Source organism: Dendrobates tinctorius, unplaced genomic scaffold (assembly GCF_039654945.1).
Source record: "Dendrobates tinctorius isolate UK_male_01 unplaced genomic scaffold, ASM3965494v1 ptg000015l, whole genome shotgun sequence".
NCBI lineage: Eukaryota > Metazoa > Chordata > Amphibia > Anura > Dendrobatidae > Dendrobates > Dendrobates tinctorius.
The window spans coordinates 57,680,987-58,834,419 of NW_027361683.1; the positions used below are offsets into that span (position 1 = coordinate 57,680,987).

A 1,153,433-nucleotide genomic window follows, 5' to 3' on the forward strand; every position below is an offset into this window, starting at 1 on the left:
TACCTAAGGCTCGATTGTTCAATTTGTCTGGGCCTAAGCGCTAAGCCATGAAGCTGAGAGCCTCCGCAAAGGGCATATCAAGCCTTCTGTGTCACCTGTGGCAGCAAGGTTCTTCTTTGTGAAGAAAAAAGATGGTGGTTTGCGGCCGTGCCTCGACTTTCGGGAACTGAACAAGATAACGGTTAGGAACTCTTACCCGCTTCCCCTCATCCCAGACTTATGTAACCAGTTAGCTGGGGCCCAATGGTTCTCCAAGTTAGATCTGCAGGGGGCCTACAATCTGATAAGTGTTCGGGAAGGGGACGAGTGGAAAACGGCATTCCTCAAATCAGAAGGACTCTTTGAGAACCTGGTAATGCTGTTTGGGTTAACTAATGCACCCGTTATTTTCCAAAATTTCATCAATGTTGTGTTTTCTGATCTGATAGGCCGTTTTGTTATTATTTATTTGGATGACATTTTGGTGTATTCCCCGGACAGTCAATCTCACTTGCAACATCTAAAGACAGTTCTCCAGAGACTCAGGGAGAACCAATTGTTCGCTAAATTGGAAAAATGTTAGTTTTTTGTACAGGAGCTGTCTTTTTTGGGGTTGATTGTGTCCTGTGAGGGGTTTCGTATGGATCCTAAGAAGGTGCTGGCGATCGCTGACTGGGTTCAGCCTCGAGATCTCAAGGGGCTCCAGCGTTTCTTAGGATTTGTGAAGCATTACCGGAGATTCATTAAAGGTTTCTCACAAGTGGTTAGACCACTCACGGATCTTACCCAGAAGGGCGCTGATGTAAAAAATTGGTCTGTACTCGCTAAGGAATCCTTCTCAGCGATTAAGAAATGTTTCATGTCTGCCCCGCTGTTGGTACAACCTGACCTGTCCAAACCATTCATTGTGGAGGAGGATGCTTCTGAAGTGGGGGTGGGGGCTGTGCTGTCCCAGGGTCCGGCCACCCTTACCAATTTCAAACCCAGTGCCTTCTTCTCCAAGAAGTTTTCTTCAGCTAAGAAAAAATATGATGTAGGCAATAGGGATCTTCTTGCGGTCAAGCTGGCGTTTGAGGAATGGAGGCACTTTTTGGAAGGGGCGGCTCACCCTATCACGGTTGTCACGGATCACAAAAATTTGGCATACTTTGAATCTGCTAAGAGGCTTACTCCTAGACAAGCCCGTTGGTCACTTTTTTTTTTTCACGATTTCAGTTCTCCATTACTTTTCGACCGGGGTCCAAAAATGTTAAAGCGGATGCCCTGTCCAGAAGTTTTGATCCAGTGTCTCCCCCTGAGCCGCCGTCCTCCATTCTTCCCCCAGGGATGGTAGTGGCGGGGTCTCAACTGAGTTGGAACAAGAAATTCTAAGGGCTCAGGCCCTAGCTCCGGCAACCAGGCCAGGGGATAAACTGTTTCTTCCAGATTAATTGCGGCCTAGACTTCTGCAGGAGTTTCATGAGTCTAGGCTGAGTGCTCATCCAGGTATCACGGCCACTAGAGAGGCAGTAGCCAGGGGTTTTTGGTGGCCTTCATTAAGGTCCGATGTCAAGGAATTTGTTTCTGCTTGTGGCATGTGTGCCCGTTCCAAAAGCTCGCATAACCGACCAGCTGGGGAACTCATACCTTTACCGGTTCCTGATAGGACACGGACTCATCTTTCCATAGATTTTATTACCGGCCTTCCACCTTCCAGGGGCAATACCGTGATCTGGGTGGTGGTGGATAGGTTTTCTAAACAGGTCCATTTCATTTCCTTGGCAGCATTACCTTCAGCAGAAACATTGTCAAGGTTGTTTGTGTAGCATGTGGTCCGATTGCATGGGGTACTGTTATGAATGGGTCACGAGGAGAAAAAAAACAAAACAAGCTAAGCCACAGAAAACCAGAGAAGTTGGTAACTATGCAGATTCCTGATCTTACCACACAACTAGCAGTAGCCGTGGAGCGTGCCTACGATGTTCCTAGACGCCTCGTCACGGCCGGAGAACTACATAAGCCTAAAGCAAGAAAAGGGAAAACTAACTGCCCCAGAGCAGACCCCAAAGGAATAGACAGCCCCCACACATGTATTGACGGTGAAACAAGATGACGGCACAAACACAGGCAGGAAAATAGGCTGAGCAAACGATGGGGCCCAAACTAACTAGACAGGAAAGGAAAGGCAAGTCACTGTCTGCAACCTGCAAAAAACCCTACATAAATAATGTCCAACACTTCTGATAGCAAAATTAACCCTGAAGTAACTAGACTTCTCACACTATATCAGCACTCTGGAAATTCTGAGACAGAGCAAAAAGAGACCGAACTAGTAAGGGACAAAAAGCTAATTGGTAAAATACTGATAAATAAGAGTGGAAATTCAGCTCAGCCCCCAGCTGGGGCTGGCAGACCACACAAAAAACTGAATAGACCAACAAAATCAAGTGTGAACATTAGCAGAAAAACTTTGCTTTAGATGACTGGAACAGAGCTGAAAACCAAGAGCTGACAAGCTATAAGGAATCACCAGCAACTGAATAGGGCGTTGTCTGTCTTAAATCCAATCTGAGAATCCCGAGATCCAATCATCATCCCCATCCTCAGGTGGCAGATCTCCACCGATCAAACCAGCCGCACCACCTCCCGATACCACCAGAGGGAGTTCAGAAGGGGAACCCGAGAATGAACTCACAACAGTACCCCCCTTGAGGGGTCACCGAACCCTCATCCACGCCACCAGGCCGATCAGGATTGGCCCGGTGAAAAGCACGAACCAATCTATTGGCATGAAGATCGGAGGCAGAGACCCAAGAATTATCCTCCTGACCATAACCCTTCCTTTTGACCAAATACTGGAGTTTCCGTCTAACCAAACGAGAATCCAATATTTTCTCTACCTCATATTCCACATTGCCTTCGACCAACACAGGGTCAGGAGGTGCCGCCATAGGAACCACTGGCTCAACAAACCCCTTCAACAGAGACTTGTGAAATACGTTATTGATCTTGAACGTAACTGGAAGAGCCAATCGAAATGAAACAGGATTAAGAATTACCAAAATCTTATAAGGACCAAAAAATCTTGGCTTAAATTTAGGAGATGCAACCTTCATAGGAATATTCTTAGACGACAACCAAACCATATCACCCACTTTAAACCGGGGACCAATGGTCCTATGCCGGTTGGAAAATCGCTGGGCCTTTTCCTGAGAGAGTGACAACTTATCCACCACTTGGTTCCATATCTGCTGCATTCTCTCAACCACAGTGTCCACACCTGGGCAGGACAAAGATTCCACTTGCCCTGAAGAGAATCGAGGATGAAACCCAAAATTACAGAAAAAGGGTGACATCAAAGTGGCAGAGCTAGCTCTATTGTTCAGTGCGAATTCGGCCAAGGGCAAAAATGAGACCCAATCATCCTGATCAGCAGATATAAAACATCTCAAATAAGACTCCAAGGTCTGGTTTGTTCTCTGTCTGTCCATTGGTCTGGGGATGAAACGCGGAGGAGGATAACAATTCCTAGATTGGAACAAAAGGCTTTCCAGAATCTGGAAACAAACTGGACTCTTCTGTAGGACACAATATTCTCAGGAATCCCATGTAACCGAACCACCTGTTGTAAAAACAAGGGCACCAACTCAGCGGAAGATGGCAACTTTGGGAGTGGTACAAGATGGACCACCTTCAAAAATCTATCACAAATCACCCAGATAACAGTCATTCTCTGAGAGACAGGAAGATCAGAAAAAAAATCCATTGAGATATGGGTCCATGGCCTCTTGGGCACCGGCAAGGGCATCAGCAACCCACTAGAACGAGAACAGGGTTTAGACCGAGAACAAGTCCCATAGGACTGCACAAAATTCCTGACGTCACGAGATTAGGCAGGCCAACAAAAGGACCGACTCACCAAATCTCTGATACCAAAAATACCTGGATGACCAGCCAATGCGGAGCAATGAATTTCAGACATCACTCTCTTTCTCCACTGGTCAGGAACATACAATTTTCCCATAGGGCAACGCTCAGGTTTATCCTCCTGAAATTCCTCCAAGGCGCGTCTCAAATTGGGCGAAATGGCAGAAAGAACTACCCCCCTCACCTAGGATAGTAGTAGGCTCGGTCACACTAAGAGAATCGGCAAAGAAACTCCTAGAAAGGGCGTCTGCCTTATCATTCTTAGTGCCCGGAAGAAAAGAGACCACAAAATTAAAACGCATGAAAAACAAGGCCCATCTAGCCTGTCTAGGATTCAAGCGTTTGGCCGACTCCAGATAAATCAAATTCTTGTGATCGGTGAGGACCACAATTTGATGTCTAGCTCTCTCCAACCAATGTCTCCACTCCTCAAATGCCCACTTCATGGCCAACAATTCCCGATTCCCCACGTCATAGTTGCGTTCAGATGGGGAGAACTTTCGAGAAAAGAAGGCACAGGGATTCATCTTAGAAGTCACAGGATCTTTTGGGGACAAAACAACTCCAGCACCAATCTCAGAAGCATCTACCTCCACCTGAAATGGAAGTGAGAAATCTCAAGATGGAAGAGGCCAGGAGCCATTTGGTGAGCTGCATTTCTTGCTACATGTTCACAGACTTACCAGTGGAAAAGCCAAACTTCACATGCCACAAATGCAAGCTTGTGTCCCTGTTGGAGGAAAAGTTGCAAAATCTCGAAGAGAGGTTAGCTACGTTGAAGATCATTAAGGAAGGTGAAGAGTTCTTGGACAGAGCAGAATTATCTCTTCATGTTACAGAAAGAGAAGAAATTCGAAGTGCACCTGAAGAAACAGAGGAATGGAGACATGTGACCCAGAGAAGCAGGAGGATCAGGAGGCAGTCAGCACCCATACTGCTCAGGAACCAGTACCAGGCTCTCACGCAGGAAAACGATGAAGAAATACATCAGGATAAGACTTTGCCAACAAACAGCAACCTTGTACGCCTTCAGAGTCCTCCTGGATGGAGAAAGAAAAATGTTGTGAAGAAGAAACGGAGAGTGGTGGTCATGGGGGATTCCCTGTTGAGAGGAACAGAGGCCGATATCTGCAGACCGGATATAACTTCAAGAGAAATGTGCTGTCTTCCAGGTGCAAAAATTAAAGATGTGTCTGACAGGATATCAGGACTCTTCAGACCTACAGATGACTACCCATTCCTGCTACTACATGTGGGGACAAATGACACCGCAAGAAACGACCTGGAAACCATCTGCAGAGACTTTGAAGACTTAGGCAAGAAAGTGAAAGAACTGGGAGCGCAGGTGGTCTTCTCTTCCATCCTCCCAGTGGATGGCCATGGAACAAGGAGGTGGAATAAGATTCTGCAGGTGAACAACTGGCTACGTCGATGGTGCCGTCAGCAACGATTTGGATTTCTGGATCACGGAGTGAACTACTTATACGATGGACTACTTGCTAGAGATGGGGTGCACCTTACGAAGACTGGAAAGCAGGTATTTGGAAGTCGCCTTGCTACACTTGTAAGGAGAGCTTTAAACTAGAACAACATGGGAAGGGAAGAAAAAGACCAGAAAAAGCCATACACCTGACAAATGAGAACTCTGCTATTAGAAGTGGAAAGGAAGAACAAAGACGAAAGAATCTAATTAATAAAAATATTGGAGAAAGAGAAACCAATCACAAACTAAAATGTTTCTATACTAATGCACAAAGCATGGGCAACAAACAAGGAGAATTGGAACTACTAACACAGGAAAAGAAATATGATGTCATTGGAATCACTGAAACTTGGTGGGACAATACACATGATTGGAATACAAGACTAGAAGGATACAACTTATTTGCAAGAAACAGACTTGATAAACGAGGAAGGGGTGTCGCATTGTATGTTAGAAACGCGTATATCTGCACAGAGATTGAAGCTTCAGAGATTGGGAGTTCTGTGGAAACTGTTTGGGTAAGAATACAAGGACAGAGCAATGGAAAGGACACCATTGTAGGCATTTACTACAGGCCGCCTGTGCAAGCTGAAGATATGGATGAACTCTTTATGCATCAAATGGCGAAGTTCTCCAAAAAATATGACATAGTTGTCATGGGAGATTTCAACTATCCAGACATTTGTTGGGAATCTCTCTCAGGCAAAACTAACAGGTCAAGGAAATTCTTATCCTCTCTTGCTGACAACTTTATCTTCCAAAAGGTAAGGGAGAAAACAAGGGGAACTGCTACCTTGGATCTAATCCTTATAAACAGGGAGGAAATGGTTGAGGAGGTAAAAGTGGCTGGGACCCTAGGAGGCAGCGACCATGCTATTTTAGAATTTTGGATAACTAGAGGCGGAAGACCTGTGAAGACTCAGACGTCAAGGTTAGATTTCAGAAAGGCAGATTTTAAGAGATTCAGAAAGAGAATTGGAGGGATCCAATGGCTGGATATCCTTAAAGACAAAAATGTCCAAGAAGGATGGGATATCTTGAAAAATGAAATTCTCAAAGCACAGTTGTTAACAATTCCGAAAAGAGGGAAGAATAGGAAGCATTTAAGGAAACCAGGATGGATGAACACAGAACTTAAGCACATGCTAAAAAGGAAGAAAAAAATGTTTATAAAATGGAAAGAGGGAGGCATATCTAAAGAAGAATATAATCCTGTCTGCAGAACCTGCAGGGCACAAATCAGATTATCTAAAGCTGAAAATGAATTGAGGCTTGCAAGAGATGTCAAAAGCAATAATAAAGGATTTTGGGGATATGTCAAAAGTAAAAGAAAAGTCAAAGATGCTATAGGATTTTTACAGGATGAAAATGATGAAATGGTAAGACAGGATGTTGAGAAGGCCGAACTTTTAAATTCCTATTTTGCATCTGTTTTCTCTCAGAAAGGAAATGTAACATCAACTGTTATTCACTGTCCTATTAAGGGAATAGAAGAATCAAGGATATCTATAAACAGAAAGATAGTGACGAAACACTTAGCTAACCTAAATGAATTCAAGTCTCCAGGTCCAGATGAATTACACCCCAGAGTACTGAAGGAGATAGCAGAAGAAATTTTTGAACCCCTCTCCATAATCTTTGAAAATTCTTGGAGAACAGGAGAAGTGCCAGAAGACTGGAGAAGAGCAAATGTTGTTCCTATCTTCAAAAAGGGGAAGAAGGTGGACCCAGGCAACTATAGGCCGGTGAGTCTGACTTCTATACCAGGAAAGATCTTTGAACGAATTATTAAACTGTCATGATCACGTGTGTCAGGACGCAGATGATGTCGCAAGGCGAACCCATAACACACGTGACCCTGGATACACCGCCTCCAGTGGGGCGAATTTAAATAATAAAGCGTGCAGGTGGATACGCCGCCTCCACCTGGCGGATTTAGGTATTACACGCCATGCATACATATATCTGGAAACACCGCCTCCAGTAAGGCGCATTTAAATAATAAGGGGGGAAACCTGGGTAACTTTAACAATAGTGGGCCCTGCGATAGGGAGTGGGGAAATGGAGACCTCCTGCACTCCCCTGGGCCAGTGTCCCTACACTCCTCACATTCCCTAAACAGGCTCCGCACCTGTCGCCCCGCACGCGTACCTTAACGCCCTTGCTCGCCCTGAGCCTAAACCCTCACTAGGGAATAGGTCGGTGCGGAGACTAATCCCACCACTGCACTAACAACACACATGAGGAAAGAGACAATACAGGGGAAACACCACTTATCTTTGCTCTGTTGCGTGCGCTCCTAGCTACAGAGCCCACCACCTGTGTGCATCTTCTCCTCCACCCTGATCCATCACCATAACTGGATCCATCACCATCGTGCAGCCTGGGAGCAGAGTCCATCACCACTTGCAGCAGTCCAGTACACAGGGTCCCAAGATGAGTCCAGCCTCTGCCAAGAATCCAAGCATGCTCGAGTCCAGTTCTCAGCAACCAAGTAGAGCATGCTGAGTGCAACTCTCTTCCTAGTCGCCACTCCTCTAAGCCATGCCTGCACTTCCCGCCGACACCATAAACTGCGACTCCACCAAGCCATGCCAGTCCTTCCTGCAGACACCATTAGCTGGCACTCATTCTCTCTGGCTGACTGCGCAGGACTCCTATCCCGCTCCATCCTTCCACCAGGCTCTCCAACAACTCAGCAAGAAATATCACCAGCAGTGAGTGAACACCCTGAGCACACCTTTATAGGGAGTCACACCTGATTCCTAATTAAGTGCAACCTAACCTAAACCTAAGGTGTGATACCGCTAACCACCACCGGGGACAGTCAAAACACCTTTGAACTTAACCAAAGTAAAAAAAGTTCACTTTGTGCTTTTAATACCGCCAGATCCAACACTGGATCATGACAGTACCCCCTCCTTAATGAGGGGCCTCTGGACCCTCAAGACCACCCCTCATTAGGGAAACACCTACAGCGGGGATGCCCAGACCCTGAGTTCACCCCACCATTCCCTGACACTTCAGGTTTATGACAAACACCGCTGATATTGGCAATATATGTTCCTTTTGGAGGCACCACTCATCTCCACAGCGCCGACCTGGGGAACGAGTTAATGTATGTGTAGGTTTGCTCAGAGCTGATCAGACTCCACAACAAATTTCCACAAGATGTTTTTTGGTGGCATCCATACATGCTAGTTCACACACAGGTCCGGACCTGAACGTTTATTGCACACATTCGTTTGTCATAAATTTGGTGAACTCACTCTGGACTCAACAGAGGCGTCCCCCTGTGTCACCACACTCACACCCCCACTATTCACCAAGGGACACCACCCTCCAACCCTTTCACCATGAGGACTGCGCCTCCTAGGGTTGGTTAATGGCGAGGGTAGAGATTTGTCCCTACTCCCCCGCAGCACACCTGCTGCACACACCAGGAGGAGAAGGGGACGGGAAATGGAGGAAATATACACTCACTGTCCGCCTCCACACGGCCAGGAGGGGCGGCTTCTACGGTGGTATTTGAAGATTTGGCGTAAACCCCGCGGACTCTACACCAGTCTGCTCATCACTGGAACGCACCCCTTCACCTCGGGGAACACCAAGCAGCTCCGTGGGGCACCATTACTCCCACCTGCCTGGGTACGCCCACGTGCATGAGCAAGTCCCGCTCCCCAGCAGCGACTCCAGGGGCTTTTGCCAGACCCGCCATTTGCCAAAGCCGCCATTTTGATTTCCTGGTTACCGGAGCAGAGGCCCCAGACCGTGATAACTACTGCTGCAGCGGCTCTAAAACCATGCCGCTCCCCACTCACCTCAGTGAGGCACGGCAGCAATTACTAACAGGTCTACACATGGCCAAGGCTCACCAGAAAAAAAAAACTGTAGGGCCTGTGATAATGTCATGATCACGTGTGTCTGGACGCAGATGTTTCCGCAAGGCGAACCCATAACACACGTGACCCTGGATACACCGCCTCCAGTGGGGCGCATTTAAATAATAAAGGGGGAACCTGGGAAACATTAACAGTGGTGGGCCCTGCGATAGGGAAAAGGGAATTGGAGACCTCCTGAGCTCCCCTGAGCCAGTGTCCCTGCACTCCTGACATTTCTAATGCCGGTTTCGCACCGGGCGCCGCACGCGTACCTCAACGCCCTAGCTCGCCCTGACCCTAAACCCTCACTAGGGAATAGGTCGGTGCGGAAACTAATCCCACCACTGCACTAATAACACACATGAGGAAAGAGACAATACAGGGGAAACACCACTTATCTTTGCTCTGTTGCGTGCGCTCCTAGCAACAGAGCCCACCACCTGTGTGCATCTTCTCCTCCACCCTGATCCATCACCATAACTGGATCCATCACCATCGTGCAGCCTGGGAGCAGAGTCCATCACCACTTGCAGCAGTCCAGTACACAGAGTCCCAAGATGAGTCCAGCCTCTGCCAAGAATCCAAGCATGCTCGAGTCCAGTTCTCAGCAACCAAGTAGAGCATGCTGAGTGCAACTCTCTTCCTAGTCGCCACTCCTCTAAGCCATGCCCGCACTTCCCGCCGACACCATAAACTGCGACTCCACCAAGCCATGCCAGTCCTTCCTGCAGACACCATTAGCTGGCACTCATTCTCTCTGGCTGACTGCGCAGGACTCCTATCCCGCTCCATCCTTCCACCAGGCTCTCCAACAACTCAGCAAGAAATATCACCAGCAGTGAGTGAACACCCTGAGCACACCTTTATAGGGAGTCACACCTGATTCCTAATTAAGTGCAACCTAACCTAAACCTAAGGTGCGATACCACTAACCACCACCGGGGACAGTCAAAACACCTTTGAACTTAACCAAAGTAAAAAAAGTTCACTTTGTGCTTTTAATACCGCCAGATCCAACACTGGATCATGACATAAACAACATGTATGTCAATACCTGGATAAGAATGAAGTGATTAAACAGAGTCAGCATGGGTTTGTAACTAATAAGTCATGTCAGACTAATTTAATTTCCTTCTATGACGGTATTACGGATTGGGTGGATCAAGGAAATGCTGTAGATATAGTATATCTTGACTTCAGCAAAGCATTTGACAAAGTCTCTCATACAATCCTTATTGAAAAAATGACTAAGTATGGAATGGACAAGGCAACTGTTAGGTGGATTCATAACTGGCTTAGTGATCGGACCCAAAGAGTGGTCGTAAATGGCTGCACATCCAGTTGGAAGAATGTCTCAAGTGGGGTACCACAGGGCTCTGTCCTGGGCCCTGTATTGTTCAACATCTTTATCAACGATTTAGATGAAGGAATTGAGGGTAAACTGATTAAATTTGCTGATGACACAAAGCTAGGAGGGATAGCTAATACTAGAGAAGAGAGAGAGGATTCAAAAAGATTTAAATAAACTGGAGAAGTGGGCAGCAACTAACAGAATGGTTTTTAACAGGGAGAAATGCAAAGTACTACATCTGGGCAATAAAAATGAAAAAAGCATATATAGAATGGGAGGAATAGGGCTAAGTGACAGCACATGTGAAAAAGACTTGGGTATACTAATAGATCACAGACTGAATATGAGTCAACAGTGTGATGCAGCAGCAAAAAAGGCAAATGCAATTCTAGGATGTATTAACAGAAGCATACAGTCTAGATCACGTGAAGTCATTATTTTCCCTCTACTCCTCTTTGGTCAGACCTCATCTGGAATATTGTGTCCAGTTTTGGGCACCACATTTTAAAAAAGACATCAACAAACTGGAGCAAGTTCAGAAAAGAGCGACCAGAATGGTGACCGGTCTGCAAACCCTGTCTTATGAGGAAAGGTTGCAGGATTTGGGAATGTTTAGTTTGCAAAAGAGAAGACTGAGAGGAGACTTAATAGCTGTCTACAAATATCTAAAGGGCTGTCACATTGTAGAAGGATCAACTTTATTCTCATTTGCACAAGGAAAGACTAGAAGCAATGGGATGAAACTGAATGGGAGGAGACACAGATTAGATATTAGAAAAAACTTTTTGACAGTTAGAGTGATCAATGAGTGGAACAGGCTGCCACGAGAAGTGGTGAGACTTCAATGGAAGTCTTCAAACAGAGGCTGGACAGACATCTGACAGGGATGATTTAGCGAATCCTGCTTTGAGCAGGGGGTTGGACCAGATGGCCCAGGAGGTCCCTTCCAACTCTACGATTCTATGATTCTATGAGACATCAGGTTGCCGTAAAACTGGAGCTGAAGTAAATCTCTGCTTAAGCTCCTGAAATGCTGAGATAGCCTCAGGAGACCAGTTCAGCACATCAGTGCCCTTCTTGGTTAGATCAGTCAGTGGTTTGACAATACCAGAAAAATTACCTATAAATTTACGATAGAAATTAGCAAAACCCAAAAACTTCTGGAGGGCCTTCAAAGAAGTAGGCTGAACCCAATCATAAATGGCCTGTACCTTGGCCGGGTTCATTTCAATAGTCGATGGAGATAAGAAATCCCAAAAATGAAATTCTCTGTACACCAAAGAGGCATTTCGATCCCTTAACAAACAGGGAATTCTCCCTCAAAATCCGGAACACAGTCCGGACGTTTTCCACATGAGAATCCCAATCACTAGAAAAGATCAAAATATCATCCAGATAGATGATCAAAAACTTATCCACAAAGTCAAGGAAAATATCGTTCATAAAGGACTGGAAGACAGAAGGGGCATTAGTGAGCCCAAAAGGTATCACCAGGTACTCAAAATGTCCCTCCGGAGTATTAAACACCGTCTTCCATTCATCCCCGTGCTTGATGCGAATAAGATTATACGCCCCCTGAGGTCAAGCTAGTAAACCAGCAGGCACTCAACTCTGGAGAATAAATCAGACATCAGAGGTAACTGGTACTGATATTTAACCGTCATCTTGTTAAGGGAACGATAATAAATACACTGTCTTAATGAACCATCTTTCTTGGCCACCAAAAAAAACCCAGCACCTAAACGTGACGAGGATGGTCTAATATGACCCTTCACGGTAATGCATTTAGAGGAAAGCATTTACAGTCGAAGGCATGGTGAAAGAACTTTCGAAAAAATATGGTCCGCCTGGATGGCGGTGATATGATTGCTAAGACTCTCAAGTATACGCGGCATAAGGAGTATTGGGGGAGGGGGGAGGGGGGGATGGCTTTGATTGTATTACTACAAGATATGTGAATTGTTACATGTATATTGATATCCACTGTTTATTGTTTAAAATCTTTTGAAACCTAAATAAAAATAACTGGTTTAAAAAAAATATGACCCTTCACCAATGACTCCCTAATATAGGATCGCATAGCATCATGTTCGGGTACAGATAAGTTGAAAAGCTGACCCTTTGGAAATTTACACCCAGGCATCAACTCAATTGCACAGTCATAACTCCTATGAGGAGGCAAAGACGCAGACTTGCTCTCAATACATCAGAAAAATCGGCTAGATAATCAGGAATATCATGAGACTGAGGAGAGGTGGAGAAAACAGGAGCGTCCCTAAGAACACAATGGCAACCCCAACTCACCACAGACCCAGATTTCCAATCCAAAACTGGATTATGAGTTTGCAACCAAGGAAAACCCAGAACAATAGTATCATGCAAATTATGAAAACCAGAAATTTACAATTTTCTTGGTGGTCTGGGGCAACCCGCATCGTCACCTGGGTCCAAAACTGAGGTTTATTCTCCGCCAAAGGAGTAGCATCAATACCCCTCAAAGGAATAGGTGTCCGCAGAAGCGTCATGGAAAAACCACAACGTTTAGCAAAGTCCAAATCCATTAGATTCAATGCTGCTCCTGAATCCACAAAAGCTTTCGTGGAAAATGTGGATAAGGAGCAGATCAGAGTAATTGCCCAAAGAAACTTAGGTTGTATACTGCCCACAGCAAATGTGTGTGCAAAACATTTCTCTCGTTTTGGACAGACAGAAATAGTATGAGAGACGTCTCCACAGAAAAAACACAGCTTATTACGCCTTGTAAACTCCTGACGTTGCGCCCTAGACAAAACTCTATCACATTGCATAGGTTCAAATATTTGTCCAAAAGGTGGCAGCGCCTCTCGTGTAGTTTTGCGTTCACGTAAACACCGATCAATTTGAATGGCTAATGACATAGAATTGTCAAGACCAGAGGGAACAGGAAATCCCACCATAGTATCTTTTACGGTTTCTGACAAACCCTTCCGAAAGAGAGCTGCCAAGGCACTATCATTCCATGTAGTAAGGACGGCCCACTTTTGGAATTTTTGACAGTATAACTCTGCAAAATCCTGACCCTGGTTCAATGCCAATAGGGCTTTCTCAGCTTGATCAATAGCATTAGGTTCATCATACAACAACCCCAAGGCTTGAAAAAAATGCATCCACATTAGTCAGAATAGGATCTTCAGGTGTCAAAGAAAACGCCCAATCCTGGGGATCGCCGCGCAGCAAAGAGATGACAATTTTAACCTGCTGCGCAGAGTTCCCCGATGAATTAGGCTTCAAGGCAAGAAATAATTTACAATTATTCTTAAAATTCAAAAATTTAGACCGATCCCCAAAAGACACATCAGGAGTAGGGATATTTGGTTCAGCAGCATGTGAATGAGCGAGATAGGCGGAAATTCCCCGCACTTCAGTAGTGAGCTGCTCCACATGATCAGACAATTGCTTAATCTCTATTAAGAAAAAAAAAAAATAAAAAATCCTCCTACGGCCCGAGAAAGAGGAAAAAATATACATAAAAAAAAAATTCTGACACTTTTTTTCTTTTTACAATTCTTTCCTGCTTTTGAGTACCCTAGAATCTGCTGTATGGCTGGTGATTCTGTTATGAATGGGTCACCGAGGAGAAAAAATAAACAAAACAAGCTAAGCCACAGAAAACCAGAGAAGTTGGTAACTATGCAGATTGCAGATCCCTGATCTTACCACACAACTAGCAGTAGCCCTGGAGCGTGCCTACGATGGTCCTAGACGCCTCGTCACGGCCGGAGGACTACATAAGCCTAAAGCAAGAAAAGGGAAAACTAACTGCCCCAGAGCAGACCCCAAAGGAATAGACAGCCCCCACACATGTATTGACGGTGAAACAAGATGAAGGCACAAACACAGGCAGGAAAATAGGCTGAGCAAACGATGGGGCCCAAACTAACTAGACAGGAAAGGAAAGGCAAGTCACTGTCTGCAACCTGCAAAAAACCCTACATAAATAATGTCCAACACTTCTGATAGCAAAATTAACCCTGAAGTCACTAGACTTCTCCCACTATGGAATATTCTGAGACAGAGCAAAAAGAGACTGAACTAGTAAGGGACAAAAAGCCAATTGGCAAAATACTGATAAATGAGAGTGGAAATTCAGCTCAGCCACCCGCCGGGGCTGGCAGACCACACAAAAAACTGAATAGACCAACAAAATCAAGTGTGAACATTAGCAGACAAACTTAGCTTTAGATGACTGGAACAGAGCTGAAAACCAAGAGCTGACAAGCCAGAAGGAATCACCAGCAACTGAATAGGGCGTTGGCTGTCTTAAATCCAATCTGAGAATCCCGAGATCCAATCATCATCCCCATCCTGAGGTGGCAGATCTCCACCGATCAAACCAGCCGCACCACCTCCCGACACCACCAGAGGGAGTTCAGAAGGGGAACCCGAGAATGAACTCACAACAGGGTACCCCTGAATGTTGTGTCTGACAGAGGTGTGCAGTTTGTGGCCAAATTTTGGAGGGCGTTCTGTATGAAATTGGGCATCTCACTCTCCTTCTCGTTGGCATATCACCCGGAGAGTAATGGTCAGACAGAATGCATCAATCAATCCTTGGAACAAATTCTCAGGTGTCTGACCTCCGCCAGACAGGAGGACTGGTGTGATGCGTTACAGTTGGCTGAATTCGCTTTTAACAACCGGGTGAGTCAGTCCACCAACATGTCCCCATTCCTGATTAACTATGGGTTTAATCCGCATTTTGGGGAGTTTTCTTGGGTGGATTCAGGTTGTCCAGGGGCAGAGGGGTCCGTTCAACGGTTAAAAAACCTCTGGGCTGAAGTCCGGCGTAATATCTCTCGGGCCCAGGGGAGATACAAATATTTTGCTGACAAAAAGAGAGCCTCGGGAGACATGTTTCAGGTGGGAGAGAAGGTTTGGCTTTCCACACGTAACATCAACGTAAAGGTACCATCAGCTAAGTTGGGACCAAAGTTCATTGGTCCGTACGAGATTATGGAGATAGTCAACCCAGTGGCAGATAGGTTGCGTCTCCCTGCCTCCTTAAAAATATCCAATGTGTTCCATAAATCTCTGTTGAAACCCGCAGGATCTGTCAGAGAACTGTGAGTCTGTTGTTCCTCCAGTGCTGGTGGAGGGTCAATTGGAGTATGAGGTCGGACATATTGTGGACTCTCGGCGGGTGCACCGTTCTTTGCAGTACCTGGTCCACTGGAAGGGATATGGACCAGAGGAGCGCTCATGGGTCCCTGCTCGCTCGGTACATGCAGATCGCCTGGTTCGGGCTTTCCATGCCAAGTACCCGGGGAAGCCTGGGGGTCCAGAGGCCCCCCGTTGAGAGGGGGGTACTATCATGATCCCAGTGCAGGTTTTTGAGCTGCACATCTGGGGTTCATGTCTGGAGCTCGGTGCAGGTTTTGACCTGCACACCTGGGGTTAATGATTGTGGCCTCTTTCTGGTTCTGGGAGAGCTTCTTAAACCCCTGGGAAGCTTCAATCCCTGCCAGTTATACTTTTGCCTTTGGCCTAGTGTGCTGACCCCTGTGTGCCTGTTTGTTGCTATAGCTTGTTTATATGGTTCTGACCCGGTTCTGATTCCCGTTGTGAGTTTGCCTGTTGATTTTGTACTGCGTTATTATCTCTGTGTATGACTCATTGCCTGTGACCTGACTACTCTCTGCTCGCCCCTCTTGTACCTTTGCAGCTGTGTGTGACTCATTGGCCACGTCTTGACTATTCTCCCTGTCTATGCCCCCTGGTAACTTTGTCTCGCAGTTACCCTGCTAGGAGTTATCTTGCAGCTCCTAGCTCTGTGAAGTTTAGGCCACGCCCCTAGCAGTCATGTGCTTCAGGTCCTGCGGTTCTGAAGTACGCATCTACTCGGCTGCTGCCCGCTCCACAGGTATCTTTGAGCACTGTTCGCTTTACTCAGGACACGCGCACTGGCTCAGTGAGCAAGTTCAGTGCGGTGTTCCTGACAATAGGGTATTTAGTTAACATGTTCTTTATTTATAAAAAGCCATCCCACCACTTCATGGTGATGTAATTGGGACAGTCCTAACTCTAATATTAAAAACCTTACCGCTTTGTCCTGTGACTTGCATGTGGATAAGGACTGAGAAGGATTAGGCCTGAATAGTGGACACACAGGAATGGGAAACCACATCAATAAAGGTTTTTAATATTAGTTAGGACTGTCCCAATCAGGGCTGCCACTAGGAATTTCGGGGCCCCATACTGGCCACCCAGCCCCGCCTCCACCCCTCAAACTGTCCACAGTCCCACCGCTCTCTTGGAAAAACTCCACTTCTCACCCATCACACATTAACAGTTCCCATCACCAGATCAAACATATAGCCGGCAGGTTTTGCTTTGGACAAAAGGTTTTTTTAAGCCGCCACCATAATAGGGTAGACACTTTTGGCCGGGCTCTACTCTACTGAAACCTATTAAATATTTGTTAAAATATGCAATACACTTTAGGTATATTTTTATTTATTTTTCAATTTTTAAAATGACCAATATCACATACTAGGAACAAATACCGCTACATCATGTCCAGGCCACATATTACTACCACATAGTGACCTATAATACCACATACAAGGAACAAATACCGCCACACCATGCCCAGACCACATATTACTACCATAGTGACCAAATAATATCACATACAAGGAACAAATACCACCGCACCATGACCAGACCACATATTACCACCACAAAGTGACCAAATAATAGCATACACAAGGGACAAATACCGCCGCACCATGCCCAGACCACATATTACCACCACATGGTGACTGAATACTACAATACTGATCATTAATAAAAAAAACATAACATCATCATAAGCGGCATTATACACAGGAGATCTGTATTTAGTATGCAGTGTCTGTGTACAGGTAATATAGTGATCAATGACATTATACACAGGAGCTCTGTATATAGTATACAGTGTATAGTGTCAGTGTACAGGTAACACACTAACTCACCAGTGACGTCTCTAGGTGAAATCCTTCATCCTTGCTTTTCATTCATCCAGCACAGTTCGCCATCACGTCTTCCAGCCAGGGCTCGTCTCTGCAGGAAATAACAGTTATCTAGAGCTCCGCTTGCAGAACACATTACTTATTTTTCCCAACTTCAGCATTACACCACATGAAGAAAAAAAGGTGACAGTATCACTCTGCACAGTAACAGAACCGCCCCCCCCCATTTAAAACAGTATCCTCAAAAAATTAAATACATCACTGCAGTAATAATATCCCTTAATTAGCCCCTATGGTAATAATATCCCCCATCCTGACACCCATGTGTCTCATTCCTGGCTTTAGCCATATGCTCTCCCAACCCGCCCTCATGAGTATCCATTCTGCCCCATATGATCTCCATCATATCCATCCTGCCCCATGATCTTGTGCGATCTGTCTCCAATCATGCCCCGTATCTCCATTCTGCCCCCATGTAAAGCATTCTGCCCCAGCATTCGGCCCCCATGTCCAGCATTCGGCCCCCATGTCACCCGGATCACCGCTGTCAAAAAAAAAAAGTTCTCCTTACCTGGCAGCGCTCAAGCGGCGGGCGAGGCTCAGTCCCTCCACGCTGCAGAGCGCTCTAGCCGGCGACTGACACGGACGTCAGACGCCGGCGAGGTGCGCGCTGTGGCTGACATCAGCTGCCAGCCTCCGATTGGCTGGCAGCTGTTAACTATTGACGTGCGGGCGGCCGGGCCTGCATGTCAATAGCGCTTAGCTGCCCCCCGCAGCGCCGCTAGCCAGGGCAGAGGAGACCGGGCCCGATACGGGCCCCCTCTGCCCGCCGGGCCCCATACGCCAGTCAGGGCAGTAATTCCCTGATGGTGGCCCTGGTCTCAATTAGGGTCACTGTGAAATGGTAGGATGGCTTTTGCATTTTTTTTTTTTTTTAAATCAAACGTGTTAACTAAGTACCTTATATTTTCATGCATTATTGCTATTTACTACAGGGTATTCAATCATTTTTTATGTCCCCCCATATAAAGTACTACCACTACCTGTATGTCGCCAGATACAGCATTCTAGAATGCTTTATATATAGTTCGACCACTACCTGTATACCCTTTTTATACAGCATTTTATAAAGAACCACCACTTTCTGAATGCGCTTATATATACAACATTCTAGAATGCCAATCTGCATAGCTTTGTTTTTTGTTTTTTTTATTAGACTTGCCTGCAGGGCAGTCCCATTGAATGGGCTTCGCTAGTCTTAATCCGGTGCCTCCTCCTCTTCTATCACTGTCCTTCTTTCTTTGAGTCGATTATGCGTCCTAAGTCCATCCACACAGTGTCTTCCATCGCGCTCCGATGCAGGCTCACTTCTCTCTGCGCTTTGCAATTCTTCACTTTGTGATCGGCAGGGCAGAGACGTGTTCCTGCACAGAAGCGTGATGGGGGAGGTTGTGTGGATGATGTAGGACGCATCATCCACGGGAAGGAGGACTGTGCTGGAAGAACAGTGACAAACATAATACCAGACCGCCCCGTAGGTGAGTATAAGATGTTGTTCACATTTGCCTCAGACCACACGTGATGACGTTACTAGACTGTACCCGCCAGGCATCAGACCACATGTGAGAACATTCCTATGTTGTGCCTGCCATGCCTCAAAGTGGCACAGAAAGCTAAGTAGAAAGTTGGTCATTGTATTTTACGTCACTACTTGTGTGGGATCATTACCGTTACCGTATATACAGGAGATGTGGTGGTACATACTTCATATAAACATCTCTGTGGCCCGGTACTGTACAGTGATGTGAAATACTTTTTGCCCACCCCTCCTAATTTTTTACTCTCTTGCATGTTTGTCATACTTAAATGTTTCAGAGTAACAAACAAATTAAAATATTTCACAAAGATAGCACAAGTACACACAAAATTCAGTTTGTAAATGAAGGTCTTTATTATTAATGGGGAAGAAAATACAGGGCCCTGTGTGAAAGTTATTGCCCCCTACTTTTTTTTAACTGTGGTTTGTCACATCTTTGAAAAGCAAAGTTCAGTTTCCCTAGCCCCACCCAGGCCTGATTACTGCCACACCTATCCTCAATCAAAAATCACTTAAATAGGACCTGCCTGACAAAGTGAAGTTGACAAAAAGATCCTCAAAAGGTAGACATCATGCTGCGATCCGAAGAAATGCATGAACAAATGTAAAGTAAATTTAAATGGAAAGTAATTCAGATCTATCAGTCTCGAAAAGGTTATAAAGCCATTTCTAAAGCTTTGATATTCTAGTGAACCACAGTGAGATCCATTATCCACAAATGGAGAAAACATGGTACAGTGGTGGAACTTCCCAGGAGTGGTCATTAAAATTAAAAAATACTGGGGGGGGGGGATGAAAAGGTTATTGAAATTGGCATTTTTTTAAAGTTTATTTTATATGAAAAAAATATTTTCTTCAACTGTAAAATATAGGAACAGAGATACATTGCTATGTACAATGTATCTCTGTACCTATATCTTCTTCTTCTGAAATCACAACCCGCAATACAGCTCACTATTAACAAATACAAAATAAATTAACAGAACGACAGCGCTAGCGCGACAGACTACTCAGCAGCAAAATATTAGGACAATTACCACCAAATTAATCCAAATAAATAAATAATGTATAAACAATTCAATATTTGCACTCAGAGTTGTGTCTGTATAAAGGCTATACTCCACTCAGAGAAGATATTAAAAGTTCAAAACAAAACAAATGAACGTTAAGAGTCAGGAACCACCCCCTGGTTAAATATTTGCACTCAGAATTAGGTCAGTATAAAAACTATACTCCACTCAGAGGAGACATAAAAGGTCCAAGGCAAGGCAGGTGAACACCAAGAGTCCGGAACTGCCCCATGATTAAATATTTGCACTCAAAATTAAGTCTGTATAAAAACTATATTCCACTCAGAGAAAAAGGTTCAGGGCAATGCAGGTGAACATTAAGAGTCAAAAACCGCCCCCTTGACTCTTTCACGGAGAGATATAATGTAGAGGGGTGAATTCCAAACCTGCATTCACATGCAACATATAGAGGATTCACCTGCCTTGCCTTGGACCTTTTATGTCTCCTCTGAGTGGAGTATAGTTTTTATACTGACCTAATTCTGAGTGCAAATATTTAACCAGGGGGTGGTTCCTGACTCTTAACGTTCATTTGTTTTGTTTTGAACTTTTAATATCTTCTCTGAGTGGAGTATAGCCTTTATACAGACACAACTCTGAGCGCAAATATTCAATTGTTTATACACTATTAACAAATGTTGCAATATTTTTTCAGTGTGAACGATAGATCACTGATAGAGCTGTTACCTGTGGGTGTTATTTTTCATGATTTTAATGTTTTGAATAATATGAATGATAACACCAAAACTTTTTGGTGGTCAGAGTGGTCAGCTTTACCATCTGAGAAAATAACCTTATCCATAACTACCACAAGTGACTTCAATCTGTCATTGATTGATATTAGAGGAGGCAATACACGGTATAAAAAATGTGGTATGTAAACTTTTGATCAGGGTCATTTGGATGTTTTGGGTTGTCATTATAATCAAAAAAGAGAAAACAGTAGTATGACAATAAATGGCTTCACCCAACCACTGACCATGAGTGGAGAAAAAGTTTTGGTGTTATCATTCATATTCTCTGAAAAAAGGCCAAGAAAGCAATAATTCTGCCGGGGCATGTAAACTTTTGAGCACAACTGTATACCTGACAGGGGCCCATACATTATGATATCACTAATATATAAAATATATACCTGACAGGAGCCCATACAGCCTGTATCTATAATAATATATACCTGACAGGAGCGATGCAGTCTGTATCTACAATAATATATACCTGACAGGAGCCCGTACAGTCTATATCTACAATAACATATACATGACAGGAGCCCATACAGTCTATATATCTACAATAATATATACCTGACAGGAGCGATGCAGTCTATATCTACAATAATATATCCCTGACAGGAGCCCGTACAGTCTGTATCTACAATATTATGTACCTGACAGGAGCCCATACAGCCTGTATCTACAATAATATATACCTGACAGGAGCGATACAGTCTATATTGTGAGGTAGCGCTGTCATTCAAGGTTGGGGGCACACTTGCTTGGCAGCCACACAATCAGATCCAGCTTGGGTTTTCATAAGCCATAACAGTCCATGAGGTTTATTTGTCATCATAAACTACAGCAATATAAACAGCATCACAGGATAGCGTCCATTATACAGGCTATTCAGCCTCATCCTTATCTCACCCACGGTCAGGGTTCCCACATGGCTGTTTCTCCAGGCTACAGACATCCACTCACTCCTCAGGGACTCTCAGACACTGGCCGCCATTACACACACAGCCGCACCACAGGCTGTTAGCGAGGAGATCCTTCTCCTCACGGGGCCTTCCAAACTGGACCAATCGGGTCCCAGCATTCAACTCCATGTGACCTACCCTAGCCACATTATATGGTCTATAGCCAAGCCCACCGGGTCACGTGACTATGACCTCATCACAGGTCCTTCACACACTCACATAGCCTTTTAATACAGGCATTTTCAGACACACCCCTGGGTGGGTTTGTAGGTAACCAGAACCCGCCCATCTCTCTAGTTACCTGAAGACTTCTCTCATACTTATAACCAACACCTCAGCAATGATATTGCTGATCACACATACACAAGTCTCCATCTCAAAGCCACCCACTTTGAGATACATAACTATCCTTCAGGATTCTGCCACTCATCCGTTCTCTTGGGACATCCACACAGCGCCCCCTTGTGGACACAGTGGTCATTACACCACAATATTTACAATAATATATACCTGACAGGAGCCCGTACAGTCTGTATCTACAATAATATATACCTGACAGGAGCCCATACAGTCTATATCTACAATAATATATACCTGACAGGAGCCCATACAGTCTATATCTACAATAATATATACCTGACAGGAGCCCATACAGCCTGTATCTACAATAATATATACCTGACAGGAGCGATACAGTCTATATCTACAATAATATATACCTGACAGGAGCCCATACAGTCAATATCTACAATAATATATACCTGACAGGAGCCCATACAGTCTATATCTACAATAATATATACCTGACAGGAGCCCGTACAGCCTGTATCTACAATAATATATACCTGACAGGAGCGATAGTCTATATCTACAATAATATATACCTGACAGGAGCCCATACAGTCTATATCTACAATAATATATACCTGACAGTAGCGATACAGTCAATTCAATGAAGCTTTATTGGAAGGACTAAATACACATTAGTTTTGCCAAAGCACGTGTCCAAAAGGGAATAGGGATAGGGACTGTAGGAATGTTGGGTAGGGGCTGTAGGAAAGGTGGATGGGGCAGATCCAGGATGGGGCTATAGAAGTCTATATTCAAATTCAAAGAAGCTTTAATGGCAGGAATAAATACACAATAGTTTTGCCAAGGAAGTGCACAAAAGGGAATAGGGATAGGGACTGTAGGGATGTTGGGTAGGGGCTGTAGGAAAGGTGGATGGGGGCAGATCCAGTATGGGGGCTATAGAAGTCCATGGCATAGGGAAGGTGGATGGGGCTATAGAAGTCCATGGCATAGGGAAGGTGGATGGGGGGGATGGGGCTATAGAAGTCCATGGCATAGGGAAGGTGGATGGGGGCAGATCCATGGTGGGGGCCATAGAAGTCCATGGCATATCATAGTTCTCTTTCTCGCAGTCTATGACATTCGCTCACATATTGCGCTGCTATCTCCACTGCTCTCTCTTCTTCCCCCAGCAGGATATATGTTTTCTCTTCCTCCTTCATGGTGATGAAATCTGGGAAGAGATGTGAGAGTCTCCTGAAGTGTACCTCACTGCTGAGTATTTGGGGCAGTGTAGCAGGAAGTGGGTCTCATCCTCCAGGGCCTCCTGGTCACAGTGTTGGCAGTCTTTCCTCCCTGGGCTTGTAGCTCTGCCTGTGTCGGCCGGATTCGATGGCCAGACTGTGGGCACTGAGTCTATACCGGCTCAGGATCTTGCGGTCTCTGGGGTCCAGGAGTTTCTCCAGGTATGGTGCCAGTCTGTATTCTCTCTGTAGACTCCGGTACATGGTCAGTTTCTGTGAGCTGATGATATCGTTCTTCCAGTCACTGACATACCTCTCCTGGCCTTCGTCTACCATCTTCCTGATTCCGGCTTTTGTCAGGTTGTTGTGATTGGTGTTCTGGTCAGGTTGGGTTTGGGTGGGCTGTTTCGAGGATCCTGGTATTTCTGTCTATATCTACAATAATATATACCTAAAAAAATGAATAGGTAGAAGACATAATAATGTGGAGGCCAGATAGTCAATGACTAAACGGCCATAAAGTATGATCAATAATATATATTGTATATCATGATCCACATATTAGGACTAACCAATGTAGGGAACACTGCACATTTAATAGAAACTACCCAAAGAGAAAAAGCAGTCAGAATTCCATAGAAACCAAATTTTATTAAATAATGTTAAAAATTATAAGGACATACTGTGCATGGTAGGGGAAAGACAGAAATATAACAGCATCATGGTCAAAAAAGGGGACCAGCCACACTGCAAACATCGCACCAGGAAATGAACGTATTAAGGTGAACAGATAGACAATAATCGGACAGGAAAATAATGGCAACCATTGTTATGGCAAGGAGTGTACAAAGGCATCACCACATAGCCAAAGGATAATATCCTTTCAGATGACAAACTTCCCTGCCCGTAAAGAACACATAACATACATAACTGATGCTATGTAAAGCATCAGGGATAGAGACAAAAGGTAATATTCCTATACCTGGAAGCAGTGGTGGCAGTGGGGTCGGTCCAGTCCCCGACGCGCGTTTCGGAGCCAAAGGACTCCTTCCTCAGGGGGCTTTACATAGCATCAGTTATGTATGTTATGTGTTCTTTACGGGCAGGGAAGTTTGTCATCTGAAAGGATATTATCCTTTGGCTATGTGGTGATGCCTTTGTACACTCCTTGCCATAACAATGGTTGCCATTCTTTTCCTGTCCGATTATTGTCTATCTGTTCACCTTAATACGTTCATTTCCTGGTGCGATGTTTGCAGTGTGGCTGGTCCCCTTTTTTGACCATGATGCTGTTATATTTCTGTCTTTCCCCTACCATGCACAGTATGTCCTTATAATTTTTAACATTATTTAATAAAATTTGGTTTTTATGGAATTCTGACTGCTTTTTCTCTTTGGGTAATAATATATACCTGACAGGAGCCTGTACAGTCTATATCTACAATAATATTTACCTGACAGGAGCCCATACAGTCTATATCTACAATAATATATACCTGACAGGAGCCCATACAGTCTATCTACAATAATATATACCTGACAGGAGACCGTACAGTCTGTATCTACAATAATATATACCTGACAGGAGACAGTATAGTCTAGTGTCTTCACCAGTGAGCCGGCTAGACTGTATGGGCTGCAGTTTGGACCTGGAAGGAGCCTATATATTCTGCTGGCTTTAATAATTTATACCTTGAAGGAGCACATACATTCCAGTGTCATGTATGGGCTGCAGTCAGGGCCAGGCAGCAGCCCATAATAAAGTCTGCTATCTTCAAGAATATATACCTGGAAGGAGCACCTAGAGTCTAGCATCTTCAGTAGTGAGCCGGCTAGACTGACCGGACTCAAGTTAGTCTGCAGTTAGCTATTAGTTATTAGTTAGCTATTCGATTTTAGTTATTAGTTAGCTATTCGATTTTCATGTATGATGAATTATTCATGTACTCAAATTGACCAGCTCAATGTCCTGAGTAATATCTGCCAAAAAATGATCAACTCTATGTGTAGTTCAGAAGTTATTCACGTAAATCGCTAATGTCGCGAATAAACAAACGCACTCAATCGTACATAAGATTAATTTGAAAAGAGGTACCCTGGACCACTAGTACTCAAAATGACCAGCTCAATGTCCTGAATAATATTTGCCAAAAAAAGGATCAACTCTATGTGTAGTTCAGAAGTTATTCACGTAAATCGCTAATGTCGCGAATAAACAAATGCACTCAATCGTACATAAGATTAATTTTAAAAGAGGTACCCTGGACCACTAGTACTCAAAATGACCAGCTCAATGTCCTGAATAATGTTTGCCAAAAAAATTATCAACTCTATGTGTAGTTCAGAAGTTATTCACGTAAATCGTTAATGTCGCGAATAAACAAACGCACTTAATCGTACATAAGATTAATTTGAAAACAGGTACCCTGGACCACTAGTACTCAAAATGACCAGCTCAATGTCCTGAATAATGTTTGCCAAAAAATGATCAACTCTATGTGTAGTTCAGAAGTTATTCACGTAAATCGCTAATGTCGCGAATAAACAAACGCACTCAATCGTACATAAGATTAATTTGAAAAGAGGTACCCTGGACCACTAGTACTCAAAATGACCAGCTCAACGTCCTGAATAATGTTTGCCAAAAAAATGATCAACTCTTTGTGTAGTTCAGAAGTTATTCACGTAAATCGCTAATGTCGGGAATAAACAAACGCACTCAATCGAATTGCATTTCATAGATATTACAAGGACTGGTAGCAACAAAAATTTATATCTAATTATCATAGTTTACTAAAACCATACTACTAAATCAACAACCTTGATCAGGTACATAAAACTTAATAATCCACATATTTAGAAATTATTGTCAGTGACATGAATATAATAAGCATTTATAATATGTAAACTTTCTAATATTATTATCAATTAATTTAATTTCACATAATTTGTGCCTATAATACATAGAGTATGAATATCTATTTGATGCACGACTTCCTTGCACACTAGTTGACAAGATGATACTTGTCAACAATATTTATACATACACTCTAGCAGTTTCGTATGAAGACAAAAAATTTATAGCAAGGCCTCCAACATCTAACCTTTTTGAGATATCAAAACAAAAACATTAAAAAAATTTACATTAAGCAAGTAAATTTTTAATTAAAATGTTGAGACTGATCTCATCATTAACTTTTATTCTTAAACATATTAGATATTTTATATACCCAAATATAAATATAGCTTTCAAACAGGACAAGCACAAAAACACTGAAATTCAGACTTGAGGTTACAGTGTAAGTTAACACAAATCCTTACCATGGACAGATGACGTTAACAGACAATCCTCCAAGTAGGGCCACTCGATGGAATACTTCAATGGCTTCCAAGTGAGTGTATCACTTCAGAACAGAACTGTGATGACATGGACTCTTTCAATGTCTAGCATGGGTTGAGTTTCTTAAAATTTGGTCACACATGGAGGTATTCTGTTTATTACCATGTGATAAGCCCCTCATTGTTTCTACAAGACTCTAAAGGGCCTGTCACACTAAGCGATATCGCTAGCAATATCGCTAGCAATATCGCTAGAAATATCGCTATAACTTGTGACGTTATAGCGATATTGCTAGCGATATCGCTGTGTCTGATACTTACCAACGACCGTCTCCCCCGCTGGTTATCGCTGATCGTGCGAGAACATCCTGGACCGTTTCTCGTCGTCAGCTTCCTGCAGCGCTTCCTGTGGAGAGACGAGCGTGAACGCGGGCGGGAGGACGCAGGATCGCCTAGTGTGACAGGTAAGTAGCGACCCCCGTCCCCAGCGATGTCGCTGGTGAGATCTGCCTGTGTGGCAGCTCACTAGCGACCACTTAGCGATGTACCAGCGATCCTGGCCGCGTCATATCGCTGGTCGGGATCGCTGGTACATCGCTAAGTGTGACAGTACCTTAAGGAGTCTAGGTTTACAGTTACTGTTGACTCATGTAATTACCTTTGCCAGTGAAGGTCACAGACTCAGACAAATCAATTATGCTAACCTTTCATTGCATTGCTCCATTCTATGTAAATTAGCTGACTCTTCCTCATCTCTGTTAAGGCCCCGTCTCACCAAGCGATCTCGGTAGCGAGATCGCTGCTGAGTTACAACTTTTGTGACGTAACAGCGATCTCACCAGCAAGATCGCTATGTGTGACAGCGATCAGCGAGCGGCCCCCCCTGCCGGTATCGCTGATCGCTGGAAGAAACCTCTGGACATTTCTTTGGTCGCTGGTCTCCCGCTGGCCAGCACACATCGCTGCGTGTGACAGGCGGGAGACCAGCGATCAGGTGTAAAAAATAATAAAAAAAATTAAAAATATAGTTATTCTCACCTTCCGATGTCCTGTTCAGCCATCCTTCCTCTCTCCACGCTCCGGTCCCAGTGATCCTTTGCACGAATGACCGCGAGACTTTGTTATCCCTCGAGACCGTGACATCTCGTGGTCATTCGTACAAAGGATCACTGGGACCGGAGAGTGGAGAGAGGCAGGATGGCTGAACGGGACGTCGGAAGGTGAGAATAACTATATTTTTTAATTTGATTCTATTTTTTACAGCGATGGCAAGCGATGCCGGGCGCTCGGCATCGCTGTGCTGATCGCTGGTGAAGCTGTCTGTGTGACAGCTCACCAGCGATCACATAGCGACTTACTAGCGATCCTGACACCTTGATATCGGTGTCGGGATCGCTGGTAAGTCGCTTAGTGTGACGGGGCCATTAGACACCATTACTACTATGTAGAGTTGAGCGACTTTTGGTTTTTTAGGGTCGAGTTTCGTTTCATGCAAAATCGGCTGACTATAGGGAAAAGTCGGGAGTCCGACCGAAACATGAAACCCAATGTAAGTCAATGGGGAATTAAAGTTGGCAGTGAGAGGAGGACAGGAAACACATCTACAGTGCCCATTTGAATGCCAAAAGCATCAATTCTTATTACTTAAGCTTGTCAACCTTAATTTACTTCATAATACTAGTTACGCACTGAAAAATGGGGGTTATTTGGCTACAGTTGTGGGGGGGGTAGGGCTGGCTCCAGGTTTTCGTGGGCCCAGGGCCAAAGAGCGCCCCTTTAACACATACCACAACTCATGATGCTCCGATACGGCAGAGAAATAGCAGTATAGTACAATGAAAAATACTTCACTTCTTACATCTCATGACTGATATCCATTTTAAATTCTCCAATACCTGCAAAAACGGACAGTATATAACTCCATACAGTATTATGGCTAGCGCTTAGTGCGCTATACAGAGTAATGAGGCCCATATATTTCTCCATATGGAATCATTGATCCCATATAATGTTTCAAACCGTATATGATGAGCTCCACATAATGCTATAGTATATGTTTGTCCCAATGGATGAAGCTCCACTGTCTTATGGGCCCAAATAATGCTCCATATATAATGGGCCCCATTTCTACTGCTCTAGTGTCTAACGGGCCCTGTAAATGCTGCTCCAGTGTCTGATGTCCACCTTTGGAATGCTCCAGTGTATGGTGGGCCCCATATATCATTCACCAGAGTATAGTGCTCCCCAAAAATTGCTGTCCCAACATTGAAAACAATTACATAAGTCTCCTTGCTAGGGAATCCCTGCACTACTCTGAACTCCTTGTCGTCCCCATCTTCCATCTCACTGCACTTGGCTGTTTAGGCCCTCCCACCGGCAGAGACACTTTTGCGTACTATGCGGTGCCCTGTGCCAGTGCCATCGCCCATGAGTATGCCCCCCCACCTGCTCAAGGAACCTGCACTTTCATCTGCACCTTCCTCTTTGTCACCGTGTAAGGTGGTATAGTATGTGGGAAGAGGAACCTGAGTTTCCTCTGGGTCTGATTCTGGTAGTGTAGAATGCGAGGGGAATGTAGTGGTCTGCGTCAATGTACCAGCAGCATCATCCAGCAGTGGCTGGGCCTCAGTGCACTTGTGGCGTCCCCAAGAGTACGGTCGCCACTGTGGCATTACCTTCCTCCTAGGGAGTGTGTTGTCAAGCTTGGGAGCAACGAAGGATCTCTCTAGCAGTGAAACCAACACACAACACATTTCCCACTCCAGGCTAGCAGGGAGACCTCTGAACCTGACTGCTGAGGAGCTGCTCTCTGTGGTCGGGAGGAGGTAAGTTAGGGCACTCTGTGCAGGGAAGGGGAAGTGTGTGGACGTGAGAAGGGGACCTGGGGGATGAGCAGAGTTAAGGCTCACTCCTAGCTGGAGCGCATGGTCCCGATTCCGGTCTCCGAGTTTGTAGGAACACTGACGTTCCTGCAGCAGACACCGGGGGAAGTAGCAGCTATAAATGCTCTGTACCCAACTAAGGCTCGGAGGCCCCAGCATCGACGTGTGGGAGCCAGAAGGAAAAGGCTACAGCTGTCTGCCTTACAAGTAAAGTCTGAGGAACATCTGTTAGACAGGAGGCGCTTCATTGAACCACGGTCCTGTGAGTGCTTCCCCCACAAGCGCTAGAAAGGAGACGTTGAGGAAGGTACATGTTGGCAGAGTGTTGGAAGGGAGCTTTCCATTTTGGTCCCGGAGGTTCGCTGAGGTCCTGACCCGGAGGACACAGCACGGAGGCAGGCATCTGTGTAACCTGCAGACTGTGAGTAAAGCTTTGGAACTGCACGCTCTGGTGTCCTACAGTTATTCCAGCACCGCTACATCTGGGTACCAGCACCTACACCGCCTGTGCCTTTCCCCCATCACTACATCTACACTTCCCTGGGACTCCAGCTCCACCTGTGGGGAGCTTCACCATCTTTGCTGCACAACACCATCAGTCCCAGAGGATCTGCACGCAGCGTCGGCCTAACATCTATGTTGCCGAACACCACAGGTGGCGTCAAACTATCTATATAAACTCCTTACCATTATACCACGCCATTTATATGGGTGCCCAGGGCCACCGTCCGGGTCACCGCTGCTGTGACACATCTCACTGACACCGGCCCGGTACCGAGTATCCCACAGCCCTGGGAGGGCGACCCATATGCCGACTGCTAATCGGGCAGCGGTATTCCCACGAACCTCCAAACAGCGTCCATAAAGGCAAAGTTTTTGGTTTCCGGGGGCAGTATGATTGCAAAGCTGAACCTTAAAGGAATGTCCAAAAGGTCACCACCAGGAGTGGAGCCTGTGGCTTAATTGGACTCCACCCGGGAAACCACAACCATGCCACCTAAAGAAAAGATGCACACTTTGAAAGCTTTGTCGATTCTGTGTGTGGTGTGGTATGTGTGTTTGTAGTTGTGCTAGCGATTTCTCAGCTTTATTCCGTTAGCAACCGAGACTCCGGCATGCCCCCGCAGTACGCGTCAAGTTACTAGAGGGATAAGCGAGGCTCCGGCACGTGAGATCGAGCAATAACAGGTATAGCATTCCCGTACATGTCCAGGGCTGCATGCACGCTACACTGAAAGGACCAGCTTTTGTCACTTACAGGTGCAGATAACCTGCTGAACTCCGTTAGTGATGGGGATCTGGGATTCAGATTATTCCCCGCGAACGATGATTTCCCAGTAAGTTCGTGTCAACCGCAATTCCGGAGTTAGGCCTAACCGTCATTCCTGAAAAAATTACGTGTCCAAACCACAGGTGCTGTAGCTTGCTTAACAGCTCGGCAGCTGTTCTCAGGCCCAGTATGGATTCAACAACATAGTAGAAAGTTGATAAAGGGTACAGTTTCACCGGATAACACGTATATATGTAGCCTAGTTTACACATTAAAAATATATGTCTATAGATCAGGAGGCAGACTCAGATGTTCTCAGGCCCAGTATGGATTTGACCAGATTGTACAAAGTTGAGAAAGGGTACTTTATCACTGGATAGCAGGTATATATAGCATAGTTTAAACATGTAAAATCGCCGTGTTCTCAGTACGGATTACACAGCAATCTAAAAAGTGGAAAAAAGGAAATGCATTTGAGGCGTACACAACTATATACTTTTGGTGTTATTTTTAAATCTTCAGATATATTTCTGTCTCAGTAATACAGTCCAGCCTCTCCGCAATGGGAAATGAGATGCATACAATTACTGACATAAAGGCTAGTGATTGCAGAAATCTAGGAATTACTATTCACGGGAAAAACTTCCACCACAATTCTCATAGGCGATGCTGACCCTCAATTAATTTGTGTGTTGAGACAGTGAAAACATTTTTTTGTGAATAAAGTCTTGCTGTATCGCACTTCCGTTGATTCCATCACTGTTACTCATCTCAATCAAATTTTTATCACAGGGAGCGATGTAAACATGGTGCTCACTGGCTATCATGATCTGTCACGTAACTTTGGAGTGCAAAAGACAGAAGCCACAGGCGATTCTATTTGATTGGCATGAGAGGCCACATTTTAAAATGTGCGCCGGAATGTCACACGTTTGTGAGTAGGAAAACTGAAAGCTGATGATAAACCACCACTGCATGTCATTGTGAGTCGACGTCCATAAGAAATGGAAGCCATTGATCATCTGGAGCTAGAGCCCGGCCAGCAGGACAGGGCATAGCTACATCTTAACCATCATCTTTCAGTTCAATCAATTTGTAGTGGCACTCCCAGTGAAGGATTTGACAGCCCAGACTACACAGCGGAGGAGCAGGGAGAGGTAAACATTGCAAATGCTGGGGCCCTGCCCAAGCAAGGGGGGCACACTCGTGGGCGTCAGTACTGGCACTGGGCCCCTCATAGTACGGCGGTGTGTCTGACGGCGGGTGTGCACCACCACCGACAGAGACACTTGATTGCACTATGAGGGACCCTGTGCCAGTGCCCGCGCCCAAGAGTCGGCCTACCCACCTGTCCAGGGCAACGGCACTCACACGGTTTCGTGCGCTAGGTGGTGACCCCGGCCATGGGGGGGGCAGCCCAGTTAGGGCGGTTTACAAAGTGGCATATGTTGATGTGGGACATTCAGCTGCTGCAAAAGGCGAAATAGGTCAAGTTCGCGGAATAGGAGGAGGACCAAAGCAGGCCATTTTTCTGGCAACCTATGTGTCATCAAGGGAAGGTGGCACAAAATCCTTGGAAACCCATGCATGCTTCATTTTAATGAAGGTTAGATCATCCACATTTTGGGTTGACAGACGGGTCCTTTTTTCTGTCAGGATTGATCCAGCTGCACTGAAGACTCTTTCCGATAGCACACTTGCAGCTGGGCAAGCGAGCTCCTGTAAGGCATATTGTGCCAATTCGGGCCAGGTGTCCAGTTTAGCGGCCCAATAGTCAAAGGGGAATGACCTGTGCGAGAGAACATCGATATGGGAGGAAAAGTAGTTTGTAACCATAGTTGACAACTGCTGTCTCCTGTCACTTTCCATCGATGCAGTATTACCAGTTGTGTGAGCGGTACTTGAAAAATCAGTCCACAACATTGTCATGAAACCCCTGTCTCCAACGCCACTTCTGCTGTGTGCACCACGAACACCTCTGCCAAGCTGCCCCCGGCCCGTACGGCTCGTGTGAGAACCATCACCGCTGCTGTGTGCTGGGAATGCCTCAACCAACCGGTTTACCAGAGTTGCTTGTTTATTAGCCAATATTAGGTCAAGGTTCTTGAGTGGCATGATGTTTTGTAATTTGCCTTTATAGCGTGGATCCAGGATGCTGGCCAACCAGTAGTCCTCATCGTTCATCATTTTGGCAATGCGGGGGTCCCTTTTAAGGATCTGCAAGGCATAATCTGACATGTGGGCCAATGTTCCCGGTGTCAATGATGCACTGCGAGTGCTGGTTGGAGGAGCACTTTCTGGCAAATCCACATCCCTCCAGTCACGCACAAACCCTGTACCAGACCTTGCCACGCCAACATTTTCACTTGCCCCACGAGATGCATCCTCCTCCCCTAAGTAATCATCCCCATCATCATCCTCCTCCTCCTCTTCTTCCTCCACCTGGTCCAGGAGAGGTCCCTGAGCAGACAATGGCTGAATGTCATCAAGGATTCCCTCCTCCTCTTCCTCCTCGTCAACATTGGCTGCAGACGCCTGCTCCTTAAGGTGCGTCAAAGTCTGCATGAGCAGACGCATAAGTGGGATGCTCATGCTTAGGATGGCGTCGTCTGCGCTTACCAGCCGTGTGCATTCCTCAAAACACTGAAGAGCTTTACAGAGGTCTTTCAGCTTCGACCACTGCACACCTGTCAACTCCATGTCTGCTCTCAAAGTGCTTGGCTGTGTATCCTCCCACAAATGCATTATGGCCTGCCTCTGTTCGCACAGCCGCTCAACCATGTGCAGAGTTCCACCTTGTTGCAATGTCGATAATGAGGCGGTGGTTGGGAAGGTGGAGCAATCGCTGCAGCTTCTGCATACGAATGGAGTGTACAGGCGACCGGAGGATGTGCGCGCACAGTCTTCACACCTTCTGGAGCAGGGCTTTTAACTCCGGATAATTGTTGAGGAAGCACTGCACCACCAGGTTCAAGGTGTGAGCCAAGCAAGGTATGTGGCTGAGTTTTGAAAGGGCTATGGCTGCCACAAAATTACGGCCGTTATCACTAACTACCTTGCCTGCCTCAAGATGTATACTGCCCAGCCATGACTCAGTTTGTCGCTGAAAGTACTCGGCCAGCACCTCCGCGGTGTGTCTGTCGCCCAAACACATCATCTGCAACACAGCCTGCTGACGCTTTCCACTAGCTGCTCGATAGGGGGACACCTCGTTTGCAACAGTGGCAGCTGCAGATGGAGTGCTCGTACGACTGAGCTCTGTGGATGAGCTTTCGCTTCTGGAGGAGGAGGAGGAGGAGGGTCGAACGCCGACAGACAACTGTTTCCTATACCATGGGCTAGGCAGCACTGTCCCACCACCGCTGTCCCCTGTGGACCCTGCATCCACCACATATACCCAGTGCACAGTGATGGACACGTAACGGCCCTGGCCATGCATCTGTTGTGAGGTGCACCTTTCCACTCACTGACTGCTTGAGTGCATGGACAATGCGGTCTTTCACATGATGGTGGAGGGCTGGGATGGCTTTGCGCGAGAAGAAGTGGCGACTGGGTAGGTCATAGCGTGGTACTGCATAGGCCACGTGTTCGCGGAAAGCTGCGCTTTCCACCAACCGATAGGGCATCATCTCTAACGAGATTAGTTTGGCAATGTGGGCGTTCAAACCCAGTGTACGCGGATGAGAGACTGAGTACTTTCTTGACCTACTCATAGTCTCTGGGAGGGTGAGTTGGACTTGAAAGCTGCATATGGTGGAACTAGCGGTAGACAGGGCGGACTGAGAGAGGGTTGATGATGGTGATGAAGTTGGTGTTCTTTCTGATGGCCTAGATTCAGTCTTTCGTTGATATAACAGTGGGATTCCCTGACTGCTTTGGCCTTGCAACGACACAACATTTGCTGCTGTGCTAACCGGTGGGCTTACAGTGGGGGAAACAATGTAGCGTTGCTGACTACCTTCTTTGTGATCAGTTGCATATGTGGTACTTGAGGTTTGGTGTTGTGTCCACGCTTGCCAGTGCATGCTGGTTAAATGTCTAAGCATGCAACTGGTATTCAAATTTTTCAGATTTTTCCCTTGGCTAAAGGTCTTTGCGCACTTCTTACAGATAACCTTGGCCTGATCATGAGGATTTTGTTCAAAAAAGTGCCACACTGCACTCTTCCTACTTTGGAAGACATTTTTCGGCCTAGCACGCTGTGCTATTTTGACCGTCTGGACAAGCTGTCCAGCAACTCTTTTGATTTTTGGAACCTGTCTTTGGAGTGCTCCGGACCTGACAGATAACAGCTGTTGCAATGTCGATGTCTGCTGTGGATGCTCCTCCTCCTCATCTGAGCTATTGGAAGCAGCACCCTCTTCCCCCAATGGATGCCAATCTGGGTCAATAACTGGGTCATCCATCACCTCCTCTTCAATATCATGTGCACCTTCCTGTGTGTCACCGTGTATGGTGGTATAGTATGCGGGAAGGGGCACCTGAGTCTCATCAGGGTCAGAATCTGGCTCATTACACTGCGAGGACAATGTAGTGCTCTGAGTGAATGTACCAGCAGAATCATCTATCAGTGGCTGTGCATCAGTGCACTCCATGTCAGATTCATCTTGGCCTGGGTAATTCACCATTTCACTTGATAACCCAGGCATGGTATGTGAAAACAGCTCCATGGAGTAATCAGTTGTATGGCCTGCGTCATCCTTCAATCTTGGTTGGGGTGAAGGACACAAGGAAAGGTGTGGTTCATGAACATGAGCCTCCAATGACGACTCAGTGCTTTTATTTTTTACAACTTCAGAAGAGGAGGCGATAGAGATGAAGGATGAGTCAGCAATGTAAGCCAAAACTTTTTCCTGAAGCTCTGGCTTTAAAAGCGGTTTGCCAACTCCTAGAAAACTAAGCCTTCGAGGCCTTGTGGAGCCAGACAATGACGCAGGCTCAACACCTCCTGCATTCAGTCCTATTTTGCTTTTGCCGCTACCATCAGATCCACCACCAACACCATCATTACCAGCTGGCAACCCCCGCCCAATTCCACGACCTCTTCCACCAGCCTTCCTCATTTTTGGCAAAAATGTACACAAAATCCCACAAACTATATAGTAATGTAAAACAAGGTACAAGGTGTATATAGGACAGGGGAGATGTAGAATTTCTGAACACACTTGTGGACACTGTTGGATTGTGTGAGGCCCAGTGAATATCACACCGCTATGTCACAGGCAGAAATTGGCTAGTGTATGACAAACTACAAGGTGTATATAGAATTGGGCAGAATAGGAATCTCCCTAGAGTGTAGGTCTGTAAGAATGGAACATGTCCTCGACTTATTCTTACAGAGTCACACACAGCTTCACTGTGGCCGTGATAACAGCCATTACACGGTACTGAGAGAGGAGCGTGCACGTACACCGCTGTCCGGTGTCCGTAAAATTGTCAAGCTCCGTGTTTTTTAAGTATACGGACTGACACACGCTGTCTCTCTATAGTTTTAAATGTGATCAAACAGCAAATATACTTAACTGTTTGAAAACCAGACAAAACTAGAAGGTGGAGGTCTGTAAGAACGGAACATGTCCTCGACTTATTCTTACAGAGTCACACACAGATAGCTTCACTGTGGCCGTGATAACAGCCGTTACACGGTACTGTGTGAGGAGTGTACACCGCTGTATGGTGTGAAAAAATGCACGCTCAGTACCTCACCAAGACAAGAAAAAAAAATTTGGATTGCTTTTAAAAAAGCAGTTTGCAGAGCAGTGGGAAAACAGCAATGCAGCTATCAGGAAGCCTTATAAGCCTAACAACCAACACAGCTGATCCAGCAAAATATAGCCTCCACTTGCACTGCACACACAGTGACTGGTGTGTTGTACAGGCAAAATCGTTAGCAGCAGAATCAGTTTTTGGTATCTTCTTCCCTACCTAACGCTCTCCCTACAGAATCAGCAGCAGCAGCAGCTCTCCCTATTCTGAGATCAGCATGAGTAACATGGTGGTCGGCGTGCACGCCCTTTTATACCCCCTGTGATGCCCCCCAAAGCAAGTCAATCACTTGCATGCCCTTCTCAAAGATGGTGGTGACCCCTGCCTATGTCATCACGTTGCCCACAGTGTCCGTGGATCCTGATTGGCTGAAAAAGGGCGGAAAACAAACTTTTGAAACGCGACTTTGGCGCTAAAGTCGCTGAGCTCATGGCCGACCTCACCCTAGGGTCGGGTTTTGTTTCATGAAACCCGACTTTACCAAAAGTCGGCGACTTTTGAAATTTTTTGACCCGTTTCGCTCAACTCTACTACTATGGATATTATGTATGCGGCTTGGAATCTAGCCAATCTAGCACACTCTTATTCCACCAATCATGAAGCCCCAAGGGTCTGAATTGAGAGCTCAGGGGTATAGAAGGAGGACTGTCCAGTGACCAAGTCTCTCATGCTGCATGGTACCAATTTTGGATCTGCGGATCCGATTGGCAGGCCATAACCCCACATGGATTATAAGACTACATGGACTTCAGCATCGAATGCAAGGATTCGGCTGAGATATCAAAGACTACATAAGGATGGTATCCAGCTTGGGACAATCCAGTCACCTGACTACAGAGTTTGCGGTAGTCAGTCAGCTTCCCAAATCTGGCATTATTCCTTTCTCGGTGGGTGCACCCCGAAAGCGGGGTGCTGCTGGCTTGGAGTAAGTAGTCCTGGAAGCTCTGAGGAACGGATATTATAATCCCTGGTGAGCCAGTGGAAGGGTGATAAACTGTTTGCTGTTACAATTTGTGTTTTGCTGGTTGTGTGATATATGCCATTAATTGTTTGGGGATCCAAGAAAGTCCTAATATTGTGATTCACTCACCCTGTGTTGTCTTGAGTAGTGTGCCACCCACTGTTAAGGAGGTCGGGCGTTCAGTTGAGATGAGCCATGGTCCATGCTGTCTTTGCAAAGGCGGCTGGGCAAGCGGACGAAAGCACCCTCTGACCCCCGTGTCTACACAAGAACCACTATGTAAAGTTAAAAAAAAGGTTAATAATGACGTTACAATTACATATAAATAATTTGATGACATAAAACTTTATTAAGTGTAATTTCACACACAAACTTAGCATCTGTTCAACAACTCTTGAATTAAACATAGATTAGTGGGTTAAGCCCTTATGGAAACTTCAAGTAAGTTGTGATAGCAAACAGTGAGGTACCTATAAAATGTTTCACATGTGGAGTTAGCATATTTTGTATAATTCTTCAACTATACATAGAGTTGTGAATTTTTTGGGCAAAATTGGTTAGATTGAGTGCGTTTGATTATTCGCGACATAAGCGATTTACGTGAATAACTTCCGAACTACACATAGAGTTGATCATTTTTTTGTCAAACATTACTCAGGACATTGAGCTGGTCATTTTGAGTACTAGTGGTCCAGGGTACCTCTTTTCAAATTGAACTTATGTACGATTGAGTGCATTTGTTTATTCGCGACATTAGCGATTTACGTGAATAACTTCTGAACTACACATAGAGTTGATCATTTTTTTGGCAAATATTATTCAGGACGTTAAGCTGGTCATTTTGAGTACTAGTGGTCCAGGGTACCTCTTTTCAAATTAATCTTATGTACGATTGAGTGTGTTTGTTTATTCGCGACATTAGCGATTTACGTGAATAACTTCTGAACTACACATAGAGTTGATCATTTTTTGGCAAACTTTATTCAGGTCATTGAGCTGGTCATTTTGAGTACTAGTGGTCCAGGGTACCTCTTTTCAAATTAATCTTATGTACGATTGAGTGCATTTGTTTATTCGTGACATTAGCGATTTACGTGAATAACTTCTGAACTACACATAGAGTTGATCATTTTTTTGGCAAACATTATTCAGGACATTGAGCTGGTCATTTTGAGTACTAGTGGTCCAGGGTACCTCTTTTCAAATTGATCTTATGTACGATTGAGTGCGTTTGTTTATTCGCGACATTAGCGGTTTACGTGAATAACTTCTGAACTACACATAGAGTTGATCAATTTTTTGGCAAACATTATTCAGGACATTGAGCTGGTCATTTTGAGTACTAGTGGTCCAGGGTACCTCTTTTCAAATTAAACTTATGTACGATTGAGTGCATTTGTTTCTTCGCGACATAAGCGATTTACGTGAATAACTTCTGAACTACACATAGAGTTGATCATTTTTTTGGCAAATATTATTCAGGACGTTGAGCTGGTCATTTTGAGTACTAGTGGTCCTGGGTATCTCTTTTCAAATTAAACTTATGTACGATTGAGTGCGTTTGATTATTCGCGACATTAGCGATTTACGTGAATAACTTCTGAACTACACAGAGTTGATCAGTTTTTTGGCAAACATTATTCAGGACATTGAGCTGGTCATTTTGAGTACATGAATAATTCATCATACATGAAAATGAAAATCGAATAGCTAACTAATAACTAATAGCTAACTACAGACTAACTTGAGTCCGGTCAGCTGTATGGGCTGCATCAGGACCAGGAAGGAGCCCATACAGTCTAGGCTCAGCCGCAGCACTTTGGACTGAGCGGACATGTGCTGCCGGATACTGACCGTGGGAACCTCAGCCGTCACCCTGCGATTATGGAAACTCCCGGGCCACTGCCGACCTCCCGCCGGAAGCCTGGTCGCCTAGTTACTGGCTGCAAACAACATGGCGGCGCAGTGTGTGCAGTATGAGCACTCAGCTGACCACATTAGGGAGAGCTCGGAGGAATAAGACCCTCGGCGTCCGCTCCGATCCAGGGGATGTCCAGATGGCCCAGGGCGGGCCCACACCGGAGATCTCGGGGTCTCCCCGTAAGACAATGCCTGGAGCGGCCACAGCCGGGTAGGCCCAACTTAGCGACACTTCTTCCCTTTCACACTCGCTGGTATCTTCCTAGTGCCGGTCAACAGTGTTGCTTTCTTTTCTTCTAGGAGGAGAGCTGCCCCTTTTAAAGATAATGCTGCATACCTGGGTAAGTGTCAGACAGCCATAGCCCCTGTATTGCAGGAGCATTCCTCCTCCATTGCAGTGTGAGAAGAATGTTACATATTCAGGTCGGTAGGGGGCAGGCCCGATACACTGTGGCAGGGGGCCCATACACTGTGGCAGGGGCTGATGCACTGTGGGCAGGGGCCCATACACTGTGGCAGGGGCCGATGCACTGTGGGCAGGGGCCCATACACTGTGGCAGGGGCCGATGCACTGTGGGCAGGGGCCCATATATTGTGCCAGGGGGCCCATACACTGTGGCAGGTGGCAGGCGCCGATACACTATGGCAGAGGGCAGGCACAGATACTCTATGGCAGGGGCCGATGCACTATGAAAGGGGGCAGGGGCCAATACACTGTGGAAGTGGGCAGGGGCCGATATACTGTGGCAGGCGCCCATACACTGTGGCAGGGGACCAATACACTATGGCAGGGGGCAGGCGCCGATACAATGTGGAAGTGGGCAAGGAGCAGGCACTGATGCACTATGGCAGGGGCTGATGCACTATGACAGGAGCCGATATACTATGTTAGGGGGCAGGGGGATACACTATGGCAAGGGCCAGTGCACTATGGTAGGGGGCAGGGGCCAATACACTATGACAGGCGCCGATACACTATGTTAGGGGGCAAAGGGGTCGATACACTGGGGCAGGGACTGATGCACTATGGCAGGGGGCAGGGACTGATGCACTATGGCAGGGGTCAGGGGCTCATGCACTATGGCAGGGGTCAGGGGCTCATGCACTATGGCAGGGGTCAGGGGCTCATGCACTATGGCAGGGGTCAGGGGCTCATGCACTATGGCAGGGGTCAGGGGCTCATGCACTATGGCAGTGGGCAGTGTTATGAATGGGTCACCGAGGAGAAAAAACCAAAACAAGCTAAGCCACAAAAAACCAGAGAAGTTGGTAACTATGCAGATTGCAGATCCCTGATCTTACCACACAACTAGCAGTAGCCGTGGAGCGTGCCTACGATGTTCCTAGACGCCTCGTCATGGCCGGAGGACTACATAAGCCTAAAGCAAGAAAAGGGAAAACTAACTGCCCCAGAGCAGACCCCAAAGGAATAGATAGCCCCCACACATGTATTGACAGTGAAACAAGATGAAGGCACAAACACAGGCAGGAAAATAGGCTGAGCAAATGATGGGGCCCAAACTAACTAGACAGGAAAGGAAAGGCAAGTCACTGTCTGCAACCTGCAAAAAACCTTACAAAAGTAATGTCCAACACTTCTGATAGCAAAATTAACCCTGAAGTCACTAGACTTCTCATGATATCAGCACTCTGCAATATTCTGAGACAGAGCAAAAAGAGACCGAATTAGTAAGGGACAAAAAGCCAATTGGCAAACTACTGATAAATAAGAGTGGAAATTCAGCTCAGCCCCCAGCCGGGGCTGGCAGACCTCACAAAAAACTGAATAGACCAACAAAATCAAGTGTGAACATTAGCAGAAAAACTTAGCTTTAGATGACTGGAACAGAGCTGAAAACCAAGAGCTGACAAGCCAGAAGGAATCACCAGCAACTGAATAGGGCGTCGGCTGTCTTAAATCCAATCTGAGAATCCTGAGCTCCAATCGTCATCCTCATTCTCAGGTGGCAGATCTCCACCGATCAAACCAGCCGCACCATCTCCCGAACCAGAGAATGAACTGACAACAGGGCAGGCACTGATACACTATGGCAGGGGCCAGGCGCAGATACACTGTGGCAGGGGCCCAATACACTGTGGCAAAGGGACGATACACTGTGGCAGGCGGCAGGGTCCCAATACACTGTGGCAGAGGGACGATACACTGTGGCAGGCGACAGGGGCCGATACACTGTGGCAGAGGGACAATACACTGTGGCAGGGGGCAGGCGCCGACACACTGTGGCATGGGCCGATGCACTATGAAAGGGGGCAGGGGCCAATGCATTGTGGCAGGGGCCGATGCACTATGTCAGGGGGCAGGGTGCCGACACTATGGCAGGAGCTGTTACACTATGTTAGAGGGCGGGGGCCGATACACTGTGGCAGGGGACAGGGGCCGACACACTGTGGCAGGTGCCTATACACTGTGGCAGGGGGCCAATACACTGTGGCAGGGGGCAGGCGCTGATGCACTATGACAGGGGCCGATACACTGTGTCAGGGGGCAGGGTGCCAATACACTATGGCAGGAGCCGTTACACTATGGCAGAGTGCAGGCACTGATACACTATGGCAGGGGCCGATACACTATGTTAGGGGGCAGGGGCCAATACACTATGGCAGAGGGCAGGCACTAATGCATTATGGCAGGGGGCAGACGCTGATGACTATGGCAGGGGGCAGGGGTTGATGCACCATGGCAAGGGGCAGGCACCGATACACTATGGCAGGGGCCAAAATACTATGTTAGGGGGCAGGCACCGATACACTATGGCCGAGGGCAGGCACTGATGCACTATGGAAGGAGGCAGGTGCTGATACAGTATGGCAGGGGGCATGGCGCCGATACACTATGGCCGGGGGCAGGCGCCGATACACTATGGCCGGGGGCAGGCGCCGATACACTATCGCCGGGGGCAGGCGCCGATACACTATGGCCGGGGGCAGGCGCCGATACACTGGCCGGGGGCAGGCGCCGATACACTGGCCGGGGGGCAGGCGCCGATACACTATGGCCGAGGGCAGGCACTGATGCACTATGGCAGGGGCTGATGCACTATGGAAGGGGGCAGGGGCCGATGCACTATGGCAGGGGCCGATGCACTATGGCAGGGGGCAGGGGCCGATGCCCTATGGCAGGAGTCGAAGCCCTATGACAGGGGCCGATGCACTATGGCAGGGGGCAGGGGCTGATGCACTATGGCAGGGGCTGAAGCCCTATGGCAGGGGGCAGGGGCTGATGCACTATGGCAAAGGGCAATTGGAATCACTGCTTGTTGCATAGCCATCTAATCATCAGGCAAGAGAGCTGCGTTATATAATAAATCATAATAGAAAATACATCCCATCGTGCTCTCTGTACATTAAAGGGGTCTTACAATGGAAACAAATAATCCGTGGATAGGTGACAATTCACTGATCAGACAGGGTCAGGTGAGACCCACACCGATCTGCAGAACAGAAAAATGTTATATCCCCCACCCGATAATTGTTATCCTTTTGTACAACAGAGAGGGAGCTAAAATGTCTAATTGCTGCTGCATTCATTCTCTATGGGGCTGCTGGGAAAAGCCAATTGCGGGGTAAGAAAGGAGCAGAAAGTGCTCCTCCTGCCGATTGGTGCGAGTCACAGCACTTAAGGCCCTTTTACATTTAGCGATGCAGCAGCGATCCAACCAGCGATCCGACCCGGTCAGGATCGCTGGTGCATCGCTAAATGATCGCTAGTGAGCTTTCATACAGAAAGATCTCACAGCGATGCAGCAGCGACGCAGCGCACGATACTTACCATTCACACACAGCGATCCTGCGTCCTCCCGCCCGCCTCCACGCGTCGCTGGACGTCACAGCAGGAAGTCTCAGCAGGAAGCGCCCGACGAGAAATGGAGCCGGACATTCTCGCGCGATGAGCAGCGGGGGAGCCGGTCGCTGGTAAGTATCACACATAGCGATATCGCTAGCAATATCGCTATAACGTCACAAAACCAGTGACGTTTTAGCGATATTGCTAGCGATATTGCTTAGTGTAAAACCCCCTTTAGACTCATCTATAACTTATCAGCTATCCAATGGATGGGTGATAAAGGGGGTTGTCCAGTGAAAACCAGTTAAGATGTGATTTTTGCCACTGCAGTAGGACATGGCATTCTGTGCTCCTGTCTCCCCATTTTATGTGTATGCACTAGAAAGGGAATATTATTTATGGAAAATCGTAACACCGTCATAAGGTGTGTTTTAAATGGTTTGTGGATTCTGCAAGGAAGAAAGACTTGTAGTTCTAAATATGTTGACAGAAATGTCACCACATTACCAAGTCTTATAAGGCCACATTCACACATCTGCATTTCTCATCTGTGTGCAGTGCACTGACTTTTAGGTTTTAATATAACCACTCATTCTTCTGTTTTGTGTTTCAATTGATACATATGGGTGGGCCATTTATATGGATACACTTAAAATGGGAATGGTTGGTGATATCAACTTCCTGTTTGTGGCACATTAGTATATGGGAGGGGGGAAACTTTTCAAGATGGGTGGTGACCATGGTGGCCATTTTGAGGTTGGCCATTTTGGATCCAACTTAATTTTTTTCAATGGGAAGAGGGTCATGTGACACATCAAACTTATTGAGAATGTCACAACAAAAACAATGGTGTGCTTGGTTTTAACATAACTTTATTCTTTGATGAGTTATTTACAAGTTTATGGCCACTTATAAAATGTGTTCAAAGTGCTGTCCATTGTGTTGGATTGTCAATGCAACCCTCTTCTCCCACTCTTGACACACTGATAGATTATGTTTCAAAAAAACTTTTTTTTAAAAATTGTATGGGCTCCCATGTAATTTTCATAACCAGCAGAGGGATACCCAGAAAAAAATTGACATGGAGTCCCCCTATAAAATCGAACCAGCAAAGGCTAGGCAGACAGCTGCAAGCTTATAATAGCCTGGGAAGGATCCATGGATATTGGCACCCCCCCAGGCGAAAAACATCAGCTCTCAGCTGGCCCAGAAATGGCGCATCTTTACAATGCATATCAGTAGGAAAGCTCAAAGATGCCCGGACCTTACAGGCCTTCATTTTGCATTAAAGGGAACCTGTCACCAGTTTTTCTGTTGGCAAATGCTGCATCTTTTATCTGCTGGTGTTATACATTCTGGAACACACGGTCAGCATGTAACAAACTCTCCTACATCCATGACTTTTTCCTTTCAAATTACTTTAACCTTCTGGCTCTTACTGAAACCTGGATCCAGCAGTTGGACACCGCCGCCGCTGCTGCTCTCTCATATGGTAGCCTACATTATTCTCATACCCCGAGACATGACAACAGATCAGGTGGAGGTGTTGCTCTGCTCCTTTCATCAAAATGTACTTTTCTGGTCATTGCCCAAGTACCCTCCCTTATGTTCCCTTCTTTTGAGGTCCATACCGTCAGACTCTACCAGCCCTTTTCCCTACGAGTGGTGGTTGTGTATCGTCCTCCGGGCTCCTCCTGTCAGTTCCTGGATAACTTTGCCATGTGGCTTCCAAGCTTTCTATCCTTAGACATGATGGGGACTCTCATTATGGGAGACTTAACATTCTCATTGGTGATCCTGTCTCCGCATCTGCCTTCCACATTTTATTACCAACTTCCTCCTTCTGCCTTTCACAACTTAATTCTCCTACACATGAAGACGGAAATACGCTGAACCTTACTAACTCCTCCCATGATGTCCTTTCGTTTCTGAGAAAGAAACGTGTTGAGGGATTCTTTTGTTATGGGTTACATCAGTTTAGAGCCACACTTGGGTACTGCCCTTGTTAGGGCGGGATTAATTGCAGAGGGCACGACAGGGAAGATAAGTCAAACATACTGGTCCAAAACATCTATAAAGTCCCTCTGAATACGACAACACTTTAAGGCTCAAATAGCTGAGATCGACATATTTTTTTGCACCTTTCTATGCACTGTGACTGTCACGAAATACAACGACCCAATGGGGGTCGGTCAGTGGCAATAACACACAATGGTCACCACCTGCATCAGCAAACTCACCTCACAATACAATTACACCAGCGGCCACTGGGGGGAAAGCTGATGTTAACCCCCGATGGCCTGAAAGGAAAAAAGTTTTAATGTGAAAATGCAGATCTGCCACAGATCCAAAAATGGATCGTGACAGTACCCCTCCTTCAATGAGGGGCCTCTGGACCCTCAACACCGCACCTCACCAGAAAACAACCTACAATGAGGACGCCTCGATCCACGAGAGTTCACCTCGGCAGTCACCTGACCCTCAGGTTTATGGCAAACGTGGAGCAATGGAGGTGACAACTTATGTTCCGGAGGCGCCACAAATCTCCAGAGCACCGACCTGGGGAATGAGTTGTGTACGGGCATTACTGGGGGTGACTCCAGCTGGTAAGTCCCTGGGCTGAGAATGGCCGATCACCTGAGAACTCCAGACCCCAGCAAGCACAATTCCACCGGATGTTTTTGATGGACACCCATACGTACTCCTTCACACACAGGTCCGGACCTGGACATTTATTGCCACGCACACGTTTGCCACAAGATAGTGAACTCTTCACAGAACCGACAACAGAGGCGACCCCTTGTGTCGTCATCTTCACACCCCCACCATGCTCAGAAGGAACCACCACCTTCCTCTGACCCTTCCTCCTACGAGGACTCCGACACTCAGGGTTAGCATGTGGTGAGGATTGTGACTTGCCCCTACTCCCTGGCAGCACCTCTGCTACCCCCACTGGAGAAGAATAAGATGGTTGTAGAATGACGGCAGAGACAGTAGCCCCTGGGCAACAGCCCTCACACAACTGATCCCAGCTGACTACTTCCCTAGACTGCCAATCTATGACCGGGTTGTGTCTTTTCAACCAAGGGAGGCCTAAAACGATAGGTGATGGCATTCCCCCCCAAGACGTAGCGTGACAGGGACTGTTTATGATGAGTCCCTATATGCAGATGTATATCATCCACGACTTGGGTCAACCTCCCCTGGCTAAGTGGGACAGAGTCAATGGCCTGAATTCTTATGGGTTCGGCTAGTGTCCTACACCTCAGGCCATGGGTCTGGACAAAGTGGGCATCCACCAGATTGATACCTGCTCCACTGTCCCCAAGCACCGGTATACCCTGGGTTACATCGCCAACCACCACTTCTGCTTACAATGCACACTGAGGGGAAAAATGGAGGAAATATACACTTCTTGGTCGCCTCTCTCCACACGACCAGGGGGACGCGGTTTCTTAGGTGGTACAGATGTTTTGGCGTGAGCTGGGCAGACACCGATAAAATGACCAGTCTGCCCACAGTAAAATCATGCCCCCACACCACGACAAACCGCAGGCGACACCGTTTGGGAACTAACTCCTCCCACCTGCATGGTTTCGTCCGTCAGCACTGGTGTGTCCTCCCTAGTAAGGACTACAGGGGGCAAACTCATCCACTGACCGTAGAGATGGTGAATCGGCCAGCAGGGAGAACGCCCAGGATTGGGGATCACCCTTAAGAAGGGATATGATGAATCCCACCCGTTGTTCCTCACTCCCTGATGAACGAGGGCGGAGCCTGAAGTACAACTTGCAGACCTCCTGAAAAAACAAAAATTTATCTCTGCCACCAGAAAACCTGTCTGAGAGAGATATCTTGGGTTCTGGTTGAGCCTGCACCTGAGCTGAGGCCCTGAACCCCACCAACTGCTACAGCTGCTGCACCACCTCACCACGCAGCATCCTACACTCCTCAGTGAGGGTCTGAAGCAGTTGGACAAAAAACTGCATTTGGGCCATGGCTCACCAGAAAAAAAAAATGTGAGGGTTGGTTATAATGTCACGAAATGACTGGCCCTGTGCGACACGACCAGCAATCGGTCGGTCACCAAACAGCAAACAAACAAGGGAACACCGAGGACACAATTACAACTGTGGGCCCTACGTTAGGGAACGGGGAAATGGACACCTCCTGCACTCTCCTGATGCTGTACCCTGGGCTATCCTGACATCCCTATACAGCTTCTTTTTAACCGTTGCCGAGCAGGATACCTTAGCCCTCACTTGCCCTGCACCTATCCCTGAGTAGGGAATTGGCAAGTGCGGACACTGGTCCCACCGCTGCATTAATACTACACCAAGGGAAGAAATAACAAATGAAGTAAGACAAACAACACTTAGCTTTCTCTGCTGCAATGCACCGCACAGCAGAGTAGGCATCACATCAGCATTTAGCTGAAGCACCACTGCACCAGAAAGCTCCTGTCTTCAGCACAGTTGGTATCCATAAAGACCTGTATAACCAACAGTCAGCTGATGCACCAGGTAACCTGTTAAAGGAAGGTGAGAGTGTTCAGCACCTGCATCAGCAAACTCACCTAGCAATGCGATTACACCAGTGGCCACTGGGGTGAAAAACTGATGTTTACCCCCGATGGCCTGAAAGGAAAAAAGTTTTAATGTGAGAATGCAGATCTGCCACAGATCCAAAAATGAATCGTGACACTGAGTCTGTCCCTGCACTCCCCTAACATCCTAACTGGGTCCCCCCCCACCGCCATCAGGAACCTTGTCCCTGGCTGTAGAAGCTGAAATCCAGACTCCAGAAATAGCAGACACCATAGATATGCAACTGCAAGGCTGGTCTCCATGGAGAATCTCTATCACCAACAGTAAGCTGACCATTTAAAGGATGATGGAAATGGTCACCACCCACATCAGTTGACCCAGCCACTCTGCAGTTACAGCAGATTTCCAGCAAGGGAAAACTGACATTAACCCCCCACTGGTCCTGAAAGGGAAAAAGCTACATTTAAAACAGAGTGGAACCATTGCTGGCACAAATTCAAAAATGGATCATGACAGTACCCCCCTTTAATTGAGGAGCCTCTGGACCCTCAACACCGGACCTCACCGGAAATAACGTACAATGAGGATGCCTCGATCCACTAGAGTTCACATCTGCAGTCACCTAATCCTCAGGTTTGCAGCAAACGCAGCCCAGTGAAGATGGCAATAATGTAGTCTCTGGAGGTGCCACAAATCTCCAGAGCGCCGACCTGTGGAATACATTGTGAATGTGCATTACTGGGGGGAAACTCAAGCTGGAAAGTCCCCGGGCTGAGAATGGCCGACACCCAATATGGCCTGTTCACCCTAGAACTCTAGGTCCCAGAAGCATACTTCCACTTGATATTTTTGGTGGACATCTGTGACGCAAATCACTATGGTAAATAATAGTCCCAGAAAGTGCAGAAGAAAAAGCTGCAATGACAGATAATAAAAATATATATTACTGGAAGTAAAGGGAGGTCAAACAAGCTGAGGTCAGGTCCAGGAAATGGTGCAGGACGACAAAGGCAAGTCAGAAACGAAATCCAATACACGAGCTGAGGTCAGAAAAGCCAGAGAGACAAAATAGTTTACAGGGAGCAGGCACAAGAGAAGTCAGGTCACAAGCAAAGGGTCTGAGTCCGGGAAGAGAATCAAGTCAAGCAGGGTCAGGCACAGAGTGCAGAGGTATCAATGTTACACAAACAACAGCATGTGCACGAGTGACACAGAGTGAAGGAGTTAGCATGCTTAAGTGGAAGACTAATCAAGGAAAGTGAACATAGCTGATGCAGCACAAACCCATCACAAACCCAGCACAACCCCTACACAAAGTAACATCAGACTGAAACAGAGTGGAAATCGTGACAACACCCACACGTATTCATTCACACTCAGGTCCGGACCTGAGCGTTTATTTCCACGCATGCGTTTGCCAGAGGATGGTGAACTCTTTAAGGAACCGACAGCAGATGCGTCCCCCAGTGTCGCCAAACTCTTACCTTCACTACATACAGAGGGAACCACCACCCTCCCCTGACCCCTCCTCCTAAGAGAACTCCGAGACTCATGGTTTACTTGTGGTGAGGGTTGAGTCTTGCCCCAACTCCCTGGCAGGACCTCTGCTGCCCCCACTGGCAGGAAGATGTTCGTCTGTAAATCTTGACCGTAGTGATGATTTATTAAGCTTCATTGAAGAGAAGAACTGTTCATCATCCCCACGAATGAAAACAGCACAGTATGAAGTATCTGTTACACCGGTGCTCTCGTCAAGCATTATGGAAAATGCTTCAAAACTTTGCGCTGCTGTAATCAGTTGCTGATGAACGTCACTAGCAGATTCAGTGATTCTACTAGCAACAGTATTTGCCGACAAGCTTATACCTTCGAACAGTTTCTTTTTGTCCGGACAAAGAATTTCACTTGCTTTTATAAAACAGTCTTAATGAACTGACCCTCAATGTCGTGAATGTTTTGCTATCATGTTACTGAGTACAGAACTGGCTTTCACAAAAGCTTCACTTGACTTGTTAACACTTGAGAAGAAGTTTCGCTGTTTTTTTAAGAGATGATTTCAGCTGCTGAAACTTTTCCTTACTGTTTGCTAGACAGTGCTTCATACTGTTCTCCATGCTGCGTCATGTAATGTCGACACACATTGTAGTCCTTAAGCACTGCGACAAACTGAAAACAAATCAGACACTGGGCTCTCTGTCCAACCTCCGTGACAAAATATAAGTTTTCACACTTTTCCTGAAATATTCGTTTTTCATCAGCAATCTTGCGCTTTTTTGATGACGTTGCCATTTATTATTTTAAACAGGTCCTCTGTATTGCAAAATATGTCTGTTAGCAACTCTGTCCTGCTCCTATAGAAATGCATCATAATCTGCGGGTGTATGCGCTGACGGGACCATGGACTATAATTGGGCCGTCAGATCGAACATGTGCTAAAACCGATCGTGACCGTTGAAATGGGTTGTCAGCTGTAATGTACAGCTTATCTCAGCGGATGATAGTGTCGGCTCTGCATGTGAGGCCTCTTTCACACGTCAGCGTCTCCTGTACGTGTAGTGTCAGTTTTCTCACATACCGAATGGGTCTATGCACATGTCAGCGTGTTTTCATGGACCGTATGTCCTTGTGCAAAACACTGAGACATGTCCGTTTTAACACGGACGCGGCCCGCAACACATGCTGCACACGGAGAACAGTTCACACTGTCCTTCATGTTCACGGCTGGCGGCCGGGAAGAAGAGCTACTGTAAGCGCTGTTCCTGGCGGCTGGTGCTGACCGCGGCTGACATTCTGCTTTCCTGCTCTGCCGGCAACAGCAAGCAGGAGAGTAGAATGAATGAAAACCCGACATGGGGTCTCCCTCTGTTTATGAACCAACCAGACGAAACTTACAGCTGGAGGCTGCAGTCGTCAGCTTCAGCAAGGTTGGTTCTCAAGAATAGAGGGGTCTCCACACTGTTTTTTAATTATTTAAATAAATAACGTCACCGCTCATCACTAAATAATAAAGAAAACTTGGCACTCAACTTCTAGAATTTTTTTTGGATTTTTTTAATGCAGCCAAAAAAAAATAGACGTTTCGGCCTCACTGGCCTTCATCAGTAACTATAAGTGAAAAAAATATATACAGCATATAATTGACAATGAAAATTACAGCAAAAACATAAATAAAATGAAGTATATTCAGGATTGGGCAATCTAGAATAACAAAGTAATATCTAGACATAAGGTCATGTCAGAATTGAACAGATTCGCTTAATGTGGCATGAAACTACCGTTACATTGCACAAAAAAAAAGAAAAAAGACATACCAGACTGCAGTATAGTAGTTAATCGCATTCAGTGTGATAGTAGAAGTGACACCATAATCTATAAAGGTTAATAAGCCGAGGTAAGGACACCAGACTAAATATACATAAATTGGAGGGCATAGTGAAAAAGATGAAAAAGGAGGCCTACCACTTTAAATGTGCCTGGTCATGCACTAGGCGTTGGGCATGGAGCCTGAATCAAAAGTGAGGGCAGTGAGAGTTTGTGTTCCACATGCATTCCAGCAGCCATATTGGAACCCAATAATGAATAAGAGGAGGATTTCCTATATTCAAAGTGAGGTCTGGGAGGCAGAATGTGTTCCAGCGGCCATCTTAGAAGTGCAGAAGTATTCTGAGGCTCATTACAGCGATCCATTAGAGTAGGATAGGTGGTGGCTACTATTCACTATTCAGTGTGGAGAATGGTGATAAATGAAGAGGAGAGTAAGAGGACAAGGCTCCAAACGGAACAGCTAGTCAATATAGGCGGCTCTGAAAAATTATAAGAGACAATTAGTAATCGGCATGCAATAGAATAATATCAGGAAAATATGCAAAATCAGGATAACACTTTATATGGAAAACAGGTAATTAACAGTATGCATTAGACAAATGCTAGTAAATCATAATCGCGGTTTAATCTTCGTGGTATTAAGGTACCCAACGTGTGAATCCAATACGCTTCAAGCATTTTGAGGATTTTTATGCTGTCACCCCCTCTCCTAGGTGGTGCTACCTGTTCAATTACCTGGAAACGAAGTTGGGAAATTTTGTGATTATGGGTAATGAAGTGATAAGGAATGGGTAACAAGTTTCTGCATCTGATTATAGACTTGTGCTTAGAAATTCGATCTTTCACAGGTTGGGTGGTTTCACCTACATAAGCAAGTCCACATGGACATTTGATCAAATAAACAACATGTGAGGTATCGCAGGTTGAGAAATCCTGATTTTGAAGGTTTTGCCTGAGTGTGGGTGGTGAATTACGTCACCCTTAATAACATTACTACATTGGTTGCAGTTGAGGCATGGGAAGGTACCAGATTTTGGTTTATGTAAGAACCGTTGGGTAGATGGAGTGAAATTCCTGTGTATGTCCACTTTAACCAATTTATCCCGTAAGTTGGCCGCCCTTGTAAAACAAGGGAAAAAAGGTTGGTTAAATTCAGCAATATCTGGGTGCGCCTCTTTGAGTAAATGCAAATGTTGACGGATGGAACGGTGTAGTTTGTATGCAAAGGGGTGATAAGTATGTACAAATGGTATACGTTTACTGGAAGTATTATGAGTTCTGGGGGTGTCTTGGTTGGATTTGGTCAATACATGCTCAGGATAGCCCCTCTCACTGAATTTGATACGCATTTCACTGAGACGTGTTGATTGTAAAGTTTCATCTGTTACAATCCTTTTGATCATCTGGAATTGTGATCTAGGGATTGAATTTTTCATAGCAGGTGAATGTAGACTATTACACAAGAAAACACAAAATGACAAATTTGCAAAAATACTCTGCAGTAAAAAAATGACAGTAATCAGCAAGTGCTGTATAACGAATACAGGGTATTTAGTCGATACGTTTTTTTGTAAAAAATGTATACCAAGCCGTTTCACCACGTCACGGTAACCCTTCACGAAGCAGTCCCTATCTAATGTATTTAAAACCTGAACATGTGAACAGTGTCTAAGTGAACAGGATACAGACAAGCGCCTCCTAGCATATGGGCTTGTGGTGTAAGACGGCTCATTTATGTGCATGTCACACAGGAGAGGGGTGGGGTCTCCCAAACCATGCTGAGCAAGGAAAAAACGGATTAAAAACATGTGACATGCACAAGTGTGAACAAGTCGGTCAGACAATGCTCACACCACCCAATGGCTGAAACACAAGAAAACACAAAATGGTGAAGCGGCTTGGTATACATTTTTTGCAAAAAACGTATCGACTAAATACCCTGTATTCGTTATACAGCACTTGCTGATTACTGTCATGTTTTTTACTGCAGAGTATTTTTGCAAATTTGTCATTTTGTGTTTTCTTTCTTTCTGACCGACTTGTTCACACTTGTGCATGTCACATATGTTTTTAGGATGTAGACTATTGTAGTGGAGCAGACTGTTGCGGTCAGTTTTTTTAGTGCATAGATCCATGCTAAGATGACCATTGTCATCCTTAATGACCAATGTATCCAAAAAACTGATCTGATTGCGGTCATATGTGACTGTAAAACTAAGACCGGGCCATGAGGAATTAAGAAGGGTGAGAAAATCGCTCAATAATAATAATAATAATAAATTTTATTTTTATAGCGCCGACATATTCCGCAGCACTTTACATTTCAGAGGGGATTTGTACAGACAATGGACATTACAGCATAACAATAATCACATACAGTAGATTATAACAAATACCAAGAGGAGTGAGGGCCCTGCTCGCAAGCTTACAGTCTATGAGGAAAGAGGGAGACACGAAAGGTGGGTGGTAACAGTTGCTCTGATTGTATGGACCAGCCATAATGTTAAGTGTGTAACAGTACAGACACAGAGGGCTAATGGATGCATAAAGCATGTGGGAACATGATGCTGGGAACCTGGTTATGGTAAAACTTTTGGCTCTGCCACACAGGGATAGGTTAGGTTAATGTGTTGAGGCGATAGGCCAGTCTGAATAAATGCGTTTTCAGGACACACTTAAAATTGTGGGGATTGGGGACTAATCGTATTGACCTGGGAAGTGCATTCCAAAGAATTGGCGCGGCACGTGTAAAGTCTTGGAGATGGGAGTGGGAGGTTCTGACTATTGAGGATACTAACCTCAGGTCATCAGCAGAACGGAGGGCGCGGGTAGGGTGGTATACTGAAACAAGGGAGGAGATGTAGGGTGGTGCTGAGCCATGGAGGGCTTTGTGGGTGAGGGTAATAAGTTTATACTGAATTCTGGAGTGGATGGGTAGCCAGTGTAATGACTGGCACAAGGTAGAGGCATCGGTGTAACGATTGGTGAGGAATATGATCCTGGCTGCAGCATTCAAGACAGATTGGAGAGGGGAGAGTTTGGTAAGAGGGAGACCGATTAGAAGAGAGTTACAATAGTCGAGACGAGAATGAATAAGAGAAACAGTAAGAGTTTTTGCAGAGTCAAAAGTAAGAAAAGGTCGAATTCTAGAAATGTTTTTGAGGTGCAGATGACAAGAGCGAGCCAGTGATCGAATGTGGGGGGCAAAGGAAAGCTCGGAATCAAGTATGACCCCAAGACAGCGGGCATGTTGCTGGGGAGTAATAGTGGAACCACACACGGAAATGGCAATGTCGGGTGTAGGTACATTAGTAGCGGGAGGAAACACCAGGAGTTCAGTCTTTGACAGGTTCAGTTTCAGATATAGTGAGGACATGATATTAGACACAGCGTTTAGACAATCGCCAGTGTTTTCTAGAAAGGCTGGCGTGATGTCAGGAGAAGAAGCGTATAATTGGGTGTCATCAGCATAGAGATGGTACTGGAAACCAAATCTACTGATTGTTTGACCAATAGGGGCAGTGTACAAGGAGAAGAGGAGGGGGCCTAGAACCGATCCTTGAGGAACCCCAACAGTAAGGGGAAGGTGAGAGGAGGAGGAACCGGCAAAAGAAACAGTAAAGGAGCGGTCGGAGAGATAGGAGGAGAACCAGGAGAGAACGGTGTCCTTGAGGCCAATGGAATGGAGCATAGTGAGGAGGAGCTGATGATCCACAGTGTCGAATGCTGCAGAGAGATCCAAGAGAATTAGCATGGAGTAATGACCATTTGATTTAGCTGTTAGCAGATCATTAGAGACTTTAGTGAGGGAAGTTTCAGTGGAGTGTAAAGAGCGAAAACCGGATTGGAGAGGGTCGAGAAGAGAGTTTTCTGAGAGATAGCGGATAAGACGGGAGTGGACCAGGCGTTCCAGGAGTTTAGAGATGAAGGGAAGATTAGAGACAGGTCTATAGTTAGCGGCACAGTTTTGGTCGAGGGATGGTTTTTTAAGTAGTGGATGTATGATGGCATGCTTAAATGAGGAGGGAAAAATACCAGAAGAGAGAGAGAGGTTAAAAATTTTAGTTAGGTGAGGGGTGACAGCAGGGGAAAGGGACTGGAGGAGATGTGACGGAAATGGGTCACTGGTGCAAGTAGTTGGGCGAGAAGATGCAAGGAGCCTGCTTACTTCTTCTTCTGTGACTGGTTCAAAATCAGAGAGTGAGTTAGATGCAGTGGGGGAGGGAGGACAGTGCATGGTATGAGGGGATTTGGAGATAATTTCCTGTCGGATCTGGTTAATTTTTTCTTTGAAGTAATTGGCCAGATCGTCAGCTCGGAGCTCCGTGGTTGGGGCCTGTACTCTTGGATTGAGTAGAGAATGAAAAGTGTCAAAGAGACGTTTCGGGTTATTGGACAGTGAGGTGATAAGGGTGTTGAAATAGGTTTGTTTGGAGAGGTGAAGGGCAGTGTTGTATGTTCTAAGCATAAACTTAAAATGGATGAAATCTTCGTGTAGATTGGATTTTCTCCACAGACGTTCGGCGCACCTGGAGCACCGCTGCAGGAAACGTGTTTGCACCGTGTGCCAGGGTTGTCGCCGTCTGTGTCGTGGTGTTCTATTTATAGGGGGTGCAAATTCATCCAGGGCACTTTGAAGTGTTTCATTGTAATGCTTCAATGCAGAATCAGGACATGAGAGGGAGGAGATAGGGGCCAATGAAGACTGCAAGTTCTTCAGAAGTTTCTGGGTGTTAATGGCCTGTATGTTTCTATAAGTCTGGACAGTGGGGGTGACCTGAGCAGCCTGGCAGTTCTTTATATAGAATGAAAGAAGATTGTGGTCAGAGAGCGGGAGAGGGGAGTTTGCAAAATCATCCACTGCATAAAGCCGAGAGAAGACCAAGTCGAGGGAGTTTCCGTCTTCATGCGTTGGAGAATTAGTAAGCTGCGAAAGGCCAAATGAGGAGGTTAGAGATAAAAGGTGAGTAGCAGATGGGGAGAGGGGAAGAGCAATGGGGATGTTGAAATCTCCCATGATGAGGGTAGGGATGTCACAGGAGAGAAAATGTGGAAGCCAAGTGGCAAAATGATCCAGGAACTGATGGGAGGGGCCGGGAGGACGATACACCACCGCCACTCGCATGGAGAAGGGGGTGTAGAGTCTGACGGCATGGACCTCAAAAGAAGGGAAGACAAGTGAGGGTACTTGAGGGATAACCTGAAAGGTACATTTTGGTGATAGGAGCAGACCAATGCCTCCACCAGCTCTATTGTCTGATCTTGGGGTATGAGAGAAGTGTAGCCCCCCGTATGAAAGAGCAGCAGCAGCGGTAGTGTCTGACTGCTGGATCCAGGTTTCAGTAAGAGCCAGGAGGTTAAGAGAATTAGAAAGGAAGAAGTCATGAATGAAGGAGAGTTTGTTACACACTGAGCGAGAATTCCAAAGTGCACAATTAAGAGAGACAGATGGCATGCAGGGAATATTAATAAGATTAGAGGGGTTTCTGAGTGTAGCAGTGGGGGGGTTTTACTTTCTATAACATGGGGGACCAGGGTTGGGAGCAATGTCTCCTGCAACTAGGAGAAGGAGGATAGAAAGAGTGAGCAGATGGTTAAGTGATTTGTGAGAGCGTCTCTGGTGTTGAATGGTGGGACTGCCTGGATCTGTGCAATTTAACAATGTGAAAAGAGCATGAGTGCTATACATAGGAGAGGAAAGAAGCGAGGGGCCAATATGGATGGAGTGTGGAGAGTTAATGCCAGGGCGGTGGATGTGTGTGAATGCAGCGGCAAGGATATAAATTACACAAATGCATATGGTATATATTTGTTGTACTCCAAATGTACAGGGAGTAGATGTATATAAATGTCTTACCTGTCTCCTGCCCTGTTTAACTGCCATGTTATAACTGCCAGAAGTACTTTGATACATGTACTTAGATTACATGTGCATAAATGCCACCCCTGCATAAATGCTCCCCCTAGCTAGGTCTGAATATATAGGAGGTTAAGGCTAAGTTTTTTTTTTTTTTTTTTTGTTCTTTTTTTGGCTCTCTCTGCTCGTTAATCAATCACACTAAATTGAGACACCAGGACCCAATAAAATGTTGTGGTCAAATAAACACATGTCCAGCACTACATGGATCATAAAGCACTTTGAAAAGTTTCTTGACCTCACAACATAAGGGGACAAGCAGAGTAAGTTGAAAAAAACTATATACCAGATATAAGCTTGCAGAGTTGAAAACACATAGATAGCATTCAGGATTAACTGCTTGCTGACATTGAATGGAGACACAGGAGTGGATTCAGAGCAGAGATTGGAAAAGCTGGTTACCAGATATAAGCTTGCAGAGTTGAAAACACATAGATAGCATTCAGGATTAACTGCTTGCTGACATTGAATGGAGACACAGGAGTGGATTCAGAGCAGAGATTGGAAAAGCTGGTTACCAGATATAAGCTTGCAGAGTTGAAAACACATAGATAGCATTCAGGATTAACTGCTTGCTGACATTGAATGGAGACACAGGAGTGGATTCAGAGCAGAGATTGGAAAAGCTGGTTACCTGTATGAAGAGAATAGAGATGCGTGTCACATTCATCCATGTTATAACTGCCAGAAGTACTTTGATACATGTACTTAGATTACATGTGCATAAATGCCACCCCTGCATAAATGCTCCCCCTAGCTAGGTCTGAATATATAGGAGGTTAAGGCTAAGTTTTTTTTTTTTTTTTTTTTTTGTTCTTTTTTTGGCTCTCTCTGCTCGTTAATCAATCACACTAAATTGAGACACCAGGACCCAATAAAATGTTGTGGTCAAATAAACACATGTCCAGCACTACATGGATCATAAAGCACTTTGAAAAGTTTCTTGACCTCACAACATAAGGGGACAAGCAGAGTAAGTTGAAAAAAACTATATACCAGATATAAGCTTGCAGAGTTGAAAACACATAGATAGCATTCAGGATTAACTGCTTGCTGACATTGAATGGAGACACAGGAGTGGATTCAGAGCAGAGATTGGAAAAGCTGGTTACCAGATATAAGCTTGCAGAGTTGAAAACACATAGATAGCATTCAGGATTAACTGCTTGCTGACATTGAATGGAGACACAGGAGTGGATTCAGAGCAGAGATTGGAAAAGCTGGTTACCAGATATAAGCTTGCAGAGTTGAAAACACATAGATAGCATTCAGGATTAACTGCTTGCTGACATTGAATGGAGACACAGGAGTGGATTCAGAGCAGAGATTGGAAAAGCTGGTTACCTGTATGAAGAGAATAGAGATGCGTGTCACATTCATCCATGTTATAACTGCCAGAAGTACTTTGATACATGTACTTAGATTACATGTGCATAAATGCCACCCCTGCATGCTCAAGGAATCAGCTGAGCCCCCCCCATATGCAAAAAATATCATCAATATAACGTTTTCAGATAAGAACATTCTCTAGAAAGAGTATTCTTGTAGATGATAGTGGCCTCAAAATCGGCCATATAGCAATTTGCATACGGGGGGGGGCTACATTCGAGCCCATTGCTGTGCCACATTGCTGTAGAAAAAAATCTGTTTTCAAACACAAAAAAATTAGAAGTGAGGACCAAGGTTAAAAGGTCAATACAGAGGTTGGTATGTTCAATGGGCATATCAGATGTTAAAAGGAGTTTCCTGTTAGAGTCAATACCCTCTTTATGAGGAATAGAAGTATAGAGGTCCTTGACATCAAATGATACTAGGTAGGATGCCCTGGGAATAGGACCTAGATGTTTAATAGCTTCAAGAAAAGCTCCAGTGTCAAGTAAGATGGTGTTAGCTGAATCAAAGGTGTGAGCATCTTCTCAAGAAAAATGGATAGTGGTGATAAAATGGATTGTGTTGAGGCGACGATTGGTCTCCCTGGTGGTTGTTCCAAATTATTATGAATTTTGGGTAAAATATAGAAGACCAGAACAATGGGATGGCTATTGGTTAAGAATTAACAGGTCTTGCTATCTAAAACACCCAAAAGTGATTACTTAGATAAGATATCAGAGATGCTTGGCGGACAGTGGAAGTGGGATCTCTCTAGAGTTCAGCATACACTGAGGTATCACTAAGTTGCCGATTTATTTCAGAGACATAATAGGTAGTGTCCATGACTAAAATTGCTCCCCGTTTGTCAGCCGGTTTGATAGTCAGGGTCTGATCCTCCTGTAAGGAGCGTAAAGCCTGTCTATCAACTGCTGAGAGATTAGGGGGGTAATGTAGATGGCCCAGGTCAATGACTTTACATAAACTCATAAAAGAATTATTAATGAAGCCAATAAAGGTTTCCAGGGCATGAGAGCCATGTGGTGGCCTAAAATGGCTCTTGTTTTTGAGGCCTAAGCTTGCTGCTGTCAGAAGAAGGTTATCTGAAACTGATGTGTTAGGACCACTGAGGGGGGGACGGGTTTTGAAAAATGAACTTTGAGTCTGAGAAGGCGATAAAATCTCTGTAGATCCATCTCAAGGTCAAAGGTCCTACAACGATAGGAGGGGCAATAAGAGAGACCTTTCTGTAAAATATTACATTCTGCAATGCCCAAGGTTTTTGATGCAATATTTACCACCAGTGGCCAGGTACCTGGGATCGTGTCATACGAGATTGGTTCATGTTTCTGTCTGTGTCCATGTCTGCGTCTTGTCCTCTTCTTCGGGGCTGGCGTCTTCTCTGTCCTAAAAAAACGGGAAGTGGATGGCAAGTCTCGTTTCTCTTGTTCCGAACCAGAGGAGGTGAGGTCGGTAGAAGATCTGAAGCCGGGTCTGGTAAAAGGCTGACGAGAGGCAAATTTGTCGCGCCATCAGTAAACTCTATCCAACTCGTAATCTTCGGTGTCTCTAATGAATTTAAACCTTTTCTTTTGTTCGGTCTCCCTTTTATGTTGATCGATTTTGGTCTGGATTTGAGACTTGAGAGCATTCAGTTTTTCTAAGGAACTCGCTGCTGAGAGCTGAGACTCTATATTTTGGATCTGTTCCGTGCTGGACTGGATGGCTTTATGCAGGTGCTCTATAGTCAGAGTGATCAAATCAAAAGAGCATTTGTTTAATATTTGTTCAAACTTGGAACAGTACTCAGATGAATCACCAAAGAGGGTGGGGCGTAGCGGGACTCTAAGTCCCCTAGGAATTCTTTTTCCTTTAAGGTATTCAGTTAAGGTTGCACAATGTAATTCTATATTTACATGATGGCGCAGTTCGCGTTCCAAATCTCGCCCACGAGTTTCTTTTGGAGGTGCCTTCAGAAACTCACTAGAAACGGTAGTTTGTGCAATAACATTGGAGGTTTCCTCTGCGTTTATAAGAAAATGTGAGAGAGGATATGACCTGAAGAAGTGTGCTATACGTAAGGGCAATACGAGTAAAGGAAAAACACTGTATGCACAACTTCAGAAGGTGGGAGCAGCTGTGTTAGCAGTGCTCCGCCTGTAAACGTATTAACCCCCCCCGAGATGGATTTATGTGTGGTGCACTGCGGGCCGCAGATGCCTGCCTCAGGGGCCGCATGCGGCCCACGGGCTGTGTGTTTGAGACCTCTGCATTAGATTATGGGCCAGGACAAAGCGAGAATCCACCAAATTGACTCCCACTCCACTATCCACAAGCACCGCTCCAGTCTCAGTTACCCTGCCAACCACCACTTCAGCAGGAATGGTACACTGAGACGTAAAGAAGAAGGAAATATACACACCTTGGTTACCTCCACCCACACGACCAGGGGGACGCAGCATTTGAGATGGTGGACATACTTTGACGCGAGCTGGGCAGACATTGATGTAATGACCCGTAAGACCACAGTAGAAAGATGCCCCGTCCCATGGCGAACTGCAGGTAACCCAGTTTGAGAAGAGACGCCTCCCACCTGCATAGAGTTCATCCTTCTTCACCAGTGTGTCCTCCCCAGAAAGAACAATAGGGGGCAAATTCGGTACATGTCACTCCCTTAGGCTTCTATCCACCCAGATAGCAAGGGCCAAGGCGGCTTCCAATGACACAGGAGTAGCAAATTTCACCAGAGTATCCTATAGTCTGGCTGAGAGACCCTGACAGAATTGACTCTTAAGAGCAGGGTCATTCCACTGTGTGTCGGTGGCCCATCTCCTAAACTCTGAGCAGTACTCCTCAGCCAGGCGGCCCCACTTTTTCATCTTACGAGTCTAGACTCGAGTCAGTGAGACGCCATCAGGATCCCCATACACAAGCGCCAATGCCGCAAAAGATTCATCCACCAACGCAAAGAAGGTGAATCGGTTGGCAGGGAGAAGGCCCAGGACTTGGGATCACCCTTGAGAAGGGAGACTATAATCCCCACACGCTGTTCCTCACTCCCTGAAGAACGAGGGTGGAGCCTGGAATATAACTTACAGGCCTCCTTAAAAAACAAAAATTTATCTCTCCCTCCAGAGAACCTGTCAGGGAGAGGTATCTTGGGTTCCGATTGAGCCTACACATAAGCTGAGACCCAGAACCCCGACAACTGCTGAAGCTGCTGCACCACCTGACACCGCAGCTCCTTAACCTCATCAGTGAGGGTCTGGATCAGCTGAGCAAAAGCCTGTGCTTGAGCCATCGGTTCACGGGAAAATAGTATCGGTTGGTGATAATGTCACGAAATACAACGACCCAATGGGGGGATCGGACAGCGGACAGCACAATAAACCCAAAACAGGATGGTAAAGGGGAGAGGAAGGCCCTACCGATAGGGAAAGAGGGATGGTAACCTCCTGCACAACCTGAGCCTGTCCCTTCACTCCCCTAACGCCCTAAGTGGGTCCTCCCCCCATCGCCGTTAGGAACCTTTGTCACTTTGCACTGCCCTGACTATTGCACTGGCCGGCAAGGGCGCTAGCATCACCACTGTAAATAGTACAACACAGTGAACCGTGACTAACATGAGTCAGACAAGGAAAAAACATTAGCTTCCATACTCTGCTGCCAAGCTACACACCGCAGCTGACACAAAAGCTGGACTCCAAACTCCAGAAACCGCAGACACCAGGGAGCTGCAACTGCAAGGCTGATCTCCATAGAGAAACTCTATCATCAACAGTCAGCTGATGCATCAGGTAGCCAACCATTTAAAGGATGGTGGGAGTGGTCACCACCCAATCAGTTGTCTCAGCAACTCTGCAGTTACAGCAGATTGTCAGCGAAGGAAAACTGACATTAACCCGCGCTGGTCCTGAAAGGGAAAAAGCTACATTTAAAACAGAGTGGAACCAGAGCTGCCACAAATCCAAAAATGGATCATAACAGTGACACTTTCTCTTCGCCTGCTTTACCCTATCTTGTTACAAATTATTAAAGTGGCCCAACTTGAGGTGGCCCTTGCTTCTCAGGTTGTGGTGTTTTATATCTTTGTGATTTATTTGTCAGGTTCCCTGTGATTTCCCCCACCTGGGTACTAATTTTAGTCAAAGTGTGAACCTAGAGCCCATCTTGTTATACTTACCAGGGTTTGTTTTAGTGGCATTATATTAGTAAAAGTTATTTTTTAAATGAATCCATGCGGTATAACACGGATATTCATAAAAAGAGAGCCTGCAGCACAGAGCAGGTGATTTAACTATATTGTCCATTACTCCCCATCAACATACCACTGTTTTGGAGTCATATTTGATTCAGCTCTTTGCTTCTCTCCCCACATCCGATCACTTGCCCACTCGTGTCACCTACACCTCAAAAACATCTCTAGGATTCAACTTTTTCTTGCCTTTGATTCAGCAAAAACTCTTACTGTTGCTCTTAATAATTCTCGTCTGGACCATTGCAACTCTCTACTGATCGGTCTCCCTCTTACCAAACTTTTCCCTCTCCAATACGTCCTGAATGCAGCAGCCCGGATCATATTTTTTTTCCTACTGCTACAACAATGCCTCTACCCTTTGCCACTGGTTGCCCATCCTATACAGAATCCAGTATAAACTTATCACTCTCACCCACAAAGTGCTCCATTGTTCAGCACCACCATACATCTCCTCCCTGGTCTCAGTCTGCCACCCTCTCCGTGCCCACCATTCTGCTATTGACTTAAAACTAAAATCCTCAATAATCCGAACCTCCCACTAGCATCTCCAAGACTTCTCGAGTGCTGCGCCAATCCTTTGTAATGCACTACCCAGGACAATGCAACTAATTCCCAATACCCACAGTTTTTAGTGTGGCATAAAAGTGCATTTCTCTAGACTGGCCTATCACCTCATCATCTCACTTATCTAACTATCCCTGTTTTGCCCATACAAAATATTCTTCAATATCATGACCCTCACAGCATCTGTTCACACACCCTCCACTCACTTAATAGCCCAAAGTGCCTGTACTGTATACGTACTGGGTGGTGAGCAGTTACTGCAGCATTATGTACATACCCTATTCAGTATATTATGCCTCTATCATACAATCTAAGCACATTTTACCACCTCCCTTTCGTGTCTGGTGTTAGCTCATTTTCCCTCTGGTTGGAAGTACTAGCAGTCGGCTAGTGTCTTCTTGGAGTAGTCTTGAAGGACTGCTGGCGGGATATCTCGATGGTCTTTTCAAGCTAAGTGTATCTCCTCATTTGTCCCCCATCTCGGTTTTTAGTTGTAGTGGGGGCTAACTAGCTTATTACCCCGTCCCTTCCCTATCCAGGGCCTTCCTTTTGGAAGTGCATTGAGCAGCAAGGTGGTGTGCTGGTAAAAGGGGAAAAAAAAAAAACTCTTTTAAATCTTCTTCCTGAGCGAGTGTGAACGAGCTGAGTGTGACCTGAGCGTAAGTGTGTGACTTGAAATTCAGTGAAGAGGTATTTGGAAAACCTTTAACAAATACCTGTGTGAGTTGCTGAATTGTAAGTTGCTGAGTGCTTTCTACCTGTTCAATTTTTGCGGGGCTTTGGGGGCTTGTTTAACCTATATTTTCTCTCTTCAGGGTTAATCTCTTATTTTACTATCTGTGTTTTTAAGGGTAAACTATATTGCATTTAAATCTTGAGGTGTAACTATATTCACAAGGGGTTAATTAAGGGTGGGAGTTCATACAGTAATTAAGGGTTTATAAGGGGCAGCTGGTTGGGGCTCAACTCCTTTTGGAAGTGCATTGAGCAGCAAGGTGGTATGCTGGTAAAAGGGGAAAAAAAAAAAACTCTTTTAAATCTTCTTCCTGAGCGAGTGTGAACGAGCTGAGTGTGACCTGAGTGTAAGTGCGAACTGTGGTAAGTGTGTGACTTGAAATTCAGTGACTTTAGATTCAAGGAGTTTCCAAGGGAGGTCTTACTGAATTGCTGTTATATTAATACTTTTTTTTTTTTTTTTTAATTTATTTTTGCTTATCTTATTGTCTGGTGCAATCCCCATTAGGATGTGCTCCACTATTGCCAATGCCATCCAGTGCACGTCTTGCCGCATGTATGAAATCCTTGAACAGCCGGTCGTGGGTGCATACTGCTGTGCGAGATGTGAGCACGTTGTGCATTTGGAAGCCCAGATACTGGATCTAAATGTGCAGCTGGCAACACTGAGATCCATAGACAATATGGAAAGGAGTCTTCTGCTCACTGAGCAGACGCTCAATGGGATAGATGAGGGGGGGGGATGCTAGGTTGGAGCTGCAGGACAATGAAGCAGCTAGCTGGGTGACAGTTAGAAGGCAGGGTAGAGGGAAAAGCACCAGGGAGGCTAGTCCTGATCTGGCACACCGCAATAAGTTTGCTAAGTTGGCAGATGAGGGGAGTGTTAGTGCAGGAGTAGCACTGCTGCAGCAAGGCATGTCCTCTGAAAGCCGGAGGAGTGTCTGCTCCAGTAAGGGGGGAAATAGGAGAGCAGGGCAGGCCAGACAGGTTCTGGTAGTGGGAGACTCAATTATTAGGGGAACAGATAGGGCAATCTGTCACAAAGACAGGGATCGTCGAACGGTGTGCTGCCTACCTGGCGCTCGAGTCCGACACATCACTGATCGGGTTGACAGATTACTGGGAGGGGCTGGAGAGAATCCAGCGGTCATGGTGCACATTGGCACAAATGACAAAGTTAGAGGTAGGTGGAAGGTCCTTAAAGATGATTTCAGGGAATTAGGCTGTAAGCTTAAAGCAAGGACCTCCAAGGTGGTATTTTCGGAAATACTTCCTGTACCACGTGCCACACCAGAGAGGCAATGGGAGATTAGGGAGGTTAATAAGTGGCTCAGGAATTGGTGTAGGAAGGAGGGGGTTTGGGTTCCTGCAGAACTGGGCCGACTTCTCAGTTGGCTACAGGTTCTACGCTAGGGACGGGCTGCACCTCAATGGGGAGGGTGCCGCTGTGCTGGGGGAGAAAATGGCTAGAAGGTTGGAGGAGTGTTTAAACTAGGGACGGGGGGGGAGGGTATTCCTTTTATAGGAGGGGAAGACAGTGCAGATAGAGACCTGGGCACAAATAATGACATTGGGGGTGGAGGTGGCATGGGGGGTGGGGTTAGAACAGTTAATAATTTAAGAAAGAATAGAGGTACAGAGAGATACATAAAGTGCATGTATACTAATGCCAGAAGTCTCGCCAACAAAATGGAGGAATTGGAGTTAATGTTGTTGGAACATAATTATGACATGGTGGGGATATCTGAGACATGGCTGGATGAGAGCCATGACTGGGCTGTTAATTTACAGGGCTATAGTCTGTTCAGAAATGACCGAACAAATAAGCGAGGGGGAGGCGTGTGTTTATATGTAAAATCATCCTTAAAACCCATCCTTCGTGATAATATATATGAATCTAATGAAAATGTAGAGTCCCTGTGGGTAGAGATAAGGGGAGGGGGGAAAAATAATAAATTACTGATAGGGGCTTGTTATAAATCTCCAAAAATAATGGAAGCTACAGAGAATATCCTCATAAAGCAAATAGATGAAGCAGCGACTCAAGGAGAAGTCATTATTATGGGGGACTTCAACTACCCTGAAATACATTGGGGAACCGAAACCTGCAGTTCCAGCAAGGGTAATAGGTTTCTGACAACGATGAGAGACAATTGCCTTTCACAACTGGTTCAGGACCCAACAAGAGGGGGGGCACTGCTAGACCTAATATTAACCAACAGGCCAGACCGCATATCAAATGTAAGGGTTGAGGGTCACTTGGGTAATAGTGATCACAAATTAATAAGTTTTCATGTATCCTTTAATAAGATGTGTAGTAGAGGGGTTACAAGGACACTAAACTTCAGGAAGGCAAATTTCCAACGGATGAGAGATGATCTTGGTGCAATTAACTGGGACGATATCCTGAGACATAAAAATACACAAAGAAAATGGGAGACATTTATTAGCATCCTGAATAGGACCTGTGCACAATATATACCGTATGGGAATAAACATGCGAGAAATAGGAGGAAACCACTATGGCTAAATAGAGCTGTAAGGGGTGCAATAAGAGATAAAAATAAAGCATTTAGAGAATTAAAGCAAGTAGGTAGTGATGAGGCATTAAATAAATACAGAAGATTAAATAAATTCTGTAAAAAGCAAATCAAGACAGCAAAGATTGAGACAGAGAGACTCATTGCCAGAGAAAGTAAAAATAATCCCAAAATATTCTTTAACTACATAAATAGTAGGAAGCTAAAAAATGATAGTGTTGGTCCCCTTAAAAATAGTCTGGGTGAAATGGTGGATGAGGAAAAAGCCAATATGCTAAATAACTTTTTTTCAACAGTATTTACACAAGAAAATCCCATGACGGATAGCATGATCAGGGATAAAAATTCTCCATTAAATGTCACCTACTTAACCCAGCAGGAAGTACGGCGGCGTCTACAAATCACTAAAATTGACAAATCCCCGGGCCCGGATGGGATACACCCCCGAGTACTGCAGGAATTAAGCACAGTCATAGATAGACCACTATTTTTAATCTTTAAAGATTCCATAATAACAGGGTCTGTACCACAGGACTGGCGTATAGCAAATGTGGTGCCAATATTCAAAAAGGGGACAAAAACTGAACTTGGAAATTATAGGCCAGTAAGTTTAACCTCAACTGTGGGTAAAATCCTGGAGGGTTTTCTAAGAGATACTATACTGGAGTATCTGGAGAAGAATAACCTTATGACCCAATATCAACATGGGTTTACAAGAGACCGTTCCTGTCAGACTAATCTGATAAGCTTTTATGAAGAGGTAAGTTCCGGACTGGACCAAGGGAATGCAGTGGACGTGGTGTACATGGACTTTTCAAAAGCTTTTGATAAGGTGCCACACAAAAGGTTGATACATAAAATGAGAACAATGGGGATAGGGGAAAATATGTGTAGGTGGGTTAAGAGCTGGCTCAGGGATAGGAAACAAAGGGTGGTTATTAATGGAGCACACTCGGACTGGGTCACGGTTAGCAGTGGGGTACCACAGGGGTCAGTTTTGGGCCCGCTTCTTTTTAACATATTTATTAATGACCTTGTAGGGGGCATAGAGAGTAGAATTTCAATATTTGCAGATGACACTAAACTCTGCAGGGTAATTAATACAGAGGAGGACAATTTTATATTACAGGAGGATTTATGTAAACTAGAAGCTTGGGCTGATAAATGGCAAATGAGCTTTAATGGGGATAAATGTAAGGTCATGCACTTGGGTAGAACGAACAAGTTGTATAATTATGTGCTTAATTGTAAAACACTGGGCAAAACAGTCACTGAAAAAGACCTGGGTGTATGGGTGGACGACAAACTCACATTTAGTGGCCAGAGTCAAGCAGCTGCTGCAAAGGCAAATAAAATAATGGGATGCATTAAAAGAGGCATAGATGCTCATGAGGAGAACATAATTTTACCTCTATATAAGTCACTAGTGCGACCACACTTAGAATACTGTGTACAGTTCTGGTCTCCGGTGTATAAGAAAGACATAGCTGAACTGGAGCGGGTGCAGAGAAGAGCGACCAAGGTTATTAGGGAACTAGGGGGTCTGCAATACCAAGACAGGTTATTACACTTGGGGTTATTTAGTTTGGAGAATCGAAGGCTTAGGGGTGATCTTATTACAATGTATAAATATATGTGGGGACAATACAAAGACCTTTCTAATGATCTTTTTACTCTTAGACCTGTGACGGGGACAAGGGGGCATCCGCTACGTCTGGAGGAAAGAAGGTTTAAGCATACTCACAGACGCGGATTCTTTACTGTAAGAGCAGTGAGACTATGGAACTCTCTGCCATAAGATGTTGTAATGAGTGATTCACTACTAAAATTTAAGAAGGGACTGGATGCCTTTCTTGAAAAGTATAATATTACAGGGTATATACACTAGTCTCCTTAATATTGCGTTGATCCAGGGAGCTAGTCTGATTGCCGTATGTGGAGTCGGAAGGAATTTTTTTCCCCAATGTGAAGCTTACTGTTGCCACATGGGTTATTTTTGCCTTCCTCTGGATCAACATGTTAGGGCAAGTTAGGATAGGATATGGGTTGAACTAGATGGACTTAAAGTCTCCCTTCAACCTTAATAACTATGTTACTATGTTACTATGTTATAGTTAGGGTCAGGCAGGGATTAGGTTACTGCTCGGCGATTGGTGAGGAACTTAATTAGGGACGTTTAGGGCAGACAGGTTGTTGTTAGATCTGCCTAGAGTTCTCCACTTCCCCCTTCCCTAGTGTTTGGGGTTCCCCCTCCCACTCCCCTTTGTGCACCTTGCTTCTCCCTCACCCAGCATGATAGCTCTTTCCTTTTAATATCTGTATTGTGCTATTCTCTGATTGATTTAGATGACACGTCCTGTGTCATCCACATACCGCAACAAATTCCCACCTGCGCAGTAGCATCACCGGCCCAAGCAAGTGCACTTTGCTCTCCTTTACTGCGGGCAGTGCAAAGTACATGCCATTTTCAGGCACATAACATTTTTTATCACTTTCTATTCCAATTTTTGGGAGGCCAAATGAACTAAAACAAGGAATTCAGAAATTGTGTTTTGCTTTTTTTTTCTTTATGTCATTGAATGTGTGGTACAATTGATAAGACAGAATTATTCTTCAGGTTAGTATGATTGCAATGATACCACATTTACGGTATATCATTATTTTTTTTTGTGTTTTGTTGCTTTTACGCAAGAAAAAATATTTTGTAGAAAAAAAAATTGTTTTTGCATCGTCGTTATGTTCTATTGCTTTTTTATTTCTCTGCCAGAGCTGTATGGTGGCTTTTTTTTTTTTTTTTCTTTTTTTTGTAGTACAAGATGAAGTTCTCAGTGATCACCAATGTCGTGTAGGGGTTAAAGCTTAATATTTTATAGTTTTGTTGTTTTTTTATTTTAAATGCATAAAGCTTGTCTTGTGGCTGAAAGCCTGACCAAAGCAAACCCAGGGAAAAATGTGTAATATAAAAGAACTTGTCACTTGTCAATTATTAGGGGAACTCATAGGTCAATCTGTCACAAAGACAGGGATCGTCGAACGGTGTGCTGCCTACCTGGCGCTTGAGACCAACACATCGCTGATCGGGTTGACAGATTACTGGGAGGGGCTGGTGAGGATCCAGCGGTCATGGTGCACATTGGCACAAATGACAAAGTTAGAGGTAGGTGGAAGGTCCTTAAAGATGATTTCAGGGAATTAGGCTGTAAGTTTAAAGCAAGGACCTTCAAGGTGGTATTTTCGGAAATACTTCCTGTACCACGTGCCACGCCAGAGAGGCAACGGGAGATTAGGGAGGTTAATAAGTGGCTCAGGAATTGGTGTAGGAAGGAGTGGTTGGGGTTCCTGCAGAACTGGGCCGACTTCTCAGGTTCTACGCTAGGGACGGGCTGCACCTCAATGGGGAGGGTGCAGCTGTGCTGGGGGAGAAAATGGCTAGAAGGTTGGAGGAGTGTTTAAACTAGGGACGGGGGGGAGGGTATTCCTTTTATAGGAGGGGAAGACAGTGCAGATAGAGACCTGGGCACAAATAATGACATTGGGAGTGGGGTGGCATGGGGGATGGGGATAGAACAGTTAATAATTTAAGAAAGAATAGAGGTACAGAGAGATACATAAAGTGCATGTATACTAATGCCAACAAAATGGAGGAATTGGAGTTAATGTTGTTGGAACATAATTATGACATGGTGGGGATATCTGAGACATGGCTGGACGAGAGTCATGACTGGGCGGTTAATTTACAGGGCTATAGTCTGTTCAGAAATGACCGTACAAATAAACGAGGGGGAGGCGTGTGTTTATATGTAAAATCATCCTTAAAACCCATCCTTCGTGATAATATATATGAATCTAATGAAAATGTTGAGTCCCTGTGGGTAGAGATAAGGGGAGGGGGGAAAAATAATAAATTACTGATAGGGGTTTGTTATAAGTCTCCAAAAATAATTGAAGCCACAGAGAATATCCTCATAAAGCAAATAGATGAAGCAGCGACTCAAGGAGAAGTCATTATAATGTTGGACTTCAACTACCCTGAAATACATTGGGGAACCGAAACCTGCAGTTCCAGCAAAGGTAATAGGTTTTTGACAACTATGAGAGACAATTACATTTCACAACTGGTCCAGGACCCAACAAAAGGGGGGGACACTGCTACACCTAATATTAACCAACAGGCCAGACCGCATATCAAATGTAAGGGTTGGGGGTCACTTGGGTAATAGTGATCACAAGTTAATAAGTTTTCATGTATCCTTTAATAAGATGTGTAGTAGAGGGGTTACATGTAGAGTTGAGCGAAACGGGTCTAAAAAATTCAAAAGTCGCCGACTTTCACCAAAGTCGGGTTTCATGAAACGAAACCCGACCTTAGCGTGAGGTCGGCCACGAGGTCGGCGACTTTAGCGCCAAAGTCGCGTTTCAAAAGATGCTTTAGCGCCCTTTTTAAGCCAATCAGGAAGAACGGACACTGTGGGCAACGTGATGACATAGGCAGCGGTCACCACCATCTTGGAGAAGGGCATGCAAGTGATTGGCTTGCTTTGTGTGGCGTCACAGGGATTATAAAAGGGCGGGGACGCCGACCGCCATGTTACTCATGCTGATCTCAGAATAAGGAGAGCTGCTGCAGCTGCTGATTCTGTAGGGAGAGCGTTGGGAAGGCAAAAAGAAAAAAAAAAACTTTCTGCTGCTAGCACTTTTCACTGTAGTTACTGTGCAGTGAAAGGTGAAGATTTTTGCTTTTGTGCAGCAGCGCTGGTGGTGATTAGCCTGCCTTTTAAGGCTAGCTGCATTGCTGTGTGCACACTGGTGTTCAAACTGCTTTTTTAAAAACAATCCAAATTGTATTGTTTTGTCCTTGTGAGGTAGTAAGCGTTCATTTTTTCACACACCGTACAGCGGTGTACGCTCCTCACACAGTACCGTGTAACGGCTGTTATCACGGCCAAATTGAAGCTATCTAAGTGTGTGACTCTGTAAGGAAAAGTCGAGGAGTTTGTCCGTTCTTACAGACCTACACTGTTGTGAGTTCATTTTCCCCTTCACCGTCGATGTCTGATGAACTCCCTCTTCTGGTGAAGGAAGGTAGTGAGGCTGATTACCAAACACCTGATCTTGTAGATGATGACTGGGTAACAGGAACTTCTGACTGGATATAAGGCAGCCGATGCCCTTCTGAGTCGCTGGTGATTTCTCTGCTGGATTCTTGGAGACCAGTCTGATTCCTGCTTCCCAAAGATAAGTTTTGCTCTGCTATTGAACTTATTAGATTTGTTTTGTTTACCTTGTTTTTTGGAGTTCAGCCATCCCCGGTCGGGGGTGTGCTGAGTTCCATTTTTGTCTCTGATCAGTTTGTCTCTTTGCCCTGTCTTCAGAATTTACCTGAGTGCTGATATAGTCTTTTTGAAGTCCTAGCGACTTCAGGGCCTGTTTTTCCTATCAGACGGTTGGGACATTTTTTGGTAGGGTTTTTTACGGATTGCAGACAGCAGCTTTTCTATCCTGTCCTTTTTAGTTAGCTTGGGCCCCATCGTTTGCTCAACCTATCTTTCTCTCTGTGTTAGTGTTTTCATCTTGCTTCACCGTCATTATTTGTTGGGGGATGCCTATTGCTTTGGGGTCTGCTCTGGGGCAGTTTAGATTTCCCCTTTCTTTCTTTAGGCCTATGTATTTCTCCGGCTGTGATCGAGGGGTCTAGGGCATCGTAGAAACCCCCCACGGCTACTGTTAGTTGTTGTGGATAGGATCAGGGGTCTGCAATCCGATAGCTACCAACCTCTCCGGTTTTATGGACTTAGCTTGTATTTTTGTTTTTTCCTCCTTCAGTGACTCATTCATAACACTACACCTTATAGTTTTGTCCGTTTTTTTCAAACAGTTTAGTATATTTGCTGTTTGGTTACATTCAAAACTAGAGAGAGACAGCGTGTGTCAGTCCGTATACAAAAACACAGAGCTTGACAATTTTACATACACCGTACAACGGTGTACGTGCACGCTCCTCTCTCAGTACCGTGTAACGGCTGTTATCACGGCCAAATTGAAGCTAAGTGTGTGACGCTGTAAGGAAAAGCCGAGGAGTTTGTCCGTTCTTACAGACCTACACTCTAGGGCAGTGGTCCCCAACCTTTTTTGCACCAGGGACCGGTTTCCAGCAAGACCATTCTTCCATGGCCCGGCAGGGCGGGGATGGAGGTGTGGCAGGGGTGGGGCTTTGGTCATAAGGGGGCGGGGCTATTGACGCGGTTGTAGTGTAGCAGTGCATACTTATAATTAAATAACATTTATAATGTGACTCAACTCACCATAGGTTTTGAATGAGTGCTCCATCACCCCCTTCTCCCCATCATTGCCTTCACCCCATCACTCCCTTCTCCCCATCATTGCCTTCACCCCATCACTGCTGTCTCCCCATCATTGCCTTCACCCCATCACTGCTGTCTCCCCATCATTGCCTTCACCCCATCACTGCTGTCTCCCCATCATTGCCTTCACCCCATCACTGCTGTCTCCCCATCATTGCCTTCACCCCATCACTCCCTTCTTCCCATCATTGCCTTCACCCCATCACTGCTGTCTCCCCATCATTGCCTTCACCCCATCACTGCTGTCTCCCCATCATTGCCTTCACCCCATCACTGCTGTCTCCCCATCATTGCCTTCACCCCATCACTGCTGTCTCCCCATCATTGCCTTCACCCCATCACTGCTGTCTCCCCATCATTGCCTTCACCCCATCACTGCTGTCTCCCCATCATTGCCTTCACCCCATCACTGCTGTCTCCCCATCATTGCCTTCACCCCATCACTGCTGTCTCTCCATCATTGCCTTCACCCCATCACTGCTGTCTCTCCATCATTGCCTTCACCCCATCACTGCTGTCTCCCCATCATTGCCTTCACCCCATCACTGCTGTCTCTCCATCATTGCCTTCACCCCATCACTGCTGTCTCCCCATCATTGCCTTCACCCCATCACTGCTGTCTCTCCATCACGGCCTTCTCCCATTACCCCCTCATGGCCTTCTCTCCCCATCACGGTCTCCTCATGTCCCCATCTCCTCCAGGGCCAGGCTCCACCTACACAAACACTGACAAACACACACACACACACACACACACACACACACACACACGTACACACACAGACAGACACATACACACACACACATTATACATACACACAGACACCACCTCTCTCCTCTCACCTGTCCGCAGCATCGCCCGCGCTTCCTCGCTCTGACACAGCAGCGGCGCGCTCCTCTCTGTCAGTCAGAGACAGGAAGCGCGGGCGGCGGGCAGGAAGCTGGACGGGTCCTTGCAGCTCCGCTCCTGTTATTCCCTCTTGCAGGCAGCAGAGCTGCTTGGATCGCTCCCTGGCCCCCGCTACTCCACTGACTGCCCCTAGCTCCCCTTGTGTCCGCGGACCGACAAGGGCACTGCAGCGGCCCGGTGCTGGGCCGCGGACCTGCGGTTGGGGACCCCTGCTCTAGGTAGATTCCAATTCTGCCCAATTCTATATACACCTTGTAGTTTGTCATACACTAGGCAATTTCTGCCGGTCACATTGCAGTGTTATAGACACAGGGCCTGACAGAATCCAACTGTGTCCTGAAGTGTAGAGAGATTCCAATTCTCCACAGTCCTCTATCCACCTTTCTTACAACATCCAGAATCTGCCTGTCACATTGCGGTGTAAAATAAACAGGGCCTGACAGAATCCAACTGTGTCCTGAAGTCTACAGAGATTCCAATTCTCCACAGTCCTCTATCCACCTTTATTACACTATCCAGAATCTGCCTGTCACATTGCGGTGTAAAATAAACAGGGCCTGACAGAATCCAACTGTGTCCTGAAGTCTACAGAGATTCCAATTCTCCCCACTACTATATACACCTTGTACCTTGTTTTACAGTACCATATAGTTGGTGGTTTTTTGGGTACATTTTCCCCAAAAATGAGGAAGTGTGGTGGAAGAGTCCGTGGAAGTGGGTGGAGGTTGGCAGCTGGTAATGATGGTGTTGGTGGTGGATCTGCTGGTAGTGGCAAAAGCAAAATAGCACCTAATGCAGGAGGTGTTGAGCCTGCGTCATCGTCTGGCTCCACAAGGCCTCGAAATCTCCCTTTTCTGGGAGTAGGTAAACCGCTTTTAAAGCCGGAGCTTCAAGAACAAGTTTTGGCTTACATTGCTGACTCAGCCTCCAGCTCTATCGCCTCCTCTTCTGAAGTTTTAAAAAATAAAAGCACTGAGTCATCATTGGAGGCTCATGTTCATGAACCACACCTTTCCTTGTGTCCTTCACCCCAACTAAAATTGAAGGATGCGGCAGGCCACACTACAGATTACTCCATGGAGCTGTTTTCACATACCATGCCTGGGTTATCAAGTCAAATCGTGAATTACCCAGGCAAAGATGAAACTGACATGGAGTGTACTGATGCACAGCCACTGATAGATGATTCTGCTGGTACATTCACTCAGAGCACTACATTGTCCTCGCAGTGTACTGAGCCAGAATCTGACCCAGGTGAAACTCCGGTGCCCCTTCCCACATACTATACCACCATACACGGTGACACAGAGGAAGGTGCACATGACATTGAAGAGGAGGTGATGGATGACCCAGTTGTTGACCCAGATTGGCATCCAATGGGGGTAGAGGGTGCCGCTGCCAATAGCTCAGAAGAGGAAGAGGAGCATCCACAGCGGGCATCGACATTGCAACAGCTGTTACCTGGCAGGCCTGGAGCAGTCCAAAAGCGGGTTACAAAAACCAAAAGAGTTCCAGGACAGCTTGGCCAGATGGTCTAAATAGCACAGCGTGCAAGGCCTCAAAATGTCTTCCATAGTAGGAAGAGTTCAGTGTGGCACTTTTTTGAACAAAATCCTAATGAACAGGCAAAGGTTATCTGTAAGAAGTGCGCATAGACCTTTAGCCGAGGGAAAAATCTGAGAAATTTGAATACCAGTTGCATGCTAAGACATTTAACCACCATGCACTTGCAAGCGTGGGCGGACTACCAAAACTCATGTACCACATGTGCTACTGCTCCCAAAGAAGGTAATCAGCAACGCTACATTGTTTCCCCCACTGTAAGTCCACCGGTTAGCACACCACCAGCAGCAAATGTTGAGTTGTCGTCGCAAGGGCAAATCAGTCAGGGAATCACACTGTTATTGCAACGAAAGACTGAATCTAGGCCATCAGAAAGAACACCAACTCCATCACCATCATCAACCCTGTCTCAGTCCGCCATGTCCACCGCTAGTTCCACCATATGCAGCTCTCAAGTCCAGCTCACCCTACCAGAGACTATGAGTAGGACAAGAAAGTACTCATCCGCGTACACTGGGTTTGAACGCCCACATTGCCAAACTAATCTCGTTAGAGATGTTGCCCTATCGGTTGGTTGAAAGCGCAGCTTTCCGCGAACTCATGGCCTACGCAGTACCACGCTATGATCTACCCAGTCGCCACTTCTTTTCTCGCAAAGTCATCCCAGCCCTCCACCTTCAAGTGAAAGACCGCATTGTCCATGCACTCAAGCAATCAGTGAGTGGAAAGGTGCACCTCACAACTGATGCATGGTCCAGTAGGCATGGCCAGGGCCGTTACGTGTCCATCACTGCACATTAGGTTAATGTGGTGGATGCAGGGTCCACAGGGGACAGCTGTGATGGCACAGTGCTGCCTAGCCCACGGTATAGGAAACAGTTGGCTGTAGGCGTTCGACCCTCCTCCTCCTCCAGAAGCGAAAGCTCGTCCACAGAGCGCAGTCGCATGAGCACTGCATCCGCAGCTGACAGTGGTGCACACGATGTGTCCCACTATCGATCAGCTAGTGGAAAGCGTCAGCAGACTGTGTTGCAGATGATGTGTTTGGGTGACAGGCACACCGCGGAGGTACTGGCCGACTACTTTCAGCGACAAACTGAGTCATGGCTGGGCAGTCTACATCTTGAGGCAGGCAAGGTAGATAGTAACATACATAGTAACATAGTTATTAAGGTTGAAGGGAGACTTTAAGTCCATCTAGTTCAACCCATATCCTATCCTAACTTGCCCTAACATGTTGATCCAGAGAAAGGCAAAAAAAACCCATGTGGCAACAGTAAGCTTCACACTGGGGGAAAAAATTCCTTCCCGACTCCACATACGGCAATCAGACTAGCTCCCTGGATCAACACAATATTAATGAAACTAGTGTATATACCCTGTAATATTATACTTTCCAAGAAAGGCATCCAGTCCCTTCTTAAATTTTGGTAGGGAATCACTCATTACAACATCATATGGCAGAGAGTTCCATAGTCTCACTGCTCTTACAGTAAAGAATCCGCGTCTGTGAGTATGCTTAAACCTTCTTTCCTCCAGACGTAGAGGATGCCCCCTTGTCCCCGTCACAGGTCTAAGAGTAAAAAGATCATTAGAAAAGTCTTGGTATTGTCCCCGCATATATTTATACATTGTAATAAGATCACCCCTAAGCCTTTGATTCTCCAAACTACATAACCCCAAGTGTAATAACCTGTCTTGGTATTGCAGACCCCCTAGTTCCCTAATAACCTTGGTCGCTCTTCTCTGCACCCGCTCCAGTTCAGCTATGTCTTTCTTATACACCGGAGACCAGAACTGTACACAGTATTCTAAGTGTGGTCGCACTAGTGACTTATATAGAGGTAAAATTATGTTCTCCTCATGAGCATCTATGCCTCTTTTAATGCATCCCATTATTTTATTTGCCTTTGCAGCAGCTGCCTGACACTGGCCGCTAAATGTGAGCTTGTCATCCACCCATACACCCAGGTCTTTTTCAGTGACTGTTTTGCCCAGTGTTTTACAATTAAGCACATAATTATATATCTTGTTCGTTCTACCCAAGTGCATGACCTTACATTTATCCCCATTAAAGCTCATTTGCCATTTATCAGCCCAAGCTTCTAGTTTACATAAATCCTCCTGTAATATAAAATTGTCCTCCTCTGTATTGATTACCCTGCAGAGTTTAGTGTCATCTGCAAATATTGATATTCTACTCTCTATGCCCCCTACAAGGTCATTAATAAATATGTTAAAAAGAAGCGGGCCCAAAACTGACCCCTGTGGTACCCCACTGCTAACTGTGACCCAGTCCGAGTGTGCTCCATTAATAACCACCCTTTGTTTCCTATCCCTGAGCCAGCTCTTAACCCACCTACACATTTTCCACTATCCCTATTGTTCTCATTTTATGTATCAACCTTTTGTGTGGCACCGTATCAAAAGCTTTTGAAAAGTCCATGTACACCACGTCCACTGCATTCCCTTGGTCCAGTCCGGAACTTACCTCTTCATAAAAGCTTATCAGATTAGTCTGACAGGAACGGTCCCTTGTAAACCCATGTTGATATTGGGTCATAAGGTTATTCTTCTCCAGATACTCCAGAATAGTATCTCTTAGAAAACCCTCCAGGATTTTACCCACAGTTGAGGTTAAACTTACTGGCCTATAATTTCCAAGTTCAGTTTTTGTCCCCTTTTTGAATATTGGGACCACATTTGCTATACGCCAGTCCTGTGGTACAGACCCTGTTATTATGGAATCTTTAAAGATTAAAAATAATGGTCTATCTATGACTGTGCTTAATTCCTGCAGTACTCTGGGATGTATCCCATCCGGGCCCGGGGATTTGTCAATTTTAGTGATTTTTAGACGCCACTGTACTTTCTGCTGGGTTAAGCAGGTGACATTTAATGGAGAATTTTTATCCCTGATCACGTTATCCGTCATGGGATTTTCTTGTGTAAATACTGTTGAAAAAAAGTCATTTAGCATATTGGCTTTTTCCTCATCCTCATCCACCATTTCACCCAGACTATTTATAACGACCGGAATTTTGTGGCAGCCATAGCCCTTTCAAAACTCAGACACATACCTTGCTTGGCTCACACCTTGAACCTGGTGGTGCAGTTCTTCCTCACTAATTATCCGGAGTTAACAGGCCTGCTCCATAAGGTTCGAAGACTGTGCTCGCACATCCGCCGGTCAAGGGTACATTCCAGTCGTATGCAGAAGCTGCAGCGATTGCTCCACCTTCCCAAGCACCGCCTAATTATTGACGTTGCAACAAGGTGGAACTCCACCCTGCACATGGTTGAGCAGCTGTGCGAACAGAGGCAGGTTGTAATGCATTTGTGGGAGGATACACGGGCAGGCACTTTGAGGGCAGACATGGAGTTGACAAGTGTGCAGTGGTCGAAGCTGAAAGACCTCTGTAAAGTCCTTCAATGTTTTGAGGAATGCACACGGCTGGTAAGCGCAGACGATGCCATCATAAGCATGAGCATCCCACTTATGCGTCTGCTCCTGCAAACTTTGACGCACATCAAGGAGCAGGCGTCTGCAACCGAGGATGATGATGATGAGGAGGGAAGCCTTGATGACAGTCAGCCATTGTCTGTTCAGGGAACTGTCGTGGACGAGGTGGAGGAAGAAGAGGAGGAGGAGGATGATCATGGGGATGATTATTTAGGGGACGAGGATGCTTCTCGTGGGGCAAGAGAAAATGTTGGCGTGGCAAGGTCTGGTACTGGGTTTGTGCGTGACTGGAGGGATGTGGATTTGCCTGAAAGTGCTCCTCCACCCAGCACTCGCAGTGCATCATTGACGCCGGGAACATTGGCCCACATGTCAGATTATGCCTTGCAGATCCTAAAAAGGGACCCCCGCATTGACAAAATGATGAACGATGATGACTACTGGTTGGCCAGCATCCTGGATCCACGCTATAAAGGCAAATTCCAAAACATCATGCCACAGGAGAACCTTGACCTAATATTGGCTAACAAACAAGCAACTCTGGTAAACCGGTTGGTTGAGGCATTCCCAGCACACAGCAGCGGTGATGGTTGTCACACGAGCCGTAGGGGCCGGGGGCAACTTGGAAGAGGTGTTGGTGGTGCACACATCAGAAGTGGCGTTGGAGACAGGGGTTTCATGACCATGTTGTGGACTGATTTTTCAAGTCCCGCTCACACGACTGGTAATACAGCAACAATTGAAAGTGGCAGGAGACAGCACTTGTCAACTATGGTTACAAACTACTTTTCCTCCCATATCGATGTTCTCCCTCACAAGTCATTCCCATTTGACTATTGGACAGCTAAACTGGACACCTGGCCTGAATTGGCACAATATGCCTTACAGGAGCTCGCTTGCCCAGCTGCAAGTGTGCTATCGGAAAGAGTCTTCAGTGCTGCTGGATCAATCCTGACAGAAAAAAGGACCCGTCTGTCAACCCAAAATATGGATGATCTAACCTTCATTAAAATGAACCATGCATGGGTTTCCAATGATTTTGTCACACCTTACCCTGATGACACATAGGTTGACAGAAAAATGGCTTTCTTTGGTCCGCCTCTTCCTTGGACTTGACCAATTTCGCCTTTAGCAGCAGGTGAATGTCCCACATCAACATATGCCATTTTGTAAACCTCCCTAACTGGGCTGCCTCCTCCCCCCCATGGCCGGGGTCACCACCTAGCGCACGCAACCGTGCGAGTGCCGTTGCCCTGGACAGGTGGGTGGGCCGACTCTTGGGCGTGGGCACTGGCACAGGGTCCCTCATAGTACAATCAAGTGTCTCTGACGGTGGGGGTGCACACCCGCCGTCAGACTCACCGCCGTACTTAGAGGGGCCCAGTAACAGTACCGACGCCCACGAGTGGGCCCCCCTTGCTTGGGCAGGGCCCCAGCATTTGCAATGTTTACCTCTCCCTGCTCCTCCGCTGTGCAGTCTGGGCTGTCAAATCCTTCACTGGGACTGCCAGTACAAATTTGGTGAACTGATAGAAGATGATGGTTAAGACGTAGCTATGCCCTGTCCCGTTGGCCGGGATCTAGCTTCAGATGATCAATGGCTTCCATTTCTTAAGGACGTCGACTCACAATGAGATGCAGTGGTGGTTTCTCATCAGCTTTCACAGTTTTCCTACCCACAGACGTGTGACATTCCAGCGCACATTTTTAAATGTGCCCTCTCATGCCAATCCAAATGAATCGCCTACGGCCTGTGGCTTCTGTGTTTTGCACTCCAAAGTTACGTGACAGAGCATGATAGGCAGTGAGCACCATGTTTACAACTCTCCCTGTGATCAAAATTATATGGATATGAGTAATGGCGATGGGATCAACGGTACTGCGATACAGCAACACTTTCTTCACAAAGAAAGGTTTTCGCTGTCTCCACACACTAATTAATTGAGGGTCTGCATCGCCTCTGAGAATTGTGACGGAAGTTTATCCCGTGAATAGGAATTCCTAGATTTCTGCAATAACTAAAATTTGTCAGTAATTGTATGCATCTCATTTCCTATTGCGGAGAAGAGTCTGGACTGTCTTACTGAGACAGAAATACCACCAAAAGTGTATACTGGTGTACGCTTCAAATACATTTCCTTTTTTCTACTTTTTAGATTGTTGTCTAATCCATACTGAGAACAATGAGATTTTAAATATTTAAACTATGCTATATATATCTGCTATCCAGTGATAATGTACCCTTTCTCAACTTTGTACAAGCTGGTCAAATCCATACTGGGCCTGAGACCGTCTGAGCCTGCCTCCTGATGTATAGACATAGGTTTTTAATGTGTAAACTATGCTATACATACCTGTAATCCGGTGATACGTTACCCTTTCTCACCTTTGTCCAATCACGTCTAATCCATACTGGGCCTGAGACCGTCTGAGCCTGCCTCCTGATATATAGACATAGGTTTTTAATGTGTAAACTATGCTACATATATACGTGTTACCAGGTGAAACTGTACCCTTTATCAACTTTCTAGAATCTTGTCGAATCCATACTGGGCCTGAGAACGGCTGCCGAGCTGTTAAAGCAAGCTACAGCAACTGTGGTTTGGACACGTAATTTTTTTGCATTTTTTTCAGGAATGCCGGTTAGGCCTAATTCAGGAATTGCGGTTGACCTGCACTTACTGGGAAATCATAGTTCGCGGGGAATAATTGGAATCACAGATCCCCATCACTAACGGTGTTCTGCTGGTTATCTGCACCTGTAAGCGACAAAAGCTGGTCCTTTCAGTGTAGCGCGCATGCTGCCCCGGACATGTAACACCATGATAGACCATGATAGTGCCAGAGCCTCGCGTATCCCTCTAGTAAGCTTGACGCGTACTGCAGGGGCATCCTGGAGTCTCGTTCGTTAACGGAATAAAGCTGACAAATTGCTAGCACAACTACAAACGGACATACCACACCACACACACAATCGACAAAGCTTTCAATATGTGCATCTTTTCTTGAGGTGGCATGGTTGTGGTTTCCCGGGTGGAGTACAATTAAGCCGCAGGCTCCACTCCTGGTGGTGCCCTTTTGGACATTCCTTTAAGGTTCAGCTTTGCAATCTTACTGCCCCCGGAAAGCAAACACTTTGCCTTCATGGACGCTGTTTGGAGGTTCGTGGGAATAACGCCGCCCGATGGCCAGGTGGCATAATTTATTGGTGGGAAGTCCGACGGAATATGATCGTGTTCGATTTCAGAATTTTTTTTTTTTGGTATTTTACATTTTTATTCCAGCCTTTCTTGACTTCATAAGGGAATAACAAGCCTATATCTGTGTCTCCTCCACCTCCTCCTTTTACTCCTCCACCTCTTTTCTAAATGTAGTTGCCCTTTTCCATATGTAATTTTTGTCTTCTGAGCATTTTCTCTGCTTTGGGACACCTTTTAAGGTGTTTTGTAATTGTTTTCTATGTGTTTGCCTGCCATTGTTTTCAATGGGGTAGGACGAACATTCGGCGAACTTGCCTCCTGTGTGACGAACCAAAACACTAGCGTGGTGGCTCAACACTATTCCTGATATATAGACGTACATTGTTAATGTTTAAACTATGCTATATATACCTGCTATCTGATGATACTGTACACTTTGTCTACTTTTTATATTCTTGTCTAATCCATACTGAGCCTGTGAGCGTCTGTGTGACTGATGGAATACATATAGAGATTGACAATTATCCTTTGACTGAATAGAGCTGTACATTTCTGATACAGTGCCATATATCTGATGTTATTTTGTGTCTATTTTGTGCAAAATTTTGAAGTTTGGTGGAAGAGGCCGCGGACGTGGGCGCAGGGGGGGCCAGCTGGTGATGATGGTGGTGGTGCATCTGCTGGTAGTGGCAAAAGCACAATAGCAGCTAAGGCAGGAGGTGTTGAGCCTGCGTCATGGTCTGGCTCCGGAATGCCTGGAATGATACCTTTTCTGGGAGTAGATTAACCGCTTTTAAAGGCGGAGCATGAGGAACTGGTTTTGGCTTACATTGCCGAAACAGACTCCATCAAATATGCCCGCCTCTTCTGAAGTTTCAAAAAATGCAAGCACTGAGTGGTCAAGTGCTGGCTCCTGGTCAGGAAGAACCCCTTTCCTTGTGTCCTGCACCCCCACCCAAACTGAATGAGGCAGCAGGCCACACTTCACATTAGTCCATGTAGCTCTTTCTATCATACCATGCCTTGGTTATCAAGTCAAATCGTGAATTCCCCAGTCCATGATGAATCTGACATGGAGTGTGGGTGGCCAGCCAGGGCAGTGGGGTTAATCGGTACCGGGCCGGTGTCTCACAGGGATGTGTCACGGTGGTGGCCCGTTCCGTGGCCCTGGGCGTCCATGCAAAGGGGTGAATTACGTTTATAGGTGAATGATACGTGACGCCACCTCTGGTTTCTGATTAGATTGACCAGCGCTGCAGTGTCGCTTCTGTGGGACAGATGTTGTGGTGCAGCTAAGATGTAGAAGACCTGCACAGGTAGGGCCGTAGTCGCAGGGCAGATGAAAGAGTTGGGAGATGGTGTGCAGTGCAGGATGTAGCTGAGCCGTGCGCCAGGCGCAGGAGAAAGATGACTGACACAGTCGTGCAGTTCCTTTACCTGTACTTGGTAGGTGCTGTCCAGGACCCAGAGTACAGATGGAGAAGGAGTTGGTCAGCCTGTAAGCCAGTTTGGATTTCTCTCACTGCAGATAGGTAGTGTGGCCTCCGTTCTAGCGCTTATCTGAGGTACTCGCAGTGCTGAGTTCAATGAAGTTCCCCCTGTTGACTCTCTTTTGGAACTTTCTCGTATGGCTGGCAGCCATAGCCTTTTCCTTCTGGCTCACACACGTCGATGCTGGGGCCTCCGAGCCTCAGTTGGGTACAGAGCATTTACAGCTGCTACTTCCTTCGGATTCTGCTGCAGGAACGTCAGTGTCCCTACAAACTCGGAGACCGGAATCCAGACCATGCGCTCCTGCTAGGAGTGAGCCTTAACTCTGCTCATCCTCCAGCTCCCCTTCTCACGTCCACACACTTCCCCTTCCCTGCACAGAATGGCCTAACTTACCTCCTCCCGACCACAGAGAGCAGCTCCTCATTAGTCATGTTCAGAGGTCTCCCTGCTGGCGTGGAGTGGGAAATGTGTAACGTGTTGGTTTAACTGCTAGAGAGATCCTTCGTTGCTCCCAAGCAGGACATCACACTCCCTAGGAGGAAGGTAATGCCACTGTGGCGACTGTACTCCTGGGGACGCCACAAATGCACTGATGCCCAGCCACTGCTAGATGATTCTGCTGGTACATTGACCCAGACCACTACATTCCCCTCACACTCTACACAGGCAGAATCTGACCCAGAGGAAACTCAGGTTCCCCTTCCCGCATACTATACCACCTTACACGGTGACAAAGAGGAAGGTGCAGATGAAAGTGCAGGTTCCTTGAGCTGGTGGGGGGGGGCATACTCATGGGTGACGGCACTGGCACAGGACCCCTCATAGTACGCAAAATTGTCTCTGCCCCCACCCGCCGTCAGACACACCGCCACACACCGCCGAACTATTTGAGGGGCCCTGTACCACTGCTGTCGCCAACGAGTGGGTCCCCCCTGCTTGCTCAGGATCACAGCACTTGCAAAGTTGAAATACTTACCTCACCCTGCTCCACCGCCATGACGTCTTCCGCGTTTCCTGACAGTGATAGTCTGAAAGAGCAATGACATTACGTCTGTATGCCCTCTGCCTAAACAGCCAAGTGCAGTGAGATAAACGATGGGGATGACGAGGAGTCCAAACTAGTACAGGGATTCCATAGCGATGAGACTTATTTGATTGTTTTCAATGTTGGGACAGCAATTTTTGGGGAGCACTATACTCTGGAGAATGATATATGGGGCCCACCATACACTGGAGCATTCCAAAGGTGGACATCAGACACTGGAGCAGCACTTACAGGGCACATTATACACTAGAGCATTAGAAATGGGGCCCATTATGTATGGAGCATTATTTGGGCCCATAAAACAGTGGAGCTTCATCCATGGGGACCAGCATATACTGCAGCATTATGTGGAGCTCATCATATACTGTTTCAAACATTATATGGGACAAATGATTCTATATGGAGAAATATATGGGCCTCATTACTCTGTATAGCGCACTATGCGATGGCCATAATACTGTATGGAGTAATATACTGTCCGTTTTTGGAGCTATTAAAAATGGATATCAGTCATGAGATTTAAAAAGTGAAGTATTTTTCATTGTACTATGCTGCTATTTCTCTGCGGTATTGGAGCATCATGAGTTGTGGTATGTGTTAAAGGGGAGCTCTTTGGCCCAGGGCACATGAAAACCTGGAGCCAGCCCTACACCCACACAAATTTAGCCTAATAACCCCCATTTTTCAGTGCATAACTAGTATTATGAAGTAAGTTAAAGTTGAAAAGCTTCAGTAATCAGAATTGATGTTTTTGGCATTCAAAAGGGCACTGTAGGTGTGTTCCTGTCCTCCACTCCCTGCCGACTTTGCTTCCCCATTGACTTGCATTGGGTTTCGCGTTTCGGTCGGCCTTCGACTTTTCACGATAATCGGCCGATTTCGTTCGACCGGACTTTTGCGAAAGTCGGGTTTCATGAAACCCGACTCTACCCGAAAAAAGGCAGAGTCGCTCATCTCTATTAATGACCTTGTAGGACGCATAGAGAGTAGAATTTCAATATTTGCAGATCACACTAAACTCTGCAGGGTAATCAATACAGAGGAGGACAATTTTATATTACAGGAGGATTTATGTAAACTAGAAGCTTGGGCTGATAAATGGCAAATGAGCTTTAATGGGGATAAATGTAAGGTCATGCATTTGGGTAGAACGAACAAGATGTATAATTATGTGCTTAATTGTAAAACACTAGGCAAAACTGTCACTGAAAAGGACCTGGGTGTATGGGTTGATGACAAACTCACATTTAGTGGCCAGTGTCAGGCAGCTGCTGCAAAGGCAAATAAAATAATGGGATGCATTAAAAGAGGCATAGATGCTCATGAGGAGAACATCATTTTACCTCTATATAAGTCACTAGTGCGACCACACTTAGAATACTGCATACAGTTCTGGTCTGCGGTGTATAAGAAAGACATAGCTGAACTGGAGCGGGTGCAGAGAAGAGCGACCAAGGTTATTAGGGAACTAGGGGGTCTGCAATACCAAGACAGGTTATTACACTTGGGGTTATTTAGTTTGGAGAATCGAAGGCTTAGGGGTGATCTTATTACAATTTATAAATATGTGCGGGGACAGTACAAAGACCTTTCTAATGATCTTTTTACTCTTAGACCTGCCCCAAGGGGGCATCCTCTACGTCTGGAGGAAAGAAGGTTTAAGCAAACTCACAGACGCGGATTCTTTACTGTAAGAGCAGTGAGACTATGGAACTCTCTGCCATATGATGTTGTAATGAGTGATTCCTTACTAAAATTTAAGAAGGGACTGGATGCCTTTCTTGAAAAGTATAATATTAGAGGGTATATACACTAGTTTCCTTAATATTGCGTTGATCTAGGGAGCTAGTCTGATTGCCGTATGTGGCGTCGGGAAGGAATTTTTTTCCCCAATGTGAAGCTTACTGTTTGCACATGGGTTTTTTTTGCCTTCCTCTGGATCAACATGTTAGGGCAGGTTAGGACAGGATATGGGTTGAACTAGATGGACTTAAAGTCTCCCTTCAACCTTAATAACTATGTTACTATGTTACTTGTGTATATAAATATATATATAGATATTGTAAGAAAACAGAAGGTGAGGTCCTGGATTTCAGATATGTGTCACCGAGGTGTTTACCTCAGTAATGTGTAAATCTGTATCAGTAAGTTACTTAGAGGGTTAATTTGACTGGATTTTGGGTCCAGGATTTACAAGCAACCAAAAGAGTCTAGGTGAAAAAGGTTGCTCCCATTCCATACCAGGCACTTACACGCCTAATAACAGCAACTGGGTTAGCTCAGCAGAGTGGAGTTGTGCTGGGGCTCAACGGAGGTGTTTGGTGAATGCGTAGGCTAATTTCACATTTGCGTCTTTGTGCGCATCTCATCGTGCGCAAGTAGAAACGCATGCAAAAATGCATCATGCGTTTTTGCATTCGTTTGCGTTTTTTATGTGCATTCGTTCTCTAGGTGTTAAACCAGTGTCTACACATGTTTACTCGTAAAACGCATGTGTACGCAAACAACAGGTTGCGTCTGGCGCGTCTAGACACACACCTTGAAAAACACATGCTCACGAAAACGCAGACGAACGCTTGCAAACGCAAGACCATGCATACGTCATGTTAAAACATAGGTACGCATGATGCATGCGCACGATGCGCTGCGCAAAAAAGCGCTAATGTGAAACCAGCCTTAGAACAGCATCGGGGCCCCTGCACAAGCCCCCTTCTTCACCCTGCAGAAATGCCGGCTTGTTCACATATTCATCCGCTTCTAATAATGTCCCCAGCCTATGGATGAGACCTTGTTTTTAACCCCTTTACTCCCAAGGGTGGTTTGCATGTTAATGACGGGCCAATTTTTACAATTTTGACCACTGTCCCTTTATGAGGTAATAACTCTGGAACGCTTCCATGGATCCTGGTGTTCTGACATTGTTTTTCTCGTGACATATTGTACTTCATGTTAGTGGTAAAATTTCATTCATATAACTTGCGTTTATTTGTGAAAAAAATGGAAATTTGGCGAAAATATCGCAATTTTCCAACTTTGAATTTTTATGCCCTCAAATCACAGAGATATGGCACACAAAAAACTTAATAAATAACATTTCCCATATGTTTACTTTACATCAGCACAATTTTGGAACCAAATGGTTTTTTTTTTCTTAGGAAGTTATAAGGGTCAAAATTTGACCAGCGATTTCTCATTTTTACAACACCATTTTTTTTTTTTTTTTTAGGGACCACATCACATTTGAAGTCACTTTGAGGGGTCTATATGATAGAAAATACCCAAAAGTGACATCATTCTAAAAGCTGCACCCCTGACAGTACTCAAAACCACATTCAAGAAGTTTATTAACCCTTCAGGTGCTTCTCAGGAATTTTTTGAATGTTTTAAAAAAATGAACATTTATCTTTTTTTTTTCACAAAAAATTACTTCAGGTCCAATTTTTTTTTATTTTACAAAGGGTAACAGGAGAAATTGAACTGCAAAAGTTATTGTGCAATTTGTCCTGAGTACGCTGATACCCCATATGTGGGGGGGCACTGTTTCGGCGCATGGCAGAACTCCGAATGGAAGGAGCCGTTTGACTTTTTCAGCGCAAAATTGGCTGGAAACGAGATCGGACGCCATGTCACATTTGGAGAGCCCCTGATGTGCCTAAACAGTGGAAACCCCCCACAAGTGACCACATTTTGGAAACTAGACTCCCCAAGGAACTTATCTAGATATGTAGTGAGAACTTTGAACCCCCAAGGGCTTCACAGAAGTTTATAACGTACAGCCATACAATTAAAAAAATCACATTTTTTTCCACAAAAATGATCTTTTCACCCCCAATTTTTATTTTCCCAAAGGAAACAGGACCCCAAAAGTTACTGTCCAATTTGTCCTGAGTATGCTGATACCCCATATGTGGGATAAACCACTGTTTGGACACATGGCAGAGCTCGGAAGGGAATGAGCACTGTTTGACTTTTTCAACACAGAATTGACTTGACGCCATATCGCATTTGGAGAGCCCCTGATGTGCCTAAACAGTGGAAACCCCCCACAAATGACCCCATTTTGGAAACTAGACCCGCTAAGAAACTTATCTAGATATGTGGTGAGCACTTTCAACCCCCAAGTGCTTCACAGAAGTTTATAACGTAGAGCCATAAAAATAAAAAAAAATATTTTTTCCACAAAAATGATATTTTTGCCCCCAATTTTTATTTTCCCAAGGGTAACAGGAGAAATTGTAAGATGTTGTGCAGTTTGCTCTGAGTACGCAGAGCATGGAAGGGAAGGAGCACCGTTTGACTTTTTTTCAACGTAGAATTGGCTGGAATTGAGATCAGACGCCATGTTGCGTTTGGAGAGCCCCTGATGTGCCCAATTCTAACTCCAACCCTAACCCAACACACCCCTTACCCTAATCTCAGCCCTAACCCTAGCCCTAATGGGAAAATGGAAATAAATACTTTTTTTAAAATTTTATTATTTTTCCCTAACTACTGGGGTGATTAAAGGGGGGTTTGATTTACTATATATGTCGGGTTTTTATGTTTGGCAGCTGTCACACGCTAAAAGACGCTTTTTATTGTAAAAATGGTTTTTGCATCACCACATTTTGAGAGCTATAATTTTTTCATATTTTGACCCACAGAGTCATGTGAGGTCTTATGTTTTGCAGGACGAGTTGACTTTTTTATTGATACCATTTTCGGGCACGTGACTTTTTTTTAACGCTTTTTATTCCAATTTTTGGGATGCAGAATGAACAAAAAACAGCATTTCCTGAATTTCTTTATACCGTTCCACGTGTGGTAAAACTGATGCAGCGGTTTTATTGTTTGGGTCAGTACGATTAAAGCGATACCTCATTTATATAATTTTTTTGGTTTTGGCACTTTTATACAATAAAAACTATTTTATATAAAAATAATTATTTTTGCATCGCTTTATTCTGCGAGCTATAACTTTTTTATTTTTTTGCTGATGATGTATTGCGGCTCGTTTTTTGCGGGACAAGATGCCGTTTTCAGCGGTACCATGTTTATTTATATCTGTCTTTTTGATCGCGTGATATTGCACTTTTTGTTTGGCGGTATGATGATAATGCATTGTTTTTTGCCTTTTTTTATGGGGTTCACTAAAGGGGTTAACTAGTGGGCGTTTTATAGGGTGGGTCGTTACGGACGCCGCAATACTAAATATGTGTATTTTTTTGTTTTTTTATTTACAAAAAAAAAGAATTTATTAGGGATTTTTTTATTTGTTTAAGGTCTAAGAGGTAAGGTTTCTCCTTGCGAAGAGTGACATGCCAGCTCGGGCTTGTCAAGGTAAGGAGGCTTATTCGCCGTGCAATGCTCCTCTGGGAAAATAATATGCAAATTGCCTCTTCAGAGAGAAAGAGGACTTTTACTCTACAGCGCCACCTATTGGTAGTAGCGATCCTACAAGTCACAATCAACCCTTTAACGAGTCTTGTAATATGACTTAGGATACAAGCCAAATCAGAATCTCAATTTGCAGACACGGTGTTTCGAGCTATTGGCTCTCGTCAGTGCAAAGTATTAGATCTGATTTGGCTAGGTGAGAGGCTCTGGACTAAGGTCTAAGAGATAAGGTTTCTCCTTGCGGAGAGTGACATGCCAGCTCGGGCTTGTCAAGGTAAGGAGGCTTATTCGCCGTGCAATGCTCCTCTGGGAAAATAATATGCAAATTGCCTCTTCAGAGAGAAAGAGGACTTTTACTCTACAGCGCCACCTATTGGTAGTAGCGATCCTACAAGTCACAATCAACCCTTTAACGAGTCTTGTAATATGACTTAGGATACAAGCCAAATCAGAATCTCAATTTGCAGACACGGTGTTTCGAGCTATTGGCTCTCGTCAGTGCAAAGTATGAGATCTGATTTGGCTAGGTGAGAGGCTCTGGACTAAGGTCTAAGAGGTAATTTGTTTATTTGTTGTTTATTTGTTTAGGATTTTTAAAAAAAATATTTTTACACATGATTTTTTTTTTCTTTAACTTTATTATATTGTCCCAGTGTGGGACATAACTATATATTGTCACCGTTCTTACAGGCACTGCAGGAGGCTTTCTCAGTGCCTGCTCTCAGCAGGCACTGAGAAAGCCGCCTCCCTGCAAGACCCCGAAGGCCCTCGCGGCCATATTGGATCCGGGGCACATCGCGCTGTTCTGAGGGGCTCAGGAAAGCACGCAGGGGGCCCCCTCCCTGCGCGATTCTTCCCTGTGCCCTCGGTACACTGCGAACATGTTTGATCGCAGTCTGCCAGGGGTTAATGTGCCGGGGGGCAGTCCGTGACTGCCTTGGCACATAGTGCCAGGTGTCAGCTGTGATAATCAGCAGACACCCGGCCGCACTCAGCGGCGCTCACCCGGTGAGCGCCGCTGATCGCGTTAGACGTACTATTCCGTCCATGGGACTTAAGTCCCAGGTCACATGGACAGAATACTACTTCCAATGTAAGGAAGGGGTTAAGGCACCTTTCCAAATGGGAGGTGCATTAGCAACTTCAGTATTCAGTGTGTTACCTGCTTACAAGTTGTAAGGTCCCTGTACCTGTTTTCTCTGTATCTGATCCTGTCCGTACCTAATCCTGCTTGCTGTCACGGATTGTTAATTTTTCCCAGAGCTGTATATACAGTATATAAAATGGAGACCACTTTCAAATGTTCAGTTTGTCTGATTTTTCTCTTTATAGGTATATTTTTGAGTAAAATGTAAATAGTTCTTTTAGTCTACAAACTTCTGACAACATGTCTCCGAATTTCCAAGCAATAAATTTTGTTTTGTTTTTTTCTGAAAAGCTCAAAATTAAAGAAAAAAAGTGCAAAGAAAACAAGTTCATAATCATTTAGAAGCAACACTACTAATGTTTTAACTCAGGAAGAGTTCAGAAATCAATATTTTGTGGAAAACCATGATTTTTAATCACATCTTTCATGCGTCTTGGCGTGCTTGCCACCAGTCTTTCACACTGCTTCTGGTGCAAAAATTTAAGCAGTTCTTCTTTGTCTGTTGGCTTGTGACTATCCATCATCCTCTTGATTACAATCCGGAAGTTTTCAATAGGGTTCAGGTCTGGAGAATGGGCTGCCAATGACAAGGTGATGTGGTGATCTCTTAATTTTTGCCAGAGCTGTATGACCCAGAAACCTTTGTTTTCACTTTCAGTTCCAGATAGGAACTTGCAGCTGTCTGGCGCCCCCCTTAACCTCAGGTCAGTCAGGGAACTGCACCTAGGAAAAGTAATTGCTGGAGAGGCTAACGGGCACTCTGCAGTGAGGGCGGTGTGTATATCACCAGTTCCAGGCTGGAAATACACACAGAAACCTCCGATCCATCACTGCCAGGGTTCACCGATATCACCAGGATGCTATGCTGCCACCAGTTCCTCATTTGATTCCTTGTTTGATACTAAAGCTTATATCGCGCTTTGGCACGGTGTACGTGTCAGTTCGATCATAGAGCAAGGAAAACTAGTAAATATATAAATTTACTCCATAAAACATAGGCAGTGTTTACAAAAGTACAAAAGATATTAGAAAAGGAGACAAATGCAGTATATACAGACAGCTATAAAATAAAAGGGATTAAAATATGAAACTTGCTACATCTCAGTCTCTGTTATGACGTGTTGATGAGGGGAGGGGAATTCCCAAAGAAAAAATTCAGTCCATAGCATGGATGTTCGCTGTTGTCCCCAGGTCTGAACACCCTACAAAATGGTTGTTCCTGTTTTATAGTTTTCCCATAAACTTAGTTTTCCCATAAACATAATCCTGCCTTGCTGACCTCACTTGGTGGGCTGTGTTAGAGGATGTAAGCCCCTTTTGGAAAGTTATTAAAAATTTCTACTTGCCATATCTATGGATGGGGGATCACAGAGTGATGACAGGTGCATTATATTTTCTCTTACAGAATTATCTTTCTTTTGACCAAATATGCCATGTCTATGGGCTACTGGGGCACAGAAACAGTTTCTCTGGTTTCTGAGGACCCTGGAAGCTGCAAAACACTGCTGTGTGTAGCTTTAATTATACTGATTCTGGAAATATATTTTTCCTTTCTCTATGATTATTGTGGGCTAATAAATTCAACCTGGAATAGACAAAGGAGATTTTGCTGAAAAAAAATGCTTTAACTGACCAGATGCAGTAACAGTGACCATTTGCTGAGGGTAGGAGGGGAGTGGATAGAATTTCACAGAAGCAGAGCGAATGGGAGGATTGCTTGTGAGTTCGTGTGAAGCTCAGTGTTACACTGCACAAACCAAATGGGGGTTAGGCAGCAGGAGCCCTGTATGTGTAATAGGGCAATATGAAATACTTCATATTTTCCTGACAACTGCCTTCTCTTAACATGATCAATTTTACTCTGCATGTACCTGATCCTGCCTACCCTGTCTGAACTGGTTCCTGTCCATCCTGCTGTTTTCTGCATCCAAGTCCATCCTACATCTTTGAAGTCCAGTACCTGATCCACTTAGTACTCACCTATAATGTCTTTACCCTCACCAGTCCAGTCTGAGCCTGAACCTGTGATCCTGTACAAGAGGCCGTTCCATGTTCCAGGCTAACCCTATCTGTTCCTGTACCTCTTCTGTCTACCAGCCAAATGTCTTCCTGTGTTCCAGTCCCCAAGCGGTCCTGCTTCCTGCCCCTTTGGAGTTCAGCTGCCACGGCTCCTGGATCTGTCCTGGAGTAGCCCCTGGCATCCACCTGGGTTCAAGTCTAACCACACCATCAGGGGTTCTAGTGGAGAACCAGAAAGATCATTGAGACAAGATCTTAACTTAATGGCAGACTCTTAACAGATGTGTGAATGCTCTGATATCATCCTCTGCATTCACTCCGGTCCAAGCTGTGGTAACCTAGTCAGCGGCCATTCAGTCTGCAAGTCGTGCTTCAAGTCCTAGACTCAGTCTGTCTGCTTCACCTCGTTTTGACGGAGATCCGAAGCAATGCTGAGGTTTCATCAATCAGTACTCACTGCACTTTGAAATGCTGGCCCACCAGTTCCCCTCCGATCTTGCGACTGTTGCCTTTCTAATGTTCCGTCTTGGAAGAGAGGCTCTGGCCTGGTTCAACCCCTTTTGGGGAAAAAGGAGATGCAATAATCTCAGATCTGCAGGTCTTCCTGGAGGTGTTCAGTAAGGTATTTGATGATCGAGGCCGAGTTACCTCTGCTGTCTCATCTCCACAGACTACGCCAGGCCAAATTGTCTGTAGCCCAGTAGGCTCTCCGATTCCGCAGCCTGGCTTCAGAACTTGGCTGGAACAACGAGGTACTGGTAGCTGACTAAAAAGCGTCTTTTAGTGTGTGACAGCAGCCAAACATAAAAACCCGATATACAGTTAGGTCCATATATATTTGGACAGAGACAACATTTTTCTAATTTTGGTCCTAGACATTACCACAATGAATTTTAAACAAAACAATTCAGATGCAGTTGAAGTTCAGACTTTCAGCTTTCATTTGAGGGTATCCACATTAAAATTGGATGAAGGGTTTTGGAGTTTTAGCTCCTTAACATGTGCCACCATCATAGAATCATAGAATCATAGAGTTGGAAGGGACCTCCTGGGCCATCTGGTCCAACCCCCTGCTCAAAGCAGGATTCGCTAAATCATCCCAGTCAGATGTCTGTCCAGCCTCTGTTTGAAGACTTCCATTGAAGGAGAACTCACCACTTCTCGTGGCAGCCTGTTCCACTCATTGATCACTCTAACTGTCAAAAAGTTTTTTCTAATATCTAATCTGTGTCTCTTCCCATTCAGTTTCATCCCATTGCTTCTAGTCTTTCCTTGTGCAAATGAGAATAAAGTTGATCCTTCTACAATGTGACAGCCCATGTTTTTAAAGGAACCAAAAGTAATTGGACAATTGACTCCAAGGCTATTTCATGGACAGGTGTGGGAAATCCCTTCATTATGTCATTTTCAATTAAGCAGATAAAAGGCCTGGAGTTGATTTGAGGTGTGGTGCTTGCATTTGGAAGGTTTTGCTGTGAAGGAACCATGCGGTCAAAGGAGCTCTCCATGCAGGTGAAACAAGCCATCCTTAAGCTGCAAAAACAGAAAAAACCCATCCGAGAAATTGCTACAACATTTGGAGTGGCAAAATCTACAGTTTGGTACATCCTGAGAAAGAAAGCAAGCACTGGTTAACTCATCAATGCAAAAAGACCTGGATGCTCACGGAAGACAACAGTGGTGGATGATCACAGAATAATCTTCATGGTGAAGAGAAACCCCTTCACAACAGCCAACCAAGTGAGCAACACTCTCCAGGAGGTAGGCGTATCAATATACAAATCTATCATAAAGAGAAGACTGCATGAAAGTAATTACAGAGGGTTCACTGCATGGTGCAAGCCACTCATAGGCATCAAGAATCAAAATGCTAGACTGGACTTTGCTTAAATACATCTAAAAAACCAAGCACCGTTCTGGAAAAACATTCTTTGGACAGATGAAACCAAGATCAACCTCTACCAGAATGATGGAAAGAGAAAAGTATGGCAAAGGCGTGGTACAGGTCATGATCCAAAGCATACCACATCATCTGTAAAACACGGCGGAGGCAGTGTGATGGCTTGGGCATGCATGGCTGCCAGTGGCTCTGGGTCTCTAGTGTTTATTAATGATGTGACACAGGACAGAAGCAGCCAAATGAATTCTGAGGTATTCAGAGCCATACTGTGTGCTCAGATCCAGCCAAATGCTGCCAATCTGATTGGTCGTTTCATACTACAGATGGACAATGACCAAAAACATAAAGCCAAAGCAACCCAGGAGTTTATTAAAGCAAAGAAGTGGAATATTCTTGAATGGCCAAGTCAGTTACCTGATCTCAACCCAATTGAGCATGCATTTCACTTGTTAAAGACTAAACTTCAGACAGAAAGGCCCACAGTGAAGGTCTGGCATAGCATCAAAAAGGAGGAAACACTGCGTCTGCTGATGTCCATGAGTTCAGGACTTCAGGCAGTCATTGCCAACAAAGGGTTTTCAACCAAGTACTAAAAATGAACATTTTATTTACAATTATTTAATCTGTCCAATTACTTTTGGGTCCCTTTAAAAACAGGGTGGCACATGTTAAGGAGTTGAATCTCCTAAACCCTTCATCCAATTTTAATGTGGATACCCTCAAATGAAAGCTAAAAGTCTGAACTTCAACTGCATCTGAATTGTTTTGTTTAAAATTCATTGTGGTAATGTCTAGAACCAAAATTAGAAAAATGTTGTCTCTGTCCAAATATATATGGACCTAACTGTAAGTCTGGTATCGCTGTAAAAACACCGAACCGAAGTCGACTAATCACTTACACGGCATAAAAAATTAATAAAACCAATAAATGGTGAGCAATTGCACTAGGGCATCCGTGTAAATCCCTGAAATATGTGTTTCTTATGGAAACCCCAGTGGAAGATTCACTATAATAAGGCAGATGGAGTCACTGTGGACGCCATAGGACCTGTGATCAAGACAGCGCGGCAAACACTGTTTCTGATCTATGGTAAAATTATTGGTGGGATCACTTCTCGAACAGTGAGGAAAAAATCTCAGCAGTGAGTTAACCGGGAGAAATTTCTCGCTGTGAACTCACCGCTGTACCGTGAAACTTTTTCTCATTGTGCTAGTGGTGATCACCGTAGTTCAGGGGCCGGCTCGCTGCAGCTCATTTTTCCTTGTTCCTCAGCATGAACGGTCGCATGATGCCACCGTTCATGCTGAAGAGCACAGCTCACAAAGATGGATTACGGCTTGGGACACTATAGATTCCAACCATCCCTCCAGCCATCTCTCATCAATCCATCCAGCCAGTCCTCCATCCATCCCTCATCCATAAGTCCAGCCATCTTTCCTCCTTCCAGCCATCCCCTCCGTCCAGCCCTCATTCGTCCCTACATCCATCCATCCCTCATCCAGCCATTCCTCCATCCATCCCTCATCCAGCCATTCCTCCATCCATCCCTCATCAATCCATGCCTCATTCATCCCTCATTCAGCCATTCATCCCTCATCAATCCATCCAGCTATCCATCCAGCCAGACCTTCATCCATCCCTCATCCAGCTATCCCTCCATCCATTCATCCCTAATACCTCCATTCCTCTATCCATCCCTCATCCTGCTATCCCTCATCCATCCATGCCTCATCCATCCATCCATCTCTCATCCATCCATCTCTCATCCATCCATCTCTCCTCCATCCATCTCTCCTCCATCCATCTCTCCTCCATCCATCACTCATCCATCCATCACTCATCCTGCTATCCATCACTCATCTTGCTATCCAACTCTCATCTGTCCATCCATCCCTCCCTCATCCGTCCATCCCTCCCTCATCCCTCCAGCCATGCCCTCATCCGTCCAGCCATGCCCCTCATCCATCCAGCCATGCCTCTCATCCGTCCAGCCATGCCCCTCATCCGTCGAGCCATGCCCCTCATCCGTCGAGCCATGCCCCTCATCCGTCGAGCCATGCCCCTCATCCGTCGAGCCATGTCCCTCATCCGTCGAGCCATGTCCCTCATCCGTCGAGCCATGTCCCTCATCCGTCGAGCCATGTCCCTCATCCGTCGAGCCATGTCCATCATCCGTCGAGCAATGTCGACCATCAGTCGAGCCATGTCCCTCATCCGTCGAGCCATGTCCCTCATCCGTCGAGCCATGTCCCTCATCCGTCGAGCCATGTCCCTCATCCGTCGAGCCATGTCCCTCATCCGTCGAGCCATGTCCCTCATCCGTCGAGCCATGTCCCTCATCCGTCGAGCCATGCCCCTCATCCGTCGAGCCATGCCCCTCATCCGTCGCGCCATGCCCCTCATCCGTCGAGCCATGCCCCTCATCCGTCGAGCCATGCCCCTCATCCGTCCAGCCATCCATCGCTCAATCATCCATCCCTCAACCATCCATCCATCCATCCCTCATCCAGCCATCCTTCCAACCCATTCAGCCTCAGTGACCGACGGTAATCTCGATGACGCCACCGCTAGTCACTGATGCTGCGCTCGCAGCAGCTGATTCTCCCAGTGGTTCTCAGCCTAGACGGTCACATTTTGGCACCGTCCAAGTTGAAAACTGTTTATCCCCAGACATGCAGACATGGATTACGGTGTGAGACAGAATGGTTTTTTTTATGTTGTTTTATTAGATGAGACCATGGCTTTAACCCCTTAATGACCACCAATATGTCTTTTTACTGACTTGCGATAGGAGACTAGCATCCGCCAATGGGTGACAATCCAGCAGCTGCTGTACACTATAGCTTACAACTTGCTTCATTAGCCACTATCAGTGTTAGCACCGATTATGGTTGTTTAACCCTTTAATTACTGCTGTCAATAGTGACTACGGCATCTAGATGGTTAACAGAGTATGGGGGCTTCCTCTTTAACCCCTATGGCACCCCTTGATCGTGTGGTACTGGTGTTTGCTATGGCAGTTCACGGCCAAATAATGGTCTTCGAGTCTGCCGGCTATAGTGATCTGTTCAGAGGTTATCAAAATTTTGGTGGTAAAAATAAACTTTTTCATTCCTGTCATGCCACTTTGCATTAATTCCTGAACTACCTGAAACCAATTTTGAATATGTTGAGAAGTGCAGATTTTAAAATGGTGTCATTTTTGGGGATTTCAAAACTGAATAGGTCCCTAAAAAATACATTTTGTAAATTTCCTTGAAAGAAAATTAAAAATTACTGCTACATATTTAAACCTTCTAAAACTAAAATGACATTTTACAAATGGTGCTGATGTAAAGCAAACATGAGGTAAATGTATTTTATTATTGTTTTTATGTGGTATGATTATCTGTTTTAAAGTTAAGATTATCTGTATTCAAAGTTTGAAAATTGCAACTCTTGTGAAATTTGTCAAATTTATGCTATTTTTACAAATAATTGCAAAACATATCAACCTAAATTTACCATTTTCCTAAAGTATTTTGTGTCACGAAATAACAGTCTCAAAATCAATGGGATATGCTGAAGCATTCCAGAGTTATTACTACAAAAAATTGACACGTCAGATCTTTTTTTAAAAAAATGGCTCTGTCTCTAAGGGGTTAATGGAATGGGCATTAGGTGAGAATAACTGTGTTTGTTATTTTTATATAACAAACACAGTTTGTTTTTATTTCAAATAAAGAACTTTATTCTGGCTGTGTCTTTATTTACCATACAACTATAGCATTAGTAATGGATAGGTGTCTAATAGACGCTTCTCCGTTACTAAGCCGTGGGCTTAATTTCACCAGACAATACAAAGGTGACATCAACCCCACAAATATGAACCCCACTTGCCACCGCTACAGGGCAAGTGAGAAGAGCCGGGCAAAGTGCCAGAATTGGCGCATCTAATAGATGTGTCTTTTCTGGGCAGCTGCGGGCTGCTATTTTTAGGTTGGGACGGGCAATATCCATGGCTTCTTACCATCTTGAGAATACCAGCCCCCAGCTGTCTGCTGTAGCGAGGCTGGTTGTCAAAAGGGGGGACCCCATGCCTTTTTAAAAAAAATTATTTATTTAATTAAAAATACGGCGTAAGGACCCTTCTCTTCTTCATAACCAGCGTTGCTCGAGTTGAAAGCTGAGGGTTGCAGCTCAAAGCTGTTTGTTTTGCCTGGCTGGTTATCAAAAATACAGGGGAAACTACGCTGTTTTTCTTTTATTTATTTAGAGTGCTGGCTGAAAAATACTCCCATCAGCCTCCATCTACTCTTTCTGTTATTAGCAGCAGCAGGCGATGTCTTATGAGAACATTAGTCCCATCAGCCTATGCCAGTGACTGGAGGTAAACTTTTTACCTCCGATCACAGCTCCGGATGTCATGATCTCAGTGCGAGTTTGACTCGCACATGTGGGGTTAATGTCGAACCAGTGCTGATAACTGGCACTTCTGAGGATAAAGGTTATGATCCCAGTGCAGGCTTACCTGCACACTTGGGGCTCATTATTGTGGCCTCTCCCTGGTTCTGGGAAGGCTTCTTATGGCCTCAGGAAGCTCCTATCCCCGTCATTTATACTTTCGCTCTTGGCAGAGTGTGTTAAACCCTGAGTGTGTTTGTGCTATGTTCTTGTTTGCCTGATAACTTGGTGTACGACTCGGCCTGTTCTCTGGATACTGCTTGTTGGATTCTGCTTGGTACCTTCTATGTCTGTTTGGCTTTGACCACTGCCTGTCCCCCACTATCCGTTCTGTCTCATCCCTGGTACTTTACTATTATATCTGTGTATGACCCGGTTTGTCTGACTTTGAGTATTCCTGTATTGTATTTTGGCTATCTCTGGCAGAAGGATGCTAAGCCCTGCCCCCTTGCAGTCACATGACCGTAGGTCCTTCACTGCTCACTTACTTCAGCTTCTCCAGGTCCTGTTTGCCTGAACTATCCGGCCGTGTCTGACCCCGGGCCCCTCTGCAGTGTGGGTGAGTCCTTGCTCAGTGATGACTGCACACCGACCCTAACTGGACTGTGACACTGGAAACTGTTGCTGTCTGACCAGCAGTAATAATCTTATCGCCGATCAGATGCAGTGTTTGTCGTGCTGTCATGCACATATGACAGCACGACAAACACTCGGTGTTCGGGGGGGCCAAACCCAAACTGTAACACGGACTTCCTGGTAAAGTGATTGTCCGGTGTCCATGCCTGAACATTACGTGTTCGGTAGAGACACCGAACTTTACTGTTTGGGTTTGCCCATCTCTATTTGTATTACTTTTAGAAAAAAAAAGTTAGGGTGGGGGTGAGCTGCAGGAAACCCCCACAAGTGTTTTGTTTTATGGCGTGCTAATTGCATGATAAATTACATGTCAGGTTGTGGGAGGCCAATAGTTCAGTCAGGAAGAATGACTAGAATACCCAAGAACTTATTGTGAGAATCTTGTGAAAGGCTACCCGAAATATTTGACCCTAAATGCAAAATTTAAAGGCTATGCTACCAAACAATAACCACAGGTAGGTACCGTAATCTGCTGAGCCACTGTGAATGTGATGAAAGAAATAAAAGCTAACATAAATACTGTAATTGCCTCTAGCATTATTCAGACAATTCATGTCTGTTATACATAAGTAAAATATTGTTATACAATTCATTACATAGTGAAAATACAATATAAGTAAAAATATCAAGTACAGTAGTACAATGTAAAATTCATATAAAGTGTTTTATGCCTTAAGTGTTCATAACCAGTATTATGTGAACATCTTGATTGGAGCTTTGACTCACCTAATAATAATTACACTCACAGTATTCAGAAGATTGTTACAGCGCTGTCCTCGGTGTCCCATATTCTCTACTGCGCATGTCTGCTATAGTACGCACATATTTTTGTAACCAGGCTCTCTCAAAGGTCAGTTTGTCTCATTGCAATCGTGCATGCGTGCCTACATTCATCGGAATCACCGATGCTATCTTGAGATTGGGAATCCACATTCTCTTCAATATTGGCATGCATCCTATAGCTTCTGATGCCGCCGATGCCATATTGCAAATTGGAAAATGTACTGGCATTTCTCTTCCTATGTCCCTTTTTTCCACACATCTGAAAAAGAGGGAACCATGGTCACTTCACATTTCCTTTCATCAAAACCCACATTACTAATTTATGGGTTTTCCCATTTCTAGGTACTTCCATGTATAGTGTATCGGGTAGACAGAGACCTTCCCCGTCTTATAAACAAGGACATAGAGAGGGGAACAAAAGTATTTGATTCATTGCCGATTTTGCAAGTTTTTACACTTACAAATACTGGAGAGGTCTGTAATTTTTATTGTAGGTTGTTAGCACCACGCTGGAGTCCTGCTCTGACAGTCAGGGTCCCCAGCTTGTCTCTTCACTCACCCGTGCTGCAGTCAGTTCTTCCCTTCCCCATGCTCTGCATGCTTCCAGCCGGTCCTCTAGTCATATCCTTAGGGCATGCGAGCATGCACTCCCGCCCTCTTAAAGGGTCAGCGCGTGCACTTGCTCTTTCCTCCCCAGCCAGTATCTGTGGGATATTATGTATATATCGCTTCCTCCCCACTGGGGAGGTGCCTGAGCAACCTTCCTGTTTTTGTAGTCTGAGTTGTGTAAGGTTGCATACCAGTCCCCGCTGCACTCAACTGCAGATCCTGCCTGCTGTACTCTGATGCCGATCCTGCCTGCTGCATTCTGATGCAGATCCTGCCTGCTGCACTCTAATGCAGACTCTGCCTGCTGCATTCTGATGCAGACCCTGCTTGCTGCACTCTGATATAAACCCGGTCTGCTGCACTCAGGTGTGAACTCTGCTGCGCTCTGATGCGAACTGTCTGCTGCCTTCTAATACAAACCCTGCCAGCCGCTCCCTCCAGTTTGTCCTCTGGGTCCAGCTGCTGCATGTCCATTGGTCTGTCCTCGAGTGGCACCTGGCGTTCATCAGGAGCCAAGTCTAACCTCACCATCAGAGGCTCCAGTGAACAGTCAGGAGTTAGCTTAATCATGCCCCTCCAGGCTCTCCACGGTCCGTGGCACAGTGATTCCACAAACCACGTCCGTGACAGTTTGCTTATGCTATGGATCCTGTTGGACCCCGGATCCTGCCTGTTTGGACCATGTGCCAGGAGCTTTGCCGACAGAAAGACGCACAGGAAGTGTGTCCGTACAGTTGCAGTCTTTAACCACTAAGTTGAAGGCCTTAAACATCCCTCCAGAGTCCCAGCATGTTGAAGCAGCCTTGTCTTCTTCAGAGACTTCCCAGTCAGTTTGCTTAGTTCGAGATCCAGATTCCCGACTGGCAGCCCCACCACATTTTGATGGCAATCCGAAGCTCTGCTGCGGGTTCATCCAATCAGTGCCGGCTACATTTTGAACTTCCTGTTGTTCCTTATGTCGCACCTTGGATGCGAGGCCCTGGCGTGGTTGAACCCATTATGGGAGAGAGAGGATCCCATCATCTCCAATTTGCCAGTATTTTTGGAAGCTTTTCGCAAAGTGTTTGATGAACCCAGGTGAACCACCTCAGCAGCTTCAGCTCTTTATTTATTTTTTTTCCAAGGACCTCCTTTTCCTTTGCCCTTCTTTTATCAAGGACTCATCAGAACCCATGCAGTTCGACCACCTTGCCCTTGCTAGACAGCGACTGAGGGATCGTCACGCTAAAGGCCAGTGCCTGTATTGTGGAGTTATGGGTCACTCCATTCAAGTATGCCCGGTGAGACCAGAGAAGCTCCAGTATCTAGGGGCGGTAGGAGAGGCTTCCCTAGACAGAAAGGACATCTCCCTACCCCTGACCCTTAATGTGGCCATGACAACCGGTGAATCCCAGGTTGTTGAGTCGGCGTATTTGGCTTCTGGGGCAGACAGATATTTTATCCTCCAGGCTGTAGTGGATCGGTTCCAAATTCCAGTTCATCCATTCAAGAACCCCCTGTCAATAACATCTGTCAATGGGAGAACTCTTCGGAAGACGGTTCGTCTGGCTACTGAGCTGATTGAAGTCCGTATTGGGATGCTTCATAATGAGAAATTTGCCTTCTATGTTCTTTCCCACGTCTCACACCTTTCTCTTAGGCCTACTATGGCTATGACAGCACAAACCTGTGTTGGACTGGAGAATTGGAGAGGTGCTCCGCTGGGGACATTCCTGTCATGAGAAGTGTCTGACTCCAGTATGGTCGATTAAGGCCCCATCTTGTCTAGCATCGTTGCCCTGTTTGCCGTCTCCCTATTGGTCCTTTGCCAGTGTTTTTGATTAGTAGGAAGCATAGACTTTGCCGCCCCACAGGCCGTATGACTGCCATATCGACTTGATTCCCAGATCTACACCCCCTATAGGCCGAATCTGCCCTCTATCCCCAGCTGAGACTCAAGCTATGGCGGACTACATTCAGGATAGTTTGGCCAGGGCGTTCATTCAGAAATCCTCCTCTCCTTCTGGGGCGGGGTTTTTCTTTGTTAAGAAGGATGGATCACTCCGACCCAGTATTTACTATCGAGGTCTCAACCAGATCACGGTGAAGAATTAATGTCCTATCCCAATGATTCCTGCATTGTTCCACTGATTTAAGAGGTGTCAGGATTTTCACCAAATTAGACTTAGGAGGCGACTACAATCTAATCCGTATTCGTCAAGGAGACTAATGGAAGACTGCTTTTAACACCAGGGACAGACATTATGCGCCGGCAGTTTTTCAGGAATTCGTCAATGACAACTTCCGGGACCTGCTTTATTCCTGCGTAGTTGTGTATCTAGATGATATTTTGGTATTTTCCTCGGATCTGGCCTCCAACAGACGAGCAGTTTGGCAGGTTCTTCAGCGTTTGAGGGAGAAACGCCTAAGAGCCAAGTAAGAGAAATGCATTTTCGAACAGTCCTGTCTTCCCTTCTTGGGTTACATTATCTCGGATACCAGACTTAGGATGGATCCTGAGAAAGTTTCTTCAATTCTTAAATGGCCGCTGCCCATGGGGGTCAAAGCTATTTAGCGATTTCTTGGCTTTGCTAATTACTATCGGCAATTCATTACTCACTTCTCCATGTTGACCTCCCCTATCTCTACTATGACCAAAAAGGAAGCCGATCCGAAGAACTGATCGAGGCTGAAGAGGCCTTCCGCTCTCTTAAACGGTCCTTCCAGAAGTCCTCCTCGGGTCGCCGCATGTCCTGCCGTTTCTTTTCTAATGCCTTCTCCGCACCTGAGCTTAACTACTTTTTCGGGAACCGAGAGTTACTTGCCAATAAGATGGCTCTGGAGGAGTGCTGTTATCTGCTGGAGGGCGCAGTCTATCCATTAGTCATCTGCACCGACCATAAGAACCTGATGTATCTCCAGTCCGCCCAGAGACTTAATCCACGCCAAGCTAGGTAGTCTTTGTTTTTTGCCCACTTTAACTTTCTTTTACATTTCAGGTCCGCTGACAAGAATGTCAGAGCAGATGCCCTCTCTTGCTCTTTTCTATCCGAGGATCAAGAGAAGGATCCAGAATTTATCAGTGAACCGTCTAAGATGGTCACTGTCGCTCCAGTCAGTCTGTCACAAATTCCTCCTGAGATTCAAGGAGGGAATTTTTATGGATTAAACATGTGCTACCAGACCATCAGAGTGATGGTCTGGTAGCGCACGTTTAATCCATAAAAATTCCGTCCTTGAATCTGAAGATTTATGGCCACGGCGTGGTCATTTGGATGTGCAGCAAGCTGACCTTGTTCCTTTATGCCTGTTACTCTCCTGCAGAGGGTGAGTATAAATCATTGATTTATATCTTTGTTTTCTCTGGTAAGACCCTATTGCGCTCTTTTTCTTTCAGTTGCTACTACAAATTCCTCCTGGGAAGACCCTTGTGGCTGGATCTGAGAAGGAGCGAGTTTGGTCATGGGGCCACTCGTCCAAGGTGGCTGGTCACGCGGGATAAAGGAAGACTCTACAGTTGATTTTTCGCCACTACTGTTGGACATCCATGAGGAGAGAGATCTATGCTTACGTGGCTGCCTGTCCGATTTGTGCCCTCAAAAGTCCCCAGACGAATTCCTGCCAGTTCTTTCCTGCCTTTAACCGTACCATCTGGTCCATGGCATAGCTATGGACTTCATTATGGATTTGCCAGTATCCAAGGTTTTCACCGTCATCTGGGTAGTCATGGATCGCTTCTCAAAAATGATGCACTTTACCCCATTGTCTGCTCTTCCGTCTGCTCCTGGACTGGCTGACAGCTTCATCAAGCATATTTTCTGCCTGCACGGATTTCCTCGTCACATTGTGTCCATTCGAGGTTCGCAGTTCACTTCCAGCTTCTGGCGAGCTCTCTGTAAGCATCTGGATATCGCCTTGGATTTCTCTTCTGCCTATCACGCTCAGTCCAGTGGACAAGTAGAACATATCAACCAGGTCCAGGGCAATTAACCGCAACACTTCGTCAATGCCCACCATAATGATTAGGTGATGTTGCTTCCCTAGACTGAGTTCTCGTATAACAATCACGATGGTGAAGCCTCGGGAGAATCTACATTCTACGTTGTATTCAGTTGGCAACCCGAGGTTTCCCTCCCAGGGATGTTTCCTTCTGATGTCCCTGTGGCAGATGTCCTCTCCAAGGATATTGTGGGAGGACACCAAAGCCACTTTAGAAACCTCCGCCCGTATGAAGAGATATGCAGACAAAAGGTTTCTGGGTTCTCTGTGCTTCCATCCTGGTGACAAGGTATGGCTTTCGTCCACGTACATCCGGCTGAAGGTCCATTCTTAGAAGTTGGATCCTCTTTTTATCGGGTCTTTCGAGGTGTTGAAGTGGATCAACGAGGTCTCCTATAAATTGAAGCTACCTCCTTCTTTACAGATTCCGAATTCCTTCCATATATCTCTACTGAAGCCGTCATGCTGAGTCCCTTCTTCAAGGATCCCACTACCATACCCATGCCAACAGCCTCGGATGATGTTTTTGAAGTGAACATCTTGGCCATGAAGAGGGTGAGAGACAATACCTTCTTCCTCATTGACTGGAAGGGATTTGGTCCTGAAGAGAGATCCAGGGAGCCGAAGGAGAATATTCACACTCTGATTCTCCTCTAGAAATTACTCGATGACCTGAAGAGGAGGGGGCGTAAAGGGGGGTACAGTTAGCACCACGCCGGAGTCCTGCTCTGACAGGCAGGGTCCCCGACGTGTCTCTTCACTCACCTGTGCTTCAGTCAGTTCTTCCCTTCCCAATGCTCTGCATGCTTCCAGCCAATCCTCTAGAAATTTCCTTAGGCCACAAGCGCATTCCTGCCCTCTTAAAGGGTCAGCACGTGCACTTGCTATTTCCTCCCTAGCCAATAGCTGTGGGACATTATGTATATAATGCTTCCTCCCCACTGGGGAGGTGCCTGAGCAACATTCCTGTTTTGTAGTCTAAGTTGTGTAAGGTTGCATACCAGTCCCCACTTCACTCTAATTCAAATCCTGCCTGATGCACTCTAATGCAGACCCTGCCTGCTGCACTCTGATGCAATCACTGCCTGCTGCACTCTGATACAAGCCTGGTCCGCTGCCCTCAGGTGCGAACTCTGCTGCGCTCTGATGAAAACTGTTTGCTGCATTCTAATACAAACCCTGCCAACCGCTCCCTCTAGTCTATCCTCTGGAGCCAGCTGCTGCACGTCCATTGTTCTGTCCTCGAGTGGCACCTGGCTTTCATCAGCAGCAAAGTCTAACCTCACCATCAGAGGCTCTAGTGAACTGTCAGGTGTTCGCTTAGTCATGCCCCTCCAGGCTATCCACGGTCCGTAGCACAGTGGTTCCACAAACCACGTCCGTGACATTGGTACACTTCAACTGTGAGACAGAATCTAAAAATTAAAATCCAGAAAATCACATTGTTTGATTTTTACATAACTAATTTGCATTTAATTGCATAAAACAACTATTTGATACAATTGAAAAACAGAACTTAATATTTGGTACAGAAACCTTTGTTTGCAATTCCAGAGGTCAGACATTTCCTGTAGTTCTTGACCAAGTTTGCACACACTGCTGATTTTGGCCCACTCCGCCATACAGATCTTCTACAGATCTTTCAGGTTTCGGGGGTGTCGCAGGGCAACATTGAGTTTCAGCTCCCTCCAAAGATTTTTTTATTGGGTTCATGTCTGGAGACTGGCTAGGCCACTCCAGGACCTTGAAATGCTTCTTCCGGAGCCACTCTCTAGATTTCCTGGCTTTGTGTTTCAGGTCATTGTCATGCTGGAAGATCCAGCCACGACCCATCTGCAATGCTCTTACTGACGAAAAGCCGTTGTTAGCCAAAATCTTTCAATACCTGACCTCATCCATCCTCCCTTCAATACGGTGCATTCGTCCTGTCCCCTTTGCAGAAAAGCACCCTCAAATTATGGTGTCTCCCCCCACCATGCTTCACAGTTGGGACAGTGTTCTTGGAGTTGTACTCATCCTTCTTCTTCCTCCAAACACGGTGAGTGGAGTTGATACCAAAAAGTTCTACTTTGGTCTCCTCTGACCACATGACCTTCTCCCATGTCATTTCTGGATCATCCAGATGGTCATTGGCAAATTTCAAACGGGCCTGGACTTGTGCTGTCGTGAGCAGTGGGACCTTGCATGCCCTGAAGGATTTTAATCTATGATGGCCTTTTGTTACTAACAGTAATGTTTGAGACTGTGGTCCCAGCTCTCTTCAGGTCATTGACCAGGTCCTCCCTTCTAGTTCTGGGCTGATTCTTGACCTTTCTAAGATTCTTCCTTACCCCATGAGGCAAGATCTTGCATGGAGCCCAAGACAGAGGAAGACTGACAGTCATCTTGTGTTTCTTCCATATTCTAATAATTGTGCCAACAGTTGCTGCCTTCTCACCAAACTGTTTGCCTACTGTCCTGTAGCCCATCCCAGCCTAGTGCAGGTCGAAAATTTTGCCCCTTGTATCAACAGAAAGCTGTTTAGTCTTGCCCAGAGGTTGGAGTGTGATTGATTGTGTGGACCGGCGTCTTTGTACTCTTTACCTGTATAAAATAGGTGCATGAGTATGAGGGCTTCCTACATGAAGAAAAACAAACAGGTTTGTGAGAGCCAGAATTCTTTCTGCTTGGTAGGTGATTAAGTACTTATTTCATGCAATAAAATTTCAATTAGTTATGTAAAAATCATACAATGTGACCTTGTGTTGTTTTTTTCTTAAATTTTTCTCTCTCAGGTGAAGTGTACCAAAAATTTACAGACCCCTCCATGCTTTGTAGGTGGGAAAATCGGCAGTGTGTATCAAATATTTATTTTCTACATTTTAAGTACCGTAGTTAAAAAAATGTTTTATTTCTTTGTTTTTTAATGACTTTTAAAAATATTGCATGTGAGTGCAGGTTAACCCTTTAAAGGCCAGAAAATAAAAATATAGGAAAACATTTAAAAAAAAACAACTTTCTATATGTATACAGCTCTGGCAAAAAGTAAGAGACCACTGCACAGTTTTATAAAAATCAGATTCTCTACATGTCTGACAGCCATTCCATTCCAGTGTCAGTTGAATTCCATTCAGAGTACACCTCATTCTATTTAATGTGCTTCTGATTAGGTGATCACCTGAACCAAATCTTGTTTAACAAAGGAGAGTATAAAAAAATGCTGCTGTGGTTGTAGCAACTCTGCTGGCATCACTGCATGGCCTCCCATTCCCCACTCACCAACTTGCTCACTGCTCCAGGCCATGCTGTGATTTCTGTATACTGCCAGCTCCATGCTCTGTCCCTCTTATCTCCTGTCTGCTGTGTTCATGTTTCCTGACTGTGTATAGGGGTGGTGGTGCCTGAACTCTCTGCTTCTTATGGAGTTAGGGTGCACCTGGCTAATGTGTCCCTGACCAATTACCTAGAGCCCTCTACTATTTAGGGCTGCCCCACCCACTGAACCTTGCCTGAGCAATGTCTAAACTCAGTATCTTGCTACTGAGCCTGCCAGTTCCTCTCCTGTTTATCTCCTTCTCTGGAGGTTTTTTCCCTTGCCTTGCTTGGTACTCTCTCTCTGCCCTCCAGGAGGCAGAATATCCTGGTCTCTGTGCGTGTCCTAGCCCTGTTTCTGTACTTAGCCTAGTACTTCTCTGTCCTCCCTCCAGGAGACAGAATATCCTGGTCCCGGTGCCATTACTACTTGTCTTGTCTTGGTCCAGCCTTGCTTTGTATCTGTCTCCTTAGTCCTATACCTTGTCTCACTCCTTTGCCTTGTCTGAACTCTATCTTACCTCTGTCTGTCAGTCTCCTTGTATGTGGTTCCTTTCCCTGCTGTGTCTTTCCTGGTGTCCTCCCTGTCTGCTTGTGCTCTGTACTCTAGCAGTTCCGCTCTGTTCTGCCTGTGCTCCGCTTCTGCTGCTGCAGAACCTCTTGCAGCTGCACAGCAAGGTCTGTGGAGAGCCACAGACCTTGTGGTTGAGCTTTGCTCCGCTCCTGCTGCAGAACCTCTTCCTGCAGCTCCTCTCCACATACCTACGGTTCCGCTCTGCTCTCCTTCTCTGTGGCACCAGCTGCTGCAGAACCTCTTGCTGCACTCCTCCTGCGGCTCCGCCTACTCCGCATTACTGCGGCTCTGCTTACTCCGCACTCCTGCCTGTATCCATACCTGCATCTCTTGTGTGAACAGGCCCAAAACCTGTTCCTTCACATTCCACTCCTTCCTGCCTGTATCCATACCTGCATCTCTTGTGTGAACAGGTCCAAAACCTGTTCCTTCATATTCCACTCCTTCCTGCCTGTATCCATACCTGCATCTCTTGTGTGAACAGGTCCAAAACCTGTTCCTTCATATTCCACTCCTTCATGCCTGTATCAGTACCGGCACCCGCTGTGTGAACAGGTCTCTTCCTGTTCCTTCATATACCACTCCTGCCTGCTTTGTGTCTATCCTGTTATGAATGGGTCACCGTGGAGGATAGCAGGCCAGGCTAAGCCACAGAAAACCAGAGAGGTTGGTAACTAATCGGATGCAGACCCCTGATCCTGTCCTTACAACCAGCAGTAACCGTGGAGCGTACCTACGATGATCCTAGACGCCTCGGCACAGACAGAGCTAACTAAGCCTAAAGCAAGAAAGCTGAAATCTAAACTGCCACGTAGCAGACCTCCAAAGGGATAGATAGCCCCCAAACATATATTGTCGGTGAGACAAGATGAAAATACAAACGCAGGCAGAAAAATAGACTGAGCAAAGGATGTGGCCCTCACTGACTAGACAGGACAGGAAAGGAAAGACACTGTCTGCAATCACGCAAATAACCCTGAAAAAGGTCCAACACGTCTGATGCACAAAAACACTGAAGTCGCACGACTTCACCCCCACTATATCAGCACTCTGGTATATTCTGAAAGCAAAGCAAAAAGAGACCAATATAAAAGGGGACAAAACAAACTGGCACATGCAGTAACATATGGGCGGTGATTCAGCACAGCCCCAGCCAGAGCTAGCTGACCCGCACAAAGCAGAGATAAACAAAACCAGATCAAATGCAAATGGAATAGCAAATGAACCACTTAGCTGAACATGCAGGGAAAAAGCAGGAGACATCAGACCTCAGGAGGCACAGGAAGAAAATCACCAGCAGGGATAGTGGGAGTCAGCTGTCTTAAATCCCAATTAGAAACCCCAGATCTCCAATCGTCTTCCTCATTATCAGGTGGCAAGCCTCTGTCAATCAGATCAGCTCCACTGCCTCCAGTAACCACCAGAGGGAGCCCAGAAAGAGAACTCTCAATTTGACCAGCTCCACTATCTTTAGTAATCACCAGAGGGAAGCCAGAGAGAGAATTAACAACAGTGAGGAGGGGTCACCGAACAGTCATCCACGCCACCAGGCCGGTCAGGATGGGCCCGGTGTAAAAGCACGAACCAATCTTTCGGCATGAATGTCAGAAGCAGAGACCCAAGAATTATCCTCCTGGCCATAACCCTTCCATTTGACCAGGTACTGGAGTCTCCATCTAGCCAAACGAGAATCCAATATTTTCTCTACCTCATACGCCAAATTATCTATAACCAATACAGGGTCAGGAGGCACCGCCATGGGAACTACTGGCTCTACAAACCTCTTCAACAAGGATTTATGGAACACGTTATGAATCTTAAACGTAACTGGAAGAGCCAAACGGAAAGAAACGGGATTAAGGTTTTCCAAAATCTTATAAGGTCCAATGAATCTTGGCTTGAATTTTGGAGATGCAACTGTTACACCCACAGGGCGTGAAGATGTATAGTGGACACACTAGACAACTGATGGTGCAGTGGTAGCTGTATACCCGATACACAAGAGACAGGAGAAGAGCATCAAATAAACTAAAGATGTTTATTAAATAAAGCAAACAAATGGACAAGGTGCCTGAGGGAAGAACCCTCTGGACCACGACACAGAACCACGTAGTGGAGCACCGGGCAAGGTGTACCCCTATACAGGAGATGTACATGTCATCCCCTGAGGAAGAGGTTTTTAACTTCGAAACGCGTTGGGTAATAAATGTATTAAGTACACAACTTGTAAGGAGTGATGGTCTGGCAGCGCACGCTTAATCCATAAAAATTCCTTCTTTGAATCTGAAGATTTTATGGCCACGGCGTGGTCATTTGGATGTGCAGCAGGCTGACCTTGTTCCTTTATGTCTGATACTCTCCTGCATAGGGTGAGTATAACTAATTGTTTTACATTCTTTTTTTCTCGGGTAAGACCCTATTGCGCTCTCTTTCTTTCAGTTTCCACTAGAATATTGCAATGGCATTCAGAACGCAGAGCAAAGCAGAGTGTGGCCTGAGTAGGAGGAAGCGATCCCTCAGAATGAACACATTGTTCAGGCAACTCCCTCTTGAGGGAGGATGCCTTTTATGCACAGAGCATCACAGCACAGACAGCCCTAATAGACAACAGGTGCCCTGCTGTTTTAAGTATGTGCAGGAAGCGGGGCGCGCCTCCTAAGCGCATAACCAGGAGACCTGCCAAGAGGATGCAAGTTCTTAGCAGAGAAAGGAGCCGCTGATTGTCTGGAGCCACGGACAGGGTGAGTAGTAGCAGTGGAGCTGCGAGATAGGCGCCGGTCTCCCTGCGCAGCAGAGACCATGCCTGCGGCTGAGGGCATGACAGCAACCTTCATAGGAATATTCTTTGAAGACAACCAAACCATATCACCCACTTTAAACTGGGGACCAATGGTCCTATGCCGGTTGGAAAACCGTTGGGATTTTTCCTGAGAGTGGGACAACTTATCCACCACTTGGTCCCAAATCTGCTGCATTCTCTCTACCACAGAGTCCACACTTGGGCAGGCCGAAGATTCCACCTGCCCTGAAGAAAATTGAGGATGAAACCCAAAGTTACAGAAAAAGGGCGACATCAAAGTGGCAGAACTAGCCCTATTGTTTAGTGCAAATTTGGCCAAGGGAAAAAATGAGACCCAATCATCCTGATCAGCAGATAAGAAGCATCTCAAATAGGATTCCAAAGTCTGTTTTGTTCTCTCAGTCTGCCCATTGGTCTGAGGATGAAATGCAGAGGAGAAAGATAACTGAATTCCCAGTTTGGAACAAAAAGCTCTCCAAAATCAGGAAACAACCTGGACTCCTCTGTCCGACGCAATGTTCTCAGGAATCCCGTGCAACCGAACCACCTTTTGTAAAAACAAGGGCACCAACTCAGAAGATAGCAACTTTGGGAGTGGTACAAGATGGACCATCTTAGAAAATCTATCGCAGATCACCCAGATAACAGTCATTCTCTGAGAGACAGGAAGATCAGAAATAAAATCCATTGAGATATGGGTCCATGGCCTCCTGGGCACCGGCAGGGGCATCAACAACCCACTAGAACGAGAACAGGGCTTGGACCGAGAACAAGTCCCGCAGGACTGCACAAAATTCCTGACATCACGCGATAAGGCAGGCCACCAAATAGACCGACTCACCAAATCTCTGGTACCAAAAATACCTGGATGACCAGCCAACGCGGAGCAATAAATTTCAGACAGACATTACTCTTTTCCTCCACTGGTCAGGGACATGCAATTTTCCCATAGGGCAACGTTCAGGTTTGTCCTCCTGAAATTCCTCCAGGGCACGTCTCAAATCGGGTGAGATAGCGGAAAGAACTACACCCTCATTTAGAATGGTAGTAGACTTGGTCACATCAAGAGAATCCGCAAAGAAACTCCTAGAAAGGGCGTCCGCCTTAACATTCCTAGTGCCCGGAAGAAAATAGACCACAAAATTAAAACGCGTGAAAAACAAGGCCCACCTAGCCTGTCTAGGATTCAAGCATTTGGCTGATTCAAGATAAATCAAATTCTTGTGGTCGGTGAGGAACACAACTTGATGTCTAGCTCCCTCCAACCAATGTCTCCACTCTTCAAATGCCCATTTCATGGCCAACAATTCCCGATTTCCCACGTCATAATTACGTTCAGATGGGGAGAATTTTCGAGAAAAGAAGGCACAGGGATTCATCTTAGCAGTCACCGGATCTCTTTGGGACAAAACGGCTCCTGCACCAATCTCAGAAGCATCTACCTCCACCTGAAATGGGAGTGAGGCATCAGGTTGCCGTAGAATCGGAGCACAGGTGAATCTCCGCTTAAGCTCCTGAAATGCCAAAACTGCCTCTGGAGATCAATTCACCACATCAGCGCCCTTTTTGGTCACATCAGTCAGTGGTTTAACAATACCAGAAAAATTACTTATACATTTACGGTAGAAATTAGCAAAACCCAAAAACTTCTGGAGAGCCTTCAAAGAAGTGGGTTGAACCCAATCATAAATGGCCTGTAGCTTGGCAGGGTCCATTTCAATAGTCGAAGGGGACAAAATGAATCCCAAAAATGAAATCCTCTGTGCACCAAAGAGGCACTTCAATCCCTTAACATACAGAGAATTTTCCCTCAAAATCCAGAACACAGTCCGAAAATGTTCCACATGAGAATCCCACTGGAAAAGATCAAAATATCCGGATGGGGCGTGGCCTGGATACCTAGGATGCCAGTTGCATGAGCTGAATGCTCTTTCCCTGAGACCCTGCAAAGCGACAATTTCAGCGCCTTTCCTGCATATTTATCAATTCACCCGGCTGCCCGAATCCTCACTGATCACTGGCAAGATGACAAGGGGTAAGAGAAATCTCAAAAGCCAAAGCAAATTGGAGATTTTCTTCAACAGGGATACCAGGCAAGATGGGCCCTCAGTAAGCAGACTGTCCTGCTCTTCGTGAGAGTCCCCCTCTCCACTGCCCCTGAGCCCAGCAAAGACCACCGCAGCGGTGCAGGATGAGGCAACACCCACCTCACCTTATCTCTGGGGTTCGGGTCCATCACCAGGATCTAGATTTTTCCCACTTGCGGAGGGACACAAGGGAAATGTAGTTCCAGCAGGCCGGTGGATGGATATGAAGCAATGCACACCACCTCTGCACTCCCAGAATAACAAGAGAGATTTTGCAGAGAAAGGGGATTCTGGAGGGGACAATTGTAAATCTCTTGCAGTATTACAGCAACTTCCTACAACCGATCTCCCTGCTTCAGGAACTTTAATTAAAGATATGCTGATGGCTTTTAGCACCGCAATGCTAAAGGACTTTAATGTTAACACCTGTTACATCTCACATTCAGGAGGTGGAGGAGAGAGTGTCCCATGTGGAGGACAAAATGGGAGAATTTGCATCTTCCCATAACAACCTTATTGACTCTCACAATGACATGGCAGAAGACATAGAAGCCATATATAATAAACTTGTGGACTTGGAATATCGTAACTGCAGGAACAACCTGAAATTAAGGGGTGTACCAGAAACCACCACACCCTCTGAGCTGAGGGGTTATGTGCAAGATTTAATCCAAGCGGTGGTCCCCTCCTGTTCACCATATGAACTAATTATTGATGGAGCGCACAGAGTATCTCGCCCAAGCCACTTGCCAGACACTGTTCCGAGGGATATTGTTGCACGCATTAATTGCTATCATATTAAAGAGGAACTTCTGCCTTATTCCAGAAAGTAAGGATCTCTACCTTCACCTTTCCACCAAATCAAAATTTATGCTGATCTCTTCAGCAGAGACACTGCGCTTCCGCAGACTAAAGGTACTGTCACACTTAGCGATGCACCAGCGATCCCGACCCGGTCAGGATCGCTGGTGCATAGCTAAGTGGTCGCTAGTGAGCTGCCACACAGGCAAATCTCACCAGCAACATCGCAGGGGTCGGGGGTCGCTACTTACATGTCAGACGAGGCGATCCTGACGTCCTCCCGCCCGCGTCAACGCGTCGCTCGTCTCCACAGCAGGAAGCTGACGACGAGAAACGGTCCAGGACGTTCTCGCGCGATCAGCGATAACAAGCGGGGAAGCGGTCGGAGGTAAGTGTCAGACATAGCGATATCGCTAGCAATATCGCTATAACGTCACAAAAACCAGTGATGTTATAGCAATATTGCTAGCGATATCGCTTAGTGTGACAGGCCCTTAATGAATCCCGTCACTGCAGATCTCAGAGATTCTCAGGTGGCATACAGGTGGGGGTACCCCAAGAAATTGCTCATTAACAACAAAGGATTGTGGCATACTGTCTCTTCATATGAAAGAGGAAGAGATTTGCTTCGTACCTGGGATATACAAGTGCAGGAACAACCTCGGAAACAAAGAGAGCCGCCTGTAAGGGCAGAGGAGACATGGCAGAATGTCCTCCCAAAAAGAAACAGGCGCTGAAGATATAATCATTATATTTTACTATCTTTTAACAAGGGTGGCATCCTGACTGGTTGGTGCGGACAGTGATATACCCACCCCCCGCGGATTTCCTACTCCAGCGTTTTGTGGACCGAAGTGCAGTCCTCGGTCTGTTTCATGACTTTACTTCTGATTTTATTAGTTTGCATTGTGTTTGTTTTTTGTTTTTTGCTATCCTTTTGCATACCTGTGGTTTATTCGGGTCCAGCATTTTCCCGCTTCGCAGGGAATTCTGACAGGTGTAATGGGCAACCCATTAGTCATACTAGCATCTGTATGTTTACAATATGGTTGTTACAATATGCTCACTTAATGTTAGAGGCCTAAACAGCCCTCATAAAAGATCTTATATGTGGAAAGAGGCGGTCGCAGCTAAATGTGAGGTGTTTTGTGCCCAGGAGTCGCACTTATTGGAGAAAGACTCCCACAGACTGTCTCATTGGCTCTTTCCATATGTGGTCCAATCTAATTTCTCAAAAAAAAAGAGAGGGGTGATGTTAGCTATCAAGAGGTCTGTTGATTTCTCCTCGACTTATCTAGAACTTGACCCTGCAGGTCGATTCGATACCTCATACAAGAGGGCACCATAAGTAATGTTTTATATACTATAGCCGTCATTTATGCTCCAAACCAAGCGCAGACTAGATTTATCAAAAAATTATTAACTAGAATCAATAAGGTTAAACAGGGCCATGTAATCATATGTGGGGATTTTAATTGTGTTTTTGATAATTCTCTGGACTCACCCCAACCTCCAGGGGGCCGCCTGTTCTCCCCCCCCTTAGCCTTTCGGGAGGACCTATATGACATATGGGAGGGTTCTTCATGCATGTGAGAAGGACTATACCTACTTTTCACAGGTACCGTATATACTCGAGTATAAGCCGACCCGAGTATAAGCCGACCCCCCCCCCCTAATTTTGGCACAAAAAACTGGGAAAACTTATTGACTCGTGTATAAGCCGAGGGTGCACAGTGAGTGGCCTCAGTTGTCTACACAGTATGTGGCCCCAGTTATGATGCACAGTGAGTGGCCCCAGTTATGCTGCACAGTGAGTGGCCCCTGATAATGCTGCACAGTGAGTGGCCCCAGTTATGCTGCACAGTGAGTGGCCCCAGTTATGCTGCACAGTGAGTGGTCCCAGTTATGCTGCACAGTGAGTGGCCCCAGTTATGCTGCACAGTGAGTGGCCCCAGTTATGCTGCACAGTGAGTGGCACAGTTATGCTGCACAGTGAGTGGCCCCAGTTATGCTGCACAGTGAGTGGTCCCAGTTATGCTGCATAGTGAGTGGCCCCAGTTATGCTGCACAGTGAGTGGCCCCAGTTATGCTGCACAGTGAGCGGCCCCAGTTATGCTGCACAGTGAGCGGCCCCAGTTATGCTGCACAGTGAGCGGCCCCAGTTATGCTGCACAGTGAGCGGCCCCTGTTATGCTGCACAGTGAGCGGCCCCTGTTATGCTGCACAGTGAGCGGCCCCTGTTATGCTGCACAGTGAGTGGTCCCAGCTATGCTGCATAGTGAGTGGCCCCAGTTATGCTGCACAGTGAGTGGCCCCAGTTATGCTGCACAGTGAGTGGCCCCAGTTATGCTGCACAGTGAGTGGCTCCAGTTATGCTGCACAGTGAGTGGCCCCAGTTATGCTGCACAGTGAGTGGCCCCAGTTATGCTGCACAGTGAGTGGCCCCTGTTATGCTGCACAGTGAGTGGCCCCAGTTATGCTGCACAGTGAGTGGCCCCAGTTATGCTGCACAGTGAGTGGCCCCTGTTATGCTGCACAGTGAGTGGCCCCTGTTATGCTGCACAGTGAGTGGCCCCAGTTATGCTGCACAGTGAGTGGCCCCTGTTATGCTGCACAGTGAGTGGCCCCTGTTATGCTGCACAATGAGTGGCCCCTGTTATGCTGCACAGTGAGTGGCCCCAGTTATGCTGCACAGTGAGTGGCCCCAGTTATGCTGCACAGTGAGTGGCCCCAGTTATGCTGCACAGTGAGTGGCCCCTGTTATGCTGCACAATGAGTGGCCCCTGTTATGCTGCACAGTGAGTGGCCCCAGTTATGCTGCACAGTGAGTGGCCCCAGTTATGCTGCACAGTGAGCGGCCCCTGTTATGCTGCACAGTGAGCGGCCCCTGTTATGCTGCACAGTGAGCGGCCCCTGTTATGCTGCACAGTGAGTGGTCCCAGCTATGCTGCATAGTGAGTGGCCCCAGTTATGCTGCACAGTGAGTGGCCCCAGTTATGCTGCACAGTGAGTGGCCCCAGTTATGCTGCACAGTGAGTGGCTCCAGTTATGCTGCACAGTGAGTGGCCCCAGTTATGCTGCACAGTGAGTGGCCCCAGTTATGCTGCACAGTGAGTGGCCCCTGTTATGCTGCACAGTGAGTGGCCCCAGTTATGCTGCACAGTGAGTGGCCCCAGTTATGCTGCACAGTGAGTGGCCCCTGTTATGCTGCACAGTGAGTGGCCCCTGTTATGCTGCACAGTGAGTGGCCCCAGTTATGCTGCACAGTGAGTGGCCCCTGTTATGCTGCACAGTGAGTGGCCCCTGTTATGCTGCACAATGAGTGGCCCCTGTTATGCTGCACAGTGAGTGGCCCCAGTTATGCTGCACAGTGAGTGGCCCCAGTTATGCTGCACAGTGAGTGGCCCCAGTTATGCTGCACAGTGAGTGGCCCCTGTTATGCTGCACAGTGAGCGGCCCCTGTTATGCTGCACAGTGAGCGGCCCCAGTTATGCTGCACAGTGAGCGGCCCCAGTTATGCTGCACAGTGAGCGGCCCCTGTTATGCTGCACAGTGAGTGGCCCCTGTTATGCTGCACAGTGAGTGGCCCCTGTTATGCTGCACAGTGAGTGGCCCCTGTTATGCTGCACAGTGAGTGGCCCCTGTTATGCTGCACAGTCCTGGCGCTTGTCTCTCTGCAGCTCCCCTGCTTGTTCCATGTTTGTCGGCGCTGCTCTCTTCCTGGTTCAGCGGTCACGTGGCACCCGCTCATTAAATATGTGCATATTTAATGAGCGGGTGCCATTTGACAGCTGAAGCAGGAAGAGAGCAGCGCCGACAACATGTAACAAGCAGGGGAGCTGAAGAGAAGGGTGAGTATGATCTGACACCCCCGCTCCCCCTTCCCCGGCCGACCCCCGGTATATGACTCGTGTATAAGCCGAGAAGGGGACTTTCAGCCCCAAAAAATGGGCTGAAAATCTCGGCTTATACACGAGTATATACGGTACATCACTCCTACTCCTGGATAGACCTATTCTTGGTTAGCAGGTCTCTCCTTAATATTGTCAACTCATCAGAAATAGGTAGAATAACTTGGTCGGATCACGCCCCCATAAAGATGTCTAGTCAGGAAGAATCTGAGTGCCCCCTTTAATCCCTGTGGAAGATGACCCCCTTTATTCTTAAAAAAAAAAAAAAAAACAGTGGCACAAACAAAAGTAGCTCTTAACCCCTTCACGACCTATAACGCCTACGTAGGCGTCATGAAAAGCAGTGCCCAAACGACCTATGACACCTACGTAGGCGTCTTGCTATAAATAGCCCCCCTGCGGGTCGGGTGACCGGGGTCACTGAAAGGTCACCCGACCCGCACACAAAGGACCCTTCAGAGTTAACACCTGGGGGTGTGGCTTAGCCCCCACGTGCCTACGATCGCTCTGATTGGCTGTTAAAAGTGAAACTGCCAATCAGAGTGATTGTAATATTTCACCAATGAAAATTGGTGAAATATTACAATCCAGCCATGGCCGATGCTGAAATAGCATCGGACATGGCTGGACACCGAGACCCGACCCCCCCCCCACACCGACTGACGGCACCGATCGGCTGCCGCCACCTTCTGACGGCACCGATCGGCAGCCGCCGTCATGATCTGCCCCCCCGCCTTCCCTCCGCCCTCCCAGCCCTCCGATCATCCCCTCTCACCCTCCGATCACCCCCTCACCCTCCTTTGTGCCTCCGATCTCCCGCTATCCGTCCCGGTGTCCTGCCGTCCAGCGTCCTGGGCGCCGCCATCTTGCAAGATGGCGGGCGCATGCGCAGTGCGCCGAATCGAATCTGCAACGCTGCAGATTCATTCATTTATTTTGATCACTATGATAAACTTTCATAGTGATCAAAATAAATAAAAAGTAAATCACCGCCCCCCTTATCACCCCCATAGGTAGGGACAAATAATAAAATATTTTTTTTTTTTTTCCATTAGTTGGTTAGGTCCAGGGCTAGGGTTAGGGCTAGGGTTAGGGTTAGGGTTGGACTAAGGGTTAGGGTTGGACTAGGGGTTAGGGTTGGACTAGGGGTTAGGGTTGGACTAGGGGTTAGGGTTGGACTAGGGGTTAGGGTTGGACTAGGGGTTAGGGTTGGACTAAGGTTAGGGTTGGACTAAGGGTTAGGGTTGGACTAAGGGTTAGGGTTGGACTAAGGGTTAGGGTTGAATTTAGGGTTAGGGTTGAATTTAGGGTTAGGGTTGGAATTGGGATTAGGGTTGGGGTTGGGATTACGGTTAGGGTTAGAGTTGGGATTTCGTTAGGGCTGTGTTGGGATTAGGGTTGTGGTTAGGGTTATGATTAGGGTTGGGATTAGGGTTAGGGGTGTGTTGGCGTTAGGGTTGGAGATAGAATTGAGGGGTTTCCACTGTTTAGGCACATCAGGGGCTCTCCAAACGCGACATGGAGCCACCATTTATTCCAGCCAATTTTGCGTTCAAAAAGTCAAAAGGTGCTCCCTCCATTTCGAGCCCCGACGTGTGCCCAAACAGTGGTGTACCCCCACTTATGGGGTATCAGGGTACTCAGGAAAAATTGCACAACAACTTTGGGGGTCTAATTTCTCCTGTTACCCTTGGGAAAATAAAAAAATGGGGGCTAAAATAATTATTTTTGTGGAAAAAAAAGATTTTTTATTTTCACGGTTCTGCGTTATAAACTTCTGTGAAGCACTTGGGGGTTCAACGTGCTCACCACACATCTAGATAAGTTCCTTGGGGGGTCTAGTTTCCAAAATGGGGTCACTTGTGGGGGGTTTCCACTGTTTAGGTACATCAGGGGCTCTGCAAACGTAACATGACGCCCACAGACCATTCCATCAAGTCGGCATTTCAAAGCGTCACTACTTCCCTTCCGAGCCCCAACGTGTGCCCAAACAGTGGTCCCCCCCCATATATGGGGTACCAGCGTACTCAGGATAAACTGGACAACAACTTTTGGGGTCCAATTTATCCTGTTACCCTTGTGAAAATAAAAAATAGTGGGCTAAAAATCACTTTTTGAGGAAAAAAAAATATTTTTTTATTTTCACAGCTCTGCGTTATAAACTTCTGTGAAGCACTTGGGGGTTCAAAGTGCTGACCTCACATCTAGATTAGTTCCTTAGGTGATATAGTTTCCAAAATGGGGTCATTTGTGGGGGGTTTCCACTGTTTAGGTACATCAGGGGCTCTGCAAACATAACATGACGCCCACAGACCATTCCATCAAGTCGGCATTTCAAAACGTCACTACTTCCCTTCTGAGCCCCAACGTGTGCCCAAACAGTGGTCCCCCCCACATATGTGGTACCAGCGTACTCAGGACAAGCTGGACAACAACTTTTGGGGTCCAATTTATCCTGTTACCTTTGTGAAAATAAAAAATAGCAGGCTAAAAATTTATTTTTTGAGGGAAAAAAATATTTTTATTTTAACGACTCTGCGTTATAAACTTCTGTGTAGCACCTGGGGGTTCAAAGTGCTCACTATGCATCTAGATAAGTTTCTTAGGGGGTCTAGTTTCCAAAATGGGGTTATTTGTGGGGGAGCTCCAAAGTTTACGCACACAGGGGCTCTGCAAACACAACATGGTGTCCGCTAACGATTGGAGCTAATTTTCCATTCAAAAAGTCAAATGACGCTCCTTCCCTTCTGAGTCATGCCGTGCGCTCAAACAGTGGTTTTCCCCCACATATGGGGTACCAGTGTACTCAGGACAAACTGGACAACAACTTTTGGGGTCCAATTTATCCTGTTACCCTTGGGAAAATAAAAAATAGCGGGCTAAAAAATCATTTTTGAGGAAAAAAAATTATTTTTTTATTTTCACTGCTCTGCGTTATAAACTTCTGTGAAGCACTTGGGGGTTCAAAGTGCTCACCACACATCTAGATAAGTTCCTTCGGGGGTCTAGTTTCCAAAATGGGGTCACTTGTGGGGGAGCTCCAATGTTTAGGCACACAGGGGCTCTCCAAATGCGACATGGTGTCCGCTAACGATTGGAGCTAATTTTCCAATCAAAATGTCACATGGCGCTCCTTCCCTTCCGGGCCTTGCGGTGCGCCCAAACAGTGGTTCATGACCACATATGAGATATTGATGTACTCAGGAGAAATTGCCCAACAAATTTTAGGATCCATTTTATCCTGTTGCCCATGTGAAAATGAAAAAACTGAGGCCAAATAAAATTTTTGTGAAAAAAAAAAAGTACTTTTTTTTTTTTTACAGATCAATTTGTGAAGCACCTGGGGGTTCAAAGTGCATACTATGCATCTAGATAAGTTCCTTGGAGGGTCTAGTTTCCAAAATGGGCTCACTTGTGGGGGAGCTCCAATGTTTAGGCACACAGGTACTCTTAAAACAAGACATGGCAACCGCTAAACATTCAAGCATATTTTACATTCAAAAAGTAAAATGGCGCTCCTTGCCTTCTGAGCCCTGCCGTGCGCCCAAACAGTGGTTTATGACCACATATGAGGTATCAGTGTACTCAGGAGAAATTGCCCAACAAATTTTAGGATACATTTTATCCTGTTACCCATGTGAAAATGAAAAAACTGATGCTAAAATAAAATTTTGGTTGGAAAAATTAAAATGTCAATTTTTTCATTCCATGTTGCTTTAGTTCCTGTGAAGCACCTGAAGGGTTAATAATCTTCTTGAATGTAGTTTTGAGTAGCTTGAGGGGTGCAGTTTTTAGAATGGTGACACTTTTGGGTATTTTCTGCCATATAGACCCCTCAAAGTGACTTCAAATGTGAGGTGGTCCCTAAAAAAAAATGGTTTTGTAAATTTTGTTGTAAAAATGAGAAATTGCTGGTCAACTTTTAACCCTTATAACTTCCTAACGAAAAAAAATGTTGTTTCCAAAATTGTGCTGATGTAAAGTAGACATGTGGGAAATGTTATTTACTAACTATTTTGTGTCACATAACTCTCTGGTTTAACAGAATAAAAATTTGAAAATTGCAAAATTTTCAAAATTTTCGCCAAATTTCCATTTTTTTCACAAATAAACGCAAAAATTATCGACCTAAATATACCACTATCATGAAGCCCAATATGTCACGAAAAAACAATCTCGGAATCGCTAGGATGCGTTGAAGCGTTCGTGAGTTATTACCTCATAAAGGGACATTGGTCAGAATTGCAAAAAATGGCCAGGTCATTAAGGTCAAAATAGGCTGGGTCATGAAGGGGTTAAAGAATACTTTGAGCTCAATGCGTACCCGGTCACTAATTACTTCCATGTATGGAATGGCCATAAAGCATTTATCAGGGGCCACTTTATTAAAATAAGCCATGTTCTTAAAAAGCAAAGAGAAAAACGCTTATCAGACCTTACAGCATCGATCAGTTCACTGGAATACATGAATAAAAGAGCCCTATCCTCTGCCCAAATGTGTAAACTACGTGATCTCCGATTGGAACTGCGGGAATTACTCTTACACAATTATGAAAAAAATCTTATGATCACCAAAGCCCATTACTACTCCCAAAATAATAAAGCAGGTAAACTGCTAGCATCCAGAGTGAAAATTAAAACTTCTATAACTAAGATCCCCTTTTTGAGGAACTTATCTCCCGATTCTAAGATATACACTCCTCGGGAATTCACCAATAAATTTAAGGATTACTATGCTTCTTTGTATAACTTAGATCCAAGAGCAGACCTCCTTGGCCCATCAGCCCCTGATACAAATCTGTTTTTGTCAAGCATTAATCTCCCAACTCTTGCACCAGACCAGTTAGAAATCTTAAATGCACCTTTGACGGAGACTGAATTGACCAAAGTGATTAACTCTCTCCCAGAGGCGATGGCCCCAGGCCCGGACGGTCTTACAAACTTGTACTATAAAGCTTGCCAGGAGACCTTAGTCCCACACTTATGCAAAACCCTACAATTAGCAGCAAATGAAGGGAGCTTCCCAAAAGAAATGCTGACAGCTACTGTGATCACACTCCCAAAACAGAGAAAGCCACCGGAGGTGCCCCAAAACTTCCGTCCGATTTCATTGTTAAACACTGATGTCAAAATTTATGCTTAGTGTATTGCTCTGAGATTGGCGCCTATCATTCTTTCCCTTATTAACCCAGACCAGGCTAATTTTGTGCAAGGGCAGACTGCAGCTGACAACACCAGGAAAGTAATTGATTTGATAGATGTAATAAATAGAAGGGGAACACCAGCGGTGATAGTGGCCTTAGACGCCGAGAAGGCATTCGGCCGAGTGAGATGGTCGTTTGTATTCTCGGTTCTGGAGCGTATGGGGTTTGGGGGTCGGGTGCTGACTGCTATTAAAGATCTGTAGTCTTCTCCGTCGGCCAGGGTTTTGTGAATGAGACTGTCATGATCCAGTGTTGGATCTGGCGGTATTAAAAGCACAAAGTGAACTTTTTTTACTTTGGTTAAGTTCAAAGGTGTTTTGACTGTCCCCGGTGGTGGTTAGTGGTATTGCACCTTAGGTTAGGTTGCACTTAATTATGGTTCAGGTGTGACACTCTATAAATGGGTCTCAGGGTGTTCACTCACTGCTGGTGATATTTCTTGCGGAGTTGTTGGAGAGCCTGGTGGAATGATGGAGCTGGATAGGAGTCCTGCGCAGTCAGCCAGAGAGAACGAGTGCCAGCTAATGGTGTCTGCAGGAAGGACTGGCATGGCCTGGTGGAGTCGCAGTTTATGGTGTCGGCGGGAAGTGCGGGCATGGCTTAGAGGAGTGGCGACTTGGAAGAGAGTTGCACTCAGCATGTTCGACTTGGTTGCTGAGAACTGGACTCGAGCATGCTTGGATTCTTGGCAGAGGCTGGACTCCTCTTGGGACTCTGTGTACTGGACTGCTGCAAGTGGTGATGGACTCGGCTCCCAGGCTGCATGATGGTGATGGATCCGGTTATGGTGATGGATCAGGGTGGAGGAGAAGATGCACACAGGTGGTGGGCTCTGTTGCTAGGAGCGTACGCAACAGAGCAAAGATAAGTGGTGTTCCCCCTGTATTGTCTCTTTCCTCATGTGTGTTATTAGTGCAGTGGTGGGATTAGTCTCCGCACCGACCCATTCCCTAGTGAGGGTTTAGTTATAGAAGGATAGGGAAAATGAAGGGAGGTCAGCTCACCAGTCTCAGTTGCAATTCATAATCCTCCTGCGCACGGAGTCACCTTGATCAGGGGCGTTGACTGAAGCAAAATAAAGAATGGAATCTCCAGCGCTGGACTTCAGTTAAAAATTCATCATTTATTATAAGTTCTTAAAATCGGACAGAAAAAAAAGTATGAAATAAGGACATACAGGCAAATGGGGTCTCTGGTGGTCTCCAACCAACGCGTTTCGACCTAGAGGGTCTTACTCATGGTGAGAAACCTTACTTCTTAGACCCTAGTCCAGAGCCTCTCACCTTGCCAAATCAGATCTCATACTTTGCACTGACGAGAGCCAACAGCTCGAAACACCGTGTCTGCAAATTGAGATTCTGATTTGGCTTGTATCCTAAGTCATACTACAAGACTCGTTAAAGGGTTGATTGTGACTTGTAGGATCGCTACTACCAATAGGTGGCGCTGTAGAGTAAAAGTCCTCTTTCTTTCTGAAGAGGCAATTTGCATATTATTTTCCCAGAGGAGCATTGCACGGCGAATAAGTCTCCTTACCTTGACAAGCCACAGCTGGCATGTCACTCTCCGCAAGGAGAAACCTTACTTCTTAGACCCTAGTCCAGAGCCTCTCACCTTGCCAAATCAGATCTCATACTTTGCACTGACGAGAGCCAACAGCTCGAAACACCGTGTCTGCAAATTGAGATTCTGATTTGGCTTGTATCCTAAGTCATACTACAAGACTCGTTAAAGGGTTGATTGTGACTTGTAGGATCGCTACTACCAATAGGTGGCGCTGTAGAGTAAAAGTCCTCTTTCTTTCTGAAGAGGCAATTTGCATATTATTTTCCCAGAGGAGCATTGCACGGCGAATAAGTCTCCTTACCTTGACAAGCCACAGCTGGCATGTCACTCTCCGCAAGGAGAAACCTTACTTCTTAGACCCTAGTCCAGAGCCTCTCACCTTGCCAAATCAGATCTCATACTTTGCACTGACGAGAGCCAACAGCTCGAAACACCGTGTCTGCAAATTGAGATTCTGATTTGGCTTGTATCCTAAGTCATATTACAAGACTCGTTAAAGGGTTGATTGTGACTTGTAGGATCGCTACTACCAATAGGTGGCGCTGTAGAGTAAAAGTCCTCTTTCTTTCTGAAGAGGCAATTTGCATATTATTTTCCCAGAGGAGCATTGCACGGCGAATAAGTCTCCTTACCTTGACAAGCCACAGCTGGCATGTCACTCTCCGCAAGGAGAAACCTTACTTCTTAGACCCTAGTCCAGAGCCTCTCACCTTGCCAAATCAGATCTCATACTTTGCACTGACGAGAGGCAACAGCTCGAAATACCGTGTCTGCAAATTGAGATTCTGATTTGGCTTGTATCCTAAGTCATACTACAAGACTCGTTAAAGGGTTGATTGTGACTTGTAGGATCGCTACTACCAATAGGTGGCGCTGTAGAGTAAAAGTCCTCTTTCTTTCTGAAGAGGCAATTTGCATATTATTTTCCCAGAGGAGCATTGCACGGCGAATAAGTCTCCTTACCTTGACAAGCCACAGCTGGCATGTCACTCTCCGCAAGGAGAAACCTTACTTCTTAGACCCTAGTACAGAGCCTCTCACCTTGCCAAATCAGATCTCATACTTTGCACTGACGAGAGCCAACAGCTCGAAACACCGTGTCTGCAAATTGAGATTCTGATTTGGCTTGTATCCTAAGTCATACTACAAGACTCATTAAAGGGTTGATTGTGACTTGTAGGATCGCTACTACCAATAGGTGGCGCTGTAGAGTAAAAGTCCTCTTTCTTTCTGAAGAGGCAATTTGCATATAATAAATGATGAATTTTTAACTGAAGTCCAGCGCTGGAGATTCCATTCTTTATTTTGCTAGTGAGGGTTTAGGGTCAGGGCGAGCAAGGGGTTAAGGTTCGCGTGCAGCGACAGGTTCGGAGCCTGTATAGGGAATGTTAGGAGTGCAGGGACACTGGCTCAGGGGAGCTTAGGAGGTCTCCATGTCCCCATTCCCTACCGCAGGGCCCACCATTGTTAAAGTTACCCAGGTTCCCCCCTTATTATTTAAATTCGCCGTACTGGAGGCGGTGTTTCCAGAAATGTATATGTTAACGTGTAATTCCTAAATTCGCCAGGTGGAGGCGGTGTATCCACCTGCACGTTCTATTATTTAAATTCGCCCCACTGGAGGCGGTGTATCCAGGATCACGTGTGTTATGGGTTCGCCTTGCGGTATCATCTGCGACCAGACACACGTGATCTTGACAGATACCATGTCAGAGACATTCCCCATTACAAATGGCACTAGGCAGGGGTGTCCTCTCTCCCCCCTAGTGTTCATTTTAGCTTTAGAACCACTTGCCCAAGCAATCAGACAAAGTCTAGATATCTGGGGCATAGAGGTGGGGAAACAATCTCATTGCATCACGTTGTATGCTGATGATGTGATATTGACGTTAGCACGCCCCCTGGAGTCTTTGCCAGCAGCTCTAGAGATTATTGAAGAATTTGGCCTCCTATCTTACTACAAAATTAAGGTACTGTCACACTTAGCGATGTACCAGCGATCCCGACCAGCGATATGACGCGGTCAGGATCGCTGGTACATCGTTAAGTGGTCGCTAGTGAGCTGCCACACAGGCAGATCTCACCAGCGACATCGCTGGGGACGGGGGTCGCTACTTACCTGTCAGACGAGGCGATCCTGCATCCACCTGCCCGGCTCCACGTGTCGCTCGTCGTCACAGCAGGAAGCGCCGCAGGAAACAGTCCTGAACGTTCTCGCGCGATCAGCGATAACCAGCGGGGGAGCGGGTTGTAGGTAAGTATCAGACACAGCGATATCGCTAGCAATATCGCTATAACGTCACAAGTTATAGCGATATTGCTAGCGATATCGCTTAGTGTGACAGTACCTTTAATGAGAATAAATCTCAAATTCTACCCTTACCATACCATTACCGCAGTTGAAACGCCTTAAGGCCATTATGAGGATGGACTGGCAGATGGAGCAAATTTCATACCTGGGAACGTTGGTAACATCATCCTCCACTAATTTGTACAAAGCCAATTACCTCCCCCTACTAGCAGATATTGAGAATGAGATGAGCAGACTCCAGAAATTTGAACTCTCCTGGGTGAGTCGTATTGCACTGTTTAAGATGTTATTACTGCCCCAAATGTTATATTTATTTCGCATGGTGCCGATATCACCTCCGAAGGTGTTTTTTCAACGTTCTCATAAGCTTCTGAACGCCTTCATCTGGGGAGGAAAGCAGCCTCGGTTGTCGAGACATTTGTTGCAACGTGCAAAGCCAGAGGGGGGGGTGGGACGCCCTAATGTGAACGATTACTATATAGCAACTCAACTCAGCCGGTTGAAGAACTGGTGGAATCGCAACCCCCCCACCAAGTAGGTGGTCCCAAATAGAGGCACATTTTGCACCCTCACACGATCTCAGGGAGGTGCTATGGGCAGCTCTGGTTGACCCACGGAACCTGGGGGGTCCTCCTTTCACTGACTAAGCACTCCCTGTCTAATTGGCTTCAGGTTCACTCCTCCACCTAGACACACATCCCTGCATTGCATCTCGAGGCACCTTTAGAACTTCTGGAGGTGTTATCAGAGGACCTTGACCTGTACCATTGGAAGATAGGCAGGATCACGGTATTAAGCGATATAGTTGCCCAGTTGAAAAACAGGTTTGGCTTGACCTTTAAAGACAATTTCTCATATCTCTGGGTACAATACATTTTAAAGAAATATCTAAACTTCCCATATAGGGTTAATAGTGATATTATTAGGACCCTCTCATCTTCCTCATCCCTAGATATGGGCTTGAGACCCCTTTATGATTCATTGGGACATAAGAGCAGATTTGTAAAATCTATACGCTTTATATCTTGGGAAAAAGACCTCGGTAAAGCCATACCTGACAAGGACTGGTTAAGAGCAATTAAATTGGCAGGACGGACGTTTAGATGTGCGTCCCACTTTGAATCACACTTGAAGCTGATACTCTGCTGGTATTTTACTCCCGTGAAGCTCCATTCCATGTTTCCCAACACCTCTCACCTATGTTGGCGAAACTGTAATCAGGTGGGGTCCTTATATCCTATATTTTGGGATTGTCCACTTATAACTTCTTTGTCGGATCATGCCTTTAGACTTATTTCACTTGTAGTGGGACACATCGTCGGCGCTCCTTCTCTTAAACATACATGCATTCCCCCCGTGCTCTAGAGTGGTAACGGCTCATATTGTGTTAACGACAAGACTCCTATTAGCTAAACCGTGGAAAAAAGATGTTATTCCTAAGAAAGAGGCCATAGCTCAAGCGGTTAATACCACGTTTATTTTTGAAAAAATGCTAGCCCACAAAAATAACGCCTTACAGAAGTTCACCAGGGATTGGCAGGCTTGGGAAGCCACACAGTTAGCGAGTCACAGTTGAACCAGTCAAATAAAGGTTGGGGAGGGCCCTGGGTGGGAGAGGGTTAAGATCGGAGCTCTTTGTTTATACTGCAATGGTTGCATAATTACACATTTATGTTACTTTGACCTGTGTTGTACATTTGTGATAATGTTGTATTATAGTATTTTCAATATAAACGAATTTAAAAGAAAAAAAATATCCAGATAAATGATCAAAAACTTATCCACAAAGTCCTGGAAAATATCGTTCATAAAAGACTGGAAGACAGAAGGAGCATAGGTGAGCCAAAAAGGCATCAGCAGGTACTCAAAATGTCCCTCTGGAGTATTAAACACAGTCTTCCATTCATCCCCGTGCTTGATGCGAATAAGATTTACGCCCCCCCCGAGGTCAAGCTTGGTAAACCAAGAGGCACTTTTTTTTTAATCGTTTTTATTGAAAATACTATAATACAACATTATCACAAATGTACAACACAGGTCAAAGTAACATAAATGTGTAATTATGTAACCATTGCAGTATAAACAAAGAGCTCCGGTCTTAACCCTCTCCCACTCAGGGCCCTCACCCCAACCTTTATTTGACTGGTTCAACTGTGACTCGCTAACTGTGTGGCTTCCCAAGCCTGCCAATCCCTGGTGAACTTCTGTAAGGCGTTATTTTTGTGGGCTAGCATTTTTTCAAAAATAAACATGGTATTAACTGCTTGAGCTATGGCAAGAGGCACTTTTAACTCTGGAAAATAAATCAGAAATCAGGGGTAACGGATACTGATATTTAACAGTGATTTTGTTAAGGGAATGATAGTCAATACATGGCCTTAATGAACCATCTTTCTTGGCCACAAAAAAAACAGCACCTAAAGGTGAAGAGGATGGTCTAATGGGACCCTTCTTCAACGACTCCTTGATATAAGATCGCACAGCATTATGTTTGGGTACCGATAAGTTGAAAAGCCGACCCTTGGGAAATTTACACCCGGGCATTAACTAAATTGCACAGTCATAACTCCTATGAGGAGGCAAAGACGCAGACTTACTCTCACTGAAAACATCAGAAAAATCAGCCAAATAGTCAGGAATATCATGAGACTGGGGAGAGGTGGAGAAAACAGTAGTGTCGCTAAGAACACATTGACAACCCCAACTCGCCACAGACACAGATTTCCAATCTAAAACAGGATTATGAGTTTGCAGCCAAGGGAAACCCAGAACAATAGTATCATGCAAATTGTGCAACACCAAAAATTTACAATTTTCTTGGTGGTCCGTGGCGACCCGCATTATCACCTGGGTCCAAAACTGGGGTTTATTCTCCGCCAAAGGGGTAGCATCAATATCCCTCAAAGGGATAGGAGTCCGCAGGGGTATCATGGGAAAGCCACAACGTTTAGCAAAGTCCAAATCCATCAGATTCAAAGCTGCTCCTGAATCAACAAAAGCCTTAGCGGAAAATGTAGACAAGGAGCAGATCAGGGTAATCGCTAAAAGGAACTTAGGCTGTACACTGCCCACCGCAAATGTGTGAGCAAAACGCTTTTCTCATTTAGGGCAGACAGCAATAGTATGAGAGGCGTCCCCGCAGAAAAAACACAACTTATTACACCTTCTAAATTCCTGACGTTGCGCCCTAGACAAAACCCTATCACATTGCATGGGTTCAGAAGTTCGTTCGAAAGGCGGCAATGCCTCTTGTGTAGTTTTACGTTCATGTAAACGCAGATCAATTTGAATGGCCAATGACATAGAGTCGTCAAGACCAGAGGGAACAGGAAATCCCACCATAACATCTTTTACGGTTTCTGCCAAACCCTTCCGAAAGTGAGCTGCTAGGGCATCGTCATTTCATTTAGTAAGGTCCACCCACTTTCGGAATTTTTGACAATATAACTCTGCAGAATCCTGACCCTAGTTCAATGTCAATAAAGTTTTCTCAGCTTGATCAATAGCATTAGGTTCATCATACAACAGCCCCAAGGCTTGAAAAACGCGTCCACATTAGCCAGAATAGGATCTCCGGGTGTCAAAGAAAAGGCCCAATCCTGGGGATCGCCACGTATCAGGGAGATGACAATTTTAACCTGCTGCACAGAGCTCCCCGATGAGTTAGGTTTCAAAGCAAAAGATAATTTACAATTATTCTTAAAATTCAAAAATTTAGACCGATCCCCAGAAAACATCAGGAGTAGGGATGATTGAGCGAGATAGGCAGAAACTCCCTGCACTTCAGCAGTGAGCTGCTCAACACGATCAGACAATTGCTTAGTCTCCATTTAGACAAAAAATACCCTCCTACAGCCCTAGAAAAAGAGGAAAAAATATATGAAAAAAAAAAATTCTGACTTTTTTTTTTTTTAATTTTTTCCTTCTTTAGAGTACCCTAGAGTCTACAGTTAGGCTGGTGATTCTGTTATGAATGTGTCACCGAGGAGGATAGCATGCCAGGCTAAGCCACAGAAAACAAGAGAGGTTGGTAACTAAGCGGATGCAGACCCCTGATCCTGTCCACACAACTAGCAGTAGCCATGGAGCGTACCTACGATGATCTTAGACGCCTCGGCACAGCCGGAGAGCTAACTAAGCCAAAGCAAGAAAGGGGAAATCTAAACTGCCCCGGAGCAGACCCCAAAAGAATAGATAGCCCCCAAACATATATTGTCGGTGAGACAAGATGAAAATACAAACGCAGGCAGAAAAATAGACTGAGCAAACGATGGGGCCCACACTGACTAGACAGGACAGGAAAGGAAAGACACTGTCTGCAATCACGCAAAAAACCCTGCTAAAGGTCCAACACGTCTGATGCACAAAAACACTGAAGTCGCACGACTTCGCCCCCACTATATCAGCACTCTGGTTTATTCTGAAAGCAAAAAGAGACCGATATAAAAGGGGACAAAACAAACTGGCACGTGCAGTAACATATGGGCGGTGATTCAGCACAGCCCCAGCCGGAGCTAGCTGACCCGCACAAAGCAGAGATAAACAAAACCAGATCAAATGCAAATAGAATAGCAAATGAACCACTTAGCTGAACATGCAGGGAAAGAGCAGGAGACATCAGACCTCAGGAGGCACAGGAAGAAAATCACCAGCAGGGATAGAGGGAGTCAACTGTCTTAAATCCCAATCAGAAACCCCAGATCACCAATCGTCTTCCTCATTATCAGGTGGCAAGCCTCTGTCAATCAGATCAGCTCCACTACCTCCAGTAACCACCAGAGGGAGCCCAGAAAGAGAACTCTCAATCTGACCAGCTCCACTATCTTCAGTAATCACCAGAGGGAAGCCAGATAGAGAATTCACAACACTCTCCTCTGTCTGCCTGCCTTGTGTCTCTCCTGTGCCAGCCTGCCCTGTGTCTCAAGCCGCGTTCGCTTGTCAGTGTCTCGAAGCCATGCCAGCCTGCCCTTTGTCTCAAGCTGTGCCAGCCTGCCCTGTGTCTCAAGCCGTGCCTGCCCTATCTCAGCCGTGCCTGCCTGGGTACCAGCCATGCCTACCTGCCTGCCTGTCAGTCGCACCTGTCCAAGTGCCTTGTCCCCGAGTGGGATCAACAGCCACAGCCAGACCCCACCCTGGAGTGGCACCCGGTAACTACCTGCCGCACAAGCCTGACCTCACCATCAGAGGCTCCAGCGAAGACCAAGGTAGCTGTTGTACTCACGCCCCTTCCAGGGTAGTCTGGTGTGTGGCACAGTGGGGCCACAACCCCCCGACTCGTGCCAATCAGCCAAGGAAGGGGTTAAGGCACCTTTCCAAATGGGAGGTACATTAGCAACTTCAGTATTCAGTGTGTTACCTGCTTACAAGTTGTAAGGTCCCTGTACCTGTGTTCTCTGTATCTGATCCTGTCCGTACCTAATCCTGCTTGCTGTCACAGATTGTTAATTTTTCCCAGAGCTGTATATACAGTATATAAAATGGAGACCACTTTCAAATGTTCAGTTTGTCTAATGTTTCTCTTTATAGCTATATTTTTGAGTAAAATGTAAATAGTTCTTTTAGTCTACAAACTTCTGACAACATGTCTCCGAATTTCCAAGCAATAAATTTTGTATTTTTTTTCTGAAAAGGAAAAATGGTCAAAATAAAAAAAAACAGTACATTCAGACCTCAAATAATACAAAGAAAACAAGTTCATAATCATTTAGAAACAACAATACTAATGTTTTAACTCATGAGCAGTTCAGAAATCAATATTTTGTGGAATGACCATGATTTTTAATCACAGCTTTCATGCGTCCTTGGCATGCTTTCCACCAGTCTTTCACACTGCTTCTGGCACAAATATGTAAGCAGTTCTTCTTTGTTCAATGGTTTGTGACTATCCATCATCCTCTTGATTACATTCCAGAGGTTTTCAATGGGGTTCACGTCTGGAGAATGGGCTGCCATGACAGGGTTCTCATGTGCGGTCTCTTAATTTTTGCCAGATATATATATATATATATATATATATATATATATATATATATATATACAGTGGGGAAAAAAGGGATTTAGTCAGTCAGCAATAGTGCAAGTTCCACCACTTAAAAAGATGAGAGGCGTCTGTAATTTACATCATAGGTAGACCTCAACTATGGGAGACAAACTGAGAAAAAAAAATCCAGAAAATCACATTGTCTGGTTTTTTTTCATTTTATTTGCATATTATGGTGGAAAATAAGTATTTGGTCAGAAACAAGCAATCAAGATTTCTGGCTCTCACAGACCTGTAACTTCTTCTTTAAGAGTCTCCTCTTTCCTCCACTCATTACCTGTAGTAATGGCACCTGTTTAAACTTGTTATCAGTATAAAAAGACACCTGTGCACACCCTCAAACAGTCTGACTCCAAACTCATAGAATCATAGAATCATAGAATCGTAGAGTTGGAAGGGACCTCCTGGGCCATCTGGTCCAACCCCCTGCTCAAAGCAGGATTCGCTAAATCATCCCAGTTAGATGTCTGTCCAGCCTCTGTTTGAAGACTTCCATTGAAGGAGAACTCACCACTTCTCGTGGCAGCCTGTTCCACTCATTGATCACTCTAACTGTCAAAAAGTTTTTTCTAATATCTAATCTGTGTCTCCTCCCATTCAGCTTCATCCCATTGCTTCTAGTCTTTCCTTGTGCAAATGAGAATAAAGTTGATCCTTCTACAATGTGACAGCCCTTTAGATATTTGTAGACAGCTATTAAGTCTCCTCTCAGTCTTCTCTTTTGCAAACTAAACATTCCCAAATCCTGCAACCTTTCCTCATAAGACAGGGTTTGCAGACCGGTCACCATTCTGGTCGCTCTTTTCTGAACTTGCTCCAGTTTGTTGATGTCTTTTTTAAAATGTGGTGCCCAAAATTGGACACAATATTCCAGATGAGGTCTGACCAAAGAGGAGTAGAGGGAAATAATTACTTCACGTGATCTAGACTGTATGCTTCTGTTAATACATCCTAGAATTGCATTTGCCTTTTTTGCTGCTGCATCACACTGTTGACTCATATTCAGTCTGTGATCTATTAGTATACCCAAGTCTTTTTCACATGTGCTGTCACTTAGCCCTATTCCTCCCATTCTATATATGCTTTTTTCATTTTTATTTTTTCATTTTTATTTTTTCATTTTTTCATTTTTATTGCCCACTATGGTGAAGACCAAAGAGCTGTCAAAGGACACCAGAAACAAAATTGTAGCCCTGCACCAGGCTGGGAAGACTGAATCTGCAATAGCCAACCAGCTTGGAGTGAAGAAATCAACTGTGGGAGCAATAATTAGAAAATGGAAGACATACAAGACCACTGATAATCTCCCTCGATCTGGTGCTCCACGCAAAATCCCACCCCGTGGGGTCAGAATGATCACAAGAACGGTGAGCAAAAATCCCAGAACCACGCGGGGGGACCTAGTGAATGAACTGCAGAGAGCTGGGACCAATGTAACAAGGCCTACCATAAGTAACACACTACGCCACCATGGACTCAGATCCTGCAGTGCCAGACGTGTCCCACTGCTTAAGCCTGTACATGTCCGGGCCCGTCTGAAGTTTGCTAGAGAGCATTTGGATGATCCAGAGGAGTTTTGGGAGAATGTCCTATGGTCTGATGAAACCAAACTGGAACTGTTTGGTAGAAACACAACTTGTCGTGTTTGGAGGAAAAAGAATACTGAGTTGCATCCATCAAACACCATACCTACTGTAAAGCATGGTGGTGGAAACATCATGCTTTGGGGCTGTTTCTCTGCAAAGGGGCCAGGACGACTGATCCGGGTACATGAAAGAATGAATGGGGCCATGTATCGTGAGATTTTGAGTGCAAACCTCCTTCCATCAGCAAGGGCATTGAAGATGAAACGTGGCTGGGTCTTTCAACATGACAATGATCCAAAGCACACCGCCAGGGCAACGAAGGAGTGGCTTCGTAAGAAGCATTTCAAGGTCCTGAAGTGGCCTAGCCAGTCTGCAGATCTCAACCCTATAGAAAACCTTTGGAGGGAGTTGAAAGTCCGTGTTGCCAAGCGAAAAGCCAAAAACATCACTGCTCTAGAGGAGATCTGCATGGAGGAATGGGCCAACATACCAACAACAGTGTGTGGCAACCTTGTGAAGACTTACAGAAAACGTTTGACCTCTGTCATTGCCAACAAAGGATATATCACAAAGTATTGAGATGAAATTTTGTTCTGACCAAATACTTATTTTCCACCATAATATGCAAATAAAATGAAAAAAAAAACAGACAATGTGATTTTCTGGATTTTTTTTTCTCAGTTTGTCTCCCATAGTTGAGGTCTACCTATGATGTAAATTACAGACGCCTCTCATCTTTTTAAGTGGTGGAACTTGCACTATTGCTGACTGACTAAATACTTTTTTTCCCCACTGTATATATATACACACACACTCAGATGTACATTACATTCTTTCATATTTTCTTTTTGTCAGTTGCAAGTCTTCCATCCGGCAACAGTTTTTCTCAAAAGAAGACACACTACGCCCTTGGGAAGGAACAAGGTGGTATATCTACAGTTATAGATCTCTATGCTTTGTAAGATTTGGTTATGTGGCTGATCTATTGACAAGAGTTGCAATTTGTTGCAGGTTTAAGTGATTTTGATCTACTAAGTAGCACTGTGAGAAGAGTGAGTGAGTTGGAGAACAGAGTGAAGCTACAAGTACGGGAAATCCAACTGAAGGTTTGATGTGCTCAGTCTTCTATAACCTTACCTGCCAAAACAGAGTCATTAGGAGGAGCGGGACAATTTTTTAAAATTTTTTTTAAAGGGAACCTGTCTGGTGATGCATGCGGCCCAAACCATCGGCAGTGTGTATCAGCCACTGGCTGTATGATCACAACCATGTATGTTTGTCTCTGAAACGCTAGTATGTCTTAGAGAAGAGCTTAATTTTAATAGCTGCCAGGGACAGAGATGCTGACAGTCACAGGTTAATCTCTGCCTGCTCACTTACACATGCAGGCAGAGATTTGTTAGCCACTGTCGGCAGGCAGAGTGAAGCAGACGGGCATGCCAGTACAACTAGTGCACAGTGTGGCTCACTCCAGGGCGGCTACTAAAAGTATGCATGGCTGGGATACTACCACCATGGTTTGGGCAGCATGAATCAGCTGACAGGTTCCCTTTAAAGTCTCTTTTCTTTTTTGTTTTGTGGTATTCATTGTTGGTTTGTTTTTTGCATTAAATTCTTCAAACTATCACAGAAAATTCATCTATTTTGCACAAAGTCAAAAATCACAATCATTTTTAGCTTTAATCTTTTGTGTGACTTTTTAGCACCAAAAAAGTCACGTTTTTCGTAAAATTGCACCAAAATAACTGATGTACATAAAATCTCTCAAGGCTAGAGTACCAGTTTAACTGGTGTTTGAAAAGTTGCAATTGATGGATCAGCCGAAAACATCTGGAAACTCCAAATTCTGTAAGCAATGGTGAACATAAGAATAAATAAGCAAATTGAAGGAATAATTAGGCACTAGAAAAACATGAAAACTAGACAAAGAAGAGCTCAAATATGATAATAACCACACAAATCCCACTGACCCGGGTCTTGGGGATAAAAACCAAATACCCAGTGCACATACCATGCCACTTTTACTAAAAACAACATTTTCTTTAGACATTTCTAAAAAACAAACATAATTAAAAAGCAAGAATGCCTAAAAATATAGGTATTCCTTACTAAAAAATGACAAGAAATAGTATAACCAACCAATCACATTATGTGACCACCTTCATATGTTCTGTTAGGGCTGGCGGAACGCACCAAATTATAAAATAATAGTAGGTGCATTCGCAGCCCGGGGTCCACCGTGCAGAGGTGGTACACTGCTGCTAAGTAATGGCGGAAGAATTAAGCGGTGTGAAACCAGTCACACATGGGTTACGTCACCCAATGTGAACAGGGCGAACTCTGTTACTGCACAGAGCCGCACCACCGCTGAAAGTAGATGCTGGAGCCTGTTAACTCACAGAGCTCGGCCAAAACAGCGCACAGTGTACGGCCACAGAACTCTACCCCAAGGACACGGGGTTAGAGTCCTTGTAGGCCCACTGAATGCGCGGAGTCGCTGCCGCGAGCGCTGCTATAGACGCTGGCTATGGAGCACGTGCACTGAGGCGTGCCGAGTCCCTGGTGAGGCCAGATGCCTGACTCAATTCAGCCCTACCTACACCTAAGCCTGGGCACTAGCAGGCTAGGCTGCACAACACATGCGTACCAAGGGTAGGGGTTTCTTAATGAGATATTCACCAGAGACATTCATACGTGCATACATCACTCACTCCACATAGTCTGTAAATACAGTCTATACTAGCGCATGGGCGAGCGGCCATGCAAACCTTTTATAGTGACGAGTGTCCCGGACCTTCCTGGCTTCTTGGATGGGCCAATCTGAACACGAGCAGGACCTGAGCACGTGACCCTCGATCTCCAATGGGAGATCACTCCACGGGCATGCTCAGTGGCCCGACATGAGGACTTAGTCCCTGGAGAATCTTGCTGCTGAGCAGCATGCATTGTCATAGCTGTGCCAGAGGTGGCAGCAGCAAGCAAACCCACGGAGTTGGCCTGGGCAGAGCGCCGGGACCGACGAATCTGCTGAGCAGGCTCCACTGCGGCCGAAGAATGGGAGACCGCTGGGTGCAAGGCTCTGGATTCCTGCTGTGCAGTGGCAGGAACCCGACGCCTAACATTACCCCCCCCTCCTAGGGCCCCCTCCCCTCTGAGCCTCACTACGCTCAAACGCCGCAATGAGGAGCGGAGCGTGGATGTTCTCCACTGGCTCTCAGGTCCGAGCCTCTGGACCATGACCCTTCCAATCCACCAAATAAAACTTTTTGACCTGCATCACATTGCATCCCACGATGGCATTGACCTCAAACTCGTCCGAAGACAAGTCTGATGTCCCGGCAGATGACTCAGAGAAGCGGGACAGGTGAACAGGCTTAAGGAGGGACACGTGGAATGTATTAGAGATAGCCAAGTGTGGTGGAAGGGCCAGACAGTAGACCACAGAGCTGATCTGCTCAAGGACCTTGAAGGGGCCAATGTAGCGCGGTGCGAACTTAGCGGACTCTACCCGCAGCCTGATGTTTCGGGCGGAGAGCCACACCAAGTCGCCAGGGGCAAAAGTCAGAGCAGGGCGCCGGTGTGCATCAGCGGAGGTCCTCATTCTCTCCTTGGAAGCCCGGATAGCATCCTGGGTGCGATCCCAAATGTCGCGTGCCTCCACCGCCCAGTCTGCCACCCTGGAGTCGGTGGATGACATGGGCACAGGGAAGCGCGGACGCTGGCCGTAATTTAGGAGGAATGGGGTCTGACTGGTGGAGTCGGCCACAGCATTGTTCAAAGCGAACTCTGCCCACGGCAGCAAGGATGCCCAGTCGTCCTGCCTGTCCGAGACAAAATGTCAGATATGTGATCAGGGTCTGGTTGGCTCTCTACCAACCCGTTCGTCTCGGGATGATAGGCTGAGGAGAGATTCAGCTCAATGCTGAGCAGGGAGCAAAGCTCTCTCCAAACCCGGGATGCAAACTGAGGACCCCGGTCACTGACAATCTTGTCCAGCATGCCATGCAGGTGGAAAACGTGCTTAATGAACAACACTGCCAGGCCCCGCGCGGAAGGTAACCGGGAGAGAGGTACCAGGTGCACCATCTTAGAGAAATGGTCAGTGACAACCCAAATGACCGTGCTGCCACTGGACTTGGGTAGCCCCACCACAAAATCCATATCGACCATCTCCCAGGGCCTGTCCGCTACTGGCAGAGGAAAAAGAAGCCCAGCGGGCCGCTGCCGAGAGGACCTATTCTGGGCGCAAGAGACACACACCTGAATATAGTCCCTGACGTCTCGGGCCATATGCGGCCACCAGTACATCCTCGCCAGAAGCTCAGAGGTACGTTTTATCCTGAAATGTCCACCCACCCTGGACGAATGAGCCCAAGAGAGGACCTCCGGTCGCAGACGGGCAGGGACAAATATCTTGCCCGGAGGTACTGATTCAAGGGCAACCAGAGCCACAGTCCTCAGGCTCCCGGATGGGACGATCAGCCGAGGCTCCTCCTCCTCTTCCTCCGATGACACCACCGAGCGGGAGAGAGCATCGGCCCGGATGTTCTTCTCCCCGGAGAGAAAATGGAGGGTGAAGTGGAACCTGGAAAAGAACAAAGACCATCTGGCCTGGCGAGAATTTAGCCGCTGGGTTGTTTGTAAATACACCAAGTTTTTGTGGTCGGTGAACACCTGGAAAGAATGGCGAGCCCCCTCCAGGAGGTGTCTGCACTCCGAGAAGGCCAACTTCATCACTAGCAACTCCCTGTCCCCGATGGCATAATTCTTCTCCACTGGTGTGAAGGTCTTGGAGAAAAAGAAGCATGGGTGCTTCCGACCTTGCGTGTCCTTCTGAAACAGGACCGCTCCAGCACCGACGGAAAAGGCATCCACTTCCAGAATGAAGGGCTTATCTACATCGGGGAGATGTAGAATGGGAGCGCTAGCGAAATGGGACTTAATGGAGGAGAAGGCCTTGGAGACCGGTTCCGACCACAACTTGGGGTTTGCACCCTTCTTGGTGAGGGCTACCAAGGGTGCTACCAAAGTCGAGAAGTGGGGGATGAATTGGCGATAGTAATTTATGAACCCCATAAAGCGCTGCACCGCTTTGAGAGAATGAGGTTCCTGCCAATATATCACCGCCTGTAGCTTGGCAGGATCCATGGCCAACCCCCGGACGGAGATGATATAGCCCAGGAAAGGCAAGGACTCCTGCTCAAACACACACTTCTCCAACTTGGCATAGAGGGAGTTTGCCCGCAGGCGATCGAAAACTTTGCAAACATCTCTCCGGTGGGAGTCAATATCTGGTGAGTAGATGAGAATATCATCCAGATAGACTACAACCGAGATGGTAAGCATATCTCGGAAGATATTGTTCACAAAGTCTTGGAAGACGGCCGGGGCATTACAGAGGCCGAAGGGCATCACCAGGTATTCATAGTGCCCATCCCTGGTGTTAAATGCCGTCTTCCATTCATCCCCATCACGGATGCGAATCAGGTTGTAAGTCCCCCGCAGATCAAGTTTGGTAAACACTCTCACTCCCCGTAGCCTATCAAACAGCTCTGATATCAGGGGCAGAGGATACTTATTCTTAACGGTGATGGCGTTAAGACCCCTGTAATCAATGACAGACCACAAGGCTGAAACAGTATAACATCATATATTACATGTGGGTGCAGATGAAAAGAAAACCAACACAATCGGCCCATGGAAAATCAGTGTAGGACACACTGTAATCAATAAGAAGCAGCAAAAGGAAATCAGTGCATAGATGTCCAAGGTATGATAAAATCACAAATCTTTATTAGATAACACAGGTAGAAAAGCACAAACAATGACAAACAAAGGGTGACACAAGCAGAAGCAGAGCAAAGGGGTATACAGTGTCAAAAACCTCCCTCTGACCCTTATCGTGAGTAAATACCTGGTGGTAAAGATTTTTAAGTATCCAAGTATAAACCCCCAGTATATAACAGGCAGACCAGTGAAAAGCAGTAAGGGGTAAAGTCCCCAGCTGGACAGCCATATAATCAGGGGTGAGGTTACAAAGACACAAAAGCAAGGTAAACATACCAGGAGGGGAGAGACACTGAATCCCAAGCTCAGCTGTCCCCGACGTACGTTTCGGAAATGATCTTCCTTCCTCAGGGAGCGTGTCAATAGGTTGTTAATTGCGGTTTAAATAGGGGAAGTAAAAACAAGCACCAATCATGAGGGGTGACGCTGACCAATCCCCCCTCATCCCCCATCGCTACCTGGGCTGGCGCTGATCAGCACGGGGCCCCATGACGTCAGACACCAGACCACAGGCAGACGGGGGCGGGACAGGAAGCGTGTCCACCCACACATGTACAGGAACAGGAAAGACGGCCGCGGCCATCTTGGATATGGGCAAAAGGCAGGAAAACTGCCAGAACTGTGAAGGGGAATAGTGAGCGTCCCTGAAAGGACCTTACAAGATAGAAGCGGGCTGAATAGCGCTACAACTAATGAAGTACCCTAATATAACAATGTAGTAATGCATCACCAATGGTATACAAATTAATTAATATATAGGGGAGCGCAAATAGGGCATTAACAAGAAATGGAAATGTAAACTAAGTGTATAAATTACACCTGGGCAGCAAGAATAATCGATAAGATGAGAGGCAGAGCACATAATATTACAGAGTTAATAACAATAACCAGTGTTCAGTGCCCATACCTATCATATATAATCAAATACATGATTTTAAATACATAAAGCCGCACAAAAGCTGTATACGTGTCGATATATACATCAGTATACACATCCATAATATTGAGCCATAAAATACACCTACATATTGATACAGCGACGTCATTAGTCCAGCATTCATAATAATAAGGCTGGTTTCACATTTGCGTTTTTTAGCGCTGGAAAAAAACGCATACGTGCGCATGCGATTTTTCCCCTATATTTAACATGGGTGCGCATACCTGCGCGCTGGCATGCGCACGTATGCGATTTTCATGCGCTGCGTTTTTTTGGGGTGTGCGTTGGTATTTTCCAGACGCAGCATGTTGCATTTTTTGGCCCTGAAAAAAGCGCATGCGCACGTATGCGCACGTTTTGCGCTAAAAATGGCCATTATAGCCTATGGATGCGCATACGTGCACACTGGCATGCGCATGTATGCTTTTTTTTAGCGCTGCGTTTTTTTGGTGGTGTCCACTTGTTGTCCTAGTTATAATCTTCTAAAGTCAAAAAAAAAAAGTCTATATAAAGGAGGTGCCTGCCAAAACTCTGCCACTACTACACTGACAGATTGAAGAGCAGACAGTCAACCAAGAACCCATTATATCAGCGAAGAATGTGAGTATATTACATTATATGCCTGTCCTTTTAAATTATGTATGTACTAATGATTTTTATTATTTTTACATGCAGTATGTCTTCAGAATCCAAGTATTCCCCATCGCGGCAGGAATTGGCGCAAGCAGACCGTGAGGTGATTATTTTCGTGCATCTGGTAAGTATATCTGCTGCTTCTCCAAATCTCTTACGTTTTTTCAACTTTTTTAAGACATCGTCATCATCATCTGCGGACGGGACTAGTGAGGGCGAAGAGCAGGAGCAGCGAAGCCAAGTCCCGGTGGTGATACGGAATGTAAGTATCAAATGATTTGTAATGTTCTTTATTTTTTATCTTCTATTTTTACTCTTTCTTATGTTTCTTTTTTTGTAACTTTTTATTCAATTTAAATTTGATTATTCTAATGAATGTGTTTTGTCTAGGTTCCACAACGGGATGAAGACGTCTACCTGGATAATGAGCAGCTCATCAGCCTGGTCCAGGAGCGTTCGCCGTTGTGGGACAGCCGTAACCGGCTGCACAAGGACATTGTGGTGACCCGGCGGCTATGGATGAGGTGGCCGCAGCGTTGATGGATGGCTGGGAAAGCGCCACAGCATCCTCCAAAAAGGCGTTTAGTGAGTATTTCCCTGCTCTGTATTGTGCCGCAGTGACTGTTGTCCTTGACGTCACTGTTGGGTTTCGTGCTAGGTGTATTCTAGCAGGAAACCCAACAGTGTCATCGGGGTCTACAGTGACTGCTTTGAGTATTGTATTGCTACATTGTGCCGCAGTGACTGTTGTCCTTGACGGCACTGTTGGGTTTCGTGCTAGGCATATTCTAGCAGGAAACCCAACAGTGTCATCGGGGTCTACAGTGACTGCTTTGAGTATTGTATTGCTACATTGTGCCGCAGTGACTGTTGTCCTTGACGTCACTGTTGGGTTTCGTGCTAGGTGTATTCTAGCAGGAAACCCAACAGTGTCATCGGGGTCTACAGTGACTGCTTTGAGTATTGTATTGCTACATTGTGCCGCAGTGACTGTTGTCCTTGACGTCACTGTTGGGTTTCGTGCTAGGCGTATTCTAGCAGGAAACCCAACAGTGTCATCGGGGTCTACAGTGACTGCTTTGAGTATTGTATTGCTACATTGTGCCGCAGTGACTGTTGTCCTTGACGGCACTGTTGGGTTTCGTGCTAGGTGTATTCTAGCAGGAAACCCAACAGTGTCATCGGGGTCTACAGTGACTGCTTTGAGTATTGTATTGCTACATTGTGCCGCAGTGACTGTTGTCCTTGACGGCACTGTTGGGTTTCGTGCTAGGTGTATTCTAGCAGGAAACCCAACAGTGTCATCGGGGTCTACAGTGACTGCTTTGAGTATTGTATTGCTACATTGTGCCGCAGTGACTGTTGTCCTTGACGGCACTGTTGGGTTTCGTGCTAGGCATACTCTAGCAGGAAACCCAACAGTGTCATCGGGGTCTACAGTGACTGCTTTGAGTATTGTATTGCTACATTGTGCCGCAGTGACTGTTGTCCTTGACGGCACTGTTTTTTTTTTATCAACAGTGGACAAAGTCCGAACACGTTTGCGTTCGATCAAGGACCGCTTCAACAGTGATGTTCGTGCTGAGGGCCAGGTTCGCAGTGGATCTGCGTCAAGGACCAGAACTAGATACCGTCACTATCACGCGTTGCAGTTCCTAAGACCGGTCCTTGCCACGAGATCGTAAGTATTATAAATTTTGGGTATTTATTTTTATTAATCTGTGTTTTTCTAATCCACAGCTGATGCTTCTTGTAAAGGCATGGTAGTAATGATTTTCCTTTCTTCCACAGCACCTGGAGCAGCACCCTGCAACCTGGCCCTGGAGCGGTCCTTCCTCGGACGTCCTCTGACCCGTCCCAGCCATCCGACAGCCAGGAAGCACCTTGCAGGTCAACCACACACACAGCTGGTGACCAGGAAGCTGGGCCATCAGGTGTTCCCCTGTCCCAGGTCTCTGCCACTGGTTATGCGGGCACTACCCGCCAGCGGCAGAGGGCCTTGGACAGGAATGTCTTGCCCGAGTTTATGCATTTGAGCGAGACATTTAATTCCAGCCTCAAGTCACTGTCCGACAGAGTTGAAAGCGGTTTTGCACTCATGGAACGTGGTTTTAACCACTTTGAACACCGCTTCAATTCTGTAGAACAGCGCCTTGACCGTCTGGAGGCCGACCTCAACAGACCAGCACACCATTTTTTTAGTAAGATTGAAAAGGGCATGGCGGAACACCTTAGTCCTGAGCAACAGCTGAATGTGCTGCAGGCCTGCAACAATGCTTTCTTGCAGGCTATGCAGCATAATCGGTACGGTCAGCAGTCAGTGGTGTCCTTTCCACCTGTGCCACCATTGACTCGCTTCACCTCACTACCGACTTGTGCTGCATACCACTGCACGGACACCTCTATTCAAAGCCAGGACACCCACCGTTACACCACCACAAGTCTGAGTGCAGCTGGTCACTTCACCGACACCACCATGGCAAGCGCTGCTCCTGTCTGGAGCACCACCGCCACTCCCATGCATGCGTGGAGCTCAGCCACCACTAGGCAAACATGGAACAGCCCTGCCGCTACAACAACATGTAGTAGCCCTGCCACCACCACTCTGCAAACCTGGACCATCACTGCCGCCACCAGTCCTCCTGCAAGGACGAGCACTGCCAACGAAGAGCAGCAGCAGCAGCCACCTCAGCAGCAGCAGCCACCTCAGCAGCAGCCACCGCAGCAGCAGCCACCTCAGCAGCAGCAGCAGCCACCTCAGCAGCAGCAGCAACCATCTCAGCAGCAGCAACCACCTCAGCAGCAGCCACCTCAGCAGCAGCCGCCACCTCAGCAGCAGCCGCCACCTCAGCAGCAGCAGCCGCCACCTCAGCAGCAGCCGCCACCTCAGCAGCAGCAGCCGCCACCTCAGCAGCAGCAGCAGCCATACCAGCAGACGGGGGACCTACATTCAATATTTGCCCCTAGTTCAAGGCGAAATCTATCAAGGCGGGCATTGGGCCAAAGTCGGTCCAGGCACACAAGCCTACGGCGACATGCCATTACAACTAATGTACCTGAACAGATTTCCTCTCCTCCAAGTGTTCCTAGTTTAATTCCCTTAACTGGACTACCTTCCCCCACAAGTTTTGTTGCCCCTTCCCCTCAAACACCGTCTTCAACTGCAAGTGTTGCATATTCCCTGCACACCCCCAAATTGAAACCATCTGGCCCCAAACGCCGGAAAAAATAATTTTTTGGTTTATTTTTGTGATAAAAAATAAATTTACATTTGTGGTTCACCATTACTAAGTTTCATTAATGTTGTTTGCGCCGCTCACACACACTGATGGGTAAATACATGTTAAAAACCAACCCAAGGCCTAGTATAGTCATATGTGAAATAACACGGACTAGTATAGTCATACCAAGGCCTAGTGTAATAACTCGAGTTTTACCAACTTGGATCTGGTTTCATGAAAAACAAACTGTTGAAACGTGTCTTAAAAATAAGTTTCTTTCTAGTTTCACCAGTTTGTTTTTTGTGAAACAAGATGCTAGTTGTTAAAAATCGAGTTATTACAGTAGGCCTTGGTATGACTATACTAGGCCGTGGTATTTCACATATTACTATACTACTAGCCCCAAGGCCTACTATACTCATATTTGAAATACCACGGCCTAGTATAGTCATTACAAGGCCTAGTGTAATAACTCTAGTTTCACCAACTAGAATCTGGTTTCATGAAAAACAAACTGTTGAAACTTGTCAAGTTTCACCAGTTTGTTTTTCGTGAAACAAGATCCTAGTTGGTAAAATTCGAGTAGGCCTTGGTATGACTATACTAGGCCGTGGTATTTCACATATTACTATACTACTAGCCCCAAGGCCTACTATACTCATATTTGAAATACCACGGCCTAGTATAGTCATTCCAAGGCCTAGTGTAATAACTCTAGTTTTACCAACTAGAATCTGGTTTCATGAAAAACAAACTGTTGAAACTTGTCAAGTTTCACCCGTTTGTTTTTCGGGAAACAAGATCCTAGTTGGCAAAAATCGAGTAGGCCTTGTTATGACTATACTAGGCCGTGGTATTTCACATATGACTATACTAGTAGGCCCAAGGCCTACTATACTCATATTTGAAATACCACGGCCTAGTATAGTCATTCCAAGGCCTAGTGTAATAACTTGTAAGTTGGAATGGAGCAGATTACATTCATCCACTCAATGCTGACTTGTATTCCCCATGGACTTTCATTGGGGTTGGGTTTTGAGGGTTGTGTTTTGAGAAAATCACATACTTTGTTTTCAACTAGTTGCACAATTTTCTCTTGAAAAAAAATGGTTTCCTGATTCATGGCCTGCAGCTTTGCTCGTTCCAATATATTTCACGCAGACTAGCAATGCTGCATTTTAACTCATATGTGTATTTACCTGCCCAGGTGTGTGAACATCAAAAAATTCAGTTATACATGGGAAGTTTTTTATTTAATTGGAGTTTAAAAAATATAGTGCACTCAGTAATGGTATCAAATAAGGTTTTTTATTACCATAAACAAACAAAAACATTACACCATTTCATCTTGCCAGTGCACCCGTCCTACATCAGAAATAAAGTAGGCCGCAAATTGGTCCCTCATTTGGCCAACTTCAACGGATGACCTGAGAGTGTGCTGAGTGAATTCAGGCAATGGGTTAGGAGCATCATCGTCCAGTTCAAAGGTCGGGTGCTCTTTAGCCATCACAAAGTTATGTAGAACCACACAGGCCTTCACCACCTCATCGACTGTTTCAAGTTTAAGATTAATGGCCGTGCCCAGAATTCGCCATCTGGAAACAAGAATCCCAAAAGCACACTCGACAGTTCTTCTGGCCCTGGTCAGCCTGTAATTAAATATTTTTTTGGTGTGGTCCAAGTCCCGGCTGGAGTAGGGTTTCAGTAAGTTTCCGCACATTTGAAAAGCCTCATCGCCAACCATTACAAAGGGCAGTGGCGGAGCTTCGGTGTGAGGAAGAGGCTGTGGCATAGGGAAATTAAATTGGTTGCCATACAACCTCCGGCCCATGTCTGAGTTTTTAAAAGCCTGTGAGTCATTACCACGGCCAAATGCTCCACTGCTACAAACATACATCCGGCATCCGCAATCGCAATGAGTACTATTGAAAAGTACTTTTTGTAATTATAGTACTCAGATCCCGTTCTTTGGGGTTTGATGATCCGTATGTGTTTCCCATCAACAGCTCCCAAACAGTTGGGAAAATTGCATACTGTCCAGAATTTGTCAGCAATTTCCATCCACTTTTCAGCGGTGGGCAGGGGCATAAATTCTGGGCAAAGAACATTCCAGAGAGCCCGGCAGGTGTCAGCAACAATTCCAGACAAGGTAGAGATTCCAATACGGTACTGGAAGTGTAGTGAAGATAGGGTTTCTCCAGTTGCCAGGAATCTGTGAACAGACAAAGAAGTCAAATTAATATTTATGTATATTATTTAAAAAAACTATAAAATAAAATATTAGTACATTCACGAAAACTAATTACCCAAGGTTTTGAATACTAAATTTAAAAAAAAACCATCAGACCGCACCCCTTGGTTTTTAAAACATACCGTAATGTCACCAGTAGCCGTTCCTCAGGAGGAATCGCACGACGGAGCTGTGTGTCCTGTCTCCGGATGGATTGTTGGACACGAGCAAGCAAATCCATGAAACTTTCGTGGGACATCCTGATATAATCTGTAAATTTCTCCGGGTTTGCCTGTAGCTCGCTGTAGAGGGTGTGGTATGCCCCACGGCTCTCCCGGAGTTCAACAATCGGATGTATCCACATACGCCGCCGTCTTCGCTGCCTCTCTCTCTTCCTTTGTTCATGGCAAGCAACTGCATACGCCTGAGCCATCGCGATGTCCAAATCCAAGTTGAAGTGAAAACTCTTCCAGCGCAGATCCATGGTCACGAGAAGAATCAAGCAAATGTGAAGAATACTGTAGACAGGGTCTATATATATTAACATACCACACCCACAATGAAGTCCCATTGGTCTTGTGTGTTGTTGAATGGTTGTTTTTTCTTTTTTGTGGGGTTTTTCCAAAATCTGTAAAAAACGCAAACGCACAAAAAACGCATACAAACGCGCAAAAACGATGCGTTTTTTTCCTGCATGCGCATAAAAATGCTTGAAAAAAACGCAGCGTTTGTATGCATTTGTATGCGTTTTTTTAATGCGTTTTTTTGCGGGAAAAACGCGCTGCAAAAAAAAGCAAGTGTGAAACTAGCCTAAGATGGAGAAAAAAGAAAAAAGAAAAAACGCCAAATTCTCCATTCAGAGTGTGCCATAGAGTAAACTGGCACATAAATACAGAGGCATTATTAGTCCAGCATTCATAGTATTGCGATGAGGGAAAAATAAGGCCTTGAAACCGCCATATTCTCCATACAACAATGGAGGAGTAGATGTATCTTCATCTTCCCAAGTAGGATATCCATCCAACCCAACAAGGAAAGACACAAGAAAACCATCAGACAGGTGCCTGCAATTAAAACTGAAATAAAAACAAATGTTAAAACCAAAGACACAAAGAGTCACCCAACTGGCAGCAGCAAAAAAGGGGATAGAGAGGATAATCATAAAAATGGAGCAAATGACAGACACTCATTAAGACCCCTCGGATGAACCGTTTGCAACTTCCAGATCCACCTGGTTTCCAATTGACCCAGCCTTTTAGATAGGCCCCCACCTCTGATATCTATTCTCAGAGCCTCGATGCCACGCACTTTAAATAAAGATGCGTCACATTTATGATGATCTTTGAAGTGCTTGGGAATAGTTCTCAGGGTGGAGTCATCCATGTGGTCCCGTGCCGCCTGGATCCCCAACACATGCTCCCGCACACAGACCTTTAGTTGGCGTGTTGTAAGGTCAACATAAATAAGATCACACGGACAGGTGGCGTAATAAATTACGTATCTTGTCGTGCATGTGATTCGTTGTTTAATGGTGAAAGTTTGATCACCATCCGAGTTGGTGAAATCATTGCATTGCAATATGTTGGGGCAGGCAACACAGTGACCACATAGAGAACAAACAGCCCTGAGAGTAAAGGAGTCCAGGAATGAGGGTCTAAGACCACCAGAATAGTGACTAGAGACCAAATGGTCTCTTAAATTTTTTGCCCGTCGAAATGCCAAAGACGGTTTTTCGGTGGTGAATTTGTTAATGACTGGGTCAATCCGGAGTATAGGCCAGGCCTTTTGTAAAGCCGTCCGAACGGCATTAGATCTGGAGTTTTAAGTGGTAATGAACCTCACAACCTGCCGATCCCTAGACTCAGTAGATGACCCCATTTTATACAGTAAATCTTGTCTAGAAGTATGTTTGGCACGATTAAAGGCTCGCTTCAGTGATCTACAGCTGTATCCACGATCTAAGAAGCGTTGACGGAGCTCATTGGCACGATGGAAGAAAGTTTCATCCGTCGAACAAATACGACGTAATCGTAAAAATTGTCCAACTGGGACAGATTTAATAATATGTTCTGGATGAGATGACATGGCGTGAAGTAAGGAGTTGGTAGCCGTAGTCTTTCTGAAGATGTCCGTCTGTAAAAACCCGGCAGGGTCCCTCCTAACAGTAACATCTAGAAAATCCAAAGCCTCTGAACTATACTTAAATGTTAAATGTTAAATGGGTGTTACGGTCATTGCTGTTCAAAGTGGTCATCAACCGCTCAAGGTCGACGGGCGTGCCCTGCCAGATGAAGAAGACATCATCAATGTACCGCGTCCAAAAGGGGATGCGGCCCATTGACGAAACCTCATCTGACAGAAAGAGGTCCCTCTCCCACAGCCCCAGGAATAGGCCCGCATAGGAAGGCGCGAAGGCCGCTCCCATTGCGGTACCCTGGAGCAGCAGGTAGAAGGACCCCGTGGACACAAAGAAATTGTGTGTGAGAGTGAACTCTAATAGCTCCAGCAGAAGGTCCCTTAGGCCTAATGATAGGCCAGATGTATTCAGAAAAAATCTCACGGCTCTCAATCCGTCAGTATGTTTGATGTTAGTATAAAGGGACTCTACATCTGCTGAAACTAAAAGAGTATCACTCTCAAGGCAAAGCCCGTCGACCCTGCGCAGAAGATTCCCAGTGTCACGGAGGAAGGAAGGAAGGCTGGATACAAGAGGTTGCAGATGGTAATCTATCCATTTATTAACATTCTCCAGGAAATTGCCCCGTCCAGATACAATCGGTCGTCCGGGTGGTACGGAGGCATTCTTATGTATCTTAGGGAGTAAGTATAACGTAGGGATCGCAGGTTCAGATACCAATAATGCCGAACATAGCGGCTTAGTGATAATGCCGTCCTGCAGAGATCTTTTTAATATAGTTTCCAACTGAGATGAATAGGCCGAGAGGGGGTTATACGTCAACTTCCTGTAACAGGATTTGTTGTTTAACTGACGAAATGCCTCCCTCTCGTACATCTCAGTTGGCCACAGGACGACATTACCACCCTTATCAGCCGGTTTGATAAGAACACCTGGCAGTTTTTGTAAATATCCCAAACGCTGTCTTTCCTCCCTATTAAGGTTATCTCCAGCAATAAAGCTGGGAATTTTGTACAGTTCATCCATAACCACCCGGACGAACATATCAATATTGGCACACGAAGATAACGCAGGAAACTTAGTTGATCGTGGGCGAATTGAAGGAGGGATCTTACCTCCATCAGGGCAATTTTCCAAGGAGAGTTCCTCAAGTATCCTCAAAGTCTCCTGTTCCTCCTCTGTGGAAAACAATGTAGAAGCATCATTAGAATCAAAGTACCTTTTGAACAGCAACGACCTAGCAAAAAGATGTACATCCTTAATAGTCCCAAAAAGGTCAAAGTGAGAGGCTGGACTGAAGGAGAGACCCCTGCCGAGGAGACACAGATCGGCATCGGAGAGACTTAGCTCACTTAAGTTAATCACCTTATTGTCACGCTTGGGATGGATCACGTTTCTTCTATACGGATGGAATGTATGATCGCGTAGTAAATGTTAAATGGACCGTAACATCCATTTAACATTTACGTATAGTTCAGAGGCTTTGGATTTTCTAGATGTTACTGTTAGGAGGGACCCTGCCGGGTTTTTACAGACGGACATCTTCAGAAAGACTACGGCTACCAACTCCTTACTTCACGCCACGTCATCTCATCCAGAACATATTATTAAATCTGTCCCAGTTGGACAATTTTTACGATTACGTCGTATTTGTTCGACGGATGAAACTTTCTTCCATCGTGCCAATGAGCTCCGTCAACGCTTCTTAGATCGTGGATACAGCCGTAGATCACTGAAGCGAGCCTTTAATCGTGCCAAACATACTTCTAGACAAGATTTACTGTATAAAATGGGGTCATCTACTGAGTCTAGGGATCGGCAGGTTGTGAGGTTCGTTACGACTTACAACTCCAAATCTAATGCCGTTCGGACGGCTTTACAAAAGGCTTGGCCTATACTCCGGATTGACCCAGTCATTAACAAATTCACCACCGAAAAACCATCTTTGGCATTTCGACGGACAAAAAATTTAAGAGACCATTTGGTCTCTAGTCACTATTCTGGTGGTCTTAGACCCTCATTCCTGGACTCCTTTACTCTCAGGGCTGTTTGTTCTCCATGTGGTCACTGTGTTGCCTGCCCCAACATATTGCAATGCAATGATTTCACCAACTCGGATGGTGATCAAACTTTCACCATTAAACAACGAATCACATGCACGACAAGATACGTAATTTATTACGCCACCTGTCCGTGTGATCTTATTTATGTTGGCCTTACAACACGCCAACTAAAGGTCCGTGTGCGGGAGCATGTGTTGGGGATCCAGGCGGCACGGGACCACATGGATGACTCCACCCTGAGAACTATTCCAAAGCACTTCAAAGATCATCATAAATGTGACGCATCTTTATTTAAAGTGCGTGGCATCGAGGCTCTGAGAATAGATATCAGAGGTGGGGGCCTATCTAAAAGGCTGGGTCAATTGGAAACCAGGTGGATCTGGAAGTTGCAAACGGTTCATCCGAGGGGTCTTAATGAGAGTCTGTCATTTGCTCCATTTTTATGATTATCCTCTCTATCCCCTTTTTTGCTGCTGCCAGTTGGGTGACTCTTTGTGTCTTTGGTTTTAACATTTGTTTTTATTTCAGTTTTAATTGCAGGCACCTGTCTGATGGTTTTCTTGTGTCTTTCCTTGTTGGGTTGGATGGATATCCTACTTGGGAAGATGAAGATACATCTACTCCTCCATTGTTGTATGGAGAATATGGCGGTTTCAAGGCCTCATTTTTCCCTCATCGCAATGCTATGAATGCTGGACTAATAATGCCTCTGTATTTATGTGCCAGTTTACTCTATGGCACACTCTGAATGGAGAATTTGGCGTTTTTTTTTTTTTTTTCTTTTCTCCATCTCATTATTATGAATGCTGGACTAATGACGTCGCTGTATCAATATGTAGGTGTATTTTATGGCTCAATATTATGGATGTGTATACTGATGTATATATCGACACGTATACAGCTTTTGTGCGGCTTTATGTATTTAAAATCATGTATTTGATTATATATGATAGGTATGGGCACTGAACACTGGTTATTGTTATTAACTCTGTAATATTATGTGCTCTGCCTCTCATCGATTATTCTTGCTGCCCAGGTGTAATTTATACACTTAGTTTACATTTCCATTTCTTGATAATGCCCTATTTGCGCTCCCCTATATATTAATTAATTTGTATACCATTGGTGATGCATTACTACATTGTTATATTAGGGTACTTCATTAGTTGTAGCGCTATTCAGCCCGCTTCTATCTTGTAAGGTCTTTTCAGGGACGCTCACTATTCCCCTTCACAGTTCTGGCAGTTTTCCTGCCTTTTGCCCATATCCAAGATGGCCGCGGCCGTCTTTCCTGTTCCTGTACATGTGTGGGTGGACACGCTTCCTGTCCCGCCCCCGTCTGCTGTGGTCTGGTGTCTGACGTCATGGGGCCCCGTGCTGATCAGCGCCAGCCCAGGCAGCGATGGGGGATGTGGGGGGATTGGTCAGCGTCACCCCTCATGATTGGTGCTTGTTTTTACTTCCCCTATTTAAACCGCAATTAACAACCTATTGACACGCTCCCTGAGGAAGGAAGATCATTTCCGAAACGTACGTCGGGGACAGCTGAGCTTGGGATTCAGTCTCTCTCCCCTCTCCCCTCCTGGTATGTTTACCTTGCTTTTGTGTCTTTGTAACCTCACCCCTGATTATATGGCTGTCCAGCTGGGGACTTTACCCCTTACTGCTTTTCACTGGTCTGCCTGTTATATACTGGGGGTTTATACTTGGATACTTAAAAATCTTTACCACCAGGTGTTTACTCACGATAAGGGTCAGAGGGAGGTTTTTGACACTGTATACCCCTTTGCTCTGCTTCTGCTTGTGTCACCCTTTGGTTGTCATTGTTTGTGCTTTTCTACCTGTGTTATCTAATAAAGATTTGTGATTTTATCATACCTTGGACATCTATGCACTGATTTCCTTTTGCTGCTTCTAATCAATGCAAGGACGTAGTTCCCCACTCTTCTTCTGGACGAAGAAGAATCCCGCCCCCGCTGGTGACACTGACTTCCTAATGAATCCTCTTGCCAGATTCTCCCTGATGTATTGAGACATGGCCTCTGTCTCCGGGAGAGATAGGGGATAGAATCGACCCGGGGGAGGCTCAGCACCAGGCAAGAGGTCAATAGGACAGTCATAGGGGCGATGCGGTGGAAGGGTCTCCGCCGCCTTTTTGGAGAACACGTCCGCTTATTGTCGATAGTGTTTGGGGAGCGAGGAGAGATCTGCGGGAACCTCGGTGGAGGCAACCTAAACGCACTCCCTCAGACATCTACCCTCACATGATTTACTCCACCCAATAATCCTCCCTGAAGACCACTCTATATGGGGGGAGTGGTACCGCAACCAGGGGACCCCTAGAACTACCTGGTCAATACCCTCGGGCATGACGAGGAGGGGATATCGACTCCTGATGAGATGGAGCCACTGAGAGTAACAAGAGGGCGGTCTGGTGGGTTATCTGTGAGGGTAGAGTGGCGCCGTTTTCCACTCTGACGGTGACTGGTGTAGACACCATAACCAGAGGTATAGCGTGCCATTGAGCGAAGGCTGATGACATAAAATTGCCCTCTGCCCCGGAATCCACGCAAACCTCCACCGCCAGAGTGGAAGAATCAACCTCAAGTGTCCCCTTAAAAGACAGCTTGGAGGAAAACGCCGCTGATTCTAGTGCGCCGCCTCCTACGGCCACTAGGTGCGAGCGTTCTCCCAGCTGCTGTGGGCACCGGTTGGCAAGGTGACCGGACTGCCGGCAAACATGACAGCTCACAGGAGCTCGAGCGGACCGGGGCCTGGATCCCTCACGGGAAGCTCGGACGCCCGATCGGAAGATTCCAGAGGTTTAGCAAAGCTAGTTGCCAACCTAAACCTCTGCCTACACTGGGCCCGCTCCAACCTTCGCTCGGCGAAGCGAAGATCAATATGAGTGGAGACAGTGATAAGCTCCTCCAGTGTAGCGGGAATCTCCCTGGTGGCCAGAGCGTCCTTCACATGGCCAGCCAAACCTCCAGAATGCCGGAATGAGGACCTTATCTGGCCACTCTAACCCAGAGGCCAGCGTCCGGAACTGGATGGCAAAGTGGCTGACCATGGACGAGCCCTGGGATAATGCCAGCAGCCGGAGCGCGGTGTCATGGGTGACTCGTGGCCCCAGGAAGACCTGCTTCAGAGTGTCCAAGAACCGCGAGACACTCTGACCACATGATAACCACGCTCCCACAGCGGTGTGGCCCACTCCAAAGCCCTGCCCAACAAGAGGGAAATAATAAATCCCACTTTAGCCCGCTCAGAGGGGAATCGTGCGGCCAGCAGCTCCAGCTGTATAGAGCACTGGCTTATGAAACCCCTACAAGAAGCACTATCACCCGAGAACTTCTCGGGCAGCGGGAGGCGGGACAAAGTGGGGCAGGGATGGCTGTGGTCACACGGGAGACAGCCTCTGTGGCTGCCTGAACAGCAACCGCAGTAACATCCGCAGCTGAGACTGAACGCTCGAGAGCTTCCAACCTGCCCTGCAGCTGCCGGATGTACTGCAGCAGTCGCTGTTCATCCGCCATTACTAGCCAGACCCTGGCGCTAGTATAATGTTAGGGCTGGCGGAACGCACCAAATTATAAAATAATAGTAGGTGCGTTCGCAGCCTGGGGTCCACCGTGCAGAGGCGGTACACTGCTGCTAAGTAATGGCGGAAGAATTAAGCGGTGTGAAACCAGTCACACATGGGTTACGTCACCCAATGTGAACAGGGCGAACTCTGTTACTGCACAGAGCCGCACCACCGCTGAAAGTAGATGCCGGAGCCTGTTACCTCATAGAGCTCGGTCAAAACAGCGCACAGTGTACGGCCACAGAACTCTACCCCAAGGACACGGGGTTAGAGTCCTATGCCCACTGAACTCGTGGTGTCGTTGCTGCGAGCGCCGGTATAGACGCTGGCTATGGAGCGTGCGCACTGAGGCGTGCCGAGTCCCTGGTGAGGCCAGATGCCTGACTCAACCTTAGCCCTACCTACACCTAAGCCTGGGCGCTAGCAGGCTAGGCTGCACAACACATGCGAACCAAGGGTAAGGGTTTCTTAATGAGTCATTCACCAGAGACATTCATACGTGCATACATCACTCACTCCACATAATCTGTAAATACAGTCTATACTAGCGCATGGGCGAGCGGCCATGCGAACCTTTTATAGCGACGGGAGTCCGGAACCTTCCTGGCTTCTCGGATGGGCCAAACCGAACACGAGCAGGACCTGAGCACATGACCCTCGATCTCCAATGGGAGATCACTCCACGGGCATGCTCAGTGGCCCGACATGAGGACTTAGTCCCTGGAGAATCTTGCTGCTGAGCAGCATGCATTGTCATAGCTGTGCCAGAGGTGGCAGCAGCAAGCAAACCCACGGAGTTGGCCTGGCCAGAGCGCCGGGACCGACGAATCTGCTGAGCAGGCTCCACTGCGGCCGAAGAAGAATGGGAGACCACTGGGTGCAAGGCTCTGGATTCCTGCTGTGCAGTGGCAGGAACCCAACGCCTAACAGTTCTATACTGATTGGTTATACTATTTCTTGTCATTTTTTAGTAAGTGATACCTACATTTTATATGGGTCTCTTACCCAGTATTAATAGTAGCATGGTATTTGCACTGGGTTCTTATCCCCAAACCCATGACCTGGGTCAGTGGGATTGTGTGGCTGTTATTGAATGGGTGCACCTCTACTATTTAACATCGGTTGATTTAAGGAATATTGATGACCTCAAATACAATAATGAATCGAGCCCTATTTTCCTGAATATGTGACTCAAGGACACATAGCTTGGTTTTTGCACTTACGAAGATATCTGTGACCTGTTGACAAACCGTTTTCCATTTTCGACATTGATTGTAAATGGTACAGAAGGTTTGTACACCTTTACCAATTCCAAGTTGATCACATGGGTGTAGTCAACCTCTATATGGCCGATATAGAGGCAGGATATAGTATTCTTCGGAAGATACAGCTTCATCAGCACATTTGTTTTGGGATTGCTGTAGATGTAACCATCGTTGCTTACCTAATGAATTTGAAGGTGTTGGCCAAACTGATTTGTAAAACCACTGGACATAGGAGTTTGATACAACTTGCATTAATGTGAAGTGACTCATATTTTAGGATCAAGCGATTTCGGCCTTGGAACAGAAGATTAAGAAATTACAAACACGGGGGACAGGTGAGATATTTGTTTATTCATATCTATAAATAGGGGTGACTGATGAGGTTATTGACTAGTCTTTTGATGATAGACCATCCAGAAGGGAAAAATCAAGTGCAAGACCTTGAGAAAAAATGCCAGGAACTGCAGAAGAAAGTAGATGAGATGGAGGTATGTCTATCACTGTTCCTCTAGCCCAGTGTTTCCCAAACTCCAGTCCACAAGGCCTGCAACAGATCATGTTTTCAGGATTTCCTTAGTTTTCACAGGTGATGGAATTATTAGTAAGGCACCAGAAACTGCCACAACTTCTCTCCTTTGTGCAGTGCTAAGGAAATCCTGAAAACATATGATGTGTTGGGGGCCGTGAAGACAGGGTTTGGGAAAGACTCTTCTAGCTTTAAAGCATTGGGTTTTTTTTTTGTGTAGAATCCAATAGACATTGTTCAAAGAAAAACAACTTATTATATTTATAAAGGACCTTTCACCAATTTTTTTCTGTTGAGCTAGACAGACAATGTAATAGCATTACGCTGCAGAGTGGAAAAAAATGTTTTAAGTTGCATACCTTTTGCCTCTCTGTTGTGGAGATATTAGCAATCAAAGTCCTTGGCACCTAATCAGTTTACTTTTAAGTGCAAGTAGATGTTATTATATAGTTTTCACTGAGGTGTGTACTTCTTTTCCCATTATGATGATGACCAATCATACGCAGGCAGCAACACACTAGAGAAAAAACACTTCCCCACCATAGCTTAGACCATTGGGGTCTACGTGGCAGCAGCTTCTCCCCTCCCCTGTGCCAAAGGTGTATTTAGGTTTTCTGACACCCGGGGAAAGAATTCAGTTTGGTACCCCCACCCCACCCCCAAGCATATATGCAATTTGAAAAAGTGAGCGAGGCATTAATAAAAGCTAGTCACGTGACCGTAAGTATGAAAATCACATATGAGTGAAGTTGCAAGGAGGTAGACTGCTGGAACCAGCAATCAGAGCTGAATTCTGACAGTGAGTGTATAACACGCTGTTTGGATTGGAATGCTACAGGGCTTTATTTTATAATTATATGACTTGTCCAGGTTTGAGATGAAAGTCTGCAGTCGCTCTGTGTCTGCAGGATTCTGAATTTTCACAGCAAGGGAGAATCCTAAAAGTGTGCAGTGCATGCACACTTTTAGGATTCTCACTTGCCAGTGGCCTGAGTGGACGGTCTAGTCAGCACAGGTATGCGATTTGTATACTTCTGGCCACATTCCAACTAGGCATAATTGGCCTCCCTCAATTCCCTTTCATTGAGTGAGGCCACACATGTCTAGTCGCCACATGCCCAAATGTATGCAAATTGCCGGCATGAGAGAATTCTGACAGAGTGAAGTGCGCACCGTGAGAATTCAGAAGTCTGCAGTCACATAGAATGACTATAGACTCGTGGATAACTACTTTTTTTGCTCCTAACATAAATAAAAAGTATGAAAATTAGTCAGTATCACAAGAAAAATTACATCCAGGTATCTTATAGATGATGTTGTCTTTGGAGTCGTTCTCTTTCTTTTTATCTTCATCTTGTCTAGACGCCATGATGAGTTTTCTCATCCACCGCTCGTCTCTGCATACTTCCATCTTCTCCGGTCTTCAGCAGCACATCCCTACACAATGCCCTTAAAAATAGTAGTGTCAATATAATGCTCCTGATTAAAAATATTTGCCCTACACTGAGCCACTTAATAAATGATTTCCCCTCACTATATTCCGTGCACAAAATATGACCCACACACTTTCCCTCTTATGGTATATGCCCTCAACACTACCCTCAACTTTCCATACTGGGCCCCCTCAACACACTGTCCTCCCACTCTGTGCCCCCTCCCTATAGGGCTCAGTTTCTATACTGTACCCTGTTGTCACACTCCCCACTTCTGACTGTGGCCTTAAATTGTTCCCCTATGCTATACTCCCCCACACTACTCAGTCTTTATTCTGTGCCCACTCACACTTTTCTCGCCAATACTGTCACCTCACACTATTTCCCTCAATAGTCTAGTCACACAGTTCCCCCTCCCTCGTCATACTGTCTCCTCTCCTATCACCCTGTTGTCTCCTCATATATTTATCCCCTCACTCTCCATACTGCATTCTCACCCATCCCCATGACTCCTCATACTGTGTTCACACACATACTATTACCATTGCTCCACATACTGTGTCCACATACATTTTTCCCCATTCTACTCGTACTGTGTCCACACCCATCCCCAAACTCTCTCTTCATGCTGTCTCCGCATACATTACCCCTTTGTTCTCCATGCTGCATTCGCACCCATCCTCCCGATTCTTTCTACATTAATCCCCACATTCACCATACTGTGCCGGGAACCACCTCTCACTTGTACCCCCCCCTCGTTCCTCATACTGTGTCCGCACCCCCACCACCCCCAACATATTGTGCCCTCACTCATCCCCCCCATAGTGTTTCCTCAGACACCCACCTTTCACTCGTATATTCCCTCCGTTCCTCATACTGTGTCCAGACCTACCCCCCACTCAACATACTCCCCACAGAGTAAATTTGCCTGCCCACAGAGTAAATCTCTGCCCATAGAGTAAATCTCTGCCCACAGAGTAAATCTCTGCCCACAGAGTAAATCTCCCCTCTCACAGAGTAAATCTCCCCTCTCACAGAGTAAATCTCCCCTCTCACAGAGGAAATCTCCCCTCTCACAGAGGAAATCTCCCCTCTCACAGAGGAAATTTCCCCTCCCACAGACTAAATCTCCCACCTCCACATAGGAAATCTCTCCCCCACAGATGAAATCTCCCCTCGTTACACTGAATCTTTGGTGTCTTCAACTCCGCTGGAGCATTTACCACCGATGTGCTTTGCACGCTATCGATTGACGCCAGCAGCGTGATCATGCTGCTGACGTCTCCCTGACCCAGTTGTCAGATTGTCAATTATACTGGAGTGCAATTGATCAATGGGAACCGGTGCACCTCACTGTCTCTGAGCCAGGTGTCAGCTTGACAGCTGGCCTAGAGAACGTCCGACTCCCAGTCTGAGGGCAGCAAAATGCAAACACCGGGGGTGATGCCTCGGATCGCTGCATTAGGCGCTCTACGGTGCGCCCCTGCCGGCTGCGCCCAGGGGCCGGCTCACCCTAGATATGCCTCTGCTCTGTGCTCCTGGTAAATCTCCAGTCAGCCACTTAGTTTGCACCAGAGGGGAAGGGGCTTCTGCTCCCCATTCGTAGGTCAGGGGCCACCTGAGCACACAAAGTAAAGACTGCACTGAGAATACTAGCACTGTATTATCTGTATAAAAAGAATATAAAGAAGCAATAGTAAACAGCAAGTGCTAGTAAAAAGATGATAAAAAACAGGGTATTTGGTTGATACGTTTTTTGCAAAAAATGTATACTAAGCTGCTCTCTACCAAACGTCAAGGTAACACATATCAGAGCAGTCTCTAACTGATGTATTTAAAAACCTGGTCATGTGTATAGTACCTATATGAGCAGGATTCAGACAGGTAATGTCCAATGTGGACACGCTGCAGAGGACGACCTTTATGTGCATGGCCGAAAAGGGAGGGGTGGAAAACCTCCATAATCATGCAAAACAAGAAACCAATTAAATACAAACACATGGGCCATGCACACAGTGAACAAGTCTGTAGGACCGTGTTCACACCACCAAAAGACTGAAACATAAAAAAGCACAGTAAAACAAACGTATAAAAATACTTTTTTTAATGTTTCAGTCTTTTGCGGGTGTTGACACTGTCCTACAGACTTGTTCACTGTGTGCATGGCCCATGTGTTTGCACTGTATTATCTGTGCAGTCTCCATGGGTAGAAGTGCAGAAGAAACTGCAATGATGTCATCAGGGTCACATGACTACCGTCCTTCTCTCAGTCTAAATAAGTCTTCACCAGCAGCACTTCATAATACACCTCAAATTCTGCAGAACCTCATTATATCCTGTAACCAAGAGTTTACTACAAAATGATGTCACTGAATGAATGTTGGCTCATATACCCCCTACCATCAGTGCACGCTGTGCTGCTCTTACTTTCTACCAATCACTTTTATGCCAATCACTGAATAGACTTTAACCCCTTTGTGTTATGGCTATTTTTCTTTTTTTGTTTTTCCTCTTTTTCCAAGACCCATAACCTTTTTATTTGCTATTGACATAACCATACTAGGTCTTTTTTTTGCTGGACAAGTTGTACTTTTAAATTACACGTTTCATTTTAGTATATGATATACTGGAAAGCGTGAAAAAAATCCAAGTGTGCAGAAATAGAAACTGCCGTTTCAGTGTTTAATTTACATGGTTTATTATAAAAATGACCTGGCAATCTGATTCTTCAGGTTAGTACAATCATGTGGATACCAAACATGTACTGTTTTTGTTTGTTTTTTTAAAAAGGTTGTGAATAAATACAAAAATAAAAAAAAAATTAAATTGCTTGTTTCACCATATTTTGAGGTCTGTAACGTTTTTCATTTTTTGTCCATGAAGCTGTGTGAGAGCTTGTTTTTTGCACCCTTAGCTGCGGTCCTTATTGATACCATTTTGTGGTGCATACAGTGATTTGATTGCCTCTAAAATCTGATTTTTTTTTTTTGTCATTACAGAGTTTTGTAGATCACAATAATTAATTTCATGTTTTGATAGAACATTCTTTTACTACCTTAACAATGCCACACGTAATTTTTTTTAATGGGGGAAAAGATTGATTATTTGAGCTTCTATTTGTTTTTTTTTCACTTTTTGAAAAACATTTCATTTTCACCTCTCATTGTATTGACTCTTAGTGGACTTGAACCTACTGTCGTCTGATCGGTTGTATTATATATACCACTGTGTATAGCACAAATCGCAGTCTCTTATGAACACCAATCAGAAGCTCGCATTCACAGGAGAATCGTTGTGACAAGCATGACCCCTGCTCATCATGGCAACCCATAGAACATAGCACATAGAATGATTTGCCCCCACCTGCCGGTTCACTGTAAATGTCGCTATCAGAGATTGACAGCAACAGTTAACAGCTGTGGGTGGAGCTCTGCTCCACGCGCCACTGTTAGTGGCAGAGGATGGCTTAGCTTGTGAGCCCACATCAAAATCAGGTAATCACAATAACACGTAACTGTACGCCCTGTTGCGGAAAGAGCTTAATATCCACCAATGTCACAATTCTGATCTTTTCATCTCCAGTTAATGGCTCCACAAATTCTGTGTAATGTACAGGAAGGGCTTATTTAGACCGCACACTCAGGCTGGCAGAAGGACTTATGGACATCATGACAAGTCCTTCTGCACTTCTACCATGGAGACCTCATAGACAATGCAGTGCTAGTGTTATCAGTGCAGTCTGCGCTTTATGTATTCAGGTGGTACCTGTCCCAGAAGGACGGTGCAGACTAAGAGTGCTTTCACAATGTGTTTTGCCACCCGTGTCTGCCTCCAGTAGGCATGTATGCCTCAAATTTATGCAAGTCAGAATCCCGTTTTGTGAAGGGGTCGGACATAATCCCCGACGGGATCAACGAACAAGTGGCAAAACGCAATGTGAAAGCACCCTGAGGAGCTGGTTGGAGATTTACCAGGAGAACAAGGGAAGGGGAGAAGTCGGCGGCTACACCTCATTGCTCTAAGCTATGGGGGTTGTGATCTTTCCTTTGAGTGTTGCTGCCTATGATTGGTCAGCATCACTGTAAATATGCAAAAATCTCTCTAAATAATTTGTCTATTGTTATACAGTAAATTGACAAGACCATCTATTGCTGTCTCTGTTGCTCTGAGTGTGTGAGACTTGTGCTATGAGAGGGGAGAGAGGGCTGTAGGTGGAAGGTAGCTAATTTATCAGAGTTCTACACCAGGAAGAGCCTGTACGTTAAGCACAGTCAAATCGTTTGGAATCCTTTACTTAAAACGTATCTCTAAACCATTTTCATTAGCAATATTGCTTGTAATGGCAGAACGACCCATTGTCAGTGAAGTCTTACACAGTAGGCTTCATTTTTACCACCATACAATTGTATTCAATTTTACAGCACTAGCGATGAAAATCTAGAAGACAGTATTATACAATGCAAAATTGAAGTGATTTTTAAAATGGTTTTGCATACAGCCTCCTGTATGATAGTTTTTATGTGTAACTGGAGATACACTTTAAAGGGGTTATCCAAGACTAACAGACAGGTGATTGCTACCTACCTGCCTGTTGTGTCAGGCGTCGATCTCTGCTGGCATAAAATGATCACTGACCGCTCCTGCCAGTCGATTCAGCGGCTTCAGTAACATTACCAGAGCAGCGGCCTTTCTTCTGCTCTGCTCTGCTGATGAGGCATGACTGCCAATGTCATGCTGATTGACAGCTGTCTCCTGGCAGCCTAAGTGTGGAAGCAGGCTGTCCATCACCATGATATCGACAGTTGCACGCTGTTGTAGACAGAGCAGCCAAGATGAACTCCCCTGGCTCACTCTCCACATTTGATCCCATCACAGAAGAAGAAGTCTCCAGACTCCTCTCTTCTTCTCGTCCGACTACATGCACTACCGACCCCATTCCCTCACATCTCCTTCAGTCTCTCTCTCCAGTCGTCACAACCCACCTAACTACAATCTTTAATCTCTCCCTCTCCTCGGGCGTTTTCCCATCCTCCTTCAAACACGCCATCGTTACTCCATTACTAAAGAAACCTGCTCTCGACCCATCCTGCACAAACAACTACAGAGCAGTCTCCAATCTCCCCTTCATCTCTAAACTTTTGGAACGCCTAGTTTACTCCCGCCTTACCCGTTACCTCTCCATTCACTCCCTTCTAGACCCTTCACAGTCCGGCTTCCGCCCCCTACATTCGACTGAAACTGCACTCATCAAAGTGACCAATGACATTCTGACAGCAAAACGTAACGGTGACCACTCTCTGCTCATTCTTCTTGGCCTATCTGCAGCTTTCGATACTGTTGACCACCATCTCCTACTCTCTAGGCTCCAGTCACTAGGCATTAAGGACACTGCATTCTCCTGGTTCTCTTCCTATCTCTCTGACCGCTCCTTCAGTGTTTTGTTCTCTGGCTCCACGTCATCTCCTCTTCCTCTTGCTGTCGGGGTACCTCAGGGCTCAGTCCTTGGCCCCCTTCTTTTCTCTCTCTACACGGCCCCAATTGGACAGACCATCAGCAGATTTGGCTTTCAGTACCATCTTTATGCTGATGATTCACTAGTAGGATTTTTTATGGATTAAAACGTGCGCTGCCAGACCATCATTCCTCACAAGTTGTGTGCTTAATAAATTTATTTCCCAACGCGTTTCGAGGTCATAAAAACCTCTTCCTCAGGGGATGACATGACATCTAGTGAATCAGAAGATTTATGGCCACAGCGTGGTCATTTGGATGTGCAGCAAGCTGACCGTGTTCTTTATGCCTGTTACTCTCCTATATACGGTGAGTATATTTTATTGTTTGAAATCTTGGTTTTCTCAGATAAGACCCTATTGCGCTTTTTTCCTTGCAGTTTCAATTAATCTTTATGCTGATGACACACAACTATACATGTCTTCCCCCGACCTTACCCCCGCTGTACTACAGAACGCCAGTGACTGTCTGTCCGCAGTCTCCAATATCATGTCCGCTCTCTATCTGAAACTCAACCTCTCCAAAACTGAACTTCTTCTGCTCCCGCCGTCTACTAACCTCCCTAAATCTGACATTTCCTTCTCCGTGGGTGGTACCACAATAACACCCCGGCAGCAGGTGCGCTGTCTGGGTGTTATGTTTGACACCAATCTCTCCTTTACATCCCATATACAATCCCTTGCCCGCTCCTGCCGCTTACACCTAAAGAACATCTCTAGAATCCGCCCTTTTCTCACTATGGAAACAACAAAAACCCTCACTGTTGCATTGATCCACTCTCGCCTGGATTACTGCAACGCTCTATTAATTGGCCTCCCCGTCACTCGACTATCCCCTCTCCAGTCCATACTCAATGCAGCAGCCAGGATCGTCCATCTGGGTAATCGGTACTCGGACGCGTCCGTTCTTCGCCAGTCCTTACATTGGCTGCCCATTCATTATAGGATCCAATTCAAAGTACTTGTTCTCACCCACAAAGCTCTCCACAGTGCGGCACCCCCTTACATCTCTTCTCTCATTTCTGTCTATCGGCCTAGCCGATCGCTGCGCTCTGCAAACGACTTTCGACTAACTTCTGCACTAATCCGTACCTCCCACTCCCGACTCCAAGACTTCTCCCGTTCTGCTCCTATCCTCTGGAATGCTCTACCCCAAGAAATCAGGACTATCCACAATTTGCATAGTTTTAGGCGCTCCCTCAAAACACACCTGTTCAGAGCGGCCTATCACATTCACTAATCAAAGTCATTCTCTGTGTAAGTGTGCGTGCGTAGCCCATTCACTATCTCCATCCATCCTTCACTCCTGCAAGATGGCTGGACCTTCATTGTAAATACACCATTGTAAATACACACCTGTACTCTGTATCTCCCTCACCTCATTGTAGATTGTACGCTCTCACGAGCAGGGTCGTCTTATTTCGTCTTATTTTGCTTTAATTATTGTATTGTTAGCGTTGTTACTTATGACTTGTGTTTTGAAACTGTTAAACTGTAAAGCGCTGCGGAATATGTTGGCGCTATATAAATAAAGATTATTATTATTATTATTACATGGAGCAATTAAATCTCTAAAAGGAGCGGTTGGTGACCACTCTAAACGAAAACAGGCAGTCACTTAGGCTAGTTTCTCACTAGCGTTCAGGAGGGCTGCGGATGGCAGCCTACTTCCTGCTTCCTTATTCCGTGAAGCTCTGCCCACGGTACGCCTACTGCCGCATGCGTCCAGCGTTTCCCTGCGTACCTATCTTTAACACTAGGTACGCAAAATTTTGCGTTTCCGTGAGGTCGCTGCACACATCAAATCGCCGCATCGCCGCATACAACGCATGTCCCTGCGTACCCAATGTTAAAGATAGGTACGCAGGGAAATGCTGGAAGGCATGCGGCAGTAGGCAGAGCTTTACGGAAGAAGGAAGGAGAAAGTAGGCTGCCATCCGCAGCCCTCCTGAACACTAGTGTGAAACTAGCCTTACCAACTACTTGCCTGTAACTATTTAAGCCCATATTATTTAAAGTCCTGGACAAACTCTTTAATATTCTCTCTGTACCTGTGCTGATTGTGCTGGCTCTTTCTAGTGTGGAGTTTACAACAGTTTGCTTCTTTTCCTTCCATCTCACAACATGAGATTATACGGAAGGAACGCTATATTGCCAGAAATGATGTGTGGCCAGAGACCAGTAATACTTAGGTTAGACACATTTCTGAATGCATGAATTTAAATACACATTTCCAGTTGCATTAAAATTGTTTTTTTTTTTTTTTTTTACAATTGTGATGCAGTGACTGGTGTTACAGGTGAGGATCACTGTATGTTCCCCCAGGATGCGCACGGAGGCGTATTGAGGCCATGAAAGTGCATTGCAGTCACAGGCGTAGCTGTGGTTGCAGTGCAGTCTAAAATGAGTGTAGGTCTTTGTGATGGTGGGATAAGGAATGTGGGTATTATTTTGCTTGTATTAATATTTTACTGATTTTCATGGTGTTCTCTTGTACGATGAGTTTTTATTTGCTAATTGATGAATGGCTGTTGTTGGCATCTACATAGTAACATAGTTATTAAGGTTGAATGAAGAAGTTAAGTCCATCTTGTTCAACCCATAGCCTAATATGTTGATCCGGAGGAAGACAAAAAAAACCCATGTAGCAAACAGTGAGCTCCACATTGGGGAAAAAAATTCCTTCCCGATTCCACATACGGCAAATAGACTAGTTCCCTGGATCAAAGCAATATCAAGAAATCTAGTATATATACCCTGTAACATTATATTTTTCAAGAAAGGCATCCAATATCAAGAAATCTAGTATATATACCCTGTAACATTATATTTTTCAAGAAAGGCATCCAGTCTCCACTTAAATTTTAGTAGGGAATCATTCATTACAATATCATATGGCAGAGAGTTCCATAGTCTCACTGCTCTTACAGTAAAGAATCCGCGACTGTGATTATGATTAAACCTTCTTTCCTGAGTGCTTCCGGGCAGTTGTACGGTTGGTTTGTGTTTTGTACAGAGCTCAGAGATGGAAGCTGCCTTAAGAATGACTTTCCCGGGGGGCGTGGCTTAGCCGTGATGGAGTGAAGACGCTGCTTCCTAGTGATCCGGGGACAGGGAGAATATACTTCACTTTAACTCACCCATGGGATCCATGTGTGCTTCCAGAAGAAGGAGAACCAGTTCCAGCAGCACTCTGGTCCCTTCCCACCACAAAGAAACAGCCCTGACTCTCAGGATACAGAGCGGTATGCCGAAGGGGAAGCCAGCAACCGCAACAGCAATGGCGTCCAGCACTTTGAGACCACGAGGAATGCCGGAGGAGACACCGGTGGGGAGTCAGGGAAGGAGTGTTCGGGTCTCATCGGGGTAGGGTGACTCACCCCCCACCGAAGCAAAGATACAGTGCACATCAGAAATGCAGCGGACCAGGGAGATAAAGCTGGTGGAGGTTGCCAGGGAGAGACTCAGGCACAAGGCAATGCCACAGTAAATGTTTATAAAATGGAAAGAGGGAGGCATATCTAAAGAAGAATATAATGCTGTCTGCAGAACCTGCAGGGCACAAATCAGATTATCTAAAGCTGAAAATGAACTGAGGCTTGCAAGAGATGTCAAAAGCAATAATAAAGGATTTTGGGGATATGTCAAAAGTAAAAGAAAAGTCAAAGATGCTATAGGATTTTTACAGGATGAAAATGATGAAATGGTAAGACAGGATGTTGAGAAGGCTGAACTTTTAGATTCCTATTTTGCATCTGTTTTCTCTCAGAAAGGAAATGCAACATCAACTGTTATTCACTGTCCTATTAAGGGAATAGAAGAATCCAGGATATCTATAAACAGAAAGATAGTGAGGAAACACTTAGCTAACCTAAATGAATTCAAGTCTCCAGGTCCAGATGAATTACACCCCAGAGTACTGAAGGAGATAGCAGAAGAAATTTTTGAACCCCTCTCCATAATCTTTGAAAATTCTTGGAGAACAGGAGAAGTGCCAGAAGACTGGAGAAGAGCAAATGTTGTTCCTATCTTCAAAAAGGGGAAGAAGGTGGACCCAGGCAACTATAGGCCGGTGAGTCTGACTTCTATACCAGGAAAGATCTTTGAACAAATTATTAAACAACATGTATGTCAATACCTGGATAAGAATGAAGTGATTAAACAGAGTCAGCATGGGTTTCTAACTAATAAGTCATGTCAGACTAACTTAATTTCCTTCTATGACGGTATCACTGATTGGGTGGATCAAGGAAATGCTGTAGATATAGTATATCTTGACTTCAGCAAAGCATTTGACAAAGTCTCTCATACAATCCTTATTGAAAAAATGACTAAGTATGGAATGGACAAGGCAACTGTTAGGTGGATTCATAACTGGCTTAGTGATCGGACCCAAAGAGTGGTCGTAAATGGCTGCACATCCAGTTGGAAGAATGTCTCAAGTGGGGTACCACAGGGCTCTGTCCTGGGCCCTGTATTGTTCAACATCTTTATCAACGATTTAGATGAAGGAATTGAGGGTAAACTGATTAAATTTGCTGATGACACAAAGCTAGGAGGGATAGCTAATACTAGAGAAGAGAGAGAGAGGATTCAAAAAGATTTAAATGAACTGGAGAAGTGGGCAGCAACTAACAGAATGGTTTTTAACAGGGAGAAATGCAAAGTACTACATCTGGGCAATAAAAATGAAAAAAGCATATATAGAATGGGAGGAATAGGGCTAAGTGACAGCACATGTGAAAAAGACTTGGGTATACTAATAGATCACAGACTGAATATGAGTCAACAGTGTGATGCAGCAGCAAAAAAGGCAAATGCAATTCTAGGATGTATTAACAGAAGCATACAGTCTAGATCACGTGAAGTCATTATTTCCCTCTACTCCTCTTTGGTCAGACCTCATCTGGAATATTGTGTCCAGTTTTGGGCACCACATTTTAAAAAAGACATCAACAAACTGGAGCAAGTTCAGAAAAGAGCGACCAGAATGGTGACCGGTCTGCAAACCCTGTCTTATGAGGAAAGGTTGCAGGATTTGGGAATGTTTAGTTTGCAAAAGAGAAGACTGAGAGGAGACTTAATAGCTGTCTACAAATATCTAAAGGGCTGTCACTTTGTAGAAGGATCAACTTTATTCTCATTTGCACAAGGAAAGACTAGAAGCAATGGGATGAAACTGAATGGGAAGAGACACAGATTAGATATTAGAAAAAACTTTTTGACAGTTAGAGTGATCAATGAGTGGAACAGGCTGCCACGAGAAGTGGTGAGTTCTCCTTCAATGGAAGTCTTCAAACAGAGGCTGGACAGACATCTGACTGGGATGATTTAGCGAATCCTGCTTTGAGCAGGGGGTTGGACCAGATGGCCCAGGAGGTCCCTTCCAACTCTACGATTCTATGATTCTATGATTCTAGTACACTGCAGCCCTGTCCATGCAGTCTCCCAGTCTGACTTCCACAGCCTGCAGGAGCTGATTAAAGCTCTTCCTACTAAAGCAGACCTAGACTCCCTGATAGCAAGGAGAGAAGCTTCTCAGGAAAAGGCAGTTTCAGCTCTTAGAAGTGATATGGACACACTATACTCTCGCATGGCCTCAGTGGAGGAGGCTGCGGCATCACTATCTGAGAGGCTGTCTTCTCTGGAACAGGAGCTCTCATCATCACAAGCTCATATGCAGGACATGATGCTGTTACTGGATGAACAGGAGAATCGTGGTCGACGCAATAACGTGCGCCTCAAAGGTATACCTGAGAACGTGGATACCTTATCTCAAAAAGTCATGGCCATCTTTAACCAAATTATGCAAAGAGCGCCAGAGACTACTTTTGTCTTTGACAGGATACATAGAGTCACACGTCAGGGGTCACCTTCCAGCTCGAACCCCAGCGATGTTCTGTGCAGAATGCACTACTCAGAGAAGGAGAGTATCATACGTGAAGTTTGGACATCTGGGCCGGTCTCCCTAGAGGGAGTGGAGATCCGTTTGTTTCCGGATATTTCAGCTCGCACCTTGTTTATGAGACGTCTGCTTCGGACACTACTGCAAAAGGTCAAGGAATCTGGGGCCACGTACTGGTGGGGCCACCCATTCCATCTAATTGTACGGAGAGAGGACTCTGTCTTCACCCTTAAACACCCAGATGAGCTCAAGGATTTGTTCAAATTTTTGGATACATCACCATTTCCTGTACCAAATTGGCTACAAGTTGAGCGTCCTCAGCCGCTACCTGAGAGGGAGAATAGGGGCAGACGTTCTTCCCATATGGAGGAAAAGGAGAAGGCTGATTTTGCGATGAGTTCCACTCCCTCTGAGGCTCCCATCTGACACTCTGCTGCAAATGTTGTATGGCTATTATGAGGTTTCCTCCCTCCTGTCTGATGAGGTAGACTTGGAGGGAATTATTGGGACCCTGTCCCATGGGGCTGCGGCTTATATGCTTTTGTTCATCTAAAATGCCTGAGTTTAATATATCCATGTGTAAACTTATCTTTGTCCCCCCTCCCTCCTCCCCCCTGTTCTGACTGATAGAATTGAATACTCTGTAATCTGGAAGAAACCTGAGGTTATATTTCCCGAGTTGGGGTTGGGTTCTTGTAGGTGAATTGTATCTTATTTTGCTCAGTTAATGTATGTTCTAATGTCCTTTGTCCATCGGGGCACTGCCTCACGGTTTTCTGTGTCCCCAAAGTACTTGCAAGTCCAATTTGGATTTGCTAGTGTCATGATCTCAGTGCGGGTTTGACTCGCACACGTGGGGTTAATGTCTGGAACCAGTGCTGATGACTGGCATTTCTGGGGTTAAAGGTTGTGATCCCGGTGCAGGCTTACCTGCACACCTGGGGCTGTGATTGTGGCCTCTCCCTGGTTCTGGGAGAGGCTTCTTATAGCCTCAGGACGCTCCCTTCCCTGTCAGTTATACTCTTGCCCTTGGCATAGTGTGGTTACCCCTGAGTGTGTTTTTGCTGTGTTCTGGTTGCTTGATAATCTGTGTATGACTCGGTCTGTTCTCTGGATATTGCTTTGGATTCTGCTTGGTAACTTCTATGTCTGTTTGGTTTTGACTGCTGCTTGGCCCTGACTATCCGCTCTGTCTCATCCTTGGTACGTTACGGCTATCTCTGTGTATGAACCCCGTTTTGCCTGACTCTGAGTAATTCTGTATAGTGTCTTTCCATCTCACTAAGCAAGACACTAAGCCCCGCCCCCTTGCAGTCACATGACCGTAGGTCCCGTGTCTGCTTGCTAAACTTCAGCATCCACAGGTCCTGTGCATCGGTACTTTCTGGCTGTACCTGACCCCGGTACCCCTACAGTGCGGGTGAGTCCCTGCTCAGCGGAGGCTGCACACCGGCGCTGACAGGATCTTGACACTCAGGACACACGTACTGGCTCAGTGAGCAAGTACAGTGCGGTGTTCCTGACATTATAACTGACCATTAAGTTTTTGGTTTTTTTTTTTCTCTGCTGAGAAATATGGATCCCATACAATCTCTTGCTGAGCAAATGAAAAATCTGAGTCATATGTTTCAGGGTTTATCTCTGGAGCAGCAAGCTCTGGCTCGTTCTCAGCAGCAGGTTTCTGAGACAGTGCGAGGGGCTTTAGCTGCTGGGTCTCTGGGGGGTGGGGCGAGTGATGTTGTTTTGGTGTCCCCTGATCCACCTGTTAAACTGCCTGATTTTTTTTCTGGGAACAAAAAGGAGTTCAGGGTCTTCATGGAGGGGTGCAAACTCTTCTTTAGTTTGAGGCCACGTTCCTCTGGGAACGAAAGTCGGAAGGTAGGGGTCATTATGTCTCTGTTAAGAGGGTCCCCACAAGCTTGGGCTTTCTCCCTTCCTCCCACTGCCCCTGAGAGAGTGTCTGTGAATGCGTTTTTTGAGGCCCTCAGGCACATATATGATGAGCCGGACCGAGTGTGATTGGCAGAGGACATGGTGATGAGTGTCTGTCAGGGGAAACACTCGGCTGAGTGGTTTTGCACAGAATTCCGCCGCTGGGCCGCAGAGGTCTCTTGGGACGACGCCGCACTCCGAGGACTCTTTCGCAGAGGCTTGTCCGAGCGGTTACAGGATGCCTTGGCATTACATCCCCCACCTAACTCTCTCGAGGACCCCATGACCCAGGCCGTCCGGATGGACCGCAGGCTGCGGGCCGGGGGGGTGATGCAGGTGGAGACTCCATTGTTCCCTAGTGGAAAAGAGACTGTTTTTGTACCCATGGACGTAGGGGCTCTCTCCCTGAAGGAAAAGGAGAGACAACGCCGAGAGAAAAGCAGTTATGCTTCTACTGTGGTAAAACGGGACATTGGAAAAGGGAGTGTCCTGATTGTCCATCCTCAACCCGGTCGACGGGAAACGACTAGGTCTGGGTAGTCAGCTGGGAGACTACTCAGACCCTCAGGTACCCTTTTCCTTGTTTTCTAAGGTGTTGCTTCATGTGGAACTGTTAGTGGACGATTGTTGTTTTCCCTCTACAGCTTTCGTGTACTGCGGATCATCCATCAATCTCATTGACTCCCAATTGGTCACACGCTGTAAGACAGTTAGACTTAAGGTTCCGATCAAAGTGGTGGCCATTGACTCCTCCCCCCTCACTTAAGAGGGAATTCTCTTTATGTCTGACTTGTTTTCACTCAAAGTGGGCGCTACCCATGTGGAAAAATTAAGTTGTTTGGTTCTGGACAATCTACCAGCAGGATTGGTGTTGGGCATGCCCTGGTTACAACGCCATAACCCAGTCATTAACTGGAAAACGGGGGAGATTGTTCAGTGGGGGTTTAATGATTCGATGTTATGTGATAAGTCTGCACTATTGGTTGAACCTGTTAAATCTGTATCTGTGTCATCTGTCGAGCTGGAAGGTATTCCGGAGTACCTGAAAGAATTCGAAGATGTGTTCTCTGAAAGCGAGGCCGAGACGTTGCCGCCACATAGACCCTTTGACTGCGCTGTTATGAATGAGTCACCGTAGGAGGCAAAAACAGAAATAAGAAATAGGGGGGGAAGCCAGCACTGCTTAAGGTTAGAACGCATAAATTGGAGTGCATATGCACATAATATCTAGCTGTATTCAAAAATGAGATATTTGGCAAAAAAAATTGATCAATTCAATTGAGCCACCCCGCCTCGCCAAGGCAATCTCATGTGGGGGGTCCTACTCTACATTTTTAATAAATACTGTGCCATTACGGCCTCCTAAATACATTAAGAGCATGACCACATCAAGTGCAATCGGGGTGACTCAATTGAATTGATCAATTTTTTTGCCAAAAAGTCCAGAAAACCAGAGAAGTTGGCAGCTATCGGATTGCAGACCTCTGAACCTATTAACAAAAACTAGCAGTAGCCGTGGGGGGTTCCTACGGTGCCCTAGACCCCTCGATCACAGCCGGAGAACTAAATAGCCTAAAGACAGAAAGGGAAATCTAAACTGCCCCAGAGCAGACCCCAAAGCAATAGGCAGCCCCCAACATATAATGACGGTGAAGCAAGATGAAAAAACACACAGATAGAAAGATAGGCTGAGCAAATGATGGGGCCCAAGCTAACTAAATAGGACAGGATAGAAAAGCTGCTGTCTGCAATCCGCCAAAATCCTATCAAAACAAGAGCCAACAGACTGATAGGGAAAAAAGCCCTGAAGACGCTAGGCTTCAAAAAGACTATATCAGTACTCAGGTATTTTCTGAAGACAGAACAAAAAGGAATTCAGCTCACCCCAGAAGGGAATGGCAGAAATCCAGAAAAACAAGGCAAAACAAAACCAAAACACAAATGCAAAAAGCAGAGCAGAAAACTTAGCTTTAGAGGAGCAGGAATCAGACTGGTCTCCTAGAATCCCTTCAGAGAAATCACCCGCAAGGCAGAAGGGCGTCGGCTGCCTTATATCCAGTCACCCAGTCATCATTCTTCTCAGGTGCTTGGTAATCAGCCTCACTACCTTCCTTCACCAGAAGAGGGAGTTCATCAGACCTCAATGGTGAAGGGGAAAATGAACTCACAACACTGCGCTATCGAGTTAGTCCCGGGGGCTAAATTGCCTAAAGCCCGTCTGTTTAATTTATCTGGCCCTGAGCGCTTGGCCATAAAAGATTACATTGCTGAGAGTCTTCGCAAAGGACACATACGTCCCTCAGTCTCACCTGTGGCAGCAGGGTTTTTTTTGTTAAGAAAAAAGATGGTTGTTTACGTCCCTGCCTCGATTTTCATGAGCTGAACAAGATTACTGTACGAAATACGTACCCCCTTCCGTTGATTCCCGACTTGTGTAACCAACTTTCAGGGGCAAAATGGTTCTCCAAACTGGATCTTCGGGAGGCATATAATTTGATAAGCGTCTGGGAGGGGGATGAATGGAAAACCGCGTTCCTCACGACCAAGGGACTGTTTGAAAATTTAGTCATGCCGTTTGGTCTTACCAATGCCCCAGCCATATTTCAGAATTTCATCAACGTGGTATTCTCGGATCTCATTGGTCGTTTTGTTGTCATTTACTTAGACGAAATACTCACACGACAGTCAATCTCATCTGAATCATGTACGAACCGTTCTCCAAAGACTGAGGGAAAATCATCTGTATGCCCAATTGGAGAAATGTGTGTTTTTTGTTCAAGAATTGTCTTTTTTTGGGATTGTGTCCTGTGAGGGTTTTCGCATGGACCCCAAGAAGGTCCAGGCCATTGCGGATTGGGTGCAACCCCGAGACCTTAAGGGTCTTCAGCGCTTCTTGGGGTTCGCCAATTATTACCGCAAATTTATTCGGGGGTTTTCACAGGTGGTCAAACCACTCACAGATCTTACTTGTAAAGGTGCGGATGTGAGAAACTGGTCCTCGCTCGCAAAAGAGGCCTTTGCGACCCTGAAAAGAAGCTTTATGTCTGCTCCTGTGTTAGTACAGCCAGATCCGTCCAAACCATTCATCGTGGAAGTGGACGCCTCTGAGGTGGGGGTGGGGGCGGTGTTGTCCCAAGGGCCTGCCACTCTAACCAACCTCAGGCCATGTGCTTTCTTTTCCAAGAAGTTCTCTGCTGCGGAAAGAAATTACGACGTTGGCAATAGAGAGCTTCTGGCGGTCAAATTGGCGTTTGAAGAATGGAGGCACTTTTTGGAGGGGGCCAGTCACCCGGTTACGGTGATCACGGATCACAAAAATTTGTCATACATTGAGTCTGCTAAAAGACTAACGCCCAGACAGGCCCGTTGGTCACTTTTTTTTTCCCGTTTTAGTTTACGATTACATTTCGTCCAGGGTCTAAGAATGTGAAGGCTGACGCCTTATCGCGCAGTTTTCAGCCGATGTCGCCCCCTGAGCCACCGTCCTCCATTCTTCACCCTGGGGTTGTGATAGCAGAGGTCTCATCTGAATTGGAACCGGAGATTCAGGGGGCCCAGTCGCGGGCCCCGGCTGCCAAGCCGGAGGGGAAGTTGTTTGTCCCAGAGCAACTTCGCCTGAAACTCTTGCAGGAGTTCCATGAATCCAAGCTGAGTGCTCACCCTGGTATTTCAGCCACACGTCTGGCGGTGGCTAGGATCTTTTGGTGGCCTACCCTTGGTTCGGACATAAAAAAATTCATTGCTGGCTGTGGGGTCTGCGCTCGTTCTAAAAGCTCTCATAGCCGGCCGGCAGGGGAGCTGATGCCCTTGGCAGTGCCCGAAAGACCATGGACTCGCTTATCCATGGATTTTGTTACCAATCTCCCTCCATCTAAGGGAAATACAGTGGTATGGGTAGTGGTGGACAGGTTTTCTAAGCAGGCTCATTTTGTACCCCTGTCCGCACTACCGTCAGCTGAGACGTTGTCCAGGTTGTTTGTGCAGCATGTGATCCGGTTGCATGGGGTACCCCTGAATGTGGTGTCTGATCGTGGTGTGCAGTTTGTGGCTAAGTTTTGGCGTGCTTTCTGCAAAAAATTAGGGATGTCTCTGTCCTTTTCGTCTGCATACCATCCTGAGAGCAATGGTCAGACGGAGCGCACTAACCAGTCCCTGGAACAGATCCTCAGGTGTCTAACCTCTGCTAGACAGAATGGTGCGATGCACTGTCGTTGGCTGAATTTGCCTTCAATAGTCGGGTGAGTCAATCCACGGGTATGACTCCTTTTTTGATCAATTATGGGTTCAGTCCTCATTTTGGTGAGTTTTCTCGTCTGGACTCAGGGTGTCCCGGGGCTGAGGGCTCTGTTCAGCGATTACAGAATACGTGGGCAGAAGTTCAGCGGAGTATATCTAGGTCTCAGGGCAGGTATAAGTTTTTCGCGGACAGGAAACGAACACTAGGGCCCACGTTTCAGGTTGGAGACAAGGTTTGGCTCTCCACTCGAAACATTAAGTTGAAGGTTCCTTCAGCCAAGTTGGGGCCCAAATTCATTGGCCCATACAAGATTGTGGAAAAAATCCAGTGGCGTATAGGCTGTGCCTTCCACCCTCTTTCAAGATCCCTAACGTCTTCTACAAATCTCTACTGAAACCTTTTGAAGCAGTCCGGGGAGACTCCGAGTCTGCTGCTTCTCCTGTTTTGGTCGAGGGGCAGGTGGAGTGCGAGGTTGGTCATATCGTAGATTCCAGGTTGGTATGGCGGTCGGTACAGTACTTGGTTCATTGGAAGGGGTATGGACCGGAAGACAGGTCCTGGGTACCGGCCCGGTTAATGCATGCTGATCGCCTGGTGCGGGCTTTCCATGCTAAGTACCCGGGCAAGCCTGGGGGTCCAGAGGCCCCCCGTTGAGAGGGGGGTACTGTCATGATCTCAGTGCGGGTTTGACTCGCACACATGGGGTTAATATCTGGAACCAGTGCTGATGACTGGCATTTCTGGGGTTAAAGGTTGTGATCCCGGTGCAGGCTTACCTGCACACCTGGGGCTGTGATTGTGGCCTCTCCCTGGTTCTGGGAGAGGCTTCTTATAGCCTCAGGACGCTCCCTTCCCTGTCAGTTATACTCTTGCCCTTGGCATAGTGTGGTTATCCCTGAGTGTGTTTTTGCTGTGTTCTGGTTGCTTGATAATCTCTGTATGACTCGGTCTGTTCTCTGGATATTGCTTTGGATTCTGCTTGGTACCTTCTATGTCTGTTTGGTTTTGACTGCTGCTTGGCCCTGACTATCCGCTCTGTCTCATCCTTGGTACGTTACGGCTATCTCTGTGTATGAACCCCGTTTTGCCTGACTCTGAGTAATTCTGTATAGTGTCTTTCCATCTCACTAAGCAGGACACTAAGCTCCGCCCCCTTGCAGTCACATGACCGTAGGTCCCATGTCTGCTTGCTAAACTTCAGCATCCACAGGTCCTGTGCATCGGTACTTTCTGGCTGTACCTGACCCTGGTACCCCTACAGTGCGGGTGAGTCCCTGCTCAGCGGAGGCTGCACGCCGGCGCTGACAGGATCCTGACACTCAGGACACACGCACTGGCTCAGTGAGCAAGTACAGTGCGGTGTTCCTGACAGCTTTGACCTCGTCTTGCTCGTGGTGCGGAGAGCTCACCAGTACTACTGGTGGAGGAACTTTCCTCTATTCTTCTTTTTAGCACCTCGCATTAACTACCTTCTTTCCCTATTTTTGTATTTTTCTTTTTCCCCTATCTATTCCCTTCTTACCTCCACACCTCCTCCCACTTTCCCATTCCCCCCATACACACACGGGGAACCACAGCCTGCTTTCACTATGTCTCATGCCATCCTGATGGAGGTAAAGTGTGGCTCACTTAATGTAAAGGGATTGCATAGTTTAGGCAAAAGAGCCATTCTGACGATTTTTTGGAGAAATTCCCATATCCAAATCGCTTCCTTGCGAGAAACACATACCAGACCAGCCAAGCCAGTCAAGATATCTTCTCATTGGTTCCCAGAGGAGGAGCTGTTCTCCTGACTCAAAATCTAGAGGGACGAGTATCCTGACTTCCCGGACTCTCCCATGGGAGTTTAAGGATTTTCGCACAGATAACATGGGTAGAATGATGTTGGTAAAGGGGAAAATAGCTTCCCACATCTTTTCTCTTGCCTCTGTATATCTACCTAATGTCAGACTGGTCTCTGCACTGGCGGGTCTCTTGGATTCTGTTGCTGAGTTCTCGGAGGGTACTCTGGTCCAGGGGGGCAACCTCAATATCGCAATTGACCCATCTGTAGACACATCTTCTGGAGCTTAGTCTCATTCCCTAGCAGCACTACGTAGACTTAGAAGGACATTACATGATCACAAACTTATCGACACTTGGAGACTACTACACCCCTCGGACAGGGACTTCTCTTTTTATTCATCAGTCCATGACTCTTATTCTAGACTAGACTATTTCTTCATACACCACAAAGATATCTCTAAGATGCAGGAGACTGACGTAGACTCCATTACTTTCTTGGACCATGTGCTCTGTTCTTTCGTGCTTGCCCTGCCCTCCTCGGCCTCCCATCAATAACAGTGGAGACTAAACTCCTCTCTCCTTGATGATCCTGTGATTGCTCAGGAGATTTTCCAGACCTTGAGAGAATTTTTTGAACTTAACAAACCTGCTGATACTTCTTCAAACACTGTCTGGGAGGCTCATAAATGCGTGATCAGAGGAGTATTGATAAATCATGGGGCGAGGCGAAAGAGGGAGAGGGAGGCCGATCTTGATTCCCTTCTGACCCAATTAAAAATACTGGAGACAAGCCATAAAACTTCCCCTACAAGAAGCAGCAAAAATTGCACTCATTAAGGTGCGAGACGATTTGCGTAACCTTGTTAATAAAAAGGCCAAGGGAATTCTAGCCCGCTGTAGGCGACACTAGTACGAACATGGGAACAAATGTAGCAAGTCCCTCGCAAAAGCATTAAGACAGCAAAGAGCTAGATCTTACATTCCAGAAATATTCTCCACCGCCCATGCTAAACGTGTCCAATCCTCCCATGACATTGCAAAAGCCTTTCAGACATTTTATGCGTCCCTTTACAATTCAGATAATAAAAGTCCTGCCATCGCCTCGCTCCGTTTTCATTGCCATGTAAAGGAATATATTACGAAGGCTGGTTTACCAAGGCTGATCCCCAGTGACATTTTGATGCTGGAGGAACCCATAACAGAACAAGAAGTGCGCTCGTCTATTTCTGCCTCTAAAATGGGTAAGGCACCAGGTCCCAACTGCTTCCCGGTCCGTTACTACAAAAAATTCAGAAATTTACTAACCCCGGGAATGTTAGCCTCCTTTAGTTATAGTGCTTTGAAGAAAGCACTATATTGTAATCCGAACGCTGCTAACTTATTATAGTGCTTTGAAAAAAGCACTATATTGTAATTCGAACGTTGCTAACTTATTCTTTTTCTTCTTATTATTATTCCGTTGATTTCCGCAATTAATGCGGCCCGAACCGCTACACGCACAGACTCCGTTGGGGTGTCGTTTCGAAGCCAGCGTCCACGAGTGGTGTGCTAAGTATTTTTCGTATCGATCGTATTTGTAGTTTTTGCGCAATTTGCGTTTGAAAAAGCATTTTCCCGTCATTGGAATGCATTGTCTCAAAGCATTTCAATGGGAAAATTTTGCCATAGGGAAAACATGGGGCAGTCGTGAGGTGGCAGTTAAGCTCATTGATATGCACAGGCACACCCAGTTACTATGCCAACGCCTACGAACTTTACATGACCCCGCCAGGACACAGTTTCTGCCAGAGAATATCAGCTCTTAAAGCGAAACCCAAAGCACAAATGCAAATCTAGCTTCATCACATGACGCATGCCCCTGAGAGAGAATGTGCGCCAAAGTGGATTTAGAAGCCCAGTGCGCCAAACTGGCTCTTAAAGGGCCGGCGCACCAAAATGAGTCTTAAAGGGCCGGCGCGCCAAATCGAGAGCTGAGTGACCAAAGGCTCCAAATTGGAGGCTGATTGACCCCACCCTCCAAATCGGAGCCTGAGCCACCCTGGCCTCCAAATCGGAGGCTGATCGACCCTGGCCTCCAAATCGGACCCAGAGTGGCCCCGCCCACCAAATCGGACCCAGAGGGGCCCCGCCCACCAAATCGGACCCAGAGGGGCCCCGTCCACCAAATTGGACCCAGAGGGGCCCCGTCCACCAAATTGGACCCAGAGGGGCCCCGCCCACCAAATTGGACCCAGTCGGGCCCCGCCCACCAAATCAGACCCTGAGGGGCTCACTAAATGGAACTCTGAGGGGGCCCCACCCACAAAATCGGACCCTGAGGCCAAAGTGGCCCCTGAGAGGCACCCACAGCTAAAACGGATCCTGAGTTGAAAGTCTTGCAGGGGCAGCAGGCAAGTCTCTCTTAAAGGGGCAGCCCAGGCACCATTTCAAACCACTATCTGTACTTCCTTCAGGAAATACACATCTAGTTCTTATTATTCAGTTGATTTCCGCAATTAATGCGGCCCGAACCGCTACACGCTCAGACTCCGTTGAGGTGTCGTTTCGAAGCCAGCGTCCACGAGAGGTGTGCTAAGTATTTTTCGTGTTGATCGGATTTGTAGTTTTTGCGCAATTTGCGTTTGAAAATTTTTTTGCCCGTCATAGGAATGTATTGGCTCAATGCTTTTCAATGGGAAACTTAAAACGTGCCCTGAGGCGATTGAAATGGCAGTTAAGCTCATTGATATGCGCAGGCAGACCCAGTTACTATGCCAACGCCTACGAATGTCACATGACGCCCCCAGGACACAGATTCTGCCACATAATATCAGCTGTTAAAGCGAAACCCACAGCACAAATGCAAATCTAGCTTCTTCACATGACGCATGCCCCTGAGAGAGAATGTGCGCCAAAGTGGATTTAGAAGCCCAATGAGCCACCCTGGCTCTTAAAGGGCTGGCGCACCAAAATGAGTCTTAAAGCGCGCCAAATCGAAAGCTGAGTGACTCCAGGCTCCAAATCGGAGGCTGATCGACCCCGGCCTCCAAATCGGAGGCTGATCGACCCCGGCCTCCAAATCGGAGGCTCATCGACCCCGGCCTCCAAATCGGAGGCTGAGCCACCCCGGCCTCCAAATCGGAGGCTGATCGACCCCGGCCTCCAAATCGGAGGCTGATCGACCCCGGCCTCCAAATCGGAGGCTGATCGACCCCGGCCTCCAAATCGGAGGCTGATCGACCCCGGCCTCCAAATCGGAGGCTGATCGACCCCGGCCTCCAAATCGGAGGCTGAGCCACCCCGGCCTCCAAATCGGAGGCTGATCGACCCCGGCCTCCAAATCTTACCCAGAGTGGCCCCGCCCACCAAATCGGACCCTGTGGGGCCCCGCCCACCAAATCGGACCCTGAGGGGCCCTAACCACAAAATCGGAACCTGAGGAGCCCCGGCCACAAAATCGGACCCTGAGGGGCCCCACTCACAAAATCGGACCCTGAGGGGCCCCACCCACAAAATCGGACCCTGAGGGGCCACACCCACAAAATCGGACCCTGAGGGGCCACACCCACAAAATCGGAGCCTGAGGGATCCCGGCCAACAATTCAAGCCCTGAGGAGCCCAGGCCAAGGAATCAGATCCTGAGGGGCCCCACCCACCAAATCAGACCCTGAGGCCAAAGTGGTCCCTGAGAGGCACTCACAGTTAAAACGAATCCTGAGTTGAAAGTCTTGCAGGGACAGCAGGCAAGTCTCTCTTAAAGGGGCAGCCCGGGCACCATTTCAAACCACTATCTGTACTTCCTTCAGGAAATACACATCTAGTTACAGTGGTTTGAAAAAACCACTATATTGTAATCCGAACGCTGCTAACTTATTCTTCTTCTTATTATTATTAAGTTGATTTCTGCAATTAATACGGCCCGAACCGCTACACGCACAGACTCCGTTGAGGTGTCGTTTCGAAGCCAGCGTCCATGAGAGGTGTGCTAAGTATTTTTTGTGTCGATCGGATTTGTAGTTTTTGCGCAATTTGCGTTTGAAAATTTTTTTTCCCGTCATTGGAATGCACTGTCTCCAATGCATTTGAATGGGGAAATGGCAAAACGTGCCCTGAGGCGATTGAAATGGCAGTTGAGCTCATTGATATGCGCAGGCAGACCCAGTTACTATGCCAACGCCTACGAACGTCACATGACATCCCAAGGACAGAGCTTCTGCCACATAATATCAGCTCTTAAAGTGAAACCCACAGCACAAATGCAAATCTAGCTTCATCACATGACACATGCCCCTGAGAGAGAATGTCCGCCAAAGATGATTTAGAAGAAGCCCAGTCAGCCAAACTAGCTCTTAAAGGGCCAACGCGCCAAAGTGATTGTTAAAGGGCCGGCGCACCGAAATGAGTCTTAAAGGGCCGGCGCGCCAAATCGAAAGCTGAGTGACCCCGGCCTCCAAATCGGAGGCTGAGCGACCCCGGCCTCCAAATCGGAGGCTGAACCACCCCAGCCACCAAATCGGACCCAGAGTGGCCCCGCCCACCAAATCGGACCCAGAGTGGCCCCGCCCACCAAATTGGGCCCTAAGGGGCCCCACCCACAAAATCGGACCCTGAGGGGCCCCACCCACAAAATCAGACCCTGAGGGGATCCGGTCACAAAATCAGACCCTGAGGGGCCCCGGCCACAACATCGGACCCTGAGGGGCCCCACTCACAAAATCAGACCCTGAGGGGCCCCACCCACAAAATCAGACCCTGAGGGGCCCCACCCACAAAATCGGACCCTGAGGGGCCCCGCCCACCAAATCGGACCCTGAGGGGCCCCGGCCACAAAATCGGGCCCACAGGGGCCCCAACCGCAAAATCGGACCCTGAGAGGCACCGGCTACAAAATCGGACCCTGAGGGGCCCCGGACACAAAATCGGACCCTGAGGGGCCCCGGCCACAAAATCGGACCCTATGGGGCCCAACCCACAAAATCAGACAGTGTCCCCGCCCACCAAATTGGACCCTGAAGGGCCCCATCCACCAAATCGGACCCAAAGTGGCACCGCCCACCAAATCAGACCCAGAGTGGCCCCGCCCGCCAAATTGGACCCTGAGGGGACCCGCCCACCAAATTGGACCCTGAGGGGCCCCGCCCACCAAATTGGACCCTGAGGGGCCCCGCCCACCAAATCGGACCCTGAGGGGCCCCGCCCACTAAATCGGATTCTGAAAGGCCCCAACCACAAAATCGGACCCTGAGGGTCCCCGCTGACCAAATTGAACTTTGAGGGGCCCCGCCCACCAAATCGAACCCCGAGGGATCCCGCCCACCAAATCGAACCCCAAGGGATCCCGCCCACCAAATCGGACCCCGAGGGTCCCCGCCAACCAAATCGGACCCTGAGGGGCCCCGCCCACCAAATCAGACTCTGAGGGGCCCCGCCCACCAAATCAGACTCTGAGGGGCCCCGCCCACCAAATCAGACCCTGAGGGGCCCAGCTCACCAAATCGGACCCAGAGTGGCCCCGCCCACCAAATTGGACCCAGAGTGGCCCCGCCCACCAAATCAGACCCAGAGTGGCCCCGCCCACCAAATTGTACCCTGAGGGGCCCAACCCACAAAATCGGACCCAGAGGGGCCCCGGTCACAAAATCGGACCCTGAGGGGCCCCACCCACAAAATCAGACCCTGAGGGACCCCAGCCACAAAATCAGACCCTGAGGGACCCCAGCCACAAAATAAGACCCTGAGGGGCCCCAGCCACAAAATCGGACCCTGAGGGGCCCCACCCACAAAATCGGACCCTGAGGGGCCCCGCCCACCAAATTAGACCCTGAGGGGCCCCACCCTCAAAATCGGTCCCTGAGGGGCCCCGGCCAAAAATCGGACCCTAAGGGGCCCCACCCGCAAAATCGGACCCTGAGGGGCCCCGGCCACAAAATCGGACCCTGAGGGGCCCCAACCGCAAAATCGGACCCTGAGGGGATCCACCCGCAAAATCGGACCCTGAGGGGCCCCGGACACAAAATCGGACCCTGAGGGGCCCAAACCACAAAATCAGACTCAGTGTCCCCACCCACCAAATTGGACCCTGAAGGGCCCCATCCACCAAATCGGACCCAAAGTGGCACCGCCCACCAAATCAGACCCAGAGTGGCCCCGCCCGCCAAATCAGACCCAGAGTGGCCCCGCCCGCCAAATTGGACCCTGAGTGGCCCCGCCCGCCAAATTGGACCCTGAGGGGCCCCGCCCACCAAATTGGACCCTGAGGGGCCCCGCCCACCAAATCGGACCCTGAGGGGCCCCGCCCACCAAATTGGACCCTGAGGGGCCCCGCCCACCAAATCGGACCCTGAGGGGCCCCGCCCACTAAATCGGATTCTGAAAGGCCCCAACCACAAAATCGGACCCTGAGGGTCCCCGCTGACCAAATTGAACTTTGAGGGGCCCCGCCCACCAAATCGAACCCCGAGGGATCCCGCCCACCAAATCGGACCCCGAGGGTCCCCGCCAACCAAATCAGACCCTGAGGGGCCCCGCCCACCAAATCAGACTCTGATAGATCCCGCCCACCAAATCAGACCCTGAGGGGCCCAGCTCACCAAATCGGACCCAGAGTGGCCCCGCCCACCAAATTGGACCCAGAGTGGCCCCGCCCACCAAATTGGACCCAGAGTGGCCCCGCCCACCAAATCAGACCCAGAGTGGCCCCGCCCACCAAATTGTACCCTGAGGGGCCCAACCCACAAAATCGGACCCTGAGGGGATCCGGCCACAACATCGGACCCTGAGGGGCCCCACTCACAAAATCGGACCCTGAGGGGCCCTACCCACAAAATCGGACCCTGAGGGGCCCCGGACACAAAATCGGACCCTAAGGGGCCCCGGCCACAAAATCGGACCCTGAGGGGCCCAACCCACAAAATCAGACCCAGAGGGGCCCCGCCCACCAAATTAGACCCTGAGGGGCCCCACCCACAAAATCAGACTCTGAGGGGCCCCAGCCACAAAATCGGACTCTGAGGGGCCCCAGCCACAAAATCAGACCCTGAGGGGCCCCAACCACCAAATCAGACCCTGAGGGGCCCCGTCCACCAAATCGGACCCTGAGGAGCCCCACCCACCAAATCAGACCCTGAGAAGCCCCGCCCACCAAATTGTACCCTGAGGGGCCCAACCCACAAAATCGGACCCTGAGGGGATCCGGCCACAACATCGGACCCTGAGGGGCCCCACTCACAAAATCGGACCCTGAGGGGCCCTACCCACAAAATCGGACCCTGAGGGGCCCCGGACACAAAATCGGACCCTAAGGGGCCCCGGCCACAAAATCGGACCCTGAGGGGCCCAACCCACAAAATCAGACCCAGAGGGGCCCCACCCACAAAATCGGACCCTGAGGGGCCACACCCACAAAATCGGACCCTGAGGGGCCACACCCACAAAATCGGAGCCTGAGGGATCCCGGCCAACAATTCAAGCCCTGAGGAGCCCAGGCCAAGGAATCAGATCCTGAGGGGCCCCACCCACCAAATCAGACCCTGAGGCCAAAGTGGTCCCTGAGAGGCACTCACAGTTAAAACGAATCCTGAGTTGAAAGTCTTGCAGGGACAGCAGGCAAGTCTCTCTTAAAGGGGCAGCCCGGGCACCATTTCAAACCACTATCTGTACTTCCTTCAGGAAATACACATCTAGTTACAGTGGTTTGAAAAAACCACTATATTGTAATCCGAACGCTGCTAACTTATTCTTCTTCTTATTATTATTAAGTTGATTTCTGCAATTAATACGGCCCGAACCGCTACACGCACAGACTCCGTTGAGGTGTCGTTTCGAAGCCAGCGTCCATGAGAGGTGTGCTAAGTATTTTTTGTGTCGATCGGATTTGTAGTTTTTGCGCAATTTGCGTTTGAAAATTTTTTTTCCCGTCATTGGAATGCACTGTCTCCAATGCATTTGAATGGGGAAATGGCAAAACGTGCCCTGAGGCGATTGAAATGGCAGTTGAGCTCATTGATATGCGCAGGCAGACCCAGTTACTATGCCAACGCCTACGAACGTCACATGACATCCCAAGGACAGAGCTTCTGCCACATAATATCAGCTCTTAAAGTGAAACCCACAGCACAAATGCAAATCTAGCTTCATCACATGACACATGCCCCTGAGAGAGAATGTCCGCCAAAGATGATTTAGAAGAAGCCCAGTCAGCCAAACTAGCTCTTAAAGGGCCAACGCGCCAAAGTGATTGTTAAAGGGCCGGCGCACCGAAATGAGTCTTAAAGGGCCGGCGCGCCAAATCGAAAGCTGAGTGACCCCGGCCTCCAAATCGGAGGCTGAGCGACCCCGGCCTCCAAATCGGAGGCTGAACCACCCCAGCCACCAAATCGGACCCAGAGTGGCCCCGCCCACCAAATCGGACCCAGAGTGGCCCCGCCCACCAAATTGGGCCCTAAGGGGCCCCACCCACAAAATCGGACCCTGAGGGGCCCCACCCACAAAATCAGACCCTGAGGGGATCCGGTCACAAAATCAGACCCTGAGGGGCCCCGGCCACAACATCGGACCCTGAGGGGCCCCACTCACAAAATCAGACCCTGAGGGGCCCCACCCACAAAATCAGACCCTGAGGGGCCCCACCCACAAAATCGGACCCTGAGGGGCCCCGCCCACCAAATCGGACCCTGAGGGGCCCCGGCCACAAAATCGGGCCCACAGGGGCCCCAACCGCAAAATCGGACCCTGAGAGGCACCGGCTACAAAATCGGACCCTGAGGGGCCCCGGACACAAAATCGGACCCTGAGGGGCCCCGGCCACAAAATCGGACCCTATGGGGCCCAACCCACAAAATCAGACAGTGTCCCCGCCCACCAAATTGGACCCTGAAGGGCCCCATCCACCAAATCGGACCCAAAGTGGCACCGCCCACCAAATCAGACCCAGAGTGGCCCCGCCCGCCAAATTGGACCCTGAGGGGACCCGCCCACCAAATTGGACCCTGAGGGGCCCCGCCCACCAAATTAGACCCTGAGGGGCCCCGCCCACCAAATCGGACCCTGAGGGGCCCCGCCCACTAAATCGGATTCTGAAAGGCCCCAACCACAAAATCGGACCCTGAGGGTCCCCGCTGACCAAATTGAACTTTGAGGGGCCCCGCCCACCAAATCGAACCCCGAGGGATCCCGCCCACCAAATCGAACCCCAAGGGATCCCGCCCACCAAATCGGACCCCGAGGGTCCCCGCCAACCAAATCGGACCCTGAGGGGCCCCGCCCACCAAATCAGACTCTGAGGGGCCCCGCCCACCAAATCAGACTCTGAGGGGCCCCGCCCACCAAATCAGACCCTGAGGGGCCCAGCTCACCAAATCGGACCCAGAGTGGCCCCGCCCACCAAATTGGACCCAGAGTGGCCCCGCCCACCAAATCAGACCCAGAGTGGCCCCGCCCACCAAATTGTACCCTGAGGGGCCCAACCCACAAAATCGGACCCAGAGGGGCCCCGGTCACAAAATCGGACCCTGAGGGGCCCCACCCACAAAATCAGACCCTGAGGGACCCCAGCCACAAAATCAGACCCTGAGGGACCCCAGCCACAAAATCAGACCCTGAGGGGCCCCAGCCACAAAATCGGACCCTGAGGGGCCCCACCCACAAAATCGGACCCTGAGGGGCCCCGCCCACCAAATTAGACCCTGAGGGGCCCCACCCTCAAAATCGGTCCCTGAGGGGCCCCGGCCAAAAATCGGACCCTAAGGGGCCCCACCCGCAAAATCGGACCCTGAGGGGCCCCGGCCACAAAATCGGACCCTGAGGGGCCCCAACCGCAAAATCGGACCCTGAGGGGATCCACCCGCAAAATCGGACCCTGAGGGGCCCCGGCCCCAAAAATTGGACCCTGAGGGGCCCCGGACACAAAATCGGACCCTGAGGGGCCCAAACCACAAAATCAGACTCAGTGTCCCCACCCACCAAATTGGACCCTGAAGGGCCCCATCCACCAAATCGGACCCAAAGTGGCACCGCCCACCAAATCAGACCCAGAGTGGCCCCGCCCGCCAAATCAGACCCAGAGTGGCCCCGCCCGCCAAATTGGACCCTGAGTGGCCCCGCCCGCCAAATTGGACCCTGAGGGGCCCCGCCCACCAAATTGGACCCTGAGGGGCCCCGCCCACCAAATTGGACCATGAGGGGCCCCGCCCACCAAATTGGACCCTGAGGGGCCCCGCCCACCAAATCGGACCCTGAGGGGCCCCGCCCACTAAATCGGATTCTGAAAGGCCCCAACCACAAAATCGGACCCTGAGGGTCCCCGCTGACCAAATTGAACTTTGAGGGGCCCCGCCCACCAAATCGAACCCCGAGGGATCCCGCCCACCAAATCGGACCCCGAGGGTCCCCGCCAACCAAATCGGACCCTGAGGGGCCCCGCCCACCAAATCAGACTCTGATAGATCCCGCCCACCAAATCAGACCCTGAGGGGCCCAGCTCACCAAATCGGACCCAGAGTGGCCCCGCCCACCAAATTGGACCCAGAGTGGCCCCGCCCACCAAATTGGACCCAGAGTGGCCCCGCCCACCAAATCAGACCCAGAGTGGCCCCGCCCACCAAATTGTACCCTGAGGGGCCCAACCCACAAAATCGGACCCTGAGGGGATCCGGCCACAACATCGGACCCTGAGGGGCCCAACCCACAAAATCAGACCCAGAGGGGCCCCGCCCACCAAATTAGACCCTGAGGGGCCCTACCCACAAAATCGGACCCTGAGGGGCCCCGGACACAAAATCGGACCCTAAGGGGCCCCGGCCACAAAATCGGACCCTGAGGGGCCCAACCCACAAAATCAGACCCAGAGGGGCCCCGCCCACCAAATTAGACCCTGAGGGGCCCCACCCACAAAATCAGACTCTGAGGGGCCCCAGCCACAAAATCGGACTCTGAGGGGCCCCAGCCACAAAATCAGAGCCTGAGGGGCCCCAACCACCAAATCAGACCCTGAGGGGCCCCGTCCACCAAATCGGACCCTGAGGAGCCCCACCCACCAAATCAGACCCTGAGAAGCCCCGCCCACCAAATCGGACCCAGAGTGACCCCGCCCACCAAATCGGACCCTGAAGGGCCCCGCCCATCAAATCGGACCCAAAGTGGCCCCGCCCATCAAATCGGACCCTGAGGGGCCCCGCCCACCAAATCGGAACCTGAGGAGCCCCGCCCACCAAATCGGACCCAGATTGACCCCGCCCACCAAATCGGACCCTGAAGGGCCCCGCCCACCAAATCAGACCCAGATTGACCCCGCCCACCAAATCGGACCCAGAGGGTCCCCGCCCACCAAATCGGACCCTGAGGGGCCCCGCCCACCAAATCAGACCCAGGGGGCCCCGCCCACCAAGTCAGATCATGAGGGGCCCCACCCACCAAATCGGACCATGAGGGGCACCGTCCACTAAATCGGACCCAGAGTGGCCCCGCCCACCAAAATGGACCCAGGGGGCTCCACTCACAAAATCGGACCCTGAGGGGCCCTACCCACAAAATCGGACCCCGAGGGGCCCCAACCACAAAATCGGACCCTGATGGGCCCCAACCACAAAATCGGACCCTGAGGGGCCCCGGCCACAAAATCGGACCCTGAGGGGCCCCGGCCACAAAATCGGACCCTGAGGGGCCCCGGCCACAAAATCGGACCCTGAGGGACCCCACCTACAAAATTGAACCCTGAGGGACCCCACCTACAAAATTGAACCCTGAGGGGCCCCAACCACAAAATCGGACCCTGAGGGGCCCCACCCACAAAATCGGACCCTGAGGGGCCCCACCCACAAAATTGGACTCTGAGGGGCCCCACCCACAAAATCGGACCCTGAGGGGCCCCACCCACAAATCCAGACCCTGAGGGGACCCGGCCACAAAATCGGACCCTGAGGGGCCCTGCCCACCAAATCGGACCCTGAGGGGCCCCGCCCACTAAATCAGATTCTGAAATGCCCCAACCACAAAATCGGACCCTGAGGGGCCCCGCTGACCAAATTGAACTCTGAGGGGCCCCGCCCACCAAATCGGACCCAGAGTGGCCCCACCCACAAAATCGGACCCTGAGGGGCCCCGCTGACCAAATTGAACTCTGAGGGGCCCCAACCACAAAATCGGACCCTGAGGAGCCCTTCCACAAAATCGGGCCCTGAAGGGCCCCACCCACAAAATTGGACCCCGAGGGGCCCCGGCCACAAAATCAGACCCTGCGGGGCCCCACTCACAAAATCGGACCCTTAGGGGCCCACCCACAAAATCGGACCCAGAGGGGCCACACCCACAAAATCAGACCATGAGGGGCCACAACCACAAAATCGGACCCTGAGGGGCCACACCCACAAAATCGGACCCTGAGGGGCCACACCCACAAAATCGGACCCTGAGGTGCCACACCCACAAAATAGGAGCCTGAGGGATCCCGGACAACAAATCAGACCCTGAGGCCAAAGTGGCCCCTGAGAGGCACATACAGTTAAAACGGATCCTGAGTTAAAAGTCTTGCAGGGGCAGCTCGGGCACCATTTCAAACCACTATCTGTACTTCCTTCAGGAAATACACATCTAGTTATAGTGGTTTGAAAAAACCACTATATTGTAATCCGAACGCTGCTAACTTATTCTTCTTATTATTATTATTAAGTTGATTTCCGCAATTAATGCGGCCCGAACCGCTACACGCACAGACTCCGTTGAGGTGTCGTTTCGAAGCCAGCGTCCATGAGAGGTGTGCTAAGTATTTTTCGTGTCGATCGGATTTGTAGTTTTTGCGCAATTTGTGTTTGAAAATTTTTTTTCCCGTCATTGGAATGCACTGTCTCCAATGCTTTTCAATAGGAAATGGCAAAACATGCCCTGAGGCGATTGAAATGGCAGTTGAGCTCATTGATATGCGCAGGCAGACCCAGTTACTATGCCAACGCCTACGAACTTCACCTGAACCCCAGCACAGAGCCTCTGCCACATAATATCAGCTCTTAAAGCGAAACTCACAGCACAAATGCAAATCTAGCTTCATCACATGACACATGCCCCTGAGAGAGAATGTGTGCGCCAAAGTGGATTTAAAAGAAGCCCAGTGAGCCAAACTAGCTCTTAAAGGGCCAACGCGCCAAAGTGATTGTTAAAGGGCCAGCGCACCCAAATGAGTCTTAAAGGGCCGACACACCAAATCGGAGACTGAGCCACCCCGGCCTCCAAATCGGACGCTGAGCCACCCCGGCCTCCAAATCGGACGCTGAGCCACCCCGGCCTCCAAATCGGAGGCTGATCCACCCCGGTCTCCAAATCGGAGGCTGATCCACCCCGGCCTCCAAATCAGGCTGATCCACCCCGGCCTCCAAATCGGAGGCTGAGCCACCCCGGCCTCCAAATCGGAGGCTGAGCCACCCCGGCCTCCAAATCGGAGACTGAGCCACCCCGGCCTCCAAATCGGAGGCTGAGCCACCCCGGCCTCCAAATCGGAGGCTGAGCCACCCCGGCCTCCAAATCGGAGGCTGAGCCACCCCGGCCTCCAAATCGGAGGCTGAGCCACCCCGGCCTCCAAATCGGAGGCTGAGCCACCCCGGCCTCCAAATCGGAGGCTGAGCCACCCCGACCTCCAAATCGGAGGCTGAGCCACCCCGGCCTCCAAATCGGAGGCTGATCGACCCCGACATCCAAATCGGAGGCTGAGCCACCCCGTCCTCCAAATCGGAGGCTGAGCCACCCCGGCCTCCAAATCGGAGGCTGAGCCACCCCGGCCTCCAAATCGGAGGCTGAGCCACCCCGGCCTCCAAATCGGGGGCTGAGCGACCCCGGCCTCCAAATCGGAGGCTGAGCCACCCCGGCCTCCAAATCGGAGGCTGAGCCACCCCGGCCTCCAAATCGGAGGCTGAGCCACCCCGGCCTCCAAATCGGAGGCTGAGCCACACCGGCCTCCAAATCGGAGGCTGATCCACCCCGGCCTCCAAATCGGAGGTTGAGCCACCCCGGCCTCCAAATCGGAGGCTGAGCCACCCCGGCCTCCAAATCGGAGGCTGAGCCACCGCGGCCTCCAAATCGGAGACTGAGCCACCCCGGCCTCCAAATCGGACGCTGAGCCACCCCGGCCTCCAAATCGGACGCTGAGCCACCCCGGCCTCCAAATCGGAGGCTGATCCACCCCGGCCTCCAAATCGGAGGCTGATCCACCCCGGCCTCCAAATCGGAGGCTGATCCACCCCGGCCTCCAAATCGGAGGTTGAGCCACCCCGGCCTCCAAATCGGAGGCTGAGCCACCCCAGCCTCCAAATCGGAGGCTGAGCCACCCCGGCCTCCAAATCGGAGGCTGAGCCACCTCGGCCTCCAAATCGGAGACTGAGCCACCCCGGCCTCCAAATCGGAGGCTGAGCCACCTCGGCCTCCAAATCGGAGGCTGAGCCACCCCGGCATCCAAATCGGACGCTGAGCCACCCCGGCCTCCAAATCGGAGGCTGAGCCACCCCGGCCTCCAAATCGGTGGCTGAGCCACCCCGGCCTCCAAATCGGAGGCTGAGCCACCCCGGCCTCCAGATCGGAGGCTGAGCCACCCCGGCCTCCAGATCGGAGGCTGAGCCACCCCGGCCTCCAGATCGGAGGCTGAGCCACCCCGGCCTTCAAATCGGAGGCTGAGCCACCCCGGCCTCCAAATCGGAGGCTGAGCCACCCCGGCCTCCAAATCGGAGGCTGAGCCACCCCGGCCTCCAAATCGGAGGCTGATCCACCCCGGCCTCCAAATCGGAAGCTGAGCCAACCCGGCCTCCAAATCGGAAGCTGAGCCAACCCGGCCTCCAAATCGGAGGCTGAGCCACCCCGGCCTCCAAATCGGAACCTGAGCCACCCCGGCCTCCAAATCGGAGGCTGATCCACCCCGGCCTCCAAATCGGAGGTTGAGCCACCCCGGCCTCCAAATCGGAGGCTGAGCCACCCCGGCCTCCAAATCGGAGGCTGAGCCACCTCGGCCTCCAAATCGGAGGCTGAGCCACCCCGGCCTCCAAATCGGAGGCTGAGCCACCTCGGCCTCCAAATCGGAGGCTGAGCCACCCCGGCCTCCAAATCGGACGCTGAGCCACCCCGGCCTCCAAATCGGAGGCTGATCCACCCCGGCCTCCAAATCGGAGGCTGATCCACCCCGGCCTCCAAATCGGAGGCTGATCCACCCCGGCCTCCAAATCGGAGGCTGATCCACCCCGGCCTCCAAATCGGAGGTTGAGCCACCCCGGCCTCCAAATCGGAGGCTGAGCCACCCCGGCCTCCAAATCGGAGGCTGAGCCACCTCGGCCTCCAAATCGGAGACTGAGCCACCCCGGCCTCCAAATCGGAGGCTGAGCCACCTCGGCCTCCAAATCGGAGGCTGAGCCACCCCGGCCTCCAAATCGGAGGCTGATCCACCCCGGCCTCCAAATCGGAGGCTGATCCACCCCGGCCTCCAAATCGGAGGCTGATCCACCCCGGCCTCCAAGTCGGAGGCTGATCCACCCCGGCCTCCAAGTCGGAGGCTGATCGACCCAGGCCTCCAAATCGGAGGCTGATCGACCAAGGCCTCCAAATCGGAGGCTGAGCCACCCCGGCCTCCAAATAGGAGGCTGAGCCACCCCGGCCTCCAAATAGGAGGCTGAGCCACCCCGGCCTCCAAATAGGAGGCTGAGCCACCCCGGCCTCCAAATCGGAGGCTGAGCCACCCCGGCCTCCAAATCGGAGGCTGAGCCACCCCGGCCTCCAAATCGGAGGCTGAGCCACCCCGGCCTCCAAATCGGAGGCTGAGCCACCCCGGCCTTCAAATCGGAGGCTGAGCCACCCCGGCCTCCAAATCGGAGGCTGAGCCACCCCGGCCTTCAAATCGGAGGCTGAGCCACCCCGGCCTCCAAATCGGAGGCTGAGCCACCCCGGCCTCCAAATCGGAGGCTGAGCCACCCCGGCCTCCAAATCGGAGGCTGAGCCACCCCGGCCTCCAAATCGGAGGCTGAGCCACCCCGGCCTCCAAATCGGAGGCTGAGCCACCCCTGCCTCCAAATCGGACGCTGAGCCACCCCGGCCTCCAAATCGGAGGCTGATCCACCCCGGCCTCCAAATCGGAGGCTGAGCCACCCCGGCCTCCAAATCGGAACCTGAGCCACCCCGGCCTCCAAATCGGAACCTGAGCCACCCCGGCCTCCAAATCGGAGGCTGAGCCACCCCGGCCTCCAAATCGGAGGCTGAGCCACCTCGGCCTCCAAGTCGGAGGCTGAGCCACCCCGGCCTCCAAATCGGAGGCTGAGCCACCCCGGCCTCCAAATCGGAGGCTGAGCCACCCGGCCTCCAAATCGGAAGCTCATCGACCCCGGCCTCCAAATCGGAGGCTCTTGACCTCGGCCTCCAAATCGGAGGCTCTTTGACCTCGGCCTCCAAATCGGAAGCTCAACGACCCCGGCCTCCAAATTGGCTGAGCCACCCCGGCCTCCAAATCGGAGGCTGAGCCACCCCGGCCTCCAAATCGGAGGCTGAGCCACCCCGGCCTCCAAATCGGAGGCTGAGCCACCCGGCCTCCAAATCGGAAGCTCATCGACCCCGGCCTCCAAATCGGAGGCTCTTGACCTCGGCCTCCAAATCGGAGGCTCTTTGGCCCCACCCACCAAATCGGACCCTGTGGGGCCCCCGCTCACCAAATCGGACCCTGAGGCCCCGCCCACCAAATTGGACCCAGAGTGGTTCCGCCCACCAAATTGGACCCAGAGTGGCCCCGCCCACTAAATTGGACCCAGAGTGGTCCCGCCCACTAAATTGGACCCAGAGGGGCTCCGCCCACAAAATCAGTCCCAGAGGGGCCCCTGCCACAAAATCAGACCCTGAGGGGCCGCGGCCACAAAATTGGACCCTGATAGCCCCCACACACAAAATCGGACCCTGAGGGGCCCCAACCACAAAATCGGACCCTGAGGGGACCCAACCACAAAATCGGACCCTGAGAGGTCCCGCCCACCAAATTGGACCCAGAGTGGTCCCGCCCACCAAATTGGACTCAGAGGGGCCCCACCCACAAAATCGGACCCAGAGGGGCCCCTGCCACAAAATCGGACCCTGAGGGGCCGCGGCCACAAAATCAGGCCCTGAGGGGCCGCGCCACAAAATCGGACCCTGAGGGGCACCAACCACAAAATCGGACCCTGAGGGGACCCAACCACAAAATCGGACCCTGAGGGGCCCCTGACACAAAATCGGACCCTGAGGGGCCCCGGCCACAAAATCGGACCCTGAGGGGCCCCACCCACAAAATCAGGCCCTGAGGGGCCCCACCCACAAAATCAGACCCTGAAGCCAAAGTGGCCCCTGAGATGCACCCACAGTTAAATCGTATCCTGAGTTGAAAGTCTTGCAGGGGCAGCAGGCAAGTCTCTCTTAAAGGGGCAGCCCGGGCACCATTTCAAACCACTATCTGTACTTCCTTCAGGAAATACACATCTAGTTATAGTGGTTTGAAAAAACCACTATATTGTAATCCGAACGCTGCTAACTTATTCTTCTTCTTCTTCTTCTTCTTATTATTAAGTTGATTTCCGCAATTAATACAGCCCGAACCGCTACACGCACAGACTCCGTTGAGGTGTCGTTTCGAAGCCAGCGTCCATGAGAGGTGTGCTAAGTATTTTTCGTGTCGATCGGATTTGTAGTTTTTGCGCAATTTGCGTTTGAAAATTTTTTTTCCCGTCATTGGAATGCACTGTCTCAATGCATTTGAATGGGGAAATGTTGCTATAGACAAAACATGCCCTGAGGCGATTGAAATGGCAGTTGAGCTCATTGATATGCGCAGGCAGACCCAGTTACTATGCCAACGCCTACGAACGTCACATGACCTCTCCAACACAGAGCTTCTGCCATATAATATCAGCTCTTAAAGCAAAACCCACAGAACAAATGCAAATCTAGCTTCATCACATGACGTATGCCCCTGAGAGAGAATGTGCGCCAAAGTGTATTTAGAAGCCCAGTGAGTCACCCTGGCTCTTAAAAGGCCGACGCGCCAAAGTGATTCTTAAAGAGCCGGCGCACTAAAATGAGTCTTAAAGGGCCGGCGCGCCAAATCGAAAGCTGAGTGACCCAAGGCTCCAAATCGGAGGCTGATAGACCCTGGCCTACAAAAAGGAGGCTGAGCCACCCTGGCATCCAAATTGGACCCAGGGTGGCCCCGCCCACCAAATCGGACCCAGAGTGGCCCAGCCCACCAAATCAGACCCAGAGTGGCCCCACCCACCAAATTGGACCCTGAGGGGCCGCACCCACAAAATCGGACCCTGAGGGGCCCCGGCCACAAAATCGGACCCTGAGGGGCCCCACCCACAAAATCGGACCCTGAGGGGATCCGGCCACAAAATCAGACCCTGAGGGGCCCCGGCCACAACATCGGACCCTGAGGGGCCCCACTCACAAAATCGGACCCTGAGGGGCCCCACCCACAAAATCGGACCCTGAGGGGCCCCGCCCACCAAATTAGACCCTGAGGGGCCCCACCCTCAAAATCAGACCCTGAGGGGCCACAGCCACAAAATCAGACCCTGAGGGTCCCCAGCCACAAAATCGGACCCTGAGGGGCCCCACCCACAAAATCGGACCATAAGGGGCCCCACCCACAAATCCAGACCCTGAGGGGCCCCAGCCACAAAATCGGACCCTGAGGGGCCCCAACCACAAAATCGAACCCTGAGGGGCCCCACCCACAAAATCAGACCCTGAGGGACCCCAGCCACAAAATCAGACCCTGAGGGGCCCCAGCCACAAAATCGGACCCTGAGGGGCCCCACCCACAAAATCGGACCCTGAGGGGCCCCGCCCACCAAATTAGACCCTGAGGGGCCCCACCCTCAAAATCGGTCCCTGAGGGGCCCCGGCCACAAAATCGGACCCTGAGGGGCCCCGGCCAAAAAATCGGACCCTGAGGGGCCCCAACCACAAAATCGGACCCTGAGGGGCCCCAACCACAAAATCGGACCCTGAGAGACCCCGGCCACAAAATCTTACCCAGAAGGGCCCCACCCACAAAATTGGACCCTGAGGGGCCCCGCCCACAAAATCGGACCCTGAGGGGCCCCGCCCTCAAAATCGGACCCTGAGAGGCCCCGCCCACCAAATCGGACCCTGAGGGGCCCCGCCAACCAAATCGGACTTGGAGGGGCCCCACCCACAAAATCGGACCCTGAGGGCCCCCAACCACAAAATCGGACCCTAAGAGGCCCCGGCCACAAAATCGGACCCTGAGAGACCCCGGCCACAAAATCGAACCCAGAGGGGCCCCGCCCACAAAATCGGACCCTCAGGGGCCCCGCCCTCAAAATCGGACCCTGAGGGGCCCCGCCCTCAAAATCGGACCCTGAGGGGCCCCGCCTACCAAATCGGACCCTGAGGGGCCCCGCCAACCAAATCGGACTCTGAGGGGCCCCACCCACAAAATCGGACCCTGAGGGGCCCCACCCTCAAAATCGGACCCTGAGGTGCCCCGCCCTCAAAATCGGACCCTGAGGGGCCCCGCCTACCAAATCGGACCCTGAGGGGCCCCGCCAACCAAATCGGACTCTGAGGGGCCCCACCCTCAAAATCGGACCCTGAGGGGCCCAACCAACAAAATCGGACCCTGAGCGGCCCCAGCCACAAAATCGGGCCCTGAGGGGCCCCGGCCACAAAATCGGACCCTGAGGGGCCCCGGCCACAAAATCGGACCCTGAGGGGCCCAGACCACAAAATCGGACCCTGAGGGGTCCCGGCCACAAAATCGGACCCTGAGGGGTGCCACCCACAAAATCAGACCCTGAGGGGCCCCTGCCATAAAATCAGACCCTGAGGGGCCCCGGCCATAAAATCGGACCCTGAGGGGCCCCACCCACAAAATCGTACCCTGAGGGGCCCCACCCACAAAATCAGCCATGAGGGGCCCCACCCACAAAATCGGACCCTGAGGAGCCCCACCCACAAAATCGGACCCTGAGGGGACCCACCCACAAAATCGGACCCTGAGGGGCCCCACCCACAAAATTGGACCCTGAGGAATCCCGGCCACTAATTCAAATCCTTATTAGCCCAGGCCACCGAATCGGATCCTGAGGGGCCCCACCCACCAAATCAGACCCTGAGGCCAAAGTGGCCCCTGAGAGGCACCCACATTTAAAACAGATCCTGAGTTGAAAGTCTTGCAGCCCGGGCACCATTTCAAACCACTATCTGTACTTCCTTCAGGAAATACACATCTAGTATTAATGTTGTAATCCGAAAGTTGCTAACTTATTCTTTTTATTCAGTTGATTTCCGCAATTAATGCGGCCAGAACCGCTATATGCACAGACTCCGTTGAGGTGTCGTTTCGAAGCCAGCGTCCACGAGAGGTGTGCTAAGTAATTTTCGTTTCGATCGGATTTGTAGTTTTTGTGCAATTTGCGTTAGAAAATGTATTTTACAGTCATTGGAAAGTATTGTCTCAATGCTTTTCAATGGGGAAATTTTGTCATAGAGAAAACATGCCCTGAGGCGATTCAAATGGCAGTTAAGCTGATTGATATGTGCAGGCAGACCCAGTTACTATGCCAACGCCTGCGAACTTTACATGACTCCCCCAGGACACAGTTTCTGGCAGATAATATCAGCTCTTAAAGCGAAACCCACAGCACAAATGCAAATCTAGCTTCATCACATGACACATGCCCCTGAGAGAGAATGTACGCCAAAGTGGATTTAGAAGCCCAGTGCGCCAAACTAGCTCTTAAACGGCCGACGCGCCTAAGTGATTCTTAAAGGGCCGGCGCACCAAAATGAGCCTTAAAAGGCCGGGGCGCCAAATCGAAAACTGAGTGACCCCAGGCTCCAAATCGGAGGCTGATCCACCCTGGCCTACAAATCGGAGGCTGAGCCACCCTGGCCTCCAAATCGGACCCAGAGTGGCCCCACTCACCAAATCGGACCCAGAGTGGCCCCGCCCACCAAATCGGATCCTGAGGGGCCCCGCCCACCAAATCAGATCCAGAATGGCCCTGCCCACCAAATCGGACCCTGAAAGTCCCCGCCCACCAAATTAGACCCAGAGTGGCCCCGCCCACCAAATCGGATCCTGAGGGGCCCCGCCCACTAAATCAGACCCTGAGGGGACCCGCCCACCAAATCGGACCCTGAGGGGCCCCGCCCACCAAATCGGGCCCTAAGGGGCCCCGGCCACAAAATCGGACCCTGAGGGGTCCCAACCACAAAATCGGACCCTGAGGGGCCCCACCCACAAAATCAGATGCTGAGGGGCCACACCCACAAAATCGGACCCTGAGGGGCCCCACCCACCAAATCGGACCCTGAGGGGCCCCGCCCACCAAATCAGACCCAGATTTGCCCCGCCCGCCAAATCGGACCCTGATGGGCCCTGCTCACCAAATCAGACCCTGAGAGGCCCCACCCACCAATTCGGACCCTGAGGGACCCTGCCCACCAATTGGACTCTGAGAGATCCCGCCCACCAAATCAGACCCTGAGGGGCCCCGCTCACCAAATCGGACCCTGAGGGGCCCCGCTCACCAAATCGGACCCTGAGGGGCCCCGCTCAGCAAATCGGACCCTGAGGGGCCCCGCTCACCAAATAGGACCCTGAGCGGCCCCGCCCACCAAATCGGATTCTGAAAGGCCCCAACCACAAAATCGGACCCTGAGGGGCCCCGGACACAAAATCGGACCCTGAGGGGCCCCACCGACAAAATCGAACTCAGAGTGGCCTAGCTCACCAAATCGGACCCTGAGGGGCCCCAACCACAAAATCGAACCCAGAGTGGCCCAGCTCACCAAATCAGACCCTGAGGGGCCCCACCCACAAAATTAGACCCTGAGGGGCACCGACCACAAAATCGGACCCTGAGGGACCCCGCCCACCAATTGGACTCTGAGAGATCCCGCCCACCAAATCAGACCCTGAGGGGCCCCGCTCACCAAATCGGACCCTGAGGGGCCCCACTCACCAAATCGGACCCTGAGGGGCCCCACTCAGCAAATCGGACCCTGAGGGGCCCTGCTCACCAAATTGAACTCTGAGGGGCCCCGCTCACAAAATCGGACCCTGAGCGGCCCCGCCCATCAAATCAGATTCTGAAAGGCCCCAACCAAAAAATCGGACCCTGAGGGGCCCCGGACACAAAATCGGACCCTGAGGGGCCCCACCGACAAAATCGAACCCAGAGTGGCCTAGCTCACCAAATCGGACCCTGAGGGGCCCCAACCACAAAATCGAACCCAGAGTGGCCCCGCCCACGAAATCAGACCCAGAATGGACCACGCCCACCAAATCGGACCCTAAGGGACCCCGCCCACCAAATCAGACCCTGAGGGGCCCCACTGACCAAATCGTACCCTGAGGTGCCCCGCTCACCAAATTGAACTCTGAGGGGCCCCGCTCACCAAATAGGACCCTGAGAGGCCTCGCCCACCAAATCGGACCCTGAGGGGCCCCACTGACCAAATCGGACCCTGAGGTCCAAATTGAACTCTGAGGGGCCCCGCTCACCAAAGAGGACCCTGTGAGGCCCCGTCCACCAAATCGGACCCTGAGGGGCCCCGCCCACCAAATTGGATTCTGAAGGGCCCCAACCACAAAATCGGACCCTGAGGGGCCCCGGACACAAAATCGGGACCCTGAGGGGCCTCACCCACAAAATCAGACCCTGAGGGGCCCCAACCACAAAGTCAGACCCTGAGGAGCCCCGCCCACCAAATCGGACCCTGAGGGGCCCCGCCCACCAAATCGGACCCTGAGGGGCCCCGTCAACAAAATCGGACCCTGAGGGGCCCCACCCACCAAATCGGACCCTGAGGGGCCCCACCCACCAAATCGGACCCTGAGGGGCCCCGGCCACAAAATTTGACCCTGAGGGTCCCCGGCCACAAAATCAGACCCTGAGGGGCCCCGGCCACCAAATCGGACCCTGAGGGGCCCCGGCCACCAAATCAGACCCTGAGAGGCCCCGCCCACCAAATCGGACCCTGAGGGGCCCTACTGACCAAATCGGACCCTGAGGTGCCCCGCTCACCAAATTGAACTCTGAGGGGCCCCGCTCACCAAATAGGACCCTGAGAGGCCCCGCCCACCAAATTGGACCCTGAGGGGCCCCACCCACCAAATCGGATTCTGAGGGGCCCCACCCACAAAATTAGACCCAGAATGGACCCCGCCCACCAAATCAGACCCAGAATGGACCCCGCCCACCAAATCGGACCCTGAGGGGCCCCGCCTACAAAATTGGACCCTGAGGGGCCCCGCCCACCAAATCAGACCCAGAATGGACCCCACCCACCAAATCGGACCCTAAGGGGCCCCGCCCACCAAATCAGACCCTGAGGGGCCCCACTGACCAAATCGGACCCTGAGGTGCCCCGCTCACCAAATTGAACTCTGAGGGGCCCCACTCACCAAATAGGACCCTGAGAGGCCCCACCCACCAAATCGGACCCTGAGGGGCCCCACTGACCAAATCGGACCCTGAGGTGCCCCGCTGACCAAATTGAACTCTGAGGGGCCCTGCTCTCCAAATAGGACCCTGAGAGGCCCCGCCAACCAAATCGGACCCTGAGGGGCCCCGCCCACCAAATCGGATTCTGAAGGGCCCCAACCACAAAATCGGACCCTGAGGGGCCCGGACACAAAATCGGACCCTGAGGGGCCCCACCCTCAAAATCAGACCCTGAGGGGCCCCAACCACAAAGTCAGACCCTGAGGAGCCCCACCCACCAAATCGGACCCTGAGTGGCCCCGCCCACCAAATTGGACCCTGAGGGGCCCCGGAAAGAAAGTCGGACCCTGAGGGGCCCCACCCACCAAATCGGACCCTGAGGGGCCCCACCCACCAAATCGAACCCTGAGGGGCCCCGGCCACAAAATTTGACCCTGAGGGGCCCCGGCCACCAAATCAGACCCTGAGGGGCCCCGGCCACCAAATCAGACCCTGAGGGGCCCCGGCCATCAAATCGGACCCTGAGGGGCCCCACTCACCAAGTCGGACCCTGAGGCCAAGGTGGCCCGAGAGGCACCCACAGTTAAAACAGATCCTGAGTTGAAAGTCTTTCAGGGGCAGCAGGCAAGTCTCTCTTAAAGGGGCAGCCCGGGCACCATTTCAAACCACTATCTGTACTTCCTTCAGGAAATACACATCTAGTTATAGTGGTTTGAAAAAACCACTATATTGTAATCCGAACGCTGCTAACTTATTCTTCTTCTTATTATTATTATTAAGTTGATTTCCGCAATTAATACAGCCCGAACCGCTACACGCACAGACGCCGTTGAGGTGTTGTTTCGAAGCCAGCGTCCACGAGAGGTGTGCTAAGTATTTTTCGTGTCGATCGGATTTGTAGTTTTTGCGCAATTTGCATTTGAAAATTTTTTTTCCCGTCATTGGAATGCACTGGCTCCAATGCTTTTCAATGGGTAATGGCAAAACGTGCCCTGAGGCGATTGAAATGGCAGTTGAGCTCATTGATATGCGCAGGCAGACCCAGTTACTATGCCAACGCCTACGAACGTCACATGACATCCCAAGGACAGAGATTCTGCCACATAATATCAGCTCTTAAAGTGAAACCCACAGCACAAATGCAAATCTAGCTTCATCACATGACACATGCCCCTGAGATAGAATGTGCGACAAAGTGGATTTAGAAACCCAGTGAGCCACCCTGGCTCTTAAAGGGCCGACGTGCCACAGTGATTCTTAAAGGGCCAGCGCACCGAAATGAGTCTTAAAGGGCCGGCGCGCCAAATCGAAAGCTGAGTGACCCCGGCCTCCAAATCGGAGGCTGAGCCACCCCGGCCTCCAAATCGGAGGCTGAACCACCCCGGCCTCCAAATCGGAGGTTGAGCCACCCTGGCCTCCAAATCGGACCCAGTGTGGCCCCGCTCAAAAAATCAGACCCAGAGTAGCACAGCCCACCAAATCGGATCCTGAGGGGCCCCGCCCACCAAATCAGACTCCGAGTGGCCCCGCCCACCAAATCGGACCCTGAGGAGCCCCACCCACCAAATCAGACCCTGAGAAGCCCCGCCCACCAAATCGGACCCAGAGTGACCCCGCCCACCAAATCGAACCCTGAAGGGCCCCGCCGATCAAATCGGACCCAGAGTGGCCCCGCCTACCAAATCGGACCCAGAGGGGCCCCGCCCATCAAATCGGACCCTGAGGGGCCCCGCCCACCAAATCGGAACCTGAGGGGCCCCTCCCACCAAATCGGAACCTGAGGAGCCCCGCCCACCAAATCGGACCCAGATTGACCCCGCCCACCAAATCGGACCCCGAGGAGCCCCGCCCACCAAATCGGACCCATATTGACCCCGCCCACCAAATCAGACCCTGAAGGGCCCCGCCCACCAAATCAGACCCAGAGGTGCCCCGCCCACCAAATCGGACCCTGAAGGGCCCCTCCCACCAAATCGGACCCAGAGGGGCCCCGCCCACCAAATCTGTCCCAGGGGGGGCCCCGCCCACCAAATCGGACCATGAGGGGCCCCGCCCACCAAATCAGACCATGAGGGGCACCGCCCACTAAATCGGACCATGAGGGGCACCGCCCACCAAAATGGACCCAGGGGGCTCAACCCACAAAATCAGACCCTAAGGGGCCCCACCCACAAAATCGGACCCTGAGTGGGCCCGGCCACAAAATCAGACCCTGAGGGGCCCCAACCACAAAATCGGACCCTGAGAGACCCCGGCCACAAAATCGAACCTAGAGGGGCCCCAGTCACAAAATCAGACCCTAAGGGGCCCAGGTCACGAAATCGTACCCTGAGGGGCTCCACCCACAAAATCAGACCCTGAGGGGCCCCACCCACCAAATTAGACCCTGAGGGGCCCCACCCTTAAAATCAGACCTTGAGGGGCCCCAGCCACAAAATCAGACCCTGAGGGGCCCCAGCCACAAAATCGGACTCTGAGGGGCCCCACCCACAAAATCGGACCCTGAGGGGCCCCACCCACAAATCCAGACCCTGAGGGGACCCGGCCACAAAATCGGACCCTGAGGGGACCCGGCCACAAAATCGGACCCTGAGAGACCCCGGCCACAAAATCGGACCCTGAGGGGCCCCAACCACAAAATCAGACCCTGAGGGACCCCAGCCACAAAATCAGAACCTGAGGGGCCCCAACCACAAAATCAGAACCTGAGGGGCCCCACCCACAAAATCAGACCATGAGGGACCCCACCCACAAAATTGACCCTGAGGGGCCCCGCCCACCAAATTAGACCCTGAGGGGCCCCACCCTCAAAATCGGTCGCTGAGGGGCCCCACCCACAAAATCGGACCCTGAGAGACCCCGGCCACAAAATCGAACCCAGAGGGGCCTCAGTCACAAAATCAGACCCTAAGGGGCCCCGGCCACAAAATTGGACCCTGAGGGGCCTCACCCACAAAATCAGACCCTGAGGGGCCCCAGTCACAAAATCGGACCCTGAGGGGCCCCACCCACAAAATCAGACCCTGAGGGACCCCAGTCACAAAATCGGACCCTGAGGGGCCCCACCCACAAAATCAGACCCTGAGGGACCCCAGCCACAAAATCAGAACCTGAGGGGCCCCAACCACAAAATCAGACCCTGAGGGACCCCAGCCACAAAATCGGACCCTGAGGGGCCCCACCCACAAAATCAGACCCTGTGGGGCCCCAGTCACAAAATCGGACCCTGATGGGCCCCAGCCACAAAATCAGACCCTGAGGGGCCCCAGCCACAAAATCGGACCCTGAGGGGCCCCACCCACAAAATCAGACCCTGAGGGGCCCCACCCACAAAATCGGACCCTGAGGGGCCCCGCCCACCAAATTAGACCCTGAGGGGCCCCACCCTCAAAATCAGACCCTGAGGGGCCACAGCCACAAAATCAGACCATGAGGGTCCCCAGCCACAAAATCGGACCCTGAGGGGCCCCACCCACAAAATCTGACCCGGATGGGCCCCACCCACAAATCCAGACCCTGAGGGGCCCCAGCCACAAAATCGGACCCTGAGAGACCCCGGCCACAAAATCGGACCCTGAGGGGCCCCAACCACAAAATCAGACCCAGAGGGGCCCCGGTCACAAAATCGGACCCTGAGGGGCCCCACCCAAAAAATCAGACCCTGAGGGACCCCAGCCACAAAATCAGACCCTGAGGGGCCCCAGCCACAAAATCGGACCCTGAGGGGCCCCAGCCACAAAATCGGACCCTGAGGGGCCCCACCCACAAAATCGGACCCTGAGGGGCCCCGCCCACCAAATTAGACCCTGAGGGGCCCCACCCTCAAAATCGGTCCCTGAGGGGCCCCGGCCAAAAATCGGACCCTGAGGGGCCCCACCCGCAAAATCGGACCCTAAGGGGCCCCGGCCACAAAATCGGACCCTGAGGGGCCCCATCCGCAAAATCGGACCCTGAGGGGCCCCACCCGCAAAATCGGACCCTGAGGGGCCCCACCCGCAAAATCGGACCCTGAGGGGCCCCACCCGCAAAATCGGACCCTGAGGGGATCCACCCGCAAAATCGGACCCTGAGGGGCCCCACCCACAAAATCGGACCCTGAGGGGCCCCGCCCACCAAATTAGACCCTGAGGGGCCCCACCCTCAAAATCGGTCCCTGAGGGGCCCCGGCCAAAAATCGGACCCTAAGGGTCCCCACCCGCAAAATCGGACCCTAAGGGGCCCCGGCCACAAAATCGGACCCTGAGGGGCCCCAACCGCAAAATCGGACCCTGAGGGGATCCACCCGCAAAATCGGACCCTGAGGGGCCCCGGCCCCAAAAATCGGACCCTGAGGGGCCCCGGACACAAAATCGGACCCTGAGGGGCCCAACCCACAAAATCAGACTCAGTGTCCCCACCCACCAAATTGGACCCTGAAGGGCCCCATCCACCAAATCGGACCCAAAGTGGCACCGCCCACCAAATCAGACCCAGAGTGGCCCCGCCCGCCAAATCAGACCCAGAGTGGCCCCGCCCGCCAAATCAGACCCAGAGTGGCCCCGCCCGCCAAATTGGACCCTGAGTGGCCCCGCCCACCAAATTGGACCCTGAGGGGCCCCGCCCACCAAATTGGACCCTGAGGGGCCCCACCCACCAAATTGGACCCTGAGGGGCCCCGCCCACCAAATTGGACCCTGAGGGGCCCCGCCCACCAAATTGGACCCTGAGGGGCCCCGCCCACCAAATTGGACCCTGAGGGGCCCCGCCCACCAAATCGGACCCTGAGGGGCCCCGCCCACTAAATCGGATTCTGAAAGGCCCCAACCACAAAATCGGACCCTGAGGGTCCCCGCTGACCAAATTGAACTTTGAGGGGCCCCACCCACCAAATCGAACCCCGAGGGATCCCGCCCACCAAATCGGACCCCGAGGGTCCCCGCCAACCAAATCGGACCCTGAGGGGCCCCGCCCACCAAATCAGACTCTGATAGATCCCGCCCACCAAATCAGACCCTGAGGGGCCCAGCTCACCAAATTGGACCCAGAGTGGCCCCGCCCACCAAATTGGACCCAGAGTGGCCCCGCCCACCAAATTGGACCCAGAGTGGCCCCACCCACCAAATCAGACCCAGAGTGGCCCCGCCCACCAAATTGTACCCTGAGGGGCCCCACCCACAAAATCGGACCCTAAGGGGCCCCACCCACAAAATTGGACCCTGAGGGGCCCCGACCACAAAATTGGACCCTGAGGGTCCCCACCCACAAAATCGGACCCTGAGAGGATCCGGCCACAACATCGGACCCTGAGGGGCCCCACTCACAAAATCGGACCCTGAGGGGCCCTACCCACAAAATCGGACGCTGAGGGGCCCTACCCACAAAATCGGACCCTGAGCGGCCCCAACCACAAAATCGGACCCTGACGGGCCCCGGCCGCAAAATCGGACCATGACGGGCCCCGGCCACAAAATCGGACCCTGAGGGACCCCACCTACAAAATTGAGCCCTGAGGGGCCCCAACCACAAAATCGGATCCTGAGGGGCCCCACCCACAAAATCGGACCCTCAGGGGCCCCGGCCACAAAATCGGACCCTGAGGGACCCCGGCCACAAAATCAGATCCTGAGGGGCCCCAACCACAAAATCGGACCCTGAGAGGCTCCGGCTGCAAAATCGGACCCTGAGGGGCCCCATCCACAAAATCGGACCCTGAGAGGCACCGGCCACAAAATCGGACCCTGAGGGGCCCCGGACACAAAATCGGACCCTAAGGGGCCCCGGCCACAAAATCGGACCCTGAGGGGCCCAACCCACAAAATCAGACCCAGAGGGGCCCCGCCCACCAAATTAGACCCTGAGGGGCCCCACCCACAAAATCAGACTCTGAGGGGCCCCAGCCACAAAATCGGACTCTGAGGGGGCCCAGCCACAAAATCAGACCCTGAGGGGCCCCAACCACCAAATCAGACCCTGAGGGGCCCCGTCCACCAAATCGGACCCTGAGGAGCCCCACCCACCAAATCAGACCCTGAGAAGCCCCGCCCACCAAATCGGACCCAGAGTGACCCCGCCCACCAAATCGGACCCTGAAGGGCCCCGCCCATCAAATCGGACCCAAAGTGGCCCCGCCCATCAAATCGGACCCTGAGGGGCCCCGCCCACCAAATCGTAACCTGAGGAGCCCCGCCCACCAAATTGGACCCAGATTGACCCCGCCCACCAAATCGGACCCTGAAGGGCCCCGCCCACCAAATCGGACCCAGATTGACCCCGCCCACCAAATCGGACCCAGAGGGTCCCCGCCCACCAAATCGGACCCTGAGGGGCCCCGCCCACCAAATCAGACCCAGGGGGCCCCGCCCACCAAGTCAGATCATGAGGGGCCCCGCCCACCAAATCGGACCATGAGGGGCACCGTCCACTAAATCGGACCCAGAGTGGCCCCGCCCACCAAAATGGACCCAGGGGGCTCCACTCACAAAATCGGACCCTGAGGGGCCCTACCCACAAAATCGGACCCCGAGGGGCCCCAACCACAAAATCGGACCCTGATGGGCCCCAACCACAAAATCGGACCCTGAGGGGCCCCGGCCACAAAATCGGACCCTGAGGGGCCCCGGCCACAAAATCGGACCCTGAGGGGCCCCGGCCACAAAATCGGACCCTGAGGGACCCCACCTACAAAATTGAACCCTGAGGGACCCCACCTACAAAATTGAACCCTGAGGGGCCCCAACCACAAAATCGGATCCTGAGGGGCCCCACCCACAAAATCGGACCCTGAGGGGCCCCACCCACAAAATTGGACTCTGAGGGGCCCCACCCACAAAATCGGACCCTGAGGGGCCCCACCCACAAATCCAGACCCTGAGGGGACCCGGCCACAAAATCGGACCCTGAGGGGCCCTGCCCACCAAATCGGACCCTGAGGGGCCCCGCCCACTAAATCGGATTCTGAAATGCCCCAACCACAAAATCGGACCCTGAGGGGCCCCGCTGACCAAATTGAACTCTGAGGGGCCCCGCCCACCAAATCGGACCCAGAGTGGCCCGCCTACCAAATCAGACCTAGAGTGGCCCCGCTCACTAAATAGGACCCAGAGGGGCCCCACCTACCAAATCGGACTCTGAGGGGCCCCACCCACCAAATCAGACCCTGAGGGGCCCCGTTCACTAAATCGGACCCTGAGGGGCCCCGCTCACCAAATCGGACCCTGAGGGGCCCCACCCACAAAATCGGACCCTGAGGGGCCCCAGCCACAAAATTGGACCCTGAGGGGCCCCACCCACAAAATTGGACCCTGAGGGGCCCCGGCCACAAGATTGGACCCTGAGGGGCCCCACCCACCAAATCGGACCCTGAGGGGCCCCACCCACAAAATCGGGCCCCGAGGGCCCCACCCACAAAATCGGACCCTGAGGCCAAACTGGCCCCTGAGAGGCACTCACAGTTAAAACGGATCCTGAGTTGAAAGTCTTGCAGGGGCAGCAGGCAAGTCTCTCTTAACAGGGCAGTCCGGGCACCATTTCAAACCACTATCTGTACTTCCTTCAGGAAATACACATCTAGTATTAATGTTGTAATCCGAACGCTGCTAACTTTTTCTTTTTATTCAGTTGATTTCCGCAATTAATGCGGCCCGAACCGCTACACGCACAGACTCCGTTGAGGTGTTGTTTCGAAGCCAGCATCCACAAGAGGTGTGCTAAGTATTTTTCGTGTCGATCGGATTTGTAGTTTTTGCGCAATTTGCGTTTTAAAATTTTTTTTCCCGTCATTGGAATGCATGTCTCAATGCTTTTCAATGGGCAACTTAAAAAGTGCCCTGAGGCAATTCAAATGGCAGTAAAGCTCATTGATATGCGCAGGCACACCCATTTACTATGCCAACGCGTACGAACATCACATGACGCCCCCAGGACAGAGTTTCTGGCAGAAAATTTCAGCTCTTAAAGCGAAACCCACAGCATAAGTGCAAATCTAGCTTCATCACATGACGCATGCCCCTGAGAGAGAATGTGCGCCAAAGTGGATTTAGAAGCCCAGTGAGCCACCCTGTCTCTAAAACGGCCGACGCGGCAAAGTGATTCTTAAAGGGCCAGCGCGCCAAATCGAAAACTGAGTAACCCCAGGCTCCAAATCGGAGGCTTAGCCACCCCGGCCTCCAAATCGGAGGCTGATCGACCCTGGCCTCCAAATCGAACCCAGCGTGGCCCCGCTCAAGAAATCGGACCCAGAGGGGCTCCGCTCACCAAATCAGACCCTGAGTGGCCCCGCCCAGCAAATCGGACCCAGAGTAGCCCCGCCCACCAAATCGGCCCCGAGGGGCCCAGCCCACCAAATCGGCCCCCGAGTGGCCCCGCCCACCAAACCAGCCCCCGAGTGGCCCCGCCCACCATACCGGACCCCAAGTGGCCCCACCCACCATATTGGGCCCCGAGTGGCCCCACCTACCAAATCGGCTTCCGAGTGGCCCCGCCCACCAAATCAACCCCCGAGTGGCCCAGCCCACCAAATTGACCCCCAAGTGGCCCCGCCCACCAAATCAGCCCCCCGAGTGGCCCGCCCACCAAATCGGCCCCGAGTGGCCCCGCCCACCAAATTGGACCCAGAGTGGTCCCACCCACCAAAACGGACCCAGAGTGGTCACGCCCACCAAATTGGACCCAGAGGGGCTCCGCCCACAAAATCAGACCTTAAGGGGCCCCACCCACAAAATCGGACCCTGAAGGGCCCCGACCACAAAATCAGACCCTGAGGGGCCCCAACAAAATCAGACCCTGAGGGGCCTCGGCCACAAAATCGGACCCTGATGGGCCCCAGTCACAAAATCGGACCCTGAGGGGCCCCGGCCACAAAATCGGACCATGAGGGGCTCCAACCACAAAATCGGACCCTGAGGGGCCCCACCCACAAAATCGGACCCTGAGGGGCCCCGGCCAGAAAATCAGACCCTGAGGGGCCCCGCCTACCAAATCAGACCCAGAGTGTCCCCACCCACAAAATCGGAACCTGAGGGGCCCCAACCACAAAATCGGACCCTGAGGAGCCCTTCCACAAAATCTGGCCCTGAAGGGCCCCACCCACAAAATTGGACCCCGAGGGGCCCCGGCCACAAAATCGGACCCTGCGGGGCCCCACTCACAAAATCGGACCCTTAGGGGCCCACCCACAAAATCGGACCCAGAGGGGCCACACCCACAAAATCAGACCATGAGGGGCCACAACCACAAAATCGGACCCTGAGGGGCCACACCCACAAAATCGGACCCTGAGGGGCCACACCCACAAAATCGGACCCTGAGGTGCCACACCCACAAAATAGGAGCCTGAGGGATCCCGGACAACAAATCAGACCCTGAGGCCAAAGTGGCCCCTGAGAGGCACATACAGTTAAAACGGATCCTGAGTTAAAAGTCTTGCAGGGGCAGCTCGGGCACCATTTCAAACCACTATCTGTACTTCCTTCAGGAAATACACATCTAGTATTAATGTTGTAATCCGAACGCTGCTAACTTATTCTTATTTTTCAGTTGATTTCCGCAATTAATGCGGCCCGAACCGCTACACGCACAGACTCCGTTGAGGTGTCGTTTCAAAGCCAGCGTCCACGAGAGGTGTGCTAAGTATTTTTCGTGTCGATCGGATTTGTAGTTTTTGCACAATTTGCATTTGAAATTTTTTTTTCCTGTCATTGGAATGCACTGTCTCAATGCATTTGAATGGGAAATTTAAAACGTGCCCTGAGGCGATTGAAATGTCAGTAAAGCTCATTGATATGCGCAGGCACACCCTGTTACTAAGCCAACGCCTACGAACGTCACATGACGCCCCCAGGACAGAGCTTCTGCCACATAATATCAGCTCTTAAAGCGAAACCCACAGCACAAATGCAAATCTAGCTTCATCACATGACACATGCCCCTGAGAATGTACGCCAAAGTGTGCCCCCGCCCACCAAATTGGACCCTGTGCGACCCCGCCCACCAAATCGGATGCTGAGCGGCCCCGCCCACCAAATCGGATTCTGAAAGGCCCCACCCACAAAATCGGACCCTGAGGGGCCCCACCCACAAAATCGGACCCTGAGGGGCCCCAAACAAAATCGAACCCAGAGTGGTCCAGCCCACCAAATCGGACCCTGAGGGGCCCCACCCACAAAATCGTTCCCTGAGGGGCCCCACCCACAAAATCGGACCCTGAGGGGCCCCACCCACAAAATCAGACCCTGAGGGGCCCCACCCACCAAATCGGACCCTGAGGGGCACCTCTCACCAAATCGGACCCTGAGGGGCCCCGCCCACCAAATCAGATTCTGAGTGGCCCCGCCCACCAAATCAGACCCTGAGGGGCCCAACCACAAAATCGGACCCTGAGGGGACCCAACCACAAAATCGGACCCTGAGGGGCCCCTGACACAAAATCGGACCCTGAGGGGCCCCGGCCACAAAATCGGACCCTGAGGGGCCCCGGCCACAAAATTGGACCCTGAGGGGCCCAATCCACAAAATCGGACCCTGAGGGGCCCTGCCCACCAAATTGGACCCTGAGGGGCCCCGCCCACCAAATCGGACCCTGAGAGGCCCCACCCACAAAATCGGACCCTGACGGGCCCCGGCCACAAAATCGGACCCTGAGGGGCCCCACCCACAAAATTGGACCCTGAGGGGTTCCGGCCACAAAAATCGGATCCTGAGTGGCCCGGCCACAAAATAAGACCCTGAGGGGCCCCAGCCACAAAATCGGACCTTGAAGGGCCCCACCCACCAAATCAGACCCTGAGGGGCCCCGGCCACCAAATCGGACCCTGAGGGGCCCCGGCCACCAAATCGGACCCTGAGTGGCCCCGGCCACAAAATCGGACCCTGAGGGGCCCCACCCACAAAATCAGGCCCTGAGGGGCCCCACCCACAAAATCTGACCCTGGAGCCAAAGTGGCCCCTGAGAGGCACCCACAGTTAAATCGTATCCTGAGTTGAAAGTCTTGCAGGGGCAGCAGGCAAGTCTCTCTTAAAGGGGCAGCCCGGGCACCATTTCAAACCACTATCTGTACTTCCTTCAGGAAATACACATCTAGTATTAATGTTGTAATCCGAACGCTGCTAACTTATTCTTATTTTTCAGTTGATTTCCGCAATTAATGCGGCCCGAACCGCTACACGCACAGACTCCGTTGAGGTGTCGTTTCAAAGCCAGCGTCCACGAGAGGTGTGCTAAGTATTTTTCGTGTCGATCGGATTTGTAGTTTTTGCGCAATTTGCGTTTGAAATTTTTTTTTCCTGTCATTGGAATGCACTGTCTCAATGCATTTGAATGGGAAATTTAAAACGTGCCCTGAGGCGATTGAAATGTCAGTAAAGCTCATTGATATGCGCAGGCACACCCTGTTACTAAGCCAACGCCTACGAACGTCACATGACGCCCCCAGGACAGAGCTTCTGCCACATAATATCAGCTCTTAAAGCGAAACCCACAGCACAAATGCAAATCTAGCTTCATCACATGACACATGCCTCTGAGAGAGAATGTGCGCCAAAGTGTGCCCCCCGCCCACCAAATCGGACCCTGAGGGGCCCCGCCCACCAAATCGGACCCTGAGGGGCCCCGCCCACCAAATCGGACCCTGAGGGGCCCCGCCCACCAAATCGGACCTTGAGGGGCCCCGCCCACCAAATCAGACTCTGAGAGATCATGCCCACCAAATCAGACCCTGAGGGGCCCCGCTCACCAAATCGGACCCTGAGGGGCCCTGCTCACCAAATTGAACTCTGAGGGGCCCGGCTCACCAAATCTGACCCTGAGCGGCCCCGCCCACCAAATCGGATTCTGAAAGGCCCCAACCACAAAATCGGACCCTGAGGGGCCCGGGACACAGTATCGGACCCTGAGGGGCCCAACCCATAAAATCGGACCCTGAGGGACCCCAACCACAAAATCGAACCCAGAGTGGCCCAGCCCACCAAATCGGACCCTGAGGGGCCCCACCCACAAAATCGGACCCTGAGGGGTTCCGGCCACAAAATCGGACCCTGAGGGGCCCCAGCCACAAAATCTGACCCTGAGGGTCCCCAACCACCAAATCGTACCCTGAGGGGCCCCAGCCACAAAATCTGACCCTGAGGGTCCCCAACCACCAAATCAGCCACTGAGGGGCCCCGCCCACCAAATCGGACCCTGAGGGACCCCACCCACCAAATCGGACCCTAAGGTGCCCCGGCCACAAAATCGGACCCTGAGGGGACCCACCCACAAAATCGGGCCCTGAGGCCAAAGTGGCCCCTGAGAGGCACCCACAGTTAAAACGGATCCTGAGTTGAAAGTCTTGCAGGGGCAGCAGGAAAGTCTCTCTTAAAGGGGCAGCCCGGGCACCATTTCAAACCACTATCTGTACTTCCTTCAGGAAATACACATCTAGTTATAGTGGTTTGAAAAAACCACTATATTGTAATCCGAACGCTGCTAACTTATTCTTCTTCTTCTTATTATTATTAAGTTGATTTCCGCAATTAATGCGGCCCGAACCGCTACACGCACAGACTCTGTTGAGGTGTCGTTTCGAAGCCAGCGTCCATGAGAGGTGTGCTAAGTATTTTTCGTGTCGATCGGATTTGTAGTTTTTGCGCAATTTGCGTTTGAAAATTTTTTTTCCCGTCATTGGAATGCACTGTCTCCAATGCTTTTCAATAGGAAATGGCAAAACGTGCCCTGAGGCGATTGAAATGACAGTTGAGCTCATTGATATGCGCAGGCAGACAAAGTTACTATGCCAACGCCTACGAACTTCACTTGAACCCCAGCACAGAGCCTCTGCCACATAATATCAGCTCTTAAAGCGAAACCCACAGCACAAATGCAAATCTAGCTTCATCACATGACACATGCCCCTGAGAGAGAATGTGTGCGCCAAAGTGGATTTAAAAGAAGCCCAGTCAGCCAAACTAGCTCTTAAAGGGCCAACGCGCCAAAGTGATTGTTAAAGGGCCAGCGCACCCAAATGAGTCTTAAAGGGCCGACACACCAAATCGGAGACTGAGCCACCCCGGCCTCCAAATCGGACAATGAGCCACCCCGGCCTCCAAATCGGACAATGAGCCACCCCGGCCTCCAAATCGGAGGCTGATCCACCCCGGCCTCCAAATCGGAGCCTGATCCACCCCGGCCTCCAAATCGGAGGCTGATCGACCCAGGCCTCCAAATCAGAGGCTGAGCCACCCCGGCCTCCAAATCGGAGGCTAAGCCACCCCGGCCTCCAAATAGGAGGATGAGCCACCCTGGCCTCCAAATCGGAGGCTGAGCCACCACGGCCTCCAAATCGGAGGCTGATCGACCCCGGCCTCCAAATCGGAGGCTGAGCCACCCCGGCCTCCAAATCGGAGGCTGATCCACCCCGGCCTCCAAATCGGAGGCTGACCCACCCCGGCTTCCAAATCGGAGGCTGATCCACCCGGCCTCCAAATCAGAGGCTGAGCCACCCCGGCCTCCAAATCAGAGGCTGAGCCACCCCGGCCTCCAAATCGGAGGCTGATCGACCTCGGCCTCCAAATCGGAGGCTGAGCCACCCCGGCCTCCAAATCGGAGGCTGAGCCACCCTGGCCTCCAAATAGGAGGCTGAGCCACCCTGGCCTCCAAATCGGAGGCTGAGCCACCCTGGCCTCCAAATCGGAGGCTGAGCCACCCTGGCCTCCAAATAGGAGGCTGAGCCACCCTGGCCTCCAAATCGGAGGCTGAGCCACCCCGGCCTCCAAATCGGAGGCTGATCCACCCCGGCCTCAAAATCGGAGGCTGATCCACCCCGGCCTCCAAATCGGAGGCTCATCGACCCCGGTCTCCAAATCGGAAGCTCATCGACCCTGGCCTCCAAATCAGAGGCTCTTTGACCTCGGCCTCCAAATCGGAAGCTCAACGACCCCGGCCTCCAAATTGGAGGCTGAGCGACCCCAGCCTCCAAATCTTACCCAGAGTGGCCCCGCCCACCAAATCGGACCCTGAGGGGCCCCGCCCACCAAATCGGACCCTGAGAGGCCCCGCCCACCAAATCGGACCCAGAGTGGTCCCGCCCACCAAATTGGACCCTGCGGGGCCCCGCCCACCAAATCGGACCCTGAGAGGCCCCACCCACAAAATCGGACCCTGACGGGCCCCGGCCACAAAATCGGATCTGAGGGGCCCCACCCACAAAATTGGACCCTGAGGGGTTCCGGCCACAAAAATCGGATCCTGATTGGCCCCGGCCACAAAATCGGACCCTGAGGGGCCCCAGCCACAAAATCGGACCTTGAGGGGCCCCACCCACCAAATCAGACCCTGAGGGGCCCCGGCCACCAAATCGGACCCTGAGGGGCCCCGGCCACCAAATCGGACCGAGTGGCCCCGGCCACAAAATCGGACACTGAGGGGCCCCACCCACAAAATCGGACCCTGAGGGGCCCCACCCAAAAAATCAGGCCCTGAGGGGCCCCACCCACAAAATCAGACCATGAGGCCAAAGTGGCCCCTGAGAGGCACCCACAGTTAAATCGTATCCTGAGTTGAAAGTCTTGAAGGGGCAGCAGGCAAGTCTCTCTTAAAGGGGCAGCCCAGGCACCATTTCAAACCACTATCTGTACTTCCTTCAGGAAATACACATCTAGTATTAATGTTGTAATCCGAACGCTGCTAACTTTTTCTTTTTATTCAGTTGATTTCCGCAATTAATGCGGCCCGAACTGCTACACGCACAGACTCCGTTGAGGTGTTGTTTCGAAGCCAGCGTCCACGAGAGGTGTGCTAAGTATTTTTCGTGTCGATCGGATTTGTAGTTTTTGCGCAATTTGCGTTTGAAATTTTTTTTTCCCGTCATTGGAATGCATGTCTCAATGCTTTTCAATGGGCAACTTAAAACGTGCCCTGAGGCAATTCAAATGGCAGTAAAGCTCATTGATATGCGCAGGCACACCCATTTACTATGCCAACGCGTACGAACATCACATGACTCCCCTAGGACACAGTTTCTGGCAGATAATATCAGCTCTTAAAGCGAAACCCACAGCACAAATGCAAATCTAGCCTCATCATATGAAGCATGCCCCTGAGAGAGAATGTGCGCCAAAGTGGATTTAGAAGAAGCCCAGTGAGCCAAACTAGCTCTTAAAGGGCCGACGTGATTCTTAAATGGCCAGCGCGCCAAATCGAAAACTGAGTGACCCCAGGCTCCAAATCGGAGGCTTAGCCAACCCGGCCTCCAAATTGGAGGCTGATCAACCCTGGCCTCCAAATCGGACCCAGCGTGGCCCCGCTCAAGAAATCGGACCCAGAGTGGCCCCGCCCAGCAAATCGGACCCAGAGTAGCCTCGCCCACCAAATCGGCCCCCGAGGGGCCCCGCCCACCAAATCGGCCCCCGAGTGGCCCCTCCCACCAAATCGCCCCCCGCCCACCAAATCGGCCCCCGAGTGGCCCCGCCCACCAAATCTACCCGAGTGGCCCCGCCCACCAAATCGGGCCCCGAGTGGCCCCGCCCACCATATCGGGCCCCGAGTGGCCCCACCCACAATATCGGGCCCCGAGTGGCCCCACCCACCAAATCGGACCCTGAGGGGCCCCGCTGACCAAATTGAACTCTGAGGGGCCCCGCCCACCAAATCGGACCCAGAGTGGCCCCGCCCACCAAATCAGACCTAGAGTGGCCCCGCTCACCAAATAGGACCTCGAGGGGCCCCACCCACCAAATCGGACCCCGAGGGGCCCCGCCCACCAATTTGGACCCCGAGGGATCCCGCACACCAAATCGGATCCGAGGGTCCCGGCCATCCAAATTGGACCCAGAGTGGCCCCGCCCACCAAATCGGACCCAGAGTGGCCTCGCCCACCAAATCAGACCCAGAGTGGCCCCACCCACCAAATTGGACCCTGAGGGGCCCCACCCACAAAATCGGACCCTAAGGGGCCCCACCCACAAAATCGGACCCTGAGGGGCCCCGGCCACAAAATCAGACCCTGAGGGGCCCCACCCACAAAATCGGACCCTGAGGGGCTCCGGCCACAAAATCAGACCCTGAGGGGCCTCGGCCACAACATCGGACCCTGAGGGGCCACACTCACAAAATCGGACCCTGAGGGGCCCCAACCACAAAATCGGACCCTGAGGGGCCCCGGCCACAAAATCGGACCCTGAGGGGCCCCGGCCACAAAATCGGACCCTGAGGGGCCCCGGCCACAAAATCGGACCCTGAGGGGCCCCGGCCACAAAATCGGACTCTGAGGGACCCCGGCCACAAAATCAGATCCTGAGGGGCCCCAACCACAAAATCGGACCCTGAGAGGCTCTGGCCACAAAATCGGACCCTGAGAGGCACCGGCAACAAAATCGGACCCTGAGGGGCCCGGACACAAAATCGGATCCTGAGGGGCCCCGGCCACAAAATCGGACCTGAGGGGCCCAACCCACAAAATCAGACGCAGTGTCCCCGCCCACCAAATTGGACCCTGAAGGGCCCCGTCCACCAAATTGGACCCAGAGTGGCCCCGCCCACCAAATCGGACCCTGAGGGGCCCCGCCCACCAAATCAGACCCTGAGGGGCCCCACCCACTAAATCGGATTCTGAAAGGCCCCAACCACAAAATCGGACCCTGAGGGGCCCCAACCACAAAATCGGACCCTGAGGGGCCCCGCCCACCAAATCGGACCCCGAGGGTCCCGGCCAACCAAATTGGACCCTGAGGGGCCCCGCCCACCAAATCGGACTCTGATAGATCCCGCCCACCAAATCAGACCCTGAGGGGCCCCACCCACTAAATCGGATTCTGAAAGGCCCCAACCACCAAATCGGACCCCGATGGGCCCCACCCACCAAATCGGACCCCGAGGGGCCCCGCCCACCAAATCGGACCCCGAGGGATCCCATCCACCAAATCGGACCCCGAGGGTCCCGGCCAACCAAATTGGACCCTGAGGGGCCCCGCCCACCAAATCGGACTCTGATAGATCCCGCCCACCAAATCAGACCCTGAGGGTCCCCGCTCACCAAATCGGATCCTGAGGGGCCCTGCTCACCAAATCAGACCCTGAGAGGTCCCACCCACCAAATCGGACCGAGGGGCCCCACCCACCAAATCGGACCCCGAGGGGCCCCGGCCACAAAATCGGACCCTGAGGGGCCCCACCCACCAAATCGGACCCCGAGGGGCCCCGGCCACAAAATCGGACCCTGAGGGGCCCCGGCCACAAAATCGGACCCTGAGGGGCCCAACCCACAAAATCGGACCCTGAGGGGCCCAACCCACAAAAACGGACCCTGAGGGGCCCCACCCACAAAATCGGACCCTGAGGGGCGCCACTCACAATATCTGACCCTGAGGGGCCACACCCACAAAATCGGACCCTGAGGGGCCACACCCACAAAATAGAAGCCTGAGGGATCCCGGCCAACAATTCAAGCCCTGAGGAGCCCAGGCCAAGGAATCAGATCCTGAGGAGCCCCACCCACCAAATCAGACCCTGAGGCCAAAGTGGCCCCCGAGTGGCCCCCACAGTTAAAACGGATCCTGAGTTGAAAGTCTTGCAGGGGCAGCAGGCAAGTCTCTCTTAAAGGGGCAGCCGGGTACCATTTCAAACCACTATTTGTACTTCCTTCAGGAAATACACATCTAGTATTATTATTACTATTCAGCTGATTTCCGCAATTAATACGACCCGAACCACTACACGCACAGACTCTATTGAGGTGTCGTTTCGAAGCCAGCGTCCACGAGAGGTGTGCTAAGTATTTGTCGTGTCAATCGAATTTGTAGTTTTTGCGCAATTTGCGTTTGAAAAAACATTTTCCTGTCATTGGAATGCATTGTCTCAATGCATTTAAACGGGAAAATGTTGCCATAGGGAAAACATGGGGCAGTCGTGAGGTGGCCGTTATGCTCATTGATATGCGTAGGCCAGGTCCGGCGTCAGCACCCGGGCAAGTGCTGGGGCCCTGGCGAGATGGGAGGGCCCACTCACGCTGTCTGGGATACCCACTGGCCGCCGCCACGCCCCCATGTACTGACCCCATCCTGCGCCCTCCACGAGGGACCCACGCAGTGACGCAGCCCCTTAGGCTGAGTGCAGACGACTTTTTGGCCCTGCGGATTTTTCCGCACAGAATGGAAGAAATCCGCAGGTCAAATGACCTGCATTTTACCTGCGGATTTCTTCCTTTTTTCCTGCGGTTTTAGTGCGGTTTCCCCCCTGCGGATTTGGTGACAGGGGAGATGGAAAACCACACAAAAGAAGTAACATGCTGCGGATTTTGTACCGCAGGAAAGCCGCGCGGAAAAATCTGCAGCGTCTGCACAGCGGTTTTTTTTTTCATTGATTTTAAGGCTACTGTACATCACAAAGCGGATATGCAACGTTTCTGCGCGGTAAAATCCGCTGCGGATCCGCTGCAAATCTGCATCGTGTGCACATAGCCTTACTGCCAGCAATGATCATCGCTTCCTTCGGCTGTAATTTTGTGTGCGGTGTCGGCACAGGGCCTGTGATGAGGTCACAGGAGGGGAGGAGTCAGGGGTCACATGATCAGGGTGGCTGCAGGACTCTGCTGTGCTGGTCGCTTGTCATTATGGTGCTAGTCTGGATGGATGAGGTAACGTTTATGTGTGGGACAGTGGGGTCAGGAGGGGTTTTACAAGGTGAATGTAGCAGTGCCGTGTGTGTACTTGTGTGGGGTCAGGAGGGGTTTTACAAGGTGGATGTAGCAGAGCCGTGTGTGTACTTGTGTGGGGTCAGGAGGGGTTTTACATGGTGGATGTAGCAGTGCCGTGTGTGTACTTGTGTGGGGTCAGGAGGGGTTTTACAAGGTGGATGTAGCAGAGCCGTGTGTGTACTTGTGTGGGGTCAGGGAGGGGTTTACAAGGTGGATGTAGCAGAGCCGTGTGTGTACTTGTGTGGGTCAGGAGGTGTTTTACAAGGTGGATGTAGGAACGCCGTGTGTGTACTTGTGTGGGGTCAGGAGGGGTTTTACAAGGTGGATGTAGCAGAGCCGTGTGTGTACTTGTGTGGGTCAGGAGGTGTTTTACAAGGTGGATGTAGCAGAGCCATGTGTGTACTTGTGTGGGTCAGGAGGTGTTTTACAAGGTGGATGTAGCAGAGCCGTGTGTGTACTTGTGTGGGGTCAGGAGGGATTTACAAGGTGGATGCAGCAGAGCCGTGTGTGTACTTATGTGGGGTCAGGAGGGGTTTACAAGGTGGATGTAGCAGTGCAGTGTGTGTACTTGTGTGGGGTCAGGAGGGGTTTACAAGGTGGATGTAGCAGAGCTGTGTGTGTACTTGTGTGGGGTCAGGAGGGGTTTTACAAGGTGGATGTAGTAGAACCGTGTGTGTACTTCGGTGGGGTCAGGAGGGGTTTACAAGGTGGATGTAGCAGAGCCGTGTGTGTACTTGTGTGGGGTCAGGAAGGGTTTTACAAGGTGGATGTAGCAGAGCCGTGTGTGTTCTTGGGTGGGGTCAGGAGGGGTTTACACGGGGTACGAAGCAGAGCTGTGTGTGTACGAGGTGTACGGAGCTGAGCCGTGTGTGTACGAGATGTATGGAACGGAGCCCTGAGTGTACGAGGTGTACGGAGCTGAGCCGTGTGTTTATAGAGCGGAGCAGAGCCGGGGGTGTACTGAGTGAAGCCGTGTGTGTACGAGGCATACAAAGCGGAGCTGTACGTGTACGAGGTGTATGGTGGGGAGCATTCATACCTCCCGAGTCCCAACCGTCCCGTATCCAGTGAGACAGTCCTGATTTTGAGAGAGAGACTGCCCCAGCCGGGAGCATACTTTCCCCGCGGGACACAGGAGTACACAGCGGAGCCCCAAGGAGCAATTTAAAACTTGCACGTAACGTTCTACCGGAAGTGACGTGCTGGAAGCTGACCGGAAATTAGGTAATTTCAGTAGGAGACTGTGACGGAACCATGGAGGCACTTCAGGGAATGCTTCAGATCCATCACTGTGTCCTCCTCTGACAGAGCGGACAGCGGGATCGCCTTGGAATCGGGGATGTCGGCCATGTGAGCGGATCATGATATGTCCTGCACCAGGAGGCTCAGGTGGGCATTACAGTGGGAGCTGGGGTGCTATGGCATCTTTATAGAATTTTTCTTTCTCTGTTTCTTTCTCTCTAATCTTTTTTTTCTCTCTCTCTGTTCTCTTCCTTTCTTTCTTTCTGTCCTTTCTCTCTCTCTCTGGCCCCGCCCACCAAATCGGCCCCCGAGTGGCCCCCACAGTTAAAATGGATCCTGAGTTGAAAGTCTTGCAGGGGCAGCAGGCAAGTCTCTCTTAAAGGGGCAGCCCGGGCTCCATTTCAAAGCACTATCTGTACTTCCTTCAGGAAATACACATCTAGTTATAGTAGTTTAAAAAAACCACTATATTGTAATCCGAACGCTGCTAACTTATTCTTCTTCTTATTATTCAGTTGATTTCCTCAATTAATGCGGCCCGAACCGCTACACGCACAGACTCCGTTGAGGTGTCGTTTCGAAGCCAGCGTCCACAAGAGGTGTGCTAAGTATTTTTCGTTGCATTTGAATAAACATTTTCCTCAATGCATTTCAATGGGAAAATGTTGCCATAGGGAAAACATGCCCTGACGCGATTCAAATGGCAGTTAAGCTCATTGATATGCGCAGGCACACCTAGTTACTATGCCAACGCCTACAAAATTTTCATGACCCCTCCAGGACAGAGTTTCTGGCAGATAATATCAGCTCAAATGCAAATCACATGATGCATGCCCCTGAGAGAGAATGTGCGCCAACGTGGATTTAGAAGCCCAGTGCGCCAAACTGGCTCTTAAACGGCCGACGCGCCTAAGTGATTCTTAAAGGGCCGGCGCACCAAAATGAGTCTTAAAGGGCCGGCGCGCCAAATCGAAAGCTGAGTGACCCCGGGCTCCAAATTGGAGGCTGAGCTACCCCGCCCACCAAATCGGACCCAGAGTGGCCCCGCCCACCAAATCGGACCCAGAGTGGCCCCGCCAAATCGGACCCAGAGTGGCCCCGCCCGCCAAATCGGACCCAGAGTGGCCCCGCCCGCCAAATCGGACCCAGAGTGGCCCCGCCCGCCAAATCGGACCCAGAGTGGCCCCGCCCGCCAAATCGGACCCAGAGTGGCCCCGCCCGCCAAATCGGACCCAGAGTGGCCCCGACCGCCAAATCGGACCCAGAGTGGCCCCGACCGCCAAATCGGACCCAGAGTGGCCCCGACCGCCAAATCGGACCCTGAGGGGCCCCACAGGCCAAAGTGGCCCCTGAGAGGCACCCACAGTTAAAACGGATCCTGAGTTGAGAAGTCTTGCAGGCGCAGCAGGCAAGTCTCTCTTAAAGGGGCAGCCCGGGCACCATTTCAAAGCACTATCTGTACTTCCTTTAGGAAATACACATCTAGTTATTATTCAGTTGATTTCCGCAATTAATGCATCCCGAACCGCTACACGCACAGACTCCGTTGAGGCGTCGTTTCGAAGCCAGTGTCCATGAGTGGTGTGCTAAGTATTTTTTGTGACGATCGGATTTGTAGTTTTTGCTCAATTTGCGTTTGAAAAAACATTTTCCTGTCATTGGAATGCATTATCTCAATGCATTTCAATGGGAAAATTTTGCCATAGGGAAAACATGGGGCAGTCGTGAGGTGGCAGTTAAGCTCATTGATATGCGCAGGCACACCCAGTTACTATGCCAACGCCTACGAACTTTACATGACCCCTCCAGGAGTTTCTGCCAGATAATGTCAGCTCTTAAAGTGAAACCCAAAACACAAATCTGATCGACCCTGGCCTACAAATCGGAGGCTGAGCCACCCAGGCCTCCAAATCAGACCCTGAGGGGCCCCGCCCGCCAAATCGGACCCTGAGGGGCCCCGCCCGCCAAATCGGACCCTGAGGGGCCCCGCCCGCCAAATTGGACCCTGAGAGGCCCCGCCCACCAAATTGGACCCTGAAGGGCCCCGCCCACCAAATTGGACCCTGAGGGGCCCCGCCCACCAAATTGGACCCAGAGGGGCTCCGCCCATAAAATCAGACCCTAAGGAGCCCCACCCACAAAATCGGACCCAGAGGGGCTCTGCCCACAAAATCAGACCCTGTGGAGCCCCACCCACAAAATCGGACCCTGAGGGGCCCCGGCCACAAAATCGGACCCTGAGGGATCCCGTCCACCAATTCAAGCCCAGAGGAGCCCAGGCCACCGAATCAGAACCTGAGGGGCCCCACCCACCAAATCAGACCCTGAGGGGCCCCACAGGCCAAAGTGGCAGCTGAGAGGCACCCGCAGTTAAAACGGATACTGAATTGAAAGGCTTGCAGGGGCAGCAGGCAAGACCCTGAGTGGCCCTGCCCACCAAATTGGTCTATGTGGGGCCCCGCCCACTAAATCGGACCCTGAGGGGCCCTGCCCACCAAATGTGACCCAGAGTGGCCCCGCTCAGCAAATCGGACCCTGAGAGACCCCGCCCACCAAATTGGACCCTGAGGGGCCCCGCCCACCAAATTGGACCCAGAGTGACCCCGCCCACCAAATTGGACTCTGAGGGGCCCGCCCACCAAATCGTACCCTGAGGGGCCCCGCCCACCAAATCGGACCGAGAGTGGTCCCGCCCACCAAATCGGACTGAGGGGCCCTGCCCACCAAACCGGACCATGAGGGGCCTCGCCCACCAAACCGGACCCTGAGGGGCCTCGCCCACCAAATCTGACCCAGAGGGGCCCCCCACCAAATTGGACCCAGTTGGGCTCCGCCCACAAAATCGGACCCTGAGGGGCCCCGGCCACAAAATCGGACCTTGAGGGATCCCGTCCACCAATTCAAGCCCTGAGGAGCCCAGGCCACCGAATCAGAACCTGAGGAGCCCCACCCACCAAATCAGACCCTGAGGGGCCCCACAGGCCAAAGTGGCAGCTGAGAGGCACCCGCAGTTAAAACGGATACTGAATTGAAAGTCTTGCAGGGGCAGCAGGCAAGTCTCTCTTAAAGGGGCAGCCCAGGCACCATTTCAAAGCACTATCTGTACTTCCTTCAGGAAATACACATCTAGTTCAGTGTTTAAAAATAACCCCCCACATCCAGATTCTCTGAGAGCCCATATTGCGGTGATACATAAAGAAGGGAAAGACCTGACCCAGTGTGCTAGCTTCCGCCCCATTTCCCTGTTAAATGTTGATGTAAAACTCTTTGCCAAGATCCTTGCATCTAGACTTGCTCCCCTTTTCTCGGGAATCGTTCAGCCGGACCAAGCTAGATTTATGCCAGGCCGAGACGCCAGAGATAATACTATTAAGTCTATTAACTTAATTCATCATGTTAAATCCCGGAATGTCCCATCCATTCTTTTATCCACCGCTGACGAGAAGGCATTTGATAGGGTCAATTTGGTTTTCATGGAAAAGACCCTCATTCTCCTGGGTCTGGGAACAAGGATGCTCCAGTGGATCCTGTCTCTATATTCAGTCCCTTCCGCCAGGGTCCGGGTGAGCGATGCACTTTCAGGTCCGTTTTATATTTATTATGGCACAAGACAGGGATGCCCTTTGTCCCCCTCATTTTCATCCTCACCCTTGAACCCTTTCTTAGGCTACTTTCACACTTGCGTTTTTTGAGCTGCGCACCGTGCGCAGTGCAAACATTTGTTTGCGTTTTTTTGCGGTTTTGGGCATGTTTTTTTAAAAAAACTGCATGCTTTTATTGCGCATACGTGCGCATTACCATGCGCACGTATGCACACCCATAGACTATAATGGGTATTTGGGTGAAAAAAAACACATTGCGTGCGCATGCGTTTTTTTGGTACAAGTCGGACGCACAAAAAATGCAGCAAGATGCATTTTGTGCGCCCGAGCGCACACTACAAAAGAACGCATGCGCATACAAACGCGTACAAACGCATATGCATGCGCACCCATGTAAAATATAGGGAAAAAAAGCATGCATTTTTTTCCGCAAAAAACGCAAGTGTGAAACCAGCCTCATGTACTTCAAAACACTTATAAAGTAGCAGCCTACGCTGATGACCTTCTTTTCTTCGTTACCTCACCTAAGATCTCCCTGCCTAACCTACAGAACATATGCCCAGTTGTCTAATTTCAAAATTAATTTTTCAAAATCCGAGGCGCTTAACATTAATTCTTCCCCGCAACTTGTGAGATCTTTACAGAAGTCCTTCAGTTTCAAATGGGCTACCCGACATCTGAAACATTTAGGAGTAAGACTATCTTCAGACATCAATTCTCTATATCGATGGAACTTCCCTAGCCTTTTAACATCTCTTCAAGCAGACTGTGATGGATATCCTTCACCTGGTTTGGCAGATGCCAAATTTTTAAGATGAACATATTACCGAGGGTCCTGTATATTCTACAGGCTCTCCCCATCAAAATCCCTGCTAACATTTTTAGAAAATTATGGTCCATTCAAGTCTCGTTTATATGGAGAACAAAATCTGCTAGACTAAAGAGGGAGGTTCTCTGCAGAGCTAAGAGGTTGGGGGATGTGGGACTTCCGGACCTAAAAATGTATCATTTGGCAGGCCACCTAGCTAGAATGATAGACTGGTGCAGAAATGGTCACAATAAGGCCTGGGTTCAAATAGAACAAAGTGTTTGCCCAACCCCATTAAGGACCTTCCCATGGGTTTTACTTTCGGCCCCAGAGCAAATCAAATCCCATCCAACTATTGGAACCACTTTAAAATACTGCAATACAGCACTGGTCCGTTTACATTTACTCCCAGAGTCTTCTCTCACTCCAGTGTTGTCATCCTAAATTTGTCCCTAGCCGCTCAAACTCTGTGGATAGACTCGGGGATGGATAGAGTAGAAAACTGGGGAGAGGGTAGCCTCCTGGCCTCCTCTGAGTGACCTTATCGCCAAAACAGATCCAGTACCCCTGGGCAGTTGGAGGTGTTTGCAACTTACCTACTTTTTCAGCAGCCTTTCCCATAAGTTCATTTAGATGACCCAAAACACAATTTGAGCTTTTATGTAATAGCCTGGTCCCAATCAAACACAGCTTAGCTAAAACCTACTCTATGTTGATGGACCTCTGGAGCGAGCCGCACCCTTCTTTCCTTGCGCACTGGGAGAGAGATTTAAATACCGTATATAGTCGTGTATAAGCCAACCCGTGTATAAGCCACCCCCCTAATTTTGTCACAAAAAACTGGGAAAACTTATTGACTCGCGTATAAGCCTAGGGTGGAAAATGCCAAAGCTACTGCCCTTATAATGCTGCACAGCGAGCGGCCCCTTACAATGATGCACAGTTATTAGTGGCCCCTTATAATGCTGCACAGTGAGCAGCCCCTTACAATGATGCACAGTTATTAGTGGCCCCTTATAATGCTGCACAATGAACGGCCCCTTACAATGATGCACAGTTATTGGTGGCCCCTTATAATGCTGCTGCCGCCGCTGCCTTAATTAAAAAAAAAAAACCTATATACTTACCTCGTCCCTGCTGCTGCAGCTGCTGCTCCTCAGCATTGCCGGCTCTGCACAGTGACTGTTCAGGCAGAGGGCGCCTGCTAACTACGCCATGGTGCCCTCTGACCTGAAGGTCACTGCCAGAGGAAGCAAGACAGCAGAACGACGGCGCAGCGGTGAAATGAGGGACATGTGAATATGGCTCCCTCCGCTATACTCACCTCTCCTAGCATGTCTCTTGCAGCCCCGTGCTTATTCCATCTTCTCAGCGCTGTTCTTCCTGCTTTCAGCTGTCACGTGGTGCAGCTCATTACATATGCGCATATGTAATGAACCGCTCATTACATATGCACATATGTAATGAGCTGCACCACGTGACCGCTGAAAGCAGGAAGAACAGCGCCAAGAAGATGGAATAAGCACAGGGGGCTGTAAGAGACATGCTAGGAGAGGTGAGTATGATCTCCTACACCCCCGCCCGGCCGACCCCCGGTATATGACTCGCGTATAAGCCGAGAGGGGGACTTTCAGCCCCAAAAAATGGGCTGGATATCTTGGCTTATACGCAAGTATATACGGTATTTCTTTTATGGATGATCAGAGAACTCGAATTTTTACCCTTGTACACTGTGCCTCGATTAGCTCTTGGTTCCATGAGGCTGGCTATAAGATTTTGTCCAGATTGTACAGAGTGTCCTCGAGGTTGCACATCATATTTCCGGAAATTGACACCAGCTGCTGGAGTTGTGGAAGGGCAGAGGGCACGATTTTTCATATTTTCTGGTAATGTAACGTATTGCAATCATTTTGGACAGGGGTGTGGGAAATTATTTGTCAGGTTACAGGTTGTTCCGAAAAATTGACTCCGGCTCTGATACTACTCCAATATAATGAAATCCCTCTCCGGATCTATAAATCCTCTTTGTTGAAATTTTTGATCATGGCAGTGAGGGCTTGCATCCTGGAGAGATGGAAGAGGTCCTCTTCTCCCACCATAACTCAGTGGATCGCAAAAGTCAATGAAATTATGTATATGGAGGACCTCACCTCATCCATATATGAATCATATCCAAAGTTTTGGGCCACTTGGCTTGGATGGATGGATTTTCGAAGCTCTAGAGAGTATTGTAATCTAATGCTGGAGGCAAACCCCTCTGAAGTTAACTGAAAACATCAGGCTGAGTGGTGGACTTGGTCGGGTGGGTACTCTTTTCCTTACCTTCTCGTTTTTTCCTTCCCTCCCTCACCGTCTCTTTTTTTTTTTTTTGCCTCTCGGCACCGTTACTTCTTTCCCCCCACTCTCTTTTTTTGCTTTAACTGCTTTCCCTCTTCTTCCTCTGTTCTGTCTTTTATTTCCTATACTGTTTGTTAAAAGTTAAAAAATGGAAGACCCTCCGAATCGGGTCATTGACCTCTACTACCGGGTCCCCGGATGTTAAGGACTCGTGGACGATTGCCCTGGTCGGGAGATAAGTTGTATTGTTTGTATTCGTCTACTTGTCTGGTTTCAATTATTATGTTAACCTGGATTCTATTGAGTCTTTAACCCCTTTACACCCAAGGGTGGTTTGCACGTTCATGACCTGGCCAATTTTTACAATTCTGACCACTGTCCCTTTATGAGGTAATGACTCTGAAACGTTTCCATGGATTCCGGTGATTCTGACAATGTTTTCTCGTGACATATTGTACTTCATGGTAGTAGTAAAATTTCATTGATATAACTTGCGTTTATTTGTGAAAAAAACGGAAATTTGGCGAAAATGTTGAAAATTTCGCAATTTTCCAACTTTGAATTTTTATGTCCTTAAATCACAGAGATATGGCACACAAAACCTTAATAAATAACATTTCACATATGTTTACTTTACATCAGCACAATTTTAGAACCAAAATTTTTTTTGTTAGGAAGTTATAAGGGTTAAAAGTTAACCAGTGATTTCTCATTTTTGCAACACCATTTTATTTTTACAGACCAAATCACATTTAAAGTCACTTTGAGGAGTCTATATGATAGAAAATACCCAAAAGTGACACCATTCTAAAAACTGCACCTCTCAAGGTGCTGAAAACCACATTCAAGAAGTTTATTAACCCTTCAGGTGCTTCACAGGAATTTTTTGAATGTTTAAAAAAAATGAACATTTAACTTTTTTTCATAAAAAAATTACTTCAGGTCCATTTTTATTTATTTTACCAAGGGTAACAGGAGAAATTGGACTGCAAAAGTTATTATGCAATTTGTCCTGAGTATGCTGATACCTGATATGTGGGGGGGAACCACTGTTTCGGTGCATGGCAGAGCTCAGAAGGGAAGGAGCGGCGTTTGACTTTTTCAATGCAAAATTGGCTGGAATTCAGATTGGACGCCATGTCACGTTTGGAGAGCCCCTGATGTGCCTAAACAGTGGAACCCCCCCACAAGTGACCCCATTTTGGAAACTAGACCCCCCCAAGGAACTTATCTAGATAGTGGTGAGAACTTTGAACCGCCCAGGGCTTCACAGAAGTTTATAACGTACAGTCGTAAAATTAAAAAATCAAATTTTTTCCACAAAAATCTTTTCACCCCTAATTTTTATTTTCCCAAGGGTAACAGGACCCCAAAAGTTATTGTGAAATTTGTCCTGAGTACGCGGATACCCAACATGTGGGGGTAAACCACTGTTTGGGCGCATGGCAGAGCTCGGAAGGGAAGCAGCGCCATTTGACTTTTTTAGCTGGAATTGGGATCGGACGCCATGCCGCGTTTGGAAAGCCCCTGATGTGCCTAAACAGTGGAAATCCCCCACAATTTACACCATTTTGGAAACTAGACCCCCCAAGGAACTTATCTAGATGTGTGGTGAGCACTTTGAACCCCCCCAGTGCTTCACAGAAGTTTATAACACCCGGGCGTGAAAATAAAAAAATTATAATTTTTCCACAAACATGATCTTTTAGTCCCCAATTTTTTATTTTCCCAAGGGTACCAGGAGAAATTGGACCCCAAAAGTTGTCCAATTTTTCCTGAGTATGCTGATACCCCATATGTGGGAGAAAACTACTGTATGGGCACACGTCGGGGCTCGGAAGCGAAGTAGTGATGTTTTGGAATGCAGACTTTGATGGAATGGTCTGCCGGTGTCATGTCACGTTTGGAAAGCCTTGGATGTGCCTAAACTGTTGAAACCCCCCACAAGTGACCCCATTTTGGAAACTAGACCCCCCACGGAACTTATCTAGATGTGTTGTGAACACTTTGAACCCCCAAGTGCTTCACAGAAGTTTATAACACCCGGGCGCGAAAATAAAAAAATCATATTTTTTTTTCCACAAAAATGATATTTTTGCCCCCATTTTTTTATTTTCCTAAGGGTAACAGGAGAAATTGGACCCCAAAAGTTATTTTGCAATTTGTTCTGAGTAGGCTGAGTAGGCGCATGGCAGAGCTTGGAAGGAAAGGAGCACCATTTGACTCTTTCAACGCAGAATTGGCTGGAATTGAGATCAGACGCCATGTTGCGTTTGGAAAGCACCTGATGTACCCAAACAGTGGACACCCCCCAATTCTAACTCCAACCCTAACCTCAACACACCCCTAACCCTAGCCGTAACCCTAACCCTAATGGGAAAATGGAAATAAATACATTTTTTTTAATTTTTTTATTTTTCCCTAACTAAGGGGGTGATAAAGGGATGTTTGATTTACCATTTATAGAGGGTTTTTATGTTTGGCAGCTGTCGCACGCTAAAAGATGCTTTTCATTGTAAAATTAGTTTTTGCGTCCCAACATTTTGAGAGCTTTAATTTTTCCATATTTTGACCCACCGAGTCATGTGAGGTCTTATTTTTTGCGGGACAAGTTGACGTTTTTATTGGTACCATTTACAGGTACGTGACATTTTTTGATCGCTTTTTATTGCGATTTTTGGGACGCAGAATGAACAAAAACCAGCATTTCATGAATTTCTTTTGGGGGGTGCATTTACACCGTTCCGCATGCGGTAAAATTGATAAAGCGCTTTTATTCTTTTGGTCAGTACAATTACAGCGATACCTCATTTATGTCATTTTTTAATGTTTTGGCACTTTTATGCAATGAAAACCATTTTATAAAAAAATAATTATTTTTGCATCGCTTTATTCTGTGAGCTATAACGTTTTTATTTTTTTGCTGATGAGGCTGTATGGCGGTTCATTTTTTGCGGGACAAGATGACGTTTTCAGCGGTACCATGGTTATTTATAGCCGTCTTTTTGATCGCGCGTTATTGCACTTTTTGTTCAGCGGTATGATAATAAAGCATTATTTTTTGCTTTGTTTTTTATTTTTATTTTTTTAAGAGGTTCGCTAAAGGGGTTAACTAATGGGACAGTTTTATAAGGCGGGCCGTTACGGACGCGGCGATACTAAATATGTGTACTTTTATTGTTTTGTTTTTTTTTTCATTTCCAAAAAATGAATTTATTAGGGAATTTTTTTTCTAAATTATTTTTACACTTTTTTTTTTTAACTTTATTACATTGTCCCGGGGGGGACATCACTGTCATGTGTCAGATCGCTGATCTGACACGTCACACAGCGCTGTGACAGATCAGCGATCTGACACAGGCACTGCAGCAGGCTTCCTCATGCCTGCGCTCTGCAGGCATGAGGAAGCTGCCTCCCTGCAGTCCCCCGAAGGCCCCCGTGGCCATATTGGATCCGGGGACATGCAGGAAAGGAGGCCCCCGCAGCAGCGCTGCACATCTCGCTGTTTCGGGGGTTGCAGGGAAGCACGGAGGGAGCCCCCTCCCTGCCGATGCTTCCCTAAACCCCCCGGTACCCTGCGATCGCGTTTGATCGCAGTGTGCCAGGGTTTAACGTGCCGGGGGTCCGTGACCACCCCTGACACATAGTGCCGGGTGTCAGCTGTGATAATCAGCTGACACCCGGCCGCGATCAGCGGCACACCCCCGTGAGCGCCGCTGATCGCGATGACGTACTATCCTGTCCCCGGTCATAGCGGCCCGAGTCCCGTGGACAGGATAGCACGTCAGATGTCAGGGAGGGGTTAAATAAAGAATTATAAAAAAAAACAAAAACCCTTTCCTCCAGATGTAGAGGATGCCGCCTTGTCCCTTTACTCATAGATCTGAGGGTCTATGAGTGAAAAGGTCATGAGAAAGGTCTTTGTACTGTCCCCTTATATATTTATACATTAAAATAAGATCACCCCTTAGCCTTCGTTTTTCCAAACTAAATAATCCCAAGTGTAATAACCTGTCTTGGTATTGCAGACCCTACAAGTTCCCTAATAACCTTTGTCGCTCTTCTCTGCACCTGCTCTAGTTCAGCTATGTCTTATACATCGGAAACCAGAACTGTACACAGTATTCTAAGTGTGGTCGAACTAGTGACTTGTATAGAGGTAAAATTATGTTCTCCTCATGAGCATCTATGCCTCTTTTAATGCATTCCATTATTTTATTTGCCTTTGTAGCAGCGGCCTGACATTGGCCACTAAATATGAGTTTGTTGTCCACTCATACACCCAGGTCTTTTTCAGTGACCGTTTTGCCCAGTGTTTTACAATTAAGCACATAATTATACATCTTGTTTGTTCTACCCAAGTGCATGACCTTACATTTATCCCCATTAAAGTTCATTTGCTATTTATCAGCCCAAGCTTCTAGTTTACATAAATCTTCCTGTAATATTTAATTGTCCTGTGTATTGATTACCCTGCAGAGTTTAGTGTCATCTGAAAATATTGAGCTCCTACTCTCAATGCCCCCTACAAGGTCATTAATAAATATGTTAAAAAGACGCGGGCCCAATACTGACCCCTGTGGTACTCCACTACTAACCGTGACCCAGTCCAAGTTTGCTCCATTAATAACCACCCTTTGCTTCCTATCCCTGAGCCAGCTCTTAACCCACTTACACATATTTTCCCCTATCCCCATTGTTCTCATTTTATGTATCAACCTTTTGTGTGGCACCGTATCAAAAGCTTTTGAAAAGTCCATGTACACCACGTCCACTGCATTTCCTTGGTCCAGTCCGGAACTTAACTCTTCATAAAAGCTCATCAGATTAATCTGACAGGAACGGTCCCTCGTAAACCCATGTTGATATTGGGTCATGAGGTTATTCTTCTTCAGATACTCCAGTATAGTATCTGTTAGAAAACCCTCCAGGATTTTACCCACAGTTGAGGTTAAGCTCACTGGCCTATAATTTCCAAGTTCAGTTTTTGTCACCTTTTTGAATATTGGCACCACAATTTGGTATATACCAGTCCTGTGGTACAGACCCTGTTATTATGGAATCTTTAAAGATTCAAAATAATGGTCTATCTATGACTGTACTTAATTCCTGCAGTACTCGGGATGTATCCCATCTGGGCCCAGGGTTTTGTCAATTTTAGTGATTTTTAGATGCCGCCGTACTTCCTGCTGGGTTAAGCAGGTGACTTTTAATGGAGAATTTTTGATATCACTGATCATGTTATCCGTCATGGGATTTTCTTGTGTAAATACTGTTGAAAAAAAGTCATTTAGCATATTGGCTTTTTCCTCACCCTCATCCACCATTTCCCCAGACTATTTTTAAGGGGACCGACACTATCATTTTTTAGTTTCTTACTATTTATGTATTTAAATAATATTTTGGGATTATTTTTACTTTCTCTGGAAATGAGTCTCTCTGTCTCAATCTTTGCTGCCTTGATTTGCGTTTTACAGAAGTCATTTAATCTTCTGTATTTATTTAATTCCTCATCACTACCTACTTGCTTTAATTCTCTATATGCTTTCTTTTTGTCACTTATTGCGCCCCTTACAGCTCTATTTAACCATAGGGGTTTCCTCCTATTTCTAGCATGTTTATTCCCATATGGTATATATTGCGCACAGGTCCTATACAGGATGCTAATAAACGTCTCCCATTTTCTTTGTGTATTTTTATGTCTCAGGATATCGTCCCAGTTTATTGCACTAAGATCATCTCTCATCTGTTCGACTTTTGCCTTCCTGAAGTTTAGTGTCCTTATTAAGGGATACATGAAAACTTATTATTTTGTGATCACTTACACAAGTGACCGCCAACCCATATATTCGATATACGGCCTGGCCTGTTGGTTAATATTAGGTCTAGCCCCCCCCCTCTTGTTGGGTCCTGAACCAGTTGTGAAAGGTAATTGTCTCATAGTTGTCAAAAACCTATTACCTTTGCTGGAACCTCAGGTTTCGGTTTCCCAAAGTATTTCAGGGTAGTTGAAGTCCCCCATAATAATGACTTCTCCTTGAGTCGCAGCTTCATCTATTTGCTTTATGAGGATATTCTCCGTTGCTTCCATTATTTTTGGAGACTTATAACAAACCCCTATCAGTAATTTATTATTTTTCCCCCTCCCCTTATCTCCACCCACAGGAACTCTACGTTTTCATTAGATTCACATATATTATCACACAGTATGGGTTTTAAGGATGATTTTACATATAAACACACCCCCCCTCGCTTATTTGTACAGTCATTTCTGAACAGACTATAGCCCTGTAAATTAACAGCCCAGTCATGGCTCTCGTCCAGCCATGTCTCAGATATCCCCACCATGTCATAATTATGCTCCTACAAAATTAATTCTAATTCCTCCATTTTGTTGGGGAGGCTTCTGGCATTAGTATACATGCACTTTATGTATCTCTCTGTACCTCTATTCTTTCTGACATTATTAACTGTTCTATCCCCACCCCCCAATTTCATTATTTGTGCCCAGGTCTCTATCTGCACTGTCTTCCCCTTCTATCTATAAAATGAATACCCTCCCCCCCAGTCCCTAGTTTAAACACTCCTCCAACCTTCTAGCCATTTTCTCCCCCAGCACAGCTGCACCTTCCCCATAGAGGTGCAGCCTGTCCCTAGCGTAGAACCTGTTGCCAACTGAGAAGTCGGTCCAGTTCTCCAGGAACCCAAACCCCTCCTTTCTACACCAGTTCTTGAGCCACTTATTAACCTCCCTAATCTCCCGTTGCCTCTCTGGCGTGGCACGTGGTACAGGCATTATTTCAGAAAATACCACCTTGGAGGTCCTTGCTTTAAGCTTGCTGCCTAATTCCCTGAAATCATCTTTAATGACCTTCCACCTACCTCTAACTTTGTCATTTGTGCCAATGTGCACCATGACCGCTGGATCCTCACCAGCCCCTCCCAGTAATCTGTCAACCCGATCAGCGATGTGTCGGACTCGAGCGCCAGGTAGGCAGCACACTGTTCGACGATCCCTGTCTTTGTGACAGATTGCCCTGTTCCCCTAATAATTGAGTCCCCCACTACCAGCACCTGTCTGGCCTGCCCTGCTCTCCTATAACCCCCCTTAATGAAGTAGACACTCCTCCGCCTGTCAGAGGACATGCCTTGCTGCAGCAGTGCTACTCCTGCACTGACACTCCCCTCATCTGCCAATTTAGCAAACTTATTGGGGTGTGCCAGATCAGGACTAGCCTCCCTGGCGCCATTCTCTCTATCCCACCTTCTGTTACCCATATAGCTGCCTCACTGTCCTGCAGCTCCATACTGCCATCCTCCCCATCTATCCCATTGAGCGTCTGCTCAGTGAGCAGAAGACTCCTTTCCATATTGTCTATGGATCTCAGTGTTGCCAGCTGCACATTTAGATCCAGTATCTGGACTTCCAAATGCACAACGTGCTCACATCTCGCACAGCAGTATGCACCCTCGACCAGCTGTTCAAGGATTGCATACATGTGGCAAGATGTACACTGGATGGCATTACCAATAGTGGAGCACATTCCTAATGGGGATTGCACCAGACAGAAAGATAAGTAAAAATAAAAAGTATTAATAAAATATAACAGCAATTCACTAATACCTCCTTTGGAAAATCCCTCAATCCAAAGTCACAAGTCACACACTTACCACAACTTTGCTGTGTCACTGCCTCATCACTGCATAGTGTGCTACCGCTGCACTACACAATATATACATTTTAGCCCCAGGAAAATCTTTTGAATTAAAGATTTATCTTTTTGTCTTTTTACACTCAGCAATTTCTTAGTGATTATGGACTTATTTGGGTCGGAGACGATAGTTCATCCAAAGCTTCTGAACAGGAGACCCTTGATAGCAGTGCAGGTGACTAATGTCAATGATCTCTTGTAACTTACAAATTCTGGAACACAATAAGTTGGTAAATAAAATATTCACATTTAAAAATATTTTTTTGTGTAAATGCACAGGACCTTCTTCCTACACGTTACAACCAGATTTTGATCTGGTCCTTGAGAATCTGCGAGACTTGAATCTCCTGGGAGGAGAAGGTGTATCACATATAGAGTATAAAGAGGGGGCAGCACGTCTGAGGCTTCCTGAGCCTGTACCACTCACTTTATGTAAAAATGGAATCATCATGTTCCAAGGGCCATTTCGCTCCTACCAAGAGCCATCAACACAGGTACAAGAATGCAAGGCAAGTTAAATAAAAACCCAAAAAAGAGACCACCTGTCTAACAAGTGCTGATGATTTTTTATATTGCAGCAATGTCTGAGAGATATCATGGATGGATACTTTCCTTCAGAATTACAAACACGCTTTCCTGATGGAGTTACTTTTCAGGTAAATAAGTGTGAATTATTTCCAAAATTACCTTTTCCTTAGATTTTAAAGAGGTTGTTGAAGGATTTTTTTTAAAAGATATTCATAGAGAGAAAAAATGTTAAAATAACAAATTACAGTACTTGCGTATGAAATCTATGCTCTGCTTTGGTCTCTGTGGGTCCTTTAGTAATTACATCATGTCTATCATTCACATGACTGCAGCCACTGGTTCATTAATGACCTTTGCTTGTATATGCACATCACCGCTGAGGCTAGTAATTGGTTGCAACAGGAGCGTAAATGATAGATGTGATTGCTGCAGGATTAGCAAAGACCATTGATGAGGTAGGAAATTGAGTAGGTGAGCTAGGCAGATTTCAGATCTTCATGAAACATGCATGGACTGGCTGCAGGTCTCCTCACCTGACAGCCTCATATATTCTTATGAGGCTATTAAGTTCAGGACGCTGGTCCCGCAGCCAGTGTGTGACTTCTTTGGATATATGAATTCTTCCTAATAGGTTTTAGTTTTTTTTTTATACATTTCCTGTCCTTAGCCTTAAAAATTCAAAACAATCAATTTAAGCAAATTATTGTTCAAAAGCAAGATTTTTTCAGACGTATCTTGTTCAAGATACAGCTCACTACTTGCAACAGCTATTGTGTTATACTGTACATATGCAATATTTACTATTCTTTGCTTTCTACCGAGTTCCATTTCTAATGCCAGTGGTGTATATTGTGTTGTCAATAATAAACAAAATTCTCTATAATAGCAATATGGAGAGTGTATCTGATTAACAAAATCCCAATTACTCCTTAGACAGCTATAGTGGTGTTTCAGATGTAGTGCAGCCAGAAATGTTGTGTAATTTGTATATTTTAGATGCTTTTTACCTTTCCTGTGCAGATGCTGTATATACTGTATCTATTTAGAAATACATACCGTAGACAGAACTTTGGGTAAAACATCCATCAACTCAGACTAATATAAACTTATCCCAAATGGCCCTGTAATTTATAAGTTAGGTATGGTAACCGGTGATAGGTGGTTATAAACAAATATATAAAGAGTTAAGAATTCCACCATGTCTAGACCCAAAGAGCATTCTTTCTGGTGTTCTTATTGAGTGCTATCATTGCAATAAGGTATCTTTATACACTGGACGAGATGATACCCCAGGAGTAGGAATGGTTGCCTCTAGTGTCCCCTCACCCCAACACGAATTTTGCCGCCAGCTTCTTCTGGGGGCATTTTGGGGTAAGCTAGGAAATGTTTGAACCAACGCGAGACCCTACAGGAGAAAAGCTTTGTTTTTTGTTACTAAATATTTACAAATGCACAGGGAATCCAAATATCTCAGACAAACATCAGATCATCCTGTAGATACTAGTGATCAATAAGTGGTTTTTGCACATAGATTTTCAATCTCCCTGATACTGCTAATTCTGTCAATAATGAATGGCTGATCATGTTGAATAGTTTGCAGTTGGCTGTATTTGCTGCTCTGTTTGGTCATGTTTTGGGTTTCTACCTAAATAAAACTGTTAGTGCCATAGTGAATAAAAAATCTATATGAAAAAATATGCTGCAAATAATGAGTAGGTCATAACTATACTATATAAAGTACTCTGCATTTTACACCAGTGCCCACATCATCAACACTAGCATACAAAATGCCAGCCTTGATGAATTGGACCTTAGATTTTAGACCAATATCAGTATCTTGACCGTTGGTCTGATTTGGCTATTTACACATAGATGTATTCTTAGAATAGTAGTAGTTTATACTGATTCCCATTTTTCATCATCTTGACATCTTGACTCTATTCCCTTTGAGAAATGGGGAGAAGTGAGGTTAGATAGGGAACAGCGATGGGTGAAGATGACGTTTAGTGTATGCGTATTTGAGTGGTTGTGGAGGACAATTGTACAGTTAGGTCCATGTATTTGGACAGAGACAACATTTTTTTTAATTTTAGTTCTAGACATTACCACAATGAATTTTAAACAAAACAATTCAGATGCAGTTGAAGTTCTGACTTTCAGCTTTCATTTGAGGGTATCCACATTAAAATTGGATGAAGGGTTTAGGAGTTTCAGCTCCTTAACATGTGCCACCCTGTTTTTAAAGGGACCAAAAGTAATTGGACAATTGACTCCAAGGCAATTTCATGGACAGGTGTGTGCAATCCCTTCATTATGTCATTCTCAATTAAGCAGATAAAAGGCCTGGAGTTGATTTGAGGTGTGGTGTTTGCATTTGGAAGGTTTTGTTGTTAAGGAAACCTGTGGTCAAAGGAGCTCTCCATGCAGGTGAAACAAGCCATCCTTAAGCTTCAAAAACAGAAAAAACCCATCCGAGAAATTGCTACAACATTAAGAGTGGCAAAATCTACAGTTTGGTACATCCTGAGAAAGAAAGAAAGCACTGGTGAACTCATCAATGCAAAAAGACCTGGGCGCCCATGGAAGACAACAGTGGTGGATGATCGCAGAATAGTCTCCATGGTGAAGAGAAACCCCTTCATAACAGCCAACCAAGTGAACAACACTCTCCAGGAGGTAGGCGTATCAATATACAAATTTACCATAAAGAGAAGACTGCATGAAAGTAAATACAGAGGGTTCACTGCATGGTGCAAGCCACACATAAGCAGCAAGAATAAAAAGGCTCGACTTGACTTTGCTAAAAAAAAATCTAAAAAGCCAGCACAGTTCTGGAAGAACATTCTTTGGACAGATGAAACCAAGATCATCCTCTACCAGAATGATGGAAAGAGAAAAGTATGGCGAAGGCGTGGTACAGCTCATGATCCAAAGCATATCACGTCATCTGTAAAACACAGCGGAGGCAGTGTGATGGCTTGGGCATGCATGGCTGCCAGTGGCACTGGGTCACTAGTGTTTATTGATGATGTGACACAGGACAGAAGCAGCCGAATGAATTCTGAGGTATTCAGAGCCATACTGTTTGCTCAGATCCAGCCAAATGCAGCCAAACTGATTGGTCGCGTCACTTCATACTACAGATGGACAATGACCCAAAACATAAAGCCAAAGCAACCCAGGAGTTTATTAAAGCAAAAAAGTGGAATATTCTTGAATGGCCAAGTCAGTCACCTGATCTCAACCCAATTGAGCATTTCACTTGTTAAAGACTAAACTTCAGACAGAAAGGCCCAAAAACAAACAGCAACTGAAAACCACCGCAGTGAAGGCCTGGCAGAGCATCAAAAAGGAAGAAACACAGCGTATGGTGATGTCCATGAGTTCAAGACTTCAGGCAGTCATTGTCAACAAAGGGTTTTCAACCAAGTACTAGAAATGAAAATTTTATTTACAATTATTTAATCTGTTCAATTGCTTTTGGTCCCTTTAAAAACAGGGTGGCACATGTTAAGGAGCTGAAACGCCTAAACCCTTCATCCAGTTTTAATGTGGATACCCTCAAATAAAAGCTGAAAGTCTGAACTTCAACTGCATCTGAATTGTTTTGTTTAAAATTCATTGTGGTAATGTCTAGAATCAAAATTAGAAAAATGTTGTCTCTGTCCAAATATATATGGACCTAACTGTATAAGACCGAAGGATGAAGAAAGTGACGAGGATGGATGCTGCTGACTTGTGGTTGTCATTGGGGATATTGAAATCGCTCATGATGACAGTGAGAATGTCAGCACAAAGAAAGTGTAGAAGCCAGGTGGAGAAGTGGTAGAGGCAGTGCCCAGTGGTTGGTATATAACAGCCACTTGTAGGACAGAGGACATGTGGACATGAACACAGTGCAATTCAAAAGAAGCGAATCAAGGGAGGGTAGAGGTGGGATTGGGTTGGAGATGCAGTTATTCGACAGGAGAAGGCCAACTCATCAACCGTGATTATTGCCAGGACGAGGAGTGTGGGTGAAGTAAAGGCCACCATAACGAAGGGCAGCAGGGGAGGCTGTGTTAGAGGATGTCAGCCATGTTTCTGTGAGGCTCAGAAAAGATAGATTACTCTCTGAATGAGCACTACACCCCTCAGCCTCAGGTGTTTTTATTTACAGCAGGACCCTACCTTCCCATATAAATGTAGGCTTTAGGCCTCTTTCACACTTCCGTTTTTGACAATCAGTCAAAATCCGCCAGGTTTTGAAAAAAACGGATCCGCAATTTTTTTTTGCGGATCCGTTTTTTTCCCCATTGAGTTGCATTACTGGCGGATCTTGACTGATGGTCATCCGTTGGATCCGTTTTTGTGAGGATCCGCCACATTTTTTTCATCCGCCGGCATGCCTGGACGGACCCTACAACGTTTTTTTTGTGGTTGGATCCGCATTTTCCAGTGCGCATGCCCAGAGAAAGGAAGTCAGGGAGAAAATTAACCCTGAAATCCTTTCTGGCGGTGGAAAAAAAAAATATCTCTCTCTCTCTCTCTATCTCTTTTCCTTCCTTCCTTCCCAGCCAGCGGTTCCTTTAAATTTCCTCATTCTGCGGATCCGTCAAAAAACGGATCCTGTGGCATCCGTTCACATCAGTTAGGAACGGATCCGCTTGTCCGCCTTTTTGGCGGATTTTAACTGACACAAAAGACTGAAGTGTGAAAGAGGCCTTAGCCCAATAGAGGATTCACATTAGGCAGGTTCTCAGCAATGAGAATCGCCTTATCGTGGCTGCTGGATACACATAAATTGCCCAATTTATGCGCTAAGCATTCTCAATTTTTCATATTTTCTATTCAAATTTCATATATTTAATGTTTGCATGCTATATAGCACTACAGAGTGCAACTTTATTTGGTTTGGTTTATTGGTTATATATGGTGTTTGCTACTTTTAGTAAGCTTCTGTTTGGATGTGCCGCTCAGTCTTTTGATATTGCCATCCTGTCTGAGCCATTGCTCTGTGTGGGTGTGACCATAGCAGCCTGCTTACTATTCATACCCCCACAATAACAAGCTTTTCAGTCACTAACTGAAAGCATGAGCAGATTCATGATAGACACGTTTGTCTTGATCTGTTATTGTGGATGTCTCCATCAGATGTTCAGCTCATATGCTGGATAACCTAAAAATATGTTGTGTCCGGAATTGATAATTGCTGAAGCTCAGACAACTATTGTGTTTCAGATAAAGACAAACGTGTTTATTATGAATCCGTTTACTACTCATACTGACCACTTCATAGATGTGGCTACATCACAGTGAGGGGTCCTAAAGCAAATGGAAGGAAGACAATGTCAGCTATTCATTCCATGGCCAGAATTAAAAATTCCTAATGAAGTCATGCTCCCGTGTTCAATATGTGGGTGACACATTATTTTTTGGTTAGAGAGGTTGATGGGATTTTTAGTAGCTGGGGATTGATAGGCAGTATAAATAATAGAAGACATTAGCTATGGAGGACCACAGTGATGAGAAGCATTGAGAGAGAAGAGGTGGGAGAGTGCATAGCTTGTTTTTTGTTTTTTTAGAACAAGGGATCTAAGGTTTAGGAGCAGCTTTATAGATTAGGTAGGAGAATAAGGGAATGAGAAATAATTATTTGCTAGTAGGTTGTTGTGGTTTGGGGGTCGCAAAGGATAGTAAGGACTAGGGGAGTAGTAAGTGTGTGGGCATACGTAAGCATGGGGAAAGGGTGCAGTTGTGGAATAATACTTAAAAAAGGAGGTGCAGCACCAAGCTGGGAGGATGGAAGGATCTCCTTCAGTATAGTTTCTTTCTTTACCTACTCTTATACCGTATATACTTACGTATAAGCCAAGATTTTCAGCCCATTTTTTGGGCTGAAAGTACCCCTCTCGGTTTATACGCAAGTCATATATTGGGGGTGGGCGGGGGAGGGGGAACGGGGGTGTCAGAGACCATACTCACCCCTCCTGGCACGTCTCTGCAGCCCCTGCTTCTCCCTCGGTTGTCGTCTTCCTGCGTTCAGTGGTCACGTGGTACCGCTCATTAAACTCATGAATATGCGCATATTCATGAGTTTAATGAGCGGTACCACGTGACCACTGAACGCAGGAAGAAGGCGACCAACGGAGAAGCAGGGGTTGCAGAGAAGACCATGCGCCAGGAGGTGGGCGAGTATGACGGGGCAGAGCAATATTCACGTGTCCCGTTCCATTGCCGTGCACTGCTGTGTCTCCATGTCCTCCTGCTGTGACGTTCAGCAGACGGCGCGCTGACGTAGTCAGTGCGCACCCTCTGCTGAACGTCCCTGCAGAGACTCGGGAGTCGGAGCGGTGGACGGCGATGGAACGGGGACCAGTAAATATCGCCCGTGCTGGGGGCTCAGGACACCGGTACCTGGCCCCCAGCGACGGAGAGGTATGTAACTTATTTTGTTTTCTAATTGCAGCAGCAGCAAATAAGGGGTATTTATGGAGCATCTTATGGGGCAGCATTAACCCTTGTGCAGCAGCATATTATGGGGGGTATTTGTGGAGCATCTTATGGGGCAGCATTAACCCTTGTGCAGCAGCATATTATGGGGGTATTTATGGAGCATCTTATGGGGCAGCTTTAATCCTTGTGCAGCAGAATATTATGAGGGGAATTTATGAAGCATCTTACGGGGCAGCATTAACCCTTGTGCAGCTGCATATGGGAGTATTTATGGAGCATCTTCTTTGGCCAGCATTAACCCTTGTGCAGCAGCATATGGGGGGTTTTCATCTATGGAGCATCTTCTTGGACCACCATTAATCCTCGGCTTATACATGAGACAATAAGTTTTCCCAGTTTTTTGTGGCAAAATTAGGGGGGGTCAGCTTATACACCAGTATATATGGTTATTTACCTTTTTCCCTTCACCCATGACAGCACCACCTGAGAGAGGGATCCGCCCCGCCAGGACAGGAACCTACTGAGACATAAGGGGCGGCACCTCTCCCCCGCTTCAGTTGGGTTCCTGTCCTGGAAGGAATCGCACTGTGGCGGTGCCTGTCATGGGCGAAGAGAAAGATAAAGACCCAGGCCCGTCCCGGCGCGGGAAGAACAGGTAGCATACCTGTAGCGCCGGCCGTCGGGTCCTGGAAGCACAGTCCCCGGGGTCCCTGGGGCTCTGGGTTCGTGCGGGCGTGGATGGGATCCCGGTGGCTCCGGGAAACCCCCACCGCACCGCCCTCCCCTCGCGCACGCCGCATCTCGATCCCCGTGGTAGGGGAGAGACGCTGGCGTCTTCCGGCCGCTGACGTCAGCGGCGCTTGGAATGCTGGGTGCGCCGGCTGACGTCAGCAGAAGGCGACGGTGTAATGGCGCCGAGTGCGACGCCGGCCGGCTTTCTGAAGCGCTGGGCCGGCGGTCGCAGGGGGGAGGGGAGGAAGACGCTCACCAGGCGGAGGCATGCAATTTAAAAGGAGGAAGACAGCTGTAGATCGGCGGTGCAAAATGGAGTCCGAGCAGGAACGTTCAGCATCCCTGCCTCCCTCACAGCCCTCTGGCAGAAAGCATGGAAGCCATTCAAGCAGCAGTCGCCCCAGCCGCAGGTCGGGGCACTCCTCAAGGTCCAAACAGCGCGGGTCAGGTGCTCCGACGCAGCCTCCAAGTCCGGTACCCTTGATTACGGGTGGTGAGTGATCTTCGTGAATGTTAGCAGTATATTAATAGGGGTTTTCTATTGTATGCTTCACCCTGTAGGAAAGGCCCAGAAAAGCGGGAAGCAAGAAGAACAATAGGGATTGTGCTATATGTAAATCTCCCCTAGCAAGAGACTGGCAAAAAGATCTCTGTGCTTCGTGCATTCAGCGGACTATGGCAGAGGAAGCGCCTAGTTTCGCAGCCAATCTAATATCTGCCCTCAGGTCAGAAATGGAAGGCTCAATTAAGTCCTTACTGAAAAAAGGGAAAAAAAGCAGGAAGGATTTCCCTAGTTCCCCCTCAGATTCCGCGTCAGTATCATCTCAGGCGGAAAAATCATCCTCCTCAGACTCCTCAGATAGTGACACAGGGGGTAAGCCATGTTTCCCTGTAGAAGATACAGATGCCCTCCTAAAGGCCATTAGAACCACAATGGGCCTACAGGAAGAAAGGGCGGCTAAAACCCTAGAGGACGTCATGTTTGGGGGGCTTCAGGAGAGGAAAAAACGAACCTTTACAGTAAACGCGAAAATCCAGGCGCTTATTGAGAAAGAGTGGAAAAAGCCTGAAAAATCGGGGGCCCTTCCATCTGCCTCTAAGAGACGATACCCCTTTGAATACAAGGATACAGAGATATGGGACCAAGTCCCAAAAATAGATGCAGCGGTGTCCAGGTCTTCCAAAAGGTCGGCCCTGCCCTTGGAAGACGCAGGGGTTCTTAGAGACCCGCTGGACAAAAAAGCGGACTCATATTTGAGGCACGCATGGGAAGCGACAGCAGGAGGTCTAAAGCCGGCGATAGCGGGCACCTGCACGGCACGCTCCCTCATGATCTGGCTGCAGCAGTTAGAAGAGAAGCTGGCGTCAAGGGTCCCAAGAGAGAAGATCTTATCAGACATGTATCTCTTGCACGGGGCAGCGGCTTTTTTGGCAGATACCTCGGCTGACTCTATGCGATTGACAGCCAGAGCAGCGTCACTATCAAATGCTGCTAGACGCGCGTTATGGCTTAAGGGCTGTCCGGGTGACCTTCAGTCCAAGGCCAAATTGTGCTCTCTCCCCTGCGATGGTCGATTCCTGTTCGGCAAGAACTTGGACGATATTCTGGAGAAAGCAGGCGACAAGAAAAAAGGCTTCCCCAGATTCCCTATGGATCAGAGGAGACAGCCCTTTCGGAGGGGGAGATTCAATAGAGGGCGTCCTCCCGCTGACAGAAGAAGATGGGAGGATAAAAGGAAGAAAGAATCAGGGTTTATGTTTGGTGGAGGCACCTCCACCTCAAAAAAGTCACCACAATGACGCCGGTATTCCAGTAGGAGGGAGATTGGCACTCTTTTTCCAGGCCTGGGAAAAGATCTCCTCCAATACCTGGATTCTGAGCATCCTAAAAGAAGGCCTGAAAATCCCCTTTATTCGTCAGCCAAAACCCGTGGTCGTCATCACACCTATCAGGAAGATGACCGAAGAACAACTGGCCTTAGAAACAGAAATCCTGAGCCTGATAGACAAGCGGGTACTGTCCGAGGTGCCACGCTTACAGGAAGGAAAGGGGTTTTATTCACCCCTTTTTCTAATAAAAAAACCGGATCAGTCGTTCAGGACAATCATAAATCTCAGACGTCTCAATCTATGGATAAGGAACCCGACCTTCAAGATGGAATCAGTAACTACGGTAGTGAAGCTGCTACATCAAGATTGCTTCATGGCCGTAGTCGATTTAAAGGATGCGTATTATCACATCCCTATCCATCCAGATTACCAGAAATACCTGAGGGTAGCGCTTTATATTCAAGGCACACTAAGGCACTTTCAGTTCAGGGCTCTTCCGTTTGGCATATCCATAGCCACGAGGGTCTTCACCAAGGTCATAGCGGAAGTGACAGCTTTTCTCCGGATTCACGATACTGTCATAATACCATACCTGGACGATTTTCTTATAGTGGGCAGTTCAGAGGACCACTGTACAGCACAGTTGACTCAGGTGATCAACACCTTGCAAGAGTTAGGGTGGATAGTCATTTTCAAAAAATCAAAATTACAACCCCTAAAGAAACAGACCTTCCTAGGATTTATACTGGACTCAGAAAGGCAAGAGTGTCTGCTCCCAGAGTCCAAGATAGAGAAGGTGCGAAATCTGGCCTTGGCGGGCCGGAACCAACCATGTATGACATTAAGAAAAGCAATGTCCCTACTAGGTACCCTAACATCCTGTATTCCGGCGGTCAGGTGGGCTCAGTTTCACACCCGGCAACTCCAGGGGGAGATACTAAGAGCACAAAGATCGCTAAGAGGGCGTTTGGAAGGAAAGCTGGAGCTTTCCTTGAAAACCAGAGACTCTCTCAACTGGTGGTTGAACGAGACAAATCTAACCTTAGGAATACCATGGGACAGACAGGCGACAGATATAATTTTAGCAGATGCAAGCTCCTCGGGGTGGGGGGCACACCTAAGGGGCCTCATAGGTCAGGGTTCCTGGACACCTCAAGAAAGGAAGGCATCCTCCAACCTGAGAGAACTGTGGGCAGTGGGCAAGGCCCTAAGCCACTTCATTCCGCTACTCCAGGGTCAAGATGTACGCATCATGTCAGACAACAAGTTAGCAGTGGCATAATCAACCACCAAGGAGGGACAAGATCACACTCCTTAATGGAAGCAGCAACAGACATTCTGAGCAGTGCAGAGGAACACCTACACTCCGTGACAGCCCTACACATAAAAGGGGCAGAAAACATAGAGGCAGATTTCCTGAGTCGCAATACCCTGAGGCAAGGAGAATGGGCGCTAAACCAGTCCATCTTTCAAAACATAATTCAGCTTTGGGGGGAACCGGTGATAGACCTCTTTGCAAACAAGCACAACAGGCAAACAGAAAGGTTCTGCTCTCTAAACCCGAGGGAAAATCCATGGGCAGTGGACTCGTTACACATCCAGTGGAACTTCAGACTGGCTTACGCGTTCCCCCCAGTAGCTCTGATCCCAACTGTGGTAAGAAAAATCAGAAACTATCAAGCCAGGGTAATTCTAATAGCTCCATTTTGGCCAAAAAGGCCCTGGTTCGCTCTGCTACGGAAGATGTCCCTCTCCGATCCATGGGTTCTGCCAGAAATCCCGGACCTACTAGCTCAGGGTCCAATATTGCACACTCAGGTCAAAGGATTCCATCTGACGGCGTGGAATTTGAAAGGTCGCTTTTAATGGATAGGGGGTTCTCCCCTGGGCCGGTGGCCTGCTAAAAAGCAGGAAACCGGTGACTACTAACATCTACGGCAGAACATGGGATAAGTTCCTACAGTTCTTGGGTAAGCCGTTAGGAAAAGAACCCCCGATTAGTACCATCCTAGAGTTCTTACAATCTGGGTTTCGCAGATGGGGTTAGCAGTAAACACACTTAAGGTTCAGGTGTCGGCACTAGGGGCGCTCTACAATTGCAAACTGGCATCAGATAGGTGGATAGCCAGATTTATTAAATCCTGCCATAGAGCTAGGCCTATTCCAATACCCAGAATAGCCCCCTGGGATTTAAACCTGGTGTTAGAAGCCCTTACAAAAGATCCGTATGAGCCATTACATCAGCTACCCCTAAAGTTTTTGACCCTAAAAACGATCCTGTTAGTAGCCCTCACATCAGCCCGCAGGATAAGCGACTTACAGGCTCTCTCAGTAAATCCTCCTTATACGCAAGTCTTTCAGGATAGGGTAGTGTTAAGAACAGACCCCAGTTATCTGCCCAAGGTAGTATCAGATTTCCATCGGGGTCAGGAAATTGTCCTTCCATCCTTTTGCGAAAATCCAAAAAATCTGGGGGAGGAAAAATTCCATAGTCTGGATGTTAAAAGAGCTCTCGTAGAATATATATCTGCCACTAGCCAGTGGAGGAGGTCACAGTCCCTATTTGTAGCTTTTCAGGGTGCCAGGAAAGGCTATGGGGTTTCAAAAGGGACTATTGCTAGATGGATTAGGGAAGCCATTAGTGTAGCCTATTCAGCTAGTGGTATCCCGATTCCTGACGGCATCAAGACTCATTCCACCAGAGCCGTGGCGACCTCCTGGGCTGAAAAGGCAGAGGTATCAATCGAACAGATTTGTAAGGCCGCTACCTGGGCCTCACCTTCAACCTTCTTTAAGCACTATAGATTAAATCTATCCTCCTCTGCTGACTTAACCTTTGGTAGAAGGGTGCTGCAAGCGGTGGTCCCTCCCTAAGGTGTTTCGAAGTCTCCAAAAATCTCTCAGGTGGTGCTGTCATGGGTGAAGGGAAAACCACCATGGTTACTTACCGGTAGCCGGTTTTTCCGGAACCCATGACAGCACCCGTACATTCCCCCCCTTTTTCACTGTATGGGTGTGCACAATTAGTAGGGTGTTTTGAGTGATTGTGGTGTTGGATTAAACATGTAACTAACTGGGAAGTCCTCTCAATGCTCTGTAACCCAACTGAAGCGGGGGAGAGGTGCCGCCCCTTATGTCTCAGTAGGTTCCTGTCCTGGCGGGGCGGATCCCTCTCTCAGGTGGTGCTGTCATGGGTTCCGGAAAAACCGGCTACCGGTAAGTAACCATGGTGGTATCCAATTATTTATTTTTACTTATTACTTTATACTCCCCCCCCCCCCCCTCTTTTTTTCTTTTCTACTAATATCTCTTTATTCATTTGTTACCGGTAATTCTTTGTTTATTCTCCCTTTCTTGGTTTGTACATGGTAATGGTAGAAGGTGGTACATTTATTTTGTCTACCTATGGTTAAGAATACAAGTAAAAATACACTGGAGCCTAAAGTGGACATTTTCTGGTTATTTCCATTTTGAACTATATTGAGCAGCTGATGCACAATTGTTCTGTCTTTTTTTCTTTTTTTTCTTTTATGCTTATGTGTTTTTAATATTAAAGGGAATCTGTCAGCAGTTTTTTCCTATGTATTCTGACAGCAGCATGATGTAGGGACAAAGAACCTGATTCCAGCAATGTGTTATTTACACTACAGGATTATCACATGTGCATTTAACTGTACTTGAAGTAGCTGCTCTCATAGACCTTCATTTTTATACAGTCATGGCCAAAAGTGTTTGAACAACTCAAAAAAAAAAAAAAAAAAAAAGCAGAAAAAAGGCAAATTGGGACATAATTTCACACAAAACCCAAAAATGGGTTGGACAAAATTATTGGCACCCTCAACTTAATATTTGGTTGCACACCATTTGGAATAAATAATTGCAATTAATCTCTTCTTGGAAATTTGAAGACCACTGTTTTTTTGCAAACTGCTCCAGGTCTCTCATATTTGAAGGTGCCTTCTCCCAACAGCAATTTAAGATCTCTCCATAAGCGTTCAATGGGTTTAGATCCAGACTTATTGCTGGCTACTTCAGAACTCTCCACCCATGACCTAGAACGCAAACCCTACTTTCTGACACTGGGACTACATGGCAACCCAAAATCCTTTGGTAATCTTCAGATTGCATAATGCCTTGCATACAGTGAAGGCACCAAGTGATATAGGCAGCAAAACATCCCCAAAACATCATTGAACCTTCACCATATTTGACTGTTAGATACTGTGTTCTTTTCTTTCCAGGCCTCATTCCGTTTTCCCTTTGCAATCTACCAAAAAGCTCTATCTTGGTCTCATCTGTCCACAAAACTATTTTCCATTTTGGCAAACTGCAGTCTAGCTTTTCTATGTCTCTGTGTTAGCAGTGGGGTCCTCCTGTGTCTCCTGCTGTAGAGTTTCATTTCATTCACAGATAGACCAATAGTTTGCACTGACACTGATGCACCCTGAGCCTTTCTTTGGATCTTAATTGGGGCAGCTTATTCACCATCAGTACTATCCTGCGTTGCAACGTTTCATCAATTTTTCTCTGCCATCCACGTCCAGGGAGATTAGCTACAATGGCATAGGTTGTAAACCTCTTGATTATGTTGCGCACCATGGACAAAAGAACATCAAGATCTCTGGAGATGGACTTGTAACCTTGAGATTGTTGATATTATTCAACAATTTTGGTTTTCAAGTCCTCAGACAGTTTTTTTCTCCTGTATCTGTTTTCCACATACAAACACATAATGCAAAGATTGAGTCAACTTCTCCCCTTTTTATCTGGTTTCAGGTGTGATTTTCATATTGCCCACACCTGTTACTTGCCACAGGTGAGTTTGAATGAGCATCACATGCTTGAAACAAAGTTGTTTATCTGCAATTTTGGAAAGGTGCCAACAATTTTGTCCAGCCCATATGGGGGTTTTGTGTGAAATTATGTCCAGTTTGCTTTTTTTTCTCTGTTTCTTTGTGTTGTTCCAATGCAAAAAAAGGAAATAAACGTGTATAACAAAACATATGTAATGACAATAATTTTCTGCGAGAAATACTTCATTTTCTGGAACAATTTGTAGTTTGCCATCACTTTCGGTCATGCCTGTAGGAATTATATCCCCATAAAGCTATGTGATTAGCTTAAACTATCAATTTGGGATGACAGACTCCCTTTGAGAACTTCCTTCAGTGTTAAAAAAACAGAAGTCCTGAAAGCGATGATATGATCCCAACAGAGCCCTAATCTCAACATAATCTAGTCTGTGTGAGATTATATGAAGAATACAGAAGGATCAGTACAAACCTACATCCACAGAGATCGGTGATTAGCTCTCCAAGATGTTTGAAGCAACCTCCCTGCCGAGTTCCTTAAAAAATTGTGTATAAGTTTACCTAGAAATATTAATGCAACTTTGAAAGCAAAGAGTGCAAAGAATGGTCACTTCAAATATGAATTAGGTTTAGATTTCTCTTTTATTCATTCACTTAGCATTTTGTTAATTAATAAACAAAACTATTAACAATTCTATTTTGGAAAGTATTTTTATGTTGTGGCATTTTTTTCACACCTGACTAAAACTGTTGTACATTATTGTATATCCAACTTATTCCATATGCCCACAGCTGTTTAAGTATTGCTATGGTGCGCAATGTAGTGTGCCATCTTACAATGCTCTTACTCCACAATATCTTTATTTCTTTTAAGGAATTAAATGTGAAAAGTTCAATCTCACGATCATGTCCCAACAGTATCAAGGAATTTAGATTAAATAGCCCACCTGTTTTGCCATTGGCGTTTGCTATATATATAGTGCCTTGAGAAAGTATTCGGCCACCTGAAACTTTTCAACCCTTTCCCAATATCATGCTTCAAACATAAAGATACCAAATGTAAATTTTTGGTGAAGAATCAGCATGTGGGACACAATTGTGAAGTTGAATGAAATGTATTGGTTATTTTAAATTTTTGTGGAAATTCAAAAACTGAAAAGTGGGGCGTGCAATATTATTTGGCCCCTTTACTTTCAGTGCAGAAAACTCACTCCAGAAGTTCATTGTGGATCTCTGAATGATCCAATGTTGTCCTAAATGACTAATGATGATAAATATAATCCACATGTGTGTAATCAAGTCTCCGTATAAATGCACCTGCTCTGTGATAGTCTCAGGGTTCTGTTTGATGCACAGAGAGCATCATGAAGATCAAGGAACACAACAGGCAGGTCCATGATACTGTTGTGGAGAAGTTTAAAGCCGGATTTCGATACAAAATGATTTCCAAAACTTTAAACATCCCAAGGAGCACTGTGCAAGCGATCATATTGAAATGGAAGGAGTATCATACCACTGCAAATCTAACAAGACCCGGCCGTCTCTCTAAACTTTCATCTCAAACAAGGAGAAGACTGATCAGAGATGCAGCTAGGAGGCCCATGATCACTCTGGATGAACTGCAGAGATCTACAGCTGAGGTGGGACAGTCTGTCTATAGGACAACAATCAGTCATACACTACACAAATCTGGCCTTTATGGAAGAGTGGCAAGAAGAAAGCCATTTCTCAAAGATAGCCATAAAAAGTTTAGTTTAAAGTCTGCAGCAAGCCACCTGGGGGAGACACCAAACATGTGGAAGAAGGTGCTCTGGTCAGGTGAAACCAAAATTGAACTTTTTGGCAACAATGCCAAATGATATGTTTGGCGTAAAGGCAACACAGCTCATCACCTTGAACACACCATCCCCACTGTCAAACATGGTGGTGGCAGCATCATGGTTTGGGCCTGCTTTTCTTCAGCAGGGACAGGGACTGTTAGTTAAAATTGATGGGAAGATGGATGGAGCCAAATACAGGACCATTCTTGAAGAAAACCTGTTGGAGTCTGCAAAAGACTTTTGTCTTCCAATAAGAAAATGATCCCAAACATAAAGCAAAATCTACAATGGAATGGTTAAAAAATAAATGTATCCAGGTGTTAGAATGGCCAAGTCAATGTCCACACCTGAATCCAGTCGAGAATCTGTGGAAAGAGCTGAAAACTGCTGTTCACAAACAATCTCCATCAAACCTCACTGAGCTCGAGCTGTTTGCCAAGGAAGAATGGGCAAGAATTTCAGTCTCTCGATGTACAAAACTGATAGAGACATACCCCAAGCGACTTGCAGCTGTAATCGCAGCAAAAGGTGCTGAAACAAAATATTAAGTTAAAGGGGCCGAATAATATCGCACTTCCCACTTTTCAGTTTTTGAATTTCCATGAAAATGTAAAATCTAATATATAAAGCTCAATGTGTGTGTGTGTATTGTGGTGTAATAACCACTGTGTCCGCTAGGGGGCGCTGTGTGGAGGTCCCAGGAGAAGGGATGAATGGCAGAGTGTTGAGTGGCCGTTATGTATCTCAAAGTGGGTGGCTTTGAGATGGAGACTTATGTATGTGTGATCAGCAAGGACATTGCTGAGGTGCTGCATTAATATGTGAGGGAGAAGTCTCCAGGTAACTAGAGAGTTGGGGGGGCCTGGTTGCCTACAAACCCACCCAGGGGGTGTGTTTAAAGCACGGTTGTAAAGACTGTGAGAATGCCTGGAGGACTCGTGATGAGGTCAGAGTCATGTGACCCAGTGGGTGTGGCTATGAACGATATAATGTGGCCGGGGTGAGTCACAAGGGGTGAATGCAGGGACCTGGTTGGTCCAGAGTGGAATGTCCCTTGAGGAGAGTTGTCTCCTGGTTAATAGCCTGTTGAGTGGCTGTGTGTAATGGCTGCCAGCGTCTGAGAGTCCCAGAGGAGAGAGTGGATGTCTGTAGCGTGGAGCAACAGCCATGAGGAAACCCTGACGTGGGTGAGATAATGATGAGGCTGAAGAGCCTGTGTATGCTGGACATTGCTAACAGGGAAACTCTGTAATGGACGCTATGCTGGTGAAATGAACTGTCTGTTGCTGTGATGGTTTATGCTGCATAATAAACTGCATGGACTGCTATGTTTTGTTGGAAAACCTGTGCCGGATGTGATTTGTTCGCTGCCTAGCGAGAATCCCCTAACTAAATGACAGCGCTACCTCACATTTGGTGGAGAATGCGGGCATTGTTGTAGCCTTGTTGCTGGGAGCGACAGAAGAGGACTGCAAAGTCGGTTGCTAAGGGCAACGGTTTCCAAAGGCGTATGTTGCAGTGCTGCAACGCTGAGCCAGGAAGGCTGACGGTTGGGGAAGCCACTGCCCGGCTGTGGTTCTGGAACCGTGGGGCAGCCTAGTGAGTAAGGCACTGTCTGGATCGGTGAGCCCAGTGCGGCCGTTTCCCCAGGAGAAAGAGACTGGTGTTTGCTAGGATACCTCTGCGGTAGAGGGGTCCGAGAACCTGCGCGGCCTGCAGGTGACGGTCGTGAAAACCGTGTTGTACTGACCGGGGTCAGTGAGAAAGAGACTGTGGATTGCTGTAGGGTGCCTCTGCGGATAAAAGGTAAACGAGGACCTGTGTGGCCGACACAGGTAACGGACTGGTGTTCATGTGGTACTGACCTGGGTCAGTGGGAAAGGCTGTGTTCCTGGAGGGTTCAGTGAGCAAGGTCCTGGAGGGTCAGTGTTGGGAGGATCCCTGGAGCACATGGTATGACCTTGGACCTGGTGAGGCGTGAGTGTTGGGCAGTCTCAGGTGGAGACGGATGTCCTGAAGAGCACCCGCTGAGCCCCTGAACCTGGTGAGGCAGGTGTGTTGGGAAACCCTGGGAGGAGGGTCGGCTCCCTGAATAGCACCCGGTGCGCCCTGTGTGTTGGATGGTCTCAGGCGGAGACGGTACGTCCTGAATAGCACACAGACAGGACACGTGAGTTTTTGTGTGGTGTTTTTTTTTTTTCTTCTTTTCTCAACTCAGCCTGCGGTGGCTCAGTGTGAGTCAAGAAGGTGACATGCGGCTTCCGGTAACTCTGCAGGGTTATGAAGGTGACAAGCGGCTTCCGGTGGATCGGCGGGTCCTCGAAGACGGCGCAGCAGGTGCTCCAGGGACACCAGCCGCTGTGTGTGTGTGTGAACAGCAGCCGGTGGTGTTGGTGATGGGTGACAGCAGGAGCTATGGTGGTGCCAACAAGGACTTGTGTGGTATCGTTAAGACATAAACTGTGTTGTGTGAACTGTGGTCTGAGAAGACCGGTATAACGGACATGGGGAGATCCCGAAAGGGGGTTGAGTTCCAGAAGGGGGAGGTGACCCAAATCAGGGTGGTAACCCAAAAAGGGGTGGAGTCCCGGGAGGGGGCGGCAACCCAAAGTGGGGTGGTGGTCCATAAAGGGGCCAAGTTTGAAGGAGTGACAGCACTGGGTGACTCAGTGGGTATATCTAGAGTACCGCAGTGTGTGTATGTCTTGGTCAGAATGTGGGATATCCTTTCCGGATAGTAATGATGGACCGCAGGTCTGTTCCGTGATGCTGTACCAGGAAGGAGTACCTGGTAAGCTGGACTCAAAGAGTCAGGTGACTCTGACAGGAACTCCGCTCGTTTTATCTCTGACCGAGAAAAACGTCAGAGTTCGCTGCGTCCACGGGGTCATTGTGAATTATAAGGTGGACAGAGTCCTGATTGAGATGACAAAGGGGGAGTGCCAAGGTGGTAGTATGCCACCACGCTTAGTGCATACCTTTGAGAGGCGCCGGGACTTTGTCATATTTGATGATGTGGGGCAGGAGGGTAGAGACGTTTCTACTGTGGGGTTAGCAGACACCGAGACGCTGACGCCCCCTAACATGAACAGGCCAGACGTAGGGGCAACCGGAGAAAGAATGGCGCCGGACGAATTTACTGACCTGATGTCATGTGAAGGGTAGCACAGTATGAATGAGAAGGGTGTGGTAAACAAAAAGAGCAGAGCTGACACACGGATAGAGAGTGCCTTGGGAGTTCACCGTACGGTGTGGTGTGACTGTGACGTATTGTTGCCAGTAGCCACCACTAGGACAGAATCTAGTGTTGTGCTGACTGAAACTCGTGACAGGACTGATGGTAACCTGATCGAGAAGATAACGGAAGTAGAAACACGGTCAGAGGGTAACGGGGGCTCGACTGACGTGACTAACCATGGGGTACCCTTTGACAATATAATTAAAGAAATAATGGTGCAACACATGCTGGCCAAAAGAGAACAAGAGCAGGACATACAGTTAATAAAAGAGGCAGTGAAGGAACATCTCGAACGAGAAAGAGTGATGAGACAAACGGCCGAGCACAGAGTGGAGGCGCTTGAGAAACAAGTCCTGAAGCTCAGAGGTCACCTGTCAACGTGGCACAGCGGGAACAACACCTTAAAAGAGGATGTGGAAGGGCTTGAGAAAGAAGTCTTGGAGCTCAGAGGTCACCTGTCAATGTGGAAAAATGTGAACAAGACCCTTAGGGAAGAGATGGAAGAACTCAGGAGTAGTAAAAGGTCTTCTGCGGGAGAAGAGCTTGGACGGAGATGTAGAGCAGCCGGGTCTGAGTGACAACAAGATGGAACTGCCGGTACCCAGCTTAACAGAGGGTAGTGAAGAGATGAGATCTCCTGAAGTTGGTGAACAAAGAACTGAAGAAGACAGTCACCCGGTCGGGTCAACTGTAGTGAGGGAAGTGTCCGTGGTAAAGCCAGAGCCTCCTGGCCAGGAAGAGAGCAAGGCCACGACCTTCAAGTTGGTGATTGACATACCAGAAGACATGCAAGAAGCCTGTGCTGAGGAAGGTGTGCATGAGGCTTTCAAAGAGGCGGTCAAAGCATGTAAGGTGCACTGGGCACCTGAGCCTCGGCAGTTGGTGATAGTATCAGCCTGAGAAGATACATCAAACCAAGTTGCTGTCTTGAAAGAGATGCATTTGCAGTGTCTCCACGCCAAACAGTTGGTCAGGCAAAGTAATGTGAAAGCTGCTCGACGCCTAGAGTTAGCAAAGGAGGCTATGGATCGGCAGGGTGTGGTTCCGGTACCCAAAGCTCTGATTGGAAGAATCATTGGAAGATCCGGGAAGGTAATGCAAGACCTTGTGAATATCTCCGGTGTGGTGAGGGTGAGGATCCCTCCTGATGATGAAGACCAGATATACAGTGAAGTGGGTAGGATTCCCATCATGGTGGTTGGTTCCGTGGAGAGCCTGAGAGACTTTCGAATGTTCATGGAGTATCGAATGGGGTACCTGCAAGAGACTGAGCAGTTGAGGCTGGACCGCCGGCGAATTAATAAAGAAGTACGGAATACCAGGTGGCGGCCGCCTCCAACCCAACAAGATGTAAGGACCCGAAGGGTTCCACCAGGAAGTGACAGGGCAGGTGGCCGAAGAATGTCAGTGAGTGGCAGTTCGACTGGCCGTACGAGGCTGAGAGACGTTAGTTCCTTTGAGACGCTGAGTGGGTCAGACTCAGGCCAGACAGTAGACTCAAGTAAGACGGATGACCGTACCAACCGGGGGAGCTGGTCGGGGAACGGAACAAATAGAGAGACGAAGGTGGTGACTAGACAGTGTCTGATGACGCAGACAGACTGTAGCTGGAGGGTCAAAGATCAGGACTGATATTCTGACCGCTGGGGCAGGGGGGGCCAAACGTAGAGAGGAGACCGTATGACAGATGGAAAAGGTTCTCTCGACCTGTGGGGCAAGGTGTAATGAGTGCCCGGTCTCGAGAACCTGATGTAATGTTGTGTGTTCAACCCCACAAGTTTGAACAGAGGGGGGAGGTATGTGGTGTAGTAACCACTGTGTCTGCTAGGGGGCGCTGTGTGGAGGTCCCAGGAGAAGGGATGAATGGCAGAGTGTTGAGTGGCCGTTATGTATCTCAAAGTGGGTGGCTTTGAGATGGAGACTTATGTATGTGTGATCAGCAAGGACATTGCTGAGGTGCTGCGTTAATATGTGAGGGAGAAGTCTCCAGGTAACTAGAGAGTTGGGGGGGCCTGGTTGCCTACAAACCCACCCAGGGGGTGTGTTTAAAACACGGTTGTAAAGAGTGTGAAAATGCCTGGAGGACCTGTGATGAGGTCAGAGTCATGTGACCCAGTGGGCGTGGCTATGAACGATATAATGTTGCCGGGGTGAGTCACAAGGGGTGAATGCAGGGACCTGTGTAACATCAGCGGCCGTGCCCGCCCCTGCGTCTTCTGCGGCGGCACCGGCTTCCTCTCCTTACCGACATTCCCTCCGCAGAGCGCACTCTCACCCAGCCTCCAGCTCTGCGGCGTCCCTGCGCTCCTTCCTTAGGCTGCAGGCGGGCGCGCGCCAGCGCTTCTTCTGCCGGCGGTGGGCGACGCTGAGGGCGGTGCTCGCTTACCCACTTCCTGACCCTAGGGTATTTCAGGCGTCCGCTCTGTAGAGAGGACGCCTGATGATTGTGTGCTAATCCACGTGTTGTTCTGGCCGCTATAGTGTAGCTATAGTTTCTCCGTTTGTGTTTCTCTCGTTTTCTCCCTGTCAGCCTCCGTCTTGTCCTGCCTCTTCTCTCTCCTCGCTCTCCTGGTTCCCTGGTGCACTTCCCTCCTGCCCATCCGTTCCCATATCTTCTCCTGAGTGCTCCACGTCTGCATTCCCTTTGCTCCTGTGGCAAATCCTGCTGCCACTTCTAGTTGCTGCTGCCTGGTTTCCTCCTCATCCTATAACCCGGCTCAGGTACGCCGATCTCTGTCCAGTGTCCCTGGCCCTCCTCTGCTCCTCCTTCTCCTTGAGCCGTCCCTCTTTGTACCGGCTGTCGAGGTTATGTCCTCTGCGGTTTTGCCCCTAACGATCCCTGTATAGTAACATAGTAACATAGTAACATAGTAATTAAGGTTGAAGGGAGACTTAAGTCCATCTAGTTCAACCCATATCCTATCCTAACTTGCCCTAACATGTTGATCCAGAGGAAGGCAAAAAAAACCCATGTGGCAACAGTAAGCTTCACATTGGGGAAAAAAATTCCTTCCCGACTCCACATACGGCAATCAGACTAGCTCCCTGGATCAACGCAATATTAAGGAGACTAGTGTATATACCCTGTAATATTATACTTTTCAAGAAAGGCATCCAGTCCCTTCTTAAATTTTAGTAGTGAATCACTCATTACAACATCACATGGCAGAGAGTTCCATAGTCTCACTGCTCTTACAGTAAAGAATCCGCGTCTGTGAGTATGCTTAAACCTTCTTTCCTCCAGACGTAGAGGATGCCCCCTTGTCCCCGTCACAGGTCTAAGAGTAAAAAGATCATTAGAAAGGTCTTTGTATTGTCCCCACATATATTTATACATTGTAATAAGATCACCCCTTAGCCTTCGATTCTCCAAACTAAATAACCCCAAGTGTAATAACCTGTCTTGGTATTGCAGACCCCCTAGTTCCCTAATAACCTTGGTCGCTCTTCTCTGCACCCGCTCCAGTTCAGCTATGTCTTTCTTATACACCGGAGACCAGAACTGTACACAGTATTCTAAGTGTGGTCGCACTAGTGACTTATATAGAGGTAAAATTATGTTCTCCTCATGAGCATCTATGCCTCTTTTAATGCATCCCATTATTTTATTTGCCTTTGCAGCAGCTGCTTGACTCTGGCCACTAAATGTGAGTTTGTCGTCCACCCATACACCCAGGTCTTTTTCAGTGACTGTTTTGCCCAGTGTTTTACAATTAAGCACATAATTATACAACTTGTTCGTTCTACCCAAGTGCATGACCTTACATTTATCCCCATTAAAGCTCATTTGCCATTTATCAGCCCAAGCTTCTAGTTTACATAAATCCTCCTGTAATATAAAATTGTCCTCCTCTGTATTAATTACCCTGCAGAGTTTAGTGTCATCTGCAAATATTGAAATTCTACTCTCTATGCCCCCTACAAGGTCATTAATAAATATGTTAAAAAGAAGCGGGCCCAAAACTGACCCCTGTGGTACCCCACTGCTAACCGTGACCCAGTCCGAGTGTGCTCCATTAATAACCACCCTTTGTTTCCTATCCCTGAGCCAGCTCTTAACCCACCTACACATATTTTCCCCTATCCCCATTGTTCTCATTTTATGTATCAACCTTTTGTGTGGCACCGTATCAAAAGCTTTTGAAAAGTCCATGTACACCACGTCCACTGCATTCCCTTGGTCCAGTCCGGAACTTACCTCTTCATAAAAGCTTATCAGATTAGTCTGACAGGAACGGTCTCTTGTAAACCCATGTTGATATTGGGTCATAAGGTTATTCTTCTCCAGATACTCCAGTATAGTATCTCTTAGAAAACCCTCCAGGATTTTACCCACAGTTGAGGTTAAACTTACAGGCCTATAATTTCCAAGTTCAGTTTTTGTCCCCTTTTTGAATATTGGCACCACATTTGCTATACGCCAGTCCTGTGGCACAGACCCTGTTATTATGGAATCTTTAAAGATTAAAAATAGTGGTCTATCAATGACTGTGCTTAATTCCTGCAGTACTCGGGGGTGTATCCCATCCGGGCCCGGGGATTTGTCAATTTTAGTGATTTGTAGACGCCGCCGTACTTCCTGCTGGGTTAAGCAGGTGACATTTAATGGAGAATTTTTATCCCTGATCATGTTATCCATCATGGGATTTTCTTGTGTAAATACTGTTGAAAAAAAGTCATTTAGCATATTGGCTTTTTCCTCATCCTCATCCACCATTTCACCCAGACTATTTTTAAGGGGACCAACACTATCATTTTTTAGCTTCTTACTATTTATGTAGTTAAAGAATATTTTGGGATTATTTTTACTTTCTCTGGCAATGAGTCTCTCTGTCTCAATCTTTGCTGTCTTGATTTGCTTTTTACAGAATTTATTTAATCTTCTGTATTTATTTAATGCCTCATCACTACCTACTTGCTTTAATTCTCTAAATGCTTTATTTTTATCTCTTATTGCGCCCCTTACAGCTCTATTTAGCCATAGTGGTTTCCTCCTATTTCTCGCATGTTTATTCCCATACGGTATATATTGTGCACAGATCCTATTCAGGATGCTAATAAACGTCTCCCATTTTCTTTGTGTATTTTTATGTCTCAGGATATCGTCCCAGTTAATTGCACCAAGATCATCTCTCATCCGTTGGAAATTTGCCTTCCTGAAGTTTAGTGTCCTTGTAACCCCTCTACTACACATCTTATTAAAGGATACATGAAAACTTATTAATTTGTGATCACTATTACCCAAGTGACCCCCAACCCTTACATTTGATATGCGGTCTGGCCTGTTGGATAATATTAGGTCTAGCAGTGCCCCCCCTCTTGTTGGGTCCTGAACCAGTTGTGAAAGGTAATGGTCTCTCATAGTAGTCAAAAACCTATTACCTTTGCTGGAACTGCAGGTTTCGGTTCCCCAATGTATTTCAGGGTAGTTGAAGTCCCCCATAATAATGACTTCTCCTTGAGTCGCTGCTTCATCTATTTGCTTTATGAGGATATTCTCTGTAGCTTCCATTATGTTTGGAGATTTATAACAAACCCCTATCAGTAATTTATTATTTTTCCCCCCTCCCCTTATCTCTACCCACAGGGACTCTACATTTTCATTAGATTCATATATATTATCACGAAGGATGGGTTTTAAGGATGATTTTACATATAAACATACGCCTCCCCCTCGCTTATTTGTACGGTCATTTCTGAACAGACTATAGCCCTGTAAATTAACTGCCCAGTCATGGCTCTCATCCAGCCATGTCTCAGATATCCCCACCATGTCATAATTATGTTCCAACAACATTAACTCCAATTCCTCCATTTTGTTGGCGAGACTTCTGGCATTAGTATACATGCACTTTATGTATCTCTCTGTACCTCTATTCTTTCTTAAATTATTAACTGTTCTAACCCCACCCCCCATGCCACCCCCACCCCCAATGTCATTATTTGTGACCAGGTCTCTATCTGCACTGTCTTCCCCTCCTATAAAAGGAATACCCTCCCCCCCGTCCCTAGTTTAAACACTCCTCCAACCTTCTAGCCATTTTCTCCCCCAGCACAGCTGCACCCTCCCCATTGAGGTGCAGCCCGTCCCTAGCGTAGAACCTGTAGCCAACTGAGAAGTCGGCCCAGTTCTGCAGGAACCCAAACCCCTCCTTCCTACACCAATTCCTGAGCCACTTATTAACCTCCCTATTCTCCCGTTGCCTCTCTGGCGTGGCACGTGGTACAGGAAGTATTTCCGAAAATACCACCTTGGAGGTCCTTGCTTTAAGCTTACAGCCTAATTCCCTGAAATCATCTTTAAGGACCTTCCACCTACCTCTAACTTTGTCATTTGTGCCAATGTGCACCATGACCGCTGGATCCTCACCAGCCCCTCCCAGTAATCTGTCAACCCGATCAGCGATGTGTCGGACTCGAGCGCCAGGTAGGCAGCACACCGTTCGACGATCCCTGTCTTTGTGACAGATTGCCCTATCTGTTCCCCTAATAATTGAGTCTCCCACTACCAGAACCTGTCTGGCCTGCCCTGCTCTCCTATTTCCCCCCTTACTGGAGAAGACACTCCTCCGGCTTTCAGAGGACATGCCTTGCTGCAGCAGTGCTACTCCTGCACTAACACACCCCTCATCTGCCAACTTTGCAAACTTATTGGGGTGTGCCAGATCAGGACTAGCCTCCCTGGTGCTCTTCCCTCTACCCCGCCTTCTAACTGTCACCCAGCTAGCTGCTTCATTGTCCTGCAGCTCCAACCTAGCATCCCCCCCCTCATCTATCCCATTGAGCGTCTGCTCAGTGAGCAGAAGACTCCTTTCCATATTGTCTATGGATCTCAGTGTTGCCAGCTGCACATTTAGATCCAGTATCTGGGCTTCCAAATGCACAACGTGCTCACATCTTGCACAGCAGTATGCACCCTCGACCGGCTGTTCATGGACTGCATACATGCGGCAAGACGTGCACTGGATGGCATTGGCAATAGTGGAGCACATCCTAATGGGGATTGCACCAGACAATAAGATAAGCAAAAATAAATAAAAAAAAAAAAAAGTATTACTATAACAGCAATTCAGTAAGACCTCCCTTGGAAACTCTCTGAATCTAAAGTCACTGAATTTCAAGTCACACACTTACCACAGTTCGCACTTACACTCAGGTCACACTCAGCTCGTTCACACTCGCTCAGGAAGAAGATTTAAAAGATTTTTTTTTTTTTTTTTTTTTTCCCCTTTCAACAGCACACCACCTTGCTGCTCAATGCACTTCCAAAAGGAGTTGAGCCCCAACCAGCTGCCCCTTATAAACCCTTAATTACTGTATGAACTCCCACCCTTAATTAACCCCTTGTGAATATAATTAACCCCTTGTGAATATAAGGGGTTAGGTATAGGAGTCGGTCATCACCTGGCGCGCTCGACCCAGGGGCTCCAGATCCGCGACCCAGAGGGTCCGCTCTCGGACGTTGTCCATTCCCTGAACGTCACAGTATCATCAGGCCATGGACCCTGCCGGTACCGCGGCTGCCACGCAGAAGGAACTGCTTTTCTTGCGTGAAAATCAGACCCAGATAATGTCCTTCATGAAGTCCATGGACACCCGGTTATGCGCTCTGCAGACCTCTGACCCAGGGCATGCTCCCCTCCTAGTCAGTCTTCAGCAGGAGCTCACGCAGTAGCGCGACGCACAGTCTCACATTTTGGGTTATATGGCGTCCGTTGATGATCGACTGCTTGCCTTGCAGTCCTCGGCGGCCGCCTCTACCGCACCCAGGGACGCAGTTTCGTCTCCGCCACCCCGCCTGGGAAAGCCTCCTCGGTATATCGGAGATCCTAAGCTATGTCGGGGTTTCTTAAATCAGTGCAGACTGCACTTTGAGCTTTTGCCTCAACAATACCCCACTGATCGCGCCAAGGTGGCGTTCATTGTGTCCCATCTATAGTGGGAAGCTCTGGCCTGGGTTAATCCTTTATGGGAGAGGGATGACCCTATCGTGTCTAGTATCCAGAACTTTCTGGAGACGTTTTGCAAAGTGTTCGACGAACCCGGACGCTTAGCGTCTACCACAGAGGTTCTCTTTAATCTCCGCCAGGGGTCCCTTACTGTGGGTCAGTACGCCATCCGCTTTCGGACATTGTCGTCGGAACTTGGATGGAATAATGAGGCACTTGTAGGTGCCTTCTGGAGAGGCCTCTCAGGGAAAATCAAGGACGAGCTTGCCGGACGAGATACCCCAACCACTCTGGAGGATCTCATTTCCCTGACTACTCGTATAGACCTGCGGTTCTTGGAGCGCGCTCGAGAGTCGGTCAGGGAGCGCAGGCCCTTTAGACTGTATCAAGCGCCCATTCCGCGCTCCTCTGCTTCCTCTACTAGTGTCGCTCCCGAACCCATGCAGGAAGATCGGATCAGGCTGTCCGAGCAGCGACGCAGGGAGAGGATGACGAACGGGCCCTGCCTGTACTGCGGTGGAGCTAATCACTTTGTGCGCACCTGTCCTGAGAGACCGGGAAACGCCTCCACCTAGGTCAGGTAAGAGAGGTCTCCCTAGGTGATCATAATTCCTCTCTTTCCCTTACCCTTTCAGCTTTAATTATTGCAGGTCGGGAGCGCAGATCTGTGGAGGCGTATGTGGACTCGGGTGCAGCTGGTAATTTCATCCGGCAAGAAGAGGTGGATAAACTCCAGATCCCGGTGGTCATCTTAAAAGACCCGCGTGCAATCGCCTCCGTTGATGGAAAACCTCTTCCCGAGCTCGTCACCATGGTTACGGCCGAAGTAGACTTACAGATTGGAGCGCTTCATCTTGAGAGAATAGCCTTCTACGTCCTGCCTAAATTGTCCCACGCTGTTCTCCTCGGATTACCCTGGCTTAGGCTGCACGAGCCAGTTATCGACTGGCGCTCAGGGGAGATCCTGCTTTGGGGTCATTCCTGTCATGCACGTTGTCTGCGGTCCATCCTCCATCCTCATTCCCTGCCTATGCCAGCCAATCTTCCGGGCCTTCCCGCACCGTACTTCGCGTACGCCGACATTTTTAGCAAAAAAGAAGCGGATTCTCTGCCTCCGCATCGGACCTATGACTGTCCTATCAACCTGATTCCGGAGCCACCCCTCCCAGAGGGAGAACGTAACCTCTGTCCCCAGCAGAGACCACGGCTATGACTGAATACATACAGGAGAACTTGGCCAAGGGTTTCATTCGGAAGTCCTCGTCCCCAGCAGACGCAGGCTTTTTCTTTGTTCGGAAGAAAGACGGATCACTTCGACCATGTATCAACTACCAGGGCCTGAATAATCACGGTTAAGAATCGATACCTGCTTCCGCTTATCCTGGAACTCTTCGACCGGCTGAGAGGGGCTCGGATCTTCACGAAGCTGGATCTGCGGGGAGCCTATAACTTGATCCGGATCCGCGCTGGGGACGAGTGGAAGACGGCCTTCAATACCCGTGATGGTCATTATGAGTATTTAGTCATGCCGTTTGGTCTCTGCAATGCTCCAGCTGTATTCCAGGAATTCGTTAACGAGGTGTTTCGGGATCTTCTGTACTCATGCGTAGTAGTGTACTTAGATGATATTCTCAGCTTTTCACCAGACCTAACCTCTCATCGGAGAAGCGTGCGCATGGTCCTGCATCGTCTTCGGGAGAATCACCTCTACGCCAAAACTGAAAAGTGTCTCTTTGAGCAGACCTCGCTACCCTTCTTGGGGTATATAATCACAGATTCCGGTCTGAAGATGGATCCTGAGAAACTCTCTGCGGTACTCAAGTGGCCCCGTCCTGTCGGTATAAAAGCCATCCAGCGTTTCCTCGGATTCGCGAATTACTACCGACAGTTTGTGCCGCATTTTTCCACTGTGACCAAGCCCATCACGGTCCTGACCCGTAAGGGAACTAAGTCAAACAGCTGGTCTCCCGAGACTGAAGACGCTTTCCTGGCCCTGAAACGCTCCTTTGCATCTGCACCGGTCTTACAGCGGCCGGTGGTCAGTAGGCCTTTTGTTCTAGAAGTGGACGCTTCCTCCACTGGAGCGGGGGCGGTCCTTTCCCAGCAGGTTTAATCAGGACGACTGGTTCCTTGCGGGTTCTTTTCCAAATCCTTTTCGCCAGCGGAGTGCAATTACTCCATTGGAGACCGAGAGTTACTGGCCATTAAGATGGCTCTAGAGGAATGGCGGTACTTGCTCGAAGGGGCTGTGCACCCCTTTACTATCTTCACGGATCACAAGAATTTGGCCTATCTGCAGTCCGCTGAGAGATTCAATTCCAGACAGGCCAGATGGGCCTTGTATTTTTCTCGGTTTGATTTCAAGCTTCACTTCCGCCCCGGCAATAAGAACATCAAAGCGGATGCACTCTCCAGGTCTTTACAGTCGCCTGTAGAGGATGAGGATCCATCATATATTATCGAGCCTGCCAAAGTGATCACCGTGGCTCCTGTGAATTTTTCTACTCCTCCACCAGGCAAGACCTTCGTTCCTCAGAATAAACGTCCGGAGGTGTTGCGCTGGGGGCATTCCTCCAAGGTTGCTGGGCACGTTGGAACCAAGAAGACCCTTTCACTTCTCTCCCGTTATTATTGGTGGGCCACCCTTCGCCAAGACGTAGTGGATTATGTTGCCTCTTGCACCACCTGTGCTCAGAACAAGGTCCCAAGGACCCTGCCCTCCGGCCTTCTCCACCCGTTACCTGTTCCGGAGGCTCCTTGGCAGCAAATTGCGATGAATTTCATAACCGACTTACCCCGCCCAGCTGGTTGCACTACCATCTTAGTCATAGCGGATCGCTTCTCAAAGATGGCTCATTTCATCCCCTTGCCCGGACTGCCGTCAGCTCCGAAGTTGGCCGAGATCTTCATCCACCAGATCTTCAGGCTACATAGCCTCCCTCTACGGATTGTGTCTGATCGTGGAGTCCAATTTACTTCTCGCTTTTGGAGGGCCCTCTGTCGGCTTATGGGCACATCCCTCGACTTCTCCTCCGCTTATCATCCACAGACCAACGGGCAAGTGGAGCGGATTAATCAGGTTCTGACAACCTACCTGCGTCACTTTTCCAACGCCCATCAGGACAATTGGGTCTCACTTCTACCTTGGACAGAATTCGCCCATAATAACCATCCCTGCGAATCAACCACCAAATCACCGTTCTTTGTGGTCTCAGGTCAGAATCCGGGTGTTCCGCTGCCCTTTATCGCATCATCAGGAGTTCCCGCTGCTGATGCTCTCGCCATAGAATTTTCAGAGATTTGGAAGGAGACTAGAGTGGCCCTCGTGAATGCCAGTGCCCGAATTAAAAAACATGCAGACAAGAGACGGAGGGACCTTCCTCCATACCATCCTGGCGACAAGGTCTGGCTTTCGACCAAGCACATCCGCTTGAAAGTTCCTTCCTATAAGTTAAGTCCCCGGTACCTCGGTCCCTTCGAAGTGCTGAGACGAATCAATGAGGTGGTTTATAAACGGAGATTGCCGGCTTCACTCCGGGTCCCTAACGCCTTTCATGTCTCGCGCCTGAAACCTGTAGTTCTGAATCGGTTCCAACCTGTCTCCATTGCCCCTCCTTCACCTATTGGGTCGGATGACATCTTTGAAATAAAGGACATTTTGGCCATGAAGAGTCAGGGGGAGGACTCTCTTTCTTATTGATTGGAAGGGATTTGGCCCTGAAGAGAGGTCCTGGGAGCCTCGAGAAAATGTTAATGCCCCCCTAATACTGAAAAAATTTCTGGCCAATCTCACAAAGGGGGGATGTAAGGAGGGGGGTACTGTAACATCAGTGGCCGTGCCCGCCCCTGCGTCTTCTGCGGCGGAACCGGCTGCCTCTCCTTACCGGCATTCCCTCCGCAGCGCGCACTCTCACCCAGCCTCCAGCTCTGCAGCTTCCCTGCGCTCCTTTCTTAGGCCGCGGGCACGCGCCAGCACTTCCTCTTCTGCCGGCGGTGGGCGTCGCTGAGGGCGGTGCTCTCTTTCCCACTTCCTGACCCTAGGGTATTTCAGGCGTCCGCTCTGTAGAGAGGACGCCTGATGATTGTGTGCTTATCCACGTGTTGTTCTGGCCGCTATAGTGTAGCTATAGTTTCTCCGTTTGTGTTTCCCTCGTTTTCTCCCTGTCAGCCTCCGTCTTGTCCTGCCTCTTCCCTCTCCTCGCTCTCCTGGTTCCCTGGTGCACTTCCCTCCTGCCCATCTGTTCCCATATCATCTCCTGGGTGCTCCACGTCTGCATTCCCTTTGCTCCTGTGGCTACTCCTGCTGCCCCTTCTAGTTGCTGCTGCCTGGTTTCCTCCTCATCCTATTACCCGGCTCAGGTACACCGATCTCTGTCCAGTGTCCCTGGCCCTCCTCTGCTCCTCCTTGTCCTTGAGCCGTCCCTCTTGGTACCGGCTGTCGCGGTTCTGTCCTCTGCAGTTTTGCCCCTAACGATACCTGTATAGGGGTCGGTCATCACCTGGCGCGCTGGACCCAGGGGCTCCAGATCCGTGACCCAGAGGGTCCACTCTCGGACATTGTCCATTCCCTGAACGTCACACCTGGTTGGTCCAGAGCGGAAGGTCCCGTGAGGAGAGTTGTCTCCTGACTAACAGCCTGTGGAGTGGCTGTGTGTAATGGCTGCCAGCATCTGAGAGTCCCAGGGGATAGAGTGGATGTCTGCAGCGTGGAGCAACAGCCATGAGGAAACCCTGACGTGGGTGAGAATGATGAGGCTGAAGAACATGTGTATGCTGGACATTGCTAACAGAGGGAAACTCTGTAATGGACGCTATTCTGGTGAAATGAACTGTCTGTTGCTGTGATGGTTTATGCTGCATAATAAACCGCATGGACTGCTATGTTTTGTTGGAAAACCTGTGCTGGATGTGATTTGTTCGCTGCCTAGCGAGAATCCCGTAACTAAATGACAGCGCTACCTCACAGTATGTATGTATGTGTGTATGTCCGGGATTGGCATCTGCACCGTCGCAGCTACCGCCACAAACTTTTGCACAGTCACACGTCTGGACCCCGAGAGCGTCATAGGCTATGTTGTGAGGTGAAATTTTAACCCCGCGCATTCCAATTCACCAAACAATTTTGCCCCTAGGTACATAATGGGGAAAAAGCGTATGTATGTGTGTATGTCCGGGATTGGCATCTGCACCGTCGCAGCTACAGCCACAAAATTTTGCACAGTCACATGTCTGGACCCCGAGAGCGTCATAGGCTATGTTGTGAGGTGAAATTTTAACCCTGCGCATTCCAATTCACCAAACAATTTGGCCTAGTATTCTTATAATTTCTATGGTGTTATCCTTCTGTAAAGCTGGAAATAACACAATTTATTACCGTGCCAACACAGACCACCCTCTGACACAGACTGCAGGGGGAGCCCAGTATCACACAGGATAGGATTAGATACACGGCTCAGCAGTCAGTATCACACAGGATAGGATTAGATACACAGCTCAGCAGTCAGTATGAGACAGGATAGGAATAGATACACGGCTCAGCAGACAGTATCACACAGGATAGGATTAGATACACAGCTCTGCGCAGAGTATCACATAGAATAGTATTAGATACAAGGCTTAGCAGACAGTATCACACAGAATAGGATTAGATACACTGCTCAGCAGTCAGTATCACGCAGTATAGGACTAGATACACGGCTCAGCAGTCAGTATCACATAGGATAGGATTAGATACATGGCTGAGCAGTCAGTAACACATGATAGGATTAGGTACATGACTCAGCAGTCAGTAACACACAGGATAGGGTTAGGTACATGGCTCAGCAGTCAGTATCACACAGGATAGGGTTAGATACACGGCTCAGCAGACAGTATCACACAGGCTAGGATTAGATATACTGTTCAGCAGTCAGTATCACACAGGATAGGATTAGATACACGGCTCAACAGTCAGCATTACACAGGAGAGGATTAGACACATGGCTCAGCAGTCAGTATCACACAGGATGGGAATAGATATACGGCTCAGCACACAGTATCACACATAATAGTATTAGATACACGGCTCAGAAGACAGTATCACACAGAATAGGATTAGATACACGTCTCTGCAGTCAGTATCACATTGGATAGGATTAGATACACGGCTGAGCAGTCAGTAACATACGTGATAAAATTAGGTACACGGCTCAGCAGTCAGTATCACACAGGATAGGGTTAGATACATGGTTCAGCAGACGGTATCACACAGGATAGGTTTAGGTACACTGCTCAGCAGTCAGTATCACACAGGATAGGATTAGATACATGTCTGAGCAGTCAGTAACACACGATAGGATTAGATACACAGCTCAGCAGAAAGTATCACACAGGAGAGGATTAGGTACACAGCTCAGCAGACATTATCACACAGGATAGGGTTAGATACACAGCTCAGAAACAGGATGTGCCAAAGGAGAGGACATTTTCATGCCAAGAATTCCACTCATTCAATCTGATTTGTATTTTGATTTTAAACGCCTCCAGTTAACAGTTCAACTGCTATTTGCAATGTCCATTAACAATGCTCAGAGACAGTCCTTGAAAGTAGTAGGAATCGATTTGCAATCTCCATGCTTTTCTCATGGTCAACTTTACGTGGTCTGTTCAAGATTTGGAATTGCCAAATATCTGTTCATCTTTGCACCAAAGGGAAAAACCAAAAATCTTGAATGAGTAGAAAATAAAATACTATCAATATTTAGGTAATCATTTAGTTAATTTGTGTTGCAAATCTGTAGTGTTGAATATATGATGTCAAATACTTTTATGTGCAATATAATCATTATAATTTATTATAACTAACCACAGTTGGTTATTATGCCCAGGCAATGCCGGGCTCTTCAGCTAGTAGTAACCAATAAATATCGTTCAACTTCACAATTGTGTCCCACTTGTTGTTGATTCTTCACCAAAAATTTACATTTGGTATCTTTATGTTTGGAGTATGATACGTAGGAAACGGTTGAAAAGTTCCAGGGGGCCGAATACTTTCGCAAGGCACTGTATATGTTGTAAAGGGAGTGGTCAATAGTACGTGACTAGTTGAGCACCTGATTCTTCACTGGAGCCCATGATGGTGGGGTAAGGCTTGTCTCTCGATGGACAGCAAGTGCCACTCCAAGACAGACGTTGGACATGCCCCCCAAGGAACCTGTAGCTGGCCAGCCCAGTAGGAGAGTACAGCTGGTACTGGCAGGCAGAGTGGGAACACAGAAATCACAGATGCTGTTGTGTATGGCTATGGCTAGTTTGCAGATAGGTATAGGCTGGTATGGCTGGATTACAGAAAGGCAAAGGCAAGTACACGCTGTTATATGGATGGTCTCGGCCAGTGCACACTTGTATATAGATGGCCACTGGTGTGTGCAGGCTGGTATGCGGACATGACTGATATACAGGCAGGTGGGCAAGGCTGAAATACAGAAGCAAAAGGCAAGTACAGGCAGACAGGTACTGGACTGGTAGACTGTCTGGCAGATACTGGGGAGCTGACAACTAGCAAGCGTGCAGGAGACGTAACTACACATTCGGGTTGAGGTGCCTTAAATAATAAATGTCTCAGCCACTGGCTGGGGACACTTTAGGATGGTGAACATGGTCCCTTTAAGAATGAGGGAACCCATGTGCACCCTGAGGACAGTGCCAGGGGACCGGCAGCAGCCAGGGAAGGATGAAGCACAGGACAGGTGCCGCTGCGGTCAGCATCTTGGCATCCCTGCCTGGGTCGGAGAGGTGTGTGCAGGGACGCCAACGCTACATACAGAGGGGGGAAATAATTATTTGATCCCTTGATGATTTTTTAAGTTTGCCCGCTGACAGACATGACCAGTCTATAATTTTAAGGGTAGGTTAGTTTTAACATTGAGAGATAGAACATCAAAAATAAAATCCAGAAAATCACATATAAATTACCATATATACTCGTATATAAGCCGACCCGAGTATAAGCCAACCCACCTAATTTTGCCACAAAAAACTGGGAAAACTTATTGACTCGCGTATAAGCCTAGGGTGGAAAATGCAGCAGCTATTGGTAAATTTCAAAAATAAAAATAGATACGAATAAAAGTAAAATTAATTGAGACATCAGTAGGTTAAATGTTTTTGAATATCCATATTGAATCAGGAGCCCCATATAATGCTCTATACAGTTCATGATGGCCACATAAGATGCTCCATTATAGGTCCCATATAATGCTGCACAAAGGTTAATAATGGCCCCATAAGATGCTCCATAGAATAATATGCCTCATATGCTGCTCCACAAAGGTTATGGCCCCATAAGATACTCCATAGAATAATATGCCCCATAAAATGCTCCATAGATTATGCCCCATAAGATGCTCCATAAGTTATGCCCCATTAGATGCTCCATGCATTATGCCCCCATAAGATACTCCATACATTATGCCCCCATAGGCTGCCCCATAAGATGCTCCATAGATTATGCCCCCATATGCTGCTGCTGCAAAAAAAAATGACATACTCACATCTCATCGCTGGGGGCCAAGTGCCGGTGACCTGAGCAGGCGAGGACACTGGCGCGCTATGGGGGACAGGTGCCGGTGTCACCGCTGGCTCAGGCCCCCGACACTGGTGATATTCACCTGTCCCTGGTCCACCGCTGTGGCCGCTCTGTCTTCCAGGTCCCTCTGTCAGTGACTGTTCAGGCAGAGGGCGCGGCACGCAGACTACATCACCACACCCTCTGACCTGAACATCACAGCCAGAGGACACGGAGGGCATAACGGTAGCGGTGGACCGGGGACAGGTGAATGTCGCATATACTCAAAAAAATGGGCTGAAAATTTCGGCTTATACACGAGTATATACGGTATGTACTGTAAATTTATTTCCATTTTGCAGTGAGAATTAATAATAATCTTTGTTTTTATATAGTGCTAACATATTCCACAGCGCTTTACAGTTTGCACACTTTTGCATTGCTGTCCCCAATGGGGCTCACAATCTAAATTCCCTCTCAGTATTGGAATGTGGGAGGAAACCGGAGTACCCGGAAGAAACCCACGCAAACACGGGGAGAACATACAAACTCCTTGCAGATGTTGTCTTTAGTGGGATTTGAACCCAGGACCCCAGTGCTGCAAGGTTGCAGTGCTAACCACTGAGCAACCGTGCTGCCCTATTAGGTATTTGATCCCCTACCAGCCATTAAGAGTTCGGGCTCCTACAGACCAGTTATATTTTCCTAATCAACTTGTTACCTGCATTAAAGACAGCTGTCTTGTATAGTCACCTTTATAAAAGGCTCCTGTCCACAGACTCAATTAATCAGTCAGACTCTAGCCTCTACAACATGGGCAAGACCAAAGGGCTTCATAAGGATGTCAGGGACAACATCGTAGACCTGCACAAAGCTGGAATGGGCTACAAAACCATAAGTAAGATGCTGGATGAGGAGACAACCTTTGTTGCAATAGTAAGAAAATGGAAGAAATACAAAATGACTGTCATTTGACATTGATCTGTCTGCACCATGCAAAATCTAACCTCGTGCGGTATCCTTGATCATGAGGAAGGTGAGAGATCAGTCTAAAACTACACGGGGGAAACTTGTTAATGATCTCAAGGCAGCTGGGTCCACAGTCACCAAGAAAACCATTGGTAACACATTACACCGTAAAGGTTTAAAATACTGCAGTGCCCGCAAGGTCCACCTGCTCAAGAGGGCACATGTGCAGGCCTGTCTGAAGTTTGCCAATGAACACCTGGATGATTCTGTGAGGGATTGGGAGAAGGTGCTATGGTCATATGAGACAAAAATTGACGTCTTTGGCATAAACTCAACTTGTCGTATTTGGAGGAAGAGAAATGCTGCCTATGACCCAAAAAACACCGTCCCCCACTGTCAAAAATTATGTTTTGGGGATGTTTCTCTGCTAAGGGCACAGGACTACTTCACCACATCAATGAGAGAATGGATGAAGCCATGTACCATAAAATCCTGAGTGAAACCGCCTTCCCTCCGCCAGGACATTAAAAATGGGTCGTGGCTGGGTCTTCCAGCAAGACAATGACCCAAAACATACAGCCAAGGCAACAAAGGAGTAGCTCAAAAAGAAGCACATTAAGGTCATGGAGTGGCCTAGCCAGTCTCCAGACCTTAATCCCATAGAAAACTTATGGAGGAGGAGGAAGCAGGGCTGTGGAGTCGGTAAGCCACAGTTGCGACTCCGACTCCTGGATTTTATCAGACTCCGACTCCGGCTCCGACTCCGACTCCTTCATAAATGGCCAATTCATAACAACAAATTTACTGTTGTAAAATATTAAACATCGTGCTTATTCAGTTTCTCACCATCATATAAGTAATCAGACCACTTAGAGCAAAAACTACATTTATTAGAATACAATTAGAATATAGCAAATAACTTTTATAAACTTTTCTAAACTGTAAGTAAATATGCAATAAACACTTTTATGCAGGTAATAAGAAGAAATCTATAAATTTGTCCTCAGAAAAAGTATTGCCTCTGTCAGATCCTCCTTCATGGATGCCCTCAAATCTGATCTAATTATTTTGAGAGCAGAGAACAACCTCTCTACACTAACTTGTGTTGGTGGCAAAGCAGTAACCACTCGGGCAACATCTCTGACAATGTCAGGATACAGAGGAATCGCTTGTTGCACTGTTATTTTTGATGAACGGTCAAATTTCTCAATTTCTTTTAGTGCACATGAAAAATTCTGCTGAAATGTACTGGCTGTGTTCCTTGATGGGGATGACTCTTCTTCTATGCGGGAACGCTTTGCACGGTCCTTGTGATCCAAATATTTTTCGAAATTAAATTCTTCATCAGTTGATGATGAGGGTGAAGATGTGGCAGGACGACCAAATTCTTCTTGTTCCTCTTGACTGTTCTGCAACCCTTTCATCCTTACTGCTATTTCAAACAGAGCTTCTTTTCCTTTACTTAGCTGTTGATCATCTAGAAGAATCCGATGCATTGGGTCTACATAAACAGCTGCCAAAAGAATGTTATTTTGTAATAGTAGCTTCTCTCCGTTTCATTGATGTAGCAATGCCACTTGCAATTAACCCTCCTCTTTGGGACAGGCGAAACATCAGGTTCTTCCACTCCTTTAAGAAAATACCTGGAGTTAAGTCCTCTGCTTGTAATTTTTTAGTCACTGTAAATGGGTGCTCTAGCAATTTTTCCAGCTCAGTCACCTGATTCCACTGACTTTCATTTAGCGTCAGTTGAGGGTTAGCCATGTCTACAAGAAAGGTTTTCAGTTCAACCAAGCGCTGAATCATTAAGTAAGTACTGCCCCATCGTGTGGCTTGATCAATAATTGCCCCTTTTCCAGCATGTCTCTTCAAAATTGAGTCAACTTTAGGGGTTCTGGCAACAGTAGCCAATTTTCTCACTTTGCCAATCAGTGCAGCAGCATGTCCTTCTTGCAGACTGTCTCTTATAGCCAGCTGTAGCGTATGCACAACACAGCGCATGTGATGAATGAAAGAACATATTGACACAGTTTCAACAAGATCATCTAAACTATCATGTTGCTGTTCATCTGAAGCAACTTCAGTTTGCTCCTCAGTTACAATACTGTGTTCCTCTATTTCAAACATTTCTGTGTCTGTGGACCCAGAATGTTCTTCTAGCTGCTGGTCACCATCATTACTCTCATTCATTAGCTTAATAGTACTTATCATATTTGAAGCATTGTCAGTTACGACAGAAAGAACTTGCTCTTTTTTAAGTTCATAGTCTTGCAGAACCTTTTCCACCAAGACCTGGAGAAACTCACTGGTGTGATGAGCTTTGGTGTCTTTTACTGCCAATGTCTTGGTAACTATTTCATTTTTGTCACAAACAAATCGGACATTGATGGCAAAATAGTTCACTCTGTGATGTGTGCAGGCATCCATTTTAAGAAACAGAAAGCGTCCCTTGAGAGTTTTTTTAAGTTCTTCCTTTTGTTTAAAAGCTTCTTCGATTACTAATTTTCTAATACTCTCTCTCTCCAGAGAAACACCAAGCTTGCGGGCCATTTCCCCATTCAGACACATAAAAGCTGGTCGTGAAAATAATGAAATAGGCACACTATCCTTTACAACAAGCTCTATGATCTGTTTTTTAAATGTATCTACTGTCATTGTCACAGTAACTTTGTCACTGACAAAATATCTTGCAACTGATGGCTGCAAAGTTCTCTGCTCCTTTGTTTGGCTGGAAGAGCTGGGCACTGGTTCATTGGTTTGGATGCAGTCTTTCTCATCCACTACTTTCAGTACTTCTGGATGAAAGCGCTGTAAATGTCTCTTTAGATTAGAAGCTCTGGTAGGAGCATTTTTATCTTTGCCTGAATATGCACTCATCTTGGCTTCACAGCATTTGTTTTCGTCTGGATCATTTGTCATACACTGACAGACATAATGTTTTCTATCTTGAGTGATGGTGAAATGTTCAGATACAGCTGATTTAATGTGATGCTTCTTTGACATTCTCAGGTTTTTAATTCTGCATTCACAATCCAAATGACAATTGTTTTTCCTAAAAACAATTGTACAAAATTATTGCCAGGTCGTACAACTGATATAGTGGTCAGTAATACTGTTATTATTCCTCATGTACTCACAGTTAACTGATGCAAAGTTTGTTGAAAGGATAATACTTCTTACAGTCTTCCTCTTCTGAGTAGCAGGCAGCTGTGAGATGCTTGGAAGACGCACACCTAGTATGATCTAGTCTAGAGGAGGAGCTTTACTACTAAGAATTTGCAACACATTTTCACTTTCAGTTTCATACATTGTAAGTAGGGGGGTTGGGGCAGCATGAGGTTAACCAAGTATAAGATTAGATAAGGGCAGTGGAGAACAGTGACACACAAGAAGTAAGAAATGTCTCTATCTCCAGCAGAACTGCTTATCACTGTTGTTCATAGTTTGATAGAACATATATATTTGAGTAACATTTATAAAATTCATATGAAAGTTCAATTATGAAATATTAATACATTTTTTTTAAAGCTGGAAATGTACCGACTCCGACTCCAACCAAAACTAACTCCGACTCCACGACTCCGACTCCACAGCCCTGGGAGGAAGTTGAAACTCTGAGTTGCCAAGCAACACCCTCAATATCTTAATGATTTAGAGATGATCTGCAAAGAGGAGTGGATCACAATTCCTCCTGACATGTGCACAAACCTCATCATCAACTACAAAAAAATGTCTGACTGCTCTGCTTGCCAAAAAGGGTTTTGCCACCAAGTATTAACCCCTTCACCCAGAAGCCTGTTTTCACCTTCCTGACCAGGCCAGTTTTTTGCAATTCTGATCACTGTCACTGAGGTCATAACTCTGGAACTCCTCAACGGATCCCTGTGATTCTGAGACTGTTTTCTTGTGACACATTGTACTTTATGATAGTGGTAAAATTTAATTGATGTGACTTGTGTTTATTTGTGAAAAAAATGAAAATTTGGCGAAATTTTTATGCCCTTAAATCAGAGAGTCCTATCACAGAAAATAGATAATAAATAACATTTCCCACATGTCTACTTTACATCAGCACAATTTTGGAAACATAATTTTTTTTATTAGGAAGTTATGAGAGTTAAAAGTTGGACAGAGATTTCTCAATTTTACAACAAAATTTGCAAAACCATTTTTTCAGGGACCACCTCACACTTGAAGTGATTTTGAGGGGCTTATATGACAGAAAATACCCAAAAATTACACCATTCTAAAAACTGCACTCCTCAAGGTACTCAAAACTAAATTCAAGAAGTTTATTAACCCTTCAAGTGCTTCACAGGATTTTTTGGAATGTGGAAGGAAAAAATAAACATTTACTTTTCTTTCACAAAAATTTTCCTTTAGACCTAATTTCTTTTACTTTCGCAAAGGTAACAGGAGAAAATGGACCATACATTTTGTTGTGCAATTTCTCCTGAGCAAGCTGATAACCCCATATGTTGGGGAAATCTACTGTTTGGGCACACAGTAGGGCTTGGAATGGAAGGAGCGCCATTTGACTTTTTTAAATGCAAAATTTGTTGAAATAATTAGCGGATGCCATGTGGCGTTTGAAGAGCCCCTGATATGCCTAAACAGTGGAAACCCCCCAACAAATGACACCATTTTGGATGTAGACCCTTTCTGGAACTTGAGCACCTTGAACCCACAGGTGCGTCACAGAAGTTTATAGCGTAGAGTAACACCAGAAATTGCTCTTTATAATTTGTTGAGCGATTTTTCCTGAGTACGTCGATACCCCATATGTGGGGGAATACTACTGTTTGGGCGCACGGCTGAGCTTGGAAGGGAAGGAACGCCATTTGACTTTTTGAATGCAAAATTTGATGGAATAATTAGCGGACACTAGGTCACGTTTGAAGAGCCCCTGATGTGCCTAAACAGTGGAAACCCCCAACAAATTTTGGATCTAGACCCATTTGGGACCTTATTTAGATGTGTTTTGAGCACCTTGAACCCCCAGGTGCTTCACAGAAGTTTATAAAGTTAAGCTGTGAAAATTAAAAAAAAAATTTTTTACCAAAAAAAATCATTTTAACTAAAAACTTTGTATGTTCACAAGGGCAAAAGGAGAAAATGGACCCCAAACTTTGTTGTGCAATTAATCCTGCATTCACAGATACCTCATATGTGATTGAAAACTACTTTTGAGTCACAGTACAAAGCTCAGAAGGGAAGTAGCACCATATTACAGTGCAGATTTTGCTGCACTTGTTTAAGGGTGCCATGTTACATTAACAGAGCCTTTGAGGTGCCAGAACCCCCCCATAAGTGACCCTATTTTATCAATTAACCCCTTCACGACCAATGACGCCACATAGGCGTCATGAAAGTCGGTGCCAATCTGACCAGTGACGCCTATGTGGCATCATGACTTTAAAGCCCCCCATGCGGGTCGGGTGACCGGGGTCACTAAAAGGTCACCCGACCCGCAGATACAGGGGGCTTTGTTCTTCACCACAGGGGGTGTGGCTTCGCCCCCACGTGGCTACGATCGCTCTGATTGGCTGTTAAAAGTGAAACAGCCAATCAGAGCGATAGTAATATTTCATCAATGAAAATTGATGAAATATTACAATCTAGCCATGGCCGATGCTGCAGTAGCATCGGACATGGCTGGAGATCGTGATCCGACCCCCCCACCGGTTAACGGGGGAGATCTGCTCCCGCCACTGAATGACAGCGGCGATGTGCCGCCGCTGTCATTATCTGCTCCCCCCGCCATCCCTCCGCTCCCCCCACCTTCCAATTACCCCCCTCCCACCCCCCGGTACTTACCGAGTGCCGCTGTGGCTCCCGGTGTCCCACGGTCCCGGACCATGGGCACCGCCATCTTGGAAAATGGCGGGCGCATGCGCAGTGTGCCCGCCGGCTGCAGATTCATTCATTCATTTTGATCAATGTGATAAACTCTCACAGTGATCAAAATAGAATGAAAAGTAAATAAACCCCCCCTTTTCACCCCCATAGGCAGGATCAAGTAATAAAAAAAAGAAATTATTTTTATTTTTCCGTTAGGGTTAAGGTTGGAAATAGGGCTAGGGTTAGGGTTGGAGTTAGGCTTAGGGTGGAATTAGGGTTAGAGTGGAATTAGGGTCAGGGTTAGAATTAGGGTTAGCATTAAAACTAGGTTTAGGTTTGGAATTAGGGTTAGGGTTGGAATTAGGGTTGGAGTTAAGGTTAGGGATAGGGTTAGGGGTGTGTTGGGGTTAGGTTATGGTTAAGGTTGGGATTAGGGATGTGTTGAGGTTAGCGCTGTCGTTAGGAGTGTTTTGGGGTTAGGGTTGGAGTTAGAATTGCGGGGTTTTCACTGTTTAAGCACATCAGGGGGTCTCCAAACGTGACATGGTGCAACCATTGATTCCAGCCAATTTTGCGTTCGAAAAGTCAAACGGTGCTCCCTCCCTGCCAAGCCCCGACGTGTGCCCAAACAGTGGTTTACCCCAACATATGGGGTATCAGCGTACTCAGGAAAAATTGCACAACAACATTGGTGGTCTAATTTCTCCTGTTACCCTTGGGAAAATAAAAAATTGGGGGCTAAAAAATTATTTTTGTGGGAAAAAAATGATTTTTTTATTTTCACGTCTCTGCGTTATAAACTTCTGTGAAGCTCTAGTGGGTTCAAAGTGCTCACCAGACATCTAGATAAGTTCCTTGGAAGGTCTTGTTTCCAAAATGGGGTCACTTGTGGGGGTTTCTACTGTTTAGGCACATCAGGGGCTCTGCAAACGTAACGACGACCGCAGACCTTTCCATCATAGTCTGCATTTCAAAACGTCACTACTTCCATTCTGAGCCCTTACGTGTGCCCAAACAATGGTTCTCCCCTCATATATGGGGTACCAGCGTACTCAGGACAAACTGGACAACAACTTTTGGGGTCAAATTTCTCCTGTTACCCTTGTGAAAATAAAAATTTGCGAGCTAAAAAATCATTTTTTGAGGGAAAAAAATGATTTTTTATTTTCACAGCTTTGCGTTATAAACTTCTGTGAAGCACTTGGGGGTTCAAAGTGCTCACTACACATCTAGATAAGTTCCTTGGGGTGTCTAGTTTCCAAAATGGGGTCACTTGTGGGGAGGTTCCATAGTTTAGGTACACCAGGGGCTCTGCAAATGTAACATGACGCCTGCAGACCATTCCATCAAAGTCAGCATTTCATATTGTCACTACTTCCCTTCCGAGCCCCGACGTGTGCCCAAACAGTGGTCCCCCCCCACATATGGGGTACCAGCGTACTCAGGACAAACTGGACAACAACTTTTGGGGTCCAGTTTCTCCTGGTACCCTTGTGAAAATAAAAAATTGTGCACTAAAAAATAATTTTTTGAGGAAAAAAATAGTTTTTATTGTCATGGCACTGCGTTATAAACTTTTGTGAAGCACTTGGGGGTTCAAAGTGCTCACTATGCATCTAGATAAGTTCCTTAGGGGGTCTAGTTTCCAAAATGGGGTCATTTGTGGGGGTGCTCCAATGTTTAGGCACACGGGCTCTCCAAACACGACATGCTGTCCGATAGCGATTGGAGCTAATTTTCCATTCGAAAAGTCAAATAGTGCTCCTTCCCTTCCGGACCCTGCCGTGCACCCAAGCAGTGCTTTATGACCACATATGAGGTATCTCTGTGCACTCAGGAGAAATTTTAGCATCCATTTTATCCTGTTGCCCATGTGAAAATGAAAAAACTGAGGCTAAAAGAAAATTTTTGTAAAAAAAAAAAGTTTTTTTTTACGGATCAGTTTGTGAAGCACCTGGGGGTTCAAAGTGATCACTATGCATGTAGATAAGTTCCTTGGGGGGTTTAATTTCCAAAATGGGGTCACTTGTGGGGGAGCTCCAATGTTTAGGCACACAGGGGCTCTCCAAACGCGACATGGCAACCGCTAAATATTCCAGCAGGTTTTCCATTCAAAAAGTCAAATGGCGTCCCTTCTGAGCCCTGCCATGCACCCAAACAGTGGTTTATGACCACATATGAGGTATCTGTGTACTCAGGAGAAATTGCCCAACAAATTTTAGGATCCATTTTATCCTGTTGCCCATGTGAAAATGAAAAAATTGATGCTAAAAGAAAATTTTTGTTGGAAAAATTAAAATGTCCATTTTTTCTTTCCACGTTGCTTTAGTGCCTGTGAAGCACCTGAATGGTTAATAATCTTCTTGAATGTAGTTTTGAGTAGCTTGAGGGGTGCAGCTTTTAGAATGGCATCACTTTGGGGTATTTTCTGCCATATAGACCCCTCAAAGTGACTTCAAATGTGAGGTGGTCCCTAAAAAAAATGGTTTTGTAAATTTGGTTGTAAAAATGAGCAATGACTGGTCAACTTTTAACCCTTATAACTTCCTAACAAAAAAAAGTTTTGTTTCCAAAATTGTGCTGATATAAGGTACACATGTGGGAAATGTTATTTAGTAACCACTTTGTGTCACATAAGGCCGGTTTCACATTAGCGCATTTTATGCGCACGCACGGCCGGGGGTAGCTCCGCCCCCGATCCGGCTCTCTGCCCGGCGTGCCCGCCCCTTCCTTGTAGCGCCGCCTCCTAGCGGACGGCGGCGCCTGCGATCGGCGCACCTTATCTTTAGCATAGGGTGCGCCGATCGTGCGCAGGCCATGCGCTAGTTGCGCTTTGACCTGCGCTGCGCACTTTTGACGGTGCGCCGTGCGCGCCAAAATCCGAAAAGTTTGGCACGAGATCTGAAGCTGCGCATGCGCCGTCCCCGGACCTGCGGCCATCTTGCCGGCGTCCATGCTCCCGGAGGCCACTGCAACATGGCGGCGCCCAGCAAGGGGTGTGCGGGGGCCTCCGGGCTGCGAAGAAACGCCGGCGGAGCCGCCGCCCCTGCACCGGAGCACAGCCCGCTGCCACCACCGCACCGCACCGCCCGCTGCCACCACCGCAGAGCCCCCCTGCCACAGCTGCCCCTGCACAGCTGCCCCTGCCACAGCTGCCCCTGCCCCAGCACAGCTGCCCCTGCCTCTGCTGCCCCTGCCACAGCTGCCCCTGCCCCAGCACAGCTGCCCCTGCACAGCTGCCCCTGCCACAGCTGCCCCTGCCCCAGCAGCCCCTGCCACAGCTGCCCCAGCACAGCTGCCCCTGCCACAGCTGCCCCTGCCCCAGCACAGCTGCCCCTGCCCCAGCCCAGCTGCCCCTGCCACAGCTGCCCCTGCCCCAGCACAGCTGCCCCTGCACAGCTGCCCCTGCCACAGCTGCCCCTGCCCCAGCACAGCTGCCCCTGCCACAGCTGCCCATGCCCCAGCACAGCTGCCCCTACCCCAGCACAGCTGCCCCAGCACAGCCCACCCGCCCCAGCGCAGCTGCCACAGCACAGAGCCGCCGCCACCGCACGAGCCTGGACCACTGAATGATCCCTGTGACTACTTCTCCACCTGTGCCGGATCCCTTCCCAGGTAAGCTGAATTCGGACTGTAAGACGGACCCCCATTTGACACATTATTATTTTTTTCCCTATTTTCCTTCTGAAAATAAGGGTACGTCTTATGGTCCGGTGCGTCTTATAGTCCGAAAAATACGGTAATTAATAAAAATATTGGAGAAAGAGAAACCAATAACAAACAAATGTTTCTATACTAATGCACAAAGCATGGGCAACAAACAAGGAGAATTGGAACTACTAACACAGGAAAAGAAATATGATGTCATTGGAATCACTGAAACTTGGTGGGACAATACACATGATTGGAATACAAGACTAGAAGGATACAACTTATTTGCAAGAAACAGACTTGATAAACGAGGAGAAGGTGTCGCATTGTATGTTAGAAACGCGTATATCTGCACAGAGATTGAAGCTTCAGAGACTGGGAGTTCTGTGGAAACTTTGCGTAAGAATACAAGGGCAGAACAATGGAAAGGACACCATTGTAGGCATTTACTACAGGCCGCCTGTGCAAGCTGAAGATATGGATGAACTCTTTATGCATCAAATGGCCAAGTTCTCCAAAAAATATGACATAGTTTTCATGGGTGATTTCAACTATCCAGACATTTGTTGGGAATCTCTCTCAGGCAAAACTAACAGGTCAAGGAAATTCTTATCCTCTCTTGCTGACAACTTTATCTTCCAAAAGGTAGGGGAGAAAACAAGGGGAACTGCTACCTTGGATCTAATCCTTATAAACAGGGAGGAAATGGTTGAGGAGGTAAAAGTGGCTGAGACCCTAGGAGGTAGCGACCATGCTATTTTAGAATTTTGGATAACTAGAGGAGGAAGACCTGTGAAGACTCAGATGTCAAGGTTAGATTTCAGAAAGGCAGATTTTAAGGGATTCAGAAAGGGAATTGGAGGGATCCAATGGCTGGATATCCTTAAAGACAAAAATGTCCAGGAAGGATGGGAAATCTTGAAAAATGAAATTCTCAAAGCACAATTGTTAACAATTCCGAAAAGAGGGAAGAATAGGAAGCATTTAAGGAAGCCAGGATGGATGAACACAGAACTTAAGCACATGCTAAATAGGAAGAAAAAAATGTTTATAAAATGGAAAGCGGGAGGCATATCTAAAGAAGAATATAATGCTGTCTGCAGAACCTGCAGGGCACAAATCAGATTACTAAAGCTGACAATGAATTGAGGCTTGCAAGAGATGTCAAAAGCAATAATAAAGGATTTTGGGGATATGTCAAAAGTAAAAGAAAAGTCAAAGATGCTATAGGATTTTTACAGGATGAAAATGATGAAATGGTAAGACAGGATGTTGAGAAGGCCGAACTTTTAAATTCCTATTTTGCATCTGTTTTCTCTCAGAAAGGAAATGTAACATCAACTGTTCTTCACTGTCCTATTAAGGGAATAGAAGAATCCAGGATATCTATAAACAGAAATATAGTGAGGAAACACTTAGCTAACCTAAATGAATTCAAGTCTCCAGGTCCAGATGAATTACACCCCAGAGTACTGAAGGAGATAGCAGAAGAAATTTTTGAATCCCTCTCCATAATCTTTGAAAATTCTTGGAGAACAGGAGAAGTCCCAGAAGACTGGAGAAGAGCAAATGTTGTTCCTATCTTCAAAAAGGGGAAGAAGGTGGACCCAGGCAACTATAGGCCGGTGAGTCTGACTTCTATACCAGGAAAGATCTTTGAACAAATAATTAAACAACATGTATGTCAGTACCTGGATAAGAATGAAGTGATTAAACAGAGTCAGCATGGGTTTGTAACTAATAAGTCATGTCAGACTAACTTAATTTCCTTCTATGACGGAATCACTGATTGGCTCGATCAAGGAAATGCTGTAGATATAGTATATCTTGACTTCAGCAAAGCATTTGACAAAGTATCTCATACCATTCTTATTGAAAAAATGACTAAGTATGGAATGGACAAGGCAACTGTTAGGTGGATTCATAACTGGCTTAGTGATCGGACCCAAAGAGTGGTCGTAAATGGCTGCACATCCAGTTGGAAGAATGTCTCAAGTGGGGTACCACAGGGCTCTGTCCTGGGCCCTGTATTGTTCATCATCTTTATCAACGATTTAGATGAAGGAATTGAGGGTAAACTGATTAAATTTGCTGATGACACAAAGCTAGGAAGGATAGCTAATACTAGAGAAGAGAGAGAGAGGATTCAAAAAGATATAAATAAACTGGAGAAGTGGGCAGCAACTAACAGAATGGTTTTTAACAGGGAAAAATGCAAAGTACTACATCTGGGCAATAAAAATGAAAAAAGCATATACAGAATGGGAGGAATAGGGCTAAGCAACAGCACATGTGAAAAAGACTTGGGTATACTAATAGATCACAGACTGAATATGAGTCAACAGTGTGATGCAGCAGCATAAAAGGCAAATGCAATTCTAGGATGTATTAACAGAAGCATACAGTCTAGATCACGTGAAGTCATTATTTCCCTCTACTCCTCTTTGGTCAGACCTCATCTGGAATATTGTGTCCAGTTTTGGGATTACATTTTAAAAAAGACATCAACAAACTGGAGCAAGTTCAGAAAAGAGCGACCAGAATGGTGACCGGTCTGCAAACCCTGTCTTATGAGGAAAGGTTGCAGGATTTGGGAATGTTTAGTTTGCAAAAGAGAAGACTGAGAGGAGACTTAATAGCTGTCTACAAATATCTAAAGGGCTGTCACATTGTAGAAGGATCAACTTTATTCTCATTTGCACAAGGAAAGACTAGAAGCAATGGGATGAAACTGAATGGGAGGAGACACAGATTAGATAATAGAAAAAACTTTTTGACAGAGTGATCAATGAGTGGAACAAGCTGCCATGAGAAGTGGTGAGTTCTCCTTCAATGGAATTCTTCAAACAGAGGCTGGACAGACATCTGACTGGGATGATTTAGCGAATCCTGCTTTGAGCAGGGGGTTGGACCAGATGGCCCAGGAGGTCCCTTCCAACTCTACGATTCTATGATTCTAAATTCTGATTCTTGACTTGAATTGTAGATGGTCAAAGTTCTTTCTTCTTCAGATGGCCTGTATTATAGCTGAATGGCCATTTTCTTCAAGGAGATATATACTAAACTCTAGTCACTAAACTGATCTAATTAACTCCTGTGGAACTAGTATATAAAAAATTCCCTTTTGTTATAAGGAGCTTAATAGATAATAAAAAGCATATATGTAATACCTCAAATTATCAAGGAATCAATTATCAATATAGCCATACCCAAAATTAATACAGCCAAGATACACAGGTAAAAAAGCAGAGCAGTATACCACAGACCAGCATGTCCATATACAATTACTTAAAATCCAAAAACCCCAGTGCATAGATTACATAAAATGCTACAAGCCACACAGTATATATACAAATTGCTGCACCCAATCGTGCAACTTATGACACAAACAGTTGGATATCTTTACAGATTGCAATGACCAATATATAAATCAATAGAACTTCCTATCAGATTCAGATGACACACACTCAGTCTGTATAGCAAATGGCCAAAAATCCTTCATGTTAAATGATTGAAAACAGCCAAAATCTGGCCAATAAAACTCCAAATAGAAAAACATCTCCACAGTGCCTCCATCTGCCTCATTATAGGGAATTTTCTGCCAGGGGTTCTGTTTGAATCACATATTTCAGAGTTTTAGGCTATGTGCCCACATTGCAGAAATGCTGTGGAAATGTCCGCCGCATTTCCTCAACTCCCTGCTGCGAGTAAAATGCATGCGGAATTCGCATGCGTTTTCCTACAAAACACAAGCGTTTTGCAGGCATTTTTAGCTTGCAGAATGCTTGCGCTTTTCCAAGCGATTTGAAGCATCGCTTGGAAACGTGATTGACAAGTTGGTCACACTTGTCAAGCATAGTGTTTGACAAGTGTGACTAACTTTTTACTATTGATGCTGCATAGGCAGCATCAATAGTAAAAGAGAGAATGTTAAAAATAATTAAAAAAAATAAAAAATTTGGTATTCTGACGGCCCCCGATGTCCTCAGCGGTGCTCCCAGTACTTTCCGTTCCCAGGGATGCTTTGCGCAAAGGACTTTTGTGACATCATGGTCACATGACCGCTACATCATCTCAGGTGATTCGCGCAATGCATCCCTGGGAACGGAAGATGCTGTCAGCGTGGCTGAGAGGCGGGAGGATTCCGGGAGCCGACAGGTATTTTTTATTTTAATTCTATTTTTTAGAGGATTATGGTACCCAGGCATGGAGGAGAGTATCCTCTCCTCCAGACCTAGGGTACCATCTGCACATGAAGCGCTCACTTCACGCATGGTGGGCATAGCCACATGCGTAAATCGCCGTGATTCCGCAGAAATAATGGACATGCTGTGGATTTTACCGCTATGCGATTCCGCAGCGGAAAAATCAATTGCATAGGCACAGCAACTGCGGAATCCCATAGGATTGCATGGGAATGCATTTTTAAAGCACTTTTTAAGCGTTTCTGCAGTGGCGGAAATGCTTAAAAAACGCAACATGGACACACAGCCTTACAAGAAAACCCTGGTGTAGGCACTCAGCGCAGAGCGCAGGATAAATGTGTGCCAAACCTTACTGCAGTCTTTGGGAGTGTGATAAAACACTCCGGGATGGCCTTTGCTGGGGTCAAAGGTCACGTGCGTTCAGCATGAAACTCAGGCGCACAGCCATGTTCCGGGTATAACTGACACTGGGTCAGGTTTATTAAAGGGGAAAGCAATGCATAAAGGAAAAAAAACATAAAACAAATCCTTGCCTGTCCGGCACTAACTAAACAAGGTACAACCTAACTACCAACTGGCTGGCTTCTCCCGTTCAGCTAAACCACAGTTACCATGGGCACTGCTTTCATTCACGTGTGTCTCTCACACAGACAGGCTCTCTGTGTCCCCAGGCTGAGACACTCATACAACCACTTGGCATCCTTTTATATCCGCCTCCCATAATTCATTAGTAACCAGGTGAGATACTGACCAGACTAGGCCACATAGGAAAGGTATCTGGGCGAGATATACCTGCCCTCATCCACTATTCCCACATGATTCTCACAGGAGGCAGAATAAGAAAATCAACAGCATGTGAAGAATTGGTTTTATTCATTTTTACGCTGTTTCTCGTGTGGTATAAGTGATAAGGCGACTTTATTCTTCAGGTCGGTGCGATTATAGTGATACCAGATTTAAATCGGGTTTTTATGTTTGGCTGCTGTCACACTAAAAGACGCTTTTTATTGCGAAAACTAGGTTTTGTGTCACCATATTTTGAGAGCTATAATTTTTCCATATTTCCGCCAACAGAGTCATGTGAGGGCTTGTTTTTTGCTGGATTAGCTGTTGTTTCTGTTGGTACAATTTTCGGGCACATGACATTTTTTGATCGCTTTCCATTCTGATTTTGGGAGACGAAATGAACAAAAATCAGCAATTCAGGAATTGCTTTTTTTTCCTTTATACCGTTCCGTGTGTGGTAAAATTGGTAAGGCAGCTTTATTCTTCAGGTCAGTATGATTACAGTTATACCTCATTTATTTATATTTTTGTGTGTTTTGGCGCTTTTACATAATAAAAACTATTTTATAGAAAAAATAATTTTTGCATCGCTTTTTTCTGAGAGCTGTAACTTTTTTATTTTTCTGCTGTTGGGGCTGTGTGGACGCTTGTTTTTTGCGAGACAGGATGACGTTTTCAGCGGTACCATATTTATTTACATCCGTCTTTTTAATCACGTTTCATTGCACTTTTTGTTCAGCGGCATGATGATAAAGCATTGTTTTTTGCCTTGTTTTTTATTTATTTTTTTACGGTGTTCACTGAAGGGGTTAACTAGTGGGACAGCGGGCCGTTACAGACGCTGCAATACCAAATATGTATACTTTTATTGCTTGTTTTTTTATTTACATAAATAAACGTATTGGAAAAATATTTTTTTTCTTTATTTAGGAATTTTTAAAAAAATAATTTTACACTATTTTTTTTAATTTTTTTTTATACTTTTTTACATTGTCCCAGTATGGGACATTACTATATAGCATCAGATCGCTGATCTGATACTCTGCACTGCAGAGCATTAGATCAGCGATCTGACAGGCAGGTAAGGAGGCATGCCAGCACCTGCTCTCAGCAAGCGTTCACAATCCCCCTTCCAGGACCCCGGAGGACCCTGCGGCCATCTTTGAGACGGTGGTTCTCCTTGAAGACCATCAGGACAAAGCGATCGTATCGTGTTGTCCTGACGGAAGCACGCAGGTAGCCCCCTCCTTGCGCGATGCTTCTCTGTGCTGCTGTTACTACTGACAGCGGCATCAGAGGGGTTAAGTTCCCATGATCGGTGCTGATCGCGCGTGAGGCCGCGCGATCAGTGTGCCGTACTAGTACTGCTGTTTGCAGGAACGCATTTCCCACAGAGCTTAAATCTTGTTTGCCAGAGGGATCAAACACTTATTTCTCACTGCAAAATTCAACTAAATTTATATAATTTATATAATGTGATTTTATGTTTTTTTTTTATATTATATTTCTCAATGTTAAAATTAGCCTACCCTTAAAATTATAGACTGTTCATGTCTTTGTCAGTGGGCAAACTTACAAAATCTGCAAGGGATCAAATAATTATTTCCCCCACTGTATGTTTTATTCTCTATAATGTCTAGACAGTGGATGTTTCTCATATTTCCTTTTGAAAATTGTGCAGAATAAAGGTTGAATAAGCAGTGTTTTTGGACACCTTTCAGTCGTTCAATCCTTTCACACTACACAGTTATTGTGAATGGATTGATCAATAGGATTAGGATCTGACAGATTATTCATCAGTGTAAATAGACCTTTACTCTTAAGTCACGTTTTCTTCTGTCCACATATTGCTTTTTACATGGAGTTTTTATACAATAAGTGACTCCTTTAGTGCAATAATTTACATGGTCATTGATGACTCAATGTATATCCTCCATTACATAATGTATTACCTTAACTCCTTAACTTCCAGTGACGGGCATCGTCCGTCATGGCAGGATGTCAGTTCCCGCATCATTACAGACTATGCCAGTTATGCATTTAAACTGTCACTGCGTGTAAATGTAATAAAATGCAGGTACTGAGGATGTCGCCATGGATCCGAGACAGACCAAGAGTTAAAGATCATTTTGAGGGACTTTACTCTCCATGCAGGGAGAAGCAGTGGGGGGTTGTATGTGACAGAATAAACAGTAAAACAGCAACATAGACTAAAGAAAGCTATTAAACAGTTATGAAGCGTTGAAACAGTTAAACTGGGATTATTGTAACTTATCAGTCCGGGGAAAGCTTGATTGAAGTGTCTCTTTCTCCCACGTTGGCACCAACAACAGCAGCACTTGCAGTCTCTGTAGTCTCTCCTCTGGATGAAGCTGAAACCTCAGGAGTTAAAGCAAGGAGCAGGGAGATTCTGCGGTACTGAGTCTCCCCTGCTCTGATTCTCTATATGATATCCCGGCTGTCTTTCCACAAGAACGATATGGTGCTCACTGGGAAATCTTTCTGCCTCACTCAGAGGCAGGGGCGGACACTGACAGCTTGGGGCCCCTGTGCAAGAAATGTGTCTGGGCCCCCCTCCCTGCCCGCTACGTTTCTTATGAGGAGAGCAATCTGGCAATGAGACCCCTGGAGCCTCAGGCTCCGAGAAACAAGGCAGATTGCCCTCATTATTACTGCCCTACAAGCAGGGGCGTACATTGCAATCACAAGGCCCAATAGCAAAAGTTATATTTGGGCCCCCACACATCTAAAAAATTTATTTATTTATATTTTTTCACTGGGATGGATATATATATATATATATACTGTGTGTGTGTAATACATAAATATATATATCCGTTATCATGCAGTTCTGCTGGCTCCAGCGCAGTCAGTCTTGCAGTCAGGTGACAACTAGTGTCCGCTATGTCAGTGACTAGAACACTGCAGACATGGTTGACACTTTAGTTGGCACATGACAGAAAGTGTGCAGAGTGACTCCTCGTGGGAGAGCCCAACAATGTATATATTACATTTTATGCCTGGTTCCTGTATCATCTGGTTTCTGCTCTATTCATTGTCTATGGAACTGATGGAAATAGCCGAGCACAGTGCTCAGCAGCTCTATAGATAATGAATAGAGCTGGGGGCCCAGTAGTTGAATCCCCAGTAATCAGCAAGTTATCCATGATCTGCTGGATCACACATACATCATGCATACATATACCGTACATACACACACACACACATACCGTACTTGCATACATATATACACACCATATATACACACATATACAGTACATGCATACACAAACATACACATAACATACATACACCATACATACCCACAGATAAACACTTATATACAGTACATGCATACACAGAGATATATCGTACATACACACATATACTATAGATACATACACACACCATACATACACACAGATACACATACATATACCGTATATGCTTACACAGACATACACATAACATACATACACCATACATACACACAAACACATATATACAGTACATACATACACATACAATACATATACCACACATACATATACACAGATATATCATACATACACACATATACATACCATAGATACATACACTGTACATAACTATACCGTATATACACACACACACTTTATATACACATAGTATACACATACATACACATGTAACGTACGTACACAGACACTTATACAAACACTAGATTAAGGCCCGATGCTATCGCATCGGGAGGATAGTGATGTAGCGTTGTCCATGTGTTGTGCGGCACTGTGAGCAGCACACCTTGAGAAGGAGATGTGGTGAACAGCCATCCCGCCTATCTCTTTAGCTGTTCACAAAAACCCAGTCCTGTTAAAAGAGGAAATTACATATCTCAGCAGAAAATATGATGCTGGACCTTGACATCCGGGTTCATATCACCAAATGAAAGAATTTTGATGATACACATCTCCCCTCTTATACTTAATGTTTGTTACATTTACACATAATTCTCAATATTACTGTATCACACCTATGTTTTTATGTGGATAGGATATTTACATAGTGAGCCTCAAGAGGGACAGTATTACTGATGTACAGTTGTGGCCAAAAGTATTGACACCCCTGCAATTCTGTCAGATAATACTCAGTTTCTTCCTGAAAATGATTGCAAACACAAATTCTTTGGTATTATTATCTTCATTTAATTTGTCTTAAATGAAAAAACACAAAAGAGAATGAAGCAAAAAGCAAAACATTGATCATTTCACACAAAACTCCAAAAATGGGCCAGACAAAAGTATTGACACCCTCAGCCTAATACTTGGTTGCACAACCTTTAGCCAAAATAACTGCGACCAACCGCTTCCTGTAACCATCAATGAGTTTCTTACAATGCTCTGCTGGAATTTTAGACCATTCTTCTTTGGCAAACTGCTCCAGGTCCCTGATATTTGAAGGGTGCCTTCTCCAAACTGCCATTTTTAGATCTCTCCACAGGTGTTATATGGGATTCAGGTCTGGACTCATTGCTGGCCACCTTAGAAGTCTCCAGTGCTTTCTCTCAAACCATTTTCTAGTGCTTTTTGAAGTGTGTTTTGGGTCATTGTCCTGCTGGAAGACCCATGACCTCTGAGGGAGACCCAGCTTTCTCACACTGAGCCCTACATTATGCTGCAAAATTTGTTGGTAGTCTTCAGACTTCATATACCATGCACACGGTCAAGCAGTCCAGTGCCAGAGGCAGCAAAGCAACCCCAAAACATCAGGGAACCTCCGCCATGTTTGACTGTAGGGACTGTGTTCTTTTCTTTGAATGCCTCTTTTTTTCTCCTGTAAACTCTATGTTGATGCCTTTGCCCCAAAAGCTCTACTTTTGTCTCATCTGACCAGAGAACATTCTTCCAAAACGTTTTAGGCTTTTTCAGGTAAGTTTTGGCAAACTCCAGCCTGGCTTTTTTATGTCTCGGGGTAAGAAGTGTGGTCTTCCTGGGTCTCCTACCATACAGTCCCTTTTAATTCAGACGCTGACGGATAGTACGGGTTGACACTGTTGTACCCTTGGACTGCAGGGCAGCTTGAACTTGTTTGCATGTTAGTCGAGGTTCTTTATCCAACATCCGCACAATCTTGCGTTGAAATCTCTTGTCAATTTTTCTTTTCCGTCCACATCTAGGGAGGTTAGCCACAGTGCCATGGGCTTTAAACTTCTTGATGACACTGCGCATGGTAGACACAGGAACATTCAGGTCTTTGGAGATGGACTTGTAGCCTTGAGATTGCTCATGCTTCCTCACAATTTGGTTTCTCAAGTCCTCAGACAGTTCTTTGGTCTTCTTTCTTTTCTCCATGCTTAATGTGGTACACACAAGGACACAGGACAGAGGTTGAGTCAACTTTAATGCATGTCAGCTGGCTGCAAGTGTGATTTAGTTATTGCCAACACCTGTTAGGTGCCACAGGTAAGTTACAGGTGCTGTTAATTACACAAATTAGAGAAGCATCACATGATTTTTCGAACAGTGCCAATACTTTTGTCTACCCTCTTTTTTATGTTTGGTGTGGAATTATATCCAATTTGGCTTTAGGACAATTCTTTTTGTGTTTTTTCATTTAAGACAAATTAAATGAAGATAATAATACCAAAGAATTTGTGTTTGCAATCATTTTCAGGAAGAAACTGAGTATTATCTGACAGAATTGCAGGGGTGTCAATGCTTTTGGCCACAACTGTATGTAAAGTGCTATTGAAATAATAGTACTCTATAAATAACTAAAAATTTAATTATTATTACCCAAGTTATGTAGGTATGTGTTAGCTATGTAGTTGAAATCTACGTATGTGTGCCTTAAATTTTTTTTGTTTTTGTATTTTTATTTTTTTTAATCTATATATACCTATACGTATGTATGTTTCTATGGTTTTAAATGTGTCTATGACATATATGTGAAAGAGATAATTAGTGTATGATATCTATCTGCTTAGAATATCTATATATATATAACATATATCAAGCTATGTATAGAAGTCTTAGAAGTCTATTATCTATATCTATTTAGAATGTAACTATCATTTATATATCTATATATCCATTCCAGGACCAACTTAAATAGTTTAAAGTAAGACATTTTTGTAAATGACATTTCTAGTGAAGATTTTTGGGCTATTAGGTAGCAATTGTCCTTGAAGTGGTGTATCCACCACTTTGACCCTAACGTTGCTGCGTTGCTTTACTCAGGAGAATGCAACATACAATTGTCCATGGGCAAATACAGGTTCGGGCAAAAAAATGCCAACTCGATTGAAGGTCTGTCCTTGGGATTTGTTAATGGTCATAGCAAAAGCAGGTTTTAGAGGAAACTGTCGATGTTTTAATTTAAAAGGTAACCCAGTTTCTGAAGGACACAAATCGATGCGTGGAATAAATACAATGTCTCCTTCAGCTGAGCCAGTAATCACTTTAGCCTGTATGATGTTGCAGAGTAAGGCAGTGACAATGAGGCGAGTGCCATTGCAGAGACCTTTCTTGGTGTTTAGGTTTCTTAATAGCATCACAATGGTGCCAATTTTAAGTTTTAAGAGATGTGATGGCATTCCTGATGGTGTCAGAGAGTTTAAAAATTCAACTGGGTAGTTTTCACATTCCTCTGCCTCATCAGCATCGACAGAATCATCTCTTATATATACAGTATAATCACCACTGATGCGATCCATTACTTTACAGTTCAGAAAATCTACGTCATCATTTTTTGGACATAGTATAGCATGTGATTCAGCAGTGTTGTGGCTTTGTTTGTCATTAACATCAATGCAAATATGGTCTCCAAAGATCTCGGTTACTATAGAGCCAGTGCAAAGCATGTCTGGAGGAATTTCAATGACATCCTCTCCAAGGTTATGTTCATTAGACAGCTCACCATTTCCAAGTTTAAGCAACCAAGTGCTGTTGTCATGATCCAAGGTGGATCTGACAGTTTAAATGCACAAAGTGAACTTTTTTTCCTTTGGCTTTGTGCCAAAGTGGGTTGATTGCCCCCCGGTGGCCATTAGAATTATTACACGTGGTGTCCTTCATTCTAAGTTGCCCGGTGGTGGTGAGTGGTATCGCACCTTAGTTTTAGGGTTAATGTGCACGCTGTGACATCGGCGGTCGTGCCCGCCGATGCCCCATCAGCGGCGGCAGCTGCCACAGCCTCTCCTCACCTGCGCGCCACCGTCCGTGCGCGCGCCTGTCCTGCCTTCCCTCCTGCTGCACTTACCGGCCTTAGGTTGCGGGCGCGCGCCCGTCCGTCCTCGGCGTCTGGCCGTGGGCGGCGCTGAGGGACCGGGCTTGAGGAGCTCTTCTGGGCGCTAAGGTACTTCAGGCGTCCTCCCTAGGAGGAGGGCGCCTGGTGATTGTGTGGATCTCCCGCACCGTTCTGGCCTCACTCCTATTTCCTTGTGATACTTCTTGGTGCTCGTCGCAGCATCTATTCTGTGTTGTGTCCGTCCCTCTTCCTAGCCTCGTTTCCCCTGGTCCGTTCTGTCCTCCCTGTCTGTCCCTGCCTGCTGGTATTCTTTCCCCGGTCTGTTCCCTGTCCTTCTGCTCTCCCTGACTACTCCAGTCCTGACACTGTTGCTTAATTCCCCTAAGGTTTCCTCGTCTGTCCGTCTCCCCACGGGCTTTTCTGCTGGGTTCCTCCCTCCTCTGATACTCCCACCTAGGTACTCTTGTCTTAGTCCGTAGTTCCTTGTCCTGCCTCGAGCCTGGCTTCTCCCTGAGCCGTCCCTCTTGGTACCGGCTGTCTCGGTTCTGACCCCTGTGGTCTTGCCCCTAACGATCCCTGTATAGGGATTGGTCATCACCTGGCGTGCTCGGCCCAGGGGCTCCGGATCCGTGACCCAGAGGGTCCACTCTCGGACGTAGTTTGCTCCTGAGCGTCACAGTATCACCAGGCCATGGACCCCGCCGGTGCCGCGGCCGCTACGCAGAAGGAACTGCTTTTTTTACGTGAGAACCAGACCCGGATAATGTCCTTCATAAAATCGATGGACACCCGGCTCTCCGCCCTACAGACCTCTGACCCAGGGCATGCTCCCCTCTTAGCCAGTCTCCAGCAGGAGCTCGCGCAGCAGCGCGATGCTCAGTCCCACATCCTGGGGTACATGGCCTCCGTTGATGATCGACTGCTTGCTCTGCAGTCCTCTGCGGCCGCTTCAGCCCTTCCTCGGGACGCAGTTTCATCTCCGCCTCCCCGCCTGGGAAAGCCTCCCAGGTATAGCGGGGATCCTAAGCTATGTCGGGGTTTTCTAAATCAGTGCAGGTTGCACTTTGAGCTGGTGCCGCAGCAGTATCCCACTGACCGCGCCAAGGTGGCGTTCATAGTGTCCCATCTTGAGGGCGAGGCTCTGGCTTGGGTAAATCCTTTGTGGGAGAGGGATGACCCGGTAGTTTCCAGTATCCAGAAGTTTCTGGAAGTATTCCGCAAGGTGTTTGATGAGCCTGGTCGCTTGGTGTCCACTACTGAGGCTCTTTTAAATCTCTGCCAGGGCTCCCTTACTGTAGAACAATACGCCATCCGCTTTCGGACCCTGTCTTCGGAGCTGGGCTGGAATAACGAGGCTCTTGTGGGTGCCTTTTGGAGGGGTCTCTCAAGTAAGATCAAGGACGAGCTGGCCGGGCGAGACACTCCCACAAACCTGGAAGATTTCATTTCCCTGGCCACCTGTTGTGAGTTCATTTTCCCCTTCACTACTGAGGCCCGATGAACTCCCTCTTCTGGTAAGGAAAGGTAGTGAGCCTGATTATCAGGCACCTGAGCCTAATGATGACTGGCTGAGTGGAGTTACGGACTGGATATAAGGCTGCCGACGCCCTCCTGCCCTGCGGGTGATTTCTCTGTGGGATCCTTGGAGACCAGTCTGAATTCCTGCTCTTCTAAAGATAAGTTTTTCTGCGCTGCTTTTTGCATTTGTGCTTTGACCTTGTTTGCTTTGTTTTTCTGGATTTCTGCCATTCCCTGCTGGGGTGAGCTGAATTGCTTTAGCTCTGTCTTCTGAAAATACCGGAGTGCTGATATAGTTTTTGAAGCCTAGCTGCTTCAGTGTCTTTTTCCATAGCTGTTGGCTTATGTCTTTGATAGGGTTTTTGGCAGATTGCAGACAGCAACCGTCCTTTCCTGTCCTGTTTAGTTTAGCTTGGGCCCCATCGTTTGCTCAGCCTATCTTTCTATCTGTGTGAGTGTTTTTTCATCTTGCTTCACCGTCATTATATGTTGGGGGCTGCCTTTTACTTTGGGGTCTGCTCTGGGGCAGTTTAGATTTCCTTTTCTGTCTTTAGGCTATTTAGCTCTCCGACTGTGATCGAGGGGTCTAGGGCACCGTAGGAACCCCCCACGGCTACTGCTAGTTGTGTTGATAGGTTCAGGGGTCTGTAATCTGATAGTTGCCAACTTCTCTGGTTTTCTGGACGTAGCTTCTATTTTTGTGTCTGCCTCCTACGGTGACTCATTCATAACAGAATCACCCGCCATACCGCAGATCCTAGGGTACTCAATAGCAGGAAAGAATTGTAAAAAAAAAAGTGTGTATATTTTTTCCTCTATATCTCTGAGGCCGTAGGGGGAATTTTTTTTTCTCTCAATGGAGATAAAGCAATTGTCTGATCGTGTGGAGCAGCTCGCTGCGGAAGTGCGGGGAATTTCCGCCTACCTTGCTCATTCACATGCTGCTGAACCAAAGATTCCTACACCTGATGTATTTTTTGGGGATCGGTCTAAATTTTTGAATTTCAAAAATAATTGTAAATTATTTTTTGCCTTGAAACCTAACTCGTCAGGGAGCTCCGCGCAGCAGGTTAAAATTGTCATCTCTTTGCTGCGTGGCGATCCCCAGGATTGGGCGTTTTCTTTGAAACCAGATGATCCTATTCTGACTAATGTGAACGCATTTTTTCAAGCCTTGGGGTTGCAGAAGCCGTAAAAGATACTATGGTGGGATTTCCTGTTCCCTCTGGTCTTGACGATTCTATGTCATTAGCCATTCAGGTTGATCGGCGTTTGCGCGAACGCAAAACTGCACGAGAGGTGTTGCCACCTGTTGAACAAATGTCTGAACCTATGCAATGTGATAGAGTTTTGTCCAGAGAGCAGCGTCAGGAGTTCAGAAGGCATAATAAGTTGTGTTTTTTCTGTGGAGATGCCTCGCATATTATTTCTGTCTGTCCTAAACGAGAGAAACGCTTTGCACACACGTTTTCTGTTGGTGGTGTTCAACCTAAGTTTCTTTTGGCTATTACTCTGATCTGCTCCCTGTCCACATTTTCCGCCAAGGCTTTTGTGGATTCGGGAGCAGCCCTAAACCTAATGGACTTGGATTTTGCTAAACGTTGTGGATTTCCGATGACACCTCTGCAGACGCCTATCCCTTTGAGGGGGATTGATGCTACTCCTTTGGCTAAAAATAAACCTCAGTTTTGGACCCAGGTGGTAATGCGCCCCAGACCATCAAGAAAATTGCAGATTTTTGGTGTTGCATAATCTGCATGATACCATTGTACTGGGGTTTCCCTGGTTACAAATTCATAATCCAGTTTTGGATTGGAAATCTGTGTCTGTGGTGAGTTGGGGTTGTCGGTGTGCCTTTAGTGAGGCTCCGGTGTTTTTCACCTCTCCTCAGTCGCATGATGTTCCTGATTATTTGGCGGACTTTTATGATGTATTTAGTGAGAATGAGTCTGCGTCTCTGCCTCCTCATAGGAGTTATGACTGTGCAATTGAACTGAGCCCGGGGTGTAAATTTCCCAAGGGTCGGCTCTTCAATTTATCTGTACCCGAGCACGAGGCTATGCGATCCTATATTAAGGAGGCGTTGGAGAAGGGTCATATTAGACCATCCTCGTCACCCTTAGGTGCCGTTTTTTTTTTTGTAGCCAAAAAGGATGGATCATTAAGACCTTGTATTGATTATCGTGCCCTCAACAAAATTACTGTTAAATATCAGTATCCGTTACCCCTGATTTCGGATCTATTCTCTAGAGTTAAAGGTGCTTGCTGGTTTACCAAGCTTGACCTCAGGGGGGCGTATAATCTTATTCGCATTAAGCAGGGGGATGAATGGAAGACGGCGTTTAATACTCCGAAGGGACATTTTGAGTACCTGGTGATGCCTTTTGGGCTCACTAATGCCCCTTCTGTCTTCCAGTGCTTCATGAACGATATTTTCCGAGATTTTGTTGATAAATTTTTGATTATCTATCTGGATGATATTTTGATATTCTCCAAGGATTGGGATTCTCATGTGGAACATATACGGACTGTGTTCCGGATCTTGAGGGAGAATTCCCTGTATGTCAAAGGATCTAAATGCCTTTTTGGAGTACAGAGGATTTTGTGTTTGGGATTTATTTTGTCTCCGTCAACTATTGAAATGGACCCGGCCAAGGTACAGGCCATTTACGATTGGGTTCAGCCCACTTCTTTGAAGACTCTCCAGAAGTTTTTGGGTTTTGCTAATTTTTATCGGAAATTTATAGCAAAATGTTCTAGTATTGCCAAGCCATTGACTGATTTGACTAAGAAGGGTGCTGATGTGTTAAATTGGTCTCCGGAGGCTGTTTCTTCCTTTCAGGAGCTGAAGCGAAGATTTACCTCCGCCCCGGTTTTGCGGCAACCTGATGTCTCACTTCCGTTCCAGGTAGAGGTGGATGCTTCTGAGATTGGTGCAGGAGCTGTTTTGTCCCAAAAGGATCCTGTAACATCTAAAATGAATCCCTGTGCTTTCTTTTCCCGAAAGTTCTCTCCATCTGAACGTAACTATGATGTGGGGAATCGGGAACTGTTAGCCATGAAATGGGCATTTGAGGAGTGGAGACATTGGTTGGAGGGAGCTAAGCATCAAGTCGTGGTCCTCACTGACCACAAGAATTTGATTTACCTAGAGTCGGCTAAGCGCTTGAACCCTAGACAGGCTAGGTGGGCCTTGTTTTTTACACGTTTTGATTTTGTGGTTTCTTTTCTTCCTGGAACTAAGAATGTCAAGGCTGATGTCCTCTCTAGGAGCTTCTTTGCTGATTCTCCTGTGGTGACCAAGCCTGCTACCATCTTAGGCGAAGGGGTAGTTCTTTCTGGCATCTCGCCCGATTTGAGACGTGCTCTGGAAGAGTTCCAGGAGGACAAACCTGAGCGTTGCCCCAGTGGAAAGTTGTATGTTCCTGACCAGTGGAAGAAGAGAGTGATGTCTGAAGTTCATTGCTCTGCTTTGGCTGGTCATCCAGGTATTTTTGGTACTAGAGATCTTATGAGTCGGTCCTTTTGGTGGCCCTCCTTGTCTCGTGATGTCAGGAATTTTGTGCAGTCCTGTGGGACGTGCTCCCGGTCTAAATCGTGTTCTCGCTCTAGTGGGTTGTTGATGCCTTTGCCTGTCCCCAAGAGGCCATGGACCCATATTTCAATGGATTTCATCTCTGATATGCCTGTCTCTCAAAGGATGATTGTTATTTGGGTGATTTGTGATAGGTTCTCTAAGATGGTTCATCTTGTACCACTCCCTAAGTTGCGTCTTCCTCTGAGTTGGTGCCCCTGTTTTTTCAACAGGTGGTTCGCTTGCACGGGATTCCTGAGAACATTGTATCTGACAGAGGAGTTCAGTTTGTGTCTAGATTTTGGAGAACTTTCTGTTCCAAGCTGGGAATTCAGTTGTCCTTCTCCTCTGCTTTTCACCCTCAGACCAATGGGCAGACAGAGAGAACAAACCAGACCTTGGAGTCATATTTGAGATGCTTTATTTCCACTGATCAGGATGATTGGGTTTCATTTTTGCCCTTGGCCGAATTTGCTTTAAATAATAGAGCTAGTTCTGCCACTTTGATGTCACCTTTTTTTTGTATCTTTGGGTTTCATCCTCGATTCTCTTCAGGGCAGGTGGAGCCCTCTGCCTGCCCAGGTGTTGACACTGTGGTGGAGAGAATGCACCGGATCTGGGACCAAGCGGTAGATAAGTTATCTCTCTCCCAGGAAAAGGCCCAGCGGTTTTCCAACTGACATAGGACCATTGGTCCTCAGTTTAAAGTTGGTGATATGGTGTGGTTAACATCAAAAAATATTGCTATGAAGGTGGCTTCTCCTAAGTTTAAGCCTAGATTTATTGGACCTTACAAGATTTTGGAGATTATTAATCCGGTCTCTTTTCGTTTGGCTCTTCCTGTCACATTTAAAATCCATAATGTGTTTCATAAGTCCTTGTTGAAGAGGTTTGTTGAACCTGTTGTTCCGGGGGTGGTACCTCCAGACCCTGTATTGGTTGAAGGTAACATGGAATATGAGGTAGAGAAAGTACTGGATTCTCGTCTGGCGAGACGGAGACTCCAGTATTTGGTTAAGTGGAAGGGTTATAGTCAGGAGGATAATTCCTGGGTCTCTGCCTCTGATATTCATGCCAAAAGATTGGTGCGTGCCTTCCATCGGGCTCACCCTGATCTCCCTGGTGGCGTGGTTGAGGGTTCGGTGACCCCTCCTCAAGGGGGGAGGTACTGTTGTGAGTTCATTTTCCCCTTCACTACTGAGGCCCGATGAACTCCCTCTTCTGGTAAGGAAAGGTAGTGAGCCTGATTATCAGGCACCTGAGCCTAATGATGATGACTGGCTGAGTGGAGTTACGGACTGGATATAAGGCTGCCGACGCCCTCCTGCCCTGCGGGTGATTTCTCTGTGGGATCCTTGGAGACCAGTCTGAATTCCTGCTCTTCTAAAGATAAGTTTTTCTGCGTTCCTTTTTGCATTTGTGCTTTGACCTTGTTTGCTTTGTTTTTCTGGATTTCTGCCATTCCCTGCTGGGGTGAGCTGAATTCCTTTAGCTCTGTCTTCTGAAAATACCGGAGTGCTGATATAGTTTTTGAAGCCTAGCTGCTTCAGTGTCTTTTTCCATATCACCTGTTGGCTTATGTCTTTGATAGGGTTTTTGGCAGATTGCAGACAGCAACCGTCCTTTCCTGTCCTGTTTAGTTTAGCTTGGGCCCCATCGTTTGCTCAGCCTATCTTTCTATCTGTGTGAGTGTTTTTTCATCTTGCTTCACCGTCATTATATGTTGGGGGCTGCCTTTTACTTTGGGGTCTGCTCTGGGGCAGTTTAGATTTCCTTTTCTGTCTTTAGGCTATTTAGCTCTCCGGCTGTGATCGAGGGGTCTAGGGCACCGTAGGAACTCCCCACGGCTACTGCTAGTTGTGTTGATAGGTTCAGGGGTCTGCAATCTGATAGTTGCCAACTTCTCTGGTTTTCTGGACGTAGCTTCTATTTTTGTGTCTGCCTCCTACGGTGACTCATTCATAACAGCCACCCATATACACTCACTGGCCACTTTATTAGGTACACCTGTCCAACTGTGTGTTAAGACTTAATTTCTAATCTGCCAATCACATGGCGGCAACTCAGTGCATTTAGGCATGTAGACATGGTCAAGACAATCTCCTGCAGTTCAAACCGAGCATCAGTATGGGGAAGAAAGGTGATTTGAGTGCCTTTGAACGTGGCATGATTGTTGGTGCCAGAAGGGCTGGTCTGAGTATTTCAGAAACTGCTGATCTACTGGGATTTTCACGCACAACCATCTCTAGGGTTTACAGAGAATGGTCCAAAAAAGAAAAAAAATCCAGTGAGCGGCAGTTCTGTGGCCGGAAATGCCTTGTTGATGCCAGAGGTCAGAGGAGAATGGGCAGACTGGTTCGAGCTGATAGAAAGGCAACAGTGACTCAAATTGCCACCCGTTACAACCAAGGTAGGCAGAAGAGCATCTCTGAATGCACAGTGCGTCGAACTTTGAGGCAGATGGGCTACAGCAGCAGAAGACCACACCGGGTACCACTCCTCTCAGCTAAGAACAGGAAACTGAGGCTACAATTTGCACAAGCTCATCGAAATTGGACAGTAGAAGATTGGAAAAACGTTGCCTGGTCTGATGAGTCTCGATTTCTGCTGCGACATTCGGATGGTAGGGTCAGAATTTGGCGTAAACAACATGAAAGCATGGATCCATCCTACCTTGTATCAACGGTTCAGGCTGGTGGTGGTGGTGTCATGGTGTGGGGAATTTTTTCTTGGCACTCTTTGGGCCCCTTGGTACCAATTGAGCATCGTTGCAACGCCACAGCCTACCTGAGTATTGTTGCTGACCATGTCCATCCCTTTATGACCACAATGTACCCAACATCTGATGGCTACTTTCAGCAGGATAATGCGCCATGTCATAAAGCTCGAATCATCTCAGATTGGTTTCTTGAACATGACAATGAGTTCACTGTACTCAAATGGCCTCCTCAGTCACCAGATCTCAATCCAATAGAGCATCTTTGGGATGTGGTGGAACGGGAGATTCGCATCAGGGATGTGCAGCCGACAAATCTGCGCCAACTGTGTGATGCCATCATGTCAATATGGTCCAAAATCTCTGAGGAATGCTTCCAGCACCTTGTTGAATCTCTGCCACGAAGAATTGAGGCAGTTCTGAAGGCAAAAGGGGGTCCAACCCGTTACTAGCATGGTGTACCTAATAAAGTGGCCAGTGAGTGTAGATCTGCGGTTTTTGGAACGCGCTCGAGAGTCGGCTATGGAGAAAAGACCCTTCAGGCTGTATCAGGCTCCTATTCCGCGTTCCTCTGCATCCCCTATTAGCACCACTCCCAAGCCCATGCAGATAGATCGTATCAGGCTGTCAGAGCAGCGACGCAGGGAGAGGATGACTAATTGTCTCTGTCTGTACTGCGGTGGAGCCAACCACTTCGTGCATACCTGTCCTGAGAAACCGGGAAACGCCTCCACCTAGGTCAGGTAAGAGAGGACCTCCTAGGTGATCATAATTCCTATCTGCCCTTTACCCTTTCAGCTTTGATTATTGCAGGTCGGGGGCGTAGATCTGAGGAGGCGTATGTGGACTCGGGCGCAGCCGGTAATTTCATTCGTCAAGAAGAGGTTGATGAACTCCAGATCCCGGTGGTCACCCTAAGAGACCCGTGTGCGATTACCTCCGTCGATGGCAAACCTCTACCCGAGCTCGTCACCACTGTCACCGCCGAAGTAGTTCTTCAAATTGGGGCACTCCACCGCAAGAAAATAGCCTTTTACGTCCTGCCTCGATTGTCCCATGCTGTTCTCCTAGGATTGCCCTGGCTCAGACGGCACGAGCCAGATGTCAAGTGGCGTTCAGGAGAGATTTTGCGTTGGGGTTACTCCTGTCAAGAACGCTGTTTGCAGGCCCTAGTTCGCCCCAGCTCCCTGTCTAGGCCTGTCGATCTTCCGGGCCTTCCCGCACTCTACCACGCATCGTAGATGTTTTCAGCAAGAAGGAAGCGGATTCCTTGTCGCCGCACCGGTCCTACGACCTGATCCCCGGAGCCTCCCCTCCCAGAGGGAGAACATATCCTCTGTCCCCAGCAGAGACCACGGCTATGACAGAATACATACAGGAAAACCTGACCAAGGGGTTCATCCTGAAATCCTCATCCCCTGCAGGCGCAGGTTTTTTCTTTGTCCGGAAGAAAGACGGTTCACTATGACCATGCATTGACTACCGGGGTCTGAACAACATCACCGTCAAGAATCGGTATCCGCTCCCGCTGATTCCAGAACTCTTCGACCGGTTGAGAGGGGCTCGGATCTTCACAAAGTTGGATCTGCGGGGAGCCTACAATCTGATCCGGATCCGCGCCGGGGATGAGTGGAAGACGGCCTTCAATACCCGTGATGGGCATTATGAGTATCTAGTCATGCCGTTCGGTCTCTGCAATGCTCCGGCAGTATTTCAGGAATTTGTTAACGAGGTGTTCAGAGATCTACTCTATTCCTGCGTGGTGGTGTATTTATTCTCATCTTCTCGCACGATCTCTCCTCCCATCGGAGAAGCGTACGCATGGTCCTACATCGCCTTCGAGAGAATCATCTGTACGCCAAAATTGAAAAGTGTCTCTTTGAGCAAACGTCGTTACCCTTCTTGGGTTATATCATCACTGGATCCAGAGAAACTCTCTGCAGTACTCAAATGGCCTCGGCCCGTGGGCGTAAAGGCCATCCAGCGTTTCCTTGGATTCGCTAACTATTACCGACAATTTGTGCCTCATTTTTCTACAGTAACCAAGCCCATCACGGCCCTGACCCGAAAGGGACTAGGGCAAACAGCTGGTCTCCCGAAGCTGAGGATGCCTTCCTTGCTCTGAAACGCTCTTTTGCAACAGCCCCAATCTTACATCGCCCAGTAGCCAGTAGGCCCTTTGTCCTAGAGGTGGATGCCTCCTCCACCGGAACCGGGGCTGTTCTTTCCCAGCAGGCTCCATCCGGACGTCTGGTTCCCTGCGGGTATTTTTCTAAGTCCTTTTCACCTGCCGAGTGCAATTACTCCATTGGAGACCGAGAATTGCTAGCCATTAAGATGGCCCTGTTGGAGTGGTGATACCTGCTTGAAGGGGCAGTACATCCCTTTACTATCTTAACGGACCATAAGAATTTGGCCTATCTGCAGTCCGCTCAAAGACTCAATTCCAGACAGGCCAGATGGGCTCTGTATTTTTCTCGTTTTGATTTTAAGCTCCACTTCCGGCCTGGCAATAAGAACATCAAAGCGGATGCACTTTCCATGTCTTTGCAGTCACCGGAGGGAGATGAGGACCCCTCGTATATTATCGAGCCTGCTAAAGTTATCACCGTGGCTCCGGTGAGTTTCTCTTCGCCGCCGCCAGGCAAAACCTTCGTTCCCCAGAACAAGCGTTCGGAGGTGCTACACTGGGGGCATTCCTCCAAGGTCACAGGGCATGTTGGGACTAAGAAGACTCTTTTACTTCTATCCCGTTACTACTGTTGGCCCTCCCTTCGCCAAGACGTGATGGACTATGTAGCCTCTTGCACGACCTGTGCTCAGAACAAGGTTGCTAGGACCCTGCCTTCCGGTCTACTTCTTCCGTTACCTGTTCCGGAAGCTCCTTGGCAGCAAATCGCCATGGATTTCGTGACTGATTTGCCCCGCTCAGCTGGATGTACTACCATCTTAGTCGTGGCAGATCGCTTCTCTAAGATGGCTCATTTCATTCCTTTGCCTGGACTGCCGTCCGCCCCGAGGTTGGCCGAGATCTTCATCCACCAGATCTTCAGGCTGCATGGCCTTCCTCAGCGGATCGTGTCTGACCGGGGGGGTCCAGTTTACCTCTCGATTCTGGAGGGCTCTCTGTCGGCTTATGGGCACGTCTCTCGACTTCTCCTCGGCGTATCATCCTCAGACCAACGAGCAGGTGGAGTGGATTAATCAAGTTTTGACAGCCTTCTTACGTCACTTTTCCAACGCCCATCAGGACAATTGGGTCTCTCTTCTACCTTGAGCAGAATTCGCGCATAATAGTCATTCCAGCTAATCTACCACCAAGTCGCCGTTCCTTGTGGTAACAGGACAAAATCCTGGTATTCCGCTGCCCTATTCCACTTCGTCAGGAGTTCCTGAAGCAGATACTTGTGCCAAGGAGTTTTCGCAAATCTGGAGGGAGCCAGGGAGGCGCTCGAGAAGGCCAGTAACCGAATTAAGAAACATGCGGACAAGAGACTGAAGGATCTTCCCCCATAGCATCCTGGCGGCAAAGTCTGGCTTTCGACTAAGCATATCCGCCTGAAAGTTCCGTCTTACAAGTTAAGTCCCCGATACATCGGACCTTTTGAAGTGCTTAGATGCATTAATGAGGTGGCTTATAAACTGAGGTTGCCTGCTTCGCTCCGGGTCCCTAACGCCTTCCATGTCTCGCTCCTGAAACCTGTGGTTCTCAATCAGTTCCAACCAGCTTCCATTTCCCCTCCTTCGCCAAGGGGTTCGGATGACGTTTTTGAAGTAAAGGACATTTTGGCCATGAAAAAAGTCATGGGAAAAACTTTTTTTCTTATCGATTTGGAGGGGTTTTGGTCCCGAGGAGAGGTCCTGGGAGCCTCGAGAGAATGTCAATGCTCCTCTTATTCTGAAAAAATTTCTGGCCAATCTCAGAAGGGGAGGGTGTAAGGAAGGGGATACTGTGACATCGGTGGTCATGCCCGCCGATGCTTCATCAGCGGCGGCAGCCGCTGCAGTCTCTCCTCACCTGCGCGCCACCGTCCGTGTGCGCCTGTCCTGCCTTCCCTCCTGCTGCACGCACCGGCCTTAGGTTGCAGGTGCGCGCCCGTCCGTCCTCGGCGTCTGGCCGTGGGCGGCGCTGAGGGGCCGGGCTTGAGGAGCTCTTCCGGGTGCTAAGGTACTTCAGGCGTCCTCCCTAGGAGGAGGGCGCCTGGTGATTGTGTGGATCTCCCGCACCGTTCTGGCTGCACTCCTATTTCCTTGTGCTTCTTCTTGGTGCTCGTCCCAGCATCTATTCTGTGTTGTGTCCGTCCCTCTTCCTAGCCTCGTTTCCCCTGGTCCGTTCTGTCCTCCCTGTCTGTCCCTGCCTGCTGGTATTCTTTCCCCGGTCTCTTCCCTGTCCTCCTGCTCTCCCTGTCTACTCCAGTCCGGACACTCTTGCTTAACTTCCCCTAAGGTTTCCTCGTCTGTCCGTCTCCCCGCTGTTCCTCGCCCCGTCACCCACGGGCTTTTCTGCTGGGTTCCTCCCTCCTCTGATACTCCCACCTAGGTACTCTTGTCTTAGTCCGAAGTTCCTTGTCCTGCCTCGTGCCTGGCTTCTCCTTGAGCTGTCCCTCTTGATACCGGCTGTCTTGGTTCTGACCCCTGTGGTCTTGCCCCTAACAATCCCGGTATAGGGGTTGGTCATCACCTGGCGTGCTCGGCCCAGGGGCTCCGGATCCGCGACCCAGAGGGTCCACTCTCGGACGTAGTTTGCTCCTGAGCGTCACACACGCAATTACAAATCAGGTGTTAGGCTCTATAAATGGGGCTAGGTGGATTCAGTCACTGTTGGTGATATTGTGTGTTAGTCATTCACAAGGAAGCCTGGGTGAATGAAGGAGCTGAACATGAGTCCTACGCAGCCCAGCCAGAGGGGACGAGTGGCAGCTAGGTGCTTTGCAAGAAGAGCTGGCATGGCGTGGTGGAGTCACAGTTTATGGTGTTGGCAGGAAGTGCGTGCATGGCTTGGTTGAGTGACGACTATGGAGAGAGTTGCACTCAGCATGCAGGACTTGGTTGCTGAGAGCTGGACTTCTTGGGCAGGAGCTGAACTCATCTTTGGGAATTTGTTACTGGACAGCTGCAACTGGTGGTGGACTCTGCTCCAAGGCTGCACTATGGTGAAGGATCCAGTTATGGTGATGGATCCGGGTGGAGGAGAAGATGCATACAGGTGGTGGGCTCTGTTGCTAGGAGCGTACGCAACAGAGCAAAGCTAAGTGGTGTTTCCCCTGTTTTGTCATCTTTCCTCATGTGTGTTTTAGTGCAGTGGTGGGATTAGTTTCCGCACTGACCAATTCCCTAGTGAGGGTTTAGGTCAGGATGAGCTAGGGTTTTTAGGTTCCTGTTGCGCGCCCGGTGCGGAATCGGCATAGGGAATGTTAGGAGTGCAGGGACACTGGCTCAGGGGAGCTCAGGAGGTTTCCACTTCCCTATTCCCTATCGCAGGGCCCACTGTTATGAGCTCATTTTCTGCTCCACCAGCTGGGAGTTCTCCTTCCATTCTCCCTCTGGTGGTGACAGGAGGTAGTGATGTTGGTTTAATTGGCAATGGTCTGCCACCTGACGAGGAGGATAATGATTGGATCTCTGGAGTATCAGACTGGATATAAGACAGCTGACGCCCTATCCAGTTGCTGGTGATTCAGTCTGCTTCTCAGGTCTTGGACTTCAGCTCTGCTCCAGTCTTCTCAAGTTAAGTTTGTTTTTGCTAATGTTCACACTTGCTCTTGTTGGTCAACTCAGTTTTTTTGTGGTCAGCCAGCCCGGCTGTGCTGTGCTGAACTTCTACTCTTATTTATCTGTATTTGCCAATTTGCCTTTTTGTCCTTTATTAGATTGGCCTCTTTTTTGCTCTGTCTCAGAATTTTTCAGAGTGCTGATATAGTGGGAGAAGTCTAGTGACTTCAGGGTTAATTTTGTTATCAGAAGAGTTGGACATTATTTTGGGTAGGGTTTTTTGGCAGATTGCAGACAGTATCTTTCCTTTCCTGTCCTTTCAAGTTAGTTTGGCCCCATCGTTTGCTCAGCCTATATTTCTGCCTTTGTTTGTGTTTTCATCTTGCTTCACCGTCAATACATGTGGGGGGCTGTCTTTCCTTTGGGGTCTGCTCTGGGGGAGTTAGTTTTCCTCTTTTCTTACTTTAGGCTTATTTAGCTCTCCGGTTGTGACGAGGCGTCCAGGACCATCGTAGGCACGCTCCACGACTGCTGCTAGTTGTGTGTTAAGATCAGGGATCTACAATCTGCATAGTTACCAACCTCTCTGGTTTTCTGAGACTTAGCATGTGTTGCTTTTTTTCTTCTCAGTGACCCACCATTGTTAATGTTTCCCAGGTTTTCCTTATTGTTTAAATTCGCCTTACTGGAGGCGGGGTTTCCAGACTTGTATATACGTGTAATGTCTAAATTCGCCAGTTGGAGGCGGTGTATCCAGCTGCACGTGTTTATTATTTAAATTCACCCCACTGGAGGCGGTGTATCCAGGGTCACGTGCGTCACATGGGTTCGCCTTGCGGTACTCGCTGCGTCCAGACACGCATGACCGTGACATTATCACCAACCTTACATTTTTTTTTCTGGTGATCTTTGGCCATGTGGAGACCGCTGAGTAATTTCTGCCGGGCCTCACTGAGGTGAGTGGGGAGTGGCAAGGTGTTTTAGAGCCGCTGCAGCAGCAGTTATCAGGGTCTGGGGCCTCTGCTCAGGCAACCAGGAAATCAAAATGGCGGCTTTGGCAAATTGCGGGTCTGGCAAAAGCCCCTTGAGTCGCTGCTGGGGAGCGGGACTTGTTCATACAGGTGGACGTAACCAGACAGGTGGGTGGAGTCGGTGATCCCCATGGTGCTGTCTGGGGTTCCCCGAGGTGAAGGGGTACGTCCCTGTAGTGAGCAGACTGGTGATAGTCCGCGGGGCCCACGCCTAATCTTCAGTATCACCGAAGAAGCCGCCCCCTCCTGGTCGTGTGGAGGAAGGCGACCAGCGAGTGTATTTTTCCTCCATGTTCCTGCGGCTTTGGTAAAAGCCCCCTGGAGTCGCTGCTGGGGAGCAGGACTTGTTCATACAGGCGGACGTAACCAGACAGGTGGGTGGAGTTGGTGATCCCCATGGTGCTGTCTGGGGTTCCCAGAGGTGAAGGGGTACGTCACTGTAGTGAGCAGACTGGTGTTACAGTCCGTGGGGCTTACGCCAAATATTCAAATACCACCGAATCCGCCCCTCCTGGTCGTGTGGAGGCGACCAGCGAATGTATATTTCCTCCATATTCCGGTCCCTTCTCCTCCAGGTGTGAGCAGCAGGTGTGCTGCGGGGGAGTGGGGACAAATCTCAACCCTCGCCATTAACCAACCCTGGGAGGCGCAGACCTCATGGTGATAGGGTTGGAGGGTGGTGTCCCTTGGTAAATAGCGGGGGTGTGAGTGTGACAGCAGGGGGACGCCTCTGTTGTCGAGTCCAGAATGAGTTCACCAAAATATGACAAACGAATGTGTAGCAATAAACGTTCAGGTCCGGACCTGTGGGTGAACAAGCATGTATGGGTGGCCACCAAAAAACATCTTGTGGAAGTGTGTTGTGGAGTCTGATCAGCTCCTAGCAAACATACACATACATAAACTCATTTCCCAGGTCTTCGCTGTGGAGATAAGTGGTGCCTCCAAAACGAACATGTATTGCCAATACCAGCGGTGCGTTTGTCATTAACCTGAAGTGTCAGGTACTGGTGGGGTGAACTCAGGATCTGGGCGTCACCGCTGTAGGTGTTTCCCTAATGAGGTGTGGTCTTGAGGGTCCAGAAGCCCCTCATTAAGGAGAGGGTACTGTCATGATCCAAGGTGTATCTGACAGTTTAAATGCACAAAGTGAACTTTTTTTTCCTTTGACTTGGTGCCAAAGTGGGTTGATTGCCCCCGGTGGCCATTAGAATTATTACACGTGGTGTCGTTCATTCTAAGTTGCCCGGTGGTGGTGAGTGGTATCGCACCTTAGTTTTAGGGTTACTGTGCACGCAATTGCAAATCAGGTGTTAGGCTCTAAAAGGGAGCCAGGTGGGTTCAATCACTGTTGGTGATATTGTGTGTTAGTCATTCACAAGGAAGCCTGGGTGAATGAAGGAGCTGAACATGAGTCCTGCGCAGCCCAGCCAGAGGGGACGAGTGGCACCTAGGTGTTCTGCAAGAAGGGCTGGCATGGCGTGGTGGAGTCACAGTTTATGGTGTTGGCAGGAAGTGCTTGCATGGCTTGGTGGAGTGACGACTATGGAGAGAGTTGCACTCAGCATGCGGGACTTGGTTGCTGAGAGCTGGACTCAAGCATGCTGGACTTCTTGGGCAGGAGCTGAACTCATCTTTGGGACTCTGTTACTGGACAGCTGCAACTGGTGGTGGACTCTGCTCCAAGGCTGCACTATGGTGAAGGATCCAGTTATGGTGATGGATCCGGGTAGAGGAGAAGATGCATACAGGTGGTGGGCTCTGTTGCTAGGAGCGTACGCAACAGAGCAAAGCTAAGTGGTGTTTCCCCTGTTTTGTCTTCTTTCCTCATGTGTGTTTTAGTGCAGTGGTGGGATTAGTTTCCGCATCGAACAATTCCCTAGTGAGAGTTTAGGTCAGGACGAGCTAGGGTTTTTAGGTTCCTGTTGCGCGCCCGGTGCGGAACCGGCATAGGGAACGTTAGGAGTGCAGGGACACTGGCTTGGGGGAGCTAAGGAGATCTCCACTTCCCTATTCCCTATCGCAGGGCCCACCATTGTTAATGTTTCCCAGGTTTCCCTTATTGTTTAAATTCGTCTTACTGGAGGCGGGGTTTCCAGACTTGTATATACATGTAATGTCTAAATTCGCCAGTTGGAGGTGGTGTATCCAGCTGCACGTGTTTAATATTTAAATTCGCCCCACTGGAGGCGGTGTATCCGGGGTCACGTGCGTCACATGGGTTCGCCTTGCGGTACTCGCTGCATCCAGACACACGTGACCGTGACAGCTGTATTCAGGATCGGTGGAGCGCATGTTGTTGATTAGCGGTAGTCTGGTAAAATGTTGCCAATGTCGTGAATATTTAATTGAAGGAATCTACAATGTCTGTTCTTGTTCCATGAGCGATGACTGGAAGACATTGTCTGAAGTCTCCTCTTGTTCCATGAGCGATGACTGGAAGACATTGTCTGAAGTCTCCTCCAAGAACAATAACTTTACCTCCAAACGGTGTTTTATTTTTTTCAGCAACATTTGTTGTCATGATGTCACGTAGAAGTCTATCTATCACATTCAGTGCATGTTTTTGGACCATAGTGCACTCATCATTAATAAAAAGTTTTGTACTCTGTAAATGTTTTCCTGCATTTGTATAGTTTTTAAACCTGGAAACGGATGTTTCGTTGATCGGAATAGGTATGCCATATAGAGAGTGGATTGTTCTGCCTCCATGTATAAAGTTAGATGCTATTTCTTTAGTCGCTGCAGGTGAGACAGTTTCTCCTTGACCTCTTAAATGATGTGTAAGTAGATGGTATAGGTAGGTCTTTCCACTGCCACCAGGTCCATCAAGAAAAAAGCACTTTGGTGTTAAACTGCTATTTTGTAAAGCTTCAGTAATGACATCATAGGCAAAAAGTTGCTCCTGATTAAGAGTTTCTTTCATCTCTGCAGCTTTTTTAACTCATAATCCTTATCATATTGTTTAAGGAGGTGTTTAATATTTTTTGCTGGGCGTGGTAAATTGAAATCAGCAAAAGTTTTTCCATGGACTATGAGGACATCTTGGATATCTTTCATAGCATGTCCTTCACAATCGATACACTCTTCAGTGTCGCTGTGGTATGTATGACAGTAGTCTTGTAAAAAATGGTCCTTAAATTCATTCCACAATTCAAGTGGAGTACTGGGGTGGGCCAAAAATACAGATATAAGCAAACATGTCTCTAAGTTGGGAATGCATGTTAAGAATGCAAGCATCTCTTAAAGTATGTCTCCAGATGCTATCATCGAATAATAATCCGAGTGCTAACGCAGCATCCTTAAAGGCTTCATGCATAACTCCATTGACTGTTTTAATGCTGTCAAAACTGGTAGCAGCTTTTACATGCAGTAACAACAAACGTAAATAATAGCGTTCTTGGTCTTTCACACTAACTGTATACATTCTTCCAATAACTGTGAGACACCCTCGTTTTCTTTGTTCCCATGTGCCTTATTTCCAAACGTAGTGTTCTGGAATTTCACGGTAGAAATAGTTATGTGCATTGTGGTCGATCTTATTAAGGTTGAAATACGCATAAGTGTAGAATTGGAATTGAGCTTTTGATGGATGTTGTCTGCAGAGTCATTCTCATGAAAATAGAGTGGTTGAGAATTAGGCAGATGTACGGCTAGGCGAATGATGGCATGAGATTGTTTATGCATAGGAAAAGCAAATATCCGCCACGCAGCCTCAGGTGCACTAACATATCTGGTATCCGTAAATTGGTGTGTTTGATCATGTTGGATGTTATTTTGGGAAATTTCAAGGTTGGCTTTGTTATGTCCTTTGTAAACGTATTTAAATAAATATTTTACACTTTGAATGGAAGCACATATTTCTACATTAATATGGCACTTGTATTTGGTGAGTAAAAATGGGTTATATGGAACTACCCATGAATTGTCAATTGTCTTAGAATGGTGTTCATATGTTTTACCAATGGGTCTGCGGTAAGTGGGATAGCCGTCCTTTTCTTTGATGGTATATGGTTGGTATTGTTTAGGGAAACCTTTGCTACACTTTCCAAGATCCATACAGGGAGAATTAGGATTGTGTTCTCCACAGGGACCATGAATCATGTGTTAAAGAACAATGTTATGGAGCTGAGGGTACATTGTTTCATCAGGTATTTCAGCCCAGACTATATTGTCTGTGTCCGCCTCAGTCCGTAATTTAGACAGACTGTCAAGAATAATTAAAATGAGCGTGTGGGAGACCACGCTTCTGAAATTTAATGACATGGACCATTGCGGTGACGTTTCCAAATAATCCACTGCTAATGTCTTTTAAGAGGGATTCCAATTTAATTTTAAAGACGCGTGCAACCAAGTCTGGTCTGTGTTCAACACGCTGCCACGGTTCTAAATGTGTAGTAATCTCACACCACTTAGGATTACATGTCATGGTGATAAATAGATCTGGTCGACCATACTTCGTAACAATAGCCATAGCATCATGGTAGCGCTGCTGCATGTCTCTTGGACTGCCTTCAAAAGAAGATGGTAAAATGACAGTTTTTCCAATAGGGATGCCCTTTTGAATCGATTTTTTGAGTAGATGTTCTTGAAGGAGGCAGTAATCCTCCACTTTTAAATCTTTTTGGTGGTTGCGGATGTAATGTAGGCGATTAGCTTCGATTTTGACAAAAGCATCTACTAAATATTCCTGTGTTAGCTTACCACCATTGAGGAGTGGATTAAAGTAATTTCTGACAGATAACATATAGCAATAGTATTGGAGTTGTGTGATCCTCCGCGGACTTTTGCCTTGTTGTTTGAGTCCATCATGCCATCCTTGGTCTCCATAAGGGAAAAATATTGGATAGAGGAGGGCATCCAAATTGCTATGGAGATTGCTAATTTGTTGTGTTTTTGGAGCTAAAGGGTTGTGGGGATCAGGTTTTAAATGAATTAATATGTCTCTATTGAAAGGTGGCTCACCATTGTCATTTTGAAACACGACTGCTACTTCACTGACAGTGGGATTATTGTAGCGTCGAGGGTCTTGAGTACGATCTTAATAGCCATAGTGATGTTTGGCATGACAGTTCCGTTTTGTAGAGATTTAATTTTTTCTTGTTCTTCCACATCACGTAACATTTGATAAGCTGCCACAAAAGGATTAATAGTTTGGATTTGAAGGGCAATAATGTTCATCAATGTAGGATGACATTTTTGATTTTCTTTACATTGTAAGCGCTGTTCGTTTGCGGTAGCAGTATCAAGAATGTAAAGTTGGGCAAAGACGTGTTGTTTGTAATCTGAGGGATGTAGTGTTCCAGTTCTATGATAGATCTGGCCATGTATGCGGAAATAGTATGGGCCATATCCAGGAGGTGGTGAAATATTTGCACCCATGGAGGCAAAAGCAAAGGAACTGTTAATACTTCGAATATTATCCATGAAATTTTTGCTAAATTCACTTTGCCCTTTCAGCAAACGTGTAAAGACATCAGGATATTGTAGTATGGGTACATGGACTTTACCCTTCTGACAGCAGAGTGTAAAGTTGTTATCAGAAGGTATCTCTGCTACAAAATGCAAAACTTGGCAATGCTCACATACATGGGTCATGTCACCACAGCTGTGTTCAGTAATACTATTTTCATCATTCGTGAAAATGTGAGGTTGTAGTAGAACTGCATGTCCAAACGGGGGGTTGCGCCTAGTTTTGAGACCAACGTATATTTGTCTTGGTTGCACTTTCTGCGGGCTAACTGCTGCAGCTTGTAAATGAAGAAACTGTGCGTCGGTATTGACTAATGGTGGTATTGATAGGGCGATTGCTGATTAGTTATGTCAGTGAACGGCATATAGGATGAAGTGTGGTAGTAACTTGTTCCACATGCTGATGTGGAAGCATCCTGTTGTGAGTCTACTAATAATGATGAGGAAGAAGCCATCTGTTGTCGGCGTTGACGGCGTGCAGAGGCTTCTTCAGCCAATCTAATGGATTTAGAGTTAGGGGATTCGTGTGTGAGACAACGGCGTTTATAAGCCTTAATCTTGTCAAGGCGATGCCGTTTTTCCTCAGGAGTCTCATTAGTATGGCGTTGTTTTTGACGTAGTGCTAAAGCGGCTTTCCTTTCACTGGCATTGCCATACTGTGCGTCGGTATTGACTAATGGTGGTATTGATAGGGCAGAAACAGATTGCTGATTAGTTATGTCAGTGAACGGCGTATAGGATGAAGTGTGGTAGTAACTTGTTCCACATGCTGATGTGGAAGCATCCTGTTGTGAGTCTACTAATAATGATGAGGAAGAAGCCGTCTATTGTCGGCGGTGACGGCGTGCAGAGGCTTCTTCAGCCAATCTAATGGATTTAGAGTTAGGGGATTCGTGTGTGAGACGATGGAGTTTATAAGCCTTAATCTTGTCAAGGCGATGCTGTTTTTCCTCAGGAATCTCATTAGCACAGCGTTGTTTTTGACGTAGTGCTAAAGCTGCTTTCCTTTCACTGGCATTGGCATGCTTTTTGGTATGACTCATGTTGGCACAGGTAAAGGAGTCTATTTGGCAGTTATCTGGCAGTGAAGAAGGCACCCTGGAGTATTGTAGTGTAAACAGATACTTATAGTACTTATAGTCTTCTCATAGAAGTGGGGTACAGCAAAACAGGGCATATAAATGGCGTGAGATAAATGACTTATTAACTGGTGTAATTATGCAGAAGACTTATACTGGGGTCCGCCTGTAGTTATGCTTAACATTTGAAGAAACTGGTGTCCTCCTAGTCGAGGCAAAATTGGCCCTGTAATTGCCCAGCAGTAGTTATGAAGTGGTAGAGGCAAATTGGCCCTGTAATTGCCCAGCAGTAGTTATGAAGTGGTAGAGGCAAATTGACCCTGTAATTAGACACCGGCAGTGAACAGGCAGAGGAGCAAGGCAACACATCTGCACAGCAAGTCGGCGTGAGGTAAATGACGAACTTCCGCGGGATCCAAGATGGCGTCAGCAAAATCTCGTGAGATTTCACCGACGCCATCTTGAGTATCGCGGGATTTCGCCGATCCAAGATGGCGTCGCCGCAAGAACATGTCGCTGGCGTGGACAACTTCTGGATCCAGGATGGCGCCGGCGGAAGAAGATGTCGGGGATCGTGTCGATGCCGACGGCGATCGTGGAGCAGCGGCGATGACGGTGTGAGTATGAGAGACGAAGTGAGAGAAAGGGTCGTATTTGGAGTGAAAGAGGGGGGGACGTGAGTGGAGATGGTGAAAGGTGAGAAGAGTGTGTGTTGAGGAGGTGTGTGTATTGAGGAGGAGTGTGTGTTGAGGGTTAACATGGCAAGAGGTGTGTGGTGACGGCTGGCATGGTGAGGAAGGTGTGTGTTAGGAAGGTATATGGTGTCGGGGAGTGTGCGGGGGGGCAGAAGAGGCACAGTGCTACCGCCAAAGGCAGCTTCTGTCTGGATGTGACGTCACCAAGTTACAACCGGACAGAAGCTGCATTACAACCGGACGGAAGCTGCTTAGCGCATTTATTATTAAAGATATATTATCTACATATACATACACATATACTATACATACATGCATATAGACATACACCATATATAGATACACACATATACCGTACATACACAGATACACACACATATACTGTACATACCTATACCGCACATACACACACACTTATATACACATACATACACATATGCATGCACACACTTCTAAACACATATAGTATACATATATCTACACATATACCATACATACACATGTTGTGGAAATTTGATTGATATATATATCTCTGTGTGTGCTGCGGCCTGTCCTAATTAGAACAGAGTGTCATTGAGCGCTCAACGGAAAAGAAGACGCTAACCACCTTGTTAGCGGCAACTCATTCCAGCAGGACTCTGCCAATTTTATTGCACATACATGGTTTTATCATTTTGTACAGAAAGGAGTGATTACTCAATTAACATAAGGCTGAACTTCTTATCTTATTGGCTATTTGAGTTAATGAACATATATGGCAGTGTCCGACATGAGGGTGATTTAGCAATATAATGTACGGCACCCATTGTTCTGCAATGTCAGCAAAACTCTGATATCGGCTGGTGCATCTGGTCCAACTTCCTCTTTCCCATGTCTGGAAGATATATCACAAGACAATGAATGTTAGTTCTCCAGACTGGCTCATGGGGTTGGTTAGGTCATCTTTCAACAACTGAATATAAAGTTCAAGATAGCTATGAATATATATCTATAACTGCATATGAGTACATGAGTATATAGCATGCAAGTGAGATCTATATGGATTACATATATATATTTCCATCACACACACTTACATACATGCACATAGACATAGACATACACTATATATATATACACACTGTGGTGTAGTGACCACTGCGTCCGCTAGGGGGCGCTGTGTGGGTGTCCCAGGATGGACGGATAGCCTTGTCCAGAGTGGTAACAGGAGCAGGGTGCTGGAGGATCGTTATGTATCTAAAGGTGGGTGGCCTTGGGATGGAGGCCTTATTGTGTGCTGATCAGCAGAGCTGATCTTTCATTCCAATGTGTCATGGAGAAGCCTTCAGATGATTGATGAGACGGGCGGGATCAAACATCTACAAATCCACCCAGGGTTGTGTCTAGAACGCCATACTAAAGAATGTATGAATGCTTGTAGGACCTGTGATGAAGTCATGGCCATGTGACCCGGTAGGCGTGGCTACGGCCCATATAAGGTGGCCAGGGTAGGTCACAATTGATAGGGACCCGGTTGGTCCGTTGCGGAAGGTCCCACTGGGAGATGGGGCTTCCTGCCTGACAGCACGTGAATGCTGTGAGTGATGGCTGCAAGCGTCTGATAGTTCCCTGGAGGGAATGAACGTCTGCAGTGAGCTGAAGCAGCCATGAAGTAAACCCTGACTGGGTGAGATATCTTATACACTTCATGGATAAAATCACTTGCTCAGATATGTGCAGCTAGAATCAAAATACAATCACTTAGTAGCATTGTAAGGCTGGAGCAAAGAGATATATGTAAAATAGGACAATATTGAGAAAGTCGCACTAGAAACTGGATATAGAGAAAAAACAAACGACCAAAAATCTCACAGAAGAATATAATAATACAAAATATAATTTATTGAACAATCAATACGACCAGAGCATGTGAAAAACACAGTGACATGGGAAATCCAAGTCTGCTTGTGCATGCAGAAAACACCAAAGGACACACATGTAACGGGAGGGGGAAAAGTATAAAGCACATATGTAGTGCCTGTCAGCAAAGATAAATATAATTATACTTGCTCGTAGCAAAATTGCACATACCCCACTAAGCCTCATAGAGTCCACATCACCAGACATGTATCCATAATGGATAGCAAAATATGATGAGAATGTAAAGGGTTAAAGTCATACCTGGTAAGGATAAGAGGCAACCCGCCTGGTGTGTGTCCCCCCCCGACGCACGTTTCGGCGTGAAATGTCTTTCTCAAGGGGTGGTGGGAAAGGGGAAGTGAAGAGATTAAAAACGCTATGTCCACCAATCATGTGACTCATATGACCAATCAGAGCCGCACAATAACGGCTATGTGATTAGGGATCCCGGTTACCATAGAGATGCACATATGCCTCAGTGTATCCACGTCATGGCCAGGCCGCCTCAGATGACGCATATGCCACCGTGGCAACCGAGGACGCCAGGCGGCGTCGGCGTCAGCTGACCAGCGACGTCACAGAAGGCGTGACTAATCGCCAGATCAACAAAGACGCCGCCGGGCGCTGCGGAAGCAACAGGGCGCATGCGTGCCGGCGGTCGGCATGAGATGGCGTGATGGATAATGCTGGCTCAAAAACGGGGAAACAGTTATTAGCAATGGATACTGAGTACATTGTCCGTTAGATGTATATATGCAAATGCCACTTAGTTTGTATAGACTGACAAAATAGCCATATATCAAAAGATAAGAATACGTGATCAGTGATATTAACAATACATCATGCAAGATGATAATACACATGCGGCACTCGCAGCAAAATGATCATAATGCTATTCAAGATGATAATATTAATTTCAATAGAATAAGATGGGATAAACACAGTTATAACTAAATGTACATGTATGCACAAAATTAATGATGAATCATGGAATAATATATACACAATTATTAAGGAATATATGTAAAGAAAAATACAATTACTTCAATAATAGATGCCATTATTTGCCACCGTAGACATAATTGATGATTCATCATTAATTTTGTGCATACATGTACATTTAGTTATAACTGTGTTTATCCCATCTTATTCTATTGAAATTAATATTATCATCTTGAATAGCATTATGATCATTTTGCTGCGAGTGCCGCATGTATATTATCATCTTGCATGATTTATTGTTAATATCACTGATCACGTATCCTTATCTTTTGATATATGGCTATTTTGTCAGTCTATACAAACTAAGTGGCATTTGCATATATACATCTAACGGACAATGTACTCAGTATCCATTGCTAATAACTGTTTCCCCGTTTTTGAGCCAGCATTATCCATCATGCCATCTCATGCCGACCGCCAGCACGCATGCGCCCTGTTACTTCCGCGGCGCCCGGCGGCTCTCGGCGTCTTTGTTGATCTGGCGATTAGTCACGCCTTCTGTGATGTCGCTGGTCAGCTGATGCCAACGTCGCCTGGCGTCCTCGGTTGCCACGGTGGCATATGCATCATCTGAGGCGGCCTGGCCATGACGTGGATACACTGAGGCATATGTGCATCTCTATGGTAACCGGGATTCCTAATCACATAGCCGTTATTGTGCGGCTCTGATTGGTCATATGAGTCACATGATTGGCATACTTGCCTGTGATTGGTGGACATAGCGTTTTTAATCTCTTCACTTCCCCTTTCCCACCACCCCTTGAGAAAGGCATTTCATGCCGAAACGCGCATCGGGGGGGACACACACCAGGCGGGTTGCCTCTTATCCTTACCAGGTATGACTTTAACACTTTACATTCTCATCATATTTTGCTATCCATTATGGATACATGTCTGGTGATGTGGACTCTATGAGGCTTATTGGGGTATGTGCAATTTTGCTACGAGCAAGTATAATTATATTTATCTTTGCTGACAGGCACTACATATGTGCTTTATACTTTTCTTTTCCCCCTCCCGTTACATGTGTGTCCTTTGGTGTTTTCTGCATGCACAAGCAGACTTGGATTTCCCATGTCACTGTGTTTTTCACATGCTCTGGTCGTATTGATTGTTCAATAAATTATATTTTGTATTATTATATTCTTCTGTGAGATTTTTGGTCGTTTGTTTTTTCTCTATATCCGGGGTGAGATATCTGTGAGGCTGAAGAGCCTGAGTACTGGACATTGCGTAACCTGTGTGACCACAGGCAACATAAAGTTCATATAATCAGCATAGCGTTCATGACAGAGCTTCCCTCTGTTAACAGAGGGAAGCTCTGTCATGAACGCTATGCTGATTATATGAACTTTATGTTGCTGCTATGGGTTTATGATGCCTGGATAAACCGCATGGATTGTTATTGTTTTATGGAAAACCTGTGCCGGACATGATTATTTGGCTGACAAGCGAGTGTTCCCAACCCTGAATGACAGCGCTACCTTACAATTGGTGGAGAATGCTATGGGCAATGTTGTAGCCTTGTTGCGAGGGGCAACGGAAGAGGACTGCAAAATTCGGTTGCTAAGGGCAACGGTTTCCAAAGGCACATGGTGCAGTGCTGGCAACGCTGAGCCAGGAGGGCTGACGGTCGTGAAAACCGTGTGATGTGCTGACCGGGGTCAGAGAAAGAGACTGTGGATTGCTATAGGGTGCCTCTGTGGAGAAGAGGTATCCGAGGACCTGTGTGGCCGACACAGGTAACGGACAGGTGTTCGTGTTGTACTGACCTGGGTCAGTGAGAGAGACTGTGTACCTGGAGGGTCAGTGTAGGGAGGTTCTAGGAGAAGAGTCGGATCCCTGAAGCACGTGTTATGACCTTGGACCTGGTGAGGCGTGAGTGTTGGGCAGTCTCAGGTGGAGACGGATGTCCTGAAGAGCACCCGCTGAGCCCCTGGACCTGGTGAGGCCGGTGTGTTGGGAGACCCTGGGAGGAGGGTCGGCTCCCTGAATAGCACCCGGTGCGCCCTGTGTGTTGGACGGTCTCAGAAGGAGACGGGCGTCCTGAATAGCACACAGACAGGACACGTGAGTTTGTGGTTGCATGTGTGTTTTTTTTTCTCTCTCTAAAGTTAGCTTGCTGTGGCTCAGGAGAGTCAAGATGGTGACAAGCGGCTTGCTGTAACTCGGCGGGGTTACGAAGGTGGCAAGCAGCTTGCTGTAACTCGGCGTGGTTACGAAGGGGACAAGCGGCTTCCTGTAACTTGGCGGGGTTACGAAGGGGACACCAGCAGCAGTGTGTGAACAGCAGCCGGAGGTGTCGGAGATCGGTGACAGCAGAAGCTGTGGTGGTGCCAGCAAGAACTTGTGTGGTATCGTACTTAAAGGGCCAGTACGGGCCTAAGAGACATAAATTGTGTTGTGTGAACTGTGGTCTAAGAAGACCTGTAGAACGGACATGGGAAAATCCCGAAAGGGGGCGGTGGCCCAAATCGGGGTGGAGTCCCAGAGGGGGGAGGTGACCCAAATCGGGGTGGTAACCCAAAAAGGGGGTGGAGTCCCAGAGGGGGCGGTGACCCAAATGGGGTGGTAACCCATAAAGGGGTGGAGTCCCAGGGGGGCGACCCAAATCGGGGTGGTTCAGGAAATGGCAGCACTGGTTGCCTCAGTGGGTATGTCTGGGGAACCGCAGTGTGTGTGTATGACTTTTGAAGAATCGGGGACAGTCTTTCTGGATAATGACTGGCCGCAGGTGTGTACCGTGATGTTGCACCGAGGAGGAGTCTCTGGACATTTGGACTCAAAAGAGTCAGGTGACTCTGACAGGAACGCCTCTCGTTTTCTCTCTGACCGAGAAAAACGTCAGGATTCGCTGTAAACATGGGGTCACAGTGGACTATGCAGTAGACAGAGTAATGTTTGAGAAGACCAAAGGTGGTGAGTGCCAAGGGGGCGGGATACCACCTGACCTTAGTGTATGCCTTAGAGAGGGGCCGGGATTTTATTGTGTTTGATGATGTATGGCAGGAGGTTGGAGACGTTTCTACTGTTGGGCTAACAGATATTGAGGCGGTGAAGGCTCCTGACCTGGACAGGTCAGAGGTTGATGTGACCGAAAGAAGGGGTACGTCTGCCCAACGGACGGATCTGACGTTTCGTGACAGGACTGATGGTGACCTGATTGATAAGACGGCTGAAGTATTCACACGGTTAATGGGTAACTGGAAGGATGACTCGGCAGGTCGGGGTAACTCAGAATCTGGGGGTGACTGTGCCTCTGAGAGAGAAAGGGAGCACAGAATAGAAGAGCTAGAGAAGGAAGTCTCTGAGCTCAAAGGTCACCTGTCCACCTGGCAAAGTGTGAACAAGACCCTTAGGGAAGAGATGTTAGAAAAGAGGCGCTTAGAGTCTCGCATTGCTTAGCTTGAAGAAGAAGTGGAGGAAGAACAAGGCAACATTGAATTAGCCAATGACAGGCTGAGAAAGGCCACACTTCAGGTTGACCAGATGAATACTGATTTGAATGCAGAACGTAGTAATGCTCAGAAGAACGAGAATGCCCGTCAGCAATTAGATTGCCAGAATAAGGAGTTAAAGGCAAAGGTTGCACAACTGGAGGAACAGCTGGAGGCTGAAATTAAAGAGCGACAATCTGCAAGCAAACAAGTATGTCGTGCGGAGAAAAAAAATGAAGGATGTACTAATGCAAATGAATGATGAAAGGCGTAATTCTGAGCAGTACAAAGGCCTGGCGGAGAAAAATAATGTTCGGCTGAAACAGCTAAAGTGCCAGGTGGAAGAAGCAGAGACAGAGGCTCAACGTGCCAATACGTTGTACCGTAGATTACAGCGTGAACTGGAGGATGCTACAGAGACAACAGATGCAATGAATCGTGAGGTTAATGCACTGAAAAACAAACTTAAACGTGGTGAGGTACCATTTGTTACAAGACACATAGATAGAGAAAGGATGGTGACTAAACAGGGTCTGATGGCGCAGACAGACTGTGACTGGACGGCCAAAGATCAAGGCCAATATTCTGACCGCTGGGGACGGGGGAGGCCTAATGTAGGGATAAGGCCATATGACAGACAAAACAGATGGAGACGGTTCTCTCGACCTGTGGGGCAAGGTGACATGGGTGCCCGGTCTCGAGGTCCCTGGGTGATGTCGTGTGTTCAAACCCACAAGTTTGAACAGAGGGGGGAGGTATGTGGTGTAGTGACCACTGTGTCGGCTAAGGGGCGCTGTGTGGGTGTCCCAGGATGGACGGATAGCCTTGTCCAGAGTGGTAACAGGAGCAAGGTGCTGGAGGATCGTTATGTATCTCAAGGTGGGTGGCCTTGGGATGGAGGCTTGATTGTGTGCTGATCAACAGAGCTGATCTTTCGTTCCAATGTGTCAGGGAGAAGCCTTCAGATGATTGATGAGACGGGCAGGATCAATCATCTACAAATCCACCCAGGGTTGTGTCTAGAACGCCATACTAAAGAATGTATGAATGCTTGTAGGACCTGTGATGAGGTCATAGCCATGTGACCCGGTGAGCGTGGCTACGGACCATATAAGGTGGCCAGGGTAGGTCACATGAGTGAATGCAGGGACCCGGTTGGTCCGTTGCGGAAGGTCCCGCTGGGAGATGGGGCTTCCTGCCTGACAGCACGTGAATGCTGTGAGTGATGGCTGCAGGCGTCTGATAGTTCCCTGGAGGGAATGAACGTCTGCAGTGAGCTGAAGCAGCCATGAGGTAAACCCTGACGGGGTGAGATATCTGTGAGGCTGAAGAGCCTGAATACTGGACATTGCATAACCTGTGTGACCAAAGGTTTAACAAGAGGGAAGCTCTGTCATGAACTCTATGCTGATTATATGAACTTTATGTTGCTGCTGTGGGTTTATGATGCCTGAATAAACCGCATGGATTGTTGTTTTATGGAAAACCCATGTCGGACGTGATTATTTGGCTGCCAAGCGAGTGTCCCCAACCCTGAATGACAGCGCTGCCTTACAACACATACAGTATACCGTGCATATGCGGACACACATATACTGTACATACTGTGAGGTAGCGCTGTCATTCAAGTTGGGGATACTCGCTTGCAGCCACAAAAACCAGATCCGGCACAGGTTTTCATAAAGCATAACACAGTCCATGCAGTTTATTCCTCCTTCATAAATCCATAGAAGCAACATAAACAGCATTACAGCATAGCGTCCATTATAGCTTCACTCTGATTAAGCCTTGTATCACACAGGTTACTCCATGTCCATACTCAGGCTCTTCAGCCTCATCATTATCTAACCCACGTCAGGGTTTCCTCATGGCTGTTGCTCCACGCTGCAGACATCCACTCTCTCCTCTGGGACTCTCAGACACTGGCATCCATTACACACAGCCACTCCACAGGCTGTTAGCCAGGAGATGGTTCTCCTAGCAGGACCTTCCACACTGGACTAACCAGGTCCCTGCATTCACCCCATGTGACCTACCCTGGCCACATTATATGGTCCATAGCCACGCCCACCGGGTCACATGACTCTTTGAGTCCAGCCTACCAGAGACTCCTTCCCGGTGCAGCATTACGGTACACACCTGTGGCCCATCATTATCCGGAAAATACATGCCGCACTCCTCAAAAGACATACACACACACACTGCGGTTCCCCAGACATACCCACTGAGGCAACCAGTGCTGCCATTTCCTGAACCATCCCAATTTGGGTCACCGCCCCCTCCCGGGACTCCACCCCTTTTAACCCTTTTTGGGTTACCACCCCAATTTGGGTCACCGCCCCCCTCTGAGACTCCACTTCTTTTTGGGTTACCACTCCAATTTGGGTCACCGCCCCCTTCCGGGACTCCACCCCCTTTTGGGCTACCACCCCGATTTGGGCCACCGCCCCCTTTCGGGATTTCCCCATGTCCGTTATACCGGTCTTCTCAGACCACAGTTCACACAACACAGTTTGTCTCTTTTACGATACCACACAAGTCCTTGTTGGCACCACCACAGCTCCTGCTGTCACCGATCACCGACACCACCGGCTGCTGTTCACACACAGCGGCTGGTGTCCTCTTCGTAACCCCGCCGAGTTACAGGAAGCCGCTTGTCCCCTTCGTAACCGCGCCGAGTTACAGGAAGCCGCTTGTCACCTTCTTGACTCCCACTGAGCCACTGCAGGCTGAGTTGAGAAAAGAAGGAAAAAAAAACACCACACGAAAAAAACTCACGTGTCCTGTCTGTGTGCTATTCAGAACGTACCATCTCCGCCTGAGACCGTCCAACACACAGGGTGCACCGGGTGCTATTCAGGGAGCCGACCCTCCTCCCTGGGTTTCCCAACACACCGGCCTCACCAGGTCCAGGGGCTTAGCGGATGCTCTTCAGGACATCCATCTCCTCCTGAGACTGCCCAACACTCACGCCTCACCAGGTCCAAGGTCATACCACGTGCTCCAGGGATCCGATTCTTCTCCTAGAACCTCCCAACACTGACCCTCCAGGACCTTACACACTGAACCCTCCAGGAACACAGTCTTTCCCACTGACCCAGGTCAGTACAACAAGCACACCTGTCCGTTACCTGTGTTGGCCACACAGGTCCTCGGATACCTCTTCTCCACAGAGGCACCCTATCAATCACCAGTCTCTTTCTCACTGACCCTGGTCTGTACAACACAGTTTTCACGACCGTCACCTGCTGGCCGCGCAGGTTCTCGGACCCCTCTACCGCAGAGGTATCCTATAAGTCTCTTTCTCATGGGGAAGCGGCCTCACTGGGCTCACCGAACTGGACAGTGCCTTGCTCACTAGGCCGCCCCACGGTTCCAGAACCACAACCGGGCAGTGGCTTCCCCAACCGTCAGCCCTCCTGGCTCAGTGTTGCCCTTAGCAACCGACTTTGCAGTCCTCTTCCGTTGCTCCCAGCAGCAAGGCAACAATAATGCCTGCATTCTCCACCAATTGTGAGGTAGCGCTGTCATTCAAGTAGGGGATACGTGCTTGCAGCCACAAAAACTAGATCCAGCACAGGTTTTCATAAAGCATAACAGTCCATGCGGTTTATTCCTCCTTCATAAACCCATAGAAGCAACATAAACAGCATTACAGCATAGCATCCATTATAGCTTCACTCTCGTTAAGCCTTATATCACACAGGTTACTCAATGTCCATACTCATGCTCTTCAGCCTCATCATTATCTCACCCACGTCAGGGCTGTTGCTCCACGCTGCAGACATCCACTCTCTCCTCTGGGACTCTCAGACACTGGCATCCATTACACACAGCCACTCCACAGGCTGTTAGCCAGGAGATGCTTCTCCTAGCGGGACCTTCCACACTGGACGAACCAGGTCCCTGCCTTCTACCCATGAGACCTACCCTTTCTGCATTATATGGTCCATAGCCACGCCCACCGGGTCACATGACTATGACCTCATCACAGGTCCTTCAGCCACTCACATATACACTTTACAATAGCGTTAATAAACACACCCCCTGTGTGGGTTTGGAGATAACTAGTTCCTGACACATTGAACCAGCACCTCAGCAGTATCACTGCTGATTAACACACACATAAATCTCCATCTCAAGGCCACCCACCTTGAGATAAATAATGGTCATTCCGTATTTCGCCATTCATCCACTCTTCTGGGACATCTGTTATGAATGGGTCACCGAGGAGAAAAAAGCAAAACAAGCTAAGTCACAGAAAACCAGAGAGGTTGGTAACTATGCAGATCCCTGATCCTACCACACAACTAGCAGCAGCCGTGGAGCGTACCTATGTTGTTCCTAGACGCTTCGTCACAGCCGGAGGACTAAATAAACCTCAAGCATGAAAAGGGGAAAACTAACTGCCCCAGAGCAGACCCCAAAGGAATAGATAGCCCCCACACATGTATTAACGGTGAATCAAGATGAAAGCACAAACACAGGCAGGAAAATAGGCTGAGCAAACGATGGGGCCCAAACTAACTAGACAGGAAAGGAAAGGAATGACACTGTCTGCAACCTGCAAAAAACCCTACAAAAATAATGTCCAACACTTCTGATAGCAAAATTAACCCTGAAGTCACTAGACTTCTCCCACTATATCAGCACTCTGAAATATTCTGAGACAGAGCAAAAAGAGGCCAAACTAGTAAGGGACAAAAAGCAAATTGGCAAAATACTGATAAATAAAAGTGGAAATTCAGCACAGCCCCCAGCCGGGGCTGGCTGACCACACAAAAAACTGAATAGACCAACAAAATCAAGTGTGAACATTAGCAGAAAAACTTAGCTTTAGATGACTGGAACAGAGCTGACAAGCCAGAAGGAATCACCAGCAACTGAATAGGGCGTCGGCTGTCTTAAATCCAATCTGAGACTCCTGAGGTCCAATCGTCATCCTCATTCTCAGGTGGCAGGTCTCCACCTGAGATCAAATCAGCCTCACTACCTCCTGTTACCACCAGAGGGAGTTTGGAAGGAGAACTCACAACTGGTGAACCAGAGAATGAACTCACAACAGTACCCCCCCCTTGAGGAGGGGTCACCGAAGCCTCATCCACGCCACCAGGCCGATCAGAATGGGCCCAGTGAAAAGCACAAACCAATCTATTGGCATGAATATCAGAGGCAGAGACCCAAGAATTATCCTCCTGACCATAACCCTTCCATTTGACCAAATAATGGAGTATCCGTCTAACCAAACGAGAATCCAATATTTTCTCTACCTCATATTCCACATTGCCTTCAACCAACACAGGGTCAGGAGGTGCTGCCATAGGAACCACTGGCTCAACAAACCTCTTCAACAGAGATTTGTGAAATACGTTATGGATCTTGAACGTAACTGGAAGAGCCAATTGAAACGAAACAGGATTAAGAATTTCCAAAATCTTATAAGGACCAATAAATCTTGGCTTAAATTTAGGAGATGCAACCTTCATGGGAATATTCTTAGACGACAACCAAACCATATCACCCACCTTAAACCAGGGACCAATGGTCCTATGCCGGTTGGAAAATCGCTGGGCCTTTTCCTGAGAGAGTGACAACTTATCCACCACTTGGTCCCATATCTGCTGCATTCTCTTAACCACAGTGTCCACACCTGGGCAGGACGAAGATTTCACTTGCCCTGAAGAGAATCGAGGATGAAACCCAAAATTACAGAAAAAGGGTGACATCAAAGTGGCAGAACTAGCTCTATTGTTCAGTGCGAATTCAGCCAAGGGCAAAAATGAGACCCAATCATCCTGATCAGCAGATATAAAACATCTCAAATAAGACTCCAAGGTCTGGTTTGTTCTCTCAGTCTGTCCATTGGTCTGGGGATGAAACGCGGAGGAGAAGGATAACTGAATTCCCAGATTGGAACAAAAGGCTTTCCAGAATCTGGAAACAAACTGGACTCATCTGTCGGACACAATGTTCTCAGGAATCCCATGTAACCGAACCACCTGTTGTAAAAACAAGGGCACCAACTCAGCGGAAGATGGCAACTTTGGGAGTGGTACAAGATAGATTTTCGAAGATGGTCTATCACAAATCACCCAGATAAGTCATTCTCTGAGAGACAGGAAGATCAGAAATAAAATCCATTGAGATATGGGTCCATGGCCTCTTGGGCACCGGCAAGGGCATCAGCAACCCACTAGAACGAGAACAGGGTTTAGAATGAGAACAAGTCCCACAGGACTGAACAAAATTCCTGACGTCAAGAGATAAGACAGGCCACCAAAAGGACCGACTCACCAAATCTCTGGTACCAAAAATACCTGGATGACCAGCCAATGCCGAGCAATGAATTTCAGACATCACTCTCTTTCTCCACTGGTTAGGAACATACAATTTTCCCATAGGGCAATGCTCAGGTTTATCCTCCTGAAATTCCTCCAGGGCGAGTCTCAAATTGGGCGAAATGGCAGAAAGAACTACCCCTTCACCTAGGATGGTGGTAGGCTCGGTCACACTAAGAGAATCGGCAAAGAAACTCCTAGAAAGGGCGTCTGCCTTAACATTCTTAGTGCCCGGAAGAAAAGAGACCACAAAATTAAAACGCATGAAAAACAATGCCCATCTAGCCTGTCTAGGATTCAAGCGTTTGGCCGACTCCAGATAAAGCAAATTCTTGTGATCGGTGAGGACCACAACTTGATGTCTAGCTCTCTCCAACCAATGTCTCCACTCCTCAAATGCCCACTTCATGGCCAACAATTCCTGATTCCCCACGTCATACTTGCGTTCAGATGGGGAGAACTTTCGAGAAAAGAAGGCACAGGGATTCATCTTAGAAGTCACAGGGTCTTTTTGGGACAAAACAGCTCCAGCACCAATCTCAGAAGCATCTACCTCCACCTGAAATGGAAGTGAGACATCAGGTTGCCGTAAAACTGGAGCTGAAGTAAATCTCTGCTTAAGCTCCTGAAATGCTGAGATAGCCTCAGGAGACCAATTCAGCACATCAGTGCCCTTCTTGGTCAGATCAGTCAGTGGTTTGACAATACCAGAAAAATTACCTATAAATTTACGATAAAATTAGTAAAACCCAAAAACTTCTGGAGGGCCTTCAAAGAAGTAGGCTGAACCCAATCATAAATGGCCTGTACCTTGGCTGGGTCCATTTCAATAGTCGATGGAGATAAGATAAATCCCAAAAATGAAATCCTCTGTACACCAAAAAGGCATTTCGATCCCTTAACAAACAGGGAATTCTCCCTCAAAACCGGAACACAGTCCGGACGTGTTCCACATGAGAATCCCAATCACTAGAAAAGATCAAAATATCATCCAGATAGATGATCAAAAACTTATCCACAAAGTCATGGAAAATATCATTCATAAAGGACTGGAAGACAGAAGGGGCATTAGTGAGCCCAAAAGGCATCACCAGGTACTCAAAATGTCCCTCCGGAGTATTAAACGCCGTCTTCCATTCATCCCCATGCTTGATGCTAATAAGATTATACGCCCCCCTGAGGTCAAGCTTAGTAAACCAGCAGGCACTCTTAACTCTGGAGAATAAATCAGACATCAGAGGTAACGGGTACTGATATTTAACCGTCATCTTGTTAAGGGAAGGATAATCAATACACGGTCTTAATGAACCATCTTTTTTGGCCACAAAAAAAACCCAGCACCTAAAGGTGACGAGGATGGTCTAATATGACCCTTCTCCAATGACTCCTTAATATAGGATTGCATAGCATCATGTTCGGGAGCTGATAAGTTGAAAAGCCGACCCTTGGGAAATTTACACCCAGGCATCAACTCAATTGCACAGTCATAACTCCTATGAGGAGGCAAAGATGCAGACTTACTCTCACTAAATACATCAGAAAAATCGGCTAGATAATCAGGAATATCATGAGACTGAGGAGAGGTGGAGAAAACAGGAGCGTCCCTAAGAACACACTGACAACCCCAACTCAGCATAGACCCAGATTTCCAATCCAAAACTGGATTGAGTTTGCAACCAAGGAAAACCCAGAGCCATAGTATCATGCAAATTATGCAGCACCAAAAATTTACAATTTTCTTGGTGGTCTGGGCAACTCGCATTGTCACCTGGGTCCAAAACTGAGGTTTATTCTCCGCCAAAGGAGTAGCATCAATACCCCTCAAAGGAATAGGTGTCCGCAGAGGCCTCATGGAAAAACCACAATGTTTAGCAAAGTCCAAATCCATCAGATTCAACGCTGCTCCTGAATCCACAAAAGCCTTCGTTGAAAACGTGGATAAGGAGCAGATCAGAGTAATTGCTAAAAGAAACTTAGGTTGTACACTGCCCACAGCAAATGTGTGTGCAAAATGTCTCTGTCGTTTAGGGCAGACAGAAATAATATGAGAGATGTCTCCACAGAAAAAACACCGCTTATTACGCCTTCTAAACTCCTGACGTTGCACCCTAGACAAAACCCCATCACATTGCATAGGTTCAGACGTTTGTTCAAAAGGTGGCAGCACCTCCCGTGTAGTTTTACGTTCACGTAAACGCCGATCAACTTGAATGGCTAATGACATAGTATCATCCAGACCAGAGGGAATAGGAAATCCCACCATAACATTTTTTACGGTCTCTGATAAACCCTTCCGAAAGAGAGCTGCCAATGCACTATCATTCCATGTAGTAAGGACCGCCCACTTTCGGAATTTTTGACAGTATAACTCTGCAGAATCCTGACCCTGGTTTAATGCCAACAGGGTTCTCTCAGCTTGATCAACAGCATTAGGTTCATCATACAACAACCCCAAGGCTTGAAAAAATGCATCCACATTAGTCAGAATAGGATCCTGGGGATCGCCGCGCAGCAAGGAGAAGACAATTTTAACCTGCTGCACAGAGCTCCCCGATGAGTTAGGCTTCAACGCCACAAATAATTTACAATTATTCTTAAAATTCAGAAATTTAGACCGATCCCCAGAAAACACATCAGGAGTAGGGATCTTAGGTTCAGCAGCATGTGACTGAATGAGGTAGGTGGAAATTCCCTGCACTTCAGCAGCAAGCTGCTCCACACGATCAGACAATTGCTTAATCTCCATTAGGAAAAGAGGAAAAATACAATTCTCCTACGGCCCCAGAGAAAAAGAGGAAAAAATATTAAAAAAAAATTCTGACACTTTTTTTTTTTTAAACAACTTTTTCCTGCTTTTGAGTACCGTAGAATCTGCGGTATGGCTGGTGATTCTGTTATGAATGGGTCACCGAGGAGAAAAAAGCAAAACAAGCTAAGTCACAGAAAACCATAGAGGTTGGTAACTGTGAAAACCTCAAAAAGAGGAAAAAAATCCTCCAAAAAAATTCAGTTACAAACCAGACAGGCCCAAATGCATCTGCACTAATCCAGGGTGCAGCGGATCCAAGTAAAATGGCAACTGCACAGGTGCATAAATACCAAATGAAACAGCCAGCCTACAATCAGGGATTGGCCGTGTGGTACACCAGTGCAGAAAAAATAATCCGCATGTGGCAGTGTTTACACAGGGAATGCAGGGCTTCTGGCTCACAACCTCTTAGTAACACCATATAGGGGGGCTGCCCAGTGCCAACTAGAATGCATCCCGTGTGAACAGAGGCCACAAGTTTGCAGAACCATTTGGGCCCAACTGCACCCTGGAAAAAGTATAAAAAGTGCACAAAAAAATATCAATATATGTAAGGTATTGGTTTATATTAAGGCCTTAATACGGAAGCTGACAAACTGCGTCAAAGTTCCTTACACTTGTCAGTCCCTACTCTAACGTGAAAACCTCAAAAAGAGGAAAAAAAAATCCTCCAAAAACTTCATTTACAAACCAGACAGGCCCAAATGCATCTGCACTAATCCAGGGTGCAGCGGACCCAAGTAAAATGGTAACTGCACAGGTGCATAAATACCAAATGAAACAGCCAGCCTACAATCAGGGATTGGCCTTGTGGTACACCAGTGCAGAAAAAATAAACCGCATGTGGCAGTGTTCACACAGGGAATGCAGGGCTTGTGGCTCACAACCTCTTAGGAACACCATATACGGGGGCTGCCCAGTGCCAACTAGAATGCATCCCGTGTGAACAGAGGCCACAAGTTTGCAGAACCATTTGGGCCCAACTGCACCCTGGAAAAAATATAAAAAGTGCGCAAAAAACATATTAATATATGTAAGGTATTGGTTAATAGTAAGGCCTTAATACGGAAGCTGACAAACTGCGTCAAAGTTCCTTACACTTGTCAGTCCCTACTCTGACATGAAAACCTCAAAAAGAGGAAAAAAAATCCTCCAAAAAATTCAGTTACAAACCAGACAGGCCCAAATGCATCTGCACTAATCCAGGGTGCAGCGGACCCTAGTAAAATGGCAACTGCACAGGTGCATAAATACCAAATGAATCAGCCAGCCTACAATCAGGGATTGGCCGTGTGGTACACCAGTGCAGAAAAAATGATCCGCATGTGGCAGTGTTCACACAGGGAATGCAGGCTGCATAATCTGCCGCTATGGGCAGTATGCTCAGGGGCCCCCTTCCACCTCTGGGCCCCGGTGCATTGCAGCGGCTGAACCGCCCATGCTCAGGGGCTCCTGCCTGTCACCGAGGTCACTGGGACTGCTCGTTCTGGTCACTGTCTCTGCAATATCAAGGGGGAAGGTCTCCTCTTGTCACGGAGGCTACCAAGTCCACGTACTCACATACAGCGTTCGCTGTGCTTTGTCCCATAGTCCCAGTCCTGTGACCGTGAGTTCTCTCTCTCTGGGAGCGCGGTGCTGCAGCCTGCTCTCTGTCTGGCGCACTCTGCTCTGACTCTGGCGCATGCTGCTTTCGTGCCCTCAGCCTGCACAGCTTCCGGTCCACCGCCCCTTCTCTTCCCTCACTGCCCCACAGTCACATTGTGCACTCCGTCCAGGCCAGAAAGTCTTCCCCCCCCGGCAACCCTGCTGTTCAACTAGGTGTTTCCGGACATGGAGCAGGGGAGCTAACCTCCTTTGGGCTCTTTTTTTTTCTTCCCCCTCTTACATAAACACGCAGTGACAGTTCAGTGCCGACAGCTGTCATAGACAGCTGACAAGCACGGCAAGAGGTGCTGGGACCCATGCCGTCGGTCCCCGCACCCAGAGCGCTGTGATTGGTTAGTCAATCTGACTGACTGATCACAGCATGAGCGAGCAGGAGATGCTGAATTTTCAGCAGCTCCTACCCGATCAGTGCAGGAGCTCAGGGCTGCAGGTGGCTGAGCTTCCTGAACTTGCAGCCAGGAGCGGCGTCCGTGCCACCCCTGGCTAACCCCCTGATTGCTGTAATCGAGCGCAATCGCAGCGTTCGAGGTGGGGAGGCAGGGAGTTGGGGGCTCCCTCTGCCTCAGATCGGCATCCCCGAGATGGAAAGCCTCTGAAACCATGGTAACAGCATGGTCTCAGAAGCTTTCTCCATAGGCATAATACATTGCAATCCTGGAGCATTGCAATGTACTATACCTGCAAATCAATGTAAAAAAGTGAAAGTCCCATAAAGGGACAAGGTATAAAAAAAACATTTTTAAAAAAATTAAAAAATAATAAAACAAATCCCCTAAAAAATACACATTTTTATGTTAAAAAAAATCTAAACAAAAAAATATACATGTTTGGTATCGCCGCGTCCTTAAAAATACCATCTATAAATGTGTCACTCTAGTTAACCCCTTCAGTGAACGCCGTAAAAAAAGTAGCAAATTATACTTTTTCCAAGCGGTATCATCAATTCATGAATTGCTGGATTTTGTTCATTCTGCCTCCACAAAAATCGGAATAGAAAGCGATCAAAAAACGTTATGTGCCTGAAAATGGTACCAATAAAAACATCAGGTCAGCTCGTCCCACAAAAACAAGCCCGCACATGACTGTCAGCCAAAATAAAGAAAAATCATAGCTCTCAAAATACGGGGATGCAAAAACTTCTTACAAAAAAAAGCGTCTTAGTGTGTGATAGAAGCTAAAATGAAAAAAGGCTATAAATCTGGTATAGATGCAATCGCACCGACCAGAGGAATAAAGTCGCCAAATCACTAATACCGCACAAGGACAAAATGCACAACAACTTTTGGGGTCCTATTTCTCCTGTTACCCCTGTGAAAATAAAAATTTGGGGGCAAAAAGATAATTTTTGTGGAAAAAAATATGATTTTTTTTATTTTCATGGCTCTACGTTATAAACTTCTGTGAAGCACTTGGGGGCCTAGATTCCAAAATGGGGTCACTTGTGGGGGGTTTCCACTGTTTAGGCACATCAGGGGCTCTCCAAACGCGACATGGCGTCCAGGGCTGTGGAGTCGGAGTCGTGGAGTCGGAGTTAGTTTTGGTTGGAGTCGGAGTCGGTAGAAATGTACCGACTCCGACTCCAGCTTTAAAAAAAATGTATTAATATTTCATAATTGAACTTTCATATGAATTTTATAAATGTTACTCAAATATATATGTTCTATCAAACTATGAACAACAGTGATAAGCAGTTCTGCTGGAGATAGAGACATTTCTTACTTCTTGTGTGTCACTGTTCTCCACTGCCCTTATCTAATCTTATACTTGGTTAACCTCATGCTGCCCCAACCCCCCTACTTACAATGTATGAAACTGAAAGTGAAAATGTGTTGCAAATTCTTAGTAGTAAAGCTCCTCCTCTAGACTAGATCATACTAGGTGTGCGTCTTCCAAGAATCTCACAGCTGCCTGCTACTCAGAAGAGGAAGACTGTAAGAAGTATTATCCTTTCAACAAACTTTGCATCAGTTAACTGTGCGTACATGAGGAATAATAACAGTATTACTGACCACTATATCAGTTGTACGACCTGGCAATAATTTTGTACAATTGTTTTTAGGAAAAACAGTTGTCATTTGGATTGTGAATGCAGAATTAAAAACCTGAGAATGTCAAAGAAGCATCACATTAAATCAGCTGTATTTGAACATTTCACCATCACTCAAGATAGAAAACATTATGTCTGTCAGTGTATGACAAATGATCCAGACGAAAACAAATGCTGTGAAGCCAAGATGAGTGCATATTCAGGCAAAGGTAAAAATTCTCCTACCAGAGCTTCTAATCTAAAGAGACATTTACAGCGCTTTCATCCAGAAGTACTGAAAGCAGTGGATGAGAAAGACTGCATCCAAACCAATGAACCAGTGCCCAGCTCTTCCAGCCAAACAAAGGAGCAGAGAACTTTGCAGCCATCAGTTGCAAGATATTTTGTCAGTGACAAAGTTACTGTGACAATGACAGTAGATACATTTAAAAAACAGATCATAGAGCTTGTTGTAAAGGATAGTGTGCCTATTTCATTATTTTCACGACCAGCTTTTATGTGTCTGAATGGGGAAATGGCCCGCAAGCTTGGTGTTTCTCTGGAGAGAGAGAGTATTACAAAATTAGCAATCGAAGAAGCTTTTAAACAAAAGGAAGAACTTAAAAAAACTCTCAAGGGACACTTTCTGTTTCTTAAAATGGATGCCTGCACACGTCACAGAGTGAACTATTTTGCCATCAATGTCCGATTTGTTTGTGACAAAAATGAAATAGTTACCAAGACATTGGCAGTAAAAGACACCAAAGCTCATCACACCAGTGAGTTTCTCCAGGTCTTGGTGGAAAAGGTTCTGCAAGACTATGAACTTAAAAAAGAGCAAGTTCTTTCTGTCGTAACTGACAATGCTTCAAATATGATAAGTACTATTAAGCTAATGAATGAGAGTAATGATGGTGACCAGCAGCTAGAACATTCTGGGTCCACAGACACAGAAATGTTTGAAATAGAGGAACACAGTATTGTAACTGAGGAGCAAACTGAAGTTGCTTCAGATGAACAGCAACATGATAGTTTAGATGATCTTGTTGAAACTGTGTCAATATGTTCTTTCATTCATCACATGCACTGTGTTGTGCATACGCTACAGCTGGCTATAAGAGACAGTCTGCAAGAAGGACATGCTGCTGCACTGATTGGCAAGGTGAGAAAATTGGCTACTGTTGCCAGAACCCCTAAAGTTGACTCAATTTTGAAGAGACGTGCTGGAAAAGGGGCAATTATTGATCAAGCCACACGATGGGGCAGTACTTACTTAATGATTCAGCGCTTGGTTGAACTGAAAACCTTTCTTGTAGACATGGCTAACCCTCAACTGACGCTAAATGAAAGTCAGTGGAATCAGGTGACTGAGCTGGAAAAATTGCTAGAGCACCCATTTACAGTGACTAAAAAATTACAAGCAGAGGACTTAACTCCAGGTATTTTCTTAAAGGAGTGGAAGAACCTGATGTTTCGCCTGTCCCAAAGAGGAGGGTTAATTGCAAGTGGCATTGCTACATCAATGAAACGGAGAGAGGAGCTACTATTACAAAATAACATTCTTTTTGCAGCTGTTTATGTAGACCCAATGCATCGGATTCTTCTAGATGATCAACAGCTAAGTAAAGGAAAAGAAGCTCTGTTTGAAATAGCAGTAAGGATGAAAGGGTTGCAGAACAGTCAGGAGGAACAAGAAGAATTTGGTCGTCCTGCCAAATCTTCACCCTCATCATCAACTGATGAAGAATTTAATTTCGAAAAATATTTGGATCACAAGGACCGTGCAAAGCGTTCCCGCATAGAAGAAGAGTCATCCCCATCAAGGAACACAGCCAGTACATTTCAGCAGAATTTTTCATGTGCACTAAAAGAAATTGAGAAATTTGACCGTTCATCAAAAATAACAGTGCAACAAGCGATTCCTCTGTATCCTGACATTGTCAGAGATGTTGCCCGAGTGGTTACTGCTTTGCCACCAACACAAGTTAGTGTAGAGAGGTTGTTCTCTGCTCTCAAAATAATTAGATCAGATTTGAGGGCATCCATGAAGGAGGATCTGACAGAGGCAATACTTTTTCTGAGGACAAATTTATAGATTTCTTCTTATTAACTGCATAAAAGTGTTTATTGCATATTTACTTACAGTTTAGAAAAGTTTATAAAAGTTATTTGCTATATTCTAATTGTATTCTAATAAATGTAGTTTTTGCTCTAAGTGGTCTGATTACTTATATGATGGTGAGAAACTGAATAAGCACGATGTTTAATATTTTACAACAGTAAATTTGTTGTTATGAATTGGCCATTTATGAAGGAGCCGGAGTCGGAGCCTGATAAAATCCAGGAGTCGGAGTCGCAACTCTGGCTTACCGACTCCACAGCCCTGATGGCGTCCGATCTCCATTCCAGCCAATTTGACATTCAAAATCTCAAATGATGCTCCTTCCCTTCTGAGCACTGCCGTGCGCCTAAAGATTGGTCTTTCTCCACACATGGGGTATCTGTGTACTCAGGAGAAATTGCACAACAAATATTGTGAAACCCTTGACAAAATTAAAAAAATTGTGTCCGAAGAAAAATTTGGGGGGAAAAAAGTTAAATGTTCATTTTTTCCTCCCACATTGCTTCAATTCTCGTGAAGTACCTAAAGGGTTAATAAACTTCTTGAATGTGGTTTTGAACACCATGAGGGGTGCAGTTTTTAGAATGGTGTCACTTTTGGGTATTTTCTGTTATATTGACCCCTCCCAAACTCATTTCAAATGTGAGGTGGTCCATAAAAAAAAATTGTTTTGTAAATTTTGTTGGAAAAATGAGAAATCACTGGTCAACTTTTAACCCTTATAACTTCCTAAGAAAAAAAAAATTTTGGTTTCAAAATTGTGCTAATGTAAAGCAGACATGTGGAAAATGTTATTATTAGTATTTTTTTGTGACATACAGTACCTTGCGAAAGTATTCGGCCCCCTGGAACTTTTCAACCTTTTCCCACATATCATGCTATGATCAGACCATGTCCCTGCACAGTCAGGCTTAGGCACGGCCATTACAAAGTACACAGCAGGGGCACATTTAGGGTATGTGCACACGATCAGGAATGGCTCAGGATTTGACGCAGTTGAAATCTGCACCAAATCTGCATCTGAGGTCACTGGCAGGTTACCTGTGTTTTTAATGCGTTTTAATGCGTTTTTTATGTGTTTTGCTTGTTTTTTTTTTGTCACTTGAAATAAAGCTAATTGAAAGTTGGCTTCTGGGAAGGTGAAAAAAATGATTTCCTGTTTGCAGATATCATGGGTTATGTTCCCACGTTCAGTAAACGCTGCGGGTTGGATGCTGCGTATATCCGCAATGTCCATCCTGCGGCATCCGGCTGTTACAGCATAGTGGATGGGATTTCAAGACTGAGGGGCGAAATATTAACCATGTATAAGTATATAAGTGGACAATACAAATATCTCTCTGAGGATCTGTTTATACCAAGGAAGGTGACGGTCACAAGGAGGCATTCTCTGCATCTGGAGGAGAAAACGTTTTTTCACCAACTTAGAAGAGGATACTTTACAGTTAGGGCAGTAAGAATCTGTAATTCCTTGCCTGAGGAGGTGATGATGGTGAACTCAGTCGAGGGGTTCAAGATAGGCCTGGATGTCTTCCTGGAGTGTAACAATATTGTATCTTACAGTTATTAGGTTCTTTAGAAGGACTTATATCTGGGGATTTATTCTGACGGAATATAGGCTGAACTGTATGGACGAATGTCTTTTTTCGGCCTTACAAATTATGTTACTATGCGTGTACCGATGCCCGCAGCTCATCCGCAGAGACGGACATGTGGCACGTCTTTCCAGACCGCAGCATGTCAACTTATGTAGTGGAGACGCTCCGTCACCGCTGCGTAAATTACCCATACTCTTTCATTAGATGCGGTAAAATAGCATTATCTTCCTAATCACATGCGTATAAAGTGTGGGAACGCAGCTTACTATGCATGTGTACTTATTTACATAATGGTGAATCTTTTTACACAGCCAGAAGAACATGACACAGGAAGTGGAGGAAAGCACAGAGAGAGGTCCCCTCCTTTTTAATAAATAAATAATTTTAACCCCTTCACTACCAAGGGTGGTTTGCACTTTAACTCCCGGGCCAATTTTTACCATTCTGACCACTGTCCCTTTATGAGGTAATAACTCTGGAACGCTTCCATGGATCCCGGTAATTCTGACAATGTTTTCTCGTGACATATTGTACTTCATGTTAATGGTAAAATTTCATTCATATAACTTGCGTTTATTTGTGAAAAAAATGGAAATTTCATTCATATAACTTGCGTTTATTTGTGAAAAAAATGGAAATTTGGGGAAAATTTTGAAAATTTCGCAATTTTCCAACTTTGAATTTTTATGCTCTTAAATCACAGAGATATGGCACTCAAAAAACTTTAATAGATAACATTTTCCACATGTTTACTTTACATCAGCACAATTTGGGAACCAAAATTTTTTTTGTTAGGAAGTTATAAGGGTTAAAATTTGACCAGCGATTTCTCATTTTTACAACACCATTTTATTTTTAGTGACCACATCACATTTGAAGCCACTTTGAGGGGTCTATTTGATAGAAAATACCCAAAAGTGACACCATTCTAAAAACTGCACCCCTCAAGGTGCTCCAAACCACATTCAAGAAGTTTATTAACCCTTCAGGTGCTTCACAGGAATTTTTTGAATGTTAAAAAAAAATGAACATTTAACTTTTTTCACAAAAAAAATTACTTCAGGTTCAATTTTTTTATTTTACCAAAGGTAACAGGAGAAATTGGACTTCAAAAGTTATTGTGCAATTTGTCCTGAGTACGCTGATACTTGATATGTTGGGGGAACCACTGTTTGGGCGCATGGCAGAGCTCGGAAGGGAAGGTGCGCCGTTTGACTTTTTCACTGCAAAATTGACTGGAATTCAGATTGGATGCCATGCCACGTTTGGAGAACCCCTGATGTGCCTAAACAGTGGAAACCCCCCAGAAGTGACCCCATTTTGGAAACTAGACCTCCCAAGGAACTTATCTAGATATGTGGTGGGCACTTTGAACCCCCAAGGGCTTCACAGAAGTTTATAACGTACAGCCGTACAATTAAAAAAATATTTTTTCCACAAAAATGATCTTTTCACCCCCAATTTTTAATTTCCCAAGAGTAAAAGGCCCCCAAAAGTTATTGTGCAATTTGTCCTGAGTACGCTGATACCCCATATATGGGGGTAAACCGCTATTTGGGCACATGGCAGAGCTCGGAAGGGAAGCAGCGCCATTTAACTTTTTTGGCTGGAATTGAGATAGGACGCCATGTCGCGTTTGGAAAGCCCCTGATGTGCCAAAACAGTGGAAATCCCCCAATTCTAACTCCAAACCTAACCCTAGCCCTAACCCTAGCCCTGACCCTAACCCTAGCCCTAATGAGAAAATGGAAATAAATGAAAAAATGTTTATTTTATTATTTTTCCCTAACTAAGGGGGTGATAACGGGGGATTTGATTTACTATTTATGGCGGGTTTTTATTTTTGGCAGCAGTCATACGCTAAAAGACACTTTTTATTGTAAAAATAGTTTATGCATCACCACATTTTGAGAGCTATAATTTTTCCATATTTTGACCCACCGAGTCATGTGAGGTCTTATTTTTTGCTGGACAAGTTGACGTTTTTATTGGTACAATTTTCGGGCACGTGACATTTTTTGATCGCTTTTTATTCCGATTTTTGGGACGCAGAATGAACAAAAACCAGCGCTTCATGAATTTCTTTTGGGGGGTGCATTTACACCGTTCTGCGTGCGGTAAAATTGATAAAGCGGTTTTATTCTTCGGGTCAGTACGGTTACAGCGATACCTCATTTATGTCATTTTTCTATGTTGTGGCGGTTTTATGCAATGAAAACAATTTCTATATAAAAAATTCTTTTTGCATCGCTTTTTTCTGCGAGCTATAACTTTTTTATTTTTTTACTGATGACACTGTGTTGTGGCTCTTTTTTGCGGGACAAGATGACGTTTTCAGCGGTGCCATGGATATTTATATGCGTCTTTTTGATCGTGCGTTATTGCACTTTTTGTTCGGCGGTATGATAATAAATCATTATTTTTTGCTTCGCATTTATTTTTTAAGGGGCTTGCTAAAGGGGTTAACTAATGGGACAGTTTTATTTTTTTAATTATTTTTACACTTTTTTTTTTTAACTTTATTATAATGTCCCATGGGGACATCACTGTCCTGTGACAGATCGCTGATCTATCACATCACAGATCGCTGTGACAGATCAGCGATCTGTGACGGCACTGCTGCAGGCTTCCTCATGCCTGCGCTCTGCGGGCAGTGAGGAAGCCAGCTCCCTGCAGGCCCTCAAAGGTCCCCATCGCCATATTGGATCCAGGGACCTGCAGAGAAGGCGACCCCCGCAGCGGCGCTGCACATCGCGCTGCTGTGGGGGTCGCAGAGAAGCACGGAGGGAGCCCCCTCCGTGCCGATGCTTCCTTTAATCCCCGGTACACCGCGATCCTGTTTGATCGCGGTGTGCCAGGGGTTAACGTGTCGGAGGCGGTCCGTGACTGCCCCTGACACATTGTGCCGGGTGTCAGCTGTGATAATCAGCTGACACCCGGCCGCGATCAGCGGCGCTCCCCCCGTGAGCGCCGCTGATCGCATTAGATGTACTATTCCATCCTTGGGACTTAGGTCCCAGGTCACATGGACGGAATAGTACGTCCAATGTAGGAAAGGGATTAAAAAATGGCGTGGGGTCCCCTTATATATGTTAACCAGCCAGAGTGAAGCAGACTACTGGGGCTGGTATTTCAGGATGGTAAGGATCCAATATCCATGAACCTTACCAACCTGATAATACCAGGCTGCAGCAGTCTGATTACCCTGGATGGCTAGCAAAAATAGTGGGATCCCCTCCAAAAAAAAAATAGCATGGGGGGTCTTCCTATAATTGTTAACCAGCCACTATAAAGCAGACTACTGGGGCTGGTATTTCAGGTTGGTAAGGAGACAATATCCATGAACCTTACCAGTCTGATAATACCAGGCCGCAGCAGTCTGCTTACCTTGGATGGTTAGCCAAAATAGTGGGATCCCCTCCAAAAAAATAGCGTGGAGTCCCCCTATTTTTGTTAACCAGCCAAGAAAAAAGCAGACAGCTGCGGCCTGGTATTCTCAGGCTGGTGAGGCCCATGGATTTTGGCCCTCACTAGCCTAAAAATAGCAGCCCGCAGCTGCCCCACAATTGGCTCATCAAAAGATATACCAATTGTGGCACTTTACCCGTCTCTTCCCACTTGCCCTGTAGAGGTGGCAAGTGGGGTTCATATTTGTGGGGTTGATGTCACCTTTGTATTGTCAGGTGACATCAAGCCCACGGCTTAATGGAGAATCGTCTGTAAGACACCTATCTATTACTAATCCTATAGTTATATGGTAATTAAACAAACAGAATCTTGGGCTGATAAATGGCAAATGAGCTTTAATGGGGATAAATGTAAGGTCATGCACTTGGGCAGAAGAATTAAGATGTATAATTATGGGCTTAATTGTCAAACACTGGGCAAAACCGTCACTGAAAAAGACCTGGGTATATTGGTGGTCGACAAACTCACATTTTGTGGCCAGTGTCAGGCAGCTGCTGCATAGGCAAAAAAAATAATGGGATGCATTAAAAGAGGCATAAATGCTCATGAGGAGAACATAATTTTACCTCTATACAAGTCAATAGTGCGACCACACTTAGGATACTGTGTACAGTTCTGGTCTCCGGTGTATAAGAAAGACATAGCTGAACTGTAACACCCGCAGAGAAGAGCGACCAAGGTTTTTAGATAACTGGGGGATCTGCAATTCCAAGACACGTTATTACACTTGGGGTTATTTAGCTTGGAAAAACGAAGGCTTAGCATTGATTTTATTACAATGTATAAATATATGAGGGGACAGTACAAAGACCTTTCTAATGATCTTTTTACTCTTACACTGCATTCTAAATTATTATGCAAATTGGATTTAAGTGTCATAAAGATGTAATTTTTTGTTTTTCAAATACACTCATAGATGGTATTGTGTATCAGGGCTCTTTGGATCACTGAAATCAATCTCAAACGCCTGTGATAATTAGTTTACCAGGTGAGCTCAATTAAAGGAAAACTACTTAAGAAAGATGTTCCATATTATTAAGCAGGGCACAGGTTTCAAGGAATTTAGGAAAGAAAAAGGATCTCTCTGCTGCTGAAAAGCATCAAATAGTGCAATGCCTTGGTCAAGGGATAAAAACATTAGATATTTCCCAAAAACTTAATAATAATAATATAATAATCTTTATTTTTATATAGCGCTAACATATTCCGCAGCGCTTTACAGTTTTGCACACATTATCATCACTGTCTTGATCATCGTACTGTTAAGAGATTTGTGGTTGATTCTGAGCACAGACATGTTTGTGCTGATAAAGGCAGAATGAGGAAGGTTTCGGCCAGGCAAGTTCATCGGATTAAGAGAGTGGCTGCTAAAAAGCCATTACAAACCAGCAAACAGATATTTAAAGCTGCTGGTGCCTCTGGAGTCCCTCGAACCTCAAGGTGTAGGATCCTTCAAAGGCTTGCTGTGGTGCATAAATCTACTATTCGGCCACCCCTAAACAGTGTTCACAAGCAGAAATGGTTGCAGTGGGCCCAGACATACATGAAAACTAATTTTCAAACAGTCTTGTTTACTGATGAGTGTCGAGCAACCCTGGATGGTCCAGATGGATGGAGTAGTGGATGGTTGGTGGATGGCCACTATGTCCCAACAAGGCTGTAACGTCAGCAAGGAGGTGGAGGAGTCATGTTTTGGGCTGGAATCATGGGGAAACAGCTGGTAGGGCTCTTTAAGGTCCTTGAAGGTGTGAAAATGACCTCTGCAAAGTATATAGAGTTTCTGACTGAGAACTTTGTTCCATGGTATAAAAAGCAGAAACGTGCCTTCAGGAGCAAAGTCATCTTCATGCATGACAACGCACCATCTCATGCTGCAAAGAATACCTATGAGTCATTGACTGCTATGGGCATAAAAGGAGATAAACTCATGGTGTGGCCACCATCTTCCCCTGACCTCAACCCTATAGAGAACCTTTGGAGTATCATCAAGCAAAAGATCTATAAGGGTGGGAGGCAGTTCACATCAGCAGCTCTGGGAGGCTATTCTGACTTTATGCAAAGAAATACAAGCAGAAACTCTCCAAAAACTCACAATTTCAATGGATGCAAGAATTATGAAGGTGATATCAAAGAAGGGTTCCTATGTTAACATGTAACTTGGCCTGTTAGGATGTTTTGGAGTTAAATAGCTTTTTTGTTCAGTGAATGTGACCTCCTAATGCTGCAAATTCCAGAAATGAGCATTTTCAGTTCTTTAAAACATATCAAATGTTTAGAAATTCTACTGTGCCTGATAATTTGGAACAGTGCAATTTGAGTTTTTATTCATTTTGGAGATTATACTGTTATCATTGGCAGGTTTCTTCAATAAAATTTGTTGTATACTCTAACCGGTGATGACTTTTATTAGACTGACTGTCATTTGTACCGACTATTTAGGAAAATCGGAGAAAAATATCACATAATAATTTGGAACACGGTGTAGACCTATAACCGATACAAGGGGCATCCTCTACGTCTGGAGGAAAGATGGTTTAAGTATAATCACAGACGCAGATTCTTTGCTGTAAGAGCAGTGAGACTGTGGAATGCTCTGCCGTATGATGTTGTAATGAGTGATTCCCTACTAAAATGTAAGAAGGGACTGGATACCTTTCTTGAAAAGTATAATATTACAGGTTATATACACTAGTTTCCTTGATATTGCGTTGATCCAGGGAGCTAGTCTGATTGCCGTATGTGGAGTCGGGAAGGAATTTTTTTCCACAATGTGAAGCTTACTGATTGCCACATGTGTTTTTTTTGCCTTCCTCTGGATCAACATGTTAGGGCAGGTTAGGATATGGGTTGAACTAGATGGACTTAGTCTTCCTTCAACCTTAATTACTATGTTACTGATTCTCTCGATCTCCTGTAAGAGAATTGAAATAAAAAAGCAACAATATCCTTAACTATCCGCTGAGAAGATATACATACTGTCCCACGACGAGTCCAGCTTTGCTACATCTGGATTCCTTTGGCTAAACAGTGGCATTATGCCACCACTCAGCCTGACATCCAGACACAGCGGAGCTGGAAGCTGATGATTAATTGTGGAGATAACGTGGTCCCCGGCGGTCACGTGCGCTGCAGTTCTCACAATCAGCTGATAGAACTTGGCAAGTGACCAGAGAGACTCCGACCCTGATGGTCACATGCACGGCAGTTCTCGCGGTCAGCTTAGCTCATTGCAAGAACTGAAGTGGACGTGAACTTCCGGCTGTGGCACAAGGTACACCTTTATTTAAATTAGTTCACATGCATAGTAGGCTGCATTCCCGCACTTAATACGCATGTGACTATAAAAATAATGTGGTTTTACCGAATCTAATTAAATCCTATGGGAAATTACGCTGCGGAGACTGAGCATCTCCGCAACATAAATGGACATGCTGCGGTCTGGAAAGACTCGTCACATGTCCATTTACGCAGGGATACCGCGGGAGTCTCTGCACATATAGTGGACATGAGATTTCTTGAAATCCCATCCACTATGCTGTAACATCTCAGCACAGGAACATTATATTAAACACATCCAATTGTGGAAATTATTATTCCAAGATCTATTAATTAAAATGTACTTCACAGATGATTTGAATAAAAGGAAAATTTGTTTAGAATTAAAAGTTACAATGAACAGAGATAGATAATGTAAGGCTACGTTCCCATGATCCGGAAATAGCAGCGTTTTTTGCTGCTTCCAAAGCTCTGCCTTCTATTGAACGCAGGTGAATCCACACGTGTTCACTGAATCATGCGGATTTGCCGTATTCAATACATTTTTAATTATGTAATTTCAGAAATTGTCATGCTGCGGTCCTGAAGGATGAGCCACATGTCTGTCTTTGTGGGTGATCTGCAGGTGACTATGCACGCATAGTGGACATGAGATTTCTAGAAATCCCATCCATTAGGCTGTAGCATCTGGCCGCTGCGGATTTGATGCTGCATAAATACACAGCATCACCTACCCTAAGACATAAATTGCTTATATGGGACAGCTATGGATATGAGATATCTTTCTGACATGTTGAAAAAGGTTGCAGTATTTAATACAGAAGTATGGTTCACAGCCATGAAGTTTCCACACATGCTCAGACCGAATACTCGAATACTTCAACAATTCAAGTGGAAACATAACAATTAGTCAGTCTTGGTTTCATTTAGCTGAAGCAAAACATGATTTTATAAAGCTGTTGCATACTTGAAATATCACAAGTAATATGACCTATCAATAAATTATGCATTATAATAGCTATATTCTGTTCCAATATTTTTTATTAATTTTAAAATTTTTATGAAGGAGTATATAGGGTACAGAACAAGAGCAAGGGGATTAGGGTAGGGAGAACAAATCCCTGTAAAGACAGGGATATCCCCACAAAATGGGGAAATAGACAGGCAAACATACAAACTATACATAAATGCAGTAGTTCCAAAGCAAAATATTATCTAATATCAATAATACACAAATCAATTGTTGCTTAAATACAAACCTGTAGGAAGAAAAAGGTTAAAAGACAATGACAAATGCAAAGATCATTATACTTATATAATAGCTGTAAGAAAAATCAGTACACATATTGTGCTATAAAGTTTGCACAATTGTGATAGCTTAAAAAAACAAAAACAAAAGATCAATGCACTTATTATGCTCCTAATACTTCAAAAAAAAAAAATGAAGTACCCAAGTAAGTTATAAAAAATATGAAAGCCTGTCCTGTCCGGAACATACTGTGATGTCCCTAAGACTGAATGGAGGCCAAAAAAATTGGTTTAATCAAAAACTGTGAAGTGGAAATATTTCTTCAGACCGTTTTATATATAATCTAGATTACTAAACGACAAATGAATCAGAATTGAAATTCGGTTCCTTACAAAAAAAAAAAAAAAAATCTAAAAGGATGGAAAAAATTTCTTTTAAGCCATTTGATATAAAAAAGAGTAACTAACAACAGTTAAATAGTTCCTTCAGCCGAGACGAAAATCTGATTTCAAAGTGGAAGAAGGTCCAGGAGAAGCCTTGGAGGACATTATTCCAATGCATTCAAGAAAGTCATTCCCCTCATCTGGGGTAGAGATAGGAACCAATCTCGATGCATATTTCACCTGAAGAGTGGAGGATTGAGTCCAGGTGTAAGGAATCTCTGCGCGTCAAGGTTCACCAGTAGTATGCGAAAATGCTTTCCTTTTCTGTATAGTGTCCTTTGAAAGATCCTTGAGGAAAATCAGATGTCTATATTTTGAAGACAGGAATCTTGGATCTTTGGAGATACTCAGCAAAGTGTTTCTCAGCCAATTGGGGTAAAAAGATACTATAGTGTCTCTTGCTAAATCATGAGGGAGAGCGGACGGCCTGTGAATCCTAAAAACCTTTTCAATCAGAGACTTCCCATTGATGTCAGGGAACAAAAGAGAGACCATTGACAATATGTAGCCCTTCAGTTGGGGAGCCTGTATTGACTCAGGAATCTCTCTGATCTTCACATTATTTTTTCTTCTAAAGTCTTCAAAATTGGCCATATTAATTTTGAGAGAAGTAATGTCTTTTTGTAATTTATCCAGGGAATCTGAAAAGGCAGGAAGGATCTGCGGCTGACTTGCGTCTAAAATCTTGTGATTGCTAAGAGATTCGGGTATTTTTTGGTCTTTTGTGGCGTTACCGTAATCCTTTGTAGAATTCGGGTAGGAGTCGTCAGTTAAACACATCAGGGTATCTTTGCAGAGGTCTTTCACAAAAACTTCAGATGCTTTAGACTTATTTTGTACCTTAAACGGATTTCCCTGAAGGGTAGGAGTCCCCATAGAGGCATTCAGCGAGTCCAAAAAAGCTTTGCACAAACTGACCATAAAAACTTCAGTAGGGTAGTCTTCCGAGGCGGGTATGGCATCTAGTAATAATGTATTTGTCTTACTTTTAGTTCCCCCCTCTGAAGAAGAGCTTGATGATAGAGGTTCATCCGATGCCTGATCACTGAGAGAATCGCTCCCAAGTTCATCATATAAATCATCCTCCACAATAAATCCCTCCGAACAAAAACTGTCAAAATCGTTTGACAAGCCATTTTTATCTGAGTGTCCCATTCGATCTCCTTTGTTATCTTTATCATTATAGGATGACCCAAAAGACTGCAGACCACCATCATTATACAGATGATTAGCACCTTTCATCCATGATCCCTCTACGTTGTTCTGGTGCACTTCCCCTTTAAATTTAGGGATAAGAGTAGAGGGACTGGGAAACAAGCATCCATTAGTAACCCCTGTATGAATATTATGTTCATATAACTCTTTACTCCCATTATTCAGCCTGAGTCCAGTAGCATGTTCCCCAGCATCAAGAGGGAATTGTAGGTCTGTGGGTGCAGGGATATGACCCTGCAAAACTGCAGATATAGGGATAACTCACTGCTCATCGCTCCATTTAAGCTTCAGTTGCTGCTTTTGAACCCGGTCCCCTCCACTACAGACTGACCTGATATAAACTCTGGTGCCTCAGAACACAGAACCCTTCCTGCAGCTCTCTGCCTTGTGGATGTAGAGGTCTCAGCAGGCAGACATGTTGCCGATATGACTAAATCACCACCAGATCTCCTCTTCTGCGTCTCATCATCCATTCCTGCCTCAGCCTCCTGACGCCTCCTCACAACGCTGGTATTTGGCACCGGGGCCGTGACAGGAGCCGGCTTCACCTCCCTACTGCTGCCAGGTCCTCACCGGGTATCTCCAGCCGCATCTGCCCTCTCTTAGCAACCGGTCCCGCCACTGCTCCTTCACACTTCTTCAGAGTTTTGGACGCTGTTACAGGAGCCACGGCAGGCGCCGGTCTCACCTCCACAGATGGCCCATGAATCGCTGAAGCTGCTGTCAAAGGGTCCTCACCGCCTCTTTCCATCGGCATCAGCTGTGTCCCAGCATCCTGACCTTGTGTAATCTGCAGCAATCTTCTTATTTTCCATTCCAGGCATATTGTTTTAGCTTTTAGTCCAAAAAAGTCCACTTCAGTATGCTTTTGGCCTCTTATTTAGGGGAAGTTGCAGGAGCTCCTAAGAAGCACATCTGCTCCCTTCCCCTGCAAACCACGCTTCTATAATAGCTATATTCATTATTTTCTTTATCATAACAATAATTTGTCTATTCACTTATGGTGTTGGAGAACATTCCAATGTTTTTTTATTATATAATCAACCCATTCACCACCTTGGAATTTTCCTTTTTTGTGTTTTCGTTTTTTGCTCCTCTTCTTCCCAGAGCCATGCCTTTTTTATTTTTTCATCAATATGGCCAGGTGAGGGCTTGTTTTTTCCTGGACAAGTTTTTTTGAACGACACCATTGATTTTACCATATCGTGTACTGGAAAAAATACCAAGTGCGGTGAAATTGTAAAAAAAAGTGCAGTTCCACAATTTGTTTTTTTTGGAGTGTTTTTTTTGCCATGTTCACTAAATATTCACTAAATGCTAAAACTGACCTGCCATTATGATTCTCCAGGTCATTGCGAGTTTGTAGATACCAAACATGTCTAGGTTCTTTTTTATTTAAGTGGTAAAAAAAAGCCTAGTTACTTACCGGTTAACGGTATTTTTCGCAGTCCATGACAGCACCACCTGAGAGAGGGGATCCGCCCTTCAGGAACAGGAAACCTACAGACACAAAAGGGTGGCACCTCTCCCACGCATCAGTTGGATTACAGAGCACAAGAGGACCTCAAAGGTTAATGGCATGATTTATGTACAATACTATTACTACTTAACTATTCATTACCAGTGGACGTATAAGAGGAAGAAGTGCACACCCAAACTTAACGAAAAAAGGCGGGAATTTAAGGGTGCTGTCATGGACTCTGAAAAATACCGTTAACCGGTAAGTAACCAGACTTTATTCAATCGTCCATGACAGCACCAACTGAGAGAATTACAGAGAGTAATAACTACTTAGAGAGGGACTACAGCCTGCAGCACCCTTACTCCAAAGAAGAGGTCTGTGGAAGCACCCAGGTCTAGCCTATAATGACTATAAAAGGTGCTCGGAGAGGACCAAGTAGCCGCCTTACATATTTGGTCAATGGAGACTTCCTATCTTTCGGTCCACGAGGTCGCCATGGCTCTGGTGGAATGCGCCTTCAGCTTCCCAGCTGCCGATCTGCCTTTTGAGGTGTATGCTAGTGAAATAGCCTCTCTAATCCACCTGGCTAGTGTGCTTTTTGATACTCTAAGACCCTTCCTAGCACCTTGATGGGAGACAAACAAGGTTTTATCCTTCTTCCAGGGATCAGTAACTGCCAGGTATTTTAGGAGACCTCTCCTAACATCTAGGGTGTGTAGTTTCTTTACCTTCTCATTAACTGGATTAGGGAGGAAGGATGGAAGGACTATTTCCTGCATCCTATGAAAACTAGAAACCACCTTAGGTAAGTATGCTGGATCGGGCCTAAGTATTACCCTATCGTCTCTGAATTGTATGTAAGGAGGAAGCCTGGATAACGCCTGGATGTCACTTACTGTACGAGCTGACGTTAGTGCTACCAGGAAGGCTACTTTGAGGGACAGGTTTTTTATGGAGGCTGATGAGATAGGTTCAAATGGAGCCTCTGTCATAGCCGTGAGGACTAGGTTCAAGTCCCACTTCATGAACCTATCCTTTACTACTGGTCTGGATCTACTTGCCGCCTTAATGTGCCTACTGACCCAGTAATTACCAGCCATCTTGCAGCTAAAAAGGGCCTCCAAGGCTGATACTTGTACTTTAAGGGTACTGGTGGAAAGCCCCATGTCCAGACCTTTTTGTAGGATTTAAACTATTGGTGTCCAGCAACTGCCTCTGAGTTTTGAAGGAATCTTTTCCAGATTCTAATGTAAATTTTGGTTGTAATGATTTTTCTACTTTTTTTTTTTACTTCAATAAATTTTTATTGCATATTTTCAAAGAAGAAAACATAAGTAACAACACCCCCAACGTAGGGGTTTAAACAAGAGAAACATAAGCATAAATGCGCATACTCATAGATTGACATAATGTATAAAACAGAAAACATATCTACACTTGCATAAAAAAAATCATGAAAAGATATATATCTTCATTGCAAAGGGGCAGACCTCTGACTAAGTAACCACGGTTCCCGTATTCGCTCAACCTTTTTCTTGGTAACTGACGAGTGCGCCAGAGTTTGTTCATATTGACAATGCATATTAATTTTGTCCACCACTTCTCTCATGGTGGGAAGAGAGATGCCCTTCCATTTAGCAGCAAAGGTGAGACTATACCCCTGATATTTAAAGGAAAATCAGTTGTCCCTATATGCAACAGTCCCATTGATGGTGTCAAGTTAACCTGAATCCCAATCACCTCCCTTAATAACATATTTATAGTATTCCAAAAACTGATCGCCACCAGACAGGACCACCACATGTGGCTCAACGATCCCAAACCACCGCAACCTCTCCAGCAAGCTGAAGTCTGGTTTGGCCCATAATGTACCAGTTCTCTTGCACACCTATACCACCCAAGATGAATCTTCTTTAACTGTTCTAGGTGACCAATACAAGATGACACTCTACATATTTCTCTTAAACTATCCCTCTATTCCTGTGGATCCCACGTTGTTCCCAATTCCTCCTCCCATTTTAGCATATATGATAATTTAGCATCCACCTCTGGATCATTTAATACTCTATAGAGGATTAAAACACCTCTGGGGCCCGATTCAGGTCCTAGGAGGAATCCCATGGCTTTGTGATTCACAGGGGGTTTAAGGAAGAGGGAGTCTGGCATAGTTTGGAGCAGATGTCTGATCTGTAGGTATAGGAATAGGTTTAGCGTGCACTCGGTCTTATTATGAACGAGGTGCTGGTGTAACGGACCTGGTGGTCCCAATATAGAGTAATTATATAATTCACCGCACACTCTTGTGGATTATCATGCCAAATATTTTAAATTTTATTAACACACAATCTGGGAGCGTAACAGAATAATGCAATGGAAGCGATATATAGAACGTTTCGGCTCCACCGGAGCCTTTATCACACAATCGCTTAATCCAGTGGCATACAAGAGAAGGGTATAGAGAAGAGGGATGAAAATCCCTGTGGTGTCACAGAGACTAGTCATATGCTAAAATCCTTATAAAAGTGCCGGATCACCATCAATGGCTAGTGGGGACCTGCAGGGGTTGCTGTCTAAAGCGGCTGTCTAAAGCCACTTTAGACAGCAACCCCTGCAGGTCCCCACTAGCCATTGATGGTGATCCGGCACCTTTATAAGGATTTTAGCATATGACTAGTCTCTGTGACACCACAGGGATTTTCATCCCTCTTCTCTATACCCTTCTCTTGTATGGCACTGGATTAAGCGATTGTGTGATAAAGGCTCCGGTGGAGCCGAAACGTTCTATATATCGCTTCCATTGCATTATTCTGTTACGCTCCCAGATTGTGTGTTAATAAAATTTAAACTATTTGGCATCATAATCCACAAGAGTGTGCGGTGAATTATATAATTACTTGATCTGTAGGTATAGGTAAAAAAGATGCCTAATACTAGGGAATTTGGAACAGAGTTGATCGAATGGGATGACAAAAGAGCCATCTATCAGGTCCTGGAGGGATTCAACTCCTGCAGTGGACCAGCGTTCTAAGTTAATAAAGGGGATATGCGTTTCCAAAGTTTTTAAAGAAATATTTGTTAAAGGAATATTTAGAAGGCTTGAAGCAAATTTCCTCCAATAACATATTGCTGTTGATGCGGTAGGTAGACACGGGGTGTAGTTATTAAATTTAATAGCTTCCATTTCCAACGTAAGCCGCGTTGAGTTCAATTTAGAATAAAATGACTCAATCTGAAGCCAATTATGTGTCTTATCCAATAACCACTAGTCTCTAATACCCGTTAATACCGCCGCTTTATGATAAGCATGTAAGTTAGGGGCACCCATCCCCCCAAATTCATAAGGATAATATAGTAACCTACCAGCCACTCTTGGTTTTTTATATGCCCAAATGAAATCATTAGCTATTTTTTGAAGGAATTTAATTATCCTAAGAGGAATCTGGACAGGGATGCAATGAAAATAATATAAAACCTTGGGAAGTACCAACATCTTATAAATGTTAATCCTTGCTATTCATGACATAGTAGCTGTACATAATTCGTCCAGACTCCTCCTAGATTCTTGTATCAATTTTGAGAAATTCCTTTCCACCAATTGTGTAGAATTAGTGAGGACTATGCCTAAATATGGGAGTTCATCACTCACCCACTTAAAGGGATACTCCCGCTCCAAACATTCCTGAATTGTGGGTGGAACCAATACAGGAAAGACCAAAGACTTAGCAGCATTTAGTTTATAATATGAGACATTAGCAAACTCCTCCAAAGCAAGGATAATAGCATGGAAGGAGGACTCTACATTAGTACAAGAGATAATCACATCATCTGCGTATAGTCCAATTTTGTGAGACACCTCTAATACCTGCTATATCCTGGGCACTCATTTTTTCTGCCAAAGGTTCCATGCACAAGGCAAAAATAATAGGAGACAATGGGCAGCCTTGACATGTACCATTCGATATACAAAACGACTCTGAAAGGAACCCTGATGATAAAACTTAGGCAGAGGGATTTGAGCACATAGCACATATCGCCGAGTAAATGGGGCCTGTCAGACCAAATTTTCGTAGAACACTTTTGAGATACCCCCAGTGCACCCTGTCAAAAGCATTTTCAGCATCTAGGGACAGGAATGCACTGTAGACCCCACTCAATTCCGCTATCCCGATTAAATTTATCATCCTGCGTGTTCCGTCCTTCGCTTCCTGACCTGCTACAAATCCTACTTGATCAGATGAAACCAAGGAGGGGATCACATGATGTAATCTAATTGCAAGCATTTTAGAAAAAATTTTAACATCGCAGTTTAAGAGTGCAATGGGCCTAAAATTACTAGGACATATTGGAGGTTTCTCCGGTTTAGGCAGAGTAGTAATAGTGGTCTCTAGATTTGTGACAGATACAGATTCTGAATTCTGCCATGAATTAAATATACGAAGGAGGTAGGGAGTCAAATATTGATGAAATTGGCAATAGTACTCATTTGCTAACCCATCTGGGCCAGGGGCTTTATGATATTTTGTAAGTTTGATGTTGTTCCGAATTTCCTCCTCTGTAAATGGGGTATTTAGTATGTTCAGTTGTTCCTGTGATATTTGGGGTAAGTTTATAGATTGTAGATATCTATCAATATTAGCTTGGGAGGGCTGCGGAGTTGTGGGATCAGTCACTAGATTATAGAGATGTTTATAGTAATTAGCAAAAACCTTTACTATTTCTAATGGATTTCTGATACATTTCCCTTGTTGATCTACCAAATGGTCAATTCTAGCTCGTCCCTCTTTTTTTTAACTCTACGGGTTAACAGCGCCCCAGCTCTATCTCCTGTTGCATAATAATTACTTTTAAGTTTCTTAAGATTATATTCATATAGCGACAACAGGTTTTCTCGTAGTTTGAATCGGATATTATAGATTTCATCAGACAGAGCCGGTGTGATCGCTGTTTTGTTTAAAGACTCTAATTGTTGAAGCCGGGCTAACAAAGTTACCCTGCTGGATTCCCTTTTACGCTTCAGATAGGAAGCTTGTTGCAGAAAGATGCCTCTAATTACGGCTTTATGAGCCAACCACAAGGACTCGTCTGTGACTTCTCCATTGTCGTTCGACTGGAAGTAATGTTGGAGCTCTCTGCCACCTTGCTTTGTAACAATAAGGATGTATTTAACTGCCACCTAGCAGAAGGATTAGACTGATGACGTAGAGTTAGTCTCAGGAATATTGGGGCGTGGTCCGACCACATAATCAATCCAATATCCGCTGACCTGCATCTATTTAGAGTCGTATTGTCAACCAAGAAATAATCTATTCTACTATATGTCCGGTGACGGGAGGAGTAGAATGTATAGTCACTCTCCGAAGCATGGGAATATCTCCAATAATCATGGTGACGATATTCCTACACTACTACTTTCAGGTCCCTCCTAGAATGGGTTAATTTACTAGAGCTGTCCATCTCTCTATCTATAGGGGCATTGAAGCCTCCACATATAATCTTTTCTCCTATAGCCAATTCAGTCATTTTCTGAAACATATTGTGAGCAAACGTGCATTGGGCTTCATTAGGGGCATACACCACCAGCGTATGTAGTTCACCATTGAGGGAGCAGACTAGGATTAAAAATCTGCCCATAGGATCCGCATACATCTCTATATTTCTAAATGCCACAATGTTTTGTTTTTTTTAATTCGTTTTTATTGAAAATACTGTAATACAACATTATCAGAAATGTACAACACAGGTCAAAGTAACATAAATGTGTTATTATGCAACCATTGCAGTATAAACAAAGAGCTCTGGTCTTAACCCTCTCCCACCCAGGGCCCTCCCCCAACCTTTATTTGACTGGTTCAACTGTGACTCGCTAACTGATGCCACAGTGTTTTTAATCAATATGCAGACTCCTGCCTTTTTACTTGCATTATTAGCGAAAAATGTATGATGGTGGAGTCTACTATTATCAGCTTCCAATAAATGCGTTTCTTGCAAACATATGACGTCAGCACGTGATTTTTTAACTTCCCTCCATAACATGGAACGTTTCATAGGTGAATTGAGGCCTCGAACATTCAAGGCCATAAACTCTCTATACTCATGTCTAAATAACAAACTTCCTATTGATGCAGCAGGCCCCAGCACACCAAGCCCCTCCACCATAACAGCTAATTAGGTCCCCAGCATAAATATAAAACCATAAGTTATATATCCTTATGAAATGAACAGAGATGCAAGTGTCAATTATCACATTGGAATGCACAATAGTAAAAAAAAAAAAGAAGAGTCATAAAAAAGGAAAGAATAGAAAAAACAGCAGTACTCAAAACATAATCCAAACAATTGGATGCACAAAAAAATGCACATCCTCAAGTACCATCCAAAGAATGCAGAAACATGACTGCAATGGGGTTGGTGAGCTCTTCTAACTCTACAGAGATCCTCAACAGAGTTGCCCACAGTCACAGGTTGCTAGGAACAGTGAGGACAGAATAAAAGCCCGAGCAATCTTCCACCAGCTCCAGCAGACGGACCTTTCCAGGCTTCCACCTTATATTTGAGACCATTCTGAGTTTTCCCCCCTAGGCGCTTGTTGCTGTGCAAAAGGAATATTCCAATCCTTAAGTCTGTCTTCAGCTTGTTTAGTGGTATGACAAGCAATTATTCTCCCCTCATGCATAATCAGCAGTTTCACTGGGTTAAAGCCCCATCTATATTTGGTGCCCACATCTCGCAGAGCTTTACATACATGTGCGTATTCACACCTCTTGGCCAGAGTCACTGCAGATAAGTCCTGGAAAACTTGTAGTGATTGCATCTCCTGGGGCAGAGTTGAATTTTACCTCATTCTTTGCATGAATACATCCTTGGTGGTAAAAAAGTGTATTCTTGCCAGTGTGTCTCTAGGCAGATCTTGATCTACGTGTTTTGGTTTGGGGGTTCTATGGACCCTATCAACCATTAAGTCTTTAATGGACATTTCAGGGAGAACAGCCTTTAAAAAGTTATGCAGGAAAGCAGGCAAATCCTTATCCAAGACCTCCTCAGGGATCCCTCTCACCCGAACATTATTCTTGCATGATCTATCCTCCAAGTCGTATGTTTTATCACTGACATGAGCCAATTCTTCCTTTAAGGCTTCATTTTCATCGACTAGTGCATTGAAAGAAGTGGCATATTCAGCCATTTTAATCTCTAAATGAGAGGTGCGCTCTCCCAGAGCTGAGAGTTCTCCTTTCAGCTCTCTAAGCATATCATGCATGTCCTCTTGCATATCCTTCCTAGTGAGCGGAGCAGAGTGTTGTTGATGAATCTCCTCTCTGCCTGCACCCCTTCCAGGGCCCCCAGAGGAGCATGGGGAGCCTGAAGGGGATGCAGGCACCATTTTACCTGTTGCTTTGGTGGACTTCTCCCTTGCAAAGAAGTTGGGCAATCTCGGTGGGGATCCCTTCTTCTGTGATCTGCCGCGTGTCATCATGTGCCTGGGTGTTTGCAGTAGCTGCAGGCGAGTAGTTGGAGGAAGCTGGGTGCTGAGTTGAGCCGGGATGAGCTGCTAAAAGTCCTGGGCTGCAGGAGCTCTGTAACTATGCAGCTGCCACTAGTGATGTGTCGTTCATGAACGATCCGATTCAAAGAGCCGGCTCCCTGCTGTGAACGAAATGAGCCGGCTCTACAGTGTGAACGAGCCGTTTTTTTTTTCCTGGCGCCTCAGCAGCTTATCAGACCCAGCTTACTGAAGCCTGACTGTGACTCATCTGAGGGAGGAGCAGTCAGGAGAGGACTGTGAATAAATGCAGGGGAGTTAACTCTTCAGTCCCAAATATACACTGCCAGTTCCTCCATGGCATATATGGCATGGAGGGACTCAGCACATGTCATCATCATCATCTGCAATGATCTGTGCGTTACCTTTAGTCCCGAATAAAGATCTACTTTACTGGCCCCTCATCCATGGCATATACATACAGTATATAGTATGTGTAGGAGGAGAGACTCAGCACATTGTTTGGTATATCATCTTCTCATAGTGTTAGGCCAGGTTCACATTGCGTTAATGGCCTTGTGTTCAACGGGATCATTACATAGCAAGCGGCTATGTAACGGACGCGTTAACGCACCCATTGGCCGTAATGCTACTAACGCATCCAAACGGATGCCAAAATCAGCATGATGCGTTACTTCACGACGCACCCCCGACTGCTGCAGACCGCGTTCAAGGGTACGTCATGAAGTAACACATCATGCCGATTTTGGATGCCTTAGTATCATTGCGGCCATAGGGTGCGTTAACGCATCTGCTACATAGTGTTAGTGCTGTTATGTAACGGATCCCGTGGAACGCAGGGCCAGGAGGATTCAGGACAACACTACAGGGAGGAGGATAGACGACATCAATTGTTGCTGCTAAGGGCTCATACTCACTTGCGAGAGACTCGCGTGATTCTCGTCTGAGCTAAGCCACAGAAAACCAGAGTGGTTGGTAACTATGCAGATTGCAGATCCCTGATCTTACCACACAACTAGCAGTAGCCGTGGAGCGTGCCTACGATGAACCTAGACGTCTCGTCACGGCTGGAGGACTACATAAGCCTAAAGCAAGAAAAGGGAAAACTAACTGCCCCAGAGCAGACCCCAAAGGAATAGATAGCCCCCACACATGTATTGACGGTGAAACAAGATGAAGGCACAAACACAGGCAGGAAAATAGGCTGAGCAAATGATGGGGCCCAAACTAACTAGACAGGAAAGGAAAGGGAAGACACTATCTGCAACCTGCAAAAAACCCTACAAAAATAAAGTCCAACACTTCTGATAGCAAAATTAACCCTGAAGTCACTGGACTTCTCCCACTATATCAGCACTCTGAAATATTCTGAGACAGAGCAAAAAGAGACCAAACTAGTAAGGGACAAAAAGCCAATTGGCAAAATACTGCTAAATAAGAGTGGAAATTCAGCTCAGCCCCCAGCCGGGGCTGTCAAAGCACACAAAAAACTGAATAGACCAACAAAATCAAGTGTGAACATTAGCAGAAAAACTTAGCTTTAGATGACTGGAACAGAGCTGAAAACCAAGAGCTGACAAGCCAGAAGGAATCACCATCAACTGAATAGGGCGTCGGCTGTCTTAAATCCAATCTGAGAATCCTGAGATCCAATCGTCATCCTCATTCTCAGGTGGCAGATCTCCACCGATCAAACCAGCCGCACCACCTCCCATCACCACCAGAGGAAGTCCAGAAGGGGAACTCACAACTGGTGAACCAGAGAATGAACTCACAACAGGGGCCCTTACTTTTGAAATCGGGCAGGAGGCTACCATGTTAGTGGATTTCTGTCTGCTGTATGAAGGATGCAGAAATAGGGAGCAAGCTATCAAACTAGCAGAGTCTGATAAGTATGTTTGTGTTTTAAGCTGTAATAGCAGGGGGGACTGAATGTGTGTTGACTGGTGTAAAGCAGCATGGACAACTGCGGCCCGAGACTATAGGTATAAGCCTTATGGCTACAGAGATTTAAAAGCCAGATTTTCCATTAGGAGAGAGTAGACCTACCCTTACACAAATAAGAATAATTGTAATCAGCTACTGATAACTTTAATAAACTCTAAGATGAGGGGCCAAAAGTTATAAGAGATGGGCAGCACGGTGGTTCAGTGGATAGCACTGCAGCCTTGCAGCACTGTAGTCCTGGGTTCAAATCCCACCAAGGACAACAACTGCAAGGAGTTTGTATGTTCTCCCCGTGTTTGTGTGGGTTTCCTCCGGGTACTCCGGTTTCCTCCCACATGGGGGCAGAGATGACAATGTGTGTGCAAAACTGTAAAGCGCTGTGGAATATGTTAGCGCTATACAAAAATAAAGATTATTATATAACAGAAACAGACCCAATACGACATTTCAACATAGAAGTTCAGAATAATACCAAACCAAGACCCAAGGAAGATATGCCAGAAAAGAACCATAACAGAGTCCATAGTTAGATTGTCTATCCTAACTTATGAAGATAAACTAACTGTAGAGACAGGCTGTGAGGAGAAGTATGAATGGTTAGAATGGCTTACATATACTGCAAAAAGCTTAAAAAAAAATAAGTTATATAGTAAAACTTATGTTCCCTCAGAAAGGGAGGGAAAATGTAAACTGTTATCATTTTTATTATCCCCACTTGAGAAACTGGACATCCCACCCCATGTGATTGTTTTTCCTGGCAACTTGCCCTGTCCTGGATTGCCTCATACCTTTCTGACCGCATATTCAGCGTTTCCCACTCCCACACTACCTCCTCATCCCACCCTCTATCTGTTGGAGTCCCCCAAGGCTCTGTCCTGGGGGGCCCCTACTTTTTTCCAACTATACTCTTGGCCTAGGACAACTCAAAGTCCCATGGCTTCCAGCACCAGCTGTATGCAGATGACACTCAGATCTACCTCTCTGGCCCAGATGTCACCTCTCTGCTGTCCAGAATCCCGGAGTGTCTATCAGCCATATCAGCCTCCTTTTTCACCTCTCGCTTCCTAAAACTCAATGTAGACAAAACTGAACTCATTATGTTTCCTCCATCTCACGTATCTTCCCTACCCGATCTATCTATTATGGTAAACGGCATCACGCTCTCTCCCGCACCGGAAATCCACTGTCTCGGAGTAACTCTCGAATCTGCTCTGTCCTTCAAACCACACGTCCAAACTCTTACCACCACCTGTCGCTTCCAACTCAAAAATATTTCCAGAATCTGTCCTCCTCAGCCCTCAATCTACTAAAACTCTTGTACATGCCCTCATTATCTCCCGCCTTGACTACTACAACACTCTCCTCTGTGGCCTCCCTGCTAACTCTCTTGCACCACTCCAGTCTGTCCTCATCTCTGCTGCCCGACTAATCCACCTCTCTCCTCGCTACTCCTCTGTCTCTCCCCTCTGCAAATCCCTCCACTGGCTCCCAATTCACCAACACATCCAGTTCAAACTATTAACACTGACCTACAAAGCCATCCACAACCTATCCCCTCCCTATATCTCTAAACTAATCTCCCAATATCTTCCCTCACGTAATCTTCGATCCTCCCAAGACCTCCTACTCTCCTCCGCACTTATTCGTTCCTCACACAACCGCCTCCAAGATTTCTCCCGAATATCCCCTATCCTCTGGAATTCCATGCCTCAACACATCCGATTATCCACCATCCTCGGATCCTTCAAACAGAACCTGAAAACCCATCTTTTCAGGAAAGCTTACAGCCTGCAATAACCATTCTGCCGCCTCACCACCGCCCGAGCCACCGCCTCAAAACCATCAGAGCTGCTGCACCCCCGACCTTCTGTCTCTTCCCCACTATCCCATAGAATGTAAGTCAGCAAGGACAAGGTCCTCTCCTCTCTGTACCAGTCTGTCATTGTAAATTTGTTTACTGTTAATGATATCTATAACTTTGTATTTAACCCCCCTTCTCATGTACAGCAGCATGGAATTAATGGCGCTATGTAAATAATAATAACTATACTTGTATTAGTCTTCCTGAGCATGGGTACGACTTTGGAGAGCTCCAAGGCGACTCTTGTAGAGAACGGATCATTGTCTCCCCCAGGGACAAGTACTCAGCCATATGGTCAAACCAGACTACCCTGAGAGCTGATATATGGTGGTTATGTGGTGATAAAAGGATTAGAGCCAGACTACCACATGGTTCCTGAGGGGATTGTGCGGTGGTCCAGCTAATCATGCCATTCCACCTGTTGTCAACAGGGATATGGCCAAAGGTACGAAGTGGGAAGAGAAAGAAGCGTGAAACTCCGCAACAATCCTTCCATTCTTGTTGCTACACAGATGACATTGGAGTGCCCAACGAATACAAGGCTAGGAACCAGGTAGCAGCTGGGTGGGAACCCATAATTTGGTGGGTAACTATAAAAAAGAATATAGATTGGACAAATTACTATAAATAGCAGATTTGTTTTTCTAATAGCCGAAAAGGGAGGTGTATATAAAATGTTTGGAGGATTTTGTTGCACCTTTATCCCTAATACAGATCCTGACTGAAGTATCTCCAAAGCTCTTGATGGACTGACTGCCCTGTCTAATGAATTAGCTGAGAATTCTGGATATGATTTAGTTCCTGGATTGAGGGATAGTTTGGGAAATGGTCCAGATTATTCACTTCTGCATTGATATCTCTTACCATCATGGCCAGTGTGCTAATCGTCTGTGGATGCTGTGCTATTCTAGGCATTAGAGCAATGTTCAAAGACTGACTCTGCCAAAACAAAAGCTATGTATCAAGGAATGGAGACTATGGAATCCAATGAAAGAATGAAAATTTTGGGACTTATTAACTATACTAAGCGTAAAACTCTCCCTCTAGATTATATGAAGATCTTCTGTGAAATCTGTCAAAAAGAAATCTGTTCCCAATGTGTACAGATAAATGATTTATTTACAAGATGAGGGAATGTTATAATAATTGTGATAAAGTTCTTTCTTTTGTGTGTGTATATATATATATATATATATATATACATATATATATATATATATACATATATATATATATATATATATATATATATACATACACATATATATATATATATATATATATATATATATATATATATACTAGCTGAAGAGCCCGGCGTTGCCTGGGCATAGTAACCAACTGTGGTTAGTTATAACAAATTATAATGATTATATTGCACATAAAAATATTTCACATCATATATTCAACACTACAGATTTGCAACACAAATTAACTAAACGATTACCCAAGTATTGATAGTATTTTATTTTCAACTCATTCAAGATTTTTGGTTTTTCATTTCGGTGCAAAGATGAACAGATTTTTGGCAGTTCCAACTCTTGAACAGACCACGTAAAGTTGACCATGAGAGAAGCATGGAGATTGCAAATCGATCCCTACTACTTTCAAGGACTGTCCCTGAGCATTGTTAATGGACACTGCAAATAGCAGTTGAACTGGAAACTGGAGGCGTTTAAAATCAAAAAAACAAATCAGATGGAATGAGTGGAATTCTTGGAATGAAAATGTCCTCTCCTTTGGCACATCCTGTTTCTGAGCTGTGTATCTAACTCTGTCCTGTGTGATAATGTCTGCTGAGCTGTGTACCTAATCCTCTCCTGTGTGATACTTTCTGCTGAGCTGTGTATCTAATCCTATCCTGTGTGATACTGACTGCTGAGCCATGTGTCTAATCCTCACCTGTATTATACTGACTGCTGAACAGTGTATCTAATCCTCTCCTGTGTGATACTGACTGCTGAGCTGTGTATCTAATCCTATCCTGTGTGATACTGACTGCTGAGCTGTGTATCTAATACTATTCTGTGTGATACTGTGTGCTGAGCTGTGTATCTAATCCTATCCTATGTGATACTGTCTGCTGAGCCGTGTATCTAATCCTATCCTGTGTGATACTGGGCTCCCCCTGCAGTCTGTGGAGGAGGGTGGTCTGTGCAAGCCCCGCTGCTCATTATGATGTCATAATGGTTGACTATGGGATGGAGGATGTGTGATGGGTATATGGGCACTGGACTATGGGATGGAGGATATGTATGACGGGTATATGGGCACGGGACTATGGGAAGGAGGATGTGTGATTGGTATATGGGCAATGGACGATGGGATGGAGGATATGTATGATCGGTATATGGGCATGGGACTATGGGATGGCGGATATGTATGATAGAATCATAGAGTCGTAGAGTTGGAAGGGACCTCCTGGGCCATCTGGTCCAACCCCCTGCTCAAAGCAGGATTCGCTAAATCATCCCAGTCAGATGTCTGTCCAGCCTCTGTTTGAAGACTTCCATTGAAGGAGAACTCACGACATCTTGTGGCAGCTTGTTCTACTCATTGATCACTCTAACTGTCAAAAAGTTTTTTCTAATATCTAATCTGTGTCTCCTCCCATTCAGTTTCATCCCATTGCTTCTAGTCTTTCCTTGTGCAAATGAGAATAAAGTTGATCCCTCTACAATGTGACAGCCCTTTAGATATTTGTAGACAGCTATTAAGTCTCCTCTCAGTCTTCTCTTTTGCAAACTAAACATTCCCAAATCCTGCAACCTTTCCTCATAAGACAGGGTTTGCAGACCGGTCACCATTCTGGTCGCTCTTTTCTGAACTTGCTCCAGTTTGTTGATGTCTTTTTTAAAATGTGGTGCCCAAAACTCGACACAATATTCCAGATGAAGTCTGACCAAAGAGGAGTAGAGGGAAATAATGACTTCACATGATCTAGACTGTATGCTTCTGTTAATACATCCTAGAATTGCATTTGCCTTTTTTGCTGCTGCATCACACTGTTGACTCATATTCAGTCTGTGATCTATTAGTATACCCAAGTCTTTTTCACATGTGCTGTTGCTTAGCCCTATTCCTCCCATTCTGTATATGCTTTCTTCATTTTTATTGCCCAGATGTAGTACTTTGCATTTTTCCCTGTTAAAAACCATTCTGTTAGTTGCTGCCCACTTCTCCAGTTTATTTATATCTTTTTGAATCCTCTCTCTCTTCTCTAGTATTAGCTATTCCTCCTAGCTTTGTGTCATCAGCAAATTTAATCAGTTTACCCTCAATTCCTTCATCTAAATCATTGATAAAGATGTTGAACAATACAGGGCCCAGGACAGAGCCCTGTGGTACCCCACTTGAGACATTCTTCCAACTGGATGTGCAGCCATTTACGACCACTCTTTGGGTCCGATCACTAAGCCAGTTTTGAATCCACCTAACAGTTGCCTTGTCCATTCCATACTTAGTCATTTTTTCAATATATGGGTATATGGGCACGGGACTATGGGATGGAGGATATGTATGATGGGTATATGGGCATGGGAAAATGAGATGAAGGATGTGTGATGGGTATATGGGTACTCGACTATGGGATGGCGAATATGTATGATGGGTATATGGGCATGGGACTATGGGATGGAGGATGTGTGATGGGTATATGGGCATTGTACTATGGGATGGAGGATGTGTGATGGGTATATGGGCATGGGACTATGGGATGGAGGATGTGTGATGGGTATATGGGCACTCGACTATGGGATGGAGGATGTGTGATGGGTATATATGGGCACTCGACTATGGGATGGAGGATTTGTAGGATGGGTGTATGGGCACGGGCCTAAGGGATCGCGGATATGTATGATGGGTATATGGGCACGGGACTATGGGATGGAGGATAATTATAGTTTGTTATAACTAACCACAGTTAGTTACTATGCCCGGGCAGTGCCGGGCTCTTCAGCTAGTTATATATATATTGTGATGAGGTCATAGCCATGTGGGCGTGGCTACGGACCATATAAGGTGGCCAGGGTAGGTCACATGTAGTGAATGCAGGGACCCGATTGGACCATATGGAAGGTCTCCTGCAAAGAGATGTCTGTCTTCCTAGCACGTGTGGACGCTGTGTTTAATGGCTGCAAGTGCCTGAGTGTTCCCAGGGAGAGGGAATGAATGTCTGCAGCATGCAGAAGCAGCCATGAGGTAAAACCCTAACAGGGATATAACTGTGGCTGAAAAGCCTGCATATTGGACATTGCTAACAGAGTGAAGCTCTGTCATGGACGCTATGCTGTTTATATGAACTTTATGTTGCTGGTCATGGTTTATGATGCTTAATAAACCGCAAGGACTATTATGATCTTATGGAAACCCGTACCGGATCTGATTTATTCGCTGCCAAGCGAGTGTCCCCCAACCTGAATGACAGCGCTACCTCACAAAATATATATATATATATATATATATATATATATATATATTTGCATGTATGACATTTCTGTACCTAGACTTAGAAACTCTTCTCAGCTGACGTATTGTGAAGACATGGATGTAATTTTTATGAACACTTAGTCTGCTTTATTGGCTTACGTACAAATAAAGTGTCAACCCTTTTTCTTCTCTGGTAACGTAGATAAGGGAAGCTGACAGGCAAACATATTCCAACATATGTACTATTTTGCAAACTTTGTATTTTGAACGCCCTTCTGTTGTTCTATTTAAACTCAAAGAATCTGTATTGGAGTGACTGCTCACATCTGGTGCGGGAGTCATTCTCTCTCCATGCCGGCATGATCAATAAAGAACAAATCATATTACTTATTCAGGTCTGAACGATTTCTAATTGGAAGACTAAAACTCCACTGACAGACACGCCATTTAATTTAAAAAAAAAATATTTTTCCTATTTTCCTCCCCAAAATTTGGGATTTGTCTTATGGTCCAGAGCGTCTAACAGTCCACAAAATATGGTAATAAAATATTGTGACGTGGTGAGGAAACACACAAAGTTTCCTTTTTAATGTGCAGGTGGGTTTATTGGTGCTTCAGAAACTATGCCACAAGCAAAGGAAAATAAATAGCCTTTCAGTTCAGGCAAAACAAAGAAAACAGTTCCAACAAAGTCAGTTTAGAGACAGTCCAGGACACACAGGATGGACAGCATCCAGCATACAGGCTCAGTCTGGAGCCCTCACACAGGAGGGTTTCTTATCTCCAAACACAGGCCATGGGTCAAAACAAACAGACTCCAAAACTCCATTTTATCATGTGACCCAACACTAGAGGAGAGGTATGTGTCCAGTCAGACTCGCTTATCCCTCAGGCTGCCTGTAAACCTGGCCCAGATGCAGAAAACAAGCCTCTTAGTACTACAGTATTTCAAAATAATAGAAGCTCAACATGACTAACCAGATTAACGACTGACATGTGATAATATAATTTATAAAAAAAATTAACAATTTACCAGTTGGTCAAAAGATTCTGAGAAAACCAACAGACTCGGCATTCACGATCTGCATGTTTCTGAGTCTGTGTATTAGAACAATTAATTGAAAGGGAGTTTGTTCAAAATAATAGTGTGGAGTTCAATTAGTGAGGTCAATCATTCTGTAAACAAACAGTTGTGAATCAGGTTGCCCTTATTTAACCCCTTTACCCCCAAGGGTGGTTTGCACGTTAATGACCAGGCCAATTTTTACAATTCTGACCACTGTTCCTTTATGAGGCAATAACTCTGGAATGCTTCCATGGATCCCGGTGATTCTGCCACTATTTTCTTGTGACATATTGTACTTCATGTGGTAAAATTTCATTGATATAACTTGCGTTTGTCAAAAAAAAGAAATTTGGCGAAAATTTTGAAAATTTCCAAACTTTGAATTTTTATGCCCTTAAATCACAGAGATATGGCACACAAAAAACTTAATAAGTAACATTTCCCAAATGTTTACTTTACATTGGCACAATTTTGGAACCAAAATTTTTTTTTGTTAGGAAGTTATAAGGGTTAAAAGTTGACCAGCGATTTCTCATTTTTACAACACCATTTTGTTTTTAGGGACCACATCACATTTGAAGTCACTTTGAGGGGTCTATATGATAGAAAATACCCAAAAGTGATACCATTCTAAAAACTGCACCCCTGACGGTACTCAAAACCACATTCAAGAAGTTTATTAACCCTTCAGGTACTTCACAGGAATGTTTTGAATGTTTAAAAAAAATGAACATTTAACTTTTTTCACAAAAAAATTACTTCAGATCCAATTTTTTTTATTTTACCAAGTGTAACAGGAAAAATTGGACTGCAAAGGTTATTGTGCAATTTGTCCTGAGTACGCCGATACCTGATATGTGGGGGAAACCATTGTTTCGGCACATGGTAGAGCTCAGAAGGGAAGGAGCGCAGTTTGACTTTTTCAATGCAAAATTGCCTGGAATTGAGATTGGACGCCATGTCACGTTTGGAGAGCCCCTGATGTGCCTAAACAGTGGAAACCCCCCACAAGTGACCCCTTTTTGGAACCTAGACCCCTTAAGGAACTTATCTAGATATGCGGTGAGAACTTTCAATCCCCCAAAGGCTTCACAGAAGTTTATAATGTACAGCCGTACAATTAAAAAATTAAAAAATTAAAAAAGTCAGCCCCTCTGCCAGCTCCGGAACACTGCGATTCTGGGTTAAAGAGCCTGGAGTGGTTCGTGACCGTCCAGGCACTTAGTGATGGGTGTCCGCTGTGAGAATCAGCTGACACCCGGCCGCGATCAGCCACGTTCCCCCTGTGAGCATGGCTGATCGCACATGATGTACTATCCCGTCCATAGGCATTAAGTCCCAGGACACATGGACTGGTTAGTACGTCAAATGTCAGAAAGGGGATAAAAAAAGAAATTCTGAAATATCACATGATCATAAGTATTCAGACCCTTTGTTCAGACACCCATATTTATGTCACATGCTGTCCATTTCCTTGTGATCCTCCTTGAGATGGAGTCCAGCTGTGTTTATTTTCACTGATAGGACTTGATTTGTAAAGGCACACACCTGCCCATATAAGACCTCACAGCTCACAGTTCATGTCAGACCAAATGAGAATAGTGAGGTCAAAGGAACTGGCCAAGGAGCTCAGAGATAGAATTGTGGCAAGACACAGATCTTGCCAAGGTTACAAAATAATTTCTGCAGTACTCAAGGTTCCAAAGAGCAGAGTGGCCTCCATAATCCTTAAATGGAAGAAGTTTGGGAATACCAGAACTCTTCCTAGACCTGACCGTCCAGCCAAACTGAGCAATCGTGGGAAAAGAGCCTTGGTGAGAGAGGTAAAGAAGAACCCCAAGATCACTGTGGCTGAGCTCCACAGATGCAGGAGGGAGTTGGGAGAAAGTTCCACAAAATCAACTATCACTGCAGCCCTCCACCAGTCGAGCCTTTGCGGTAGAGTGGCCCGACAGAAGCCTTTCCTCAGTGCAAAAACATGCAAAACACAAGCCGTGGAGACTCCATCACATGTTTCTCAACGCAAGCAATGACTAGCCAGGTCTTTCCCCGGGAAGGAGCAACCACGGGAAGGGCAGTCTCCAATGAAGGAAACCACCTATGCCAAAACATGGTATCCATCCACAGACAGCTGTTTCTTTTTTTTTTTTTTTTTAAACATTCAGGTTAGTTATAAACAACTCAATATAAGTTCATCAACTTAAATGTCGTTGTTTCAACTCTCATCATCATGGTTCATATTTATTTTAGTATAACAAACCAAGGGTATACACAAAAGACATCCTGAACATCAATAAACATCACTAAAATTCACTGATATTTGATCAGGTGCTGCCATTTTTTAAATTTCCAGACACCCTCGGCATCAGAACCACCGCCGCCTTCGCTGCCTAATTTATAAATGAAGTATAATCTAGAAAGGATCAGCCTGACACACTTATTCACAGATACATGCTTCTCTTTGAAAATTCCTAAATTCCTCACATCCCACAAACTCTGCATCACACAAGTCATAATTAACCATAGGATTCTATTTTTCACACAACCACATGCACCAATTCCAAACATCGCAACACGCCAGTCAATAAAACTCACACCTGCTAACTCCTTACACAACCCACCTACACACTTCCACACACTGCACGCGTAATCACAGTCCCACATAGTATGCCACACAGTCTCACATCCACCACATCCTTCCCTTGGGCACACATCAGTTCTGGTCAGACCTCCTCTCTTCTGAACCTGTCGCACAGGCAAAATATTGTGCAAGGACATCCATACAATATCCCTTTGTCTATTAGACATCCCGTGCGTTCCCAAACTCTTCCATGCAACCGAAAATTCATTCCCTCTCAACCCCACAATATTACATTCCACGTCATTCTTACGTATTATTTTCATCACATTCTTAGCCATTCTAAAATCATTCATCGGTACACTCAGCAAATCATGCTTCCTCACAAACTTCTCAATCACCTCATACCAGACCGGACACTTGAAAGCAACAGGCACTCTAGAATCCCTCTTTCTCCAACATAAGCCATATAACATCCAACCAGCAGAATAACTTGCCATATACGCTCCCTTATTTCCTTTATTCAGCAAAATAACAACAGTTTTGATATACTGAAGCCCCAGAAAAATCTCAATGTTTGGAAAGGCCATGCCACCATCATGGTGACATGCATTGAAAAGACTCTCTCTCTTAAGTTTCTCTATTTTACTGCTCCAGAAAAAAGTAAAAACTAACTTTTCCACTCTTTTTATTTTCCTACATGATGGTGGAAAAACTGTTGCAATAAAAAGCAAAATCGGAAGAATCACTGCTTTTATGACCAAAATCTTACCACTCAAGGTCAAGTCTCTCAGTCGCCAAAAATTTAACTTACGCTCTATGTGCAATCCACACTGCTCCCAGCTCTCCTTACCTTCCAAGTCCTTTTTAAATAATACTCCCAGCACTTTGATAGCACCCTCCTCACACTTTACCTCCTCCATTCTAACCCTGTCATCCCCAAAACATTTAAATCTACATTTATTCCAATTCACTCTAAAGCCAGATGCACCACAGAAAAACTCCAGAAGCAACTTAACCCTACTCATAGACGCAACACTTTCACTCACAGCCACAACATCATCCATATAACCAAGAACTTTCACATGCTTCCCACCACTCCCAGGGTACCAACAAACCTCGCATCATTTTATCATGTCTCACCAAGCACAACAGAGGTTCATTCACACATACAAACAAGACAGGGGACATGGGACACCCCTGCCTTACACCAGACTTAATATTCACTTTCTCACTCAACCACCCATTAACAAGAAACTGACTTGACACACAATCATACAAAGACATTATCCCATTCACAAATTTTTGAGGAAATCCCATTCTATCTAGAACTTTAAACAAAAACACATGCGAGACCCTATCAAACGCTTTCTCAAAATCAATTGACAGAACCATACACTTCCGTTTCCTTCCCATGCAGTCTCAAATCAAATCCCTTAATAACAATAAGTTATCACTCATACTTCTTCCAGGCACAGCACACACTTGATCCTCATCCACAATACTACCAATCACCTCACGCATACAATTCGCCAACAATTTGCTATAGATTTTGTAATCTGCGTTCAACAATGTTATAGGTCTCCAATTCTCTAAACACTTTCTCTCACCTTTCTTATGCACAAGCACAACCACCCCCTCTTTCATTGATTCACACAATTTACCACTCTCCCACATATACTTACATATCTCAGTCAAATCAGCACCCAGAAAATCCCACGCCTTCACATAGAATTCTACCGGCAATCTGTCTTTACCTGGTGTTTTATTCTTTTTAGCACTCTTCATCACATTTTCTACTTCTTCCATAATTGCGTCCTCATTCAAAATATCACATTCTCCACTATCCAACTTGTTCTCTAACCCATTCAGCACTTCTGAAGCAAGACCAGAATCAATCCATTTTTTATCATATAACTTGCTATAGAACCTATTCACCTCCTTTATCACATTCTCACCTGACACACACAAACCATTCCTATCCAGGATTTTATCCATATCAACCTTTCTCCCATTCATTTTCTTAAAAAAGAACCTCATGCACTTTTCATCTTTCTCAAGATGTTCTATTTTGGTACGATAGATGATTTATTTTCCTTTTTCATCCATAACACTCTTTAATTCACTCTTTGTCTCAGCCAGCAGATCAGACACATCCATGCCACTTTCTCCACACTTCCTTAACCAGTCTAAGCGTCTGTTTAAATCATTAAATCTACTCCAATAAATAGCAGCTTTTTTATAGCCCCACTTTTTGAAGAATTTTTGCAACACACCTTAACCCAGTCCCACCATTCCAGTACACACGCAAAATCCCTCTTACATACTCTCCACTCTTTATACTTTATTTTTAATTCATTCATCACATCCTCATCTTCTAACAATCTTACATTCAGCTTCCAAACCCCACCCCCATACACACGGTCATCAATCGCACTAAACACACCTCTCAAACACTCATGATCAGAAAAAGGTACAGCATTTTGTTCAAAATTCATACACAACATATTTTTGGAAAACAACATTTTTTTCTATCCTGGATGCAATACCACCCCTATCAGTATGGTACGTTAGCGGTGGTGGTATGCCAAATTTCAGAGCAGCAGCATCTAGAAGGGAAAAATCAGAAATAAGATTGGATAACTTTTTACCAGTTATGTCACAATTCCCTTCAGTGGTGCAATTAAAGTCTCCAACTAAAACTGTAGGCATTTTGCCTGGAAGAAACAAACTTAATTTTTCCAAAAGAGCCAGACGCTCCTTTTTCCTGTTGTGTCCTGATGGACAGTACACATTAATAATTCTAGCCCGCCACCCCCTATAGCTAACATGTGCAATTATACATCTACCCACCTCTACCACCGTGTAGCTATCTAAACTAATCTCCCTGTTACCCATTAATATCCCTACACCATCATTCCTATTAACACATGAGCCAGACCATACATGCTGTCCGTAAGGCCAGTCCTTATCGCTTGGAGCGTCCACAATCCCACATTCCTGAAGACAAAAGATGTGAGCATTCATCTGTTTAATATAATCTAGAATGATTGCCCTCCTGAATTTGGATCTAATTTGCCTGACATTCAGGGACGCAATGCCCCAACCAGCTTGGGGAGCCATAACATGACTGTGTTATTTACATGACGACAAACACGCCACTTCCTCTTCAGCCGTTTTCGTCTTCCATCTGGAACTGCAACTCCTTGAATCTGTTTACGTCTGCGGGAATGCCTAAAAAAGCATTGGTGTCAGGAGAGAAGACATTCTGAGGGTAACTACGTTCACTCACCGGACTTATACCAACTTCACCAGGGTCTGCCCAATCCGTTCTGGGCTTCTTACAGGAATTTCCAGGCTCCTTATCCTCAGAGGACCTCGCAAGAGTGAAGTCACCGTGATCACAACTGGCAAACTCCTCAGTAGCAAACCAAGATACACTGGGGGTATTGCCAAGAGTTCTCTCCAACTCCCCCTCCCCACAGACATCAGACTGATGAGGGAGCTCACATTCAACATCAGTACCTTCCAAAACTGCCACCTCTGGGCTGGGAGACTCCGTTTGGGGCAGGGCCTCCTCATGTGCATCCATGATTTCAGGTTCCTCAATAAGTTCCGAGTCTGAAACCTGTGGAATGTCAACAACAGCAGCAGGGGGTGCAGCTGCCCCACCTGAGACCTCAGCGTAAGACCTAGGACTGATCCTGGCCTTACAGTCCTGATACTTATGGCCCTCCTCACCACAAGCATTACACATAACAGGGTTTGTGCAGTCTTTTGCCATATGGCCAGAAGCATTGCAATTCCTGCAAGTTGGCATCTCCTTGCAACTATCCTGGGTATGCCCGAAATTTTTACACCTCCTGCAATACATCGGGGCATCTGGAAAGAACAAAAAAACAGTATTTTTCCCAATTCTAGGCAAGCCGCCATAGAAGATAGCACCAGTACATACCGGACTTTCTCTCCTAAACTCCTGCAGGCATATTATATCGGACTTCCGAATCTTCAGGATGTCATAAAACACCATGTTGACCAAATATCCCAGGGAAAAATGCAACTTTTTATCTTCAGCGTTGTCAATCCTGAATCCATTTTTGACCCGGCTATCACCGGTCCCAGAGAATTGAAGTCGGACTCCCATCGTCCACAACTCCAAGGGTCTCCTGCCCGAAACCTCCTGGCTATCTCCCAAAAGCAGCGACCGGCTTAAGCCACCGAAGTGGCGATGCCGGAAGGCCAAGAGACAGCACTCAAGGTATTCAGGAAACTCCGCACCTCATCAGTGTGGAGTAGGAAACTGGCCAGTAGGGGCAATGCCTAGTAGAAGACTGTGAAAAATGAGGATGAATGAAATGGAGATCAACATCCAACACTGCAGAGACACCATCACATGTTTCTCAATGCAGTGATTCTAGAGCAATGCCCCCATCCCTTAAGGGAAATATGTAAAAACATGCAAAACACAAGCCACGGAGACACCATCACATGTTTCTCAACGCAAGCAATGACTAGCCAGGTCTTTCCCCGGGAAGGAGCAACTACGGGAAGGGCAGTCTCCAATGAAGGAAACCACCTATGCCAAAATATGGTATCTGTTGTGAGCTCATTTTCTGGTTCACCTTTGGTGTCCGATGAACTCCCTCTGCTGGTGAAAGGAGGTGGTGAAGCTGATTTGGATGGGAGAGACCTGCCACCTGAACAGGTGGATTGCGATTGTTAAAAAAAAAAAAAAGTGTCAGAATTTTTTTTTTTGTATGTGTATTTTTTCCTCTTTTTCTCTGGGGCCGTAGGAGGAATTTTTTCTTAATGGAGATTAAGCAATTGTCTGATCGTGTGGAGCAGCTCACTGCTGAAGTGTGGGGAATTTCCGCCTATCTTGCTCATTCACATGCTTCTGAACCAAAGATCCCTACTCCTGATGTGTTTTTTGGGGATCGGTCTAAATTTTTGAATTTTAAGAATAATTGTAAATTATTTCTTGCCTTGAAGCCTAACTCATCGGGGAGCTCTGCGCAGCAGGTTAAAATTGTCATCTCTTTGCTGCACGGTGATCCCCAGGATTGGGCGTTTTCTTTGACACCTGATGATCTTATTCTAACTAATGTGGACGGATTTTTTCAAGCCTTGGGGTTGTTGTATGATGAACCTAATGCTATTGATCAAGCTGAAAAAGCCCTGTTGGCATTGAGCCAGGGTCAGGATTCTGCAGAGTTGTACTGTCAAAAATTCTGAAAGTGGGCGGTCCTTACTACTTGGAATGATGGTGCCTTGGCAGCTCTCTTTTGGAAGGGTTTGTCAGAAACCGTAAAAGATACTATGGTGGGATTTCCTGTTCCCTCTGGTCTTGACGATTCTATGTCATTAGCCATTCAGGCTGATCGGCGTTTACGTGAACTTAAAATTACACGAGAAATGCTGCCACCTGTTGAACAAATGTCTGAACCTATGCAATGTGATAGAGTTTTGTCTAGGGCACAACGTCAGAAGTTTAGAAGGCGTAATAAGCTGTGTTTTTTCTGTGGAGATGCCTCTCATATTATTTCTGTCTGCCCTAAACGAGAGAAACGTTTTGCACACACATTTGCTGTAGGTGGTGTACAACCTAAGTTTCTTCTGGCAATTTCTCTGATCTGCTCCCTGTCCACATTTTCCGTTAAGGCTTTTGTGGATTCAGGAGCGGCTCTGAACCTGATGGACTTGGATTTTGCTAAACGTTGTGGTTTTCCTATGACACCTCTGCGGACGCCTATTCCTTTGAGGGGTATTGATGCTACTCCTTTGGCTAAGAATAAACCTCAGTTTTGGACCCAGGTAGTAATGCGGGTCGCCCCAGACCATCAAGAAAATTGCAGATTTTTGGTGTTGCATAATTTGCATGATACCATTGTTCTGGGGTTTCCCTGGTTGCAAATCCATAATCCAGTTTTGGATTGGAAATCTGTGTCTATGGTGAGTTGGGGTTGTCGGTGTGCTCTTAGTGACGCTCCTGTTTTCTCCACTTCTCCCCAGTCACATGATGTTCCTGACTATTTGGCTGATTTTTATGATGTATTTAGTGAGAATAAGTCTGCGTCTTTGCCTCCTCATAGGCGTTATGACTGTGCAATTGAGCTGAGTCCTGGGTGTAAATTTCCCAAGGGTCGACTTTTCAATTTATCTGTACCCGAACATGAGGCTATGCGATCTTATATTAAGGAGTCGTTGGAGAAGGGTCATATTAGACCATCCTCTTCACCCTTGTGTGCTGGGTTTTTTTTCGTGGTCAAGAAAGATGGTTCATTAAGGCCTTGTATTGACTATTGTTCCCTCAACAAAATTACTGTTAAATATCAGTATCCGTTATCCCTGATTTCTGATCTATTCTCCAGAGTTAAAGGTGCTTGCTGGTTTACCAAGCTTGACCTCAGGGGGGCGTATAATCTTATTCACATTAAGCATGGGGATGAATGGAAGACGGCGTTTAATACTCCAGAGGGACATTTTGAGTACCTGGTGATGCCTTTTGGGCTCACTAATGCCCCTTCTGTCTTCCAGTGCTTCATGAATGATATTTTCCAGGACTTTGTGGATAAGTTTTTGATCATCTATCTGGATAATATTTTGATCTTTTCCAGGGATTGGGACTCTCATGTGGAACATGTTCGGACTGTGTTCTGGATGTTGAGGGAGAATTCCCTGTATGTTAAGGGATCGAAATGCCTCTTTGGCGTACAGAGGATTTCATTTTTGGAATTTACTTTGTCTCTGTCAACTATTGAAATGGACCCGGCCAAGGTACAGGCCATTTATGATTGGGTTCAGCCCACTTCTTTGAAGGCTCTCCAGAAGTTTTTGGGTTTTGCTAATTTTTATCGTAAATTTATAGCTAATTTTTCTGGTATTGCCAAACCATTGACTGATTTGACTAAGAAGGGTGCTGATGCGCTGAATTGGTCTCCAGAGGCTGTTTCTTCTTTTCAGGAGCTGAAGCGGAGGTTCACTTCTGCTCCAATTTTGCGGCAACCTGATGTCTCACTTCCGTTTCAGGTAGAGGTGGACGCTTCAGAGATTGGTGCAGGAGCTGTTTTGTCCCAAAAAGATCTGGTAACATCTAAAATGAATCCCTGTGCCTTCTTTTCCCGAAAGTTCTCCCCATCTGAACGCAACTATGATGTGGGGAATTGGGAACTGTTAGCCATGAAATGGGCATTTGAGGAGTGGAGACATTGGTTGGAGGGAGCTAGACATCAAGTCGTGGTCCTCACTGACCACAAGAATTTGATTTACCTTGAGTCAGCCAAACGCTTGAATCCTAGACAGGCTCGGTGGGCCTTGCTTTTCACACGTTTTGATTTTGTGGTCTCTTTTCTTCCAGGCACTAAGAATGTTAAGGCAGATGCCCTCTCTAGGAGTTTCTTTGCTGATTCTCCTATTGTGACCAAGCCTGCTACCGTCTTAGGTGAGGGGGTAGTTCTTTCTGCCATCTCGCCCGATTTGAGACGTACTCTGGAAGAGTTTCAGGAGGACAAACCTGAGCGTTGTCCCATTGGAAAATTGTATGTTCCTGACCAGTGGAGGAAGAGAGTGATGTCTGAAGTTCATTGCTCCGCATTGGCTGGTCATCCAGGTATTTTTGGTACTAGAGATTTGATGAGTCGGTCTTTTTGGTGGCCCGCCTTATCTCGTGATGTCAGGAATTTTGTGCAGTCCTGTGGGACTTGCTCCCGGTCTAAGCCTTGTTCTCGCCCTAGTGGGTTGTTGATGCCTTTGCCGGTGCCCAGGAGGCCATGGACCCATATTTCAATGGATTTTATTTCTGATCTGCCTGTCTCTCAGAGAATGACTATTATCTGGGTGATTTGTGATAGATTCTCTAAGATGGTCCATCTTATACCACTCCCTAAGTTGCCATCTTCCTCAGAGTTGGTGCCCTTGTTTTTGAAACAGGTGGTTCGCTTGCATGGGATTCCTGAGAACATTGTATCGGACAGAGGAGTTCAGTTTGGCTCTAGATTCTGGAGGACTTTTTGTTCCAAGCTGGGAATTCAGTTGTCCTTCTCCTCTGCATTTCACCCTCAGACCAATGGGCAGACGGAGAGAAGAAAACCAGACTATGGAGTCTTAGTTGAGATGTTTTATATCTTCTGATCAGGATGATTGGGTCTCATTTTTGCCCTTGGCCGAGTTTGTCTTAAATAATAGAGCTAGTTCTGCCACTTTGATGTCACCCTTTTTCTGTAACTTTGGGTTTCATCCTCAATTCTCTTCAGGGCAGGTGGAGTCTTCTGCCTGCCCAGGTGTTGACACTGTGGTGGAGAGAATGCAGCAGATTTGGGACCAAGTGGTGGATAAGTTGTCTCTCTCCCAGGAAAAGGCCCAGCGGTTTTCCAACCGGCATAGGACCATTGGTCCCCGGTTTAAGGTGGGTGATATGGTTTGGTTGTCATCAAAGAATATCTCTATGAAGGTGGCTTCTCCAAAGTTTAAACCTAGATTTATTGGACCTTACAAGATTTTGGAGATTCTTAATCCGGTCTCTTTTCGATTGGCTCTTCCTGTTACATTTAAGATCCATAACGTGTTTCATAAGTCTGTTGAAGAGGTTTGTTGAGCCAGTAGTTCCTATGGTGGCACCTCCTGACCCTGTATTGGTTAAAGGTAATGTGGAATATGAGGTAGAGAAGATACTGGATTCTCATCTGTCTAGACGGAGACTCCAGTATTTGGTTAAGTGGAAGGGTTATGGCCAGGAGGATAATTCTTGGGTCTCTGCATCTGATATTTATGCAGAGAGATTGGTTTGTGCTCTTCATCGGGCCCATCCAGATCGGCCTGGTGGCGTGGATGAGGGTTCGGTGACCCCTCCTCAAGGGGGAGGTACTGTTGTGAGCTCATTTTCTGGTTCACCTTTGGTGTCTGATGAACTCCCTCTGCTGGTGAAAGGAGGTGGTGAAGCTGATTTGGATGGGAGAGACCTGCCACCTGAACAGGTGGATTGCGATTGGACATCAGGAATCTCTGAGTGGATATAAGGCAGCCGACGCCCTGTAGGGTTGCTGGCGATTTTCTCCTGCCCTGAGGTCTGGCCTCCAGTTCAGTTCCTGTCTTCTAAAGCTAAGTTTTGCTCTGCTATTGTTCCATGAGATTTTGTCTGATTTACTTAGTTTTGTGTTCAGCCAGCCCCGGCTGGGGCTGTGCTGAATTTCCATTTTTGTCCCTGATCGGTTTAATCTCTTTTGCTCTGTCCTCAGAATATATCGGAGTGCTGATATAGGGATTTTGAAGTCTAGTGACTTCAGGGCCGTTTTTCCTATCAGACGTGTTGGGACATTTTTGGTAGAGTTTTTGCGGATTGCAGCCAGCATCTTTGCTGTCCTGTCCTATCTAGTTAGTTGGGCCCCATCGTTTGCTCTGCCTGTCTTTCTGTCTGTGTTTGTGTTTTCATCTTTTCTCACCGACAATACATGTTGGGGGCTGTCTATTGCTTTGGGGTCTGCTCTGGGGCAGTTTAGATTTCCCCTGTCTTTCTTTAGGCTTATTTAGCTCTCCAGCTGTGACGAGGCATCTAGGATCATCGTAGGAACGCTCCACGGCTACTGTTAGTTGTTGTGAATAGGATCAGGGGTCTGCAATCCGCTAGTTACCAACCTCTCCGGTTTTCTGGACTTAGCTTGCCTTTTTGTTTTTTCCTCCTCCGGTGACTCATTCATAACAGGTATCCATCCACAGACAGCTGTTTCGGGGTATTGCCCCTCATCAGTGTGGAGTAGCAAACTGGCCAGTAGGAGCAATGCCTAGTAGAAGACTGTGAAAAATGAGGATGAATGAACTCATGGAGATCAACCTCCAACACTGCGGAGACACCATCACGTTTTTCAACGCAGTGATTCTAGAGCAATACCCCCATCCCTTAAGGGAAATATGTAAAAACATGCAAAGCACAAGCCGCGGAGACACCATCACATGTTTCTTAATGCAAGCAATGACTAGCCAGGTCTTTCCCCGGGAAGGAGTAACCACGGGAAGGGCAGTCTCCAATGAAGGAAACCACCTATGCCAAACCATGGTATCCATCCACAGACAGCTGTTTCTTTGGTTTTTAAAAAAAAAAAAAAAAAAATTCAGATTAGTTATAAACAACTCAATATAAGCTCATCAACTTAAATGTCGTTGTTTCAACTCTCATCATCATGGTTCATATTTATTTTAGTATAACAAACCAAGGATATACACAAAAGACATCCTGAACATCAATAAACATCACTGAAATTCACTGATATTTGATCAGGTGCTGCCATTTTTTAAATTTCCAGACACCCTCTGCATCAGAACCACCACCGCCTTCGCTGTCTAATTTATAAATCAAGTATAATCTAGAAAGGATCAACCCGACACACTTATTCACAGATACAAGCTTCTCTTTGAAAATTCCTAAATTCCTCACATCCCACAAACTCTGCATCACACAAGTCATAATTAACCATAGGATTCTATTTTTCACACGACCACATGCACCAATTCCAAACATCGTAACACGCCAGTCAATAAAACTCACACCTGCTAACTCCTTACACAACCCACCTACACACTTCCACATTGCTCTAGAATCACTGCGTTGAGAAACATGTGATGGTGTCTCCACAGTGTTGGATGTTGATCTCCATGAGTTCATTCATCGACATTTTTCACAGTCTTCTACTAGGCATTGCTCCTACTGGCCAGTTTCCTACTCCACACTGATGAGGGGCAATACCCCAAAACAGCTGTCTGTGGATGGATACCATGTTTTGGCATAGGTGGTTTCCTTCATTGGAGACTGCCCTTCCCGTGGTTGCTCCTTCCCGGGGAAAGACCTGGCTAGTCATTGCTTGCGTTGAGAAACATGTGATGGTGTCTCTGCGGCTTGTGTTTTGCATGTTTTTACATATTTCTCTTAAGGGATGGGGCATTGCTCTAGAATCACTGCGTTGAGAAACATGTGATGGTGTCTCCGCAGTGTTGGATGTTGATCTCCATGAGTTCATTCATCCTTATTTTTCACAGTCTTCTACTAGGCATTGCTCCTACTGGCCAGTTTCCTACTCCACACTGATGAGGGGCAATACCCCGAAACAGCTGTCTGTGGATGGATACCATGTTTTGGCATAGGTGGTTTCCTTCATTGGAGACTGCCCTTCCCGTGGTTGCTCCTTCCCGGGGAAAGACCTGGCTAGTCATTGCTTGCGTTGAGAAACATGTGATGGTGTCTCCGCGGCTTGTGTTTTGCATGTTTTTACATATTTCCCTTAAGGGATGGGGGCATTGCTCTAGAATCACTGCGTTGAGAAACATGTGATGGTGTCTCCGCAGTGTTGGATGTTGATCTCCATGAGTTCATTCATCCTCATTTTTCACTTTCCTCAGTGCAAGACATATGAAAGCCCGCATAGAGTTTGCTAAAAAACAATTGAAGGACTTCTAGACTATGAGAAATAAGATTTTCTGGTCTGATCAGACAGAGATAGAACTTTTTGGTGATAATTCTAAGTTGTATGTGTGGAGAAAACCAGGCACTGCTCATCACCTGCCCAATACAATCCCAACAGTGAAACATGGTGGCAGCATCATGCTATGGGGGTGTTTTTCAGCTGCAAGGACAGGACAACTGGTTGCAATTGAAGGAAACATGAATGCAGCCAAGTACAGAGATATCCTGGATAAAATCCTCTTCCAGAGTGCTCTGGACCTCAGACATGGCCGAAGGTTCACCTTACAACAAGACAATGACCCTAATCACATAGCTAAAATAAGGCTAGGTTCATATTGCGTTAGGGGCATCCTTTTAATGTATCCGTTAAACGGATGCACTAACACAGATGTCATTTTTGACATTTTTTGCAACCTAGCACTAACGTACGTGCTAACGTATGGTAGCATTTCGTTACCATGCGTTAGCCCATACACGCACCCTCGGACGCTGCAGACCACATTCGAGGGTGCGTCACGAAGTAACGCATAATTACTAACGCATGCCGATTTTGGCATGCGTTAGGATGCGTTACTATTATTGCGGGCAATGGGTGCGTTAACACATCCGTTACATAGCGTTAGTGTCGCTATGTAACGGATGCCGTCAGCGCATTGCCCACAACGCAATGTGAACCCAGCCTAACAAAGGAGTGGCTTCAGAATAACTCAGTGACCATTCTTGACTGGCCCAGCCAGAGCCCTGACCTAAACCCAATTGAGCATCTCTGGAGAGACCTGAAAATGACTGTCCACCAACATTCACCATCCAACTTGACGGAACTGGAGAGGATCTACAAGGAAGAATGACAGAGGATCCCCAAATCCAGGTGTGAAAAACTTGTATCATTCCCAAGAAGACTCATGGCTACATTAGCTCAAAAGGGTGTTTCTACTCAATACTGAGCAAAGGGTCTGAATACTTATGACTATGTGGTATTTCAGTTTTTCTTTTTTAATAAATTTGCAAAAATGTCTACATTTCTGTTTTTTTCAGTCAAGATGGGGTGCAGAATATATATTAATGAGAAAAAAAATAACTTTTGAATTTACCAAATGACTGCAATGAAACAAAGAATGAAAAATGTAAAGGGTATAAATACTTTCTGTACCCACTGTAGATTGCACACAGATGGACTTCCTTTCACAAAGGTAATTGCTTGCACCAGAAATGTTTAGGGACATCATAACAAAAGGGGTGAATACATATGCACATGCCAATTTTTCGTTATTTGATCCCATAAATTTAATTTATGCCTATATTTTTCTCACTTCACTTGACCTACTTAGACTATTTAGTGCTGATGCACTTTCGTTAAGAAAAAAGATGGTGGTTTACGTCCCTGCCTCGATTTTCGTGAGCTGAACAAGATTACTGTACGAAATACGTACCCCCTTCCGTTGATTCCCGAGTTGTGTAACCAACTTTCAGGGGCAAAATGGTTCTCCAAACTGGATCTTCGGGGGGCATATAATTTGATAAGGGTCCGGGAGGGGGATGAATGGAAAACCGCGTTCTTCACGACCGAGGGACTGTTTGAAAATTTAGTCATGCCATTTGGTCTTACAATGCCCCAGCCATATTTCAGAATTTCATCAACGTGGTATTCTCGGATCTCATTGGTCGTTTTGTTGTCATTTACTTAGACGATATTCTGATATACTCACACGACAGTCAATCTTATCTGAATCATGTACGAACCGTTCTCCAAAGACTGAGGGAAAATCATCTGTATGCCAAATTGGAGAAATGTGTTTTTTGTTCAAGAATTGTCTTTTTTGGGATTAATTGTGTCCTGTGAGGGTTTTCGCATGGACCCCAAGAAGGTGCAGACGATTGCGGATTGGGTGCAACCCCAAGATCTTAAGGGTCTTCAGCGCTTCTTGGGGTTCGCCAATTATTACCACAAATTTATTTGGGGGTATTCACAGGTGGTCAAACCACTCACAGATCTTACTTGTAAAGGTGCGGATGTGAGAAACTGGTCCTCGCTCGCAAAAGAGGCCTTTGCGACCCTGAAAAGAAGCTTTGTGTCTGCTCCTGTGTTAGTACAGCCAGATCCGTCCAAACCATTCGTCGTGCAAGTAGACGCCTCTGAGGTGGGGGTGAGAGCGGTGTTGTCCCAAGGGCCTGCCACTCTAACCAACCTCAGGCCATGTGCTTTCTTTTCCAAGAAGTTCTCTGCTGCGGAAAGAAATTACAACGTAGGCAATAGAGAGCTTCTTGCGGTCAAATTGGCGTTTGAAGAATGGAGGCACTTTTTGGAGGGGGCCAGTCACCCGGTTACGGTGATCACGGATCACAAAAATTTGTCATACATTGAGTCTGCTAAAAGACTAACGCCCAGACAGGCCCGTTGGTCACTTTTTTTTTTTTCCCGTTTTCAGTTTACGATTACATTTCGTCCATGGTCTAAGAATGTCAAGGCTGACGCCTTATCACGCAGTTTTCAGCCGGTGTCGCCCCCTGAGCCACCGTCCTCCATTCTTCACCCTGGGGTTGTGATAGCAGAGGTCTCATCTGAATTGGAATGGGAGATTCAGGGGGCCCAGTTGCGGGCCCCGGCGGCCAAGCCAGAGGGGAAGTTGTTTGTGCCAGAGCAACTTCGCCTGAAACTCTTGCAGGAGTTCCATGAATCCAAGCTGAGTGCTCACCCTGGCATTTCAGCCACACGTCTGGCGGTGGCTAGGATCTTTTGGTGGCCTACCCTTGGTTCGGACATAAAAAAAATTCATTGCTGGTTGTGGGATCTGCGCTCGTTCTAAAAGCTTGCATAGCCAGCCGGCAGCAGAGCTGATGCCCTTGGCAGTGCCCGAAAGACCATGGACTCACTTATCCATGGATTTTGTTACCAATCTCCCTCAATCTAAGGGTAATACAGTGGTATGGGTAGTGGTGGACAGGTTTTCTAAGTAGGCTCATTTTGTACCCCTGTCCGCACTACCGTCAGCTGAGACGTTGTCCAGGTTGTTTGTGCAGCATGTGATCCGGTTGGATGGGGTACCCCTGAATGTGGTGTCTGATCGTGGTGTGCAGTTTGTGGCTAAGCTTTGGCGTGCTTTCTGCAAAAAATTAGGGATGTCTCTGTCCTTTTCGTCTGCATACCATCCTGAGAGCAATGGTCAGAAGGAGCGCACTAACCAGTCCCTGGAACAGATCCTCAGGTGTCTAACCTCTGCTATACAGAATGACTGGTGCGATGCACTGCCGTTGGCTGAATTTGCCTTCAATAGTCGGGTGAGTCAATCCACGGGTATGACTCCTTTTTTGATCAATTATGGGTTCAGTCCTCATTTTGGTGAGTTTTCTCGTCTGGACTCGGGGTGTCCCGGGGCTGAGGGCTCTGTTCAGCGATTACAGAATACGTGGGCAGAAGTTCAGCGGAGTATATCTAGGTCTCAGGGCAGGTATAAGTTTTTCGCGGACAGGAAACGAACACTAGGGCGCACGTTTCAGGTTGGAGACAAGGTTTGGCTCTCCACTCGAAACATTAAGTTGAAGGTTCCTTCAGCCAAGTTGGGGCCCAAATTCATTGGCCCATACAAGATTGTGGAAAAAATCAATTCAGTGGCGTATAGGCTGTGCCTTCCACCCTCTTTCAAGATCCCTAACGTTTTCCACAAATCTCTACTGAAACCTTTTGAAGCAGTCCGGGGAGACTCCGAGTCTGCTGCTTCTCCTGTTTTGGTCGAGGGGCAGGTGGAGTACGAGGTTGGTCATATCGTAGATTCCAGGTTGGTACGGCGGTCGGTACAGTACCTGGTTCATTGAAAGGGGTATGGACCAGAAGACAGGTCCTGGGTACCGGCCCGCTTGATGCATGCTGATCACCTGGTGTGGGTTTTCCATGCTAAGTACCCGGGCAAGCCTGGGGGTCCAGAGGCCCCCCGTTGAGAGGGGGTACTGTCATGATCTCAGTGCGGGTTTGACTCGCACACGTGGGGTTAATATCTGGAACCAGTGCTGATGACTGGCATTTCTGGGGTTAAAGGTTGTGATCCCGGTGCAGGCTTACCTGCACACCTGGGGCTGTGATTGTGGCCTCTCCCTGGTTCTGGGAGAGGCTTCTTATAGCCTCAGGACGCTCTCATCCCTGTCAGTTATACTCTTGCCCTTGGCATAGTGTGGTGACCCCTGAGTGTGTTTTTGCTGTGTTCTGGTTGCTTGATAATCTGTGTATCACTCGGTCTGTTCTCTGGATATTGCTTTGGATTCTGCTTGGTACCTTCTATGTCTGTTTGGTTTTGACTGCTGCTTGGCCCTGACTATCCGCTTTGTCTCATCCTTGGTACGTTACGGCTATCTCTGTGTATGAACCCCGTTTTGCCTGACTCTGAGTAATTCTGTATAGTGTCTTTCCATCACACTAAGCAGGACGCTAAGCCTCGCCCCGTTGCAGTCACATGACCGTAGGTCCCGTGTCTGCTTGCTAAACTTCAGCATCCACAGGTCCTGTGCATCGGTACTTTCTGGCTGTACCTGACCCCGGTACCCCTACAGTGCGGGTGAGTCCCTGCTCAGCGGAGGCTGCACGCCGGCGCTGACAGGATCCTGACACTCAGGACACGCGCACTGGCTCAGTGAGTAAGTACAGTGCGGTGTTCCTGACACTTTCCACTGCTGTATATACAAGTCTGGCAAAAAGTAAGAGACCACTGGACAGTTTTATAAAAATCAGCTTCTCTACATGTCTGACAGCCATTCCATTCCAGTGTCAGTTGAATTCCAACCAGAGTACACCTCATTCTACTTAATGTGCTTCTGATTAGGTGATCACCTGAACCAAATCTTATTTAACGAAGGAAAGTATAAAAAACCCTGCTGTCGTGTTCACAATCCTCTTGCAATAGGACAAGCTGGATGGCAAAACAAGTGCTAGTAATATCCCAAAAGTAATAGGAATGAAAAAACAACTTTTAACCATGCCGAAGGAGCTGAAAAGAAAAGTCTTGAGTGAGGAAAAGAAGGGCTACATTCTGGCTTTACTAGCAGAGGGATACAGTGAGCATCATGTTGCCTCCATCCTTAAAATTTCTAAGACAGCAGTCCATTACAACAAGGTCAAGCAGCAGACATTGGACACAACAAATGTACAGACAGGCAGAGGGTGAAAACAACTCTCCACTGACCGGGATGACCGTCATCTTATTCGAATGTTACTCAGCAACTGCAGGATGACATCAAGTTACCTGCAAAAGGAATGTCAAATGCCAGCTGGGGTGAAGTGCACAGCAAGAACAGTATGAAACAGGCTCCTAGAGGCAGGGATGAAGTCATGTAAAGCTAGAAAAAAGCCTTTCACTTTCATCAATGAGAAGCAAAGGAGAGCCAGGCTGAAGTTTGCCAAAGACCATAATGATTGGACCATAGAGAACTGGAATAAGTAATCTTCTCTGAGTATAATTTTCAGCTTTGTCCAACACTTGGTCGTGGTTAGATGGAGACCTGGAGAGGATTACAAGTCACAGTGTCTTGCACCCACAAGGCTGGAATTGGTCAGATTAATCTTTGCGAAGGGCGTATGAATCAGGCCGCATACAAGGTTATCGTGGAAATACAGTTGATTCCTTCTGCTCAGGCAATGTTCCACAACTCTGAGGACTGGTTTTTACAGCAGGACAAGGTGCCATGCCACACAGCTTCGTCAATCAATGTGTGAATGAAGGACCACCACATCAAATCCCTGTCATATCCATCCCAATCTCCAGACCTGAACCCCATTGAAAACCTCTGGAATGTAATCAAGAGGAAGATGGATGGTCACAAGCCATCAAACAAATAAGAACTGCTTAAATTTTTGTACCAGGAGTGACATAAGGTCACCCAAAAGCAGTGTGAAAGACTGGTGGAAAGCATGCCAAGACGCATGAAAGCTGTGATTAAAAATCATGGTTATTCCACAAAATATTCATTTCTGAACTCTTCCACTCTTCCTGATTTAAAACATTAGTGTTGTTGTTTCTAAATGATTATGAACTTGTTTTCTTAGCATTATTTGAGGTCTGAAAGCACTGCATTTTTTTTGTTCTTTTGACCATTTCTCATTTTCTGAAAATAAATACAAAATTTAGTGCTTGGAAATTCGATGACATGTCAGTAGTTTATAGAATAAAAGAGCAATTTACGTTTTACTCAAAAATATATCTATTAAAGAGAAAAATCAGACAAACTGAAAATTGTGAAGTGGTCTCTTAATTTTTGCCATATATACACACACTGTGATGCAGTGACCCCTGTGACAGCTAGGGGGCACTGTATGGGCTGCCCAGGAGATGCATGCAGGTATTTCCTTTATTTTGATGGGGAAATGATGAACTGCAGGATTGTAAATGGCCGATACTGTATGTATCACAGGGTGGGTGGCCTTGTGATGGAAGCTGGAATATGTATTGATCAGCAGAGATATACTGCTGAGGGTTTTTTACTGTGTAATAGGGAAGCTTCCAGGTGACTTGGTGAGATTGGTGGGACCAGTCACCTACAAACCCACCCAGGGGCGTGTGTCTGAACGCCCAATGTAAAGCCTGTGTGTGTATGGCTGGGTGTGTTGAAAGGACCTGCAATGAGGTCATGAGCCATGTGATCCATACCTCACCTATGGGTGTGGCTACAGACCATATAATGTGCCTGAGGTCTGGTCACATGGGAGAGAATGTGTACCTGAATGGTTCAGGGTGCATGGTCCTGGAGGTTCATTGTTGGGAGATCCTGAGAGGAGGATCGGATCCCTGGAGCACGTGCTGCGACCTTGGACCTGGTGAGGCGTGAGTGTTGGATGGTCTTAGGAGGGAACAGACATCCTGAATAGCACCCGCTGAGGCCCTGGTGACCGATGTGTTGGGAGACCCTGGGAGGAGGGTCGGATAATAATCTTTAATAATAATCTTTATTTTTTATATAGCGCTAACAAATTCCGCAGCTCTTTACAGTTTGCACACATTAGAATCACTGTCCCCAGTGGGGCTCACAATCTAAATTCCTTAACAGTATGTCTTTGGAATGTGGGAGGAAACCGGAGTACCCGGAGGAAACCCACGCAAACATGGGGAGAACATACAAACTCCTTGCAGATGTCCTTGGTGGGATTTGAACCCAGGACCCCAGCGCTGCAAGGATCCCTGAATAGCACCCAGTGAGGCCTGTGTGTTGGACGGTTCAAAAGTGGGGATGGACGTCCTGAATAGCACACAGACAGGCCACATGTGTTTGCAGAGTCAGTGACGGCACTGCATTGGGGTAGCTACTGTCCGTCTGTGGATCAGGACTGTCAGGCTGGCCTGGTGAGCAAGGCGTTGTCCGGGACGGTGATCCCAGTTAGGCAGCTTCCCTGGGAGAGAGGACTACCAAAGAGTCGGCATCTGGAGCAGGAGCTGCTGCGAGGTAACCCCGGACATGGGGATATAACTTGGTGCCCGTGATGTTCTATGGACACTAATGAACTATTCGGTGTCCGGTCATCCACGGTAACTGGACAAAGAGGTCCAGCGTGTTTAGTGAAAGCATGTTATAGCCGTGTACCAAGGATTGTGATGGACTATGTGTAAGCATGCGATGTGTAACATGTTCCTCAGCGTTTTATGAAGGCATCATAAACTGCACTAGACTGTTTAAGTGGAAAGTGTTCCTGTATGCATCAATATCGCAGTAAAGTGAGTGTTCCCCAACGCACTCAGTGAGTGCTACCTTACAACACATACACACACGTCATATCTGATAGTTACAGAGCTAAGATAATGGTTATTCTCATCACTAGTCATATTTTACTAAATGTCAATTTATGCAATCGTACAGCTAAACTGAGTCATGCTATCTGCAGTTTGGGCAGCATGGATCCCCTGAAAGGTTCCCTTTAAAAACATGACTATTTATAGTGATGAAGCCCCAAAATTAAGCGTGCCTATTACACAATATACAGTATGCATATTGGGATTATTTTTAACCCCTTCACTACCTATGACGTATGTATACGTCTTAGGCTGCCTCTCCCTGCTTGCTGTGTGCTCCGGTGATCAGCTGACATGTGCCCTAACAGCCGCGGGTGGAATTGCGATCCAGCTACGGCTGAACATGTTAAATGCTGTTGTCAATCTTCAACAGCAGCATTTAACATGGCTGCGGTGAAAGCACGTCATAAGACCAGCACATCGGCGCCCCGTCACGTGATCGTGGGGCACCGATGGGTTGGCATGGCAAACCGGGGCCTGCAGGAGACCCAGTAGTGTAGCTCTGAGGGGGCCCACCCGGAACTACGCTACTGTAACTGCACAGTACACCGATACAGTTACATTCTGTGGCCGAGCAGGGAGAATGAATCGATTTCTCTGAACGGTCACCCGGCCGCTATGGGGCCCCTGAGCAGGCAGGGGGCCCAGTATCAGCAGTGGGTCCGATACAGTGGGTCCGATACAGTCAACTGCATGCTGATACAGTTGACTGCATTAATGAGAGTGGGAGCGTTATGCTCCCTCACCCATCATCCCCCTCTCAGCTTCTGACGTCACTGACACCAACACTGACGGGGTCGCGATGCCGTCACTACTCTGTGTGTGCTGTCCGGAGATGTGGGGGCGCGCAGAGCAGAGGAGGAGAGGGGAGTATTTATTTTTTATGAGGTGAATTATACTATAGAGTCTGCCCATGGGGGTGCATTATATTAGGGGGTGCATTACACTATAGAGTCTGCCTATGGGGGTGCATTATATTAGGGCGGTCACTATACTATAGAGTTTGCCTATTGGGGTGCATTATATTAGGGGCTGCATTATACTATAGAGTCTGCTTATGGGTGTGCACTATATTAGAGGCTGCATTATACTATGGAGTCTGCCTATGTGGAGTGCATTATATTAGGGGCTGCATTATACTATACAGTATGCCTATGTGGGTGCATTATACTATATGGTGTCTGACTATGGTGGAGCATTATAGAGTCTGCCTATGGGGAGTGCATTATACTATACAGTAGAGTCTGCCCCGAAATATGATGCATTTTGTTTATTGTTCTAGTCACAGATACAGAGCTCTGCTGCATTTCTTTGGTTTGGGAATGACAAGCAGGTACAGCTCACAGACATTCCCTCTCATGAAGCTGCAGCCCCCCTCCTCTTCTCCCCTCCCTCAGGCTGCTACAGCTTTGTGTAATGTGAAGGTGTAGTGTGAGACCAGCAGCTAGGCACGTTTATTGCCCTAACCAGATAAATCGGGTCTGTCTCAAGCACATGGCAATCTGATGACTCTTTGTTCATTTCAGATCAAATTTAATTACGCAGATTAGGCAGGGAAGCAGGGCAAATATATTTTTGGAATATGCATCCTGAAAGCTATCCACAGTGGCGTTTTCTGACTTATGCACGTATCAGGAGCTGAGAAAAGGGTTCCTGCCTTCCCCTAGTCGGCAGATAGTTAGTGTTTGGTAGCAATAGAAAGCTAATTTCATAGTAAGAAAGATGATAGCCCTGCCGCCACTCTACAAGCCTCGCAGCCAGAGTTCTGGTGCTTATAAATGTTCTAGAAACTTCCAAAAGGGGAGTGCATTCCCCAACTCTGCCCACCCAGTGAGGTCATGAGACAAGAGAGTAGAAGGCTATGAAGCCCAATTAGGAAGTTGTCTTCTTGTCCGGGGAATCAGCTGTGAATTTTGACCTGATGATTTGAGACATTCCCCCTCCCCCCACCTCCACATGCCGTGTCATTGACTGGTAACTGTGAGTTTCATATCTTAATCCACTTTATTTTGTAATTGCCTGTATAAACTGTATATGTCTCTCTTTGTAACATCTTTTGTAAACACTGCCTATTTATTCTTTTTTGGAATAAAATCTATAACATTTACTAGTTCCGTTTTCCTTGCTCTACAAACTTATCTCCACGTCTCTGTGCTAAATTTACGCTACCTAGTGGGTTGGCTCCTGACCCGATATTGATGTTAATATACAACTAGGAGCTGGTGGCAGTGAGTGTTATGGGGAGACTCTGCTAGTGACGGAACAGAGTTTTTATGTGCGTATTTCCTGCCTGAAATGGGAAACTTACATACCACCCTCCCTGCAGAGTGCCCAATAACCAGTACACGACCAGGCAGCCCTTCTGGCAACTACTTATCCTAGATGTAGTTCTGGGACTGACCTGAGGGTAAGGGGGCACCAGAGAGCTGCAAGTTCCACACCGTAACTGGGAAGTGGGATATAATAAAGCCCTGACGAACTGGGGGCAACCAGACAACCCCGATTCATGACAGAGTGCATTATACTATATAGAGTCTGCCTATGGGAAGTGCATTATACTATATGGAGGCCTATGGGGAGTGCATTATACTACATTGAGAGCTATATTGAGGACTGTCTGGTGCATTATACTATATGGAGTCTATTTAGGGAGCCAGTGCGGAGATTACAGCGTAGGAGCCATCCAACAGTTTGGGGGATAGTAAGAGGTCAGTATACAGTGGGGAAAAAAAGTATTTAGTCAGCCACCAATTCTGCAAGTTCTCCCACTTGAGAGAGATGAGAGAGGCCTGTAATTGACATCACAGGTAGACCACAACTATGAGAGTCAAAATTGAGAAAACAAATCCAGAAAATGACCATCTGATTTGGCAAAATTTTATTTGCAAATTATGGTGGACAATAAGTATTTGGTCATTAACAAAAGTTTATCTCAATATTTTGATGTATATCCTGTTAGGGACGGCGGAACGACTAAATATTAAATAGCGTAAAGTGCGTTTGCCGCCCGGGGTCCACCGTGCAGAAGGTGTTAACAATGCTGCTAAATAATGGCGGAGGTACAATATGGTGGTATAACGCACGCGGGTGCGCTGAGCGATCTCTGTTTATTCACAGAGACGCCTAAGTGCTAAACACAAAAGGCTGAGCTTGTGAACATCACAGGTCTCAGAGAAGTGCACGCACAGTATATGGTCACAGGAGCTGGGCCCTAGGCAGAGGGTCAGCGTCCGTCTAGACCTACCGTGCGTGCGGTGTCGCTACTGCGGACACCAAGAGGAGCTGCAGACTGCAGCACAGCAACAGACACTGCCGCTAATTGACAATGCCCGGTAGCAGGCGCACTGTCGGACGCTAGCACTGTGGAGGATGCTATTGTGGCTTGTAGTTTGCCACTGGCTGGCGCTGACTCTAAACCAAAGTCCCTATACACACTCATAATATCAGAGGGATTTTACTGAGTCATTTACAGGTACATGCATCCATCATCATTCACACAGTTAGCCACTAGAGTCTATACTAGCGCATGGCCGAGCGGCCATGCGAACTTTTTATAACCGGGATCTTCCGAAAGCTTCCAGATCCCTGAGATGGACCAATCAGATCACGAGAAGGACCTGGGCATGTGACTCCCGATCTCCAATGGGAGATCGTCTCGTGAGCATGCCCAGTAGAGCGACGGACGGACTTAGCCTCTGGAGCGATTTGCTGCTGAGCAGCCTGCATTGCTATTGCTGACCCAAAGGTGGCAGCAACAGTCAGACCCGCAGAGCGTCTGGGATGCCAGGACTGCTGAGCAATCTCCTCTGCGGTCGAAAGATAATGGGAGACTGCAGAATGTGAGGCTCTGGATTCCTGTTGAGCCACAGCAGGAACCCAACGCCAGGTGACCAGACTGTCGACACTGGTAACAGCGTGTGGAGCTTTGTACCGGACGCGTCTTGAGACCGGCGCGGGACACCTCCATGGGCTCTGGAGGTAAACTCTCCAGCTCGGGTGGTTCTAGAGGTTCAAAGAGGTTGGGAGCCAAGCTAACCTTCCATCTGGATTGCGCACGCTCCAGCCCGCGCTCCGAAAAATGGAGATCGATGCGGGTGGAAATGGCAATCAGCTCTTCCAGACTTACGGGAACCTCCCTGGTAGATAGAGCATCCTTAACATGCTCCGCCAAACCTCTCCAGAACACAGGGATGAGGGTTTTATCAGGCCATTCCAGCTCGGAAGCCAGTGTCCGGAAACGGACGGCGTACTGGCTGACCGAGAGGGATCCCTGTGTTAACTCTAGTAGCTGGAGAGAGGTTTCGTGAGTGATCCATGGCCCCAAAAAGACCTGCTTTAGAGATGTTAGTGTTAGGCGTCAGGTTCCTGCAGTGGCTCAACAGGAATCCAGAGCCTCACATTCTCCCATTATTTTTTGACCGCAGAGGAGTTTGCTCAGCAGTCCCGGCATCCCAGACGCTCTGCCCAAACCTGCTCTGTGGGTCTGGCTGTTGCTGCCACCTTTGGGTCAGCAATAGCAATGCATGCTGTTCAGCAGCAAATTGCTCCAGAGGCTAAGTCCTTCTGTCGCTCCACTGAGCATGCTCGAGACGATCTCCCATTGGAGATAGGGAGTCACATGTCCAGGTCCTTCTCCAGATCTGATTGGTCCATCTCAGGGATCTGGAAGCTTCCGGAAGGTCCTGGCTATATAAGATTTGCATGGCCGCTCGGCCATGCGCTAGTATAGTTTCTAGTTGCTACTGTGTGAATGATGATGGATGCATGAACCTGCGAATGACTCATTAAGATCCCCTCCCTCTGATATTACGAGTGTGTATAGGGACTTAGGTTTAGAGTCAGCGCCAGCCAGTGGCAAGCTACAGCCACAATAAGCATCCTCCACATTGCTAGCATTGGACATTGTCGAATAGCAGCTGTGTCCCTTGCCGTGCTGCAGTCTTCAGCTCCTCTTGGCGTCCGCAGTTGCGACGCCGCATGCACGGTAGGTCTAGACGGACTCTGACCCTCTGCCTAGGGCACAGCTCCTGTGACCATATACCGTGCGTGCACTTCTCTGAGACCTGTGGCTCCAACAGGCTCAGCATTTATGTTAATGCCTTAGGTGCCTCTGTGAAGCGAACAGAGTACGCCCAGTGCACACCGGGTGACGTTCAACCCGTGTGCGATATACCACCATATAGCACGTCTGCCATTACTTAGCAGCAGATTAACACCTCCTGCACGGTGGACCCCGGGCGGCAAACACACTTTCCGTTATTTAATATTTAGTGCGTTCCGCCGTCCCTAACACTGAGCAGCGGTCCGAACCACAGGGTCACCATGCTCCCATAGTGGCGTGGCCCACTCCAGCGCCCTGCTCGACAGAAGGGAAACGATAAACCCCACCTTAGCCCGCTCTGTAGGGAATCGCGCCACCAGTAACTCAAGCTGGATAGAGCACTGGCTCACGAAACCCCTGCAGGAGGCGCTGTAACCAGAAAATCTATCTGGCAACGGGAGGCGGGATACTGTCGGCGTAGGTGTGGACACACGCGAGACAGCCTCTGCGACTTCCTGCGCAGGTCTGGGCAGAGCGTTTGGGACGCCGGGACTGCTGAGCAATCTCCTCTGCGGTCGAAAGATAATGGGAGACCGCAGAATGTGAGGCTCTGGATTCCTGTTGAGCCGCTGCAGGAACCCGATGCCTAACATATCTTTTGTTGGCAATGACAAAGGTCAAACGTTTTCTGTAAGTCTTCACAAGGTTGGCCCATTCCTCCAGAGCAGTGATGTTTTGGGTCTGTCGCTGTGCAACATGGACTTTCAACTCCCTCCAAAGGTTTTCTATGGGGTGGAGATCTGAAGACTGGCTAGGCCACTCCAGGACCTTCCTATGCTTCTTACAAAGCCACTCCTTCATTGCCCTGGTGGTGTGTTTGGGATTCTTATCATGCTGAAAGACCCATGCTGATGGAAGGTTTGCACTCAAAATCTCACGATACATGGCCCCATTCATTTTTTCATGTACACGGATCAGTTGTCCTGGTCCCTTTGCAAAGAAACAGCACCAAAAGCATGATGTTGCCCCCCCTTGCTTCACAGGTATTGTGTTCTTTGGAAACAACTCAGTATTCTGTCTCCTCCAAACACGACGAGTTTTGTTTTTACCAAACAGTTCTACTTTGGTTTCATCAGACCATATGACATTCTCCCAATACTCTTCTGGATAATCCAAATGTTCTCTAGCAAACTTCAGACGGGCCCAGACTTGTACTGGCTTAAGCAGGTGGACACGTCTGGCACTGCAGGATCTGAGTCCCTGGCGGCATAGTGGGTTACTGATGGTAGCCTTTGTTACGGTGGTCCCAGCTCTATGCAGGTCATTCACTAGGTCCCCCCGTGTGGTTCTGGGATTTTTGCTAGCCATTCTTGTGATCAGTTTAACCCCACAGGGTGAGATCTTGCGTGGAGCCCCAGATTGAAGGAGATTATCAGTGTATGTGTCACGTGGACCCGTCCTGTGTGACGCAACCAGCAGACCGGTAACTAGAACAACACGACGCGGCACGTGATACAGTCCTGTGTGACACGGCTCACAGGCCGGTAACTAAAACAACAAGACAAAGGGAAGGGAAATGGTTATAACGGTTGGCCCTGCGATAGGGAAAGGCGACGTGGAGACCTCCTGTACTCCCCTGAGTCAGTGTCCCTAACGCTCCTAACGTTCCCTATGCCGATTCCGCACCGGGCGCCGATCAGGAACCTGTCGCCCTAGCATACCCTACACCTATCCCTTGCTAGGGTACTGAGTGGCACATGAACTGGCCCCACCGCTGCACTAATACACACTAAGGAAAAGGACAAAACAGGGAGACACCACTTAGCTTTACTCTGTTGCACTTGCTCCTGGCAACAGAGTCCACACCAGCATGCAAGCTCTCCTCCTGAAACGCTGCCACCAAGCTCTGTCAGAGCTACAAGGAAATCCCATATGACTCCTTTTACACCAGGCTAAGACAGTGCTGCAAGTAACGCTCTCCAGCTCCTTCCTCCACCAAGGATGGTTGAAATGAACACTATCACCAACACTGATTGCAACACCTGTGACTCTTTTATAGCAGAGACAGCAATCACACCTGCATAATAAACATGTGCACTTAACTAAAGAAACTAGAGTGCAATGATGCTCACCACCACTGGGGGCAAACTTAGAACAAACAACACCACAGTGCAATAATCCTAATGGCCACCAGGGGCAAAAACCAACCCAAAGCACAGCTTAGGAAAAAAAAGGTTAACCTGTGCTTTTTATATGTCCTGATCCAGCATGGATCATGACAGTACCCTCCCCTTAATGAGGGGCCTCTGGACCCTCAAAACTGCTCCCCATCCGGGAACCACCTACAGCGGGGACGCCCAGACCCAGAGTTCACCCCCACAACTACTTGCATGTCAGGTTGATGAGAATCGAGCCCGCTGGTATTGGCAACATATGTTCTGGAGGCAACACACATCTCCAAAGCTCCGACCTGGGGAACAGGTTATGTATGTTTGGTATGAGTTGGTAAGACTCCACAATACACTTCCTCACGCCCCCTGAGGAAGGAGCCTCTTGGCTCCGAAACGCACGTCGGGGACAGGACCGACCTCACTGCCTCCACTGCTTCCAGGTACACTATTGCAGCCATCAGCAATCATTGTTGCGATGCTCTTTGAGCATCAGTTTAGCAATGACCTTGTGTCCTCATTTGTCAGGGAATTTTTTCAGCTTAATTAAGGTTAGTAGAACTTGCTACATGATGATGTTTTAAAACACTTCCTGCTACATTATTTATCATTTATATTTATGTGTCCCTGACTTATTACTAGTTTTTGCAATCATTTTTGCATATCATTTTTTCCTGGCGTTGTGCTTGCAGTGTGGTTGGCCCTATGACCACTGTGCCTATCCATCTGTTGTTCCTCCCTATCCATGTACCGTATGTCCATATTTATCAGTATTACTTAATAAATATTGTAATTTTATGGATTTTTTGACTGCTGGTTCTTTTTGAGTAATTTCTAGTAAATGTGCAGTTTTCCTGCATTGTCCTGTTTTAATTATGTGGATCATGGTATACAATATATATTATTGAGCATCATTTTATGGCCACTATAATCGTTGATTTTTTGGCCTCCACATATAATACAGTTGTGGCCAAAAGTATTAACACCCCTGCAATTCTGTCAGATAATACTCAGTTTCTTCCTGAAAATGATTGCAAACACAAATTCTTTGGTATTATTATCTTCATTTAATTTGTCTTAAATGAAAAAACACAAAAATAATTGTCCTAAAGCCAAATTGGATATAATTCCACACCAAACATAAAAAAGAGGGTGGACAAAAGTATTGGCACTGTTCGAAAAATCATGTGATGCTTCTCTGATTTGTGTAATTAACAGCACCTGTAACTTACCTGTGGCACCTAACAGGTGTTGGCAATAACTAAATCACACTTGCAGCCAGCTGACATGCATTAAAGTTGACTCAACCTCTGTCCTGTGTCCCTGTGTGTACCACATTGAGCATGGAGAAAAGAAAGAAGACCAAAGAACTGTCTGAGGACTTGAGAAACCAAATTGTGAGGAAGCATGAGCAATCTCAAGGCTACAAGTCCATCTCCAAAGACCTGAATGTTCCTGTGTCTACCGTGCGCAGTGTCATCAAGAAGTTTAAAGCCCATGGCACTGTGGCTAACCTCCCTAGATGTGGACGGAAAAGAAAAATTGACAAGACATTTCAACGCAAGATTGTGCGGATGTTGGATAAAGAACCTCGACTAACATCCAAACAAGTTCAAGCTGCACTGCAGTCCGAGGATACAACAGTGTCAACCCGTACTATCCGTCGGCATCTGAATGAAAAGGGACTGTATGGTAGGAGACCCAGGAAGACCCCACTTCTTACCCCGAGACATAAAAAAGCCAGGCTGGAGTTTGCCAAAACTTACCTGAAAAAGCCTAAAATGTTTTGGAAGAATGTTCTCTGGTCAGATGAGACAAAAGTAGAGCTTTTTGGGCAAAGGCATCAACATAGAGTTTACAGGAGAAAAAAAGAGGCATTCAAAGAAATGAACACGATCCCTACAGTCAAACATGGCGGAGGTTCCCTGATGTTTTGGGGTTGCTTTGCTGCCTCTGGCACTGGACTGCTTGACCGTGTGCATGGTATATGAAGTCTGAAGACTACCAACAAATTTTGCAGCATAATGTAGGGCCCAGTGTGAGAAAGCTGGGTCTCCCTCAGAGGTCATGGGTCTTCCAGCAGGACAATGACCCAAAACACACTTCAAAAAGCACTAGAAAATGGTTTGAGAGAAAGTACTGGAGACTTCTAAGGTGGCCAGCAATGAGTCCAGACCTGAATCCCATAGAACACCTGTGGAGAGATCTAAAAATGGCAGTTTGGAGAAGGCACCCTTCAAATATCAGGGACCTGGAGCAGTTTGCCAAAGAAGAATGGTCTAAAATTCCAGCAGAGCATTGTAAGAAACTCATTGATGGTTACCGGAAGCGGTTGGTCGCAGTTATTTTGGCTAAAGGTTGTGCAACCAAGTATTAGGCTGAGGGTGCCAATACTTTTGTCTGGCCCATTTTTGGAGTTTTGTGTGAAATGATCAATGTTTTGCTTTTTGCTTCATTCTCTTTTGTGTTTTTTCATTTAAGACAAATTAAATGAAGATAATAATACCAAAGAATTTGTGTTTGCAATCATTTTCAAGAAGAAACTGAGTATTATCTGACAGAATCGCAGGGGTGTTAATACTTTTGGCCACAACTGTATATTCAGATGGATATTCTCTATGACCTTGGTCAAGCTCCCCTGGCTCAGTGGAACAGAGTTTATGGCCCGGATGCTTATAGGCTGAGCTAGCGTCCTACACCTCAGACCACGAGTCTGGACAAAGCGAGCATCCACCAGACTGACTCCTGCTCCGCTGTCCACAAACATTCGGTATCACCTCCGGTACCCCGCCAGCCAAAACCTCTGCTGATATGGTACTTTGGGAGGGCAAAATGGAGGAAATGTATACTCCCTGGTCGCCTCCCTCCGAGCGACCAGGGGAATGCGGCTTCTCGGATGGCACATATAATTTGGCAAGCAATGGGCAAGCCTTCAGGACATGACCAGTCTGCCCACAGCCAAACATGCCAACACCACTCCCCGAACCGTAGGCAGCTCCGTACACAAACTAGCTCCTCCTACTTGCATAGGTTCGCCTGGAGACTTGGCATGAACTGGGCAGACTCTCATAAAATGGCTCGGCTTCTCACAGGAAAAGCATACCCCCACCACCACAACGAGCTGCAGACACCCCCTTTTTTGTATCAACAACACCGGGCTGTCTGGGTTCCTCCGTCTGCACTGGTGGGTCCTCCTCCCTAGCGAGGACATCAGGGGGAACCTTTTGTATATGTCTCTCCCTAAGGCGTCTATCCACCCGGATGGCAAGGGACATGGCGGCCTCCAGCGACCTGGGGGCGGCGTACTGCACCAGAGTATCCTGCAACTTTGGAGACAGACCCTGCACAAATTGACTCCTAAGTGCAGGGTCATTCCACTGAGTGTCAGTGGCCCACCTCCTAAACTCTGAGCAGTACTCCTCAGCAACCCGGGCTCCCTGTTTACACCTACGGAGTCGGGATTCCGCCAGGGCGACGCCGTCTGGATCCCCTTACACTGTCATGCTCGCCATGTCTGTTTTGCCTCATGACCCTGGAGCGGTGTGCACGCGCATCTCATGTCTGCTATCCTGCTTGTTCCCTAGAGCAGTGTGCACACTCACCTCATGTCTGCTGAGCTGCAAGATGCCTGCGTTTCTGCTTTGCCTTCTGTGATCTTCTCGTCATGTCTAGAATCCCTGATCATGTGTCTTTCCTAGGATCCTGCACTGTCTGGTTCTGCAATCATCTCGTCATGTCTGAATCTCTGATCATGTGACCTTTCCTAGGATCCTGCACTGTCTGGTTCTGCAATCATCTCGTCATGTCTGAAACCTTGATCATGTGACGTTTCCTAAGATCCTGCACTGTCTGGTTCTGTGATCATCTCATCATGTCTGAAACCTTGATTATGTGACGTTTCCTAAGATCCTGCACTGTCTGGTTCTGTGATCATCTCGTCATGTCTGAAACCCTGATCATGTGACTGCGCTCTGTGATCCTGGAGCATCTGAACTAGGATGTTCTCCCCTGGTCCTGACCCGGAAGAGGAGGTGCTATGCCCTATATCAGACCTGTGGGGCGCTCCCTCTATTCTGTGCCCTTGCACTCTGCTCTGTCGTGCGTCTCTGCACACGCTCCGTGCTCGTATTTCATCTCTTGTCCCGTGCCTTGTCTTATGTTTGTCCGTCGTGCCATGTTCGTCTTTGTCCTGCTTGGACTTGTAGTCCTTCTGTTATTCTCTGCCTTGCCTGTTTTAGCTATGCCTTGTTTCGTACCTTGCCTTGCTCTGCCTTGTTCCTCCCTATTGTCTCAGTCTTTGCTTGCTCTGCCTCGCTCTCTCATATGGTGCTCTGTAGTGCTCCCTGGCACACGCACCATCCCTCCTTTCTTTCCTTTTGTGCTCTTTTCCATGTCTAGTCCCAAGGCTCTGGGCTTCGGCCTACGCTCCGCTGCTAGACTCTTTCCTATTATGCTCTCTTGCATGTTTCTAGGCTAGTCCCAAGGTTCTCCCTTGGCTCGGCTCTGGGCTTCGGCCTACGCTCCGCTGCTAGCTCTGTTCTTGCTCTGACCTGATTCCGTGTTTCTGCCTATGCTTCCGTTCCTGGTTCCGTACACTGACTAAGCTCTGTCTTGTTTCTCGTCTTGTCTTCCTTTGCTGCTTCGTATGCTCTTTGCATGCACCTGGCCTTCCTAGCCTCCTGTTTGTGCCTCAGCCGTGCCCGCCCTAGTCGTGCCCGCCTGCTTGTGCCTCAGCCGTGCTCGTCGGTCAGTGACAGCTGTGTAGCCAGCGAAAGCCTCAGCCGGGTTCGCTGGAGTCTTGCCCAGCTGTCAGTGCCACAGCCCGATCAGCTAGCCAGTGCCCCAGCCGTGCCCTCTGTGCTCCCTTGCACTTCACGCTGTTTCCGCACTGTGCTCTGCGTGCTCTCTAAGCATGCGCAGGCCCTCGCCTGCCCATGGCATACCTCCCCGTGCTTCTGTAAAAGTACGCGCAGGCCTTGCCATGTCCCCTGGCGTGCCCTCTTGCACGCACAGGCCCTAACCCTGTCCTGGAACCCTGACCCTGGCGTGCCTCTCTGCACGCGCATGACTCTGCCTCGCCTGACCCTGGCGTGCCTCTCTGCACGCGCAGGACTCTGCCTCACCTGACCCTGGCGTGCCTCTCTGCACACGCAGGACTCTGCCTCGCCTGACCCTGGCGTGTCCCTTTGCACACGCAGGACTCTGTCTAGTACCTTGTGCCTTGGTGTGTCTCTTCACACGCACTCTGTCTTACCTTGTGCTTTGGCGTGTCTCTACACACGCACCCTGTCTCGTTTTGTGAACCCTAGCGTGTCCCCTACTCATGCACCTTGCCTTGCACCTAGCCTTGAACCCTGGCGTGTCCCCTACACACGCACCTAGCCTTGGACCTTGGCGTGTTCCCTAACATGCACCATGCCTGGATATCTGACGTGCCTCCTTGCCTGAACCCTGGTTTGCCTGCCGGATGCCCGGAACCTGCCAATCGCTGCCAGAGATCGTAAGATGGATGACTGCGGCCTGATGTCCGGAGCTGATGTCCGCATCCTGATGCCTTGATCATGTCGATCGTTGCCAGTGGTCCGGAGTACGATGCCATTGTGCCTTTAACTGTACCTAGGTGTGCCACCTGGCACGTACTATGCTATGGACCTTGGCGTGCCCACGCGCGCACCTTGCACGTTTTGCTTGTTTTCATGTTCGCACTGAATGTGATCCTGAAGATCTTAATGAAGATACCTTGCACTTACCTCTTGTCTTGTCTTGTTTCCTGCCTGTCCCTGGTCGTCAGACACTCCCGTAGTGTCCCTCTGAGCCAGCCGTCTGGTCCCAGCAGTCGTGGTGGCTCACCCCCTTGGTCTTGCCCCTGACACTCCCTGTACAGGGGGTGGGTTCTCACTAGGTCAGCTCGCCCTAGGTGGGTGGGTGCCACGGCCCAGAGGGTCCACTCTTAGAAGGAAGATGGGCTCAGCAGAAGCTGAGTCCGTCACATACACTAGCGCCAAAGCCGCAAAAAACTCGTCCACGGACTTTAATGATGGAGAATTGTCCGGTAGGGAGAAGACCCAGGATTGGGGATCCCCTTTAAGAAGGGACATAATGATTTTTCCCACCCGTTGCTCTTCACTCCCTGATGAACGATGGCACAGCCTGAAATACAACTTACAGGCCTGTTGAAACACCAAGAATTGATCTCTCCCTCCAGAAAATCTGTCAGGGAGGGATATCTTGGGTTCTGGCTCAGCCTGTCTCTGAACCAAGCCCCCAAAGCTCACCAACTGCTGCAGTTGCTGCACCAATTCACCGTGCAGCCCCCTAATCTCATCAGTAAGGGTCTGCAGCATTTGGACAAAGGTCTGAACTGGGTCCATGGCTCAGCAGAAAAAAAACGTTATGGTTGGTGATAATGTCATGTGGACCCGTCCTGTGTGACGAGACCAGCAGGCCGGTAACTAGAACAACAGGACGCGGCACGTGATACTGTCCTGTGTGACACGGCTCGCAGGCCGGTAACTAAAAAAACAAGACAAAGGGAAGGGAAATGGTTACAATGGTGGGCCCTGCAATAGGGAAAAGGGACGTGGAGACCTACACACCCGAGTCAGTGTCCCTATCGCTCCTAACGTTCCCTATGCCGGTTCCGCACCGGGTGCCGATCAGGAACCTGTCGCCCTAGCACACCCTACACCTATCCCTTGCTAGGGAACTGGGTGGCACAGGCACTGGCCCCACCGCTGCACTAATACACACTAAGGAAAAGGACAAAATAGGGAGACACCACTTAGCTTTACTCTGTTGCACTTGCTCCTGGCAACAGAGTCCACACCAGCATGCAGCTCTCCTCCTGAAACGCTGCCACCAAGCTCTGTCAGAGCTACAAGGAAATCCCATATGACTCCCTTCACACCAGGCTAAGATAGTGCTGCAAGGAACGCTCTCTGTTGTGAGCTCATTTTTGGGTTTGCCTCTGGCTTCTGGTGAGGGTTATGGAACTGGCTGTGCTGACAGAGGAGTAGTGAGTTCTCTATCTGGACTCCCTCTGTTGGTGAAGGGAGGTAATGAAGCTGATCTAAATGGCAGAGACCGGCCACCTGAGGATGCGGACTGCGATTGGACATCAGGAGTTTCTGATTGGATTTAAGGCAGCCGACTCCCTAGTTTCTTGCTGGTGATTTTTCCTGACTGTGGCTTCTGGTTTCCAGTTTGGTTCCTGCCTTCCTAAAGCTAAGTTTTCTCTGCTATTGTTCATATGAGTTTTGTCTTGTTTACTAAGTTTTTGTGTTCAGCCAGCCCTGCTGGGACTGGGCTGAATCCCCATTTTGTCTCTGATCAGTTGATCTCTTTTGCTCTGTCTTCAGAATATACCTGAGTGCTGATATAGTGATTTGAAGTCTAGCGACTTCAGGGCCTTTTTCTATCAGACGTGTTCGACATTTTTTTTGGCAGGGTTTTTTGCGTGATTGCAGACAGTAGCTTTTCTTTCCTGTCCTTTCTAGTTAGTGAGGGCCCCATCGTTTGCTCAGCCTATCTTTCTATCTGTGTCTGTGTTTTCATCTTGTTTCACCGACAATACATGTTGGGGGCTGTCTATTGCTTTGGGGTCTGCTCTGGGACAGTTTAGATTTTCCCTTTCTTTCTTTAGGCTTATTTAGTTCTCTGGCCTTGACGAGGCGTCTAGGACCACCGTAGGCACGCTCCACGGCTACTGCTAGTTGTTGTGGATAGGATCAGGGGTCTGCAATCCGCTAGTTACCAACCTCTCCGGTTTTCTGGGTTTAGCTTGCTTTTTGTTTTTTCCTCCCCGGTGACTCATTCATAACATCTCTCCAGCTCCTTCCTCCACCAAGGATGGTTGAAATGAACACTATCACCAACACTGATTGCAACACCTGTGACTCTTTTATAGCAGAGCCAGCAATCACACCTGCATATTAAACATGTGCACTTAACTAAAGAAACTAGAGTGCAATGACGCTCACCATCACCGGGGGCAAACTTAGAACAAACAACACCACAGTGCAATAATCCTAATGGCCACCAGGGGCAAAAACCAACCCCAAGCACGGCTTAGGAAAAAAAAGGTTAACCTGTGCTTTTTATGTGTCCTGATCCAGCATGGATCATGACAGTATGTTTTCCATTTTCTTATTATTGCTCCCTTGGTTGATTTCATCACACCAAGCTGCTTGCCTATTGCCGATTCAGTCTTCCCAGCCTGGGGCAGGGCTACAATTTTTGTTTCTGGGATAGAATCATAGAATCATAGAATCGTAGAGTTGGAAGGGACCTCCTGGGCCATCTGGTCCAACCCCCTGCTCAAAGCAGGATTCGCTAAATCATCCCAGTCAGATGTCTGTCCAGCCTCTGTTTGAAGACTTCCATTGAATGAGAACTCACCACATCTTGTGGCAGCTTGTTCTACTCATTGATCACTCTAACTGTCAAAAAGTTTTTTCTAATATCTAATCTGTGTCTCCTCCCATTCAGTTTCATCCCATTGCTTCTAGTCTTTCCTTGTGCAAATGAGAATAAAGTTGATCCTTCTACAATGTGACAGCCCTTTAGATATTTGTAGACAGCTATTAAGTCTCCTCTCAGTCTTCTCTTTTGCAAACTAAACATTCCCAAATCCTGCAACCTTTCCTCATAAGACAGGGTTTGCAGACCGGTCACCATTCTGGTCGCTCTTTTCTGAACTTGCTCCAGTTTGTTGATGTCTTTTTTATAATGTGGCGCCCAAAACTGGACACAATATTCCAGATGAGGTCTGACCAAAGAGGAGTAGATGGAAATAATGACTTCACATGATCTAGACTGTATGCTTCTGTTAATACATCCTAGAATTGCATTTGCCTTTTTTGCTGCTGCATCACACTGTTGACTCATATTCAGTCTGTGATCTATTAGTATACCCAAGTCTTTTTCACATGTGCTGTCACTTAGCCCTATTCCTCCCATTCTGTATATGCTTTTTTCATTTTTATTGCCCAGATGTAGTACTTTGCATTTCTCCCTGTTAAAAACCATTCTGTTAGATGCTGCCCACTTCTCCAGTTTATTTAAATCTTTTTGCATCCTCTCTCTCCCTTCTCTAGTATTAGCTATCCCTCCTAGCTTTGTGTCATCAGCAAATTTAATCAGTTTACCCTCAATTCCTTCATCTAAATCGTAATGGAGACATAGTCCAGAATAACTTGAACGTTTTCTTTACTTATGACTTCACACATTATATCCACAGTTGGGACATAATGGGATACACATTCAACTTCACTTGTTTTCTCCGCTCTCCCTACTGTGTTGACGCTTCCATATGGCACACATCCGAACAGGACCATCTTAGACTGCTTCCCAGTTTCTTCCTGGCCTAACCTTGCCATGATGACAATTCCTTCTGCCTGTTTCTCCTCAGACTTAAAATCATTCGCTAGCGGGTTTAGTTGCCTCTGGAAGAGCATCCGGCCTGTCTGTACCATTCCCTGCAAACCTTCAACTTTCTTCTGTTCCTCACTCCAACTGATTCTCACCCTAAAGGCATCCGCCCAGGCTATGAGTCGCCACATCTTTCTTCTGCTGTACTGGCCCACTGCAATGATGCCCAGTGGCCGTGGATAACGTGGGCTGTTATGAATGGGTCACCGAGGAGGGCAGCAGGCCCAGGCTAAGCCACAGAAAACCAGAGAGGTTGGTAATTAAGCGGATGCAAACCCCTGATCCTGTCCACACAACTAGCAGTAGCCGTGCAGCGTACCTACGATGATCCTAGACGCCTCGGCACAGCCGGAGAGCTAACTAAGCCTAAAGCAAGAAAGGGGAAATCTAAACTGCCCCAGAGCAGACCCCAAAGGAATAGATAGCCTCCAAACATATATTGTCGGTGAGACAAGATGAAAACACAATCGCAGGCAGAAAAATAGACTGAGCAAACAATGGGGCCCACACTGACTAGACAGGACAGGAAAGGAAAGACACTGTCTGCAATCACGCAAAAAACCCTGCAAAAAGTACAACACGTCTGATGCACAAAAACACTGAAGTCGCACGACTTCGCCCCCCACTATATCAGCACTCTGGTATATTCTGAAAGCAAAGCAAAAAGAGACCAATATAAAGGGGACAAGAAAACTGGCACAAGCAGTAACATATGGGCGGTGATTCAGCACCGCCCCAGCCGGAGCTAGCTGACCCACACAAAACAGAGATAAACAAAACCAGATCAAATGCAAACAGAATAGCAAATGAACCACTTAGCTGAACATGCAGGGAAAGAGCAGGAGACATCAGACCTCATGAGTCACAGGAAGAAAATCACCAGCAGGGATAGAGGGAGTCAGCTGTCTTAAATCCCAATCAGAAACCCCAGATCTCCAATCGTCTTCCTCATTATCAGGTGGCAAACCTCTGTCAATCAGATCAGCTCCACTACCTCCAGTAACCACCAGAGGGAGCCCAGAAAGAGAACTCTCAATCTGACCAGCTCCACTATCTTCAGTAATCACCAGAGGAAAGCCTGAGCGAGAATTCACAACAGTGGGCTGTCGCTGCTTAACATTACGTGGCTGCCGAGCCGTCCAGGGCCTATAGTCCATGTGGACACTTCAGGCACCCTGGCCCCGTCTGAACGTCTCTTCTACTCTAAAGGAAGACACCCCTATGTGCTTAACCATTTACTTACTCTCTACACTATACTGGGAACAGTGTGTACTAAAATGCTCCCCATCTTGTGGCCAAATGAAGGTACTACGCTCTCCCTATAAACCACAGAGCACAACCTATGTACATAGCAGCAACAAGATATAAGACCGTATACATAAAGACATAGCAGAACATATATACACATTATAGATTTAACTTCTAAGGTAATACACCAGTAGGTGTAGCACTACCATAACATTTTTTTCATACCCTTACATTGTAACCACTTAGATGTTCCGTAGGACCGGTAATTACCACTGACCATATGGTGGTAGTATCAGTGTTGGTCTTTATATAGAGATTATTTTCAGTAACAGCGCATTCATCTGCTGAGGTGCTATTAGGGTGTGTCACCCAGTTGTAATCAAGGTTACCTGGTGTAACGTTCCACACTGTCTGTGGACGGGGGTTACTCACTTTGCAGGTCTTGGAGGTAAACACTGGCACACGCAGGGTTAAAACGAGTCCATTCGGTTTATTTTCTCCATAAACCATTGAAGCATGAGCAAAAGGCAAACAGTCTTACAGCAGCACAAAAACAGTCCTTAGCTGGGCTTGCTTCCCTCTGGTCCTGTGCACACACAGGCCAGGGCAATGTCCATAGCAGAGTTCTATTGCAGCCGCAGACACAGGAAGGCTTCTGCTTCTTTAGAACACAGACCACTCTGTAGTGTCCCACCTGGACACATGGAAGTCTGTCCACACTCTGACAGACTCCCTCACACTCTCTCACTTGCTAAACACCTCAATTACATAGCCCTGTAACCACACCCATCGGTGAGGTATCTATCACATGAGCTGGTCACATGGTCAGGACCTCACCACAGGTCCTGAACATACACATATCTTCAGGCAAAACGGGGTACAGTCCGCATCCTCACCCAAAGGTGAGGCAATATGGGTAGCCAGACCCTCCCATCTCTCATAGCTACCCGCAATCCGAACCCAGTGCACTAAACGCCATATTAGTGCTCATGTTCACTAACAACAAAATACTCCGGGTTGCTTCGCAGGGAGCATCCATCCATGTGACATATACCTCACATTAAACACGCGACCACCTGTCACATCACATATTCCCCCCCCCTCTGCCTAAAGCCTTGGCACTTTCTATTACTCGACCAGAGATCCTTCTCGGTCGTCTGTGCCAGTCAAACCATCTGTCAAAGTCGGGCCCTGCTACTGAACCCTTTTGTAGATATTCATCATCCATTGCGTCTTTTTTTTTATACTATACTAGCTGAAGAGCCCGGCTCTGCCCGGGCATAGTAACTGTGGATAGTTATAACAAATTATAATTATCCTCCATCCCATAGTCCCGTGCCCATATACCCAACATACCTATCCTCCATCCCATAGTCAAGTACCCATATACCCATCACACATCCTCCATCCCATAGTCCCATGCCCATATACCCATCATACATACTCTCCATCCCATAGTCCCATGCCCATATACCCATCATACATATTCGCCATCCCATAGTCGAGTGTCCATATACCCATCACACATCCTTCATCTCATAGTCACATGCCCATATACCCATCATACATATCCTCCATCCCATAGTCGAGTGCCCATATACCCCTCACACATCCTCCATCCCATAGTCTCATGCCCATACACCCATCACACATCCTCCATCCCATTGTCCCATGCCCATATACCCATCATATATATTCGCCATCCCATAGTCGAGTGTCCATATACCCATCACACATCCTTCATCTCATAGTCCCATGCCCATATACCCATCATACATATCCTCCATCCCATAGTCCCGTGCCCATATACCCATCATACATATCCGCCATCCCATAGTCCCGTGCCCATATACCCGCCATACATATCCTCCATCCCATCGTCCAGTGCCCATATGCCCATCACACATCCTCCATCCCATAGTCAACCATTATGACTTCATAATGTGCGGCGGGGCTTGCAACCTATGATGACATCAGGGTCGCCATGGCAACCATTATGACATCATAATGAGGGGCGGGGCTTGATACACATACACTTTTTCCCCATTATGTAGATAGGGGCAAAATTGTTTGGTGAATTGGAACGCGAGGGGTTAAAATTTCACCTCACAACATAGCCTAGGACACGCTCGGGGTCCAGACGTGTGACTGCCAAATTTTGTGGCTGTAGCTGCGACGGTGCAGATGCCAATCCCAGACATACACACACACATACATACATACATACACACACACTTGAGCTTTATATTAATATCTAGCTGAAGAGCCCGGCGCTGCCCGGGCATAGTAACTAACTGTGGTTAGTTATAACAAATTATAATTATCCTCCATCCCATAGTCCCGTGCCCATATACCCATCATACATATCCTCCATCCCATAGTCGAGTGCCAATATACCCATCACACATCCTCCATCCCAAAGTCCCATGCCCATATACCCATCACACATCCTCCATCGCATAGTCCCATGCCCATATACCCATAATACATATTCGCCATCCCATAGTCGAGTGCCCACATACCCATCACACATCCTTCATCTCATAGTCCCGTGCCCATATACCCATCATACATATCCTCCATCCCATAGTCCAGTGCCCATATACCCATCATACATATCCGCCATCCCATAGTCCCGTGCCCATATACCCGTCATACATATCCTCCATCCCATAGTCCAGTGCCCATATACCCATCACACATCCTCCATCCCATAGTCGCGTGCCCATATACCCATCGTACATATCCTCCATCCCATAGTCCAGTGCCCATATACCCATCACACATCCTCCATCCCATAGTCAACCATTATGATATCATAATGAGCGGTGGGGCTTGCAACCTATGATGACATCAGCGTCGCCATGGCAACCATTATGACATCATAATGAGGGGCGGGGCTTGATACACACACTTTTTCCCCATTATGTAGATAGGGGCAAAATTGTTTGGTGAATTAGAACGTGCAGGGTTAAAATTTCGCCTCACAACATAGCCTAGTACACTCTCGGGGTCCAGACTTGTGACTGTGCCAAATTTTGTGGCTGTAGCTGCGACGGTGCGGATGCCTATCCTGGACATACACACACACACACACACACACACACACACACACACACACACATACATACATACATACACACCCACATTGAGCTTTATATATTAGATTTTTTTTATTGAAGAGAAAAGGAGCCATAATACAGCCATTAAATTCTTTTCATATACAATAGCAGACTCTAATCAATTCACTGGGTTTTGAGGGTTTGACTAACAGAGTCAAACCTAACAGTACAACAACAATAACAATAAACACATTGCATTGGTGCAGATTAAGAAGCAAATAAAGAATGAATAAGTCATCTGTAGTATATTTACTAAAGTTATTAACCTTAGAGATTTTGTTTAAGGTATGAACCGGGGTAGTAAACGTAATTACCTTTAACACATATATCTACCAGTGGAAGGGGGGCTCCAGGGTAACAATCAGTATGAGGACCAGCATATTAAAGGCAAGGAACACTTGGAGGACTGGGTTGGGCATATTTTAGTCTCCATGTAGACCAAGCTTTTAGAAAAAAGGGGTGTGAGTGAGACTCCCAATTGGAGAGTTCCTCCATTCTATATATAAGTTAACTATATAACTATATAACTTTATCAATCCATTCGCATAAGGGTGGTGGAGATGGATTCCTCCAGTGGGATGAGATTAAATGTTTAGCTGCGCTCAACAACAGGGCTAGGGGCACATGTTTCTTTAGCCTACAATCAGGTGTGGGTCAGGAGAGCAACACCTCCTTAGGTGTAAGAATCCTGGTTATTAGCTTAAGGTTTTGTTAACCCCTGACCAAAATTCCCTAAGAAGAGGACAAGTCCAGTTTATAAGGGACATATTGACTACTCCCAAACCACACCTCCAGCACATTTTTGAGCCAGTTAATCCTAGATTATGTAAAAACTCAGGCATTCTGTACCATCTCTCGTAAAAATTTTATAAGCGTTTTCTTGTAGCAACATACACCTGGAAAAACCTTTTGAGTTGGCCAGGATTTTATGTACTTCTGAGTCAGTTAGCGAAATGCCTAGCTCTTTTTCCCATGAGAGAAGGCAAAATGGCTTTGATGCATTGGAGGGAGAGATAATGTTTTTATATATTCTAGAGAGTAGTCTAGGAATAGGCATGGGAATTTTCAGCAACAGTTCGACCCAGGACCATTTTCAGGTCTCAGTGAATTTGGCATTAAATTGTCTTAGAATCTCCAAGGCATGAGTTTTTTGTATAAAGTTCTCCAGGTGTGTACAAGAGTCTTTGGGCCAGATATCTGAAAAAGAAATGTTGCCTAAATCCATTTGGGAGATAGCCCGATACGGCAGTCGGTGCCATAAATTAAATGTGTCAATATAGTTGGGGTTAAGGAGATATGGAATTACACTAGTGGGGGTAAGTGCAGAGAGCTTTTCTGTTGTAGGTAGAGATTTAAATAATTCTTTTTTGATTTTTAAAGTAGTCATGGTGATTGGGTCTAGTTTCAGATGGGAAGGGGGCATCAAATCATTCCAAATGTAATGATACATGTTTTTCTCAAGAAGAAGTTCTAGATAATTGTGATGCGAGGATTGATGTGCTAGTGCGAGTTTTAACCTTTGACTGATGTGAATTGCTTTATGATAGGAAATGAAATCTGGAAAGTTCAAGCCCCCTGATAATTTTGGAAGGGTAAGAAATCTATGAGAGAGACTTGGTTTTTTAAACTTCCAAATATATTGTGAGTTAATTCTCATGATAGTAGTAAATAAAGTTTTGGGGAGAGAGCTCGGCACCATAGACATTGTATATAGTATTTTAGGTGAGATATAGGTTTTAATTATGTTTGTTCTTCCCAACCATGAGAGATATGGGTGATCATAAGACTTTAATTGTCCCTCAATTGTTCTAAGTAATTTGACATAGTTTTCATTGTAGAGATCCAGAGGGTTTTTGGTAAGAGTAATCCCCAGATATTTCATGTGGCTTGAAGGCCATTTGAATGAAGCCGTACCTTTCAGGAAGGAGACGTCTTCCTCTGAGGTGGAAATATTCAATGCTTCTGACTTGTCCCAGTTAATTTTGAAGTCTGATAATTCACTAAATCTTTGAAAAAGGTACACTATACTATTTGTTGCCACTCTGGGGTTGGTTATAAGGATGAGTAGGTTGTCAGCGAAGGCTGCACATTTCTGCTCAGTGTGTTTAACTTTTAGTCCTTTAATCTCTGGGTTTTGACATATTGCTTGTATTAGTGTTTCAATTACCAGTATAAAAAGGGAGGGTGATAGGGATTCATCCCTGTCGTGTACCGTTTCGGATATCAAAGGGTTGAGAAAATATTCCATTGAGTTTTACCTTTGCGGACGGGGCTGAGTATAAAGAGAATATAGCTTTGACAAAGTTGCTGGGAAATTCAAATTTTTCAAGTGTTTTTTCCATAAAGTGCCAATTAACACGGTCAAATGCCTTTTCGGCGTCAGTTGATAAGGGGGTTAGGGGGGATTTTGTTTTGAGAACATGATTAATAGAGTGAAGTATCCTAGCTGTGTTGTCTTTTCCCTCTCTTCCCTTTACAAATCCTGTCTGGTCAGAATGGACCAGCTTCGGCAGGAGATTGCTTAGCCTGGTAGCTAAAATTTTTGCCCATAGCTTGACATCTGTATTTAGCAAGAAAATGGAGCGGTAGCTACCGCACAGCTCAGGATTCCTCCCCTCCTTAGGTATAATGGTTATAAAAGCTTCTAACACTTGTTTGGGCAGGGAGGAGCCTTTTAGGAGCTCATTAAATAGATTAGACAGGTGTGGAGCCAGAATATCAGCAAACCTTTTGTAGTACTCTATCGGGAAACCGTCAGGGCCTGGTGATTTTCCTTTAGGTATTGATTTTAGGGTCTCCAAAATTTCTTGTATAATGATTGGCTTCAGCAACATGTCCTTGTCTATGGAGTCAAGTTTTGGTAATTGAATAGTGAAAAGAAAAGCTAGAATTTTGTTCTCTGCCACCATGGGGTGAAGCATTGAGGGGGGTCTGGGAAGGTTGTAAAGGTTCTCATAGAATCTCATGAACGCTTGCACTATGTCGGCTGTGTTTGTAACTGTTTGTTCATTCTTAATTTTCCTGTTTGTTTGTTTTTTAAGAGCGAGGAAGTGAGCTTACTTCCCCTATTGCCATGCATATAGAATTTCTGCTTGCTTCTTAGATAGGTTTTGGTTGAGCGCACATTTAATATGTCTTTTAATTTATTCCGTAGGTTTTTCAGGGAATCTTGCGTTTGGGCAGCTAAAGATTTTTTGTGTACAGTTTCCAGGGTATTAATTTGATGTATAATAGATGAGATCTCTTTATCTCTAGTTTTCTTTGTGAAAGAGCCCAAGACAATGAGTTTTCCTCTAATCATCGCCTTATGGGCTTCCCACACCATAGGGAGGGAGATGTCTGGATGCATGCTTTCTTTAAGAAACAGATTTATTGTATTTGTTATTTTTTCTAAAGTTTTATATCGTTATCAAGGAGGATTTCATTTAGTCTCTACGCTCCCATTGGCCTGGGAAGAGAGGTGATGATGATTTCTAAGTATATGGGAGCATGGTCTGATAATAATAAAGATAGGGAGGGCACCACCAAAATACAAACGGGGGTACACCAGTAGTCGGTACAAATATGTAATACAATAAGAAAGAGAAGATCTACTGACCAAAAAACTGGGATCACCACATAAATCACACAAATATATTTTATTAAATTTCAAACAGTCCAAACACCATTTAAAAACATTAAAAAGTCACTCCATGACAATAACAATAAACCCATGAGGTTAATAATATAACCCTCTGAGACTCCCCTATCGCATTGTTAAGTATAAATACAGGCAAAACAATGGTCATAAAAGGGTTAAATGACAAAATCACTTTATGTCAAGAATACCATGAAAATGGAATAGAATAAACCTAAATAGGTGGAATAATCAGGACCAAGATGTAAATAAAGCCATATAGTAGAGAGATGCACACATTACCCAGTTTCCCTAATAATCAGAGAAATGACATAATGGAAAAGTAAAAAAGGAAGATCTGAAAAATGCATCTAGACTTGGATTGGACACGTGCAACCAAGGTAACTCTCATCCAAGAAAGCGCATCCCATAAGCGCTGGGTGCATAACTCTCATACAATACCAAGGATAGGGGGAGCCTGTGGAGATGCCCGATGTGTGTCGCTACCGCGAGGTAGCTTCGTCAGGGGCTAGAGGTTAGGTCTGAAAGACGTCATATATATATGCTAGATAAGGTAAGCAATAAGTAGCAGCTGAGATCAATACCTGAGAAGATACATGTGAAGAGAGGCGTGACCGAACGCTCCGTCTATGCCCAAGGGCGTGCTCAGACATCACTTCCTGCGGAAGAAAGTCTTTCCAGAGACAGTGTCCAGAGTCAGCTAGTGCGCCTGCGCAAGGAGATTACCATTATCCATTCACAGTCATCACTTTCAGCGGAAGATGGTCATCTCACACACTGAGATAATGGCGGTGCTACACTATTGCGCATGCGTCACGACTAGAGTTGAGCGAAACGGGTCGAAAAATTTCAAAAGTCGCCGACTTTTGGTAAAGTCGGGTTTCATGAAACGAAACCCGACCCTAGGGTGAGGTCGGCCACAAGCTCGGCGACTTTAGCGCCAAAGTTGCTTTTCAAAAGTTTGTTTTCCGCCCTTTTTCAGCCAATCAGGATCCACGGACACTGTGGGCAACGTGATGACTTAGGCAGGGGTCACCACCATCTTTGAGAAGGGCATGCAAGTGATTGGCTTGCTTTGGGGGGCGTCACAGGGTATAAAAGGGCGTGCACGCCGACCGCCATGTTACTCATGCTGATCTCAGAATAGGGAGAGCTGCTGCTGCTGCTGATTCTGTAGGGAGAGCGTTAGGCAGGGAAGAAGATACCAAAAATTGCTTCTGCTGCTAGCGATTTTGCCTGTGCAACACACCAGTCACTGTGTGTGCAGTGCAAGTGGAGGCTATATTTTGCTGGATCAGCTGTGTTGGTTGTTAGGCTGCCTTATAAGGGTTCCTGATAGCTGCATTGCTGTTTTCCCACTGCTCTGCAAACTGCTTTTTTGAAAGCAATCCAAATTTTTTCTTTTTGTCCTGGTGAGGTACTGAGCGTGCATTTTTTCACACCATACAGCGGTGTACGCTCCTCACACAGTACCGTGTAACAGCTGTTATCACGGCCACAGTGAAGCTATCTGTGTGTGACTCTGTAAGAATAAGTCGAGGACATGTTCCGTTCTTACAGACCTCCACCTTCTAGTTTTGTCTGGTTTTCAAACAGTTAAGTATATTTGCTGTTTGATCACATTCAAAACTATAGAGAGACAGCGTGTGTCAGTCCGTATGCTTAAAAAACACGGAGCTTGACAATTTTACGGACACCGGACAGCGGTGTACGTGCACGCTCCTCTCTCAGTACCGTGTAACGGCTGTTATCACGGCCACAGTGAAGCTATCTGTGTGTGACTCTGTAAGTATAAGTCGAGGACATGTTCCATTCTTACAGACCTCCACCTTCTAGTTTTGTCTGGTTTTCAAACAGTTAAGTATATTTGCTGTTTGATCACATTCAAAACTATAGAGAGACAGCGTGTCAGTCCGTACACTTAAAAAACACGGAGCTTGACAATTTTACGGACACCGGACAGCGGTGTACGTGCACGCTCCTCTCTCAGTACCGTGTAACGGCTGTTATCACGGCCACAGTGAAGCTATCTGTGTGTGACTCTGTAAGGATAAGTCGAGGACATGTTCCGTTCTTACAGACCTCCACCTTCTAGTTTTGTCTGGTTTTCAAACAGTTAAGTATATTTGCTGTTTGATCACATTCAAAACTATGGAGAGACAGCGTGTGTCAGTCCGTATACTTAAAAAACACGGAGCTTGACAATTTTACGGACACCGGACAGCGGTGTACGTGCACGCTCCTCTCTCAGTACCGTGTAACGGCTGTTATCACGGCCACAGTGAAGCTATCTGTGTGTGACTCTAAGGATAAGTCGAGGACTTGTTCCGTTCTTACAGACCTACACTCTAGGGAGATTCCTATTCTGCCCAATTCTATATATACCTTGTAGTTTGTCATACACTAGCCAATTTCTGCCTGTGACATAGCGGTGTGATATTCACTGGGCCTCACACAATCCAACAGTGTCCACAAGTGTGTTCAGAAATTCTACATCTCCCCTGTCCTATAGTGACATTTTTCACACCTGCAAAATTGAGCCTGTGACATAGCGGTGTGATATTCACTGGGCCTCACACAATCCAACAGTGTCCACAAGTGTGTTCAGAAATTCTACATCTCCCCTGTCCTATAGTGACATTTTTCACACCTGCTGTTAGGGTCGGCGGAACGCACCAAATATAAATAATAGTAGGTGTGTTCGCCGCCCGGGGTCCACCGTGCGGTAGGTGACAAGACCGCTGCTGAACAATGGCAGATGCACCTAGTAGGTGCGGGACTGTGCTCGGGTTAACGTCACCCGAACGCTAAGGGCGACTCCGTACAAACACAGCGTCGTTTGGAGAACACTAAAGCAAAGGCACAGGCCCTGTTAGCGTCACAGAGGCCTGCGGGTGGCGTCGCAGCCGCCAACACCAATAGTTGCTGTTACTACAGCGCAGCGGCAGAGAAAAGCCGCAAGCGTCGGCGCTGAGGACCGGGCGCCGACGGACGCTAGTGTAGGTGTGGAGCAAGTGGCGTGTAGCTTGCCACAACCCTGGAGCTGACTATTCACACTCGATCACCACTCGTAATATCAGAGGGTAGGGGTTTCATAATGAGTCAGACACCAGTCCATACATCCATCACCATACACACACAGAATAATATGCTACACTAGCGCACGGCCGAGCCGCCATGCAGGGTTTTTATAGCCATGCACTTCCGGGACCTTCCAGTACTTTGGGAAGGACCAATCAGATCCGACATAGGACCTGCACATGTGACCCCTGCTCTCCACTGAGAGGACAAGTTGCGGGCATGTCCAGTAGCACGGCACGAGGACTTAGCCTCTGGAGCAGTTCCCTGCAAAGCAGGTTGCGCTACCATTGCTGCACCAGAGGTGGCAGCAACATCCAGGCTCACAGAACGAGTCTGAGGGGAATGCCTGGCTCGCCGTGATTGCTGAGCAGGAGTCTGAGCGGTCGGAGGAGAATGAGAGACCGAAGGATGTCTGTCTCTGGATTCCTGCTGTGCAGTGCCAGGAATCCGACGCCTAACATTACCCCCCTCCTAGGGCCCCCCTCTGAGCCTCACTGCGCTCAAAGGCCGCGATCAGGAGCGGTGCATGAATGTTTTCCACCAGGTCCGAGCCTCGGGCCCATGACCCTTCCAGTCCACCAAATAAAAATTTTTGCCACGGACAAACCTGCGCCCCACGATGGCGTTAACCTCAAACTCATCAGACGATAAGTCTGATGACCCGGCAGATGACTCAGAAAACCGGACCATGTGAACTGGTTTGAGGAGGGACACATGGAACACGTCCGAAATGGCCAAATGTGGAGGAAGAGCCAGGCGGTAGACCACCGAGCTAAGTCGCTCGAGGACCTTGAATGGTCCAATGTATCGCGGTGCGAACTTGGGAGACTCGACCCGCAGTTTAATGTTTCGGGTGGAGAGCCATACCATGTCGCTAGGGGAGAAGCTTGGCGCGGGCCGCCGATGCATGTCGGCGGACGCCCTCATCCTTTCTTTAGATGCCCGGATAGCATCCTGAGTGTGATCCCAAATGTCCCGGGCCTCCACTGCCCAGTCTGCCACCCTGGAGTCGGTGGAGGACACTGGCATCGGGACAGGGACGCGTGGATGTTGACCATAGTTTAGGAGAAAGGGCGTCTGACCAGTGGAATAAGCCACCGCATTGTTTAGGGCAAATTCAGCCCAAGGTAGCAAGGATGCCCAGTCATCCTGCCTGGCAGAGACAAAATGCCGTAAATAGGTGACCAAGGTCTGATTGGCTCTCTCGACCAAGCCATTCGTCTCGGGATGGTAAGCGGAGGATAGATTTAGCTCGATGCTGAGTAAACTGCAGAGCTCCCTCCAAAACCGAGACGCAAACTGGGGACCGCGGTCACTCACGATTTTGTCCGGCATGCCATGTAAACGGAATACGAGCTTAATGAACAAGGTGGCCAGACCTCGAGCGGAAGGCAGGCGTGCGAGTGGCACCAGATGCACCATTTTGGAAAAATGGTCGGTGACCACCCAGATGACCGTACTGCCACCAGACTTGGGCAGGCCAACTATGAAATCCATGCCAACCATCTCCCAAGGTCTATCCGCCACTGGCAGGGGAAACAACAGCCCCGCCGGCCTCTGTCTAGAGGGTCTGTTCCGAGCACACGAAACACATGCTTGCACGTATTCCTTGACATCTCGAGCCATATGTGGCCACCAATATGACCTTGCCAGGAGTTCGGCGGTCCATTTATTACCAAAATGGCCACCCACCCTGGAGGCATGTGCCCAGGCGAGGACCTCCGGCCGTAGCTGAGGAGGCACCAAGGTCTTGCCCGGTGGTACCGACTCGAGAGCAACTGGAGCCACGGTCGTAAAACTCTCCGGTGGGAGAATTAACCGAGGCTCAGCTTCTCCTTCCGCTGAGACCACTGAACGTGAGAGAGCATCCACACGGACGTTCTCTCCAGAGAGGTAGTGGAGGGTGAAGCGGAATCGGGAAAAGAAGAGCGACCACCTGCCCAGACGGGAATTCAGGCGTTGGGCCGTCTGTAGATAGACCAGGTTATTATAGTCTGTATATACCTGAAAGGGAAACCGGGCTCCCTCCAGGAGATGTCTCCACTCAGAAAAAGCCAACTTCATGGCTAGCAGCTCCCTGTCGCCAATGGAGTAATTTTTCTCCGCCGGTGAGAAGGTCTTGGAATAGAAGAAGCAGGGATGCTTCCGACCTTGAGCATCCTTTTGATAAAGGACTGCTCCTGCACCGACGGATGAAGCGTCTACCTCAAGGATAAATGGCTTATCCACATCGGGACGATGTAATATGGGATCGCCAGCAAAATGTGATTTTATAGCCGAGAAGGCCTTGGAGACATGTTCTGACCAAGCATTGGGGTTAGCTCCCTTCTTGGTGAGAGCAACCAAAGGAGCCACCAGTGTGGAAAAGTGTGGTATGAACTGGCGGTAGTAATTCACGAACCCCAAAAAGCGCTGCACCGCTTTGAGGGAATGGGGTTCCTGCCAGTCCATTACCGCTTGTAGTTTGGCAGGGTCCATGGCCAGCCCCTGGGCCGAGATGATATAGCCCAGGAACGGCAAGGACTCCTGCTCAAACTGGCACTTCTCCAGCTTGGCAAATAGCGAGTTCACCCGCAGACGGTCGAAGACCCTGCAGACGTCTCTCCGGTGGGCGGTCAAATCTGGCGAAAAGATGAGTATGTCATCCAGATAGACCACCACCGAGGTAGAGAGCATGTCGCGGAAGACGTCGTTGACAAAATCTTGGAAGACAGCTGGCGCATTACAAAGGCCAAAGGGCATAACCAGGTATTCGTAATGGCCATCCCTGGTATTAAAAGCTGTATTCCATTCGTCTCCTTCGCGAATGCGGATAAGGTTGCATGCACCCCGCAGATCTAATTTAGTAAAGATCCGGGTCCCCCGCAACCTGTCAAATAACTCCGAGATCAACGGTAGGGGGTATTTGTTTTTAACCGTGATAGCATTGAGACCTCGGTAGTCAATGCAGGGGCGTAACTCTCCGTTCTTCTGTACGAAGAAGAACCCTGCACCAGCCGGTGACACAGATTTTCTGATGAAACCCCTAGCCAGGTTCTCCCGGATATATTGGGACATAGCCTCCATCTCAGGGAGTGATAAGGGGTAAACACAGCCTCGGGGAGGCTCTATGCCTGGCAGGAGATCAATCGGGTAATCATAGGAACGGTGCGGCGGGAGCGTCTCCGCAGACTTCTTAGAGAAGACGTCCGCGTACTGGTGGTAGGGTTTGGGGAGCGCGGAGAGATCTGCAGGCACTTCAGTGGAAGCCACCTGAACGCTGCCCCTCAGGCACCTTCCCTCACAGTCCTTGCCCCAGCCCAGTATCCTCCCCGAAGCCCAGTCAATATGAGGGGAGTGGCAACGAAGCCAGGGAACTCCGATGAGCACCTGATCGATGCCATTGGGCATAATAAGCAGGGACAGAGTCTCCTGATGTGAGGGTGAAATAGAGAGTCCGAGTGGGGCTGTCTGATGGGTCACCTGAGACGGTAACGGTGCCCCATTTACCACCCTAATGGTCAGAGGTTGGGAGAGTAACACCAGAGGGATAGCGTGTCTCTGGGCAAAAGTCGAGGACATAAAGTTCCCCTCAGCCCCGGATTCCAGGGTGACCTCTGCCTCCCAGGTGGAGGACCCACTATCTAACGTACCCCAGAACACCGGTTTGGGTGAAAAGGGTCCCACCTTGGATTGACCACCACCTACGGCCACTGAATGTGGTCGTCTTTTCGGCCGCTGAGGGCATGTGCCAGCCGAGTGGCCAAACTGTCGGCACTGATAACAGCGCACAGAGCTTCGCATCGGACGCGACTTAGTGCCGGTGCGAGACACCTCCATAGGCTCAGAGGAAGGGAGCTCCTGTGCGGGATATATCAGCGGCTCGGTAAAGGTGGGAGCCAAATTAACCCTACGTCTGGATTGCGCTCGTTCCAACCCACGCTCCGTGAAGCGGAGATCAATGCGGGTGGAAACGGCGATCAACTCCTCCAGACTTGTGGGAATTTACCTAGTAGCTAGAGCATCTTTTACGTGCTCAGCCAGGCCTCTCCAAAACACCGGGACCAACACTTTGTCCGGCCACTCTAACTCGGAAGCCAGTGTCCGAAACTGGACAGCATGATGGCTAACCGAAAGTGACCCTTGTGTTAAGGATAACAGTTGGAGAGCCGTATCGTGTGTGACCCGTGGTCCCAAGAAGACTTGCTTCAGAGCCGCGAGGAACTGAGCAGCTCCCTGTACCACGGGATCATCACGTTCCCACAATGGCGTGGCACACTGTAATGCCCGGCCAGACAACAGGGAGACAATAAATCCTACCTTAGCCCGCTCTGTAGGAAACCGTGCAGCCAGCAACTCCAGCTGAATGGAGCACTGACTAACGAATCCCCTACAGGAGGCACTATCACCCGAAAACTTATCGGGGAGCGGGAGGTGAGACATTGTCGGCAAGGGCAAAAGTGTGGGTGCACGTGAGACAGCCTCAGCGACTGTCTGAGCAGCAGCTAGCGCAGCATTCGCAGCTGAGTTGGTGCTCTCAATAGCCGCCAACCTGCTCTCCAGCTGCCGAATGTAGCGATGCAGCTGCTGCACGTCTGCCATTGCCAGCCAGACCCTGGCGCTAGTGTAATGTTAGGGTCGGCGGAACGCACCAAATATAAATAATAGTAGGTACGTTCGCCACCCGGGGTCCACCGTGCGGTAGGTGACAAGACCGCTGCTGAACAATGGCAGATGCACCTAGTAGGTGCGGGACTGCGCTCGGGTTAACGTCACCCGAACGCTAAGGGCGACTCCGTACAAACACAGAGTCGCTTGGAGAACACTAAAGCAAAGGCACAGGCCCTGTTAGCGTCACAGAGGCCTGCGGTTGGCGTCGCAGCCGCCAACTCCAATAGTTGCTGTTACTACAGCGCAGCGGCAGAGAAAAGCCGCAAGCGTCGGCGCCGAGGACCGGGCGCCGACGGACGCTAGTGTAGGTGTGGAGCAAGTGGCGTGTAGCTTGCCACAACCCTGGAGCTGACTATTCACACTCGATCACCACTCGTAATATCAGAGGGTAGGGGTTTCATAATGAGTCAGACACCAGTCCATACATCCATCACCATACACACACAGAATAATATACTACACTAGCGCATGGCCGAGCCGCCATGCGGGCTTTTTATAGCCATGCGCTTCCGGGACCTTCCAGTACTTTGGGAAGGACGAATCAGATCCGACATAGGACCTGCACATGTGACCCCTGCTCTCCACTGAGAGGACAAGTTGCGGGCATGTCCAGTAGCACGGCACAAGGACTTAGCCTCTGAAGCAGTTCCCTGCAAAGCAGGTTGCGCTACCATTGCTGCACCAGAGGTGGCAGCAACATCCAGGCTCACAGAACGAGTCTGAGGGGAATGCCTGGCTCGCCGTGATTGCTGAGCAGGAGTCTGAGTGGTCGGAGGAGAATGAGAGACCGCAGGATGTCTGGCTCTGGATTCCCACTGTGCAGTGCCAGGAATCCGACGCCTAACATTACCCCCCCCCAGGGCCCTCCCCCTCTGAGCCTCACTGCGCTCAAAGGCCGCGATCAGGAGCGGTGCATGAATGTTTTCCACCAGGTCCGAGCCTCGGGCCCATGACCCCTCCAGTCCACCAAATAAAATTTTTTGCCACGGACAAACCTGCGCCCCACGATGGCGTTAACCTCAAACTCATCAGACGATAAGTCTGATGACCCGGCAGATGACTCAGAAAACCGGACCATGTGAACTGGTTTGAGGAGGGACACATGGAACACGTCCGAAATGGCCAAATGTGGAGGAAGAGCCAGGCGGTAGACCACCGAGCTAAGTCGCTCGAGGACCTTGAATGGTCCAATGTATCGCGGTGCGAACTTGGGAGACTCGACCCGCAGTTTAATGTTTCGGGTGGAGAGCCATACCATGTCGCTAGGGGAGAAGCTTGGCGCGGGCCGCCGATGCGTGTCGGCGGACGCCCTCATCCTTTCTTTAGATGCCCGGATAGCATCCTGAGTGTGATCCCAAATGTCCCGGGCCTCCACTGCCCAGTCTGCCACCCTGGAGTCGGTGGAGGACACTGGCATCGGGACAGGGACGCGTGGATGTTGACCATAGTTTAGGAGAAAGGGCGTCTGACCAGTGGAATCAGCCACCGCATTGTTTAGGGCAAATTCAGCCCAAGGTAGCAAGGATGCCCAGTCATCCTGCCTGGCAGAGACAAAATGCCATAAATAGGTGACCAAGGTCTGATTGGCTCTCTCGACCAAGCCATTCGTCTCGAGAAGGTAAGCGGAGGATAGATTTAGCTCGATGCTGAGTAAACTGCAGAGCTCCCTCCAAAACCGAGACGCAAACTGGGGACCGCGGTCACTCACGATTTTGTCCGGCATGCCATGTAAACGGAATACGTGCTTAATGAACAAGGTGGCCAGACCTCGAGCGGAAGGCAGGCGTGCGAGTGGCACCAGATGCACCATTTTGGAAAAATGGTCGGTGACCACCCAGATGACCGTACTGCCACCAGACTTGGGCAGGCCAACTATGAAATCCATGCCAACCATCTCCCAAGGTCTATCCGCCACTGGCAGGGGAAACAACAGCCCCGCCGGCCTCTGTCTAGAGGGTCTGTTCCGAGCACACGAAACACATGCTTGCACGTATTCCTTGACATCTCGAGCCATATGTGGCCACCAATATGACCTTGCCAGGAGTTCGGCGGTCCGTTTATTACCAAAATGGCCACCCACCCTGGAGGCATGTGCCCAGGCGAGGACCTCCGGCTGTAGCTGAGGAGGCACCAAGGTCTTGCCCAGTGGTACCGACTCGAGAGCAACTGGAGCCACGGTCGTAAAACTCTCCGGCGGGAGAATTAACCGAGGCTCAGCTTCTCCTTCTTCCGCTGAGACCACTGAACGTGAGAGAGCATCCGCACGGACGTTCTCTCCAGAGAGGTAGTGGAGGGTGAAGCGGAATCGGGAAAAGAAGAGCGACCACCTGGCCTGACGGGAATTCAGGCGTTGGGCCGTCTGTAGATAGACCAGGTTTTTATGGTCCGTATATACCTGAAAGGGAAACCGGGCTCCCTCCAGGAGATGTCTCCACTCAGAAAAAGCCAACTTCATGGCTAGCAGCTCCCTGTCGCCGATGGAGTAATTTTTCTCCGCCGGTGAGAAGGTCTTGGAATAGAAGAAGCAGGGATGCTTCCGACCTTGAGCATCCTTTTGATAAAGGACTGCTCCTGCACCGACGGATACCTCAAGGTATAAACCTCAAGGATAAACGGCTTATCCACATCGGGACGATGTAATATGGGAGCGCCAGCAAAATGTGATTTTATAGCCGAGAAGGCCTTGGAGACATGTTCTGACCAAGCATTGGGGTTAGCTCCCTTCTTGGTGAGAGCAACCAAAGGAGCCACCAGTGTGGAAAAGTGTGGTATGAACTGGCGGTAGTAATTCACGAACCCCAAAAAGCGCTGCACCGCTTTGAGGGAATGGGGTTCCTGCCAGTCCATTACCGCTTGTAGTTTGGCAGGGTCCATGGCCAGCCCCTGGGCCGAGATGATATAGCCCAGGAACGGCAAGGACTCCTGCTCAAACTGGCACTTCTCCAGCTTGGCAAATAGCGAGTTCGCCCGCAGACGGTCGAAGACCCTGCAGACGTCTCTCCGGTGGGCGGTCAAATCTGGCGAAAAGATGAGTATGTCATCCAGATAGACCACCACCGAGGTAGAGAGCATATCGCGGAAGACGTCGTTGACAAAATCTTGGAAGACAGCTGGCGCATTACAAAGGCCAAAGGGCATAACCAGGTATTCGTAATGGCTGGGAATCCGACCGTCCAGTGGACTCTGGAAAAGGAAGGGTGGCTGGGCCGGACGCAAGATCTTATTAAAAGATCGTATTAAAAGCTGTATTCCATTCGTCTCCTTCGCGAATGCGGATCAGGTTGTATGCACCCCGCAGATCTAATTTAGTAAAGATCCGGGTCCCCCGCAACCTGTCAAATAACTCCGAGATCAACGGTAGGGGGTATTTGTTTTTAACCGTGATAGCATTGAGACCTCGGTAGTCAATGCAGGGGCGTAACTCTCCGTTCTTCTGTACGAAGAAGAACCCTGCACCAGCCGGTGACACAGATTATCTGATGAAACCCCTAGCCAGGTTCTCCCGGATATATTGGGACATAGCCTCCGTCTCAGGGAGTGATAAGGGGTAAACACAGCCTCGGGGAGGCTCTATGCCTGGCAGGAGATCAATCGGGCAATCATAGGAACGGTGCGGCGGGAGCGTCTCCTCAGACTTCTTAGAGAAGACGTCCGCGTGCTGGTGGTAGGGTTTGGGGAGCGCGGAGAGATCTGCAGGCACTTCAGTGGAAGCCACCTGAACGCTGCCCCTCAGGCACCTTCCCTCACAGTCCTTGCCCCAGTCCAGTATCCTCCCCGAAGCCCAGTCAATATGAGGGGAGTGGCAACGAAGCCAGGGAACTCCGATGAGCACCTGATCGATGCCATTGGGCATAATAAGCAGGGACAGAGTCTCCTGATGTGAGGGTGAAATAGAGAGTCCGAGTGGGGCTGTCTGATGGGTCACCTGAGATGGTAACGGTGCCCCATTTACCACCCTAATGGTCAGAGGTTGGGAGAGTAACACCAGAGGGATAGTGTGTCTCTGGGCAAAAGTCGAGGACATAAAGTTCCCCTCAGCCCCGGAATCCAGGGTGACCTCTGCCTCCCAGGTGGAGGACCCACTATCTAACGTACCCCGGAACACCGGTTTGGGTGAAAAGGGTCCCACCTTGGATTGACCCCCACCTACGGCCACTGAATGTGGTCGTCTTTTCGGCCGCTGAGGGCATGTGCCAGCCGAGTGGCCAAACTGTCGGCACTGATAACAACGCACAGAGCTTCGCATCGGACGCGACTTAGTGCCGGTGCGAGACACCTCCATAGGCTCAGAGGAAGGGAGCTCCTGTGCGGGATATATCAGCGGCTCGGTAAAGGTGGGAGCCAAATTAACCCTACGTCTGGATTGCGCTCGTTCCAACCCGCGCTCTGTGAAGCGGAGATCAATGTGGGTGGAAACGGCGATCAACTCCTCCAGACTTGTGGGAATTTCCCTAGTAGCTAGAGCATCTTTTACGTGCTCAGCCAGGCCTCTCCAAAACACCGGGACCAACACTTTGTCTGGCCACTCTAACTCGGAAGCCAGTGTCCGAAACTGGACAGCATGATGGCTAACCGAAAGTGACCCTTGTGTTAAGGATAACAGTTGGAGAGCCGTATCGTGTGTGACCCGTGGTCCCAAGAAGACTTGCTTCAGAGCCGCGAGGAACTGAGCAGCTCCCTGTACCACGGGATCATCACGTTCCCACAATGGCGTGGCACACTGTAATGCCCGGCCAGACAACAGGGAGACAATAAATCCTACCTTAGCCCGCTCTGTAGGAAACCGTGCAGCCAGCAACTCCAGCTGAATGGAGCACTGACTAACGAATCCCCTACAGGAGGCACTATCACCCGAAAACTTATCGGGGAGCGGGAGGTGAGACATTGTCGGCAAGGGCAAAAGTGTGGGCGCACGTGAGACAGCCTCAGCAACTGTCTGAGCAGCAGCTAGTGCAGCATTCGCAGCTGAGTTGGTGCTCTCAATAGCCGCCAACCTGCTCTCCAGCTGCCGAATGTAGCGATGCAGCTGCTGCACGTCTGCCATTGCCAGCCAGACCCTGGCGCTAGTGTAATGTTAGGGTCGGCGGAACGCACCAAATATAAATAATAGTAGGAACGTTCGCCGCCCAGGGTCCACCGTGCGGTAGGTGACAAGACCGCTGCTGAACAATGGCAGATGCACCTAGTAGGTGCGGGACTGCGCTCGGGTTAACGTCACCCGAACTCTAAGGGCGACTCCGTACAAACACAGAGTCGCTTGGAGAACACTAAAGCAAAGGCACAGGCCCTGTTAGCGTCACAGAGGCCTGCGGGTGGCATCGCAGCCGCGAACACCAATAGTTGCTGTTACTACAGCGCAGCGGCAGAGAAATGCCACAAGCGTCGGCGCCGAGGACCGGGCGCCGACGGACGCTAGTGTAGGTGTGGAGCAAGTGGCGTGTAGCTTGCCACAACCCTGGAGCTGACTATTAACACTCGATCACCACTCGTATTATCAGAGGGCAGGGGTTTCATAATGAGTCAGACACCAGTCCATACATCCATCACCATACACACACAGAATAATATGCTACACTAGCGCATGGCCGAGCCGCCATGCGGGCTTTTTATAGCCATGCGCTTCCGGGACCTTCCAGTACTTTGGGAAGGACCAATCAGATCCGACATAGGACCTGCACATGTGACCCCTGCTCTCCACTGAGAGGGCAAGTTGCGGGCATGTCCAGTAGCACGGCACGAGGACTTAGCCTCTGGAGCAGTTCCCTGCAAAGCAGGTTGCGCTACCATTGCTGCACCAGAGGTGGCAGCAACATCCAGGCTCACAGAACGAGTCTGAGGGGAATGCCTGGCTCGCCGTGATTGCTGAGCAGGAGTCTGAGTGGTCGGAGGAGAATGAGAGACCGCAGGATGTCTGGCTCTGGATTCCCGCTGTGCAGTGCCAGGAATCTGACGCCTAACACCTGCGACATTGAGCCTGTCCTATAGTGACATTTTTCACACCTGCGACATTGAGACTGTGACATAGCGGTGTGATATTCACTGGGCCTCACACAATCCAACAGTGTCCACAAGTGTGTTCAGAAATTCTACATCTCCCCTGTCCTATAGTGACATTTTTCACACCTACGACATTGAGCCTGTGACATAGCGGTGTGATATTCACTGGGCCTCACACAATCCAACAGTGTCCACAAGTGTGTTCAGAAATTCTACATCTCCCCTGTCCTATAGTGACATTTTTCACACCTGCGACATTGAGACTGTGACATAGCAGTGTGATATTCACTGGGCCTCACACAATCCAACAGTGTCCACAAGTGTGTTCAGAAATTCTACATCTCCCCTGTCCTATAGTGACATTTTTCACACCTGCGACATTGAGCCTGTGACATAGCGGTGTGATATTCACTGGGCCTCACACAATCCAACAGTGTCCACAAGTGTGTTCAGAAATTCTACATCTCCCCTGTCCTATAGTGACATTTTTCACACCTACGACATTGAGCCTGTGACATAGCGGTGTGATATTCACGGGGCCTCACACAATCCAACAGTGTCCACAAGTGTGTTCAGAAATTCTACATCTCCCCTGTCCCATAGTGACATTTTTCACACCTGCGACATTGAGCCTGTGACATAGCGGTGTGATATTCACTGGGCCTCACACGATCCAACAGTGTCCACAAGTGTGTTCAGAAATTCTACATCTCCCCTGTCCTATAGTGACATTTTTCACACCTGCGACATTGAGCCTGTGAAAAAGCGGTGTGATATTCACTGGGCCTCACACAATCCAACAGTGTCCACAAGTGTGTTCAGAAATTCTACATCTCCTCTGTCCTATATACACCTTGTACCTTGTTTTACATTACTATATAGTTTGTGGGATTTTGTGTACATTTTTACCAAAAATGAGGAAGGCTGGTGGAAGAGGCCGTGGAATTGGGCGGGGGTTGCAAGCTGGTAATGATGGTGTTGGTGGTGGTTCTGATGGTAGTGGCAAAAGCAAAATAGGACCGAATGCAGGAGGTGTTGAGCCTGCGTCATCGTCTGGCTCCACAAGGCCTCAAAGGCTTAGTTTTCTAGGAGTTGGCAAACCGCTTTTAAAGCCAGAGCTTCAGGAAAAAGTTTTGGCTTACATTGCTGACTCAGCCTCCAGCTCTATCGCCTCCTCTTCTGAAGTTGTAAAAAATAAAAGCACTGAGTCATCATTGGAGGCTCATGTTCATGAACCACACCTTTCCTTGTGTCCTTCACCCCAACCAAGATTGAAGGATGACGCAGGCCATACAACTGATTACTCCATGGAGCTGTTTTCACATACCATGCCTGGATTATCAAGTGAAATGGTGAATTACCCAGGCCAAGATGAATCTGACATGGAGTGCACTGATGCACAGCCACTGATAGATGATTCTGCTGGTACATTCACTCAGAGCACTACATTGTCCTCGCAGTGTAATGAGCCAGATTCTGACCCTGTTGAGACTCAGGTGCCCCTTCCCGCATTCTATACCACCATACACGGTGACACAGAGGAAGGTGCACATGACATTGAAGAGGAGGTGATGGATGACCCAGTTGTTGACCCAGATTGGCATCCATTGGGGGAAGAGGGTGCTGCTTCCAATAGCTCAGATGAGGAGGAGGAGCATCCACAGCAGACATCGACATCGCAACAGCTGTTATCTGGCAGGCCCGGAGCACTCCAAAGACAGGTTCCAAAAATCAAAAGATTTGCTGGACAGCTTGTCCAGACGGTCAAAATAGCACAGCGTGCTAGGCCGCAAAATTTCTTCCAAAGTAGGAAGAGTGCAGTGTGGCACTTTTTTGAACAAAATCCTCATGATCAGGCCAAGGTTATCTGTAAGAAGTGCGCAAAGACCTTAGCCGAGGGAAAAATCTGAAAAATTTGAATACCAGTTGCATGCTTAGACATTTAATCAGCATGCACTTGCAAGCGTGGACACAACACCAAACCTCAAGTACCACATGTGCAACTGATCACAAAGAAGGTAGTCAGCAACGCTACATTGTTTCCCCCACTGTAAGCCCACCGGTTAGCACAGCAGCAAATGTTGAGGTGTCGTTGCAAGGCCAAAGCAGTCAGGGAATCCCACTGTTATATCAACGAAAGACTGAATCTAGGCCATCAGAAAGAACACCAACTCCATCACCATCAACCCTCTCTCAGTCCGCCCTGTCCACCGCTAGTTCCACCATATGCAGCTCTCAAGTACAGCTCACCCTCCCAGAGACTATGAGTAGGTCAAGAAAGTACTCAGTCTCTCATCCGCGTACACTGGGTTTGAACGCCCACATTGCCAAACTAATCTCGTTAGAGATGATGCCCTATCGGTTGGTGGAAAGCGCAGCTTTCCGCGAACTCATGGCCTATGCAGTACTACGCTATGACCTACCCAGTCGCCACTTCTTCTCTCGCAAAGCCATCCCAGCCCTCCACCATCATGTGAAAGACCACATTGTCCATGCACTCAAGCAGGCAGTGAGTGGAAAGGTGCACCTCACAACAGATGCATGGTCCAGTCGGCATGGCCAGGGCCGTTACATGTCCATCACTGCGCACTGGGTTAATGTGGTGGATGCAGGGTCCACAGGGGACAGCGGTGGTGGGACAGTGCTGCCTAGCCCACGGTATAGGAAACAGTTGGCTGTAGGCGTTCGACCCTCCTCCTCCTCCACGTACGAGCACGTACGAGCACTCCATCTGCAGCTGCCACTGTTGCACACGAGGTGTCCCCCTATCGAGCAGCTAGTGGAAAGCGTCAGCAGGCTGTGTTGCAGATGATGTGTTTGGGCGACAGACACACCGCGGAGGTGCTGGCCGAGTACTTTCAGCGACAAACTGAGTCATGGCTGAGCAGTATACATCTTGAGGCAGGCAAGGTAGTTAGTGATAACGGCCGTAATTTTGTGGCAGCCATAGCCCTTTCAAAACTCAGCCACATACCTTGCTTGGCTCACACTTTGAACCTGGTGGTGAAGTGCTTCCTCAACAATTATCCGAAGTTAACAGCCCTGCTCCAGAAGGTGCGAAGACTGTGCGCGCACATCCGCCGGTCGCCTGTACACTCCATTTGTATGCAGAAGCCGCAGAAAAAAGGACCCGTCTGTCAACCCAAAATGTGGATGATCTAACCTTCATTAAAATGAACCATGCATGGGTTTCCAAGGATTTTGTCCCACCTTCCCTTGATGACACATAGGTTGCCAGAAAAATGGCTTGCTTTGGTCCTCCTCCTATTCCGCGAACTTGACCTATTTCGCCTTTTGCAGCAGCTGAATGTCCCACATCAACATATGCCACTTTGTAAACCACCCTAACTGGGCTGCCCCCCCCATGGCCGGGGTCACCACCTAGCGCACGAAACCGTGCGAGTGCCGTTGCCCTGGACAGGTGGGTTGGCCGACTCTTGGGCGCGGGCACTGGCACAGGGTCCCTCATAGTGCAATCAAGTGTCTCTGACTGTGGTGGTGCACACCCGCCGTCAGACACACTGCCGTACTATGAGGGGCCCAGTGCCAGTACCGACGCCCACGAGTGTGCCCCCCTTGCTTGGGCAGGGCCCCAGCATTTGCAATGTTTACCTCTCCCTGCTCCTCCGCTGTGTAGTCTGGGCTGTCAAATCCTTCACTGGGAGTGCCACTACAAATTGATTGAACTGAAAGATGATGGTTAAGATGTAGCTATGCCCTGTCGTGCTGGCCGGGCTCTAGCTCCAGATGATCAATGGCTTCCATTTCTTATGGACGTCGACTCACAATGACATGCAGTGGTGGTTTATCATCAGCTTTCACAGTTTTCCTACTCACAAACGTGTGGCATTCCGGCGCACATTTTATAATGTGCCCTCTCATGCCAATCAAATAGAATCGCCTACGGCCTGTGGCTTCTGTCTTTTGTACTCCAAAGTTACGTGACAGATCATGATAGCCAGTGAGCACCATGTTTACATCGCTCCCTGTGATAAAAATTTGATTGAGATGAGTAATAGTGATGGAATCAACGGAAGTGCGATACAGCAAGACTTTATTCACAAAAAAATGTTTTCACTGTCTCAACACACAAATTAATTGAGGGTCAGCATCGCCTATGAGAATTGTGACGGAAGTTTTTCCCGTGAATAGTAATTCCTAGATTTCTGCAATCACTAGCCTTTATGTCAGTAATTGTATGCATCTCATTTCCTATTGCGGAGAGGCTGGACTGTATTACTGAGACAGAAATATATATGAAGATTTAAAAATAACACCAAAAGTATATAGTTGTGTACGCCTCAAATGCATTTCCTTTTTTCCACTTTTTAGATTGCTGTGTAATCCATACTGAGAACACGGAGATTTTACATGTTTAAACTATGCTATATATACCTGCTATCCAGTGATAAAGTACCCTTTCTCAACTTTGTACAATCTGGTCAAATCCATACTGGGCCTGAGAACATCTGAGTCTGCCTCCTAATCTATAGACATATATTTTTAATGTGTAAACTAGGCTACATATATCCGTGTTATCCGGTGAAACTGTACCCTTTATCAACTTTCTACAATGTTGTTGAATCCATACTGGGCCTGAGAACGGCTGCCGAGCTGTTAAGCAAGCTACAGCACCTGTGGTTTGGACACGTAATTTTTTCAGGAATGACGGTTAGGCCTAACTCCGGAATTGCGGTTGACCTGAACTTACTGGGAAATCATCGTTCGCGAGGAATAATCTAAATCCCAGATCCCCATCACTAACGGAGTTCAGCAAGTTATCTGCAACTGTAAGCGACAAAAGCTGGTCCTTTCAGTGTAGCGTGCATGCAGCCCTGGACATGTACGGGAATGCTAGACCTGTTATTGCTCGATCTCACTTGCCAGAGCCTCACTTATCCCTCTAGTAAGCTTGACGCGTACTGCGGGGGCATGCCGGAGTCTCGGTTGTTAACGGAATAAAGCTGAGAAATCGCTAGCACAACTACAAACACATATACCACACCACACACAGAATCGACAAAGCTTTCAAAGTGTGCATCTTTTCTTTAGGTGGCATGGTTGTGGTTTCCCGGGTGGAGTCCAATTAAGCCACAGGCTCCACTCCTGGTGGTGCCCTTTTGGACATTCCTTTAAGGTTCAGCTTTGCAATCATACTGCCCCCGGAAACCAAAAACTTTGCCTTCATGGACGCTGTTTGGAGGTTCGTGGGAATAACGCCGCCCAATCAGCAGTCGGCATATGGGTCGCCCTCCCAGGGCTGTGGGGTACTCGGTACCGGGCCGGTGTCAGTGGGATGTGTCACAGCAGCGGTGACCCGGACGGTGGCCCTGGGCTCCCATGTAAATGGCGTGGTATAATGGTAAAGAGTTTATATAGATAGTTTGACGCCACCTGTGGTGTTCGGCAACATAGATGTTAGGCCGACGCTGCATGCAGATCCTCTGGGACTTATGGTGTTGTGCAGCAAAGATGGTGAAGCTCCCCACAGGTGGAGATGGAGTCCCAGGGAAGTGTAGATGTAGTGATGGGGGAAAGGCACAGGCGGTGTAGGTGCTGGTACCCAGATGTAGCGGTGCTGGAATAACTGTAGGACACCAGAGCGTGCAATTCCAAAGCTTTACTCACAGTCTGCAGGTTACACAGATGCCTGCCTCCGTGCTGTGTCCTCCTGGTCAGGACCTCAGCCAACCTCCGGGACCAAAATGGAAAGCTCCCTTCCAACACTCCGCCAACATGTACCTTCCTGAACGTCTCCTTTCTAGCGCTTGTGGGGGAAGCACTCACAGGACCGTGGTTCACTGAAGCGCCTCCTGTCTAACAGATGTTCCTCAGACTTTACTTGTATGGCAGACAGCTGTAGCCTTTTCCTTCTGGCTCCCACACGTCGATGCTGGGGCCTCCGAACCTTAGTTGGGTACAGAGCATTTATAGCTGCTACTTCCCCCGGATTCTGCTGCAGGAACGTCAGTGTCCCTACAAACTCGAAGACTGGAATCGGGACCATGCGCTCCAGCTAGGAGTGAGCCTTAACTCTGCTCATCCTCCAGCTCCCCTTCTCACGTCCACACACTTCCCCTTCCCTGCACAGAATGGCCTTAACTTACCTCCTCCCGACCACAGAGAGCAGCTCCTCAGCAGTCAGGTTCAGAGGTCTCCCTGCTAGCCTGGAGTGGGAAATGTGTTGTGTGTTGGTTTCACTGCTAGAGAGATCCTTCGTTGCTCCCAAGCTTGACAACACTCTCCCTAGGAGGAAGGTAATGCCACAGTGGCGACCGTACTCTTGGGGATGCCACAAGTGCACTGAGGCCCAGCCACTGCTGGATGATGCTGCTGGTACATTGACCCAGACCACTACATTCCCCTCGCACTCTACACTGCCAGAATCTGACCAAGAGGAAACTCAGGTTCCCCTTCCTGCATACTATACCACCTTACACGGTGACAAAGAGGAAGGTGCAGATGAAAGTGCAGGTTCCTTGAGCAGGTGGGGGGCCATACTCATGGGCGATGGCACTGGCACAGGGCACCGCATAGTACGCAAAAGTGTCTCTGCCGGTGGGAGGGCCTAAACAGCCAAGTGCAGTGAGATGGAAGATGGGGACGACAAGGAGTTCAGAGTAGTGCAGGGATTCCCTAGCAAGGAGACTTATGTAATTGTTTTCAATGTTGGGACAGCAATTTTTGGGGAGCACTATACTCTGGTGAATGATATATGGGGCCCACCATACACTGGAGCATTCCAAAGGTGGACATCAGACACTGGAGCAGCATTTACAGGGCCCATTATACACTAGAGCAGTAGAAATGGGGCCCATTATATATGGAGCATTATTTGGGCCCATAAGACAGTGGAGCTTCATCCATTGGGACCAATATATATAGCATTATGTGGAGCTCATCATATACAGTTTGAAACATTATATGAGATCAATGATTCCATATGGAGAAATATATGGGCCTCATTACTCTGTATAGCGCACTAAGCGCTGGCCATAATACTGTATGGAGTTATATACTGTCCGTTTTTGGAGGTATTGGAGAATTTAAAATGGATATCAGTCATGAGATGTAAGAAGTGAAGTATTTTTCATTGTACTATACTGCTATTTCTCTGCCGTATCGGAGCATCATGAGTTGTGGTATGTGTTAAAGGGGTGCTCTTTGGCCCTGGGCCCACGAAAACCTGGAGCCAGCCCTACCCCCCCACAACTGTAGCCAAATAACCCCCATTTTTCAGTGCGTAACTAGTATTATGAAGTAAATTAAGGTTGACAAGCTTAAGTAATAAGAATTGATGCTTTTGGCATTCAAATGGGCACTGTAGGTGTGTTTCCTGTCCTCCTCTCACTGCCGACTTTAATTCCCCATTGACTTACATTGGGTTTCGTGTTTCAGTCGGACCCCCGACTTTTCCCTATAGTCGGCAGATTTTGCTCGACCCGACTTTTGGAAAAGTCGGGTTTCATGAAACGAAACTCGACCCTAAAAAACCAAAAGTCGCTCAACTCTATTCTACCACAGGAGGCAGGGAGAGAAGCAAAGCCCTGGGAAATGGGACCGAGGTGAGTTTGTGGTTTTTCTTTTTTCTTCTCATGTGTTTGGGTGGGCATGGGGAGGCTATAGGGGTGACAGGGTGGTGCACATTGGGGTGATGTGCATATGGGGTGACATGCTGCACATGGTGCTGCATATGGGGGTGACATGCTGCACATAGTGCTGCATATGGGGGTGACATACTTCACGTGGTGCTGCATATGGGGCAACATGCTTCACATGGGGAGGCTATGGGGGTGACATGCACATAGGGAGGCTATGGGGGTGACATGCTGCATATGGAGAGGCTATGGGGCGACATACAGTGTATATACTGAGGCTGTGTAGGCCTCAGGCAGTGTTTATAGAGAGGCTGTGTGCGGCTCATGCTGCATATGGGGGGGAGGCTTTGTAGGGCTCATGCCGCATATGGGGGAGGCTATGTGGGGCTCATGCCGCATATGGCAGAGGCTGTGTGGTTCTCATGCCACATAAAAGGGGCTGTTGGGGGCTCATACGATATACAGAAGGGGCTGTGCTTGGGTTCACACGATATATAAGGAGATGTTAGCATACTTAATTCTGCTCAATATTAAGTGATACAATTAATATTAATAAAATTATCAATAATATAATAATTATAATATATCAATATTAATATTGAGCAGAACTAATTTTGGCCTATTGGTTCGGCCTTCCCCTACAGACACAGTCTCTCATGTGGCCCCTTGGGAAAATTAATTGTCCATCTCTTCACCATGTCATTTAGTGGCGGTGAAATTGTTCTGTGATTCGAGCTGTTGCTCAGTAAAAGAATATATTTTTGGCAGTTGCTAAAGTGATTCAGCATGCCATATCTTATCTTGCCATTTAGTGGCAGTGAAATTAATCTTTCTGCACAGCTGTTGCTTAGTAAAAAAACCTTTTTTTTTCTGCTGCTAAAAGTGATACAGCACGCCACATCACACCTCGTGATTTAGTGGCGGTGAAATTGTTCTGTGTACAGAGCTGTTGTACAGTGAAAATAAAATATTCTGTGACAAACGTGATAGAGCAGGCTAGATAAGAGTTTTAAATTATTTGGAGCATATACACACAAAAAATACTTTCTTCTATTACAAACATCATACAGTAGGGGAGATCTCATTTTTATAACTGGAGCATATCTTTTTTGTTATACAGGCCTCATCTACACAGAAACAATTCTTCCATGACTAACGTGATACAGTAGGTGGAGATCTCAGTTTGAAATTGTATGGAGCATATCTTTGTCATACAGGCCTCATCCACATTGAAACAATTCTTTCTGTGACTGATGTGATTCAACATGTCATACTTCACCTAGTCATTTAGTGGCGCTGAAATTCAATTGTGTGCAGAACTGGTTCAGAGTAAAAAAAATCTTATTTTTTGTCACCATTACTGTGCTCCTACCGCACTACCTGAGCAACATGACTGGGAAAAAGCAAGGTCATGGTGGAAGGGGAATTAGGTTTGATGTTCAAGGTGTACATGGGATAGGTGGTAAGGTTAGTGAAGCACTAGTGAACCAACAACGTCACATCCTATACAAACACAACTGACAACTTATGTTACTGAACGGGTTATTCCACTACCTTTCTTTGGCAGCCGCACAGTGGTACGCCTTGTTGATGAGGCCCAGAAAGAGCATGTCCAGTACAGTCCACAGAGGTGACCCCCCACACCATAACTTTCCAACCTCCCAACTGACTGTAGGGAACCACAGACGGGTAAGTCTGCAGAGCTGTTCACACGTTCTATGCCATGGGCATCCTAAGCATACTCCAAAGATTTACAGAGTCAAGAGGAGGAAATCATCTGCAACGATGCCCAAATTTTTTTATCTTGGATCCGGAGCAGGACGAAGTAGGGTCCGATCAAAATCCTGACCCTCATCTCCAGATGTTAACCCCCCGGGGAGGTGATTCTGATGAGACTCAGATATCTGAGGCTCACGCGGATTGTACTGTGCTGTCAGGGCAGAAAGAGGAGGAGGGTGACTCTCAGGGCGAGGTATATGATAACACACAGGAGGATGATGAGGTTGTAGATCCCACTTGGCATGAACACAGAGGCGCGCAGCTGAGTAGGTCATCTGAGGAGGAGGGAGATGAGGTTGCGTTGCACTGTATGGCGCAGACACGGAATGATACAACCATGACGAGTACTGCATCCGCATCCAAAACAGTGGCTGTGGCCAGCAGTGTACACAGCTCTGCAGCTCAGAGTGGCAGAAATGGTTGCCTAGCCTGGGCCTTTTTTGACACCGGAAAATATGAGCCAACCTCACGTTATCTGCCAACATTGCAAAAAAAACTGAGTAGAGGTAAAAAGTGCAATAATTTGACTACTACATGCAGGAACCTTCGTATGTGCAATCAACATGCTTTACTCTGGCAATCCCACTGAGATAAAATGCCGACCTCAACAACTATAAGCCGCCCCATCAACCGCATCTGCTACTTCCTCCTCCACTGTTACCGGGCAAAGTATTTCACACAGGTCTCTGACCGCAGAACCTCTGATTCTTTACCCACTCCAGTCATGCTGAGTGAAAGCCTGCCTTCAGCTGAAGAGGATATGCCTGCTCTTTTAGACCGATCTCCGAGGACGAGCACACCACAACTTTATCAATCCACCATAACATCACCGCCTGCACCACACTCACAGTCCAGCAGTTTGTCCGGTTCACCATACTCCACCCTCAGTACTGCAGCCAGCCCACAGTCCATCTCACTGCACTTGGCTGTTTAGGCCCTCCCACCGGCAGAGACACTTTTGCGTACTATGCGGTGCCCTGTGCCAGTGCCATCGCCCATGAGTATGCCCCCCCACCTGCTCAAGGAACCTGCACTTTCATCTGCACCTTCCTCTTTGTCACCGTGTAAGGTGGTATAGTAGATATAGAAGATGGCTAGCACTCGACTGGTAGGATGAATATACGGTGCTAGTGAAGGGGTATAGTATGTGGGAAGGGGAACCTGTGTTTTCTCTGGGTCAGATTCTGGCAGTGTAGAGTGCGAGGGGAATGTAGTGGTCTGGGTCAATGTACCAGCAGCATCATCCAGCAGTGGCTGGGCCTCAGTGCACTTGTGGCGTCCCCAAGAGTACGGTCGCCACTGTGGCATTACCTTCCTCCTAGGGAGAGTGTTGTCAAGCTTGGGAGCAACGAAGGATCTCTCTAGCAGTGAAACCAACACACAACACATTTCCCACTCCAGGCTAGCAGGGAGATCTCTGAACCTGACTGCTGAGGAGCTGCTCTCTGTGGTCGGGAGGAGGTAAGTTAAGGCCATTCTGTGTAGGGAAGGGGAAGTGTGTGGACGTGAGAAGGGGAGCTGGAGGATGAGCAGAGTTAAGGCTCACTCCTAGCTGGAGCGCATGGTCCCGATTCCGGTCTCCGAGTTTGTAGGGACACTGACGTTCCTGCAGCAGAAACCGGGGGAAGTAGCATCTATAAATGCTCTGTACCCAACTAAGGCTCGGAGGCCCCAGAATCGACGTGTGGGAGCCAGAAGGAAAAGGCTACAGCTGTCTGCCATACAAGTAAAGTCTGAGGAACATCTGTTAGACAGATCTTTGCTGCACAACATCATCAGTCCCAAAGGATCTGCATGCAGCGTCGGCCTAACATCTATGTTGCCGAACGCCTCAGGTGGCGTCAAACTATCTATATAAACTCTTTACCATTATACCACGCCATTTACATGGGCGCCCAGGGCCACCGTCCGTGTCACCGCTGCTGTGACACATCCCACTGACACCGGCCCGGTACCGAGTACCCCACAGCCCTGGGAGGGCGACCCATATGCCGACTGCTGATTGGGCGGCGTTATTCCCACGAACCTCCAAACAGCGTCCATGAAGGCAAAGTTTTTGGTTTCCGGGGGCAGTATGATTGCAAAGCTGAACCTTAAAGGAATGTCCAAAAGGGCACCACCAGGAGTGGAGCCTGTGGCTTAATTGGACTCCACCCGGAAAACCACAACCATGCCACCTAAAGAAAAGATGCACACTTTGAAAGCTTTGTCGATTCTGTGTGTGGTGTGGTATGTGTGTTTGTTGTTGTGCTAGTGATTTCTCAGCTTTATTCCGTTAACAACCGAGACTCCGGCATGCCCCCGCAGTACGCGTCAAGCTTACTAGAGGGATAAGTGAGGCTCTGGCACATGAGATCGAGCAATAACAGGTCTAGCATTCCCGTACATGTCCAGGGCTGCATGCACGCTACACTGAAAGGACCAGCTTTTGTCGCTTACAGGTGCAGATAACCTGCTGAACTCTGTTAGTGATGGGGATCTGGGATTCAGATTATTCCCCGCGAACGATGATTTCCCAGTAAGTTCAGGTCAACCACAATTCCGGAGTTAGGCCTAACCGTCATTCCTGAAAAAATTACGTGTCCAAACCACAGGTGCTGTAGCTTGCTTAACAGCTCGGCAGCCGTTCTCAGGCCCAGTATGGATTCAACAACATTGTAGAAAGTTGATAAAGGGTACAATTTCACCGGATAACATGGATATATGTAGCCTAGTTTACACATTAAAAATATATGTCTATAGATCAGGAGGCAGACTCAGATGTTCTCAGGCCCAGTATGGATTTGACCAGATTGTACAAAGTTGAGAAAGGGTACTTTATCACTGGATAGCAGGTATATATAGCATAGTTTAAACATGTAAAATCTCCGTGTTCGCAGTATGGATTACACAGCAATCTAAAAAGTGTAAAAAAGGAAATGCATTTGAGGCGTACACAACTATATACTTTTGGTGTTATTTTTAAATCTTCATATATATTTCTGTCTCAGTAATACAGTCCAGCCTCTCCGCAATAGGAAATGAGATGCATACAATTACTGACATAAAGGCTAGTGATTGCAGAAATCTAGGAATTACTATTCATGGGAAAAACTTCCGTCACAATTCTCATAGGCGATGCTGACCCTCAATTAATTTGTGTGTTGAGACAGTGAAAACATTTTTTTGTGAATAAAGTCTTGCTTTATCGCACTTCCATTGATTCCATCACTGTTACTCATCTCAATCAAATTTTTATCACAGGGAGCGATGTAAACATGGTGCTCACTGGCTATCATAATTTGTCATGTAACTTTGGAGTGCAAAAGACAGAAGCCACAGGCCGTATGTGATTCTATTTGATTGGCATGAGAGGGCACATTTTAAAATGTGCGCCGGAATGTCACACGTTTGTGAGTAGGAAAACTGTGAAAGCTGATGATAAACCACCACTGCATGTCATTGTGAGTCGACGTCCATAAGAAATGGAAGCCATTGATCATCTGGAGCTAGAGCCCGGCCAGCAGGACAGGGCATAGCTACATCTTAACCATCATCTTTCAGTTCAATCAATTTGTAGTGGCACTCCCAGTGAAGGATTTGACAGCCCAGACTACACAGCGGAGTAGCAGGGAGAGGTAAACATTGCAAATGCTGGGGCCCTGCCCAAGCAAGGGGGTCACACTCGTGGGCGTCGGTACTAGCACTGGGCCCCTCATAGTACGGCGGTGTGTCAGACGGCGGGTGTGCACCACCACCGTCAGAGACACTTGATTGCACTCTGAGGGACCCTGTGCTAGTGCCCGTGCCCAAGAGTCGGCCTACCCACCTGTCCAGGGCAACGGCACTCGCACAGTTTCGTGCGCTAGGTGGTGACCCCGGCAATGGGGGGGGGCAGCCCAGTTAGGGCGGTTTACAAAGTGGCATATGTTGATGTGGGACACTCAGCTGCTGCAAAAGGCGAAATAGGTCAAGTTCGCGGAATAGGAGGAGGACCAAAGCAAGCCATTTTTCTGGCAACCTATGTGTCATCAAGGGAAGGTGGGACAAAATCCTTGGAAACCCATGCATGGTTCATTTTAATGAAGGTTAGATCATCCACATTTTGGGTTGACAGACAGGTCTTTTTTCTGTCAGGATTGATCCAGCTGCACTGAAGACTCTTTCCGATAGCACACTTGCAGCTGGGCAAGCGAGCTCCTGTAAGGTATATTGTGCCAATTCAGGCCAGGTGTCCAGTTTAGCGGCCCAATAGTCAAAGGGGAATGACCTGTGCAGGAGAACATCGATATGGGAGGAAAAGTAGTTTGTAACCATAGTTGACAACTGCTGTCTCCTGTCACTTTCCATCGATGCAGTATTACCAGTTGTGTGAGCGGTACTTGAAAAATCAGTCCACAACATTGTCATGAAACCCCTGTCTCCAACGCCACTTCTGCTGTGTGCACCACGAACACCTCTGCCAAGCTGCCCCCGGCCCCGTACGGCTCGTGTGAGAACCATCACCGCTGCTGTGTGCTGGGAATACCTCAACCAACCGGTTTACCAGAGTTGCTTGTTTATTAGCCAATATTAGGTCAAGGTTCTCCTGTGGCATGATGTTTTGTAATTTGCCTTTATAGCGTGGATCCAGGATGCTGGCCAACCAGTAGTCGTCATCGTTCATCATTTTGGCAATGCGGGGGTCCCTTTTTAGGATCTGCAAGGCATAATCTGACATGTGGGCTAATGTTCCCGGTGTCAATGATGCACTGCGAGTGCTGGTTGGAGGAGCACTTTCTGGCAAATCCACATCCCTCCCGTCATGCACAAACCCTGTACCAGACCTTGCCACACCAACATTTTCACTTGCCCCACGAGATGCATCCTCCTCCCCTAAGTAATCATCCCCATCATCATCCTCCTCCTCCTCTTCTTCCTCCACCTCGTCCAGGAGAGGTCCCTGAGCAGACAATGGCTGAATGTCATCAAGGATTCCCTCCTCCTCTTCCTCCTCGTCAACATTGGCTGCAGACGCCTGCTCCTTAAGGTGCGTCAAAGTTTGCATGAGCAGACGCATAAGTGGGATGCTCATGCTTAGGATGGCGTCGTCTGCGCTTACCAGCCGTGTGCATTCCTCAAAACACTGAAGGACTTTACAGAGGTCTTTCATCTTCGACCACTGCACACCTGTCAACTCCATGTCTGCTCTCAAAGTGCCTGGCCGTGTATCCTCCCACAAATGCATTATGGCTTGCCTCTGTTCGCACAGCCGCTCAACCACGTGCAGGGTGGAGTTCCACCTTGTTGCAATGTCGATAATGAGGCGGAGGTTGGGAAGGTGGAGCAATCGCTGCAGCTTCTGCATACGAATGGAGTGTACAGGCAACCGGCGGATGTGCGCGCACAGTCTTCGCACCTTCTGGAGCAGGGCTGTTAACTCCGGATAATTGTTGAGAAAGCACTGCACCACCAGGTTCAAAGTGTGAGCCAAGCAAGGTATGTGGCTGAGTTTTGAAAGGGCTATGGCTGCCACAAAATTACGGCCGTTATCACTAACTACCTTGCCTGCCTCAAGATGTATACTGCCCAGCCATGACTCAGTTTGTCGCTGAAAGTACTCATCCAGCACCTCCGCGGTGTGTCTGTCGCCCAAACACATCATCTGCAACACAGCCTGCTGACGCTTTCCACTAGCTGCTCGATAGGGGGACACCTCGTGTGCAACAGTGGCAGCTGCAGATGGAGTGCTCGTACGACAGCGCTTTGTGGACGAGCTTTCGCTTCTGGAGGAGGAGGAGGAGGGTCGAACGCCTACAGCCAACTGTTTCCTATACCGTGGGCTAGGCAGCACTGTCCCACCACCGCTGTCCCCTGTGGACCCTGCATCCACCACATTAACCCAGTGCGCAGTGATGGACACGTAACGGCCCTGGCCATGCCAACTGGACCATGCATCTGTTGTGAGGTGCACCTTTCCACTCACTGACTGCTTGAGTGCATGGACAATGTGGTCTTTCACATGATGGTGGAGGGCTGGGATGGCTTTGCGAGAGAAGAAGTGGTGACTGGGTAGGTCATAGCGTGGTACTGCATAGGCCATGAGTTCGCGGAAAGCTGCGCTTTCCACCAACCGATAGGGCATCATCTCTAACGAGATTAGTTTGGCAATGTGGGCGTTCAAACCCAGTGTACGCGGCTGAGAGACTGAGTACTTTCTTGACCTACTCATAGTCTCTGGGAGGGTGAGCTGTACTTGAGAGCTGCATATGGTGGAACTAGCGGTGGACAGGGCGGACTGAGAGAGGGTTGATGGTGATGGAGTTGGTGTTCTTTCTGATGGCCTAGATTCAGTCTTTCGTTGATATAACAGTGGGCTTCCCTGACTGCTTTCGCCTTGCAACGACACCTCAACATTTGCTGCTGTGCTAACCGGTGGGCTTACAGTGGGGGAAACAATGTAGCGTTGCTGACTACCTTCTTTGTGATCAGTTGCACATGTGGTACTTGAGGTTTGGTGTTGTGTCCACGCTTGCAAATGCATGCTGGTTAAATGTCTAAACATGCAACTGGTATTCAAATTTTTCAGATTTTTCCCTCGGCTAAAGGTCTTTGCGCACTTCTTACAGATAACCTTGGCCTGATCATGAGGATTTTGTTCAAAAAAGTGCCACATTGCACTCTTCCTACTTTGGAAGACATTTTGCGGCCTAGCACGCTGTGCTATTTTGACCGTCTGGACAAGCTGTCCAGCAAATCTTTTGATTTTTGGAACCTGTCTTTGGAGTGCTCCGGGCCTGCCAGATAACAGCTGTTGCGATGTCGATGTCTGCTGTGGATGCTCCTCCTCCTCATCTGAGCTATTGGAAGCAGCACGCTCTTCCCCCAATGGATGCCAATCTGGGTCAACAACTGGGTCATCCATCACCCCCTCTTCAATGTCATGTGCACCTTCCTCTGTGTCACCGTGTATGGTGGTATAGTATGCGGGAAGGGGCACCTGAGTCTCATCAGGGTCAGAATCTGGCTCATTACACTGCGGGGACAATGTAGTGCTCTGAGTGAATGTACCAGCAGAATCATCTATCAGTGGCTGTGCATCAGTGCACTCCATGTCAGATTCATCTTGGCCTGGATAATTCACCATTTCACTTGATAACCCAGGCATGGTATGTGAAAACAGCTCCATGGAGTAATCAGTTGTATGGCCTGCGTCATCCTTCAATCTTGGTTGGGGTGAAGGACACAAGGAAAGGTGTGGTTCATGAACATGAGCCTCCAATGACGACTCAGTGCTTTTATTTTTTACAACTTCAGAAGAGGAGGCGATAGAGCTGGAGGCTGAGTCAGCAATGTAAGCCAAAACTTTTTCCTGAAGCTCTGGCTTTAAAAGCGGTTTTCCAACTCCTAGAAAACTAACGAGGCCTTGTGGAGCCAGACGATGACGCAGGCTCAACACCTCCTGCATTCGGTCCTATTTTGCTTTTGCCACTACCATCAGATCCACCACCATCACCATCATTACCAGCTGGCAACCCCCGCCCAATTCCACGGCCTCTTCCACCAGCCTTCCTCATTTTTGGTAAAAATGTACACAAAATCCCACAACTATATAGTAATGTAAAACAAGGTACAAGGTGCATCTAAAAATGTCACTATAGGACAGGGGAGATGTAGAATTTCTGAACACACTTGTGGACACTGTTGGATTGTGTGAGGCCCAGTGAATATCACACCGCTATGTCAGTCTCAATGTCGCAGGTGTGAAAAATGTCACTATAGGACAGGGGAGATGTAGAATTTCTGAACACACTTGTGGACACTGTTGGATTGTGTGAGACCCAGTGAATATTACACCGCTATGTCAGTCTCAATGTCGCAGTTGTGAAAAATGTCACTATAGGACAGAGGAGATGTAGAATTTCTGAACACACTTGTGGACACTGTTGGATTGTGTGAGGCCCAGTGAATATCACACCACTATGTCACAGGCTCAATGTCGCAGGTGTGAAAAATGTCACTATAGGACAGGGGAGATGTAGAATTTCTGAACACACTTGTGGACACTGTTGGATTGTGTGAGGCCCAGTGAATATCACACCGCTATGTCACAGGCTCAATGTCGTAGGTGTGAAAAATGTCACTATAGGACAGGGGAGATGTAGAATTTTTGAACACACTTGTGGACACTGTTGGATTGTGTGAGGCCCAGTGAATATCACACCGCTATGTCACAGGCTCAATGTCACAGGTGTGAAAAATGTCACTATAGGACAGGGGAGATGTAGAATTTCTGAACACACTTGTGGACACTGTTGGATTGTGTGAGGCCCAGTGAATATCACACCGCTATGTCACAGGCTCAATGTCGTAGGTGTGAAAAATGTCACTATAGGACAGGGGAGATGTAGAATTTCTGAACACACTTGTGGACACTGTTGGATTGTGTGAGGCCCAGTGAATATCACACCGCTATGTCACAGGCTCAATGTCGCAGGTGTGAAAAATGTCACTATAGGACAGGGGAGATGTAGAATTTCTGAACACACTTGTTGACACTGTTGGATTGTGTGAGGCCCAGTGAATATCACACCGCTATGTCACAGGCTCAATGTCGTAGGTGTGAAAAATGTCACTATAGGACAGGGGAGATGTAGAATTTCTGAACACACTTGTGGACACTGTTGGATTGTGTGAGGCCCAGTGAATATCACACCGCTATGTCACAGGCTCAATGTCGTAGGTGTGAAAAATGTCACTATAGGACAGGGGAGATGTAGAATTTCTGAACACACTTGTGGACACTGTTGGATTGTGTGAGGCCCAGTGAATATCACACCGCTATGTCACAGGCTCAATGTCGTAGGTGTGAAAAATGTCACTATAGGACAGGGGAGATGTAGAATTTCTGAACACACTTGTGGACACTGTTGGATTGTGTGAGGCCCAGTGAATATCACACCGCTATGTCACAGGCAGAAATTGGCTAGTGTATGACAAACTACAAGGTGTATATAGAATTGGGCAGAATAGGAATCTCCCTAGAGTGTAGGTCTGTAAGAACGGAACAAGTCCTCGACTTATCCTTACAGAGTCACACACAGATAGCTTCACTGTGGCCGTGATAACAGCCGTTACACGGTACTGAGAGAGGAGCATGCACGTACACCGCTGTCCGGTGTCCGTAAAATTGTCAAGCTCCGTGTTTTAAGTATACGGACTGACACACGCTGCATCTCTATAGTTTTGAATGTGATCAAACAGCAAATATACTTAACTGTTTGAAAACCAGACAAAACTAGAAGGTGGAGGTCTGTAAGAACGGAACATGTCCTCTACTTATCCTTACAGAGTCACACACAGAGAGCTTCACTGTGGCCGTGATAACAACCGTTACACGGTACTGTGTGAGGAGCATACACCGCTGTATGGTGTGAAAAAATGCACGCTCAGTACCTCACCAGGACAAAAAAAAAAATTTGGATTGCTTTTAAAAAAGCAGTTTGCAGAGCAGTGGGAAAACAGCAATGCAGCTATCAGGAAGCCTTATAAGGCAGCCTAACAACCAACACAGCTGATCCAGCAAAATATAGCCTCCACTTGCACTGCACACACAGTGACTGGTGTGTTGTACAGGCAAAATCGCTAGCAGCAGATGCAGTTTTTGGTGTCTTCTTCCCTGCCTAAAGCTCTCCCTACAGAATCAGCAGCAGCAGCTCTCCCTATTCTGAGATCAGCATGAGTAACATGGCGGTCGGCGTGCACGCCCTTTTATACCCCCTGTGACGCCCCCCAAAGCAAGCCAATCACTTGCATGCCCTTCTCAAAGATGGTGGTGACCCCTGCCTATGTCATCACGTTGCCCAAACAAACTTTTGAAGCGCGACTTTGGCGCTAAAGTCGCCGAGCTCGTGGCCGACCTCACCCTAGGGTCGGGTTTCGTTTCATGAAACCCGACTTTACCAAAAGTTGGCGACTTTTGAAATTTTTCGACCCCTTTCGCTCAACTCTAGTTACGACATATAGTCATTGTAATGCTATCTTCAGTGCATAGGTTTCCCAAGTTAAGCACCTCCCAAAAAGGAGTGACAGCCGAGACTCACACAGAGGCGCATATAATGCAGATGCAGCGTACATATCACCGCCATTCATTTATTCAAAAATAGGTATTAAACCACATTCAAATTTATAACATACCGCTTGAACAGTAAAAGTGCATTTGAAAAGCCGTTTTACGGCAAACAAATATAAGGTGGTTATGAAAATATGTAATCTATGCCAATTATCACAGGCTGCAGATAAGGCACATAGGAAGAAGTTGTACGATGACTATAAAGATATAATCAACGCCGATTATCAAGGGCTGCAGCTACAGCTCCTATGCAATGGTTAAAAAAATATATAATCTACGCCAAAAAAGGGCTGCAGATTCGACACATGAGAAAAAGTTTATACGATAGTTATAAGAATGTAATCTATCATTACTTTTGGATCGCCCCTTGTATATAGTTAAAGCATTCTCCACTGTGATTGAGAGCTTTGACGAACTGCTTCATCAATCCAAGTTTTATGTGCAAGGGAGGAAACACAATGTTCTTCCTATCCACTAGAGGATCGTGGATGACATTCTTATCGCCAGATGCCTTAGTGAACCATATAAACCGGCACTTTTCATACACTACTTAAATTTTTCATGGAATTCATGAAAATGGGCTATATACCTATAGCGCAAAAACGTGATGTGATAGAGAAATTATAAGATGAGATTTGAATTCAGCACCCTCAAATTAGTCTAAAACTGTTCCTAAAGTCCATGCCAGAAAAAAAATTTTTTTTTTGTAGACCAGTGTAATGGACCCACCCCTTCCTATACCACTCACATAGGTAATAGATTTATACCCTCTCAGCCCTATATGCTCTGAGAGGGTATAAATCTATTACCTATGTGAGTGGTATAGGAAGGGGTGGATCCATTATTGTTTCTACGTAATGTCAAACATCTGATAGATTCTTACTTTTCAGTTTACATCATATCTGATATCTATCCACTCACGACTGATTTTCACCACTTGAATTATTTATAAGGCCCTTTTTCTATGCCTCTCTAGATTACATTTACTCTTGTAGTGTGTGTCAAGGGTTAATTAACAACAACATCAGCCCTTCTGAGGCTTTTCTAAACAGGACTGACATTGACCTATGCCCTATATGGGGATATTGTGATGGCGCTAAGTAACACATTTTCGTGTTAACATTTGATTTTTAAAATATGCTGCGTCGGTAGAGCCATTATGTATGGATTAAATTATTGTTTGTCCATTATAGTGGTTATGCTTATACCAATTTTTGATGTAACTTTGTTTGATTTCTTTAAATAACAACATGGTTACATTTGTTCGACCAATTATAATAGCACAAGCGCATTATAATAACCAGCGCCGTTCTTTTGTCATATTTTTACCAATATTGACTGGACCTATTTATCTGTTTGAGTAGGACTTTATTTACATCTTGATCTTTATATAGGTTTTTTCTTCTTTGAGTCTGTTCAACATGACAAATTTTTTGTGTCTGTGCACCCTAACCGTAGCTTTTTAAAAATCTGCGTAGATTGTATTTTCATAACCATCTCATATATGTAATTGTAGCAGCGCAAGAGCACTACGATAACTTGCGCCGTTTTATGGCATTTTTCTACTTTTTTAGACTAGATCTACCTATGTGTCCAAGTATGACTCTATGCACATTTTGACCTCTATTTTGGTCCTGTTTTTCTTCTGTGAGTTTATTTAATATGATATATCAATCTTATTCACAATATGTGCACTTTAGACACAGCTTTTTGACAACTGGCGTAGATCATATATGTTTATAACCGCCTCATATTAGTTTGTAATGAATATAATAAGGTTAAATGTGTTTGTATTATACATGTATCAGCTGCAGCTTTTGATAATCGGCGTAGATTACATTCTTATAACTATCGTATAAACTTTTTCTCATGTGTCGTATCTGCAGCCCTTTTTTGGCGTAGATTATATATATTTTTTTAACCATTGCATAGGTGCTGTAGCTGCAGCCCTTGATAATCGGCGTTGATTACATCTTTATAGTCATCGTTCAACTTCTTCTTATGTGCCTTATCTGCAGCCTGTGATAATTAGCATAGATTACATATTTTCATAACCACCTTATATTTGTTTGCCGTAAAACGGCTTTTCAAATGCACTTTTACTGTTCAAGCGGTATGTTATATATTTGAATGTGGTTTAATACCTATTTTTGAATAAATGTATGGCGGTGATATGTACGCTGCATCTGCATTATATGCGCCTCTGTGTGAGTCTCGGCTGTCACTCCTTTTTGGGAGGTGCTTGTCTTGGGAAACCTATGCACTGAAGATAGCATTACAATGTCTATATGTCATGACGCATGCGCAATAGTGTAGCACCGCCATAATCTCAGTGTGTGAGATGACCTTCTTCCGCTGAAAGTGATGACTGTGAATGGATAATGATAATCTCCTTGCGCAGGCGCACTAGCTGACTCTGGACACTGTCTCTGGAAAGACTTTCTTCCGCAGGAAGTGATGTCTGAGCACGCCCTTGGGCATAGATGGAGCGTTCGGTCACGCCTCTCTTCACTTGCGTCTTCTCAGGTATTGATCTCAGCTGCTACTTATTGCATACCTTATCTAGCATATATATATGATGTCTTTCAGACCTAACCTCTAGCCCCTGACGAAGCTACCTCGCAGTAGCGACACGCATCAGGCATCTCCACAGGCTCCCCCTATCCTTGGTATTGTATGAGAGTTATGCACCCAGCGCTTATGGGATGTGCTTTCTTGGACGAGAGTTACCTTGGTTGCACGTGTTCAATCCAAGTCCAGATGCATTTTTTCAGTTCTTCCTTTTTTACTTTTCCATTATATCATTTCTCTGATTATTAGGGAAACTGGGTAATGTGTGCATCTCTCTACTATATGGCATTATTAACATCTTGGTCCTGATTGTCCCACCTGTTTAGGTTTATTCTAATCCATATTCATGGTATTCTTGACATAAAGTGATTTTGTCATTTAACCCTCTTATGACCATTGTTTTGCCTGTATTTATACTTAACAATGCGATAGGGGAGTCTCAGAGGGTTATATTATTAACCTCATGGGTTTATTGCTATTGTCATGGAGTGACTTTTTAATGTTTTTAAATGGTGTTTGGTCTGTTTGAAATTTAATAAAATATATTTGTGTGATTTATGTGGTGATCCCAGTTTTTTGGTCAGTAGCTCTTCTCTTTCTTATTGTATAGCATGGTCTGATAATGTAATAGGTCCTATGTGAGTTTTCTGTACTAGAGGAAGAGCGTGGTTTTGAAAACAAAAAGTAATCTGGTCTTTGGTATGAATTGTGCGGGGGAGAGAAGAAAGTATAGTTTTTTGTCTCTGGGTTACTTGTTCTCCATGGGTCGATTAAATTCAAGGAGTTCAGGGAGATGTGAATTTTCCTAATCGCTTTTTGCGAGACGTTTTTCGTTCCTGAAGACGAGTCCACTGAGGAATTTAAAGTAACACTCACGTCCCCCCCATTACAAGTAAACCTTCCTTAAACAATTCCAAGATGCTTAAGGTTTTAGACAGCCACAGGTCTTGGTGCTTATTAGGGGCGTAGAGGTTGCACAGAGTCACCATTGTGTTAGCCAGATAGCCCTTTACCAAAATGTATCGGCCCTCTGGATCCGAGAGCGTGTCCTTCCATTGAAAAGGAAGATTCTTAAATAAAGCAATACTGACCCCTTTGGAAGCAGAAGATCTGTTGCTGTTAAACCAGATCGGGAATGGGGAACGAGAGGTGTCAGGGGAGCGACCTTTTCTAAAATGGGTTTCCTGTAAAAAAGTAATTTTAGTTTTATTTTTCTTTAGTAGGAGCATAATTTGGCTCCGCTTGGCTGGGGAGTTTATGCCCTTCACATTAAAAGAGGCTATTGTTAAGCTATCAAGTGTATGTTGACTGGTCATAGCGAGGATGTGTGTATGTGGTCAATACAGATGACTCGAGTTGTACCAATGAGATAACATCATATAACAATGTAAACAACATAAAAACAATTATAAACAAGTTAAATCTTATCTGCGGCGGAGGGGGGACCCAGTGGTGAACGTCCAGTGGTGATCTCCTATATTTCTTGAGAGATTGGGAATAAAAGTAGGTTAGGGACAAAATATACTTAACTGTAATGTAATAAAGAAAAGCAAAGACAAAGAGAAGACAACAGCATTAGAACAGAACTCGTTCATCAGTGGGAGGGCGGGGTGACAAACCGATAACGAAGTATTTGGAGTGTCATATCTTCCCCCCATCTCTTTCCCACCGTTCCACGGGTCGACGGCTCCAAAGAGAGTGGAGCGTTGGAAAGTCAAGTAGGAGGGCGTCTCTGATTTTGTTTCTTGAGTTTGGGAGAGCCCATGTTTTTCTGGAGGGACCAATCTTCGGACCTCTGTAGTTGTGGGTAGTTGTAGGTTGACTCTAGTGGCATCCAAGAAGGTACCTCCACCGGCGGGATTTGCAGTATATCCCAAGCTTTATGCAAGTCCTCAGGGGAGCGGATAGGGACTTGTCTTTGTTGGAATAATGCATATTGATCTGTATGTATTGCAACAACTACTACTGTACTGTTTTATATATTGTGCATATTGTGAGATTGTTAACAAAGTTCAGTGACAAAAAAAACAGACAGGATGCCCCCTCCTATTCCCTTCTTGCTATTGTATTGCTCCCATGCTGCAAGCCACAGCAGATACCAGACTGATCACATTTCATGCTGTAAGCTGTTCAACCTGGATATGAATAAATCTACATTCTGTGTTGCTGACTCTGGATGTTACGCTGATTAATCCGCTGCTAACAGGTTATGGGCCCAGAGTCCTAGAGTCCCAGATCCCCAGAGCACAGAGAAAAGAAAAGAAAGGAAGACAGCAAAGATGGCCATCAGCAGCAGCAACTCCATGAAGTTTACAGTACAAAGTCTCACTAACCAGAATTATCAATCCTGGAAATTCAAAGTGAAAATGCTGCTGATAAGAGAAGGTACGTGGAAATACACACAGGAGCTTAAACCTGACCCAGTATCACAGGAGTGGATAGAGATGGATCAGAAAGCACAAAGTACCATATCACTTAGTATAGATGATGATCAGATTGTGCATGTGTGTAAAAGTGAAACTGCAAGAGAAATGTGGGAGCAGCTGCAAAAGGTGCATGAGAGGATAAATTTAAGCAATAAACTTTATCTCATGAGAAAATTGTACCAGTCTAAACTACAGAATGGCCAGGATTTGCAGGACTACATAACAAGAATTCTAGAGATTGTAGAATGCCTGAGAGGCATTGGGGAAGATTTGAAGGACTTTCATGTAGCCGCATTACTGTTTAGTGGTCTTTCAGAAAACTATGACACGCTTGTAACCGCACTAGATGCGCGCCCAGATGATGAGCTTACATTGGAGTATGTCAGAGGGAAGCTCATAGATGAATATAAGCGGAAAGCGGAAGGTGTAAACAGCAGGACATGCGATGCAGAATCTGCTTTACAGACACAAAATCTAAATGATAACAGAAAGCACCTAAAAGAAACACGTGAATGTTTTGTTTACAAGAAATCAGGACATTTGAAAGCCGACTGCAGAGTCTGGAAAGCTAGAATGAATCAGCTGAAAAAGCAAATCAGTCTTCAAAGGGTTAAAAGTGCTGTATCTGCAGAAAATGATTCTGTGAATACTGAAACTGCATTTACTGTCAGTGTAAATACATCAAAGCATGCATGGTGTATAGACTCTGGAGCAACTAGTCACATGACTAATAACAGGGACTTCTTTTCTAAGCTTAACCAAAGTAAGTCAGAGAAAGTGATTATGGCTAATGGTCAGTACATGACTTCACAAGGTATAGGAGATGGTTATATTGATTGTCAAATCTCACCAACACAAAGCAAGAAGATCCCAGTAAAAGATGTGCTCTATGTGCCTAGTCTTGAGAGTAATTTACTATCTGTGAAGAAACTCACAAAGCAAGGAAATGAAGTTACATTTAAGCATGATAGCTGCATCATCTCAAAAGAGGGCCACACACTAGCAGAAGGAAAAATCACAAATGAACTTTACCAGCTTAAATGCAAAGCGTGTGTGTATACTGCTCAGGAAGAAAGGCACAATAACTGCATTCATGTATGGCATAGGCGCCTAGCACACAGAGACCCAGAAGCAATAAGGAAGTTAGTTCAAAAGCAACTAGCTGAGGACATTGCAATTGATCTATGTAACCAGATAATGAAATGTACTAGCTGCATCAAAGGGAAAATGTCTTGAAAAGCTTTTCCTAAGAGAAGTACTACAAGAACAGAACAGACACTAGATTTAATACATACAGATGTCTGTGGTCCAATGAGCACTCAGACTCCTGGGAAGAAGAGATATTTTCTCACATTTATTGATGATCATTCAAGATATACAGTTGTCCATCTGCTTCACAGCAAGAAAGAAGTTCCAGAGAAACTTGAAGTATATCTAGCTGAGGTATATAATAAATTTGGGAGAATGCCAAAGATTCTACGTGCAGATAATGGGACTGAATACCCAAGTAATGAGACACAGAGCATTTTAAAGAAAAATAGAATCCAATTTCAGACCACTGTACCGTACAATCCTGAGCAAAATGGTGTCACGGAAAGAAGGAACCGAACACTCTGTGAAAGTGGAAGAAGTATGTTGTTTGATGCAAATCTGCCCACAGCATATTGGGGTGAAGCAATCATGACAGCTTGCTATCTTCAGAACAGACTACCAGGTAAAGCTACAGAGAAAACTCCGTTTGAGCAATGGAACAGCAGAAAGCCAAAACTACATCATATAAGAATATTCGATGGGAGGAGACACAGATTAGATATTAGAAAAAACTTTTTGACAGTTAGAGTGATCAATGAGTGGAACAGGCTGCCACGAGAAGTGGTGAGTTCTCCTTCAATGGAAGTCTTCAAACAGAGGCTGGACAGACATCTGACTGGGATGATTTAGCGAATCCTGCTTTGAGCAGGGGGTTGGACCAGATGGCCCAGGAGGTCCCTTCCAACTCTACGATTCTATGATTCGGAAGTAAAGCGCTTGTACATGTTCCCAAAGAATGGCGAACTAAGTGGGAATCTCACGCTAAGGAAGGGATCCTGGTAGGCCACAGTGAAACCCAGAAAAGTTATAGGATTCTACACCCAGAAACAAACAAGGTCACAATAAGTAGAGATGTAGTGATTGATGAGAACTGTGCGTCCCCCAAGTTTTGTGACATCACGCCAGTAGTCCAGCTGAAGTCACAATTACAAGACAATAACAAGGAGGATGTAGAGGTCTGGCTGGATTCTTCAACCACTGACGGAAAAACAGAAAAATCAGGTGAATCTGAAATCAGGAGATCTTCTAGAACAAACAGAGGCGTACCAGCTAAACGTCTATCCTACATAAATTCACCAGAACAATGCCTCTATCACAATACATTTGAATACCATGAAAACAATTCATAAATCACAATGTCAATCCCTGAGAACATAGGAAAAACGGGCTGTAGACCAAATGGTATAATTAAAATACATTTTATTTATCAAAAAAATTAAAAATAAATCTATGGCAAGAGAGATGTACATATCAATAAAAGGGATATCGATTGCCCATGAGGTTTCTCACAACTATCAAACCACAAAAACAAGGATTTTCACATCACCAAACAAGTTGATAATAAATACCGCTTCAAAACCGTGTCTTAAAAAACACTTACATGAATAAATATAAAGTACTTTCTGTAATGCAGTTTTCTAAAAGAAGTTACAATAGACTGAAATATAAACTAATGACTCCCCAATTTATATCCTGTAATACCATACTGAAACCGCTATACACATAGGTGCCTAATCTATCGCAAGGCATATATAATTGCTGTTGAAGTGACAGCTACATACTATTGCTGGCGATATATAAATACCGCTCTACAGATGAATGCCCAACTATAACGGCATGTGCACACAATATCATACTGAAGGCATCACCCTATCGACTAGCGAGACGCCTCCCGTTGAAGCAAAAGCGAAACGCGCGTCGGGGCGGAGGGACTCCCGGGGGACTCCGCATCAGACACTTGGTATGGTTGCTTCATTCCACATGAATATATCCACTATTGCTCCCTTATTACTGATATACCGCTAGTCGATAGGGTGATGCCTTCATTTATTCATTTATTCATTTATTCATGTAGGTGTTTTTTAAGACACGGTTTTGAAGCGGTATTTATTATCAACTTGTTTGGTGATGTGAAAATCCTTGTTTTTGTGGTTTGATAGTTGTGAGAAACCTCATGGGCAATCGATATCCCTTTTATTGATATGTACATCTCTCTTGCCATAGATTTATTTTTAATTTTTTTGATAAATAAAAATGTATTTTAATTATACCATTTGGTCTACAGCCCGTTTTTCCTATGTTCTCAGGGTTTGACATTGTGATTTATGTCTATCCTACATAGTCAAGACACTACCTGAATCAGAGCCGCCGTCATGGGATGAAATGCAAGAACTACCTGTCCATGAAAGAACAAAGTGGATCAATGCTGCTAATGAGGAAATCAAATCGCTTCATCAACTTCAAACTTGGAAACTCACCAAGCTGCTACAGTGCAAAAAGGCAATCAAGTGCAAGTGGGTCTTCAAAACCAAATATGACTCTGAAGGTAAAGTCCACAGATTTAAAGCAAGGTTGGTGGCAAAAGGATATTGTCAAAAGTATGGCGAAGATTACGATGCTACGTTTGCTCCAGTCGCTAAACAGACCACGTTCAGAGCTTTGTTAGCTTTAGCTGCTGTACAAAAGATGAATGTCAGACATTTGGATATAAAAACTGCCTTTTTAAATGGTAACATTGAGGAGGACTTATACATGACTCAACCTGAAGGTTATGTAAAAGGGGGTGAAGAGAATCTTGTTTGCAAACTACAAAAATCCCTTTATGGTCTTAAGCAATCAACAAGAGCATGGAATACCAAGATGAATAAGGTCTTGTTGGAAGAAGGTTTTAAAAGAGGTCAAGTGGATCCATGCTTATACACAAAATATACAGATGGAAAGTGGATGTACATTCTCTTATATGTGGACGATGTGATTGTAGTTCATCAGGAAGACGCAGAAATTGGAAAAATGGCTGAAATTCTGAACCAGCATTTTGAAACGAAAGACCTTGGAAATGTGACATATCATCTAGGAATCCAAATCCAGAGAGAGGAAGATGGAAGTTTTCTTCTAAACCAAGGATGCATTAAACTTGCATGCAGTGAAAAGATCAGTGCTAGAACCAAGCACATTGACGTCAGACATCATCATTTATGTGATTTGATAGATTGTGGCATAATTCAGTTCGTCTATTGTGAAACTGATAAGATGGCAGCTGACATTATGACAAAGCCATTGCCACGAGCCAGGTTCCAAGAATTGAGGACCACACTGGGACTAAGAGGATAAGTAGTTGTTGAGTGGGGGTGTTGGAATAATGCATATTGATCTGTATGTATTGCAACAACTACTACTGTACTGTTTTATATATTGTGCATATTGTGAGATTGTTAACAAAGTTCAGTGACAAAAAAAAAACAGACAGGATGCCCCCTCCTTCTCTTCCCTTTTTGTTGTTGTAATGCTCCCATGCTGCAAGTCACAGCAGATACCAGACTGATCACATTTCATGCTGTAAGCTGTTCAACCTGGATATGAATAAATCTATATTCTGTGTTGCTGACTCTGGATGTTTCGCTGATTAATCCGCTGCTAACAGTCTTCCATCTTTAATAATTGCGACACCGAATGGAAATAGCCATCTGTAGGGGAGTTTATGAGTTCTCAGAGTATCCAGTAAGGGTTTCATCAGCCTTCTCATGGCCAGGGTTGAAGGAGCTATGTCTTGAAATATTTGTAAAGGAGAGTTGTCATACGTGAGTGGGTCCATTTTTCTAGCTTTAGTAAGAATAGCATTTGTTTCTACAAAGCTGAGAAGACCGCAAATAATATCTCTTGGAGGGTCTGGAGGTTTTGGTTTAGGTTTTAGTGCTCTGTGTACTCTTTCTATGACTATTTTGTCCGCTCTGTCTTGGCCCACTAGGGATGAGAAAATGTCCCTTGTAACTTTTTCAAGAGCTTCAATAGCAAAGGTTTCAGGAATTCCTTTTATTCTTACATTTTTTCTCCTGCTTCTATTTTCCTGGTCCTCAATTGCCAGGAGGGTAGTGTTTAGTTGTTTTTGGTGGTAGGAGACTTGTTCTCGTAGCGCTTCTGAGTGTGCGGTCAACTCAGTTTGGGCAGATTCAAGTGACTCCACTCTACCTATGTGTTTTAGATCTGATTCCTGCCATCTTCTGAAGTAGAGGCTTCATTGCCTGGGTCAATGATTTTTTTAAGAATGATCTAGAGATGGGGGCGCTATCTGAAGGCCGGGATTCGCAATTTGAGCTGTCGTCATCTGAGTCCGAAGTGTCAGAACATGGTTTTCCATCGTTTGGTTTGACGTTTTTTTCAGTGGAGGTTGTTGAGTGGATGTTTTTTTCTTTAGATATTTATCAAGTTCCCCTTCTTTTCGAGCTTTGATACTGTTTGGAAGCACTTTAACACGCTCCTTATTTGTTTTTACCATATCTGATTATGAACGTGTCTTCATAAGATCACCACTGAAACATCAGTTAGTTTAATGATTCATTATCAAATTTAGTATGCTTGCTGCTTGATAGGAGATTTGTGAATACAGCTTGAGAAAGGAAGTGATGAAGGTGAAGAAAAACAAGTGCAGTAACAATGAACCGTCAGCACGTAGCGCAGGTTCTTTATGTTAGCCCAAGCACCCTGCACAGAACCTGCACAGAAAAATAAACTATCACCTCCAAAGAGTGTACGTAAGAGAAAAAATACCTCCCAGTCTTAGGGTAATGAATTTGTCCACAAACTTGAGGAAGATTCTTATTTTAACCCCTTTACCCCCAAGAGTGGTTTGCACGTTCATGACCGGGCCAATTTTTACAATTCTGACCACTGTCCCTTTATGAGGTAATAACTCTGAAATGCTTCCATGGATCCCACTGATTCTGACATTGCTTTCTCGTGACATATTGTACTTCATGTTATTGGTAAAATTTCATTCAAATAACTTGCGTTTATTTGTGAAAAAAATGGAAATTTGGCGAAAATTTTGAAAATTTTGCAATTTTCCAACTTTGAATTTTTATGCCCTTAAATCACAGAGATATGGCACACAAAAAAACTTAATAAATAACATTTCCCACATGTTTACTTTACATCAGCACAATTTTGGAACCAAAATATTTTTTTGTTAGGAAGTTAGGCTGGTTTCACATTTGCGTTTTTTAGCGCTGGAAAAAAACGCTAACCTGCGCATGCGTTTTTTCCCCTATATTTAACATGGGTGCGCATACCTGCGCGCTTGTAAGCGCATGTATGCGATTTTCATGCGCTACGTTTTTTTGGGGTGTGCGATTGGATTTTCCAGACGCATCATGTTGCATTTTTTGGCCCTGCAAAAAAGCGCATGCGCACATATGCGCACGTTTTGCGCTAAAAATGGCCATTATAGCCTATGGATGCGCATATGTGCGCACTGGCATGCTCATGTAAGCGTTTTTTTGCATATGCGTTTTTTTTTTTTAACCATGGAATTTAGGGGTTTGGGTTAGATTTAGGGTTAGTTAAGGGGGTTTAGGGTTAGGGTTAGGGTCAGGGTCAGGGTTAGGGTTGGGTTTTGGGTCAGGGTTAGGGTTAAGTATGGTTTGGTTAAGGGTTAGGGTCAGGGTTAGGGTCAGGATTAGGGTTAAGTATGGTTTTGTTAAGGGTTAGGGTCAGGGTTAGGGTTAGGGTTAGGGTTAGGGTCAGGGTTAGGGTTAGGGTTAGGGTCAGGGTTAGGGTTAGGGTCAGGGTTAGGGTTAAGTATGGTTTTGTTAAGGATTAGGGTCAGGGTTAGGGTCAGGATTAGGGTTAAGTATGGTTTTGTTAAGGGTTAGGGTCAGGGTTAGGGTTAGGGTTAGGGTTAGGGTCAGGGTTAGGGTTAGGGTCAGGGTTAGGGTTAGGGTCAGGGTTAGGGTTAAGTATGGTTTTGTTAAGGGTTAGGGTCAGGGTTAGGGTCAGGATTAGGGTTAAGTATGGTTTTGTTAAGGGTTAGGGTCAGGGTTAGGGTTAGGGTCAGGGTTAGGGTCAGGGTTAGGGTTAAGTATGGTTTTGTTAAGGGTTAGGGTCAGGGTTAGGGTCAGGATTAGGGTTAAGTATGGTTTTGTTAAGGGTTAGGGTCAGGGTTAGGGTTAGGGTTAGTGTTAGGGTCAGGGTTAGGGTCAGGATTAGGGTTAAGTATGGTTTGGTTAAGGGTTAGGGTCAGGGTTAGGGTTAGGGTTAGGGTCAGGGTTAGGGTTAAGTATGGTTTTGTTAAGGGTTAGGGTCAGGGTTAGGGTTAGGGTCAGGGTTAGGGTTAGGGTTAGGGTCAGGGTTAGGGTTAGGGTTAGGGTTAGTTAGGGTTTAGGGTTTGGGTTAGGGTTAAGTATGATTTGGTTAAGGGTTAGGGTCAGGGTTAGGGTTAGGGTCAGGGTTAGGGTTAGGGTCAGGGTTAGGGTTAGTAAAGTCATGGTTTGGGTAGTGTGAGGGGCCACCTAAAAATGTTGGAAAAAAACGCAAACGCGGTAAAAACGCACTAAGAACGCATACAAACGCTTAAAAACGCTGCGTTTTTTTCATGCATGCTCATAAAAATGCTTGAAAAAATCGCAGCAGTTGTATGCTTTTGTATGCGTTTTTTCAATGCGTTTTTTTGCGGGAAAAACGCGCTGCAATAAAAAGCAAGTGTGAAACTAGCCTTATAAGGGTTAAAAATTGACCAGCAATTTCTCATTTTTGCAACACCATTTTATTTTTACGGACATCACATTTGAAGTCACTTTGAGGGGTCTATATGATAGAAAATACCCAAAAGTGACACCATTCTAAAAACTGCACCCCTCAAGGTGCTCAAAACCATATTCAAGAAGTTTGTTAACCCTTCAGGTGCTTCACAGGAATTTTTTTGAATATTTAAAAAAAAATGAACATTTAACTTTTTTTCACAAAACAAAATACTTCAGGTTCAATTTTTTTTATTTTACCAAGGGTAACAGGAGAAATTGGACTGCAAAAGTTATTGTGCAGTTTGTCCTGAGTACGCTGTTACCTGATATGCGGGGGGGGAACCACTGTTTCAGCGCATGGCAGAGCTCAGAAGGGAAGGAGCGCCGTTTGACTTTTTCAATGCAAAATTGGCTGGAATTCAGATCGGACGCCATGTCACGTTTGGAGAGCCCCTGATGTACCTAAACAGTGGAAACCCCCACAAGTGACCCCATTTTGGAAACTAGACCCCCTAAGGAACTTATCTAGATATGTGGTGAGAACATTGAACCCACAAGGGCTTCATAGAAGTTTATAACGTACAGCCGGACAATTAAAAAATCATATTTTTTCCCAAAAAAATATCTTTTCACCCCAAATTTTTATTTTCCCAAGGGTAACAAGATCCTAAAAGTTATTGTGCAATTTGTCCTGAGTACGCTGATACCCCATATGTGGGTGTAAATTACTATTTTGGCATATGGCAGAGCTCGGAAGGGAAACAGCAACATTTGACTTTTTTGGCTGGAATTGAGATCGGACACCATGTCGCGTTTGGAAAGCCCGTGATGTGCCAAAACAGTGGAAACCCCCACAAATGACACAATTTTGGAAACTAGACCCCCCAAGGAACTTATCTAGATGTGTGGTGACAACTTTGAACCCCCAAGGGCTTCACAGAAGTTTATAACGTACAGCCGTACAATTAAAAAATCATATTTTTTCCACAAAAATGATCTTTTCACCCTCAATTTTTATTTTTCCAAGGGTAACAGGAGAGCACCTGATGTGCCCAAACAGTGGAAACCCCCAAATTCTAACTCCAACCCTAACCCCAACACACCCCTAACCCTAATCTCAGCCCTTACCCTAGCCCTAATGGGAAAATGGAAATAAATACATTTTTTTAATTTTATATTTTTTCCCTAACTAAGGGGGTGATAAAGGGGTGTTTGATTTACTAGTTATAGCGGGTTTTTATGCTTGACAGCTGTCATACGCTAAAAGACGCTTTTTATTGTAAAAATAGTTTTTGCATCACCACATTGTGAGACCTATAATTTTTTCCATATTTTGACCCACCGAGTCATGTGAGGTCTTATTCTTTGCGGGACGAGTTGACGTTTTTATTGGTACCATTTTCGGGCACGTGACTTTTCTTATTGCTTTTTATTCCGATTTTTGGGACGGAGAATGAACAAAAACCAGCATTTCAAGAATTTCTTTTGGGGGGTGCGTTTACACCGTTCCGCGTGCGGTAAAACTGATAAAGCGGTTTTATTCTTTGGGTCAGTATGATTACAGCGATACGTCATTTATGCCTTTTGTTATGTTTTGGCGCCTTTATGCAATGAAAACAATTTTATATAAAAAATTATTATTTTTGCATCACTTTATTCTGCGAGCTATACATTTTTTATTTTTTCGCTGATGACACTGTGTGGTGGCTCTTTTTTGCGGGACAAGATGACATTTTCAGCGGTACCATGGTTATTTATAACCCTCTTTTTGATCGCGCGTTATTGCACTTTTTGTTTGGCGTTATGATAATAAAGCATTATTTTTTGCTTTGTTTTTTTATTTTTATTTTTAAGGGGTTTGCTAAAGGGGTTAACTAATGGGACAGTTTTATAGAGCGGGTCGTTACGGACGCGGCGACACTAAATATGTGTACTTTTATTGTTTTTTTTTATTTCCATAAATGAATTTATTACGGAATATTTTTTTTTAATTTATTTAGCGATTTTTTTATAAATTATTTTTACACTTTTTTTTAACTGCAGAAGGCTTCCTCATGCCTGCACAGGACCCCGCCGCCATATTGGATCCGGGGGCCTGCACAGACAAGGAGACCGTCGGGGCAGCGCAGCACATCGCGCTGCTCCGGTTCCGGTTATCTCAGGGAAGCTCGGAGGGAGCCCCCTCCTTGCCAATGCTTCCCTAAACCCCCGGTACACTGCGATCGTGTTTGATTGCAGTGTGCCAGGGGTTAACGTGTCGGGAGCGGTCCGTGACCGCCCCTGACACATAGTGCCGGGTGTTAGCTGTGATAATCAGCTGACACCTGGCCGCGATCAGCGGCACTCACCCCTGGAGCGCCGCTGATCGCGCTAGACGTACTATCTGTGACGGACTCAGCTCCTGCTGAGCCCATTTTTTTGGGCGGACCCTCTGGGTCGTGTCACCCACCCACCGAGGGCGAGCTGACCTTGTGAGAATCCACCCCCTATACAGGGAGTGTCAGGGGCAAGACCAAGGGGGTGAGCCACCACGACTGCTGGGACCAGACAGCCGACTCAGGGGGACACTATGGGAGTGTCTGATAACCAGAAACAAGCAGGAAACAAGACAAGAGGTAAGTGCAAGGTATCTTCATTAAGATCTTCAGGATCACATTAGACTCCGGACCGCTGGCGACGATCGACATGATCTAGGCATCAGGCTGCGGACATCAGCTCCGGACATCAGGCCGCAGTCATCCAGCTTACGATCTCTGGCAGCGATCGGCAGGTTCCGGGCATCCGGCAGGCAAACCAGGGTTCAGGCAAGGAGGCACGACAGATATCCAGGCATGCTGCGTGTTAGGGAACACACCAAGGTCCAAGGCTAGGTGCCTGTGTAGGGGACACACCAGGGTTCAAGGCTAGGTGCGTGTGTAGGGGACACGCCAGGGTTCAAAGCTAGGTGCGTGTGTAGGGGACACACCAGGGTTCACAAAAAGAGACCGGGTGCATGTGTAGAGACACGCCAAAGCACAACGTACAAGACAGAGTGCGTGTGTAGAGACACGCCAAAGCACAAGGTACAAGACAGAGTGCGTGTGTAGAGACACGCCAAAGCACAAGATACAAGACAGAGTCCTGCGCATGCAAAGAGACACACCAGGGTCAGGGTTCAAGGCAAGGTGCGTGCTAGGAGCCACGCCAGAGTTCAGGGCAGGACGCGTGCTAGGAGCCACGCGGGACGCACACCTCACTGGCCAATGCACACGGCTGTAACGCCAGCATGAGTTACGACTAAGGCACAGGAGGCGGGCAAAGGAACCTTCGTGCTAGGAGCCACACCAGGTTCAAGGCAGGGTGCGTGCTAGGAGCCACGCCAGGGTTCAAGGCAGGGTGCGTGCTAGGAGCCACTCCAGGGTTCAAGGCAGGGCTGCGTGCTAGGAGGCACGCCACACTGGCCAGTGCACACGGCTGTACACAAACACGAGGCACTTACCACGGCACAGGAGACGGCCAAGGGGAACCCACGCCGGAGTTCAAGGCAAGGACAAGGCAAGGAACAAGGCAAGACTAGGCAAGAAACAAGGTATGGAACATGGAGCGGAACATAGGCAGAAACAGAGCCAGGTCAGAGCGAGGACAGAGTCTAGCAGCGGAGCGTAGGCCGAAACCCAGAGCCGGGCCAAGGGAGAACCTTGGGACTAGACTTGGAAATGTGCAAGAGAGCACCAGAGGACAGAGTGTGGAAAACCAGGCTGAGACAAGAACATGAGAAGTACTACAAGGCTCAGGATAGCAAAGACCAGACATGGCGAAACAGGCAAGGCAGAGAACAGAGGAAGGACTACAAGTCAAAGAATAGCTAAGGCGAGACATAGCAAAACAGACTAAAGCAGAGAACAGCCGAAGGACTACAAGGCAAAGACAAACATGGCACGAAAGACAACACAAGACATGGCACAAGACAAGAGACGGAATACGAGCACGGAGCGTGTGCAGAGACGCACTACAGAGCAAAGTGCAAGGGCACAGAATAGAGGGAGCAACCCCACAGACCAAGAGCCATGCAGGGAAGCAACACAATAATCAAGCCCTGAGCAAAGGAAGGGGTGGTCTGATATAGGGCACAGCACCTCCTCTTCCGGGTCAGGACCAGGACCAGGGGAGAACTTCCTAGTTCAGATGCTCCAGGATCACAGAGCGCAGTCACATGATCAGGGTTTCAGACATGACGAGATGATCACCGAACCAGACAGTGCAGGATCCTAGGAAGGACACATGATCAGGGATTCTAAACATGACGAGATGATTGCAGAACCAGACAGTGCAGGATCCTAGGAAAGGTCACATGATCAAGGTTTCAGACATGACGAGATGATTGCAGAACCAGACAGTGCAGGATCTTAGGAAACGTCACATGATCAAGGTTTCAGACATGACGAGATGATTGCAGAACCAGACAGTGCAGGATCCTAGGAAACGTCACATGATCAGGGATTCTAGACATGACGAGAAGATCACAGAAAGCAAAGCAGAAACGCAGGCATCTTGCAGCTCAGCAGACATGAGGTGAGTGTGCACACTGCTCTAGGGAACGAGCAGGATAGCAGACACAAGGTGCGCGTGCACACCGCTCCAGGGGTTCATGAGGCAAAACAGACATGGCGGACGTGACACTATCCCGTCCATGGGCATAGGGGCCCGGGTCCTAGGACGGTATAGTACGTCAGATGGCAGAAAGGGGTTAAAGCTGTTGGAAAAGTGGGGAAAGTGCTGAAAAGGGAGAGCACGTTGATTCTACAGTTCTTCCCTTCCGTTACACTTCCCCTCTGTGAGGCAGAGGGAGGGAAAATGGCGTCTCCCCCTCTTTAGTCAGTGGGAGATTTGGTGCCAAAACAGTCCCGATAAGCGTCCGCTCGGTACCTCGGGTATTTTATTAAATTTGTTGTGGGGAGGTGTTCAATAGGGCCTGGGACAGATGAGGAGTATTCAGCTGCCCCCCAGGAAACAATCCCGCAGGGACACTGAGAGTACGAGACTCCAGTCACCCACCTTCCAGGTGCGCTCCCCAATTCAAGTTCTCCCAGGGACAGAGGAGGGAGAACGGTGCCCGATGTCTTCTTCCAGCGGTCCGTGGCGTCTCGCGCCCGTGGGAGAGGAGTTAACCCCGGGCGGCCCCCGGATCACCAGCTCCCAAACCAGCTACCCCTCCGAGTCCATGCCCAGCGACGCAGCCAGCCGCGAGCCCAACCAGCCTCTGGTCTGTGAGCCTTCTCCCTCCTGGGTACTCACTTGCTGGAGGACGCCGACAGTCACGGCAGCTCTTCCAAGGTAGGTGTGGGGATCGTGGCACCCCGGACTCACCGCGGCCCTCCTGCGGATTGACAAAACTTATCACGGCGACTCCCGCCTTCCCCGTGTCCACCAGCTGGTCTCCGCTTAGCCGAATAGCGCTGGCTCTTCTGCCTTCTTTAAGCTTCAGACCTCTGCCACCTTCCAGAGGACTTCACCTCTCCGGCGTTTTCCTTGTATAAAGAGGCTCCAGCAGACGGTATGATGGTATTATCCTGGATCAGCTGGAAGTTTATTTCGTTTGGTTTTGGCACATTTATGGCCTAGGGCCAGGAGCTCAGTCTCTGCACGTCTTCTCCTGCTCGTGCCTAGGCCACGCCCTCGATCCATTATGTCTTTTAATAGAGAGGACCCCTTGTCAGACCACCCACACCCCCTGCGGTCAATCCGGGGTCGCAATTCTCTTGCACCCATACCATCTGTCTGGTCTGACTCTTTGTCACCACGCCCACTACAGAGTCTTCCGCTTTAGTCACTCAGTCCAGAGTTAACTGAGCCGTCTCTACTTCTACCTCTTCCGTCAGGCCACCTACGGTCATCTTTCTTCTGGCCATTTCTCCTATGGTCTATATGGTCCTGAGAGCAGCCCTTTCATTTATCTCTATGTCCTCTGTTATCTCCAGCTTGAGGACTTCCAGTCTTAAGCGAACCTCTTTGTCTCTCTATACCGCGAGTTGAAGGTGGCGGCCATCTTTTTTCCATTTCCTGCAGCTCTTTGTTGATCTGCTCCCTCTCAAGTCTTAGCTGCTCTACTTCTTTCAGGTAGGCCATACAATACTCCAGGAGCATCCGGATATTCCCAAGGCTCTCCATGGATCCGACAACAAGGAATGGAACCATCCCATCTTCACCCATGTCTTGGGCTTTGTCATCAGCCGGAATCCTCACTCATCACACCGGACCTATCTACCATCTCCTGCATCACTTTCCCAAATCTTCCGATGACCTTCCTCACCAGACCTCTGGGCACTTGAATGATGTCTTCTGCAATGCCCCGCTGACTGTGAATTTTCCTCGCACGCTCTAGACGTTGAGCGGCTTCCTTATTCCTCAACAGGATCATCTGCTTTGTGCGGAGGCATTGTACATGCATATCCCTCAGGATAGCCACCCACTTCACTGTGACTTCCTTAGCTGACAGTAGGACCAACTGCTTCGTCTCTGGTGCCCAGTTCACACTACATGCTTCTATTGCCTTTTTAAAGGCTTCATGCACATCCTCAAATGGCACACGCTTCTCGCATGTCTTCGGCTACCTCTATTATACTCTTGAAAAGCGAAGTCTCCCCTTCTTGGACATACAGTTGGACCTCCTCATCATGAGCGTCAGAGCAGTTTTCTAAGACATTGACGTCCCTTGTATGACCATCTGCGTGGCACTTCCCCTGCTGGATTTCTTCCTCCGTGGAGGCCCCTGTTTTGGTCAGCCTCTCCAGCTCACTCTCCTTCATTGTGATCAGCTCGGGAGAGCGCAACAGTTTGATTTCCCGGTCATCCGTGGATTTCTGGAGCTGGGCATTGTCTCCTTTATCTTGAGCTCTAGGAGAACTCCATCTCGCTCCTCTGCCAAGCTGCGACGCTCATCCTTTCTCTGGAGAATCTCCTGTTGATGCTTCTCTTGGGCCTCTCTGAGCACTTCTATGTCTTCCAACAGGGCCTTGTTCATGGTTTTACATGCTTACAGGTGACCTCTGAGCTCAGAGACTTCCTTCTCCAGCTCATCCACTCTGTGCTCAGTCGCTTGCCTCAGGACCCTTTCTCGCTCGACTGTCTCTTTAAGCAGCTCTACCTCACGGTCCTGCTCTCTTTTGGCCAGCACGTGTCGCACCATCAGCTCTTTAATTAGACTTTCATATGGGCTCTCTTGCCCACCTACACTCTGCCTCTTCAGAGCTCCACCTGTTCCTGCATCCGCCTCTATGGTCTCAGCGGGTCTACTACAGGTCTGTTTTAATTCCAGCCCATCGCTAACTCCCTCTGTGCTGGGGTTTGTCCGAGATAAAGTGACCTCCTTACTACACACTCTTTCCCTTGTGTTCGAGTCACCACCTGAATTGGAGTCACCACTCATCCTGTCATCCTGGGACAGCAAGTCTCCACTCACACAGGTGTCGGACCCCTTTCCTGGAGGTACCCCGTTTCCCACGGTCACACATTTGGTCACCCCAGCCAAATCCCTGAGTTGGTCAGACCCACACTTTCTCTTGGTCACCCAGAGCTCTGGACTATCGACCTTAGGTGGTGCTACCTCTTCCTTTGAGCCACCCCACCTTTCTTCAACTTCCCATGCATCTTCAAACAAGACAAAGTCCTGGCCCCTCTCAAAGAAATACACTAAGTTTGGTGGTATACTGCCTCCTTGGCACTCAACCCTTTTGGACCCCTCAATCATTACTCTGTCCACAGTATAGTCCACAGTGACCCCATGGTGGCAGCGAACCTTGACCTTTTTCTCGGTCAGATAGAAAACGAGAGGAGTACCTGTCAGAGTCACCTGACTCTGAGTCCAGCCGTCCAGAGACTCCTTCACAGTGTAGCATGACGATACACACCTGAGGCCCGTCGTCATCCGGAAAGGATGTGCCGCACTCAGAAAAAGTCAGATACAAACACTGCTGTTCCCCAGACATGTCCACTGAGGTAACCAGTGCCACCCCTTTTGAAATCTCCGCCTCTTTTTGGGCCACTATCCCCTTTTGGGACTCCGCCTCCCTCTGGGACTCCACCCCTTTTTGGGATTTTCCCATGTCCCCTCTAGAGGCCTGTACACAGCAGTCTATCTGCCCCAACAGTACCACAGTACACTTAGGACTTTCTGGGCTTGTACTGGCCCTTTGAGAGTTTGTGTAACCTGGTTCACACTGTCTTCCTATGATACGTCACTAGCTCCTACTGGCACGGCCACCGCTCCTGTTGCAGTCACAAACCCCTGGCACCTCCGGATGCCGCTCACAAGCCGCTGCTGCTGAAACTGCAGCTCCTGCTGCTGCAGAACCTCTTGCTGCAACTTGCAACTGCAGCTCCTGCTACCACAGACTTCGTGGACCCGCCAATCCACCACAAGCTCCGTAACCCCGCCGAGTTACAGCCAGACGTTTGTCAGCTTCGTGGCCCCGCCAAGCTACAGCAATCACCTTCAGATTTATAGAAAGAAAAAAAACACACACACACACACACACACACACACACACAGTCTCTCACTGACCCCGGTCAATACAACACGAACTCCTGTCTGTTACCTGCTGGTGTCGGCCACACAGGTTCTCGGGTACCTCTTATCCACAGAGGCACCCTATAGCCGGTCAGCATACCACAGACTCCTGTTACCTGTTGGTGACAGCCACACAGGTTCCCGGATGCCTCTTCTCCTCAGAGAATCCCACAAATATCAATACACAGTCTTTCTGACTCCGGTCAGCATAACACGGACTCTGTTCCGTTACCTGTTAGCCACGCAGATTTGTGGATCCCTCTTATTCGCAGAGGTATCCCAAAAATAGCTCTCCCTGACTCAGTCGCCAGCACTGTCACATGTGCTTCTTGAACCGTTGCCCGCAGTCTAGCACCAATTGTAACATTCCACACTGTCTGTGGATGGGGGTTACTCACTTTGCAGATCTTGGAGGTAAACCCTGGCACACGCAGGGTTAAAACGAGTGCATTTGGTTTATTTTTTCCATAAACCATTGAAGCATGAACAAAAGGCAAACAGTCTTAGGCTGTGTGCCCATGTTGCGTTTTTGTAAGCGTTTGTGCCGGATCAGACGCTGCAGAAACGCTTACAAGATGCTTCCAATTAATTTGCATGCATTTTTGGCTTTTTGTGGCAATGCATGCGTTTTTAACCGCTCAGGAATCGCTTAGCGGCTAAAAACGCAGCATGCTTATAATTAATTTCCGCATAGCTGAGCGTTTTTAGCATTCCCCCAATGTTCCCAGAAAATGCGTGTCAAAAAAGTGCAGCTTTTTGGCAAAAACCGCGCAAGAATCGCGCGGAAAAAGACACGTTTTCTGGGAAAGGGGATGCGATTCCTGAGCGTTTAAAAATGCTAGCGTGGGCACATAGCCTTACAGCAGCACAAAAACAGTCCTTAGCTGGGTTTGCTTCCCTCAGGTCCTGTACACACACAGGACAGGGCAATGTCCATAGCAGAGTTCTATTGCAGCCGCAGACACAGGAAGGCTTCTCCTTCTTTAGAACGCAGACCACTCTGTAGTGTCCCACCTGGACACATGGAAGTCTGTCCACACTCTGACAGACTCCCTCACACTCTCTCACGTGCTAAACACCTCAATTACATAGCCCTGTAACCATACCCATCGGTGAGGTATGGATCACATGAGCTGGTCACATGGTCAGGACCTCATCACAGGTCCTGAACATACACATATCTTCAGGCAAAACGGGGCACAGTCCGCATCCTCACCCAAAGGTGAGGCAATATGGGTAGCCAGACCCTCCCATCTCTCATAGCTACCTGCAACTTGAACCCAGTGCACTAAACGCCATATTAGTGCTCATGTACACTAACAACAAAATACTCCGGGTTGCATCACAGGGAGCATCCATCCATGTGATATATACCTCCCATTAACCTCGCGACCACCCGTCACATCACACTGGTTAGAGGCCCACTCAGAAGTTTTGCCCCCCCGAACCAAAATCTTAGCTATGCTCTGTGGTTGTCATTGCCTAGCTGCTATGAGCGCCGCCCGTGGCCGGCGTTCATAGCAGATGAGCATTTCTGCTACATATAGCAGTGCTGAAATGTTAAAATGCTTTTAAAAATATTAAAAAAAAATATTAAAAGTTTGAATAAAATCACCCCCCTTTTGCCCCATTCAAAGTAGAATAAAAAAATACACATTTGGTATCGCCGTGTTCAAAAAAATGGAGACTAAAAGTCTCAGAAAATGATGATTTTTTTTTTTGACAAACTCTGGATTTATTCAATCGTCCATGACAGCACCACCTGAGAGAGGGGATCCGCCCTTCAGGAGCAGGAAACCTACAGACACAAAAGGGCGGCACCTCTCCCACGCATCAGTTGGTTTCCTGTTCCTGGAGGACAGGGTTCCCTACAAATCGTCTGTCATGGATCGTCAGGAAATTCCCAGGCTGGCTGACTGACCCAGGTAGCGGGGGGGTTTCCTACCTCGGTCAGTGCGGGGTCCCTGGAAGCGCCACGGTGGGGCCGGGCAGGTCTCCACGGCAGTGTGCAGAGCAGATGGAGCAAGGGTCCGGAGGACAGCCATCTCCAGAGTGCCAGCACCGGAGGTAAGTATTCCCCAGGCCCTTCCTGGTGCATCCCCCACGGTGTTCGTTGTGGCCCCGGTCCTGAATTTAGGGCCCATTCAGCGGTGCATGGCGGCGCAGGGGGGACTGGAAGCATTCCGGGCCGGGGGCACCGTGCCAGTTCCCTATCGCGCGTTCCCACGGGCTCATTTGAGCAGCGGAAGAGACGCGGCAGAGGGGGCGGGGCTGGGAACGCCGAAACCGGAAGTCGGGTGCCGGCCGGCTTTTTCATATGCACCGCAGGAGCGCGGCTGTCCTTGGTCGCGTGCAGCGGTCGGTGCGCAGGGCGGGCAGGTCACGGGGAAGGTTCCAGGTGGGAGGTGCCCTTGGCCAGAACCCTGCTGATCCGGATGTCTGGGAGGAGGCAATATAAGACAAGCTGGGACGCTGCTGGGGTGCTTCTGAAGGCTCATTGCAGCAATGAATACGACAGAAGCCCCCATGACCAGCAGGACGAGGTGCAGGAGCACCCACTCCCGCAGAGACAGGCCTCAGTGAAGCCTCATACAAGCTCCCAGCTGAAGAAACAAGGACGAACGAGCGGGCAAATCCGCAGAAGTTCCTCCAGGCTGAAATATTCTGCTGCCTCCCTACGTTATCCGGTACCTGCTTCTACTGCTTGAGTAAGAGATCTCCGTGAAAGTACCCTGATGCAGTGTTCCCTTATGTTTTTTTCACAGGGGAAGAAAAGCTTTGGTAAACAGAAACATAGGGAATATGCCCTCTGTAGTTGCCCCTTGTCTTATGCCCATCTTAAAAAGTTGTGTCAGCCGTGCGTGCGACAGACGGTAGGGTTCAAAGGGAACGATAGTCCATGGCTAGACTGGCAGACCCTTACACTCTCCCCTGTTTATACAGGTGGCGGAAGAAACTCCTGACTTCCCCGCAAGCCTGAGGGAAATAATCAGGACAGAGATGAAAGGCTCCCTAAAGTCCCTATCACAAGGGGAATCTTCTAGGAAAAGAGAAGCTAGTTTTTCGGGTTCAGACTCCTCGGCCGCCCCTAGGAAGGATGAAGATTCCTCAGAGCCATCTGCCTCTTCTTCATCTTCTTCGGAGGAAGACTCTAGCCGCTTCTGCTTCCCCTTAGACCAAATGGACAGGCTAGTCAAAGCAGTAAGGTCCACCATGGGGGTAGCGGACACAAAACCAGAACTCAGCGCAGGATCTGATGTTCGGCGGCCTAGATCCAAGGAAGCGCAGGGCCTTCTCGCTAAATAACAAAGTCCAGAGCCTGATAGAGAATGGAAGACGACTGAAAAATGGGGCACCTTACAACCGGCCTTCAAGCGGCAGTACCCCTTCTATGACCCATTGGTAAGCAGATGGGACAAGGCCCCTAAGCTTCACGCGGCAGTAGCCAAAGCCTCCAAAAAATCCTCCATACCTTTTGATGACATGGCCTCCTTAAAAGATCCGTTGGACAAAAAAGTGGATTCATTTCTAAAAGGAACATGGAAGATGTCAGCTGGCGCTCTAAGACCAGCTGTAGCTGCTACTTGTAGCCAGATCCATGATGGTCTGGCTGGATCAGCTTGATTCTCAGTTAAAGACGGAGCCTCGAGAGCATCCATCCGGAAGACCCTGCCGATCATTCAAAACGCTGCTGCCTTTTTAGCCAATGCTTTGGCGGCTTCGGCAAGGATGACGGCCAGGACCGCAGGATTATTGAATGCAGCTTGAAGGGCTCTCTGGTTGAAGTGTTGGCAGGGGGATCCCGACTCTGTTCCGTTCCGTGTGAGGGAGAATATCTATTTGGTCCAGTGCTGGACGAACTTTTAGAAAAAGCCGGGGAAGATAAAAAGAAATTTCCCAGTCTGCCGAACCCTTCTTATAGACGTCCCTTCACCAGGAAAGGATTTTTCCATAGAAGGTCATCCAGAGATCAAAGCAGATGGGATGAAAAAAAGAAGGAAAGGTACAGGAGTTATGTTTGGAGGAGGGGGGCGCCAGGAAGGATCAGCGCGTGAATCTAAAAAGCCACCCCAATGACTAGCTGCTCTGGTAGGAGGGAGGCTAGCTGCCTTCTACCCAGCCTGGTCACTAATTTCCAGTAGCAACTGAATCCTGGGGTTGATAGCCTCGGGACTACGGCTTGAATTTTCCTGTATCCCCCAAACAGATTTAAGGTTACCCCACTCAGATCTTCCCCATCAGAACAGGCTGCCCTGGAGGCCGAGATTCATGATCTACGCCGCAAAAAGGTCCTGACAGAGGTGCCAGAGGCGGAAAGGGGAAGAGGTTTCTACTTCCCTCTGTTCCTAGTCCGTAAGCCAGACGGCTCCTTCAGGACTATAATTAATCTTAAAGCCCTCAAAGAGTTTCTGATCATACGTCCGTTCAAAATGGAAACAATTCCACAATAAAATTGCTGTTTAAAAATTGCATTATGGTAGTGTTAGATTTAAAAGACGCCTACTACCATATATCCAATCATGCAGCTCATCAGCATTTCGTTCAGTTAGATGGGTCAGTTCAACATTTCCAATATGTGGCCCTCCTCTTTGGTGTGGCAGTCGCTCTCCGGGTATTTACTAAAGTTATAGCCGAGGTTATGGCCAATCTGAGTGAATCAGACATTCTGGTGGTCCCTTACCTGGATGACTTCCTTATTATAGGCAAAACAGTGGAACATTGTTTGGAGCTGTAACAAAGAGCAATGTCTGCTCTAGAGTGGTTAGGATGGCTGCTAAATATCAAAAAATCTCGGTTGCAGCCAATGAAAGTTCAGCAATTCTTAGGCCTCACCAACGACTCACCAGCGATCCCGACAACGATATGAACTTGTCAGGATCGCTGGTGTGTCGCTACATGATCGCTGGTGAGCTGCCAAACAGGCAGTTTCACCAGCGATCAGCACCAGTGACGACGAGCGCGCGCGTCGCTGTGTACCTTAGATACCAGCCCGCTGGTGCAGGGAGCTGGTAACCAAGGTAAACATCGGGTTTCTAAGCACCACGCGGCAATTAGAAACCCGCTGTTTACCATGGTTACCAGCTCCCTGCATCAGCGCGCTGGTAACTAAGGTACACAGAGGGTTTCTAAGTGCCGTGCGGCACTTAGAAACCCGCTGTTTACCTTGGTTACCAGTTCCAGTTCGCTGATTGCTGGTCTCCCGCCTGCCGCACGCAGTGATGCATGCTGGCCAGCGGGAGACCAACGATCAAAAAAATGTCCCGGGCTTTCCACAACGATCAGCGATACCCGGCAGGGGGCCGGTCGCTGATAGGTGTGACACACAGTGATCTCACTGGTGAGATCGCTGTTGCATCACAAAACTTGTGACTCAGCAGCGATCTCGCTAGCGAGATCGCTGTGTGTGACGGGGGCTTTAGATTCCGAGAAGCAGGAATGCTGTCTGCCTCCTGAGAAGTTAGTTCACCTACACTATCAGGTCCTGAACGCTTCTAATAACCCCACCATATCCCTCAGGAAAGCTACCGTATATACTTGTGTATAATCCGACCCGCGTATAAGCCGACCCCCCCTAATTTTGCTATAAAAAATTGGGAAAATGTATTGACTCATGTATAAGCCGAGGGTGGTGCTGCACAAGGGTTAATGGTGGTCCAAAAAGATGCTCCATAGATAAATACCCCCATAAAATGCTGCAAAAGGGTTAATGGTGGCCCAACAAGATGCTCCAAGGATAAATCCCCCCATATATTGCTGCACAAGGGTTAATGGTGGCCCAAGATGCTCCATACATAAAATACCCCCCATATGATGCACAGGGGTTAATGGTGGCCCAAGATGCTCCATACATAAAATACCCCCCATATGATGCACAGGGTTTAATGGTGGCCCAAGATGCTCCATACATAAAATAACCCCCTTATGATGCACAGGGGTTAATGGTGGCCCAAGATGCTCCATACATAAAATACCCCCCATATGCTGCACAGGGGTTAATGGTGGTCTAAGATACTCCATACATAAATACCCCCCATATAATGCACTCCAAAGACATACTGACAGGGAATTTAGATTGTGAGCCCCATCGGGGACAGCGATGAAAATGTGTGCAAACTGTAAAGCGCTGCGGAATATGTTAGCGCTATATAAAAATAAAGATTATTATTATTATGCACAGGGGTTAATGGTGGCCCAAGATGCTCCATACATAAAATACCCCCCATATGATGCACAGGGGTTAATGGTGGCCCAAGATGCTCCATACATAAAATACCCCCCATATGATGCACAGGGGTTAATGGTGGCTCAAGATGCTCCATACATAAAATACCCCCCATATGATGCACAGGGGTTAATGGTGGCTCAAGATGCTCCATACATAAAATACCCCCCATATGATGCACAGGGGTTAATGGTGGCCCAAGATGCTCCATACAGAAAATACCCCCCATATGATGCACAGGGTTTAATGGTGGCCCAAGATGCTCCATACACAAAATACCCCCCATAAGCTGCTGCTGCCGCTGGTGCTGCTATAAAAAAAAAAAGACATTCACCTCTCCGTCGCTGGGGGCCAGGTGCCGGTGTAGCCGCTGGCTCAGGCCCCCCTGCACTGGCTATATTTACCGTTCCCGGTTCCATCGTTGTTTCCCGGGTCCTGTGCAGTGACGTTAGCAGAGGGCGCGCACTAACTACGTCACCGCACCCTCCGCTAAGTCACAGCCAGAGGACCCGGAGACAGCGATGGAATGGGGAGCGGTAAGTATTGCTCTGCTCCCCCGTCAAACTCACCAGCCCCCTCCTGGCGCCCGGTCTCTAGTCTTGAGCCCCTGCTGCTTCCAGCATGATGTCGGCGTCCCAGGCTGTTTCTGCATTCAGCGGTCACATGGTACCATTAATTAAATATGCGCATATTCATGAGTTTAATGAGCAGTACCACGTGACCGCTGAATGCAGGAACAGCTGGGACACTGAGATCATGGGGGAAGCAGGGGGGCTGCAGAGACCGTGCCAGGAGGGGGGAGTATGGTCTCTGACATCCCCCACTCCCCCGCCGACCCCCGTATATAACTCGTGTATAAGCCGAGAGGGGGACTTTCAGCCCAAAAAAATGGCCTGAAAATCTCGGCTTATACACGAGTATATACGGTATGTCCCTTCTGGGCTCTCTCTTGTCCTGTATCCCCGCGGTCCAGTGGGCCGTTTCATACAAGGAAACTACAAGGTGAGGTTTTATTACATCAAAGAGTCCTTGGGGGTTACCTGGAGGGCCAGCTAACTTTATCCCGAAACACGAGGGAGTCCCTAGAGTGGTGGTTAGAAAGGAATAACTTATCCAGAGGGGTGCCCTGGGAGTATAACATATCCCGCATAGTCACCACAGACGCAAGCCCTTCCGGTTGGGAGGCTCATATGGGTGAGATTTTGGTCCAGGGCCTATGGGAGCATCTTCAGGTAGAAATGCAATCTAACCTGAAAGAATAGACAGCGGTGGAGCAGGCAGCTAAAAAGCTCCTTATGTATCTGCAGGGTCATCACATACGAGTGTTCTCCGACAATCAGGTCACCGTGGCTTATATCAATCACCAAGGTGGGACTCGTTCCAGACCCCTGATGAATATAGCAGTGCGTTTGTTCCAACTAGCAGAGCAGCATTTTCTATCTTTAACAGCTCTACATATAAAAGGAAGAGAAAACACCATGGCAGATTTCTTAAGCCGCAATCTGCTAAAACAAGAGGAATGGTCCCTAAAAACCTCCATCTTCGACCTGATTGTACAAAAATGGGGGCAACCAGAGGTGGATCTCTTTCGCCACCAGGGAGAACAGGAAAGTGAGGCAATTCTTCTTACTGAATCCCAGAGAGGACCCTCTGGCGGTAGACACTTTTCTGATAAAGTGAGACTTCAGGCTAGCTTATGCCTTCCCTCCCCTGTCTCAACTACCCCTGGTGATGAGGAAAATCAGAAAAGACAGGGCGAGGATTATAGTGATCTCTCCTTTTTGGCCCAGGAGGGCGTGGTTCTCATGCCTCAGGACCATGTCTGTGTCCGATCCGTGGGTTCTTCCGGACATCCCAGATCTCCTATCCCAGGGCCAGATTTACCATCCTCAGGTGGCTGGCCTACATCTGACGGCGTGGATTTTGAACGGTCACTGCTAAAATATAAAGGTTTCTCCGCAGACTTGATTAACACCCTACTTAAAAGTAGAAAAATTGGGGGGGCGTGGCCTTCTAACAAGTGTGGCAGCTAGTGATGGGAAGTTCGGCTCTTTTTAGTGATCCGGCTCATTCGGCTCCGCTCACCATAAAGAGCCGGCTCTTTTGGCTCTTTAAACGGCTCTTTTTTTAAATAGAAATCCGTTTTCCACAGTCATCGTTCTAGGTCTTTGCCTGTAAAGTGAGGGCCTCATTCTCCACCTGCATAAGGATCTAGTGATGCAGTGTAGACTTTTATTCAGCATTGCTGTCTCCTCAGATTGTCAGCTCTTGTGATCAGGCCCCGGCTCCTCGGCTCCGGTTTCTCCTGTACAGTGAGGCCTCATTATACACCTGTATAAGGATCTAGTGACGCAGTGTAGACTGTTATTCAGCATTGCTGTTTCCTGAGATTGTCAGCTCTTGTGATCAGGCCTCTGCTCCTCGCTCCATGCTCTCCTGTGCAGTGAGGCCTCGTTATACCCCTGTATAAGGATCTAGTGACGCAGTGTAGACTGTTATTCAGCATTGCTGTTTCCTCAGATTGTCAGCTCTTGTGATCAGGCCCCTAATCCTCGCTCCGGTTTCTCATGTACAGTGAGGCTTCGTTATACCCCATGATGCATCCTGATCCTGATGCAAACGCAGGTCCGTGCGTCCCTATGTTAAGTATAGTGATGTAATCTGGATCAGGATGCATCAGGATTGCTACGCATCACAACGCACCGTACCACAACGCTAGTGTGAACACAGCCCCACTTGTGCAGCCCCTAACCAGGTGCCCCCATGTTATATACATGCTCCCAATACATTTTATAATCATTACCACACTATAACACAGGGCATAAGCCCTTCTAGTGAGGCAGGAAAGATCACTGTATGACAGAGCAGCATGTGGACATATTCTATATTATGTCTGCATACTGGTCCCATACAGCACATCCCTCGCTTCCGAGCATGCTCAGTGCCGCAAAACAGATTTCAGCACACGGAATCACATGGATCCATGTTGTCCTGGATCCGTGCTCCATAGAGCTCCATTTTAATTCCAGAAGTGTAGCCGTGGATCCGTGCGTCTCCCTGTGCCTGTGTGTTTTTCAGATGACACAAAACTGCAACAAGTTGCGTCTTTGTGCATCTGATAAAATATGCAGACACACGGCTCTGTGGGAAAACGGTGACAATTGGATGCACACGCAAGTCCCATCCGTCACCACTGAAAGTCAATGGAGATGAAAACGGATCCGTGTGCATCCAAAATATGCAAGTGTGAAACCAGCTTAACCCTATATAATGATTGGAGCCGGACCTGATCTCTCCACAGGTTTTGCCTAAAATCACGTTATATTACTTACCCTACCCTTAGGGCTCATACTCACTTGCGAGAGACTCGCGTGATTCTCGTGTGAGTCTCTCGCATGGAAACCTGGCACTGCCACCGGCACTCGGACCGGAGGGGGCGGCTGCATAGAAGTACATGTAACCGCATGCTTCAGTCCCAGTGCCGGCGGCAGTGCCAGGTTTCCATGCGAGAGACTTGTTTTGTTTTTTTTCTCCTCGGTGAGCCATTCATAACAGAATCACCAGCCATACCGCAGATTCTAGGGTACTCAAAAGCAGGAAAGAATTGTAAAAAAAAAAAAATTGTCAGAATTAATTTTTTTTTATATGTATATTTTTTCCTCTTTTTCTCTGGGGCCGTAGGAGGATTTTTTTTTTTTAAATGGAGATTAAGCAATTGTCTGATCGTGTGGAGCAGCTCACTGCTGAAGTGCAGGGAATTTCCGCCTATCTCGCTCATTCACATGCTGCTGAACCAAGGATCCCTACTCCTGATGTGTTTTTTGGGGATCGGTCTAAATTTTTGAATTTTAAGAATAATTGTAAATTATTTCTTGCCTTGAAGCCTAATTCATTGGGGAGCAATGCGCAACAGGTTAAAATTGTCATCTCTTTGCTGCGCGGCGATCCCCAGGATTGGGCGTTTTCTTTGACACCTGAAGATCCTATTCTGACTAATGTGGATGCATTTTTTCACGCCTTGAAGTTGTTGTATGAAGAACCTAATGCTATTGATCAAGCTGAGAAAGCCCTATTGGCATTGAACCAGGGTCAGGATTCTGCAGAGTTATACTGTCAAAAATTCCGAAAGTCCTTACTACCTGGAATGATGGCGGCTTGGCAGCTCTCTTTCGGAAGGGTTTGTCAGAAACCGTAAAAGATACTATGGTGCGATTTCCTGTTCCCTCTTGTCTTGACGATTCTATGTCATTAGCCATTCAAATTGATCGGCGTTTACGTGAACGCAAAACTACACGAGAGGAGTTGCCACCTTTTGGACAAATGTCTGAACCTATGCAGTGTGATAGAGTTTTGTCTAGGGCGCAACGTCAGGAGTTTCGGAAGGGTTCAGCCCTTTTCGCAAGGGTTCAGAAGGCGTAATAAGCTGTGTTTTTTCTGTGGAGACGTCTCTCATATTATTTCTGTCCGCCCAAAACGAGAGAAACGTTTTGCACACACATTTGCTTTGGGCAGTATACAACCTAAGTTTCTTTTGGCAATTACACTGATCTGCTCCTTATTCACATTTTCCACGAAGGCTTTTGTGGATTCAGGAGCAGCGTTGACTCTGATGGATTTGGACTTTGCTAAACATTGTGGATTTTCCATGACGCCTCTGCGGACGCCTATTCCTTTGAGGGGTATTGATGCTACTCCTTTGGCGGAGAATAAACCTCAGTTTTGGAACCAGGTGACGAGGCGGGTTGCCCCAGACCACCAAGAAAATTGTAAATTTTTGGTGCTGCATAATTTGCATGATACTATTGTTCTGGGTTTTCCTTGGTTGCAAACTCATAATCCAGTTTTGGATTGGAAATCTGGGTCTGTGGTGAGTTGGGGTTGTCAGTGTGTTCTTAGAGATGCTCCTGTTTTCTCCACCTCTTCTCAGTCTCATGATATTCCTGATTACCTAGCCGATTTTTCTGATGTATTTAGTGAGAGCAAGTCTGCGTCTTTGCCTCCTCATAGGAGTTATGACTGTGCAATTGAGTTGATGTCTGGGTGTAAATTTCCAAAGGGTCGGCTTTTCAACTTATCAGTACCCGAACATCATGCTATGCGATCCTATATTATGGAGTCATTGGAGAAGGGTCATATTAGACCATCCTCCTCACCTTTAGTTACTGTGGTTTTTTTTGTGGCCAAGAAAGATGGTTCATTAAGACCGTGTATTGATTATCGTTCCCTTAACAAGATGACGGTTAAATATCAGTACCCGTTACCTCTGATGTCTGATTTATTCTCCAGAGTTAACAGTGCCTGCTGGTTTACTAAACTAGACCTCAGGGGGGCGTATAATCTTATTCGCATCAAGCACGGGGATGAATGGAAGACGGCGTTTAATACTCCGGAGGGACATTTTGAGTACCTGGTGATGCCTTTTGGGCTCTCTAATGCCCCTTCTGTCTTCCAGTCCTTTATGAATGATATTTTCCGTGACTTTGTGGATAAGTTTTTGATCATCTATCTGGATGATATTTTGATCTTTTCTAGTGATTGGGATTCTCATGTGGAACACGTCCGGATTGTGTTCAGGATTTTGAGAGAGAATTCCCTGTTTGTTAAGGGATCGAAATGCCTCTTTGGTGTACAGAGGATTTCATTTTTAGGATTTATCTTATCTCCATCGACTATTGAAATGGACCCGGCCAAGGTACAGGCCATTTATGATTGGGTTCAGCCTACTTCTTTGAAGGCCCTCCAGAAGTTATTGGGTTTTGCTAATTTCTATCGTAAATTTATAGGTAATTTTTCTGGTATTGTCAAACCACTGACTGATCTGACCAAGAAGGGCGCTGATGTGCTGAATTGGTCTCCTGAGGCTATCTCAGCATTTCAGGAGCTTAAGCAGAGATTTACTTCAGCTCCAGTTTTACGGCAACCTGATGTCTCACTTCCATTTCAGGTGGAGGTAGATGCTTCTGAGATTGGTGCAGGAGCTGTTTTGTCCCAAAAAGACCCTGTGACTTCTAAGATGAATCCCTGTGCCTTCTTTTCTCGAAAGTTCTCCCCATCTGAACGCAACTATGACATGGGGAATCGGGAATTGTTGGCCATGAAGTGGGCATTTGAGGAGTGGAGACATTGGTTGGAGGGAGCTAGACATCAAATTGTGGTCCTCACTGATCACAAGAATTTGATTTATCTGGAGTCGGCCAAACGCTTGAATCCTAGACAGGCTAGATGGGCCTTGTTTTTCACGCGTTTTAATTTTGTGGTCTCTTTTCTTCCGGGCACTAAGAATGTTAAGGCAGACGCTCTTTCTAGGAGTTTCTTTGCCGATTCTCTTAGTGTGACCGAGCCTACTACCATCCTAGGTGAGGGGGTAGTTCTTTCTGCCATTTCGCCCGATTTGAGACGTGCCCTGGAGGAATTTCAGGAGGATAAACCTGAGCGTTGCTCTATGGGAAAATTGTATGTTCCTGACCAGTGGAGAAAGAGAGTGATGTCTGAAATTCATTGCTCCGCATTGGCTGGTCATCCAGGTATTTTTGGTACCAGAGATTTGGTGAGTCGGTCCTTTTGGTGGCCTGCCTTATCTCGTGACGTCAGTAATTTTGTACAATCCTGTGGGACTTGTTCTCGGTCTAAACCCTGTTCTCGTTCTAGTGAGTTGCTGATGCCCTTGCCGGTGCCCAATAGGCCATGGACTCATATCTCAATGGATTTTATTTCTGATCTTCCTGTCTCTCAGAGAATGACTGTTATCTGGGTGATTTGTGATAGATTTTCGAAGATGGTCCATCTTGTACCACTCCCAAAGTTGCCATCTTCTGCTGAGTTGGTGCCCTTGTTTTTACAACAGGTGGTTCGGTTACATGGGATTCCTGAGAACATTGTGTCCGACAGAGGAGTCCAGTTTGTTTCCAGATTCTGGAAAGCCTTTTGTTCCAATCTGGGAATTCAGTTATTCTTCTCCTCCACGTTTCATCCCCAGACCAATGGACAGACTGAGAGAACAAACCAGACCTTGGAGTCTTATTTGAGATGTTTTATATCTGCTGATCAGGATGATTGGGTCTCATTTTTGCCCTTGGCTGAATTCGCACTGAACAATAGAGCTAGTTCTGCACTTTGATGTCACCCTTTTTCTGTAATTTTGGGATTCATCCTCGATTCTCTTCAGGGCAAGTGGAATCTTCGTCCTGCCCAGGTGTGGACACTGTGGTTAAGAGAATACAGCAGATATGGGACTAAGTGGTGGATAAGCTGTGACTCTCTCAGGAAAAGACCCAGTGATTTTCCAACCGGCATAGGACCATTGGTCCCCGGTTTAAAGTGGGTGATATGGTTTGGTTGTCGTCTAAGAATATTCCTATGAAGGTTGCATCTCCTAAATTTAAGCCAAGATTTATTGGTCCTTATAAGATTTTGGAAATTCTTAATCCTGTTTAGTTTCGATTGGCTCTTCCAGTTATGTTCAAGATCCATAACGTATTTCACAAATCTCTGTTGAAGAGGTTTGTTGAGCCAGTGGTTCCTATGGCAGCACCTCCTGACCCTGTGTTGGTCGAAGGCAATGTGGAATATGAGGTAGAGAAAATATTGGATTCTCGTTTGGTTAGACGGAGACTCCAGTATTTGGTCAAATGGAAGGGTTATGGTCAGGAGGATTATTCTTAGGTCTCTGCCTCCGATATTCATGCCAATAGACTGGTTCGTGCTTTTCACCGGGCCCATCCTGATCGGCCTGGTGGTGTGGATTAGGGTTTGGTGACCCCTCCTCAAGGTGGGGTACTGTTGTGAGTTCATTCTCTGGTTCACCAGTTGTGAGTTCCCCTTCTGGACTTCCTCTGGTGGTGACGGGAGGTGGTGTGGCTAGTTTGATCGGTGGAGATCTGCCACCTGAGAATGAGGATGACGATTGGATCTCAGGATTCTCAGATTGGATTTAAGATTGGATTTTCTGTGGTTTAGCTTGATTTGTTTTTTTTCTCCTCGGTGACCCATTCATAACAGGCCCCGTTACACGCTTCAATGTCCCAGCGATCTCACCAATGATCCGACGTGGACGGGATCACTGGGACATAGTTAGGCTGATCGCTGGTGAGCTGTCACATAGACAGACTCACCAGCGATCAGGACCAGCGAGCAAGCTGGTATCCACGGTAAACAGCGGGTAACTAAGAGCCGCGCGGCTAGATAGAATTATGGCCCAGATCATCAAGCAACGATTAACAATCAGCCAACTGATGAGTGCTATATTTCACACGAAACGATGTCATTTCGACATCACTGCAACGTCGCCAAACTGGTGACGTTGCAACGATATCGTTCACAATATCGTTGTGTGTACGGGGCCCTAAGATTCAAGGTTTTAAATCTGAAACCATTCTACCACCCTGGACTTTTTTCTCCTGCTGAGTCAATTACTTTCCAATCTCCCATCACAATGGTCATGAAGACTATACATGTGACTAACCTTGATGTACTCGTCCTAGATCTGACCGTCCTGCCGGTTAGGGGGATGAATGGGATTCTTCAGCAGTTTGAGACAAGCTTTTCCTTGTGGAAAACCTCCCTTTGTAGCTGGACTTTGACAATCAAGTCAGATCCTACTCTGTCCCTACCTGTCTGACAAGTTTACAGTGTGAGAGATGGATCCAGGAACCTTCACTGCAGTAGGAGAATTCAACAGGACTTGGTAAGGACCTTCCCACTTAGGATGATGCCGGTGTTTCTTCTTTATCACCTTCACAAGGACCCAGTCTGCAGGGTAGAAACTAGGAGTAATAACTTCTTTGTGAGTTAATATCTTACGGTCCCGTTACACATACGACGCTCCAGCGATCCCGACAATGATACGACCTGGTAAGGATCGCTGGTACGTCGCTACATGGTCGCTAGTAAGCTGTGAAACAGGCAGATGTACTTATCGACGCAGCAACGATACTGCGATCCGTATAACGACCTCGGCGGTCGTTGGGACCTTGTCACACAGCACCTATTCTGACGACTCAGACCTCGATAGGAGTGCTTTATGAGGCATTTTCCATGTCCCTCTGCTCCGATTGGTGGCCATTGGCCACTACTGCGCTGTCACTACGCGGTTTGCTTCAGCATCCCTGTCTGAGTCGCTAGTGCACTATTTATTCGTGGATCCACAATCACTGACACGAGGACACGCGATTATTATAACTGTACATGTTAAATCTTATGATTGCATATAATTGATAGCTGACCTATAAAAGGAAAGCTACAAAGATCCTAATTTGAGACCACCAATTGGAGCTGAGGGGGCGTTGAAAAGACAAAGCAAAATCACGCCTGCGTCCCTGAGTTCTGAGGTCGCTCATCGTTGTTATGGCATCAAACACAGCGATGCATGCTGGCCAGCGGGACACCAGCGATCAAAAAATGGCCTAGGACATTCAAGCACAATCAGCAATATCACAGCGGGGGGCCGGTCGCCGCTATGTGTCACACATAGCGTGATCGCTGGTGAGGTCGCTGTTGCGTCACAAAACCTGTGACGTTTCAGCTATCTCGCTAACGATCTCGCTGTGTGTGAAGTACCCTTTAGCCATATATTCTGCTAATGTACAATCAAATTCCTCATCTATCCTTCTAAAGGGTTTTAGCTGAGGTAACAGAAAGATCTCCCGTATATGATTTCAAAGGCTGTCAGTCCTACAGATGTTGGTGTGAAATATGTGTTTAGTACCTATTTTTTTCCTTATTTCCTGCATGGTTTTTCTCAACTTATTTTTCAAGATTCCATTGTGTCTCTCAACCAGTCTGGCGGACTGAGGATGATAGGCACAGTGTTTTTTTTTTAATTCAGCTGACAATGTTTTAGCTAATAGTGATATTACTTAGTTTACAAAGTGTGGACCATTGTCACTATATATTTTCTGGAACCCCAAATCTGGGTATGATTTCCTTTAGAAGGGCGTTCTCTACCATTAATGCATCAGTATTAAACAGAGGAGTATAAAATCAAATACCGCTATAACAAAATATTAATATCACGTGTAAATCTATATACAATATATATATATATATATATATATATATATTTTGGTTGATTAACCTCTTCCCGACCGCCCACAGTAGATAAACGTTGGCGCTTGCTGGGCTTTGTGCAGCGCCGACGTTTATCTACTGTCGGCGGTTTTGTGCCCCCCGGGACCCCCTCATACCTTATAACGCGGGGATCCCAGTGCACAATGCATGCTGGGACCCCCAACGTCATCGAGACCTGATTGGTTCAGGTCCTGATGACGTCGCGTCACAGCAGCCAATGAGAGAGCTCGCTGGGAAAGCTGCTTGTTTCGCGGCGATCTCCCTCATTATAACGCGACTTCTCCTCTGAGCTCAGGCTGACAGATGAGCAGAGGTGAAGCAGCGTTACTGTGTGACTAGATCGCTGCCTGGCACAGCTGATCGCTGCCTGACACAGCTGTGCCAGGCAGCGATCTTGTCACACAGTAACGCTGCTTCACCTCTGCTCATCTGTCAGTGTGAGATCAGAGGAGAAGTGGCGTTACTATGTGCCGGGCAGCGATCTTGTCACATAGTAATGCTGCTTCTCCTCTGATCATCTGTCAGTGTGAGATCAGAGGAGAAGTGGCGTTACTATGAGTCAAAAATACAAAAAATAACACAAAAATAAAAAAAAGTAAAGAAAAAAAAAGCAGGTAGGCAGGCTAGGGTTAGGGCTTGGGTTAGGGGTGTGTTGGGGTTAGCGTTTAGGTACATCAGGGGCTCTGTAAACGCAACATGACGCCCGCAGACCATTCCATCAAAGTCTGCATTCCAGAACGTCAATACTTCCCTTCCGAGCCCCACCGTGTGCCCAAACAGTGGTTCCCCCCCACATGTGGGGTACCAGCGTCCTCAGGACAAATTGGACAACAACTCTTAGGGTCCAATTTCTCCTGTTACCCTTGTGAAAATAAAAATTGGGAGCTAAAAGATCATTTTTGTGGAAAAAAAATGATTTTTTTATTTCACGGCTCTACATTATAAACTTTAGTGAAATACTTGGGGGTTCAAAGTGCTCACCACACATCTAGATAAGTTCCTTGGGGGGGTCTAGTTTCCAAAAAGGGGTCACTTGTGGAGGGTTTCCACTGTTTAGGCACATCAGGGGCTCTGCAAACGCGACATGACACCTGCAGACCATTCCATCAAAGTCTGCATTCCAAAACGTCACTACTTCCCTTCCGAGCCCCACCGTGTGCCCAAACAGTAGTTTTCTTCCACATATGGGGTACCAGTGTACTCAGGACAAATTGGACAACAACTTTTGGGGTCCAAATTCTCCTGTTACCCTTGTGAAAATAAAAAATTGGGGGCTAAAAGATCATTTTGTGGAACAAAAATGATTTTTTATTTTCATGGCTCTACGTTATAAACTTCTGCGAAGCACTTGGGGGTTCAAAGTGCTCACGACACATCTAGATAAGTTCTTTAAGGGGTCTAGTTTCCAAAATGGGGTCACTTGTGGGGGTTTCCACTGTTTAGGCACATCAGGGGCACTCCAAATGCGACATGGCGTCCTATCTCAATTCCAGCCAATTCTGCATTGAAAAAGTCAAACGGCACTCCTTCTTTTCTGAGCTCTGCCGTGTGCTCAAACAGTGGTTTAGCCCCACATACGGGGTGTCGGCGTATTTGGGAGAAATTGCACAAAAAATTTTGAGGTTCATTTTCTGTTTTTACACTTGTGAAAATAAAAAAAATGGTTCTGAAGTAAAATGTTTGTGAAAAAAAGTTAAATGTTTATTTTTTCCTTCCACATTCCATTCATTCATGTGAAGCACCTGAAGGGTTAATAAACTTCTTGAATGTGGTTTTGAGTACATTGAGAGGTGCAGTATTTAGAATGGTGTCACTTTTGGGTATTTTCTGTCATATTGACCCCCCAAACTCACTTCAAATGTGAGGTGGTCCCTAAAAAAATGGTGTTGTAAATTTTGTTGTAAAAATGAGAAATCGCTGGTCAACTTTTAACCCTTATAACTTCCTAAAAAAAAAAAATTATGTTTCCAAAATTGTGCAGATGTAAAGTAGACATGTGGGAAATGTTATTTATTAACTATTTTGTGCGATATCACACTCTGATTTAAGGGCATAAAAATTAAAAGTTTGAAAATTGCAAAATTTTCAAAATTTTCACCAAATTTCGATTTTTTTAACATATAAGTGCAGTTCATATCTAAGAAATTTTACCACTATCCTGAAGTACAATATGTCATGAGAAAACAATGTCAGAATCACCAGGATCCGTTGAAGCGTTCTAGAGTTATGGCCTCATAAAGTGACACTGGTCAGAATTGAAAAAATTGGCCTGGTCACGAAGGCAAAAACAGGCTCAGGCGCGAAAGGGTTAAGACCCTTCTGAGGTAAATGGATGGCAAACCATCCGGTATTGATAAGACTATAAACTGAAAGATTGGTGGAAGTGGAAACAAGCAGGTGAAAAATCAAATATATAAAGCTCAATGTGGTTGTGTGTGTGTATGATTGAATGTATGTACTGTATGTGTGTATGTCTGGGACTGGCATCTGCACCGTCGCAGCTACAGCCACAAAATTTTGCACAGTCACACGTCTGGACCCCGAGAGCGTCATAGGCTATGTTTTGATGCAAAATTTTAACCCTGCGCTTTCCAATTCACCAAACAATTTGGCCTATTATTCTTATCATTTCTATGATGTTATCGTCCTTCTGTAAAGCTGGAAATAACACAATTTATTACCGTGCCAACACAGACCACCCTCTGACACAGACTGCAGGGGGAACCCAGTATCACACAGGATAGGATTAGATACACGGCTCAGCAGTTAGTATCACACAGGATAGGATTAGATACACAGCTCAGCAGTCAGTATCACACAGGAGAGGATTAGACACATGGCTCAGCAGTCAGTATCACACAGGATAGGATTAGATACACAGCTCAGCAGTCAGTATCACACAGGATAGGATTAGATACAAAGCTCAGCAGTCAGTATCACACAGGATAGGAATAGATACACGGCTCAACAGGCAGTATCACACAGGATAAGATTAGATACAGTTGTGGCCAAAAGTATTGACACCCCTGCAATTCTGTCAGATAATACTCAGTTTCTTCCTGAAAATGATTGCAAACACAAATTCTTTGGTATTATTATTTTCATTTAATTTGTCTTAAATGAAAAAACACAAAAGAGAATGAAGCAAAAAGCAAAACATTGATCATTTCACACAAAACTCCAAAAATGGGCGAGACAAAAGTATTGGCACCCTCAGCCTAATACTTGGTTGCACAACCTTTAGCCAAAATAACTGCAACCAACCGCTTCCGGTAACCATCAATGAGTTTCTTACAATGCTCTGCTGGAATTTTAGTCCATTATTCTTTGGCAAACTGCTCCAGGTCCCTGATATTTGAAGGGTGCCTTCTCCAAACTGCCATTGTTAGATCTCTCCACAGGTGTTCTATGGGATTCAGGTCTGGACTCATTGCTGGCCACCTTAGAAGTCTCCAGTGCTTTCTCTCAAACCATTTTCTAGTGCTTTTTGAAGTGTGTTTTGGGTCATTGTCCTGCTGGAAGACCCATGACCTCTGAGGGAGACCCAGCTTTCTCACACTGGGCCCTACATTATGCTGCAAAATTTGTTGGTAGTCTTCAGACTTCATAATGGAATGCACACGGTCAAGCAGTCCAGTGCCAGAGGCAGCAAAGCAACCCCAACACATCAGGGAACCTCTGCCGTGTTTGACTGTAGGGACCGTGTTCTTTTCTTTGAATGCCTCTTTTTTTCTCCTGTAAACTCTATGTTGATGCCTTTGCCCAAAAAGCTCTACTTTTGTCTCATCTGACCAGAGAACATTCTTCCAAAACGTTTTAGGCTTTTTCAGGTAAGTTTTGGCAAACTCCAGCCTTGCTTTTTTATGTCTCGGGGTAAGAAGTGGGGTCTTCCTGGGTCTCCTACCATACAGTCCCTTTTCATTCAGACGCCGACGGATAGTACGGGTTGACACTGTTGTACCCTCGGACTGCAGGGCAGCTTGAACTTGTTTGGATGTTAGTCAAGGTTCTTTATCCAACATCCACACAATCTTGCGTTGAAATCTCTTGTCAATTTTTATTTTCCGTCCACATCTAGGGAGGTTAGCCACAGTGCCATGGGCTTTAACCCCTTCACTACCAAGGGTGGTTTGCACGTTAACTCCCGGGCCAATTTTTACAATTCTGACCACTGTCCCTTTATGAGGTAATAACTCTGAAACGCTTCCATGGATCCCGGTGATTCTGACAATGTTTTCACGTGACATATTGTACTTCATGTTAGTGGTAAAATTTCATTCAAATAACTTGCGTTTATTTGTGAAAAAAAACAAAATTTGGCGAAAATTCTTAAAATTTCGCAATTTTCCAAATTTGAATTTTTATGCCCTTAAATCACAGAGATACAGCACACAAAACCTTAATAAATAACATTTCCCACATGTTTACTTCACATCAGCACAATTTTGGAACCAAAATTTTTTTTTCTTAGGAAGTTATAAGGGTTAAAATTTGACCAGCGATTTCTCATTTTTGCAACACCATTTTATTTTTACGGACCACATCACATTTGAAGCCACTTTGAGGGGTCTATATGATAGAAAATACCCAAAAGTGACACCATTCTAAAAACTGCACCCCTTAAGTTGCTCAAAACCACATTCAAGAAGTTTATTAACCCTTCAGGTGCGTCACAGGAATTTTTTTGAATATTTAAAAAAAAATGAACATTTAACTTTTTTTCACAAAACAAAATACTTCAGGTTCAATTTTTTTTATTTTACCAAGGGTAACAGGAGAAATTGGACTGCAAAAGTTATTGTGCAGTTTGTCCTGAGTACGCTGTTACCTGATATGCGGGGGGGGAACCACTGTTTCAGCGCATGGCAGAGCTCAGAAGGGAACGAGCGCCGTTTGAGTTTTTCAATGCAAAATTGGCTGGAATTCAGATCGGACGCCATGTCACGTTTGGTGAGCCCCTGATGTACCTAAACAGTGGAAACCCCACACAAGTGACCCCATTTTGGAAACTAGACCCCCCAAGGAACTTATCTAGATGTGTGGTGAGAACTTTGAACTCACAGGGGTTTCACAGAAGTTTATAACGTACAGCGGTACAATTAAAAAATCATATTTTTTCCACAAAAATGATCTTTTCACCCCCAATTTTTATTTTCCCAAGGGTAACAGGACCCTAAAAGTTATTCTACAATTTGTCCTGAGTACACTGACACCCCATATGTGGGAGTAAACGACTATTTGGGCGCATGGCAGAGCTCAGAAGGGAAGCACCACCATTTGACTTTTTTTGGCTAGAATTGAAATCGGACACCATGTCGCGATTGGAAAACCCCTGATGTACCAAAACAGTGGAAACCCCCCACAAATGACACCATTTTGGAAACTAGACCCCCCAAGGAACTTATCTAGATGTGTGGTGAGAACTTTGAACTCACAGGGGTTTCACAGAAGTTTATAACGTACAGCGGTACAATTAAAAAATCATATTTTTTCCACAAAAATGATCTTTTCACCCCCAATTTTTATTTTCCCAAGGGTAACAGGACCCTAAAAGTTATTGTGCAATTTGTCCTGAGTATGCTGATACACCACATGTGGGGGTAAACCACTATTTGGGCGCATGGCAGAGCTCGGAAGGGAAGCAGCGCCATTTGACGTTTTTGGCTGGAATTGAGATCGGACACCATGTCGCGTTTGGAAAGCCCCTGATGTACCAAAACAGTGAACCCCCCCCACAAATGACCATTTTGGAAACTAGACCCCCCAAGGAACTTATCTAGATGTGTGGTGAGCACTTTGAACCCCCCAGTGCTTCACAGAAGTTTATAACGCCCGGGCGTGAAAAAAAAATCGTATTTTTTCCACAAACATGATCATTTAGTCACCAATTTTTTTATTTTCCCAAGGGTACCAGTTGAAATTGGACCCCAAAAGTTGTTATCCCATTTGTCCTGAGTACGCTGATACCTCATATGTGGGAGAAAACTACTGTATGGGCACATGCCGGAGCTCAGGAGGGAAGTAGTGACGTTTTGGAATGCAGACTTTGATGGAATGGTCTGCGGGTGTCATGTGCGTTTGGAGAGCCCCTGATGTACCTAAACTATTGAAACTCCCCACAAGTGACCCCATTTTGGAAACTAGACCCCCTAAGGAACTTATCTAGATGTATGGTGAGCACTTTGAACCCCCAAGTGCTTCACAGAAGTTTATAACGCCTGGGCATGAAAATAAAAAAATCATTTTTTTCCACAAAAATGATATTTTTGCCCCCAATTTTTTATTTTCCTAAGGGTAACAGGAGATATTGGACCCCAAAAGTTGTTTTGCAATTTGTCCGGAGTAGGCTGATACCCCATATGTGGGGGTAAACTACTGTTTGGGCGCATGGCAGAGCTTGGAAGGGAAGGAGCACCATTTGACTTTTTCAATGCAGAATTGGCTGGAATTGAGATCAGATGCCATGTTGCATTTGGAGAGCACCTGATGTGCCCAAACAGTGGAAACCCCCAATTCTAACTCCAACCCTAACCCCAACACACCCCTAACCCTAATCTCAGCCCTAATCCTAATCCTAGCCCTAGCCCTAACCCTAATAGGAAAATGGAAATAAATACATTTTCTTTTAATTTTATTATTTTTCCCTAACTAAGGGGGTGATAACGGGGGGTTTGATTTTCTATTTCTGGCGGGTTTTTATGTTTGGCAGCTGTCGCTCTCTAAAAGACGCTTTTTATTGTAAAAATAGTTTTTGCATCACCACATATTGAGAGCTATAACGGTTTTGACCCACCGAGTCATGTGATTTCTTATTTTTTGCGGGACGAGTTGTCGTTTTTATTGGTACCATGTTCGGGCACGTGACATCTTTTGATCGCTTTTTATTCCGATTTTTGGGACGCAGAATGAACAAAAACCAGCGTTTCGTGAATTTCTTTTGGGGGTGCGTTTACACCGTTCCACGTGCGGTAAAATTGATAAAGTGGTTTTATTCTTCGGGTCGGTACGGTTACAGCGATACCTCATTTAGGTTGTTTTTTTATGCTTTGGCGCTTTTATGCAATGAAAACAATTTTATATAAAACATAATTATTTTTGCATCGCTTTATTCTGCGAGCTATAACTTTTTTATTTTTTAGCTAATGATGCTGTATCGCGGCTCGTTTTTTGCGGGACAAGATGATGTATTCAGCGGTACCATGGATATTTATATGCGTCTTTTTGATCGCGCGTTATTGCACTTTTTGTTCGGCGGTATGATAATAAATCATTATTTTTTGCTTTGTTTTTTACTTTTATTTTTTAAGGGGTTCGCTAAAGGGGTTAAGTAATGGTACAGTTTTATAGGGCGGGTCGTTACGGACGCGGCGATACCAAATATGTGTACTTTTATTGTTTTTTTTTTATTTCCAAAAAATGAATTTATTTGGGAATATTTTTTTTTTTTATTTAGCGATTTTTTTTTTTAAATTATTTTTACACTTTTTTATTTTTATTTTAACTTTATTACATTGTCCCAGGTGGGACATCACTGTCCTGTGACAGATTGCTGATCTGTCACATCACAGATCACCCCTCCCTGCCGATGCATCCCTTTAACCCCCGGTACACCGCGATCGTGTTTGATCGTGGTGTGCAAGGGGTTAACTTGTCGAGGGCGGTCCTAGACCACCCCTAACACATTGTGCCGGGTGTCAGCTGTGATAATCAGCTGACACCCGGCCGCGATCAGCGGCGCTCACCACGTGGGCGCTGCTGATCGCTATGACGTAATATTCCGTCCATATTCCGTCCATGGAAATTAGGTCCATGGTCACATGGATGGAATATTACGTCCATTGTAGGTAAGGGGTTAAACTTCTTGATGACACCGCTCACGGTAGACACAGGAACATTCAGGTCTTTGGAGATGGACTTGTAGCCTTGAGATTGCTCATGCTTCCTCACAATTTGGTTTCTCAAGTCCTCAGACAGTTCTTTGGTCTGCTTTCTTTTCTCCATGCTCAATGTGGTACACACAAGGACACAGGACAGAGGTTGAGTCAACTTTAATCCATGTCAACTGGCTGCAAGTGTGATTTAGTTGTTGCCAACACCTGTTAGGTGCCACAGGTAAGTTACAGGTGCTGTTAATTACACAACTTAGAGACGCATCACATGATTTTTCAAACAGTGCCAATACTTTTGTCCACCCTCTTTTTATGTTTGGTGTGGAATTATATCGAATTTGGCTTTAGGACAATTCTTTTTGTGTTTTTTCATTTAAGACAAATTAAATTAAGATAATAATACCAAAGAATTTGTGTTTGCAATCATTTTCAGGAAGAAACTGAGTATTATCTGACAGAATTGCAGGGGTGTCAATACTTTTGACCACAACTGTACACAGCTCAGCACACAGAATAGTATTAGATACACGGCTCAGCAGACAGTACCACACAGAATAGGATTTGATATACGGCTCAGCAGTCAGTGTCACACAGGATAGGATTAGATACACGACTGAGCAGTCAGTAACACACATGATAGGATTAGGTACACGGCTCAGCAGTCAGTATCACAGGATAGGGTTAGATCACAGTATCACACATGATAGGATTAGATACACTGCTCAGCCGTCAGTATCACACAGGATAGGATTAGATACATGGCTCAGCAGACTATCACACAGGATAGCATTAGATACACAGCTCAGCAGTCAGTATCACACAGGAGAGGATTAGACACATGGCTCAGCAGTCATATCACACAGATAGGATTAGATATACAGCTCAGCAGTCAGTATCAGACAGGATAGGATTAGATACACAGCTCAGCAGTTAGTATCACACAGGATAGGAATAGATACACGGCTCCGCAGACAGTATCACACAGGATAGGATTAGATACACGGCTCAGCAGACAGTATCACACAGAATAGGATTAGATTCATGGCTCTGCAGTCAGTATCATGCAGGATAGGATTAGATACACGGCTCTGCAGTCAGAATCACACAGGATAGGATTAGATACACGGCTGAGCAGTCAGTAACACACATGATAGGATTAGGTACATGGCTCAGCAGTCAGTATCACACAGGATAGGTTTAGATACACAGCTCAGCAGATGGTATCACACAGGATAGGATTAGATACACTGCTCAGCAGTCAGTATCACACAGGATAGGATTAGATACACGGCTGAGCAGTCAGTAACAAATGATAGGACTAGATACACAGCTCAGTAGAAAGTATCACACAGGAGAGGATTAGGAACACAGCTCATCAGACATTATCACACAGGATAGGGTTAGATACACAGCTCAGAATCAGGATGTGCCAAAGGAGAGGACATTTTCATTCCAAGAATTCCACTCATTCCATCTGATTTGTTTTTTGATTTTAAATGCCTCCAGTTTCCAGTTCACCTGCTATTTGCAATGTCCATTAACAATGCTCAGGGACAGTCCTTGAAAGTAGTAGGGATCGATTTGCAATCTCCATGCTTTTCTCATGGTCAACTTTACGTGGTCTGTACAAGAGTTGGAACTGCCAAAAATCTGTTCATCTTTGCACCGAAAGGAAAAACCAAAAATCTTGAATGAGTTGAAAATAAAATACTATCAATACTTGGGTAATCGTTTAGTTAATTTGTGTTGCAAATCTGTAGTGTTGAATATATGATGTGATATGTTATTATGTGCAGTATAATCATTATAATTTGTTATAACTAACCACAGTTGGTTACTATGCCCAGGCAACGCCGGGCTCTTCAGCTAGTATATATATATATATATATATATATATATATATATATAAATAGATATATATAGATAGATATATATTTACAGTGGGGCAAAAAAGTATTTAGTCAGTCAGCAATAGTGCAAGTTCCACCACTTAAAAAGATGAGAGGCGTCTGTAATTTACATCATGGGTAGACCTCAACTATGGGAGACAAACTGAGAAAAAAAAATCCAGAAAATCACATTGTCTGTTTTTTTTTCATTTTATTTGCATATTATGGTGGAAAATAAGTATTTGGTCAGAAACAAGCAAACAAGATTTCTGGCTCTCACAGACCTGTAACTTCTTCTTTAAGAGTCTCCTCTTTCCTCCACTCATTACCTGTAGTAATGGCACCTGTTTAAACTTGTTATCAGTATAAAGAGACACCTGTGCACACCCTCAAGCAGTCTGACTCCAAACTCCACTATGGTGAAGACCAAAGAGCTGTCAAAGGACACCAGAAACAAAATTGTAGCCCTGCACCAGGCTGGGAAGACTGAATCTGCAATAGCCAACCAGCTTGGAGTGAAGAAATCAACTGTGGGAGCAATAATTAGAAAATGGAAGACATACAAGACCACTGATAATCTCCCTTGATCTGGTGCTCCACGCAAAATCCCACCCCGTGGGGTCAGAATGATCACAAGAACGGTGAGCAAAAATCCCAGAACCACGCGGGGGGACCTAGTGAATGAACTGCAGAGAGCTGGGACCAATGTAACAAGCCCTACCATAAGTAACACACTACGCCACCATGGACTCAGATCCTGCAGTGCCAGACGTGTCCCACTGCTTAAGCCTGTACATGTCCTGGCCCGTCTGAAGTTTGCTAGAGAGCATTTGGATGATCCAGAGGAGTTTTGGGAGAATGTCCTATGGTCTGATGAAACCAAACTGGAACTGTTTGGTAGAAACACAACTTGTCGTGTTTGGAGGAAAAAGAATACTGAGTTGCATCCATCAAACACCATACCTACTGTAAAGCATGGTGGTGGAAACATCATGCTTTGGGGCTGTTTCTCTGCAAAGGGGCCAGGACGACTGATCCGGGTACATGAAAGAATGAATGGGGCCATGTATCGTGAGATTTTGAGTGCAAACCTCCTTCCATCAGCAAGGGCATTGAATATGAAACGTGGCTGGGTCTTTCAACATGACAATGATCCAAAGCACACCGCCAGGGCAACGAAGGAGTGGCTTCGTAAGAAGCATTTCAAGGTCCTGGAGTGGCCTAGCCAGTCTCCAGATCTCAACCCTATAGAAAACCTTTGGAGGGAGTTGAAAGTCCGTGTTGCCAAGCGAAAAGCCAAAAACATCACTGCTCTAGAGGAGATCTGCATGGAGGAATGGGCCAACATACCAACAACAGTGTGTGGCAACCTTGTGAAGACTTACAGAAAACGTTTGACCTCTGTCATTGCCAACAAAGGATATATCACAAAGTATTGAGATGAAATTTTGTTTCTGACCAAATACTTATGTTCCACCATAATATGCAAATAAAATGAAAAAAAAACAGACAATGTGATTTTCTGGATTTTTTTTCTCAGTTTGTCTCCCATAGTTGAGGTCTACCTATGATGTAAATTACAGACGCCTCTCATCTTTTTAAGTGGTGGAACTTGCACTATTGCTGACTGACTAAATACTTTTTTGCCCCACTGTATATATACACACACACAAAAGAAAGAACTTTATCACAATTATTATAACATTCCCTCATCTTGTAATGAAATCATTTATCTGTACACATTGGGAACAGATTTCTTTTTCACAGATTTCACAGAAGATCTTCATATGATTATATGAAGATCTTCTGTGAAATCTGTCAAAAAGAAATCTAGAGGGAGAGTTTTATGCTTAGTATAGTTATTAAGTCCCAAAATTTTCATTCTTTCATTAGATTCCATAGTCTCCATTCCTTGATACATAGTTTTTGTTTTGGCAGCGTCAGTCTTTGAACATTGCTCTAATGCCTAGAATAGCACAGCATCCACAGACGATTAGCACACTAGCCACGATGGTAAGAGATATCAATGCAGAAGTGAATAATCTGAACCATTTCCAAAACCATCCTTCAATCCAGGAACTAAATCATATCCAGAATTCTCAGCTAATTCATTAGACAGGGCAGTCAGTCCATCAAGAGCTTTGGAGATACTTCAGTCAGGATCTGTATTAGGGATAAAGGTGTAGCAAAATCCTCCAAACATTTTATAAATACCTCCCTTTTCGGCTATAAAAAAACAAATCTGCTATTTATAGTAATTTGTCCAATCTATATGCTTTTTCATAGTTACCCACCAAATTGTGGGTTCCCACCCGGCTGCTACCTGGTTCCTAGCCTTGTATTCGTTGGGCACTCCCTTGGGAACTCCAGTGTCATGTGTGTAGCAACTAGAATGGAAGGATCGTTGCAGAGTTTCACGCTTCTTTCTCTTCCCACTTCGTACCTTTGGCCATATCCCTGTTGACAACAGGTGTTATGGCATGATTACCTGGATCACCACACAATCCCCTTAGGAACCATGTGGTAGTCTGGCTCTTATCCTTTTATCACCACATAACCACCATATATCAGCTCTCAGGGTAGTCTGGTTTGACCATATGGCTGAGTACTTGTCCCTGGGGGAGACAATGATCCGTTCTCTACAAGAGTCGCCTTGGAGCTCTCCAAAGTCGTACCCATGCTCAGGAAGACTAATACAAGTATAGTTATTATTATTTATTTATATAGCGCCATTAATTCCATGCTGCTGTACATGAGAAGGGGGGTTAAATACAAAGTTATAGATATCGTTAACAGTAAGCAAATTTACAATGACAGACTGGTACAGAGGGGAGAGGACCCTGTCCTTGCGGACTTACATTCTTTGGGATAGTGGGGAAGAGACAGAAGGTCAGGGGTGCAGCAGCTCTGATGGTTTTGAGGCGGTGGCTCGGGCGGTGGTGAGGCAGCAGAATGGTTATTGCAGGCTGTAAGCTTTCCTGAAAAGATGGGTTTTCAGGTTCCGTTTGAAGGATCCGAGGGTGGTGGATAATTGGACGTGTTGAGGCATGGAATTCCAGAGGATAGGGGATATTCGGGAGAAATCTTGGAGGCGGTTGTGTGAGGAACGAATAAGTGCGGAGGAGAGTAGGAGGTCTTGGGAGGATCGAAGATTACGTGAGGGAAGATATTGGGAGATTAGTTTAGAGATATAGGGAGGGGATAGGTTGTGGATGGCTTTGTAGGTCAGTATTAATAGTTTGAACTGGATGCGTTGGTGAATTGGGAGCCAGTGGAGGGATTTGCAGAGGGGAGAGACAGAGGAGTAGCGAGGAGAGAGGTGAATTAGTCGGGCAGCAGAGTTGGGGACAGACTGGATTGGTGCAAGAGAGTTCGCAGGGAGGCCACAGAGGAGAGTGTTGCAGTAGTCAAGGCGGGAGATAATGAGGGCATGTACAAGAGTTTTAGTAGATTGAGGGCTGAGGAAGGGACAGATTCTGGAAATATTTTTGAATTGGAAGCGACAGGTGGTGGTAAGAGTTTGGACGTGTGATTTGAAGGACAGGGCAGAGTCGAGAGTTACTCCGAGACAGTGGATTTCAGGTGCGGGAGAGAGCGTAATGCCGTTTACCATAATAGATAGATCGGGTAGGGAAGATACGTGAGATGGAGGAAAGATAATGAGTTCAATTTTGTCTACATTGAGTTTTACGAAGTGAGAGGTGAAAAAGGAGGATATGGCTGATAGACACTCCGGGATTCTTGACAGCAGAGAGGTGACATCTGGGCCAGAGAGGTAGATCTGAGTGTCGTCTGCATCCAGCTTGTACTGGAAGCCATGGGACTTTGAGTTGTCCTAGGCCAAGAGTATAGTTGGAAAAAAGTAGGGGCCCCAGGACAGAGCCTTGGGGGACTCCAACAGATAGAGGGCGGGATGAGGAGGTAGTGTGGGAGTGGGAAACGCTGAATATGCGGTCAGAAAGGTATGAGGCAATCCAGGACAGGGCAAGTTGCCAGGAAAAACATGTCCGGGATGTCCGGTTTCTCAAGTGGGGATAATATAAATGATAACTGTTTACATTTTCAATCCCTTTCTGAGGGAACATAAGTTTTACTATATAACTTATTTTTTTAAGCTTTTTGCAGTATATGTAAGCCATTCTAACCATTCATATTTCTCCTCACAGCCTGTCTCTAGAGTTAGTTTATCTTCATAAGTTAGGATAGACAATCAAATTATGGGTCCTATGGACTCTGTTATGTTTCTTTTCTGGCATATCTTCCTTGGGTCTTGGTTTGGTATTATTCTGAACGGAGTACCCGGAGGAAACCCACACAAACACTGGGAGAACATACAAACTCCTTGCAGATGTTGTCCTTGGTGGGATTTGAACCCAGGACGCCAGTGCTGCAAGGCTGCAGTGCTATCCACTGAGCCACCGTGCTGCCCATCTCTTATAACTTTTGGTCCCTCATCTTAGAGTTTATTAAAGTTATCAGTAGCTGATTACAATTATTCTTATTTGTGTAAGGGTAGGTCTACTCTCTCCTAATGGAAAATCTGGCTTTTAAATCTGTGTAGCCATAAGGCTTATACCTATAGTCTCGGGCCGCAGTTGTCCATGCTGCTTTACATCAGTCAACACACATTCAGTCCCCCATGCTATTAGAGCTTATAACACAAACATACTTATCAGACTCTGCTAGTTTGATAGATTGCTCCCTATTTTTGCATCCTTCATACAGCAGACAGAATAATAATAATAATAATAATAATAATAATAATAAATTTTATTTCTATAGCGCCGACATATTCCGCAGCACTTTACATTTCAGAGGGGATTTGTACAGACAATAGACATTACAGCATAACAATAATCACATACAGTAGATTATAACAAATACCAAGAGGAATGAGGGCCCTGCTCGCAAGCTTACAGTCTATGAGGAAAGAGGTAGACACGAAAGGTGGGTGGTAACAGTTGCCCTGATTGTATGGACCAGCCATAATGTTAAGTGTGTAACAGTACAGATGCAGAGGGCTAATGGATGCATAAAGCATGTGGGAACATGATGCGGGAAATCTGGTTATGGTAAAACTTTTAGCTGTGCCACACAGGGATAGATTAGGTTAATGTGTTGAGGCGATAGGCCAGTCTGAATAAATGTGTTTTCAGGGCACGCTTAAAATTGTGGGGATTGGGGACTAATCGTATTGACCTGGGAAGTGCATTCCAAAGAATTGGCGCGGCACGTGTAAAGTCTTGGAGACGGGAGTGGGAGGTTCTGACTATTGAGGATACTAACCTCAGGTCATCAGCAGAACGGAGGGCGCGGGTAGGGTGGTATACTGAAACAAGGGAGGAGATGTAGGGTGGTGCTGAGCCATGGAGGGCTTTGTGGGTGAGGTTAATAAGTTTATACTGAATTCTGGAGTGGATGGGTAGCCAGTGTAATGACTGGAACAAGGTAGAGGCATCGGTGTAACGATTGGTGAGGAATATGATCCTGGCTGCAGCATTCAAGACAGATTGGAGAGGGGAGAGTTTGGTAAGAGGGAGACCGATTAGAAGAGAGTTACAATAGTCGAGACGAGAATGAATAAGAGAAACAGTAAGAGTTTTTGCAGAGTCAAAAGTAAGAAAAGGTCGAATTCTAGAAATGTTTTTGAGGTGCAGATGACAAGAGCGAGCCAGTGATCGAATGTGGGGGGCAAAGGAAAGCTTGGAATCAAGTATGACCCCAAGACAGCGGGCCTGTTGCTGGGGAGTAATAGTGGAGCCACCCACAGAAATAGCAATGTCGGGTATAGGTACATTAGTAGAGGGAGGAAACACCAGGAGTTCAGTTTTTGACAGGTTCAGTTTCAGATATAGTGAGGACATGATATTAGACACAGCGTTTAGACAATCGCCGGTGTTTTCTAGAAAGGCTGGCGTGATGTCAGGAGAAGAAGCGTATAATTGGGTGTCATCAGCATAGAGATGGTACTGGAACCCAAATCTACTGATTGTTTGACAAATAGGGGCAGTGTACAAGGAGAAGAGGAGGGGGCCTAAAACCAATCCTTGGGGGACCCCAACAGTAAGGGGAAGGTGAGAGGAGGAGGAACCGGCAAAAGATACAGTAAAGGAGCGGTCAGAGAGATAGGAGGAGAACCAGGAGAGAACGGTGTCCTTGAGGCCAATGGAACGGAGCATAGTGAGGAGGAGCTGATGATCCACAGTGTCGAATGCTGCAGAGAGATCCAAGAGAATTAGCATGGAGTAATGACCATTTGATTTAGCTGTTAGTAGATCATTAGAGACTTTAGTGAGGGCAGTTTCAGTGGAGTGTAAAGAGCGGAAACCGGATTGGAGAGGGTCGAGAACAGAGTTTTCTGAGAGATAGCGGATAAGACGGGAGTGGACCAGGTGTTCCAGGAGTTTAGAGATGAAGGGAAGATTAGAGACAGGTCTATAGTTAGCGGCACAGTTTTGGTCGAGGGATGGTTTTTTAAGTAGTGAATGTATGATGGCATGCTTAAATGCTTAAAATCCACTAACATGGTAGCCTCCTGCCCGATTTCAAAAGTAAGGGCCCCGTTACACGCTTCAATGTCCCAGCGATCCCACCAATGATCCGACGTGGACGGGATCACTGGGACATGGACAGACTCACTAGCGATCAGGACCAGCGAGTAAGCTGGTATCCACAGTAAACAGCGGGTAACTAAGAGCCGCGCGGCTAGTTAGAATTATGGCCCAGATCATCAGGCAATGATTAACAGTCAGCCAACTGATCAGTGCTACATGTCACATGAAACGATGTCATTTTGACATCGCTGCAACGTTGCCAAACTGGTGACGTTGCAACGATATTGTTCACAATATCGTTGTGTGTAACGGGGCCCTAAGATTCAAGGTCTTAAATCTGAAACCATTCTACCACCCTGGACTTTTTTCTCCTGCTGGGTCAATTATTTTCCAATCTCCCATCACAATGGTCACGAAGACTATACATGTGACTAACTCTGATGTACTCATCTTAGATCTGACCATCCTGCCAGTTAGGGGGATGAATGGGATTCTTCACCAGTTTGAGACAAGCTTTTCCTTGTGGAAAACCTCCCTTTGTAGCTGGACTTTGACAATCAAGTCAGATCCTACTCTGTCCCTACCTGTCTTGACAAGATTACAGTGTGAGAGATGGATCCAGGAATCTTCACTGCAGTAGGAGAATTCAACAGGACTTGGTAAGGACCTTCCCACTTAGGATGATGCCGGTGTTTCTTCTTTAGCACCTTCACAAGGACCCAGTCTGCAGGGTAGAAACTAGGAGTAGAAACTTCTTTGTGAGTTAATATCTTAGGGTCCCGTTACACATAGCGACGCTCCAGCGATCCCGACAATGATACGACCTGGTAAGGATCGCTGGTACGTCGCTACATGGTCGCTAGTAAGCTGTGAAACAGGCAGATGTACTTAAGTACAGCAACGATACTGCGATCCGTATAACGACCTCGGCGGTCGTTGGGACCTTGTCACACAGCACCTATTCTGACAACTTAGACCTCGATAGGCGTGCTTTATGAGGCCTTTTCTATGTCCCTCAGTACGATTGGTGGCCATTGGCCACTACTGCGCTATCACTACGCGGTTTGCTTCAGCGTCCCTGTCTGAGTTGCTAGTTCGCTATTTATTCGTGGATCCACAGTCACTGACACGAGGACACGCGATTATTATAACTGTACATGTTAAATCTTATGATTGCATATAATTGATAGCTGACCTATAAAAGGAAAGCTACAAAGATCTTAATTTGAGACCACCAATTGGAGCTGAGGGGGCGTTGAAAAGACAAAGCAAAATCACGCCTGCGTCCCTGAGTTCTGAGGTCGCTCTTCATTGTTATGGCATCAAACACAGCGATGCATGCTGGCCAGCGGGACACCAACGATCAAAAAATGGCCTCGGACATTCAAGCACAATCAGCAATATCACAGCGGGGGGCCGGTCGCCACTATGTGTCACACATAGCGTGATCGCTGGTGAGGTCACTGTTGTGTCACAAAACCTGTGACGTTTCAGCGATCTTGCTAACGATCTCACTATGTGTGAAGTACCCTTTGCATATATTCTGCTAATGTACAATCAAATGGCTGGATATCCTTAAAGACAAAAATGTCCAGGAAGGATGGGAAATCTTGAAAAATGAAATTCTCAAAGCACAGTTGTTAACAATTCCGAAAAGAGGGAAGAATAGGAAGCATTTAAGGAAACCAGGATGGATAAACACAGAACTTAAGCACATGCTTAAAAGGAAGAAAAAAATGTTTATAAAATGGAAAGAGGGAGGCATATCTAAAGAAGAATATAATGCTGTCTGCAGAACCTGCAGGGCACAAATCAGATTATCTAAAGCTGAAAATGAATTGAGGCTTGCAAGAGATGTCAAAAGCAATAATAAAGGATTTTGGGGATATGTCAAAAGTAAAAGAAAAGTCAAAGATGCTATAGGATTTTTACAGGATGAAAATGATGAAATGGTAAGACAGGATGTTGAGAAGGCTGAACTTTTAAATTCCTATTTTGCATCTGTTTTCTCTCAGAAAGGAAATGTAACATCAACTGTTATTCACTGTCCTATTAAGGGAATAGAAGAATCCAGGATATCTATAAACAGAAAGATAGTGAGGAAACACTTAGCTAACCTAAATGAATTCAAGTCTCCAGGTCCAGATGAATTACACCCCAGAGTACTGAAGGAGATAGCAGAAGAAATTTTTGAACCCCTCTCCATAATCTTTGAAAATTCTTGGAGAACAGGAGAAGTGCCAGAAGACTGGAGAAGAGCAAATGTTGTTCCTATCTTCAAAAAGGGGAAGAAGGTGGACCCAGGTAACTATAGGCCGGTGAGTCTGACTTCTATACCAGGAAAGATCTTTGAACAAATTATTAAACAACATGTATGTCAATACCTGGATAAGAATGAAGTGATTAAACAGAGTCAGCATGGGTTTGTAACTAATAAGTCATGTCAGACTAACTTAATTTCCTTCTATGACGGTATCACTGATTGGGTGGATCAAGGAAATGCTGTAGATATAGTATATCTTGACTTTAGCAAAGCATTTGACAAAGTCTCTCATACAATCCTTATTGAAAAAATGACTAAGTATGGAATGGACAAGGCAACTGTTAGGTGGATTCATAACTGGCTTAGTGATCGGACCCAAAGAGTGGTCGTAAATGGCTGCACATCCAGTTGGAAGAATGTCTCAAGTGGGGTACCACAGGGCTCTGTCCTGGGCCCTGTATTGTTCAACATCTTTATCAACGATTTAGATGAAGGAATTTAGGGTAAACTGATTAAATTTGCTGATGACACAAAGCTAGGAGGGATAGCTAATACTAGAGAAGAGAGAGAGAGGATTCAAAAAGATTTAAATAAACTGGAGAAATGGGCAGCAACTAACAGAATGGTTTATAACAGGGAGAAATGCAAAGTACTACATCTGGGCAATAAAAACGAAAAAAGCATATATAGAATGGGAGGAATAGGGCTAAGTGACAGCACATGTGAAAAAGACTTGGGTATACTAATAGATCACAGACTGAATATGAGTCAACAGTGTGATGCAGCAGCAAAAAAGGCAAATGCAATTCTAGGATGTATTAACAGAAGCATACAGTCTAGATCACGTGAAGTCATTATTTCCCTCTACTCCTCTTTGGTCAGACCTCATCTGGAATATTGTGTCCAGTTTTGGGCACCACATTTTAAAAAAGACATCAACAAACTGGAACAAGTTCAGAAAAGAGCGACCAGAATGGTGACCGGTCTGCAAACCCTGTCTTATGAGGAAAGGTTGCACGATTTGGGAATGTTTAGTTTGCAAAAGAGAAGACTGAGAGGAGACTTAATAGCTGTCTACAAATATCTAAAGGGCTGTCATATTGTAGAAGGATCAACTTTATTCTCATTTGCACAAGGAAAGACTAGAAGCAATGGGATGAAACTGAATGGGCGGAGACACAGATTAGATATTAGAAAAAACTTTTTGACAGTTAGAGTGATCAATGAGTGGAACAGGCTGCCACGAGAAGTGGTGAGTTCTCCTTCAATGGAAGTCTTCAAACAGAGGCTGGACAGACATCTGACAGGGATGATTTAGCGAATCCTGCTTTGAGCAGGGGGTTGGACCAGATGGCCCAGGAGGTCCCTTCCAACTCTACGATTCTATGATTCTATGATTCTAAATTCCTCATCTATCCTTCTAAAGGGTTTTAGCTGAGGTAACAGAAAGATCTCCTGTATATGATTTCAAAGGCTGTGTGATGAAGGAGCAGCCGCCATCTTAGATATGGGGCCACATGTCTGAGCTTGGCATCCATTTTGGTCTAAGTTCCGGAATTGCAGGCAGCTAACGGCTTCTATACCCCCAGGTGCTGTGTACTTAGTAAATACAAGCAGGATTTAGTGTTCCAATGCTAAATAGCCAGGGCCATTGGTGTGATAATGAGGATAGGCCAAAAACAGCTTCAAAGGTCAGGTACGGAGCCGTGCCAGCAGGGGGCCGGAAAAAAGCCTAGGGCTTCAATTAGAATGTACCTGCTAGCAGATGCAGGAATATACGTCCTTTTTGTGTCCCAGATGCTTAGGCTCCATCCTAGGAGCATGGATTATTAGCCCACCCTCTGACACAGGGGGAGGAACTTAGCGTGTTTAAGGACTAGCAGCCCCTGGCAGACATTCATTCTTTCACACAGAAGATCCAGACGATGACGATCTAAGAAGGACCTGGGGACAGACCTGCCGAGGGGAGCAGCGGCCCATGCTTTGGGGGTCTGTCCGGCAACTAAGATTCTTGTACCTGTGGACTGCAGAGCTCCCCAGCACCCACATGACCCTACAATCTGGTAAATTGACCTCCAGCTTAATTTCTTAAGTCTTGTACCCTTATTGTTATATCTTTTCTCTGACTGCAAATTTACTGTATATTTCTGTAATTATCTAGTGCGCCCTTAAGGCAATTAAACTATAAACTTAATCTTGGGCTGATGCTTTTACGCTGATCACGAATCTTAGAACCCCCAGCGGGTAACAGGACCTCCTCCCCGGCGACCATTTGCTCTAGGTGCAGTTCCCTTAGTGACCTGAGAGACAAAGGGGGCACCGGAAAGCTGTGCCTGTGTAGTTACGTCACGGTGGTGACGTGGGAGGAACGGGTCCGAGTGTGTTCCTCCACACTTGGTTGCAAGCGGTGGGATCAGAGTAATAGTGTGCGTGGGACCCCTACTCCCAGACACTAGAGACTACCAGTGGTAATTTTCACTGCTGGGGTCTTAAGGTCAGCCCAGCACTAGACGGTCAGAGTGCAAATATAATAAGTTGTGTGCGAGGCCAGGGTTGCAGCTGTGTCAGTAACCAGAGGTTCCCAAGATGGCGGAAGGCACCAGGAGTAGGACAAAGGGGGAGGCCATTGCTATGGTCTATGAGGAGGTGGTGGAGGACAATACCAATGAAGGCGAGGGGGAGCTCAGCCAGGGCTCCCCAAGGAGCCAGACCCCCGTGCTCAGTCCCGCAGTGGACTGCCCACCACCTGCCCACCCCAGCCTGTCCAGATCGGAGGCCCTTTTCCAAGCGGCTATGGCACAGCTCGAGGCTGGTAATGACGCCGCCCATGACAGACTCCTAGCGGCAGCAGAGAAAGCAGCGGAGCATGAGCAAGCGACGGCCAACAGAGCAGCAGAGCGTGAGCATACTAAACGCCGTGAAGCTGCGTAGCGCCGGCACCGACTGGAGATGGCTCAGCACGGGCTCCCGCTGGACGCTCCAGCCCCACCAGGGACCAAGGCTTCCAAGGTCCGGGTGGAGGACTTTCCCCTGCTTGAAAAGGATGGAGACCTGGATTCCTTTCTGCTGGCCTTTGAAGGAACCTGCCTCCAACACCATCTGGCCCTGGATCTGTGGGCAAGGTACCTGACCTCCCGTTTGAGGGGTAAGTCCCTGGAAGTTTTGGGGGACTTACCTGCCGGGGAGGAGCAAGTCTTCAACAGCATCAAGCGGGCCCTGATCCAGCACTACAACCTCACCCCGGAGTCGTACCGCAGGAAGTTCCGGAGCCTGCAGCGGGGCTCAAAGGACACCTGGACCAACCACATGCGTGCACTGCTGAGAGCTGCGGAGCACTGGACCTCGGGTCTAGAGCTCACTACCCGCCAGGAGGTCCAGGAACTGTTTGTCATGGAGCAGTTTTTGTGGAACTGCCCAGAGGACCTCCAGCAGTTCATTCGTGACCGGAAACCAAAGGGGGCTTTTGCTACAGCCGCCCTGGCAGACGAGTATGCCAACAACAGGGCCTCTGAGCCGAAGAAGCCTGCCACCAGCACCTGGAGAGGGGGTAAGCCCAGTCCTGCCCCTGTCCCCCCAGCCCCCAGAGTGCAAGGGGTGTACCCCCCTGCTGCCCTCTCCAGGCCAGGAGCAGAACCCAGACGTTGTCATAATTGCAACCAGCCGGGACACTTTAAGGCTGCGTGTCCCCAGCGCCATAAGGCCCCATCCCTGTCCCAGAAACCGTCCACTGTTTTGTGTGTGGGAGGGGGTGGTGGGAGGTCCCTGGACAATTACCAACCCGTCACCATCGGCCGCTCAGCGGTCATGGGACTGCGGGACACAGGCGCTGAACGAACCCTGGTACGTCCTGAGATGGTGTCCCCTCAAGACTTGGTGCCTGGGAAAACCCTTTCCATCTCCGTAATTGGAGGTGTTGAACCGGCGCTGCCCGTTGCCAAGGTGTTTTTGGACTGGGGCGCCGGGAGGGGAATGCGGGAGGTGGGAGTAACGCCAAATATTCCTGCCAATGTGTTGCTTGGGACCGATTTGGGGCGACTAGTGTCTCAGTATGTGGCCACTGAACCCCCAAGTCCGGCTCCCCAAGAATGTCATGACCCTACTGTGACTGCCAATGCTAATGTATTGAATGTGCCTCCAACAATGGAGGTGGGAGTAATGCCAAATTTTCCTGCCAATGTGTTGCTTGGGACCGATTTGGGGCGGCTAGTGACTCAGTGGGTGACCACTGAACCCCCAAGTCCGGCTCCCCAAGAATGTCATGACTCTACTGTGAATGCTAATGTTAATGTGTTGAATGTGCCTCCAACAGTGGAGGAGGGAGTGAGACCTGATGGTAAGCCATGCACTGACACTACACACACAGGGCTCACAGTGAGGACAGGTGAGAAGCCTGCAGGGGAGAGCTCAGAGGTAGAGGGAGGGGCTGCTATGGGCAGTGTAGGGCCCCTAAGTGAATCCAGCCTGCTGAGTCGAGGGCCTCTCCAGAAAGAGGAACAGGCCATGGGGGGAGGGGGCGTCCCGGGAGAGGAGCCACCAGGTAAGACCCCAGGGCAGGAGTTCCCCACATCCGGGATGTCAGGAGGCCAGGGAAGTCTGCCTGACCCGGCGACTTGGTCGGGGGCCGAGGGGAAGCAGGCGCTACCTGTGGTCTCAGCGGTCGTGGCCGCTGTTACCAGGAGTAGGAGCGCCGGAGCCCAAGGAGCCTCGCGGAGGTCCGACGGTTCCCCTCCGACCAAGTGGCTGCCGAGTCAGACAGCGGCCAGGAGACAGATCCCGGGGAGCTGACAGAGGAGGTGGCAGTTTCATCAATTCTTGCCACATCGAGTCAGGGATTTCAGGCAGCGTTGGAAGCTGACGCTAGCCTGAAAGCTCTCAAGGAGCGGGCGGCACAGCCTCCCCTGGAGTCCGACCGCGAGCGAGTGGTCTGGGACCGGGGACGGCTGTACCGGGTAGCGGTCCAGCAGGGTTCACCGGAGGCGTGGCCCAGAGACCGACAGTTAGTGGTACCCTATCCGTTCAGGGCAGAATTGTTGCGGATCGCACACGAGATTCCCGTGGCTGGACACCTAGGGATCGCTAAAACCAGGGCCAGGCTAGCTCAGCATTTCTACTGGCCAGGAATGAGGACCGAGGTGATTGCCTACTGCCATTCGTGTGACACCTGTCAGTGGGTGGGGAAGGCGGGGCGGCACCCCAAAGCCCCACTGGTAACTCTGCCCATCATCGAAAAGCCTTTCTCGAGGGTGGCTGTGGATCTCATTGGACCTCTGTCCACTCCCAGCCGCTCCGGGAAATGCTTCATACTAATGGTAGTGGACTATGCCACCCGGTACCCGGAGGCGGTAGCTTTGTCGTCCATTCAGGCCGACAAAGTGGCCACTGCCTTGGAGATTTTCTCCAGAGTGGGTTTCCCCAGGAAATGCTCACCGACCGAGGGACCCAGTTCATGTCGCAGCTGATGGAGTCTCTCTGTAAGCAGGTACAGGTGCAACATCTGGTAGCCAGCCCGTACCACCCACAGACCAATGGCCTGTGTGAGCGGTTCAATGGCACCTTAAAGCAGATGCTGAAGATGTTGGTCGACTCCCACGGGAGAGACTGGGAGCGGTATCTCCCACACCTGCTGTTTGCCTACCGAGAGGTCCCACAGGCCTCAATAGGGTTCTCCCCCTTTGACGGGCGACGTGTACGGGGGCCCCTTGCTCTGGTGAAGGAAGCATGGGAAGGGGATTTGGCTACCCCTAGAGTGTCGGTCATTGAGTATGTCGTGCGCTTCCTTGACAGAATGATGGCCTTGACACGGCTGGTGCATGACAATATGGCCCAAGCCCAGGCTGACCAGAAGCGGTGGTACGACCAGAATGCTTGTGAGCGGACCTACGAGGTGGGTCAAAAGGTGTGGGTACTGGTCCCCGTACCTCAAAACAAGCTTCAGGCGGCCTGGGAGGGTCCATACCTCGTGCACCAGCGGCTCAACGCTGTCACCTATCTGGTCACCCTGGACCACGCCCGTGGAAGGAGGAAGGCCTTCCACGTGAACATGATGAAGGCCCATCATGAGCAGGAGGCTTGTGCCCACCCAGGGTGCAACCTTCCCGAGGAAGGAGAGGTAGAAACCCTCCTGGATCTGCTCACCCAAGCCAAGGCAGGTGGATCCATCGAGGATGTGGGGGTTGGCCACCAGCTCTGAGGAACAACATTCCCAGCTGAGGGTCACCCTACACCCCTTTCGGGAGCTGTTCAGCAGCCTGCCCGGAAGGACTGAGACAGCCGTCCATGATGTGGACACCGGCAATCACCCCCCGATCTGGCGTTCAGCATATCTGGTCTCTCTTGAGGTGCAGCAGCACATGCGCCAAGATGCTGAAGCTGGGGGTGATCCAAATGTCCAATAGCGCGTGGGCTTCACCTGTAGTCCTAGTCCCTAAAAAGGACCGAACTACGCGATTCTGCGTGGACTACCGGGGGCTCAACGCTGTGACGGTCACCGATGCTACCCAATGCCGCGCATCGATGACCTGCTCGATCGGCTTGTCGGGGCCAAGTACCTGACCATCATGGATCTGAGCAGGGGGTATTGGCAGATTCCCCTGACCCCTGGGGCACGGGAACGCTCTGCCTTTATCACCCCATTCGGACTGTACGAGTCCACGGTGATGCCATTCGGCATGGAGAATGCCCCTGCCACTTTTCAGAGGATGGTCAACACGCTGCTCGAGGGATTGGAAGGGTATGCGACCGCGTACCTAGATGACATCGCCATCTTCAGTCCCACCTGGGAAGATCACCTAGAGCACCTGGCGCAGGTGCTCGGGTGGATCCAGCGAGCAGGCTTGACCATTAAGCCCGAAAAGTGCCAGCTGGGTATGAGTGAGGTCCACTACCTGGGGCACCGGGTAAGTGGGGGAGCTTTGAAGCCAGAGCCCGGGAAGGTGGATGCCATCGCATCCTGACCCACCCCCAGGCCCAAGAAGCAGGTGATGTCCTTCTTGGGGACGGCCGGGTATTATAGGAGGTTTGTTCCACACTATAGTGCCCTGGCCAAGCCCCTGATGGACCTCACCAAGAAGAGGCTGCCCGTCGCAGTCGACTGGACAGTCGCCTGCGAGACAGCTTTCCAGGCGCTCAAGACCGCCCTTTCTAGTTCTCCCGTACTACAGGCAGCCGACTTCACGCGGCCGTTCGTAGTGCAGACCGACGCCAGCGACTTTGGCCTCGGTGTTGTGCTCAGCCAGGTCGACACTACAGGCCATGAACACCCCGTTCTGTACCTGAGCTGGAAGCTCTTGCCGAGGGAAGTGGCCTATTCCACGATGGAGAAGGAATGTCTGGCAATTGTGTGGGCCCTGCAGCATCTGCAGCCATACTTGTACGGATGCCAATTCACCTTGGAAACAGACCACAACCCCCTCAGCTGGTTACACACGGTCTCTGGGACGAATGGGAGGTTGCTATGCTGGAGCCTCTCTCTCCAACAGTATCACTTCACCATTCACCACAAAAGAGGCAGGGACCATGGTAACGCTGATGGGCTGTCCCAGCAAGGAGAGGGTGCGGAAGGGCGCATGGGGGATCACAGGAATGTGATACCCCCTAGCGCCCTCTAAAGCAGAGAGGTGTGATGAAGGAGCAGCCGCCATCTTAGATATGGGGCCACATGTCTGAGCTTGGCATCCATTTTGGTCTAAGTTCAGGAATTACAGGCAGCTAACAGCTTTTATACCCCCAGGTGCTGTGTACTTGACCTCCAGCTTAATTTCTTAAGTCTTGTACCCTTATTGTTATATCTTTTCTCTGACTGCAAATTTACTGTATATTTCTGTAATTATCTAGTGCGCCCTTAAGGCAAATTAAACTATAAACTTAATCTTGGGCTGATGCTTTTACTCTGATCACGAATCTTAGAACCCCCAGCGGGTAACAGGACCTCCTCCCCAGCGACCATTTGCTCTAGGTGCAGTTCCCTTAGTGACCTGAGAGACAAAGGGGGTGCCGGAGAGCTGTGCCTGTGTAGTTACGTCACGGTGGTGACGTGGGAGGAACGGGTCCGAGTGTGTTCCTCCACAGGCTGTCAGTCCTACAGATGTTGGTGTGAAATGCGTGTTTAGTACAACCAATTGTTTTTCCTTATTTCCTGCATGGTTTTTCTCAACTTATTTTTCAAGATTCCAGTGTGTCTCTCAACCAGTCTGGCGGACTGAGGATGATAGGCACAGTGTTTTTTTTTTTTAATTCAGTTGACAATGTTTTAGCTAATAATGATATTACTTAGTTTACAAAGTGTGGACCATTGTCACTATATATTTTCTGGAACCCCAAATCTGGGTATGATTTCCTTTAGAAGAGCGTTCGCTACCATTAATGCATCAGTATTAAACAGAGGAGTATAAAATCAAATACCGCTATAACAAAATATTAATAGCACGTGTAAATCTATATACAGTGTGTATATATATATATATATATATATATTTTGGTTGATTAAGACCCTTCTGAGGTAAATGGATGGCAAACCATCCTGTATTGATAAGAGTATAAACTGAAAGATTGGTGGAAGTGGAAACAAGCAGGTGAAAAATCTAATATATAAAGCTCAATGTGTGTGTGTGTATAATTGTATGTATGTACTGTATGTGTGTATGTCTGGGATTGGCATCTGCACCGTCGCAGCTACAGCCACAAAATTTTGCACAATCACACGTCTGGACCCCGAGAGCTTCGTAGACTATGTTTTGATGCAAAATTTTAACCCTGCATGTTCCAATTCACCAAACAATTTGGCCTATTATTCTTATCATTTCTATGGTGTTATCGTCCTTCTGTAAAGCTGGAAATAACACAATTTATTACCGTGCCAACACAGACCACCCTCTGACACAGACTGCAGGGGGAGCCCAGTATCACACAGGATAGGATTAGATACACGGCTCAGTAGTCAGTATCACACAGGATAGGATTAGATACACAGCTCAGCAGTCAGTATCACACAGGAGAGGATTAGACACATGGCTCAGCAGTCAGTATCACACAGGATAGGATTAGATACACAGCTCAGCAGTCAGTATCACACAGGATAGGATTAGATACAAAGCTCAGCAGTCAGTATCACACAGGATAGGAATAGATACACAGCTCAGCAGACAGTATCACACAGAATAGGATTAGATACACGGCTCAGCAGTCAGTATCACACAGGATAGGATTAGATACACGGCTCAGCAGTCAGTATCACACGGGATAGGATTAGATACACGACTGAGCAGTCAGTAACACACATGATGGGATTAGTTACACGGCTCAGCAGTCAGTATCACAGGATAGGGTTAGGTACACGGCTCAGCAGACGGTATCACACAGGATAGGATTAGATACAGTGCTCAGCAGTCAGTATCACGCAGGATAGGATTAGATACACAGCTCAGCAGTCAGTATCACACAGGAGAGGATTAGACACATGGCTCAGCAGTCATATCACACAGGATTGCATTAGATATACAGCTCAGCAGTCAGTATCACACAGGATAGGATTAGATACACAGCTCAGCAGTTAGTATCACACAGGATAGGAATAGATACATGGCTCAGCAAACAGTATCACACAGGATAGGATTAGATACATGGCTGAGCAGTCAGTAACACACATGATAGGATTAGGTACAAGGCTCAGCAGTCAGTATCACACAGGATAGGGTTAGATACACAGCTCAGCAGACGGTATCACACAAGATAGGATTAGATACACTGCTCAGCAGTCAGTATCACACAGGATAGGATTAGATACACGGCTGAGCAGTCAGTAACACACAAGATAGGATTAGATACACAGCTCAGTAGAAAGTATCACACAGGAGAGGATTAGGAACACAGCTCGGACAGTCCTTGAAAGTAGTAGGGATCGATTTGCAGTCTCCATGCTTTTCTCATGGTCAACTTTACGTGGTCTGTTCAAGAGTTGGAACTGCCAAAAACCTGTTCATCTTTGCACCAAAAGGAAAAAACAAATCTTGAATGAGTTGAAAATAAAATACTATCAATACTTGGGTAATCGTTTAGTTAATTTGTATTGCAAATCTGTAGTGTTGAATATATGATGTGAAATGTTTTTATGTGCAATATAATCATTATAATTTGTTATAACTAACCACAGTTGGTTACTACGCCCAGGCAACGCTGGGCTCTTCAGCTAGTATAAAATAAAATCAATTAAAAAATAATGATAAAAATGCAATATTTATAATTAATTGCCTTTATTAAGAATTGGCACAACATTCAGGTGCATAATTTAAAAAGGCACAATAGCGCAATACATATATGGGACCAAGTTGTAAAGAATCAGCTTAGTATTGAAATATTAAATACTGTTGATACCCATCACATATAGGCTCAATTGATAGAACCAGGTAGATACATTGCCTCAACAGAGTGAAAACGTTGATATAATAAAAAAACTTTTGCATGTGAGACGTGCTCTAAAGTGCAATAGTGCTATAATGTGCAATTGTGGATAAAAATCCACTATAAATAATTGTGCAGTTTGAACAATAAAGGCTATAATACAAACGCCAGTGCAAAATAGAGGACAGGATTACCTGTTAAGCTAAATGTGTAATGCGGAGTGCCGGTGTGACGCGCCATGTAATGTAGATTATACAAAAAAATTTAATAGTAAAACCATACATCCTAAATACCTAAGCTATGATCTCTACCATCCCTCCTGTTGAGACATAGCTTATGCCATGGCTCAATACTGTGACATATCTTAGGAGGTTAAAGGGCAGTTTATACATATACGCCATCTTTAAAGATAACCCCTTTTGTTACTGATTTATTTTTAGATTTAGTTTTATTTTCATTTTTTTAAAATTTTTAATGCCAATAGCATGTTATCCACATATAAAAGTATCTGCCTACCTTCTAGCGACTCACATTGAGCTAGGTTAGCCAACATTACCTGGGGAAAAATAGTAGGTAATTCACAGTACCCTTGTGATATTCTGGTGAATGTATACCTTTTCCCCTTATATGTGAATACAAACCAAACCTGGCTATCTGAATGTACCAGGATGCTGAAGAAGACATTACTGATATCTATCACTGTAAAGACCTTATTTTCCGGCCTCCAGTTATTTAGCAGAGTATGGGGGTCTGGCTCTGTGAGGGCTTTTGGAATCACAGCCTTGTTTACAGCCTGAAGGTCCTGCACCAACCGTCATCCAACAGATGGGGGCGACTTCTTGACTGGAAACAAGGATGCGTTACAAGGTGAGTTGAGACAGGGCATAATCACCCCTTTGATCAGTTCCACATCTGCAGGTCATGTGGACCACAAAGATTCTGGGTATGTGGTCAATTCTTCTTCTAATTCTAGGAGAGAATCAACATTTCTCATACTCATTCCCCTGCCTCGCTGCAGGTGGACACTGGGTTTAGAAATGGTATTCCATTTTAGTACTTGTGAATATGCATCACCCAAATCCTCCCATTGTTACTTTCCTTATACTCTTCAACATAATCACCAAGGAAATTCCATGATCTACCTTTACATCTGGAGAGGGAAACGTGGCACGGTACCTCTAAAAAGCAAAAAACAACAATTTAATTTCTTCTGTCAGTTTACAACTGACAACACAATTCTCTTTCTAATCCCAATATAGAGTGTCCAATAACAATAATAATCTATAGCATGAATATTTTCATATTTTACATCAGGACCTCTAAAATACCTATAGTACATGGTGCAGTGTAGTTCTTCTGGTGTGTGAAAATCTACTTTTATGTACCTTTTATCTCTTGCTATATTGATTAAGGAATCAGTAACTGAAGATGGTCCTGCAGTTATTAGATCTAGACTGTAATAGTATCTTGATTCCGCATAACCTTGGACCACCATTGTCTCAGCCAGGGATTTTAACTATAGTCCTGCAGCAGTAGGAGTTATTCCCAGGCTCAAGGCTTGCATCATAACCCTCTCACACAGTTGATAATTTAATTTGTGTAATTGCACTTACCTGTGCCAAGGGCCTGTATCTCCACTGGTGTAGACAATGGTTCGCTGTGGGCCTTACCACTTGCTACTTTTACCACTAAGCAGGCAGCAAACAGTCCACTAGTGAGTCTCTTTTCTGGATGTACACTACTAAGGTTCTAGTGGCTCCTGAATCAACAAGAAAAATGACCTCATGGATTCCAACAAGGATGGTTACTTCTGGAAATACAGTGTTTTATAAATTTATTTCTACTTTAGCCAAATTACATTTTTCTTCTCATTACACTTTTCCATTTCTTGCACCAAATTTTTACATTTTATCAAAGTAAGTTTACCATCAAATACAACCATCTGTCAAGGGACACATTCAGGGTCTTCTAGTGGTCCCCTATTATCTTAACACCACAGACAACCACATTCCAAAACATTTCTCATGTTCACAGCTTATCTGACCACCTCAAGACTGTTTGCTCTGGGTGGTGCCTTCTCCTGGTTGTTCAAAATTAAAAAGACACTTGAATGTGCTATTTTCAGGGATGTACAATTTTACTCTCTATTTGTGTAAAGAGTTAGGCCTATAAGTTTATAACCAATAAGGACATATTGGACATTTGATCTGAAGACTGTTGTCTCTGGGTACCTGATGAAAAAGGACCGTATCCAGTTTCATTCAAGGGATACCCTCTTGACACCATCTTTACTTTCCAGCCATCAGATAAAATGGTCAATAACAATCCTTACAATGAGGACAAGACTTTAAAGTATAGCTATGGGATAAGGTCCCATAAGGATGTTACATGAAATTCTTATATACAAAAAGACAAACAAGATGAAGACTGTACACAATATAATTCCTTGAGCACAATGGATTTCTACCAACTTGAAAGAAGTCTGACAAATATCAGTGAAATTCATATTGCAACAAGAAGATAAGAAACCAATAGCAACAATTCAATTACTGTTACTAATATCCAGGATCTTAATAATCCTCACTGATTACACTATGTTCTAGGTATTTATCAGCTTGTATCTCTATATCATGCCACCTCCATCCAATGAAGGCCTGTAAGGGACGAGTGTGACAACACAGTGTACTCCCTCGTACTCCTAGACCTGAAGTGCTGAGATAAAGTTACCATCTTTTCAGTTAGCCATTAAAAGGTATCAACCACTGAGGACTCTCAATTCTAAAAAGTCCTCATACATTCACTCAAGAGATCATTCAAGGAGTCTCATATGTAACATAAAACATATATTTATGGCGTTTTAGCTCTATAATTTTAAAAGACAGACTAAACAGCACATTTACCAGGAAACAACATTCAGCAAAGTACAGAAGACAAAACAATACCGGCAAAAATTCATCTTATACTGGGTTCTATTTTAGGTTAATACAGCGGATTCCTCAATCCCCGAGAGTCGCCCTTAACTCTCCCATCTAGATAAATTTAACTTGCACACTGAGTTTTTTATTCCACAGTAGCCTTCTCACACTGGCTTTGTACCCATTCTACGGAATATCTTACAAGAACAAACAAACTCCAATCACTATGGAGCTTCTCAACTTCCAGGAGTTTTATAACACCAATTGCAACTTCCAACTTACAGGAGCCTACAAACTCCAATTGGAATTGTCCACAATCCCAGTCCCCATTCAATTCCTAGAATAACATTAATACTGGATTAACAAGGTTATCGAATATAATGAAAATTATTAAATGTTCTTACCTGTATTCAGATAGAGACGATTCCCAGAGATCCTTAGACTATACGAAATCTATCACTTTCCCTCAGTCCGGGATAACTGATAATGCCTCTGTTGATGCCTAATGTTAAGACGGATGACTTACTTAAGGAATTCCAGACTCCCCCGTGCACGGTTTACAGTCCTCACTGGTGAGGGAAAGATGTTGGATTTCTCGGCCAATGCACCAAATGTCAGTGGAGTATTAGTCTTTCAATTAGAAATCGTCCAGACCTGAATAAGTAAGATGATTTGTTCTTTATTGATCATGTCAGCATGGAGAGAGAAGGGCGTTCAAAATGCAAAGTTTTCAAAATAGTACATACCGTATTTTTGCTTTATAAGACGCACATGATTATAAGACGCACCCCCAAATTTTGTGAAGAAAAAGAGAAAACATTTTTTTTATGTTAAATGGAGGTGTGTCTTAAAATGCCAGTGTCCGTCTTTCAAATCATATATATGTCCCTCATCCTGGTTTCTATATAACCCCCATCCTGGTACATGGCCCCCCTGTGCTTCTGGTACATTGGCACATTGCCCCCTTGTGCTGGCACATAGCCCCCCATCCCATCCTGGGTATGTTCCCCTCGGTCACTATATGCCCCCCTGCTGATGCTGACACGCACACGCCCCCCGTCCCTATATTCCCCCCCTGCTAGCATGCACATGGCCCCCATCCCTATATTCCCCCCTGCTGGCATGCACATGGCCCCCCGTCCCTATATTCCCCCCACCTGGCATGCACACAGCCCCCATCCCTATATTCCCCCCTGCTGGCATGGACACGGCCCCCCCCTCCGTCCCTATATTCCCTCCTGCTGGCATGGACACAGCCCCCCATCCCTATATTCCCCCCTGCTGCCATGGACACGCCCCCATCCCTATATTCTCCCCTACTGGCAGGGACACGGGCCCCCCATCCCTATATTCCCCCCTGCTGGCATGGACATGGCCCCCCGTCCCTATATTCCCCCCTGCTGGCATGGACACCCCCCCGTCACTATATTCCCCCCTTCTGGCAAGCACATGATAAAATAACAAACACATCCACATCCTCTTTATATTTCTAATTTGTTGGGCCCCATTTGTTATGGCATACATATGTGTATTGTTTTTTATGTAAATTATGATCACATACCATTTTTTAATCCTGATATATTAATAAAATTTGAAATTTTTTACTTGTAAAACTTTGGACTTTAGTCGGCATTTTTCAGTTGCTTGGTTTTTGTTGGTTTCTTCCGATTGTCCATTTTTATTTGGTCCAACCTTTCGCAGTGGTGCTCTATTAATGTTGTAATTTTATCTTACTTTTACCTATATTTTGACCTACTATATATAATCATATTCCACTTTTAGCACTCTACGTTTGAGCCCCTTTTTTTCTGTTGTTTTAGCAGGGTGTATATGTCTATACATTTCTGAAGGTATACATGAAGGTATGCATGTATATGCACCCTGCTGTATACATACAGATAGGCGAGTGATGGGTATGCAGGGATAGCAGGCAGCATTGACTGATGCCAAGTGATATATGCTGAGTTCAGCACACATGCTAAGCCCCGCCTACCCATTTGAAAACCTGGCACTCAACTTAACGCTTGGTGAGGCAGTTTATTGTAGTACCAGAAAATGTTTTGGTCAATATAGACCATCATCAGTTACTGCAGTGTGAAATAAATAAATAAATAAACAAAAATAAAGTATGTACAAAAATCACATAAAATGCAATTTGGTCGTGGATATATACAATATTATACAAGAAATGCTACAACAGAGACCAAAAAATATATCTTGGGTGCTCAGATTGAAGGAGAAAAGGATAAGACATACCGTGCTAATATGTTTGAAAGTAGCTTGAAGGAGGGCGCTTTTTATGTTATTCACTGATAACGCCTAAAAAGAAGTGATTGGCGCTGTTGAAGTGTATACATAAGGTCAATTAGGTGGTGTTACAGAATGGTACATACCAGTAATCAAATGGTCGGAATGCTGCTGTAACGCAGGATAATCTGTAAGATAAACGTCATGTAGGATGACATAAGACAGCGGTAAAGTATGCTGTATATCAAAGTTGTGAGTGTCGCTATAAATGACGAGATAGTTACCTTAATAGTTGAAAATATCAGCGCAGCCTGGTCCTCCTGGACGTGGGTAAACACCACTTGTCAGTGGAGACAGAGTTGAGCTGAGCTTAAGTGGAGGAAGGGCGGGTCTATGGCCTTGGCGGACAGGAGGGTTGGGCCAATGGGAGAGAGCTGGGTGGTGACATCAGCTGAACTAAGATGGATGCACGCTCAGAAGCAAAATAGGATGCATTGTAGTGTAATAAAGGGTTATAGAGTCAGGATGCACTGTTTTTCTGTGTGAAATTCATAGCGGTATAGGGGAGAGACTGTGAGGAATGTGTATACATCAGAATGTATTAATTATGTGACACCGTTTTTATCCATATGAAGGGTGATTATGTATCACTATGTGGGGGAAGAAAATATATGTACATGAATACATGAGAGACATTATTACATATGGAAACAAGTGGGAAAGAGGATGAATAAATAAATACACCAAACAAGGATACTGAGGATGGATCCAAGAATAGAGATGAAATTTTCCATGGAAAGCATATAGTATGAGATGGGTGCAGTTCAACAGAGCCATAGGTGCAGATCACATCTGTAACGGGGTCTACCAAGCTGGGGTACCGCTTTCAGTACCACCCCGTGTTTTCGGAGGTCCGCTCTGCGTTGGCTGGAGTCTGAATGAATGACGCTGGCTGGAATCCCTGAGTTACATGGGCGCATATAAAAGATCACTGCATCTCCATGTATTTCCAGTCTGACAACACTTTACTCACAGGACACAGAATATATCACACAGATACAGAGGGCAGGCCAATAGAAAAGCGGCAGGCCAGACATGCATTACAAAAGCCGCAGGTGGCCGGAGCCTGCCGATGTTTACTGTGGAAATTACAAAGGTGGGGGGAGGGTGGACAAAAGGGGAATGCTGATGCATTAGGGATATGCATCTTACATAGAACCTATTATCCATACATATAACTGCACAACATATTCTGGGTGCTAAGTGGTTCTCTAACACGTAACACGGCTCCCCTTTTCAGCGACGCGATCGGAATACACAGTCTGATCCTCAACGGATCGGTTTGGGGATGACCGAAGTTTATGGGGTTGGTACAAGTTCCGTTTGTCGACTTAGTCCATTGGCGTTACCGCTTTGTTTGCGGGGTCTGTAGTTGATGCTGAAGTCCAGAGGTTGTAGGGCTAATCTCCACCGCAGCAATCTGGCCTTGTGTCCGGAGACCCGATTAAGCCAGACTAGGGGATTATGGTCCGTTAGGAGGGAAAACTGTCGTCCATACAAATATGGTTGCAACTTCTTGAGTGCCCATACTACCGCCAGGCACTCCTTCTCGATGGCCGCATAGCTTACTTCATGGGGCAGTAGTTTCCGACTCAGGTAAGCTACCAGGTGTTCTTGGCCGTCCGGTCTGACTTGGCTCAGTACTGCCCCCAATCCAATCATAGAAGCGTCTGTCTGAACAAGGAAACGTTTAGTTGGATCGGGTGCGGCCAATACAGGGGTATTGGTGAAGGTGTCCTTTAGTTGGCGGAAGGCTTCCTCACACTCTGAGGTCCAGGTTACCGGGCGGGGGGTTGATTCTTACTGGTCAAATCAGTGAGGGGCTTGGCTACGCTGCTGTAATTGGGAACGAATTTCCTGTAATACCCCGCTGTCCCTAGAAACGCCATGACCTGGGTTTTAGTGCGTGGGATGGGCCATTTGGCTATGGCCTCAATCTTGGCTGGTTCTGGTCGCTGTTTCCCACTTCCCACCCAATGCCCTAAATACTGAACCTCTGCTTTGCCCACGTGACACTTTTTGGGTTCAGGGTGATTCCGGCCTGGTGGATCCTGTCCAATACTGTCTCTAGGTGATTTAGATGCTCTTCCCATGTCGCACTGTAGATGGCGATGTCGTCCAGGTAGGCACAAGCATAGTCCTGGAGACCATCCAGAAGCCGGTCAGCCAGCCTTTGGAACGTCGCCGGGGCATTCTTCATCCCGAATGGCATAACTTGAAACTGGAATAAGCCGAACGGGGTGACAAATGCCGACTTGGGAATAGCGTCAGGACTAAGGGGAATCTGCCAGTAGCCTTTGCATAGATCGATGGTGGTCAAATACTTTGCCCCCGCCAGCCGGTCTAACAACTCATCCACACGCGGCATGGGGTATGCATCCGTCACTGTTTTCTCATTGAGCTTACGATAGTCTACACAAAACCGTGTAGTCCCATCCTTCTTGGGCACTAACACTATGGGGGATGCCCAGGGATTATCTGACTCTTCAATGACCCCTAAACGCAACATCTCTTGTATCTCTTGTCGCATCCCCTCTCGTACAGACTCAGGGACGCGGAAGGGGTTTTGTCGCAGGGGGGTCTGATCCTGGGTTTCAACCTTGTGTTGTGCCAGGCGAGTGTACCCCGGTCTCTCTGAAAACATCCTCTGTCGCAGCCTCAACAACGCCTCCGCCTGCTGTCTCTCCCGGGGGCCTAGGTCTTCACCCAAGTGTACCTGGTCCCATGTTTTAGACTGAGTCCTTTCCCCTAAGACATCCGGCAAGGGAAGTCCGGCTAAATCCTCTGCTTCAGGTGCACAAATGGCCACTACCTCTTCAGGGCGCTCCCGGTAGGGCTTCAGCATATTCACTTGGAACATGCGGATAACCCTGGGGTCGTCACAATCGGCGACATTATTGGTTGTGTCGGCTATTTTCCCCACTACCTGGTAGGGCCCCTGCCATGCAGCTTGAAACTTATTCGGCTTAGTGGGCTCTAACACCAGGACCTTCTGTCCTATTTCCAAAGTGCTCTCTCTGGCCCTCCGATCGTACCATATGCGCTGGCGCCGCTGGGTCGCCTGCATGTTCTCACGTACAGCCTGAATCAGCTCCTGTAGGCGGTCCCGGAATTCCAGCACATAGGGTGCAATAGGTACCCCTTCTATGAGGCCCTCCCCTTCCCAGTGTTCCAGCACTAAGTCTAGGGGTCCCCTTACCCGTCTCCCTTATACCAGCTCGAACGGGGAGAACCCCGTGGATTCTTGGGGCACCTCCCGATAGGCAAACAGGAGGTGTGGCAAGAATTTCTCCCAGTCCCTGTAGGTCCTGGTAAAAGTCCCAATGAGCTGTTTTAATGTCCCGTTAAAGCGTTCACACAACCCATTGGTTTGCAGGTGGTACGGGGCGCTTCTAATGGACTTTACGCCGCACAGCTTCCACAGTTGGTTGGTCACCTCTGCTGTAAACTGGGTACCCTGGTCCGAGATAATCTCCCGGGAAATCCAACCCGTGAAAAAAACTGGAGCAGGGCGGCCGCCACCGTCTCTGCCAGTATGTTAGGTAACGCAACCGCCTCTGGATCCCGTGTGGCATAATCTACCATGGTCAATATATACTTTTACCCGGACGGACTGGGTTTGGCTAATGGCCCTATCAGATCGACCGCTACTCGGCTAAATGGTTCCTCCACAATGGGGAGGGGGCGTAATTTGGCCTTGCATCGATCCCCCCTCTTGCCAATGCGCTGACAACTGTCACAGGTCTGGCAGTACTAACGAACATCATAGGTTACCCCCCGGCCAAAAGAAGTTTTGTGTCAGACGATGCCTGGTGCAACTGACGCCGAAGTGCCCGGCCAAAGGTATATCATGAGAGATTCGCAGTAGCTCCTGCCTATACTTCTTGGGAACTACCAGCTGTTGTTTTATAGTGGGGCTCGTCCCTGTGTGGTGCTGCTCTGTGATCCGGTAGAGGAGTCCCTGCTTCCATACAAACTGTTCCCCTTCCAGTACTCCTCTCCCCTCCTGTGCCTTCCCACGATATCCCTCTAATGAAGGCTCCTCAAGTAACTCTTTCTTAAATTCATCTGGGGTGGCCCAAGAAATGTGTCTGGCTATGGGAATACGTGCAGGGCTGGGATGTCTTACCTGGGCCTCTTCTGAGTGTGATTCCACCTCCGCAGCTCGAGCTTGTCTCCGGGTGGTCACAGGATAGGTCTCAGCCAGAGGGGCCACCGAGAATGCAGACAACATGGGCCCCAAGTCATTTCCCAGCAAGACGTCTGCAGGCAAATCCTCCATCAAGCCGACCTCAACAAGGCCATCCCCGACTCCCCAGTTCAGGTGAATCCTGGCAGTGGGTAGTCGATGTATAGCTCCCCCTGCTACACGGACTGCCACTGTCCGGTCCGTCTTCTCTTGGTCCCGGACGAGATGAGGCTTCACAAGGGTCAAAGTTGCTCCGGAATCTCTTAGTCCCTGCATACGTTTCCCATTAACCCACACGACCTGTCGATGCTGTTGTCGATTATCTGCCCGGGCTGCCTGCACGGGGTCTACTTCATGCAGCACTTCCTCCATCTCTTCCACCCCTTGGTTAGTCGTAGCCCCCAATGCCGGATCAGCTTCGCCTTGGTAGCAGTGTACAGCAGCCCGGCTGAAGGTAGCTGTTCCCGCCTTTGACCACTGGGTATGCTGAGTCCGGTTGGGGCATTGTCTTTGCAGGTGGACCAGCTGATGGCAGGTGTGGCATCGCACCCCAGGGGGACTGTGGTAGGCCGGGTTTCTAGCTGGTCCCCCTACAATCTTTGGTGATTTGGGGCCCTCCAGGTCCATGGGCGGGCCCCTAGTGACCACCTTTGATCCGGAGAACTGCTGCCTCCTGGCATCATAATGTTCATCGGCCAGACGCGCGGCTTCCTCAAGAGTCGTTGGCCGCCTGTCCTGAAGCCATTCCTGTGTCTCGGGGTTTAGTCCATTAAAGAATCGTTCTAACAGGAAGAGCTGGAGGACGTCCTCCTTAGTGGTTGCTTGGCTCCCTTGTACCCACTGTAGCAGTGACCGCCGTAATTTACAGGCCCATTCAGCGTGGGTATCGGTTACGCTTTTTATAAGTCTGTGGAACTTTTGACGATAGGCCTCTGGTGTCAGCGCATACCGGGCCATGATCACTTCTTTGATCCGCTCATAGTCCATACAGTCCTCATCAGGTACCGTGCGATAGGCGTCCGCTGCCCGGCCTGTCAGCTTGCTGGCCAGAATCTGAACCCTTTCCTCTGGCTTCACTTGATGAAGGGCACACTGCCACACAAAGTCCTGCAGAAAGCCATCAATGTCTTCCTCTGCCTCCCCCAACTGTCGGAAGGCATTATACTGGATTTTTTTGTGGCTTACTGTTGAAGGTACCTGGTTGAAGGCCAGAGCTTCCCCTGCTCGCTGACTCTCCTCTCTCCGCTCTGCCATCTCCATCTTGGCCAGCTCCACTTTGGTCCGCTCTGCCATCTCCATCTTGGCTAGCTCTATCCTGGTCCGCTCGGCCATCTTTTCCTTCAGATCAGTGCGCACATCAGCCATCACCTCTCGTATGGTCTCTACTGCAGGGTTCAGGCCATAGAACGCCAGTCTGTTCTTTACCTCCCTCTGGAATTCGGTCTCCTCCACGTTCACATTGGGGGCGCTGCACTGTCGTGTTCCATGATGGCTGCTATCAAATCCGCTTTTGTTTTGTTGCTGGCGAACCACCCTCGGGCTTCCACCAGATCTTTTTAAGAAGTTAAAGTCCTCTTTAACTTCTGGTAGTTATTTTCCATTCATTCCTTTCATCCTGTAGAAGGGGTATCAAATCCCGCTGTCTGCCACCAGTGTAACGGGGTCTACCAAGCTGGGGTACCGCTTTCAGTACCACCCCGTGTTTTCGGAGGTCCGCTCTGCGTTGGCTGGAGTCTGAATGAATGACGCTGGCTGGAATCCCTGGGTTACATGGACGCATATAAAAGATCACTGCTTCTCCATGTATTTCCAGTCTGACAACACTTTACTCACAGGACACAGAATATATCACACAGATACAGAGGGCAGGCCAATAGAAAAGCGGCAGGCCAGACATGCATTACAAAAGCCGCAGGTGGCCGGAGCCTGCCGATGTTTACTGTGGAAATTACAAAGGTGGGGGGAGGGCGGACAAAAGGGGAATGCTGATGCATTAGGGACATGCATCTCACATAGAACCTATTATCCATACATATAACTGCACAACATATTCTGGGTGCTAAGTGGTTCTCTAACCTAACACGTAACAACATCAAAATAAGTGACTCTATAAAAAAGAGATAAAAGTTAGTCATGTTTGAAACGTAATCATAATCAACATTCTTATGAGACAATGGTACAAAATTATTATACAAAAGATAATAAATCATAATCTCGGTTTAAACCTTTAGGTTCAAGTGTCTCAAGGGTGTGTATCCAAAAGGCCTCATGGCGTTTTAGAGTGGTGATCCTATTGCCACCTCGTCTAGGTTGAGGGACGTGTTCAATGACCTGGAACTGTAACTGGGAGATATTATGGCCAAATGAGAAGGAATGGGAAGCAGAAGGTTCTTACACCGAATGGTGGATTTATGTTTCGAGATCCTGTCCCGAATGGCCTGGGTAGTCTCGCCAACATATAGTCGTCCACATAGACACTTTATAAGGTACACGACAAATGAGGTGTCGCATGTGAAAAATCCATTTATAGGAAAGCTTTTTCCTGTAAGGGGAAGATGAAATTTATTGCCTTTAAGTACGTTGCTGCACTGCATACAATGCAGACAGGGGAAAGTACCTGTCTTTGGTCTCTGTAGAAAACGTTGTGTTTTGTGAATGGTAGTGCCTATGTCAGCTTTGACTAGGCTGTCTCTGATGTTTGGTGCTCTCTGAAAACAGGGTAGAAAAGGATGCTGGAATTCTGGTATGTCAAGGTGGGCGGTAGAGAGAAGATGCCAATTTTTCCTGATAGACTTGTGGATGATATTGGAGAAAGGATGAAAGGAATTGACAAACGGGATCCGGTTGGTGGGTCTATTTTGGGAGGAGGTTCTTTCAGACCTTGCTTCATCTAGTACTGAAGGGGGATAACCCCTTTCTGAAAATCGTTCAGACATCTCATTAAGTCGTACTGAACGGATAGTATTATCAGAGACAATCCTGGACACCCTATGAAATTGTGATCTTGGAATCGCATTTTTTGTGGATGAAGGGTGTAGACTCTGATAATGTAACAATCTGTTATGGTCTGTAGATTTAGTATATAGGTCAGAGGACAGTATGCCGTTAGGATCCTTGATGATCATGGTGTCCAGAAAATTAATCTTGTGTGAATCGTGACTAATTGTAAAAGAAACACCTGGCCAGGAAGAATTGAGTATATCAAAGAAGGAGAGAAGGGACTCCAACGTGCCCCCCCATATGCAAAAGACATCATCGATATAGCATTTCCACAGAAGAGCGTTAAATTTGAATAAGTCATTTTTGTAGATGATGTTTTCTTTGAAATCTGCCATGTAACAATTTGCATACAGGGTGCTACATTCCACGGTGCCACGGATCTGTAAGTAAAAGGTGTCCTGGAATAAAGCTGACATAGGCACTACCATTCACAAAACACAACGTTTTCTACAGAGACCAAAGACAGGTACTTTCCCCTGTGTGCATTGTATGCAGTGCAGCAACGTACTTAAAGGCACTAAATTCCATCATCCCCTTACAGGAAAAAGCTTTCCTATAAATGGATTTTTCATATGCGACAACTCATTTGTTGTGTACCTTATAAAGTGTCCGTGTGGACGACTATATGTTGGTGAGACTACCCAGGCCATTCGGGACAGGATCTCGAAACATAAATCCACCATTCGGTGTAAGAACCTTCTGCTTCCCATTCCTTCTCATTTCATCACCTTTGGCCATAATATCTCCCAGTTACAGTTCCAGGTCATTGAACAGGTCCCTCAACACAGACGAGGAGGCCATAGGATCACCACTCTAAAACGCCGTGATGCCTTTTGGATACACACCCTTGAGACACTTGAACCTAAAGGTTTAAACCGAGATTATGATTTATTATCTTTTGTATAATAATTTTGTACCATTGTCTCATAAGAATGTTGATTATGATTACGTTTCAAACATGACTAACTTTTATCTCTTTTTTAAGGAGTCACTTATATTGATGTGATCTGCACCTATGGCTCTGTTGGACTGCACCCTTCTTATGCTATATGATTTCCATGGAAAATTTCATCTCTATTCTTGGATCCATCCTCAGTATCCTTGTTTGGTGTATTTATTTATTCATCCTCTTTCCCACTTGTTTCCATATGTAATAATGTCTCTCATGTATTCATGTACATATATTTTCTTCCCCCACATAGTGATACATAATCACCCTTCATATGGATAAAAACAGTGTCACATACACTCACTGGCCACTTTATTAGGTACACCTGTCCAACTGTGTGTTAAGACTTAATTTCTAATCAGCCAATCACATGGCGGCAACTCAGTGCATTTAGGCATGTAGACATGGTCAAGACAATCTCCTGCAGTTCAAACCGAGCATCAGTATGGGGAAGAAAGGTGATTTGAGTGCCTTTGAACGTGGCATGATTGTTGGTGCCAGAAGGGCTGGTCTGAGTATTTCAGAAACTGCTGATCTACTGGGATTTTCACGAACAACCATCTCTAGGGTTTACAGAGAATGGTCCGAAAAAGAAAAAAAATCCAGTGAGCGGCAGTTCTGTGGCCGGAAATGCCTTGTTGATGCCAGAGGTCAGAGGAGAATGGGCATACTGGTTCGAGCTGATAGAAAGGCAACAGTGACTCAAATTGCCACCCGTTACAACCAAGGTAGGCAGAAGAGCATCTCTGAACGCACAGTGCGTCGAACTTTGAGGCAGATGGGCTACAGCAGCAGAAGACCACACTGGGTACCACTCCTCTCAGCTAAGAACAGGCATCTGATGGCTACTTTCAGCAGGATAATGCGCCATGTCATAAAGCTCGAATCATCTCAGATTGGTTTCTTGAACATGACAATGAGTTCACTGTACTCAAATGGCCTCCTCAGTCACCAGATCTCAATCCAATAGAGCATCTTTGGGATGTGGTGGAACGGGAGATTCGCATCAGGGATGTGCAGCCGACAAATCTGCGCCAACTGTGTGATGCCATCATGTCAATATGGTCCAAAATCTCTGAGGAATGCTTCCAGCACCTTGTTGAATCTCTGCCACGAAGAATTGAGGCAGTTCTGAAGGCAAAAGGGGGTCCAACCCGTTACTAGCATGGTGTACCTAATAAAGTGGCCAGTGAGTGTAATTAATACATTCTGATGTATACACATTCCTCATAGTCTCCCCCCCTATACCGCTATGAATTTCACACAGAAAAACAGTGCATCCTGACTCTATAACCCTTTATTACACTACAATGCATCCTATTTTGCTTCTGAGCGCACAGCCATCCTAGTTCAGCTGATGTCACCACCCAGCTCTCTCCCATTGGCCCTACCCTCCTGTCCGTCAAGGCCATAGTCCCGCCCTTCCTCCACTTAAGCTCAGCTCGCCTCTGTCTCCACTGAAAGTGGTGTTTACCCACGTCCAGGAGGACCAGGCTGCTCTGATATTTTCAACTATTAAGGTAACTACCTCGCCATTTATAGTGACACTCACAACTTTGATATACAGCATACTTTACTGCTGTCTTATGTCATCCTACATGACGTTTACCTTACAGATTATCCTACGTTACAGCAGCATTCTAACAATTTGATTACTGGTATGTACCATTCTGTAACACCACCTAATTGACCTTATGTATACACTTTAACAGCGCCAATCACTTCTTTTTAGGCGTTATCAGTGAATAACATAAAAAGCGCCCTCCTTCAACCTAATTTCAAACATACTAGCACGGTATGTCTTATCCTTTTCTCCTTCAATCTGAGCACCCAAGATATATTTTTTGGTCTCTGGTGTAGCATTTCTTGTATAATATTGTATATATCCACGACCAAATTGCATTTTATGTGATTTTTGTACATACTTTATTTATTTTTGTTTATTTATTTATTTTTTTCACACTGTAGTAACTGATGAAGGTCTATATTGACCGAAACGTTTTCTGGTACTACAATAAACTGCCTCACCAAGCATTAAGTTGAGTGCCAGGTTTTCATTTTATCATATATGGTTTGGGAACCTAACTTGGCACCACTACAGTAGTGCACACGGTGTTTTCTACCGCCTACCCATTTGACGCAGCCTGCCAGCCCACAAGCCCCGCCCACCCATTTGACACTGCCTGCCAGCCCACAAGCCCCGCCCACCCATTATTTGATGCATCCTGCCAGCCCACATGCTAAGCCACGCCCATCCATACACTCTCCTCTGCCCAGCCATACCTCCACCAGTCAGATTCTAGAGCCTGGACGTGTTTATTTGGAAAGCTTCTATTGTACACACCAAATGTGATCGTAGGAGTCCATTAGCAAGACTGAGGCCAAAAGACTATTAATATAAAATAATTAAATGAGCTAGCAACTCAATATATGTTTTTCTCAGGTTACAGATATGCGCAGTGTTGTATTCCGTGAACGTACATCAAGGGATCAGTTTCCGGGTCAAGGTCAAAGTGTTGGGTGTGCAGAGAAGAATCAGATTGAGACTAGTGTGATACAAGGTATGGTAAAAATTAATATTGTTAATAAAACTGAAGCACGTCAGTGCATCTGGTTGAAAAGTCCCAGGCTCTATCCTTAACATAAGTTATAGTGTGACAACTAATCGCAACACATGTAGTGTGAGCTGCATGGCAGTTAATTCAGCTACAAATAAATGTCTCCTGCAGTTATCACTCGGCCCTTTACTCCATACAACTCTACTATTTGTAATTAAGATTATCGTACTAATTCCTGAGATTTTTGTGACATTAATCCTAATAATGGCCTCCATGTCTGCCATATACAGCAGTCTATCGGATTCCTCCAGGGGCTACCTGTCAGTCAAATACTGACAGGCTTAAGAATACACTGTACAACATAGATTATATGGTGTATTATGAATGAGATCAAAGGAACGCATGTTCAAGTCCCCTTATAGGGCTAGTAAGTATTGTAAAAAAAAAAAAAAAAAGGTTTTAAGTGTACAAAAATAAAACAAGTATAAAGAAAAAACAGATCACAGTTTTAATAAGAAATAGAAATAAGAAAAGTTAAGTTTTGAAAAAAAAAAAAAATCTACAAAAAGACATTTGTCATTGCTGCTTCCGTACTATAAGACTACTTGCTATTGAACCCGTTCTACGCCTGGGTGGCTAGCGTTTTTATTGGCACATTTCCGGTGCCACTTTTTTAAAATGCACACCTGAACTCTGGCGCCATTTTATTGAAGTAGTGTACTACAACGTCAACACAGCAGTGTGCATGCATTGGTGATAGCGATAGTGCCAATGGGCAGTTCTTGTGCACTGCTATGATGACATTGTAGTACATTACTTTAAGAAAATGGCACCGGAATCAGTGCATACCACGCCATTTTATTGAAGACACTGTATATGCAAAGTTGCAGACACAGTGTCTTAAAAAAATGGCGCAGAATAGAGCTGTATGTGCATACGCTGACTTCGGTGCCATTTCATTGAAGTATTATACTGCAAAATTAAAGGGATCCTGTAATCAGAAATAACACTTATAACCTGCAGATATGTGGTTAATCTGCAGGTAAAGGCTGCTTTTACAATTGCCGTGCTTTTGCGGGCCGTTTTTGCGGCCCCAATAGATTTCTATGGGGCCACAAAAACAGCCCGCAAAAATACATTGGAGTGCCGTGATGGCCGTATATACGGCCGTGAACAAATATCGAGCTTGCTCGATATTTTTCACGGCTCACGGACAAGGCCTCCATTTAAAACAATGGTACCGCAAGAACAACAGTAGCTTGCTTTTGCGGTACACCGTATTTGCGGATCGCCGTTTTTTTCCCCTGCAATTTGTTACAACAGGAAAAACCGGCGATTTGAGAAGGTTTTTTGCTGCCTGTTTTTGTGGGAGACCGCAAAAATCACAGCAATATGGCCGCAAAAAGCATGTCATGTGTAAAAGCAGCCTAATAGCGTTATTATGCGGCCCAGTGCCTGCACGCAGCCAAATGCAGTGGGGAGACAATAAACTTTATTCTTCCCTCCAGCATTCAGTTTCAATCATGGAGGCAGGGGTGGTGCTCTGAGTATACAAAGGCGGCTGCTGTAAGTGTACCCTTGGCCCTGACACATGGTTACAGTGGACGCTCTGTATTCTCAGAGCGATGACTGACGGGCACCGCCCCTGACCCCATGACTGAAACTGAATGTTGCCCCATCTTGGTATATGCTCCCCAATCCTGGTGTTTACTACCCCATCCTGGTATATGCGCTCCCATCCTGGAATATGCTGTTACATCCTGGTCCCTCATCCTGGTATATGCTCCTCCATTCTGGTATATGCTCCCCAATCCTGGTATATGCTCTCCCACCCTAATCCCTCATCCTGGTATATGCTCCCCCATCCTGGAATATGGTCCCCCAAAAAACAAAACACTCCTACTCACCTTTCCCCTGCTTCCCTGCTTGAAGCCGTCTGCATTATTTAAATAAAATGGCGCCAGAGTCAGCGTATGCGAATACAGCTCTATCTGGTGCCATTTTGTTGAAGACACTCTGTGCAAATCTGTCTTTAACAAAATGGCACTGGAGATTGCGCTATGCGCAGGCACTGACTCCAGTGCCAAAATACTCCTCCAGCCTCGCCAGAGATCGAGGTATGTCCTCATAATGCCGTAAATTGTGGTATGCGGTCAGCGCCTACGCATACCATATTCTCCGGCGCCACACTTTTCCATCCTCATCCTCCTCCCTGTCACTGGATGTGTCCTTCTGAGTCCTGCAAGTCTATAGAGGCTTCAGACAGAAGGACGCATCCAGCATGATATTATAGATTTAATTATTTACCTCGGTCGGCGAACAATGCAAAAAAAAACCCATAATAAGAATTTAATAAATAGTGATAAAAAAATTGCCTGCACCCCAAAATGGTAGCAATAAAAAGTACACCTTATTGTGCAAAAACAAGACTTTATACAGATTTGTTAACTAAAAAATGTAAGAAAGAAATTTAACACTGCAGCGTTGCAGCGCTGCCGTCCTGGGTTCAAATTCCACAAAGGACAACATCTGCAAAGAGTTTGTATGGTCTCCCCGTGTTTGCGTGGATTTCCTTCAGGTTCTTCGGTTTCCTCCCACATTCCAAAGACATACTGATAGGGAAATTAGATTGTGAGCCCCTATGGGGACAGTGCTGGTAATGTCTGTGAAGCGCAGTGGAATTAATAGCAATGTATAAGTGAATAAAATGTTTCCATGTTTACGGTTTTTTTAAATTAATTCTTGTGATTAAAAAGTTGTATGAACCCAAAACGGCTGTGTGTATAGACAAATTAAAGATATGGTTCTAAGAATATGGCGACCAACAAATTTTGTTAAAAAATTGTTTTTCTATGCAAAAGAAGTAAAACAAATAACAACATAAATTTGATTAATTTGATATTCTTGTAATGACATTACATGTCAGTTGTACAGAAGAGTAAACAGTGTTTAAAAGGAATCTGTCAGATATCCATGTTTTTCCAGTATGGAAATAAACTGTTAAGATCTATGGGCCGGACACTGATCTACATGAGATTCTGCCTCCGGAGATTATTTTATATGAAAGGAGGTTGTTACTAGTGTGATTTGTGTAACTAACACAGAGCAGTAGAACTGAAACTTGTCTTATAACAAACACGTTAGCAGCTGCAACTCTAACAGTTCTGCTGTACTGCAACAATATTCAACTCTGGCTGCTTGTGATATAATCCTACTTTACTGTTAGTTGCCTATCTTGCATCGGTAACTCCATCTTTGAATAAAATAAGGTCTAAAGGCTTAGTTTCATGCAGATCAGTGTCCGGCCGATAGCCTGGAACATCTCATTTACATATACGAAAAATGTGAATTTCTCTGGAATAAGACATCAGATCACAGATATCAAAGTATCCTTTTATTGAGTTTTATATGACCTGCATTCCCATAGAGACGGCTTAGGAGGCTTTATTCTACTGACAGATTGTTTTTCAGTCTGAGACTGTCTTTTCAGAATACAACCAATGTAATTAATGCTAAAAACCTATAAACAATGTCCATGTGGCCAAAAGGGACACAACCCTAGACCTAAACTGCTATACCGAAAAACAAGAGAGGATGTTTAATAAAGAAAAAATTGCTGAAAAAGATATTTATCCAGTCTTATTTAAAATTGCTGAATATTATATCTCGAGATCCAAATACAAATATGAGAGGATTTCATGATCAATCAATATGAATTTATTTGCACATATTACATAACAGACAAAAAAGACATGACTGTATTCAGTAGAGGTATCAAAAAGATCAGCTAAAAAAGACAGTGCTAATAGAAATTATAGATAACAAGTATTTGCACCGGAAAGAGAAAAAAACAAGAAAAACAGGTGTCTCATATCATCTGACCGCATGGAAAATGTAGATATGTCCGCAAAAGAATAAATAGAGTTAACAGACCTATCGGTCTGAAAGGAGGGCTCAATAATCAAGAGATATATAAGATGTAAGCAATAGCTAAATGAGTCCTACAAGTAGAGCTAAAGATAAATAGCCTGTCAGTTCTGCTGAGTAACATTCAGAACAATCCTTGCGGACAAGTATTACCTTGAGACATGATGTCTATTGCATGCAGGGGTGCAGAGACTCGAGAGCCTCTTTTTTGACTCGCGTTTCACCTCCTTCGGTTTCATCAGGAGGCATGGTTTGTTATAAAGGCAGCGGTATATGTGTAAAAATATGTACCCATCCGTCAATCGGAGCGTAGCCCTGCGTGATGCTCCACTCCGTGACAGAGCAAGCCGGCGCGCGCCATGGACGACGAGTAGGAGGACGTGCGTCATCGCCTCCTATCACCATGGCAACGCCCCAGCCCTCAACGCCACAGCAGAGGCCCAGCACATGCATGGGGTACGTCTGCACAGAGGGAAATATCATCTCTTTGTGTCAGGACAGGTCAGCATACACGACGCATGACGGAGGGAGCAAGAACCACGCCCCCATCACCATGTCAACATACCAAGCCGGTGACGACACACAAGAAGGCAGTGCAGACGAAAAACTGATGAAGGTAAATATACAGAAGTTATGGAAGGTCCTGAGAGACTGAAAACATGAAGGTGAATTTAACATATGGTTACTACTGCAAATATATCAGAAATTATATGCAAATTAACAAAGGCTGCATATACAAAGAAGGCGTTTCACTGACATCTGATATTAAAGGCATATGACTGCCATCTAATATATGCACTAAATATTATTAGCACAAAATATGCTGAAAAAATAGAATGATAATCATAAATACATACAAGGAAGGAAAATAATACAATAAAAATAATTTATATATTGAAATATAAGATCCATGTATAAACGACTACAACAATCATAATATATATGTTTTGCATAGATTAATAAGTGTTAAATATATCAGATGTCTCTTTTTGATACCTCTATGGAATACCTTCATGTCTTTTTTGTCTGTTTTGTAATATGTGCAAATAAATTCATATTGATTGATCATGAAATCTCCTCATCTTAGTATTTGGATCTCGAGATTTAATATTCATCAATTTTAAATAAGACTCAATGTAATGAATGTTTTTCGCTCATCATCAATCTGATATTTATGGAATTAAATAATTACATTGGTACTTTTAGGTCCTTGGCTTTCTGTACAACAATTCTTAAACACACTTCCTAAATCTGTTATCCAAGGTGGTCGTGTCATAAATATCCAGGGTCCAATTAGATACAACCTGCTGGTATGTATGATATCTTGTTTGGTAATCTCATGATAAAAAAGTTTTCCTCTCCTCTCTTAACCATTTTATTTAGTAAAATGTATTCTCCCTGATAAAACATTTTAAAACGGCACACTTGAGGCCCTCATACACATTAGACTAATGTGAGATGAACTCGCTGAAATTGGTTCGGCACACTGCATAATGTGGGCGGCCGACTGATGGTCGGGGGAGATGTTGATTGCACATTTCTGATTTTGAACTGCCAATTGCATTGTTCACCTGGAGATAGGCTACTGGCTGACACATTAGCTGGTGACTTTCTTATGGAGAACTTAGGTGCACGCTGCCAAGTGAGCACTCCTGTATATGGGAGAGTTGTCTGAGACTCTACCGGTCAACAAACATCGTTGGATCAAATCTACACTCGATGTACATATTAGATTAAAGCGATTTTCCACTTTTAACGAAAAATGAAAGGGAAAAGGTGTGGGGGAAGTGAAAAGGAACAGGAAAAAGGGGATAGAAACAAAAAAAAGTGGGGGAAGAGAAGGGACTGGAGAAAAAAGGAGGGAGAAAAAGACCAAGGACTTAAGTAAAGAAAAGAAAATGGGAAAAGCTTAGAAAGTAAAAGAAAGAAAAAAGCGATAGGAAAAAAACAAGGAAAGCAAAAAGAAAAAACTGAAAAAGGAAAAAAGAAAAGGATCAAAAGAAGAAAGGGAAAGGGATCATAAAATCAAATAAAGGGAGTTTCAAGAGGAAAAAGGGAGAATGGAAAAGGAGAGAGAGAAAAATAACATTGATCATATTACAGATGACTAGATCTCACACGATTGTTATACTCAAGCAATCAGATACCAGGGTTGGGAATATCCCCAGAGTTTGGGGTCACGCATAACAAAAATACACCTCCACAAGTTTACATATTGATGGTAGTTAATGTCTCCTACATATGTATAGAAATGGAGAGAAACATTCTAATTTTTGCAGTGACTTCATCATAACCTGGACGGTATGTAAATTGCGTTAACTGCATTAATAGGACTACTATTGAGAAAAAATATTGGCTCTACAGGACCCTCATTGTAATTCAATCCTACGAACAGACAAAAGCATGGATTATCAGATGAAAGGAAGAACATTATATGCATTATTCAGACTGTTGGGACTCATAGTATTTAATTTATGAATCCACATATAGTGGAGAAAATAAGTATTTGATACACTGCAATTTTTGCAAGTTTTGCCACCTACAAAGAATGAAGAGGTCTGTAATATTTATCGTAGGTACACTTCAACTGTGAGACAGAATCTAAAAATACAAACAAGAAAATCACATTGTATTATTTTTAAATGAATTGCATTTTATTGCATGAAATAAGTATTTGATCACCTACCAAGTAGCAAGAATTCTGGCTCTCACAGACTTTTTAGGTTTTTTTTAAGAAGCCCTCCTACTCTGCACTCATTACCTGTATTAATTGCACCTGTTTGAACTTGTTACCTGTATAAAAGACACCTGTCCACACAATCAATCACACTCCAATCTCTCCACCATGGCCAAGACCAAAGAGCTGTTTAAGGACACCAGACAAAAATTGTAGACCTTCAAAAGGCTGGGATGGCCACAGGACAATAGGCAAGCAGCTTGATGAGAAGGCAATTATTAGAAAATGGAAGAAGCAAAAGATGACTGTCAATTTTCCTCAGTCTGGGACTCTATGCAAGGTCTCGCTTCGAGAAGTAAGGATGATTCTGAGAAAGGTCAGGCATCCGCTCAGAACAACATGGGAGGATATGGTCAATGACCTGAAGAGAGCTGGGAGCACAGTCTCAAACATTACTGTTAGTAACACACTGTGCTGTCATGGATTAAAATCCTTCAGGGCATGCACAGTCACTCTGCTCACGCCAGCTTGTGTCCAGGCCCGTTTGAGAATGACCATCTGGATGATCTAGAGGGGGCATGGGAAAAGGTCATTGGGTCAGATGAGACCAAAATAGATCTTTTTGGTTTTAACTTCACTTGCCGTGTTTGGAAGAAGAAGGATGAGTACAACCCCAAGAACACCGTTAAAAACCATGAAGCATGATGGGGGAGAGCTCATATTTATTCGGTCATCCATGACAGCACCACCTGGGAGAGGGGATCCGCCCTCCAGGAACAGGAAGTCCTACAGATACATAAGGGCGGCTGTCATGAACTCATTTTCTGTTCCACCAGCTGAGAGTTCCCCTTCCGTTCTCCCTCTGGTGGTGACAAGAGGTAGTGTGGTTGGTTTAAGTGGTAGTAATTTGCCACCTGATAAGGAAGATAACGATTGGATCTCTGGAGTATCAGACTGGATATAAGACAGCCGACGCCCTATCCGGGTGCTGGTGATTCAGTCTGCTTCTCAGGTCCTGGACTTCATCTCTCTTCCAGTCTTCTCAAGTTAAGTTTGTTTTTTGCTATTGTTCACACTTGCGCTTGTTGGTCAATTCAGTTTTTTTTGTAATCAGCCTGCCCCTGCTGGGGCTATGCTGAAATTCCACTCCTATTAATCAGTATTTGCCAATCTGCTTTTTGTCCCTTATTAGATTGGCCTCTTTTTTGCTCTGTCTCAGAATATTTCAGAGTGCTGATATAGGTTTAGAAGTCTAGTGACTTCAGGGTTAATTTTGCTATCAGAAGTGTTGGACAATATTTTTGTAGGTTTTTTTGGCAGATTGCAGACAGTGTCTTTCCTTTTCTGTCCTTTTTAGTTAGCTGAGCCCCATCGTTTGCTCAGCCTATTTTCCTGCCTTTGTTTGTATTTTCATCTTGTTTCACCGTCAATACATGTGGGGGGCTGTCTTTCCTTTGGGGTCTGCTCTGGGGCAGTTAGTTTTCCTCTTTTCCTGCTTTAGGCTTATGTAGTTCTCCGGTTGTGACGAGGCGTCTAGGACCAACGTAGGAGCGCTCCACGACTGCTGCTAGTTGTGCGGTTAAGATCAGGGATCTGCAATCTGCATAGTTACCAACTTCTCTGGTTTTCTGAGACTTAGCTTTTGTCTTTTTTCCCTCCTCAGTTTCCCATTCATAACAGGCGGCACCTCTCCCACGCATCAGTTGGTTTCCTGTTCCTGGAGGACAGGATTCCCTACGGATCATGCCATCATGGATGAGGAATCCCCAGGCCGGCTGTCTGACTGAGGTAGCGGGGGAGGTCTCCTACCTTGGGCAGTGCGGAGTCCCCTGGAAGTGTCACGGTGGCCCGCACAGGGTTCCACGTCAGTGTGCGGGGCAGGTGGGAGGGGGTCCGGCGGGTGCCCGTCTCCTGGGCCGGCGCCGGCAGGTAAGTATGTCCTCTCCTCCCCTGATCCCGGTCCTTGTTCTGGTCGGTGCGGTCCCCCTCAGCCTGGATCGCGGTCGGGGGCATGCGGCTGCACCTCGGTGGTGTCCGGGGGGCGCTGTGTGTCGGGTGCCGCCATGGCGCTGGTGGCCTGCGCGTCCTCGCGCGCGCCCGTACAGGAAAGTATGTGGCGGGGGGCGGGGCCGGTTGCTCTGGTGGTCTGCGCCTCCTCGCACGCGTCCGGACTGAAAGTGACACGGCAGGGGCGGGGCCGGTGGCCTGCGTGTCCTCGCGCACCCGTACCGGAAGTGACGCGGCGGGGCCGGTGACGCTGGCGGCCTGCGCATCCTCGCGCGCGCCCGGACCGGAAGTGACGCGGGGGGACGGGGCCAGCGGCGCCGGACCGGAAGTCGGGTGCCGGCAGTTTTCTCCCTCCCCGTGCTTCGCCGGGCGAGGGTGCCGGCAGAGTGGTGGGGGCAGGGGGCACGGCACGCAGAGGGAGGGACATCAGGGAAAATGGGGGAGGGGGGGCAAAAATCAGCCCCTGGCCACATCACCTGTGAACCCGGATTACTGGGGGAAAAAGGGCACAGAGGCACTGACGAGCGGCTTCAGCTCAGATGCAGGATGGACGAGCAGGAAGCTCCCATGCCCCAGCTGGACAAAGAGCAGGAACGTACCTCAGAGAGGTCCCAAGCCAGCTCCCAGCAAAAGAAGAAACGAACTGGACAATCCGGCCATAGAAGCTCCTCCAGGCCGAAGGATCCAGCTCGCCCCCCCCCATGATCCGGTACCTACGCCTTCTGCTCAGGGTAAGAGATCTTCGTGAATGTACCCTGACGCAGTGTCCTCCTTATGTTTTCCTCCTATAGGGAAAGAGATGTACTGACAAGGCAAAAAGCAAAAAACAGGGAATGTGCCCTTTGCAAATGCCCCTTGCTGGATGCCTACCCTAAGAGGCTGTGCCAGTCATGCATACGGTAAAAAAAAAAAAAAAAGGGGGGGCGTAGTCTCAGAGAAAAAAAAAATTACAGGCATACTTCCTTACTCTGTCCCCCTCCTGTAGGTGGCGGAAGAAACCCCTGACTTCGCTACAAGTCTAAGGGAAATAATCAGGACGGAGGTTAAAGCCCTAAAATCCGTACCCCAGTGGGAGTCGTCTAGGAAGAGAAAGAGGGCGAGTTTTTCAGGGTCAGGCTCTTCAGTTGACCCTAGAGGGAATGAAGAGTCCTCAGAGCCCTCCACCTCTGCGTCTGCGTCCTCTTCAGAGGAAGACTCCAGTCGTTTCTGCCTAGGTCTGGAACAAGTGGACAAACTAGTCAAGGCAGTCAGAGCTACCATGGGGGTAACAGACACCAGACCTGAACGGTCTGCCCAGGACCTAATGTTCGGGGGTTTAGACCCCAGGAAACGTAAGTCGTTCCCGTTAAACGACAAGGTCCAAAATTTGATTAAGAGGGAATGGAGGAAACCTGAAAGAAAAGGCTCCCTACCACCAGCCTTTAAACGGCGATATCCCTTTGAGGACCCTGTGGTGAATAAATGGGATATAGCCCCGAAATTGGATGCAGCAGTGGCTAAGGCGTCCAAAAAATCCGCTATCCCCTTTGATGACATGGTCTCGTTAAAGGATCCGCTGGATAAAAAGGCGGACTCCTACTTGAAAGGCACATGGGAGATATCGGCTGGCGCCCTGAGACCGGCGGTCGCAGCTACCTGCACGGCCAGATATATGATGGGTCTGGCTGGACCAGCTAGAAACGCAGTTAGAGGACAGAGCCTCGAGGGAATCTATCTTGAAAACCCTACCCACCATCCAGGATGCGGCAGCCTTTTTAGCTGACGCTTCGGCAGATTCCGCAAGAATGGCGGCCAAGGCCGCAGGGCTATCAAATGCAGCCCGACGGGCTTTATGGCTAAAATGCTGGCCCCGGGGATATCCAGGCCAGATCCCGGCTGTGCTCCATCCCGTGTGAGGGGGAATATCTATTCGGACCAGTCCTAGATGAACTCCTGGAGAAGGCTGGCGACGATAAAAAGAAATTCCCTTCTATGCCCACCCCTTCCTATAGACGTCCCTTTGCTAGGAAGAGATTTTTTCAGAGGAGGTCAGAAGGGAGTATTGATAAAGGTAGCAGAGGTGGAGAAGGGCGAAGACTTCTACTCCCCCCCTATTTTTGGTCCGTAAACCAGATAATTCCTACAGGACCATAGTTAATCTGAAAGCATTCAACAGATACCTGGTCATTCGGCCTTTCAAAATGGAAGCGATCAGTTCCACAATAAAGTTGCTGTTCGAAAATTGCTTTATGGTGGTGTTGGATTTAAAAGACGCTTATTACCATATACCCATCTTTGCGTCTCATCAGCGTTTCCTTAGAGTGGCAGTTCATTTGGAGGGGTCGTTAAAGCATTTTCAATATGTCGCCCTTCTTTTTGATATAGCAGTCGCCCCCGGGTGTTCACTAAGGTTATAGCGGAAGTTATGGCCCATCTACGGGAGGCAGACATCCTAGTAATCCCCTACCTGGATGACTTCCTTATTGTAGGCAAAACAGCAGTCCATTGTCTGGATCAATTGCAAAAAGCAAAATCGGCTTTGGAACGATTAGGGTGGCTATTAAACATTAAGAAGTCCCGTCTACAGTCCATGAAGGTCCAGCAGTTCTTGGGCTTAATCCTAGATTCGCAGAATCAGGAATGTCGTCTTCCACCCGAAAAATTAGTTCGCCGACGTCAGCAGGTCTTGAACGCCTCCAATAACCTTACCATGTCTCTCAGGAAGGCAATGTCCCTCCTGGGTTTTCTCTCATCCTGCATCCCCACGGTCCGGTGGGCCCAGTTCCACACAAGGGGGCTACAGGGCGAGGTTTCACGCCATCAAAAGATCCTGGGCGGTTATCTAGAAGGCCAGTTGACTCTATCCCAACACACTTTGAGATCATTTGAATGGTGGCTAGACGAGAACAATCTAGCCAGAGGGGTACCCTGGGAATATAACATAACCCGAGTAGTCGCCACAGACGCAAGCCCTACGGGTTGGGGAGCCCACATGGGGAAAATCTTGATCCAGGACCTGTGGGAGGGCCATCAGTTGGGAATGTCCTCCAACCTGAAAGAGCTAACAGCCGTATAGCAGGCAGTTAAAAACCTTCTTGTGTATCTACAGGGTCGCCATGTTCGAATATTCTCCGACAATCAGGTCACCGTGGCTTACATCAACCGCCAAGGCGGCACTCGGTCCAGGACCCTGATGGAGGTAGCAGAACGGCTGTTCCAGTGGGCAGAGCAACATCTCCTATCTTTAACAGCTCTGCACATAAAAGGAAGGGTAAACACCACAGCAGACTTCTTAAGCCGCAACCTTCTAAAGCAAGGGGAATGGTCCTTAAAAGCGTCCATCTTCAACCAGATAGTACAAAAATGGGGGCAGCCAGAAGTGGACCTCTTCGCCACCAGAGAGAACAAGAAGGTGCTTCAGTTCTACTCTCTGAATCCCAGGGAGAACCCTCTGGCAGTAGATGCTCTTCTAATCAAATGGGACATCGGCCTAGCATACGCCTTTCCTCCCCTGGCTTTACTACCCCTGGTGATGAGGAAAGTCAGGAAGGACAAAGCGAGGATTATAGTGATCGCCCCGTTTTGGCCCAGGAGGGCATGGTTCTCATGCCTCAGGACCATGTCGGTATCCGACCCTTGGGACCTACCAAACATCCCAGACCTCCTGTCCCAGGGCCCAGTTTACCATCCTCAGGTAGCTGTCCTACATCTGACAGCGTGGATTTTGAGCGGGCACTGCTAAAAGAGAGAGTTTTTTCCCCGGCCCTAATTAACACCCTGCTAAAAAGCAGAAAGCCGGTTACAACCAAAATCTACGTGAGGATCTGGAAGAAATTCCTTCAGAGCTCAGGGGTAGTAGCTGGACAGTCCACTCCCATAGCACAGATCTTAGAGTTCTTGCAAAAGGGTCTGGACATGGGACTCTCCACCAGCACCCTTAAGGTACAGGTGTCGGCTCTAGGGGCACTGTTCAACTGCAACATCACCAGTAACCATTGGATCAATAGGTTTATTAAAGCAACAGGCAGGTCCAGACCAATAGTGAGGAATAAATTTATGCCATGGGATCTAAACCTAGTTCTTACGGCCATGACCGAGGCCCCGTTTGAACCTATCTCATCAGCTTCCACGAAAAACCTGTCCCTTAAAGTGGCTCTCCTGGTAGCGTTGACATCAGCCCATAGAGTGAGTGACATCCAGGCACTATCTAGACTTCCTCCTTACATACAATTCAGGGATGACATGGTAATTCTTACACCCGATCCAGCATACCTGCCTAAAGTAGCCTCCAGTTTCCATAGAACTCAGGAGATAGTTCTTCCATCCTTCCTCCCTAATCCCACGAACGATAAGGAAAGGAAATTACACACTCTAGATGTTAGGAGATGTCTCCTAGAGTACATGACAGTTACCGACCCCTGGAAAAGAGATAATGCCTTATTTATTTCCTATCAGGGCACTAGAAAGGGCCTTAGGGCTTCAAAAAGTTCACTAGCGAGATGGATTAGGGAGGACATTTCTTTAGCATACACCTCAAAAGGCAAACCGGCCACTGGCAAGCTGAGGGCGCATTCCACCAGGGCCATGGCAACCTCTTGGGCAGAGAGATGGGAGGTCTCGATTGACCAGATATGTAAGGCAGCTACTTGGTCCTCTCCGAGCACCTTCTACAACCATTATAGACTAGACCTGGGTGCTTCCTCAGACCTCTCCTTTGGAGTCAGGGTTCTGCAGGCTGTAGTCCCTCCCTAAAGTAATTATTACTCTCTGTAATTCTCTCAGGTGGTGCTGTCATGGACGACCGAATAAATTCGTAGTTACTCACCGGTTAACGGTATTTTTCGGAGTCCATGACAGCACCCGTATATTCCCTCCCTTTAGTTTAATTTGGGTGTGCACTTCTTCCTCTTATATGTACATGGGTATTTAATAGTCGTGTAGAGTATTGTATATAAATTATGCTATTAACCATTGTGGTCCTCTTTTGCCCTGTAAACCATCTGATGCGTGGGAGAGGTGCCACCCTTATGTATCTGTAGGATTTCCTGTTCCTGGAGGGTGGATCCCCTCTCTCAGGTGGTGCTGTCATGGACTACGAAAAATACCGTTAACCGGTGAGTAACTACGACTTTTGAGGGTGCTTTTTTGCAAAGAGGATGACTGCCCCATATTGAAGGGAGGATGGATGAGGTCATGTATTGCAAGATTTCGGCCGACAACCTCCTTCCCCCAATAAGAGCATTAAAGATGGGTCATGGCTGGTTCTTAAGAAGCATTTGAAGGTCCTGGAGTGGCCTAACAAGTCTCCAGACCTCAACCCAATAGAAATGCTTTGGAGGGAGCTGAAACTCAATGTTGCCCGGCAACAGCTCAGAACCTAAAAGATCAAGAGAAGATATGTATGTGTTAGGCGTCGGGTTCCTGTCGCTGCACAGCAGAAATCCCGAGCCTTGCATTCGGCAGTCTCCCATTCCTCTCCGACTGCAGAGGGGGCTGCTCAGCAGACTCATCGATTCCGCTCTGCTCAGACTAGCTCTGTGGGTTTGGTTGGTGCTGCCACCTCTGGTCCAGCTATAGCAATGCATGCTGGTCAGCAGCGAGCTACTCCTGGGACTAAGTCCTCCTTTTGGTCCACTGAGCATGCCCGTGGGACGATCTCTCATTGGAGATCGGAGATCACATGCTCAGGTCCTTCTCCAGCTGGGATTGGACCATCAGGAGGGTCAGGAAGGTCCCGGAAGGACGCTGCTATAAAAGGTTCGCATGGCCGCTCGGCCATGCGATAATATAGAAAAAGATTAGACCATGTGGAGTGAGTGTTGTATGCATGTATGAATGTCTCTGGTGAATGACTCATTATGAAACCCCTACACTTGGTACGCATGTGTTGTGTAGCTTAGCCTGCTAGCGCCCAGGCTGAGGTCCAGTTAGAGGCCGAGTCAGAGACTGCCATCAGCATTCACCGGTGGCTTTGTCTGTATGCCACTGTGCACATAGTCTGCACTCCTCGGTGGTCAGCGTCCATTAGAGGCATCCGCAGGTGCGACGCCACACGCTCAGTAGGTCTAGAGGGACTCAGACCTCGTGTCCTTGGGGCTGAGTTCTGGGACCATTTACTGAGCGCTCTCTTGCCGAGTGCTGTGTGTTTTAACAGGCTCCGGCATTTATGTTTCGCGGTACAGCGGCTCTGTGACGTAACAGAGTCTGCTCCTGTTCACACCGGGTAACGTTAACCCACGTGTGACCTATTGTATACCGCTATATACAGTACATCCGCCATTGCTAAACAGCAGTTTACCACCTCTGCATGGTGGACCCCGGGCTACGAAAGCACCTTATTATTATTTTATTATTTGGTGCGTTCCGCCAGCCCTACCAGTATGGAGAAGTTGACCAAAATCCCGGCTGCAGTGTGTGCAAACTTGGTCAAGAACTACAGGAAATATCTGCAAACAAAGGTTTCTGTACCAAATATTAAGTTCTGTTTTTCTATTGTATCAAATATTTATTTCATGCCATAAAATGCAAATTATTTATGTAAAAATCATACAATCTGATTTTTTTGGATTTTTTTTTAAGAATGTCTCTCACAGTCGAAGTGTACATAAAAATTACAGACCTCTCCATTCTTTGTAGGTGGAAAATATCATGTCCCATGATTTAGAATCATACAGATAGTATTGCATTTTATTATATTGTTGTTGTCATTACTGTGTATAGATCTGTCCCTTTTAGAGGTTGTCTCCTCCCCCCTCGCATGTGACTCTCATTTCTGTAAGCCCTCCCTTCTTCTCCATCTTTGAGTCTATCTCCATCTTGGAGACACGCGTTTTATACAGCTCTGTATATGGAAAGTCTCTTTTTCCCTACTGTAACTGTGGATTATGCAAGGATTCAGCTCAGAATAAACCTTCTACTGGACTCTTCAAATGTGCTCTTTTCCAGTCGCGTTAACCTCTCTGTGGACATCACTAAACGTGAGAAATGCTAAACAGACGCCATGGGATGGCAGTCTAAGCACCCAACACTTCCAGTTTAGCTATGGAGGCAGAATAGGAACACTTGCAAAATCGCCAGTGTATCAAATACTTATTTTCCCACTGTAATTTATTTTCGGCCACCACCTCGTCTCATAGGTGGTACAAGGCCGATTAGCTGAAACCTCAGTTGACTAGTATTATGTCTTTTCCACGATCCAAAAATAGCAGCGCATGTTTGCTGAATCAAAAGCACTGCCGTTTATTGAACGCAGGTGAATCTCTGTGTTGGTGAAATTTCTCTTGCAGAGACGCTGGTCTAGAAATAGACATTCTGTGTTCTTTAGAGATGTGCCTCATATCCGTCTCCGCAGGTGAGCCACGGGCGTCTGTGGATGCATAGTGGACATGGGATTGTTAAAAAATCCCATCCACTATGCTGTAACAGCTGACCGCTGTAGGTTTGATGGTGTATAAGTACACAGCATCAAACCAGCAGCGATTACTGATCAAATGCACATACCCTTAATCTGTAAATTGTGATGTGCATTTGTATTCAGCCCCCCCCCGATTCAATGCTTTGTAGAACCATTTTTAACTGCAATTACTGCTTCAGTTCTTGTGCGGTAGGTCTTTAACAGACTTTACACATCCACAAGCCAAAATTTTTGCCCATTCTCCCTTGCAAACTATTTTTAGCTCACTGACCTTGGATGGAGAGCATATGTGAACTGCAATTTTCAAGTTTTGACACAGATTTTTAATGAGATTTAGGTGTGGACTGTGACTGGGCCATTCAAACACATAAATGTGCTTTGATCAAAACCATTCCATTGTAGCTCTGGCAGTATATTTAGGGTCATTGTCATGCTGGAAAGTGAACCTATGCACAAGTCTTTTGTAGCTCCTAAAAGGCTTTCCTTTAGCATTGCCCTGTATTTGGCTCCATCCATTTTCCAATCAACCCTGACCAGCTTTCCTGTCTCTGCTGAAGAAAAGCATCCCCACAGCATGATGCTGACACCACTATGTTTGACGGTGGAGATTGTGTTTTCAGGCTAGCATGTATTAGTTTTCTGCCACATATATTGTGTTTTGCATTTAGCCCAAAAAGGCTTACTTTGGTTTCCTCTTACCAGAGCATCTTTTTGCACATGCTAGCTGTGTCCCCTGTATGGCTTTTTGCAAACTGCAAATGGACTTCTTTTGGCTTGCTTTTCAAAAATAACTTTCTTTTTGCCAATTTGCAGCACTTTTAGACCTAATACTACTACAAATCTGTCATTCGTCAGGCATCTAGGAAATAGCGACCATAATATTGGACAGTTTCACTTGTCTTTCTCTAGGGAGACTTGTCAGGGAGTCACAAAAACACTGAACTTTAGAAAGGCAAAGCTTGACCAGCTTAGAGATGTCCTTAATCTGGTTGACTGGGACAATGTCCTCAGAAATAAGAATACAGATAATAAATGGGAAATTTTTAAGGACATCCTAAATAGGCACTGTAAGCGGTTTATACATTGTGGGAATAAAAGGACAAGAAATAGGAACAACCCAATATGGCTAAACAAAGAAGTAAGAGAGGCAATTAACAGTAAAAAGAAAGCATTTAAACTACTAAAGTAGGATGGCACCGTTGAAGCTCTAAAAAATTCTAAAAAATAAAAATAATCAGGACGGAGGTTAAAGCCCTAAAATCCGTACCCCAGTGGGAGTCGTCTAGGAAGAGAAAGAGGGTGAGTTTTTCAGGGTCAGGCTCTTCAGTTGACCCTAGAGGGAATGAAGAGTCCTCAGAGCCCTCCACCTCTGCGTCTGCGTCCTCTTCAGAGGAAGATTCCAGTCGTTTCTGCCTAGGTCTGGAACAAGTGGACAAACTAGTCAAGGCAGTCAGAGCTACCATGGGGGTAACAGACACCAGACCTGAACGGTCTGCCCAGGACCTAATGTTCGGGGGTTTAGACCCCAGGAAACGTAAGTCGTTCCCGTTAAACGACAAGGTCCAAAATTTGATTAAGAGGGAATGGAGGAAACCTGAAAGAAAAGGCTCCCTACCACCAGCCTTTAAACGGCGATATCCCTTTGAGGACCCTGTGGTGAATAAATGGGATATAGCCCCGAAATTGGATGCAGCAGTGGCTAAGGCGTCCAAAAAATCCGCTATCCCCTTTGATGACATGGTCTCGTTAAAGGATCCGCTGGATAAAAAGGCGGACTCCTACTTGAAAGGCACATGGGAGATATCGGCTGGCGCCCTGAGACCGGCGGTCGCAGCTACCTGCACGGCCAGATATATGATGGGTCTGGCTGGACCAGCTAGAAACGCAGTTAGAGGACAGAGCCTCGAGGGAATCTATCTTGAAAACCCTACCCACCATCCAGGATGCGGCAGCCTTTTTAGCTGACGCTTCGGCAGATTCCGCAAGAATGGCGGCCAAGGCCGCAGGGCTATCAAATGCAGCCCGACGGGCTTTATGGCTAAAATGCTGGCCCCGGGGATATCCAGGCCAGATCCCGGCTGTGCTCCATCCCGTGTGAGGGGGAATATCTATTCGGACCAGTCCTAGATGAACTCCTGGAGAAGGCTGGCGACGATAAAAAGAAATTCCCTTCTATGCCCACCCCTTCCTATAGACGTCCCTTTGCTAGGAAGAGATTTTTTCAGAGGAGGTCAGAAGGGAGTATTGATAAAGGTAGCAGAGGTGGAGAAGGGCGAAGACTTCTACTCCCCCCCTATTTTTGGTCCGTAAACCAGATAATTCCTACAGGACCATAGTTAATCTGAAAGCATTCAACAGATACCTGGTCATTTGGCCTTTCAAAATGGAAGCGATCAGTTCCACAATAAAGTTGCTGTTCGAAAATTGCTTTATGGTGGTGTTGGATTTAAAAGACGCTTATTACCATATACCCATCTTTGCGTCTCATCAGCGTTTCCTTAGAGTGGCAGTTCATTTGGAGGGGTCGTTAAAGCATTTTCAATATGTCGCCCTTCTTTTTGATATAGCAGTCGCCCCCGGGTGTTCACTAAGGTTATAGCGGAAGTTATGGCCCATCTACGGGAGGCAGACATCCTAGTAATCCCCTACCTGGATGACTTCCTTATTGTAGGCAAAACAGCAGTCCATTGTCTGGATCAATTGCAAAAAGCAAAATCGGCTTTGGAACGATTAGGGTGGCTATTAAACATTAAGAAGTCCCGTCTACAGTCCATGAAGGTCCAGCAGTTCTTGGGCTTAATCCTAGATTCGCAGAATCAGGAATGTCGTCTTCCACCCGAAAAATTAGTTCGCCGACGTCAGCAGGTCTTGAACGCCTCCAATAACCTTACCATGTCTCTCAGGAAGGCAATGTCCCTCCTGGGTTTTCTCTCATCCTGCATCCCCACGGTCCGGTGGGCCCAGTTCCACACAAGGGGGCTACAGGGCGAGGTTTCACACCATCAAAATATCCTGGGCGGTTATCTAGAAGGCCAGTTGACTCTATCCCAACACACTTTGAGATCACTTGAATGGTGGCTAGACGAGAACAATCTAGCCAGAGGGGTACCCTGGGAATATAACATAACCCGAGTAGTCGCCACAGACGCAAGCCCTACGGGTTGGGGAGCCCACATGGGGAAAATCTTGATCCAGGACCTGTGGGAGGGCCATCAGTTGGGAATGTCCTCCAACCTGAAAGAGCTAACAGTCGTATAGCAGGCAGTTAAAAACCTTCTTGTGTATCTACAGGGTCGCCATGTTCGAATATTCTCCGACAATCAGGTCACCGTGGCTTACATCAACCGCCAAGGCGGCACTCAGTCCAGGACCCTGATGGAGGTAGCAGAACGGCTGTTCCAGTGGGCAGAGCAACATCTCCTATCTTTAACAGCTCTGCACATAAAAGGAAGGGTAAACACCACAGCAGACTTCTTAAGCCGCAACCTTCTAAAGCAAGGGGAATGGTCCTTAAAAGCGTCCATCTTCAACCAGATAGTACAAAAATGGGGGCAGCCAGAAGTGGACCTCTTCGCCACCAGAGAGAACAAGAAGGTGCTTCAGTTCTACTCTCTGAATCCCAGGGAGAACCCTCTGGCAGTAGATGCTCTTCTAATCAAATGGGACATCGGCCTAGCATACGCCTTTCCTCCCCTGGCTTTACTACCCCTGGTGATGAGGAAAGTCAGGAAGGACAAAGCGAGGATTATAGTGATCGCCCCGTTTTGGCCCATGAGGGCATGGTTCTCATGCCTCAGGACCATGTCGGTATCCGACCCTTGGGACCTACCAAACATCCCAGACCTCCTGTCCCAGGGCCCAGTTTACCATCCTCAGGTAGCTGTCCTACATCTGACAGCGTGGATTTTGAGCGGGCACTGCTAAAAGAGAGAGTTTTTTCCCCGGCCCTAATTAACACCCTGCTAAAAAGCAGAAAGCCGGTTACAACCAAAATCTACGTGAGGATCTGGAAGAAATTCCTTCAGAGCTCAGGGGTAGTAGCTGGACAGTCCACTCCCATAGCACAGATCTTAGAGTTCTTGCAAAAAGGTCTGGACATGGGACTCTCCACCAGCACCCTTAAGGTACAGGTGTCGGCTCTAGGGGCACTGTTCAACTGCAACATCGCCAGTAACCATTGGATCAATAGGTTTATTAAAGCAACAGGCAGGTCCAGACCAATAGTGAGGAATAAATTTATGCCATGGGATCTAAACCTAGTTCTTACGGCCATGACCGAGGCCCCGTTTGAACCTATCTCATCAGCTTCCACGAAAAACCTGTCCCTTAAAGTGGCTCTCCTGGTAGCGTTGACATCAGCCCATAGAGTGAGTGACATCCAGGCACTATCTAGACTTCCTCCTTACATACAATTCAGGGATGACATGGTAATTCTTACACCCGATCCAGCATACCTGCCTAAAGTAGCCTCCAGTTTCCATAGAACTCAGGAGATAGTTCTTCCATCCTTCCACCCTAATCCCACGAACGATAAGGAAAGGAAATTACACACTCTAGATGTTAGGAGATGTCTCCTAGAGTACATGACAGTTACCGACCCCTGGAAAAGAGATAATGCCTTATTTATTTCCTATCAGGGCACTAGAAAGGGCCTTAGGGCTTCAAAAAGTTCACTAGCGAGATGGATTAGGGAGGCCATTTCTTTAGCATACACCTCAAAAGGCAAACCGGCCACTGGCAAGCTGAGGGCGCATTCCACCAGGGCCATGGCAACCTCTTGGGCAGAGAGATGGGAGGTCTCGATCGACCAGATATGTAAGGCAGCTACTTGGTCCTCTCCGAGCACCTTCTACAACCATTATAGACTAGACCTGGGTGCTTCCTCAGACCTCTCCTTTGGAGTCAGGGTTCTGCAGGCTGTAGTCCCTCCCTAAAGTAATTATTACTCTCTGTAATTCTCTCAGGTGGTGCTGTCATGGACGACCGAATAAATTCGTAGTTACTCACCGGTTAACGGTATTTTTCGGAGTCCATGACAGCACCCGTATATTCCCTCCCTTTAGTTTAATTTGGGTGTGCACTTCTTCCTCTTATATGTACATGGGTATTTAATAGTCGTGTAGAGTATTGTATATAAATTATGCTATTAACCATTGTGGTCCTCTTGTGCCCTGTAAACCATCTGATGCGTGGGAGAGGTGCCACCCTTATGTATCTGTAGGATTTCCTGTTCCTGGAGGGTGGATCCCCTCTCTCAGGTGGTGCTGTCATGGACTACGAAAAATACCGTTAACCGGTGAGTAACTACGACTTTTGAGGGTGCTTTTTTGCAAAGAGGATGACTGCCCCATATTGAAGGGAGGATGGATGAGGTCATGTATTGCAAGATTTCGGCCGACAACCTCCTTCCCCCAATAAGAGCATTAAAGATGGGTCATGGCTGGTTCTTAAGAAGCATTTGAAGGTCCTGGAGTGGCCTAACAAGTCTCCAGACCTCAACCCAATAGAAATGCTTTGGAGGGAGCTGAAACTCAATGTTGCCCGGCAACAGCTCAGAACCTAAAAGATCAAGAGAAGATATGTATGTGTTAGGCGTCGGGTTCCTGTCGCTGCACAGCAGAAATCCCGAGCCTTGCATTCGGCAGTCTCCCATTCCTCTCCGACTGCAGAGGGGGCTGCTTAGCAGACTCATCGATCCCGCTCTGCTCAGACTAGCTCTGTGGGTTTGGTTGGTGCTGCCACCTCTGGTCCAGCTATAGCAATGCATGCTGGTCAGCAGCGAGCTACTCCTGGGACTAAGTCCTCCTTTTGGTCCACTGAGCATGCCCGTGGGACGATCTCTCATTGGAGATCGGAGATCACATGCTCAGGTCCTTCTCCAGCTGGGATTGGACCATCAGGAGGGTCAGGAAGGTCCCGGAAGGACGCTGCTATAAAAGGTTCGCATGGCCGCTCGGCCATGCGATAATATAGAAAAAGATTAGACCATGTGGAGTGAGTGTTGTATGCATGTATGAATGTCTCTGGTGAATGACTCATTATGAAACCCCTACACTTGGTACGCATGTGTTGTGTAGCTTAGCCTGCTAGCGCCCAGGCTGAGGTCCAGTTAGAGGCCGAGTCAGAGACTGCCATCAGCATTCACCGGTGGCTTTGTCTGTATGCCACTGTGCACATAGTCTGCACTCCTCGGTGGTCAGCGTCCATTAGAGGCATCCGCAGGTGCGACGCCACACGCTCAGTAGGTCTAGAGGGACTCAGACCTCGTGTCCTTGGGGCTGAGTTCTGGGACCATTTACTGAGCGCTCTCTTGCCGAGTGCTGTGTGTTTTAACAGGCTCCGGCATTTATGTTTCGCGGTACAGCGGCTCTGTGACGTAACAGAGTCTGCTCCTGTTCACACCGGGTAACGTTAACCCACGTGTGACCTATTGTATACCGCTATATACAGTACATCCGCCATTGCTAAACAGCAGTTTTCCACCTCTGCATGGTGGACCCCGGGCTACGAAAGCACCTTATTATTATTTTATTATTTGGTGCGTTCCGCCAGCCCTACCAGTATGGAGAAGTTGACCAAAATCCCGGCTGCAGTGTGTGCAAACTTGGTCAAGAACTACAGGAAATATCTGCAAACAAAGGTTTCTGTACCAAATATTAAGTTCTGTTTTTCTATTGTATCAAATATTTATTTCATGCCATAAAATGCAAATTATTTATGTAAAAATCATACAATCTGATTTTTTTGGATTTTTTTTTAAGAATGTCTCTCACAGTCGAAGTGTACATAAAAATTACAGACCTCTCCATTCTTTGTAGGTGGAAAATATCATGTCCCATGATTTAGAATCATACAGATAGTATTGCATTTTATTATATTGTTGTTGTCATTACTGTGTATAGATCTGTCCCTTTTAGAGGTTGTCTCCTCCCCCCTCGCATGTGACTCTCATTTCTGTAAGCCCTCCCTTCTTCTCCATCTTTGAGTCTATCTCCATCTTGGAGACACGCGTTTTATACAGCTCTGTATATGGAAAGTCTCTTTTTCCCTACTGTAACTGTGGATTATGCAAGGATTCAGCTCAGAATAAACCTTCTACTGGACTCTTCAAATGTGCTCTTTTCCAGTCGCGTTAACCTCTCTGTGGACATCACTAAACGTGAGAAATGCTAAACAGACGCCATGGGATGGCAGTCTAAGCACCCAACACTTCCAGTTTAGCTATGGAGGCAGAATAGGAACACTTGCAAAATCGCCAGTGTATCAAATACTTATTTTCCCACTGTAATTTATTTTCGGCCACCACCTCGTCTCATAGGTGGTACAAGGCCGATTAGCTGAAACCTCAGTTGACTAGTATTATGTCTTTTCCACGATCCAAAAATAGCAGCGCATGTTTGCTGAATCAAAAGCACTGCCGTTTATTGAACGCAGGTGAATCTCTGTGTTGGTGAAATTTCTCTTGCAGAGACGCTGGTCTAGAAATAGACATTCTGTGTTCTTTAGAGATGTGCCTCATGTCCGTCTCCGCAGGTGAGCCACGGGCGTCTGTGGATGCATAGTGGACATGGGATTGTTAAAAAATCCCATCCACTATGCTGTAATAGCTGACCGCTGTATGTTTGATGGTGTATAAGTACACAGCATCAAACCAGCAGCGATTACTGATCATATGCACATACCCTTAATCTGTAAATTGTGATGTGCATTTGTATTCAGCCCCCCCCCTGATTCAATGCTTTGTAGAACCATTTTTAACTGCAATTACTGCTTCAGTTCTTGTGCGGTAGGTCTTTAACAGACTTTACACATCCACAAGCCAAAATTTTTGCCCATTCTCCCTTGCAAACTATTTTTAGCTCACTGACCTTGGATGGAGAGCATTTGTGAACAGCAATTTTCAAGTTTTGACACAGATTTTTAATGAGATTTAGGTGTGGACTGTGACTGGGCCATTCAAACACATAAATGTGCTTTGATCAAAACCATTCCATTGTAGCTCTGGCAGTATATTTAGGGTCATTGTCATGCTGGAAAGTGAACCTATGCACAAGTCTTTTGTAGCTCCTAAAAGGCTTTCCTTTAGCATTGCCCTGTATTTGGCTCCATCCATTTTCCAATCAACCCTGACCAGCTTTCCTGTCTCTGCTGAAGAAAAGCATCCCCACAGCATGATGCTGACACCACTATGTTTGACGGTGGAGATTGTGTTTTCAGGCTAGCATGTATTAGTTTTCTGCCACATATATTGTGTTTTGCATTTAGCCCAAAAAGGCTTACTTTGGTTTCCTCTTACCAGAGCATCTTTTTGCACATGCTAGCTGTGTCCCCTGTATGGCTTTTTGCAAACTGCAAATGGACTTCTTTTGGCTTGCTTTTCAAAAATAACTTTCTTTTTGCCAATTTGCAGCACTTTTAGACCTAATACTACCTAATAGACCTGACAGAATAACAAATCTGTCATTCGTCAGGCATCTAGGAAATAGCGACCATAATATTGGACAGTTTCACTTGTCTTTCTCTAGGGAGACTTGTCAGGGAGTCACAAAAACACTGAACTTTAGAAAGGCAAAGCTTGACCAGCTTAGAGATGTCCTTAATCTGGTTGACTGGGACAATGTCCTCAGAAATAAGAATACAGATAATAAATGGGAAATTTTTAAGGACATCCTAAATAGGCACTGTAAGCGGTTTATACATTGTGGGAATAAAAGGACAAGAAATAGGAACAACCCAATATGGCTAAACAAAGAAGTAAGAGAGGCAATTAACAGTAAAAAGAAAGCATTTAAACTACTAAAGTAGGATGGCACCGTTGAAGCTCTAAAAAATTCTAGGGAGAAAAATTCTTTATCTAAAAAACTAATTAAAGCTGACAAAAGGGAAACAGAGAAGCACATTGCTAAGGAGAGTAAAACTAATCCCAAACTGTTCTTCAACTATATCAATAGTAAAAGAATCATAAGTGAAAGTGTAGGCCCCTTAAAACTGTGAGGAAAGAATGGTTGTAGATGACGAGGAAAAAGCTAATTTATTAAACACCTTCTTCTCCACAGTATTCACGTTGGAAAATGAAATGCTAGGTGAAATTCCAAGAGACAAAGAAAACCCTATAATAAGGGTCACCAATCTAACCCAAGAAGAGGTGCAATACCTGCTAAATAAAATTAAAATTGATAAATCTCTGGGTCTGGATGGCATACACCCACGAGTACTAAGAGAACTAAGTAATATAATAGACAAGCCATTATTTCTTATATTTAGGAACTTTATAGCGACGGGGTCTGTTCCACAGGACTGGCGCATAGCAAATGTGGTACCAATATTCAAAAAGGGCTATAAAAGTGAACTTGGAAATTATAGGCTAGTAAGTCTAACCTCTTTTGTTGTTAAAATATTTGAAGGGTTTCTGAGGAATATTGTTCTGGATTATCTCAATGAGAATAACTGTGTAACTCCATATCAGCATGGGTTTATTAGGAATTGCTCCTGTCAAAACAAACTAATCAGTTTTTATGAAGAGGTAAGCTATAGACTGGACCAAGGTGAGTCAGTGGATGTGGTATATCTTGATTTTTTCAAAGCGTTTGATATCGTGCCACACAATAGGTTGGTACACAAAATGAGAATGCTGGGTCTGGGTGAAAATGTGTGTAAATGTGTAAATAACTGGCTTAGTGATAGAAAGCAGAGGGTGGTTATTAATGGTATATTCTCTAACTGGGTTGCTGTGACCAGTGGGGTACCTCAGGGGTCGATGTTGGGACCTGTTCTCTTCAATATATTTATTAATGATCTGATAGGAGGTTTACACAGTAAAAAAAATAAAAATCGATATTTTTGTCATGCCGGCGCCCACTGCTGCCGCCGATCCCGGGTCCTCCTTTCTGCCCCCTGCTCACTGCTCCATGCGCCGCTCCCCCAACCTGTCATCCTGCCGCCCGGGCGATCCAGCGCGGTGTCTCCTCTCGCTTCACCTTCCGGCCTGCTCCAGCCCCATGCATGCGGCTTAGGTCGCGGGCGCGCACTCCTCTCCACTCTTAACCCTCTCTGCACCTTCCCAGAGGGGTTAGCGCTCCAATCAGGTGCCAGCATAGGGTATATCAGGCAGCTCCTCCATAATGAAGGTGCCTGATAAGCATGTGCATATTGTACGCTAATTCTGGCCCGTCCTGACTACCTGCTCTGGCCTGATTACCTGCTCCGTCCTTACTACCCGCTCCGTCCTTACTACCCGCTCCGTTCTTACTACCCACTACGTCCTTACTACCCGCTCCGTCTGGACTATCCACTCCGTGCGGATTACCAGCCCAGTCCGGTCTATCTGCTCTGTCCTGATCTCTGTCCCATCCTGTTTCCCGAGCCTTTTCCCCTGTCCAGGTCATCCGTCTTGGTGGCCCCGTCTCCCCAGCCCCGACCGGCTTCAGTCAATCCCCTCTTGAGCCGCCCCTCTTGGTACCAGCTGTCACGGTACTTGACTCCCTCGGGTCTGCCCCTAACGATCCCTGTATAGGGGTCGGCTCCACCTGGTCTGCTCGCTCGTGGGAGCTTTAGAGCCGGGACCCAGAGGGTCCACTCTCGTAGCACATCATTCCCTAGACATCACAATTTGTGGATGATACAAAACTATGTAAAGCAGTCAATACAAGAGAAGATAGTATTCTGCTACAGACGGATCTGGATAAGTTGGAAACTTGGGCCGAAAGGTGGCAGATGTGGTTTAACAATGATAAATGTAAGGTTAAACACATGGGACGAAGGAATCAATATCACCATTACACACTGAATGGGAAACCACTGGGTAAATGTGATATGGAGAAGGACTTGGGGATCCTAGTTAATGATAAACTCTCCTGGAGCAGCCAGTGCCAGGCAGCGGCTGCCAAGGCAAACAGCATCACGGGGTGCATTAATAGAGTTCTGGATACACATGATGTGAGCATAATACTGCCTCTGTACAAATCCCTGGTTAGACCGCACATGGAGTACTGTGTACAGTTTTGGGCACCGGTGCTCTGGAAGGATATAATGGAACTAGAGCTATAGAGGTATAGTACATCCGATGTCAGTATCCCCCGCTTTGATGTGGGCTCCGGTGGTGAGCCCACCTCAAAGCCTGGACATGTCAGCTTCTTTGAACAGCTGACGTGCCCGCAATAGCTGCAGGCAGAATCGCGATCCGCCCGTGGCTATTAACTCTAGCAGCATTTAACTCATGCGTCCAGCCATCGGGCCGGAAAAGCTCTCACCGGTGACCTGCGTCACGTGATCGGGGGTCACCGGTGTGTTGGCATGACAACCAGAGGTTTCCTTGAGACCTCTATGGTTCTTGATTCCGGATTGCTGTGAGCACCACCATGTGTGTATATTCTGACAGAATATAGGCTGAACTGGATAGACAAATGTCTTTTTTCGTCCTTGCTAGCTATGTTACTATGTAATCTTCCATAAAGGCCAGGTTTCTGGTACATTTGGCTAATAGTTGTAACGTGGATAGAAGTTCCCACCTTAGCTGTGCAGCGCCATCAGAGTAATAACCCTGGTCCTCTTGGCTGCTTCTATAATTAGTGCTCTCCTTGTTTTGGATATCTTTACGTGGACAGCCATGTCTTGGTAGATTTGCAGTTGTGCCAAATGCCTTCCATTTTTGCATGATGGATTGAACAGCACTATGAGATGTTCAGAGCTTGGGTTATTTTCTATAGCCTAACCCCATATTACTCTTCTACATTATCTCTGAACTGTCTGATGTGTTGCTTGGTTTACATGATACTGTTTGATGCCTAATGTTCTCAAAGAAACCACAAAGCAGCTGTAGTTATACTGAGAATGAATTACACCCATGTGTACTTAATTTACCTGCTATTTGACTTTTGGAGGCAATTGGTCACTCAGGATTTTAACTAATGGTATCAGACTACAAGTTACAATTTTTAGATTTATATTTGTAAAATTAGAAAGCCATGTATCTTTTCCTTAACACTTCACATATACTTTCTACTTTTGTGTTTGTATATCACATAAATTTCCAATAAAATACATTTGCTTGTGGTTGTAACATGAAAAATGTAGAAACATTCATGGAGTATGAATACAACTGCACGGCACTGTACAAACACACACACAACTCTGATACATGCACGTTTACATACACCCACTCATACATTTCCACATCTTGCATTTGCTTACAAGCGGAAGGTCTTTCAGTTGCTCAGGACCTGTAGCTTCTGTGCAGGTTCCAGTGTTTTCCTCTCCTGTTATGAACCGATCACGTAGATCAGTGCATGGCAGGAGGAAAGGAGGCGCTCTCTCTGTGATCAGGTAGGATGGGGTGTCTGTGTTCTCCTCCATTACAGGAAATTGCACACAGCCTATAAAACAATTAGGCCTTTTAGCAAGAGTTTCTTATGAAAAAAGGATGCCTAAGGCTAGTTTCATACTAGCGTATGTACACGCAGCGCACGGGCGCCCCCTCCGGTCATCTCATAGTAACATAGTAACATAGTAACATAGTTATTAAGGTTGAAGGGAGACTTTAAGTCCATCTAGTTCAACCCATATCCTATCCTAACTTGCCCAAACATGTTGATCCAGAGGAAGGCAAAAAAACCCCATGTGGCAACAGTTAGCTTCACATTGGGGAAAAAAATTCCTTCCCGACTCCACATACGGCAATCAGACTAGCTCCCTGGATCATCGCAATATTAAGGAGACTAGTGTATATACCCTGTAATATTATACTTTTCAAGAAAGGCATCCAGTCCCTTCTTAAATTTTAGTAGGGAATCACTCATTACAACATCATATGGCAGAGAGTTCCATAGTCTCACTGCTCTTACAGTAAAGAATCCGCGTCTGTGAGTATGCTTAAACCTTCTTTCCTCCAGACGTAGAGGATGCCCCCTTGTCCCCGTCACAGGTCTAAGAGTAAAAAGATCATTAGAAAGGTCTTTGTATTGTCCCCGCATATATTTATACATTGTAATAAGATCACCCCTAAGCCTTTGATTCTCCAAACTAAATAACCCCAAGTGTAATAACCTGTCTTGGTATTGCAGACCCCCTAGTTCCCTAATAACCTTGGTCGCTCTTCTCTGCACCCGCTCCAGTTCAGCTATGTCTTTCTTATACACCGGAGACCAGAACTGTACACAGTATTCTAAGTGTGGTCGCACTAGTGACTTCTATAGAGGTAAAATTATGTTCTCCTCATGAGCATCTATGCCTCTTTTAATGCATCCCATTATTTTATTTGCCTTTTTGCCTTTATTTGCATGCGATCTGCGCACCCTATCTTTAGCATAGGGTGTACAGACCGTGCGCTGGCCGTGCGCTAGTAGGATTTTGCGTGCGCTGCTCCCTTTTGACGGTGCTCCGAGCGCACCAAAATACAACATAGTGCACTCGGCGCACAGTCAAAAATCCTACTAGAGCACGGCTAGCGCACGGTCTGCGCACCCTATGCTAAAGATAGGGTGCGCAGATCGCATGCAGCATTGTGCGATAGTAGGAGGAGATGACCGGAGGGGGTGCGGCAGGGGGCAGGGCTTAACGGCGCTGTGCGCTGGTTGTAGATATGCTAGTGTGAAACTAGCCTTATTGTCTGAAAAATTCCCTTGACAATAAACATGCATGCTTGGATCAACCAACTGAGCCTATTTATTGCCATAGAGAGAGTGAGATTAGAAATTTCCAAACATATACAGTATAAAGCCAATAACATAATTTGAGGGGGAGAATTCAGGATCTAACCATGTTACATTTTTAGTTAATGCAATACACATTTTAAAGTGATCGTTTCTTTCTAAAATTGCTGTTTAACATGTACCGGTATATCACTGACTACTGTCATTTTTGTTGTAAATACATCAGTATGCCAGGAGATTTGTCTAATGTGTCTCTTTTTATGCGTATATTTCAGGGACCCAAAGCTGATGAGAAAACACAAGAAAGCCTCATAGAGTCTCCACTCGTATTGTTGATGAACAAGGGGTAATTAATTTGAAATTAGAACTTATTTTTGGATTTTTTTTATAATACAACATTTCTTACTTTTTCCAGTTCTTACTTATTTGCATCAAAACAACAATCTTTTCTGAATTAATCTAGAGGCTTTGTTGAGAGTTAGTAACTTTATCTTAAAGGAAATGTATTGTCTGAATATGACCTATTGTTTCAATCAAGGTTTTATGTTTCAAGAATTTTCTCTAATTTCCCATAAAAAAAGAAAAAAAGAAATGTTCCTGCTCCTTGTAAAAATGTACAAAAATCCTTTATTGAAAAATTTTTCAATTAAAACATGACTGCTCTAGGAGGGATCAGATAGCAAGAAATAAGAAGCGACGCGTTTCGATCACATCCATGATCTTTGTCCAAGCTTGACAAAGAACACGGATCTGATCAAAACGCGTCACTTGTAATGTTTTGCTATCTGATCCGTCCTGGAGCAGTCATGTTTTCATTCAAAAAATTTTTAATAAAGGATATTTAAACATTTTTACAAGGAGCTGGAACATTGTGTTTTTTCCATTAAAAAAATAATAAGTTACAATATTGCAGTTTTCACATTGGCCACTAAGCCTAATAATTAGATCAAATTTCTGTCATGTAGAGATCTCTTCTCAGCCACTATCTCATTATCAGCACAGGCAGGATGATAACAGGCTGATAACAGCAGAAATCAGCTCATGTCCTCCCCTTCCCTGTACATTTTATAATTTATTTATTGTGCTTACTTACCGTATATAGCACCATCATATTCCACAGCACTTTACAGACATTATCTTTACTGTTACCAATGGGGCTCACACTCTAGATTCCCTATGAGTATGACTCTGAACTGTTGGAGAAATCTGGAGTACCGGAGTAAACCTGCGCATACACGGGGAGAACATACAAACTCCTTGCAGATTTTGTCCTTGTGGGATTTGAACCCAGGACCCCAGAGCTGCAAAGCAACAGTGCTAACCACAGAGATCCAGTCCTGCCCAATTGACTTCTGTACAGATTACAGAGCATGCCCATAGAATTCATTGAGCATATCTAGCCCATTTTTATATGATCTATGTAAATTGCATCTCTGAACCGCTAGCCCCTTCCTGCCCTATGACTTTTATGTGTCGTGTTTATTGATGTGGTCGTTTCTCAAGTTTGCTGAGGGTGCCCGCGTTGGTCAGGCAATTTCGGCATGTTTTCTGGCTGTCTAAGAGCCATGAAATATGCAGGCGTGGGGACGTGAACATACCACTCAAGCACCCGCGATACTCGATGCATACCAGAGCACCCTTGGCATACTCGAGTAACGAAGACTTGTGTTCATCACTAGTTGTGTCGAAGAGTAACAGACAGCTTTTTTTAGTATCTCTACTCAGAAATATACATGATAAATATTTTACTTTTTTTTCAGTTTGTAGAGTTTAAGGTTATTGCTTCTATTTTAAGGACATTATTAAAAAAAATAAATTATTGCAGTGTTTTTGTTTCTTACTGAATGCTAAGAATTGGATTGGCGTTTATAAACACATTTTTATTAACGTCAGATCCCAGTCAAATGCAGTTGTGTGCACCCTACGAATCAAGTCTGAGACTGGAGATCACAATTACAAGGTGCAAATGTTACCCACTGAGACCATTGGAGACCTGCGAGCCCTCCTTTCACTACATGGGTGAGTACTGCTCCTGAATACGCTGGATTTGCTCAATTGCTGCATTACCAAATCTTTTCATTTTTTATTAACAGAGCTCCTGATGTTTCATCCTGTGATATAATCAGCGGATTCCCCCACCATGTTTATGACAATTACTCTTGTACTCTACAAGATGCAGGACTTGTACCAAACGCATTGCTCCTACTTAGAAGAAAGAAGCCAAAAAGCACTGAAAACACAAGAAATTTCTCATGACAAAACAACTCTGGTGTGATTTTTTTTAAAGAGTTAATGTAACACATGAAGCAGATAATTATTACACTTGCATTGATTACTAATATAATATGTTTTATCTGAGAGTACTAATGTATCCAGGAAAGCAGGGAGCATAAGTAATAAATTTTTCGTTCCACAAATAACTTTACTTCAACTTTTTCAAATCATCAGGTAATTCTGAAGTTACTCACATGTTCAAAGGTCGGCACCTCACATCTCTCTCGTCTGGTGTGTTATTCCTATAGTAAGTATTCTGTGCATACCAGGGTAAATCCATAGGAATTCCCACAGGAACATTCACCATTGCGCATAAAGAGAACCTCTTCTATCCTGCAATAACCTGAGCAAATAAACGTGCTAATAGCATCTTACATTCTGATGGACTTGATCCAGCCCTTTAACATTTTGTTACACATGAATTGTGGCCTATAAAAGTTCATGCTTGGCCAGCAGAGATTCAACAATTCTTTCAGATGCTCCATCTCCTCTTCTGCTTTCCAATTTTGCAAGAACCTCAACACAAAATATTAGAGCTCCATGCTTGAGATCGCTGGCCAATCTTGACAAAATAAACAACTTGTATCTAAAATTTATGAGCAATTTACAGGATTTATGAAATGGCTATAAATGACAGCATACTATGAGGATTCCAGGGTTGTAACTTTTGGTCCTCCAAGTGATTTCAATGGGAAAAAGCACCTATAGAACGCATGAATACTAGTTGAAACTATGGATGTGATCCCACATCAACATAGAGAGTTGTCTGGACATATATTGAGGATGTATGTCTTCCGTGGGTCAGCGATTTTTCGGTGATCGGATCTTACATCCAGCTACCACCGGAGTTAGTAGCAGTTGTTCAGCTGGGGGGACCAGGACCAAGACCTCCACCAATTTAATACTATTGACTTATCGTAATGACAGGTCGACAAGATTATATGTCTGGACAATCTCTCTGAATATGTCTTTTTTGCTAGCTTTATCATCAGTTTATCTATACATCAAATTCCTTCCTGACATGTTATTTCTAGAGCTACTGCCAAATTTCTATGCCAAAATAACCTAATCCAGACTTCAAATTAGGGAATATTCCTTTTAGTTTCTGTCTCAAGTTCTCCTCTCTTGAGGAATTTAAAGAAGCACTCCTGCAAACATTTTTCTTTTGCTTACCATCAATAGTCTAGTTGTTGAAATTTTTTAACCCCACCTCAGTTACATCCATACATCCTTCCTCTCCCATTCCCCTTCATTTTAGGAAGTTGGATCATCTGATCTCCAGTCTGACATCCTGTTCAATACATGCATCAATCTGTAGGCAAGATGTCAATCTTTGGCATCCTGTGAACCGCAGGATCAACATTACCTGTCAAGTCTTTCTTGATAGCTCTTGACCTCTTCTCCATGATTCCCCCTCCCTGATCATTAGTATCTCAATCAGTGCAGCTAAAGGTCTTAGTTAAGCCTTAAATCTGTTGTCCGATACCTAAAATGCCATCATAAATATCTACACTTTTGAAGCTTGCTTTATTTTAAAATGCCCTACTCTTCTGACTATACAGCTAGTTTTTATACCAGCTTTTTTTACTACTTTACTGCCTGTGACATTTGTGGAGTGCGAAACAAGACCTCATCCGGAGAATGTCCCTGCATTCCCTTCTCCCTTCCATCACCCTGCTTGGAACAAGACATAATTAGGGAGCAGTGATGCCATCCGTTACCACACAGTTACACAGTTTCATAGTCACCCTCTGATGATAGCCAGAGTCATTAGCTCTGATAGAGACTAAGAACGGTAACCTCAGTGCGGGAACACTTCTGTTACTGCTGGCCAGCGGCTTGCTTATCTGAAACAGATTATCATGGGTCGGTGATAGCAGTGTGAGCAGAGGCGTATCTAGGCTTCCTGGCACCCAGGGCAAGAATTTGGTTTGGCGCCCCCCCCCCAAGTACATATGCGACTTGCACACTTAGCCATGTACCCACAAGCTGCTCTCACTAATGCTCTCAATGTTCAGTAAAAAACTGTAAGCAGGAAGAGAAGCTCGTTGTCAAGTATGAAAATCGCATATGAGTGAAGTGTCCGTGTGATGACTACTGGAACCTGCAGAGCTGAATCCTGACATTGCAGCTTCTGAATTCTCACAACGAATGCACTGCACACATTTAGGATTCTCCCTTGCCAATGTACAGTCATGTCAGCACAAGTATGTGATTTATTTACTTCTGGCCACACTCCAACTAGACGTGCCCGGCCTCGCTCCGTTCATTTTCATTGAGTGAGGCCACACATGTCTAGTCAGCATGTGACCGCATGTATGTAAATTACCAGCATGAGAGAATCCTAACAGCGTTCAGTGCGCACTGTGAGAATTCAGACGTCTGCAGTCACATAGAATGACTGCAGACTCCGTACAAACCTGGACAACCCCTTTAATGTTCCTAACAAATAAAAACATGAGAATAAGTCAGTAGCACAAATAACATTTACATCCAAGTACCTTATAGATGACGTCGTCTCTGGAGTCGTTCTCCTTTTCTTCTTCTTGTCCAAACCCCATGATGAGTTTTCTCACCCACATCTTGTCTCTGCAGACTTCCATATTCTCCGGTCTTCTGCAGCAAATCTCCACACGATGCCCTTAAAGATAGAAGTGTCATTATAATGCCCCTAAATACAAATACAGTATCTGTAATATACTGTGGCCTCACACTATTCCCCTCCCTCCTCTGACATCCCTCTGTTCACCATACTGTCTCATCATATATTTACCCCCTCACTCTCTATACTGTCTGCTCACACATACCCCTGACTCCCTATACTGTGTCCACATTAACCCGTTCGCTCCCCATACTGTCTGCACCCAACCCCCATACTGTTTCCTCATACATACTCTGTGTCGTCAAATCTCCCCACACACATTAAATCCCCCATCCCCACTCCAAATCCCTCACACACATTAAATAACCCCCATCCACACTCCAAATCCCTCACACACATTAAATAACCCCCCATCCCCACTCCCAAATCCCCCCCACATTATGTACCCCCACTCCAAATCCCCCACACATTAACCCCATCCCCACTCCAAATCCCCCACACATTAAATAACCCCCATCCCCACTCCCAAATCCCCCCACACATTATGTACCCCCCACTCCACATCCCCCACATATTAACCCCATCCCTACTCATTAACCCCCCAAACAATAACCCCCATCCCTACTCATTAATTCCATCCCCACTCTTTAACCCCCCGTCCATACTCCCAAATCCCCAACACATTATGTACCCCCACTCCAAATCCCCCACACATTAACCCCCATCCCCACTCATTAACCCCCAGACATTAATTCCATCCCCGCTCATTAACCCTCCACAAATTAATTCTATCCCCCACTCAATAACCCCCATCCCCACTCATTAACCCCCACACATTAACCCCCATCCCCACTCATTAACCCCCACACATTAACCCCCATCCCCACTCATTAACCCCCCGGACATTAATTCCATCCCCACTCATTAACCCTCCACAAATTAGTTCCATCCCCACTCAATAACCCCCATCCCCACTCATTAACCCCCACACATTAACCACCATCCCCACTCATTAACCCCCCACACATTAACCCCCATCCCCACTCATTAACCCCCCACACATTAACCCCATCACCACTCTTTACCCCCCACACAGTAACCCCCATCCCCACTCTTTAACCCCCCCACACAGTAACCCCCCACTCATTAACCCCCATCCCCACTCATTAACCCCCCACGCATTAACCCGATCGCCACACATTAACACCCCCCATCTTCGGTGGTTTCTTCAGCTCCACATTGGAGCACACTTACCACCAGCGCTGAGCGTTCACTCTGGGCGCTGGGGAGTGATGTCAGCAGCATGATCACATGACATGTCACGCTGCTGACGTCGCTCTGGCCCGGCGGTCAGAGCTGCAATTGTACTGGCGTCTATACAGATGCCAGTACAATTGTTCCCTGGGAGTCAGCACGCGCACCTTCTCTGCGCCAACTGTCAGCTTGACAGCTGACAGAGAGAACCGCCACTCTCAGGCCAGGGGGGTGGCAGAACACAGCCGCCAGGGAGGACACTGCGGACCGCTGCATTAGGCAGCCCGGACTGCGCCCCCTGCCGGCTGCGCCCAGGGCAACTGCCCCGGTTGCCCCCCCCTAGATACGCCCCTGAGTGTGAGAACACTTGTGTTGCTGCCTGATGATGACGCACATCAGGATGTTGATAGAAGCAGGGTGAGTGAGGGCAGCGCTGTCCCACACAGCCGCTGTGGTCACTTCTTTCACAATTTATGGAAAGTTGACTATGATGGAAGGTGTGGTAAGTGACCTGATTCAGGACAAGGTGATAAAGGAGAGAAATGAGTGTAAATCCATACTCCTGATTATGTCTCCCCTCAAATTGAATGTCACAAGAGGGAAAGTAAAAAAAAAGCACATATAGGATGGGCAATAGATGAATAGGGAGAAGAGTAGATTTTTTTAAAATAAAACAAAGCACAAAAGGGCATTTTAACCTCTTAACGACTTATGACCAACTATGCCAGGAGGCTACCCACCTTTGATGCAGGCTCCCACTCCGAGCCTGCATCTTTCCCTGCAGGTGATGGTTGTGATATTCATACATCATTTGCCTCTAGCATCCTCGGGTGGAGTGAACTTCTGCCTATGGCTCTTAACCTGTTAAATGTTGCCTTCAATCTGTGACAGCGGCATTTACAATGTCACGGCAGTAATCGCACCGCTCTATCCCCTCATCAGCGCTCCCGCAACACACCGATATGTTGCCATGACAGCCAGGGGTCTGCTGAAGACCCCTGTGCCTGTCAGCACTGTACTTGTGCGAAGCCAGCGTGAGTGTCACAATGTGACTGGCCTTGCGTGATGCGACCCGACGGTCGGTCACAAACCAAAAATAGACAAACAAGGGGACACCAGGGACACAATTACAACGGTGGGCCCTGCAATAGGGATTGGGGAAATGGACATGTCCTTCACTCCCCTAAGATAGAGCCCTGAACTCTCCTCACGTTCCCAATACAGGTTCTTTCAACCTGTCGCCGACCAGCATACCTAGGTCCCTCACTTGCCCTGCACCTGGTTGGTAATAATGTCACGATGTGACTGGCCTTGCGTGACGCGACCTGATGATTGGTCGGTCACAAAACCAAAAAAAGACAAGGGGACACAATTACAACAGTCGGCCCTGCAATAGGGAATGGGGAAAGGGGCACCTCCTGCACTCCCCTAAGTTAGAGCCCTGAACTCTCCTCATGTTCTCTATACAGGTTCTTTCAACCTGTCGCCGACCAGGATACCTAGGTCCCTCACTTGCCCTTTACCTATCCCTTACTAGGGAACTGGCAAGTGCGGACACTGGTCCCACCGCTGTACTAATAAGACACCAAGGAAAATAACAGACAGGGAAAAACAAACAATACTTAGCTTGCTCTGCAGTCATGCATCGGACCGCAGAGTAAGGCACCCGAACATAGCTTCCAGCAGGAAAATCACTGCTCCAGATCAGCTGCAAACACCACTGCTCAATATATCTTCTCTCTTCAGAAAGGTTGGCTTCCAAATGACCTGTATTACCAACAGTCAGCTGGCGTACCAGGTGACCATATATAGGAAGGTGGGAGTGCTTTTCACCTGCTGACTAACTAAACATGTAGTAACACCAGAGGCCACCGGGGGGGCAAAATCTCACCAGCAGACTAACTAAACTTGTAGTCACACATCCTTCATCTCATAGTCCCATGCCCATATACCCATCATACATATCCTCCATCCCATAGTCCCGTGCCCATATACCCGTCATACATATCCTCCATCCCATAGTCCAGTGCCCACATACCCATCACACATCCTCCATCCCATAGTCCCGTGCCCATATACCCATCATACATATCCTCCATCCCATAGTCCAGTGCCCATATACAGTGGCATTTAAAAGTTTGGGCACCCCTGGTCAAAATTACTGTTATTGTGACCAGTTAAGCAAGTTGAAGATGGAATGATCTCTAAAAGGGTTAAAGTTAAAGATGACACATTTTCTCTGTATTTTAGGCCAAAAAAATTATATATTGTCATTTTTTACATTTTAAAAATTACAATAAGGAAAATAGGCCAATGCAAAAGTTTGGGCACCCTGCATAGTTAGTACCTAGTAGCACTCCCTTTTAAAATATCACAGCTTGTAAACGCTTTTAGTAGCCAGCCAAGAGTCTTTCAATTCTTGTTTGATGGATTTTCATCCATTCTTCCTTGGAAAATTCTTCCATTTTTGTGAGATTCCTGAGTCGTCTTGCATGCACTGCTATTTTGAGGACTAGCCACAGCTTTTCAATGATGATCGAATCGGGGGACTGTGAGGGCCATTGAAAAACCTCTAGCTATCGCCTTTTGAGGTAGTCTATTGTGGATTTTGATGTGTGTGATCATTATCCATTTGTAGAAGCCATCCTGTTTTCAAATTCAGCTTTTTTACACATGGTGTTATGTTTGCATCAAGAATTTGTTGAAATTTCATTGACTCCATTCTTCCCTCTACCTGTGAAATGTTTAATGTGCCATTGTCTGCAACACAACTCCAAAGCATGATTGATCCATCCCCATGCTTAATGGTTGGAGAGATGTTGTTTTCCTGAAATTCTATGCAATTTTTTCTCTGCACATACCTTTGATCATTGCGACCAAAGAGTTTTATTTTAACTTCAACGATTCACAGGACTTGTATGCATTGTATCCAATGCATTTTAGAATGCATTGGGCTTGTTTAGATGTTCTTTTGCATACCTCTGATGCTAAATTTTATGGTGAGGGTGCAGGAGAGATTTTCTTCTGATGACTCTTCCATGAAGGCCATATTTGATAAGGTGTTTCTGAACAGTAGAACAATTACCACAACTCCAGAATCTTCTAAATCTTTCTGAAGGTCTTTTGCAGTCAAGTGGGGGTTCTGATATGTCTTTCTAGCAATCCTACAAGCAGCTCTCTCTGAAATTTTGCTTGGCCTTCCAGACCTTATCTTGACCTCCACTGTTCCTGTAAACTGCTATTTGTGAATTATATATTGAACTGAGGAAAGGACAACTTGAAAACGCTTTGCTATCTTCTTATAGCCTTCTCCTGCTTTGTGGGCCTCCACCATTTTTCATTTTAAGAGTGCTAGGCAGCTGCTTAAAAGAACCCATGGTGGCTGTTTTTTCGCACGAGGTTACAGGAGGCTATGTGTTTCTAAACCAGTGGAATCTGCATCAGCTGGCCTTTCCTAATATTGAGGGTGAAGAAGCCATATCCCTTACAGGCTAATTAAGGTCTGAAACCTTGGTCAAAGTTATCTGAGCACACAAATCTCCAAAGGTGCCCAAAGTTTAGCATCGGACCATTTTTCTTTTTGTAATTTTTAAAATGTGAAAAAATGACAATGTGTATTACTTTTTAGCCTAAAATACAAAACAAATGTGTCATCTTTAACTTTAGGCCTTTTAGAGGTCATTTTATCTTAACTGTTCACAATAACAGTAATTTTGACCAGGGGTGCCTAAACTTTTGCATGCCACTGTACCAATCACACATCCTCCATCCCATAGTCAACCATTATGACATCATAATGAGCGGCGGGGCTTGCAACCTATGATGACATCAGCGTCACCATGGCAACCATTATGACATCATAATGAGGGGCAGGGCTTGATGCACACACACTTTTTCCCCATTATGTAGATAGGCGCTGTGCTCTCTTTATTATGATTTAGTGAGTGAAGTATACGTCCACAAATTTAGTGCTAATTGTGTGAAAAGTGGCTAGAAATTAATCAAGAGAGGATAGTACACTAAATAACTTAAAATTATATAACAGTGAATAAGAACAACTATTTATATTAAGACTTCAGGGATTTCATTTAATCCATGGGGTTTGAGTGTATATAGTCTATAGATCTCCTTACGATTTAATTTCTGTATCCTATCAGGAGTATTGATAGGGATATGTTCAATGGGATTTATTTTTAATTCATTATAGTTTTTATTATGTGCAATAGAGAAATGCCTGGACAAACCATGAAGAAGATATATTTTACGGATATTGTGTCTATGGGAATTTAATCTTAGATGTAGAGGTTGGATGGTCCTGCCTACATACTGTTTTCCACAATTATATTCAATCATATAGGTAACATGGTCTGTTAAACAATTAAGAAATTGATAGGGAAAATTTCTTCAGTTGAAGATGAAAAATTGATAGACCCATGATTGATAGTGTGACAACATAAAAAAATTTTTAAAGGGATTTTTAAATGTGGCTCAAAAAACTGTTTACCGTATGTTGTCGTACAGAAGTCTTTTTATAAATAGTTGCTTTTATTCAATTTTATATAATTACTAGCTGAAGAGCCCGACGCTGCCCGGGCATAGTAACTAACTGTGGTGAGTTATAGCAAATTATAATTATCCTCCATCCCATAGTCCCGTGCCCATATACCCATCATACATATCCACGATCCCATAGGCCCATGCCCATATATCCATCATTAGTGTTGAGCATTCTGATACCGCAAGTATCGGGTATCGGCCAATATTAGCTGTATCGGAATTCCGATACTGACTTCCGATACTTTTTTCATATCGGATACCGGAATCGGAAGTTCCCATAATGCTATGAGCCCGCTCGCTTTGATTCAGCCAATGGGAATCCTCAGAAGTGTGGGCACATCCTGTTAGGCATGTAGGCATGTTAACTATTGGCATAGCTGTGATTGGCTGCTTAAATGATGTCATGATGCACTATAAAAGCCTTCGCCGCCATTTCTGGTCACTCTGCTGTGAATTCAGTTAGGGACAGGCTGCTGTTGAAGATTGTGAGGGACAGTTAGAAATAGCGATTCTACAAAACATATTGTGCTTTAACCAGGCTACATAAACCACCACTGCAGCTTTCTTTTCCCTAGCAGCAGTGTTCACAGCTGTCTGCAAGGGCTGTGTGAGTGCAGCTCACGCTGTGGAGAGGGTCCTGCAGCCACGTCTGGTTGTAGGCCACCCAGCGTGCATCACTGCTGCCTCATACATATTTTTCTTTTTGAGCTGCTTATTTTTCAAAAATTCTATCTAGTGTGCTTCCATCCGTATCCATATACGTTGGTTGGAAACACTAGTAGTAGACAGCGGAGCCTTTCTGCAGCCTTTCAGTGCTAGTGCCCACTTAGCTGCACTGTTCACGGCTGTCTGAGAGGTCTCTGACTGTGTGTGAGTGCAACTCACGCTGAGTAGTGTGTCCTGTAGCTACGTCTGGTTGTAGGCCGCTCAGCGTGCGTCACTGCCTCACACATATTTTTCTTTTATTGCAGCTCATTTTTTCTTCTCCTATTAGTGTGCACCCATCCGTATCCATATACGGTGGTTGCAAACACTCTAGGAGTAGACAGCGGAGCCTTTCTGCAGCCTTTCAGTGCTAGTACCCACTTAGCTGCACTGTTCACGGCTGTCTGAGAGGTCTCTGACTGTGTGTGAGTGCAGCTCACGCTGAGTAGTGTGTCCTGCAGCTACGTCTGGTTGTAGGCCGCTCAGCGTGCGTCACTGCCTCACACATATTTTTCTTTAATTGCAGCTCATTTTTTCTTCTCCTATTAGTGTGCATCCATCCGTATCCATCTACATTGGTTGGTTGCAAACACTATATAGGAGTAGATAGAGGAGCCTTTTTTCTGGCTTGTGCCCTTCAGCTGCAGCCAGATTAGTATTACCCAATTTTTTTGGAGCCTCATCTTTTGCATTGTAGGTTACCTGCCTGCATTGTAATAGCTCCAAAAAGTTGGTGATACTATCACTTTCAAATCTTTGGTCACATCGTTTTAGTTTTTTTTCACAAAAAAAACAATAAAGTTCACCAAACACTACATTTGAAAGTTGTGTAGGCCACATTAGCTCCTATTAAAGTGTAGTCCACACACACACTTCATAAAATTTGTGTTTCTTCTACCTGTAACCAGCTGTTCAGGAATAAGCACACCAAGCCCCCCCCTTTGTACTTTTCTGCCTATCTTTATCAGTCTAGCAAGATGAAGAAGGCAGGGAGTAAGGCACGTGGGCATGGAGTTTCAGCAGGGAGAGGACGTGGGGATTCTGCAGGGAGAGGACGTGGGGATTCTGCAGGGAGAGGACGTGGGGATTCTGTGCCTGCTGCGGGCACCAGTGAGTCAGCATCCCCCAGTTTTAGCAGGCAACTGTCCTTTATGCGCAGCTTTGTAGGACCTCGCCGTACCCCACTGCTGCGGGAGGAACAAATTGAAGCCATTGTCGGATGGATGGCAGCTAACGCATCGACTTCAATTACTTCCACATCCTCTCAGGGCCAGAGCACCGAAGAGCAACCATCTGTCTCTTCACCACCTGCCAAAGTGCCCAGGCAGTCAGAGAGCCCTGGACAGGAGCCATCACAGTCTCTACTTCTGTTCTCTGAATCTGTTGGCTTGGAAAGAGGGGGCCAGCCAAGCAGCATTCCAGAATGTGAAGAAGAGGGAGTATGCAGTGATGCACAACTTCTTTGTCCCTCTGAATCTGAAGAGGCGGGTGGGCCAGTGCCTATGGTCAGCACACCTCAGTACGCATCAGATGATGATGAGACACAGGTGCCACTTTTTGGTGCGTACGGTGCTGGCGAGACAACCCAGGAGAAGCACGTGTTTGAAGAGGGGAGTGTAGATGATGAGTTCCTTGACCCATCATGGTGTGAGGAACAGGAAGGTGGTGGGAGCAGCTCTGAGGAAGAGATTCCCTGAATGGTCAAAACAGGAGGGAGAGGGAGGGGGCAGACTTGGTTGCCTGTAGCCTCCACTTCGGCACCCGTTAGGAGCATTCCTCTTTCAAAAGCCAAAACGGGCGCTCCCAAGACTTGCAGTGCGTGGTCCTTTTTTGACACAGTTGCAGATGACATTTGCTTTGTCAAATGCAAGCTGTGTCATCAGAGTCAAAAGAGGGAAAAATGTCAGCAACCTCAATACCACTAATATGTGGAAGCATGTGCGGACCAAGCACGAGGTGGAGTTACACAGACACACTGAAAACGTAGGCCAACGTACAGCACCACCTACCACCTCTTCAGCTCATGTTGGGGCCTCTTCCTCCAGCTCACACACAGCTGGTTCGGCTTCCTCACAGGATCGCCAAGGAAGAACCTCTGGCACTGTTGTCCGGAGACCCTGTGACATTCCACCCACAGCACCACGTTCCCAGGCCACTCAACAGCCATCGGTAGCACAGGCATGGGATAAAAGGCGGCCATACTCGGCAAACCATCCCTGAGCACAGGCTCTGAATGCTGGCATTGCCAAACTACTGGCACTTGAAATGCTCTCATTCAGGCTGGTGGAGACTGACACCTTCCGGGACTTCATGGCATTGGCAGTCCCACAATACACCGTGCCCAGCCGCTTTTATTTCAGCAGGCGAGCCGTCCCTGCCCTGCAGAAACATGTGGAGGGAAAAATAAAACATGCGCTACTAAACGCCGTTAGTAGCAAGGTCCACCTGACCACCGATGCGTGGATCAGTAACCATGGACAGGGACGATACCTTTCCCTCACTGCCCATTGGGTCAATGTTGTGGAGCCGGGTACAGATCTGGAGAGTGGCGCTGTACGTGTTCTGCCAACTCCACTGATTGCAGGAATCCAGTCAGTACACATAGACTCCTCCTCCTACTCAATTTCCTCAGAAACAGCGCAGCAGGAGCCTGTTACGACCGATATGAGCACAGCCGTGGCCAAACGTCAACAGGCCGTATTCAAATTAATTTCTTTGGGGAATCGAAGCCACACAGCGCTGGAGCTCTGGAATGCCATCAAGCAGGAGAGCGACATGTGGTTTGTGCCAGCGAATCTCCAGCCGGGCTTGGTAGTGTGTGACAATGGCCGAAATCTGGTGGCAGCTCTTGGCCTAGGCAACCTCACTCACATCCCATGTCTGGCACATGTGCTGAACTTGGTCGTGCAGAGCTTTCTGAGGGACTATCCGGATCTTGATGCACTGCTGCACAAGGTCCGCATAGAGTGCGCTCACTTGTGGTATTCCAGCACGGCAAGATCACGCCTTGCTGCTCTGCAGCGCCGATTACGCCTTCCAGAACATCGCATCATATGTGACCTACCCACCAGGTGGAATTCAGCGTTAAATATGTTGGAGCGGTTGTGTGAGCAGCAGGCAGCAGTCATGGAGTACCAGCTGCATCAGGCGCAAACAAGTCACACTGTGCGCCGGTCACACTTCAGCACCACTGAGTGGGCCTCTATGAAGGACATCTGCCTCGTTTTGCGTGCCTTCGATGATTCCATGCGGATGGCGAGTGCAGATGATGCACTAGTCAGCATGACTGTCCCCCTTATCTGCCTGCTTCAAAAAACACTGCAAGCACTAAGGGATGAGATTTTGGAAGAGGTGGAGGATGAGGAGTCCCAAATGCCATCTGCTTCTGGACAGTCTGCGCTACGTGGTTCCTCACAAAGGCCTAGGCAGGGGACACTTTGTGAGGAGGATGAGGAGGAGTCGATGGAGGAGGAAGACATCTCTCCAGAGGAGGGAGGTACACAAAGCTCTAGTCTGTATGTACAGCAAGGGTGGGGTGATGCAGAGCAGGCAGAGATCACGCCTCAAGCAGGAGACAGCGGTTCTTTGGCAGTTGGGAGTCTGCAGCACATGGTTGATTTCATGCTGTAGTGCCTGAGAAACGACCGCCGCATCACCCACATTCTCTACACGGCTGATTATTGGGTGTACACCCTCCTAGATCCTCGCTACCGGGACAACTTACAAAGCCTCATACCAACGTTGAAGCGGGAGCGTAAACTGCGGGAGTACCAAGACATACTGGTGCAGTCCATCATGTTTTCCATTCCACCCGACAGCAGTGGTGCTAGTGCTTTACAAAGCAGCTCTGTGCGTCGAGGCAGTGGAGGAAACTCGGCACAAAGAGGGAGCAGAGGCAGCGCCTCAGCACAAGGCAAGACCACTATGGCCCAAATGTGGCAAAGTTTTGTGTGTCCGCCACAATTGTCTACACCATCACAGACAGCTCCAGTCAGCAGGAGGCAACGTTTCCATCAGATGGTGACAGACTACATGTCTTGCCCTGTCAGTGTACTCCCAGATGGCTCTTCCCCCTTCAAGTTTTGGGTCTCAAAGCTGGATACATGGCCAGAGCTTAGCCAGAAAGCATTGGAGGTGCTGGCTTGCCCTGCTGCCAGTGTATTATCGGAACGCGTCTTTAGTGCCGCAGGCGGTGTACTAACAGACCGTCACACGCGACTATCTTCCGATAACGTCGACCGGCTTACTTTTCTGAAAATGAACAAGGCCTGGATCTCTCCAGAACTTGCCAGTCCTCTTCCCGACTAAATAATTGGTTGGCAACTGTTTCCAGGTCTCCTGTTGTGTTCATGTTTCTACCACCTGAATTATAATCCCTGGGCTTCAACACAGCCAGTTGTCGCTCAGATGTGTCGTCTGCACAGAGAAAAACACACTAGCTCCTGTGTTAGTGGGGTTCAGTAACGCCAGCTGCTCCCCTGCTGTGTGGACGGCAAAGTCTCCTGCTCCATCCACATTCAAACTCCTACTGATTTTTAACCGTGCTCCACTTAGGCCTCTGGCTCCACTGTCTCTAGTATTTCCCCTGGCCTCCAACCCCGCCTGTTACAGCTCTGATGTGGCGTCTGCACAATCCACACTTGTTCCTGTGTTACTTGGGCTCAGTCATGTCAGTTGATCCCCTGATGTGTGTCCGGCAAGGTCTCCTGCTCTGTCCACATTCCCATTACTAGTTGTGTAAATGAGGACAGAGCAGGAGACCTTGCTGGACACACATCAGGGGATCAACTGACGGGACTGAGCCCCAGTAACACAGGAACAAGTGTGGATTGTGCTGACATATTCGCCATCCCATAGTCGAGTGCCCATATACCCATCACGCATCCTTCATCTCATATTCCCATGCCCATATACCCATCATACCTATCCTCCATCCCATAGTCCCGTGCCCATATACCCATCATACATATCCGCCATCCCATAGTCCCGTGCCCATATACCCGTCATACATATCCTCCATCCCACAGTCCAGTGCCCATATACCCATCACACATCCTCCATCCCATAGTCAACCATTATGACATCATAATGAGTGGCGGCGCTTGCAACCTATGATGACATCAGCGTCGCCATGGCAACCATTGTGACATCATAATGAGGGGCGGGGCTTGATATACACACACACTTTTTCCCCCATTATGTAGATAGGGGCAAAATTATTTGGTGAATTGGAACGCGCGGGGTTAAAATTTCGCCTCACAACATAGCTTAGGAGACTCTCGGGGTCCAGACGTGTGACTGTGCCAAATTTTGTGGCTGTAGCTGCAATGGTGCGGATGCCAATCCCGGACATACAAACATACATACACACATACATACTGTACATACATACACACATTTGAGCTTTATAGATTAGATAAGTTTATTAGTGTACTATCCTCTCTTGAATAATTTCTAGTCATTTTTAACACAATTAGCACTAAATTTCCATCAGATATGAGCAATCTCTTTTAATTGTTTTATTTATTATATATATCTTTTCCTTTTACGGTGAGGTTTAAATTAATTCATATATTGTTATTATCCCCATTAAATGATGCCCTTATGTTCATTAGAATTATTTGTGAACATTCGCTCAGAAACATTTTTTCATGGCTTATATACTCCTGACTCAAATGATTTTTTTAAATTTTTTATATATATATATATATATATATATATATATATTTTATTATTTATATCAACGATATATATGTATATATTTAACAAATTGTAATACATATTTTTCTCTTTTTTAATAAAGTAATAACAAAGATTTTTATTATAGTTTGTTGCATCAAATGCTTTATAGTGGTTCAGTTCTTCAATGATATTCATCAGCCACTTTAGTTCAAGAGCAAGTTCATCAGAAGAGTAACTTTGTCAGTCAATTTCTTTTTAGGAAGCAAGTTCTGTTCCCATCGCTTTCGGCATTTTTTCTTCTTCCATCTATTTTATAGTACCTCAATTATATAAGAAAGAAATATTGTTCCCAATAAAAGCTTCAACTCAATCCACAAAAAAAACAAGCCCCCATTCTGGTCTGTCATCTCTTAATGCAAATATAGGGGCTTTCACGTTACAAAGGCTTTGGAAAAGCAAAATGGTTCCTCACCCCTCAGAAGAAATTCAGCAAATTTTGCACTCCCATATCCCCTCCCTTCTGAGCCCCACAGTGTACCTAAACCACATATAGCATCCACATGTTTGGCAATTCTGAAGCGAAGAGAGCCCGCCTAACTTACAGGCGCATGTCTCCAGAAGCATGAGCTGGGGATAACATACTCCAACGGCAGTCTGCAATTTTTACTCGTCAACATTCATTGCTGCTTGTTCCTGGAAAACACCCATGGAGTCAAAATAGTCACTACACCCATTCTCAAAGGAGTGTATTTTCCAACATGGGATCACTTGAGGGGGGGATCCTGCTCTTCTAGCAATTAGGGGCTCTGTATATGGAGTCCACAAAATCTGCTCTCCAGGAGGCAAATAGTGCTTCTTCGTATGGCTTAGTAGTATTGTACAGCCACATATGGGGTATTGCCACATTCAAAAGAAATTTTGGGATAAATTATGGTGCTATTTTTACCCAATTCTTGTGTGAAAATGTAAAATATGGGCCAAAATAAAGTTTTGGTGGTAAAAATGTAATTATTTTTTCTTCACTGCCAAATGGTATAAAATTCTGTGACACACCTGTGGTGTCAATATGACCACTGCACCCCTAGATGAATTCGTTGAGAGGTGTAGTTTATAAAATGGGGTCACTTATGAGTTCTGCTGTTCTCACAACTCAGGGGCTCTCCTAGTGGGTAATGGCACCTGCAAACTCCAACAGTAAAATCTGCACATTAGTATGGCGTGCCTTCCCTGCTGAGTTTTGCACTGTTCCTGAAAAATATTTCCTGATTACATGTAGGGAATTTTTGCACTCAGGGAATATTTTTTACAACAAACTGAGGTCAATTTTTTCCTATTAGGCCTTAGAAAAATTTAAAACTTGGGGCTAAAACGTTTATTGGTAATAATGTAATTTATTCTCTCTTCACCGCTCAATGGTATAAAATTCTGTGAGACACAAGTGGTGTCAATACGATCAGTGCACTCCTAGATGAATTCATTGGGGAGTGTAGTTTGTAAAATGAGTTCACATATGTGGGGTTTTTGTTCTGGCATCACAGGGGCTCTGCCAATGTGACATGGCACCCTCAAACCATTCCAGCAAAATCTGAACTCCAATATGGCGCCTCTTCCCTTCTGAGCTTTGCACTGTGCTTCAAAAGTAGTATTCCCCCACATATGGGGTATCAGCATATTCAGAAGAAATTGCACAACCACTTGTGTAGTGCAATTTCTCCTGTTACTCTTGTGAAAATAAAAAAATGGGACTAAAATAACATTTTGTTGGGGAAAATGTGATTTTTTTTATTTTCATGGCTCAACATTATAAACTTCAGTGAAGCAGCTGGGGGTTCAAGGTGCTCACCACACATTTAAATACATTCTTGAGAGGTCTAGTTTCCAAAATGAGGTCACTTGCGGGGGTGTCCACTGTTTAGGCACATCAGGGACTCTCCAAGCGGGACATGATGTCTGCTAATTGTTCCAGCAAATTTTACCTTCAAAAAGTCAAATTCCGCTCCTTCCAAGCGCTGCCGTGCACCCAAACAGTGGTTTTCCCCACACATATGGGGTTCTGAAATGCTCAGGAGAAATTGCACAACAAATTTGGGGTTCATTGTTTCTTCATTATTTTCCCCACATTCCAAACATTTGTGAAGCATCTGTAGGGTTAATAAATTCCTTGAATGTGGTTTTGAGCACCTTGAGGGGTGCAGCTATTAGAATGGTGTTACTTTTGGGTATTTTCTATCATATAGACCCCTCAAAGTCACTTCAAATGTGAGGTGGTCCCTAAAACAAATGGTTTGGTAAATTTTGTTGGAAAAATAAGAAATCGCTGGTCAACTTTTAACCCTTGTAACTTCCTAACATTCGGATCTAATCAGACAATAAAGACTGGGAACTAACATAGTAACATAATTAGCAAGGCCGCAAAAAAGACATTTGTCCATCCAGTTCAGAATAAATCCGCAGATCTACATCCTTCTAAAGAACCCATGGGATACTTCACACATAGCGAGATCGTTAGCGAGATCGCTGAATCCTCACAGGTTTTGTGACGCAACAGCAACCTCGCCAGCGATCTCACTACGTGTGACACATAGCAGCAACCGGCCCCCCGCTGCGATATCGCTGATTGTGCTCGAATGTCCTAGGCCATTTTTTGATCCTTGGTGTCCCGCTGGCCAGCATGCATCGCTGTGTTTGACGCCGACGAGCCACCTCGTTGGCAACTCAGAACTCAAAGACGCAGGCGTGAGTCGTCAGAATAGCTGCTGTGTGACAAGTTCCCTACGACTGTTGAGGTCGTTATATGGATTGCTGTATCGTTGCTGCGTCATTGAGTAGATCTGCCTGTTTGACAGCTTACTATGTAACCATGTAACAACGTACCAGTGATCCTTACCAGGATGTATCATTGTCGGGATCGCTGGAGCGTCGCTATGTGTAACGAGACCCTAAGAACTGTAAGATACAATATTGTTAAGCTCCAGGAAGACATCCAGGCCGCTCTTGAACCCCTCGACTGAGTTCGCCATCACCATCTCCTCATGTAAGGAATTCCAGATTCTCACTGTCCTAACAGTATAGAATACTCTTCTATGTTGGTGGAAAAACCTTCTCTCCTCCAGACATAGAGAATGCCCCCTTGTGACCGTCACATTCTTTGGTATAAACAGATCCTCGGAGAGTTTCGTATTGTGCCCTTACATACTTATACATAGTTATTAGATCACCCCTCAGTTGTCTTTTTTCTTGACTAAATAATCCTAATTTTGCTAATCTCTCTGGGTATTTTAGTTCCCATATCCCCTTTATTAATTTTGTTGCCCTCCTTTGTACTTACTTAAGTTCCATTATATCCTTCCTGAGCACAGGTGCCCAAAACTGTAGACAGTACTCCATGTATAGGTACTAATGTACCTATACCCGACACTGCCATTTCTGTGTGTGGTTCCACTATTACTCCCCAGCAACAAGCCCGCTGTCTTGGGGTCATATTTGTCTCCGAGCTTTCCTTTGCCCCCACATCCGATCACTGGCTCGCTCTTGTTATCTGCTTCTTAAAAACATTTCCAGAATTTGACCTTTTCTTACTTTTGACTCCGCAAAAACTCTTAATGTTTCTCTTATTCATTCTTGTCTGGACTATTGTAACTCTCTTCTAATTGGTCTCCCTCTTACCAAACTTTCACCCCACCAATCTGTCTTGAATGCTGCAGCCAGGATCATATTCCTCACCAATCGTTACACCGATGTCTCTACCTTGTGCCAGTCATTACACTGGCTACCCATCCATTCCAGAATCCAGTACAAACTTATTACCCTGACCCACAAAGCTCTCCATGACTCAGCACCACCCTACATCTCCTCCCTCGTTTCAGTCTACCACCCTACCCGTGCCCTCCGTTCTGCTGATGACCTGAGGTTAGCATCCTCAATAATCAAAATCTCCCACTCCCGTCTCCAAGACTATACACGTGCTGCGCCAATTCTTTGGAATGCACTACCCAGGTTAATACGATTAATCCCCAATCCCTACACTTTTAAGCGTGCCCTGAAAACATGTTTATTCAGACTCGCCTACCGCCTCAACACATTAACCTAAATATCCCTGTGTGGCAGTCAAAAGTTTTACTATAACCAGGTTCCCCGTATCATGTTTCCACATGCTTTATGCATCTATTATCCCTCTGTGTCTGTACTGATACACTCTTAAAATTAGCAAAACTATATAACCAGTAAGGTCAAAAAGTATCAAGAGGGTTATCAAGTAGCCTTACAAAAGCATAGATATATGATAAAATATAACCTTTATTCATATCTAAATAAAAAGAAACCACAACCACACATATGTAAACATATAATGGTCATCATTTCAGAATAAAGGTACACTTTGATGACATAAAAGTATAAGTATATATATACAAACAATGTCGCACAAAACATTTTTGTGCATCCCAAGTACATGGGAATTTATATTGGAACTGGCACAGCACATAAAAGGAATTAAAGGGCTCATCTCATTATAAGAAACAGGCATATGATAGACTCTCATTTAGTCCATTCGGTGCTATGGATTCCAACCTATGAATCCAGGAACATTCCCTCTGCAGTAATAATTAATCAAAATTTCCCCCCCTAGGGTTGTGTTGGACCACCTCAATCACATAGAATTTGATATCCTCCATCTTACCTCCATGTATCTCATTCATGTGTTTGGCTAAAGGGGTATCACGTTTGTGCCTGATGTCACCAACATGTTCCCCAACCCTACGTCGAAATTCTCTGGACGTTTTCCCCACGTAGTCATGAGGACAGCTACATGTTGCCATATAGATGACACCAGAGGTTTTACAATTGGAGAAATCTCTATGATAGAATATGTTCCCATTATGGGAACTGATGAAAGATTCAGAAGATCTCATAAATTTACAATTTACACAATTGCCGCACTTGAAAAATCCACAAGATTTTCGATCCAGCCAAGTACCAGTGGGGGTGGATCTCCTGAAATAACTGTGTACTAGGCTATCCTTCAGGGAACACCCCTTTCTAAAGGTGATCATTGGACGTGGTCCTATAATGTCTCTGAGATCAGGGTCGGACGTGAGAATGTCCCAATGCCTATTAAGGATACCTCTCACTCTTTTATTCTGGCAGTCAAAGGTGCCAATGATCCAAGTCATATCTGAGGAACCAGTGGGTTTATTAGCTCGAGTTTGCAAAAGGGAATTTCTGTCTTGGAGTGAGGCATGCTGATATGATTTTTCAACTATAGCCCTCGGATACCCCTTATCCAGAAATCTCCTTTTCATATCTGAGGACTGAAATCTGAAGGAATCCATGTCTGAACAGTTTCTCCTTAACCTCAAAAATTGGCCCTTTGGGATGCCACGTTTTAAAGCTTCAGGGTGATGGCTATCCCACCTCAGCAGACTATTAGTGCTGGTCGGTTTGCGGTAAATTAAAGATTTTAAAGAGCCGTCCTCCTCCTTCCTTGTCAGAACATCCAAAAATGGCAGGGTAGTCCTGTTCACTTTATACGGAAACCTCATGCCAATATTATTGTTGTTTAACTCGTTGACAAACTGTACAAATTGGCTCTCAGCCCCCTGCCAAACTAAGAACACATCGTCAATATATCTGTACCACGTTCCGATGTGTTCCTGCCACCACTGTTGGTCATCAGAAAAGACTAAGGTTTCCTCCCTCCAGCCCAGGAACAGGCCAGCATAAGATGGAGCACAGGGACTGCCCATGGCGGTGCCCCTGAGCTGGTGAAAGTACTTCCTGTCAAATATAAAAAAATTCTTGGTGAGGGTAAATTGCAATAGATCCAACACAAATTGATTATGGGCCCTGTATTGAATTGCTCTTGTCTTTAAGAAATATTCCACTGCCTTCAGGCCCAAATCATGTGATATATTGCTATACAAGGCCTCAATATCAATTGAGGCCAAGAAGGAGTTGTCAGCAACATGGATACCCTCTAGTTTTAGAAGGAGATCTGAAGTATCCCTGATGTAGGATGGAAGAGGCAAGACAAAGGGACGAAGTATCTTGTCGATATATATACCACAATTCTGGATAAGGGAGTCTAATCCCGACACAAATGGATGTCCCTTCAAAGGCTCAAGTCCCTTATGCACCTTTGGTAAGGTGTAGAAAGTGGCAATCAGAGGGAAAGAGGGACACAAGAAATCATGTTCATTTTTGGAGATCAAACCATCCAATCTAGCTCTCCTTAGTATGTCCTCCAATTCAAATTTATAACTGACTGATGGATCAGAAGATAGAGTTTCATAAGTCTGTGTGTCCTTTAAGATGTCCTGACATATCTTTATGTAGCTTTGCTCAGACATAATTACAAGATTACCACCCTTATCTGAGGGTTTTAGGACCAAATCATTCCAATCCATCAGCCTATTCAAAGCCTCCTGTTGATGTTTCAGGAGATTTGAATCAGATGAATATGATGGGACTCTCCTAAGGGTACCTTTACACCTAGCGATGCACCAGCGATCCCGACTAGCGATATGACGCGGTCAGGATCGCTGGTGCATCGCTAGGTGGTCGCTAGTGAGCTGCCACACAGGCAGATCTCACCAGCGACATCGCTGGGGTCGGGGATTGCTACTTACCTGTCAGACGCGGCGATCCTGACGTCCTCCCACCCGGCTCGTCGCTCGTCTCCCCACAGGAAGCGCCGCAGGAAGTGGCCGACGAGGAATGGTCCAGGAGCTTCTCGTGCAATCAGCGATAACCAGCGGGGGAGCCGGTCGGAGGTAAGTATCACATGCAGCGATATCGCTAGCAATATCGCTGCAACGTCACAAAATCGGTGACTTTACAGAGATATTGCTAGCGATATCGCAGTGTGTAACGGGGGCTTTAGATCTCTTTCCACCAGTTTAAGGAAAATGTCAATACTTGAAATGTCAGATTAAGGGGGCATTTTAGTACTGTTGTTTCTCAAGTTTGTGAAAGGCCCAAGTCCCTCTTTGGTGTCATTTTCCTCCAAAAGCCCCACCAATGCTCTAAATCCCTCTAGTTCATCCACCTGCAGACCCAATCGTTTACAATCATGTTGGTCATTACGTGCAAAGAATTTTTTCCATTTGAGTTTGCGACAAAACAGATTAATGTCCTTAGTCATATTAAAGCAATCAAATCTGTTGGTAGGAACATAGTTAAGTCCTTTTCTTAAGACCCCATAGTCATCCTCTGTGAGGGTATAGTTAGACAGGTTGATAATCTGGCTCTGATTGAGACCTATTTGGGTCTCAGATAGTAACCTGTCTTGGCATTCCTCTCTAAAAAAAGAGGATGAGGGAGCAGGCAGAGGGAAACTGTTTGTAACATTCAATCCTCTTTGATTTACATAAGTTGAACCGCCCCTCTGTGGTCCCCTTGAATAGTGTCTTCCCCTGCCCTTCCATTGTCTATATCGTCTACCTCCTCTTGGAGAACTGTTGATATTGTTACGTTCGGTGTCAGATGTTTCAATATCAGAGGAGGAGATATCTGAAATATTGCCTTGATGGAAACTATAAGCCTGATTGTCACCAAAGGCCTTTAGGTCTCTCTGGAACTGCAACTATTTTCTCTCCTTTATAAATGATTGATATTTCTCAACTGAGGTTTGTAAAAGGCCCTCCCTTCTTAGAAAGTCTGGGTCCGCCTTAAATTTCAAAATATTGTCAACTGATTTATTAAGCTGTTTAGCAGATAGCTCAAAATGTTTCTTTTCCTCCTCCAAAAGTAATTGCATAAATCTGATTGAGGAATCTATTGACTCTTTCAACCACTTGTTGAGTAGTTCAGGAGATGCAGTTCTAGGAGATGGATTAAGATTGATCCTAAGGCCTTTTGGGACAACTCTGTTTTAATATAGCTCTCCAAGGCTTTTATTTCCCACCAGGACTTAATGTGTTCCTTATAGTCGTTATACAGATCACCAAAGCGAGATTTCAAGGATTGATTTACATTACCAGTTTGACCGCTCAAACAAAAGACCTGATTTGCCTCCTCTTGCCATGCATCAGTGTTTAATGGGCCCGATAGAAAAGTTGCCATGCCAGTACCAAAAAGAATTAAAAAAAACTAGCAAAACTATATAACCAGTAAGGTCAAAAAGTATCAAGAGGTTTATCAAGGAGCCTTACAAAAGCATAGATATATGCTAAAATATAACTTTTATTCACATCTAAATAAAAAGACACCACAATCACACATAAGCAAACATATAACCGTGTCACCTACTAGGCCCTACAATGGGACCTAATATTAGCCCTACCTCACAGCGGAGATTGGCACCCTAAACAGATACGAGATTGGCGCCCCCGCTCCTCGGCGACTGTCCCCTAAATCTCCTAGATGCCCCTGGATATGTGCAACAAGCAATCTATCATTTAGCCAGGAAAGGAGTTTATAGGGGTAGGCAACAAAATAGAAAAAGTAAAGAAGACAGTGCAATTGACAGACAATAAAGTGACATGTGCAAAACAGATGAGTACCTAACTACTGTTCCCTGTATCTGTATACCTTCCTAACAGCGGAGGTTGGCACCCTACTGGTCAGCGGAATGGCGCCCCCGCTCCACGATGGCTCACCCTGAAAAAAGCCCTAATATCGCTGATAAATAAACATGAGAGAAGGCATTCTCAATATTAGACAATTTTGTGACATGATAAAATAGATGACAAATCACATGCGGTAAATGCTCAAACATGTTGATAACAGTAATAAAAGGTACTCAAGTCTTGACGCTGGATAGAAAAACCTCAACGTGTTTCTCCTAACAGGATCATCAGGAGGTAGATAGTTAGATGCTATGTGGGAGAAGACCAAAAAACCCTTCTATATATAGACGTAGCTACTGATTGATGACAAATGCTTCCTGTATACCTTGGAGGTCACTGTGCAATGTTCACACAATGGGGCCAGCCATAGATGTAATGTTAAAAGTGCAGGCACGTTTGTGCTCTATCAACCGATATCCTCCACATCTTACTGATCAACATGTCTGTCAATCAAAACAACAGACTCAGAGCCACCACCATTGTTAAAGATCCTGGGCATGCGCTCCACCTGGAACGCACTCACCTCCCAGCTGATGTAACAAAGCTGTATGCTAATTGGCCCCACACCCGCAGCGCTTCCTGTCCGCACTGTGCATGTCATGATCTGGCCACCAGAGGGCCTATGTCGGAGCATGTAACAGGAAGGTTCACTCCATGACAGAAATTCCCTTTTGCAAATTCGAGCTAATAAACCCACTGGTTCCTCAGATATGACTAGGATCATTGGCACCTTTGACTGCCAGAATAAAAGAGTGAGAGGTATCCTTAATAAGCATTGGGACATTCTCACGTCCGACCCTGATCTCAGAGACATTATAAGACCACGTCCAATGATCACCTTTAGAAAGGGGCGTTCCCTGAAGGATAGCCTAGTACACAGTTATTTCAGGAGATCCACCCCCACTGGTATTGAAAATCTTGTGGTTTTTTCAAGTGCGGCAATTGTGTAAATTGTAAATTTATGAGATCTTCTAAATCTTTCATCAGTTCCCATAATGGGAACATATTCTATCATAGAGATTTCTCCAATTGTAAAACCTCTGGTGTCATCTATATGGCCACATGTAGCTGTCCTCATGACTATGTGGGGAAAACGTCCAGAGAATTTCGACGTAGGGTTGGGGAACAGCCAAACACATGAATGAGATACATGGAGGTAAGATGGAGGATATCAAATTCTGTGTGATTGAGGTAGTCCAACACAACCCTAGGGGGGGAAATTTTGATAGATTATTACTGCAGAGGGAATGTTCCTGGATTCATAGGTTGGAATCCATAGCACCGAATGGACTAAATGAGAGTCTATCATATGCCTGTTTCTTATAATGAGATGAGCCCTTTAATTCCTTTTTATGTGCTGTGCCAGTTCCAATATAAATTCCCATGTACTTGGGATGCACAAAAATTTTTTGTGCGACATTGTTTGTATATATATACTTATACTTTTATGTCACCAAAGTGTACCTTTAGTCTGAAATGATGACCAAAAAAAACCCTCCCCCTTCCCTTCCCTGCCCCCTTTCCCCCCCCTTTCCCCTTCCCCCATCAAGTAGCAACAATTCCTCTAATATGACATATAGAAAAATATTTTTGTTTGTTTGCTTTTGTATAACACGTGCAAGCAAAGGATATGAAACGTAAGAGAGATTTGTTGCATTTGGACATGGAAAGGGATGTATCTGTGTCGGATCTTCCTTCTCTCTTCATGTTTGCAACACATGGTGGTCAGCCATTTGATCCCTAGGCACGACCGGCTTACAGGACTATTTTGGTGAGCACAAATTTCCCTTTCCCTTTCCTAATTCTCTAAATGTATCTGTGTTACTATTTCTGAATATGCTGTCCTCATTTGCGGTACTTCATTACTGATTGTGCTCATTTGGCACTGGTATCATTTTCTGCTGCCCCTCCTTACAGCATAACATCATATATGGCTCTTTTAAACATAATGCGCATGAGCATTAAACTGTTGAGAGAATAATGAGCGTTGGCGTTGCCATGGCAACGCACTTCTGTCTATTACAATGCTCTCTTCTGGGTATAAGCTGTCCATTTTGTAATAGTGCGTCACCTTTTAAAGACATTGCGCAGGAGCGCTTTATCAATAATAATGAGCGCTCACATTGCCAAGTAAATGCGCAACTGAAAATTACATTGCGCTTTCTGCGCTATGGGCATGCGCAGTTGAGGCAACAGGAAGTGTGGGCGGGCCGAGGCAACGTGTGCCTGTCAGTAATGTCATTGGCTTCCTGTTACATGCTCCGACATAGGCCCTCTGGTGGCCAGATCATGACATGCACAGTGCGGACAGGAAGCGCTGCGGGTGTGGGGCCAATTAGCATACAGCTTTGTTACATCAGCTGGGAGGTGAGTGCGTTCCAGGTGGAGCGCACGCCCGGGATCTTTAGCAATGGTGGTGGCTCTGAGTCTGTTGTTTTGATTGACAGACATGTTGACCAGTAAGATGTGGAGGATATCGGTTGATAGAGCACAAACGTGCCTGCACTTTTAACATTACATCTATGGCTGGCCCCATTGTGTGAACATTGCACAGCGACCTCCAAAGTATACAGGAAGCATTTGTCATCAATCAGTAGCCACGTCTATATATAGAAGGGGTTTTTTGTTCTTCTCCCACACAGCATCTAACTATCTACCTCCTGATGATCCTGTTAGGAGAAACGCGTTGAGGTTTTTCTATCCAGCATCAAAACTTGAGTACCTTTTCTTACTGTTATCAACATGTTTGAGCATTTATGTGATTTGTCATCTATTTTATCATGTCACAAAATTGTCTAATATTGAGAATGCCTACTCTCATGTTTATTTATCAGCGATATTAGGGCTTTTTTCAGGGTGAGCCATCGTGGAACGGGGGCGCCATTCCGCTGACCAGTAGGGTGCCAACCTCCGCTGTTAGGAAGGTATACAGATACAGGGAACAGTAGTTAGGTTCTCATCTCTTTTGCACTTGTCACTTTATTGTCTTGTCAATTGCACTGTCTTTTGCACTTTTTCTATTTTGCTGCCTACTCAGCAATTATCAGTGTGGCAACCCCTATAAACTCCTTTCCTGGCTAAATGATTGAATGCTTGTTGCACATATCCAGGGACATCTAGGAGATTTAGGGAACAGCCGCTGAGGAGCGGGGGCGCCAATCTCGTATCTGTTTAGGGTGCCAACATCCGCTGTGAGGTAGGGCTGATATTAGGTCCCATTGTAGGGCCTAGTAGGTGGCACGGTTATGTTTACTTATGTGTGGTTGTGGTGTCTTTTTATTTAGATGTGAATAAAGGTTATATTTTATCATATATCTATGCTTTTGTAAGGCTCCTTGATAACCCTGTACTGTTATACACTTAACATTTATGGCTGGCCTGAACAATCAGGGCAATTGTTACCACCCACCTTTCGTGTCTACCTTTTCTCCTCATAGATTGTAAGCTTGCGTGCAGGGCCCTCATTCCTCTTGGTATCTGTTATGATCTATGTGTTTATTGTTATGCTGTGATGTCTATCGTCTGTACAAGTCCCCTCTGAAATGTAAAGCGCTGCGGAATAAGTCGGCACTGTAGAAATAAAATTTATTATTATTATGTGCGGTCTAAGTAGGGATTTATACAGAGGCAGTATAATGCTCTCATCATGTGAATCCGGACCTCTTTTAATGCACCCCATAATCCTGTTTGCCTTGGCAGCCGCTGCCTAGCACTGGCTGGTCCAGGTAAGTTTATCATTAACTAGGATCCCCGAGTCCTTCTCCATGTCAGATTTACCCAGTGGTTTTCCATTCAGTGTGTAATGGTGATACATGTGTGTAACCTTACATTTATCATTGTTAAACCGCATCTGCCACCTTTCGACCCAAGTTTCCAGCTTATCCGGATCCATCTGTAGCAGAATACTATCTTCTCTTGTATTGACTGCTTTAAATAGTTTTGTATCATCTGCAAATATCGATATTTTACTGTATAAACCTTCTACCAGATCGTTAGTAAATATGTTGAAGAGAATAGGTCCCAACACCGACCCCTGCGGTACCCCACTGGTCACAGCGACCCAGTTAGAGAATATACCATTTATAACCACCCTCTGCTTTCTGTCACTAAGCCAGTTACTTATTGATTTACACACATTTTCCCCCAGACCCAGCATTCTCATTTATCAAACGCTTTAGAAAAATCAAGATATACCATGTCCAATGACTCACCTGAGTCCAGTCTATAGCTTACCATTTCATAAAAACTGATTAGATTGGTTTGACAGGAGCGATTTCTTATAAACCCAAGCTGATATAGAATTAGACAGTTATTTTCATTGAGATAATCCACAATAACATCCCTTAGAAACCCTTCAAATATTTTACCAACAATAGAAGTTAGACTTACTGGCCTATAATTTCCAGGTTCACTTTTAGAGCCCTGTTTGAATATTGGAACCACCTTTGCTATGTGCCAGTCCTGTGGAACATACACCGTCGCTATAGGGTCCCTAAATATAAGAAATAATGGCTTGTCTATTACACTACTTAGTTCTCTTAGTTCTCGTAGGTGCATGCCATCCGGATCTGGAGATTTATCTATTTTAATCTTATTTAGTCGGTTTCGCACCTCTTCTTGGGTTAGATTGGTGATCCTTAATATAGGGTTTTCTTTGTCTCTCGGCATTTCACCTAGCATTTCATTTTCCACTGTGAATACCGTGGAGAAGAAGGTGTTTAATATATTAGCCTTTTCCTCGTCATCTACAACCATTCTTTTCTCACAATTTTTTAAGGGGCCTACACTTTCACTTATGATTCTTTTACTATTGATGTAGTTGAAGAACAGTTTGAGATTAGTTTTAATAGGGGATGATTTATGTTTACATACTCCATATCACCCTCAGAACAGTGGAAAAGTAGAAAGACTGAATGGCACCTTGAAAAATAAAATACTGAAAGCCAGTCAGGAAGTCAGATTTCCTTGGATAGACATTTTGCCCATTGCCTTATGCTCAGAAACACTCCAAGGGGTCCTACTAAACTCACACCATATGAGATTCTTTTTGGGGGTCCTCCAAGGTTGGGTCAATATTATCCACAACAGCTTTCCTTAGGAAGTGATACTTTTGTAAATTATGTAACTGCCCTTACTAAAAAACTATCACTAACAAATGCATGAGTTCTATCATCCATTCCAGATCCAGATTCCAGTGAAGGTACCCATACTTTCCATCCTGGTGACTACGTGCTGGTAAAGAAGTTCATCAGAAAGACATCCCTGGAGTTGTGATTTGAGGGTCCCTAGCAAGTGCTCTGGACCACTCCTACTTCGGTTAGGATTGCTGAGCGCCTCCTGGATCCATCTCTCATACTGTAAACTTAACAGACAGGTAGGGACAGAGTAGGGTCTGACCTGCTTGTCAAAGTTCAGCTACAAAGGGAGGTTTTCCACAAGGGAAAACTTGTCTCAAACTGGTGAAGACTCCAATTCCCCTCTATTGGATGAGATGGTCAGATCTAGGATGTATACATCAGGGTTAGTCACATGTGTATTCTTTGTAACCATGGTGATGGGAGATTGGAGAGTAATGGACCCAGCAGGTAGGAAAGTCCCGAGGACGCAGGTAGGGTTCTCCTGTATACCTCTTCAAATACCCATAATTGGTCACACATTCTCTGGTGTCTATAGCACCTGAATTGTCATGACGCCTCTGATGTCATAGTGACACTTAACACTGATGGGTTAGGGAACCATGGTAGGATCAAGAAAAAAAAAGGTTAATAAAGTATTTAGGGGGGGACTGTTGAGGAGAGCCTTAAGATCAAAAACTTAATTAACCTCAAGACATGAGATTGAGAGGAACTACCCATAAAGTGTATTATTTCACCTTACATGAGCGTTTTCAGATCAAAGTGTGACACTAAAGATGGCTGCCATTTCCTGTTTCACCACACACTATGTGCTCCTTGTGCTGGTATCCAAGATGACGCCCACCCTGATGAAGTCATGGATCAGCCCATGATGATGCCCACTCTGGTGACCTCATGGACCAACCCAGCCTGATGACCTCATGGATCTGCCCACGATGATGCCCACTCTGATGGCCTCATGGATCTGCCCACAGACTAGCTCACTGCCCAACCCACTAACCAATGGAATACATCCAATCACTCCCATTTTAAAGCTAACCGAGCCCCCTTATCCATACAGTATAAACCTATGATTGGATTAATAAAGTCTCTTGAAGCTGTGCCATAGATTGATCAAAGAGAGGTTACATCCGACAGTCTCTGGTGTGATTTCTTTAGTGCGCACTTGATCAATATCCATTGGGCCAAGAACAGGCAACTAGTGAACATTTCCTATTGTTCAACCTAACACTAATTTCCATATTTCCTTAGTCAGTGCTGCAATGAATACGGGTCCTTGGTCACTCTCAATTACCTCTGGGACCCCATATCTGCATACTACTTCAGTCATCAGTCTCTTAACAGTCACTCTGGCAGCCGTGTTGGTTAGTAGATAGGCTTCGGGCCCTCCTGAGAACATGTCAGTCACTACCAGTACATACTCGTACTTTCGGCATTTGAATATAGTTCTTCCTTCTTCCACGTATGACGCTGTGTGGATTCCAGCATACAGCTAAACTCTTCATCCACTCCCAGTAAAAATACTGTATGGGTGCTTAAGTAAAAAAAACTTTTTTGTAGTTCCAGCACACGATGTAGAAAATTTAGAAAAAGCCTTTATTTAGTCCATCATTAAAAAATACAATTCCAACTGAGATAAAAGCATGTGTAGGCTTACGCGTTCCGGATCATGTTTGACCTTTAATCATAGCATAAAATACTGAATAAATGTTGCACTTATCAAGGAAAAACAACCAAGAAAGGATGCCTTGGGTAAGACCCACCAAAATCAGCTGTAATACCAGCATCAGTAATTCAAGGTTAGCAGTAATATCACACTGGTTTAACCCTATAATACATCCATCTTATACAAACATGTTGCAATGTGAATTCTCACTTAATGAAAATCTGATAGTTTGCTCACTTTTTAACAAGATTTTTTATATATATAAAAAAAACAAAAACTCATAATGACAATTGAATATATGCATGAAAAAGAAAAAATTTTTCAAAAATATCTAACTCCTAATTTCAAGAACTCATACAAAATTCCAGTATATTGCCCTTTATCTCAATACTTCCAACTATTTTAGTATAGATACATCAATTCATGTTTTAAATTTAATCCTGCTGGGTATCTGGTATTGAGCTTTAGAATCCATCGAGCTTCAGTCATCTGAAGTAATTTAATTCTATCACCACCACGCCAAGGAGCAGAAACAAATTCCAAAGCACTTACTCGCAGGCTACTCAATTCTCCCTTATGTTCATGCAAAAAATGCTTAGAAGCCCCCGAGAGACTGCGGGTAGTGATATTATTGATGTCATAAATGTGCTCCGACAATGGTTGTAAATTTGTTCCAAAAAAATCCCTGACAATAGGAAATATAATCTCCCCCAGTGAATTAAGAGAGAACACAGGTAAAATGGGTTGCGCATGGTTGTCTACCAAGGGCTCATTTAGATGTGGGCAGAAATCATGTGGTTTATGTAAATTCATGATAAATAATAACAAGTCTGTTACAAGCAATGAGGGTCAAGTATTCCATCTTAAAACTTTTATGAATTGTGCTACTGATTATTGTGTTTATGTTATTTTTTGCACGACATGTGGAAAACAATATGTAGGATCCACAAGTCGTAGTATAAGAAGAAGATTGTCGGAGCACATTTATGACATCAATAATATCACTACCCGCAGTCTCTCGGGGGCTTCTAAGCATTTTTTGCATGAACATAAGGGAGAATTGAGTAGCCTGCGAGTAAGTGCTTTGGAATTTGTTTCTGCTCCTCGGCGTGGTGGTGATAGAATTAAATTACTTCAGATGACTGAAGCTCGATGGATTCTAAAGCTCAATACCAGATACCCAGCAGGATTAAATTTAAAACATGAATTGATGTATCTATACTAAAATAGTTGGAAGTATTGAGATAAAGGGCAATATATTGGAATTTTGTATGAGTTCTTGAAATTAAGAGTTAGATATTTTTGAAAAAAAATTTTTTTTTTCTTTTTCATGCATATATTCAATTGTCATTATGAGTGTTTTTTTTATATATAAAAAATCTGGTTAAAAAGTGAGCAAACTATCAGATTATCATTAAGTGAGAATTCACATTGTAACATGTTTGTATAAGATGGATGCATTATAGGGTTAAACCAGTGTGATATTACTGCTAACCTTGAATTAGTGATGCTGGTATTACAGCTGATTTTGGTGGGTGTTACCCAAGGCAGCCTTTCTTGGTTGTTTTTCCTTGATAAGTGCAACATTTATTCAGTATTTTATGCTATGATTAAGGGTCAAACATGATCCGAAACGCGTAAGCCTACACATGCTTTTATCTCAGCTGGAATTGTATTTTTTAATGATGGACTAAATAAAGGCTTTTTCTAAATTTTCTACATCGTGTGCTGGAACTACAAAAAAGTTTTTTTTTACTGAAGAATTTCTACCAGATGGGGATGGATTTATTCCGTGCACCGAGATCATGGAAAGGAGGACTGGGCAGGCTGGACCAGGTGAGCTGAAGATCAATTTTAAATTGTTTGATATTGTTACTGTATGGGTGCTTAAAGGGCATGTCACACTAAGAGATATCGCTAGCAATATCACTATAACTTGTGACGTTATAGCGATATTGCTAGCGATATCGCTATGTCTGATATTTACCTACAACCCGCTCCCCCGCTGGTTATCGCTGATCAAGCAAGAACAGGCTGGACTGTTTCTCATCGTCAGCTTCCTGCTGTGACGACGAGCAACGCGTGGAGCCGGGTGGGAGGATGTCAGGATCGCCTGGTGTGACAGGTAAGTAGCGACCCCCGTCCCCAGCGATGTAGCTAGTGAGATCTGCCTGTGTGGCAGCTCACTAGCGACCACTTAGCGATGTACCAGCGATCCTGACCGCGTCATATCGCTGGCTGGGATCGCTGGTGCATCGCTAAGTGTGACAGTACCCTAAGTCTATATTTATTGGGATGATATGGACAACAATGGTAGATGATAACGGATGATATAATGGATGAGATTGGTGAACACAGTAGAGGATGAAATCAGAGATTGTTGAACACAATAGTAGATGAGTCGGGTAAAAACTATAAGGAAACAGACAGTGCAGTATGTCAGTACTGGCAGATAATATCACAGCAATAACACAAGGTGCTATCATAACAGTAAAAAGAAAAATATCCCAGCTTCTAAAAGTTCCATTTATTGAGTAAAAAAAAGTAAGACAGGGTTCACATGAATGTCTCAATGACGCATTTCGAACACCAGAACTGTGTTCTTTGTGAAAAAGCTGGCAATAATGCTGGCAGGTAACATTTTATACACAGCTTCAGCCAATAGACAACAATTATACACATGTGTCACATGAGATTAAATAAAATTACCAATTTAAGGTAAAAAAATTACTATAAACACATAAGACAACATACAACAATTGAAAAAACTAAATTTTAAGGAATAATCACAAAAAAGAAACTCCACCAATTGACCAAATTTGCACATTAATAATGATACATAATCTCTCTTCGTGCATTTAAACCGTCCCGTGTGCATGTTCCTAAGCAGAAAATCCAATAAGCTTCACGTGTCAATAAACGTTTTCTGATATTTCCTCCTCGCGGCTCCTCTACAATTCTTTCAATGCCTGTTACTTTGAGAGATGAAATATTCCTATGGTGATGAAGAATAAAATGTTTAGAGGCCGAGGACAAATTACAGTTAAAGCTTCCTACAGAAATAATATCTGTGATATGTTCAGAAATTCTAGTTTTCAAATGTCGGGTGGTACATCCAATATAGCAAAGATTGCAGACAGTACAACTAATCAGATATATGACATTACAATTAATGTACTGAGAAATCTTATATTGCTTAGAATTATCGCAATTAGAAAACTCATGAGCCACCACGGAATGAGCACATGTTCTGCAGCGCATAGAGCCGCACTTATAAAAACCAGAATAATTAAGCCACGTTTTGTGAGTCTTATCCGAAATAAATAAACTGGGAGAAATCATATTACCAATGGTGGTTGCCTTTTTTACTACTATATGGCACCCAGATAGGTGGAGGTAGAAACACACATACCAACTTGACCCCGCAATGTAAGATCCAAAAAGGAAATTGAAAACATGTCAAATTCATAAGGAAACCGCAAATTGAATTTGCTGCTATTCAAGTAATTAAAAAAACTCTGGTATGGCAGATATATCACCCCTCCAGATGAGGAGAGTATCATCGATATATCTGCCATACCAGAATATGGAGGACACAAAAGGATTGGATGGAGAATAAAGAAAAAGTTCCTCCCAGTAGGACATCACCAGGTTTGCCACTGACAGGGAATGTTTGTCGCCCAAGGATACTCCTCTGCACTGGAGATAATAATTCTGATCAAACGAAAAATAATTATGATGCAATAAAAAATGTAACACCTGCAAAGAAAACTGAGAATGATCAGTAGTGTAATCACTATATTTATACAGATGATATTCTACAGCCATAATGGAAACATTCTCAGGTATAGATGTGTATAGTGCAGTTACATCGCAACTTATCCAGCAAAAACTCTCGCCCCATATAACATCAGAGAGTTGTTCAAGAACATCCTTAGTGTCTCTTAAAAAAACAGGAGTGCGTATGCAAAGGAGTTGCAGTATGGAATCAAGCCACTGGCTAAGATGTTCTGTAATAGAACCTATGTCAGAAATAATGGGGCGCATGGGTGGCGGTGAAACACCTTTGTGAACTTTTGGTAAAGCATGTATGATTGGAAGTACAGGGCAATCAATCTTAAGATAATCATACTGAGATTTATTAATAACACCTAAGGAAAATCCTTCTTCAATCAATTTAAATGTTTCTTTCTGATATTGCACTGTGGGGTCACCTTTCAACTTAATATAGCTGGTGTTATCCTGTAATAAAAGATTAATTTGATTATGGTTAAAGCTTCCTACAGAAATAATATCTGTGATGTGTTCAGAAATTCTAGTTTTCAAATGTCGGGTGGTACATCCAATATAGCAAAGATTGCAGACAGTACAACTAATCAGATATGTGACATTTCTGGAATTACAATTAATGTACTGAGAAATCTTACATTATTTAGAATTATCGCAATTAGAAAACTGATGAGCCACCACGGAATGAGCACATGTTCTGCAGCGCATAGAGCCGCACTTATAAAAACCAGAATAATTAAGCCACGTTTTGTGAGTCTTAGCCTCTTTCACACTTCCGTCTGTCACCATCAGTCAAAATCCGCCATTTTACCAAAAAAAAGGATCCGACATTTTTCTTGGCGGATCCGTTTCTTTTCCCATTGAGTTGCATTACCGGCGGATCTTGACGTTTTTATACGGATCCGCCAAAATTTTGGCGTCCGCCAACATACCCGGACGGACAATGATCCGTTTTTTTTGCCCGTCCTGATCCGCATTTTCCATTGCGCATGCCCGGAGGAATTGACTCAGCCGGAAATTTAACTCTCTCGCTGCACGGTTTCCTTTACATTTCTACCTTATCCGGATCCATCAAAACAACGGTCCGGTGCCACCCGTTTCTTACAATCCGCCTACGGATCCGTTATCCGCCATTTTAGCGGATTTCAACTGAGCTAAAAAAAACTGATGTGTGAAACAGGCCTTATCCGAAATAAACTGAGAGAAATCATATTACCAATGGTGGTTGATTTTTTACTACTATATGGCACCCAGATGACAGAATAGAGGATAGAATTTCATCTTCATATAAAATAGGAGATGCTGTTGAATGATAGATTTAACCCTTTCGCGCCTGAGCCTGTTTTTGCCTTCGTGACCAGGCCAATTTTTTCAATTCTGACCAGTGTCACTTTATGAGGCCATAACTCTAGAACGCTTCAACGGATCCTGCTGATTCTGACATTGTTTTCTCATGACATATTGTACTTCAGGATAGTGGTAAAATTTCTTAGATATGAACTGCGCTTATATGTTAAAAAAATCGAAATCTGGCGAAAATTTTGAAAATTTTGCAATTTTCAAACTTTTAATTTTTATGCCCTTAAATCAGAGTGTGATATCGCACAAAATAGTTAATAAATAACATTTCCCACATGTCTACTTTACATCTGCACAATTTTGGAAACATAATTTTTTTTTTTTAGGAAGTTATAAGGGTTAAAAGTTGACCAGCGATTTCTCATTTTTACAACAAAATTTACAACACCATTTTTTTTAGGGACCACCTCACATTTGAAGTGAGTTTGGGGGGTCAATATGACAGAAAATACCCAAAAGTGACACCATTCTAAAAACTGCACCTCTCAATGTACTCAAAACCACATTCAAGAAGTTTATTAACCCTTCAGGTGCTTCACATGAATGAATGGAATGTGGAAGGAAAAAATAAACATTTAACTTTTCTTCACAAACATTTTACTTCAGAACCATTTTTTTTATTTTCACAAGTGTAAAAACAGAAAATGTACCACAAAATTTTTTGTGCAATTTCTCCCAAATACGCCGATACCCCGTATGTGGGGCTAAACCACTGTTTGAGCACACGGCAGAGCTCAGAAAGGAAGGAGCGCCGTTTGATTTTTTCAATGCAGAATTGGCTGGAATTGAGATAGGACGCCATGTCGCTTTTGGAGTGCCCCTGATGTGCCTAAACAGTGGAAACCCCCACAAGTGACCCCATTTTGGAAACTAGACCCCTTAAAGAACTTATCTAGATGTGTCGTGAGCACTTTGAACCCCCAAGTGCTTCGCAGAAGTTTATAACGTAGAGCCATGAAAATAAAAAATCATTTTTGTTCCACAAAATGATCTTTTAGCCCCCAATTTTTTATTTTCCCAAGGGTAACAGGAGAAATTGGACCCCAAAAGTTGTTGTCCAATTTGTCCTGAGTACACTGGTACCCCATATGTGGAAGAAAACTACTGTTTGGGCAGACGGTGGGGCTCGGAAGGGAAGTAGTGACGTTTTGGAATGCAGACTTTGATGGAATGGTCTGCAGGTGTCATGTCGCGTTTGCAGAGCCCCTGATGTGCCTAAACAGTGGAAACCCTCCACAAGTGACCCCTTTTTGGAAACTAGACCCCCCAAGGAACTTATCTAGATGTGTGGTGAGCACTTTGAACCCCCAAGTGTTTCACTAAAGTTTATAATGTAGAGCCGTGAAATAAAAAAATCATTTTTTTTCCTCAAAAATGATCTTTTAGCTCCCAATTTTTATTTTCACAAGGGTAACAGGAGAAATTGGACCCTAAGAGTTGTTGTCCAATTTGTCCTGAGTACGCTGGTACCCCACATGTGGGGGGGAACCACTGTTTGGGCACACGGTGGGGCTCGGAAGGGAAGTAGTGACGTTCTGGAATGCAGACTTTGATGGAATGGTCTGCAGGCGTCATGTTGCGTTTACAGAGGCCCTGATGTACCTAAACAGTGGAAACCCCCAATTCGAATTCCAACCCCAACCCCAACAAAACCCCTAACCCTAACCCTAGCCCTAACCCTAGCCTGCCTACCTGCTTTTTTTTTTATTTTTGTGTTTTTTATTTTTTGTATTTTTGACTCATAGTAACGCCACTTCTCCTCTGATCTCACACTGACAGATGATCAGAGGAGAAGCAGCATTACTATGTGACAAGATCGCTGCCCGGCACATAGTAACGCCACTTCTCCTCTGATCTCACACTGACAGATGAGCAGAGGTGAAGCAGCGTTACTGTGTGACAAGATCGCTGCCTGGCACAGCTGTGCCAGGCAGCGATCAGCTGTGCCAGGCAGCGATCTAGTCACACAGTAACGCTGCTTCACCTCTGCTCATCTGTCAGCATGAGCTCAGAGGAGAAGTCGCGTTATAATGAGGGAGATCGCCGGGAAACAAGCAGCTTTCTCAGCGAGCTCTCATTGGCTGCTGTGACGCGACGTCATCAGGACCTGAACCAATCAGGTCTCGATGACGTCGGGGGTCCCAGCATGCATTGTGCACCGGGATCCCCGCGTTATAAGGTATGAGGGGGTCCCGGGGGGCACAAAACCGCCGACAGTAAACGTCGGCGCTGCACAAAGCCCAGCAAGCGCCAACGTTTATCTACTGTGGGCGGTCGGGAAGCGGTTAATAGAATTAAATTGTGGGCTATATTGTACAGATAACACCATTTTTTGATGCAGATGATCATCTTATTTATTACTTTTAGGAGCAAAAAAATCACACCTATTTTTCTTCTGGACAATATTAATAGCTCTATTTAAAGACCATTCAGGGTATCCTCTCCTTCTTAATTTATTGCAACATAATTCCAACTGTTTATTGGTTCTAATAGGCTATTGCAATTTCTGGAGATTCAGGTTAATTCCCCCACAGGGATAGATCTGATTGTGTGGTGCGGATGACTACTACGGGCATGCAGAATACTATTCCCAGACAGGGGGTTGGACCAGATGGCCCAGGAGGTCCCTTCCAACTCTACGATTCTATGATTCTATGACATAGGTTTAGAATAGGTGGAGGTAGAAACACACATACCAACGTGACCTCGTAATGTGAGATCTAAAAAGAAAATTGAAGAAATGTCAAATTCATAAGTAAACCGCAAAATGAATTCATTGCTATTCAAGTAATTAACAAACTCTGGTATGGCAGATATATCACCCCTCCAGATGAGGAGGATATCATCGATATATCTGCCATACCAGACTATGGAAGACACAAAAGGATTGGATGACCTAACTGTATATATATATATTTATATGTGTGTGAGTGTGTGACATATATGCTGTATATACACTGCTCCAAAAAAATAAAGGGAACACTTAAACAGCAGAATATAACTTCAAGTAAATCAAACTTCTGTGAATTCAAACTATCCACTTAGGAAGCAGCATGGATTGACAATCAATTTCGCATGCTGTTGTGCAAATAGAATAGACAGCAGATGGAAATTATTGGCAATTATCCAGACACCTAAGTAGTGGTTCTGCAGGTGGGGACCACAGACCACATCTCAGTACCAATGCTTTCTGGCTGATGTTTTGATCACTTTTGAATGTTGGTTGTGCTTTCACACTCGTGGTAGTATGAGATGGACTCTACAACCCACACAAGTGGCTCAGGTAGTGGGCGCAGGATGCTTGGCATCTGCAACAGAACACCAGGATTGGCAAATTCGCCACTGGCGCCTTATGCTCTTCACAGATGAAAGCAGGTTCCCACTGTGCACGTGTGACAGACGTAAGAGTCTGGATATGGCATGGAGAGCGATCTGCTGCCTGCAACATCCTTCAGCAAGACCAGTTTGGCAGTGGGTCAATAATGGTGTGGGGTGGCATTTCTTTGCAGGGCCACATGGTATTGGTCTGTGAGCACAACCCCCATCTGTGGACATTGGGCAGTCAGACCATCCTCATGGAGTTGGTTTCTAACCTTTTGTGCAGACACATGCAAATTTGTGGCCTGCTGGAGGTCATTTTGCAGGGTTCTGGCAGTGTTCCTCCTTGCACAAAGGCTGAGGTAGCGGTCCTGCTGCTGGGTTGTTGCCCTCCTACAGACCCCTCCACGTCTCCTGGTGTACTGGCCTGTCTTCAGCCTCTGGACACTATGCTGACAGACACAGCAAACCTTCCCACAGCTCGCATTAATGTGCCATCCTGGATGAGCTGCACTATCTGAGCCACTTGTGTGGGTTGTAGAGTCCATCTCATGCTACCACGAGTGTGAAAGCACAACCAACATTCAAAAGTGATCAAAACATCAGCCAGAATGCATTGGTACTGAGATGTGGTCTGTGATCCCCACCTGCAGAACCACTCCTTTATTGAGGGTGTCTGGATAATTCCTAATAATTTCCATCTGTTGTCTATTCCATTTGCACAACAGCATGTGAAATTGATTATCAATCAGTGTTGCTTCCTAAGTGGAGAGTTTGATTTCACAGAAGTTTGATTTACTTGGAGTTATATTCTGTTGTTTAAGTGTTCCCTTTTTTTTGGAGCAGTGTATATATATATATATATATATATATACCTATTCTACGTGTATACAGTATATCTATTCTGTCCTATTCTAACCTATTCTACTCTTTACTGTACGTGCATCTGCCGGCTTTTACTATATCTATCTGTTAGGGACGGCGGAACGCACTAAATATTAAATAATAGAAAGTGTGTTCGCCGCCCGGGGTCCACCGTGCAGAAGGTGTTAACACTGCTGCTAGATAATGGCTATATGGCGGTATATCGCACACGGGTTGAACGTCACCCGGTGTGCACTGGGCGTACTCTGTTAGCTTCACAGAGGCGCCTAAGGCATTAATATAAATGCTGAACCGGTTGAATTCACAGGTCTCAGTGCACGCATGATATAAGTTCACAGGAGCTGGGGCCCAGGCAGAAGGTCAGAGTCCGTCTAGACCTACCGTGCGTGCGGCGTCACAACGGCGGACGCCAAGAGGAACTGCAGACCGCAGTGCGGCGAGAGACACAGCCGCTATTCGACAATGCCCAAGAGGGGGCGCACCGTCGGAAGCTAGCACTGTGGAGGATGCTTATTGTGGCTGTAGCTTGCCACTGGCTGGCGCGGACTCTAAACCTAAGTCACTATACACACTCGTAATATCAGCGGGAGGGGATCTTAATAAGTCATTCGCAGGTTCATGCATCCATCATCATTCAGACAGTAGCAACTAGAGACTATACTAGCGCATGGCCGAGCGGCCATGCGAACCTTTTATAGCCAGGACCTTCCGGAAGCTTCCAGATCCCTGAGATGGACCAATCAGATCTGGAGAAGGACCTGGACATGTGACTCCCGATCTCCAATGAGAGATAGTCTCATGAGCATGCTCAGTGGAGCGACAGAAGGACTTAGCCTCTGGAGTGATTTGCTGCTGAGCAGCCTGCATTGCTATTGCTGACCCAAAGGTGGCAGCAACAGCCAGACCCACAGAGCAGGTCTGGGCAGAGCATCTGGGATGCCGGGTCTGCTGAGCAAACTCCTCTGTGGTCGATAATGGGAGACCGCAGAATGTGAGGCTCTGGATTCCTGTTGAGCCGCTGCAGGAACCCAACGCCTAACATCTATCTATATGCACATATATGTATGTTTTGAAGATTATTTTGTTTTAATACGATGTGTAGTTTTTTTTACAATGCTATTTTAACAAGAGTTTTTACATGGAGAGAACTGCTCTATGTAAAACCTCATGTTAAAATCGCATTGGATACGGATTGCATACGCCTGTCATACGGAAAAATCGCACGGAAATCGCATCACACTTGCATGACATAGCACTTGTCTGTTTTTTTCTGTCCTGAAATCGGACCGTTTTTTTTCCCGCAAGTGGGTATGAGCCCTAAGAGAAAAAAAGATCATTAGAAAGGTCTTTGTACTGTCCCATCATATATTTATACATTGTAATAAGATCACCCCTAAGCCTTCGTTTTTCCAAACTAAACCCCAAGTGTAATAACCTGTTTTGGTATTGCAGACCCCCCAGTTCTCTAATAACCTTGGTCACTTTTCTCTGCACCCGCGCCAGTTCAACTATGTCTTTCTTATACACTGGAGACCAGAATTGTACACAGTATTCTAAGTGTGGTCGCCCTAGTGACTTGTATAGAGGTAAAATTATGTTCTGCTCATGAGCATCTATGCCTCTTTTAATGCATCCCATTATTTTATTTGCCTTTGCAGCAGCTGCCTGACACTGGCCACTAAATGTGAGTTTATCGTCCACCCATACACCCAGGTCTTTTTCAGTGACAGTTTTGCCCAGTGTTTTACAATTAAGCACATAATTATACATCTTGTTTGTTCTACCCAAGTGCATGACCTTACATTTATCCCCATTAAAGCTCATTTGCCATTTATCAGCCCGTTTCTAGTATACATAAATCCTCCTCTAATATAAAATTGTCCTCCTCTGTATTGATTACCCTGCAGAGTTTAGTGTCATCTGCAAATATTAAAATTCTACTCTCTATGCCCCCTACAAGGTCATTAATAAATATGTTAAAAAGAAGCGGGCCCAATACTGACCCCTCTGGTACCCCACTGCTAACCGTGACCCAGTCCGAGTGTGCTCCATTAATAACCACCCTTTGTTTCCTATCCCTAAGCCAGCTCTTAACCCACTTACACATATTTTCCCCTATCCCCATTGTTCTCATTTTATGTATCAACCTTTTGTGTGGCACCATATCAAAAGCTTTTGAAAAGTCCATGTACACCACGTCCACTGCATTTCCTTGCTCCAGTCCAGAACTTACCTCTTCATAAAAGCTTATCAGATTAGTCTGACAGGAACGGTCCCTTGTAAACCCATGTTGATATTGGGTCATGAGGTTATTCTTCTTCAGATACTCCAGTATAGCATCTCTTAGAAAATCCTCCAGGATTTTACCCACAGTTGAGGTTAAGCTTACTGGTCTATAATTTCCAAGTTCAGTTTTTGTCCCCTTTTTGAATATTGGCACTACATTTGCTATACGCCAGTCCTGTGGTACAGACCCTGTTATTATGGAATCTTTAAAGATTAAAAATAATGGTCTATCTATGACTGTACTTAATTCCTGCAGTACTTGGGGGGTGAATCCCATCTGGGCTCGGGGATTTGTCAATTTTAGTGATTTTTAGATGCCACCGTCCTTCCTGCTGGGTTAAGCAGGTGACATTTAATGGAGAATTTTTTTTTTATCACTGATCATGTTATCCGTCATGGGATTTTCTTGTGTAAATACTGTTGACAAAAAGTCATTTAGCATATTGGCTTTTCCTCATCCTCATCCACCATTTCACCCAGACTATTTTTGGGTGAACACTATCATTTTTTAGTTTCTATTTATGTAGTTAAAGATTATTTTGTGATTATTTTTACTTTCTCTGGCAATGAGTCTCTCTGTCTCAATCTTTGCTGCCTTGATTTGCTTTTTACAGAATTTATTTAATCTTTTGTATTTATTTAATGCCTCATCACTACCTACTTGCTTTAATTATCTAAATGCTTTATTTTTGTCACTTATTGCGCCCCTTACAGCTCTATTTAGCCATACTGGTTTCCTCCAATTTCTAGCATGTTAATTCCCATACGGTATATATTGTGCACAGGTCCTATTCAGGATGCTAATAAACGTCTCCCATTTTCCTTGTGTACTTTTATGTCTCAGGATATTGTCCCAGTTAATGGCACCAAGATCATCTCTCATCCATTGGAAATTTGCCTTCCTGAAGTTTAGTGTCCTAGTTACCCCTCTACTACACATCTTTATTAAAGGATACATGAAAAATTATTATTTTGTGATCACTATTACCCAAGTGACCCCCAACCCTTATATTTGATATTCGGTCTGGCCTGTTGGTTAATATTAGGTCTAACAGTGCCCCCCCTTCTTCTTGGGTCCTGAACCAGTTGTGAAAAGTAATTGTCTCTCATAGTTGGCAATAACCTATTACCTTTGCTGGAACTGCAGGTTTCGGTTCCCCAATGTATTTCAAGGTAGTTGAAGTCCCTCATAATAATGACTTCTCCTTGAGTTGTGGCTCCATCTATTTGCTTATATGAGGATATTTTCTGTTGCTTCCATTATTTTTGGAGACTTATAACAAACCCCTATGAGTAATTTATTATTTTTTCCCCCTCCACTTAATTTCCACCCACAGGGACTCTACATTTTCGTTAGAATCACATATATTATCACGCAGGATGGGTTTTAAGGATGATTTTACATATAGACACACACACACACCCTCACTTATTTGTACGGTCATTTCTGAACAGACTATAGCCCTGTAAATTAACCGCCCACTCATGGCTCTTGTCCAGCCATATCTCAGATATCCCCACCATGTCATAATTATGTTCCAACAAAATTAATTCTAATTCCTCCATTTTGTTGGTGAGGCTTCTGGCATTAGTATACATGCACTTTATGTATCTCTCTGTACCTCTATTCTTTTTGAAATTATTAACTGTTCTAACCCCCCATGCCACCCCCAATGTTTTTATTTGTGCCCAGGTCTCTATCTGCACTGTCTTACCCTTCTATAAAATGAATGCCCTCCCCCAGTCCCTAGTTTAAACACTCCTCCAACCTTCTAGCCATTTTCTCACCCAGCACAGCTGCACCCTCCCCATTGAGGTGCAGCCCGTCCCTCGCGTAGAACCTGTAGCCAACTGAGATGGCCCAGTTCTCCAGGAACCCAAACCCCTCCTTACTACACCAACTCTTGTGTCACTTATTAACCTCCCATTGCCTCTCTAGCATAGCATGTGGAACAGGCAGTATTTCAGAAAATACCACCTTGGAGGTCCTTGCTTTAAGCTTGTAGCCTAATTTCTTGAAATCATCTTTCAGGACCTTCCACCTACCTCTAACTTTGTCATTTGTGCCAATGTGCACCAAGACTGCTTGGTCCTCACCAGCCCCTCTCAGTAATCTGTCAAGCCGATCAGCGATGTGTCAGACTTGAGCTCCAGGTAGGCAGCACACCGTTCAATAATCCCTGTCTTTGTGACAGATTGCCCTATCTGGTCCCCTAATAATTGAGTCCCCCACTACGAGCACATGTCTGGCCTGCCCTGCTCTCCTATTTCCCCCCTTACTGGAGCAGACACTCCTCCGGCTTTCAGAGGACATGCCTTGCTGCGGCAGTGCTACCCCTGTACTGGCACTCACCTTATCGGCCAACTTAGCAAACTTATTAGGGTGTGCCGGATCGGGATTAGCCTCCCTGGCACTCTTCCCTCTACCCTGGCTTCTGTCATCCAGCTTGCTGCTTCACTGTCCTGCAGCTCCAACCTAGCATCCCCCTCATCTATCCCATTGAGCATCTGCTCAGTGAGCAGAAGACTCCTTTCCATATTGTCTATGGATCTCAGTGTTGCCACCTGCTCATTTAGATCCAGTATCTGCGCTTCCAAATGCACAACGTGCTCACATCTCGCACAGCAGTATGCACCCTCGATCGTTCAAGAACTGCATACATGTGGCAAGATGTACACAGGATAGCATTGGCAATAGCCAGCACATTCCTAATGGGGATTGCACCAGACAGAAAAGATAAGTCAAAATAAATAAAAAGTATTAATAAAATATAACAGCAATTCAGTAATTCTCCCCTTGGAAACTCCCTGAATCCAAAGTCACTGAATCACAAGTCACACACTCATCACTGTTCGCACTTACACTCCGGTCACACTCAGCTCGTTCACACTCGCTAAGCAGATTTAAAGATATTTTTTTTCCCTCAGCAGCAATCCACCCTGCAGCTCAATGCACTTCCAAAAGGACTTGAGCCCCAACCAGCTGCTCCTTATAAACTGAAGCAGACATCTCTGGTATGAGGTGATGGAGGTTTTTGGTTTTGATGTTGCACATCAGTCCATAGAATATGGGTGTTTTTGTTTGAGGTTGTCGTAGATTTCTCAGGGAGTGTTTTTTAGAATCCTTTAGCTTTCCTTAAAACAGTTTTAGGATCCAATGTAGTATATTTGGGTCTGATTGCTTGAAATTGTTTCCTCAGGGCTTCCCAAAGGCCTTCTACAAAGAGGGGATGAGCAGTGTCCTTTGAACTTTTATTTGGTTACTGAAGCCAAGGTCATTAAACATTTGAGTTAGGGTACCGTTACACTTAGCGGTGCACCAGCGATCCCGACAACGATATGGATCGCTAGTGCATCGCTAAGTGGTCGCTAGTGAGCTGCCACACAGGCAGATCTCACCAGCGACATCGCTGGGGTCGGGGGTCGCTACTTACCTGTCAGATGCGGCGATCCTGACGTCCTCCCGCCCGCGTCCACGCGTCGCTCGTCAGCGCCACAGGAAGCCCAGCAGGAAGCGCCCGACGAGAAATGATCCAGGACCTTCTCGCGTGACCAGTGATAATCAGCGGGGGAACCGGTCGGAGGTATCGCATGTAGCGATATCGCTAGCAATATCGCTGCTATGTCACAAAATCGGTGACTACAGCGATATTGCTAGCGGTATCGCAGTGTGTAACGGGGCTTTAGACGAGCATGATATCTCTCCACCAATTCCCCAGGTTCTTGCGTGACACCCTTGAAAGATGTTGACTGATCAGCCAACATATCTGAGGCCCATGTCTTAAGTTGTTGGCAGAACTCAACACCAGAGTCCCATGTGGTGTCACTGGCAAGTGAAGCATCATTGAACGTGGTTTCCATAACAGGCCAATATGCATCACCTGCTTTAAGATTTGCCAGGGAAATTAGATCTTGCCATGTGGCTGAGTAATTTATTTGGATTTGAAGCATGCTTCGGTAAAAAGGCTTTGGATGTTTTTTTGGATCTGGAAATTGGTTCAGCGGAGTAGCAACTTGCTGGGGTGTAAACTTGACATAGAGGGTGGGCTCCTCAGATATGAGCATTTTCACTGTTGGTGGTGGCACCAGAGGTGGGAGTAAGAGGTGGCACCGGGAGTACAGATGTAATCACTTGTGTATGAGGAGCATTAGGAGGTAACAGTCCTGGAATGAGGGGCTCCATTTGGGCAGCCCCAATATCATGGGGTGGAGTCCATGTGATGCAGGCAGTCTTAAAAGCTTTAACAATCCTGTCCTCATTACTAATTAACCTGATTTCGGAGAGGCAGCAAATGCTTGGGGGGCTACACTTGCTCATTATATTTCCAACAATTTCTATTGCACATGCATGAACAGGGAAACTGAAAATGCCAACACCAATAGCAGGAATTGTCAAGGTCTCAATCTGCTCACTAATATTAGCATACTCTAAAATGCGTGTTATTGTTGCATGAAGTTGTTGAGCACTAACATCTTTAGGAATAGGGTCAAAAGTAGGGGTCACAGTGTGTATGATCATTCTACATGGAAGATTGCCAAATTTAGTCACCACTATGTCCCCAACAGTTATCTGACCACGTGACTCAACAATGATTCGACTGTCAGCTTGAATAGTGGCCCCTCCTGCTTCCACTATAGCTCTAGCCCCACCTCCGTTGTGCTGTAACTGAGAATTGGCAGCATTAACAATAGCGTCAGTCTCCATTGTTGTTATGTCACCCTTTCCCACCACTAACAAGGGTCCCTCAGGAGGTTTTTTCAAAAAATAGGTTGCCAACATTCCCTGCCCTTTGTGCTTCCTGTGATGTTGGTATCCCCCTCCCAGATTGAGTCTCCCCTTGATACAGTTGCCACCGTCCAGTACAGATGTGCACTTGGCTGTGAGAGAGCCTGTGAGGTACTGGGTATAGGGTTAGTTAGACTGCATGAGAGTGCTGTTGTAGCAGAAGCATTGGGAGGAGAGGTTGTTGCTTGGAGTTTCTAGAGTGGGTGTGTGGCTAAATTGTCAGTGGAAGTGACAGTAGAAAAGGTTGGTGCCGGGGATGATCCAGGTGGATGGATTGTTGGGTTCACCACAGGAGTGATAGGGGAAAGGGTCGTTGGCCCACTGGACCCCATTGTAACAGGGAACATAAGAAAAGCCTGTTCACTTCCCAAAGGAATATAGTATTGGCCATTAGTGGTCATTACTTGGTAACACGGATTTGGTGTTGTGGTGTGCAGCCTTAATCTAAGATGTTCATCACCGGAAGTTGTGTGTGTCTTTCTGAATTGTGCCTCACTTGATTTAGACAGATTTATGTTAGTCACATGTTGATATGGCTCAGTTTGTATGATCTGGGGTGACGTTCCAAGATAGCCGCCAGAAGAAACACTTGCCTTTTCCAAAATGGCTGCCAGAAGAAACACACTTGCCTTCGCCAAAATGTCTGCCAGAAGAAACACACTTGCCTTCACCAAAATGTCTGCCAGAAGAAACAACCTTGCCTTTGCCAAAATAGCTGCCAGAAGAAACACACTTGCCTTCGCCAAAATGGCTGCCAGAAGAAACACATGGCTCATCAACAAAATGTCTGCCATCAATATTAGCACATGGCCCTTTGCCATCATTATACGGCTGTGGCAGCTCTCAGGATACATTTTTGTAATATACATAACTCAAAACTCTGTCCTTTTTATTCCTTTCCTCTTCTACCCAATTCTCTCTATACAGACTTTCAGAGACTCTATCCCATGCCCTAGCAGTAGACGGCAATCCATTATCTTCTAGGATACCTTTCCTTTCTTTCAAGACAATCTTCCACTCCAGGGGCTGTAACCTCCACCCTTCTGGCATTCCACACAACTTCATAAGCTTTTTACATTGTTTTACATGACTTTTTCCATCATGAATCGCAACTAATATAATTTGGCTTAGTGCCAATACGGCAGAACTGCATTAATTTCTTCATCTTTCTATATCTCAAGATAACAAACAACAAACAAACAATAAGATGTGGGAAATGACTCAAACCTGAGATTCTAAGAGAACTGAGTTTGCAGCACACACTTCCTATTCGTTCTTGCCACGTGGTCCCTGTCTGATTTCCATGTTCCGTAGTTTACAAAAATTACCTAATTTTAATTAAATTACCAGGCCCCCATGTGCCGAGTCAACTCACTCTAGGTCACGTGGCAAAACTCAATTTACTCACTAGGCCACGTGCTGAGTCAACTCACTCTAAGTCACGTGGCAAATCTCAATTTATTAGGTTACGTGTTGAGTCACTCTAAGTTATGTGCCCTACAGGTCAAGTCACTCACTCTAGACCTACTTTCTCCTATCCAGAACTTAAAATCGTATCACAGGCAACAACCGTGTACTGTACTACAGACAATATCATTTTTTTTTTCTTCAGACACTGCTGAAAAACCCACTTGCTTTCCTACCAGTCATCTCCCCTCAACACAACACATAACAGATAGCAGGGAACTAATACACATGACGGTTCTTGCAATTTAATGGCCAGCAGCAGACCCTTCTGCCGTCTTACAGATACCTCGAAAACAGGAAACAGTCAGGCAATCTGCACAGAATACCCCAAAAGACACAGGCAAATACTACAGATTATAAAAATCAGCAGACTTAGCGTGGTCTGATAAGGAGGTGATCAGTCTCCTGGTTCGGGGCATTCAACGCGTCCTGCCATTCCATTCGCCGGGTTTAGGGCTTCTTCCTCTGCTGGCCCCATGTTAGGTTGAACAATAAGAAATGTTCACTAGTTGCCTGCTACTGGCCCAATGGATATTGATCAAGTGCGCACTAAAGAAATCACACCAGAGTCAGATGTAACCTCTTTTCGATCAATCTATGGCACAGCTCCAAGAGACTTTATTAATCAAAACATTGGTTTATATGTCTACTGTAAGGGGGCTCGGTTAGCTGTAAAATGGGAGTAATCCGATGTATTCCATTGGTTAGTGGGTCGGGCAGTGAGCTAGTCCATGGGCGGATCCATGAGGTCATCAGGCTGGGTTGGTCCATGGGGTCATCAGAGTGGGTGTCGTCGTGGACGGATTCATGAGGTCATCAGAGCAGGCGTCATCGTGGGCAGATCCATGAGGTCATCAGGGTGGGCATCATCTTCGATACCAGCACATGGACCACATGGTGTGTGGTGAAACAGGAAATGGCAGCCATCTTTAGTGTCATACTTTGATCTGAAAAAGCTCATGTAAGGTGAAATAATACACTTTATGGGTAGTTCCTCTCAGTCTCTTATCTCTTGAGGTTAATTAAGGATTTGATCTTAAGGCTCTCCTCAACAGTTTTACTCTCCTTAGCAATGTTGTTCTGTTTCCTTTTTGGCAGCTTTAATTAGTTTTTTAGATAAAGTATTTTTCTCCCTATAGTTTTTTAGAGCTTCAACGGTGCCATCCTGCTTCAGTAGTTTAAGGCTATGTGCAGTATGTGGTGTATCGCCCTCCAGGCCCCTCCCATCAGTTCCTGAATCACTTTGCCACCTGGCTTCCACACTTTCTCTCCTGTGACATCCCCAACCCTCATCATGGATGATTTCAACATCCCCATTGCTCTTCCCCTCTCCCCATCTGCTACTCACCTTTTATCTCTATCCTCCTCTTTCAAACTTTCACAGCTTACTAAGTCTCCACCGCATAAAGAAGGAAACTCCCTCGACTTGGTCTTCTCCAGGGTTTGCTCAGTGGATGATTTTACAAACTCCCCTCTCCCGGTCTAGGACCACAACCTTCTTTCATTCTCTATCAAGAACTGCCATCCTGCTCAGGTCACCCCTACTTTCCACACTTATAGAAACATACAGGCCATTAACACCCAGAAACTTATGAAGAACTTGTAGTCATCATTGGCCCCTATCTCCTCCCTTTCATGTCCTGATTCTGAACTGAAGCATTGCAACGAAACACTGCAAAGTGCCCTGGATGAAACTGCACCTCCTATACATAGAACAATACAGCACAGATGACGACAACCATGGCACACGCTGCAAACACATTTCCTGCAGCGGTGCTCCAGGTGCGCCGAACGCCTGTGGAGACAATCCTATCTACACGAAGATTTCATCTATTATAAGTTTATGCTTAAAACATACAACACTGTCCTTCACCTCTCCAAACAAACCTATTTCACCACCCTCATCATCACACTACCCAATAACCTAAAACGTCTATTTGACACTTTTCATTCCATACTCAACCCAAGAGTGCAGTCCCCAACCACGGATATCCACGCTGACGGTTTCAAAGAAAAAATTGACCATATCTGACAGGAAATTATCTCCCAATCCCCTCATACCATGCATTGTCCTCCCTCCCCCACTGCTTCTAGCTCACTCTCTGACTTTGAACCAGTCCCAGAAGAAGTAGTAATCAGGCTCCTTGCATCTTCTCGCCCGACCACTTGCACCAGTGACCCCATTCCATCACATCTCCTCCAGTCCCTTTCCCCTGCTGTCACCACTCACCTAACAATAATATTCAACCTCGCTCTTCTGGGATCTTTTCCTCCTCATTTAAGCATGCTATCATACATTTATTACTTAAACCATCCCTCGACCAAAACTGTGCCACTACCTATAGACCTGTCTCTAATGTTCCCTTCATCTCTAAATTCCTGGAACGCCTGGTCCACTCCCATCTTATCCGCTATCTGTCAGATAACTTCTCGACCCTCTACAATCCGGTTTCCGCTCTTTACACTCTACTGAAACTGCCCTCACAAAAGTCTCTAATGGTCTGCTAACAGCTAAATCTAATGGTCACTACTCCATGCTAATTCTCTTGGATCTCTCTGCAGCATTCGACACTGTGGATCATCAGCTCCTCCTCAGTATGCTCTGCTCCATCGGCCTCAAGAACACAGTTCTCTCCTGGTTCTTCTATCTCTCTGACCACTCCTTCACTGTATCTTTTGCTGGCGCCTCCTCCTCTCATCTACCCTTTACTGTTGAGGTTCCTAGTATCAGGTCTAGGCCCCCTTCTCTTTGAATACTGCCCCTATTGGTCAAACAATCAGTAGATTTGGTTTCCAGTACCATCTCTATGCTGATGACACCCAATTATACAATTCTTCTCCTGATATCACGCCTGCCTTTTTAGAAAACACCAGTGATTGTCTCTTAACATCATGCCCTAACTCTATCTGAAACTGAACTCCTTGTGTTTCCTCCATTTCCGTGTATGGCAATGTTGGGCATAGGTACATTACCAGAGGGCATTAGGGCACCATTACTCCCCAGCAACATGCCCGCTGTCTTGGGGTCATACTTGATTCCGAGCTTTCATTCACCCCACATCAGATCACTGGCTCGCTCTTGTTATCTGCATCTTAAAAACATTTCTAGAATTCGACGCTGCAAAAACTCTTACTGTTTCTCTTATTCATTCTCGTCTGGACTATTGTAACTCTCTACTAATCCGTCTCCCTCTTACCGATCGCTCCCCTCTCCAATATGTCTTGAATGCTGCAGCCAGGATCATATTCCTCACTAATCGTTATACTGATGCCTCTACCTTGTGCCAATCAATACCCTGGTTAACCATAAACTCCAGAATCCAGTACAAACTTATTACCCTCACCCACAAAACACTCCATGGCTCAGCACCACCCTACATCTCCCTCATCTCAGTCTACCACCCTACCTGTGCCCTCTGTTCTGCCAATTCAAAATCTTTTACCATGACCAGGTTCCTCGCATCATGTTCTCACATGCTTTATGAATTTAATAGCCCTGTGTCTGTACTGTTACATACTTAGGCTGATAACCAGTTCAAGCATTACATGAACACCCAATTCTTACACTTTGGCTGGTCTGAACAACGGAAGCAATTGTTACCATATACCGTCCGTGTCTCCCCTTTTCCTCATAGATTGTAAGCTTGCGAGCAGGGCCTTCATTCCTCTTGGCATCTGTTTTGATCTATGTGTCTATTGTTATGCTGTAATGTCTATTGTCTGTACAAGTACCCTCTAAAATGTGAAGTACTGCAGAATATGTCGTCGCTATAGAAATAAAATTATGTGCACATGTTGTGGATTTTGATGCATTTCTGCAGCATTTTTGGATGCGCGGAATTGCATCAAATCTGCAGTATAGTGCACAACCAATGTAAGCCAATGGGAAATTGAGAATTGGTGTTCACATGCTGCGGAAAAATATGCGCGCTTTTGCAGCGTTTTATTTTCCGCAGCATGTTAATTCTTTTTGCGGATCTGCATCGTTTCTGCACCCATTGACTACCATTGAGTCAGGCAAATCCACAGCAAAACTGCAGGTTTAAAAAGATCTACAGTTTTGCTGTGGAATTGCGTGCGAGAAACATTGCTGATCAGGAGAAAGTGTGTGGGCGGAGACTATGTGTGCGCGGTGAATACGTGTGTGTGTGTGTGTGTGTGTGTGTGTGTGTGTGTGTGTGTGTGTGTGTGTGTGTATGTAGGCATCGTCCACAGTGACAGCTAGCTGATGATCGGACAGTAGTAGTCCCATCATCCGGCTACTGTTTTCAAGTGTAAAAAAAAAACAAAAAAAAAAACACACATACACAGTACATACTCACCATACAGCTAATCCCAGACCCCCTCGATCACCTGTAAAAATAAATAATAAACCAATAGTATGCTCCCTGTTCTGATGAAATCCATTTAATAACGAGTATCCCACGATGATCTCCCGTGGAGAGCGGTCACATCAGCAGATGTGACCGCTCTCCAGGGGCCTCCGGTGATACAATGAGGGCAGATATCTTCCCGCGGTGGATCACTCTGACGTCAGAGGTCAATGGAGTTCATGCTGTCACTTGCGGCACCGCTGCGTGAGAAAAATTCTCATGCAGCAGTGCCGTAAAGTGAGAACATGAACTCCAGTGAACCCTCAGAGCCATTATCTCCCATTAGTGTGTCACTGGGGGCACTGTAGAACGGTCACATCTCCTGATGGGACAGCTCTATAGGGGAGATCATCGTGGGACACTCGTTATTAAATGGATTATGTTGGAACAGGGAGTATACTGTTGATTTTTTTTTTTATTTTTACAGGTGATCGAGGGCGTTGCAGGAATTAGGAGTACAATAAACTGTAGTGTTTTATTTCATTAAAATACTTTATTCTGGCTGTGTGTTTATTTAACCCTGTACCAACTATAGGATTAGTAATGGATAGTATCTTAGTGACACCTCTCCATTACTAAGCCGGGCTTGAACTTACAGTAGAAAGGTGACATCAACCCCACAAATATTGCCCCATATACCACCGCTACAGGGCAGTGGGAAGAGAGACGCTAAGCGCCTGTTAGCGGCTGAGAGCTGGTGTTTGTAGCCGGGGGGTGGGAGGGGGCAATATCCACGGCCCTTTCCCAGGCTATTCATATCAGCTCACAGCTGTCTGCATAGCCTTTTTTAGCTATTAATTTTAGGCAGACCCCACATCGTTTTTTTGGGGGGTCCCCCAATTTTAATAGCCAATAAAGGCTAAATATACAGCTGTAGGCTGATATTTATAGCCTGGGAAGATCCATGGGTATTAACCCCTTCCTAGGCTATAAACACTGGCCCCCAGTCGCTGGTTTCCCTCACTGGAAAATTGCATGGGAGCCCACACCATTTTTTTTTTTTTAATTAAACATTGCATAAGGCCAGGGTCACGCTTGTGAAAAACTTGCATGAGTCTCCCACCTCAGCACCTGGCAATCGGGACCAGAATGTGCGACTGCATGCATTTCTATGCAGTGAATGCTCCGGTCCGCGATTTCTGCCAAGAGATGCAGTATCTGCGCAGAAAATTCCACAGGCAAATCCGCATTTTTTTTTTTTTAAACTGTTAAATGCCCATCTTACTTTTTTGTTTAGCCACATTGGGTTTTTCCTATTTCTTGTCCTTTTATTCCCACAATGTATAAACCGCTTACAGTGCCTATTTAGGATGTTCTTAAACATTTCCCATTTATCTGTATTCTTACTACAGCTGCTATCACTGAGGATTGTATTCCTACAAGGATACTATCCAATGATAACAGATGAACAGATCCACAGAGCTACAAGGATCCCAAGAAGCAGCCTCCTGGGTTACAAAATGAGAGGACAACAGGGTACCTCTTGTGGTCACACACAACCCCCACATGATCATCCTAAGGAAAATTGGTGATCTCCAACCCATATTTCACAGAGACCATAAATTGAAATACCTATTCCCAGAACTACCACTTCTCTCCTACAAACAGCCCCCTAACTTAAGAAATCTCCTCGACAGAAGTGTCCTCTCATCATCCGTGACTAGCACACTGGTAACAAAAAAAAAAGCAAAACTTGTACCCACATATTACCCACAAATGAAATCTGTATACCAAATACAAATCAGGACTATTAAGGTCATGGATTTCTTTTCATGCACAACCTCCAATGTGGTGCACATGATACAATGTACAAGGTGCCCTGGAGGCATCTATATTGGGGAAACCATGCAAAAAAAAAAAAAAAAAAAAAAATACTACAAAGATGAACCTACACAGACAGACACAATCAGGAACGAATTGGACGCACCTGTGGGAAAACATTTCTCTGGACCTGGACACTGTATGACAGGACTTTAACCCCTTAAGCCCCAAGGGTGGTTTGCACGTTAATGACCAGGCCAATTTTTACAATTCTGACCACTGTCCCTTTATGAGGTAATAACTCTGAAACGCTTCCATGGATACCGGTGATTCTGACATTGTTTTCTCGTGACATATTGTACTTCATGTTTGTGGTAAAATTTCATTCAAATAACTTGCGTTTATTTGTGAAAAAAACGGAAAGTTGGCGAAAATTTCGCAATTTTCCAACTTTGAATTTTTATGCCCTTAAATCACAGAGATACAGCACACAAAAAACTGAATAAGTAACATTTCCCACATGTTTACTTTACATCAGCACAATTTTGAAACCAAAATTTTTTTTTGTTAGGAAGTTATAAGGGTTAAAAGTTGACCAGCGATTTCTCATTTTTACAACACCATTTTATTTTTACGGACTACATCACATTTGAAGCCACTTTGAGGGGTCTATATTATAGAAAATACCCAAAAGTGACACCATTCTAAAAACTGCACCCCTTAAGGTGCTCAAAACCACATTCAAGAAGTTTATTAACCCTTTAGGTGCGTCACAGGAATTTTTTGAATATTTAAAAAAAAAAAAATGAACATTTAACTTTTTTTCACTAAAAAAATACTTCAGGTTCAATTTTTTTTAATTTACCAAGGGTATCAGGAGAAATTGGACTTTAAAAGTTATTGTGCAATTTGTCCTGAGTACGCCGATACCTGATATGTGGGGGGGAACCACTGTTTAGGCGCATGGCAGACCTCAGCAGGGAAAGAGCGCCATTTGACTTTTTCAATGCAAAATTGGCTGGAATTCAGATCGGACGCCATGTCGTGATTGGAGAGCCCCTGATGTACCTAAACAGTGGAAACCCCCCCCCCCCCAAGTGACCCCATTTTGGAAACTAGACCCCCCAAGGAACTTATCTAGATATGTGGTGAGAACTTTGAACCCACAAGGGCTTCACAGAAGTTTATAACGTACAGCGGTACAATTAAAAAATCATATTTTTTCCACAAAAATGATCTTTTCACCCCCAATTAATAGGTCCCTAAAAGTTATTGTGCAATTTGTCCTGAGTACACTGATACCCCATATGTGGGTGTAAATGACTATTTGGGCGCATGGCAGAGCTCGGAAGGGAAGCAGCGCCATTTGACGTTTTTGGCTGGAATTGAGATCGGACACCATGTCGCGTTTGGAAAGCCCCTGATGTACCAAAACAGTAGAAACCCCCCACAAATGACACCATTTTGGAAACTAGACCCCCAAGGAACTTATCTAGATGTGTGGTGAGCACTTTGAACCCCCCAGTGCTTCACAGAAGTTTATAACGCCCGGGCGTGAAAATACAAAAATCGTATTTTTTCCACAAACATGATCTTTTAGTCACCAATTTTTTTCATTTTCCCCAAGGGTACAAGGAGAAATTGGACCCCAAAAGTTGTTGTCCAATTTGTCCTGAGTACGCTGACACCCCATATGTGGGAGAAAACTACTGTATGGGCACACGTCGGGGCTCAGAAGGGAAGTATTGACGTTTTGGAATGCAGACTTTGATGGAATGGTCTGCGGGTGTCATGTTGCCTTTGGAGAGCCCCTAATGTACCTAAACAGTGGAAACCCCCCACAAATGACCCCATTCTGAAAACTAGACCCCCCCATGGAACTTATCTAGATGTGTGGTGAGAACTTTGAACCCCCAAGGGCTTCACAGAAGTATATAATGCCCAGGCATGAAAATAAAAAAATCGTATTTTTTCCACAAACATGATCAATTAGTCTCCAATATTTTTATTTTCCCAAGGGTAACAAGAGAAATTGGACCCCAAAAGTTGTTGTCCAATTTGTCCTGAGTACGCTGATACCTCATATGTGGGAGAAAACTACTGTATGGGCACACGTCAGGGCTCGGAAGGGAAGTTGTGACGTTTTGGAATGCAGACTTTGATGGATTGGTCTGCGGGTGTCATGTGCGTTTGGAGAGCCCCTGATGTACCTAAACTATTGAAACTCCCCACAAGTGACCCCATTTTGGAAACTAGACCCCCCCACGGAACTTATCTAGATGGGGGTTCAAAGTGCTCACCACACAAGTGCTTCACAGAAGTTTATAACGCCTGGGCGTGAAAATAAAAAAAATCATTTTTTTCCACAAAAATTATATTTTTGCCCCCAATTTTTTATTTTCCTAAGGGTAACAGGAGAAATTGGACCCCAAAAGTTGTTTTGCAATTTGTCCTGAGTATGCTGATACCCTATATGTGGGGGTAAAACACTGTTTGGGCGCATGGCAGAGCTTGGAAGGGAAGGAGCACCATTTGACTTTTTCAACGCAGAATTGGCTGGAATTGAGATCAGACACCATGTTGCATTTGGAGAGCACCTGATGTGCCCAAACAGTGGAAACCCCCCAATTATAACTCCAACCCTAACCCCAACACACCCCTAACCCTAATCTGAGCCCTAACGAGAAAATGGAAATAAATACTTTGATTTACTATTTATGGCGGTTTTTATGTTTGGCGGCTGTCGCACGCTAAAAGACGCTTTTTATTGTAAAAATAGTTTTTGCATCACCACATATTGAGAGCTATAATTTTTCCGTATTTTGACACACCGAGTCATGTGAGGTCTTATTCTTTGCGGGACGAGTTGACATTTTTATCAGTACCATTTTTGGGCACGTGACATTTTTTGATCGCTTTTTATTCCGATTTTTGGGACGCAGAATGAACAAAAACCAGCGTTTCATGAATTTCTTTTGGGGGGGTGCGTTTACACCGTTCCGCGTGCGGTAAAATTGATAAAGCGCTTTTATTCTTCGCGTTGGTACGGTTACAGCGATACCTCATTTAGGTCTTTTTTTATGTTTTGTCGGTTTTTTGCAATGAAAACAATTTTATATAAAAAATAATTATTTTTGCATCGCTTTATTCTGCGAGCTATAACTTTTTTTATTTTTTTGCGGATGATGCTGTATGGCGGCTCGTTTTTTGCGGGACAAGATGACGTTTTCAGCGGTACCATGGATATTATAGGCGTCTTTTTGATCGCGCGTTATTGCACTTTTTGTTCGGTGGTATGATAATAAATCATTTTTTGCTTTGTTTTTTATTTTTTAAGGGGTTCGCTAAAGGGGTTAACTAATGGGACAGTTTTATAGGGCGGGTCGCTACGGACGCGGCAATACCAAATATGTGTACTTTTATTGTTTTTTTATTTTCAAAAAATGAATTTATTGGGGAATATTTTTTTTTTTTTTTTTTTACTAATTTATTTAGCGATTTTTTTTAAATTAAAATTTTTTTTTTACTTTATTACATAGTCCCAGGTGGGACATCACTGTCCTGTGACAGATCGCTGATCTGTCACATCACAGATCACTGTGACAGATCAGCAATCTGTCACAGGCAGTTCTGCAGACTTCCTCATGCCTGCGCTTTGCAGGCAGTGAGGAAGTCAGCTCCCTACAGGCCCCCGTCGCCATCTTGGATCCGGGGGCCTGTAGGGAAAGAGCCCCCCGCAGCAGCGCTGCACATTGCGCTGCCGTGGGGGGCTCAGGGAAGCACGGAGGGAGCCCCTCCCTGCCGATGCGTCCCTTTAACCCCCGGTACACCGTGATCGTGTTTGATCGCGGTGTACAAGGGGTTAGCATGTCGGGGGCGGTCCGTGACCTCCCCTGACACATTGTGCCGGGTGTCAGCTATGATAATCAGCTGACACCCGGCCGCGATCAGCAGCGCTCACCACGTGGGCGCCGCTGATCGCATTAGACGCTCTATCCCGTCCTTGGGAATTAAGTCCCAGGGCACATGGATGGGATAGTATGTCTAATGGCAGAAAGGGGTTAAGTCTAAGGGTATGTGCACACATTGCAGATTTGCCTGTGGAATTTTCTGAACAGATTCTTCCTCTCTTGGCAGAAAACGCAGTTAAAAATCTGCATGTTTTTGATGCAGAATTTCTTACATTTTTTCATGTGGATTTGTATGCGTTTTTGTAAGCTAAATATATATTTAACAAAAAAAAAAAAGAATTGTGATGTAATTTCCTTGTCCAATCTCTTCTTTTACATACTCCATTGAAGTTTACACACACAGCTAGCCATAGATAGCTAACCAGAGACAGCTAGCCATAGCTATAGATAGATCTAGTTATCTATGACTAGCTATCTATAGATAGATAATACCAAGCCCGATGTTTAGTAATAAACATAAAATGGTACATAAAAGAGTTAAGAGACACACATAAAATCTGCGTTAGGCCAGGGTCACACTTGGGAGAAACTTGCACAAGTCTTTGAACCTCAGTACCCGGCGTTCAGACCGGAGCGTTCAGCTGCATATAAATACATGCAGCCACACACTCTGGTCCAGAGCTGCGGTGTCAGTGCAATGGATTGAGGTGAGAGTTTCTCACAAGTGTGACCCCCAGCCTTAAAGGCAGTGTCTGTAACAAAAATTGGAAAAAAAACTGGCGTGGACTCCCACACAATTTTCTGCACCAGACAGTTACAGCAGGCGACTGGGGGGGGGGGCGATGTTTATACCCACAGATCTTCCCAGATTATGGATATCAGGCCCCCCCCCCCAAAAAAAAAGAACAAAAAAAGACATAAGGTCCCCCTATAATTAATAGCCTGAAAAAGGCTATGCAGACAGCTGCAGGCTGCTATTCATAGCCTAGCCTGGCTACAAACACCAGCTCCCAGCCACCGCAGAAATGGCACATCTCTAAGATGCGCCAGTTCCGGCACTTAGCCACTCTCTCTTCCCACTGCCTTGTAGTGGTGGCATATGGGGTAATAGTTGGGGGCTGAAGTCACCTTTGTATTGTAAGGTGACATCAAGCCCAGCTTAGTAATGGAGAAGTGTCAATAAGACACTTATCCATTAATTACTGATCCTATAGTTGTTAAAGGGTTAAATAAAGACACAGCGAGAATAAAGTCTTTTAATGAAATCAAACACTAAACAGTTTTCCCATATTTATTGCACTGCTAATGCATGTGAAGCCCTCGATCACCTGCAAAAAAATAAAACAAAGACAATACTCCCTGTTCTGAAGTAACCCATTTAATAACAAGTGTCCCACGACAATCTCCCCTACAGAGCTGTCACATCAGGAGATGTGACCGCTCTACAGGCCTCCCGCGATGCACTGACAGGAGGTAATTGCTACTGCAGTGCAACACTGAAGAGTTTACTGAAGTTCAGGCTCTCGCTTTACGGCAACGCTGCGTGAGAATTTCCTGACGTCAGCGTTACCGGTAACAGCATGAACTCGGGTGACCACTCTCACTGTTCTATACGGGAGATCGTCGTGGGACACATATTATTAAATGGACTACAGCGGAAAGGTAAGTATAGGTTTGGTGAGTATATATATATATATGTTTGTTTTTTTTTTACTACTGAACACATGAATTGTCTGATGGGACTACTGCCCCATCATCGGCTAATGTTATCAGTTATATGTGACAGCATTCATAGCTGGATGGGAGCAGTAGTCCCATCAGAGGTTGCCTGGCTGCACAGACACACACACACACACACACACACACACACAGGGACCCCTGCAGAAAGACACGCACATAGGAGGAAGTGTGTGGGTGGAGACTATCTGCAGCGTTTTCCCACGCAACTCCGCAGAAAAACCCGCAAATATTTTTACACCTGCGGATTTGCCTGACTCAATGGAAGTAAATGGGTGCAAAAACTCTGCAGATCCGCAACAAGAATTGACATGCTGCGTAAAATAAAACTCTGCGAATCCTGATCGTATTTTTCTGCAGCATGTGTACAGCAATTCCGTAATTCCCATTGACATACAGTGGTTGTGCACTACACTGTGTTTGACGCAATTCCACGCGTCCAAAAGCGCTGTGGAAAAGCATCAAAATCCTCAATGTGTGCACATAGCCCAATACTAAAAAGGTAATTTTAAGGATGACCGAGAAAGAAAAATTTGGGAATTCAAACTGATAAAGATGTTCAATTCTTTGACAATATGACTCAATTTAACACCTGGATTTATGACTCACTACGTGGATACAATTCTCACCTCTACCAACTGGACTCCAGATAACTAAGAACATCATTCCCACTGCATCTCCATTTGTAAGATAACGCTTAACTTGATTTCCCTGGCTTATCTTTAGGAGCATCACTTCTCCCACCTCATGAACAAATGTTCTACTGTAGCATTCCTTAAATGTTGTGCCTTTTTCTTATTAATTTGTAATCCTGCCTGAAGAGGAGCCTTGGTGCTCTGAAAGCTTGCAAACATACCTTTGTTGGCTAGCCAGAAAATAATGTATCACTCGGAGAATACTTTTGTTATCATTAGGCAGAAAGTATTTACCTCATAAATTTACAGTGATCAGAATTGTAAAAATTGGCCTGGTCATAAACGTGCAAAGCACCTTGGGGGTTAATACTTAAAAATCCTCAAAACTTAGGCTGTGTGCACACGCTGCGGATTCTGCTGCGGCTCCGCAGCGTTTTTGGCTCTAGCTGCGTTGTACTCGTACAGTACCATTGTTTTCAATAGTAAAATGAAAATGCTGTGCACATGCTGCAGATTTTCTGCGGGTTCAAATCCGCAGCATGTCAATTCTTTGTGCGGAATCCACAGCGGTTTCACACCTTCTCCATTGTAGAGGTGAGAAACTGCAGGGCTAAACGGCAGGCTAATCCGCAGGTCTTTTGACCTGCGGATTTTTCCAAATCCACGTGGTAAAATCCTCAACACCTTTCACTACGTGTGCACATAGCCTTAGATTTGAGTTAAACATGTCTCTGACACAGTAATTTGTTACAAATGAAAGTTGAACTCATCGTATTTGTTTTGCAACAGTGTCCACCTCTTCAAATAGGCATAAAAACAAGAAAGCTACTCAGTTTCCAGTTGATTTTTTTTTTTTTTTTTATATGATCAAAACAGACACATGGACCAAAAACAGGGGGGGGGGGGGGGGGGTGTGTGTCAACTTTTCACGCAAGAGGTAAAAAATTGCTGATTGAATTCAGGATAAAAGGTTGAAAAAAAAAAATAAAAATCTAGATTTACCAGTCTATTTTGACACCAAATTACTTAGTTACATAGATTATTTCAGAATCCAGATAAGCAGTGAAGAATTATTAAGGTTACTTCTCAAACCTTTAATTCTGGTCCTTGATAAAAAATAAAAAATGCCCGATTGATTCTAGTATAAAAGCTGCCTTTCACTGAACCTTGGCATTGCGCACAAGCACAGTTTCCCTGCTGGTTTGTTTTCTGTAAGTATAAATGGCACAGTGGAAACCACCCTTGAAAAACACAAAGGGCTTGTGAACACAGTTATTGTGAAAAGACATTTATTGATCAGCTGGAAGACTTGCTTCCTCTTTGGCAGGAAACAAAATTAAATTCAGTCATGATAAGAATTGGGGCAAGGGATCACAAAGCTGCCAGTAGGGCAAGGGCTTCTGAAACATCACAAGGCAAAAATAGCCTTTGCCATCCAGCTTACAGGCCGGCTTTGGAATAAATGGTATCAAATTCCTCAGGAATGTAGCACTTTGAAAAACTGGAATGATCAAAAGTTTAAAGTAAAAAAATAAAAAATACATACACAAAAAAATAAAATGCAATACTACTAGGATCTCAGTAACAATAACATGACTTGGGAAATGATAGAAGCCAGTTTAAAGATGCGCAGAATAAATGAAGAGTTGATCCCACTGTGAATGCAGGGTGAAATTTATTTTTGGACCTGTAGGATTTGGTCCAAGTTGCCATCTTCCACGGCGTCCATTATCTTCTTGAAACCCTGCAAGAAAAAAAAAAAAAAAAAGGCACAAACTTCAGATAGAAAGAATACTTACTGTGCACCTTGCAGGTCATGCTACATTATATTATACAGCTCTGGCAAAAATTAAGAGACCACTGCACAGTTTTATAAAAATAAGCTTCTCTACATGTCTGACAGCCATTCCATTCCAGTGTCAGCTGAATTCCAACCAGAGTACACCTCTTTCTACTTAATGTTCTTCTGATTAAGTGATCACCTGAACCAAATCTTATTTAATGAAGGAAAGTATAAATAACCATGATGTGGTGTTGACAATCCTCTTGCAATAGGACAAGCTGGATGGCAAAACAAGTGCTAGTAATACCCCAAAAGTAATAGGAATGAAAAAAAATAACTTAACCATGCCAAAGGAGTTGAAAAGTAAAGTCTTGAGTGAGGAAAAGGAGGGCTCAATTCTAGCTTTACTAGCAGAGGGATACAGTGAGTGTCATGTTGCCTCCATCCTTAAAATTTCTAAGATGGCAGTCCATTACAACAAGGTCAAGCAGCAGATATTGGGGACAACAAACCTACAGACCGGCAGAGGGCGAAAACGACTCTCCACTGATCAGGATGACTCATCTTATTCGAATGTCACTCAGCAACCGCAGGATGACATCAAGTGACCTACAAAAGGAATGGCAAATGGCAGCTGGGGTGAAGTGCATGGCAAGAACAGTTCGTAACAGGCTCCTAGAGGCAGGGCTCAAGCCATGTAAAAATAGAAAGCGGAGATTAGATCTACCGGTAATGTTATTTCCAGGAGTCCATCCTGACCGCACGATGGGGTTGTCCTTCCTTTCATCCTTACAGGGACAGGAAATGCATGAGAAGTTGAAGGTCCCCTCCCACACTCCAGTGATTTTCCCAAGTACCACACCAGTATCGATGCAATTACTTATTGAGATTTAGTACAAGCATATTACCACAAACACAAATCATCGGGAGAGAACTACCAGTGCTGTCAGGATGGACTCCTGGAAATAACATTACCGGTAGGTCTAATCTCAGTTTTCCAGGATGTCCCTTCCTGACAGCACGATGGGGGAATACCAAAAGTAGGAATTAGTTAGGGTGGGACTACTGCTTGTAGCACCTTACAACCGAAGGTAGTCTGGCTAGCTGTTAGCGTGTCCAATATATAGTGTCTACAGAAAGTGTTTAGTTTAGACCATGTGGCAGCCCTGCATATTTGCTCTACTGAGGCTCCCGCCCTCTCTGCCCATGACGTCGCTATTGCCCTGGTGGAATGGGCCCTCAGCCCCTCTGGTATACGTAATCCCTCGGCCTCATACGCTGAGGCGACAACTGCTGTTATCCATCTTGCTAGGGTGTGTAGATGCACCTCTACCCCTATTTTTACCACCGTACAAGATAAACAATTTTTTGTGTCCTGTCGCAACTCTAGCATGACCTCCAAGTAGCGTGTGACCGCTCGTCTGACGTCCAATGAGTGAAAAAGATTTTATCATTTTTCAGGAATGGGCAAAATGAGGGTAGGACCATCTCCTGGTTTAGATTCTGGGGACATACTACCTTAGGCAGGAATCCTGGGTTTAGTTGCTATATTATGCGGTCCTTGGAAGATTTGGATGTAGGGGTTCTGGACTGACCGGGCCCGGATCTCGCCCAGCAGCTTGGCTGAGGTGATGGCTACCAAAAAGACTTTTTTGTGTAAGCTTTGTTACGTCTATTTCAGATACTGGCTCGTAAGGAGGCCTGCATAGAGCGTTAAGTACCAGATTTAAGTCCCATGGGGGGGGGGGGGAAACGACTGCTTTCCTTAACGTGGGTCTCAATCTCTGGATGGCCTTTGTAAAATGTGCTATCCATGGATGAGAGGTCAAGGAGAAATCAAAGAAAGTACTTAAAGCTGCTATCTGGACCTTCAATGTGCTTGGACTAGGCCCCTTATTAAATCCTGCCTGCAGGAAGTCAAGGATTTGAGGGATATTTGGTCGAGACGGATCTATGGGGGTACTACCACCTTCCGAGCTGAATTTCTTCCACATTTTATGATATATTGCACTCGTAATGGGCTTATGGCTAGCCTGCAACGTGGAGATCACTTGGTCAGGGAGACCTCTGGATTTTAGGATCTCACTCTCAGGATCGATGCTGCCAGCTGTAGGTTCTCGGGATTTGGGTGCAGAACTGGGCCCTGGGAAAGCAGGTCCGCTACCGTCGGTAGATGGAGTGGCCCCTCCTGAGCCATCTTCTTGAGGAGGGGGAACCAACTTCGCCTGGGCCAAAAAGGTACGACTAGCATCACCCAAGCTCCTTCCTCCTGGATCTTTCTGAGGACTCTCGGTATTATGGCGATAGGGGGAAACCTGTATAGCAGTCCCCCCTCCCCAACTCTGGTTCAAGGCGTCAAACCCCTCCGGATAGTCCGCTGGATTGAGGGAGTAGAATCTCCTTAGCTTGCTTTCTTGTCGCGAAGAGGTCCAGCTGGGGGGGTTCCCCACCGATGGCACAAGTCTATGAAAATGTATTCTTTTAGTTCCCACTTGGTGGCTCGGACTTCCTGTCTGCTCAGATAATCGGCTATGTTGTACCTGGAGCGCTCTAGGTGTACTGCTGACAAGGAACGAACGCTCTCTGCGCAGGTGAGGATGCGGGCTGCTAAATCCTGAAGCTTCCCGTGCCTTGGGCCCCCATGATGGCGTAGGAAGGCTACTGTGGTCACATTGTCTGACATGACCTTTATATGTTGGCCCCGTAGACTCGACCTGCTTCATTTTAGTGTCTCCCAAACTGCTCGTAGCTCTCTGTAGTTTGAGGACTGTGAGCCGATGTTCCCGGGCCATGTTCCCTGCAGGTACCTTCCTTCCAGATGGGCTCCCCAGCCATCTCTGCTTTCATCCGTGACGATAATCACGCATGGTGACAGGATCCAAGGCACCCCCTGGATGATATTTCTGTGACTGATCTACCACTCTAGAGATTATCTCAATGCTGGGGATGGCCAAATATCCCTGTCCAGAGAGGATTGCCGTCTGTCCCATTTTGTCAGGATCTCACTTTGTAGGCTTCTTGTGTGAGCCTGGCTCTACATTACGCAGGGTATGCATGCTGTCAGGGTACCCAGGATATTCATTGTAGTCCCTATGGATATTCGATCTCACCCTAGCTGGTGAACTTTGTCCCTGATGGGTTTCTTTTTTACCTCCGGTAAAAATGAGATTTTTCTTTTGGAATCTAACATGACTCCCAGGAATTTCTTCTGGGTAGTGGGCTGCAGGTCTGACTTTTCTTTGTTCAAGATCCAGCCTAGGTTCTCGAGCGTGGCAATTACCGAGACTAGCTGTTCTTTTAACTCCGATGCTGAATGAGATCACGAGGAAGTCGTCCAAGTATGGCACAATGATTATGCAGTCTTGTCTCAAGTGTGCCATGATCTCGGCGACCAGCTTCGTAAAAACTCGAGGTGCTGAAGCCAAGCCGAAAGGAAGAGCCTGAAACTGAAAGTGGTAGTACCTGCTTCCTTCTTTTAGTACAAAGCACAGGAACTTCTGAGAGTGAAGGTGGATGGGAACGTGACAGTATGCACTTTTTAGATCTCATAGAATTGTAGAGTTGGAAGGGACCTCCTGGGCCATCTGGTCCAACCCCCTGCTCAAAGCAGGATTCCATAAATCATCCCAGTCAGATGTCTGTCCAGCCTCTGTTTGAAGACTTCCATTGAAGGAGAACTCACCACTTCTCGTGGCAGCTTGTTCCACTCATTGATCACTCTGTCAAAAAGTTTTTTCTAATATCTAATCTGTGTCTCCTCCCATTCAGTTTCATCCCATTGCTTCTAGTCTTTCCTATCTATTGTGCACATTGCGGCGTTCCGGTCTATCAGCGGGATGGTGGTTTTTAGAGACTCCATTCGGAATCTCTTGTACCGGATCCATTGATTTAACGGCTTTAAGTTTATAATGGTCCGACTCAACCCCCCCCGGATTTTTTATTTTTACTGTGAAGAGGGTTGAATAGTGGCCCTGACCTTTCTCTATTTCTAGAACCGGAAGCACTACCCCTGACCTTAGCAGGTCTTTTATATCTGCCCATGTAGGATCTACCAGGGTCTAGGACCGGGGATTTGTAACCATGAATCGTGCTGGGGGGGTGTTTGTAAATTCGAGGGTATAGCCCTGGGAGACCGTATTGAGAATCCACCGGTTTTGGGAGAGGAGTTCCCAAGCCTCCGCGAAGTGTCTGAGGTGACCCCCTACAGGTACGGCGTCATTGTCTCCTGCTTCTAGAACTTTGTACGGAGCGAGACGGGGGAAGCCCCACTTTTTCCCCCCTTCGAGTTCTCTCGGCGAGAGGATTTCCCCTTCCCTCTATAATCCTGCCTTTGGTAAGGACGGGATCTTTGAAAGGGAAAAGGTCTTAGGTTTTCCCAAGGAAAAACCATTTTTGTCGTCCGAGGCATTCTCCAGAATCTTATCTAAGGCCGGCCCACTTTCCCATCTGAGAAGGGTATGGCACAATTTATTTTCCGACTGATAATCCAATGCGGCTCACCGAGCCATATGGATGAAGACCTGGTCAGGGGACTAAGAATTATTCCTGGCCGCAAATTATAGAATCGTAGAGTTGGAAGGGACCCCCTGGGCCATCTGGTCCAACCCCCTGCTCAAAGCAGGAGTCGCTAGATCATCCCAGGCAGATGTCTGTCCAGCCTCTGTTTGAAGACTTCCATTAAAGGAGAACTCACCACTTCTCGTGGCAGCCTGTTCCACTCATTGATCACTCTGTCAAAAAGTTTTTTCTAATATCTAATCTGTGTCTCCTCCCATTCAGTTTCATCCCATTGCTTCTAATCTTTCCTTGTGCAAATGAGAATAAAGATGATCCTTCTACAATGTGACAGCCCTTTAGATATTTGTAGACAGCTATTAAGTCTCCTCTCAGTCTTCTCTTTTGCAAACTAAACATTCCCAAATCCTGCAACCTTTCCTCATAAGACAGGGTTTGCAGACCGGTCACCATTCTGGTCGCTCTTTTCTGAACTTGCTCCAGTTTGTTGATGTCTTTTTTAAAATGTGGTGCCCAAAATTGGACACAATATTCCAGATGAGGTCTGACCAAAGAGGAGTAGCGGGAAATAATGACTTCACGTGATCTAGACTGTATGCTTCTGTTAATACATCCTAGAATTGCACGGATCCAGCAGAAGCATCCGCCAGGAAACCAGTTGCGATCCTTAACAGGGGAAGGCCTTCTAAGATATCGCCTCTAGGGGTTGGTTCTCTCTTTTAATTGTTGCTCTAAGTGGTCGATCCATAGATGCATGGATCTGATGACCGATGTGGCAGCTATGTTTGCTTTCATAACCGCCGCAGAGGCCTCCCAAGCCCTCTTTAGGAGCATGTCGGCCTTTTTGTCCATGGGTTCCTTGAGACTAGAAGAATCTTCAAAGGGAATTGAAGTCTTCCTTGACACCCTGGCCACCGGGGTGTCGATCTTAGGAACTTCGTCCCAAGTGCTAATGTCCTCCTGGTTAAATGGTAGTCGAAGCTTAAAGTCTCGAGGCACGACCAGTTGTTTCTCGGCGTCCTCATTTTTCCAGAATCATTGAACGGATATGGTCGTTAACCGGGAAGACCTGACGGATCCTGGCTCTTAGGCCCCCGAACATCTCGTCCTGGATGGATTGATTCTTTGGGGCTTCTTCAATCTGCATAGTGCTTCTCACAGCGCTGAGAAGCTCGTCTGTGTTTTCCGAGAAGAGGTATCTTTTCCCTATCTCAGGGGGGTTCTGAGGTGATCTCGCCCTCCTCCTCCGAGTCCGTACCCTGGATTTCTTCATCCGATGACTGATCAGACTCCCATCTTGGTCTTAGTCTTTGACTGGCTGGAAGACTGATCAGGTAGCAGTCCGGAGACGGAGGCCTGGACCTCCTCTCTGACCATTGTGCGCATCTCTGCATGGAAAGGGGCCTGCTCGCCTCTGACGATCCTAAGGGTGCAGTCTTCACATAGGGTTTTTTCCATGACCCGGTAGTTTGCTGGCACAGATGGGGCATTTAGGTCTGCCCAATGTCCTGGAGGTTGATGCTGCAGGAGTCAGTGCAGTCTATTCCTTAATATAAAGCACAGGAGATTCTTTTGTTAAAGCTCCTGTCTTTTTGGTATATACTGCCCACCGTGCCCCCTACTTACAGACGCTGGCTCGGGCAGATTGCCGGTTTCCACGGCGTTTTCCATGGTGGTGTGCGGTTGCAGCAGACCTGGGGGGAAACCGCCCCGCCGCTTTATCCTACCTTCCACCGGTCGTCAGGAGACCCGAGTCGCCTCACGCTGTCCGCCGCATCCGCCCGCTCTGGTGCGCCCCGTGACACAACGGGAAGTAGTCATCGGGTGCCCAGAAGTGACGCGGCTGCCGACGCTCCAGCTCTTCTGCGGCATCCTCCAGATGATGCGGCGTGTGGTGGCGGGAGCAGAGAGCCCCGCTGAGGGGAAGCGGCTCCAAGTCCCGGAGCCACGCTCCATGGGACGCCTGGCGGAGAACCCCCTTAGGGAGGTGCCGCCCCAGACCGTCTGACAGAGGGGAGCTGGCGTGTGGACCCCTATCCCCCGGGCCCGTCGGTAAGCTCCTCTTCCTGGATGCTGCGGCTAATCTTCCTCAGCGGCGTCTCTCGTGCCTGTCCTTACAGGGACAGGAAAAAAACACTGGAGTGTGGGTGTGGGAGGGGACCTTTAACCTCTCGTGCATTTCCTGTCCCTGTAAGGATGAAAGGAAGGACAACCCCATCATGCTGTCAGGAAGGGATGTCCTGGAAAAAACCTATCATCAATGAGAATCAAAGGAGAGCCAGGTTGAAGTTTGCCAAAGACTAAAAGGATTTGACCATAGAGGACTGGAGTAAGGTAGTCTTCTCTGAAGAGTCTGATTTTCAAATTAGCCCAACACCTGGTCGTCTAATGGTTACAGACCTGGAAAGCCATACGAGCCACAGTGTCTTGCACCCACTGTGAAGTTTGGTTGAGGATCGGTTATGATCTGGGGATGCTTTAGCAAGTCTGGAATTGGGCAGGTTAATCTTTGTGAAGGACGAATGAATCAAGCCGCATACAAGGTTATCCTGGAAAAACAATTGATTCTTTCTGCTCAGTCAATGTTCCCCAACTCTGAGGACTGGTTATTCCAGCAGGACAATGCGCCATGCCACACAGCTAGGTTAATCAATGTGTGGATGAAGGACCACCAAATCAAATCCCTGTCATAGCTAGCCCAATCTCCAGACCTGAACCCCATTGAAAACCTCTGGAATGTAAAACAGAGGAAGATAGATAGTCACAAGCCATCAAACAAAGAACTGCTTAATTTTTTTGTACCAGGAGTGGCATAAGGTCACCCAAAAGCAGTGTGAAAGACTGGTGGAAAGAATGCCAAGACGCATGAAAACTGATTAAAAATCATGGTTATTCCACAAAATATTGATTTCTGAACTCTTCCTGAGTTAAAACATTAGTATTGTTGTTTCTAAATGATTTTGAATTTGTTTTCTTTGCTTTGAGGTCTGCAAGCACTGCATTTTTTGTTCTTTTGACCATTTCTCATTTTCTGAAAATACAAAATTTAGTGCTTGAAAATTTGAAGACATGTCAGTAGTTTATAGAATAAGCCATTTACATTTTGCTCAAAAATAAAGCGAAAAATCAGACAAACTGAAAATTTTGCAGTGGTCTCTTTTGCCAGCGCTGTATATATTATACAGTCATGGCCAAAAGTTTAGAGAATGACACAAATATTATATTTTCACATGATCTGCTGCCCTCTGGTTTTTATGTGTGTTTGTCAGATGTTTTTATCACATACAGAAATATAATTGCAATCATATTATGAGTAACAAAAGGTTATATTGACAGTTAGAATGAGTTAATGCAGCAAGTCAATATTTGCAGTGTTGACCCTTCTTCAGGACCTCAGCAATTCTCCCTGGCATGCTCTCAATCAACTTCTGGATCAAATCCTGACTGATAGCAGTCCATTCTTGCAAAATCAATGCTTTTATTTTGTCTGAATTTGAAGGTTTTTGTTTGTCCACCCGTCTCTTGATGATTGACCACAAGTTCTCAATGGGATTAAGATCTGGGGAGTTTCCTGGCCATGGTCCCAAAATCTCTATGTTTTGTTCCCTGAGCCATTTAGTTATCACCTTTGCTTTATGGCAAGGTGCTCCATCATGTTGAAAAAGGCATTGTTGATCGCCAACTGCTCTTGGACGGTTGGGAGAAGTTGCTCTTGGAGGACATTCTGGTACCATTCTTTATTCATGGCTGTGTTTTTAGGCAAGACAGAGAGAGCCCATTCCCTTGGCTGAGAAGCAACCCCACACATGAATGGTTTCAGGATGCTTGACAGTTGGCATGAGACAAGACTGGTGGTAGCGCTCACCTGGTCTTCTCCGAATAAGCAGTTTTCCAGATGTCCCAAACAATCGAAAAGGGGATTCATCAGAGAAAATGACTTTACCCCAGTCCTCAGCAGTCCACTCCCTGTACCTCTTGCAGAATATCAGTCTGTCCATGATGTTTTTTCTGAGAGAAGTGGCTTCTTTGCTGCCCTCCTTGAGACCAGGCCTTGCTCCAAGAGTCTCCGCCTCACAGTGCGTGCAGATGCACTCACACCTGCCTGCTGCCATTCCTGAGCAAGCTCTGCACTGCTGGTAGCCCGATCCCGCAGCTGAAACACTTTTAAGAGACGGTCCTGGCGCTTGCTGGTCTTTCTTGGGCGCCCTAGAGCCTTTTTGGCAACAAGGGAACCTCTCTCCTTGAAGTTCTTGATGATGCGATAGATTGTTGACTGAGGTGCAATCTTTCTAGCTGCGATACTCTTCCCTGTTAGGCCATTTTTGTGCAGTGCAATGATGACTGCACGTGTTTCTTTAGAAATAACCATGGTTAACAGAAGAGAAACAATGATGCCAAGCACCAGCCTCCTTTTAAAGTGTCCAGTGGTGTCATTCTTACTTAATCATGACAGATTAATCTCCAGCCCTGTCCTCATCAACACCCACACCTGTGTTAATGGAGCAATCACTGAAACGATGTTAGGCTGGTTTCACATTAGCGCTTTTTAAGCGCACGCACGGCCGGGGGTAGCTCCGCCCCCGAGCCGGCTCTCTGCCCGCCCCTTGCTTGTAGCGCCGCCTCCTAGCGCACAGCGGCGCCTGCGATCGGCGCACCCTATCTTTAGCATAGGGTGCGCAGATCGTGCGCAGGCCGTGCGCTAGTTGCGCTTTGACCTGCGCTACGCACTTTTGACGGTGCACGCCAAAATCCGAAGTTTGATTTTGGCACGCACGGCGCACCGTCAAAAGTGCTCAGCGCAGGTCAAAGCGCAACTAGCGCACGGCCTGCGCACCCTATGCTAAAGATAGGGTGCGCCGATCGCAGGCGCCGCTGTGCGCTAGGAGGCGGCGCTACAAGCAAGGGGCGGGCACGCCGGGCAGAGAAGCCGGCTCGGGGGAGGAGCTACCCCCGGCCGTGCGTGCGCTTAAAAAGCGCTAATGTGAAACCAGCCTTAGCTGGTCCTTTTAAGGCAGGGCTGCAATGATGTTGAAATGTGTTTTGGGGGATAGAGTTAATTTTCTAGGCAAATATTAACTTTGCAAGTAACTGGTGTTAAGCTGATCACTCTTTATAACATTCTGGAGTATATGCAAATTGCCATTAGAAAAAATGAAGCAGTAGACTTTGAAAAAATATTTGTGTCATTCTCTAAACTTTTGGCCATGACTGTACATATATTGTATTTAACATGAGTCAAATTTGGCAGAATATTTGTTAATTGTTGCCACTATCTGGCAGCATGAAACTGCTATCCCTGCGAGCCACTCAAGTAGAGAGATTTGCCTTCAAAATTTATTAAAGAAAATACAAGTACTTTTATATAAATGAAAAATCCTCTCTTGGCCACGTATTCTGACCATGAAGTGGCCATAGGCACTGTTATGTCTGGCACGATTAACTGTGATGGATATTTGGCACATTTGCTTTGAGGCATTGGAGGTGTGCATAGACTTCTATATGGCCCTATTAAATCTATGTACTCTGTATTACAGCTGCATATATTACATGTGTGTATATTCAGACCTGTAGGCAATGACCGAGGCTCCTACAAACAACAATACCCTGAAAATAATACAGAGCAGACCAGATCTGGTCATTGGCATACGCTGCAAGTAGGCCAGCATTCATCTACACCACAAATACATTTCTCGAGTGCTGCAGAAACAGGTTTTAACCCGCCCGTGTTTCTGATAGGATTTATGGCATTATGCAACATCTGGAGTTATTCCATATGATACATTATAATTCTCTAATTGCGAAAGGCTGTAAGAAAAACAAAGCAACTTATTAGGAAACCAAAATTTCCAGGCGTCCTGGAGTAAAACAAGAAACACCGTGTCAGCCACAGAGAGTGCCAAATAGTTCTTTGTATTAATCTTCCACGATTTACAATAATGATGCATGGACAAGGCATCTACTGTAACTTAGAAATAGATTGTACACCCACTGTCCAGGTAAGGGTTTCCTGCATTAAAACTTATAGATAATTGTACTTTTGTATCTCATGAAAAGGTGCAATGGTTTCAACATGTGGTATGATCGGTCTCCATTCATCTGGCCAGCTTCTCAAGGTTTTATCAATAAGGATTTTAGCCAGATACATACAGTTGTGGCCAAAAGTATTGACACCCCTGCAATTCTGTCAGATAATACTCAGTTTCTTCCTGAAAATGATTGCAAACACATTCTTTGGCATTATCTTCATTTAATTTGTCTTAAATGAAAAAACACAAAAAGAATTGTCCTAAAGCCAAATTGGATATAATTCCACACCAAACATAAAAAAGAGGGTGGACAAAAGTATTGGGCACTGCTCGAAAAATCATGTGATGCTTCTCTAATTTGTGTAATTAACAGCACCTGTAACTTACCTGTGGCACCTAACAGGTGTTGGCAACAACTAAATCACACTTGCAGCCAGTTGACATGGATTACCACAATAATAATAATAATAATCTTTATTTTTATACAGCGCTAACATATTCCGCAGCGCTTTACAGTTTGCACACATTATCACTGTCCCCAATGGGGCTCACAATCTAAATTCCCTATCAGTTTGTCTTTGGAATGTGGGAGGAAACCAAAGTACCCGAAGGAAACCCATGCAAACACGGGGGAGAACATACAAACTCCTTGCAGAGTTGTACCACATTGAGCATGGAGAAAATTAAGAAGACCAAAGAACTGTCTGAGGAGTTGAGAAACCAAATTGTGAGGAAGCATGAGCAATCTCAAGGCTACAAGTCCATCTCCAAAGACCTGAATGTTCCTGTGTCTACCGTGCGCAGTGTTATCAAGAAGTTTAAAGCCCATGGCACTGTGGCTAACCTCCCTAGATATGGACGGAAAAGAAAAATCGACAAGAGATTTCAACGCAAGATTGTGCGGATGTTGGATAAAGAACCTCGACTAACATCCAAACAAGTTCAAGCTGCCCTGCAGTCCGAGGATACAACAGTGTCAACCCGTACTATCCGTCGGCATCTGAATGAAAAGGGACTGTATGGTAGGAGACCCAGGAAGACCCCACTTCTTACCCCGAGACATAAAAAAGCCAGGCTGGAGTTTGCCAAAACTTACCTGAAAAAGCCTAAAATGTTTTGGAAGCATGTTCTCTGGTCAGATGAGACAAAAGGAGAGCTTTTTGGGCAAAGGCATCAACATAGAGTTTACAGGAGAAAAAAAAAAAAAAAAAAAAAAGGAGGCATTCAAAGAAAAGAACACGGTCCCTACAGTCAAACATGGCGGAGGTTCCCTGATGTTTTGGGGTTGCTTTGCTGCCTCTGGCACTGGACTGCTTGACCGCGTGCATGGCATTATAAAGTCTGAAGACTACCAACAAATTTTGCAGCATAATGTAGGGCCCAGTGTGAGAAAGCTGGGTCTCCCTCAGAGGTCATGGGTTTTCCAGCAGGACAATGACCCAAAACACACTTCAAAAAGCACTAGAAAATGCTTTGAGAGAAAGCACTGGAGACTACTAAGGTGGCCAGCAATGAGTCCAGACCTGAATCCCATAGAACACCTGTGGAGAGATCTAAAAATGGCAGTTTGGAGAAGGCACCCTTCAAATATCAGGCACCTGGAGCAGTTTGCCAAAGAAGAATGGTCTAAAATTCCAGCAGAGCATTTTAAGAAACTCATTGATGGTTACCGGAAGTGGTTGGTCGCAGTTATTTTGGCTAAAGGTTGTGGAACCAAGTATTAGGCTGAGGGTGCCAATACTTTTGTCTGGCCCATTTTTGGAGTTTTGTGTGGAATGATCAATGTTTTGCTTTATTCTCTTTTGTGTTTTTTCATTTAAGACAAATTAAATGAAGATAATAATACCAAAGAATTTGTGTTTGCAATCATTTTCAGGAAGAAACTGAGTATTATCTGACAGAATTGCAGGGGTGTCAATACTTTAGGCCACAACTGTAATTCATTAATTACTGTGAATAAAAGTGGTCACATGCTGGATTACACCAGGATGTAAGTCAGCACTAGGTATACCTGAACTTCTAGATCAAAGCTCATATACATTTACTGATATCAAAGACTGATTGCCACTTCCAGAGAACAGGTGCATACACTAAGGCTGTGCACCCACGTTGCAGATTTTATGCGTTTTTTGCCGCTAAAACACATGCAGAACGCACCCCATTCATTCCTATGGCATTCCGCACATGCTGTGCTAATGCTGTTTTTTACCGCGGCAGAATCGCATCGAGGCAAAAAAATGCAGCATGCTTATTCTTTTTGTAGAATCGCGGCTATTCTGCACCCATAGGAATGCATTGATCCACTTACTTCCCACATGTGGCTATGCCCACTATGCGCAAAGTGAGCGGATCATGTGCGGATGGTACCCATGGTCTGGAGGAGAGGAGACTGCCCTCCAGGCCTTGGGTACCATATCCGTTAAAAAAAAAAAAAAAATTCAGGTTATATTCGCTGGGAACGGGAGCGCTGCGCGGGACGTCGGAAGGTGAGAATATCACGAGTTTTAATCTTTTTTTTTAGTATTTTTAACATTCTATCTTTTACTATTGATGCCACATAGGCAGCCTCAATAGTAGAAAGTTGGTCACACTAGTCAAACCCTGTTTGACAAGTGTGACCAACCTGTCAATCACATTCCAAGCGATGCTTCAAATCCCACTTGAAATCCGCACTCGAAAACCGCTTGTTTCTGCAGGAAAACGCATGCGAATTCGTGTGCATTTTCCCATGGCGGGAGTTGCAGAAATGCTGCGGAAATTTCTGCAGCATCTCTGCAACGTGGGTACATAGCCTAAGAGTAGCCACCTCCATATACAAGACTAACAAACGAAGCTACACTAACACTATAGCATGCAAACATGAAATAGATTAAAATTAGAATTGCCTAACTGCTCTAGAACAGGGTTCCCCCAACTCCAGTCCTCAAGGCCCACCAACAAGATCATGTTTTCAGGATTTCCTTTGTATTGCTCAGGTGATAATTGCTTCACCTGTGCAATACAAAGGAAATCCTGAAAACATGACCTGTTGGTGGGCCTTGAGGACTGGAGTTGGGGAACCCTGCTCTAGAAAATAGGAACATAGTAACAGTTATTAAGGTTGAAGGAAGACTTTAAGGTTGCGTTTTTTTCGCGTTTTAACGGTGGTTTTGAACACGCGATTTTGCAAAAAAAAAAAAAAACACGGATTACTTACCGGTAATACTCTTTTGTAAAGTCCACGACAGCACCCACTGAGAGAGGGGATCCGCCCCAGGAACAGGAAACCTACAGAGAGATAAATGGGGCAGTTCCCCTCGCTCTCTCAGTTTGTATTACCGAGAACAACGGAGGAACCGCCATACATGTTTTAGTCAATTTGTTTGGGCGATTCATCTATCTTACCCCTATATACTTTTATGCTCGCTAAGTTTAACCACATATTAAATTCTAATTACAATCTCCACCACCAAGGAGACCCATGTGTGAAAAAAAAAGTTTTTACGGGAGGGAAGTGAGCGGGTGCGGTCGTGGACTCTACAAAAGAGTATTACCGGTAAGTAATCCAGTTTTTCCTCTTCGCCACGACAGCACCCACTGAGAGATTTCCAGAGATAATCACTTGGGAGGGCACACCGTGTTAAGGACTGATCTACCAAAAGTTAGATCCTCGGTAGAGGACAAGTCTAGTCTATAGTGACTATAGAAGGTAGATGGAGAAGACCAGGTTGCAGCCTTACATATTTGTTCAATTGGGACGTTTGCCCTCTCGGTCCAGGAGGATGATATGGCTCTAGTAGAGTGCGCCTTAATCCCCAGCGGAGGGTCTTCTCCTTTTGCCAAATATGCCATTGTGATCGCATCTCTAATCCACCTGGATAATGTGCCTGTTGTAACTCCAGACCCCTTTCTGTTGCCCTGGAAGGAGACAAAAAGAGACCTACTCTGCCTCCAGGGACTGGTCCTATCAAGGTAGGCTAATACAGCTCTTCTCACATCTAAAGTGTGATATTTCACCTCGTCCTGGTTTGACGGGTTCTCATAGAAGGAAGGTAGGCATATCTCCTGAGACCTATGAAATTTAGTTGCCCGTTTGGGAAGGTAGGACGGGTCTGTCTTCAAAATCAGTCTGTCTCGTGTTATTGACAGGAACGGAGGGTCTACTGATAGAGCATGAAGATCACTTACTCTTCTAGCTGATACTAAAGCTACTAGTGTAGCAGTTTTCAATGAGAGGCACTTCACTGATGCTGAACTTATGGGCTCAAACGGGGCCTGAGTAAAGGCATCCAAAACCAGAGTAAGGTTCCATGCCGGAAGCTGAGGAATATGCACCGGTTCTGACCGTTGACAAGCTGAAACAAAACGGGTCACCCATCTATTTGCTGCCACGTTGTCGTTAAATAGGGCTCCTAGGGCCGATATATGGACTTTAAGAGTATTTACTTAGAGGCCCAATTCTCGGCCTCTTTGAAGAAACTCTAAGATGGCCGTAATGGGTACTTCATCGGCTAGCTCTGCTGGGTGAAAGGCCAGGAATCTCCCCCACACCTTAGCGTATATTCTTGTTGTAGACTCCTTTCTACTTTGTAGCAGGGTATTAATCAGGTTTTTCGAAAAGCCCTTCTGCTTCAATAGTTCCCTTTCAAATTCCAGGCCGCTAGGTGTAGGGCTTTGACCTGTGGATGGTAGCAGGGTCCCTGCGAGAGAAGATCCTGGTGCAGCGGCAGGATCCACGGGTCGGTTATTGACATGGCTCTCAGCCATGAAAACCACGGCCTTTTGGGCCAAAACGGGGCTATCAAGATGACCCTCGCCCTCTCGTCTTATTTTCCTGACTACTATTGGTAGTAGAACCATTGGAGGGAAGGCATAGGCTAGCTGGAATGTCCAGGGTGCTTGGAGGGCATCTAGAATGTCTGGGTTGTCTGACCTGTAGAGTGAAGCAAACTTTCTTACGCGTCTGTTGGCTCTGGTCGCGAACAGGTCTATCTCTGGTCTGCCACATTCTGTCGCTATAGTCTCGAAGACGTGCCTGCTGAGGACCCACTCGCCCTGATATAGGACCTGGCGACTGAGATAGTCTGCTTGAGAGTTGTCCACTCCTCTTATGTGGAGCGCCGACAAGGAGTGAAGATGTACCTCGGCTATTTCTAGGATCTTTTCCGCGATGGATATCAACGGTCCTGATCGCGTACCTCCTTGTCGGTTTATATAGGCCACTGCGGTGGTATTGTCTGTCTGGATCCTCACGTGGGTTCCTCTTAACTGCGGGAGAAATTGAGATATCGCATAGTAAATTGCTGTTAGCTCCTTTACATTAGAGGAGGTTTCTATTTCATGTTTACGCCACCGGCCTTGTACCATGTGCTCCTCCAGGTGGGCCCCCCAACCTAAGGGGCTAGCATCCGTGGTGAGCACCTTGGAGGGAGGTACCCACCATTGCACTCCCTTTGACAAATTGGTAGGATTCAACCACCACTTTAGGGATTTAACAACTTCTGGCGATAGGGACATCCTCCCTTCCAACCGCCCCTGCAGTCTGTTTCCTGCAGAATAGCCCACTGTAGTTTTCTGGAGTGGAACTGGGCCCATTGCACCGCTGGGATGCACGATATCAGGGACCCCAGCAAGGACATACCCTGTCTCTATGATATTACGGGTCTTCCTGTAGTATTCTGTATCTTATTGATTATGGCCATCGCTTTAGCGTGTGGTAGAAAGCATTTCTGACTTACGGAATCTACTTGCAGGCCTAGGAACTTCTGACAGGTCTCTGGTTCTAGCCTGGACTTCTCCCAGTTGATTAGCCAGCCTAGTGTCTGTATGGATGAGATAATCTTAGCTATTCTTGCTTCGCACTGAGAAACAGAATTTCCCACTATGAGCAGGTCGTCCAAGTAAGGGACCACTAGGGTGTCATTCAGCCTTACATACGACATCACCTTCAGCATCAATTTGGTAAATACCCGAGGAGCCATGGATAGCCCGAATGGCATTGCCGCAAACTGGAAATGCTGAATCCGACCTCTGAACCAGACCGCTACCCGCAGGAACTTCTGGTGCTATCGGTCTATGGGGAGATAGTAATAGGCATCCTTTAGGTCCAAGACTGCCATATAACACCTGGGGAACAAAAGTTTTATTGCAGAATTTATTGACTCCATCTTAAATGGCCTCAGCCTCACGAAGGTATTAAGCTTCTTTAAATTTATTATAGTCCTAAAAGAGCCATCTGGTTTTGGGACTAAAAATAGAGAATAAAAGCCCATTCCTTTTTCGTCCCCTGGGACCTCTATCAGGACCTGTTTAGTTAGCAGTACTGCAATCTCCATCTCCAGTGCTTCCTGCTGTGTCTGGGACTTCATGGAAGTCAATAGGAAGGAGTTCGGTGGATGCCGAACAAATTCTAGTTTTAGGCCCGATGAGACGATATCAATGGCCCATGGGTTTGATGTTACCTTCCCCCATTGGTGGCTGAATTTCAGTAGTCTGCCACCTACCGGTGTACTGGTATTAGCGGAACCTGCCTCCCCTGAAGGGACGTTTCCCAAATAGATTGCCCCTCTGTTTGGGATCCTTATTTCCCCAGCGGTCCTGGGGTTTAAAGTCTTTCTTTTTGCCAAACGGCGGTTTTCTGTAGGCCCTCCTGTTAAAGGGAATATACGGGTTAGGAAAACCTTTCTTTCTCTCCCCCGCTTTTGTTAAGATCTTGTCCAGTTCCGTGCCAAATAGGTACTTACCCTGGCAGGGTATAGCACACAGTTTAGTTTTTGTCTGCGTGTCTCCTTTCCACCCTTTCAACCATAAGGCCCGCCGGCCTGCATTGGTTAGCCCTGCTGCTCTAGCAGATAAACGGAGAGAGTCTGCTGAGGAATCGGAGAGGAAGGCCGCTGCTCCCTTAATGAGGGGCATAGAGGAAAGGAGTTTATTCCTGGCCACTCCGTCTTTAATATTCTCCTCTAGGTCATTCAGCCACACCAACATTGACCTTGCCGTGCACGTGGCTGCTATTGCGGGCTTAAAAGCTGCCGTACATGCTTCCCAGGATCGTTTAAGGAGTGTATCGGTCTTACAATCTAATGAGTCAGCCAAAGTTCCTGAATCCTCTACCGGCAGGGAGGATCTACGAGAGGTAGAGGCCACTGCCGCATCCACCTTGGGGGCTCTCGACCAAGCTGTCAATTCCTCATCGTCAAAAGGGTATTTACGCTTTGACGTTAAGGGGAGGAAGGTTCTCTGACCCCGTTTTTCCCACTCCCTTTTTACTAGCTCTTTTATAGCTGGGACTACTGAGAATGCTCGGACCTTTCTACGGGAAATGCCTGCAAACATTATGTCATGCCGAGTCTTGGGGTCCTTACTCTCTGGTAGCCCCATGTTATTTCGGACAGACTTAACCAAGTTACTGACGCTGTCCGTAGGAAAACACGTCTGCTCCTCGTCCTCTGAGGAAGGGTATTCCTGGGATCTATCAGAGTCTAGTTGCCCGGTTTCTGATGGAGACTTTGACGCCAGCGAAGCTCCTCCTCTCGGTGAACCTATTTCTCTCACGGAGTGACCCCCCAGACTACTGGAGCTGCCTAAGGCCCGTAGCTCTTCTCTAATTATCGCTCGGATATCCTCTTTTTTCCGTGAGGATTCCCCCTGTAAGGCCTCCTCAATACACGACTGGCATAATCTTTTAGGGTGGCCGTCTGGGAGGGGTTGAGAACATAAGGCACACTCTCTATTTTTCGCCTTCTCCGTTCTTTTGGCCTAAAAGGGGGGTATGGACCAGAAAAAAAAAAAAAAAAATAATAAAAGGCCATCAGTTATTTATTCTGACTAAAAACACTCACCTGTGAGTCTCGTCAGCAAACTACCGGCTGCGGGGTCCGCGACTCAGGCTGAGGCGAGGCGTGGGACGATTTTTTCTCCTTACGTTTCTTCTCCAAGGGCTCATCTTGCCTGGAAGGTCCGCTAGATTCCTTCCTGGGGCTGCCACTTCTTCTGGTGCTACTGCTTCTCCTTGTAGTACCACTTTGTCTGCTGCCATGTGGGGATTCCACTGGCTGACTTAACGGGAGCGAAGCTGGGTCATCTATGGATGACATGACTGCGCACTAGCGCTGCGTACATGGCTTCTTTTTATAGCATTTCCTATTGATGCTCCCTTTTTTTTTTTTCCTTTCTTTTTTTCAGTCCCTTCTGCGCATGCGTTCTCCCGCGATCGCCGCCTCCCGTCCTGACCCCGGAAGTCCTCATACCACTTCCGGGTTGCCTCTGCCTGGGAGCGCCGCTGGAAGTGAGTGCTGATGCAGCGGCCGTCGGACGGTGACCCCCACGCCCGGCCGCAACATGTTAACCCCTTGCCGCAGGTATGACCTCCAGTAGCGCTGCCTGGCACTACGCTCAGGCTCTTCTGCTTCCTCTCGGGGGGAGCGCGCGGCCACCGTCCCCGATATGCCCCAATGGCATTCGTAATGCGCTCGCCCTCACCTGGGGGGGGGGGGGGTATACGCCATGTCCCCTCAGTGAGCCTTGGCACCTCTCTTACCTCTGGCCTCACCTACATTACCAGAGCTCTGGGGGGGGGGGGGAAATCACCTCTCCGCCCGATGCTGCCTCCAGTCCTGGGGCCCCTGCTGCTCATATTATGCACGCAGGCGGCTACCAGACCAGGTATCCTCTTCTGCGGGTTCCTTTCCAGGAACAGGAAACCAAAACTGAGGGAGCGAGGGGGACCGCCCCATTTATCTCTCTGTAGGTTTCCTGTTCCTGGGGCGGATCCCCTCTCTCAGTGGGTGCTGTCGTGGCGAAGAGGAAAAAAACAGCATCCCATGCAATCCTATGGGATTCCGCAATGCTGTGCTAATGCTGCGGCGGAATCGCATCGCGGAAAAATACGCAGCATCCTCATTAATTTTGCAGAATCGCCGCGATTCTGCCCAGATAGGAATGCATTGTTCTGCTTACTTTCCGCATGTAGCTGTGCCCACCATGCGAAAAGTAAGCAGAACATTTGCGGATGGTACCCACGGTCCGGAGGAGAGGAGACTGTCCTCCGGGTTCTGGGTACCATATCCCTGTAAAAAATAGAATTAAAAAAATAGTCATTTTCACCTTCCGACATCCCTCACAGCGTCACCAGGCTTCAGCGATGCTGCTGGCAGGTCCCGTTCCCAGTGATACATTGCGGCAATGACCTTTGATAACGTCGCGGTCTTGCGAGACCGCGACATCAAAGGTCATTGTCGCAATGCATCACTGGGAACGAGACCTGCCGGCAGCATCGCAATGATCGGGGATGCTGCGCGAGACGTCGGAAGGTAAGAAAGACACGAATTTATTTTTTTTAAATTTTTTTTAACATTAGTTCTTTTTACTTCTGACGCTGCATACATAGGCAGCCTCAATAGTAAAAAGTTGGTCACACTCGTCAAACACTGTGTTTGACGAGTGTGACCAATCTGTCAGTTTTCCCAGTCAATGCTACAGATCGCTTGGAAACCGCCAGCATTCTGCAAGCTAATTACGCTTGCAAATCGCTAGTTTTTCCGCGGGAATTTAAAATGCAGTTTTCCCACGGAATGGAGTTCCCGTGGTAACTTCCGCGGGAATTCCGCAACGTGTGCACTTAGCCTTAGTCCATCTAGCTCAACCCATATCCTACCCTGACATGTTGATCCAGAGAAAGGCAAAAAAAACCCATGTGGAAAACAGTAAGCTTCACATAGGGGAAAATAATTCCTTCCTGACTCCACATACGGCAATCAGACTAGTTCCCTGGGTCAACGCAATATCAAGGAAACTAGTGTATATAACCTGCAATATTATACTTTTCAAGAAAGGCATCCAGTCCCTTCTTAAATTTTAGTAGGGAATCACTCATTACAACATCATTTGGCAGAGAGTTCCACAGTCTCACTGCTCTTACAGTAAAGAATCCACGTCTGAGTATGCTTAAAAACCTTCTTTCCGCCAGACGTAGAGGATGCCCCCTTGTCCCCGTCACAGGTCTAAGGGTATGTGCACACGTTGCGGATTCTGCTGCGGTTTTGGCCCTGCAGATCCGCAGCAGAACTTCAAGTGATGTACAGTACCATTGTAGTGAAGGGAAAGCAAAATCTGCGGATTTTTCCACGCAGATTTGCTGCGGATTGAGAACTGCAGCATGTCACTTTTGTGCGGAACTGCTGCAGTTTTCCACCTGCTCCATTCTAGAAATCAGCAGGCGGAAAACTGCAGGAGAAGACTGCACAAAAACTGCAGTAAATCCGCAGGTAAAACGCAGGTCATTTTACCTGCGGAGATAGCAAAAGCTGCAGGGAAAATTCCTCAGCAGATTCGACACTGTGTGCACATACTCTAAGAGTAAAAAGATCATTAGCCAACACAATCACATTCAATATTTCTTAAAGGGAATCTGTCAGCAGATTTTGTCATACTGAGAGCACAATAATGGAAGAGCAGATTCCCTGATTGCAAAGATGTGTCACTTACTGGGCTGTGTTTTGACATATCACCCAACTGCGCCCCCACGGCTGATTAGCAGCTCTATCTCACTATACAATGTACACACAACACTGTCACTTATGCGGGTGGGTTATTCACAGCGAAAAACTCCACTCTGCTAGATCTGCAGAGAAAACTGGGACCATCAGAACTGCTGCACTCAGTAAACTAAGTGATACATTGCTGAAATCATGGCCTCTGCCCCTGCATCATGATGCTGTCAGATTACATGACAATCTGCTGACAGATTCTGTAGAAAAAAAAACCTGATTCACCTTCCAACAACTGGTAGATGTGGCCACTTTTCACAGTAAGTATAGTGTAACAGAAATTATAGACTCCCCCTTTAATGCAGACCCGAGAGCCGATACAAGCTGTCTAAGGCCTTTTTCACACTTCCGGTTTTTATCGTCAAAATCCGCCAGTTTTAGAAAAAACGGATCCGCCCCTTTTTCGGCGGATCCGTTTTTATTCCCCCATAGACTTTCATTAGGCTAGCTTCACACTAGCGTTTTGGGCCATAGCGCACGGCCGCCGCTAAGCCCCGCCCCCTCCGGTCATCGCCGCTTAGTATCGCACACGGCTGCATACCCCATCTTTAGCATAGGGTACGCAGACCGTGCGCTAGTAGAAATGCGTGCGCTGCGCCTTTTTCACGGTGCTCCGAGCGCACCAAAATGCAACAAAAGGGCTCAGCGCACGCAAAATTCTACTAGCGCACGGTCTGCGCACCCTATGCTAAAGATAGGGTGTGCAGATTGCATGCAGCCGTGTGCGATACTAGGCGGAGATGACCGGAGGGGGGGGCAGGGCTTAGCGGCGGCCATGCGCTGCAGCCCAAAGCGCTAGTGTGAAGCTAGCCTTAGCGGCGGATTTTGACTGACCGTCGTCCATTGCATCCGTTTTTGGACGGATCCATTAGAATGGTAGCGTCTCCCGGGCGGAGCAGACGGACTTGGAAACGGTTTTTTGTAGCAGCGGACCACTATTTGCAAGTGTGTATGCCTGTCAGATTTGCTCGGACAAGCATTTTATTTAACCCCACAGAGTTCCGGAAGCGGCGTAAAATCTCTCTCGATCGACCGCGGTTGCTTTAAATTTCCCGACTTTTCCGGCTGAAGCAAATCCGTACAAAAAAACGGATCCGGTGCATGCGTTACTTGTCAAACAGAAACGGATCCGTTATTTAAACCTTTGGGGGATTTCAACTGATGTTAAAAAACGGAAGTGTGAAAAAGGCCTAACCCATGGGTAGCATGTATGAATCACTGGCTGTATGCGCTCAGCAATGAATGTTGGGCTCTAAGACACGCCAGCGTTTCAGAGAAAGAAATACTTTAACCCCTTCATGACCCAGCCTATTTTGACCCTAATGACCTGGCCATTTTTTGCAATTCTGACCAGTGTCCCTTTATGAGGTAATAACTCTGGAACGCTTCAACGCATCTTAGCGATTCTGAGATTGTTTTTTCGTGACATATTGGGCTTCATGTTAGTGGTAAATTTAGGTCGATATTTTTTGCGCTTATTTGTGAAAAAATACGGAAATTTGGCCAAAATTTTGCAATTTTCACATTTTTATTCTGTTAAACCAGAGAGTTATGTGACACAAGATAGTTAATAAATAACATTTCCCCATATGTCTACTTTACATCAGCACAATTTTGGAAACAAATTTTTTTTTATTTTTAGGACGTTATAAGGGTTAAAAGTTAACCAGCGATTTCTCATTTTTGCAACAAACTTTACAAAACCATTTTTTTTTTTTTTTTTTTTTTTTTTTTTTTTTTTTTTTTTAGGGACCACCTCACATTTGAAGTCACTTTGAGAGGTCTATATGGCAGAAAATACCCAAAAGTGACACCATTCTAAAAACTGCACCCCTCAAGCTACTCAAAACTACATTCAAGAAGATTATTAACCCTTCAGGTGCTTCACAGGAACTAAAGCAATGTGGAAGGAAAAAATGGACATTTTAATTTTTCCAACAAAAATTATCTTTTAGCATAAATTTTTTCATTTTCACATGGGTAACAGGATAAAATGGATCCTAAAATTTGTTGGGCAATTTCTCCTGAGTACACAGATACCTCATATGTGGTCATAAACTACTGTTTGGGCGCACGGCAGGGCCCGGAAGGGAAGGAGCACCATTTGACTTTATGAATGGAAAATTAGCTCCAATCGTTAGCGGACACCATGTCGCGTTTGGAGAGCCCCTGTGTAGCTAAACATTGGAGCTCCCCCACAAGTGACCCCATTTTGGAAACTAGACCCTCCTGCAAGGAACTTATCTAGATGTGTAGTGGGAACTTTGAACCCCCAAGTGCTTCACAGAAATTTATAACGCAGAGCAGTGAAAATAAAAAAAGTCGTTTTTTTCCTCAAAAATGATTTTATTAGCCCGCTATTTTTTATTTTCACAAGGCTAACAGGAGAATTTAGACCACAAAAGTTGTTGTGCAATTTGTCCTGAGTACACCGATACCCCATACGTGGGGGGGGGGGGACCCCACTGTTTGGGTGCATGGGAGAGCTCAGAAGGGAAGGAGCGCAATTTTGGAATGCAGACTTTGATGGAATGTTCTGTGGGCATCATGTTGTGAGCACTTTGAACCCACAAGTGCTTCACAGAAGTTGATAAATGCAGAGCCATGAAAATAAAAATCATTTTCCTTAAAAATGATTTTTTAGCCCGCTATTTTTTATTTTCACAAGGGTAACAGGATAAATTGGACCCCTAAAGTTGTTGTTCAGTTTGTCATAAGTACGCTGGTACCCCATATTTGGGGGGAACCACTGTTTGGGCGCACAGCAGGGCTCAGAAGAGGAGCGCCATTTGACTTTTTGAATGGAAAATTAGCTCCAATCGTTAGCGGACACCATGTCGTGTTTGGAGAGACCCTGTGTGCCTAAACTTTGGAGCTCCCCCACAAATGACCCCATTTTGGAAACTAGACTCCCTAAGGAACTTATCTAGATGCATAGTGAGCACTTTGAACCCCCAGTTGCTTCACAGAAGTGTATAACACAGACGTGAAAATAAAAAAAAATTTTCCTCAAAAAATGATTTTTTAGCCCGCTTTTTTATTTTCACAATGGTAACAGGAGAAATTGGACCCCAAAAGTTGTTGTCCAGTTTGTCCCGAGTATGCTGGTACCCCATATGTGGGGGGGGGACCCACTGTTAAGGCACACGTCGGGGCTCGGAAGCGAAGTAGTGACGTTTTGAAATGCTGACTTGATGGAATGGTCTGCGGGAGTCATGTTACGTTTGCAGAGCCTCTGATGTGCCTAAACAGTGGAAACCCCCCACAAGTGACCCCATTTTGGAAACTAGACCACCCAAGAAACATATCTACATGTGTGGTGAGCACTTTGAACCCCCAAGTGCTTCACAGAAGTTTATAACGCAGAGCAGTGAAAATAAAAAAAAAAATCTTTTTTTCCCACAAAAATCATTTTTTTAGCCCCCAATTTTTTATTTTCCCAAGGGTAACAGGAGAAATTAGACCCCCAAAGTTGTTGTGCAATTTTTCCTGAGTACGCTGATACCTGATATGTGGGGGTAAACCACTGTTTGTGCAAACGTCGGGGCTCGGAATGGAGGGAGCACTGTTTGACTTTTTGAAAGCAAAATTGGCTGGAATAAATCGTGGCGCCATGTCACGTTCGGAGAACCCGTGATGTGCCTAAACAGTCGAAAACCCTCAATTCTAACTCCAACCCTATCCCCAACACACCCCTAACCCAACCCTAAACACACCCCTAACCCCAACTCTAACCCACCCCTACCTTAACCCTAATACCAACACTAACCCCAACTCCTAGCCCTAATTCCTAACCCTAACGCCAACCCTAATGGAAAAATAAAAATATTTTTTTTTTAATTTTATTATGTGCCTACCTATGGGGGTGATAAAAGTGATCACAGTGATCAAAGTGAAAAATGAATGGGCAGCCGGCAAACTCATGGGCGCCGCCATCTGCGCATGCGCCCGCCATTTTCGAAGATGGCGGCTCCCATGATCCGGGACGGCGGGACCCACAGCAGGGCATCGGAGGTACCGGGGGGGAATCAGAAGGTGGGGGGGACCGGAGGGAGATGATGACAGCGGCGGCGACCGATAGCCGCTGGTGGCGGTGTGTGTGTGTGGGATTCGGGTCTCGGTGGCCAGCCATGTCCGATGATATTGCAACATTGGCCATGGCTGGATTGTAATATTTTACCAAATTTCATTGGTGAAATATTACAAATCGCTCTGATTGGCTGTTAAAAGTGAAACAGCCAATCAGAGCGATCATAGGCACGTGGGGGCTAAGCCACGCCCCCTGGGTTTAACTCTAAGGTGTCCTCTGTGTGTGGGTTGGGTGACCTTTCAGTGACCCCGGTCACCAGACCCACATGGGGGCAATCAATTTATGACGCCACATAGGCGTCATGGGTCGTATTGGCACGACTTTTCATGACGCCTATGTGGCTTCAAAGGTCGGGAAGGGATTAAAAGCCTCATGAGTGACTAGTCGAGAACGCCGCTCCCTTGACTGATGGGTCTCGTTTGGTGTGCATGTATAAAAAGACCCCTGCCAATCAAGAAGCCTTTACCACTAATCACCCATGAAGCATGCTCCAGAGCTCAGACAAGGCTGAAGGCATGCAGCAGTAGCGGGTACAGGCCACCATGGTCGGCTCAGCATGTATCGGCTGTTAGGGGCCTTTTTACCATTTTAAGCATAGGGGGAAAAAAAAATGATTCTTACACCAATGTAGTTATCTCCCGAAAACAGCTGCGGTGGAATTGCTGACGGATTTCCAGCCTTCTCCCTCATTTCTCCCAGAATGCACTTGTCTACGGAAATGTCCACTTGCTCATACTGGACTCCATGTGTATCCAGAATCCGCATTATATCATTCTGCTGAGATTTGGTCTGGAAATGAAGACGAAAAACATTTCTGCAGAAAGGAAGTGTTGGGAGGAAAAGAACAAAGCGTGCAAGAGCGAGGAGGCGAAGAGGAAGAGGCTGAAGTCTTAGCCGTGTTCACACTGCTGGGGGAACATGGGAGTACAGGAAGTCAATGGCGGAAGAGCCTGTGTATTCCATGCGCTCAGCCTTCCATAGGCACCTGTGGCACAGGATGAGGACTGCTGGCTGACACGCACTCACCAGCTTCACCCCCAAATTTGGTTTTATACCATGATTCAGAATAACGTTTACAAGACCAAACCCAGTTTCCGATGTGAATACTGGTGAGGGCGCAGCCCAGGAGCACGAGGAAGCTTAGCCCACAGGTCCTCATTACTGCGTGACTTGTCTTAAGGCTAGGAAGGAGGAGAGCTGGTGCATCCATTTATTACCATTGCAGACAGGAAAGAAAACCTGAACTCCGCTGATGCTCAGATGGGAGGAGAAAGCTGTGCAAGGCCAAACCCACACCAGCGGACGCGTCACGCCACAAGCTGGACCGGACTGACCATACAGCCGCGCATGAAGTAGATGGGTCAGGACCCCCAATCTGGCCCAGGCCTTGCTGTCTGGATACAAACCATGACATACACCTGTGTGAACGCGGCCCAGCTGCCTAGTGAGAAACGAAACAAGCTTTCTTGGCGTTTCTCCATTTAGAAGAAAATACAACAGACCCCACAAACACCATATTGGGCATTTTCGATTTCACATACCAGTGGTTTGGGGCACGTCCGGCACAAACACAGGGGGCAACTGGACTTTCCTTCTCCATTCAGCGGATAGCAGCCTTTCTTCGGACGCCCCTCGCAGACGAGCAGGACCGCAGAAAGCGCTCTGTCTGCAATGGAGGCAGCATCCCACGTGGGCATGCACTCGGCATTGCATGTCTATGCTCGCCCATACTTTTTTCCTTTTTGTTCACTAGTCCCCAAGTCCTAAAAAGCGCCCCTATATGTACATGAGGGAGGTTAGATAGGAGCCCGTGCACACCGCTATCCTGCCCGCACAAAGGCGCCGGGGGCAGGCAGGACATATACTAATTGGCGGTGATTAGTCACCAATCCGGGCTCAGCCCTGCGCATAGCGTTACCGTAATGACAGCAGCAGCAGTTAGGTGGAGACAGGTCTGGACTCGCTGACATGGGGAGCCCCATCGCAAGCACACCAGTGATTAGCCCTCTGCCGCCGTCTCCACACCGTGCTGCCTCCTCACCTCCCGAGAGCTGGTCACCGATGTCATGTACAGCTTTAGCGACATCCTTAGCGTTCAGATCCCGTTCTGTAATGTGCACTTCCGACCTCTCCCTCCTCGTGTACGCAATCACGGAGCAGCGATGACACGGGACAACCAACTGTGAACTACAGCTCCCAGAGTGCAATGCGCTATTTCGCGGAGTCGAGCTGCTACCCAGGGGAGCACCGCTTTATGATGGGAGCCGCCCATTTTCGGTTGCGTCTACATCGGAGGTGATTTCTTGAGCTCCTCATACAGACTCCATTCTCGCCTCCAGAGAGATACAGTCATAACAGAGCGCCACCGACAGTCATCGTAACAGAGCGCAACCGACAGTCATCATAACAGAGAGCGCAACCGACAGTCATCATAACAGAGAGCGCAACCGACAGTCATCATAACAGAGAGCGCAACCGACAGTCATCGTAACAGAGAGCGCAACCGACAGTCATCATAACAGAGAGCGCAACCGACAGTCATCATAACAGAGAGCGCAACCGACAGTCATCGTAAAAGAGCGCAACCGGACAGTCATCGTAACAGAGCGCAACCGACAGTCATCGTAACAGAGCGCAACCGACAGTCATCGTAACAGAGCGCAACCGACAGTCATCATAACAGAGCGCAACCGACAGTCATCATAACAGAGCGCAACCGACAGTCATCATAACAGAGCGCAACCGACAGTCATCATAACAGAGCGCAACCGACAGTCATCATAACAGAGCACATCCAACAGTCATCATGACAGAGCCCCACCGACAGTCATCATAAGAGAGCACATCCAACAGTCATCATGACAGAGCCCCACCGACAGTCACCATAAGAGAGCACATCCAACAGTCATCATGACAGAGCCCCACCGACAGTCATCATAAGAGAGCACAACTGACAGTCATAATAACAGCGCATTTGTCACGATCCCGCCTCACTGGTATGTAACGGACGGAGGGATGCGACTCACTGCCAACACACGGCTATCACAGGCGCAGGGGGGCTTATTTTTGTTATCCCACCGCTAGCACCATGTGACAAAAAACTGGCAAGCTAGTCTTTCCCTAACAATTTATCGCAGGGGGGTTATTTTAGATGCCCCACCACTGCTAACAATATTCCACGAACTGCCGGGATTTATGTATATCCCACTTTCTCAGTTCCACTTTGGAACTCACAGCTCTCCAGCACCCCCCTTACCCTCAGGTCAGTCAGGGAACTACACCTGGGATAATTGGTTACCGACCAGCTGCTTCAATGAGGTCTGGCCACCCGGCACGCTGCAGTGAGGGAATTATGAATGCTCTGGCCGCAGCCACCCAATTAGCTTATCAAATCCCTTTCTGTCACAGCCAGCAGTACCCGGGGGCCCAAATCACATTTCGCCACCACCAACTGCGATTCACTTAATCAGTTAATTAAGAGGGTCCGTAGCAACCTCCAAATTAGTAGCAATTATCTTAAAGTTTGTTTCTTTTTGTTTCTTAGAGCATGGAGACAGAGCTAATAAGTTTATGATTTATTCCCCAAAGGGGGCAGTGATTACACAGTACAAAGTTGAGACATTAGATATGTGCAATGCAAATCTACTATATAATTGTCTAATTCTGTCTGTTGAGAGCGCAATGTCATCAGCGGTGTTTCGCGCAAAGCATTACTGGGACCTGAAGATGCCAGGCGTGTGGTGAGAGGAGGGACAGAGTCCGGGGGCCGTTGGAAGGTGAGTATATCACTATTTTTTATTTTAACAGAGACTCTAGAATACCCGATGCGATAGAATCGGGCCACCATCTAGTGTATATATATATATATATATATATATATATATATATATATATATATATACACACATACTCACTTTATATATATATCTACTGCATAATTGTCTAATTGTGTCTGTCTTTCTGTCTGTCTGTAATGGAAATCCCGCCTCGCTGATTGGTCGCGGCAGTTAGGCCACAACCAATCAGCGACAGTTGCTTAGTAATCGCGGCAACATGGCCGCATTGTTTATTATACAGGCACATTACATCCGTTAAAGGCATCACTGCTGCATTGCTCATTACGCGAGGTCGGGCGCGTGGAAAGAAGATCGGAGGCGAGTATAACCTTTTTTTATTTTTTAATTTTATGGGTGTAACAGGAGTACATTAGGTAAGAGCAGAACAGTGACTGCAGCTCTGGGTGGGTGTAACTGGAGTACAATACATTAGGTAACAGCAGAACAGTGACTGCAGCTCTGGGTGTATCAATAGTATAACGTGGCACAGCTGTGTCGGTGCACAAAAGAAGGTTCCCACACCAGTATAGAATAATAAAAAAAATTTTTGCCACTCAACTCGTTGCAAAGATGAAGAATTTTTATTTGCAGTCACAAATATAGACGTTTCGGCTGTATCAAATAGCCTTCATCAGTAAACAAGACTGCTCCTATCTCTATAATTTTCTGGACATTATATTGTATGACCAATAGTAAATTAGGTGCTATTGGAGGTGATACCATCCACCATGTAAGAACTGGTATATAAACTATTAGATCTGTGACTTTGAAAAGCTCCAAAGGTTGCACCAACCAGAAGTTGGCATAAACGTCCTATGGCTATGCCTGAAGGGAATTGTCCCAAAGGGGATTACTTGTGGGATTGTTAAATCCTGTGACTCATAGAAAACCCCAATTTCACGCTGTAAGAACAGCAGCTGGCTGTAGTTTCAAATGTCTTGTTGGTGGGTGGCAGCAGGACCTGTGTGAACACGGCATCCACCTGCCACACCAGCGGTGGATGCCGTGTTCACACAGGTCCTGCTGCCACCCACCAACAAGACATTTGAAACTACAGCCAGCTGCTGTTCTTACAGCGTGAAATTGGGGTTTTCTATGAGTCACAGGATTTAACAATCCCACAAGTAATCCCCTTTGGGACAATTCCCTTCAGGCATAGCCATAGGACGTTTATGCTAACTTCTGGTTGGTGCAACCTTTGGAGCTTTTCAAAGTCACAGATCTAATAGTTTATATACCAGTTCTTACATGGTGGATGGCATCACCTCCAAAAGCACCTAATTTACTATTGGTCATACAATATAATGTCCAGAAAATTATAGCGATAGGAGCATCTTGTTTACTGATGAAGGCTATTTGATACAGCCGAAACGTCTATATTTGTGACTGCAAATAAAAATTCTTCATCTTTGCAACGAGTTGAGTGCCAAAAATTTTTGCAGCTCTGGGTGTAACTGGAGCACAATACATTAGGTAACAACAGAACAGTGACAGCAGCTCTGGGTGTAACTGGAGTTCACTACATTAGGTAACAGCAGAACAGTGACTGCTGCTTTGGGTGTAACTGGAGTGCATTACATTACGTAAGAGCAGAACAGTGACTGCAGCTCTAGGTATAACTGGAGTACAATACATTAGGTAAGAGCAGAACCTTTCCTGCAGCTCTGGGTGTAACTGGAGCACAATACATTAGGTAACAGCAGAACAGTGACAGCAGCTCTGGGTGTAACGAGTCCACTACATTAGGTAACAGCAGAACAGTAACAGCAGATCTGGGTGTAACTTACATTAGGTAAGAGCAGAACAGTGACTGCAGCTCTGGGTATAACTGGAGTACAATACAATAGGTAAGAGCAGAACCTTTTCTGCAGCTCTGGGTGTAACTGGAGTACACTACATTAGATAACAGCAGAGCAGTGACTGCAGCTCTGGGTGTAACTGGAGTACAATACATTAGGTAAGAGCAGAACGGTGACTGCAGCTCTGGGTCTAACTGGAGCACAATACATTAGGTAACAGCAGATCTGGGTGTAACTGGAGTACACTACATTAGATAACAGCAGAACAGTGACTGCAGCTCTGGGTGTAACATGAGTACATTAGGTAACAGCAGAACAGTGACTGCAGATCTGGGTGTAACTGGAGTACAATACGTTAACCCCTTCATGACCCAGCCTATTTTTACCTTAATGACCTGGCCATTTTTTGCAATTCTGACCAGTGTCCCTTTATGAGGTAATAACTCTGGAACGCTTCAACGCATCCTAGCGATTCTGAGATTGTTTTTTCGTGACATACTGGGCTTCATGTTAGTGGTAAATTTAGGGCAATAATTTTTGTGTTTATTTGTGAAAAAATCAGAAATTTTGCAAAAATGTTGAACATTTTGCAATTTTCACATTTTGAATTTTTATTCTGTTAAGCTAGAGAATTATGTGACACAAAATAGTTACTAATTAACATTTTCCACATGTCTACTTTACATCAGCACAATTTTGGAAACAAATTTTTTTTTGTTAGGAAGTTATAAGGGTTAAAAGTTGACCAGCGATTTCTCATTTTTACAACAAAATTTACAAAACCATTTTTTTTTTAGGGACCACCTCACATTTGAAGTCACTTTGAGGGGTCTATATGGCAGAAAATACCCAAAAGCGACACCATTCTAAAAACTGCACCCCTCAAGCTACTCAAAACTACATTCTACAAGATTATTAACCCTTCAGGTGCTTCACAGGAACTAAAGCAACGTGGAAGGAAAAAATGGACATTTTAATTTTTCCAACACAAATTTTCTTTTAGCATCATTTTTTTTCATTTTCACATGGGCAACAGGATAAAATGGATCCTAAAATTTGTTGGGCAATTTCTCCTGAGTACACTGATACCTAATATGTGGTCATAAACCACTGTTTGGGCGCACGGCAGGGCTCAGAAGGAAAGGAGCGCCATTTGACTTTTTGAATGGAAAATATGCTGGAATATTTAGCGCTTGCCATGTCGCATTTGGAGAGTCCATGTGTGCCTAAACATTGAAGCTTCCCCACAAGTGACCCCATTTTGGAAACTAGACCCCCAAAGGAACTTATCTAGATGCATAGTGAGCACTTTGAACCCCCAGGTGCTTCACAAATTGATCCGTAAAAAAAAGGACTTTTTTTTCCCAAAAATATCTTTTAGCCTCAGTTTTTTCATTTTCACATAGGCAACAGGATAAAATGGATCCTAAAATTTGTTGTGCAGTTTCTCCTGAGCACACCAATACCTCATATGTGGTCATAAACCACTGTTTGGGCGCACGGCAGGGCCCGGAAGGGAAGGAGCGCCATTTAACTTTTTGAGAGAAAAATTAGCTCTAATCGTTATCGGACACCATGTCGCGTTTGGAGAAGGGGCTCTAAACAGTGAAAACCCCCTACAAGTGACACCATTTTGGAAAGTAGACCCCTTATGGAACTTATATAGATGTGTAGTGAGCACTTTGAACCCCCAAGTGCTTCACAAAAGTTTATAATGTAGAGCAGTGAAAATAAAAAACTTTTTTTTCCTCAAAAATGATTTTTTAGCACGCTATTTTTTATTTTCACATGGCTAACAGGAGAATTTGGACCACAAAAGTTGTTATCCAGTTTGTCCTGAGTACGCTGGTACCCCATATGTGGGGGGAACCACTCTTTGGGCGCACGGCAGGGCTCAGAAGGGAAGGAGCGCCATTTGACTTTTTTAAATGAAAATTAGCTCCAATCGTTAGCGGACACCATGTCGTGTTTGGAGATCCCCTGTGTGCCTAAACTTTGAAGCTCCCCCGCAAATGACCCCATTTTGGAAACTGGACCCCCTAAGGAACTTATCTAGATGCATAGTGAGCACTTTGAACCCCCAGGTGCTTCACAGAAGTTTATAACGCAGAGCCGTGAAAATAAAAAATATTTTTTTTTCCTAAAAAAAATATTTGTTAGCCCGCAATTTTTTTTTCACAAGGATAACAGGATAAATTGGACCCCAAAAGTTGTTCTACAGTTTGTCCTGAGTACGCTGGTACCCCATATGTGGGGGGGGGACCACTGTTTGGGCACACGTCGGGGCTTGGAAGGGAAGTAGTGACATTTTGAAATGCTGACTTTGATGGCATGCTCTGCGGGCGTCATGTTACATTTTCAGAGCCCCTGTGTGCCTAAACAGTAGAAACCCCCCACATGTGACCTCATTTTGGAAACTAGACCCCCCAAGGAACTTATCTAGATGTGTGGTAAGCACCTTGAACCCCCAAGTGCTTCACAGAAGTTTATAACGCAGAACCGTGAAAATAAAAAATAATTTTTTTTCCTAAAAAAAAAAAGATTTTTAGCCCGCAATTTTTTTTTCACAAGGGTGACAGGATAAATTGGACCCCAAAAGTTGTTGTCCAGTTTGTCCTGAATACGCTGATACCCCATATGTGGGGGATGACCACTGTATGGGCACACGTCAGGGCTCGGAAGGGAAGTAGTGACATTTTGAAATGCTGACTTTGATGGAATGGTCTGCGGGCATCATGTTACATTTGCAGAGCCCTTGATGTACCTAAACTGTGTAAACCCCCCACAAGTGACCCCATTTTAGAAACTAGACCCCATAAGGAACTTGCCTAGATGTGTGGTGAGCACCTTGAACCCCCAAGTGCTTCACAGAAGATTCTAACGCAGAGCCATGAAAATAAAAAATAATTTTTTTCCCTCAAAAAATGATTTTTTAGCTCGCAATTTTTTATTTTCACAAGGGTAACAGGAGAAATTGGACCCCAAAAGTTGTTTTCCAGTTTGTCCTGAGTACGCTGGTACCCCATATGTGGGGGGGAACCATTGTTTAGGCACACGTCAGGGCTTGGAATGGAAGTAGTGACGTTTTGTAATGCAGACTTTGATGGAATAGTCTGTGGTCGTCATTACGTTTGTGTGCCTGATGTGCCTAAAGAGTGGAAACCCCTCACAAGTGACCCCGTTTTGGAAACTATACCTTCCAAGGAACTTATGTAGATGTGTTGTGAGCACTTTGAACCCCCAAGTGCTTCACAGAAGTTTATAATGCAGAAACGTGAAAATGAAAAAATCATTTTTTTTCCACAAAAATAATTTTTTAGCCCCCAATTTTTTATTTTCCCAAGGGTAACAGGAGAAATTAGTCCTCAAATGTTGTTGTGCAATTTTTCCTGAGTACGCTGATACCCCATATGTTGGGGTAAACCACTGTTTGGGCACACGTCGGGGCTTGGAAGGGAGGGAGCACCGTTTGACTTTTTGAACGCAAAAATTGGCTGGAATCAATGGTTGCACCATGTCGCGTTTGGAGACCCCCTGATGTGCCTAAACAGTGGAAACCCATTAATTCTAACTTCAACCCTAACCCCAACACACCCCTAACCACAGCCCTAACTCCAACACATCCCTAACCCTAACCATAAGCCTAACCCTAATTCCAACCCTAACCCTAATTCCAACCATAATTCCAACCCTAACCATAATTCCAACGCTAACCCTATTTCCAACCCTAACCCTCTTTCCAATCCTAACCCTAACTCTAATGGAAAAATAAAAATATTTTCTTTATTTTATTAGTTGTGCCTACCAATGGAGGTGATAATCGGGGGGTTTATTTACTTTTTATTTCATTTTGATCACTGTGAGAATGATCAAAATGAAAGAATGGAATCTGCAGCCGGCAGATTTGGGCGGGCGCACTGTGCATGCGCCCGCCATTTTCCAAGATGGCGGCGCCCATGATCCGGACCCGCGGGACACCGGGAGCGACAGGGGGACTCAGAAGGTACGGGGGGGGTGAGGGGGGATCGGAAGCTGGCGGGGAGCGGAGGGAATGGGAAGGGGGGGGCAGATGATGACAGCGGCGGCAGATAGCCGCTGTCATTCAGTGGTGGGGGGGTGATCGCTGGTGGGGGGGTCGAATCGGTGTCTCCAGCCATGTCCGATGCTACTGCAGCATCGGCCATGGCTGGATTGTAATATTTCATCAATTTTCATTGATGAAATATTACTATCGCTCTGATTGGCTGTTTCACTTTTAACAGCCAATCAGAGCGATCGTAGCCACGTGGGGGCGAAGCCACGTGCCCTGTGGTGAATTACAAAGCCCCCTGTATCTGTGGGTCAGGTGACCTTTCATTGACCCCGGTCACCCGACCCGCAGGGGGGCTTTGAAGTCATGACACAGGGTATGTGTCATGGGTCAGATTGGCACCGAATTTCATGGCGCATACTGTTGTGAACTCTGCTCCACCAGTTGAGAGTTCTTCCGTTCTCCCTCTCGTGGTGACAGGAGGTAGTGAGGTTGGTTTAATTGGTAGTGATCTGCCACCTGATGAGGAGGATAAAGATTGGATCTCTGGAGTATCAGACTAGATATAAGACAGCTGACGCCCTATCCTGGTGCTGGTGATTCAGTCTGCTTCTCAGGTCTTGGACTTCAGCTCTGTTCCAGTCTTCTCAAGTTAAGTTTGTTTTTGCTATTGTTCACACTTGCTCTTGTTGGTCAATTCAGTTTTTTGTGGTCAGCCAGCCCCTGCTGGTGTAGTGCTGAATTTCCACTCCTATTTATCTGTATTTGCCTTTTGGTCCCTTATTAGATTGGCCTCTTTTTTCTCTGTCTCAGAATATTTCAGAGTGCTGATATAGTGGGAGAAGTCTAGTGACTTCAGGGTTAATTTTGCTATCAGAAGTGTTGGACATTATTTTGGTAGGGTTTTTGGCAGATTGCAGACAGTGTCTTTCCTTTCCTTTCCTTTCTAGTTAGTCGGGCCCCATCATTTGCTCAGCCTATTTTTCTGCCTTTGTTTGTGTTTTCATCTTGTTTCACCGTCAATACATGTGGGGGGCTGTCTTTCCTTTGGGGTCTGCTCTGGGGCAGTTAGTTTTCCTCTTTTCCTGCTTTAGGCTTATGTAGCTCTCCGGTTGTGACGAGGCGTCTAGGATCATTGTAGGTACGCTCCACGACTGCTGCTAGTTGTGTGGTAAGATCAGGGATCTGCAATCTGCATAGTTACCAACCTCTCTGGTTTTCTGAGACTTGGCTTGTGTTGTTTTTTCCTCCTCGGTGACACATTCATAACAGAATCACCAGCCATACCGCAGATTCTAGAGTACTCAAAAGCAGGAGAAAGTTGTTTAAAAAGAAAAGAAAAAAGTGTCAGAATTTTTTTTTTTAATTATATTTTTTCCTCTTTTTCTCTGGGGCCGTAGGAGGATTTTTTTTTCCTCGCCTAATGGAGATTAAGCAACTGTCTGATCGTGTGCAGCAACTTGCTGCTGAAGTACAGGGAATTTCCACCTATTTCACTCAGTCACATGCTGCTGAAACTCAGGATTCCTACTCCTGATGTGTTTTCTGGGGATCGGTCTAAATTTCCGAATTTTAAGAATAATTGTAAATTATTTGTGGCCTTGAAGCCTAACTCATCAGGCAGCTCTGTGCAGCAGGTTAAAATTGTCATCTCCTTGCTGTGCGGCGATCCCCAGGATTGGGCTTTTTCTCTGACACCTGAAAATCCTATTCTGACTAATGTGGATGCATTTTTTCAGGCCTTGGGGTTGTTGTATGATGAACCTAATGCCGTTGATCAAGCGGAGAGAACTCTGTTGGCATTAGACCAGGGTCAGGATCCTGCAGAGCTGTACTGTCAAAAATTCCAAAAATTCCTTACTACATGGAATGATAGTGCATTGGCAACTCTCTTTCGGAAAGGTTTATCAGAGACCGTAAAAGATGTTATGGTGGGATTTCCTGTTCCCTCTGGTCTGGATGGCTCTGTCATTAGCCATTCAAGTTGAGCGGCGTTTACGTGAACGTAAAACTACACGGGAGGCGCTGCCACCTTTTGAACAAATGTCTGAACCTGTGCAATGTGATGGGGTTTTGTCTAGGGCGCAACGTCAGGAGTTTAGAAGGCGTAATAAGCTGTGTTTTTTCTGTGGAGACGCCTCTCATACTATTTCTGTCTGCCCTAAACGAGAGAAACGTTTTGCACACACATTTGCTGTGGGCAGTGTACAACCTAAGTTCCTTTTCGCAATTACTCTGGTCTGCTCCTTGTCCACATTTTCCACTAAGGCTTTTGTGGATTCAGGAGCAGCTCTGAATCTGATGGATTTGGACTTTGCTAAACGTTGTGGTTTTTCCATGATGCCTCTGCAGACACCTATTCCTTTGAGGGGTATTGATGCCACTCCTTTGGCGGAGAATAAACCTCAGTATTGGACCCAGGTGATAATGAGAGTTGCCCCAGACCACCAAGAAAATTGTAAATTTTGGGTGCTGCATAATTTGCATGATACTATTGTTCTGGGTTTCCCCTGGTTGCAATCTCATAACCCAGTTTTGGATTGGAAATCTGTTTCTGTGGTGAGTTGGGGTTGTCAGTGTGTTCTTTGGGACTCCTGTTTTCTCCACCTCTCCTTAATCTCATGATATTCCTGATTATCTGGCTGATTTCTCTGATGTATTTAGTGAGAGTAAGTCTGCGTCTTTGCCTCCTCATAGGAGTTATGACTGTGCAATTGACTTGATGCCTGGGTGTAAATTTCCCAAGGGTCGGCTTTTCAACTTATCTGTACCCGAACATGATACTATGCGATCCTATATTAAGGAGTTGTTGGAGAAGGGTCATTTTAGACCATCCTCATCACCTTTAGGCGCTGGATTTTTTTTGTGGCCAAGAAAGATGGTTCATTAAGACAGTGTATTGATTATCGTTCCCTTAACAAAATGACGGTTAAATATCAGTACCCGTTACCTCTGATGTCTGATTTATTCTCCAGAGTTAAGAGTGCCTGCTGGTTTACTAAGCTTGACCTCAGGGGGGCGTATAATCTTATTCGCATCAAGCACGGGGATGAATGGAAGACGGCGTTTAATACTCCGGAGGGACATTTTGAGTACCTGGTGATGCCTTTTGGGCTCTCTAATGCCCCTTCTGTCTTCCAGTCCTTTATGAATGATATTTTCCGAGACTTTGTGGATAAGTTTTTGATCATCTATCTGGATGATATTTTGATCTTTTCTAGTGATTGGGATTCCCATGTGGAACATGTCCGGACTGTGTTCCGGATTTTGAGGGAGAATTCCCTGTTTGTTAAGGGATCGAAATGCCTCTTTGGTGTACAGAGGATTTCATTTTTGGGATTTATCTTATCTCCATCAACTATTGAAATGGACCCGGCCAAGGTACAGGCCATTTATGATTGGGTTCAGCCTACTTCTTTGAAGGCTCTCCAGAAGTTTTTGGGTTTTGCTAATTTCTATCGTAAATTTATAGGTAATTTTTCTAGTATTGTCAAACCACTGACTGATCTGACCAAGAAGGGAGCTGATGTGCTGAATTGGTTTCCTGAGGCTGTCTCAGCATTTCGGGAACTTAAGCGGAGATTTACTTCAGCTCCAGTTTTACGGCAACCTGATGTCTCACTTCCATTTCAGGTGGAGGTAGACACTTCTGAGATTGGTGCAGGAGCTGTTTTGTCCCAAAAAGACCCTGTGACTTCTAAGATGAATCCCTGTGCCTTCCTTTCTCGAAAGTTTTCCCCATCTGAACGCAACTATGACGTGGGGAATCGGGAATTGCTGGCCATGAAATGGGCATTTGAGGAGTGGAGACATTGGTTGGAAGGAGCTAGACATCAATTTGTGGTCCTCACCGATCACAAGAATCTGATTTATGTGGAGTCAGCCAAACGCTTGAATCCTAGACTGGCTAGATGGGCCTTGTTTTTCACGCGTTTTAATTTTGTGGTCTCTTTTCTTCCGGGCACTAAGAATGTTAAGGCAGACGCCCTTTCTAGGAGTTTCTTTGCTGATTCTCTTAATGTGACCGAGCCTACTACTATCCTAGGTGAGGGGGAAGTTCTTTCTGCCATTTCGCCCGATTTGAAACGCGCCCTGGAGGAATTTCAGGAGGATAGGCCTGAGCGTTGCCCTATGGGAATATTGTATGTTCCTGACCAGTGGAGAAAGAGAGTGTTGTCTGAAGTCCATTGCTCTGCATTGGCTGGTGATCCAGGTATATTTGGTACCAGAGATTTGGTGAGTCGGTCGTTTTGGTGGCCTGCCTTGTCTCATGATGTCAGGAATTTTGTACAGTCCTGTGGAACTTGTTCTCGGTCTAAACCCTGTTCTCGTTCTAGTGGGTTGCTGATGCCCCTGCCGGTGCCCAAGAGGCCATGGACCCATATCTCAATGGATTTTATTTCTGATCTTCCTGTCTCTCAGAGAATGACTTATCTGGGTGATTTGTGATAGATTTTCGAAGATGGTCCATCTTGTACCACTCCCAAAGTTGCCATCTTCTGCTGAGTTGGTACCCTTGTTTTTACAACAGGTGGTTCGGTTACACGGGATTCCTGAGAACATTGTGTCCGATAGAGGGGTCCAGTTTGTTTTCAGATTCTGGAAAGCCTTTTGTTCCAATCTGGGAATTTAGTTATCCTTCTCCTCCGCGTTTCATCCCCAGACCAATGGGCAGACTGAGAGAACAAACCAGACCCTGGAGTCTTATTTAAGATGTTTTATATCTGCTGATCAAGATGATTGGGTCTCATTTTTGCCCTTGGCCGAATTTGCGCTGAACAATAGAGCTAGTTCTGCCACTTTGATGTCACCCTTTTTCTGTAATTTTGGGTTTCATCCTCGATTCTCTTCAGGGCAAGTGGAATCTTCGTCCTGCCCAGGTGTGGACACTGTGGTTGTGAGAATGCAGCAGATATGGGACCAAGTGGTGGATAAGTTGTCACTCTCTCAGGAAAAGGCCCAGCGTTTTTCCAACCGGCATAGGACAATTGGTCCCCGGTTTAGAGTGGGTGATATGGTTTGGTCGTCGTCTAAGAATATTCCTATGAAGATTGCATCTCCAAAATTTAAGCCAAGATTTATTGGACCTTATAAGATTTTGGAGATTCTTAATCCTGTTTCTTTTCGATTGGCTCTTCCAGTTACGTTCAAAATCCATAATGTATTTCACAAGTCACTGTTGAAGAGGTTTGTTGAGCCAGTAGTTCCTGTGGCGGCACCTCCTGACCCTGTGTTGGTTAAAGGCAATGTGGAATATGAGGTAGAGAAAATATTGGATTCTCGTTTGGTTAGACGGAGACTCCAGTATTTGCTCAAATGGAAGGGTTATGGCCAGAAGGATAATTCTTGGGTCTCTGACTCAGATATTCATGCCAATAAATTGATTCGTGCTTTTCACCGGGCCCATCCTGATCGGCCTGGTGGCATGGATGAGGGTTCGGTGACCCCTCCTCAAGGGGGGGTACTGTTGTGAACTCATTTTCTGCTCCACCAGTTGAGAGTTCTCCTTCCGTTCTCCCTCTGGTGGTGACAGGAGGTAGTGAGGTTGGTTTAATTGGTAGTGATCTGCCACCTGATGAGGAGGATGACGATTGGATCTCTGGAGTATCAGACTGGATATAAGACAGCTGACGCCCTATCGTGGTGCTGGTGATTCAGTCTGCTTCTCAGGTTTTGGACTTCAGCTCTTCTCCAGTCTTCTCAAGTTAAGTTTGTTTTTGCTATTGTTCACACTTGCTCTTGTTGGTCAATTCAGTTTTTTGTGGTCAGCCAGCCCCTGTTGGGGTTGTGCTGAATTTCCACTCCTATTTATCTGTATTTGCCTTTTGGTCCCTTATTAGATTGGCCTCTTTTTGCTCTGTCTCAGAATATTTCAGAGTGCTGATATAGTGGGAGAAGTCTAGTGACTTCAGGGTTAATTTTGCTATCAGAAGAGTTGGACATTATTTTGGTAGGGTTTTTGGCAGATTGCAGACAGTGTCTTTCCTTTCCTGTCCTTTCTAGTAAGTCGGGCCCCATCATTTGCTCAGCCTATTTTTCTGCCTTTGTTTGTGTTTTCATCTTGTTTCACAGTCAATACATGTGGGGGGCTGTCTTTCCTTTGGGGTCTGCTCTGGGGCAGTTAGTTTTCCTCTTTTCCTGCTTTAGGCTTATGTAGCTCTCCGGTTGTGACGAGGCGTCTAGGATCATCGTAGGTACGCTCCACGACTGCTGCTAGTTGTGTGGTAAGATCAGGGATCTACAATCTGCATAGTTACCAACCTCTCTGGTTTTCTGAGACCTGGTGTTATGAACGAGTCACCTTAGGAAGCAAACACAAAAATAGTAGCTACGTCAAGAAAACCAGAGATGTTGGCCACTATCAGATTGCAGACCCCTGAACCTACCAACACAACTAGCAGTAGCCGTGGGGGGTTCCTACGGTGCCCTAGACCCCTCGATCACAGCCGGAGAGCTAAATAGCCTAAAGACAGAAAGGGAAATCTAAACTGCCCCATAGCAGACCCCAAAGTAATAGGCAGCCCCCAACATATAATGACGGTGAAGCAAGATGAAAAAACACTCACACAGGTAGAAAGAGAGACTGAGCAAATGGTGGGGCCCAAGCTAACTACATAGGACAGGAAAGGAAGGTTGCTGTCTGCAATCTGCAAAAACCCTTTCAAAGACAATGGCCAACAAACTGATATGAAAAAAGACCCTGAAGACGCTAAGCTTCAAAAATACTATATCAGTACTCAGGTATTTTCTGAAGACAGAGCAAAAAGGAATTCAGCTCACCCAGCAGGGAATGGCAGAAATCCAGAAAAACAAAGCAAAACAAGGTCAAAACACAAATGCAAAAGAAGAGCAGAAAACTTAGCTTTTGAGGAGCAGGACTTCAGACTGGTCTCTAAGAATCCCTCAGAGAAATCACCCGCAGGGCAGAAGGGCGTCGGCAGCCTTATATCCAGTCCGTAACTCCACTCAGCCAGTCATCCTCATTAGGCTCAGGTGCCTGATAATCAGGCTCACTACCTTCCTTTACCAGAAGAGGGAGTTCACCAGACCTCAGTAGCAAAGGGGAAAATGAACTCACAACAGTACCTCCCCCTTGAGGAGGGGTCACCGAACCCTCAACCACACCACCAGGGCCATCAGGGTGAGCCAGATGAAAGGCACGCACCAATCTTTTGGCATGAATATCAGAGGCAGAGACCCAGGAATTATCCTCCTGACCATAACCCTTCCACTTAACCAAATACTGGAGTCTCCATCTAGCCAGACGGGAATCCAGTATTTTCTCTACCTCATATTCCATGTTACCTTCAACCAATACAGGGTCTGGAGGTGCCACCCCAGGAACAACTGGTTCAACAAACCTCTTCAACAAGGCCTTATGGAACACATTATGGATTTTAAATGTGACAGGAAGGGCCAAACGAAAAGAGACCGGATTAATAATCTCCAAAATCTTGTAAGGTCCAATGAATCTAGGCTTAAACTTAGGAGAAGCCACCTTCATAGCAATACTTTTTGATGATAACCACACCATATCACCAACCTTAAACTGGGGACCAATGGTCCTAGGTCGGATGGAAAACCGCTGGGCCTTTTCCTGAGAGAGAGAGAACTTATCCACCACTTGGTCCCAGATCTGGTGCATTCTCTCCACCACAGTGTCAACACCTGGGCAGGCAGAAGGCTCCACCTGCCCTGAAGAAAATCGAGGATGAAACCCAAAGTTACAAAAAAAAGGTGACATCAAAGTGGCAGAACTAGCTCTATTATTTAAAGCAAATTCGGCCAAGGGCAAAAATGAAACCCAATCATCCTGATCAGCGGAAATAAAACATCTCAAATATGACTCCAAGGTCTGGTTTGTTCTCTCTGTCTGCCCATTGGTCTGAGGGTGAAAAGCAGAGGAGAAGGACAACTGAATTTCCAGCTTGGAACAGAAAGTCCTCCAAAATCTAGAAACAAACTGAACTCCTCTGTCAGATACAATGTTCTCAGGAATCCCGTGCAAGCGAACCACCTGTTGCAAAAACAGGGGCACCAACTCAGAGGAAGACGGTAACTTAGGGAGTGGTACAAGATGAACCATCTTAGAGAACCTATCACAAATCACCCAAATAACAGTCATTCTTTGAGAGACAGGCATATCAGAGATGAAATCCATTGAAATATGGGTCCATGGCCTCCTGGGGACCGGCAAAGGCATCAACAACCCACTAGAGCGAGAACAAGATTTAGACCGGGAGCAAGTCCCACAGGACTGCACAAAATTCCTGACATCATGAGACAAGGCGGGCCACCAAAAAGACCGACTCACCAGATCTCTAGTACCAAAAATACCTGGATGACCAGCCAATGCAGAGCAATGAACTTCAGACATCACTCTCTTCTTCCACTGGTCAGGAACATACAACTTTCCACTGGGACAACGCTCAGGTTTGTCCTCCTGGAACTCTTCCAGAGCACGTCTCAAATTGGGCGAGATGGCAGAAAGAACTACCCCTTCGCCTAAGATGGTAGCAGGTTTGGTCACCACAGGAGAATCAGCAAAGAAACTCCTAGAGAGTGCGTCTGCCTTGACATTCTTAGTTCCAGGAAGAAAAGAAACCACAAAATCAAAACGTGTAAAAAACAAGGCCTACCTAGCCTGTCTAGGGTTCAAGCGCTTAGCCGACTCTAGATAAATCAAATTCTTGTGGTCAGTGAGGACTACGACTTGATGTTTAGCTCCCTCCAACCAATGTCTCCACTCCTCAAATGCCCATTTCATGGCCAACAGTTCCCGATTCCCCACATCATAGTTACGTTCAGATGGAGAGAACTTTCGGGAAAAGAAAGCACAGGGATTCATTTTAGATGTTACAGGATCCTTTTGGGACAAAACAGCTCCTGCACCAATCTCAGAAGCATCCACCTCTACCTGGAACGGGAGTGAGACATCAGGTTGCCGCAAAACCGGGGCGGAGGTGAATCTTCGCTTCAGCTCCTGAAAGGAAGAAACAGCCTCCGGAGACCAATTCAACACATCAGCACCCTTCTTAGTCAGATCAGTCAATGGCTTGGCAATACTAGAAAATTTTGCTATAAATTTCCGATAAAAATTAGCAAAACCCAAAAACTTCTGGAGGGCCTTCAAAGAAGTGGGCTGAACCCAATCATAAATGGCCTGTACCTTGGCTGGATCCATTTCAATAGTTGACGGAGACAAAATAAATCCCAAAAAAGAAATCCTCTGTACTCCAAAAAGGCATTTCGATCCTTTGACATACAGGGAATTCTCCCTCAAGATCCGGAACACAGTCCGAATATGTTCCACATGAGAATCCCAATCCTTGGAGAAGATCAAAATATCATCCAGATAGATAATCAAAAATTTATCGACAAAGTCTCGGAAAATATCGTTCATGAAGCACTGGAAGACAGAAGGGGCATTAGTGAGCCCAAAAGGCATCACCAGGTACTCAAAATGTCCCTCCGGAGTATTAAACGCCGTCTTCCATTCATCCCCATGCTTAATGCGGATAAGATTATACGCCCCCTGAGGTCAAGCTTGGTAAACCAGCAAGCACCTTTAACTCTAGAGAATAGATCCGATAGGGGTAACGGATACTGATATTTAACAGTAATTTTGTTGAGGGCACGATAATCAATACAAGGTCTCAATGATCCATCCTTTTTGGCCACAAAAAAAAAACCGGCACCTAAGGGTGACGAGGATGGTCTAATATGACCCTTCTCCAACGCCTCCTTAATATAGGATCGCATAGCCTCGTGCTCGGGTACAGATAAATTGAAGAGCCGACCCTTGGGAAATTTACACCCCGGGCTCAGTTCAATTGCACAGTCATAACTCCTATGAGGAGGCAAAGACGCAGACTCATTCTCACTAAATACATCATAAAAGTCCGCCAAATAGTCAGGAACATCATGCGACTGAGGAGAGGTGGAAAACACCAGAGCCTCACTAAAGGCACACCGACAACCCCAACTCACCACAGACACAGATTTCCAATCCAAAACTGGATTATGAATTTGTAACCAGGGAAACCCCAGAACAATGGTATCATGCAGATTATGCAACACCAAAAATCTGCAATTTTCTTGATGGTCTGGGGTGACCCGCATTACCACCTGGGTCCAAAACTGAGGTTTATTTTTTGCCAAAGGGGTAGCATCAATCCCCCTCAAAGGGATGTGCGTCTGCAGAGGTGTCATCGGAAATCCACAACGTTTAGCAAAATCCAAGTCCATTAGGTTTAGGGCTGCTCCCGAATCCACAAAAGCCTTGGCGGAAAATGTGGACAGGGAGCAGATCAGAGTAATTGCCAGAAGAAACTTAGGTTGAACACCACCAACAGAAAACGTGTGTGCAAAGCGTTTCTCTCGTATAGGACAGACAGAAATAATATGCGAGGCATCTCCACAGAAAAAACACAGCTTATTACGCCTTCTGAACTCCTGACGCTGCTCCCTGGACAGAACTCTATCACATTGCATAGGTTCAGACATTTGTTCAACAGGTGGCAGCGTTTCCCGTATAATTTTACGTTCACGTAAACGCCGATCAACCTGAATGGCTAATGACATAGAATCGTCAAGACCAGAGGGAACAGGAAATCCCACCATAGTATCTTTTACGGCTTCTGACAAACCCTTCCGAAAGAGAGCAGCCAAGGCACTATCATTCCAGGTAGTAAGGACCGCCCACTTTTGGAATTTTTGACAGTACACTTCTGCAGAATCTCGACCCTGGTTCAATGCCAGCAGGGTCCTTTCAGCCTGATCAATAGCATTAGGTTCGTCATATAACAACCCCAAGGCTTGAAAAAACGCGTCCACATCAGTCAAAACAGGATCATCTGGTTTCAAAGAAAACGCCCAATCCTGGGGATCGCCACGCAGCAAAGAGATAACAATTTTAACCTGCTGCGCGGAGCTCCCTGACGAGTTAGGCTTCAAGGCAAAAAATAATTTACAATTATTTTTGAAATTCAAAAATTTAGACCAATCCCCAAAAAATACATCAGGTGTAGGAATCTTTGGTTCAGCAGCATGAGAATGAGCAAGGTAGGCGGAAATTCCCCGCACTTCCGCAGCGAGCTGCTCCACACGATCAGACAATTGCTTTATCTCCATTGAGAGAAAAAAAAATTCCCCCTACGGCCTCAGAGATATAGAGGAAAAAATATACACACTTTTTTTTTTTTTTTTTTTTTACAATTCTTTCCTGCTATTGAGTACCCTAGGATCTGCGGTATGGCGGGTGATTCTGTTATGAACGAGTCACCGTAGGAGGCAAACACAAAAATAGTAGCTACGTCCAGAAAACCAGAGATGTTGGCCACTATCAGATTGCAGACCCCTGAACCTACCAACACAACTAGCAGTAGCCGTGGGGGGTTCCTACGGTGCCCTAGACCCCTCGATCACAGCCGGAGAGCTAAATAGCCTAAAGACAGAAAGGGAAATCTAAACTGCCCCAGAGCAGACCCCCAAAGTAATAGGCAGCCCCCAACATATAATGACGGTGAAGCAAGATGAAAAAACACTCACACAGGTAGAAAGAGAGACTGAGCAAATGGTGGGGCCCAAGCTAACTACATAGGACAGGAAAGGAAGGTTGCTGTCTGCAATCTGCAAAAACCCTTTCAAAGACAATGGCCAACAAACTGATATGAAAAAAAACCCTGAAGACGCTAGGCTTCAAAAATACTATATCAGTACTCAGGTATTTTCTGAAGACAGAGCAAAAAGGAATTCAGATCACCCAGCAGGGAATGGCAGAAATCCAGAAAAAAAAAGCAAAACAAGGTCAAAACACAAATGCAAAAGAAGAGTAGAAAACTTAGCTTTTGAGGAGCAGGACTTCAGACTGGTCTCTAAGAATCCCTCAGAGAAATCACCCGCAGGGCAGAAGGGCGTCGGCAGCCTTATATCCAGTCCGTAACTCCACTCAGCCAGTCATCCTCATTAGGCTCAGGTGCCTGATAATCAGGCTCACTACCTTCCTTTACCAGAAGAGGGAGTTCACCAGACCTCAGTAGCAAAGGGGAAAATGAACTCACAACACCTGGCTTGTGTTGTTTTTTCCTCCTCGGTGACCCATTCATAACAGCATACGCTGTGTCACAGGTTGGGAAGGGGTTAAGTAACAGAACAGTGACTGCAGCTCTGGGTGTAACTTGCGTACAATACATTAGGTAACAGCAGAAAAGTGACTGCAGCTCTAGGTGTAACTGGAGTACAATACATTAGGTAAGATCTGAACAGTGACTGCAGCTTTGGCTGTAACTGGAGTATAATACATTAGGTAAGAGCAGAACGGTGACTGCAGCTCTGGGCGTAACTGGACTACAATACATTAGGTAAAAGCAGAACAGTGACTGCAGCTCTGGGAGTAACTGGAGTTCAATACATTAGATAACAGCAGAACAGTGACTGCAGATCTGGGTGTAACTGGAGTACACTACATTAGGTAACAGCAGAACAGTGACTGCAGCTCTGGGTGTAACAGGAGTACATTAGGTAACAGCAGAACAGTGACTGCATATCTGGGTGAAACTGGAGTACAATACATGAGGTAACAGCAGAACAGTGACTGCAGCTCTGGGTGTAACTTGCGTACAATGCATTAGGTAAGAGCAGAACAGTGACTGCAGCTCTGGGAGTAACTGGAGTACAATGCATTAGGTAAGATCTGAACAGTGACTGCAGCTCTGGCTGTAACAGGAGTATAATACATTAGGTAAGAGCAGAACAGTGACTGCAGCTCTGGGTGTAACTGGACTACAATACATTAGGTAAAAGCAGAACAGTGACTGCAGCTCTGGGATTAACTGGAGTACAATACATTAGGTAACAGCAGAACAGTAACAGCAGCTCTGGGTGTAACAGGAGTATAATACACTAGATGGTGGCCCGATTCTATTGCATCGGGTATTCTAGAGTCTCTGTTAAAATAAAAAATAGTTATATACTCACCTTCCGACGACCCCCGGACTCTGTCCCTCCTCTCACCATGCTCCCGGCATCTTCCGGTCCCAGTAATGCTTAGCAAGAAGGGCTGGAGATGACGTCACTCTAGCAAGAGCGCGGAATCATCTGCGGTGTTTCGCGCTAAGCATTACTGGGACCGGAAGATGCCGGGAGCATGGTGAGAGGAGAGAAAGAGTCCAGGGGCCGTTGGGAGGCGAGTATATCACTATTTTTATTTTAACAGAGACTCACAGAGAGCCTCCACTGTTATGAATGAGTGACCGTAGGAGGCAGACACAAAAATAGAAGCTACGTCCAGAAAACCAGAGGAGCTGGCAACTATCCGATTGCAGTCCCCTGAACCTATCAACACAACTAGCAGTAGCCGTGGGGGGTACCTACGGTGCCCTAGACCCCTCGAACACAGCCGGAGAACTATATAGCCTAAAGATAGAAAGGGAAATCTAAACTGCCCCAGAGCAGACCCCAAAGTAAAAGGCAGCCCCCAACATATAATGATGGTGAAGCAAGATGAATAAACACTGACACAGATAGAAAGATAGGCTGAGCAAACGTTGGGGCCCAATCTAATCTAAACAGGAAAGGAAAGGAAAGCTGCTGTCTGCAATCGGCAAAAAACCCTATCAAAAACATAGGCCAGCAAGCTGAAATGGAAAAAGGCCCTGAAGCAACTAAGCTTCAAAACTAAATCAGCACTCTGGTATTTTCAGGAGACAGAGCTAAGGAGTTCAGCTCACCCCAGCAGGGAATGGCTGAAATCCAGAAAAAACAAAGCAAGGACAAATGCAAAAAGCAAGGAAGAAAACTTAGCTTTAGCAGAGCAGGAATTCAGACTGGACTCCAAGGATACCACAGAGAAATCACCCGCAGGGAAAATGGGCGTAGGCAGCCTTATATCCAGTCTGTGACTCCACTCAGCCAGTCATCATCATTAATCTCAGGTGTCTGATAATCAGGCTCACTACCTCTCCTTACCAGAAGAGGGAGTTCCTCGGGCCTCAGTGATGAAGGTGAAAATGAACTCATAACAGTACCTCCCCCTTGAGGAGGGGTCACCGAACCCTCAACCACGCCACCAGGGCGATCGGGGTGTGCCTGATGAAAGGCACGCACCAATCTTTTGGCATGAACATCAGAGGCAGAGACCCAGGAATTATCCTCCTGACCATAACCCTTCCACTTAACCAAATACTGGAGTCTCCGTCTAGCCAGACGAGAATCCAGTACTTTCTCTACCTCATATTCAATGTTACCTTCAACCAATACAGGGTCTGGAGGTGCCACTCCCGGAACAACAGGTTCAACAAACCTCTTCAACAAAGACTTATGAAACACATTATGGATTTTAAATGTGACCGGAAGAGCCAAACGAAAAGAGACCGGATTAATCTCCAAAATCTTGTAAGGTCCAATAAATCTAGGCTTAAACTTAGGAGAAGCCACCTTCATAGCAATATTTTTTGATGATAACCACACCATATCACCAACCTTAAACTGGGGACCAATGGTCCTATGTCGGTTGGAAAACCGCTGGGCCTTTTCCTGGGAGAGAGATAACTTATCCACCACTTGGTCCCAGATTTGGTGCATTCTCTCCACCACAGTGTCAACACCTGGGCAGGCAGACGGCTCCACCTGCCCTGAAGAAAATCGAGGATGAAACCCAAAGTTACAAAAAAAAGGTGACATCAAAGTGGCAGAACTAGCTCTATTATTTAAAGGGTAAAAATGAAACCCAATCATCCTGTTCAGCGGAAATAAAACATCTCTGTTAGCGTGGGTGGTCAGGAGCGGGAGCTCCGAGAGTGGACCCTCTGGACCGTGGCACCGAGGGACCCCGGGCGAGCTGCCAGGTGGAACCGACCCCTATACAGGGACCGTTAGGAGCAGGCCCAGGGGTTCGAGTACCACGGTAGCCGGTACCGAGAGGGGCGGCTCAGGATGGACCGGAGTAAGACTGAGACTGGAGTAGGACGGCAGGAGCACTGAAGACAGGACTGGAGTAGGACGGCAGGAACACAAGGCAGGACTGGAGTAGGACGGCAGGAACAGTGAAGGCAGGACTGGAGTAGGACGGCAGGAACACAAGGCAGGACTGGAGTAGGACGGCAGGAACAGTGAAGGCAGGACTGGAGTAGGACGGCAGGAACACAAGGCAGGACTGGAGTAGGACGACAGGAACACAAGGCAGGACTGGAGTAGGACGACAGGAACACGGGTAGCAGGACTGAGAAGCTGCTGTGAGGAGCAGCCGAGACAGGAACTGCAGGAGCAGAGTGTGCACGATGGAGCGAGGCCAGAGTGTCAGGAAACACAACGATCAGGCGCCTCCCTCAGGGGGAAGCGGCCTGATATGGCCCCGTCTGGTCAGCCATTGGTCCAAATGTGCTTCCGGGTCAGGGCACAGCCGGAGCATAAGAAGCAGGAAGGAGGCGCGGCCGCGGCCTATGGCGCATGCGCATAGCATGCAGGGAAGGCATCGGTCGCGGGTCTGTCTCAGGTGACCGCCGCGGCCGTCGGGTGGAGAGAGGCTGCGGCGTGGGAGCGGAGGGCGACTGCGGCGTGGGAGCGGAGGCCGGGTGAGTATGGCGGAGCGGTGTAACAGTACCCCCTCCCCTAAGCCGCCCCCCCCGGAGATTAACAAGAAACCTCTTGAGGATACGGGGAGCATTAATATTCTCCCGAGGCTCCCAGGATCTCTCCTCAGGACCAAAGCCCTTCCAATCAACGAGAAAGAAAGTCCTACCTCTAACCCTTTTCACAGCGAGGATGTCCTGCACTTCAAAAACGTTGTCGGCACCCACCGGCTGAGGACCAAGATCAAGCGAGGAATGGAAACGATTCAGCACCACAGGCTTCAGGAGAGAGACGTGAAAGGTGTTTGGGATCCGGAGCGAAGCAGGCAACCTCAATTTGTAGGCAACTTCGTTAATACGTCCCAGAATTTCAAACGGACCGATGTAGCGTGGACCCAACTTGTAGGAGGGCAGTTTTAGTCGGACGAATTTGGAGGAGAGCCAGACCTTGTCGCCAACACGATACGGAGGAGAATCCAACCTCTTTTTGTCTGCATAGTTCTTCATCTGATCAGCGGATCTCTTGAGTGATGTGTTGGTCTCAGCCCAAATCTTAGAAAATTCCGAGGACAAGGCATTGGCCGCGGGTACCTCAGAGGCAGGGGTTATCGGAAGAGGGACACCAGGATGTCTGCCAAAAACAATGAAAAACGGAGACTTGGCCGAAGACTCACCAGCATGGTTGTTATAAGCGAACTCTGCCCAGGGGAGTAAGCTGACCCAATCGTTCTGGTGGGCGTTAGAGAAGTGGCGTAAGTATCCCGTAAGCGTCTGGTTGGTACGCTCTACTTGTCCATTGGACTGTGGATGGTAGGCCGAGGAGAAGTCGAGGGAAACGTTCATAAGCTTACAAAGCGAACGCCAGAACTTGGAGGTAAACTGAACCCCTCGGTCAGACACAATGCGTCGAGGTAGTCCATGAAGCCTGAAGACTTGATGAATGAAGATCTCGGCCAGCTCCGGCGCTGAGGGAAGACCGGGCAGAGGGATGAAGTGAGCCATCTTGGAAAAACGATCCACCACCACCAGAATGACTGAGCAGCCCGCAGAGCAGGGTAGGTCGGTGATGAAATCCATGGCGATGTTCTCCCAAGGAACCGTAGGGACAGGCAACGGAAGCAACAAGCCAGACGGAGATCTCCGTGGTACCTTGTTCTTTGCACAGGATGGACAAGAAGCCACAAAATCGAGTACATCTTGGCGAAGTGAGGGCCACCAGTAGTGACGTTTGATAAGATCAAGGGTCTTCTTAGTTCCGGCATGGCCGGCCAGTTTGGAGGAGTGCCCCCATAGAAGAACCTTTTGCTTGAGATTCTCTGGCACAAGCGTCTTGCCAGGCGGAGGAGTAAGCCAGTTCACTGGAGCCACGGTGATGATCCTAGTGGGATCAATGATATGTGACGGTTCCTCCGTGGATTCGTGTGGTTGGAAGACCCTGGACAGGGCGTCGGCTTTGGAATTCTTGCTGCCGGGACGGAATCGGAGCTCGAAATCAAATCGGGCAAAAAATAAAGACCATCTGGCCTGGCGAGGGTTTAGTCTCTGGGCAGACTGGAGATAGGCCAGATTCTTGTGGTCCGAGAAGATGACAAAAGGATGGACAGCTCCTTCCAGGAGGTGGCGCCATTCCTCCAAGGCCAACTTGATGGCCAAAAGTTCCCGGTCACCGATCGAGTAGTTACACTCGGATGGAGAAAAGGCCTTCGAGAAGAAGCCACAAGGGTGCAGGCGACCGGAGGCGGTTCTCTGGGACAGCACCGCCCCGGCACCAGTCGAGGAAGCGTCCACCTCGAGTACAAAAGGTCGATCGCTCTCAGGGCGATGCAGGACCGGAGCCGTGGAGAAAGCCCGTTTTAGGGACAGAAAGGCCTCCTCTGCCTCAGGAGACCAATCCTTGGAAGTAGACCCTTTACGGGTAAGCACAGAAATGGGTCTTGTGATCGCGGAGAAGTGGGAGACAAATTGCCGGTAATAGTTGGCGAACCCGAGGAATCGTTGTATCGCCTTTAATCCGACGGGGCGAGGCCATTTGAGGATGGCAGACAACTTCTCGGGATCCATCCTTAGACCAGCGTCGGAGATAATGTATCCCAGAAATGGCAGAGAGGTCTGTTCGAAGAGACATTTCTCGATCTTTGCATACAGACGGTTCTCCCGAAGACGCTGAAGCACCAGGCGGACACTCTTTCTGTGGGACGAGAGGTCCGGCGAGAAGACGAGGATGTCGTCTAAGTACACGACCACACAGGAGTACAAGAGATCCCGGAAGATCTCGTTGACGAACTCTTGAAAGACTGCAGGAGCATTGCAAAGACCGAAGGGCATGACCAGGTACTCGTAATGGCCATCTCGAGTGTTGAAAGCGGTCTTCCACTCGTCACCTGCACGGATACGGACCAGATTGTAGGCTCCTCTGAGGTCCAGCTTGGTAAAGACCCGAGCCCCTCTGAGACGGTCAAACAGTTCCGGAATGAGTGGAAGAGGGTACCTGTTCTTGATGGTAATCTCATTCAAGCCCCTATAGTCAATGCATGGCCGTAGAGTCCCGTCCTTCTTTTTGACGAAGAAGAACCCGGCTCCCGCGGGCGAAGAGGATTTCCGTATAAAGCCTTTGGCGAGGTTCTCTTGGACGTACTCGGACATGGCGGTGGTCTCCACGGGAGACAGAGGGTAGATTCTGCCCCTTGGGGGGGTTGAACCAGAAACAAGTTCAATTGGGCAGTCAAACGGCCGGTGTGGAGGGAGGACCTCTGCTTCCTTCTTATCAAAAACATCGGCGTAGGAGCTGTAAGCTGGAGGAAGACCCGGGAGGTCTGGAGGTGACCGTGGAGCGGCCGCCAGGCGGACAGGAGTCAGACAGCGAGCTTGGCACGGGTGCCCCCAGCGGAGTATCTCCCCAGAAGACCAGTCGAGAACAGGCTGATGAGTCCTTAACCATGGAAGACCGAGTAGAATGGCGTGAGAGAGCTTAGGTAAAACGTAAAAGGCTATCTTCTCTCGATGTAAGGCTCCGATTTGCAATTCCACCTCTTCAGTGACCAAGGTGACGGTCACCTGTAGCGGTTTGCCATCCACGGTGGCAATCTGAATTGGGTTAGATAGAGTGACTACAGGAATTTGGTATTTGTCTACCTCTTCCGGCCGAATGAAGTTACCCGCTGAGCCCGAATCCACGTAGGCCACCTCGGAACCACGCCTCCCTCCTGAAACCAAAAGCACAGAAATCGTAAGGGGTTGAGAGGAATCATCATCATCACCTAGGAAGGCCTCTCTTACCTGACCTAGGTGGAGTCGTTTCCCTGTCTCTTAGGACAGGTGCGGATATAGTGTGACGAATGACCGCAATAGAGGCACAGACCTTGTGCCCGTCTCTCTCTCTGACGTAACTCGGCCAACCTGAGATGATCTATCTGCATGGGCTCACCCGAAGAGAGGGAAGAAGATCCGACTGAACGTGAGCTGGCCGACTGAGCGAAAGGAGGAACTGACCTGGAGGAGCGCCTGTCTCTCACTGACTCCCGAGCGCGCTCCAGGAAGCGCAGGTCAATGCGGGTAGCCAGCGAGATAAGGTCCTCTAAGGTGGACGGGGTATCTCGACCAGCGAGTTCATCCTTTATTTTACTAGAAAGACCGCGCCAGAATGCCCCCACCAAAGCTGCGTTATTCCAGCCGAGCTCAGAGGAAATAGTGCGAAAGCGAATAGCGTACTGTCCGACCGTGAGAGAGCCCTGGTGTAAGTTAAAGAGTGACTCAGTGAGAGAGGCTAACCGGCCCGGCTCATCGAAAACCTTACGAAACGTATCCAGGAAAACCGGGAGACTCGAAACGACCGGGTCGTCACGTTCCCAGAGCGGGTTTACCCAAGAAAGGGCCTCTCCCTCCAGATGGGACATGATGAAGGCCACTTTGGCCCGGTCCGAGGGATATTGCTGCGGCAGCCATTCAAAGTGGAGACTACACTGATTTAAGAACCCCCTACAGAGCTTGGGATCCCCGGTGAAACGAGGCGGCTTGGCGAGGCGGGGCGTCGGATGAGCAGCAGACGCAGGGGGAGGAGTCGGCACTGCAGCGGCAGCCTGGAGGGCCGACAAGCGACTATCAAAGGAGGCCATGTAGGACAAAATGTGGGTTTGAGTATCTTGCTGCTGGCCCAGCTCCTGTTGGAGACTGGCCAGCTGAGTGGCATTTCCAGGATCGGCCACCTGTAAGGCCGACAAACGGGTGTCCATCGACTTCATGATTGACATAATGCGCCCCTGATTCTCCCGTAGGAATAGCAACTCTTTCTGGGTAGCAGCCGTAGTACCGGCGGAGTCCATGGCCTGATCGTACTGTTAGCGTGGGTGGTCAGGAGCGGGAGCTCCGAGAGTGGACCCTCTGGACCGTGGCACCGAGGGACCCCGGGCGAGCTGCCAGGTGGAACCGACCCCTATACAGGGACCGTTAGGAGCAGGCCCAGGGGTTCGAGTACCACGGTAGCCGGTACCGAGAGGGGCGGCTCAGGATGGACCGGAGTAAGACTGAGACTGGAGTAGGACGGCAGGAGCACTGAAGACAGGACTGGAGTAGGACGGCAGGAACACAAGGCAGGACTGGAGTAGGACGGCAGGAACAGTGAAGGCAGGACTGGAGTAGGACGGCAGGAACACAAGGCAGGACTGGAGTAGGACGGCAGGAACAGTGAAGGCAGGACTGGAGTAGGACGGCAGGAACACAAGGCAGGACTGGAGTAGGACGACAGGAACACAAGGCAGGACTGGAGTAGGACGACAGGAACACGGGTAGCAGGACTGAGAAGCTGCTGTGAGGAGCAGCCGAGACAGGAACTGCAGGAGCAGAGTGTGCACGATGGAGCGAGGCCAGAGTGTCAGGAAACACAACGATCAGGCGCCTCCCTCAGGGGGAAGCGGCCTGATATGGCCCCGTCTGGTCAGCCATTGGTCCAAATGTGCTTCCGGGTCAGGGCACAGCCGGAGCATAAGAAGCAGGAAGGAGGCGCGGCCGCGGCCTATGGCGCATGCGCATAGCATGCAGGGAAGGCATCGGTCGCGGGTCTGTCTCAGGTGACCGCCGCGGCCGTCGGGTGGAGAGAGGCTGCGGCGTGGGAGCGGAGGGCGACTGCGGCGTGGGAGCGGAGGCCGGGTGAGTATGGCGGAGCGGTGTAACAATCTCAAATATGACTCCAAGGTCTGGTTTGTTCTCTCTTTCTGCCCATTGGTCTGAGGGTGAAAGGCAGAGGAGAAGGACAACTGAATTCCCAGCTTGGAACAGAAAGTTCTCCAAAATCTAGACACAAACTGAACTCCTCTGTCAGACACAATGTTCTCAGGAATCCCGTGCAAGCGAACCACCTGTTGCAAAAACAGGGGCACCAACTCGGAGGACGACGGCAACTTAGGGAGTGGTACAAGATGAACCATCTTAGAGAACCTATCACAAATCACCCAAATAACAGTCATCCTTTGAGAGACAGGCATATCAGAGATGAAATCCATTGAAATATGGGTCCATGGCCTCTTGGGGACAGGCAAAGGCATCAACAACCCACTAGAGCGGGAGCATGATTTAGACCGGGAGCACGTCCCACAGGACTGCACAAAATTCCTGACATCACGAGACAAGGAGGGCCACCAAAAAGACCGACTCACAAGATCTCTAGTACCAAAAATACCTGGATGACCAGCCAAAGCAGAGCAATGAACTTCAGACATCACTCTCTTCTTCCACTGGTCAGGAACATACAACTTTCCACTGGGATAACGCTCAGGCTTGTCTCTCTGGAACTCTTCCAGAGCACGTCTCAAATCGGGCGAGATGGCAGAAAGAACTACCCCTTCGCCTAAGATGGTAGCAGGTTTGGTCACCACAGGAGAATCAGCAAAGGAACTCCTAGAGAGTGCGTCTGCCTTGACATTCTTAGTTCCAGGAAGAAAAGAAACCACAAAATCAAAACGTGTAAAAAACAAGGCCTACCTAGCCTGTCTAGGGTTCAAGCGCTTAGCCGACTCTAGATAAATCAAATTCTTGTGGTCGGTAAGGACCACGACTTGATGCTTAGCTCCCTCCAACCAATGTCTCCACTCCTCAAATGCCCATTTCATGGCCAACAGTTCCCGATTCCCCACATCATAGTTACGTTCAGATGGAGAGAACTGTCGGGAAAAGAAAGCGCAGGGATTCATTGTAGATGTTACAGGATCCTTTTGGGACAAAACAGCTCCTGCACCAATCTCAGAAGCATCCACCTCTACCTGGAACGGAAGTGAGACATCAGGTTGCCGCAAAACAGGGGTGGAGGTGAATCTTCGCTTCAACTCCTGAAAGGAAGAAACAGCCTCCGGAGACCAATTTAACACATCAGCACCCTTCTTAGTCAAATCAGTCAATGGCTTGGCAATACTAGAAAATTTTGCTATAAATTTCCGATAAAAATTAGCAAAACCCAAAAACTTCTGGAGGGCCTTCAAAGAAGTGGGCTGAACCCAATCATAAATGGCCTGTACCTTGGCTGGATCCATTTCAATAGTAGACGGAGACAAAATAAATCCCAAAAATGAAATCCTCTGTACCCCAAAAAGGCATTTAGATCCCTTGACATACAGGGAATTCTCCCTCAAGATCCGGAACACAGTCCGAACATGTTCCACATGAGAATCCCAATCCTTGGAGAAGATCAAAATATCATCCAGATAGATAATCAAAAATTTATCCACCAAATCTCGGAAAATATCGTTCATGAAGCACTGGAAGACAGAAGGGGCATTAGTGAGCCCAAAAGGCATCACCAGGTACTCAAAATGTCCCTCCGGAGTATTAAACGCCGTCTTCCATTCATCCCCATGCTTAATGCGAATAAGATTATACGCCCCCCTGAGGTCAAGCTTGGTAAACCAGCAAGCACCTTTAACTCTAGAGAATAGATCCGAAATCAGGGGTAACGGATACTGATATTTAACAGTAATCTTGTTGAGGGCACGATAATCAATACAAGGTCTTAGTGATCCATCCTTTTTGGCTACAAAAAAAAAATCCAGCACCTAAGGGTGAAGAGGATGGTCTAATATGACCATTCTCCAATGCCTCCTTAATATAGGATCGCATAGCCTCGTGCTCGGGTACAGATAAATTGAAAAGCCGACCCTTGGGGAATTTACACCCCGGGTTCAGCTCAATAGCACAGTCATAACTCCTATGAGGAGGCAAAGACGCAGACTCATTCTCACTAAATACATCATAAAAGTCAGCCAAATAGTCAGGAACATCATGTGACTGGGGAGAGGTGGAGAAAACAGGAGCATCACTAAGGGCACACCGACAACCCCAACTCACCACAGACAAAGATTTCCAATCCAGAACTGGATTATGGATTTGTAACCAGGGAAACCCCAGAACAATGGTATCATGCAGATTATGCAACACCAAAAATCTGCAATTTTCTTGATGGTCTGGGGCGACCTGCATTACCACCTGGGTCCAAAACTGAGGTTTATCTTTAGCCAAATGAGTAGCATCAATCCCCCTCAAAGGGATAGGCATCCGCAGAGGTGTCATAGGAAATCCACAACGTTTAGCAAAATCCAAGTCCATTAGGTTTAGAGCTGCTCCTGAATCCACAAATGCCTTGGCGGAAAATGTGGACAGGGAGCAGATCAGAGTAATAGCCAGAAGAAACTTAGGTTGAACACCACCAACAGAAAACGTGTGTGCAAAGCGTTTCTCTCGTTTAGGACAGACAGAAATAATATGCGAGGCATCTCCACAGAAAAAACACAACTTATTACGCCTTCTGAACTCCTGACGCTGCTCTCTGGACAAAACTCTATCACATTGCATAGGTTCAGTCAACAGGTGGCAACACCTCTCGTGCAGTTTTGCGTTCGCGCAAACGCCGATCAACCTGAATGGCTAATGACATAGAATCGTCAAGACCAGAGGGAACAGGAAATCCCACCATAGTATCTTTTACAGGCTTCTGACAAACCCTTCCGAAAGAGAGCAGCCAAGGCATTATCATTCCAAGTAGTAAGTACCGCCCACTTTCTGAATTTTTGACAGTACAATTCTGCAGAATCTCGACCCTGATTCAATGCCAGCAGGGTCTTTTCAGCCTGATCAATGGCATTAGGTTCGTCATACAACAAGCCCAAGGCTTCAAAAAATGCGTTCACATTAGTCAGACTAGGATCATCTGGTTTCAAAGAAAACGCCCAATCCTGGGGATCGCCACGCAGCAAAGAGATGACAATTTTAACCTGCTGCGCGGAGCTCCCTGACGAGTTAGGCTTCAAGGCAAAAAATAATTTACAATTATTTTTGAAATTCAAAAATTTAGACCGATCACCACAAAATACATCAGGTGTAGGAATCTTTGGTTCAGCAGCATGTGAATGAGCAAGGTAGGCGGAAATTCCCCGCACTTCCGCAGCGAGCTGCTCCACACGATCAGACAATTGCTTTATCTCCATTGAGAGAAAAAAAAAATTCCCCCTACGGCCTCAGAGATATAGAGGAAAAAATATACACACTTTTTTTTTTGCAATTCTTTCCTGCTATTGAGTACCCTAGGATCTGCGGTTAGGCGGGTGATTCTGTTATGAATGAGTGACCGTAGGAGGCAGACACAAAAATAGAAGCTACGTCCAGAAAACCAGAGGAGCTGGCAACTATCCGATTGCAGACCCCTGAACCTATCAACACAACTAGTAGTAGCCGTGGGGGGTACCTACGGTGCCCTAGACCCCTCGAACACAGCCGGAGAACTATATAGCCTAAAGATAGAAAGGGAAATCTAAACTGCCCCAGAGCAGACCCCAAAGTAAAAGGCAGCCCCCAACATATAATGACGGTGAAGCAAGATGAAAAAACACTGACACAGATAGAAAGATAGGCTGAGCAAACGTTGGGGCCCAATCTAATCTAAACAGGAAAGGAAAGCTGCTGTCTGCAATCGGCAAAAAACCCTATCAAAAACATAGGCCAGCAAGCTGAAATGGAAAAAGGCCCTGAAGCAACTAAGCTTCAAAACTAAATCAGCACTCTGGTATTTTCAGGAGACAGAGCTAAGGAGTTCAGCTCACCCCAGCAGGGAATGGCTGAAATCCAGAAAAAACAAAGCAAGGACAAATGCAAAAAGCAAGGAAGAAAACTTAGCTTTAGCAGAGCAGGAATTCAGACTGGACTCCAAGGATACCACAGAGAAATCACCCGCAGGGAAAATGGGCGTAGGCAGCCTTATATCCAGTCTGTGACTCCACTCAGCCAGTCATCATCATTAATCTCAGGTGTCTGATAATCAGGCTCACTACCTCTCCTTACCAGAAGAGGGAGTTCCTCGGGCCTCAGTGATGAAGGTGAAAATGAACTCACAACAGTACCTCCCCCTTGAGGAGGGGTCACCGAACCCTCAACCACGCCACCAGGGCGATCAGGGTGTGCCTGATGAAAGGCACGCACCAATCTTTTGGCATGAACATCAGAGGCAGAGACCCAGGAATTATCCTCCTGACCATAACCCTTCCACTTAACCAAATACTGGAGTCTCCGTCTAGCCAGACGAGAATCCAGTACTTTCTCTACCTCATATTCAATGTTACCTTCAACCAATACAGGGTCTGGAGGTGCCACTCCCGGAACAACAGGTTCAACAAACCTCTTCAACAAAGACTTATGAAACACATTATGGATTTTAAATGTGACCGGAAGAGCCAAACGAAAAGAGACCGGATTAATCTCCAAAATCTTGTAAGGTCCAATAAATCTAGGCTTAAACTTAGGAGAAGCCACCTTCATAGCAATATTTTTTGATGATAACCACACCATATCACCAACCTTAAACTGGGGACCAATGGTCCTATGTCGGTTGGAAAACCGCTGGGCCTTTTCCTGGGAGAGAGATAACTTATCCACCACTTGGTCCCAGATTTGGTGCATTCTCTCCACCACAGTGTCAACACCTGGGCAGGCAGACGGCTCCACCTGCCCTGAAGAAAATCGAGGATGAAACCCAAAGTTACAAAAAAAAGGTGACATCAAAGTGGCAGAACTAGCTCTATTATTTAAAGGGTAGAAATGAAACCCAATCATCCTGATCAGCGGAAATAAAACATCTCAAATATGACTCCAAGGTCTGGTTTGTTCTCTCTTTCTGCCCATTGGTCTGAGGGTGAAAGGCAGAGGAGAAGGACAACTGAATTCCCAGCTTGGAACAGAAAGTTCTCCAAAATCTAGACACAAACTGAACTCCTCTGTCAGACACAATGTTCTCAGGAATCCCGTGCAAGCGAACCACCTGTTGCAAAAACAGGGGCACCAACTCGGAGGAAGACGGCAACTTAGGGAGTGGTACAAGATGAACCATCTTAGAGAACCTATCACAAATCACCCAAATAACAGTCATCCTTTGAGAGACAGGCATATCAGAGATGAAATCCATTGAAATATGGGTCCATGGCCTCTTGGGGACAGGCAAAGGCATCAACAACCCACTAGAGCGGGAGCATGATTTAGACCGGGAGCACGTCCCACAGGACTGCACAAAATTCCTGACATCACGAGACAAGGAGGGCCACCAAAAAGACCGACTCACAAGATCTCTAGTACCAAAAATACCTGGATGACCAGCCAAAGCAGAGCAATGAACTTCAGACATCACTCTCTTCTTCCACTGGTCAGGAACATACAACTTTCCACTGGGACAACGCTCAGGCTTGTCTCTATGGAACTCTTCCAGAGCACGTCTCAAATCGGGCGAGATGGCAGAAAGAACTACCCCTTCGCCTAAGATGGTAGCAGGTTTGGTCACCACAGGAGAATCAGCAAAGAAACTCCTAGAGAGTGCGTCTGCCTTGACATTCTTAGTTCCAGGAAGAAAAGAAACCACAAAATCAAAACGTGTAAAAAACAAGGCCCACCTAGCCTGTCTAGGGTTCAAGCGCTTAGCCGACTCTAGATAAATCAAATTCTTGTGGTCGGTAAGGACCACGACTTGATGCTTAGCTCCCTCTAACCAATGTCTCCACTCCTCAAATGCCCATTTCATGGCCAACAGTTCCCGATTCCCCACATCATAGTTACGTTCAGATGGAGAGCACTTTCGGGAAAAGAAAGCGCAGGGATTCATTTTAGATGTTACAGGATCCTTTTGGGACAAAACAGCTCCTGCACCAATCTCAGAAGCATCCACCTCTACCTGGAACGGAAGTGAGACATCAGGTTGCCGCAAAACAGGGGCGGAGGTGAATCTTCGCTTCAACTCCTGAAAGGAAGAAACAGCCTCCGGAGACCAATTTAACACATCAGCACCCTTCTTAGTCAATGGCTTGGCAATACTAGAAAATTTTGCTATAAATTTCCGATAAAAATTAGCAAAACCCAAAAACTTCTGGAGGGCCTTCAAAGAAGTGGGCTGAACCCAATCATAAATGGCCTGTACCTTGGCTGGATCCATTTCAATAGTTGACGGAGACAAAATAAATCCCAAAAATGAAATCCTCTGTACCCCAAAAAGGCATTTAGATCCCTTGACATACAGGGAATTCTCCCTCAAGATCCGGAACACAGTCCGAACATGTTCCACATGAGAATCCCAATCCTTGGAGAAGATCAAAATATCATCCAGATAGATAATCAAAAATTTATCCACCAAATCTCGGAAAATATCGTTCATGAAGCACTGGAAGACAGAAGGGGCATTAGTGAGCCCAAAAGGCATCACCAGGTACTCAAAGTGTCCCTCCGGAGTATTAAACGCCGTCTTCCATTCATCCCCATGCTTAATGCGAATAAGATTATACGCCCCCCTGAGGTCAAGCTTGGTAAACCAGCAAGCACCTTTAACTCTAGAGAATAGATCCGAAATCAGGGGTAACGGATACTGATATTTAACAGTAATCTTGTTGAGGGCACGATAATCAATACAAGGTCTTAGTGATCCATCCTTTTTGGCTACAAAAAAACCCCCAGCACCTAAGGGTGAAGAGGATGGTCTAATATGACCCTTCTCCAATGCCTCCTTAATATAGGATCGCATAGCCTCGTGCTCGGGTACAGATAAATTGAAAAGCCGACCCTTGGGGAATTTACACCCCGGGTTCAGCTCAATAGCACAGTCATAACTCCTATGAGGAGGCAAAGACGCAGACTCATTCTCACTAAATACATCATAAAAGTCAGCCAAATAGTCAGGAACATCATGTGACTGGGGAGAGGTGGGGAAAACAGGAGCATCACTAAGGGCACACCGACAACCCCAACTCACCACAGACAAAGATTTCCAATCCAGAACTGGATTATGGATTTGTAACCAGGGAAACCCCAGAACAATGGTATCATGCAGATTATGCAACACCAAAAATCTGCAATTTTCTTGATGGTCTGGGGCGACCTGCATTACCACCTGGGTCCAAAACTGAGGTTTATCTTTAGCCAAATGAGTAGCATCAATCCCCCTCAAAGGGATAGACATCCGCAGAGGTGTCATAGGAAATCCACAACGTTTAGCAAAATCCAAGTCCATTAGGTTTAGAGCTGCTCCTGAATCCACAAATGCCTTGGCGGAAAATGTGGACAGGGAGCAGATCAGAGTAATAGCCAGAAGAAACTTAGGTTGAACACCACCAACAGAAAATGTGTGTGCAAAGCGTTTCTCTCGTTTAGGACAGACAGAAATAATATGCGAGGCATCTCCACAGAAAAAACACAACTTATTACGCCTTCTGAACTCCTGACGCTGCTCTCTGGACAAAACTCTATCACATTGCATAGGTTCAGTCAACAGGTGGCAACACCTCTCGTGCAGTTTTGCGTTCGCGCAAACGCCGATCAACCTGAATGGCTAATGATATAGAATCGTCAAGACCAGAGGGAACAGGAAATCCCACCATAGTATCTTTTACAGGCTTCTGACAAACCCTTCCGAAAGAGGGCAGCCAAGGCATTATCATTCCAAGTAGTAAGTACCGCCCACTTTCGGAATTTTTGACAGTACAATTCTGCAGAATCTCGACCCTGATTCAATGCCAGCAGGGTCTTTTCAGCCTGATCAATGGCATTAGGTTCGTCATACAACAAGCCCAAGGCTTGAAAAAATGCGTTCACATTAGTCAGACTAGGATCATCTGGTTTCAAAGAAAACGCCCAATCCTGGGGATCGCCACGCAGCAAAGAGATGACAATTTTAACCTGCTGCGCGGAGCTCCCTGACGAGTTAGGCTTCAAGGCAAAAAATAATTTACAATTATTTTTGAAATTCAAAAATTTAGACCGATCACCACAAAATATATCAGGTGTAGGAATCTTTGGTTCAGCAGCATGTGAATGAGCAAGGTAGGCGGAAATTCCCCGCACTTCCGCAGCGAGCTGCTCCACATGATCAGACAATTGCTTTATCTCCATTGAGAGAAAAAAAAAATTCCCCCTACGGCCTCAGAGATATAGAGGAAAAAATATACACACTTTTTTTTTTGCAATTCTTTCCTGCTATTGAGTACCCTAGGATCTGCGGTTAGGCGGGTGATTCTGTTATGATTGAGTGACCGTAGGAGGCAGACACAAAAATAGAAGCTACGTCCAGAAAACCAGAGGAGCAACTATCTGATTGCAGACCCCTGAACCTATCAACACAACTAGCAGTAGCCGTGGGGGGTACCTACGGTGCCCTAGACCCCTCGAACACAGCCGGAGAACTATATAGCCTAAAGATAGAAAGGGAAATCTAAACTGCCCCAGAGCAGACCCCAAAGTAAAAGGCAGCCCCCAACATATAATGACGGTGAAGCAAGATGAAAAAACACTGACACAGATAGAAAGATAGGCTGAGCAAACGTTGGGGCCCAATCTAATCTAAACAGGAAAGGAAAGCTGCTGTCTGCAATCGGCAAAAAACCCTATCAAAAACATAGGCCAGCAAGCTGAAATGGAAAAAGGCCCTGAAGCAACTAAGCTTCAAAACTAAATCAGCACTCTGGTATTTTCAGGAGACAGAGCTAAGGAGTTCAGCTCACCCCAGCAGGGAATGGCTGAAATCCAGAAAAAACAAAGCAAGGACAAATGCAAAAAGCAAGGAAGAAAACTTAGCTTTAGCAGAGCAGGAATTCAGACTGGACTCCAAGGATACCACAGAGAAATCACCCGCAGTGAAAATGGGCGTAGGCAGCCTTATATCCAGTCTGTGACTCCACTCAGCCAGTCATCATCATTAATCTCAGGTGTCTGATAATCAGGCTCACTACCTCTCCTTACCAGAAGAGGGAGTTCCTCGGGCCTCAGTGATGAAGGTGAAAATGAACTCACAACACTCTAGAATACCCAATGCGATAAAATCGGGCCACCATCTAGTTACTATATAATTGTCTAATTCTGTCTGTCTCTCGGTCTGTAATGGAAATCGCGCTTCGCTGATTGGTCGTGGCCTAACTGCCGCGACCAATCAGCGACAGTTGCTTAGTCATCGCGGTAACACGGCCGCATCGCTTATTGTACAGGCACATTACAATGGTTAAAGGCATCACTGCTGCGTCGCTCATTACACAGGCACAGTCCTGTACATATTCTGGAGAACAATAAATTAAGTAACAGCAGAACAGTGACAGCAGCTCTGGGTGTAACCGGAGTACAATACATTAGGTAACAGCAGAACAGTGAATGCAGCTCTGCCTGTAACTGGAGTACAATACTTTAGGTAACAGCAGAACAGTGACAGCAGCTCCGGGTGTAACAGGAGTATAATACACTAGATGGTGGCCCGATTCTATCGCATCGGGTATTCTAGTCTCTGTTAAAATAAAAAATAGTTATAAAAATAGTTAAATACTCACCTTCCGACGGCCCCTGGACTCTGTCCCGCCTCTCACCACGCTCTTCCGGTCCCAGTAATGCTTAGCGAGAAGGGCTGGAGATGACGTCACTCTCGCGAGAGCACTACGTCATCAGCGGTGTTTCGCGTAAAGCATTACTGGGATTGGAAGATGCCGGGAGCGTGGTGAGAGGAGAGAAAGAGTCCGGGGGCCGTCGGGAGGTGAGTATATCACTATTTTTTATTTTAACAGAGACTCAAGAATACCCGATGCGATAGAATCGGGCCACTATCTAGTATAAAATAAAAGGGATTAACAGCAGAAATTAAACTTACAGATGCTTAGATGGTCTGTAGGCTAGCCATGTGGTGGGGGGATGGGCAGCAGCCACACGTCACCCTGCATCTGGGGTTCTGTCAGCACGGACTCTGCAGCTCGACTGCCTCACCCCAGGGAGGGAATGCCTTATAGATCTGGGTCCGTGACATCATGAAAGGGGCGGTCTAGGGATGTTACTCCCCCTGCTGTAAGAGCACAATTCTGACTACAAAAACTTATAATAACCATATCTCGTAGAGGGCACCTCGCATAAACTCGCACATGGTATCATTCTTTGTAGTTTGTGGAATACAATAATTCAAGACCAAACATGCAGTAGTTATGACACACCGTAACGGAGAAATCCAGTCCTCCGTTTCTGCTGAGTTTAGAGCTTCACAAGGACCACCATAGTGATACTGGCTCATAACCCATAACCCTTCCACTTAACCACATCACAGAAATGTCCGTATCATTTTTCTGCCGTGAACGGAATCCGCGCTATAGCTTTTAATATTTCCCAAAACTCAATTGGCCTCATGGCTTCAAACAAAGACATTCTTTCCCGTGCCTGTGTAGGGAGGGGGGAGGGGGAAGAGAGAGAGAATCCGCACTGCGGTCTCAGATTTCCCAGAGCTGCAGGCAGAGAGACTCTGGTGTGTGTGAAAGGGCTGTGGGGGAGAAAAGAGGAGGGGGTCACCTCTGCAGTGTGTGGCAATCAGAAATCTAATCTGAAGGGTAACAATGGGAGATTCTGGAAGATTCCAGAAGTCATACCTTACAGACATATCTTACATTATTATTACACCTCTCCCTTTTAGAGGGCGCTAAGGAAGCCGGGCCAGTTGACACGCGTCTGTGCGCACATCAGCGGGCTCGTCCTCGAAGGACATTACATGTTTCTTGGTCCCGGGGGTGGGCCAGGACACGATTGCATCCACTTTCTCTGGCTCCGGACTCATGGAACCCCCGCCTACCCTGTGCCCCAGGTAGTGGACCTCGCACATGCGCATCTGGGACTTTCCCGGCTTGATAGTCAGGCCTGCTTGGTGAAGACGCTTGAGCACCTCCTGGAGTTGCTGAAGGTGTTCTTCCCAGGTGGAACTGAAGATGGCGATGTCATCCAGGTACGCCGCCACGTACTCCTCCAGTCCCCGGAGCAGGTGGTTGACCATCCGCTGGAAAGTGGCATGGGCATTTTTCATGCCGAAGGGCATGACTGTGGACTCATACAGTCCAAAGGGGTGATAAAGGCAGATTTCTCCTGTGCCTCAGGGGAATCTGCCAGTATCCCCGACTCAAATCCATGATGGATATGTATTTTGCTTTTGCCAACCGCTCGAGCAGATCCTAGATGCGCGGCATTGGGTGTGCATCAAAGGTTGTGATGGCATTGAGCCCCCTGTAGTCCACGCAGAACCGGGTGGTCCGATCCTTTTTAGGCACGAGGTCTACATGCGAGGCCCACGCGCTTTTTGACTGTCTTTGATCTCTTGGCGCATGACCTGTTGCACCTCCTCAGAGATCCGATAAGGTGATCGCCGTAGTGGGGCGTGATTCCCGGTGTCCACCTCATGAATTGCTAACTCCATCCTCCCAGGTCGGTTGGTGAACATGGCCCGGAAAGGTTCCAGGGTGACCAACAACTGCGACCGCTGCGGTACAGTTACCAAATCACTTATCTCCATGTCCTCAATGGACCCATTGGCCTTGGCTTGAGCCAGCATGTCCAGGAAGGGATCTTCCCATCCTCGGGCAGGTTGCAGACCGGTAGGACGCAGGCTTCACGTTCATGGTGTTCATTCAGCATATTGACGTGAAAGGCCTTGCGCCTACCCCAAGCATGGTCAAGCGTGACCACATAGGTGACAGAGTTGAGTTGTTGGTGGACGACGTATGGGCCTTCCCAGGCTGCCTGAAGCTTATCCGTTGGTACGGGGACCAGCACCCACACCTTTTGACCCACCTGGTAGGTCCGCTCCCGGGCGTTCTGGTCATACCAGTGCTTCTGGTCAGCCTGAGCCTGCGTCATGTTGTCATGCACCAACTGCGTCAAGGTCTGCATCTTGTCACGGAAGCGCATGACATAATCCACAATGGACACTTCTGTGGGGTTTGGCTCATCTTCCCAGAATTCTCTTATCCACCCAAGGGGTCCCCGGACTCGCCTGCCATACAGGAGCTCGAAGGGGGAGAACCCCGTCGAGGCCTGCGGAACTTCTCTGTAAGCGAACAGCAGGTGTGGGAGGTACCGCTACCTGTCGCGCCCTTGGGTCTCAACCAGCATGCGGAGCATCTGTTTGAGGGTACTGTTGAAGCGTTCACACAAGCCATTGGTCTGTGGGTGATACGCACTCGATACCAGGTGCTTCACCTGCATTTTCTCACAGAGAGCCTCCACTGTTATGATTGAGTGACCGTAGGAGGCAGACACAAAAATAGAAGCTACGTCCAGAAAACCAGAGGAGCTGTCAACTATCCGATTGCAGACCCCTGAACCTATCAACACAACTAGCAGTAGCCGTGGGGAGTACCTACGGTGCCCTAGACCCCTCGAACACAGCCGGAGAACTATATAGCCTAAAGATAGAAAGGGAAATCTAAACTGCCCCAGAGCAGACCCCAAAGTAAAAGGCAGCCCCCAACATATAATGACGGTGAAGCAAGATGAAAAAACACTGACACAGATAGAAAGATAGGCTGAGCAAACGTTGGGGCCCAATCTAATCTAAACAGGAAAGGAAAGGAAAGCTGCTGTCTGCAATCGGCAAAAACCCTATCAAAAACATAGGCCAGCAAGCTGAAATGGAAAAAGGCCCTGAAGCAACTAAGCTTCAAAACTAAATCAGCACTCTGGTATTTTCAGGAGACAGAGCTAAGGAGTTCAGCTCACCCCAGCAGGGAATGGCTGAAATCCAGAAAAAACAAAGCAAGGACAAATGCAAAAAGCAAGGAAGAAAACTTAGCTTTAGCAGAGCAGGAATTCAGACTGGACTCCAAGGATACCACAGAGAAATCACCCGCAGGGAAAATGGGCGTAGGCAGCCTTATATCCAGTCTGTGACTCCACTCAGCCAGTCATCATCATTAATCTCAGGTGTCTGATAATCAGACTCACTACCTCTCCTTACCAGAAGAGGGAGTTCCTCGGGCCTCAGTGATGACGGTGAAAATGAACTTACAACACTCCACTAGGCGAGACATGAATTGGGTCCCTTGACCGGTAAGCATCTCCCTAGGAATCCTACCCTTGAAAAGATGGTCACCAGCGTATCAGCCACCTTATCCGCCCTGGTTGAAGACAGAGCTACTGCCTCTGGGTACCGGGTAGCGAAGTCTACCACGGTGAGAATGTATTGCTTTCCAGAGCTGCTGGGGATGGCCAGCAGGCCCACAATGTCCACCGCGATTCTCTGGAAAGGTTCCTCTATCACTGGCAAAGGGATAAGGAGAGCCTTAACAGCAGACCCCGCCTTACTCACTTTTTGACAGGTGGCACAGGAGTGGCAGTATGTTGTTACATCTGTCCCCATCTTGGGCCAATAGACGTGTTGAGACAGCCGTTACTTTGTTTTGCCGATCCCCAAGTGTCCAGCGAGTGGAATCTCATGGGCAATCCGCAACAACTCAGTTCTGAACTGATCGGGGATGACCAGCTGTCTTTCCCTCAACCACTCCTTTTGGGATTCTCTGGGTACTGTCTCCCGGTACAACCTTCCTCGTTCCCAGAACACACACTCCTTATCAGACTCTGAGGTGGGCATCTCGGCGAGGTCTCTCAATTTCTCCAGGTTCGCATCTGAGTGCAGAGCGGCATGGAAATCCTGGCTGGAGGCCGCCAGAAGTGATGTCAGGGTTCCTTCCTCACTGGGACCCTCTGGAACCTGCTCTGGGTTCACCTCTGGTTCAGTCTCTCTTTTGGCAGAAGAGGGTCCAGAAGGCAGGGCGCTACTTGCGATCTGGGCACTCTGACTGCATGTGACAGCTGCTATGTATGCTGTTCCCCTGGGGATTTCTACTGACCCACCAGTCGGCGTTGCTATGGGCTCTACCTCCCCATCCACCCCCAACACTTCAGGAGTGGTGCTTCCTATGGGCCAGTTACCTTCATCGGTGGCACTGGTCAGTTGCATGGCATCACCTTCCTCACGGTCCCCATGCATCTCCCCATTTCCTTGAGCACTGACACTTTCTCCTGTTAGGGGTTCCTCAGCCGTCTCGCTCCGCAGAGCGACGGGGCTGAGCACTTCGGTACCTGTGGACACATCTACCGTTTCAAAGAAATAATTAACAGGTTCAGTCGGCACAGATACATCATCATCAGCATCATTCCTAGGAAAAGAATGGTTATCAGAATTCTTTGGTACATTTACACCACCATCAGCATCATTCCTGGGAAGAGAATGGTTATTAGCTGCATCATTACTCATCAAGGCATTAGCAGGTAACACATTCAGCTTCCCATCGTCATCATCAGGGTTAACGTTACCCTTATTATCAGGTTGGGGAGGGGTGTCAGGGACGTAGTATGCAACCATCCTCCCCAAGTCAGTCCCCAAGAAAACATCAGTGGGCAGGTTTTCGGACACTCACTTCCCTCACCCCGCTCCCAGCACCCCAATCAAGAAATACCCAGGCCACCGGCAAGGGACAGCGGGTACCCCCGATCGTGGTGACAGTCAGGGTTTTCTCCTCAATAAACTCTTTAGGGGCCGCCAGTCCAGGACGGATGAGGGTTCATTCAGCCCCAGTGTCCTTGAGGCCTTTAGCAAAATGGGCCCCCACCTGGACGTGCTGAACGATGTCGTCAATCCTCCCAACCACACCTCCCACCAAAGGAACAGAGGCCTTGGGCCCAGAGGCCTTGGGCCCAGAGGCCTTGGCTGGGGGGGTCTTCTACTTTTCCGGACAGGTGGCACTGATATGACTAGTCCGACTGCAGTTGTAATACTGGCGACTGTCAGTAGTAGGCCTGGTTTTGGCAACAGGGACAGGGCCTCCGGAGGGACGGCTGGTAGGGGCACTGGGGTTGGTTGCAGGCTTACCCCCTCTCCAGCTGGCGGTCACTGGCCTCCGTGTCTCTGGCTTCCGGTTGGCCACATAGCTGTCGGCGATTTGCGCGGCTTTGTCCGCATTCATTGGTTCTCGGTCCAGGATAAACTGTCGGACCTCAGCTGGGCAGAGATGCAGGAACTGGTCTTTGATCATCAGGTCCTTTAGCAGCTCAAAGGAATCAACTGACATTCCATGGATCCACTGGTTAAAGTGGGTCCTGAGTCCATTGCACCACATTACTATAACTATCATGTGGGCCACGTTGGAGGTTCTGGAACTTTCGGTATACCTCAGGTGTCAGCCGGTATTTGGCGATCAGGGCCTGCTTGATGGCATCATAGTCGTCATCGTCTTCTGGCGGGAGAGAAGCAAATGCCTCCAGAGCTTTGCCTTTTAGCCCTGGGGTCAAGTACCTGGCCCATTGGTCCGGAGGCAGCTGGTACTGTCTGCAGGCCTTCTCAAAGGCTCGCAGAAACGAGTCCAAGTCCCCGTCCTTTTCCATCACGGGAATATGCTCTGGCCGGGGTTTCGAACTCTGAGCGCTGGTGGGCTCACGGTTTCGGGCTATGGAGGATGTTCCCCCTTGCATCTCAAGTTCATGGGCTCTCTCAGCCTCCCGCTCGGCTCTCTGGGCTTCCCGCTCGGCTTGGCGTTCGGCTTGGGCCTCCTGCCGGTATAGCTGGATCATCCTCACCCATCCATCACTGTCTTCGGCGGGGAGTTCGTACAAGGCCGCTTGCAGGTAGGGGTCCAATCTGTCCGGGTTGCACGCGGGGCCAGCGCTCAGGAGTGGAGCCTCTGCTGTAGCCCCATTGTCACTTGGGCCAGCTTCTGCGTCCGCTGGGCTCTGGGCGTTGTCCAGCTGTACCAGAGCCGCGATCAGTTGGCCTTTGTTCTTGTTAGTGGCATCAAGGCCCCGGTACGTGCATATTCCAGCAAGAGTTTCCTTTCTCTGCTGTGTGTACCAGCGTTCTCCTTTTGCCACCATGGTTGCCAAATAAGAGATAGAATAGAAAAACGAAGAGAAGGGAGGGGATACGTGCAAGTGCACAAAATTGGCTCAGGACTAGTAACCACTGAGTCTGTTCTCCAAAACATATGACGCAGGATTCCCGCAGGAACCGTGCAGGTTATTAGTGAGGGGAATGATTGCTCAAATCAGATCACTAATTCTCTAAGATCATCCCACCGCTCTGCCACCAATATGTCACAGATCCCTACCGCTGACACCGGTACGTCACGATCCCGCCTCACCGGTATGTCACGGACGGAGGGATGCAACGCACTGCCGAGATATGGCTATCACAGGTGCAGGGGGGCTTATCTTAGTTATCCCACTGCTGGCACCATGTGACAAAAAACCATTAAGCTAGTCTTGCCCTAACAATTTATCGCAGGGGGGTTATTTTGGATGTCCCACCACTGCTAGCAATCTTCCACGAACTGCGGGGATTTATGTATATCCCACTTTCTCAGCTCCACTTTGGAACTCGCAGCTCTCCAGCACCCCCTCTTACCCTCAGGTCAGTCAGGGAACTACACTTAGGATAATTGGTCACCGGCCTGCTGCTTCAATGAGGTCTGGCCACCCGGCACGATGCAGTGAGGGAATTATGAATGCTCTGGTCGTAACAACCCAATTAGCTTATCAAATCCCCTTCCGTCACAGCCAGCAGTGCCTGGGGGCTCAAATCACATTTCGCCGCCACCAGCTATGATTCACTTAATCAATGAGTTAACTAAGAGGGTCCGTAGCAACCCCCAAATTAGTAGCAATTATCTTCAAGGCGCATAAGTTTGTTTCTTAGAGCATGAAGACAGAGCTAATAAGTTTATGATTTATTCCCCAAAAGGGGGCAGTGATTACACAGATAAAAGTTGGTACAAAGTTGAGACATTAGATGTACAATCTAATATATAAAGTTCAATGTGGGTGTGTATGTATGTATGTATGTATGTATGTATGTCCAACAGTCATCGTAACAGAGCGCCACCGACAGTCATCGTAACAAAGAGCAACCGACAGTCATCATAACAGAGCGCAACTGGCAGTCATCGTAACAGAGCACAACTGACAATCACCATAACAGAGGGCAACGGACAGTCATCATAACAGAGTGCTAGAACAAAACCGTTGGCACAACCCTGGTAACCGGAAGTGGTGCACAAGTAGGATCCCAATCCGTGAACTTCAATGTGTATAAACTTGGCACACACCAAAAGATTCTGATGCAGACAGGTGGTTTTAATAAATTACAGTACATACATACAGACGTTTCAGTCTAGGACCTTCATCAATGTACTGTGAAATATAAATAAAGATAACAAAAATAAAAAAGAAAGTATATGCATCAAATTACATGGGTTTTCAAAGTATAAAATTGATAACATGCTGAGACATCGGTCACATTATAGAACATAATAAATGATGGCACAGGGAATAGCAAACAATCGTGAAGAACAAGATCAAGGAAAGGAGGCACATACCAATGGGTTGTACTGTGAGCTCTTAGTGACTGGGCTTTAAGGGAGACACCTAAGGGAAGATGAAGCTGCTATAATAGCTGCTATAATAGCCCGAAGTAATGAGTGAGGGATATACGTGCTGCACCACATATATTACATACCAATACTGCAAGGAGGTACCTGGGGCCGTCCCACTGTGGGAGGAAAGGAAACGCTAAATAACTACATAACAAGAGGCATAAAAACTACCCGGTTGTGCATAGAGAGAGAATAGGATCTTACCGTGGTTCTATATGACAGGTGGACGCGGTATCCGCCGCGAATCCAAAAGTGCTGTGATATGGGAGAGTGACAGGGTTTCATAATCCTGTAAGAGATGTAGCCCGGGCGGGAGCGCGCAACCGGAAGTGGGTGGGCGCGTGCTCCACCCACGTCATCATGCGCTCCAGGCGCTGGGAGAGGTCGAGAGGGGGGCGTGTCAGCAGAGAAACCCCGGGAGTGTGCTGCAGCCTGTCAGGCTGGATCACAGATCAGTGCAGTGAGGAGGGGTTTGTTACCATGGAAACTACTGCGGCACTGATATCAGGAGTGCCAAGAGTGGAAATAGTGGCTGTTCAGTGCCTTGGTGGTGAAGATTCAAATAATTCACAATTGTTGATTCTGTAATTAAGATAAAATACAGTTAGTATCGAGGACATGGAGTATTGCAATAAAATACAATAGAATGAAAAGAATCATCAATATGCGGCATTATAACAATAATCACACAACATGTCAAGACAATATAACGGTGTCAGATTATGTCAAATGTTGTGAGTTCATTTTCTCCTTCACCATTGAGGTCTGATGAACTCCCTCTTCTGGTGAAGGAAGGTAGTGAGGCTGATTACCAAGCACCTGAGCAGGATGATGATGACTGGGTGACTGGAATTGCTGACTGGATATAAGGCAGCCGACGCCCTTCTGCCTTGCTGGTGATCTTTCTGAGGGATTCTAGGAGACCAGTCTGATTCCTGCTCCTCAAAAGCTAAGTTTTCTGCTCTGCTTTTTGCATTTGTGTTTTGGTTTGCCTTGTTTTTGTGGATTTCTGCCATTCCCTGCTGGGTGAGCTGAATTCCTATTTGCTCTGTCTTCAGAAAATACCTGAGTACTGATATAGTCTTTTTGAAGCCTAGCGTCTTCAGGGCTTTTTTCCCTATCAGTCTGTTGGCTCTTGTTTTGATAGGGTTTTGGCGGATTGCAGACAAAAGCTTTTCTATCCTTACCTATTTAGTAAGCTTGGGCCCCATCATTTGCTCAGCCTATCTTTCTATCTGTGTGAGTGTTTTTTCATCTAGCTTCACCGTCAATATATGTTGGGGCTGCCTATTGCTTTGGGGTCTGCTCTGGGGCAGATTAGATTTCCCTTTCTGTCTTTAGGCTATTTAGTTCTCCAGCTGTGATCGAGGGGTCTAGGGCACCGTAGGAACCCCCCACGCCTACTGCTAGTTGCTGTTGATAGGTTCAGGGGTCTGCAATCTGATAGCTGCCAACTTCTCTAGTTTTCTGGACTTAGCTAGTATTTCTGTTTTTGCCTCCTACGGTGACTCATTCATAACAGAATCACCAGCCATACCGCAGATCCTAGGGTACTCAATAGCAGGAAAGAATTGTAAAAAAAAAAAAAAAAAAAAAGAGTGTGTGTATATTCTTTCCTCTATATCTCTGAGGCCGTAGGGGGAATTTTTTTTTCTCTCAATGGAGATAAAGCAATTGTCTGATCGTGCGGAGCAGTTCGCTGCGGAAGTGCGGGGAATTTTTTGGGGATTGGTCAAAATTTTTGAATTTCAAAAATAATTGTAAACTATTTTTTGCCTTGAAGCCTAACTCGTCAGGGAGCTCTGCGCAGCAGGTTAAAATTGTCATCTCTTTGCTGCGTGGCGATCCCCAGGATTGGGCGTTTTCTTTGAAACCAGATGATCCTATTCTGACTAATGTGAACGCATTTTTTCAAGCCTTGGGGTTGTTGTATGACGAACCTAATGCTATTGATCAGGCTGAAAAGACCCTGTTGGCATTGAGCCAGGGTCGAGATTCTGCAGAATTGTACTGTCAAAAATTCCAAAAGTGGGCGGTCCTTACAACCTGGAATGATGATGCCTTGGCAGCTCTCTTTCGGAAGGGTTTGTCAGAAGCCGTAAAAGATACTATGGTGGGATTTCCTGTTCCCTCTGGTCTTGACGATTCTATGTCATTAGCCATTCAGGTTGATCGGCGTTTGCGCGAACGCAAAACTGCACGAGAGGTGTTGCCACCTGTTGACTGAACCTATGCAATGTGATAGAGTTTTGTCCAGGGAGCAACGTCAGGAGTTCAGAAGGTGTAGTAAGCTGTGTTTTTTTTTGTGGAGATGCCTCGCATATTATTTCTGTCTGTCCTAAACGAGAGAAACGTTTTGCACACACGTTTTCTGTGGGTGGTGTTCAACCTAAGTTTCTTCTGGCAATTACTCAGATCTGCTCAGTGTCCACATTTTCCGCCAAGGCTTTTGTGGATTCGGGAGCAGCCCTGAACCTAATGGACTTGGATTTTGCTAAACGTTGTGGATTTCCGATGACACCTCTGCGGACGCCTATCCCGTTGAGAGGGATTGATGCTACTCCTTTGGCGAAAAATAAACCTCAGTTTTGGACCCAGGTGGTAATGCGGGTCGCCCCAGACCATCAAGAAAATTGCAGATTTTTGGTGTTGCATAATCTGCATGATACCATTGTTCTGGGGTTTCCCTGGTTGCAAATTCATAATCAAGTTTTGGATTGGAAATCTGTGTCTGTGGTGAGTTGGGGTTGTCGGTGTGCCCTTAGTGAGGCTCCGTTTTTTTCCACCTCTCCTCAGTCGCATGATGTTCCTGACTATTTGGCGGACTTTTATGATGTATTTAGTGAGAATGAGTCTGCGTCTTTGCCTCCTCATAGGAGTTATGACTGTGCAATTGAACTGAGCCCGGGGTGTAAATTTCCCAAGGGTCGGCTCTTCAATTTATCTGTACCCGAGCACGAGGCTATGCGATCCTATATTAAGGAGGCGTTGGAGAAGGGTCATATTAGACCATCCTCTTCACCCTTAGGTGCCGGTTTTTTTTTCGTGGCCAAAAAGGAGCCCTCAACAAAATTACTATTAAATATCAGTATCCGTTACCCCTGATTTCCGATCTATTCTCCAGAGCTAAAGGTGCTTGCTGGTTTACCAAGCTTGACCTCAGGGGGGCGTATAATCTTATCCGCATTAAGCATGGGGATGAATGGAAGACGGCGTTTAATACTCCGGAGGGACATTTTGAGTACCTGGTGATGCCTTTTGGGTTCACTAATGCCCCTTCTGTCTTCCAGTGCTTCATGAACGACATTTTCCGAGACTTTGTGGATACATTTTTGATTATCTATCTGGATGATATTTTGATCTTCTCCAAGGATTGGGATTCTCATGTGGAACATGTTCGGACTGTGTTCCGGATCTTGAGGGAGAATTCCCTGTATGTCAAAGGATCGAAATGCCTTTTTGGGGTACAGAGGATTTCATTTTTGGGATTTATTTTGTCTCCGTCAACTATTGAAATGGACCCGGCCAAGGTACAGGCCATTTATGATTGGGTTCAGCCCACATCTTTGAAGGCCCTACAGAAGTTTTTGGGTTTTGCTAATTTTTATCGGAAATTTATAGCAAAATTTTCTAGTATTGCCAAGCCATTGTCTGATCTGACTAAGAAGGGTGCTGATGTGTTGAATTGGTCTCCGGAGGCCGTTTCTTCCTTTCAGGAGCTGAAGCGAAGATTCACTTCTGCCCCGGTTTTGCGGCAACCTGATGTCTCACTCCCGTTCCAGGTAGAGGTGGACGCTTCTGAGATTGGTGCAGGAGCTGTTTTGTCCCAAAGGGATCCTGTGACATCTAAAATGAATCCCTGTGCTTTCTTTTCCCGAAAGTTCTCTCCATCTGAACGTAACTATGATGTGGGGAATCGGGAACTGTTAGCCATGAAATGGGCATTTGAGGAGTGGAGACATTGGTTGGAGGGAGCTAAACATCAAGTCGTGGTCCTCACTGACCACAAGAATTTGATTTACCTGGAGTCGGCCAAACGCTTGAACCCTAGACAGGCTAGGTGGGCCTTGTTTTTTACACGTTTTGATTTTGTGGTCTCTTTTCTTCCTGGCACTAAGAATGCTTCTTTGCTGATTCTCCTGTGGTGACCAAGCCTGCTACCATCTTAGGCGAAGGGGTAGTTCTTTCTGCCATCTCGCCCGATTTGAGACATGCTCTGGAAGAGTTCCAGGAGGACAAACCTGAGCGTTGTCCCAGTGGAAAGTTGTATGTTCCTGACCAGTGGAAGAAGAGAGTGATGTCTGAAGTTCATTGCTCTGCATTGGCTGGTCAGCCAGGTATTTTTGGTACTAGAGATCTGGTGAGTTGGTCTTTTTGGTGGCCCGCCTTGTCTCGTGATGTCAGGAATTTTGTGCAGTCTTGTGGGACTTGCTCCCGGTCTAAACCTTGTTCTCGCTCTAGTGGGTTGTTGATGCCTTTGCCGGTCCCCAGGAGGCCATGGACCCATATTTCAATGGATTTCATCTCTGATATGCCTGTCTCTCAGAGAATTACTGTTATTTGGGTGATTTGTGATAGGTTCTCTAAGATGGTTCATCTTGTACCACTCCCTAAGTTGCCATCTTCCTCTGAGTTGGTGCTCCTGTTTTTGCAACAGGTGGTTCACTTGCATGGGATTCCTGAGAGCATTGTATCTAACAGAGTTCAGTTTGTGTCTAGATTTTGGAGGACTTTCTGTTCCAAGCTGGGAATTCAGTTGTCCTTCTCCTCTGCTTTTCACCCTCAGACCAATGGGCAGACGGAGAGAACAAACCAGACCTTGGTGCCGTATTTGAGATGTTTTATGTTCGGCCAAGGGCAAAAATGCAACCCAATCATCCTGATCAGCGGAAGCTGATCAGGATGATTGGGTTGCATTTTTGCCCTTGGCCGAATTTGCTTTAAATAATAGAGCTAGTTCTGCCACTTTGATGTCACCTTTTTTTTGTAACTTTGGGTTTCATCCTCGATTTTCTTCAGGGCAGGTGGAGCCTTCGGCCTGCCCAGGTGTTGACACTGTGGTGGAGAGAATGCACCAGATCTGGGACCAAGTGGTGGATAAGTTATCTCTCTCCCAGGAAAAGGCCCAGCGGTTTTCCAACCAACATAGGACCATTGGTCCCCAGTTTAAGGTTGGTGATATGGTTTGGTTATCATCAAAAAATATCGCTATGAAGGTGGCTTCTCCTAAGTTTAAGCCTAGATTTATTGGACCTTACTAGATTTTGGAGATTATTAATCCGGTCTCTTTTCGTTTGGTTCTTCCTGTCACATTTAAAATCCATAATGTGTTTCATAAGTCCTTGTTGAAGAGGTTTGTTGAACCAGTTGTTCCTGGGGTGGCACCTCCGGACCCTGTATTGGTTGAAGGTAACATGGAATATGAGGTAGAGAAGATACTGGATTCCCATCTGGCTAGACGTCCAGTATTTGGTTAAGTGGAAGGGTTATGGTCAGGAGGATAATTCCTGGGTCTCTGCCTCTGATATTCATGCCAAAAGATTGGTGCGTGCCTTTCATCGGGCTCACCCTGATCGCCCTGGTGGCGTGGATGAGGGTTCGGTGACCCCTCCTCAAGGGGGAGGTACTGTTGTGAGTTCATTTTCCACTTCACCATTGAGGTCTGATGAACTCCCTCTTCTGGTGAAGGAAGGTAGTGAGGCTGATTACCAAGCACCTGAGCAGGATGATGATGACTGGGTGACTGGAATTGCTGACTGGATATAAGGCAGCCGACGCCCTTCTGCCTTGCTGGTGATCTTTCTGAGGGATTCTAGGAGACCAGTCTGATTCCTGCTCCTCAAAAGCTAAGTTTTCTGCTCTGCTTTTTGCATTTGTGTTTTGGTTTGCCTTGTTTTTGTGGATTTCTGCCATTCCCTGCTGGGTGAGCTGAATTCCTATTTGCTCTGTCTTCAGAAAATACCTGAGTACTGATATAGTCTTTTTGAAGCCTAGCGTCTTCAGGGCTTTTTTCCCTATCAGTCTGTTGGCTCTTGTTTTGATAGGGTTTTGGCGGATTGCAGACAGCAGAATTTCTATCCTTTCCTATTTAGTTAGCTTGGGCCCCATCATTTGCTCAGCCTATCTTTCTATCTGTGTGAGTGTTTTTTCATCTTGCTTCACCGTCATTATATGTTGGGGCTGCCTATTGCTTTGGGGTCTGCTCTGGGGCAGATTAGATTTTCCTTTCTGTCTTTAGGCTATTTAGTTCTCCGGCTGTGATTGAGGGGTCTAGGGCACCATATGAACCCCCCACGGCTACTGCTAGTTGTTGTTGATAGGTTCAGGGGTCTGCAATCCGATAGCTGCCAACTTCTCTAGTTTTCTGGACTTAGCTAGTATTTCTGTTTTTGCCTCCTACGGTGACTCATTCATAACAGTCAAAAGTTATGATTGGAGGAAAGCCTGGATATCATAATCTTTGTTTAACCCCTTAGGTGCCAAAGTGTTGAGCTCCTGGATCCAGTAGGCCTCTCTTCTTTTTAAAATATTAATACGGTTACCTCCCCTGCGTGATGGATGGATGGATTTGCTCTATTATTTGAAATTTTAGTTGAGCAATGGTATGACCAGCAGTGATAAAATGGTACGGATGGGAAGGAGCATGTTCTTGCACCTGATGGTAGACTTGTGCTTACATATCCGATCCCTTATATGTTGTGTGGTCTCTCCTACATATAGTAGACCACATGGGCACTTAATGATATATTCTACAAATGAGCTGTCACAAGTGTAGTATTCTCGAATATTGAATTTTTTTCCAGTGTAAGGATGGTAGAAGACATTACCTTTCTGTACGTTATTACACTGCATACATTGCAGGCAGGGGAAGGTGCCAAATTTAGGATTTGATAGAAAATGTTGTTGTTTTAGGGGACTAGGAGAGCCGATATCTGCTTTAATTAAGATGTCACGAACATTACGCGGTCTCCTAAAACAAGGTAGGAAAGGTTCCCTAAATGCCTCTACATTCGGGTGGGCTGTTGTTAAGAGATGCCAATGACGCCTGATGCTGGAATGTATACGATAGGCAAGGGGGTGGTAGTCATGGATGAAGGCAATATGATTAGTGGCCTTAGGTTTGGAGGGAGAGGAAAGGATAACCCCTCTCAAGAAATTTTGTACGCATTTCTTCCATGCGTATTTTTTGAATCTCTGTGTTCGACACAACTTCCTAGATACAATTGTCATTAAGGATGAGTCGGGTCACCTTTCCACTGACCTCTATAGGAAACCTACTGACCGTAACAGTTTGCTTCACTATGAGAGCTTCCATCCCACCAAAATGAAAAATGCTATACCCAAGTCGCAGTTTAAAAGGGTTCAAAGGATAGTGTCGAACACAGAGATTCAAAAAATACGCATGGGAGAAATGCGTACAAAATTTCTTGAGAGGGGTTATCCAACAAATATATAAAATGATCTAGACCTTTCCTCACCCTCCAAACCTAAGGCCACTAATCGTATTGCCTTCATCCATGACTACCACCCCCTTGCCTATCGTATACATTCCAGCATCAGGCGTCATTGGCATCTCTTAACAACAGCCCACCCGAATGTAGAGGAATTTAGGGAACCTTTCCTACCTTGTTTTAGGAGACCGCGTAATGTTCGTGACATCTTAAAGCAGATATCGGCTCTCCTAGTCCCCTAAAACAACAACGTTTTCTATCAAATCCTAAATTTGGCACCTTCCCCTGCCTGCAATGTATGCAGTGTAATAACATACAGAAAGGTAATGTCTTCTACCATCCTTACACTGGAAAAAAATTCAATATTCGAGAATACTACACTTGTGACAGCTCATTTGTAGAATATATAATTAAGTGCCCATGTGGTCTACTATATGTAGGAGAGACCACACAACATATAAGGGATCGGATATCTAAGCACAAGTCTACCATCAGGTGCAAGAACATGCTCCTTACCATCCCGTACCATTTTATCACTGCTGGTCATACCATTGCTCAACTAAAATTTCAAGTAATAGAGCAAATCCATTCATCCATCACGCAGGGGAGGTAACCGTATTAATATTTTAAAAAGAAGAGTGGCCTACTGGATCCATGAGCTCAACACTTTGGCACCTAAGGGGTTAAACAAAGATTATAATATCCAGGCTTTCCTCCAATCATAACTTTTGACATAATCTGACACCGTTATCCTGTCTTGACATGTTGTGTGATTATTGTTATAATGCCGCATCATGATGATTCTTTTCATCCTATTGTATTTTATTGTAATAATCCATGTCCTCGATACTAACTGTATTTTATCTTAATTACAGAATCAACAATTGTGAATTATTTGAATCTTCACCACCAAAGCACTGAATAGCCACTATTTCCACTCTTGGCACTCCTGATATCAGCGCCGCAGTAGTTTCCATGGTAACAAACCCCTCCTCACTGCACTGATCTGTGATCCAGCCTGACAGGCTGCAGCACACTCCTGGGGCTTCTCTGCCGACATGCCCCCCTCTCGTCCTCTCCCAGCACCTGGAGCGCATGATGACGTGGGTGGAGCATGCGCCCACCCACTTCCGGTTGCGCGCTCCCGCCCGGGCTACATCTCTTACAGGACTATAAAACCCTGTCACTCTCCCACAACACAGCACTTTTGGATTCGCGGCGGATACCGCGTCCACTTGTCATATAGAACCACGGTAAGATCCTATGATTTCTCTATGCACAACCGGGTAGTTTTTATGCCTCTTGTTATGTAGTTATTTTGCGTTTCCTCTCCTCCCACAGTGGGACGGCCCCAGGTGCCTCCTTGCAGTTTTGGTATGTAATATATGTTGTGCAGCACGTATATCCCTCACTCATTACTGCGGGCTATTATAGCAGCTATTATAGCAGCTTCATCTTCCCTTAGGTGTCTCCCTCAAAGCCCAGTCACTAAGAGCTCACAGTACAACCCATTGGTATGTGCCTCCTTTCCTTGATCTTCACGATTGTTTGCTATTCCCTGTGCCATCATTTATTATGTGCTATAATGTGACCGATGTCTCAGCATGTTATTAATTTTCTACTTTGAAAACCCATGTAATTTGATGTATATACTTTCTTTTTTATTTTTGTTATCTTTATTTATATTTCACAGTTACATTGATGAAGGTCCTAGACTGAAACGTCTATGTATGTACTGTAATTTATTAAAACCACCTTTCTGCATCAGAATCTTTTGGTGTGTGCCAAGTTTATACACATCATAACAGAGTGCAACGGACAGTGATCATAACAGAGCGCATCGGACAGTGATCATAACAGAGCGCAACGGACAGTGATCATAACAGAGCGCAACCGAAAGACACCATAATAGAGTGCATCCGACAGTCATCATAAGAGAGCACAACTGACAGTCATAATAACAGAGCGCAATCGACATTCATCATAACAGAGCGCAACCAACAGTCATCGTAACAGAGCACAACCGACAGTCACCATAACAGAGCGCAACCAACAGTCATCGTAACATAGCGCCACCGACAGTTATCCTTATTGAAAAAATGACTAAGTATGGAATGGACAAGGCAACTGTTAGGTGGATTCATAACTGGCTTAGTGATCGGACCCAAAGAGTGGTCGTAAATGGCTGCACATCCAGTTGGAAGAATGTCTCAAGTGGGGTACCACAGGGCTCTGTCCTGGGCCCTGTATTGTTCAACATCTTTATCAACGATTTAGATGAAGGAATTGAGGGTAAACTGATTAAATTTGCTGATGACACAAAGCTAGGAGGGATAGCTAATACTAGAGAAGAGAGAGAGAGGATTCAAAAAGATATAAATAAACTGGAGAAGTGGGCAGTAACTAACAGAATGGTTTTTAACAGGGAAAAATGCAAAGTACTACATCTGGGCAATAAAAATGAAAAAAGCATATACAGAATGGGAGGAATAGGCCTAAGCAACAGCACATGTGAAAAAGACTTGGGTATACTAATAGATCACAGACTGAATATGAGTCAACAGTGTGATGCAGCAGAAAAAAAGGCAAATGCAATTCTAGGATGTATTAACAGAAGCATACAGTCTAGATCACGTGAAGTCATTATTTCCCTCTACTCCTCTTTGGTCAGACCTCATCTGGAATATTGTGTCCAGTTTTGGGCACCACATTTTAAAAAAGACATCAACAAACTGGAGCAAGTTCAGAAAAGAGCAACCAGAATGGTGACTGGTCTGCAAACCCTGTCTTATGAGGAAAGGTTGCAGGATTTGGGATTGTTTAGTTTGCAAAAGAGAAGACTGAGAGGAGACTTAATAGCTGTCTACAAATATCTAAAGGGCTGTCACATTGTAGAAGGATCAACTTTATTCTCATTTGCACAAGGAAAGACTAGAAGCAATGGGATGAAACTGAATGGGAGGAGACACAGATTAGATATTAGAAAAAACTTTTTGACAGTTAGAGTGATCAATGAGTGGAACAAGCTGCCACGAGAAGTGGTGAGTTCTCCTTCAATGGAAGTCTTCAAACAGAGGCTGGACAGACATCTGACTGGGATGATTTATGGAATCCTGCTTTGAGCAGGGGGTTGGACCAGATGGCCCAGGAGGTCCCTTCCAACTCTACGTTTCTATGATTCATAAAAGATCGCAACCGACAGTCATCGTAACAGAGAGCCACTGACAGTCATCATAACACAGCACAAACGACAGTCATCATACCAGAGTGCAGCCGACAGTCATCATAACAGTGCGCAACCGACAGTCATCGTAACAGAGTGCCACCGACAGTCATCATAACAGAGAACAACCGACAGACAAAATAAGAGAGCGCCACCGACAGTCATCATAAGAGAGCGCAACCAACAGTCATCATAGCAGAGCACATCCAGCAGTCATTACAAGAGAACACAACTGACAGTCATAATAACAGAGCGCAACCGGCAGTCATCATAAAATAGCACAAGCGACAGTCATCATAACAGAGCACCATCGACAATTACAATAACAGAGTGCAATCGACAGTCATCATAACAGAGCGCAACCGACAATCACCATAACAGAGCGCCACCGACAGTCATCATAAAAGTGCACAAGCGACAGTCATCATAACAGAGCACCACCGACAATTACCATAACAGAGGGCAACTGACAGTCATCATAACAGAGCGCAACCGACAGTCATTATAACAGAGCACCACCGACAATCATCATAACAGAGCGCAACCCACAGTCATCATAACAGAGTGCATCTGACAGTCATCATAACAGAGCGCAACCGACAGTCATCAAAATAGAGCGCAACGGACAGTGATCATAACAGAGCACCACCGACAGTCATCATAACAGAGCACAACCGACAGTCATCATAACAGAGACCCACCGACAGTAATCTTGAAAGAGTGCAACCGACAGTCATCATAACAGAGCACATCCTACAGTAATAACATCGTAACATAGTAACATAGTTTTGAAGGCTGAAGGAAGACCTTATGTCCATCTAGTTCAGCCTATTTTTAGTGCAGCTGTTCTGCATTGTTGATCCTGGGGATGGCAAAAAACCCACAGAGTAGAAGCCAATTTTCTCCATAGGGAAAAAAATTCCTTCCCGACTCCTAAGCTGGGTCAACCATCTACCTATAATATTATGTTATTCGTAACCTTCTATACTGTTACTCACAAGAAAAGCATCCATTCCTTTCTTAAATTCATTCAGTGGCCATCACCACTTCCTCAGGAAGAGAATTCCAGAGCCTCACTGCTCTTACCATGAAGAACCCTCTTCTATGCTGGTGCAGAAATTGTCTTTCCTCCAAACAAAGAGAATGCCCCCTTGTTCTTGTCACAGTCTTTGGTACAAACAGTTCATTGGAGAGATCTCTGTATTGCCCTCTGATATACTTGTACATATATATTAGGTCTCCCCTATGTCCTCCCTTTTCTAGAGTAAATAGACCTAATTTTGATAACCTTTCTGGGTATTGTAGTGAACCAACTCCATTTATCATTTTAGTAGCCCGCCTTTGAACCCTTTCAAGTTCAGTAATGTCTTTCTTGAGCACCGGCATCCAAAATTGCACACAATACTCCAAGTGTGGTCTGACGAGTGATTTGTACAGAGGGAGAATTATGTTTTCATCTCGTGTCCCCAGACCTCTTCTAATGCATCCCATGACCCTATTTGCTTTGGTGGCAGCTGCCTGACACTGGGCACTCCAATTTAGCTTATTGACTAAGATGCCTAAGTCTTTTTCCATGTCTGATTTCCCCAGCAGTTTCCCATTTAGTCAGTAATTGTAGCATCTGTTTCTCCTTCCCATGTGCATAACCTTACACTTATCTGCGTTAAACCTCATTTGCCATTTTTCAGCCCAATTCTCCAATTTACTTAAATTTATATAGACATATGGGAAAAATTGGGTTACAATATACATACTCTACCTATAGGATACTCTCAAACAATAATGAAACCATCTAAGAAACAGAGAGCTTATTGGATCCCATTAACAACAATATACTCCAAAGAGTTTTCAGTAATCAAAAAACAAGCTTCCATAAAAGTGCAAATTGTCTTTATTAAGTGTAACAATAATATTTGTTTTTTATCAAAAAAATCAAAGGCTAAAAATTAGCGTAATAAGGAACAAGCGGGCAATGATACAACCATAATGCCATGGAGGGCGTCAAAATGAATGTAAGTAGGCATGTAAACATACATCAATTGCTAAAGTGCATTGTGCAATATACAGCAGCAAAATATAGCCAATTAATATGCATGTATGCAAAAGGTAAAGACAGGCCAGAATAAGAAAGAGGATTAAGGATTAATCATCCCACAACATCACACTGAACAACATGTACCAATACTAACACTAACACAACATCAGCAGTTCTGCTCAGTAACGATCGGTGTGCAGTGACTCATTGTATAATATGTAAACAAAGTCCATCCTTACCCATGCCAAAAAGCCCAGCCCAAAGCGCAGATGCCCCAACGCGCGTTTCGCTGTGGCTTCCTCGGGTGGCAGTGCGCTTGTCTTTTGATTACTGAAAACTCTTTGGAGTATATTGTTGTTAATGGGATCCAATAAGCTCTCTGTTTCTTAGATGGTTTCATTTTAATTTACTCAAATCTGTCTGTAGTTGCAAACTGTCCTCCTTTGTGTTAACTACCTTACATAGTTTTGTATCATCTGCAAATACTGATATTTTACTGTCCACTAGATCATTAATAAATATATTAAATAGTAGGGGGCCCAATACAGAACCCTGTGGTACCCCACTAGTAACCCTGGCCCAATCTGAGTATGCACCATTAATAACCACTTTTTGTTTTCTATCACTAAGCCAGCTACCTACCCATCTACACACATTTTCCCCTAGCCCAAGCTTTCTCATCTTACTTACCAATCTTTTATGTGGGACAGTGTCAAATGCTTTAGAGAAGTCGAGATAAATGACATCCAATGATTCTCCTTGGTCCATTTGAGAGCTTACATCCTCATAGAAGCTGATCAGGTTAGTTTGACAGGAGCGATCCTTCGTAAATCCATGTTGATATGGAGTTAAACATTTATTAACATTGAGATATTCCATAATGGTATCCCTTAGAAACCCTTCAAAATTTTACCCACATCAGATGTTAAGCTTACCGGCCTATAGTTTCCAGGTTCCCTTTTACACCCTTTTTTGAATATTGGTACCACATTTGCTTGCCGCCAATCAAAAGGAACAGACCCTGTTTCTATAGAGTCTTTAAATATAAGGAATAGAGGCCTGTCTATCACATTACTTAACTCCCTTAATACCCGAGGGTGAATGCCATGCCTGGTGATTTGTCAATTTTAATCTTACTAAGGCGGTTCTGCACTTCTTCCTGGGTTAGGCAGCTAATACTTAATGGGGAGTTTACATTATCACTCTGCATTTCCCCTGGCAAATCCTTTTCCTGTGTGAACACTGTTGAGAAAAAAGTATTTAAAACATTTGCTTTTCCCAAATCGCTCTCTATGATTTCACCCTCATTTTCTTTAAAGGGCCGACACCATCAATTTTAATCATTTTACTGTTTATATAATTAAAGAATAGTTTGGGGTTTGTTTTACTTTCCTTAGCAATGAGTCTCTCAGTTTCCACTTTTGCTAAATGTATTTGTTTTTTTACACATTTTATTTTTTCTCTATAACTTTTTAATGCTTCTTCATTGCCTTCTCTTTTTAGCTTCTTAAATGCCTTGCTCTTGTTATTTATTGCCCTTTTTACATCCTTATTTAGCCACATTGGTGTTCTCCTGTTCCTAACCCTTTTATTTCTGTACGGTATGGCTAGCTCGCAGTGGGTGTGTAAAACCGATTTAAATATTTCCCATTTATTTTCTGTGCTCCTATTTTTGAGGACATTGTCCCAATCAATTCGGGGAAGGTCCTCTCTAAGCTGATCAAACTTTGCTTTCCTGAAATTCAGCGTTTTTGTAACCCCCTTCCAGGGCACCTTACTGAAGGACAAGTGGAATTGTATTATATTGTGGTCACTGTTCCCTAGGTGCCCATCGACTCGTACTTCTGTTATTCTATCTGGCCTGTTGCTTAAAATTAAGTCCAGAAGGGCTGTCCCTCTAGTTGGGCCCTGCACAAGTTGTGACCTTTCCTTTCTAAGATACGCAGGTTTCAGTTTCCCAGTCTATGTCGGGGTAGTTGAAGTCCCCCATAATAATCACCTCATTGTGATTTGCTGCTTTGTCTATTTGTTTCAATAATAGATTTTCAGTGGTTTCTGTTATACTTGGTGGCTTATAACAAACCCCTATGAGGATTTTATTACTTTTCCCTCCTTGTATCTCCACCCATAGAGACTCCACCTCTTCATTTCCCTCTTGTATATCTTCTCTTAGTGTGGGCTTTAAAGTGGACTTTATATATAGACAGACTCCACCCCCTTTCCTTTTTTTACGATCCCTCCTAAACAAATCATATCCTTGCAAGTTAGCCGCCCAGTCATTGCTGTCGTCTAACCATGTCTCAGTTATTCCTACTATGTCGTATTTTTCCTCATACATTACCAACTCCAGATCTTCAATCTTATTGGTCAGGCTTCTTTCGTTGGTAGGCATGCAGAAAAGAAGTTTTGCTTCATTTTTCTTAGCTTCCTTCTGAGTACCCTGTCTTGGGTCCTCTTTACCACATCTAGTATCCTTGATTAGTTTGTCCTTCTGCTGCATGTTCTTGTCTGCTGTTTTTCCTCCCATCCCCTCTTCTTCTAGTTTAAAGCCCTCCTGATGAGTGTGGCAAGTCTTCTGGCGAATGTGTGTTTCCCAGGTTTTGTGAGGTGTATCCCATATCGTAGAGGTAATTCACGCCATGGTCCAAGAATCCAAATCCTTGCTGCCTGCACCACCGTCGTAGCCAGTTGTTCACCTCTAGTATCCTATTCAATCTTCTGATGCCATGACCATCGACTGGGAGGATTGATGAGAAAACAACCTGTACGTTCCGTTCCTTTATTTTCATCCCCAGAATTTCAAAGTCTTCGCAGATAGTTGGTAGGTCATTTCTTGCCGTGTCGTTTGTGCCTACATTTATCAGTAGGAAAGGGTAGTTGTCCTTGGATTTGAGGATAGTTGGTATCCTGTTGGCCACATCCTTGATTTTTGCTCCTGGGAGGCAGCATACTTCTCGTGCGGTTATGTCCGGCCTGCAGATAGTTGCCTCGTGCCTCTTAGTAGTGAGTCGCCCATAACTACCACTCTTCTTTTCTTTCCGGACGCACTGCTTGTTGCTCGTGAGTGTTTTTGAGTGTCTTTTGTTTCCGCTTTTGTTGACAGAGTAACTTCCTTTGTTGATAGTGTGTCTTCTCTTGTAGATACGGTATCATCCTGAGCTGTGCCATTTTCGTTCTCCAGCATGAGGGCTTCAAATAGCTGTGTGGCTGGTGATGACCACTTGATCCGTTTGCTTCTTTTCGTCAGATGGATCCACTTTTCAGCCTCTGTATGTGCTCTGAAACTTTTCTCACATTCTGTATCCTGAATGGTTGCTTCTGCTTCATCCAAGAAGTGCTCATGTTCTTTAATTACATTCAGTGTTGCTATTCTTTCTTCCAGTCCCTGCACCTTTTCCTCTAAGAGGGCAACAAGTTTGCACTTCTGACAGGTAAAGTTGAGTTTTTGGGCCGGCAGATCCGTAAACATATAGCATGTGTTACAGGTGACCATGTGGATTTTCTTCTCTTCCATATTGCTATTGCTGATGCAGTCTATGATGGGTGGAAACGACCGGACATATGCAGATGAGCTTCCTGCTTCTCCATTCCCTGGTTTTGCGATGTCCTCAAACAGCGAGACCCGGCAAGTCCCAGCGATCGATCAGCTTAATGCGACTCTTCTCCTCTTCCCAGAATGCACCGGAAATATGCAGATGAGCTTCCTGCTTCTCCAATCCCTGGTTTTCCGATGTCCTCAAACATCGAGACCCGGCAAGTCCCAGTGATCGATCAGCTTAAAGCGACTTTTCTCTAAAAGAGCGCCACCAACAGTCGTCATAACAGAGCACATCCAACAGTCATCATAAAAGAGCGCCACCAACAGTCTTCATAAAAGAGCTCAACCGACATTGATCATAACAGAGCGCAACCTATAGTCATCATAACAGAGCATAACCGACAGTCATCGTAACAGAGCGCCACCGAAAGTCATTGTAACAGAATGCAACCGACAGTCATCATAACAGAGCGCAACTGACAGTCATCATAACGGAGCACAACGGACAGTCATCATAACAGAGCACAACCGACAGACACTAAAACAGAGAGCAATGGACAGTCATCATAATAGAGTGCAACCGAAAGACACCATAATAGAGCGCAACTGACAATCATCATAGCAGAGCGCAAGCGAGAGTCATCATAACACAGCGCAAACGACAGTCACCATAAAAGAGCGCAAAGGACAGTCATCATAACAGATCGCAACTGACAGTCATAACAGAGCACCACCGACAGTCATCGTAACAGAGCACTACCGACAGTCATCGTAACAGCGCGCAACCGACAGTCCTCATAACAGAGTGCAGTCGACAGTCATTATAACAGAGCACAACCAACAATCATCGTAAAAGAACACAACCGACAGTTACCATAACCAAGCGCAACCGACATTCATCATAACAGAGCGCAACAACTTTCATCATAACAGAGGACCAACAACAATCATCATAACAGAGCTCAACTGACAGTCATAGCAGAGCACTACCGACAGTCATCATAACAGAGCGCAGCCAACAGTCTTTATAACAGAGCGCAACCAACAGGCACTATAACAGAATGCAACCGACAGTCACCATTATATAGCGCCACCGACAGTCATCGTAACTGCTCAACCAACAGTCATCATAACAGAGCGCAACCCATAGTCACCATAACTGAGTGCAACCCATAGTCACCATAACTGAGCGCCACCGACAGTCATCATAGTAGAGCACAACTGACAGTAATTGTAACAGAACGCCTCCAACAATCATCGTATCAGAGCCCAACCGACAGTCATAACACAGCGCAACTGACAGTCATCATAACAGAGCACCACCGACAGTCATCGTAATAGAGCACCACCGACAGTCATCATAACAGATCGCAACTGACATTCACCATAACAAAGCACAACCAACAATCATCGTAACAGAGCGCAACTGACAATCATCATAGCAGAGCGCAACCGACAGTCATCATAACACAGCGCAGCCGACAGTCATTTTAACAGAGCGCAACCAACAATCATCGTAACAGAGCGCCACCGACAGTCATCATAAAAGAACACAACCGACAGTTACCATAACTGAGCGCAACCGACATTCATTATAACAGAGCGCAACAACTTTCATGGTAACAGAGCGCAACTGACAGTCATAACAGAGCACCACTGACAGTCATCGTAACAGAGCACTACCGGCAGTCATCGTAACAGCGCGCAACCGAAAGTCATCATAACAGAGCGCAGCCGACAGTCATTATAACAGAGCGCAGCCGACAGTCATTATAACAGAGCGCAACCAACAGTCATCGTGACAGAATGCCACCGACAGTCATCAAAGAACACAACCAAAAGTCACTATAACAGAGCGCAACCGACATTCATCATAAGAGAGCAAAACCAACAGTGATCATAACGGAGCGCCACCGACAGTCATCATAACAGAGCGCAACCGACATTCATCATAACAGAGCGCAACCAACAGTCATCGTAACATAGCACCACCGACAATCATCATAACAGAGCGCAACCGACAGTCACCATCACAAATCCCAACCGACAGTTATCGTAACAGAGCGCCACCGGCAGTCATCATAACTGAGCGCAACCGACATTCATCATAACAGAGCGCCATCGACAGTCGTCATAAGAGAGCGGAAGCGAAAGTCATCATAATAGAACACATCCAACAGTCATCATAACAGAGCGCCACCGACAGTCACTATAACAGAACGCAACCAACAGTCATCATAACAGAGCTCCACCAACAGTCATCATAACAGAGCGCAAACGACAGGCACCATAACAGAGCGCCATCGACAGTAATCAAAAAAGCACAACCAACAGTCATAATAACAGAACGCAACCAACAGTCATCATAACAGAACGCAACTGACAGTCATCATAACAGAGCACCACCAACAGTCATCATAACAGAGCGCAACCGACAGTCACCATCACAGAGCCCAACAGACAGTTATCGTAGCAGAGCGCCATCAGCATTCATCATAACAGAGAGCAACCGACAGTCATCATAACAGAGCCCCACCAACAGTCATCATAAGAGAGCACAACCAGCAATCATAATAACAGAGCGCAACCGACAGTCATCATAACAGCGCGCCATCGACAGTCTTCATAACAGCGCAACTGACAGTCATCATAACAGAGTGCTACCAACAGTCATCATAGCAGAGTGCAACCGACAGTCATTGTAAAAGAGCACAACCGACAGCCATCGTAAAAGAGCGCCACCGGCAGTCATCATAACAGAGCCCAACCGACAGTCATCATAACAAAGCACAACTGACAGTCATCATAACAGAGCACATCAGACAGTCATCGTAACAGAGCCAACCGACATTCATCACAACAGAGCGCAGTCATCGTAACAGAGGGCTACTGACAGTCATCATAACAGAGTGCAACCGACAGTCACAATAACAGAGTGCATCGGACAGTCATCATAACAGAGAGCAACCGACATTCACCATGACAGAGCGCAACCGACTGTCATCATAACAGAGCGCCACCGACATTCACCATGACAGAGCGCAACCGACTGTCATCATAACAGAGCGCCACCGACAGTCATCAAAAGAGAGCGCAACAGACAGTCACCAAAACAGAGCGCAAATGATAGTCATCATAACAGAGCGACACCGACAGTCATCATAACAGACCGGAACCGACAGTCATCATAACAGAGTGCAACTGACAGTCACCATAACAGAGCGCAATCAACAGTCATCATAACAGAGCACATCCAACAGTCATCATAATAGTAGGCAACAGACAGTCATCATAAAGCACAACCGACATTCACCATGACAGAGCGCAACCGACTGTCATCATAACAGAGCGCCACCGACATTCACCATGACAGAGCGCAACCGACTGTCATCATAACAGAGCGCCACCGACAGTCATCAAAAGAGAGCGCAACAGACAGTCACCATAACAGAGCGCAAATGATAGTCATCATAACAGAGCGACACCGACAGTCATCATAACAGACCGGAACCGACAGTCATCATAACAGAGTGCAACTGACAGTCACCATAACAGAGCGCAATCAACAGTCATCATAACAGAGCACATCCAACAGTCATCATAATAGTAGGCAACAGACAGTCATCATAAAGCACAACCGACAGTCATCATAAAAGAGCGCAACCGACAGCCATCATAACAGAGCACAACTGACAGTCATCATAACAGAGCACATCCAACAGTCATCATAAAAGAGTGCCACCGACAGTCACCATAACAGAGCACAACTGACAGTCATTGTAACAGAGCACATCCGACAATCATCATAGGAGAGCACAACCAACAGTTAACGTAACAGAGCTACACTGACAGTCATCATAATAGAGCGCAACCGACAGTCATCATAACAGAGCGCAACCGACAGTCATCATAACAGAGCGCAACCGACAGTCATCATAACAGAGCGGATCTGACAGTCACCATAAAAAAGCCAAACCAACAGTCATCGTAACAGAGCGCCACCAACAGTCATGATAAGAGAGCGCAACTGACAGTCACCAAAACAGAGCGCCACCGACAGTCATCATAACAGAGTGCAACTGACAGTCATCATAACAGAGCGCAACTGATAGTCACCATAACAGAGCGCAACCAACAGTCATCATAAGAGAGCACAACCGACAGTCATCATAACAGAGCACATGCAACAGTCATCATAATAGTATGCAAGACAGTCATCATAATAAAGCACAACCGACAGTCATCATAAAAGAGCGCAACCGACAGTCATCATAACAGAGTGCAACTGACAGTCATCATAACAGAGCGCAACTGATAGTCACCATAACAGAGCGCAACCAACAGTCATCATAAGAGAGCACAACCGACAGTCATCATAACAGAGCACATGCAACAGTCATCATAATAGTATGCAAGACAGTCATCATAATAAAGCACAACCGACAGTCATCATAAAAGAGCGCAACCGACAGTCATCATAACAGAGCACATCCAACAGTCATCATAAAAGAGTACCACCAACAGTTATCATAACAGAGCACAACTGACAGTCATTGTAACAGAGCACATCCAACATTCATCATAACAGTGCGCAACCAACAGTCAGCGTAACAGAGCGCCACTGACAGTCATCATAATAGAGCGCAACCGACAGTCATCATAACAGAGCGCAACCGACAGCCACCATAACAAAGCCAAACCAACAGTTATCGTAACAGAGCACCACCAACAGTCATCATAAGAGAGCGCAACCGACAGTCACCATAACAGAGCGCCACCGACAGTCATCTTAGCAGAGCGCAACCGACAGTCATCGTAACAGAGTGCCTCCAACAGTCATCGTATCAGAGCCCAACCAACAGTCATCACAACAGAGCGCAACTGACAGTCATCATAATAGAGCACCACCAGCAGTCATTGTAACAGAGTACCAGCGACAGTAATCATTACAGATTGCAACCGACATTCACCATAACAGAGTGCAACCAACAGTCATCGTAACAGAGCGCAACTGGCAGTCATCATAACAGCGCAAATGACAATCATCATAGCAGACCGCAGCTGACAGTCACCATAACAGAGCGCAATGGACAGTCATCATAACAGACCTCAACCGACAGTCATCATAACAGAGCGCAACTGACAGTCATAACAGACTACTACCGACAGTCATCGTAACAGAGCACCACCGACAGTCATTATAACAGAGCGTAACCAACAGTCATCATAACATAGTGCCACCGACAGTCATCATAACAGAGCGCAACCAACAGTCACCATAGCAGACCAACTGACAGTAATCGTAACAGAGCGCCACCGACAGTCATCGTAGCAGAGTGCAACCGATAGTCATCATAACAGAGCGACACCAACAGTCATCATAACAGAGAGCAACCAACAGTCATCATAATGAAGTGCCACCGACAGTCATCATAACTGAGCATCACCGACAGTTATCATAACAGAGCGCAACCGACAGTCATCTTAACAGAGCACATCCGGCAATCACCTTAACAGAGCGCCAACGACAGTCATCTTAACACAGCGCAACAGACAGTCATCTTAAAAGAGCAAACCGACAGTCATCATAACAGAGCGCCACCGCCAGTCACCATAACAGAGCACCACCGACAGTCATCATAACAGAGCGCAACCGACAGTCATCATAAAAGAACACAACCGACAGTCACCATAACAGAGCGCAACCGACAGTCATCATCACAGAACACAACCAACAGTCCTCATGAAAGAGCTCCACTGACAGTCATCATAACAGAGCAAAACCGACAGTGATCACAACAGAGCACATCCGACAGTCATCATAACAGAGCGCAACCGACATTCATCATAACAGAGCACAACCAACAGTCATCGTAACAGTGCACCACCGACAATCATCATAACAGAACACAACCGACAGTCACCATCACAGAGCCCAACCTACAGTTATAACAGAGAGCCACCAGCAGTCATCATAACAGAGCGCAACCGACATTCATCATAATAGAGCGCAACCGACAGTCACCATAACAGAGCCCCAAACGATAGTCATCATAAGAGAGAGGAAACGACAGTCATCATAACAGAGCACATCCAAGAGTCATAACAGAGCACCTCTGACAGTCATCATAAGAGAGCATAACCGACAGTCAAAATAACAGAATGCAACCGACAGTCATCATAACAGAGCGCAAATGACAGTCACCATGACAGATCGCCACCGACAGTCATCATAACAGAACGCAACTGACATTGATTATAACAGAGCGCAACCAACAGTCATTGTAACAGAGCATCACCGACAATCATCATAACAGAGCGCAACTGACAGTCATCATAACAGAGCGCAACCGACAGTCACCATAACAGAGCGCATCGGACATTCATCATAACACAGCGCAACCGACAGTCATCATAGCAGAGCGCAACCGACAGTCACCATAGCAGAGCGCAACCGACAGTCACCATAGCAGAGCGCAACCGACAGTCACCATAGCAGAGCGCAACCGACAATCACCATAGCAGAGTGCAACCGACAGTCATCATAACAGAGTGCCACCGACAATCATCATAAGAGAGCACAACCGACAGTCACCATAGCAGAGCGCAACCGACAGTCACCATAACAGAGCGCAACCGACAGTCACCATAACAGAGCGCAACCGACAGTCACCATAACAGAGCGCAACCGACAGTCACCATAACAGAGCACAACCGACAGTCACCATAACAGAGCACAACCGACAGTCACCATAACAGAGCACAACCAACAGTCACCATAACAGAGCACAACCGACAGTCACCATAACAGAGCGCAACCGACAGTCACCATAACAGAGCGCAACCGACAGTCACCATAACAGAGCGCCACCGACAGTCATCATAACGGAACGCATCTGACAGTCATCATAACAGAGTACCACTGACAGTTATCACAACAGAGGGCAACTGACAGTCATCATAACAGAATGCCAGCAACAGTCATCATAACAGAGCGCAACCGAAAGTTATCATAACAGAGCCCCACCGACAGTCATCATAAGAGAGCGGAAACGACAGTCATCATAATAGAGCACATCCAATAGTCATCATAACAGAGCGCCACCGACAGTCATCATAAGAGAGCACAACCGACAGTCATAATAACAGAATGCAACCGACAGTCATCATAACTGAGCGCCACCAACAGTCATCATAACTGAGCGCAACCGATAGTCACCATAACAGAGTGCCACCGACAGTCATCGAAAAAGCACAACAGACAATCTTCATAACAGAGTGCAACCGACAGTCACCATAACAGATCGCCACTGACAGTCATCATAACAGCGCAACCGACATTCATCGTAACAGAGCCCCACCGACAGTCACCATAAGAGAGAGCAACCGACAGTCATCATAACAGAGCCCCACCAACAGTCATCATAAGAGAGTGGAACCGATAGTCACCATAACAGAGTGCCACTGACAGTCATCATAACAGCGCAACCGAAAGTCATCATAACAGAGTGCCACCAACAGTCATCATAGCAGAGCGCAACAGACAGTCATTGTAAAAGAGCACAACCGACAGTCATCGTAACAGAGCCCAACCGACAGTCATCATAACAGAGCACAACTGACAATCACCATAGCAGAGCACCACCAACAATCATCGTAACAGAGGGCTACTGACAGTCTCCATAACAGCGCATTGGACAGTCATCATAACAAAGAGCAACCAACAGTCATCATAACAGAGCACAACCGACAGTCACCATAACTGAGCGCAACCGACAGTCATCATAACAGAGCGCCACCGATAGTCATCATAAGAGAGCGCAACCGACAGTCATCATAACAGAGCACAACCGACAGTCATCATAACAGAGTGCAACTGACAATCACGATAACAGAGCGCAACCGACAGTCATCATAAGAGAGCACATCCAACAGTCATCATAATAGTAGGCAACAGACAGTCATCATAACAAAGCACAACCGACAGTCATCATAACAGAGCACAACTGACAGTCAATGTAACAGAGGACATCCGACATTCGTCATAAGAGAGCATAACCAACAGTCATCGTAACAGAGTGCCACTGACAGTCATCATAATAGAGTGCAACCGACAGTCATCATAACAAAGTGCAACCGACAGTCACCATAACAGAGCGGAACTGACAGTCATCGTAACAGAGTGCCACCGACAGTTATCATAACAGAGCGCAACTGACAGTCACCATAACAAAGCCAAACCGACAGTCATCGTAACAGAGCACCACCAAAAGTCATCATAAGAGAGCGCAACTGAAAGTCACCATAACAGAGCGCCACCGACAGTCATCATAACAGAGCGCAACCCATAGTCACCATAGCAGAGCACCACTGACAGTCATCATAGCAGAGCCCAACCGACAGTCATCATAACAGAGCACATCCGACAGTCATCGCAACAGAGCACAACTGATATTCATCACAACAGAGCACAACCAACAGTCATCGTAACATAGCACTACTGACAGTCATCGTAACAGAGCGCAACTGACAGTCATCATAACAGAGCACAACCGACAGTCACCATAACAGAGCGCATCGGACAGTCATCATAACAGAGCACAACCGACAGTCATTATAGCAGAGCGCAACCGACAGTCATCATAGCAGAGCGCAACCAACAGTCACCATAAGAGAGCGCAACCGACAGTCATCATAACAGAGTGCCACCGACAATCATCATAAGAGAGCGCAACTGACAGTCACCATAAGAGAGCATATCCGACATTCACCATAACAGAGCACCACCGACAGTCATCATAACGGAACGCATCTGACAGTCATCATAACAGAGCACCACTGAGAATCATCACAACAGAGCCCCACCGACAGTCATCATAAGAGAGCGGAAGCGACAGTCATCATAATAGAGCACATCCAACAGTCATCATAACAGAGCGCCACCGACAGTCTTAATAACAGAACGCAACCAACAGTCATCATAACAGAGCGCCACCAACAGTCATCATAACAGAGTGCAAACGACAGTCACCATAACAAAGCGCAATCGACAGTAATCAAAAAAGCACAACCGACAATCATCATAACAGAGTGCAACCGACAGTCATCATAACAGAGCGCAACCGACATTCATCATAACAGAGCGCAACCAAGTCATCGTAACAGAGCACCACTGACAGTCATCATAACAGAGTGCAACAGACAGTCACCATCACAGAGCGCAACCGACAGTCACCATCACAGAGCGCAACCGACAGTCACCCTAACAGAGAGCAACCAACAGTCATCATAACAGAGCCCCACCAACAGTCATCATAAGAGAGTGGAACCGACAGTCATCATAGCAGAGCACATCCTACAGTCATCATAATAGAGCGCCACCAACAGTCATCACAAGAGAGCACAACGGGCAGTCATAATAACAGAGCGCAACCGACAATCATCATAACAGAGCACCACCAACAGTCATAACAGAGCGCAACCGATAGTCACCATAACAGAGTGCCACCGACAGTCATCATAACAGCGCAACCGAAAGCCACCATAACAGAGTGCCACCGACAGTCATCATAGCAGAGCGCAACCGACAGTCATCATAACAGAGCCCAACCGGCAGTCATCATAACAGAGCACAACTGACAGTCATCATAACAGAGCAAAACCGACAGTGATCACAACAGAGCACATCCGACAGTCATCATAACGGAGCGCAACCGACAGTCATCACAACAGAGTGCAACTGACAGTCACCATAACAGAGTGCAACCAACAGTCATCATAACAGAGCACATCCAACAGTCATCATAATAGTAGGCAACAGACAGTCATCATAACAAAGCACAACCGACAGTCATCATAAAAGAGTGCAACCGACAGTCATTGTAACAGAGCACATCCGACATTCGTCATAAGAGAGCGTAACCAACAGTCATTGTAACAGAGCGCCACTGACAGTCATCATAACAGAGCGCAACCGACAGTCACCATAACAGAGGGGAACTGACAGTCACCAGAGCAGAGCGCAACTGACAGTCACCATATCAAAGCCAAACCGACAGTCATCATAACAGAGCGCCACCAACAGTCATCATAAGAGAGCACAACCGACAGTCACCATAACAGAGCGCCACCGACAGTTATCATAACAGCTCAACCGACAGTCATCATAAGAGAGCGGAAACGACAGTCATAATAATAGAGCGCCACTGAGAGTCATCATAAGAGAGCACAACCGACAGTCATAATAACAGAAAGCAACTGACAGTCATCATAACAGAGCACATCCGACAGTCATCATAGCAGAGCGCAACTGACAGTCATCATAACAGAGTGCAACCGACAGTCACCATAACAGAGCGCATCGGACAGTCATCATAACAGAGCGCAACCGACAGTCACCATAACAGAGCGCCACTGACAGTCATCATGACGGAATGCATCTGACAGTCATCATAACAGAGCACCACTGACAGTCATCACAACAGAGCACAACCGACAGTCATCATAAGAGAGCGGAAACGACAGTCATCATAAGAGAGCACATCCAACAGTCATAATAACAGAACGCAACTGACAGTCATCATAACAGAGCGCAACTGACAGTCACCATATCAAAGCGAAACCGACAGTCATCATAACAGAGCGCCACCAACAGTCATCATATGAGAGCGCAACCGACAGTCACCATGACAGAGCGCCACCGACAGTCATCATAACAGCTCAACCAACAGTCATCATAAGAGAGCGGAAACGACAGTCATCATAATAGAGCGCCACCGACATTCATCATAAGAGAGCACAACCGACAGTCATAATAACAGAATGCAACTGACAGTCATCATAACAGAGCACATCCGACAGTCATCGTAACAGAGCGCAACTGACAGTCACCATAACAGAGCACATCTGACAGTCATCATAGCAGAGCGCAACCGACAGTCACCATAACAGAGCCCATCGGACAGTCATCATAACAGAGCGCAACCGACAGTTATCATAGCAGAGCGCAACCGACAGTCACCATAGGTGAGCGCAACCGACAGTCATCATAACAGAGTGCCACCGACAGTCATTATAAGAGAGCGCAACTGACAGTCACCATAACAGAGCACAACCGACAGTCACCATAACAGAGCGCCACTGACAGTCATCACAACAGAGTGCAACCGACAGTCATCATAACAGAATGCCAGCAACAGTCATCATAACAGAGCGCAACCGACAGTCATCATAAGAGCGGAAACGACAGTCATCATAATAGAGCACATCCAACAGTCATCGTAACAGAGCGCAACTGACATTCATCACAACAGAGCGCAACCAACAGTCATCGTAACATAGTGCTACTGACAGTCATCATAACAGAGTGCAACTTACAGTCATCATAGCAGAGCGCAATTGGCAGTAATCATAGCAGAGCGCAACTGACAGTCATCATAACAGAGTGCCACCGACAGTCATCATAAGAGAGCGCAACTGACAGTCACAATAACAGAGCGCCACCGACAGTCATCATAACAGAGCGCAACCGACAGCAATCATAAGAGAGCGGAAACAGCAGTCATCATAATAGAGCACATCCAACAGTCATAATAACAGAACACAACTGACAGTCATCAGAACAGAGTGCCACCAACAGTAATCATAGCAGAGCGCAACCGACAGTCACCATCACAGAGCACAACCGACAGTTATCGTAGCAGAGCGCCACCGGCAGTCATCATAACAGAGCGCAACCGACAGTCACCATCACAGAGCGCAACTGACAGTCACCCTAACAGAGAGCAACCAACAGTCATCATAACAGAGCCCCACCAACAGTCATCATAAGAGAGTGGAACCGACAGTCATCATAGCAGAGCACATCCTACAGTCATCATAATAGAGCGCCACCAACAGTCATCACAAGAGAGGACAACGGGCAGTCATAATAACAGAGCGCAACCGACAATCATCATAACAGAGCACCACCAACAGTCATAACAGAGCGCAACCGATAGTCACCATAACAGAGTGCCACCGACAGTCATCATAACAGCGCAACCGAAAGTCACCATAACAGAGTGCCATCGACAGTCATCATAGCAGAGCGCAACCGACAGTCATCATAACAGAGCCCAACCGGCAGTCATCATAACAGAGCACAACTGACAGTCATCATAACAGAGCAAAACCGACAGTGATCACGACAGAGCACATCCGACAGTCATCATAACAGAGCGCAACCGACAGTCATCACAACAGAGTGCAACTGACAGTCAACATAACAGAGCGCAACCAACAGTCATCATAACAGAGCACATCCAACAGTCATCATAATAGTAGGCAACAGACAGTCATCATAACAAAGCACAACCGACAGTCATCATAAAAGAGCGCAACCGACAGTCATTGTAACAGAGCACATCCGACATTCGTCATAAGAGAGCGTAACCAACAGTCATCGTAACAGAGCGCAACCGACAGTCACCATAACAGAGCGGAACTGACAGTCACCATAACAGAGCGCAACCGACAGTCACCATATCAAAGCCAAACCGACAGTCATCATAACAGAGCGCCACCAACAGTCATCATAAGAGAGCACAACCAACAGTCACCATAACAGAGCGCCACCGACAGTTATCATAACAGCTCAACCGACAGTCATCATAAGAGAGCGGAAACGACAGTCATCATAATAGAGCGCCACCGACAGTCATCATAAGAGAGCACAACCGACAGTCATAATAACAGAACGCAACTGACAGTCATCATAACAGAGCACATCCGACAGTCATCATAGCAGAGCGCAACTGACAGTCATCATAACAGAGTGCAACCGACAGTCACCATAACAGAGTGCATCGGACAGTCATCATAACAGAGCGCAACCGACAGTCACCATAACAGAGCGCCACTGACAGTCATCATGACGGAACGCATCTGACAGTCATCATAACAGAGCACCACTGACAGTCATCACAACAGAGCACAACCGACAGTCATCATAAGAGAGCGGAAACGACAGTCATCATAAGAGAGCACATCCAACTGTCATAATAACAGAACGCAACCGACAGTCATCATAACAGAGCGCAACTGACAGTCACCATATCAAAGCGAAACCGACAGTCATCATAACAGAGCGCCACCAACAGTCATCATATGAGAGCGCAACCGACAGTCACCATGACAGAGCGCCACCGACAGTCATAACAGCTCAACCAACAGTCATCATAAGAGAGCGGAAACGACAGTCATCATAATAGAGCGCCACCGACAGTCATCATAAGAGAGCACAACCGACAGTCATAATAACAGAATGCAACTGACAGTCATCATAACAGAGCACATCCGACAGTCATCGTAACAGAGCGCAACTGACAGTCACCATAACAGAGCACATCTGACAGTCATCATAGCAGAGCGCAACCGACAGTCACCATAACAGAGCGCATCGGACAGTCATCATAACAGAGCGCAACCGACAGTTATCATAGCAGAGCGCAACCGACAGTCACCATAGGTGAGCGCAACCGACAGTCATCATAACAGAGTGCCACCGACAGTCATTATAAGAGAGCGCAACTGACAGTCACCATAACAGAGCACAACCGACAGTCACCATAACAGAGCGCCACTGACAGTCATCATGACAAAACGCATCTGACAGTCGTCATAACAGAGCACCACTGACAGTCATCACAACAGAGTGCAACCGACGGTCATCATAACAGAATGCCAGCAACAGTCATCATAAAAGAGCACAACCGACAGTCATCATAAGAGCGGAAACGACAGTCATCATAATTGAGCACATCCGACAGTCATCGTAACAGAGCGCAACTGACATTCATCACAACAGAGCGCAACCAACAGTCATCGTAACATAGTGCTACTGACAGTCATCATAACAGAGTGCAACTTACAGTCATCATAGCAGAGCGCAATTGGCAGTAATCATAGCAGAGCGCAACTGACAGTCATCATAACAGAGTGCCACCGACAGTCATCATAAGAGAGCGCAACTGACAGTCACAATAACAGAGCGCCACCGACAGTCATCATAACAGAGCGCAACCGACAGCAATCATAAGAGAGCGGAAACAGCAGTCATCATAATAGAGCACATCCAACAGTCATAATAACAGAACACAACTGACAGTCATCATAACAGAGTGCCACCAACAGTAATCATAGCAGAGCGCAACCGACAGTCACCATCACAGAGCCCAACCGACAGTTATCGCAGCAGAGCGCCACCGGCAGTCATCATAACAGAGCGCAAGTGACATTCATCATAACAGAGCACAACCGACAGTCACCGGAACAGAGCGCAACCAACAGTCATCATAACAGAGTGCCACCGACAGTCATCATAGCAGAGTGCAACCGACAGTCATCATAACAGAGCACATCCAACAATCATAATAGTTTGCAACCAACAGTCATCATAATAGAGGACAACTGACAGTCATTGTAACAGAGCACATCCGACATTCATCATAAGAGAGCGTAACCAACAGTCATCGTAACAGAGCGCCACTGACAGTCATCATAATAGAGCGCAACCGATAGTCACCATAACAGAGTGGAACTGACAGTCATTGTAACAGAGTGCTACCGACAGTCATCATAACAGAGCGCAATTGACAGTCACCATAACAAAGCCAAACCGACAGTCATTGTAACAGAGCGCCTCCGACAGTCATCGTATCAGAGCCCAACCGACAGTCATCATAACAGAGCACCACCTACAGTCATCGTAACAGAGCACCAGCGACAGTAATCATAACAGATTGCAACCGACATACACCTTAACAGAGTGCAACCAACAGTCATCATAACAGAGAGCAACCGTCAGTCACCATAACAGAGCGCCATCGACAGTCATCATAACAGCACAACCGACAGTCATCATAACAGAGCGCAAGCGATAGTCACCATAACAGAGCACCACCGACAGCCATCATAGCAGAGCGCAATCGTCAGTCATCATAAAAGAGCACAACCGACAGTCATCGTAACAGAGCGCCATCGACAGTCATCGTAACAGAGCCCAACCGACAGTCATCATAAAAGAGTGCAATTGATAGTCATCATAACAGGGCACATCCGACAGTCATCGTAACAGAGCGCAACTGACATTCATCACAACAGAGCGCAACCAACAGTCATCGTAACATAGCGCTACTGACAGTCATCATAACAGAGTGCAACTTACAGTCATCATAGCAGAGCACAATTGGCAGTAATCATAGCAGAGCGCAACTGACAGTCACAATAACAGAGCGCAACCGACAGTCATCATAGCAGAGCGCAACCGACAGCCATCATAAGAGAGCGGAAACAGCAGTCATCATAATAGAGCACATCCAACAGTCATAATAACAGAACACAACTGACAGTCATCATAACAGAGCGCCACCAACAGTAATCATAGCAGAGCGCAACCGACAGTCACCATCACAGAGCCCAACCGACAGTTATGGTAGCAGAGCGCCACCGGCAGTCATCATAACAGAGCGCAAGTGACATTCATCATAACAGAGCGCCACTGACAGTCATCATGACAAAACGCATCTGACAGTCGTCATAACAGAGCACCACTGACAGTCATCACAACAGAGTGCAACCGACGGTCATCATAACAGAATGCCAGCAACAGTCATCATAAAAGAGCACAACCGACAGTCATCATAAGAGCGGAAACGACAGTCATCATAATTGAGCACATCCGACAGTCATCGTAACAGAGCGCAACTGACATTCATCACAACAGAGCGCAACCAACAGTCATCGTAACATAGTGCTACTGACAGTCATCATAACAGAGTGCAACTTACAGTCATCATAGCAGAGCGCAATTGGCAGTAATCATAGCAGAGCGCAACTGACAGTCATCATAACAGAGTGCCACCGACAGTCATCATAAGAGAGCGCAACTGACAGTCACAATAACAGAGCGCCACCGACAGTCATCATAACAGAGCGCAACCGACAGCAATCATAAGAGAGCGGAAACAGCAGTCATCATAATAGAGCACATCCAACAGTCATAATAACAGAACACAACTGACAGTCATCATAACAGAGTGCCACCAACAGTAATCATAGCAGAGCGCAACCGACAGTCACCATCACAGAGCCCAACCGACAGTTATCGCAGCAGAGCGCCACCGGCAGTCATCATAACAGAGCGCAAGTGACATTCATCATAACAGAGCACAACCGACAGTCACCGGAACAGAGCGCAACCAACAGTCATCATAACAGAGTGCCACCGACAGTCATCATAGCAGAGTGCAACCGACAGTCATCATAACAGAGCACATCCAACAATCATAATAGTTTGCAACCAACAGTCATCATAATAGAGGACAACTGACAGTCATTGTAACAGAGCACATCCGACATTCATCATAAGAGAGCGTAACCAACAGTCATCGTAACAGAGCGCCACTGACAGTCATCATAATAGAGCGCAACCGATAGTCACCATAACAGAGTGGAACTGACAGTCATTGTAACAGAGTGCTACCGACAGTCATCATAACAGAGCGCAATTGACAGTCACCATAACAAAGCCAAACCGACAGTCATTGTAACAGAGCGCCTCCGACAGTCATCGTATCAGAGCCCAACCGACAGTCATCATAACAGAGCACCACCTACAGTCATCGTAACAGAGCACCAGCGACAGTAATCATAACAGATTGCAACCGACATACACCTTAACAGAGTGCAACCAACAGTCATCATAACAGAGAGCAACCGTCAGTCACCATAACAGAGCGCCATCGACAGTCATCATAACAGCGCAACCGACAGTCATCATAACAGAGCGCAAGCGATAGTCACCATAACAGAGCACCACCGACAGCCATCATAGCAGAGCGCAATCGTCAGTCATCATAAAAGAGCACAACCGACAGTCATCGTAACAGAGCGCCATCGACAGTCATCGTAACAGAGCCCAACCGACAGTCATCATAAAAGAGTGCAATTGATAGTCATCATAACAGGGCACATCCGACAGTCATCGTAACAGAGCGCAACTGACATTCATCACAACAGAGCGCAACCAACAGTCATCGTAACATAGCGCTACTGACAGTCATCATAACAGAGTGCAACTTACAGTCATCATAGCAGAGCACAATTGGCAGTAATCATAGCAGAGCGCAACTGACAGTCACAATAACAGAGCGCAACCGACAGTCATCATAGCAGAGCGCAACCGACAGCCATCATAAGAGAGCGGAAACAGCAGTCATCATAATAGAGCACATCCAACAGTCATAATAACAGAACACAACTGACAGTCATCATAACAGAGCGCCACCAACAGTAATCATAGCAGAGCGCAACCGACAGTCACCATCACAGAGCCCAACCGACAGTTATGGTAGCAGAGCGCCACCGGCAGTCATCATAACAGAGCGCAAGTGACATTCATCATAACAGAGCACAACTGACAGTCACGGGAACAGATCGCAACCGATGGTCATCATAACAGAGCGCCACCGACAGTCATCATAACAGAGTGCAACCGACAGTCATCATAATAGTTTGCAACCGACAGTCATCATAGTAGAGCACAACTGACAGTCATTGTAACAGAGCACATCCGACATTCATCATAAGAGAGCGTAACCAACAGTCATCGTAACAGAGCGCCACTGACAGTCATCATAATAGAGCGCAACCGACAGTCATCATAACAGAGCGCAACCGACAGTCACCATAACAGAGTGGAACTGACAGTCATTGTAACAGAGTGCCACCGACAGTCATCATAACAGAGCGCAACTGACAGTCACCATAACAAAGCCAAACCGACAGTCATCGTAACAGAGCACCACCAACAGTCATCATAAGGGAGCGCAACCGACAGTCATCATAGCAGAGCGCAACCAACAGTCATTGTAACAGAGCGCCTCCGACAGTCATCGTATCAGAGCCCAACCGACAGTCATCATAAAAGAGCACAATCGACAGTGATCATAACAAAGCGACACCGACAGTTACCATAACAGAGTGCAACTGACAGTCATTGTAATGTTAAGTAACATATGTCTGTAAGGTATGACTTCTGGAACCTTCCAGAATCCCCTATTGTTACACTGCAGGTGATACTGTAGCCTGCCAGTGTGGGCACTGCAACGTTTGCAGCTCTACCTGTACGGGCACACCTTCACGGTGGTAACCGATGTCAACCCTCTGAGCTGGCTGCACACAGTGTCCGGAACCAACGGAAGGTTGCTATGCTGGAGCCTTGCCCTTCAACAGAACGACTTTACCGTACAACACAAAAAGGGCAGCGAGCATGGTAATGCCGATGGGTTGTCCCGCCAGGGCGAAACCGCTGAGGTGCGCATGGCGGATTACCGTCAGGTTATGCCTCCTTCGCGCACTCTAAAAGGGGAGGTCTAATGTTAAGTAAGATATGTCTGTAAGGTATGACTTCTGGAACCTTCCAGAATCCCCTATTGTTACACTGCAGATGATACTGTAGCCTGTTAGAAGAAAAAAGACGCGCACTCTTGCTATAAAGGGAGGTGCTGACTGAGCGTGGATAGGCCACAGGCAATAGTAAATGAATGGGCAGTCGCACTCAAAAAATGAATTATTTTTGCAAAAGAGTCTTTGAAGAAAATTTTTATGATTTTTAATTCATTTAAATTTTTCAATAGATCAAATAATGAAACACCGCAAACAAAAGAAATATTCCAGATGTGAATATAACATTCACATCTGGAATATTTCTTTTGTTTGCAGTGTTTCATTATTTGATCTATTGAAAAATTTAAATGAATTAAAAATCATAAAAAATTTCTTCAAAGACTCTTTTGCAAAAATAATTCATTTTTTGAGTGCGACTATCCATTCATTTACTATTGATACTGTAGCCTGTCACAGCTGCAACCCCCTCTTCCCCCACACACTTCACACCAGGGTCTCTCTGCTTGCAGCTCTGTGAAACCTGAGACTCCAGTGTGGATTCTTCTCTCTTCCCTTCCCCCCTGAAAGGGATGTTAAGCTGAGTGAAAGGAATCTCTTTGTCCTGGCCATGAGGATGGATACAATTATAGGGAATATTAAAAGAAGCTCTAGCGTGCACCTCGCTCGCGGCAGTGTAATAAAAATCACATCTCTGCATAGGGCACGAAACTGATGTTCTGACCCATAATTTTCACGGTTCTAGCACCCCCAGAAACAGAGAAATGGATTACTCCTAAACGGTGTGTCACAACCACTGCATGATCGGTTTTTAATTATTGTATTCGACAAATCAAGAAGAATGATACCATGTATGTGTTTATACAAGTTACCACCGGTGAGATATAGTTATTATAAGTTTTACAGTTAGATTTTAACTTGGAGAAAGGGGGGCTGACCCTCTCCAGACTGCCCCTTTTGTGATGTAACCGACCCTAGGCTATAAGATATCCCTCCCTTAAAATTCTTCAGTTGAGCTGCAGAGTTCCTGCTGAAAGGACCCACCAGATGAGTGGAGACGTGTGGCTGGCTGCCCCTCCCCCGGCCACATGGCTTGCCTAAAGACCATTAAGCAAATGTAAGTGTTGATCTATGTTAATCCCCTTTTATTTTATATTTGCATTGTACATATCTAATGTCTCAACTTTGTAAAATCGTTTTATCTTTGTAATCACTGCCCCCTTTAGGGAATAAATCGTAAACTTATTAGTCTGTCTTCATGCTCTAAGAAATGAACTTAAGCGCCTTTAAGATAATTACGTTACTGATTGAGTTGGCTTCAAACCCCTCTATTAAGTCTATAACTTAAGCAGAGAAATCTGGAGCTGGTGGCGGCGTGGTTTGTCTTAGGTGGTTGGGCTAGTTGCCAGTGACGGAAGGGTTTTATATGCTGATTGGGTAGCTGAGGCCAAAGCATTAATAATTCCCTCACTACAGTGGCCTGATCGCCCGTGAATAACAAGCAGCCCGTCCGGCGACTAATTATGCTAGGTGTACTTCCCTGACTGACCTGAGGATAAGGGGGGCGCCGGAGAGATGCGAGTTCCAAAGTGGAACAGAGAAAGTGGGATATACATAAATCCCCGCAGTTCGTGGAAGGTGGTTAGCAGTGGTGGGGCATCCAAAATAACCCCCCTGTGATAAATTGTTAGGGCAAGACTAGCTTGCTGTATTTTTGTCACATGGTGCCAGCGGTGGGATAACTAAGATAAGCCCCCACTGTGCCTGTGATAGCCGTGACCAATGGGCCAGGTACTTGACCCCAGGGCTAAAAGACAAAGCTCTGGAGGCGTTTGCTTTCTCTCTTGCCAGAAGAAAATGACGACTATGATGCCATCAAGCAGGCCCTGATCGCCAAATACCGGCTGACACCTGAGGTATACTGAAAGAAGTTCCGGAACCTCCAACGTGGCCCACACGATAGTTATAGCGATGTGGTGCAAGGACTCAGGACCCACTTTAACCAGTGGATACATGGCCTGTCAGTTGATTCCTTTGAGCTGCTAAAGGACCTGATGATGAATGACCAGTTCCTGCATCTCTGCCCAGCTGAGGTCCGACAGTTCATCCTGGCCCTAGAACCAACGGATGCGGACAAAGCCGCGCAGATCGCTGACAACGATGAGGCCAACCGGAAGCCAGAGACACGGAGGCCAGTCAGCGCCAGCTGGAGAGGGGGTAATCCTGCAACCAACCCCAGTGCCCCTGCTAGCCGTCCCTCCAGAGGCCCTTTCCCTGTTGCCAAAACCAGGCCTACTACTGACAGTCACCAGTATTACAACTGCAGTCGGACTGGTCATATCAGTGCCACCCTCATCCGTCCTGGACTGGCGGCCCCTGAAGAGTTTATTGAGGGGAAAACCCTGTCACTGGGATCGGAGGCACCCGTTGTCCCTTGCCAGCGGCCCGGGTTTTTCTTGATTGGGGTGCTGGGAGTGGGGTGAGGGAAGTGGGAGTGTCTGAAAACCTGCCCACTGATATTTTGTTGGAGACTAATATGGGGAGGATGGTTGCATACTACGTCCCTGACACCCCTCCCCAATCTGATAACAAGGGTAGCGTTAACCCTGATGATGATGATGATGATGATGATGGGAAACTGAATTTGTTACCGGCTAATGCCCTGATGAGTAAGGATGCAACTAATAACCATTCTTTTCCTAGGATTGATGCTGGTGATGATGATGTATCTGTGCTGACTGAACCTGTTAACCATTTCTTTGAAATGGTAGATGTGTCCACAGGTTACCGAAGTGCTCAGCCCCATCGCTCTGCGGAGTGAGACGGCTGAGGACCCCCTAGCAGGAGCAAGGAACGGTGCTCAAGGAAATGGGGGGGTGCATGGGAACCATGAGGAAGGTAATGCCATGCAACTGACCAGTGCCACCGAGGAAGGTAACTGGCCCATAAGTAGCATTGCTCCTGAAGTGTTGGGGGTGGATGGGGAGGTAGAGCACATAGCAGCACCAACTGGTGAGTCTGTAGAAGTCCCCGCGGAGACAGCATACATAGCAGCTGTCACACGCAGTCAGAGTGCCCAGATCGCAGGTAGCGCCCTGGCTTCTGGACCCTCTTCTGCTACAGGAGAGACTGAACCAGAGGTGAACCCAGAGCAGGTTCCAGATGGTCCCAGTGAGGAAGGGACCCTGACGTCACTTCTGGCAGCCTCCAGCCAGGAGTTCCAGGCCGCTCTGCACTCAGATGCAAGCCTGGAGAAATTGAGACACCTCGCCGAGACGCCCACCTCAGAGTCTGATAAGGAGAGGGTGTTCTGGGAACGAGGAAGGTTGTACCGGGAGACAGTACCCAGAGAATCCCAAAAGGAGTGGTTGAGGCAGCTGGTCGTCCTCTATCAGTTCAGAACTGAGTTGTTGCGGATTGCCCATGAGATTCCACTGGCTGGACACTTGGGGATCAGCAAAACTAAGGCACGGCTGTCTCAACACATCTATTGGCCCAAGATGGGGACAGATGTAACAAAATACTGCCACCTGTCAAAGAGTGGGTAAGGCGGGGTCTGCTCTTAAGGCTCCCCTTATCCCTTTGCCAGTAATAGAGGAGCCTTTCCAGAGAATGTCGGTGGACATTGTAGGCCCACTGGCCGTCGCCAGCAGCTCTGGAAAGCGATACATTCTCACCGTGGTAGACTACGCTACCCGGTACCCAGAGGCAGTAGCTCTGTCTTCAACCAGGGCGGATAAGGTGGCTGATGCACTGGTGACCATCTTTTCAAGGGTAGGATTTCCCAGGGAGATGCTTACCAATCAAGAGACCCAATTCATGTCTCGCCTAATCGAGGCTCTCTGTAAGAAAATGCAGGTGAAGCACCTGGTATCGAGTACGTATCACCCACAGACCAATGGATTGTGTGAACGCTTCAACGGTACCCTCTAACAGATGCTCCGCATTTCAAACAAAAAGTTGTTAGACTCAGTATAACTTCGGGGAAAAGGGTGTGAAGATATAACTAGTACACACAGGTGACACCGATTAATTAGATTGACATGTGAAACAACAGAAACACAATTAAAACCACCGTATAAAACTAATACAATCAATAATGCAGCATAAGTTCTTTCCGTAAATTCAATCCAGTGGGAACACATGAATCCAAAAGAAGAATCCATAAAGCTTCTTTGTCTCTTAGTTGTTTTTCTCTATTCCCTCCACGTACATGTCTTTTTACCTGTTCAATAGCAAAAACACTGAAAAACGACAATCTCTATTATAGAATCATAGAATCGTAGAGTTGGAAGGGACCTCCTGGGCCATCTGGTCCAACCCCCTGCTCAAAGCAGGATTCGCTAAATCATCCCAGTCAGATGTCTGTCCAGCCTCTGTTTGAAGACTTCCATTGAAGGAGAACTCACCACTTCTCGTGGCAGCCTGTTCCACTCATTGATCACTCTAACTGTCAAAAAGTTTTTTCTAATATCTAATCTGTGTCTCCTCCCATTCAGTTCCATCCCATTGCTTCTAGTCTTTCCTTGTGCAAATGAGAATAAAGATGATCCTTCGACAATGTGACAGCCCTTTAGATATTTGTAGACAACTATTAAGTCTCCTCTCAGTCTTCTCTTTTGCAAACTAAACATTCCCAAATCCTGCAATCTTTCCTCATAAGACAGGGTTTGCAGACCTGTCACCATTCTGGTCGCTCTTTTCTGAACTTGCTCCAGTTTGTTGATGTCTTTTTTAAAATATGGCGCCCAAACCTGGACACAGTATTCCAGATGAGGTCTGATCAAAGAGGAGTAGAGGGAAATAATGACTTCACCTGATCTAGACTGTATGCTTCTGTTAATACATCCTAGAATTGCATTTGCCTTTTTTGCTGCTGCATCACACTGTTGACTCATATTCAGTCTGTGATCTATTAGTATACCCAAGTCTTTTTCACATGTGCTGTCGCTTAGCCCTATTCCTCCCATTCTGTATATGCTTTTTTCATTTTTATTGCCCAGATGTAGTACTTTGCATTTTTCCCTGTTAAAAACCATTCTGTTAGTTGCTGCCCACTGCTCCAGATTATTTATATCTTTTTGAATCCTCTCTCTCTCTTCTCTAGTATTAGCTATCCCTCCTAGCTTTGTGTCATCAGCAAATTTAATCAGTTTACTCTCAATTCTTTCATCTAAATCGTTGATAAAGATGTTGAACAATACAGGGCCCAGGACAGAGCCCTGTGGTACCCCACTTGAGACATTCTTCCAACTGGATGTGCTGCCATTTACGACCACTCTTTGGGTCCGATCACTAAGCCAGTTATGAATCCACCTAACAGTTGCCTTGTCCATTCCATACTTAGTCATTTTTTCAATAAGGATTGTATGAGATACTTTGTCAAATGCTTTGCTGAAGTCAAGATATACTATATCTACAGCATTTCCTTGATCCACCCAATCAGTGATTCCATCATAGAAGGAAATTAAGTTAGTCTGACATGACTTATTAGTTACAAATCCACGCTGACTCTGTTTAATCACTGACATACATGTTGTTTAATAATTTGTTCAAAGATCTTTCCTGGTATATAAGTCAGACTCACCGGCCTATAGTTGCCTGGGTCCACCTTCCCCTTTTTGAAGATAGGAACAACATTTGCTCTTCTCCAGTCTTCTGAGACTTCTGTTCTCCAAGAATTTTCAAAGATTATGGAGAGGGGTTCAAAAATTTCTTCTGCTATCTCCTTCAATACTTTGGGGTGTAATTCATCTGGACCTGGAGACTTGAACTCATTTAGGTTAGCTAAGTGTTTCCTCACTATCTTTCTGTTTATAGATATCCTGGATTCTTCTATTCCCTTAATAGGACAGTGAAGAACAGTTGATGTTACATTTCCTTTCTGAGAGAAAACAGATGCAAAATAGGAATTTAAAAGTTCGATCTTCTCAACATCCTGTCTTTCCATTTCATCATTTTCATCCTGTAAAAATCCTATAGCATCTTTGACTTTTCTTTTACTTTTGACATATCCCCAAAATCCTTTATTATTATAGTGGTTTGAAAAAACCACTATATTGTAATCCGAAAGCTGCTAATTATAGTGGTTTGAAAAAACCACTATATTGTAATCCGAACGCTGCTAACTTATTCTTCTTCTTATTATTATTATTAAGTTGATTTCCGCAATTAATACAGCCCGAACCACTACACGCACAGACTCCATTGAGGTGTCGTTTTGAAGCCAGCGTCCATGAGAGGTGTGCTAAGTATTTTTCGTGTCGATCAGATTTGTAGTTTTTGCGCAATTTGCGTTCGAAAATTTTTTTTCCCGTCATTGGAATGCACTGTCTCCAATGCATTTGAATGGGGAAATGTCAAAACATGCCCTGAGGCGATTGAAATGGCAGTTGAGCTCATTGATATGCGCAGGCAGAACCAGTTACTATGCCAACGCCTACGAACGTCACATGACATCTCCAGAACAGAGCTTCTGCCACATAATATCAGCTCTTAAAGCGAAACCCACAGCACAAATGCAAATCTAGCTTCATCACATGACACATGCCCCTGAGAGAGAATGTGCGCCAAAGTGTATTTAGAAGCCCAGTGAGCCAAACTGGCTCTTAAAGGGCCGAAGTGCAAAAGTGACTGTTAAAGGGCCGGCGCACCGAAATGAGTCTTAAAGGGCCAACACGCCAAATTGGAGGCTGAGCCACCCCGGCCTCCAAATCGGAGGCTGAGCCACCCCGGCCTCCAAATCGGAGGCTGAGCCACCCCGGCCTCCAAATCGGAGGCTGAGCCACCCCGGCCTCCAAATCGGAGGCTGAGCCACCCCGGCCTCCAAATCGGAGGCTGAGCCACCCCGGCCTCCAAATCGGAGGCTGATCGACCCCGGCCTCCAAATCGGATGCTGATCGACCCCGGCCTCCAAATCGGATGCTGATCGACCCCGGCCTCCAAATCGGAGGCTGATCGACCCCGGCCTCCAAATCGGAGGCTGAGCCACCCCGGCCTCCAAATCGGAGGCTGAGCCACCCCGGCCTCCAAATCGGAGGCTGAGCCACCCCGGCCTCCAAATCGGAGGCTGAGCCACCCCGGCCTCCAAATCGGAGGCTGAGCCACCCCGGCCTCCAAATCGGAGGCTGATCGACCCCGGCCTCCAAATCGGAGGCTGATCGACCCCGGCCTCCAAATCGGAGGCTGAGCCACCCCGGCCTCCAAATGGGAGGCTGATCGACCCCGGCCTCCAAATCGGAGGCTGATCGACCCCGGCCTCCAAATCGGAAGCTGATCCACCCGGCCTCCAAATCGGAGGCTGAGCCACCCCGGCCTCCAAATCGGAGGCTGAGCCACCCCGGCCTCCAAATCGGAGGCTCTTTGACCTCGGCCTCCAAATCGGAAGCTCATCGACCCCGGCCTCCAAATCTTACCCAGAGTGGCCCCGCCCACCAAATCTTACCGAGTGGCCCCGCCCACCAAATCGGACCCAGAGAGGCCCTGCCCACCAAACCAGACCCTGAGGGGCCCCGCCCACCAAATCGGACCCTGTGGGGCCCCGCCCACTAAATCGGACCCAGAGTGGTCCCGCCAACCAAATCGGCCCCTAAGGGGCCTAACCCACCAAATCTGACCCTGAGGGGCCCCAACCACAAAATCGGACCCTGATTGGTCCCAACCACAAAATCAGACCCTGAGGGGCCCCGGCCACAAAATCGGACCCTGAGGGGCCCCGGCCACAAAATCGGACCCTGAGGGGCCCTGGCCACAAAATCGGACCCTGAGGGGCCCAACCCATATAATCAGACCCTGAGGGGCCACGGCCAGAAAATCGGACCCTGAGGGGATCTGGCCACAAAATCGGACCCTGAGGGGCCCCACTCACAAAATTGGAACCTGAGGGGCCCCACCCACAAAATCGGACCCTGAGGGGCCACACCCACAAAATCGGAGCCTGAGAGATCCCCGCCAACAATTCAAGCCCTGAGGAGCCCAGGCCAAGGAATCGGATCCTGAGGGGCCCCACCCTCCAAATCAGACCCTGAGGCCAAAGTGGCCTCTGAGAGGCACTCACAGTTAAAACGCATCCTGAGTTGAAAGTCTTGCAGGGGCAGCAGGCAAGTCTCTCTTAAAGGGGCAGCCCGGGCACCATTTCAAACCACTATCTGTACTTCCTTCAGGAAATACACATCTAGTTTATTCTTCTTATTTTCCAGTTGATTTCCGCAATTAATGCGGCCCGAACCGCTACACGCACAGACTCCGTTGAGGTGTCGTTTCGAAGCCAGCGTCCATGAGAGGTGTGCTAAGTATTTTTCGTGTCGATCGGATTTGTGCTTTTTGCGCAATTTGCGTTAGAAAATTTTTTTTCCCGTCATTGGAATGAATTGTCTCAATGCTTTTGAATGGGGGAAATTTTGCCATAGATAAAACATGCCCTGAGGCGATTGAAATGGCAGTTGAGCTCATTGATATGCACAGGCAGACCCAGTTACTATGCCAATGCCTACGAACGTCACATGACGCCCCAAGGACAGAGCTTCTGCCACATAATATCAGCTCTTAAAGCGAAACCCACAGCACAAATGCAAATCTAGCTTCATCACATGACGCATGCCCCTGAAAGAGAATGTGCGCCAAAGTGTATTTAGAAGGCCAGTGAGCCAAACTGGCTCTTAAAGGGCCGAAGCGCCATAGTGATTCTTAAAGGACCGGCGCACCGAAATGAGTCTTAAAGGGCCGATGCGCCAAATCGAAAGATGAGTGACCCCAGGCTCCAAATCAGAGGCTGAGCCACCCCAGCCTCCAAATCGGAGGCTGAGCCTCCCTGGCCTCCAAATCGGACCCAGAGTGGCCCCGCCCACCAAAAACGGACCCAGAGTGGCACAGCCCACCAAATCGGACACTGAGGGGCCCCGCCCACCAAATCAGACTCAGAGTGGCCCCACCCACCAAATCGGACCCAGAGTGACCCCGCCCACCAAATCAGACCATGAAAGGGCCCCGCTCACCAAATCGGACCCAGAGGGGCCCCGCCCACCAAATCGGACCCTGAGGGGCACTGCCCACTAAATCGGACCGAGAGGCCACGCCCACCAAATCGGACCATGAGGAGCCCCGCCCACCAAATCAGACACCGAGGGGCCCCGCCCACCAAATCAGACCCTGAGGGGCCCCGCCCACCAAATCGGACCCAGAGTGGCCCCGCCCACCAAAATGGACCCAGGGGGCTCCACCCACAAAATCAGACCCTAAGGGGCCCCACCCACAAAATAGGACGCTGAGTGGACCCGGCCACAAAATCAGACTTTGAGGGTCCCCAACCACAAAATCGGACCCTAAGGGGCCCCGGCCACAAAATCAAACCCTGAGGGGCCCCACCAACAAGATCGGACCCTGAGGGGCCCCGGCCACAAAATTGGACCCTGAGGGGCCCCGGCCACAAAATCGGACCCTGAGGGGCCTCGGCCACAAAATCGGACCCTGAGGGGCCCCACCCACAAAATCAGACCCTGAGGGGCCCCGGCCATAAAATCAGACCCTGAGGGGCCCCGGCCACGAAATCGGACCCTGAGGGGCCTCGGCCACAAAATCAGACCCTGAGGGGCCCCGGCCACAAAATCGGACCCTGAGGGGCCCCACCCACAAAATCAGACCCTGAGGGGCCCCGGCCATAAAATCAGACCCTGAGGGGCCCCGGCCATGAAATCGGACCCTGAGGGGTCCCGGCCACAAAATCGTACCCTGAGGGGCCCCACCCACAAAATCGGACCATGAGGGGCCCCACCCATAAAATCAGACCCTGAGGGGTCCCACCCACAAAATCGGACCCTGAGGGGCCTCACCCACAAAATCAGACCCTGAGGGGCACCACCCACAAAATTGGACCCTGAGGAATCCCGGCCACTAATTCAAATCCTGAGGAGCCGAGGCCACCGAATCGGATCCTGAGGGGCCCCACCCACCAAATCAAACCCTGAGGCCAAAGTGGCCTCTGAGAGGCACCCACATTTAAAACGGATCCTGAGTTGAAAGTCTTGCAGGGGCAGCAGGCAAGTCTCTCTTAAAGGGGCAGCCCAGGCACCATTTCAAACCACTATCTGTACTTCCTTTAGGAAATACACATCTAGTTCTTCTTATTATTAAGTTGATTTCCGCAATTAATACGGCCCGAACCGCTACACGCACAGACTACGTTGAGGTGTCGTTTCGAAGCCAGCGTCCACGAGAAGTGTGCTAAGTATTTTTCGTGTCGATCGGATTTGTGGTTTTTGCGCAATTTGCGTTTGAAAATTTTTTTCCCATCATTGGAATGCACTGTCTCCAATGCTTTTCAATGGGAAATGGCAAAACGTGCCCTGAGGCGATTGAAATGGCAGTTAAGCTCATTGATATGCGCAGGCACACCCAGTTACTATGCCAACGCCTACGAATGTCACATGATGCCCCAAGGACAGTGCTTCTGCCACATAATATCAGCTCTTAAAGTGAAACCGTCAGCACTAAAGCAAATCTAGCTTCATCACATGACACATGCCCCTGAGAGAGAATGTCCGCCAAAGTTGATTTTGAAGAAGCCCAGTGAGCCAAACTAGCTCTTAAAGGGCCGACGCGCCAAAGTGATTGTTAAAGGGCCGGCGCACCGAAATGACTCTTAAAGGGCCGACACGCCAAATCGAAAGCTGAGTGACCCCGGCCACCAAATCGGAGGCTGATCGACCCCGGCCTCCAAATCGGAGGCTGATCGACCCCGGCCTCCAAATCGGAGGCTGATCGACCCCGGCCTCCAAATCGGAGGCTGATCGACCCCAGCCTCCAAATCGAAGGCTGATCGACCCCGGCCTCCAAATCGAAGGCTGATCGACCCCGGCCTCCAAATCGAAGGCTGATCGACCCCGGCCTCCAAATCGGAGGCTGAGCGACCCCGGCCTCCAAATCGGAGGCTGAGCGACCCCGGCCTCCAAATCGGAGGCTGATCGACCCCGGCCTCCAAATCGGAGGCTGATCGACCCCGGCCTCCAAATCGGAGGCTGAGCAACCCCGGCCTCCAAATCGGAGGCTGATCGACCCCGGCCTCCAAATCGGAGGCTGAGCCACCCCGGCCTCCAAATCGGAGGCTGAGCCACCCCGGCCTCCAATTCGGACGCTGAGCAACCCCGGCCTCCAAATTGGAGGCTGAGCCACCCTGGTCACCAAATCGGAGGCTGAGCCTCCCCGGTCTCCAAATCGGAGGCTGAGCCACCCCGGTCTCCAAATCGGAGGCTGAGCCACCCCGGCCTCCAAATCGGATGCTGAGCCATCCCGGCCTCCAAATCGGAGGCTGAGCGACCCCAGCCTCCAAATCTTACCCAGAGTGACCCCACCCACCAAATCGGACCAAGAGAGGCCCCGCCCACCAAACCGGACCCTGAGGGGCCCCAACCACAAAATCCCCGGCCACAAAATCGGACCCTGAGGGGCCCCAACTACAAAATCAGACCCTGAGGGGTCCCAACCACAAAATCGGACCCTGAGGGGCCCCGGCCACAAAATCGGACCCTGTGGGCCCCCGGCCACAAAATCGGACCCTGTGGGCCCCCGGCCACAAAATTGGACCCTGAGGGGCCCAACCCACAAAATCGGACCCTGAGGGGCCCCACTCATAAAATCGGACCCTGAGGGGCCCCACCCACAAAATCGGACCCTGAGGGGCCCCACCCACAAAATCGGACCCTGAGGGGCCACACCCTCAAAATCGGACCCTGAGGGGCCACACCCTCAAAATAGGAGCCTGAGGGATCCTGACCAACAATTCAAGCCCTGAGGAGCCCAGGCCAAGGAATCAGATCCTGAGGGGCCCCACCCACCAAATCAGACCCTGAGGCCAAAGTGGCCCCTGAGAGGCACTCACAGTTAAAACGGATCCTGAGTTGAAAGTCTTGCAGGGGCAGCAGGCAAGTCTCTCTTAAAGGGGCAGCCGGGCACCATTTCAAACCACTATCTGTACTTCCTTCAGGAAATACACATCTAGTTGCTTTTGACATCTCTTGCAAGCCTCAATTCATTGTCAGCTTTAGATAATCTGATTTGTGCCCTGCAGGTTCTGCAGACAGCATTATATTCTTCTTTACATATGCCTCCCTCTTTCCATTTTATAAACATTTTTTTCTTCCTTTTTAGCATGTGCTTAAGTTCTGTGTCTATCCATCCTGGTTTCCTTAAATGCTTCCTATTCTTCCCTCTTTTCAGAATTGTTAACAATTGTGCTTTGAGAATTTCATTTTTCAAGATTTCCCATCCTTCCTGGACATTTTTGCCTTTAAGGATATCCAGCCATTGGATCCCTCCAATTCTCTTTCTGAATCCCTTAAAATCTGCCTTTCTGAAATCTAACCTTGACGTCTGAGTCTTCACAGGTCTTCCTCCTCTAGTTATCCAAAATTCTAAAATAGCATGATCGCTACCTCCTAGGGTCCCAGCCACTTTTACCTCCTCAACCATTTCCTCCCTGTTTATAAGGATTAGATCCAAGGTAGCAGTTCCCCTTGTTTTCTCCCCTACCTTTTGGAAGATAAAGTTGTCAGCAAGAGAGGATAAGAATTTCCTTGACCTGTTAGTTTTGCCTGAGAGAGATTCCCAACAAATGTCTGGATAGTTGAAATCTCCCATGACAACTATGTCATATTTTTTGGAGAACTTGGCCATTTGATGCATAAAGAGTTCATCCATATCTTCAGCTTGCACAGGCGGCCTGTAGTAAATGCCTACAATGGTGTCCTTTCCATTGTTCTGTCCTTGTATTCTTACCCAAACAGTTTCCACAGAACTCCCAGTCTCTGAAGCTTCAATCTCTGTGCAGATATACGCGTTCCTAACATACAATGCGACACTTCCTCCTCGTTTATCAAGTCTGTTTCTTGCAAATAAGTTGTATCCTTCTAGTCTTGTATTCCAATCATGTGTATTGTCCCACCAAGTTTCAGTGATTCCAATGACATCATATTTCTTTTCCTGTGTTAGTAGTTCCAATTCTCCTTGTTTGTTGCCCATGCTTTGTGCATTAGTATAGAAACATTTTAGTTTGTGATTGGTTTCTCTTTCTCCAATATTTTTATTAATTAGATTCTCTTGTCTTTGTTCTTCCTTTCCACTTCTAATAGCAGAGTTCTCAATAGCATTTGTCAGGTGTATGGCTTTTTCTGGTCTTTTGCTTCCCTTCCCATGTTGTTCTAGTTTAAAGCTCTCCTTACAAGTGTAGCAAGGCGATTTCCAAATACATGTTTTCCAGTCTTCTTAAGGTGCACCCCATCTCTAGCAAGTAGTCCATCGTATAGGTAATTCACTCCGTGATCCAGAAATCCAAATCGTTGCTGACGGCACCATTGACGTAGCCAGTTGTTCACCTGCAGAATCTTATTCCACCTCCTTGTTCCATGGCCATCCACTGGGAGGATGGAAGAGAAGACCACCTGCGCTCCCAGTTCTTTCACTTTCTTGCCTAAGTTTTCAAAGTCTCTGCAGATGGTTTCCAGGTCGTTTCTTGCGGTGTCATTTGTCCTCCACATGTAGTAGCAAGAATGGGTAGTCATCTGTACGACTGAAGAGTCCTGATATCCTGTCCGACACATCTGTAATTTTTGCCCCCGGAAGACAGCACATTTCTCTTGAAGTTATATCCGGTCTGCAGATAGCGGCCTCTGTTCCTCTCAACAGGGAATCCCCCATGACCACCACTCTCCGTTTCTTCTTCACAACATTTTTCTTTCTCCATCCAGGAGGAATCTGAAGGCGTACAAGGTTGCTCTTTGTGGGCAAAGTCTTATCCTGATGTATTTCTTCATCGTTTTCCTGCGTGAGAGCCTGGTACTAGTTCCTGAGAAGTATGGGTGCTGACTGCCTCCTGATTTCCTGCTACTCTGGGTCACATGTTTCCATTCCTCTGTTTCTTCAGATGCACTTCGAATTTCTTCTCTTTCTGTAACATGAAGAGATAATTCTGCTCTGTCTAAGAACTCTTCACCTTCCTTAATGATCTTCAACGTAGCTAACCTCTCTTCGAGATTTTGCAACTTTTCCTCCAACAGGGACACAAGCTTGCATTTGTGGCATGTGAAGTTTGGCTTTTCCACTGGTAAGTCTGAACAAGTAGCAAGAAATGCAGCTCACCAAATGGCTCCTGGCCTCTTCCATATTGAGATTTCTTAAAAACGATGAAAGATGAGCCAAAATTCGGCGCGCAGTTTGACATTATGTGACATGATAAAATGTTTAGAGACATTGAAAATATTACGTACAGTGGGATTAATAACATCATAGATATGTTCATGAATGCATTCTTTTAATTTTCTGATAGTAGAACCTACATATTTCAAATTGCATTGTTTGCATTCTATAATATACACCACATGATCTGTGTTGCAATTTAAATATTCATTAATAAAGAAAACTTTATTAGTTGAACAATTAGAAAAAGACAACGTTTTAGTGGAATAAGAGCAAGTTTTAAAGATTATTATAAAAGATTATTATAAGTTTTACATGGAAAATGACCACATCTAAACAAACCTTTTGTTGCCAACCAATTTGTTCTGATGTGTTTATTAGACCTGAGAAAACTTGGTGACAAAAAATTACCAAGTGTGGGAGCCCTTCTAGAAACAATTTGGATCCCATTTTCAAGAATTTTGTCCATAGTGTTATCACTTCTAAGTAAATTTAAATTACGTGACACTATATCTGAAATGGGCTTAAAAAAAGTGCTGTAAGTAAGGACTAAAGTAGGACTGTTGTTATAAGAGCTAGAATTAGAACTAGGATTAGATCTATTGCCTTTAATTGAAGAAATCGCATTGTGTAGATTTGGTTCAATATCTATGAGATGACCTCGCGATTTTTCTTCAGCAATTTTAAGCGCTCTCCGAAGAGACCAACTAGGATAATTACGTTTCCTTAATCTATTCTGGATGCGGATACTTTCTTGTTCGTAAGAAAAGGAATCACTGCAATTACGTTTTGACTATATAAACTCGCCAACAGGGATTGATTTGATAGTATGAATACTATCCGCATGCAGAATAGTATTGCCTGCTTTTTTTTTCGATAGGTATAACTAGCTATGGTACAGAAGGGTATTCCTACCAGACATAGATCCAAAAAACATATATTCTTACTATCTACTTAAAAAGTAATGTCACGCCGCCACTGCATACTCACCCGGCCTCCGCTCCCGCGCTGCAGCCCCCCGCCGTCCGACATCCACGGTGGTCCCTTCTGACAGGTCCGCGGCCTACGGCGTCTCTGCATGCAATGCGCATGCGCCATAGGCTGTGGCCGCGCCTCCCTCCTGTCACCTATGCTCCGGCAATGCCCTGACCCGGAAGCACCACCGGACCAATGGCAGTCCAGACAGGGGCATATCAGGCCGTCCTCCTTTGAGGGAGGTGCCCGATCGTTGTGTTTGCTAGCACATTAGGTCCTGCTTCCTTGTGTTCCTGCCGCAGTCTCTCAGTCCGGTACTCCGTGGTTCCTGCCGCAGTCTCACAGTCCTGTAATCCATGGTTCCTGCTCCATCTTGCTATCTATGCTCCAGCCCTGCAGTCCTACTCTGGTCCTGTCTCCAGTTATCCTGCTCGGTCCTGCTGTCTATGCTCCAGTCCCGCAACCCCACTCTGGTCCTATCTCCTACAGTCTCGTGCTCCTACTCCAGTCCACTCTGAGCCGCCCCTCTCAGTACCGGCTATCGTGGTTCCCGAACCCCTGGGTCTGCTCCTAACAATCCCTGTATAGGGGTCGGCTCCACCTGGCAGCTCGCCCGGGGCCCCTCGGTGCCACGATTCAGAGGGTCCACTCCTGGAGATTTTACTCACCCGACCAGCCGTGGTAACAGCACGATCAGGCCATGGACTTCTGCTGCTGCCCAAAAGGAGTTGCTCTTTTTACGGGAGAATCAGGGACGCATCATGTCTGTCATGAAGTCTATGGACACCCGTTTGTCGGCCCTGCAGGTGGCTGATCCTAGAAATGCCACTCAACTAGCCAATCTTCAATAGGAGCTGGGCCAGCAATGGGAGACTCAAGCCCATATTCTGAGTTATATAGCCTCCATTGATAGCCGTTTGTCGGTCCTTCAGTCTGCCGCCACGACCCCGAATCCGCCTTCCGTGCCTACAGCTCTGCCAACGCCCCGCCAAGCCGCTTCGGTTTAGTGGCGATCCCAAGCTCTGCAGGGAGTTCTTAAATCACTGTAGCCTCCATTTTGAATGGTTGCCTCAGCAATATCCCTCTGACCGGGCCAAAGTGGCCTTCATTATTTCCCACCTAGAGGGAGAGGCCGTGTCCTGGCTGAACCCTCTCTGGGAATGGGACGACCCCATTGTCTTCCGGTCTTTTTGGATACTTTTCGCACCCGTGCCAAGCTCGCTGCCTGACTCCAGTCCGTCTTGCGGCCACTTCTCGGCCACCTCCTGACCTTGCGGGCCTTCCTTCAGCCTACAGTTCCTATGCCGATGTCTTTGATAAGAAGGAAGCGGAGGTTCTTCCTCCACACCGGTCTTTTGACTGCCCAATTGAACTAATCCCTGGTTTGACCCCTACTAGGGGCAGAATCTACCCTCTGTCTCCCGCAGAGACCTTAGCCATGTCCGAGTATGTCCAGGAGAACCTCGCCAAAGGTTTTATACGGAAGTCCTCTTCGCCCGCAGGAGCCGGGTTTTTCTTCGTCAAGAAAAAGGACGGATCTCTACGGCAATGCATTGACTATAGGGGCTTGAATGAGATCACCATCAAGAGCAGGTATCCTCTTCCACTCATTCCGGAGCTGTTTGACCGTCTCAGAGGGGCTCTGGTCTTCTCCAAGTTAGACCTTAGGGGAGCTTATAATGTGGTCCGTATCTGCGCAGGTGACGAGTGGATGACAGCTTTCAACACTCGAGACGGCCATTACGAGTACCTGGTCATGCCCTTTGGTCTCTGCAATGCTCCTGTAGTGTTTCAAGAGTTCATCAACGAGATCTTTCGGGACCTCTTGTACTCCTGTGTGGTCGTGTACTTAGATGACATTCTCGTCTTCTCTCCGGATCTCGCATCCCACAGAAAGAGTGTTCGCCTGGTGTTACAGCGTCTTCAGGAGAATCACCTGTAAGCCAAGATTGAGAAATGTTTGTTTGAGCAGACCTCTCTGCTGTTTCTGGGATATGAACAAACGAAAAAAAACGAGGAAATTGTCCAATAAATAAAATTTCTTTATTTTATTATTTAACAGACAAATGTATACATTATTAAAAGTAAATTAGTAAGGGGAGGCCAATGCCAAAATGAAGGCACAGCCTGGGGACAGCTGTAAATACTTAGTAAAACACACCCATAGTAATAGCATATAAGGTCAAATGACAACAAACAAAAAATATATGATTAATGTGTAATATATATATATATATATAAACATGTATATCAAGTACAAAAAATAATAAATAATGATAAGTGCAGGCAAGAAAAAACTGTGTGAAAAAATGATAAAACTCATATAAAAATTAAAAAATATATATAGAAAATGTAAAATTGTATATGCACTGACAAAATATTATTACCACTCATAAAGTGCAATGTGATGTAAAATAGTGAATAAAACGTGTACAAAAGAAAACCCCTGTATAAATCTATACATATACATGCATACACAAGCAAAGTACTAGAATAATTTGTAATAGATAATAAATAATGAATAAACAACCGCACATAAAGTGCAATGTGCAGCGGTGATGTGATAAATCAGCGCTTATAAAGTAAATATAATGGAAATGGTGATATAAGATTGTGAGCACAGTGTAAATACCTTTCTGCTGCTTCTGTCCCCAGGATGTGCCAGCCCCGACGCGCGTTTCGGCGTACCTTCGTCAGGGGGTGGCAACATCCAGACAGGAAGGAGTTTAAATAGGGCAAACTGTCCAATGAGGGCGAAGAAGTGTATGGTGACGCGCGCAAGCATCAAGGTAACCAGGCAACACCACACCGTCGGCCCACGTGTCTCCCCGATCGTCGCAATGCAATGATGCGGCGAAGAGGGACGCAGGCACGGCGGGCGGGGCTCCCGGAACCCGATGCCAGAGCGCGTACAACAACAACCGCTGTCACTGGACAGCATATAGCACGTGGTACATAAAATCCATAGGTGCTTTATGATAGGATGAATTAGACACATGACCCAAAGGTCCTGAGCGCACATAACATAATCACAGAGACCACATGGTGCGAAGGTCCTATTGATTAAAGTATAAAAGAAAAACGGAAGATAAAAGAAAAGGGGAAAGAGAAAGAGAAAGGGAAAAAAAAAAAAAAGAAAACCTAATATAAGTATATTGTCAACACACGATATATAACATATAGTATATATTACATATCGAAAAATTAAAAAATATATATAAAGTGACTATATATAGTTGAAATGAATATATGAAATTTAGATATACCCAAATAGAAAATAATAATAAATAAATAATAATAAATAGAAAATAATAAATAAAAAATAATAATAACAGATAACAATAATAAATAAAAAAATATTAAAAAAAAAAAAAAATATATATATATTGGATAAATAAAAAATAAAAAATAAAGTAATAGTGAGGTAATAATAGATAATAATATACAAGCATATATACCCATTTACCATAAAATATACATATTTAATAATAATAAAAGTAAATGTTTATAGACACGAATAAATAAGTACTGGATTGATATCCAATCAAATTCATATGTATATTTTGATTAAATAAATCCTTATTCTTTGTCCTCTTTCTTTTTCTTCTTTTTCATACAGATATATCAGCAAAAGGACGCTGACAACAGCATCAATCGACTCCGGAACCTCCACAAAATGGATGACACGAGGTAATTGCTGATAGAAAATATGAACTAAAAGATAAAATAAATAAATAAATTAGCATTAGACATAATCAATACATATCAATAAAACCATGTGGATAAATAATAAATAATAAATATAACACATGCCCAACAAATAATTGACAATATAAAAAAAAAAATATATATAACAATCATACATAAATATAAAAAAATATAAGATAGATATAAAAAAGCTGGATGACTAGGTGGTCATAAAAAAGGGACATAACTGATATTCTCATTTAAACCCAGGGGGGATGTGGTTTTAAGAGTCCATATCCATCTTGTCTCCATTTGTGCTAATTTCTGACTAATTTGGCCTCCACGTATAGAAAACGGTATTATGTCTATTCCTCTAACCCGAAACTTGCTTGAATCACAGTCATGAAATTGTTTAAAATGCCTCGGAATGGTTTTCAAGGCAGAAATGTCACTCTCAGTTTTTGCTCCATTAATTCCAATTACATGCTCTCTTATTCTTACTTTCAATTGTCTTATGGTGAGACCTACATAGATCTTCGAACAAGGGCATGTGGCATAATAAATTACTGCCTTGGTTTCACAATAGATGTGATGTTTGATAGAATAATTTCTCAAACCAGAGGAGTCCGTGAATGTGTCACTTCTGTCCATATTTTGGCAAGCAACACAATGACCACATGGAAATGAGCCATGCCTTTTTGAGATCTGGGTGAAAAAAGATTTCTGTTCATTCTGATAATGGCTCCTTACAAGCGAGTCTCGCAAATTCCTAGAGCGACGAAAGGTAATACTTGGTTGCTTCGTCAAATAATTAGATAAAGTCTGATCAGCCAATAAAATATGCCATGATTGACTTAACACTTCTCTCAGTCTTTGATTGGCAATGTTATAGTTCGTAATGAAACGGACTGATGATGAAGGCACAGGTTTCGATCTAGAATATAATAAATCGTTTCTAGTTGAATGTTTGGCTCTATTAAATGCTTGCTTGACACATCGATTGCTATAACCGCGATTTAAGAACCGTATTTTAAGTTCTTCAGACCTCTTCTCAAAGTCCGTATCATTAGAACATATTCTTCTTAGTCTTAAAAATTGGCCTATGGGAATTGATCGAACAAGAGATGATGGATGGGAGGAGGATGCATGTAAAAGAGAATTTGTTGCTGACTGTTTTCTAAAAATATCAGTTTGTAAGATGTTATTAGAATCACGTTTTACCAATACATCGAGAAATTCAATATTATTTTTATCATAGTGATGCGTCAACCGAATATTCAAAGAATTATTATTTAAATGGGAAATAAATAATTGAAGAGACTCAACCGAGCCTTGCCAAATAAAGAAAATGTCATCAATGTACCGTGTCCACAAGAGGTCACGGCACATTGAATGACAATCATCAGATGAAAAGAGGTCCCTCTCCCACAGCCCCAGGAACAGATTTGCATATGAAGGTGCGTAAGACGCTCCCATTGCTGTACCCTGGAGCTGTAGGTAGAAGGACCCCTTAAAAATAAAAAAATTGTGAGATAAATTAAATTCCAAAATCCAGGGTACAGCAATGGGAGCGTCTTGCGCACCTTCATATGCAAATCTGTTCCTGGGGCTGTGGGAGAGGGACCTCTTTTCATCTGATGATTGTCATTCAATGTGCCGTGACCTCTTGTGGACACGGTACATTGATGACATTTTCTTTATTTGGCAAGGCTCGGTTGAGTCTCTTCAATTATTTATTTCCCATTTAAATAATAATTCTTTGAATATTCGGTTGACGCATCACTACGATAAAAATAATATTGAATTTCTCGATGTATTGGTAAAACGTGATTCTAATAACATCTTACAAACTGATATTTTTAGAAAACAGTCAGCAACAAATTCTCTTTTACATGCATCCTCCTCCCATCCATCATCTCTTGTTCGATCAATTCCCATAGGCCAATTTTTAAGACTAAGAAGAATATGTTCTAATGATACGGACTTTGAGAAGAGGTCTGAAGAACTTAAAATACGGTTCTTAAATCGCGGTTATAGCAATCGATGTGTCAAGCAAGCATTTAATAGAGCCAAACATTCAACTAGAAACGATTTATTATATTCTAGATCGAAACCTGTGCCTTCATCATCAGTCCGTTTCATTACGAACTATAACATTGCCAATCAAAGACTGAGAGAAGTGTTAAGTCAATCATGGCATATTTTATTGGCTGATCAGACTTTATCTAATTATTTGACGAAGCAACCAAGTATTACCTTTCGTCGCTCTAGGAATTTGCGAGACTCGCTTGTAAGGAGCCATTATCAGAATGAACAGAAATCTTTTTTCACCCAGATCTCAAAAAGGCATGGCTCATTTCCATGTGGTCATTGTGTTGCTTGCCAAAATATGGACAGAAGTGACACATTCACGGACTCCTCTGGTTTGAGAAATTATTCTATCAAACATCACATCTATTGTGAAACCAAGGCAGTAATTTATTATGCCACATGCCCTTGTTCGAAGATCTATGTAGGTCTCACCATAAGACAATTGAAAGTAAGAATAAGAGAGCATGTAATTGGAATTAATGGAGCAAAAACTGAGAGTGACATTTCTGCCTTGAAAACCATTCCGAGGCATTTTAAACAATTTCATGACTGTGATTCAAGCAAGTTTCGGGTTAGAGGAATAGACATAATTCCGTTTTCTATACGTGGAGGCCAAATTAGTCAGAAATTAGCACAAATGGAGACAAGATGGATATGGACTCTTAAAACCACATCCCCCCTGGGTTTAAATGAGAATATCAGTTATGTCCCTTTTTTATGACCACCTAGTCATCCAGCTTTTTTATATCTATCTTATATTTTTTATATTTATGTATGATTGTTATATATATATTTTTGTTTATATTGTCAATTATTTGTTGGGCATGTGTTATATTTATTATTTATTATTTATTCACATGGTTTTATTGATATGTATTGATTATGTCTAATGCTAATTTATTTATTTATTTTATCTTTTAGTTCATATTTTCTATCAGCAATTACCTCGTGTCATCCATTTTGTGGAGGTTCCGGAGTCGATTGATGCTGTTGTCGGCGTCCTTTTGCTGATATATCTGTATGAAAAAGAAGAAAAAGAAAGAGGACAAAGAATAAGGATTTATTTAATCAAAATATACATATGAATTTGATTGGATATCAATCCAGTACTTATTTATTCGTGTCTATAAACATTTACTTTTATTATTATTAACTATGTATATTTTATGGTAAATGGGTATATATGTTTGTATATTATTATCTATTATTACCTCACTATTACTTTATTTTTTATTTTTTATTTATCCAATATATTTTTTTCTTTTATTTTTTTTTTATATTTTTTTATTTATTATTGTTATCTGTTATTATTATTTTTTATTTATTATTTTCTATTTATTATTATTTATTTATTATTATTTTCTATTTGGGTATATCTAAATTTCATATATTCATTTCAACTATATATAGTCACTTTATATATATTTTTTAATTTTTCGATATGTAATATATACTATATGTTATATATCGTGTGTTGACAATATACTTATATTAGGTTTTCTTTTTTTTTTTTTTTCCCTTTCTCTTTCTCTTTCCCCTTTTCTTTTATCCTCCGTTTTTCTTTTATACTTTAATCAATAGGACCTTCGCACCATGTGGTCTCTGTGATTATGTTATGTGCGCTCAGGACCTTTGGGTCATGTGTCTAATTCATCCTATCATAAAGCACCTATGGATTTTATGTACCACGTGCTATATGCTGTCCAGTGACAGCGGTTGTTGTTGTACGCGCTCTGGCATCGGGTTCCGGGAGCCCCGCCCGCCGTGCCTGCGTCCCTCTTCGCCGCATCATTGCATTGCGACGATCGGGGAGACACGTGGGCCGACGGTGTGGTGTTGCCTGGTTACCTTGATGCTTGCGCGCGTCACCATACACTTCTTCGCCCTCATTGGACAGTTTGCCCTATTTAAACTCCTTCCTGTCTGGATGTTGCCACCCCCTGACGAAGGTACGCCGAAACGCGCGTCGGGGCTGGCACATCCTGGGGACAGAAGCAGCAGAAAGGTATTTACACTGTGCTCACAATCTTATATCACCATTTCCATTATATTTACTTTATAAGCGCTGATTTATCACATCACCGCTGCACATTGCACTTTATGTGCGGTTGTTTATTCATTATTTATTATCTATTACAAATTATTCTAGTACTTTGCTTGTGTATGCATGTATATGTATAGATTTATACAGGGGTTTTCTTTTGTACACGTTTTATTCACTATTTTACATCACATTGCACTTTATGAGTGGTAATAATATTTTGTCAGTGCATATACAATTTTACATTTTCTATATATATTTTTTAATTTTTATATGAGTTTTATCATTTTTTCACACAGTTTTTTCTTGCCTGCACTTATCATTATTTATTATTTTTTGTACTTGATATACATGTTTATATATATATATATATATTACACATTAATCATATATTTTTTGTTTGTTGTCATTTGACCTTATATGCTATTACTATGGGTGTGTTTTACTAAGTATTTACAGCTGTCCCCAGGCTGTGCCTTCATTTTGGCATTGGCCTCCCCTTACTAATTTACTTTTAATAATGTATACATTTGTCTGTTAAATAATAAAATAAAGAAATTTTAATTATTGGACAATTTCCTCGGTTTTTTTCGTTTGTTCATCTTATTTGTCCGAGTTGTCTCTTTTATATATTTTCCATGGGTGCATAACTATGATTTTTAGGTGAATTTTAAACTGCACTTTCCTTGAGTTATCTTATTTTAACTGTTTCTGGGATATATAATCTCAGACACTGGATTAAGGATAGATCCCGAGAAACTGACTGCCATTCTCAAATGGCCTCGCCTGGTTGGAGTAAGAGCGATACAACGGTTTCTCGGATTTGCCAATTATTACAGGCAATTCATTTCTCACTTTTCCGCTTTAACCAAACCAATTTCCGCCCTCACTCGTAAGGGGACAGCTTCCAATTCTTGGACTACTGAGGTGGAGGAGGCCTTTCAGACCCTAAAACGGGCTTTCTCCACGGCTCCGGTGTTGCCCCATCCTGAAAGTAACCAACCCTTTGTACTCGAGGTGGACGCTTCTTCAACAGGTGCCGGGGCAGTACTGTTTCAGAGATCCGCCTCCGGTCGTCTGCATCCCTGTGGCTTCTTTTTGAAGGCCTTCTCTCCATCTGAGGGCAACTACTCAGTCGGCGACCGTGAGCTGTTGGCCATAAAATTGACTCTGGAAGAATGGTGTCATCTCCTGGAGGGGGCTGTCCATCCTTTTGTAATCTTCTCTGACCACAAGAACTTGGCCTATCTCTATTCTGCCCAGAGACTCAATCCCCGTCAGGCCAGATGGTCCTTATTTTTTGCCCGATTTGACTTCGAGCTCCGCTTTTGCCCCGGCAACAAGAACACCAAAGCCCACATCTCCTGATTGTCTGCTACAAAACATCTCAAAAACTCCTCAACGTCCTGGTTCTTCCTCTCGGTCTGTTCATTGGACTCTGGATGATAACCCGGCAAAAATGACAAATCAACCTTAAGTCTGTCACAAAAGGCATGCCAAAAATCGAGCCACAAACTGTGGTCCCCTATCGGAGACGATGTCCGGGGTGACACCATGGAGTCTGACAATCTCTTTCACAAATGCCCTGGCAAGTGTCTTAGCACAGGGTAATTTATTGAACGGGACCAGATGACACATTTTACTAAACCAGTCTACCACAACCCAGATGACAGAAAAACCCTCAGAGACCGGCAGGTTGGTGATAAAATCCATTGCAAGATGCGTCCATGGGGAACTAGGAACCTCTAATGGGCACAGCAACCCTGCCGCTGGAGCATGAGAAGCTTTAGACCTAGCGCATATAGTACACTGACGCACCCACTTGACAATTTCTCCTAGCCACCCTGGCCACCAGAAATTTCGACTGATCGACTTTCTAGTTTCGGCAATCCCTGGATGACCCACCAGACAAGACTCATGACTCATGACTTTCTGTAAACAAAGCTCTCCTCAGGGCTTTAGGCACAAATCATTTCCCATATAGAGTGTTAGTTGGTGCTGCATCCTGGGATTTAAGGATGCTATTTTCCAACTCAGAACCTAAAGCTGCCACCACCACCCCTTTCTGCAGAATAGATTCCTCCTTTTCAGTATTAACTGCTGGAGAGAAACTTCGAGACAAAGCATCAGCTTTAACATTCTTTGTCCCAGGGATATATGTCACAGAAAAATGGAACTGGGCAAAGAACAATGCCCACCTTCTTTGACAAGCATTCAAACGTTTAGCAGCATCCAGATAGATCAGATTCTTATGATCAGTAAAGACTCGTGTAGGATGTCTAGCGCCCTCCAAAAAATGTCGCCAATGCTCAAACGCAAGCTTAATAGCCAGCAATTCTTGGATCCCAACATCATAGTTGAGCTCCGCCTCCATAAATTTCTTAGAGAAGAATGCACAGGGATGTACCCCATCCTCTCCGTCCTGTGAAAGAACAGCCCCCACTCCTACTGATGAGGCATCCACCTCTACCAGAAAGGGCTTAGTCTCGTCTGTCTGGATCAACACAGGAGCAGAGCTAAACTTCTCCTTGAGAAGCTCAAAGGCCTTGACAGCCTCAGGGGACCATTGGACAGTATTGGCACCCTTCTTAGTCAGATCAGTAAGGGGTTTGGCGATAACAGAAAAATTCTTTATGAATTTTCTGTAATAATTAGCAAACCCCAAGAATCTCTGAATTGACTTCAAGCATTCAGGTCTTGGCCATTCCAATACCACCTGAACCTTCACCGGGTCCATCTCAAACCCATCACTGGAAACAATGTACCCCAAAAAAGCTAATTTTCTGTACAGCAAACTCGCATTTCTCCAGTTTATCAAAGAGTGAGTTTTCTCTCAGAATCTGCAGAACCTCGCGGACTCTCTGCCAATGCAACTCCAGATCAGGTGAGTAGATCAAAATATCATCCAAATAAATGATAACACTCCTACCGATCAATGGTCTCAGAATGTTGTTGATGAAATTTTGAAACAACGCTGGGGCATTTGTAAGGCCGAAAGGCATTATTAGACACTCAAAATGACCTTCTGGGGTATTAAAGGCTGCCTTCCATAAATCGCCTTCTTTAATTCACAGCAAATTATATGCCCCATGGAGATCAATCTTAGAGAACCACTTGGCTCCATCTAATTGGTTAAACAAATCCGGAATTAGCGGCAAGGGGATTGCGCACAGTGATCTTGTTAGTCTCCCTGAAATCCAAACACGGCCTAAGACCCCCATCTTTCTTTTTGACAAAAAAGAATTCCACAGCCACAGCGGACTTGGAGTGTCTTATATGACCTGCAGCAAGACTAGTCTGCAGGTATTCCTTTAAGGCCTCCCTCTCGGGGATCGACATATTAAATAAATGACTCTTAGGGAGAGTAGCACCTGGGATGAACTCAATAGCGCAATTGTAATCTCTATGCGGTGGTAGAGCTTGTGACTCAACTTCAGAAAATACTTTCCAGAATTCCTGAATGGGTTCAGGTAGCTCATTTTTCACCACAGCAGCCATGTGTACATCACAACATTTCTCATAACACCCCTGACCCCAGGATCTTATAGTATTTGAGGAATAGTCCAGTACAGAATTGTGCACTTTTAACCAGGTTAACCCCAGAATTACTGGAAAAGGCAATTTATCAAGTACAAGCAAATCTAAAGATTCCTGGTGCTCCATATTCACAGTGAGTGGAAACCCAGTGACCTTCCTTTCGGGAAACGCACCCATGCTCTAGCGGAGTGTTATCTTTCGCCACTACAGGAAAAGGGGATGACAAAGGTATAGACTCAATCTTTTACTTGTCAAGAAATTGTTGATCGATCAAATTCAGTGCAGACCCACAGTCCACCATCACTTGAAAATCCATAGTATGACCATGACAGATAGAACTACCAGAAAAAGAAACCCCTGCGGACCGTAAAAATGCAATACGAACGGGAGGGTTACTCGGAGCCCTTTTTTTTCTTTTCCTGTTTTATGCAACCTTCACATTGCTTGATAAAATGGCCAGTCTTACCACAATAAAGGCATAGTCCCTCAGAGAACCTTCTCTCCCTTTCCTGGGAACGATAGGACATCGCGCCAAGCTGCATCGGTTCCCCATAGTCCACGGGGGTCTCCTGAGAGACAGGACCCAGCAGAATTGAAGCCTTCTCCTCATTCTGCCTGTCTCTCAATCTTCTATCCACCCTGATGGCTAACTGCATTGCAGCCTCAAGTGTAGCAGGTGCAGGATATGCAATGAGTAGATCTTTAACCCTGTCATGACCTGCTAAAAACTGACTTTTGGGTGCGGGTTCATTCCAGCTGATCTCTGCAGACCATTGTCTGAACTGGGTGCAATATCCCTTTGCATCACCAGAACCCTGTGTCAGCCGTCTGAGGTTAGCCTCGGCTGTAGCGACCCTATCCGGATCGTCATATATTAACCCCATAGCAGAAAAAAATGTTTCTACTGACACCAAACAAGGGTTATCTGGACGCAATGAAAATGCCCAAACTTGCAGCTCCCCTCGCAATAAGGACACAATAATCCCCACACGCTGTAATTCAGCCCCTGAAGGCCTGGGTCTAAGCCGAAAATAAAGTAAGCATGCATTTTTGAACGAAAAAAAATTCCTGCCGTTTACCAGAAAAACATTCAGGCAAACTCACCTTAGGCTCTTCAGGGCGGACCCCTGGGCAATTACTCACGTGCTGTTGTAAGCTGGAAACTTCCAACGTTAACTGTTGCAGGCGTTGAATGAGATCTTGAACGCTGATCATATTGCAGAAGTCTGGGAGGGTTTTTTTTATACTTTCTCAGGCTGGACAAACTGTTATGGTTCTGCAGCACAGGACTAGGGTAAGATGGGGGAAAACTGACCCTGCACTGCGACTAGGCTGATACACTATGATGGAGTGGGCGACCCATTCCTTGTGAATAGACCCACCGACGATCCTAGGTTAATCTCAGCGAAGACCTATAGATAGGGGGAAGGGGGTTCATTGAAAGATCTAAGGACTAGGTACAAAAATGGGTCACTTCCTAATAGAGATGCAAAGAAGGCTGCAGAAATAAACTTCAAACAGAAACTAAGACTAGCAGAACCAGAGGTCCCAGAACTGCACTAATTAAACACACAGAAGGCAAAGCAAGGCTCCAAGCCAAACTTCAAATGGATTAACACTGTTGTCCAGCAAGGAATGGGAGACAGGTGCAGGTTAATAAAGGGTGATACAATCACCTGACAAAGGCAAACCCAGCACCAGGGAAAAAATACCAGCAGACAGAACACTGCAAGAAAATGGCAGATAGACACAAACTGAACAGATTCTAACAGCAATGACTCTATATGAGTTTCACTTTTTGTATTGAAGAACTGAAATAAACTTTTTAATATTCTAATTTTGTGAGAAGCACCTTTAGGTTTTAGTCATCTCTGTACAAGACAGCGATGTCCCTGTGCATATATAAACAGCGGTAAGATTATTACCACCATCCAGAACGCTGCAGTTCACATGCTGTCAGATGACAGCGTGAGCTAGCAGCTGTGATCAGCAGTAAAAGGATGCCTTGGGTCACAAGCGTCGGTTGATGATACATACTCCCCATCAGCTTATGCTTGCTGTCGCTGTGAGCTGGCACCTGTGCTAAAAGTAAATACTTTTTTTTTTTAAAATGGAGTCTCTTCTACTTTTGATAACCAGCGCAGAAAAACTGACAGCTGCGGGCTGCAACCTTCAGCTCTCAGCTTTATTATGGCTTGTTATCAATATGGTAGGATGAACCATAAAACAGGGGTTTCCTGCCTTCAGCACCCATGTCAATAAAATGAGTATATCTGCCTCCATACCCTATGTGTAATTATGTTCATTCTACCATATTTTCTTAATAGGCTGCAGTATTGGCCTGCTCTGACTTCAGTTTAATTTTGTCTAAAGCCTTATGACTATATGTACTAAGTGGAAAATTTAGGAGAATAAAAAGTTCAATTTTTATTGGAATACAATATAAAATATAAATGTGACTTGAGGTTTTCTCGTGGTTGTGCGCTTGCGCGCTTCTGCTCCCAGTGGATAGGCATCCTCTCTTCTCCTGTGCTCACCTGGGACACCAGATGTGCTGCATCTGACAGGACCTGGTGGGCGCATTGACTATGCGCAAAAAATGCCGACGTGATTGGTCGATTTCCATCTGGGGCTTAACCCCTTTCTGACATCAGACGTACTATCCCGTCCATGGGACCCGGTACCCTATGCCCATGGACGGGATAGTACGTCTAGCGCGATCAGCGGCGCCCATGTGGTGAGCGCCGCTGACCGCGGCCGGGTGTCAGCTGATTATCACAGCTGACACTCGGCACAATGTGTCAGGGGTGGTCACGGACCGCCCCCGACACGTTAACCCCTTGCACACCGCGATCAAACATGATCGCGGTGTACCGGGGGTTAAAGAGAAGCATCGGCAGGGAGGGGGGCTCCCTCCGTGCTTCCCTGAGCCCCCCACAGCAGCGCAATGTGCAGCGCTGCTGCGGGGGGCTCCTTTCCTGCAGGCCCCCGAATCCAAGATGGCGATGGGGGCCTTCGGGGGTCTGCAGGGAGCTGACTTCCTCAGTGCCTGCAAAGCGCAGGCATGAGGAAGTCTGCAGCAGTGCCTGTGACAGATCACTGATCTGTCACAGTAATCTGTGATGTGACAGATCAGCGATCTGTCACAGGACAGTGATGTCCCACCTGGGACTATGTAATGAAGTTAAAAAAAAAAAGTGTTAAAATAATTTTTAAAAAAATCGCCAAATAAATTAGAAAAAAAAAAAAATATTCCCCCAATAAATCCATTTTTTGGAAATAAAAAAAACCAAAACAATAAAAGTACACATATTAGGTGTCGCTGCGTCCGTAACGACCTGCCCTATAAAACTGTCCCATTAGTTAACCCCTTTAGCGAACCCCTTAAAAACTAAAACTAAAAAATGAAGCAAAAAATAATGATTTATTATCATACCGCCAAACAAAAAGAGCAATAACGCGTGATCAAAAAGACGCATATAAATATCCATGGTACCGCTGAAAATATCATCTTGTCCCACAAAAAATGAGCCGCCATACAGCATCATCAGAGAAAAAAATAAAAAAGTTATAGCTCGCAGAATAAACCGATGCAAAAATAATTATTTTTTATATAAAATAGTTTTCATTGCATAAAAGCGCCAAAACATAAAAAAAGACCTAAATGAGGTATCGCTGTAACCGTACTGACCCGAAGAATAAAACCGCTTTATCAATTTTTCCAAAACGTCACTACTTCCCTTCCGAGCCCCGACGTGTGCCCATACAATAGTTTTCTCCCACATATGGGGTATCAGTATACTCAGGACAAATTGGACAACAACTTTTGGGGTCCAATTTCTCCTGTTACCCTTGGGAAAATAAAAAAATTGGGGACTAATTGATCATGTTTGTGGAAAAAATACGATTTTTTTATTGTCATGCCCGGGCATTATAATCTTCTGTGAAGCCCTTGGGGGTTCAAAGTGCTCACCACACATCTAGATAAGTTCCTTAGTGGGTCTAGTTTTCAAAATGGGGTCATTTGTGGGGGTTTCCACTGTTTAGGTACATTAGGGGCTCTCCAAAGGCAACATGACACCCGCAGACCATTCCATCAAAGTCTGCATTCCAAAACGTCACTACTTCCCTTTCGACCCCCAACATGTGCCCATACAGTAGTTTTCTCCCACATATGGGGTATCAGCGTACTCAGGACAAATTGGACAACAACTTTTGGGGTCCAATTTCTCCTGGTACCCTTGGGAAAATAAAAAAAATTGGTGACTAAAAGATCATGTTTGTGGAAAAAATACAATTTTTTTATTTTCACGCCCGGGCGTTATTAACTTCTGTGAAGCACTGGGGGGTTCAAAGTGCTCACCACACATCTAGATAAGTTCCTTGGGGGGGGTCTAGTTTCCAAAATGGTGTCATTTGTGGGGGGTTTCCACTGTTTTGGTACATCAGGGGTTTTCCAAACGTGACATGGTGTCCGATCTCAATTCCAGCCAAAAGCGTCAAATGGTGCTGCTTCCCTTCCGAGCTCTGCCATGCGCCCAAATAGTGGTTTACCCCCACATGTGGGGTATCAGCGTACTCAGGACAAATTGCACAATAACTTTTAGGTCCTGTTACCCTTGGGAAAATAAAAATTGGGGGTGAAAAGATCATTTTTGTGGAAAAAAATATGATTTTTTAATTGTACCGCTGTATGTTATAAACTTCTGTGAAGCCCTTGTGGGTTCAAAGTTCTCACCACATATCTAGATAAGTTCCTTAGGGGGTCTAGTTTCCAAAATGGTGTCATTTGTGGGGGTTTCCCCTGTTTTGGTACATCAGGGGTTTTCCAATCGCGACATGGTGTCCGATCTCAATTCCAGCCAAAAACGTCAAATGGCGCTGCTTCCCTTCTGAGCTCTGCCATGCACCCAAATAGTGGTTTACCCCCACATGTGGGGTATCAGCGTACTCAGGACAAATTGCACAATAACTTTTAGGGTCCTGTTACCCTTGGGAAAATAAAAATTGGGGGTGAAAAGATCATTTTTGTGGAAAAAATATGATTTTTTAATTGTACAGCTGTACGTTATAAACTTATATGAAGCCCTTGTGGGTTCAAAGTTCTCACCACATATCTAGATAAGTTCCTTGGGGGTCTAGTTTCCAAAATGGGGTCACTTGTGGGGGATTTCCACTGTTTAGGTACATCAGGGGCTCTCCAAACGTGACATGGTGTCCGATCTGAATTCCAGCCAATTTTGCATTGAAAAAGTCAAACGGCGCTCCTTCCCTTCTGAGCTCTGCCATGCGCCGAAACAGTGGTTCCCCCCCACATATCAGGTATCAGCGTACTCAGGACAAATTGCACAATAACTTTTGCTGTCCAATTTCTCCTGTTACCCTTGGTAAAATAAAAAAAATTGAACCTGAAATATTTTTTTGTGAAAAAAAGTTAGATGTTCATTTTTTTTTTAAATATTCAAAAAATTCCTGTGACGCACCTATAGGGTTAATAAACTTCTTGAATGTGGTTTTGAGCACCTTAAGGGATGCAGTTTTTAGAATGTTGTCACTTTTGGGTATTTTCTATCATATAGACCCCTCAAAGTGGCTTCAAATGTGATGTGGTCCGTAAAAAAAAATGGTGTTGCAAAAATGAGAAATCGCTGGTCAATTTTTAACCCTTATAACTTCCTAACAAAAAAAAAATTTGGTTCCAAAATTGTGCTGATGTAAAGTAAACATGTGGGAAATGTTACTTATCAAGTTTTTTGTGTGCCGTATCTCTGTGATTTAAGGGCATAAAAATTCAAATTTGTAAAATTGCAAAATTTTCAAAATTTTCGCCAAATTTCCATTTTTTTCACAAATAAACGCAAGTTATTTGAATGAAATTTTACCACTATCATGAAGTACAATATGTCACGAGAAAACAATGTCAGAATCACCGGGATCCATGGAAGCGTTACAGAGTTATGACCTCATAAAGGGACAGTGGTCAGAATTGTAAAAATTGGCCCTGTCATGAACGTGCAAACCACCCTTGGGGGTGAAGGGGTTAAGAAGGTCCTGTTTGTCTAATTTACTGCATCCCCTTGAGAAAGCGGTGCGGTATGCACTCAAAATGCGCGTCGGGTTTCTCCACCTGGCCTGAGGCTTCATTCACTCTTTCTGGGTAAGAGCCTGCCCTACATGGGCTCTCTAACTACCTCCCCACTATTGGGCATTACTTTTTCTTGGTGGTCTCTTGCCTTGATTTACTAACTACCACAGTAGCACCTTTGGCATCCCTGATTCGAATGTACAGTACAGGACATGTGCAATGTAGATATACTTGAGCGTTAACCATAGTGTCTGTCTATTCCTGAAAGCCGTTGTCACATTTATATTTTATATTGTATTGCAATAAAAATTGAACTTTTTATTTACTGATGCACTCTTTATTCTCCTAATTTTTCTATTTTCTTGGAGTTGGTGTATATTCTAATTGTGAATGGACCACCACTGCGTGGTACCACCCTGCATATAGCATGCAACTTAGGTTTTTGTTTGCAATAATTTCTTCTGTGTTTCTCACAGTTTCCCTCAATGATCCAGTGGATTTTCATGCACGCGACCATACTTGGCGTGCACAACTAAACAATGTTTTTCAGGATAACACAGGGGTGTACAGATGGATCTAGCAGAGATCTACAGGAGACTGTTAATCAATTTAAGGACCTACTGAGAAAACGCACATGAATATGGTGGAATCATGCGTTCATTGATAAGTATCTACAGAGGGACCTCATACCTAAGGGACTACGCATACAGGTTTTTCCGTCTTTTCCGATAGAAGATGAGACCTTCATTAATAAATGGGAGGAATTGGCAAATACGTGCTCCAAGAGATTCATGGAGTTACTCAAAGAGATGAACCATAAGTCATTGGAGTCCCTTGAGTTTGAAATGGAGGGCTTACAGATCATCCTACAGAGGAATATGACAGGTGACGCCTTAAAGAAACTTAATGAGGAGATGGATGCCGAGTCCCAGAAATGGGCTCAGGAGTAGTGATGAGCGAGCACCAAAATGCTCGGGTGCTCGTTGCTTGGGTCGAGCAAATTGGAGTACTCGACCCGAGCAACGAGCCCAATGTAAGTCTATAGGAAACCCGAGCTTTTTTGCCGTGATCGCCCCCCGGAGGTCTTTCTAGGGTATCAAAATGTCAGAAATCTATGGGAACAGTGCACAAATGACAAGAGAACATAATGTGGAAGGCCCCTGGAAGCATTTCTGACTCCTAGGTCACTGCTGTGACCAATGTTGTCAGAGTGTGACGCCACTTTAAGAAGCACACAGTAAAACACACAAAAACGAAACCAAAATGGATTTTACCGGGAAATAGGTTAAGGGACATCCTTTCCAGGGTAATAATTTGTATGTAAGGAAAAAGAAATAACCCAAAAAAATGCTCCTCCACCACTTTGGCTATGTTCACACGTAGCGTTTTTCATATTTACCATTGCTTTCAAGCAACACAAATGCATTTACTGGGAAATGTCATTGCAGCATTTAACAACCTTAGCTGGCCATGTGGTGTGTGACACATCATCAGACACATCTTGTTTCATATATGAAGGAGTGACTCTTAAAGTCACAAAGCCTATTTTTATAGGGGCATCAGTCAGCATTACTATTCTTAGGCTGGTTTCACACTTGCGGTTTTTTTTTTGCGGGATTTTAGCGCTAAAAAACGCATGCGATTTTTTTTCCTATACTTTGCATGGGATGCGCTTATGTGCGCATACACATGTGTTTGTATGCGTTTTTCCGCGCATGCGTTTTTTTGCGGTATGCGCTCGGGCGCACAAAATGCATCCTGTTGCATTTTTTGAGCGTCCGACTTGCCTCAAAAAAACGCATGCGCACGCAATGCGTTTTTTTACAGCAAGACACCCATTATAAGTCTATGGGTGTGCATATGTGCGCATTGGCATGCTTATGTATGCGTTTTTTTGCGCATGCGTTTTTTTTACCATTAGTTGGACAATGGAATTTAGGGGTTTGGGTTAGAGTTAGGGTTAGTTAAGGGGGTTTAGGGCTAGGGTTAGGGTTAGCTAGGGTTTAGGGTTAGGGTCAGGGTTAGGGTTAGGGTTAGGGTCAGGGTCAGGGTTAGGGTTAGGGTTAGGGTTAGGGTTAGGGTCAGGGTCAGGGTCAGGGTCAGGGTCAGGGTCAGGGTTAGTAAAGTCATGGTTTGGGTTAGTGTGAGGGGCCACCTAATGTTGGAAAAAAACGCAAACGCGGTAAAAACGCACTAAAAACGCATACAAACGCATAAAAACGCTGCGTTTTTTTCATGCATGCTCATAAAAATGCTTGAAAAAAACGCAGCATTTGTATGCATTTGTATGCGTTTTTTCTATGCGTTTTTTTGCGCTAAAAACGCGCTGGAAAAAAAAGCAAGTGTGAAATTAGCCTAAAAGGGCCATTATTAAACAATGGGTCTGCTATACTGTTATTGCCTATGCATTGAGAGGCTGGGCTGCCAAAAATTAGGACGCACCCCAATACCCCTTTCAGGAGACGTACAGGAGGGCCTCCTGAAAAAATGTTCCCATTATAACAAAGTGGGTCTCCCATAGTGTTTGCCTATGAATTGAATGCAAGAGCTGCCTTGCCCCAAAGTTACACGCACCCAAATAACCCTTTGAACAGACATCCTGGATGGCCACATGAAACAAAAGTTTCCATTATTTTTCATTTGGTACTGCCATACTGTTAGCCTATGTATTGAATGCAAGGCCCGCCCTGCCACAAAGTCACATGCACCCCAATAAGTCTTTGAACCAATGTACTGGATGACCACAGGAAAACCAAGTTCACATTATTCTTTTGGTACTGCCATACTTTTAGCCTAAGCACTGAATGCAAGACCTACCCTTCCCCAAATTCACATGCACCCCAAAAAGCCTTTGACACCACATACTGGATGGCCACAGGAAAACCACGTTCACATTATTCTTTTGGTACTGCCATACTGTTAGCCTATGCATTGAATGCAAGGCCCGTCTTGCCACAAAGTTACATGCACCCCAATAACCCTTTGAAACAACGTACTGGATGGCCACATGAAAGAAGTTCCCGTTATTATTTTTTTTTACTACCATAAAGTTTGCCCATGAAGTGAAAACAAGGCCTGGCCCAAATTTGCACGCACTCCAATCCCCCTTGAAAGAAACGTGGAGGAGGGCCTCATAAAAGAATTTTCCCATTACAAAGGAGCCGGTCTCCTATACTTGGAATGCTCATACACTAAGCGTATGGGATAACAAACATTCCCCCTGTGAGATATACATCAACACAGTGTGTAAACTTGTTTGTTTTTTTACGGGCACCATAAGCACCCTAGGAAACAGTAACATGGTTTCCTACACAGTTGCTGCTGGGAAGGTGCATGTCTTTAGCAAAAACATGACGGACGAGTTATTGGATGAAGTGGTCAGGAAAAGGGCATGGTGACTGACTTGGAACTTTACCACAACCTCGCCAAGAAGATGAAGATCACAGCTGCAAACAATGTGCAAAAAAGGCTGTGAATATCTGGAAATTCATTTTTTCTTGCGCAAACTTTACCGCTTACTAAAGTGGTACAGAATAATGCATACACAGCTCCCATGTCTACTCAGGACGACACTTTGCCTATTGCCACCTTTATTCCACACAAAGGCTCTAACCAACATGTCAAGAACAGATGTCACAAAGGAGGCCAGTTCATCAGTAGGGCCCACTCATAAAGAGTCTGTATTTAGCTCTTTAGAAGGCACAAAAATGACAATTAATAATTTGCATCCATTGTCACAGAGGAAGATATCGTGGAGCTTTTCTGTGTATGAGGTGCCTGGAAGCACACCTGCTTGATGAGTTTCGGGGTTGCAGAGGTTGTGTTTGTAAGAAAGGAAGATGCAGTTGGTGCCTGTAAAAAATACAACAGATACCTAGATGGAAAACCAATGAAATGCAATGTTCCTTTGAATGTTAGTGTGATATCAGAACAGCCCATACTTCTAAGATTAAGTGACACCCCATCAAAGAAGGAAGGTTAATATCGAGGAAACACAAATTCCTCCTCCTCCAGTGTTGCTTAATATCCTCCAGCTGAAGTTGATCCTGACACTATCTTAGGCCTCTTTTACACGTCAGTGTCTCTGGTACGTGTAGTGACAGTTTTCTCACGTACCGGAGACACTGACACACGTAGACCAATTCAAATGAATGGGTTTATGCACATGTCAGCGTCTTTTCACGGATCATGTGTCCGTGTGCAAAACACGAAGACATGTCCGTTTTAACACAGGCACACGGCCCGCAACACGTGCACACGGAGAACAGTTCACATTGTCCTCCATGCTCACGGACGGCCACCGGGAAGTAGCGCTGCTGTAAGCCGCTATTCGCGGTGATTGGTGCTGACCGCGGCTGACATTCTGCTATCCTGCTCTGCTGGCAGGAGAGCAGAATGAATGAAAACCCGACATGGGGTCCCCCTCTATTTATGAACCAACCTTGATGAAACTGACAGCTGGGGCTGCAGCCCTCAGCTGTCAGCTTCATCAAGGTTGGTTCCCCATGCTGTTTTTTTAATCATTTATTTAAATAATTTAAAAAACAGCGTGGGGACCCCTCTATTCTTGAGAACCAACCTTGATGAAGCTGACAGCTGAGGGCTGCAGCCCCCAGCTGTAAGTTTCATCTGGTTGGCTCACAAACAGAGGGGGACCCCACGTCGGGTTTTCATTCATTCTTCTCTTCTGCCTGCTGTTGCCTGGCAGAGCAGGAGAGCAGAATGACAGCCGCGGTCAGCATCAGCCTCCGGGAACAGCGCTTACTGTAGCGCTACTTCCCGGCGTCCGTCCATGTGGTCCTGATGCGGCTCACGTGCGGCACATGGTTGCCACACGGAGGTACCACGTGTCCACACTGACATGGATAGCTCTGGTACCGTGTTTACCGGTACCAGAATATCTGTACGTGTGAAACTGGCCTTAAAAGCACTCTTTAAATCCTCAGGGTCATCAGCAGTCATCCACCTGCATTTAAGATTAAGCTCTGATGACACCAACACAACTTGGAGACTGCCGCTGCCAGCATTCCAGAAACCGGAAATGACGTGCCACGATTGATGTTATGTGCCTTTTTGAGATGTACCTTGATGTTGGAATGCAGTGCTCTAATGTATTCAAGTTATGGTTATAGATTTTCTCTGCCTCCAATCTGTATGTCAGCTGTGTTTTCCACCGCTGGTGTGCATGTTTGTGATGCATTGCCTCCTGTATTGTTATGAGCTGTGAGGTAGCGCTGTCATCTAAGTAGGGGATCACTCGCTTGCAGCCACAAAACCTGATCTGGCACGGATTTTCCATCAAATCAATACAGTCCTTGCGGTTTATTCACCATCATAAACCATCACAGCAACAGACAGTTCACTTAACAGCATAGTCAGCATAGTGTCCATTACAGAGTTTCCCTCTGTTAGCAATGTTCTATAGTCATATAGGCTATGCAGTATTCAATGTGCAGGCTTCCTAGCCCCAAGTTATCTCACCCACGTCCGGGTAACCTCACGGTTCCTTTATCATGCAGCCGACATTCATTCCCTCCAGGGAACTAACAGGTGCTGGCAGCCATTACACACAGCCACTCCACACGTGCTGTCAGGCAGGAAGCTCCATCGCAGCGGGACCTTCCACCCTGGACCAACCAGGTCCCAGCATTCACCACATGTGACCTACCCTGGCCACTTTATATGGTCTATAGCCACGCCCACCGGGTCACATGACTATGACCTCATCACAGGTCCTTCACACACTCACATAGCTTTTTAATACAGGCGTTTTCAGACCCACCCCTGGGTGGGTTTATAGGTAACCAGACCCACCCATCTCTCTAGTTACTTGGAGACTTCTCCCTCACATATTAATGCAGCACCTCAGCAATGTCCTTGCTGATCACACATACACAAGTCTCCATCTCAAAGCCACCCACTTTGAGATACACAACGGCCACTCAATACTCTGCCATTCATCCTTTCCCCTGGGACCTCCACACAGCGCCCCCTAGCGGACACAGTGGTTACTACACCACATACCTCCCCCCTCTGTTCAAACTTGTGGGGTTGAACACACAACATTACATCAGGCTTTCGAGACCGGGCACTCATTACACCTTGCCCCACAGGTCGAGAGAACCTTTTCCATCTGTCATACGGCCTCCTCTCTACGTTAGGCCTCCGCTGCCCCCAGCGGTCAGAATATCGGTCCTGATCTTTGATCCTCCAGTCTGTCTGCGTCATCAGACACGGTCTAGTCACCACCTTCCCCTCTCTGTTTGTTCCATTCCCCGACCAGCTTCCCCGGTTGGTACGGTCATCCGTCTTACTTGAGTCTACTGTCTGGCCTGAGTCTGACCGACTCAGCGTCTCAAAGGAACTAATGTCTCTCAGCCTCGTATGGCCCGTCGAACTGCCACTCACTGACATTCTTCGGCCACCTACCCTGTCACTTCTTGGTGGAACCCTTCAAGTCCTTACATCTTGTTGGGTTGGAGGCGGCCGCCACCTGGTATTCTGTACTTCTTTATTATTTAGCCGGCGGTCCAGCCTCAACTGCTCAGTTTCTTGCAGGTACCCCACTCGATACTCTACGAGCATTCGAAAGTCTCTCAGGCTCTCCACGGAACCAACCACCATGATGGGAATCCTACCCACTTCACTGGATATCTGGTCTTCATCATCAGGAGGGATCCTCACACTCACCACACCGGAGATATTCACAAGGTCTTGCATTACCTTCCGGGATCTTCCAATGATTCTTCCAATCAGAGCTTTGGGTACCGGAACCACATCTTTCCGCAAACCCCGCCGATCCATAGCCTCCCTTGCTAACTCTAGGCGTCGAGCAGCTTTCACATTACTCTGCCTGACCAACTGTTTGGTGTGGAGACACTGCAAATGCACCTCTTTTAAGACAGCTACTTGGTTTGATGTAACCTCTCTGACTGATACTATCACCAACTGCCAAATCTCAGGTGCCCAGTGCACCTTTCACGCTTTGACCGTCTCTTTGAAAGCTTCATGCACACCTTCCTCAGCACAGGCTTCTTGCATGTCTTCTGGTATATCAATCTCCAACCTGTAGGTCGTGGGATTGCTCTCTTCCTGGCCAGGAGGCTCTGGCTTTACCACGGACACATCCCTCACTACAGTTGACCCGACCTGGTGACTGTCTTCTTCAGTTCTTTGTTCACCAACTTCAGGAGATCTCATCTCTTCACTACCCTCTGCCAAGATGGGTACCGGCAGTTCCATCTTGTTATCACTCGGACCCAGCCGCTCTACATCTCCGTCCAAGCTCTTCTCCCGCAGAAGACCTTTTACTACTCCTCTGAGTTCTTCCATCTCTTCCCTAAGGGTCTTGTTCACATTTTGCCACATTGACAGGTGACCTCTGAGCTCCAAGACTTCTTTCTCAAGCCCTTCCACATCCTCTCTTAAGGTGTTGTTCACGCTGTGCTACGTTGACAGGTGACCTCTGAGCTTCAGGACTTCTTTCTCGAGCTCCTCCTCTCTGTGCTCAGCCGTTTGTCTCATCACTCTTTCTCATTCCAGATGTTCCTTCACTGTCTCTTTTATTAACTTTATCTCCTGCTCTTGTTCTCTTTTGGCCAGCCTGTGTTGCACCACTATTTAATTATATCGCCAAAGGGTACCCCTGGGTTAGTCCCATCAGTAGAGCCCCAGTTACCCTCTGACCGTGTTTCTACTCCCGTTATCTTCTCGATCAGGTTACCATCAGTCCTGTCACGAGTTTCAGTCAGCACAGCACCAGATTCTGTCCTAGTGGTGGCTACTGGCAACAACACGTCACAGTCACACCACACCGTACGGTGAACTCCCAAGGCACTCTCTATCCGTGTGTCAGCTCTGCTCTTTTAATTTACCACACCCTTCTCATTCATACTGTGGTACCCTTCAGGTGACGTCAGGTCAGTAAATTCGTCCGACGCCATTCTTTCTCCAGTTGCCCCTACGTCTGGCCTGTCCACGTTAGGGGGCATCAGCGTCTCAGTGTCTGCTAGCCCCACAGTAGAAACGTCTCTATCCTCCTGCCCCACATCATCAAATATGACAAAGTCCCGGCGCCTCTCAAAGGTATGCACTAAGTTTGGTGGCATACTACCACCTTGGCACTCCCCTTCTGTAATCTCGATCAGGACTCTGTCCACCTTATAATCCACAATGACCCCGTGGACGCAGCGAACTCTGACGTTTTTCTCGGTCAGAGATAAAACGAGCGGAGTTCCTGTCAGAGTCACCTGACTCTTTGAGTCCAGCTTACCAGGTACTCCTTCCTGGTACAGCATCACGGAACAGACCTGCGGTCCATCGTTCCTATCCGGAAAGGATATCCCACATTCTGACCAAGACACACACACACACACTGTGGTACTCCAGACATACCCACTGAGTCTCCCAGTGCTGTTATTTCTTCAAACTTGGCCCCTTTCTGGACCACCACCCCACTTTGGGTTGCTGCCCCCTTCCGGGACTCCACCCCTTTTTGGGTTACCACCCCATTTTGGGTCACCCCCCTTCTGGGACCCCACCCCCTTTCGGGATCTCCCCATGTCCGTTATACCGGTCTTCTCAGACCACAGTTCACATAACACAGTTTATGTCTTAACGATACCTGTTATGAATGGGTCACTGAGGAGAAAAAAGCAAAACAAGCTAAGTCACAGAAAACCAGAGAGGTTGGTAACTATGCAGATCCCTGATCCTACCACACAACTAGCAGCAGCCGTGGAGCATACCTACGATGTTCCTAGACGCTTCATCACAGCTGGAGGACTAAATAAGCCTGAAGCATGAAAAGGGGAATACTAACTGCCCCAGAGCAGACCCCAAAGGAAAGACAGCCCCCACACATGTATTGACGGTGAAACAAGATGAAAGCACAAACACAGGCAGGAAAACAGGCTGAGCAAGTGATGGGGCCCAAACTAACTAGAAAGGAAAGGAAAGACACTGTCTGCAACCTGCAAAAAACCCTACAAAAATAATGTCCAACACTTCTGATAGCAAAATTAACCCTGAAGTCACTAGACTTCTCCCACTATATCAGCACTCTGAAATATTCTGAGACAGAGCAAAAAGAGGCCAAACTAGTAAGGGACAAAAAGCAAATTGGCAAATACAGATAAATAAGAGTGGAAATTCAGCGCAGCCCCAGCCGGGGCTGGCTGACCACACCAAAAACTGAAGAGACCAACAAAATCAAGTGTGAACATTAGCAGAAAAACTTAGCTTTAGATGACTGGAACAGAGCTGAAAACCAAGAGCTGACAAGCCAGAAGGAATCACCAGCAAATCCAGTCTTAGATTCCTGAGGTCCAATCGTCATCCTCCTTATCAGGTGGCAGATCTCTACTGATTAAATCAGCCTCACCACCTCCTGTTACCACCAGAGGGAGTCTGGAAGGAGAACTCACAACTGGTGAACCACAGAATGAACTCACAACAGATACCACACAAGTCCTTGTTGGCCCCACCACAGCTCCTGCTGTCACCGATCACCAACACCACCGGCTGCTGTTCACACACACACACAGCGGCTGGTGTCCCTGCAGCACCTGCTGCTCCATCTTCATGGACTCGCCGATCCACCGGAAGCCGCTTGTCACCTTCGTAACCCCACCGAGTTACCGGAAGCCGCTTGTCACCTTCTTGACTCCCACTGAGCCACCGCAGGCTGAGTTGAGAAAAGAAGAAAAAAAAAAAAACACTACTCAAAACTCACGTGTCCTGTGTGCTATTCAGGCTGTACCGTCTCCGCCTGACACCGTCCAACACACAGGGCGCACAGGGTGCTATTCAGGGAGCCGACCCTCCTCCCAGGGTTTCCCAACACACCGGCCTCACCAGGTCCAGGGCTCAGCGGGTGCTATTCAGGACATCCGTCTCCGCCTGAGACTGCCCAACACTCACGCCTCACCAGGTCCAAGGTCATACCACGTGCTCCAGGGATCCGATTCTTTTCCCAGAACCTCCCAACACTGACCTTCCAGGACCTTGCTCACTGAACCCTCCAGGTACACCATCTTACTCACTGACCCAGGTCAGTACCACAAGAACACCTGTCTGTTACCTGTGTCAGCCACACAGGCCCTCGGATACCTCTTCTCCACAGAGGCAACCTATAGCAAACCACAGTCTCTTTCTCACTGACCCCGGTCAGTACAACACGGTTTTCTTTTTCTTTTTTCTTTTTTTTTATATCAATAATTTTTATTAAGATTTATATAAAACAGATTATACACCGCAACAAACATGAGGACAGTTGAAAAATGTGTCCTATAACAGCAGGACAATACAATTCAAAGTAAAAACAGATAACAGCTGAAAATTCTGCATAGCAGGGTTAGGGGATACAATGTGCAACATAGGAAGCAAGGGTAGGGATGATAGGTAATAAGATCACAGGTCCACCAATCAGGACTGGAAGGACGAGAATTTGGACACCACCCAGGGGAACCAGCGATTCCTTATTTTATTTTTGGTAACATATCTGAGGTCAGAAGGAGCTCATATTGGTAATGTTTATTGATTTTTTGGATAATTTCCAATTTAGAGGGGATAGTTATTTCTCTCCAGTGGTCTGCCAGAAACATACGTGCTGCTATTAGAATGTGTGATACAATTGGTCTCAAATCGCCAGGGAATATATGTAAACCGATCCCCAAAACCGCTAGCGGACCACTCAAACTTCCAGCCAGGCCTGTAACTGAGGTAATAATGTTAGACACTTCTTCCCAAAAAGGCCGGATGAGCGGGCAATCCCACCACACGTGCCCTAGGGAACCAACACCCGAGCAGCCCTTCCAGCAGGATCAGGGATAGGAACCACGGAATTTGGAAATCTTCAGCGGGGTGTAATACCAGTCAAAGTGAACTTTCTTAAGCTGCTCAAGATGATCAATGCAGGAGGGATATTTCTGCAAGTCGCCAGAAGCGGACCACCATTGGTTGAGGAGAAAGCAAGAGCCCCTTCCCAGTGCCTCATATATGCTTGTTTAGGACCATTACCTGCGGAATTAAACACTTTATATACTACCGAGAGGCCATGTTTTTGAGAGGAGGAAGAACTAAAAAACCGCTGTATTGGCAAGCAAACAGCATTATGGCAGGGTAAGGGAAATACACATGAATTTAAAAAATGCCGAATTTGCAGGTACTGGTAGAAGTTATTTCTGTGAAGGCCAAATTCATCCATTAGGACAGAGAAAGGTTTCAACTCCTGAATTAAGAGGATATCTTTCATGATCACAATACCATTCCTCACCCAATTGCCTAACGTGAGGCCATCCACATGAAGCTCCGAGGCTCTAATAGAGATAGACTCAAATTTAATCACCTGACAAGAAGAGACCAGATCAGACCAGTAAGAAAATGCCACTTTCATTGTCTGCAAGGGAAGAGAGGGGGAAAAGGAACCAAGCACTCGGGCCTCCAGTAGAAATCTCAAAGTCCCACGCGGGGCCTAGTATTTCTCCACAAGCACCCATTTGTGAGTGCTAGACTCATCATACCACTCCCTTAACGCCTCTAGAACTGCTTTATGGTACAAATAAAAATTCGGGCCCCCCAGACCACCATGTGAATAACTATAAAATAAGGTAGAGATACCAACCCTAGGTTTCTTTCCTGCCCAAATAAATCTGCTCACAACTGCCTGCAGAAGAGAGAAAAACCTCTTGGGGAACCTCAAGGGAAGACAACGGAATAAATAAATAAATTTTGGTAGGAACATCATGTTAACTATCTGAATGCGCGCCATCCAGGAAAGGGGTAAATGTATTTGATTGTCTATGTCCTTTCGAATGGATTCAAGGAGAGTATTAAAATTCTGTTTGACAATATTGGAAAGTTTACAAATCCTTAGTCCTAGGTACGAGAAGCCGTCCCGGGCCCAAGTATATGGGACAAGTGAGGAGATTCTATTTCTAACAGATGGTGGAACATTGACCGAGAAGAGAACCAATTTTCCTTCGTTTAGCTTGTAATATGAAATCTGAGAAAATTCAAGGAGAGCGTTTTTGATCCCTATCAATGATCTTTCACTATCAGTGCGAGAATTACATCGTCTGCATATAGACCGATCTTATGCTCTACAGGGCCTATTTTAACTCCAGAGATTTCCGGGTTGAGCCTAATGGACTCCGCCAGGGGCTCCATGACTAAAGCAAAAATTATAGGGGAAAGGGGGCAACCTTGGCAGGTCCCATTAGTCAGGTCAAATCTATCAGAATAGAAGCCAGCTGCACAGACCGAAACATTTTTTTTTTTGTATAAGGCCATAATAGCACCCTTTGTATTACCAGAGAAACCAAATGTGTCCAAAATGGCATCCACATAGCCCCAGTGTACCCTGTCAAACGCTTTTTCCGCATCTAGAGACAGGAATACACCGGGGGTACCACTGGACTCAAGAAAATCCATCAAATCAATCACTCTTCTAGTGCCATCTCTAGCCTGCCTCCCTGGGACGAATCCCACTTGGTCAGGGGAGACCAGGGCCGGCAAAACTGAGAGGAGTCTATTAGCCCAGACTTTTGCATATAACTTCACATCACAATTCAAAAGAGAGATAGGTCTGAAGTTACCAGGAGAGGTTGGAGGCTTCCCCGGTTTAGGAATAGTAGTGATTGTCGCAGCCAAGCTTTCAGATTGGATATCAGATGTGTCCCTCCATAGTGAGAACGTTCTAACCAAAAATGGAGCCAAGATTTGTGCGCAAACTGGCGGTAGTAAGAATTAGAAAAACAATCTGGCCCGGGAGCAGAAAGTCTCTTAGAAGATTTAATAACCTGAACTACTTCCTCCTCAGTAAGGGGGGCATTAAGAGCAGCCAGAGCCGTGGGGGAAAGTTTGGGCAAATTTAGTTTAGCAAGGAAAGAAGAAATTTCACCCTTCGTGGGCTGGTGTGTTTTAGAATCTGACTTGAGATTATATAGTTATATAGTTGGGAATAGTATTCTTTAAACTCACTAGCTATATGAGTAGGGTTTAAAACTTTGGACCCGTTGTGCTTAATCAAAAAGGGAATGGCCAACCGAGCCTCCCTTTTCTTTACTCGACTTGCTAGGACCCTACCGGCTCTATCACCCAAGCTATAGAATTTGGATTTAAGCTTTTTTAGATTTTTTTCATAGGAATACAGCATAATTGATCTCAGCTGATCTCTCAGACCTCTAATAGAGTCAAGGAAAATGTCAGAGGGGTGGGCCTTGTTTGCCCTTTCCAGGAGCTGGAGTTTAGACAAAATATCATTAAATGTTTTTAACCTTTCCCTTTTCTCCATTGATGCAATTTTGATGAGGACACCTCTAGCAAAGGCCTTATGGGCTGCCCAAAGAGTTTCATCCGAGACCATTTGATTATCATTAATGGCAAAAAATTATTTTAATTGCCGAGCGATTTCATCGCTGGTATCTTGGTTAGTGAGGATATAATCATTCAGTTTCCATTTGGAAGGAGACCGGGTAGGACCCCCGTCTGAAATTATTAACATAACAGGCGCGTGGTCCGACCACGTAATGGGGCCAATGTTAATCTGGTCACAACCCAACAGTAACGAATCATCTACTAAGATATAATCTATTCTAGAGTAGGTATTAAACCTTAGGGAGTGAAAAGAGTAGTCTCTCTCTCCTGCATGAGCATATCGCCATATATCATGAAAACAAAACTCACGGATCAGGTGGCCCATCTCTTTTCTGACCGGGGCTTGGTGGGAACAATCTAGGAATTTACACATAGGGACATTAAAGTCTCCGCATATCACCGAGGAACCCTTTGCTATTCCCCTAAAAGTCTCCAAAAATGTACGTATGAATCTCAACTGGCCCACATTGGGAGCATACACTGAAGCAATAGTAAATTGCACATTGTTTAGTAGACCAATTAAAATGACATATCTCCCCTCAATGTCCCCCACCACCCTTTCAAGCTGGAAGGCTACAGAGCTTTTAATGAGGATTCCCACACCCGCTCTTTTGTGGACATTATTGGCAAAAAACTGATGAGGATAATTAACATTTTTCATTCTACCATTATCCTGGGCTAATAAATGTGATTCTTGAATGCACAAAACATCACTACTCGCCTTCCCTGCCTCCTTCCAGACCCATGACCTTTTATGTGGAGAATTTAATCCCTTTACATTTAGAGACAATACCTTTAAACCCATGGTATGTAGGGCCAGAAGTGGCTGTGATAGCCGAGAATCTGCTTCCTTTGGCGTATTAACCCTGCAGAAAGAAACTGTACAAACAGGCAAGACCTATCAACAAATAACATGACATAACAATTAAAGAAAAACTGAGAAACAAGTTGCTCCTCACATAACATGACAGAGCTACACAAGGACTGACAAGCAGTCAAAGCAGTAAGAGCGAAAAAAAGACGCTCGTGGGGCAGGAACTGCAGGTGGGCTGGATGCGGCCACAAAATTTAGTAGCCAGCACCCTCTGCAGAAACAAAAAAAAAAAATCCAGAAAAATGGAGACCACAACCTGAAAAGGCGAAAGTTATGGGAACTTCAAGTTTTAAACCATTCAGCGTTAATTCTCCTGTTTTGGGGTGAACCTTTATCCAAGGAAGATGGCGGAGGGGGTGGAATATCCCAGTCTTCAAACACTTTCCCAAGTTGCGCAGTAGAGAAGCAAACCCGAGTGTTACCATTTTTACTGACAATGAGCTTGATAGGGAAACATCAACGATATATAATGCCTTTATCCCATAGAATCTTTGTAAAAGGGGTGAATTCTCTCCTCCTCGCAAGCGTGCCAGCTGAGAGGTCTGGGAATACCGAAAGGCGAGCAAATCTGTCTGGCAGGGAAGGTTTCTTCTTTAAACCAAGCAGGAAGGCCTCCTTTGTTTTATAGAAGTGAATGCGGGCAATAGTATCTCTGGGAATCGAAGGGTTAAGTCCTCAAGGCTTAGGGATTCTGTGAATCCGGTCCACTAAGATCTCTCTCTCTTCTGCTTCAGGCACAACAGCTTGAATAAAGTCCTGTAACAGGGGGAGCAAATCTTTATCATGTACTTCTTCTGGTATTCCTCTTATTCTAACATTGTTTCTCCTGGATCTGTCCTCCAGGTCCAGCATTTTAGATGTTAACTTGTGGACTTCAGCTTTAAGCTCCTCATGCTCATCTATCAGTGCATTGTGGGATCCTGTTAACTCCTCCATTTTGTTCTCTAAATGATCTGTGCTGTTCCCTATAGCTCCTACTTCCCCCTTCAGCTCTGCCAACATGCTCTTTACATCATTTTGCATAGATTTCCTGAAAGCTGCAAAGAGGGATTTCATCTCCTTTGTGAGAGGCTGGTTGTCAGGGCTTGCCATTTCCACAGTGCCCGCAGTCTCCATGGAGCCTTCTCTGCTTGAGGCAGAGGAAGTAGCAGAACGTGCTGATCCTGCAGACTTTGCAGCATGAGGGGAGGCAGCAGCCGTCTTAGAACTCCTCTCCAGCCTGGAGCCTCTGGCAAAGAAGTCAGCTACCTTTCTGGGGGAGCTCCGGAGCCCGGTTTTGGACCGCCTCATCTGATCCCAGGGTGATACTAAGTGCCTGGAGAAAGATTCACCGCTGAAGGAACTGCCGGTAAGATGTGTGAGCCGCTTCACCGCCTGAAGTTGTCAGAGCTCCTGGATTATGTGACCAGCACCATGCTCTGCTTGGCCACGCCCCCTTACAACACGGTTTTCACAACCATCACCTGCTGGCTGCGCAGGTTCTCGGACCCCTCTACCGCAGAGGTATCCTATAAGTCTCTTTCTCCTGGGGAAATGGCCACACTGGGCTCACCGATTCGGACAGTGCCTTACTCACTAGGCCGTCCCATGGTTCCAGAACCACAGCCGGGCAGTGGCTTCCTCAACCGTCAGCCCTCCTGGCTCAGCGTTGCCAGCACTGCAACATGCGCTTTTTGGAAACCGTTGCCCTTAGCAACCGACTTTGCAGTCCTGTTCCGTTACTCCCAGCAACAAGGCTACAACAATGCCCATAGCTTTCTCCACCAAATGTGAGGTAGCGCTGTCATCTAAGTAGGGGATCACTCGCTTGCAGCCACAAAACCTGATCCGGCACGGATTTTCCATCAAATCAATACAGTCCTTGCGGTTTATTCACCATCATAAACCATCACAGCAACAGACAGTTCACTTAACAGCATAGTCAGCATAGTGTCCATTACAGAGTTTCCCTCTGTTAGCAATATCCTATAGTCATATAGGTTATGCAGTATTCAATGTGCAGGCTTCCTAGCCCCAAGTTATCTCACCCACGTCCGGGTAACCTCACGGTTCCTTTATCATGCAGCCGACATTCATTCCCTCCAGGGAACTAACAGGTGCTGGCAGCCATTACACACAGCCACTCCACACGTGCTGTCAGGCAGGAAGCTCCATCGCAGCAGGACCTTCCACACTGGACCAACAAGGTCCCAGCATTCACCACATGTGACCTACCCTGGCCACATTATATGGTCTATAGCCACGCCCACCGGGTCACTTGACTATGACCTCATCACAGGTCCTTCACACACTCACATAGCTTTTTAATACAGACGTTTTCAGACCCACCCCTGGGTGGGTTTATAGGTAACCAGACCCGCCCATCTCTCTAGTTACCTGGAGACTTCTCCCTCATATTAATGCAGCACCTCAGCAATGTCCTTGCTGATCACACATACACAAGTCTCCATCTCAAAGCCACCCACTATGAGATACACAACGGCCACTCAATACTCTGCCATTCATCCTTTCCCCTGGGACCTCCACACAGCGCCCCCTAGCAGAGACAGTGGTTACTACACCACAGAGCATATTAGCTTCCTATTTTTGAGACATTCATCCATTTGTCTAATAGCTCAGTACATCAAGGTTTATTGGCCACAGTACGCCACTTCCGGTTTTCAGTGGTGCCATCTGCTGTGTGCGTTCCATGCTGGAGCGCATTGATCACGGTGCGTCACTTCCGGTTCCGGGGTGCCGGCGGTGGCTTGCGTTCTACACTGGAGCGCATCAATCACGGCACATCATTTCCAGTTCCTGGAATGCTGGCATCGGCGTGCGTTCCATTTTGTAGCACACATTCTTGTTTACTATTTCATATATATAGATTTTTTTCATTTGGTCCGATTCTGTGTCTCTTATTGGGGTTTATAGTGCCTGCTTTGGGATTTTATAATCATTATTTATAATAGTTTGATTGATTAATCAATTCTATGGGAGCCAATGTTCCCTATTGGTCTGAGTTCCATATAAAGACTTCTCCTATCCACACTTATTTCACTCCTTGAGAAAGCCACAATAGGCGAAACGTACGTTGGAGCTGGAGATTCACTGAGCCACTGATCATGGGTATTTATAATCCTTGTTAAACTTTATGTCTGATCACTATTGCACTTTATATTAACTACTTGAGGATTATGTATGATCACTTTATTTTAATCATGGCTCATGTGTATACTATGTAATTATTATCTCCCTATATTATGGTATTGCACTATGTCTATTTTTTGCTGGTTCTTCTGTTCTTTTAATACTTTTTGGTATGAATAAAATTATTTTAAAGTCTCTATGTATTTGGACTTTTTTGGTTTATTCACGTTTTTGAGAAGGTTTTATATTGTTTTTCTTATCTTTCAGGTTACATCGAGGGCTTATCTACAGCATTATAGAATGCTCCATCGATTTTTTTGGTTGTGCCTTAGCCTTCTTATTCACTCAATTTTTCTGGCTCCTCCAAAAGAAAAATACAGGCAAGATATTTGAGCCTGTCTCTGTCAGACACCTCATCTATCTGTGGGCTAAAAATTGTGGCATTTGAGGCCTCCATTGAACTGTTTTTCCTGTCTCTTACTTACGTTATTGACACCAGTTTGATGAAAAAAAAAATATTTTACCTACAGGCCAGATATTTTAAACTGTGGGTTTCCCACACACGGATAACATATAAGTTCACTCAAAATTCAGCCATTTGGAATGAACGTGGAAAATAATGTAGTACATTTAAAATGGGCAAGGCGTGTGGCAAGGGATGGGGAAGTGGATGTGATGGTTATGGTGTATGCAGAGGCTGAGACTGTGGGCAAGCTGAAATTTGGCCATACCAAACACCCACATCTTCTCGCTCGACCTTCCTGTCCCCATTACTAGGGGAATGCATCAGGATACCACGTATTGAACCCAGAGCAGTATCAAAGGTTGTTGGATGGATAGCGGATAGTGCTTCCAGTCACTTTGCCATCACCACCAGCGCCCTGTCTTCCACACCGTCAAGTCTGAGTAGCCGTGAGTCTGGACCGCATATTCCTCACCCTGATCCTCCTTCCTCCCACCTTGCCGACTGCCTGTAGACAACTGACCCCACACTTAGACACTCCCAAGAGCTGTTCACTTTACTATTTATAGATTCAGGCCTCTCACATGATACACTTGAAGCAGGGCAAGATGAGATCGCATGTAGTGCTGCCCAAATATTTGAGCAGCCACGGTCACACGAAGGCGACGGTGGAAACGTGTCACAAGAGGTGGATGATGATGAGACACAATTGCCAGAAAGTCAGGAGGAGGACAAGGGTGCAGAAGTGGAAGATGAAGTAGTAGTCATTTTTGTAGTGCCATACATTCCAAGGTGCTCTACATGTGAAAAAGGGGCATACATAGACAAGTAAACTAAACATGAGCAATACAAGGCAGATGCAAGTACAGAATGAGAGAGGACCCTTCCCGCGAGGGCTCAGTCTACAGGGGATGGGTATGGATACAGTAGGAGAGGGTAGAGCTGGTCATGCGGTTCAGTAGACTGAGGATCACTACAGGTTGTAGGCTTGTCAGAAGAGGTTGTTCTTCAGGTTCGTTTTGAATGTTTCCGTGGCAGGCGGCATTCTGATGTGTTGGGATAGAGAGTTACAGAGTATAAGTGAAGCAAGGGAGAAGTATTATATGTGGTTGGGGGAAGAAGAGATAAGAGGGGGGTAGAGAAGAAGATGTTAAGAGGATCGAAGGTTGCGTGTAGGTAAGTCGAGGGAGACCATGTCACAGATTTATGGAGGAGACAGGTTGTGGATGGCTTTGTATATCATAGTTTTAGGGTTTAGAGAGGAGAGGCTGGGAAATAAAGGGGAGAAAGGTGAATTAGTCAAGCACCAGAGTTTAGGATAGATTGGAGTGGTGCAAGAGTGCTAGAGGGGAGAATAAAGAGTAGAAGGTTGCAATAGTCAAGGCGGGAGATGATGAAGGCAGTTTCTTGGTCAAGGAATGTAAGGATCCAGGAAATGTTTTTGAGTTGGAGTCAGCAGGAGGAGGCAAGGGCTTGGATATGTGGCTTGAAAGAGAGGGCAGAGTCGAGGATTACCCAGAGGCACCGATCATGCGGGACTGGAGAAAGTGATTAGCCATTAACATTGATGGATAGTTCTGGTGGAGGGGCACAGTGAGATGCTTGAAAGAAGATAAATTCTGTTTTGTCCATGTTCACTTTTAGAAAGTGAGCAGAAAAGAAGGATGAATTAGTGGACAGAAATTGTGCGATTTTGGACAGTAAGGAGGTGATGTCAGGTCAAGATAGGTGTCAGGAGCCCCGCACTGCTGTCACGTCGGCGGCGGTAGCCGCCGCCGCCCCAGTAGCGGCGGGCCCACCGCCGCCTATACTCACCGGCGCCTGCCATGCCGCACTGTGTCCGCCTCCTCCTCCTCGTTCCCCTCTGCCTCTGCCCGGTGCGTGCCTGCTTCATGCGGGCGCCTTAGGCCGCAGGCGCGCACCCTGCAGGTTTCTTAACCCTGCAGCGCCCGCCCAGAAGCCTGAGCGCCCAATCAGCCGGCAGCACGGGGCTATATCAGGCATCTCCAACATGGTGGAGACGCCTGATTATCATGTGCCTTTCCCGTGCGATATCCTGGCCAAGTGTTTAGGGGTTCCCCCTTTTCACTCTCCGTCCTGTACTCCAGTGCCTCCGTCCTGTACTCCGTGCCTCCGTCCTGTACTCCAGTGCCCCGTCCTGTACTCCGTGCCTCCGTCCTGTATTCCAGTGCCCCGTCCTGTACTCCAGTGCCTCCGTCCTGTACTCCAGTGCCTCCGTCCTGTACTCCAGTGCCCAGTCCTGTACTCCGTGTCTCTGTCCTACACTCCAGTGCTCAGTCCTGGCCCCCGTGTCTCTGTCCTGTACTCCAGTACCCAGTCCTGTACTCCAGCACCCAGTACTCCGTGTCACCATTCTATACTCCGTTCTGCATTCCATTCTCTGTCCTGTACCTCTCACTCAGTCCTTTGAGCCGCCCCTCTTGGTTCTAGCAGTCGCGGCATCTGTCTTCCGAGGGTCTGCCCCTAACGGCCCCTGTATAGTGGTCGGCACCACCTGGCGCGCTCGCCCCCGGGAGCTCCAGTGCCGCGATCCAGAGGGTCCACTCTCAAACGTAACCTTCCTGGTCGTCACAGCATAATCAGGCCATGGACCCTGCTAGCGCCTCGGCGGCCACCCAAAAAGAATTGCTCTTTTTGCGTGAGAATCAAACCAGAATAATGTCCTTTATGAAATCCATGGACACCCGCCTTTCCGCTTTACAAACTACTGATCCGGGGAACGCCCCATTGCTAGCCGGACTCCAGCAGGAGCTCGCACAGCAGCGTGACGCCCAGTCCCATATTCTGAGCTACATGGCGTCTGTGGACGACCGACTCCAGTCACTACAATCCTCTGCTGCCGCTTCAGCCCTACCCCGGGATCCCCTATCCCATCCGCCGCCACGCTTGCGGAAACCTCCCAGGTAGAATGGCGACCCCAAGTTGTGTCGAGGGTTTTTGAATCAGTGCCGCTTGCACTTCGAGCTTCTGCCTCAGCAATACCCCTCTGATCGAGCCAAGGTAGCTTTCAGTGTGTCCCATCTTGAGGGGGAGGCCTTAGCGTGGGTAAACCCCTTGTGGGAGAGAGATGACCCGGTGGTATCAAGCATCCATAACTTTCTAGATACCTTTCACAGGGTATTTGATGAACCTGGTCGGGTGGCTTCCACCACTGAGGCTCTTTTCAATCTTCGCCAAGGTTCTCTCACCGTAGGACAGTATGCTATCCGCTTACGGACACTGTCCTCGGAACTGGGGTGGAATAATGAGGCTTTGGTTGGGGCCTTTTGGAGGGGACTCTCCGGTAAAATAAAAGATGAGCTTGCCGGCCGAGACACCCCTACCACTCTGGAGGATCTTATATCCCTAGCTACCTGTATAGATTTACGGTTTCAGGAACGCACCCGGGAGTCAGTTAGGGAGAAGAGATCTTTTAGGCTATATCAAGCGCCCATCCACCACTCCTCGGCGTCTTCTAGTAATCCCCTTCCCGAGCCCATGCAAGTGGACCGAGTAAAGTTGTCCGAGCAAGAACGCAGGGAGAGAAGGATGCAGGGCCTATGTCTTTATTGTGGTGGGGCCAATCATTTTGTGCGTACTTGCCCAGTGCGGCCGGGAAACGCCTCCGCCTAGGCCAGGTAAGAGAGGCCTTCCTAGGTGACACCGATTCCTCTCAGCCCCTTACCATTTCGGCTTTAATTGTTTTAGGTCGGGAGTGCAGATCTGTGGAGGCGTATGTGGACTCGGGTGTGGCGGGCAACTTCATCCGGCTCAAAGAAGTGGACCAGTTCCGGATCCCGGTTGTTACGCTAGAGAATCCACGGTCCATCGCCTCCATGGATGGCAAACCACTATCTGAACCCATCACCATGGTTACTGTCGAGGTGGAGATACAAGTTGGAGCTCTTCATCGAGAAAAAAAAAATCGCCTTTTATGTTTTGCCCAGTTTGTCCCACGCCGTGCTCCTCGGCTTACCCTGGCTTCGTCTACATGAGCCCGTTCTAGACTGGCGTTTCGGGGAGATCCTCCGTTGGGGACACTTCTGCCATGAACATTGTCTGTTGCCGGTATCTCGCCCAAGTCCGCTGCAAGCTCCCACCGTCCTTCCGGGGCTTCCTACGGCTTACCATTTGTACGCCGACGTCTTCAGCAAGGAGGAGGCTGAGACACTGCCGCCGCATCGTGCCTACGATTGCCCAATTGAGATATTGCCAGGAGCGACTCCTCCCAGGGGAAGAACTTATCCTCTGTCCCCGGCGGAGACCGCGGCCATGTCCGAATACATCCAGGAAAACTTAGCTCGGGGTTTTATTCAGAAGTCATCCTCCCCTGCTTGGGCAGGGTTCTTTTTCGTCTGGAAGAAAGATGGATCCCTTCGGCCATGTATTGACTATCGTGGCCTGAACAGTATCACAGTCTAAAATAGGTATCCCCTTCCGCTGATCCCAGAACTCTTTGACCGCTTGAGAGGGGCCCGGATCTTTACCAAATTGGATCTGCGGGGTGCCTATAATTTGATCCGAATCCGTGCCGGGGATGAATGGAAGACGGCCTTCAATACTCGAGACGGCCATTACGAGTATTTGGTTATGCCTTTTGGTCTCTGTAACACCCCGGCGGTGTTCCAGGAATTCGTTAATGAGATCTTTCGAGACCTACTCTACTCCTGTGTCGTCGTATATCTAGATGATATACTCATCTTTTCATCCGACTTATCCACTCACAGGAAGAATGTTCGCCTGGTTCTTGCCCTTCCTGGGGTATATCATCACGGACTCCGGAGTGAAGATGGACCCCGAAAAATTGTCTGCTGTGCTCAAATGGCCACGTCCGGTTGGAATAAAAGCCATACAACGATTCCTAGGTTTCGCGAACTATTACAGACAGTTCATTCCCTTCTTCTCCTCGGTGACAAAGCCCATCTCCGCTTTGACCCGGAAAGGGACCAAACCAAATGTCTGGACTCCAGAGGCTGAAGAGGCCTTTCTTGCCTTGAAACAGTCCTTTGCTACCGCTCCGATTTTACACTGGCCATTAACCACTAGGCCCTTCATCCTGGAAGTGGATGCCTCCTCTACTGGTGCGGGAGCGGTCCTTTCTCAGCGGACAACTTCTGGTCAAATGGTGCCTTGTGGGTACTTCTCTAAATCATTCTCTCCCGCAGAATGCAACTATTTAATTGGAGACCGGGAACTACTAGCCATTAAGATGGCTTTGGAGGAGTGGCGGTATCTTTTGGAGGGGGCAGTCCATCCATTCATAATCTTCACCGACCACAAGAATTTGGCGTATCTTCAGTCTGCGCAAAGGCTCAACTCCAGGCAAGCCAGGTGGTCGCTATATTTCTCCCGGCTTGACTTCAAACTTCATTTTCGACCTGGGGACAGAAACATCAAGGCAGACGCTCTATCCAGGTCCCTACAGTCACCTGAGGTTGAGGAGGGTTCGTCTCGCATCATTGAGCCTGCCAAAGTTATCACCGTGGCGCCCGTGACGCTCTCTCCCATTCTGCCAGGCAAGACCTTCGTCCCACCGAATAAGAGGTCAGAAGTCCTGGATTGGGGGCATTCCTCCAAGGTTGCGGGTCACGTCGGGGTCAAGAAAACCCTCAGCCTTCTTTCGCGCTACTACTGGTGGCCAGCCCTCCGCCAAGATGTGACCGATTTTATAGCCTCCTGCACGACCTGTGCTCTAAACAAGGTACCAAGAAGTCTGCCGTCCGGTCTACTCCACCCGCTGCCCCCTCCTGAAGCCCCTTGGCGATAGATTGGTATGGATTTCATTACCGATCTACCACGCTCTTCCGGGTGCACTACCATCTTAGTAGTGGTCGATCGCTTCTCCAAAATGGCCAAATTCATCCCGCTGCCTGGGTTACCTACGGCATCTGAGCTGGCCAAGGTCTTCATACACCAGATCTTTAGGCTTCACGGACTCCCTCAATGAATTGTCTCCGATCGAGGGGTCCAGTTTACCTCCCGTTTCTGGAGAGCACTTAGCAAGCTCATGGGTATATCTCTGGACTTCTCGGCTTATCACCCTCAGTCTAATGGGCAAGTGGAACGGATCAATCAGGTATTAACAGCCTACCTGTGTCACTTCTCTAACGCCCATCAAGACAACTGGGTGACTATTCTGCAGTGGGCAGAGTTCGCCCACAACAACCATCCTAATGAGTCCACCACTAAAACGCCGTTCTTCATGGTTTCTGGCCAGAACCCTGGTGTTCCACTACCTCTTTCTACGCCTTCTGGTGTTCCCGCAGCAGACGCCCTCACTACCGAATTTTCTCAAGTCTGGAAGGAGACCAGAGGCTCTTGAAAGAACCAGTATCCGGATTAAGAGACATGCAGACAAGAGGCGCAGCGATCTTCCGCCATACCAACCTGGCGACAAAGTTTGGCTGTCAACTAAATATATCCGCTCGAAGATACCTTCTTACAAACTGGGTCCTCGGTGCATCGGTCCGTTTCAGGTTTTGGGACGCATTAACAACGTGGCTTATAAATTGAAGTTGCCGGCTTCGCTTTGGGTCCCTAACGCCTTCCATGTCTCGCTCCTCAAACCTGTGGTTCTGAATCGGTACCGCTCAGCCCCACCTCCTTCCCCTCAGCCAGTAGGGGCCGATGACGTCTTTGAGGTGAAAGAAATTCTTGCCGTGAAAAAAGTTCGGGGGCGTACCCTCTACCTCATTGATTGGAAGGGTTTTGGCCCCGAGGAGAGGTCCTGGGAGCCGAAGGAGAATGTTAATGCACCTCTTCTTTTAAGGATGTTTTTGTCCAACCTCAGGAGGGGGAGACGTAAAGGAGGGGGTACTGTCCCCCTTTTCACTCTCCGTCCTGTACTCCAGTGCCTCCGTCCTGTACTCCGTGCCTCCGTCCTGTACTCCAGTGCCGCGTCCTGTACTCCAGTGCCTCCATCCTGTACTCCAGTGCCCCGTCCTGTACTTCGTGCCTCCGTCCTGTACTCCGTGCCTCCGTCCTGTACTCCAGTGCCCAGTCCTGTACTCCGTGTCTCTGTCCTACACTCCAGTTCTCAGTCCTGGCCCCCGTGTCTCTGTCCTGTACTCCAGTACCCAGTCCTGTACTTCAGCACTCAGTACTCCGTGTCACCATTCTATACTCCATTCTGCATTCCATTCTCTGTCCTGTACCTCTCACTCAGTCCTTTGAGCCACCCCTCTTGGTTCTAGCAGTCGCGGCATCTGTCTTCCGAGGGTCTGCTCCTAACGGCCCCTGTATAGGGGTCGGCACCACCTGGCGTGCTCGCCCCCGGGAGCTCCAGTGCTGCGATCCAGAGGGTCCACTCTCAGACGTAACCTTCCTGGTCGTCACAACTGCACTTGCTCACTGAGCCAGTGCGGGTGTCCTGAGTACAAAGACAGTGCTCAAAGATACCTGTGGAGCAGGGCAGCAGCGGTGACGATGCGTGCTTCAGAGTATCAGGACCTGAAGCACATGACTGCTGGGGGCATGGCCTAAGCTCCACAGATCTAGGAGCTGCAGGGAAACTCCTAGAAAGGTAACTACAGGACAATGTTACCAAGGGGCATAGACAGAGACAGAAACCAGATGAAGCCAGGGTCAAAGTACAAGATAGCAATACAGTACCAAAGGTTTAGACAGAAAGGACAGTCAGGATGTAGCAATAGATCAGAAAACCAGAAAGGGCAATAGACGGTACAATAGGGACAAACTGTAATGGAGTAACGATAGCCAAGTCAGGAGGTCAGAACCGGAGAAGACGATAGTACCAAAGTGAGAGATGGAGTACAGAGTGAGGGAACAGGCTGGGTCATACACAAAATATATATACATATACAAAACCAGGGGGAAGAGTCTTGAGGAGATCATTTGCATATTCCCAGTGCCTTCTGGGATAAGTGAAGAGTCTCCGCGAGCTCAACGATCACTGGGTTTTGGCCGTTGCAGCTGAAAAGAGGAAATCGGAAAACCAGGGGGAAGAGTCTTGAGGAGATCATTTGCATATTCCCAGTGCCTTCTGGGATAAGTGAAGAGTCTCCGCGAGCTCAACGATTACTGGGTTTTGGCCGTTGCAGCTGAAAAGAGGAAATCGGAAAACCAGGAGGAAGAGTCTTGAGGAGATCATTTGCATATTCCCAGTGCCTTCTGGGATAAGTGAAGAGTCTCCGCGAGCTCAACGATCACTGGGTTTTGGCCGTTGCAGCTGAAAAGAGGAAATCGGAAAACCAGGAGGAAGAGTCTTGAGGAGATCATTTGCATATTCCCAGTGCCTTCTGGGATAAGTGAAGAGTCTCCGCGAGCTCAACGATCACTGGGTTTTGGCCGTTGCAGCTGAAAAGAGGAAATCGGAAAACCAGGAGGAAGAGTCTTGAGGAGATCATTTGCATATTCCCAGTGCCTTCTGGGATAAGTGAAGAGTCTCCGCGAGCTCAACGATCACTGGGTTTTGGCCGTTGCAGCTGAAAAGAGGAAATCGGAAAACCAGGAGGAAGAGTCTTGAGGAGATCATTTGCATATTCCCAGTGCCTTCTGGGATAAGTGAAGAGTCTCCGCGAGCTCAACGATCACTGGGTTTTGGCCGTTGCAGCTGAAAAGAGGAAATCGGAAAACCAGGAGGAAGAGTCTTGAGGAGATCATTTGCATATTCCCAGTGCCTTCTGGGATAAGTGAAGAGTCTCCGCGAGCTCAACGATCACTGGGTTTTGGCCGTTGCAGCTGAAAAGAGGAAATCGGAAAACCAGGAGGAAGAGTCTTGAGGAGATCATTTGCATATTCCCAGTGCCTTCTGGGATAAGTGAAGAGTCTCCGCGAGCTCAACGATCACTGGGTTTTGGCCGTTGCAGCTGAAAAGAGGAAATCGGAAAACCAGGAGGAAGAGTCTTGAGGAGATCATTTGCATATTCCCAGTGCCTTCTGGGATAAGTGAAGAGTCTCCGCGAGCTCAACGATCACTGGGTTTTGGCCGTTGCAGCTGAAAAGAGGAAATCGGAAAACCAGGAGGAAGAGTCTTGAGGAGATCATTTGCATATTCCCAGTGCCTTCTGGGATAAGTGAAGAGTCTCCGCGAGCTCAACGATCACTGGGTTTTGGCCGTTGCAGCTGAAAAGAGGAAATCGGAAAACCAGGAGGAAGAGTCTTGAGGAGATCATTTGCATATTCCCAGTGCCTTCTGGGATAAGTGAAGAGTCTCCGCGAGCTCAACGATCACTGGGTTTTGGCCGTTGCAGCTGAAAAGAGGAAATCGGAAAACCAGGAGGAAGAGTCTTGAGGAGATCATTTGCATATTCCCAGTGCCTTCTGGGATAAGTGAAGAGTCTCCGCGAGCTCAACGATCACTGGGTTTTGGCCGTTGCAGCTGAAAAGAGGAAATCGGAAAACCAGGAGGAAGAGTCTTGAGGAGATCATTTGCATATTCCCAGTGCCTTCTGGGATAAGTGAAGAGTCTCCGCGAGCTCAACGATCACTGGGTTTTGGCCGTTGCAGCTGAAAAGAGGAAATCGGAAAACCAGGAGGAAGAGTCTTGAGGAGATCATTTGCATATTCCCAGTGCCTTCTGGGATAAGTGAAGAGTCTCCGCGAGCTCAACGATCACTGGGTTTTGGCCGTTGCAGCTGAAAAGAGGAAATCGGAAAACCAGGAGGAAGAGTCTTGAGGAGATCATTTGCATATTCCCAGTGCCTTCTGGGATAAGTGAAGAGTCTCCGCGAGCTCAACGATCACTGGGTTTTGGCCGTTGCAGCTGAAAAGAGGAAATCGGAAAACCAGGAGGAAGAGTCTTGAGGAGATCATTTGCATATTCCCAGTGCCTTCTGGGATAAGTGAAGAGTCTCCGCGAGCTCAACGATCACTGGGTTTTGGCCGTTGCAGCTGAAAAGAGGAAATCGGAAAACCAGGAGGAAGAGTCTTGAGGAGATCATTTGCATATTCCCAGTGCCTTCTGGGATAAGTGAAGAGTCTCCGCGAGCTCAACGATCACTGGGTTTTGGCCGTTGCAGCTGAAAAGAGGAAATCGGAAAACCAGGAGGAAGAGTCTTGAGGAGATCATTTGCATATTCCCAGTGCCTTCTGGGATAAGTGAAGAGTCTCCGCGAGCTCAACGATCACTGGGTTTTGGCCGTTGCAGCTGAAAAGAGGAAATCGGAAAACCAGGAGGAAGAGTCTTGAGGAGATCATTTGCATATTCCCAGTGCCTTCTGGGATAAGTGAAGAGTCTCCGCGAGCTCAACGATCACTGGGTTTTGGCCGTTGCAGCTGAAAAGAGGAAATCGGAAAACCAGGAGGAAGAGTCTTGAGGAGATCATTTGCATATTCCCAGTGCCTTCTGGGATAAGTGAAGAGTCTCCGCGAGCTCAACGATCACTGGGTTTTGGCCGTTGCAGCTGAAAAGAGGAAATCGGAAAACCAGGAGGAAGAGTCTTGAGGAGATCATTTGCATATTCCCAGTGCCTTCTGGGATAAGTGAAGAGTCTCCGCGAGCTCAACGATCACTGGGTTTTGGCCGTTGCAGCTGAAAAGAGGAAATCGGAAAACCAGGAGGAAGAGTCTTGAGGAGATCATTTGCATATTCCCAGTGCCTTCTGGGATAAGTGAAGAGTCTCCGCGAGCTCAACGATCACTGGGTTTTGGCCGTTGCAGCTGAAAAGAGGAAATCGGAAAACCAGGAGGAAGAGTCTTGAGGAGATCATTTGCATATTCCCAGTGCCTTCTGGGATAAGTGAAGAGTCTCCGCGAGCTCAACGATCACTGGGTTTTGGCCGTTGCAGCTGAAAAGAGGAAATCGGAAAACCAGGAGGAAGAGTCTTGAGGAGATCATTTGCATATTCCCAGTGCCTTCTGGGATAAGTGAAGAGTCTCCGCGAGCTCAACGATCACTGGGTTTTGGCCGTTGCAGCTGAAAAGAGGAAATCGGAAAACCAGGAGGAAGAGTCTTGAGGAGATCATTTGCATATTCCCAGTGCCTTCTGGGATAAGTGAAGAGTCTCCGCGAGCTCAACGATCACTGGGTTTTGGCCGTTGCAGCTGAAAAGAGGAAATCGGAAAACCAGGAGGAAGAGTCTTGAGGAGATCATTTGCATATTCCCAGTGCCTTCTGGGATAAGTGAAGAGTCTCCGCGAGCTCAACGATCACTGGGTTTTGGCCGTTGCAGCTGAAAAGAGGAAATCGGAAAACCAGGAGGAAGAGTCTTGAGGAGATCATTTGCATATTCCCAGTGCCTTCTGGGATAAGTGAAGAGTCTCCGCGAGCTCAACGATCACTGGGTTTTGGCCGTTGCAGCTGAAAAGAGGAAATCGGAAAACCAGGAGGAAGAGTCTTGAGGAGATCATTTGCATATTCCCAGTGCCTTCTGGGATAAGTGAAGAGTCTCCGCGAGCTCAACGATCACTGGGTTTTGGCCGTTGCAGCTGAAAAGAGGAAATCGGAAAACCAGGAGGAAGAGTCTTGAGGAGATCATTTGCATATTCCCAGTGCCTTCTGGGATAAGTGAAGAGTCTCCGCGAGCTCAACGATCACTGGGTTTTGGCCGTTGCAGCTGAAAAGAGGAAATCGGAAAACCAGGAGGAAGAGTCTTGAGGAGATCATTTGCATATTCCCAGTGCCTTCTGGGATAAGTGAAGAGTCTCCGCGAGCTCAACGATCACTGGGTTTTGGCCGTTGCAGCTGAAAAGAGGAAATCGGAAAACCAGGAGGAAGAGTCTTGAGGAGATCATTTGCATATTCCCAGTGCCTTCTGGGATAAGTGAAGAGTCTCCGCGAGCTCAACGATCACTGGGTTTTGGCCGTTGCAGCTGAAAAGAGGAAATCGGAAAACCAGGAGGAAGAGTCTTGAGGAGATCATTTGCATATTCCCAGTGCCTTCTGGGATAAGTGAAGAGTCTCCGCGAGCTCAACGATCACTGGGTTTTGGCCGTTGCAGCTGAAAAGAGGAAATCGGAAAACCAGGAGGAAGAGTCTTGAGGAGATCATTTGCATATTCCCAGTGCCTTCTGGGATAAGTGAAGAGTCTCCGCGAGCTCAACGATCACTGGGTTTTGGCCGTTGCAGCTGAAAAGAGGAAATCGGAAAACCAGGAGGAAGAGTCTTGAGGAGATCATTTGCATATTCCCAGTGCCTTCTGGGATAAGTGAAGAGTCTCCGCGAGCTCAACGATCACTGGGTTTTGGCCGTTGCAGCTGAAAAGAGGAAATCGGAAAACCAGGAGGAAGAGTCTTGAGGAGATCATTTGCATATTCCCAGTGCCTTCTGGGATAAGTGAAGAGTCTCCGCGAGCTCAACGATCACTGGGTTTTGGCCGTTGCAGCTGAAAAGAGGAAATCGGAAAACCAGGAGGAAGAGTCTTGAGGAGATCATTTGCATATTCCCAGTGCCTTCTGGGATAAGTGAAGAGTCTCCGCGAGCTCAACGATCACTGGGTTTTGGCCGTTGCAGCTGAAAAGAGGAAATCGGAAAACCAGGAGGAAGAGTCTTGAGGAGATCATTTGCATATTCCCAGTGCCTTCTGGGATAAGTGAAGAGTCTCCGCGAGCTCAACGATCACTGGGTTTTGGCCGTTGCAGCTGAAAAGAGGAAATCGGAAAACCAGGAGGAAGAGTCTTGAGGAGATCATTTGCATATTCCCAGTGCCTTCTGGGATAAGTGAAGAGTCTCCGCGAGCTCAACGATCACTGGGTTTTGGCCGTTGCAGCTGAAAAGAGGAAATCGGAAAACCAGGAGGAAGAGTCTTGAGGAGATCATTTGCATATTCCCAGTGCCTTCTGGGATAAGTGAAGAGTCTCCGCGAGCTCAACGATCACTGGGTTTTGGCCGTTGCAGCTGAAAAGAGGAAATCGGAAAACCAGGAGGAAGAGTCTTGAGGAGATCATTTGCATATTCCCAGTGCCTTCTGGGATAAGTGAAGAGTCTCCGCGAGCTCAACGATCACTGGGTTTTGGCCGTTGCAGCTGAAAAGAGGAAATCGGAAAACCAGGAGGAAGAGTCTTGAGGAGATCATTTGCATATTCCCAGTGCCTTCTGGGATAAGTGAAGAGTCTCCGCGAGCTCAACGATCACTGGGTTTTGGCCGTTGCAGCTGAAAAGAGGAAATCGGAAAACCAGGAGGAAGAGTCTTGAGGAGATCATTTGCATATTCCCAGTGCCTTCTGGGATAAGTGAAGAGTCTCCGCGAGCTCAACGATCACTGGGTTTTGGCCGTTGCAGCTGAAAAGAGGAAATCGGAAAACCAGGAGGAAGAGTCTTGAGGAGATCATTTGCATATTCCCAGTGCCTTCTGGGATAAGTGAAGAGTCTCCGCGAGCTCAACGATCACTGGGTTTTGGCCGTTGCAGCTGAAAAGAGGAAATCGGAAAAACCGCGCGCCTATCGGCGCGCGAATTATGGCTCATCTTTCATCGTTTTTAAGAAATCTCAAGATGGAAGAGGCCAGGAACCATTTGGTGAGCTGCATTTCTTGCTACATGTTCACAGACTTACCAGTGGAAAAGCCAAACTTCACATGCCACAAATGCAAGCTTGTGTCCCTGTTGGAGGAAAAGTTGCAAAATCTCGAAGAGAGGTTGGCTACGTTGAAGGAAGGTGAAGAGTTCTTGGACAGAGCAGAATTATCTCTTCATGTTACAGAAAGAGAAGAAATTCGAAGTGCACCTGAAGAAACAGAGGAATGGAGACATGTGACCCAGAGAAGCAGGAGGATCAGGAGGCAGTCAGCACCCATACTGCTCAGAAACCAGTACCAGGCTCTCACGCAGGAAAATGATGAAGAAATACATCAGGATAAGACTTTGCCAACAAACAGCAACCTTGTACACCTTCAGAGTCCTCCTGGATGGAGAAAGAAAAATGTTGTGAAGAAGAAACGGAGAGTGGTGGTCATGGGGGATTCCCTGTTGAGAGGAACAGAGGCCGCTATCTGCAGACCGGATATAACTTCAAGAGAAATGTGCTGTCTTCCAGGTGCAAAAATTAAAGATGTGTCTGACAGGATATCAGGACTCTTCAGACCTACAGATGACTACCCATTCCTGCTACTACATGTGGGGATAAATGACACCGCAAGAAACGACCTGGAAACCATCTGCAGAGACTTTGAAGACTTAGGCAAGAAAGTGAAAGAACTGGGAGCGCAGGTGGTCTTCTCTTCCATCCTCCCAGTGGATGGCCATGGAACAAGGAGGTGGAATAAGATTCTGCAGGTGAACAACTGGCTACGTCGATGGTGCCGTCAGCAACGATTTGGATTTCTGGATTACGGAGTGAACTACTTATACGATGGACTACTTGCTAGAGATGGGGTGCACCTTACGAAGACTGGAAAGCATGTATTTGGAAGTCGCCTTGCTACACTTGTAAGGAGAGCTTTAAACTAGAACAACATGGGAAGGGAAGCAAAAGACCAGAAAAAGCCATACACCTGACAAATGCTATTGAGAACTCTGCTAATAGAAGTGGAAAGGAAGAACAAAGACGAAAGAATCTAATTAATAAAAATATTGGAGAAAGAGAAACCAATCACAAACTAAAATGTTTCTATACTAATGCACAAAGCATGGGCAACAAACAAGGAGAATTGGAACTACTAACACAGGAAAAGAAATATGATGTCATTGGAATCACTGAAACTTGGTGGGACGATACACATGATTGGAATACAAGACTAGAAGGATACAACTTATTTGCAAGAAACAGACTTGATAAACGAGGAGGGGGTGTTGCATTGTATGTTAGAAACGCATATATCTGCACAGAGATTGAAGCTTCAGAGACTGGGAGTTCTGTGGAAACTGTTTGGGTAAGAATACAAGGACAGAACAATGGAAAGGACACCATTGTAGGCATTTACTACAGGCCGCCTGTGCAAGCTGAAGATATGGATGAACTCTTTATGCATCAAATGGCCAAGTTCTCCAAAAAATATGACATAGTTGTCATGGGAGATTTCAACTATCCAGACATTTGTTGGGAATCTCTCTCAGGCAAAACTAACAGGTCAAGGAAATTCTTATCCTCTCTTGCTGACAACTTTATCTTCCAAAAGGTAGGGGAGAAAACAAGGGGAACTGCTACCTTGGATCTAATCCTTATAAACAGGGAGGAAATGGTTGAGGAGGTAAAAGTGGCTGGAACCCTAGGAGGTAGCGACCATGCTATTTTAGAATTTTGGATAACTAGAGGCGGAAAACCTGTGAAGACTCAGACGTCAAGGTTAGATTTCAGAAAGGCAGATTTTAAGGGATTCAGAAAGATAATTGGAGGGATCCAATGGCTGGATATCCTTAAAGACAAAAATGTCCAGGAAGGATGGGAAATCTTGAAAAATGAAATTCTCAAAGCACAGTTGTTAACAATTCCGAAAAGAGGGAAGAATAGGAAGCATTTAAGGAAACCAGGATGGGTGAACACAGAACTTAAGCACATGCTAAAAAGGAAGAAAAAAATGTTTATAAAATGGAAAGAGGGAGGCATATCTAAAGAAGAATATAATGCTGTCTGCAGAATCTGCAGGGCACAAATCAGATTAGCTAAAGCTGAAAATGAATTGAGGCTTGCAAGAGATGTCAAAAGCAATAATAAAGGATTTTGGGGATATGTCAAAAGTAAAAGAAAAGTCAAAGATGCTATAGGATTTTTACAGGATGAAAATGATGAAATGGTAAGACAGGATGTTGAGAAGGCTGAACTTTTAAATTCCTATTTTGCATCTGTTTTCTCTCAGAAAGGAAATGTAACACCAACTGTTATTCACTGTCCTATTAAGGGAATAGAAGAATCCAGGATATCTATAAACAGAAAGATAGTGAGGAAACACTTAGCTAACCTAAATGAATTCAAGTCTCCAGGTCCAGATGAATTACACCCCAGAGTACTGAAGGAGATAGCAGAAGAAATTTCTGAACCACTCTCCATAATCTTTGAAAATTCTTGGAGAACAGGAGAAGTGCCAGAAGACTGGAGAAGAGCAAATGTTGTTCCTATCTTCAAAAAGGGGAAGAAGGTGGACCCAGGCAACTATAGGCCGGTGAGTCTGACTTCTATACCAGGAAAGATCTTTGAACAAATTATTAAACAACATGTAAGTCAATACCTGGATAAGAATGAAGTGATCAAACAGAGTCAGCATGGGTTTGTAACTAATAAGTCATGTCAGACTAACTTAATTTCCTTCTATGACGGTATCACTGATTGGGTGGATCAAGGAAATGCTGTAGATATAGTATATCTTGACTTCAGCAAAGCATTTGACAAAGTCTCTCATACAATCCTTATTGAAAAAATGACTAAGTATGGAATGGACAAGGCAACTGTTAGGTGGATTCATAGCTGGCTTAGTGATCGGACCCAAAGAGTGGTCGTAAATGGCTGCACATCCAGTTGGAAGAATGTCTCAAGTGGGGTACCACAGGGCTCTGTCCTGGGCCCTGTATTGTTCAACATCTTTATCAACGATTTAGATGAAGGAATTGAGGGTAAACTGATTAAATTTGCTGATGACACAAAGCTAGGAGGGATAGCTAATACTAGAGAAGAGAGAGAGAGGATTCAAAAAGATTTAAATAAACTGGAGAAGTGGGCAGTAACTAACAGAATCGTTTTTAACAGGGAGAAATGCAAAGTACTACATCTGGGCAATAAAAATGAAAAAAGCATATATAGAATGGGAGGAATAGGGCTAAGTGACAGCACATGTGAAAAAGACTTGGGTATACTAATAGATCACAGACTGAATATGAGTCAACAGTGTGATGCAGCAGCAAAAAAGGCAAATGCAGTTCTAGGATGTATTAACAGAAGCATACAGTCTAGATCACGTGAAGTCATTATTTCCCTCTACTCCTCTTTGGTCAGACCTCATCTGGAATATTGTGTCCAGTTTTGGGCACCACATTTTAAAAAAGACATCAACAAACTGGAGCAAGTTCAGAAAAGAGCGACCAGAATGGTGACCGGTCTGCAAACCCTGTCTTATGAGGAAAGGTTGCAGGATTTGGGAATGTTTAGTTTGCAAAAGAGAAGACTGAGAGGAGACTTAATTGCTGTCTACAAATATCTAAAGGGCTGTCACATTGTAGAAGGATCAACTTTATTCTCATTTGCACAAGGAAAGACTAGAAGCAATGGGATGAAACTGAATGGGAGGAGACACAGATTAGATATTAGAAGAAACTTTTTGACAGTTAGAGTGATCAATGAGTGGAACAGGCTGCCACGAGAAGTGGTGAGTTCTCCTTCAATGGAAGTCTTCAAACAGAGGCTGGACAGACATCTGACTGGGATGATTTAGCGAATCCTGCTTTGAGCAGGGGGTTGGACCAGATGGCCCAGGAGGTCCCTTCCAACTCTACGATTCTATGATTCTATGATACACGGGAAGCAAACATGCAATGCAGAATACACGCACACCAGGGGTCAGACACACCAGAACAACAGTATAGCTGACAGAGAACCCTGGTAAAGAGTGAGTATAAATACCCCTCCCAGATCCAGAAAGAGGCCACGAACACTTAACCCTGTGAGTGCAGGGCAAGAACCCTGTTCAAGCCATGACAGTACCCCCCTCTTAACGGGGGGGCCACTGGACCCCCAGGCTTGTCTGGGTATCTGGCGTGGAAAGCCCACACCAGACGATCGGCATGCACCAAACTGGCCGGAACCCATGACCGATCCTCCAGAGAGTACCCCTTCCAGTGTATCAGATACTGGAGTCTCCGGCGCACCCACCGGGAGTCAACAATGCGCCCTACTTCATACTCCAGCTGCCCCTCTACCAGCACTGGCGGAGCATTTGATGAGGGATCCTCTCTCACCGTCCTCACAGGCTTTAACAGTGACCTGTGGAAGACATCAGAAATTTTAAAGGAGGTGGGCAGCTGCAGTCGGTAGGCTACTGGGTTAACAACCTCCACAACTTTGTATGGGCCAATAAACTTGGGGCCCAGCTTTATAGATGGTATCTTAAGCTTGATATTGCGGGTGGATAGCCACACCTTCTCCCCTACTGCAAATGCTGGACCTGGCCCCCTCCTCCTGTCAGCAAACCGCTTATAGTGTTCCTGGGCCTTGGAAATATTCCTCTGAACCTCCCTCCAAAGAATTCTAAGACGTTGTGTCACATCCTCAGCACCAGGACAACCTGAATCCATGCTGGAAAACTCTCCATAGTGTGGGTTAAACCCATAGTTGACCTGAAAGGGAGACTTCCCAGTAGATTGACTCACACGACCGTTGAATGCAAACTCTGCCATGGGCAATACCTCACACCAGTCCTCCTGCCTGGAAGAGGCCAAGCATCTCAGAATCTTCTCCAACGATTGGTTCATGCGCTCCATCTGTCCATTAGACTCTGGGTGGTAGGCAGAGGAGAAGGACAATGAAATCCCCAGCTTTTTGCAAAAAGCCCTCCAGAACCTGGCTACAAACTGTACCCCTCTGTCTGACACCACATTCATAGGCACTCCATGCAATCTAATTATATGCTGCATAAATAAGCGGGCCAGGGTTTCAGCAGATGGTAATGCGGGGAGAGGTACAAAGTGAGCTTGTTTTGAAAACCTATCCACCACCACCCATATCACCGAGTTGCCCCTGGAAGGAGGAAGATTTGTGATAAAATCCATGGACAAATGTGTCCATGGTCTATCCGGAATTGGCAAAGGCACCAATTCCCCGGCCGGCCGGACCTGAGAACTTTTAGAATGAGCGCACACCCCACATGCAGTCACAAACTTTTTAATATCTGTTACCATAGAGGGCCACCAGAAATCCCTCACAATTGCCCCTCAGGTAGCTGCAATCCCAGGATGAGCACTCAACACAGAATCGTGAAATTCCTGCATAAGTCTGAGACGGAAATGTTCTGGTACAAATAATCTACCCGGGAGTTTACCACCAGGAGCCCGAGCCTGGGCCTCCAAAATCCCTCTCTGTAACTCAGATGAGATTTCAGCCACCACTACTCCTGGCTGAAGAATGGAGGAGGGAGGTTCTGGAGGGGACACCGAATCAAAGCTTCGGGATAAGGCATCAGCCTTGATGTTTTTAGATCCCGGGCGGAATGTGATGGTAAACTGAAATCGAGAGAAAAAAGCACCCATCGAGCCTGTCTGGGGGGTCAATCTCTTGGCAGACTCGATATAGGCCAAATTTTTGTGATCAGTGATGACTGTAATGGGATGAACAGCCCCCTCCAGGAAATGCCTCCATTCTTCAAAAGCCAACTTTACCGCCAACAACTCTCTATTGCCGACATCGTAATTTCTCTCGGCAGAGGAAAATTTTTTTTAGAGAAGAAGGCGCAAGGCCTCAGATTAGTAAGGGTAGGAGGGCCCTGAGACAAAACTGCCCCCACCTCTACTTCCGAGGCGTCAACCTCCACGACAAAAGGTCTTGACGGGTCGGGTTGTACCAATACAGGGACTGAAGAAAAGCACTTTTTTAATGTCATGAAAGAATTTTTTGCAGCTACAGACCAATTTTTTACATCAGCTCCCTTGAGAGTGAGGTCCGTTAGAGGCTTTACCACCTGCAAGAAGCCCTTAATAAATTTCCTATAAAAGTTGGCAAAGCCCAAAAATCGCTGCAACCCTTTCAAGTCATGAGGCTGCACCCACTCCCTAACAGCCTGGACCTTCTTAGGATCCATGCGGAACCCCTCCCCTGACACAATCAACCCCAGAAAGGATACTTCTTGCATGAAAAATGAGCATTTTTCCAACTTGGCATACAAATGATTCTCCCTCAGTCTCCTGAGAACCATCCGCAAATGGTGCAAGTGAGATTGACTGTCCACCGAGTACACCAGAATGTCATCCAAATAGATAACCACAAAATGACCAATTAAATCAGAGAAAATTGCATTAATAAAATTCTGAAAAACAGCAGGAGCGTTGGTGAGACCAAAGGGCATAACCAAGTTTTCGAACAACCCTTCAGTCATCAGGAATGCTGTTTTCCATTCGTCCCCTTCCCGGACTCTTATAAGGTTATATGCCCCACGTAAATCCAGTTTAGAGAACCACTTGGCCCCAGTGAGTTGGTTACATAGATCAGGAATTAGGGGAAGAGGGTATGTATTTTTCACAGTAATTTTGTTTAATTCCCAAAAGTCGAGGCACGGCCGCAAACCACCATATTTTTTCTTAACAAAAAAGAAGCCCGCTGCCACAGGTGAAACAGAAGGCCTAATATGCCCTTTGCGGACTCTCGGTAATGTACTCCTTCATGGCTAGACGTTCGGGCCCGGACAAATTGAACAGGTGAGCCTTGGGTAACTTGGCTCCAGGGACTAGATTAATGGTGTACCCTTCAAAGGGTCTATGTGGTGGTAGCGCCTCAGCCTCACTTTCAGAAAATACGTCTTCAAAATCTTTCAGGTACTCCGGAATACCTTCCAGATCGACAGACGACACTGACACAGATTTTACTGGGGTGACAAGAGTTGTCAAGTTACAACATAGACCGTTAGCCATACAACCCCACTGAATGATCTCCCCCGTGACCCAGTCAATAGTAGGATTGTGATGTTGAAGCCAAGGCATACCCAGTACCAGTCCAGCTGGCAGATTATTTATAACAAAACACCTTAATTTTTCCACGTGAGTGGAACCCACTTTCAGAGAAAAGGTATCAGTCATGAAACAAATTCCCTCCTGGGTGATAGGAGAAGAATCAATTGCCACGATTTTAACAGGATCTTTTAACTTGACTGTCCCTATCTTATGAAAAGTCACAACTTTGGCATCGATCAGATTAATAGAAGAACCACAGTCAACAAAGGCGGTAGTCCCAACTGGACCGCCTGTAAGTTCCAGTTCCACCGGAAGCAGAATTTTAGTAAGTGAGGAAAAGGGTACCTGGGAGTCTGGGCAACCTCCTCGATTGTTACCCAGACTCAGTCGTTTTCCTGATGGCTTCACTGAAGAAGGGCAAGAAGGACAGTTCCTTCTCCAATGTCCAGCGGATCCACAGTAAAAGCACAATTGGTTGTTTCTTCGGTGTCTCCTCTCTTTTTCCTCCAATGACGTGGCACCAACCTCCATGGGCTCAGGTCTAGATGCTGAGTCTCTCAGATTGGAGAATAAAGGGGTCTCCTGCAGCATGATTCCTCTTGCCCGCAGCCTACGGTCCATGCGGACAGCCTGGATCATAGCGTCCTCCAAAGAATACGGTGGAGGATGAAGGGCTAGAGCATCTTTCAAACGTTCGGACAGGCCTCTACAGAACAAACCCCGGAGGGCAGCATCATCCCAGGAGACCTCCGCTGCCCAGCGTCTGAACTCAGAGCAGAACCATTCAGCAGAGTTCCTTCCCTGTGTCACACTCATCACCATATCCTCTGCCAGACGCACTCTGTCAGGCTCATCATAAATGTGCCCCAGAGCCTCAAAGAACAAATTCACAGACATACGTTCAGGAGCAGAGGAAGAGAGAGAGAAAGCCCATGCCTGTGGAGCCCCCCGAAGTAGGGAAATGACGACCCCCACCCTCTGGAACTCATCCCCGGAGGAGCGGGGCCTCAGAGAAAAAAAAGCTTGCATCCTTCTCTGAAAGACCTGAACTCCTTTTTATCCCCTGAGAAAAGGTCTGGCAATTTGACCGGAGATTCGGGGAATGCCAATGACACATCTCTATCCCCAGCACTAGGAGCCCCTGCAGCGACAGCCCCCTGCACAGTATCCACCAACTGTTGCTGGGTCTGGGCCATTGTGCGCTGTTCCACATTAAGATTGTGGAGCATTTGGGTCAGGTGCTTGACCTGATCAGCCAAAGCTTGTATGGGATCCATGAGGATAACACTTTTTTTTTTTTCCTTCAGAGGAAAAAAAAACTGAAATGGTCAGCTATAAGGTCAGGAGCCTTGCACTGCACTTGCTCACTGAGCAAGTGCGGGTGTCCTGAGTACAAAGACAGTGCTCAAAGATACCTGTGGAGCAGGGCAGCAGCGGTGACGATGCGTGCTTCAAAGTATCAGGACCTGAAGCACATGACTGCTGGGGGCGTGGCCTAAGCTCCACAGATCTAGGAGCTGCAGGGAAACTCCTAGAAAGGTAACTACAGGACAATGTTACCAAGGGGCATAGACAGAGACAGAAACCAGATGATGCCAGGGTCAAAGCACAAGATAGCAATACAGTACCAAAGGTTTAGACAGAAAGGACAGTCAGGACGTAGGAATAGATCAGAAAACCAGAACGGGCAATAGACGGTACAATAGGGACAAACTGTAACGGAGTAGCGATAGCCAAGCCAGGAGGTCAGAACCGGAGAAGACGATAGTACCAAAGCAAGAGACGGAGTACAGAGTGAGGGAACAGGCCGGGTCATACACGGGAAGCAAACAAGCAATGCAGAATACACGCACACCAGGGGTCAGACACACCAGAACAACAGTATAGCTGACAGAGAACCCTGGTAAAGAGTGAGTATAAATACCCCTCCCAGATCCAGAAAGAGGCCACAAACACATAACCCTGTGAATGCAGGGCAAGAACCCTGTTCAAACCATGACAATAGGTAGATCTGCATGTCATCGGCGTAGAGATGATATTGCAAACCGTGGGGTTCTATGAGCTGTCCTAGGCCGAAGGTGTAGTTGGAGAAGAGTAGGGGTCCTAGAACTGAGCCTTGGGAACACCAAAACACAGGGGGTGAGGTGAGGAGGTGGTGTGGGAAAAGGAGACACTGAATGTCCTCATAACACCAACACGACGGAAGTTGCCAGTACAACTGTTAGGTCTTCCCGAGGTTGTTTTTTTAAAGACTCTGCCGATAACCCCAAACAGGCCATTTGCACCACCGGCCATGCCAGCATCAGCAAGGGTAGCAAAAATACCAGCATGTCCACCACCAGCATGATCAGGCACATGGCAGCAAATCACCCGACTTTGTGGGCCCAACATCAGACTCCAAGAAAGTATCTGCGGGTGATACCACTGTTTGTGTGTGCAAGCCAATCCCCTGTCCATGGTCCATGCGAAGATGCCTCCTACCCTGCATCTGTCGTTGCACACAAACTCAACTAGCACCATCAACAAGCGCGTCCAATTCATAGCGCAGCGTTAAGTTGTCCATATTCCAGTCCTTGGAATGCAAGTGGAAATATCCAGGCAATGCCCCAAAGACCACAGTACTAAATTCACACATTTCTCATCTGCTTTTGCTCGAAATGTTGCCTTTTAGGCTCATGGAGACGGAAGCTTTCTGCAACCTGATTTCGGATCGTCCCAAAGTACTATGTCCCCAGCCACCACTAATTCTCTCGGGGTGCCATCACGGCATTGCACAAGCACGTGTCCCACAACATTAGCCGGGCTCTCAACCATGCTGTTACTGGGAAAGTCCACCTAACTGCAGACACGTGGACAAGTGCTTGTGGGTAGGGACGGTACATCTCGCTGCCGGCACACTGGGTTAACATAATGGAAGCCGGGACCCAGTCGGAGATTGTGATAGAACACGTCCTCCCGATGCCGACGATTGCAGGCCCTACATCAATCAGGCTTGCCCCCAGTCTACAGCTCCTCCTCTTCAGCCTCCATCTCCAAAATGAACACATTAGTCACAAGCTGGAAGCACTGCAGCACTGCCTCAGCCAAGCAGCAACAGGCTGTGCTGAAGCTAATATGCTTAGGTGACAAAGCGCACAATACTGAAGAGCTGTGGACAGCTCTGAAAGAGCAGGGAGATCTGTGGCTGACACCACTGAACCTACAGCCAGGCATGGTTGTGTGTGACAATGGCTGGAACCTGGTGGCGGCTCTGAGGCGAGGCGAGCTTACACACGTCACGTACCATGCCTGACCCATGTGCTTAACCTCGTTTTTCAACAGTTTCTCAAAAGCAACCCGGAGCTGCCGGATCTGCGTGCCCATTTTAGAAAGTCAGCTGCAGCTTCAGTTTCACCCTTGCCGTGCTTCAGCAGTGTTTGCAGCTTATGGCTTACCGACTTGTGTATGATGTCCCCACGTGTTGGAACTGTACACTGCACATGTTGTAATTGATTTGTGAGCAGAAGAGTGCAGTTGTTGACTACCAGCATCAATAAGGCCATCGGTATTCAGTTCATACTTTACACATAAGATCTCAGGAGTGGACATGGATGTCAGATATACTGTATGTACCATCCTCCCAAACTTTGAGGAACCCACCAATGATGATGAGCTGCAATGATGCCATAATTAGCATCACGATCCCGCTTCTCTGTGTTCTAGTAATACTAATAATCATTATTTATATAGTGCCAACATATTTGCAGTTTAACATTTTCAAGCACAACAGTCCTAAGTAACAACATGAACAATAACACAATAATTAAAGCAAAAGAAAATGACCCTGCTCGTGAGAGCTTACAATCTACAACGAGGAGGTGGAGGTACAAAGCACAGGGGTGTATTTACAATGATGTGTTTAGAATGATGTATTTACAATGATAGTGCAGAGGTTAGTTGAAAGTCGTGGATGGCCTGAGGGTAAGGAGGAGGAGAGCATGGTCAGTCGTCCTCTTGGTGAGGATATGGAAGTCTTGCCTGTTAGCAGTCTGGCATGCATTGGTTGAGTTTATGTTACGCTGCCTTTCCCGTTACCCTAGAGTTCTCCAAATTTTGGCTGACAGGCAATACTGATTGGTGAAACTTCTAGACCTATGCTAATAGGAGAACTTGATATCTCTTATTCCAGAGGCAGACAGGTGTACTAAAATGTTGCAGTACCAGAGGGCCCTACTTGTGGAATTATTAAAAAAAATTCCCATCTCAAAACGCTGGCAGCAGCAGTCACAGTTTTTTGGACAACCAATTACTATGTTTTAGCAGCGGTCTTTCCATCTGCCGCACGGTACAGGTGAGAGAGACACAATGCAAATCCAGCAGAGGCCGTGGAACACTGGCAAAGTTATGGGAGAGTTTTCTCAGACCCTCCCATCTCCCTGGCCCTAAGGTGCGGGGTACTTTCACAAGGAGTGCAAAGTTTGGGAAGATGCTGATGGAGTACCTTGCTGACCATACCAACATCCTCAGTCATTATTCTGTGCCTTATAATTATTGGTTATCCAAGCTGGACATGTGGCATGAACTGGTTCTCTCTACTGCGCATGTGCACTGTACTCACAGTCACAGAGCTCACGGTGCCTCGCTCTCTGCCGGTCACTGGGCACACAGCACCTCGCTCTCTAGCAGTACCACTTTTAGCAGCAGGAGCCGACTGGAACAGTCCTTTGTGGCGCCAGTGCTCTAAGGACAGAGCACGCTGCTCAGCTTCCTATGCGCTGCTTATCCCCACCAAAAATCTCTGCTGTCGTGCCCATTTTCTCTTAGGCTCGCCCCCCTGCTTCTAGGTCACTGGGTCTGTCTGCTGCGGTCTGTCGCAGTGCCGGCGCTTCGGGTGCATAGTGCACTGCCCCGCTTGCTGCTCACACGCTGACAGCAGGGGACTCACTCCTGCTTTGCGTGTTTTTCCCCTCAGCTTCCAGCCAGGTTCCCTGTCTAAACACATCGCTTCCTGGGTAATGGGGCCTGTCCAGTCCCCTATTCCTCCCCTCGACAAACAGGGGACGCAGCCTTGACAATTCCGGACCCGGCGCAGCACAGGTACCCGCAGCCCGGTCTTCCTGAGTCTGTACATATCTAGCCAATCAGTTCTGGGTCTGGGGAAGTTCTACCACTTCAAAATTTCAGTGGTAAATCATTGCCACACAGAATAGGTTGTATGTCCTTTTTGACGAATTCATCCAATAAGTCCAGTATTAGTGTTACGGCGGCGGAACACGCTTAAAAAAATATAAATAAGCGTGTTCGCCGCTCGGGGTCCACCGTGCGGCAGATGGAAAGACCGCTGCTAACAGAGGCAGAGCACTACGGCGGTAGTGTGCACTGGGTATAACTGCACCCAATATGCACAGAGGCAAGCTCTGTTCACACACAGAGCTGCACGCACAGAATAAACAATAACGCTGAGTCTGTTCTATGTCACAGACTGACAGCAACACAGATACGGTATTTAAGGTCACAGGAGTAGCCTTAAACCGCAGGACTACTCCGTCTAGACCTACCGTAACAAAAGATGCGGAACGTCACAACTGCGAACGCCCGACAGACTGCAACCGCAGCGCGGTGTGCACGGAGCCACAGAGGAGACACCGCAAACTCGCTGGCGCGATGCAGGACGCTAGCTGCTGGAAAAGTATAGCTGGAGCTAGCGCTGCTACTGGAGGCTGCCCAATCACTCACACAAACGTAATATCAGAGGGAAGGGGTTTCATAATAAGTCATCCACCAGTCCAAGCATCCATCACCATACATACAGCAGTAGTATGAAAAATACTAGCGCATGGCATAGCGGCCATGCACACTTTTTATAGCATACGGGACCTGCCGGAAATCTCCAGAGCCCTGAGCATAACAAATCAAATCAGGAGCAGGACCTGAGCACCTGACTCCTGAATTCCAATGAGAGCTAGTCCCGTGAGCATGCTCAGAAGCTGGGACAAAGGACTTAGCCTCTGGAGACAAATGTGTGAATCTGGATTCTCGCATAGGCATTATAGAACCCAGATTCTTAACATTACCCCCCCTCCTAGGGCCCCCTCCTCCCTGAACCCTCCGGTCCACCAACCTGTGCCCGACAGGGGTACAGGTCTCAGACTCGTCAAAAGGCGAGCCTGATGTCTCGGTAGGTGAAACCGAAAAGCGGGACACACGGACGGTATCAGGAGAGGCCAGATCGCCAGGTCTCAGGAGGGATACCCAGGAGACAATGGGAGTTTTAGGAGATGGCCGCCGTGTAACGACGGGTGTAGCCATACTCCGTTCGGGAAGACTATCCCGAGCACATAGGGTGCATGCCCGAATAAATTTCTTTACGTCCCGAGCCCTGTGCGGCCACCAATACGCACCGGCCAAAGACTTCGTGGTCTGCATGTAGCCACGATGGCCGTCCGCATTGGGCGCGTGTGCCCACGCGAGGACTTTAGGCCGCTGGCAAGGAGGGACAAAGGTCTCGCTTACCGGCTCACAGTCAGAGCATTGCGGGAAACTGTCTTCCTGGGATGCAGCTAGTAGATGGTGACAACCGCATACAGGCTCTTGAACCGGACATGCCTCAGACATGGCGCGAGACACCTCCATGGGCTCGGGTGGCGGAACCTCTGGTTCAGACACCTCCAGAGGCTCAAAAAATTTGGGAGCCGGAGTACCTCTCCGTTTGGAGTGTGCTCGCTCCAAACCACACTCCGAAAAACGGAGGTCAATCCGCAAGGAGATTGATATTAACTCCTCGAGATTGGTAGGAATTTCTCTCGTGGAGAGGGCATCCTTTACATGCTCCGCTAATCCCTTCCAGAACACAGGAATTAGAGCCTTGTCGGACCACTCCAACTCGGACGCCAGTGTCCGAAAACGGACGGCGTATTGACTGACCGAGAGTGATCCTTGGGACAAGGCGAGCAATTGCAGAGAGGTATCATGTGTAACCCGTGGGCCCAGAAACACCTGCCTGATAGCAGTTAACAAATTAGCTGCGGTCCAGATATCCGGGTCACCACGCTCCCATAATGGCGTGGCCCATTCCAGCGCCTTGCCCGACAGTAGGGATATAATAAAGGCCACCTTGGCCCGCTCTGTAGGGAATTGCGCAGCCAGCAGCTCCAGGTGAATCGAGCACTGACTGATAAAACCTCTACAGGAGGCGCCATCCCCAGAATATTTTTCGGGTAACAGGAGGCGGGTAACTGTCGGTGCAAGGGCGGACATTGACATACACCCAACCGCGTCCGTAAGTGCTTGGACAGCAGCATCTGTGGCCTGCAAAGCTGCGAGAGCTCTCTCAAGGGTAGCAAGATGAGCCTCGAGCTGACGCACAAGCTGTAACAGCTGCTGCTGATCTGCCATCTTTTAGCCAGACCCTGGCGCTAGTATTATGTTACGGCGGCGGAACACGCTTAAAAAAATATAAATAAGCGCGTTCGCCGCCCGGGGTCCACCGTGCGGCAGATGGAAAGACCGCTGCTAACAGAGGCAGAGCACTACGGCGGTAGTGTGCACTGGGTATAACTGCACCCAATATGCACAGAGGCAAGCTCTGTTCACACACAGAGCTGCACGCACAGAATAAACAATAACGATGAGTCTGTTCTATGTCACAGACTGACAGCAACACAGATATGGCATTTAAGGTCACAGGAGTAGCCTTAAACCGCAGGACTACTCCGTCTAGACCTACCGTAACAAAAGATGCGGAACGTCGCAACTGCGAATGTCCGACAGACTGCAACCGCAGCGCGGTGTGCACGGAGCCACACAGGAGACACCGCAAACTCGCTGGCGCGATGCAGGACGCTAGCTGCTGGAAAAGTATAGCTGGAGCACACTGGCGCTAGCGCTGCTACTGGAGGCTGCCCAATCACTCACACAAACGTAATATCAGAGGGAAGGGGTTTCATAATAAGTCATCCACCAGTCCAAGCATCCATCACCATACATACAGCAGCAGTATATGAAAAATACTAGCGCATGGCATAGCGGCCATGCGCACTTTTTATAGCGTACGGAACCTGCAGGAAATCTCCAGAGCCCTGAGCATAACAAATCAAATCAGGAGCAGGACCTGAGCACCTGACTCCTGAATTCCAATGAGAGCTAGTCCCGTGAGCATGCTCAGAAGCTGGGACAAAGGACTTAGCCTCTGGAGACAAATGTGTGAATCTGGATTCCCGCATAGGCATTATAGAACCCAGATTCCTAACAATTAGTAGATGATGGATTGTCAGAATCCAGCCCAGGAACACCAGGCTTCAGTAGTTGTGAGTCCTGGCCCCGTGCTCTTCCTCTTCCAGTCATGATTTAATCTAGAAGATTTTGCCTCCATAATCCAGAGACAGAGTACAACACCGCTCAAGCGTTCACCCTCTGCTCCTCAGATTTCTATCTGCACAGTAGCTGCCTCTAGGCAGAAGAGGATGATGGTGGTAGTAGTTGGTGCATTTAAGACAGTCATGAAGCAGCCATACCAATTTGAAACAGAAGTATTTTTTACCGAAATACCACACTGTTCAATATGTGGCCTGTATTTTTGTTTTTTAAAGAAAAATACTTTATAGAATTTGGGTAAGACATAGCAAAAACAGTTGAATGGAGCGATCAAATGCCACAATTTGGAACCAACAGATACTTGAGGCCTGTCACAGAGATACCACACTGTAAAATACACTCACTGGCCACTTTATTAGGTACACCTGTCCAACTGTGTGTTAAGACTTAATTTCTAATCAGCCAATCACATGGCGGCAACTCAGTGCATTTAGGCATGTAGACATGGTCAAGACAATCTCCTGCAGTTCAAACCGAGCATCAGTATGGGGAAGAAAGGTGATTTGAGTGCCTTTGAACGTGGCATGATTGTTGGTGCCAGAAGGGCTGGTCTGAGTATTTCAGAAACTGCTGATCTACTGGGATTTTCACGCACAACCATCTCTAGGGTTTACAGAGAATGGTCCGAAAAAGAAAAAAAATCCAGTGAGCGGCAGTTCTGTGGCCGGAAATGCCTTGTTGATGCCAGAGGTCAGAGGAGAATGGGCATACTGGTTCGAGCTGATAGAAAGGCAACAGTGACTCAAATTGCCACCCGTTACAACCAAGGTAGGCAGAAGAGCATCTCTGAACGCACAGTGCGTCGAACTTTGAGGCAGATGGGCTACAGCAGCAGAAGACCACACTGGGTACCACTCCTCTCAGCTAAGAACAGGAAACTGAGGCTACAATTTGCACAAGCTCATCGAAATTGGACAGTAGAAGATTGGAAAAACGTTGCCTGGTCTGATGAGTCTCGATTTCTGCTGCGACATTCGGATGGTAGGGTCAGAATTTGGCGTAAACAACATGAAAGCATGGATCCATCCTGCCTTGTATCAACGGTTCAGGCTGGTGGTGGTGGTGTCATGGTGTGGGGAATTTTTTCTTGGCACTCTTTGGGCCCCTTGGTACCAATTGAGCATCGTTGCAACGCCACAGCCTACCTGAGTATTGTTGCTGACCATGTCCATCCCTTTATGACCACAATGTACCCAACATCTGATGGCTACTTTCAGCAGGATAATGCGCCATGTCATAAAGCTCGAATCATCTCAGATTGGTTTCTTGAACATGACAATGAGTTCACTGTACTCAAATGGCCTCCTCAGTCACCAGATCTCAATCCAATAGAGCATCTTTGGGATGTGGTGGAACGGGAGATTCGCATCAGGGATGTGCAGCCGACAAATCTGCGCCAACTGTGTGATGCCATCATGTCAATATGGTCCAAAATCTCTGAGGAATGCTTCCAGCACCTTGTTGAATCTCTGCCACGAAGAATTGAGGCAGTTCTGAAGGCAAAAGGGGGTCCAACCCCTTACTAGCATGGTGTACCTAATAAAGTGGCCAGTGAGTGTATGTGGCCTGTATTTTTTTTTTTTTACAGCAAAATAGTGTATAGAACTAGGGTAAGACACAGCAAAAAAGGGTGAATGTAGGCCTGAAATGCCACAATTTGTAGCCCACAGATAGGAGAGGCATTTGCTGGGGATATCATACTGTTCAATATGTAGCCTGTATTTGTTTTTTGTTTTTTTACAGAAAAATACTGTATAAAATCACGGTAAGAAATAGCAAAAAAAAGATGAATGCAGGCCTGAAATGCCCAAATTTGTAGCCCAGAGATAGATCAGGCGTCTGACGGAGATAGCACACTGTTAAATATGTGGCCTGTATATTTTTTGCCACCAAAATTGTGTCATTAAGTAACCTATGACACTACCAAAAAAAATTCTTTGGAGGACTGAAATTGTAAAATATTTAGTGCAATGGTATGCGATCCGTGTGGAAGACAAAACACAGTATTAAATATATGAACTGTAGCTAAAAAAATTTTTTTTGGTAGCTAAATATTTTTTTGGGTAGCAAAATGGTGTCAACATTTTTTATAAGACTCTCCAAAATATACCACAGTACCACAAAAATGACAGAATTTTCTGCGCACTCAGATGTGATGCCTGGGAGGGGCAAAGCCGTTTAAAATTGCTGTATTTTCACACTGTAGTATTAAAAGGATCTGGCTGTAGTCTGCAGTGTCAACAAGCAAATGGAGAGGAAAAAAAGGGTCTCTGGGTTGCTTTGAAATAAAATAATCAGGATTAAGGTGAAAAAAAAATTATTCCTAGCCACTGATACATGGAGCTAGGTATATATCAGGACAGGTCCTCCCACCTCTCCTCCTGTTCCCTCTTTGACCGGTTACAATCTGGCTTCCGACCGTTTCACTTAACTGAAACAGCCCTAACTAAGGTCACTAACAACCTACTAACCGCCAAGAGGAAGCGACACTACTCTGTCCTCCTTCTCCTGGACCTGTCTTCTGCCATTGACACCGTGGACCATTCCCTCCTGCTACAGGTTTTCTCATCTCTTGGCATCACAGACTTGGCCCTATCCTGGATCTCATCAGACCTAACAGACCGAACATTTAGTGTCTCCCTCTCACACACCACCTCCTCACCTCACCCCCTGTCTGTCGGTGTTCCTCAAGGCTCAGTCCTAGGACCCCTACTCTTCTCCATCTACACCTTCGGCCTGGGACAGCTCATAGAATCCCACGTTTTGCAGTATCACCTCTACGCCGATGACACGCAGATCTACCTATCTGGACCTGACTTCACCTCCTTACTGACCAAAATCTCACAATGTCTGTCTGCTATCTCAGCCTTCTTTTCTGCTCGCTTTCTCAAACTGAACATGGACAAAACAGAATTTATCATCTTTCCCCCCATCTCACTCTACCCCTCCAGCAGACCTATTCATCAATGTCAATGGCTGCTCGCTTTCCCCAGTCCCACAAGCTTGGTGCCTTGGGGTGATCCTCGACTCTGCCTTCTCTTTCAAACCACATATCCAAGCCCTTGCCTCCTCCTGCCGCCTCAGACTCAAAAATATTTCCCGGATCCACGCATTCCTCAACCATGAAACCATAAAAATACTAGTGCACGCCCTTATCTCCCGCATTGACTACTGCAACCTCCTACTCTCTGGCCTCCCCTCTAGCACTCTGGCTCATAGAATCGTAGAGTTGGAAGGGACCTCCTGGACCATCTGGTCCAATCCCCTGCTCAGAGCTGGATTCGCTAAACCATCCCAGACAGATGTCTGTCCAGCCTCTGTTTGAAGACTTCTATTGAAGGAGAACTCACCACCTCTCGTGGCAGCCTGTTCCACTCATTGATAACTTTAATTGTCAAAATGTTTTTTCTAATATCTAATCTGTGTCTCCTCCCATTCAGTTTCATCCCATTGCTTCCAGTCTTTTCTTGTGCAAATGAGAATAAAGATGATCCTTCTACAATGTGACAGCCCTTGAGATATTTGTAGACAGCTATTAAGTATCCATTCAGTCTTCTCTTCTGCAAGCTAAACATTCCCAAATCCTGCAACCTTTCCTCATAAGACAGGGTTTGCAGACCGGTCACCATTCTGGTCGCTCTTTTCTGAACTTGCTCCAGTTTGTTGATGTCTTTTTTAAAATGGGACGCCCAAAACTGGACTCAGTATTCCAGATGAGGTCTGACCAAAGAGGAGTAGAGGGCAATAATGACTTCACGTGATCTAGACTGTATGCTTCTGTTAATACATCCTAGAATTGCATTTGCCTTTTTTGCTACTGCATCACACTGTTGACTCATATTCAGTCTGTGGTCTATTAGTATACCCAAGTCTTTTTCACATGTGCTGTTGCTTAGCCCTATTCCTCCCATTCTGTATATGCTTTTTTCATTTTGATTGCCCAGAGGTAGCACTTTGCATTTTTCCCTGTTAAAAACCATTCTGCTAGTTGCTGCCCACTGCTCCAGTTTATTTATATCTTTTTGAATCCTCTCTCTCTCTTCTCTAGTATTAGCTATCTCTCCTAGCTTTATGTCATCAGCAAATTTAATCAGTTTACCCTCAATTCCTTCATCTAAATCGTTGATAAAGATGTTGAACAATACAGGGCCCAGGACAGAGCCCTTGTGGTACCCCACTTGAGACATTCTTCCAACTGGATGTGCAGCCATTTACAACCACTCTTTGTGTCCGATCACTAAGCCAGTTATGGATCCACCTAACAGTTGCCTTGTCCATTCCATACTTAGCCATTTTTTCAAGGATTGTGTGAGATTAGAGATGAGCGACTTTGCCTTTTTTAGGGTCGAGTGGGGATTCATGAAACGCGACTTTCGCAAAAGTCGAGTCGAACGAAATCGACCGACTATAGGGAAAAGTCGGAGGCCGACTGAAACACGAGGAGGTGTCGCATTGTATGTTAGAAACGCGTATATCTACACAGAGATTGAAGCTTCAGAGATTGGGAGTTCTGTGGAAACTGGGTAAGAATACAAGGACAAAACAATGGAAAGGACACCATTGTAGGCATTTACTACAGGCCGCCTGTGCAAGCTGAAGATATGGATGAACTCTTTATGCATCAAATGGCCAAGTTCTCAAAAAAATATGACATAGTTGTCATGGGAGATTTCAACTATCCAGACATTTGTTGGGAATCTCTCTCAGGCAAAACTATCAGGTCAAGGAAATTCTTATCCTCTCTTGCTGACAACTTTATCTTCCAAAAGGTAGGGGAGAAAACAAGGGGAACTGCTACCTTGGATCTAATCCTTTTAAACAGGGAGGAAATGGTTGAGGAGGTAAAAGTGGCTGGGACCCTAGGAGGTAGCGACCATGCTATTTTAGAATTTTGGATAACTAGAGGAGGAAGACCTGTGAAGACTCAGACGTCAAGGTTAGATTTCAGAAAGGCAGATTTTAAGGGATTCAGAAAGAGAATTGGAGGGATCCAATGGCTGGATATCCTTAAAGACAAAAATGTCCAGGAAGGATGGGAAATCTTGAAAAATGAAATTCTCAAAGCACAATTGTTAACAATTCTGAAAAGAGGGAAGACCAGGAAGCATTTAAGGAAACCAGGATGGATGAACACAGAACTTAAGCACATGCTAAAAAGGAAGAAAAAAATGTTTACAAAATGGAAAGAAGGAGGCATATCTAAAGAAGAATATAATACTGTCTGCAGAACCTGCAGGGCACAAATCAGATTAGTAAAGCTGACAATGAATTGAGGCTTGCAAGAGATGTCAAAAGCAATAATAAAGGATTTTGGGGATATGTCAAAAGTAAAACAAAAGTCAAAGATGCTATAGGATTTTTACAGGATGAAAATTATGAAATGGTAAGACAGGATGTTGAGAAGGCTGAACTTTTAAATTCCTATTTAGCATCTGTTTTCTCTCAGAAAGGAAATGTAACATCAACTGTTCTTCACTGTCCTATTAAGGGAATAGAAGAATCCAGGATATCTATAAACAGAAAGATAGTGAGGAAACACTTAGCTAACCTAAATGAATTCAAGTCTCCAGGTCCAGATGAATTACACCCCAGAGTATTGAAGGAGATAGCAGAAGAAATTTTTGAACCCCTCTCCATAATCTTTGAAAATTCTTGGAGAACAGGAGATGTCCCAGAAGACTGGAGAAGAGCAAATGTTGTTCCTATCTTCAAAAAGGGGAAGAAGGTGGACCCAGGAAACTATAGGCCGGTGAGTCTGACTTCTATACCAGGAAAGATCTTTGAACAAATTATTAAACAACATGTATGTGTCACGGGGGCTTAGTTCAACTAAGGCTGAAATACCCGGGGCCCCTGTGGTGTCCCTTTTACTAGGGGAAACCCTGTCTGACCCTCAACCCAGGGTTTTTGCTGAAGGTGCAAATGCCTGAGCCTCCGACCTTTCCTTATCTCCTGCTCAGCCCTGCACTTAACCCTCCACCCAGTGAGGAGACACACCACCAAAGCTCCCACACAAATAATGACAGACAGGGAGAACTTAAACTGCACTGCGCCGCACACACACAGGAATAAACAGTAATGTGAACAGGGCACAACTAAACACAAATATGGGAAGGAGAAAGGATAACGACGGATCATACGACACCAGATACGAATCTCTCTCTGCAACACCTCCACTCCAGACCGGAACCACTTGGTATGAAACACAAGCTATAATCGGCGACGCCCATATGCCAGTATGACTATTTAAAGACCGTGGGCGTGACTAACCTTCCAACCTGGTCTCCAGCAGGATTAACCCCCGAGAGCCTGAAGATCAAGCCGGCGCCACTGAGGCTATAGTGGCTGGAGGTGGAACTACCTCTGCCTGCCGGACGCTGTGGTGTGAACAGCGTCCGACATGACAGTATGTCAGTACCTGGATAAGAATGAAGTGATTAAACAGAGTCAGCATGGGTTTGTAACTAATAAGTCATGTCAGACTAACTTAATTTCCTTCTATGACGGAATCACTGATTGGGTGGATCAAGGAAATGCTGTAGATATAGTATATCTTGACTTCAGCAAAGCATTTGACAAAGTATCTCATACAATCCTTATTGAAAAAATGACTAAGTATGGAATGGACAAGGCAACTGTTAGGTGGATTCATAACTGGCTTAGTGATCGGACCCAAAGAGTGGTCATAAATGGCTGCACATCCAGTTGGAAGAATGTCTCAAGTGGGGTACCACAGGGCTCTGTCCTGGGCCCTGTATTGTTCAACATCTTTATCAACAATTTAGATGATGGAATTGAGGGTAAACTGAATAAATTTGCTGATGACACAAAGCTAGGAGGGATAGCTAATACTAGAGAATAGAGAGAGAGGATTCAAAAAGATATAAATAAACTGGAGAAGTGGGTAGCAACTAACAGAATGGTTTTTAACAGGGAAAAATGCAAAGTACTACATCTGGGCAATAAAAATGAAAAAAGCATATACAGAATGGGAGGAATAGGGCTGAGCAACAGCACATGTGAAAAAGACTTGGGTATACTAATAGATCACAGACTGAATATGAGTCAACAGTGTGATGCAGCAGCAAAAAAGGCAAATGCAATTCTAGGATGTATTAACAGAAGCATACAGTCTAGATCACGTGAAGTCATTATTTCCCTCTACTCCTCTTTGGTCAGACCTCATCTGGAATATTGTGTCCAGTTTTGGGCACCACATTTTAAAAAAGACATCAACAAACTGGAGCAAGTTCAGAAAAGAGCGTCCAGAATGGTGACAGGTCTGCAAACCCTGTCTTATGAGGAAAGGTTGCAGGATTTGGGAATGTTTCGTTTGCAAAAGAGAAGACTGAGAGGAGACTTAATAGCGGTCTACAAATATCTAAAGGGCTGTCACATTGTAGAAGGATCAACTTTATTCTCATTTGCACAAGGAAAGGCTAGAAGCAATGGGATGAAACTGAATGGGAGGAGACACAGATTAGATATTAGAAAAAACTTTTTGATAGTTAGAGTGATCAATGAGTGGAACACACAGTAATGACAGACAGGGAGAACTTAAACCGCACCGCGCCGCATACACACAGGACAATACCGTAATGTGAACAGGGCAAAACAAAACACAAATATAGGAAGGCGAAAAGGTAACAACGGATCACTCGCCACCAGCTATGAATTTCTCTCTCCAACACCTCCTCTCCAGACCGGAACCACTTGGCATAAAACACAAGCTATAATCGGCGATGCCCATAGGCCAGCACGACTATTTAAAGACCGTGGGCGTGACCAAACATCCCACCTGATTTCCAGCTAGATTAACCCCCAATAACCTGAGTAAAATCAAGCCGGCACCACTGAGGCTATAGTGGATGGAGATTGAACTACCGCTGCCTGCCGGACGCTGTGGTGTGAATAGTGTCCAACATGACAGTACCCCGTCTTCTACGAGGGACCCCAGGGCCCTCAAGACTCATAGGACCCGGCTTGTCCGGATGACGGCGGTGAAACGAACTGACCAGCCGATCCGCATGTATGTCCGTGGCTGGTACCCAAGACCTCTCCTCCGGACCATACCCCCGCCAGTGTACCAAATACTGAAGAGTATGGCGCAATAGTCGAGAGTCCACCACCTTGGAGACTTCAAACTCTAAATCGCCATCCACCATGACAGGAGGTGGCATCGGCATCGTGTCCACAGAGCCTACCACCTTTTTCAATAAAGCCCTGTGAAACACGTTGTGTATCTTGTATACCGCAGGAAGTTCCAACCGATAAGCAACCGGGTTAATGATGGCAGCAATCTTAAAAGGGCCAATAAACCTTGGACCCAATTTCAATGATGGAATTTTGAGTTTTATGTTTTTAGTAGCTAACCACACCCAATCACCCACACACAGGTCCGGACCTGGCACGCGTCTAGCGTCAGCCACTCGTTTGTACCTTGCACTCATGCTCAGCAATCGCTGTTTCACACTCCTCCAGACCGATGATAGTTGAACTCCTAGCTGGTCCTCCTCCGGAACGCCCCCAGAGCCACCCTGACGCAAGGTACAAAATTGAGGATGGTGCCCATAAACACAAAAGAACGGAGACTCTCCCGATGATTCTTGGCGGTCATTATTTAACGCGAACTCGGCCAAGGGAAGGAATGTCGACCACTCCTCTTGGTTGTCAGACACAAAACATCGCAAATACTGCTCCAGATTTTGGTTCATGCGCTCAGTTTGACCATTTTCAGAAGCTCAAATGCACGCACCGCCACCTCAGACCAGATAGCGAGATTGGTACCTTTTCTCGTCATGTCCGTGAGCGGTTTGGCTATAGTAGAAAAATTCTTAATAAACTTCCTATAATAGTTGGCAAACCCAAGGAACCGCTGGAGCGCTTTTAGATTATCAGACCGTTCCCATCGCAGCACCGTTGCACCTTCGCGGCGTCCATTTTAAACCCTGCGGCGGACACAATATATCCCAAAAAAGGCAACTCCTGAACAAAAAATACGCATTTTTCAAGCTTAGCATAGAGCTTATTCTTACGGAGCAACTGTAACACCTGCCTGACATGCTCTAAATGAGTGTCCCGGTCGCTCGAATAAATGATGATATCATCCAGGTACACAATCACAAATTTCCCCAGCACATGAGCGAATACATCATTTATGAAATGTTGGAAAACAGCAGGCGCGGTTGTCAACCCAAATGGCATAACTAGGCTTTCAAAATGACCCTCAGGGGTATTAAACGCCGTCTTCCACTCATCCCCCTGACAGACCCTTATGAGGTTGTACGCCCCCCCTGAGGTCAAGTTTGGAAAACCACTTCGCACCAGCCACCTGGTTGAACAAATCAGGGATCAGAGGCATCGGGTAGGGATCACGGACCGTAATCTGGTTTAACTCCCGGAAATCCAGACACGGGCATAACCCCCCATCTTTCTTCTTAATGAAGAAAAACCCCGCTGCTACAGGCGAGGATGAAGGCCGGATGTGCCCTTTACTTAGACTCTCCACGATGTAGTCTTTAAGAGCTTGTCTCTCCGGACCAGAAATACTAAACATCCTAGCCTTTGGCAATTTGGCCCTGGGTTTTAACCTAATCACACAGTCATAGGTTCGATGTGGAGGTAGTTCTGAGCAACCCCTCTCAGAGAATACGTCCGCAAAATCCAGCAATGCCTCCGGAAGGCTGGACTTCACGGCGGACACACATGTGGCCAAGCAATTTTCCTGGCAGAAAGCACTCCACTAGACTATGTCCTGGGTTCTCCAGTCAATCACCGGGTTGTGCTTGGACAACCATGGGAAACCCCGGACCATTTGTGCTGGGAGATTATTGAGTACCCTACATGTAACCCACTCAGAATGTAGGACCCCAATGTGGAGGTTAACCTCAGCTACAAACTAAGTAATCTCCCCCTGTGGGAGGGGAGCGGCATTAATGGTAACCACGCGAATAGGATGAGGGAGTTTTTCGATCTTAAAACCGGCCGTGCGTGCAAACTCCTCATCCATGAGATTGGTGGTGGAACCGCTATCCACAAACACTGATATTGGTAGCTCTCTGCCCGCAATACTAACCCTGGCAGGGAGCATACATTGAGATACCATCATGGAGGATATGCATACGTTCAGTTGGGCCTCCTCCATACCCTCTGAGCTTACCAGTTTTCCGCCGGTGCGACTTTCTTAGGTAGCACAGGACAAGCATTTACATAATGATCTCTTTTACCACAGTAAAAACATGCTCCTTGCTTCCTGAACCCAGGAATGCGACGCTTAACATGTGATACCCCAACGATTTGCATAGGTTCCGTGGGCTCACCTACAGCAACCACACTTGCACCCCTGCTTTCCCCCAGGGGCAGCGTCTCCTGCACCCCCTGACGCAAACGGCAATCAATACGAATAACCAAACTCATGGCAGACTCTAACGATGCAGGAGTCTCATACATCAGGAGGGCCTGTTTAACTCTTCATGAAACCCCATGAATAAACTGACTCCGCAGCGCTGGGTCGTTCCACTGTGTGTCTACTGCCCAACGGAGAAATTCTGAACAATAGTCTTCCGCCATACGTTCCCTCTGATGGAGGGCACGGATTTTAGATTCTGCTAGAGCCAATCTGTCGGGATCATCATAAATGAGCCCGAGTGCTGAAAAAACATTCTCAACCGAATGAAACGTAGCAGAGTCAGCTGGTAAGGAAAACGCCCATGCTTGGGGGTCCCCACTCAGTAAGGATAACACCAGACCCACCCCCTGATTTCCAGCTAGATTAACCCCCAATAACCTGAGTAAAATCAAGCCGGCGCCACTGAGGCTATAGTGGACGGAGATTGAACTACCGCTGCCTGCCGGACGCTGTGGTGTGAATAGTGTCCGACATGACACATAGTTGACAACTGCTGTCTTCTGTCACTTTTAATCGCAGCAGTATTAGCAGTCGTGTGAGCGCTACTTGAGGAATCATTCCACAACATGGTCATTAAACCCCTGTCTCCTACACCACTTCGGCAGTGTGCACCACGAACACCTCTTCGATTGTGCCCACTGCGGCTTGTGGGAGAACCAGCACCGCTGCTGTGTGGTGGGAAAACCTCAAATAAACGGTTTACCAGAGTTGCTTGTTTGTTAGCCAATGTTATCTCTAGGTTCTCCTGTGGCATGATGTTGTGTAATTTGCCATTGTAGCGTGGATCGAGGATGCTGGCCAGCCAGTAGTCGTCATCCTTCATCATTTTGGCAATGCGGGGGTCCCTTTTTAGGATCCGCAAGGCATAATCGCACATGTGGGCCAATGTTCCAGGTGTCAATAATGCACTGCCACTGCTGGGTGGAGGATCACTTTCTGGCAAATCCACATCCCTACAGTCACGCACAAACACTGTACCTGACCTTGGACCGCCAACATTTTCTCTTACCCCCTGAGAAGCATCCTCCTGCCCAAAATAATCATCCCCCTCATCCTCCTCCTCTTCCTCTTCTTCCTGCACCCCATCCAGGACAGTTCCCTGACCAGACAATTGCTGACTGTCAGCAAGGCTTCCCTCCTCCTCCTCCGCTGCAGACGCAAGATCCTTAATGTGCGTCAAACTTTTCATGAGCAGATGCATAAGTGGGATGCTCATACTTATGATGGCATCGTCTGCGCTTACCAGCCGTGTGCATTCCTCAAAACACTGAAGGACTTTACAGAGGTCTTTCAGCTTTGACCACTGCACACCCGACAATTCCATGTCTTCCCTCAAACTGCCTGCCCCTGTATCCTCCCACAAATGAATTACAGCCTTCCTCTGTTCGCACAGCTTCTCAACCATGTGCAGGGTGGAGTTCCACCTTGTTGCAACGTCTACGATTAGGCGGTGCTCGGGGAGGTGGAGCAATCACTGCAGCTTCTGCATACGAGTGGAGTGGATGTTTGAGTGACGGATGTGCGAGCACAGTCTTCGCACTTTATGGAGCAGGGATGTTAACTCCGGATAATTATTAAGGAAGCACTGCACCACCAGGTTCAAGCTGTGAGCCAGGCAAGGTATGTGTGTGAGTTTTGCACGGGCTATGGCTGCCACAAAATTACGGCCGTTATCACTGACTACCTTGCCTGCCTCAAGATGTAGACTGCCCAGCCATGACTCAGTTTGTCGCTGCAAGTAGTCGGCCAGTACCTCCACGGTGTGTCTGTTGTCGCCCAAAGACATCATCTTTAGCACAGCCTGCTGACGCTTACCACTAGCTGTTCGATAGTGGGACACCTCATGTGCAACACTGCCAGCTGCGGATGGAGTGCTCGTGCGACTGCGCTCTGTGGACGAGCTTTCGCTTATGGAAGAGGAGGAGGGTTGAAAGCCTACAGCCAACTGTTTCCTATACCGTGGGCTAGGCAGCACTGTTCCACCGCCGCTGTCCCCTGTGGAGCCTCCATCCACCACATTAACCCAGTGCGCAGTGATGGACACGTAATGGCCCTGGCCATGCCTACTGGTCCATGCATCTGTTGTGAGGTGCACCTTTCCGCTCACTGTTTTAGTGCATGGACAATGCAGTCTTTCACATGCCGGTGGAGGGCAGAGATGGCTTTTCGAGAAAAGAAGTGCCGACTGGGTAGGTCATAGCGTGGGACAGGGTAGGCCATGAGCTCATGGAAAGCTTCGCTTTCAACCAAACGGTAGGTCGTCATCTCTAATGAGATTAGTTTGGCAATGTAGGCGTTCAAACAGTGTACACGGATGAGAACTTTCTTGTTCTACTCAGAGTGTCTGGTAGGGTGAGCTGCATATGGGGGAAGTAGCGGTGGACCGGATGGAGTGAGAGGGGGTTGGTTATGGTATTCGTGGAGATGGCCTAGATTCAGTGTTGTGTTGCAAAACCATTGTGATTCCCTGAGTGCTTTGGCCTTGCGACGAGAACTCCACATTTAGTGCTGCTGGTGTGCTTAACGGTGGCGGTGGTCTTACAGTGGGGGAAGTGATGGAGCGTTGCTGGCTACCTTCAGTCGGAGCAGGTGCACAAGTGCTACCTGAGGTTTTGTAGTCCGTCCACGCTTGCAAGTGCATGTTGATTAAATGTCTATGCATGCTACTGGTATTCAAATTTCTGAATTGTTTACCTCGGCTAAAGGTCCTTCCGCATTTCTTACAGGTAACCTTTGCCTCATCAGTAGGATTTTGGACAAAGAAGTGCCACACTGCACTCTTCCTACTATGGTCATCTAGCAGTGGCTGTGCATCAGTGCCCTCCATGTCAGATTCATCTTGGACTGGGGAATTCAGGATTTGACTGGATAACCTAGGCATGGTATGTGAAAAGAGCTCCATAGAGTAATCTGAAGTGTGGGCTGCCGCATCTTTAACTTTCGGTGGGGGTGAAGGACTCAAGGAAAGGTGTTTTTCCTGACCTGAACCCTGCACTGACGACTCTGTGCTTGCAGGTTTAGAACGTTCAGAAGAGGAGGCAATAGTGCTGGTGGCTATTTCGGCAATGTACGCCAAAACCTGTTCCTGATGCTCCGGCTTTAAAAGCGGTTTTCCTACTCCAAGAAAAGGCAACCTTACAGGCCTTCTTGGGCCAGACGATGATGCAGCCTCAACACCTCCTGCCTTAGCTGCTATTGTACTTTTGCCAGAACCAGCCGATGCACCACCATCATCAGTACCACCTGCACCCCCTGCCCACGTCCGCGGCCTCTTCCACCATACTTCCTCATGTTTGGGAAAATGTACCAAAAATACCAGCAGAGAGATGGTACTGTATGAGGAGCATCCAGCTGTGTAGGGTGTATTAAAAAAATTAAATCTACGTATATATTTTGTTAGTCACAGACGCCCTCCCAGTATGTATTTGACCGTAATCCAACAAGCAGATATATGGAACTATATCAGAAGTGTACAGCTGTATACGTTTTTTGTGTAACTAACAATCTCCGTATATGTATTTACGGCGTGTCACACACACACGCTGACTCTGTATAGATGTGACTGTAATGCGAACGGCAGATATACAATACTGTTTGAGAATCAGACAGCTGTGGGGCGTGGCTTGAGCTCAGCAAGGTGGCGGTCGTGTGAGCACCGAGCTCCTGCGTGACCAGCCAGAGAAGTGACAAGGAAGATAAAAAGAAGAAACATTTTGGATTAAAAGTACCGCTAATAATATCTCCAATGAATATGAAACAATAACCTCGACACACAAAATTCTAATGAAATTCGAATGATCCAAAATCAGTTTATTATATAGCAATTCCTTGCAGAAATAGACCATAAATTTTACAAGTGACAAGTGATCCACAGAAAAAAATCCCACAGAAAAAAATTCAACGTTTCGGCTATAGCGCCTTTTTCAAGAATTTATCTGTAAAGAATCAAACATTCAAAAAGTTTTTCATAAGAGAAAAGAAATAAATGCATATGTAACATCTAGATCATATATACAGCATATAATACAAAGAATATACACATATTCAACAAAGCACCAATAGTATACTGATAAGTAAAAAATCACATAGAGAAAAGACTCTTCGTACTAGCCTCATATATATTTTATATTCCTATATAATACAGTACTAATTCTATGCCTGGAGTTCAGTACCTGCGGGAATAATGATCCATAGACATCAGAATGTGGTACATCATATAAGCCACACAGGGGTGGATTGCCTTATGAAAAGAAAAAAAAAAAAATACCGTAAAACCGCATAGTGCGTCCCCATAAAACATTAAACAACATGCTCCATCTAAACATACCACTTGGGAAGGTCCGTGGATAGTGTGCAGGTGCACTAAAGTTGCCCGTGCGATGTGCTCAGTGGCCGCCATAAGAGAACCAGGCCTTCTTATGTCCGGAGAGCTAAGAACTATCAGGGTAAAGGTCAGCGTCTGGCAAGTGAACTGCGCATGCGTCATCGATTTGCGGCGAAAAAAGCCGAAGTACATGCCCGAGTGAGCACAAAGTGATGTCAGCTGATCATCCGAGAGATCCCGAGTTCAGTCTAACGAAAGGCCGGTGTTGAAAGAAGAAATTCAGTGCGTCGCCACCATCCCAAGTGCCTCTAAAAGGATCATTTCCCGCGGGCGTTGTCAGACTGAAACTAAATATAAAGGAAAAGAAAAATACAAAAAAAGATTTAAAATAAAACTATCATTTTAATAAGGCATATAAGTACATTAGAATTATGCTCTATATTATATAGGATGATTATTCCCGCCTCTGATATACAAATATCATTTACTCATATGGTACCTGAATTACACACATTAGTGAGGAACCATAAAAAGATCTTTGCAGGATTAGATTTATTCAAACTAGGAGAACAATGGCAGAAATACATAACAGAACAAAGTGAAACAGTCACGGAATACCACGTGACATAACCAAAATTCAATATTTAACATATAACTAAGTTAGCTCACAATTTCATATTCCCTATTCAACCCTAGTGGTGCTAGGGTCTGCAAAGTGTGGATCCAAAAGGATTCACGCTCCTTCAATCTTTTAACGCTGTCACCCCCTCTCCTAGCTATTGGTACCCAGTCTATAACCTGGTACCGTAAATGTGCCACGGAATGCCCACATGCCAGAAAATGGGCAGGTATTGGTAACAAAGTTCTTCCACATCGAATGGTGGACTTATGCTGGGAAATGCGGTCACGGATATGCTGGGTTGTCTCCCCGACATATCCGAGACCGCATGGACACTTTATCAAGTATATAACGAAAGAAGAGTCACATGTGAAGTATTCCTTTATTAAAAAACGTCGTCCTGTACGGGGGATGGGTAAAGGTGTCACCCTTTACCACATTGGAACATTGTAAACATCCCAAACAAGGGAAGGTTCCCTTACGGGACACAAAGTCTTCTGGATCATCTCTTTTTTACACGAGCCAACATCGTCCCTCACCAAGAAATTCCTAATGTTCTTAGAAGATCTCTTATAACACATAAGGGGTTTGGAAAGAAACTCAGGAATGTAGGGATACGAATTTTTCAACACATCCCAGTGTCGTAAAATGCAACCACTAATCAGAGTACTGAAAGGATGAAAAGTACTAACAAATGCCAATTTATTAGTCTTCTCCCTGCGAGGCGGGGAGATCCTAGATTGTTTTAAAATCTGAGTTGGATAACCCCTTTTACGAAAGCGCGTTTCCATTTCTTGGTGCCTCAGTTCTCTTGTAGGTAAATCAGAGACAATCCTATCTATTCTCATATGTTGTGACTTTGGTAGCACGTGCTTCACATGCCGTGGATGACTACTATCAAAATGAAGTAAACTGTTTTTATCAGTGGGTTTAATATACAAGTCCGTACCAATTGAGCCATCAGAATTGATAAATACGAGGGTATCCAAGAAGTTAATTGAATAATGATCATGGTGAAGGGAAAAGGTAAGTCCCGTGATATGTGTATTCAATTTATTAAAAAACTCCAAAAGAATATCATCGCCCCCCCTCCAAATCAAGAAAACGTCATCTATGTAACATTTCCAATACAATACGTGAGATAGAAACAGAGGATCCCCATAGACAAAATTTTCCTCAAAATATGACAAATATGTTGGCATAGGGGGGTGCCACATTGGAGCCCATGGCCGTTCCTTTACTCTGTAAAACTGATCCTCAAAGAGAAAAAAGTTTTTCATCAAAATCAATGTAAGAAGATCCCTGCAAAATTCAAATTGATCACCCGAAAAGTTCGTATTGGCAGACAAGAAAGTATCAGATTTTGGAATAAATTCTTGGACTTTTGTGCGCAGATGGAGCTTTTCATAAAGCATGTAAGATTATCCGCTGCGGCAGATCCACGGGTCAGCAAGTGACTATGCTGAACATTGCTGGATTGCTCCCATGAAGCCAGATGAAACAAGTGCAGATCCGTAGGAACCCCCCACGGCTACTGTTAGTTGTGGTGAATAGGATCAGGGGTCTGCAATCTGCTAGCTACCAACCTCTCCGGTTTTCTGGACTTAGCTTGTGTTTTTGTTTTTTCCTCCTCCGGTGACTCATTCATAACAGTCTTCCTAAAAAAGTTGAAGTGAAAGGACGAGAAGCTCCATCGCTGTCTGAACTGGTAGAAAATGACCTGTATCCCCGTCTGGATGATCGAGGAATTCTGTAAATGTTGGAGGAACGCCATTTATAAACTTGATTATTATGATAGTCGTCCGTATCACGAAGAAATTTACTCTTCTTCCTGGTCTGTTAGTATGAAATTCTTTAATAGATTGGTCCAACTTAGATTTTAGTATGTTATAATCCTCCAGTGGGACAGTACTAACCAACTGTTCTTCAGTAGTTGTGATCTTAGCGTTCAGATCAGAGATTTCTTTCTGTAAAAAATCTATGGTTAGTATAATAATGTCCATAGAACACTTGTTCAAGATGGATTCAAATTTAGAACAGAATTCAGTGTTATCATGAAAAAGAGTCGGTCTCAATGAGACTCTCAAGCCACGCGGTATACGGTTAACTTTATGGTACTCAGCCAATGTTGTGCAATGTAGGTCAAGAGACGCCAATCTTCTTAAATCTTTCTTCAGGTTCCTAGTACGTAGCTCCTCAGAGGGAGTTTGCAGAAAATCGCCAGGAGTCTTAACTCTAGAGAGAATAGTAGTGGTCTCTTCTTCATTAAATGTTAAAGTTGAAAAAGACATTTATGCTACAGGGGCTACACCCGGAAAATAGTATAATAATATAGATAAACGGGGTGCTCACTGTTTATTGTCTGGTGCTCAGAGGTAAATCCGACAATGAATATGAAACAATAACCTCGGCACACAAAATTCTAATGAAATTCGAATGATCCAAAATCAGTTTATTATATAACAATTCCTTGCAGAAATAGACCATAAATTTTACAAGTGACAAGTGATCCACGGAAAAAAATCCCACAGAAAAAAATTCAACGTTTCGGCTATAGCGCCTTTTTCAAGAATTTATCTGTAAAGAATCAAACATTCAAAAAGTTTTTCATAAGAGAAAAGAAATAAATGCATATGTAACATCTAGATCACATATACAGCATATAATACAAAGAATATACACATATTCAACAAAGCACCAATAGTATACTGATAAGTAAAAAATCACAGAGAAAAGACTCTTCATACTAGCCTCATATATATTTTATATTCCTATATAATACAGTACTAATTCTATGCCTGGAGTTCAGTACCTGCGGTAATAATGATCCACACTCTGCAGACCCTAGCACCACTAGGGTTGAATAGGGAATATGAAATTGTGAGCTAACTTAGTTATATGTTAAATATTGAATTCTGGTTATGTCACGTGGTGTTCCGTGACTGTTTCACTTTGCTCTGTTATGTATTTCTGCCATTGTTCTCCTAGTTCGAATAAATCTAATCCTGCAAAGATCTTTTTATGGTTCCTCACTAATGTTTGTAATTCAGGTACCATATGAGTAAATGATATTTGTATATCAGAGGCGGGAATAATCATCCTATATAATATAGAGCATAATTCTAATGTACTTATATGCCTTATTAAAATGATAGTTTTATTTTAAATCTTTTTTTGTATTTTTCTTTTCCTTTATATTTAGTTTCAGTCTGACAACTCCCGCTGGAAATGATCCTTTTAGAGGCACTTGGGATCGTGGCGACTCACTGAATTTCTTCTTTCAACACCGGCCTTTTGTTAGACTGAACTCGGGATCTCTCGGATGATCAGCTGACATCACTTTGTGCTCACTCGGACATGTACTTCGGCTTTTTTCACCGCAAATCGATGACGCATGCGCAGTTCACTTGCCAGACGCTGACCTTTACCCCGGTAGTTCTTAGCTCTCCGGACATAAGAAGGCCTGGTTCTCTTATGGCAGCCACTTAGCACATCGTACAGGCAACCTTAGTGCACCTGCACACTATCCACAGACCTTCCCAAGTGCTATGTTTAGATGGAGCATGTTGTTTAGGCTACTTTCACACATCCGGTGTGTGGGGTCCGGCGGCGTGCGGCGAAAAGCCGGGCCGCCGGATCCGGCCTGCAGCCGTGACACCGGATGTGTGTGCGGCGAGACGATACGGCTCGGACATTATTAAAGGAGCCGCAGGACGAGGTGGACAGAGGCAGCCAATGAGACAGCTGCTGAAAGGGAGGTGAGGGGAGGAGAGGAGAGGGGAGGGGAGGGGAGGGGAGGGGGGTGGAGAGAGAGAGACATGGGGGGTTAACACTTAGTGTCCAGGCAAGAGAATCTCTCTCTCTTGCCGGGCACTTGTGGGGTTAACCCCACAGAGAGATCTCTCTCTCTCACCCAGACACTGTGAGTGTTAACCCCACAAGTGCCCGGCGAGAGAGATCTCTCACAAGTGTCCGGGTGACAGAGAGAGATCTCTCTCTCTCTCGCCGGGCACTTGTGGGGTTAACATTCACAGAGTCCGGGCATGCGCTGTGGAAAAAGCCGGTCCGGCGCTGCAAAAAAACGTTACATGGAACGTTTTTTCCAGACGCCGGACAGGCTGTTTTTGCCAGATCAGGCAAAAACCGGATACGCCGCATAGGTATCCGGCGCGATGCGGCAATAATGAAACTGAATGGGGGAAAAACCGGATCCGGTGGCAACAGGCGCCGGATCCGGTTTTTACACTTTTCGCCGCATCGCGCCTGATGCTGAAAACCGGATGTGTGAAAGAGGCCTTAATGTTTTATGGGGACGCACTATGCGGTTTTACGATATTTTTTTTTTTTCTTTTCATAAGGCAATCCACGCCTGTTTGGCTTATATGATGTACCACATTCTGATGTCTATGGATCATTATTCCCGCAGGTACTGAACTTCAGGCATAGAATTAGTACGTATTATATAGGAATATAACATATATATGAGGCTAGTACGAAGAGTCTTTTCTCTATGTGATTTTTTACTTGTCAGTATACTATTGGTGCTTTGTTGAATATGTGTATATTCTTTGAATTATATGCTGTATATGTGATCTAGATGTTACATATGCATTTATTTCTTTTCTCTTATGAAAAACTTTTTGAATGTTTGATTCTTTACAGATAAATTCTTGAAAAAGGCGCTATAGTCGAAACGTTGAATTTTTTTCTGTGGGATTTTTTTTCTGTGGATCACTTGTCACTTGTAAAATTTATGGTCTATTTCTGCAAGGAATTGTTATATAATAAACTGATTTTTGATCATTCGAATTTCATTAGAATTTTGTGTGCCGAGGTTATTGTTTCATATTCATTGTCCGATTTACCTCTGAGCACCAGATAATAAACAGTGAGCACCCCGTTTATCTATAATATTATACTATTTTCCGGGTGTAGCCCCTGTAGCATAAATGTCTTTTTCAACTTTAACATTTAATGAAGAAGAGACCACTACTATTCTCTCTAGAGTTAAGACTCCTGGCGATTTTCTGCATTATATAGGAATATAAAATATATATGAGGCTAGTACGAAGAGTCTTTTCTCTATGTGATTTTTTACTTATCAGTATACTATTGGTGCTTTGTTGAATATGTATTGTTATGATTGAGTCACCGAGGAGGAAAAACAAAACACAAGCTCATCCTGAAAATCAGAGAGGTTGGAAACTAGCGGATTGCAGACCCCTAATCCTATCACACAACTAACAGTAGCCGTGGAGTGTTCCTACGGTGATCCTAAACACCTCGTCACAGCCGGAGAGCTAAATAAGCCTAAAGAGAGAAAAGGGGAAAACTGACTGCCCCAGAGCAGACCCCAAAGCAATAGGCAGCCCCCAACATATATGACGGTGAAACAAGATGAAAACACTAACACAGATAGAAAGATAGGTTGAGCAAACGATGGGGCCCAAGCTAACTAAAAAGGACAGGACAGAAAAGCTGCTGTCTGCAATCCGAGAAAACCCTGCTAAAAATATTACCAACACAACTGATAAGCAAAAAGGACCCTGAAGTCACTAGACTTCAAACCCTATATCAGCACTCAGAATATTCTGAAAGCAGAGCAAAAGAGAACACTGATCAAGGAATAAGAATCCAGCACACCCCCAGCCGGGGATGGCTGAACTCAAAAAACAAGGTAAACAAAACCAAAACTACTAAGTTCAATAGAAGAGCAAAAACTTATCTTTGGGAAGCAGGAATCAGACTGGTCTCCAAGAATCCAGCAGAGAAATCACCAGCCACTCAGAAAGGCATCGGCTGCCTTATATCCAGTCTGAAGTTCCTGATATCCAATCACAATCCACCTGATCAGGTGGTTGGTTTCTTTCATCCAAATCAGCCTCACTACGTTCCTTCACCAGAAGAGGGAGATCCTCGGACACAAAAGGTGAATGAACAGATGAGCTAACAACAGTACCTCCCCCTTGAGGAGGGGTCACTGAACCCTCATCCAAGCCACCAGGCCGATCAGGATGAGCCCGATGAAAAGCACGCACCAATCTTTCGGCATGAATATCAGAGGCAGAGACCGAGCAATTATCCTCCTGACCATAACCCTTCTACTTAACCAAATACTGGAGTCTCTGTCTAGCCAGACGGGAATCCAGTATCTTCTCTACCTCATATTCCATGTTACCTTCAACCAACACAGGGTCAGGGGGTGCCCCCATAGGAACCACTGGTTCAACAAACCTCTTCAACAAGGACTTATGAAACACATTATGAATCTTAAATGTGACAGGAAGAGCCAACCGAAAAGAGACCGGATTAATAATCTCCAAAATCTTGTAAGGTCCAATAAATCTAGGTTTAAACTTTGGAGAAGCCACTTTCATAGAGATATTCTTTGATGACAACCAGACCATATCACCCACCTTAAACCGGGGACCAATGGTCCTATGCCGGTTAGAAAACCGCTGGGCCTTTTCCTGGGAAAGAGACAACTTATCCACCACTTGGTCCCAAATCTGCTGCATTCTTTCCACCATAGTGTCAACCCCTGGACAGGCAGAAGACTCCACCTGCCCTGAAGAAAATCGAGGATGAAAACCAAAGTTACAGAAAAAGGGTGACATCAAAGTGGCAGAACTAGCTCTATTATTTAAAGCAAATTCGGCCAAGGGTAAAAATGAAACCCAATCATCCTGATCAGCAGATATAAAACATCTCAAATAAGCCTCTAAAGTCTGGTTTGTTCTCTCCGTATGCCCATTGGTCTGAGGGTGAAATGCAGAGGAGGAGGACAACTGACTTCCTAACTTGGAACAAAAGGTCCTCCAGAATCTAGAGACAAACTGAACTCCTCTGTCCGATACAATGTTCTCAGGAATCCCGTGCAAGCGAACCACCTGTTGCAAAAACAAGGGCACCAACTCTGAGGAAGAAGGCAACTTAGGGAGTGATACAAGATGGACCATCTTAGAGAATCTATCACAAATCACCAAGATAACAGTCATCCTCTGAGAGACAGGCAGATCAGAAATAAAATCCATTGAAATATGGGTCCATGGCCTCCTGAGCACCGGCAAAGGCATCAACAACCCACTAGAACGAGAACAAGGCTTAGATCGGGAGCAAGTCCCACAGGACTGCACAAAATTTCTGACATCAAGAGACAAGGCAGGCCACCAAAAAGACCGACTCACCAAATCTCTAGTACCAAAAATACCTGGATGACCAGCCAACGCGGAGCAATGAACCTCAGACATCACTTTCCTCCTCCATGGGTCAGGAACATACAACCTACCACTGGGACAACGCTCAGGCTTTATCCTCCTGAATCTTCTCCAGAGCCCGCCTCAAATCGGGCGAGATGGCAGAAAGAACCACCCCCTCACCTAGGAGAATCAGCCAAAAAACTCCTAGAGAGGGCATCTGCCTTAACGTTCTTAGTGCCCGGAAGAAAGGAGACCACAAAATCAAAACGTGTGAAAAACAAGGCCCACCGGCCTGTCTCGGATTCAAGCATTTAGCCGACTCAAGGTAGATCAAATTCTTGTGGTCACTGAGGACCACAACTTGATGTCTAGCTCCCTCCAACCAATGTCTCCACTCCTCAAATGCCCACTTCATGGCCAACAGTTCTCGATTCCCCACATCATAGGTGCGTTCCGAAGGAAAGAACTTTCAGGAAAAGAAGGCACAGGGGTTCATTTTAGATGTTACAGGATCTTTTTGGGACAAAACAGCTCCTGCACCAATCTCTGAAGCATCCACCTCCACCTGAAATGGAAGTGAGACATCGGGTTGTCGCAAAACCGGAGAAGAAGTGAACCTCCGCTTCAGTTCCTGAAAAGAAGAAACAGCCTCTAGAGACCAATTCAGCAAATCAGCGCCCTTCTTAGTCAAATCAGTCAATGGTTTGGCAATAACAGAAAAATTGGCTATAAACTTACGATAAAAATTAGCAAAACCCAAAAACTTCTGGAGAGCCTTCAAAGAAGTGGGCTGAACCCAATCATAAATTGCCTGTACCTTGGCCGGGTCCATTTCAATAGTTGACGGAGACAAAATAAATCCCAAAAATGAAATCCTCTGTACACCAAAAAGACATTTCGATCCCTTAACATACAGGGAGTTTTCCCTCAAAATCCGGAACACAGTCCGAACATGTTCCACATGAGAGTCCCAATCCCTGGAAAAGATCAAAATATCATCCAAATAGATGATCAGAAACTTATCCACAAAGTCCCGGAAAATATCATTCATGAAGCACTGGAAGACAGAAGGGGCGTTAGTGAGCCCAAAAGGCATCACCAGGTACTCAAAATGTCCCTCCGGAGTATTAAACGCTGTCTTCCATTCATCCCCATGCTTAATGCGAATAAGATTATACGCCCCCTGAGGTCAAGTTTGGTAAACCAGCAAGCACCTTCAATTCTAGAAAATAGGTCAGAAATCAGGGGTAACGGATACTGATATTTAACAGTAATTTTGTTAAGGGAGCGATAGTCAATACAGGGCCTTAATGAACCATCCTTCTTGGCCACAAAAAAAACCCAGCACCCAAGGGTGAAGAGGATGGTCTAATATGACCCTTCTCCAACGACTCCTTAATATAAAAATGCATAGCCTCATGTTCGGGTACAGATAAATTAAAAAGTCAACCCTTGGGAAATTTACACCCAGGGCTCAACTCAATTGCACAGTCATAACTCCTATGAGGAGGCAAAGACGCAGACTTACTCTCACTAAACACATCATAAAAATCAGCCAAATAGTCAGGAACCTCATGCGACTGGGGAGAGGTGGAGAAAACAGGAGTGTCACTAAGAGCACACCGACAACCCCAACTCACCACAGACACAGATTTCCAATCCAAAACTGGATTATGGATTTGCAACCAGGGGAACCCCAGAACGATGGTATCATGCAAATTATGCAACACCAAAAATCTGCAATTTTCTTGATGGTCTGGGGCAACCCGCATTACCACCTGGGTCCAAAACTGAGGTTTATTCTTCGCCAAAGGAGTAGCATCAATACTCCTCAAAGGAATAGGCGTCCGCAGAGGTGTCATAGGGAAACCACAACGTTTAGCAAAATCCAAATCCATTAGGTTCAAGGCCGCTCCTGAATCCACAAAGGCTTTAGCGGAAAATGTGGACAAGGAGCAGATCAGAGTAATTGCCAGAAGAAACTTAGGTTGTACACCACCTAGAGCAAACGTTTCTCTCGTTTAAGGCAGGCAGAAATAATATGAGAGGCATCTCCACAGAAAAAACACAGCTTATTACGCCTTCTAAACTCCTGACGCTGCGCCCTAGACAAAACTATCACATTGCATAGGTTCAGATGTTTGTTCAACAGGTGGCAGCATTTCCCGTGTAATTTTACGTTCACGTAAACGCCGATCAACCTGAATGGCTAATGACATAGAATCGTCAAGACCAGAGGGAACAGGAAATCCCACCATAGTATCTTTTACGGTTTCTGACAAACCCTTCCGAAAGAGAGCTGCCAAGGCACCATCATTCCAAGTGGTGAGGACCGCCCAATTTCGGAATTTTTGACAGTACAGTTCTGCAGAATCTTGACCCTGGCTCAATGCCAACAGGGTCTTTTCAGCTTGATCAATTGCATTAGGTTCATCATACAACAACCCCAAGGCCTGAAAAAATGCATCCACATTAGTTAGAATAGGATCATCTGGTACTAAAGAAAACGCCCAATCCTGGGGATCGCCACGCAGCAAGGAGATGACAATTTTAACCTGCTGCGCAGAGCTCCCCAATGAGTTAGGCTTCAAGGCAAGAAATAATTTACAATTATTCTTAAAATTCAAAAATTTAGACCGATCCCCAAAAAACACATCAGGAGTGGGGATTTTTGGTTCAGCAGCGTGTGAATGAGCAAGATAGGCGGAAATTCCTCGCACTTCAGCAGCAAGCTGCTCCACACGATCAGACAATTGCTTAAACTCCATCAGGAAGAAAAAAAAATTCCTCCTATGGCCTCAGAGAAAAAGAGGAAAAAATATACACAAAAAAAAATTCTGACACTTTTTTTTCCTTTTTTTTTTTTTTTTTTTTAACAATTCCTTCCTGCTTTTGAGTACCCTAGAATCTGCAGTATGGCTGGTGATTCTGTTATGATTGAGTAACCGAGGAGGAAAAAACAAAACACAAGCTCAGCCCAGAAAATCAGAGAGATTGGAAACTAGCGGATTGCAGACCCCTAATCCTATCACACAACTAACAGTAGCCGTGGAGGGTTCCTACAGTGATCCTAGACACCTCGTCACAGCCAGAAAGCTAAATAAGCCTAAAGAGAGAAAAGGGGAAAACTGACTGCCCCAGAGCAAACCCCAAAGCAATAGGCAGCCCCCAACATATAATGACGGTGAAACAAGATGAAAACACTAACACAGATAGAAAGATAGGTTGAGCAAATGATGGGGCCCAAGCTAACTAAAAAGGACAGGACAGAAAAGCTGCTGTCTGCAATCCGAGAAAACCCTGCTAAAAATATTACCAACACAACTGATAAGCAAAAAGGACCCTAAAGTCACTAGACTTCAAACCCTATATCAGCACTCAGAATATTCTGAAAGCAGAGCAAAAGAGAACACTGATCAAGGAATAAGAATCCAGCACACCCCCAGCCGGGGATGGCTGAACTAAAAAAACAAGGTAAACAAAAACAAAACGACTAAGTTCAATAGCAGAGCAAAAACTTATCTTTGGGAAGCAGGAATCAAACTGGTCTCCAAGAATCCAGCAGAGAAATCACCAGCCACTCAGAAGGGCGTCGGCTGCCTTATATCCAGTCTGAAGTTCCTGATATCCAATCACAATCCACCTGATCAGGTGGTTGGTTTCTTTCATCCAAATCAGCCTCACTACCTTCCTTCACCAGAAGAGGGAGATCCTCAGACACAAAAGGTGAATGAACAGATGAGCTCACAACAGTGTATATTCTTTGTATTATGTGCTGTATATGTGATCTAGATGTTACATATGCCATATGCATTTATTTCTTTTCTCTTATGAAAAGCTTTTTGAATGTTTGACTCTTTACTGATAAATTCTTGAAAAAGGCGCTATAGCCGAAGCGTTGAATTTTTTTCTGTGGGATTTTTTTCTGTGGATCACTTGTCACTTGTAAAATTTATGGTCTATTTCTGCAAGGAATTGTTATGTAATAAACTGATTTTGGATCATTCGAATTTCATTAGAATTTTGTGTGCCGAGGTTATTGTTTCATATTCATTGTCGGATTTACCTCTGAGCACCAGATAATAAACAGTGAGCACCCCGTTTATCTATAATAATATCTCCATCCATTCAGGAATAGATTGATACCATAATCTTTATTGTGGACTACATATTTTTCAAACTACAATCGTCTGGTAGAAGTGGAGGCTAAAGAGCGGTTTTGGCGGGAAACCGTGCCAAGAGTCTGGGAGTCCCTGCTCTGTTACATAACACAGGTTTACCCGGGAAGATTTGAATCTGAGGTAAACTTCAACTGACTGTCGCCATCATACCTGAGTGACCGGGACTTTGGGCGAAGAAACAGTGTGGTCATTGGTGGTGGGAAGATTCCTGGGAGTCAAGAAGTCCCTCCTTCATTCAGCTCCGATGGCGGCCCTGGAAGCAGGAGATGTGAGGTAACATGTCGCCCCATCGCTTCACCGCTGCAGCTGGGGCTGACGTATTCTGAGGTGTCAGGCAGCCTGGATGACGCTGTGAGGTAATAAGGAGTCACCACAGCTTTGAGCGGAGCGGGAAGGTGAGGCACCATTCCAAAGAAAAAAAGGCGCGAAAATCACTGCCTCTGCTCTGAGGTAAACAAGAGGCGGGGTGAAGGCGGAGTTGCAGCGGAGCCAGAGGAAGAAAGACGCCAAAAGGACAAGCCGTAGAGAGAAGACAGAAAAGGAAGAAAGAAGATTGAAAGAAGAATAGGAGACAACAGGGAGAAGACACAGGAGACCGAGAATAACAGAAGATTTCAGTGCTACAGCGACGAGACAGGAGATGCCCGACATAGTCACTGGATCTATTCTTCATATAGCGGCTGAGCTGAAGAAGAAAAAGAAGCTATTGAAACCTAATTAATAGCCCTTCTGGGCTAAGCAAAAGGCTTGGACCTCTTCTCTGCAGGTGACGTTAACTTTTCCCTTCTTTGTGGGATTTTTTCCATCCTTTTCTCTGGGGGGGTGTTTACTTTTGCAACTGGAGTCTTATCAGCACGATTTCATTTTTTTTCTATTTTTTAATTTTTCTTTTCTTGCCTACTCATTGGCAGCACCTTTTACTCAAGCCCCTATTATGTCTACAGTCTTATACTAGACGAAGGAGACTTTCTTCTATAGGAGCTCAATCTACACATTTTTGCGGTCTACTTAAGGGTGAACCTTTTAACATCGACTACTGACATTAGTGTGGCAACATTTTCAGGAGTCATATAGTGCAGAAGAAATAACTCTGGTAAAACATTTTCTTAAATATTTACCTAGTACTTAGACCCCACATAAAGAGTGGTATTACACAAGCCGGGGCTCTGGTGGGTCATATATTCGCGTAAAGTACTATATATTGCCTATATATTTATAATATTTTCAATTATTTTTCATAAGCCTTGAAGACTGACTCAATCTTTTAGAACACTGCCACTACTTTTGTGAGAAGTATTTGGATCAAAATTTATTATACTCCTAACTAGTAGCCCTGCCGGGCTGAGTAAAGGGCTTACATTTTTCCACTTTATAGGTGACGTTACCTTCCTTTTTTTTTTTTTTTACGTGTTCTGGAGACTACACCCTTTATAATACCTCCACAAAATTGAGGTTCTCTGCTGATACATTGCTGGAATACTCTTACTTTCTTTATAGATCTCCACTACAGGATTTCTATACACACTTCAAATATTGGGAGCATTGACCGTGTGTTGGTTATATAAACGACAGTGTTTACATTCCATCATCTCATAATCTACAGATACTACTAAACTGTGGTCTGGTATTAAAACTTGGGGGTGAGTGTTTCGGTCCTCACCCTGCAAGAAATGGGGTAAAACATATCATCGACTAGTTTTCTAGGCATATTCAATAGAGTTGCACTGTATATTGTCATTAACTGCACTGTCGTTTTCTGACTATACTGCTTTACATATACTTCGCTGATTTGTGGCCCTTTTACGCTTTGACTTCAAATCCTAACATGGCGTCGGGGAATTCCAGAAATAAAGGGCTCACTAATACACTAATAGAACCCAGAGGGATTGGAGCAACACTAAACCCAGATCTGTGAGAGAACCCACTAATTCAGTCAGTCCTATTAAATCCAGGTCTCCCATAGACAGAGCTGAGGACAAACATAGGTCTTCTTCAACTGCTTCCAACGCATGCTATGGGAAATTGGCACAGGGAAAGCAGTCTCAGAAAAATCAGTTCATTGACTTTCATGAATTATCTCAGCAATCTACTCTGTCTAATAAAATTGATGATAGGCTAAATGAGATGGACTCGTTACAACCAAATAAAAGGAAGACTTTGGAAGGGGGACATCGTGGGAAAGGGGCATCTGCGATTGACTCTGACAGCACCTCAGATGAACTCTCTAGTAACGGTAGTTCAAGACAACCTCTTCCCAAAAAGGGTTGCACAGGGGTCCCATCCATAAGTACACCTCCACTTGATTTAGTCAATTATGAGACATTTCTCTTCTGACAAACAGGTGTCGGAGGGGGTACTAGCCAATTTTTGCAAGGCACTCAAAGACTCAATTACTTTAGGTTTTGAGACACAGAGGAACCTTATTCAAGAAGTGAGTGACAAATTCTCTAACAGATTTGAAATAAACGAGGGCAGAATCACGAAAGTGGAGACTAGTACAGAAACTCTAATGCAACAGAATTTGGCTCTGAGGGAGGAGGTTTCGTTTATGAAACAAAAGATGACAGACATTGAAGATAGGAGTCGTCGAAACAATCTAAAGCTTAGAGGGATCCCGGAGACCATAATTCAAGATGATCTCATGGGATATGCCAAATCTCTCTTTAAAAAAGCAATTCCTTCTCTTTCAGATGTTCAGTTAACTATAGATAGGATTCACAGACTTCCACGCCCCTAGATAAGCCCAGAGACGTCATTTTGCGTCTACTTTTCTACAAAACGAAGGAAGGGATCTTGAAATTCATACGTAATAAGAGCGCTTTTCCAGTTCTCCAGAAACACCATGGAGGCTAGGAGGTCGTTTAAAGAAGTGACCGCTAAACTAAGATTTTTAGAAATTTCTTACAGGTGGGGTTTCCCTAACAAATTAATTGTGTGCTTCAAGGGGAAGAATATATTGCTACAAAACCCGAAAGAGGGACAAGATTTTCTTACATATATTCAAAAAGAGTATAAAGATAATGGATGATTTTCACCTTAGCTCACACCTAAGGTTTCCAATACTTAACCTCTATTTTCTAAAATAACAACAATTTACTTTATTTTAAAAGAGAAATTGCTGGTCGCGTAGGACCTTTGCCACATTTTTTTTTTACCCCAAACTAAGGAGAGAAACCTAGGCCGGTTTCTCCCAGGGGAACTCCATAGTTCTAACTTTGCTTTGTAATTTTCCTGTTTGTCTTGTTCTTGTTAGGTTATTATTCTATAAGTACTTCTAGACTTTGGTCTTTGTTTAAGTCTAAGGCAGTTACAGATGGAAATTAATATTTTGTCATATAATGTAAGAGGTCTAAATAGCCCATACAAACGGCACATCATGTGGAAGGAAATAAAACTATACCAGGCAGACATTGTATGCCTTCAGGAGGTGAAATTTATCAGAAATAACCACCCACTATTTCAACACAAACACTATATTCATGCTTTTGAAGCACTTGGGGACAAGAGGAAAGCTGGAGTCATGACCATCATCAGCAACAAAATACCATTTCAGTACATCAGTGAAGTAGTTGACCCAAGGGGGAGATATCACATTCTGCTATGCAAACTTAATGGCACACCATTCACTATAGCTAACATTTATGCACCAAACACTAAACAGTTTCCCTTTTTCGACAAGGTCATTAAAAAACTTAACAAGATCAAACAAGGTGAACTGATGATATTGGGTGATTTTAATATGGTGCCAGATAAACGCATTGATTCCTCCTCCTCTGCATGCATGTCGGCCTCATCCTTGGGCAAATGGTTGCTCAGGAATGAATTGTACAATACCTTTAGATGTCTAAACTCATCCTCCTGTGAGTATACCTGCTACCCTGATGTCCATGGCTCCTCATCTAGGATAGACCTATTTCTGACCAATATATTCTCCCTACCCAAATTCAAAAAGGTGGAAATTCTTAATAAATCCTTTTCTGACCATACTCCACTGATTGCTAAATTTGCAATAGGACCCTCAGTTAATACAGCATTTTTATGGGAAAAAAACCTTACCATACTCAAAGTCCCCAAATATAGGAAATCTTTAGAGGACTCCATACAAAATTATTTCAAAGAAAACTATAACAATGACATAGATCCATTCACCCTTTGGCGGGTTCACAAGACGGTTATTAGGTGATGCCTTATGCAACTTTCCTCCAGGCATAAAAAGGAGAACAGGGAAAAAATTACTAATCTACAAGAAAGAATTAAGGTGAAAGAGCATCAGCAGTCTAAATTAGGTACTCCATCCCATGCTATACACATGGAAATTCTGAAACTGAGACAAGAGCTTAGTGCTCAGATTTTGAATGAGTATGACTCGGCTCTCAGCCTCCAAACTCGCTTCTTACTCATCCAAAAATCGTCCAACTAAATATATGATGAACAAGCTTAAACAAGAACATATTCGTAAAAGAATCTCTCAAATTCAATCCTCATCCGGGGCCACGAAAACACATCCACATGACTTTGTGAATGTCTTTTCTGCCTATTTTAAAAACCTATACAACTTAAACCTTGATCCCTCAAATCCAGTTCCAAGCAAGTTGTCTATTGATTCTTTCCTCTCGGGTCTGAATCTTCCGCAAATTGATCAATTGGAACTAGACTCTCTTAATCACCCTATCAGTAAGGAAGAAATAACTAACACTATCTGTCACCTTAAACCATTGAAATCTCCAGGCCCGGATGGCTTCATTAACGAATACTATCAAACGTTTTCTAACCTGCTGACCCCACATTTACAATCTCTTTTTGGCCAGGTATCGACTAGAGGATACTCTCCCAAAAATATGTTAGAAGCTACAGTAATAGTAATACCTAAAGGAAAAGGCGAACCCGACAAGGTGGAAAATTTTAGGCCTATTTCCTTGCTTAATAGCGACGTTAAGATCTATGCCAAGATCCTAGCGGATAGGCTTAAAACCATCTTACCAAAATTGATTCAAGATGATCAAGTGGGATTTATAGTAGGCAGACAAGCGTCTGATGGCACTAGGAGAATAATTATTATTCTACACATGATAAAATCCTCTAATACTCCCTCCTTGTTTCTATCCCTCGATGCTGAAAAGGCGTTCGAAAGAGTAAACTGGTTATATCTCCAAAGCACATTGTCCAAGTTTGGTTTTGATAATAAGTTTATATCCAGTATTTTTTCATTATACGAAGAACCTACTGCTAGAGTATACCTAAATAATCATCTCTCTAAACCTTTCGCTATCACCAACGGCACCAGGCAAGGATGTCCCTTATCCCCCCTACTTTTCGCAATTGCCATTGAGCCACTTGCTGAAGCCATTAGGACATCTGTTTCAATATCAGGAATTCAAACTAAAGCCCGCTCCCATAAAATTAACCTCTTCGCCGATGACTTATTTCTATCACTCACAAACCCGATTGCATCTGTGGAGGCCCTAAAAATAATACTAGAACAGTTTTCTAACATTTCCTTTTTTAAAACTAATAACTCTAAATCTAAAATTCTACCTTTTGGTTTAGCACGTGAAGATATTGAGGACATATTGGACCGGACTGAGTTTCAGTTAGAGAAGAGGAGCTTGACATACTTAGGCATCAATATTGCACACGATGTCCAAACTATTGTGTCGTCCAATATTGATGTTCTTGCTAAAACTATTTCCAAGGATTTTGACCACTTCGGCCTTATGGAACTCACATTGTTCGGAAGGGTACTGGTGGTTAAGTCCTTTATCTTACTTAAGATTTTAGATGTTTTCCGAACGATCCCATTGAAGGTTCATCTGAAACTGATAATTAAGCTACAAAATCTGATAAATTCATTTATTTGGCAAAATAAAAAACAGCGGATAGCACGTAATGTTTATATAGAAGTAACAATAACGGAGGAGTGGCCTTACCAAACCTATGGGCCTACCATCAAGCGACTCTTATCAGGCATAGTAACCATTGGTTTAAGGAGGGGGAATGTCCCTCATGGTTGGACTTAGAAATGGATCATAATGACTATACATCCTTAAGGGATCTTTTACTCAAATATATAATAGAATGTACATCAAGATCACATGGTCATCCGATCTTTGATGCCATTTTCGATGCCTGGAGGAAATATGCTAAACTAAAAAAACACGATGATAAACTAGCTATCCTAAAATCTCTTCCCCTCAAATTTGTTTCGACTCTCTTTAAATTCTCATTATCAAAGGTATGGTATGATTCAAAAGTTACATGGGTTGGCGACCTGTGGGATGGAAGTAATTCAGCTCAAGGACAGATTCCATCTTCCTTTTGTGGAGTTTATGCCATACTTGATGTTGAAAGATAATATTCAGAAACTACTTTGTAACAAAGTCTCCAATCTGAACCTCATTGCTGCACTAGTGGGTAACCCAACTCTAAAAACCAAATGGTCTCTCAAAAGCATTTACCTTTGTTTTAATGGGGATACTGAATTTTCTAAAAATGATCACATGACCAGGTGGGAGGCAGACCTCAACTCGTCCATACAGTTGGATCAGTGGGCACATGTGATCAAACTCTCATATAGATCCACTGTGTCGATGAGCTTGCATGAGACTTATTTAAAAGTTATGCTTCGTTGGTATTATACGCCCACGCGTCTGGCGCCTATCAGCACAGACATTTTGCCCTTATGCTGGAGGGGCTGCCTTCAGCCTGGAAACCTGTATCATATATTCTGGTGTTGCCCAAAACTGCAAGGTTTATGGATGCAAGTTAAACTTCACGTGGCCTCATTATCTCAGCCCTATATTATTATTTATTTATTGACCTATATTGAGATTACTCCGCGAGTGACGCTTTTGTCCTTGGACTTAGAGAATGTCAACTCATCTATTAAATTTGTGATTATACATATCCTCTTGATGGTAAAAAATAGCATTGCTACATGGTGGGAAAAACCTGATGTGCCTAAACTCGCTGATATTATAGATCTCTTACGTACACATAGTTGGCCGGAAGAGAAAATAGCTTTCTACTCGGGTACATTAAACAAATATTACTTGAAGTGGGAAGTGTGGAATTCTAAGTTTCGATAAGCCTGCCTTTCATTATACCTATTATCTAATATGTTATAATCTGAATTATATAAGTATCTGTTACAATATTTTCATGTCCAAAGTTGAGAAGTACAGCGGAGCTCTCTAAATTTTATTTCCCCTTTTCCCTTCTGTAACCCCTTTCTGTCCCTTTAAAATTGAAATTTCAATAAAAATCATTTGAAAGAGAATCGGACAGCTCTATATGGTGTCTGTATGGAAAATTGACAATCTTCGTCTATTTTTATACAGAGTGACACACACTGTCTCTGTCTAGTTTTGACCATAATCAAACAGAAGATATACAAAACTGTTTGAAAAGCGGACAGCTCTATAAGGTGTAGGTCTGGAAAAATGGAAAATCTCCTCGGCTTGTTTTTCCAGAGTCACACCCAGATAGCTTCTATTTGTCTGTGATACCAGCTGGTACACGGTAGTGTGTGAGGAGCGTACACCGCTATACGGTGTGTGAAAAAATGAACGCTCGGTAACACCAGAACAAAATAATAAAAGTTGGAGTGCTTTGAAAAAAGCAGTTTGAACAGCAGTGTGCACACAGCAATGCAGCTATCAGGTAGCCTTAAAAGGCAGCCTAATCACCACCAGCGCTGCTGCACACAACAAAAATCCTCCCCTTTCACTGCACACTAACTGTACAGTGAAAAGCGCTATCAGCAGAAGCAATTTTTTGTTTTCTTCTTCCCTGCCTAATGCTCTCCCTATTCAGAATCAGCAGCAGCACCTCTCCCTATTCTAAGATCGGCAGAACTAAGATGGCGGTCATGGCCTTTTATACCCTCTGTGATGCCACACAAAGCCAGCCAATCACTTCAATGCCCTTCTCTAAGATGGTGGTGGCCGCTGCCCATGTCATCACATTGCCCACAGTGTGCGTCCTCCATCATTGGCTGAGAAACATTATATGAAACACGACTTTGGCACTCGGCTCAGTGACCTCATGGCCGACCTCACGCTATGGTCGGGTTTTGATCGGCGAAACCCGACTTTAGCTAAAGTCAGCGAATTTTGAATTTGACCGACCCGTTTCGCTCAACTCTATGTGAGATACTTTGTCAAATGCTTTGCTGAAGTCAAGATATACTATATCTACAGCATTTCCCTGATCCTCCCAGTTATTCTGTCATAGAAGGAAATTAAGTTAGTCTGACATGACTTATTAGTGGCAAAGCCATGCACCACTCCAGTCCATCCTACGCTGCTTGACTAATCCACCTGTCTCCCCGCTATTCCCCAGCCTCCCCCCTATGCCAGGCCCTTCACTGGCTTCCTATTGCCCAGAGGCTCCAGTTCAAAACCTTAATCATGACATACAAAGCCTTCCACAACCTGACTCCTCCATACATCTGTGACATGGTCTCCCGGTATCTACCCGCACGCAACCTTCGATCCTCTCAAGATCTCCTTCTCTACTCCCCCTTATCTCTTCTTCCCACAACCGCATACAAGACTTCTCCCGTGCTTCCCCCATACTCTAACTCTCTGCCGCAACACATCAGACTCTCACCAACAACGGAAACCTTCAAGAAGAACCTGAAAACCCACCTGTTCCGACAAGCCTATAGCCTGCAATGATCCTCAGTCTACTGAACCACCGCACAACCAGCTCTACCCTCTCCTAGTGTATCCTCACCCATCCCTGTCAGGGTCCTCTATCCTTCTGTACTTGTGTGTCCCTTGTCTTACACATGTTTATTGTACTTGTCTATATTTCCCCTTTCAATATGTAAAGCACCATGGAATAAATGGCGCTATATAAATGTATAATAATAATAATAATAATAATAATAATAGTAATAATATATGTAATAGGCAGCAGGAGCAGCAGCAGACAGTAAAGGACCCTTTTGATGTATGCAATGATATCTATATACCCACATACAGTGCCTGCATGTCTTGCACTGATATTTATAGAGCCACATACACTCCCCTGCCTACCTAGTACTGCAATCTATATACCCCGTAATTAGTCCTTGGAAGGACTGTTGGTTTAGCTGGATTTGTGTATTCAACCGATGGTTTACCCACACTAACTAATAAAAGCACAAATCTCTCCCTATCTCAGCAGCAGCTCTCCCTATAATGCCTGATTCTGGAGGTGTCTGGGCCAAGTAGGGCGGCACCAGGTCTGATATAGTGCTGATGATGCTGTCTGACCAGCCAATCACTGTAAGACCACAACAAAGATGGCTGTGGCATTACAGTGCGTGGCAGACAATCCCTCCATGTTGACTGGTGCTCTAAAGAGTGCCAAACTTGCAGGGCGGAGACCGGAGCTCCCGCCTAGAGATGAGCAACTTTGCCTTTTTTCGGGTCGAGTCAGGTTTCAAGAAACCCGACTTTCGCAAAAGTCGGGTCGAACAAAATCGGCGAACTATAGGGAAAAGTCAGAGGCCGACTGAAACACGAAACCCAATGCAAGTCAATGGGGAAGCAAAGTCGGCAGGGAGTGGAGGACAGTAAACACACCTAAAGTGCCCATTTCAATGCCAAAAACATCAATTCTTATAACTGAAGCTTGTCAACCTTAATTTACTTCCTAATAATAGTTACGTATTGAAAACTGGGGGTTATTTGGCTAAAGTTGTGGTGGGGGGGTTGGGCTGGCTCCAGGTTTTTGTGTGCCCTGGGCCAAAGAGTGTCAGTGCGCCCCTTTAACACATACCACAACTCATGATGCTCCAATACGCCAAAGAAATATAGGTATAATACAATGTCACATACTTCACTGCTTACATGACATGACTGATCTATTTTAAATTGTACAATAGCTCAAAAACAGGACAGTATATTACTCCATACAGTGTTATGGCCACCACATTGTACACCATACAGAATAATGAGCCCCATATATTTCTCCATACCAAATAATTAGTCACATATAATGTTCCATACAGTATCTGATAAGCTCCACATAATGCTCCATATATAATGGGCTCCATTTGTAATGCTCCAGTGTATAATGTACCCCTTAGATGCTGCTCTAGTGTCTGATCTGCCCCATTGACATTGCTCCAGTACATCATGGGCCTCATGGATGATGCTCCAGTGTCTGATGGGCTCCAATAATGCTCCATATATAATGGGCCCCATTTGTAATGCTCCAGTGTATAATGTGACCCTTATATGCTGCTCCAGTGTGTGATCTGCCCCATTTACATTGCTCCAGTACATCATGGGCCTCATGGATGATGCTCCAGTGTATGATGGGCTGTAATCATGCTCCATATCTAATGGGCACCATTTGTAATGCTCCAGTGTATAATGTGCCCCTTAGATGCTGCTCCAGTGTGTGATCTGCCCCATTTACATTGCTTCAGTACATGATGGGCCTCATGGATGATGCTCCAGTGTATGATGGGCTCTAATAATGCTCCATATATAATGGGCCCCATTTGTAATGCTCCAGTGTATAATGTGCCCTTTAGATGCTGCTCCAGTGTGTGATCTGCCCCATTTACATTGCTCCAGTACATGATGTGCCCTATTTTTAATTAACCCAGGCATGGTATGTGAAAAGAGCTCCATGGAGTAATCTGAGGTGTGTGCTTCCACATCCTTCACTTTTAGTGTGGGTGAAGGACACAAGGAAAGGGGTTGCTTCTGACCAGAAGCCTGCAGTTACGTCTCAGTGCTTGCATTTTTTACAATTTCAGAATAGGAGGCTATAGAGCTGGAGGCTGTTTCAGCAATGTAAGCCACAAGAAAATAGAAAAAAATCCAGCTCCACGACAAAATGTGATTTCAAAATTTATTCCAACATGGATATAAAACAATTCAGCTCCAGGACTGCATCAGCTCAGACAGGAGAGACATAAGCGACGCGTTTTGATCGCTACATGCGATCTTTATCAAAGCTATCATATCAAGATCACAAACAGGTTTAAAAAGAGACAGGCACCAATCATCTGTCTAATACATGTCACGTGACCCAAAGGTCCTGTTCTAATAGTGCAAATTACCCTACAACGAAATCATACAAACTTCACCGATTTTATAGAAATAAACATACAAGACAAAATCACATAGATATAAAAAACATCATTGATATACAAATGTTATCATTTTGACATAATCAAATATGATTTCATTCTGTCCAATTCAAATCATGTGACCAAAGGGTCCCGTTCCAATGATACATATACTATATAGCGGAACCTGTTGTGAGTTCATTTTTCCCTTCACCGTTGAGGTCTGATGAACTCCCTCCTCTGGTGAAGGAAGGTAGTGAGGCTGATTACCAAACACCTGGGCAGCTAGATGATGACTGGGTGGCTGGAATTGAGGACTGGATATAAGGCAGCCGACTCCCTTCTGCCTTGCTGGTGATCCTGCTGGATTCTTGGAGACCAGTCTGATTCCTGCATCTCAAAGCTAAGTTTTTCTGCTCTGCTTTGTACACTTCAGTTTTGTTTTGCCTTGTTTTTTGGGAGTTCTGCCATCCCCGGCCGGGGGTGAGCTGAATTCCATTTTTGTCTCTGATCTGTTGATCTTTTGCTCTGTCTTCAGAATATACCTGAGTGCTGATATAGTCTTTTGAAGCCTAGCGACTTCAGGGCCTGTTTTTCCTATCAGTCGGTTGGCACATTTTGGATAGGGTTTTTGCGGATGGCAGACAGCGGCTTTCCTATCCTGTCCTATTTATTTAGCTTGGGCCTCATCATTTGCTCAACCTATCTTTCTATCCGTGTTAGTGTTTTCATCTTGCTTCACAGTCATTATATGTTGGGGGCTGCCTATTGCTTTGGGGTCTGCTCTGGGGCAGTTTAGTTTTTCCCCTTTCTGTCTTTAGGCTATGTAGTTCTCCGGCTGTGATCGAGAGGTCTAGGGCACCGTAGGAACACCCCACGGCTACTGCTAGTTGTTGTGGATAGGTTCAGGGGTCTGCAATCCGATAGCTGCCAACCTCTCTGGTTTTTCTGGACTTAGCTAGTATTTTGTTTTTTCCTCCTTCGGTGACTCATCATAACAGGAACCACATATAATTCACATAATTTGTGGAAAAAACATGTGACACAAAAACACAAATGTAAAATACATTATTAATATACAAATACTTTAATTATTTAATAGTGGAACATAAATTCGTTCTTTTTGTTCAATCCATCAGGAAATCTGGTTCCCAAATTAAAAATCCAGAAAGCCTCTCGAGTGAGTAGTATCCTCCTAATATCACCACCCCTAGAAGATTTCTTAATTTTTTCAATACCTGTTACCTGAAAAGAAGCAACATTGCGAGAGTGAAAATTAATAAAGTGCTTGGCGGCAGAAGACACATTGCGGACCCCATCTATCACATTAATGACGTCATACAGATGTTCTGCTATCCGGGTTTTCAATTTCCTGGACGTACACCCTACATAGGATTTATTACATAGAATGCAATCAATTTTATAGACCACATAATCTGTATTACAGTTAATAAGATCATTAATTTTAAATGATGCGGTATTGTCATTAATGCAAACATTTTTTGTATTCACCATATGTTTACAAGTCCTTCAATTATTCCCCCCACACTTATAATTGCCTTTGCTACTCAACCAAGTGCCACTATTTTTTCTTGATGAGAAAAGACTGGGCGAAGAGTCTTGAGGAGATCATTTGCATATTCCCAGTGCCTTCTGGGATAAGTGAAGAGTCTCCGCGAGCTCAACGATCACTGGGTTTTGGCCGTTGCAGCTGAAAAGAGGAAATCGGAAAACTGGAATTTTGGCTCATCTTTCATCGTTTTTAAGAAATCTCAATATGGAAGAGGCCAGGAGCCATTTGGTGAGCTGCATTTCTTGCTACATGTTCACAGACTTACTAGTGGAAAAGCCAAACTTCACATGCCACAAATGCAAGCTTGTGTCCCTGTTGGAGGAAAAGTTGCAAAATCTCGAAGAGAGGTTAGCTACGTTGAAGATCATTAAGGAAGGTGAAGAGTTCTTGGACAGAGCAGAATTATCTCTTCATGTTACAGAAAGAGAAGAAATTCAAAGTGCACCTGAAGAAACAGAGGAATGGAGACATGTGACCCAGAGAAGCAGGAGGATCAGGAGGCAGTCAGCACCCATACTGCTCAGGAACCAATACCAGGCTCTCACGTAGGAAAACGATGAAGAAATACATCAGGATAAGACTTTGCCAACAAACAGCAACCTTGTACACCTTCAGAGTCCTCCTGGATGGAGAAAGAAAAATGTTGTGAAGAAGAAACGGAGAGTGGTGGTCATGGGGGATTCCCTGTTGAGAGGAACAGAGGCCGCTATCTGCAGACCGGTTATAACTTCAAGAGAAATGTGCTGTCTTCCAGGTGCAAAAATTAAAGATGTGTCTGACAGGATATCAGGACTCTTCTGAACTACAGATGACTACCCATTCCTGCTACTACATGTGGGGACAAATGACACCGCAAGAAACGACCTGGAAACCATCTGCAGAGACTTTGAAGACTTAGGCAAGAAAGTGAAAGAACTGGGAGCGCAGGTGGTCTTCTCTTCCATCCTCCCAGTGGATGGCCATGGAACAAGGAGGTGGAATAAGATTCTGCAGGTGAACAACTGGCTACATCGATGGTGCCGTCAGCAAAGATTTGGATTTCTGGATCACGGAGTGAATTACTAATACGATGGACTACTTGCTAGAGATGGGGTGCACCTTACGAAGACTGGAAAGCATGTATTTGGAAGTCACCTTGCTACACTTGTAAGGAGAGCTTTAAACCAGAACAACATGGGAAGGGAAGCAAAAGACCAGAAAAAGTCATACACCTGACAAATGCTATTGAGAACTCTGCTATTAGAAGTGGAAAGGAAGAACAAAGACAAAAGAATCTAATTAATAAAAATATTGGAGAAAGAGAAACCTATCACAAACTAAAATGTTTCTATACTAATGCACAAAGCATGGGCAGCAAACAAGGAGAATTGGAACTACTAACACAGGAAAAGAAATATGATGTCATTGGAATCACTGAAACTTGGTGGGACAATACACATGATTGGAATACAAGACTAGAAGGATACAACTTATTTGCAAGAAACAGACTTGATAAACGAGGAGGAGGTGTCGCATTGTATGTTAGAAACGCGTATATTTGCACAGAGATCGAAGCTTCAGAGACTGGGAGTTCTTTGGAAACTGTTTGGGTAAGAATACAAGGACAGAACAATGTAAAGGACACCATTGTAGGCATTTACTACAGGCTGCCTGTGCAAGCTGAAGACATGGATGAACTCTTTATGCAAATGGCCAAGTTCTCCAAAAAATATGACATAGTTGTCATGGGAGATTTCAACTATCCAGACATTTGTTGGGAATCTCTCTCAGGCAAAACTAACAGGTCAAGGAAATTCTTATCCTCTCTTGCTGACAACTTTATCTTCCAAAAGGTAGGGGAGAAAACAAGGGGAACTGCTACCTTGGATCTAATCCTTATAAACAGGGAGGAAATGGTTGAGGAGGTAAAATTGGCTGGGACCCTAGGAGGTAGCGACCATGCTATTATAGAATTTTGGATAACTAGAGGTGGAAGACCTGTGAAGACTCAGACGTCAAGGTTAGATTTCAGAAAGGCAGATTTTAAGGGATTCAGAAAGAGAATTGGAGGGATCCAATGGCTGGATATCCTTAAAGACAAAAATGTCCAGGAAGGATGGGAAATCTTGAAAAATGAAATTCTCAAAGCACAGTTGTTAACAATTCCAAAAGAAGGGAAGAATAAGAAGCATTTAAGGAAACCAGGATGGATGAACACAGAACTTAAGCACATGCTAAAAAGGAAGAAAAAAATGTTTATAAAATGGAAAGAGGGAGGCATAGCTAAAGAAGAATATAATGCTGTCTGCAGAACCTGCAGGGCACAAATCTGATTATCTAAAGCTGAAATTGAATTGAGGCTTGCAAGAGATGTCAAAAGCAATAATAAAGGATTTTGGGGATATGTCAAAAGTCAAAGAAAAGTCAAAGATGCTATAGGATTTTTACAGGATGAAAATGATGAAATGGTAAGACAGGATGTTGAGAAGGCCGAACTTTTAAATTCCTATTTTGCATCTGTTTTCTCTCAGAAAGGAAATGTAACATCAACTGTTCTTCACTGTCCTATTAAGGGAATAGAAGAATCCAGGATATCTATAAACAGAAAGATAGTGAGGAAACACTTAGCTAACCTAAATGAATTCAAGTCTCCAGGTCCAGATGAATTACACCCCAGAGTACTGAAGGAGATAGCAGAAGAAATTTTTGAACCCCTCTCCATAATCTTTGAAAATTCTTGGAGAACAGGAGAAGTGCCAGAAGACTGGAGAAGAGCAAATGTTGTTCCTACCTTCAAAAAGGGGAAGAAGGTGGACCCAGGCAACTATAGGCCGGTGAGTCTGACTTCTATACCAGGAAAGATCTTTGAACAAATTATTAAACAACATGTATGTCAGTACCTGGATAAGAATGAAGTGATTAAACAGAGTCAGCATGGGTTTGTAACTAATAAGTCATGTCAGACTAACTTAATTTCCTTCTATGATGGAATCACTGATTGGGTGGATCAAGGAAATGCTGTAGATATAGTATATCTTGACTTCAGCAAAGCTTTTGACAAAGTCTCTCATACAATCCTTATTGAAAAAATGACTAAGTATGGAACGGACAAGGCAACTGTTAGGTGGATTCATAACTGGCTTAGTGATCGGACCCAAAGAGTGGTCGTAAATGGCTGCACATCCAGTTGGAAGAATGTCTCAAGTGGGGTACCACAGGGCTCTGTCCTTGGCCCTGTATTGTTTAACATCTTTATCAACGATTTAGATGAAGGAATTGAGGGTAAACTGATTAAATTTGCTGATGACACAAAGCTAGGAGGGATAGCTAATACTAGAGAAGAGAGGGAGAGGATTCAAAAAGATATAAATAAACTGGAGAAGTGGGCAGCAACTAACAGAATGGTTTTTAACAGGGAGAAATGCAAAGTACTACATCTGGGCAATAAAAATGAAAAAAGCATATACAGAATGGGAAGAATAGGGCTAAGTGACAGCACTTGTGAAAAAGACTTGGGTATACTAATAGATCACAGACTGAATATGAGTCAACAGTGTGATGCAGCAGCAAAAAAGGCAAATGCAATTCTAGGATGTATTAACAGAAGCATACAGTCTAGATCACGTGAAGTCATTATTTCCCTCTACTCCTCTTTGGTCAGACCTCATCTGGAATATTGTGTCCAGTTTTGGGCACCACATTTTAAAAAAGACATCAACAAACTGGAGCAAGTTCAGAAAAGAGCGACCAGAATGGTGACCGGTCTGCAAACCCTGTCTTATGAGGAAAGGTTGCAGGATTTGGGAATGTTTAGTTTGCAAAAGAGAAGACTGAGAGGAGACTTAATAACGGTCTACAAATATCTAAAGGGCTGTGTGATAAAACACTCCGGGATCGGCTTTGCTGGGGTCAAAGGTCACGTGCGTTCAGCATGAAACTCAGGCGCAGAGCTGGGATTCTGGTGTAACTGACCCTGGGTCAGGTTTATTAACGGTGAAAGCAATGCAAAAGGAAATAAAACATAAAACAAATCCTTGCCTGTCCGGCACTAACTAAACATTGGACAACCTAACTACCAACTGGCGGGCTTCTCCCGTCCAGCCAAACCACAGTTGCAGTGGGCACTGCTTTCACTCACGTGTGTCTCTCACACAGACAGGCTCTCTGTGTTCCCAGGCTGAGACACTCACACAACCACCTGGCATCTTTTTATATCCACCTCCCATTATTCATTAGCAAGCAGGTGCGATACTGACCAGACTAGGCCACATAGGAAAGGAATCTGGGCGAGATATACCTGCCCTCATCCACTATTCCCACATGATTCTCACAGCTGTCACATTGTAGAAGGATCAACTTTATTCTCATTTGCACAAGGAAAGACTAGAAGCAATGGGATGAAACTGAATGGGAGGAGACACAGATTAGATATTAGAAAAAACTTTTTGACAGTTAGAGTGATCAATGAGTGGAACAGGCTGCCACGAGAAGTGGTGAGTTCTCCTTCAATGGAAGTCTTCAAACAGAGGCTGGACTGACATCTGACTGGGATGATTTAGCGAATCCTGCTTTGAGCAGGGGGTTGGACCAGATGGCCCAGGAGGTCCCTTCCAACTCTACGATTCTATGATTCTACTGTTTCTTAGTTAGAACTCCCAACATTACACCATTCTGAATAATTTTATCAACCATGATCTTATATGAAATAGTCGGATTACCAGGCAATTTTTTATAGATGGAAGATTCAGAAAGCATTTCTTCTATTTTAGCTTGATAATCATCTGAATTCATCACAACTACCACCCCACCTTTATCCGATATATTAATAATAATGTCCGTCATATCGTTTAATTCCTGGATTGCCTTCCTTTCTTTAGTTGAGATATTAATTTTTTTATTGAAATTACTCTGATTATTTTTCAAAATTTTTAATACTCGTTCCACAGCATCTTGAAAACGATCCATACACTCAGAAAGCGACTGAATCGGATAAAAAAAGGGATTCCTAGTTTTCAAAGAGTCAGACTGACTGATTGAAGTGTCCCCTCCACTATTATCTGTAGATAATTCCATCAATGTCATGAGGGAAACCTGCTCCTGAAAATCCAATTTATGATATTCATTTATGTGGTCTATAAAATTGATTGCATTCTATGTAATAAATCCTATGTAGGGTGTACGTCCAGGAAATTGAAAACCCGGATAGCAGAACATCTGTATGACGTGATTAATGTGATAGATGGGGTCCGCAATGTCTCTTCTGCCACCAAGCACTTTATTAATTTTCACTCTCGTAATGTTGCTTCTTTTCAGGTAACAGGTATTGAAAAAATTAAGAAATCTTCTAGGGGTGGTGATATTAGGAGGATACTACTCACTCGAGAGGCTTTCTGGATTTTTAATTTGGGAACCAGATTTCCTGATGGATTGAACAAAAAGAACGAAATTATGTTCCACTATTAAATAATCAAAGTATTTGTATATTAATAATGTATTTTACATTTGTGTTTTTGTGCCACATGTTTTTTCCACAAATTATGTGAATTATATGTGGTTCCGCTATATAGTATATGTATCATTGGAACGGGACCCTTTGGTCACATGATTTGAATTGGACAGAATTAAATCATATTTGATTATGACAAAATTATAAAAAAAACATTGATATATAAATGTTATATCTATGTGGTTTTGTCTTGTATGTTTTTTTCTATAAAATCGGTGAAGTTTGTATGATTTCGTTGTGCGGTAATTTGCATGATTAGAACAGGACCTTTTGGTCACGTGATATGTATTAGACAGATGATTGGTGCCTGTCTCTTTTTAAACCGGTTTGTGATCTTGATATGTTAGCTTTGATAAAGATCGCATGTAGCGATCGAAACGCGTCGCTTATGTCTCTCCTGTCTGAGCTGATGCAGTCCTGGAGCTGAGTTGTTTTATATCCATGTTGGAATAAATTTGGAAATCACATTTTCTCGTGAAGCTGGATTTTTTTTCTATTTTCTTCATTGGATTGGCCACTGCAGGATGGTGTTCCGTGCTCCCCTTGGAAGTCGGTGAGCTGGCTTTATGTCTTTATGTAATGTAAGCCACAAACAGTTCCTGATACTCCATCTTTAAAAGCAGTCTACCTACTCCCAGAAAAGGGAGCCTTACAGCCCTTCCAGAGCTACACCATGACGCTGGCTCAACACCTCCTGCCTTAACTGCTATTGTGTTTTTGCCACTACCAGCAGATGCACCACCATCAGTACCAGGTAGCCCTCCACGCCCACATCCGCGTCCTCTTCCACCATACTCCTTCATGTTTTTGAAAATGGACCCAAACTACCAGCAGATATATGGTACTGTATCATAAGCGTACAGCTCTATACAGTCTATGGATAACAGTAAATCTCCGTATATATTTCATGAGGCATACACAGACGCTCACAGGCTCAGTATGGATTACCCAATAAAATAAGTTGAAAAAGGGTACAGTATCACCAGATAAAAGGTATATATAGTATAGTGTAAACATTCTGATTCTCCGTATACATTTCAGGAGGCAGACACAAACGCTGTCAGGCCCAGTATGGATTACACAAGAATATGAAAAGCTGTAAATGGGTTATGTAACACAAGCATAGAGCTGTATACAGTGTTGGGGTAATCTTAAAGTTCCAAATATATTGCCGGAGTAACAGACAGACGTTTACAGGCTCATTATGGATTACACCAGAATCTAAATAGCTAAAAAGGTTACTGTATCAGAAGCGTTCTGCTGTATACAGTGTTGGCCAAATTGAAAATATCGGTATATATTTTCGTAGTCACCCTCAGACGTTCACTCATTTTGGTTTTGTTCATAGTAAAAAATGTTGTAAAAAAGTTCCTGGATAACAAGATAGCATGTATATATTTTAGGGGACAATTGAAATCTCCGTATAAATAGTCCTGTAGTCACTCTCAGACGCTTACACAGTATGGATTGGACCGTAATGCTAAATGTCGAACAAAGGTATTGTATAACAAGATTCAAGCTTTATCGAGTATAGTGTACAAATTTGTATCTCCGATTCACCGTATATATAGAAGGCGTAACCCACACACGCTCACTCACTATGGATGATGTAGGGAAGGTGGACTGACAGACAAACGAGCCTGTAGTGAGAAGCAGAGGTGTAGCCCAGTGTAGATGTGAAACCGCTAAAATAAAGAGAAAGGGTGCAGTGTTTTAGCTTGCCCATTGGAGGGCAGTGGAGAGTGTAGGAGTGGGACTGAATAACTGTCATTGGTCAGAGAAACTGTGAGGTGATGGTGGGCGGAGTTACCAGAACTGGAAGTATAAAAGGCTGAGGGAAGGTTCTGGAAGAGTCAGTCAGCGAAGGGAGCACAGTAAAGAGGAAGTTCTGCTGAGGAAATAGAGACAGTGGAAAGGGTCCAGAGAGGACTGACAGTTGAGGCTGTCATGAGGGGGTGGCCCAGAGGACGTAGCTGGTAGCCACAGACGAAGATGGCCTGGAGCTATCGTATGGATGGTGTGCTCAGACTGGTGCAGCGATGTGGTGGTTGGGCCTAGACCAGCCACAGTGGGAAAGCCACAGAGGACGCCACGATTATAGTTACTAAGGAAGTGAAGGTATCGGGGCCTGTGTACAGAGAAATGTGAAACGGCTGTGGTGAATTGCTGTTGTTGACAGAAGGATGGGCACTAAAAACGGACCTGTTCAATACAAACTGTCTCAGTCTCGTGTTTGTCTGTGGCAAGAAGAGGGTCCCCCCCACCACAGTTGGTTATCCTACAGATGATACCTTAATACAAATTTTTGAAACAAGGTACTGTATCAGCACATACCAGGTGTGTCCAGTCTAGGGTTAAATTTCCGTCTATACTTCCGGAGTCAGAAACAGACACTCACAGGCTCACTATGTATTACACCAGAATTAAAAAAGTAGAAAAAGGGAAAGCTATTCATAGCGAACATCAGTATACAGTGTTGTTGTACTTTTAAATCTTCGTATACATTTCAATCTCAGTAAGCCAGTCAAGAATCTCCGCTACTAGAAACTACATGGATACAAGTATAGACGCAAAGTCGAGTGTTAGCAGAAATTTTGGAATTACTTATCACGGGGAAACGTCCCGGTATATGTTGCAGAGGCGATGCAGACCATCAATTATTGTGTCTGTGGAGAAAGCGAAAAAGGTTCTTTGTGAAGAAAGGATTGCTTTATCGCAGTAGCGTAGATCACATCACCGTTACTCGTCTCCATCAAATTGTGATCACAGGGAGAGATGTACCCATGGCCCTCACTGCCTATCATGATGTGTCTGGTCATTTTGGATTGCAAAAGACAGAAGTCACAGGCCGTAGGCGATTCTATAGGATTGGCATGAGAGGAGACATTGAAAAATGGTGGCAGGAATGTCACACGTCTGTGACTATCACTACTGTGAAAGGTGATCATAAACCAGCACTGCATCCGCTTGTAAGTTGACGTCCATTTCAAATGGTAGCCATTGATCATCTGAAGGTAGAGGCCAGCAGGACAGGCCATAGCTACATCTTAACCATTATTGATCAATACACCAAATTTCTAGTGGCCATCCCTGTGAAGGATTTAACTGCCCAGACTACACAGCGGTGGAGCAGGGAGAGGTAAGTATTGCAACTTGCAAGTACTGTGGCCATGACCAAGCGGGGGGGGCACAATCGTGGTCAATGGTACTGGCACAGGGCCCCTCATAGTACGCTGGTGTGTCTGACGGCGAGTGGGCCCTCCCACCGTCTGAGACACTGTATTGTACTATGAGGGGCCCTGTGCCATTGCCGTCAGCCATCAGTGGGTCCATCCACCTGTTCAGAGCAACGGCACTTGCCTGGGTGCACCAGGTCTTGACCCCAGCCATTGAGGGGAGGGGTGGGCAGCCCAGTTAGGGAGGTTTAAAAATTGGCATATGTAGGTGTGTTGGCTGGACATTCATCTGCTGCAAAGGGTGTAATTGGGCAAGTCCGAGGCAGAGGAGGAAAAAACCGAGGCACTTTTTTGGTAACCTATGTGTCATCAGGGGAAGGTGGGACAAAATCCTTTGAAACCCATGCATGGTTCATTTTAATGAAGGTTAGATCATCAACATTTTGGGTCGACAAACGGGTCCTTTTTTCTGTCAGGATTGATCCAGCAGCACTGATGACTCTTTCAGATAACACACTAGCAGCAGGGCAAGCGAGCTCCTGTAAGGCATATTGTGCCAATTCAGGCCAGGCGTCCCGTTTAGAGGCCCAATAGTCAAAGGGGAACGACCTGTGAGGGAGAACATCGATATGGGAGGAGAAGTAGTTTGTAACCATAGTTGACAACTGCTGCCTCCTGTCACTTTTAATTGATGCAGTATTAGCAGTCGTGTGAGCGGTACTTGAGAAATTATTCCACATCATGGTCATTAAACCCCTGTCTCCAACGCCACTTCTGCTGTGTGCACCACGAACACCTCTTCCATTGTGCCCACTATGGCTCATGGGAGAACCAGCACCGCTGCTGTGTGGTGGGAAAGCCTCAAACAAACGGTTTGCCAGAGTTGCTTGTTTGTTTGCCAATATTATCTCTAGGTTCTCCTGTGGCACGATGTTGTGTAATTTGCCTTTGTAGCGTGGATCGAGGATGCTGGCCAGCCAGTAGTCGTCATCCCTCATCATTTTGGCAATGTGGGGGTCCCTTTTTAGGATCCGCAAGGCATAATCGCACATGTGGGCCAATGTTCCAGGTGTCAATGATGCACTGCCCGTGGTGGGTGGAGGGGCAGTTTCTGGCAAATCCACATCCCTACAGTCATGCACAAACACTGTCCCTGACCTTGGAACCCCAACATTTTCTCTTGCCCCCTGAGAAACATCCTCCTGCCCAAAATAATCATCCCCCTCATCCTCCTCTTCTTCCTCCACCTTGTCCAGGACAGTTCCCTGACCAGACAATGGCTGACTGTCATCAAGGCTTCCCTCCTCCTCCACTGCAGATGCCTGATCCTTAATGTGCGTCAAACTTTGCATGAGCAGATGCATAAGTGGGATGCTCATGCTTATGATGGCGTCATCTGCGCTTACCAGCCGTGTGCATTCCTCAAAACACTGAAGGACTTTACAGAGGTCTTTCAGCTTCGACCACTGCACACCCGACAATTCCATGTCTTTCCTCAAACTGCCTGCCCGTGTATCCTCCCACAAATGCATTACAGCCTGCCTCTATTCGCACAGCTTCTCAACCATGTGCAGTGTGGAGTTCCATCTTGTTGCAACATCTATGATTAGGCGGTGCTTGGGGAGGTGGAGCAATCGCTGCAGCTTCTGCATACGACTGGAGTGTACGGCCGAGTGATGAGTGTGCAAGCACAGTCTTCGCACCTTATGGAGCAGGAATGTTAACTCTGGATAATTATAAAGGAAGCACTGCACCACCAGGTTCAAAGTGTGAGCCAGGCAAGGTATGTGTGTGAGTTTTGCATGGGCTATGGCTGCCACAATATTACGGCCGTTATCACTGACTACCTTGCCTGCCTCAAGATGTAGACTGTCCAGCCATGACTCTGTTTGCTGCTGCAAGTAGTCGGCCAGTACCTCCGCGGTGTGTCTGTTGTCGCCCAAAGACATCATCTTTAACACAGCCTGCTACTGCTTACCACTAGCTGTTCCATAGTGGGACACCTCATGTGCAACACTGCCAGCTGCGGATGTAGTGCTCATGCGACTTCGCTCTGTGGACGAGCTTTCGCTGATAGACGAGGAGGAGGAGCGAAAGCCAACAGCCAACTGTTTCCTATACCGTGGGCTAGGCAGCACTGTTCCACCGCCGCTGTCTCCAGTGGAGCCTGCATCCACCACATTACCCCAGTGCGCAGTGATGGACAAGTAACAGCCCTGGCCATGCCTACTGGTCCATGCATCCGTTGTGAGGTGCACCTTTCCACTCACTGACTGTTTTAGTGTATGGACAATGCGGTCTTTCCCATGCCAGTGGGGCAGGGATGGCTTTTCGAGAAAAGAAGTGTCGACGGGGTAGGTCATAGCGTGGGACAGCGCAGGCCACGAGGTCACGGAAAGCTTCGCTTTCAGCCAAACGGTAGGGCATCATCTCTAATGAGATTAGTTTGGCAATGTAGGCGTTCAAACACAGTGTACGCTAATGAGAGGATGAGTACTTTCTTGTTCTTCTCAGAGTGTCTGGTAGGGTGAGCTGGACTGGAGAGCTGCATATGGGGGAAGTAGTGGTGGACCGGATGGAGTGAGAGGGGGGGTTGGTGATGGTATTGGTGGTGATGGCCTAGATTCAGTGATGTGTTGCAAAACCATTGTGAGTCCCTGAGTGCTTTGGCCTTGCGACGACACCTCCACATTTAGTGCTGGTGGTGTGCTTAATTGTGGCGGTGGTCTTACAGTGGGGGTAGCGATAGAGCGTTGTTGGCTACCTTAAGTCGGAGCAGGTGCACATGTGCTACCTGAGGTTTTGTAGTCCATCCACGCTTGCAAGTGCATGTTGATTAAATGTCTAAGCATGCAACTGGTATTCAAATTTCTGAGTTGTTTACCTCGGCTAAAGGTCCTTCCGCACTTCTTACAGGTAACCTTTGCCTCATCAGTAGGATTTTGGACAAAGAAGTGCCACACTGCACTCTTCCTATTATGGTAAACATTTTCTGGCCTTGCACGCTGTGCTAAGTTGACCGTCTGGTCAAGCTGTCCTGCAACACTTAGCTTTTGTTCCACATTTTAGGACAGCTACGGGCCTGCTAGATAACCGCTGCTGCGATGTCAATGCCTGCTGCTGATCCTTCTTCTTATCTGAACTATTGCCAGCGCCACCCTCCTCTCCCAGTGGATGCCAATCCGGGTCCAGAACTGGGTCATCCATCACCTCCTCTTCAAAGTCATCTGCACATTCCTCTTTACCTTCCTCTGTGTCACCGTGTAAGGTGGTATGGTATATGGGAAGGGGCACCTGGGTTTCATCAGGGTCAGATTCTGGCTCAGTAGACTGCAAGGGCAATGCAGTGCTGTTAGTCAATGAACCAGCAGAATCATCTAGCAGTAGCTGTGCATCAGTGCACTCCATGTCAGATTCATCTTGGACTGGGGAATTCAGGATTTGACTGGATAACCCAGGCATGGTATGTGAAAAGAGCTCCATAGAGTAATCTGAAGTGTGGGCTGCCGCATCCGTAACTTTTGGTGGGGGTGAAGGACACAAGGAAAGGGTTTTTTTATAACCAGAACCCTGCACTGACGACTGTGCTTGCAGGTTTCGACCGTTCAGAAGAGGCAATAGAGCTAGTGGCTGTTTTGGCAATGTACGCCAAAACCTGTTCCTGATGCTCCGGCTTTAAAAGCAGTTTTCCTACTCCAAGAAAAGGGAACCTTACAGGCCTTCTTGGGCCAGAGGATGACGCAGGCCCAACACCTCCTGCCTTAGCTGCTATTGTGCTTTTGCCAGAACCAGCAGATGCACCAGCACCATCAGTACCAGCCACGCCCCCCTGCCCATGTCTGAGGCCTGTTCCACCATACTTCCTCATGTTTGGGGAAATGTAACCAAAATACCAGCAGAGAGATGGTACTGTATGAGGAGCGTCCAGCGGTGTAAGGTGTATTAAACAAACTAAATCAACGTATATATTATGTTAGTCACAGATACTCTCACAGTATGTATTGGACCGTAATCCAACAAGCAGATATACGGAACTGTTTGAAAAACGGACACGACTCTAAGGTGTAGGTGTGGAAAAACGGACAAACTCCTCAGTTTTTTTTTCCAGAGTCACACACACGTAGCTTCTATTTGTCCGTGCTAGAAGGCGTTACACGGTAGTGTGTGAGGAGCAAACACCGCTGTATGGTGTGTATGTAAAATTTTCAAGCTCTGTGTACTTGTATGTGGACTGACACATGCTGTCTCTGTCTAGTTTTGACTGTAATCAAACAGCAGATATACGAAACTGTTTGAAAAACGGACACAACTCTAAGATGTAGGTCTGGAAAAACGGACAAACTCCTCTGCTTTTTCTTACAGAGTCACACCCAGATAGCTTCTATTTGTCCATGATACCAGCCGGAATACACGGTAGTGTGTGAGGAGCGTACACCGCTAGACGGTGTCTGTATGTAAAATTGTCAAGCTCCGTGTATTTGTATATGGATTGACACGCTGTCTCTGTCTAGTTTTGACTGTAATCAAACAGCAGATACACGAAACTGTTTGAAAAACGGACACAACTCTAAGGTGTAGGTCTGGAAAAATGGACAAACTCCTCTGCTTTTTCTTACAGAGTCACACCCAGATAGCTTCTATTTGTCCGTGATACCAGCCGGTACACGGTAGTGTGTAAGGAGCGTACACCGCTATACGGTGTGTGAAAAAATGAACGCTCAGTAGCTCACCAGGACAAAATAATAAAATTTGGAGTACTTTTAAAAAAGCCGTTTGAACAGCAGTGTGCACACTGCAATGCAGCAATCAGGTAGCCTTAAAAGGCAGCCTAATCACCACCAGCGCTGCTGCACACAACAAAAATCCTCCCCTTTCACTGCACACTAACTGTACAGTGAAAAGTGCTATCAGCAGAAGCAGTTTTTTTTTCTTCTTCCCTGCCTAACCCTCTCCCTGCTCAGAATCAGCAGCAGCTCTCCCTATTGTAAGATCAGCAGAAGTAAGATGGCGGTCGGTGTTCACAGCCTTTTATACCCCGTAACGCCACACAAAGCCAGCCAATCACTTCAATGCCCTTCTCTAAGAAGGTGCTTTTCCGCTGCGCATGTCATCGCGTTGCCCACAGTGTGCGTCCTCCATCATTGGGTGAGAAAAGGCGCTGAAAGCATCATTTGAAACGCGACTTTGGCGCTCTGGTCGCCGAGTTCATGGCTGACCTCACGCTATGGTCGGGTTTTGTTTCATGAAACCCGTTTTGGGCGAAAGTCTGCGATTTTGGAATCTGACCGACCTGTTTTGCTCAACTCTACTCCCGCCGAATAATCCCGGAAATGCTCGGTGCTCGCCAAGTACCGCGAGTACAGCAATACTCGGGCTAGTACCGAGCAGTGATGAGTGAGCATGTTCGCCACTACTCAGGAAATCCAAGCTACCAAATCAAAAAAATTTAAATGGGACGGCCAAGACAAGCAGGCATCAAGGGTATATAGATGGCACAATACGTATGATAGTTCCAGACCCAGATATCGGAACGCCTCTTATTTGAGATCCAGATTGACACCCATAAGATCCAACAGGTCTGGTGATGATAATTTGTCCAAAGGTTTCTCACTATGGTGGTCCATCTACTTCTGAAATCCACACCAAATGGATCATTACTAGACAAGCTACCAAAAAAAAAAAACTGGGGGCAAGTTCTCTTCAGCGGGTTCCCAAGGGGGGCTTCAGGTATTAATTCTTTCATCACATGTCCTTAAGGACACACAGTTGGAAATTTTGGGTAAAGGGTTAACTTTTTACCCTACTAAGTCTTTCAATTATATTACAGCTCTGAAAGATTTGTAACTCTTCTCTCGCAAATTGCCGATGAAAAAACTACATAGTAAGAATTCATCGCACAAGATCATGAATGAGATTGAGGGAGGTGTCACGATGCCGTCACTGACACCGGTATGTCACGGACGGAGGGACGCGACGTACTGCCAACACACGGCTATCACAGGCTCAGGGGGGCTTTTCTTAGATATCCTACTGCTGGCACCATGTGATGAAAAACAGCAAGCTAGTCTTGCCCTAACAATTTATCGCAGGGTGTTTTGGGTGTCCCTCCACTGCTAACAATACTTCACGAACTGCAAGGATTTATGTGTATCCCACTTTTCAGTTCCACTTTGGAACTCGCAGCTCTCCGGCACCCCCCCTTACCCTCAGGTCAGTCAGGGAACTACACCTGGAATAATTGGTCGCTGGTCGGCTGCTTCAATGAGGACTGGCCACCCGGCATGCTGAAGTGAGGGAATTATAAATACTCTGGCCGCAGCCACCCAATTAGCTTATAAAATTCCTTCCGTCACTCTCAGCAGTGCCCAGGTCCAAGACCACGCTTTGCCGCCACCAGCTCCAGAGTTTCCCTGATTAAGTTATAAAATTAATAGAGGGGTTCAAAGCCAACCCAATTCAGTAGCCTAATTATCTTAAAGGCACGTAAATTCGTTCTTAGAGCATGAATACAGACTAATAAAGTTATAATTTTATTCCCAAAGATGGGCAGTGATTTCAAAGATAAAAAGATTTTACAAAGTTGAGGCATTAGATAAGTACAAATATAAAATAAAAGGTTTAAAAGCAGAAATCAAGCTTACATTTGCTTAGATGGTCTTAGGCAAACTATGTTGGGAGGTGGGGCCAGACGTCTCCCTGCATTTGGGATCCTATCAGCATGGAATGTCCAGTTAGAATGACCTCCCAACTGAGTGAGTGTACTGTATAGTCCTGGTCCTGACATCATAAAAGGGGCGGTCGGGTTATGGTCCTCCCCCTGCTCTTGGAGCTACAATTCTGACTACTAAACTTATTATAACTATATCTCGCAGAGGGTACCTCGTATAAACACACACATGGTATAATTTTATTTAGCCTGTTGAAGGGCATAATTCAAAACCAAACATGCAGTAATTATGTCACACCATTTAGGAGAAATCCATTTCTCAGATTCCGTCGGGGCTAGACCTTAGCAAGAACTACGGTAGTGAAGCCGGATTGGAGCATGTCACAGAAATGTCCGTTTTGTTTTTCTGTCGTGAACAGGGTCCGAGCAATGGCTTAGTTAATATCTCCCCATACTTGAACTTGCTGCATGGTAGGGAACAAAGAACATCCTTTCCACTTAGCTAATTAACATTCCTTAGCTGAAGAGAGGGGAATGTTGGCACAGGAAGTGTCTGGTGTAGGGTTACAAGCAGGCACAGAGCTGCGGTGTGTGTGTGAGCTGTGGGTGAAAAGGGGGTGGTTCGCAGCTGTGTGACAGGCAGAAGTCTCATCTGTAGTGTAATAATCAGGGAACCTTAGGTGTTATGAATGAGTCACCGAGGGAGGAAAAAAACAAAAATACAAGCTAAGTCCAGAAAACCGGAGAGGTTGGTAGCTATCGGATTGCAGACCCCTGATCCTATTCACCACAACTAACAGTAGCCGTGGGGGGTTCCTACGGTGCCCTAGACCCCTCGTTCACAGCCGGAGAACTAAATAAGCCTAAAGAAAGAAAGGGGAAATCTAAACTGCACCAGAGCAGACCCCAAAGCAATAGACAGCCCCCAACATGTATTGTCGGTGAAAAGAAGATGAAAACACAAACACACACAGAAAGACAGGTTGAGCAAATGATGGGGCCCAACTAACTAAATAGGAAAGGACAGAAAAGATGCTGGCTGCAATCCGCAAAAAACCCTACCAAAAATGTCCCAACCGTCTGATAGGGAAAAAGGCCCTGAAGTCGCTAGACTTCAAAATCACTATATCAGCACTCAGGTATATTCTGAAAACAGAGCAAAGAGATAAACTGATCAGAGACAAAAATGGAGCTCAGCCCATCCCAACAAAGGCAGGCTGAACAAAAAACACGAAGCAAACAGACAAAATCTCATGGAAAAATAAGAGAGCAAAAACTTAGCTTTCAGTAGACAGGACTAACTGGTTGCAGGAGCTCAGTGCAGAAAGGATCACCAGCACCCCTGTAGGGTGTCGGCTGCCTTATATCCACTCAGTGATTCCGGGTGTCCAATCAGGCTCCACCTGTTCAAATGACAGGTTCTTCTCAACCCAATCAATTTCACTACCTCTCTTCACCAGCAGAGGGAGTTCATCAGACATCAACGGTGAAGGGGAAAATGAACTCACAACAGTACCTCCCCCTTGAGGAGGGGTCACTGAACCCTCATCCACGCCAACAGGACGATCAGGATGGTCCCGATGAAAAGCACGAACCAATCTTTCAGCATGAATATCGGATGCAGGGACCCAAGAATTATCCTCCTGGCCATAACCCTTCCATTTAACCAAATACTGGAGTCTCCGTCTAGCCAGGCGAGAATCCAGTATCTTCTCAACCTCATATTCCACATTACCTTCCACCAATACAGGGTCAGGAGGTGCCACCACAGGAACTACTGGATCAACAAACCTCTTTAACAGAGACTTATGAAACACGTTATGGATCTTAAATGTAACAGGAAGAGCCAATCGAAAAGAGACAGGATTAAGAATCTCCAAAATCTTGTAAGGTCCAATAAATCTAGGTTTAAACTTTGGAGAAGCCACCTTCATAGAGATATTCTTTGATGACAACCAAACCATATCACCCACCTTAAACTGGGGACCAATGGTCCTATGATGGTTGGAAAACCGCTGGGCCTTTTCCTGGGAGAGAGACAACCTATCCACCACTTGGTCCCAGATCTGGTGCATTCTCTCCACCACAGTGTCAACACCTGGGAAGGCAGAAGACTCCACCTGCCCTGAAGAGAATCGAGGATGAAACCCAAAGTTACAAAAAAAAGGTGACATCAAAGTGGCAGAACTAGCTCTATTATTTAAAGCAAATTCGGCCAAGGGCAAAAATGAAACCCAATCATCCTGATCAGCAGAAATAAAACATCTCAAATACGACTCCAAAGTCTGGTTTGTTCTCTCCGTCTTCCCATTGGTCTGAGGGTGAAAAGCAGAGGAGGAGGACAACTGAATTCCCAGCTTGGAACAGAAAGTCCTCCAAAATCTAGAAATAAACTGAACTCCTCTGTCAGATACAATGTTCTCAGGAATCCCGTGCAAGCGAACCACCTGTTGCAAAAACAAGGGCACCAGCTCTGAGGAAGATGGCAACTTAGGGAGTGGTACAAGATGGACCATCTTAGAGAATCTATCACAAATCACCCAAATAACAGTCATTCTCTGAGAGACAGGCATATCAGAGATAAAATCCATTGAAATATGGGTCCATGGCCTCCTGGGCACCGGCAAAGGCATCAGCAGCCCACTAGAGCGAGAACAAGGTTTAGACCAGGAGCAAGTCCCACAGGATTGCACAAAACTCCTGACATCACGAGACAAGGCGGGCCACCAAAAAGACCGACTCACCAAATCTCTAGTACCAAAAATACCTGGATGACCAGCCAATGCAGAGCAATGAACTTCAGACATCACCCTCTTCTTCCACTGGTCAGGAACATTCAACTTTCCCCTGGGACAACGCTCAGGTTTGTCCTCCTGAAACTCTTCCAGAGCACGTCTCAAATCGGGCGAGATGACAGAAAGAACTACCCCCTCACCTAAGATGGTAGCAGGCTTGGTCACAACAGGAGAATCAGCAAAGAAACTCCTAGAGAGGGCGTCTGCCTTGACATTCTTAGTGCCTGGAAGAAAAGAGACCACAAAATCAAAATGTGTGAAAAACAAGGCCCACCTAGCCTGTCTAGGATTCAAGCGTTTGGCAGACTCCAGGTAAATCAAATTCTTGTGGTCAGTAAGGACCACGACTTGATGTCTAGCTCCCTCCAACCAATGTCTCCACTCCTCAAATGCCCATTTCATGGCTAACAGTTCCCGATTCCCCACATCATAGTTACTTTCAGATGGGGAGAACTTTCGGGAAAAGAAAGCACAGGGATTCATTTTAGATGTTACCGGATCTTTTTGGGACAAAACAGCTCCTGCACCAATCTCAGAAGCGTCCACCTCTACCTGAAACGGGAGTGAGACATCAGGTTGCCGCAAAACCGGAGCAGAAGTGAACCTTCGCTTCAGCTCCTGAAAGGAAGAAACAGCCTCCGGAGACCAATTCAGCACATCAGCACCTTTCTTAGTCAAATCAGTCAATGGTTTGGCAATACCAGAAAAATTAGCTATAAATTTACGATAAAAATGAGCAAAACCCAAAAACTTCTGGAGGGCCTTCAAAGAAGTGGGCTGAACCCAATCATAAATGGCCTGTACCTTGGCCGGGTCCATTTCAATAGTTGACGGAGACAAAATAAATCCCAAAAATGAAATCCTCTGTACCCCAAAAAGGCATTTCGATCCCTTGACATACAGGGAATTCTCCCTCAAAATCCGGAACACAGTCCGAACATGTTCCACATGAGAGTCCCAATCCTTGGAAAAGATCAAAATATCATCCAGATAGATGATCAAAAATTTATCCACAAAGTCTAGGAAAATATCATTCATGAAGCACTGGAAGACAGAAGGGGCATTAGTGATCCCAAAAGGCATCACCAGGTACTCAAAATGTCCCTCTGGAGCATTAAACGCCGTCTTCCATTCATCCCCATGCTTAATGCGAATAAGATTATACGCCCCCCTGAGGTCAAGCTTGGTAAACCAGCAAGCACCTTTAACTCTGGAGTTAAAAATCAGAAATCAGCGGTAACGGATACTGATATTTAACAGTAATTTTGTTGAGGGAACGATAGTCAATACAAGGCCTTAATGAACCATCCTTCTTGGCCACGAAAAAAAACCCAGCACCTAAGGGTGAAGAGGATGGTCTAATATGACACTTCTCCAACGACTCCTTAATATAGGATCGCATAGCCTCGTGCTCGGGTACAGATAAATTGAAAAGTCGACCCTTGGGAAATTTACACCCAGGGCTCAGCTCAATTGCACAGTCATAACTCCTATGAGGAGGCAAAGACACAGACTCATTCTCACTAAATACATCATAAAAATGAGCCAAATAGTCAGGAACATCATGCGACTGGGGAGAGGTGAAGAAAACAGGAGCGTCACTAAGGGCACACCGACAACCCCAACTCACCACAGACACAGATTTCCAATCCAAAACTGGATTATGGATTTGCAACCAGGGAAACCCCAGAACAATGGTATCATGCAGATTATGCAACACCAAAAATATGCAATTTTCTTGATGGTCTGGGGCGACCCGCATTACCACCTGGGTCCAAAACTGAGGTTTATTCTTTGCCAAAGGAGTAGCATCAATACCCCTCAAAGGGATAGGCGTCCGCAGAGGTGTCATAGGAAATCCACAACTTTTAGCAAAATCCAAGTCCATCAGGTTCAGAGCTGCTCTCGAATCCACAAAAGCCTTAGCGGAAAATGTGGACAGGGAGCAGATCAGAGTAATTGCCAGAAGAAACTTAGGTTGAACACCACCCACAGCAAATGTGTGTGCAAAACGTTTCTCTTGTTTAGGGCAGACAGAAATAATATGCGAGGCATCTCCACAGAAAAAACACAGCTTATTACGCCTTCTGAACTCCTGACATTGCGCCCTAGACAAAACTATCACATTGCATAGGTTCAGACATTTGTTCAACAGGTGGCAACACCTCTCGTGCAGTTTTGCGTTCACGCAAACGCTGATCAACCTGAATGGCTAATGACATAGAATCGTCAAGACCAGAGGGAACAGGAAATCCCACCATAGTTTCTGACAAACCCTTCCGAAAGAGAGCTGCCAAGGCACCATCATTCCAGGTAGTAAGGACCGCCCACTTTCGGAATTTTTGACAGTACAACTCTGCAGAATCCTGACCCTGGCTCAATGCCAACAGGGCCTTTTCAGCCTGATAAATAGCATTAGGTTCATCGTACAACAGCCCCAAGGCTTGAAAAAATGCGTTCACATTAGTTAGAATAGGATCATCAGGTTTCAAGGAAAACGCCCAATCCTGAGGATCGCCGCGCAGCAAGGAGATGACAATTTTAACCTGCTGTGCGGAGCTCCCTGATGAGTTAGGCTTCAAGGCAAAAAATAATTTACAATTATTCTTAAAGTTCAAAAATGTAGACAGATCCCCAAAAAACACATCAGGAGTAGGGATCTTTGGCTCAGCAACATGTGAATGAGCAAGATAGGCGGAAATTCCCCGCACTTCAGCAGCGAGCTGCTCCACACGATCAGACAATTGCTTCATCTCCATTGAGAAGAAAAAATTCCCCCTACGACCTCAAAGACATAGAGGAAAAAATATACACACAAAAAAATAAAAATTCTGACACTTTTTTTTTTTCTTTCCCTTTTTTTTTCTTACAATTCTTTCCTGCTATTGAGTACCCTAGAATCTGCGGTATGGCTGGTGATTCTGTTATGAATGAGTCACCAAAGGAGGAAAAAACAAAAATACAAGCTAAGTCCAGAAAACCGGAGAGGTTGGTAGCTATCGGATTGCAGACCCCTGATCCTATTCACCACAACTAACAGTAGCCGTGGGGGGTTCCTACGGTGCCCTATACTCCTCGTTCACAGCCGGAGAACTAAATAAGCCTAAAGAAAGGGGAAATCTAAACTGCCCCAGAGCAGACCCCAAAGCAATAGACAGCCCCCAACATGTATTGTCGGTGAAAAGAAGATGAAAACACAAACACAGACAGAAAGACAGGTTGAGCAAACGATGGGGCCCAACTAACTAAATAGGAAAGGACAGAAAAGATGGTGGCTGCAATCCGCAAAAAACCCTACCAAAAATGTCCCAACCGTCTGATAGGGAAAAAGGCCCTGAAAATCACTATATCTGCACTCAGGTATATTCTGAAAACAGAGCAAAGAGATAAACTGATCAGAGACAAAAATGGAGCTCAGCCCGTCTCAACAAAGGCAGGTTGAATACAAAACACGAAGCAAACAGACAAAATCTCATGGAAAAATAAGAGAGCAAAAACTTAGCTTTCAGTAGACAGGACTAACTGGTTGCAAGAGCTCAGAGCAGAAAGGATCACCAGCACCCCTGTAGGGCGTCGGCTGCCTTATATCCACTCAGTGATTCCGGGTGTCCAATCAGGCTCCACATGTTCAAATGACAGGTTCTTCTCAACCCAATCAATTTCACTACCTCTCTTCACCAGCAGAGGGAGTTCATCAGACATCAATGGTGAAGGGGAAAATGAACTCACAACACTTAGGTCATATCTTACTTATCATTACAGGAGACACTACAATAACTGGAGCATCTCCTTGATGAACAGGCCAACCAACAATGAATTAGGTTCCCACCTCAACTACTACCCAGATCTACAAGGTTCCCCCTTGTCTTTGTGCCCCCTGGGAAAAATTCCTTTTTGGTGATGGGGCGCGCCGACTGCCTCTCATGTGCTGTGCCATCATAGATACATTGATGATATTCTATTCTTGTGGGATGGGATGGTGCACCAGCTTGAGGAATTTATGACAGACCTAAAGAAAAATTCATAACATCCGTCTTACCAATAATTTTGATTATAGAAAAACTTACTATTTGGACATTGCTTTGGAGGTCGACAAGTTTGGACTCATCCAAACCAATGTATAAAGGAAACCTATGTCCGCCAATGCATTAATCCACGCTACATCTGCTCACAATCCAGCCACTATTAGGGCCGTCCCGGTCGGACAATTGCTAACGATGAGACGGATTTGCTCATTGGATGAAAGATTTGAAAACACATTTCCAAGGACATGGGTATAGTTGCAGGTGTATCAACCAGGGATATGATAGGGCCAGAAAGACCCCTCGTAGTAGTCTCTTACATTCCCATAAGCGCCCCTAGAGTAGAAGTAGGGATGGACCCATCAGGTTCATCTCTACTTATAATCACGAATGGGAACATATGCAGCAAATTTTGAAAAAACATTGGGCGATACTTGTGGCTGAGCCATTCTTGGGTAGCGTGCTGGGGGACTTCCCCTCAATGATCTCTAGGAGGTTCAAGAACTTAAATGACTTGTTGGTTTGGAGCCATTACACTCCGGTTCCTTTGAATCCATTTGGGTCCAGAGATCCTCCCCTTGCATCGATACCTTGCGGCCACTGTATTGCCTGTGTGAATGTCCCGCGATGCTCTACCTTCCAATTCTCTGATGGTGTAAAACAATTCAATATTCGGCACTGGATCTCGCGGCAGTACTAATGTTATCTACTATGCCATGTGTGTATGTATTACATATGGGTATCAGGGGGGTAATAATAAGAAAATCCTGGCCCAAATGGAAACAAAGTGGATAGTGATCTTGGACACCATGACCCCTAAGGGTTTCAGTAAGACCTTGGCCTTTTCCCCCTTTTTATGAGTAGGATCCTTTAATGAGTGCTCGTTCTGTGGTCCCCTTTTGCTCTTCCACTACATCCTAAGATCCTGGTGTTTTGGTGTATTATGTCTTTTATATTTTGTTTTTAATCCTATATTTCTCATTATGTTTTGTTTTTAATCAGTGTGACCTTCTGACCTATAGTGCTTACTGGACCTCATATTCCTTGTAATGACATCATTTTCATATGCAACTCTGGATGGATCTTCTAATTATGGATACTCTACTGCCTCCGCTGTGACTGATGCTTTTCTTCCTCAAGAGCTATTCTCCAACACTTTTCCATTATAATGTATTTATATTGTTGTACCGCTTTAAACATTGGTGACTCGTGGTTTTCTTGTGGTTGTGTGCATGCACGCTTCTGCTCACAGTGACCGGCGTGTGGCCGGGCGTCCTCTCGCCTCCTGTGCTCGCCCAGGGACACCCCTCTCCCCATGCTTGCGCGATGATGCTAGACACCTGTGCTGCATCTGCCGGGACCTGGCGGGCGCATTGCGCATACGTCACTAACGCCGCCGTGATTGGTCGATTTCAACCATGTGACTTTCCATCTAGGGCTTAAGAAGGTCCTGCTTGTCTAATTTACTGCATCCCCTTGATAAAGCGGTGCAGTACGCACTCAAAATGCGCGTCGGGTTTCTTCACCTTGCCTGAGGCTTCATTTACACTTTCTGGGTAAGAACCTGCCCTACATGGGCTCTTTAAATACCTCCCCACTGCTGGGCATTATTTTTTATTGGTGGTCACTTGCCTTGATTTACTAACTAGCACCCCTGATTTGGATGTATGGTACATGTGGAATGTAGTTATAATTATGAGTCTTAACGCTAGTGTCTCTAACTGTAACATTTATATTTTATTCCAATAAAAATTTAACTTTTTATTCACCGGTGCACTCCATATTCTCCTAATTTGTAGTAGGAGGCAGTGGTCAACTGTGTTGAATGCAGAGGACAGGTCTATATATATATATATATATATATATATATATATATATATATACACTCACACTGTATATATATTGTCACAGACCCACCGCTGACATCGGTATGTCATGCACTGCCGACACAGGCACAAGGGGGCTTATCTTAGTTATCCCACCGCTGGCACCATGTGATAAAAAAAGGCAAGCTAGTCTTGCCCTAACAATTTATCGCAGGGGGGCTTTTTTGGTTGTCCCACCACTGCCCACAATACTTCACAAAACTTTTCAGTTCCACTTTGGAACTCGCAGCTCTCCGGCGCCCCTCTTACCCTCAGGTCAGTCAAGGAACTGCACTTGGGATAATTGGTCACCGGCCAGCTGCTTCAATGAGGTCTGGCCACCCGGCACGCTGCAGTGAGGGAATTATAAAATGATCTGGCCGCAGCCACCCAATTAGCTTATAAAATCCCTTCCGTCACTCTCAGCAGTACACAGGGCCCAGATCACCCTTTGCCGCCACCAGCTCCAAAGTTTCTCTGATTAAGTTATAAACTTAATAGAGGTGTTCAAAGCCAACCCAATTCAGTAGCAATTATCTTAAAGGCACGTGTTCATTTTTAGAGCATGAAGACAGACTAATAAGTTTTATAATTTATTCCCAAAAAGGCGGGCAGTGATTACACAGATTAAAGATGTTACAAAGTTAAGACATTAGATATGTACAATGCAAATATAAAATAAATGGGAATAACATAGAAAATCAACACTTACAGTTACTTAATGGTCTTTAGGCTAGCCATGTGGGGAGGAGGCAGAGCCACACATCTACCTGCATCTGGGGTCCTTTAGGCATGAAAACCTCCAGCTCGACTGACCAGTTTTTGGAAGGGAATGCCTTATAGCTTTGGGTTTGTGACATCACGGAAAGGGTGGTCTGGGGATGTTCCTCCCCCTGCTCTTGGAGTACAATTCTGCCTACCAAACTTATAATGACTATATCTCACAGAGGGTACCTCGTATAAACACGCACATGGTATCATTCTTTTTAGCCTGTCAAGTACAATAATTAAAGACCAAACATGCAGTGGTTATGTCACACCGTTTAGGAGAAATCCATTTCTCGGTTTCTGTGGGTGCTAGGAAAGATCTTTGAACAAATAATTAAACAAGATGTATGTCAGTACCTGGATAAGAATGATGTGATTAAACAGAGTCAGCATGGGTTTGTAACTAATAAGTCATGTCAGACTAACTTAATTTCCTTCTATGATGGAATCACTGATTGGGTGGATCAAGGAAATGCTGTAGATATCGTATATCTTGACTTCAGCAAAGCATTTGACAAAGTATCTCATACAATCCTTATTGAAAAAATGACTAAGTATGGAATGGACAAGGCAACTGTGGATTCATAACTGGCTTAGTGATCGGACCCAAAGAGTGGTCGTAAATGGCTGCACATCCAGTTGGAAGAATGTCTCAAGTGTGGTACCACAGGGCTCTGTCCTTGGCCCTGTATTGTTTAACATCTTTATTAACAATTTAGATGATGGAATTGAGGGTAAACTGATTAAATTTGCTGATGACACAAAGCTAGGAGGGATAGCTAATACTAGAGAAGAGAGAGAGAGGATTCAAAAAGATATAAATAAACTGGAGAAGTGGGCAGCAACTAACAGAATGGTTTTTAACAGGGAAAAATGCAAAGTACTACATCTGGGCAATAAAAATGAAAAAAGCATATACAGAATGGGAGCAACAGCACAAGTGAAAAAGACTTGGGTATACTAATAGATCACAGACTGAATATGAGTCAACAGTGTGATGCAGCAGCAAAAAAGGCAAATGCAATTCTAGGATGTATTAACAGAAGCATGCAGTCTAGATCACGTGAAGTCATTATTTCCCTCTACTCCTCTTTGGTCAGACCTCATCTGGAATATTGTGTCCAGTTTTGGGCACCACATTTTAAAAAAGACATCAACAAACTGGAGCAAGTTCAGAAAAGAGCGACCAGAATGGTGACCAGTCTGCAAAACATGTCTTATGAGGAAAGGTTGCAGGATTTGGGAATGTTTAGTTTGCAAAAGAGAAGACTGAGAGGAGACTTAATAACTGTCTACAAAAATCTAAAGGGCTGTCACATTGTAGAAGGATCAGCTTTATTCTCATTTGCACAAGGAAAGACTAGAAGCAATGAGATGAAACTGAATGGGAGGAGACACAGATTAGATATTAGAAAAAACTTTTTGACAGTTAGAGTGATCAATGAGTAGAACAAGCTGCCACGAGAAGTGGTGAGTTCTCCTTCAATGGAAGTCTTCAAACAGAGGCTGGACAGACATCTGACTGGGATGATTTAGCAAATCCTGCTTTGAGCAGGGGGTTGGACCAGATGGCCCAGGAGGTCCCTTCCAATTCTACGATTCTATGATTCTACAACCGTGAAAACTATGGGCTAGAACGCAGGCTTGGTGCCCTATGCAGAAATGTAATTTTTGTGTTTTTATCATAAACGTGCCGCGTTTTATGACTGAATGATTAGATCTCAATTATTTTCTATGAGAGTAGCTGAGCACACGGTTCAGAGACAAAGAGACCCCCCGCCGTGAGGCAGGAAGGAGCTCACACTGGGGATTCAGGTTAGACTGGTTTTGTGTGTGAGCTGAGGGGAGGGGGAAGGGAGATTGCAGCTGTGTGACAGGAGAGGTGTCATCTGTGATTTAATAGTCAGGGAACCTTAGGCCATAGCTTACTTATTATTACATATATACACTCACTGGCCACTTTATTAGGTACACCATGCTAGTAACGGGTTGGACCCCCTTTTGCCTTCAGAACTGCCTCAATTCTTCGTGGCAGAGATTCAACAAGGTGCTGGAAGCATTCCTCAGAGATTTTGGACCATATTGACATGATGGCATCACACAGTTGGCGCAGATTTGTCGGCTGCACATCCCTGATGCGAATCTCCCGTTCCACCACATCCCAAAGATGCTCTATTGGATTGAGATCTGGTGACTGAGGAGGCCATTTGAGTACAGTGAACTCATTGTCATGTTCAAGAAACCAATCTGAGATGATTCGAGCTTTATGACATGGCGCATTATCCTGCTGAAAGTAGCCATCAGATGCCTGTTCTTAGCTGAGAGGAGTGGTACCCAGTGTGGTCTTCTGCTGCTGTAGCCCATCTGCCTCAAAGTTCGACGCACTGTGCGTTCAGAGATGTTCTTCTGCCTACCTTGGTTGTAACGGGTGGCAATTTGAGTCACTGTTGCCTTTCTATCAGCTCGAACCAGTATGCCCATTCTCCTCTGACCTCTGGCATCAACAAGGCATTTCCGGCCACAGAACTGCCGCTCACTGGATTTTTTTTCTTTTTCGGACCATTCTCTGTAAACCCTAGAGATGGTTGTGCGTGAAAATCCCAGTAGATCAGCAGTTTCTGAAATACTCAGACCAGCCCTTCTGGCACCAACAATCATGCCACGTTCAAAGGCACTCAAATCACCTTTCTTCCCCATACTGATGCTCGGTTTGAACTGCAGGAGATTGTCTTGACCATGTCTACATGCCTAAATGCACTGAGTTGCCGCCATGTGATTGGCTGATTAGAAATTAAGTCTTAACACACAGTTGGACAGGTGTACCTAATAAAGTGGCCAGTGAGTGTATATAGATATTGTCATGGACCGGGGGTTTTGACCGGCATGCGGCTATCACATGTGCAGGGGGGGTTATCTTAGTTATCCCACTGCTGCCAGCAATGTGATGAAAAAACAGCAAGCTAGTCTTGACCTATCAATTTACTGCAGGGGCTTCTTTGAATTATCCCATTGCTGCTACAATATACCACAAACTGCAGGGATTTATGTATATCCCACTTTCTGGTTCCACTTTGGAACCCGCAGCTCTCCGGCACCCCCCTCATCCTCAGGTCAGTCAGGGAACTACACCTGGGATAATTGGTTGCCGGATGGGCTGCTCACTGTGGACTGGCTGTTAGACGCACTGCAGCAAGGGAATTATAAATGCTCTGGCCGCAGCCACACAAAAGCTTATAAAACCCCTTCCATCGCTGTCAGCTTCATCCACTCAACTAAGACCACACTTCGCTGCCACCAGCTAACAATTCTCTTAAATTATCAATTAATTAAGAGGGTCCATAGCAAATCCGAATTAGGAGCGGCATGTGTATATTCATTCTTAGAGCATAGAGACAGAGCTAGTAATTTTATATATTTTACTCCAAAAGGTAGGCAGTGTTTACAAGGTATAAAAGAAATCTAACAATCTGAGGAAATTAAAATATGTACAAGCAATTAAAAATAAAACAGGGTTAAAGAAGAAAACACTCACATGGTACTTAGATCATTCCGGCGAATCAGGCTGGGGGGAAGGGAATGGGCCACACGTCGCCATGCATGACAGTGTGGCTGTGTATCTCAGGTTCCCTCTGCAGACTGACCTCCCGACTGAGTGGGTGTACTCTATAGTTCTACAGACGATGACAGAGATGACGACCGAGACAGAGACGACCGAGACAGAGACGACCGAGACAGAGACGACCGAGACAGAGACGACCGAGACAGAGACGACCGAGACAGAGACGACCGAGACAGAGACAGATGATGGAGACAAAGACAGACGACGGAGAAAGAGACAGAGAGGACGACGGAGAAAGAGACAGACAGACGACGACAGAGACAGATGATGATGGAGACAGAGACAGATGACAAAAGAGAGATGATGACAGACGACGATGGAGACAGAGACGACGGAGATGGAGACAGATGACGGAGACAGACAATGGAGACGGAGACAGAGACGGAGACAGACGACGGAGATGACGGAGACAGATGACGGAGACAACAGAGACAGACGACGGAGACGACGGAGACAGACGATGGAGACGGAGACAGACGACGGAGACAGACGACGGAGACAGACGACGGAGATGGAGACGGAGACGATGAGAGAGACAGAGATGACGGAGACAGACAAAGACAGAACAGAGACAAAGACAGAGACGAGGGAGACAGAGACGACAGAGGCAGAGACATAGACAGAGACGACGGAAACAGAGACAGACAGACGGAGATGGAGACAGACGACGGAGACAGACAGGAAGAGACACAGAAATGATGGAGACAGAGATGACGGAGACAGAGACAGAGACAGACAGACAGACGGAAACAGACAGACAGACGGAGACAGAGATGGAGACGGTGAGGGAGATGGAGACAGACGATGGAGACAGACAGACGACAGACAGAGACGACGACGGGGACAGAGACAGAGACAGACGACTGACAGACAGAGACAGACGACAGAGACAGACGACGACGGGGACAGAGACAGAGACAGACGACGGAGACAGAGACAGACGACGACAGACGACGACGGAGACAGACGACGACGGAGACAGACGACGACGGAGACAGACGACGACGGAGACAGACGACGACGGAGACAGACGACGACGGAGACAGACGACGACGGAGACAGACGACGACGGAGACAGACGACGACGGAGAAAGAGACAGAGAGGACGACGGAGAAAGAGACAGACTGACGATGACAGAGACAGATGATGATGGAGACAGAGACAGATGACAAAAGAGAGATGATGACAGAGACAGACGACGATGGAGACAGACGACGGAGACAAAGACAGACGACGATGGAGACAGAGACAGAGACGACGGAGACAGATGACGGAGACAGAGACAATGGAGACGGAGACAGAGACGGAGACAGACGACGGAGACGACGGAGACAGACGACGGAGACGACGGAGACAGACGACGGAGACAGACGACGGAGACAGACGACGGAGACAGACGACGGAGACAGACGACGGAGACAGACGACGGAGACGTAGACGACGGAGACGTAGACGACGGCAGAGACAGAGATGACGGAGACAGACAAAGACAGAACAGAGACAAAGACAGACGAGGGAGACAGAGACGACAGAGGCAGAGACATAGACAGAGACGACGGAAACAGAGACAGACAGAGACGGAGATGGAGACAGACGACGGAGACAGACAGGAAGAGACAGACAGAAATGATGGAGACAGACAACGGAGACAGACAACGGAGACAGAGACAACGGAGACAGAGACATAGACAGAGACGATGGAAACAGACAGACGGAGACAGAGAGAGATGGAGACGGTGACGGAGATGGAGACAGACGATGGAGACAGAGATGGAGACAGAGATGGAGACAGAGACAGAGACAATGGAGACAGAGACAGAGATGGAGACAGACAGAGACAGACGACAGAGACAGACGACGGAGACAGACAGAGACGGAGACGACAGAGACAGATGACAACAGAGACAGAGACGGAGGCAACGACGGAGATGACAGACGGAGACGGAGACAGACGACAGAGACAGAGATAGAGACGACGGAGACGGAGATGGAGACAGAGACAGACGACGACGGAGACAGACGACGGAGACAGAAACAGACAGACGACGGAGACAGAGACTGAGACAGAGGACGACGGAGACAGAGATGACGGAGACAGAGACAATGGAGACAGATGACGGAGACAGAGACAACGGAGACAGAGACAGACAACGACAGACAGACGATGGAGACAGACAGACGACGACGGAGACAGAGACAAATGACGACAGACAGACGATGACAGAGACAGACGATGACAGAGACAGACGATGACAGAGACAGACGATGATGGAGAAACAGAGATGACAGAGATAGACACAGACAGATGACAGACAGACGACAGAGATGGAGACAGAGACGACGGAGACAGAGATGATGACGGAGACAGACAGAGATGATGACAGAGACAGAGATGATGACGGAGACAGAGATGATGACGGAGACAGAGACAGAGATGATGACGGAGACAGACAGATGACGACGGAAACAGAGACAAAGACAGAGACAGACGACGACAGAGACAGACGACGATGGAGACAGAGACGACAGAGACAGAGATAGAGACAGACGACGATGGAGACAGACGACGATGGAGACAGACAGATGACGATTGAGACAGAGACAGACGACGATGGAGACAGACATGATGACAAAGACAGACAGAGACAGTGACGACGGAGACAGACGACAGGGACGGAGACAGACAGACGACGACGGAGACAGATACGACAGAGACAGAGACGACAGACAGACGACAGACGACAGAGACAGACGACAGAGACAGACAGGCGACAACAGAGACAGAAGACAGAGACAGAGAGACGATGGAGACAGAGACAGACAACAATAGAGGCAGAGACAGAGACGATGACAGAGACAGACGACAGACAGAGAGAGACAGACGATGACAGAGACAGAGATGACTGAGACAGAGAGAGACAGACGACGGAGACAGAGACAGACGACTACAGAGACAGACAGAAACGATGGAGACAGAGGTAGAGACAGAGACGAAGACAGAGACAGACGATGATGGAGACAGAGACAGAAACATATGACGGCAGAGACAGAGACGACAGAGACAGACAGAAACGATGGAGACAGAGACAGACAACGGGGACAGACGACGACAGAGACAGACAACAACGGAGACAGAGACGATGGAGACAGACGGAGACAGAGACAGACGACAGAGCCGACGGAGACAGAAGTTGACGACGGAGACAGAGACAGACAGAGACAGACGACGACAGAGATGATGGAGACAGACAGAGAGACAGGGACAGAGACAGAGACAGATGACGGAAACAGAGACAGATGACGGCGACAGAGACAGACGACAGAGATGACAGACGACGGAGACATAGACAGACGACAACGGAGACAGACAGGAGACGGAGACAGAGACAGACGACGGAGACAGACAGATCACAGAGACAGAGATGGAAACGGAGACAGACGACGACAGAGACAGACAGAGACAGAGACGACGGAGACAGAGACAGATGATGACAGTGACAGACGATGGAGACAGACGACGGAGACAGAGACGGAAACAGAGACGGAAACAGACAGACGACGACAGAGACAGACGACGACAGAGACAGAGACGACGGAGACAGAGACAGACGATGACAGAGACAGACGACGATGGAGCCGGCCTCGGAAACGGAGACAGACGACGGAGACAGAGACAGACGATGACAGAGACAGACGATGACAGAGACAGATGACGACAGAGACAGATGACGACGGAGACAGACGACGACGGAGACAGACGACGGAGACAGAGACAGACGACGGAAACAGAGACAGACGACGAGGAAGGTGCCAAGAAGGGCGCCGAAACGCGTAGGAAGGAATAAAGAAGTACTTTGTTACAACATCTTGCATCCCAGGTGATTTTGTGGACTCAGCAGCGCGGACTGTGGCACACCTTGCTTCCCGTATGTCCAGGATTGGCATCTGCACATTCGCAGCTACAGCCACAAAATTTTGCACAGTCACATGTCTGGACCCCAAGAGCGTCATAGGCTATGTTGTGAGGCGAAATTTTAACCCCGCGCATTCCAATTCACCAAACAATTTGGCCTATTATTCTTATCATTTATATGGTGTTATCGTCCTTCTGTAAAGCTGGAAATAACACAATTTATTACCGTGCCAACACAGACCACCCTCTGACACAGACTGCAGGGGGAGCCCAATATCACACAGGATAGGATTAGATACACGGCTCAGCAGTAAGTATCACACAGGATAGGATTAGATACACAGCTCAGCAGTCAGTATCACACAGGAGAGGATTAGACACATGGCTCAGCAGTCAGTATCACACAGAATAGGATCAGATACACAGCTCAGTACACAGTATCACACAGAATAGGATTAGATACACGGCTCAGCAGCCAGTATTACACAGGATAGAATTAGATACACGGCTTAGCAGTCAGTATCACACAGGATAGGGTTAGATACACGGCTCAGCAGACTGTATCACACAGGATAGGACTAGATACACAGCTCAGCAGTCAGTATCACACAGGAGAGGATTAGATACATAGCTAAGCAGTCAGTAACACACGATAGGATTAGATACACAGCTTAGCAGAAAGTATCACACAGGAGAGGATTAGGTACACAGCTCAGCAGACATTATCAAACAGGATAGGGTTAGATACACAGCTCAGAAACAGGATGTGCCAAAGGAGAGGACATTTTCATTCCAAGAATTCCACTCATTCCATGTGATTTGTTTTTAGATTTCAAAAGCCTCCAGTTTCCAGTTCAACTGCTATTTGCAATGTCCATTAACAATGCTGAGTCCTTGAAAGTAGTAGGGATTGATTTGCAATTTCCATGCTTTTCTCATGGTCAACTATACGTGGTTTGTTCAGGAGTTGGAACTGCCAAAAATCTGTTCATCTTTGCACTGAAAGGAAAAACCAAAAATCTGGAATGAGTTGAAAATAAAATACTATCAATACTTGGGTAATCGTTTAATTTGTGTTGCAAATCTGTAGTGTTGAATATATGATGTGAAATGTTTTTATGTGCAATATAATCATTATAATTTGTTATAACTAACCACAGTTGGTCACTATGCCCAGGTAACGCCGGGCTCTTCAGCTAATTATCTATATTATATATATATATATATACATACACTCACTGGCCACTTTATTAGGTACACCTGTCCAACTGTGTGTTAAGACTTAATTTCTAATCAGCCAATCACATGGCGGCAACTCAGTGCATTTAGGCATGTAGACATGGTCAAGACAATCTCCTGCAGTTCAAACCGAGCATCAGTATGGGGAAGAAAGGTGATTTGAGTGCCTTTGAACGTGGCATGATTGTTGGTGCCAGAAGGGCTGGTCTGAGTATTTCAGAAACTGCTGATCTACTGGGATTTTCACGCACAACCATCTCTAGGGTTTACAGAGAATGGTCCGAAAAAGAAAAAAAATCCAGTGAGCGGCAGTTCTGTGGCCGGAAATGCCTTGTTGATGCCAGAGGTCAGAGGAGAATGGGCAGACTGGTTCGAGCTGATAGAAAGGCAACAGTGACTCAAATTGCCACCCGTTACAACCAAGGTAGGCAGAAGAGCATCTCTGAACGCACAGTGCGTCGAACTTTGAGGCAGATGGGCTACAGCAGCAGAAGACCACACTGGGTACCACTCCTCTCAGCTAAGAACAGGAAACTGAGGCTACAATTTGCACAAGCTCATCGAAATTGGACAGTAGAAGATTGGAAAAACGTTGCCTGGTCTGATGAGTCTCGATTTCTGCTGCGACATTCGGATGGTAGGGTCAGAATTTGGCGTAAACAACATGAAAGCATGGATCCATCCTGCCTTGTATCAACGGTTCAGGCTGGTGGTGGTGGTGTCATGGTGTGGGGAATTTTTTCTTGGCACTCTTTGGGCCCCTTGGTACCAATTGAGCATCGTTGCAACGCCACAGCCTACCTGAGTATTGTTGCTGACCATGTCCATCCCTTTATGACCACAATGTACCCAACATCTGATGGCTACTTTCAGCAGGATAATGCGCCATGTCATAAAGCTCGAATCATCTCAGATTGGTTTCTTGAACATGACAATGAGTTCACTGTACTCAAATGGCCTCCTCAGTCACCAGATCTCAATCCAATAGAGCATCTTTGGGATGTGGTGGAACGGGAGATTCGCATCAGGGATGTGCAGCCGACAAATCTGCGCCAACTGTGTGATGCCATCATGTCAATATGGTCCAAAATCTCTGAGGAATGCTTCCAGCACCTTGTTGAATCTCTGCCACGAAGAATTGAGGCAGTTCTGAAGGCAAAAGGGGGTCCAACCCGTTACTAGCATGGTGTACCTAATAAAGTGGCCCGTGAGTGTATATATATATATATACATACACACACATATATATACATACATATACATACATGCATACACACATATACACACAAACTATATTATATACTGTATATATATTACATTACCGTTCAAAAGTTTGGGGTCACCCAGACAATTGTGTGTTTGCCATGAAAACTCATACTTTTATTAATCATATGAGTTGCCAAATTAATTTAAATTCTAGTCCAGACATTGACAAGGTTTGAAAAAAAGATTTTTATTTGAAAAAGTTTTCTCCTTCAAACTTTGCTTTCATCAAAAATGCTCCCTTTGCAGCAGCATTGCTGACCTTTGGCATTCTAGCAGTTAATTTGCTGAGGTGCTCTGGAGAAATTTCACCCCATGCTTCCAGAAGCCCCTCCCACAAGTTGGTTTGGCTTGATGGGCACTTTTTGCTTACCATACGGTCAACCTGCTCCCACAACAGCTCAATAAGGTTATTACAGATATAATACCAGTTGCCTGCTTCTTCCCTAAATAGTTCTTGCATAATTTGAACGTGTGCTTTGGGTCATTGTCCTGTTGTAGGACTATTTTTTTACAGTGGCGGAGGAATACAGTGCGGAAGGATACCTACCTCCCGTCACTGGATTCCTGGAGCCCCGTAGAGAGCGGTCGCATCAGCTGATGCTGTTCTCCACGGGAGATCGGCATGGGACACGCGTGGATTTCTGCGGATCAGGGAGTATATTGTTTGTTTGTTATTTTCATATTTTTCCACAGATGACACTGGCTTCGGGGATCAAAGTGACAAGTGATGGTGAGTATGTACTCTATGTTATATGTACTTGTCTATATGTATGTATTGTATGAATGTATTGTATGCAGTATGTATGTAGTATGTATGTATGAATGTAGTATATATGTAGCATGTATGTAGTATGTATGTTGTATGAATGTAGTATATATGTAGCATGTATGTAGTATGTATGTATGTTGTATGAATGTAGTATATATGTAGCATGTATGTAGTATGTAGTATGTATGTATGCTGTATGAATGTAGTATGTATGTATTATGTATGTATGTTGTATGAATGTAGTATATATGTAGTATGTTTGTTTTTTTTTACATTCAACACATTAGCCGGATGATGGGACTACTACTGTCCCATCATTGGCTAATGTGTCAATCACTGTCATTGTAGCAGGCATCGCCCGATGGGACTCGTTGTCCCATCGGACGATGCCTGCACACACACAAGACCCCCGGCAGGCCCGCACAGACCACCGACAGCCGGCACAGGCCCCCAAGAGGCCCGTACAGACCACCGGCAGCCGGCACAGACCCCCGAGAGGCCCGTACAGACCACCGACAGCCGGCACAGGCCCCCGGCAGCCGGCACAGATCACAGACAGCCGGCACAGGCCCCCCGAGAGGCCCGTACAGACCACCGACAGCAGGCACAGGCCCCCGAGAGGCCCGTACAGACCACCGGCAGCCGGCACAGGCCCCCGGCAGCCGGCACAGACCCCCGAGAGGCCCGTACAGACCACCGACAGCCGGCACAGGCCCCGAGAGGCCCGTACAGACCACTGGCAGCCGGCACCGGCCCCCGGCAGCCGGCACAGACCCCCGAGAGGCCCGTACAGACCACCGGCAGCCGGCACAGGCCCTCGGCAGCCGGCACAGATCACAGACAGCCGGCACAGGCCCCCGAGAGGCCCGTACAGACCACCGACAGCCGGCACAGGCCCCGAGAGGCCCGTATAGACCACCGGCAGCCGGCACCGGCCCCCGGCAGCCGGCACAGACCCCCGAGAGGCCCGTACAGACCACCGGCAGCTGGCACAGGCCCCTGGCAGCCGGCACAGATCACAGACAGCCGGCACAGGCCCCCGAGAGGCCCGTACAGACCACCGACAGCCGGCACAGGCCCCCCGAGAGGCCCGTACAGACCACCGACAGCCGGCACAGGCCCCCGAGAGGCCCGTACAGACCACCGGCAGCCGGCACAGGCCCCCGAGAGGCCCGTACAGACCACCGGCAGCCGGCACAGGCCCCCGAGAGGCCCGTACAGACCACCGACAGCCGGCACAGGCCCCCGAGAGGCTCGTACAGACCACCGACAGCCGGCACAGGCCCCCGAGAGGCCCGTACAGACCACCGGCAGCCAGCACAGGCCCCCGGCAGCTGGCACAGACCACCAACAGCCGGCACAGGCCCCCGAGAGGCCCGTACAGACCACCGGCAGCCGGCACAGGCCCCCGGCAGCCGGCACAGGCCCCCGGCAGGCCTGTACAGACCCCCGAGAGGCCCGTACAGACCCCCGAGAGGCCCGTACAGACCCCCGAGAGGCCCGTACAGACCACCGGCAGCCGGCACAGGCCCCCGACAGGCCCGTACAGACCACTGGCAGCCGGCACAGGCCCCCGACAGTCGGCACAGACCCCCGAGAGGCCCACACAGACCCCGCCCGCACACACAGACACGCACAGTGTCCGCCCACGCACCGCCCACACTCTTCCCCCCTCCCGAACAGGATGTACATGGCAAGAAAGGGTTTTTTTTAATTCCGATATTTCTGTCCCATTGACTTGAATGGGACTTCCGGTATCGGAATCGGCGATACCCGATACTTTTTGTGTATCGGGCCGATCCAATCCGATCCAATATTTCTGAATATCGGATGGTATCGCTCAACACTACAAAGTACCATAAGAACACTTGACCTTGAAATCTCTGACCCCCCCTCCATTTCAACCACCATCTTACGTAACCCTTACAACTATAATAACCACAGACACATAACCAAACCTTTTGGGTAAAATAGGCCACAGCAGCCCTGTTTATTAACATTTACATTACAAGAATTAAACATAAAAAGATCGTGACAAATAAGGAGCGGGATCTGTGAAAGCAGTGTACCAAACTTTTATTGCGCCATCAGCCGCACCTTAGGCCCTCAACCGTACCACACTAGTTCAAGGACCCTCATGCTTATGCCCTCAACTGCACCACACCGGTTCGAGGACCCTACTGAATGGTGCCACCAATTAAATTGTCCCGCTGAGACCTCAACCCAGTAGTCACCCCTTGCAAAAGAGGGGAGGGGTAGGTAACTGATACACCTAAATGGGTCCCCAACCCCCCCCTTTGCTACCATCACCTGGCTCTCCACAGACCCATTCCCGCCACGACAGACATGCATGACACTTTATGCATGAATGTCCCTCTACACCTTAATGGCCTCCTCTAAACCCTCTTTCAAACCCAGTTACCAAATATCTATACAGATAGGTGTTAAATGCACCCCATCCCGGTGTAAATGCTCCCTGGACGGTACCTCCAGATCGCCATGCCGCACTACCACCACCCCATTCTTAGCCAGAAAACATGACACTTCCTGATTAACCTTAATCCGAGCCTTGTATAAACATTCCACTGAACGACCGTATCTCCATGCCAAACGAGCCAAAATATCAGACCAAACAATGACCATCCCCAGGTGAGCTGCAAGTGCGGACCCCCAAATCATTACCCCCTGCGTGAATCAATAAAACATCTGGGGGTCAATTCAAACCCATATGAGAGTAGAATTCTGGAACCAACCTGGACCTGAGCATTCCACTAACCCCAATCCACCTGACCGTTGCCTCATCCTGTCTTAACCCGAGTTGCCTGCCAGCCGGTCTGATGTCAGCATGTAAAGCTCCCCATACCACATATGTGTGTCCTAACACCATTACCAACAGCGAACCATCTGCAAAAGACAAAAACCATCAAAAGAAAAATTATAATTTGCAATCCCCTTTTCCACTGTTAAACATCCAACATCCCTGTCCAAATATATGATGCAAAGCGTAATTGTTCCTATCTCCCAATCTTGCGCACCGCCGCTGCACTGAGGCCCCACCTGGCCGCTTCCAGCGTTGCCCCTATACGAAATAAATGGGACACGAATTTAGAATCTTCCATGCCAATCACACTTAAGCACCTCTTGAATATGGATATAAACAAATTTAGACAAAGCCAAACTATCCTGGTGAATCATCAAAGAACCCCCCAGCTTCGCCTCTCATCAACAGAAATTGAGACGTTCTATATACCGGGCATTCCTTTAATCCATCCACCGCCCATAGTTCCACCATCCAACCCTTACTATTAGAGATGAGCGAGGTTGCTCGGGTTTTCCCGAGCATGCTTGGGTGTCCTCCGAGTATTTTGGCGGGCTGAGAGATTTAGTTTTCGTTGTCTCAGCTGCATGATTTGCGACTTCTAGACAGGCTGAATACATGTGGGACTTCCCTAACAAACATGTGGGAGAGAGTCCCAGCCGAGTGTCCGGGTCGGAACCAAGGGGACGGTCGCCTGGGTTCCGGGGGAAAGTTCAGGGACGGACCGTGGAGACTGACAGTTGGGCTGGGGGAGGAGCCAACATAAAAGGGGCGGGGAACACGAGTCACAGTGAGTCAGCAGAACGAGACAGAAGGAGCAGGAGACCGTGGGAGCGACAGAGAGCCAGAGCGACTCACTGGAGCCAGGAAGGAGGCCAGAGACAGGAGAGATACTCCCCCTGGACATCAGTGGGACGACGCCAAGACGACCGTCCGCGAACCGCTGCCCCGCGTCGACCAGCGGCCGCTGCCGCCTTCCTCCAGCCCGCGGCTGTGGCCTGCCCGTGGTCACTCGCGGCCGTTGCCGCCTTGCTCCTGCCCGCGGCTGTGGCCTGCTCATGGACACCAGCGGCCGCTGCCGCCTCACTTCAGCCCGAGGCTGTGGCCTGTCTCCCGCCGCCGCCCCGCTTCTACCCGTGGCTAGTTCTGTGCCGTTGGCGGCCACCACTGTCCCGATCCAGTCCGCGGCAAGGGCCGGGCCGTTGCTTGCCACGGGTCCCCCGTTGCAGTCACTGGCTGCGCTGGTGGCCTGCCAGCCACCACCCTGCATTGTCGCTGCTTGTCCCTATCCAGGGGCTGCTGCCCATCTGTCCAAGGACTCCTCCAGGGCCTGTTGTGCCCCTGCTTTACTGGAGCTTTGGAACGCTCAAAGACTATGAAAGATCTTCAGTGGCTGGGCCCACTGGCTGCTACGCCGAAGAACCATCGTCCAAGATGCCGAGGGACATCGGGACGGTTAAGTGACACTATATAGCTAAGGACCCGTAGTCGGCCATACCGCGGCCCTATCGTGACCGGCTTTTGTCGGACTTAGTCGTGTTCTCATATTTCCGTGTTTGCTTGTATTGAGTCCCTGCGAGGACAATTCCTGTTATTTGTTCGGTTGCTTAGACTACCCGTGCGGATAGTTACCTATAAAAGTTATTACTAGAAACACCAGACCGTCTCGTCACTGCATCCTGCGTACCTGCTAGTACCACAAACAGGCATTCCACAAATGTATTCAAGCTGTTTAGCAGTCACAAATCATGCAGCTGAGACGACAAAAACGAAATCTCCGAGCACGCCAAAATACTCGGAGGACACCCGAACATGCTCGGGAAAACCCAAGCAACGAGTATCACTACTTACTATATATACAGTGGGGCAAAAAAGTATTTAGTCAGTCAGCAATAGTGCAAGTTCCACCACTTAAAAAGATGAGAGGCGTCTGTAATTTACATCATAGGTAGACCTCAACTATGGGAGACAAACTGAGAAAAAAAAATCCAGAAAATCACATTGTCTGTTTTTTTTTTCATTTTATTTGCATATTATGATGGAAAATAAGTATTTGGTCAGAAACAAAATTTCATCTCAATACTTTGTGATATATCCTTTGTTGGCAATGACAGAGGTCAAACGTTTTCTGTAAGTCTTCACAAGGTTGCCACACACTGTTGTTGGTATGTTGGCCCATTCCTCCATGCAGATCTCCTCTAGAGCAGTGATGTTTTTGGCCTTTCGCTTGGCAACACGGACTTTCAACTCCCTCCAAAGGTTTTCTATAGGGTTGAGATCTGGAGACTGGCTAGGCCACTCCAGGACCTTGAAATGCTTCTTACGAAGCCACTCCTTCGTTGCCCTGGCGGTGTGCTTTGGATCATTGTCATGTTGAAAGACCCAGCCACGTTTCATCTTCAATGCCCTTGCTGATGGAAGGAGGTTTGCACTCAAAATCTCACGATACATGGCCCCATTCATTCTTTCATGTACCCGGATCAGTCGTCCTGGCCCAATTGCAGAGAAACAGCCCCAAAGCATGATGTTTCCACCACCATGCTTTACAGTAGGTATGGTGTTTGATGGATGCAACTCAGTATTCTTTTTCCTCCAAACATGACAAGTTGTGTTTCTACCAAACAGTTCCAGTTTGGTTTCATCAGACCATAGGACATTCTCCCAAAACTCCTCTGGATCATCCAAATGCTCGCTAGCAAACTTCAGACGGGCCCGGACATGTACAGGCTTAAGCAGTAGGACACGTCTGGCACTGCAGGATCTGAGTCCATGGTGGCGTAGTGTGTTACTTATGGTAGGCCTTGTTACATTGGTCCCAGCTCTCTGCAGTTCATTCACTAGGTCCCCCCACGTGGTTCTGGGATTTTTGCTCACCGTTCTTGTGATCATTCTGACCCCACGGGGTGGGATTTTGCGTGGAGCACCAGATCGAGGGAGATTATCAGTGGTCTTGTATGTCTTCCATTTTCTAATTATTGCTCCCACAGTTGATTTCTTCACTCCAAGCTCGTTGGCTATTGCAGATTCAGTCTTCCCAGCCTGGTGCAGGGCTACAATTTTGTTTCTGGTGTCCTTTGACAGCTCTTTGGTCTTCACCATAGTGGAGTTTGGAGTCAGACTGTTTGAGGGTGTGCACAGGTGTCTTTTTATACTGATAACAAGTTTAAATAGGTGCCATTACTACAGGTAATGAGTGGAGGAAAGAGGAGACTCTTAAAGAAGAAGTTACAGGTCTGTGAGAGCCAGAAATCTTGATTGCTTGTTTCTGACCAAATACTTATTTTCCACCATAATATGCAAATAAAATGAAAAAAAAACAATGTGATTTTCTGTTTTTTTTTTCTCAGTTTGTCTCCCATAGTTGAGGTCTACCTATGATGTAAATTACAGACGCCTCTCATCTTTTTAAGTGGTGGAACTTGCACTATTGCTGACTGACTAAATACTTTTTTGCCCCACTGTATGTCTTCGACCTCCGAAGTATACAATGAATAACCCGGGGTTCACATACCATATCACGAAATTGCAAACCCCCTTGATGACCACAATTCTTTCTATCTAATTCACTTATTCGAAATGCGCCAAAGAAAGCTAAACTGAAAGCCGTCTGAAACAAAAATGTTTCATATCTAGACTGACACACATTCTCCAATGCTGCCAACATCCTACCCAGCATATGAAATCAGGTGCCTCCAATCTCAAACTGCCCTTCTTTTCCTGTACCCCTTCAATGCTCGTCACATCACAAAAGTCTTGGCAACATCTTTTGCGCCATGCAAAAGCCAATGCCGCCATTCGCCCATTCAACATCGACACCCCCTTCCCCTCACATGACCGGCCGATCACGTATAACAACAAAAACTCCACTCTATCTTCATCAGACTGACAACTCCCTGTACTCGACTCCAACCTATAACAATAGTCCCACACTGAATTATATCGATGCCACGTTCCCGGCGCAACCGATGCCTCCATTAACTTTATTGCTGATCCCATACCAAATTTCATAAGCTCTCCGGCCAATGTGTTCCGTGCTGCTCTGACTCCGGCGCCAGCTTCCGAAATAAGCCCCACTGAAAGCGAGAAATTGCATCAGCAATGGAATTTTTGACTCCCGGCACATGCTTTGCCCTCAACCATACATTCAAATGCAAGTATCGAAGTACCAAATGATGCATCAAGTTCACCACGGGGGGAGAATGTGCTGACAAGTGATTAATACTCTGCACTACGCTCAATATTATCACACAAAAACCTCACCTTGTTTCTCAACGCCTCCCCCCACACCTCCACGGCTACCACAATGGGAAATAGCTCTAAAGGCCCCTTTACATTTAGCGATGCACCAGCGATCCCGACCACGATACAACCCGGTCAGGATCGCTGGTGCATCGCTAAATGGTCGCTAGTGAGCTGCCAAACAGGCAGATCTCACCAGCGATGCAGCAGCGGTCGTTACTTACCTTTCATATAGAAAGAACGCCGTGAGCACAACTCAAGATGGTGCTAAGGCTAGGTTCCCAAACTGTTAAAGCAACATATCTATATATAAATATATTAATATAATACTTTGGTGCGCACCTTGAGAAAGAGGCGAAACGCGCGTCGTGGCGGCGCTGCACTTGTCCTGGAGCATACGATGGGTAAGCACTTTAGCACGGGATAACGGGGTTGTTTCTCAGGATGCGCACCTGGGTTCTTCCCTACACTTGTGTCCCGGTTTTATGGCCCATCATTACAAGAAGCACTTGGCTCTTTTTTACTTAATATTATATGGACAGGACAATTAGCAGCTGATATTACCCGATTCCTTCATTGTAGATGTTGTTTATAATTGTCAGTACGATTTTTATGTATAATAAATTTCTTACGTTTCTGAAATATTTTGCACTTTTTCTCCATTTTTTGTGTTAATTTGTTCCATAGTCCACAGTAATATTGCACACACCGGAGTCCCAGAAGGTCCAATACACAAAAAATCATCAAGATAGTGAATAATGGAATCTGCACCTGCCTCCGTGCGAACCACCCATTCCAAAAAGAACTAAACTTCTCAAAATAAGAATATGATACCGAACATCCCATGGGCAAACAACAATCAACGTAATAATGCCCTTCCCAAAAACAACCCAACAGGTGAAAACTGTCGGGATGGACCTGCAACAAATGAAACGCCGCCTCTATATCTACCTTGGCCAACAATGCACCTTGACCACACCACCTTACCCACTCTACTGCTTATCGAATGACACTCAAGACACCGATACCAACTCAGTATCAATGCCGTAATTGACCGACCCTCCCTCTGGGTATGATAAATGGTGCATCAATCGTTACTTATTTGGTTCTTTCTTTGGGACCAAACCCAACGGAGAAATCTTTAAATGTGGCAATGGTAATGCCTGAAACGGGCCGGCCATCCTCCCCAACTACACTTCTTTACCCAATTTTTGACCAACTAACTCTGGCAGCTCCATAGCAGACTTCAAATTTCGAACCAAAACAGATACCTCCCTCACAACTCAAGGTATCTGAAAACCAAGCCGAAAACCCTCCTTCAGCAAACATGCCACCTCCCTATCAGGATAATCATCTAAATACCGTTCAACCCTCACTGGAGTCATCCCTCTTCCCCGCAGCTTCCCCAAGCTTTCCTTTTCCTCTCAACTCCTTAATGTCCATTGACGTGCACAGTACGTCATGGGCGGTTGTAAGTTACCGCACCAGCACTGATTGTGCACGTCATGGCTTTGAACTGCCACTGCGTGTAAACACGCAGTGACAGTTCAGTGCCGACAGCTGTCAGGCACGGCAAGGAGTGCAGGGATGCTTGCAATCAGTCCCTGCACCCCAAGCGCTGTGATTGGTTAGTCAATCTGACCGACCAAACACAGCAGCGATGGGGCAGGAGAGGCTGAAATTTCAGCCTCTCCTGCCTGATCAGTGTAGGAACTCAGCACTGCAGTGGTTGAGCTTCCTGCACTGACAGCCAGGAGCTGCGCCCCCACCGTCCCTGGCTGTTAACCCCCTGAGTACTGCAATCAAAGCGTTCAGGGGGGAGGCAGAGGGTAGGGGGCTCCCTCTGTCTCAGGTCGGCGTCCCCTCGATGTAATCGTGGGGCCCGACCTGTGCCATGATGATCAGGAGGTGTCATGACAACCTCCGGGTCATTCAGCTACGGAAAGCTGCTGAGACCATGCTCACAGCATGCGGTCAGCAGCTTTCAGCATAGGTATAATACATTACAATGCTGGGGTCCTTTTACCCTTGGGAAAATAAAAATTGGGGATGAAAAGATCATTTCAAATATGATTTTTTTAATTTTGCGGCTCTATGTTATAAACTTCTGTGAAGCCCTTGAGGGTTCAGAGCTCTCAACCCACATCTAGATAAATTCCTTGGAGGGGTCTATTTTCCGAAATGGAGTCACTTATGGGGGGTTTCCACTGTTTAGGCACATCAGGGTCTCTCCAAATGAGACATGGCATCCAATCTCAACTCCAGCCAAAAAAGTCAAATGGTGCTGCTTCCCTTCCGAGCTCTGCCATGCGCCCAAATAGTGGTTTACCCCCACATATGGGGTATCCGCGTACTCAGGACAAATTGCACAATAACTTTTCAGGTCATGTTACCCTTGGGAAAATAAAAATTGGGAGTGAAAAGATCATTTTTGTGGAAAAAATGATTTTTTAATGTTAAGGCTCTACGTTATAACCTTCTGTGAAGCCCTTGGGGGTTCAAAGTGCTCACCACACGTTTAGATAAGTTCCATGGGGGGGTCTAGTTTCCAAAATGGGGTCACTTACATGGGGTTTCCACTCTTTATTTACATCAGGGGCTCTCCAAATGCGACATAGCTTCCGCTCTCTATTCCAGCCAATTTGACAATCAAAGTCTCAAATGATGCTCCTTCCCTACTGAGCACTGCCGTGCGCCTAAAGATTGGTCTTTCTCCACTCATGGGTTATCGGTGTGCTCAGGAGAAATCGCACAACAAATATTGTGGTTCATTTTCTCCTGAAACCCTGGACAAGATTTAAAAAAAATTGTGTCCAAAGATACATTTTTGGGGGAAAAAGTAAAATGTTCATTTTTTCCTTCCACATTTATTCACTTCTTGTGAAGTACCTAAAGGGTTAATAAACTTCTAGAATGTGGTTTTGAACACCTTGAGGGGTGCATTTTTCAGAACGGTGTCACTTTGAGTATTTTCTGTCATATTGACTCCTCAAGTGACTTCAAATGTGAGGTGGTCCCTAAAAGAATGGGTTTGTAAATTTTGTTGTAGAAATGAGAAATCACTGGTTAAACCCCTTTCTGTCATGTGACGTACTATTCCGTCCATGTGCCCTGGGACTTAATTCCCAGGGACGGGATAGTACGTGACAGCGATCAGCGGTGCCCACTGATTATCACAGCTGACACCCGGCACAATGTGTCAGGGGCAGTCAAACACGATCGCGGTGTACCGGGGGTTAAAGGGAAGCATCGGCAGGGAGAGGGCTCTCTCCGTGCTTCCTTGAGCCTCCCACAGCAGCGCAATGTGCAGCGCTGCTGCGGGGGACTCCATCCCTGCAGGTCCCCAAATCCAAGATGGCAACGGGGACCTTCGGGGGCCTGCAGGGAGCTGGCTTCCTCATGCCTGCAAAGCGCAGGCAAGGAGGAAGCCTTGTGCAGTGCCTGTGACAGATTGCTGATGTGACAGATCGCTGACCTGTCACAGGACAGTGATGTCCCACCTGGGACAATGTAATGAAGTTAAAAAAAAGTAAAAATAATTTAAAAAAAAAAATCGCTAAATAAATAAAAAAAAAATATTCCCTAATAAATTCATTTTTTGGAAATAAAAAAACAAACAATAAAAGTACACATATTTGGTATCGCCGCGTCCGGAACGACCCACCCTATAAAACAGTCCCATTAGTTAACCCCTTTAAAAATAAAAATAAAAAACAAAGCAAAAAATAATGATTTATTATCATACCGCCAAACAAAAAGTCAATAACGCGCGATCAAAAAGACGCATATAAATATGCATGGTACCGCTGAAAACGTCATCTTGTCCCGCAAAAAAACGAGCCACTATAGAGCATCATCAGTGAAAAAATAAAAAAGTTATAGCTCGCAGAATAAAGCGATGCAAAAATAATTATTTTTCATATAAAATTGTTTTCATTGCATAAAAGCGCCAAAACATTAAAAAACAACCTAAATGAGGTATCGCTGTAACCATACTGACCCGAAGAATAAAAGGGCTTTATCAATTTTACCACACGCGGAACGGTGTAAACGCACCCCCCCCAAAAGAAATTCATGAAACGCTGGTTTTTGTTCATTCTGCGTCCCAAAAATCGGAATAAAAAGCGATCAAAAGATGTTATGTGCCCAAACATGATACCAGGAAAAAGGCGTCAACTCGTCCTGCAAAAAATAAGACCTCACATGACTCAGTGGGTCAAAATATGGAAAAGTTATAGCTCTCAATATGTGGTGATGCAAAAACTATTTTTACAATAAAAAGCGTCTTTTAGCATGTGAAAGCTGCCAAATATAAAAACCGCCATGAATAGTAAATCAAACCCCCCCGTTATCACCCCCTTAGTTAGGGAAAAATAATAATATTAAAAAAATGTATTTATTTCCATTTTCCCATTATGTTTAGGGTTAGGGCTAGGGTTAGGGCTGGGTTAGGGTTGGAGTTAGAATTGGGGGGTTTCCACTGTTTGGGCACATCAGGTGCTCTCCAAATGCAACATGGCGTCTGATCTCAATTCCAGCCAATTCTGCGTTGAAAAAGTCAAATGGTGCTCCTTCCCTTCCAAGCTCTGCTATGCGCCCAAACAGTGTTTTAACCCCACATATAGGGTATCAGTGTACTCAGGACCAATTGCAAAACAACTTTTGGGGTCCAATTTCTCCTGTTACCCTTAGGAAAATAAAAATTTGGGGGCAAAAATATCATTTTTGTGCAAAAAATAGGTATTAGACCTACCGGTAATGATGTTTCCAGGAGTCCATCCTGACAGCACTATGGAGGACGTCCTCCTCCTCCTTACAGGGACAGGAAAGCACACGAGAGGTTAAAAGGCCATGTCCCACCCCCTTTCCCTCAGTGATTTGACAAGTACCACAAGGTGGATGATGCTAGTAACGGTTTAATGAAACAATCATATTACAGCATATGACATAACATAATACAACATAGTATAACATAACAGGGAGGGAACTACCCGTGCTGTCAGGATGGACTCCTGGAAACATCATTACCGGTAGGTCTAATACCTATTTTCCAGGACGTCCACCTGACAGCACTATGGAGAGTACCAAAGCACCTCCTCAGGGTGGGATTACTGCTTGGAGAACTTTTCTCCCAAATGCGGTTTGTTGGCCAGCTAACACATCTAGTTTGTAGTGTTTGCAGAATGTATTAAGACTAGCCCAGGTTGCCGCTCGACAAATTTGATCAACTGACGCCCCCGCCCGCTCGGCCCATGAGGCCGATACCGCCCTTGTAGAGTGGGCTTTTAAGGAATCAGGCGGGCTGGCGCCTTCAGCCTGGTAGGCGTCCGAGATTACTGAGGTAATCCAACGCGCTATGGACGCCTTAGAGGCCTTCTTCCCTTTATTCCTACCTCCAAAGAGAACGAACAGATTCGGGTCGACACGCCAACTATTGGTGGCCTCTAGGTATTCTATAACTGCGCGCCTCACGTCTAGCGAGTGGAGCCGCCGCTCCTTCTCATTTCGGGGATTATCGCAGAAAGAGGGTAACACTACCTCCTGGTTCAGATTTCTTGTAGAGGCTACCTTCGGGGTAAATGCCGGGTCTAACCTTAGGATTATACTATCCTCTCTTATCTGGAGGTATGGATCCTTAGTGGATAGGGCCTGGATCTCCCCTATTCTTTTGGCCGTGGTAATGGCTACTAGAAAGGCCATTTTACGAGTGAGAGCAGGGATGGCTATCTTCTCACTAAGGGCGAAAGTGTCCGAGCAGAGGAACCGAAGTACCAGGCCCAGGTCCCATGGCGGGGTGAGCTGCCTAATCGTGGGGCGCAGGCGCTGTGTGGCTTTTATAAACCTTATCACCCAGGGATGTGCAGCTAACTGATAATCAAAGAAGGCGCTCAAAGCTGAAACCTGGACTTTTAGAGTGCTGGGCTTGAGGCCTTTATTAAAACCTGCCTGCAGGAACCCTAGTATGTTAGGGAGATCAGGGGTACCTGCCACGAGCCCGGACCTGCCACCCTCCAGACAGAATCTCTTCCATATCTTCCGATAAATTGCAGACGTCACCGGCTTCCTGCTGGCCTGTAGGGTGGATATGACCTGCTCTGACAATCCTTTTGCCTTCAGGATGTCCCTCTCAGGATCCAAGCCGATAAATGGAGTCTTGCTGGGTCCGGGTGGTGGATCGGGCCCTGGTGGATGATGCTCTCCCACAAGGGCAGCTCGACTGGATCTTCTACTGCCATGGCTCCCAGAAGGGAAAACCAGCTTCTCCTCGGCCAGTATGGCACTATCAATATCACTCTTGCGTGGTCCTCGCGTATCTTTCTGAGCACTGCCGGTATGAGGGCCAGTGGTGGGAACGCATAAGAGAGGGATTCTCCCCAAGTCTGACTCAGGGCGTCTACACCCTCTGGATGGTCCATCGGATTTAGGGAGTAGAATCTGGGAACCTTCGAGTTCTTCCGGCTTGCGAAGAGATCTAGACTGGGGTTCCCCCAGCGCTGACAAAGCTGGTCGAAGATCTCTACGTTCAATTCCCACTCTGTCGGGTGGATCTGTTGTCTGCTCAGGTAGTCTGCCACTTCGTTTTGGGAACCCTCTAGATGTACAGCGGTCACGGATCGAACTGTCCGTTCTGCCCACGTGAATATCTTTTCCGCCAGTGCCTGTAGTGGTTGATGTCTGGTTCCTCCTTGGTGTTTCAGGAATGCCACTGTCGTTGTATTGTCGGATAAAATGCGGACATGACGACTCTTTAGTACCGACCGGTTTCTCCGCAACGCTTCCCAGACCGCGAAGAGTTCCTTGAAATTGGAGGATCTGGCCTTGATGCTTGCTGGCCACTTCCCCTGGAAGATCTTCCCTTCTATGTGGGCTCCCCATCCCCACGCACTTGCGTCTGTGGTGACTACCACGTATGGAGAGGTTGTCCAATGCACGCCCACCTGAAGATTCCTGGCCTGTAACCACCAGCGAAGGGACTCCTTTACTCGTCCTGAGAGCCTTAGGGGTTTGTCTAGCGACGCCTGACACCTGTCCCACCTCGCGAGAATCTCTCTTTGTAACAACCGCGAGTGGAATTGGGCCCAACGGACACACTGGATGCAGGCCGTCATGAGGCCCAGGACCTCCATTGCTTCCCTTATGGAGCATTGACGCCTCAACAGGCCTCTGGTTCTGGCCTGAATGGACTTCTGCTTCTGCTCGGGTAGCCAGGATATTCTGTCGGCTGAGTCTAGGAGGACTCCCAGGAATACCTTTCTGGTGTCTGGTGTGAGGTCCGACTTCTCCCAGTTGATCACCCAGCCCAGGAACTCCATCACAGTAGTTGTTCGGATCCTGTCTCGGATGAGCGCTTCTTTGGATCTTGCCACCAGTAAGAAGTCGTCCAGGTACGGCACAATCACAATACCCTGATCTCTCAGGTAGGCCACCACCTCTACCACCAGCTTTGTAAAGATCCTGGGAGCTGAGGCCGAATGGAAGACCCTGGAACTGGAAATGGCAGGTCCGGGCTGGTGAACTGATCGCGAACCTTAGTAGGCCTTGGGATGAGGGATGAATAGGAACCTGATAGTATGCCTTTTTTAGGTCTAGGGTGCACATAACTGCGTCCCTGTCTATCAGAGGAATTGCGGATCGGATTGATTCCATCCGGAACCTCCTGTATCTGACCCAAGCATTTAGTGGCTTCAGGTTTATGATGGTGCGGGCCTCGCCGGATTTCTTTGTGATTGCAAACAGGGAAGAGTAGTGCCCTTTCCCTCTTTCTGACGGTGAAACTGGTATTATGACTCCTGAGTCTAACATGTCCTGAAGATCCAACCACATTGCGGAGTCCTCCTGGACGACAGTGGGGGCAATATATCTGTCGGGGGGAGGAGAATAGAGCTCTATCCTGTAACCTTCTCTGATGGTTCTGAGGACCCACTGATTGTTGGTGACTCGTGACCAGTTTGCTGCAAAGTGGCGAAGTCTCCCCCCAATGCCTATGGCGTCATTGTCTCCTCGATCTAGATGTCGATGCAAATGGGGGACCTCTGTTCCTCCCACTTTGGCTGAAGGAGCCTTTGTAGGAGCTTCTATTAGACCTCGCCCGGCCCCTAAACTCTAACTGTCCTCTGAAGAAGGAGCCTCTCCGAAAGGACTGGGACCGCCTGGGCTTTTCTTCCGGGAATCCCTTATTCTTATCGGACACCAGCTCAAGGATATTATCCAGGGCTGGACCAAACACCCTCAGACCCGAGAAAGGGATGGCACATAACTTGGCCTTAGAAGGGTTATCCCCCGACCAGGATCTAAGCCAGACTGCTCTCCGGGCCGCATTAGAGAGGGAGCTGTTTCTGGCCGCAAACCTAACTGATTCCGCCGACGTATCCGACAGGAACGCCGTGGCTGATTTCAAGAGAGGAAGAGATGCTAGTATCTCTGACCTCGGGGTCTTGTTGGTTAGGTGTTCCTCCAACTGCCCCAACCACAGGAACATAGACCTGGCCACCGAGGTGGCTGCTATGTTGGCTCTAATCAGGGCCGCCGACGTCTCCCATGCTCTTTTTAACAAGACGTCCGCCTTTCTATCCATCGGGTCTCGAAGACCGGATGAGTCCTCGGCTGGGATAGCCGACTTCTTAGTAACCTTGGCGACCGGGACGTCGATCTTAGGGACTTCTTCCCACGCCCGAGTTTCCTCGGGATCGAAGGGCAGTCTATTTTTAAAGTTTCGGGAGAGTGTCAATCGACGCTCTGCTTCTTTCCACTCCTCCCGGATCATTGCTTTGATGTGCTCGCTCACAGGGAACACCACCTGTTTGCGGGACACCAGTCCTCCAAACATTAAGTCCTGTCTGGACTGTGGCTTAGGGACTTCTTCCATCTGCATGGTATTTCTGACCGTGTGTACCAGCTCGTCCGTATCCTCCAGTCTGAATAGGTACTTTCTGTTCTGCTCCTGACTATCCCCCAGGATCTCGTCTTCTTCCTCCTGATCTGAGTCCCGGAAATCGGATCCCTCGCTAGAGCTCGCCTCTGATACTGGGACTGGTTCCCACCTCGGATGCTTGCGACCTGGCCCAGGGCTGGGGGATCGACGCCGGGATGTAGAGGCCTGAATCTCTTCCCTTATCAGCGACCTCATTTCGGAAAGTAGAGATGGCTGTTCCTCACCTATGACCCTGGAGGTACAGGGACCACATAGGGTCTTGCTATAGGTGTCTGGCAGCTTTACTCTGCACACCGGACATCTGACTGATTTGGCGGTGGCTTTCGCCGGGTCCTTCCCCGAGGGGGACTCAGCCGGGGTTCCCTTTTCCTGATAACATAAGGGGGCACCTCATCAGATCTGGGCTGTGGGGACGGGTGGGGAGGGTGGTCTGCGCTATGCGCACTTACCCCTCCACCAGATGCAGTGTTGCCTTCCATCCCCTGGCGTCCGATGCAGTCACACAGCCTGGAACAACCTGTGACGACTCTGGAGAACGCTTTGGTCCAGGAGCGCGCGCGCCCTGGATTTGAAACCGGCGTCTGACGTCACCGGATGTGACGCTGGTAAGCCGCGCCTCCACTTCCTGCCGGGCATCTGCGCGCGACCGCGCTCGGCGCGTGCAGGGAGCCATTCCTGCTATGGCGCTCCGGCCTCCACTGCCCAGCCGTCGGCGTTGTCCTGCCGCCCACTTCTGTCGGTGCCCGCACGGCCAGCCGCCTGCGGGGAGCCGACCCGTCCTGGAGCCGAGAGCCCCCCCACCGGGAGGAACGGCTCCCTCCAGGAGCGCCGTCCTGCTCCTGGCCTTTGGAGCCGAGGGACTCCCCACCGGGAAGTTTCGGCCCCGGGACCTCTTGACAGGGGAAGGATTGGACCGGCCGCACGATCCCCTGGGTCCCTCCGGTAAGCTCTCGCGTGTCCCTCCGTGCAGGGACAGGAAAAAACACTGAGGGAAAGGGGGTGGGACATGGCCTTTTAACCTCTTGTGTGCTTTCCTGTCCCTGTAAGGAGGAGGACGTCCTCCATAGTGCTGTCAGGTGGACGTCCTGGAAAATGATTTTTCTATTTTCACGCCCGGGCGTTATAAACTTCTGTGAAGCACTTGGGGGTTCAAAGTGCTCACCACACATCTAGATAAGTTCCTTAGGGGGTCTAGTTACCAAAATGGGGCCACTTGTGGGGGTTTACACTGTTTAGGTACATCAGGGGCTCTCCAAAAGCAACATGACACCCGCAGACCATTCCATCAAAGTCTGCATTCCAAAACATCACTTTTTCCCTTCCGAGCCCCGACGTGTGCCCATACAGTAGCTTTCTCCAACATATGGGGTATCGGCGTACTCAGAACAAACTGGACAACAACTGTTGGGGTCCAATTTCTCCTGGTACCCTTGGGAAAATAAAAAAAATTGGTGACTAAAAGATCATGTTTGTGGAAAAAATACAATTTTTGTATTTTCACGCCCGGGCGTTATAAACTTCTGTGAAGCCTTTGGGGTTCAAAGTTCTCACCACACATCTAGATAAGTTCCTTGGGGGGTATAGTTTCCAAAATGGTGTCATTTGTGGGGGGTTTCCACTGTTTTGGTACATCAGGGTTTTTCCAATCGCGACATGGTGTCCGATCTCAATTCCAGCCAAAAAAGTCAAATGGTGCTGCTTCCCTTCTGAGCTCTGCCATGAGCCCAAATAGTCGTTTACACCCACATATGGGGTATCAGCGTACTCAGGACAAATTGCACAATAGCTTTTAGGGTCCTGTTACCCTTGGGAAAATAAAAATTGGGGGTGAAAAGATCATTTTTGTGGAAAAAATATGATTTTTTAATTGTACGGCTGTACGTTATAAACTTCTGTGAAGCCCTTGTTGGTTCAAAGTTCTCACCACATATTTAGATAAGTTCTTTGGGGGGTCTAGTTTCCAAAATGGGGTCACTTGTGGGGGGTTTCCACTGTTTAGGTACATCAGGGGCTCTCCAAACGTGACATGGCGTCCGATCTGAATTCTTGCCTATTTTGCATTGAAAAAGTCAAACGGCGCTCCTTTCCTTCTGAGCTCTGCCATGCGCCGAAACAGTGGTTCCCCCCACATATCAGGTATCAGCGTACTCAGGACAAACTGCACAATAACTTTTGTAGTCCAACTTCTCCTGTTACCCTTGGTAAAATAAAAAAAATTGAACCTGAATTATTTTTTTTGTGAAAAAAAGTTAAATGTTCATTTTTTTTAAATATTCAAAAAATTCCTGTGAAGCACCTGAAGGGTTAATAAACTTTTTGAATGTGGTTTTGAGCACCTTAAGGGGTGCAGTTTTTAGAATGGTGTCACTTTTTGGTATTTTCTATCATATAGTGGCTTCAAATGTGATGTGGTCCGTAAAAATAAAATGGTGTTGCAAAAATGAGAAATCGCTGGTCAACTTTTAACCCTTATAACTTCCTAAGAAAAAAAAATGTGGGTTCCAAAATTGTGCTGATGTAAGGTAAACATGTGGGAAATGTTACTTATTAAGTTTTTTGTGTGCCGTATCTCTGTGATTTAAGGGCATAAAAATTGAAAGTTGGAAAATTGCTAAATTTTCAAAATTTTTGCCAAATTTCCGTTTTTTTCACAAATAAACGCAAGTTATATGAATGAAATTTTACCACTAGCATGAAGTACAATATGTCACAAGAAAACAATGTCAGAATCACCATGATCCATGGAAGCGTTCCAGAGTTATTACCTCATAAATGGACAGTGGTCAGAATTGTAAAAATTGGCCCGGTCATGAACGTGCAAACCACCCTTGGGGGTTAAGGGGTTAACCCTTATAACTTCCTAACAAAAAAAAAATTTTGGTTCCAAAATTGTGCTGATGTATAGTAGACATGTGGGAAATGTTATTTATTAACTATTTTTTGTGACATACTTCTCTGATTTAAGGGCATAAAAATTAAAAGTATGAAAATTGCAAAATTTTAAAAAATTTGCACCATATTTCCGTTGTTTTCATAAACGCAAGTCATATGGAAGAAATTTTACCACTAACATGAAGTACAATATGTCACAAAAAAAATCTCAGAATCAGCAGGATCCGTTGAAGCGTTCCAGAGTTATAAGCACCATAATTTTGAAATCAGACCACTGTCACTTTAAGTGTACAGTCATAGCCAAAAGTTTAGAGAATGACACAAATATTATATTTTCACATGATCTGCTGCCCTCTGGTTTTTATGTGTTTGTCAGATTTTTTTCATCACATACAGAAATATAATTGCAATCATATTATGAGTAACAAAAGGTTATATTGACAGTTAGAATGAGTTAATGCAGCAAGTCAATATTTGCAGTGTTGACCCTTCTTCTTCAGGACCTCAGCAATTCTCCCTGGCATGCTCTCAATCAACTTCTGGATCAAATCCTGACTGATAGCAGTCCATTCTTGCAAAATCAATGCTTTTATTTTGTCTGAATTTGAAGGTTTTTGTTTGTCCACCCGTCTCTTGATGATTGACCACAAGTTCTCAATGGGATTAAGATCTGGGGAGTTTCCAGGCCATGGTCCCAAAATCTCTGTTTTGTTCCCTGAGCCATTTAGTTATCACCTTTGCTTTATGGCAAGGTGCTCCATCACGTTGAAAACGGCATTGTTGATCGCCAAACTGCTCTTGGACGGTTGGGAGAAGTTGCTCTTGGAGGACATTCTGGTACCATTCTTTATTCATGGCTGTGTTTTTAGGCAAGACTGAGAGAGAGCCCATTCCCTTGGCTGAGAAGCAACCCCACACATGAATGGTTTCAGGATGCTTGACAGTTGGCATGAGACAAGACTGGTGGTAGCGCTCACCTGGTCTTCTCCGAATAAGCCGTTTTCCAGATGTCCCAAACAATCGAAAAGGGGATTCATCAGAGAAAATGACTTTACCCCAGTCCTCAGCAGTCTACTCCCTGTACCTCTTGCAGAATATCAGTCTGTCCATGATGTTTTTTCTGGAGAGAAGTGGCTTCTTTGCTGCCCTCCTTGAGACCAGGCCTTGCTCCAAGAGTCTCCGCCTCACAGTGCGTGCAGATGCACTCACACCTGCCTGCTGCCATTCCTGAGCAAGCTCTGCCCTGCTGGCAGCCCGATCCCGCAGCTGAAACACTTTTAAGAGATGGTCCTGGCGCTTGCTGGTCTTTCTTGGGCGCCCTGGAGCCTTTTTGGCAACAAGGGAACCTCTCTCCTTGAAGTTCTTGATGATGCGCTAGATTGTTGACTGAGGTGCAATCTTTCTAGCTGCGATACTCTTCCCTGTTAGGCCATTTTTGTGCAGTGCAATGATGACTGCACGTGTTTCTTTAGATATAACCATGGTTAACAGAAGAGAAACAATGATGCCAAGCACCAGCCTCCTTTTAAAGTGTCCAGTGGTGTCATTCTTACTTAATCATGACAGATTGATCTCCAGCCCTGTTCTCATCAACACCCACACCTGTGTTAATGGAGCAATCACTGAAACGATGTTAGCTGGTCCTTTTAAGGCAGGGCTGCAATGATGTTGAAATGTGTTTTGGGGGATAAAGTTAATTTTCTAGGCAAATATTGACTTTGCAAGTAATTGCTGTTAAACTGATCACTCTTTATAACATTCTGGAGTATATGCAAATTGCCATTAGAAAAAATGAAGCAGTAGACTTTGTAAAAATTAATATTTGTTTCATTCTCTAAACTTTTGGCCATGACTGCATGAACCTACATAGAAATATGGAGTATAAAGCCCAAAATAATCAATTCAGAAGTCAAAATTATAGTGACAAGAATATATGCTCTTTAATAATACAGGTGCGAAAAAGTTTTAAAAGCACAATCATATGGTCAGATACCAGGGATGACACAAGAAAAAGGGAAAAGACCGCTGCATATACAAAATCAAGTGCAATGGTACATTAACATAGTTAATCCAGTCCCTTTCCAATCATCACTTTGCCAGGATACAATCCATATCAAGGAACATGAAGAACCATACAAACAAACCCTCATAAAGTGCTATGTGCAGGAGGATATGGGGAAAGGGTGAAAAAAATGACCATGCTTACCCTTGTGGCATATGCAAATGCTGCGTGTCAGGTCCCAGAGCCCCTACGCACGTTTCGCGCTGGGCTTCATCGGGGGGCTTGTGTATTTCTGTCAAAGTATGCGGGGTATATATGTACAAGGCACAGCTGTCTATAATTAGCGCCGCTGCAAGGGAACGGGCGCATGAGAGGCAGGCCCCGGTCACTGGCGCGTCACGTCCGTCCGTCATCGCTTGTGGGAGGGACAAAGAGTCACTACTATCCTGACGTCACTGTCCAGCCCCAGGCCATATTGACGCCTTTCGGAACGCCCATAACACCGTGAGACTGACCAGGCATGCGCGCACAGAGGTGGCCATTTTGACTGCTGGCCAAAGTAAGGGAATAAGTGTGGAGTCAAAACAAACAAGATGGGGAATGCACGATCTTTAGTACCCTATTGGGATACCTTAGTGCCAGTCACACTCATAATATAATATAGATATAAATATAACAACATTCTCCCGCCCCAGACGGTATGATCGTCATTCAAAAGGACCAAAAAAATCACGAGAACTACCCGCGATGGTCATTTTTGTTACTGGTCAGGAGTGAGGGAATGTATAAATATAACATCAAAGGTGAGGATGTAAAATTATATTTATCATATATAAGAAGATCAGCACCCTATAGAGATATCTTGATGCAGATCACACTAACAATATGATATAGTGTGATCATTCTCCCACCCCAGATAATATTGTCATCATTCAGAAAACCGTAAACTCGCAAGAACTACCCGCGGCAATCATTTTTGTTACTGGCCAAACAGAGAAATATATAAACATAACATCAGGGAAATAGGGAGTACCAGATTATAATCATACAAAAGTACAGTAAAAATCACCTTAAAATGACAGTGATCATTATACATCATGTATATATACATCCAAAAAAGATATGTTACATTAGATGGTCATAATAAGAGTATATAATCAGCTCCAAGGCCCACATACAAGATAGAGAACAGTTATGATTCCACATCCTGGACATGATAAGGTATTCCAAATAGTTGCTTCTCCATCTTTTGTTCGTTAATCCAGATAGATACAGTGAACTCATATAATCGACATCTACCCCGCAATATACATCCGATATAAATCATACTAACTGTACACTAAAAGAAATAAATAAAAACAGCATATTAAAAACAAGAAAAACATAAAAAAGAAAAGAGAAGAAAAGACTATATGAATAGCCAGAAGGACAAAATGGAACTATAAAAAGGGGACAAAGGATAATTTCTCATTGAGTCCATGAGGTGTCATGGAACCCAAGGTGACTATCCACCGGCACTCCAGCTGGGCCAAGATCTTTTTGTAGTCTCCACCCCTTGTCCCAAGATGCACTCTGTCAATACCTCTGACTCTGAGTGCCCGTGGGTCACAGTTGTGGAACTGCTTAAAGTGCCGAGGGATAGTCTTGAGAACGGTGACATCTGAAATCTCCTTTGCTGCCCTTATGTCTCTTACATGTTCCCTAACCCTGATGCGAAGTTCCCTGGAGGTGAGGCTCACATAAATTAAACCACATGCATATACAGCATAGTACACCACATATGTGGTGCTGCAGAAGATGTAGCTTGTAATGTGGTACTCAGTGCTACCATCAGCTGTTCTAAATGTGGTTGCCCTAATGATATTTTGACAGGCCAGGCATGAGCCGCATGGAAAACACCCCCACCTCTGGGGCCTCGCACCAAAAGGGTTAGTGGGTCTAGCCACATAGTGGCTTCTCACGAGTACGTAGGTCTTTTAAATTTTTGCCTCTCCTAGCCGTGAGGAGAGGTCTATCTGGCAGGATTTCCTTTAATGTGGTATCAGTTTGTAAAACAGACGAGTGTTTTTCCATAATCTCCCTAATCTTACTCCACTGATTGTTAAAAGTCATAATGCATCTCAGTGGTTGTTCCCTGGAGGATCTGGCATGCTGCTTAGTTTCAAGAAGTTGTTGGCGGGGAGTCCTCCTGGCACGAGAATAACCCGACCTGATGTTTCTCATGCTGCATCCACGATCTCGGAACCGCTGGGTAAGGTCCCGAGCCTTGTCCTCAAAAACCCCATCAGTGGAACAAATTCGCTTCATTCTCAAAAACTGGCCCACAGGTATGGCTCGAGTGGTCGATGATGTGTGGGCAGATGACGCGTGAAGTAAGGAATTTACAGACGTTTCCTTACGGAATACGTTGGTTTGAATGGTGCCATCCTCACATAGCATAACCTTGATATCTAAAAAGTCGATCTCACTTGTTGCCACCCTGTGGGTCAGTTTAATGTTACGATTATTTTGGTTTAAGCCATGGATGAAGTCAAGGAGGCCAGACTCGGTGCCCTGCCAGATGATAGACATCGATGATGTATCGGTACCAGCACTGCACATGGGACGCGGCAAACGCACCATCCCCGAAAACCTCACACTCCCAGAAGCCCAAAAAGAGGTTAGCGTAAGATGGCACGCAAGCCGCGCCCATCGCAGTGCCGCAACACTGCAATATTTGTCTTTGAAGGTTAAGTAATTGTGAGTTAAAATAAACTCAAGCAGCTCCAAAATCAAGGACCGCAGTGCTGATTCAAGGTAACTCATGCCAAAAACTCCACCGCCTCCAATCCATCTTTGTGCCCGATACATGTGTAAAGAGACTCTACATCAATTGTAGCAAACAGCAGGCCAGATTCAAGATGGCAACCATCCAACTTTCTCAGGACGTCCGTCGTGTCCCTGACATAGGAGGGCAGCGTCTCTACTAGCGGATGAAGGTAATATTCAATGAACTTGCATATAGGATCGCTGAGCCCTCCTATGCCAGAAACAATCGGACGCCCCGGAGGATCTACTGAGTCCTTATGTATCTTCGGCAGAAGATAATGTCAGAACCACCGGATTTTTCACCAATAGCCCATCAAAAATCTTTTTTGGGATAATGCCTTGATTAAAGGCTTTATCCAGAATCTCATAGATAGCCCCCATAAAATTACAAGTGGGGTTCTGTGGAAGAATGGTATAGGATTCACGGTCTCTTAACTGCCGAAAGGCCTCTTTTTTGTACTTAAATGTTGGCCAGATGACCACATTCCCCCCCTTATCTGCTGACTTGATTACAATATCATTTAAAGATTTCAATTCCTTCAAAGAAACCCTATGCGCCCTTGTCAGATTATCCCCCTTGTGTGTCCTTGTTAATGTTTTTATATCCCCCACAACAAGTTTATTAAATATCTCAATCGACGGGCACAGAGAGAAAGGGGGGAATGTGGTAGACCTAGGCACAACAGAAGTAGGAAAAATACCTGGAGGACTAGGAGATCCCTCCTGTTCTAATTGCTCCAATATGCCACTTTAAGGCCTGGTCTTTAACCTACAAAATGGCTTGGTCGTTAAAGGGTTAAAGCACTTTGAGAAGCTGTGTTGTCCCCTACAACCAGAAGATTCGTGTTTAAACCTACATGATGTAAAATTATATTCCTTCTCATTGAATATCCAACACAATCCCTTCTTTGTGCTCGCCGTGGTGCCCATGTACTGGCAGGTACCCCAGTGGCCCCAAGAAAGGAAGACTGTGACCCTCTTGGTTCCAACATTAAGCGCATCCACAAACTTATGTCCTTGTTATCCCATCGCAAACTCTGATGAACTGCCTTCCTCTGCCTAAACTGTTCGTCCTACCGTAATAAACCAGTCCCACCAAATGTACGACATGCCTCCCCAATGCTATCCAGATAGCTAAAAAACCGTATTACTTACCGGTAATACTCTTTTATAGAGTCCACGACAGCACCCACAGAGAGGGTATCCGCCCCTAGGAACAGGAAACCTACGGCAAGATAAAAGGGGCGGCCACCTCGCTTACAGAGAATGAGAGGAACCGCCACACAAGCTTTAGTTAATTTGCTCCGTAAGCCATTTAACATATGTACATATTTACACTTTAACTATATACATTTATGTATATATTCATCTATACACGACTAACCCCATCGGAGTGAACCGCGTCTAACTATAACTAAGGGAGGGAAGTGAGTTTGTGCTGTCGTGGTAAGTAATCAGTTTTTTTCTCTTCGCCACTACAGCACCCACAGAGACAATCACCAGACTAAGTCAGCAGAGGAAGATAAGTCTAGCCTGTAGTTACTATAAAAAGGTAGAAGGTGAAGAACAGGTTGCAACCTTATATATGAGGTCAACCAGAACATTTGCTCTTTCAGCCCAGGAGGAAGATACAGCTCACACGGAATGTGCCCTCATACCCTGCGGCGGGTTTTCTCCTTTTGCCAAATATGCTACTCCAATCGCGTCTCAGATCCATCGAGACAGCGTGCCCCTTGTGACTCCAGACCCCTTATTGTTACCCTGAAAGGACACAAAGAGAGCCCTGCTCTGCCTCCACGGTCTAGTTCTATCTAAATAGAGTAAGATGGCACTCTTTCCATCTAAGGTGTGAAACCTTTCCTCTTCCGGTGTTGCCGGGCTACCATAAAAGGAGGGAAGATAGATTTCTTGAGATCTATGGAATTTAGTAGCCACTTTAGGAAGATAGTATAGTGTTTAAGATGGACCCGTCCTATCGTGGAATACTGACAAAAAAAGGGGGGGGGGGGGATCTACTGACAAGGCCTGGAGATCACTCAGTCCTCTTGCTGATACCAAGGCCACTAATAAGGCGGTCTTCAATGAAGCGTACTTCATTGAGGCTGAGTCTAAGGGCTCCAATGGGGCCTCTGTCAATGCGTCGAGAACGAAGTTAAGATCCCAGGGTGGTATCTGAGGTATATGAACCAGGTCTGCTCACTGACACAGATAAATCGAGCTACCCATCTGTTGCCCTCAACGTCATAACTATACAAGTACCCCAAATCCAAGACTTGAACTTTCAGTCTTTACTGATAGCCCTAACTCACGCCCTCTCTGCAGGAATTCTAAGATAGCAGGGATAGGCACCTCGCTGGAATGGCCCGCCGAATGGAAATTTAGAAATTTCTTCCACACTCTGGTGTAGATTTTGGTTGTGGCTTCTTTTCTACTATGTACTCTCAAATTCCATGCCATGAGGCGTAGGCCATTGACCTGAGGATGATAAAAGGGCCCTTGCGAGAGCAGGTCCTAATCCCAAGGGAGGATCCACGGGTCGGAGACTGACATGGCCCTCAGTCATGAAAACCTTGGCCTCTTGGGCCAAACTGGGCTATTAGCTTTACATTCGCTCCTTCCTCCCTTATTTTCCTGATGAGTCGGCAAAAGTATCATTGGAGGAGAGGCGTAGGCCCGATGAAACGGCCATGGGGATTGAAGGGAGTCGAATATATCCGGATGGTCCGCTCTGTACAGTGAAGCGAACCTTTCTAGTTGCCTGTTGTCCCTTGTAGCGAACATGTCTATCTCCAGCATGCCCCACATGATCGTTATCATCCTGAAGATGCGACGGCTGAGCACCCATTCCCCTTGATGTAGAGTATGGCGGCTGAGAAAGTCTGCTCTGGAGTTGTCTACCCCTCTGACATGCAGAGCTGACAGGGACAACAGATGTTTTTCGGCCAGATTTAGGATTTTTTCCGCGATACACAAGAGAGTCTCTGATCATGTACCTCCTTGGTGGTTTAAGTACGCTACTGAGGTAGTGTTGTCTGACTGAATCCTTGTATGAGTTCCTTGTACTATGAAGTACTATAAAGTACCCTGAAGAACTATGAAGTACCCTGGAGTACTATGATGCAATATGAAGTACCATAAAGTACTATAAAGTACCATGAAGTACTATGATGCAATATGAAGTACTATGATGTACTATGAAGTACTATGAAGTACTATGAAGTACTATGAAGTACTATGACGCAATATGATGCCATATGAAGTACTATGAAGCAATGTGATGCAATATGAAGAACTATGAAGCAATATGTGTACTATGAAGAACTATGAAGCAATTTGATGCAATATGAAGTACTAGGAAGCAATATGAAGTACCATGAAGTACTATAAGTACTACAAAGCACTATAAAGCACCATCAGCACTATACAGTACCATGAAGTACCACGAAGTCCCAATGAAGTACTATGATGCAATAAGTACCATGAAATACCATAAAGTACCATGAAGTACCATGATGCAATATGAAGCACTATGAAATGCTATGATGCGATATGAAGTACTATGATGCAAAATGAAGTACTATGATGCAAAATGAAGTACTATGAAGCAATGGGAAGTACTATGAAGCAATATGAAGTACTGTGAAGTACCATGAAGTAATATGAAGTACTATGAAGTACTATGAAGTACTATGAAGTACCATGAAGTACCATGAAATACCACAAAGTACTATGATGCAATATGAAGTACTATGAAGCAAAATGAAGTACTATGAAGCAATGGGAAGTACTATGAAGCAATATGTAGTACTGAGAAGTACCATGAAGCAATATGAAGTAATATGAAGTACTATGAAGTACCATGAAGTACTATGAAGCAATATGAAGTACCATGAAATACCACAAAGTACTATGATGCAATATGAAGTACTATGAAGCAATATTATGCAATATGAAGTACTATGAAGCAATATGAAGTACTATGAAGCAATATGATGCAATATGAAGTACTATGAAGCAATATGAAGTACCTTGAAGTACCGTGAAGTACCATGAAGCAATATGATGTAATATGAAATACTATGAAGTACCACGAAGTACTATGAAGCACTATGAAGCAATATGAAGTACTATGAAGCAATATGAAGTACCGTGAAGTACCATGAAGCAGTATGATGTAATATGAAGTACTATGAAGTACCACGAAGTACTATGAAGCACTATGAAGCAATGTGATGCAATATGAAGTACTACGAAGCGATCTGAAGCACTATGACGTACTATGAAGCAATATGAAGTACCATGAAATACCACAAAGTACTATGAAGCAATATGAAGCACTATGAAGCAATATGAAGTACTATGAAGCAATATGAAGTACTATAAAGCAATATGAAGTACTATGAAGTGCCGTGAAGTGCCATGAAGCAATATGATGTAATATGAAGTACTATGAAGCACTATGATGCAATATGAAGTACTATGAAGCAATATGATGCAATATGAAGTACTATGAAGCAATATGAAGTACTATGAAGTACCATGAAGCAATATGATGTAATAGGAAGTACTATGAAGTACCACAAAGTACTATGAAGCACTATGAAGCAATCTGAAGTACTATGAAGCAATCTGAAGTACTATGAAGCAATATGATGCAATATGAAGTCCTATGAAGCAATATGAAGTACCGTGAAGTACTATGAAGCAATATGATGTAATATGAAGTACTATGAAGTACCACGAAGTACTATGAAGCACTATGATGCAATATGAAGTACTATGAAGCAATATGAAGTACCGTGAAGTACCATGAAGCAATAAGATGTAATATGAAGTACTATGAAGCAATATGAAGTACCGTGAAGTACTATGAAGCAATATGATGTAATACGAAGTACTATGAAGTACCACGAAGTACTATGAAGCACTATGATGCAATATGAAGTACTATGACGCAATATGAAGTACCGTGAAGTACCATGAAGCAATATGAAGTACTATGAAGCAATATGAAGTACCATAGTACTTCATCAATATGAAGTACTATGGTACTATGGTACTTCATATTGCTTCATAGTACTTCATATTGCTTCATGGTACTTCACGGTACTTCATATTGCATCATAGTACTTCATATTGCATCATAGTACTTCGTGGTACTTCATATTACATCATATTGCTTCATAGTAATGAAGCAATATGATGTAATATGAAGTACTATGAAGTACCACGAAGTACTATGATGCAATATGAAGTACTATGAAGCAATATGAAGTACCGTGAAGTACCATGAAGCAATATGATGTAATATGAAGTACTATGAAGCACCACGAAGTACTATGAAGCACTATGATGCAATATGAAGTACTATGAAGCAATGTGATGCAATATGAAGTACTATGAAGCGATCTGAAGTACTATGAAGCACTATGACGTACTATGAAGCAATATGAAGTACCATGAAATACCACAAAGTACTATGAAGCAATATGAAGTACTATGAAGCAATATGAAGTACTATGAAGCAATATGAAGTACTATGAAGCAATATGAAGTGCCATGAAGCAATATGATGTAATATGAAGTACTATGAAGTACTACGAAGTACTATGAAGCACTATGATGTAATATGAAGTACTATGATGTAATATGAAGTACTATGAAGCAATATGATGCAATATGAAGTACTATGAAGTACCATGAAGCAATATGATGTAATAGGAAGTACTATGAAGTACCACAAAGTACTATGATGCAATATGAAGTACTATGAAGCAATCTGAAGTACTATGAAGCAATATGATGCAATATGAAGTCCTATAAAGCAATTATGAAGTACCGTGAAGTACTATGAAGCAATATAATGTAATATGAAGTACTATGAAGTACCACGAAGTACTATGAAGCACTATGATGCAATATGAAGTACTATGAAGCAATATGAAGTACCGTGAAGTACCATGAAGCAATATGATGTAATATGAAGTACTATGAAGCACCACGAAGTACTATGAAGCACGATGATGCAATATGAAGTACTATGAAGCAATGTGATGCAATATGAAGTACTATGAAGCGATCTGAAGTACTATGAAGCACTATGAAGTATTATGACGTGCTATGAAGCAATATGAAGTACCATGAAATACCACAAAGTACTATGAAGCAATATGAAGTACTATGAAGCAATATGAAGTACTATGAAGTACCGTGAAGTACCATGAAGCAATATGATGTAATATGAAGTACTATGAAGTACCACAAAGTACTGTGAAGCACTATGATGCAATATGAAGTACTATGAAGCAATCTGAAGTACTATGAAGCAATATGATGCAATATGAAGTACTATGAAGCAATATGAAGTACCGTGAAGTACCATGAAGCAATATGATGTACTATGAAGTACCAAGAAGTACTATGAAGCACTATGATGCAATATGAAGTACTATGAAGCAATGTAATGCAATATGAAGTACTATGAAGCGATCTGAAGTACTATGAAGCAATATGATGCAATATGAAGTACTATCAAACAATATGATGCAATATGAAGTACTATGAAGCACTATAATAGCATATGCTGCATAGAGGCACTATGATGTACATAGGCCCCATGAGGCACAGACAGACTTATGGCTATGCTTGAAGGTGCCAAAGAAGAAACCAGGCCCAGAGTTACATTCAAGAGAGCAATCTCTCAGAGACCCGGACCAACCTCCACTCTGAGTAGTACATCTCAATTGTCAGACTGGTCCCACCCAAAGGAGCCAATTAATGAGCAGCAGCTGGAGGGCAAATTTACTGGAGACAATGTGCAGGATTAACCCCCTGTGTCCTCTATGGGTGGAGTAGTTAAGTTGCAAAGTAGGCACCTGTTTAATGAACCATAAAATTGAAACACATGCTTCACAAAGTCAGTCTGAAGCCCCTTCATAAGGCTCTGTGCAGACCAGACATGCAACCAACTGAGGTCAAATCAAAAGATGTAGCCTGGAGGTATAGCCTTAATATAGCCTAGGGGCCCAAGGCCTAGCTGTGTATCTTGTAAAAGCACACCTCATCATATGAGGTGCAAAGTAGGCACCTGTTTAATGAACCATAAAATTGAAACACATGCTTCACAAAGTCAGTCTGAAGCCCCTTCATAAGGCTCTGTGCAGACCAGACATGCAACTAACTGAGGTCAAATCAAAAGATGTAGCCTGGAGGTATAGCCTTAATATAGCCTAGGGGCCCAAGGCCTAGCTGTGTATCTTGTAAAAGCATACCTCATCATATGAGGTGCAAAGTAGGCACCTGTTTAATGAACCATAAAATTGAAACACATGCTTCACAAAGTCAGTCTGAAGCCCCTTCATAAGGCTCTGTGCAGACCAGACATGCAACTAACTGAGGTCAAATCAAAAGATGTAGCCTGGAGGTATAGCCTTAATATAGCCTAGGGGCCCAAGGCCTAGCTGCGTATCTTGTAAAAGCACACCTCATCATATGAGACTGCATGTGTGCACCGAGGACTACTCCTGGCGTGCTGCTGCTGGATCCCATAGAAGGCTGCGCTGCCTCCCCGTCGTCCACACACCATGCGCTATCCACCATATACAGCTGTGGCTGATTCTGCCTGAGGACCTCGGAGAGCAGGAGGGAGAGTGAGAACTCCTGCATGCTGCTGCACGGACATCTGCCAGATACTGTAGCCGCCAGCTGCACGCTGAGGGTCCAGCTATGATGAGCTTCACCTCCAGGGAGCAAGGTAAGCCTAGATCCCCGTGCCAGTCACAATAGAACTCTTACAGGAGAGCCTTGCAGCCATTGAAGCTTGACAACATGCTACCGGTTGCGGAGGTGGAAGCACAGCCTGAGACATGGTCTGACTCGCCTTCCTGTCTCTACCACTTCTATCCATGGAACCACTCTGCCTGGAGCGTCCACTGCCACTCTGCTGTGTGGTAGCACCTCCACCTCTTCATGTGGGTGCACTGCGGGGTCATTTGGGGAGGACATCGCTGCCCACCGGTGAGCCTCTAGCCAGTGCTTTTATGCAGCGTTCTTTTTTTTTTTTCCACCCGGAAGTGTTAACGGGACCAGGGATTCCCAGGCAGTCTCCCATGACAGTTCTTGCCCAGCCTCAAGCTGCTTAGCGGCTGCGATATGATGAGGGCACGTAAATCCAGCTTAGACTGGCTGTCGCCATCACTTCTGGGTCCGGTGTCCTCCCTCTTCGGTGCATTATTGGCTCCCTAGCTGCTCTTACTGCGCTGACACCGCCGCCTACCCGGCAACCCCAGAAGTAAACCCTAGTACTTCTGGGAGAGAGCGCTCCTTAGACCTCCTGCGCACGCCGGCTTACCTTCCCACCGGCTGCGCGCTGCCATACGAGGCCTACAGGGGAAGCAGGGTGGCCAATGCCAGCACCCCAGACACTTTTCGTGTTCTCCACGTGAGTCAGGCCGCATCTCTGGGGTCCTGGCCTCACGGTGTGCAGTCAGCTAAGAGGGTAGTTTAAGCTTTGGATTGCTTCCCAGATGGGTGACACCGCACACCATGCTCTCTGCGTGAGCCAGGGCGGCCATACCTGGACCCAGGCCTCACGCTGTCCATATCAGACGAGGGGGAGCTGATAAGACAGGTGTCCCCCAACGCTGCTTCCGGCGCCCCTGCCGCTCTCATAGAAACTGAACAGGCAGAATCACAGCCCGGGTATCCTCTTGCAAGCTTCTCTCTCTACAGGTTCCCTTAGGAACAGGAAACCAACTGAGGTAGCGAGGGGGGCCGCCCCTTTTATCTCTGTAGGTTTCCTTTTCCTAGGGGCTGATCCCCTCTCTCAGTGGGTGCTGTCGTGGCGAAGAGAAAAAAAAAGAGATGAACATTTTTCTGGTTTCTTTTCCCCCACCACACTTACCAAAATGGAAAACGCCTGCAACCAATTTGTGAAAGTTCGAGGAATCAAACGATATCTTCGCCTTTCCTCTCTTTTTTTTTTTTTACTCTCCATCAGCTTGACCCTGTCCAAATTAAATTTCTCCAACGGCAATAACGAAAAAAATTCTATATATTCATCTCTCCATATTTTTTCTTTTACCTCCTGCTTTAAATGCGCCCCCAAAGGCCTGTCAAAACAAACATACATTTCCCCACAAGCCCTATCATCCAGTCTCAGTGAGTCAACATTCAGCACACTATCAGACTCAGGGGGGCCCCCCTTCAAGCTGAGCCACACCCTGAGTATCAGTTGCCACCCCTACCGCAGCTGAAACTACTGCAGCTGATTGCGCCATGTGCACCCCCACCCCCTTGCCACACTGCCGCTGGGAAGACTTAGCTATGCCCCTAAATTCACACATCATTCCCAACATCTGTGAAAATTCACTACTTGCTGACCCCTCCTGTACAGCATGCTGCCCGCCACCCACATCACAACCACTCGCTGCATTACAGTGACCACAATGCTTACCGGGCTGACGTCAATTCCCCCTCGGAACAGCCGTTGTGTATCTCCCTGATGATCCTCCTCAGATTCCTCTCTTGTAGATGCCATGTCCTTCTCCTCCTCAGACTCCACAGCAGACGTCCTAGCAACCAAGGACCTCCCTGGCCTTGTTGCGTTAATGTTGCGAAAATCTGTAGCCCCAGCGATGGTGGAAGGCACTTCAGCTGCACGCCCGCAGCCCGCAATCCTCCGCCTGCCTTCTTCCTCCCCCACAACACTTTTGTCCCTGAATCATACAGTGTGTCCATCTCAGTATTAACCCCCGTTTTCAAGGCCAGTCCTCACGCTCCGACCTCGTAGAGGGAGAACTGTTATGATTGAGTCACCGTAGGAGGCAGACACAAAAATAGAAGCTACGTCCAGAAAACCAGAGAAGTAGGCATCTATCAGATTGCAGACCCCTGAACCTATCAACACAACTAGCAGTAGCCATGGGGGGTTCCTACGGTGCCCTAGACCCCTCGATCACAGCCGGAGAGCTAAATAGCCTAAAGACAGAAAAGGAAATCTAAACTGCCCCAGAGCAGACCCCAAAGTAAAAGGCAGCCCCCAACATATAATGACGGTGAAGCAAGATGAAAAAACACTCACACAGATAGAAAGATAGGTTGAGCAAACGATGGGGCCCAAGCTAACTAAACAGAACAGGAAAGGAAGGTTGCTGTCTGCAATCTGCCAAAACCCTATCAAAGACATAAGCCAACAAGCTGATATGGAAAAAGACCCTGAAGCAGCTAGGCTTCAAAAACTAAATCAGCACTCAGGTATTTTCAGAAGACAGAGCTAAAGGAATTCAGCTCACCCCAGCAGGGAATGGCAGAAATCCAGAAAAACAAAGCAAAACAAAGTCAAAGCACAAATGCAAAGAGCCGAGCAGAAAACTTAGCTTTAGAAGAGCAGGAATTCAGACTGGTCTCCAAGGATCCCACAGAGAAATCACCCGCAGGGCAGAAGGGCGTTGGCAGCCTTATACCAAGTCAGTAACTCCACTCAGCCAGTCATCATCATTAGGCTCAGGTGTTTGATAATCAGGCTCACTACCTTTCTTTACCAGAAGAGGGAGTTCCTCGGGCCTCAGTAGTGAAGGGGAAAATGAACTCACAACAGAGAATGCTGCACTGCCCACTCAGTTTCTTGCTCCCCGAAAAAACAGAACTCATCTCTCCATCTCACTCGACCTCCCAACTGACCTACACATTAACGTAAACGGCTGCTCATTCTCTCCAGTCCCACAGGCTCGCTGCCTCGGGGTTATCTTTGACACGGATCTCTCTTTCAAACCATATATACAAGACTTTCCACTTCCTGCCGACTTCAATTCAAAAATATTTCTCAGATCTGTACATTCCTCAACCAAGAATCCGCAAAAAGCCTAGTCCATACCCTCTTCTCCTGCCTTGACTACTACAACACAACCTCCTGCTCTGCTGCCTGACTAATCCACCTGTCACCCCGCTATTCCCCGGCCCTCCTGTCATGATCCCACCGTTGACACCAGTATGTCACGGATGGGGGAATGCGACGCACTGCCGACACACGGCTATCACAGGCGCAGGGGGGCTTATCTTAGTTATCCCACCGCTTGCACCTTGAGATAAAAACAACAGCAAGATAGTCTTGCCCTAACAATTTATCGCAGGGGGGGTTATTTTGGTTATCCCACCACTGCCCACAATACTTCACGAAGCTTTTCAGATCCACTTTGGAACTCGCAGCTCTCCGGCGCCCCCCTTACCCTCAGGTCAGTCAGGGAACTACACCTGGGATAATTGGTCACCGCCCGGCTGCTTCAATGAGATCTGGCCACCCGGCACGCTGCAGTGAGGGGATTATGAATGCTTTGGCCACAGCCACCCAATCCGCTTATAAAACCCTTCCGTCACAGCCAGCAGTGCCCGGGGCCCAGATCACATTTTGCTGCCACCAGCTACGATTTACTTAATCAATGAGTTAATTAAGAGGGTCCATAGCAAACCCCCAAATTAGTAGCAATTATCCTAAAGACACATAAGTTCGTTTCTTAGAGCATGGAGACAGAGCTAATAAGTTTATAATTTATTCTACCAAAGGAGGCAGTGATTACAAAGATAAAACGATTTTTCAAAGTTGAGACATTAGATATGTACAATGCAAATATAAAATAAAAGGGATTAACATAGATCAACACTTACAGTTGCTTAGATGGTTTTTAGGCTAACCATGTGGCAGGGGGAGGGGCAGCAGCCACACATTGCCCTGCATCTGGGGGGTCCTTCTAGCATCAAACCTCCCACTCAAATGAATGATTTTTGGAAGGAAATGCCTTAAAGCTTTGGATTTGTGACATCATGGAAGGGGCAGTCTGGAGAGGGTCAGCCCCCTACTCTTGGAGTTACAATCTAACAAAACTTATAATGACTATATCTCGCAGAGGGTACCTCATATAAACACGCACATGGTATCATTCTTTTTAGTTTGTCGAACACAATTCAAAACCAAACATGCAGTAGTTATGTCACACCATTTAGAAGGAATCCATTTCTCAGTTTCCACTGGGGCTAGAACTTAGCAAGGACCACCATAGTGAAGCCAGCTCGGAGTATGTTACCATATATGCCAGTTTAATATTTGTAGCACCGACTACCATCGCATTATGGCTCCTCTTATACCTCCTATTCCTGTATGCAGCCGCATGGCATGAAACAAAAGAAATCCTTTTCCTGGCTGTGCAGGGAGGGGGAAGGGAGAGAGAGCTGCTGGCACAGGAAATGTCTAGTGTAGGATTACAAACAGGCACATAGCGTGTGTGTGTGTGTGTGTGTGTAAGCTGTGGGCCAAAAGGAGGGGTCGCAGCTATGTGACAGGCTGGCTCTCATCTGCAGTGTAACAATGGGAGATTCTGGAATGTTCCAGCGAAGAAATATATCTTACTTATCATTACACCTCCCCTCTGTCAATCCCTGCAGTGGCTCCCAATAAACCAATGATTCCAGTTCAAAACCCTAACCATGGCATACAAAGCCATCTACAACCTGTGTCCTCTATACATCTGTGACTTACCTGCATGCAACCTCCGATCCTCACAAGATCTTCTCTACTCCCCCTCTCATCTCCTCTTCCCACAATCGCATACAAGATTTCTCCTGTGCATCCCCCCTACTCTGGAATGCTCTACCACAACATATTAGACTCTCCCCTACCATCGAAACATTCAAAAAGGACCTGAAGACCTACCTCTTCTGACAAGACTACAACTTGCAGTAGCCACCGATCCACCAAGTCACTGCACGACCAGCTCTACCCTTGCCTATACGAGTATCCTCATCTTTCTCTTTAGATTGTGAGCCATCACAGGCAGGATCTTCTCTCCTCCTGTACCAGTCATGACTTGTACTGTTTAACCCTTCTCGCATGTAAAATGCCATGGAATGGTGCTAATAAATAAAAATACTTGTTTGTGTTGGCCACAGCCACTGATGGACTAACGGTTCAGGGGAAGATACTGGAGACAGACCACTGCCGCCAGAAGACGTACCATCGTTGCCTGCAGGATCTCATTGGACAAGCGACGCACTAGCTGTTGTTGACGCTAATGACTCCCCAAGCATTATCTACAGCCTGAGAAATCTCTGACCACGATAAGTGTTTGAAAGAACTGCCATTACTTTATTAGTCATTAACTCCGTATATCCTTTATAATTGAACTGTTTATTCCCTCTGTTTGTCTCCCTTCGAGGAGTATCCCATTGTTAAATTAAATTAACCCTTGCTCTGCCTCGTGAGTCACTGCAACCCGCAACCTGCTCACATGGGAATAAGCTTGTTACAGTATTACACCACTTTTACAGATACACAAGAACAGCTACCAAACCTAAGCTAAATTGCATTTAACACAAAAAGGTTAAGAAACGGTTTCCTGCAGTCACAAATACAAATAAGGCTAAATAAACCAGAGAAACGAAAAATACCGCTTTTAGCGTTTGTTCACACTTACTGTTGTGTCCCTGTAACATGCGTTTTGGAGGGACTGCTGTTACTTATACATTTGAGCGGTCCCTCCTTCACTGACACTCAGATAGTGGAATACATATTCCATAGCAGTTTACAATGTGCTCATTGTAGAATTGGACTTAACCCTCTGTGGTGCTAAAATATGGATATCTTATAGTTACATATTGTAATATATTGTTTATATGCTTTGATATAGTGTGGTCATTAGACCAAGGGAGGAAAGTACTTCAAATAAGAAATATGGTTGTTTGAATCCAAACACTATATATTGCAATATACTACGGTGTAATATAATTGATGCTGAACTTTGATACTTAGCCACAAAGTGTTTGCTCTGTGTTAATACAGTGATACTGAATAATTGTTCTGTGGTCATTGAAGCTCTGTGTTTCAAAGATTCATTATCCTGATTTGCACACAAGTGACCACTGTGATATTTGCTTTGACAAACAGTGATAGATACTGAATACTTTCACTTGGGGGATGGTTGATGGGAATTCTACAAGAAGCTTTCCAACTAATTCTGTGTGGTATTCTAATATAAGAGTTGTGTGGTGTATTCTTACACATGTGCTGGGAAAAATTACAAAGACAATAGGAAAAAATAACTGTACAGATAATGAATATTTATGCTGCTTGAACAAGGAAGTCTTGTGTTCAATAATAGCATGATGCTCGGAGACAAGGGAGACCAAAATGTTTTATGGTCTCATGTAGCAATGGTCATGCATGGCATCAATAATCAAGGACCGATTGTGATACACATGAGACAAGTATGAGTGTGTGCCTGGGTTACGATAGGTATCCAGTTTTCAGAATAGGTGATTATGGAAGTCATGCTGCCCATATTCTACCATCTTAGAGCGTTATGCTATGATGATGAAGAGTTAACTTTGTAACAAGCAACATATGTTGAACTTTGAACAGGCAACATTGATTGTTAAAGGCAAACAGATCTTGGGTTACAATTAGTAGCAAACAACCTTCAAGCATTGTGCTATTGTTAAGAGACATGCCAATTTGCAAATAGATCTTGGGTTGGTGCAAACAAACTTTAAGATTGTAGTGGTCTATAACAAACAGACCTTGAAGTCTTGTGCTATTATCAAGACAACAACCAACTGTGCAATTTCAAGATTCTGATGCAGCCTAAACATACTGCACAGATGTAATAGGGGAGGATCTGGAAGTTGTGTATAAAAAGGTGGACACTGTGTCAGTGAGGTAGGGACATTTCCAGAAGCTATTGTGGGTGCACGGTTTCTGTGATGACAAGACCAGAGTATTTCCTTCTCGCTGACACTGTGGTCCCTCCAGTGGAGAAGTGATGCTACAAAACTTGGTAATGTATAGTATTGATGCTTATTTCTCCATGTACTATAATTCATATTAATTGTATGATTCACATGAAATTAATTAACACAAAACAGGGTAATATTATATCTGCCATTCCATAATTCAGCATTATCCTGATGTAATCTTAATAAATTGTTACATTATTGTTTTACCATAAAACTGTATTCAGTGTGCCTAATTCGCATATTAGTGAGCGTTACATAAGCAAGGGCGTACCCGCCCTGTCACTTTGATGTGGTAAAACACCCTCCTCCTCCCCCCTTTCCTTCACCTCCATGTGATTCTGCAGCCCTAAATTCAAATGTTCAGTGGGACTGCAGTAGGCAGGAAACCTGAGTTTAATGAGAGCCCTCATGTGGCCCTGTAACATATGTTTGGAAGTGCCCTCTAGAAATTCTGGAGAGCCCTCTTCTGTATATTTGAGGGCACCTCACTTATTCATATCAAACGTTCCTCACTCTTATTTAACTAATTTAAGGGCAGAGACTACATGGAAAAAAGGTCAAGAGACATGGAGTATTAGAAGGTAACAGTGAATGCGGCCTGCAATCCTCAGATTTGGGTGAACTCTGTGAACCGAAAAAATAAATCTGCACTAGGCAACTGGATGACTAGCTCAATTATATATCTTAGGCAAGTCAATGCACAAAGGATATATGGTCCCCCCCACCCCCTCCAGGATGTGTTGGCATATTGACAATATTCCCCAGATCATATCAGAAGAGACTTCTTGATACTTAACCACTTGGTTGAGTGCATCGTATTTCAAAATATTACTCCTGGGGGCTGTGTCATAGATGCATGAAGATACCATGATAAGGGCCTCCCTTGACAAACATTATGTATGCTGGACTACTGTAGTAGTTGTGGGCCTCAATTCAAGTTTTCAAAGGGCCACTCGGTCATCATCAGTCAGTGTACATTTCTATTGAATATTTATTCCCTCTCAGTCACAATGTGGGACAACCTGCCTCCAATGACATTAGTTTGGTAGGAACACGCTACATTCAAGATTTGTACACTGCACAATGTGCATAGGGTTTGTAAAAACCAGCCCTATAGGCTGAGTCATGGTTGATGATGAAGGAAGGAAACGGGTTTTTATGGAAAGGGGTTGACATCAACAGCAGTAGCATGAATCAGCATTTTTGGCGAATCAAGGTTGGCTTGCTGTCATCTGGAGGGATTGCAAACTGTGGAGATATCAAGTCCTTGTTGAATTTAATCAGAGTAAGTCGGTCTGCATTTTCCGTGGAGAGGCATGTGCGCCTATCACTGATTATTGACCCAGCGGAATTGAAAACACACTCTGACATCACACTAGCAGCCGGGCAGGCCGGCACCTCCAAGGCGTATAAGGAGAGGTGGGCCAAGTGTTCAGCTTGGACACCCAATAAATTAAGGGAGCTGAAGCATCAGAAAGGACGAACGTATGGTCACTCAAGTACCCCTTGACTATGTTCTGCAACTTCTCCCTCCTTAGTATTGTTACATGCACAGATAGACCCTTTGCTGTTGTGCTGGTTTATGAAAATTGCCAAATTTGAGCATATTTTCCCCCCACAAATGTTGGACCTGGTGTTCGTGTCTCTCCCCATTATCCCTTGGTGTTGAAAACAGCCACTACCTCTGCCACCAGTATTGTTTGAGGGTGAGGCTTTCAGCAACTGATCTACAACGGCCCTCTTGAACGATTCCATTGTAAAACTCTTTCGTGACTCCAAAAGGAAAGAAAGAAAATACTCCTAGTACCATGGATCGAGAAAGGTGGCTAACCAGTACTGGTTGTTGGATAAAATGTGTATCACATGAGGGTCTTGTCACAGACACTTACACATGAACTGTGCCATGTGAGGCAAGCTGCAAAAAGGCAAATGTTCTGTGTCCCCCAACAATAGAAACAGTACCCATCCTCTCCTTCAGCTGACTCGCCTCCTCTTCAACCCTCCTCCTCCTCTCCGGCCCATCTAGGCTGCATAGACATGAAACTTGGATTGGGTGTCTCCTCTGTAGCATTAGGAGTCCCCTCGGTAGCACAGAAAAACAAGTCATCTCCCTCCTCATCACCCAATGTTGCCTCAGTATAATGGCTGGGCTGGGTAGTATCACCCATTGTGAAATCTGGCTCCATACCAACATACTGGGCACCAGTGTCGGACTGGGGTGCCAAGGGCCCATCAGTGAATGACTTTGAGGGGGCCCACTTTTCACATACATACAAATATTACACTACCCTCGTTCACAAATGTACCTATATCGCTATATAATAATAAACTTGGTAATTTGGTTAATGAATGATAAGATGCTGTTTTTTTTCTGTACAAAATGAATCAAGTGAATTATGCCAAGTACTGCCCATACAGTGGGATTGGGGGCCTAGATCTGCACAGGGGCCTATCGGGGGATTCCCGTTACCCTATCGGCCAGTCTGAGCCTGCTAGGGACTCTAAGTTTCCTCTTTGAGATTATGCAATGATTGTTTCAAGAGACAACAGCAGGATGGTTACGCTGATAATAGCCTGATCATTGCTCACGAGCATGGTGCAGTACTCAAAGTTCTCAAGAACCTTACAAATGTCAGCGATCCACACACTTGACAGTTGTTTTTAGTGGCTGACTCAGTCTGCCAGGCATGTTGAAGCTGGTAATCACCTACTGCCCTCTGCTGCTCACTAATCCTCACCAACATATGATAGGTTGAGTTCCACCGCGTGTGTAGGTCGCAACTGAGTCGGTGATGCAGAAAATTCAAGCGCTTTTGCAGCTCTGTAAGACCAGCTAAAGTGGTAGAGGAATGGAAGAAATGGGCACTAATACGGCGCACCTTCTCAAGTAGTTACAGCAAGGCAGGGTAACTTTTCATAAATTTATGAACTAAGTTCAGTACGTGAGCCATGCATGGCACGTGTACCAGCTTGCCAACCTTTAAAGCTGCCACCAGGTTATGCCCATTATGGCAGACGACCAGACTGGGTTGGAGGTGCAGCGGGGAGACACTGATCGGTCTGTTTTAAAGCTTGCCACAGCTCTGCTGCAGTGTGTGGTTTATGACCTAAACAAATCAGCTTCAGCAGAGCATGTTGCCACTTTGCCAATGCGCTGCTGCACAGGTCCCAGCTTGGTAGTGATGGGGAGGGTACTTCAGCAGAGGATGAGGAGCAGTAGGAGAGGAGAGAGGAAGTGGAATATGAAGAGGTGGAAACCCTGACAGAAGTTGAGCCCGCTATTCTTGATGTGGGTAGGATGTGTGATGTTCCCGTTTGCTCCTTTGTCCCACCCTCCACCAGGTTCACCCAGTGTGTTGTGACAGAAATGTATCGTCCCTGTCCACAACTTGTCCAGGTGTCTGTTAGGTGGAGCTTCTCAGTTACGGCATTGGTGAGAGCACGGTTCTGATTGTTCAACACGTGCTTGTGTAACGCAGGGATGGCACGCCAGGCAAAACAGTGGGGAAAATGGCCTTGTGCTTGCATGGTAGCAGGCAGTAGGAAATGTTTGGACCACTGCTTTGCGTAGGGCACTAACCGCCTTTTTAAGTGGACTAATGTGGACAGCAGAAGCCAGGCTCTGGCCCCAAAAGCAGCAAGGAAAAATAGACAAGTACTTTAAAAAAAAAAAAAAAAAAGGCAGCATTAAATGCTAGTACTCTGTGTGCTGGAAAAATATTGCTTTGCCTCCAAAAAGAGCTGCTTTAAGATGGACACAGGAAGAACACTTTAACCTCTCCCTACCTAATACACAATCTTTCCCTCCTTGTACAGTGCCTTGCAAAAATATTCAGCCCCCTGGAACTTTTCAACCTTTTCACACATATCATGCTTCAAACAAAGATACCAAATGTAAATTCTTGGTGAAGAATCAACAAGTGGAACACAATTGTGAAGTTGAATGAAATTTATTGGTTATTTTAAATTTTTGTGGAAAGTCAAAAACTGAAGAATGGGGCGTGCAATATTATTCGGCCCCTTTAGCTTAACTCTTTGGTGCCCAACCTTTTGCTGCGATTACAGCGGCAAGTCACTTGGGGTATGTCTCTATCAGTTTTCGTACATCGAGAGACTGAAATTCTTGCCCATTCTTCCTTGGCAAACAACTCGAACTCAGTGAGGTATGATGGAGATCATTTGTGAACAGCAGTTATCAGCTCTTTCCACAGATTGTCGATTGGACTCAGGTCTGGTCTTTGAATTGGCCATTCTAACACCTGGATACGTTTATTTTTGAACCATTCCTTTGTAGATTTTGCTTTATGTTTGGGATCATTTTCTTGTTGGAAGACAAATCTCCGTCCCAGTCTCAGGTCTTTTGCAGACTCCAACCGGTTTTTTTCAAGAATGGTTCTGCATTTGGCTCCTTCTGCATCTCTGGAGCTCAGCCACAGTGATCTTGGGGTTCTTCTTTACCTCTCACCAAGGTTCTTCTCTCTCACCCATGACAGCACCATGGAGAGAGGGGGTCTGCCCATCAAGGACAGGAACCTACAGATAAAAAGGCGGCACCTCCCCTCCGCCCCCAGTTGGGTTCCTGTCCTTGACGGGTGACCCGTGGATCCTGCGGCAGGCTTACCTGTGAAGAGCCAGGGCCGTGCCGTTCGTAGTCCAATGGCAGCAGGGAGGCCCCTGCTCGGCGGGGTCGGTGCCTGAAGCCGCCACCGCTGTAGCCGAGGGGCTGTACAGGGTGAGCGGGCGGGAGAGGACCAAGCCGCTGCTCCGGAAAGGAGAATGGGGCTGGGGGTCGCCGGTACACGCGGGGGCAGCGCGCGGTACAGAGGTGTACCAATATGGCGCTGCTCCGGAAATGGAATGACGACTTCCGGGTCCCCGGGGTCGGCGCATTGCGCTCTCCCCGGGGCACAGCGGGCAGGCTGGGAGGTGACATCAGGGCACGGGATATTCAAAAGAAGAACGTGGGAGCTTCTCCTTGCTGGAAGCGTCCTATAGACATGGAGGACAGCGACCAGCACGAGCAGCCAATGCAGCAGCATAAGGAGCAGCAGCAGCACAGGCACCATCGCCGGCAAAAAGAAAAGGACAGGCGAGAGGGCCAGTCCAGTAGCCAATCCACGCAGCAGAGCAAGTCACCTCCTGTGGATCAGCCCGTGAGGGATCGGAATCCACCTCCCGAACCGGTACCTGCAACCGCACATAATGGGGTAAGTGATCTACGTGAATGTCCCCCATTATAATAGACTTCTTTCCCTAATAGGGAAAGAAAGAAAAGACAAAGAACAGGGAATGCCCCACCTGTAGCAGGCCGCTACCAGCAGCTTGGGATAAAAAACTCTGCGACTCCTGCATACATTTGTGATGAAACCCCGAATTACGCCTCGGATCTAAGGCTACTTTCACACTTGCTTTTTTTTGTGCGAAAAAACGCATACAAACGCAGCTTTTTTTCAAGCATTTTTTTGCGCATGCAGGAAAAAAACGCAGCGTTTTTATGCGTTTTTAGTGCATTTGTTTTTTTTTTACATTTTTTGTCCTCACCCAAAAAAAAAAAAAATCTATCTGGCAACACACACAACCAATGGGACGTCAGTGGTGGTGTGGTATGTTAATATATAGACCCTGTCTACAGTATTCATCACATTTGTTCTCGTGTCAACATGGATCTGCGCTGGAAGAGTTTTCACTTCAACTTGGATTTGGACATCGTGATGGCTCAGGCTTATGCAGTTGCTTGCCATGAACAAAGGAAGAGAGAGAGGCAGCGAAGACGGCAGTGGCAGCATATGTGGATACATCCGATTGTTGAACTCCGGGAGAGCCATTAGGCATACCACACCCTCTACAGTGAGCTACAGGCAAACCCGGAGAAATTTACAGATTATATCCGGATGTCTCAAGAAAGCTTCAGGGATTTGCTTGCTCGTGTCCAAGAATCCATCCGGAGACAGGACACACAGCTCCGTCGTGCGATTCCTCCTGAGGAACGGCTACTGGTGACATTACGGTACGTAATATTTAAAAACCAAGGGGTGGTGTCTGTTTTTTTTTTTTTACATGTACTATTCAAAACCTTGGCTAATTATTTTTCGTGAATGTACTAATATTTTATACTTTTACAAAACCATATACAGAAATATTAATTTTACTTCTTTCTCTGTTCACAGATTACTGGCGACTGGAGAAACCCTATCTTCACTACACTTCTAGTACCGTATTGGAATCTCTACCTTGTCTGGAATTGTTGCGGACACCTGCCAGGCTCTCTGGAATGTTCTTTGTCCAGAATTTATGCCCCTGCCCACCGCTGAAAAGTGGATGGAAATTGCTGACAAACTCTGGACAGTCTGCAATTTCACCAACTGTTTGGGAGCTGTTGATGGTAAACACATACGGCTCATCAAACCCAAAAGAACTGGATCTGAGTACTATAATTACAAAAAGTACTTTTCAATAGTACTCATGGCCATTGCGGATGCCGAATGTATGTTTGTAGCAGTGGACATTGGAGCATTTGGCCGTGGTAATGACTCACAGGCTTTTAAAAACTCAGACATGGGCTGGAGGTTGTACGGCAACCAATTTAATTTCCCTATGCCACAGCCTCTTCCTCACACCAAAGCTCCGCCACTGCCCTTTGTAATGGTTGGGGATGAGGATTTTCAAATGTGCGCAAACTTACTGAAACCCTACTCAAGCCGGAACTTGGACCACACCAAAAAAATATTTAAATTACAGGTTGACCAGGGCCAGAACTGTCGAGTGTGCTTTTGGGATTCTTGTCTCCAGATGGCGAATTCTCGGCACAGCCATAAATCTTAAACTTGAAACAGTCGATGAGGTGGTGAAGGCATGTGTGGTTCTACTTAATTTTGTGATGGCTAAAGAGCACCCGACCTTTGAACTGGATGATGCTGCTCCTAACCAATTGCCTGAATTCACTCAGCACCCTCTCAGGTCATCCGTTGAAGTTGGTCAAATGAGGGACCAATTTGCGGCCTACTTTATCTCTGATGTAGACGGGTGCACTGGCAAGATGAAATGGTGTAAGAATGTTTTCGTTTGTGTATGTTAATAAAAAACCTGATTTGATACCAGTACCGAGTGCACTGTTTTTTTACTCTCCAATAAAATAAAAAACTTGACAATTTATACCTGTGAATTCATGATGTTCTCAAACCTGCGCAGGTAAATACACGAGTTACAATGCAGCATCGCTAGTATGCGTTAAATACATTGGTACGTAAGCAAAGCTGCAGGTTAAATATGATATCTGTATTAACCAGGCCATGATTGATAAATAGTTATGATTATGACATTTGAGCGACTTTGTTAGGATCGGGTTTCATGAAACCAAATTTGTTTCAAATAAAACTTGTCCAACTAGTGGAAAACAAATAGGAGATTCATTCAAAACCAAACCACAATGCAAAGAAACTCGCCTTTTTTTGGACCGAGTTTCACCAGTTTGTGTTTCTGGAAACCAGATTCTAGTCGATAAAACGCTAGTTATTATACTAGGCCTTGGTAGGTAACATTAACATATGACGTGTATTTTACCCATCAATGGATTCAAAACACAAGAGTATGTTGTTAATTACAAGGTATATCAATAATCCCCCTTGCCTAGAATCACAATAAGTGAAATGAGGATGGTAAAAACAGCCAATCCTCCAAACACTTTTTATGACACCTTGCAAAGTTTAAGTCGCATTGTGTGTACGGCGCAGTGTGTGTGAGCGGCGCAAAAAGCATTAATCAAACTTTGTTATGGTGAACCAGAAATTTTAAATTTATTTTGAACCAGAAATAGTTAAAAAAAACTATTTTTTTCTGCGTTTGGGGGCAGATGGTTGCAAGTTGGGGGTGTGCAGGGAAGATGCAGAACTAACTGTTGAAGAAGGTGTTCTAGGGGAAGGGGCAACAAAATTGTGGGGGAAGGGAGTCCAGTTATGGGACTTGCAGTAGAAACCGTTTGAGGAGATGAAATCGGACCAATGTACCTGAACCTAAGTGCTTGTCTACGCAAACTGGTCTGCCTGGACCTACTTGGGCCCAATGCCCGCCTTGCTTGATGGCGCCTTGAACTTGGGGCAAATACAGAATGTGGGTCCCCCGTCTGCAGCTGTGGCTGCTGCTGCGGTGGCTGCTGCTGATGCTCTGTGGTGGCAGTGCTCATCCTGGCAGGAGGACTGGTGGCGGCAGTGATGGTCCAAGTTTGCGGAGTGGTGGTGGCAGGGCTACTACATGTTGTTGTAGCGGCAGGGCTGTTCCACATTTGCGGAGTGGTGGCTGTGCTCCAAGCATGCATGGGGGTGGCGGTGGTGCTCCAAACAGGAGCAGCGCTTGCCATGGTGATGTTGGTGAAGTGACCAGCTGAACTTAGACTTGTGGTGGTGTAACGGTGGGTGTCCTGGCTTTGAATAGAGGTGTCCGTGCAGTGGTATGCAGCACAAGTCGGTAGTGAGGTGAAGCGAGTCAATGGTTGCACAGGTGGAAATGCCACCACTGACTGCTGCCTGTACCGATTATGCTGCATAGCCTGCAAGAAAGCATTGTTGCAGGCCTGCAGCACATTCAGCTGCTGTTCAGGACTAAGGTGTTCCGCCATGCTCTTTTCAATCTTACTAAAAAAATGGTGCGCTGGTCTGTTGAGGTTCGGCCTCCAGACGGTCAAGACGCTGTTCGACAGAATTGAAGCGGTGTTCCATGTGGTTAAAACCACGTTCCATGAGTGAAAAACCACTTTCCACTCTGTCGGACAGCGACTTGAGGCTGGCATTAAAGGCCTCGCTCAAGTGCATAAACTCGGGCAAGACATTCCTGTCCAAGGCCCTCTGCCGCTGGCAGGTAGTGCCCGCATAACCAGTGGCAGAGACCTGGGACAGGGGAACACCTGATGGCCCAGCTTCCTGGTCACCAGCTGTCTGTGTGGCTGACCTGCAAGGTGCTTTCTGGCTGTCGGATGGCTGGGACGGGTCAGAGGATGTCCGATGAAGGACCGCTCCAGGGCCAGGTTGCAGGGTGCTGCTCCAGGTGCTGTTGAAGAAAGGAAAATCATTACTATCATGCCTTTACAAGAAGCATCAGCTGTGGATTAGAAAACCACAGATTAAAAAAAAAAAAATAATTATAATACTTACGCTCTGGTGGCAAGGACAGGTCTTAGGAACTGCAACGCGTGATAGTAATGGTATCTTGTTCTTGTCCTTGACGCAGATCCACTGCGAACCTGGCCCTCAGCACGAACATCACTGTTGAAGCGGTCCTTGATCGAGCGCCAACGTGTTCGGAGTTTGTCCACTGTTGGAAAAACAAACCAACAACATGTAACAATTGTGTTTGATGCACGACATATGCCATCACTAAACCCAAAAGGTGCCATCAAGGACAATAGTCACTGCGGCACAATACAGCAATACAATACCCAAATCAGTCACTGTAGAGCCCGATGACACAGTTGGGTTTCCTGCTAAAATACATCTAGCACGAAACCCAACAGTGCCATCAAGGACAATAGTCAATGCGGCACAATACAGCAATACAATACCCAAAGCAGTCACTGTAGAGCCCGATGACACAGTTGGGTTTCCTGCTAGAATATATCTAGCACGAAACCCAACAGTGCCATCAAGGACAATAGTCACTGCGGCATAACAGAGCAGGGAAATACTTACTAAATGCCTTTTTGGACGATGCAGTGGCGCTGTCCCAGCCATCCATCAACGCTGCAGCCACCTCATTCCATAGCCGCCGTGTCACCACATTGTCCTTGTACAGCCGGTCACGGCTGTCCCACAACGGGGCACGCTCCTGGACCAGGCTGATGAGCTGCTCATTATCCAGGAAGACGTCTTCATCCCGTTGTGGAACCTAGACAAAACACATTCATTAGAATAATCAAATTTAGAGTGAATAAAAAGTTACAAAAACCCCCCAGAAAAGATGAAATATAGAAGATAAAAAATAAAGAACATTACAAATCATTTGATACATACATTCCGTATCACCACCGGGACTTGGCTTGGCTGCTCCTGCTGTTCGCCCTCAGTAGTCACGTCCGCAGAAGACAACGATGTCTGAAAAAAAACAAAAAAAAAACATAAGAGATTTGGAGAAGCAGCAGATATACTTACCAGACGCACAAAAATAATCACCTCACGGTCTGCTTGCTCCAGTTCCTGCCGGGATGGGGAATATTCTGATTCCGAAGACATACTGCATGTAAAAATAATAAAAAGCATTAGTACATACACAATTTAAAAGGACAGGCATACATTATTAGATTTAATAATACTCACATTCTTGACGCTGATTGAAAATGGGTTCGTTGCTGTATTTGTCTCCAAGCTGTCACTATAGTTGTGGTACAGTGTTGGCAGACACTTCCTTTATATAGACTTTTTTTTTTTGAGATGGGAATTTTATAACTTGTCTAACCAGTGGACACGAAAAAAAAACCGCAGCGCTAAAAAACCGCATACATGCGCACGTATGCGCATCCATAGGCCATAACTGTCTTTTTTAGCGCAAAACGTGCGCATGCGCTTTTTTACAGTGGTTGGGCGGACCAAAAAATGCAACATGTAGCGTCTGGAAAATAAAATCGCACACCACAAAAAAACGCAGCGCACGTGTGCACGCCCATGTTAAGTATAGGGGAAAAAAGCACATGCGCACGTATGCTTTTTTTGCAGCGCAAAAAAACGCAAAATGTGAAACCAGCCTTAGAGCGTTAATCCGATCGTAATTTCAAAGTGCACTTTCATCCCTAAAACACCAAGAGAGGGGAAAGAAAAGGGACACAGTAGCAGCCTCCCAGTCAGAGGCCTCGACGTCAGGGTATGTTACATCATATACTTCAGACACCGACTCGTCATCCTCAGATGAGGAAACAGAGGGTTGTCATTGCTTTCCCCTGGATGAGGTAGACATGTTAGTAAAAGCAGTAAGGTCTACCATGGGGGTAGCAGACCCTCGGCCAGATAGATCAGTCCAGGACATAATGTTCGGGGGACTAGGCAAAAGAGACGCAGAGTATTCCCACTAAACGAGAATGTACAGGGCCTGATAAAAAAAAGAATGGGAGAGACCAGATAGGAAGAACTCCACGGTTCCCCCTCCCTTAAAAGAAAATACCCATTTGACGAGGAAGCGTCCACGTCCTGGGACAGAGCCCCGAAGTTAGAAGTGGCGGTCGCCAAAGCCTCAAAAAAATTTGCACTCCCCTTTGAGTATATGGGTACTCTAAAGGACCCATTAGACAAAAAAGCTGATACTTTCCTCAAGGGCACCTGGGAATCAGCAGGAGGAAATCTTAGGCCAGCAATAGCCGCAACTTGTACCTCCAGAGCCCTCATGGTGTGGGTGGACCGACTAGAGAAGCGTCTAAGGGAAGGTACACCCAGGGAGAAGATTCTGGAATCCATTCCCGTGATAAGGGGAGCGGCGGCCTTCTTAGCTGACTCTTCGGCTGATTCGGTAAGGTTGTCATCCAAAACGGCAGCCCTGTCAAACGCAGCCCGAAGAATGCTGTGGCTTAAATGTTGGCCTGGGGATTTACAAACTAAGATGAAACTATGTGCCATCCCTTGTGAAGGGAAATTCCTATTTGGAGAGACATTGGATGACGTCCTCCAAAAGGCAGGGGACAAAAAGAAGGGATTCCCAAATTTAGGCCCTACAGGCCCCACAGGCTTTAAAAGGTCCTTTCGAAACAAAAAAATTTTTCAGAGGAGACCCCCGAGAGAACAGAAATGGGACGACAGAAGGAGAGACAGGGGGTTCTTCTTTGGTAACTTGTCCCGAGACAAAAAGCCCTCCAAGTGACTGTTTGCCCAGGGTGGGAGGGAGGCTAAGCTTTTTTTCTCCCAGCCTGGAGGAAAATATCAAACAACCTTTGGTTATTAAATCTGATAGGATCAGGATTAAAGGATAGACTTTCGCTCTCTCCCACCTCAAAAATATGTAGTGACCCCACTAAGATCATCAGTAAAAGAACAAGAAGCCCTCGAAAAAGAGGTCCTAAGCCTGTTGAGCAAGAGAGTCCTCCAGGAGGTTCCCCCATGGGAGAAAGGCAGAGGATTCTACTCGCCTCTCTTCCTAATAACCAAGCCGGACGGTACCTTCCGGACATTTATAAATCTAAAGAGACTGAACGATTATGTCAAAAACGAGAAATTCAAAATGGAGTCGATCAAGTAGACCATCAAAATTCTCTTTCCACATTGCTTCATGGTAGTATTAGACCTCAGCGATTCCTACTATCACGTCCCCATCCACAAAGACTCCCGAGAATACCTCAGACTTGCGGTCTCCATAGGAGGCGAAATAAGGGAATTTCAGTACAGGGCCCTGCCATTTGGGATCTCGGTAGCCCCGCGAATCTTCACAAAACTAGTGGCAGAGATGATGGCTCACCTAAGAGAACAAGATGTTCTAATAGTCCCATATCTGGACAACTTTTTAATAGCGAGCAACTCGGCCCAAAGATGCAGGGAACAGAGGGACAGAGTGATGGGCACTCTAAAAAACCTCGGATGGCTCCTAAACCTAAAAAGAAAATCAAGGCTGGAGCCCAGAAAAGTCCAGGAGTTCCTAGGCCTGACACTGGACTCAAACACCCAGGAGTGTTACCTGCCAGACCACAAAAAGGAGAGGATCGCTCAGATGGTAGCAAGAGCAACGCAGAACCCTTCCATGACGCTAAGAAAAGCAATGTCACTATTAGGGTCCCTCTCTGCTTGCCTGCCGGCGGTCCAGTGGGCGCAGCTACATATGAGAGATCTCCAATGGCCAACCAGTCATTTGGAAGGTTATGTTACACTAGACTCCAAAACTATTCGTTCCCTAGCTTGGTGGGGAAACAGAGAAAACCTATCCAAAGGGATTCCCTGGGTGATAAAAGTCACACACACAATCACCACGGATGCCAGTCCCAAGGGATGGGGAGCACACATGAGCAACAGAGTGGCTCAGGGGGAATGGGGAGGTCAGGAACTAGAAGCCTCCTCGAACCAAAAGGAACTGCTGGCAGTAGGCTACGCCCCAACACACTTTCTACCGGTATTAAAGGGACATCATGTCCGAATATTTTCTGACAATCGAGAGACGGTGGCCTACATAAAATCATCAGGGGGGAACCAGGTCCCGAACACTAATGAACACATCCTCCGAAACATTCACGCTAGCCGAGAAAAAACTACTATCCCTATCTGCACTACACATACGGGAGCAGAAAACCAGACAGCAGACTTTCTAAGTCACACCCAGCTACATCAAGGGGAGTGGGTTTTAAAACAGTCCATTTTTCGGAAGATTGTATAAATGTGGGGAACCCTGGACATGGATCTGTTTGCCGACCACAAAAACAAAAAAGTGGAAGCATTTTGTTCCCTAGACCCCAGGGGGAATCCCAGGACCCTGGATGCGTTAATGCTTCCATGGACGCAGGGCCTAATGTATGCCTTTCCACCGCCCATTCTCATCCCGGCAGTCATAAGGAAAGTCAGAGAAGACGGGGCATGAATGATACTAATAGCCCCATTTTGGCCAAAAAGAACTTGGTTTTCCTGGCTGAGAATACTGTCAATAACGACCCCTGGGTTCTACCAGATCTCCCCGACCTTCTGTCCCAAGGTCCCGTGTTACACCCTCGGGCAGTGAACCTCCATTTAACAGCATGGAATTTGAAAGAGCACTGCTGAGGGGTTCTCAGAAAACCTGGTTTCCACGCTACAAAAGAGTATGAAACCGATCACAACCAGGGCCTATGGTAGAACTTGAAGGAAATTTCTATCCAGCTCCAGGGTAAGGGTTCAAATTGACAAAATTCTCAAATTCCTGCAAAAAAGGTTAGAGCAGGGGCTGGCAACTAATACATTGAAGGTACAGATAGCGGCTCTAGGTGCCCTTTATGACCAGGATGTTGCAGGCAACCCTTGGGTGGCACGGTTTGAGGGCTGCAGCCAGGTCTAGGCCAATAACCACCCAGAAAATACAGTCATGGGATCTAAACCTAGTGTTGTCTGCACTAACAGGGTCCCCATTCGAGCCCATCCAGTCAGCACCCCTAAAAACCCTATCATTAAAGACTATACTTTTAGTGGCCCTAACATCCGCTCGCAGAGTGAGCGATATTCAAGCTCTGTCAGCAATACCCCCGTTCACTAAAATCCTGGACGATAGTCATATTAAAACCTGATCCAGCGTACCTACATAAGGTGTCGACACACTTCCATAGGTCCCAAGAAGTGGTCCTTCCTTCCTTCTGCCCAAACTCTAGGAATAGGGGAGAGGAGAAATTTCACACCCTGGATGTGAAGGTGTCTAGTTCAGTACCTAGAGGCCACCAAGGGATGTAGGAAGGAAGGGTCTCTCTTTGTGTGTTTCCAGGGACCTCAGAAGGGACTCAAGGCATCCAAGAGTACCCTAGCAAGGTGGATAATGGATGCGATTGCCCTGGTGTATTCATCCAGCGGGAATACTATCCCGGAGGGTCTAAAAGCTCACTCTACAAGGGCAATGGTGACCTCATGGGCAGAAAGATCAGAGGTATCAATAGAGCAGATCTGTAAGGCGGTCACCTGGTCAACACCTTCTACCTTTTTCAGGCACTATCGCTTAGATCTAGCCCCTACGACTGACCTGACCTTCGGGAGAAGGGTCCTTCAGGCGGTGGTCCCTCCCTAAGCTACCAATCTCTGAAATTCTCTCAGTGGTGCTATCATGGGTGAGAGAATAGCTTAGTTACTCACCGATAACGGTGTTTCTCAGTACCCAAGACAGCACCCGCTTATTCCCTTCCTTTCACGTGTGCGGTGAGCGTGTGCGAGTTAATGTGTGTAAAGTGTTTTTGTTAGACATGGTGCTTCTCCATAATATGCAATATTATATTGTTATGTTAACTTTTGTTAACTAACCGGGAGACCTTCTGATGCTCTGTAACCAACTGGGGGTGGAGGAGAGGTGCCGCATTTTTATCTGTAGGTTCCTGTCCTTGATGGGCGGACCCCCTCTCTCCGTGGTGCTGTCATGGGTTCCGAGAAACACCGTTATCGGTGAGTAACTAAGCTATTCTCCCACAAATGCTCAGTTTGACTTGACGGTCAGGTCTAAGATGACTTCTGGTGGTCCCAAACTTCTATTTAAGGATTATGGAGGCCACTGTGTTCCTAGGAACCTTGAGTACTGCAGAAATTACTTTGTAACCTTGGCCAGATCTGTGCGTTGCCACAATTCTGTCTCTGAGCTCCTTGGCCAGTTCCTTTGACCTCATGATTCTCATTTGGTCTGACATGCACTGTGAGGTCTTATATAGACAGGTGTGTGCCATTCCATATCAAGTCCTGTCAGTTTAATTAAACACAGCTGAACTCCAATGAAGGAGTAGAACCATCACAAGGAAATAGACAGCATGTGACTTAAATATGAGTGTCTGAGCAAAAGCGTCTGAATACTTATGACCATGTGATATTTCAGTTTTTCTTTTTAAATAAATTTGCAAAAATTTCTACATTTGTGTTTTCAGTCAAGATGGGGTGCTGAGGGTACATTAATGAGGAAAAAGTGAACTTTTTTGAATTTACCAAATGGCTGCAATTAGTGATGAGCAAGTGAATTCATTACTATTTGCTATTCGCACAGATAGTACTATATTTGGGTTACTCGTTAGGCCGGTTTCACATTTGCGCTTTATAGCGCTGCGACGGCATGCGCACGACCGCCGCTAAGCCCCGCCCCCTGCCGGCTCCCTGCCCGCCCCATCCGGTCATCGCCACCTACTATCGCACATGGGCGCTTGCGATCTGCGCACCCTATCTTTAGCATAGGGTGCGCAGATCGTGCGCTGGCAGGATTTTGCCGTGCGCTGCGCACTTTTGAAGGTGCGCCCGTGTGCGCAGAACGCAGCATGTTGCATTTCGGCGCGCACGGCGCACCTTCAAAAGTGCGCAGCGCACGGCAAAATCCTGCTAGTGCACGGCCAGCGCACGATCTGCGCACCCTATGCTAAAGATTGGGTGCGCTAGTAGGCGGCAATGACCGGATGGGGCGGGCAGGGAGACGGCAGGGGGCGGGGCTTAGCGGCGGCCGTGCGCAGGCCGTCGCAGCGCTATAAAGCGCAAATGTGAAACCGGCCTTACATTGCTATTTGTGTACTCGCCTCGCTATATTCGGAAGTCCCAATGTGCAGTTTTGGCGCCTCCTTTGCAGCCACTAAACTTGCTGGGCTTCTTAACCAGTCACAGTAATGTCGCAGACATCTTGGTTGTGGCATTACTGTGATTGGCTGGCCGCCCAGCGTCATAGGGTCTATTTAAGCCCTGCCGCTACCATTTTGCGCACATTGCATCAGGAGCCTGCGTTCTACAAGCATAGGGAAAGATCGCTCAGCTGCTAGGAAGAGTCTTTAGGCCTCTTGATAGCACAAAAGACCTTTTCAGGGCTACCTGCAGTATATACACATCAGTGTAGAGTAGGGAGAGAGAGAGATACTCGAGCAGGGACAGTTTAACAGAGCCGGTCACTAGCGCCATAATACCACCAAAAAATAGCTCTTTTCATAATTGAAGGCACACAACAAAGTCAAAGTACAGTGCCTTGCGAAAATATTTGGCCCCCTGGAACTTTTCAACCTTTTTCCACATATCATGCTTCAAACATACAGATACCAAATGTAAATTTTTGGTGAAGAAACAACAAGTGGAACACAATTGTGAAGTTGAACGAAATTTATTGGTTATTTTGAATTTTTGTGGAAAGTCAAAAACTGAAAAGTGGGACGTGCAATATTAATCGGCCCCTTTACTTTCAGTGCAGCAAACTCACTCCAGAAGTTCATTGTGGATAGGAATAATTCATTGTTGTCCTAAATGACTAATGATGATAAATCTAATCCACCTGTGTGTAATCAAGTCTCAGTATAAATGCACCTGCTCTGTGATATTCTCAGGATTCTGATTGAAGCACAGAGAGCATCATGAAGACCAAGGAACAGAACAAGCAGGTCCGTGATACTGTTGTGGAGAAGTTTAAAGCTGGATTTGGATACAAAATGATTTCCAAAACTTTAAACATCCCAAGGAGCACTGTGCAAGCAATCATGCAGAAGGGAGATGGGAGAAAGTTCAACAAAGGCAACTATCACTGCAGCCCTGCACCAGTCGGGCCTTTATGGCAGAGTGGCCCGACGGAAGCCTTTCCTCAGTGCAAGACATATGAAAGCCCGAGTTTGCTTAAAAAAACAAAAAACAAAGAAAAAACAAACATGAAGGACTCCCAGACTATGAGAAATAAGATTCTCTGGTGTGATGAGATGAAGAGAGACCTTTTAGGTGATAATTCTAAGCGGTATGTGTGGTGAACACCAGGCACTGCTCATCACCTGCCCAATACAATCCTAACAGTGAAACATGGTGGTGGCATCTTGCTATGGGTGTGTTTTTCAGTTGCAGAAACAGGATGACTGGTTTCCATGGAAGGAAACTTGAATACGGCCAAGTACAGAGATATCCTGGATGAAAACCACTTCCAGAGTGCTCTGGACCTCAGACTTGGCCAAAGGTTCACCTTCCAACAAGACAATGACCCTAAGCACACAGCTAAAAAAAAACAAAGGAGTGGCTTCAAAACAACTCTGTGACCATTGACTGGCCCAGCTAGAGCACTGACATAAACCCAACTGAGCATCTCTGGAGAGATCCGAAAATGGCTGTCCACCAACAATCACCATCCAACCTGACAGAACAGGAGAGGATCTGCAAGGAAGAATGGCAGAGGTTCCCCATATCCAGGTATGAAAAACTTGTTGCATTATTCCCAAGATGATTCATGGCTGTATTAACTCAAAAGGGTGCTTCTACTCGATACTAAGCAAAGGGTCTGAATACTTATGACCATGTGATTTCAGTTTTTCTTTTTTTAATAAATTTGCAAAAATTTCTAACTTTTTTTTTTTTCAGTCACGATGGGGTGCAGAGTGTACATACGACAAAAAAAAATTTTTTTTTGAAATTACAAAATCGCTGCAATGAAACAGAGTGAATCATTTAAAGGGATCTGAATACTTTCAGTACCCACTGTATATTATATATACATATACACACATGCGCACACACACCAATAACTGAATAGCTGTTTTTTGTTCATTCAGCATCTGAAAATTTTGAATAAAAAGTTATATACACCAAAATTATACCACAAAAATGTTCAACTCTGCTCAAAAAATAAGTCCTCATACTGCGGTTTGCTGAAAAATGAAAAGTTACAGCTCTCTGAATATAGTGACGGAAATTATTTTTTTTACCAAAAATAAAAAAAAAAGCATTTTTAGCGAATGAGCGTAGCAAGCGAAAAAAAAAAAAACCTATATAAATCTAGTAAATCGCTGTAATCACACCAAGTGGGAGAATAAAGCAATCTGATCACTAATACCACACGCTCCCACGGTGGTGATGTCCTGCTCCTGGCTGGCGGCCTGAGATGGCTCGGAGATCCCCTCGCCAGCAGAACGTGGCAGAACTCCTGCTTCGGTAAAGGAACTTGGTCGATGTTGGCTGGTGGCTGTGATGATAGGGATGGATGCCCTCGACTTGTAGACAAATGGAGCACGTGGCAGCTGATGGCTGTCGTGTGCCCGAGGCAAAGTGGCTGCCGCAAATAGCAACACTCCGGCTCCTACTTGAATGATGATCTGGCTGGAGGCCCTAAGTGGTGTAGAGGCGACTCTCCGGCTGGCTGTCCGAGATTGAGGAGTTCTCGTGCGCCGTCTTCTGCTGGATGCCCAAGAATGCCTGCTGCAACCCTCGGATGCATCGGACCGTCCTGATGTGGAGGGCGAGTGCCATCTGGAGGACTGTGACCTGTGATGGCTCCTGATGGAGCTGCGCCTTTGCCTGTAACGGGAACAGCGACAGAGGGACAGCGAGAATGTTGGTGGCAATCCTCCAAGGAGGGAGTTGAGGATCTGCAACGTATGTACCTACGACCGCCGTGGTTATGGGGTGTATAGTGGTTGGGTGTATGCTGGTTGGTAGACTCTAGAATTAGTGGGAGTTTGGTAGACTCTAGAATTAGTGGGAGTTTAGTAGGCTATGGCCAAGTACTGGCTGTGTAGCGCGTAACAAGGGGGATGGCGTTCTATCCGCCAATGGAGTAGAGTGCGACGAGCATGATTGGGTCATTGGGGGGGTTGGCAGTGTATTGTGTGCTATGCTTGTGTTACGTGATTCATACTGTTTTTGCTGCAGAGCGTGTTGAATGGTCGGGTTGGACTGTACAGCGCGCTCGTCAGCGACATTGTTAATTCTGATGCCTGATTTCGCGTCGTCCCGCGCAGGCAGCAATGCTGCGCCCACAGGGGAGATGCGGGTGACCAGGTTTGATTGGCGGGCGAGGGAATTATGACTGGAGGGCCTGATTCAGGAATCCCGGTTCCGTGGCCTGGAGGCCAGTTGAATATCTGGGGCTCCCGAAGCTAACAGGGCTGGGGGCTGGCCCGTTTGTGCCCGCTGCAGTGGCCGATGGTTGGCAGGCGGCCGATTAAAAGGTCCGGCAGCAATGTCTGCTGCAGGAGCTGGGGCACAATTGTGCTTCTCCAGGGGATGTGGTAATGGCACAGGCCTGGTCACTCTGTCAATGGGAGTGGACGGAACAATGGGCGGGGCACCAGAAGTGTTGTGAAGTGAGCTAGAAGTGGGTGGGGCCTTGGACCTGCTTAGACACTTGAGGCCTGCTAATGGCGTCTGGGCTTGTGGCCTGCGCGTGGCAGTGTCGGCCGCAGTGTGCAGGGAAAAGATGGGGACTGGAGCTGCGGCGGTTCGGGAATGTCGAGCCACTGCTCACATGAAGTCACTCCGGCGGGTGTGATGAGCGCCGGCCAGAACGCGCCATCGGATCAGTAGAGGAGGCGGGAGTGGTTCCAGTGAAGCCGGGTGGCTAGCCGTCCAGAGGCTGTTGTGAAGAGGACAGCGCAGAAGAGGGTGACACCAGATGGCCAAAGGGGACAGGTGAGGTTGGGGTATGGAGGGATGAAGAGGCAACAGGCAGTATGGGCAAACATGGAGCTGCAGGGGGTGACAAAGAAGCCTGTGAGAGGATTGGGCCCTGGGAGATAAAGAGGCGGCCTGTGGCGAAGTCAGGGGGTTAAGAGAGGGCACAGGTGGGTGAGCATCCAGGCCAGATAAGAGGTCTTTAACCCATTGCTCACCTTCCTGTGCTGCTCTCTGCCGCAGATCAGTGCTTCAGACATGGCTGCAGGATGCCTGGAGACAAAAGCTTCTAAGGGTCAGTCGGGGAGAAAGAGGAAGTCCCTGACCCTAGCACCTGAATTTAACCCGAGTGTGTGGCTGGACGCCCCTTCCCGTTGGTCAGTTGGGCGTCCTAATTATGGCATCACCTGGAGGTTAGTGGGAGGGGGAGGCAGCCCTGCACAGAGTTCCTTTCTAACTTAATTACATGGGGGCTCTGCAGTCAGATGCACGTTCCCTATGCGGTACCGTGCCTACCATTACAGCAGGATCCTACCTTCCCATAGAAATGTAGACTTTAGTCTAAGGGTACTATTACACTTAGCGATGCAACAGCGATCCCGACAATGATATGGATCGCTGGTGCATCGCTAAGTGGTCGCTAGTGAGCTGCCACACAGGCAGATCTCACCTGTCAGACGCGGCGATCTTGACGTCCTACCGCCCGCGTCGCTCGTCGGCACCACAGGAAGCCCAGCAGGAAGTGGCCGACAAGAAATGATCTAGGACCTTCTCGCGCGAGCAGCGGGGGAGCCGGTCGGAGGCATCAGACATAGCGATATCGCTAGCAATATCGCTGCTACGTCACAAAATCGGTGACGTTACACATAGCGATATCGCTAGCAATATCGCTGTAACGGGGGCTTAAGAGAGGATTCACATTAGGCAATTCCCAGCAATGAGAATCGCCTTATTTTGGCTGCTGGGTACACATGAATTGGCCAATTTATGTTTATATTTTCTAATGCAGTAATGCAATTCAAGTTTCATATTTCATGTTTGCGTGCTATAGTGCTACAGAGTGCTACTATATTTCCTAGTTTTGTCATGTGTCAAAACATTAGATTTTGACCACATATGTGGTATTGGCCATGTTCGATAAAAATTGCATAAGTTATATTGTACATTTGCTTCCATTACTCCTCGTACAAATTTGGTTTTAAAGCAGTATTTTAGTGGAAAAAAAAAGTAATTTTTTTATTTTCATGTCTAAATGATATAAAGCTTTATGAAGTCACCTGTAGGTTTAAAATGCTCAATACACAACTAAATTAATTCCTTTTGGAATTTCTAGTTTTCAAAGGGTCATATGTGTGTGGGCTCTGGGAATGTGACATGGCACTCACAATATATTCCTGACAAATTTACATTCCAAAAATCAAAAAGCACTTTCCTTTCCAAGCCCTGACATGAGCCAAAACAGGAGTTTTTGAGCACATATGGGAGTAGTATCACATTCAAGATAAATTGTGTAACAAATTATGAGATCCATTTTCTCCTTTTATTCACTGTGAAAATTAAAAAGTGGGGTTAAAACAATATTTTAGCAAGAAAAAATATTTATTTTCCACATCTAAAAAAAAAAAAAAAAAAAGGGTCTGAAGAAACTATAGGTTCAAAATGCCCCTAGATGAATTACTTAATAGGTCTAGTTTTCAAAATGGGGTCACTTGTGGAGTTTCTGCAATTTTGGTACCTTGGGGCTCTGAAAATGCGACATGGTATCTGCAATCTATTCCAGGCAAATTTGCATTCAAAATTGAAAAATGTCGTTTCATCATGTCAAAGTCCTGCTTTGTGTTCAAACAGAATGTGGAATATGGCCGTGCTCAGGAGAAATTGGGCAATCAACTGTGGGGTCCACTTTTTGTGTAAGGCTACTTTCACATTAGCATTTTTTAGCGCTGCGCTTTGTGCGCAATAGAAACGCATGCAAAAAACGCATCATGGGTTTTGCATGCGTTTGCTTTTTTTAGGCGCATGCGTTTTAATCAGTTTCTAGCCATGTTAACTATTAAAACGCATGCGATTTTAAACGCCTGCGTTCCCATAGACTGTAATGTGATTTTTTTGGCGCATTCCGTGCCCATGCATTTTTTTGACAGTTTGGACGGACCAAAAATGCAACAGGTTGCGTCCGGCGCGCCTAGGTGCACACTACAAAAAAACGTATGCGTACGAAAACACATACAAACGCATGCAAACGCTAGACCATGCGCCCCCATGTTAAACATAGCGGCGCATGGCCGCGCACGATGCGCTGCGCTAAAAACGCTAATGTGAAACCAGCCTTACCTGTTGCAAAAGTAAAAAAAAAAAAAAAAGTCTAAATCTACATTTTCATGAAGAAAAAAGTGTTTCAATATGATGACTTAATATCAAATTTTGTGTACACACACTGCTAACTATACCTCTGCATAACATCCTTGAGAGTTGTACCTTCCAAAATGGGATCAATTGTGAGGGGTTTCTGCTATTTAGGCACCTTAGGAGTCCTGCAATTATGATGCAGGACTCCTAAGGAAAGGAGTCCTTCTAAGGGTATGTGCACACGCTGCGGATTCTGCTGCGGATCCGCAGCAGTTCTGCAGACAGTGTACAGTACAATGTAAGTCTATGGGATTTACAATCCGCAGAGCACATGCTGCGGTTTTTACACTGCGGAAAAGCTGCGGTTTTGAATCCGCAGAAATAAATGACATGTCAATTCTTTCTGCGGATTCCGCTGCGGTTTGCCACCTATTCCATTGTCCAGGTGTCAAACCGCATGGGAAAACCACAGGTCAATTTACCTGCGGTTTTACCTGCAGATCAGCACGGAAAAATCCGCTGGTGAATCCGCAGCGTGTGCACATAGCCTTATGATCTGCCAAATGCCCAACCAGGGTATATGAACTTGCTGTAGTGTTTGATTTTTTTTTGTAAGTGCTCTCTGGGGGAAAAAAAAACCCAGAACAAAAAACAAGAACTTTTTAAAACTGTTTATTGCATTAACATCCTAAGAGGAGACAAAACAATAGGGTCTTACAAATACAATATAATACAATCATTCAACAGAACTATCTAGCAAGGTATTTTCCAAACTCCAGTCCTCACGGCCCCCAACACATCCAGATTTCTTTAGTTTTCACAGGTGATGGAATTATTAGGCATCAGAAACTGCCACAGGTTTTCGCCTCTGTGCAATGCTAAGGAAATCCTGAAAACATGATGTGTTGTAGGCCGTGAGGACAGGGTTTGGGAAACACTGATCTAGACCAATACAAGCATTCAATGTAGAATAGTGTAATTTTAGGTGCAGAGCAAGTGCAGCTAAAATGCAGTTTTTGGGCAAAAAAAAATAATGAGAAGCCTGATCTCAGATCTATGGTTTAATTGATGGAAAATCAAGTTTTTTTTTACACTTTGTTCTTACATGATATGTTCTATATGCTAGATATTCCTTAACATTTTGCATGACAAATGGCACACCACTAGAAAATGACAACAATATCACATTAATTTTCTCAGCACCGTGCTACTACCAATCGGGCACCTTGCAGAGAACTGGAAAAAAGTCACAGTGAAAAGAAGAGCTGCAGCTCCTCAACTTAGCCAGAGCAAGCCAGAGCAGTCTATAAGCCCTTTTGATATTTGGTATTGTGGGTCTGCCAGTGGTCAGATGCCATTATCTAGTATTGTGTGAACCATTATTAATGCATTGAAGATTTTTATATTAACAAATGCTGAATTCAACATTTGTATCAGGAGGCTAGAACCACTAATGAGGATGTAGCAGCAGATGATAGTAAGTGTACCGGATCAGAAGGTAAAGTGCATCGGTCTTCGACCAAGCACATTTTCAGTCAGATATCTTTCAACTTAATGCAGTTATCTCCTGATGCAGAAGTGAACATAGCCAGAGAACCTTCTACATTTTAAGAGGTTTGACCAGGATCAGACAAAATTGGTGATCAGGTAGGTAGCAGTTAATGCACTTTACTACTTAAAGGGGATTTCTCACGAATAAAATTCATTTTAATCAATACAACTTGGAAAAATAATTTCCACCATTGGATGTGTTTAAATAAAATGTTCCTGTGCTGAGATAATCTTATAAATGTGCACCAACTGTGTCCTGTGTAATGGACGTGTCTGACCGTGCAGGGACATGGCCTGATCATAGCACAGCTCCTGGGCAGGGGAGGAGGCAAGAGAGTATATAGACAGGACAGTACGGGAACACAGCAGATTCTGTGAGGTTTTAAAACATTGCTTAAAAACAGGCAGGGAAGGGATTAACTTCACAAGAAGAATCAGCTGTGATCCCCAACTGTAATGTCTGTATAATCTCTTGCTTCCTCCCCTGCTCAGGAGCTGTGGTTTGATCAGACCATGTTCTTGTAAGGTCAGACATACTTTGACAACTACAGCCCATAGACCCTTGCATATTTGCATATAAAAGTTTAATGGGATTTCCAAGCAACATTTTTTTTTATTTCATGGGTTTCAAGAAGCTAAAATGAACAAATTGAGCATTATTCATCCACTGTTTGACAGATTGCATCCATGACGTCACAACTAAAGTGCACGTCAGCTACAGCCAATCACTGGGCTCAGCAGTCTCACAAGACTTCCTCAGAAGCCCTGCGGAGCTAAGTGTCTAGCTGCAGCGGTCACAGGCACTGTAGTCATGATGTCACTGCTGTATCCAGTTAGTAAAGACCGGTGGAGCATCAGAGAGCTGGAGCTGCGATGGGCGAGTGAAGCTCGGTTTATGTTTTTACCCTAAATAAACCTATGCAATTAAAAAATAAAAAATATTCTTGGAAAACCCTTTAACCACATTGCTGCTTTCAAGTAGTTCCCAACACTATAGTATCAGAACCTTAAAGTACCTGCCTGCAGCAGTGCCAGAAAATGTAGTCATCTGTCGTGGGACTAGGCTTGTTACATGCCCATAATAATCCTAGGAGGCATTTAGTGGAATTTTACTGTAATATGAAAATAGGAAATTTAGCAGCAGTTTGAACAGTAATAAATATTTTTCAATATCTGAAGGTACATCTTTAGAAACTGGAATTGTGGCCACTGGTCTACCATTTCACTACTAAGCCAGTGAAAAGGCACACTTTGTACTTATTTTCCCTTTCAATGGAAAACAAGGAATTAAATTTTGTCATGAGCACCAACTTTTTTTTTTTTTTAGACTGCACAGGTAGTTACTGAGTGATACAATTCTCTCCCATATCTTGTGCATAACAGTCACTGATGGTAGTGCGAAGCGCCTCTATGTCTCTCTTCATCATCTCAACTCCATGGAGATATTTTTCTACAGAGAGAAAATCTAAGTCTTCTTTCTGTTCATCCAATCCTGTATTAGCTGGAGGATGATAAAACATAAGATGCAAGTTGAAAGTTATTTTTCCATAAGAATTATTTCATACAGCCATTCAAAAAATAAAAAAAAAAAACAGAAAAGGAATTAAGTGAACAAAAGGCTATACAGTCTCATCTCAGTAATGTCGCTGTTCTGAAATTCTATGAATAAATTAGAGAAATTAAAATAAGAACACAGTAACTCATTTTTAACACAAATTTATACTCAAAGTTTAAAAGATTTTCTGTGAAAAAATCCTTCAATCACCTAAGCTTCAATGTCAGGTCTCATACAATGCAATACATGTGTATTGCAATGCATGAGACCAGTGATCAGAAAAATAAAAACTGAAATCGGAGATTTGGTATCACCGAGTCCAGAACGACCAAATCTATAAAACTGTCACTACTTAACGCTTTCAAAAAAAAAAAAAAAAAAAACACAAGAAACAAAAACCTTTGCTTTTTCATCATGCAGCTGAACAAGAAGTAGAATAAAATGCGATCCAAAAGTTAAATGGAAAAAAAATGGTACCGCCGAAAGTCATCTTGTCCGGCAAAAAAACAAGCCGCCATGCAGCGCCAACAGTGGAAAAGTGAAGTTATAGCTCTCAGAATGAAAAACAATTCTTTTTTTCTATAAAATAGGTTTTATTGTGTAAAAGCAGTGAAACAAACAAAAAAAAAAACAATATAAACCTAGTATCGCTGTAATCGTACTGACTCGAAGAATAAAGCGGTCATCAATTTTAACACACGGAACGGCAATTAAAAAAAAAAAAAAAAGAAAAACAAAAACACTATTCACGAATTGCTGTTTTTTGTTCATTCTGCAACCCAAAAATTGGAATAGAAAACTATCAAAAAATGTCATGTGCTCGAAAATGGTGCAAATAAAAAAAGTCAACTTGACCGGCAAAAAACAAGCTGTCACGACTGTTGGCTATAATTTTTTTTCATATTTCTGCCATCTAAATATGGCGATGCAAAATCTTGTTTTTGAAAAAAATAAACAGCATCTTTTAGTGTGTGACAGCACCCAAACTAAGAAGACAAAATAAATCTGGTATCGCTGTAATCGCACAGACCTGAAGAATAAAGTCGCCTAATCACTTATACAACACAAGGAACTGTGTAAAAAGACGCAGTTAGTTACCAGTAATGGGATTTCTCGGAGCCCAAGACAGCACCACGGAGAGAGGGGATCTGCCCTTCAAGGACAGGGAACACACAGATTAATAAAAAAAAAAAAAAAAAAGGCAGACTTCGCATCAGTTGGTTTACAGAGCACAAGAGGACCTCCAAGTTATTACAACAATAAACATTTCAACCATAATAAGCACCTTGTGACCTATACATAAATCACACGTAAACAGAAAAAGTGTGCTCACCGACATGGGACGGGAGGGAATATAAAAGGTGCTGTCATGGGCTGAGAAATCCCTTTACCGGTAGCTACATCTTTCTCCTTCCCCCATGACAGCACCACGGAGAGAGTTGCAATAGAATTGAATCTTAGGAAGGGACCATAGTCTGCAGAATCCTTCTCCCAAAGGTGAGATTAGAAGAAGAGGTTAGGTCCAGTCGCTAGTGATTGTAAAAGGTAGAATGATATGACCAAGTGGCAGCCTTACAGATCTGTTCTATAGAAACCTCCGGGACGACATTCCCACTGGACGAGTAGTCTGACTAGATTGCATCTGTTATCCACCTTGCCAATGTGCTTTTTGAAGCCTTGAGCCTTTTTTGGGCCCTTTTTTTTTTTGGGTATCTTTCATACACACCTGGGTGACCGTTAGGTGTTGAACTAAACACCTTCTTACGTCTAACATATGGAAACTCTCTGCTTTTGTGTTCTTGGAATTGCAGCAAAAAGATGGGAGGACTACTTCTTGGGACCTATGGAAACGAGACGCTACCTTAGGCAAGCAGGGTCAGGTTTCAGAATGAAAAATTTGAGTGAAGTGGGAGCCTGCAGACAGGGCCTGAATATAGCTCACCCTGCGGGCTGATGTCAATGTCACTAGAAGAACAGTCTTAAGAGCTAAAATCTTAAGGGAACTGGAATTCAAGGGCTCAAAGAGGCAACTAGTTAGGACTGATAATACTAAATTCAGATCCCACTTTGGTAATCTCTGGCCAGCAAAGGGCCTTTATCTAGCAGAGGCTCTAATGAATCTAGCTACCCAAGGATTCCCCGCCACATCATGATTATACAGAGCTTCTAATGCAACCACCTGAACCTTTAAAAGGTGCTAGTAGCAAGGCCCTGCTCTAATCCTTTTTGTAAAAATTCTAGGATGGCCACGATTGGAACCTCATCCTAGACTCTGACCCCTGAGGTGGACAGGAATTTTTTCCAAGTTTTTTCAAAGGCTATAGTAATGACAGCTTTTCTACTTTAGTACAGTAACGTAGAAGTCAAATTTGGGGGAAAACCTCTGTCTCTCAAGAGCGCCCTCTCAAATTCCATGCTGTCAAGTGTAAAATTGCTGCCTGAGGATGATATACAGGCCCCTGGGAAAGAAGATCCTGAATCTCCGGCAGTAAACAAGGATCAGTGATAGACGTCATACTCAGCCAGTAGAACCAAGGTCTTTTTGGCCAGAAGGGGGATATTAGAATTACCCTTGCTTTATCCTCTTTGATTTTTCTTAGGACTGCCAGGATCAAGATAAACGGGGAAAATTCATAGGCCAGAGAATGATTCCATGGAGGCATCTACAGTAGAGAGCCTGAGGGTTCCCCCGGGATCTATAGAGCAAAAGGTCTCTACCGTTTTGTTCTTGCTGTTGGCAAAGAGATCTATAACTGGGAGACACCATATCTCTACGATCTGGCTGAATATGGACTGCCTAGGAATCTGTACTCAGCTGCGGTTGAGGTAGACACAGGAAGCAGTATTGTTGAATTGTCCAAACAAGTTTATTAAAACTGCATAAACGGATCTGCCTTTTCTGGCACAAAGTGAAAAGCAAACCGCAAAATAAACAGTCCATATAGTACTGCGTGACCGCCCACTCAGGTCAGTGTCTTTAGCAACACACACTGGAGGGTCTCCACACCTCCAGCCACAGACACTTAATGAGACATTTGTCCTCCATTTTATTTGCCAAACCACATTCCTGGGGTTGGGACATGTAAGCGGTCATTCCCACCCATGTCTTATGGTCGCTCGTAAAACCCGGTCTGGAATGGCAAAATAACTTAGCACTATACGGGCTGGAGCATACTTCCGAGCTCACATCACTGTAGCTAATAGCCGCGATGACACATATCATCCCTCAAGGACTCATCTGGCGGCCATATTACAACTGTTTTAGAACCCATTCGCCCGGTTTTAACTGAGTTCGACTCAAGAAATCTGCCTTGTAGTTCCCCACCCCCCCATATGTGAAATGCAGACAGAAAAAGGAAATTTATCTCTGCCATCCGAAAAATCTGGGCTGTTATATCCGTCAAAGGATGAGACTTGGTTCTGCACTAGTGGTTCAGATAGGTAACCACTACCTGGTTGTCCAAAACTACCATTAAATGCTGACCGTGAAGGGGGATCTAAGAACTCTATCAGAGCCTGTTTAAATGTTAAAAATTCTTCCATGTTTGAGGAAACCATTTTCTGCTTCCAGTCCAGACTCCATGAACAACTATGTCATTCAGATGTGTCCCTCAACCCCTGGGGCTTGCATCTGTGGTGATGACTGGAGTAACTGTTTACCCAAGAACACCTGTGGTCAAATTTTCCATTTTTGCCACCACTCCAGGGAATTAATAGTTCTTGAGGACAGTCATCTGTTCTTGTAACGGTCATCCTAGGGAAACCTGGCTTCCTAAAGATGTTCCATTGAAGATCCCTGGTGTGTACTGTACTGAATCCACTGTACTGGTGGCATGCAGGAGGTTAGGGAACCTAGCAGGGACATAGCTTTCCTCAAAGTCATAAATGGATATTGCGATACCTTCAACATCTGAAACGTAATCATTTCTTTTTTTGTCTTCCGGGAGGAGACACTCCTGTTTTTGAGAGTCTATTACAAGTCCCAGGAACTCCTGTACAATTTTCAGCTCAACCTTCGATTTTCTTAAGTTTAAAGACCCATCCTAAGTTCACTAAAGAGGTCATAACCTCTTGCCACCACTTGGTACGTCACAACTTTCCACACTGAATTTTCCCCACTTCTGCTTCTTGCAACCACTTGGTATGTTTTTCAACCAACCCCTGCTATATCCCCAATGATATTTATGACCTCCTTGTTTACTCTGCCTTGATCATCCTGCATCTGGCTCACTCTTAATTATCTGACCAAAATGAGAACAGACCACTCCCCTCAGCTCCACACCTGAATGCATTTTCAAGCAAATATATTGCAAACGATATGTCTGCCAAGACGTCAGTCTGCCCAGTGCATCATAAGGGCATCAAAGAAGTGTGGCGCTATGAATTCATCGAGTCGAAACTGAAGGTCACTGGATAAAGTCACAGTAAAAAATGTTTGTTTTCACTCTATAATTCACTTTCTACTAACCCCCCTAATCCCTGCACCAAGTAATGAACTGGTCATCTCTCTCACACCATCATACCCATCCATTTTACCTCCTCCTCAGAACTGTTCCTCAGCATACAATCCTTTGTCTCAAAACACAGACAGGCCCCTCATGCTCTTTCCTGCTCCCACCTGCTATCACAGTCTCGGGCTCCTCTTCACTGGATATCTCTCCAAATCCTGATACTCCTCACCACATCCCCACAGTCACTTCCACCTCCCATCCACGCTTCATCACACATTTCTGTAACCTCTCTAACCTTATACCTATTCACCCAGCCCCCGCTTCCCTAGTCCCACTAACAGGATCTCTATGGAATGCTCACTCTGTGTGCAACAAACTTTTTCCTACATCAATAATCTTTATTACTAACAAACTTTCCTTCCTCGCCATTACCAAAACCTGGCGCACTCCTCTGACACAGCCTCTCCAGATGCACATTCGTATGGTGGATTCCACCTTTCGCAACCCCGCCTCTAAAGCAAGCATGGCGGAGGCGTAGGTTTTCCCTTTCTTTGAGGTGCACTCTGTGTGCATTTACTCCCTCTCCAACTGGCTGTCATTTACTGCCAAGGCCAGCCACCACCTTCGACCACTTCACTACGTGGCTACTTCATTTCCTCTCCTAATACATCCCCATTATCATGGGCGACTTCAACATCCCCCATTGACACTTTCGTCTCAGATGCCACTAAACATCTATTTCTCACTTTCTCTTTCAGCCTTGTGCAGCCACTCACAAGGATGTCCACACACTGGAACCCATCATGACCCTCCTCTGCTACCTATCTATCCTCTGACTTGCAGCTCCCTCTTTTTGAGCACAACCTCCTTACATGCTTTTCCCTCTCCTGCACACCCTCGCAGAAATCTTAAGTACCTCGATCTACACTCACTCTGAATCCCTTCTCCCTCTTACAGACATAAGTTCCTTGCACAATGCGGATGCTGCTGATGCTTTAAATAACACAATAGCTACAGCTCTGGAATCGGTCGCCCCTCTCACACATACCAAAGCTAGCAAAATCAACAGACAATCCTGGCACACCAGCCTGACCAAAGAACTGAGGCAGACTTCTAGGATTGCTGAGTGGAAATGATAAAGATCCCACTCCAATGAGCACTTCATTGTATTCAAACAGTCCCTCACTACTTTCAAGCCCACACTCACTGCAGCAAAACAAACTTATCTCTCATATCCTCCCTGTCTCACAACCCTAAACTGCTATTCAAATCAACTTCACCACCATTACAGAAGATCGACTCTCCACTTTACTCTCAAGATCACATCTCACCACCTGTGCACTTAACCCGATCCCATCCCACTTCATCCCTAACCTCACCACAGTCTTCATCCCAACTGTAACCCATCTCTTCAACCTATCACTAACTGGTGTTTTCCCCTTATGCTTCAAACATGCCCCAATCATACCCATCCTCAAAAAGCCCTCTCGACTCATCCTCTGTATCTAGCTATCACTCCACATCTACCCTATACGACAAAACTACTGGAACAACATGCCCATCTTGAACTGTCCACCCACCTCTCTTCCTGCTCCCTCTTCGACCACTTACAATCTGGCTTCCGACCGTTTCACGCCACTGAAACTACCCTAACTAAAGTCACCAATGACCTATTAACCGCCAAAGCTAAGTGACACTACTCTGTCTTCCTTCTCCTGGAGTTGTCCTCTGCCATTGACACAGTGGACCATTCACTTATTACTACAGACCCTTTCATCTCTAGGCATCACAGATTTGGCCCTATTTTGGACATTCAGCGTCTCCCACTTGCAAACCACCTCCTCACCTCACCCCTATCTGTCGGAGTCCCGCAAGGTTCAGTCCAAGGGCCCTTGCTGTTTTCCCCATTTACACCTTCGGACTGGGTCAGCTCATAGAATCTCACGGTTTTCAGTATCACCTCTATGCGGATGACACACAGATCTACCTGCCTGGACCAGATATCACATCCCTACTAACCAGAATTCCAGAATGTCTGTCCGCTATTTCATCCTTCTCCACTAGATTTCTAAAACTTATTATGGACAAAAAAAGAAATCATCATCTTTCCCCATTGGACCCATCCATTAGAGTAAATGACTGTTCACTCTCCCTAGTCCCACAAGATTGCTGCCTTGGGGTAATCCTTGACTCCTGATCGCTCCTTCAAACCACATACCCAAGCCCTCTACACTTCCTGCCGACTTAAACTCAAATATTTCCCGGATCCGCACATTCCTCAACCAACAGTCTGCAAAAACACTATCTCCTGCTCTGTGGCCTCCCCTCTCACACACCTCCAGTCTATTCTAAACTCTGCTGCCTGACTAATCTACCTGTCCCCCACTTTTCCCCAACCTCTCCCCTCTGTCAATGCCTGCACTGGATCCACATTACCCAGAGACTCCAGTTCAGACTCCATGACTTGTATTGTTAAGATTACTATACTGTTTTACTATGTATACCCCTCCTGACATGTAAAGCGCGATGGAATAAATGGTGCTATAATTAATAATACTCTGAAAATAATTTTTATAATGTGGGAATAGGAAGGCTGTAAAAATCCCTTTTTAGATTACCCTGCTTTCTCAAGGATGTCATGTAATGTTGCCCTGAACAGAAACTTGCCTTCTCAGGGAACGGAATATAATTTTGATTTTGTTTTCATATTCCAAGGCCAACACTTATGCAGAGGGCTCTGTTGGCTGCACTGGAGAAGATTGCGGATCTGGCCGCCCGTCTAACTGGATCAGCTGATGAATCAGCCAGGAAAGCCGCAGCCCCCTGCATGAAGGGAATGGAATCTTGAATTTGAGACCGCCCCCTGATGCTTCCCAGGAACCCTTAAGGAAGGAATCTGCTCTACTATCTAGTGGATCCTTTATTATCCCCATGTCTTCAAAGAGAAGGGCAAATTTCCTGCAAGCTTTAGCAAAAGCCACATCTAACTTTGGGGACTTGTCCCAGGCCGTGGATGCCGGATAATCAGAAGGATATTTCCTTTTGAGGGACGGAACAGAGTTCTTCCTTTCAGGTCTATTAAATTCTCTCAGAGATAGTATGTTCTCATTAAGAGAGAATGGCCTGTGTTTTTTTTTTTATCGGAGACCACCAAACATCCAACACTGACTTTTCAGGGCGAGGGTCTATCACTCTCATTATGGACCTTACAGCCTTAACCAGACTGTTTCCTGAACTGGAAAGCAATGGCGCCCTCACATAGTCCGATGAATCAATGTCTCTCTGCTCTTCATCTGAACTACTGGTCCCAGTTTCAAGGCACCTCCTTCTGGACTTTTGTTTCTCGATACTACCCCACTGGGAGAGGGATTTAAAAGGTGTTTTCAACCTCCGTCCTGATCACAGATCTCAACTCTGAGGCAAAATTTGGGGTCTCCTTAGATAGCAACCTACTCCATGCTTGATTGGCAGAGCCTTTTCCCTCAGGTAACAGGCAAATCTTCCTTGCAGATAGGGCAACTCCTGTGCCTGGTTTTAGCTTAGCATGTCCCTCCCTAAATAAATGAAAATAAAGGGGGACCCCAATTTCAAAGTGAACTTTCACGAAGATCACTTACCAATCAGACGCAGACGCGTGTACTGGTTTAGAAGGAGGCATCAAATCCACAGATGGGTTTTCTCTGGAGGCTGGAGCTTTGTCCACCTGCTCTGCTGGGTAGATTTGCTGCCGGAACATCCACTGCGTCGGATGAAGCCTCACGCTGCCGCACCTCTTTCTGCCTTTGTCTCCCTGGCTGCTACTGTTGTGGTGGTTCTTCCCGCCAGGATTTCCATACCTACTTGGGACAGCCTAAGCTGCTGGGAGCGTCACTTACTGCGCTCCACTGGCTTTTAAAAGGCAGAAAGCCTCGGACCATCCAATGGATCCCTTCCGGCTTCCTCGCCGGAGTCACTTCCAGTCATGGACACCCAAAACCATGCACCGGAAGTATGGTGTGACCGCTGCGCTTCCCGCCACAACACCCTGAAAGGCCCCACCAGTAGCGGCTTTAGGACACTGCACCAGCCGAGGCAGGGGCATCCCTGCTGCCTGTACCGGTCTGGTCAGGCCTGGCACGACTTCCATCTTCTTGCTTTACCTTTCTTCAAGTATGCTTAAACTGAAGGAACGTTCCTCCATCAAGGACAGGAAACCAACTGATGCCAGGGAAAAATACCGCCTCTTATCTGTAGGTTTCCTGTCCTTGAAGGGAGGATCCCCTCTCTCCGTGGTGCAGTCATTGGGGAAAGAGAAAATAAGCAATTCTTCACCTGTTAATTTGTTCATTCTGCCTCCCAAAGATCTCAGTAAAGCTTAGCTTACATTTATCTTGCGCTGAGAGCTTACACTGGGGTTCCTGTCTAAATCTCTGAAATACGCGATTCAGACGGAACTCTAGGTGGAAGATTCACTAAAATGAACCAGATGGAGCCTCTGTGGACACCGTCTGACCTGTATTCTGGCAGTATGTCTTTTTAGGTGCGCATAAAGGCACGGTCCGCTAGATTTGTGCACCTCTCAAAAGAAGGACAAAACTGAACAGAGGTTAGATGGAGTCCAGAGTAACATTGCTTCTTCATTATATTGAATTAATCCCTTGTGGGTTTCATCTGAATCACGTCACTCACAGACTTAGATGGAAACTCCAAAGCAAGTACTTAGCATAGAGCATAGGAAAAAGTTCCCAATAAAAGCATATCAATCCACAAAAAAGCCCCCACTCACATCCATCTGTTAATAGAAATATAGGAGGCTTCCACGTTACTGGTAGTAAAAGGCTCTTGAAAAGTACTATGGCTCCTGGCCCAACAAAATAAATCCAAAAATTCTGTGCTTTAAAATCTAAATGCCCGCTCCCTTCTGAGCCCCAGAGTGTACCTAAACCACATTTGACATTTCTGTAGCGATGAGAGCTAGCCTAATTTACTGGTGCACGTCTTAAGCAGCATGAACTGGGCATAATGTATGGACTACTGCAACGTACTGGTCACTACAACGGCAGTTTGCAATTTTCACTCAGCAATATCCAGTGTTGCTTGTTTCTGTAAAACACCTATGGAGTCAAAATTGTCACTATACCTGTAGATAAATTCACAGAGGGTTGACATTTCCAAAATAGGGTCAACCTGAGGGGGGATACTTCTCTTCTGGCATTTAGGGGCTCTGTTTTTGGAATCTGCAAACTATTCTACAATAATTTTTTCTCCAAGAGTCAAATAGCGCTCCTTTCCTCTCGAGTCTCGCTGTGAGACTAAGCAGTACTGTACAGCCACATATGGGGTATTGCCACGTTCAGCAGAAATTGTGTGACATTTCTCTGTGTGAAAATGTAAAATCTGCTGCTAAAAATTTTTTTGTGATAAAAAAAAAAAAAAATTTCTTCACTGCCCAATGGGATAAAATTCTGTGACACCTGTGGTGCCAATATGATCACTGCAGCCCTAGATGAATTCATTGAGAGCTGTAGTTTGTAAAATGGGCTCATTTATGGGGGTTCCTGATGGAAACCAGTGCAGCAAAATGTGAACTGTAATATGGAGCTCCTTCCCTTCTGAGTTTGGCACTGTGCCTCAAAAGTAGTTTTCGACCACTTATAGGGTATTGACGTACTCCGGAAAAATTGTACTGTTCGTTTTCTCCTATTACCCGGTTTTCAAAATAGCAAACTTGGAGTCAAATCAATATTTTAGTGGAAAAAAATGGAATTTCATTTACTCAGCTCAATGTTCTACAAGTTTGTGTATCGCGGTGAGGGTTAAAAATACTCACTACTCCCAAGATGAATTCCTTGAGAGGTATAATAATAATAATAATAATAATAATAATAATAATCTTTATTTATATAGCGCCAACATATTCTGCAGCGCTTTACAGTTAAACCGTTTCAAACACAACAGTCATAAGTAACAACGTTAACAATACAATAATTAAAGCGAAATAAGACGACCCTGCTCGTGGGAGCTTACAATCTACAATGAGGTGGGGGAGATACAAAGCACAGGTTTGTATTTACAATGATGTATTTACAATGATGGTCCAGTCATCTTCAGGGGGTGGGGGTTAGATGGAGATAGTGAATGGGCTACACACACACAAACATAACATGACTTTGATTACTGAATGTGATAGGCCGCTCTGAACAAATGTGTTTTGAGCGAGCGCCTAAAACTATGCAAATTGTGGATGGTCCTAATATCTTGGGGTAGAGCATTCCAGAGAATTGGCGCAGCACGGGAGAAGTCTTGGAGTCGGGAGTGGGAGGTACGGATTAGGGCAGAGGTTAGTCGAAAGTCATTTGCAGAGCGCAGCGGTCGGTTAGGCCGATAGACAGAAATGAGGGAGGAGATGTAAGGGGGTGCCGCACTGTGGAGAGCTTTGTGAGTGAGAACAAGTACTTTGAATTGTACCCTGTAATGAATTGGCAGCCAGTGTAACGACTGGCGAAGAGCGGACGCGTCTGAGTAACGATTAGCCAGATGGACAACCCTGGCTGCTGCATTAAGGATAGACTGGAGAGGGGAGAGTCGAGTGAGAGGGAGGCCAATTAATAGAGCATTACAGTAGTCCAGGCGGGAGTGGATCAGGGCGACAGTGAGAGTTTTTGTTGTTTCCATGGTGAGAAAAGGGCGGATTCTAGAGATGTTCTTTAGGTGTAAGCGGCACGAGCGGGCAAGAGATTGTATATGGGAGGTGAAGGAGAGATCGGAGTCAAACATAACACCCAGACAGCGCGCCTGCTATCGGGGTGTTATTATGGTGCCACCCACAGAGAGGGAAATGTCAGATTTAGGGAGGTTGGTAGATGGTGGGAGCAGAAGAAGTTCAGTTTTGGAGAGGTTGAGTTTCAGATAGAGAGCAGACATGATGTTGGAGACTGCAGACAGACAGTCAGTGGCGTTCTGTAGTACAGCGGAGGTAAGGTCAGGGGATGATGTGTACAGTTGTGTGTCATCAGCATAAAGATGGTACTGAAAGCCAAATCTGCTGATGGTCTGTCCAATTGGGGCCGTGTAGAGAGAGAAGAGAAGGGGGCCAAGGACTGAGCCCTGAGGTACCCCAACAGCGAGAGGAAGAGGAGATGAAGTGGAGCCAGAAAACAGAACACTGAAGGAGCGGTCGGAAAGATAGGAGAACCAGGAAAGAGCAGTGTCCTTAATGCCTAGTGACTGGAGCCTAGAGAGTAGGAGAGGATGGTCAACAGTGTCGAAAGCTGCAGAAAGGTCGAGAAGAATGAGCAGAGAGTGGTCACCATTACGTTTTGCTGTCAGAAGGTCATTGGTCACTTTGATGAGTGCAGTTTCTGTTGAATGTAGGGGGCGGAAACCGGACTGTGAAGGGTCTAGGAGGGAGTGAGTGGAGAGGTAACGGGTAAGGCGGGAGTATATCAGGCGCTCCAAGAGTTTAGAGATGAAGGGGAGATTGGAGACTGGTCTGTAGTTGTTTGTGCAGGATGGGTCGAGGGTGGGTTTCTTTAGTAATGGAGTAATGATAGAGTGTTTGAAGGAGGAGGGGAAGATGCCAGAGGAGAGGGAGAGATTAAAGATTGTAGTTAGGTGAGTTGTGACGACTGGAGAGAGAGACTGGAGGAGATGTGAGGGAATGGGGTCGGTTGTGCATGTAGTCGGACGAGAAGAGGAGAGGAGCCTGGAGACTACTTCTTCTGTGATGGGATCGAATGTGGAGAGTGAGCCAGGGGAAATGCAGGGAGGGATGGGAGTCACTGAATTTGGTGATTGGGAGCGAATTTCCTGACGGATATTGTCTATTTTCTCTATAAAGTGGGAGGCAAGGTCATCAGCGCAAATGTCTGTGATAGGGGCTTGTGCTGTTGGCCTGAGGAGGGAGTGAAAGGTGTCAAAAAGTTTCTTGGGGTTGTTGGATAGTGAGGAGATCAGGGTGGTGAAGTAGGTCTGTTTGGCGAGGTGAAGGGCAGAGTTATATGTCCTTAACATAAATTTGAAGTGTATGAAGTCTTCTGGTGTGCGTGTTTTCCTCCATAAGCGTTCAGCACACCTAGAGCATCGCTGGAGAAATCGGGTTTGCGATGTGAGCCAGGGCTGTTTCACTCTGTGTTTGGAGGTTCTGAGGGTGAGGGGAGCTACCCGAGGGTGTTTTTGCTGTTTTAGCATGTCAGGGGCTCTTCAAATGTGACACAGTAACCGCAACTTATTCCAGCCAAAATAGTGCTCATTCTCTTTCCAGCCTTACCATGCACCCAAGCAGTTTTTCAACAAATATGGGGTACTTGCGTACATTGGAAAAATTACACAACAAATTTTGGCATCCATTTTCTCCTTTTACCATTATGAAAATAAAAATTGAGGCATAAACAACATTTTTGTGGGAACAATATGACTTTTTATTTCCACAGCTCAACGTTATAAATTTCTGTGAAAGCACCTGGGGGTTCAAGATACTCACTCACCACACATCTAGATACATTCCTTGAGGGGTGTAGTTTCCAAAATGGAGCCATTTGGGGTGGAGAAGTCCACAGTTTAGGAACTTAAGGTTTATCCAAACGTGACATGGCATCCGCTATTGATTCCAGCCAATTTTGTATTCCAAAAGTCAAATTGTGCTCCTTCCCTCCCAAGCCATGTCATGCAGTTTTCTTCCCCATATGGGGTATTGGTGTACTCAGGAGAAATCATACAACAAATTTCATGGTGCATTGGGGGGTATGGCTATGAAAGCGCTGAGAGGTTGCATCTCAGAGGAGCTCCAGCCATTTGTACATTATCCTGCATCATACCTGACAACCGAGGCTCTGGTAAGCCTGTAAACATCATCATCCTGGTGTGGATTTAGCCTGGCTCCAGAGGGGCTGTTTTGGTTCAGCCTCAGTCGGGCAGGGAGCTGCAAATCAATCACACAGAACACAGCTCTGGAGGTGTCAGCGGCCATCATGGGTCCAAGCTCTGAGCTACAGAGAGAATAGTGAGAGTGTTCCCTCCCCCTAGCCTACCAGGGGATCAGAATTTTATCAGATACAGCATGGGAGCTGTGGTGCAGAGCCCTGAGTAAGGGACCCACAGCCAGTGGTTCTCTGCTGGACACAGGAGCTAAGGAGGGATTCTTGATTCAGTAAGGAGATTCTCTCACCCTCCTCCCAACCCCCAGAAATTAGTTCACTGGCAGTGGAAAACTTTGATTGTGAATCTCAGCAGGCACAGAGGGAAGCTGCATTAAGAGCCCTGTGACAAGGAACTGATAAACCATATTTAATTCCCTAAAGGCCCCGTCACACTGCGATCTCGCTAGCTAGCATTCTGTAATGCTGTAGATAAGCCCCCGATGTAACCTGAAAGAGAAGAAAAGTGTTAGATTATACTCACCCCGGCGTTCGGTCCGGTCCTATGCGTGTCGCCGTCCCATCCGGCACCTCCCATCTTCATACGATGATGTCCTCCTCCTTGCTTCTCCCTCGGTTCCTGTGCACGCATACTTTATCTGCCCTGAACAAGTTAACTCCCCCAGCGCCTCAAGGGGATAATATATCTCAACAGCTAAGAATAGAGAGCATCGCAGATCTCAAATAAGCGAGAATGAGGGATGTGAGAATCAGGAGGATAGGACTAGTGACTTGTAAGCTGATATACCATATAACAGTGTGCGCTTATCTTTGACTAGTGAGGTTTGCTGATACGCTAATTATGCATTGTATTATGGAGCCAGTTTGTTGACTCTGAAAGCAGGGAGGGAAAAACCTATGCAAAGTAGAGTAAATAGAATGTCAATTCTTTCTGCGGATTCAAAACCGCAGCTTTTCCGCATTTAAAAATCCGCAGCATGTGCACAGCAGAATGTAAATCCCATAGGATAACATGCTACTGTACACTGTCTGCAGAACTGCTGCAGTTCTGCTGCGGCCAAAACCGCAGGAAACACCGCAGCGTGTGCACATAGCCTAAGGCTAATGTGCACACGGTGCGGATTCACCCGCGCGGATTTTGCACAATCCTCAGGTAAATCCTGCGGTGTGGATTACCCTGTGGTTTATCACCTCCACAATGGAGGAGATGGCAAACCGCAACGGAATCCGCAGAAAAGAATGACATGTCAATTCTTTCTGTGGATTTGAAACTGCAGGCAAAACCGCGTGGAAAAATCCGCACCGTCTGCACAGCGGTTTCAATTTTCCATAGGCTAGAATGGTACTGTACATCACCTGCAGTTCTGCTGCGGATCCGCAGGGCCAAATCCGCTGCGGATCCGCAGCAGAATCCGCACTGTGTGCTACTTGATCTTATCACCATTGTTTCCCTTATTTGTGAGGGTGGACTGACGGACACTGGGTAAATCTAAAAATAGGTTACATGCCTCTGTATAAAAAGACTCAGACAGACAGAGAGAGCAACCCAGCCAGACATTCTGCAAAACACCCAACGAACGAGAGACAGGACTGCAGCAAATTCATCATGGTACCAGCATGAGGGACACAGATCCGATTCTATAGGAAACAACCTAGGGGTTTTCGGCTCTGCTTGGAAGGATACAGCTATGCTCCATTGACCATCGCTGAACCATGGACAAGATTGGAGAAAGCCAAGATTGGGACCCGCAGGTCGCCTGGCTCCGTGGAGATGTTAGGAAAAGCAATGTGGTGACTCATGTCAACTGGCTTTAGACCTTGTGTGGACTCTATGGACGGTCATCTCCTTATGCTTGTGTTACCTGCCCGTTTTGTGCTTCAATAAAGCACTGCCACGCTGTTTTACCCTCACTCTGTGCTATCTGAGTAGCGTTAAGCCCACGTTAACGAGAGCGCGGGTGTTAGGCGGGTTGATACCCCGTCCATGTGGTTTTGGCTAGCGGACCATAGGCACCCGCCGACCTCCCGTTTCCCCACACCCGCCAAGATATGCGGGCCCCAGGAGGCCGTATAACACACGCCAAAAATAGAGTGTCGATCTGGGAAGACAGGGTGGAAACGATGGCTAATTAACTAAGAAAAGTGGCGGGATCAATAAACGCCTGGCGTCAAAAAGCAGATGACTTGGAAAATAGTCTGCATCACAACAATTTGTGGATCAGACTACCAGAGCGCTCAGAAGGGTAGCAACCTCAGCGTTTTCTGGAGGAGTGGCTCAAGAACACACTCTGGAACGAGTTTTTCAGTGTTTGCGGTAGAAAGAAGGCATAGAGTCCTGACCAGACCTCTCCCACCCGGTGCCTCTCCATGTCCATTCCTTGCACGTATTCTGAATTGTAAGGACAGAGATACCGCTCTACGCAAGTCAATAAGTTTTCCCAGTTTTTTGGGGGCAAAATTAAGGGGGTCGGCTTATACACGGGTATATATGGTATGCCCAAAAAGATGCCATTAAATGTTTTGCCTTGATTAAAGCTTTTAAAAAAAAAAAAAAAAAAAAAAAAAAAAAGGCCCACATACTACAGAATCCCTTTATCCCCAAGGGTGGTTTGCATGTTAATGACCAGTTCAATTTTTACAATTCTGACCACTGTCCCTTTAATGAGGTAATAACTCTAGAATGCTTCCATAGACGCCAATGATTCTTACAATGTTTTCTCATGACATATTGTACTTCATGATAGTCGTAAAGTTTCTTTGATATGACTTGCGTTTATTTGTGAAAAAAACAGTAATCTGGTGAAAATTTCAAAAAATTTTGCAACTTTGAATTTTGATGCCCTTAAAACAGAGAAATATGTCACACAAAATACTAAATAAATAACATTTCCCACATGTCTACTTTACATCAGCACAATTTTGGAACCAAAAATTTTTTCTTGTTAGGAAGTTAAGGGTTAAAAGTTGACCAGCAATTTCTCATTTTTACAATACCATTTTTTTTTTTTTTTTTAAGAACCACATCATATTTGAGGTCACTTTGATGGGTCTATATATGATAGAAAATACCCAAAAGTGACACCATTCTAAAAAACTGCACCCCATAAGTTGCTCAAAACCATATTCATGAAGTTTATTAACCCTTCAGGCGCTTCACAAGAATTTTTTTTAATGTTTAAAAAATATATAGAAAAAAAAAAAAAAAGGAACATTTAACTTTGTTTCACAATAAATTTACTTCAGATCCAATTTGTTTTATTTTACTAAAGGTAACATGAGAAATTAGGCCCCAAAAGTAGTTTGGGCCCACTGTTTGGGTGCATGGCAGAGCTCAGAAGGGAAGGAGCAGTTTGACTTTTCAATGCAAAATTGGCTGGAATTGAGATCGGACGCCATGTCGTGTTTGGAAACCCCCCACAAGTGACACCATTTTGGAAAGTAGACCCCCTAAGAAACTTATCTAGATGTGTGGTGAGCACTCTGAACCCTCAAGTGCTTCACAGATGTTTATAATATAGAGCTGTAAAAATAAAAAAAACTTTTCCCGCAAAAATGATCTTTTTGGCCCCAATTTTTTTTATTTTCCCAAGGGTAACAGGAGAATTTGGACCCCGAAAGTTGTTGTGCAATTTGTCCTGAGTATGCTGATACCACATATATGGGGGTATACCACTGTTTGGGCGCATGGCAGAGCTCAGAAGGGAAGGAGCACTGTTTGACTTTTTCAATGCAGAATTGGCTGGTATTGAGATCAGACATATGTCGCTCCTGATGTACCTAAACAGTGGAAACCACCCAATTCTAACGCTAACCCTAACCCCAACACACCCCTAACCCTAATCCCAACCCTAACCATAACCCTATCACACCCCTAAAACCCTTATCCCAACCCTAACTAACTTTAACACCAACCCTAACGGGAAAATGGAAACACGGGTATTACATACCTGGTAATGTGTTTTTTCATGAAGACATGACGGCACCACGAGAGAGGGGATCCGCCCCACGAGGACAGGAAACCTTCAAGATAAAAGGGGCGGCTCCTCTCTCCGCATCAGTTGTTTTACAGAGCACGAGAGGAACTCCGCAGGTTAGTGCACACATAAATAATACATATTTTATACTGCTAAATTTCCAACACCAAGGGAGTGTATAATATTAACAAAAAAAACACCCAACTAATGACGTGATCAGATAGGGCGGGAATATAAGGGTGCCGTCATGTCTTCATGAAAAAACACATTACCAGGTATGTAATACCCGTGTTTTTCCATGGTACATGACGGCACCACGAGAGAGGTACAGAGATTTGTATTCTCTTTTAGGGGGGGATCACTGCCTGTAACACTCTTCTCCCAAATGTGAGATCAGAGGTGGCAGATAGGTCTAATCTGTAATGTCTGAAAAAGGTAGATGGAGAGGACCAAGTGGCCGCCTTACAGATTTGGTCGATGGAGGCGTCCGCTTTCTCCGCCCAGGACGTTGCCATGGCCCTCGTGGAGTGGGCTTTTAGGCCCTCTGGAACAGCCCTACCTGCACTACTATATGCTAGAATGATGGCCTCTCTCACCCATCTAGCTATAGTTTGCTTAGAGGCTTTAAGGCCTTTCCTTGCCCCCTGATATGAGACAAATAAGGCCCTCTGTTTCCTCCATGGTTTTGTCACCTCTAAATACTGTAGGATACATCTCCTAACGTCTAAGCAATGTAATCTCTCTTCCTTTTTGTTACCGGGGTTAGGACAAAAGGATGGCAAGGTTATTTCCTGAGCTCTGTGGAATTTCGACACTACCTTAGGGAGGTATGCTGGATCTAATCTCAACACGACTATCGTCCATAACCTGAGTGTATGGTGGATCTGCTGATAATGCGTGTAAGTCCCCAACCCTACGTGCCGATGTGAGCGCCACTAACAAGGCTGTTTTTAAAGTTAACACTTTATCTGATGTTGTGCTTATTGGTTCAAACGGACTTTCCGTTAGAGATGATAGGACTAAATTTAGATCCCAGGGAGGATGTTTAGGAGATGGGACAGAGTCAGCTCTAGCACAGGCCCGGATAAATCTGGCGACCCAACTATCGCTTGCCAGGTCATAGTTGAATAATGCTGCCAGGGCTGAAACGTGTACTTTCAGGGTGCTGGCCGCTAAGCCCAGGTCCAAACCCTTTTGTAGGAATTCTAGCACTGCCCTCACAGGCACTTCCCCCTCCTGTATTGGGCCTGAGGTGGACAAAAATTTCCTCCATATCCTCCCATATATTTATGTAGTCACTGGCTTTCTGCTACTGATTAGGGTGGAAATCAATCTTGCTGAAAACCCTTTCTTCTCTAACAGTGACCTTTCAAATTCCAGGCTGTCAAATGCAGCCTGGAATTCGGAGGATGATTGAAGGGACCCTGTGTTAGGAGGTCGTGATCCTCTGGGAGCACCCATGGGTCTGTCACTGACATCACTCTCAGCCAATAGAACCACGGCCTTTTTGGCCAAAAGGGAGCTATCATAATTACTCTGGCTTGGTCCTCCCTGATCTTTTTCAGGACTAATGGAATGAGGCATATCGGAGGGAATGCGTACAGGAGACCTGATGTCCATTTTATTCTGAAGACGTCTACCGCCAGTGGCATATCTGCTGGTCTTAGGGAGCAGAATTTTTGAACTTTTCTGTTGGTTTTTGAGGCGAAGAGATCTATTATGGGTTTTCCCCACCTCTGCACAATTTGCTGAAAAATGGACTCTTTTAGGCACCATTCTCCTTGCTTTAAGTGGTTCCTGCTCAGAAAGTCCGCCTTCAGGTTGTCCGCGCCTCGGATATGCAGGGCCGATAATGAAAGGAACTGATGTTCCGCCAGAGTCAGGATTCTTTTTGCTATTTCCATCAATGACCGAGAACGAGTGCCCCCTTGATGGTTCACGTATGCAACCGCTGTACGATTGTCTGATAGGACTTTCACATGATGTCCTCTCAGGTGTGTCAGTAATCCTTCCAGCGCTCTTTCGATGGCTAGCAGTTCCCACTCGTTTGAGGATAGATCTTTTTCCTCCTGAGCCCAAGGGTCTTGGAGCCACAGGGTGTCTAGATGGGCTCCCCAGCCCCAGGGACTGGCATCTGTCGTGACTACTCTGGAGGCTGCATATGTCCAGGGTACTCCCCTCGGAGCGGACTCTATCTGTAACCACCATTTTAGCGACTGGAGTACAGGATCCGGGATGGTGAGCTTCTGTTCTAACTGCCCCTGAAGCGTCAGATCGCTTTGTAACACACACCACTGAAGTTCCCTTGTGTGAAATTGTGCCCATTTTACCGCTGGTATGCAGGAGGTTAGGGACCCCAGCACTGACATGGCTTTCCTCAGAGTCATTGTTGGCTTTCCTAATGTTGTTCTGATTAGGTTTTTGATTTTCTCTTCTTTTTCCTCTGGGAGGCGACACTCCTGTATTACCGAGTCTATTGTTAGGCTCAAAAAATTCTGGACCATCGTTGGCTCCAACCTGGATTTTTTGAAGTTCAGTTGCCAACCCAGAGTCTGAAGAGTCTATCACTGTCTTGACTTGTTCCTGACAGTGAGCGAAATCGTTCCCCACTATCAAGAAGTCGTCCAGATATGGTATTACTAGAGCATCTTTTTCTCTGAGATGTGCCGTGACCTCCGCAATTAACTTCGTAAAGACCCGGGGGACTGTTGCTACCCCAAAGGGCAGAGCCTTGTATTGAAAATGATGCCACTGAGAGTTTATCTGGACTGCCACCCTGAGATATTTGCGGTCTTGCTGCCGGATCGGGACATGATAGTAAGCGTCCTTGAGATCCAGGACCGACATGTAACACCGAGGGAAGAGGAGTTTCACTGTAGATCTTATGGTCTCCATCTTGAACGATGGGACTACTAGATACCTGTTGAGGCCTTTCAGATTTACAATCGTCCTCCAGGAATCGGCTGGTTTCTTTATCAGAAATAGGGGGGAGTAAAAGCCTTCCTTCTTTTCCCCTTCTGGAACTTCTTCCAGTACGAGTTTTTGCATAAGCGATAACACCTCCCCTTCCAAACTCTTTTGTCTTTCTTGGGATGATTGTACCGGAGTTTGAATGAATTTTTGTGGTGGCCAGTGGTGGAACTTTAACTCCAGACCTGACCCTACTATCTGTTGGATCCAGGTACTGGATGAGATCCTTTCCCAGGCTGGGAGGAAGTGAGAGAGCCTTCCCCCCACCTGAGAAGGACCGTCACTGGGCGGGTTTTTTGGTTTCTCTAGGGGGCTTACTGAAATAGAAGCCTCTCCCTCCTCTGTATCGCCTGTCAGAATTGTTTCTGTCACGATCTTTAAATTGTTGCCTTCTAAATTTCCGGCCCCTCTGAAAGGAGCGCCGAAAGGCTTGAAATGGTTGTTTCGGAAAATTCTTTTTGGTATCACTCGCTTTTTCCAACACTTCATCCAATGCCGGACCGAATAAGAAATTTCCCTCACATGGTAGAGAGCAAAGTTTCATTTTTGCCTGGGTGTCCCCCGGCCAGCATTTAAGCCACACCGCACGCCGTCCTACATTGGTTAAGGCTGCTGACTTTGATGCTACTCTGGCCGAATCTGCTGACGCCTCTGCGAGAAAGTCCGCCGCTGCTCTAATAGCAGGCAATGATTCCAGAATCGTCTCTCTGGGAACTCCTTGTTCCAATTGATCCTCCAAGTTGTCTGTCCATATCTTTAGGGACCTAGCCACACAAGTGGCTGCGATGGCGGGTCTTAGTGCGCCAGCCGAGGTTTCCCAGGCTGCCTTAAGGCAACTATCCACCTTTCGGTCCAATGGCTCTTTTAGAAACCCCAGGTCCTCAAAGGGTAGGGAGGATTTTCTGGCGACCTTTGATACCGCCACATCAATTTTGGGGGCCCTATCCCAGGATGAGGATGCCTCTTCCTCAAATGGGTATCTCCTCTTCAGGGCATTCGTTATCTGGGACTTCCTTTCTGGCTTTTCCCATTCACGTTTTATAAGTGCTTTTAATTGCTCATTAACAGGGAAGGTCTTACGCTTTCTCTTTTGCAGTCCACCAAACATGAGATCTTGGGCTGTCTTTTTTGTCCGCTCTTCCACTAGCCCCATGGTAGATCTAACTGCTTTAATGAGTTCATCCGTAGTTTCTACTGGAAACGTATCTTCCCCGTCCGAGCTACTTCCTGAATACTGCGACTTATTTGAGTCGTCCTCTGACTCTGTAGAGTCTTGTTGAGAGACCCCTGAGGGCCTTGATCTCCTAGTTTTCCTCTCTGTATCTACAGTTTGTAATGCTCTTACCGATTTGGAAACTTCTGTCTGAATTATGGCCCTCAGACTATCCGAGAATGAGGGTGTCTCCTCCGCTATGGTTTTGTTAATGCACTCCTGGCATAACTTTTTGTTCCAGGCTGCTTCTGTGGGAGTTTTACATAAAGCACACTCTTTATTTTTTGACTTTCCTCTACATTTCTTAGGGACCTCCGGATCTGGAGGTTGGCTGGTCCTCTCACTGTCTCCCAACGAGACTATGGACCCCTCTTTTCTGCGGTGACGATCCGCCCGTGCGCTGCCCGAGTGGCTCACGCTACTGCTGCGGCGTGCCTTTGCTTTTTCTTCTGAGCACGACCGTCTTTCCTTTACTTCCTGGCGCGGTTGTACATGCTCTGGCGAAGGGCTATCCATTATTCTGCTTATGGCTGCAAGCAGTCACCCCACTCAAAATTGGTGCTGTGACGCCTGCTCGCCTTTCCTGGTGATCTTAAATAGCAACCCTTTTTTTTTTTTTGACCGCCTGGTCTCGCACCTGCCGCTTGTTGTGTGGACGCACGCGCCCCCTGCATCTGCGTGCCCCCCCCGGGACCGTGCACACTTCCTGCCTCTCCCAGGCCCCGCGGTGCTGTGCGCGCCGTTCCACTTCCGGGTCGCACGCAACCACTTCCGGTTCGTCGGCCATCATGCGCGCTCCCAACGCGCGCCCCTCCCGGAGCGGCCAGATGAACCCGGGCCGGGTGAGCGCTTGGGCTCTGCCTGTTTCGGGGCCCCCAGACACCCCTTACCCGCCGATGCACCTGGAACAGCCCTGTCTCCTGACTGCAGGTACGCTGCGGGGTCCGGTGTCTGGGCTTCAACAGGGAGGATCACTGTCCGTGACCTCCGAGGAGCTCTTCTGCCCGGGGACCGATGTGTCCTGGGCTGCATGGCCACTGTGTGTCGACAGGGAGGGACACTGCAAGTGGCCTCCCTGGACCTGCTTTGTGTGCCGCCATCTTGGAGGGTCCACCGCCAAGGTACTCCGCTTCGCCTGGGCATCTGCCCTCCGGCTGTGGCCATGCCTTCGCTCAGGGGGGACATAGGCATATATGGCCCCCGAGGCGACTACCGGTACCCGGTGTCGGGTGTAGCAAACCCATGCCTACCATTAATCACCCGACCCAGGTCCAGGCATCCTCTTCTTCGGAATCTTCAAAGAGGCTTTCATCTTGAGGGTTCCCCGTCGAGGACAGGAAACCAACTGATGCGGAGAGAGGAGCCGCCCCTTTTATCTTGAAGGTTTCCTGTCCTCGTGGGGCGGATCCCCTCTCTCGTGGTGCCGTCATGTACCATGGAAAAATAAACATTTTTTTTTAATTTTTATTATTTTTCCCTAACTAAGGGGCTGACAAAGGGGAGTTTGATTTACTATTTATAGCGGGGTTTTATGTTTGGCAGCTGTCACACACTAACAGAAGCTTTTAATTGCAAAAAATAGTTTTTGCATCACACTTTGAGAGCTAATGTTGTAAAATTGCTAAAGCAGTTTTATTCTTCGGGTCAGTACGATGACAGCGATACCTTATTTATATCTTTTTGTGGTTTGGCACTATTATACAATAAAAAATATTTTATAGAAAAAAATTATTTTTGCATCGCTTTATTCTAAAAGCTATAACTTATTTTTCTGGTGATTGCGCTCTATGGCGACTTGTTTTTTGTGGGACAAGTTGACGTTTTCAGCTGTACCATGTTTATTTATACCCGTCTTTTTGGGTCGCATGTTATTCCACTTTTTGTTCGGCGGTATGATGTTAAAAAAAAAAAAAAAAAAAGAAAATGCAAAAAACAATGCTTTAACGGTGTTCACTTAAGGGGTTAACTAGTGGGACAGTTTTATACGTCGAGTCGTTAAGGACGCGATACTAAATGTGTACTTTTATTGTTTAATTTTTTTATTGAAATATTGATTTAATGATAAAAAATAAAAAAAAAATTCTAATATTTTTGCAATTAAATTTTTTTTTTTTTAATTTCATTCTTACTTTAACACTTTGTCCCTCTATGGGACATTCATTTTGTGCAGGCTAATCACTTCTATAGCATGCAGATCTGCATACTATAGAAGCTGTCAGCGCTGCAGCTTGTATGCACTAACTTGAGAGACTTCCTATCATGCAATTGCGCATGACAGGATGTCTCTCAGCTCTGGAGACCCGGATGTAGTCATGACGATATCGGGTCTCCATGGCAGCGATCGGGACCCTGTGACATGCTGCGGGGTCTCCGATCCAAAGGCAGAGGGGTTGTCAGCCCCTCTGCTGGCTCCGGAACGCTGCGATCATGTTTGATTGCAGTGTTACGGGGTTAAAGTGCCGGGAGAGGTCCGTGACCTCTCCTGGAAATTAGTGCCGGGTGTCAGCTGTGAGAAACAGCTGACACCCGGCCGCGATCAGCCGAGTTCCCCCCGTGAGCGCGGCTGATCGCCTATGACGAACTATTCTATCCGTGGGCATTAAGTCCCAGGGCACATGGACGGAATAGTACGTCCAATGTCCGAAAGGAAGGCTTCAGTAGGCTATTTCACTATAAAGGCAGACATCAAATACAGTCAGTACAACTGGCTCAGGAAAATAGTTACAAGGAGAAAAAAATATGATAAAATAAAGGCTGGCAGACTCACAGTTTACTCCTAGTAACATGGACAGGTTAGGGTCTGCACCCTGTACTCTTTGGCTCAGTAAACAGCATATAGATCTCAAATCCTTCTGGCAACGATTCATTTCTTTATATAATGTGAAGAGTTGACTGCCCTCCACATTTGATGACTGTGCCCTTAATGAGGCAAGGCGAACTTGTTCTTGTATTGTGAGATTGCAATCCACAAGGTCCTGGTTTTGTGAAGCCAACTGAAACAAGGGAATGGTTCATGTTTTACAGACATAGAAGATGCTTACACAGGACGGGTGTAATATCCATATACACATTGGTGACTTACATCCTTTACAACCACTTTCAGCTGTTGTATGGCAGCTTCTTTTTGCAGAGATTCCTCCTTTAAAGCTTGTCCTGTAGCCTCTTCATGACAGGCCTGCTCCTCTAAATCCTAAAGTGGTATGAAACATTCCAAGGACTCCATGTAGAGACAAGTACAGATCTATGTTTATATAAGATCTAGAACAATAGATAAGCTATTTTACATTTATCTCCACCCTTCTGGGGCTCTATGAAGCCACAGCTGTCAAAGAATAGGAAATGATTGTGTGTGGGATTGAGAGAAAGCCAGCAGATGGGAAGGCGCACTTAAATGTTTGGCCACACCATAATGCACCGAGCACCTGTAGTTAGTTTGAGCAGTCATTCTGTACTGATAACTGTCCTTTTAAAGAGGGTGTGAATCACTTTCTACATGGGACCGGAAAAGCGATGTCACTGCGGTATAAGAGTTTCCCCCAACCCCATGGGCGCCGTAAGGAATCGTTTTGAAGGGGTGAGCAATCCTTTTAATGTTAGGGTCTGCTTAGTTACAATACTTGAAATACTGGTGTATGAACTTGCTTCCCACAGTTGTGTAGTATGGAATCAATCTAGAGACTAATTGCCAACGGCCAACGTGTATATCTGCATCCGTATCCCTACTGTATGAAATAGTTTGAATTCTGATAAATGTGTAAATGGGAGATTAATGGTACTAGCAGCTTTTGGTTTATAATGCAGTTTTAGAAGCTTTGTGATTGTGTCCAAAGACTTTCTGATTACTTCAGAAGTGAAGAGTCAATCAGTTTTATTTATTGTGGCCTGTAGTCTTCACTTACTTTCATTCTACTGAACATCTGTTCCATTTTCTTCTTGTAGTTTTCTATCACCTGAAAGTAAACAAAGTGTGAACGTGGGTGTAGACTGGACACATCATGAAACCATATTGTGACCTACGTTTTGTAAAGAATCTCGCTCTTTATGTAAAGATTCTAATTCTTGACGTAGTTTATTTGCCTCTTCTGTCAGACGTCTTTCTTCCTCTTTCCAGTCTGTCATTTCGAACTTCCGTATTTCCCTTCGGAAACTTAAAAAAAAAAAAAAAAAAAAAAAAACTATAGTAAGTCATCTAACCATATCAAAAGTAACACGAATTTGCCTACATTTTTTCTTCTAGTTTAGTACCCTTCTATTGTCTTTACATGCTCCTCTTCCTTTAACTTTTGAGCTGCAAGTTGGGCCTTGCTTTCCCTGTAGTTTGCTCTCAATTCGCCTAGCTTTTTCTCTCTCTCTCTCACTTGTTCCTGGAGGACGAGCTTCTGCTCTTGAAGTTCTTTTACCTACAAGAGAAAGATGAATTCTCAAAATGATGTTTAAGACATCTGATATGACAATAGTCAAAGATTTCTTTATACAAAGTATTCTTTAAAACATGAATTTCCATCTACTAGTCTTTTTATACAGTGGGTACGGAAAGTATTCAGACCCCTTTAAATTTTTCACTGTTTCATTGCAGCCATTAGATAAATTCAAAAAAGTTCATTTTTTTCCTCATTAACTCCTTTCCTACATTAGACGTTCTATTCCTTCCATGTGACCTGGGACCTAATTCCCATGGACGGAACAGTACGTCATAGCGATCAGGGGTGCCCCCCGTGGGGAGCGCCGCTGATCGCGGCCGGGTGTCAGCTGATTATCACAGCTGACACCCGGCACTGTGTCAGGGGCGGTCACGGACCGCCCCCGACACATTAACCCCTGGCACACCGCGATCAAACATGATCGCGGTGTACCGGGGGCATAGGAGAGAAGCACGCAGGAAGGGGGCTCCCTCCGTGCTTCCCTGCAGGTCCCCGGATCCAATATGGCGGCGGGGGCCTGCAGGGAGCTGGCTTCCTCACTGCCTGCAGAGCGCAGGCATGAGGAAGCCTTCTGCACTGCCTGTGACAGATCGCTTATCTGTCACAGCGATCTGTGATGTGACAGATCAGCGATCTTTCACATGACAGTTATGTCCCCCAAGGGACAGTGTAATAAAGAAAAAAAAAAAAAAAAAGTGTAAAAATAATTTATAAAAAAAAAAAAAAAATCGCTAAACAACAACAAAAAAAAAAGAATCTGCAAGGAAGAATGGCAGAGGATCCCCAAATCCAGGTGTAAAAAACTTGTATCATTCACAAGACGACTCTTGGCTGTACTAGCTCAAAAGGGTGCTTCTACTTAATACTGAGGAAAGGGTCTGAATACTTATGATCATGTGATATTTCAGGTATTCATTTTGAAGAAAATTGCAAAAATTTCTAAATTTGTGTTTTTTTTTTTTTTTTTTTCAGTCAAGATATGGGGTGCAGAGCATACAGTGGGGCAAAAAAGTATTTCGTCAGTCAGCAATAGTGCAAGTTCCACCACTTAAAAAGATGAGAGGCGTCTGTAATTTACATCATAGGTAGACCTCAACTATGGGAGACAAACTGAGAAAAAAAAAAACCAAAAAATCACATTGTCTGTTTTTTTTTCCTTTTATTTGCATATTATGGTGGAAAATAAGTATTTGGTCAGAAACAAAATTTCATCTCAATACTTTGTGATATATCCTTTGTTGGCAATGACAGAGGTCAAACGTTTTCTGTAAGTCTTCACAAGGTTGCCACACACTGTTGTTGGTATGTTGGCCCATTCCTCCATGCAGATCTCCTCTAGAGCAGTGATGTTTTTGGCTTTTCGCTTGGCAACACAGACTTTCAACTCCCTCCAAAGGTTTTCTATAGGGTTGAGATCTGGAGACTGGCTAGGCCACTCCAGGACCTTGAAATGCTTCTTACGAAGCCACTCCTTCGTTGCCCTGGCGGTGTGCTTTGGATCATTGTCATGTTGAAAGACCCAGCCACGTTTCATCATCAATGCCCTTGCTGATGGAAGGAGGTTTGCACTCAAAATCTCACGATACATGGCCCCATTCATTCTTTCATGTACCCGGATCAGTCGTCCTGGCCCCTTTGCAGAGAAACAGCCCCAAAGCATGATGTTTCCACCACCATGCTTTACAGTAGGTATGGTGTTTGATGGATGCAACTCAGTATTCTTTTTCCTCCAAACACGACAAGTTGTGTTTCTACCAAACAGTTCCAGTTTGGTTTCATCAGACCATAGGACATTCTCCCAAAACTCCTCTGGATCATCCAAATGCTCTCTAGCAAACTTCAGACGGGCCCGGACATGTACAGGCTTAAGCAGTGGGACACGTCTGGCACTGCAGGATCTGAGTCCATGGTGGCGTAGTGTGTTACTTATGGTAGGCCTTGTTACATTGGTCCCAGCTCTCTGCAGTTCATTCACTAGGTCCCCCCGCGTGGTTCTGGGATTTTTGCTCACCGTTCTTGTGATCTTTCTGACCCCACGGGGTGGGATTTTGCGTGGAGCACCAGATCGAGGGAGATTATCAGTGGTCTTGTATGTCTTCCATTTTCTAATTATTGCTCCCACAGTTGATTTCTTCACTCCAAGCTGGTTGGCTATTGCAGATTCAGTCTTCCCAGCCTGGTGCAGGGCTACAATTTTGTTTCTGGTGTCCTTTGACAGCTCTTTGGTCTTCACCATAGTGGAGTTTGGAGTCAGACTGTTTGAGGGTGTGCACAGGTGTCTTTTTATACTGATAACAAGTTTAAACAGGTGCCATTACTACAGGTAATGAGTGGAGGAAAGAGGAGACTCTTAAAGAAGAAGTTACAGGTCTGTGAGAGCCAGAAATCTTGATTGCTTGTTTCTGACCAAATACTTATTTTCCACCATAATATGCAAATAAAATGAAAAAAAACCAGACAATGTGATTTTCTGGATTTTTTTTTCTCAGTTTGTCTCCCATAGTTGAGGTCTACCTATGATGTAAATTACAGACGCCTCTCATCTTTTTAAGTGGTGGAACTTGCACTATTGCTGACTGACTAAATACTTTTTTGCCCCACTGTACATTAACCCCTTTTACTACGAAGGGTGGTTTGCACGTTAACTCCCGGGCCAATTTTTACAATTCTGACCACTGTTCCTTTATGAAGTAATAACTCAGGAACGCTTCAACGGATCCTAGCGATTCTGAGAATGTTTTCTCGTGACATATTGTACTTCATGTTAGTGGTAAAATTTCATTGATATAACTTGCGTTTATTTATGGAAAAAACGGAAATATGGTGAAGATTTTGCAATTTTCAAACTTTGAATTTTTATGCCCTTAAACCAGAGAGTTATGTGACACAAAATAGTTAATAACATTTCCCACATGTTTACTTTACATCAGCACAATTTTGGAAACAATTTTTTTCTTGTTAGAAAGTTAAGGGTTAAAAGTTGACCAGCGATTTCTCATTTTTACAACACCATTTTATTTTTAGGGACCACATCACATTTGAAGTCACTTTGAGGGGTCTATATGATAGAAAATACCCAAAAATGATACCATTCTAAAAACTGCACCCCTCAAAGGTGCTCAAAACCACATTCAAGAAGTTTATTAACCCTTCAGCTGCTTCACAGGAATTTTTTGAATGTTTTAAAAAAAAAAAAAAATGAACATTTAACTTTTTTTCAAAAAAAAAAAAAAAAAAAAAAATTTTCAGGTTCAATTTTTTTATTTTACCAAGGGTAACAGGAGACATTGGACTGCAAAAGTTATTGTGCAATTTGTCCCGAGTACGCTGATGCCTGATATGTGGGGGGGAACCACTGTTTGGGCGCATGGCAGAGCTCGGAAGGGAAGGAGCGCCGTTTGACTTTTTCACTGCAAAATTGGCTGGAATTCAGATCCGATGCCATGTCACGCTTGGAGAGCTCCTGATGTGCCTAGACAGTGGAAACCCCCCCACAAGTGACCTCATTTTGGAAACTAGACCCCCCAAGGAACTTATCTAGATATGTGGTGAGCACTTTGAACCCCCAAGGGCTTCACAGAAGTTTAGAACGTACAGCCGTACAATTAAAAAAAAAAATCACTTTTCCAACAAAAATGATCTTTTCACCCCCAATTTTTATTTTCCTGAGGGTAACAGGACTCCAAAAGTTATTGTGCAATTTGTCCTGAGCACGCATATACCCCATATGTGGGGGTAAACCACTATTTGGGCGCATGGCAGAGCTCAGGAGAAGCAGCACCATTTGACTTTTTCAACGCAGAATTTGGAGAGCCCCTGATGTGCCTAAACAGTTGAACCCCCCAATTCTAACCCCAACACACCCCTAACTACCGCCCTAACCCTAATAGGGAAATGGAAATAAAAAAATTATTAATTTTATTATTTTTCCCTAACTTTGGGGGTGATAAAGGAGGGTTTAATTTTCTATTTATGGTGGGTTTTTATGCTTGGCAGCTGTCATATGTTAAGACGCTTTTTATTTTAAAAATAGCGTTTGCATCACCACATTTTGAGAGCTATAATTTTTCCATATTTTGACCCACAGAATTATGGGAGGTCTTATTTTTTGCGGGATGCGTTGAGGTCTATATTGGTACCATTTTAGGGCATGTGACATTTTTTGATCGCTTTTTATTCCGATTTTTGGGACACAGAATCAACAAAAACCAGCATTTCATAAATTTCTTTTGGGGGTGGGGCGGAGGGCGCTTACACCGTTCCGCGTGTGGTAAAATTGATTAAGCGGTTTTATTCTTCGGGTTAGTACGATTACAGTGATACCTCATTTATATAATTCTATTATGTTTTGGTGCTTTTATGCAATAAAAACAATTTTATATAAAAAATTATTTTTGCATTGCTTTATTCTGTGAGCTATAACTTATTTTTCCGCTAATGACGCTGTATGGCGGCTCATTTTTTGCAGGACAAGATGTCGGTTTCAGCGGAACCATGTTTATTTATATCAGTCTTTTTGATTGCATTTTATTGCACTTTTTGTTTGGCAGTATGATAAAGCATTGTTTTTTGAAGGGGTTCACTAAAGGGGTTAACTAGTAGGACAGTTTTATAGGGCGGGTTGTTACGAACACGGCGATACTAAATATGTGTACTTATTAAAAATTTAGGGACTATTTTTTAGGAATTTTTGAAAAATTATTTTTACACATTTTTACTTTACTATATCGTCCCAATGTAGGACATTACATCACTGATCTGACACTTTATAGCGCACTGTGTCAGATCAGCGATCTGAAAGGCACTGCAGGAGGCTTTCTCAGCACCTGCTCTCAGCAGGCACTGAGAAAGCTGCCTCCTTGCAGGACCCCGAAGGCCCCCGCAACTATATTGGATCCGGGGGCCTGCAGAAAGGAGACCCTCGGAGTAGCATCAGCACATTGCGCTACTCAGAGGGTCTCGGGGACCCCGCCTTCCCTGCGTGATTCTTCCCTCATGTTTGATCGCAGTGTGCCAGGATTTAATGTGCCGGGGGCGGTCCGTGACCGCCCCTGGCACATTGACACCTGGCCACGATCAGCTGCGCTCCCCCTGTGAGCACAGCTGATCGCGATGACGTACTATCCCATCCCCGGTCATACGGGTCCGGGTACTGTGGAAGGGATAGTACGTCATTTGTCAGAAAGGGGTTAATGAGAAAAAAATGAATTTTTTTGAATTTACCAAATGGCTGCAATGAAACAAAAGTTAAAAATTTAATGGGGTCTGAATACGTTCCGTACCCACTGTATGTCAGGTTTTAATTAATTGAATTATTTTTTTTTTTTTTTTTTTTTAGAGTAACCTTTTAAAGGACCAGGGAATTTTTTATTTTTTCCCTGTTTCTTGCCTTCTTTCAAGAGCCATAACTTTATTTTTTCATTGATATAGTAATTTTTTTTTTGGACACGTTTGTTTTGAATGGCAACATTCATTTTACCACTAACATATTGAAACGTGTGAAAAAAATTCCAAGAGTGCTGAAATGGTGAAAAAAAATGCAATTCCATCATTGTTTTTGCATTTAGTTCTTACAGCTTTCATTGTACAGTGAAATGACCCGGAAACATGATTGTCTATATCAGTCTGATAATGACATTAACAAATGTGCTTTGATTTTTTTTTTTTTTTTTTAGAATAAAGTGCTGCAAAAAATTCAGAATACTGCAAAAATTCTGCAATATGTGACATTGTTATTTTTCTGTTTCTTGTATATACAAAGCTAATTTTCAATCAAACATTCAAAAGAGGGAAATGCAAAAACATGGAACTTTAGGAAAGCAGAGTTCAACAAATTAAGGGAAGAGCTTAATCGTGCAAGACTGGGATGATGTCATGGTAACTGGGGATACCAACCATTAATGGGGCATGTTTAAGGATATACTGCTAGAATCCTGTAGAAAACTTATACCCTCAGGTAATAAAGTGTCCAGGAATAAAAATAAACCATTATGGATAAATAAGACACGACAACGTTTAATCAGATTAAAAAAAAAGGGCATTCAAAATCCTGAAGGTCAAGAAAACAGAAATAGCATTTCAGGAGTATAAAGATTAAGAAATGCAAAAAAGAAATCAAGCTAGCAAAGTTATCTACAGAGAAACAAATTGCCAATAACATGAAAATAAATCCCCCATATTTTTATAAATATATCAATGCAAAAATGAAAAAAAAAAAAAAAAAGATGGTATCAGCGCTTTAAAAGACTAATCAGATAATACAGTAGAGGACAAAGAAAAGGCTGAGATATTTAACAGGCACTTTTCATTCGTGTTCACCAATGAACAGACTGTTCCAGGGAAACTAGACCCCCCAAGGAACTTACTGTTACGGGCTTGCAGAACGCTTCAAGTAATATGATAGTAAGGTGCGTTTGCGCCCGGGCTCCACCGTGCAGAGGTGGTAAACTGCTGCTTAGTAATGGCGGATGTATATAGCGGTATATAAAAAGGTCACACACAGGTTAATGTCACCCGGTGTGAACAGGAGCGGACTGTTACGTCACAGAGTCGCGGTACCACGAAACTTAAAATGCTGGAGTCTGTTAGCACTCACAGAGCTCGGCAAGGGGGCGCTCAGAATGTGGTCACAGAACTCTGCCCCAAGGACACGGGGTCAGAGTCCCTCTAGACCTTCAGAGCGCGTGGCGTCGCACCTGCAGACACAACTATAGATGCTGACCAGGGAAGAGTGTCGAGCACATGCACCGTGGCGTGTAGAGCTACCGGTGGAGACTGATACTAGTCTCGGACTGCCTCTACCTACACCTAGACCGGGGCGCTTGACAGGCTAGGCTGCACAACACATGCATACCAAGGGTAGGGGTTTCCAATGAGTCATTCACCAGAGACATTGATACATGCATACAACACTCATTCCACATGGTCTAACCTTTGTCTATATGTCATGCGACTCTTTTATAGCAGTGTCCTTCCGGGACCTTCCTGATGGTCCAATCTGAGCTGGAGAAGGACCTGAGCATGTGACCTCCGATCTCCAATGAGAGATCGTCCCACGGGCATGCTCAGTGGACTGAAAGGAGGACTTAGTCCCTGGAGTAGCTCGATGCTGACCAGCATGCGTTGCTATAGCTGGACCAGAGGTGGCAGCAGCAACCCAACCTACAGAGCTGGTCTGAGCAGAGCGCCTGGATCGACAAGTCTGCTGAGCAGCCTCCTCTGTGGCCGGGAGAATGGGAGACTGCCGAATGCAAGGCTCAGGATTCCTGCTGTGCAGCGGCCGGAATCCGATGCCTAACACTTATCTAGAAGTGTAGTGAGAACTTTGAACCGGCAAGGGCTTCACAGACGTTTATAACATACAGAAGTAAAATTAAAAAAAATCATTTTTTTCCACAAAAACGAACTTTTCACCACCAATTTTTTTTCCCAAGGGAAACAGGACCCCAAAAATTATTGTGCAATTTGTCCTGAGGACGCTAATACTCCATATATGGGGGTAAACCACTGTTTGGGCACATGGCAGAGCTCGGAAGGGAAGGAGCGCCGTTTGACGCAAAATTGGCTGGAATTGAGATCGGGCGCCATGTCGCGTTTAGAGATCCCCTAATGTGCCTTAACAGTGGAAACCCCCCAATTCTAACTCCAACCCTAACCCCAATCCCAACCCTAACCATAAACCTAACCCTAACACACCCATAACCCCAATCCTAACCCTAGCCCCAACCTTAACCCTAACTGGAAAAAGGAAATATACATTTTTTTTATTTTATTATTTTTCCCTCACCCGCTAAGAGACGCTTTTTATTGGAAAAATTAGTTTTTGCATCACATTTTGAGAGCTATAATTGTTCCATATTTTGTCCCACAGAGTCTTGTGAGGTTTTTTTTTTTCTTTTGCAGGACGAGTTGACATTTTTATTGGTACCATTTGCGGGTACACGACATTTTTTGATCGCTTTTTATTACGATTCTTCGGAGTTAGAATGAACAAAACCAAGCAATTCATGAATTTCATTGGGGGTGCATTTATACCATTCTGCGTGTGGTAAAATTGATAAAGCAGGATTATTCTTTGGGTTAGTACCAGGGTGGATTTGATTTAAATCTAACTGATTTAAATCACGATTTAAATCACTAGTCAGTAAGGCTTGATTTAAATCTGTGATTTAAATCAAAGTTTCTACCTAAACTAGTTCTTGCTACTTTAACATGCAAGTAGATGAAGATTTTTAGAATCACTTTTTATATTACTTTTTTCTCCCCAGTTTAATGGGTTAATCATTCATATTTGGACACCACTGTTCTGTTGTACTTAGGAAGGAGAAAAATAATCCTGACCTTAATAACAATTTAAATAGATTTATTCAACTGAAACAATAACAACATTACAGCATAAGTTATTTGCTTAAACAAACATCCATGTTTGTTAACTAATTTGGCTAAACAAAATATATATATATTTTAAGAAACTTAGACTGTCAGCCCAGCCGACACATGAAAAACTTAAATACTACTGTCCCTGCTGTGCTCTGTAGCTCACTTGTCGTCATCTTCATCATCATCTTTGTTCCTATTCATAATCTGGAAAAGAAAAACAAGCTTTCCTGCTTTATTGGGTCCCAACCGATTTCTCAATTTAGAATGAATGAGTCCAAAGGAAGAGAATATTCTTTCAACACCTGCAGAAGAAGCTACTGCTGTTAAAAGTGAAATCATTACTTGAACAGTCTCTAAATCCAAGCGCTTAAGTGACTTCCGCCAGTTTACTGGTGTGACCTTCCTTAAAATATCTTCAGCAAACATATATTTCTTGAATGGTTCCCCCTTAGCTCTGAAGTTTATTATAGTTGGCATTAAAGATGGATGATTGCTGGATACCCATGTCATAGCTAACTCCTCTTCCTCAGCACTTAGGTTTTGACCCTGATATTGGATATTGACAATATTTGCCAAAAAATGAGCTGGAGTCAGTGCTTGTCCCATTCGTTTGTTTACTGCTTGTAATTTAATTCTGTCCATGTGTAGTTGTTTTTAAGTGTTCACTCAGTTCCTTCCAAATTTCAACAGCATCCGCAATAAAACATCTATTTTTCTGTATTTTGTTTAAAGCTTGAGAGATGGGTTTCAGGAAGCTCAGCATATGTTCAACATTTCTCTTAAGCCCAATGCTGAGGATTTTGGCCGTGACAGTGCCATCTATTTTATCTCGATTTTCTTCACAAAGTGTCATCAGAATAGGCCAGTTTTTGATATACTGCTCAAAACAGTCCACCACAGAGTTCCATCTAACATCTTGTGGGAGCGTTAGCTTGGTTCCACCCATCCTTTTCAGAGCTGCTGTAGCAAAATGATTATTACGGAAGTATTTAGCAATTTCAACAACATTAGCCTTTATTTCTGGAACACTTAAGTCTTTGGCTAAGAGGTGCAGCAAATGAGCACTGCAACCATATGTTATTAGCAGCTTTGTATTCCCTCCCTGCTCTTCTAAATCTCTTCTCATCTTGGATACGTTTGCAGCATTGTCAGTGACCAAACTGCGTACTAGACATTTGAATTTTTGTTCACATGTCGTTATAGCTTTTACTGCCACTTCCTGTAAGTATTCTGCTGTGTGTGCATTTCCTGACGTATCAGTTGTTTGTGCAAGGAAGACTTTACCTTCTTCTGTTGTTATACAAGCACATACAATAGGATCATTGTGGACATTACTCCACCCATCAATACTTAGGTTATCAATTTTACCCTCCAGAGATGTTGCACATTGCTCCATTTCTCTGTCATACACTTGATCCAGCAGTTTCCCTGCAACATCAGCTCTGCTGGGTGGACTGTATCCTGGTCTCAGTGACTGAACCATATTAATGAAATGTGGGTTCTCAGTCAGATGGAAAGAAGAGTTCGTTGCATAAATAAACTGGGCAATTTTTTCATCAATCAACTCTTTTTCTAATCTGCTAGTTCTTATCACAAACCTATCTATGGTGGTTCCAGGAGGTAAAGGTTTTTTCTTCCTTTTGGGTGATGGTGATATGTGGCTGTGGGTGTCTGATGATGATGATGCTGCTGCTGCTGCTAATGAAGCACTATCCTGGATGGATAACTCTGAAACTGTAGAACAGGATGATGGTGATCTTGGAGGTGGATAGTTTCCAGAATCCATGAATTCACCTAAACAAAAAAAGTCAATGCTGTTATTTTATTGTTTATACAATTTCTGCTTATTGTACACAACACATCACTGCCCCTGCCCCAAAAGGAATATTTGTTTTTCTTCATAACTGTACCAAATGACAGTAACATGCAGTAATAATAAGAAATATAATTTTTCTCACACATGACAGTTCAGTCTTTAGAAATAGGATTCAATAAAAATGTTTACCAACCTGAAGATCCTGCCTGTTCAGAAGTGTTTCTTTGGTCATCTTCATCACCGCACTTCTCATGATGTTACCTCATTCGCGCCACCAGGCCTTGCATCTCTTTGTTGCATCGTTTGCATTTTGCACGCATGCCTGCCTTACCGATAGGCGAAGGAGCTTCATTAAAATATTCCCAAACTGGGTCTCTTTTACGGCCTGCTGCCATTATAAGGAAAGAATGTAATAAACCTCAGATCATACACACAAACAGATCCAGACTTGTCTGTCTGTGGCTATGCTGCAGTATTGTGCTCAAAGTTTCACTTTCATTTTCTTGTCTGCTTGCCCTTCCTCCTCCTCACACTTAGATTCACATTCTTCTTGTGTTGTGCAGATCTATTCCACTCCAAACAATCAGAAACATATTGTCTAACTTCTTGGACTTGGCACTGAAGGGGTTGATTCTGTATTCATAGGTTTGTAGAACAATAGGATTAAGGTCTTTTTCTCAACTCTGTTCATGTTGTAACATTTTTGCCGTGAAGAAGAGGCTGGGACCTCTGCGGAGTCAAATTCAGTTTTGAGAACTGCGTAAGTAAAGCGAGGGTCTGTGATAATATAGGAGAGAAACTGCCCACTAATCCTACAGAAACCTCTGGAAGAGCATGGCATTGTGAATGTTACACATATACAGCCTTTATTCTACTGAGTTAAACAACTCAGCTTTATCTCATGATGGAAGAACCTTTGGATGGTAAAATATTTTCCTCAAAAAGCAGTTTATTGAAAAAAATCCGATTTAAATAAAAAAAATCCGATTTTTTTTGATTTTTTTTAAAAAAAAAAAACACATTGATTTTTATCCACCCTGGTTAGTACTATTACAGCGATACCTCGTTTATATCTTTATGTTTTGGAGCTTTTATACAATGAAAACAATTTTATATAAAAATTTATTTTTGCATCGCTTTATTCTGCGAGCTATAACTTTTATTCTTTCGCTGATGACGCTGTATGGCAGCTCGTTTTTGAGGGACAAGATGACGTTTTCAGCGGTACCATGTTTATTTATATTAGTCTTTTTGATCACGTGTTATTCCACTTTTTGTTCGGCGGTATGAGGATAAAAAAGGCAAAAAAACAATGCTTTAAGGGGTTCACTAAAGGGGTTTACTAGTGGGACAGTTTTATAGGGCGGGTCGTTACGGACGTGGCGATACTACTGTTAATGTGTACTTTTATTTACATAAAGCAATGTATTTTTTGGAATATTTTTCTCTTTATTTAGGAACTTTTTAAAAATACACTACCGTACAAAAGTTTCGGGTCATCCAGACAATTTTGTGTTTTCCATGAAAACTCACTTTTATTAATCAAATGAGTTGCCAAATGAATTTAAAATCTAGTCCAGACTGACAAGGTTCGAAAAAAAAGATTTGAAATACTAATTTTCTCCTTCAAACTTTGCTTTCGTCAAAGAATGCTCCCTTTGCAGCAATTACAGCATTGCAAACCTTTGGCATTCTAGCAGTTAATTTGCTGAGGTAATCTGGAGAAATTTCACCCCATGCTTTCAGAAGCCCCTCCCACAAGTTGGTTTGGTGGGCACTTTTTGCGTATCAGACGGTCAAGCTGCTCCCACAACAGCTGAATGGGGTTGAGATCTGGGGACTGCGTTGGCCACTGCCTGCTTCTTCCTTAAATAGTTCTTGCATAATTTGGAGGTGTGCTTTGGGTTATTGTCCTGTTGTAGGATGAAATTGGCTCCAATCAAGCGATGTCCACAGGGTATGGCATGGCGTTGCAAAATGGAGTAATAGCCTTCCTTATTCATAATCCCTTTGTACTTTGTACAAATCTCCCACTTTACCAGCACCAAAGCAACCCCAAACCATCACATTACCTCCACCATGCTTGACAGATGGCATCAGGCACTCTTCCAGGATCTCTTCAGTTGTTCTGCGTCTCACAAATGTTCTTCTGTGTGATCCAGACACCTCAAAGTTGGATTCGTCTGTCCGTAACACTTTTTTTCCAATCTTCCTCTGTCCAATGTCTGTGTTCTTTTGCCCATATTAATCTTTTCCTTTTATTAGCCAGTCTCAGATCTAGCTATTTCTTTGCCACTGAAGGCCAGCATCCAGGAGATGCCTCTTCACTGTAGACACGTTGACACTGTTGTTTTGCATGTACTATTTAATGAAGCTGCCAGCTGAGGACCTGTAAGGCATTGATTTCTCCAAATACAGACTCTAATGTACTTGTCTTGTTGCTCAGTTGTGCAGCGGGGCCTCCCACTTCTCTTTCTGCTCTGGTTAGAGCCTGTTTGTGCTCTCCTCTGAAGGGAGTAGTACATACCATTGTAGGAAATCTTCAGTTTCTTGGCAATTTCTCGCATGGAATAGCCTTCATTTCTAAGAAAAATAATAGACTGTAGAGTTTCACATGCAAGTTCTTTTTTTCTGTCCATTTTGAGAGTTTATTGGAACCAACAAATATAATGCACCAGATTCTCAACTACCTCAAAGGAAGGTCAGGTTTATAGCTTCTATAATCAGCCAAACTGTTTTCAGCTGTGATAACATACTTGCACAAGGGTTTTCAAGGGTATTCTAACTATCCATTAGCCTTCTTACAGTTAGCAAACACAAAGTACCATAAGAACACTGGAATGATGGTTCGTGGAAATGGGCCTCTATACACCTATGAAGATATTGCATTACAAACCAGAAGTTTGCAGCTAGAATAGTCATTTACCACATTAACAATGTATAGAGTGTATTTCTGAATCATTTAATGTTGGCTTCATTGGAAAAACTGCTTTTCTTTCAAAAATAAGGAAATTTCCAAGTGACCCTAAACTTTTGAACGTAGTGTATTTTCAGAAGTTTTATTTTTTTTACTTTGTCCCAGGATGGGACATCATTATATAGTGTCCGATCGCTGATCTGACACTTCGCCCAGCACTGTGTCAGATCACTGATCTGACAGGCAGTGCAGGAGGCTTGCCGATGCCTGCTCTCAGCAGGCACTGACAAGCCACCTCCCATCAGGACCCCGCGGCCATCTTGGATCTGGGGGACAGCAGGGAGAAGGCCCTTGGAACAACGCGATCACAACGCGTTCTGAGGGTCTCAGGGAAGCACGCAGGGAGCCCCCCCCTCCCTGCACGATGCTTCTCTATGGCATGGGAACGCTGCGATCATGTTTGATCGTAGTGTGTCGGGGGTTAAAGTGACCGCTCCTGGCACTTAGTGCCGGGTGTCAGCTGTGATAATCAGCTGACACCCTGTCACGATCAGCTGTGCTCCCCCCGTGAACCCGGCTGATCACTTATGACTTACTATTCCATCTATTGGCATTAAATCCCAGGGAACATGGATGGAAGTGCGTCCAGTGTCAGGAAGGGGTTAAAAAGGTCCCTTAGTTTGTTTCAGTAGGCTCCACAATCATGGGGAAAAACCGCTGATTTGACAGATGTCCAGAAGGCAGTCATTGACACACTCCACAAGAAGGGTAAGCCACAAAAGGTCATTGCTAAAGATGCTGGCTGTTCATAGAGGGCTGTATCCAAGCACATTGATGGAAAGTTGAGTGGAAGGAAACGTGTGGTAGAAAAAGGTGCCCAAGCAACCGGGATAACCGCAGCCTTGAAAGGATTGTTAAGAAAAGGCCATTCAAAAATTTGGGGGATATTCACAAAGAGTGGACTGCTGCTGGAGTCATTGCTTCAATAGTTACACCCACAGATGTATCCAGGACATGGGCTACGAGTGACGCATTCCTTGTGTCAAGTCACTCATGACCACTAGGCAATGCCTGAAATGTTTTATCTGGGCCAAGGAGAAAAAGAACTGGACTGTTGCTTAGTGGTCCAAGGTGTTTTCAGATGAAATGGGGATTTGAGTGTATTCACCGTAAAATCCTTTTCTCCGAGCCAATCACTGGGGGACACAGGACCATGAGTGTTATGCTGCTGCCACTAGGACACTAAGCAAATCACAGAAAAAAAAATTAACTCCTCCTCTGCAGTATACACTCTCTCGCTGGCTGAGATTTACCCAGTTCGTTGAAAAAGCAGTAGGTGTATTAAACAAAGAACAATAAACTGTCAAAACCTAAGAACGATACAACAAGCCAATAGGCTAACGGTGGGTGCTGCGTCCCCCAATGATTGGCTCGGAGAAAAGGATTTTACGGTGAGCACACAAAAATGCCTACTTCTCATACGCCTCATTGGGGGACACAGGACCATGGGATGTCCTAAAGCAGTCCCTGGGTGGGTAACACCACAACTGCTAATACCCCATGTACCACTGGCTTACAGCTGTGGTACTGCCGATTGCAGAATGCACCTGCCAAGAGCAGCATCTGTAGAGGCCTGAGAATGAATGTGGTAGTGCTTTGTAAAAGTATGCAAGCTGGACCAAGTAGCAGTCTTATAAGAACTAGTAACATGGTTAGTAAGGCTGAAAAAAAAGACCGTCCATCTAGTTCAGACTATAAAATTCTGTCAGAATAAATCCCCAGATCTACATCCTTCTAAAGAACCTAGCAACTGTAAGATACAATATTGTTACGCTCCAGGAAGACATCCAGGCCTCTCTTGAACCCTTCGACTGAGTTCGCCATCACCTCCTCCTCAGGCAGGGAATTCCAGATTCTCACTGCCCTAACAGTAAAGAATCCTCTTCTATGTTGGTGGAAAAACCTTTTCTCCTCCAGACGCAGAGAATGTCCCCTTGTGACCGTCACCTTCCTTGGTATAAACAGATCCTAGGAGAGATATTTGTATTGTCCCCTTATATACTTATACATGGTTATTAGATCGCCCCTCAGTCGTCTTTTTTCTAGACTAAATAATCCTAATTTTGCTAATCTCTCTGGGTATTGTAGTTCCCCATCCCCTTTATTAATTTTGTTGCCCTCCTTTGTACCCGCTCTAGTTCCATTATATCCTTCCTGAGCACCGGTGCCCAAAACTGTACACAGTACTCCAATGTGCGGTCTAACCAGAGATTTGTACAGAGGCAGTATAATGCTCTCATCATGTGTATCCAGACCTCTTTTAATGCACCCCATGATCCTGTTTGCCTTGGCAGCCGCTGCCTGGCACTGGCTGCTCCAGGTAAGTTTATCATTAACTAGGATCCCCAAGTACTTTTCCATGTCAGATTTACCCAGTGGTTAACCGTTCAGTGTGTAATGGTGATATTGATTCCTTCTTCCCATGTGTATAACCTTACATTTATCATTGTTAAACTGCATCTGCCACCTTTCGGCCCAAGTTCCCAACTTATCCAGATCCATCTGTAGCAGAATACCATCTTCTCTTGTATTGACTGCTTTACATAGTTTTGTATCATCTGCAAATATCGATATTTTACTATGCAAACCTTCTACCAGATCGTTAATAAATATGCTGAAGAGAATAGGTCCCAACACCGACCCCTGCAGTACCCCACTGGTCACAGCGACCCCGTTAGAGAATATACCATTTATAACCACCCCCTGCTTTGCAGATCTACCAGCCTTGCAGACCTGTTCCGCTGACGCCTGGTGGCAAATGACCCAAGAGGCGCCCACTGACCGAGTAGAATGCGCCTTAATCCCTGCTGGGAAAGGTGTGGCCCTGACACGGTAGGACTCCTGAATAGCCGAGTGAATCCACTTGGCTAGTGTGGCCTTTGAAGCGGCTAGACCCTCTTCCTATGCCCCTCTGGAAGCAAGAACAGGGCATCTGACTTGCGGAAGGGAGCTGTCAGCGAGATGTACCGTCTAAGAGCCCTAACCACATCAAGGGTGTGGAGGGCCTTCTCGATACGATGGACTGGTGCCAGACAGAATGAAGGCAAAACAATCTCCTCATTGAGATGAAAAGACCCAACTTTGGGCAGAAAAGATGGGGACGTCCTCAAAACTGCCTTGTTCTGATGAAAATTCAGGAACGGAGATCGGCAGGACAGGGCCGCCAACTCCAAAACTCGTCTGATTAACGTAATTGCCACTAGGAAAACCACCTTCCAAGAAAGGTTAGTGATACATCCTGCAGTGGTTCAAAAGGGGCTTCCTGTAAGACTCCGAGAACCAAGATCCCATGATTCCAACGGCCTTTCATTGGGAGGCACTATGTGGGAAACTCCCTGAATGAACATCTTCACCTGTAATCTGGTAGCAATCTTGCGTTGGAATAGAACAGACAAGGCTGAAACTTGTCTTTTGAGCGAGCTAAGCGCGAGGCCCGACTCTAATCCGGACTGCAGGAATTCCAATATGGAAGGCATGGAGAACACCAGAGGAGATTGTCCATGGTCCTTGCACCACAAGAAGGTTCTCCAGGTGCGACGATAAATGAGCATGGACGCGGGCTTCCTAGCACTAATCATGGTGGAGATCACTTCGTGAGTATCCAGCTTGCGCTAAATTCCAGGATTCGACGGCCACGCCGTCAAAGACAGGGCCCCGGAGTTCTGGTGGTAAATCAGGCCCTGCGACAGTAGATTCATGCGATCTGGTAGTCGCCAGAAGGAAATTTGCTGAGCCGGTACTGGAGAAGACTTTTCAAAGTTTATTTTCCAGCCCAGGCGAGAAAGTGTATCCACTATGGTACCTACAGATTCCTCGCAGGCTGGGGAGGACAGGCCCTTGATGAGTAGGTCGTCCAGATACGGAAGTACCACCACTCCCGGAGCGTGAAGAATGGCCATGAAAGCTGCCCTGACCTTGGTGAATACTCTGGGGGCGGTGGCGAGGCCGAAGGGCAAGGCAACGAACTGGAAATATTCCTCGCAAATTGTGAAGGTAGGAACGGTTGATGTGACGGAAAGATTGGGTTGTGAAGGTAAGCATCCTTGATGTCGATGGATGCTAGGAACTCTCCTTTTTCCATGGAGGCAACGACTGAACCGAGAGATTCCATTCTGAATCGTCGCATCCTGACAAACCCGTTCAACAGCTTGAGGTCGAGTATGGGCCTCATTGTTCAGTCCTTCCTCGGAACCACAAATAGGTTTGAGTAAAACCCCTTGAAACTTTCGTCTTGAGGGACCGGAATAATGACTCCGTCCCTTTACAGCGCATGAACGGCCTGAAGGAAAGCAGTTGTCCTTGTTTAGGGGGGAGTGGGACCGGAAAAAAACATGTCGGGGGGGGGAACTATTTTGTATCCGGAGGACACCAGCTTTCTGACCCACTCGTCGTGGACGACCGGGATCCAGGCCTGGAAATGAAAGTAAACGGCCGCCTACTTTGTCAGTGTCTGCCGGATACCACAGCGAGTCATTGTGAAAAGGATCTATGGGATCTGGCTCCCTTCGTTTTAGATGCCCTTGGCCTGGGTTTCCAGATGCGGTTAGGTCTGTATGAGACCTGGGAACCTCTGTCTCCTTGCGGGGACCAACCTGATCCAGAAGAGAAGGTTGTGGAGGACCAACTGGAATTGTTGCGAAAAGGCAGAAAACGAGTCGGACGGGCCTTTGTTGGGGAAGGAATTTACTCTTCCCTCCGGTAGCGTCAGAAATGAGCTGGTCCAGTTTCTCCCCAAATAGGCGACCAGTTTGATAAGGTAGAGAGGTCAACGATTTCTTGGAAGCAGAATCTGCCTGGCAGGCGCAAAGCACAGTGCCCTTCTAATGGAGACTGCATTTGCAGCTGCCTATGCAGCGCAATTTACCACATCTAAAGAAGCGTTAACTACAAAGTCTCCGGCATGAGCTATCTGACTGGCTAGGCTGGCTGCCTCTGGGGGAAGATTGCTATCCTGAATAGTTGTGATTAACACCTGTGCCCAAGCAGCCATAGCCTTAGCCACCCAAGTTGCTGCGAAAGACGGAAAGAGCGCCGCTTTGGAAGCCTCAAAGACTGAGCGAGCAAGTTAGTCAATTTGACAGTCAGTGGGGTTTTTGACTGAGGAACCATCAGATACAGACAAGAGCAATTTGTAAGCAAGACGTGATATAGGAGGATCCACTGAAGGGGGCTGTAACCAATCCTTAATTAGATCCCGAGAAAAAGGATATTTAGACTCAATAGGCTTTCGACCGGAGAACCGCTTATCTGGTCAGTCCCTATGTCTCTGGACAATGTTCTTAAACTCTGGATGATTGGTAAATACTTTGTGAACACGTTTATTCTTCTTAAAGGACACTATGTGTTCCGGAGCGGAAATATTTTCCTCGTCCAACCTCAGAATCTTGTTGACCGACTCTAAGAGAATCAAGCGTCTCTTGATAATTCGGGGGATCCTGACCTAATGATGTATCAGACTCGTATTGAGTCATGCTTGCTGCGAACGTCAGGAGAGGGAGCGAAAAAATGGAACTCGCAGATGCCGAAGTGCGAGCATGATCGGCGGACGCGTCATGGGTCCGTTTTCTAGAAGCCTGATCCCTGCTGGTGGATGCTTCCCGACCGTCACCAGAGCCCTCCACAGTCAGCAAAGAGACGTTCTGACTTAAAGAGGAGACCCGGAGGAAGTCTACTGCTTTGGCCAGGGAATCCACAGATCGAGACAGGGACGCAGCCCACTCAGGAGGACTAAACTCAGTGTTATCGGTGGCAGCCTCTGGGCACATTTCGGTTGACAATCGTTCATAATGAATTAATGTGAGCACGGGGCAAGGCTGCATTGCTCGAGGCACATGAGGTAAAAAAAAAAAAAGCTGTGTTTTTGTTAGCCTTCCCCTTAGATTGAGACATAGTGTATAGGCAGAATATGGGCCACAGGCAGAGAGAATTGCACGTGTAGAGAAGGGGTTAATGTCACTGCTCACGTGCAGAGAAGGGGTTAATGTCACTGCTGTGGAGCAGTGCAGCTTACCCAGGTCCTGATGTCCCCAGGGGAGAAACTGTAATCTCTGCAGTCCTTTGAGGCTCCTTCTAGCGTTATCCTCGCAGCTAAAAAAGTACCCCCCTCAGCTGTCAGGAAGCAGGCAGAGTGAAAAATTATGGCCCCCCAGAGACCAGGAAAGCGCTTCTCGTTCAAAACGAGAAGAGCCAGTAATGTGGGCGCCACCCAACCACGGTGGTCGGATCTAAGGGACTGCAGCCTAGACCGGCTAGAAGCCGGGAGCTCAACTTATGGCGGCCGCCGGCAATGCGCGCCGGCAGAAGAGAGGCCGCGGCCGGACACAGCGCAAACGCCGCTGGACACCGGATCAGTGCTCCCCCTTCCCCCCCCAGGGACCAGGACCCACTGACTGTTGCTCGGTCATGGCGGCTGTGCTGTGACAAGCCATCTCAGCTCATCATACTCACGGAGGCGGCATAGCAGAGCCGAAGCTGCGCTATCCTTAAAAGGTATATTGCTCAATACAGGGTTCCCCAACTCCAGTCCTCAAGGCCCACCAACCGATCATGTTTTCAGGATTTCCTTTGTATTGCACAGGTGAAACAATTATCACAGGGGGGATGGAGAGGTTGCCGCTTGCATCAGTGGGCTGCATGACGTCATTATACAGTTGTGGCCAAAAGTATTGACACCCCTGCAATTCTGTCAGATAATACTCAGTTTCTTCCTGAAAATGATTGCAAACACAAATTCTTTGGTATTATCTTCATTTGTCTTAAATAAAAAAACACAAAGAATTGTCCTAAAGCCAAATTGGATATAATTCCACACCAAACATAAAAAAGAGGGTGGACAAAAGTATTGGCACTGTTCGAAAAATCATATGATGCGTCTCTAATTTGTGTAATTAACAACACCTGTAACTTACCTGTGGCACCTAACAGGTGTTGGCAATAACTAAATCACACTTGCAGCCAGTTGACATGGATTAAAGTTGACTCAACCTCTGTCCTGTGTCCTTGTGTGTACCACATTGAGCATGGAGAAAAGAAAGAAGACCAAAGAACTGTCTGAGGACTTGAGAAACAAAATTGTGAGGAAGTATGAGCAATCTCAAGGCTACAAGTCCATATCCAAAGACCTGAATGTTCCTGTGTCTACCGTGCGCAGTGTCATCAAGAAGTTTAAAGCCCAAGGCACTGTGGCTAACCTCCCTAGATGTGGACGGAAAAGAAAAAAATTGACAAGAGATTTCAACGCAAGATTGTGCGGATGCTGGATAAAGAACCTCGACTAACATCCAAACAAGTTCAAGCTGCCCTGCAGTCCGAGGGTACAACAGTGTCAACCCGTACTATCCGTCGGCGTCTGAATGAAAAGGGACTGTATGGTAGGAGACCCAGGAAGACCCCACTTCTTACCCCGAGACATAAAAAAAGCCAGGCTGGAGTTTGCCAAAACTTACCTGAAAAAGCCTAAAACGTTTTGGAAGAATGTTCTCTGGTCAGATGAGACAAAAGTAGAGGTTTTTGGGCAAAGAGACAGAGTTTACAGGAGAAAAAAAAAAAAAAAAAAAGAGGCATTCAAAGAAAAGAACACGGTCCCTAAAGTCAAACATGGCGGAGGTTCCCTGATGTTTTGGGGTTGCTTTGCTGACTCTGGCACTGGACTGCTTGACCGTGTGCATGGCATTATAAAGTCTGAAGACTACCAACAAATTTTGCAGCATAATGTAGGGCCCAGTGTGAGAAAGCTGGATCTCCCTCAGAGGTCATGGGTCTTCCAGCAGGACAATGACCCAAAACACACTTCAAAAAGCACTAGTAAATGGTTTGAGAGAAAGCACTGGAGACTTCTAAGGTGGCCAGCAATGAGTCCAGACTTGAATCCCATAGAACAACTGTGGAGAGATCTAAAAATGGCAGTTTGGAGAAGGCACCCTTCAAATATCAGGGACCTGGAGCAGTTTGCCAAAGAAGAATGGTCTAAAATTCCAGTAGAGCATTGTAAGAAACTCATTGATGGTTACCGGAAGCGGTTGGTCGCAGTTATTTTAAAGATTGTGCAACCAAGTATTAGGCTGAGGGTGTCAATTTTTGGAGTTTTGTGTGAAATGATCAATGTTTTGCTTCATTCTCTTTTGTGTTTTTTCATTTAAGACAAATTAAATGAAGATAATAATACCAAAGAATTTGTGTTTGCAATCATTTTCAGGAACAAATTGAGTATTATCTGTCAGAATTGCAGGTGTGTCAATACTTTTGGCCACAACTGTATTGCGTGGGTCCGGGGGAGGAAACATGAAGGTGACCCTCCATTTGCCTCTGCTGCCATTGAGAGATCGGGACCAGCAGGAACCGTCGCCCTAAATGAGCCTAGGCATGACCCCTTTTCGCCTGTTGATGGTTCCAGGGGAGATCGGACCCAAGAAGAAAGGTCCACCACCTCCTTCACTACATTACTTAAAAAATAAACATTTACTGAAAAAAAAACAAAAAAAAAAAAACGGTGGGGTCTGAAGCCAGACCCAAGTGCCTCCTCCAGACAAGAACTGGGTAAATCTCAGCCAGTGAGAGGGTGTATACTGCAGAGGAGTAGTTAATTTTTTCTGTGGTTTGCTTAGTGTCCTCCTAGTGGCAGCAGCATAACACCCATGGTCCTGTGTCCCCGAATGAGGCGTAGGAGAAAGTAAAGTTTGCATTTCAATTGGAAATTAAGGTCCCAGAGTCTGGAGGAAGAGTGGAGAGGCACACAATCCAAGCTGCTTTAGGTCTAGTGTGAGTTTTCCCACAATCAGTGATGGTTTGGGGAGCCATGTCATCTGCTGGTCTAGGTCCGCTTTGTTTTATCAAGAGCAAAGTCAATGCAGCCATCTACCAGGAAATTTTAGAGCACTTCATGCTTCCCTGACAAGCTTTTTGGAGATGGAAATTTCATTCTCCAGCAGGAATTGGCACCTGTCCACACTGCCAAAAGTACCAATACCTGGTTCAAAAACCATTTCACTGTGCTTGATTGGCCAGCAAACTCGACTGACCTTAACCCCATAGAGAATCTATGGAGTATTGTCAAGAGGAAGATGAGAGACACCAGACCCAACAATGCAGACGAGCTGAAGGCTGCTATCAAAGCAACCTGGTCTGTTATGAATGAGTCACCGTAGGAGGCAGACACAAAAATAGAAGCTACGTCCAGAAAACCAGAGAAGTTGGCAACTATCAGATTGCAGACCCCTGAACCTATCAACACAACTAGCAGTAGCCGTGGGGGGTTCCTACGGTGCCCTAGACCCCTCGATCACAGCCGGAGAGCTAAATAGCCTAAAGACAGAAAAGGAAATCTAAACTGCCCCAGAGCAGACCCCAAAGTAAAAGGCAGCCCCCAACATATAATGACGGTGAAGCAAGATGAAAAAACACTCACACAGATAGAAAGATAGGCTGAGCAAACGATGTGGCCCAAGCTAAACTAAACAGGACAGGAAAGGATGGTTGCTGTCTGTAATCTGCCAAAAACCCTATCAAAGAAATAAGCCAACAGCTGATATGAAAAAAGACCCTGAAGCAGCCAGGCCCCAAAAACTACATCAGCACTCCGGTATCTTCAGAAGACAGAGCTAAAGGAATTCAGCTCACCCCAGCAGGGAATGGCAGAAATCCAGAAAAACAAAGCAAACAAAGTCAAAGCACAAATGCAAAAAGAAGCGCAGAAAAACTTAGCTTTAGAAGAGCAGGAATTCAGACTGGTCTCCAAGGATCCCACAGAGAAATCACCCGCAAGGCAGGAGGGCGTCGGCAGCCTTATATCCAGTCCGTAACTCCACTCAGCCAGTCATCATCATTAGGCTCATGTGCCTGATAATCAGGCTCACTACCTTTCCTTACCAGAAGAGGGAGTTCATCGGGCCTCAGTAGTGAAGGGGAAAATGAACTCACAACACTGGTCCTCCATAACACCTCAGCAGTGCCACAGGCCAATTGCCTCTATGCCACACTGCATTGATGCAGTAACTGATCCAAAAGGAACCCTGTTATGATTGAGTCACCGAGAAGGAAAAAACAAAACACAAGCTCAGCCCAGAAAATCAGAGAGGTTGGAAACTAGCGGATTGCAGATCCCTGATCCTATCACACAACTAGCAGTAGCCGTGGAGTGTTCCTACGGTGATCCTAGACACCTCGCCACAGCCGGAGATCTACACAAGCCTAAAGAGAGAAAAGAGAAAAACTGACTGCCCCAGAGCAGACCCCAAAGCAATAGGCAGCCCCCAACATATAATGATGGTGAAGCAAGATGAATAAACACTGACACAGATAGAAAGATAGGTTGAGCAAACGATGGGGCCCAAGCTAACTAAAAAGGACAGAAAAGCTGCTGTCTGCAATCCGAGAAAACCCTGCCAAAAAATACTACCAACACAACTGATAAGCAAAAAGGACCCTGAAGTCACTAGACTTCAAACCCTATATCAGCACTCAGAATATTCTGGAAGCAGAGCAAAAGAGAACACTGATCAAGGAAAAAGAATCCAGCATACCCCCAGCCGGGGATGGCTGAACTCAAAAAACAAGGTAAACAAAACCAAAACTACTAAGTTCAATAGCAGAGCAAAAACTTATCTTTGGGAAGCAGGAATCAGACTGGTCTCCAAGAATCCAGCAGAGAAGTCACCAGCAACTCAGAAGGGCGTCGGCTGCCTTATATCCAGCTCACAACAGAGCCCCAACTAAGTATTGAGTTCATTTACTGAACATACATTTAAGAACGCCAACATTTTGGATTTTAAAATAATTTTTCAAGCTAGTATAAAGTAAAGTATTCTGATTTACTAATGACGTTTGATTACTAATGTCTTTTGGGTTTTGATTGGCTGTAAGTCATAATCAACATTAACACAAAAACACTTGAAATATATCACTCTGTAAAGACTATAATATAACTTTTTGATGTTATTCTAATTTTGTGAGAAGCACCTGTATCTACAATTCATGGTTGCTTTATATCTTTTTTTTTTTTTTTTTTTCTTCATCCATGGAGCTGTGTGAGGGCATGCTTTTTACTGCGCTGAACTGACATTTTTATGAATAGAAAGCGATCATAATGTTCTGCTTCCCCTCTCCCCCCCCCAAAAAGCTAAATTAAACTTTCTGAAGATTATGAAGATCTATTTATTACACAAAGGAGTGTGACAAATTTCAATAATTGACAGATCTTTGCCAAAATGTAGTTGTAGGTACACAAGTTTTTAGTCAGAATTGGACTACCCATTAGATCTATGGGTCTGGGCAACATTGGTCTGAAGTGAATTTCTGTGATCGGTAACGGTCAGCTTTGCACCAAGTTAGCTGATACAAAATTTAGTTAATACATTCCTTTATATTGCTTGATTACAGTCAGAATTCTGTTTTCACAATATTAAACTTCAAAGAGGCATTGTGGTAAGAAGACAGTGGTGTAATTCGCCTCTCTCAGGCAATCCCATAAAGAACGATTGCGCGCACAAAAAATTAAATAAATAGGAAAGAGGCTAGTGATTAAACGCCATATCTAATAAGCAATTTTCTTCACACTGGAAGGCGAAATATTCCACAGATTAGTGATCTTAAAGGGGTGCTACCATCTCCAAGATTCTATGTCAATATGTAGTAGGTGTGATAATATCAGCAAATACCTTCAATTAGAAATGTAGTATAGTTTATCTGATTCGCTCTGTTTTTCCTCGTGTGCAGGCATTGCAGAACCACATGGTTACGACCACTAGCAACTTTTGAACTATCACTATATGAGTGGTCGAAACCATGGATATCTAATGTCCTGCAAAGCCTGCACATGAGGAAAGAGGTATAGCAAATCAGAATAACTATACTACATTTCTAATTGGCGGTAAATATTATTAGATACCTACTACATATCGGGATAGGATCTTGGTGTTGGGAATAGCCCTTTAAGTCTCTAAAGCACATGGAGTGACAACTTACCAGTAGCACTTGCTTTTCGTGATCCTGTGCTGTAGGGAGATTGGCCATGTATCGCTCCAATGTCTCTATTTTGTGATGCTTTTCTTTATTCTGTTCTACTTCTTTCTGACATTTCTTCTTCAAGGAATTAATATGGCGTTCTCTTCCTTTTACCTGCCCCAGAATACAGTCATCATTTTCACAACATAGCTTTGAGACTGAAATGAACATTAGCAGAGACAAAAATACAAGAACTTACACGCTCTTCTTGCTTTTTCAAATCTTCAGAGTGGTTTTGAGCTGCTTCCTTCATTGCTTCCCTCAGGCCTCTACTCTCAGACTCCATAGCACATAGTTTCTTTCCTAGTTCGGCCTTCTCTCGGCTAGCTGAATCACTCTTATCAGCGAACTGTGCTCGTAAGAATGTAAACTCCCTTTGCAAATCCTAGACACACATTTTAACATGATTTTTTTCTGTACTTTCAATTATTGTATTTTTCAAACTATAGGATGCAAACCAATGTAAGACAGCAGAAAACAAAATACACAAAGGTTATTTACGGGTAGCCGTTATTTCCAGAACCCATGACACCACACCTGAGAGAGGGATCCACTCAGCCAAGACACCTACTGAAATAAAAGGGAGGTACCTCTCCCCCGCTTCAGTTGGGTTACAGAATGAGAGGACCTCCGGTTAAATTACACGCATAACCAACACCACAATATAAAAAACACCCAAAGTATAGTGCACACCCATAAGGTGAGGGGGATATACGGGTGCTGTCATGCGTTCAGGAAAAACCAGCACCCGGTAAGTAACCTTGGTGTTTTCCTTTCCCACATGAAAGCACACCTGTGATTTTTGGAGAATTGAAACACCTTAGGGAGGGACTACCGCTTGCAGCACCCTTCTACCAAAGGTCAAGTCACCAGAGGAGGACAGAGTCAGTCTGTAGTGTTTAAAGAAAGCAGATGGTGAGGACCAGGTAGCGGCCTTACAGATCTGATCAATTGATACCGCTGCCTTTTCTGCCCAGGAGGTTGCCACAGTTCTGGTGGAGCCTTGATGCCTTCAGGAACCGGAGAACCACTCGTAGTGTAAGATGGCCTCCCTGATCCATCTGGCAAGGGTAGCCTTGGATACCCCATACCCATTTCTGCTACTCTGAAAGGCTACAAATATGGACCGGTCCTTCCTCCACTGACTGGTGATGGACATATATTCCAACATGAACCTCCTTCACATCCACTGTATGGAATTTTTGATCCCCAGGATTCCTAGGGTTATTATTACAAAAGGAGGGCCGAGTAATATCTTGGCTCCTATGGAATTTAAGAACCTCCTTGGGGAGACAGGCCGGGTTTGGTCTTAGAGCAAATTTCGTCATACACCTGTGTAGGGGGAAATCTGGAGAGGGCCTGTATATCGCTCACCCTGCGGGATGATGTCAGGGCCACAAGTAAAACTGCCTTAAGAGTGAGGAACTTTGCAGACATATCCTCCTGTAAGGGCTCAAATGGGTTTCTAGTTAGTGACTCTAAAACTAGGTTCAGGTCCCATGGAGTAATCTTTTTGACTATAACAGGTCTGGACCTACTACAGGATCTTATAAAAAGAGACACGCATTTATTTGCTGGTAGGTTGCAATTACACAAGGCACCCAGGGCTGATACCTGTACCTTAAGAGTGTTAGTTGCTAACCGTAGGTCCAACCCAGATTGCCGAAACTCTAGAACGGACCATACCGGAGCCTCATCCCCTAAGGGCTGCCATGAAAATACAGAAATTTCTTCCATGTTCTATTACAGATCCTTGATATAACCAGTTTCCTACTTTTCAACAGGGTGGAGACTAGCCCTGGTGAGAACCTCTTCAGACTCAGTAATGCCCTCTCAAATTCTATGCTGCTAGATGGAAGCCTTTCACTTGAGAGTGGTATACTAGCCCATCTTACTGCCGGGATACAAGATGTTAGGGGCTCCTAGCAAGGACATTTGTTTTTCTTAGGGTTATTCTTGGCTGATCTATTGCGGACAGCGCTCAGGCCATAATATTGGCTAATTTGTCCTCTGTTGGGAGACACATCTGGTGCACAGGGTCCAAAACCAGAACCAGGAAAGACTGTATCCTATCTGGCTTTAGTCTCGATTTGAAGGTATTTACCATCCAGCCCTGCTCTTCTAGGACCACCGTTACCCTCCCACAGCTGTTCTGCACAGTGATCTTCCGACTATAAGGATGTCGTCCAGGTAAGGGATAACCGTGTTTCGAGAACGCAGGTAAGCCCTCACCTCTGATGTTACCTTGGTGAACACTCTTGGAGCTATTGACAGACCAAACTGAAAGGCTGTATATTGGTATTGTCTGACCCATCACTGGACATACAGAGCCACCCTCAGGAATTCCTGATGGTCCCAATGGGTTGGTATAATATAGTAGTACCAGAAAACGTTTCGGTCAATATAGAGCTTCATCAGTTATGTGCTAGTATGTTTGAAAGTAGCTTGAAGGAGGGCGCTTTTTATGTTATTCACCGATAACGCCAGAATACTGCTGTAACGCAGGATAATCTTAATAGTTGAAAATATCAGCGCAGCCTGGTCCTCCTGGACATGGGTAAACACCAAGGAGGACCAGGCTGCGCTGATATTTTCAACTATTAAGATTATCCTGCGTTACAGCAGCATTCTGACCATTTGATTACTGGCGTTATCAGTGAATAACATAAAAAGCGCCCTCCTTCAAGCTACTTTCAAACATACTAGCACGTAACTGATGAAGGTCTATATTGACCGAAACATTTTCTGGTACTACAATAAACTGCCTCACCAAGCATTAAGTTGAGTGCCAGATTTTCATTTTATCATACATGGTTTGGGAGCCTAACTTGGCACCACTACAGTAATGCACACGGTGTTTTCTACCAATGGGTTGGTATGTGACCATAAGCATTAGGCATGAGTGAATGGCTTCGGATAGCTCCTCATCCAAATAGCTGCATCGGGAACCTGGATACCTGGAGCAATCACGATAATCAGCTGTTTGGTGCCACAGCTGCATGTGTCGCGGCTGTGTGATAGTCACAACACATGTATGGAGAGCCTTTAAGGCATCCTACAAATCGATGACTGTCATGAAACAATTTTGGAACAACAGCTTTATAGCCGTGTTCACTGACAACATCTTGAAGGAATAATTCACAATCCCATCGGTTGAGCTTCCTCAGGTTGATAATACAGGGCGAGCCATTTATATGGATACTGTGATATCGGCAGCCGTGCCCACCGATGCCCCCTCAGCGGCGGCACCCGCCGCAGCTTCCTCTCACCTGCGCGCGCCCGCCCTGTCTTGCGTCCTGCTGCGGTCACACGCGCCAGCCTTAGGTCCACGTCCGCCCGCCCTCTTCCTCTGGCGGTGGGAGTCGCTGAAGGGCAGGGCTTGGGACGCACTTCCTGGCGCTAAGGTACTTCAGGCGTCCTATTAGGGCGCCGGGTGATTGTGTGGAACCTCCGCACTGTTCTGGCCCGTACCCTTCCTGTCTAGTGCTATTACCTGGTGTTCCTTTCTGTCCCTGTTCCGACGCTGTTGCCGGCCTCCCTGTCTGCCTCCGTTCTTCCTGTCCGTTCTCCCCGCACAGTCTCTCTGCCTACCTTCTGGTTGTCGCTTCCCCTGGTCCGTCTCCAGCCTTCCTGGTTCCCGTCATATACTAGTCTGTATGTATTATATATATATTTTTCCCCCCTGGGGGTTTCCTCGTCTGCCCTTCTCGTCTTCTGTGCCTCTTCCTGTTGCTCCTACGGGTATCTGTGCTGTGTTCTTTCCTTGTCTGATTTGCTCGGCTAGGTACCCTAGTCTCCGCCTGTGTTCCCTGCTTCAGTACAGGGGTTGGTCATCACCTGGTGCGCTCGGCTCAGGGGCTCCAGATCCGTGAGCCAGAGGGTCCACTCTCGGACGTAGTCTACTCCTGAGCATCACAGTTACACCTAAATAAAATGGGAATGGTTGATGATATCAACTTCCTGTTTGTGGCACATTAGTATACGGGAGGGGGGAAACTTTTCAAGATGGGTGGTGACCATGGCAGCCATTTTGAAGTCGCCCATTTTGGATCCAACTATATTTTTTCCAATGGAAAGAGGGTCAGGTGACACATCAAACTTACTGAGAATTCCACAAGAACAGTGGTGTGCTTGGTTTTAACGTAACTTTATTCTTTCAGGAGATATTTACAAATTTATGACCACTTATAAAATGTGTTCAAAGTGCTGCCCATTGTGTTGGATTAGTAACAGTTATTAAGGTTGAAGGAAGACTTTAAGCCCATCTAGTTCAACCCATATCCTATCCTAACATGCCCTAACATGTTGATCCAGAGGAAGGCAAAAAAAACCTATGTGGCAAACAGTAAGCTTCACACTGGGGGAAAAAATTCCTTCCCGACTCCACATACGGCTATCAGACTAGCTCCCTGGATCAACGCAATATTAAGGAAACTAGTGTATATGCCCTGTAATATTATACTTTTCAAGAAAGGCATCCGGACCCCTCTTAAAATGTTAGTAGGGAATCACTCATTACAACATCATATGGCAGAGAGTTCCATAGTCTCACTGCTCTTACAGTAAAGAATCCGCTCTGAGTATGCTTAAACCTTCTTTCCTCCAGATGTAGAGGATGCCCCCTTGTCCCTGTGACAGGTCTAAGAGTAAAAAGATCATTAGAAAGGTCTTTGTATTGTCCCCGCATATATTTATACATTGTAATAAGATCACCCCTAAGCCTTCGATTTTCCAAACTAAATAACCCCAAGTGTAATAACCTGTCTTGGTATTGCAGACCCCCCAGGTCTCTAATAACTGTTGAGAGTTCATTTTCCCCTTCACCGTCGATGTCTGATGAACTCCCTCTTCTGGTGAAGGAAGGTAGTGAGGCTGATTACCAAACACCTGATCTGGTAGATGATGACTGGGTAACAGGAACTGCTGACTGGATATAAGGCAGCCGACGCCCTTCTGAGTCGCTGGTGATTCCTCTGCTGGATTCTTGGAGACCAGTCTGCTTCCCAAAGATAAATTTTTGCTCTGCTATTGAACTTATTAGTTTTGTTTACCTTGTTTTTTGGAGTTCAGCCATCCCCGGTCGGGGGTGTGCTGAGTTCCATTTTTGTCTCTGATCATAGTGCTGATATAGTCATTTTGAAGTCCTAGCGACTTCAGGGCCTGTTTTTCCTATCAGACGGTTGGGACATTTTTTGGTAGGGTTTTTTTCGGATTGCAGACAGCAGCTTTTCTATCCTGTCCTTTTTAGTTAGCTTGGGCCCCATCGTTTGCTCAACCTATCTTTCTATCTGTGTTAGTACTTTCATCTTGCTTCACCGTCATTATATGTTGGGGGCTGCCTATTGCTTTGGGGGTCTGCTCTGGGGCAGTTTAGATTTCCCCTTTCTTTCTTTAGGCCTATTTAGTTCTCCGGCTGTGATCGAGGGGTCTAGGGCATCGTAGTAACCCCCCACGGCTACTGTTAGTTGTTGTGGATAGGATCAGGGGTCTGCAATCCGATACCAACCTCTCCGGTTTTCTGGACTTACCTTGTATTTTTGTTTTTTCCTCCTTCGGTGACTCATTCATAACAGAATCACCAGCCATACCGCAGATCCTAGGGTACTCAATAGCAGGAAAGAATTGTAAAAAAAAAAAAAAAAAAAATGTTTGTCAGCATACTTTTTTTTTTTTCCGGGGTATATTTTTTCCTCTGTCTCTGAGGCAGCAGGGGGAATTTTTTTTTTCTTTCTCAATGGAGGTGAAGCAATTGTCTGATCGTGTGGAGCAGCTCACTGCTGAAGTGCGGGGAATTTCCGCCTATCTTGCTCATTCACATGCTGCTGAACCAAAGATCCCTACTCCTGATGTGTTTTTTGGGGATCGGTCTAAATTTTTGAATTTTAAGAATAATTGTAAATTACTTTTTGCCTTGAAGCCTAACTCGTCGGGGAGCTCCACACAGCAGGTTAAAATTGTCATGTCTTTGCTGCGCGGCGATCCCCAGGATTGGGCGTTTTCTTTGAAACCTGATGATCCTATTCTTACTAATGTGAACGCATTTTTTCAAGCCTTGGGGTTGTTGTATGATGAACCTAATGCTATTGATCAGGCTGAAAAGGCCCTGTTGGCATTGAGCCAGGGTCAGGATTTTGCAGAGTTGTACTGTCAAAAATTCCGAAAATTGGGCGGTCCTTACTACCTGGAATGATGGTGCCTTGGCAGCTCTCTTTCGGAAGGGTTTGTCAGAAACTGTAAAAGATACTATGGTGAGATTTCCTGTTCCCTCTGGTCTTGACGATTTTATGTCATTAGCCATTCAGGTTGATCGGCATTTGCGTGAACGCAAAACCGCACAAGAGGTGTTGCCACCTGTTGAACAAATGTCTGAACCTATGCAATGTGATAGTTTTGTCTGGGGCGCAGCGTCAGGAGTTCAGAAGGCGTAATAAGCTGTGTTTCTTCTGTGGTGATGCCACGCATATCATTTCTGTCTGCCCTAAACGAGAGAAACGTTTTGCACACACATTTGCTGTGGGTGGTGTTCAACCTAAGTTTCTTCTGGCAATTACTCTGATCTTCTCACTGTCCACATTTTCCGCTAAGGCTTTTGTGGATTCGGGAGCAGCTCTGAACCTGATGGACTTGGATTTTGCTAAACGTTGTGGATTTCCTATGACACCTCTGCAGACACCTATCCCTTTGGGGGTATTGATGCTACTCCTTTGGCGAAGAATAAACCTCAGTTTTGGACCCAGGTGGTAATGCGGGTCGCCCCAGACCATCAAGAGAAATGCAGATTTTTGGTGTTGCATAATTTGCATGATACCATTGTTCTGGGGTTTCCCTGGTTGCAAATCCATAATCCAGTTTTGGATTGGAAATCTGTCTGTGGTGAGTTGGGGTTGTCGGTGTGCCCTTAGTGATGCTCCTGTTTTCTCCACCTCTCCCCAGTCACATGATGTTCCTGACTATTTGGCTGATTTTTATGATGTCTTTAGTGAGAATGAGTCTGCGTCTTTGCCTCCTCATAGGAGTTATGACTGTGCAATTGAGCTGAGCCCTGGGTGTAAATTTCCCAAGGGTCGACTTTTCAATTTATCTGTACCCGAGCACGAGGCTATGCAATCCTATATTAAGGAGTCGTTGGAGAAGGGTCATATTAGTCATATCCCTCAAGCTGAATTCAGACTATAATACAGACCCCCATTTGACTTATTTTTTTCCCTATTTTCCTTCTGAAAATTTGGGGTGTGTCTTATGATCCGGTGCATCTTATAGTCCAAAAAATAAGGTATATACAAACAAACTCAAGATCACATGGCATATGTCGACCAATGTAGATGGAGGTAGTAGAACGGCACACCTGAGAGATTGCCGTGAACATGTTAAGTAAATGCGTAAAAAAAAAAAAATGCTGTATAATGTTCCGAAAAACATGCATGTGGGAACTGAAGAAAAAAAAAAACCCACAAAAACCCTTTTACCTCTCTCCCATTTCTTCACTTCCTCCTTATTCTCCCTCTATCTCTCTTTTAATTGTACTGTAAAATAAGATCAAGTCTAACATTAAGGCCTGAGGGAAATCTGGTATAAAATCCAGAAGGATTCTCTGTTAAGAACCTTCCTTCTGAAACGTCCTCCCCCTCTATGAGGTTTGTGTACTTTTTCTAAGACTCTAATGTGAGTAGATAAATCTCCCCCATGGTTTTGCAAGAAATTCTGGTAGGTAGCGGACGTATTCATAGTCGTTACACTAGACGTATCAGACATGTGGCGTCTAATGCATTTTTTTCAGCATGCTGATTGGGCCTCCCACATATTGTACTCGGCAGGATGTGTAATCTATTAAATAAATGACCCGAGGGGTGTTGCAATTAATAAACCTGTGACTATTGTAACTTATCTGTAGAAAAGGACGTAAACGTCTTATTTTTGTCAACATGATCAGAAGAAAGACAATTTATGACAGTCACATTAATTGAACCAAGTGTGGAAGCTCTTTCAGCAACATATCTGACATTAGAAATAATGTTGGAAACCTGGGTGTCCCGATTTAATATGGGTAAGTATTTTTTGATAATGCCCACTACATCATGAAATTGTGAACTATATTCTGAAGAAAAAGTGATTTGTTGGGAATGATGTGTAGAAGGTTTGTTAAACAAAAAAAACGTTTTTTTGGCTAGTTTGATGATTGAATCTATTGGACAGTGTTCACACTACAACAGACCCTGTTGCAAAACCAATCTGTCTATATGGGAAACAGGCTTTAAGCTTGTTGCAGTGTACTATGTTTGTAACCACGATTTTGCAGTCTGTGTAGGACAACTTGAGACTCATGTAAAAAGTCTTCAGCTTTGGAATGATTTTTTTTAGTTCCTATAAGCTCGCCTTTAGGGATATTGTTGATATGACCAGGATGACATGAATGTGCAGACAAAATGAAGTTAGAATCTGTTGGTTTTCTGTATGGGGAGATGGTAATGCTTTTGTTAGTGGCGTCACCCACAAGAGGACTGTCTAAAAAATTAATTTTTTTCAGTGTTGTATACAAGTAAATTTGAGATTAAATGTGTTATCATTAATGTAGGAAACAAAAGTGCTTCTTCATGCGTACCTTCCCAGATGAGTATTATGTCATCTATGTAGCGACCAAACCAAGAAATTTGAGTAAGGGAGGGGGAGAATCTCCCTCGCATGCTAACTCCCTGTTTCTGTAAAAAAAAAAAAAAAAAAAAAAAAAAAAATCAAAGGAAAAATAATTGTGTTTCAAAAGGAACATGACAGACATAACTAAAAAAATCCTGAATAGGACTGGAATAGGTGCAGTAAGTTTTGAGAATACGTTAAGCACTTAACGGCTGCTGAATCCGGTATGGAGGGATATAGTCCCACCACATCACATGTGAGCCATTTATAGTGTGATTGCCAGGGTAAGGCTGGTTTCATATTAGCGTTTTTTTGAGCAGCGCATCGTGCGCTATCGGTCACATGTGTTATGAGCACCTATGTTTAACATGGCGGACGCATGGTCTTGTGCTTGCAAGCATTCATCTGCGTTATCGTGCGCATGCGCTTTTTCCAGGGATGCGTCTAGACGCGCTCGACGCAACATGTTGCATTCTTTGTTCCGCCCAAAGGCGTCAAAAAATGCATGTTTGTTGTGCGCACGGAATGCGTTGAAACAAAGCATTTTAGTCTTTGGGAACGCATGGCATGCGCACGCCTGCACTTTCGAACGCATGAGTTTTAAGAGTAAACATGTCTAGACGCTGGTTTAATCCACCCCCTAAACAAAGAAACATTGTTTGGGGGGTAGTGTAGATAAAAAGGGGTTGGCACTGGCAGTCCACTACTCTACAGCCAGCCTGGAAGAGAGAAGCAGAGAGAATACTTTGAAGAGAAACCCTTTGGAGACTTGCAGCAACTTTTAATAATTTGAGTATTAAACCTAATGTCTGCCTGTACTTTTCTCAATTTATTATGTACTAATGTCTCGTTTTATTGCAGAATGTCTTCTGGAGAGGAATACAGACCGACTCGTGGTGACCTGGCCCAAGCAGAGCATGGAGTACCTTCCTTCCCTACAGTTTGGGTAAGTATTCGCTGTCGCATCTACACATGTGCCAAATTGTTATTTTTCAGACCTCATCGTCCATGGCAAGTGAGGAGGAACAGCAGGAGCAGCCAGTCCATGTGCGGGCGGGGAGATGGCCTGTAAGTATAGACAGACTGCGATTGTACTTTTTTTTTCTGACTTTTTTCTGGCCTGTTTTTTATCTTCAATCTTGCTTTTCTGTTTTTTTTTTTTTTTTCTTCTTCTATCTTTTTCATTTCCAAATCTTTCCAAGATTTTTTTTCTTTCTTTTCTAGGCTCCACAACAGGATGAAGAGCTCGCCCTGGACAATGATGCCTTCATCCAGGAGCAAGTGCTGTTGTGGGACAGCAGTGATCCTCAGCACTCGGCCAACGCAGTGCTCCGGCGGCTCTAGAATGAGGTGGCCGCAGCGCTGATGGATGGCTGGGACAACGCCTCTCCACGGGTCCGCAAGGAATTTCTTAAGTATTTAAATGCTGTGTGATGCGGCTGTATTCTGATGATGATGGGGGCTGTATACTGATGAGGCTGTATACTGATGATGTTGCTGTATACTGATGATGATGGGGGCTGTATATTGAAGATGAGGCTGTATACCGATGATGTTGCTGTATACTGATGACGGTGCTGTATAAGGCATCACACACATTTGTGTTATCCCGGCCTACACTGCATTGTCTAATTTTGTTTTTTCCACAGTTCAAGTCAAAACCCGTTGGTGCTTGATGAAGGACCGCTTCAACAGGGATGTACGTCAGGAGAGCAGGGTTCCCAGTGTTGCTGCAGCAAGGACCACAACCAAATATAGATACCATCGGGCGTTGGCCTTCTTAAGACCGGTCCTTGCCACCAGAGTGCAAGTATTTTGTTGTTCTATTGGATTGTGTTTTACTCTGTGTTTTTCTATTCCACAGGAGTTGGCACTTTAACTATTGTAAATGCATGATACTAATGTTTTTCTTTTCACAGCACTTGGAGCAGCACCCTGCAACCTGGTCCTGGAGCGGTCCTTCATCGAACGACTTCGGACCCGTCCCAGCCATCCGACAGCCAAGAAGCAGCTTGCGGGTCGGCACCACAGACAGCTGGAGACCAGGAAGCTGGTCAGATGTTCTCCTGTCCCAGGTCTCTGCCACTGGATTTGTGGCACTTCCCGCCAGCAGCAGAAGGCCTCGGACAGGTCTGTCATGCAGTTTCTTCACTTGAGCTCGGTCTTTCAGAATGGCCACAAAGCGCTGTCAGACTGGAAAGCGGTTTTACCCTAATGGAAAATCGCTTCCAAGCTGTCGACCATCGCCTTGACCATCTGGAAGCTGACCTCAACAAACCAGCACACCATTTTTTTCATCAAATAGAACGGGGCATGGCGGAGAACACCTTAGTCCTGAGCTATAGCTGAATATGATGTAGGCCTGCAACACTGCTTACATGCAGCAGAGTCAGTACGTGCAGCAGTCAGTGGTGGCATTTCCAACTGTGCCACCACTGACTCGCTTCACCTCACTAGACTTCTGCTGCATATCGCTGCACGGCCACCTGCATTCCAAGCCATGCCGGACACCAGTACACCATCCCAAGGCTGAGTCATGCTGGACACTCCCCCCCCCACCACCACCACCATGGCAAGCCCTGCTCCTGCCTGGACCACCGCCACCACTCCTCCTGCCTAGACCACCACCACCACTCCTCCTGCCTGGACCACTACCACTGTGCATTAGCAGCAGCTGGGGGACCCTCATTCTATATTTGCACCCACGGACCCTGGCAGGACCTCCACCACCACTTCAAGCATGCAGCAGCTACAGGATCCTGCCAGGAGGTCCCCCAGCTCCAGGAGGTCCACAAGTTCCAGGTGCTCCAGGCAGGGCACACCAGGCCACAGGAGACACAGAAATGGACACAAAAAGAGAAAAACTCTGACCCTCCCTCACCTCACACTGTGTCTCACCCTGCCTCCAGTTCCATCCCTGAGCTCCCTTCCCTGTTATGAATGAGTCACAGAGGAGGAAAAAACAAAAAGCAAGCTAAGCCCAGAAAACCAGAGAGGTTGGTAACTAGCGGATTGCAGACCCCTGATCCTATCCACAACAACTAGCAGTAATCGTGGAGCGAGCCTACGGTGGTCCTAGACGCCTCGTCACAGCCGGAGAACTAAATAAGCCTAAAGAAAGGGATAATCTAAACTGCCCCAGAGCAGACCCCAAAGCAATAGACAGCCCCCAACATGTATTGTCGGTGAAACAAGATGAAAACAGACACAGGTAGAAAGATAGGCTGAGCAAACGATGGGGCCCTCGATAACTAGTAAGGACAGGAAAGAAAAGCTGCTGTCTGCAATCACGCAAAAAACCCTGCCAAAAAGAATGTCCAACACGTCTGATAGAAAAAGGCCCTGAAGTAGCTAGACTTCAAATCACTATATCAGCACTCAGGTATATTCTGAAGTCAGAGCAAAAGAGATCAGCTGATCAGACAAAATGGGGATTCAGCCCAGTCCCAGCCAGGGCTGGCTGAACACAAAAACTAAGTAAACCAGACAAAAACTCATATGAACAATAACAGAGAAAACTTAGCTTTAGGAAGGCAGGAACCAAACTGGAAACCAGGAGCCACAGTCAGGAAAAAATCACCAGCAAGAAACTAGGGAGTCGGCTGCCTTAAATCCAATCAGAAACTCCTGATGTCCAATCGCAGTCCTCTTCCTCAGGTAGCCGGTCTCTGCCATTTAGATCAACTTCATTACCTCCCTTCACCAACAGAGGGAGTCCAGATAGAGAACTCACTACTCCTCTGTCAGCACAGCCAGCTCCATAACCCTCACCAGAAGCAAACCCGAAAATGAGCTCACAACACTTCCCCCACTACTTTTGTGACCCCTTCCCCTAGAACCCCTTCCTCGCCTTTAAGCCGTTCCTCATCGCTCCACACCCCCAACTTGCCATCATCTTTCCCCAAACGTCACTCCCAGTAACCAATTTTTTTTTTTAAAAATGTAAAATTTTGCTTTCTCCTAATACTGTTTGGTTACGAGTGCAAGGTATATCTATTCTCACCTTGCCAGGTATCAAAGAGTGAATTGATGATGGTGTGTTTTGACCATCATTTCACTCTTTGTGACACAAGGCCAGGGGATTCTAGATATACCTTGTAATTAACCACATCATCTATTCAGTCTGTGGCGAATAGACCGAAGAGATGGAGAAAATACATGTCATATCTACAATACCATAGTATTGTATAATACAATACTGAATATGAGTCAACAGTGTGATGCAGCAGCAAAAAAGGCAAATGCAATTCTAGGATGTATTAACAGAAGCATACAGTCTAGATCACGTGAAGTCATATTGCCCTCTACTCATCTTTGGTCAGACGTCATCTGGAATACTGAGTCCAGTTTTGGGCCCCACATTTTAAAAAAAGACATCAACAAACTGGAGAAAATTCAGAAAAGAGTGACCAGAATGGTGACCGGTCTGCAAACCCTGTCTTACGAGAAAAGGTTGCAGGATTTTGGAATGTTTAGCTTGCAAAAGAGAAGACTGAGAGGAGACTTAATAGCTGTCTACAAATGTCTCAAGGGCTGTCACATTGTAGAAGGATCATCTTTATTCTCATTTGCACAAGGACAGACTAGAAGCAATGGGATGAAACTGAATGGGAGGAGACATTAAATATTAGAAAAAAAACCTGACAGTGATCAATGAGTGGAACAGGCTGCCACGAGAGGTGGTGAGTTCTCCTTCAATAGAAGTCTTCAAACAGAGGCTGGACAGACATCTGTCTGGGATGATTTAGCGAATTCTGCTCTGAGCAGGGGGTTGGACCAGATGGCCCAGGAGGTCCCTTCCAACTCTACGATTCTATACCCTGGCATTATCATTTTTTAGCACACCTGGCCTGGTGAGTATACCCATGAGTTGTCCTCTGCAGCGTCGCTTCAGTCTGCATTATCTATTGCATGCAGACTGGAGAGATGCTGGAGGTTCATTTATACGTGTATTCACCTGCCCAGGTGTCATAAAATTCTGGTCAGGATGCGTTTTTTGGGCATCCTCACTTCAGCATGACACCAGGCAAGGGGATTGTAGAAGTTGTATAAACGTTATCATCTCTCCAGTCTGCGTGCATACTGAAGCCACATTGGAGATCCTACAACTAATATTTACACTCACATGGTCAGGTGTCAAAGAGTGAAGGATGCTAGTGCATCCCAAAATCACTATTTGTAACATCAGGCCAGGTGATATAAATTTTAGTTGCATTATCTCCACCGTCGCGGCTATCTGCATTATTGAACACAGACTGGAGCGATGATGGTCATAGAACTTTTCTATCTAGACTCACCTGGTCAAGTGTCCTAGTAAAGTCAGGATGCACAAAACACAGCATCCTGAATTAACTGGACACCTGGGCAGGTGATTATTGTATTGGAGTGTATAAAGAGAGTGCACTCGGTACAGGTATCAAATCATGTTTATTATTTACATACACACAAGAAAACAATTTTACACCATTGATCTTGCCATGCCACACATCCTACATCAGAGATAAAGTAGGCCGCAAATTGGTCCCTCATTTGGACAACTTCAATTGATGACCTGAGAGGGTGCTGAGTGAAATCAGGCAATGGGTTGGCAGCTGGTTCATCTAGCTCACAGTTAGGGCACTCTTTAGCCATAACAACATTGTGAAGACCCACACACGCTTTCATCACCTCATCCACTGTTTCCAGTTTAAGATTAATGGCTGTGCTGAGAATGCGCCATCTGGAGACAAGAATCCCAAAGGCACATTCTACAGTTCTTCGTGCCCTGGTCAGTCTGTAATTAAATATTTTTCTCGCGTGTCCCATGTGCCAGCTGGAGCAGGGTTTCAGCAGGCTTTGGCACATTTGGAAGGCCTCATCCCCAACTATTACAAATGGCAGTGGCGGACCTTCGGTGTGGGGAAGAGGCCGTGGCAGGGGGAAATTAAAATTGGTTGCCATACAACCTACGGCCCATGTCAGAGTTCTTAAAAGCCAGGGAGTCATTCCCCCAGCCAAATGCCCCAATGTCCACCGCAACAAACAGACAGTCTGCATCCGCAATGGCCATGAGTACTGTAGAAAAGTACTTTTTATAGTTCTAGTACTCCAATCCACTTCTTGCGGGTCTGGTTATCCTGATGTATTTCCCATCAACCGCTCCCGAAGAGTTGGGGAAATTGCAGACTCCAGAATTTTTCAGCAATTTCAATCCATTTTTCCACAGTGAGCAGGGGCATAAATTCTGGACAGAGAACATCCCACAAAGCCCGGCAAGTGTCCGCAACCATTCCCGACAAGGTGGAGATTCCAAGCCAGTACTGGAAGTGGAGTGAAGATAGGGTCTCTCCAGTAGCCAGGAATCTGCCAAACAGAAAGAAAAAAAATATTTATGTCTACGGTTTTGCAAAACACGGAAATGAAAAAATATTTGTACATGGCATAACAATAATTCTGCAGGCTTTTGCTTACTACATGGCAGAACAATAATTCTGCAGGCTTTGGAATAGTGCATGGCAGAACCAAAACAATTATGCAGGCATTGGTTTTTAAATATTACGTACCGTAATGTGACCAGGAGCTGTTCCTCAGGAGGAATCACACGACGGAGCTGTGTCCTCTCTCCGGATGGCTCCATGAACACGAGCAAGCAAATCCATGAAGCTTTCTTGGGACATCCGGGTATAGTCACTAAATTTTGCTTGGTTTGCCTGGAGCTCGCTATAGAGGGTGTGGTACGCTCCACGGCTCTCCCGGATAATCGGATGTATCCACAAACGCTGCTGCTGCCGTCTTCGCTGTCTCTCTCTCTGCCTTTCGTGCTGGCAAGCAAATTCAAAAGCCTGAGACAGCGCGATGTCCAGATCCAAGTTTAAACGAAAAGTCTTCCAACTCAGATCCATGTTTACAAAGGAAAAAAGTAACAAAATCTGAAGAATTCAGCTGTAACAGGGTCTATAAAAAAGAAAAAATTCCCATGACACACACACACACTTGTGTCCCATTGGTGGAGTATGTTTCAGGATTTTCCTCCTGTGAAATTTGACACCTAAAAAACACATGCGCATTAAAACCGCAAACGCATGCAAACGCTACGTTTTTGTCATGCGTACGCTGATGCGTATAAAAATCACTGCGTTTGCATGCGTTTCAACTGCGCACGATGCGCTGCGCAAAAAGGCTCAAATGTGAAACTAGCCTAAGTGTTCAAAGGTGGAAACCACCACCTTCGTGTCCCTCATGTATCCTGGGATGTTAGTCATAAGTGGTTGGAGATAGTGGTCCACCCATGATCCCAAGCTTTCATTCATCGACCCTATCCCAGATATAATGGGTCTGGGGGGGGGGGGGGGGGGGAACATTATTTTATTGAGCACTTTGGGAAGTGCATGGTGAATGGGAGGTAATGGGATAAATGACATACGTAGTCAATAAGTTTGTCGTCGATTGCTCCTATGTGGAGCCCTTCATTGTGAACTGAATGGAGCTCTTGTTGAAACTTTGAAATGGGATCAGAATAAAGTCTCTCATGCACACATTGCCATTGTTCAATAGTAACATATTAAGTGAGTGGTACAGGCCAGCATTCATGAGTACCACAACTCCCTCCACCCCCCCCCCCCCCCACCATTGTCAGCTGGACGCACAAGCTGGTCAGGATTTTGTTTTTTTTTTTTTTAGTTTCAAGATCAGCTCTCTTGTGCATTAAGATTTTTTTTGTTATAACAAACCTTCGACATGTCATTCCCAATAAATCACTTCTTCTACAGAATAGTTCACAATTTTATGATGTAGTGGGCATTATCAAAAATTACATCAGGACACCTAGATTTCCGTTTCCAATATTATTTCTGAAATTCTAATGTCAGATATGTTGCTAAAGAGCTCCCACACTTGGCTCAATTCTGTCTCCCACTCTATTCATATCCTCACTTGACAAGACCACGGATACTTGGCTTTCCCTGAAAGGTTTTTTTTCCCCCCAAGTGTGGCAGTCACAAATGTTTTTCTTGCGATCATGTTGACAAAAAACGTAGTTACTTACCGATAAGGTAAAAAAGAAAATTTTTTCAGCTCACCCCAAAGAAGACAGCTATAAGTCCGATCGGTGCACGGAATGTGGAAACAGGATCCCTCTGCAGCAAAGCGTAATATGAAGAAAAAATTCCAGCATCCAAATCAGTAATTAGATTAAAAAAAATTTTTTATTCCTTTATTCCAAAATTTAAAAAAAAATCATAAGATTCTCCATCATGATAAGAGACGCATCAGGACGTGTAGTTGGACGCGTTTCGGACAAAAAACCAGTCCTTATTCTAAGACAACACATAATACATCTGAACACATGCTTTTAAAGGGAAACAAAGGAAGTCAAGGAACAATCATGACTAAACATAGCCAGCTGATTAATGGGAGGTAGTAAGTCAAAATCACACTTACAAAACACTCAAAATCTCACTCCTAATATTCATACCCGTTGGAACTCTGCTTTGTAACAACAACATCCATTTTGCCTCTCGGCGTAATAATAAATCATTTAAATTTCCACCTACCCTTTTTGTCTGCACCTTCTCTATGGCATTAACCCTAAAGTTGCTGAGATCTCCTTTATGTATATGCAAAAAATGTCGAGAAGCAGCAGACAAACTGCGTGTGGTAGTGTGACCTACGTCATAAACGTGCTCGAAAATACGACGTCTCAAGGTGCGTGAAGTATTTCCCAAATACTGAATATTACAATCCACGCATGTTATGACATAGATCACACCAGTAGAACCACAGTTCAAAAAAGATTTTATTTTAAATTCCTTTCCATTAACAGAAGATACTATTTTTTCTGTGTTCCACATAAACCTACATAGCCCACAGTTTTTCTGAGCACACTTAAAAGATCCACAAGTGGGTAACCAATTAGTTATACTTGCTGAACTGTCTGAAAAATATCTATTAGCATGTCTATTGACACTAGTATGATCACTTGGAGATACCTTATTAGCAATAGTTTTATTCCTCCTTGAAACAAATCTAATCCCATCCTTCAGTATATTCTTTAATGTATCAAACATACAAAATAGGGAGGAATTTAATAATATGAACAATCCTGTAGTAGTCAGTACTAAAATTAGTTGAAAAAACAATAGGTGACCGACCCTCTACAGAATTTGGTGTTTTTCTGCTTTCCTTCTGCAAATAATCCTCTCTACTTTTTCATCCGTTCTATGCTTAGCTTTCTGAATGTCTACCTTAGTATAACCCCTCTTTATAAAGCGTTTACCAATGATCTCACATTGTTTATCGTATAAATTAGGCGTGGTACATGTTCTTTTTGCTCTTACAAACTCCCCTGTAGGTATATTAGCTATAACATGACGTGGATGGCAGCTAGATGCGTGTAACAATGAATTACCTGCCGTAGGTTTTCTAAAAATATCACAATCAATCTTTCTTTCTTCCAAATTTGCCGACAAAAGAATATCCAAAAACGAAATTGTCTTGGCATCAAATTGATATGTGAAACGTATATTGCATGGATTATTATTAATATAGAACATGAAATTCTCAATATTAAATACATCACCATCCCACACAATTATATCATCAATGAATCTCAAAAAAAGAAAAATATCAGTAGAAAAAGGATTTTTTTCAGAAAAAATATACTCCTCCTCCCACCAGGCCATAAAAATATTAGCAAGAGACGGTGAAAACTTGGAACCCATGGAACAGCCTTGCACCTGTAAATAAAGATCATCCAAAAAAGAAAAAAAATTGTTTAACAAAAAATAGGTCACTTCAATCAAATACATCTGTAAATCTTCTGAAAAATTACTGTATTTCTGTAAATAAGTAGTAAGAGCCAAAATAGCCAAATCGTGTGGGATGGAAGTGTACAAACTTTGTACATCACAAGTGAGCCAACAAAAGGAACTTTGCCATTCCACCTGAGAAAAAATACTAAGAACATCTTTTTTGAACTGTGGTTCTACCAGTGTGATCTATGTCATAACATGCGTGGATTGTAATATTCAGTATGTGGGAAATACTTCACGCACCTTGAGACGTCGTATTTCCGAGCACGTTTATGACGTAGGTCACACTACCACACGCAGTTTGTCTGCTGCTTCTCGACTTTTGCATATACATAAAGGAGATCTCAGCAACTTTAGGGTTAATGCCATAGAGAAGGTGCAGACAAAAAGGGTAGGTGGAAATTTAAATGATTTATTATTACGCCGAGAGGCAAAATGGATGTTATTGTTACAAAGCAGAGTTCCAACGGGTATGAATATTAGGAGTGAGATTTTGAGTGTTTTGTAAGTGTGATTTTGACTTACTACCTCCCATTAATCAGCTGGCTATGTTTAGTCATGATTGTTCCTTGACTTCCTTTGTTTCCCTTTAAAAGCATGTGTTCAGATGTATTATGTGTTGTCTTAGAATAAGGACTGGTTTTTTGTCCGAAACGCGTCCAACTACACGTCCTGATGCGTCTCTTATCATGATGGAGAATCTTATGATTTTAAATTTTGGAATAAAGGAATAAAAAATTTTTTTTAATCTAATTACTGATTTGGATGCTGGAATTTTTTCTTCATATTATACTTACCGATAACAGTATTTCTCAGAGCCTATGACAGCACCACGGAGGGGATCCGCCCTTCAGGGACAGAAAATCTATAGATAAAAGGGCTGTACCTCTCCCTCACATCAGATGGTTTACAGAGCATCAGAGGGCCTCCAAGATAGTGACAAATTATTATATATATATATATATATATATATATATATATATATATATATATATATATATATATATATATATATATATATATACACATACATACACACACATACACACACTATAATACTGCTTATCAGAAAGAAACACTGTGCCTATACAAAACCACGCTATGAACAGTAAAACGTGCTCGCCACACACATGATGGGAGGGAATAAGCGGGTGCCGTCACGGGCTCTGAGAAATACCGTTATCGGTAAGTAACTATGTTTTTCCTCTATCTCCCATGACAGCCTGAAGAACTCTTCTTCCGAAGGTTAAGTCAAACGCGGAGGTTAGATCTAGTCGATAGTGTTTAAAAAAATTTAAGGTGATGACCAGTTGGCCACCCTACAGATCTGTTCTATCGATAACTCGGACCTCTCTGCCCATGTCACCATGGCCCTTGTGGAATGAGCTTTCAACCCCTCTGGAATGACGTTCCCGCTAGATGAATAGGCCAAGGCTATTGCATCTTTTATCCATCTTGCCAGGGTACTTTTGGACGCTTTGAGTCCCTTTCTCGGCCCCTGAAAATATACAAAGAGAAAGCCTTCTTTCCTACACCTCTGGGTGAACTCCAGGTACTGAACCAGACATCTTAACATCTAGGGTGTGAAATTTTTCCGCTTTTCTATTCCTAGGGTTTAAGCAAAAGGAAGGAAGGACTACCTCTTGGGACCTATGGAATCGGGATGCTACCTTTGGTAAGTAGGCCGGGTCAGGCTTTAGGATAACTCCGTCATCTAAAATTTTTGTAAAAGGAGGTCCCACAGATGGGGCCTGAATATCGCTTACTCTACAGGCCAAAGTTAGAGCTACCAGGAGAACTGATTTTAAGGATAAGATCTTGACAGGGGCTGAATTTATAGGCCCGAATGGGGGACCTGTTAGAGAGAATAGGACCAGATTTAGATCCCAAGATGGTAGTATTTGAATAACTATCAGTCTAAGATCTTGCAGCGGTTTTAACAAATCGTGCTACCCATGGGTTACCTGCAACAGCCTGATTATATAGTGCACCTAAAGATGCCACCTGTACCTTTAAAGTACTGATCGCCAGGCCTCGTTCTAGTCCCTTTTGTAGGAATTCAAGGATTTTGGTAATTGGGACCCCATCCTGAACTCTTACTCTAGAGGTAGACAGGAATTTTTCCAGGTTTTACCATAAGCCTTTGTAGTAACCAGTTTCCTACTTTTTAATAGTGTAGAAACTAGGTTCTCTGAAAACCCCCCTTTCCTCAGCAATGCCCCATCAAATTCCATGCTGTTAAATGAAGGTTCGCTGCCCGAGGACATAACACCGATCCTTGAGAGAGAAGGTCTGGTAGATCCGGTAGGATCCAAGGGTCTGTGATCGATAGTATCCTCAGCCAGGAGAACCAAGTTCTTCTTGGCCAAAAAGGGGCTATTAGTATCATTCTCGTTTTGTCTTCCCTGACTTTCCATATGACCGCTGGAATAAGGATGATCGGGGGAAGGGCATATGTCAGGCTCTGAGTCCATGGAAGCATAAAAGCATCTCTAGACCCCGTGGTTTCCCCCTGTGGTTCAGAGAGCAAAATGCTTCTACTTTTTTGTTGTTGAAATCGGCAAATAAATCCATTTCCCTGGTCCCCCCCCCCCCCCCATCTTCGCAATATGTTCGAAAATGGACTGTTTTAAGACCCACTCGCCCTGCCTTAATTGAGTGTGGCTCAGAAAGTTGCCTTTTGATTTTCTACCCCCAAATGTGTAGTGCAGAAAGGGATAGAAGATTTTTCTCTGCAAAGCTGAGGATCCTAGGAGGAAGTGTCCATTAGAGCTCAGGACCTGGTTCCCCCTTGATGGTTTATATAAGCCACCAATATTTGATTGTCTGAGAACACGCGGACATGATGACCCCGTAAAAAAGGTAGAAAATGTGAAAGAGCGTGACTCACAGCCCAGAGTTCATTCTGGTTCGAGGAAGTCCCTATTTTCTGACTCCCCCCATTTCCAGAGTAACCCGGTCATCCATGTGAGCTCCCCATCCCGTGGGACACACTTCTTACCCAGGGGATCCCTCTGGATAGGTTGTTATCCTTCCACCAAGCTAAGGAATGATAAGAAGAATTTAGAGTTATGTGGCCCTCTAAGTGTCCCCTTAATGCCGACTGGTTTCCTAATATATCCCACTGGAGATCCCTTGTGTGTGGTTTCGCCCACTGGACTGCCGGTAAACAGGCGGAAAGGGAGCCTAGTAGTGACATCGCCTTCCTCAGTGTCATGGAGGGGTTCCATCAGGAATTTGCCACTATGTACATGATTTTTTCATTGTGAATTGGGAGGCGACACTCTTGCTTTTGAGAGTCCAACGTTAGCCCTATGAATTCTTGTATTCTGCCAGGCTCTAACCTTGACTTCTTTAGATTTAGAAGCCAGCCCAGGTTGACTAGGGTGCTCATTACTCTGTCCCTCTGCAGCTTTGGGCAGAGTCGCTTGCCATCAGAAAATCGTCCAAGTAGGGGATTAAAATATCTTGCTCCCTCAGATGAGCAGTCATTTCCACTACTAATTTTGGCAAAGGGGACGGCTTTGTACTGAAATTCTCTTATTTCCCCCCCATTATGGAAACTGCTAGTCTGAGAAATTTCCGGGATTCTTTGTGAATGGGGACATGGTAGTACGTGTCGCTGAGATCCAACACGGTCATAAAACAGTTCGGGAACAGTATTTTGATGGTGGGTTTTATTGATTCCATCTTGAGTTTTTGATTTCTGACATATACAATTTCCGAAAGTTTATTATTGCCTGATAGGTGCAGTCTGGTTGGACACTAGAAATAGTGGGGAGTAGAACCCCTCCCCATCTCTTGGGGGGGGCTATTCGCAAGCCTGACTCGATTAGATTTAAAACCCAAGGGCTGTTCAAGATTCTTCGCCAGGCCGTAAGGAGAGGGATTAATCTTCCCCCCACCCTGGGGACATCGCAACTTCGAGGTTTTTATTTTGTCTCGGGAAGAGCTGCCAAAGAGGAACCAACTATCTTTTCTTCTTCCCTCATCCCATCTGTTTTCCCCTCTCAGGGTTTTTTTTTTTTTATAACAAAACTTTCTGCTCCAAAAGGACCGTTTAAATGACACAGGCCCCAGGTTCCAGAATCCCTTTTTCTTGTCCCCTGCCTTTTGGAGGATATCATCCAAAGTGTCTCTGAACAAAAATTGGCCCTCACATGGGATCGAGCATAACTTGAGTTTTGTTTGCAAATCCCCAGGCCAGCATTTTAGCCATACAGCTAGAGGATGAGGAGTCTGATATATCAGAGTCAAGGCCCCCGGGAGGTAGAGGGATCTGATTGGCAGCATACTATAGTATCCCTATTTTTAACTTTGTCCCCTTGTTTTATGGACGTAAAGGCACTCTGGACTTCTGATCTGTTTGCAGATCTAAGTTCAGAGGCAAAATCCAGGGTTTCCTCACAGATTACTTGTTGTATACAAGAGTTGCAGAGCTTCTTGTTCCAGGATTCTGGTAAGGCTCTGTTACAGGTGGGACAACACCTGTTTTTCATTTTCCCCGATCGCTTCTACCCCTAATAGAGGGAAGTGAAGGGTGAACTTTTGACGGTCACTCACCAGTTGGATGTGGTCGCAGGTACCGGTTCTGGAGGAAGGATAGGATCTTGAGGGGGATGATACAGAAACGGTGACTTGTTCATTACCGCGGATCTGCTGCGTTGCGTGGAGTGGCTGGCGGACTGGCTTCTTCTCTTGTCCCAATCCTTTTGCCCATCTGACTGCTGCTTGTGGTGGTGCTGCTGCTCGCTGTCCTCCATTTTAAAACGGACTGCATTCAGCCAGGAACATTTCCCTTATAGCAGTTTTTAAATCTCCCACGCGTGTGATGTCATTCCCCCTCCTCCCTGCACCGCGTTACCCGGGGAGCGTCGCAGCTGTGCATGCGCTGGTCCAGGGACCCAAAAGGAGTATTCTATTTCTGGAATGGCGGCCATCTTGCGCCACCTATGTTCTTCCTCCTCAGGGCACCGCTATCTGCGTGTGCACCTGACCGGACCCCAGCAGCCCACCTCCTCTCCGCAGTGGCAACTACAATTCCCCCACTCACCCTGCAGATACATCGTTCCCGGGGGTGGTGGCTTCGAGTACCGCACCAGCTGTGGCAGGGGCCTCCCCGCTGCCAGTATCCGAACTGGCCAGACCAAGATCATCAGTTTCTATTTCAGGTACCACAAACTGAAGGTTTACCCGTCAGGGTGCAGGAAACCAACTGATACAAGGGAGAGGTAACGCCCTTTTATCTGTAGGTTTCCTGTCCCTGAAGGGTGGATCCCCTCCAAGGTGCCGTCATGAGGGATAGAGAAACTAAAGTTTTCTTAGTGAATCCTTCTGGATTTTTATACTTAATTCCAGATTTCCCTCAGGCCTGAATATAAGACATGATCTTATTTTACATTACAATTAAGAGAGAATCAAGAGGTAGGGAAGAAAATGAGAGAAAGAAAGGAAAAAAGGTAAAGGAGGGTTTATTTTTTTTCTCAATTCCCACATGTACGTTTTTTGGAACATTATACGGCACTAGGTTTTCTTTGTTTCTCTGATTCTGTTTTTGTCTAGTTTTTATATAAATGTCTGCAATTGTGTCACATACATGCGTTTGTTAAATGTATTTACTTAAAATGTTCAATGATGGTTAAACAATCTATCTCAGGTGTGATGTTTTACTACCTCCATCTGCATTGGTCGACATGCACCATGTGACTTTGATGAGAGAGAGAGAGAGAGAGAGAGAGAGAGAGAGAGAGAGAGAGAGAGAGAGAGAGAGAGAGAGAGAGAGAGAGAGAGAGAGAGAGAGAGAGAGAGAGAGAGAGAGAGAGAGAGAGAGAGACACAGACTCTGAGAATGGCTTTCAAGGCTCATCTACAAAGTAGTTGTCCCAGCTCCTACCATCACAGAGCCTTCCTACACTAGGAAGCCCCCGAAGTCTCCCAACAAAAAGTACCCAAAGCCAGCCTGACCAAGCCATCAATCTACATGGCCTGACAAAAGGCGAAATCCGGAAGGTGGTACACAAAGTCAAAGAGGAATATCTCAGCATCTGGAGGAACGACATACAAATCCCAGAAACTGACGATATACCTGAACCTACAGAGGGAGTACAAACTGGCCCCATATCTAGAGAAACTAGAAAACCCCAAAGAGCGACAGATCCTAAGCCGGAACAGACTGAGCGCCCACAACCTACTCATCGAAACCGGGTGACACCGACAGAACTACAAGCCCCGAGAGAGCAGACTCCGTCAGTAGTGCCTCCAGGAGGCCGTGGAGGACGAGGCCCACTTCCTGCTGAGGTGCCCCAAATACTACGCAGCAAGAGGCACTCACTTCAAGAGACAGACTGATCTCCTCTCAGACTTCATCTCCATGGAGAAGGAAGAAAAACTGCCGATAATACTGGGGGAAGAGAAAAGTGCAGCAGCCATAGCAGCGGAATATATCAGTGCCTGCCACAGACTAAGAGACCGATATGTCATGGACTTCTACAGTATACCCCACCCTGGACATGTCCCTATCCCCAGACTAAGAGGAGACTGATGTCATGGACTCCTATACCCCACCCTGGCCATGCCCCTATCCTCTAAAAAGAGCCTGATATATCCTGAACCTCTATATGCCCCTGCCACCCCCCTATTTTTACCATTTGCTTTGGCAATGCTAACACATACTTAGTCCTGCCAATAAAGCTCATTTGAATTAGAATGAGAGAGAGAGAGAGAGAGAGAGAGAGAGAGAGAGAGAGAGAGAGAGAGAGAGAGAGAGAGAGAGATATTCTACCTTGCATATTATACACTACCATGAATAAGGCTCCTTAGCCGAAACGCATTGGTCAGTGTGCTGCTGCCGACTCCATCTTGATCTTTGAGTTTTATTCATTTGTGATAAAAGTTTTTTTCTGAGTTTTACCACATATGCCTTGCTGGATTTCCAATCCCTTTCATATTGAATAGTAAAGATTTTGCCTTGCTCCAGGCCATCTGCGCGGGACCTCTTATCTGTATTCCTACAACGTGGGGAGCTGATTTTCTTCCTTATTTTTTCACCGACAAAATATTGAGTGCATTTACTGAACATGCACTTCAGTAGGTCAACATTTCAGATTTTAAAATCAAGCTGGTGTTATAAAGTATTCCAATTTACTGAGATAATGACATTTGGGTTTTGATTGGCTGTAAGCCATAATCATCAACATTAACAGAAATAAACACTTGAAATAGATCATACTGTAATGACTATTATATGAGTTTCACTTTTTGTATTGAAGACCTGAAATAAATTAACTCTGATATTCTAATTTTGTGAGAAGCACCTGTATATGCACTGCTCTGGAACAAACACATCCAAGCGCTCAGATGCAACCACCCTTCTCACACACATCCCCTGCACCACACACACACACACACAATTCTGCCCCAAAAACAATTGCTGAATTGAGTTTTCCCTACAATTTCACTTTAATTTCTTTCCCCCTTTCCAGTACATTGATAAAATAAACAGTGCCATTCCAAACTAAAACGCACTCAGCAAAAAACAAGACCTCATGCATCTATGTCAACAAAAATGAAAACGTTATTGCTCTTAGGAGAGGGGGGGGGGGGAAGAAAAAAAAAAAAAAATTGCCCAGTCAGGAAGTGATTGAGGGTCCTTCCGCTACAAAGCAGGTACAGCTTTCACTACTGCCTGACGCCGATCAGACTGATCAGTGTGGGGCAAGAGAGCAGTTCTCTTAAGGTACTGTCACACTTAGCGATGTACCAGCGATCCCGACCAGCGATATGACGCGGTCAGGATCGCTGGTACATCGCTAAGTGGTCGCTAGTGAGCTGCCACACAGGCAGATCTCACCAGCGACATCGCAGGGGTCGGGGGTCGCTACTTACCTGTCAGACGAGGCGATCCTGACGTCCTCCCGCCCACGTCGCTAGTCGGCGCCACAGGAAGCTGACGAGAAACAGTCCAGGATGTTCTCGCGCGATCAGCGATAACCAGCGGGGGAGTGGTCGGAGGTATCACAAAAACCAGTGACGTTATAGCGATATTGCTAGCGATATCGCTTAGTGTGACAGGCCCTTTAGTGATTGGAAAGCATGCATTCTTTTCAATTACAGGTGGCTGCCTTTGGACTAAAGCAATATTTTTTTCTACCTAAAAAGTACATCTTAGAATTAATACTGTATATTATGGAGAGGACATACAGAGGCTTTAGTGGTCATATGCAATTACCTGTAACCTCATGAGACACATATCATTATATGGACTGGATTGGTTCAGCACAGTGCTATGGACTTGCAGCTCTCTCTCCCTTAATTTTTGTTCTAGGACATCAATGTGCTGACGCTGCCTGTAAATAAAATAAAAACCCTTTACATCAGATTATTTTTCCACCTCAATATATTGCAACATTATGACTGAAATCTGGCATAATTGCCTAAAACAATTTTGGCTTGAAATAGCAACTACAGTGTGTCCGTAAAGTCATGGCACACTTTTCACCAGTCACTGGAAAGCAAAAAAGACTGAAATGTGAAATCTCCTCCAAATAAAAAAACTCTCCCAGTTTCATACGTATTCAGTGCAGTTTGATGTTGGCTCCATTTGTTGCCCTACACACATCCAAACGTTAGAGAAGTTCTTGCCACACACGGGTAAGGACGTCTGGTGTAACAGTGAATAACGTCTGTGATTCTCTGTTTTAAGTTTTTAAAGTTGTTGATATGTTCAATGTACACATGTTGCTTCACATAACCCCAAAAGTAAAAGTCTAAGGGCATCAGAGCCGGGGATCGTGGTGGCCATGGCTTGACGGAACCCCTGCCTATCCACCACCGTGGGGAATGTTCTATCCAGAAACTCATGAACAATGGTGACGTAGTGTGGAGGAGCGCTGTCCTGTTGAAAGATGACACCTTCTGGAAATTGTGACACTGCACACAATTTCAACATGTCAAGATATGTGTTTGCGGTCACAGACTGCTCTGCGAAAAAAATGGGCCTATCACCTTATCATGCATCAGGCCACACCATTCGTTCACTTTAGGGGTGTTACGTTCGTACTCAACTTATGTTGACGATAAGGATGTTCAGCAGCCCATATTCGTAAGTTATAGGGATGAACATGTCCACAGATATGGAAGGTCGCCTCATCGCTAGACACAATCTTCTGCAAAAATCTTGCATCACTGTCGATCTAATGAAGCATATCTGTAACAGACGCCCATCATTTGGGTCTATCCACCAGTTTGGTAGCGTGCAACAGGCACAGTTTGTACCCAGTAAAACAGAGACATTTCTTTTAACACCTTCTGAACTGTAGTCTTGCTTGGGTGTAATTGTCGAGCACACGCACAGATTTTTTAGGCCTCCTTAGGTAGCTATCCCATATAGACTTTACAGATTCGTTACTTACTGATGGCCTGCCAGAACGAGGTTTCTCCACCAAACTGCCGGTTTCCTTGAACTGCTTATCCCACTGAGTAATGTTATTCCTTTGTAGTGGCGCTTCATTATAAACGTGCCAATATTCACATAGCACTTTGGTCACAGATTCTGAAAAACTGAAAACTGGGAGGGTTTTCCTTTTATTCGGTGCAGATTTCAAATTTATATAGTCTTTTGTTGCTTTCCTGTGACTGGTCATAAGTGCACCATGACTTTACAGACACACTGTATATTTTCAGCTCTTATGCCAGCAAACATGTCACCCTCAGTATGACACAAACATGGCACTCTTAAGGCAACTATGTTGTGCTGGTTCCTATGGTGAAATGAGTAACTGGTATTAGCCGTCATTAAGGGCCCCGTCGCATAGCGACGCACCAGCGATCCCGACAACGATATGACCTTGCTAGGATCGCTGGTGTGTCGCTACATGATTGCTGGTGAGCTGTCAAACAGGCAGCTTCACCAGCGATCAGCACCAGCGACACGGGGGTAACAAGAGACACACATCACTTAATTACCCACTGTGTACCTTAGTTAGCAGCACGCTGGTGCAGGGAGCTGGTAACCAAGGTGCACGGCACTTAGAAACCTGATGTGTACCTTGGTTACCAGCTCCCTGCACCAGCGTGCTGGTAACTAAGGTACACATCGGGTTTCTAAGCACTGCCAGCACGCATACTGCGTGTGACAGGCGGGAGACCAGCGATCAAAAAAAAAAAAATGTCCTGGCCATTCCAGGACGATCAGCGATACCCGGCAGGGGGTCGGTCGCTGAGAAGTGTCACAAAACTTGTGACTCAGCAGCGATCTCGCTATGTGTGACGGGGGCTTAACTGAATGGAGACTCTCCAAGGTTCTGTGTGTTTATCTTAATCCCTTAATAACCGGGTCTGTTGGGTCTTAACCCCCTCACCTCTCCAAGGCTGTTTTCACCTTCATGACCAGGCCAAATTTTACAATTCTGACCAGTGTCATTTTATGTGGTAACTCTGGAACGTTTCAATGGATCTCACCGATTCCGAGATGGTTTGCTTGTGACATATTGCACTTCATGATATTAGTAAAAATTTGTTTGATACGACTTGCATTTATTTATGTTAGTAAATTAAAAAAAAAAAAAAAAGAAAACATGGAAATTTGGCGATAATTTTACAGTTATCAAACTTAATTTTATGACCTTTAAACAGAGTTAGGTCACACAAAATGATTAATAAATAACATTTCCCATGTCTACTTTACATCAGCACAACTTTGGAAATATCTTTTTTTTCTGTTAGGACGGATAAAAGTTGACCAGCGATTTCTCATTTTTACAACAAAATTTACAAAACCCTTTTTTTGGACCACATCACATTTAACTTGACGCTGAGGGGCCTATGTGACAGAAAATACTCGTGACACCAATATAAAAACTGCACCCCTCAAGGTGCTCAAAACCACATTCAAAAAGTCTATTAACCCTTCAGGTGCTTCACAGCAACTGAAGCAATGTGGATGGAAAAATAATGAACTTTTCTTTCACTTTAGACCCTTTTTGATTTTTACAAGGGTAACAGGAGAAAAATGTACCCTAAAAATTATTTTCAATTTCTTCTGAGTACACAGATACCCCATATGTGGAGGAAAACTACTGACTGGGCATACGGCAGGCTCGGAAGGGTAGGGGCACCATTTAAGTTTTAGAATGCAAAATTTGCTGTAATCATTATTGGACACCATGTCCCTAAATGTGGTACTTAATTACCAAGTCAGCTTTTACAATTCTGACCACTGTCATTTTATGAGGTCATAACTCTGGAACATATCTCACTGATTCTGAGACATATTGTACTTCATGTTAATAGTAAAATTTGAGCGATATAACTTGTGTTTATACAAAGAAAAAAACTTAAATTTGGCAACATTTTTCAAAATTTAGTAATTTTCAAAACTTAATTTTTGTACCCTGAAATCAGAGCGATATGTCGCAAAATAGACAAATAACATTTCCCACATGTCTACTATACATCAGCACAATTTTGGAAACAATTTTTTTTAGTTAGGACGTTATAAGGGTTTAAAGTTGACAAGTAATTTCTCATTGTTCCAACAAAATTTATAAAACCAGTTTATTTAGGGACCCCCTCACATTTGTTTGTTCTTTTTCTGGGTGTCAATATAACAGAAAATACCAAAAAATTACACTATTAATTGCACCCTTCAAGGTGCACAAAACCGCATTCAAGAAGTTTATTAACTCTTCAAGTGCTTCACGAGAACTAAAACGATGTGGAAGGAAAAAAAATGAACATTTTACTTTTTTCACAAAAAATTTACCGTATTTTTAAGATTATAAGACGCACTTTTGTTCCCCAAAATTTTTGGGGAAAGTGGGGGGGTGCGTCTTATAATCCGAATGTGTGCTGTAGAGGGGGGGTGGCTCTGTTGTAGTGTCAGGGGGCTGGGCTTTGGGCTGCAGAGACAGCGGGAGGTCCTGTGCTCCCGCTCATTAGGCTCATGTAATATTCACTGCACCCGCTGTCCATCACCTCGGCGCTGAAGCCACGCCGAGTGGGTAGACAGGGGAGCAGCGCATATTACATGTGCCTGCACTCTCCCCCCACTGCCCCGTCACTGTAGTCACCTTCTGATGATGGCTCCGTGCTCCCAGCTCTCCCCTGGCTCTTGCTGTGTCAATAGGACCCGTGGTCACATGACTCCCAGTGTGCAGGACTGCAGTCATGTGATGGAAGGTCCTGCAGCTACAATGAAATGTCTGTATGAGCAGCTCCTGGATGTCAGCACAGACACAGGAAGAGCCGTGGGGGAGCTGGGAGCAGTCATCATGGGAAGGGGAGTTAACTTATTTTATCATGAACATGCCAGCAGCACAGGGGGCATATCCAGGATGGGGTGGGGGGGGTGGGGGTCAAGTGTGTGCCAGCAGCACAATGGGGCAATATGCCAGTGTAGCAGCACAATGGGGCAATGTGCCAGTAGCACAGTGGGGCCATGTGCCAGGATGGGGGTTTAATAGATACCAGGATGAAGGACATATGATTTGTAAGGTGGACACTGGCATTATAAGACAGACCCCCATTTAACGAAAAAAAAATTTGTATTTTTCTTCAAAAAATTTGGGGGTGCGTCTTATAATGCGAAAAATACGGTACTTTGGAACTAAACTTTTTATTTACACAAAGGTATCAGAAGAAAACGGACTACAAAATTTGTTGTGCAATACCCAGTGGGCCACTGTTTGGGCACATGGCAGGGTTCAGAAGGGAGGGGGCACCGTTTGACTTTTTGAATGCAAAATTGGCTGGAATCAATGGTGAGCACCATGTCGTGTTTGGAGACCCCCTGATGTACCTAAACAGTGGAACCTCCATTTCCAGCTCCAACCCCAATACACCCCTAACATTAATCCCAACCCAAACACACATCCCCAACCCTAATGGAAATTAATACTTTTTATTTTTATAATTTTTGCCTAACTAAGGGGGTGATAAAGGGAGGTTTGATTTACTATTTTTTTTATTTTGATCACTATACACTTATTTCTCAGCGTCGGTAAAAAGCGGCGCTGTGGAATAAGTACCTTTAACTGCTGTTAAAAGGCATATCGGCTGTCAATAAGTGGTTAAACCCCCAGATGCTTCATAGAAGTTTATAAAGATAGAGCTGTGAAAAAAACAAACATTTTTTCCCATAAGAATGATCTTTCAGACCCATTTCTTTTTTCCTTTCACAAGACTAACCAGAAGAAAATGGATCCCAAAAACTGTTGTGCAATTTCTTCCGAGTATACGGATATCCCAAATGTGGAGGAAAACAACTGTTTGGGTGTACGGCAGGGCTCGGAAGGGTAAGAGTAACGTTTTGGAATGCAGACTTTGATGGAATAGTCTGCAGGCGTCATGTCGTGCATGGAGAGCAGCTGATGTGCCTAAATGGTGGAAATCCCCCACTAGTGACCCTTTGGAATTGATCTAGTGTTTTCTTGGTATGTGAATTTTTTAATGTGGTGGCATACACGAGTTGTGTAGAGTGCATCAGGTTGGCATGTGTGAGTTGTAGAAGAAATAAATGTATTAGTCCATGCATGAGTTTTAGACTCTGAAACAGTCTTTCATAAACAGACCAGGTCTGTCAGGGCAGGTGTCACACTGATAAGTGGTGGCGTCCTTGAGTATTCCCCTTTTGTAACACACTTTTTGACATCTTCCTGTTTCAAATTTGAGGGGCATCACTGGGGAAACATTGCCCTGGTACAAAAGAGGCACCTTCAGTTCTGCAAGTACTGGGGCCATCTCCTTACCAACTTCAAAACATTAGGGCCTTCCTCATCAGTTCCGGGAACTGAAGGAAGGTCCCGGTCTGGTCTGCATATCGTGATAACTCGTAAGCATTGTACATTGCCATCTGTACAATGTGCACAGCCAGCTTCTTGTATCACATCTTGGCTTTTACTCCCGGCGCTGCACGACTGGAGAACTTGATCAGAGACCAACTCTCCTCATGATCTTGTTGTACCTCAGTACATGGTTTAGTTTGTGGACCTGTGTAAAGGGACCTAGATCAGCAGGGATGCTGCTGCCATAATCATGTATGTTGATCAAGAAAAGGACATCCCTCATGTCCTTGTACTAGACCAAAAGTAAGTTGTTGCCACATTGGGCTCTTCTGTCGCCCTTTTTAAGCAGCTGCCCAATTGGCGACTTAGGGAGATCTCTATGATTTTTGCGGACAGTACAGCAGGCTGCAGTAGCTCGTGCAGAGGGACTTGAGTGTGATGCTGGTATAAACTTTATCTACTTAAGAGGTGATAACCTTGATCCAGCAGTGGGTGCACTAAATCCCATACAATTTTCCCACTCATTCCCAGATCAGGCAAATCAGATGTCCTTCCCTTCATAAACCCTAAACTCTTGTGTGTACCCTGAGGTACACACAGTTTTTTCAGCTTAATTACTTATCTGGCACTCTTACTGGGCAGGTATTGCTTGAATTTGAGCCTCCCCTTGAAGTGTATTAGGGACTTATCCATGCAGATGTCCTTTTGAGGAACATCCACCTCCGCAAACTTTTTGCTGATAGCCAGCTGAACATTTGAAAAGTCAGTCAAAGTTGGGGTAATCTCAGAAGAGGACATTGTGCATTGTAAAACCAAAAAAATAGCCTCACCGTGTCCTATATTATGATTCAGTTCATCTTGCAATGTAGTGGGTCTCGAGCCAATGGTCGTGACTTGCGACTTATCATAGGAAAGAAATTTTGACGAGTCCCAAAAATAGATAAAATCCTCAAATTTATTTAAATTTTAAAATTTCATACAGGTTGGGGATACATCAACGAGTTTCTGGCAAAAGCCCTTATTCACTGAGATTCCTTATGATACATGGTATAAAAATAAAATGGTAACCAACCATTGATCAATGAACACACATGTTAACAATCAATCACATAAGAATAATTTGTATAAATCACCAAGCTAGGTCCCCCCCAAAAAAAAAAAAAATATATAGATATAAAGTGTCATTTCTATAATTCATACCATTGGGGCATTTTGTATCAAGTTTAATGATCCAAAATAGTTCTCTTAGGAGGAGTTTTTTCTTCCAATCACTGCCTCTAATAGGATTATCCACTCTTTCTGTCCCATAGAATGAAAAATTAGTTAATTCCCCTTTATGTCTCTACAAAATGTTTGCATGCTCCTGAATAGGATGCATTTTTATTTCTGATGTTAGTAACATGTTCTGCCATCCTTTTCTTTAATTTACGTATTGTGCAGCCAATGTATTTCATTTTACATTCCTTGCAAAATATGCAATATACAACATGGTTTTTATTACAATGAATGAATCTTTTAATATCATTGGCTGCATCAATCTTTTGAGCTTGCAGTGTATATTGACACATAGTGCATTTGGGACATGTACATATAAAAAAAAAAACCTTTGCAGCTTAGCCAAGTTAATTTTTATCACTTTTTGGAGGTATGTATAGGCATGGGGAAAGAGTAGCACCTATTGATCTCCCTTTTCTTGGCACACACACACTAATCCATTTTCAAGGACTTTATATAAGTCCCGATCTTGGAATAATATAGGGACATATCTATGTACAATATTTTTTATTTCCTGAAATTGGCAAAGTACTAAAAATGGTTTTATTTTTCATTTTGTTAAATTTTGTTGTTGTTGGTTTCTTATTATTTATACAATCATCTCGAGCGTTTCTTACAAGAACTTTTTTTTTTTATTTCTGTATCAATTTGTTGTTTCCTATATCCCCTTTCCATTAGTGTCGGTGTTGCTATCTCTGCTTGTTCATGGAATAGTGTGATATCAGAGCTGTTTCTATAGATTCTATTTAGATCACCATAAGGGATTGAATTCAGTGTGCGCAGGGTGGCAGCGGTCTGCTCTTAAGTGTGGAATTCCCACTAATAGGTTTTCTATAGTTTCGATATCTGAATTGTTGTTTTACATCTCCCATAAGAAATCCAAGAAACTGATTTTATCCTGTGGTTCGGTATACGTAAATTTTAAATTTACATCATTAGCATTGATATAGGATACAAAAGTGGGGTTCTCTCCACTTGCCCTACCCATATTAGTGAAACATCATCCAAATATCTCACATATAGTTCAATGTCATTATTGAAGGAATTTTTGTCTGCAAAAATAATGTTTTCTTCCCACCGCAATACACAAAAAGTACCGCTAAAGATGGAGAGAAACATGAGCCCATTGAGCAACCTTTGATTTGGAAATAATAATCCTCATTGAACATAAAAAAAAAATTATGCTCCAAAAGATATTCAATGCTACGGATAATAATTTCCTTTGTTTCATCCGTGTATAGGCTGTATTTTTGTAGATGGTGGAACACAGCAGTTAGTGCTAAATTATGTGAAATAGATGAAAACAGGTTTAGCACATCACATGACAGGAATTTAGATTTTTCTTTAGATTTTTTTTAAAGAAAAGGATGGCAGAACAGGTTACTAACATCAGAAATAAAAATGCATCCTATTCAGGAGCATGCAAACATTTTGTAGAGACACAAAGGGGAATTAACTAATTTTTCATTCTATGGGACAGAAAGAGTGGATAATCCTATTAGAGGCAGTGATTTGAAGAAATATGGAGATTAGACCTACTGGTAATGTTATTTCCAGGAGTCCATCCTGACAGCACGATGGGGTTCTCCTTTCATCCTTACAGGGACAGGAAATGCACGAGAGGTTAAAGTTCCCCTCCCACCTCCACACTCCAGTGATTTTTCCAAGTACCACACTAGTATGAATGCAATTAATATTTATTGAGATTTAGTACAAGCATAGTAACACAAATACAAATCATTGGGAGGGAACTACCAGTGCTGTCAGGATGGACTCCTGGAAATAACATTACCGGTAGGTCTAATCTCTGTTTTCCAGGACGTCCTATCCTGACAGCACGATGGGGAATACCAAAGTAGGAATTCGCTTAGGATGGGACTACAGCCTGTAACACCTTACGACCAAAGGTAGTCTGGCTGGCTGTTAGCGTGTCCAATTTGTAATGTCTACAGAAAGTGTTTAGTGTAGACCAGGTGGCGGCCCTGCATATCTTCTCTACTGAGGCTCCCGCCCTCTCTGCCCATGATGTTGCCATTGCCCTGGTGGAATGGGCTCTAAGCCCCTCTGGTATAGGTAACCCCTTGGCTTCGTACGCTGAGGCGATAACTAATGTTAACCATCTTGCTAGGGTGTGTGTAGATGCGCCTCTACCCCTACTTTGACCCCCGTACTGGACAAACAATTTTGTGTCCTGTCGCCACTTCTGCGTGACCTCTAAGTAGCGCGTGACTGCTCATCTGACGTCCAATGAGTGAAAGTTTTTCTTTATCGTTTTTCAGAAATGGGCAGAATGAGGGTAGGACTATCTCCTGGTTTAAGTTCTGGGGAGATGCTACCTTAGGAAGGAAACCTGGGTTTAGTCTTAGTATTATGCAGTCCTCAAAGATCTGTATATAGGGATTCTGGACTGACAGGGCCCGGATTTCGCCCAGCCGCTTGGCTGAGGTGATGGCTACCAGAAAGACTTTGTGTGAGCCTTGTGATGTCTATTTCGGATATTGGCCCGTAAGGAGGACTGCATAGGGCGTTAAGTACCAGATTTCGGTCCCACGGGGGAACCGTTTTCCTTAATGTGGGTCTCAATCTCTGGATGGCCTTTGTAAATCAAGCTATCCATGGATGAGAGGCTAAGGAGAAATTAAAGAAAGTACTTAGCGCTGCTATCTGGACTTTTAACTTGCTTGGGGTTAGGCCCTTATTAAATCTTGCCTGCAGGAAGTCAAGGATCTGAGGGATATTCGGGCAAGACAGATCTATGGGGGTACTACCACCTTCCGAGCAGAACTTCTTCCAAATTTTCTGATATATAGCCCTCGTAACGGGTTTACGGCTAGCCTGCAACGTTGAGATCACCTGGTCGGAGAGGCCTCTGGATTTTAAGATGTCCCTCTCAGGATCCATGCTGCCAACTGAAGGTTCTCCAGATGTGGGTGCAGAACTGAGCCCTGGGACAGGAGATCCTCCGCCATCGGCAAGTGGAGTGGCCCCTCCTGAGCCATTTTCTTCAGGAGAGGGAACCAACTTCGCTTGGGCCAAAATGGTATGATTAGCATCACCCATGCCCGGTCCTCCTGGATCTTCCTGAGGACTCTCAGAATTATAGCGATAGGGGGAAAACAGTACAGCAGTTCCTTTCTCCAACTCTGGCTCAGGGCGTCGACTCCTTCTGGATGGTCTGCTGGGTTGAGGGTGTAGAATCTCCTTAGTTTGGCGCTCTTCCTTGTCACGAAAAGATCCAGCTGTGTTCCCCACCAATGGCATAGCTCTCTGAAGATCTCTAACTTTAATTCCCACTCGGTGGCTCGGACTTTGTCGGCTCAGATAATCGGCTATGCTGTTCCGGGAGCCTTCTAGGTGAACTGCTGACAAGGAGTGAACATTGTTTTCTGCCCAGGTGAGGATGCGGGCTGCTAGGTCCTGCAGTTTCCTGTGTCTTGGGCCCCCCTGATGCCATCAGAAAGCTACTGCAGTCATGCTGTCTGACATGATCTTTATGTGTTGATCCTGTAGCTCTGAGCTGCTTCGTTTTAACGTCTCCCACACCGCTCGAAGCTCTCTGTAATTTGAGGACTGCGCGCTGATGTTCCCGGGCCATGTTCCCTGCAGGTACCTTCCTTCCAGATGGGCTCCCCATCCGTCTCTGCTGGCATCCGTGACGATCGTTACGGATGGTGATAGGATTCAAGGAACCCCCTGGCTGATATTTCTGCGACTGATCCACCATTTTAGCGATGCTTTAAAGACTGGGGAAGGCCGAATCTTCTTGTCCAGAGAGGACTGCCGTCTGTCCCATTTTGTTAGGATCTCCTGAAGGCCTCTTGTGTGGGCCTGGCACCACTTTGCACAGGGTATACATGCGGTCAGGGTACCCAGGATCTTCATAGCAGTCCTGATGGATATCTGATCCCGCCATAGCTGACGAACCTTGTCCCTGATGGGTTTCTTTTTCTCCTCTGGTAGAAACGAGATTCTTCTCCTGGAACCAACATGACTCCCAGGAATTTCTTCTGGGTACTGGGCTGCAGGTCCGACTTCTGCTTGTTCAAGATCCAACCTAGGCTTTCGAGCGTGGTTATTACCGAGGCTAGTTGATTTAACTCCGCCGTTGACTGGGATATTACCAGGAAGTCATCTAGGTATGGCATGATGATTATGTCGTTCTGCCTCAAGTGTGCCACCATCTCGGCGACCAGCTTCGTAAATACTCGAGGTGCTGAAGCCAAGCAGAAGGGAAGAGCCTGAAACTGAAAGTGGTAGTACCGGCTTCCTTTTTTAGTGCAAAGCACTGGAATTTCTGAGAGTGAGGGTGGATGGGAAGGTGATGGTATGCGCTTTTTAGATCTATTGTGCACATAGCCGCATTCTGGTCTATCAGCGGGGTGGTGGTCTTTAGAGACTCCATTCGGAATCTTTTGTATCGGATCTACTGATTTAATGGTTTTAGGTTTATAATGGTGCGACTGTCTTGACTTTTTTTTACGGTGAAGAGGGTTGAATAGTGGGCCCTGCCCTCTTTCCTTCTCTGGGAACGGAAATACTACCCCTGATTTTAGCAGGTCTTTTAGGTCTGCCAAAATGGGATCTATAAGGGTCCTGGACCGATGATTTGTTACGACGAACCGTGCTGGGGGGGGGTTGTGAATTCGAGGGTATAGCCCTGGGAGACCGTATTGAGGATCCACCGGTTTTGGGAGATGAGTTCCCATGCCCCCGCGAAGTGTCTGAGGTGACCCCCTACAGGTATGTCGTCATTGTCTCCTGCTCCTGGAGCGAGACGGGGGAGCCCTACTTTTCCCCCCTTTTGTGTACTCCCAGCGAGGTGATTTCCCCTTCCCTCTATATTCCTGCCTCTGGTTGGATCGGGGTCTCTGAAAGGGAAATGTTTTTTTTGTTTTTTCCTCCAGAAGACCTTTATTGTCATCCGAGGCATTCTCCAGGATCTTATCTAAGGCCGGTCCAAATACCTTCCCGCCTGAGAAGGGTATGGCACACAACTTATTTTTTGACTGATAGTCCCCTGACCAGGTCTTCATCCAAGTGGCTCGACAAGCCGCATTGGACAAAGAATTATTCCTGGCTGCGAATCGTACGGATTCGGCAGAGGTGTCCACCAGGAATACGGTTGCGACTTTTAACAGGGGAAGGCCTTCTAAAATATCCCCTCTAGGGGTTTTACCTTTTAGTTGTTCTAGGTGGTCGATCCATAGGTGCATGTATCTGGCAAACGATGTGGCACCTATGTCTTCATAACCGCCACAGAGGCCTCCCAAGCCCTTTTCAGGAGCACATCGGCCTTCTTGTCCATGGGTTCTTTGAGGCTGGAGGAATCTTCAAAAGGGAATTGAAGTCTTCGACACCCTGGCCACTGGGGTGTCGATTTTAGGCACCTCGTCCCAAGTGTTAATGTCCTCCTGGCTAAACGGTAGTCTAAGTTTAAAGTCTCGAGGTATGACTAGTCGTTTCTCGGCGTCCTCCCATTCCTCCAGAATCATCGAACGGAAATGGTCATTAACTAGAAAGACTTGACGGATCCTCTCTCTCAGGCCTCCAAACATCTCATCCTGGATGGATTTAGTCTTTGGGGCCTCCTCAATTTGCATGGTGCTTCTCACGGCTCTGAGAAGCTCGTCTGTTGTCCGAGAAGAGGTATCTCTTCCCCATAACCAGGGGGTTCCGAGGTGATCTCTCCTTCCTCCTCCGAGTCCGTGTCAAGGATCTCCTCGACGATTGATCGGACTCCAATCTTGGCCTCTTAGCCTGGGGCTGGCTGGAAGACTGAGCGGGTAGAATTCTGGAGATGGATGCCTGGACCTCCTCTCTGACCATTGTGCGCATTTCTGCAGAGAGGCCTGTTCGCCCCTGATGATCTTCAGGGTGCACTCCTCAGAGGGGATTTTTCCATGACCCCGGTAATTTAATTGTACAGATGGGGCATTTGGGTCTCCTGGAGGTCAATGCTGTGGCTGCCGATGCAGTCTTCTCCTACAAGCACAGGAGATTTATTAAGTTCCTGCCTTTTGGAATATACAGCCCCGCTCCAGAGCCCTACTTCCGGACGTTGGCTGCTCTGGCTGTGTGGCGTTCTCCATGGTGGGGAGTGATTACCGCGTCTCTGCCTGGTCGCCCCACCTTCCCAGTTTTATCCTACCATGTCCTGAGCCGCCTGTGCGCCGCGTCCGGCCGCACTGATGCGCCTGTCATGGCGCCGCCGGAAGTTATCAGGCGCCCGGAAGTGACGCGACCGCCAACGCCTCCAGTGTCTCTGCGATGCAGCGGGAGCCGAGAGCCCCGCTGAGGGTAAGCGGCTCCGAGACACGGAGCAGCGCTTAACGGGACACCTGGCGGAGAACCCCCTTAGGGGGACATGGTAATATGCGTCCCTTAGGTCTATCGTAGCTATCAGCCAGTCCTGTCCAATAAGAGGGATTTCCGATTTTACTGACTATCTTGAACCTCCGGTAACTGATGAAGCGATTCAGGGGTTTTAGGTTTATGATAAGTGTGCTTTCCGGAGGGCTTCTTCACCAGGAATAGGCGGGAGTAATGTCCTCTGCCTATTTCCTGATGAGGTACGTATGAAATTACTCCTTCCCGTAATAGATCCATCTGAACTAGAACTTTTTGGGGACTGTGTAGGGGTGACTCTTAAAGAGTGGGGGGGGGGGTTGTTGTTGCTGAGGGACAAGGATGTTTTTCCCTCTACCTCCCTTCGGCTAGCTCCATCGTCCCGTCTTGCCTTTCCCTCTGAACTCCCTTTGGGAGGCCTGCTCTCATGGGGGACGAAAAAACCGTCTATTGGCGACTCTCTGCTCGGGTAGCGATTTCTTTTTGTTGTAGGCCTTTGAGGATGTCATCCAAGACTGGCCCGAACACGTGGTGCCCCTGGAAGGGGATGGCACAGAGTTTTGTCTTGGAGGTGATGTCACCTCCCCATGACTTCAGCCAAAGGGCTCTTCTAGCCGAATTTGTAAGGACTAGGGACCTTGCTGCTACCCGCACCGTTTCTCCCAAAGCATTGGCTAAAAAGCCTGTTGCTTTTTGGGGGAAGAAAAGGGAATATAAGATTTCTTCTCTGGGAGTACCCACCGAGAGGTGTTCCTCTAACATACGAAGCCAGAAGAACAATGATCTGGCGACACAAATGGAGGCTACGTTTGCCTTAAGCAAGTTCGTAGAAGCTTCCCAGGATTTCTTAAGGTGACTTTCTATTTTACAATCCATCGGATCCTTCAGCTGGTAAGAGTCCTCGAAAGGGAGGGACGTCTTTTTAGTCACTTTAGCGACCTGCCCATCTATTTTAGGAATTTCCCAAATAGAGCTGTCACCCTCGAGGGGAAAGCGGCTTTTAAGTTCTGATGGTACACTAAGTGCCTTTTCGGGGGAGGACCACTCCTGAGCCATTAGATTTTGTATGTTTTCATGAACCGGAAAGCCCTTCCTACTTCTGGGTTTCAGCCCCCCAAACATCTCATCCTGAACTGAGAGATCACCTCCTCAACCCCCATGGTATTTCTCACCATGGAGACCAACTCCTCCATATCCTCAGAAGAAAAATAGTATTTCTTTGCGTCGTGTTTGGAGGTGGATGTTGAGCACTCATTCTCCCAAATATCCTCTGACCGAGGAACGGACTTCTCCTGAATCTGAGTCGGCCTCCGAAGGTGCCCTTTTCCTCTTTTTTGGGAGAGGGCCAGGGGTCACCGGTCTGAACCTCCTGTCTAATGAGTTTTTATGCTGTCAAACAGGGAGGGCTGTTCGGTGCGCAGAATGTTCTGCGTACAGGGCTGGCATAGCTTCTTTTTATTATCAGAATGGAACCTGGCACCACAGATACCACATTTGCGAGGATTTCTTGGGGCCTCCTACAAGAAGAGAGAGAAGGCTTGTTCAGACCCGTGCCACCAAAGTTTGACAGTTTAGGGACCGGCCCTGCTACTCACGGTAGGAGGGGGGAAACGCTGGGCTCCACAGATGCAGTAGTTGAGGGCTTGTCACCATCCATGTCCGCACTCAGACATACTGCGCTTACCTGGAGTCTGTGGCACCCTTATATTGGCGTCTGCAGCGTCCGTCATATTGTGCCCCTCCTTCCTCCTGGTCCATGGGGAGGAACTGCCATCCGACCCCTGCTGCCATCGGATAATTTTTTTTTTTTTAATAATTCCCCGGTTCCCAGCGCGCATCCCCGTTCCCATCCCAGGGATTGGAGAAGCAGGAAGCTCATCTGCATATTTCCGGTGCATTCTGGGAAGAGAAGAGTCGCCTTAAGCTGATCGATCGCTGGGACTTGCCAGGTCTCGCTGTTTGAGTTTCCACCCATCATAGCCTGCATCAGCAATATGGAAGAGAAGAAAATCCACACGGTCACCTGCAACACATGCTACATGTTTACGGATCTTCCAGCCCAAAAACTCAACTTTACCTGTCAGAAGTGCAAACTTGTTGCCCTCTTAGAACAAAAGGTGCAGGGACTGGAAGAAAGAATAGCAACACTGAAGGTAATTAAAGAACATGAGGACTTCTTGGATGAAGCAGAAGCAACCATTCAGGATTTGGAAAGCGAGAAAAGCTTCAGAGCACATACACAGGCTGAAAAGTGGAGCCATGTGACGAAAAGAAGCAAACGGATCAAGTGGTCATCACCACCCACACACAGAGGCGTATCTAGGCTTTCTGGCACCCGGGGCAAGAATTTGGTTCGGCGCGCCCCCCCCAAGTACATATGCGACTTGCACAGTTTGTCATGTACCCACGAGCTGCTCTCCCTAATGCTCTCAATGTTCAGTAAAAAACTGAAAGCAGGAAGAGAAGCTCGTTGTCACAGGACCATAACTATGAAAATCGCATATGAGTGAAGTGTCCGTGTGATGACTACTGGAGCCTGCAGAGCTGAATCCTGACATTGCAGCTTCTGAATTCTCACAACGAATGCACTGCACACTTTTAGAATTCTCCCTTGCCGATATACAGTCATGTCAGCACAAGTATGTGATTTGTATACTTCTGGCCACATTCCGACTAGACGTGCCCGGCCTCGCTCCGTTCATTTTCATTGAGTGAGGCCACACATGTCTAGTCAGCATGTGACCGTATGTATGTAAATTACCGGCACGAGAGAATCCTGACAGCGTTCAGTGAGCACTGTGAGAATTCAGAAGTCTGCAGTCACATAGAATGTCTGCAGACTCAGCACAAACCTGGACAGCCCCTTTAATGCTCCTAACAAATAAAAACATGAGAATTAGTCAGTATCACAAATATTTACATCCAGGTACCTTATAGATGACGTTGTCTCTGCAGTCGGTCTCCTTTTCTTCTTGTCCAGACCCCATGATGAGTTCTCATCCACAGCCGTCTCTGCAGACTTCCATCTTCTCCGGTCTTCTGCAGCAAATCCCCACACGATGCCCTTAAAGATAGAAGTGTCATTATAATGCTCCCAAATAAAAATATCTGCAATATACTGTGGCCTCACACTATTCCCCTCCCTCCTCATACTGTCTCCTCATATATTTACCCCCCACTCTCTATACTGTCTGCTCACACATATCCCTGACTCCCCATACTGTGTCCACATACATTCACCCGTTCGCACCCCTTACTGTCTGCACCCATCCCCCCATACTGTTTCCTCATACATACTCTTCATTTTGTGTCCTCAAATCTCCCCACACACATTAAATACCATCCCCACTCCAAATCCCCCCATCCCCAATCCCCCACACACATTAAGTACCCCCCCATCACCACTCAATAACCCCTTGTCCTTACTCCCAAATCCCCCCACACATTATGAACCCCCACTCCAAATCCCCCCATCCCCAATCCCCCACACACATTAAGTACCCCCCATCCCCACTCAACCCCTCGTCCCTACTCGCAAATCTCCCCACACATTATGTACCCCCACTCCAAATCCCCCCCACACATTAACCCTCATCCCCACTCATTAACCCCCACACATTAACCCCCATCTCCACACATTAACCCCCACACATTAACCCCCATCTCCACTCATTAACCCCCACACATTAACCCCCATCTCCACTCATTAACCCCCACACATTAACCCCCATCTCCACTCATTAACCCCCATCTCCACTCATTAACCCCCACACATTAACCCCCATCTCCACTCATTAACCCCCACACATTAACCCCCATCTCCACTCATTAACCCCCATCTCCACTCATTAACCCCCACACATTAACCCCCATCTCCACTCATTAACCCCCATCTCCACTCATTAACCCCCACTCATTAACCCCCATCTCCACTCATTAACCCCCACACATTAACCCCCATCTCCACATTAACCCCCATCTCCACTCATTAACCCCCACTCATTAACCCCCATCTCCACTCATTAACCCCCACACATTAACCCCCATCTCCACTCATTAACCCCCATCTCCACTCATTAACCCCCACTCATTAACCCCCATCTCCACTCATTAACCCCCACACATTAACCCCCATCTCCACATTAACCCCCATCTCCACTCATTAACCCCCACTCATTAACCCCCATCTCCACTCATTAACCCCCATCTCCACTCATTAACCCCCACACATTAACCCCCATCTCCACTCATTAACCCCCATATCCACTCATTAACCCCCATCCCCACATCTCCCATCTTCGGTGGTTCTTCAGCTCCACAGTGGAGCACACTTACCACCAGCGTTCGCTCTGGGCGCCGGGGAGTGACATCAGCAGCGTGATCACATGACCTGATCACGCTGCTGACCCGGCGGTCAGAGCTTCAATTGTACTGGCGTCTGCATAGACGCCAGTACAATTGCTGCCTGGGAGCCGGCGCGGCCTCCTTCTCTGCGTCGGCTGTCAGAGAACCGCCGACTCCCAGGACTGGTAGCGGCAGAACGCGCCCGCCGGGGGGGGGGGGGGGGGGGGGTCGGGCGGGTGCGGACCACTGCATTAGGCGGCCGGGCGGCCCGACTGCGCCCCCCTGCTGCCTGCGCCCGGGGCAACTGCCCCGGCAGCCCCCCCTGGATACGCCTCTGCCCACACAGCTTAGCAACCAATATGAAGCCCTCATGCTGGAGAACGAAATTGGCACAGCTCAGGATGATACCGTATCTACAAGAGAAGACACACTATCAACAAAGGAAGTTACTCTGTCAACAAAAGTGGAAACAAATGACACTCAAAAACACTCACGAGCAACAAGCAGTGCGTCCGGAAAGAAAAGAAGAGTGGTAGTTGTGGGCGACTCACTACTAAGAGGCACAGAGACAACTCTCTGCAGGCCGGACATAACCGCATGAGAAGTATGCTGTCTCCCAGGAGCAAAAATCAAGGATGTCGCCAACAGGATACCAACTATCCTCAAATCCAAGGACGACTACCCTTTCCTACTGATACATGTAGGCACAAATCTATCTGCGAAGACTTTGAAATTCTGGGGAAGAAAATAAAGGAACGGAACATACAGGTTGTTTTATCATCAATCTTCCCAGTCGATGGCCATGGCATCAGAAGAAGGAATAGGATACTAGAGGTGAACAACTGGCTACGACGGTGGTGCAGGCAGCAAGGATTTGGATTCTTGGACCATGGCGTGAATTACCTCTACGATGGACTTCTCGCAAGAGATGGGATACACCTCACAAAACCTGGGAAACACACATTCGCCAGAAGACTTGCCACACTCGTCAGGAGGGCTTTAAACTAGAAGGGATGGGAGGAAAAACAGCAGACAAGAACATGCAGCAGAAGGACAAACTAATCAAGGATACTAGATGTGGTAAAGAGGACACAAGACAGGGTACTCAAAAAGAAGCTAAGAAAAATGAAGCAAAACTTCTTTCCTGCATGCTGACCAACGCAAGAAGCCTGACCAATAAGATTGAAGATCTGGAGTTGGTAATGTATGAGGAAAAATACGACATAGTAGGAATAACTGAGACATGGTTAGACAGCTATGACTGGGCGGCTAACTTGCAAGGATATGATTTGTTTAGGAGGGATCGTAAAAAAAGGAAAGGGGTGGAGTCTGTCTATATATAAAGTCCACACTAAGAGAAGATATACAAACGGGAAATGAAGAGGTGGAGTCTCTATGGGTGGAGATACAAGGAGGGAAAAGTAATAAAATCCTCATGGGGTTTGTTATAAGCCACCACATATAACAGAAACCACTGAAAATGTATTATTGAAACAAATAGACAAAGCAGCAAATCACAATGAGGTGATTATTATGGGGGACTTCAACTACCCCGACATAGACTGGGAAACTGAAACCTGCGTATCTCAGAAAGGAAACCAATTTCTGTCAGTAACCAAGGATAATTATCTGTCACAACTTGTGCCCTTCTGGACTTAATTTTAAGCAACAGGCCAGATAGAATAACAGAAGTACGAGTCGATGGGCACCTAGGGAACAGTGACCACAATATAATACAATTCCACTTGTCCTTCAGTAAGGTGCCCTGGAAGGGGATTACGAAAACGTTGAATTTCAGGAAAGCAAAGTTTGATCAGCTTAGAGAGGACCTTCCCCGAATTGATTGGGACAATGTCCTCAAAAATAGGAGCACAGAAAATAAATGGGAAATATTTAAATCAGTTTTACACACCCACTGCGAGCTAGCCATACCGTACAGAAATAAAAGGGCTAGGAACAGGAGAACACCAATGTGGCTAAATAAGTATGTAAAAAGAGCAATAAATAACAAGAACAAGGCATTTAGGAAGCTAAAACAAGAAGGCAATGAAGAAGCATTAAAAAGTTAGAGAAAAAAATAAAATGTGTAAAAAACAAATACATTTAGCAAAAGTGGAAACTGAGAGACTCATTGCTAAGGAAAGTAAAACAAACCCCAAACTATTCTTTAATTATAAAAACAGTAAAATGATTAAAATTGATGGTGTTGGCCCTTTAAAGAACAATGAGGGTGAAATCATAGAGAGCGATGTGGGAAAAGCAAATGTTTTAAATCCTTTTTTCTCAACAGTGTTCACACAGGAAAAGGATTTGCCAGGGGGAAATGCAGAGTGATAATGTAAACTACCCATTAAGTATTACCTGCCTAACCCAGGAAGTAGTGCAGAACCGCCTTAGTAAGATTAAAATTGACAAATCACCAGGCCCTGATGGCATTCACCCTCGGGTATTAAGGGAGTTAAGTAATGTGATAGACAGGCCTCTATTCCTTATATTTAAAGACTCTATAGAAACAGGGTCTGTTCCTTTTGATTGGCGGCAAGCAAATGTGGTACCAATATTCAAAAAGGGGTGTAAAAGGGAACCTGGAAACTATAGGCCGGTAAGCTTAACATCTGTTGTGGGTAAAATTTTTGAAGGGTTTCTAAGGGAATCCATTATGGAATATCTCAATGTTAATAAATGTTTAACTCCATAGCAACATGGATTTATGAAGGATCGCTCCTGTCAAACTAACCTGATCAGCTTCTATGAGGATGTAAGCTCTCAAATGGACCAAGGAGAATCATTGGATGTCATTTATCTCGACTTCTCTAAAGCATTTGACACTGTCCACATAAAAGATTGGTAAGTAAGATGAGAAAGTTTGGGCTAGGGGAAAATGTGTGTAGATGGGTAGGTAGCTGGCTTAGTGATAGAAAACAAAGAGTGGTTATTAATGGTGCATACTCAGATTGGGCCAGGGTTACTAGTGGGGTACCACAGGGTTCTGTATTGGGCCCCCTACTATTTAATATATTTATTAATGATCTAGTGGATGGCTTACACAGTAAAATATCAGTATTTGCAGATGATACAAAACTATGTAAGGTAGTTAACACAAAGGAGGACAGTTTGCAACTACAGACAGATTTGAGTAAATTGGAGAATTGGGCTGAAAAAATGGCAAATGAGGTTTAACACAGATAAGTGTAAGGTTATGCACATTAGAAGGAGAAACAGATGCTATAATTACTTACTAAATGGGAAACTGCTGGGGAAATCAGACATGCAAAAAGACTTAGGCATCTTAGTCAATAAGAAGCTAAATTGGAGTGCCCAGTGTCAGGCAGCTGCCACCAAAGCAAATAGGGTCATGGGATGCATTAGAAGAGGTCTGGGGGACACGAGATGAAAACATAATTCTCCCTCTGTACAAATCACTCGTCAGACCACACTTGGAGTATTGTGTGCAATTTTGGACGCCGATGCTCAAGAAAGACATTACTGACCTTGAAAGGGTTCAAAGGCGGGCTACTAAAATGATAAATGGAGTTGGTTCACTACAATACCCAGAAAGGTTATCAAAATTAGGTCTATTTACTCTAGAAAAGAGAAGACTTAGGGGAGACTTAATATATATGTACAAGTATATCAGAGGGCAATACAGAGATCTCTCCAATGAACTGTTTGTACCAAGGACTGTGACAAGAACAAGGGGGCATTCTCTTCGTTTGGAGGAAAGAATTTCTGCACCAGCATAGAAGAGGGTTCATCACAGTAAGAGCAGTGAGGCTCTGGAATTCTCTTCCTGAGGAAGTGGTGATGGCCAGCTCACTGAATGAATTTAAGAAAGGAATGGATGCTTTTCTTGTGAGTAACAGTATAGAAGGTTACGAATAACAGAATATTATAGGTAGATGGTTGACCCAGCTTAGGGGGAAGAACAGCTGCACTAAAAATAGGCTGAACTAGATGGACATAAGGTCTTCCTTCAGCCTTCAAAACTACAGTATGTTATGTTACTATGTTATGTAACCAAAAGCGTGCCGACGTCACTTCCGGTCTGAAGCTCCGCCCCCTCCGATGCCGCGCGGCCTCGAACAGCAGCATGGGAGGACGGAGAACGCCGGGGAGCTAACGGGAGGACCCCGGCCAGCACTATACCGCCCCGCTTTGCCCCAAGGGGCACGGGAGGGGCGGAGAAGTCCCGAGTCACACCAGAAGGTGGAGACGGGAGCAGCGACACGGAGGAGGAGAGGCAAACCCCCCCCAATCTCGGCTGCCCAGCTGTAAGTATGTAGGAGCTCCGCTCGCTGGCCACGGCAGCCCCTTCTGTAACCTCTTCAAGCTCCACTGGGGGACAGGAAAAACACTGGAGGTAGCAGGAAGGGGAGGGTTATTTAACCTCTGTCTTCTGTCCCCCATTAGGGCAGGGAGACAACCTCCAAGGTGACTGTCGTGGAAGGTGACTGGAGAAATAAGTTGCAATATTATACCTGATAATCCGATAACATCAATATTTCATGGGCTTCCAAAAACCCATAAATTAGAATTTCCTATACTCCTGCGTCCCATTATATCAATCATTTCTTCCTTGAATGAAAATTTAAGCCGATGGGTAGTTTTTTTTTTTTTTTTTTATCTACAGCCATTAATTCCCAGAACCCCAGGTTATTTAAATGATACATCATCAGTAATCGATTATATGAAAAATGTAAAATGGTCTGAAAAATCTAAATTCCTGTCATGTCATGTGGTAAACTTGTTTTCATCTATTCCACATAATTTAGCATTAAGTGCTGTGTTCCACCATCTACAAAAATACAGCGGCTACAGAGATGAAACAAAAGGAAATTATCCGTAGCATTGAATATCTTTTAGAGCATAAATTTTTATGTTCAATAAGGAATATTATTTCCAAATCAAAGGTTGCCCAATGGATTCATGTTTCTCTCCATCTGTAGCAGTACTTTTTGTATCGTGGCGGGAAGAAAATAGTTTTACAGGCAAAAATCCCTTAAAAAATGACATTGAGCTATATGTGCAATAATTGGATGATGTTTTACTAATATGGGTGGGGCAAGTGGAGAGAACCCCACTTTTGTATCCTATATCAATGCTAATGATGTAAATTTAAAATTTACGTATACCGAACCACAGGATAAAATCAGTTTCTTGGATTTGTTTCTTATGGGAGATGTAAAACAAAAACTCAGATATCGGAACTATAGAAAACCTATTAGTGAGAATTCCACACTTAGAGCAGACCGCTGCCACCCTGCGCACACTGTGAATTCAATCCCTTATGGTGATCTAAATAGAATCTATAGAAACAGCTCTGATATCACACTATTCCATGAACAAGCAGAGATAGCAACACCGACACTAATGGAAAGGGGATATAGGAAACAACAAATTGATACAGAAATAAAAAAAAAAAGTTCTTGTAAGAAACGCTCGAGATGATTGTATAAATAATAAGAAACCAACAACAAAATTTAACAAAATGAAAAATAAAACCATTTTTAGTACTCCATTAGTTGCCAATTTCAGGAAATAAAAAATATTGTACATAGATATGTCCCTATATTATTCCAAGATCAGGACTTATATAAAGTCCTGGAAAATGGATTAGTATGTGTGCAGAGAAGAGGGAGATCAATAGGTGCTACTCTTTCCCCATGCCTATACATGCCTCCCAGAAGTGAAAAAAAAAAAAAAAAAAAAAAAAAAAAAAAAAAAAACTTTGCTAAGCTGCAAAGGTTTTTTTTTTTTTTTTTTTTTTTAAATGTGCATGTCCCAAATGCACTATGTGTCAATATACACTGCAAACTCAAAAGATTGATGCAGCCAATGATATTAAAAGATTCATTAATTGTAATACAATCCATGTTGTATATTGTATTTTTTGCAAAGAATGTAAAATGAAATACATTGGCTGCACAATACGTAAATTAAAGAAAAGGATGGCAGAACATGTTACCAACATCAGAAATAAAAATGCATCCTATTCAGGAGCATGCAAACATTTTGTAGAGACATAAAGGGGAATTAACTAATTTTTCATTCTATGGGACAGAAAGAGTGGATAATCCTATTAGAGGCAGTGATTGGAAGAAAAAACTCCTCCTAAGAGAACTATTTTGGATTTAAGCTAGATACAAAATGCCCCAATGGTATGAATTATAGAAATGACACTTTATCGATATTAAAATCCAGTGGTTTGACTATGGAGGTGTTTTTTGTTTTTTTTTTTTTGGGGGGGGGGGGGGGGGGGGAATCTAGCTTGGCGATTATGCAAATTATTCTCAAAATGTGATTGATTGTTAACATGTGTGTTCATTGATCAACGACTGGTTACCATTTGTCATTTGTTCTTATACCATGTATCATAAGGAATCTCTCTCAGTGAATAAGGGGTTTTGCCAGAAAACGCATTGAGATGTATCCCTAACCTGTATGATCTTTTAAAATATTTGAAATAAATTTGAGGATTTTATCTATTTTTGGGACTCGACATTGTGCATTATCACTGTAATGCAAAAATTTATGGATGGCCTCAAAGTTTTCGGGGCATAGCCATGCAGAACAGTGGAGGGCTATACAAAAACAGTAATTAAACCTACTGGTAATTGTATTTCCAGGAACTCATCCTGACAGCACCATGGAGGACATCCTTTATCCTCACTGGAATAGGAAACAACGAGAGGTTTAAAGGACCCTCCTATCTCCACCCCTCAGTGTCTTTTCAAAGTACCCCATCTGGATGGATGCAACATAAATTAGTTATTCTTTATACAAACGTTACATCACATTAGTATAGAATTCTTCACAGAAGGGAGGAAACTAGTAGTGCTGTCAGGATGGGTTGCTGGAAATACACTTATCGGTAAGCCTAATTACTGTTTTCCAGTTCACCAATCTGACAGCACCATGGAGAATATCAAAGTATGATGATCTAGGGTGGAACCACTGCATGAAGAACCTTCCTACCAAAGGCCAGTTGCCCCGAGACTACATGTAGCTTATAAATGTCTCAAGAAAATATTTAAACTCGACAGTGTTGCGACTCTACATATCTGATCCACATTCTCTGCCCATGAAGCTATGGCCCTAGTTGAATGGGCCCCAAGAGTTTCCGGGGGAGATCTTCCTTCAGCCTCATAGGCCAAGATCAATTGTGGATCTGATCCACCTAAATATTGTGCATTTTGCCGCCTTCTAACCCGTCTGCCCCCCCATATTGCACGAACAAGTTTGTGTCCTGTCTCCAGCCCCTAGTTGTCTCTAGGTATTGGAGAACTGTCTCCCTAACATCTAGGCAATTAAAGTATTGTCTCTTCGGGTTCCTAAGGTGCTGGCAAAAGGATGGGAGAACGTTGTCAAGGTACATGTTCGGAGTTGATACCACTTTGGGGAGGAACGCTGGGTTAAGCTTCAAGACCAGTCGGTCTCCAAACATGTGTAAATACAGGTCTTGGATAGGTGAAATTACAAGCCCTATTCTTTTGGCAGATGTGATTGCTACCAGGAAAGCAGTTTTAAATGAGAGCCTACTAATGCCCCTATCATTTGCTGGTTCGTATGGGTGTTTACAAGTGCATTTAGCACTAGGTTTAGGTCTCAAGGTGGGACACAGGCTGCCTCACAGAAGGCTTCAGCCTTTGTATAGCTTTAGAGAACCTAGTTGGAAGCGCACTTGCAGGGTTTCAGCATTCCGGAGGCAGAAGCCAGAGCCGAGAGCCCCCAGGCAGGAGGAAGCAGCTCACAACTCAGGAGCAGCGCTCACTGAAATAGTCTGAGGGACTGCCCAACGGATGGTGTCGGCCGCAGATTTTTGACAGCAGGAAGGGAAAGGCTGGGCCCCCCAGATCCACGCTAATCTGCCCAGTGCAGCCAGAGATAGGAACTTCCTCTCGTCGTTCCTATACTCACTGAGACAGGAAACACTAAGGGGTGAAGATGAGAGGGTCCTTTTAACCTCTCGTTTCCTGTCCCAGTGAGGACAAGAAGGATGTCCTCTATGGTGCTGTCAGGATTGGTGAACTGGAAATTTTAATTTGCTCCATTTTGAGCACCAAAAACAAAACCTGAAAAGTTTTGGAGTTGACTCCACTATCTCTTAAAGTTGTCCACTACTTGGACAACTTCTTGTACCCCTCGCTTAGCTACGAGATAAAATAGCAAAGTCTATATTCACCTACTGTGCCGACACTGTTCCCGCGGTTTTGAGAGTCGCTCTCCTGGGGCTCTCGTGTTTTGTTGTGACACCGGTGCCCAATCAACGCTGGTGTCACAGTCTCCACCTTTCGACAAATCGAACATGAAGAGATAGTACGGGCTGCAGCAGACCTCGGAAACAGCACTGGCATGGGAGGAGAGTATGTTGTGGGGCTGCTTTGCTGTGTGTGGCACAGGGTGTCTAGAATCTGTGCAAGGTACAATGAAATCTCAAGACTAGCAAGGGATTCTAGAGAGAAGTGTGCTGCCCAGTGTCAGAAAGCTTGGTCTCAGTCGCAGGTCATGGATCTTGCAACAGGATAATGACCCAAAACAGCTAAAAACACCCAAGAATGGATAAGAGGAAAAAATTGGGACTATTCTGAATAGGACTTCTATGAGCCCTGACCTAAATCCTATTGAGCATCTTTGAAAAGAGCTGAAACATGCCGTCTGGAAAAGGCAACCTTCAAACACGAGACAACTGGAGCAGTTTGCTCTTGAGTGGGCCAAATTACCTGTTGAGAGGCACAGAAGTCTCATTGACCGCTACAGGAATCGTCTGATTGCAGTGATTGCCTAAAAAGGTGGTGCAAGAAAATATTAAGTTAAGGGTACCATCATTTCTGTCCAGGTTTATTTCAGGAGTTATTTTTTTAAAATTCTGTGGAAGCATGGTTGAAAAGCCATGTCTGGCTTTCATTTGTTCATTTTGATAGATTTTTGGTTTATTATTACTTTTGTCAGATTCAAGTTATTTGTCACCATTGTGGGTTTTTCTGTCATTAAAAAGGGGTACCAACAATTTTGACCACATGTGTAGGCTTAATTATTTATGAAGGCCAAACATTTTAATTAAGAAGGGGTTGTCCTAGCAGTCTACAACCCCTTGACATTTGGCGTAATAGTACGCCGAAGTCAGACTCCCTCTCTTTGATGTGGGCTCCGGCAGTGAGCCCACATCGTTCCGGGGACGTCAGCTGTTTTGAACTGCTGACATGTGCCCGCAATTGCCGCTCGTGGTACTCACGGTTACTAACTAGTTAAATGCCACTGTTAACCTGACAGTGGCATTTAAATCAAGCTTCCGGCAATTGCACCGGAAATATGCACATCTGTGACCCCTGTCACGTGATCGCGGGTCACCGATGTGTTAGCATGACAACCTGAGGTCTCCTGGAGACCTCTATAGTTGTCAGTGCCGGCTTGCTGTGAGTGCCACCCAGTGGTTTGCGCTCATAGCAAGTGAGTAATTCTACTACATAGAGGTCATCTGAACATTGCCTCCATGTAGCAGCTTCTAGTCTCCTATTAAAAAAAAAAAAAAAAAAATAGAATTAGACTTACCGGTAATTCGGTTTCTAGTAACCCACCACGACAGCACACCTGGAGGATGTTACCCCTTCCCTAATGGGGACAGGAAATGACAAAGGTTAAAAACCCCTCCCACATCCTCACTCTTCAGTGTTATTCTAAAAGGACCACCGGAAAAGGAATGCTTCAAATTATATTTATTCTCTCCAAAACCCAATTTAAACAAAGGGGTGGATTACTCCTGCTGTCGTGGTTGGTTACTAGAAACCAAAATACCGGTAAGTCTAATTCCATTTTCTCTAGTAGCCCCCCAGCGACAGCACACCTGGAGCAGTATCCAAGGGTAATAATTAGAGAGGGACTATAGCCGTAAGGACTTTTCTTCCGAAGGCCAAGTTTTTTTTTTTTTTAATATTAGGTCCAGTTGGTAATGTTTGGAGAATGTATGGACAGAGGATCAGGTAGCAGCTCTGCATATCTGCTCGATGGAAGCACTGGCTTTCTAGGCCCAGGAGACAGGTGTTGCTATGGTTGAGTGGGCTTTCTGGTGGCTGAAGGTCCTGAACCTGGTATGCCTCAAAGATTGCTCTCTTGATCCAATTGGCAATTGTAGACCTGGAGGTTTTCATTCCCTTACTCTGGCCTCGAAGGTGAATAAACAGATTATGATCCTTCCTGATCGTCTCGGTTACTTGGAGATAATGGAGCACCGTTCTCCGGACATCTGGAGTGTGGAACTATTCTTCCTCACAATTTCGTGGATCTTGATGGAAAGAGGGGAGAATCACTTCCTGAGATGTGTGAAACTCAGACCACCTTGGGAAGAAACGATGGATCCAATTGCAGAATAAGTCGGTCCTGCAAGATTTTTATGTAGGGTTCATTGATCGAGAGAGCCTGCAGTTCGCCCACTCTACTGGCTGTAGTTATTGCTACCAGGAAGGTGGTTTTCCAGGCAAGTCTGTCTACATCTATTGACGACAAGGGCTCAAAAGGTGGAAGTGTGAGCCCCCTCAGGACCACCTTGAGGTCCCAGGTTTGAACTGGGTTTGAAATTCTCGGACATATGCAGGATGCTGCCGTCATAAATCATCTGATTCATCGATGGTCGGCTAGTGACTGTTCAAAATATGAGCTTAGGACCGCCACTTGGACCTTGAGGGTGCTAGGTCTGAGACCTCTCTCGAGCCCTTCTTGTAGAAACTCTAGGATCCGGGCTACGTTTGGTCAGTGTGGGTTAGGTCTTTCAGGTGCACTCCATGTGATAAAGGTCTTCCATATCTTTTGGAAAATGGAGTTGGTCACTGCTTTTTGGCTTTTTTTGTAGTGTCTTAATGACCTTCTCTGATAACCCTCTTGTTCTCAAGATTAAGAATTCAGAAGCCAGGCCTTCAAGTGCAACCTTTCAGGGTCCGGATGTATTATTGGACCCTGGTAGAGAAGGTTCTTGACCGGAGATAATGCTATTGGTCCTTCTACTCTTAAGTTGGTCAGGGTCCTGAAACAGATTCTCGTGGGCCAGAATGGAGCCATCAAGATTGTTCTGACCCTCTCCCTTTCTATCTTCTGCAGAACCCTCAGTAGAATTGGCAAAGAAGGGAAGGTATAAGCAAGTCTGAATGCCCGTGGGTGGGCTAACGCATCCACACCTAAGCAGGCGGCACCTCTCCCACGCATCAGTTGGATTACAGAGCACAAGAGGACCTCCAAGGTTAATGGCATGATTTATGTACAATACTATTACTACTTAACTATTCATCACCAGTGGACGTATAAGAGGAAGCGCACACCCAAACTTAACGAAAAAAGAGGCTGGAATCTGAGGGTGCTGTCATGGACTCCGAAAAATACCGTTAGCCGGTAAGTAACTAGACTTCATTCGATCGTCCATGACAGCACCACCTGAGAGAATTATAGAGAGTAATAACTACTTAGGGAGGGACTACAGCCTGCAGCACCCTTACACCAAAGGAGAGGTCTGCGGAAGCACCCAGGTCTAGCCTATAATGACTATAAAAGGTGCTCGGAAAGGACCAAGTAGCCGCCTTACATATTTGGTCAATGGAGACTTCCAATCTTTCGGCCAACAAGGTCTCCATGGCTCTGGTGGAATGCGCCCTCAGCTTCCCAGTTGCCGATCTGCCCTTTGAGGTGTACGCTAGTGAAATAGCCTCTCTAATCCACCTGGCTAGTGTGTTTTTTGATGCTCTAAGACCTTTCCTAGCGCCTTGATGGGAGACAAACAAGGCATTATTCTTCCAGGGATCAGTAACTGCCAGGTATTCTAGGAGACATCTAACATCTAGGGTGTGTAGTTTCTTTTCCTTCTCGTTAACTAGATTAGGGAGGAAGGATGGAAGGACTATTTCCTGTGTCCTATGAAAACTAGAAACCACCTTAGGCAAGTATGCTGGATCGGGCCTAAGTATTATCCTATCGTCTCTGAATTGACTATAAGGAGGAAACCTGGATAACGCATGGATGTCACTTACTCTACGAGCTGACGTTAGTGCTACCAGGAAGGCTACTTTGAGGGACAGGCTTTTTTTTATGGAAGCTGATGAGAGGTTCAAATGGAGCCTCCGTCATAGCTGTGAGGTTCAAGTCTCACGGCATGAACCTATCCTTTACTACTGGTCTGGATCTACTTGCCGCCTTAATGAACCTACTGACCCAGTAATTACCAGCAATGTTGCAGCTAAAAAGGGCCACCAAGGATGATACTTGTACTTTAAGGGTACTGGTGGGAAGCCCCATGTCCAGACCTTTTAGTAGGAATTCTAAGATTTGAACTATTGGTGCTGATTGTCCAGCAACTACCCCTGAGTTTTGAAGCAATCTTTTCCAGATTCTAACAAATTTTGGTTGTAATGATTCTTCTACTTTTAGATAAGGTGTTAATCAAGTCTGGGGAGAAACCTTTATATTTTAGCAGTGACCGTTCAAAATCCACGCCGTCAGATGTAGGCCAGCCACCTGAGGATGGTAAACTGGGCCCTAGGATAGGAGATCTGGGATGTCCGGAAGAATCCATGGATCGGACACAGACATGGTCCTGAGGCATGAGAACCACGCCCTCCTGGGCCAAAAAGGAGCTATCACTAATCGTCGCCCTGTCTTTTCTGATTTTCCTCATCACCAGGGGTAGTAGAGACAGGGGAGGGAAGGCATATGCTAGCCTGAAGTCCCACTTTATCAGAAAGGGTCTACCGCCGGAGGATCCTCTCTGGGATTCAGTGAGCAGAATTGCCTCACTTTCCTGTTCTCCCTGGTGGCAAAGAGATCCACCTCTGATTGTCCCCATTTTTGTACAAGTCGAAGATGGAGGTTTTTAGGGACCATTCCCCTTGCAGATTGCGGCTTAAGAAATCTGCCGTGTTTTCTCTTCCTTTTATATGTAGAGCTGTTAAAGATAGAAAATGCTGCTCTGCTAGTTGGAACAAACGCTCTGCTACATTCATCAGGGGTCTGTAACGAGTCCCGCCTTGGTGATTGACATAAGCCACGGTGACTTGATTGTCGGAGAACACTCACATGTGGTGACCCTGCAGATACATAAGGAGCTTTTTAGCTGCCTGCTCCACCGCTGTTAATTCTTTCAGGTTAGATGACATTTCTACCTGATGATGCTCCCATAGGCCCTGGACCAAAATCTCACCCATATGAGCCCCCCAACCAGAAGGGCTTGCGTCTGTGGTGACTATGCGGGATATGTTATACTCCCAGGGCACCCCTCTGGATAAGTTATTCCTTTCTAACCACCACTCTAGGGACTCCCTCATGTTCCGGAATAAAGTTAGCTGGCCCTCCAGGTAACCCCCAAGGACTCTGATGTAATAAAACCTCACCCTGTAGTTTCCTTGTATGAAACTGGGCCCACTGGACCGCGGGGATACAGGACGAGAGCGAGCCCAGAAGGGACATAGCTTTCCTGATGGACATGGTGGGGTTATTGGAAGTGTTCAGGACCTGAGAGTGTAGGTGATCTAACTTCTCAGGAGGCAGACGGCATTCCTGCTTCTCGGAATCTAAGATTAGGCCTAAGAATTGCTGGACTTTCATTGGCTGCAACTACGATTTTTTGATATTTAGCAGCCATCCTAACCGCTTTAGAGCAGACATTGCTCTTTGTAACTGCTACAAACAATGTTCCGCTGTTTTGCCTATAATAAGGAAGTCATCCAGGTAAGGGACCACCAGAATATCTGATTCACGCAGATGGGCCATAACCTCGGCTATAACTTTAGTAAATACCCGGGGAGTGACTGCCACACCAAAGGGGAGGCCCACATATTGGAAGTGTTGAACTGACCCATCTAACTGAACCGCCACTCTGAGGAAACGCTGATGAGCTGCATGAATGGGTATATGGTAGCAGGCGTCTTTTAAATCTAACACCACCATAAAGCAATTTTTAAACAGCAATTTTATTGTGGAATTAATTGTTTCCATTTTGAACGGACGTATGATCAGAAACTCGTTGAGGGCTTTAAGATTAATTATAGTCCTGAAGGAGCTGTCTGGCTTACGGACTAGGAACAGAGGGGAGTACAAATCTCTTCCCCCCTTTCCGCCTCCGGCACCTCTGTCAGGACCTTTTTGTGGCGTAGATCATGAATCTCAGCCTCCAGGGCAGCCTGTTCTGATGGGGAAGATCTGAGTGGGGCAACCTTAAATCTCTTTCGGGGAATACAGGAAAATTCTAGCCGTAGTCCCGAGGCCATCAACCCCAGGATCCAGTTGCTACTGGAAATTAGCGACCAGGCCGGGTAGAAGGCAGCTAGCCTCCCTCCTACCGGAGCAGCTAGTCATTGGGGTGGCTTTATAGCTTCACGCGCTAGTCCTTCCTGGCGCCCCCCTCCTCCAAACATAAATCCTGTACCTTTCCTTTTTTCATCCCATCTGCCTTGATCTCTGGACGACCTTCTACGGAAATATCCTTTCCTGGTGAAGGGACGTCTATAAGAAGGGTTCGGCAGACTGGGGAATTTCTTTTCATCATCCCCGGCTTTTTCTAAAAGTTCGTCCAGCACTGGACCGGATATTCTCCCTTACATGGAATGGAACAGAGTTGAGATGTGGCCTGGATATCTCCGGGCCAACACTTCAACCAGAGAGCCCTTCGAGCTGCATTCGATAATCTTGCGGTCCTGGCTGCCATCCTTGCCGAATCCGCCGAAGCATCGGCTAAAAAGGCAGCAGCGTTTTGTATGATCGGCAGGGTCTTCCGGATGGATGCGCTCGAGGCTCCGTCTTTCAGCTGAGAATCAAGCTGATCCAGCCAGATCATGGATCTGGCTGTGCAAGTAGCAGCTACTGCTGGTCTTAGAGCACCAGCTGACATCTTCCATGTTCCTTTTAGAAGTGAATCCGCTTTTTTGCCCAACGGATCTTTTAAGGAGGCCATGTTGTCAAAAGGTATGGAGGATTTTTTTGGGCTACTGCTGCGTCAAGCTTAGGGGCCTTGTCCCCTCTGCTTACCAACGGGTCATCGAAGGGGTACCGCCGCTTGAAGGCTGGTGGTAAGGTGCCCCTTTTTTCAGGCCTCTTCCATTATCTGTCTATCAGACTCTGGACTGTTATTTAGCGGGAAGGCCCTGTGCTTCCTTGGATCTAGTTTTGTGTCCGCTACCTCCATGGTGGACCTTACTGATTTGACTAGCCTGTCCATTTGGTCTAAGGGGAAGCATAAACGGCTAGAGTCTTCCTCCGAAGATGAAGAGGCAGAGGGCTCTGAGGAATTTTCGTCCTTCCTAGGGGCGGCCGAGGACTCAACCGGAAAAACTAGCTTCTCTTCTCCTAGAAGATTCCCCTTGTGATAGGGACTTTAGCGAGTCTGTCATCTCTGTCCTGATTATTTCCCTCAGGCTTGCGGTGAAGTCAGTAGTTTCTTCCGCTTCCTGTATAATCGGGGGGAGAGTGTAAAGGTCTGCCAGTCTAGCCATGGACTATCGTTTCCTTTTTGAACCCTACCGTCTGTCGCACGCACGGCTGACAACTTTTTAGGGTGGGCATCTGGCAAGGGGCAACTACAGAGGGCACATTTCCTATGTTTGTTTACCAGAGCTTTTCTTCCCCTGTGAAAAAAACATAAGGGAACACTGCATCAGGGTTATTTCAAGGAGATCTCTTACCCAAGCAGTAGAAGCAGGTACCGGATCACGGAGGGAGGCAGCTGAATCTTTCAGCTTGGAGGAACTTCTGCGGCTCTGCCTGCACGTTCGTCCTTGTTTCTTCAGCTGGGAGCTTGTATGAGGCCTGTCTCTTGGGGTGTGGGTGCTCCTGCATCTTGTCCTGCTGGTCTATGGGGGCTTCTGTCGTATTCATCGCTGCAATGAGCCTTCAGAAGCACCCCAGCAGCGTCCCAGCTTGTCTTATATTGCCTCCTCCTAGACATCCGGGTCAGCAGGGTTCCGACCAAGGGCACCTCCCACCTGGGACCCTCCCCGCCCTGCGCTCCGGCCCCCCTCCCCCCCGGCCACTGCACGCGACCCAGGACAGCCGCTCTCCCGCGGCGCATACGAAAAAGCCGGCATTGACTTCCGGTTTTGGCGTTCCCGGCTTTGCCCCTTCCGCCGCATCACTTCCGCCGCTCAAATGAGCCCACGGGACCGCAAGATAGGGAGCTGGCACAGTGCCCCTGGCCCAGCATGCCTCTAGCCCCCCGCGTGCCGCCATGCACCGCTGGCTGGGCCCCAAATGCAGGACCGGGGCCGCAACGAAGACAGGACAACGGGGGGGGGGAAAATGCACCAGGAAGGGCCCGGGGATTACTTACCTCCGGTGCTGGCACTCTAGAGACGGCTGTCCTCCGGACCCTTGCTCCACCTGCTCCGCACACTGCTGTGGAGACCTGCCCGGCCCCACCGTGGCGCTTCCAGGGACCCCGCACTGACCGAGGTAGGAGACCCCCCCCACTACCTGGGTCGGTCAGCCGGCCTGGGAATTTCCTGACGATCCATGACGGACGATGTGTAGGGAACCCTGTCCTCCAGGAACAGGAAACCACTGATGCGAGGGAGAGGTGCCGCCCTTTTGTAGCTGTAGGTTTCCTGTTCCTGAAGGGCGGATCCCCTCTCTCAGGTGGTGCTGTCAAGGATCAATATTCGATCATCCACCTTTGCATTTTGACCACTTGTGAATCGGTCCACCTCTGGATAGCCCCATATTCTGGTTAGTATCTGAAAGACCTCGTGGTCTAGACCCCATTCTCCCAGATGAATTGTTGTTCTTCTCAGGTAATCAGCCTGTAGGTTTACCGCACCCCTTATATAAAAGAGAGGACAGGGAGAGAAGGTATTCTTCTGCCTACAAAAATATTCTGGCCGAGATTGCTTTCAGATCCTCGTGCCTTGTACTTCCTTGATGACGAAGGTGGGCAACTGTTGTCATGTTGTCTGAGCATATCTTGACGTCGGATACCTGGACAATGGTTACTGCTAGTCTCAGGACCTCCTCCACTGCTTTCAGTTCCCTGAAATTCGAGGACCTCTGGCTTATGTTGTCTGACCAGCATCCTTGCAGTATGTGTTAGGCTACCATGGCTCCTCATCCTTTTCCGCTGGAATCTACCCTTATAGTGACCGCTGGGTCTTGTGTCCAGGAAACCCCTCTGCTCAATTTTTGTCTTGTAGCCACCATGTTAACGAACTCTTTACTCGAGGTGGAATTCGGATCTTCCTGTCTAAGGACCCTGGGGACGTCATGAATCCAAGAACCGACATGGCTCATCTTAATGATACTATTTCCTTGTTCCGCAGCATTCTTATATCTTCGCCTTTAGCAAGACCTGTTTCTGTCTAGGCAGCAGACATCTGGCCGTGAGAGTCTAGAAGTACTCCTAAGAACTCTTTCGCTGTTGCCAGAACCACATCTGATTTCTTGTGGTTCACTATCCAGCCTAGTGATGATAGGATCTGGATTGTCGTCTGTATATGTTCTTGTAGCATGGGTGCAGGTATGGGACTATGCATATGTGCTGACATCTGATGTAAGCCATGACCTCGGACAAGATCTTTGTGAAGATCCGTGGGGCTAAGGACAGCCCAAACGGGAGGACGTTGAACTGATAATGTTCTATGAGCGCTTCCCTGGTATTTGCGAACCTCAGGAATCTCCGATAAGTTGGATAGATCGGGATGTGGTCATATGCATCCTGTAGGTCCATCATTGTCATGCCGAAATCTTGTCTAATCAGAGGTACAGTTCACCTGATAGGTTCAGTATGGAATCTTCTGCAGGTTATGTAGCAATTTAGGTTTCAGGTTGATTATGACCCGATGCGATCCATTCGTCTTTTCTATGAGGAATAGGTTCCAGTAATGTCCCCTGTTCCTTTCGCTTTTTGAGACAATGGAGACTACCCTTGCGGCTAATAGATGATCTACTCCCAGTATCAGAGTGGACTGTAGCTCTGGAGAAGAGACGTGTGGTCTTTAATTTGTTTTGTGGATATGAGGCAAACTCTAACTTTATTCCCTCCTTGACTGATATTAGAGTCCATTGGTCAAAGCAGATTTTTTGCCACTGCGAAAGGAAGCCCGAGATGTGACCTCCCACTGTGATGGCGTCATTGCTTCTTTGGCCTCTGGGAATAGGGAAGAAAAAGATTTTTGTCCTTCTCTCCCTTTCGGGTAGCTCCAGCATCCTGACTTGCCCTTTCCTTTGTACGGAGGAGCCTGTTCCTGTTGGGAACAGAAGGGTCTCTTCCTAGGATTTCTAGGTTTTGGTAAGGTCTTTTTGTCTGAAGCCTTCTCCAGCAGCTCGTTAAGGGCAGGACTAAACATGTACTTCCCTTTGAAAGGGATAGGGCACAACGTCATTTTTGACATTATATCCCCAGTCCAGGATCTCAGCCAGAGTGCGCATCTCACGGAGTTTGATAATCCCGACGATCTTGCCGCCACTCTCACCGATTCTGCAGAGGAGTGGTAGGGAAGCTAGGATATCTTCTCTAGGAGTACCTGTTGATAGGTGTTCCTCCAGTTGTCATAGCCAGCGGTACATTGATCGAGCCACACAGGTGGATAATGCATTGGTGCTTAATAAAGATGCTGAAGTTTCCCCATGATTTTCTTAGTAGTCCATCCATCTTAAATTCCAGAGGGTCCTTCAACTAGGAGGCAACCTCAAATGGTAGTGTGGTCTTCTTAGCTACCCTAGCAATCTGGACGTCTACCCTCGGAATCTCTGACCAGCATGAAGCTGTCTCATCGTCTACAGGGAACCTGTTCTTCATTTCTGCTGGGGTGGTCAGCCTCTTTTCTGAGGATTCCCACTCCTCAAGGACCAGGTCCCAGATATTTTTATGAATGGGAAACACTTGCTTCTTTTCAGATCGGAGTCCCCCGAACATCTCCTCCTGTACCGTCTGGGCTGTCTTTTCTTCCTCGACCTCCATGGTTCTCCTTACTGCCATGAGGAGTTCCTCTATAACCCCCGAGAAGTAATATCTCTCCTGTTGGGAGCCCTCTGGGTCTAGAAATAATTCACCCTCCTCCAGAGGTTCATCTGGGATTGATGCTTCCTCCTGAGAGTCCTCGTTCCCTTCTTCCTCTATATCAAGCTTTCTCTTTGCTTCTGGAGGGGCACTAAGAGGATGTAGGCTGAGAAAAAATGGCCATAGAGGATTTAATCTCCTGTTGGATCAAGCCTTTAATTTCTTCCATCAAGGATGGTTGCTCTTCCCTGGTGATTCTCTCTGCACTCCTTGCATAAAGCTTTCTTATACAAGGAGGTCAATTTCTTTGCACACACTGCACATTTTCATGAAGTCTTAGACTTGCTTACTAATGCAGGTTCCTTGTCCCCCTAAAATAAAGGGGAGAAGGGATCATAAGCTTCTAACCTGTATCAGGAAATGGACACCCAGTACCAGAGTACTTACCGGGACAGGGTTGGTGCTGGGGACTACAGATTCAAAGCGTGCAGAAACTGACATCTCCATGTTGGTTTACCAACATGTCTCCCTGTCCGGGGCTCTTATGCAGGCAACAGGACTGCAGCACCTGTCCTCTGGTTAGAGGACCTCCTCCCTCCATTGTCCAGGTGTGTGTGGGGAGCCTGCCGACACCAACCGCACTGAAATCTAGCCATGCGTCCCAGCATGGAACACAAAAAAAGTCTATGCGCTGAAGCCGGTGGACGTCTGATGTCATATCCAGCCGCCGGCTTCAGAACCGGCAGTCCTCACGCATGCGTGTCTCGCGAGATAAGCAGTCACCAGGAGGGGCTGGAGAGCTCTGAGAGGCTTCCAGCCAAAGATTTCTCCCCCAGACCTTGCCCGAAGGTGCTGACTGGAGAAGGGGGTCCCGAGTCCCAACGGAGAAGGGATCATCACTCGGGGAAGAGAGGAGAGTCTGCTCCCCAGCTTTCCAAATTTCCCTGGTGACTGCCGCCGGCACGGCACCTCTAGGATGACCTCTCCATCCCTAGTAGGGACAGGAAAAAAAAAAACACTGAAGGGGGAGAATGTGAGAGGGGTATTTAACCTCTTTGTTATTTCCTGTCCCTATTAGGAAAGGGGTAACATCCTCCAGGTGTGCTGTCGTGGCGGGTTACTATAGAAAAGTGTTTTTTGAAAAAAATTTAAAAAAATAAAAAGTACAAAATAAAACATCAAAACTCACATTTGGTATAGCTGCGTTCAGAATCGCCCGATTTAAAGAAAAAAATAAAAAATAAAGAAGGATTAACCCGATCGCTAAATGGCGTAGCGAGAAAAACAGTCTAACTGCCAGAATTATGTCTTTTTTGGTCGCCACGACATTGCATTAAAATGCAATAACGGGCGATCAAAAGAACGTATCTGCACCAAAATGGTATAATTAAAAACGTCAGCCCGGAACGCAGAAAATAAGCCATCTAACCCGAGATCACGAGAAATAGAGATGCTACACGTATCAGAAAATGGCGCTTTTTTTTCTTTTTAGCAAAGTTTGACTTTTTTTTTCACTACTTACGTTGCTTTTACACTTGCCGTGTTTTTGCGGGCCATTTTTGCAGCCCCAATAGATATCTATAGGGTCGCAAAAACGGCCAGCAAAAATACATTGTAGCACTGTATCCCGTATGGCCGTGAAAAAATATCGAGCTTGCTCAATCTTTTTCATGGCTTACGGACACGGCCTCAATTATACCGAAAAAACAACGTTACCTTGCTTTTGCGGTACACCGTATTTGCGGATCGCCTTTTTTCCCCCTGCTATTTGTTATAACAGGGAAAGATGGCGATACGAGAAGATTTTTTGCGGCCTGTTTTTGTGGGAGACCGCAAAAATCACGGCAATATGGCCTGCAAAAATGGGCAGCAAAAAACCCGGCATGTGTAAAAGTAGCCTTAGATAAAAGAACCTAGACATGTTTGGTGTCTATGAACTCGTAATAACCTGGAGAATCATAATGGCAGGTCATTTTTAGTATTTAGTGAACCTAGTAAAAAAGCCAAAACAAAGACCAGTGTGGGATTGCACTTTTTATTCAATTTCACAGCACTGAAGATTTTTTTTCCCCGTTTTCTAGTACACAACATGGTACCTTGAAAAAGGTCTTCGAACCGAAACATTGCCACAGGAGGCAGAAAACAGTGTAAGCCTTTTTTTTTTTTCCACCATTGTCTGAGGCGCTGTCTTTTTTATCTATTGTTATGGAACTTGCTCCAGGATGGGCTCCCTGGTTTTGACGTGCGCCTCTACAAATCTGTCTTAAAGACTGACGCTTATAGGGAGTGGTTTAACTTTTTGTTTTTTGGTATCGGTAAAATCAATGGAGTCATTCAAAAGTACAACGCGTCCCGCAAAAAAAAAAAAAAAAACTCAGGAAAAATAAAAAAGTTATGGCTCTGGGAAGTGAAGAACGAAAACGCAAAATCGAAAAAAAAAACTCCGGGGTTTAGGGGTTAAAAGCTATGTTCACAAGTTAAAGGGACACTGTCACCCCCCGCTGGTGTTTTTAAGTAAAAGCCACCTTGTACAGCACTAATGCTGCATTCTGCCAAGGTGGCTCTTTTATTTAGGGTACCTTCCACTGCTGAAATAATAGTCTATAAAATTGGTCAGACATACCTGATATTTGACAGGGGGGCAGGTCTTTCCCCATCTGACACAGATGCCTAACATTCGTCATTCATGTCTTCCTGCATTTTTGGATCCGCCTCCACATCGCTCTTTTCAAATTCTGGCGCCTGCGCTGTCCTATTTATTCTTGGGCATGAGCAGTTGCCGCTGCCCGTCCTCTCTCATGACTTCCAGGCCTTCCTATTGCACCTGCGTGGACGCGTGGCTAGAGATCCCGCCCCGCAGTCGCTTATGGTTTAATCACACTGCGGGGCTGGGAATCTCAGGCATGCACAGTAGTTATGGGGGAGCGATAGGGTCCCTTTAATAAAAGCCGCTTTTTATAATACCAACAAAAGCTGTGAGATTTCAGAAATTTCAAGAACACTCTTTTTCCCCCCTTACTTACCGGTAAACAGCTGCTTTGTTGAAAACTGCAGCATGTCAATTTTTTCACCCACAGACAGCAATGAGTAAGTACAAAAAAAATAAATAAATAAATAAACTGACATCAGTTATGCAGTGTTTTTAGTGAGAAAAAAAAAAAAAAAAAAAAGCATGTATAGCAGGATGTGAAACTATTTTTGAGATTTTCCCAAGTGTACTGATGAAGGGGGCATGAGACCTCTGAAACGCGTTGAATAGAGCCACTGTGAATCTATGACTTCACTCTCCTGGAATTAATCCTTGCGGCAGCGAGGAGTTTTAACTGCAAATTCCCATTGATTGCATAACTTCTTCTGGTCACTGAGGACCTGTGGATCTGCAGCAGCTGCCAACATATATGCTATCTCATCCTAACCAGGTGAGCAAGATTCTTGATATATTTTTTCCTTTGTAACGTGGATAAGACGCTATTGCGCTTTTTTGTCTCCCCATTCCTTTGCAATAATCACTATATACATGAGAAAAGGAACAATTGGTAGGTGGCTCTTATGATAGCGAAGATGAACCATAATAGGCATCTCATACATACCAAACTCATTCACAACACCCCCTTACCTTTCCAATATAATCTCCTTTTCCAGGATCATGTTGTCACTGGTGACTCGCTCCCACTCAATTGGAGTAGGATGAAGTCCAGCAGCGTACATTGGTGCAGAATAGTCTCTCACAAACTGGAAGACATTTTAGCAGAAGTAAGCCATAGAGGAAGAGCAGTAGGGACACTAATAGAAAAATAGAAATTAAGATTACCTGCAGTTTCTGCCTTCTCATGTCTGTACACTGTTGCTGCAGTCTCCATGAGTTATATTCTGCTGCTGGCTGGCTGCTACACGAGACTGGCTGCCAGCTGTGACATCGCAGATATGAAGGTGGGCATATAACTCTGTGGGTTAGCTCCCCACCTCCAATTTTCTTGCTTTCAGGGAGAGTCTCGTATTGCTCAGCAGATCTACCCATACCTTCTGTAGGGAGCTCAAATCTACCATCTACACAAAGGGTATTTAAAGCAGACTGGTTCATGGTGGGTTCAATATTGGGCATTTCAAACGTTCTATTGTCTTCAATTGCAGAAGGTTCTGCTGGTGGCGCATAGGGAGAGCCATGTTCAGATGTTTCTGTGGGAAGCACATATATCCTTGTGTTACTTGATCCTGTCACCATGGTGGAGGGAACAACGTGTGCCATTGGAATAATCTGGCTTCTGATTGGCTGAGTGGAAGAACTACCACTGGCATTGCGGAAATCTACAAAAAGTTTAACACAGGTTGGTGACTTGGGATCCTGAAAATCTATATCTATAACAAATGAGGATTTATATAATGTTGTGTGATCGCACCTCCTGTATACCAATTGGGCAGTATTACCCCTTCATATGGGCTTCATATGAATGCCCTCAAACAAAAGGTTTTAGCAAGTGACAAGCACAGGATAGGATCATAATATCTGAACAGTGAGCTACAATGAATCCTAGAGCTGGCTACAGTAGCTGTGGGGCAGCTGCACTCCAGCTGTTTTTTCTATTTCACCTCTGAAGTGGTGCCACTAATGCAAGTTCACTGACCCTAGTATTATACTCTCCAGCCGTTATCATCGCTGCTCTGGGTGGTCTTCTACAGGTTATGACCTGCGGGATGACTCCAGTGATTGTTGGACGAGCAGGAGGTCACTACTCAATGTAAGTCTATGAGAGCCAGAAAGAGGTCAGAAACAGGCTCTCATAGACGTACACTGAGAGCTTGTGACCGTCACCTCGGACTTCCGGTAAGTCACAAGGTGGTAGATTAGTACTGGAGCTGGGAACAGCTGAAGATAGTAGCTGGGAAGTTTAATAGTAGGGTCAGGAAACTTACATTAGTTATTGGCATCACTCTAGTGCTGAGAAAAAGAAAATGAAAAACACAAAAAAAAAAAAAAAAAAAAAAAAAAAAAAACAGTTGTAGACACGAATCCGGAGCACGGAAAACAGTGGTGCAGCAGGAAAACCAATCAATCACGAAGGAAGGTCCTGCTCCATAATATCCATAAAAATTATTTTTTATTCATAATTCATTAAGAAAAAAAAAAATACTATATACCTCCCCATAGGGGGATTGTGACATTTATGCCGATTGCTTCAAAAAGATTTTTTTTTAATGAATTATGAATAAAAAAAATTTGTATGGATATCAGGGAGCTGGACCTTCCTTTGTGCAAAAAACAAAAATGCTGCAGTGCTGCTTTAAACGGACGTCCATGAAATATATAGAAGAGCCAAGTCTACCAGGGATGTAACCACTAATTGCAGTGGTTCTCTGCCACAGCTAACAGTACATGGGAGACCGGAACTGGGTTTCCACTTGGGACTTTCCTTTTAAGAAATTGTACATTCTAACTTACCATCAGCACGCTGAGAAATTCCTTCAGGAAGACTGGAGACGATCTGGGTTTCATGAGATGCCGAAGCTCTAATGAGGGGCTTCACTGACATCTGAGGAGTCTGCCACTCAGTGTAGGAAGAACTGTTTCCAAGCTTAGGCTTCACTGCTCCCATGCCAGGACCTGAAGAGAGTAATAGCACGTTTTAGGCTGTGTGCACACGATGCAGATCTGCAGCGGTTCCACAGCGGATTTTACCGCGCAGAAACGTTGCATATCCGCATTGTGATGTACAGTAGCCTTAAAATGAATGAAAAAAAAAAAAAAAAAAAACGCTGTGCAGACGCTGCTGATTTTTCCACGGTACAAAATCCGCAGCATGTTACTTCTTTTGTGCGGTTTTCCATCTCCCCTGTCACCAAATCCGCAGGGGGAAAACCGCAAGAAAACCGCATGAAAAATGGAAGAAATCCGCCGGAAAAATGCAGGTCATTTGACCTGCGGATTTCTTCCATTCTGCGCGGAAAAATCCGCAGGGCCAAAAAGTACGTCTGCACTCAGCCTTATAAGGCTACATGAGCAAAAAATAGAAAATGTCCCAAGAGCTGATCACAGACCTGTTACACAGGGCTGCTGGAACCCAGAGTCTTTGCATCCATCCCAAGTAGCCATTGTGTTTGATTGTTTAATGTCCAGATCTATCGATGAGAGGTTACAAAACATTCACGTCAGACAACAGTAAATGGGTCAGTTAATTAAAAATAAGTATATTCAAGTGTTTAGTTTTAGAACTTAGATGAATTTAACCCTTTTTAATCAGATAGGAAACCCTGAAGGGTACCAAAACCAGAGGCATCATGAATAAGAGTGAGGCTGTGCAAGGGAATCCGGGTACGCTGTGGGATTTCACCACACACACATGAAGAGGCAGCCAGGCAACTACGGGGGGGGGGGGGGGGGCACCCCCAACCCACCAGGCACTGGATAACTGACAAGACTGGATTGCATAGCTCCCAAGCGTCCCGATTCCCACGGGACAGTCCCGGGACGCTTTCTTTCCCACGATAGAGGTCAGATGACCGCAAAATACAAGCAGTCTGACTCTGAATCGCACATCACATTCCACTGGAAGTGACGTGCTGTAAGCTGACCACCGGAAATGACTGCTGACCTCATTTCCGGCGGTCAGCTTACAGCACGTCAGGAGGAGGTAATCGTTCGGGACTCCGGGAGGACAGAACCGGCGGCCGCGCATCAGCGCTCCATACAGCACCCGGCTCTCACTCTACTCCATATGATCCCAGATCCTGCCTGTCTCTCTCTGTCACATGCTGCCGCGGCGCAGGGCCGTTTTTAGGGGGGGGACGGGGGGTACGATTGCCCGGGGCGCCACCCAAGCCAGGGGGCGCCTGCCTAGTGCCTAGTAGTGATAGTGATGTGACGTTCATGAAGGATCCGATTCAAAGAGCTGCTGTGAATGAAATGAGCCAGCTCTGCACTGTGAACGAGCTGTTTTTTTTTTTTGTTTTTTTTCTGGCGCCAGGCACAGGCAGTGACTCATCTGGGTGGAGCTGTCAGGAGAGATGGGGAAATGTGTGCCGTCTGTGCTGGAGTGGAAATATTCAAAGTGATATACTCCTCCTAGCTTCAGACATGCATTCATGGCATACAGTATATGGCATGTGACTGTAGAGGGGTTAAACTCAAGTGACTCAGCAAGCTGGTCTCATGTTCTCACATATACTATAGTATACTTTACTATTAGTTAATAGCTCAGCAGCAGCAGTGCAGCACTGAGTGAGTGAGGAGGATTCAGGACAGTCACACAGGACTGGAACCCTACAGGGAGAAGCGTCAGTTCTTGCTGAGGGTAGGGTAAGCAATATAATAAAGTGACTTCAGGCAAAAACCTGTGGAGAGATCTAGGTCCAGCCCCAATAATTAGGCCATGTGCACACATAATTTTTGGTGCTGCGAATTTGGAAAAATCCACAGGTAAAAAAGAGCTGCGGATTAGCCCTGCGGTTTCACACCCAATGGAGGTGTGAAACCGCAGCGGATTCCGCACAAAGAATTGACATGCTGTGGATTTAAATCCGCACGGAAAAATCCGCAGCATGTGCACAGCGTTTTTCAGTTTACCATTGAAAACAATAGTACTGTACAACGCACCTAAAGCTGCTGCGGACCCGCAGAGCCTGAAACGCTGCAGGTCCGCAACGTGTGCACATGGCCTTATGGGGTTAAGCTGGTTTCACACTTGCATATTTTGGATGCACATGGATCCGTTTTCGTCTCCATTGACTTTCTGTGGTGACGGATGGGACTTGCATGTGCATCCAGTTGTCACCGGTTTCCCACAGATCCGCATGTCTGCATATTTTATCAGATGCACAAAAACGCAACTTGTTGCAGTTTTGTGTCATCTGAAAAACACACAGGCACAGAGAGACGCACGGATCCGCAGCTACTCGTCTGGAATTAAAATGCAGTTCTATGGAGCATGGATCCAGGACAACACGGGTCCGTGTGCAGGGATCCGTGTTGCTGCACTGATGCTCGGAAGTGAGGGATGTGCTATGGGAAAGTGATGACACTGTATGGGAATAGACTGCAGACATAATATAGACTATGTCGGCATGCTGCTCTGTCATACAGTGATCTTTCCTGCCTCACTAGAAGGGCTTGTGCCCTATGTTACAGTGTGGTAATGATAGTAAAATGTATTGGGAGCATGGGGACACCTGGTTAGGGGCTGCACGAGTGGTCTGCGTTCACACTAGCGTTGTGGTACGGTGCGTTGTGATGCATAGCAATCCTGATGCATCCTGATCCAGATTACATCTCTATACTTAGGGATGCATGGACCTGCATTTGCATCAGGATTTTCCATGTTCTCCCAAAATGCAGCTTGTTGCGAATTTTGGGTGTTAAAAAAAATCTGCAGACATCCTGATATGTGTCAGCAAAAACATATGATTGTCAATGTAGACGCACCTGAATCAGGATGCCTGTGTCCAATCTGCATGTGGATTTCATACTGCGCAGGCGTTTGGGGGCAATATCTGGGGTGCTTACCCTGATGTTTGTGTTTGTAATATTGGGGGGGGGATTTTGTGGTAATATCTGTGGTGCATAAGGTAAGACACGTTTATCTAAGTTTATCTGAAGTATTCAGCATGTTAATGTTCGGGGGGGGGGAGGGCGGGGCGCTTTTTCGATGTTCGCCCTGTTAGCAAAATTCCCTAGAAACTGCCCTGCCGCGGCGCTCGATGCGCGGCGCATGGAGCGGCAGCATGTGAGCCCAAGACAGGCAGGATCTGGGATCATATGGAGTAGAGTGAGAGCCGGGTGCTGTATGGAGCGCTCACTGGGGAGGGATTATTGTTGACTCAGACTAAAGTGTATGAGCTGGTGTCCATGACGATGCGTGACTCCCTCTCTCCTCCTGCTGCTCTGTCAGGTTTAACCCTTTTGTTACTTTTCCTCACAGAGACTGGAATGGCCAAGAATTGACAAGAAACTGTCCTGCGCCAGCTATATACGAGCCGCCCACGCACTGCGCCAGCTATATACGAGCCGTCCACAAAATGTATTCATGTGTACCGGCAATATACAGCCATCCACACACTGGATACACATGTACCAGCTACTATACAGCTGTCCACATGTGATCAGCAGTGCTAAATGGGCGTGGTTGGGGGCGTGGATATGGGAGTGACTACTGAAATGGGTGTGGTTAGGGGCATGGCCTAAAATTTGCTACACGCGCCACAGGCTTTGTCCCCCTTTCCCTTCATCAAAAGTTGGGAGGTATAGGATTGGGATGGGAGAACTCCGCTCTGGCTGCACAGAGGTAAGTATATATTGTCTCTGAAACGCAGCAGCATTCTATCTAAGGGTATGTGCACTTGATCAGGAATTTGCAGCGCTTTGGTCACAGTACATGCCTGCTGTATCCGAAGCACTGCAATCTATTGAATGCAGGTGAATCCTCTGTGGTCACTGAGCCGTGCGGATTCACCGCGTCCGATACATTCTACTGGTGAAATTTATCTGGCAGAGGCGAGCGGCTCTGCAACACAAATGGACATGCTGCAGTCTGGAAAGACGCACCTCATGCCTATGACTGCAGGTGAGCTGTGGGCATCGGGTTTCCTAACTCCCATCCACTATGCCTGAACAGCTGGACGGTGCGGGGTAAACGCTGCACACGTACCCAGCACTGATTGCCTGCACATACTCAAGCCCTACCTGTCCACAACCAAGCAGCCAGGCTGTGACTCCAATGCTCAGCTGCGCCACCTCCGGCCAGAGGCGGGATAGGACCGGAGTACAGCCCGGGCAGGAGACAACACGAACAATAGTACATGCGCTAGAAAGCATTGCACACCCGCCCGCTGGTTGCCGCACACGTGGCCGTTGTACATCTCCGCTTACTTTCCTGCATTTACACTCCATGCACATATCATCCCGGCCCATATGGTCGTTGCCAGTTTTCTGTCCCTACACCAGACTAGGCTCCACCGATAACGTTACCTGCATAGGAGCGCCGGAAATAACGAGCGTCAACTCCAGCAACAGACACGCCGCTCAAACTCTGCGGATGGGCAGGGCCAGTCTGTCTTCAAACCCACGCAACCAGCAGTGTCTAGCCACGCTCATTCTCCATGCCCACCAATAGCAGTGGACTCTGAAAGCCAATGGTTGCGCTTGTGAAGTCGTCCTGTATCAGACGGAAATTGTGATTGGCCAGTGGTTAGACAGCGATTTGATAGCAGCTGTTCGTTGTCGGGCGGGGATTTGCTGATGCTAAGCAATGTAGCCAAAGCGGGAAGTTAAAAAAAAAAAAAGCTGAAATCGTCAGCAAGTAAGGTTGTTGTATGTGGCGAGGAGCTGCTCGTGTCGTGTGTGCACAGATGTGGAGCCTAGCTGCTCCTAGAAAGCACACTGACGCTATTCCCACTCCTGGTCACCTCACTACAACACAGGCACTCACTGTGAATTCACATGCACCTCCCACACACACACAGCTGATACCAGAAGATTACATACACTATATAAAAAGACACACATGCATGTTTTCTCAATATCTGACATGAAATCAGAATAAACCTTTCCTAATTTAGGTTAATTAGGATTACCATAATCTACTATATAATCGTCTAATTATTTCTGTCTGTTTGTAACGGAAATCCCGTGCGCTGATTGGTCGCGGCTGACCGGCCGCGACCAATCAGCGACAGGCGCAGTCCGGCCGCTAATTGGTGCAGAATTTGAGCGAAGCACGCCACCGCTATCGTCGGGAGAGCTGTGGCGCTAGCCGCTGATCTCCCAACGGTTGTCGCGGGTCATCTGCCGCACGGATTTGCCACAATCACCCGATGCGTTAGAATCAGGCCACCATGTAGTTATAATATATTAGTATACAGAATAATGGGCCCACTATAACGCACTGTACAGAATGATGGGCCATAGAGAAAAATGGGCTTCATCTAATGATCCGTACAGAATAATGGACCCCTATATAATGCGCCATGTAGAATATTGGGCCTCCTATAATTCTCCATGCAGAATAATAGGCCTCATATCAGAGCAATTGGGACTTGTGACCTTCCCAGCCTGTGATATCAGGGATTTGTGAGATTAAAAAGTCTTGACAAATTAATTGTATGGCTGGAGACATGCGATTTTAAAATCAGTCCAATTTTGATGCAGGAGAGTCGGACGAGTGTAATGCGAGCGTCATGCATTTTTTTCTGCAAGTAAAATCCGATTTTTCACACCTAGGATCCGATTTACATCCGATTGATATGCGAAAATAACATGCCTTTACATACAGCAGTTCTATGTCATTTACATATCGTTTTCAAACAAAATATTCTTCAAAACTTATATATATATATATATTAGATAGATAAAAAGGTGGCAAAAGATCTGCTGTGTACAGTATAATCACAGATTGACAGGTTAGAAAAGATAGAATACATATACACATCGAATATATAGATATATATATACACTCACTGGCCACTTTATTAGGTACACCTGTCCAACTGTGTGTTAAGACTTAATTTCTAATCAGCCAATCACATGGCGGCAACTCAGTGCATTTAGGCATGTAGACATGGTCAAGACAATCTCCTGCAGTTCAAACCGAGCATCAGTATGGGGAAGAAAGGTGATTTGAGTGCCTTTGAACGTGGCATGATTGTTGGTGCCAGAAGGGCTGGTCTGAGAATTTCAGAAACTGCTGATCTACTGGGATTTTCACGCACAACCATCTCTAGGGTTTACAGAGAATGGTCCGAAAAAGAAAAAAAATCCAGTGAGCGGCAGTTCTGTGGCCGGAAATGCCATGTTGATGCCAGAGGTCAGAGGAGAATGGGCAGACTGGTTCGAGCTGATAGAAAGGCAACAGTGACTCAAATTGCCACCCGTTACAACCAAGGTAGGCAGAAGAGCATCTCTGAACGCACAGTGCGTCGAACTTTGAGGCAGATGGGCTACAGCAGCAGAAGACCACACTGGGTACCACTCCTCTCAGCTAAGAACAGGAAACTGAGGCTACAATTTGCACAAGCTCATCGAAATTGGACAGTAGAAGATTGGAAAAACGTTGCCTGGTCTGATGAGTCTCGATTTCTGCTGCGACATTCGGATGGTAGGGTCAGAATTTGGCGTAAACAACATGAAAGCATGGATCCATCCTGCCTTGTATCAACGGTTCAGGCTGGTGGTGGTGGTGTCATGGTGTGGGGAATTTTTTCTGGGCACTCTTTGGGCCCCTTGGTACCAATTGAGCATCGTTGCAACGCCACAGCCTACCTGAGTATTGTTGCTGACCATGTCCATCCCTTTATGACCACAATGTACCCAACATCTGATGGCTACTTTCAGCAGGATAATGCGCCATGTCATAAAGCTCGAATCATCTCAGATTGGTTTCTTGAACATGACAATGAGTTTACTGTACTCAAATGGCCTCCTCAGTCACCAGATCTCAATCCAATAGAGCATCTTTGGGATGTGATGGAACGGGAGATTCGCATCAGGGATGTGCAGCCGACAAATCTGCGCCAACTGTGTGATGCCATCATGTCAATATGGTCCAAAATCTCTGAGGAATGCTTCCAGCACCTTGTTGAATCTCTGCCACGAAGAATTGAGGCAGTTCTGAAGGCAAAAGGGGGTCCAACCCCTTACTAGCATGGTGTACCTAATAAAGTGGCCAGTGAGTGTATGTATGTCAGTGACACACACACACACACACATATATATATATATATATATATATATATATACAGCCGCTATGGGGCCCGTGGGTCAGGGGGACTCTCCTGCTGCCGCATTGAACTATACCGGCATCATTATGATGCCAGTACAGATCAAAGCAATGAAGAGGGAGAGAGCGTCAGAAGATGCTCCCTCTCCCATCATTTCCCTCTGCCTCTGACATTGCGAGTGCAGAATGACGTCACTTCATCGTGCACCTGCTGTGCAGCATCTGCACAGGTGACAGCCGCCATATTGGCAGAGCCTGTGGCAGCCGCCATATTGGCAGAGTCTTTGGCGGCAGCAGAGACCGGGAACAGGCGGCTCCAGAGGGGGTATTCTCACCTCTCTGCTCCCCCTTTAGGAACTGGCGGGGGGCGCATGGACCAAGCCACCAGGGTGGGGGATGCCGCAGCGGCTCAGCCATCTGAAGGAACCCTGGGATGAACTTGGAGGTGTACGGGACCGGAGGCAGTGAGGTGTGTCTGCTGCCCGTGTGTCGCCGTCCTCGGCCCCCAGCGTCCCCAGCCCCCCTGTGACACCAGCCCCGTTTCCTCCATGCTCTGCCCTTGCTCCCTGCTCTCCCATGCCCCCTATCCTCGTAGGTCCCCAGGACATTGTGCTCCTTCGGGTCCCCATACTGGCCTTGTCCCTCCCCCTGGTCTCCCAATGCTCCCCATCTCCCATGCCCTGAGTATACACGTACCATTAACCCCTTCACCCCCAAGGGTGGTTTGCACGTTCATGACCGAGCCAATTTTTACAATTCTGACCACTGTCCCTTTATGAGGTTATAACTCTGGAACGCTTCAACAGATCTAGGAGATTCTGAGATTGTTTTCTCATGACATATTGTACTTCACTTTAGTGGTAAAAAATTTTCGCTATAACTTGCGTTTATTTATGAAAAAAAACAGAAATATGGCAAAAATTTTGAAAATTTTGCAATTTTCAAACTTTGAATTTGTATGCCCTTAAAACAGAGAAAGATGTGACACAAAATAGTTACTAAATAACATTTCCCACATGTCTACTTTACATCAGCACAATTTTGGAAACAAAATTTTTTTTTATTACAAAGTTATAAGGGTTAAAAGTTGACCAGCGATTTCTCATTTTTACAACAAAACTTACAAAACCATTTTTTTTAGGGACCACCTCACATTTGATGTCACTTTGAGGGGTCTATATGGCAGAAAATACCCAAAAGTGACACCATTCTAAAAACTGCACCCCTGAAGCTACTCAAAACTACATTCAAGAAGATTATTAACCCTTCAGGTGTTTCACAGGAGCAGAAGCAACGTGGAAGGAAAAAATGAACATTTAACTTTTTAGTCACAAAAATAATATTTTAGCAACAATTTTTTTATTTTCCCAAGGGTAACAGGAGAAATTGGACCCCAAAAGTTGTTGTCAAATTTGTCCTGAGTACGCTGATACCCAATATATGGGGAGGAACCACTGTATGGGCACATGGCAGGGCTCAGAAGGGAAGGAGCCCCGTTTGACTTTTTCAACCTAAAATTGGCTGGAATTGAGATCGGACGCCTTGTCGCGTTTGACGAGTGTCTGATGTGCCTAAACAGTGGAAACCCCCCACAAGTGACCCCATTTTGGAAACTAGACCCCCTAAGGAACTTCTCTAGATGTGTGGTGACCACTTTGAACCCCCAAGGGCTTCACAGAAGTTTATAACGCCCGGGCATGAAAATAAAAAATCATATTTTTTCCACAAACATGATCATTTAGTCCCCAATATTTTGTTTTCCCAAGGGTAACAGGAGAAATTGGACCCCAAAGGTTGTTGTCAAATTTGTCCTGAGTACGCTGATACCCAATATGTGGGGGGGAACCACTGTTTGGGCACATGGCAGGGCTCAGAAGGGAAGGAGCCCTGTTTGACTTTTTCAACCTAAAATTGGCTGGAATTGAGATCGGACGCCATGTCGCGTTTGACGAGCGTCTGATGTGCCTAAACAGTAGAAACCCCCCACAAGTGACCCCATTTTGGAAACTAGACCCCCTAAGAAACTTATCTAGATATGTGTTGACCACTTTGAACCCCCAAGTGTTTCACTAAAGATTATAATGCTCAGGCGTGAAAATATAAAATCCTGTTTTGTTCCCACATAAATGATCATTTAGTCCCCAATTTTTAATTTTCCCAAGAGTAACAGGAGAAATTGGACCCCAAAAGTTGTTGTCCAATTTGTCCTGAGTACCCTGATACCCCACATGTGGGAGAAAACTACTGTTTGGGCACACGTCAGGGCTCGAAAGGGAAGTAATGACGTTTTGGAAAGCAGACTTTGATGGAATGGTCTGCGGGCGTCATGTTCCATTTGCAGAGCCCTTGATGTTCCTAAGCAGTAGAAACCCCCCATAAGTGACCCCATTTTGGAAACTAGACCCCCTAAGGAACTTATCTAGATGTGTGGTGACCACTTTGAACCCCCAAGTGTTTCACTAAAGATTATAATGCCCAGGTGTGAAAATATAAAATCCTGTTTTGTTCCCACATAAATGATCATTTAGTCCCCAATTTTTAATTTTCCCAAGAGTAACAGGAGAAATTGGACCCCAAAAGTCGTTGTCCAATTTGTCCTGGGTACTCTGGTACCCCACATGTGGGAAAAAACTGTTTAGGCACACGTCGGGGCTCGAAAGGGAAGTAGTGTTGTTTTGGAATGCAGACTTTGATGGTCTGCTGGCGTCATGTTCCATTTGCAGAGTCCCTGATGTGCCTAAACAGGAAAAAAAACCCACATATGACATCATTTTGGATACTAGACCCCCAAAGAACAAATCTAGATGTGCCCCCAACTAATCTAATGTAAATTAGTAGTGCATGGAGGTGTGGTACAATTTGAAGCAATCCTTCATGCACAGGCCAGGTTTTTCGGGGCAGGTGTCGCATTGATAAATGGTGTCCCTGCGTATTCCTTTTTTGTAACACACTCGACACCTTTTTTGCGGCTTACCTTTTTTTGGGGTTCGCGGGACCACCCCCGGAAAATGCTGACCTGGGACAATACGAGCACCTTCAGTTCCTGAAGTACTGGGGCCCGCTCCTTCCTGAGCGCCAAACATCATGGCCTTAACCACTACCTCCTGGAAATGAAGGTACGACGTATCACTGGGGCATGCACATTGTGACAGCAGGAATGCGTTGAGCATTGCCATTTGGATGATGTGCACGGCCAGCTTTTTGTACCACACCTTGGCCTTCCTCAATGCATTGTACGGTTGGAGGAGTTGATCGGAGCGATCAACTCCCCCCATGTTTTTGTTGTACCCCACTACACATGTCGGTTTGCGGGCCATTGTAGAGGTACCCCGTACAGTGCAGAGGGTACTGCCATCACCGTGTATGGTGGTCAAGAGATGGACATCTCTCTTGTCCTTGTACTTGACCACCAGCAGGTGGTCGCTACATTGAGCTCTGCTCTCACCTTTTCGGAGCATCTGCCCAAGTAGCGTCTTCGGGAGGCCTCTCTGACTTTTGCGGACAGTACCGCAGGCTGCGGTACGTCGCTCAGAGAGGGATTTGTAGAGTGGGATGCTGGTATAAAAGTTATCAGTGTAGAGGTGATAACCTTTATCCAGCAGTGGGTGCACCAAATCCCACACAATTTTCCCACTCACTCCCAGGAAAGGAGGACACTCAGGGGGTTCAATCCGGGTGTCCTTCCCTTCGTACACTCTAAACTTGTGGGTGTACCCTGAGGTACTCTCACACAACTTATAGAGTTTGATTCCATACCTGGCCCTCTTACTGGGCAGGTATTGACGGAATCGCAGCCTTCCCTTGAAGTGAACCAAGGACTCATCCACGCAGATGTCCCTTTGGGGCACGTACACTTCAGCAAACTTTTTGTTGAAGTGTTCGATGACCGGCCGAACTTTGAACAGACGGTCAAAGTTGGGGTCATCTCGTGCGAGACACTCTGCATTATCAGTATAATGCAGAAACTTGTGGATGGCCTCAAAACGCGTCCGGGCCATGACCATTCGGAACCCTGGAGTGTTGTATAAAATATCAACACTTCAATATTGCCGAATTTCCGGCTTCTTCAGTATCCCCATATGGAGGACCAGGCCCCAAAACTGCGTCATTTCAACTGCGTCTACAGGAGACCAGTTTGAAATGTTGAACGCGGGTTTTGCTCCAAAAATTGACGAGCGTACAAATTAGTTTGCTCCACCATGAGGTTAACAAAATCCTCAGAGAAAAAGACTTTGAAAAAGTCAATTTCTGTGAGGCTGGTGGTGTCAAACTTGATTCCTGATTCTGCCACAAAATCAGGAATCCGTGGCTCGTAATTTTCAGGGGGCGAGGTCCATACGGGGAGCACTGGGTCAGCTGCGGGCATGGTGGGCGCTGCCTCATCTTCTGTCCTGGAGCGTCTGCGTGGCGGTTCCGCAGGACCCGAGGAGGAAGATGAGGAGGGGGAAGAGGAAGAAGAAGAGGATGAAGAATCTGAAAAATAAAGAAAAGTCGGATCGTCATCCAAATCGCTATCAGTGTCGGAGGCAAGTACAGCATATGCCTCCTCCACTGAATAGCGCTGTTGGGATGAATTTCATGACATTTTTGTGTAAATATGGTGCTTGGGTGTACAATTTATTGAAAACTGTATGTGTACGTGAGGGGGGGGGGAGTGATTGGTGTAAACTTTCTGTAAAGAAAAAGCTGTGGAAAAAAGTCTAAAACAGCAGACCCTAGCTGATAAGTGTCACTTATCAAAACTAGGCTGCTGGATGTGCGCACGGGGTGGCGCAAGGGGGGGGTGGAAAAAAAAGGAAAACGGCAGGCACAAACTCTGATAAGTGAACTGTGTCACTTATCCAAGTTTCGCAGCTGTGGGATGTGTGTACGGAGGGGCTAAGGAAAAAAAAGCGAGCTCAAGTGTTGATCGGTGAACTGCGTCACCAGTCAACGCTCGGCGGCTGCGCACGGAGGTGGCGCAAAAGTGGGGTGGAGGGGGGTAAAAATAGGGGGAAGGGGGATGGGGGGATTGGGGTGGATGAAGAGAGATTGGGCAGGGATCAACAGTTAGGGTTGTAGTTAGGTGGCACAAAGGGGGGTGAAAAAAAATGAAAAACGGCAGGCACAAGCTTGGATAAGTGACGTGTGTCACTTATCCAACTTTTGCGGCTGCGGGATGTGTGTACGGAAGTTGCGCAAAGGGGGCTAAGGGAAAAAAAGCGAGCACGAGTGTTGATCGGTGAACTGCGTCACCGATCAACGCTTGCCGGCTGCGCACGGAGGTGGCGCAAAAGTGGGGTGGAGGGGGGTAAAGGGGGGGTGAAGGGGGGTACGAGGGGGGATGGGGGGATGAAGATAGATTGGGGGGGTTAAGATAGATTGGGCAGGGGATCAGGGATCAATTAACACTTACAATTGTAGTTTTCTTTCTTCTTCTTCTTTCTTCTGCAGGGATTGTGATGCTACAAGCTGTGGCACCACAATACCCAGCACAGGAGCTCTTGCTGCGTCCGACCTCTCTGCAGGAATCCTCAGCTAGAGTGAGGACCCCTGCAGACAGGTCAGACAGGTCAGAGGCAGGTCAGGGGGCAGGTCACAGAGCGGTCACATCGCTGCTGTGACCTGTCATTGGTGGGATCGAATGATTACATTGATCCCACCAATCCCTGATCTGCCTGGTGACCATGGCAACTGCCTAGAATTGGAGCTCACAGCTCCATTTACTAGGCAGGTCATGCCCAGGTCACCAGCAGGGCACAGAGCGGTCACATGGTGACCGCAGCTGTGCCCTGTGGTTGGCGCGATCGCCGATCTGATCGATCGCGCCAGCCAACTCCTGCAGGCCCTGCTGGGCCTGCATCAGGCTCCAGCCTAGGATCGGTGCTAATATAGCACCGATCCTGGCCGGTACTGGCAGGGCACAGCGGCGATATAGCGCCGCTATGCACTGCGATTGGCGCGACCGATCAGATCGGCGATCGCGCCAATCCGGGTGCTTTTTGCCGGTGCCTGGCGTTGCCAGGCACCGGCTCTGGGATCGAGTACATCGGTACTCTATTCCCAGCCTAGGACATCATTGTTTCAGCCAAGCTGATTGGCTGAAACAATGAGAAACGCTGCGATTGGCTGTTCAGAATTGAACAGCCAATCACAGCGCTCTGGATGCCGGGGGGGCGGGATCGCAGCCCGGGATGCCGACGCCATCTTTTCTAAGGTGAGATGGCGTCGGAATTTTAATGCGATCACCGCGACTAAAGTCGCGGTACCGCATTAAAGGGCCCGACGTACTATCCCGTCCACGGTCATACGGGCCCGGGTACCGTGGACGGGATAGTACGTCGGATGGCAGAAAGGGGTTAATACCCAGCAGCTTATGGACAACCTCCACACATCTTTAGCCTCAATCTCCTCCCTCTCCTGTCCAGACTTAACTTTGTCACACTTCAAATAATACACTGAAGAATGCCCTAGATGAAGCAGCACCTTCTACACGCAGAAACACCCGACACAGACAACGGCAGCCCTGGCACACATTGCAAACACGCTTTCTTCAGCGCTGCTCAAGGTGCGCAGAGCGGCAGTGGAGAAAATCTCTCTTAGCAGAAGACTTCATCCACTAAAAGTTCATGCTCAAAACCTATAACTCTGCCCTTCATCTGGCCAAACAATCTTACTTCACCACCCTCATCAACTCACTATCCAACAACCCAAAACGACTTTTTGAAACCTTAAACTCCCTCCTGAAACAAAGTACAGGCCCCCATCACCAACCTCAGCGGTGAGGATCTGGCCACTTATTTCCTAGAAAAAAATCAACCACATCCATCAGGATATCTCAACCCAATCTCCTCAGTGCCTGGATCCCCTTCCCTGCCGCACCTCAAGTTCACTAGACATCTTTGAGCCTGTTTCAGAAGAAGAAGTTTCCAAGCTCCTCGCTTCTGCTCGGCAGGGCCGCCTTCAGGGCATTACTGCCCTGACTGGCGTATGGGGCCCGGTGGGCAGAGGGGGCCCGGCATCAGGCGCCGTCTCATCTGCTCACCCGGGCCCCTACCGGCACGCTAAACCGCCGGGCCCTTAGCGGCGCTGTGCTGCGGCAGCTGAACGCTATTGACAAGCGGGCCGCCAGCCAGAGCGCGCCTGACATCACTGTCAGTCGCCGGCGAGTGCGCGCTTCAGCAGTGTGGACTGGAGGGAGCCTCGCCCGCCGCTGGAGCGGGGCCAGGTAAGGAAGAACTTTTTTTTTTAATTGAAAGCGGCGATCTGGGGGGCCCGGGGCAGATTGCAGACATAATGGGGGCAGAATGCTGGACATAATGGGGACAGAATGCCGGACATGATGGGGCAGATTGCCGGACATAATGGGGACAGAATGCCGGACATGATGGGGGGGCAGAATGCCGGACATGATGGGGGGGCAGAATGCCGGACATGATGGGGGGGCAGAATGCCGGACATGATGGGGGGGCAGAATGCCGGACATGATGGGGGGGCAGAATGCCGGACATGATGGGGGGGCAGAATGCCGGACATGATGGGGGGGCAGAATGCCGGACATGATGGGGGGGCAGAATGCCGGACATGATGGGGGGGCAGAATGCCGGACATGATGGGGGGGCAGAATGCCGGACATGATGGGGGGGCAGAATGCCGGACATGATGGGGGGGCAGAATGCCGGACATGATGGGGGGGCAGAATGTGACAGTGAGACACAGGAGGGGGCAGAATGGACACAGGGCAGAGTGTGACAGTGAGACACAGGAGGGGGCAGAATGTGAGACACTGGGGCAGAATGTGACAGTGAGACACAGGAGGGGGCAGAATGTGAGACACTGGGGCAGAATGTGACAGTAAGACACAGGAGGGGGCAGAATGTGAGACACAGGAGGGTGCAGGATCATGGGGCAGGATGGATACGATGGAGACAGATGGGAAGATCATAAGGGGCACAATGGATACTCATGAGGGTGGGATGGGAGAACATATGGCCAGGTAAGGAAGAACTTTTTTTTTAATTGAAAGTGGCGATCTAGGGGGCCCGGGGCAGATTGCAGACATAATGGGGGCAGAATTCTGGACATGATGGGGCAGAATGCTGGACATGATGGGGGCAGAATGCTGGACATGATGGGGGCAGAATGCTGGACATGATGGGGGCAGAATGCTGGACATGATGGGGGCAGAATGCTGGACATGATGGGGGCAGAATGCTGGACATGATGGGGGCAGAATGCTGGACATGATGGGGGCAGAATGCTGGACATGATGGGGGCAGAATGCTGGACATGATGGGGGCAGAATGCTGGACATGATGGGGGCAGAATGCTGGACATGATGGGGGCAGAATGCTGGACATGATGGGGGCAGAATGCTGGACATGATGGGGGCAGAATGCTGGACATGATGGGGGCAGAATGCTGGACATGATGGGGGCAGAATGCTGGACATGATGGGGGCAGAATGCTGGACTTGATGGGGGCAGAATGCTGGACATGATGGGGGCAGAATGTGACAGTGAGACACAGGAGGGGGCAGAATGTGAGACACTGGGGCAGAATGTGACAGTAAGACACAGGAGGGGGCAGAATGTGAGACACAGGAGGGTGCAGGATCATGGGGCAGGATGGATACGATGGAGACAGATGGGGAGATCATATGGGGCACAATGGATACTCATGAGGGTGGGATGGGAGAACATATGGCTGAAGCCAGGAATGAGACACACGGGAGCCAGGATGGGGAATATTATTACCATAGGGGCTAATTAAGGGATATTATTACTGCAGTGATGTCTTTATTTTATTTTTTGAGTATACTGTTTTAAATGGGGGGATGGTCCTGTTACTGTGTAGAGTCACACTATGTCGCCTTTTTTTCTTTATGTGATGTAATGTAGAAGTTGGGGAAAAAAATATGTAATGTGTTCTGCTCTAGATAACTGTGTTATTTCCTGCAGAGATGAGTCCTGGCTGGAAGACGTGATGGCGGTCTGTGCTGGATGAAAGATGAAAAGCAAAGATGAAGGACTTCACCTAGATACATCACTGGTGAGTTAGGCTGGTTTCACACTTGAGTTTTTTTTCGCGGTATTTTAGCGCTAAATAGCGCATGCGTTTTTTTTTTCCTATACTTTGCATGGGATGCGCTTATGTGCGCATACACATGCATTTGTACGCGTTTTTCCGCGCATGCGTTTTTGCGGTATGCGCTCGGGCGCACAAAATGCAACCTGTTGCATTTTTTGGGCGTCCGACTTGCCTCAAAAAAACGCATGCGCGCGCAATGCGTTTTTTTACAGCAAGACACCCATTATAAGTCTATGGTGAGCATACTGTATGTGCGCATTGGCATGCTTATGTATGCGTTTTTTTGCACATGCGTTTTTTTTTTACCATTAGTTTAGACAATGGAATTTAGTGGTTTGGGTTAGAGTTAGGGTTAGTTAAGGGGGTTTAGGGTTAGGGTTAGGGTCAGGGTTAGGGTCAGGGTTAGGGTTAGGGTCAGGGTATGGTTTGGTTAAGGGTTAGGGTCAGGGTCAGGGTTAGGGTCAGGGTTAGGGTTAGGGTTAGTAAAGTCATGGTTTGGGTTAGTGTGAGGGGCCACCTAATGTTGGAAAAAAACGCAAACGCGGTAAAAACGCACTAAAAACGCATAAAACGCTGCGTTTTTTCATGCATGCTCATAAAAATGCTTGAAAAAAACGCAGCATCTGTATGCGTTTGTATGCGTTTTTTCAATGCGTTTTTTTGCGGGAAAAACGCGCTGCAAAAAAAAGCAAGTGTGAAACTAGCCTTAGTGTGTTATCTATACGCTGACACTATATACTGTATACTATATACAGAGGTCCTGTGTATAATGTCACCAGTGATCACTGTATTACCTGTACATTATATACAGAGCTCCTGTGTATAATGTCATTGATCACTGTATTACCTGTACACAGACCCTGCATACTAAGTACAGATCTTCTGTGTATAATGGCACTTATGGTGATGGTATTGTGTTTTTTTATTACTGATGAGCATTGTAGCATTCAGTCACTATGTGGTCTGGGCATGGTGTTGTGGTATTTGTCCCTTGTATGTGCTATTATTTGGTCACTGTGGTGGTAATATGTGGTTTGGTCATCGTGTGGTGGTATTTGTTCCTTGTATGTGATATTATTCAGTCACTATGGTAGTAATATGTGGTCTGGTCATGGTGTGGCGGTATTTGTTCCTTGTATGTGGTATTATAGGTCGCTGTGTGGTGGAAATATGTGGCCTGGACATGGTGCGATGGTATTTGTCCCTTGTGTGTGATATTATTGGTCATTTTAAAAATTGAAAAATAAATAAAAATATACTGTACCTAAATTGTATTGCATATTTTAACAAATATTTAATAGGTTACAGTAGAGTAGGGCTCTGCCAAAAGTGTCTACAGTGTTGTGATGGCAGCTTAAAAAATCTTTTGGCCAAAACAAAAGCTGCCGGCTATATGTGTGATCTGGTGATGGGAACTGTTAATGTGTGATTGGTGAGAAGTGAAGTTTTTCCAAGAGAGCGGTGGGACTGTGGACAGTTTGATGAGTGGAGGCTGGGGTGGAGCCTGGGCAGAGTCTAAAGGGGGCCCCGAAAATTTTGCCAGTATGGGGCCCCGAAATTCCTAGTGGCAGCCCTGCTGCTCGGCCTACAACCTGCAACAGTGACCCCATTCCTTCACATCTCCTGCAGTCTCTCTCACCAGTGGCATAGCTTCCAAGCGTCCCGATTGCCGCGGGACAGTCCCGTTTTTGACACCCCCTCCCGCGTCCCGCCCTGGACGTTATTTTTCCCTCATTGCACTGAGCCGCCACACCCCCCCATCCACCGATGCCATGCTCGCCGTCCCAGATAGACGCACCACAGCCTGCAATGATGTGGCTGGGCTGTGTGTGTTCTGTCTGTGCGCAGAGGACCTGTGAGAGGGGAGGAGTCAGGGGTCACATGATCAGGGGCTGTGTCTGCCTCCATGTCTGTCTGCACTCTGCAGGAGTCTGGTCTACTGTGCTGGTTGTCATGCTGGATTAGGTAAAGTTTCTGTGTGGGGTTAGGAGAGGTTTACAGTGTGGATGTAGCAGAACCACGTGTGTACGAGGTGTACGGAGCAGAGTCACGTGTGTACGAGGTGTACGGAGCAGAGCTGTGTGTACGGAGCAGAGCCACGTGTGTACGAGGTGTACGGAGCCGAGCCACGTGTGTACAGAGCGGAGCCATGCATGTACGAGGTGTGCGGAGCAGAGCCGCGCATGTACGAGGAGTGCGGAATGGAGCCGCGCATGTACGAGGTGTGCGGAGCGGAGCCGCATGTGTACAGTGCGGAGCCCTATGTGTATGAGGTGTATAGAGCGGAGCTGCACGTGTACAAGGTTACGGAGCCACGTGTGTACAAGGTGTGGGGAGCGGCGCCGCATGTGTACGAGGTGTATGGAGCGGAACAGCGTGTGTACGGGGCATACGGAACAGAGTCACGTGTACGAGGTGTACTGAGCAGAGCCACGCGTGTACGAGGAGTACGTAGCGGAGTCGTGTGTGTACTTGGTGTATGGAGCGGAGGCGCATGTGTACTTGGTGTACGGAGAGGAGTCGCGTGTGTATGGGGTATGCGGAGCCGTGTGTGTGCGGAGTGGAGCCTTATGTGTACTGGATGTACGGAGCGGAGCCAAGTGTGTATGAGGCATACAAAGTGGGTGTTTCCCACGGACACAGGAGTACACGGCGGAGCCCCAAGGAGCACTTTAAAACTCATTGTGAAGGAACCATCACCGTGTCCTCCGCTGAGAGCATAGACAGCAGGATCACCTTGGACTCAGGGATGCTGGCCATGTGAGCGGATCATGATATGTCCTGCACCGGGAGGCTCAGGTGGGCACTTCAATGGGAGTTGGGCTGCTATAGTATCTTTATAAAATCTTTCTTTCTTTCTCTCTCTCTTTCTTTATTTATCTGTTCTTTCTTTCGCTCTGTTTCTTTCTCATTCTCTGTTCTGTCTTTCCCTCTCTTTCTCTGTTCTTTCTTTCTCTCTCGAATCTTTCTGTTTTTTCTTTCTCTCTCTGTTCTTTCTTTCCCCTCTTTCTTTCTGTCTTTCCTCTCTTTCTCTCTGTACTTTCTTTTACTTCTTTCTCTCCCTCTGTTCTTTCTCACTCTCTCTGTGTTCTTTCTTTCCCCTCTTTCTTTCTCTGTTCTTTCTTTCATTTTTTCCTCTTTCTTTCTCTGTTCTTTCTTCCCCTCTTTCTTTCTCTCTATCGCTCTGTTCTTTCTTTGCCCCTCTTTCTTTCTTTTTCTCTGTTTCCTTTCTTTCTTTTTCTCTTTCTTTCTTTTTCTTTCTCTCTCTCTATTATTTCTTTCCCCTCTTTCTTTCTTTTGCTCTCCCTCTGTTCTTTTTTCTGTCCCATCTTTCTTTCTCTCTGTTCTTTCTTTCCCTGTTCTTTCTTCCCCTCTTTCTTTCTCTCTATCGCTCTGTTCTTTCTTTGCCCCTCTTTCTTTCTTTTTCTCTGTTTCCTTTCTTTCTTTTTCTCTTTCTTTCTTTTTCTTTCTCTTGCTATTCTTTCTTTCCCCTCTTTCTTTCTTTTGCTCTCCCTCTGTTCTTTTTTCTGTCCCATCTTTCTTTCTCTCTGTTCTTTCTTTCCCCTCTTTCTTTCTCTCTGTTCTTTTTTTCTGTACCCGCTTTTTTCTCTCTGTGTTCTTTCTATCTCTTTTTCATTGTTCTTTATTTATTTCCCCTCTTTATTTTTCTCTGTTCTTTCTTTCTCTTTCTTTCTTTCTTTCTTTCTCCTTTCTTTTTCTCTCTGTTCTTTCTTTCGCTCTGTTCTTTCTTTTCTTTCTTTCTTTCTTTCTCTCTGTTCTTTCTTTCCCCTCTTTCTTTCTCTCTGTTCTTTCTTCTTTCTCTCTCTGTTCTCTCTCTCCCTCTCCTTTCTTTCTTTCTTTTCTTTTTTCTCTCTCTGTTTTCTTTCTTTCTTTTCCTATGTACCAGTCAGTGTGCCCACAGTACCAGCCACTGTGCCCATAATGCCAGCCACTATGCCCCTAATAGCAGTCAGTGTGATCAGCAGTGCTAAATGGGTGCGACTGACTAGTCGTGAAATGGGTGTGGCCAGGGCGTGGCCTAAAATTTGCAGCACCGCAACCTTTGTCCCTCTTTCCCTTCTTCAAAAGTTGGGAGGTATGGATTTGTGAAGGCATCATATTGTTGGAAGCATCATATTGTGTGTGGAGGAATATTCTGTAGGGACATCATACTATATATAAGACTATATTGTGAGCCCATCTTTATGTGAGGGGAATATACTGTAGGCACATCATTCTAGGTGGGAGAATTTATTGTGAGGGTTCATAATGTGTGTGACACTGTGGAGGCATCATACTCTGGGGGGCATCATACTGTGTATGTCGGAATGTATTGTGGGAGCATCATACTGTATGGGAGAATACATTTTGGGGATGTCACACTGTGGGGGAAATGTATTGTGGGGGCATCATAGTCTGTGATTTGGACACTGTGGATGCATCATATTGTTTGAGGCTTCATACTGTGTGTGGGAGAATGTACCATGGGGGCATCATATTGTGTGTGGAAGTATCTTGGAGTCATCATACAGTGTGAGGGGGCATTGTGGGCGGCATTATGTTGCCTAAGGAGGCATCATACTGTATTGGGGCCATTAAAAGGTTATTGTACACTACGGGCTTTAGTAGTGGCACTATTTATGTGTAAGTTCACAAAAAGAACTAAGTGGGCGTTAAAAGTATAAAACACCACAACACCTGTCCCTCTTTCCTGTCTTTCAAAGTTGGGAGATATGCAATGGTCACCACTCACCTGACTAAAATATTTAACCTCTCTCTTTCTTCAGGTATATTTCCCTCCTCATTTAAACATGCCATCATAACCCCTTTACTTAAAAAGCCATCACTGGACCAGAACTGCACTGCTAACTACAGACCTGTCTCTAACCTTTCCTTCATCTCTAAACTCCTGGAACCAGAGGTGTAGCTAGGGTTTTGGTTCGGGGGGGCGAAACTTCTGAGTGGGCCCCTAACTAGGTAACTTTGATTACAACTCTGTGACGCACCCTAATAGTGGATGTAGGAGATGACTGCGCTGTTACTGAAAATAATCCCTATATAAACACGAATATTGATATTACCGCTATATGGTCAGTGGTAAATACCAGTCCTACAAAACATATGTGATTACTGCACAGTTATAGCTGGTGTCTTACCGCTGACGATCTTTCTGATGGAATCATTCACTTTTCACGTCTTTTCCATCTGGCCCAGACCGACATGACAGCTCTTCCAACCACGACTCTGCCACAGCGACATGTTTCACTTCTCATATTCCAGCCCCATCTATCTCCAACCTGGACAAACCCCTCATCCTGCTGATACCCCAATGCTGAGCCACTGCTGCCGTATGTGTCCCTATTACTGCACCTGATACCCCAAAGCTGAGCCGCTGCTGCCATGTGTCCCTATTACTGCACCTGATACCCCAATGCTGAGCCGCTGCTGCCTTATGTGTCCCTATTACTGCACTTGATACCCCAATGCTGAGCCGCTGCTGCCGCATGTGTCCCTATTACTTCACTTGATACCCCAATACTGAGCCACTGCTGCCGTATGTGTCCCTATTACTGCACTTGATACCCCAGTACTGATCCTCTACTGCCGTGTGTCCCTAATACTGCACCTGATACCCCAATACTGAGCCGCTGCTGCTGTATGTGTCCCTATTACTGCACCTGATACCCCCTATACACACACTGCTCTGCTCCGCAACCCCTATACACATATGGCTCCGCTCCGTACACCTTGTACACACGCAGCTCTGTTCCGTACACCTTGTACACACAGAGCTCTGCTCCGTACACCTTCTACACACGAACCTCTGCCACGAACACGCTGTACACATGCGGCTCCGCTCCGTACACCTTGTACACACCTGGCTCCGCTCCGTGCACTTGTACACATGCGGCTCTGCTCCGTACACCTTGTACACATGCAGCTCTGCTCCATACACCTCGTACACACGTGCCACTGCTACGTACACGCTGTACACACGCAGCTCCGCTCCGTACATCTTGCACACACCTGGCTCCGCTCCATGCACTTGTACACATGTGGCTCTGCTCTATACACCTTGTACACACACAGCTCTGCTCCGTACACCCCGTACACATGCGGCTGTGCTCCGTACATGCTGTACACTCGCGGATCCGCTCCGTACACCTTGTACACACCTGGCTCCGCTCTGTACACCTTGTACACACGGCTCTGCTCTGCACACCCCGTACACACGCGGCTCCGCTCCATACACCTCGTACACATACGGCTCCGCTCCGTACACCTTGCAGACACAGCTCCGCTCCTATCGGGGTCCCGCAGGGCTCAGTCCTAGGCCCCATCCTCTTCTCTCTATACACTGCCACTATTGGACAAACAATCAGCAGATTTGGGTTCCAGTATCATCTCTATGCTGATGACATCACCCCTACCCTAATTCAAAATACCAAGGATTGTCTGTCTGCTGTAAGATACAATACAATTGTAAAGGTACTGTCACACTAAGCGATGTACCAGCGATATGACGTGGTCAGGATCGCTGGTACATCGCTAAGTGGTCGCTAGTGAGCTGCCACACAGGCATATCTCACCAGCGACATCACAGGGGTCGGGGTTCGCTACTTACCTGTCAGACGAGGCGATCCTGACGTCCTCCCGCCCACGTCCACGCATCGCTCGTCATCACAGCAGGAAGCCCCAGCAGGAAGCAGACGACGAGAAACAGTCCAGGACGTTCTCGCGCGATCAGCGATAATCAGCGGGGGAGCGGTCGGAGGTAAGTATCAGACACAGCGATATCGCTAGCAATATCGCTATAACGTCACAAAAACCAGTGACGTTATAGCGATATCGCTTAGTGTGACAGGCCCTTAAGATACAATATTGTTACGCTCTAGGAAGACATCCAGGCCTCTCTTGAACCCTTCGACTGAGTTCGCCATCACCACCTCCTCAGGCAGGGAATTCCAGATTCTCACTGCCCTAACAGTAAAGAATCCTCTTCTATGTTGGTGGAAAAACCTTTTCTCCTCCAGACGCAGAGAATGCCCCCTTGTGACCGTCACCTTCCTTGGTATAAACAGATCCTAGGAGAGATATTTGTATTGTCCCCTTATATACTTATACATGGTTATTAGATCGCCCGTCAGTCGTCTTTTTTCTAGACTAAATAATCCTAATTTTGCTAATCTCTCTGGGTATTGTAGTTCCCCCATCCCTTTTATTAATTTTGTTGCCCTCCTTTGTACCCGCTCTAGTTCCATTATATCCTTCCTGAGCACCGGTGCCCAAAACTGTACACAGTACTCCATGTGCGGTCTAACCAGAGATTTGTACAGAGGCAGTATAATGCTCTCATCATGTGTATCCAGACCTCTTTTAATGCACCCCATGATCCTGTTTGCCTTGGCAGCCGCTGCCTGGCACTGGCTGCTCCAGGTAAGTTTATCATTAACTAGGATCCCCAAGTCCTTTTCCATGTCAGATTTACCCAGTGGTTAACCATTCAGTGTGTAATGGTGATATTGATTCCTTCTTCCCATGTGTATAACCTTACATTTATCATTGTTAAACTGCATCTGCCACCTTTCGGCCCAAGTTCCCAACTTATCCAGATCCATCTGTAGCAGAATACTATCTTCTCTTGTATTGACTGCTTTACATAGTTTTGTATCATCTGCAAATATCGATATTTTACTGTGCAAACCTTCTACCAGATCGTTAATAAATATGTTGAAGAGAATAGGTCCCAACACCGACCCCTGCGGTACCCCACTGGTCACAGCGACCCAGTTAGAGAATATACCATTTATAACCACCCTCTGCTTTCTATCAATAAGCCAGTTACTTACCCATTTACACACATTTTCCCCCAGACCCAGCATTCTCATTTTGTGTACCAACCTCTTGTGAGGCACGGTATCAAACGCTTTGGAAAAATCAAGATATACCACATCCAATGACTCACCTTGGTCCAGTCTATAGCTTACCTCTTCATAAAGACTGATTAGATTGGTTTGACAGGAGAGATTCCTCATAAACCCATGCTGATATGGCGTTAAACAGTTATTCTCATTGAGATAATCCAGAATAACATCCCTCAGAAACCCTTCAAATATTTTACCAACAATAGAGGTTAGACTTACTGGCCTATAATTTCCAGGTTCACTTTTAGAGCCCTTTTTGAATATTAGTACCACATTTGCTATGCGCCAGTCTTGTGGAACAGACCCCATCGCTATAGAGTCTCTAAATATAAAAAATAATGGTTTGTCTATTACATTACTTAGTTCTCTTAGTACTCGTGGGTGTATGCCATCCTGACCCGGAGATTTATCTATTTTAATCTTATTTAGCCGGTTTTACACCTCTTCTTGGGTTAGATTGGTGACCCTTAATATAGGGTTTTCTTTGTCTCTCGTCATTTCACCTAGCATTTCATTTTCCACCGTGAATACCGTGGAGAAGAAGGTGTTTAATATATTAGCTTTTTCCTCATCATCTACAACCATACTTTCCTCACAATTTTTTAATGGGCCTACACTTTCACTTTTGATTCTTTTACTATTGCTATAGTTGAAGAACAGCTTGGGATTAGTTTTACTCTCCTTAGCAATGTGCTTCTCTGTTTCCTTTTTGGCAGCTTTAATTATTTTTTTAGATAAAGAATTTTTCTCCTTATAGTTTTTTAGAGCTTCAACGGTGCCACTTGTAATAATAATATAGTAATCTTTATTTTTATATAGCGCTAACATATTCCGCAGCGCTATACAGTTTGCACACATTATCATTACTGTCCCTGATGGGGCTCACAATCTAAATTCCCTATCAGTATGTCTTCAGAATGTGGGAGGAAACCCACGCAAACACAGGGAGAACATACAAACTCCTTGCAGATGTTGTCCTTGGTGGGATTCGAACCCAGGACTCCAGCGCTGCAAGGCTGCAGTGCTATCCACTTGTCTCTAACATCATGTCCTTCCTCTATCTGAAACTAAATCTCTCCAAAACTGAACTTCTTGTGTTTCTCTCCTCTACTAACCTCACTCTACCTAACATCGAAATAACCGTGGAGGGTTCAACCATAACTCCCAAGCAGCATGCCCGCTGACTTACGGTCATATTCGACACCTAACTTTCCTTTACTCCCTATATCCGATCACTCACTCTTGTTACCTGCATCTTAAAAACATCTCCAGAATCCGACCTTTTCTCACCTTTGAAACTGCTAAGACTCTTACTGTCGCTCTTATTCATTCTCGTCTGGACTACTGCATCTCTCTTCTGATCGGTCTCCCTCTTACCAAACTTTCTCCTCTCCAATCCATCTTGAATGCGGCAGCCAGGGTCGTCATATTTCTGTCCAGCCGCTTCACCGATGCCTCCATCTTGTGCCAGTCATTACACTGGCTACCTATTCGCTACAGTGTCCAGTATAAATTTATCTCTCTCACCCATAAAGCTCTCCACAGTTCTGCACCGCCTTATATCTCCTCACTCATCTCTGTCTACTGCCCTACACGTGCCCTCTGTTCTACAAATGACCTAAGACTAACATCCGCTGTAATCCGAACCTCGCACCTCCGTCTCCAAGACTTCTCTTGTGCTGCACCAGCTCTCTAGAATGCACTTCCCCAGACGATCAGACTGATACCTAGCCCCGACCTATTCAAGCGTGCTTTGAAAACCCATCTCTTCAAACAAGCCTACCACATCAACTTCTCAGAAAACAAACTTTGCCCTGTTCCCTCCTTCCAAATATAATTCTGAATCTGCACCCTACTATTCATCTGTCTCCACACCCTACATGCACACGATAACTGCACTTGATACTTGACTATTCCACTTAAACACACGGGCTGATGACCGGATCATGCAGCTTTATATTAAAATCACTATTTATTATAATTGCCAGACCTGAAATAACAAGCACTTTTCACCTATTGCTCCCCCCCCATTTCCTTGTAGATTGTAAGCGTGCGAGCAGGGACCTCACTCCTAATGTCACTGTTTAAATTGTCTTAACTTGTATTTAATTTATTTTCTGTACATGTTCACGCTTAATTGTAAAGTGCTGCGGAATATGTTGACGCTATATAAATAAAAATTATTATTACATGGAGGACTATGGGGAGTGTATTATACTATATGGAGGACTATGGGAAGTGTATTATACTACACGGAGGACTATGGGGAGTGTATTATACAATATAAATGACTATGGGGAGTGTATTATACTATATGGAGGACTATAGGGAGTGTATTATACTATATGGATGACAATGAGGAGTGTATTCTGACTTCATGCAAAGAAATACAAGCAGAAACTCTCCAAAAACTCACAATTTCAATGGATGCAAGAATTATGAAGGTGATATCAAAGAAGGGTTCCTATGTTAACATGTATCTTGGCCTGTTAAGCTATTTAACTCCAAAATATCCTTTTTGTTCAGTGAATGTGACCTCCTAATGCTGCAAATTCCACAAATGAGCATTTTCAGTTCTTTAAAACATATCAAATGTTTAGAAATTCTACTGTGCCTAATAATTTGGAACAGTGCATTTTGAGTTTTTATTCATTTTGGAGATTATACTGTTATTATTGGGAGGTTTCTTCAATAAAATTTGATGTATACTCTAACCGGCGATGACTTTTATTAGACTGACTGTCATTTGTACCGACTATTTAGGAAAATCAGAGAAAAATATCATTTGCATAATAATTTGGAACACAGTGTATAATATATGGAGGACTATGGGGTGTATTATACTAAACAAGCAAAATGCTGCATATTCATCGAGTGATTGGATTGTTTATGCTGGAACAAAAATCATTTTTCTCAGCAGCACATCGCCGGTATAAACAGTAGATGTGCTGCTGATAACATGATAGTGTATGGGGACAGATTGATCTAATAGTGATTGTTCGGTTCCCATCATTCCTTCTCAGTTGGTATAAAGAGGACGGGAAACAAGCGTCGAACGACTTCAATTTTGTCGATCACACTCGTTTAGCAGCCTGAACACAGCTCACATAAAAACAACAGAAATGCTTCTGTGTGATGTGCATTGTTAGCATTTGGGGCCCCATTTTAAATTTTCGTCTGGGACCCCACTTTGCCTAAAACCAGCCCTGAATACATGCCACATATTGAAGAGTGTGGTATCTCTTACCTTAATTCTATACAGTATTTTTCTGTAAAAAAACAAACATACAGGCCACATATTAAACAGTGTGGTATCTCCATCAGATGCATGATCTATCTGTGGGCTACAAATTGTGGCATTTCAGGCCTCCATTCTACTGTATTTGCTGTCTGTTACCCTAGGCCAGTGATGGCGAACCTATGGCACGCGTGCCAGAGAGGGCATGCAGAGCGGCACGCGGCCTCACCTCACTGCTCCAGAGCTGCAGCTTCCTCCTTCCTCTCACTTATTGAGCGGCGCAGCCACGGAGCTGAATGATGATGTCATGCGGCCGCGCCGCTCAATGTCTGAGAGGAAGGAAGCTGCCGATGCATGGTGAGGTGAGTGTGGCCGCTGGTGTATGTGTGTGTGTGGCCACTGGTGTGTGTGTGTGGCCACTGGTGTGTGTGATAGGGAGAGGGCCAGTTATGGGGAGAGGGCTAATGATGGGAGGGATGGGGAGAGGGCTAATGTTGGGAGGGATGGGGAGAGGGCTAATGATGGGAGTGATGGGGAGAGGGCTAATGATGGGAGTGATGGGGAGAGGGGAATGATGGGAGTGATGGGGAGAGGGGAATGATGGGGAGAGGGCCAATAATGGGAGTGATGGGGAGAGGGCCAATGATGGGAGTGATGGGGAGAGGGCCAATGATGGGAGTGATGGGGAGAGGGGAATGATGGGAGTGATGGAGAGAGAGCCAGTGATGGGAGTGATGGGGAGAAGGCAATGATGGGGGTGATGAGGAGGAGGAAATGATGAAGGTGGTGGAATGGGCAATTTCTACAAGAAGAGGATCATTAGCGCAACAAAAACCAGACTCATCATAAGCTTGCACTGGGTGTACATACACCCAAATAAGTGCAATTAGCCACTCTGCTAAGGGATCAGAAGAATCAAGAGAACAAACAGAGTATAGCATAAAAATATAAACAATCTTTATTAATGTGTACAAGCACTAAAAACAGCATAAAAGACATAGACAATGTGTAGACACCAGTGAATCCGGAATATGTAGCACAATGCTGTGAAGTAACACCAAAACAAACCCCTCTAATAAATCATAGATGTTATGAATGAGTCACCGTAGGAGGCAAAAACAGAAATACTAGCTAAGTCCAGAAAACCAGAGAAGTTGGCAGCTATCGGATTGCAGACCCCTGAACCTATCAACAACAACTAGCAGTAGCCATGGGGGGTTCCTACGGTGCCCTAGACCCCTCGATCACAGACAGAGAACTAAATAGCCTAAAGACAGAAAGGGAAATCTAAACTGCCCCAGAGCAGACCCCAAAGCAATAAGCAGCCCCCAACATATAATGACGGTGAAGCAAGATGAAAAAACACTCACACAGATAGAAAGATAGGCTGAGCAAATGATGGGCCCCAAGCTAACTAAATAGGAAAGGATAGAAAAGCTACTGTCTGCAATCCGCCAAAAACCCTATCAAAACAAGAGCCAACAGACTGATAGGGAAAAAAGCCCTGAAGACGCTAGGCTTCAAAAAGACTATATCAGCACTCCGGTATCCTCTGAAGACAGAGCAAAAAGGAATTCAGCTCACCCCAGCAGGGAATGGCAGAAATCCAGACAAACAAAGCAAAACAAAACCAAAACACAAATGCAAAAAGTAGAGCAGAAAACTTAGCTTTTGAGGAGCAGGAATCAGACTGGTCTCCTAGAATCCCTCAGAGAGATCACCAGCAAGGCAGAAGGGCGTCGGCTGCCTTATATCCAGTCAGCAATTCCAGTCACCCAGTCATCATCATCCTGCACAGGTGCTTGGTAATCAGCCTCACTACCTTCCTTCACCAGAAGAGGGAGTTCATCAGACCTCAATGGTGAAGGGGAAAATGAACTCACAACAGTACCTCCCCCTTGAGGAGGGGTCACCGAACCCTCATCCATGCCACCAGGGCGATCAGGATGAGCCCGATGAAAGGCACGCACCAATCTTTTGGCATGAATATCAGAGGCAGAGACCCAGGAATTATCCTCCTGACCATAACCCTTCCACTTAACCAAATACTGGAGTCTCCGTCTAGCCAGACGGGAATCCAGTATCTTCTCTACCTCATATTCCATGTTACCGTCAACCAATACAGGGTCCAGAGGTACCACCCCAGGAACAACTGGTTCAACAAACCTCTTCAACAAGGACTTATGAAACACATTATGGATCTTAAATGTGACAGGAAGAGCCAAACGAAAAGAGACCGGATTAATAATCTCCAAAATGATGTAAGGTCCAATAAATCTAGGCTTAAACTTAGGAGAAGCCACCTTCATAGCGATATTTTTTGATGATAACCAAACCATATCACCAACCTTAAACTGGGGACCAATGGTCCTATGTCGGTTGGAAAACCGCTGGGCCTTTTCCTGGGAGAGAGATAACTTATCCACCACTTGGTCCCAGATCTGGTGCATTCTCTCCACCACAGTGTCAACACCTGGGCAGGCAGAAGGCTCCACCTGCCCTGAAGAAAATAGAGGATGAAACCCAAAGTTACAAATAAAGATGACATCAAAGTGGCAGAACTAGCTCTATTATTTAAAGCAAATTCGGCCAAGGGCAAAAATGAAACCCAATCATCCTGATCAGCGGAAATAAAACATCTCAAATACGACTCCAAGGTATGGTTTGTTCTCTCCATCTGCCCATTGGTCTGAGGGTGAAAAGCAGAGAAGAAGGACAACTGAATTCCCAGCTTGGAACAGAAAGTCCTCCAAAATCTAGGCACAAACTGAACTCCTCTGTCAGATACAATGTTCTCAGGAATCCCGTGCAAGCGAACCACCTGTTGCAAAAACAGGGGCACCAACTCAGAGGAAGATGGCAACTTAGGGAGTGGTACAAGATGAACCATCTTAGAGAACCTATCACAAATCACCCAAATAACAGTCATTCTCTGAGAGACAGGCATATCAGAGATGAAATCCATTGAAATATGGGTCCATGGCCTCCTGGGGACCGGCAAAGGCATCAACAACCCACTAGAGCGAGAACAAGGTTTAGATCGGGAGCAAGTCCCACAGGACTGCACAAAATTCCTGACATCACGAGACAAGGCGGGCCACCAAAAAGACCGACTCACCAGATCTCTAGTACCAAAAATACCTGGATGACCAGCCAATGCAGAGCAATGAACTTCAGACATCACTCTCTTCCTCCACTGGTCAGGAACATACAACTTTCCACTGGGACAACGCTCAGGTTTGTCCTCCTGGAACTCTTCCAGAGCACGTCTCAAATCGGGCGAGATGGCAGAAAGAACTACCCCTTCGCCTAAGATGGTAGCAGGCTTGGTCACCACATGAGAATCAGCAAAGAAGCTCATAGAGAGAGCGTCAGCCTTGAGATTCTTAGTGCCAGGAAGAAAAGAAACCACAAAATCAAAACGTGTAAAAAACAAGGCCCACCTAGCCTGTCTAGGGTTCAAGCGTTTGGCCGACTCCAGGTAAATCAAATTCTTGTGGTCAGTGAGGACCACGACTTGATGTTTAGCTCCCTCCAACCAATGTCTCCACTCCTCAAATGCCCATTTCATGGCTAACAGTTCCCGATTCCCCACATCATAGTTACATTCAGATAGAGAGAACTTTCGGGAAAAGAAAGCACAGGGATTCATTTTAGATGTTACAGGATCCTTTTGGGACAAAACAGCTCCTGCACCAATCTCAGAAGCGTCCACCTCTACCTGGAACGGGAGTGAGACATCAGGTTGCCGCAAAACCGGGGCGGAGGTGAATCTTCGCTTCAGCTCCTGAAAGGAAGAAACAGCCTCCAGAGACCAATTCAACACATCAGCACCCTTCTTAGTCAGATCAGTCAATGGCTTGGCAATACTAGAAAATTTTGCTATAAATTTCCGATAAAAATTAGCAAAACCCAAAAACTTCTGGAGGGCCTTCAAAGAAGTGGGCTGAACCCAATCATAAATGGCCTGTACCTTGGCCGGGTCCATTTCAATAGTTGACGGAGACAAAATAAATCCCAAAAATGAAATCCTCTGTACCCCAAAAAGGCATTTCGATCCTTTGACATACAGGGAATTTTCCCTCAAGATCCGAAACACAGTCCGAACATGTTCCACATGAGAATCCCAATCCTTGGAGAAGATCAAAATATCATCCAGATAGATAATCAAAAATGTATCCACAAAGTCTCGGAAAATGTCGTTCGTGAAGCACTGGAAGACAGAAGGGGCATTAATGAGCCCAAAAGGCATCACCAGGTACTCAAAATGTCCCTCCGGAGTATTAAACGCCATCTTCCATTCATCCCCATGCATAATGCGGATAAGATTATACGCCCCCCTGAGGTCAAGCTTGGTAAACCAGCAAGCACCTTTAACTCTGGAGAATAGATCCGAAATCAGGGGTAACGGATACTGATATTTAATAGTAATTTTGTTGAGGGCACGATAATCAATACAAGGCCTTAATGAACCATCCTTTTTGGCCACAAAAAAAAAAACGGCACCTAAGGGTGAAGAGGATGGTCTAATATGACCCTTCTCCAACACCTCCTTAATATAGGATCGCATAGCCTCGTGCTCGGGTACAGATAAATTGAAGAGCCGACCCTTGGGAAATTTACACCCCGGGCTCAGTTCAATTGCACAGTCATAACTCCTATGAGGAGGCAAGGACGCAGACTCATTCTCACTAAATACATCATAAAAGTCCGCCAAATAGTCAGGAACATCATGCGACTGAGGAGAGGTGGAAAAAACCGGAACCTCACTAAGGGCACACCGACAACCCCAACTCACCACAGACACAGATTTCCAATCCAAAACTGGATTATGAATTTGCAACCAGGGAAACCCCAGAACAATGGTATCATGCAAATTATGCAACACCAAAAATCTACAATTTTCTTGATGGTCTGGGGCGACCCGCATTACCACCTGGGTCCAAAACTGAGGTTTATTTTTCGCCAAAGGAGTAGCATCAATCCCCCTCAACGGGATAGGCGTCCGCAGAGGTGTCATCGGAAATCCACAATGTTTAGCAAAATCCAAGTCCATTAGGTTCAGGGCTGCTCCCGAATCCACAAAAGCCTTGGCGGAAAATGTGGACAGGGAGCAGATCAGAGTAATTGCCAGAAGAAACTTAGGTTGAACACCACCCACAGAAAACGTGTGTGCAAAACGTTTCTCTCATTTAGGACAGACAGAAATAATATGCGAGGCATCTCCACAAAAAAAACACAGCTTATTACGCCTTCTGAACTCCTGACGTTGCTCCCTGGACAAAACTCTATCACATTGCATAGGTTCAGACACTTGTTCAACAGGTGGCAACACCTCTCGTGCAGTCCTGCGTTCACGTAAATGCCGATCAACCTGAATGGCTAATGACATAGAATCGTCAAGACCAGAGGGAACAGGAAATCCCACCATAGTATCTTTTACGGCTTCTGACAAACCCTTCCGAAAGAGAGCTGCCAAGGCATTATCATTCCAGGTAGTAAGGACTGCCCACTTTCAGAATTTTTGACAGTACAATTCTGCAGAATCTCGGCCCTGGCTCAATGCCAACAGTGTCTTTTCAGCCTGATCAATAGCATTAGGTTCGTCATACAACAACCCCAAGGCTTGAAAAAATGCGTTCACATTAGTCAGAATAGGATCATCTGGTTTCAAAGAAAACGCCCAATCCTGGGGATCGCCACGCAGCAAAGAGATGACAATTTTAACCTGCTGCGCGGAGCTCCCTGACGAGTTAGGCTTCAAGGCAAAAAATAATTTACAATTATTTTTGAAATTCAAAAATTTAGACCGATCCCCATAAAACACTTCAGGAGTAGGGATCTTTGGTTCAGCAGCATGTGAATGAGCAAGGTAGGCAGAAATTCCCCGCACTTCTGCAGCGAGCTGCTCCACACGATCAGACAATTGCTTTATCTCCATTGAGAGAAAAAAAATTCCCCCTATGGCCTCAGAGATATAGAGGAAAGAATATACACACTTTTTTTTTTTTTTTTTTACAATTCTTTCCTGCTATTGAGTACCCTAGGATCTGCTGTATGGCTGGTGATTCTGTTATGAATGAGTCACCGTAGGAGGCAAAAACAGAAATACTAGCTAAGTCCAGAAAACCAGAGAAGTTGGCAGCTATCGGATTGCAGACCCCTGAACCTATCAACAACAACAACTAGCAGTAGCCGTGGGGGGTTCCTACGGTGCCCTAGACCCCTCGATCACAGCCGGAGAACTAAATAGCCTAAAGACAGAAAGGGAAATCTAAACTGCCCCAGAGCAGACCCCAAAGCAATAGGCAGCCCCCAACATATAATGACGGTGAAGCAAGATGAAAAAACACTCACACAGATAGAAAGATAGGCTGAGCAAATGATGGGGCCCAAGCTAACTAAATAGGAAAGGATAGAAAAGCTACTGTCTGCAATCCACCAAAAACCCTATCAAAACAAGAGCCAACAGACTGATCGGGAAAAAAACCCTGAAGACGCTATATCAGCACTCCGGTATCCTCTGAAGACAGAGCAAAAAGAAATTCAGCTCACCCCAGCAGGGAATGGCAGAAATCCAGAAAAACAAGGCAAAAGAAAACCAAAACACAAATGCAAAAAGTAGAGCAGAAAACTTAGCTTTTGAGGAGCAGGAATCAGACTGGTCTCCTGGAATCCCTCAGAGAGATCACCAGCAAGGCAGAAGGGCGTCGGCTGCCTTATATCCAGTCAGCAATTCCAGTCACCCAGTCATCATCATCCTGCACAGGTGCTTGGTAATCAGCCTCACTACCTTCCTTCACCAGAAGAGGGAGTTCATCAGACCTCAATGGTGAAGGGGAAAATGAACTCACAACACATAGATATCCCATGATGAGAACAATGTTACACACAAAGGGTTAAACCATGGTCATTATGATTCAAGAGCCACAAGACAATTCAATGGGGCTCGGCCAGCAATACGACCATAGTCATTATAGGGAAGTTTCCCTCGATAAAGCTACTGTGGTGTAGCGAAACGCACGTCGGGGTTTCCCCGTTAGCCGCTGCTGTGTCATCATGTGAGTATTTGACTGCTCTTCTCTCCCCTCCTTCATGATTAGTTCATTATTGTTTCACGGGGTTGCGATATGTTATGTGCACAGGTCGTATTGCTGGCCGAGCCCCATTGAATTGTCTTGTGGCCCTTGAATTATAATGACTGTAGGTCGTATTGCTGGCCGAGCCCCATTGAATTGTCTTGTGGCTCTTGAATCATAATGACCATGGTTTAACCCTTTGTGTGTAACATTGTTCTCATCATGGGATATCTATGATTTATTAGAGGGGCTTGTTTTGGTGTTACTTCACAGCATTGTGCTACATATTCCGGATTCACTGGTGTCTACACATTGTCTATGTCTTTTATGCTGTTTTTAATGCTTGTACACATTAATAAAGATTGTTTATATTTTTATGCTATACTCTGTTTGTTCTCTTGATTCTTAAGAAGAGGATCATGATGGGGCATATTTCTGCATGAAGGGGATCATGATGGGGCATATTTCTGCATGAAGAGGATCATGATGGGGCATATTTCTGCATGAAGGAGATCATGATGGGGCAGATTTCTGCATGAAGGGGATCATGATGGGGCATTTGGCACGTGTTGGCACTTCGTCATAAATAATTGGGTTTTAGGTTGCAGTTTGCATACCTCCCAACTTTTGAAGAAGGGAATGAGGGACAAAGGTTGCAAATTTTAGGCCACGCTCCCGACCACACCCATTTCACAACTAGTCACACCCATGTCCATGCCCCAACCACACCCAGAGAAAGAAAGAGGGGAAAGAAAGAAGAGAGAGAAAGAAAGGAGAGCGAGAAAGAAAGAACAGAGAGAGGGAGAGGAAGAAAGAACAGAGAGAGAAAGAAAGAAAGCAAGAAAGAAAGAGAAAAGAAAGAAAAAGAGAAAGAACAGAGAGAAAGAAAGAGGGGAAAGAAATAAAGAACAGAGAGAAAGAAATAGGGAAAACAAAATAAAGAACATAGAAAGAAAGAGGGGAAAGAACAGAGAGAGAGAAAGAAAGAGGGGAAAGAAAAAGAACAGAAAGAAAGAGGGGAAAGAAAGAACAGAGAGAGAAAGAAAGAGAAAGAAAGAGAACAGAGTGAAAAAAATAACAGAGAGAAAGAAAGAACAGAGAAAGAAAGAACAGAGAGAGAGAAAGAAAGAGGGGAAAGAAAGAAAGAACAGAGAGAAAGAAAGAACAGAGAGAGAAAGGAAGAGTGGACAGAAAAAAAGAACAGAGAGAGAAAAAAACAGAGGGGAAAGAAAGAAAAGAGAGGGAGGAAAAGAAATAAAGAACAGAGAGAGAAAAAGAATAAAAGAAAGAAAGAGGGGAAAGATGGGAAAGAATAGAGAGAGAAAGAAAGAACAGAGAGAGAAAGAAAGATTAGAGAAAGAAAGAGGGGAAAGAAAGAAAAAGAACAGAGCGAAAGAAAGAACAAAGAGAAAGAGAGAAAGAGAAGAAAGAACAGAGAGAGAGAAAAAAAAGAAAGATTAGAGAGTGAGAGAAAGAAAGAACAGAGAGAGAAAAACAAAGAGAGAAAGAAAGATTCTATAAAGATACTATAGCAGCCTGACTCCCATTGTAATGCCCACCTGAGCCTCCCAGTGCAGGACATATCATGATCTGCTCACATGGCCGGCATCCCCGATTCCAAGGCGATCCCGCTTGCCTGCGCTGTCGGAGGAAGACACGGTGATGGATCTGAAGAATTCACTGTAGTGTCACTGTAGTGCCTCCATGGTTCCGTCACAATCTCCTCCCGAAATTACCTCATTTCCGGTCAGCTTCTGGCACGTCACTTCCGGTGGAATGTCACCTGCAAATTTTAAAGTGCTCCGCTGTGTACTCCTGTGTCCACAGGAAAAGTAAGCTCCCGGCCGGGACAGACTCTCAAAATCGGGACTGTCCTGCTGGATCTGGGACGGTTGGGAGGTATGAATGATCCCCACCATACACCTTGTACACGCATGGCTCCACACATCTCATACACACGTGGCTCAGCTCCGTGCACGTCGTACACACGTCGTACACCTTGTACACGCACGACTCCGCTCCGTACACCTCGTACACGCACGACTCTGCTACGTACACCTCGTACACGCACGGCTCAGCTCCGTACACCTCGTACACGCACGGCTCAGCGCCGTACACCTCGTACACGCACGGCTCAGCGCCGTACACCTCGTACACGCACAGCTCCGCTCCGTACACCTCGTACACACACGGCTCCGCTCCATACACCTCATACACATGTGGCTCCGCTCCGTATACCTCATACACACGGCTCTGCTCCGTATACCTCGTACACACACATGGCTCTGCTCCATACACCTCATACACACACGGCTCCACCTTATACACCTCATACACACGTGGCTCCGCTCCGTACACCCCGTACACACACGGCTCCGCTCAATACAGCTCACACATGGCTCCGCTCCGTAACCTCGTACATGTAAGGCTCCACACACCTCATATACACACACGGCTCCACCCCATACACACGTGGCTCCGCTCCATACACCTCGTACACGCATGGCTCCGCTCCGTACACCTCATACACGCAAGGCTCCGCTCCGTACACTTCATACACGAGTGGCTCCGCTCACCTCGTACACACACGGCTCCGCTCCGTACACCTCATACACGCACGGCTCCGCTCCGTACACCTTGTACACACGTGCGGCTCCGCTCCATACACCTCATACACTCATGCAGCTCCGCTCACCTCATACACACACGCTGGTCCGCTCCATACACCTCGTACATGCACGGCTCAGCTCCATACACCTCGTACACGCACGGCTCAGCTCCGTACACCTCGTACACGCACGGCGCAACTCCATACACCTCGTACACGCATGGCTCAGCTCCGTACACCTCGTACACGTACGGCTCAGCTCTGTACTCCTCATACACGTACGGCTCAGCTCCATACACCTCGTACACGCACGGCTCAGCTCCGTACACCTCGTACACGCACAGCTTAGTTTCGTACACGGGGCTCCGTTCCGTACACCTCATACACACACGCAGCTCCGCTCCGCACACCTCATACACACACGCAGCTTTGCTCCATACACCTCGTACACACACGGCTCAGCTCCATACACCTCGTACACGCACGGCTCAGGTCCATACACCTCATACACATGGCTCCGCTCAGTACACCTCGTGCACACACACGGCTCTGCTCCATAAACCTCATACACACATGGCTCTGCTACGTATACCTCGTACACACACATGGCTCAGCTCCATACACATGTGGCTCCACTTCGTACACCTCATACACACGCGGCTCCGATCCATACACCTCATACACACATGGCTCCGCTCCGTACACCTCGTACATGCACGGCTCTGCTCGTACACCGCGTACACGTGGCTCCGCTCCGTACACCTCATACACACACGCAGCTCCGCTCCGCACACCTCATACCCACACGCGGGTCCGCTCCATACACCTCATACACACACGCGGGTCCGCTCCATACACCTCATACACACACGCGGCTCCGCTCCATACACCTCATACACACACGCGGCTCCGCTCCATACACCTCATACACACACGTGGCTCCGCTCCATACACCTCATACACACACGTGGCTCCGCTCTGTACACCTCATACACACACGTGGCTCCGCTCTGTACACCTCATACACACACGTGGCTCCGCTCTGTACACCTTGTACACACACGTGGCTCCGCTCTGTACACCTTGTACACACACGTGGCTCCGCTCTGTACACCTTGTACACACACGTGGCTCCGCTCTGTACACCTTGTACACACACGTGGCTCTGCTCCGTACACCTCGTGCACGCGTGGCTCCGCTCCGTACACCTCGTACTCGCACGGCTCCGCTACGTACTCCTCGTACACATGGCTCCGCTCCGTATACTTCGTACACACACAGCTCCGCTCCATACACCTTATACACACACGCAGCTCTGCTCCGTACACCTCATACACACGTGGCTTTGCTCCGTACACCTCATACACACGTGGCTCCGCTCTGTATACCTTGTACACACACATGGCTCCACTCCATACACCTCGTTCTCGCACGGCTCCGCTCCGTACACCTCGTACTCGCACGGCTCCGCTCCGTACACCTCGTACATGTGCGGCACCACTCCGTACACCTCGTACACACGTGGCTCCACTCCTTATACCTCATACACACACGGCTCTGCTCCGTATACCTCGTACACACACATGGCTCCACTCTATACACACGTGGCTCCTCTTCGTACACCTCATACACACGCGGCTCCGCTCCATTCACCTCATACACACATGCGGCTTTGCTCACCTCATACACACGTGGCTCCGCTCCGTACATCTCGTACACACACATGGCTCCGCTCCATACACATGTGGATCCGCTCCATACACCTCGTACACGCGGCTCCGCTCCGTATACCTCGTACACACACAGCTCCTCTCTATACACCTCATACACACACGGCTCCACTCCATACACCTCATACACACACGCGGCTCTGCACCGTACACCTCATACACACGTGGCTCCGCTCTGTATACCTTGAACACACACATGGCTCCGCTCCGTACAGCCATACACGGCTACGCTCCGCATACCCCATACACACACGGGTCTGCTACATCCACCTTGTAAACCCCTCCTGACCCCACACATAAACTTCTCCTCACCAGCATCATGACAACCAGCACGGCAGAGTCCTGCATACACTGAGGCCCCTGATCATGTGACCCCTGACTCCTCCCCTCCTGCACCTCATCACAGGTCCTGTGCGGACAGAAGCAGCAGCCTAGCAAGTCATCGCAGGCTGTGGGGGGCGCTGCGGGGGGTCTCTGGGATGGTGAGAATGGGGTCGGTGCATGGGGGGGCATGGCGGCTCAGTGCAGGAAAAAAAGAGTTCCACTCGGGACAGCGGGACTGGCAGTCAAAAACGGGACTGTCCCGCCATATCCGGGACACTTGGGAGCTATGAGTTTGGACACTCAGTCTCAGAAAGGTTTGCCATCACTGCCCTAGGTCTATACACTATTTTGGGGTACAAAATAAATAAATACAGGCCACATATTGAACAGTGTGGTATCTCGGTCAGATGCCTGATCTATCTGTGGGATACAAATTGTGGCATTTCAGGCCTACATTCTCCTTTTTTGGCTGTGTCTTACCGCAATTCTATACAGTATTCTTCTGTAAAAAAAACAAACATGCAGGTCACATATTGAACAGTGTGGTATCTCCGTCAGACAACTGATCTATCTGTGGGCTACAAATTGTGGCATTTCAGGCCTACATTCTCCTTTTTTGGCTGTGTCGTACTGTAATTCTATACAGTATTTTTCTGTAAAAAACAAACAGGCCACATATTGAAAAGTGAGGTATCTCTGTCAGATGCCTGGTTTATATGTGGGCTACAAATTGTGGCATCCATTCTACTGTATTTGCTGTCTGTTACCCTAGGTTTATACGCTATTTTGGGGTAAAAAATAAATAAATATAGGACACATATTGAACAGTCTGGTATCTCCGTCAGACGCCTGGTTTTTATGTGAGCTACAAATTGTGGCATTTCAGGCCTCCATTCTACTGTATTTGCTGTCTGTTACCCTAGGTCTATACACTATTTTAGGGTAAAAAATTATTAAATACAAGCCACATATTGAACAGTCTGGTATCTCCCTCAGATGCCTGATCTATCTACAGGCTATAAATCGTGGCATTTCAGGCATACTTTGTCCTTTTTTGGCTGTATTTTACCCTAATTCTATACAGTATTTTTATGTAAAAAAACAAACATACAGGCCACAAATTGAACAGTGTGATAGCCTCCGTCAGACGCCTAATCTATATGTGGGCTACAAATTGTGGCATCTCAGGCCTCCATTCTACTGTATTTGCTATCTGTTATCCTAGCTCTATGCACTATTTTGATGTTAAAAAAAATAAATACAGGCCACATATTGAACAGTGTGGTATCTCCGTCAGACGCCTGGTTTATATGTGTGCTGCAAATTGTGGCATTTCAGGCCTCCATTCTACTGTATTTGCTGTCTGTTACCCTAGGTCTATACACTATTTTAGGGTAAAAAATAAATGCAGGCCACATATTGAACAGTGTAGTATCTCCGTCAGATGCCTCATCTTTCTGTGTGCTACAAATTGTGGCATTTCAGGCCTCCATTCTACTATATTTGTTGTCTGTTACCCTAGGTCTATGCACTATTTTGGGGTAAAAAACACATACAGGCCACATATTGAACAGTATGATATCTCCGTCAGATGCATGATCTATCTGTGGGCTATAAATTGTAGCATTTATGGCCTACATTCTCCTTTTTTGGCTGCGACTTACCGTAATTCTATACAGTATTTTTCTGTAAAAATTAAACATACAGGACACATATTGAACAGTGTGGTATCTCCGTCAGACACCTGATCTATCTGTGGGCTACAAATTGTGGCATTTCCAGCCTACATTCTCCTGTTTTGGCTGCGTCTTATTGTAATTCTGTACAGTACTTTTCTGTAAAAAACAAACATACTGGCCACTAGTGATAGGCGAGCACTAAAATCCTTGGGTTGCTCGTTGCTTGGGTCAAGCAAATTGGAATACTCGGGTACTCGGACAGAATAACGAGCCCGATGTAAGTCTGTGGAAGACCCAACCATTTTTGCCACGATCCCCCCCAGGTCCTTTAAAGGTCTAAAAACGTCTGAAAATGATAGAAACACTGCTCAAATGACATGGGGACATCATGGGGATCGCCCCTGGAAACATTCCTGACTCCTAGTTCACAGATTCAAACAATTTTTTCAGAGTTTCATGCCACTTTTACAAGTGCACCCAAAAACATAACAAAACAAAACCAAAACGGATTTTGCTGGGAAATATTTTAAGGTACATCTTTTCCAGGTTAATGACTTGCATATAAGGCAAAATAATTAACCTCAGACCAAAATGTTCCTCCACCACTTGGACTATGTTCAGACGCAGCGTTTTTGAAGCGTTTTTCAACTTTAACATTACTTTCAACCAATATAAATGCATTCACTGGGAAATGTCATTGTAACATTTAACAACCCTAGTTGGCCATGTGGTGTGAGACAAATAAGGAGACACATCTTGTTTCATTTCTGAAGGAGGGACTGCTAAAGTTACAAAGCCTATTTTTAGAGGGGCATCAGGCGGCATTAATATTCTTAAAGGGCCATTATTAAACAGTGGTGTAACGGGGTCTTCTGTGCTGTAATACCTCTTACGTTACCACCCCGTTTCTCAGGAGGTTCACTCTGCTTTTCTTCACTTCTGAATGAAGGACGCTGGCTCGAAAGGCTTTGTAACATGGGAACACATAAAAGATCACTGCTACTCCATGTATTTCCAGTGTGACAACATTTTACTCATCGGTCTCAGAATATATATACATACAGAGGGCAGGACAATCCATGTGTGTTGTGCCAGTAGATAACAGGCTCCAATTAAGATACCAGACGTACATTACAATAGCCGTGGGATTTACAAAGGTGGGGCGAGGTCAGAAGTGGGATATCTTGTTTACCTCTGCCCAGGGGGTCACAGCCGGGCGGTTGCTGCATTAAGGGCATACATCTCCTATTCGGTGTGCTGGGGGTTCAGTAACATGGCTCCCCCTTTTCAGCGATGCGATCGGCATACACAGTCTGATCCTTAACGGATCGGCTTGGGGATGACCGAAGTCTATGGGGTTGGTACAAGTTCTGTTTGTCGACTTAGTCCATCGGCATTACCATTTTGTTTGCCGGGTCTGTAGTGGATAGTGAAGCCTAGAGGTTGTAGGGCTAAACTCCACCGCAATAATCTGCCGTCTCCAGACACCCGAGTTAGCCACGCTAGGGGATTATGGTCCATTAGGAGGGAAAACTGTCGTCCATACAAATACGGTTGAAACTTCTTGAGTGCCCATACTACTGCCAGGCACTCCTTGGGAACTACCAGCTGTCGTTTTATAGTGGAGCTCGTCCCTGTGTGGCGCTGCTCTGTAACCCGGTAGAGGAGTCCCTGATGCCACACAAACTGTCCCCCTTCCAGTACTCCTCTCCCCTCCTGTGCCTTCCCACGATACCCCTGTAATGAGGGATCCTCCGGTACCTCCCTTTTACACTCAGCTGGGGTGGCCCAAGAAATGTTTCTGGCTATAGGGATACGTGTAGGGCTGGGGTGTCTTAACTGGGCCTGCTCTGAGTGTGATTCCGCCTCCGCAGCTCGAGCTTGTCTCCAGGTGGTCATAGGATAGGTCTCAGCCAGAGGGGCGACCGAGACTGCAGACAACATGGGCCCCAAGTCATTTCCCAGCAAGACGTCTGCAGGCAAATCCTCCATCAGACCGACCTCAACAAGGCCATCCCCGTCTCCCCAGTTCAGGTGAATCCTGGCAGTGGATGTATGGCACCCCCTGCTACACAGACGTCCACTGTCCGGTCCATCTTCTCTTGGTCCCGGACGAGATGAGGCTTCACAAGGGTCAAAGTTACTCCGGAATCTCTTAGTCCCTGCATACATTTCCCATTAACCCACACCGCCTGCCGATGCTGTTGTCGATTATCTGCCCGGGCTGCCTGCAAGGGGTCTACTTCATGCAACACTTCCTCCATCTCTTTCATCCCCGGATTAGTCATAGCCCCCAATGCCGGGTCAGCTTTGCCCTGGTAGTAGTGTACAGCGGCCCGGTTGATGGTTGCAAGTGGCCCAGCTGATGGCAGGTGTGGCATCGCACCCCAGGGGGACTCTGGTAATCCGGGGTTTTATCTGGTCCCCCGACAATCTTCTGTGGTTTAGGGGCCTCCAGACCCATGGGAGGGCCCCTAATGACAGTCTTTGATCCTGACAACTGAGACCTCCTGGCATCATGATGTTCATCGGCCAGACGAGCGGCCTCCTCAAGAGTCATTGGCCATCTGTTCTGTCCCGAAGCCATTCTTGTGTCTCAGTGTTTAGTCCAGTAAAGAATCGCTCTAACAAGAAGAGCTGGAGGACGTCCTCCTTAGTGGTTGCTTGGCTCCCTTGTGCCCACTGTAGCAGTGACCACCGTAGTTTACAGGCCCATTCAGCGTGGGTATCTGTTACCTGTTGTATAAGTCCACGGAACTTTTGGCGGTATGCCTCTAGTGTCAGCGCATACCGGGCCAAGATCACTTCTTTGACCCGCTCATAGTCCATACAGTTCTCATCAGGTACCGCGCGATAGGCGTCCGCTGCCCGGCCTGTCAGCTTGCTGGCCAGAACCTGAACCCAATCCTCCGGCTTCACTTGATGAAGGGCACACTGCCACTCAAAGTCCTGCAGAAAGCCATCAATGTCTTCCTCTGCCTCCCCCAAATGTCAGAAGGCATTATACTGGATTTTTCTGTGGCTTACTGCTGATGGTACCTTGGCGGAGGTCAGAGCTCCCCCTGCTCGCTGACTCTCCTCTCTCCGCTCTGCAATCTCCATCTTGGCTAGCTCTATCTTGGCTAGCTCTATTTTGGTCCGCTCTGCCATCTTCATCTTGGCTAGCTCTATCCTGGTCCGCTCTGCCATCTTTTCCTTCAGATCAGTACGCACATCAACCATCACCTCTCATACGATCTCTACTGCAGGGTTTGGGCCATAGAACCCCAGTCTGCTCTTTACCTCCCTCTGGAATTCAGTCTCTTCCACGTTCACATTGGGGGCGCTGCACTGTCGTGTTCCATGATGGCTGCTATCAAATCCGCTTTTGTTTTGTTGCTGGCGATTAATCCTCGAGCTTCCACCAGGTCTTTTAATGTATTCCTCTTTAACTTCTGGTAGTTGTTTTTCATTCCGTCCTTTACTCCTATAGATGGGGTATCATATCCCGCCGCTGCCACCAGTGTAACTGGGTCTTCTGTGCTGTAATACCTCTTACATTACCACCCCGTTTCTCAGGAGGTTCACTCTGCTTTTCCTCATTTCTGTATGAAGGACGCTGGCTCGAAAGGCTTTGTAACATGGGAACATATAACAGATCACTGCTACTCCATGTATTTCCAGTGTGACAACATTTTACTCATCGGTCTCAGAATATATATACATACAGAGGGCAGGACAATCAATGTGTGTCGTGCCAGTAGATAACAGGCTCCAATTAAGACACCAGACGTACATTACAATAGCCATGGGATTTACAAAGGTGGGGGAGGTCAGAAGTGGGATATCTTGTTTACCTCTGCCCAGGGGGTCGCAGCCGGGCGATTGCTGCATTAAGGGCATACATCTCCTATTCGGTGTGCTGGGGGGTTCTGTAACAAGTGGGTCTCCTATGCTGTTATTGCCTACTAGATGGTGGCCTGATTGTAACGCATCGGGTATTCTAGAATATGTATGTGGCACTGTGGCTAACAGAACTTGTTCAGTAAACGTGACTGAACTATGTGGCCCTGTGGCTAACAGAACTTGTTCAATAAACGTGACTGAACTATGTGGCACTGTGACTGACAGAACTTGTTCAGTTAACGTGACTGAACTACATCACACTGTGACTTACAGAACTTGTTCAGTAAAGATGAGTGAACTACGTTGCGCTGTGAGTGAGGGTTAAATTCCGAGCCAATATCGCCGGGCGCGACCAATCAGAAAAGCGTGGTTCAAATCCCGCCGCAATTCGGGGGCAGACTGCACCGTCGCTGATTGGTCGCTCCTGGCCGCGACCAATCAGGCTAGCGCTGGTCATCTCCCGGCTGCGTCACCGCTGACCTCCGTGCAGCAGGAGATGACCCGCGGTAACCTTTGGGAGATCCGCACCAATTCGCAGCCGGACTGCGCCTGTCGCTGATCAGCGACGCGGGATTTCCGTTATAAACAGAGAAACAACAGACAGAATTAGATGATTATATAGTAGATGCAGTGAGTGGCTGGGCTGCCAAGAATTACAACACACCCCAATACCCCTTTCACGAGAGGTACAGGAGGGACTTCTGAAAAAATGTTGCATTGAATGCAAGGCCTGCCCTGCTATCAAGTCATATGCACCCCAATATGCCTTTGAACACAGATACTGGAAGGCCACATAAAAACCCACATCACAGTCATCAGTTGGTCCTGCCATACAGTTTCCATATGCATTGAACGCAAGGGCCGTCTTGACCCAAATTTGCACGCACCCCAATCCCCCCTTGGAAGAAACATGGAGGAGGGCCTCCTAAAAAAAATGTCCCATTACAAAGATGGTCTCCTAGACTCGTAATGCCCATACACTAAGTGTATGGGCTGACAAACATTTCCCCATGGGGGGTACATTTTTAAAAAATTAGTTATGGGGATTATAGACACCCTTTGCCAAAAACTGGACTGGCTGTAGCAGCACAGAAGACGTTAACCCTGGTGATCTAGTGGGTCGCCCTCCCAGGGCTGTGGGGTACTTGGTACCGGGTCGGTGTCAGTGGGATGTGTCACAGCAGCGGTGACCCGGTCCGTGGCCCTGGGCGCCCAAGCAATGGGGAGATGTAGTTATTGGTAGAATAGTTTGTGATGCCACCCGTGGTGTTTGGCAAATATGGTGTTAGGCAAATGCTGCAAACAGATCCGCTGGGACTGATGGTATGTGCAGCTTAGATGGTAAAGCTCCCCACAGGTGGAGCTGTAGTCCCAGGGCAGTGTAGATGTAGCTGGCACGGGGATGTAGCAGTGCCGAAAGCGTAGGGAACAGACAAGACACAGCGGTTGTAGTTTTTGTACCTTTACTGAGTATACATTATTCAGTCCAGAGTCCTGATTACAGATGGTATTGGAGCAGGTTAGCCTGGAAGCAGATCAGGATTCTCTCTCTCAGCAGAAGGGCTGTGCAGTCTCCTTCCTAGCGCTTTGTAGTGTGAAGCACTCCAGTACTTAGTTACTCTGAAATGCCTCTCTTCAGATGTTCCTAGAACTTTACTTGTATGACAGACAGCTGTAGCCTCTCTCGGGGACTCCTCTCCTGAGTCCTGGCTCTCTATTCAATTGCTGTTGTGTCCCAAGTTTTTGGTGAGAGCAGGGCATTTACAGCCTCCTACTCCTCTGGTATCTGTGGCAGGACCGTCAGTATCCGTACCACCGTGGAGACCAGGCTCCAGTCTTTGCGCTCTAGCGGTGAGGGAGCTCTCCTCCCGGAGCGCAACCTCCACCCCGCTCCACACGTCTGCACACGTGGACCTCCTCACACAATCTGACTACTCCTTCCTCCTGACCCTCAGAGAGCACTCTGCTCCTCAATCCTGGTTCAAAGCTCCCCCTGATGGCCCGGAGTGGACCTGTGTTGCATGCATTAGGTTAACTGCTGGAGAGACCCATCACTGCTTCTAAGCTTGGCATTACACTCCCCTGGAGGAAGGCAAAGCCAGTGTGGCGACCATACTCCTGGGGGCGCCACATTCCCCCCTAGTGCAAGTCAGCACTCCTGGGCTGAACAAAAGAAAACATGAATAACATCTAAACAATTGAACAATAATAATTTGTTCAAGATTTGAAAAAGGGGAAAAATGTTCAAAAACCAAGAGTTCAAAAATGGTCCTTTGATCATAAGTCCAGCATCAACGTCCATGGTCCATTCCTGGCAAATGGTGAACTATTTATAAATAAAGTTTTTGACCACACACAAGTCCTGTGGTTCAGTGTCCATAAAACAAACCAAAGATAACTCTTACAGGTCACCTGTAGGTACAAAACTTAGAAAACAGTTACATATTTACATTCAATTTCAATATTCACATTTACTTTAGATACGGAACCTAGCTGGTAGTACACCCTGTGTGGTACGAGTGGATCTGCGTAACACTGGTACAGTAGTGGGCCTTACTGTTTGTCTGGTTCTAACTACCGGTGTGGTGTGTAATGTTCTAGATATGCTCCTAGTAGTTCTACATGGCACGGGGACACTAACTGGTCTGTGAACTCTTGGACTCACCACGGGCACTACAGGTTCACCACTGAAGCAGCAAAAGGAAAATGAGTGCATAGATGTCCAAGGTATGATAAAATCACAAATCTTTATTAGATAACACTGGTAGAAAAGCACAAACAATGACAAACAAAGGGTGACACAAGCAGAAGCAGAGCAAAGGGGTATACAGTGTCAAAAACCTCCCTCTGACCCTTATCGTGAGTAAACACCTGGTGGTAAAGATTTTTTAGTATCCAAGTATAAACCCCCAGTATATAACAGGCAGACCAGTGAAAAGCAGTAAGGGGTAAAGTCCCCAGCTGGACAGCCATATAATCAGGGGTGAGGTTACAAAGACACAAAAGCAAGGTAAACATACCAGGAGGGGAGAGGGGAGAGACACTGAATCCCAAGCTTGGAGAGCTGTTTACAGCCAAAGAACCTCATCTTGATTTCAGCTGCAGGACGAGTGTCAAAGGTACTCTTCAGTTTGGCCAGGACCTTTGCAACAGTCTCTTTATCAGTGTCCTGCCATGCTTTCACTTCTCTCAGCGCTGCACCCGTTAGCTGTCCAATCAGGATATTTACTTTCTGGCTTTCAGACAGAGGGTAGACTTTGAACAAACTGCACAGTCTCTCTTTAAATTCACTCAGGGTGTGTGACTCACCTGAGTACTGTGGTAGCCAGGCCGCTCTCAGGATGTAGGGCATGGAAAGCGGCATTATGGCGACCGCTGCGACGGGCGCTCCTCCTTGCGGTGCTGCGGGGTTAGCAACGGCGTCTGCCGCTGCATTGACTTGCGGTGCGGACATCTTCTCCCCCCTAGTTAACGTTAGCCAGGGCCGGGGGTTGTGTGAGCTCACCGGCGGCCGCTTCACAGGCCCGACGCTCCGGGCTGTAGGCCTCAGCTCCTCCTCCTCTAGCTCGCTGTCCTCTCTTCCCGCGTGGCACTTCACTTCTTTGCACTCTGCGGCAGGCTCTGCCCACAAAGGCCCACCTCTTTCTTCCCAAGCAGCGCGGCGATGGCGGAAAATGGTGCCAAATTCACACAGTTCACAAACACAGTCTATGGCACACAGGACCCGGGGATACCGGGCTCCGTAATCCTGTTCGTGACGACAAATTGGGTCACCCTCCCAGGGCCGTGGGGGACTCGGTACCGGGCCGGTGTCAGGGGGTTGTGTCAGAGCAGCGGTGACCCGGTCCGTGGCCCTGGGCGCCCAAGCAATGGGGAGATGTAGTTATTGGTAGAATAGTTTGTGACGCCACCCGTGGTGTTTGGCAAATATTGGAGGTATTGGAGCAGGTTAGCCTGGAAGCAGATCAGGATTCTCTCTCTCAGCAGAAGGGCTGTGCAGTCTCCTTCCTAGCGCTTTGTAGTGTGAAGCACTCCAGTACTTAGTTACTCTGAAATGCCTCTCTTCAGATGTTCCTAGAACTTTACTTGTATGACAGACAGCTGTAGCCTCTCTCGGGGACTCCTCTCCTGAGTCCTGGCTCTCTATTCAATTGCTGTTGTGTTCCAAGTTTTTGGTGAGATCAGGGCATTTACAGCCTCCTACTCCTCTGGTATCTGTGGCAGGACCGTCAGTATCCATACCACCGTGGAGACCAGGCTCCAGTCTTTACGCTCTAGCGGTGAGGGAGCTCTCCTCCCGGAGCTCAACCTCCACCCCGCTCCACACGTCTGCACACGTGGACCTCCTCACACAATCTGACTACTCCTTCCTCCTGACCCTCAGAGAGCACTCTGCTCCTCAATCCTGGTTCAGAGCTCCCCCTGATGGACCGGAGTGGAACTGTGTTGCATGCATTATGTTAACTGCTGGAGAGACCCATCACTGCTTCCAAGCCTGGCATTACCCTCCCCTGGAGGAAGGCAAAGCCAGTGTGGCGAACATACTCCTGGGGGCGCCACACTAGTGGCAGAGAATGAGGAGATATTGATGAAGGCCTCATTAAAAACTAGTCCCAATGTAAAGGAGCGGGTCTCCTAGACTTGTAATTCTCATACGCACAGTGCATGGGCTGACAAACATTTCCCCATGGGGGGTACATTTTTTAGAAAAATTTAATATGGGCATCAGAGACACCCTTACCAAAAATTGGACTGGCTGTAGCAGCACAGAAGACATTAACCCTGGTGATCTAGTGGCGGAGAATGAGGAGACATTGAAGAAGGCCTCATTAAAAACTAGGCCCAATGTAAAGGAGTGGGTCTCCTAGACTTGTTAGACTTGTAATGCCCATACACGCAGTGCATGGGCTGACAAACAGTTCCCCATGGGGGGTACATTTTTTTAAAATATACAATGGGCATCAGAGACACCCTTGCCAAAAATTGGACTGGCTGTAGGGAAATAATGACCCCACCCTCTGGAACTCATCCCCGGAGGAGCGGAGCCTTAGAGAAAAAAAAAAGCTTGCATCCTTCTCTGAAAGACCTGTACTCCTTTTTATCCCCTGAGAAAGGGTCTGGCAATTTGACCGGAGATTCCGGGGATGCTAATGACACATCTCTACCCCCAGAACTAGAAGCCCCTGCATCGACAGCCCCCTGCACAGTAACCACCAACTGTTGCTGGGTATGGGCCATCGTGCGCTGTTCCACATTGAGTTTATGGAACATTTGGGTCAGGTGCTTGACCTGATCAACCAAAGCTTGTATGGGATCCATGAGGATAACACACTTTTTTTTTTTCCCCTTCAGAGAAAAAAAAAGAAGAACTGAAACGGTCAGCTATAATGTCAGGAACACCGCACTACACTCGCTCACTGAGCCAGTGCTCATGTCCTGAGTACAAAAACAGTGCTCAAAGATACCTGTGGAGCAGGGCAGCAGCGGTGACAATGCGTGCTTCAAACTATCAGGACCTGAAGCATGTGACTGCTGGGGGCATGGCCTAAGCTCCACAGAGCTAGGAGCTGCAGGGAAACTCCTAGAAAGGTATCTACGGGACAAGTTACCAAGGGGCATAGACAGGGGCAGTAACCAGATCAAGCCGGGGTCAATGCACGAGATAGCAGGACAGTACCAAAGGGTTAGACAGAGCGGATAGTCAGGACGTAGCAATAGATCAGAAAACCAGAACGGGCAATAGACGGTACAATAGGGGAAAACGGTAGCGGAGTAACGATAGCCAAGCCAGGAGGTCAGAACCAGAGAAGACAATAGTACCTAAAGCGTGAGACGGAGTTCAGCGTGAGGGGACAGGCTGGGTCATACACGGGAATCAAACAAGCAATGCAGTACATGCACACCAGGGGGGTCGGTCAGACACACAGCCAGAATAACAGTATAGCTGACAGAGAATGCTAGTCTGGAGTGAGTATAAATACCCCTCCCAGATCCAAAGAGAGGCCGGCAAAAGGTAACCCTGTGAGAACAGGACATTAACCATGTCCTAACCATGACAAATAGTTACGCATTGAAAACTGGGAGGGTTATTTGGCTAAAGTTGTGGGGGGGGTAGGGCTGGCTCCAGGTTTTCATGTGCATTGGGCCAAAGAGTGTCAGTGCGCCCCTTTAACACATACCACAACTCATGATGCACCGATACGCCACAGAAATATAGGTATAGTACAATGACAAATACTTCACTGCTTACATGACATGAATGATCTATTTTAAATTGTACAATAGCTCAAAAAAGGACAGTATATTACTCCATACAGTATTATGGCCACCACATTGTGCGCCATACAGAATAATGAGCCCCATATATTTCTCCATACAGAATAATTGGTCACATATAATGTATCATACAGTGTATGATGAGCTCCACATAATGCTACAGTATATGATGGTCCCCATGGACGATTCTCCAGTGTGTTATGGGCCTAAATAATGCTCCACATATAATAGGCTCCATTTCTAATGCTCCAGTGTATAATGAGCCCCGTAAATGCTGCTCCAGTGTCTGATGTCCCCCATTTGGAATGCTCCAGTATATGATGGGCCTCATGGATGATGCTCCAGTGTATGATGGGCCCTAATAATGCTCCATATATAATGGGCCCCATTTCTAATGCTCCAGTGTACAATGAGCCTCGTAAATGCTGTTCCAGTGTCTGATGTCCCCCATTTAGAATGCTTCAGTGTATGATGGGCCCTAATAATGCTCCATATATAATGGGCCCCATTTCTAATGCTCCAGTGTATAATGAGCCCCGTAAATGCTGCTCCAGTGTCTGATGTCCCCCATTTGGAATGCTCCAGTATATGATGGGCCTCATGGATGATGCTCCAGTGTATGATGGGCCCAAATAATGCTCCATATATAATGGGCTCCATTTCTAATGCTCCAGTGTATAATGAGCCCCGTAAATGTTGCTCCAGTGTCTGATGTCCCCCATTTGGAATGCTCCAGTATATGATGGGCCCCATTTTTAATTAACCCAGGCATGGTATCTGAAAAGAGCTCCATGGAGTAATCTGAAGTGTGTGCTGCCGCATCCTTCACTTTTGGTGTGGGTGAAGGACACAAGGAAAGGGGTTGCTCCTGACCAGAAGCCTGCACTGACGACTCAGTGCTTGCATTTTATTAAACTTCAGAAGAGGAGGCGATAGAGCTGGAGGCTGTTTCAGCAATGTAAACCAAAAACAGTTCCTGATGCTCCGGCTTTAAAAGGAGTCTACCTACTCCCAGAAAAGGGAGCCTTACAGGCATTCCATAGCTGCACCATGACGCAGGCTCAACACCTCCTGCCTTAGCTGCTATTGTGTTTTTGGCACTACCAGCAGATGCACCAACACCACCATCAGTACCAGGTGGTCCACCATGCCCATGTCCACATCCTCTTCCACCATACTTCCTCATGTTTTTGAAAATGGACCCAAAATACCAGCAGATATAGTCTAGGGATAACAGTAAATCTCCGTATATATTTCATGAGTCATACACAGATGCTCACAGGCTCAGTATGAATTACACAATAAAGTAAAAAGTTGAAAAAGGGTACAGTATCACCAGATACAAGGTATATATAGTATAGTGTAAACATTCTGAATCTACGTATATATGTCAGGAGGCAGACACAAACTCTCTCAGGCCCAGTATGGATTACACAAGAATATGAAAAGCTGTAAATGGTTAATGTAACACAAGCGTACAGCTATATACAGTGTTGAGGTAATCTTAAATCTCCAAATATATTTCCGTCTGTCCAGACAGATGTTCACAGGCTCATTATGGATTACACCAGAATCTTAATCGCAAAAAAGGTTACTGTATCAGAAGCGTACAGCTGTATACAGTGTTGGCCAAATTTGAAATCTCGGTATATATTTCTGGAGTCACCCTCAGACGCTCACTCAGTCTGGGTTTGACCATAATAACAAATGTTGTAAAAAAGGTACTGGATACCAAGATAGCAAGTATATATATTATAGGGTACAATTGAAATCTCCGTATACATAGTCCCGTAGTCACTCTCAGATGCTTACTCAGTATGAATTTGATGGTAATACTAAATGTCGAACAAAGGTACGGTATAACAAGATACAAGCTGTATCGAGTATAGTGTAAAAATTGGCATCTCCCATTCTTCACCGTATATATAGAAGGCGTAAACCACACACGCTCACTCACTATGGACGATACCGTAATAAAAAATTTTGAACAAAGGTACTGTATCAGCACATACCAGGTGTATCCAGTCTAGGGGTAATTGTAAATTTCCGTCTATACTTCCGGAGTCAGACACAGACACTCACAAGCTCACTATGTATTACACCATAATTTAAAAAGTAGAAAAAGGGAAAGGTATTTGAAGCATACAACAGTATACAGTGTTGTGGTACTTTTAAATCTTCGTATATATTTCAAACTCAGTAAGCCAGTCCAGACTCTCCGCTACTGGAAACTACATGGATACAAGTACAGACGGAAAGTCGAGTGCTAGCAGAAATTTGGGAATTACTCATCGCAGGAAAACCTCCCGGTAGATGTTGCAGAGGCGATGCAGACCCTCAATTACTGTGTCTGTGGAGACAGTGAAAACGGTTCATTGTGAAGAAAGGATTGCTTTATCGCAGTAACGTGGATCACATCACCATTACTCGTCTCCATCAAATTGTGATCACAGGGAGAGATGTAGACATGGTCCTCACTGCCTATCATGTGTCTGGTCATTTTGGAGTGCAAAAGACAGAAGCCACAGGCAGTAGGCGATTCTATTGGATTGGCCTGAGAGGAGACATTGAAAAATGGTGGCAGGAATGTCAGACGTCTGTGACTATCACAACTGTGAAAGGTGATCATAAAGCACCACTGCATCCGCTTGTAAGTTGACGTCCATTACAAATGGTAGCCATTGATCATCTGAAGGTAGAGGCCAGCAGGACAGGCCATAGTTACATCTTAACCATCATCGATCGATACACCTAATTTCTAGTGGCCGTCCCTGTGAAGGATTTAACTGGAAAAAATTAATTAATTAATGGAGATTGGAAAAGACTTAGTGTACATAAAAATCCCCTTAAAACACAATTTTATTAATGATCATAAAAACACACCTTCCCAGTGACGTTGAAAAAATGTCAAAAAATAAACCTAGTATAAGGTGCTGCATAGCCCTACATTAAGGCCTAACTGATGCCTTCCTATCCGTGGAGGTTGGCACCCTAATAGTACGATATTGGCGCCCCCACTCAACGAGGACTATCCCTCACTTCCCTAGTGATCCCTAGTATCACAGAGAGGAAAACAATTTCAAGATAGAACAGTAATGAAAAGATCAGAATGCCCTAGGACTTATGCAGACCAAACAAATAATACAACAATAAAACATAACCCACATCATGATATCATGTGACCCACAAAAATAGCAGCTATTCTCACTTGGAGAGATAAACATCCTCAAATACAATCAGCAATAAATGAAAAGGTCACTTATCATGTCTCATGGGGGACCCTCAACGCGTTTCCCCGCCGTAGCGGTTCATCAGGAGGAATAGTCCTATCAAAAATATTGTTGCTGCTTCATGCCTGATACCTTCAATAATAGTGGCACCAGAAGTCTAGGAAACCGGATTTAAATAACCGGTGTGATTGTTTTGCATACCACCCACTATCCGGCAGTCCAATCGGTGTGAAGATGCAAATAACTGAGAGCCAGGTGTGCAGCAAAAAGTATCATATACCTGAGAGCCCGCCGCTGCATTCAAAATTCAAAGCGGAAGAAGGGGTCATTAGCGTGCGTTCCACCGTGGGGCGTATCCAATATGGCGCCCATACTTCCGGTCGCGCAACCCCCTCAACGGGTTGTAGCCTCCGGAACCATCCTGTGCGGGCAGAGCGGAGGGGAATCAAAGATGGCGCCGGCACTTCCGGTCACATGTTTCCCCTTAGCTCCCGGACACGCCCATAGATACCAGCAATGGGCGCATCACCAATGTGGGCCGGACCTTTCGATCACATGCTTCCTCCCTGCTCAATAATGTAAACAAACAGAGCGCATCATATGAAATCGCCAGGAGATCAAGAGTCTGCCCGTAATACAGTGTCCCACAGATTTATCGCAGTAAGAATGACCCCAATAAATCTAGTAGTACCAATGTCCTCATATTCGGCATAATGCTGCACATCAGAAATTCAAAAAATGTAGAAAAATAAAAGTGCATATTGCTATGCGATAAATCAAATCAACCATCCAATGTGGTCCATGCCATACAGGCATCATCCAATATGCCAGACATATAGAACCCCTTATCATAACCCCCATAACAGAAAAAGGGGGCAAGTTCAACCAACCAGAGACTCAAAAGATCATAAAAAACAGGCATATGAGATGCATTCATTCATCCCATTAGGGAAAACCGATTGCAGTCTGAACATCCATTCACACTCCCGTCTCAAAATTAGATTGTCCAGATTACCTCCCCTAGCCCTTGGTTTGATTAATTCTATCATATTAAAGGTGATGTCACCCATTCGACCCTGATGTATACCATTGATGTGTCTGGCGACAGGAGTATCACGTTTATTTCTGATATCCCCCAGGCGTTCACCCACCCTCACCCTTAATTCTCTAGTGGTTTTTCCCACATAATCCAATGGGCAGGTACACGTGGCCTTATAGACCAAACCTGTTGATTTACAGTTTCCAAAATCCCTCAGATAAAAGGTCTTACCATTGTGTGAACTCATAAAGGTCTTACATTGAAGCATATATTTGCATTTAGTACAGTCCCCACACTTGAAGAAGCCCAAAGGTTTTCTATCTAACCATGTACCCGTTCCCTTGGGTCTTTGGTAGAGGCTGTGCACAAGCCGATCCCCTATAGATCTCCCTTTTCTATATGTAATAGAGGGTTTAGGTGGTATCAGCCCCTTCAAGTTCGGGTCAGCTAAGAGTATCCCCCAGTGCTTTTTAAGAACATGGTACACCCTGTCTGACTGACCATCATACGTGCCAATAAGTCTGACAACAGTGTCCCTGACAGTATCTTCTTTTTTTGACTGGAGGAGAGAGGGCCTATCCGCTATGAATGCTTCATGCCATGGCCCATTCAGCAAACGTGGGGGATAACCCCTGTTTCTAAATCTATTATATAGGTCATTGGCTTGTTTTCTATAGACACTCAACTCCGTGCAGTTCCTTCGAACCCTAAGGAACTGTCCTTTGGGTATCCCCCTCCTCAAAGGTTCCGGGTGATGGCTTGTCCATCTCAACAGACTATTTGTTGCAGTAGGCTTCCGATAGGTACACGTACTAATCCTTCCATCACCATTCTTTGAAATCGTCAAATCCAGGAAGTTAATACTTGTGGTGTGACACTCTGAGGTAAATCTAAGTCCCACTATATTCCCATTGATATATTCAATGAAACGAAGAAAATCTGACTCAGGGCCAGACCAAAATATCAGAATGTCATCGATATATCTGGCCCATAGATTGATAAACGGAGTCCACCACTCCTCTTCCCCCCCAAAAATATGGGTTTCCTCCCACCAGCCCAGGAAGATATTAGCATACGTGGGGGCACAGGGGCTCCCCATCGCAGTCCCCCTGAGCTGGTGGAAGTACTTACCATCGAAGAGGAAGTAATTCCTGGTGAGAACAAATCCCAACAATTTTTTAATGAAACAATTATGTGTTTGACACTCAACTGCTCTCATTTGTAGAAAATGGGTAACCGCCTTCAAGCCCCACTCATGTGGAATACAACTATACAGTGCCTCCACATCGATAGACGCCAGCAGGGTGTTTTCCTCCAGAACAACACCCTCCAACAGGTTCAACAAATGTGATGTGTCACGTATATAGGACGGTAATGTGGTCACAAATGGTCTTAGGACTCTATCCAAATATACACCACTATTCTGAGTGAGCGAGTCTATTCCAGAAACTATAGGGCGACCTTTAAGTGGTTCAAACCCCTTATGAACCTTTGGTAATGCATAAAAGGTTGCTATTGTGGGGGAATTCGGAAATAAAAATCGAAATTCATTATCCGAAATCACCCTATTCTCTTTAGCTTCACTCAGAATAGATAATAACTCATTTTTGTATCCAGATGTTGGATTATCCCGTAGGACCTCATATGTGTCCTCATGATTCAGGAGCGCATAGCACATTGCCCTATATTTATTATGATCCAGAAGCACCAGGTTGCCCCCCTTATCCGAGGCTTTAATAATTATTCTGGCATTTTTTTCAAGGCCCTCAAGAGCCAACTCTTCAGAACGAGAAAGATTAGATGGATGACCCTGATTTATACTTGAAATTTTACGGAGATCCTCCTCCACCATCTTGGTAAAAATATCAATACTCAAAACCTCATTATTAGGTGGCATCCTGGTGCTCCTATTTTTCAGAGTAGTGAAGGGGCCCAAACCCCGTGGTTGCTCGTTTTCCCTTAGGAGACTAGTCAGAGCTTCCAGGCCCTCTAGGTCTTCATCAGCTAAACCCAGTTGGAGACACTGTTCACGATCATGCTGCTTAAAGAAAAGTTTCCATTTCAGATTGCGACAAAATAAGTTCAGATCTTTGACCCAATTAAAGCAGTTAAATGTATTAGTTGGTACAAAATTAAGACCCTTCTGCAACACACAATATTCATCTTTAGACAATTCATATGATGACAGATTGATAATTTGCCCCTGGTCAATTACATTTTTCTCCTCAGGTCGTATCCTACTGTTGGACCTCTGTCCAAAAAAGATTGTGATATAGAGGATGATGATCCCGAGGAGGAATGTTGTACCCCCCTCCCTCCCCCCATATCCCTTTGTCTGTGCTGATTTCTTGGTGGGCGCCATCTCGGCCTATTGTGTCCACTTCTTCCCCGGAGATTGTTTGAGTTATCTACTCGTTCAGTGTCAGATGTATCAATATCTGAGGAAGATACCTCAGTTTGATTTACCACTTGATATCCGTAAGCCCTGTTCTCTTTAAAATCAGTCAGATCACGTGTAAATTGTAAGTGTTTACGATCCTTAAGATTGGTCTGAAACTTCTCGACTGATGTTTGAAGAATATCCTCCCTTCGTACAAAATCTGGATCAGTTTTAAATTTTTTTGCCTTTTCAATTAGATCATTTAGCTTTTTGGTAGATTCCTCAAACAACCTTTTCTCCTCAGTTAGGAGAAGTAACATAAAACGAGTAGAGGACTCAACAGACTCTTTAGTCCAATTAGCAAGAAACTCAGGATTGGCCGTTCGGGGAGAGGGCTGTATATTAATACGTAAGCCCTTGGGTACAATTTTATTTTTAATGTAACTTTCCAACCCCCTTATCTCCCACCAGGATTTTATATTTTCCTTGTAGGCATGATAGAGGTCTTTAAATAAAGTTTTAAGAGAGGGGCTATCAGAATTATCAAGTAATGGATTTGTAGAAAACACCTGGTTGGCATCCTGTGCCCACAGTTCAGTATTAATTGGGGTTGATAAGAAGGATTTAACTGCCCAGACTACACAGCGGTGGAGCAGGAAGAGGTACAGTTGTGGCCAAAAATATTGACACCCTTGCAATTTTGTCAGATAATACTCAGTTTCTTCCTGAAAATGATTGCAAACACAAATTCTTTGGTATTATTATCTTCATTTAATCTGTCTTAAATGAAAAAACACAAAAGAGAATGAAGCAAAAAGCAAAACATTGATCATTTCACACAAAACTCCAAAAACGGGCCAGACAAAAGTATTGGCACCCTCAGCCTAATACTTGGTTGCACAACCTTTAGCCAAAATAACTGCGACCAACCGCTTCCGGTAACCATCAACAAGTTTCTTACAATGCTCTGCTGGAATATTAGACCATTCTTCTTTGGCAAACTGCTCCTGGTCCCTGATATTAGAAGGGTGCCTTCTCCAAACTGCCATTTTTTTATCTCTCCACAGGTGTTCTATGGGATTCAGGTCTGGACTCATTGCTGGCCACCTTAGAAGTCTCCAGTGCTTTCTCTCAAAGCATTTTCTAGTGCTTTTTGAAGTGTGTTTTGGGTCATTGTACTGCTGGAAGACCCATGACCTCTGAGGGAGACCCAGCTTTCTCACACGGAGCCCTACATTATGCTGCAAAATTTGTTGGTAGTCTTCAGACTTCATAATGCCATGCACGCGGTCAAGCAGTCCAGTGCCAGAGGCAGCAAAGCAACCCCAAAACATCAGGGAACCTCTGCCATGTTTGACTGTAGGGACCGTGTTTTTTTCTTTGAATGCCTCTTTTTTTCTCCTGTAAACTCTATGTTGATGCCTTTGCCCAAAAAGCTCTACTTTTGTCTCATCTGACCAGAGAACATTCTTCCAAAACGTTTTAGGCTTTTTCAGGTAAGTTTTGGCAAACTCCAGCTTGGCTTTTTTATGTCTCGGGGTAAGAAGTGGGGGTAAGAAGTGGGGTCTTCCTGTCTTCTTGGGTCTCCTACCATACAGTCCCTTTTCATTCAGACGCGACGGATAGTACGGGTTGACACTGTTATACCCTCGGACTGCAGGACAGCTTGAACTTGTTTGGATGTTAGTCGAGGTTCTTTCTCCAACATCCGCACAATCTTGTGATGAAATGATGAAATCTCTTGTCAATTTTTCTTTTCTGTCCACATCTAGGGAGGTTAGCCACAGTGCCATGGGCTTTAAACTTCTTGATGACACTGCGCACGGTAGACACAGGAACATTCAGGTCTTTGGAGATGGACTTGTAGCCTTGAGATTGCTCATGCTTCCTCACAATTTGGTTTCTCAAGTCCTCAGACAGTTCTTTGGTCTTCTTCCTTTTCTCCATGCTCAATGTGGTACACACAAGGACACAGGACAGAGGTTTAGTCAACTTTAATCCATGTCAACTGGCTGCAAGTGTGAATTGGTTATTGCCAACACCTGTTAGGTGCCACAGGTAAGTTACAGGTGCTGTTAGTTACACAAATTAGAGAAGCATCACATGATTTTTCGAACAGTGCCAATACTTTTGTCCACCCTCTTTTTTATGTTTGGTGTGGAATTATATCCAATTTGGCTTTAGGACAATTCTTTTTGTGTTTTTTCATTTAAGACAAATTAAATGAAGATGATAATACCAAAGAATTTGTGTTTGCAATCATTTTCAGGAAGAAACTGAGTATTATCTGACAAAATTGCAGGGGTGTCAATACTTTTGGCCACAACTGTAAGTATTGCAACTTGCAAGTGCTGTGGCCATGATCAAGCAGGGGGTGCATACTCGTGGGCGACAGTACTGGCACTGGGCCCCTCATAGTATGCTGGGGTGTCTGACGGCGAGTGGGCCCCCCCACCATCAGAGACACTGTATTGTACTATGAGGGGCCCTGTGCCAGTGCCGTCGGCCATCAGTGGACCTATCCACCTGTTCAGAGCAACGGCACTTGCCCGGGTGCACCAGGTGTTGACCGCAGCCCTTGGGGGGTGGACAGCCCAGTTAGGGAGGTTTAAAAAATGGCATATGTTGATGTGTAGGCTGGACATTCAGCTGCTGCAAATGGCAGAATTGGGCCAATCCCGAGGAAGAGGAGGACAAAAGCGAGGCAGTTTTCTGGCAACCTATGTGTCATCAGGGGAAGGTGGGACAAAATCCTTTGAAACCCATGCATGGTTCATTTTAATGAAGGTTAGATCATCAACATTTTGGGTCGACAGACGGGTCCTTTTTTCTGTCAGGATTGATCCAGCAGCACTGAAAACTCTATCAGATAACACACTAGCAGCAAGGCAAGCGAGCTCCTGTAAGGCATAGTGTGCCAATTCAGGCCAGGTGTCCAGTTTAGAGGCCCAATAGTCAAAGGGGAATGACCTGTGAGGGAGAACATCGATATGGGAGGAGAAGTAGTTTGTAACCATAGTTGACAACTGCTGTCTCCTGTCACGTTTAATCAATGCAGTATTAGCAGTCGTGTGAGCGTTACTTGAGAAATCATTCCACAACATGGTCATTAAACCCCTGTCTCCAACGCCACTTCGGCTGTGTGCACCATGAACACCTCTTACATTGTGCCCACTACAGCTCATGGGAGAACCAGCACCGCTGCTGGGAAAGCCTCAAACAAACGGTTTACCAGAGTTGCTTGTTTGATAGCCAATATTATCTCTAGGTTCTCCTGTGGCATGATGTTGTGTAATTTGCTTTTGTAGCGTGGGTCGAGGATGCTCGCCAGCCAGTAGTCGTCATCCCTCATCATTTTGGCAATGTGGCGGTCCCTTTTTAGGATCCGCAAGGCATAATTGCACATGTGGGCCAATGTTCCAGTTGTCAATAATGCACTGCCGCTGCTGGGTGGAGGAGCACTTTCTGGCAAATCCACATCCCTCCAGTCACACACAAACACTGTACCTGACCTTGTAATGCCAACATTTTCTCTTGCCCCCTGAAAAGCATCCTCCTGCCCAAAATAATCATCCCCCTCATCCTCCTCTTCATCTTCTTCCTCCACCTCGTCCAGGACAGTTCCCTGACCAGACAATGGCTGACTGTCATCAAGGCTTCCCTCCTCCTCCACTGCAGATGCCTGATCCTTAATGTGCGTCAAACTTTGCATGAGCAGACGCATAAGTGAGATGCTCATGCTTATGATGGCGTCGTCTATGCTTACCAGCCATGTGCATTCCTCAAAACACTGAAGGACTTTACAGAGGTCTTTCAGCTTAGATCACTGCACACCCGACAATTCCATGTCTTCACTCAAACTGCCTGCCCGTGTATCCTCCCACAAATGCATTACAGCCTGCCTCTGTTTGCCCAGCCTATCAACTATTTGCAGGGTGGAGTTCCACCTTGTTGCAACATCTATGATTAGGCGGTGCTTGGGGAGGTGGAGCAATCGCTGGAGCTTCTGGATACGAGTGGAGTGGACGTTTGAGCGACGGATGTGCGAGCACAGTCTTCGCACCTTATGGAGCAGGGATGTTAACTCCGGATAATTATTAAGGAAGCACTGCACCACCAGGTACAAAGTGTGAGCCAGGCAAGGTATGTGTGTGAGTTTTGCACGGGCTATGGCTGCCACAAAATTACGGCCGTTATCACTGACTACCTTGCCTGGCTCAAGATGTAGACTGCCCAGTCATGACTCAGTTTGTCGCTGCAAGTAGTCGGCCAGTACCTCCGCAGTGTGGCTGTTGTCGCCCAAAGACATCATCTTTAGCACAGCCTGCTGACGCTTACCACTAGCTGTTCGATAGTGGGACACCTCGTGTGCAACACTGCCAGCTGCGGATGGAGTGCTCGTGCAACTGCTCTCTGTGGACGAGCTTTCGCTTATGGTGGAGGAGGAGGAGGGTCAAAAGCCTACAGCCAACTGTTTCCTATACCGTGGGCTAGGCAGCACTGTTCCACCGCCGCTGTCCCCTGTGGAGCCTGCATCCACCACATTAACCCAGTGCGCAGTGATGGACACGTAACAGCCCTGGCCATGCCTACTGGACAATGCTGGTGGTGTGCTTAATGGTGGTGGTGATCTTACAGTGGGGGAAGTGATGGAGCGTTGCTGGCTACCTTCAGTCGGAGCAGGTGCACATGTGCTACCTGAGGTTTTGTAGTCCGTCCACGCTTGCAAGTGCATGCTGATTAAATGTCTAAGCATGCAACTGGTTGTAACAACCCTGCTGGCATCACTGCATGGCCTCCCATCCCCCGCACATCAGCTTACTCATTGCTCCGGGTCATGCTGTGAATTCTGTCTATTGCCAACCCTGTGCTCTGTGCCTCTGCTCTCCTGTATGTTTCCTGGCTATGTGTGTATAGGGAGGCGGCGCCAGAACTCTCTGGTTCTTATGCAGTCAGGGTGCACCTGTCTAATCTGTCCCTGACCAATCACCTAGAGCCCTTGACTATTTAGTTCCACCACACCCACTGAAACATTGCCTGTGCAATGTCTAATCTCAGTTAGTATCTTGCTGCTGAGGAAGCCAGGCCCTGTCCTGTGTATTTCCTCCTTCTCTGGAGGAATACTTCTTGTTTTGCTTTGTACCTTGTCTGCCTGCCAGGAGGCTGAATATCCTGGCCCTTGAGTCTTGGTCCCAGTACCTTGTCTGTACTCTGTCCTACCTTAGTCTCCCTTTCTCCTTGTCTGTGGCTTCCTTCCCTGCTGTGTCTTTCCTTGTGTCCTCCCTGTCTGTACATCTGCACCCTTGCCGCTCTGTCTGTGCATCTGCACCCTTGCAGCTCTGCTCTCTTGCAGCTCTGCCTGCTCTGCTCTCTTGCAGCTCTGCCTGCTCTGCTCTCTTGCAGCTCTGCCTGCTCGGCTCCCTAGCGGCTCTGTCTGCTCGACTCCCTAGCCGTTCTGCCTGCTCGGCTCCCCAGCCGCTCTGCCTGCTCGGCTCCCTAGCCGCTCTGCCTGCTCGGCTCCCCAGCCACTCTGCCTGCTCGGCTCCCTAGTCGCTCTGTCTGCTCGACTCCCTAGCCGTTCTGCCTGCTCGGCTCCCCAGCCGCTCTGGCTGCTCGGCTCCCTAGCCGCTCTGCCTGCTCGGCTCCCCAGCCGCTCTGCCTGCTGGGCTCCCCAGCCGCTCTGCCTGCTCGGCTCCCCAGCCGCTGTGCCTTCTCGGCTCCCTAGCCGCTCTGCCTGCTCGGCTTCCTTGCAGCCCAGCCTACTCCGCACTCCTGCGGCTCCGCCTACTCCACATTCCTGCGGCTCCACCTATTCCGCACTCCTGCGGCTCAGTTCCTAACCTGTTCCAACATATTCCACTCCTTCCTGCCTGTATCCATACCTGCACCTCCTGTGTGAACAGGTCCAAACCTGTTCCTTCATATTTCACTCCTTCCTGTCTGTATCCATACCTGCACCTCCTGTATGAACAGGTCCCAACCTGTTCCTTCATACACCACCCCTGCTTGCCCTGTGCTCCAAGCCGTGCCTGCTTGCCCTGTGTCTCCAAGCCGTGCCTGCTTGCCCTGTGTCTCCAAGCCGTGCCTGCTTGCCCTGTGTCTCCAAGCCGTGCCTGCTTGCTCTGTGTCTCCAAGCCGTGCCTGCTTGCCCTGTGTCTCAGCCGTGCCTGCTTGCCCAGTGTCTCAGCCTGCCTGTTAGTCACACCTGTCCAAGTGACTTGTCCCCGAGTGGGATCAGCAGCCACAGCCAGACACCACCCTGGAGTGGCACCCGACAGCTACCTGCCGCACAAGCCTGACCTCATCATCAGAGGCTCCAGTGAAGACCGAGGTAGCTGTCATAGTCACGCCCCTTCCAGGGTAGTCTGGTTTGTGGCACAGTGGGGCCACAACCCCCCGGCTCGCGCCATTCAGCCAAGGCGTGAGCGTGACACTGGTATTCAAATTTCTGAGTTGTTTACCTCGACTAAAGGTCCTTCCGCACTTCTTACAGGTAACCTTTGCCTCATCAGTAGGATTTTGGACAAAGAAGTGCCACACTGCACTCTTCCTACTATGGTATACATTTTCTGGCCTTGCACGCTGTGCTAAGTTGACCGTCTGGCCAAGCTGTCCTGCAACTCTTTTAGTTTTTGTTCCACGTTTTTGGACAGCTACGGGCCTGCCAGATAACCGCTGCTGCGATGTCAACGCCTGCTTCGGATCCATCTCCTTATCTGAAATATTACCAGTGCCACCCTCCTCCCCCAATGGATGCCAATCTGGGTCAAGAACAGGGTCATCCATCACCTCCTCTTCAAATGTCATCTGCACCTTCCTCTTTACCTTCCTTTGTGTCACCGTGTAAGGTGGTATAGTATGCGGGAAGGGGCACCTGAGTTTCATCAGGGTCAGATTCTAGCTCAGTAGACTGTGAGGGCAATGTAATGCTCTGGGTCAATGTACCAGCAGAATCATCTAGCAGTGGCTGTGCATCAGTGCACTCAATGTCAGATTCATCTTGGACTGGGGAATTCAGGATTTGACTGGATAACCCAGGCATGGTATGTGAAAAGAGCTCCATACAGTAATCTGAAGTGTGGGCTGCCGCATCCTTAACTTTTGGTGGGGGTGAAGGACACAAGGAAAGGTGTTTTTCCTGACCAGAACCCTGCACTGACGACTCCGTGCCTGCAAATTTCTTATGTTCAGAAGAGGAGGCAATAGAGCTGGTGGCTGTTTCGGCAATGTATGTCAAAACCTGTTCCTGATGCTCCAGCTTTAAAAGTGGTTTTCCTACTCCAAGAAAAGGGAACCTTACAGGCCTTCTTGGGCAAGACGATGACGCAGGCTCAACACCTCCTGCCTTAGCTGCTATTGTGCTTTTGCCAGAACCAGCCGATGCACCACCACCATCAGTACCAGCTGCGCCCTCTGCCCACGTTCGCGACCTCTTCCACCATACTTCCTCATGTTTGGGAAAATGTACCAAAAATACCAGCAGAGAGATGGTACTGTATGAGGAGCATCCAGCTGTGTAAGGTGCATTAAACAAATTAAATCTACGTATATATTTTGTTAGTCACAGACGCTCTCCCAGTATGTATTTGACCATAATCCAACAAGCAGATATACGGAACTGTATCAGAAGTGTACAGCTGTATACGTTTTTTGTGTAACTAACAATCTCCGTTTATGTATTTACGGAGTGTCACACACACACGCTGACTCTGTATAGATGTGACTGTTGTCGGAGACACCACACTACACTTGCTCATAGAGCCAGTGCGCGTGTCCTGAGTACAGAAGCTGTGCTAAACGATACCTGGGGAGCAGGGCAGCAGCGGTGACAATGCGTGCTTCAACTATTAGTGTCAGGGACCAGTCAGCGCTGGAAAGTAAAGTGGCACAGGACCTGCGGACACTGAAAATGAGCAAGCTTGCACAGGACCTATGGTCATGTGACTGCAAGGGGGCGTGGCTTAGCGTCAGAGAAGTCAGAGAACTCAGATTATGGCAAAGCAGAGGTCATGTACAGTACGGGCAAACGAGGTACAGGAGGGATAAACAGACGGGAGGTCAGACAAAGCCAAAGGTCATACACAGGATCACAGTACAGTACCAGGGATGAGACAGAGCGGATAATCAGGGCCAAGCAGAGATCAAAACCAAACAGACATAGGAGGTACCAGGCAGAATCCAAAGCGATATCCAGAGAACAGACCGAGTCATACACAGAGAATCAAGTAACCAGAACACAGCACAAACACACTCAGGGGTCACCACACAATGCCAAGGACGAAAGTATAACTGACAGGGATGGGAGCGACCTGAGGCTATAAGAAGCCTCCCCCAGAACCAGGGAGAGGCCACAATCATAGCCCCAGGTGTGCAGGTAAGCCTGCACTGGGATCACAACCTTTAACCCCCGAAATGCCAGTCATCAGCACTGGTTCCAGACATTAACCACACGTGTGCGAGTAAAACCCACACTGAAATCATGACAACTGTAATGCGAACAGCAGATATACAATACTGTTTGAGAATCGAACAGCTCTATATGGTGTCTGTATGGAAAATTGTCAATCTCCGTCTATTTTTATACGGAGTGACACACGCTGTCTCTGTATAGTTTTGACCGTCATCAAACAGCAGATATACCGAACTGTTTGAAAAGCGGAGAGCTCTATAAGTTGTAGGTCTGGAAAAATGGAAAATCTACTCGGTTTGTTTTTCCAGAGTCACACAGATAGCTTGTATTTGTCCGTGATACCAGTCGGTACACGGTAGTGTGTGAAGAGCGTACACCGTTATACGGTCTCTGTATGGAAAATTGTCATAGAATCATAGAATCATAGAATCGTAGACTTGGAAGGGACCTCCTGGGCCATCTGGTCCAACCCCCTGCTCAAAGCAGGATTCGCTAAATCATCCCAGTCAGATGTCTGTCCAGCCTCTGTTTGAAGACTTCCATTGAAGGAGAACTCACCACTTCTCGTGGCAGCTTGTTCCACTCATTGATCACTCTAACTGTGAAAAAGTTTTTTCTAATATCTAATCTGTGTCTCCTCCCATTCAGTTTCATCCCAATGCTTCTAGTCTTTCCTTGTGCAAATGAGAATAAAGTTGATCCTTCTACAATGTGACAGCCCTTTAGATATTTGTAGACAGCTATTAAGTCTCCTCTCAGTCTTCTCTTTTGCAAACTAAACATTCCCAAATCCTGCAACCTTTCCTTATAAGACAGGGTTTGCAGACCGGTCACCATTCTGGTTGCTCTTTTCTGAACTTGCTCCAGTTTGTTGATGTCTTTTTTAAAATGTGGTGCCCAAAACTGGACACAATATGCCAGATGAGGTCTGACCAAAGAGGAGTAGAAGGAAATAATGACTTCACGTGATCTAGACTGTATGCTTCTGTTAATACATCCTAGAATTGCATTTGCCTTTTTTGCTGCTGCATCATATGTTGACTCATATTCAGCTGTGATCTATTAGTATACCCAAGTCTTTTTCAAATGTGCTGTCAATCTCCGTCGAGTTTTATACAGAGTGACACACGCTGTCTCTGTATAGTTTTGACCGAAATCAAACAGCAGATATACGAAACTGTTTGAAAAGCGGACAGCTCTATAAGGTGTAGATCTGGAAAAATGGAAAATCTCCTCTGTTTGTTTTTCCAGAGTCACACAGATAGCTTGTTGTTATGAATGGACAGCTCTATAAGGTGTAGATCTGGAAAAATGGAAAATCTCCTCTGTTTGTTTTTCCAGAGTCACACAGATAGCTTGTTGTTATGAATGGGTCACCGAGGAGGAAAAAAACTAAACGTGCTAAGCCCAGAAAAACCAGAGAGGTTGATAACTATGCAGATTGCAGATCCCTGATCCTACCACACAACTAGCAGTAGCCGTGGAGCGTGCCTACGATGATCCTAGACGCCTCGTCACGGCCGGAGGACTAAATAAGCCTAAAGCAAGAAAACGGAAAACTAACTGCCCCAGAGCAGACCCCAAAGGAATAGACAGCCCCCACACATGTATTGACGGTGAAGCAAGATGAAAACACAAACACAGGTAGAAAAATAGGCTGAGCAAATGATGGGGCCAAACTAACTAGAAAGGAGAGGAAAGGAAAGACACTGTCTGCAATCTGCCCAAAACCCTACAAAATAATGTCCAACACTTCTGATAACAAAATTAACCCTGAAGTCACTAGACTTCACCCACTATATCAGCACTCTGAAATATTCTGAGACAGAGCAAAAAGAGGCCAATCTAATAAGGGACAAAAAGCAAATTGGCAAATACAGATAAATAAGAGTGGAAATTCAGCACAGCCCAAGCCGGGACTGGCTGACCACACAAAAAACTGAATAGAACAACAAAATCAAGTGTGAACACTAGCAGAGAAACTTAGCTTGAGCTGACTGGAACAGAGCTGAGAACCAAGACCTGACAAGCAGAAGGAATCACCAGCACCAGAGTAGGGCGTCGGCTGTCTTAAATCCAATCTGAGATTCCTAAGTTCCAATCGTCATCCTCATTATCAGGTGGCAGATCTCTACTGATTAAATCAGCCTCACTACCTCCTGTTACCACCAGAGGGAGCCTGACTGGTAGACCAGAAAATGAACTCACAACAGTACCCCCCCTTGAGGAGGGGTCACCGAACCCTCATCCACGCCACCAGGCCGATCAGGGTGGGCCCGGTAAAAAGCACGAACCAATCTATTGGCATGAATATCAGAGACAGAGACCCAAGAATTATCCTCCTGGCCATAACCCTTCCATTTGCGCAAATACTGGAGTCTCCGTCTAACCAAACGAGAATCCAATATTTTCTCTACCTCATATTCCACATTGCCTTCAACCAACACAGGGTCAGGAGGTGCTGCCATAGGAACCACTGGCTCAACAAACCTCTTCAACAGAGATTTGTGAAATACGTTATGGATCTTGAACGTAACTGGAAGAGCCAATCGAAAAGAAACAGGATTAAGAATCTCCAAAATCTTATAAGGACCAATAAATCTTGGCTTAAATTTTAGAGATGCAACCTTCATAGGAATATTCCTAGACGACAACCAAACCATATCACCCACTCTAAACCGGGGACCAATGGTCCTATGCCGGTTGGAAAATCGCTGGGCCTTTTCCTGAGAGAGTGACAACTTATCCACCACTTGGTCCCATATCTGCTGCATTCTCTCAACCACAGTGTCCACACCTGGGCAGGATGAAGATTCCACTTGCCCTGAAGAGAATCAAGGATGAAACCCAAAATTACATAAAAAGGGTGACATCAAAGTGGCAGAACTAGCTCTATTGTTCAGCGCAAATTCGGCCAAGGGCAAAAATGAGACCCAATCATCCTGATCAGCAGATATAAAACATCTTAAATAAGACTCCAAGGTCTGGTTTGTTCTCTCAGTCTGTCCATTGGTCTGGGGATGAAACGCGGAGGAGAAGGATAACTGAATTCCCAGACTGGAACAAAAGGCTTTCCAGAATCTGGAAACAAACTGAACTCCTCTGTCGGACACAATGTTCTCAGGAATCCCATGTATCCGAACCACCTGTTGTAAAAACAAGGGCACCAACTCAGCGGAAGATGGCAACTTTGGGAGTGGTACAAGATGGACCATCTTCGAAAATCTATCACAAATCACCCAGATAACAGTCATTCTCTGAGAGACAGGAAGATCAGAAATAAAATCCATTGAGATATGGGTCCATGGCCTCTTGGGCACCGGCAGGGGCATCAGCAACCCACTAGAACGAGAATAGGGTTTAGACCGAGAACAAGTCCCACAGGACTGTACAAAATTCCTGACATCACGAGATAAGGCAGGCCTCCAAAAGGACCGACTCACCAAATCTCTGGTACCAAATATACCTGGATGACCAGCCAATGTCGAGCAATGAATTTCAGACATCACTCTCTTTCTCCACTGGTCAGGCACATACAATTTTCCCATAGGGTAACGCTCAGGTTTATCCTCCTGAAATTCCTCCAGGGCGCGTCTCAAATTGGGCGAAAAGGCAGAAAGAACTACCCCCTCAACTAGGATGGTAGTAGGCTCGGTCACATTAAGAGAATCGGCAAAGAAACTCCTAGAAAGGGCATCTGCCTTAACATTCTTAGTGCCCGGAAGAAAAGAGACCACAAAATTAAAACGCGTGAAAAACAAGGCCCATCTAGCCTGTCTAGGATTCAAGCGTTTGGCCGACTCCAGATAAATCAAATTCTTGTGATCGGTGAGGACCACAACTTGATGTCTAGCTCCCTCCAACCAATGTCTCCACTCCTCAAATGCCCATTTCATGGCCAACAATTCCCTATTCCCCACGTCATAGTTGCGTTCAGATGGGGAGAACTTTCAAGAAAAGAAGGCACAGGGATTCATATTAGAAGTCACAGGGTTTTTTTGGGGACAAAACAGCTCCTGCACCAATCTCAGAAGCATCTACCTCCACCTGAAATGGAAGTGAGAAATCAGGTTGCCGTAAACCGGAGATGAAGTAAATCTCCGCTTAAGCTCCTGAAATGCTGAGACAGCCTCAGGAGACCAATTCAGCACATCAGCGCCCTTCTTGGTCAGATCAGTCAGTGGTTTGACAATACCAGAAAAATTACCTATAAATTTACGATAGAAATTAGAAAAACCCAAAAACTTCTGGAGGGCCTTCAAAGAAGTAGGCTGAACCCAATCATAAATGGCCTGTACCTTGGCCGGGTCCATTTCAATAGTCGATGGAGACAAGATAAATCCCAAAAATGAAATCCTCTGTACACCAAAGAGGCATTTTGATCCCTTAACAAACAGGGAATTCTCCCTCAAAATCCGAAACACAGTCCGGACGTGTTCCACATGAGAATCCCAATCACTAGAAAAGATCAAAATATCATCCAGATAGATGATCAAAAACTTATCCACAAAGTCACGGAAAATATCATTCATAAAGGACTGGAAGACAGAAGGGGCATTAGTGAGCCCAAAAGGCATCACCCGGTACTCAAAATGTCCCTCCGGAGTATTAAACGCTGGCTTCCATTCATCCCCGTGCTTGATGCGAATGAGATTATGCTCCCACCTGAGGTCAAGCTTAGTAAACCAGCAGGCACTCTTAACTCTGGAGAATAAATCAGACATCAGAGGTAACGGGTACTGATATTTAACCGTCATCTTGTTACGGGAACGATAATCAATACACGGTCTTAATGAACCATCTTTCTTGGCCACAAAAAAAACAGCACCTAAAGGTGACGAGGATGGTCTAATATGACCCTTCTCCAACAACTCCTTAATATAGGATCGCATAGCATCATGTTCGGGTACTGATATGTTGAATAGCCGACCCTTGGGAAATTTACACCCAGGCATCAACTCAATTGCACAGTCATAACTCCTATGACGAGGCAAAGATGCAGACTTACTCTCACTAAATACATCAGAAAAATCGGCCAGATAATCAGGAATATCATGAGACTGAGGAGAGGTGGAGAAAACAGGAGCGTCCCTAAGAACACACTGACAACCCCAACTCACCACAGAGCCAGATTTCCAATCCAAAACTGGATTATGAGTTTGCAACCAGGGAAAACCCAGAACAATAGTATCATTCAAATTATGCAGCACCAAAAATTTACAATTTTCTTGGTGGTCTGGGGTAACTCGCATTATCACCTGGGTCCAAAACTGAGGTTTATTCTCCGCCAAAGGAGTAGCATCAATACCCCTCAAATGAATAGGCGTCCGCAGAGGCGTCATGAAAAAAACATAACGTTTAACAAAGTCCAAATCCATCAGATTCAACGCTGCTCCTGAATCCACAAAAGCCTTTGTGGAAAACGTGGATAAGGAGCAGATCAGAGTAATTGCCAAAAGGAACTTAGGTTGTACACTGCCCACAGCAAATGTGTGTGCAAAACGTTTATCTGATTTAGGATAGACAGAAATAGTATGAGAGGCATCTCCACAGAAAAAACACAGCTTATTATGCCTTCTAAATTCCTGACGTTGCGCCCTAGACAAAACCCCATCACATTGCATAGGTTCAGACGTTTGTTCAAAAGGTGGCAGCGCCTCCCATGTAGTTTTACGTTCACATAAACGCCGATCAACTTGAATGGCTAATGACATGGAATCATCCAGACCAGAGGGAACAGGAAATACCACCATAACATCTTTTACGGTCTCTGATAAACCCTTCCGAAAGAGAGCTGCCAAAGCACTATCATTCCATGTAGTAAGGACCACCCACTTTCGGAATTTTTGACAGTATAACTCTGCAGAATCCTGACCCTGGTTTAATGCCAACAGGGTTCTCTCAGCTTGATTAGGTTCATCATACAACAAACCCAAGGCTTGAAAAATGCATCCACATTAGTCAGAATAGGATTTTCAGGTGTCAGAGAAAAAGCCCAATCCTGGGGATCACCGTGCAGCAAGGAGATGACAATTTTAACCTGCTGCGCAGAGCTCCCCGATGAGTTAGGTTTCAAGGCAATAAATAATTTACAATTATTCTTAAAATTCAGAAATTTAGACCGATCCCCAGAAAACACATCAGGAGCAGGGATCTTAGGTTCAACAGCATGTGACTGAATGAGGTAGGTGGAAATTCCCTGCACTTCAGCAGCAAGTTGCTCCACATGATCAAACAATTGCTTAATCTCCATTAGGGAAAAAAAAAAATCCTCCTACGGCCCCAGAGAAAAAGAGGAAAATATATATATATAAAAAAAAAATTCTGACACTTTTTTTTTAACAACTTTTTCCTGCTTTTGAGTACCCTAGGTTCTGCAGTATGGCTGGTGATTCTGTTATGAATGGGTCACCGAGGAGGAAAAAAACTAAACATGCTAAGCCCAGAAAAACCAGAGAGGTTGGTAACTATGCAGATTGCAGATCCCTGATCCTACCACACAATTAGCAGTAGCCGCGGAGCGTGCCTACGATGAACCTAGACGCCTCATCACGGCCGGAGGACTAAATAAGCCTAAAGCAAGAAAAGGGAAAACTAACTGCCCCAGAGCAGACCCCAAAGGAATAGACAGCCCCCACACATGTATTGATGGTGAAACAAGATGAAAACACAAACACAGGTAGAAAAATAGGCTGAGCAAACGATGGGGCCAAACTAACTAGAAAGGAGAGGAAAGGAAAGACACTGTCTGCAATCTGCCCAAAACCCTACAAAATAATGACCAACACTTCTGATAACAATATTAACCCTGAAGTCACTAGACTTCACCCACTATATCAGCACTCTGAAATACTCTGAGACAGAGGAAAAAGATGCCAATCTAATAAGGGACAAAAAGCAAATTGGCAAATACAGATAAATAAGAGTGGAAATTCAGCACAGCCCAAGCCGGGGCTGGCTGACCACACAAAAAACTGAATAGAACCAAAAAATCAAGTGTGAACATTAGCAGAGAAACTTAGCTTGAGCTGACTGGAACAGAGCTGAGAACCAAGACCTGACAAGCAGAAGGAATCACCAGCACCAGAGTAGGGCGTCGGCTGTCTTAAATCCAATCTGAGATTCTTGAGGTCCAATCGTCATCCTCATTATCAGGTGGCAGATCTCTACTGATTAAATCAGCCTCACTACTTCCTGTTACCACCAGAGGGAGCCTGACTGGTAGACCAGAAAATGAACTCACAACAGCTTGTATTTGTCCGTGATACCAGCCGGTACACGGTAGTGTATGAGGAGCGTACACCGCTATACGGTGTCTGTATGGAAAATTGTCAATCTCCGTCTATTTTTATACAGAGTGACACACGCTGTCTCTGTATAATTTTGACCAAAATCAAACAGCAGATATACAAAACTGTTTGAAAAGCGGACAGCTCTATAAGGTGTAGGTCTGGAAAAATGGAAAATCTTCTCGTTTTTTTTTCCAGAGTCACACACAGCATGTATTTGTCTGTGATACCAGCCGGTACACGGTAGTGTGTGAGGAGCGTACACCGCTATACGGTGTGTGAAAAAATAAACGCTCGGTAACTCACCAGAACAAAATGATAAGAGTTGGAGTGCTTTGAAAAAAGCAGTTTGAACAGCAGTGTGCACACAGCAATGCAGCTCTCAGGTCGCCTTAAAAGGCAGCCTAATCACCACCAGCACTGCTGCACACAACAAAAATCCTCCCCTTTCACTGCACACTAACTGTACAGTGAAAAGCGCTATCAGCAGAAGCTATTTTTTTTCCTCTTCCCTGCCTAACGCTCTCCCTATTCAGAATCAGCAGCACCTTTCCCTATTGTAAGATCGGCAGAAGTAAGATGGCGGTAACGGCCTTTTATGCCCACTATGATGCCACACAAAGCCAGCCAATCACTTCAATGCCCTTCTCTGAGATGGTGGTGGCCACTGCCTTTGTCATCGCGTTGCCCACAGTGTGCATCCTCCATCATTGGCTGAGAAAAGGCGCTGGAAGCATTATTTGAAACGCGACTTTGGCGCTCGGCTCGGCGACCTCATGGCCGACCTCACGCTATGGTCAGGTTTTGATCGGCGAAACCCGACTTTAGCTTAAGTCAGTGACTTTTGAATTTGACCGACCTGTTTCGCTCAACTCTAGTGGAAGCACTGTGGTGCAGACCAAGCCACTGACAGGCCCTGACTCTAACGCTATAGCCCTATAACATGCGTATCCAAGGGAGGGGAGCCTTAATGAGTCAGTCACCAGTTTCATGCATCCATCATCACTCACACAAAATACAATTAGAGTCTATACTAGTGCATGGCCGAGCGGCCATGCAAACCTTTTATAGCAGCGTCCTTCCTGATGGTCCAATCCGAGCTGGAGAAGGATCTGAGCATGTGACCTCCAATCTCCAATGAGAGATCGTCCCATGGGCATGCTCAGTGGACCGAAAGGAGGACTTAGTCCCTGGAGTAGCTTGCTGCTGACCAGCTTGTGTTGCTATAGCTGGACCAGAGGTGGCAGCAGCAACCAAACCCATAGTGCTGTTCTGTGCAGAGCGCCGGGATCGATGAGTCTACTGAGCAGTCTCCTCTGTGGCTGGAGTGGAATGGGAGACCACAGAAGATAAGGCTCAGTATTCCTGGTGTGCAGTGACAGGAACCCGATACCTAACAATTTGTTTTGGTTCCAAATTAGTAACGGGCATCATAAAAACACCATTGCACGAAAATTGAGTGACTTTTGCATCACAGAATATGTTTACCCTGGTGTTCTACTGGTTGTGGATGATGAGGATAAAGAGGAGGACAACACCAAAAAGGCCAAATAAGGAAGCGGATACCCATGTGTGGTTGTGAAGAGGTGCATGAGAATACACCTCCACAAAAAAGACAATGTATTTGAGGTTAAGTTTCCCTGTATTCATTTGGGGGTGTACAGAAGTCTTGCCCAATCCAGCCCTTGATCATTTTTATAAAAGTCAGCCTGTCAGCATTGTCAGTTGACAGGCGGATGTGCTTTTCTGTTATAATTCCACCAGCAGCACTAAAAAAACGCTCTGACAGAACGCTAGCAGCAGGGCAGGCCAGGACCTCCAAGGCATAGAGAGCCAGTTCATGCCACATGTCCAGCTTGGATACCCAATAATTAAAAGGCACAGAGGAATCCTGGAGGACGTTTGTACGATCTGCAAGGTACTTGTGGCATGGCTAAGGGTTGCATACCTGATGGGAGGTATGTGTCTCAGAGAAGACTTGTCTCTGTAATGTAAGCCCTAAGTAATATTACTATATTGCTAATGTATTGCAAGACCTGCGGTGAGGTCACAGTCATGTGACCAGTCAGCTGCTGGGTTCGTGGGTGTGGCTATACCCATAAAACGTAGACTACTCCTGAAACAGGGGGTTGTATGTAAGGAGGGGAAGTCTCCCGTGTGTGTTCTGGATCCAGGACTGAACCTAAAGGACTGGACATTTGTTATGTATTTTAACATAGTAACAAAGTTATTAAGGTTGAAGGAATACTTTAAGTCCATCTAGTTCAACCTATATCCTATCCTAACTTGCCCTAACATGTTGATCCAGAGGAAGGCAAAAAAAACCCCATGTGGCAATCAGTAAGCTTCACATTGGGGAAAAAAATTCCTTCCCGACTCCACATACGGCAATCAGACTAGCTCCCTGGATCAACGCAATATTAAGGAAACTAGTGTATATACCCTGTAATATTATACTTTTCAAGAAAGACATCCAGTCCCTTCTTAAATTTTATTAGGGAATCACTCATTAAAACATCATATGGCAGAGAGTTCCATAGTCTCACTGCTCTTACAGTAAAGAATCTGTGTCTGTGAGTATGCTTAAACCTTCTCTCCTCCTGACGTAGAGGATGCCCCTTTGTCCCTGTCACAGGTCTAAGAGTAAAAAGGTCATTGTAACGAGCATCAGCTTACGCTGAGTTGTTTTTCTTGAATGAGTGGACCCTCTGGGCCGTGGCACACACCCACCTAGGGCGAGCTGACCTAGTGAGAACCCACCCCCTTTACAGGGAGTGTCAGGGGCAAGACCAAGGGGTTGAGCCACCACGGCAGCTGGACCAGACGGCCGGCTCAAGGAGACACGATTGAGTGTCTGGCAACAGGACAGACAGGATACCAAACATAAAGCGAAGTCACAGAGTTTCTTCAGCAAAGGTGGTTTCACACCTTTTTCAGGTGCAAGGCATAAACAGGGAATCAGGTGCAGGGCACATACAGTGAAACACGGCAAGATGCGTGCAAGGGCATGCCAAATGTTCCAGGCATAACACGTGCACGAAAACATACCATGGCTTTTAGTATCATCTCTACGCTGATGACACACAGATCTACATCTCTGGACCAGATATCACCTCCCTACTAACCAGAATCCCTCAATGTCTGTCCACTATTTCATCCTTCTTCTCCGCTAGATTTCTGAAACTCAACATGGACAAAACAGAATTCATCATCTTTCCCCCATCTCACGTGACCCCCCCTACGAACCTATCAATTACAGTAAATGACTGCCCACTCTCCCCAGTCCCACAAGCTCGCTGCCTCGGAGTAATCCTTGACGCTGATCTCTCCTTCAAACCACATATCCAAGCCCTTTCCACTTCCTGCCGACTTCAACTCAAAAATATTTCACGAATCCGTTCATTCCTCACCCAAGAATCTGCAAAAACCCTAGTCCATGCCCTCATCATCTCTCGCCTTGACTACTGCAACCTCCTGCTCTGTGGCCTCCCCTCAAACACTCTCGCACCCCTCCAATCTATTCTAAGCTCTGCTGCCCGACTAATCCACCTGTCCCCCCGCTATTCCCCAGCTTCTCCCCTCTGTCAATCCCTTCACTGGCTCCCAATTGCCCAGAGACTCCATTACAAAACCCTAACCATGACATACAAAGCCATCCACAACCTGTCTCCTCCATACATCTGTGACCTCGTCTCCTGGTACTTTCCCGCACGCAACCTCCGATCCTCACAAGATCTCCTTCTCTACTCCCCTCTTATCTCCTCTTCCCACAATCGCATACAAGATTTCTCTCGCGCATCACCTACTCTGGAACTCTCTACCACAACATATCAGACTCTCACCTACCATCGAAACCTTCAAAAAGAGCCTGAAGACCCACCTCTTCCGACAAGCCTATAACCTGCAGTAACCAGCGATCGACCAAACCGCTGCACGACCAGCTCTACCCTCGCCTATTGTATTATCACCCATCCCTTGTAGATTGTGAGCCCTCGCGGGCAGGGTCCTCTCTCCTCCTGTACCAGTTACGACTTGTATTGTTTAAGATTATTGTACTTGTTTTTATGTATACCCCTCCTTACATGTAAAGCGCCATGGAATAAATGGCGATATAACAATAAATAATAATAATAATAATAATAATAATACCAGGGTCCAGGGCAGGGTACGTGTTAGGGATCACACAAGAGTTCCTAGAAGGGATGCGTGCTAGGACACGCCAGAGTCCAAGACAAGGTGCGCACCAAGAGACACGCCAGAGTCCAAGGCAGGGTGCGTGCAAGGACCCGCCAGGATCCAAGACGGGGTGCGATTGCATCGGACTCCGGACTACTGGCAACGACCGACAGGGTCCAGGCATCAGGCTCCGGACATCAGGCCGCAGTTATCTGGTTCCGGGCCTCTGGCAGCGGTCGACAGGTTTCGGGAATCCGGCAGGCAAGCCAGGGTTCAAGGCAGGGTGCGTGCTTGGAACCACGCCAGGGTTCAAGGCAGGGTGCGTGCTTGGAGACACGCCAGAATCAGGTTCACAGGACGGAGGCCTGCGCATGGTGAGGGGCATGCCAGGGACAGGTACAAGGACGGAGGCCTGCGCGTGCAGAGAGACACGCCAGGGTCAGGCAAGGCAGAGTCCTGCGCGTGCAGAGAGGCACGCCAGGGTCAGGCGAGGCAGAGTCCTGCGCATGCAGAGAGGCAAGCCAGGGTCAGGGTTCAAGGACAAGGTTAGGGCCTGTGCGTGCAAGAGGGCACGACAGGGGAAATGGCAAAGCCTGCATGTACTTTTACAGAAGCACGGGGAGGTATGCCATGGGCAGACGAGGGCCTGTGCGTGCTATAGAGAGCACGATGAGCACAGTGCAAAAACAGCGTGAGGTGCAATGGAGCACAGAGAGCACGGCTGGGGCACTGGCTAGCTGATCGGGCTGTGGCACTGGCAGCCGGGCAAGACTCCAGTGAACCCGGCTGAGGCATGGCAGGTGACACAGCTGTCACTGACTGACGAGCACGGCTGAGGCACAAGCAGGCGGGCACGGCTAGGGCGGGCACGGCTGAGGCACAACAGGAGGCTAGGAAGGCCAGGCGCATGTGAAGAGCACGTGAAAGAATAAAGCTAGGCGAAGCGAGAAACAAGGCAAGAGCAACGCAGAGTACGGAACACGGAGCGGAAAATAGGCAGAAACACGGAGACAGATCAGAACAAGAACAGAACTAGCAGTGGCGCGTAGGCCGAAGCCCAGAGCCAGGCCAAGGCAGAGCCTTGGGACTAGCCTAGAAATGTGCAAGAGAGCACAATAGAAAAGAGTCTAGCAGCGGAGCGTAGGCAGAAGCGCAGAGCTGGGCCAAGGCAGAGCCTTGGGACTAGACATGGAAAGGAGCACCAAAAGTAAGAGAGGAGGAATGGTGCATGTGCCAGAGAGCACTACAGAGCACCATAGAAGAGAGCGAGGCAGAGCAATCAAAGACAGAGACCATAGGGAGGAACAAGGCAGAGCATAGTAAAGGCTAGACATGGCAGAAACAGGCAAGGCAGAAAATAACAGAAGGACTACAAGTCCAAGCAGGACAAGGACGAACATGGCACAACGGACAAACATAAGACAAGGCACGGGACAAGAGATAGAATACGAGCACGGAGCGTGTGCAGAGACGCACGACAGAGCAAAGTGCAAGGGCACAGCAGAGAGGGAGCGACCCAGCAGACCAAGCAGCCATGCAGGGAAGCAACACAATACTCAGGCCCTGAGCAGAGGAAGGGGCTGTCTGATAGAGGGCATAGCACCTCCACTTCCAGGTCAGGACCAGGGGACAACTTCCAGTTCAATCCTCCAGGATCACAGGGAGCAGTCACATGATCAGGATTCCAGACATGCAGGGATGATTGCAGAACCAGTGCTGAAACCTAGGCAGGTCACATGATCAGAGTTCCAGACATGCAGAGATGATAGCAGAACCAGTGCTGAAACCTAGGCAGGTCACATGATCAGAGTTCCAGACATGCAGAGATGAATGCAGAACCAGCCTCTGCTGGAACATAGGAAGGACACATGATCAGGGGTTCTAGACATGACGAGACGATCACAGAAGGCAGAGCAGAAACGCAGGCATCCCGCAGCTCACACAGTATTCTAAGTGTGGTCACACTAGTGACTTATATAGAGGTAAAATTATGTTCTCCTCATGAGCATCTATGCCTCTTTTAATTGGAGTTGAGCGAAACGGGTCGAAAAATTTCAAAAGTAGCCGACTTTTGGCAAAGTCGGGTTTCATGAAACGAAACTCGACCCTAGGATGAGGTCGGCCACGAGGTCAGCGACTTACGCGCCAAAGTCGCGTTTCAAAAGTTTGTTTTGCGCTCTTTTTCAGCCAATCAGGATCCACGGACACTGTGGGCAACGTGATGACATAGGCAGGGGTCACCACCATCTTTCAGAAGGGCATGAAAGTGATTGGCTTGCTTTGGTGGGCGTCACAGGGGGTATAAAAGGGCGTGCACGCCGACCGCCATCTTATTTCTGCCGATCTTAGCATAGGGAGAGGTTGCTGCTGCTGATTCTGTAGGGAGAGCGTTAGGCAGGGAAGAAGAAAAAAAAACTGCTTCTGCTGCTAGCGATTTTGCCTGTACAACACACCAGTCACTGTGTGTGCAGTGCAAGGGGAGGCTATATTTTGGTGGATCAGCGGTGTTGGTTGTTAGGCTGCCTTCTAAGGCTTCCTGACGGCTGCATTGCTGTTTACCCACTGCTCTGCAAACTGCTTTTTTAAAAGCAATCCCAATTTTTTTTTGTCCTGCTGAGGTACTGAGCGTGCATTTTTTCACGCCATACAGCGGTGCACACTCCTCACACAGTACCGTGTAACGGCTGTTATCACAGCCACAGTGAAGCTATCTGTGTGTCACTCTGTAAGAATAAGTCGAGGACATGTTTCGTTCTTACAGACCTGCACCTTCTAGTTTTGTCTAGCTTTCAAACAGTTAAATATATTTGCTGTTTGATCACATTCAAAACTATAGAGAGACAGCGTGTGTCAGTCCGTATACTTAAAAAACACGGAGCTTAACAATTTTACGTACACCGGACAGCCGTGTACGTGCACGCTCCTCTCAGTACCGTGTAACGGCTGTTATCACGGCCACAGTGAAGCTATCTGTGTGTCACTCTAAGGATAAGTGGAGGACTTGTTCCGTTCTTACAGACCTACACTCTAGGGAGATTCCTATTCTGCCCAATTCTATATACACCTTGTAGTTTGTGATACACTAGCCAATTTCTGCCTGTGACATAGCGCTGTGATATTCAGTGGGCCTCACACAATCCAAAAGTGTCCAGTGTCCACTAGTGTGTGCAGAAATTCAAAATCTCTGTGATCCTGTAGTCACTTTTTTCACACCTGTGCCATCGAGCCTGTGACATAGCGCTCTGATATTCAGTGGGCCTCACACAATCCAAAAGTGTCCAGTGTCCACTAGTGTGTGCAGAAATTCAAAATCTCTGTGATCCTGTAGTCCCTTTTTTCACACCTGTGCCATCGAGCCTGTGACATAGCGCTCTGTTATTCAGTGGGCCTCACACAATCCAAAAGTGTCCAGTGTCCAATAGTGTGTGCAGAAATTCAAAATCTCCGTGATCCTGTAGTCACTTTTTTCACACCTGTGCCATCGAGCCTGTGACATAGCGCTCTGATATTCAGTGGGCCTCACACAATCCAAAAGTGTCCAGTGTCCACTAGTGTGTGCAGAAATTCAAAATCTCCGTGATCCTGCAGTCACTTTTTTCACACCTGTGCCATCGAGCCTGTGACATAGCGCTCTGATATTCAGTGGGCCTCACACAATCCATAAGTGTCCAGTGTCCACAAGTGTGTGCAGAAATTCAAAATCTCCCTTATCCTGTAGTCACTTTTTTCACACCTGTGCCATCGAGCCTGTGACATAGCGCTCTGATATTCAGTGGGCCTCACACAATCCATAAGTGTCCAGTGTCCACAAGTGTGTGCAGAAATTCAAAATCTCCCTTATCCTGTAGTCACTTTTTTCACACCTGTGCCATCGAGCCTGTGACATAGCGCTCTGATATTCAGTGGGCCTCACACAATCCAAAAGTGTCCAGTGTCCACTAGTGTGTGCAGAAATTCAAAATCTCCGTGATCCTGTAGTAACTTTTTTCACACCTGTGCCATCGAGCCTGTGACATAGCGCTCTGATATTCAGTGGGCCTCACACAATCCATAAGTGTCCAGTGTTCACAAGTGTGTGCAGAAATTAAAAATCTCCCTTATCCTGTAGTCACTTTTTTCACACCTGTGCCATCGAGCCTGTGACATAGCGCTCTGATATTCAGTGGGCCTCACACAATCCAAAAGTGTCCAGTGTCCACTAGTGTGTGCAGAAATTCAAAATTTCCGTGATCCTGTAGTCACTTTTTTCACACCTGTGCCATTGAGCCTGTGACATAGCACTCTGATATTCAGTGGGCCTCACACAATCCAAAAGTGTCCAGTGTCCACTAGTGTGTGCAGAAATTCATAATCTCCGTGATCCTGTAGTCACTTTTTTCACACCTGTGCCATCGAGCCTGTGACATAGCGCTCTGATATTCAGTGGGCCTCACACAATCCATAAGTGTCCAGTGTCCACTAGTGTGTGCAGAAATTCATAATCTCCCTTATCCTGTAGTCACTTTTTTTACACCTGTGCCATCGAGCCTGTGACATAGCGCTCTGATATTCAGTGGGCTTGCAATGTGTGCATCTTTTCTGTAGCTGGCATGGTTGAAGTTTCCCAGGTGGAGTCGAATTAAACCGTAGGCTCCACTCCTGGTGGTGCCCTTCTGGACATTCCTTTAAGGTTCAGCTTTGCAACCATACTGCCCACGTAAAACAAACACTTTGCCTTCATGAACGCTGTTTGGAGGGTCATGACTCGTGGGAATAACGCCGCCCAATCAGTTAACCTGCTAGAGAGATCCTTTGTTGCTCCCAAGCATGACATCACACTCCCTAGGAGGAAGGTAATGCCACTGTGGCGACCGTACTCCTGGGGGCGACACAAGTGCACTGATGCCCAGCCACTGCTCGATGAATCTGCTGGTACATTGACCCAGACCACTACATTCCCCTCGCATGCTACACGGCCTGAATCTGACCCTGATGAAACTCAGGTTACCCTTCCCATATACAGTTCCATCTTACACGGTGACAAAGAGGAAGCTGCAGATGAAAGTGCAGGTTCGGCCCACCCGCCATCAGACACACCACCGTACTATCAGGGGCCCTGTGCCAGTGCCGTTGCCAACGAGTGGGCCCCCCCTGCTTGCTCAGGATCACAGCACTTGCAAGGTTGAAATACTGTGCAGTGAGATGGAAGATGGGAACGACGAGGAGTCCAGACTAGTACAGGGATTCCCTAGCGAGGAGACTTATTTCATTGTTTTCAATGTTGGGACAGCAATTTTTGGGGAGCACTATACTCTGGAGAATGATAGATGGGGCCCACCATACACTGGAACATTCCAAAGGTGGACATCAGACACTGGAGCAGCATTTACAGGGCCCATTATACACTAGAGCATTAGAAATGGGGCCCATTATGTTTGGAGCATTATTTGGGCCCATAAGACAGTGGAGCTTCATCCATGGGGACCAACATATACTGTAGCATTATGTGGAGCTCATCATATACTGTTTCAAACATTATATGGGACCAATGATTCTGTATGGAGAAATAGATGGGCCTTGTCATGAGATGTAAAAAGTGAAGTATTTTTCATTGTACTATACCGCTATTTCTCTGCCGTATCGGAGCATGATGAGTTGTGGTATGTGTTAGGGGCGCTCTTTCGCCCAGGGCACATGAAAACCTGGAGCCAGCCCTCCCCCCCCACAACTTTAGCCAAATAACCCCCATTTTTCAGTGCGTAACTTGTATTATGAAGTTAATTAAGGTTGACAAGCTTAAGTAAGAAGAATTGATGCTTTTGGCATTCAAATGGGCACTGTAGGGGGGTTTCCTGTCCTCCTCTCACTGCCGACTTTTATTCCCCATTGACTTACATTGGGTTTCGTGTTTCGGGACGACCCCGACTTTTCCCTATAGTCGGCCGATCTTGCTCGACCCGACTTTTGGAAAAGTCGGGTTTCACGAAACGAAACTCGA

General features: G+C 46.2%; 4 protein-coding genes and 5 long non-coding RNA genes across 16 annotated transcripts; 2 read left to right on the plus strand and 7 right to left on the minus strand.

The window, feature by feature from the left end:
* Positions 1–22,915: 22,915 nt before the first annotated feature.
* On the minus strand, positions 22,916–39,663 carry LOC141077842 (uncharacterized). The gene is made up of 3 exons (XR_012227601.1): positions 39,560–39,663; positions 37,835–37,980; positions 22,916–23,938 (listed from the first exon to the last, which is right to left on the minus strand). It is a non-coding gene; the product is annotated as an uncharacterized lncRNA (long non-coding RNA).
* An 18-nt stretch (positions 39,664–39,681) lies between these two features.
* UBXN11 (UBX domain protein 11) lies at positions 39,682–562,227 on the plus strand. 2 transcript variants are annotated; one of them, XM_073564588.1, is made up of 14 exons: positions 39,682–39,836; positions 39,926–39,966; positions 136,639–136,707; positions 136,795–136,889; positions 157,923–157,980; positions 158,054–158,133; positions 236,841–236,928; positions 237,033–237,247; positions 237,332–237,409; positions 530,006–530,123; positions 535,254–535,357; positions 560,046–560,116; positions 561,664–561,789; positions 561,864–562,222. In XM_073564588.1, exons 1-14 carry the CDS (start codon positions 39,682–39,684, stop codon positions 562,024–562,026), a joined length of 1,461 nt encoding a protein of 486 aa, XP_073420689.1. In that variant the 3' UTR covers positions 562,027–562,222. The 2 variants fall into 2 exon arrangements, with proteins under 2 accessions (XP_073420689.1, XP_073420691.1); XM_073564590.1 differs by lacking the exons at positions 530,006–530,123; positions 535,254–535,357 and having other exon boundaries at positions 561,864–562,227.
* On the minus strand, positions 101,229–156,994 carry LOC141077853 (uncharacterized). Its single transcript, XR_012227602.1, has 3 exons — positions 156,954–156,994; positions 151,844–151,906; positions 101,229–101,284 (listed from the first exon to the last, which is right to left on the minus strand). It is a non-coding gene; the product is annotated as an uncharacterized lncRNA (long non-coding RNA).
* Positions 144,556–146,494, plus strand: LOC141074892 (uncharacterized). Its single transcript, XM_073562202.1, has 2 exons — positions 144,556–144,821; positions 144,932–146,494. The coding sequence occupies exon 2, from the start codon at positions 145,167–145,169 to the stop codon at positions 146,370–146,372; it is 1,206 nt and encodes a 401-aa protein (XP_073418303.1). The 5' UTR covers positions 144,556–144,821; positions 144,932–145,166; the 3' UTR covers positions 146,373–146,494.
* Positions 562,228–594,724: 32,497 nt separating the features above from the next.
* Positions 594,725–689,989, minus strand: LOC141077874 (uncharacterized). Its single transcript, XR_012227604.1, has 2 exons — positions 689,821–689,989; positions 594,725–595,207 (listed from the first exon to the last, which is right to left on the minus strand). It is a non-coding gene; the product is annotated as an uncharacterized lncRNA (long non-coding RNA).
* Positions 623,792–651,697, minus strand: SH3BGRL3 (SH3 domain binding glutamate rich protein like 3). Of its 2 annotated transcripts, none has more exons than XM_073564601.1 (3): positions 651,501–651,697; positions 650,081–650,248; positions 623,792–624,263 (listed from the first exon to the last, which is right to left on the minus strand). In XM_073564601.1, exons 1-3 carry the CDS (start codon positions 651,543–651,545, stop codon positions 624,195–624,197), a joined length of 282 nt encoding a protein of 93 aa, XP_073420702.1. In that variant the 5' UTR covers positions 651,546–651,697; the 3' UTR covers positions 623,792–624,194. The 2 variants fall into 2 exon arrangements, with proteins under 2 accessions (XP_073420702.1, XP_073420694.1); XM_073564593.1 differs by lacking the exon at positions 651,501–651,697 and adding an exon at positions 651,001–651,459.
* A 191,054-nt stretch (positions 689,990–881,043) lies between the features above and the next one.
* CEP85 (centrosomal protein 85) lies at positions 881,044–1,074,769 on the minus strand. Of its 6 annotated transcripts, none has more exons than XM_073564674.1 (14): positions 1,074,089–1,074,221; positions 1,070,452–1,070,532; positions 1,069,856–1,070,017; positions 1,068,230–1,068,723; positions 1,068,035–1,068,150; positions 1,027,946–1,028,063; positions 1,001,500–1,001,685; positions 1,001,262–1,001,414; positions 975,956–976,110; positions 975,728–975,857; positions 975,610–975,660; positions 974,793–974,900; positions 974,478–974,703; positions 881,044–884,057 (listed from the first exon to the last, which is right to left on the minus strand). In XM_073564674.1, exons 1-14 carry the CDS (start codon positions 1,074,204–1,074,206, stop codon positions 884,047–884,049), a joined length of 2,109 nt encoding a protein of 702 aa, XP_073420775.1. In that variant the 5' UTR covers positions 1,074,207–1,074,221; the 3' UTR covers positions 881,044–884,046. The 6 variants fall into 6 exon arrangements, with proteins under 6 accessions (XP_073420775.1, XP_073420768.1, XP_073420749.1 ...); XM_073564667.1 differs by lacking the exons at positions 881,044–884,057; positions 1,074,089–1,074,221 and adding exons at positions 947,798–950,193; positions 1,074,374–1,074,769; XM_073564648.1 differs by lacking the exons at positions 881,044–884,057; positions 1,074,089–1,074,221 and adding exons at positions 947,798–950,193; positions 1,074,275–1,074,299.
* On the minus strand, positions 907,129–913,148 carry LOC141077876 (uncharacterized). The gene is made up of 2 exons (XR_012227606.1): positions 911,179–913,148; positions 907,129–908,554 (listed from the first exon to the last, which is right to left on the minus strand). It is a non-coding gene; the product is annotated as an uncharacterized lncRNA (long non-coding RNA).
* On the minus strand, positions 1,005,013–1,018,138 carry LOC141077883 (uncharacterized). Its single transcript, XR_012227608.1, has 2 exons — positions 1,016,474–1,018,138; positions 1,005,013–1,016,273 (listed from the first exon to the last, which is right to left on the minus strand). It is a non-coding gene; the product is annotated as an uncharacterized lncRNA (long non-coding RNA).
* Positions 1,074,770–1,153,433: the final 78,664 nt, after the last annotated feature.

Excerpts from the sequence above, each read along its gene's own strand:
- CEP85 (XM_073564637.1), bottom strand. The coding sequence starts at position 1,074,206 with ATGTACTATTGTTCGTGTTGTCTCCTGCCCGGGCTGTACTCCGGTCCT. Across the intron at positions 1,068,724-1,069,855 it reads AATTTCTCAGCGTGCTGATG|ATTTCCGCAATGCCAGTGGT; the intron begins GTAAGTTAGAAT and ends AACTTTTTGTAG. Across the intron at positions 975,661-975,727 it reads AGCGAGATTCTTTACAAAAC|GTGATAGAAAACTACAAGAA; the intron begins GTAGGTCACAAT and ends GTTTACTTTCAG.
- SH3BGRL3 (XM_073564593.1), bottom strand. The coding sequence starts at position 651,156 with ATGCCCACGTGGGATGCTGCCTCCATTGCAGACAGAGCGCTTTCTGCG. Across the intron at positions 650,249-651,000 it reads GGACGTGCCCCAAACCACTG|ACCAAATCTCAGCAGAATGA; the intron begins GTATGTGAAATC and ends CTTCATTTCCAG. Across the intron at positions 624,264-650,080 it reads CGGGAGATAACTACATTGGT|GGTTTCAAGAAGATAATGGA; the intron begins GTAAGAATCATT and ends TTTTTCTTGCAG.
- UBXN11 (XM_073564588.1), top strand. The coding sequence starts at position 39,682 with ATGAGCACTCAGCTGACCACATTAGGGAGAGCTCGGAGGAATAAGACC. Across the intron at positions 39,837-39,925 it reads CCTGGAGCGGCCACAGCCGG|GAGGAGAGCTGCCCCTTTTA; the intron begins GTAGGCCCAACT and ends CTTTTCTTCTAG. Across the intron at positions 561,790-561,863 it reads GCCCTCCTTTCACTACATGG|AGCTCCTGATGTTTCATCCT; the intron begins GTGAGTACTGCT and ends TTTTATTAACAG.
- LOC141074892 (XM_073562202.1), top strand. The coding sequence starts at position 145,167 with ATGCATTTGAGCGAGACATTTAATTCCAGCCTCAAGTCACTGTCCGAC.